The 1,050,986-nt window shown below is 50.8% G+C and overlaps 286 protein-coding genes and 7 non-coding genes across 293 annotated transcripts; 150 read left to right on the forward strand and 143 right to left on the reverse strand.

Annotated features, from left to right (window-relative positions):
• Window positions 1–251: 251 nt before the first annotated feature.
• Window positions 252–3,052, forward strand: B0H65DRAFT_424994 (uncharacterized protein; the record flags this gene model as incomplete). Its single annotated transcript, XM_062824544.1, has 3 exons — window positions 252–1,647; window positions 1,708–2,371; window positions 2,425–3,052. The coding sequence occupies 3 exons, from the start codon at window positions 252–254 to the stop codon at window positions 3,050–3,052; spliced, it is 2,688 nt and encodes an 895-aa protein (XP_062681804.1).
• Window positions 3,053–4,209: 1,157 nt separating this feature from the next.
• Window positions 4,210–5,856, forward strand: B0H65DRAFT_198881 (uncharacterized protein). The gene is made up of 3 exons (XM_062821751.1): window positions 4,210–4,707; window positions 4,814–4,972; window positions 5,082–5,856. Exons 1-3 carry the CDS (start codon window positions 4,400–4,402, stop codon window positions 5,575–5,577), a joined length of 963 nt encoding a protein of 320 aa, XP_062681805.1. The 5' UTR covers window positions 4,210–4,399; the 3' UTR covers window positions 5,578–5,856.
• A 147-nt stretch (window positions 5,857–6,003) lies between these two features.
• B0H65DRAFT_465842 (putative ribosomal protein L15.e.B, cytosolic) lies at window positions 6,004–7,521 on the forward strand. The gene is made up of 4 exons (XM_062826827.1): window positions 6,004–6,090; window positions 6,231–6,324; window positions 6,573–6,729; window positions 6,791–7,521. The coding sequence occupies exons 2-4, from the start codon at window positions 6,238–6,240 to the stop codon at window positions 7,156–7,158; spliced, it is 612 nt and encodes a 203-aa protein (XP_062681806.1). The 5' UTR covers window positions 6,004–6,090; window positions 6,231–6,237; the 3' UTR covers window positions 7,159–7,521.
• A 1,856-nt stretch (window positions 7,522–9,377) lies between these two features.
• On the reverse strand, window positions 9,378–11,510 carry B0H65DRAFT_508947 (armadillo-type protein; the record flags this gene model as incomplete). Its single annotated transcript, XM_062828273.1, has 2 exons — window positions 9,378–10,696; window positions 10,751–11,510. 2 exons carry the CDS (start codon window positions 11,508–11,510, stop codon window positions 9,378–9,380), a joined length of 2,079 nt encoding a protein of 692 aa, XP_062681807.1.
• A 1,058-nt stretch (window positions 11,511–12,568) lies between these two features.
• B0H65DRAFT_198945 (uncharacterized protein) lies at window positions 12,569–13,712 on the reverse strand. The gene is made up of 3 exons (XM_062821752.1): window positions 13,427–13,712; window positions 13,304–13,324; window positions 12,569–13,235 (listed from the first exon to the last, which is right to left on the reverse strand). Exons 1-3 carry the CDS (start codon window positions 13,616–13,618, stop codon window positions 12,807–12,809), a joined length of 642 nt encoding a protein of 213 aa, XP_062681808.1. The 5' UTR covers window positions 13,619–13,712; the 3' UTR covers window positions 12,569–12,806.
• Window positions 13,713–14,725: 1,013 nt separating this feature from the next.
• Window positions 14,726–20,431, forward strand: B0H65DRAFT_574010 (putative DNA-directed RNA polymerase III second-largest chain; the record flags this gene model as incomplete). Its single annotated transcript, XM_062830564.1, has 4 exons — window positions 14,726–15,289; window positions 15,352–15,598; window positions 16,292–16,310; window positions 16,884–20,431. The coding sequence occupies exons 1-4, from the start codon at window positions 15,048–15,050 to the stop codon at window positions 20,429–20,431; spliced, it is 4,056 nt and encodes a 1,351-aa protein (XP_062681809.1). The 5' UTR covers window positions 14,726–15,047.
• A 499-nt stretch (window positions 20,432–20,930) lies between these two features.
• B0H65DRAFT_508950 (putative RAD57 protein) lies at window positions 20,931–22,825 on the reverse strand (the record flags this gene model as incomplete). The annotated part of the gene is made up of 2 exons (XM_062828274.1): window positions 20,931–20,951; window positions 21,422–22,825. The coding sequence occupies 2 exons, from the start codon at window positions 22,823–22,825 to the stop codon at window positions 20,931–20,933; spliced, it is 1,425 nt and encodes a 474-aa protein (XP_062681810.1).
• A 1,242-nt stretch (window positions 22,826–24,067) lies between these two features.
• Window positions 24,068–26,042, forward strand: B0H65DRAFT_199050 (uncharacterized protein). Its single transcript, XM_062821753.1, has 3 exons — window positions 24,068–24,576; window positions 24,654–24,846; window positions 24,905–26,042. The coding sequence occupies exons 1-3, from the start codon at window positions 24,321–24,323 to the stop codon at window positions 25,887–25,889; spliced, it is 1,434 nt and encodes a 477-aa protein (XP_062681811.1). The 5' UTR covers window positions 24,068–24,320; the 3' UTR covers window positions 25,890–26,042.
• An 829-nt stretch (window positions 26,043–26,871) lies between these two features.
• B0H65DRAFT_425885 (Six-hairpin glycosidase-like protein) lies at window positions 26,872–30,477 on the reverse strand (the record flags this gene model as incomplete). Its single annotated transcript, XM_062824602.1, has 7 exons — window positions 26,872–28,549; window positions 28,603–29,062; window positions 29,116–29,743; window positions 29,870–29,966; window positions 30,025–30,142; window positions 30,220–30,258; window positions 30,336–30,477. The coding sequence occupies 7 exons, from the start codon at window positions 30,475–30,477 to the stop codon at window positions 26,872–26,874; spliced, it is 3,162 nt and encodes a 1,053-aa protein (XP_062681812.1).
• Window positions 30,478–32,690: 2,213 nt separating this feature from the next.
• Window positions 32,691–34,982, reverse strand: B0H65DRAFT_199084 (phosphatase 2C-like domain-containing protein). Its single transcript, XM_062821754.1, has 2 exons — window positions 34,119–34,982; window positions 32,691–34,042 (listed from the first exon to the last, which is right to left on the reverse strand). Exons 1-2 carry the CDS (start codon window positions 34,829–34,831, stop codon window positions 32,890–32,892), a joined length of 1,866 nt encoding a protein of 621 aa, XP_062681813.1. The 5' UTR covers window positions 34,832–34,982; the 3' UTR covers window positions 32,691–32,889.
• A 615-nt stretch (window positions 34,983–35,597) lies between these two features.
• On the forward strand, window positions 35,598–37,446 carry B0H65DRAFT_465871 (uncharacterized protein). The gene is made up of 3 exons (XM_062826828.1): window positions 35,598–35,964; window positions 36,108–36,584; window positions 36,748–37,446. Exons 1-3 carry the CDS (start codon window positions 35,866–35,868, stop codon window positions 36,946–36,948), a joined length of 777 nt encoding a protein of 258 aa, XP_062681814.1. The 5' UTR covers window positions 35,598–35,865; the 3' UTR covers window positions 36,949–37,446.
• Window positions 37,447–38,604: 1,158 nt separating this feature from the next.
• B0H65DRAFT_199273 (NADH:ubiquinone oxidoreductase 78kD subunit) lies at window positions 38,605–41,107 on the reverse strand. The gene is made up of 3 exons (XM_062821756.1): window positions 41,093–41,107; window positions 38,999–41,026; window positions 38,605–38,926 (listed from the first exon to the last, which is right to left on the reverse strand). Exons 2-3 carry the CDS (start codon window positions 40,894–40,896, stop codon window positions 38,809–38,811), a joined length of 2,016 nt encoding a protein of 671 aa, XP_062681815.1. The 5' UTR covers window positions 40,897–41,026; window positions 41,093–41,107; the 3' UTR covers window positions 38,605–38,808.
• Window positions 41,108–42,246: 1,139 nt separating this feature from the next.
• On the reverse strand, window positions 42,247–42,936 carry B0H65DRAFT_425830 (uncharacterized protein; the record flags this gene model as incomplete). Its single annotated transcript, XM_062824599.1, has 1 exon — window positions 42,247–42,936. One exon carries the CDS (start codon window positions 42,934–42,936, stop codon window positions 42,247–42,249), a length of 690 nt encoding a protein of 229 aa, XP_062681816.1.
• Window positions 42,937–43,665: 729 nt separating this feature from the next.
• Window positions 43,666–45,028, reverse strand: B0H65DRAFT_199295 (acyl CoA binding protein-domain-containing protein). The gene is made up of 2 exons (XM_062821757.1): window positions 44,768–45,028; window positions 43,666–44,670 (listed from the first exon to the last, which is right to left on the reverse strand). Exons 1-2 carry the CDS (start codon window positions 44,781–44,783, stop codon window positions 43,715–43,717), a joined length of 972 nt encoding a protein of 323 aa, XP_062681817.1. The 5' UTR covers window positions 44,784–45,028; the 3' UTR covers window positions 43,666–43,714.
• Window positions 45,029–45,141: 113 nt separating this feature from the next.
• On the forward strand, window positions 45,142–45,802 carry B0H65DRAFT_199299 (uncharacterized protein). The gene has a single exon (XM_062821758.1). The coding sequence runs from the start codon at window positions 45,274–45,276 to the stop codon at window positions 45,604–45,606; it is 333 nt and encodes a 110-aa protein (XP_062681818.1). The 5' UTR covers window positions 45,142–45,273; the 3' UTR covers window positions 45,607–45,802.
• Window positions 45,803–45,998: 196 nt separating this feature from the next.
• On the reverse strand, window positions 45,999–47,057 carry B0H65DRAFT_427188 (ribonuclease III domain-containing protein; the record flags this gene model as incomplete). Its single annotated transcript, XM_062824671.1, has 1 exon — window positions 45,999–47,057. The coding sequence occupies one exon, from the start codon at window positions 47,055–47,057 to the stop codon at window positions 45,999–46,001; it is 1,059 nt and encodes a 352-aa protein (XP_062681819.1).
• A 420-nt stretch (window positions 47,058–47,477) lies between these two features.
• On the forward strand, window positions 47,478–48,226 carry B0H65DRAFT_199310 (mitochondrial ribosomal subunit S27-domain-containing protein). The gene is made up of 4 exons (XM_062821759.1): window positions 47,478–47,539; window positions 47,596–47,804; window positions 47,869–47,927; window positions 47,991–48,226. The coding sequence occupies exons 1-4, from the start codon at window positions 47,501–47,503 to the stop codon at window positions 48,008–48,010; spliced, it is 327 nt and encodes a 108-aa protein (XP_062681820.1). The 5' UTR covers window positions 47,478–47,500; the 3' UTR covers window positions 48,011–48,226.
• Window positions 48,227–49,572: 1,346 nt separating this feature from the next.
• B0H65DRAFT_199410 (armadillo-type protein) lies at window positions 49,573–53,217 on the forward strand. The gene is made up of 4 exons (XM_062821760.1): window positions 49,573–49,916; window positions 50,303–50,380; window positions 50,436–52,163; window positions 52,229–53,217. The coding sequence occupies exons 1-4, from the start codon at window positions 49,782–49,784 to the stop codon at window positions 52,757–52,759; spliced, it is 2,472 nt and encodes an 823-aa protein (XP_062681821.1). The 5' UTR covers window positions 49,573–49,781; the 3' UTR covers window positions 52,760–53,217.
• Window positions 53,218–53,675: 458 nt separating this feature from the next.
• Window positions 53,676–54,738, reverse strand: B0H65DRAFT_427329 (NADP-dependent oxidoreductase domain-containing protein; the record flags this gene model as incomplete). Its single annotated transcript, XM_062824680.1, has 2 exons — window positions 53,676–54,533; window positions 54,628–54,738. The coding sequence occupies 2 exons, from the start codon at window positions 54,736–54,738 to the stop codon at window positions 53,676–53,678; spliced, it is 969 nt and encodes a 322-aa protein (XP_062681822.1).
• A 767-nt stretch (window positions 54,739–55,505) lies between these two features.
• Window positions 55,506–57,989, forward strand: B0H65DRAFT_465892 (uncharacterized protein). Its single transcript, XM_062826829.1, has one exon. The coding sequence runs from the start codon at window positions 55,812–55,814 to the stop codon at window positions 57,864–57,866; it is 2,055 nt and encodes a 684-aa protein (XP_062681823.1). The 5' UTR covers window positions 55,506–55,811; the 3' UTR covers window positions 57,867–57,989.
• A 440-nt stretch (window positions 57,990–58,429) lies between these two features.
• On the reverse strand, window positions 58,430–60,365 carry B0H65DRAFT_425140 (putative 20S proteasome subunit alpha type 2; the record flags this gene model as incomplete). Its single annotated transcript, XM_062824554.1, has 3 exons — window positions 58,430–59,820; window positions 59,882–60,081; window positions 60,136–60,365. 3 exons carry the CDS (start codon window positions 60,363–60,365, stop codon window positions 58,430–58,432), a joined length of 1,821 nt encoding a protein of 606 aa, XP_062681824.1.
• Window positions 60,366–61,538: 1,173 nt separating this feature from the next.
• B0H65DRAFT_465899 (actin family) lies at window positions 61,539–63,933 on the forward strand. Its single transcript, XM_062826830.1, has 6 exons — window positions 61,539–61,764; window positions 61,849–61,871; window positions 61,937–62,164; window positions 62,214–62,260; window positions 62,318–62,404; window positions 62,467–63,933. Exons 1-6 carry the CDS (start codon window positions 61,730–61,732, stop codon window positions 63,556–63,558), a joined length of 1,512 nt encoding a protein of 503 aa, XP_062681825.1. The 5' UTR covers window positions 61,539–61,729; the 3' UTR covers window positions 63,559–63,933.
• Window positions 63,934–65,918: 1,985 nt separating this feature from the next.
• On the forward strand, window positions 65,919–67,331 carry B0H65DRAFT_199448 (chaperonin 10-like protein). Its single transcript, XM_062821761.1, has 2 exons — window positions 65,919–66,120; window positions 66,184–67,331. The coding sequence occupies exons 1-2, from the start codon at window positions 66,060–66,062 to the stop codon at window positions 67,182–67,184; spliced, it is 1,062 nt and encodes a 353-aa protein (XP_062681826.1). The 5' UTR covers window positions 65,919–66,059; the 3' UTR covers window positions 67,185–67,331.
• A 94-nt stretch (window positions 67,332–67,425) lies between these two features.
• Window positions 67,426–69,432, reverse strand: B0H65DRAFT_465904 (gamma-glutamyltranspeptidase). Its single transcript, XM_062826831.1, has one exon. It carries the CDS (start codon window positions 69,149–69,151, stop codon window positions 67,574–67,576), a length of 1,578 nt encoding a protein of 525 aa, XP_062681827.1. The 5' UTR covers window positions 69,152–69,432; the 3' UTR covers window positions 67,426–67,573.
• Window positions 69,433–72,411: 2,979 nt separating this feature from the next.
• On the forward strand, window positions 72,412–74,268 carry B0H65DRAFT_508965 (uncharacterized protein; the record flags this gene model as incomplete). Its single annotated transcript, XM_062828275.1, is given in 11 exon segments — window positions 72,412–72,735; window positions 72,751–72,767; window positions 72,801–72,902; window positions 72,918–73,057; window positions 73,076–73,227; window positions 73,237–73,290; window positions 73,312–73,398; window positions 73,432–73,620; window positions 73,633–73,855; window positions 73,883–73,962; window positions 73,975–74,268. Coding segments are annotated over 11 exon segments (1,662 nt in total).
• A 379-nt stretch (window positions 74,269–74,647) lies between these two features.
• On the reverse strand, window positions 74,648–77,425 carry B0H65DRAFT_199489 (ABC transporter transmembrane region 2-domain-containing protein). The gene is made up of 4 exons (XM_062821763.1): window positions 76,781–77,425; window positions 76,504–76,719; window positions 75,766–76,439; window positions 74,648–75,689 (listed from the first exon to the last, which is right to left on the reverse strand). The coding sequence occupies exons 1-4, from the start codon at window positions 77,309–77,311 to the stop codon at window positions 74,963–74,965; spliced, it is 2,148 nt and encodes a 715-aa protein (XP_062681829.1). The 5' UTR covers window positions 77,312–77,425; the 3' UTR covers window positions 74,648–74,962.
• Window positions 77,426–77,919: 494 nt separating this feature from the next.
• B0H65DRAFT_524928 (uncharacterized protein) lies at window positions 77,920–79,046 on the forward strand. Its single transcript, XM_062828824.1, has 2 exons — window positions 77,920–78,369; window positions 78,435–79,046. The coding sequence occupies exons 1-2, from the start codon at window positions 78,025–78,027 to the stop codon at window positions 78,894–78,896; spliced, it is 807 nt and encodes a 268-aa protein (XP_062681830.1). The 5' UTR covers window positions 77,920–78,024; the 3' UTR covers window positions 78,897–79,046.
• Window positions 79,047–79,544: 498 nt separating this feature from the next.
• Window positions 79,545–81,430, reverse strand: B0H65DRAFT_574024 (uncharacterized protein; the record flags this gene model as incomplete). Its single annotated transcript, XM_062830565.1, has 3 exons — window positions 79,545–80,545; window positions 80,614–80,988; window positions 81,071–81,430. The coding sequence occupies 3 exons, from the start codon at window positions 81,428–81,430 to the stop codon at window positions 79,901–79,903; spliced, it is 1,380 nt and encodes a 459-aa protein (XP_062681831.1). The 3' UTR covers window positions 79,545–79,900.
• A 1,104-nt stretch (window positions 81,431–82,534) lies between these two features.
• B0H65DRAFT_199734 (Glycerophosphoryl diester phosphodiesterase family-domain-containing protein) lies at window positions 82,535–86,714 on the reverse strand. The gene is made up of 2 exons (XM_062821764.1): window positions 86,508–86,714; window positions 82,535–86,451 (listed from the first exon to the last, which is right to left on the reverse strand). Exons 1-2 carry the CDS (start codon window positions 86,522–86,524, stop codon window positions 82,698–82,700), a joined length of 3,771 nt encoding a protein of 1,256 aa, XP_062681832.1. The 5' UTR covers window positions 86,525–86,714; the 3' UTR covers window positions 82,535–82,697.
• Window positions 86,715–88,297: 1,583 nt separating this feature from the next.
• Window positions 88,298–88,783, reverse strand: B0H65DRAFT_425929 (Ctf8-domain-containing protein; the record flags this gene model as incomplete). The annotated part of the gene is made up of 1 exon (XM_062824605.1): window positions 88,298–88,783. One exon carries the CDS (start codon window positions 88,781–88,783, stop codon window positions 88,298–88,300), a length of 486 nt encoding a protein of 161 aa, XP_062681833.1.
• A 274-nt stretch (window positions 88,784–89,057) lies between these two features.
• On the reverse strand, window positions 89,058–92,301 carry B0H65DRAFT_199769 (VTC domain-containing protein). The gene is made up of 3 exons (XM_062821765.1): window positions 92,295–92,301; window positions 89,587–92,230; window positions 89,058–89,520 (listed from the first exon to the last, which is right to left on the reverse strand). The coding sequence occupies exons 2-3, from the start codon at window positions 91,888–91,890 to the stop codon at window positions 89,422–89,424; spliced, it is 2,403 nt and encodes an 800-aa protein (XP_062681834.1). The 5' UTR covers window positions 91,891–92,230; window positions 92,295–92,301; the 3' UTR covers window positions 89,058–89,421.
• A 1,038-nt stretch (window positions 92,302–93,339) lies between these two features.
• Window positions 93,340–99,872, reverse strand: B0H65DRAFT_548952 (putative glutamate synthase; the record flags this gene model as incomplete). The annotated part of the gene is made up of 4 exons (XM_062829617.1): window positions 93,340–98,798; window positions 98,860–99,572; window positions 99,633–99,686; window positions 99,748–99,872. The coding sequence occupies 4 exons, from the start codon at window positions 99,870–99,872 to the stop codon at window positions 93,340–93,342; spliced, it is 6,351 nt and encodes a 2,116-aa protein (XP_062681835.1).
• A 543-nt stretch (window positions 99,873–100,415) lies between these two features.
• Window positions 100,416–101,292, forward strand: B0H65DRAFT_199799 (uncharacterized protein). The gene has a single exon (XM_062821766.1). The coding sequence runs from the start codon at window positions 100,554–100,556 to the stop codon at window positions 100,995–100,997; it is 444 nt and encodes a 147-aa protein (XP_062681836.1). The 5' UTR covers window positions 100,416–100,553; the 3' UTR covers window positions 100,998–101,292.
• A 1,267-nt stretch (window positions 101,293–102,559) lies between these two features.
• B0H65DRAFT_442634 (uncharacterized protein) lies at window positions 102,560–103,281 on the forward strand (the record flags this gene model as incomplete). The annotated part of the gene is made up of 2 exons (XM_062825585.1): window positions 102,560–102,637; window positions 102,979–103,281. The coding sequence occupies 2 exons, from the start codon at window positions 102,560–102,562 to the stop codon at window positions 103,279–103,281; spliced, it is 381 nt and encodes a 126-aa protein (XP_062681837.1).
• Window positions 103,282–106,189: 2,908 nt separating this feature from the next.
• B0H65DRAFT_425296 (Apc15p protein-domain-containing protein) lies at window positions 106,190–108,097 on the forward strand (the record flags this gene model as incomplete). Its single annotated transcript, XM_062824562.1, has 2 exons — window positions 106,190–106,288; window positions 106,469–108,097. Coding segments are annotated over 2 exons (1,728 nt in total), but the record flags the coding sequence as incomplete, so codon positions are not given.
• Window positions 108,098–108,877: 780 nt separating this feature from the next.
• Window positions 108,878–109,495, reverse strand: B0H65DRAFT_427281 (uncharacterized protein; the record flags this gene model as incomplete). Its single annotated transcript, XM_062824677.1, has 2 exons — window positions 108,878–109,084; window positions 109,157–109,495. Coding segments are annotated over 2 exons (546 nt in total), but the record flags the coding sequence as incomplete, so codon positions are not given.
• Window positions 109,496–111,466: 1,971 nt separating this feature from the next.
• On the reverse strand, window positions 111,467–111,990 carry B0H65DRAFT_442636 (histone chaperone domain CHZ-domain-containing protein; the record flags this gene model as incomplete). Its single annotated transcript, XM_062825586.1, has 3 exons — window positions 111,467–111,633; window positions 111,731–111,743; window positions 111,826–111,990. 3 exons carry the CDS (start codon window positions 111,988–111,990, stop codon window positions 111,467–111,469), a joined length of 345 nt encoding a protein of 114 aa, XP_062681840.1.
• A 789-nt stretch (window positions 111,991–112,779) lies between these two features.
• B0H65DRAFT_425605 (uncharacterized protein) lies at window positions 112,780–113,489 on the reverse strand (the record flags this gene model as incomplete). Its single annotated transcript, XM_062824588.1, has 2 exons — window positions 112,780–112,843; window positions 112,933–113,489. 2 exons carry the CDS (start codon window positions 113,487–113,489, stop codon window positions 112,780–112,782), a joined length of 621 nt encoding a protein of 206 aa, XP_062681841.1.
• Window positions 113,490–114,444: 955 nt separating this feature from the next.
• B0H65DRAFT_200003 (cyclin-domain-containing protein) lies at window positions 114,445–116,201 on the reverse strand. The gene is made up of 2 exons (XM_062821768.1): window positions 115,126–116,201; window positions 114,445–115,042 (listed from the first exon to the last, which is right to left on the reverse strand). The coding sequence occupies exons 1-2, from the start codon at window positions 116,037–116,039 to the stop codon at window positions 114,544–114,546; spliced, it is 1,413 nt and encodes a 470-aa protein (XP_062681842.1). The 5' UTR covers window positions 116,040–116,201; the 3' UTR covers window positions 114,445–114,543.
• A 1,302-nt stretch (window positions 116,202–117,503) lies between these two features.
• Window positions 117,504–121,274, forward strand: B0H65DRAFT_200013 (armadillo-type protein). The gene is made up of 3 exons (XM_062821769.1): window positions 117,504–118,147; window positions 118,223–119,985; window positions 120,041–121,274. Exons 1-3 carry the CDS (start codon window positions 117,838–117,840, stop codon window positions 121,112–121,114), a joined length of 3,147 nt encoding a protein of 1,048 aa, XP_062681843.1. The 5' UTR covers window positions 117,504–117,837; the 3' UTR covers window positions 121,115–121,274.
• A 4,209-nt stretch (window positions 121,275–125,483) lies between these two features.
• B0H65DRAFT_200147 (family A G protein-coupled receptor-like protein) lies at window positions 125,484–127,132 on the forward strand. The gene is made up of 3 exons (XM_062821770.1): window positions 125,484–125,584; window positions 125,769–126,056; window positions 126,121–127,132. Exons 2-3 carry the CDS (start codon window positions 125,934–125,936, stop codon window positions 126,874–126,876), a joined length of 879 nt encoding a protein of 292 aa, XP_062681844.1. The 5' UTR covers window positions 125,484–125,584; window positions 125,769–125,933; the 3' UTR covers window positions 126,877–127,132.
• Window positions 127,133–127,349: 217 nt separating this feature from the next.
• Window positions 127,350–128,003, forward strand: B0H65DRAFT_465947 (uncharacterized protein). The gene has a single exon (XM_062826832.1). It carries the CDS (start codon window positions 127,389–127,391, stop codon window positions 127,821–127,823), a length of 435 nt encoding a protein of 144 aa, XP_062681845.1. The 5' UTR covers window positions 127,350–127,388; the 3' UTR covers window positions 127,824–128,003.
• A 15,882-nt stretch (window positions 128,004–143,885) lies between these two features.
• On the forward strand, window positions 143,886–146,193 carry B0H65DRAFT_200202 (velvet factor-domain-containing protein). Its single transcript, XM_062821771.1, has 3 exons — window positions 143,886–144,009; window positions 144,195–144,497; window positions 144,553–146,193. Exons 2-3 carry the CDS (start codon window positions 144,332–144,334, stop codon window positions 146,034–146,036), a joined length of 1,650 nt encoding a protein of 549 aa, XP_062681846.1. The 5' UTR covers window positions 143,886–144,009; window positions 144,195–144,331; the 3' UTR covers window positions 146,037–146,193.
• A 3,342-nt stretch (window positions 146,194–149,535) lies between these two features.
• B0H65DRAFT_200268 (uncharacterized protein) lies at window positions 149,536–152,296 on the forward strand. The gene has a single exon (XM_062821773.1). The coding sequence runs from the start codon at window positions 149,679–149,681 to the stop codon at window positions 152,031–152,033; it is 2,355 nt and encodes a 784-aa protein (XP_062681847.1). The 5' UTR covers window positions 149,536–149,678; the 3' UTR covers window positions 152,034–152,296.
• B0H65DRAFT_200264 (uncharacterized protein) lies at window positions 152,297–153,169 on the forward strand. The gene has a single exon (XM_062821772.1). The coding sequence runs from the start codon at window positions 152,560–152,562 to the stop codon at window positions 153,019–153,021; it is 462 nt and encodes a 153-aa protein (XP_062681848.1). The 5' UTR covers window positions 152,297–152,559; the 3' UTR covers window positions 153,022–153,169.
• Window positions 153,170–156,009: 2,840 nt separating this feature from the next.
• B0H65DRAFT_427146 (bifunctional 6-phosphofructo-2-kinase/fructose-2,6-bisphosphate 2-phosphatase) lies at window positions 156,010–158,693 on the reverse strand (the record flags this gene model as incomplete). Its single annotated transcript, XM_062824667.1, has 4 exons — window positions 156,010–156,867; window positions 156,925–157,086; window positions 157,146–157,854; window positions 158,014–158,693. 4 exons carry the CDS (start codon window positions 158,691–158,693, stop codon window positions 156,010–156,012), a joined length of 2,409 nt encoding a protein of 802 aa, XP_062681849.1.
• Window positions 158,694–162,754: 4,061 nt separating this feature from the next.
• On the forward strand, window positions 162,755–164,298 carry B0H65DRAFT_200412 (cytidine deaminase-like protein). Its single transcript, XM_062821774.1, has 2 exons — window positions 162,755–163,112; window positions 163,185–164,298. The coding sequence occupies exons 1-2, from the start codon at window positions 162,919–162,921 to the stop codon at window positions 164,236–164,238; spliced, it is 1,248 nt and encodes a 415-aa protein (XP_062681850.1). The 5' UTR covers window positions 162,755–162,918; the 3' UTR covers window positions 164,239–164,298.
• A 441-nt stretch (window positions 164,299–164,739) lies between these two features.
• On the forward strand, window positions 164,740–165,211 carry B0H65DRAFT_200434 (uncharacterized protein). Its single transcript, XM_062821775.1, has one exon. The coding sequence runs from the start codon at window positions 164,779–164,781 to the stop codon at window positions 165,052–165,054; it is 276 nt and encodes a 91-aa protein (XP_062681851.1). The 5' UTR covers window positions 164,740–164,778; the 3' UTR covers window positions 165,055–165,211.
• Window positions 165,212–165,674: 463 nt separating this feature from the next.
• On the forward strand, window positions 165,675–167,863 carry B0H65DRAFT_200436 (Sodium/hydrogen exchanger family-domain-containing protein). Its single transcript, XM_062821776.1, has 2 exons — window positions 165,675–165,909; window positions 165,981–167,863. Exons 1-2 carry the CDS (start codon window positions 165,792–165,794, stop codon window positions 167,834–167,836), a joined length of 1,974 nt encoding a protein of 657 aa, XP_062681852.1. The 5' UTR covers window positions 165,675–165,791; the 3' UTR covers window positions 167,837–167,863.
• Window positions 167,864–170,608: 2,745 nt separating this feature from the next.
• B0H65DRAFT_200460 (uncharacterized protein) lies at window positions 170,609–175,614 on the forward strand. The gene is made up of 2 exons (XM_062821777.1): window positions 170,609–171,659; window positions 171,715–175,614. The coding sequence occupies exons 1-2, from the start codon at window positions 171,087–171,089 to the stop codon at window positions 175,333–175,335; spliced, it is 4,194 nt and encodes a 1,397-aa protein (XP_062681853.1). The 5' UTR covers window positions 170,609–171,086; the 3' UTR covers window positions 175,336–175,614.
• A 4,437-nt stretch (window positions 175,615–180,051) lies between these two features.
• Window positions 180,052–181,512, forward strand: B0H65DRAFT_200482 (glycosyl hydrolase catalytic core-domain-containing protein). Its single transcript, XM_062821778.1, has one exon. It carries the CDS (start codon window positions 180,295–180,297, stop codon window positions 181,411–181,413), a length of 1,119 nt encoding a protein of 372 aa, XP_062681854.1. The 5' UTR covers window positions 180,052–180,294; the 3' UTR covers window positions 181,414–181,512.
• Window positions 181,513–182,811: 1,299 nt separating this feature from the next.
• On the reverse strand, window positions 182,812–184,896 carry B0H65DRAFT_558204 (uncharacterized protein; the record flags this gene model as incomplete). Its single annotated transcript, XM_062830094.1, has 8 exons — window positions 182,812–183,443; window positions 183,491–183,561; window positions 183,617–183,725; window positions 183,874–183,951; window positions 184,113–184,188; window positions 184,389–184,528; window positions 184,616–184,669; window positions 184,758–184,896. 8 exons carry the CDS (start codon window positions 184,894–184,896, stop codon window positions 182,812–182,814), a joined length of 1,299 nt encoding a protein of 432 aa, XP_062681855.1.
• A 1,492-nt stretch (window positions 184,897–186,388) lies between these two features.
• Window positions 186,389–186,733, forward strand: B0H65DRAFT_548968 (uncharacterized protein; the record flags this gene model as incomplete). Its single annotated transcript, XM_062829618.1, has 1 exon — window positions 186,389–186,733. One exon carries the CDS (start codon window positions 186,389–186,391, stop codon window positions 186,731–186,733), a length of 345 nt encoding a protein of 114 aa, XP_062681856.1.
• Window positions 186,734–188,016: 1,283 nt separating this feature from the next.
• B0H65DRAFT_200504 (uncharacterized protein) lies at window positions 188,017–190,193 on the reverse strand. Its single transcript, XM_062821779.1, has 3 exons — window positions 189,660–190,193; window positions 188,659–189,602; window positions 188,017–188,605 (listed from the first exon to the last, which is right to left on the reverse strand). Exons 1-3 carry the CDS (start codon window positions 189,909–189,911, stop codon window positions 188,182–188,184), a joined length of 1,620 nt encoding a protein of 539 aa, XP_062681857.1. The 5' UTR covers window positions 189,912–190,193; the 3' UTR covers window positions 188,017–188,181.
• A 33,667-nt stretch (window positions 190,194–223,860) lies between these two features.
• Window positions 223,861–224,643, reverse strand: B0H65DRAFT_425244 (putative Alp11-like protein of tubulin-folding cofactor B; the record flags this gene model as incomplete). The annotated part of the gene is made up of 2 exons (XM_062824559.1): window positions 223,861–224,349; window positions 224,407–224,643. The coding sequence occupies 2 exons, from the start codon at window positions 224,641–224,643 to the stop codon at window positions 223,861–223,863; spliced, it is 726 nt and encodes a 241-aa protein (XP_062681858.1).
• Window positions 224,644–231,208: 6,565 nt separating this feature from the next.
• B0H65DRAFT_425496 (uncharacterized protein) lies at window positions 231,209–232,845 on the forward strand (the record flags this gene model as incomplete). Its single annotated transcript, XM_062824581.1, has 3 exons — window positions 231,209–231,272; window positions 231,491–232,004; window positions 232,056–232,845. The coding sequence occupies 3 exons, from the start codon at window positions 231,209–231,211 to the stop codon at window positions 232,843–232,845; spliced, it is 1,368 nt and encodes a 455-aa protein (XP_062681859.1).
• A 2,567-nt stretch (window positions 232,846–235,412) lies between these two features.
• On the reverse strand, window positions 235,413–236,837 carry B0H65DRAFT_548975 (S-adenosyl-L-methionine-dependent methyltransferase; the record flags this gene model as incomplete). The annotated part of the gene is made up of 1 exon (XM_062829619.1): window positions 235,413–236,837. One exon carries the CDS (start codon window positions 236,835–236,837, stop codon window positions 235,413–235,415), a length of 1,425 nt encoding a protein of 474 aa, XP_062681860.1.
• A 1,874-nt stretch (window positions 236,838–238,711) lies between these two features.
• B0H65DRAFT_574097 (uncharacterized protein) lies at window positions 238,712–240,579 on the reverse strand (the record flags this gene model as incomplete). The annotated part of the gene is given in 6 exon segments (XM_062830567.1): window positions 238,712–239,630; window positions 239,688–240,128; window positions 240,207–240,275; window positions 240,402–240,441; window positions 240,461–240,524; window positions 240,542–240,579. The coding sequence occupies 6 exon segments, from the start codon at window positions 240,577–240,579 to the stop codon at window positions 238,954–238,956; spliced, it is 1,329 nt and encodes a 442-aa protein (XP_062681861.1). The 3' UTR covers window positions 238,712–238,953.
• Window positions 240,580–241,160: 581 nt separating this feature from the next.
• B0H65DRAFT_200753 (NADP-dependent oxidoreductase domain-containing protein) lies at window positions 241,161–243,146 on the forward strand. Its single transcript, XM_062821781.1, has 2 exons — window positions 241,161–242,077; window positions 242,152–243,146. The coding sequence occupies exons 1-2, from the start codon at window positions 241,493–241,495 to the stop codon at window positions 243,025–243,027; spliced, it is 1,461 nt and encodes a 486-aa protein (XP_062681862.1). The 5' UTR covers window positions 241,161–241,492; the 3' UTR covers window positions 243,028–243,146.
• A 360-nt stretch (window positions 243,147–243,506) lies between these two features.
• Window positions 243,507–247,607, reverse strand: B0H65DRAFT_494074 (Nup93/Nic96-domain-containing protein). The gene is made up of 2 exons (XM_062827772.1): window positions 244,312–247,607; window positions 243,507–244,175 (listed from the first exon to the last, which is right to left on the reverse strand). The coding sequence occupies exons 1-2, from the start codon at window positions 247,462–247,464 to the stop codon at window positions 243,852–243,854; spliced, it is 3,477 nt and encodes a 1,158-aa protein (XP_062681863.1). The 5' UTR covers window positions 247,465–247,607; the 3' UTR covers window positions 243,507–243,851.
• A 382-nt stretch (window positions 247,608–247,989) lies between these two features.
• Window positions 247,990–250,062, reverse strand: B0H65DRAFT_574101 (FGGY family of carbohydrate kinase; the record flags this gene model as incomplete). Its single annotated transcript, XM_062830568.1, has 5 exons — window positions 247,990–249,108; window positions 249,163–249,732; window positions 249,783–249,920; window positions 249,985–249,994; window positions 250,058–250,062. 5 exons carry the CDS (start codon window positions 250,060–250,062, stop codon window positions 248,035–248,037), a joined length of 1,797 nt encoding a protein of 598 aa, XP_062681864.1. The 3' UTR covers window positions 247,990–248,034.
• A 964-nt stretch (window positions 250,063–251,026) lies between these two features.
• B0H65DRAFT_548980 (uncharacterized protein) lies at window positions 251,027–251,788 on the forward strand (the record flags this gene model as incomplete). The annotated part of the gene is made up of 5 exons (XM_062829620.1): window positions 251,027–251,101; window positions 251,163–251,224; window positions 251,301–251,415; window positions 251,489–251,633; window positions 251,727–251,788. The coding sequence occupies 5 exons, from the start codon at window positions 251,027–251,029 to the stop codon at window positions 251,786–251,788; spliced, it is 459 nt and encodes a 152-aa protein (XP_062681865.1).
• A 2,085-nt stretch (window positions 251,789–253,873) lies between these two features.
• Window positions 253,874–255,164, forward strand: B0H65DRAFT_548981 (uncharacterized protein; the record flags this gene model as incomplete). Its single annotated transcript, XM_062829621.1, has 3 exons — window positions 253,874–254,618; window positions 254,690–255,064; window positions 255,121–255,164. 3 exons carry the CDS (start codon window positions 253,874–253,876, stop codon window positions 255,162–255,164), a joined length of 1,164 nt encoding a protein of 387 aa, XP_062681866.1.
• An 874-nt stretch (window positions 255,165–256,038) lies between these two features.
• Window positions 256,039–256,439, reverse strand: B0H65DRAFT_548982 (putative serf family protein; the record flags this gene model as incomplete). The annotated part of the gene is made up of 3 exons (XM_062829622.1): window positions 256,039–256,076; window positions 256,219–256,303; window positions 256,377–256,439. 3 exons carry the CDS (start codon window positions 256,437–256,439, stop codon window positions 256,039–256,041), a joined length of 186 nt encoding a protein of 61 aa, XP_062681867.1.
• A 7,663-nt stretch (window positions 256,440–264,102) lies between these two features.
• On the forward strand, window positions 264,103–265,781 carry B0H65DRAFT_200976 (uncharacterized protein). The gene has a single exon (XM_062821785.1). The coding sequence runs from the start codon at window positions 264,428–264,430 to the stop codon at window positions 265,568–265,570; it is 1,143 nt and encodes a 380-aa protein (XP_062681868.1). The 5' UTR covers window positions 264,103–264,427; the 3' UTR covers window positions 265,571–265,781.
• Window positions 265,782–266,729: 948 nt separating this feature from the next.
• On the forward strand, window positions 266,730–269,840 carry B0H65DRAFT_200997 (uncharacterized protein). The gene is made up of 4 exons (XM_062821786.1): window positions 266,730–267,085; window positions 267,178–267,651; window positions 267,712–269,433; window positions 269,509–269,840. The coding sequence occupies exons 1-4, from the start codon at window positions 266,924–266,926 to the stop codon at window positions 269,554–269,556; spliced, it is 2,406 nt and encodes an 801-aa protein (XP_062681869.1). The 5' UTR covers window positions 266,730–266,923; the 3' UTR covers window positions 269,557–269,840.
• Window positions 269,841–270,020: 180 nt separating this feature from the next.
• B0H65DRAFT_466049 (uncharacterized protein) lies at window positions 270,021–272,953 on the reverse strand (the record flags this gene model as incomplete). The annotated part of the gene is made up of 5 exons (XM_062826833.1): window positions 270,021–271,021; window positions 271,074–271,242; window positions 271,299–272,352; window positions 272,437–272,539; window positions 272,753–272,953. Coding segments are annotated over 5 exons (2,043 nt in total), but the record flags the coding sequence as incomplete, so codon positions are not given.
• A 1,223-nt stretch (window positions 272,954–274,176) lies between these two features.
• B0H65DRAFT_200936 (uncharacterized protein) lies at window positions 274,177–275,446 on the reverse strand. The gene has a single exon (XM_062821782.1). It carries the CDS (start codon window positions 275,036–275,038, stop codon window positions 274,304–274,306), a length of 735 nt encoding a protein of 244 aa, XP_062681871.1. The 5' UTR covers window positions 275,039–275,446; the 3' UTR covers window positions 274,177–274,303.
• B0H65DRAFT_200949 (mitochondrial citrate synthase) lies at window positions 275,358–277,429 on the forward strand. The gene is made up of 5 exons (XM_062821784.1): window positions 275,358–275,727; window positions 275,797–275,861; window positions 275,947–276,140; window positions 276,226–277,216; window positions 277,280–277,429. The coding sequence occupies exons 1-5, from the start codon at window positions 275,620–275,622 to the stop codon at window positions 277,329–277,331; spliced, it is 1,410 nt and encodes a 469-aa protein (XP_062681872.1). The 5' UTR covers window positions 275,358–275,619; the 3' UTR covers window positions 277,332–277,429.
• Window positions 277,430–279,470: 2,041 nt separating this feature from the next.
• On the forward strand, window positions 279,471–281,126 carry B0H65DRAFT_201135 (putative suppressor protein of mitochondrial histone mutant). The gene is made up of 4 exons (XM_062821787.1): window positions 279,471–279,612; window positions 279,828–280,052; window positions 280,230–280,902; window positions 280,974–281,126. The coding sequence occupies exons 2-4, from the start codon at window positions 279,830–279,832 to the stop codon at window positions 281,026–281,028; spliced, it is 951 nt and encodes a 316-aa protein (XP_062681873.1). The 5' UTR covers window positions 279,471–279,612; window positions 279,828–279,829; the 3' UTR covers window positions 281,029–281,126.
• Window positions 281,127–290,567: 9,441 nt separating this feature from the next.
• Window positions 290,568–291,456, reverse strand: B0H65DRAFT_201189 (uncharacterized protein). Its single transcript, XM_062821788.1, has one exon. The coding sequence runs from the start codon at window positions 291,302–291,304 to the stop codon at window positions 290,660–290,662; it is 645 nt and encodes a 214-aa protein (XP_062681874.1). The 5' UTR covers window positions 291,305–291,456; the 3' UTR covers window positions 290,568–290,659.
• A 3,181-nt stretch (window positions 291,457–294,637) lies between these two features.
• B0H65DRAFT_574113 (uncharacterized protein) lies at window positions 294,638–296,822 on the reverse strand (the record flags this gene model as incomplete). Its single annotated transcript, XM_062830569.1, has 4 exons — window positions 294,638–295,111; window positions 295,604–295,883; window positions 296,372–296,502; window positions 296,664–296,822. The coding sequence occupies 4 exons, from the start codon at window positions 296,820–296,822 to the stop codon at window positions 294,878–294,880; spliced, it is 804 nt and encodes a 267-aa protein (XP_062681875.1). The 3' UTR covers window positions 294,638–294,877.
• Window positions 296,823–297,392: 570 nt separating this feature from the next.
• Window positions 297,393–300,483, forward strand: B0H65DRAFT_426022 (uncharacterized protein; the record flags this gene model as incomplete). Its single annotated transcript, XM_062824612.1, has 5 exons — window positions 297,393–297,578; window positions 297,638–297,847; window positions 297,973–298,106; window positions 298,175–300,369; window positions 300,437–300,483. The coding sequence occupies 5 exons, from the start codon at window positions 297,393–297,395 to the stop codon at window positions 300,481–300,483; spliced, it is 2,772 nt and encodes a 923-aa protein (XP_062681876.1).
• Window positions 300,484–301,761: 1,278 nt separating this feature from the next.
• Window positions 301,762–304,285, forward strand: B0H65DRAFT_201285 (uncharacterized protein). Its single transcript, XM_062821790.1, has 5 exons — window positions 301,762–301,995; window positions 302,133–302,543; window positions 302,600–302,654; window positions 302,713–302,942; window positions 303,021–304,285. Exons 1-5 carry the CDS (start codon window positions 301,965–301,967, stop codon window positions 304,142–304,144), a joined length of 1,851 nt encoding a protein of 616 aa, XP_062681877.1. The 5' UTR covers window positions 301,762–301,964; the 3' UTR covers window positions 304,145–304,285.
• Window position 304,286: 1 nt separating this feature from the next.
• On the reverse strand, window positions 304,287–306,444 carry B0H65DRAFT_201241 (FAD/NAD(P)-binding domain-containing protein). The gene is made up of 3 exons (XM_062821789.1): window positions 306,069–306,444; window positions 305,558–305,972; window positions 304,287–305,496 (listed from the first exon to the last, which is right to left on the reverse strand). The coding sequence occupies exons 1-3, from the start codon at window positions 306,298–306,300 to the stop codon at window positions 304,524–304,526; spliced, it is 1,620 nt and encodes a 539-aa protein (XP_062681878.1). The 5' UTR covers window positions 306,301–306,444; the 3' UTR covers window positions 304,287–304,523.
• Window positions 306,445–308,625: 2,181 nt separating this feature from the next.
• On the forward strand, window positions 308,626–308,696 carry B0H65DRAFT_t243. The gene has a single exon. It is a non-coding gene; the product is annotated as a tRNA-Lys (tRNA).
• Window positions 308,697–310,043: 1,347 nt separating this feature from the next.
• B0H65DRAFT_201334 (NUC173 domain-containing protein) lies at window positions 310,044–314,605 on the reverse strand. The gene is made up of 3 exons (XM_062821791.1): window positions 314,471–314,605; window positions 314,159–314,396; window positions 310,044–314,019 (listed from the first exon to the last, which is right to left on the reverse strand). The coding sequence occupies exons 1-3, from the start codon at window positions 314,500–314,502 to the stop codon at window positions 310,231–310,233; spliced, it is 4,059 nt and encodes a 1,352-aa protein (XP_062681879.1). The 5' UTR covers window positions 314,503–314,605; the 3' UTR covers window positions 310,044–310,230.
• B0H65DRAFT_466100 (putative vesicular-fusion protein sec17) lies at window positions 314,464–316,136 on the reverse strand. The gene is made up of 4 exons (XM_062826834.1): window positions 315,812–316,136; window positions 315,604–315,727; window positions 315,210–315,516; window positions 314,464–315,123 (listed from the first exon to the last, which is right to left on the reverse strand). The coding sequence occupies exons 1-4, from the start codon at window positions 315,842–315,844 to the stop codon at window positions 314,709–314,711; spliced, it is 879 nt and encodes a 292-aa protein (XP_062681880.1). The 5' UTR covers window positions 315,845–316,136; the 3' UTR covers window positions 314,464–314,708.
• Window positions 316,137–316,219: 83 nt separating this feature from the next.
• B0H65DRAFT_201342 (uncharacterized protein) lies at window positions 316,220–317,444 on the forward strand. The gene has a single exon (XM_062821792.1). It carries the CDS (start codon window positions 316,444–316,446, stop codon window positions 317,149–317,151), a length of 708 nt encoding a protein of 235 aa, XP_062681881.1. The 5' UTR covers window positions 316,220–316,443; the 3' UTR covers window positions 317,152–317,444.
• A 293-nt stretch (window positions 317,445–317,737) lies between these two features.
• B0H65DRAFT_574137 (uncharacterized protein) lies at window positions 317,738–320,389 on the reverse strand (the record flags this gene model as incomplete). The annotated part of the gene is made up of 2 exons (XM_062830570.1): window positions 319,434–320,389; window positions 317,738–319,359 (listed from the first exon to the last, which is right to left on the reverse strand). Exons 1-2 carry the CDS (start codon window positions 320,200–320,202, stop codon window positions 317,738–317,740), a joined length of 2,391 nt encoding a protein of 796 aa, XP_062681882.1. The 5' UTR covers window positions 320,203–320,389.
• B0H65DRAFT_201368 (uncharacterized protein) lies at window positions 320,389–321,020 on the forward strand. Its single transcript, XM_062821796.1, has one exon. The coding sequence runs from the start codon at window positions 320,576–320,578 to the stop codon at window positions 320,984–320,986; it is 411 nt and encodes a 136-aa protein (XP_062681883.1). The 5' UTR covers window positions 320,389–320,575; the 3' UTR covers window positions 320,987–321,020.
• On the reverse strand, window positions 321,021–321,510 carry B0H65DRAFT_201350 (uncharacterized protein). Its single transcript, XM_062821793.1, has one exon. The coding sequence runs from the start codon at window positions 321,343–321,345 to the stop codon at window positions 321,055–321,057; it is 291 nt and encodes a 96-aa protein (XP_062681884.1). The 5' UTR covers window positions 321,346–321,510; the 3' UTR covers window positions 321,021–321,054.
• Window positions 321,511–322,159: 649 nt separating this feature from the next.
• On the forward strand, window positions 322,160–323,526 carry B0H65DRAFT_201352 (type 1 phosphatases regulator ypi-1). The gene is made up of 3 exons (XM_062821794.1): window positions 322,160–322,163; window positions 322,396–322,760; window positions 322,886–323,526. The coding sequence occupies exons 2-3, from the start codon at window positions 322,565–322,567 to the stop codon at window positions 323,266–323,268; spliced, it is 579 nt and encodes a 192-aa protein (XP_062681885.1). The 5' UTR covers window positions 322,160–322,163; window positions 322,396–322,564; the 3' UTR covers window positions 323,269–323,526.
• A 55-nt stretch (window positions 323,527–323,581) lies between these two features.
• B0H65DRAFT_466106 (S-adenosyl-L-methionine-dependent methyltransferase) lies at window positions 323,582–325,773 on the reverse strand. Its single transcript, XM_062826835.1, has 2 exons — window positions 325,301–325,773; window positions 323,582–325,247 (listed from the first exon to the last, which is right to left on the reverse strand). The coding sequence occupies exons 1-2, from the start codon at window positions 325,593–325,595 to the stop codon at window positions 323,785–323,787; spliced, it is 1,758 nt and encodes a 585-aa protein (XP_062681886.1). The 5' UTR covers window positions 325,596–325,773; the 3' UTR covers window positions 323,582–323,784.
• Window positions 325,774–325,989: 216 nt separating this feature from the next.
• On the reverse strand, window positions 325,990–329,528 carry B0H65DRAFT_201363 (uncharacterized protein). The gene is made up of 3 exons (XM_062821795.1): window positions 328,509–329,528; window positions 327,408–328,364; window positions 325,990–327,267 (listed from the first exon to the last, which is right to left on the reverse strand). The coding sequence occupies exons 1-3, from the start codon at window positions 329,296–329,298 to the stop codon at window positions 326,414–326,416; spliced, it is 2,601 nt and encodes an 866-aa protein (XP_062681887.1). The 5' UTR covers window positions 329,299–329,528; the 3' UTR covers window positions 325,990–326,413.
• A 1,138-nt stretch (window positions 329,529–330,666) lies between these two features.
• Window positions 330,667–332,314, forward strand: B0H65DRAFT_201451 (putative ornithine CARBAMOYLtransferase precursor). Its single transcript, XM_062821797.1, has 3 exons — window positions 330,667–331,244; window positions 331,351–332,038; window positions 332,129–332,314. Exons 1-3 carry the CDS (start codon window positions 330,888–330,890, stop codon window positions 332,170–332,172), a joined length of 1,089 nt encoding a protein of 362 aa, XP_062681888.1. The 5' UTR covers window positions 330,667–330,887; the 3' UTR covers window positions 332,173–332,314.
• A 316-nt stretch (window positions 332,315–332,630) lies between these two features.
• Window positions 332,631–333,685, reverse strand: B0H65DRAFT_426310 (putative acetolactate synthase small subunit precursor; the record flags this gene model as incomplete). The annotated part of the gene is made up of 2 exons (XM_062824624.1): window positions 332,631–332,811; window positions 332,874–333,685. The coding sequence occupies 2 exons, from the start codon at window positions 333,683–333,685 to the stop codon at window positions 332,631–332,633; spliced, it is 993 nt and encodes a 330-aa protein (XP_062681889.1).
• Window positions 333,686–334,733: 1,048 nt separating this feature from the next.
• On the forward strand, window positions 334,734–336,808 carry B0H65DRAFT_427085 (uncharacterized protein; the record flags this gene model as incomplete). Its single annotated transcript, XM_062824664.1, has 8 exons — window positions 334,734–334,950; window positions 335,012–335,229; window positions 335,410–335,431; window positions 335,494–335,546; window positions 335,608–335,772; window positions 335,825–336,459; window positions 336,511–336,730; window positions 336,785–336,808. The coding sequence occupies 8 exons, from the start codon at window positions 334,734–334,736 to the stop codon at window positions 336,806–336,808; spliced, it is 1,554 nt and encodes a 517-aa protein (XP_062681890.1).
• A 349-nt stretch (window positions 336,809–337,157) lies between these two features.
• B0H65DRAFT_426607 (uncharacterized protein) lies at window positions 337,158–339,371 on the forward strand (the record flags this gene model as incomplete). The annotated part of the gene is made up of 4 exons (XM_062824639.1): window positions 337,158–337,187; window positions 337,669–337,752; window positions 337,934–338,004; window positions 338,096–339,371. 4 exons carry the CDS (start codon window positions 337,158–337,160, stop codon window positions 339,369–339,371), a joined length of 1,461 nt encoding a protein of 486 aa, XP_062681891.1.
• Window positions 339,372–346,135: 6,764 nt separating this feature from the next.
• On the forward strand, window positions 346,136–350,282 carry B0H65DRAFT_201718 (AEX-3 domain-containing protein). The gene is made up of 2 exons (XM_062821798.1): window positions 346,136–349,514; window positions 349,575–350,282. The coding sequence occupies exons 1-2, from the start codon at window positions 346,322–346,324 to the stop codon at window positions 350,039–350,041; spliced, it is 3,660 nt and encodes a 1,219-aa protein (XP_062681892.1). The 5' UTR covers window positions 346,136–346,321; the 3' UTR covers window positions 350,042–350,282.
• Window positions 350,283–350,920: 638 nt separating this feature from the next.
• B0H65DRAFT_425385 (OPT superfamily oligopeptide transporter) lies at window positions 350,921–353,601 on the reverse strand (the record flags this gene model as incomplete). Its single annotated transcript, XM_062824573.1, has 5 exons — window positions 350,921–350,995; window positions 351,084–351,578; window positions 351,646–352,188; window positions 352,321–353,402; window positions 353,526–353,601. The coding sequence occupies 5 exons, from the start codon at window positions 353,599–353,601 to the stop codon at window positions 350,921–350,923; spliced, it is 2,271 nt and encodes a 756-aa protein (XP_062681893.1).
• A 414-nt stretch (window positions 353,602–354,015) lies between these two features.
• Window positions 354,016–358,842, reverse strand: B0H65DRAFT_466141 (RAVE protein 1 C terminal-domain-containing protein). Its single transcript, XM_062826836.1, has 6 exons — window positions 358,531–358,842; window positions 358,271–358,459; window positions 355,416–358,190; window positions 354,846–355,343; window positions 354,543–354,771; window positions 354,016–354,475 (listed from the first exon to the last, which is right to left on the reverse strand). Exons 1-6 carry the CDS (start codon window positions 358,609–358,611, stop codon window positions 354,189–354,191), a joined length of 4,059 nt encoding a protein of 1,352 aa, XP_062681894.1. The 5' UTR covers window positions 358,612–358,842; the 3' UTR covers window positions 354,016–354,188.
• A 509-nt stretch (window positions 358,843–359,351) lies between these two features.
• B0H65DRAFT_509019 (putative cytochrome-c oxidase assembly protein) lies at window positions 359,352–360,522 on the reverse strand (the record flags this gene model as incomplete). The annotated part of the gene is made up of 3 exons (XM_062828276.1): window positions 359,352–359,404; window positions 359,508–359,967; window positions 360,073–360,522. 3 exons carry the CDS (start codon window positions 360,520–360,522, stop codon window positions 359,352–359,354), a joined length of 963 nt encoding a protein of 320 aa, XP_062681895.1.
• Window positions 360,523–360,971: 449 nt separating this feature from the next.
• On the reverse strand, window positions 360,972–365,252 carry B0H65DRAFT_466147 (WD40 repeat-like protein). Its single transcript, XM_062826837.1, has 3 exons — window positions 364,598–365,252; window positions 364,360–364,491; window positions 360,972–364,283 (listed from the first exon to the last, which is right to left on the reverse strand). Exons 1-3 carry the CDS (start codon window positions 365,045–365,047, stop codon window positions 361,065–361,067), a joined length of 3,801 nt encoding a protein of 1,266 aa, XP_062681896.1. The 5' UTR covers window positions 365,048–365,252; the 3' UTR covers window positions 360,972–361,064.
• A 939-nt stretch (window positions 365,253–366,191) lies between these two features.
• On the reverse strand, window positions 366,192–367,636 carry B0H65DRAFT_525066 (uncharacterized protein). The gene is made up of 3 exons (XM_062828825.1): window positions 366,868–367,636; window positions 366,704–366,796; window positions 366,192–366,645 (listed from the first exon to the last, which is right to left on the reverse strand). Exons 1-3 carry the CDS (start codon window positions 367,367–367,369, stop codon window positions 366,434–366,436), a joined length of 807 nt encoding a protein of 268 aa, XP_062681897.1. The 5' UTR covers window positions 367,370–367,636; the 3' UTR covers window positions 366,192–366,433.
• Window positions 367,637–368,176: 540 nt separating this feature from the next.
• Window positions 368,177–370,576, reverse strand: B0H65DRAFT_201782 (uncharacterized protein). Its single transcript, XM_062821799.1, has 3 exons — window positions 370,021–370,576; window positions 368,367–369,954; window positions 368,177–368,302 (listed from the first exon to the last, which is right to left on the reverse strand). Exons 1-3 carry the CDS (start codon window positions 370,445–370,447, stop codon window positions 368,200–368,202), a joined length of 2,118 nt encoding a protein of 705 aa, XP_062681898.1. The 5' UTR covers window positions 370,448–370,576; the 3' UTR covers window positions 368,177–368,199.
• A 2,934-nt stretch (window positions 370,577–373,510) lies between these two features.
• On the forward strand, window positions 373,511–374,834 carry B0H65DRAFT_574149 (uncharacterized protein; the record flags this gene model as incomplete). The annotated part of the gene is given in 3 exon segments (XM_062830571.1): window positions 373,511–373,589; window positions 373,661–374,028; window positions 374,043–374,834. 3 exon segments carry the CDS (start codon window positions 373,511–373,513, stop codon window positions 374,349–374,351), a joined length of 756 nt encoding a protein of 251 aa, XP_062681899.1. The 3' UTR covers window positions 374,352–374,834.
• Window positions 374,835–375,621: 787 nt separating this feature from the next.
• B0H65DRAFT_466163 (Cys/Met metabolism PLP-dependent enzyme-domain-containing protein) lies at window positions 375,622–377,993 on the forward strand. Its single transcript, XM_062826838.1, has 5 exons — window positions 375,622–376,129; window positions 376,200–376,254; window positions 376,345–376,427; window positions 376,489–376,849; window positions 376,920–377,993. Exons 1-5 carry the CDS (start codon window positions 376,092–376,094, stop codon window positions 377,742–377,744), a joined length of 1,362 nt encoding a protein of 453 aa, XP_062681900.1. The 5' UTR covers window positions 375,622–376,091; the 3' UTR covers window positions 377,745–377,993.
• B0H65DRAFT_466164 (uncharacterized protein) lies at window positions 377,980–380,802 on the reverse strand. The gene has a single exon (XM_062826839.1). The coding sequence runs from the start codon at window positions 380,565–380,567 to the stop codon at window positions 378,222–378,224; it is 2,346 nt and encodes a 781-aa protein (XP_062681901.1). The 5' UTR covers window positions 380,568–380,802; the 3' UTR covers window positions 377,980–378,221.
• Window positions 380,803–380,976: 174 nt separating this feature from the next.
• Window positions 380,977–382,115, forward strand: B0H65DRAFT_201904 (CI-B8 domain-containing protein). The gene is made up of 3 exons (XM_062821800.1): window positions 380,977–381,170; window positions 381,356–381,462; window positions 381,528–382,115. The coding sequence occupies exons 1-3, from the start codon at window positions 381,132–381,134 to the stop codon at window positions 381,985–381,987; spliced, it is 606 nt and encodes a 201-aa protein (XP_062681902.1). The 5' UTR covers window positions 380,977–381,131; the 3' UTR covers window positions 381,988–382,115.
• Window positions 382,116–382,851: 736 nt separating this feature from the next.
• B0H65DRAFT_201957 (uncharacterized protein) lies at window positions 382,852–384,402 on the forward strand. The gene is made up of 3 exons (XM_062821802.1): window positions 382,852–383,003; window positions 383,087–383,252; window positions 383,329–384,402. Exons 2-3 carry the CDS (start codon window positions 383,173–383,175, stop codon window positions 384,089–384,091), a joined length of 843 nt encoding a protein of 280 aa, XP_062681903.1. The 5' UTR covers window positions 382,852–383,003; window positions 383,087–383,172; the 3' UTR covers window positions 384,092–384,402.
• Window positions 384,403–385,123: 721 nt separating this feature from the next.
• Window positions 385,124–388,068, forward strand: B0H65DRAFT_201908 (dolichyl-phosphate-mannose-protein mannosyltransferase 2). Its single transcript, XM_062821801.1, has 5 exons — window positions 385,124–385,466; window positions 385,530–385,660; window positions 385,727–387,042; window positions 387,099–387,157; window positions 387,212–388,068. Exons 1-5 carry the CDS (start codon window positions 385,305–385,307, stop codon window positions 387,794–387,796), a joined length of 2,253 nt encoding a protein of 750 aa, XP_062681904.1. The 5' UTR covers window positions 385,124–385,304; the 3' UTR covers window positions 387,797–388,068.
• A 473-nt stretch (window positions 388,069–388,541) lies between these two features.
• B0H65DRAFT_574159 (P-loop containing nucleoside triphosphate hydrolase protein) lies at window positions 388,542–389,721 on the reverse strand (the record flags this gene model as incomplete). Its single annotated transcript, XM_062830572.1, has 1 exon — window positions 388,542–389,721. Exon 1 carries the CDS (start codon window positions 389,400–389,402, stop codon window positions 388,542–388,544), a length of 861 nt encoding a protein of 286 aa, XP_062681905.1. The 5' UTR covers window positions 389,403–389,721.
• Window positions 389,722–391,257: 1,536 nt separating this feature from the next.
• On the forward strand, window positions 391,258–393,631 carry B0H65DRAFT_442692 (uncharacterized protein; the record flags this gene model as incomplete). The annotated part of the gene is made up of 2 exons (XM_062825587.1): window positions 391,258–391,270; window positions 391,362–393,631. The coding sequence occupies 2 exons, from the start codon at window positions 391,258–391,260 to the stop codon at window positions 393,629–393,631; spliced, it is 2,283 nt and encodes a 760-aa protein (XP_062681906.1).
• A 1,465-nt stretch (window positions 393,632–395,096) lies between these two features.
• On the forward strand, window positions 395,097–396,213 carry B0H65DRAFT_442693 (uncharacterized protein; the record flags this gene model as incomplete). Its single annotated transcript, XM_062825588.1, has 3 exons — window positions 395,097–395,188; window positions 395,291–396,087; window positions 396,164–396,213. 3 exons carry the CDS (start codon window positions 395,097–395,099, stop codon window positions 396,211–396,213), a joined length of 939 nt encoding a protein of 312 aa, XP_062681907.1.
• A 447-nt stretch (window positions 396,214–396,660) lies between these two features.
• B0H65DRAFT_426423 (p115 like vesicle tethering protein) lies at window positions 396,661–400,264 on the reverse strand (the record flags this gene model as incomplete). The annotated part of the gene is made up of 3 exons (XM_062824631.1): window positions 396,661–396,753; window positions 396,857–397,354; window positions 397,397–400,264. The coding sequence occupies 3 exons, from the start codon at window positions 400,262–400,264 to the stop codon at window positions 396,661–396,663; spliced, it is 3,459 nt and encodes a 1,152-aa protein (XP_062681908.1).
• A 724-nt stretch (window positions 400,265–400,988) lies between these two features.
• B0H65DRAFT_466190 (XRN 5'-3' exonuclease N-terminus-domain-containing protein) lies at window positions 400,989–404,982 on the forward strand. Its single transcript, XM_062826840.1, has 2 exons — window positions 400,989–401,784; window positions 401,850–404,982. Exons 1-2 carry the CDS (start codon window positions 401,475–401,477, stop codon window positions 404,750–404,752), a joined length of 3,213 nt encoding a protein of 1,070 aa, XP_062681909.1. The 5' UTR covers window positions 400,989–401,474; the 3' UTR covers window positions 404,753–404,982.
• Window positions 404,983–406,607: 1,625 nt separating this feature from the next.
• Window positions 406,608–415,671, forward strand: B0H65DRAFT_466194 (uncharacterized protein). The gene is made up of 7 exons (XM_062826841.1): window positions 406,608–406,976; window positions 407,044–408,546; window positions 408,604–408,953; window positions 409,030–409,144; window positions 409,214–411,202; window positions 411,266–415,144; window positions 415,218–415,671. The coding sequence occupies exons 1-7, from the start codon at window positions 406,923–406,925 to the stop codon at window positions 415,230–415,232; spliced, it is 7,905 nt and encodes a 2,634-aa protein (XP_062681910.1). The 5' UTR covers window positions 406,608–406,922; the 3' UTR covers window positions 415,233–415,671.
• A 7,824-nt stretch (window positions 415,672–423,495) lies between these two features.
• Window positions 423,496–424,488, forward strand: B0H65DRAFT_202227 (uncharacterized protein). Its single transcript, XM_062821803.1, has 3 exons — window positions 423,496–423,602; window positions 423,715–424,008; window positions 424,101–424,488. Exons 1-3 carry the CDS (start codon window positions 423,581–423,583, stop codon window positions 424,274–424,276), a joined length of 492 nt encoding a protein of 163 aa, XP_062681911.1. The 5' UTR covers window positions 423,496–423,580; the 3' UTR covers window positions 424,277–424,488.
• Window positions 424,489–424,700: 212 nt separating this feature from the next.
• B0H65DRAFT_442698 (uncharacterized protein) lies at window positions 424,701–426,827 on the forward strand (the record flags this gene model as incomplete). The annotated part of the gene is made up of 1 exon (XM_062825589.1): window positions 424,701–426,827. The coding sequence occupies one exon, from the start codon at window positions 424,701–424,703 to the stop codon at window positions 426,825–426,827; it is 2,127 nt and encodes a 708-aa protein (XP_062681912.1).
• Window positions 426,828–429,777: 2,950 nt separating this feature from the next.
• On the reverse strand, window positions 429,778–435,618 carry B0H65DRAFT_466203 (uncharacterized protein). The gene is made up of 4 exons (XM_062826842.1): window positions 435,218–435,618; window positions 430,454–435,139; window positions 430,312–430,385; window positions 429,778–430,238 (listed from the first exon to the last, which is right to left on the reverse strand). Exons 1-4 carry the CDS (start codon window positions 435,397–435,399, stop codon window positions 430,075–430,077), a joined length of 5,106 nt encoding a protein of 1,701 aa, XP_062681913.1. The 5' UTR covers window positions 435,400–435,618; the 3' UTR covers window positions 429,778–430,074.
• Window positions 435,619–435,784: 166 nt separating this feature from the next.
• B0H65DRAFT_466205 (pre-mRNA processing factor 3-domain-containing protein) lies at window positions 435,785–437,854 on the forward strand. The gene has a single exon (XM_062826843.1). It carries the CDS (start codon window positions 436,107–436,109, stop codon window positions 437,574–437,576), a length of 1,470 nt encoding a protein of 489 aa, XP_062681914.1. The 5' UTR covers window positions 435,785–436,106; the 3' UTR covers window positions 437,577–437,854.
• Window positions 437,850–439,176, forward strand: B0H65DRAFT_202243 (HCCA isomerase/glutathione S-transferase kappa). Its single transcript, XM_062821804.1, has 3 exons — window positions 437,850–438,145; window positions 438,252–438,320; window positions 438,435–439,176. Exons 1-3 carry the CDS (start codon window positions 438,068–438,070, stop codon window positions 438,966–438,968), a joined length of 681 nt encoding a protein of 226 aa, XP_062681915.1. The 5' UTR covers window positions 437,850–438,067; the 3' UTR covers window positions 438,969–439,176.
• A 923-nt stretch (window positions 439,177–440,099) lies between these two features.
• B0H65DRAFT_549026 (histone-fold-containing protein) lies at window positions 440,100–440,570 on the reverse strand (the record flags this gene model as incomplete). The annotated part of the gene is made up of 2 exons (XM_062829624.1): window positions 440,100–440,297; window positions 440,358–440,570. 2 exons carry the CDS (start codon window positions 440,568–440,570, stop codon window positions 440,100–440,102), a joined length of 411 nt encoding a protein of 136 aa, XP_062681916.1.
• A 544-nt stretch (window positions 440,571–441,114) lies between these two features.
• On the forward strand, window positions 441,115–441,667 carry B0H65DRAFT_466212 (uncharacterized protein). Its single transcript, XM_062826844.1, has one exon. It carries the CDS (start codon window positions 441,399–441,401, stop codon window positions 441,642–441,644), a length of 246 nt encoding a protein of 81 aa, XP_062681917.1. The 5' UTR covers window positions 441,115–441,398; the 3' UTR covers window positions 441,645–441,667.
• Window positions 441,668–442,471: 804 nt separating this feature from the next.
• Window positions 442,472–443,523, forward strand: B0H65DRAFT_202347 (histone-fold-containing protein). The gene is made up of 3 exons (XM_062821805.1): window positions 442,472–442,683; window positions 442,752–442,889; window positions 442,957–443,523. The coding sequence occupies exons 1-3, from the start codon at window positions 442,674–442,676 to the stop codon at window positions 443,118–443,120; spliced, it is 312 nt and encodes a 103-aa protein (XP_062681918.1). The 5' UTR covers window positions 442,472–442,673; the 3' UTR covers window positions 443,121–443,523.
• A 2,362-nt stretch (window positions 443,524–445,885) lies between these two features.
• On the reverse strand, window positions 445,886–447,164 carry B0H65DRAFT_202395 (uncharacterized protein). Its single transcript, XM_062821806.1, has 2 exons — window positions 446,694–447,164; window positions 445,886–446,628 (listed from the first exon to the last, which is right to left on the reverse strand). The coding sequence occupies exons 1-2, from the start codon at window positions 446,885–446,887 to the stop codon at window positions 445,986–445,988; spliced, it is 837 nt and encodes a 278-aa protein (XP_062681919.1). The 5' UTR covers window positions 446,888–447,164; the 3' UTR covers window positions 445,886–445,985.
• A 1,342-nt stretch (window positions 447,165–448,506) lies between these two features.
• B0H65DRAFT_202398 (uncharacterized protein) lies at window positions 448,507–449,428 on the forward strand. The gene has a single exon (XM_062821807.1). The coding sequence runs from the start codon at window positions 448,594–448,596 to the stop codon at window positions 449,299–449,301; it is 708 nt and encodes a 235-aa protein (XP_062681920.1). The 5' UTR covers window positions 448,507–448,593; the 3' UTR covers window positions 449,302–449,428.
• Window positions 449,429–452,679: 3,251 nt separating this feature from the next.
• On the forward strand, window positions 452,680–454,771 carry B0H65DRAFT_202406 (general substrate transporter). Its single transcript, XM_062821808.1, has 2 exons — window positions 452,680–452,970; window positions 453,047–454,771. The coding sequence occupies exons 1-2, from the start codon at window positions 452,825–452,827 to the stop codon at window positions 454,494–454,496; spliced, it is 1,596 nt and encodes a 531-aa protein (XP_062681921.1). The 5' UTR covers window positions 452,680–452,824; the 3' UTR covers window positions 454,497–454,771.
• A 2,035-nt stretch (window positions 454,772–456,806) lies between these two features.
• Window positions 456,807–462,048, forward strand: B0H65DRAFT_466226 (putative PENTAFUNCTIONAL AROM polypeptide). The gene is made up of 2 exons (XM_062826845.1): window positions 456,807–461,726; window positions 461,788–462,048. The coding sequence occupies exons 1-2, from the start codon at window positions 457,101–457,103 to the stop codon at window positions 461,851–461,853; spliced, it is 4,692 nt and encodes a 1,563-aa protein (XP_062681922.1). The 5' UTR covers window positions 456,807–457,100; the 3' UTR covers window positions 461,854–462,048.
• Window positions 462,049–466,988: 4,940 nt separating this feature from the next.
• B0H65DRAFT_202453 (uncharacterized protein) lies at window positions 466,989–467,646 on the forward strand. The gene has a single exon (XM_062821809.1). It carries the CDS (start codon window positions 467,178–467,180, stop codon window positions 467,544–467,546), a length of 369 nt encoding a protein of 122 aa, XP_062681923.1. The 5' UTR covers window positions 466,989–467,177; the 3' UTR covers window positions 467,547–467,646.
• A 398-nt stretch (window positions 467,647–468,044) lies between these two features.
• Window positions 468,045–469,146, forward strand: B0H65DRAFT_466250 (uncharacterized protein). Its single transcript, XM_062826846.1, has one exon. The coding sequence runs from the start codon at window positions 468,481–468,483 to the stop codon at window positions 468,820–468,822; it is 342 nt and encodes a 113-aa protein (XP_062681924.1). The 5' UTR covers window positions 468,045–468,480; the 3' UTR covers window positions 468,823–469,146.
• Window positions 469,147–469,586: 440 nt separating this feature from the next.
• On the forward strand, window positions 469,587–470,405 carry B0H65DRAFT_202552 (uncharacterized protein). The gene is made up of 2 exons (XM_062821810.1): window positions 469,587–469,967; window positions 470,072–470,405. Exons 1-2 carry the CDS (start codon window positions 469,758–469,760, stop codon window positions 470,309–470,311), a joined length of 450 nt encoding a protein of 149 aa, XP_062681925.1. The 5' UTR covers window positions 469,587–469,757; the 3' UTR covers window positions 470,312–470,405.
• Window positions 470,397–472,036, forward strand: B0H65DRAFT_202577 (uncharacterized protein). Its single transcript, XM_062821811.1, has 2 exons — window positions 470,397–471,508; window positions 471,582–472,036. The coding sequence occupies exons 1-2, from the start codon at window positions 470,499–470,501 to the stop codon at window positions 471,835–471,837; spliced, it is 1,266 nt and encodes a 421-aa protein (XP_062681926.1). The 5' UTR covers window positions 470,397–470,498; the 3' UTR covers window positions 471,838–472,036.
• A 6,819-nt stretch (window positions 472,037–478,855) lies between these two features.
• On the forward strand, window positions 478,856–482,227 carry B0H65DRAFT_202649 (putative excision repair protein rhp3). Its single transcript, XM_062821813.1, has 5 exons — window positions 478,856–479,358; window positions 479,432–479,472; window positions 479,531–479,560; window positions 479,617–480,119; window positions 480,178–482,227. The coding sequence occupies exons 1-5, from the start codon at window positions 479,342–479,344 to the stop codon at window positions 482,005–482,007; spliced, it is 2,421 nt and encodes an 806-aa protein (XP_062681927.1). The 5' UTR covers window positions 478,856–479,341; the 3' UTR covers window positions 482,008–482,227.
• A 316-nt stretch (window positions 482,228–482,543) lies between these two features.
• B0H65DRAFT_574175 (uncharacterized protein) lies at window positions 482,544–482,954 on the reverse strand (the record flags this gene model as incomplete). The annotated part of the gene is made up of 1 exon (XM_062830573.1): window positions 482,544–482,954. The coding sequence occupies one exon, from the start codon at window positions 482,952–482,954 to the stop codon at window positions 482,544–482,546; it is 411 nt and encodes a 136-aa protein (XP_062681928.1).
• B0H65DRAFT_202672 (uncharacterized protein) lies at window positions 482,930–486,058 on the reverse strand. Its single transcript, XM_062821814.1, has one exon. It carries the CDS (start codon window positions 485,747–485,749, stop codon window positions 483,266–483,268), a length of 2,484 nt encoding a protein of 827 aa, XP_062681929.1. The 5' UTR covers window positions 485,750–486,058; the 3' UTR covers window positions 482,930–483,265.
• A 1,431-nt stretch (window positions 486,059–487,489) lies between these two features.
• On the forward strand, window positions 487,490–488,314 carry B0H65DRAFT_202679 (uncharacterized protein). Its single transcript, XM_062821815.1, has 2 exons — window positions 487,490–487,889; window positions 488,194–488,314. Exon 1 carries the CDS (start codon window positions 487,603–487,605, stop codon window positions 487,879–487,881), a length of 279 nt encoding a protein of 92 aa, XP_062681930.1. The 5' UTR covers window positions 487,490–487,602; the 3' UTR covers window positions 487,882–487,889; window positions 488,194–488,314.
• Window positions 488,315–488,556: 242 nt separating this feature from the next.
• Window positions 488,557–489,540, forward strand: B0H65DRAFT_466266 (uncharacterized protein). The gene is made up of 2 exons (XM_062826847.1): window positions 488,557–488,793; window positions 488,848–489,540. The coding sequence occupies exons 1-2, from the start codon at window positions 488,677–488,679 to the stop codon at window positions 489,148–489,150; spliced, it is 420 nt and encodes a 139-aa protein (XP_062681931.1). The 5' UTR covers window positions 488,557–488,676; the 3' UTR covers window positions 489,151–489,540.
• Window positions 489,541–493,443: 3,903 nt separating this feature from the next.
• On the reverse strand, window positions 493,444–494,187 carry B0H65DRAFT_509047 (uncharacterized protein; the record flags this gene model as incomplete). The annotated part of the gene is made up of 2 exons (XM_062828277.1): window positions 493,444–493,517; window positions 493,770–494,187. The coding sequence occupies 2 exons, from the start codon at window positions 494,185–494,187 to the stop codon at window positions 493,444–493,446; spliced, it is 492 nt and encodes a 163-aa protein (XP_062681932.1).
• A 1,286-nt stretch (window positions 494,188–495,473) lies between these two features.
• Window positions 495,474–498,673, forward strand: B0H65DRAFT_466282 (uncharacterized protein). Its single transcript, XM_062826848.1, has 3 exons — window positions 495,474–495,709; window positions 495,775–496,187; window positions 496,247–498,673. Exons 1-3 carry the CDS (start codon window positions 495,495–495,497, stop codon window positions 498,508–498,510), a joined length of 2,892 nt encoding a protein of 963 aa, XP_062681933.1. The 5' UTR covers window positions 495,474–495,494; the 3' UTR covers window positions 498,511–498,673.
• Window positions 498,674–499,224: 551 nt separating this feature from the next.
• On the forward strand, window positions 499,225–499,787 carry B0H65DRAFT_588963 (uncharacterized protein; the record flags this gene model as incomplete). The annotated part of the gene is made up of 3 exons (XM_062831014.1): window positions 499,225–499,332; window positions 499,509–499,600; window positions 499,685–499,787. 3 exons carry the CDS (start codon window positions 499,225–499,227, stop codon window positions 499,785–499,787), a joined length of 303 nt encoding a protein of 100 aa, XP_062681934.1.
• Window positions 499,788–500,437: 650 nt separating this feature from the next.
• On the reverse strand, window positions 500,438–503,308 carry B0H65DRAFT_202799 (PRMT5 arginine-N-methyltransferase-domain-containing protein). The gene is made up of 3 exons (XM_062821816.1): window positions 503,007–503,308; window positions 500,829–502,910; window positions 500,438–500,651 (listed from the first exon to the last, which is right to left on the reverse strand). The coding sequence occupies exons 1-3, from the start codon at window positions 503,139–503,141 to the stop codon at window positions 500,469–500,471; spliced, it is 2,400 nt and encodes a 799-aa protein (XP_062681935.1). The 5' UTR covers window positions 503,142–503,308; the 3' UTR covers window positions 500,438–500,468.
• Window positions 503,309–503,868: 560 nt separating this feature from the next.
• On the forward strand, window positions 503,869–506,561 carry B0H65DRAFT_202872 (pre-mRNA splicing factor ATP-dependent RNA helicase PRP43). The gene is made up of 2 exons (XM_062821818.1): window positions 503,869–506,286; window positions 506,357–506,561. The coding sequence occupies exons 1-2, from the start codon at window positions 504,088–504,090 to the stop codon at window positions 506,480–506,482; spliced, it is 2,325 nt and encodes a 774-aa protein (XP_062681936.1). The 5' UTR covers window positions 503,869–504,087; the 3' UTR covers window positions 506,483–506,561.
• Window positions 506,562–507,336: 775 nt separating this feature from the next.
• Window positions 507,337–510,426, reverse strand: B0H65DRAFT_202832 (putative carnitine acetyl transferase FacC). Its single transcript, XM_062821817.1, has 2 exons — window positions 507,644–510,426; window positions 507,337–507,557 (listed from the first exon to the last, which is right to left on the reverse strand). The coding sequence occupies exons 1-2, from the start codon at window positions 510,279–510,281 to the stop codon at window positions 507,388–507,390; spliced, it is 2,808 nt and encodes a 935-aa protein (XP_062681937.1). The 5' UTR covers window positions 510,282–510,426; the 3' UTR covers window positions 507,337–507,387.
• A 29,465-nt stretch (window positions 510,427–539,891) lies between these two features.
• B0H65DRAFT_202912 (histidine phosphatase superfamily) lies at window positions 539,892–542,449 on the reverse strand. The gene is made up of 2 exons (XM_062821819.1): window positions 541,660–542,449; window positions 539,892–541,585 (listed from the first exon to the last, which is right to left on the reverse strand). The coding sequence occupies exons 1-2, from the start codon at window positions 542,196–542,198 to the stop codon at window positions 540,223–540,225; spliced, it is 1,902 nt and encodes a 633-aa protein (XP_062681938.1). The 5' UTR covers window positions 542,199–542,449; the 3' UTR covers window positions 539,892–540,222.
• A 1,728-nt stretch (window positions 542,450–544,177) lies between these two features.
• On the forward strand, window positions 544,178–546,031 carry B0H65DRAFT_202929 (uncharacterized protein). Its single transcript, XM_062821820.1, has 2 exons — window positions 544,178–544,723; window positions 544,790–546,031. The coding sequence occupies exons 1-2, from the start codon at window positions 544,422–544,424 to the stop codon at window positions 545,892–545,894; spliced, it is 1,407 nt and encodes a 468-aa protein (XP_062681939.1). The 5' UTR covers window positions 544,178–544,421; the 3' UTR covers window positions 545,895–546,031.
• A 1,910-nt stretch (window positions 546,032–547,941) lies between these two features.
• B0H65DRAFT_425061 (ATP synthase delta subunit-domain-containing protein) lies at window positions 547,942–549,151 on the reverse strand (the record flags this gene model as incomplete). The annotated part of the gene is made up of 4 exons (XM_062824550.1): window positions 547,942–548,055; window positions 548,168–548,260; window positions 548,515–548,826; window positions 549,011–549,151. The coding sequence occupies 4 exons, from the start codon at window positions 549,149–549,151 to the stop codon at window positions 547,942–547,944; spliced, it is 660 nt and encodes a 219-aa protein (XP_062681940.1).
• Window positions 549,152–549,471: 320 nt separating this feature from the next.
• B0H65DRAFT_466305 (Mob1/phocein) lies at window positions 549,472–551,276 on the reverse strand. Its single transcript, XM_062826849.1, has 5 exons — window positions 550,960–551,276; window positions 550,767–550,836; window positions 550,373–550,539; window positions 550,214–550,307; window positions 549,472–550,160 (listed from the first exon to the last, which is right to left on the reverse strand). The coding sequence occupies exons 2-5, from the start codon at window positions 550,787–550,789 to the stop codon at window positions 549,785–549,787; spliced, it is 660 nt and encodes a 219-aa protein (XP_062681941.1). The 5' UTR covers window positions 550,790–550,836; window positions 550,960–551,276; the 3' UTR covers window positions 549,472–549,784.
• Window positions 551,277–552,035: 759 nt separating this feature from the next.
• On the forward strand, window positions 552,036–552,227 carry B0H65DRAFT_426008 (uncharacterized protein; the record flags this gene model as incomplete). Its single annotated transcript, XM_062824611.1, has 1 exon — window positions 552,036–552,227. One exon carries the CDS (start codon window positions 552,036–552,038, stop codon window positions 552,225–552,227), a length of 192 nt encoding a protein of 63 aa, XP_062681942.1.
• A 259-nt stretch (window positions 552,228–552,486) lies between these two features.
• Window positions 552,487–553,587, forward strand: B0H65DRAFT_203037 (uncharacterized protein). Its single transcript, XM_062821821.1, has one exon. The coding sequence runs from the start codon at window positions 552,747–552,749 to the stop codon at window positions 553,356–553,358; it is 612 nt and encodes a 203-aa protein (XP_062681943.1). The 5' UTR covers window positions 552,487–552,746; the 3' UTR covers window positions 553,359–553,587.
• Window positions 553,588–553,681: 94 nt separating this feature from the next.
• B0H65DRAFT_425960 (uncharacterized protein) lies at window positions 553,682–554,345 on the reverse strand (the record flags this gene model as incomplete). Its single annotated transcript, XM_062824608.1, has 3 exons — window positions 553,682–554,001; window positions 554,115–554,183; window positions 554,243–554,345. The coding sequence occupies 3 exons, from the start codon at window positions 554,343–554,345 to the stop codon at window positions 553,682–553,684; spliced, it is 492 nt and encodes a 163-aa protein (XP_062681944.1).
• Window positions 554,346–555,266: 921 nt separating this feature from the next.
• B0H65DRAFT_203047 (Sds3-like-domain-containing protein) lies at window positions 555,267–557,519 on the forward strand. The gene is made up of 2 exons (XM_062821822.1): window positions 555,267–555,798; window positions 555,855–557,519. The coding sequence occupies exons 1-2, from the start codon at window positions 555,376–555,378 to the stop codon at window positions 557,142–557,144; spliced, it is 1,713 nt and encodes a 570-aa protein (XP_062681945.1). The 5' UTR covers window positions 555,267–555,375; the 3' UTR covers window positions 557,145–557,519.
• Window positions 557,520–559,079, reverse strand: B0H65DRAFT_203048 (uncharacterized protein). Its single transcript, XM_062821823.1, has one exon. The coding sequence runs from the start codon at window positions 558,801–558,803 to the stop codon at window positions 557,895–557,897; it is 909 nt and encodes a 302-aa protein (XP_062681946.1). The 5' UTR covers window positions 558,804–559,079; the 3' UTR covers window positions 557,520–557,894.
• A 688-nt stretch (window positions 559,080–559,767) lies between these two features.
• On the forward strand, window positions 559,768–568,807 carry B0H65DRAFT_203064 (uncharacterized protein). Its single transcript, XM_062821824.1, has 2 exons — window positions 559,768–562,602; window positions 562,657–568,807. The coding sequence occupies exons 1-2, from the start codon at window positions 559,951–559,953 to the stop codon at window positions 568,513–568,515; spliced, it is 8,511 nt and encodes a 2,836-aa protein (XP_062681947.1). The 5' UTR covers window positions 559,768–559,950; the 3' UTR covers window positions 568,516–568,807.
• A 4-nt stretch (window positions 568,808–568,811) lies between these two features.
• On the reverse strand, window positions 568,812–570,671 carry B0H65DRAFT_539647 (putative 26s proteasome p44.5 protein). The gene is made up of 3 exons (XM_062829122.1): window positions 570,204–570,671; window positions 570,053–570,135; window positions 568,812–569,981 (listed from the first exon to the last, which is right to left on the reverse strand). Exons 1-3 carry the CDS (start codon window positions 570,386–570,388, stop codon window positions 568,975–568,977), a joined length of 1,275 nt encoding a protein of 424 aa, XP_062681948.1. The 5' UTR covers window positions 570,389–570,671; the 3' UTR covers window positions 568,812–568,974.
• Window positions 570,672–571,146: 475 nt separating this feature from the next.
• B0H65DRAFT_509061 (WD40-repeat-containing domain protein) lies at window positions 571,147–572,623 on the forward strand (the record flags this gene model as incomplete). Its single annotated transcript, XM_062828278.1, has 3 exons — window positions 571,147–571,152; window positions 571,233–572,264; window positions 572,324–572,623. The coding sequence occupies 3 exons, from the start codon at window positions 571,147–571,149 to the stop codon at window positions 572,621–572,623; spliced, it is 1,338 nt and encodes a 445-aa protein (XP_062681949.1).
• Window positions 572,624–573,465: 842 nt separating this feature from the next.
• On the reverse strand, window positions 573,466–575,356 carry B0H65DRAFT_203069 (heterokaryon incompatibility protein-domain-containing protein). The gene has a single exon (XM_062821825.1). It carries the CDS (start codon window positions 575,074–575,076, stop codon window positions 573,787–573,789), a length of 1,290 nt encoding a protein of 429 aa, XP_062681950.1. The 5' UTR covers window positions 575,077–575,356; the 3' UTR covers window positions 573,466–573,786.
• On the reverse strand, window positions 575,357–577,598 carry B0H65DRAFT_203070 (heterokaryon incompatibility protein-domain-containing protein). The gene has a single exon (XM_062821826.1). The coding sequence runs from the start codon at window positions 577,490–577,492 to the stop codon at window positions 575,636–575,638; it is 1,857 nt and encodes a 618-aa protein (XP_062681951.1). The 5' UTR covers window positions 577,493–577,598; the 3' UTR covers window positions 575,357–575,635.
• Window positions 577,599–578,229: 631 nt separating this feature from the next.
• B0H65DRAFT_466329 (heterokaryon incompatibility protein-domain-containing protein) lies at window positions 578,230–579,769 on the forward strand. Its single transcript, XM_062826851.1, has one exon. The coding sequence runs from the start codon at window positions 578,524–578,526 to the stop codon at window positions 579,460–579,462; it is 939 nt and encodes a 312-aa protein (XP_062681952.1). The 5' UTR covers window positions 578,230–578,523; the 3' UTR covers window positions 579,463–579,769.
• Window positions 579,770–589,117: 9,348 nt separating this feature from the next.
• B0H65DRAFT_426830 (uncharacterized protein) lies at window positions 589,118–591,006 on the forward strand (the record flags this gene model as incomplete). The annotated part of the gene is made up of 3 exons (XM_062824653.1): window positions 589,118–589,376; window positions 589,508–590,448; window positions 590,518–591,006. The coding sequence occupies 3 exons, from the start codon at window positions 589,118–589,120 to the stop codon at window positions 591,004–591,006; spliced, it is 1,689 nt and encodes a 562-aa protein (XP_062681953.1).
• Window positions 591,007–592,921: 1,915 nt separating this feature from the next.
• Window positions 592,922–593,713, reverse strand: B0H65DRAFT_203198 (uncharacterized protein). Its single transcript, XM_062821828.1, has one exon. It carries the CDS (start codon window positions 593,564–593,566, stop codon window positions 593,069–593,071), a length of 498 nt encoding a protein of 165 aa, XP_062681954.1. The 5' UTR covers window positions 593,567–593,713; the 3' UTR covers window positions 592,922–593,068.
• B0H65DRAFT_203137 (chaperonin Cpn60/TCP-1 family) lies at window positions 593,575–595,840 on the forward strand. The gene is made up of 3 exons (XM_062821827.1): window positions 593,575–593,816; window positions 593,910–594,051; window positions 594,108–595,840. The coding sequence occupies exons 1-3, from the start codon at window positions 593,736–593,738 to the stop codon at window positions 595,616–595,618; spliced, it is 1,734 nt and encodes a 577-aa protein (XP_062681955.1). The 5' UTR covers window positions 593,575–593,735; the 3' UTR covers window positions 595,619–595,840.
• Window positions 595,841–597,141: 1,301 nt separating this feature from the next.
• Window positions 597,142–599,033, forward strand: B0H65DRAFT_442734 (uncharacterized protein; the record flags this gene model as incomplete). Its single annotated transcript, XM_062825590.1, has 4 exons — window positions 597,142–597,251; window positions 598,128–598,314; window positions 598,692–598,814; window positions 598,893–599,033. The coding sequence occupies 4 exons, from the start codon at window positions 597,142–597,144 to the stop codon at window positions 599,031–599,033; spliced, it is 561 nt and encodes a 186-aa protein (XP_062681956.1).
• Window positions 599,034–599,931: 898 nt separating this feature from the next.
• B0H65DRAFT_203392 (cell-cycle control medial ring component) lies at window positions 599,932–601,393 on the reverse strand. The gene is made up of 2 exons (XM_062821829.1): window positions 600,886–601,393; window positions 599,932–600,745 (listed from the first exon to the last, which is right to left on the reverse strand). The coding sequence occupies exons 1-2, from the start codon at window positions 600,997–600,999 to the stop codon at window positions 599,996–599,998; spliced, it is 864 nt and encodes a 287-aa protein (XP_062681957.1). The 5' UTR covers window positions 601,000–601,393; the 3' UTR covers window positions 599,932–599,995.
• Window positions 601,394–602,271: 878 nt separating this feature from the next.
• Window positions 602,272–607,088, reverse strand: B0H65DRAFT_442736 (uncharacterized protein; the record flags this gene model as incomplete). The annotated part of the gene is made up of 4 exons (XM_062825591.1): window positions 602,272–602,855; window positions 602,915–605,686; window positions 605,778–606,080; window positions 607,043–607,088. The coding sequence occupies 4 exons, from the start codon at window positions 607,086–607,088 to the stop codon at window positions 602,272–602,274; spliced, it is 3,705 nt and encodes a 1,234-aa protein (XP_062681958.1).
• A 986-nt stretch (window positions 607,089–608,074) lies between these two features.
• Window positions 608,075–610,429, forward strand: B0H65DRAFT_203484 (uncharacterized protein). Its single transcript, XM_062821830.1, has 3 exons — window positions 608,075–608,164; window positions 608,241–608,614; window positions 608,899–610,429. The coding sequence occupies exons 2-3, from the start codon at window positions 608,443–608,445 to the stop codon at window positions 610,215–610,217; spliced, it is 1,491 nt and encodes a 496-aa protein (XP_062681959.1). The 5' UTR covers window positions 608,075–608,164; window positions 608,241–608,442; the 3' UTR covers window positions 610,218–610,429.
• On the reverse strand, window positions 610,374–612,074 carry B0H65DRAFT_203498 (transcription factor Tfb4-domain-containing protein). The gene has a single exon (XM_062821831.1). It carries the CDS (start codon window positions 611,971–611,973, stop codon window positions 610,642–610,644), a length of 1,332 nt encoding a protein of 443 aa, XP_062681960.1. The 5' UTR covers window positions 611,974–612,074; the 3' UTR covers window positions 610,374–610,641.
• An 869-nt stretch (window positions 612,075–612,943) lies between these two features.
• B0H65DRAFT_203505 (uncharacterized protein) lies at window positions 612,944–615,766 on the forward strand. The gene is made up of 3 exons (XM_062821832.1): window positions 612,944–613,228; window positions 613,283–614,392; window positions 614,451–615,766. Exons 1-3 carry the CDS (start codon window positions 613,226–613,228, stop codon window positions 615,729–615,731), a joined length of 2,394 nt encoding a protein of 797 aa, XP_062681961.1. The 5' UTR covers window positions 612,944–613,225; the 3' UTR covers window positions 615,732–615,766.
• Window positions 615,767–617,202: 1,436 nt separating this feature from the next.
• Window positions 617,203–617,418, reverse strand: B0H65DRAFT_425575 (uncharacterized protein; the record flags this gene model as incomplete). Its single annotated transcript, XM_062824586.1, has 1 exon — window positions 617,203–617,418. The coding sequence occupies one exon, from the start codon at window positions 617,416–617,418 to the stop codon at window positions 617,203–617,205; it is 216 nt and encodes a 71-aa protein (XP_062681962.1).
• A 1,013-nt stretch (window positions 617,419–618,431) lies between these two features.
• Window positions 618,432–619,923, reverse strand: B0H65DRAFT_203516 (uncharacterized protein). The gene is made up of 2 exons (XM_062821833.1): window positions 618,835–619,923; window positions 618,432–618,769 (listed from the first exon to the last, which is right to left on the reverse strand). Exons 1-2 carry the CDS (start codon window positions 619,824–619,826, stop codon window positions 618,697–618,699), a joined length of 1,065 nt encoding a protein of 354 aa, XP_062681963.1. The 5' UTR covers window positions 619,827–619,923; the 3' UTR covers window positions 618,432–618,696.
• Window positions 619,924–620,433: 510 nt separating this feature from the next.
• Window positions 620,434–621,374, forward strand: B0H65DRAFT_442741 (uncharacterized protein; the record flags this gene model as incomplete). Its single annotated transcript, XM_062825592.1, has 2 exons — window positions 620,434–620,630; window positions 620,693–621,374. The coding sequence occupies 2 exons, from the start codon at window positions 620,434–620,436 to the stop codon at window positions 621,372–621,374; spliced, it is 879 nt and encodes a 292-aa protein (XP_062681964.1).
• Window positions 621,375–622,063: 689 nt separating this feature from the next.
• On the forward strand, window positions 622,064–622,149 carry B0H65DRAFT_t244. Its single transcript has one exon. It is a non-coding gene; the product is annotated as a tRNA-His (tRNA).
• A 454-nt stretch (window positions 622,150–622,603) lies between these two features.
• Window positions 622,604–622,709, forward strand: B0H65DRAFT_t245. The gene has a single exon. It is a non-coding gene; the product is annotated as a tRNA-Leu (tRNA).
• Window positions 622,710–623,365: 656 nt separating this feature from the next.
• On the reverse strand, window positions 623,366–623,451 carry B0H65DRAFT_t266. The gene has a single exon. It is a non-coding gene; the product is annotated as a tRNA-His (tRNA).
• An 803-nt stretch (window positions 623,452–624,254) lies between these two features.
• Window positions 624,255–626,819, forward strand: B0H65DRAFT_558285 (cytochrome P450). The gene is made up of 4 exons (XM_062830095.1): window positions 624,255–624,557; window positions 624,872–625,188; window positions 625,213–625,744; window positions 625,887–626,819. Exons 1-4 carry the CDS (start codon window positions 624,334–624,336, stop codon window positions 626,332–626,334), a joined length of 1,521 nt encoding a protein of 506 aa, XP_062681965.1. The 5' UTR covers window positions 624,255–624,333; the 3' UTR covers window positions 626,335–626,819.
• A 5,045-nt stretch (window positions 626,820–631,864) lies between these two features.
• Window positions 631,865–633,685, forward strand: B0H65DRAFT_574196 (uncharacterized protein; the record flags this gene model as incomplete). The annotated part of the gene is made up of 2 exons (XM_062830574.1): window positions 631,865–632,815; window positions 632,875–633,685. The coding sequence occupies 2 exons, from the start codon at window positions 631,865–631,867 to the stop codon at window positions 633,274–633,276; spliced, it is 1,353 nt and encodes a 450-aa protein (XP_062681966.1). The 3' UTR covers window positions 633,277–633,685.
• B0H65DRAFT_203581 (WD40 repeat-like protein) lies at window positions 633,382–636,889 on the reverse strand. Its single transcript, XM_062821834.1, has 4 exons — window positions 635,656–636,889; window positions 635,225–635,602; window positions 635,120–635,171; window positions 633,382–635,070 (listed from the first exon to the last, which is right to left on the reverse strand). The coding sequence occupies exons 1-4, from the start codon at window positions 636,407–636,409 to the stop codon at window positions 633,699–633,701; spliced, it is 2,556 nt and encodes an 851-aa protein (XP_062681967.1). The 5' UTR covers window positions 636,410–636,889; the 3' UTR covers window positions 633,382–633,698.
• Window positions 636,890–637,798: 909 nt separating this feature from the next.
• Window positions 637,799–639,194, forward strand: B0H65DRAFT_549068 (uncharacterized protein; the record flags this gene model as incomplete). The annotated part of the gene is made up of 3 exons (XM_062829625.1): window positions 637,799–637,807; window positions 637,871–638,723; window positions 638,800–639,194. The coding sequence occupies 3 exons, from the start codon at window positions 637,799–637,801 to the stop codon at window positions 639,192–639,194; spliced, it is 1,257 nt and encodes a 418-aa protein (XP_062681968.1).
• A 716-nt stretch (window positions 639,195–639,910) lies between these two features.
• Window positions 639,911–642,570, reverse strand: B0H65DRAFT_466391 (uncharacterized protein). Its single transcript, XM_062826852.1, has one exon. The coding sequence runs from the start codon at window positions 642,494–642,496 to the stop codon at window positions 640,049–640,051; it is 2,448 nt and encodes an 815-aa protein (XP_062681969.1). The 5' UTR covers window positions 642,497–642,570; the 3' UTR covers window positions 639,911–640,048.
• An 853-nt stretch (window positions 642,571–643,423) lies between these two features.
• On the forward strand, window positions 643,424–647,122 carry B0H65DRAFT_203635 (uncharacterized protein). The gene is made up of 6 exons (XM_062821835.1): window positions 643,424–643,695; window positions 643,763–643,844; window positions 643,928–645,254; window positions 645,332–645,542; window positions 645,595–646,790; window positions 646,862–647,122. The coding sequence occupies exons 1-6, from the start codon at window positions 643,662–643,664 to the stop codon at window positions 647,090–647,092; spliced, it is 3,081 nt and encodes a 1,026-aa protein (XP_062681970.1). The 5' UTR covers window positions 643,424–643,661; the 3' UTR covers window positions 647,093–647,122.
• Window positions 647,123–647,599: 477 nt separating this feature from the next.
• Window positions 647,600–648,613, reverse strand: B0H65DRAFT_427129 (mitochondrial carrier domain-containing protein; the record flags this gene model as incomplete). The annotated part of the gene is made up of 1 exon (XM_062824665.1): window positions 647,600–648,613. One exon carries the CDS (start codon window positions 648,611–648,613, stop codon window positions 647,600–647,602), a length of 1,014 nt encoding a protein of 337 aa, XP_062681971.1.
• Window positions 648,614–649,843: 1,230 nt separating this feature from the next.
• On the reverse strand, window positions 649,844–651,610 carry B0H65DRAFT_574214 (uncharacterized protein; the record flags this gene model as incomplete). The annotated part of the gene is made up of 6 exons (XM_062830576.1): window positions 649,844–650,055; window positions 650,134–650,484; window positions 650,548–650,613; window positions 650,682–651,317; window positions 651,395–651,457; window positions 651,592–651,610. The coding sequence occupies 6 exons, from the start codon at window positions 651,608–651,610 to the stop codon at window positions 649,844–649,846; spliced, it is 1,347 nt and encodes a 448-aa protein (XP_062681972.1).
• Window positions 651,611–654,835: 3,225 nt separating this feature from the next.
• B0H65DRAFT_525220 (uncharacterized protein) lies at window positions 654,836–656,262 on the forward strand (the record flags this gene model as incomplete). The annotated part of the gene is made up of 1 exon (XM_062828826.1): window positions 654,836–656,262. The coding sequence occupies one exon, from the start codon at window positions 654,836–654,838 to the stop codon at window positions 656,228–656,230; it is 1,395 nt and encodes a 464-aa protein (XP_062681973.1). The 3' UTR covers window positions 656,231–656,262.
• A 524-nt stretch (window positions 656,263–656,786) lies between these two features.
• On the reverse strand, window positions 656,787–659,248 carry B0H65DRAFT_509085 (uncharacterized protein; the record flags this gene model as incomplete). The annotated part of the gene is made up of 2 exons (XM_062828279.1): window positions 656,787–658,226; window positions 658,376–659,248. The coding sequence occupies 2 exons, from the start codon at window positions 659,246–659,248 to the stop codon at window positions 656,787–656,789; spliced, it is 2,313 nt and encodes a 770-aa protein (XP_062681974.1).
• Window positions 659,249–661,007: 1,759 nt separating this feature from the next.
• B0H65DRAFT_549075 (mitochondrial carrier domain-containing protein) lies at window positions 661,008–663,509 on the reverse strand (the record flags this gene model as incomplete). Its single annotated transcript, XM_062829626.1, has 5 exons — window positions 661,008–661,679; window positions 661,743–661,789; window positions 661,848–662,587; window positions 662,968–663,256; window positions 663,347–663,509. 5 exons carry the CDS (start codon window positions 663,507–663,509, stop codon window positions 661,008–661,010), a joined length of 1,911 nt encoding a protein of 636 aa, XP_062681975.1.
• A 1,369-nt stretch (window positions 663,510–664,878) lies between these two features.
• B0H65DRAFT_203847 (RNA polymerase II holoenzyme cyclin-like subunit) lies at window positions 664,879–666,255 on the forward strand. The gene is made up of 2 exons (XM_062821836.1): window positions 664,879–665,174; window positions 665,256–666,255. Exons 1-2 carry the CDS (start codon window positions 665,015–665,017, stop codon window positions 666,134–666,136), a joined length of 1,041 nt encoding a protein of 346 aa, XP_062681976.1. The 5' UTR covers window positions 664,879–665,014; the 3' UTR covers window positions 666,137–666,255.
• A 270-nt stretch (window positions 666,256–666,525) lies between these two features.
• Window positions 666,526–668,167, reverse strand: B0H65DRAFT_525225 (uncharacterized protein; the record flags this gene model as incomplete). Its single annotated transcript, XM_062828827.1, has 3 exons — window positions 667,800–668,167; window positions 666,914–667,686; window positions 666,526–666,685 (listed from the first exon to the last, which is right to left on the reverse strand). Exons 1-3 carry the CDS (start codon window positions 667,956–667,958, stop codon window positions 666,526–666,528), a joined length of 1,092 nt encoding a protein of 363 aa, XP_062681977.1. The 5' UTR covers window positions 667,959–668,167.
• Window positions 668,168–668,461: 294 nt separating this feature from the next.
• Window positions 668,462–671,211, reverse strand: B0H65DRAFT_558298 (uncharacterized protein). The gene is given in 3 exon segments (XM_062830096.1): window positions 668,462–669,643; window positions 669,723–669,823; window positions 669,836–671,211. 3 exon segments carry the CDS (start codon window positions 671,057–671,059, stop codon window positions 668,782–668,784), a joined length of 2,187 nt encoding a protein of 728 aa, XP_062681978.1. The 5' UTR covers window positions 671,060–671,211; the 3' UTR covers window positions 668,462–668,781.
• Window positions 671,212–671,623: 412 nt separating this feature from the next.
• B0H65DRAFT_203867 (uncharacterized protein) lies at window positions 671,624–672,567 on the reverse strand. The gene is made up of 2 exons (XM_062821837.1): window positions 672,290–672,567; window positions 671,624–672,224 (listed from the first exon to the last, which is right to left on the reverse strand). The coding sequence occupies exons 1-2, from the start codon at window positions 672,405–672,407 to the stop codon at window positions 672,019–672,021; spliced, it is 324 nt and encodes a 107-aa protein (XP_062681979.1). The 5' UTR covers window positions 672,408–672,567; the 3' UTR covers window positions 671,624–672,018.
• A 10,829-nt stretch (window positions 672,568–683,396) lies between these two features.
• On the forward strand, window positions 683,397–684,053 carry B0H65DRAFT_549081 (uncharacterized protein; the record flags this gene model as incomplete). Its single annotated transcript, XM_062829627.1, has 2 exons — window positions 683,397–683,669; window positions 683,742–684,053. 2 exons carry the CDS (start codon window positions 683,397–683,399, stop codon window positions 684,051–684,053), a joined length of 585 nt encoding a protein of 194 aa, XP_062681980.1.
• On the forward strand, window positions 683,894–684,867 carry B0H65DRAFT_203978 (uncharacterized protein). Its single transcript, XM_062821838.1, has one exon. The coding sequence runs from the start codon at window positions 684,152–684,154 to the stop codon at window positions 684,677–684,679; it is 528 nt and encodes a 175-aa protein (XP_062681981.1). The 5' UTR covers window positions 683,894–684,151; the 3' UTR covers window positions 684,680–684,867.
• Window positions 684,868–687,231: 2,364 nt separating this feature from the next.
• On the reverse strand, window positions 687,232–692,250 carry B0H65DRAFT_203998 (uncharacterized protein). Its single transcript, XM_062821839.1, has 2 exons — window positions 691,527–692,250; window positions 687,232–691,455 (listed from the first exon to the last, which is right to left on the reverse strand). The coding sequence occupies exons 1-2, from the start codon at window positions 691,795–691,797 to the stop codon at window positions 687,314–687,316; spliced, it is 4,413 nt and encodes a 1,470-aa protein (XP_062681982.1). The 5' UTR covers window positions 691,798–692,250; the 3' UTR covers window positions 687,232–687,313.
• Window positions 692,251–692,287: 37 nt separating this feature from the next.
• On the forward strand, window positions 692,288–694,098 carry B0H65DRAFT_204093 (UbiA prenyltransferase family-domain-containing protein). Its single transcript, XM_062821841.1, has 2 exons — window positions 692,288–692,365; window positions 692,509–694,098. Exon 2 carries the CDS (start codon window positions 692,563–692,565, stop codon window positions 693,847–693,849), a length of 1,287 nt encoding a protein of 428 aa, XP_062681983.1. The 5' UTR covers window positions 692,288–692,365; window positions 692,509–692,562; the 3' UTR covers window positions 693,850–694,098.
• On the reverse strand, window positions 694,009–695,259 carry B0H65DRAFT_204090 (putative ribosomal protein S28). Its single transcript, XM_062821840.1, has 5 exons — window positions 695,100–695,259; window positions 694,870–694,996; window positions 694,629–694,704; window positions 694,457–694,517; window positions 694,009–694,347 (listed from the first exon to the last, which is right to left on the reverse strand). The coding sequence occupies exons 2-5, from the start codon at window positions 694,989–694,991 to the stop codon at window positions 694,169–694,171; spliced, it is 438 nt and encodes a 145-aa protein (XP_062681984.1). The 5' UTR covers window positions 694,992–694,996; window positions 695,100–695,259; the 3' UTR covers window positions 694,009–694,168.
• Window positions 695,260–695,388: 129 nt separating this feature from the next.
• Window positions 695,389–696,601, forward strand: B0H65DRAFT_466463 (uncharacterized protein). The gene has a single exon (XM_062826853.1). The coding sequence runs from the start codon at window positions 695,462–695,464 to the stop codon at window positions 696,416–696,418; it is 957 nt and encodes a 318-aa protein (XP_062681985.1). The 5' UTR covers window positions 695,389–695,461; the 3' UTR covers window positions 696,419–696,601.
• An 811-nt stretch (window positions 696,602–697,412) lies between these two features.
• B0H65DRAFT_204148 (putative adenylate kinase) lies at window positions 697,413–699,001 on the forward strand. The gene is made up of 3 exons (XM_062821842.1): window positions 697,413–698,032; window positions 698,134–698,288; window positions 698,366–699,001. The coding sequence occupies exons 1-3, from the start codon at window positions 697,826–697,828 to the stop codon at window positions 698,838–698,840; spliced, it is 837 nt and encodes a 278-aa protein (XP_062681986.1). The 5' UTR covers window positions 697,413–697,825; the 3' UTR covers window positions 698,841–699,001.
• A 1,028-nt stretch (window positions 699,002–700,029) lies between these two features.
• On the forward strand, window positions 700,030–700,586 carry B0H65DRAFT_204151 (uncharacterized protein). Its single transcript, XM_062821843.1, has one exon. It carries the CDS (start codon window positions 700,185–700,187, stop codon window positions 700,461–700,463), a length of 279 nt encoding a protein of 92 aa, XP_062681987.1. The 5' UTR covers window positions 700,030–700,184; the 3' UTR covers window positions 700,464–700,586.
• Window positions 700,543–700,923, forward strand: B0H65DRAFT_509099 (uncharacterized protein; the record flags this gene model as incomplete). Its single annotated transcript, XM_062828280.1, has 3 exons — window positions 700,543–700,612; window positions 700,656–700,701; window positions 700,767–700,923. The coding sequence occupies 3 exons, from the start codon at window positions 700,543–700,545 to the stop codon at window positions 700,921–700,923; spliced, it is 273 nt and encodes a 90-aa protein (XP_062681988.1).
• A 14,094-nt stretch (window positions 700,924–715,017) lies between these two features.
• On the reverse strand, window positions 715,018–715,357 carry B0H65DRAFT_549088 (uncharacterized protein; the record flags this gene model as incomplete). Its single annotated transcript, XM_062829628.1, has 2 exons — window positions 715,018–715,120; window positions 715,176–715,357. 2 exons carry the CDS (start codon window positions 715,355–715,357, stop codon window positions 715,018–715,020), a joined length of 285 nt encoding a protein of 94 aa, XP_062681989.1.
• A 710-nt stretch (window positions 715,358–716,067) lies between these two features.
• On the forward strand, window positions 716,068–717,501 carry B0H65DRAFT_466475 (maintenance of mitochondrial structure and function-domain-containing protein). Its single transcript, XM_062826854.1, has 3 exons — window positions 716,068–716,201; window positions 716,284–716,555; window positions 716,639–717,501. Exons 2-3 carry the CDS (start codon window positions 716,349–716,351, stop codon window positions 717,236–717,238), a joined length of 807 nt encoding a protein of 268 aa, XP_062681990.1. The 5' UTR covers window positions 716,068–716,201; window positions 716,284–716,348; the 3' UTR covers window positions 717,239–717,501.
• B0H65DRAFT_204229 (uncharacterized protein) lies at window positions 717,452–719,267 on the reverse strand. The gene has a single exon (XM_062821844.1). It carries the CDS (start codon window positions 719,075–719,077, stop codon window positions 717,665–717,667), a length of 1,413 nt encoding a protein of 470 aa, XP_062681991.1. The 5' UTR covers window positions 719,078–719,267; the 3' UTR covers window positions 717,452–717,664.
• A 189-nt stretch (window positions 719,268–719,456) lies between these two features.
• B0H65DRAFT_426758 (Coproporphyrinogen III oxidase) lies at window positions 719,457–720,762 on the reverse strand (the record flags this gene model as incomplete). Its single annotated transcript, XM_062824650.1, has 2 exons — window positions 719,457–720,485; window positions 720,562–720,762. 2 exons carry the CDS (start codon window positions 720,760–720,762, stop codon window positions 719,457–719,459), a joined length of 1,230 nt encoding a protein of 409 aa, XP_062681992.1.
• Window positions 720,763–722,357: 1,595 nt separating this feature from the next.
• B0H65DRAFT_204397 (autophagy protein Atg8 ubiquitin like protein) lies at window positions 722,358–723,224 on the forward strand. Its single transcript, XM_062821845.1, has 3 exons — window positions 722,358–722,598; window positions 722,662–722,879; window positions 722,947–723,224. Exons 1-3 carry the CDS (start codon window positions 722,509–722,511, stop codon window positions 723,002–723,004), a joined length of 366 nt encoding a protein of 121 aa, XP_062681993.1. The 5' UTR covers window positions 722,358–722,508; the 3' UTR covers window positions 723,005–723,224.
• Window positions 723,225–724,794: 1,570 nt separating this feature from the next.
• Window positions 724,795–725,376, forward strand: B0H65DRAFT_204449 (uncharacterized protein). Its single transcript, XM_062821846.1, has one exon. It carries the CDS (start codon window positions 724,897–724,899, stop codon window positions 725,203–725,205), a length of 309 nt encoding a protein of 102 aa, XP_062681994.1. The 5' UTR covers window positions 724,795–724,896; the 3' UTR covers window positions 725,206–725,376.
• Window positions 725,377–726,067: 691 nt separating this feature from the next.
• Window positions 726,068–728,265, reverse strand: B0H65DRAFT_204478 (LIM-domain binding protein-domain-containing protein). Its single transcript, XM_062821847.1, has 4 exons — window positions 727,601–728,265; window positions 727,234–727,530; window positions 726,856–727,170; window positions 726,068–726,790 (listed from the first exon to the last, which is right to left on the reverse strand). Exons 1-4 carry the CDS (start codon window positions 728,192–728,194, stop codon window positions 726,275–726,277), a joined length of 1,722 nt encoding a protein of 573 aa, XP_062681995.1. The 5' UTR covers window positions 728,195–728,265; the 3' UTR covers window positions 726,068–726,274.
• A 5,194-nt stretch (window positions 728,266–733,459) lies between these two features.
• On the reverse strand, window positions 733,460–737,536 carry B0H65DRAFT_442767 (HbrB-like-domain-containing protein; the record flags this gene model as incomplete). Its single annotated transcript, XM_062825593.1, has 1 exon — window positions 733,460–737,536. The coding sequence occupies one exon, from the start codon at window positions 737,534–737,536 to the stop codon at window positions 733,460–733,462; it is 4,077 nt and encodes a 1,358-aa protein (XP_062681996.1).
• Window positions 737,537–738,500: 964 nt separating this feature from the next.
• B0H65DRAFT_442768 (EKC/KEOPS complex, subunit Gon7) lies at window positions 738,501–738,827 on the forward strand (the record flags this gene model as incomplete). The annotated part of the gene is made up of 1 exon (XM_062825594.1): window positions 738,501–738,827. One exon carries the CDS (start codon window positions 738,501–738,503, stop codon window positions 738,825–738,827), a length of 327 nt encoding a protein of 108 aa, XP_062681997.1.
• A 546-nt stretch (window positions 738,828–739,373) lies between these two features.
• On the reverse strand, window positions 739,374–742,502 carry B0H65DRAFT_204531 (SPX domain-containing protein). Its single transcript, XM_062821848.1, has 3 exons — window positions 742,161–742,502; window positions 739,780–742,094; window positions 739,374–739,708 (listed from the first exon to the last, which is right to left on the reverse strand). Exons 1-3 carry the CDS (start codon window positions 742,241–742,243, stop codon window positions 739,566–739,568), a joined length of 2,541 nt encoding a protein of 846 aa, XP_062681998.1. The 5' UTR covers window positions 742,244–742,502; the 3' UTR covers window positions 739,374–739,565.
• Window positions 742,503–743,549: 1,047 nt separating this feature from the next.
• B0H65DRAFT_204557 (uncharacterized protein) lies at window positions 743,550–747,327 on the forward strand. Its single transcript, XM_062821849.1, has 2 exons — window positions 743,550–746,460; window positions 746,535–747,327. The coding sequence occupies exons 1-2, from the start codon at window positions 743,777–743,779 to the stop codon at window positions 747,229–747,231; spliced, it is 3,381 nt and encodes a 1,126-aa protein (XP_062681999.1). The 5' UTR covers window positions 743,550–743,776; the 3' UTR covers window positions 747,232–747,327.
• Window positions 747,328–748,506: 1,179 nt separating this feature from the next.
• B0H65DRAFT_204574 (uncharacterized protein) lies at window positions 748,507–752,084 on the reverse strand. The gene is made up of 3 exons (XM_062821850.1): window positions 751,394–752,084; window positions 749,134–750,851; window positions 748,507–749,100 (listed from the first exon to the last, which is right to left on the reverse strand). Exons 1-3 carry the CDS (start codon window positions 751,839–751,841, stop codon window positions 748,687–748,689), a joined length of 2,580 nt encoding a protein of 859 aa, XP_062682000.1. The 5' UTR covers window positions 751,842–752,084; the 3' UTR covers window positions 748,507–748,686.
• A 660-nt stretch (window positions 752,085–752,744) lies between these two features.
• Window positions 752,745–753,341, forward strand: B0H65DRAFT_466505 (uncharacterized protein). The gene has a single exon (XM_062826855.1). The coding sequence runs from the start codon at window positions 752,880–752,882 to the stop codon at window positions 753,285–753,287; it is 408 nt and encodes a 135-aa protein (XP_062682001.1). The 5' UTR covers window positions 752,745–752,879; the 3' UTR covers window positions 753,288–753,341.
• Window positions 753,342–753,793: 452 nt separating this feature from the next.
• B0H65DRAFT_466506 (peroxisomal membrane anchor protein conserved region-domain-containing protein) lies at window positions 753,794–755,672 on the reverse strand. The gene is made up of 2 exons (XM_062826856.1): window positions 755,032–755,672; window positions 753,794–754,971 (listed from the first exon to the last, which is right to left on the reverse strand). The coding sequence occupies exons 1-2, from the start codon at window positions 755,344–755,346 to the stop codon at window positions 754,021–754,023; spliced, it is 1,266 nt and encodes a 421-aa protein (XP_062682002.1). The 5' UTR covers window positions 755,347–755,672; the 3' UTR covers window positions 753,794–754,020.
• A 1,277-nt stretch (window positions 755,673–756,949) lies between these two features.
• Window positions 756,950–758,627, forward strand: B0H65DRAFT_204615 (PAPA-1-like conserved region-domain-containing protein). The gene is made up of 2 exons (XM_062821851.1): window positions 756,950–758,213; window positions 758,285–758,627. The coding sequence occupies exons 1-2, from the start codon at window positions 757,182–757,184 to the stop codon at window positions 758,528–758,530; spliced, it is 1,278 nt and encodes a 425-aa protein (XP_062682003.1). The 5' UTR covers window positions 756,950–757,181; the 3' UTR covers window positions 758,531–758,627.
• A 2,295-nt stretch (window positions 758,628–760,922) lies between these two features.
• On the forward strand, window positions 760,923–762,164 carry B0H65DRAFT_442774 (uncharacterized protein; the record flags this gene model as incomplete). Its single annotated transcript, XM_062825595.1, has 4 exons — window positions 760,923–761,277; window positions 761,351–761,507; window positions 761,672–761,730; window positions 762,118–762,164. 4 exons carry the CDS (start codon window positions 760,923–760,925, stop codon window positions 762,162–762,164), a joined length of 618 nt encoding a protein of 205 aa, XP_062682004.1.
• A 3,204-nt stretch (window positions 762,165–765,368) lies between these two features.
• Window positions 765,369–767,615, forward strand: B0H65DRAFT_574254 (uncharacterized protein; the record flags this gene model as incomplete). The annotated part of the gene is made up of 1 exon (XM_062830577.1): window positions 765,369–767,615. One exon carries the CDS (start codon window positions 765,369–765,371, stop codon window positions 767,613–767,615), a length of 2,247 nt encoding a protein of 748 aa, XP_062682005.1.
• Window positions 767,616–768,552: 937 nt separating this feature from the next.
• On the forward strand, window positions 768,553–771,720 carry B0H65DRAFT_525274 (uncharacterized protein; the record flags this gene model as incomplete). The annotated part of the gene is made up of 4 exons (XM_062828828.1): window positions 768,553–768,900; window positions 768,964–769,377; window positions 769,645–770,553; window positions 770,608–771,720. The coding sequence occupies exons 1-4, from the start codon at window positions 768,571–768,573 to the stop codon at window positions 771,718–771,720; spliced, it is 2,766 nt and encodes a 921-aa protein (XP_062682006.1). The 5' UTR covers window positions 768,553–768,570.
• A 131-nt stretch (window positions 771,721–771,851) lies between these two features.
• Window positions 771,852–772,371, forward strand: B0H65DRAFT_466515 (uncharacterized protein). The gene has a single exon (XM_062826857.1). The coding sequence runs from the start codon at window positions 771,892–771,894 to the stop codon at window positions 772,249–772,251; it is 360 nt and encodes a 119-aa protein (XP_062682007.1). The 5' UTR covers window positions 771,852–771,891; the 3' UTR covers window positions 772,252–772,371.
• A 900-nt stretch (window positions 772,372–773,271) lies between these two features.
• On the forward strand, window positions 773,272–774,405 carry B0H65DRAFT_574265 (uncharacterized protein; the record flags this gene model as incomplete). The annotated part of the gene is made up of 1 exon (XM_062830578.1): window positions 773,272–774,405. The coding sequence occupies one exon, from the start codon at window positions 773,272–773,274 to the stop codon at window positions 773,944–773,946; it is 675 nt and encodes a 224-aa protein (XP_062682008.1). The 3' UTR covers window positions 773,947–774,405.
• Window positions 774,406–777,992: 3,587 nt separating this feature from the next.
• Window positions 777,993–779,082, forward strand: B0H65DRAFT_442777 (glyceraldehyde 3 phosphate dehydrogenase; the record flags this gene model as incomplete). Its single annotated transcript, XM_062825596.1, has 2 exons — window positions 777,993–778,118; window positions 778,192–779,082. The coding sequence occupies 2 exons, from the start codon at window positions 777,993–777,995 to the stop codon at window positions 779,080–779,082; spliced, it is 1,017 nt and encodes a 338-aa protein (XP_062682009.1).
• A 624-nt stretch (window positions 779,083–779,706) lies between these two features.
• Window positions 779,707–780,684, reverse strand: B0H65DRAFT_204693 (uncharacterized protein). Its single transcript, XM_062821852.1, has one exon. The coding sequence runs from the start codon at window positions 780,456–780,458 to the stop codon at window positions 779,913–779,915; it is 546 nt and encodes a 181-aa protein (XP_062682010.1). The 5' UTR covers window positions 780,459–780,684; the 3' UTR covers window positions 779,707–779,912.
• On the reverse strand, window positions 780,685–783,115 carry B0H65DRAFT_204694 (uncharacterized protein). The gene has a single exon (XM_062821853.1). It carries the CDS (start codon window positions 782,987–782,989, stop codon window positions 780,911–780,913), a length of 2,079 nt encoding a protein of 692 aa, XP_062682011.1. The 5' UTR covers window positions 782,990–783,115; the 3' UTR covers window positions 780,685–780,910.
• A 2,588-nt stretch (window positions 783,116–785,703) lies between these two features.
• B0H65DRAFT_426779 (uncharacterized protein) lies at window positions 785,704–788,174 on the reverse strand (the record flags this gene model as incomplete). The annotated part of the gene is made up of 5 exons (XM_062824651.1): window positions 785,704–786,023; window positions 786,091–786,265; window positions 786,326–786,418; window positions 786,473–786,536; window positions 786,592–788,174. 5 exons carry the CDS (start codon window positions 788,172–788,174, stop codon window positions 785,704–785,706), a joined length of 2,235 nt encoding a protein of 744 aa, XP_062682012.1.
• A 2,201-nt stretch (window positions 788,175–790,375) lies between these two features.
• Window positions 790,376–791,502, reverse strand: B0H65DRAFT_509117 (Brix domain-containing protein; the record flags this gene model as incomplete). The annotated part of the gene is made up of 3 exons (XM_062828281.1): window positions 790,376–790,986; window positions 791,057–791,274; window positions 791,360–791,502. The coding sequence occupies 3 exons, from the start codon at window positions 791,500–791,502 to the stop codon at window positions 790,376–790,378; spliced, it is 972 nt and encodes a 323-aa protein (XP_062682013.1).
• Window positions 791,503–792,459: 957 nt separating this feature from the next.
• Window positions 792,460–794,336, reverse strand: B0H65DRAFT_466538 (ras family-domain-containing protein). Its single transcript, XM_062826858.1, has 5 exons — window positions 793,898–794,336; window positions 793,770–793,782; window positions 793,270–793,659; window positions 793,110–793,190; window positions 792,460–793,041 (listed from the first exon to the last, which is right to left on the reverse strand). The coding sequence occupies exons 1-5, from the start codon at window positions 793,916–793,918 to the stop codon at window positions 792,902–792,904; spliced, it is 645 nt and encodes a 214-aa protein (XP_062682014.1). The 5' UTR covers window positions 793,919–794,336; the 3' UTR covers window positions 792,460–792,901.
• Window positions 794,337–799,782: 5,446 nt separating this feature from the next.
• B0H65DRAFT_466541 (uncharacterized protein) lies at window positions 799,783–800,317 on the forward strand. Its single transcript, XM_062826859.1, has one exon. The coding sequence runs from the start codon at window positions 799,883–799,885 to the stop codon at window positions 800,156–800,158; it is 276 nt and encodes a 91-aa protein (XP_062682015.1). The 5' UTR covers window positions 799,783–799,882; the 3' UTR covers window positions 800,159–800,317.
• A 644-nt stretch (window positions 800,318–800,961) lies between these two features.
• B0H65DRAFT_205050 (uncharacterized protein) lies at window positions 800,962–805,935 on the forward strand. Its single transcript, XM_062821855.1, has one exon. It carries the CDS (start codon window positions 801,273–801,275, stop codon window positions 805,599–805,601), a length of 4,329 nt encoding a protein of 1,442 aa, XP_062682016.1. The 5' UTR covers window positions 800,962–801,272; the 3' UTR covers window positions 805,602–805,935.
• B0H65DRAFT_205085 (class I glutamine amidotransferase-like protein) lies at window positions 805,936–807,659 on the reverse strand. The gene is made up of 2 exons (XM_062821856.1): window positions 806,613–807,659; window positions 805,936–806,484 (listed from the first exon to the last, which is right to left on the reverse strand). Exons 1-2 carry the CDS (start codon window positions 807,350–807,352, stop codon window positions 806,271–806,273), a joined length of 954 nt encoding a protein of 317 aa, XP_062682017.1. The 5' UTR covers window positions 807,353–807,659; the 3' UTR covers window positions 805,936–806,270.
• A 1,435-nt stretch (window positions 807,660–809,094) lies between these two features.
• On the forward strand, window positions 809,095–809,904 carry B0H65DRAFT_589032 (uncharacterized protein; the record flags this gene model as incomplete). The annotated part of the gene is made up of 2 exons (XM_062831015.1): window positions 809,095–809,749; window positions 809,853–809,904. Exons 1-2 carry the CDS (start codon window positions 809,526–809,528, stop codon window positions 809,902–809,904), a joined length of 276 nt encoding a protein of 91 aa, XP_062682018.1. The 5' UTR covers window positions 809,095–809,525.
• Window positions 809,905–810,480: 576 nt separating this feature from the next.
• B0H65DRAFT_205033 (SART-1 protein) lies at window positions 810,481–813,023 on the reverse strand. Its single transcript, XM_062821854.1, has 3 exons — window positions 812,046–813,023; window positions 810,760–811,989; window positions 810,481–810,684 (listed from the first exon to the last, which is right to left on the reverse strand). Exons 1-2 carry the CDS (start codon window positions 812,857–812,859, stop codon window positions 810,839–810,841), a joined length of 1,965 nt encoding a protein of 654 aa, XP_062682019.1. The 5' UTR covers window positions 812,860–813,023; the 3' UTR covers window positions 810,481–810,684; window positions 810,760–810,838.
• Window positions 813,024–814,173: 1,150 nt separating this feature from the next.
• On the forward strand, window positions 814,174–815,134 carry B0H65DRAFT_466551 (uncharacterized protein). Its single transcript, XM_062826860.1, has 2 exons — window positions 814,174–814,589; window positions 814,616–815,134. The coding sequence occupies exons 1-2, from the start codon at window positions 814,482–814,484 to the stop codon at window positions 814,748–814,750; spliced, it is 243 nt and encodes an 80-aa protein (XP_062682020.1). The 5' UTR covers window positions 814,174–814,481; the 3' UTR covers window positions 814,751–815,134.
• A 631-nt stretch (window positions 815,135–815,765) lies between these two features.
• On the forward strand, window positions 815,766–818,400 carry B0H65DRAFT_205145 (Six-hairpin glycosidase-like protein). The gene is made up of 2 exons (XM_062821857.1): window positions 815,766–816,514; window positions 816,577–818,400. The coding sequence occupies exons 1-2, from the start codon at window positions 816,151–816,153 to the stop codon at window positions 818,211–818,213; spliced, it is 2,001 nt and encodes a 666-aa protein (XP_062682021.1). The 5' UTR covers window positions 815,766–816,150; the 3' UTR covers window positions 818,214–818,400.
• A 314-nt stretch (window positions 818,401–818,714) lies between these two features.
• Window positions 818,715–818,786, forward strand: B0H65DRAFT_t246. The gene has a single exon. It is a non-coding gene; the product is annotated as a tRNA-Arg (tRNA).
• A 1,012-nt stretch (window positions 818,787–819,798) lies between these two features.
• On the reverse strand, window positions 819,799–820,591 carry B0H65DRAFT_509123 (GrpE-domain-containing protein; the record flags this gene model as incomplete). The annotated part of the gene is made up of 2 exons (XM_062828282.1): window positions 819,799–820,242; window positions 820,316–820,591. The coding sequence occupies 2 exons, from the start codon at window positions 820,589–820,591 to the stop codon at window positions 819,799–819,801; spliced, it is 720 nt and encodes a 239-aa protein (XP_062682022.1).
• A 567-nt stretch (window positions 820,592–821,158) lies between these two features.
• On the forward strand, window positions 821,159–822,748 carry B0H65DRAFT_205175 (DNA-directed RNA polymerase II 33 kDa polypeptide). Its single transcript, XM_062821858.1, has 3 exons — window positions 821,159–821,377; window positions 821,452–822,017; window positions 822,090–822,748. Exons 1-3 carry the CDS (start codon window positions 821,312–821,314, stop codon window positions 822,469–822,471), a joined length of 1,014 nt encoding a protein of 337 aa, XP_062682023.1. The 5' UTR covers window positions 821,159–821,311; the 3' UTR covers window positions 822,472–822,748.
• A 794-nt stretch (window positions 822,749–823,542) lies between these two features.
• B0H65DRAFT_205182 (mitochondrial carrier domain-containing protein) lies at window positions 823,543–825,019 on the reverse strand. Its single transcript, XM_062821859.1, has 3 exons — window positions 824,596–825,019; window positions 823,819–824,524; window positions 823,543–823,730 (listed from the first exon to the last, which is right to left on the reverse strand). Exons 1-3 carry the CDS (start codon window positions 824,846–824,848, stop codon window positions 823,655–823,657), a joined length of 1,035 nt encoding a protein of 344 aa, XP_062682024.1. The 5' UTR covers window positions 824,849–825,019; the 3' UTR covers window positions 823,543–823,654.
• Window positions 825,020–826,005: 986 nt separating this feature from the next.
• Window positions 826,006–828,102, forward strand: B0H65DRAFT_205216 (phenylalanyl-tRNA synthetase mitochondrial precursor). The gene is made up of 2 exons (XM_062821861.1): window positions 826,006–826,343; window positions 826,418–828,102. The coding sequence occupies exons 1-2, from the start codon at window positions 826,157–826,159 to the stop codon at window positions 827,794–827,796; spliced, it is 1,566 nt and encodes a 521-aa protein (XP_062682025.1). The 5' UTR covers window positions 826,006–826,156; the 3' UTR covers window positions 827,797–828,102.
• B0H65DRAFT_205210 (CobW/HypB/UreG, nucleotide-binding domain-containing protein) lies at window positions 828,103–829,171 on the reverse strand. Its single transcript, XM_062821860.1, has 2 exons — window positions 828,898–829,171; window positions 828,103–828,751 (listed from the first exon to the last, which is right to left on the reverse strand). Exons 1-2 carry the CDS (start codon window positions 829,104–829,106, stop codon window positions 828,112–828,114), a joined length of 849 nt encoding a protein of 282 aa, XP_062682026.1. The 5' UTR covers window positions 829,107–829,171; the 3' UTR covers window positions 828,103–828,111.
• Window positions 829,172–829,918: 747 nt separating this feature from the next.
• B0H65DRAFT_427293 (uncharacterized protein) lies at window positions 829,919–833,901 on the reverse strand (the record flags this gene model as incomplete). The annotated part of the gene is made up of 3 exons (XM_062824678.1): window positions 829,919–830,033; window positions 830,108–833,541; window positions 833,611–833,901. The coding sequence occupies 3 exons, from the start codon at window positions 833,899–833,901 to the stop codon at window positions 829,919–829,921; spliced, it is 3,840 nt and encodes a 1,279-aa protein (XP_062682027.1).
• Window positions 833,902–835,398: 1,497 nt separating this feature from the next.
• Window positions 835,399–838,005, reverse strand: B0H65DRAFT_494396 (uncharacterized protein). The gene has a single exon (XM_062827774.1). The coding sequence runs from the start codon at window positions 837,812–837,814 to the stop codon at window positions 835,688–835,690; it is 2,127 nt and encodes a 708-aa protein (XP_062682028.1). The 5' UTR covers window positions 837,815–838,005; the 3' UTR covers window positions 835,399–835,687.
• Window positions 838,006–840,678: 2,673 nt separating this feature from the next.
• B0H65DRAFT_205270 (uncharacterized protein) lies at window positions 840,679–842,190 on the reverse strand. Its single transcript, XM_062821862.1, has one exon. It carries the CDS (start codon window positions 841,866–841,868, stop codon window positions 840,864–840,866), a length of 1,005 nt encoding a protein of 334 aa, XP_062682029.1. The 5' UTR covers window positions 841,869–842,190; the 3' UTR covers window positions 840,679–840,863.
• Window positions 842,191–843,119: 929 nt separating this feature from the next.
• Window positions 843,120–844,933, forward strand: B0H65DRAFT_466579 (uncharacterized protein). The gene has a single exon (XM_062826861.1). It carries the CDS (start codon window positions 843,507–843,509, stop codon window positions 844,704–844,706), a length of 1,200 nt encoding a protein of 399 aa, XP_062682030.1. The 5' UTR covers window positions 843,120–843,506; the 3' UTR covers window positions 844,707–844,933.
• B0H65DRAFT_205288 (Calcipressin-domain-containing protein) lies at window positions 844,899–846,453 on the reverse strand. The gene has a single exon (XM_062821863.1). The coding sequence runs from the start codon at window positions 846,241–846,243 to the stop codon at window positions 845,311–845,313; it is 933 nt and encodes a 310-aa protein (XP_062682031.1). The 5' UTR covers window positions 846,244–846,453; the 3' UTR covers window positions 844,899–845,310.
• Window positions 846,454–848,785: 2,332 nt separating this feature from the next.
• B0H65DRAFT_466583 (uncharacterized protein) lies at window positions 848,786–849,608 on the forward strand. The gene has a single exon (XM_062826862.1). The coding sequence runs from the start codon at window positions 849,043–849,045 to the stop codon at window positions 849,262–849,264; it is 222 nt and encodes a 73-aa protein (XP_062682032.1). The 5' UTR covers window positions 848,786–849,042; the 3' UTR covers window positions 849,265–849,608.
• B0H65DRAFT_466585 (uncharacterized protein) lies at window positions 849,609–852,585 on the reverse strand. The gene is made up of 2 exons (XM_062826863.1): window positions 852,292–852,585; window positions 849,609–852,125 (listed from the first exon to the last, which is right to left on the reverse strand). The coding sequence occupies exons 1-2, from the start codon at window positions 852,398–852,400 to the stop codon at window positions 849,766–849,768; spliced, it is 2,469 nt and encodes an 822-aa protein (XP_062682033.1). The 5' UTR covers window positions 852,401–852,585; the 3' UTR covers window positions 849,609–849,765.
• Window positions 852,586–852,650: 65 nt separating this feature from the next.
• On the forward strand, window positions 852,651–854,810 carry B0H65DRAFT_525329 (WD40-repeat-containing domain protein). The gene is made up of 2 exons (XM_062828829.1): window positions 852,651–853,196; window positions 853,254–854,810. Exons 1-2 carry the CDS (start codon window positions 852,888–852,890, stop codon window positions 854,607–854,609), a joined length of 1,665 nt encoding a protein of 554 aa, XP_062682034.1. The 5' UTR covers window positions 852,651–852,887; the 3' UTR covers window positions 854,610–854,810.
• On the reverse strand, window positions 854,782–856,123 carry B0H65DRAFT_494412 (peptidyl-tRNA hydrolase PTH2-domain-containing protein). The gene is made up of 2 exons (XM_062827775.1): window positions 855,414–856,123; window positions 854,782–855,310 (listed from the first exon to the last, which is right to left on the reverse strand). The coding sequence occupies exons 1-2, from the start codon at window positions 856,063–856,065 to the stop codon at window positions 854,985–854,987; spliced, it is 978 nt and encodes a 325-aa protein (XP_062682035.1). The 5' UTR covers window positions 856,066–856,123; the 3' UTR covers window positions 854,782–854,984.
• A 343-nt stretch (window positions 856,124–856,466) lies between these two features.
• On the forward strand, window positions 856,467–857,754 carry B0H65DRAFT_425043 (P-loop containing nucleoside triphosphate hydrolase protein; the record flags this gene model as incomplete). The annotated part of the gene is made up of 2 exons (XM_062824549.1): window positions 856,467–856,612; window positions 856,728–857,754. The coding sequence occupies 2 exons, from the start codon at window positions 856,467–856,469 to the stop codon at window positions 857,752–857,754; spliced, it is 1,173 nt and encodes a 390-aa protein (XP_062682036.1).
• Window positions 857,601–860,421, reverse strand: B0H65DRAFT_574307 (uncharacterized protein; the record flags this gene model as incomplete). The annotated part of the gene is made up of 5 exons (XM_062830579.1): window positions 857,601–858,376; window positions 858,488–859,022; window positions 859,083–859,334; window positions 859,396–859,998; window positions 860,219–860,421. The coding sequence occupies 5 exons, from the start codon at window positions 860,419–860,421 to the stop codon at window positions 858,044–858,046; spliced, it is 1,926 nt and encodes a 641-aa protein (XP_062682037.1). The 3' UTR covers window positions 857,601–858,043.
• A 2,429-nt stretch (window positions 860,422–862,850) lies between these two features.
• Window positions 862,851–862,932, reverse strand: B0H65DRAFT_t265. Its single transcript has one exon. It is a non-coding gene; the product is annotated as a tRNA-Ser (tRNA).
• A 1,134-nt stretch (window positions 862,933–864,066) lies between these two features.
• On the reverse strand, window positions 864,067–866,540 carry B0H65DRAFT_442799 (kinase-like domain-containing protein; the record flags this gene model as incomplete). Its single annotated transcript, XM_062825597.1, has 2 exons — window positions 864,067–866,289; window positions 866,367–866,540. The coding sequence occupies 2 exons, from the start codon at window positions 866,538–866,540 to the stop codon at window positions 864,067–864,069; spliced, it is 2,397 nt and encodes a 798-aa protein (XP_062682038.1).
• Window positions 866,541–867,744: 1,204 nt separating this feature from the next.
• Window positions 867,745–869,035, reverse strand: B0H65DRAFT_205438 (uncharacterized protein). The gene has a single exon (XM_062821864.1). The coding sequence runs from the start codon at window positions 868,926–868,928 to the stop codon at window positions 867,840–867,842; it is 1,089 nt and encodes a 362-aa protein (XP_062682039.1). The 5' UTR covers window positions 868,929–869,035; the 3' UTR covers window positions 867,745–867,839.
• A 3,599-nt stretch (window positions 869,036–872,634) lies between these two features.
• On the forward strand, window positions 872,635–873,472 carry B0H65DRAFT_466615 (uncharacterized protein). Its single transcript, XM_062826864.1, has 2 exons — window positions 872,635–872,687; window positions 872,762–873,472. The coding sequence occupies exon 2, from the start codon at window positions 872,776–872,778 to the stop codon at window positions 873,214–873,216; it is 441 nt and encodes a 146-aa protein (XP_062682040.1). The 5' UTR covers window positions 872,635–872,687; window positions 872,762–872,775; the 3' UTR covers window positions 873,217–873,472.
• Window positions 873,473–876,304: 2,832 nt separating this feature from the next.
• B0H65DRAFT_466634 (Stc1 domain-containing protein) lies at window positions 876,305–878,460 on the forward strand. The gene is made up of 5 exons (XM_062826865.1): window positions 876,305–876,801; window positions 876,879–876,905; window positions 876,967–877,399; window positions 877,457–877,963; window positions 878,024–878,460. Exons 1-5 carry the CDS (start codon window positions 876,743–876,745, stop codon window positions 878,129–878,131), a joined length of 1,134 nt encoding a protein of 377 aa, XP_062682041.1. The 5' UTR covers window positions 876,305–876,742; the 3' UTR covers window positions 878,132–878,460.
• A 1,315-nt stretch (window positions 878,461–879,775) lies between these two features.
• B0H65DRAFT_525348 (uncharacterized protein) lies at window positions 879,776–882,912 on the forward strand (the record flags this gene model as incomplete). The annotated part of the gene is made up of 3 exons (XM_062828830.1): window positions 879,776–880,801; window positions 880,924–881,056; window positions 881,149–882,912. The coding sequence occupies 3 exons, from the start codon at window positions 879,776–879,778 to the stop codon at window positions 882,630–882,632; spliced, it is 2,643 nt and encodes an 880-aa protein (XP_062682042.1). The 3' UTR covers window positions 882,633–882,912.
• A 609-nt stretch (window positions 882,913–883,521) lies between these two features.
• On the forward strand, window positions 883,522–885,830 carry B0H65DRAFT_466638 (uncharacterized protein). Its single transcript, XM_062826866.1, has 2 exons — window positions 883,522–884,094; window positions 884,159–885,830. Exons 1-2 carry the CDS (start codon window positions 883,689–883,691, stop codon window positions 885,754–885,756), a joined length of 2,004 nt encoding a protein of 667 aa, XP_062682043.1. The 5' UTR covers window positions 883,522–883,688; the 3' UTR covers window positions 885,757–885,830.
• Window positions 885,831–887,753: 1,923 nt separating this feature from the next.
• Window positions 887,754–888,956, reverse strand: B0H65DRAFT_425317 (uncharacterized protein; the record flags this gene model as incomplete). The annotated part of the gene is made up of 2 exons (XM_062824564.1): window positions 887,754–888,673; window positions 888,782–888,956. The coding sequence occupies 2 exons, from the start codon at window positions 888,954–888,956 to the stop codon at window positions 887,754–887,756; spliced, it is 1,095 nt and encodes a 364-aa protein (XP_062682044.1).
• An 8,482-nt stretch (window positions 888,957–897,438) lies between these two features.
• Window positions 897,439–899,024, reverse strand: B0H65DRAFT_426719 (uncharacterized protein; the record flags this gene model as incomplete). The annotated part of the gene is made up of 2 exons (XM_062824649.1): window positions 897,439–897,908; window positions 898,004–899,024. The coding sequence occupies 2 exons, from the start codon at window positions 899,022–899,024 to the stop codon at window positions 897,439–897,441; spliced, it is 1,491 nt and encodes a 496-aa protein (XP_062682045.1).
• A 503-nt stretch (window positions 899,025–899,527) lies between these two features.
• Window positions 899,528–901,743, reverse strand: B0H65DRAFT_466645 (AKAP7 2'5' RNA ligase-like domain-containing protein). The gene has a single exon (XM_062826867.1). The coding sequence runs from the start codon at window positions 901,317–901,319 to the stop codon at window positions 899,943–899,945; it is 1,377 nt and encodes a 458-aa protein (XP_062682046.1). The 5' UTR covers window positions 901,320–901,743; the 3' UTR covers window positions 899,528–899,942.
• A 781-nt stretch (window positions 901,744–902,524) lies between these two features.
• B0H65DRAFT_509145 (signal transduction histidine kinase) lies at window positions 902,525–903,178 on the reverse strand (the record flags this gene model as incomplete). The annotated part of the gene is made up of 3 exons (XM_062828283.1): window positions 902,525–902,813; window positions 902,932–903,095; window positions 903,161–903,178. The coding sequence occupies 3 exons, from the start codon at window positions 903,176–903,178 to the stop codon at window positions 902,525–902,527; spliced, it is 471 nt and encodes a 156-aa protein (XP_062682047.1).
• Window positions 903,179–912,280: 9,102 nt separating this feature from the next.
• B0H65DRAFT_205990 (uncharacterized protein) lies at window positions 912,281–914,396 on the reverse strand. Its single transcript, XM_062821865.1, has one exon. It carries the CDS (start codon window positions 913,908–913,910, stop codon window positions 912,474–912,476), a length of 1,437 nt encoding a protein of 478 aa, XP_062682048.1. The 5' UTR covers window positions 913,911–914,396; the 3' UTR covers window positions 912,281–912,473.
• A 1,767-nt stretch (window positions 914,397–916,163) lies between these two features.
• B0H65DRAFT_574319 (IKI3 family-domain-containing protein) lies at window positions 916,164–920,655 on the forward strand (the record flags this gene model as incomplete). Its single annotated transcript, XM_062830580.1, has 3 exons — window positions 916,164–916,360; window positions 916,469–917,517; window positions 917,576–920,655. The coding sequence occupies 3 exons, from the start codon at window positions 916,164–916,166 to the stop codon at window positions 920,416–920,418; spliced, it is 4,089 nt and encodes a 1,362-aa protein (XP_062682049.1). The 3' UTR covers window positions 920,419–920,655.
• A 523-nt stretch (window positions 920,656–921,178) lies between these two features.
• On the reverse strand, window positions 921,179–922,727 carry B0H65DRAFT_206044 (uncharacterized protein). The gene is made up of 2 exons (XM_062821866.1): window positions 922,122–922,727; window positions 921,179–922,018 (listed from the first exon to the last, which is right to left on the reverse strand). Exons 1-2 carry the CDS (start codon window positions 922,581–922,583, stop codon window positions 921,293–921,295), a joined length of 1,188 nt encoding a protein of 395 aa, XP_062682050.1. The 5' UTR covers window positions 922,584–922,727; the 3' UTR covers window positions 921,179–921,292.
• A 1,828-nt stretch (window positions 922,728–924,555) lies between these two features.
• B0H65DRAFT_466667 (GTP-binding protein RHO-1 protein) lies at window positions 924,556–926,298 on the forward strand. The gene is made up of 5 exons (XM_062826868.1): window positions 924,556–925,063; window positions 925,153–925,180; window positions 925,405–925,602; window positions 925,673–925,807; window positions 925,908–926,298. Exons 1-5 carry the CDS (start codon window positions 924,993–924,995, stop codon window positions 926,061–926,063), a joined length of 588 nt encoding a protein of 195 aa, XP_062682051.1. The 5' UTR covers window positions 924,556–924,992; the 3' UTR covers window positions 926,064–926,298.
• A 1,409-nt stretch (window positions 926,299–927,707) lies between these two features.
• Window positions 927,708–931,774, reverse strand: B0H65DRAFT_549141 (transmembrane amino acid transporter protein-domain-containing protein; the record flags this gene model as incomplete). Its single annotated transcript, XM_062829629.1, has 5 exons — window positions 927,708–927,722; window positions 927,879–927,961; window positions 929,790–930,335; window positions 930,392–930,557; window positions 930,662–931,774. The coding sequence occupies 5 exons, from the start codon at window positions 931,772–931,774 to the stop codon at window positions 927,708–927,710; spliced, it is 1,923 nt and encodes a 640-aa protein (XP_062682052.1).
• A 1,565-nt stretch (window positions 931,775–933,339) lies between these two features.
• B0H65DRAFT_425360 (aspartic peptidase domain-containing protein) lies at window positions 933,340–934,988 on the reverse strand (the record flags this gene model as incomplete). Its single annotated transcript, XM_062824570.1, has 2 exons — window positions 933,340–934,671; window positions 934,749–934,988. The coding sequence occupies 2 exons, from the start codon at window positions 934,986–934,988 to the stop codon at window positions 933,340–933,342; spliced, it is 1,572 nt and encodes a 523-aa protein (XP_062682053.1).
• A 1,530-nt stretch (window positions 934,989–936,518) lies between these two features.
• On the reverse strand, window positions 936,519–937,236 carry B0H65DRAFT_206204 (uncharacterized protein). The gene has a single exon (XM_062821868.1). It carries the CDS (start codon window positions 937,014–937,016, stop codon window positions 936,606–936,608), a length of 411 nt encoding a protein of 136 aa, XP_062682054.1. The 5' UTR covers window positions 937,017–937,236; the 3' UTR covers window positions 936,519–936,605.
• An 838-nt stretch (window positions 937,237–938,074) lies between these two features.
• Window positions 938,075–939,763, reverse strand: B0H65DRAFT_466688 (uncharacterized protein). The gene has a single exon (XM_062826869.1). The coding sequence runs from the start codon at window positions 939,577–939,579 to the stop codon at window positions 938,554–938,556; it is 1,026 nt and encodes a 341-aa protein (XP_062682055.1). The 5' UTR covers window positions 939,580–939,763; the 3' UTR covers window positions 938,075–938,553.
• A 272-nt stretch (window positions 939,764–940,035) lies between these two features.
• B0H65DRAFT_466690 (CHD5-like protein-domain-containing protein) lies at window positions 940,036–941,547 on the forward strand. The gene is made up of 3 exons (XM_062826870.1): window positions 940,036–940,360; window positions 940,434–940,620; window positions 940,706–941,547. The coding sequence occupies exons 1-3, from the start codon at window positions 940,274–940,276 to the stop codon at window positions 941,071–941,073; spliced, it is 642 nt and encodes a 213-aa protein (XP_062682056.1). The 5' UTR covers window positions 940,036–940,273; the 3' UTR covers window positions 941,074–941,547.
• Window positions 941,548–941,768: 221 nt separating this feature from the next.
• Window positions 941,769–943,224, forward strand: B0H65DRAFT_206440 (uncharacterized protein). The gene is made up of 2 exons (XM_062821870.1): window positions 941,769–941,985; window positions 942,067–943,224. The coding sequence occupies exons 1-2, from the start codon at window positions 941,963–941,965 to the stop codon at window positions 943,145–943,147; spliced, it is 1,104 nt and encodes a 367-aa protein (XP_062682057.1). The 5' UTR covers window positions 941,769–941,962; the 3' UTR covers window positions 943,148–943,224.
• Window positions 943,225–943,724: 500 nt separating this feature from the next.
• On the reverse strand, window positions 943,725–947,204 carry B0H65DRAFT_509156 (uncharacterized protein; the record flags this gene model as incomplete). Its single annotated transcript, XM_062828284.1, is given in 7 exon segments — window positions 943,725–943,774; window positions 943,787–944,256; window positions 944,353–945,701; window positions 945,924–946,189; window positions 946,430–946,474; window positions 946,653–946,739; window positions 947,084–947,204. The coding sequence occupies 7 exon segments, from the start codon at window positions 947,202–947,204 to the stop codon at window positions 943,725–943,727; spliced, it is 2,388 nt and encodes a 795-aa protein (XP_062682058.1).
• Window positions 947,205–948,273: 1,069 nt separating this feature from the next.
• Window positions 948,274–950,075, reverse strand: B0H65DRAFT_206534 (uncharacterized protein). Its single transcript, XM_062821872.1, has 2 exons — window positions 949,877–950,075; window positions 948,274–949,795 (listed from the first exon to the last, which is right to left on the reverse strand). The coding sequence occupies exons 1-2, from the start codon at window positions 949,911–949,913 to the stop codon at window positions 948,495–948,497; spliced, it is 1,338 nt and encodes a 445-aa protein (XP_062682059.1). The 5' UTR covers window positions 949,914–950,075; the 3' UTR covers window positions 948,274–948,494.
• A 1,434-nt stretch (window positions 950,076–951,509) lies between these two features.
• On the forward strand, window positions 951,510–954,019 carry B0H65DRAFT_425909 (uncharacterized protein; the record flags this gene model as incomplete). The annotated part of the gene is made up of 3 exons (XM_062824604.1): window positions 951,510–951,588; window positions 951,643–953,854; window positions 953,926–954,019. The coding sequence occupies 3 exons, from the start codon at window positions 951,510–951,512 to the stop codon at window positions 954,017–954,019; spliced, it is 2,385 nt and encodes a 794-aa protein (XP_062682060.1).
• Window positions 954,020–954,354: 335 nt separating this feature from the next.
• On the reverse strand, window positions 954,355–955,964 carry B0H65DRAFT_206512 (galactose mutarotase-like domain-containing protein). Its single transcript, XM_062821871.1, has 2 exons — window positions 955,024–955,964; window positions 954,355–954,859 (listed from the first exon to the last, which is right to left on the reverse strand). Exons 1-2 carry the CDS (start codon window positions 955,883–955,885, stop codon window positions 954,489–954,491), a joined length of 1,233 nt encoding a protein of 410 aa, XP_062682061.1. The 5' UTR covers window positions 955,886–955,964; the 3' UTR covers window positions 954,355–954,488.
• A 1,077-nt stretch (window positions 955,965–957,041) lies between these two features.
• On the reverse strand, window positions 957,042–959,390 carry B0H65DRAFT_466704 (H+-exporting ATPase 57K chain, vacuolar). Its single transcript, XM_062826871.1, has 6 exons — window positions 958,950–959,390; window positions 958,794–958,878; window positions 958,705–958,724; window positions 958,610–958,645; window positions 958,396–958,557; window positions 957,042–958,337 (listed from the first exon to the last, which is right to left on the reverse strand). The coding sequence occupies exons 1-6, from the start codon at window positions 959,046–959,048 to the stop codon at window positions 957,198–957,200; spliced, it is 1,542 nt and encodes a 513-aa protein (XP_062682062.1). The 5' UTR covers window positions 959,049–959,390; the 3' UTR covers window positions 957,042–957,197.
• Window positions 959,391–959,486: 96 nt separating this feature from the next.
• Window positions 959,487–961,562, forward strand: B0H65DRAFT_466707 (cyclophilin-like domain-containing protein). The gene has a single exon (XM_062826872.1). It carries the CDS (start codon window positions 959,794–959,796, stop codon window positions 961,417–961,419), a length of 1,626 nt encoding a protein of 541 aa, XP_062682063.1. The 5' UTR covers window positions 959,487–959,793; the 3' UTR covers window positions 961,420–961,562.
• A 100-nt stretch (window positions 961,563–961,662) lies between these two features.
• Window positions 961,663–962,361, reverse strand: B0H65DRAFT_206622 (uncharacterized protein). Its single transcript, XM_062821873.1, has one exon. It carries the CDS (start codon window positions 962,259–962,261, stop codon window positions 961,890–961,892), a length of 372 nt encoding a protein of 123 aa, XP_062682064.1. The 5' UTR covers window positions 962,262–962,361; the 3' UTR covers window positions 961,663–961,889.
• A 7-nt stretch (window positions 962,362–962,368) lies between these two features.
• B0H65DRAFT_466709 (uncharacterized protein) lies at window positions 962,369–962,831 on the forward strand. Its single transcript, XM_062826873.1, has one exon. The coding sequence runs from the start codon at window positions 962,501–962,503 to the stop codon at window positions 962,684–962,686; it is 186 nt and encodes a 61-aa protein (XP_062682065.1). The 5' UTR covers window positions 962,369–962,500; the 3' UTR covers window positions 962,687–962,831.
• A 1,246-nt stretch (window positions 962,832–964,077) lies between these two features.
• On the forward strand, window positions 964,078–966,936 carry B0H65DRAFT_206647 (uncharacterized protein). Its single transcript, XM_062821875.1, has 2 exons — window positions 964,078–964,914; window positions 964,983–966,936. The coding sequence occupies exons 1-2, from the start codon at window positions 964,448–964,450 to the stop codon at window positions 966,895–966,897; spliced, it is 2,382 nt and encodes a 793-aa protein (XP_062682066.1). The 5' UTR covers window positions 964,078–964,447; the 3' UTR covers window positions 966,898–966,936.
• A 1,758-nt stretch (window positions 966,937–968,694) lies between these two features.
• Window positions 968,695–969,924, reverse strand: B0H65DRAFT_206639 (putative peptidylprolyl isomerase-like protein). The gene is made up of 2 exons (XM_062821874.1): window positions 969,465–969,924; window positions 968,695–969,396 (listed from the first exon to the last, which is right to left on the reverse strand). Exons 1-2 carry the CDS (start codon window positions 969,540–969,542, stop codon window positions 968,971–968,973), a joined length of 504 nt encoding a protein of 167 aa, XP_062682067.1. The 5' UTR covers window positions 969,543–969,924; the 3' UTR covers window positions 968,695–968,970.
• Window positions 969,925–973,665: 3,741 nt separating this feature from the next.
• B0H65DRAFT_442827 (uncharacterized protein) lies at window positions 973,666–975,922 on the reverse strand (the record flags this gene model as incomplete). The annotated part of the gene is made up of 4 exons (XM_062825598.1): window positions 973,666–973,694; window positions 973,804–973,835; window positions 974,993–975,400; window positions 975,717–975,922. 4 exons carry the CDS (start codon window positions 975,920–975,922, stop codon window positions 973,666–973,668), a joined length of 675 nt encoding a protein of 224 aa, XP_062682068.1.
• A 53-nt stretch (window positions 975,923–975,975) lies between these two features.
• B0H65DRAFT_206686 (uncharacterized protein) lies at window positions 975,976–977,772 on the forward strand. Its single transcript, XM_062821876.1, has 3 exons — window positions 975,976–976,513; window positions 976,570–977,454; window positions 977,507–977,772. Exons 1-3 carry the CDS (start codon window positions 976,412–976,414, stop codon window positions 977,747–977,749), a joined length of 1,230 nt encoding a protein of 409 aa, XP_062682069.1. The 5' UTR covers window positions 975,976–976,411; the 3' UTR covers window positions 977,750–977,772.
• Window positions 977,773–978,650: 878 nt separating this feature from the next.
• Window positions 978,651–978,751, reverse strand: B0H65DRAFT_t264. Its single transcript has one exon. It is a non-coding gene; the product is annotated as a tRNA-Leu (tRNA).
• Window positions 978,752–979,145: 394 nt separating this feature from the next.
• Window positions 979,146–980,885, forward strand: B0H65DRAFT_509165 (tRNA-splicing endonuclease subunit sen54 N-term-domain-containing protein; the record flags this gene model as incomplete). The annotated part of the gene is made up of 2 exons (XM_062828285.1): window positions 979,146–980,628; window positions 980,839–980,885. The coding sequence occupies 2 exons, from the start codon at window positions 979,146–979,148 to the stop codon at window positions 980,883–980,885; spliced, it is 1,530 nt and encodes a 509-aa protein (XP_062682070.1).
• Window positions 980,886–982,369: 1,484 nt separating this feature from the next.
• B0H65DRAFT_549156 (uncharacterized protein) lies at window positions 982,370–985,531 on the reverse strand (the record flags this gene model as incomplete). The annotated part of the gene is made up of 2 exons (XM_062829630.1): window positions 982,370–984,518; window positions 985,305–985,531. 2 exons carry the CDS (start codon window positions 985,529–985,531, stop codon window positions 982,370–982,372), a joined length of 2,376 nt encoding a protein of 791 aa, XP_062682071.1.
• An 8,475-nt stretch (window positions 985,532–994,006) lies between these two features.
• B0H65DRAFT_425853 (ZPR1 zinc-finger domain-containing protein) lies at window positions 994,007–995,430 on the reverse strand (the record flags this gene model as incomplete). The annotated part of the gene is made up of 2 exons (XM_062824600.1): window positions 994,007–995,236; window positions 995,293–995,430. The coding sequence occupies 2 exons, from the start codon at window positions 995,428–995,430 to the stop codon at window positions 994,007–994,009; spliced, it is 1,368 nt and encodes a 455-aa protein (XP_062682072.1).
• A 285-nt stretch (window positions 995,431–995,715) lies between these two features.
• On the reverse strand, window positions 995,716–996,375 carry B0H65DRAFT_509168 (uncharacterized protein; the record flags this gene model as incomplete). The annotated part of the gene is made up of 1 exon (XM_062828286.1): window positions 995,716–996,375. One exon carries the CDS (start codon window positions 996,373–996,375, stop codon window positions 995,716–995,718), a length of 660 nt encoding a protein of 219 aa, XP_062682073.1.
• Window positions 996,376–996,564: 189 nt separating this feature from the next.
• Window positions 996,565–997,565, reverse strand: B0H65DRAFT_206791 (uncharacterized protein). The gene is made up of 4 exons (XM_062821877.1): window positions 997,385–997,565; window positions 997,213–997,327; window positions 996,958–997,146; window positions 996,565–996,897 (listed from the first exon to the last, which is right to left on the reverse strand). The coding sequence occupies exons 1-4, from the start codon at window positions 997,417–997,419 to the stop codon at window positions 996,754–996,756; spliced, it is 483 nt and encodes a 160-aa protein (XP_062682074.1). The 5' UTR covers window positions 997,420–997,565; the 3' UTR covers window positions 996,565–996,753.
• A 505-nt stretch (window positions 997,566–998,070) lies between these two features.
• B0H65DRAFT_425606 (uncharacterized protein) lies at window positions 998,071–1,000,548 on the forward strand (the record flags this gene model as incomplete). The annotated part of the gene is made up of 1 exon (XM_062824589.1): window positions 998,071–1,000,548. The coding sequence occupies one exon, from the start codon at window positions 998,071–998,073 to the stop codon at window positions 1,000,546–1,000,548; it is 2,478 nt and encodes an 825-aa protein (XP_062682075.1).
• A 361-nt stretch (window positions 1,000,549–1,000,909) lies between these two features.
• Window positions 1,000,910–1,002,694, reverse strand: B0H65DRAFT_525428 (putative diphthamide synthesis protein-domain-containing protein; the record flags this gene model as incomplete). The annotated part of the gene is made up of 1 exon (XM_062828832.1): window positions 1,000,910–1,002,694. The coding sequence occupies exon 1, from the start codon at window positions 1,002,284–1,002,286 to the stop codon at window positions 1,000,910–1,000,912; it is 1,377 nt and encodes a 458-aa protein (XP_062682076.1). The 5' UTR covers window positions 1,002,287–1,002,694.
• A 191-nt stretch (window positions 1,002,695–1,002,885) lies between these two features.
• On the forward strand, window positions 1,002,886–1,004,718 carry B0H65DRAFT_466734 (putative 40s ribosomal protein S6.e, cytosolic). The gene is made up of 6 exons (XM_062826874.1): window positions 1,002,886–1,002,972; window positions 1,003,187–1,003,266; window positions 1,003,334–1,003,340; window positions 1,003,419–1,003,781; window positions 1,003,911–1,004,078; window positions 1,004,140–1,004,718. The coding sequence occupies exons 1-6, from the start codon at window positions 1,002,967–1,002,969 to the stop codon at window positions 1,004,233–1,004,235; spliced, it is 720 nt and encodes a 239-aa protein (XP_062682077.1). The 5' UTR covers window positions 1,002,886–1,002,966; the 3' UTR covers window positions 1,004,236–1,004,718.
• A 1,505-nt stretch (window positions 1,004,719–1,006,223) lies between these two features.
• On the reverse strand, window positions 1,006,224–1,019,301 carry B0H65DRAFT_206939 (uncharacterized protein). Its single transcript, XM_062821878.1, has 8 exons — window positions 1,019,237–1,019,301; window positions 1,018,885–1,019,098; window positions 1,011,067–1,018,831; window positions 1,010,951–1,011,013; window positions 1,010,758–1,010,895; window positions 1,006,947–1,010,699; window positions 1,006,544–1,006,888; window positions 1,006,224–1,006,485 (listed from the first exon to the last, which is right to left on the reverse strand). The coding sequence occupies exons 2-8, from the start codon at window positions 1,018,930–1,018,932 to the stop codon at window positions 1,006,391–1,006,393; spliced, it is 12,207 nt and encodes a 4,068-aa protein (XP_062682078.1). The 5' UTR covers window positions 1,018,933–1,019,098; window positions 1,019,237–1,019,301; the 3' UTR covers window positions 1,006,224–1,006,390.
• A 1,895-nt stretch (window positions 1,019,302–1,021,196) lies between these two features.
• Window positions 1,021,197–1,022,077, forward strand: B0H65DRAFT_549164 (ribosomal protein S8e/ribosomal biogenesis NSA2; the record flags this gene model as incomplete). The annotated part of the gene is made up of 4 exons (XM_062829631.1): window positions 1,021,197–1,021,252; window positions 1,021,318–1,021,325; window positions 1,021,466–1,021,648; window positions 1,021,716–1,022,077. The coding sequence occupies 4 exons, from the start codon at window positions 1,021,197–1,021,199 to the stop codon at window positions 1,022,075–1,022,077; spliced, it is 609 nt and encodes a 202-aa protein (XP_062682079.1).
• A 1,605-nt stretch (window positions 1,022,078–1,023,682) lies between these two features.
• Window positions 1,023,683–1,027,526, reverse strand: B0H65DRAFT_466751 (rab-GTPase-TBC domain-containing protein). Its single transcript, XM_062826875.1, has 4 exons — window positions 1,026,924–1,027,526; window positions 1,026,481–1,026,817; window positions 1,024,290–1,026,424; window positions 1,023,683–1,024,214 (listed from the first exon to the last, which is right to left on the reverse strand). Exons 1-4 carry the CDS (start codon window positions 1,027,134–1,027,136, stop codon window positions 1,024,146–1,024,148), a joined length of 2,754 nt encoding a protein of 917 aa, XP_062682080.1. The 5' UTR covers window positions 1,027,137–1,027,526; the 3' UTR covers window positions 1,023,683–1,024,145.
• A 2,346-nt stretch (window positions 1,027,527–1,029,872) lies between these two features.
• On the reverse strand, window positions 1,029,873–1,030,947 carry B0H65DRAFT_539750 (uncharacterized protein). The gene is made up of 3 exons (XM_062829123.1): window positions 1,030,887–1,030,947; window positions 1,030,715–1,030,862; window positions 1,029,873–1,030,520 (listed from the first exon to the last, which is right to left on the reverse strand). Exon 3 carries the CDS (start codon window positions 1,030,459–1,030,461, stop codon window positions 1,030,087–1,030,089), a length of 375 nt encoding a protein of 124 aa, XP_062682081.1. The 5' UTR covers window positions 1,030,462–1,030,520; window positions 1,030,715–1,030,862; window positions 1,030,887–1,030,947; the 3' UTR covers window positions 1,029,873–1,030,086.
• Window positions 1,030,948–1,030,986: 39 nt separating this feature from the next.
• On the forward strand, window positions 1,030,987–1,032,224 carry B0H65DRAFT_589086 (uncharacterized protein). Its single transcript, XM_062831016.1, has 2 exons — window positions 1,030,987–1,031,614; window positions 1,031,728–1,032,224. Exons 1-2 carry the CDS (start codon window positions 1,031,306–1,031,308, stop codon window positions 1,032,166–1,032,168), a joined length of 750 nt encoding a protein of 249 aa, XP_062682082.1. The 5' UTR covers window positions 1,030,987–1,031,305; the 3' UTR covers window positions 1,032,169–1,032,224.
• Window positions 1,032,225–1,032,536: 312 nt separating this feature from the next.
• Window positions 1,032,537–1,037,093, reverse strand: B0H65DRAFT_426627 (uncharacterized protein; the record flags this gene model as incomplete). Its single annotated transcript, XM_062824641.1, has 4 exons — window positions 1,032,537–1,033,142; window positions 1,033,398–1,033,742; window positions 1,033,944–1,034,310; window positions 1,034,353–1,037,093. The coding sequence occupies 4 exons, from the start codon at window positions 1,037,091–1,037,093 to the stop codon at window positions 1,032,537–1,032,539; spliced, it is 4,059 nt and encodes a 1,352-aa protein (XP_062682083.1).
• Window positions 1,037,094–1,038,201: 1,108 nt separating this feature from the next.
• On the forward strand, window positions 1,038,202–1,039,263 carry B0H65DRAFT_466758 (uncharacterized protein). The gene has a single exon (XM_062826876.1). It carries the CDS (start codon window positions 1,038,532–1,038,534, stop codon window positions 1,038,859–1,038,861), a length of 330 nt encoding a protein of 109 aa, XP_062682084.1. The 5' UTR covers window positions 1,038,202–1,038,531; the 3' UTR covers window positions 1,038,862–1,039,263.
• A 3,989-nt stretch (window positions 1,039,264–1,043,252) lies between these two features.
• Window positions 1,043,253–1,044,334, forward strand: B0H65DRAFT_442844 (uncharacterized protein; the record flags this gene model as incomplete). The annotated part of the gene is made up of 3 exons (XM_062825599.1): window positions 1,043,253–1,043,562; window positions 1,043,588–1,043,778; window positions 1,043,888–1,044,334. The coding sequence occupies 3 exons, from the start codon at window positions 1,043,253–1,043,255 to the stop codon at window positions 1,044,332–1,044,334; spliced, it is 948 nt and encodes a 315-aa protein (XP_062682085.1).
• A 735-nt stretch (window positions 1,044,335–1,045,069) lies between these two features.
• Window positions 1,045,070–1,045,751, forward strand: B0H65DRAFT_549171 (uncharacterized protein; the record flags this gene model as incomplete). The annotated part of the gene is made up of 2 exons (XM_062829632.1): window positions 1,045,070–1,045,521; window positions 1,045,586–1,045,751. The coding sequence occupies 2 exons, from the start codon at window positions 1,045,070–1,045,072 to the stop codon at window positions 1,045,749–1,045,751; spliced, it is 618 nt and encodes a 205-aa protein (XP_062682086.1).
• A 1,528-nt stretch (window positions 1,045,752–1,047,279) lies between these two features.
• Window positions 1,047,280–1,047,810, reverse strand: B0H65DRAFT_549172 (uncharacterized protein; the record flags this gene model as incomplete). The annotated part of the gene is made up of 2 exons (XM_062829633.1): window positions 1,047,280–1,047,714; window positions 1,047,784–1,047,810. 2 exons carry the CDS (start codon window positions 1,047,808–1,047,810, stop codon window positions 1,047,280–1,047,282), a joined length of 462 nt encoding a protein of 153 aa, XP_062682087.1.
• A 357-nt stretch (window positions 1,047,811–1,048,167) lies between these two features.
• Window positions 1,048,168–1,049,280, forward strand: B0H65DRAFT_207180 (uncharacterized protein). The gene is made up of 2 exons (XM_062821879.1): window positions 1,048,168–1,048,314; window positions 1,048,371–1,049,280. Exon 2 carries the CDS (start codon window positions 1,048,618–1,048,620, stop codon window positions 1,049,113–1,049,115), a length of 498 nt encoding a protein of 165 aa, XP_062682088.1. The 5' UTR covers window positions 1,048,168–1,048,314; window positions 1,048,371–1,048,617; the 3' UTR covers window positions 1,049,116–1,049,280.
• Window positions 1,049,280–1,050,823, reverse strand: B0H65DRAFT_207345 (uncharacterized protein). The gene is made up of 3 exons (XM_062821882.1): window positions 1,050,598–1,050,823; window positions 1,050,136–1,050,139; window positions 1,049,280–1,050,079 (listed from the first exon to the last, which is right to left on the reverse strand). Exons 1-3 carry the CDS (start codon window positions 1,050,688–1,050,690, stop codon window positions 1,049,445–1,049,447), a joined length of 732 nt encoding a protein of 243 aa, XP_062682089.1. The 5' UTR covers window positions 1,050,691–1,050,823; the 3' UTR covers window positions 1,049,280–1,049,444.
• Between the last annotated feature and the right edge of the window lie 163 nt (window positions 1,050,824–1,050,986).

The raw sequence follows: 1,050,986 nt of genomic DNA on the forward strand, positions 1-1,050,986 counted from the left end.
CATCATGATCGCAGAACTGTACTGTAGTCCTCGCACCATCTTATATCGACCGGTTGACGCTCGATTCCCTACACTATCCCTCTCGAGTACATCAAGGCCATCACAACCACTCCCACGTGTCTGTGGCTTGCCAGGAGCGGGTGGGGTGTATAAACATATCTGAACAAGAAGCGTTGGCTTCCCGAAGAGGCACATCTGCTTCACAACAAGACAGACAAGCTTGACTCGGCCTTCCAGGCTGACCCTCCGCCATGAGTTCCGGCACAGGTAAGCCTGCTTTACAGGCAAAGGCAGGGCAGGGCAATTTCGCTGCCGGTATGCCGAGCACCCAGGCGATACTGCTTGACAAGCTGAATCGGGGTTCGACTCCTGACTCCGAAGCCTTAGCGAGCTCAGACGATGAAGTTGACCCGCTTCGTCAAGAACCTCCGCCTACCTCAACACAAGCTCCCAAGCAACCTGTCCGACGGGCCTCGTGGCTGAATGATACGTCTCAACCACCACCGCCGCCCCGCCAGCGGAAAGAGTCGTTTGCGAGCACCTCCATGTCTCCCACAACTTCCCACCCCAGCACACCAGCTGTAGACTCCGGGGTCGGTGCCTGGGGCACCCATCCGGCTGCTTCTGCGGTTCATGGCCGATCCCATGCTGGACCTGGTCCATTCAGTACTACATGGGGTGCAGGAATCTGGACGAACGAACGGAACAACCCTCCCTCTCGTTTAGCAGAGGTTTTGCCTTCACCGACATCTGGCGTACCACCTGGCAGCTCGGGCGGCTCGTTTTTTGATAATGCGCTAGCTCAGCAGTCGGCTGGCTCCAGGGATGCAGTCCCAAACCCTCAGATTCCGTTCCCGATCCCTCTCCATCCTACGCCCAAGACTTATCGATCACAGTCGTATTCTGTTGGGCAGCTTGACCCGGAAACATCTCTTCCTTCCGTTGCTACATCCGCGGTTCTGGGCGGTCGTTCGCGTCCGCTAGGCCATCCCGGCTTGCAGCATCGTCCTTCTCGGCCTAGTATGTTGAGTGAGATGGCAAATGATGGCTCCATGCTTGGAAAAGTAAATGAAGACGATGACGATGATAGTACTGGTTCTCTCCAGGGGGCCGGTCAGCAGCAGTCTGCTCAAGCGAAGGCTATTGAGTCTTTGATGCGCGAGAATGCCATGCTGCGCCAGCAGAATCAGTATCAAAGTTCGCGCTTGAGACCTCGAGCATCTACCTCGAATGTGTTTGGGTTGGGAAACGCGTACCTCCAGGAGGCTGTTCCCGAAGAATCAGACTTTGCTGTCGATGAGCTTGATGAGGCGAACGATGGGTCTGACTTCGGCAGGAGGAACATGGCCAGACGGATGAGCGAGTTTGGCGTAGGGCCGTATCGCACCCCTTACATGGCGGATAACAGGAAAGTTGAGAATGTTAACCTAAAGAGGGCCCTCTGGCAAACCTCCCTCGGGTTCGGGGGACTGGGAGATATTCCGCAGAGCAGACGGCACTCGTTTGCTGATGTGCCAGTTCGGCAGAACTCCATTGCTTCTATTGGGGAAGGGATCGCGCCACACGAAACCGGCCTTCATGATTCTGTGCCCGACTACACTTCTCCCGGTTATCCTGATGCTATGGCACTGGCCAATGCTGCTCAAGGTACGACAAAACAGTCCATCTCTCATTAGTCTCCTCCTCAAACACTAACGTTGTCCGAAGTACAAAACTACTTTGCGGGTGGTTCATCGCATGCCCTTGCCCAGTCGGCCTATGGCAATCAGTTTTCGTCGCCATACTCTATGCTTCCCAACGCGTACGCCAATAGGCCCAACTCACCGCATCGCAACATGTACGGTGCAGCACAGCCGCGACATGACCAGCCCCTTTACATTGTTCTTTTCAAGTGTGCCAGAGCCGATGTCTTCTATATCCAGGAAGGCACAGGGCTTACCGTAAAACCTGGCGACCTGGTCATAGTGGAAGCTGACCGTGGCACGGATCTGGGCACTGTCGCCAAGGACAACGTTGACTGGAAGACTGCAAAGGAACTCAAGGAGCACTATGCCGAGGAGCAATATAGATGGCTCATGATGTACTCTCAGAACGCAGGGATGGCCCAAGATGGTGTTGGTGCTGGCCTTATGGCGGCCTCGAACCTGCAAGGAAGTGCCGTTGGCGGCATGGGGCCCGCCGGTCAACACCACATCCAGGAGCCGAACTCGGGAGAACTGAAACCGAAACTGATCAAGAGGCTGGCGCAGGCTCACGAGATTCATGCTCTCAGAGAGAAGGAGGGAAATGAGGCCAAGGCCAAGCGAGTGTGCATGCAAAAGGTCAAAGAGCATGGCTTGAACATGGAGATCTTGGATGCCGAGTTCCAGATGTAAGTCATACGTGGAAATGTGCGCTTTTACATCGTTTACTAACTCTACCTAGGGACTGGAAGAAGCTGACCTTCTACTACTTCGCCGACTCCTACATCAACTTCAACTCTCTGGTTACCGATCTCTTCAAGATTTACAAAACTCGTATCTGGATGTCGGCAATCAACCCCGCCTCTTTTGCGAGCCCTACCCTTGGCTTACAGGCGCCCAGCGGAATCGGCCCCGGGGCTGTCGGTGTCAGTCGGGCCTCTGCGGCAGCAGAACGCCGCCAGAACACGCAGCAACAAGACCAACAAAGCGTTTACACTGCTGCTGGTCAGACGGGGCGGAATATCCAGGGGGCGTTCCCAGGCGCCTTCACCCCTGACCGGGCAATGGTTCCAGGATCTGGCTACTCTTTACAAACCTATCCCTGGAATTCTTACGTTCCGTTTGGGGCCGCTTCGAGACCCGGCCCCGGACTTGGAGGACTGTCATACGCTGTGCCCGGTATGATGCCGAATTCCGATACCTACACGGCAGGTGGTTTCCCACCGGCGGTAGACTACTCTGCACGACCCCGATACCCAACACCCCAGGCAAGCTCTGGGCAGCATGAGCAGATAGGCTCTGCACAAGGGACACAGGCAGACTGGGCAACAGCGTTCCAAGGCCTTTCTCTCAACTCGAACCCCCGTTGATACCCTCTCAAGGTATCTCTGGCCCTCCTTATCCAGATTTAGGGTGGCTTGCATCATCGGAGATGGAGACCGAACACGGGACTCGCTCTCTGACGAAGGGAATTGCATACGAGATCTAGGGACAACACATCAAAGTGGTCGCAGGTGGACCAGATGTCCACCACCACAAGACCATGGAATTTGTCAAATTACTTCGCGATAGTCAGCCATCTTCGTTAAGCATGTCGACTGCTGTTAATGGCTTAGGATGACAGGCAGGCTAAAGACTGATACACGACCTTATTTTGTTCTTGCACGGACGGAGTTGAAACAAAATGATAGACAGACAGAAAGAAAGAAAGACGACAGACAGACAGACACAAAGGAGACATTGTTTGGGATGGGACGTTTCAGCTCTACTTATATCACGACATGACCGAGATAATACTTTGCTTGGGGAGGATCACAGATAAAGATGGCTGAGGTACTACTTTCGTTTATTCACTTGTTTCTTGTTCATTTTCACACCCATTCAATACCTTCTCTTCTCCACGACGGGGTGCGGAATCCGCCGCCACTCGTGTTTTATGATGGTTGCCCCTCCTAGGGGTTCCAACATATTCTATTTGATGCAGCGGTAAGAAATTGATGGCAGCCATAGACACACGACAAAAAAAGAAAAAGACAGACAGACACAACAACAACAAAGAGAGGCATCAAAGAGATCAGCGTTGCAACCACTTTCAAGTCCGGGACGGACGAGATATCATGGATTGTAATTTGTTAAGTACAACAGAGCGGAACTTTGTTGTATAGGATAAAGGGCATCATGTCATGGGATATACACGGGATATGGCAAAGAATAGGTACATCTTCACGGGTTTTCTGTTAGTGTAGTTCGTAAATTTTACAAGTACTCATTTGACTCTCCTTTCAATGACTACATCGACTCTTACACTTCGGTGAAGTTGTTGTGAATTTTTTAATGATAACGAGTATCATGTTGTACGAAAACACTCCGATACTGATATTGCAGACGTATCGAACGGGTAGAATGTGTATATTACTCCGTTATCGTACTTCGATGTTGCATGTTCAGTAGCCGCACCGTACCTTCCCCCCAAAATAACGAAGGTGAATTTCTTCCACCTTTTGGGATAAGGAAGGAGCGAAGGATGGGAAGAGGCAAACTCCAGCATGACCACCGAACAAATTGCACCGAACTCGAAATTCTCCTCCCATTATCCTCGTAAAATCTTGTGAGAAGTGCAAGCTCTACCATACACCCAGTCAGATACTCTGCCATTATTATTCTCTCACCCTCCAACCCATCCTCGGCATCTTCAACACCCCTTGCTCCTCGTAGACATGCCTCCTAAAAGGAGAACAAGAGTAGCTGACAGCACCACCGTCGCTGCTGCAAACGGGCGTGCAGCGCAGAACAAACAGGGGCATCCTCCGAAGCGACCCGCCTTGTCTCTTCTGGATACCGACACCGACGGCAAAAAGCCACCCGCGCCGAAACGACCCGTGAAGAGAGCGCGGAAGAGCCAGACACAGCCGCTGCGGACTAGGTCTAGTAGTCATGGACATGGACAAGAAGACGATGATGCGGACGATGACGATGATGGTGGGGATGCGGATATTCCAGAAAGACAGGTTGCGAATATCAATCGGTATGTTTCGACTTCATCTAGATACCACTGATGATTGCGGGTTGCTAGCCCCCATCACCGTTATCAGACATGGGGATGATGACTGACACTGACGTATCTCGCACAGCAAACGGAGCAAGCCTCGCAATGCACCGCCGGCGACGGTCGAAGAGTACTTGATGGAGCAGACCCAGCTGGCCAAGGAGTTCTTGAAGGGCTTCAAGGCGGAGCTGTTGGAAAGTCAAAGTCGGGCGGAGGAGAGTCTGGCGAAGTTCAAGCGGGAGTTGTAAGTCCATATGCTTCCTTTTCATACTTCCATTTGAAACTGGACGATGATCGATTTAAAAAGCATCTGGATAATCACAAAGTGCGACACTAACCCCCATTTCTCTCAGACACAACGTCCAGACCAACGACGAGAAAGACTTTCGCAAAGTCTACACGACCCTGAAGGCGGCCACATTGGACAAAACGAAGAATCCCAACGGCATCAAGGAAATGAACCCTTTGTTTACCAAAGGGGAACAACTCACCAAGATATGTCGCGACATCCTCCAACGCCATCAGATCGCCGACAGAGACTCGCAGCAGCACAAGCCAACTGTACCACGAGAGATCTGGGAGCAGGACCATCAGAAAATGCGACAGTTGCTGGACTACGGGAAGAAGTACGGAGAGAATTTGGTGGAGGGAATCATCAGTCCCGATGTTAAGAGTGATGATGGTCCATCCAAAGATGGGGAGAAGGAAGACGGCTTGAGTGAACCCGAGACACTTGCTGTTGGGTTGTTCGAGAAGTCGAAGAAGAAGAGTGGAGAGACGGAGACTTGGGGGAGGGTTGCACACGCCCAGGTGAAGGCTTTGGCAGCTGTTGTTAGGACTGTGCCGTAGAGTGAGTATGGGATGTTGAGGGCGGAGGGAGGAGCTTATGAGGCAGCGTGGACTCTTAACATGATGGTTTTGTGTTTTCTGGAAGCCATCAAGAGGAAATCTGTCAAGGAAACGATGTGGAGGGGATGCTAGGTGTAGCTGGTGACTGTAGTCGAATTTCTTCCGTTGGTAGTTTCTTGAACCATGGCAGACACATGCACGACTATTCCAGGCACCTTCACCCTTTGGCAGACATGGCATTCATCTGATCTTTGGGTCAAGCAGATGGTGTTGCCCCTGCGAAAGTGCAAGACTTGGCGGAGTGTCGTTGATGTTGCCAAGACTTCGAATTTGATGTGGGGCTGCCGTGCACGAGCCACTGCACGCTAGCCCAGAGTGGACTAGTTGCCAGGCGGCACGCAGTTAGGGCTTTGCTCCTCTCCCTCACAACACCCAATTCCTCGAAATTTTTGAACTTTCCGCTGGTGATCTTTCCGTCGACTTCACTAACGCAGGAATCAACCTCGAGGTCTGGTACGTACGCGCCCTTATCAATTTCCGCCCGGTCGAACCCGCTTTACTCTCTTTTCGCAAGAGCTGTAATTCTGTCGCTCCTTTTGTTCTTCTTCTTTTTTGCAGCCAGCGACTAACCGACGACAATTTGGTGTTTGCAGAGTCAAAATGGGTGCCCTCAAATACCTCGAAGAGCTTCAGAAGAAGAAGCAGAGCGACGTCGTTCGCTTCCTTCTTCGCGTTCGCTGCTGGGAGGTTAGTTGAAACAAAGCATCCACCGATCGAGAACGGTTGCCGAAGAATATTTGTGGACGGTCGGCCTTTTGGCGAGAGAACCTGTTTGATGGGAACGGTGGGAGCGAGTTCTACGCGAGCATTCATCCGCCCCCGCGAACTCACTCATACACTCGTTTCTGTCAATCTGGGGGACCGCGCCGAAATTTTTCGAGCCACCGTTCTTGCTATACACTCGTTGAACATTTGCTGAGAGTGCATCAATATAGCTTCGCCAGTTGAACGTCATCCACCGGGCCTCGAGACCCAGCCGCCCCGACAAGGCCCGCCGCCTCGGCTACAAGGCCAAGCAGGGCTATGTCATCTACCGCGCCCGTGTCCGTCGCGGTGGCCGCAAGAAGCCCGTCCCTAAGGGTGCCACCTATGGTACGTTTTCCTGTTCAACAGAACTTGCGATGGTGTCCAGTTCGCTAACAAGTCCCAACAGGCAAGCCCACCAACCAGGGTGTGAACCAGCTCAAGTACCAGCGCTCCCTCAAGTCCACCGCCGAGGAGCGTGTCGGCCGCCGCTGCGCCAACCTCCGCGTCCTCAACTCCTACTGGATCAACCAGGACTCCACCTACAAGTACTTCGAGGTTATCCTTGTCGACCCCCAGCACAAGGCCATCCGCCGCGATCCCCGCATCAACTGGATCGTCAACCCCGTCCACAAGCACCGCGAGTCCCGTGGCCTTACCTCCACCGGCAAGCGCTCGCGCGGTCTCAACAAGGGTCACCGTTACAACAAGACCCGCGCTGGCCGCAGAAAGACCTGGAAGCGCCACAACACCCTCTCCCTCTGGCGCTACCGGTAAACGGCTCGCCTACGAGGTCCGTAGTCTACGAGATCTGGTGCTGGCTCTGGCTGTTCTGCTCATTGGCACACTTTTTGGCTGGGTCTTTGGGAATCAAGGGAACTTCCGGTTGTCCTGCTCCTCTTTATGGTCTCGACAGCGATGGTTTCTTGATTGCAAATCATCGCTGGGACACAACGGAAAGAAGGGTGAATCCGCATGGAGTTGTGGAAAATCCAGTTAGCTCACCAAAATGGACTAAACGCATTTTCGGGTGTGCATATGATACCTCTGTCCTTTTAATGACATTCTGATGATCATCGTCTTTGTGATTCCCATATTTTGTTCTCTTACAGTTCACTGCCAATGAATCAAGTGGACTTGCCTTACGGACTGACTTTCCCTATCGACGTGACAGTGCTCTGGTTCATGTGTTCCAATCAACTATACAAGCCCGATCGATGATGGTAAGCCAATCTCCGACTTTTACACAGGAGTGGCCTCCTAAATTCACGGTTTCCGGATTCTGGTGATCAACCCCTTTCGTCGACAACTTTCCGTCGTCAAATTCTTCCTGCATGGTCTAGACCCGTTTTCCGTCAGCCTCAACGAGTGGCAACCAAAGGGGTCAATGGATACCATAACCAACAGGATACACTGCTATGAGAATCCAAGGTGAGTCTTCGATATCTTCTCATGTGTTAGTGCGAGAAGGTCATTCATGGTTTGTTCTAACCAGGCACCATTGTCAAAGTTGGGTAGAATCAGCATAAATAAATGTATCGTATCGTATCGTATCCCCTTTGATGTGTCCAACACTTCAACTCGAGTCAATCACTCACTCCCCTACTCTCTCTCTCCTGGCCTTGTCTCCTCCGCCCAAGAATCCTTATTTTCCTCTTCTTTCCCACCTTGCCTCTTCTTGCTCATTGTCACGATATGATTGATGTCCGAGGGCGAGGGAAAACAGGAAAGGAGTTGCTGCGTTCTGACGTATCTCTTTCCTGGTTTACTTGCTGATTGCGCTTTATATTTTTCCCCCATTGATCCTTTTCTCATTCGTTCTTACTGGCCTCGGGGCTATTATCATAGGACAGACAGCCAGTCAATCAGTCAGGATTTACAAACCGTGATTTAACTGATATCCCCACCGTTGTGCGTCAAGCTCTCTCTCTGCTTGGTGCAGTCAGTTATTCATCATCAAATATGCCTGCGGTGATGTTCACGATACAGGTAGGGGTAAAGAGAAGCAAGCATATGGGCAACGAGTGGAGACTGTAAGGCTCTAACATCAGTTCCCATTTACTAGTTCGTTCGTTTGTGTGTGTCTCTGCCATCTTCAGGAGTAAGAATGCAGCCATGCAGTTAGTTTCTGCAACAACGCTGGTGGATGACTCGTTATAATTGGTCTCGAGTTCACAAGTTGATATCGAGACTTCCAGCCTGGGTGCTTCATATGACCGTCTTAATCAAAAGGAGGGTGGCGGTATGGACACAACATCGATAGAACTCAGATCCATTAACCAGTCAATTTCAAGCCTGCCCTGCTCGAGGCAATCAATCTAAATACCACCCTGGAACCTTTCACTTGATATGATACCTAGTACGCCTAAAGGAATGGCAACACCAAGTAAATCCCTAAAAAGTGCAAAACACAATGTAGTAGAGAACTTGGAAGGTAAAAGCGACAACACAAGAAAGTTAAGGAACCAACAGAACGGAAGTTTAGAGTATTAACCTTGAAAAGCTCTATGCTACGGCAACCTAACCGCTACCTATCGTACCTTCCCTTCCTATCGAGCGCGATACGTAGTGTACAACAAAGCAAGAAAAGGTCCCTTGTAGATCAGGCAGCCCCTGCTTAAAGCTCGAAGAATCACTCTCTCTTTCTCTCCCTCTCATTTTAGTTCGCCATCGTCGCCCGAAACACATTTCGCTGATAAAAATCCGTTGTTCCCAGCCCGTATCTTTACCGATAATACCAGATCAGATCAGAAAAGAAGGAAAAACATCTCTCTCGTCTCTTTATCTTGGCAAATTATTTGTTTGTTGGAACCTCGCCCCGTTTAAGGCAGATATTAAGAGACAAACGAGGTCCGTGACTCCGTGGAAGAAAACTCCCCAAGCCTACCGGTGGATAAGTGAAAGCCAAGCCATTCGAAATGTATCTCATCTCTCATCATACAATGCACACCTTTTTGCCGTCTTTCTTGCCAAGACGCATCGCATCGCATCGCTGCTTAGACCCAGTTCTGGCCATTTTCGGCCGGAGTGCCGGCGGGAGGAAACTGCTGTTGCTGGTTCGAGTTCTGAGGAGGGCGAATGGCCTGGAGAGACTGCTGCGACGCAGGAGGCGGAACTGTGATTATGTTGCTTGCGGGGAAAACGGTGCCCAAGGGACGTCCGTTGCCGCCGTTGATGCCGTTCGCGCCATTTCCTAGTCCACCACTAGTGAGAATTGATGTGTTGTTGGACATGGCACGGTTGTGCTGCGCAGGGCGGAGAGGAATCTGGCCGCTTGCCGGATCCGCAGGAGTCGCTTGACCACTGGTGCTCGTGCCGCTCTGGGTCTGGTTGTCGTAAGTTTGAACCTTGGCCTGGATGCGTCGGCCGTAAGGTGTCGTGCGGACAGCAGGCAGATGGGGACGGATAGCCTCAACCAGCTGGTGCTTCATGGCCGGAGTGGCATAGTCCAGTGCTGTCTGGACAACGTAGTTGCCATACGAGTCTTGCATGAGCTGCTTGATCTCATTCTGCGCCATAATCTCATTCACGATCCTGTCCTTGGAGTTAGGAGAAGAACAACGCAGGCACTTCTCAACCACATTGGAGCTGAACTTGTGCTTCGACAGCTGCGGAATGCGGCCGAGGAACTGGCCTACGAGGGGCTCGGTAAAGCTCGGCTCGTTCAGATCAATGATGTACTGAACCACGTAGTTGCCAAAGGGGTCTTGGACAAGGGTAACGGCGTTGGCCGTGATACGCTCAATAAGCCAAGTCTTCTTGGCTCCATCGGCGTGATCGATGCAGCGTTGAAGAACGCAGCAGCCGTGGCGATGAGTGCCAACCTCAACGCAGTTCTGTCCAACAGCATCGAAGATGAAGCTGGCATCGGTGGCATTAAGCTTGTTCAGACATTTCTGAATGACGTGGTTTCCGTTGAGATCTTGAATGAGCTCAACGACTCGGTTGCGAAGAGCCTCAATGATGAGGTTAATCTGAACCGGCGAGCTGACGGAATCGATCATTTTCTGCAGCGCTCGAGTGCCGTGAGCATTCAAGGCGATGCGGACCATATCCGATGTTGCATTTCGAATGAGAACAGTGCGCTCATCTTCGCTGCAGAGCTCGAGCAGCTTCTGGCAAAGATAGTTGCCGAAAGGATCGGTCATCAGCTCGATCACATGTTGGTTGGTCTCGAGCCAAATCATGTGGATCTGTTCCTCGTTACGATCGTCCAGCTTCTTCTGTAGATAGCGGCAGCCATGCTGGTCCTTGCAAAGCGTGTAAATGGTGCCGACAACCTGCTCCAGAGGCAGGTTGTTAAAACGAGACATGGCTTCCATAGAAAAGTTAGCAGTCTGGTAAGATCTGGAGGTTGCGATGTGCTCACCTTCACCGTCCATGGCGCGCCGGCTCTGAATAACACGGGCCTGGCTATCCTGGGGCTGCCTGGGGCTGCCACCGGCGTTGTACAACGCGCCGTATCCCGTATAGTTTTGAGGGGCATACATGGCTGCCGGGTTGTTGTTGCCAACGGACATGTTCTGCATCATCATGGGGAGGTTTCCGTATCCAGCGTTGTTGCCAGGAGGGGTATAGTTGGGGCCCGGCGGGTAGTAAGGATAGGGCATCGCTGGTGCCGTCGAGGTCAAGCCCGTGTTGACTGCAGCAGAGGTCTGCAGCTGAGGGGCAACAGGTCCGAAGGGTGCAGCATTGGCGTGTAAAGTCGAGGTGATTGAAGGGTAGCCGCCGTTATCACGTCCGTTCGTCAAACCGGTATCACCAGAGAGCTCACGTGTATGGCGCGCGGCCATGGCACCAGCGGGGATACGGCCAAGGCCGGCGTTGTGGTTATGAAAGTGCTGCTGGGCGTGGTTGTTGTTGGACTGACCGTTCGTAGACTTGAGGGTCGGGACGTCGTTGGCGGAAAACGACTGCTGGAGTTTCGGGGGGCTGGCCAAGATGTTGCTGATAGCGGGCGACATGACCGAACTCGGCGTCGCGTCAGCAGAGCCGGGTGCGCTCTCCTGGAAGAGCTTCGTGCCGTCCAGAGAATGACGAACGTTTGCGGGCTGAGTGCCGATGGGAGTCAGCTCAGGCGAGGCCACTGAGCCTGTTCCGCTTGCCTGTCCAGAACCGATAGCAGACATGCTATGCTGTGAACGATGCTTGTTAATGCTGTTCCAGCCGCTTGCGCCAATACTATCAAGACCAAAAGACTGGCCCAAAACAACGTCTAATGCTGAAGAAGCAGACAGCTTTGGGTGGGATATTGAGTCAACACAAATCACTTAAAAAACAAAACTTGGGGGAGTGGTGAAAGAGGATGAAAGATCGGTATGAGGGGGGAACAAACAAAATAAACAAAACTTCCACTGCAGTTATCGTACACGACAATTTGCGGGGTGTTTTGTTGACAGTGATGGTGCAAATGAGGGCAAGAAAGATGCGCGAAGGGAAGAGGAAGCAGGAACAGATGCTCGTGCTGTGTGAGGTGTGGGGGGAGAGGGTGTGGGTGTGGCTTTCAAACCCGCAACTGCCTGGTGCACCAAACCAGCATAATACATTCACCGGCATCTGAGCACCTCAAAGAGTGGACTTTTCGCAAGTCCTGAAGGTTCAGTTGCCTGCCAGGTGAAATGAATATGAGCCGGAGCTGAGTGACAGGACCGGTCTAAACACCACTTTCCGTCACGCAACCACTGGCCGCAACTCCCCATAGCAAACGGAAAAAAGCCTAACTCACCCTATTGGAATATCCCTGCTGCCTAAACAATGTAGGGAAAGCGTCTGCGTTGCTTACTTGCCCGGTGGGAGTCGCTCTACCTTCTCCCGAGTTATCTTCTTCGTCGTCGAAAAGGAATCCGGCCGTGTTGTTGCTGTCTTCGAGACCGATATCGTACGAGGTGCGAGATCGGGTCACAGGCATAGAGTAGCGATTTGTACTAGCAGGAAGATCTCTCGTTAACATCAAGCTTTTGGATCGAGATTGCTTGCGCAAATGATATTGAAAGACGAGTGTGTTGAATGGTACAGGAGTCAAATTGTGATGAAGGAGAGAAAGGCGCAGGCGTGTGCTTTTATAGACGAAGACTCATCCCCAGAAGAGAGTCACCATTCAGACAATAGCGACCTTTATAGATGAATTCCCACTTGGGTGGATAATATAGTTTGCTATTGTTCTCCATTCTCCTCTCCAGAATAGTGAAGAAGATGGGATGAAAAAGAGATGCCTGGGACCCAGCAAAAGAGGAGGCCGGGCAAGAGCAATTCTAGGCAAAAAGATGGGCCGAAACTTCGATACCCTTCACAGTCAAATTTGAGGGGTTTGTAATCTCTTCTTCAGCCCCATCATAGGAACCGTAACGGCTTCACATCGGATAGCAGCGCCTTCGCAGACTGGGAGCAACGCAAAACATATCAAGCGCTTCAAGAGGAGGAGGTACTTACGCTTTGGTGGAACGATGGCTGGTGGGATCCTGGCGTACAGCCTCTTCTTTCTCGTCTTCGTCACTGTTCCTTCGTGAGCCTGGCCCTGAGCGTGACGGCAGTTGGTCATCAAAGGCTAACCGCATTGGCAGCATCCCCGATGGCGGAGATGTAAGCAAAGAGCGGGTTCCACGGTTAACGAGCCCGGTCGAGTGCCGGTTCGGGCGGGAAAACATGGAGGGAAAGCCTCTCGAGGCATCGCGATACTCGGGGGGTGTGGTCGGCTCGGACTGGTGGCCGGCGAATCTGCCTATCTGCAAATCCTCTGCCATCTGTGCAAGTTCGCGCTCTTCCTGACGCTGCTGAGCGTCCAGTTTGGAGAGCTCGGCTTCGAACCGCCGCTTGCTCTCTCGGATTCGTTCGTATTCCTGTCTCTTCTTTTCTAACTGTTGTTGCATGGGCCGTGAGGTTAGCGGGCACCTGGGGCCGTCGTTGCGAACAAGTTGCGACGTACCAGCTGAACCTTGTGGAGAGTCTACCAAGCATGATCAGCATGATCTTCCATATCCAACAAACATGTGAGATCACGGTCGCGTCTGCACCAAGAGCAGAGGCGGCCGGGGCTGGAAGAACGTACCGCAGCAGGAGTAGCAGCAAACTCGGTGGGCTCGGATGGGCGCTGGGAACCAGGTATAAAGGAGGATAGTGTTGGTACATGGCCCGACTCTGCAGTGAATCGGCGCGGTAGGGAGGTGCTGGCCCTGTTGACGAAGGAGGGCGCCATTTGCGATTCGCCTCGCTGGGGCTGGGGGCGGTAGAACTCGTCCATGATTATCTCGGCTTTACAGTTGCTAATCGATACACTTTTGTTGTACAGGGCGATGGGTTCGTCGGCGGCTGCTCCCTCCTATAATCTAATGCCATACACTAGCGTTAGTCAACATCTGTTTGAGCGAATACCAAAACGAGCACCGTGAGAAGCAACACATGAGGGCGATAGTATGCCAGGTACGGCCACATGAAGGGCAGTTGTAATGATGAATGGCTGACCCCTCGGCGAGTCGCAATCGGAGTAGTTCCCTCGGGTTCGGCTAGGCTAATGTGTCGAATTCCGGAAGCTCCTCAGGATGCTGACAGCTGGTGCGAAGGCCGTCCAAGCTGTGGGCAGGCATGGGACCGCGCTTGTAGTCGGGTGTGTCCTCAAGACTAGGTAGAACACCTTGAGTACCTCTATGGCGCCAATTCCGAGACTGTCTGGCATTGCCGAGATGGGCCAGCAATGGTGAGGACGAGGCCGTAGCTCTCGTGGGCTCAAGCGTCCGAGGTCGCGCAGGCCCGAGAGGGGATGGAAGAAGGCGTATGAGTGGCCCGGGACCTGAGGTATGTGATGGACGGGATGCGATTGAAGGAACGACGTCAAGGTCACCTACCTAGTCGTAGAGGTACCAAAGGAAACAAGTGTCTCGTAACTCTATACGCTGCGCCCCGGGAAGCCAGGAGCGGGCAGCAAGGTCGGAAGCAGTAGTAATACAGCAAAAAGAGCGAAGAGGAGATGGGATGGTAAGCCTGACGACGGGTTACGGGTTGTATGGAGGAAGACTGACGGTCACGGTCGCAACGGATGGGGATGCGCGAAGACGATGCCACCCGCTCCTCTCTCGCACTGGACCTCACCCCCAGCCCAGCCTGCCGCTGGAGCTGCCGCTGTGGTCCATGTCACTTGTGGATGTACGTACCTCTACAAGAGGACATGCTGCATGATGGGTCCGAGAAACCCCTGACAGCCAGAGGCTAGTGTCAATTCCGTAGTGGATGGACGATAGAAGCCCAATCATTGGATCTGCTGCCCAAGGGCGACTGCGCTAAGAGGTCCCCGCTTTGCACCCTATGGAGGAAGTACTGGTTTCTTTGCAAGTTGACACCAGACCTTACGAAACAGCCCCAAGTTGCTACCAAATCCCTTGAACATGCAAGTGCCTTTGGTCTCCTCCCGGTTGCTCTTGGGCGAGGATATCAGATCCGGCACCGATAGTCTTTGTTACCTCTCTATAGGTCCAAACACAATCTATATGCATTGGACAGACAATGTGCTTTACAACCGAGACGGATGACAATGGGTGGACGCGATTCGGGATCCAAGCCTACGGTACCCTTACTCTGTCCAGGGGGGTATTTGTAGACTGGAGATACAGCTTCTTGCTGCCTTTACTCTTCGTCCCAGATACTCGTCAGGGATTCAAGCCTTACGAGGAATCTCCATGATTTACATCGGGCCATCAGAGACAGCAAGTCCTGAGGAATTAGCGGTGTATAGGCGGCGCCGTTATACGGCCTGCAGAGAGGCAATACAGGAAGAGGCTGCCAAGCTGCCCCAGGTTCTCTCACCCGCGCCCTTGCGTCCAGTCTGCAGCTGCCCCTGCGCTATGTTACGACTAGGCAATGATTGGTTTACGCCAGAACCGAGTGTCATCGTCTCAGAGGGGTTGCTTGACAAGGCATGGTAAAGGGTAGCCATGACAAGAGGGGATGTAAAACAGTGATAGGCACCCATCATTGTTCAAGGCTGGACACTCTGACCCTCACTTCTGCCCTGTGGAAGATTCAGTGTTGTGGTTCAAGGTTCAGTCACAAGAGGTCTGACCTCGAGGCCTTTTCAATTCCAAGCTTTGCTCCTCTTTTCTTCCCCACTGCTGGGTTCGGTTCCCAGGCCGATTCGAGCAAGGTAGCACCCTGCTGTTGGGGAAACTCGAGGCGGAAACCCTTTGGTGGAGCTGGCTTAACTGGCTGGGAAAAGATGGCCAACGGTGATGTGAGATCCAAGGCCGCATTTCACCATCTGAATCCTTTGCCGATGAGTTCAAGTCTGCATAGGTCTGATCAAGAATCGTCTCCACAGTAGAGGCTGCCTCCAACGTCAAATGGAAGGAGGGGAGAAGGGTACAGCATCCCAGACTTTGACTCTTGGACGTTTGTGTAACCAACCAAGAGCATCAACCCCAGGTTGCGCGGCTAGAACGCATCCGACTACACGGGGCGCCCTTGTTGGCTGGCAGTTAGCAGAACCATCAAGCACACATCCATCATCGGGGGCAACCACCACCGCACAATGCGTATCAAAGGAGCCTCCCAACAGTCCTGCGAGCGGTCACCTTAGCTGCAACACCCTCTCGCCGCCTCCGCATCATCTTTGGCAGTTGCCATCTTGAAGCAGGTCATCGAGTTCTAAGCGATCCATCCTGAGCGGTGCTCGAGAAGAGGGGTCTCGCTAAACTATGTCAGCCTCAACCCCACATTTTGTTTTAGCGAAGGTCCGGTCCTCCCCCTCCCCTCAAAGCCAGGCACGCCAGGGACACTGAGTAGGTAGGTGGTATGTAACAGGCGCAGGACTTGAGAACAACGAGTACTGGACTCAGTCCAGCATGCTTGTATAACGCACCGAGACAGCCTCAAGTTTCACCTTGTGAGTTGTGCAACTCCCAGGCCACAGCTACAGTTAATATAGACTGAACAGAAGGAGAGATGTAAGATAATCAGGCAGGTGATTTCATGAGTTGCAGACTTGACGCCCATGACTCAACCAGAAGCTCCCCTGTTGACTGGTGTTGTCGATCAAAGGCCCAGCTTCCGCTTGGCTTGGCACAGGCAGAGCCAGTAGACCGGCTACATCGCTGGCCTGACCCTGCTACAAACTGGATGAGCGACAAATATCAAAATCCTAGTTGTAGTTAGATAGGTAAACTTGACCACGGAAAGGTAAAGGCAAACCATGCGTCGAAATTACAGAGATTGGCATATCAACTTTCTTGGAGTGACGGGAGTCAAAGCAAAAAGGTTTCAGAGGTGACACGCCCAAGTGGAACAGGAACTGTCAATCAGGGGTCCAAAACGTGGGCGCTAACAATTCTGGGCCTCGGCGTACCAGTCATTAGTCACCACTAACACCTGAGCACTGACCACCCCCTTCCCCGTCGTCCCCCACCGCCCCGGCCGCAGCTTACTGAATACGGCAGCGGCCAGCCCATAGAAAAAGTTTATCGCAATTCCTTATCGATTCATTTGCCGCGGGGCCAAAAATCATCAAAACACAACTGAAGGCACATCGTCTCACGTCTACATCGCCATCTCCAATTCCGTCGATACCAAGAACCGTCACCCACAGTCAGCACATGCAAGGATGGCGGCTCTCGACGATGGCTTCGAGGCCCTGCTGGAGCCGTTCTACAATGGCAAGAAGCTGACCGATCCCATCTCGACCACGGCGGACAAGTTCCATCTCGTCCCGGCCTTCCTCAAGGTCAAGGGTCTCGTCAAGCAGCACATCGATTCGTACAATTACTTCGTCAATGAGGAGATCAAGGATATCGTCAAGGCCAACCGCGTCGTCCGCAGCGACCAGGACCCCAACTTCTGGCTCGAGTTCAGAGACATCCGCGTCGGCATGCCCACCCGCACCGAAGATGGCGAACAAGCCCATCTTCGAAACCCTGTTACGCCCATGGAGTGCCGTCTCCGCGACCTTACCTATGCCGCCCCCGTCGAAGTCGATATTGCCTACACCCGCGACAAGAGCGTCATCGTCCGCAAGAACATTCCGCTATGCCGCATCCCCGTCATGCTCAAGAGCGCAAAGTGCTACCTCAACGGCGCCACCAATGCCCAGATGGAGGTCTTTAACGAGTGCCCTCTCGATCCCGGTGGCTATTTCGTTATTGGCGGAACCGAGAAGGTCATTTTGATTCAGGAACAGCTCAGCAAGAACCGTATCATCGTTGAAGCCGACGAGAAGACCGGCGGCGTCATGGCTTCGGTTACCAGTTCCACACACGAGAGAAAGTCAAAGACCTACGTCGTACTCAAGAAGGACCGAATTGTCCTGCAGCATAACACCCTCTCCGAGCCCATTCCGATTGTCATCGTTCTCAAGGCCTTCGGTGGCCTCTCCGACAACGACATCATCGAGCTTGTTTGCGGTGGCGATGCGCGCTATCAGGACGATTTCCTCATCAACTTCGACGAAGCCGGAAGAGCTGGTGTCTACACACAACAACAAGCGTTGGAATACGTTGGTGCTAGAGTCAAGATGGGCGGCAACAGACCCAGGTTCGGTGCCGCCCCCCGAAGAAACCATGCCGAAGAAGGTCTCGACGCTCTTGCGAACCTGATCATTGCGCACGTTACCGTTGAGGGCCTCGACTTTTACCCCAAAGCCGTCTACATCGCCATGATGGTTCGCCGCGTGCTGATGGCAGCTCAGAATTCCAAGCTCGTTGACGACAGAGATTTCGTCGGTAACAAGAGATTGGAATTGGCTGGACAGCTGATCTCCCTCCTGTTCGAAGATTTGTTCAAAAAGTTCATTTCAGACGTCAAGTACAACATTGACAACTTTTTCAAGAAGCCCAACCGTACCTCTACGTATGATCCCCACGGTGCGATCATGGCTAATGGCCATTATATCTCTCACGGTCTCAACCGCGCTATTCAAAGCGGCAACTGGACGGTCAAGCGTTTCAACATGAACAGAGCGGGTATTACCCACGTACTCAGTCGACTCAGTTATATCGCTGCGCTGGGTATGATGACGCGCATCAGCTCGCAATTCGAAAAGACGAGAAAGGTTTCCGGCCCCAGAGCCCTACAGCCTTCGCAGTGGGGTATGCTCTGTACCTCTGATACACCCGAAGGTGAAGCCTGTGGTCTGGTAAAGAACTTGGCGCTCATGACACATATTACCACGAATGTGCCGGAAGAGCCTGTGAAGAAGATGATTTTCGCTGCTGATGAGAGCGTGGGACCGATTCGAGAATACACCGGCACAGAGATGCACAGCAAAGGCTCGTATATCATCCATCTGAATGGTACACCTTTTGCCGTGACCAGGGAGCCGAAGCGGTTTGCCGCCAGGTTCAGAACTTTGCGTCGCCGTGGCTGGGTTTCTCCTTTTGTGAGCATCCATATCAACGAGCACTTCTCGGCAGTTCACATTGCCACCGATGAAGGACGTATCTGCCGCCCGTACATCATCGTCAAGAATGGCAAATCCATGTTGAAGGCAGAGCATCTCAAGATGCTTCAACTCGGTCAGGCGACATTCGATACCTTCCTGACAAGCGGCGTGGTTGAGTACCTCGACGTCAACGAAGAGAACGATACGCTCGTGGCGCTTCAAGAGGATCAGATTACCAACAGCACTACGCACATGGAAATTGAGCCGTTCACGATTCTCGGAGCGGTCGCCGGTCTTATCCCCTTCCCCCATCACAACCAGTCTCCCCGTAATACTTATCAGTGCGCTATGGGTAAACAAGCCATTGGTGCTATTGCCTACAATCAGTTCAACAGAATCGACACCCTTCTTTATACCCTTGTTTATCCCCAACGACCAATGGTCATTACAAAGACCATTCAGCTTATCCACTACGACAAACTTCCAGCAGGACAGAACGCCACCGTCGTCGTTATGTCTTACTCTGGCTACGATATCGAAGATGCGCTTGTTCTGAACAAGGCTTCTCTAGATCGTGGTTTCGGCCGCTGCCAAGTGTTCCGCAAGTATACTGCCGAGTTGCAAGGCTATACCAATGGTCGCCGCGACAGGGTCGGTGGTATCATGAAGGACGAAGACGAAAAGCCCATTGCCAAGCACGCCGTCCTCGATGCCGATGGCTTGGCCCAGGTCGGCTCAAAGGTTGAATCCGGACAAACGATGATCAAGAAGGAGACCCCGTTGGACCAGATCTCTACTGGAATCGCTGGCGATCGTGGGTCAGACGACTACCGTGATGCATCAACCAACTACCGCATTTCCGACCCGGCCATCATTGACAAGGTCATGATCTCGGTCAACGAGCGCGAGAACAAGCTTATCAAGGTCCAAACCCGCCAGACCCGTAGGCCGGAACTTGGTGACAAGTTCTCGTCCCGTCACGGTCAGAAGGGTGTCGTCGGTATCATCGTTAACGAAGAGGACATGCCCTTCTCCGACAAGGGCCTCCGCCCCGACATTATCATGAACCCCCACGGTTTCCCCTCTCGAATGACAGTCGGCAAGCTCTTCGAGTGCTTGACCGGCAAAGCCTCGGTCATCGCCGGCGAGAAAGACTACGGCTTCGGCGACGCCTTCCGCTCGCACCCGGTCGAGTCCATGGGCCAGGCCCTCATCGACCACGGCTTCTCGTGGGAAGGTAAAGACTACTTCACGTCCGGCATCACGGGCGAGCCGATGGAAGCCTACATCTACAACGGCCCCATCTTCTACCAGCGCCTCAAGCACATGGTGCAGGACAAGATGCACTCGCGCTCGCGCGGCCCGCGCGCCATCCTCACGCGCCAGCCCACCGAGGGTCGTTCACGCGACGGCGGTCTCCGTCTCGGAGAGATGGAGCGCGATTGCTTGATCGCGTACGGCGCCTCGCAGCTGTTGTTGGAGCGTCTCATGATTTCTTCGGATGGCACCGAGCTCGACGTCTGCCAGGAGTGCGGCCTGTTCGGCTACAAGGGCTACTGCAACGCTTGCAAGAGCACGAGGAACGTTACCCAGATGACGATGCCGTATGCTTGCAAGCTGTTGGTGCAGGAGCTGATTAGTATGAATGTTGGTGTGAAGCTTAAGTTGGAGGATGAGTTCCCTCACCCGAGGTAGTTCAGTACTCCATAAGATGATGGCGGAGTTGATGTTGTGTCGTGTCGTGTAAGAATTTAAACCCATGGATGAATGAGCACGGGTTTCGTTGAAAACGGGATTTCTGTTGGAGGTTGGTTGATGTTTGAATTGCTTGCAAATAGTTTACATGATGGGTGTTCGGGCGCGTGTGGTTCTCTTACTCTTTAGCATTTTCAGAGAAGCGCGGCGAGGGTAGACAAATGGTTAGACTGTAATGGGACTTACATACAAAGACAACATATATCTGAAATGATATACCAATTTTCAAAAACAGTCAGGGTCATCTTCACAGGTTAGCATCACACTATCATATCTCTTTATTTCTGCATGGATGTCATAGCTACCCGCCATGTCAAGTGTAACGCATTCACATTGTCTTACCCAGGCTCTCGGGATTTGTTCCAATTTTTGGTTTGCTATGATAACGAAGGAAGAGGAATTGATAACATACCCGACGGGCATGCATGCATGCAATATATCACCCCTGCCCATAGAATTTCTACATTCAGCAAGTATTGAGAACATTCACTCTGCGATTGGTTCTCATCGAAGATAATCAAGATATCCTTACATTTCTGGAGAGTGATTTGGCTATTCTTAACTAAATGTGTTGTGAACAGTGAAATGCCTTCTTTTTCTTTTCGGTAGTAGCTGATAGGCGTCACTAACCATTGACTTTGACACTTGTATTCTAAATAGCTGTAGTCTAGACATCAAGATTGGGGGGGTATCACATATTATCCCTTCTTGTCTTCCCAAACCCTAACACATATACAATACCACGAATAATGCTTCGCAAACCACCTCGATCCATTCATTACTTCCCCCCCCCCCCCGCGCGTTCTCTCATGACCCTCTTCACACCTGACACCTCAACGCTCTTCCCCCTTCTCTTTACCCTCCCCCCTTCCCATTCCCCAAGTCCCTCTCCCCTTCCCCCTTCTTCCCTTTCCTATCCTTCTTCACCACCCCCCTCAACCCCCCCATCCAAACCTCAAACTCCACACTTCCCCCTCCATCCAACCCCGTCCCGCTCTCAGCCGTCCACCCCGCAAAAACAACCTTCATCCACCTCCTCCAGCTCTTCAGCATTGGCATCCCTTTTTCATTGCCGTTCTGGTCTTCATCATCAGCTTGGTACTTACTCCTTCCATAAGCCGGCCTTTTAAACAGCGCTATCCGCGCAGAGATCTGTGTAGACCAGACAAGACCCAAGGAGGGAGTTTTTAGGGGGAAAGAGGCGTAGGGGTCGTCGCCCCAGCCGGTGAAGAAACGCTGTTGGTTGTCGAGGTGGAGGGCGGGGTGGTGGGATTGAGGAGGGTTTTCGTCGGGGTGAGGGTAAGGAGTAACTGATGGGGTGGGAAGGACGGCGGCGCTGGACCGGGGGATGGAAGAAGTGATGGGCTCAGGCATCTTAGACCCAAACCGATCGGCTACTTGGTTGGACACCACCACGGCTAGGTTGTACTTTTGCGCTAGGTCGCGAAGTTGCATACCTAGTCGGACTAACTCGGCGGTGCGCGCTCCCATGTTAGAGGATCGTGCTGCGCCGGCGCCGGCGCCCGGTATCGACGACGTAGCTGCTTCTTTAGAAGAACGCTCAAACTCGGCGCGGTAGTTGGCTGCCACGCTGTCGAGCACGAGCAAGCCGATGTTGCGCCGCTCAATCTCCACGGGCACTTGGTAAGTGAGGATGTGATCTTGGCTTTCCAGGTCGGGCGTGACGGTGCTGATGATGTTGTCGAGTGAAGGTCTCTCTCGGCCGTCTGCCTCGATGCCCTTAAAGAAGGTATTGGTGGTGAGCATCTGGGCTAACCGCCGGGTAGAGAGCGGCGCCTCGGTGCTGATGTACAAGGCCGGCCTGCCGAGCCCATGGGGAGGCGGCAGCTGGACTGAGAGGAGCAACGTGAGCAGGAACTGCGTCTTGCCGGCGCCAGACTCGCCCGTGATCTCGGTCACGTAGCCGGCGGGGATGCCACCGCCGCCGAGAGCGCGGTCGAGGTCCGGATCTAGGGTGCTGATGGTCTGCCATTGTGCGGCGAGGGAGGCGGGTGTGTTCTTCAGGGTCTGCAGAGCTGGAGGCGGCGCAGCAGGAACCGTGCTGGTCTGGCCATGTTGTTGACCCTGGCCCTGATTGCTGTGTTGATGACGGCGGGATGTGGCGAAAACACCTAGGTCATCGTGAAGAGCAGCGAGGACGGCGGCACATAGGCGCTTGATATCGAGCAGGGGAAGTTGCGTGCGTTTTCCAATGTCGGCTGCTTCGAGCGTCAAGAGGTCGCTGGTGGTGAGGCCGACCTTCTCAAGGGCGGATATCAGATTTGCATACTGGCCGACTGGGAAGTGCGGCAGGACGCGGAGAAGATCGGTCATGGGTCATGGAGGTCGGTCATTTGTTTACACGACGTGGTGTACGGTCGTCGGCGAGGTGACACTGACAGGAGATTGTGAGTGAGTGAAGCTGTTGGCGACGTCTGTTTTGGGTTGTTGATGTGGGTCTCCTCCGCCTGCGAGACGATCGGCGTCGGGGGCGGTCCACTAAAAGTCCCGTGTGGGTGTGCCGCTGCCCGCCGGGCCCGCTGTTCGGTGCCCTGTTTGTGGGGCCGTTTGCTGGTTCTCTTCCAGGCTTCCACTTGACAACTTCAGATCTTCCATGTTTTGGGCGACCGAAGCAAAGCTTGGCCTGATCAACAACAAACCACCCCCATATCAGCCAACGAAACGCCGATTGCCCCGCTCATCACGACCCTATCTTTCGGAGAAGACCCCAAAGGGTTTGGATGGGGTTACACTCACAGAAGCTTGAATCGATAGTCTGGGGTCGTTTATGGGTGCTGTGCCACACGCCCACACCTTGGACATGTTGGCAGCCTCATGTTTCTTCGGAAATGAGGACGAAGACTCGCTCCTTCGTGCCGTCTTCCCACCCATCGGCCATCGCAACATTATGGACATGGACATGCTCTACGAGGCGGTAGAACAACGACAGTTCTCACCGTAGCACTCTGGTCCTTCTCATTTCAGATGACCGGGTTGACAATCACCGACGGAAAATATCACCCCTTACCCTGTGTTTCCCAAATCTTGGTTTATCACTTCCTCCCCCCAACTCATCAAGCGAGAGATGGCCCAATCAGCTCACTCTTGCCCCATGCAGTGTTCCTTCCAAGTGGAGAGCAGAATCGCAATGGATCCCAATTTGGGACCTCACCATGAGACGTTGAGCCTCAGCTGTGTGTGCCGTTTCCCTGCCTTGTCCCAATCAGAGACATGCTGTTCCTTCAGCTACTGCAAGCCACGTTTGTTGCCCGCTCTCGAATTGGCCCAAAGCAAGCCACGAGCATCTGCAATGGACCCTTGACCCCTGGACGTCCCCCCAAGGTTACCACCAGCATGGATGAAGAGGAGGAAGAGATAGGGTTCACGAGAAGAGGAGAAAAGAGCGTCAAGGTCAGGCACACTTGCCAGCCACCCGCGGGTCTCTCGCCATGGCTGTGACTGGTCCCCTGTGGCCTTCTTCAGCATGAGGTCTTCCCGGTTTACCCGACTTGTAGCCCAGGCTGAGAGAAAATATTGTGCAGAAACATGGGAATGTGGGAGGCTTGACGAGAAGGAGAACCGTAACGAGGGTCCTTACTATTCTAGGCTCGCCGTCATACCGAGCCACACAAGTGGTCTGCAAGATGGATCGAGTAGCTATCCCATGGGTTGGCTGGTCTCTTGGACAAAAAAGTGGCACTGGCTGCTTTTCTCCGAGGGCTGAACTAGTTTATCATCCCATTGAAATGATCTTTTTCCTACACAGTCTTCTCTTCATCTCTCTTGTTGTTGTGGTTTGAATCAGAGTCCGTTCAAGCCATCCACAACCATGGGTGTCTCCAGATTATACCGTGTTGCTCTCTTTGGAGCTTCTGTTCACGCCTTAGCATATCCCGGGCCACAGGCGACAGATCGGGTTATCATTCCTTCAGACGCGCAGACTCCTAGGCCAACACTTCCCCCGACTCTTCATCATGAGCTTTTCAAACGTCAAGTTTCCGGGAGCGCAAGCGGCTCTGGCTCCTATGGCGACACTATCCTCATTGCTCCAGACAATACTTGTGGTTATGTGAGCGGATTACCAGGTAAGTGATGATTAGGACTGGCAATTTCTCGTTCTTCCCAAGTTCTCATCATACTAACCATCCTGGTATCTTCATAGGCGCCGCTTTTACCTGCGTCAACCCGGCCAATTCTTGCGTCTTCATTCCTTCCTCTGGCTCGATACCGGGTGCTGCAGGATGCTGCAACACCAAAGTTTGCGGCTTCCGTGTTGCTTGCATGGACTATAGCGAGGTCCTCGTCCAGAGCAAATGCGATGATGGTTGCATGGCAGACACTTACACCGCGAAGTGGTCAGTCTTCTCCCGAACATGGATAACCTTTCCTAACAGCCCGCTAACGTCCCAACAGCACGGGAACCGACTACCCCTATTGCGGAACCATTGCCTTCCCCGGTGGCATCACCGATTACTTCTGCGATACTCTCAGCGGCTCGCGTGTACAGTCGGCCAAGACGACCTGGGACGGCGAGACCGACGGCCGCACCTTTTTAACATGGACAAACACCGGCAGCAGCTCCACCCTTGCCGTTCCAACTGTCGAGTCCAGTAGCACCGGTCGCGCAAGCTCAACCGCCTCCTCGAGCTCCTCCGGCACCGTCGGCCTGGGAGGATCGTCCACCGATCCCGCCGACCCCGACCAACCGGAACCGAAGAAGGAAAAAGGAGGAAGCAACATCGGCGCCATCGTCGGCGGAGCCGTCGGCGGTCTAGCCGTCATCGGTCTCGTCATCCTCGGCATCGTCTGGATGGTGCGCCGAAACAAGCGTCACAATAACAACACCCCCGACACTCCCGCAACCTCCGCAGCAGCAGCAGCTCCCGGCGGCGGCCACCCAGGCCTAGCCAACTCCCCTCCACCACCAGCACCCAGCCCGGGTAACCTCGACCCAGCGCTCAACAACAACTCCCACAACAGTTACTACTACGCCGGCGGCGGCGGCCAACCGGATCCTAACAAGGTCCCCGTCATGACACAACACTACCCTGCTCCTGCCTCGCCCCCTCCTCCCGCCGATTACCACAACAACAACCAACAATGGAACAACAACAACAACAACCCCAACGGCAGCCCAACATCAGGCTACATGCCCCCCTCCAGCCCTGCTTCTACCTTAATGTCCGGAGGCGGGTATCAACCCAGCAGCGTTAGCAACCCAAGTGCTCACCCGCATCACATGTCCGGGCAGAGCTTTACGGGTGTACCAGTTGGTGGGGGGCAAGGGCCGATGTATGGCCCGGGCGGACAGCCGGTTTATGAGGCGGCGAGTAATGCGGTGGGTGGACCGCAGGAGTTGAATGCGAATCATAGGGGGCAGATGCATGAGTTGCAATAGATGGGATACAGACAGGGAGAGAGAGAGAGAGAAAGAGGTGGTGGTATATACTTAAGTGGGTGTATGAGGTGAAAGGGGGAGGAGATTGAAGCTTACTGTTTATATGACAATGATGGAATGAATGGATTGAATGGATCGGAAGGGATTACAATGGGGGGTATAAGTGCGTACCATCCATGCCGTAATGATGAAATGGGAACAGTCGGACTTTCTATGGAATGTAGATATCGATATCCTGATTGTTGGTTGACAGGGACGAATGGGCTGGATTTTAATCAGGTCGTTTGTATAAGCTGATTGACGTCTTACATGTTCTCGATCTTCATGGTCTTTGCTCGCTTTTTATGTGGTTCTTTTGTGGAAGGTCGATGAGATGCTTTTGGATGATTAGCAACCGGTAGTACACTCGAAAAAATAAACAGCAAATAGCACATAGGATATATAGGATATTTTATGATGAATGGTAATGGTTGATTACCGTTCTCAACGCTGGTTTGTTCGTATGTAGGATTTATATGGACAGGAATAATTATATCGCATATATTGCACGCATGCATAAGTTATCAATTCATCTTTCTTCTTCATTATTACAAGCTTAAATTGAAGGAGATCCCAAAAACCTGGGTAAGACAATGTGTGACACCCGCTGTCATCGCCGGTGAGCTATTATATCCGAGCAGAAATCGAGAGGTATGATGATCTAATGCGATGAGGTCTTAATTCAAGGGCAAATGACAAAAGAATTTCACATTCACGAATTGAGCACCGCCATGACCAAGTTACGATATAAAACGTCGTGAATTCATAAAGCTTCCTCCCACCGACTCATTCTGTACAGACTCTATAGGTCTCTAATTCCAAGAAAGAACCAAAACGAATCGCATCTATGGCTATAAAAAGTAACCAGAAAACTCGCAGCTTGCCTCCCTCCCAATTTGTCTGTCGACCGAATGCACAAAGTGCCATACTACACTCAACCCGCTCAAGGAGTCGCAGAAGCCTCAAACTCCTCACCCCCAGGGACCACATACCCATCCGCCTCTCCTTCACTCCTCTCCTGCTTCAACCTCTCCAACTGAGAGCTGATATAGTTCTGCAGGCGCTGATCAGTTTCTTCTCTCTCGCGTGCGCTGCCGTTCGAAAGTCCAACCACAGAGTTGGACACAGACCGGCGGCGATCCTCTGGCGAGGCGGCTTCGTCGTCGGTGAGTTCCTTATCATCATCCATGCCGTTGAATTCAAAGTCGCTGCGGGCGGCGATAGAGCGGGTGGTTGAGTTGCGACGAAGGTGATGGGGAGACCGGGGAGTCTTGGGTGTTTGCGCTCCACCAGCGTGGCGGTGGAAGATGTCGTCGAAGTAGTGCGCCATGCCGATGCGTGGTGTACGAGGAGTGTGTGGGAGACGGCAGGAGACACCAGTGTCGTGAATCATCCTGGCAATCAAGCCAGTCCAACCGCACTGATGCGTGGCACCAAGTCCACGTCCTGAATCTCCATCGAAGAACTCGTAGAACCAAAGGTAATCGCGCCAGTTCTCGTCGAAGTCAAGCACATCATTACCACCATTGATGCTGCGGCGACCATTATCGTCGCGGGCAAAGAGATGCTGCAGGCGGTGCTGGATCTCCTCGGCCACATGACCTAGATGCATGTATTCGCCTGATCCAACGGGGCACTCAACTTGTAGACTCTGTCCGAAGAACAGGTAGAACCTTTGCAGCGACTCAACGAGCAAGAAGTTGACGCAGAGCCAGATGGGCCCACGCCAGTTACTGTTGCCTCCAAAGAGACCAGTGTCCGAGTCACCCGGGACGTAGCCGACCTTGAATGTCTGGCCGTTAACGTCCATCGAGAAGGGGTGCTCTTTGTGGTACTTGCTCAAGGACCGAATGCCATGTTCACTGAGGAACTCGTCTTCGTCAAGCATACGCTGAAGGATCTTGGTCAGGCGCTCCTCGTTGACAAGAGACAACAGAATTCTGTTGCCCTTACCACGCTTGCGGATGCTGAACATGGTTCGCTCGGCGACATCCTCGCGGTTTTGCATGAACCACTCAACGCGCTTCTTGAAGGACGGAAGCCTGTTGATAAGCTCGGGCTCCAGGGTAAGGGTAGCGTAAAGGGGGATCAATCCGACAAGCGAGCGAACAGGCAGTTGCTGGATCCAGGGACCGCCCCAAGAGATGGCATCATAGTAGAAGCCATCTTCGTCGTTCCAAAGCGACTTCTCATCCTTTTGACCCATGCGGAAGGTCATGGCGTCGCTGATGAGAATGAAGTGCTCGAAGAACTTGCTTGCAATATCCTCGTAGATGCGCCTGTGCTTGGCCAACTCAAGGGCCATATTGAGCATGTTGAGGCAGTAGAAGGCCATCCAGCCTGTGCTGTCCGCTTGCTCAAGAGTACCACCAGTGGGCAGGGGCTCGGACCGGTTGAACAAGCCGATGTTGTCGAGACCCAGGAAACCACCCTCGAACACATTCTTGCCGTCAACGTCCTTCCTGTTCACCCACCAGGTGAAGTTGATGAGCAGCTTCTGGAAGACCCTTTCAAGGAAGTCCAGATCCTGCCTTCCGTACAACTTGCGCTCAATCTTGAACACACGGAATGTCGCCCAGGCGTGCACCGGGGGGTTGACATCACTGAAGTTCCATTCATAACTAATTTCTGTTAGCTTCAATATCCCCTGCAACGTTCTCATATGTCCACTTACGCAGGAAGTTGTCCGTTGGGGTGGCAGTACCACTCCCTGGTGAAGAGATCCAGTTGTTTCTTGGCGAACTCTGGATCGATCATGGCCAGGGTAATGCAGTGGAAACTGGTGTCCCAAGCAGCGAAGAAGGGATACTCCCACGAGTCTGGCATTGAAAGAATATCGTCGCAGTGCAAATGTTTCCAGGTCTGGTTGCGGATGTTCTTTCGTTCAGGAGGCGGAGGTGGTTGAGCAGGGTCACCATTGGCCCACTCATCCCAGATAAAGAGATAATGCTGCTTGCACCACATCATGCCCGCGAAGGCCTGTCGCTGAATGTTACGAAGGTCGTCGGCCATCGGCAAGGGACTGATGCGGTAGTAGAAATCGTCGGCTTCCTCCTTCTTCTTGTCCATGAGGTCATCGAACTCTTCTTCGTCGAGGTAGTCGGTATTCTTCTTGGAGAGACGGAAACGAACAACTATCGAGAGTGTCAGTGGCTGTCAGTAACCAAGTCTCGTTCGAACTACTCACCAGCACACTCGCCAGGAGCAACACCGCCATCCTCGTTAAAGGTGAACCACGCTGCGCTTTTGGTACCGGTCTGAGCAGGGTTGACGGCCTCCTTCTCGCCATCGACGATGTGTCTGTGGAAAGCATCCTTGACGTATGGCTGTTCGTTCGGGACCTTGTAGAGAAGCTCGGTGTTCGTATCGTTCTCGGTGAAGATCAGCTTGGGGTGTACATCTTCGCCGCTAGGACCTACACCGGGCGAAGGAGAGAGCAGGAGATAGCGCTCTCCCAGCTTGTGGTGTTGAGACTTGACCAGGTTTTCACCGACGGCCTGGAGCGAGGGCTTGTTGCTTTCCGGCTCACGGCCCCAAGCCCAGGTGTTGCGGAACCACATTTGAGGGATGATGTGTAGAGGAGCCGGGTCCGGACCCCTGTTCCAGGCAGTAACACGGAACAGGAGCTCATCCGGATCGTCATCCTCCTTGGCGGTCTCGATGAAGATATCCCAGTAACGGTTGTCTTCGAAGACGCCGGTGTCAAGAATCTGGTATTCCTTGTCCGTCCTTCCTCGTCGAGCGTTCTCCTTGATCAGGTCCTCGTAGGGGAACTCTGCTTGCGGATACTTGTAAAGATATTTCATGTACGAGTGCTATAGTCAAGATTGTAAGTTTCCGTGTTGTCCCCGCTGATGGGGAAATCTTACCGTCTGTTTGAGAAGAATCGGTTAGCAAAGAGTCCGTTGGCAATGATGATCCGGGAAGAGTGTGAAACTTACAGGTGTGTTGTCAACGTGGAAGTGAGCCTCCTTGATACTTTCTCCATGGTTACCCTGTGGGTTGGACAAACCAAAGAGGCGTTCCTTGAGGAAGGCACTAAGCGCTAGTTAGCGAACAAGACTCTTTTCTTCATATCCAAAGACAATTTTCCTACTCTTTTTCGTTCCAGAAAGAGAAGGCAATGTTCTGGAAGCCATGTGTGTCGCAAACGCCGGCAATACCGTCCTCTCCCCATCTGTATGTTCGGGATCGGGCGTGTTCGTGCGGGAAGTCTACAGTGGAGCGCAGCCAGCATGTCAGCGGGTCTGGTCATCAGGGTTCATGGCTAACCATGGGATGAAAGACTTACGACTCCACGCATCACCGTCGGCGCTGTAATCCTCTCGGACTGTAGCAAGGCACAGGTGTTAGTTCAGACGAGACGACATTTGACATGGCCGGGCCGCGTTGAGCTCCAGCGTGGACGGGCGTGTGAAGACTTGCCAGTCGCCCATTGTCTTTCAGCCACATAGGGACCCCATTTCTTCCAGTACTTGGTCCGGTTACGGTCCTCCTTCAGCCTCTTCTCCTCCTCTGTGAGGTATTCATGGTTGTCGAAGACGGGCATGTTGTCGACCTCGTCTTTGCCAGTGTTGCTTTCAGAGGTTCAGGGGGCGACGTTCAAAGCAGTTATCGAGTGCGCGGAAGCTCTCGCAGAAGGTATATCAAGGGGAAGACTCGTCGGGGAGCGAGTTGTTCTTGGGCAGCAACGGAAACCACCTCAGGCGTCGGTCCAGGAAAAAGAAACGATTGGGAAGAGGGGACGTTGAAAGTGACTGATCGACAGGGCGTGTACAGCACACACAAGAGGTTCTGGGCCTCTGGTTCTTTTTGTTGGTGCGTGGAGGGAGGGGGAGCTTCGAGTCGCAGTCGATCTCTCAAGCGGGACTCGGGATCTGGAAGGGGCGCAACCACACACAGTTGGATAAAAAACGAGAAAAATCTAGGGAAACTGGGAAGAATCAGGAAATCAAGAAATCCAAGAAGAGATGGGTCCTGGTCTGGACATCATAGGGTAGCCGAGAATCGGAAAAAAAAGAGAGCAAGTCAAGCGGCAAAGGATCGGTGACGAGGGGCGGGCGGGACCTTTGAAACGTGTGAGCGCGGTGGTAGACAGGAGACTAACGCTGAGGCTATCCACTTGTTAGGCTGGCACTAACAGCTGTCATGGAGAAGCAGGTATTTCTGCGCTGCGGGCACAACGTACCTGCCACTATCGACATGCACGGCGGTATTGGCAATGCTACGAGAAGCAGGACTTGGGCATACCTAAATCCCGGTATCGGGACCACGTCGGCCGGACCTGCTGTTAATGAACGGCCAGACGGGATCAAGGTCAATGATGTAATCGGGAGCCACCACCGGTACTGCGTCGGCGTGTAGCTCTGCTAGGTACTACCTGTCTACCTCTACTGCCGATGGAGGGGCATCTGCAACCGAGCGATGGGGAGGACAAGACAGGAACAAGACTCGAGAAGTGAGGGGCACACACACCGCATTCATTTGATTTGCAGAGACATTCTGACATTGCATTGGGTCTTATCCCCGTCCATCCCGTCCCGTTGATTGTTGAATGTTGTTCACCCCACCATTGTCCTCCATTGCTTTTTACATATGTACAGCAGACAGCTTGACATGTCCAGAGACAGACCACCATTTTGTTCCTTGGCGGTTGTTTCTTGAGCTGAAAAGGAGCTAGCGGAGGAGCTAATCTGTGACGTCATCAAGCTACTCTAGCGTATCTACTCCATTGAGTTCAGTAGGATTTCTCGAGTTTCGCAGCTCCCGGACTCCCGAAAAAGAGGTGAACGTTTGTTTCTATTTCAACTTATCTTTGGGTGTGTGTGCCGTTCTTGCCCTTGCCGGCGATCGGTTCTAGAACCATTCACGATTCAGAAAAAGAGCAGCAAAGGTTGGAGGCTGGGCGAAACAAGCTGAGCCGCAATCAAGATCCAGAGATATGGCTGGTTTGCCAAGACAGGATTAGTAAAAGACATCGAGATGAGATACCCAACGGTCCTGATTCAGATTGCCTGTCAAAGCTCGATGCTGTCAACTTGTCAAGATTCTGGCAACTCTTTCGCCACCAACCTGTCTCATTACTCATGTCGATGTGAAGAGGATATTCGTACCCACGCATTCATGCCCGAACAGGAGGGGAAGAAAGGCCCGAACAGATCAGATCCACCACGAAGCAACGTCTGTGAGTTGGCTTTGGAGTTTTGGAGACTCTTGAACTTCTGTTGGCCAGCTGCATCCAAGATGAGATAACAAGTTCCACTTTAGCTCATCCTAGGTCAGGGGTTTTCATTTGACGACGGTCGAACCCCCCAACTTGTGGCTTACTGCTGCTGTGTTACCTTCACAGATAGCCTCATAGCTGTGCAACAAACGCCATGTAGGTTGCATAACAGAAAGGGTCCTGAGCATGGAGATATGAAAATTAACTGGATATGAGTTGTACATCATTTCTTGCTCGAATGTGTGGCATCCCAAGATTCTGCGTCGTAGGTTGGGTTGGGTATTACGAAGATTCATAGGGCTGTTAGTTGTATGTTCTGTGCAGCCATACATGTGGCCCATCTGCACTGCGGCTGCATCAGAGTATGACAGCCCAACTGGAGATAATCTCCGGCTGAGCTGGCTAAGCTCGTATGAAGGATGGCAAAGAAAGAAAGATGGGGACTTGCTTGAAGATATGGGAATTGGGGATTAAGCTGCTGTGAATTCATACCCAATGGCTTCGCTGCCGTAAAAGCCATGCCTAATACATCTGTTGAACGTCATGAGATCGCTGTTACCCTGAACACCCCCTCTCCCTTTTGCTCGCCCAAATAGAAACAGTATCCGACATGCGCCAAAGTACCTAATCACAAGCCCAGGCCGAGAACTACCCATCAGAGCCCATAATCCACTCGGTAGGCTCGAATCAGAGGGAAAACAATACCAGGTCAACAAAGCTGAAAATGCCATCGTCGCCCTACAGCTTAGGCTTCACAGGTCCCGTCTTGTTGCCATCAGCGGCCGCGGCAGCCAGAGCCGCAGCCGTCGCCTCCTTGTTGACAACAATCTCGCCAGTCTTCGGGCCGTCGTATCCAAAGAAGATGACCTGGACCGTCAAATCATCACGGTACCTCCTCGAAAATGGCGAAGGGAGCGTCAACAGCGCCGACACCTGCTCCTGGTTCTTTCCACCGAGGGCGTTGCGGACAAGATGTGTAGCAACGTTCTTGTCCTGAACCACAAACCGTTCCATCGGGTCCGTACCGGTAGCGCCCCACTGTCTCTGACGAATGGGCGTCTTATTGCCGCTATTCTTCTCCGACTCGCTGGATTCGACAGGCAGGGCTGTCTTGCTACCCTTTTGCAAGAAGGAGAAGTATCCCGACGACTTGGAGCTGCTACCAGCTTGGCTCTCGATCCACTTGCCCACCAGCCCAACGACCTCCTCGTTGGTCAACATCTCCCACAGACCATCCGTGGCCATGACCACAAAGTCACCCTTTTCAGGCTCGATCTTGGTCGTTGTGACGACTGGCTCGGCAGTGACATATGGGGGTGTCTTGAGAAGGGGAGAGACAGACCTACCAAAGAACTTTTCCCGAAGCTTCTCTGAAAGTTCCCGGCTCCATTTGTAGCTCGCATCGCCGAATGCGCGTGTCGGCTCAAGGCCGCCAAGTACGCGACCGTGACGAACCACATGCTCTTCACCCGGGTGTTCTCTACGCAAGCGAGCAGCCTCGTCGGGGTTGCTACCCGTCTGGTCGGTTGACAAGGCAGTTGCCGTCCACTTTCCAGACTCGGATCTGCGGCCCAACACTGCGCGCGAATCACCAGTGCAAGCAACCCGCAGAAGCTTAGCCTTGCTGTCGTAAAAAGAGAGCAGAGCACATGAGCCTGATAGGGCTGGGGCCAGATGTTCGGCAGCGACGAGCCGGTTGTTGGACTTCAGAACCCTTTGTACGCTCTGATGCACAATCTCGTCGTCCAGTCGCGTAAACCCGGTTTTGATGGCAGACTCAACCGCAGCGGCAGACGGGATAAGATCCGGAGAAGACTTGTAGGTCTCGTTGAGTTCGCGAGCAACGAAGCTGATCAGTGCCTGGCGTAGTTTGGCCGATGTAGTCCACCCTCTGCACACAATTTGTTAGCCGTCGCTCACTACGTACTGCATTTATATACTGTAGTCCGCTTAAGAGAGTGACTTACGAATGGCCATCGTAAACACCCCAAAACATCCAATCGCTCGGATCACTGCTCTGAGCCTTGTTGGGTACCTCGACAATCTTCTCGGCGTGATCATCCTCGATCGGATCGTTACTGGGCAACTGGGACACATCATAGCGAACCACGCCCTGACCGCGGTTGACGTAGACCGACTGCTCGTACTGGCGTAGCTTCCGGGTCGCTTGCTCGGGGGACAGCATTTCGACTACCCTTTCGTTATCGCTCGTGGTCTTGGAAATAGGGCCGTCTCCCACAAAGGTGCCCGTGTGTAACTCGTCGGCTCCGATCACCAGGACCGACCGGGTCGGGACAGCGCCCGTAGCGGTGGTGGTGACGCTAGTCGTCGAGGCTATCGGAGAGTCGTTATTGCTGTCGCCGGAATTATACCAGGCACCGTAGGCGACAAGCCCTGAAAGCAGGGTGACGAAAGCGCCGCGGACGTACATGGACGAACGAAGGGGCTCGGGATTCGCATTCGAGTGATGCGTACCTGACGAGTCGCGCGCGCCGGTAGACGACAGGTATCTTGCTGTAGCCGTGCCGAGACGGGGATTGTAATGAGCTGTGGGGGAACCGGAACTGGCTGCCTTTGAGGACTGCAGCAGGGGGAGAGGTGATCCCCTACGGCTAGCTCGTAGGCCCCGGAAGGTGCACTGGTAGCTCGTCCGCAGAGCTTTGACGGCAGCACGACGCATGGCTGTTGAGGCTGAATACTACTCCTTCCCAAAGACGGAGGGATAGCAGAAGATAAAAGTGATGGAAGGGTCGATGTGTCTTTGGCGACTGTGATGAATGTGGGTGTTGATGGATTCGTCCGCCGGGGTTAAGCCAGTGCGAGATACGGTACGCTATCAGCGAGGATGTGGTGACGGTCCAGGTCCCTCGCAGTGCCCAGTCTGGGTCGGTGGGGGTCCTGAGTGGAAGGAGCGAAGATGGTCGATGCTGATGGTGAGGAGAGAATATTAAAGCCGGTATGGTCTATTATATCGTTCTACTCGTCAGGTCTTGAATCGCCCATCTTCCCTTGGGGCAAAGAGCGCTTTGACTTGAAAAGGTCGGAAGTACGTTTGTACGGGAGAATGAAGGGAAGCAACATGAAAGCGGAGCAATGTGTGTCCATCAATCTTTGGACGGTTTTGGCAGGGCAGGCGCTCAGGGCAATGCAGTGCACGTTCGTCCCTGACTCCTGAGATTAGTTTCAGTGGATTTCCCGCTGTATCACAGCTGCAGCTCAGTGGGTGCACAGTGTCAGTTGCCCAACGTGCCTTCCTGGAGTGTGGAGGCAGGAACGGGATCTCAGAATCGGGTGTGTGCTCGTTGCCCGGTGAGCCTGGACTTCCGCTCACCTGGCCCATCCTCGGGTACGGGTCAGCTCCAGCAGGCAGGCGCAGGCCGGGACAGGGGTTCTTTAGTGGACCTCACTTGCCTACCCGGACCGGACCCCAAACCACCACATCGACATCCCGGACAACTTGAACCTCATTCCGTCATCCCACCCCGGAAACTCACTTATGATACACTGAGGAGTACTATTCTCAATTTTTACGACAGTTACATTTGTAGCTATTGCAGCTGCTGGTCTGCTGCATAAGCTTCCTTTCCAGCTTCGAGACGTCACGTCGTAGTCTCTCCTCTCAGTAGAGGTACCATCATCCTTCCTGGAGCGGAGGCTTCAGCGGACGGCCGCGCAGGATCTCGACGACACCCCTTCCCTTTTTACAACCACGACATGGAGACTCCCACACAACAACCGTCAACGGGCGGTAATGATGTTGCCGCCTTCAAGAAGTTCGATGCCTATCCTTGGATCAAGGACCGTTCCTTTCTTGTAAGTCAATTCGCGGTCACCATGTGAGACGCCTCACCCAGGCCTCACCTGTGAACTCACATCACAAACCGTCCTCACTCAGTACCGCTCACCATATAACGGCTTTCAAGCCCAAAGACTGACCGCTACCGTCATCATCACAGCAAGGACTGGTAGCCATGCTGGGCCCTCTCTCAAACGGTTTCGAGCGCCAAAAGGCTCTCGGCATCTCTCTCCAAGCCCGCGTCTGGTGGTACAAGTCCCGTTTCAACATCGATATCGACCGGTCCGCCTACGAGAACTATCTTCTTTCTTCGTCACCTTCTTCAGCGCCCTCGCACTCACAGATTCCCAACTCACCCGTCGACGCCCAGCTAGTTGACAGGCTCGCCGAGATCCAGCAGCTCATGGGCACCACCCCTGCTTCAGCATCAGATGACGACCTACCCGCTTGGCAAGTCCAGGCTCCCAAGGTGGATCTGCTCAAAAAGGCCGATGATGGTGACGCCGATGGCGCGGAAAGAGGTGCTGATGGCAACGCTCCCTACCCGGAGCGTTTCAATACCATCATCGAGCTCATCACGAATGGGACGCCGGTCCCTGGCATTAAGGATATTCCCAATACGGTTGTTAGGCAGCCTGTGAGTCTCTATCTACTTCTTTTATCTTGTATTTGCCTTCAGATACAACTGCCCCGTTTTCGGTGGAACAATGTGTAGCTGGAAGTAAAAGGAAGACTTCAAACCTGACGGAAAGGAACGAAACGTTGAAAGGACACTAACTCTGCCTCTTACTCTCCTCTAGGGTATCTCCCCCATCGGAAAGATGCAAGCTCCTCAGAAGCCTTGGGAGAAGAAGCAGCAGCAGCAGGCTTCTTCCGGCGCTGCTGCCGCGAACCCCGTCACTACCGAGGTCCTGATCGATCGTGAATTCCCTCCCCTCCCACCTGAGGAGGAGGAGGAGGCAGACCAACAGCAAGAGCAGCCGCAGAAGATGGAAGCCTAGTCAGTCTCCATCCCTGACGGCTTGACCAACTCCAAGAGCGCGGCGCATATCATGACTGATCGTATTTTCATGATTAGACGTCATTTCCTGTTGTCAAACCAAGTGAAGTATCCCAACCAGATGATGAGCTCTCGTCCCATCACGGGCAAGAAGATGATGTTGCTGCACAGTGAGCAAGGAGTGCATAGCATTGTATAGAGGGAGTTTTCGGCAGAAGCTTTACTATTTGCGTATATATAAAGGGGCAGATGGCAATGCTCGCTATGGGAATTCTGCACGTTTTCCCTGATAGAAGACCCTTTATCATGATCTGGCAAATCAAAAGACATGGGAGGTTCTTGAGTGGATGTGGCAGTCCATTGGCAGAGGGATAATAATGAGCAGATGGCAATGCTCAGCTCACTGGCGTTGTTTATACATGGCTTTGTGGGAAGACATGCATCACGTTCTGGCGCATATAGATTTGAGTCCTTGAAATTAATTGAGGCATTGCGCATTGTGTTGAAATTCATTTTATCTTAGGCTGTGACTTCTCCCCTTCACGTGTGACTGCGAAGAGACTTACCCACACATACACCTCTTTACAGCCACATAGTGCCCGCAATCTCGAGGCAATCAAAGTGTCCGCCAAACCTGTAAACTATCCGGAACTTAGTAGAAGCACGTTTACCTGTTCGTTCTATTCATCCCTCATCTTTTGGTTCATTTTACTACAACAAATAGGTGCCTCAACCTTTCGAGTGACGCCCGTGATTGCATTGGCAGTGTTAATTTGCAAGAAAATTGTCCACAACGGCTCCGAATGAGTCAATGCCTCTCCAGTTCGCTCACTCGTACTCAATTTACGTACTAACCTACCTTACCTTAGCTACCGCGCCGAAACGAAACAGTCAATTCTCAGCCAGCGGTCTGACACAGAGCCTGATGAGGGCTTCAGTCGCTCAAGGGCACCAATTTTGCAATCTCCGTTGAATAATAAGTAGGCGTCCGGAGCATAAAAGATGAACACGATCAACGTTGGTTGGTCAAAGTAGAGAAAATGAAAGCTGAAGAAGCAGTAGGAAAAAGGAAAAAGACAAAAAGCTCAGCTGCCCAAGCCTGGAGTCGAACTCGAGGCCAGCTGCAGACCTACGAAAACACTCACCACGCGTTTTCTGGCTCCCAGCACACCTACCAACCACGTTGGCTACTGGAAGTTGTTGGAAGAACTGAACTTGGGGGGTATATAGGCCCTGGGGAAAGGGGCCAGGTAGAAGAAAACTATCTGAGCATTGGATAGAGATTTGTTTCAAGGGCTTGGAAGACTTCAGTTGTAATGAAAAGACTTCGAAGATATTGGTAGTGTACCTATGTGTGGGTAGTTTTTGGTTGGATTTAGATTGAAATCGGTCAAAGACAACTGGATAAAGGAGTAGTACAAATCACATTGCGAACGATGATCATTAGAGAGCATCTCCCACTTCACTCACTGCAGCCTTGATATTCCCGAGCTGGCTCTTAACGTGCACACCTCTACCCACAACCAAAACAACCTCATTCCTTCAATATACACAAGCACATAAAAAGCGAAGCAACTGGGTAGGAGACAGACAATTCAAACAGCAAGAACAAAACTCTGTATGTCTCTCATCATTCTTCTAAAAACAACTTGCAGCAGCTGGAATGCGTGCGGTAAGAACAACCAAAAACGAGAGGAAGAAAGCGAATAGAGAACAAACTCCCTCCCTCCTCTCCTTTTTGATGTGTCTTATATATGTCCTGTACTGTGGTCCAGTGTCTGTTGGTTCGACTGTGTCTGTCTGTCGTCTTCATTATAAGCCCCCTTTACCTTGCCTTTCCCTCCGCCTTTCCAATGTCTATCTATGCACCATAGGCGATCTGACCCATGGGTCTATCCTCCTCCATGCCCGGAGCCATGAAGTTGGTTCGGGGATCGCCTGTCTCCTTGGCGGCTGAGCAGCGGGCCATGGTTGGGGAGCTGTGAGATGATAGGTGGTTAGCGGATACTGCGTTACATCTGATGAAAGAAGACAGGAAAAAAAAAACGAACCTTCTGGAAATGGCGTCGGTAAAGTAAAAGTTGTCGATGACCTTCTTGAGGGGCTCGTTGCTTGCGGTGGCGCCCTGGTTCTGCTCAACCAGCTGCACCTTGCTGAGCTGCTGCAACGAGGGAGACTCGATGATATCATAAGACGACAAAGCAGGGCTAATCTCGACCATGCGATCCCGAAGCTGAGCGACATCGTCATAGGGAAGGCGGACGCCAAGGTATTCGCTCACAGCGCGAAGAATCTTCCAGTCCGTGCGGGCGGCACCGGGAAGGCCGGTAGCAGCGCGGGTCATCTGCACACGGCCCTCGGTGTTGACATAGGTGCCAGCCTTCTCGGTGTAGGCAGCACCAGGGAGGACAATATCGGCGATCTGGGCGCCTCTGTCACCGTGGTGGCCCTGGTAGACAATGAAGGCGTCCTTGGGGATGTCGGCTTCGTTGAACTCATCGGCGCCGAGGAGCCAGACGAACTTGGGCTTTGTCTCGGCAACCTCGGCGGAGGGAACAGTGAAGCCGACCTCGAAGGCGCCGACTCTGGAGGCAGCGCGCTGGAGAACGTTGTAGCCGTTCCACTCCTCAGTGAGGAAGTTGGAAGCGTTGCTGTCGACAAACTTCCCGACGGTCTCATAGAAGGCATTGGCATCGCCGTGGTCGGTGACGCCAGAGCCCACAATGATCATGGGGTTCTTGGCCGACTTGAGCTTCTTGCCAAAGTCGCCCTCAAGCGCCTTCTGGAGGGCAGCATGGTCGGTGCCAAGGTGCTCAAACTCGAAAGTCGAATCCCAGGTCTGGCCAACAACGCCAATCTCAAGGTCAGAGCGCAGCCATTGCTTACGGATCCTAGCATTGAGTACAGCGGCCTCATGTCTCGGGTTAGTACCAACTAGGAGGATAACATCAGCAGACTCGATACCAACGATGCTGGAGTTGAAGGTATAGTTAGAGCGGACATCAACACCATGGGCGAGAGGCTTGTTGCCCGAGGGCATATCCAGCGCAAGGTTCTCCGATCCGAGCCTGTTGGCAAGGTCCTTCATGGCAACCAACGACTCAACCTCGGTGAGCTGACCAGCGATAGCCTTGAACTCATTGCCCTGGGGGTTCAACGTTTGGTAAGCGTGGGCAATTTCAGTCAGAGCCTGGTCCCATGACGCCGGCTCGAACTTTCCTTCTCTTCGGACCAGGGGAATGGTAAGACGCTGGGTCTTGAGACCATCGCAGGCAAAGCGAGTCTTGTCGTTGATCCACTCCTCGTTAACCTCGTCGTTGAGGCGAGGAAGAATGCGCATCACCTCCAAGCCACGAGTGTCGACGCGAATGTTAGAGCCTAGGCCGTCCAGAACGTCGATCGATTCCGTCTTCTTCAGCTCCCAGGGGCGTGCACGGAAAGCATACGGCTTCGAGGTCAAAGCACCGACAGGGCAGAGATCGATGACGTTACCAGAAAGCTCAGAGTCGAGGTTCTTCTCCAGGTAGGTACCAATCTGTAGGTCGTTGCCACGGCCCGTCGAACCCAGTTCCGGGGCGCCGGCAATATCGTTCGCGAACCGCACACATCTCGTGCACTGGATACACCTGTTCATGGAGGTCTTGATAAGGGGACCCATGTTCTTGTCCTCCACCGCTCGCTTCCCGCCGATTTCGTGGAACCGACCGCGGTCGCCGCCGTAGCGCATCGACTGGTCCTGGAGATCGCACTCACCACCCTGGTCGCAAATAGGGCAGTCCAAGGGGTGGTTTGCGAGCAGGAATTCCATCACACCCTCACGCGCCTTGTGTGTCAGGGGCGAGTTGGTCTTGACGACCATGCCGGGTTGGACGGGCCATGCGCACGACGCGACGGGCTTCGGGACCTTTTCGACTTCGACCAAGCACATGCGGCAGTTGCCCGCAATCATGAGCTTCCTAGGAAGTTACACATTTGTCAGTCGGTCTTCGTAGGGCTGACGCCTGCTGGAGTGACTGGAGCTGCAATAAGTTTGGGAGAGCGGGGCGAAACCGTATGTGACGTACTCATGATAACAGTATCTGCAAGACAGTCAGCAAGAACCTCTACGGGCAGTATCCGTGATTCAGGGTCCGTTTTCCGCATACCTGGGAATGGTAACGCCGGCCTTTTCGCAAGCCTGGATCAAGGCCGATCCGGCTGTTGGTTTCCTCGAGTATTAGCGACCCCCTCCTCCCCATTTCCGTAGCCAGGACTTGCGACGCAGCGCATTGTGAGTGCTCACCCTCGATAGAGACCTTCTTTCCATCTGTAAGATACGGGAGACACGAGTCAGTATCGGCGCCGACGGGTACGGGGATCATACACGGTGTATGCTAGTCATGTGGTGGAGGTCTGGATGGAGACATACCAATTGTGAGCTCGACCTCTGCGGGTCTCTGAGCTGTGGCCGAAAAGGCACGGCTGGCATTCCTGGCCGCCTGATGCCTGCCAGTCCGCCAAGCCGAACGGGACAATGTCGACCTCAACATCGTGTGTCGTCGTCTCGACGGCGGTCGGAGGGAGAGTTGGAGGTCGAGATAGTATAGGTAGGTTGAGTGTATCGCAATATGCCTGCAGCCAGCAAGCGCCTGCTTGTACGTTATGTCGGGTCGGCAATGACAGTCGTCTGGTCTGTGCTGTGAGTTGGGACGACGGACCTGCCACTCTGCCAGTCGAGTGGTCGGTGCAGTGGGTTCCGCCCTGCCGTCCCGGCAAGAAGTGAGGAGCTGACGCCACCAGCTGCCCGTTGTACAGAGCTTCGACCAATCAGAATGCTCAATTTGTAAGCCCACTTTTGAGATTTTCAAACTCCTTTAAAAGCTCGGCCAGCTGCCGCGCTTCCTCTTTTTTTGATCTTTTTCTCTCATTATTGTACCATGGCCACTTATTGTAGGGGGATATTGGTTCGCATCGTCCACGCTTTCGGGTATGGATTTTGCAAGCTCTACGAGTGTTCCCCTCTATCATGTGTCCTAGATAGATATTCTTTGGCTCCGTTTATGGATACACGCTAGATGTCCCTTCGGGGGCCTCTTTGAGCAGTGATTCTTACCGCCGGTTGCCACATCTCGTCACGACAAAAATGGCCTTGCTTAAGCAGGCTGCAAGCAAAATAGTAGATGGTCTGCTCTATGTTCATTTGGCGACTATTTGGGGCCCGATTCCAGCTTCTCACAGCTGCTGCTCATCTCCTCCACGGGCTCGTATCCATGTCGAACCTCTACATGATGGCAGGCAGCATGTGGTGATACCTAAGATATCAACCCATGGGCGCATCTTGAACCCGAGTCCGTTCCTCCGGCCTCAACGCCGCCTGTCTGAGCCTTTCCTGCTCCCTCCCCAGCAATTCGACGTAGGTGCTCCTCAAGTTCTTCATGTGATTCTGGTACCCATCGATTTCGTTCTTGCCCGAGTCCACCACCGTCAGGATATCCATCATGGCCTTCTCCCTCACCGAGACATCGCGCGGCATGACCTCCTGCGGGTTGAGCTCCGGCAGATGTTTGACGTTGAACGGATTGTTGGGATCGTTGTAGTCAAATCCCTCGGGGGCCGGCCTCTCCATGCTGGCGAACACGGCGTCGATTTCCGCCTCTGCTGGGCCCGGTGGGTGCAGATCGCGAAGCTTGAACTCCTCTTCACGCTCGGCGGCGTCAAGCGAGTACCGGCGCATCTCCCGCTCAAACATCCACATGTAGTTCTCCTTGACGGCGGCGGTGTGGTAGTCAATGGTCTCGATGATGCGCTTCAAACGTGCGATCCGCTGGCTTGGCTCATCGTCTTCGGATGGTGGTTCGACGTCCTCCTTTCTGAGGGGAACAAACATGCTGGGTGCCACGTTGACGAGATGCGGAATTTGCTGAGAGGGTCGGAGTGTCGGGGGTTGAGGTTGATGCTGTCCGCCGCCGGTGGGATGGGCACCCGGTCGACGATTCGAATGTGAGGACATTGTGACAGCTTGATATATGGAGCGGGACAAAGGAGTGATGTGTCTTTCGCGGTAACTTCTTTGGCTGGGTTTGATTCAGCAAAGACGGCTTTGGTTCTGTTCAAATATAGTTGACGAATTTCCTGATGGCGAGAATGTCGTTAGCAACTGCTATTGTAGTTCAGAAAGAGAATTGCGTTCGACACTCGTCAAAAACATACGATGAGATCAAAGCTATACCAGAGTTGATATGGTCTGTGCATTGGCCTGCCGATGTTGGCTGATATAGAGAATTCACACCTTGTGGTAGTCACCGGATCCTCTGGCTGGTTTGTGATGATGAGATGAGTGTCGTCGAAATATTTTACGGTTTGAGATGGCCAATAATAACCTCAATATCCTGGCAAATTTATCTGAAGGAGACTATTGGCGTACTTAGGTGCAGGCCATAGCCCACATTATTGAATTTTAACGTCAACATACAACTTGGACCACATCACCTTTGAAGTTATCAGATATTTTGGTGAAATCTTAAATTTGAATACGAAAGTGAAATTTTCAAAATACAACCTCAACTTGTGCCACCTTCAAGCTTGCTCATCCAAACGCCAACGGCGCAACAATGCGCCAGTGATAATGCGTCAACGACTTGGACATGTTTTTATCCAATGTCACATGTATATGTGCGGGTTGGTGTGCTAACCAAACAATGTGCAACCATACGTCCCGTCTTTAGTATCTTCTTCGTTTCCACGGCGGATACTGCTCAAGTTCCCGCTCTTTTACTGCTTTGTAGACCTCACCGGGATGGCAAGATCATTCTTGCATATTCCCTCGCCAGCTTCAATGTTCCCCTCACATAATCCTCCAACCTTCTATCCTTTCTCTTGCGCATCCAGATCAGCAGCACCACCAGGATGAACAGGTCAATGACAAAGTGCTTCACGAGCACCCAAAACCACCATCCAAGCCAGTTGGTGAAGCTCTTTTCCTTGCGCGTCTTCCACTCCCTTCCCGAGGAGATTTGCTCCCTCAGCGCCGCGATCTCGGCCGACAGCCTCACGATCACTCTCTCCATCCTCTTAGTTCGTTTGTCGTTGCGCTTCGCATACTCGCCCGGAAACTCATCGCCACCCAAGAGTTCCTGCTCCGCCTCCTCCCTCACCCTCCTTTCCGACTCGTCCTCCTCGCTCATTGGACTCAACACTCTCAGCCCTCCTTCCGCCCCGCTCAGCGGGTGCTGGAACCTTCTCACACCCGTTCCTGGGCTTTGGCCGTATGGACCAACACTGCCATACCCATAATTACCTCCGTTCCCTCCATTATTATACTGTGGATGTTGCTGCTGCTGCTGAAGCCCGCCACCAGCAAGCGACTGCTCGCTGGGGCTATTATTCTTGACCTGATTCCACACAAACTCGAGCTCAGCAACCAATTCGAGCGCGTTGGGCGTGTTGTTGGCATATCGATGCATCGTCTCGATCAGCGCCTCGACGTAGCGCCGCTTGGCCTCGGTGCGCGACAGCCCCTTTTGCGAGTTCCACGCGTCCCACTTGTCCTGCTCGCGCGCAATGTCTTCGGGTGCGGCCCCGTAGGCCGTCGCGGCGCTGGGCCGCTCCATCACCCCGTCGACGTCGCCCTCCATGGCTTGCTTGTAGAGACCATAGAGTCGCATGCGGTCGCCGGGAGGCGGGCGGGCGGCGCCAGTTTTGGGTATCTTTTTTACGGTGTTGAGGGCATGAACAAACACCCGGTCTGAAGGAAAAGGGGGAAACGTCAGCTGAATGTTTGCCTCGAAGATGAAAAAGAAGTTACGAAGGGTGGGTATAGCCTGGCGCAAAAACGAGCGTACCTATTGAGTCTGCCATCTTTATGGTGTATGTAGCGTCGCCGATAAATCAAATTATTATTTGTATAGCTGGTATAGGTATGATAACAATAGTATGTGGTGACAAATGCTACTACGATCGCGCTTGGTACGATGTGTCTATCGATGGGTATATGGCTGGAAATTGCAGTGGCAAAGCGAATTGTGGTCGTAAAGCGCGTCAGTTGGGTCGTTGGGGGTATAAAACGTTGATTCGTAAAGCGTAACAAAGGGGTTCTGTTGGTGGATGATCTTTGGAGACTGGCTCACACCGGTCGGGAATCGCAATCGGTGGGCCGCTGAAACTCCGAGGGCGAGCTGAACTGTTGAAGATCGGAGCAATATGATGTATGCCTCAGGGAGAAGGATGCCGACACCAGAGTTGAAGGTCGTTCGGGTGGGAGAAAGTGGCGGTTGAACTTGGATGGATTACATCGCGTAGTTGTAAGTGGGAGTTTCTGCTGTTGTGCGGGCGCAAATGCTTGTCATTGATGTCGATTGGGCGATGTTTCGTCGGGCAGGTGCCGTGGTGCAGCTCTCCGCTAATTTGGGATGCCTCGGCACGCGACTCGTTAAGGCCTGATCGGGTTTCCACTTCCCCATCTTTTCGGCGCGCCCCGGAGTGGGCGAGGTGGGATCGGGTCTCCCCTGGACGGAGCCGGCTTGGAAGCTCGGCCGCAGTAAGCGCACTGGAATGCACCGAGAAGGTGTCTATGATTGGTCGAGCGCTTCGTGATCACCGTACAACAACTCGTGGGACCTCATTTTCAACATCTTTCTTAGTCCTCACAGAGTCTTTGTTGTCAACACACAGTGGCTCGTGAGTGGCATGGGAGACCTGGAACCAAAATAAGCCACCAGATAGGTATATGAAAGCAACGAACACTAGGGGTATAACATTCCGAAGATGCCTGATGGATATCTCTGCTGACTATGAAATGAGGTGCTGACCTGTACATGGACAAAATAGCCTATCATCAAGCTTGTCCATCTCATGTTCGCTGTGGGTTCTCTTCACATGCGCAAACGAAACTGTCCCTGGTCCTCCCATGAGCCCGGGGTCGTTTGCCCGTAGTAATGAATGACCATAGTTCATTCGATGTGCGTCTTTCTCTTGACCGATGCCCAAGCTCTGAGCCCAGGGACTGTGGGCATGTGCTGTTTGGTGTGTCGAAGTATTAAACATCGTATAAGACCCAACAACAGTACTTGGCCGCTACAACACGCCGCCAGTGGTTTCCGGTGCCGAAGGCTTATCCTTCAAGGGGAACGTCACTCCTGCCTGCTGCAGCTGGGCTTCCCGCGCGGCCTTCATCTCCGCCTTCTTGTCCGCAAACTTCTTGAGCAGTTTCTTGTTATCCAGGGCCACCTGAGCCGCTTTTTGACCAGCTTCCTTCTTGCTCAAAGCGCTTCCATGGCCAAGTTGCAGGTTGGTCTCTCCCCAGCCTGTCATAAAGCAGCCAACAGCGAAAAGAGGCAGCTTGGTTCCCCTGTCCTTGAGGTTTTTGGAAGGGAGATCTTTATACTCAATCTTGACACCCCTGGCTCCGATGGTAGCTTCGAGTATTGTCTTTGGGTCGAGTGTTTGGCCGCTTGCGGACTGCTTTTGCTCCGGCTTTCTGGCTTTCTTCTCTTCCTCGCGAATGTACTCCGCCATAAGGGGGCCCCATAAAGCCTTGAGCCAGTCTGAAGCACGCTGAATACCATTGGCAGGATCGGAGAGAATCACGCCTCCCACATAGGCTTCGAAAAGGTCTCCGAGAATCTTAACTCTGACTTTTTGACTTGCATTTGTGCCACCCACTCTGCCTTCCATGTTGAATTCTTCGGGAATATCGGCCATTTTGTCCAAACCGTAGTAGACCGAGAATTCGCCTAGTGTGGTATTGCGGATAAGCATCTCGCGACGTTGTGCGCTTTTGCCAGCCGGCAAGGTTGGGAAGGTTTGGTATATGAAGGAGGAGGCGATGAGCTCAAGATAAGCGTCGCCAATCCACTCCAGCCTCTCGTAACTTGCAACAGGGTCGTTGTTAGCTTTACCAGGGTGTGTGAGTGCCGCCTTCTTGAGTGCCGGGTCCAGGATGTCGGGGAGCGGTGGCCGCGTTCTTTCGATGGTAGCGAGTGTCCATTTGGTGTTGGCATGCAACGAAGGAATTTGGATGGAGGTTGCAGACTCCAATGCAAGGCCTTGTGATGCTGATGAGGCAAAGTCTGACTTGGCACGCTTGAAAGGCGGTTCTGATACCTCCTCCGGGTTGAGTCCGTGTTTCGGCATGATGACCTTTTGCTTTCCTAGAAGCAATCCGGATACCTCAGATCGCGTGTTGATGCGGCTTGTTGGAAGGATGAAGTTGAAAAGAGGCAGAATCGAAAAAGGATTCGAGATGAAGAATCCCATCCATACAGGTAGTGGAAACCCTAACCCCCTGTCCGACCCCATATCCACATCACTGCTGCTGGCCCGTAGCTGTCCTGTTTAGCGCCTGTCAGCCCTGGAACGCCCCGCCCTCAGCTTCATCAGCGGGCTTTGCGCCTGACGGACAGTGCGGCTCAAAAACAACGGTTGCAATCCATGCTCCACTTGCTGGACCAATGGGAAGATGTGATTGGTGGCGCATTGCTTGACGGACTGGACGCGGGAGATCTCTGAACGACGTCGGACAATTTGTTGTCGTGGTTTCTGAATTTCGCGAATCCGCAATTCCATGTAACAACAAGATGTCGGTCCCACGGGCGCGGTTACTGCAACTTGTGAAGGTATGGAACAGCTCCGAACGAGAGGAAGCACCAGCCCGCTAATGAGGTGAACCTAGGCTCGTTGTGAGCTCTTCTCGACGACTTTCAATCCCGAAGGCGTCCGGACCGGTAACAAGATCCTGCGCCAGCGACTCAAGGGCCCGGCACTTGCAGCCTACTATCCCCGCAAGAACGTCGGTATCCGCGAGCTCCAGAAGGAATTCGCTCCTCTTGGTCTTGAGGTGGACGATGAGATCGATGATGATCGCTTGGAGCACTTGGCAGCGTTCGTCTCCCCAAGTCCTGTTAGTGTTTACTTGCCAATATCACAACCTAACAACACCCTACAGTCTGAGAGCCCGCGACAAGGGAGCGCCCAAGAAGAAGAGGACAGCACCCTCTGCGGCCGGTAGGTTTCGTCTGTACCCCTTGCTCACGGTTCAAATATCTCTAACGTTTTCTCCTGCGACAGATTCGAAGAAGAAGAAATAAGATACGACGTCCCGAAAACAGAACTACACGACTTATACATGTATTATATAGTGGGCGGATTAGAATCATATACCCCAATACTTGGCGTTCCTCTGGCAGTTGGTCCATTTCCTTTCCGATTCATTCGTTCGGTACCCGGTGACATAACATCTTCCATCTGGCGAAGTGTTGTCCATGACTTCCCATGGTTAGCGACACCCCCTACACCTGGCTTTCCGGATTGTTTTGGTTTTATTGCGCTGCTTGGGAGGCAGCTGTGCGATTATCAGCTTTGACAAAGGTCTACTCCCGACAGTCCTCTCATCCGTCCAAAGAGGTCCTGTTATGCCTCGAACAAGAGAGGACCTGTTGAGAGGCTGGAATTGTCGTATCTTGTTTCCCAGACGCGGATTGGTTAGAGGTAGGATAGGAGTCTTCACTATTATCCCTCTTTACCAACAGGCTTCATCATTTGGGCGAAAACAAGGCAGTGTCGGATCACAAAAGAGCTTTCCAAACCTGAGGTGTCTATATCAAAGACGCCATGGGTGTGTTAAGGTGCGTTAGGGCTTCCTGTTCCGTCGCCTTTTCGAAAAGAAAGCTGGACAGGAAAGGAAGCTAACACTGAATACACCTGCCATGATTTGCCTGCAAAGACCTTGGCATCCCAGCCCTACGGAACGAGAAAAGCCAGCCCGCCACTCCCATCTGTTGATGCCGATGATGATGTCTTGTTGTTGAAGCTTCCAGAAATTGGATGCTTTCCTACTCTGCTATTTCATTCTGATAAAGAATGGTAGGCACACACGGGCTGGCAGGTGACATTTCACTGAACATGAATCCCGTCTACATTTGTTTTTGGAGTTCTCGGACCCCTAACCCAGAAACCCACGATCGTGGGGGAAGTGGCAGCCGGACAGTAAGGTCCTTAACGCGGGAGGATGCCCAACGATGGCTCAGTTTGACCGTCATGCCCGGCATCGTGACCATTAGTTCCGCTTGGCAATAAGAGTCTAGGTCCAAGGAGGCACGACGCCGACCCCCCATGATCGATCGCGCCTTCCAAGCTGGAAGACCGGTCACAACTTCCCCAGCGACCCATCCGATTCGTTTCCGACTTTCGGACCCAGGACGAGCACGAGATATGCGTGCAAGTTCACTCTTAAGAGCATAGTCTGATGGCTGAGGGAGCTCCGACCATGGAGATTGCACTCAGATTGCCTCACCGGCATCCTGAACCCCTTAGAGTGTCCAGTCACAGTCCCGGTCACAGTTCGTGCCTTCCTTTTCAAGAGAAAACCCAAGGGCCCACCATTTCGTCCGACTTGGTCCCGTCTCGGTCATCTCGGGCACATACCGTCACCCTACTCTGACCAGTGCGTCCATTGCCAAGATGTTTGTTGCTGTTGCCTTGCAAAACGATCCAAATTCAGGGCAACAGTAGCTGAAAGTACGGGTATCTCGGGCACAATCGAAACCTTTCTTCCCAGGCCAGCTCTTGGAGCTCTTTCTTTCTTCCCCATTATATTAACACATAAGGCTTCTTCCATTTCCGCCTTTCTCCCTCTCCTTGTCGGTGCCATCTCCAACCGTGTTCTCCGAGCAGCGGTTCGTGGTCATCTCTCATCCCCAAGCTTCTATTTATCTGTGTCTTTCGTCGCCATTGGAACCCAATCTACTGCTTTTCTCTATCACCATCTTGAGCATCTCCTCCCTTTGTGAAAACACCCCCACCCAAAGCATTCCTCCAATCCCCCCCAGGCTAGGCCATTCAACATCCAGCCCTAGGCAGATGACTATGTCTGCCGTCGCAGCATCCACCGGCTCTCCCAACGAGCGCCGTGCTTCGGCTTCCAGGAGTTTCTCGCAGTCTCAGGATGAGAACACGAAGCTTCCCGATGAGATGATGTCTCCAGACTTGCAACAGGTACGTATCTTTGTTCATGTTTCAGGTTCTTTTTTTGGTCTTGGGAAGTTGCTGTCTTCACCTACCGCCGGGTCGCCGGAGCCTTGCCGGCCCCCAGACGTCAACGAACTGCGACACACTTGGGACGAAAACCACTACAGCGGATTGCCAGCTGTCGGTACCAAACCTTTGATACCAAGACCGCCAAATACCTGCCCCGCTCACTCCCATATCAGCATTGATTCAGCAACTTCCGGATCGCAAATCTTTTTTTCTCCAACCTAACTACTTGACCCGTATTTGAATCCAGTCACCCCTTTCATACTGTCTCTACCTATCCCGCGGATGTTTCGTATTTAAACCCATACATATCTACAGACATATATCACTGACCCGATCTCTGCTAGGAAGTCGAGTCGTCGTCACAAAAACAGTCCATCATCGCCCTCAAGACGTCCAAGTTGGCGAACCAGAACTACACAAAGGTAGGTAACCACACTCGCTGAAGCAGCGCCTACATCCGTTAACCACATAGCATAGGTCAAGATGAACGAGGCCATGGCCGCCGTTGACGCCTACTCCATGGACAAGTTGTACGCCACCATCTCCGAGCAACAAGCCATGTTACCGCAGCAACGCAGCGTCGAGTCTTTCAAGCCGTCGGACGAAGAAGTCAGATTCCCTCGTGCCCTGGACCACCAGTCGTCATGCAGCTCTCTTCCCATTACGCCTGCTACGGATGGGTTCCCTACAACTGCATCTACGACTAGACCTGCTAGTGCCACGCTTAGCGACGGTCAGCCCACCAACGATGAGGTTTTGCGTCTGAAGCAAGAGCTTGCGCAGGCTCAGACCAAGATCTCACGACTGGATCAAGAGCTGGCTCAGACTCGCTATGTCACCCAGGACGGTGTATGCGCGACGCCAGGCCTGAGTGTTGATCCCGACTTTCAGGCTGCCAGTGTTGCGACGGTATCTCCCTCGGGCTCGCGACCCTCCATGAACGGAGCGTTTGGACATCATGCCAAAATGCCATTCGGCCGTGACAACAACTGGGCGGCTCACGACAATGCGCGCCCCGATACTGGCGATACTTTGTCAGACATGTCGGCTGCAGGCCTCAATCGTTCTCGCGCAATTTGGAACAACAGCAAATCTTCCTATTCTCCGGCTTTTGCGCCTGGACCTATTGCTGTTGTCGACGGTCCCCAGGCCACACCGTGGCAGAACATGCGTGGCTCGAACCAGGCTTACGAGCCTTCTTATATGCCTTCGGCAATGGAGACCTACCGGCCTGAGCGTATCAACAATGATCACGACATGAGCCGCCCCATGGGACGTCGAGGCAACAGATACGATAACCGCTTCGGCTCCTCCAGTGCCTACGGTGGTTACAGCGCGTACAACATGGGGCCTGGCCACTACGAAGCTCCTGCTCCTGCTTATCCAGGAGGCCCGCCCAACACCATGACGGGGGGCGTAGGCATGAACATGTATTCGGCCTACCAGCAGCCGCCGGTTGTATCTCCACTCTCTCCGCATGCCACTGAATTCACTGCTGCGGGAGCACCTTGGAAGACAGAGGTGAGTCCACTCGGGATGGATTCCATCACTGATTGGACTGACAAACTCTCCTTGCAGACTGTGACTTCCGAAGGACAAACGTATTTGCCGGCTACGGAGCCTCTCAACTATCGGCGGCTGTTGGACCGTAACGTCACTTGCGATTGGAAGTATATCGTCGACAAGATTGTCTGCAACAATGACCAACAGGCTTCTATCTTCCTTCAGCAGAAGCTCAAGGTTGGAACCCCCGAGCAAAAGTACGACATTGTTGAAGCCATTGTCGCGCAAGCCTATCCATTGATGGTCAATCGGTTCGGCAACTTTCTCGTTCAGCGCTGCTTTGAACATGGCACTCCCGAGCAAGTCATCAAGATTGCTGAGGCCATCCGCGGCAATACTCTCAACCTTTCTATGGACCCTTTTGGTTGCCACGTCGTTCAGAAGGCATTCGACTCTGTCCCTGAAGATTACAAGGCTATCATGGTCCACGAGCTTCTGCGCAGGATTCCGGAGACGGTTATTCACCGTTACGCATGCCACGTGTGGCAGAAGCTGTTCGAGCTGAGATGGACCGAATCTCCTCCGCAGATCATGAAGTACGTCAACGATGCTCTTCATGGTATGTGGCACGAAGTTGCATTGGGCGAGACTGGTAGTCTTGTTGTCCAGAACATCTTTGAGAACTGTTTAGAAGAAGACAAGGTATGTCATCTATTAACTTTGTACCCAACCTCTCCACACTATGTTTGCTGACGATGTATGCGCAGCGTCCCTGCATTGAGGAAGTCCTTGCCAACATTGACATCGTCGCCCATGGCCAATTTGGAAACTGGTGCATACAGCATATCTGTGAGCATGGTGCTCCCGCAGACCGCAGCCGTGCTATCGATCATGTTATTCGCTATGCAGCTAAGTACAGCATGGACCAGTTCGCCTCAAAGGTTGTTGAGAAGTGCCTCAAGATTGGAGGCCCCGAATTCTTGGGTCGCTATCTGGATCGCGTCTGCGAGGGCAGACATGACCGTCCACGTATCCCCTTGATCGATATCGCCAGCGACCAGTATGGCAACTACCTCATCCAGTACATCCTGACCCATGCCAACCCTCAGCACCGCGAGATCGTTGCGGCTCATATCCGGAAGCACATGGTCTCCCTTCGCGGATCGAAGTTCGGCTCCCGCGTCGGCATGCTATGCACCAACCATGCTGTTGCTACTCGTCCTGGCCCCGGTGCTGGCCCTGCCATGGGAGGCCGCATCGCCCCTGGCCCTCGCTTCAATGGAGCTTACCACCGTTGAAGGTAGGCCACACCGCGGTTAACCTCTCACCCATGAGCATCAAAGCTCGACCCCTTTTCTTCAAGCACACACCACCTGTTGTTCCAACATTGTTTGAGTATAAAGCACGTCCTTCGTTCAAACATGCGCTGGATTTTCGCAATCGGTTCTCAGTTGGAAGTTTACCTATACCATATGAGATTCCGTTTTCACAACATCTTCGTCAGCAGCTAATTTAACAAATCACCCGACATCCTACGCTCGGGAGGCTACTGCCCCTTCGAGCGCTTTGGAAACAACATCACTATGGATTTTGCAATATCAAGACGACCCGGTACGCGGCTCATAATGGAGGAAGTATGAATCTGTCTTGTCCCGATCTAGTGATGACGAGCAGTCACACAACCTTTTCTAGTTGTTCGTCTCTCTAACGGACCTTTTTTCCCCTAATGTGGGGACTTCATCTTTTGGCGGCTAGCTCTGCTGAAGGAGGTTGACTCGAATAATGGAGAAATGGTGCGATGAAGAGTTCAACGAGGGGAGGCCGAAGTAAGATTGTCTAGTTCTTTTTTTGTGTTAGATTGAAAATGGAAACGAAACGACCGGAAGCATGGATGGAAGTTAAATGCATGGCCTGCAATGGATTACTCGGCCTTGGGCATGTATCAATGATAGTTATTGAGTCTCATAGTCGCTCGCTTAGCTTACGCACCACTGAATAAAAGAGTCTTATATAATTATACGTAGTGGTTGAATGAATTAACTCAGTGCCAACTTGCTCCGAACCCAGAACGCATCCACAGTTCTTTCCTGCCGCCACATAACTCATACATTCGCAAGAGTGACGAATGGATCATCCAACGATTTAACCTCGAATATAGCTCATTATTCATTTAACTACCGACCAAACCCGTAATTCGTGGGCAGCTTACATGGCTTAACGCCTGTCGTTTGCATCGAAGTTCTCAGTCCACCACACCCTATGATGCTTCTCCTTACCCGCTGCCGCGATATCCTCCACCTCCTTTGGTGTCAACTTGAAGCTGGGCAACTTCTTCAGGTAGCCCTTCAGCCTCTCCTCATTGCTACTCGTCGTAAGCGTCACAATACCCTGATCCAGACACCATCTCAGGGCAACCTCGGCCTCACTGACACCGTACTTCTTGGCCAGCTTCGTATAAATCGGATCCACAGGGCCCGGGCTGGCATTCGTGATGGCCGTCAGCGGAGAGTAAGCCTGAATAGCAATGTTCTTCTCCCGGCAGTAGGCGATCAAATCCTCACCCTCTACCACATGTTGCAGGTAAGGGTGATACTCAATCTGGTTAACAACCGGCGGGTACACAAATCCACCAGGAATCTCAAACAGTGTCTGCAGATGCGAGATCAAAAAGTTCGAAACACCAATCGACTTGGCCATCCCGCTGTCCTTGATCTTCTCCATCTCCCGCCAGGCTTGATGGAGCTCCTCGGGGGTCTTGGCGAAAAAGGGAGAGTGCAAAAGGTACAGGTCGACGTAGTCGAGCCCGAGCTTCTCGAGAGAGCGGTTGAAGGACTGGGTGACCGTGTCGCCGGCGTGGACGATAGTTTTGGTGGTGATGAACAAAGAGGAGCGAGGAAGCCTGGATTGCTCGATGGCCTTGCCTAGCTCCACTTCGTTGCCGTAGACTTCGGCGCCGTCCAGGTGCGTGTAGCCGGCCTTGAGAGCGGTTAGGGTGGCGGTGACGATGGGCTCGGAGATGGCGTCGCCGGCGGAGCCGGATTTGTAGTTGGCGGTGCCGAGGCCGTAGCCGAGCTGTTTTTGGGTACGAGGTGGTGTTAGAAAGTGGTTTTGTGGGAGGGGAAGGGGCGTGGGTGAGTGTAAGGAAGAAGCAAGGGACGAAACGAACCATGGGGACTTCATTGCCGTCGGCGAGCTTGAGAGACGGGATGAGGCCGTCAAGTTGCTTGGGTGAGACGCCGGTGGCGTCTACCTCGAAGTTGGACGTGGCAGAGTTCATTTTAGATAGAGTTGTTGGTGTTGGGTGAGCAGTAGAGCTGTTCAGGTGCGGTCAAAGATGGGAGTATATAAGTATGAATAGGTATGAGAGAGCAAGTGCCGTGGGGATAAAGTTAATCCTCTATCTTGTCGTTGCGACAGCGGGAATAACAACAGAGCTGTATACATAGAACATTAATTATTCAGCAAGGTACCTGTTCCTACACGGTAAATCGAAATAGTAGGGACCCACTGGGGTCTTGGACCACCAGTCCTTCATCTCGTAATGAACTCAGCTGTGTACGGGGAGTTTCTTGATCAAATAGATTTTGAGGAACTTTGCTATACTTGGGAATAGCTTCGTTTTTCTAATTGTGGTTGTTCGTGTTACCCGAGTTGTTTGCAAGTCCGAGATTCAGGGGCAGAAAGTAAACATAAGCTGACGAGGTACCGGTACAAAGCTCCACCCCGCACTAACAATTACGGGTGCGGGGCACGATTCGTCACGGCTATGACGCCATACCCAGAGCGCCGGGAAGGATGTATTCGTAGGGGGCGAGACGAACGAGGCCGAACGCTATGAGTCTGTGATCAAATAAAGGAATCAGCCCTAAGTATCATTTGAAGAGCTGATGAAGGGACAAACGAATTGACAAGAGGCAAAGGTGAGAAGAGGATTTTCTAGGTGTAGTCTTGGCAGGTGTCGATTGCATAAGCATCCAGGATCCTTAACAGCGGACGCTGAAGAGTTCTTTCTCTCCTGATGCTTAATTGAACGGTTTCCGCCACCCGGAGCTTTTGCTCATCTCATGTTCATGTCGTCAGGAACAGCATTCAGATACAGATATTAGCATATCCGCGGAACATACAATTGGCAGTTGAAACCCATTCGGAATCATTGACTTTCCCATCCCTACTATAACCTAGGTAGACCTTGTCTGACTAATTCCCCTGGGCTGGACTACCCAAACCTCGGACAACGAAGAATACACATACAACGTTGCCACTGTAACCACCTCCAGGTTAACCTCGTATGTATACCGGTATAGTCAAGTGTCGAGAAGCAACCACTTCCTACTCCAACTATTGCCCTTGATGCGCTCATTGAAACCCGCAGCCCGCTGTCTTGCTGTCGCTCAACATCTGAAAAGCATCCCATACGCAAACCAACCCTTCTCGGCTTTCTTCAGCACCACCAACAACATCATGGCCTTAAACGGCACCCCCACCGAGAACGGGACACACCCCCTCTCATCCGAAGGCACAACATTATCCGCCCTCCCCAAATCATGGCACTTCACTGCCTCTCTCCCACCAGATGCCGCCTTCCCTACACCAGCTGACAGCCACAAGGCTGATCGCGATGACCTCGGTCCTCGCCAGGTGAAGAATGCCATCTTCACATGGGTTCGTCCCGAGAAGCAACAAGACCCCGAGCTTCTCGCCGTCTCTCCAGCTGCCATGCGCGATCTCGGTCTCGCACTGTCGGAAGCAGACACGGAAGAATTTCGCGAAGTAGCAGTAGGCAACAAGATCATCGGCTGGGATGAAGAGATGCTTTCCGGCCCCGGTTACCCCTGGGCTCAATGTTACGGAGGCTTCCAGTTCGGTCAATGGGCAGGTCAACTCGGTGACGGGCGCGCCATCTCCTTGTTCGAAGGAACCAACCCGTCCACAGGTGTCCGGTATGAGATTCAGCTCAAGGGGGCCGGCATGACGCCTTACAGCCGCTTTGCAGACGGCAAGGCCGTTCTCCGTTCTAGCATCCGCGAGTTTGTCGTCAGCGAAGCTCTCCATGCCCTCGGGATTCCCAGCACCCGCGCGCTAGCCATCAGCCTGCTCCCGCACTCGCGCGTGCGGCGTGAGACCATGGAGCCCGGCGCCATCGTGGTTCGCATGGCCCAGAGCTGGCTGCGCTTCGGCAACTTCGACATCCTCCGCGCGCGCGGCGACCGCAAGCTCGTCCGTCAACTAGCCACCTACATCGGCGAGGAGGTATTCGGCGGGTGGGACAAGCTTCCCGGGCGGCTGGCTGATCCGGAAGGTGCGCCCGGCGACGAACCTCCCCGGGGAATTCCCAAAGAAACCATTGAAGGCCCTCCCGGAGCCGAAGAAAACCGGTTCCACCGACTCTACCGCGAAATCATCCGGCGCAACGCCCTGACTGTCGCCAAGTGGCAAATCTACGGCTTCATGAACGGCGTGCTCAACACGGACAACACCTCCATTTTTGGGCTTTCCATCGACTTCGGCCCCTTCGCCTTCATGGACAACTTCGACCCCAACTACACGCCCAACCACGACGACTTTGCTTTACGCTACAGCTATCGCAACCAAGCGACCATCATCTGGTGGAACCTGGTCCGACTAGGCGAAGCCCTGGGCGAACTAATCGGCGCCGGTCCCGACGTCGATTCGGAGTCTTTCATCACAAACGGACTCAACTTCGACGACGACGCCGCTTCGAAACCCATCGAGGAGCGTGCCCACAAGCTCATCACCCAGGCGGGCGAGGAGTTCAAGGCCGTGTTCATGGCCGAGTTCAAGCGGCTGTTTACGGCGCGCCTCGGGCTAAAGACCTACAAGGAATCCGACTTTGACGCCCTCTTCGACTCCCTCCTCAACACCATGGAAGCCCTCGAGCTCGATTACAACCTCTTCTTCCGGCGGCTCAGCACACTTAAAACCGCTGACCTACAAACCGAAGAAACCCGCCAAAAGGCTGCTGCCGAGGTCTTCTTCTCTCAGGTTGACGGCGTGCCCGGACATGGAACCGACCAAGAAAAGGCGCGCAAGCGCGTGGGCGAGTGGTTGGATAAGTGGCGGCAGCGGATCGAGGAGGATTGGTCGTCCGCAGCTGACTCGGAGGAGCGTGTGGCCGCGATGAAAAAGGTCAACCCTAGCTTTATCCCGCGGGGGTGGATTCTGGACGAGGTGATTCGCCGCGTGGAGAAGGAGGGCGAGCGGGACGTGCTCAAGAGGGTGTTGCACATGGCTACACATCCGTTTGAGGATGCCTGGACTGGTAAGGAGTTTGAGGATGGACCGACTGGGAAGGGTGTTTATCAAGGCGATAAGGCGGAGGAGGAGAGGTGGACGGGGGATGTGCCGCAGCAGAAGAAGGCTATGCAGTGCAGTTGTAGCTCGTAAGGGCGGTGCTCGAAACTAGATGTGATGGAGTCTGTTTGGTGCTGAGAGATATCCCTTTCTTATTCTAGTATTATTAGCGAAGCCTTTATTGATGACAAGTCAAAATTGCACCGGTTTAGTAGAGTTTGCAATCATATGTGCTGGGCAAAGAAAAGTGAAGTTCAACGACTGCAAAAACGACTATTGGACGAGCACTTAATGGGTCAGCAAAATTCATGCCGCGCCGCGAATCATGATTGATGTGGGTATGATAGTATTATTGAAGAAGTTCAAGGGGATCGATTAGGTAAACTAAGGTTCAGCAACGTTGAGGTGAGGTTCTTCCACTTAGTCCCGCGGTGATAAAGGGTGGGTATTACGTAGGGTATCATCAGCTCATGAACGCCGTTCCCTCTAAGCCTGTCTATCAATGCCATCGAGTTGACATCTCCGGCCCACGCCTTCTATGCCGAACTCTGAACCCGTGAAAAGCAATCCCTAGCCAAAACACCAACGCTTTAGTCAGGAGTGAAGCCAGAAAGCGAGACATTTCAGGAGAAATAACCACCAGGAAGGGACTTGGCTCAATCAATCCGAATCCTGCGTCCACCCTGAGCCACCGGCCCAATCTCTCCCAGCCTCGACATCACAACACTCGGCTCTCGTTCCGTTGATGCCATACTAGCTAGTGCAAAAGAATCGGTGTTGTGCGCAAAATAAAAGTAGTACCCTGTCCGATCCTTCTTGACAGTCATGACTCCGATTGCACCCGCCGACGGTTGGTTCTTGACGCCCGGATGGCCCATGAAATCGTCCAGAATAAAAGCCTCTAGCAGCGCATGCTCATCTAATTCCGATATGCTGTGTCCTCCAAGGCCGCGGCGGCTGCTCTCAAACAGCCGCTCTGCACATTTCGCTGAGGCGATCGATGTAGCCATGTGCTCGCCTGTTCCACTGGTGACGGCGGCTACCGAGGTGCCCGTGTGGTCGTCGGGATCCTCAGGGATCACGGCCGTTCCGATTCCAACGAGAGCAGCAGGACCTATGCGACCACGGTGCTTCATGCCGATGCCGCCGGAAGAGGAACCTGCGGCGATGCGCCCCTTTAGGTCAATGGCAATTGCGCCGACGGTGTCAGTTATTAGATCTTCGTCCTCCTTTTGCTCCGGTACATTCGAAGGTATCGGGCCACTGATCTGGGCGGTCGCAAGTAACTGTTCCTCCGATTGGATTCCCATAGTGTTTAGACTCTGATCGTGTTCTTCCTTTTCGCTCACAAACCCATCACGAGTTGACAATGACGGAGATCTCCTCGGGGTTTTCCCAGTAGCCGGGAAATAGCCAATATCTTCACTGTGACTGTTTCGTACCACTGTCCTCTTTGTAGCGGCTGGGCTGCCAGTAGTGGCGCGTGACTGAAATGTAGCTGACACGTAGTTCATGGCAGCTCGATCGACTGGCTTGCTTCCGTTTGTAAGACTTCTCTGAGGCGGGCGAGGTGTTGCTGAAGGAACACTTCCAAGTGATCCATTTTCACCCAGTAAAGGGGACCCTCTACCATACGGCGAGTCGGGTTGGCCCTCGTTCCAGATCCCAGTCAGAATCGCACTTGAGTGGTCCCGGCGTAAACTCGAGGCGTTTAGGGATTCCGCGGCTTTTTCGTAATCACTCGGCGTTGGCGACGGGCGATGCGTCTCTAGGTTTCTCAGAGAAGCTTGTGTAATATGAGAGGAGCTACTACTTGGGGTGATCTGTCTCGCTTCCGCCTTTTTCAGGTCCTCTTTCCAGCGAAGAAAACGATCCTTTGCGTTCTTGGAAATAAGGTACTCGTTCGGTACGGTGGCCATCCCGTGTTCTTCGGCAAAGTCCCTAGCTCCTAGGCCCACGAGAATATTTGGCGGTACTCTGCGGAGAGAAAGAGGCTGGCTACTTCTGTCCAGAATCAACTTGGCAAGCGAGATGGGGTTTTTGATACCTACATATGTCAACAAGTGTCAGCGTTTAATTCATATGTGGGATCATCGGTTGGGGCGTACCAGGAACAGCGCCACAAGCACCACTTCTCCCCAGATGGTCGACTACGGTTGCGTCACATTCGACAACCCCATCCATGTTGAGATTACTTCCGAAGCCGGCATTCGTTATCTCTTTGTCCTCCAAATGCCTGATAGCGGCTTCGACGGCCTCGGGAGCAGAAGCGCCGGCTTTCAAGAACCTCATGGCGACGCGGGAGGCTCTAGTTTCAACCCCATCAGCAATGTGCCATCTGGTGACTCTTGACTCAACTTACTCGCTGCATGCTTCCAAGTGAACCTTTTCATTCGTAACGCTATGGTACCCTGCACCTGCATGGACGAAGATTGCCGCAACTGGCTTCGTGGTACGCTTCCATATCCTTTCGACACTCCCATCAAATCCATGTTCATGATCGTCAGGCCAGTCTGAGTCGGAGGAACTGGCTGACATGTCAATATTTGATTCGGGTGACCCATGGTCCGGTCCGGCATTTTGGTTGCTCATTGCGGTCGCGGTTGTGGTATGGCGACTCGAGGAGATCGTCGAAGTAGCGAGGTGTCTGGCGAGGTTGAGTTGTCTAGTGATCGAGCATTTGTCTTTCAAGTGAGTCTGTATTCTGAGGGCGTGTGGAGTCCTCAACTTTGGTGTGGTGTCGGTAATTACCAGACAAAGCAGGGCGAAAAATCTAATCGACTTTTGGTCGGAGGTCCGGAGAAGACAGCATTCGAGGGCGAGGCCTTGAGAAGATGGCTATTGCTTTGGGCGAAGCATGAGATTTCGGATGTTGATCTCGTGGTGAACGGAAGAATATAGCAGGACAACTTAATTCGCGATACCCAAAGCAGTGCCAGCACTGGGTGGATGGGATGAAAAGGGTGGTCGGACTTGGTTTCCCTTGTAGAAGCAACCTGATAAAACAATGATTGCAAATGATGCTCGGTAGAGATATTGTCTTGGGTGGTATTTGAAACGATCCCCGTTGAGCTGGATAATGCACTCAGGTTGGCCGGGTGGGTGAAGAGTCCCTTTGGATACAGTAGGTGGGCGGGATGAAGATGTGTGAAGGCAAAGGTGCAAAGTGCAGAATACGCGAGAGACAGAGAGGACGGAGTGTGGACACTGGACAGGTTGATGATTCACAAAGTGGACTTGCTTCGAGATGAGGTTGAGATGAGTCTGACAGAAATGGCAGGTGTAAATCTGGTTGGAGGTGATTTCCATTCAGTATCTCCTTCCTTTTCGACGGGAGATGTTCTGTCCGGTCGGCCTTTCCGCTACAGCTTGATCCCGACCGGCCCCACTTTTCCCAGCCATCACCGTCCGGGCCCGGAGATGCCTGCCGTGTGCTTTGAGCTCCGGTGCCTGGGATCGGGGAATCGGTTGATTTCGGGGGGCTCGGATGGCGCGCAGGTTAGGCATGGTGTCCGGAAGCCTCAGCTCATGATAATCAAGCGAGAGTGATGAAGACTAACACGCAAACTCAAACGTGTTGATAACCGTCACTGATGGATGAGCCAGACAGCCAGTGTTGTATGGTGGAAAGTTTGGCAGTTGTTTGGTTCCGTCGTTGGGAAGTGGAATGCACGACTGACAAAATGGACCGCCGTACCTTACTGGGACTCGAGGTCTTGGCGCACAGCCGCACAGGTACCTCCACAGTACTACGCAGCGCTGTCAGCCAGCCGTAAGGAGAGCTAGCTCGGCCAGGCACGTAATCTTGGACATCAACCTCCATTTCCTATCCACTATCCACGCTCCCGCCCCGTCACTTCATCCATCACCAACTATACAAGTCGCCCGTCGTTGCTTTGCGCCCTCACCGAACCGCAATCATCACGAGCTGCGCGTAGCAGCAAACCACCGCAACAATGGCCAACACAACCCCCGCCGTTGTCATGGACAAGTACGTGCATCCAAGTGTCCCGTCTCCACCCCGCCCGCTCCTTAAACAGCTCCGGGGCCGCCATCGCTAACATCCCCTAACCAGCGGCACGGGGTTCTCCAAGCTAGGTTCGCGACTCCCGACTCCCCGAGATTTCCAATGACCATCGATTGACCAAGCTCTCCCTTTGCAGGTTTCGCCGGCAATGATTCCCCCTCGTTCGTATTCCCGACAGCCATCGCGACCAAAAGCCCCTCGGCAGGCACCGGCGGCTCGGGCTCTGGCCGCCCTGCCGTAGCCAACAAGCCATCCTTCCTCACCGGCGGCGCTGGTCCAGGTGGCCATCTCTCAGCAAAGCGCGGAACCGAAGACCTCGACTTCTTTATCGGCGACGAGGCCGTAGCGGCCGCTAATGGGCCTGGTACGTTGGTCTACACCGCCTAAATGGAAATCGGTGCTGACGGTGTTAGGCTACGGGTTGCACTATCCCATCAGACACGGACAGATTGAGAACTGGGTGCGTTCAGGCTACTAGATGGCATGCCATTAATGCCTAGAGCTAACTAGAGCTTAGGATCACATGGAAAGGTTCTGGTCCAACTCCATCTTCAAGTATCTGAGGGTAGAGCCTGAGGACCACCATTTCCTCCTCACTGAGCCGGTAAGACTACACTTTCCAACCACAAGAGTACGTACGTTCGCAGCATTGACACGTCGAAATAGCCTCTCAACCCTCCCGAGAACCGCGAAAACACGGCCGAAATCTTCTTCGAGTCCTTCAACTGCGCCGGTCTCTACATTGCCGTCCAGGCCGTCCTGGCCCTTGCGGCTTCCTGGACGTCATCCAAGGTCCAAGACAGATCCTTGACCGGTACTGTCATTGATTCTGGTGATGGTGTGACACACGTTATCCCGGTCGCCGAAGGTTACGTTATCGGCTCGTCCATCAAGTCGATTCCTATTGCCGGTCGCGACATCACCTACTTCGTCCAGTCGCTTCTCCGTGACCGCGGCGAGCCCGACTCGTCCCTCAAAACCGCCCAGGAGATCAAGGAAGAGTACTGCTATGTCTGCCCGGACATTGTCAAGGAGTTTGCCAAGTACGACCGCGATCGCAGCCGATTCCTTAAGCACACCATTACCCAGCCCGGAGGTCGCCAAGTTACGGTTGATGTTGGTTACGAGCGTTTCATGGCCCCCGAGATCTTCTTCAACCCCGAGATTTACTCGTCCGACTTCCTTACCCCCCTGCCAGTGGTTGTCGATGGTGTCATTCAGTCTTCGCCCATCGATGTCCGTCGTGGTCTCTACAAGAACATTGTTCTTTCGGGTGGCAGCACGCTCTACAAGGACTTTGGCCGCAGGCTACAGCGCGATATCAAGCAGCTTGTCGATACGAGAATCAAGGCCAGCGAGGTGCGCAGCGGTGGAGCCAAGAGCGGTGGTCTTGATGTCCAGGTTATTACCCACAAGAGGCAACGGCACGGCCCGTGGTTCGGTGGTAGCTTGCTCGGCCAGACGCCCGAGTTCCGGTCGTACTGCCACACCAAGGCGGAGGTATGCTTGCTGTCCCTTGTTTCATTGTCAATCTGGTTGCTGACGGGCCTCTACAGTACCAAGAATATGGACCCAGCATTGTGCGCCGGTTCGCTCTGCTCGGAGGACCTGGTGGATCTTAAGCGTAATATTTTGTGTACAGGAGCGAGTCCGCATCTTATTTGGCAGGCAGCGGGCGCCGATGTTTATATAATGGCGGTGAATAGAAAAGAGAAACTAATGCTAGCGCATGAATGGCCAATGCGTTTGTTGTGTTGATGTTCAGGATTGCCGTTGCGCAGAGCAACGGTCCCCTTGAAAAGGGGGCTTATAATACCGGTCGGTTGGTTCCGGAGGCGGCGTGCCAAGAAATTCACGGCTCGGGCGAACTCGCTCTACGATTCACTGTAACTCTCCGTGAGCAAGGATGTCAGCACCACGACCACGGTCCGCGCCGGGTGGTCTGATCGTATCAATCTCACAACCTGCCGAATCTTCATCAGCCCATTGATTAGATGGTAGTGAGGTCTGGGCTTGATCGTAATGTCGAAAGATATCTCAAGAAAGCTCGGGGCTCGCCTCAAAGGACACGGACCATATTCCCAGCGCTTTTCACGCCAGTATCCATAACATAACACAGTTCGGATGATTCAGTAGTTAGATTGCTTTGCGCCGGACAAGGAGCAAGAGCTATGCAACTTTCTGTATGCCTTTCTATAAAGGTATAGGTGTGGGTCAGGTAGGACAAGAATGCGGGGAAGAAGCTTCATCACTGGAACGCCAATCCCAAAGGCATTTTAGTCCTTGCGTCAAAGGGGTTCCAGACCCTCCTTTGGTGGCTTACAAGCCTCGTAGTCACTGCACCGGCTTGCCGTTTTGATGCTTCTTCGCTCGAACGGAAGTTGGCTTTTGCTTTTTCTGCTTCTTCAATGTCTGTTGGGACCAAACCAACAGCAAGCACTATAACTGATTCGTCTCAGCTTTACCCCAACCCAACCCAACCATTGTTAACAAAGACGCGGGGGAAGAGGAGATCCACGACTCCCATGAGAGCTTCGAGGAGGAGAAGTAGCACAGGTTTTAGCGTGTGGTGGTTGGTTTGAGACACCTGCAGTGGCTTCGGTGGAGCGGAAAGTCGTTTATAGAACGGAAAGTCTGGGGGTGGAACACCACGGCGGGGTCTCGGGTCGGGCCCGCGCGCTGTCAACGACTTCAAACACCGTATTCGAGACTGTACTCGGCTTAAGGTGCCGGGCGGGCGTACTGAGACCTGACATGAGCGAAGTACCTAGGTTGAAGTTGATGATGAGAAGGCAGATATTTCATGGAGATGTGTTCTCTTAGATAAGAAGAGACGGTGAGATTTCGGCCGCTCCATAATAACTGGAAAAAGCTTCTCACAAACCACGAGATGGGATCAGAACCTCAGGTGCTTCACCACGACATTGTTGACATGATGAGCGGGAAAAGGGCCGTTTCAATGTGGCGCTTCATGATAATAAACGAAGGTGGGCAGACACTGTCCTGGCTCCGCTGAGGCTGGCTAGGGCTGCCCTAAGAAGCTAGCGCTGTTCTTTGCCCCCACAAACATCCGTCATCACTTGAGGTCACTCCTTTTGACTTTGGCAACGAAGCTCTCATCCCAACCTCCATCCATCTCGTTCGTCGATTTCTCGTCATGACAAGTTGGGACGATAGCTTGACATGTCCCTGGCAGACTGTCTGGCGTTCCCCGGATGGCACGGGTTTACTCCACCAACACTAACATCGTGGGAATGAGAGAACCCACCGTGGACGTCAGCGTTCAAAGCGGTTCTTGAATACCGAATTTTCCCCAATCCTCCTCAGCTTTCTCCTCTTTTGCACATCATCGACGTCGAGGACAGTAATAGCTTCTTGCATGAACAGTTTCATCCAACAAGAGCTTGTGACCTTGTCTGCTTCGAACTGTTGGTTCAGGGTGCAAGCTCCCCCGCATTTAGATCGGACCTGTATAGTTGACAGAAGCGGAGATCTCTCTTGGCTTCTCAATGTCTCTCCAAATCCCCCCAACCGGACAATATTCGGAAACCTTGAGCCGGCCGTATGCAGCAACTTGAAGCCTCCCATGGATCAGGATGCTGACGACTGGAGGGGGGCTCGAGGGGGGTGCCTACCGGGCTGATGGAAAGAGAATCACAGCGTTCCTTCTGCAAGTACAGACAATGGGAAATTGGCCAGTGGGAGCTTCCTGTACCGTCACATCCTCTACGTCTCTCTACGTACATACCCCTCGCCCGTCAGAATCATGCGTTTTCCCTCGTCTATCTACACAAGACTACAACTCCAAGAGGCCCTCCAGTAGAGAATCTCGGCCCCTGCATCGCCAGACGTCCGATTTGTCTTCCCACCGAGCCACCACTACCCTTGCCCAGTCTGTAGAGACGTGCAGATCTCGGTCTCCCCTCTTCCTGTTGTCATACCTTACAGTCTCGTGTTTGGTTCGCTGTCCACCATGATGCCTGCCTGCCTTGCTTTGGGTCATCCATTGTCCCCCTCTTGCCAATGGTTGCCGATCGATCGGGCCTGTTGCTATCCCTTAGTGAGGGGCGATGGGAAACTGAAAGAGTATAAGAGGTTATGGCTGCCGCAGCTATTCCCGGGTTTGCACCAGTTGTTGTACCTCATAGACTTCCATCCTATACAAAGAACTTCCTCAGTCTCTTATAGAAAGAGACTATTGTGTTTACTTCACTTCCATCAACTTCCTACACCAAAGACAACAACAACATACCTTCACAATGACCCAGTTCGAGATCCCAGAACAGCAATGGGCCCAGGTGGTCGAGAAGAAGGGCGGTCGTAAGTCTAATGCCCTTTGTCATTAGCCGCTGAACCACATCCTAACTTGTTCCTTTCTTCTAGCCGTCGTCTTCAAGCAGATCCCCGTCCAGAAGCCCGGCCCCGATGAGGTCCTCATCAACGTCAAGTACTCTGGCGTCTGCCATACCGATCTCCATGCCATGAAGGGTGACTGGCCCCTCGATACCAAGCTGCCACTCGTCGGCGGTCACGAAGGTGCCGGTGTCGTCGTAGCCAAGGGTGAGCTCGTCACCGAGGTTGAGGTTGGCGACTACGCCGGTATCAAGTGGCTCAACGGCTCCTGCCTGGCCTGCTCCTTCTGCATGCAGGCCGACGAGCCCCTATGCCCCCACGCCCTCCTGTCCGGCTACACCGTCGACGGTTCCTTCCAGCAGTACGCCATCGCCAAGGCCGCCCACGTCGCCAAGATCCCCAAGGAGTGCGACCTCGAGGCCATCGCGCCCGTCCTCTGCGCCGGCATCACCGTCTACAAGGGCCTCAAGGAGTCCGGTGCGCGTCCCGGCCAGTGGGTCGCCATCGTCGGCGCCGGCGGCGGTCTCGGCAGCATGGCCATTCAGTACGCCAACGCTATGGGCCTGCACGCCATCGCCATCGACGGCGGTGAGGAGAAGGGCAAGAGCTGCCGCGAGCTGGGCGCCAAGGCCTACGTCGACTTCACCACCTCCAAGGACCTCGTCGCGGACGTCAAGGCCGCCACCCCCGAGGGTCTCGGTCCCCACGCCGTCATCCTCCTCGCCGTGTCCGAGAAGCCGTTCCACCAGGCTGTCGATTACGTCCGTCCCCGCGGAACCATCATCTGCATCGGTCTCCCCGCTGGCGCGTACTTCAAGGCCCCCGTCTTCGATACCGTCATCCGCATGATCACCATCAAGGGCTCGTATGTCGGTAACAGGGCGGATACCCAGGAGGCCCTTGACTTCTTTGCTCGCGGCTTGATCAAGGTTCCCCTCAAGACGGTCGGCCTCAGCAAGTTGCAGGAAGTCTACGATCTGATGGAGGAGGGCAAGATTGCCGGCAGATATGTCGTCGATACCAGCAAATAGAGGAAGAGAGAATATCTGTGGGGCGGTGTTGTTGTTGCTGCTTTTGATGAGATGATCACGAATTTGTTATGAATGTGTATTTTGGCGGGCGCGGCGTTTCTCTTGTTGGCGGGCGGTTGAGATGAGCATGAATGGTTTAAAAAGAGGGTCGGTTTGGTGGCAGGTGGTTTGGTGTTGAACAGTTGAGCGAGTTAGTACGAGATATCCCATTTCATAATGTTGAAACCTCTTGAACAAAAGTCTTCTCATTAATTGTATCATTGAACCATGATAATCATTGCTGTTTCTAATGTCTATCCGCTGTTCGTTATGGGTATCCAACAGTAAGCAGGTCCTATCACCCCCTACCAGCCTTCCACAACCCATTATCCTCATCATCTCATTCCCATCTAAACAGCAAACCCACCACTATTAACCTGCCTAGTCTCACTCGCCGCCACAAACGTTCCATTCCCAAACCTCATCACCGCCTGCACCGCACTCAGCCCCGGCGCCTGCCAAGTAACATTATGTCCCCGTCCCTTCAAATCCTCGTACACATCCTGTCCATACCCTTGCTCAACCAGCAACACATCGGGCATCAACTGATCATGCAACCGCGGCGCCGCCACCGCCGCCCGCATCACGCTTCCCTCACCACCCACCCCTTTTGTCCCCAAAAGGGAAGTAGTGTTAGGATGCACAGCAAGTCCCTCAAGCACATTAAACGCCACCTGCGTGGTACTCGAAATAATCCTGCTCCCGCCCGCCGCGCCCGTGGCGAACCACAAGCTGCCGTTGCTAACATGCTCGACCATTAGGGGACAGATACTCGACAGCGGCCTTTTTCCGGCGCGGATGAAGTTCGAGGGGGAGGGCACGAAACCGAAGGAGTTATTCTTGTTGGGCTGGGAGAAATCGTCCATCTCGTCGTTCAAGATGATGCCTGTGTCAGGCGTCATCAGACGGGAACCGAAGAGGAGGTTGATAGTGGTGGTAGAGGAGAGGGTCAGGCCAGAGCGGTCGGCGGTGACGATGTGTGAAGTGCCGTGGGCTTCGACGGCGTAGTTCTTTGCTGGGTCGTATTCTGATAAGGGTAAAGTGGAGTTGGGGAGGATTTTGGAAGAAATAAATTTGGCGGTTTGGGGGGAGAGCATGGCTTCCTGAAAGGAGGTGATGTTGGTTATGAAGGATGGGTCGCCGAGGGATTGGCGGGCGCCGTAGGCGAATTTCATGGCTTCGACGAAGCGGTGGTTGGTAAGGAAGGTGTCGGCCGCGAGGGAGGGGGAGGGAAATTGTTCCATGGTTTTGAGGATGGAGAGGGTTACGGCTCCCGAAGAAGGTGCGTCGGTGGAGAAGATGCGGAAGGAGTCCCGGTACGTGATGTTAAGCGCCGGCTGGATGGATACGCGGTAGTTGGCTAGGTCTGAGTGGGTGAGGATGCCGCCGAGAGGTTGCAGGAGGGCGATCATGGAGTCGGCGATCGGGCCGGTGTAGAAGGCGTCGGCGCCGAAGAGGGCGATTTTCAACAGTGTTTTGGCGAACCGTTTGCGCGTGATGGTGTCGCCCAGCCCGAGCAGGGTGCCGTTGGGAGCAAAGTCCTCGGCCCAGACGGGGTCGCGGGTCAAAAAATCGTCCGATACTGAGGCTTTGGCCATGTAATTGACCAAGTCCTCCGTCACCTTGAAGCCGTCCCGGGCGATCTTGACCGAGGGCATGACGAGGTCGTGCCACGGCAGCCGGCCGTACTTGCTGTGCACGTACTCGAGGCCGCGCAGCTCGCTGGGGATGGCGACGGAGCGGGCGCCGAGCACGCTGGCGTTGGGGTCGTCGTTGTACATGTCCTCGGTGGCGGCTGCGGGCGCGGTCTCGCGGTAGTCCACCGTCTCGTAGTTCCCGTCCGGGTCGCGCACCAGCATGAAGCCGCCGCCGCCGATGCCAGAGTGGTACATGCCGATGGTGCCGACGCAGAGGGTGGTGGCTACCATGGCGTCGGCGGCGGAACCACCCTTGCGGAGAGTGTCGGTGCCTATCTCGGAGCATATGGCGCTCTCACTGGCGACGGCTCCCCGGTGACCTTCGGAAGAGGTGTTTTGGATCACCCTTTGGTACTTGAACTCCAGGGGAGCGCCGGTGACCACGGAGCCGAGCTGGCCCAGCACGGCGAGGCCGCATAGTAGTGGCGATAGATGAGCTGTTCTATCGTGTCAGTGACTTGAGACATGAATGTGTGGAAGTGAACTTACGCATGACTGGCCGCCTTCAATATGTCAGATGAAGCGACGTGATTGAACCCAAGTTGTCGGATCTCCTGAACCGCGCGGTTGTGAGGGAGGGGGGGTGAGATAAGGAATGCGGTACCTTTTCGGATACCACGTCATTGACGCTTCCCCGCTGAGAAATCAAGATCCATAACAGTGAGCCGGATTGGATAATCAACCAAATCTAACCCAAAAGGATTTAAAGTCACCCAGGTGTTAGATCTTATCTCAAGCCGCCTCGAGGTTGGCGAAGAGACACTATCGAGAGAGTTCCTGGAAGAAGTTGGATCTTGTTGAATCCAACCTCAAGTGAACCATTTCGTCTCGAATAAAAACAACTTGCGGTTGAACATTCCCGATTCGGACATAATGCACCGACTGCAGCAACCTGCAGGTGTTCCATGCAATGTGCGGTTCACATCTTGTGCATGTTGTTTGGCTGTGTGGTCAGAAAACCTCAGACCGACAGATGACCGAGCAAGTCTTTCCACCATTCTGGCTCAAGAAATCAGAGACTGAGGTTCATCATGTCTTTGAACCTCTTGATCGGATTCGGAAAGGTGAAGTAAACTTGGCGTGTCTGGGCATACCCAACCCTAACCCTTTAAAGCTCGTCGTTTTGTTTTCTTCTCACCTCTCTCACCTGGCTGCCGCTTGCCCGTCCGTGTTTGCCTCTGGGTCCACAAACAACGACAAAACCACCGACGACGCTTCGTATCTACCCGGCAGTTCGGCAACCCAAGCTCGAAATCGAGAAGGCGATTCTGTGGTTTGTCACCAGGGAATGAATTGCGAGTTTGCCTGGACAACGGCCTTTCCCACAGTCAAAAGCCAAAAATCCAGCATTCCCGGAACCTGCGCTTCCGTGGGCTCCTGTCGTCCTTCATCAGGGAGACACAAATGCCCTTCGGACTTTTGTCCGCGAACATGAGAAGCCGAGCCTAACCCCCGCGCGGTCGTGGTCTCCGAGGAAAGAGAAGCATGGCGATGCCTGCAACGGAATCTTGATCCGGTCTGAACTTTTGAAGCTTCACATGGCCGGCCCCTCCGCGGAGGCTTGGGGGGAGCTGGGTGAGTGGAGGGTCGAAAGGGGACGCGAAATAATTTTGATGCTGAGCCTCGATTGTTCCGTGATGATGGGGATGGTGGAGAACAATGGGGTCCTGGTCAACCGTTAACGGGTCCGGACGAATCACGGGTGATGCCGACCGGACCGCTAGCTGGATAAGATGAAACAGCCTCCATCTTCTCTGTCTTCGAGACCCGACTGCCCCTGGAAGAACTCTTCATCACAACAATCCTTCCCGCTATCAACCCCCCACTATGGCCCGACCGTCAAGGGGCAACCTCGACATCCTCGCTGTCTTCGTCACATACCATGGAGAATAACCTCTCGAAAGGGTGGCGCAGCCGACTACGAACAAGTGTGAACCAAGGCGGGAGTCGCGGACATTTATGCAAAGAGCATCTACACGATGCAAGAGTCGGACGAAACGTGAGGGCGCTGAAAATAGCTGACTGACCATCCGATGGATGGTAGGACGGTGTCACCATGCCATGACCATGCGTATGCCAACCATTGGCCTGGTTTCTATATAAATGCACGGATACGGAAATGTTCAAAAGACTCACGTCAGCCGCGTCAACAACTTGCCCGCTCGCTCATTTAACTTCAGGGTATAATGGATGGTTCGTCCCGTTGTTGTTGCTTCAGGTACGAGGGGGAAGACGAGACAAACGGTGGGAGTCCGAGGTACCCCGCCGTGCCCGCCCGAGGCCTCTTCTCTTCACCTTCAATCGCCCGATTTCAATTCTCCCTATTGACTGCCACTTTTAGATATCCTGCGCGCTGCAAATTTGCTCCTACGGTTGAATCCAAACGGTAGATCTCGCGAACCGAGACTCAGCCCCAAACGCGCCCGCGGCTCTATTACATCAACCAGTCTTTGCTGGCGATCACTTGTTTCAGGGGCTCTTCACTTACAACATCTAGAACCCGAATCGATCGTCCATCTTACGATCACCAACTAGTTGAGGATCCTGACATTCACCACATCAACGACTATCAACTCATGCACAACTCCAGGCTTACCTTGGCTTAGTCCCAAAATCACCCTCGCCTTCCCCAAGGATGAGGAATTCCATGTCATCAATGTATGCTATTTTTCTTTTAGGAATTTCCAGGCACTTTTCTGTTGCCGTTGGCTCGGCGCTTCCTGGCCCCGAATCTTATTCGGGAGGTCGACATCCTGACCCCATTGGCCGGCCACCGTTGCTGTGCTTGTCTCAGGAAATCCGTTCCTGCGTCTGCCTCCTGCTGGTACCCCTGTCACGACAAGGGTGCCATCCCCGCCCGTGTTACAGAAATCTGTGAACCAAGAACTCCTGGATTTCGCGAACAAGATGAACCCTCGTTCTCGTGGTGCCATTGGGGTACTCACCATCATTACATTTTACGACGATGGATACTGACAGCCTTTCAGTTCTCTGGCCGTTCGACAACAGCGGGGAGACTGCTCCGTATGGAAGAGCCCCGGTCAGTTTGTTAAGGGTCCTCCCAGTGGCAGGGGTTCTTTTCTCTTGGCTGTGGATGCGGGGAGTTTTGTGACTTCGTGAGAGTTTATCCTTTAAAGCCTCCGAGAAGTCTCTTTTTCCCGTCGTCTCACCTCCCTCTTGTTCTCTTTTCTCCGTAGCTTCATTCTCTTGAGTGGTCTGTCTCTTTACAAGTCAAGCATCATTCCTTTTGCTTGTCTCCTCGTCTAGCCAGTCTAGCAGCCTTCACTTGTCTTTCTTCCCACCTTTACGTTCTCTGTTACGAGCAAGTGTCTTTAACCTGCCAGTCTTGCGAAGTCGATCTTCGCTCTTTGGAAAACAACATCAACTACATTGCCTGGGCGCAATAACCACTCATTACCACCTTCAGACTACGTCTTTGAAAAGGGGGAAAACAAACAACAGAATACGAACCGATACATACATCAGTCAACATGAAGACCTCCGCCATTGCCCTCGGCTTCTTTGCCGCCCTCACAACCGCCCACTCTCATCCTCGCCATATGCACTTCCGCCGCTTCAACACCACTCTTCCCGCTGTCAGCTCTGCCGAAGCCGTGGCTAGCTCCTCCGAGGCTGCTGCCGCCATTGCCTCTTCTTCGACCGTGGATCTTTCCACTGGGGCTGCTATCTCTACTGGTGTTGCTCTCTCGACCGGCGTTCCTCTTTCGACTGGAGTCCCCCTTTCTACGGGCGTGGCTGATTCCGTCAATGCTACGGCTACTGTCCCCGGAGCTCAGTCTCTCACCACCCTCACCGTCATCGCCACTCAGATCGACACCATCACTTCGTGTGCTGCCACCATCACCAACTGCCCTGCCAGGAGTGAGGACCTTGCTGCCCTTCCCACCGAGGCTCTCGCCACTACTGTCGTCACCCGCACCGCTCATCTCACCACCACCGTCTGCCCCGTTGCTGATGCTTCGTCCATCTCCTCCAGCGTTCTTGCTGGGGCTTCGAGCACTGGTATCCCTGGCTCCATGCTATCCTCTGCTGCTGCCGTAACCGCCTCTGCCGCGACCACTTCCGCTCCCATCTTCAGCAACTCTACCACTGTCCCGGCTGCTGCTGCGTCGTCCGGTCTCACCACTCTTACAGTGATTGCTACCCAGGTTGAGACAATCACTTCCTGCGCTGCCTCCATCACCAACTGCCCCGCCAGGACCGAGGACTTGTCTGCTCTCCCCACCGAGGCTCTTGCCACCACCGTCGTCACCCGCACCGCTCATCTCACCACCACCGTCTGCCCCGTAGCCGAGGCCTCCTCCATCTCCTCCAGCGTTTTCGCCCATGCCTCCAGCACCGGCATCAAGGTTACCTCGACCGCCGTCCAGACCCTCACCACCCCCAAGGCCATCACCATCACCCTTGGCGGGGGCGGCAACGGCAACGGCAACGGCAACGGCAACGGCAACGCTCACGTCATCACCACCACCATCATGTCCACCATCAAGAACACCGTCGTCCAGACCATCACCATGACCAACCCCGTTGGCCTCTCCACTTCCGCAGCTGCTGCCGTCGGTGGCGGCAACCTCGCTACTTCTGCTGTCGCTGGCGAGGTTGATACCACCTCCACCATGACCACCACCACCATCGGCACCAGGACTATTACTGTTGGCATGGGCGCCACCGTCACCTCGGTCTTCACCCAGCCTGCTTCTCCCACCACTGGCTCCGGCTCCGGTACTGGCTCCGGCTCTGGCACTGGCTCCGGCTCCGGCTCCGGCTCCGGCTCCGGCTCTGGCTCTGGCTCTGGCTCTGGTTCCGGTTCCGGCAACGGCTCTGGCAACGGCTCTGGCAACGGCTCTGGCAACGGCTCCAGCCCCGACTCCGGCGCCTGCCAATGCCCCGCCGCCGTCACCGTAACCGCCGCCGGTGCCAACTGCCCCGCCGGCGCCGCAGCCATGACCGTCACCGTCCCCGCCTCCACCGTCACCATGCCCGCTTCCACCGTCTACGTAACCATGACCGCTCCTTCCGTCGTCAACAATGAGGCCACCGGCACTTCTGCTGCCGCTGCCGTCACTGCTACTGCTATTGGTAACAGCGGCACCGACCTCTCTGGTTCTAATGGCTCCGGTGATGAGGAGTCCTGCCCCCCTGATGAGGATACCACTGGCGAGGAGGGTGAGGGTGAGGGTGAGGATGATAGCTGCACCGATGAGGCCGTCACTGTTACTTCCACCGCTGCTGCCTCTGCTACGCTCGCTGTTCCCTTCCCTGCCGGTAACGGCACGGCTCCGGCGGCGCCTACTGGTACTGCCGCGCGTTTTCTTGACAAGATCTAAGTTTTAGTCAGGAGTTGGGTTTGTACACTACTGTAGATGAGTGTAAGGTGGTTAGATAGGTGGATGTTAGATGACGAGAGGGATTCATCAAGGGAAAGATAGGGGGTTTGATGTTGAGTTAGTTGGATATATATACTTCTTATTACACACATTGTACTTGTACGTTTTGTACGTTTTTCGTTTCTTTTTATAAGCTGGATCACAAAAAACTTTTTGAACAAAAACGAAACCTGAGGGGAGAGAACCATTAGCTGCTGTTAGTCTGTTTGCTTGGGGCTATTATAGACTTTCTTTGTCTTGCCTTTGAATGAAGATATGAATCATGCGAACGTCGGCTTCTATATCACAAGGTGTACGAACGGGATGCGTTAAAGTCTGTGACTGTAGAGTGTCAGCTGAATGAGTTATATACCTGCCTAAGTTCTGCCTCTGAGGCACGAGCGCGACAATCCCAATCACAACAAACTAAACGCCTTATATACGGGAACATGCTGTGTCCGTATCTATCTCTCTTACATCCAAACAAGTTGCTATCCAAAAAAGAAAGTTCATAAAGCCGCCCAGGATATACTGTAGTCTTTTGGGCATTTTCCGAAGGTCCAGTTACACCCTTCCTTCCTTTCCGTGATATATATCCAAAATAAACCCCCCATCATCTCATCCTCATAATCATCAATCCAATCCAGTCCACAGCTTACTCAGCAGTCAACTCAGCAATCCTCCTCTCCAACTCCGGCACCTGCCTCAACAACACATCCAAATCCTCCTTCTCATCCTCCAGCTCCAGCCTCCTCTCCGCATCCAGCTTCGTAAACACGTACTTCCCCTGCCCATCAAACTGCAAAATATGGGTATGATACTTCCACAAGCTACGGCGATGCGACACCGTCATGAGCGTGATCCCCAACGCCTTGGCATTATCATACATGACCTTCTCCGTATCAAGCGTCACGCTGCTCGTGCACTCGTCCAGGATGGCATAGCGGGGCTTATGGTAGAACAGCCTGGCCATAGCGACGCGCTGCTGGAGGCCACCTGACAAAACGTCGCGCCACTCGGCCTCGGCGTCCCACCGCTCCGGGTAGAGCTCGAGCAGGTGCTCGAGATTGAGAACCTTGAGGATAGCGAGCAGGTCAGCGTCAGTGACGCCCTTAGCGCGCATGGTGCGCAGGCCGTCCGGGTAGATGATTTGCTGGCGCAGGGACCCCCGAGAGAGGTAGGGGCGCTGCGGGATGTAGAAGATGTCGGTGAAGGGAGGCTTGTGGACGGTGCCGCCGTAGACGGGCCAGAGACCGCCGAGGATACGGAAGAGGGAGGACTTGCCGCAGCCGTTGGGGCCGACGACGAGGAGGTGGTCGCCTGCCCGGAGCTTGAAGGAGAGGGCCTTGACTAGGACGTCGCCGTTGGGGGAGATGATAGGGCTGTTTTGTGTGGAAGGGTTAGCATGGCGATGCAAATGACTTGGTACGAGGGAGGGAAAGGGGAAGTGGAACATACACATCAATGAACTCGATATCCCTGCTCTCCACCACTTTGCCTCTGCCTTTGAGCACGGCCTCGTTATCCTCGATACCCGAGCTAGACACCAGCTTCTTCTCAAAGTGTCCGTTCTGAATGTCATCCATGACCTCCAGCAGTGACGACACCCGGGATGTGTAGCCCGCCAGCTCCATGATCTCCCTGTACGAGAACATGATACGGCCAAAGGCGTCCGAAGCCGACAGGAGCATTCTCCGGTTTGTCACGAACGTCTCGGTGCGGTCACCCATGTTCATCTGGAGCTGGCCCGGCAGCTTGACGAACACGGGAACACTGCAGAGCATCAAGCCCAACGCACCCCAGAAGTACTTGATCACGAAATCCTCCATGAAGCTGTGATAGAAGCGCCGGCGCAAGATATAGTTGACGTGCTTGATCAAGGTGAAGTAGCCCTTGTCTAGCGTGTCCTTTTCGGCTTCGTGACCGGCGTATAGGGCGACCTCTTCGCTGTGGTCTATTAGCCTAGAGTGCTGGAAGCGGAATTCGCCCTCTAGTCTCGCTTCTTCAGCAACATATTTGCCGAAAGGCGGTGTTAGCGCTCGCATGACGTTTGCTGAGAGTTGGACCAGCAGGGACATGAATACAACACCCTCTCCACCGACGCTCTTGGATAGCGAGAAGGTGTAGATTGTCTAGGTATTGTAGGTTAGCCAAGGGTCTCCCATTAGTAGTAGCCAAAGACAGGGGATTGCGCACCATATCAAGGATCGGCTTGGCCAGGTTGCTGTACAGCTCAGCCAAGCTATTGGAGAACTTGGCCACATCAACCGCAATGAGCTGATCGGGGTTCTTGATCCTGTCGTCTAGCGCAGAAATACCATAGAAAGTCAACTGCGAAAGGTATTTGTCGTGGATATACTGCGTCAATCTCGTCCTATACTTTAACGACAATTCGGCTTGGTGGTATGAGAGCTGTAATGTAGTTTAGAGCATTAGCATCTCGTGTCATGCAGCAGAAACAGTCGGTACTCACCATAGAGTTCGTAAACGTAGCCGGCACCGCAATCAACATCCAATACACAATCCTCGTAATGAACTCCCTTCCATTACCCTTCACCAGCGCCTTGACAATCGCACCATCCATAGCCGCCACCTTGAGCGAGATCAGCGTCCTCAACACCAAGAAGAAACTATGGCTGATCAACAGCCTCGTTTCCTTGCTGCGCCAGCCGGGCACGACGATCTTGAGCAACCGCAGCAGCGAGCGGAAGAACTCGCGGTTCAGCTCCACCTTCTTCTTCTTGCCGCCCGCGGCATCGTCCGAGGTCGAGGCCGTGGTGCCCTGGCGCTCGGCGCGCTTGGCGGCGTCGCGGGCAGAGGCGGCCTTTTGCTCGGCGATGGCATGACGGACACGGTTGACGAGGGCGACGAAGAGGGTGATGTAGACGGCGCGTGAGATGCGGGTGCGGTTGTCGAGGTACATGGACGTGAGCTGGGTGATGATGCCCTTGACGGTGCGGTCCCGGAACACGGGGAGGACGGGTTTGGAGAGTGAGGGCGCCATGGTCGATGGTGGTGACTCTTACTATAGTTATAGTGTTGTTGTCGTCGTCTTCGTGGTCATGGAGTTGGGATCGGAGGTTTGACGATATGCTAGGTTCAGGCTTCGGTACTTGAAATCAACCTGAAACTTTGGGTCACAGGCGCCAACATGCGACAGACCAGTGTCTCTTGTTGGTGATTTGGAGCAATGCACTTAGTTCGGTGGTAAAGCTGATAGTCGCGATGCTCTAATGCGAATAATAGACAATGGTCGAGGTTGTCAGATGGCGCACTCAACCTGTCGACATGGACATGGTAATCTCCAGAGTTTCGGATGTCGTAGTCGTGAAAGTAGGAAAAGCCAAAAAGCGACTACGGATGGGCGTGGTTCTCTTCCTCGGCCTTGCGTCACGCACTTTGACTGGAATGGGCAGTCGTTCGTTGGACCGTTCGGATCGGCTCGAAATGCTGGTGTAAAGCGAGGAAGGGCAGAAAGAAGCATGTGATCGTTCCAGCGTCAAGCATCCCGTTAGGCGTGTCAAGCATGGTGTCACTAACGCTGATCCTTGGGCCCACAGTTAGTTAAGGTGGGGTTCCACTTATTCCGGGGTAAATTTACCCAGCCGTTCTGTGGGGTTAATCTGGGGAGACCCGACCTTGGCCATTGCAGCATCCGCAGGGCAGTTTTAGGGGGCAACATAAACAACCCATCCCCCAAGTAAACACTCACCAACTATGCCTCACTTCCTTCCCTCACAACTCCTCGTCCTCATCATATCCCTCCTCTGCTCTGTCGTCCTCGCCAATGTAGAAAAAACCATCTTCCTCGGCCCCTCCTCCTCCTCTCACTCGGAGGAAAATATCATAAAAGATGACCAGCAGGCACAGCGATGGCTAGACAACAAACTCCACCACATCCACACCCTCACACCAACCCCGAATGACCGGTCTTCACTCCGGACCCGGCTAAAGCGAGTGTTTCCATCCGCCGACCACCCTCGTGGACAAGATGCATGGTTTCTTCTGGATGGCTTGACAGAGGGGCAGAGGTATGAAGTGAGGGTTTGCTGGGCTGCTACGGTATGTTTCTGTTCTGTTCCCGAGGCGGTATCAGTACCATCACTAACACACACCCACCAAAAAAGCAACCAACCAACTTCTACATGGAAACTTACACCGCCAAAGAAGTCATCATGACACCTCACCTCGCAGGATCCTTGATGGAATACTTCCCGGCAGTCTCACCACAGGCACAACATGCCACCACAAAACTGAAGGACTCCTCCAGTGGCTCATCATCACCACCCTCCTCCTCGGCAGCGCTCCTCCTTCACATATCCGCCGCGGCGGATTATTTCACCTCCAACGCCAGTCTCATGCTGCACCCACCGCCGGTGGACGTGGACATCATCCTTGATCCTTTTCTCTTTAACGTGCTTCCTCGGTCGTTAGTGCCGACGATTGGTTGGATCGTTGTCGTTGCTGTGGCTGGATGGGCGGTTTCGAAGAGGGTGGTTTCTTTCCTGGTTGGAGAGGTCGTGTCGAGCGAAGTGGAAGCTGAGGAGGAGGCGAGTGAGGGTGTGGAGGAGAGTAAGAAGGAGAGGTGAGACTAAATGAAGAGGGATAGGCTAAGAGGGCTGTTCAGGATGGGTATTGTGATAGAGATGACAGACATGATGTTTTTGAGAACATATTTGACTACTCGTGGAAGGTATATTTGTTACAGAAAAGCCATATCCATACGAGACAGGAACGAGATTGCTGCCGTTCCCACCGCGCCTTTCATATCTTCGCCACTGTCTATCTCCTCCCCTATTTCACTCTCCTTACTCAGTACAAGACCTCGCTTATGCCCAAATGGCTGCAGATGAAACATAATCCTGTGTTGACGTTCACACATACAAGCCAGAATCCTCCTCCCTTTCACTAAGGTACGTACAAGTACGCTGTAACCCCCAATATCGATAGTACACCCTTAGAACAGCAAGACTTGAAAGAAATCCATATGCCCCATCGCCGCTCAGACATCAAAAACACGAGCAATCAGGCCTTGGTGCTAAGCCAGCCTGCCGACAACAATCCCCACACATCTTCAATATCACCGCTCCCTTGTTCCCTCGAGTCACTTGGCTCCACGACTCATTCCATCTTCCAATGTATGCGATCCAGGAGTACAAACTAAAGGGGAGAATCATGTTCACGTGCTAGTGTACGCTGTCATTGCTTCGTCGTAAATTGATTCCCCACTGCCCTATTTTGCTGCGGCATGTTTGGTGTCACCCAGAGTTGTTGGCGTACTGATTCCGGCTCCAGGCCCAGATGTTCGACAACTTCAAAATACCTAGCTCATCCTGTTTCGTTTTCATATCCTTCTCTCAAAACGATAACTTGGTTGTAAAAAGCCTTGTTGCTCGGCTGCGTCCATTGTACCTCCATGTCTGACCATCATCCCTCTACGTCCTTGGTATCTTCATAACTGAACCTCCATATCTCATTTGTTTCGCTGGCGGTTCTTCCATTCCCCCCCAAACCTGACGTGGTTGACCTAGTGCTGACGGCTGCCTGCGACCTTCACGATCAAAGGCAGTCCATCATCATGAGGTTGGCCTTCCTAATAATGGTATTGCCCCTGCGGCTGCCCGCCATACTGGGGTTGCGACGTCGGCGGCGGCGCGCCGTACTGAGGCTGTTGACCATACTGACCACTAGGCGGCTGGCCATAGGTATTAGGCGGCGGTGGGTACTGCTGCTGTTGCCCCTGGTGTCCGCCATACGGAGGCTGCTGCTGGCCATAGGGAGCTCCCTGCGGTGGTTGTCCGTATGAGGGAGTCTGCTGGTGGTAGCCTCCTGCTTGCGGCTGGCCATACGGGGCCTGGTTGTACCCATATTGCTGCTGCGGAGGCTGCCCGTACTGCCCTTGCTGTCCATATTGTCCTGGCGGTCCTCCAGCCGGGGGAGGAGCATACTGGGGCTGCTGGCCAGTCGGAGGTGAGGTGTAGGAGGGGGTGCTACCGTAGGAAGGCTGCTGGCCGTGCTGGTTTTGGCCGTAGGGGGCATGTTGGCCGGATGCGCCGTAGGAAGGGGTATTGCTGCCGCTGTGCGAGTGGTGTGACTGGTGCGATTGGGATGTAGGCCCGGCCGTCTGGTAGGTGGAGGATGAGCCACCTCCAGACGTGGCTTGCTGGTATGTCGCGGGAGGTGTCTGGCCGCTGTAGGAACCGCTTTGTCCTGAGTTGGAGTAGCCGAAGCCGGAGCTCTGATCAGGAGTTCTCTGATTAGCCTTTGCTTCTTGAAGTTACAACAGGGTTCAGCCATTCAACTTACGGAGCTGGGCTTGTTTCCGAACAGATTACCGATGCCGCCCATAACGCCACCGAGACCACCGCCGTGGCTGCCCGAAGAGCCATGCGAAGATGACTGGTTTCCGTGATAGTTGTGTTGCTGCGACGACGAGGACGAGGACGAAGGCTTGTTGTTTCCACCGGAAGAGAACATGCCCGAGACAAGCTGGGACGCGATCTTACCACCGAGACCTCCACTGCTGTTTCCGTGTCCGCCAGAGGAGTGGCCGCCGCCGCCCGTGACACCCTGAAGCAGGGAACCAACCAGGCCACCTGCACCACCACCACCGCTGCTGCTTCCGTGGGACTGCTTGCCTCCGCCGGCGAGGTTGCTAATGAGAGTGTTTCCGATGAAGGACTAAAATAGAGGAGATAGACTGTTAGTCACGCGCACTTCACCAACGTTCAGTAGAGAGACAAGGATGGGAGAAAGAACATACACCCAAACTTCTGTCCTGATCAGGGCCTCCAATTCCCCTCGTACCATCCTCTCGAGGAGCAACCGGCTCTACTCTCCCATCAGGGTACTTGGCGCTCTGGCTGCCGTCTGGGTAAGTGATGATCTCGGGTTTCCTGTCGCCGTCGCTACCGGGCACGCCGTACGGGTGTTCATGAGCGGCTCCGGGGGTGGCGCCAACGGGAGCTGGATCTGTAGGAGTCTCCCATTGTGAAACACCGGTGGAGAGCTGGACGTAGTAGTACTTCTTGGAGGCGTTATCCCATTGCGCGATCCAGCCGGCTGGGAGCGGCGGGGGCGCAAAGGTTGGGCCGTCGTTGCCGGGAGACGCAGGGCCTGCCATCGAGTTGACTGTTGTTTGGGATGTCGACCTTGTGGTGTCGGTTGAGGTAGGTTTGTTGAGCGGGCTTTTTTTTTTGTGGTGTTTGGGGAAGAGATTCGGAGTCAAGTCGCGAGGTGTTCGATGGAATCGTGAGATGTCGAGTTCCAAGCCGAGAGCGCCTTGGTCAGTTCGCTCCTTGGCCGTCTTTCGGTCGGATAAAACGTTTCCGGTCGCGTTCGTATTGGATCAAGAGGATAAAGAGCTAGACAGGAAGAGTTTGGCCGGAGGATAAGAATGAATAGTGGCTGAAATGGCGCGCGATGGCCTCAGACGATTGGACTGGAGTGGACGTGGACGTAATGGTGAGTTGCTGTCAGCCGAGCAACGAGCGAGTGTGAATCGATCGGCCGAACTGTTGGGCGGGGCTCCTCTTCAGGCCTCTTCAGGTGGTCCTTAACAGGTGCGATTGTCGGCCCGGTACCTCCTTGTAAGTCCGGCCTACACGCAATGTGCCTGGGTGACTCAGGTCCTTATCTGCACAGCTCAAGCTTCTACGTCAAAGCTCAAGGAATCAAAGGAAAGTAATGTATGATATGAGACAGTGTATCTTCAGGTTGATTCCTGTTTCTGGAAGAGCAAGAATTCTACTTGCCCGGTGGACAGTCGCGGGCGATCTTGAGAATTATAGCGGGGCACCAACCAAGACTTTTGGTGATCCAGGGTCCTGTTACACCACCGCCTCTCTTAACGCACCAAATCAAGCCCAGAGGTACACTGCCCACGAGGCCAATATCTGGAGCCCAGCTGATCAAGGATCAATTCCATCTTCTTCAAGGTTACGCAATCTACGCAATCCCACACACACGAGATCGTCTCAGCCACTTCGTCAACCGGTTGGTGGGTGCCGTGGCTGCCTTTTTCCATCTCGCTACACAACTATCCTGTCGTGGTCTTTGTCATGATCGGAGGCAGCCCACTAGGAATGTATGAGCGGCACGCTAACAGATCTGTCCTACAGGATCACTGAATGCTGTTGGTGACTTGGTAACTTGCAGGCCGCCATCGACACCCTCCCATCCCTAAGAACTAAGCCACTTTGCCTGGTGAACAACAGCCACATCTGACTATTTCAATGAACGACTCCTTGCTTGACCGTTGCAATGTCATAAACCATCGTTGAGCATGTGTCTAATCTGTCCAGCTCTGCAAAGTGTATCATGTCCCAAGCCAACGCTTCCCCTCCTCAAATGTGCCCATCGCTATTCTAGGTAAAAGTGTATCCTCCCGTCTATGTCCTCAAAGCCCGCAAGGTCTCCTCGATCTCCTTAGTACTCGTCCCGCTCATGGTACCGTTACTATCCCCATTGGCGCTTCCCTCAGCAGACGAGCCCTCTTCCTCGATTCGCTCCTTCTTGATGGCCTCCTCCACCTCTCTCACCCTCTCCTGGAGCTCTTTGCCATTACTGCCGCCGCCGCCACTAACGTTGCCTCTGTCCCTGGTTAATCCCTTACGAATAGCCAGGACACTGTCGACAATGACGGCGTCGATGCCCTCCTTGACTTGTTTCTGTAGGTAGAAGGAAAGTTGATTAGCTTGATTCCGATAATGATGATGATAAAACAAAAAGAAAGGAGAAGGGGAGATAAAACTTACCTGCACCAAGCTCGGGTCATTATTCTGCGTCCCATAACTGACACAAACCAACCCGCTCTGCTTAACCACCCTCACCAACCGCGGACTATTGATCAGCGGCTCGGCGTTGCTCACAATACCCAGCAGATTCCACCTGCTCGCAAACCGGATGGCCTCCTGCAAACTGCTCGCCCTGATATCACCGACAGGACACGTGCCCGCATCCGTCAAGAACAAAATCGGAATATTGGGCTGCTTGAAGCTCAAACAGAGACAAATATCCGGGTTGAAGCTCGAAAAGATAATGTGCCGCTGCCCCGCCATGTCGTACACCTTCTGCAGGACCGTGTCGCAGAACGAGTTGAGCTCGACCGCATACGTGTCCATCTCGTGCTCCTCGCTCTCGTGCAGCATCGGGTACTTCATCTCGATGTTGAACCCCACGCTCTCGGGCAGCTTGCGGAACAGGTCCTCGAGCGTCGCGAAGGGCGCCTGGATGAAGTTCCCCCGGGAGTTGCCCTTGTAGCCCTTTTCCTTGAAGTCGCGCGTGTGCTTCATCCGCTCTTCCATCAGGTCTTTACCGTCTCCGGGTAGTAAATCCATCGACATGGACCGCTGGCGAGGGCCGGGGCTGTTGCTGCGGAACTTCTTCAGCTGCCTATGCTGAGCTTGTTGGGCAGCAGGTGCGTGGTGGCCGTGGTGATGGGGGTGACCCGAGCGGTAGGAGTCGGGGTTGATGTGGAGGAATTGTTCGAGAGTGAGGGTGTGCACGGGTGCGTCGAAACCTGTCTCGCTGACGAGGAAGTCGTGGTAGATGACGGGGACGTGGTCCTTGGTGAGTTGCACGTCGAACTCGACGTATTGAGCGCCGAGGTTAGCGGCGGCAATGAACGATGGGATCGTGTTCTCGCCGAGCTGGAGGGACTTGTTGGCTACAACGTTCTTGCCGAGGCCGCGGTGGCCAATAACCATGGTAGAGTCCAGCTTCTTCCAGTATGTCTGCTGCGAGGTTACTTCCATCTTGGGGTGCGAGAAAGGAGTGATGACCAAAAAGTTGAAGTTGACTGTCCCGATAACTTCAAAGTTGCTGCCCATAATCGGCACCGAGATGTCACCTTGCAGGTTCATCCTCTTGGTGCCGACGGTGGGGCGGACACTGGAAAGGAGAGCAACACCTCGGCCGACCTTGTTCTTCTCGTTGCCCGAGTATGTCGGCACGATATCGAAGAAGAGTCTAACATTGGAGGCATCCCTGGTGGTGAAGAGGATAGGCTCGGTAGAGATGTTCTCGTGAACAGGCAGGTCGATCATGGTCGGGTCGCCCTGCGCACCTTGGGCAGACACGACAACCGACAGAGCCGTATCCAGCTGTGTCGTGTGGGCTTCAGCAAGCGGCACCTTGTCCAGCTTAATCGCCTCAATTCCCTTGCGCATATCCATCGAACCCAGACTGACCAGCACGAGGCTCTCATTCTTGAGGTACCTGTGGCCGAAGGTCTTGACAGGCTCAGCAGGACGCGACGTTCCGGGGGCGTTGGACCGTCTATCTCCCAGAGATGCAGCCAGGGCGTTCTCGGTCTCAGGATACGGTGTGGTCGTTGATGACTTTTCATCGTCGCCGTCGGAGCTGCTACCTCCCACATCCTCTGGGGCCTGACTATGAGCAGACAGGAGCCGTGCAATCTCGCAATGGCCTCTCAGCGCCGCATGCTCCTTCGCCGTCCAACCAGACGAATCCAATTTGTCCACATCCGCACCGGCATCCACAAGCAGCTGGGCGACACCGAGATGGCCATCAACAGCCGCAATGTGCAGCGGGGTCCACGCAAAATTCTTCTCGGCCAACTCCAGGTTGGCCTTCTGCTGCTCCGTACCCTTGAGCAACACCCTGGCGCACTCGTCGTGGCCAAACCTGGCGGCAACGTGCAAGGCCGTCTCGCCGCTGTTGTCCTGCCAGTTGATATCGACTCCCGCATTGACCAGCAGCTCGACGATATCCTTGGAGTTGGCCTTGGTCGCGAGAGCCAGCACCGCGCTCGACTTGGAGATGGCACGCCTCATTTCGGCTTGGTGGTCATTAACCCCCTTCCAGTTCTCTCCTTGCAGCAGCGCTTTGGTGGTCAGCGGGTGGCCGCCGATGACGCTCAAGTGCAGCGGCGCGTTTCCATCCTTGTCCTGCCATTCGGGGGCGTCGATGCCGTTCTCGACGTTGAACTGTCCCCAGTCCTGCATCTTGCGCATGATGATCTGGCAGACGACGACGAAGCCGAACTGGGCGGCATAGTGGAGCGGTATACGGCCGAATGCGTCTTTGGCAATCAGAGCCACTCTCTGGTCTGGCCTCAGATTTTCTAGTAGGTACTTGAGCAGCTGGATCGCTTCATCGTCGTGGCCGAGGAGTTTCGACTCCTTTAGGGTCGTCCCACGCGGTGCTGACAAGGGCGATGTAGCTGGGGTGAGGTAGGGCTGCGCGTAGTGAACCCCGGTGCGCGGGAAGGGGTACGATTCGGCCTCTGGCTCACTACTGATAAGTGAAGCCGTTTTTGTGCGACCAATGTGAATGACAAGTCTGTGAATGCAGTTGCGCTCGTTGATGTCGTTGGGCTCGTCCAGTGATTTGACTTGCTTGAGAAGGAAAACGATGCAGTCTCTGGAACGGGAGGAAATAGATCGCTGGAGTAGGTTAAGCAGCAAGGGCTGTTGTGACGGTGATGGGCCCTCGGAGTCCGCTAGATTTCCTTCCTTCAAACCGTTTTCCAAAGCCGCGACGTCGTCTTTACGAATGGCATGCTCCAACCTGTCGAGAAGCGCACTCGGTACGTTAAGCATAGCCTTTGCAGAAGCACGGCCCAGCGAGAGTGTCGATCTCTCGGATTTGGCATCATCGATGTTCTGCGCATCTCCCAGCTTTGACAGCCACTTGTTGATCTCGGTCAAAAGGCGGCTGATGGCGGTATCATTGGCGAACGGTAATAGATCGACCTTTGTGGAAATGTAGTTGTGCTGGGTGCTTGTTGTGTTGGGGACCTTCTTGTCCAGCTTCTTTGTGATTTTGACAAACCCACGACGGTTGATTTCGCCGAACCATTGCAGCTTCCGAAACTGACTTCGCAGCTCGAGAAGGGCTCCCATTAGCTCCTCAACCTCGTCATCATCGAGGTTGGCGACAATCTCGGGGGTCCCGCCATAGCGATCCTGCAGCACCTTAAGCCGCCGGTAGGCCTCGGCATACTTCTTGTTGTAGAAAGAGTCGACGTCTTCAAGGTTTCGGTCCAAGGCGAAGAAGAACTCTGCCAAATCTACCGGCTCTCCATTCTTGGCCGCTTCTTGCGCAGAGTTGATCAGCTTCTTTAGGCCTTTGTAGTTGATGTAGAAGGCTGCCCACTCGGGGACCTGGTTACGTGGGAGACTGTCGAACCGTTAGCTTGTAGTGCAAAGAGCTTTAGGGGTTTTAGGCTTGCATACTTTCTGCCAAACTTCATAGTAGGGTGTGTTGCTGTGTTTTCCAGTCGATATGAGTATGTTGGCAGCAAGATGGGCAGAGTGCAGACGTGTGTCTGAAAAGGGAGTGTGGTGGCCCTATTATAGCCTCCGGTACTAGATGATCTGTTGGCGGTCAAGGGGGTTCAAGGTCTCGAACAGGTTCGAATGTGAGCCACTAAGAAGGGGTGACAGCTAAGCAAGCAGAATAAGCAAACAGTTGATGAGACGAAGAGACGAAGAAGGACACGCTGTGGTAATGTATAGTCTAGAACCCTGGTGGATATGCAGCAAAAAAGTGTGGACAAAGCCGTTGCCATTGACGAAGTGGAGATAAGTTGAGTTGGAAAAGGGGACACCTCAATCAGGGATCCATAGCTGTCATGAAATACGTACTCTTGTCACTACAGTCACTTCCTTACCGTCCGCTAGGTCTCCGGCGGTCGAGTATACGTGTGGCCGGGGATTCGGCACTGGAGCGGGAACGGAATGCGGGCCATGCGGGCGTCATCACTTTGGTGATCCCATCAACTCTCGCGGTCACTTGGAATTGTGCATTCCCACTGAAAGTGCCCGTGAACACCACCAACCTGAACTTTCCTCGCCTCACAACTTCCATTACTCCGCGCCCTATCAGCCAGTGAGAGCCCGCTGTGGCGTCTGCTGCAGCATCCCCCACCTCTCAGTGGACAATCCCACAGCTCCAACGACACCGGTTGGCGGGGTCCCACCATCTTGACTTTTTTGTTAATCCAGTCATGATGGTCATTGACACCACCTCCGGATATTGTTTAAAAGCTGGTCTTTTCGTCGTTCAACATGTGAAACGTGAATGATCGATTTGACCATATGTCTTCGAGTCGGGAGTCTATGCTCATGGCTTGAGGCTGACCGACAGTCGACATCTCATCATCCCATCGCAGCTTCTGAACTGCCAGACTAGCTGTGGCGGACTTGAGACGAGCTGGAAAAGATAGGGAGCAACCTAGCTGAGCTACACCGGTAGACGCGTTCGCATTCTTTTTCGCGACGAATCGGTCTCGAACTGCAACCTCTTACACATATCATTCACCGCTCTCATCCTACCTATCACGGTATCACAGACTGGATCCAGACCCTATACTTGGAATCCAGGGGACCTCGTGACCCCTCGTGCTTTTTCATGGAGGACCCTTCAAACATTAGTCAGGAACCAACACGCTCAAGGGAGAGAGAGCTAAAAACTTGGGATGGGAAGCGACGAGGTCATATGACCAATTTTATCCGAGTTTATCATTCATTGAAGTAACCAACCTGAAGCTACCTATGCCAACGCCCGTATTATCTTTGTAGGGAAAAGTTTTTTGTTATTCAAAGGTAGGCCAGTGCCCAGTACGGGCGGGGTCTTGGGCCAATCAGAAGGCCGTGGTCAGGTGAAATGCTTTGTTACCGGCCGTCACGAGCTGTAACAACCTGGACGTTTTAGGTAGAACCTATCCAGACCCCCTAGGAATAACGATTTTGGTACGGCTCACGCTTGAAATCTGATCGAAATCGCAAGTCAGAGGTTGATCGTTATTTCCATACATTTGGCAACCGTTCCCGAGCTTTTGATCGTTATGACGAGCATGTCGTTATACCTCTGATCGCTAATCCGAGGTCGAATTGTAGAGGGTTAGGGTTATCCACCACACCTCCTTCAGATTCCTCTCCCTATTCCTATTCCCAACTTCACCACCACCACCACCCTGCCCTCGTCAGTCCTCCCATCCCCAAAACACCCCTTCAACCCCCGTTCAACCCCTCCCAGTAAACTGTTCCCCCCTCGTAACCGGCTCCGGCCTCGTCCCAAAAACAATCTTATACCTCAATATCTCCACCACCTCCAGCTCTTCTTTGTTGTCTCCCTCTTCCCCCCCAGAAGAATTCCGCTTCCTAACAACCCCAACCGCCTTCCCCAAAGCCTTCACCTCCCCATGCAACCGCTGATGCTCGCCAATGTACATATACACCCTCTTCATCCACTTCTTGTCGCTGGGGTCGAAGGTGAGGGAGTTGGGTTGGTAGTCGGGGAAATCGATTCTTCCTACTGGGATTGGAGTGATTTCATGTTGTGAGGAGGAGGGGTCGAAGTCGCGGATGTTGAGGGTTCCTTGGAGTTCGAGGAGGGCGAGGCCCGAGGGGGTTTGGATTAGGGTTGGGAGTGGGTTGGTGACTGTTGATGAGGTTGAGGAGGGGGGTTGTTGGAGAGGACGGGGGTGGAGAGGGATTTGTGTTGACATTTTTGGGGGCGGTGGTTGGTTTTTTGTGATGTGCTGTTGTTGGTGATAATGTTGGTTGTTGTGATGATATTCCCGCCTGTGTTGTGATTCTCCCTTCAGTTGGTCGGTTTGATGGTGAGGGGCTCGTCAAAGCGAGGCGAGTGAAGATCTTAGATGGCTGGCCGTCGAGTGCTTGAGCCTTTCATATGACAACCGTTTGGGGTTTGGGGGAAACGATCACGATGATTGTTGCAGGTTTGTTGAACGGCGCTGTTGAGATGTTGTTTGCATGAAATTGTTGTTTTGTTTAGAACTTCAGTCCATTTACATTTTCTCCAGAGCAACAGTGGCCCGTGCGCGTATTAAGAGAGAGAGGGACATGCCCCCTTTCCACAGCCATCAACATGTTACCGAGTCAAGTTCTCTTGTTTATCCAAATTGATGCTTCCAAATCAAAGCCAAACTGTATGTATGCCTACTTCAATACAATCCTCGTCGAGACATCTCTCTACCCAACCACCGCCCACATGCCATATCCCCGATTCATATAGTCATAACCCAGTCTGTTTTCCGTATCCAATCTTTTGTTATCCCTTCGTTAAACAAGCATGAGTTTCATATCCAGTCTTAACTTAACCGACCAAGCCCTACAAACCCTCCTATCTCAGGTCGACGGGACTCGCCGAGGAGCTGCTGCTTTGGATGAACAGAGCTTCAACCTTAGTTCCAGCCCGAGTTCTAGCCAAGAAGTCGCGATACTAAAGCCACACAAGTCAGCAGTTACTCTTTACCCTGAATGCTCAAAAGACCTCTGGAAGACTTACCGCAAAGCTAAAGTTCAAAATCAGCGCCACCATCAGTGCAGCACTAATCACCAACGGGCCAAAGAAGTTATCAAAGTCCTTGCCGCTCCGTTCCATGATCATCTTCCTCCTCGAGTGCAACAAGAAATACCCCCAGCCACCAGCAAACGCCGCAACGAGGATGAACCCAACCGCGATATACTCCGCCACCGTGTCCCTGCCCGCGGCTGTGTACAAGCTGATGGCCAAGCCGCCGAGCAGCACGCAAATGTGCTGCCACTTGAGGAACGTCCGCTCGTTGGCCAGCCAGACCTTGGGTTCGATCTGCAAGGGGCCCGAGTTCTTGAGCCATTCGGTCGGCTCCTCGACGCCGGGCGGCAGGGTTACGGAGCCACGGCGGCCGCCTTCGTGCTGGGCCCGCTTGAGACGCATGGCTATGGAGTACTTGGAGAGGGAGAAGCCAGGGAAGACGGAGGAGAGGGTCATGGTGCCGTAATCGCTACGGCCTCCTTGTTGCTGGCCGCCATCCTGTTGCTGGCCACTGGTGCTTCCGTTGAGTTCACCGGCGGGAGTAGCACCGGTAGGGGTCCTGTCTGTCCCGGAGGCGGGAGTTTGCGCTTTGGCGCCGCTGCTCTCGGCCGCTACGCGCTCGGCGAGGTATGACTTGGCCATTGGAGAGCTCCGGGAGGGCTTGAACGAGTTGCCTAGTTTGGTGCCGAGGAAACTGCCGACAACCTGCTCGTTCTGCGCACGGTGGGCTCGCTTCGCTTCCTCCTCCTCGAAGGCCACCTGGGGATCCTTGCGGATATCGGTGTCCAGATCGGGCAGCCAGAAGGGCAACCTGTTGACGTAGTCCTCGAAAAGAGAGGCGACGCCTTGCAGGAACTTGGAAAAGCGAGGGCAAGGGTGGACCAAATGCGAGGCCATCAGGTCCGTGACCCAGACTGGTCGCTTGCGGTTCTGGTCTTCCTTCAGCTTGATTTCCAACACTGCATAGGGGAACCGCGACACCTCGCTCTGGTTGATGTTTTTGAAGGGATAGGTCATGTTGCTGTCGTCGATATCGGTGCGGTGCCAGTTCTGCGGATCACGGCACGGCCTATCGCGGTCGAGGGTATCCTCGCGAATGAAGGCAATGTTGGTGTCAATAGACATGCGAATGCGATCATCTCCGGGATTCTGGAAGGCAGTTCGGGCGTAGTTTGCGCGGACGACGGGCTCAAGTTTGTTGCTGCGAATGTAATCCTGAATAGCCTCGGCAGTGGAACGGAACTCTTCCACGTCTGCGGTGCTCTGGCCCTGTCGTTCCATCTTCTGGATCGACTTCTCCATCTTGTACTCGCCATCCAAGAACGGCTTAATGTACTTCTCCTTGATGGGGAACTTGCGCTCCTCGCTAGTGCCGTTGTCGTGTATAATCTTTTGCTCAAAAACAATTTCTGGCTTCTGGCTCAGTTGACCATACCAACGCAACCGGAGCGATGACGCCTCGGCTTCACGTTCCACCTTCTGGTAGTACATCTGGAAGTTGGCATTGTCAAAGTACAACGATGTGATGGTCGGGTCCTCATCTCCATCCCATTCCTTGGCCGACTGGTGGCTGTAAACAAGAGTAGGGAGCCGGCGAAGGATAAACGTCTTCACCTCGAGCAGGTTGTCGGGGTGTACCCAGAACTTGTAGGCCGTATACTTCTCGCCGTTGTGTGTCTCGGGTTGACTTACGGGATCGAGATGGTACGGCTCGGCGGGAGCATTCTCTTCGAGATGTTGGCGGATGGCGAAGTACATGAGCGACAGCTTGTTGAGCAGAGGCGAGTACCCTTGCTCCGAGTTGAAGGGCCGCTTGGACAAGCTGACCTGCATGATGGGACGAATCTTGTACCGATCACCACGCTTCCGATCATGTTTCTTGACGATCTTGAGGAAGCCCGTGTAGTTGATATTGCTGTACTTCTGAAGTTCCTTGACTTCGTTCGTGATGCCATCCAGCTCGGCCTCGAGTTCTTTGAGTTGTTGGGCGAGGGCTTCGTCGGTCGGCTTGTCCTTGTTTTGGGAATCGGCCGGTGGCAGATCTCTGAGCTTCTCGAAGGCCGCATCTACTCGTTGACGCAGCTCCTGCATCTTCTCCTCCTGGAACTGGGCCACCTTTTCGAGCTGGACGTTGAAAATCTCGTCGCAGAAGCGGACCTCGTCCTCCTCGGTCCATGGCTCGTCATCATCGTCAGGTCTATCCTCCCGGAGGAGGCTCTTGAGCTTGTCATATTCGATGTACTTGTCCCGCCATGGCTCGTAAATGGACTGCTTGAGCGTCTTGCCGAAACGCATGGTCGCAGTGATGTTGTCGTGTTGCTGCTGCTGCTGCTAGTTGAGGCTTGTCTGGAAGACGCTGTTGAGAAAATGTGATGCGATGATACTGTTGCGATACTGTAGTCGATGGTGGGGAGTCGAGACTTCAAGCTCTCTGGAAGGCGGAAGAATGCGATCACAAGATTGAGCAGAGAAGGTCATTGCGCCAGCGATTGTTGTTCGTGGTTCGTGGAGACGCCAGACTCCGTGGATGCATTGGAAACATCCCCACATCACTTCGTCACTGTCGCAAGGATTGCGTCGGGGGAGGCGGGTTATATCTAGACTACCCCTTCTTCCTATATCTAGACTACTTAACCTTTTTGGGAAGGACTTCTCAGCTTTTTGGCGCCGTACAGAAAAATAAACTCAGAGCTGCTCACCTCTGCCCGCAAGCCCAGCCTCCTGACCCATCAGCGGTCCAAGTACCAATACTATAGCGATTGCAGTGCCTTCTCAACTTCTATTTAGCGACTTAGTAATGAATTAACACCTTAAACCTTGGTTAACACTTTATGTGATAGCGATACCGTGTCCTTAGGTTCGCCCAATTTTGGAAAGTATTCTGATTGAGGAATATTATTTGAATGCACTTCCAAGGGAATTTATTGGGCAAAAGTGCATTGGGCAAAAGTGCATTTGGTGAAAGTGCATTTGGTGAAAGTGCAATGCTTTAATCTTGATCGCAACAGGAGGTCCATTTTCTTAGAGAAATTTTCGCAAAAGACCGATTATCGGCTAACAGACTTTACCATGAGTTTGGAGCTCGGATGTTAATGGCAGATAAGATAAGCTGGAAAGTTGAAATTTATGCCCGAAGCGGTTAAGTAGTCTAGATATAGGGAGAAGGGGTAGTGTAGATATAACCCGCCTCGCGTCGGGGTGTGTTCGAGGCCTGCTCCACTGAAGCCCACCAATCGTAACAGGGGTGTCCAGGCCTGCAATTGGCCAATCATTGCTACACGTGCCCCCATCGCCATCCGCAGATTTTCAACAACGTACCTCTGCCAAGACAAATGTCACGATAACCTCACATTTCACATGCTGTACCATGGGCAGGTCAGTTGCATCTGATGTAGCGAGTCCAGGAATATTAGAAGAAACTATGTATTCGCAAAATGGTAAAAGGGTATATACACAACCCGACCACCCCAAAACCAAACGAGCTAGATATGAATAATAACAGGAAACTGGCAAGGACATCGCAATCCCAAAAGGGCCATATGAGCATGCATGCTTTTAAAATGCAAGAAACGAAAACTAACCCAAAATCCGCAACCAAGAAACGAACTCTTCCACACATGGTATCAACCTTGAATGAACCCGATGCAGAATAAACCATAGGAAATCCCATCGCCATTCTCATCCAACACGGTAATGATCCCAACCGTATCGTCTTCCCGAAATCATGCACATTTCCACCATAATTTAAGCTGCGGCGGCGGCGGCGAACACCTCCTCAGCGGTGTGCTTGACAATACCACCAGTAACGGGCAAGCGTGAGCTCTTCTCGAGGTAGAGATCGACCTCACGAGCAGCCTGGCGACCTTCGTTGATACCCCAGACGATGAGCGACTGTCCACGACGGCAATCACCGGCCGCAAACACGCCCTCGACGTTGGTGCTATACTTGCCGGGAGGAGTCTTGACGTTCTTGCGAGGATCCTTCTCAATCTCATCGCCGAGCACACGAGCCTCAGGTCCAAGGAAGCCCATGGACAGCAGGACAAGATCAGCAGGGAAGAACTGCTGCGAGCCCTCGATCTTCTTCATGTCCCAACCGCCGCTGGCGGACTTGGTCCACTCCACGCGGATCGTGTTGATGCCCTTCACCTTTCCGGTGCCGTCGTCGACAAACTCCTCCGACATGATGCAGTACTCACGAGGATCCTTGCCCGTGTGCTGCTTGACCTCATCGTGGCCGTAGTCCACGCGGTAGATGCGGGGCCACTGAGGCCACGGGTTGTCGCGGCCACGAGCCGGGGGAGGCTTGGGGAGGAGCTCAAAGTTGATGACCGACTTGGCACCGTGGCGGACAGAGGTACCAATGCAGTCATTACCGGTATCACCACCACCAATGACAATGACGTGCTTATCCTTGGCAGAAATGTAGGAGCCGTCAGCCAGCTCAGAATCAAGAAGAGACTTGGTGTTCTTGTGGAGGAATTCCATAGCGAAATGGATACCCTCAAGGTTGCGGTTCTTGATGGGAAGGTCGCGGGCGACAGTGGCACCGGTAGCAATGACGACGGCATCATTCTGCTTCTTGAGGTCCATGAGTGTGATATCCTCGCCAACCGCGACGCCAGTCTTGAACTGGACACCCTCAGCAGCCATGAAATCGGTACGTCTCTTGACGATGCGCTTGTCCAACTTCATGTTGGGAATACCGTACATGAGCAGACCACCAAGACGGTCGGCACGCTCATACACAGTAACGCTGTGACCAGCCTTGTTCAACTGGTCGGCGGCAGCGAGACCAGCGGGACCAGATCCGATAATGGCAATGTTCTTGCCTGTGCGGATCTTGGGGGGCTCCGGCACCATCCATCCCATCTCGAAACCACGGTCGATGATAGCGCACTCGATCGACTTGATACCAACAGGCTGCTCATTGATTCCCAAGACGCAAGCACCCTCGCAAGGAGCAGGGCAAACGCGACCAGTGAACTCGGGGAAGTTGTTGGTCATAATGAGGCGGTTCAACGCATCTCGCCACTGACCCTGGAAGACCAGCTCGTTCCACTTGGGGATGATGTTGGAAATCGGGCAACCGCTATCAGATTGGCAGAAGGGAACACCACAGTCCATGCAACGGGCAGACTGGTACTTGAGTTCATCCTCATCAAGACGCTGAGACAGTTCGGCCCAGTCCTTGACACGAGTCGCGGGCTTCCGATACTTCTCAGCACGGCGCTGATACTTCATGAAACCGCGCGTCTTGTCCAATACAAGGGCCTTCTTCTTACTGATAGCATTATCGGTGATGCTCTCCTCAATATCCTGAAGCTTGGGCGCATGAGGATCCTTCTCCTTCTTCGCAGCCGCAGGGAGGTTGTACTCAGCCCGCTTGGTCTCGGCGGCCTGCTCAGCAGCCTTGGCCTTCTCCTCCTCCAGCACGCGCTTATAGTCGACGGGCAATACCTTGATGAAGCGCTTGAGAGCACGGGAGAAGTCAACCAGAATACGTGCAGCAAGCTCGGAACCAGTGTAGTGGTGGTGATCCTCAACGAGACTGCGGATGAATGCAATCTCTTCGGGCTCGGCCTCCTCAAGAGTGCTGGCTTCAACCATCTCGGTGTTAAGCTTAGACAAGAAGTCGCCCTGAATATCCAAGATGTAAGCGATTCCACCAGACATACCGGCAGCGAAGTTACGGCCGGTGCTTCCCAAGATAACAACCCGACCACCAGTCATGTACTCGCAGCCGTGGTCACCGACACCCTCAACAACAGCGGTGGCACCAGAGTTGCGCACAGCGAAACGCTCAGCTGCAACACCGCGGAAGAAGCAGGTACCGCTGGTAGCTCCGTACAAGCAGACGTTACCAACAATGATGTTCTCCTCGGCCTTGAACACAGCGGAACGAGGGGGGTAGACAATGAGTCTACCACCGGACAAGCCCTTGCCAACGTAATCGTTGGCATCACCCTCCAGCTCGAGCGTGACACCCGGAGCAAGGAAAGCACCGAAGGACTGACCCGCAGAACCCTTGATGTTAACATGAACAGTGTCGTCAGGTAGTCCCTTCTCGCCGTAGCGCTTGGAGATTTGGTAGGACAGCGAAGTGCCCATGGCACGGTCAGTGTTAACGATATCACACTCAATACGCGAAGGCAGTCCCTTATCAAGGGTCAGCTCAGCCTCGGTAATAAGCTTATTGTCCAAGCGAACGTAAAGCTTATGATCCTGCTTCCGGACATTGAAGGTTGCCACTCCGGGACGGAGTTTGTGGGCGGGCGTCAGGATAAGAGACAGGTCAATGTTCGAAGTCTTCTTGGTCCTGAGATCCTCACGGACCTTGAGCACCTCAACATGACCGACCATCTCGTTGATGGTGCGGAAACCAAGTCTGGCCATGATAGCACGGAGCTCGTTGGCTACGTAGTAGAAGAAGTTGATCACATGCTCAGGCGTACCTGTGAACTTCTTACGAAGCTCAGGGTCCTGAGTGGCAATACCGACCGGGCAGGTGTTCAGGTGGCACTTGCGCATCATGATGCAACCCATAGCAATGAGAGGAGTGGTCGCGAAACCCCATTCTTCAGCGCCTAGCAAGCAAGCAATGGCAACATCACGGCCGGTACGAAGCTGACCATCAGTCTGAACGACAACGCGGCCACGAAGGTCGTTGAGAACCAATGTCTGATGAGTCTCGGCAAGACCCAACTCCCAGGGAAGACCGGCGTACTTGATACCAGTCCAGCGAGAGGCACCAGTGCCACCGTCATGGCCCGAGATGAGAATGTGGTCTGCCTTGGCCTTGGCGACACCGGAGGCAACGATACCAACACCAGTCTCAGACACAAGCTTGACGGAAACGCGAGAACGAGGGCTCGAGCACTTGAGGTCATAAATGAGCTGCTTCAAGTCTTCAATCGAGTAGATATCGTGATGAGGAGGGGGCGAGATAAGACCGACACCAGGGGTAGAGTGACGAGTGCGGGCAATGGACTTGGAAACCTTGTGTCCGGGAAGCTCACCACCCTCACCAGGCTTGGCACCCTGGGCCATCTTGATCTGAAGTTCATCAGAGTCGGCCAGATAAGCAGATGTGACACCGAAGCGACCTGAGGCGACCTGCTTGATGGCTGAGCGCATGGTATCGCCGTTCGGCAGTCTCTGAGACCGTTCAGGATCCTCACCACCTTCACCAGTGTTGGACTTGCCACCGAGCCTATTCATAGCAACGGCCAGGGTAGAGTGAGATTCAAGGGAAATAGAACCATACGACATGGCGCCAGTGCAGAATCGGCGGACAATCTCGGTCCAAGGCTCAACCTGGTCAATGGGAATAGGAGTGCAGTCTTCGAACTTGAAGTCAAGCATACCACGAAGCGTGCAAGACTTGATCTGCTCGTATTCGGAGAGTGAGTAGGCCTCGTAAGACTTGTCATTTTTGGTGCGGACGGCATCCTGAATGTTGGCAATGGAAGTAGGATCGTTGACATGTGCCTCGCCATTGTCACGCCAGTGGTATTCACCAGACTCGGGAAGTCCAGGAACAGCAACGGTGTAACGCGATGGGAAACCGCGCTCGTGCAAACGGAAGGCATCCTCGGCGATAAGTTCAAAGGTTATACCCTTGATACGGGAGGCAGTACCTTTAAAGCAGCGCTCAACCACGCTGTCATCGACACCCAAGGCCTCAAAGATCTGGGCACCCTTATAACTGGCCAAGGTAGAGATACCCATCTTGCTCATGACCTTGAGGATACCACCATCACAGGAGTGCTTGTAGTTGTAGATGAGCTCATCATCGGTCAGCTTCTTCTTGATGAGCTTCTCCTTGTTGAGCTTGATGATGCACTCCATGGCCAGGTAGGGGTTAATGGCGTCAATGCCGTAGCCAAGGAGGACGGTCATGTGGTGAACTTCACGAGCCTCGGCCGTCTCAGCGACAATGGCAGCCATTGCACGCCACTTGTTGCTGACAAGGTGGTGGTGAACCATGCCACCAGCGAGGAGAGCAGAAACAGCGACACGATCCTTGGAGGTCTTGCGGTCAGACAGCACAATGATACGATCACGAGCCTCAATAGCGGCAGTGGCTTCTTTGCAGATATAGTCAAGATGTCTGATGTAGCCCACAATGCCTTCCTTCTTGGGGAATGTCAAGTCAATGATTTTGACAGTCCACTCAGGATGGATAGTAGACATGTTCTTGAGCGCATTGAACTCAGGGATGGAGAGGATGGGGCTAGGAAGCAAGAGTCTTCCACACTGAGAGGAATCCATCTCCAGCAGGTTGCCCTGGGGACCAATATAGCATTCAAGAGACATGACAATCGACTCTCTGATGGGATCGATGGGCGGGTTGGTGACCTGAGCAAAGAGCTGACGGAAATATTCGTACAGCAACTTGGGAGCATCGGACAAACAGGCAAGCGGAGCATCATTACCCATGGAACCAAGAGCCTCCTTTTCATCTGAAGCCATGGGGCCAAGCAGCAAGCTCACTTGCTCAAAGGTGTATCCAAAAGCGTGCAACAGAGGGTCCTCCTGGATCCTGGTGTCATCAGGCTTGGCAGCAAGCTCGATGCTCTGGCTCTGGGAAAGCGTCTCGAGAACCTGGGGCATGGTGATGAGCTCGTTGTCAAGCCATGACCTGAAATCCTCGCGGCTAGAGACAGCAGCCTTCAACTCGGAGTCATCAATGATGCGGCCGGCGCGAGTGTCCACGAGAAGCATGCGACCAGGTTGGAGACGGCCCTTCTGAATGATCTTCTCGGGCTCAACAGGGATAGTGCCGACCTCAGACGCGCAGATAATGCGGTCGTCATCCATCACATAATAACGGCAGGGTCTGAGACCGTTACGATCCAAGTTGGCACCACAGAAACGACCATCAGCAAAGGTGAAGAGAGCAGGGCCATCCCAGGGCTCCATCTGGCAAGCTGCCCACTCATAGAAGGCCGCCTTCTTGGGATCCATGCTCTGGTTCCCTTGCCAAGCCTCGGGCACCATCAGCATGACGGCCTCGGGAAGAGAGAGCACGCCGTTGATGGTGAGGAGCTCCAACACGTTATCGAAGGCAGCAGAGTCGGAACCGCCAGCCTCAACTATAGGGTAGAGAAGTTCCAGCTCATCTCCAAAGACATCAGATTGCATGACACCTTCACGGGCACGCATCCAATTCTTGTTACCGCGAAGGGTATTGATCTCACCTGGGAAGATTCTGTTAGCGAGGGAGCACCAAGTGTTTTACAGTCAGGATCTATCACATACCATTGTGAGCAGCCCATCGGAGAGGCTGGGCACGATCCCAAGAGGGGAAGGTGTTGGTAGAGAAACGCGAATGCACCAAGGCAAAGTGAGCCTCATAGTCATAGTTCACCAAATCATTGTAGTATTGGTAAACCTGAACCGGCGCCAGCTGACCCTTGTAGACAATGTTCTTGTTGGAAAGGGAGCAGATGTAGAACCAGTTCTGCAGCCCAATCGTGTGTGTAGCTCTCTTCCGGAGGACATAGAGCTGCCGCTCAAACAGCCTCTCGTCAAACTTCTCGGGGTCGGTTGTTTCTGGTTCATTGCCGGACCCGTAAGCAGACTCTAGCACAACGAAAGGCTGCAGAATGGAAGGCTCTCGGGAAAGAGCAGCAGGACCAAGCAAAGTTGAATCCACGGGAGGCTCTCGCCATCCCAGAACTCTCAAGCCCAACGACTCGGCAATCTCTTCCAACTGCCGCTTCGACTCCTGCAGTGTCTCAGGATCGGGCTTGAAGAACAAGTTTCCCACAGCATACTGGCCCAGTGGAGGAAGCGTGACTCCAACTTCGCGCGCAAAGTTCTTAATGAAGAACTTGTGGGGGATCGATGTCATGACACCCGCACCATCACCATCGCGTGCGTCTGAACCCACGGCACCACGATGGGTCATGTTGCAGAGGAGGTTTCGTGCATCGCTGACAATCTTGTGGCTAGGCTTGCCCTTGATATGGCTGTAGCGTGGCAAATTAGCGTTTGGTCAATGTACTTGGAGTTTGTTTCTGGGGCCTTACCAAGCAAAGCCTACACCACAGGCATCCTTTTCGAGCTCGGGATCGTACAATCCCCTAAACAACATTTGATTAGCGACCTGGCCAAGTTATCACAAGGGGATCGGATTTAACGCACTGCTTCACCGGCAAGGCGCCAGCCCACGAAGTGTTGTTCTCTGTTTGGTATTCATAGGGATGATATTCCTCTTTCTCTGTCTCAAGATGCACTTGTCGGTCGTCGAAATCCTCGATAGCGCCCATGCTAGGCAGGCTGTCCTTGGCAAACGCTCGAGGTATGGGTATCGTTCAGAAAGAGTCAAAGGCGCCGACTTGGCTTTTGGAGCTCAAGTTTGTAAAAATGGAGAACAGAAAGGAAGAAGGGATGGCTCGGATGAGAAAAAAGGATCTGGGAAAAGAAGAGTCAGTTAACTGTCATGGCACGGTTCAAGTGTTAATGGCCACGAATCCGATCTGCACAGCGAAGTGGGGGGTTTTCCGAATATTGCAATTATGCAGTTGGACGAAGGCGAGGCGTAACGGCTCTATGCTGGGGATCCGGGCAGAAACCAAAATGGACGATTGTTGCAGACAAGACACACGACAGTAGGTAAGGACACCGAGCCAAGCAGCAAATGCCCGATCTTGGCATGCTGAACCAGCTATCATGGGCAACAGGCTGGCGGGACTCTGGTCAAGCTCTCGCGACAAGAGAGCATGAGGGAGGGGCTCCGAAGCCAAGACACACCGGGTCCCTGATCCGCATCATGATAACACACCATCCGATGGCTTGCTGCGGAGAACGTCAAGACAAGACCTTGGGTAGTGTGGGTGGGTGTGTGTGTGTCCATGTGCGAGTTGGTGGTGATGCCCTCCTGCGGTGGTACTCGAGTGCTGTTTGGAGTTACACCCGCAGCTGCTGCTCGTGTGAGCCTGTGATGCGATATGACGAAAAAAGCCAATTGCAATCTTTCTTATCGCGGCCATGCGGCTATCGTCCTGTCTTTTGATAGGCCAACAGCATCCGGTATCGACAAGACCCCAGCCCCAAGCGTATTTTGCCGGGGAGATCAGATGGAAGGCATGACCACCGGTATTGATATGGTGGTGTTGACGGTGTTTGTCAGCGCAGCCAATCTCCACGCCATGGGAAGCAGCCAGCAAGTGAAAGTGGTGGAGGCGAAGAAGCTCCATGCCGTTTTGGTGATAGTGAGGAAGATGAATGTGGGATGCACAGGCGGGGGAGTGGGCGGCCGGGGGCGACCGGCAGATCCCAGCCACAAGTTCCCCCAAGGACCAGGACTCCTAGCGAGGCGGGGGCGGGGTCCACCAAGTGCGCCAGGGGCATCACCACAAAAGTTGGCTTTACCCTGCGTTTCCACTTGGTGACGACGGTGTTCCCATGTTGTCCATTCTTGTTGTCTCGTCATGGCCGTGAAGGAGATGCCAAGTTGTTGCTGACTTGCCCGTACTAATAGCCATGTTGTTTTTGAGCTTCCGATCTGCTACTGTGTCATGTCTTTGCAGCGCTCTCTTTCTGAGGGGGATGGCTTGTGACTCCGGTTTCGGAACACCCGTGGCGCTTTGTGTCTTGGGAGTGGTCTCGGCTGGAAGCTTGAAAAAGTACGTATCTTCTGGGCTGAGTGTCGTGTGTCAGGTGTGTGGGGTCGCTGATTACCGGCCGGTCGTAAACTTGGTACGTAGCTTGTGAAATCGCGGGGCCATGATGATCGTATGGTGTTTTCTCGGGAAATTGAAGCCTTATGGTTTGCTAGACTCGCAATGGAAGAGATCAAGGCATGACGAGTTGGAGTCGACTAGGTGTCCGACGCCGATTCTCGTGTGTCTTGTAGCGGCAGTTTCCATGTCGGAGCTCGCGGTAGAAGTGTCGCCGAATGTCGTTTCGTATTGTCCAAGCAACGGAACTGGCAAGAGGGGGAGAGGGAATGGGAAGGGGAGGGTTTGGACCTTGACGTTAGCTACTTACTTGTAAACCCGACTTGGGAGAGCACCTCCTCGTTGACAAGCTGAATACTGTAGGCACCTGTTGAGTGGCAGACGGAGGAACAAGGCAGTGCCAGGTGTAGGAGGGTCGAAAGTGCACAAGAAAAGAGAAAAAGAGAGGATGGAGGAGAGGAAGGGGTGGCGATGGCGGATTTTATGAACAGGACGGGCACTCGGGGGAGGGGGGATGTTCGGGAGGACACGCCAGCGCAGAACGGAGGACGGAAAAGGTGGTCAACTTGGTTGGTGGCCAAAGAAGCCGCTCGGGGCAATTCAAACGACAGATCCGACTTTCTTTGGTCGGCTGTCGGGTTGCTCCAAGTCAAGAGAATGGCCGGTGCGGAGCACACATGAGAAGTGGAAGCAGGCCAAGCCGCAGTCCCAGGCCCTGGAAAGATGCAAAGGCGAGAAAAGGGACCATGTCCGTCCGAATTATCGACAGGTAGCCGGGCGGGCCTAGTGAGCAATCCAGAGACGCAGATTGGTCCGTTCTCACAGTCGAAGCATGTGGCGCCAAAACAGGAATAACTGAGGGTATATTGGCACAGGTGAGTGGGGGGAAACACGCCCAAGTGGGGAGATTTCCATTCCTCTTCTCCAACTTGTTTCCATTTCATGACTCTATCGATAAAATGAATTAAATTCTAGGTAGAGAACCATATTAAGCGACCATTGGAATTCATGGCCTACGTCGATTAACAGCAATCGTCGGTTTTCCCTGCATTGGCTATAAGGTCGACAAAACAACTTCTCGCGCATTCGTACACCGGCTGCAAGCAAGCGCGAGAATGGTCACCCTGCCATACTCTCATGGCACACAAAACGGCTCTCTTGCTGCATTTAAATCAACTGTACTGCGCTCTACCCAATGCCGTTTCCCCCCTTCGCGAATGCCCAAGCTCATCCGGATCTCAACCATTTTAAAAACGGGGCGGTACCATAATACCATGCCTCGCATGCCTCTCTCCAAAGGCCCGCCTTTACCACTCCACAACCCTTGTGAGGCCGAACAAGTTCTGCAAAGGGTAAGGGGAGTTATTGTGACCACATGATTCAGTTGTGTGACGATGTTTGGACACTCCGCTTCCCGTGTTTATAAGCAACTTACAGGCGGTATCACGACCTTCGGGCTGGCCCGGCAAACCACGTCATGGACGTTTTTTTTTTTTGGAAGACTGATCAGACGAGTTGAAAAGGATATCGTTTCTATCCCCATCGCCAAGACTGAATTGTGTTGCTGTTACTGTGGGCGTCAGCTGTGTCCGGTGGGGGTGAAAGCTCTCGATGGTTGACTGAACACTTTTTTTTCAACGAAGAGAGTTGTGTAAATAAAATAGAGCCAATAACTTACACCCCACACTCACAGCGTCCATCTTGCATCCAGTTGGAGTTAGCCCGAGATCCAGCGTTAAGTGCATGCAAGGCATCCATGTTAAACTTTTTAACCCCTGCTCGAATGGCTGAATGGCAAGGAAGAGAAGAGGTCACAACGTCGTGCCCTCAGCAATCCAATCATCAAGCTTGCTTTTCCAACACCCATCTCACAAGGGCCGATGTCGCCGGCACGCACCTCATGGCTCATGGAGCACTCGGTCAGGTCCCTGGACTCCCTGGAGACCCTGTGCGCCGGCGCGGTCGAGAACGAAGCGCATTTACCAATAACATGTGAGAAGCTTGTACTGATTCAGAGTCAATACAGGATCCTTCTTTCATACGGCACATGCGGTCTCCTCACCCTACTCAGCCCGTGAATCGGGCGTCATTGATTTAAACAAAATCCCGTCTGGGCAATATCCCACGCGCCGCGGTTTGTCGGTGGTCTTGTGGTACGACAGTTGAACCCCCAGACCATTCGATTCATCGGCGATGCGACAACGGCTCCCACCCAGTCGCCCGGAGCCAGGCAGAATCCTATTGAGATCTCTTCAGAAGGGTGCAACCGTTCAGAAAGCGGGAAAAAGAATGGTCCCAAAGGAGAGTTAACCAATAGGAAAATCCAATGCGGTCGTAACAGCGCTGCAGAGTCACCCGAAAAGAAACCATGACCTGCCCTTGGCCGAAGATAGGGGTGAGACAATACATATGTTGATCAAAGATGTAAAAAAATCATCAGCACAAAACACCACGCCCCGCCAACCAAACCGAAAACCGCGGCTCGAGCTCACATCAATCCTTATCAAATCCACACCCCCAAGAATACTGTGGTATGCCTGTTTTCGCCCAGAGAAGAGCAGTGGGCACGAGTAATTCCCGAATCGCCGGAATCCTCAACCCAACATTCTGCTGCACGGACGGGATATTCGTGCGAAAGTTGATATGCCTACCGGCACTGATATGAACAAACCAAAAGCTCGCTGAACCGCAACTAGGTACCACATCGCGCCATCTTAAATCTCGAAGACCGCAGTCCACTACTGTACCATCCAATATGATCGATGAGATCGTGGGTCCCGTCCACCTTTAACCGCTCGGGAGGGTCAATTGGCAGAAGGCCCACTGAGACTACGTCACCCACTTTAAAAGATTGCGGGATACCGAGGACAAGCGACACTACGCACAGCTCCCCATAGTTGGAATAGGACATATACTACAGCAAAAATTAAATTCGTCGTCTCGCTTCGACCGCTACTATATTCCCAACCTTCCCTCTGACTAGGCCAAGAGATGGAAAAGTCCGTGTGGTGATGTCTCTGTGCATCGCTACCTCCCGTGGTCTGAATGGATATAACAAAGGCGGGGTAGCAGCTGGGAGGTGTGGAATTGGCACCCTTCACCCAGCGAAAAAAGACAAGGGACCGTGGACTTTTTAGGGAAAATAAACATCGTGATGGTGTCCATCCGAAACGAGGGAAGTGGGGGTTACCTATGCTCTTTTGAAAGTTCACGAGAGCTGTCGTTGTGAACGCGGAAAGAAAGAAACCTGAGATGCATTAACTAAACTTGAAGACAACCGCCCGCGCCGGCTCAGTTCGAAGCAGAAGCTATATAGTAACTTTTTCAAGTGGAGGTATCGTATCTGTTGTTGTAAGTCCGAGGAATTATGGTCTACCTTTCAAACATCCGATTCCGGGAACTTCCTGTCTTCTGTTTGGGAACATTGGCAGAGGAGTCATCAACCTACGCAGCCTTGGCATCTTCTCGACTTCACACACCTCACCACATTGCCTTTCAGCACGGCGTTACTTTCTACAAAGACCGACATCGGCGGTCTACTACGCAACCCCCCTTGACTTGGGGGATTGACCAGCCGGAAGCGAGCGAATCCAACATGAACTTGTCTTCCATGAAGCCTGATAGGTTCGATGCCCATTCGCAACACAGAGCATGGAATGAGTTTCCCCCTCGTTTATAACTTTACAAAGCCAAAACACAACGGCCAACGGGCGCGAGCATCCTCAAGGCATTTCTACTCCATAGCATCACAGACAACAACCACTCTGTCCTTCGACAGTAAACATTCGCCAAGGAGGCCGGAACAGAAGCAGCAGTGGGAATAGAAGGTGCTTCCGAAAACACCCGATAACTAAAGCGCCTAAGCAATGAAATGGGGTGTGCTAGCTCCTCAGCTAGGTCGGATGTCAGACTCCCATATCCGTCTCCCATTTGTGAGGAACGAGTGAGAGCGTGGGAGGTTTCAACACAAAAGAGGAAAGGCATCTTGCACTACCGCATGCAAGCATTTGAGAGCATGCAGAGACCGCGGTAGGGACAAGGGGTCGATAGTCAGTTCGAGCCAGTCAACAAGGGGAATTGAAGTGCTTTGTGCCGTTCAGAGTCGTAGGGGAGGCTCTCCGATTACCTCATGGAAACTATGTGAACCTGTCCCTTGGAAACGACCCGGAGTTCTCTTTTGTGGGTGTCGTTTGCTGTTGTGACTTTGTGGCTTTGTCTGACGGTTCTGACGAGACACGGACCGGACGAAACCAGGAGATCAGCGGGATAGCCTAGAGACACATGATGAGTATAGAAGTCGAGCTCGGTTGTTATGGTAACCACACTCTGGTCACGCCCATGATAATACTTAAACCAAAATCATGCTAAATTGCAATCTTACTTGAAGTGAAAACAAAAGTTCCAGGAATATCAGTTGAAATGTTACCTTAACAAGATCATCCATCAGGGATCCTCAAATGCTTACACAGTAAGTGCGCGGGCCCTATAAAGGGCAGCAGCCAGCAGATGTAGCCGCATCGTGGGGTAAAGCTCAGGTACGTACCTGCCCCTGGCTGTAACTGCGCATACGCACTGGGTAGAGGTACCTGTACCGTTACTGTAGTGACATAAAGGTTTGCTAGGGATCTCATCCAAAACACCATGGTCTATTTGGAGAAGCTGAATTCACGACATTTCACTTATCACCACTTTGGTTAGACATCAGACCTCAGTGATCCGTACAAATCAATAGGCCCATTCACCCTAATAATTTCCCTTCCCCACTCCACAATACCTTTGCGGTTTATCGACCAACATTAATGTTAACAACCACGACATCATCCCCAGAGAACTTCAACATCAACGCGCCCTGGCTAGTCCCAAAACCTTCAGTGGAATCTTTCCGCCTACATATTCACAGCTAAAATCGGGCAAGCCGTCGCGGTCCTAGTTGCAGGTCAAATTCTGCATGCGGTGTATTTAACGATCAACTAACCAACAACTCGACCGGTCCTGCAACGGAAGTCTCGTCAACAATAAAGCAACCATGTTTTCCGTTCTCCCTGACCTGGCCCCGCGCGACGTAAGTTTTGATACCTTATCTCTGCTCTGCTCAGCCCTACCCCTTCTCACATCACACCTGACCCCTCCAATCCTACCTAACACTCATCTTGCTTATCATCTTGCTAACCACAAACAAACAGTCCCACTCCCTCTGGTACACCTCCTCCCGCAACCCTCTCGCATCCTCAACCTCTGGCCTCCTCTCGCCCTTCGACCCATCCCTCTCCCTTTCCTCCTCCACTTCCCCAGACGGTCTGATCAACAACTCACAAGCCACCAACCACAACACCACTGGCACCACCACCACCAGCAATCATCACGCCCAGCACAACAGCCGAAATGCCTCCCGCAACATCCAAGCCGCCATCATCGAGCGCTCCCTGCTCGGCCACCTCCGCGCCGACGAGACGTACATGGAGCGCCGCAAGGCCAACGTGAGCAACCTGGGTAGTACCTGGCTGAAGCCACCGGGGGTCAGCAAGACGCTGTTCCAGATGCGCGAGGAGGAGCGTGAGAGGCAGGAGCACGAGGAGGCGATGCGGCGCGAGGAGATGCTGGCTAGGGAGCTGGCGGAGGCGGAGGCTGCTGCCGCTGCTGTTGCTGCTGCTGCCGGTGGTGGTAATATCGGTGCTGGTGTTGGTATTGGTGATGGGAATGGGACTACGGTGTTGGAGGAGGTTGCTGGCGTGGAGGGGATAGACGTGGGGAATACGGATACAGTTCCTGGTGGTGCTGATGGTGGTGACATGGAGATGATGGAGGGTGGTGATGACATGGATGAAATGGGAGGGAGGGATTTGGATGAGGACATTCCGGATGCGGATGAGGGTGGGTTTGGATATGATGGGGCTAGTGACGACGATGATGAAGAAGAGGAGCAAGAGGACGAAGACGAAGAAGATGAGGGGGAAGAGGAAGAAGCAACCACCGAACGCAACACCACCGTTGGCGATCATGGCAACGACGACGAAGACACAGTCGAAGCTCCCCACCCACCAACAGCAACGAGCACCGGCTCCTCCATCCTCCACCCCCGCGGCCGCAACGACAACAACAACAATCACCAGCAACAACAGCAACAGCGGGAGCTAGCCAACGTGCGTGCCAACGAAGAACGCATGCGCGAGATGATGGCCCGAGGCGGTCTCCGGCCCACGCACATCAACCTAGCCGACAGCGCCGCGGACGAAGACGATGACATCGACGAGGAAGACCAAGCCCACATACTGGAGGAAGACGACATCATCGGCACGAACAACCACAGCGCAGGATACGCTGACGAAGATGAAAGCATGATGGACGACAGTCTAGGCATGAACGCCAACCTGGACGATGACATCCCCGAAGCGGACGAGGAGCATGCGCAAAGCGGTTTCTATGAGCATACCGATTCCGAGGCGGAGCTTCTTGATAGCAGCGATAACGAGGGGGGACAAGAGCAAGTCAACACAGGCGGCATAGCCATAGGCAGCAGTGGTAACGGTAACGGTGGTAACGGCGGTAACATGAGCCGCGGCCATAGACGTGTTAGCTACGGGCCTGGCTCGGGAGCGGGATCAGCGCAGGGCCAGCATCGCCGCGTATCGCTGCCGAGGCAGCAGCAGCAGCAGCAGCAGCAACAGAGGCTGTTGAGAACTAGTCTTACGGGAAGTGCTAGACGGAGTGCCATAGGAGCGCCAAGGAGCAGTCTGGATATCAGTGGGCTGTTGTCTGTTGATGAGAGCAGTCCCATGATGAGAAGTAGTCCAAGGGTGAGGAGGATGCACTAGAATGACAGTCCACGATGGTTCGAAAAGAGAAACAAGGGAAGGTCAGAATTGCGGACGGGAGTTTTCGGCAGGAACGCTTAGCAAGCATCATTTTGATACCAGGTCGTTTGGGTCTGGCGCATGGAGTCTTGGGATCATGGCAGTATGGATAGGTTATTCATGGGTTAGGAATCGGGGTTGAATAGATAGCCTCAAAAGACAACTTGGGTCTTCTTTGCAGCCTTAACCGCAGTTCTGATGAGTGTCTGTTATACACTTAATGATCAACCACCTCAGGTATACTTGTTGCCGTCCCCAGATTCATGATGAATCAGTATATTAGAAGAAGTACTTAAAACCTAACCAGACCCAAGAAGAACAGAAGCTTGAAAGCTCGATTCCTGAATCCACCCAAACAACGAACAAACGCGAACTCCCCAGCGCCAGCATGCAAACCAAGTCCACCAAGAATCTACCAAGGGCAGCCCCATATCCATGCTTTTTCTATCCCATAAGGCAGCCACCCACATTAACGTAGAATATTCCTGCTTCCTCCGTCGTCATCCACTCATCCACTCATCACCCATCATCGAAGTCATATATACCGTCCCATCCCGTCTTTCCCTAGCACCACAACACATAATGTGTTTGCGTTTGCTGTTTTCATCTCCATCCCATCATCATGCTCATGTCACTTGGGCCTCCTGCGCAGCAGCACAACCACACCACCGGCCAAAACTCCCTATCTCTCTCTCTCTCTTTCAAGTTCAAGTTCAGAAGAACCCCCTTTCAAAAGAGGTACTAGAGATACCTCACGTAGAAAAAGAGGAACACCACGGCGGCGAAGAAGGCAAGCCATACCCTCCACCCGACGTTGGTCTTTTGCGCCATGATGAGCATCCGGTTCATGGTGCCGCGGAGTCGGAGGCGGGTCTGGTCGAAGGATTCGTTCATTTTTTCGGCGAGGGCGGAGGAGTCTCGGATTTCGTCGCCGATTGCTATTGTCATCTGTTTGGAGGGGAGGGTGTGGTTAGTTGATGGCTGGCAAGTATGAAAGGAGAGTGGGAGAGCAGGACGTACATCCTTCAGAATCTTGACTTTACCCATTATCCCCTCCACCTGCTCATCGTTCTGGCTCTCAAGCTCGTTGAGGACTGCGTCGCTGTACTGGCCCCTCGAATTCGGCGTCGCAGGCCTAAACCCTCCCCTCTCCACCCCCAGCGTCGACGAACTACCGTTATAACTCCCACTCCCGCCGCCGCCGCCGACACCACCCCCGTACCCATATCCGCCGCCGCCGCCATAGCGGGCTGGGCTGGCGTTGGCTGAGCGGCGCTCGGCGGCGCTGGAGCCGGAATAGCCCTTGAAGAGGTCGCTGCGCGGGTCGCGCTGGTGTAGGGAGGAATGCGCAAATCTGGATTATAAGGGGAAAGAGAGAACTAGTTGTTAGAATGATGTTTTCTTATTTGTTCGAGGAAGGGGTTATGTGGTCTGTGGCACGGGGAGCGTGTTGGCTGGTGAAGTTGAGTGGGGGGGTGTGAGCGGTTGACCGGGCGGCATGGGGGATGGATCGAGTTGACAGTTTCGGTTTCGCTGTCATTCTCGCTCTCGTCGCCAGTGCTGTTGTGGTCGCGCAGCTGTCGCGATTGCTTCGCATCATGGTATTGTATTCGTATCGTATCCTATACGGCATGGTAGAAGGCGTGTTGGCGAAACTTTGAAACCAGAGCGATGACGTAGTTGAGGCCGTCGCGCCGTGCCAGGGGGCATGTCGAGAGATGATAACTTGTCTAACCACCATGATATCGATGCTGCTGCCTTTTGTCCGCAGACATCCTCCGATGGTGATATCGTACACCTGTTCACCGGAACCGGGCAGCTCGATCGATCGCTTCGTGTGTGTCGGTCGTGGGGTCGGGTTGGTTGACGGGCCAAGTCGCATTCGAATTGGGAAAGGTGGCATCTGCGTGTGGTGTGGTGCAATGCAAGACGAACGTAAAAGAGAATCGCACTCACCTGGAAGCCATATCGAGAGTGAAATTCGGGTCGATCAGTCGTTAGGATGGTAGGAAGTTAAGAAAGTAGCTACTAGGTAAATATCAAGAAGATGAAATGGCAAGTTCCATAGCGTCGGGCGGTGGGTGTGCGGGTGGTGAAGAAAGAAAATAAAGTTGGATGGACCCTTGGCCCAGTCGCCGGCAGATCCCCCTTTAATTTTGTGGTTCCCCTGTCCGGTCTCCGCCCGAGCTTGTCAGGCCAGATGTTAGTGTGCCGTCGAGGTACATAACATCTGTCCGACTTAAATGGCTAAAAGGTACAAATATCGTTCGTGCCACATGGTGTTAACAAAGACGGCTTGAATGAACAGCTGGCCTGGTGTCACGTTTCTGAGAGAGCTCGACAGTCCTTTCCCCCAATGTATCTGGCCTTGATCATTTGCTTTCTTTTGAGGTTGGGGAGGCAATAGGTTCGGCGTTATGCAAAGTTTGTTACCTGACATTGGCCAATTAGGCATTCAACGCCGTCTCCAGTTTTATTATACTTTTTTCTTCACCTTGTCGCGTCGGCGATGAATTGATTCACGTCAGATTGTGCGAGACGCGTGGATTTTAGTAGCAGCTTTTTGAAGCGAAACCAAGCCGAAGACGAGACTTTCAGAAACGTCGAAGCTTTAGAAGCTGAAATCATGCATTCGCGCAAATGTTGGCGTCTAGAGGGGCGCTAAACCAGGTACGCGGTGGATCAGGCCAAGATCGCGAACCTTGTTGGTGCGATGCTCCAGTTCCTGACGTCTGCTGACGTCTGCTGTGTACTCCAAGGACGGACAGAGCCGACTTCGAATGTCGATAGGGATGGCAATTGCCAAACACCCCGGAATATCTGTCTCTTACAAGCCGTAGCTATAACACCGTGTCTGCCTCGCCCTCGGCTGAGCTTGGTTACTGGCACTCCATCCTGTCAGGACAACTGCCCTCAACAGGGAATCATCCAGTCTCCACTCATGGGGGTTAGGTTAGTCAAGACAAGCGACCAGTGATACTTTTGAATTGGCTTGACAGAAGAGATCGCTCTACCTGATAAACGAAGCGACCACTCACTCCCTATCTATGGATTGCCATATTCTGATTTGTGAACTCCCAGAAGCATTGCAAAAAGAAAAACAGTCCATAAAGCCCCATAGCTGACATTCACGCACATAATAAGTTTCCCAACCAAGCTTCAATAGCAACCAGCCAAAAGGCCCTTACATCCCAAAGCTTGTGATCATCATAAGCAAACCCAACCAGCCACTGGCAGCGAAGCGCAAAGCCAAGGGGAAAACCAGGAAAAAAAGAAACAAGGATTTGTTGCGTTGTGAACCATCAAAGGATATCAGAAGATAGCCTCGGTCTACTCCTCCATCTCCTCATCCTCGGGCACAAACTCCTCGTCATCCTCCTCATCGTCCTCCTCGGCAGGCAGGTCCTGGGCAGCCTTGGCGTAGTCGATCTCCTTCTGGCGGGTGCGGGGACCACTGATCACGTTGCTGGGGTCGATCTCCTCGAGGTTGTCCTCCTCTGGTTTTTTGTGTTAGTTACTGTAAGTAAGCTGCTGCTGCGCGATCATCACCCGTGATTGTGCGTTGGATGATGGATTCAAAGGCAATTAACATACCAGCTTCGGGCTCCTGCAAACGGGATGGTTAGCACATGCAATGCGCAAGAAGGAACTCTGAGAAGCGCGGGCAATGCCCTTATGGCCAAACTCACCTCAGTCTCATCTTCGTCCTCATCATCCTCATCGTCCTCAGCCTCACCCATGGGGTGGTCCTCGGACTCAGCGGGAGCCTTGCCCTTACCCTTGCTTTCAAAGGTGGTGTTGGCCTCGGCGGTGCCAGCGAGGGTGGCGTCGGTGGTGCCGTTCTCGGTAGACATTTTCGAGATGGGTTAAGTAGCAAGAAGGGTGGTTTTTGTTTCTGCTTGTCTGCGCGTAGGCGATAGTGGATGGATCCGATCAACAGATTCCAAAAATGGTGATTAGTTCTTGTTAATGAGGCTGAACGCGACCAAAAGTTTGGTTTGTCAAGAGAGAGTTTTGGCTTGTGAGGTGAAGTCAGGTGGGGTGAGAGAGTTCCAAGATGTGATGTTTGGGAGTTGGTGGTGACTTCCAAGTTGAAGTTGAGCTGATGGTCCGTTGAGAGAGCAACGAGACAGGCGCGCAATGACATGGGAGCAGCGAACAGCTTCCAAGTGCCCACTTTCCAATTACTTGCAGTAAAGAGGCGGGAAGCTAAGTAAGGACCCACTTGCCATTTGGTGGTGGAGCAGTCTTCAAACAGCGCTAAACTATATCGGCAAGCCTCACCACTGGCGAGCAGCTGTCAATCACGACGCAAGGGTAGGGGCCGTGCAGCTGAAGCGGGGCCCCCTGCTTCGGTACGCAGCGTCCCCGTCCCACCTGCACTGACGCAAGGGGCAGAAGTCGCCAGCTGGAAGGTCTCTAGTGATGAGGAACGCGACTGAATTGGAAGTCTCCCTGTACTACAAACGAAATATTCACGCCGTGAGGTGAGTAAGGCAAGGGGGTCCCTCAAGACAGGAGCACTGCGATCAATACAACAGGCGCGAAACGGGCATCCTCACCGAGAGATGAATGTGTAGCAAAGTTCTATACAAGAAGACTTGTTTGACCAGGGAAGGAAAACAATGTGAACAATCTATCGATTACTTCCCATCGCCTCCGCCTCCCAGGGAGAGGACCATAACAATGGCAATAACCCACCAGTACCTATAGCGCAGCAAACAGTCTCGTCAGCAATCATGGTCATCCTCTCAATGGTACCAGAACTCGGGGGCGGGGAAAGGGGTTCAATATACTTCTGTAAAAGCGTCTTCTCCTGCGGCACCACCTGCTTGCCCTCCGGCGACAGCACAACCGGCTTGTTCAGCTCTGGCTGCTTGCCCTGCGTTGTGCGCACCAGCACCGCCTGCGGTCCAAAGTCCCTTGTCTGTCCGGCATCGATCCTGATGCCTTTGAAGGCGACGCCCAGGACGTGCTGGTTGTCATAGCTCCCCTTCTGATTGCTCTCGTCCACCGACAGCACAAAGTGTGGCGCGTACCCCTTGCCAAAGTTTTCCGCCGATATGACTGATGTAGAGGACGCCCACTTCTTTTCCGCCTTATCGTACACGCCGATGCGTAGGAGCTCGTGGCCCTCCAAGTCGTCGAGGATCTCGGGCGCTTCGTAGGCAGACACCACCGGTGTTACCGCGCTGCTTGGGTCTTGTGCGGTGTCGTAGCTGACTTCGGCGAGGAAGGATGGCGCAGAGGAGGAGTTGACGGGCTGGATATAGATTGGGACGGTGACGACCTGAGCCGTTGCGGCCGTTGCGGCGACCAAGAGCGCCGAGGCAAGCGACGCGAGGAGCTTCATGGTGGATTGGGGATTGTCGGGATCGTGTCGACCGGGTGGCTGCTCTAGTCTTCCAAGATATCGCTTGCTGCTTGATGGCGACGCGGAAAAGTTGCTGCTGTCGGGCGATGAGAAGCGGACAAGTCATGAACAATGACGAAAATGGAGCTAGAGCTGGAGATGCCCGGGCCCGAGCTTGTGCTGTCACTGCTGGGTAGTAAAAGGTGGGTCCCGGTGTTAAGCCCGGCCTTGGCATTTTTTCCCGATTGATAGCCTGGTGGGGTCTCCATCCGCTCCAGGGCCGATCACCGGCGCCGGTTGAGACTTGAGAGGGCCTGACGTCCGGTCTACAGGATAGGTCTGGACTTTCGGTACGTCCGGAACCGACACCGATATCATTACTGCTCGAACCAATGTCATGAAATGGATTAATTAAATCAGGAGAGAGAGGCATCCTGAGTAGAAAAAAGAAATTCAGTTTCGCTTCAGTGGTATCTACGAAAAGTGCTATCCCTACAAAAGTGTCTGGGTAGAAAGAACAGCCCATTCATCTCCAGAGATACCGCTGTTTCGCCGCGGTGCTTCATCGGACAGCCCAATCATCTCAAATCTGTTATGCCGTAATGTTCCCTTTCCCATCCATTTGTTGTGACTTGGCGTGGTGTTTGTCTGGAACGGGAGCAGTACTCTTCCGGCTTGGGTCCTTTAGTTGCTTGTCTTCGATAACCAAGATCACCTTCTTCCATTGTGTCCACGCCCCCAAATTTCCTGTTCGTCTCCAATCGATACCCCATCACTTGGTTTCCGTAGGCAGAGTGTCCTTGAAGAATTTCCGGCGATTCCATGATTACCTCATGGTCTTTTGCTTTTTTGGATAGATGCTTCCTTGTCGCTTTTGTCCAGATAAAGTCCCCTGTTGACTTTTCTCTATGAACTCCCCGTCGTTTTGATCCTCCATGCGCTCTATTTTTCATTCCCCACGTCCAGTTGATATACCCCAGCTCAGGATCGGACATGACCGGTCGATTTGAGCCGAAGAGCACCTTGGTTACGTGGCATGTCTATCCCTTTTTCTTCAACTCATCTCCTCTTCTCCTTCTCCTTCTTCGCCGTCTATATCGTCGTCGTCGTCGCCTATCGCATCGCTTTCATCTAGTTCTTCGTCTTCGTCTTCGTCATCTGCTTCTTCTGGTTCTGGAGATTCCAGCATGTATCCTGGGCATCTAGCCACGAGTCCACCATAATATGCGACAAGAACGTCGGGGTCGGGTACAATCTTCCAGTCAACGCGATGAAGGAATTCCAGCTCAAGCATATTGAGTTCGGCGACTCTGACACCCCCGACCCTCGCATATAGTGTATTGGTTAAGAAGGAGTCAGAGAGCCCCTTGGCGGCAACAGTAGCGGCTGTTATCAAAAATCGATGAACGGTAAGTGTGTTGATGGTGAAGTCCGAGTATAGCGCGCAAAGCCGGTCGATATAATAAACCATAGAAAGAAGTATTGGTGGTGGCAGATAGGCATGTTTTGCGAGTCGGTGAAGATAATCCAAAACTGATATTCCAGGGGCCGTTCTGTAAAATTCCCTGTCAGCAGCTTGTCCTTTCGTCCGCATCATGATCAGATCCAGGCCGTTTGGGGAATGAAGGCTGCCTACCGGGAGTGAAACCTCGTAAGGTTATGACGCTGCCCAGCTTTCTGAGCCTGCTCGTCGTTAAGTTCAATAAGCTCGCCCAGCATATGCGCAATGAGCACAACCAGGTCTTCGACTGGACAGTGCTCATATCGCCGGGGCACGATTTTGGGCGCTAACCTCGCACGCTTAGGGGAGTGCGGACCGCTTTGCCCGGCGCTCGCCGCTTCAACTTGGCTGTGGGTGACGTCGCCTTGCGAGTTCCTCCTCTTCATCACGGGGGTACCTGTCTGAGGAGTTTGCGACACCGGATGCGGTTGGGGCGCCGCTGAGGAGACCGGAGGAGTCGGGGGCACTGCCACGGCCACCGTCGGGCCATGCGGAATGGGAGCAGCGGCAGCTGCTGATGTGGAGGCCGAGGCCGAGGCCTGCTCCTCGTGGGAAGCCATGGGCTCGACGGAGGTAGGTATATGTGGGGGCTGGGACTCGACTGGGTCTCGGGCGACGGCTTGGTTGTTCGAGGATGCAGGGGCTCGACTAGAGAGCAGGGCACCGGTCGTGTAATCCATCGGCTCCATGGGCGAGTACTGGGTCGCTACATCGACGCCTGCCCAGCGCCGAGGCCGGGACGAGGGAGGGGAGCCGGGGCTGGGGCTGGAGGCTGCGGGGGAGGAGGCTACCGGTACTGGGGCGTGTCGTGACTGGATTGGAACGGAAAGAGAGGTGGACGAAGTGGCGGGGGCGGTTGTGGATTGCCGGCGAGAGGATGGGGCCGGGATCCGGGAAGCTGCTTCTCGTGGTGAAGGGGTAGGAGCATAGTGGAAGCGACCATGGGGAGCACCGCGACTCGGTCTCGGAGAGGTTGCGGCTGCGGTCACGGTCACGGTTGTCGTGGGGGAGGTTGCGGCTGCGGAAACGGGAGACCGAGTTACAATCATCCCGGCCTCGTCCGCCTCGCAGGGCGAAGCAGCAAGGCAGGAGTCCCGGCGTGGGCCCGAGCCGATGGCACGGTCGCTAACAGTGGGGCATTGAACAGGGTTGTGTTGTCGATGAGCTTTTTCTCCGTCCACACAATCCCACACGAGGGCTGGTTCTGGACCGTCTTTTGCCCAGAAGGTGACTAGTATGAGGGTGAGGTTTGAGCGCAATTGTTTACCAGCGTTGTCGGAACTCAGTGTTATTCCAGGAGCAAAAGGGGTCGATCTGACTTTAGAAGGCAAGAAATGTGGCCGAGGATCGGTCGATAGTTGGAAGATGACCAGATGGTGTTTGGGGGGGAGACAATGAGAGTTTGGATATGGGTGTCGAAGAGAGAAAAGGTCGGTGGAGACCGTGTGGCAGTACTGTTTGTTAGTACTATGTTGACTCTTGAGAGTTCGAAACACAGAACACGACGAGAGAGGCCAGATCACGTCCACTTGAGGTTCATATACTCCTGTTTTCTAGCTAGAGAACGGCACGGAGGTACATGAAAGATTACGTACGGGGCAGTGGTTGGTTAGTCCTCATGCGTCTGGGAGGATTGGGAGACATCTCACACCATATAAAAACCTCGAGCCAAAACCAAAACCGAAAATGAGTACAGCTGGCGATATCAACAACAGAACATGTACTAACCGAGGACATCAAACTTGTGTACCATCGAGTAAAGATATTATGTAGGTAGCGCCAAAGACCACTGTTTGAGGAGTTATGAGGACAGTACCTCAGGTACCTAGAGTTAGTGACACAAATATCATCAAAGTTTAGGTACCTACGACTTGTCACATGGATGACAACATCGGTATCGCCTCTGAGGGGTACACATATTGGATATAGTAAGTTGGATAGCTAGGTAACAGCTTCTTGTCTCCATGAATAAGTAGCCAGTTCAGTAAAAAAAGGAAAGGTAAGAGAGCTCAAAGCAACTCCAGTCTTGTAGACGTATATACACTATAGACATCGTATGTATGATAGATGCCATGTTAGCGCACCCAAGCGCTACAGCTACCCGGTGAGTTCCTGTGCATAGCACGTCAACCCGAGAAAGAGGAAGGAACCGCCCCGCAGCAGCCCCGGGCCAATCCATCCGTAGCCGTCGTTCCCCGCCACCGTCATTGGCCGTTCACACTCAGCGTTGGACCTTCCGTCTCGTCATGACATTCAATGTTGGACCTCCAACAATAATTCATCGCCGTACCGCTCTTTCGCCAACAGTGCCAACACCAACACCAACACCAACACCAACACCAACACCAACACCAACACGCCTGTTCCATTCATTCCTTTCTTCCTTCCCGTATCGACGCACGAGCTAGTATAAGATAGAGAGCGGCGACCGCCCAAGCGACCTTTCTTCTTCGCGGAGTCTGACACATCTCTCATCGAACGTATCCACCTTTCCATCACGTCAATCGGCCGTCCGTGCAACTCCCCCGGCGCAACTCAGGTTGAGCCATAGCAATATCGGCGACTTTACCAAATAGCTTCACGTACCTATCTTTACCAATACAGAAGCCAAAATTCGGTCTGGTTCGCGGCACAATCGGCTCTGATACGCATAGCTTCAGGTCAACCACTCCGAGGTCGTTACACCGCGGTCTACAGCTTCCGACCCAGTTTCCTCCGTGGACAAGAACGAATCCACAGCTTCGCTGGCAACACATGGCCGAACAGGGAGCGCATTGATGACCGACACGACCGATCGAACCACAAGTTATTACTAGCATCCACACAACATTGATATAGTGCCCAAAGATGGCGCATAGTCAGAGTCCCCCGGCTTTGTTGTGGCAGATTCAGAATGCTAGGAACCATGCCGAGCAGATTGAACTCCTCCGCCAACTCAAGGATGAGGTCATCGGCGATGTCCGGGGCAAGGAGAAGTGGGTGAACCACGGAATACTGCAGTCGCTCGTCCATCTGCTTCAACAAAAACCCACAGCGCAGTCGCCCTCTGGTCTGGGAAGTAAGGAGGCTTATGCGCCCATCAGCCAGACTACGGACTTGCCAGATGATGATCGTGTGCGGCTATTGGCTTTGCAGCTCATCGCTAGTTTTGCCAAAGGTACGTACGCTATGTCTCCTTGAACCCACTGGATATTGCAAAGAGTCAGAACCCTAACCGACATAATTGTTGCAGGTGGTCCTTCGTTTCTTGCACCTTTGAATGCCGTTGGAGTCGTTCCTGTTATTTTGACATATATCTGCCCGCGCAAGAACCCCGCACAGCTTGTCTTGACGTCTCTGCGTGCCCTGAGCGACATGACAGAGGCTGCCAGTCTCTCGTCGAGAACAAGTACAGAGGATACGGCTGCACTGGCAAAAGCTCTGTTTGTATCTCGCTACATCGATTCCTTGTGCGCCATCCTCGATGCAGAGTCTACCTCTAGCATAGTACAAGAGCAAAAATGCTTGGTTGCGAGTCTGATAAGTCGGTTGTGCAAGGAACCGCGGTACCAAGATATGCTTGCCGACGCCGGGGTCCTGGATGCCCTGGCCACCCTGCTTGCCAGCTTCGTGGTCGCGCGAGGAGAGGTCCTGCCGTTTACCCTGGACACGCTGGAGAGGGAGGGCTTGGATGCCGTGATACCACAACCTGCTCCTCGAGGACTAAGTCTGGCCCTTATCTTGGAAGCGATATCTGTTATGATAGCAGACTCTCGTTTCCGAACGGGTCTGCTGCTTTGTTCACCGGCGATCATGGCAGTACTAATCAGTAGTGAGATCGGCGAAAGAAAGTCTCAAATCTATCGTACATGGGAAATGCTTAAGAAAGGCGGCCTTACTTACGGTCGGCCAGTCGATCGCTCTGCCATCGACTACCTACTTCCAGCTGTTCCAGTTACGACGCCGCGATTCCTCTTGTCCCAACATCCCCCATCATTCCCATCTACGGGGGGGTCATTGGAGACGCCTGCAAAACATACAACGAGGTTTATGACAAAGGATCGGGAATGGCTTGTTGGTAGTGGCGATACCGATGAACCAGAGAGCCCGCTAATACCGTGGCTGATCCACCTTATGCGATCTAGTACTAGCGATCATGAGAAGGTCATGGCTGCATCCGTACTTGCATCGCTATTCAAGGGTGGCTTCACGAGCCCAGACCGAGAATTTTCCCTCAGCGTCCTTGTCGTTCCGGTTCTTTGCCATATACTGAAGGACTACGAAAAAGAGAGTGGCAAGAGCCTAGATGCCACCTTTGTCGATTCGGAGACCGCTACGGCATGGGCTATCTTGGAGCGGACACCAGCCGTCTTAGCCCGGCTTATTGCAGACAGCGTGTTCCTGCAGCAAATTACTCGTGATAGCGGAGCCCTGAAGCTGGCGTGCAAGTTGTTGAAGGATTCATATGAGCCCTCGGCAACCCAATCACCCCCTAGGCCTTGGACGCCGAACCCTGAAGAGAGACGGGATTTTGGAGAGGATGGATTTTCGGCATGCCAGCTTGGGCCACCGGGTCAAGTTCCAGCGTGTGCGCACAAGATCAGGATGAGAGAGAGCTCACTTAAACTCATAACATCCCTGGCCACGTTCAAGGAAGAGTTCAGAAAAGAAATAGTTGAGCAAGACATACTACCAAGTGTCGCAGAGTCACTCTCCGAAACGCCACAGAAACCGACACCGCCCAAGGAGAAGCCAAAAATGGAGGAGGATGGTGCCGTTCCGATACATCCCGCGGGTCATTCTCCCTATGGTCATAACCCAACGTCTGTATTAATCGCGGCATGCCACGCTGTAAGGACACTAGCACGATCGGTCAGCAATCTTCGAACAGCCCTGGACGACAACTGCGTGGCTATGCCCATTTTCAAGCTCTTGAAACACGTGGATATCGATGTCAAGATTGCAGCCTGTAGCGTGATCTGTAATCTGCTGATCGAGAGCAGCCCTATGCGTGATGTAAGTGGATATATATTTTTTTGCTGGTCTCGACAGTCTACTGACAACAAGTTAGCCTCTGATCAAAGCTGGAGTCATCGGCGTGCTCTGTCAATACGCCAAATCTGATAATTCGGGACTGAGGCTCAATGCCCTGTGGGCACTCAAGCATCTCGTTCACATGACGGACAGGGATACCAAGAAACAGTGCCTGGAAGAACTCGGGCCGGGGTGGCTTATTCAGTTAATATGTGACGATACGGAAGACGAAGCACTACATGCCCGGGTTATGGGTGAACGTCGACATTTGACAGACGCGGATGAAGATGAAGTGATGGATACAGATGACGGTTACGCCGAAGCAACTGACGACATATGGCAGTGGCAAGCCATACACCGGAAGGGACCTGGCTTCGATTCGACGCGCATGCGTGTTGCCGACGGCATGCTCAGGGCATTACGCGAAAGGGAATTTGATGAAGTTCGAAAGGCGCGTGAAGCCGATCTCGCGATCCAGGAACAAGGTCTCGACTTTATTCGCAATCTCATCTCCATCCCTAATCAACCGGCCCAGGCGGAAATGGTTGACTACGTCTTCAGCGAGCTAGGCCAAGACCGCCTCTTCGATATATTGGCGTCCAAGCTTCGCGTCAAGGTTCTCCGTCCGTTTGCCAGGCGCCAGTCTTCCAGCTCGGGGACGCCTGGTGGCGGAGCAGGGTCGGGAGCATCAGGCCGCAATGTCAGCATTGACTCGCGTGTGCTGTACCCGCAATCCAAGATCATCGTGGCGGTCATCTACTTTTTGACACACATCGCGGCGGGAGTTCCTCGACACAGACAACTCGTGATCGCCCAAACGGAGCTGCTCAAGCTGTTGGCGGGGCATTTTAATGATAAGGACGTGGACGTGCGGCGGTCGTTGTGTCATCTACTCAAAAATCTGGTATGGTGCGATGGTGCGGAGGACAGGCTGGGCAGGGATATGCGGGTGTTCGAACTTGAGAAGCTGGGGTTCCTGCAAAAGCTCGAAGGCCTGGAGCGGAATGATGCTGAGCTGGATGTCAGGGAGCGTGCCAAGGAGGCGGCTTCTAGTATCAAGGGGGAAGCGGGTGATGGACCCCAAGTCCCACATGGCCGGGTAGACTACTAGTGGCTTGGTACCCAACTGTTGCGAGATCTATGGATGGATCTACCAGAGGCAACGAGTCCGAGCTTCAGGTGATTGAGCAACCTAGTCAACCAGTTTGGATTGTATGTATAGTCCTGGTAGTACGTGTAAGAGCGGCTCGTGGGCATTTGTTTTGGCCTTGAGGAGATAAGATGAACGGGGAAGCTGAGTGAGGCGAAATAGTAGGATGGTTCATGCATAGCGAAGTGCAAGCAGCACTTGATAGCGTCTATCAAAGTCAACTTAGACAGTGGTAATGGCTTAGTAAATACTACAAAACAGGCTCACAATTCCTGGATTCTATGTATGTGCCCCCCCGGACTTGTGCATACGGTACCATGGTGAAATTAGCAGGCGAGTTTCAGGGCAAACCTTTTGAAGGTTCTAACAATCCAAGTATCGAGATCAAACAACCACGTCCCTATGACTCCATCACGATAAATGGCCTAGACCAGATCAACAATGTACTTTCCCCTGAGCCCTCGTCCTTTTTTTGTCTTGACTTTGGATATCGCATGCGTAAAGCTACGTCAACGACTCAAGCCTCGAAAACCAGGCTCACCAATCACGTGCCGTACCATCTCCGATACGGTTACACGGGCGGCCTCTTCCTCTCTCTGCTATCCTACCATCCAATGGGCGATGGAGATCGTTGTGAAGTTATATTATAGTTGTGTCGTTGATATTAAGATGCGAGAGTCATGAATCACCATCTGCTGGGATGACATGGTTTTGGACGTTCAGGGTAGCATCCGGGGCTAGCGCAAATCCCGTTCCAAATTGTACGCTCTTGCCCTGGAACGTTCGTTAGCTCGAGACTTCACTACGCACTCTGCAAAACGCAACCATCACTCAACCAATTCTCATGCAAAAAGTAGGTTGGTATCAACCCAATGCGTTTCAAGGGCTTCATATACTCTCTCGAATTTTTTCCTTCAAATGTGGTTGTCCCGTTATTTTCCTGTGTTGTTTTGCGAACCCCTGTCACAAGAACCGCGCTAACGAACGAACCAATATTGAACTGTAAGATTGAGTTTGGTGTGTCAGTATTACAGTAGTGCGGCACTGGGGACGATAACTTAGAGACGTTAACGATTTTGGGGTTGATGTTCGCGGAGGATCAACGTAGACATGGAAATAAGATGCTTCAAGATGACCGGACGCTCACACGCTGTCAGTCATCTTTCTCGGAGTAACTGCTAAAGTGGCGTCTTCGGGCTACGCAAATAGGGCTCTTCTACTCCCTCCCACTTTACGTGACGTCAGCCGTTTGATGCCTCCTCTTGTCCTCTTTTTTTTTCGTACTTTTTGCAACTTAATTTTCGAACTTGGGGATGGGATAGATAAGTCCATTTGTTTCTATTCGATGCTGTATCTATGATAGTTGCAAACATAAGCGAAGAAGCGAGATGCCGTAGTACATACCAGAGCGCCTTGAGAACCTAAACGTTCATCAACGAAGACCAGAAGGTGCTAGCTAAGTGTGGATTCTACGACCCGGACGTAAAAAGTGGAGATGGAATGACGGCACTGCGGTTGTGGGGTGATGACAGAACGCCGTTCGGGTCGAATGGAGTGCGGTGCCTGCGGCTCGGCGCGCAGGGCTGAAAATCTGGTCTCGACAAGGGTTGGGTTCGCCTTGAAACTGGAACTTTGGAGTCCACGAGTCCACTGACTGTGGAAATTTCTTTCCATTCCATCGGCCCGGGGAATGCTGGGGCATGTTGTCAACGCCCTATCGATGGAGTATGAAAGCTGTTGACTTAGCTGCACATGGCCATTTTGCTAGGCGGTCTTACTACCATTAGATGCATTAGATGGTCGAAAGTCGGTTTACTTCATTTAAACCGTTGTAAAGGTTGATGGCCAAACTTGTAAACCGTTGGCAATTTCAACCACCTAACACATTAACGGCCTGTTTTTTTTCCGGCGGTTTAAGCCATTCGATAGCCACCTCACAGCTTAGAAGATTCTAAATGGTAGTTCAATGGTCTGGAAAAAGTAAAAGGTTGGGAGACGCTTCAGAAGCCAAGATCCTAGAAGGCAAGAGGCTTCAAAAGGCAAGAGGCTTCAAAAGACAAGAGGCTTCAAAAGGCAAGAGCGACGATGGCCACCTTTCACCACTATAAGGCCAACCTCGAAGTAAAAACTTTGCACTTCTTCTTTTTCTTCCTTGCAACCAAAACCTCTAAGTCAGCCAGAGTGAACCGGATAGCCCATTCACCAAGTCATTATCATCTTCCAAGTGGAAGTTGCAACCAAGTGGCATTGCAAAAGCAATGCCTTGGTAAATAGACTACCCGGCTCTCTCGCTCTCTATCTCTCTTCTTGTTGGCTAAAGAAGACAAAGCTGGGCAAGGAATTCAAGTAGTCAAGCATCAATGTGACCGTAACCGTGACCGTGACTATGACTGCGACTAAAAGCGAAAAGAAATGCCCAGGTATTTGTATTTAAGACTTGGGGATTCTCAGACGTCTGACTTTTCCGACCGCTCCCCGACCGCTTATTTTTGGGCAGACGTGTGACCGACGGTCTACCTCTGGAGCGACCGTTTATGCAGTTAAACCGCTGTCACAAGGTAAACCGGTAATTATTTGACTAAGAAGTAAGACGTCTAAAGCAGTGCAACCGTCGGTCGACCGTCAGGGGACCGTCTGGGCTTTGGGGGTTCCGCAGCTAAGGAGTTAAGGTTCATTCATCCTTTCCTTCTTGCACTTCAAATGGAAATGTTGGACATGTCGATACTAGGAGAGAGGAGGAACAGTGACAAGCACGGGTGTCTGGATGTCTTATCCCTATGGAATGGAAGTTTCGGTTCTTACAAGCTGGATTTAAAATCATGATGGCGTTGTCGCGTGATCTTGCAAGATCCGTTCGACTTGCCAGTTCCATTGTTAGTGTTCGTCCCATCCCTTAACATTTTCGTCCTGCAGATATTGGATGATGGATGGGTTGATGAGGAGCTGCGATTCCGACCTTTCCGATGCGATGCCCGACCGAGTCGACAGACTGAGTACCTGCCTTCCTGCGGGAGATGGACGCACGTCACTGTTGTCTGGTTCAAAGGTCTCGAGACTTAATGGCAACATCGACACAAACGATGTTACACTAGCAAGGTACGGTTACGGTATTGTAATAGGTACTTGCCCTCTGATTACGTAACCGCCAAGTGCATCTGCCGGCATTAGTGCAACTTGCGGCAGCCACCCGCCGACCGGTCAACGACACTACTTTCCCTCAGGCACTTCGCACGTCGCATCCATCATCGTGATCCAACACCGCAGGCGTCCGACAGCCAAGGGCGCCAGGGCAGGTTGTGAGTGCAGAACGACACGGAAGCCGCGGGATCTTGGTCAGATGCCCGTGGCTGCCCACCCTGGAAGCTTCCATGGTTTGAGGCTCGCTTGACCAACAACCACCGACGTCTCCGACCCAAATTAAGTCCTCAGGACAACCTCAAGGTACGTAAGGCTGACTCGGTGAGGCTGTCACGATCTCTGCCAGAGTTTTACCATCACGGCCGACAATCATGAGCTCCTCCTGCCCCGATCGCGCTCCGAATATGCCGATGTCACTAACGCTCACAGGAAAGGACCAGGGGAGCGGATTTCGAAGGGCTGGCGATCAGTCACTTACACCAGAGATGCCGTATGCCAAGACAAGCCCTTCATGCAAGGAAACGCGATAATCGTTTCAGTCCGTCATCGTTGACAACACACAACAGAACAATATTGGGAAGGGAAAGCTCTATTATCTATGCAGGCCAAAGCGGCAAGCAAGGGACACGGGCAAGTCTGGTCATCCAATGCAAAGTGCAGGCAGTGCCTTGGAGCACCAAAGCGGGTGAGCAGGGTGAGCTCCAGTGAGCCGCCCTGTAGCTATCTCCAGCCAAACATACGACCACCATGCAAGCAAAGTCCCGGCCTAACAAAGAAAGGTGGGATCCGAGGTTGGTTTGTTTGGGTTGTTGTTGGTCCAGTGGTTGAGTGGTCCAAGTCGGTGCAAACCCTGGAGCTCCCAAGAGGAAGAAGGAAAAATGTGTGTGTTGCGGCCCGGAGCAGGTAGTCCGGCTCCGCTGTATCATCTCGTCACGACTCTCATCTCTTTCAATATCCAGACCACGTTATTGCTAGGCAAAGCTACGGGGGTAGATCGACAGGGTCTATAAACAAGCCAATCGGCGGTACAAGCGAACTAATGTCGCGAGCAGCGTGTTGGACGGATCATGTTGTCCGGACTCGGTCATGGATCGGCTGTTGTCATCCCTCTTTTGCACCTTCCCAACAGTGAACTCACCACCCTTGCTTTGTTGCAGGTACGGTACATCTTTTGCAGTTACGTACTTGACTACCGCTTAGGAGTTGCTACGGTACTTAAGCTCGGTGCGCCGGTGCGGCTGCTGTCGTCCCTCCTTCGTCCCTTCGCCTTACGGAACAATGACACCGGAAAAGGCGGGTTTCGAGAACTTTCCCATCAAGCCTTCCCAAGTGATGTGACCAATGCTATCTCCGGGCCCTGCAAGCAGATGTCATCCAAACATCCAAGGCAGGCCAGACCGGAAAGCACACATCTCCCCAGCCTGCATCTCCTATAAAAGTCTCCAGTCTTGCCTACATCTGACCCAATCCTTCTCAGTCCATCATCAGAGTTCGTGCAACACTTCAACGAAGCATACACTTCTCACCAACTTAGCCATCCTTACCGGGAAACGAGCAAATCAACGAGTTATCTCGCTCCCGTTTAGTGTACGACTAGCACCAGCAACCGTTACACCTCGCCACCCGAATCATCGGAACCACAATGGCGATTCTACTCCCACGCAACGACGTCTTGAACGTCCATCCCGCTCCTCAGGGCCAGCACCTGAGTGAGCACGGCTCGGATTGGCTCTGGGCTGTTACTGCCCTCTTTGCACTCAACACAGTAGGTTCCCCATCTCATCGGACGCTCATGATCATATTCCTATGCTGACCCATCGTTTCAACAGCTCGTCCTATTTGCTCTCAAGTTCAAGGCCAGCCGCGGTGAACGCCTCTGGCATTACATCTGGATCGTCACCAACCTCGTGGCTACCCTCGCATACTTTGCTATGGCGGCTAACCTCGCCTGGGATGTGGTCAGCCAAAGGAACCAAGTCCGTCACCATGGTCCTACCCGCCAAATTTTCTGGGCCAAGTATGTCCTCTGGGTCGTCTCTTTCCCCGCGGCCATTCTCGCCATGGGCATCCTCTCGGGCGTCTCTTGGGCCACCATCGTTTTCAACATCTTCCTCTCCTGGATCTGGGTCATCGGCTATCTCGTCGCCACCTATGTTCCTTCCAACTACAAGTGGGGCTTCTTTGCCTTTGCCTTCCTTGCCCACATCTTCCTCGCCTTTGAGACATTGTTCCGCGCCCGCCGCTCGGCTAACCGTGTTGGTATCAACCGCGACTACATGATGCTCTCTGGCTGGACCAACCTCCTCTGGCTCCTCTACCCCATTGCCTGGGGCGTCTCTGACGGCGGCAACGTCATTGGTGTCACCAAGAGCATGATCTTCTTCGGCATTCTCGACGTCCTCTTCATCACCACTCTCAGCTATGCCTTTGTCTTCCTCAGCCGCCGCTGGGACTACAGCCGCCTAAACATTGCCTTCACTCAGTATGGACGCGTCCCCATCGCCGGTACTTACCCTGAGAAGCATGCCACCACCGGCCACCACTCCGGTGAAACTGCTCCTCAACTCGCTGCTCCTGCCGTCTAAGCAATGCACTACTTCTGAGGGTCTTGCCATCAATCATTTAGGTGTACGGCATCACAACAGATGACCCTATTCCAGCCTGCTCGCCCTTAGCTGGTTGAGCACCTGGGAAAGATATCAGCTACAAGACTTGTTACGACGAAATGACAATGCGCTCCTTTTTCCTGTCCGGTTACGGTTCTCGTTTTGTTTCAATGCACAACGATACCCCATACATTCGCTCGCTTTTGTGTTTTGGCGATATGAGTAAGGAGGATAGAGGTTACGATATGGGATGGATATACCACGAAAGGGCCGTCGGTTGGCTACTGTGGAGGAAGGATGAGGGTGAAGGATATTGGTCGATATCACTACGGAGTTGGAACGCATGATGGGATGGCTGTTAATGAATAATGGAGTAGATGGGGGAGGCATTCCATGCTATAGACAACTCGGGTAAATATTTAATAACATGATTCGTATGAAAACTCATTGCTGTTTCTGGTTGTAGTTTTGTCGCTCCTAGCACGGTGTGAATGTCGAATCTCATTATGACTTGTGCAATTTTTATTTGTTGGACATGCTTGATCATGTCCCCAGCATACCGTGATATCTGTCTTGGTGATGGACCACACTTGCTGAACATAGTGGAACAATGGGAAGAACCTAACAGACATCTGTATCCAGGTATTTGCCTTCAACCAGGTGTGAACTGGTCGAACCTCGGTGAAGACTTCAGAAATGGAGCTTTGTCACTGCCCGTCGGTATAAAGGTAGAAGAGCACGTTGTTGTCATATTTTTTTATATGCAGCCCGTTTGGACTGGACAAAATTGGGGCCAACGGGGGAGACAGAAAGCTCTAGAGACCCGCTGGGAGCCTAGGAGACGTGGTGCCATCTCACTTAGGCGCCTTCGCTTACGTCTACACTTGCACTGCAGATCTTCTGGGTCCATGATGTGGATGTCGTAGGTATGAGAGAGATGCGGAGGTGCGAAGGTACCTTGTGGAATGAGTAGGAAGTGGAAGGTAGGTAGCAAGCAGGCAAGTCAGATAAGGAGGTTGGTGGTGCCTTTAGATGATGGGCAGAGTAGACTAGGGTGATGTCACTCTTAGATCTCTCTCTCTTTTCCGTTCATGATTGTACTTGCCTTACCTTCCGCGGTCAATAATGTTGTCTTTTTTTTTTTTTTTTTTTTTTTTTTTGGCACAGAGGAAAGACTGATGTGATCCCGCTTGATACAGGTAGTAAGTAGTAGTATGTAGCAATTCCCACATCACAGTTTGAAAGTGAAAGGATTCATTCAGTTGGGTACCGGCCTGTTTTTAGCTCACGGCTAGTAATACATATCTCTCCACCTCTCTCACAACCAGCAGGAACTACATAAGAGAGACGACTGGAGACAGACGGGAGCTCTGAACAACTTTCTCCCCCAGTGCCCACCTCCACCAACCAACCGACAATTGTCGCACAACATGCATGTCCACGGGTGTAATGCTACGTTATCTGCCGCTTAGGTAACAGGAATAGACAACGTACTATACTCCATTACCACTACCGGCCGGAATACTGCCATACCATCAGAGCGGGAGTGGCTTGGTGAGTAAAGGAAGAGTTATACCATTTCTTGGGTCCGAGGTAGATGATGGGTGGTCGGAGGGTGGAAGTGGAGGTTGTTGTCCGCTGCAGTTTAGTACATATGATAGAGGGTGGTGGTATATCGGTGTTGGATACCACTGCCGTGGTCTTGTCAACATGTGAGATGACTGCATCACGAAGGTTTTCTTGGGATTGCCCATACCGGCAGACATGGTGAGTAAAATTTCGTCTCTGGTTGTGAAATGTGGGAAAGAACGACTGCCCCTGGTGGTGTGATCGTTAGGTATGTCTGGAGTAAAGATGAGGAAGGAGCGAAGGTAGAACACAAGGAAGGGACCAATACCGTGTGATGAGTCCTCCGAATTTCAAATGGAAGTTATCAACGGCTACATATAGGTACCAATGTATGTGCCTAAGTAGCCACCCAGCCTCCATCACCAACTCCTTCTCTCTCTCTCTCTCTATCTCCTCTCTGCACTCTTCTCACTTCCCTTCCCTTTCTTTGCCTCATAGGTACCTACACATCCCAAGATGACCCACCGGTATTACCGACAAGCCCTGCATCTACCCACGCACCACCCACGTCCACCACGTTTTCTATAAATTGCCCAAGGATCAGGGTCAAGCAGCCTTCAAAAGTTCGAAAGCAAACAACCTCCTACATACCTGTAACCTACAGGTATGTAGGTATCTTCCCTCACAGTGTCAACACATACATGGACAGACACACGTTGGCAAACTCTAAGACGGTAACCTCCGTCGGCGGGAAGAGTGAAGTGGACTGGACGCAATTGTGTTACATGACATGGAGACAGACGGAACGCTTACATAGGTAGCCGTGGGAGTGTAGGGTTGGTACATAGGCGGTAAGGTAGTTAGTTAGGTATGTACCGTCTTTTAATGTGGTTATCCGTACCCGAGAGTCCGCGGTAAGTGGATTTGTTCTCAGGAGCGGGTAGATGGGGGTGAATAATTCCGTGTTCGAGTTAACGAGGTAGGTATGTCGTTATGGTATTTGGGTCTTTGGTTGCGGTTAAACGGCTGTGGCTTTTGTGTGTTGCTTCCTTTGCTTATGCTTGAAAATATAAACTGTCATAGTTTGATGTGGTGATTCCTAACGGCCGAAACAAAACGTACCTCTATAGAATGTGGATGATAGTCAGAGAGCCTTTGAGTGACTACCGCTAATACTTATCCATAAGAGATTTACCAAAGGCACTAGCTAGGAAAATGGGATAACCCTATTGGATTGATGCCTCATATGCACTAAAGCCGCCTTGCATATGCAGCTTCTCTTACCAAAACTGCCAGGTTTAGTAAATCTCTTATGACTGAGTAAAAGCGGTACTCAGTCACCCTTAGTATTGATGGCTTGCACTTTACCTAGTCTCACTGGTCTGGAAAAGTAATGTGCACAACGGTAGATAATCCGAGCAAGACGGATAGTTCCATCGAACTCGTTTGAACCGACTACCCATCTTTTTCTTCATCCATTTTGTGCAAGATATAAGAACATCCGATACCTACTCTGATACTGTAAACCAAGCTAGCATCCCGTCCCTTGCCTAAGCAAGCTTCCTCTCTTTCGGGCCCGAGGGACGACGATCCCGTGGTCGAATGTAAGCCACAGCTTCAGGCTGAAATTGGAATGGGTTGGACCGTCCCGGTTCGTTACTGTGTCGTTCTACCCCTGCGAATAACAAGAGGCCACAACAATGTAGTGTAGCACCAGTTACCGTCTCTTAACGGAACGTGGTGCGGCCAATGGGAAAGGTCTAAGTAGAAAACATGCAATGCGTACAAACTAGAAATCATGTTGAAGAAGCATGTTTGAATGGACCTTGGTAAGTCAGAGAGTGAACGAGTGGTTTTTGGTAAAGGTGAAGGAGGAGTATGTATGTACGTACCATCGAGATCAATCAACTGGGACAAGGCCACGCCACAGTAACGCCTTATGGTTGAACGGTGTTGCCCTCGACGGAATTCTCCGTGCGTTTGTCTTGCAACCAAGACGGTTTCCGTCTTTCACGGTGTTTGGTTCATGATGGGGTTGGTTGACTGTTGTTGCTGTGTCTGTTTATGCTTGTACACAACCTTGACTAGGTACTAACTCTTGTAAACCATCGTTCTGGGACTGGGCCATGATCTAGCGGTTGAGAGTCTTGTCTGACATCCGTCACAGTAACCGCCTATAGGGGTGCTATCTCTTGTGTTTTTCCCTCTCTCTTTTCCGCGAGCTGGTGATCGTTGAGGAAAAGCCAAACCGAGCGTGCAAAGAGTCCTTGTTCAAACCACAAGAGGCACCGCAAGCACCACGACTCTTCGCGGGTCGTTGATTGATTGATTAATTGCCTACCCTCCATGTTCTGCACTGAAGATCGCAGGTCTCGTGTTCTTTAAGCCATGGGCTTGGGGGCTTGCAGTGCGTACAGTGGAAACTGCTTGTACGTGGGGGACGGGCCCCCATCTTATCCATATGGTAGATGAACCGGTATCGTTTCAAACCTCCTTGAAGGCAAGCAGGACGAAGTAGAAGGGTAGTTGTTGAGAATCATGGCTTGAGTTCTTGCTGTAACGATTGAACCTGTAGCGATCCTCAGTCCGTTGACTGGCTGACCGTAAGGTAGAGAATCTGAGAAGCTGATGACAAGTGAGCAATATCAATGAGTCCCTCCAAATTTCCTGTATCGAGGACGTTCCCGTGCCAAAGATATCCGGAATGACTTGACGTTTCTTTGTCGCGTGTACTGTCAAGCCACTGGGCCAGGCACGCACAGGCCAGGCGAGGCAGGCATAAGCCAGACTCCAGGGAAGGAAGTACCCAGTACGGGAGGCACTGGGAGTACATATATTTCCCCTCGGGTCGGCCAAGTTCCTAGCCGGACTTAGCTCGGATTATTAATCTATATATATTGTACGGCATGCCTATAATACCCTAATAGTAGTGCGCCATTACGTATTAAATATGTAGAATAAAATTATCGTCGAATTAGATTGATTGATTTTCTTTTTTCTTTTAATTCGGAAAGGGATTTTCACTAGCCCTCTTTAGTAACGAGGCACTAATCGAATTAAATTAGGACTAAAATACCCCGCCTAATACATTCGTACTAAATAAAACGCGGACTTTTACATTTAACATATTATCTCGTACTTAAGGAAATCAAATACTATCGATTATTCTTAAAATTAATATAAGTTTACTATCAATTTATTTCGAATTTAGCTAAATAATCGATAAATATTTATAAGCCCGTCAAATCCTCAGATTCTATTTTAATAGATAGCTTCAATCCTTACTCCTTAAGGAAAATAACTTCAATTTTACTAGACATTTCGAACCTACCTTCGAACTTAAAGATCCCATTCTTAATAGCAAAGAAAGGTTCCCAATTAAATAAAGTACCAAAAAGAATTCGTTTCCTGAATTCCTAAGAAATTGACGATAGTAGATTAAATAAGGCGTCCTTACGAAAATTCCGGTACTTACTACGTAGTTTAAAATACAAAGCGCTCTAATATATTAATTTATTAAAAAATAACCTAACCCTCTTATTAATCTACGTTAAGGCTATAAGTACACGCTTTCCTAACCCTAATTACTTCTAACCGATTTACTTTAAATACCTAAACCTAAAGGCAATTTAGTTAAAACTCCAAACCCCTAAAAACTCCTCTATTCCTTATTTATTAGCGAAAAAACCCCGTAAAACCTCTTCTATAAATTCGAACGTTTTTAATAATAAATTAGAGAATAATTCGAAATCTAAGAGTTAAACTAATAGTATAAAGAATAATAGGAAATTGTCGTCGAGTACGCTGTCTGCCTAATAATAGAATTCTAGCAATAAAAAGCCGGATTTTATTATTAAACCTAATTTAAAGAAGTAAAACGTAATCGCTAAACCGAATTTATAGAACGTAGGCGTTAAAGAGAATTTGAAAAAGCTCGTCGTTAAATAGAGTTCGACGAAACTTAACGTCGTCGAACCGAACTTAAAGAAATTTAACATCGTCGTTAAATCGAATTTAAGGAAGTTTGTTAAACCTAGATTAAAAAAAATTAACGCCGTCGAACTAGATTTGAAGAAGTTCGTCGTTAAATTAAATTCGACGAAGTTTAACGTCGAAAAAATTAATACTAAGAAGCCGAATTTCGAGAACTTCGGAATTAGGAAATTAATAAGGACGGAGATATTAGAATAACCGGAAACCTAATTTAGATGGAAATCGTCGCTCTTATAATAAAGATAATCGCCGAAATTATAATTAGAATTCTTCCTTTATTATCCGGCCACGGCATTAAAATATTAAATATTAATTATTTTTAATCTATTATTAATTTCTATTAATAGAGTTTAATTAAATAGAAAAATAATTAAATATTTAAACGTCTACACCTCTATCGATAAATTGAAATATTAAACTCGCAATTTTAATAACGATAGAGAAATTTAAATCTGTTACGTTTAAACCTAATATTTTTTAGGCCCCGCTTTAACGTAGTATAGCTATATCCTTTTTAAAACCGACCGTTTACTATTAGAAACGGCGTCTATCGACGCTATTTACGCGAAATTGAAAAATAGATTTAAATCTACCTATTTAATAATATTAATTAAAATTAAAAAAGCTAAATTTATATTTTAGGACGTATTTAACAGTAAGGATATTTAAACCTTTATTTAAATTACTATTCGTAGCACTAAAGGCTATAATTCCAATTCGTTTAGTTAATTAATAGCCGTCTTCGAAGCCTTTAACCCTAATATCTAATTAAATTTAACGAAACCTAATTCGGAGTAAACCATTAATTCGATAATAAAAGAACTCGAGAAGAAAGAAAGTATTATTAGGGGGTAGGCATTCTAACGGTACTATAACCGAAATTTAATTCGTAACCGTTAAGTATCGAATTAAAACTAGAAACAAATCAGTTATTAGAATAATAAGCCATCAAATAATTATAATTAGAACTGGAATACTAGATACCCAAACTAGGGTTACTAGAATTAAAAGAATTAAAGCTAAGCTTAGGGATATTAAAATTAGATTTAGAGTTTATATTAGAATTCAAAATACTAGAATTAGACTTTATATTAGAATTAGAATTAGAATCGTTCGCCCGGCTACCAAAATTAATATAGTAACTAAACCGCTAATCGTTAACCGAATCTAGTTCCGGAAAACTGCCGCCTCCTGGTACCGCCTACCGCTCCTAAAGCTATAAGGTAATAGTCTATATATTATAGGGATTACAACGATGCTGACTTATTTTACTAAACCCTGACCGTCGAAGACGCCCAAAATTACAAATTTGTAACTATAAATAGCTATAATTATTCTAGACCCTACCCTAATATTAAATTACCAGTTAATCCTTCGTATTTCGAATCCGCATTGGATTATCCTCAAAACGATTAGAATTAGGGTAGTAATAAATCGTTCGCTAACTTTATATCGACTTTAAAAATCGAACGTTACTATATTTACTTTAAGACTTTTAATAATTATAATAAATTAATATAGTACGTCTACGCTGTTTATTTAAAGTATTAATAGCCGGGACACTTTAGAAATGGTAGAGGCCCCGTATTAGCAATACCTAATTTAAAGGCCTTCTATAGTATAAGGATCTTAAATATTATAAACTAACCGTAGCTAAAACAACGGGGAATTAATAATAGTATTTCAATAGAAGCTCCTATATAAGTAAACCGACAACGAGTAAGCGTCGGCGGAACTAAACTTCCAGCCTCTCTAATCTCCCTTCTTATTGTTAAATCCGCTGTCGATAACAAATCGTCGATTAGTATAAATTTTAGTTTTTGTTTTTATTTATATATACGTTTCTATATTATATTAAATTCAGAAAAACCAGAAGAGAAATTAAATATTTACGGCAGTACAGGGTATAATTCTACCCTAATTAATTTAAAAACTTTATAAAAATATTACCCCAACGTTCAGATCTAATATAGGGCTACCCTCTTAATAATTAAGGGTATCGGTAACAATAAGTATATAATAACCGAATACGTAATTTTACTTATATTCTTTAAAGGCCAACTCCTAAAATCCTAAAACGCGTATTACCTAACCAATTTTATATATAAAGCGACTATCGTTAATAACTTTAAAGCGAATATTTTATTTAGGATCGATTATTTAGTTTTTAGATATTTTAATATATATTTAAGGAAGGGATTTACCTCTATCGAATTTTATTAAGGAATTAAGATCCTAATCGGCGTTAAGGCTTATAGTCGAAAGATTCATTCGAAAATTACTTCTATATACTACGTCGTCGTCTAATCGAATATAATTACTTAAGTTACTATTAATTACGGAATAACTAGTAATTAGGATTTTATTTTTATACCCAATTATTAACTAAAACTTACAACCTTCGCTTAAATGACAACTTCTAATTATTAGTACATTATTATTAGAAACGATAGTTCTAATTTTATCTATATATATAAGGGAATAAGAGTCGATTACTTTAATTCTTTAAAATAAGATTTATATATTTATAGTATTAAGCCCAATATAGTCGAACAAGCTATATAGATAGCGGTAAGCGGAAATCTCCTATAGATACTTATTTTCGAACCTTAAGGATCCGACCTAGTAACGAAATATTATTAAACCGGCGTTAGGATCTACGATTGATATCTAGAAGTAACCTCAAAAATTATTAAAATCCTTAACGAATTTAACAACGTATTTCGAAACAAAATATTTATAAATTTACCCGAAGATAAGTAAATAAAAATCGAACTTAAGCTCGATTAGCACTCTAAAATCCCAAAATACTACAAAATCTTCTAAATAAAAGCTAATAATAGAGAGGTTGTATAAAAAACTTTAAAGAAAATACGGGAGTCGGGAAAAATAATTAGAATAAAGTATTAAGTCCCCTTCTCCTTTCTAATATTCGTTGTATAGTAATAAATACGGAATAGAAGAAAAGGTAGGATAGTAGTAGATATTAAAAGTTTAAATAGGAATATACTCCCTAATTCTTACCTAATAAAGTCCTAAGAAGAAGTTCTAACTACCGTTAAAAATATAGCCTTTATTACCGTTCTTAATATAATAACCTTCTACTATTAATAGAGAATTTATTCCTAAAGCCGCTAGGCTTTTATTATTATAACTTTAAAAGTTAATATATTTATAATGGTATTATTATAGGATTTAACAATTCGAATGCCTACGTTCAACGCTAAATAGATTTACTATTTAATAGGACGGTCGGAATTAATTATTGTAACGATATCGTAATTACTTTTAAAATATTAGAAGAATACAAAGCGTATTTGAAATAAGTATTAAAACGGTTGAAGGAATAGAATATTTTTATTAGGCCGTTAAAATCCTTTTACGTATTCCCTTTAATTGTAGTTTTTAGTTATATAGTAGATTTATTTAGCCTAATAATTACGAAGGGGAAATTCGATGCTATTATTAAATTTAAGTTTCCTAAAATACTTAGAGATCTAGAGAATTTTTATTGGTTAAATTAATTATTAAAGATACTACGTACTTAACTATAGTACTATTATCGACCTATTCTAACATAGAAAGATAGAGTTTTTAAAAGTCTATCGACGGAAATTATTAAAAGAATTAAAAAATACGTTAATAACAATAATTAGAATTAATAAGTCCGCTTTATTAATATTAATACTAATATTAATACTTATAAGATTAGTAAGATTGAGTCTGTTAAAATTACTTCTTAAAAGCAAATATGGTCAGAAGGTATAGGCCGCGGCTATATTTTTCGGTCTCCTATTAAGAGAAGAGATCGTTGCCTTTGAAGCGGTCAAGTAAGCGTTGTCTAATCTAATTAGATTTTATTATTTTAACCCCAACTAACTATTTTGCTTTAACTATAATATTTCCGTACGCAGAATCGACGTCGAAATTTATTATATCGAAAAAAACGTACTTAGGAAGATTTAGGACCCCGAAACTGGAAAAGTTATAAAATACCCGCTGTTATGGGGTTAGACTAGCCTAGGGATTAAGCTTGGCTATTGCTAAGCCGTATCCTACTTTATCGATAGGGTTCCTACCTTATTAATAGGGATGTGCGCCCTCTAGTTAGCTATACCCACATGTTTGCTTAGCCCGTGCCCTTTTGGCGCTTATACCTCAAAACTTTGTTTTGATTGCCTGCCTTCTATTAGTAGTTTTCTCTTTTTTTCCTTATTAAATATAGTATTTTAATTTTATACGATTATTCGCTATGCTTTACTCTCGTAGACCCGTTATATTATATTTAACCCTTTTTTAAAATATTTTATACCTCGCCTATATATTAGAAGAGTCTCCTCTCTATATTACTTTCGCCTCTCTTAATAATACCGTCCTCCTTATCGTTCTTACTTCCCCTAGCGATAGTATCCTTTCCTCTATATCTTTCTTATTACCGTTATTATTCTTTCGTAGGTACGCTAGAAAGAACTCCCTTTTATTACTTCGTTTCTTTCTGCGATAGATTCTTTATTTATCTCGCTCGATTTCTCTCACGTCGTTCTATTTCTTTCGTTCGCCTACAATTAATTCGGATTGTAATTACTGTTCGGACTCTTATCCCTTTCGATAAAAGTATTAATTCTTTTCTCTAAAAATGCCTTCAAAATAATTTAGTAGATAACCTTCCTTACTATTGAGCTACTAATATTTTAATTTAGGTTTTGAATGGATAAACTTTACGTAGATAGACCCACTACCGGCGATATAGGTTTATCGCTTACCTTTCGCCCACTATTAAATATTTTTAATTTGAAAGTAATACTTTTCTTTTAGCCTTTACTTCCCCATTGGAAATATACTTCGGTTAAAGACGCCGACGATCCTAAGATATTAGCGTCGCCATTATAAGGAATTCTGAGCCTAACTTATAATAAAGGAGGAGGAGGAAGATAGAAGTATAAATTTAATATTTGAATGAACGTAGTTTAGTATAGCCTGGTTGGGGGCTGAGGCGGTTACGATAGCAATAGTTAAGAGGAGGAGTTTTTAAATTGAGTAGTTGTTTTATTAATAAATAGGAACGCCTTAATAACGTTAGGGGTGAAGGAGTGCTATATATTTAAAAGGAGGGACCTTTACGGCTTACTAGGTATACTATTTGTTAGTTAGATGGGTAGTAAGATTATTATATAGTACCTTTCGCCGCCTAATTATATTATTAGTAGTGTTTATTATAAAACGTAATTGTAGGAGGGTAGTAAATATTATATTTTGTAGGTATAAGGATTATTAAACTACTTTTATAGCGATGAGAGTGAAGTTCTTATTAGTAAGGGAAGTAGAGCGATACGAAGTATTGGGTGATGGCCTTGATTTAATTATCTTTATTACAGATTATTAATATAATACGGTAAAAGAGGTTCTTTGATAGGTAAGGTCTAGAAATATCCCTTGATTTAGTTTTAGTGCTAGGGCTTTTAGCGTAGCTTTATAAGGGTGGTACTTAGGCGTAAATATTATTAACCCGGGTAGTTTTTAGGCAAGTAGTTGTGTAGCATTTGTTTAGGGGCTTAGTATAGATATTTTTCTTAGTATTGTTGATTCTTCCCTATTTAGATAGGTATTTGGTTGGGAGCGGTTAATATTAAATTTCGTTATTTTCGTATAAATAGTTACTTTATGCTTTGTACGGTAGATTGCTCTTTTTAAAGAGGAGTAGAGTAAGGTTTCTAAGGGGTAGCAGGGCCTCTAGGGAGGAGTAAGGGGGTAATATTATAGAGCTAGAACCTAGGAGTTAAATTTAGCTATTACTAAACTGTATCTTACTTTATTAATAGGGTTCTTATTTTATTAATAAGAATGTGCGCCCTCTGGTTGGCTAGACCTATATGTTTGCCTAGCCCGTGCCCTCTTAGCGTTTGCACTTTAAAACCTTATTCTGATTGCCCGCCTTCTGCTAGCAGTCTTCTCTTTCTTTCTTTGTTAAATATAGTATTTCAACCTTACACAACTGCTCGCTGTGCCTTACTCTCGCAGACCCGTTACACCCGCTTAGAACGGTAATTTAACTAATCGTATTTCTCTCTCGAACCCTATACTAAGCCGAAAAACGATATTAGGCTATAGAAATGGAGGTTCTAAGCTTCGTTTAGGCGATTTCGAAGGCGAGATATTGGATTAACGTAACGAAAGCTAGAATCTACTATTTTATAAACTATTCCGCCGTCTTAAATATAATTAGATAAATAGACATCGCTAATTCGACAGCGGCAAATACTTTGAATAAGAAACTAATTAAGGTAATAGAATTTATTAGCCTCTTTAATATATAAATTCTATATAAATTAGGCGTTTACTACGTTATCCCTAATGTATTTTTATGCTTTAATTCTGATAATAATAAAAACAATCCTTAGAAACCAAGTAGTTTAGACATATTACTAGACGACGCTAACGAATATTAAGTATTAACCGGCGGCGTAAATGAAATACAAACAAATTAAACACGTATAAATTAGATATAATTACTTTTACTTAGGATTAAAGTATTAAAGGACTTTATTAATAACGAATAGTTCGATAAAATATAGATTTCGATAGGCGTTACAGTCGTTACTATTGAAATAGGCTTCCGTTAATACTTAATATAAGGGTATTTCGAAGACCTACGTTAAAGAATAGTATATAAAATAATTTAATAGAACGAAACCTTAGGCCTTGAGAAAGCTGAACTTCCGTTTCAAATCCAAAACGGCCTTCTTTAGAAAGTCCAAAACGAATCTTTTAAGCTCGTAATCTCGAGAAATAGCCTCCACAATATCTTCGAGGCCCTATATAGTAGAAATTACCAAGGATATAATAGATTTATACCTTATTTATTCAACTTCTATATTAATAAGACCTCTAAAAGGCTAATGACGTTCCTAACGTCCTGCCCAAAATGCAAGATTAATAATATTTAGAGATATAAGCTATATGGAAATTTATAATAATTATTAGAACTACTATACCTATACTTTTTTATTACTATAGACTTTATATTGAATCTACTAATAACGCCGGAAGGTTACAACGTTTATTTCGTTATCGTTTATAAATATAATAAAGAAATTATTATTATTTTTAGAAAATTAACGTAGATTCCATAGTAATAGGGAAAAATACTAATTAAGACGCTCCTATTTCGGAATTGGAGATTACTACGTTAAATTCTTACCGATAGGGACCCGAAATTCGTATTAGTAATATAGAAAGGCATTTAGTAATACTTAAGAACTAAACTTCTATATAGTACCGCCTATAAATCTTCAATTAACAGATAATTAGAACGCCTAATTTAAATTATTAAATCCGCTTTACGATATTATATTTAAAACTTAAAGAACGTAGGATAATAGTTAGAAATCTTATTAAAATTGGAATTTAAGTATAATAATTATAAGTCTTTATTAATATAATAATCCCCGACTAAGATAGTATATAGATTTTAGTCCGCCAGTATTATTAAAGTCGTATTTAGTAGACTCCTAAATTAATTAGACTTACTAATTTCTAAAATCGAGGCCTATAATATTCTATTCATTACTACGATAATAATAAAATACTACTTTAATAGAAAATATATTACAAAATTATTTACCGTAGGAGAACGAATTTATTTACATTTATATAAAGGATATTCGATTCCGGAAGCCATAATTCTAGGAATAAAGCTAGGACTTCGCTACGTGGGACCCTTTAGAGTAACGGAAAGAATTAGACGTTCTACGTATAAACTAGACTTCCTTAATTATTAAAAGATTTACCCTATAATTAATTTGGATTATTTAGAATTAATTAGAAAGCTGGACTTATATGGTAGATAATTGCTTGCGTTAACGCTTATTAGGGGAATCGATAGGCTATTAACAATTAAGGCGTAAAAAGAAAAAAAGTTAAGAATAAAGTATTTAATGGAATATAATGATACGGGCTTAGAATTCAACGTTTAGTTACTTATAAAGTAAATCGAAGTAAATATTTTAGAAGTATAGTTATAGAAGAGCAAAATAAGCCATCATTAACGAAATTTTATATATTTACTTTAGAAATAGCTCGCAAGAACATAGCGCTTTTAACGGGGGGTAGATTGTTAAGCCGTTGGGCTAGGCACGTATAGGCCAGGCTAGGCAGGCACAAGCCAGACTCTAGGGAAGGAAGTACCCAGTACGGGAAGCACTGGGAGTACATGTATTTCCCCTCGAGTCGGCCAGGTTCCTAGCCGGACTTAGCTCGGATCATCAATCTACACACATTGCACGGCATGTCCACAACACCCTAACATGTACCCCGCGAGCTCCGATGCGCCTCTTCCGGTGCATGCCATGACAGTGCCTCGCCTTTTGCTTCTACATCTCTCGAGCATCTGACCCATATATGCACCCTGACTTCGTTGCCCGGAGATTCGGTGAGGGGGTATGATGCCGGAGGTACGGTGTGTCCCAGTCAGTAGGGTTCCCATGCCCAACCTCAGCGCAGTGCGAAGTGGTACACACTGGTCATGTCGATGTGACGATCCCAACTCTGGTTTCCCAGGTGTATCGCTGCTTTAACGCACGGTTGTATGCCTGGGTAACGAAGTTGACAGGAGCCCGGCGCCGAAAGGTGCAGTAGAGAGATCTGGATAAATCATAGCACCGACCCAGCGACCGAGCGAGTGGTGCTAGATATTCCGATGTTTCGGGTCACGAACCGGGATGACTGTGATGAACATGGATCACAAAAGTCTCCATCTCTACGCCTCCGATTATGCCCCCCTGAAGTTGCCAGTGGCATGTCCAAGGACACGATACCCTATAGTCTTCATCCATTCCCGGAGACGCCCCAACCTAAAGCAGAAGCGCGCGGCCGGTTGGTGAAACGGGCGACCGCTCCTCGAGCGCTCGTAAGCTGGGCGGCCCAAGCTCCGACTCACAGCTACAGTGATCTGCATTGTGGAGCGTTGACCACCGTGCTGGTGAACGAACCTCATGGGAGCATCATCGACCATTTACAACTTGTACCTACGCTATAGACTGTGAAGAAACAATACAAGTACTATTTTCATCATGTTTGGTCATCATCGCTGCTGCACACATTTCCTCCCAAGGCAGGTCCCAAGCTACCGAAGTGAATGTGTTATCGCGGAGTCGTTCCAAGCACCTGGATCTTCTTCTCAGAGGAGTTTGTGTCAAAACACCCACTGCTCGGAACTCAAGCTGTCCCACTTATCTGGTTGGAGCCAGCACCTGCAATCAAAGGTAAACGCTCGGGGTTGATACTAAAAAAGTCCATATAATGCTGACACCGGGACATCTAGATGCTGACGCTCTGAGGAGTTCATAGCAATGGCATAGACAGTGGCGCCCCGGAGCGCTGGGACGGGAGGGTGGTGAGACGGCACTTACAGTATCCTCGGGTAAATCTCAGTTACCACCTTGACGTAGCATCGTGAATGTTTGCATCCATGGTCTCCAGCTCCAGGTCCCCCCTTTCTTTTTCTGCCCGATCGCTTTCAAAAATGGAAAATAAAGCCCGAGTAGAATGGGGGTCGTATCGTCGTTGGCTCGTGTCTTGAAGACTTTTACGTTTTGAGGCTTCTTCATCGCTTCCACGACACTTCTGAATTTCTTCTTTGACGGCTAGCTTCGCTTGGCACATGGCCGTGTGACATGAGCACTGGCGAGGAAGACACGACGGAACATAACGGCCGAAGGTGTCGAGCCACAACAGGCACAGAAGCACCGAGCCAGGGCCAGTCTTCCCCCCTCCCCGGGCACACGTTCCCTGGCGAAAAGAAAAGCGCAAAATCCAGCCAAAATCCGGGACGATGCTCCATCGAGCCCAGATTCCAAGAAGTGGAAGTGGAATGTCACCGTGGGCCCATGAATCAATCCATCATGGATGGGCGTGTTAGTGCCACTGGATCTCAGATGGATCTTGAATCTTGATATGGACCAGTCGAGGTCTTTGTTATCGAGATGTCTTGCGGCAATAATCATGCTGTTATGGCCGTTAGTGTCTCCTTCCTTGTCCTGAGAACTAACTGATTGCATCGATGGAGAAACAAACGTCGAGGCGATGGGGTCTTCGGGTCGCGGAAGTAGCTTCCTGGCACAGCGAATGGAGACCACAAGGCACAAGCAATGGTTCGCGGATCAACATCCAGGAGTGACCAGGTCCACGCGAAGCCGGCAAAGGTCCACCTCGACGAGAAAAGCACCAATGGACGGCAGAACCTGAACCCCGGATCAAAAGCGGAGGGTGAGATGTCCAATGGGAGGCCATCACAGCCGTCCGAGCGCCCTCCCGCCCCGAGGATGTGAGGATTTGTTAAGGTTGTCGAGATGGTGGCGGAGAAACGGCACTAAGCCCAGCTGGGACAGACTCTCACTGAGACTCTCCACGGCTTATCATCTCGCTGGCTCGATTGGGCACTGTGTATCCCTTCAATTCACCTTGAGAGGGTTACACTCGAGTGCAAACCGTTAACAAACCGCCCGTCAAGGTGTCAGCTGTGTCCGGCCAGTCGGGAGCGCGCTGGCGGCCACTCGTCCGACTGTGTCGCTTGAGAGAGGGTGAGAGCAAGCGGCACCGGACAAGGGACAGATGACGGGACCAGGCCCAGAGAGGGCAAGAAGGGAGCTATGGCGGTCCACTGCTGATGCAACCTCTCCATGCATGGTCTAACCGTCTGTCACATTTTCCGTCCGCGCTCATTTCGCAGAGGCCCCCCTCTGGAGTCTGGAGTCTCTGGCCCTCTCTTCAGTGCCTTGGACCCTTGTCCTGGGTTTGCCCGTTTTTTGTTGTTTCCTCCCTTTTGGTCTCAAAAAGCGTTGCTGTTGATCTTTGTTGAGAGCGACACGAGTAACGACACCGGACGGGAGCTCAGGTCCAGCCCTCCAAACGCCCAGACACCTCACCCGCATTCCGTACTTACCTACCCAGGTCGTACGAGTAAGACGGTGACAGTGCTACGGTCCTGGCTGCAGTCGAGTGGTCGCCCCAAAGGCTTGGAACAATACGTGGACGTCCGTTCCAGAGAGGTTCGCCGAGTTTGCGGGCAAGCGACCAATAGCAGCAGTCCCAAGGCGGTCGCACTTCACACAGCTCATACCCGTCGCTCTGGTTTCTGGGATCTTTGGGTCCGTAGTCCAGTCCCATAGAGGTAGCGATAGCCCACCCACGGTCACCACCCCCATTCCATCCGCCATCCACCCCATCCAGTAACCCATTCGTCTGCTCTTCGTCCAGCCAATCCCTCAGCTCCCCCAGGCCCATCCCCCCACCACAATCCACTCCCAGGCCGTCCCTGTTTTGTTCTGTCGGTAGCGCTTCCACCTGCTCCTCTCGCTTCCCCGTCGTTCAATCCTCGTCCGCCCCGTCGTCTTTTGGTCGTCTTTACTTCCTTCCATCTTTTCTCAACACATTTCCGACCCAGAAGCGACGACGGTCTGCTCCAAAACCATCGACGTTTGCATCAAAAAATTGATTCCGACGTCAATCTGCCAGCAATTTTCTTTGCTTGGTTTCCTGCCGCAAGGTCACAGGGTGAGTGGCAACTGCACGTCTTGTGCATCGCATCAATCCAAGCGCTGTCATGGGACTCACTTGCTGCGGCCCGTCTCATCATTCCCACGCGCAGCGCCCCAATAATTGCAGTCCAGTCTCTGCGTGTGGAAGATTCTGGTCGCATCAAATTCGCGAATAATGACGCTGATTATGGCAAGTTCTAGTTCAAGACCAAAGCCCCTCCCCGGCGATCTGGGCAGTAATCACCCATTATCAGCATTGTGGGATTGCAAAGTAGGATCATAAAAACGGAAATCGCTCAGGACCTCGGTGCTGCAAATTGGTTGTTGAGGTGGACAGTATGGGTGCTCAGGTTATCGCCGCTGCCTCCAACGGCCTCTCTCATGACGATGAGCCCGTAGCCAGTGTCAGGAGTCGCATAACTAGAAGCGGCCGAAAGCTATGGTATTCCCTGAGGGTCGTCCAAGAACCCCTGCGTGCGAGAGCGTGCGGTTCGGGCCCTAAATGTAAGTGCCAGAGTCAAGAGCCGGATCGCTGGCGGATCGTTAATACTTTTTTCAGCATCCGCCGACCGTCGCCCCGTGGACCCGCCTCCGGTCGTGGAGCTGCGCATCTTCGAGGGTGAATCTTTTGAGATGGCCCAGGAGAGGGATGTCACCTTCCAGTATAACGCCAACTTTTTCCTCTATGCCACGCTCGAGCACGCCCGTGTTATGGCCCAGGGTCGTCTCCAGACCCCTTCGGCCAACACACCGCCTGTGCTGACTGGCATGCCTGTCTCCGGCATGGCCTATCTTGACCGACCCAAGTTGGCCGGCTACTTCTTGTTCCCGGATTTGTCTGTTCGCCACGAGGGTCGCTATAAACTGACATTCAACCTGTATGAGGAAACCAAGGAGGACAAGGATAAAGACCCCCAAGACCCCAAAGCCCCCCAGGACGGCTCACCAGGATCCTTCGACTTCCGAATGGATATCAAGTCCCATGACTTCGTCGTCTACAGCGCCAAGAAGTTCCCCGGATTGACTGAGAGCACGCCTCTTAGTCGTACCGTCGCCGAGCAAGGATGCCGCGTTCGTATCAGGCGTGATGTGAGGATGAGACGTCGCGATGGAAAAGGAAACGGTGGTGGTAACGACTATGAGAATGGCGAGGAGGAATATCGGAGGGCCAGGAGGACCGCCACACCCGACACTGCGAAGCAGGAAGCCTACCGACAAAGATCGACGAGCGGAAGCACCGAGAGGACGCCCTACTCCGCCATCAGTGATCCTCAACGCCGGCCTTCGATGGCTGACTACCCCCCTCAATACGCCGCTCAGACACCGACATCCGGAGGCCATCTGGGATTTTTGGGAGGAAACACACATCACCAATATCCTGCTCAACCACCACCACAAAGCTTCGCCCAACCTCACTCGGTTCCCCCATCGCCCGTCTACCCCACGAGCCAAGGCGCACCTTATCAACACCAACCGTCCTCCTACCCTCCGCCACCACCGCCCCATCAGTCGCTATACCAGTCCGAACACCAACCATCGCGGACCTATGCGCCCATCAACCCCGCTCCTCGTCACGACAGCATCCACCAAAGTACAAAGGCATACAGACTGCCGCCGCTCAGTAGTGTGGCCGTCCCTCCTCCTCCTACTCAGCCGCCTCACAGGTCCCTGCATGTGCCTCTACCTCCTCTGAAAGTCGATCACCTTCCCTCCGCCAGCCACAACCACCACCCAATGGTCAGCCCCAGCAACATGGCTGCTCCGCCTTACCCTCGTGCCTATTCCGTTAGCAACAGCGGCGGTCCCACAAGTTCTGGCGGCTACAACTACCTTCCGCCGCCTCCTCCTCCGCCTCCGCAGGTCGCTGGCTCGAAGCGTGCGCACGATCAGACGTTCAGGGCCGATCCCGAAATGAGGCGGTACCAGGATGGGGCGCGCGAGCGGGGGGAGACTTTGGACGACATCGAGCCGTTTCCCATTTTCAAGTATAGGCGTGCTGACGGCAGCGTTGAGTGCAAGCAGGCGGACATTGGCGGGTATTGAGGATGAACCATATCTTCATGGGTGTTCTTTACTTTGTGGGTATCTTGTTGAGGGTCGATCAAGGGCTTTCCGGAGTACTGAAACTGAGCGAGTTCCGCACACAGTAACAAGTTTCTTCTTGAATGGCTTGTTGGGGTTGTTGCTGCTGAGCTAGGTGTTGAGGCGTTTAATCGGCTGCGGCGCCGGGGTTTTGAGGGGTTTTGACCCAAATTTGGCTTCGGTTTCGGTTTCTAAATAATGGTTTCTCATTCGGTCCGGGTTCGCTCGCGCAAATTATGTCTTGATCTTTTTCTGTCATCTGTCTGTCCAGTCTGTCAGTTTGTGGTGTCCTTTTCTTGTCTCGTCTTGACTACCGACCATCGCACAAAAATTTCTCTGCTTGTTTGGATTAGGGTTTGAATGTCGTTGAATGCTGTACGAGTTTGGCTACACACGTGCTCTGGGCATAGCCCACAGAGACGCATTGAAGCATGCACGCATATACTTGGTACATGCAGAAGTTGGATGCTGAGGGATCTTGGCTGCACATATACCACCAGACCAAGCTGTTGGCGTTGAAGAAAAAAGCTAGAGACATCACTGCTACTACATACGTTCCTTCTTGACATTTCTCTCTTCTTCTCTCTTATGTTCTCTTCACCTTGTCTTCTCCTTTTTTTTCTGTCTACATACTTGTTCAGGTTATAAATCGGGTTTCATAAGGTGCGCGGGATCCAATCGGAATAGTCAACAGTCAAGTCGTATGGAACGACAAGAAGATAGGAATCCAAGGTTATTAGTTCAAGATGAAAGTGCCGAACTTACTGTAGAAACTCGGAAAACTCAGAATGACACTGCAGGGTTGAAGGTGTCCGGTGATCATGTCTCTGCCTAGGCATTGACAACTGCAACACAACTGGCATAACTCCCGCCAAGCGTCCTATAACCCAGCGTCAGAGCCATTCTGAGTTTCCCGAGCATCTACGGTATAGTGATCGGCGAAACAGACCTTTCGGCGAAATCCGAAGCGCGGCCGGAAGGCGCCCAGACTTAGATCGGCCTGGCATAATCCAGGTTGACGGTAGATTGATGCCAGGACATCGCTTCAAATCCAACAATGTGATGCGAAGCATATCAAATAGCCCGTGGACAATGCATGTTTCTTCGACACGGCCGATGTTCCTGGTTGGATTTGCGGCTACCACTTGGGTCCGACTGGCTCATGTGTGACTTTCGAGATTGTGATGGCATATGCAAAGAGCATCTGTTATCGCAACATAGATGTACCACTTTGAGGAACCGACTTTTGCCAGCTTTGGTTACTTGTAACCTTTTGCAGGAACATGGACCGGATAGTGAAGTGGTCTGCCGGTGTCGTGACAGAGATCAGCCAGTTGTGTGATAGTTAACTGAAAGAAGCTCCAACCTTAGCATGGGACGAGACAGGAAGAAAAGCCACAAAACCATAGAAGAGACGAAAGGTAGAAAAACAAATACGGGAAAGAAACCCAAAAGGGAAAAAAAAAAAAGAAAAAAAAAAAAAGGTTGGACAGAAGATAGAAACCAAGATGAAAAGCTCGGCCGAGGTGGAGACGAAAGAAAAAGGAAAGGAAAAAAAGGAAGAAAAAAAAAACTTGGCTGTAGAGTGGTAATCGGGTCCGCCTAGGCTTGTTTAGTTTCCCCAAGTTAGCGAACGTTCACCTACCTGATCTGCTGATCCATGATCAGTGGAGTTAGGTTTCGCTCGGACAATAAAAGACGACTAGTTAGTACGGCAACCAGAACCGCCATGGGACATTCCACCGAGATGAAAAAGGGGACATTAGTAGGACATTAGGTGTGTCGCGCATTGCGGCCTTTTTTTTTTTTTTTGCGAGAATCAAGATCATCGAGGTCCGAGCGGCAATCGGATGTTGAACGGGAAGGTTTCATATCGGCGTTTTGTTTTGTTTATGATTTTTTTTTTCGAAGCTCGGCGATAGCCAGTTCATAAGTTTCCTCGTTCCGCTCGGTAAGATATGATCTTCTCAAGCTCGGATGTATTTGGGAAAATCACGATGTAGCTATGTCGTGCAGGAAATTTCATCTGCCTTCCGTCGTGTAGGTATGTATCGAAACTGATCTCCTTGGGTAATACCGTTGTAGATGGTCATTCCCAGAAATGAATGTTAAACCCGCGCACATACATTCATTCACGCACGGGTTCGCTCACCTTTCTGAGCGTGGTGGCTGCATTGAACTGGAACGGGCCTCGGACGGGCTGCAGGGCCGTTGACCGTGGGCCAGTTGATCGGTGATCGTTCAGCCGGGCGGGTATATGTACCTCGGGGCAAGGTACTTGGGTCTGTATGCTATCGTGGTGGCCGCGTCGGACGGTCACAACGGACGGTGAACGCCAACCAACAAAGCCTCCGAGTCTCTTCCTCTCGGGACACTTGGTGTTTGGGAGCAGTTGCCTTTGGTTGCTGTGAAAGCGCACCATTGTGCGACGATGGTGTCACGGGCGAAACGCCCCTGGACTGGCTCCTGAAGATATGGGCGCCTCCAGACACCCAACCCATTCACCATTCGAGAACGGAAACAACATGTCGTCCCAAGAACAGGAGGAACTGTGGCACTTGTGCAGTCAGCAGCATGGAAGCCAGATTGCAATTGCAGCAGGTCACCGGCGCAAGTTGCTACCGCTACCCGCAACGGCACGCGAGGCCAATGCAAAGCATATCACCTCTCCGCCGGGCTCCCGGGGGCCATGCGCTCTGTCATCCATCTGCCCCCCTGGGCCCCCCTGGCCCTGGCCTGCCTGATGGGGACTGATAGACGTTCGTGATGGACAGTGGCCCGCTACTGACCCGCTACCAGACGGGGCCGCCGGGGGTCTCAATGGGGTGCAATGGGTGATCCTCCTGCTCCAGTCCACCGCAAAAATGACCAGACCCAAGCCCCGAAACACTGTGAATATTTGTCTCATTTTTCCAAAACATGGGAACCAGATTGAGTGAAAAAGTGATCCGAGACACTGGTTTTCCATTTCAAAGCCGCACAAGCAGGGAAAATAAAATGAGGCATCCCCACCTTTTCATTGGCCTTTGTCCTCTTTTTCCCCAGGTTTTCCATGGAACAGGGGGGCAGCCAGGTCTGCCAGGTCTGCGCAGGCCAAGAGACGGGACTCAGCGGCGGGGACACCAAGGCACAGCTGGCCGGCCGCTGGGCGCCCTGATTTGATTTGTTTGATTCGGCCTTGCCCGGCTGCGAGCTTCCTGGAAACGCAGGAACAGGACCACGGGCGGACACCCTAGCGGACACCAGGGCACACACCCACCGGAGTGCTGCTGGGCTTGCTGGGGGTGCAGCTCCGGCTGCTGGGGGGGAACGATAGTTCGGACGGTCTTCTCTCCTTTTTGGCGCCAAAAGTAAACAAAACCCACTCAATCGCCTGGCACCACCCACGTCCGCGGTTCCCCCAACCTCCCATAACGCCCACCACCGCCTTTTCGATATCCACTCGCTCACCGAATAAACCACTCATTCGTCAGCCGGCACTCCTTTAAACGCACACAAAACCTCGCCGAAGCCGCGTGAGCGAGTCCGCTTCGCCCGACGAGGAGCGTTGCGATTTCTGCTGGTAGGTGTCTGTCGCCTGTTGCATGACACGCCGCAACCAGAATGCCGCATCGCCTCTCCCCATGCACGCTGACATGTTCACTGATCGACTCTCCTCACGATAGCGAACAGCAGACGACACTAGCCAGCCTGGACCCAAGCAAGCCCTCCGCCGACCGATTTGGTCGCCTGCTACGGTCCGCAAGGGCGCGATTCCGTTCGCACCTGCGACCCAAGAAGAACGACAAGACGACGGTCGCCCCACAAAAGAGGGAATTTGTTAACTTCTCGAGACCGACTACAATGGCGTCGTCCCGTCCACCACAGTCACCTGCCATCGGCCCCGGCGGCCACAAGTTGAACCACACCTCCTCGGCCGCTAGCTTCAGCCGATTTGTTGAGGGTTCAATGAACGACCGTGTTTCCGCTGCCCCGCCGCCATCATACCTGGAGGATATGGACGTCGAGGAATACGAGCGACAGTTTGTTGGCACGCCGGCCACCGAACACCCTCCAACCATGGAGCGACACCACACCCGTCAGACCACTTATACTACTTATACTGCTTATGAGCCTTCCGCACCTCCACAAGAAAACGAGCAGGAAGAACAGCAGACGCCGGTGCAGCCTCCGATGGGTCACAGTCGCAGCAAGAGCAAGTTCCTTCTCTCGCCGTTATGGGATGGCGTCCGCGAAAAGTTCAGCCTGAGTCGTAGCAAGTCTTGGGGGGGCCTGGTGAGCGGCAAAGACGCAACGGGACGGCCCTCTCTGAACACTCAAGCAGACAGCCGATCGTCGATACACCGTGGTCGAGGCTCAACCATGACGGCGCCTTGCACCCCAGCTGTCGAGACACCACCTCCCGTACCGCCTGTGCCTGTCTTTAGGGGAGCAGCCGCAGCGCTGGCGACGCGCGATCAAGAGGCGGCGAAGGAAGCAGCCAAAAAGTTCTCGGCCGCCGATTACCCCACTAAGGAAGAGGTGATGGAGAGTTACAAGAACTTGGTGGCATCGGGATTCTTTGAGCAGCACGCTATTCACGGCACCAGACATCCCCTTCGAGCCGCCCAAAGCGCGGGCACCGTATTGAGTAACAGTCCAAACCGACATGACAGTGTTAGTCTTAGGGCTCGCGCCGCCACCACTGCTTTCCCCAGTCGTCCCTCGCCAGTACCCAGCCGACCAGAGTCGCCAGCTGAGGACCTGAAGCCCTTTGCCGAACACCTGGCCCAGAAACACCAGAACAATGATGAAAAGAAGTTGCATGCTATTTTCACCGGCTTCCATCGCAAGACAGCGTCAGTACCCGTTAACAAGTCGATGGCCCCACCTCCTCTTCCCTCGCCTTATAGGGAAGAGCCAACACGTACAATTGGTTCTGCCTTTGTAAACGACTATTTTCATCCACAAACTGATCCGGTGACTGCCCCAGACTCGCCTTCCCGCGGAACGAAGCGCGGTACTGATCCCAATGGTAACAACATTGAGACCAACGTCGACTACGGCTCGATCCGCAAGCTGGCCAAGAAGTTGAGGAAATCACAGTCGAAGATCGAGTTTGATGAGCGACCTTCCTCGCCAACCAAGCCCCGTACGTCCATGTCAAGCTTTCGATCCGTCGCCGCGTCCGTCATGTTCGGCTCCAAGGATAAGGGGAAGACCAGGGAGAGCATGGAGAGTAGGCCAACCACGAGCGCTGGGTTGAAGGGTAACTTTTTGTCAGAAGAAGGCGCTGCCTTTTTCTTCTCTCCTCCTCGCCAGGCCAACGGCTTGGACGAGGCGATGTCCGTTGCCACTCCGGTCCGCCCTGGCCAGGCAAGGATAACCAAGGTGCCCAAAAGGCCGGCTTCCTCATCTTCGGGAAAAGGGTTTCTCGGCTTTGTTCGCAGGCGTAATAGTGTCAGCCACAAGTCCCAACGAGGCGTAGAAGAGCAGTCGACAAGGAGCCATCGTCCGAGCGCGAGTGAAGCAATGCCAATGACGACAAATACCTACGTACATGTCAATGGCTATCAAAGAGAGGAGGACAGCATGGATCTTACAAGGGATGGGGACGAGGATGATGCTATGACCATCGACTCTCCTGAGCCTGAGTACCAACTGGCACCAACATCGGAGCGACCAGAGACTCCTCAACGACCATCAACCGGGAACTCGACAACAACACCCGTCAGCATACCTAGATTTCACTACCCGAAGCCAACACAGCAGCCCCAGGGCTCATCACCACTAAAAACCAGGTCACAGCCCAACCGTGCGCCACCACCAGTGCCTGGATATGGCCTTGGCGGCGAGCTGGTGGCCAAGAAGGAGAGAAACTCGGGCGACAACGGAAGTGTAAGTGGTATTGTCAGCCACCGCGATTCGGGCCTGGGCGAAGCAGGAGAGGATGTTGAGAATATTCACAGGGTATGGTGATTGAGGATGGTGCGAGACGGACAACCGACGATAACGACTCCATCGGACCATGCGCAAAGCGCAACATGATGTTGGATAACCAACAATCGAAGGGCTTCGATGTGGTGTGGCGAGTGAGTGTACCTGTGAAAGTGGGCGGGACAGGAAGAGAATTCGAATTCGGATTTGGAGAGAAATGGAATACTTTCTCTTTCCTTCCGAGTTGAAGGATTCGGTCCCGTCTCTGACCCACTACCTTACACACCGCACTGCCCGCATTCATCGCATGGCTCCTTCCAACAATTGGGATGACTCGCATCTTCACAACGCGATCCTTCCTTCCCTCCCTGCTTCCTTCCTTCACGACGAAACATCTTTGCCAACCGCCGATCATCGGACCATACCATAATAGCGTCCATCGTCTTCATCATTGATCACGATAGAGTTTTCTTCGATTTTCTTCCAGCGTCTTTTTGTTCGACTTTCGGTACTAGTACATTAGGCAGTACTACTCGAATCCTCTTACCGATTGACCGGCGGCGCGGCAATGATGTTTTGTCTTGAGGAACGAGTCTCTTCTTCCTGGTGGGTCTCCTTGCCTGGGAAAAGAGAAAAAAGGAAGCAGAATGGGTGCTCAATGGTGATGATTGTTGGTGTCAGTATTGGTGGTGACTTGGGTGGCTATGGCTTCCCTTGTCACGTCTGTTGTTTCTCTTTTCTTTTCTACTCTTTCTTGATGAGATATGACGATGTTATGACCATAGTTTCTTTTGTTTTTTCGTTTATCGTTTCGTTTTGTTCGTTACCTAGCCTAGCGTTTACCCAAAAGGAGCGATGGGCGAAGGAAGATGGGAGGATGAATAGGAGACGTGTGGCTTGGTGGTATATACAATCTGAGGGCGGACATGGAAGTTGGTATAATTTGTGTACGACGGATGTTTACTACTGTTCAAACCTGAAAAGGGTGGATGAAGGAATGTCCTCACTAGTTACAGTTATATCATATTGATCATGTCTTTGCGCCCAATCTCATTCTCGCTGAACGGCACACATGGTGTTTGGGTAGATGTTTTTGTTTGCTGTATAGTACATGCTCTTTCGCGACATCGCAGCAGTTAATCTTCAAACCCATCAGCGAACCCAGATTCTCACAAGATACCAACCAGCAACTGAGTTGCATCCTCGACTTTGCACCCAACAGCCTCAGGCCAAGGAATTAAGCCAGCCACTGCAAGATCCAGTACACCATTCGGCACCTCCCCTAGACCTACGGGACGTTGCTTACTTTCCATCCGTCAGCATCATTCATCCCACACCACCCCACCGCTCCGACGCAGCGGTACCTCTACAGACTACACCCGGGACCCTGGAAAACGAAGCGGGTCCAGGTCCAAAGGGGATCTGAGGGTGGACCCACTCCAGTGAGGTCATTCCCAGCCTCAGGGTCCATCCAAGTCTAGCCAGTTCAACCACCAACCTAGGGTGCGTAGAGGTAGATCCGATGCAGCGGTGAGTTCGGATCGCTCCGGGTTTGCAAACGAAAAGAATGGCAATGGAAAGAACTAAAGATAGGAGCAATTACGTATGTGCATATGGATGGATGTATACGTTGAGACTGTTGGGAATGCCAAAGTAGTGTAACTGGAAGTGCTGAACAAGGACGGACCCCAACTACTAGTAAAGCTCCCTGAACCCAGCCCCCAATCCCTACACCGTCGAATGGAACATGGCTCAGCTCAGCTTAAACATCAGCTGCCATCAGAGTCCAGGTCCAGGGCATTTATCCCTTTTCCTCCCTTTTCCTTTTTCCTTCCACCGCTAAAAAACCGGCGGAGCTGAAAATAACCGACTAGTAGCGGACCTTGTCCGCGAGCCTCAAAGGTTAGGGTGCAGTGCCGCCGGACTTTCCCAACTTGGCGGTCCAGTGACCGTTCAAATGCCCCTAGATTACACAACCTGAACCTGAACAGAACCGACGAACCGAACTGAATCCCGGAACCCCGGTAAGGATGTCTAGTGTATGGTATGTCCGTCATAGGCGATATAGTCCGGCTGTCCTGGCGGAGCTGGTTAGCTGGTGGTCGTGAGGCTGGTAAGCTGGGGGGTCATAGTATGGGATCTACGCCGCATGTCATCCATCGGTGAATCCCCTGGAGCCCCCTAACGCAATATACGCACAGTTACGTCAAGTTGGTATCCTCCGGAGCTATACTTGGAAGTCAACATATTTTCACTGAAAACCGTGTCTGTAAATGATGATTCCTCCTCTCAACCTGTTCTGCTGCTTAAGATTCAGGAAGAAGACGGGCGAGGTAGAACTACCGTTAAACAAAAGGAGATAGCAATGAACTCAACCTCCTCGGGCGAGGTCTTGTTAGCGCGAAAACGGTAGTCAGCGCATGCAGATTTGGTATTCAGCGCATCCAACAGAAGGCCAAGTCTCCAACTCAGAATTGAAACATTTCAACCAAAACAACCGTCAGAGTTTCGCTTCCTTTTTGGTATTCCCTTCCAAAGCTTCCTCTAAAATCTTTTACCCTCTTTTCAAAACTACGATTAAATAAAATAAGTGCAAAGTGTTCACGCAAATGTCAGTATTGAAGAAAGTGGTTTTGGCCCCTTATCTTAGCGTACCTAGGTAACGAAAAATAGGGTAATTTAGGGTTAGACAAAAAATTCCCTAGAACTAAAGTACTTGGGGCTACTTTGATACTATCTTCTCGATATCCTCTTTCGCCAAAGGCTTTTTCTCTTCGTTAGCTTTGGGATCGGGGTTTTCCTTGTCGCTCGAGTCGGACATTCTTACACGCGTATACTTTTTCCTTATCGCTCGAGTCGGACATTCTTGCGCGTGCATACCGTGACTTTTGAGGTTTTTGGTGGTGCAAGTGATGGTGCACGTTACTTGGGCATTTTTTTGTAGTTGGATGCGCTGACTACCAAATCTGCATGCGCTGACTACCGTTTTCGTTGTTAGCGTAGTGTTGTAGTGTAGATCTGCGCTAAATGGTGGAGTTACAGAAGGTGAGGATCCCGGGGTACATGCGTAGTCAGGGTGGCGGCGCTGTGGTGGACTGCCGTGGTGGAAGGTCTTGAAGTAATGGATGTGGAGCCGATGATGATGATGCAGTTTTCATCGGTCACGAGGGGATGGGTAGAAGCATGAAAGTCGTTATATAATCGGGATATAATGGTATCTTGTAGGGTGGTGCATTCGAGAAGCATATTGTGAATACTTTTCCGTTGGGAATAGCATCGTCGGATTAGAGCTGTACTTTCCCTATGCATATGATCTCCAGTACCACAACATATGCAGGTGTGAATAAATGTAACATGGATTTCTGAAAGCAGCAAAGAAGAGTTGAGATATGTACGTATGGTACAGTATAGTAGAACAAATTTGTGTTGCGAGCGACAGAACTCCACGAGAGCAGCACGGGTCCCATAACACCGGCTGCTGCTAACATTCCTCGCTTTTGGTTGAAACAGAGCAACAACGTAAAAAAAGTTCAGGAAGTCAAAAAGGTAAGAATGAGTAATACATGTATGAATTCATCGATCGATAAAACTCAAAGCCATGATGATATCTTGTCCGTCCTCGACGGTAAGAGTGGTGACAGATATTGACTACCAAAAACGCCGTCTCCGCCAAAACCCCGATGAATTCCCAAAATACAGAACCTGAACCCCCAAAGATAACGATGATAAAAGTACTCGACCTGCAGAATGGTTTCGAATCTCCTCGGCCCCTTTTCTTTGTTGAACATTTCTTGAATGTGTTCGCGCCGTTCCAAAAATGCCACAAAAGCCCAGTTGTTCATCCATAATTCCATCAAGGTCATCAACTTCGCATCGCCTGCCCTGTCCTAGGATATACCGTTTTGCGCCAGCTGTGTGACCACAGAATAAAACAAGAAAAGGACCAAACCCTTAGACGCCAACATATATAAAAATGAATCAACGCATAGACAAACACGCCAACTGCTTCCGGACTCTCTCAGTTGTTCCTGTCGGTAGTCCTTTGAGGTCTGTAGTTGGGCAATTCCTTAAACCACCCCTGTGCCTCGTCGTACTTGTAGGCATGGAACTCGATTCCGTACGGCTTCGGCTCGATAGCGTAGAGCATGCCCAACGGGACATCCAGATCGGCGATGGATTCCCTCGTCAAGTCCATGAAATATGCCATCAAGACACGGCAAACCGAACGGTGTCCAACGATGAGGACGTGGTCGGTGATGCGTTCGATTTCGCGTACCATATCACGCAACCTACTTATGACTTGTAGGTACCCTTCACCGCCGACACCAGGATAGATATAGTGAAGCTTATCCTTAGACCGCTTCTGGTACTCCTCGGGATACTGCTGCGCAATCTCTTCGTAAGTCATACCCTCGAATGTGCCGGCATTGAGCTCATTTAGCATTTCCCATTGCTTGACGTCGTAGTCGTCATCGGCATCGAAATACTCGGCAGACTCGATGCTGCGTTTGAGCATCGAAGTCCAGACACAGAAGTTCTTGTCGTCCAACTCCTGATACAGTTCGGGGTACGGAGGCGTGTGGTCGCCGGGTGCTGGCGGGAATGTCGACGACGCTATCTTGTTCTTCTGCTCGATAAGCCATTCCTTACGCTTAAAGGTGATGAAGTTGTAGAGAGCCTGGGCGTAGTAGTGACCACGTTCAGTCAGACCCGAATCGCCGCCCAACTTGTGCAGTTGGTTGTCCTGGCTCTGACCATGTCTAGTGATCCATATCTGCCTAGGTGCGAGGTTGAATGTGGTCAGATATGAAGCGATGCCGGCCGTCAAGAAGCCTCGGAGTCTATGGTGGATAACTTTCCGGCCCACGTCGATCATCTTGGGTATGTTAGCACAAGATCTGAAACGGCACGTCTTGATCAAGAGTAACCATACCTGAATGTACTGCAAATCATTATCTTCCTCCCACTTGCCGAGCGGCTCGTAAGCACTTTCGTATGCTTTAACACGCTCTCGGAAATCCGCAAGTGATTGGTGGGGATCCTTATCCTTGTAGTCAGGACCGGCAAGCTTCAAGCGCATATTCGCCTCCAAGAGCTGTTGAATTGGTTAGTCGAGGGCTTCATCAAAACAGCAAAAAGCGCAAATAAGCTCACATTTTGATCGTGACATATGCTCTCGATGAAGAGGATGCCCAGTTTGGGCTCCCTTTGTTGAATATGTTCGACAATAAGCTTTCTCCGATGGACATTGCTGTTGGTGGCATCAAGGATGCCCACGGATCCGCCCTGATGCAGGAGGTAGTTCAGAAGCTCATCGAGGGTGTCAATAGCGACCTGCTCACGGAGCTTCGCTGCAGTCTCGTTCTTCGGGTCGAAGAATTTTGCTGACTGATCGATTGGCTCATTGGGGGCCGAATCATCTCGGTGCTCGTTCAAGTCCAAGGTTGTCGGTTCATCCTCTTCCAGCGTAATCTTAGGGGCATCCTTGCCTTTTAGGAGGATGGTGGCTGCTCTCTTGGGCGCGTCGTGGGGATCGTGGTCATCGTGGCCATCCGCCGAAGTCGGAGCAGGCTGATCACCCTTGCCAGTGACGCCAGCGGCGATACGTCGGCGGTTCCCCACATTGAAGATCTTTGTGTTATGTTGCTGCCATGAGAGGTAGCGCTGAATTTTCTTGGTAATGTAGGATTTTCCTCTTGCTGGCAGGCCGACCATGATGACTACCAACTTGGCGGCAACATCTCGTTCGGGAATTCTGCCATCAGGAGAAACCCTCGATCGGGTCATACCCGGAATGTTAAGCGTCGTGGCATGTGGTCGTATCCTGGGTGTTACCCAACCCGAGTTCTGTCGTATGGGCGGGCTATAGCAAATTACAGTTAGCTTTTGTGAGTCAAGCGCGAACCCCACATCATCACCAACTCTGATCGTTGGGATGCACCACCAGAGTACGCGCATAGAAAGTGTATGAAAACCAAAACGGAAGACAAGTCCAGCCTTATGCGGGGTGGGTTACACATACATTCGCGGCGATCCAGGAGCTGTAGAGGGTATGCTCTGGCTGTAAGGGGAGTTGTAAGCTATTGGGTTATGCTGACCAGTGAAACCAATACCACCGACACCACCGTCCAAGTCATTGAGCGATCTTAACGCATGTGAGAAGGCAACAGCGGGGGCCGGTAGGAGGGTGTCATGATGTTCTCTCTCATGATCTTTTTGCTGGCTGTTGTCTTGTTGTTGTCGATTCGAGGGAGCATTGACAGAGATCGTCGGCGACGAGGGAGTGGTTGCGGCGGAAGCCATGAGTTGACCCTTCATGGCCAGTTTTCGCAGCGACTCCGGGGGCGACGAGGTCCGGCCAAAGTCTTTGTGAGAGGAAAGGTCAGCCAAGTTTCCGGATGCGGGTGTGCAAGAGGGTGCGGAGGTGGAAGCGCTGAGAGGATGAGAAGTAGCCTGGGTCTGCACGAGAGCCCAGAGTAAATAGCTAGAAGGGTGGTGGTGTTGGTGATGTTGGACCGGATAATAACCTTTGCTTGGAAGAGTGCCGGTGGAAGTTGGTCTGTCGGGAAGATGTGTGAATTCGGGGGAGGACGATAGGGACTCGGATTGCGGTGTCATCGACGTTGGGGTATCTGGCGGCGTCGGCGTGGACCACTTGCGAGTGCCCGTGGCTCGTGGAGAAGGCACGGTTGGAGTGTCCATCCAGATTTTTGGAAACGGTGGTGAGGTGGTGAGCTCGGATTGACGTATTTGGCTTAAGCTGCTGCGACCGAGAGGGTCAAACTGGTTGCGTAGGTTGGTGTGCGAGGGCGTGCCACTACAGGGCGAAGGAACGCTTGTGTTTGGTGTGCTGGGGTCGATGACTGGAGCAGGCATTGGAGTCGATGTTGGGGCCGCAATCGTCTTTTTATTCCAGGCCAATCAACTTTGTTAGACCGTCAGAAAGGCCGGGGTGGCTCCACCTGGGTATTGTGGTAGATCTGGGTCAATGAGCGAGAAATCTCTTTTTTAGCACTCAGCAGACCTCAAGTCAAGGCCGAGCGGCGGCGATGGGTGTTGTGCTGTGGTTGTAACGATGTTTCCTTGGAGGGGCCTCGAAATTTGGAGAAGGAGGGAGGTCTTGATCTGAGCACTGGCAGACAAAAAAATGTTTATATGAGGGCAAAGTTGCCACTATGTCGGGCATAAAGAGCCCGATGAGCGACTAGCCGCGACTGGATGATGATAAATGCGGTACTGAGTGAGTACAATTTTGAGTTTTGAGCAAGGGCAGAGGACCAGACCTGCTCCCGCGTGGAGAAAGAATTCAAAGGTGGATGAAGTCGTCAAGGGGCTCCACTATGCCAGACGGGGACCCTAGAGCCGGCTGGAGGGGTGTCGACGTCTGCGGTGCTGCAGGTGGACGTCGTGCGTGGGATGCACTTCCTGTTAGGGCCAGAGGGCCGGGTGCTGTCAGTGTCAGGAATGCGCTAGCAATGGGGTGATGACTGGACCCTCGGTCCCATTCTCATCAAAGAAAAACCTGAACTTGTTGAATCGGCATCTCACCACAACCATGAACCGCCACACTGTACCCAATGACGACTTCTGTTCGTCCTCGCCAGCGCAGCAGCTCTACCGGGGGGCTGCGCAACGCCAAGCACACCTTGAAATTAACGCTGTTCCACGCAACGGACAAATGACGGCTAGAGAGTCGCGGTATAAGTCGATCCAGCTCGGATCGAACCAAGGCTGACTGCTTTCGACACGGAACTGCAATCAGGTCGAGTATGACTGCGCTCTTGTCTGCGACACTGTCAAAGGCTTGGCTGCTTGGCTATGTATGGTGTTTGCGACACTGGCGTATGGGTGACGGATCGGCTGTCTAGGGGCCTTTCTACTCGGTGATGGCTCGGGGGGGTGGTAAAGGTTCTGGGTACCGATGATGATGCTGATCTTGAATATGGTGTCCTGAAAACGGATACCTTGAGATATTTATTGCCAAGATGACACTGGGAGTGCAAGGGCGTCTTTTATCCCCTGGCCAGAGACAGCCGATGCCCTCCTCCAGTCTTTATCAGCTTGGATATGGTCAGTTCTGATTCGATTATGCGGGCATCAAAGCCCATGGGTGACACTTGTGTGCAAAGAACAAAAGCTGTCATTGCGAAGAGGCGCCATCCGTCACCACAGGATGGAGGTGCTATTGGCCAGAGAGCCAGGCAAACAGGAGCTTCACTACACACATCCATAGAAGGACGCAGTCATTACCAGACGCCTTGTTGGGATCCGAATGGCGATTAGGACGGACATGAACACGAATATAAAAGGTTGCGGATTGGTCCTGGCCGCTTTCTGACCGTGGGCGGTGGCTTCATTCTTCTCGGAATATCACCACGCTTTGTCCATGGTTTGGTCCACGGGGGTACGCAGCCCTCGGCCGTGATGGATGTCATCCAATATTGACCACGGCCAACCAAGAACAGGAATATTCCCTACGGTACTTTCCATTCTGGTCTCTTTCCGTCGGTGAGTAACTCCGCGGTTCTCGAGATGCTGGCGCTCCGGCCCTTGGTAGAGACCTGGAGAGCCAGAAACTGGAACTCTGATGGGATCCGGCTGGGCGGTGCCACAAACGGGGAGATTTGGCGGCTCAGCAGTGATGCTCCCCATCTTCGTCCGATGTCTCGTCAAGATCGCCAGGCGGATTGTATGGTGTGAGCAATATACGGAAAGGCCTCCTCCGTCTTCGGAGTTCTGATCTGTAGAGTCCGTGCAGAGGGCGTGCGTGCGTGCCACTAAGTGCGTGCGAGCGTCAAGAGATTTGTAGGTTGATGATGATGGGACGACTAAAGTGCCGTTGTACAAGCGCCGCAGTCCAACCGTGAATGATGCAAAGTGAAATAAGTTACCATGTTGCCCGTCATGGAAAATGCGCCAAAGTGGAAATCGAACCCGTTGTGGTCGCGAATGCCGCCTGCTAGATGGCCGAGTGTCCGGGAAATTCTACTTCAATCTGCATCTTGCAGCTGGATTTCACTTGCAGGTTGTCCGCTGTTGCCGACGTCGTGCTCTGGTGCTTGGCCTGTCATCTTGGGCGTCAGATATCTTGGAGGCAGGTGAGGATCAAGGACAGGTCCAAGATGGACGGGAATAGTGTAGTGTCAGGCGGCCATGATCGGTGGCATCCAAGTAAGATGGACCCCCACAGACCAGCGCCATCGTGCTGCACGACAGCGGAGTGTTCAGTTTAGACATTGGATGACGAGGCGCCACCAAGTCTAGTGCCGGTTGTGAGGGTGGTGATGCTACCGCATCCGCACAGGGTAAGAAGCTTGGCTAGCTTGGCTTCATCTCAGTTGATCTTGAGCATTCGCTCTGCTTGAGAATGATCGACGGGAAGAACAACGGGCGGCACCGCCTGTGTAATTGCCGGAGACGAGATCTTAGATTGAAGCCGCTTGGCAGCGCCCCAAGTTGCCAAAATGATGATTATTTGACTCGCCAAGACGGCTTCCTTTAATGGTAAGATGAAGAGATCTATTGGGGACCTGAAGAGTTGAAGCCACGCATGTGCGAGTGGGTGTAAGTGGACGGGCGAGGATCGACCAGAGTGATGCCAGGTTCAGATGTTTTGACATCCAAGGGAAAGAGAAGATGAAGTGGGTGTTGGTCGATATCTCTCTGATAATGAAATATCGTAAGCTTTCATAGAGGTAGCGAGAGAGCAAAATTCCATGCGTAACTCCCATCTTATCATGTCGATTAAGTGGCAGCAACCATGAAGGTTCTCACATTTCTCGATTTGTAAGGCAACCATCTCAATCTCACCAAAGTAGCACGGGCTTCATCGTCGGCTTCCAATTTGTCCAGACCAGCCAGACACTTCAAGACTAGGTCTCTTTGTAGGATATTCACCATGTGCATTACGGCGTCGTTTACCATGAATGGACTCCGCTCCTGCAGGCGTTTCTGACGTCTTCACACTCTGTCGCATAATCCCCCCAAAGAATGCTTTGATGAAGTACATATGTAGCGGCTCTGCTACACTACTCAGGCTTGTTGACCCCGCAGCATGCAGATTGACGACCCCAAGATAGCGGGGCCGGCTTCAAGGTCAGTTCAAATTTCAAAACCACAATTTTGACCAATGACAGCAATGAACAAAAGACCCTCTCGGTGCCTGCCGAAGAAGCAATCGCTGGCTGGCTGCCGTTGTTCTGGCGGGAACCCTGGTCCCGGTCTGCGCCAGTGCAGGTGGAAGTGGAATGCGGACGAAAATCAATCAGCCCGTGTTTGCGGGCACCGGCCTCCCGTCACGCGGGGTGGCCCTGACCCTGACCTTCAATGTTCGGGGAGTCGCTGTGGTGGGCTGTCCGCTGCCCGCTTAAGTGGGGCATTATTTTTTTGTCAATGGATGAGTCCGGTCCCGACCCAGACGGCGACACGACTACCCGGCCACGGGCAACGCGCACGCAAACGGGCAACAAGCGACGGCAAGCTGGAAGCGCATCTCAGTGCTTTACAACATTGCCCTGGCAGTTTGCTTTCTTCAGCTTGGACGACGACGGGAAAACATTGTCTGTTCTTTCCCGTCTCCGGACCCTCCTTTGGTCTTGCTGGACAGGTACTAGCCACTCTCACCACTATGGTTCCCTTCCTTCCCCCTCAATCGGTCCAGTCTCGCTCATTTGCCCTCGATCAAGCTCTCTTCAAGTCTCAACTTGGCCAGTTTTGCTCGACACTCTCTTCAGCCTAATCCCGAGTACCAGGCTGTCTTGCGACCCCGCGGCCACCATACCTCTACGCTCCGACCCTGAACGATCTCTACACCTCCAGTACAGCGGTTAACGACTCCGAACTCTGTACACTTTCTGTTCTCTATCCAGCCGACATTCTCCAGATATCAGAGCTCGCCGGTCAAAGAGCTCTACACACTTTTGCAAAGATGCCTCACGAGGACAAGTCCATGGGAGCAGTCCTTGCTGCACAGGATCCCATTGTCCAGAGCCTCGTACGCGAGGAAGTCGACCATGGAGTCCTTATTCCCCTCAAGACAACTCTTGAACTAAGAGACGACCATGTTACGGGCCGGGTACTGATCACCCGAACTCCCGTCAAGTCGGCGAACCCTACTATCAGGTATGTCCCCTGCTGCAGTCTCCCAAGCCCCTAATACCGCCCCGGGTCACACAAGCTGACGTTTATTGCAAGCCTCTTGCGCGACATGCTACCTGAGGAAATCGTTAAGGGCGTTCCACATCTACGCAGATGCGCCAAGCCAGGCGACCTACCCGCCCACCTCAAGACCCAATTCATGAACGAAACACCCCAGAGCCGACAGATCCACACGGGCAAATCGAACTGGATCTACATCATCCTCGGTCCCGAGTCCCAGCTGTCGCGTGACGAGCTGGTCCAGGCTCTCAAGACGATCGAGGGACTGGAAGAAGACATCTTCATCCGCAGTGTCCCTGTTCCCATGGTCGCTCCCACGTCGCAGATTCAAGCCGCCATGTGGTCCCAACACTTCTGGCCCACTCTTTACCGCAAGAATAACCCTCTTGGACCGCACCCCGCCATGGTATCCCGAAGCACAGAAGAGATTACAGACGATGCTGCGATATGGATGACACTGGCCCACCAGGTGGCCGAGCAGACCCAGGCCGCTGGTCACGGAGAACCCGTGGGAGCTTGTATCGTCCAGCGCGAGGAAGGCAACAAAGTCACCCTTGTGGCCCTTGCTGCTGACGCTCGCTGGCGCTGCCAGGGGAAGACGGGATGTACTGGGAACCCTATGGCGCATGCTGTCCTTCGTGCCATCAGCATGGTTGCCCAGAAGCTGGTGCGTTCGGAGAACAAGAGGACCGACACGTTCCAAACCCCAATTCTCGAGTTTGAGGCCTTCCAAGACAAGCCTCTTCTTGACGACGAGCAAAAGGTCTTCGAGATTGACCATCCGTCTCCTGATGGGTACCTCTGCCACGGGCTCGAGATGTACCTTACGCATGAGCCTTGCGTAATGTGCTCCATGGCCATCCTTCACTCGCGCATGGGCAAAGTCGTCTTTCGTCATCGTATGCCGTTAACGGGCGGGCTCTGCGCTGAGAACCGTGGCAGCGATCACCCATCGCTTAATGGCGCGGATGGTGGTCGTGGCCTTGGGCTGTTTTGGCGCCGAGAACTCAACTGGAGCTTGGTGGCCTGGGAATGGGAGTCCAATGGCTGTCTAAAGCCGCTGCCGGTCGACCAGATGATCCATGCCTGATGGTGTTGTAAACGAAGGAGGTGGAGTGGGTGGCAAGCATTATAGGAAACTGTTATAATCTCACGGGGTACGCTTTGGTATGCACATTTTTTGGGTTTGCGGAAACAGAAGGCAGAGGAATTAGGTAGTCCTCTCTGTCCTCTCTGTCGGGTTTGACATCATTGAACAAGCATTTTTGAGCAAAGAAAAGGGTCGGAAAACGGGGAGCAAAAGGTTACGGCGTTTAGCAAAGGTTTCATCCCCCCATCGTCCTTTTAGGTTGAGCATCAGTTGCATGGTAGCGAGAGCCCGCAAGCAGGCGTTGCGAAAGAACAGAATTACTGGACTGGCCGTTCTGGTCTAATCAGGTAGAGATATTTGCTGCTGGAATATTGCAAGGATGGTTTTATCTTAGACAACTGAAAGAGTTAGCTCGGCGTCATTACTGCTAATGAGGTGAGAATAAACTCATATTCTTTCAGAGTGTGCTGAGCTGGTGCATTTCCTGCCTTTGAATGTTTCCTCAGGATAGACATATGTCTGGTTTGCGTTTGTAACAGGATGTTTGGCTATTCTTATATCCGATATCTCCACATTCCCCTGGTCCTGACTCGAAGTGCATTTCTCCAAACATGTGGTGCATGTCAATGTTGCGAATTGGGCCGAAGCGTCATCAGAGTCGAGGAACCAGCGCGCCGGAAACCACAAAACTTTGGAAATCCAGGGACCTCGAGTTGTGACCTCATTGTTTCTTTTCAATCAGATCGCGTACCTACGCTATCCCAGTGCTTTCCACCAACTGCAAGACGAGGCTCTGCCGATCGTCCCACTGACTGACGGCCGAATCAGAAGCAGGGCCCGTCCCGGCTCCGGGCTAGCACTAGCGACGGGACTCGGTGCCGCTACTCCGCTAGTGACCTAGCCTCACGGGTCTCACCGGATCCTGTTAAATATCTTTGTGCTTCCTCAACTTTCACCTCCTCCGTTTTCTTCCCCTCATCATAGGAAAGGCCACAGCTGACAGTTCGAAGCGATTGTCTGCAAAGGGATCTCAATAAGATACTACCTGTTACTTCAGTCCATCAATCTTCACATCTCTTTTTGCTGAGTGCATCTTCTTCAGGAGTCTTCTCCAACCGTATCACGGACCTCACCGCCGACGACACCGATCGTACTGCGAAGAAGCCAAGAACACATCCATCTGAAATAGCTGGATAGTCGGCTTTGTGGAGTGACACTTTTGTCCACAAACTGGCAAACAAGGCCCGTTCCCATGATCTACTTGGTCGAGACTGCCTTCCTCACTCAACTCGTCTTCCTCTCGATGGCTCAATAACATATGCTTCACACTGCCGTGCGAATATCCAGCCCGGTTGACGTCTAAAGTCTAGACGTACAAACACTATCTACACATCGTTGTAGAACTTACTCGACAAGAATATCTGGTCCACACAGGACTCCATCTAGATATCAAAACAAGCTTTACGATTTACGATCATCGTCTTGGCTTGAACTTGACTTTGGTGAGACAAGAGTCTCGGAACTCTCAGCTGTCTTGGACGACCGATTTCAAAATGCCAGCCTTAGCTATCACTAACTTCAACATTGTGTTGAGCGTCCTGGGAGGATGGATCTCTCTCTTCGGGCTGGTCTCATACCTCTGCAAGGAGAGCTACTACATGTCTGAAGCCTGTAAGTTCATTTACAGATTTCAACGTCCAAACACCCGACCATTTTCACTAACATTCTTACTCGAATTGTAGTCATCTCCCTATTGGTAGGCGTTGCTTTCTCCCCGCGCGCCGCCAACTTCATCCGTCCTCTCGCCTACGCCGACTATGACCCCATCGCCTTGCAGGAAATCACCCTCGCTTTCTCCCGTCTTGTCCTAGGCGTACAGCTTGTCCTCGCCGGCGTCCAACTTCCTAGCAGATACCTGCATCAACAATGGCGCCCACTCTCCATGCTTCTTGGTCCTATCATGTTCATGATGTGGATCGCAACCAGCCTGCTCGTCTGGGCTCTCATACCCAGCTTCGGTCCCAACGGCATGGGTTTCCTGAAGGCACTGGTTATCGGCTCGTGCGTGACACCCACGGACCCGGTTCTCTCCAACGTCATCGTCAAGGGCCGGTTCGCCGATCACAATGTACCCAAGGAGCTGCAGCGGATTATCGTCGCCGAGTCGGGCGCCAACGACGGACTCGGCTACCCCTTCCTCTTTTTTGCCCTGTACCTGATCAAGTACATGGGACACGACTACCCCGGCGACGGCGCGGGCGCCGGCAGGGCCATGGCGCTCTGGTTCTGCGAGACGTGGGTCTACACCATCATCCTGTCCATCGTGTACGGCGCCGCGGTCGGCTGGATTGCCAAGGAACTGCTCCACTGGGCCGAGGAGCGCAAGTTCGTCGACCGCGAGAGCTTCCTCGTCTTCGCCATCTCGCTGGCGCTCTTCATCACGGGCACGTGCGGCATGATCGGCAGCGACGACGTGCTCGCGTGCTTCATCGCGGGAAACGTGTTCACATGGGACGACTGGTTCCGGCTGGAGACGCTCGACGACTCGCTGCAGCCGACTATCGACATGCTGCTCAACGTCACCATCTTCATGTGGTACGGCGCCGTGTGCCCCTGGGAGATGTTTCTGCGCAACGGCGTGGGCGTGCAGATCTACCGGCTCATCGTGCTCGGGATCCTGGTCCTCTTGCTAAGACGCTTGCCGTGGGTGTTCATCGCGCACAAGATCCCCTGGGGCCGCAAGGTGATCCCCCAGATCGAGGGCGCTAAGCAGGCCATCTTCGTGGGCTTTTTCGGGCCCGTGGGCGTCTCGGCCATCTTTTACCTGTACATCACGCTCGAGTTCTTGAGAGGTATGGACGGCCCCGACGGGAAGCCGCGCGAGGACGTCAAAGATTTGGCGGAGACGGTCACGGTGGTGGTCTGGTTCATGGCCATCTGCAGCGTCGTCGTTCACGGCCTAAGCATCCCTGTAGGTAAACTCGGCGTCCATCTCCCTCGCACGCTATCCAAGGGTCTCAAGAGCGGTGCCGCGTCGCCTTCGCGCTCGGTTATTCTCCCGGACTCCAGACGCTCTAGCGGCGGACCGTTGCCATCGTTCAACATTGGCGACAGGGTCAACTCCTTCATCACTGGCATGAGACCTGGGTGGGTAAGGCCTGCTGAGAGGCGAACCCATGACGAGCACGGGCACGATGCAGAGAGACATGGTGAAGCCGCCGAAGACAGTCAGCAAGGGATCCCGTTGACGCGTCCCTTCTACAGAACTGGTGGAACCATCATTCGCAATCCTCCTGCCTCTGGTACCGGTGCTGTTGAATCAGAGGCACAAGGTGTTGCGGCTGTGGGTGACGTTGAAGGGCCATCTCAATCTCAGTCCCGGCCTGATACTACTTCTGCCAACTCTAGCAATACGACTCTTGATGACGGCAGGCGTGGAAGAGGTGTCTCGGCCACACCGGCGGCTCGCGAGGCAGCGGCTTCAAAGTCTCACAGCCGAGCGCCGGGGCGGTCTATTCGGTTCCCGGACGATAACAGCCAGGGTGTTGGGAGCGCGCCGACGCTTGTTGGTGAAAACACTGCTAGTATCAAACACTAGGCATGCTGGGCTGGTCGGATCATGTCGTCGGTGTGTCGGAAGACATGGTGTTAACTAAGGGGGGTTGGAGAGGAGACTGGAGCTTGATGGGGAGAGTTTGAAGGGGAGAGGTTGAAGGGGAGGTTGAATGGGGTAGGGATGGAGGCGGGTCGGGTTTCGGATCTGACGACAAGCTTTTGGATGTTTAGGAGATAGAATGTCTTGTTTTGAGGGATGTAAAAGGAAGTAGATGGGTGGATTGTATGTTGAGATGGGGAGACTTTTGGTGACCATCGGTTTTAGTCGATGGTCAATACCATGAGAATAGAAAAGAACTTTAGCAGATAAACGTAGAAATAAACGCAGATGCCAGAGTACTCTTTCGACCTTGGTAGCTCCTCGATCCGAACTCGTGCCTAGTAAACTTCACTATCAAGCTTTCCTACCAATCGTGTTGTGTACTTTCACCAAACGATTCCCGGTCACAAACTCACAACCCCCGTTCGGTCCCCGCGGCTGCCTTTACGTGTCCAAACCCCGCGGCCTCCGTCAACCGCTCGGCGCATCCGCACAGCATCCGCACAGCATCCGATCCGTCCCACTCCACTTACCGGGCCGGTTCCGATGGGCCGGGCCATCTTCGCTCAGTTCCGAACTCCGCAGACGGTCCGGATTGTGTTTTACGTACAGTAGCCGATCATTCGGCTAGCCCTAGTGTCTAGTGTGGTGGTGTCATTTTTTTTAGCGTCCGGTGCCCCGCGGAGGAAACTAGCGGCATTAGGTTGGGGGGTGTTGGTCCCTAGATTATTTTCCCCTCTCTCTCTGGTGGTGGTCCCCTAGAGCCTGGAGGTTGTGATGGATGATGATGTTGCATTCTGACTTGCATTTTTTTCACTGCGTATCACTTCGTTGATAGTGTACTGAATAATCGTTTCCGCTGGTTCTGGGCTTTCCGAATTCCGGAACGGTGGTTCTAGATGCGAGAAGATCTAAGATAGGAAATGCAAGATTATCGAGCGTAGGCAGAAATGGGTATAACGGCATCTTGTCTTACTGTATAACATCTTCGACGGCGTGGGAGGAGAAGGGAAAATGTGACGGATCAGCGTGGTCGGCGTGGTTAGGTACTGCTGCAGTTGTCGTTGGACGCAGGTTCGCAGCCGGTGAGGAGACGGCGCCATGCCCATGAGAAAGGCACGCTCAGCAACCCCATCCACGCTGTGACTCAAGACGTTGAGTATCTCGTTAGCCCCGAGATTTTCGTGAGATCTATTGTTCCCTCCTCTTTCTCTTTTCACTCTCTTGTAGCTTGGCGGACCAGTCGAGCTGGAGAAAGATTTCCGGCCGGCGCAGAATCATCCTTCCGAATCCGACAGGATGGTGATGAGATGCTTGAGCTGTTTTGTAACTCGCAGACTCGCTGCCCAACAGCCAATATTGTCTCCACCATGAAAGGAGACGACGACTCTTTCTCGACCTGTAAGGTCTGGAGGTGAGCCTCCTCTTGTGGACTTGGTGAGGAGAGGTAAGATGCAGAGCACGGGCCACATCTGCAGAGTTATCCATCGACACTGCTCCAGCCAAGCAGGGTGATTCAACTTTTTCAATCTGCCCTCATTATATGTGCACAATTTTAAGGGCGTGAGAGATAGGGAATGAGTCTGAAGAGCGGGTAAGAGAGTACGGCTTGATTATGCGAATATCTGTTGATGTCAATATCACTGTCGTCGTCATTCCCCAAGATGTTTTTGAAGAGATGCACGCTGCTGACTCGGTGGGGAAACCGATGGACCCAAATCGCTTGGCGCTGACATGGCTCTAAGCCTATTTGGTCCGTGCACCGAGCAGGGACAAGAGTTCTTGTGTTGCACCGGCTAACGACTTCACAGCTTGGACTGCGTTTTGTCATCTCTTCCAGATGGAAAGACTGGGAGAAAAAGGAGGAGATAAAGTGCCGTGCAATATGGACGCAGTACAACCTAGTACTACATGTACATAGACGCCAAAGATAAGGCAGGATGTGCAGACTAATGTGATGAAGTGCCTATGTAAGAAGGGTTCAATATGTCTGCGTATTATAATACGTGCACAGTTGGCCTCTTTGCTAACAGTTATGAGCGATCTTTTGGTGAAATCTAGTTAGTGCGGCGCTACCAGGAGCTACCCACAAACATTATCCACTGCACAACAGCTCAGTCGTCAGCCCTTTCACTTTTTGCTCTGCTCCTCTGATAGAGCGCCCCCTGGAACTCCACTCTTTTTCGCTTTTGTTTCGTTGCGCAGTTCATCGGGCTTCGTCGACCTCTCCGCTCTAGCCCACCATTTTGGCACTTCCACTTTCGAGTTCGTCCCCTCTTCTCTCAACGGAACTCATCATTGGATGTGATCCCGACCCGAGCCCGTCAGTCGGTTGTCTTCAACCACTCATTGTAGGCCAGTCACGGTCCATGCCCTTCTCCAAATCCATTCGCAACCAGACTGGTTAGTTAGAGGTAGAATCCCCCAAACAGCATTTGCCTCTCTCCCGCTCCCACCAGAAACTGGAAACACCAAAAACTGCCTCTACCACCCGACACCCACCTCTTCATCAGCCATCTAAACCGAACAGAGCAGCCGGCAATTGCGCGCCCCTTGCATCTCGCGTTACCTCAAATATCTCTCGTCCCAACAAACGAGTCCCGATTACCGAATAATCCGTCGTCCCTTTTTTGTCGCTCGTCCCGTCGCCGATTGCGCTCCTTTGCCGTCCACATCTTCTTCCAGCTTGCTCTTCCCGCTTCGCTCGCTGCTTGCGACATCTGCACCGTCAATTGGCCGCCCGCTTCTCATTTTCGCTTACCGCCTTTCGACCTCGATTTGCTGTCCGCGAAACACATCGCTACTTGCGCCAGCCCATCATTTTCTGAAACTCGAACGCCCATACAAGTCTTCGATTTCTCCTTTATATACTCGCCGCGATCGTCATCTCGTCGGGGGACACATTTACTTGTTGCACTCCCGCGACCCACGACCGCGATTCTGCCCTGCGCCGCACGAAATCAGATGGCAACGGGCTGCCACGAGACCCGCCACGACTAGGAAAACAAGCGCCAGTAACATCAACACCACGTGTTAACAAGTCATCCCATCTTCGACCGACGCGGAGAAATTTCATCTGGTTCAAGGCCGAATCACGACGGGTGCCGGGAACAGCCACGCCGGTTGGCTTCCGCAAGCTGTTCCATTATAGCACATTATCGACAACTTCCGCTCATCACATCAATCGAGAGCCATGCCAAGCTTTAATAACAACAGGTCGGGGGAAAGCGACTTTACAGAATTCCTAAACTGCGATGGATATCAGCCCTGGTCGAACCAAGAAGCTCCCGATGGCGCCCTTGCTGGTGCCGACTTCAACATGAACCAGGCATGCATCTTCGACTCGGACGACATGAGTCCCGGTGCCAGTCTTTACGGCGCATCACAGTTCACGGAAGCCTCACACTTTACGGCCGAGAACACCCCGTTCGATCTCGATCAGCAACTAGACGAGAATTATCAAGACGGCTACCGATCACCGCAGATGCAGTTCGCTTCGCCAGATGTTCAGATGAGCCCGGAGTCCGCACCCGCCACATCAAGAAACTCGCTATCTTCGTCATCGACATCGATGGACAGTCTCACTATTGACCCTTCCGATATTAAGCCGACCGAGGTCACACCAGCACACACCAACGAATTCATGGCCAGTCCGTACGACAACAGTCCCAGCCCAGTTGCTTCAATGCGAGATGCATTATCACCACAAAACCCACGCAATCCACAGCCTTTGATGCCATACGTAGCGCCTGAACAAGCTCAGAGGGTGAGTAATTCTATGCTTTGACTTGTTGTCCAGAAATTTCTAATTGCTTTTGCAGCATTACTCCATGATACAGCCCGATGCTATGGTAACCGATGGTCCACAAGAACAAGCTTCGGGGATAAACATGGCGACTGCCCAACACATGTCGCAAGTGATCCCGGGGCCAGTTGCCAACCTACAGATGCATGGCTTGCCAACGCAGTTCATTGTACCGCCCTCGCACTGGCCGGCGGCATTTACCTATAGTATGCCACATATGCCTGATGGTCGTGGCATTTCCTTCATGCCGCACGGGATGCCCATGAATATTCCCCAGATGCCTAGCGGCTTTGGCGGTCCTCCGTATCACCTGGACGTTTTATTGATGGACCGGATGCGGAAGAAAGACGGATCTGGAAACGCCAACGGAGAAGTCGAGATCCCCAAAATGAGAGTTGAGACACAAGCCAAGTACAGACTCGCTCTCTTTCCTCTTCCTCACGGCGTCAAGAAGCTTCATCTTCCAACGCAGTACATCAGCAAGGTCAAGCAAATGGCTCGACCTCTTCCACCGCCATCGCCGGAGAGACTGGAGTTGCACGCCGTCGTTGTTTGCACGAGCGCAATGGAGAACCCCGATCTGAAGAAGAAGGCTCTAATGCGAGCCCGCTTAGGTGCGCAACGTCAAGTCAAGGGGGAACCAAAGCCGGATACCGACGATGAGCTGCCGGGCCACGATGGTGGCGAGATTCGAATCTGTCAAAAGTGTATCAGGCGTGAGTCGAAGCGAGCTGGACGCAAGAAGGTAAAAAATGTGGAGGAAGATGAATATTGGCGATCCTTCGAATCGGACAGGATCATTGTGTTCAACGCTGCCGAGATTCAGGAGTGGCATGAGCCAAAGCCTGAAGAAGTGAACGCCTACCACGTGGAATTCTACATCAGAATAGCGTGTTATGGCCGGCACCACAACGACAAGAAGAAAGGTTTCCAGGTCATTTTCACTATCGTCGACCACGAGGGCACCTACATTGCCCAACAGCTTTCTTCCCCGATCGTCATTACCGATGATCACAAGACGCGAGACTCTCCGCAAGTGGACGACGAGTTTATTCCGGACCAACCGCAGAATGGCACTGTTAACCCTCCTGCTTCGAACGGACGGCCCACCCCTCCTCCTCCTTCTCACGAAATTCAACCACTGAAGCGCAAGCAGCCCACTGCTGTACCTCCGGTTGCCGTTACTACGCCTAACCAAGAGATCTCTCAGCCCCCATCACCGATCAGGCCCATCACAACTTCGAGCAAAAAGAGAAGAGTTGGCAATCTTACCATGACACCGGTTGAAGCGATCGCCCCAATGCCCCCACAACAAGTTTCCAACGCGGCGGCGGTGGCTAAACCAGCCTCATCAGCCTCGTCAGCCTTTGTCCCGCCAGTTCAGAGGCACTTTTCCCGGCCTTCGGACGCGAGCCAACAGCAGTTTAACCCACCACCCCTTGCTACTGGCGCAGCAACGATGTCGTATACTGGCGGCTCGCCGCCTTCAACCGATAATAACGATCAAGCAATGTTCACCTTGCCCGGCAACCAAGGTCTCAACTTCTTCGCCAATCCCACATCTGGAAACCCAAGTCGCGCTCAGAGCCCAAGTCATTGGCAAAACACCAATGGCGTCAATTTGCTGAGCCCACTTATGCGGTCAGCAGTGGGCAGCCCATTCGCGACGGCGCCGGCACCAGCTCCCGCACCGGTTGCTAATCCAATGCCTTCTGCGGAGGCTCCCGTTCCGGTCAAACTGTTCAAGGTAATCCCGCATCAAGGATCGGTGGATGGCGGATTTGAAGTTACAGTGCTAGGTGGCGGCTTTTCCCAGGGCATTGTAGTTATGTTTGGCGGGCGGCAGGCCACGACGACGACGTACTGGGGAGCAGAATCTTTGGTGTGTCTGGTACCCCCGAGCGACACACCTGGCAAGGTCCAGGTTACCTTCAAGAATCACCAGGTACGCGGCCAACCGGTGTACTTCGAATATATCGATACGAGGTCCGACGAACTGGCCAAGTCTGCGCTTGCCTGCTTGGCCCAGAAAATGGGCAAAGATGTCAACTCCTTCGCGAACGACCTCATTCAAAACTTCAACAACGAGAGTTCTGGCTCTTCTGCCTCCGGTGCTCCTACCTATAACCACGGACACTTCGAGAACTACCTTCTCAACGTTATTGAGGCGATTGATTTGGACGACACTCCGAACAGCAAGCCAAAATGGAATCTTCCTAACAGTGCCACCGGAAAGACCATGCTACATCTGGCCTGCTCTCTTGGTCTCCGCCGGTTCACTGCAGGCCTCTTGGCTAGGGGCGCGAACCCTGATAGCCGGGACAATGGCGGTTATACCCCTCTCCACATGGCTTCTCTTAATGGCCATGCTGAGATTGTACGGCTTTTGATTGCTCATGGTGCTGACCACACGCTCCGGACCTTATCCGGTTTCACGGCCGCGGACGTGGCCAAGACGACAGAGGTTGCCCAGCGTCTTGCCACTAGCCGACTACACAGCAGGTCCCTCAGCCTTGGATCACTACCTAGCCGGGCTACCAGTACCAGCAGCTTCACGTCACTCCAGCAGACGACGGCAGCCATGTCGTCCTTGGCCCTCGAGAGGCCGGTCAGCGAGTCTACAGAGCCGGAAGATTCTTCGGAGTTCACCTCAGATGTCGAGGATTCTTCGGAGGACAGCGAGTCGACTGATGGTGACGATGAACCCGTTCTCGAAATGCGCCGTAACAGCATCGCATCGCCACCAGCAGCCGATGAGAATGTTTCTGAGCGGCAACGACCCCTTGTTGATGGTCTTGGTCCTGCTGCTGCTGTTAACGCTATCATGGCTCAAATACAGCAGTTGCAACAGACAGCAATGCTTCACTTCCAGAACTTCCCCCAGCTACCGTTCATGCTACCTCCAGTAGTACATTACATGCCAGCGTTGCCTGGTTACCAGACAGCCCAACGTCTTGCGGCCACTGTCGTCCCAGGAATTACCGGACCAAGGCCAGAACCAAAAGCCACGCAAACAACGCCCCCGCCGCCTGTCTCGAAGGAATCTGCAGGCTGGTTCAACAGGAGCAATAACAATAACTCTGTTCCTCCGCCCTCCTATGATGAGAGCTGTGGCAAGGGTCAGAGCGGGTTCCCAGATGAAAAGCAGGCGTCAATTGCGATGGCTGCGGCCGAGGCTGCAGCAGACGAGAAGTGTGCGGCTATGTTTGATCAAGCCGGTAGCAGCAGCATGACGATAGAGGCGGCGGGAGCCACGACACTCGCAGTGGAAATCGACGAGGAGACGGAGATTGATGAGGAGGTCGAAGTAGAAGCGTCGCCAGAGCTACCCGTCATGCTTGAAATCGGTCGCAAGAATGCCATCACCAAGGAGCAGCAGGAGAACCTCCGCAGGGCGCATTCCGTGAAGAAGAAGGAGCTGAGTAGGGATAGGAACCTCTATCTCATCTGGATCCCTCTTCTCCTCGTCACGCTTTTCGCAACGGTCTTCAACGAGCACCACTCTATCTGGCACTTTTTGCAGATGGCTCTGGAGTACCTATTTGGGAGTACACAGCCGCTGGAGAATCAGGCACCCCAGACAGTGATCGGACAGCCACAGCCACTTCAGCTATTGCAGGAGCCAGTGGGGGTATGAAAGGGGGTTCATTAAACATCGAGCGGAAGTATTTGGCGTCCTTTTGCTTTTATTTCTTTTCATGTCGCCGGGGACCTTTTCCGTCTTTAAGGTTGATAGATTTTTGTACAGCATTCGTTATGGCAATACCCTTCTCCCTGTATGGACTGGTAGCATGCTCCCGACTTGCTCACTCACACTTGCACTTGCTCTATACATGTAAATCACATATACACTTCAGATGGAGTCTGGGATAAACAGTGGTGGACTGGGAAGAAGGGCTGACTGGAGGAGGAAGGGAAGGAAGGAAAGGAAAGACGGAAGCATGATATGATAACAGCTTCAAGGGACTAATGACTTGTTTGAAGATCTTTTGTTTCAAAATATTGTTATCTTTCCCCCATTAAGTAAAGAAGATATGAAGAAAAGATAAGGGCGATCTAAACATTGCGATGGGTATGTCGTACTGGTGTTGGCGGTGACGGGAACTCGGTCGGTTATCAAGAGACACTCATACCTAGATCTGACAAGGCTCTTCGACAGTGTACTATTTCAACCTTTGGATATCAGTTACGCGTATTAGATATGGACTTTGGCACGAGGGGTTTCGTGGCAGATTTGATTCGTCCTTGGTATGGCGATGGAAGGGAACATGAGCACCGTCGTTACCTCAAGTAGCAGAACATGAACTTCACATATCGACTCAAGCGCCATACAAAGTAGTTCCACAGAAACCTTACTTTGTACTTGTTCGACAGTGGGCTACCGTGGCAAGGACTGGATGCTCTGCTATAAGAGTGGCTTCTCTAGGGTGAAAGTGAAGGAGATAAGATGTCTGCCTAGTTCATCGTGTCACCCGAAATGCACAACGTGGCCGAGATATATAAGAAGACAAAGCTGTTAGACTGAGGGAGTGGTTAGACTTCCGACCCAACTTTGTCTGACACCTGTTATCCACCACCCTATATAGCTTTTTGTGCCTGTGTGCCATAGCATCGAGCAGTAATCAAACAATCCATTCGAGATCATCACAATCGCGTTTGGTTCAAGACTTTCTCGTCTAAAATTGCACGACTTCAATGTTTGTTTCAAAGCCCCCCTCCCCCTTTTTTCCCTACAACACACTCATTCACTGGCACTGCCAGAGACTTCTCATACATACCTTTTATGTAGTTGAAGTTGAGGAGGAACGGGAAGCTGCACGCACAGACACAACCACACATCCTGATCCTGATCCTGATTCCCCCTCAATATATGTACCTACCGTTCCTCAAACACGGTGTAACTTTCCATTGCGTAATTGCGTGGTGGTACCCGTCGTCCCCTCATCACGGGCCGCAGATTTGCTGCTCGCCCGCACGTAAGGGTAGGACTAGGAGAGATACGAACTGGGGAACAGGAAGAGGGAGAGGTAAGGTACCCTAGTTCTACATAGGAGGAGAAGAGAAAACGAAGATGAAGACGATGAAGACGATGAAGAAAGACAATTAAAGGTATGGCCAAGCCCCCCTTTAATACTCAAGAAATTGGACCGACCTCGAGGACCTTATCTTCAACAAACAAACCAGTTCCCATTCATGGGTGCATTCCAAGGGCAGTGAGTGTGAAGAAACCAACAACCAACAAACCCAACCCCGCCTTTTGGAAGGTTTGACAAACACCCAACCCAATTTACCAAATTTAATTTTCCACCCGTCGATCAGGAACACAAGCAGAGGGAACGTTTTTGTGGTTGCTGTCATACATTACAGTTGGTTGGTGCAATATATAGAGTGATGTGTAATGTGTGCAAGGACAAGTTAAGACGGGGACATGGTGCGGGAATCTGGAACACCAGAAGATTACGGCTTGTGACCTGCGCCAATGGCTGACTTTGGTTGTGAGGTTGTGTGAGGAGGGGGAGATTGAATAAATGTTGAACGCAAACGTGAAAGGTGAGATGTGAGTGTTGTTTTATTGAGAGGAAAGTCTCTCCCGGTGACCGATACCCCTCTGCAGATCCAAGCATCCTAGGCTGTTACTGATCTATCTTTGTACAGCCATTCTTAAGCACTAAATCAGTTAGCAGAACATCGTATTTGTTTGTTTTGGCCGGTTCATCCCATCTAAAAGATCTGAAGCTGATCACGCGGACAGTTCCACTTCGTCTGGTCTTGCGAGCCCACCTTTCTGAAGCGGAACGATAACTGAAGATCAGATCTGACCTCCGGGAAAGAGGACAGAAACAAGGATGCCCATCATCCTGATACTTGGGAAAGAACAAGCGCCCTGCGGGGTTGATAACCTGAATTTTTCTTTGGTGTTTCAAATGCAAGCGGCTGCCCGACATGCTTATCGATTGGCAACCAAGAAAGAATGGGCAAGCGCCGCCGTGTTTGAAGAACCTTTCCTCGCTGGAGCTTCCCGTGGCTTCCTTCCATGGCCTAACAACCACCAGAGGTCCAGAGGAGACAACACTGCGATAGAACGCGCGAGGTTTCTGATCAAAAGTTCGACATTTGTTTTCTTTCTGCCTTGGAACCAAAAAAAAGACAAGGGGTGGAAAAAACAAGCATTTTTCTCCACTCCGAGACTCCATTGCCGAGCCTTTTGCACAAGGGTTCTTGCTGTTCCTCGATGTTTCATCGCTGGCAGCGGATCGCAATTTCGCTTACAGCCTGGCTGGGGGACCGCCTCGGTCCGCGGTAGTCCGGCAAGTTCAGGAAAGCTCAGGTCCACCGCCGGCGATGTCCAGAACTTGCCGGGGGTATGCCGAGATAGGGAAGGCGCCGGGAGTTGATACACGTGGCCAGGGCAAAGTCAAGTTGCAACGAAGGAGGGGAATGACGAATCGATGAACGGAAATGTGTCTTGATGATGACCTACACGTACAAGCAAGCCCAGATTCAATATTGTTGCCGATCGTAAGCAGGCAGGAAGAAAACCAAGGCAAAAGCCGTGCATGGCTTGGACGGGAGTGAGGACAGTCTTCTTTTTGGTTGGATTCTCTCAGCCTCCGTCCAATTGTCCGGACTCCGGGCTGGGATCCGACGGGAGGCACGGGCCTTTTCGTAAAAATGGGGGCTAAAAATGTCGCAGGTGTCTGGAGTCTCTCCACACACTGAAGTTGTTACAAACGCGTGCGGGGAGCGGTCGTTCGAGTTGTTTTGCGGAAGCGAAGCTGTCAACTGAAAAGTCAAAAGACGGGATGGTCGCCGTCAGGCCTTGTCCTTTCCACGGCATCTGAAGTGTGCTGTCATGCCCATTATAAGTGGGATATTAGCAAGGCACAGCAGCAAACAATTTATATATATGAGGTGAATAATTCCCCATTCCTTTCCCTGCCTGTTGTTTGTGTGTTGGTGACAGTGACTCGGCATCACTTGCCCAAGCCGCCCGATACCCGACTCCCCGCCGTACCACCCAGACCCAGAATTGGTTCCTGCAGAGGCGTGGATTTCTGCCCTGATTTTATGGCTGACCAACCTAACATCAGCGCTGATTCCGTACCTGCATAACCGGGCTGAGTGTCATTGGTGCGTGCCTCGTGATGGTGGGATACGCCGACAGCTGAGAGGTCGATCCATCTTTTCCTGGCCCCGCTTGACCATGGTTGGCTCCGAGTGCCACGACACCACAGCAACCTCGTCGCTTTTGTCTGCTGAAAAAAGAATCGAGGGCGGCGCCCCTTGATGGGTCCTGCCGCGCGTCCATCGGACTAATGTTTCCAGCCAGCTGAAGCGACTCGGTAGTCGACTGATGATGGGAAACACGCTTCGTTTCTTTGTCGTCCGATGTTGAACCCGACACATGCGAGTGCACCCTATTGAAGCATCAGCTCGTGCCGCCCTGCGGGCCTGCGGCCTGCACGCCTGACGTCCCGCCCTTTGTTTTGAAAGACGACGCCCACGGAACGTGATCAAAGGCATATATAAGAATTAGGATTTGGCCCAGAGATTCAAGAGACAAACGCGCCTTGGGGCAGTGTGAACAAGTATCACGAAGCCAGAGGATACCGAAGGATCCAAGTATCTGGCAGTGCTCCTTCCAGGTCGCCATGACCGACGCCGGGATTCCGGATCTCGACCCTCGCTTGTTATCTGACTGCTTGCAAATTTGTTTCGAGTTTCGAGATGGAGAGATCCCATTCGTGGGCGGGCGGCTGTTTGCTTCTACCGAGTGGGACCCTACTTTGGTGTACCTCTCTGCCGCGCTGCGTGCCTGCCTTGTGTGCTCAACGGGAGCGTGAGAAGGTTGCAACTCGGGTCCCCTGCCCTTGCCGCCAAGATATGGTCCCAGGTGCCATCGTCGTTGTTCCTGCCCGTTCCTGCCGTTCGTTCCCCCAACCGGGGACCTTACCCCTGGCGGTTACGTCTCACCGGGTCTGGAAGCCTTTGAGTCCCCACTGTACCAATGGAGCCCACCCCTCCTCCAGCCGCTTGGGATCCATTGGATGACGAACACATCAATGGGCCATTGATGTGTTCCCGTCCTATTGTCCGTTCGTTGTCCATCCAACCTACCCCGACCCCCAGTCAATTATAAGTTCTAGTCCCCCCCCCTCCTCCTCGCGGCCCGTCCATCCTTCTTTCTTCCAGATCTCCCCATCACGCTTCTCTTTTGGGCATCATCATTCCCTCCTGTCCCTTGACTGCTTCATCAACAGTCCCACGCTCTCTCAGCACCACCTTGTTATCCACATCCGTTAGGTCGCTAGCTTCGATCGACGTTGATCACTTGTTCCGGCGCGCAACTGTCAGCCCTCCCTCAACCTCCAGCCAACTCATCGGTCTCCAGATCGGCAGCATTCCTTTTGCCTCCTTGGATCCGCGACGGTTGACCCGTACATTCCTTTACTTGACGAGACACCCCGCCTCACCCGCCAACGGCCTTCGTATCTGGTTATACGCCGTCTCAGCATCACTCCCTCTTTAAGCGCTGCTGGACAAGTTGCGACACTCAGCATTATTCCTCCTCTCGACACCGAACATATCCATCAAAATGGTCTCAAAGTCTCTTATCGCCCTAGCGGCTGCCGCCTTTGCTGGCGAAACTCTTGCTGCTAGCATCCATCGCGGCCATGAACACCTTCACGTTGGCAAGAGGGACATCGTTACCCAGATGGTGACCCAGACTGCCTGGACTACCGTCACCGTCACTCTTGGCCAGAGCGCCAACGCTGCTCCGACTGCCGTCGACAACAACACCAAGCTTACCAAGTCCCGTTTGTCCAGCTCCAGCACCGCCGTCGCTGCCCCGGCCGAGGCTAGTTCTGCTGCGCCGTCGATCAACACCATTGTTCCCAACGTCGCCGTTGTCAATGCTCCTGCCAGCCCGTCTGCCACACAGAACAGCGCCCCTGCTGCGGCCCCCTCCACCACCACTCCAGAGTCGACTGAGAACAAGTCGATTGGTCAGCGCCTCCAGCGCGGTCTTGCCTACAACGACGGAAAGCTGCTTCAGAGCTTCCTTGGAAGTGGCTCCAAGGCCACGTGGGTCTACAACTGGGGTCAGGTCGACGACTCTGGCACCGGCCTTGAGTTTGTCCCTATGCTTTGGGGTACTGACAAGGGTTTCCCCCAGTCCTGGAACGCCAATGCCCAAAAGGCCATTGACGCCGGCTCCAAGGCATTTCTCAGCTTCAACGAGCCTGATCTCAGCTCTCAGTCAAACCTGTCTCCTCAGGCTGCTGCTGACGGTCACATCCAGTACATGAACCCCTGGGCCGGAAAGGTTCGCATCAGTTCTCCGTCCATTACCAACTCTGACGATCCCAACATGGGTCTCAACTGGATGCAGAAGTTCTTCGATGCATGCAATGGACAGTGCAAGGTGGACTTTTTGGCCCTTCACAGCTATGGAACCGACGGACCCACCGTCCTCAACCACCTTCTCGATGCCTACAACCGCTTCAAGAAGCCCGTCTGGGTCACCGAGCTTGGCTTTGCCGGCGATGACGACCAGGTGAACCAGGCTATGGAATACGTCCTTGATCACTTGGAGAACAACTCTACCTTCTCGTTCGTGGAGAGGTTCACCTACTTCATGGTTGCGGAGGGTCAGATGTTGCGCAACTCGCAGCTGACCACCTTCGCGAAGACCTTTGCCTATGGTGCTTAAACATTTATACCATCTGTCACTCTGAGAAGATCTAACTATGGACTTGGTTCTACATGTCAAAAGATCTTGCCAGTTTTGCTTCAAGGTATCACCATCTCTGCCATGTTGGTCTTAACCATGGGCTTTGTTTCCTTTTTTTCACCCTTTCATTTACTTGTCTTTGAGATATCCTGGGAACAAAGGAGTGGCGCATTAGGATGGATGGAGAACAAGAAGGAGGAGCATATGGATGGTCGGATGGACAAAAACTGGCTCTGCCTTATTCTTCTTCAAGGGACTTTTACATTTTACATTCCACTTCTTTGTGCATAAATTGCATCACACACTTTCTTCTCTTTTTCACACCCGTACGACTTGCAATCACGTGTACACATCGCAATCTTTCTTTTGACGATGTTGCCGTCTGCATGGACGTCTTTTCACAATCATACATGTTGGGTCCCCAACATGTTTTTTCAACCACTTTCAAGCTTTGTATGTATGAAACAAGGATCAAGGCAATGGGCTATGATGATATAAATGAACGACATTTCACAATGGCATAAAGGAGGACAAAGAGTACCTTCTGGATGGGACATCCTTCTGTGCATAGAATGAAGATCATTCGATAGAGAAAAGGAATCCAGGTATCGTGCCAGACAACTCTGTAAGCGTCCCCCTAACTTACTATCCAGTACCTACACCACCACCAGTGCTTCCGGTTTTGTTCAGTTATTTCCATCATTGTTGACATGTCGTCAAAGAGCATCCTGTCTCCCTGTCTCGTCTCGAGGTTGGTGTGCATTTGTAAGCTTGGCATATGCACTAACAGCCCTATGCTAACCCTGCTGTAACTGCGACCCTGGCAGGTGTCATCTGAGCCGGAGCGGGCCTTCTGTGCGTCCCTTGACAGCGGCTCGAGAGCGGGCATAAACAGGGGAGTGGCCTACAGGGCTTAACCCCGGAGCCAAACCTTGATACATATGGGAATTATTTATTTACCCCTGAATGGCATCCTACACTACCTACTCCGTTTCATCAACACCGAGGTTATTTTGGAATGTGGCTTGGGTATATTTGTAATTTATCTTGTCCCTATCCTCCTCATACTCATCGTCTATTCTTGTCTTCAGTCTTGAAATCCAGCACGCATCGACAAGTTTCTCGTCTGGGTATCCCATGTCCGCTCGTTCAACAATCCTACCAAGCGTGTCTTGTGGTTCCTCCTAATCAAAAACAAAACCTACTAACATAACCAAAGCGATGGCTTCCAAGGTCCAAGCGTCACTTCTGATCGCTCCCCGTACTACGACTCGCCCGACTCGCCCCACTCGCACGGCTCCCGCGACTCTGTTGTCCACTCAAGGTAATGACCGTATCCCTACGGCTGCGATTACGGCTGTTGCTGTGACGACTCGCCTAAGGGTCACTGTTATCTTCGTATCTCCGCGACGAACTTCTTCCGCGCCTCCTTCCGTCGCTGCGACCGCCCGTCGCAATCACGACGCTGTTTCCCAACTTGACCCCTTCGGCCTCGTTGGCTTGGGTGAGACTGGAGCCGTAGTCGACGTCGATGCGCACCTCTGTCGGGGAGATCTGGTGAGGCACTAACGGTGATACCGAGTCGCTGATACCCCTCTTTCTGGGACTCAGTGCTATCATGCGTATCTCGTCCGAGTCGTCGGTTGCGGACCGCTTCAAGTTGTCTTCATTGAAAGGGTTGTTGGCGTTGTTGCTCGACGGGGTGTCGTTCAACTCCATCGGGTCCGTGCTGTCCAGGGCAATGTCCCCTATATCGTCTACTATGGGCTTGGTGCTTGGGGTGGGTCTTGGTGAGATGCTGCTACTGTTGATGCTGACACGGTTTGTCGATGAGTTGTTCTTTTGCTCTAGTATTCTCCCGTTGGCCTGCTGTCGTGATTTTCGGAGATCGTAGGCATCCTCGCCGTGGTTGCTGTGTCTTTGTTGCGACATGGTGTGAGACTCGTTGTTGTTGGAAGCGATGCTGTCTCGTGAAGTCACCCATTGGATGACGATGGCGCTGAATAGGACTGGTGAGGGTTAGTATGTCACCAAGATACGAACTCGGTTGACTTACTATCACTATTACAACACATCAGACACACCCATCCCGGCTCGCCATTTAGACCCATGAGCACTGATAGGTTGCTGTCAAAGCGTTAGTCGGGGCCAAAGGGAGGAACCTTGAGAAGATGGGTCTTACACAACGCTGCTGGTAAGTGTGCAGATACAACCAATAAGGGTCCGCATGGCCACCAGCTTCAGTCTTCTGTTTCCGCGAGTCTGCTGAGAGCTGTTAAAGGCGTAGAGACCTGATAAAGTCAGTTTCGGTTAAAGAACGACATGAACAGGACCTCTTACCTAGTAACGGCAGCACGAACAGAACCGTGAGGTAAATCTAAAACGTCAGCATACGGCCATCGATCACCGAAAGAGATGGGGAAAGTGGGGTTAACTTACGTTGACGAGCAGGTCGTATACAATGAGTGGAATCATGGCGTATCTCTCCATTCCGATTATGCATTGTTTGTGTTCTATCTTCGTGATGCGACTGCGATGTTGCTTGTTAGTGATAAAGTGAGGTCGTCCGCATGGGAAGTACGACATACTAAACGAAGTTGAGGACCACTACGACGCAGTATGCGCCTAAGCACCGTTAGTCTTGTTACTATATACTTTATACACTTGCGGCCACAAACCGAGCACCACGATGGTGTTGAAGAGGTAGAGCTTGGAGTGTATCCGGAGTTTCTTGCTTCCGGATCGGATGATGAACTGTTCCCAATGTTAGATGCCATGCCTGGTTATCACGAAAATGATGTAACCAACCGCTTTCTCTACCAGAAACATGTAAATGAGCTACAAGACGGCGGGTTAGCTTATTTCACGAGTCATGGTATTCGGGAAACAACTAACAATCTACAATCAACGTCAGCTAATTTTCTCTCATATCCGGCTCTCCGTGGACACCATACCTTTGTTGTAACGTAGCAAGCCAGACACAGTAAAATGGCCGACTCGCAGATGGATGCCGAGGTATCAACGCCGAAGCCAAATTGGAGAATGGCAGTAGCAAACACGAACAAAAAGGAATCGGCGTAAATGGCGAAAACCACTGTTGTGAGAACATGTCAGTTGTGAGGAGGAGATACAGCGATGCCAACTTGTCGAGCAACTGCATGCAAGGACGGGCAGGACCTACTCCACTGGACGGGGGGAAGTCTACTCCAGACTTTGACCGCTAGGAACCTTTGAGCTGTTTGGAGAAAGAGTGAGAGAATCGTGTGTCAGTTTCGCGCCACAACCAGAGACAGAGTCAGAGTTGACAAGCAAGCAATACTCACTCAGAAAACTGGAGATGATAACCAGAGAGATCATGGCAAGGATGACGCTAATAACCATGCCGGCGAGGGGCTCCTCGCCTGACTCCGACTCTTCCATCTTTATGTTGTTCCGTCGGGTGCTGACAAGCGGCGGGGCCATGGTGACGGCAATCGATCCATCAATCAAACGAATACGAGCATATGGTGGCAGTAGCAGAAGGTTGTGAACGTCTGTCGTGGTGTGCGTTGCCCAAACTGGTTATGTTCTTCCTTGTGAAGCGCAAAAAGTGGACCATCCAAACTGACCGACGGCAATCCAGCATCCAAAGTACGATCAAAAAAGTACCCAAATATGATTTGGTGGAGAGAGAGAGAGGAGGAGAAAGAGGATAGTGGCCACAGCCGCAAAAAGAAAAGAAAGAGGAGTGAACTAGAGGAGTGTCGGAGTTTCGGTGTGGCTGGGTAGGTATCTGTCAGGTAACCAAGGTAAGTCGAGGTAGAGCAGGACACCTAAACGCATCCGAGTAAGGTGAGTCGAGGCTGATGTGCACGAGGTTCGTTGCAGAAAGGCTCGAAGAGGAAGATCGCCAAGCTCTCAGCTGGAGGTCGAGGAAGAAGTCCAGGAGTATGAAGGCGCGTCGTCGGGAGCACAGGCGTAGCCGAATCGAACCAAGAAGAAAGGAAATCGTGGGGTTGTTGCTGCTAGGAATGGCACTATACTGCAGGGAATTCACCATTACTCCGGGGTGAGTTTGAGGTGAGGTGAGGCGAGGTGGGGTGTCAGAGGTTTGTGAAGGTCAGATGGAGGAAAAGGAACTGGGGGAAGATGAGATCACCTAGGCGGGGAGATCGGTGAGATGGAATAGTAGAAGTGCGAGTGGTCGAGGATCGCGCAGGGACGGCAGTAGACAAGGATGGGAAAGTAAAAAAGTTCCTCTCGATCCATTTCAAGACTTTCCAAGACTCACTCGCCTTCGCCTGGGTGGCTCTTTCCGTGGCTACCACTAGACTGACCTGGAGGACGGACGCATTGCGGGTTCCAAATTCTTGACCGTTAACAGCTTTTCGGTCCTTGGGCGCCCGGAAGGGAAGGAGCGCGACAGTGTCCAAGCCACATTTTGCTGTTGTACCACCTCACCGGCGATGGCCACTCGAGAAGAACCCAGCGAGAAACAAAAAGGCGTCGATGATTGGCACATCCTTTGTAGGTTATCGAAAAGGAGAACATCGAGAAAGACATTTTCCTTTGCTGGAATATGGGTTAGGTTCGTAATTGATGAGTGATGAGCGAGTGTCCTGGTGGTTCGTTGCTCGCGGCTGCCAAGTAGCTAGGGGAATGGTAACTCCGTAAAGTTCGCCATCCTGTTCATGCAGGTGATTGCCGCTGCTGAATGCGTGGCCCCCTGAGGACCTACCTACCTCCTTCACATACTCGATTTCCCCTTGCTAGGCCTGCATCTCGATTTGAGATCCCGAGTCTCACCTTCGGCGCCCACAGTCTTATCGCCTCCACTCGTTGGCGCTGGAGCATACACTAGAAAGAAAATATACTGACGTCTTGGCCATAATGTCAGCCGTTCTTCCTTCGAGGAATATTGATATTGAAACGTTCATTGGAAATCGAATGAAGACGAATAGTTTGTTGGACCGCCATGAGTAATCCTCCAAACCCCGAAAGTCTCTTTCTCGATACGCACTGGCAAGCCCAGCTCACCTACGGAGCTGAACCACCGCTTGTCTCTGAATCCCCCCTGGTAGTTCCAGAAGCGTACCACCTCAAATTCTCGGAATGTGTAACCACGGGCGCGACCACAAACAAGCTTGCTGGGTATCCCACTTCAGTGTACACCCCGTATGCTCTCTCCTCTGCAGTTGCAACAGCAGCTACTACCGGAGGTCTCGGCGTATGGTACTACGTCCGGCTTAAGAAGAGGCAGGAGCTGGACGTGGAGGGAAACCACTTGCATTGGGATTGTGGTTGGCAGTATGTAGCTTAGAGTGAAGCCAGCAGGAAGCCACTAGTAGTTTGGTGTAACAGATGTGGCGAGTTAATGGAGGAAAGCGTTCATCGTGTTTTATTCTCTCGATGGCGAGAGTTCGACGAAATCGAGACGGTATTAAGTTGGTATCCCTTCTTCAGTAAATCTAAGCATCAAGGAATCCATCATTCCGTGCTGTCTCCGCGGCCAGGCGTCAATTGTGGATTCGAGATACATATATATACGCGGGTGAAAATAGAACAGACGCTTCATCTTCCCTTTCGCCTTCTTGTAAACCCAAAACTACCTATAGTAGCAGATCATCAATAAAAAGGGCAAAAAAGCAGGAGGAAAAAAAATTAACTTGCGCGGTCCGGGATTCGAACACGGGTCTTCACACAGTAGTGACTTTTACCCTTTTGAACTTTTGCCCCCAGAGTCGGTCTTTGAACAAGGTTCGCCGGGGATTTCAACCCACAAGTCGAGTGATGCGCTTGACCACTGCGCCAACCGCGCTTTTTTTTTGTTGTTGCAAAGAGGACGCGACGAGGTACCTTATGTACCCCAAGCAAGGCAAGTGGGATGGAAGACAAGGCAGCTGCCGTGGCAGAGGGACAGGCAGGAGGGGTGGAAGGAGAGATCAGGTACCGGCTGCCCTGACTAAATGCGATGGGATGGAAATGGATCGGCCACCGCCCGCTCGATTACGAAACGCATGCAGGATAGATCCGGTGAGATAGGATGACGAAATCGCAGTACTTGTATGAAGCGGCTATAACACAGGCAGCGCTCGAGCGGTAGCTGAGCTGAGGCTGAATGCTCCTGATGCGAATTTCGTCTTCTGCAAGGGGTTTAGTCGACTACCTATCTGTCTGCATGGATCAGTGCCTTTCCAATACAACTTTGTAGTGCTAAACGATAAATATGATTATAACTACCTACTCTTATGTACCAACTCAAGTTATCCAACTGATTGTTCTGTCCGCTTCCATGGTCCGTACTCTTCCGTTCTGTCCATCCCGTCCTGTTGAGCCGGTTAAGGCAGGCAGACCTTAAGAGGCCCAATGCGCAACCACCAAATGACTTTTGTTTCTGGCTGGTCTCCCAACAGACATGCGAAACGTCCTTATCGTTCATATCCAAACCGTAAACGCCTTAAAAAATGCACTGAGGTATTCCGTCCTATCCCAAACATAAACCAAGCCAATAAGAAAAAGGAAAAAGGCAGCGCACTTTGTACCCGTCTATGTGTGGTATCCAAAATTCGATCCATATGTGCCAGACGTTTCCGACGAAAGATAATAAACCCAAAAAAAAAGAAAAAAAAAAAAAAAAGGCCATCTTGTGACAGGTGATCGATAACTTGCCACCTGCTACGATGCGCTCGCCCAAATGACAACGCGTTGGACATCCTGTTCAGAACGTCATTATTCAAAATATGACCCCAACACCATGAGGCCTGAGCTTTACGGTGTGGACGTGGGTATGTTTCCCTCTGTGGGTTGCGACTGCGTCTGACTTTGAGGCCGTGATCCCCTAAATCTGCCTCTGAATCGCTCAGTCAGTCTTGCTCGGTGAGGATGATCTGCGGATTCGCCGTTGTCTAGGTCGCCTGTTAATGAAGATCCAGTGGTGGACCGCCGCTGCTGCTGCTGAGACCTGTGTCTTCTCAAGATTTCGATGCGTTCTTCGATAGAGGCAGTCCGGAGTCTGTGCAAGTCGAGAATTCGCGAAGACCTTCTCCGCTCTCTAGACGTGGTGTCTGGCCTGGCGCTTCCACTGGTGCCGGGCTGCTGGGTACTCTCGCCTGCTGTCGGCGAGGACATTGAATGATTGTCGGCAGGACTGTTGGTGCTTTCAATTGAGCTGTGAGGTCGAAGATCGAGACGACTGCAGACGGTTAGTATGTCAACTTTGATTGTGAGGACGTTCACTAAACCTACCATAGGGGGCAAGTTCCCGAGACGTTTACCAACCAAGGGTCGACGCAAGCCGGGTGGTACTTGTGGTTGCAAGGGAGAACTCGAACATCTTCACCAACTGTGAAATCCTCGGTACAAATAGAACAGCCCAGATTAATGTCGTCTGAGCTCGTATTCTCAATGTCGCCGGCTGTATTGGCCATGCCCGTTTGAGCTCCATAGACTGTTGCCGACGAAGCCTGTTCGGAAGCGTCCACACTTGATACGGTCACGGGTCCTTGAGACTTGTCTGAGGACGGTACCTCCTCTTGAATTGCCGACGATTTTGCCCCTGGCGCTGGATCCTGTGATGACCTGGAGGGTTGCTGTTCGAGCTCGAGATCGGGATCGGGTTTGGCTGGGGGGTTCTCTCCAAACTTGACGATAGGCAAGGTTTCAAGCACTGCACGCGCCAGCCCCTTGGCTCTGCTTTGACTAGGCCGTCCGCCGTAGCCGGTCCGAGGTCCGTATCGCTCCGGATAACGATGGGCTCGGATCGCTCCAGTCGCGATAATGACGAGGAAGAGTAGAGTAATAAGTCCGGTAATACTGTAGAGAATGCTCATGGCAACCGGTGAGCCAGGTCCGCTTCGTTCTTCGTCCTCATCATCGTCGGTTTCCTCATGATCCCCAGTGATCGTGGCGGTACTGCCTGACATCGTGAGGTTAAGTGTGTCTTGTGCATCGATTCGGTTGGTCATGGTAAAAATGGTGGTGTAGTTCCAATCATCCGTGCTGTCACGTCTGCAGCCAGCCCCGGTCAAGCTAAACAGCAGAATAGCCTTTGGTGCCTTGACCATGAGCTGGTTCAAGAAAGAGGTTGAGTTAGAGTGGTCGCAGTTGAGATAGGCAATACTGTTGGAGTCGATAAACTCGAGCCAATCGCCTTCTTCAGTAGGAACCATTGTTCCCTCGATTTTGATAGACTAACGGGGTTCATTAGTGAGTGTTGCAATTTTGGACATGGCTTGATGGTGGCCTACCTCTCGAGCTATGGCGGACTGGTTCATCCCAACAGCTTCAGTCAATGGGACAACTGGGTGTCTGACCGGTGGGGCGTCACCTGAACCTGAAGGTACGGTCAGTTGTAGGGTGAGATATTGGTCCATGGCAAAGTCCGAAAGCTTGGGCACAGAACTAAGCGCATTCACGACTGAGATTACTAGCGCAAGGAAAAAGAGTGGTCGTCGTGGGGCCATCTTGCCAAGAGCAGAGGCGACAGTCGACGCCGCCATGTTGATGTCTTTCTAGTAGAGGTGATGCGACAGTGAAAAGAAGGGTCCGAATCCGTGATGCGTCAATCCGGGTTCTTGCTGGCTGGAGAGGATGAGACGCCTAATAATAAGGGTTGGATTCTAGTTGTCTAGAGTAAGAGACCAGGGGTCTCACATCTCCGTACAGATATGAGTCGGACGGCAAGGACAGAACATGGCTGAGCCGTCACGCTGGTTGGAATTGATTTGGAATTTATCGGTCTTGGGATCGCCCCGCGGCGGTTTGCAGTCTTGATATGCGACGCGATGCCTTTTGAGGTGATGAGATGAGACGGGGCTGAGGACAATTGTAGGTTGTGCCCGGAACTGGCAAAGGCATTTGTGAATGAAAGAAAAGACGAGCGCTGTTCTGGTAGGTCAGACTGTCCGGCGTTAGTACGCGTCCTTCTAGTCTCGTCAGATGCAGAATGCAAGAAATGGGGCGCCCGCGGCCAAGTGTGGTGACGCAGGTGAGTGAGTCTAAGCCAAAACCAAATGGAGCGGGGGCCAGATAGCGAGGTACAAGGCTGCCGGGCCACGCGCAGGCTAACGCCAAGGTATCTCTCTAAGCTCGGAAGCCTGGCTGACGGGACTCTTGGTCTTCTTGGCTCTTGGCACAGGACCGTCGACATCGATAGCGGTTGACACGCCCTGATTCGCTTGAGCATCTATGTGTAAGGGATGGCAGTCCGTGGCCTCGTAGGTTTGTGTTTCGTAGATGATTTGTGTACCGTATGAAATAGGCATCTTGCTAGAGCTTGAGGTTGGACTGCGTGTAGGCCAGGGCTGTGCTAGGGCGTGTTAGGGAACCGGAGGCGGGCAACATTGGAAACAAAGGCACCGAAGCGGTGGTGTGTAGGGGGCAACAAGTCTTGCAGGGGAGTAAGGCTTGGTAGGTTTCTATCAGTTGGTCGTATGAGAAGTTTTGTTAGATTGAAAAGTCTTATTAAATACAGCGGGTATATTATAGGGGATCAGGTACTAGGGTGCGCTACACGGGATTGGAACCGAATTTAGTACGCGATTTACAGTACGGTTAATCTATATTCGTAATGGGTCGGTAAATTTCAATTATACGGTCTAGTATCTAGTATTTTATAAGCGTCCCCGTTCCCGGCTCCCACCCCGCCGCCTACCGCCGCCCGCCCCACTTTATTCCCAATTCCTACCCTATTCTACCCTAGCTCTATCTACACTCGGACTACCCACTTCCTATACCCATATACTCCTTTTCCTACTCCTCTTCTATATTCGGGCTACTAATATACGTATTACTACCCCTTAGCTACTTCCGCGCTTTATACATACCCGTACTACGCGTTAAATAACTAAATCCTAAAAATAATAAAATCCTATAATACTACTACCGTATATTACTATATTTACACTACCTCCTCCTTCAATCAATCGATTAATAATTCTTACGCATTTTAAAATATCATTCGCCGTATATACTCGTTATAAAAATAAACGGTTAATCGTATTTATATGTAAAAATAATAAGGATAACGTAGATTTATTTATATATACGGAATTAAATAATTAGAGGGAGAGTATTAAATATTAATGTAACGAGTTTAAGAGGAGAGTAAATATACCCGCGGGCCGCTACGCGGGGAGGGAAAAGATTTATTAATAGAAGATATGTCGTATACGGGTAAATAGTTGGTAAAAAACGAGTAATAATAAAGTTCTTAACGGGATAGAAAGTAGAATAGGGTGGTATATAGTAATTTATTAGATTTGTATATGTATTATATATAAGTGTAATATGGACTGGCGCGTGTAGAGGGAATTGTTAGCTATTAGAAAAGTTCATAATATATAAATGGAATTAAGGAGATTTATATGGAATTCTGATAATTTTGGCTAATAACGGTTCGGCTATATGTATTAGATTAATATAGTAAACCCAAATATCTTGATAAAGTTAATTTGCTATTTCTTATTTAGAGGAGATGTGCTTCCTAATGTACTTATACGATTGTATTATCTTTAAATTTAATTATATATAAGTAGATAGGTATAATAGTTATGATACCTATTATTACGGGAGCTTACTATTCTTCCTATAATATTTCTAAATTAAAAATAGGGTATTGGGAATTAGTACGTACTATTAGTATAAGAATAATAAAGATATAATTATTATTAATATTCTTTAATAGGAAAATATAATTAATATAACCAAAGTAAAATATATTTAATCGTTTATATTATATATAGTCGTTGCATCCGAATATAAAGCGTATATTCTCTTTAGTATATATTAAACTGGCATTAGTAAACTAGTTTGATTAATACTATATAGATTAGTCTAGGTATAGTAAAGACTTAATACTATAGTAGATAGTTATTAATATAATTGAGGTGTTGATAGTATCTTTTAATAGTATCGAGATAACGTTTTTATATTTTAATTAAACGGGAAAATATTAATATAATACCGTTAAAATATTTTATATTATATAATTGGCGGGAAAATTGGATAGAATTGGAGCGAGGAGACCGCGTTTATGCGCTGTCGAAGTGTAAACTATTAAATAGAATTACGTTAAATTTCTAATAAATTTAGTAATAATAAACGTCTTTATATTTAATTACTTATAATTCGACGGCGTATAAATTCCCAACTGGTAGAGTAAATCGTATATATATATATTTAGCTATATATTATATAATTGAATTATTATATTATGGATTATCGATTTAATCCAAATATTACCGTCGAAGTGTAGTTTATCGCTAAATGCCTAATACTATTACCAAACAGCCTCAATCTATTATATTCGGATTTTATTACTAAGACTATACTAAGCCAGACTTATAATAATATACTAATATAGGGGAGGGCGGGGGTATATACCAGTTAAAAAACCTAAATTCCCGTAATTATTTAATTATATTATTCTAAAATACACTGGGATAATCCTGTAGTTTACTATAATTACTGTAATAAATTTATTAAATTGATTTTCGAAATATTAGCGTAGTAAATATAGAATTTGTATATTTAGGTAGCTTTCGACCTTCGTTAATTATATAATAATATATTTCAATTTCCTTAAAAGGAATCCGATTAATAATAGATAGTAGTAAGTAAGTAGCATTAGTAAATTAATTTATTTCAATTTTATATTTCGCTTCTTCTTTTAAAGTTTAATTCTAATCGAATTTATTCTAATTAATTTGTAATAATACTTTACCAAATAGAATCGGGCAATCCTTATAAAATTAGAATATTTTTATTATAAATTCGGGGTCGGATTCTTCAAAAGCGCTTTAAAGGATTAGTCGTAACGTTTCTTAAAAGTTTAATTTTATTAATAATACTTTCTCGATATTCGAATAATTCATTTTGTAAATACGGGTTTTAAAATATTTACCCGTATAGTATATTAAAATTATAAAATACCAAGTCTCAATATAATATGATACAACATAAAGAGTGGGGATAGGTTTTTCATATTCTAATCTATATACAAATTCTATACTATACGGAGGCGACTAATAAAATTTAATAGATATAGGTTATACGTGCCTTTAGTATAGCTGGTTCGATATTTTAATATAAAATTTTAAATTTTTTTTTAAAAAAGAGGTTATAATAAGATATTCGATTTCTTCTACTTATTTATATAAATTCTCTCTAATTAACGTATCGCAATTTATAAGTAGGGTGTATTCGTACGTAAAAGCCGGATAATATATATTAGCGTAAATATTTAATTTTAATATATTATTAAAATATTATAATACTTTCCCTTTTTTTTTCAGATTTGTCTTATCGTTATCGTTATTATTATCGTTATTATTAGTACTAGCGACAGAGCTTTTCCTTAATTTAATAATTAATTTAACGACAGAACCGAAGAATATTACCAAAATAAATATATATAATTAATTAAAACGGGTATAAGCATCTACGATAATATTCGTTATATTCTAACGGTTAACCTCGTTAACGTTCCGCCCTAATAATATAATTATATTTTTAACAATAATTACTATAATTACAACAATTATAATAACAAAGTTATACTCTATCTTATTCTTCGCCTTATTATATTATACCTTTTAATATATTCCTTTTTAAACTAATTTAATATAAAGGCTAGTATAATAAAGGCCTATAAATTATAATTCGATAGTTTATAATTAGTAAAATAGTAATATAGTAATTAAAGTCGCTTAGTTTTTAATAAGAATAATTATACTCGAATTTTAATTAAATATTCAGCCTGGGTATTCTTAATTAAATACTATTATATAATAAATTATATAATAAATTAGTAAGGCCGGTATATTCTATATAAGTAAAATTGAATAATCGAAAGAATATAAGGTTTAATATTAAATTTAATAAAGCGAATACTAAATTAGGATTACTTATACCCTATTACATTCTATATTACTTTATCAGGGTATCTCCCCTAATAATCGATATTTAATACTATATTTCTAATATTTAAAGATAGTACTAGCCTTAGGAAGGGTTAATTTTTAAGTAAATATCTACTACTATAATACCTTACCCTTTCGAACTTTATATATAATAATAATAATAGAATTTCTTCGTATAAAGGCCTTTAAAATTAGAATTTTCGGCCTACTATAGCATATTATTAATATAATATGTAGTATACGCATACAAACCAACCTTAATACTATTATTCAAATCTATTTCCAAACCGCTATCGAAATATATTATAATCCTTAAGCTTTTAATAACATCACCGAAATTGAAACTATAAAGTCCCAATACAATAGGAAAAATACTATTAGGACGAACGCATTCCTTTACCATAAAACTAGCGGGAATAAAATAAAAGCCTATTAAATTCCAATATGAATTTTGAAATACCCTAAAGCTATTAATAAAATCCAAATAAAAGAAAGATTTAATTGGGAATATAGCTAAATAATTTTAGTCTTATTATTCCTCGAAAATTAACCAGCTAAATATCGCTAATTCGAACCCTATATAATCTAAATATATATAATAAAGAAGGACGACAACATTATTATCGACAATTATTCTTTAATATATATACTACTCTTCGCCCCGTCGTTGCTAAAAAACTGGCTCGTCGGCGTCCTATTTCTAGAACGGTAGGATAACCTTACCGCGCCATATAATTAGTTTCCATCCCAGATCGTTAAAGATTTTACCGAAATACCGATTAGCATATATATTATATTTAATATAGGAATATACGCGATCTTCTAGAATATATATAATATTTAATTTAAGAACCAACTCGTCATCGGCTTGTAGTGGGTCTATTATAACGGTACCGGATCTACATCGAAATGCCTTTTAGATTTATAACGCTAATTAGTCGCGATAAGTGTAAGGGTCCGTATAGTAATTATATCCGACGCTATATACCCGACTAATATAAATATCGGCGATATTAAGAGAATTATTGGAAATATTTCGATAATTAATAGTATAATTAGGATAGAAGTATCGATAATATATTTAATTGGACGGGAAAATATAACCCTCTTTAATACCGTTTATAATAATGTAAATATATTTACTAAAGATACTACGGATCGAAGATAGTTATATGTACGAGTGAAATAATTTATAAGGTTCGTCGATGAAAAAATTAAGCTTAAAATAAATGCGTTTATTAATATTAAAAGATACGATATTTTTAAATATTATTGGTAAATCGAAGAAGGTAAATTTTATGTTTAAAATAGGAAGGTTTCTGGTATTTTTTAAATTCAATTTTTATAATATTTCTAATTATATTTTAGTATCGTCTATTTTTTTAGTAGCTTTCGTTATTTCGGGATAGAATTTCCCTTTATCTTTCGTAATTCGAGTCGCAAATTTTATAGTAATACTACTAGCCTTTTTAACGTTTACTAAAGTTCTAGCCTCTTCGAATTGCCGTTATTTTTTAAATTTAAATTTAATTAATAATATCGGTATTTTAAAATTTTTTAATAAAATATTTACTTTATGTATATTTATTAAAGGTATATATCGGTATATACGGTCTTTCAATAATAAAATTTATTATAGGAGGGCTTTAATTATATTTAGAATTTCCCTGTCGTTACTTTGGATTTTCTAAAGAGTTTTCCTTAATATTTATCATAAATTGCAGCTTAAACTATATAAATTGGCGAGTATCGCTATAGATTTTTTAAGAGAAAGTCTAACCGTACGGTCATCATTATCTATCCGTACGGTGGCCCACTTTTTTTCCTCATATATATCCCTAACCCTATCGTCTCCCAGATATTAAATATATTCTTTTATAAATTTCGCACAGAAATCTGAGCATTTTAATATTTTAGGCATTTACCCAAACTATCATACCCCACCCAAATATACACCCCCAAATAGGTTATTTTACAGGGCATTTTACAAAGTATTTATTGGGGAGTTAGCAGCATGGTCGCACATTTTACTTAATCGCACTTAATTAATTAATTGTACTCAATTAATTAATTGCACTCAATCTATATTAATCTATATATTAATAATCTATTTATTATTTATTATATAATCGATTAGTGTAACTGTTAGCGAATCCCTAGAGCCTTATTTATTAGCCTTATATACTAATAATACGTACGCTACGCTAGCTACCCTATATACTAGCTAGAATATTCGCTAGCGTACTTTCTCTCCTTATACCTCCTCCTCTTATAGTATTAAGAATACCTCCTCTTCTACCTTATATTATATTGCCTCCTCTCCCCCTTCTACTTCCTCCCCTTACGGTATTATCTCCTCTTTATACGCTTCGCAGGCGGCTTCATCTCTTCTATAACGGAGTAGGAGGTTAGCGGTTTACTATATCCTCTGTTTCTAAATTAATACCCTCCTATATAAATATATTTCGCTAGATTAACGGTGTTATTTGTATTGAGGCCGTAGGGTTGCGGCCTACCCTAGGCTATTAGTTGCGGGTAGGTTGGAGGCAAGGCCGTCTCCGTTAGAATACCGCCGCTTAGAATTAAATTAGCGCTATAGAGGGTAGAGGAATTTGGGTATTAATTAGCGTAATTAATTAGGGGGTATAAAGGTCGATAATAAATAGTACGCTATTACGAAGGCGGCTATAAAAATTCTTAATACGATTGAAATTTTAATAAATTAGGTAGTTATCTTCGTTAATAAAATTTTTCGAAAGCTACTAAAATAAGTGAAAATTTAGTTTGGATAGTTTTAATAACGTTTATTAGTAAGTTATTTTAGTAAATAAAGAATACGAATATACCCGGAAGATCTATACGAAGGTGATTCGAAGCGCAATAGCCTACGGCGCATCGGCATATCATCAACCGACGGAGCTATACGGGAAAGCCCGGGGAATTGCAACCCAGCTGGCGAAACATCAGACCAAATGCCTAAGGGTAATGGCGGGGGCATACAAAGCGACCCCGATAAGAAACTTGGAAACGGAAACGTACTGCCCGCCGATCGACCTTTACCTAAATAAACGGGTAAGAGCCTTCGAAGAAAGAATTGCTCGGACGGACCAAGCAGAGTTCGTTAGGGGGACGGCTGCGTGGGTAGCCGGTTGCATCCAGGAGAGGTCCCGACGACGGACTTCCCCTCCCAAAGACCTACCGGAAAGTGGAGCGGCCAAAGCCCAATGGGCCGAGAGATGGGCGCCCACCGCCAACCTAATAGGGGAAACAACGCCGCAAGACGCGCCACACGATACGCGACAGGGCACGCCGTATCAGGAAGAGCCATCGGCCAAAGATAGGGAGCGGTGGTTAGAGAAAGCAACAAGGAGGGAATGGATAGCAAGGTGGGAGATGCAGACAGCGGCGGCAGTCTCCAAGTCGGGAAGACGCTATCAGTTGACGATCGCTGACCTATACCCAAAGTTCGACGGGACTTCGATAAGGAGACATATGGTCGGCTCCAGAGAGAAAAGGAGGCGCGGAGAGGCTGAGGGCGAAGACCCTCGCCCCCTCTCTAAAGCCAAAAGCTCACTCCTCATCCAAGCGCGGACAGAAGTAATCGGGCTCCGGTCCTTCCTATTTAAAAGGAAGGTCCCCGATATCGAAACACCGTACTGCTCTTGCGGGACGGGCAAGGAGACCTTTGCACACTTGGTTTACGACTGTCTATGGACATTCAACCAGCGAATAAGGGAAGAAGAGTGGCCGCACAGCCAAGAGCAACTGGCTGTATACTTGGACGACGGAGAGCAGGCCGACCGCCTCCTCGGTTGGGTATTGAGATTGGGACGGCTCCGAGAATACCGTCTAGCAGTTGAGTTGGAGGAGGAAGGAGTCGGCGAAGCCGACCCTCAGGGATAACACATCAGTCGATGGTAAGATATCGGCGATGCGTTAACGTCATTATTCACCGAGCGGTGGGTGAGCACCGCTACGGTAGGAAACGCAGGTGCCGGCCTCGCGGCCGGGCAAGGGGCGGGGGTTTTTATCCGGCAGACGGAAGTATGTACGGTTTTCCCTCCGAAAATAGGTGAAGGACCCCATGCCCATCGGGCGCTTAGTATATAGTTACTAGCATAGGGAATAAGACTACTATCACAATACGAATATAGTAAATTGTATTATTTAATAAATTTGCCCGTATACGGTTCTAATTTATTGAAGATAGGGCGGTATATTATAGGTATGATACCGAGAGCAATACAATATTAATATTCTACTATATTAATAGTTTACTAATAAATTTAATTAGGAGACTCCCCTAATTATAATATATTAAAATACTCGAATTTAATACATTTCGTTTAATATTTGATTGCTTTATCGATTGCGATTTTTATAGTGTTAAGTATTTTAAAGCCCTAGATAACGGTTTGAACGATTAAATTAGCGGCTATATAAATAACGATAATTAATATATTATAAAATTATATAGAGGAAATATAGGGAGGTATATTTATAATAATAAAATTCTTTAAATTATAGTTAATTAATTTAATTAGCGATATAGTATAGTAATCGAAGTTCAACCTCTCGTTAATATAATAAATAGCCTACTCCTCCTTAATAAATATATACGTATTATTCAAATACGTAATAATTACTGTTTATTACGTAAAGAAATTCTTGAGTCTCTCCTAAACAGTATTAAAGTTTTTAATAATCTTTATATAATAAGTATATTTTTAAAGATTGTAAAGTCCAAATTATAAATACTCTATAGTATTAAGAGGAGGACCTAATTAGTTAATACTGTTAATTAATTAATTTAGGCGAATAATTATATACTTATCCTCCTTATTACATTCCTTTAAATTTATAGTATTATTAGGAGGCTATAGTTAGGCCTCTTACCCAGATATTGGAATCGATACTAATATTTCTCGCTATATTCATATAATAATTACGTCGGTATAAATTTAAATAATTTAGACAGTAACCTTTTTATCCTATTTATATTTAATATTTAATATTATTCTTTTATTAATATAGAAAATATATAATTAGGAGTATGCCGCTAGATAAACTCGCTTAATAGCCGCCCTTATAGTATTATTATAGTTTATAATAGTAATTAATAAGGTAATGGCGGCGATAACTTTATAATGAGCGTTAATTTAATTTATTAATTAATTAAATCCCTCTTATTTCTTATTATCTACGAACCTATATACGCAATTGAAGGTATAGCCTAGTCTAATTATACTTACAATTTAAAAGAAGGTAAAAGCTTTATTATTAGTTTTATATATATTATTATAGAATTATACCTAGAAATATTATTTTCAAAGTTTCTCTCCTTATAAATTACTTTAAAAGAGGGCGGTTAATTTATATTATAGGATTACCTGTGACTATGCCTTGTACCAACACGGCTCCCGCTATAGGTAGTCGAGCTTCGTATTGTACTATTACCGCCATACTATTAACTAATAGTATATTACGTATATATATATATATAAGTCTAGCTCTAAGTATAATTTAACCCTACCCTATATCGCTAAACATCTATATACTTCTCCTTCTTCCTCTCTTCGTATAATTAAATATATTTAACTTACCCCCTAACCGTCGCTTTGCTCCATAATAATTAATTATACTTACTATTATACTATAAGCGTATAACCTTATTCAAATCTATTGCTACCGTCGTCAGATTTTCTAACGTGCCCGCAATTCTTTATCGTACCGTGATCAGACTTCGTCGCACCGCGATAATATAAATACTAAGATTATACCATAATTTTCCTAGGAAGCGCCTATAATGTAGCGTACTCCTTATTCCCTAAGTTATAAAATAATATTCTACTTTATTTAAATTAATTGAATTAATTAATATCGTCCGTTATTAATACCAACGTTACAATTTCTATTATTGGCTCAATTATCGACCCTGCTTGCGAGTAATTATTCGAAAATATTATTGAGGCCTTTAATAGTTACTTAGACCCGGGCAACCTAATAGAATAGTCCGTTTTCGACCTCGCTTTATAATTTACTAACTATATTACTTTTTCCTACGTTATTATCGCCCTTACCAGATTTATTTATAAAGACGTAATTAAGGTTAATAGTTTCGCCGCCGCCGTAGAAGATACGCTTATTAATATAAATATTATAATTATTAATTTTAATACTAAGTTTATAAATTTAAATAATAAAATTACTTATTTTAAAAAATGATTCACAATTACCTAGAGTAATTTCGTCGATACTAATACTTCTTTTAATAACGCTAACGAAGTGTACAATAAATTTAAGAAAAACGTTATTTCTAAGATTAGGAAAAAGAACTATACTATTAAAGACCTTAAAAAAGTTATTTGTTTAAAGGTCATCCTCTCCGAATTTATCCCTTTACTTAATAATAACGATATATTTACCGCCGTTCTTAAGTTGAAAATTAGTAAGGACCCCGAAGCCTTTACCGGCGAAGGTAATATAATAATTAAGCGCGCCGAATTTTATTATACTTAATATATTAAAATCGAATTCTACTAGTTCTAAAACTTATAGTATTTTAATATTAATGAGCGTTTTAAATTTATTTAAATTATATAATACCTCGGTAGCGCCGCTTTTTACGCCTTATCTCCCTATATTATATTACTATTAAAGGAAGCCGATGCGGATAAAAAGAAATAAATGATTAGCAAAGATCTCCTTGCCCATTTAAATACTAAGTATGACAGTATAAATTTAATTTTAAAATTGCGTTATAAATTCGAAAATTTAAAAATATATAAAAAAAAAAAGTTATTTAATTTTAAAAATAAATTTACTACCTGAATTGATTATTATAACTTAAATAATACTATAAAAACCTATTATGTAAAAATAAAAATTATTAACAATATCCATAATACGATTGCGTACTAATAAGACCTTCTTACTTTTAATGCCTACGAAAAGTAGTTTACCCTTTATTGTAAACTCGGCACTAACTTCGAAAATTATAATTAGCGCAATTAGAACGCTACCCTCTTCTATAAAAATAGTTCTAACAACGGAAGAAGAGGTAAAAGTAGTACTTCTACTACTAAACGTACTACTATTTAAAGTGGTAATACTATAAATATCGACGCTATAACCGCTTTTAATATCTTATTAATAAAAATAATTAGTAAAATTATTTTTAACTACCACTTTTAGAATAACTTCTATAAATACTATAGTAGGGAAGGCTATTAAGCTATCGACTATTATAATAGTATTAATACTAATATCCTTCGTATTAAGAGAAATAAGAACTATTATAATAATTATAATTATAATAATAGTAATAGCAATATTAGTACTGCTAAATCCGCTATAAACTAAGTTAGTTATAATAGCGCCGCCTATATTAACGCTATAAGCGTTAGAAAAGCTACCCCCGCCGCTCCCGCTGCTATAATTACCCTAACCCCAGCCGCTCCTACTGTTAAATATAGCGTAAGAAATATAATGCCTCCCTATTAAATCGTATAAAAAGGCCGTCGTTTTTAACGATTATAATAGGAAAGGAGGATATAGATCTAAATTTAGTAAACTTAAAAGTAATTTAATTAAAAAATATAACCTTAGATAGCTACAATAATAATTCTATCTTCCTTTTTATTTATATCGTTTATAAATTATATAATATTAAAAGTAAATATACCGTTTTAATTAATAATAAATATTCCAGACTTATTGTTATTAATTATATATTTATTATACGCTTTACTACACTATTTTTATAATTCCCTAAATTAAAGGCGTTATATTTTACTAACGGAGTACTAAAGGGATTAATTATTAAATATTATTAAATTTAATTAAAAATCGGCTACTATATAGAGACAATTTTACTATTAATTTATAACCTTACAGTCAATTACCCTATTACTTTCTGTATACCCTAATTAAAATACTATAACCCTACGGTTTTATAGCCGGAATGTTTAATTACTTTTATAAAAGAGTATATTAGCGAATATTTACTAATTAAATTATTAATTACCTTCTAATAAATATCTAAGGTATAGGATTATAATAAACGTTATAATAAAACTATCGACCGAATAACGGCCTCTACTCCGCCCATAGAAATAAGTAACCCCGAACCCGAACTTATTATTATTAAAGATTTCGACCCTACGACTACTAATTACTTTATACCCGCCTAACGAGTAAGGAGAGCCGTAAAATAACGATTAATAAAATTAAAAATACGCCGAACGTATTCTAATACCTCGACGCCTATTTTAAAACCCTTTACTATTTTAGAGCTTACTTAGCTGATTATTAGACCCGTAGTCTATTATCTAATTATTAGAACGTAGAAGTCTAATATAAATTATTATATTCTAATCTATTAAATTTATTTTTCGAATAACCCTATTAACCCAGATAATATTATAGATTTTAATATAATGAATTTTAATTAACTATACGAAATATAAAAATTGAAAATATTCTAGACTTTATACGCGGAAATGAAAGAAATTATTAAAAAGGCTAGGGCGAAAAAGGAGGCCCAAGTTAAAGAGAGAGAAGGGAGCGCTTTAAATTTTAAGGGAGGAAATAATAAAAGCGGTATCGATAGAGGGGTAAGGATAGGACGGATAAATTTATTAACGGATTTATTAATAGAGGAGATAGTAAAGCAAATTATAATTAGTTGTTAACGTGTGGCTAGTACTATGCCTTGTAACTGCCTTGTACTACCTTGTAGTATAGAAGGCTAGTTGAACTATTCCTTCTACGGAATCAGTTGACTCAGTCCCCACAGAATGTACTAGAATACAAGAGGTTTTGCCACTGTATTCTAGAGTCTTATAACTTAGCTAGCATTTCTTCCAGACTGATTTGTCATCACAGGATTCAACAGAAGCTTCTAGATGCTTAGTGTCCATGCATATAGAGACCTCTCCTCTCCTTCAGTTCGTCACTCCTTAAGCAAGCAAGCACAAGTCAAGCAATACAATATAGTCTTTTCTCACAGTGCAGAGTCCACTGTAATCTTCTGTCTTGAGAGCAGAGTCCTCTCTAAGACCTCTTTTACAACATCCTTTTATTGTACTTGCAACTACGCTGCTTCCTTCAGCATTGCTGTCGTACTTCCTACCGCTTCCGCTCCGCTCTGCTACAAGTGCATAGTTCACTGTAGCAACCTTGTACTGGTGCTATCATTATAGGCCAGTCAGGGCACCGCAGCAAACAGGTTATGAGCCCGGGAAACAAGAATACCCGGATTCAGCCTATCGATTCGCGCTTCCAAGTCACGATCGATTCTTGACCCCTTGGCTCTGTACTACAGGCCAACCTCCTATCTCTCTTCTCGGCAAACAGCACTGTACTACAGGCTGTAGACTGCTCATCAACTGCAAATAGTACTGTACTACAGACTATTTTCACTGGTCCCTCAAGCACCCTTCATTATTGCAGTGCTATAATGGATCAACCGACTGAACTAATGGATCATACTGCAGCTTTTCCTGCAGAATATCCAAGCCTGAGCTTACAAGGCTTACAAGCTCAAATTCACAACCTTGAAGGCCAGCTTCAGCACGTTATTTCGCTGCTACAACAGAACTTGGCTGCTCAACACTCTTCTCAGACTCAACAGCCTCCTCAAGCTGAACAGCCTCCTCAGGCTGAACAGCTTCCTCAGGCTCAACCAACTCTTCAAGCTCAGTCAACTCTTGAGTCTCCTACACCTACCTCGGAGCCTATTACAGCTCCAACGCTTTCAGCACACCTCGGAACTGATTTCAGCGCTCTTACTACCAAAGAGCTTGCTAAACAGTCACTCCAACTTGCTGAAAAAGAGCGTCCTTCAGGACCTGAAAACTACAATCAGTGGTATCAGGCTATTTCTATCCAGTTCAGGGCACTACAAATTCCTGAATTCCTGGAAGACCCTGACCGAGTTAACGCCTTACTATCTGATCCTCAGAAGGCTGCCTTGTTATTGACCCTTCGGAATACCTTAAAACAGGGCCCCTTATCTACTATTGCCTTCGAAACGGACCCTGCAGAGGCTTACAAGCGTTTGCGTATGCAGTACGCTCCCAGCCAGTCAACCCTCCGAGACTCCCTATATAAGGAGTTTCACTTCCTTAAGTTTGATGGATCTACTACTATAGTAGAATTCAACGCCAAATTCAACACCCTCGCGAGCCGACTTGCTGGTCTCGGCGTTAGGATAGCGGAAATTGACCAGATCAACCACTATTTTAACGTGCTAGAAAGCCACTTCTCTCAGTGGGTAGAGCGTTGTAGAGGCTTGCTGCGGCAAGAACAATGGCTCTACAACACAGAAGGCAAGATTACTAAACTAAGCCTTCTGTACTTCCAGGAAGACCTACTAGCTGAGACTCGGAATTCGACTACCACGACTTCTCAACAGCTGTTAGCTTTGCAAGCTAGCTATAAGAGAAACCACAGGTCGAAAGATAACAACAAGGCTAATCATCAGAACCCACGGTCTACTAAGAGGAAGGATCAAGATACTAAGCCCTTCAGCCAGCCGTCTGCTAAGCACACTAACCCTCAAGGCAAGCAGCAAGGCAAAGGCACTAAGAAGAAGGCCCAAGGAGAGTCCTTCAACATTGAAGGCACTGAGCAAACAGCTTCTAATGAAGCTTTCACTATAGGCTATAACCTTGAGTCTGGCACTATATTCGGAGCAGACAGTGACTCTGAATTTGTAGCCACCGAGGAAACTCCTGAATTCAGCCACCCAACTATCAAAAACAACAGCCAATGGCTCTTTGACACTGGGTCTACAGTGCACATCTGCAACAACAAAACCCTATTCTCGGACCTACAGTTCTCTACCACTCTAGGCACCGTAGGGACCGGAGGTGGTCCTGTAAAGCCACTGGGCGTTGGCACTGTGAAAATCGAATTCCTCGCCGGCTACAAAGATAACACAGCGGTTTACAGCTCTATATCACTCACAGATACTCTCTATATTCCTAACTTCCCGCTGAATATAGTGAGTGGCCATAGGTTGTATGCCTCTGGAGGCACCTTAATCAAGGAAAAGTTATACACAGCCTCCCGGAAGCTATTGGCATTGCTAAACTTCCAAAAACACGGCTTCTTCTTCACCACGAAGAATACTGTATCTACCAAAATTGATCCTAAACAACCATTGGCCTACGGGTCTACTTGGCACTGTTACACTACCAGAGACAATGCCGATCTCAGTGATTCTGAAACTGAAGAATCTACTGAACCTACTACAGCTCCTGAAATTTCAAAGGGGGTTATAGAGCCTCCGGCTCTGGATCCAACTCCCACAGCTCCCACAACAGCTCTCAAGAAACCCTCTGAGGCGTTGATTCGGGCCGCCCAGTTATGGCACGTCCGGCTCGGGCATATAAGCCTTGATCTTTTGAAAAAGACTGCTCAAGTTACTAAAGGCATGCCTAGCTTTCAAAAGGTACGCCCTGAAGACTTGGTTTGCAAAAGCTGTGATTCGGCCAAAATACTACGCAGACCCTCCAAAAAGCCAGTAGCCGATCCACCGTTTGCCCTCGGACGACTAGAGGGGGATATCTTTATTATTCGTCCTACGCCACTGAATAACAAGCCGTATGGTCTTGTTTTAGTGGATCGGAAAACCCGCTTCAGACTCATTCGGCTTCTAAGAACGAAAGATGAAGCTGCTATAGAGGTTAGATCTATTATCGAAACTCTCTATAACACTTATAAGCGGTACCCAGCGCAATTTCACTACGACGGAGGTAAAGAAATCAGAAGCCTACTTCCGTACTTCACTGAAAAAGGTATCACCTTCAGTAAATCTAGCCCTTACGCTCACCACCAAAACGGCCTACCAGAACGCTCCATTCGGGTGATTTTGGACCGTCTTCGAGCTACTCTCATTGCCTCAGGTCTACCCCCGACCCTCTGGTGTTACGTTATTATCTCTGTGGTAGAAATTATCAACCGCACTGCCAACTCAACTAAGGAGCTTACTCCTTACCAGCTCTTCCTCGATGAATTGGTGCCCTCACAGGCTCCTCACGTCCCTGATCTCCAGAACTATAAAGTTATTGGCACCGAAGTCATGGTGTTTATACCTTCTGAGAAACGTTCTGCAGGGCAAAAGCTACAGCCCAGAGGTACCAAAGGAAGGCTTTTGGCCGTTCTGGGGCATCAAACCTACTTGGTTTGGCTAGGCCAACGGCAAGTAGTTCAGACGCCTTTTGTCAAATTCTATGAAGACTACAAGCTTCATCTCCAGGGCCCCAGAAGCCCTACAAACTCCCTACAGCTTCCTGAAGTTCAGGAGGAGGAAGAACAAGAACATTCTGCAGAACAACCTCTCATAACTGCAGAGCCTCCCAGGCTCACAACACCTCTTGTAGAGCCTCCCAAGTCTACAAATATCGAAGTCCATCTGCCACAAGCTTCTAAGCAGCAGAAGGAAGAATTCCAAGTAGTGGATGACGACGATAACGCCATGGACACTACTGAATTAGTAACGTACTTAGTTACTAAGGCAGCTACTACTGCAGTAAATTACAACGCTGCCACCACCAGCACCACGGAGCCTAACACTTTCAAACAGGCTCTAAAGCACCCACAGAAAAACTGTTGGCTGGAAGCCTCCTTCAATGAGCTACAACAGCTATTGACTACTAAGACCTTCTACTTCGTTGACCGTTCTAAGGCATTAAAGAACCCTATAACAAGCCGATGGGTCTTTAAAGCTAAAAAGAACTCACAGAGTCAAGTTGTTAAATACAAGGCTCGGCTGGTAGTCAGAGGCTTCCAACAAGTCCCTGGAGTTGACTTTACAGAGACTTTTGCTACCACAGCTACTCCTCCTACCTGGAGAGTTCTGTTAGCCATAGCAGCTGTGGAAGACTTAGAAATAGAGCAAATCGACTTCGTGGGAGCTTTTCTAAATGCTGGTGTGGACTTTGATATATATATGGAAGTCCCAGAAGGCTTGTATGAATACAGCCTCAGCAGCAAGAGTGCAAGAGCATTGCTGAAACAACACGGTTGGGATCCTACTAAGGACCAAGTTATACTACTAAAGAAGTCTCTATACGGCTTAAAACAAGCTCCCTATCTGTGGCAGCAGAAGGTAGCTACATTAGTTAAAGGTCTCGGCTACAAGCCTTTAACTTCTGACTCAGCCACTTACTTCAACGAGCAAGACGGTATCTTCATCGTTAGCCACGTGGATGACTGCCTCCTGATTGGACCTTCTAAACAGAAGATCCAAGCTCTAAAGCAAAGTCTAGCTAAAGCCTATGACATAGAAGACTTAGGTGCTGCTAAGTTCTTCTTAGGTGTCCAGATCGAACGCAACAGAGCCAAACGACTATTGTGGATTCACCAAGGAGCTTATATCAAAGAGGCTATCAAACACTTCAAGCTCAGCACTCACGGTCCGAAGATACCACTCTCTCCAGGACTCACAGGTCCTGAATCACCCTCTCCACCACTGAACAAAGCCGATCAGAAGCTCTACCAGCGCCTTATAGGCACTACTACTTACGCTATGACTCAGACTCGAGTTGATATAGCACACGCAGTTCAGTGGCTCTCTCGGCACTTACAACAGCCTACAGTTGCTCATCTGAAGGCAGCAAAAAAGCTGTTGAGCTACCTCTATAGCACTATCGACAATGCTATACAGTACGGCGCTATAGGAGATATAACACCTATAGGCTACACTGACAGTGATTTTGCTGGCTGTAAAACTACTGCTCGATCTACTTACGGCTACGTGTTCTTGATTAGTGGAGGCCCAGTAAGCTGGAAATCCAAGAGAGCCTCTACAGTAGCCTACAGCACTCTTGAAGCCGAATACACGGCACTCATCGAAGGCAACCGTGAGGCATTGTGGCTCAGAGGTTTATTCAGCGAAATTCAGCGTGCTCTTCAAAACCCTACTCCTCTGAAGTCAGACAACCAAGGGGCTATAGACACGGCTCATAACTCCAAGCACCACAGCCGTACTAAACATACGCTCCTCAAATTCCAAGGCGTGAGAGAGAGCGTTACAGAGGGAAACATCACCGTATCCTTTGTTCCAACAGAGGATATGGCTGCTGACGGCCTCACAAAAGCTCTGCCAGCTCCCAAGTTCGAGCGGTTCTTACAACTGCTGAACTACTCTAAGCTCTACAACATAGGGGTATAGAGGGGGCTCTTGTGGCACTAAGTACAGCCACAGAGGGGGTGTTAACGTGTGGCTAGTACTGTGCCTTGTAACTGCCTTGTACTACCTTGTAGTATAGAAGGCTAGTTGAACTATTCCTTCTACGGAATCAGTTGACTCAGTCCCCACAGAATGTACTAGAATACAAGAGGTTTTGCCACTGTATTCTAGAGTCTTATAACTTAGCTAGCATTTCTTCCAGACTGATTTGTCATCACAGGATTCAACAGAAGCTTCTAGATGCTTAGTGTCCATGTATATAGAGACCTCTCCTCTCCTTCAGTTCGTCACTCCTTAAGCAAGCAAGCACAAGTCAAGCAATACAATATAGTCTTTTCTCACAGTGCAGAGTCCACTGTAATCTTCTGTCTTGAGAGCAGAGTCCTCTCTAAGACCTCTTTTACAACATCCTTTTATTGTACTTGCAACTACGCTGCTTCCTTCAGCATTGCTGTCGTACTTCCTACCGCTTCCGCTCCGCTCTGCTACAAGTGCATAGTTCACTGTAGCAACCTTGTACTGGTGCTATCATTATAGGCCAGTCAGGGCACCGCAGCAAACATTAGTAAAGGTACGAAATATAAAATACTATTAAGGAAGCGTTTCTATGGGTAAATTAATATTTACGCTAATAAAAGTCTTAAGGTCGCTATACGTACTATTAAAATTATTAACGAAGTATATTTAAATGGTAGGGAAGGAAATTTCGAATAATATGAAGAAATTATCAAAATTATTAAAATTACCGAGGAAAATATTATTAAATTCTATAAAAAGGCCGATAAACCCCTTAAGACCGATTAAAAAATTAAGGAGAAACTCTCTAACTAATATTAGAAGTATATTGATATTTTTAAATTAAGGAAGGCTACGATTATACTTCCGTACTACGCGTACAATTTAAAAAATTGAATTTAAGCCGGGAAAATAGCCGCCGTACTTTCGATTCCGCTTATTTAACTCCAATAACTTAAATATTATGAAAAAATAAATTAATAATAACCTTAAAAGTAATTTTATCCGGCCTTCCGAATTAGAGGCCGCTTTTCCCATTTTCTTAATAAAAAAGCCGGACGGAAGAATATATATTTACATCGATTATTAGGGTATTAATAACGTTACTTTTAAAAATAAATACCCCTTTCTATTTATTAAAAAAACTTTAAACGCTATTTATAAAATAAAGATCTTTATTAAATTTAATATTATTACCGCTTTTAACCGTATCCGCGTTATAAAGGGGTACGAATAATTAATAGTATTCATTACGCATTTTAAATTATTTAAATCCTTAGTATATCCTTTTAGGCTCTAAAGTACCCCCGGTACTTTTTAAAATTACATAAATAATATTCTATATAATATTTTCAATATATATACAATAGTATATCTGGACGATATTCTAATTTTTTCCGATAACGAAGTAGAATACGAAAAATATATTAACGACGTATTCGAACGGTTAACTAAAGCTAATTTGCAAGTAAATATCGATAAATACGAATTCTATACTAAGAAGATTAAATACTTTAAGTTAATTATTATATTACGAAGTATTAAAATAAATTTTAAAAAAATTAAAACTATCGCGGATTAGCAATCCCCTACTTTTAAAAAATTCTTATGAAGCTTTTTAAACTTTATTAATTTCTACCGTCGTTTTATTAAAAAATTTTTATCGATAGCGGTACCGTTTTACAACCTTATAAAGAGGGATATAAAATAAAATTAAACCCTAACTTAATAAACCGCTTTCGAAATTTTAAAAATAACCTTCAATAGCGGATTTACTTTACGTATATATGATTAATTAAAGAAGATAATCGTTAAAACTAATATTTCCAACTAAACTTCTAGCGGCACTTTATTATAATATAATAACGATAGAATTTTATACCCAATAACTTACTTCTCATTATAATATACCACCTAAGAATATAATTATAATATTTATAATAAGGAATTACTAATTATTATTAAAGTATTAGAGGAATGGAGGCTAGACTTCGAAGGCGCGTAGTAACCGTTCGATATTCTAATAGATTATAAAAATTTAAAAACTTTTACTACGAATAAAAGCTAACTCCATATTATATATAATAATTATAATTCCTATCCCGTTTCGACTTTTTAATCTGCTATACCCTCGGTTCAAAAAATCTACGCCCTAATACTTTAAATAGGAAACCGGAGGACGTCCCGCTAAATATAAACGATTACCGCTTAAGGGTTGGGAACCGTAACCTTATTAACCCTGCCTACTTTGAAGAAAGCTATTTAGAAACTTTATCTAATATTACTATCGATATAGAAGTAGATAAAAAAGTATTCCTATTAGCGTTAAATATCCTAGAAGAATTAGAGACATTTATTAACGATATTTTTAATAATAATTATATTAAATTTATATTAATATAAGAAGCGGTAACTTACTTACGGGACCCTAACCGGTCGGAATAACGCTTATATATTAAAAAGAAATTAAAAGTAACTTTTTTAAAATATTCTACAATAGGAAGTAAAATTTACTATAAGGGAAGGGTATTTATTAACTTAAATAATACCGCTACTTATTTATAATTAATTTATTACGCTTACTTATTACTGACGGCGGGGTACCCGGGTAGAAATAAAACTTAAATATAAATAAACAAATATTAATATTAATTAAATATAGCGAAAACTGTTCAAGCTTACTATAAGGGATACTTTATTTATTTTTAAATAAAAATATTTCGATGAACTAAAGCTAACTATTTAAAACCGATACTGGCCGCTTTTATACTATAGAACACTATTTCTATCGATTATATATTACCCCTACTAAAAAACCTTTACTTAAACTAAAAATTTAAATATATTACTATCGTAGTAGACCGCTTTATTATAATATAATATTATATTACTACTAAAATTATAAAGGTAAAGGAATTCGCCGACTGTTTTATTGAGTGGATATATACCTTCTATAGTTTTCCCGATATTATAGTATTAAATAGAGGCTCCTAATTTATATTAATATTCTAGGCTATAATTTATAAAAGACTAACTATTAAGAAATTATTAAACTCCGCTTTCTACCTTTAAACGAATACCTAAATAGAGTGTATTAACGTAGAAATAGAATAGTACTTACAAATATTTCTAAATTAAATATAAACAGACTAAATTTATTAATTCCCTTTAACGGAATTTATAGGTAATAATATAATATTAAAAACTATAAAAATAACCTTATTTTTTACTAATTATAATTTTTACTTACAAATAGGTATCGAACTATTATTAAGAGAAACTCTACTCGTACGGCCATGTTTTTCTATTCGGACCGTACTCCACTTTTTTCCCCCATACATATCCCTAACCCTCGTGTCATCCCCAATGTTCAATGTATTCTTTCATAAATTTCGCCTTAATTCCCCGCAAAATATAGGTATTATAATATTTCATAACATAACTTTAGACTGCAGTGCTCTACTCAGACTTGCACCGCGATATGCACCTATATTGATTATTTTATAGGGTAGTCTTATAGCGTATTATAGGGCATTTAGTAGCCCGGTCGTATATTATACTCAAATGAATCAATCGTATTCAATTATATTAATTTATATATTATTGATTTATATAGATATTTATTATATAAACGGTTAATTTGATTGCTAACGAGCCTCCTAGAGCTTTATTTATTAGCTTTGTATATTAGCGATACGTATATTACGCCGGCTACCCTATGTACTAATTAGAGTATTAGTTAGCGTACCCTATCCTCCTCCTTTTATAGTACTAATAGTACCTCTTCTTCTACCCCGTATTACGTTACCTCCTTTCTTTCTTCTCCCTCCTCCCTTTATAATATTATTTCTTCTTTATATAGTCTATATAGAGCTTCGCGGGTAATTTCGTCCTCTCTATAACGGAGGAGGCGGTTAGCGGTCTGTTTTATCCTTTACCTTTAAATTAATACCTTCTTATATAAATATGTTTCGCTAGATTAACAACGTTATTCGTATTGAAATTATAGGGTTGTAGTTTGCTTTAGGCTATCGGCCGTAAGTAGGTTGGAGGCGAGGCCGTCCCCGTCCCTTAGGACTTTATAATACTGCTATTTAAAATTAAATTGGCGCCGTAGAGGGTGGAGGAGTTTGGGTATTAATTAGCGTAATTAATTGGGGAGTGTGAAGATTAGGTATGAATAGCGTAGCGTTTCGAAGGCGGCTACGTAAATTTTCTATACGGTTAAAATTATAATATTAGAAATATTCGTCCTCGTTAGTAAAATTTCTTTCGAACTACTAGTATAGATAAAAATTTAATTTGGATAATTTTAATAATTTTAGCCAGGTAATTAGCTTAGGAAATAGGGTATACGAATAGGGCAATCTATATTACGTAGTGAATTTACTGGTATATGGATTAAATTCGTTAAGGACCGGTTTTTATATTGTAGGGATAGTACTTAAAGTAATACAATATTACTTCGTAATTATATCGAAAGTTCTTTATATAACCTAATAAGAGGCGTTCTCTAATTAATCTATATAGAAGTAGTCTCTCTTCGTAAGTTTTATCTATTTTTTAGCCTTTTCCTCAATATGATGTTTTATTAAACGAAGTATATTAAAGTTCTATATGATAGTTTAAATAATTAGATTATTACTTGTATATAAAAGGATGGTTAGTATACTATAAAATATATAGGAAGTAATATTACTAAGTACGATATATAAGGTATAGAGAGGAGATAAAATATAGGAGGATTTTTACTACTAACGACAAAACTCTTCAAATTTCAGTTAATTGACTCAATTGGCGATATAGTATAGTTGCTAAAATTCAACTTTTCGTTAATATAATAAATGGCCCACTCCTCTTTAACAGAGATATACGTATTGGTTAAATACGTAATAATTACTATTTGCTACGAGAAGAAGCTTTTGAATCTTTCTTAAGTAATATTGAAATCTTTAATAGTATATATATAGTATATATACTTCTAGAGATTATATAGTCTAAATCGTGAATATTTTATAATATAAAGTAAGGTAGGCAATTGATTTATGCTATCTACTAAACGGTTAATGTGGTTAATTACCTTCTTATCCTCTTCGTTAAACTTTTTTAAATTCGTTATATTGCTAAGGATATTATTGAATTATTATATTAATTAGGTTAGTTATGCTAATTAGGGTAGTTATTATATTAGTTAACCGGATTATTAGCCGTTTTGCCCGCTATTTTGTGCTTATACCCGAAGGTGAGTATAAGTAACATGGGCGGCGATATTTTTATCCTATTTGCGTTTAATATTTAATACTACATTTTTATTGATATAAAATATATATAATTAGGAGCGCGCCTTTAAATATATTCGTTTTATAGCCGCCCGTATTAATATATTATAATTTATAATTGTTACTCCGAGCTTAGTGGCGTTAATAGTTTTATAGCGAATATTAATTTAGTCTATTAATTAACTAAACCCCTCTTATTGTTCGTTATTAATAAGTTTAAAGGCGTAGTTAAAGGCGTAATTAGTATTAGTTAAACCGATAATTTAGAAGAAAGCGAGGCTTTTATTATTGGTTTTATACGTATTATTATATATTTAGATTTATAGATAAAGTTTTTAATATTCTTTATATTATAGATTATTTTAAAAAAGGGTAGTTGGTTTGCTTTCATCGTTAGAGGTGTTGGCCTAATTAATTTCAAAGTAGACCCCCATCTCTTTAAATAACTTTATTGTAAGTTGGAAGGGGTTGTATCTTTGGTTGTACTCCCTTTTTAGCGTATACCGAAGGCTTTCGAATTATTTAGTAGTAAAATAAAATTCTAAGAATTGCTTGCGGATTTCCTTTATAATTTTATAATTCCTTATAGTCGGTCGGTTAAGGTATTAGGCTATGAATATTTTGTATTTTACCTTGAACGCCGCCTTAACTTGTGTTCTTTTATTGGGAGGATGGGTATATTAATTATAGCTATTTCGGATTTTGAAAATTTACTTCCTATTATTAACTTTTTACGCTTTAATATACCCCTTTTAAGAGTAATCCTTTTTAGTAGTTAAGGTCGATCGATTATAGGTAATTGAAGGGCGGACTAGATTAGTAGTATATTTAAAATCGGTTCTAATATACTTAATACTAGTAATAAGATTGCTTACCCGCTTCCTAATGATTTAATAACCCTAATATATAGCCTAATCGTTAATTACTTTGATGAGCTTATTAAGAGAGTCGTATTAAATTATAAATATTAGATAGAAGAGAGGGGTCTTATCATTATTATTATATTAAGAATCCTTGTCGTCGTCGTTATCAATATTTATAGGCTCTGGCTAGGTAGAGGTAGGGTCGTTAGGATCGTTCGCGCTACGGTTGTTTATATTGGGGGTAATTATACTGGCTATTCGTATTATAGTTAGTTAGAGAAACGTATTGAAAAGTCATTTATTATTTTATATTATTGACTAGATGCGAGCGCTCTATTAATTTGGTAATACGATTTATTAGTGTTAAAGTAGATTGATTAATTGAATACGATGGGGTAATAATGTATATAGTTTGGTAGAGGAAGCGATGCGATAAGGTATATGCTTAGAAAATCGTTAAGTTAGATTGGGGTGGCTAGTATTAGCTAGTGCTAACTAATATAGTATAGAAAGTAGCCTATATAGGGGTTAAAATGTGTGATGGGTTGAAATTTGAGAGTTTGGTGAGTGCGGTACGTACTAGACTGGTGTGGGATGGGCGCGGGTTGGCAGGGTTAGGGATATGTATGGGGTAAAAAAGTGGAATACGGTCCGAATAGAGAAATATGGCCGTATGAGTAGAGTTTTCTTATTATTAATTACCCCGTCCTAATTTTCCTTAATATAATAAAAAGAGTATTTAAAAGCGAACGAACTATTAGCCCGCTTCGAAGCTATTTAGGACTATGTTCGGATTTCAATAAAGAAGGTATAGGACTGCTACGAATTTAACGTTAATAAAAAACGGTTAGACGTACCTAAATATTAAGCTAGAGACCTAATTATATTAAATATAATTAATTTCATTAACGGCTACCCTTATAATAAATTATACCTTCGATAGAAAGGTCCTTTCAAAATTGATTAATCGAAATTATATAATATAAAACTAGTATTACCCGTTAATATAAAATATTTATTAATATTCTATATATTAATAATTAAACCTTTTAATGAAGGAATATCTGGCTAAGCCGCTATCAAAGTAGATATAAAAATTAACGAGGGCAAAATAATAATATGGACTAACAATTACGAAGAAATTGTAAAATAGGAATTAAACGAATTATTATCCTATAAATAGAAAGGGAGCAACTACTATTAATTCTATATAATTATATAAATTTATTACGATTTAACCGAAGAACCGCTAATTAATGTAATTAATATAAAGGAGGCTATTAAAACTTTCTATAATAATTACCCTAACGCGCCGATCCTACCCGAAATTAAATAATAATTAAAAATTAAAATTATATTATAAGAGAAAGTACTACCTACCCTAATACTCCGCCTATCGACGGCAATTATACTATAGCCGCCACTTATTTTAATACTCTACTCATTAACGGCTATAGCCCTAAAGCGTTTTAAACGTATTATGGACTTAAAAGAGTAAATTAATTCGTTCGCGGAAAGAATTGCGACCGGGCCTAACCTGCTAATTAACTTACTATTAAAAGTAATTCCTAATTAACCTATAGAAAAATTATTAGCGGATAATATAAAAAATTAGATAATATTTTTAGGCTAGTCTTTAGTAAACTATCAGAAATATATTAAAGGACGAAGCTACCTACGAAGAATGTAGTAGTTAAGTTGAAAGTAGGGATATATTAGTAAAGTAAGAACGATTAGGAACCTAGCGAGATTAGGGATATAAAGAAGATCCGGGGATTACAAGCGGGGGAATTCGAATTTCAATTACGAGTAGAGGAGCTTGAGGACGGAGATTGAGGAATAATTTATTATTTTATATATATATAGATTTTAAAGCTCTAGAGTTTCTTTTATAAGGAGGTAGTATTATAGGATTACTTATAACTATACTTTATATATATACAGCTCCCGCTATAAGTAATCGAACCTTATACTATACTATTACCATTATATTATTAGTTAATAGTATATTACGTATATATATACGTATAAGTCTAGCTCTGGGCATAGTTCAGCCCTACCCTATATCGCCAGACCTCTACACACTTCTCCCTCTTCCTCTCCTCGTACAACTACACATATCCAACCTACTCCCTAACCGTTGCCTTACCCTGTAATAATTTAATTTATTTAGAATCTTTCTAATTAATTTTAAAGTAGACCCCCTTTTTATTAAGGAGCTTTATAATTAATTAGAAGGGGTTATAACTAACGTTAGCCTATTTTTCCAAGCTATATTAAAGTTTTACCAGCTATTTGGTCTTAAATTGAATATTTAAGTATTTCTTATATAATTCGAATACGATTTGGCGGCTGTGTATATTAGGACGGTTGAGATATTAAACGATAAATACTTTATATTTAGTATTAAATACCCTATAGACTAATACGTTTTAATTAAGGGTATAAGTATATTTATTATAACCTTCTTTTAATTTCAAGGTTTACTTCCTAAGGTTAGTTTTCAATACTTTGAAATACCCTCCCTAAAAGCAATATTTCTTAATAATTGAAGTAGATTGAGAGTGAATTTCAAATTTATAACGCGGGCTATTAGTATAAATAATATTGTATTAAAAAGGACTAAAATTCTTAACTTTATTACTAGACTATATTTTAATAATTTTATATCCCTCTTCTTTAACCTAATTAATAATATTGTTAAATGCTTTATCGCTGGTATCCTATTAGGTTGTAAAGATAGAGTAGCGCCCCCCTTCGTTTTTATTATTGGTTTCGATTATTGAAACGTTATCGTCGTTATTAGGCCTATTATTATTATTATAGAGATCTATAATCTCTAGTTTTAATTGCGTTAAAATAGGTTCAATTAGGGTAGTATTTATTAAATTAGGGTCGATGAGATTATTGGGAAGATTCGCGCTACGGTCGTATATACCCGTTGGTTGGGTTGTTACATCAGCTATCTATATTATAGTTAGCTAGGGAAACGTATTAAAAAGTAATGTATCATTCCGTACTATTAACTAAATACGAGCGCTTCATTTATTTGGTGATGCGACGTAGTAGTATTAAAGTACATTAATTGAATATAATAGGGTAATAATATATATAGTTTGATAGAGGAAGCGATGCGATAAGATATATGCTAGAATAATCGCTAAATTAGATTGGCTAGTGCTAGCTAGTACTAGTTAGTATAGTATAGAAACTAGCCTGTGCGAGGCTTAAATGCGTATAATAGCTTGAAATTTAGGAGCTTGGCGGGCGCGGTACGAGGGAACTATGTGCGGGGTCGTGGCGGGATGACAGGGTTAGGGATATGTATGAGGAAAAAAAGTGGGCTACCGTACGGATAGATAATGATGACCGTACGGTTAGACTTTCTCTTTTTTAAAGTTTAAAAGTTCGAACGCTTTATTTTAGTAGATCGGGACGAAATTTAATATATTAAATAGGTCTTCTTTTACTAGCAAAATAATTTCCTTTAATTCGTCGAACGCTAGTAATTCCGGTAATAGTTTAGTAAGGGTAGTATTTTTATAAGTATTAATATTAAGAATACTTTTAAATTCTAATACAGTACGGAGGGTACTAATCGCTATATCTTCGATATTATTATTATAAAGGCCGTTTAAATCGATAATTACTATAAAAGGTTAATAATACTGTATTTTATATTATTTATATAATAGTAATTTATTTTTATCTTCAATCTCGGTATTAATCCCGTCCTTGATAAAAATCTAACTATTTTAAAAGAGATTTGTATAATTCATAAAAGTAATATTATTATTACCAAAAAAAGTTCCGTTATTATTGTTATTATTACTATCCAAATTAGTCGAAAATTCGCTAGACTACCCCTATATATTTATTTATTGAGAGGTTGTATTCTCGGAATTAAAAGCTTCGACCTGGGCTTTAATAGTTTAAGTAATAATACGCTTCCTACGGCCAATTTTCGCCTTCTTTCGTAGCGCGTTCGCGTTCGCGTCATTGGATGGATAAGGATAGTCAAACATATTAATTTGAAATTGATATTATATTGGTGAAAATTTAGAAAAATTAATTAGATATTATACGATATAATAATATTTAAATATTAGTAAGATATATTGAAGTCGGGTCATTTAAGGCTAGGTTTTTTAATAATATTGATAAAAAGTAGGGACTTTCCGCAAGGGGTCTCTAATCTAGCAACTATACGTATACGTAATAATATACGACCGTATAGCTATATAAGAATTAACGACTTCTATATTAAGTTCCTTCTATTTTTAAATTTTAGAGGTATTATTAATATTAAATAAAATCTACATAGTAAATAGGGGGTAATGTAATACGTATAAAATTAAAAATTTCCTTTATATATTTCTCCCCTCTCCTCCTTCTTTCCGTTTTTCTTTCTTCTTTTCCCCTCTCTTCCTTTTTTATTCTTACTAATTCTCGTTGTTGTCGTCGTTTTGCCCTCTTTTTTTTTTTTTTAAATTACTTTAAGAAGAAGAAGAATAATAATAATGATAATAATAATAATATTACTATATCTTCTAGCCGTCGTCCCCCCCCCCTCCCGACCGTAGAGTTAGAGGTATTATTAGCGTTGGCTAGTAGACTCCCCGCGGCGGTTTCTAAGTAAGTCTCATTTGAATCTTATTTTTTTTTTATAATAATTAATATAATATAATAGTAACCTCTTCCGCTTACCCTCGTTACTAATATAAGTACGCCGGTTAACCCCCGGGTTATCGACCTTCGCTTACCCCTTAGTACCGCTATACCCTAGACCCCTAATTAGCCGGTAATAATTAGTCGTGGTAGTTCAACCGCCCGTAATTTTATTGAACAATAAGAATACTTTTCGGGAAAATTAGCTGTTATTTTTCTTTCCGGTTTACTAGGTGAATTTTAAATACGTATACGGTATTACGCCCCGCGTCGGAAATTATATATAGGCCGAAGACCCTATACCCCTATATAGGGAAGAAATAAATAGAATTAAATCCTTTATTGGGAAATTATATTTTTAATAGTTTTTTATTTATTTTTCTAATAAATTATTGCCGGGTACTATATCCGCCTAATATCCTATAATCGATATTAATTACGATATATTCTAAATTATATATACTTATTGTAATAACATATTGAATTATCTTAAGCGTAAAATATATAGTAAGTTGTTCTATATAAATTATTTCAATTGGTTTTTTTTTTTTTTTTTTTTTTTAAATTTCCGTCTTTTTTTTCCGCTTATCACTTTTTCATTATACTAATATTCGACATCGACAAAACTAAACACTAGATTAGATTATGGATTATAGTAATTATTTTCGCGTTAATACCGATAAATAGTCAAAATCTAAAGAAAATAATAATATTACCGTTTTTTAATTATATTTGCGCTTCGATAAAATAGTATATAATATCGTTTATAAACCTTGGCTAAAACCCTATTATAGGATGATAATTCTTTTCGCAAAAGAGGTAGATTTTAATTTCTTTTTAAAATATATTTTACTATTATTATAATATATATCGGTAGGGTTACAACTTAAGAAAAAAAGTTTAACCCTAATATACGTTAGTACTTTTGTATTAATAAAAAGTAGAATAAGGATGAAGCTAAACGCGCGGAATTCTATAAAATATTTAATAAATTTCTACTTTATAAAAATTTCTAATAAATTAAAACTACTTATTTTATATAGGATATAGTAATTACCCCCCTTCGCCGTCGATAATATTATAATCGAGGCTAGTATAAATATATTAATTCGTAATATCTTCAATTATAAATTAATACCTGGTGTTAACGACGAAGAAGAGGATAAAGATAAGGATAAGGATTATAATGCTGATAAAATCCTAATCGAATTATTATTGTAGCCCCCTTTCTTAATACCGTTGCTACTACTACTTCCTTCTCCTTTCCTATTTTTCCTATTCTCCGCTACCTTTTTAATTAATAAGGGTAAGCGGTTATTAAATTATTTAAACTTAGCCTACCTCTTAATTATTTTAATTTTAATATATTCTACTAAAATAAAAATTGTAGTTCTAACCTTAGTTCTATTCCCTCCCGCCCCTGTTCTAGTTATAATTAATTAATATCGTCCCTTCGGTATTTTTATAATTTTAACCGTACTTTAAATAATACTTCCGAAAATCGTTTACTTCGCTGGCCTTTAAGGGTAATTACTTTATTAATTCGTTTAATAGAAGAAAAGTAATACTAGGTAGTTAAGAAAGTATAAAGGGTACGAACTATAGAACGCTAATATATAAATAAAATATATATTATTCTTAATATTTTATATAAATAATAGTAAGAATAAAGAGAGAAGTAGAGGCGGAAAGATAAGGAAATTATTAAATTCTAAAAATATATTCCAATTGAATAGCGGAAAGTAGAATAATAATAATAGTAATAAGAATAAAAAAAATAAAAGGAGATTAACAAGTAGCAATATGTAGATAAAGCTAAAAGAATTAATAATAAGGCTCGTAAAAAAGGGTAATAAGAGTAGTAATAATAATAATAATAATAATAATAATTTACCCCCTTTTTCGCTACTGCTATTATTCTTACTGCTACTATTCCTATTATTATTCCTATTCCTATTTTAGCTTCTTCTAACCTTATTCCTACTCCGGTTATTCGGGCTATTCCTATTAAGTAGATTCCTATCCTTATTATTAGCTATATAGTAATTAATACTATTCTCCCCCGTATTACCGCCTCTATTTCTACTTCTATTTCCGTCTTTACTACCGCTTTTTACTCTTATTATTCGCGGGAATAAGGGTAATCGGTTAATTAAAGGGCCGGGTAATTGGGGAAGTAAGGTTCCTATTATTCGTACTATTCAGGGTAGTATTCGGGGTGGTATTAGCCGTATTAGCCGTATTAGTAGTAATATTAATAATACTAGTAGTAATAGTAGTAGTATTGGTACTAATTAGTTTAATAGTATATATAATGGTAATAATAATTTAATTACGACGGAGAATGATATTATTATTAGTAGCGGTAGTGTTATTCCTCTATAGTAATAGGAGGACTATATATTACTATATTGGGCTGGGTTTTATTGAGGATTTTTTTCCTCGTTATGTTTCCTTTTGTTCTTTTTTTGTCTTTTTTTTTCTTACTCCTTTTTTCTTTTTTATATTGAGATCTTAGGTATTTTGTCCATAGATTATAAGCTAGCATAGGTAGTATGGTTTGTACGTTTAGTGTTTATAACAGGTTGGGCGTAGATTTAGGTAATAAAAATAAGGTGTAGTCTATACGTTAGTCGAAATATTTTATACGTATTATAAAAAAGGTCTATACGTAGACTAGGAAGAAGGCTCCTTTTTGAATCTCCGATCAATCTTAGTATTAATATACGCTGCAACTCTTCACATTCTAGCGACGTAATTTAACCGCTGTATCTCTACTAATCCGACATAACTTCTAGCAGGGCCTTCCCCTAAAACCGATAAGAATTCTCATTTCAACAAGACTTGTAAGAATCAGCAAGACTTCCCCGACTTGGCAAGCGCAACAAGAGTTGTGGCCTCCTACGATTTCCCACTACGGGCAGTCACATCGTCAATCTGAGTGCAAGTGCAATTCCAAGAACACCAAGTGCGACCGAACTTGCTCAATCCGAATCTGGAAGCATTCCTTTCTGTGAAGCACATCGGTAAACAGAATGCGGAGGATCGCTGTGCCATCGCCATATAGAGGGCATGTTTGGGTTTCTCCTGTGCCTGTGACACCCAAATCGACTTTTAGCGCCCATTATTTTGTAGTATCGGCGCAAAGCAGGCACTTCCCCAGCGTGGTTTCAAACTAAATATCATCAACAGCTTCAGGCTTCCCTTTTCTACCTTTAATATCCAATAACTTGAGCGCTAGACGTTGTTGTGCCTCTCCCAAAGGTGGGACTTGGATAATTAATCGCTAGTTGCGAGGTGTTTGGCAATGTGATTCTTCTCGCACTTTAACACCCTGCCGGTTGGACCGCAGAAGTTGAGAGGTAAGCTTATGAAATGTTTAGTCTTCACCAGTCTAGTCTCACCGAGGAACACGTTGCCATCAAGTTCAACGCGGTTGAGTTTATTTTTTTTATTGGCCTGATCTGTCATGTCATGAGGTCTTCAGCTTGCTCAGAACGCACCGGCGCAGCCTGATCACTTATCGAGGCCGGCCGCTTACCCATCAATTACCAGGTGGTGAGCATGGCTTTTGCCTTGGTCTGCGGATGATATCTTGTACAGAGACTGTCGTCAGACATGACAACTGATACAGCAAAGGACGTGGTGATAAACTTCGGGTTGCTGCTTGGAACAAACGGAGCGGACCTAAAGTCCAATCGTTCGAGAACAACGAGTTAGATGGATGGCTGCAGTTAATTAGCCCTGTGGCGTCTTCCATGGCTTCGTGGAAGATTCCATTTAGTTGAAATGACATGGATGTAAATTGCATTTTTGTCGGGGGTAAAGACTTTAGTGGTTGACGGAGATTGATCCTTTACACGTATAAACTCTTGTGAGGGCATCAGGAATCCATGCGGTGTAGTCTTCACGCAATATGGGCTCGGCTGACCACAGACCACAGTATGGACGGAGCACGTTTTGAAATTCGTCCTTGAACGGGTTTGTTAGCTTTGATCAAGCGACTGAGAGAGACTTGCTGTGTTCGACATTGTGGATGAGTGAATGGCTTCTAGAACTCCTTGTACTACCGGGTACGCACTTGCGGTGGAAGGGTATCGCGAGCGCGAAAGAAACTCAAGACAAGGTTCTTCCATCATTCATCAGTCAGTATCGAAATGTCTCATCGAAGAAATGGAGACAAAGCTTGTGCGGTTGCAGGGTAATTGACCATATTTTGTCCTCGAAGAGGCAACCATCAGCCGGCGTGCGTTTGAGTTAGAGAAAGCATTCATCAATGGAAAGCTGCGATCCTTGTCTTACCCTTGCAGTCCAAGTATGAGTAAACCGGGCAGGATCGCTTGACAAACTCGGTTATACGCCGGCTTCCCTGATCTCTAAATCATCCCTCCGCCTGATCGGTATATCCGAAACGAGCACACCGCTGGAGTATCGGTAATGGTGTAGCTAGCAGGTAGAGTTCTGACGTGTGGGGGTCGGTACAGATAGTAATTGTTGACTTCTCAAATCTCCTCCATATCTTCGAGATCGTCCACGATGGGGAAGTCGCCAACCTCGACTCGGTCCGGCCTGACGAAGACGCCATGCTTGAGTTGAGACTCTTCGCCCCAGTACCGAGTTCCTCCAATGCTTCCATCATTCTTGCCCGCTGGCTCGTCCAGGTGAACACCAATCCAAGCACCGATGCTGCCCGGGATCTCCTTGACCTCACCAACGTACTTGACCACTCCCCTCCTAGTGTCGTCTTCGCCAACTCTGCATCGCTTTCCAACCTCAATTCCGCGTTCTTCAACCTCCCTAGCAAACGCAGCGATCTTAGCTTGCTCATGGCTTGGGGCGTTGGGGTCGAAGCGTCCGAGCTTTGCGGCCTTTTTCCACGCCAGAACTGAATCGGTCTTCTTCTCGTACTCTTCCTCTGGCATCACATACTTGTCCACGCCAGCGGCGTTCGAGAAGTTGGGCCTGGCTGAGGGAGGTCGCAGGTCGATAATCTAGCGCATATTCAGCATTGGCACTCTGGATGGAAAGTCGGGATGAGCCACTCTCACCTGGAACTCTGCGTAGGGGGCCAGAGGGTAGCTCTGCAAATATGTAGTCTCCTCGTCCGCTGCTTCAATCGGAATGGTTTCATTCGTCAAGGTCTTGAGGGTGATGCGCTGGGAGGAAGGGGGAATGCCCGTGATGGGCTCCATCTTGGTCTTTAGCTGAGCGATGGACCATGATGGCGTGATGCGACGTTCGGAGGAGGAGTACTCCGACGTCACGTACATAGGAACGTCCGCCATGTTGATAGCTTTGCGTAGAGTATGAGCTTCGGTTAGTGAAATCTAGGTTTCTAGGAGTGACACGGAGTTTGGGCGAAGTTTGGGCACAAGGAGAAGTTCACTTGACCGCATGACGGCGATTAGGAACAGAGGTACAGGCGCCAATCACCAATGTGGGGCCGTTGAACGGTCCATTAATCATCACCTCACTGTAGACCTGGGCAGTGACGAACTGAACAATACAAAGTCAACAATTGTGTAAGGGAGCACAAATTGAACAAGCAATATTATTTAAGCCACGTACACTCAGGATCTCATCCATCGTGGGTTGAAGGTCGAAAGATGGGCTTCGAAATACCTTGACCCATTGTTGGTTTACAAAGACAATGCCACAGTCGGGTTGCACATGCAAAAAGAGATAACACGGGCCATCACATTGACAGTAAGTTACATGAGATTGCCCCATAAACGCAGCGAAAGTAAGGTACTATTGTAATTACATGTATGTCATTTGGTGCCACGAGAGATCGGTTGTTCCTTCCTCTTTAACGAACCTCACCTCCTCCACGACTGCCTGTCGTGGCATCACACTGCACATCATCCACATCATGGTCCTCGCCGTCGTTGGCTCTTTCCTTTCGGATACAACGTCTAGGGTTTTGGACACAGTCATCACACAATTTGTTTTTCATTTTTTTCCCACTTCCCCAGTTTGCAATTCCGAGTCGAACTTGGGCCACTCACTTTTTCGTTTCCATGCTCCCCGTGGCCACGTTGTACTCAGGTCGCTTGCCTACTCCAAAGCCATTAACGCTTTACGACTCCCTCATCCAAGTTTGATTGCATTGAGCGAACATTCATGGGTGCCGGCTTCGCTCTTCCCTACTCCCCAAGACTTGCCTGGATCTAATTGCCTCTGCGCCTTGGAGCATCCTCTTGTTACCCCCAAAACGTCTCAACGCCTCCATCGCCAATACGGAACAAGTGAACAAAGCAATTGCGGCAAACACGGCCACCCGCCCGGAACGAAGCCGAGAGCCTGGGAATATCCACTCATTCCGACTGGGAAGTAAAGCGAGCTGGACGCACTGCGATCCTCGGGCTCCGATACCATTGGGTCTCGTCCGTTTGTAAGCTCCGGCAACAGGAAGCCATGTCCTTGGGAACACCACCTCATCGCAGGCACATACGGGCGGCCATCATATGCCGTCAAACTTGAGATTTACGGCAAGCAAGACTTCAAACGCCCCCACGAACCACTATTGGCCAGCCCATCTTGCCCTCCTCCTCCATAACCATTTCGGGATGGACTGAGGCTGCAGACAATGCAGGCAGGCCCTTGAGCCACCACAATGCCATGCTACCTTTGCTGCACCTGGCACATTGAGCAAGACGCATCTATCCGTCTCCCACGCCTGGACTGGGGAACATGTCGATGTCCGGATCAAGGAGCCACTCAACCACTCAGGGCTTCCTCTTTCGTCTCTGTGCAAACGGCCGGACCGTCATGAAACACAGATCCAAAGGTTCGTTGCAGAACCTGACAAGTCACAATGCCCTTCAAGATGTTTCTCCTCCCCCATGTTCCATTCATTCCTTGCCGTTTCCAATCGGCGTTGCCTCCCGCACCCGGTCAAGGGAAACACAGATGAGGCTGTCAAGGAAAACACATAGCCGCAGTCCCTAACGAGTGATGTCTATACACTCAGCCCCTGTTTTTGCCCCCCCCCCCCCCCCCCCCCCCCCCCCCCCCAGCCTTGACATCCACTCCTTGGTGATGCTTCGAAAGGGTTTGATTCTGACGAGCTTCTGTGTCTGCATAGGCTGGCTGCAATGGTCTCCATCTCGATCAGCCTTAGCTAAAGGCGTGCTCTAGCCAGACACTCAGGCACCAGATTGGGCCAGACAGGCGCCCTCCAAAACGCTGTGTACAAGCCGCAAAGACGCGCTCTCAAGACGAACAAGGACATGGCCTGGATACTTCTCACCCACGTATCACTGTGTAGAGGCATGCGTGCTTGCTACATACGCTCTCCAAGCTCTGTCTCGGTGCTGTTCACCGCCACGTCGGGTTCCCGTCAACTCACAATGTCTGCAAAACTCTGCTTCATTACCATGCGAGAACGGCGGCGAGGGACGGCAAGTCGTCACTGCGACCAGGTTCAGCCCTAGCCCGCGAGGGGAGTGCACCTATCGCTCAGACGTGGGGTACATGGGAGGTACGACCGAAGATGAGGCGCTTTTTGGGCAGCCAATACCACCTTTTCCGACCAATTTGGGGTCGGTAATGGCACGGAATGGGCCTTGTTGCCGCCATCAAACGGAACTCGCGTCGATTAAAAGAACCGTCCATGACATCTGGAGACCAATGCATCCGAAAGCCCACGTAGTCGCTGCAGGCTTTAACAGGACGGCAAGGGCTTGGGCACGTACATCATTCGAGTTACAGGTACATACTTGATAAACGACTATCAGCGACAGCTAGCATGTATCGGCTGGACCTCTGCAGGAAAGCAAGCCGATTTGCTTCCAAAGTGCTGTTGGGTGGTATCCCGCGGCTGTTCCCTTCCCTGTGGATGCCACTAGCACTCGGTCAACCGGCGAATGGGTATAATGGACGAACAGGACTCGGGAACGTGAACATACCCAAGCTGTTCGAAAAGTGTGCCGGGCTCGAGCGAGAACCGGAGGCGAACTGAAGGAACTCGGGAACACAGAGGGCCTCTGTGCAGTTCGTCTCACAAGCTTAGCTATCCTTGAACACCCAGATGGGGAGCTAGCTGTTCGGACTCAGCTACAATGGTCATGAATCGAGATCGGCTGACATCGCAGATGGCAATACCAATCGAAGAGATGTCATCAGATTGCTCGTAAACAACCTGTCTCAAATAACAAATGCAGGTAGCAAACGAAGCAGTCTCGACAGGCAGTCGCTGCTGTATTCGGGCAGCAACAGCGAAACAACAAGCGGAGAAATGCCGTCATCCTATATTTGTTTCCCTTTGTTTCGGTTCTCCATCAGGTCCTCACTCGTCTGTCACCAGCCAGCTGGCCAGCTCATCTTTTCAAACGCTACTTGAGTTATCCCAACTTTTCGGTCCCGGCCTCATATGTTTTCCTTGAGGCTGTGTCTTCCCTCCTAACAACTTGCAACTATCACGGCTTGTTGCTTTGGCTACATGCCAGCCTTGTTTGTTGTGGTGTGTGGAATGAGTCAACAGAAGATACGACCGCTTGGACCGTTCACCGTGCACAAACTGCGTCTACCAGGTTCCCAGAACCCCATGGAGGAGGCTGACACGCAACGAGAAGCCAATAGTCTGTAACATAAAATCGAAAGGGTACGTGGGTGGTTCAACCGCCGCCAAAGCAGTCCGCTCACAGCCCGTGGCCGTCATGTTGGGCATGCTTGATACTGTCTTCGTCAAGGCCGAGCAATCCTGGAACTTGCAGTCCGGACCAATCCAACATGAAGGATAGCCATCAGGAGGCTCCATAAAGGGCGAACTTTGTTTCTTTGGTCTAGCCGCCCAAACCCACGCCTGGAGCACTTGGTCCAACACCGAGCAATTTCTATCTTTCTCCAGAACAACGAGCTCGTGAGGGAACGCGAGTCGTGGTCCTCTTCCGTGCGTACACGGCCCTACTGCCCTTCATCAGGAGCCCTGATCCTTGGTGTATGAAAGGGACAATACTGCAACAGAAAGTTGACCGCCAGTTCATCGGTTCTCGGTGTACAAAGCAGTGAGGCCGTCTGTGACTCGGTGGTATTTGGTGGCATAAACTGCGGGAAGTTGCGCTGATACTCTCTGCCACGAGGAGCATTTGGCCGCTTCCGCAAGCACAATTCCATTGTTGACGATTGTCTGGCAACCTGCCAGGCCAAAAGCCAAACGATGTCCAAGACAACCTGGGTTTAACAAAGAGTGTGATCAGATTTCAGAGCAACAAGCTCCGAGACGCACAGACAATTGAGGCCGTTTAGTCTCCCGCACTGTCACCAATTAGCAACGAAACCCCTGTTCCGTATCCGACTTGTTGCCGACGGTTTGATCGCCATGTTCAGTCGACGTCGTGTCCGCGTAGGAGATGTGGAGCGCTTCAGAGAGCCATCATCCATGCAACTACCATTGCCCCAAGCTCAGTGGAGGGCGGCGTCACTCTTGTGCCTCTTAAAAGGTGGTAAAAGACTAAGCCATCTCCCAAGATACTCGCATCGTTGCGCACAATGGCAGTCGATTTCTGAAATATGGTCAGCAATCATGGGTACGGAATGAACACCCCAAGAACAGCTTCAAACCCGTCTACAACGGTATGTATCATCACCTTGCTCAGAGAGGATCTCGGGCCAGCAAAAGCCCATGTCCTACGGCTGCAAAGCGGAACGATGACTATCGTTGGGTCGACATGGGAATGTTGCTGGAAAGCGGGAAAAGGTTCGCGTGCCGCGCTCCTGCTTTTCTTTCTTTTGCACCCTGATGACTGGCCCCGTTGCGCCAGGCGGAATTCACGAGCGGAGGAGAGCTCCATACCAGCATAGCGATGTTGCTCGTTATTTCTAACATATCCGTGATGTACTGCGAATATTGATTCAGTTCGAGGCTCCGCAACCGTGAACCAGGACGTTCGAGTCCATGTCTGTATAACGCAAAGGGTTTATTGAGGGAGGGGATCCAACACAAACGGGACCACGAAACTAGCAAACATCAACGGGTGGTACCGTCGTAATGGAGGGTGGTGTGTGCGTTAATGTTCCCCACTAGATTGGTGAGATTGGTTTTCAACGTCCGCCAGTTCACCAGCTTCGCGGAAGGCCCAACAAGTATTTATGGGTACTTGACAAGACGCAGTCTCAGTATCCTCGCAAACCTAAGAAGTTTGATCTCCGGCTCTGTATGTATCTTACCATTCATCAGTCTCTTTGGCCAACCTGTTCCATCTCTTGGGCCTTGCTGGGCTTGGCTATTAGAACTACTACCTAGCCCTGAGCCCATTCTGCCACCAAATCCTTAACTGCCGCCCGATTCGCGGCGCTGACGACAGTTTGATACAGTGGGACAGGAGATAAAGCCCAACCGTACCATTCAACACAACACATTTTGTTCAGTTTCCACCCAACCGTTAGCATCGCCTTAAAGTCTCAAAAGGCCCCAGGTGTGACAGCGTATCGTAACGGTGTTTTCTATCCATCTTACACTAAACTCTTTTTATGCGGGAGACTGCGCACCGATTGCGCCCTGCTTCTTGAGAAGCGAGAAGGATACTTTTCAACTACAGAAAAAGATGATGCGTGGGGAGGTGTTGGTCCGGTACACTGCCATGCTTTATGCATGACTTCGTGTCATTGCCCCTGGTCGACTACGCTCCTAGCTTGCATGTAAGCCAGGTACCAAACAGTCTCCCCGTCCGGCATTTGAGCCTCTGGGAAAGATTTCTGTCCTGTACGGTCAGGAGTTCATCGCCATGGCGGGTTCCGATCGGTCCACAGTCCGGAAGAAATTGGCTGCCTCTTCGGTGACGTGTGCTTTGCCGAGCACGGGTCCGGAGACTGCTTTCACAGATCTTCATGCCCCACCGTTCGATAGAGGCATGACAGCTGGAACGGTACTGGCTTGTGAGAGAATCGTCCTGACTTGTCAGTCAGCCTGATGTGCCGAATCGATTCCCAGGACAGGCTATCCGGTTGTGACGCTGCGGCCACTATCGAAGCCCATTTGAACCTTCCTTTTGCCCAAGACGCTGTGTGGTAGGACCATAAGGCGTAAAGTATCTACTTAAAGCCGTGAGTTTTTCAGAACGGACCAAGCTCAACGATATGCCCACGTTGGATTGTGGACGTGTGGCTGCCATGAGATGGAGACCGACCCTGTCTGGAACTCTGGATGTCTCTCCGGTGTGTTATTGCTCTAGTTGCGGACCCCCTACCCAGGCGCATCCGTTTACAGGGACCTCCATGACATCTAGGTTCCGTTCAGTACATCGTAAGTTCTCATCACCAGTACTCCACGTTAAACAAGCACACTCTCTCTTTATACGCTCACGCCCCCCTTGTTATGCCCATGTATCTGCTCTCTTGGCTGCGAGTATGATGCTTTCAGATCCGTACACGCCCATAAATCCTTTGCATTTGTATCTTTTGACGATTCTATCGTCCCTAGTTTGTATTCATCTCTTTCATAGGAGATCCTGGTCTTGTCACGCACCAGCCTCGCCGCCTGGGGAGGTATACAGTTTTCGAGCTCAGAACTCACCTTTCACCCCAATCTGCAAAGCGCATGTTCCCGGGAATCGCTCAAACCCTTCTTCCCTGCTTCTTAGCTCTGACCTGGCACCGGACGAAAGCTCAAAATATGGAAGAATAACCGTTTCCTGAACGGAGCTCCAGTTGACCAGTTCATAGATAGAGCAGTCATACGAATTGGCTCTGTCTTTCTGCTCATTAGCCTCGCCCTGAGACCATTGGTCCGAACATCACCAATCAACAAACAGACCATCTCGTTCAGGAAGATAAACGACCAGCTCCTTCCGGCTGGATCCCTTTTTCTCGGTCAAAAAGGCACATCTTTGGATCGTTTTCCTTCCCCACATGTCTTTGCGCCTCGAGACACCCTTCAACGACAAATCAACCCCTCCTAACGGTCTCACAACAAGTCTTGACCTGCATTAGCAGAAGGATTCAAGATCCACCTTCTCAGCTTTCATAGCACTTTCGAATAGCCCCGAAGAACTATAACTTCGACGTATTCTCCTCGAGAACTACTCGATCATCCATCACTCCGAACCTACCGCGCCAGCTAAGACAATCCAACCGCGAGCCTATTCTTCCTAGGTCTATGAACATCTCTCTATTTTAGTGGAGTCTTTGTAGATACCGCCATCGTGGATATCGCATCACTCCTCAAACGTTCCGACTCAGATGAGGCCCCCGTGGCTCATTCCCGATACGCATCCACAACGACAATACCGCCTACCACAACGGTGGCACCACCTGCTCTTGGCGGTTCATCATCCGCCACGCTTGCTCCAGCCACTGGCACCCGATCTCCGAGATCTAGCGGTGCCGGCGGACCAGGAGCAGGAGGCAGTTTGGGGAAATCAGTGTCAGGAAGCGTCAACTCAGTTCGTCCGGGAAGCGGCGGCGGGAAACGAACCATGCCACCACATACATCTGAGTCGCCAGCTAAAAAGCAGAGCAAATGGTCGCCTGAAGAAGACGCACTGATCATCGAGCTTCGCGGAAGCGGGATGAAATGGGACGATATCTCCAAGCGTCTACCGGGTCGGAGCTCTATCAGCTGCCGTCTTCACTACCAAAACTACCTCGAGAGACGCAGTGAGTGGGATGAGGAGCGCAAGAACAAGCTGGCAAGGCTCTACGAGAGGTAAGTTTAGACTCCATTCTCCCAGCAGAGATCATACCTAACAATCCACAGGTTTAAACCCGAAATGTGGGCCAAGGTTGCTGAAGAAATGCAGGTTCCCTGGCGTGCCGCCGAAGCAATGCATTGGCAGCTGGGTGAAGTCGACATGGCCAGACGAGCGGGAGTTGTTCCCTTCGCGCTGACTACAGCAGCCTTGGGTGATCCTTCAGTCATGCATCATCGAATGCCTACTTCGAGAGGCCATCATGGTCACTCTCAGTCTCAAGGAAGCCTCCCGAGAGATATTCCCACTATGCCTTCACCAAGGTACAGCCGCGGCCCCCCTGGACCTCTCATACCACCTCCTTCGTCCGGCGGACGGCCACTGGCAGCTCGACGCGAAAGCTTACCGACACGATCGTCCTTTGCACCACCCCCTCCGCCACACCATCACAGCGACCCCAGCGGCTATTCGTTGGCGCCAGCTATAGGTCTGGCTCCCATCCATACATCGAGCTATACTCATCAGAGCCGTGGGGGAATGCTGCCCAGCGTCGCCGAATTGACGACCGGAGTAAGCCCCTACAGCACGCCTGCATACTCGACGGGTGGCATGACCAGTATGGTGAGCCCAACCCACAGTGACACGGCTAGCCCTGGACCAACTCACCCTGGTTACTCGGCCTATCCGCCCCTGGAACCACTTGGAACCGTCAAAAGACGGGCAAGTCCGGAAGCAGGAGGGATACGTGAGACAAGCAGGAGACGGCATCACTTCCAGCCTCGACAGGAGGACGGTTACTCGCCTATTGGACCGCCACCTGGCATGACATCGTCACGACGTGGACAGAGATTGGAGTGAGGGAGCCAGTAAAGAGCGAAAGAAGCTTTGGATGGTGTAATTGAAGGAAAATCTAGACTGCTTCTGTTGGACGAGCTATCACGCATGAAGTTACGTGGTTGAGCTGGGATACTCCGAGGCCGAGGACACGCTTTCTCACCATCAAAGCTTTCAGCCCGAACCACGACGAGTGTTTTTCCATTCTTCCAGACACGCCCCGCTTACGTGTTTGGTGTCATCAGCGATTCAATAAGCACACGCCTAGAACAGATTAACTTTCGTCTTCCCTCAGCGTCACGATCAAACAGGCACAAACACAAACTTTTCATTACCACCGTGACGGGTTTTTATTCGGTTTTATTCGGTTTCGGCTCGGCTTTTCCTTTCCTTTACTTGATACCACAAATCTAGCACAAAACTCGGATACAACATACGGACACGGATACCGGAAACAGGATACTTTGGATACCACACAGACACACCTCAGATACCAGAACCAGTTCATTCGGAGGGAAACTAATGAGGTAGCTTCTACTTTCACACATTCTGTTTTTTTTTGTTGTTGTTTTTGTTTCTTTTCACACATGTACAGCTTAGTCCCACACGGTTATTTCCTTTGTCCGGTTCAAGGTTCAAACAATACACATTCACCAGAAACTTTGGGTCCCCAATACAACACATTTATCTCACAGTCTCTTGTTCCCCCCTCTCATGATTCCTGGAACGATTTGATGACATCAGAACACGATATGGCTCTCCTTTCTTTCTTATCTCTGTGTTAGGTTCTCTTCCTCGGTTTTCTTTTTCTTGGGCGTGACTTCTGGAAATCTCAGTAACACAATGGGCTTCTTCGGCCTGTCTCACCTGTCTCACCTGTCTCACCTGTTACACCTCATGTTTCCTTTTCCTTGGTAAACATTTTTCAATTGATCACCTTGATAAACTCCCCCCGAAATGACTAGAACTCAGATCAGATGAGATAGAAAGGCATTTTCTTTGGGAGACACAGCTGGGCAACATGATAGGCTGAACTAGCGGGTTTCTTTCATTCTGTCATTTGCTGGGATGGGACCGGGACGGGAACTACCTAGGCAACGAAAATTTAAAACGACCATTCAACGACGAAAACAACCATTCAAGCTCAAGGACGGCGCGGCGCGGCGCGGTGCGGTGAACAGGACTACCAACGGAAAACGGAACACGGAACACGGGACACGGAAAATACATGGCGAAAACGGCGGGATCAAACGAGAACCATACATTCGGATTGGAAGCAAAAGGAGAAAAATCAGCTTGTTTACATTTCTTTTTTATCGTCTTCGGAGATTTCTTAGGGGCTTTCTTTGGGGTAAGCATAGAATGAGAACAGAAAAAGATACACAACGGGATTAGGTACGGATCAGGGTTATGAAACTATCATTTTGAACGAATAGGAAAATCAGTTCATCAGTCCTTGCTTTGTTTTGGTTCGAGAAAATCACCACTCCGGTTCGGGTTGGCTGACAAGTCGAGGGAAATCCGAAATTACTCATTAGAGAAATCTCGAAGGCCCCTTAAGCTGTAGCTTCGTGAAACGTGAGTAATCTAGTATCAGGTATCAGAATTGTCGTTTGACAAAATAACGGTAAGATTTGGCATGGACGATTGGATACGGATGAATTCCATTGTTTAGGTTGACAAGGGGTTTCAGCCTAGTTAAGGGGGCTCGGGGGTTGCAGAAACGGAGATTGGGTAGATCGGAAACGGGATCTCAAAAAGAAGGCTTGCTACTAGCTGTACGATAAACGACGGACGGAGACGGGGACGGGAGTGAAACTAGCTTGAAGATTCCTCGGGTACCTAGAGTACTAGATAGACACTAGGTGACATATACTACTGCCAACAATTTCCTACCTAAACATAGACGTAGACTACTGCACTAGGAACATCAGGAACATCAGAGAAACGACAGGAACACCAGGGACACGCCAGGGACGAGGTTCCAAAACCAAAAATACATACATATCCACCGTGTGATCACATCACGTCAGAGTTGCCCTGGTTAGTTCAAGGTGGATCAAGTCAAGTCAGGTCATGAGGACAACACCATCTGTCCCATCTCCCAATGATCGGGTTCAGGTTCAGGTACCGTTCGCTAATCGGTTCAGGTTCAGGTCCCAAGAACGGAAATCAGGGAAAGGAAATCAGGGCAAGGGGTAAGTCCGTACATAGGACGACCAACTGCAAGTCACCATTCACGCCTGCGGTAGTGTAGTGTTAAAACCAGGAGACAGAGACGGAGACATGACGCAGGGGTAGGGGCTCTGTCTGCATGATCGGGGTTTGGTTTGAGGGTGCTTTTTGGGCCAATCGCTCAAAGAGCTAGCAGTAGCGTCAGGCACCGGGACGGTGCCAGTGGGTAGGAGGTCTTGGGTGGGTTGATGTAATGTAATGTGGAATGGAGTCATAATACACTACTCTTTTTTCTGTTCTATTCTTTCTTCCAGTAGGCATTGGTAGACTGGTAGATCGGTTCTCTTCGCTGCCCTTGAACACTTCAAGCTGGTCGCCGATTCAGTCCTGAGTCTGCCGACAAGACACATGACTACCTATGTTTGTACACTATCGTCATTGGTAGCGTGGGTAGCCACGACCCACCAGTTGTCGCGCTCATATCCGCTCATGACGACTGCGCCTCGCGCTGCCAACACATCCTCTTCCAACTCACCTTTACGGTAGAGGTGGTAGTAGCGCTGGAAGACTGGGTCGGCGTTGGCGGCGACACCCCCGGTGTCGGTCTTGGCATCAGGGCCAGCCGCCGCGGCTGCGGCTGCGTCTGCGTCTGCGCTTGCGGGTTCGGTTACGCCCGCCCCCGTGCCGCCGCCGATCGCCGTGCTAGTGTCTTTCGGGATGGACGATGATGATAATGTTGATGATGATGTTGGGGTCGCCTCCTTTTCCCCAACACTTTCAGCGGCGATAGCTTCCTGTGGCTCGCTACTACTCTGGTCCTGCTGCTGCATTGGCGTATTCACCTGCTCCTGCTCCTGCATCTGCTGCTGCTGCCGCTTTTGCTTCTGCTTCCGGGGCTTTGGCTGCTTTTCCTTCTTGGGTTTGGGTTGTTGACTCTTCAGCACCCAAGGGACCAACAGATCCTGCTCTCCGCCCTCGTCCCATCCACGACGACTCTCGCCCTGCTCCAATGCCCAGACGTACACCATGACTTGGCCGCCGGGTCTGACGCATTTCAGGAGCTGTCGAATGGCCTCCTGTCGCCTAGCCCGGGTGGACATGTGGTGGATGACGGCGATGCAGATAGCAAAGTCAGCTCGGCCTTCACGGAAGGGCAGCGATAGCCCATCGGCCACCAGCACGTCGTTTGCCACTGCCACCTCCCTGACTGTTTCTTTCCCAATGACGGCATTCGGAGCCTCTGACTCACGCTCGCCGTCTGCTTGTGGTACCTCGCCTTTTTGCTTCTTCTCCTTCTTGCTGCCACCTGTTTGGGCTCTCGCGACTTCAGCTTCAGGCAGCAGCTGCTGCTGCTGCGGTTTCTGTAGCTCCATCACACGCTCATTGGCATGGGAAACAAGATTGGCACTCCGATCCGAGCCCACCATGAAGGTGTTCTTGTTGACACCCAAGTACTTGCCATTGCCACAGCCCACATCGAGACCTACGTATCCAGGCTGCTGGGCATGCAGGAACTGGGCCACGGCAGGCCAGGGCTTGTACCGCGTGGCCGAAAAGTGCGGTGCAATAGCCTCGTACACGTTGTGAACGTTGGCACGCTCGTAGGCCTCCGCCTCAACTTCTGGGTCCACCGCTACTGCTGGGGTATCTGAGGAGGGCACCACAGTGACGGCACCAGCGTCCCCGGCTGCACTCGCACCTTGTGCGGTACCTGAAGCTGTCTCTGTACTACTGCCAGGGGCAGAGGCGGCAGAGGCGGCAGTTGATTTCAAAGCTTCCGCTGCTGCCAGTTTCGCAACAGCATCAGCCGCTGACGCGGAGGGCAGTGAATGTGACCCCATCTTAGCGGGGAGTGACAAGGTAAGGAGCGAAGGTCAAGGAAACGGCAATGCGCACACAAGCTAGGGGGACTTTGTTGGCAAGGTGATAGCCAGGGGTAGTGAACTCGGGGCAACGCAAGACAAAGCAAGCAAGCACAAGGCGGTGCCTAGGTGAGATTCCGAATTGAATGATACCCAACTCAACCACTGGGCTCCAAAAAATCTCTTCTTTTCTCTCCCGACAAGCTGGAATTACCCCTGAGACTAGAGCAGGAGTGCGTGGGTAGGAGAGAACTGGCCAGCAAGAGCGATCAGGCGGATGGAGGGTCGGGGAGGTCGGGTAATGGGCCGGGTGGGCTTAGCTGGCCGGGCAAGGTGGAATGGTGTGTTGTGAAGGTGTTGCGTGTATTGTGTTGTCCAGGAAGTTGCGTTGTCCGGGCTGTGTTTTTCTGGATCAAACGGTTAGGCCGTTACCCCGCAGACCGAGAGTGAGCACGGAAGGGCGAGTCTAAGATCTGAGTGACCGAGTCTGAGATCCAAAGTCTGATGGTGAGGACGTTGACTCGTACGCGTGCAAGACAAGTCTCTCAACACAACACACTTGACCGCTGGTTCGGGCGAGGCTGAGCTTTGCGCAGTGAACCTCCAGGCTAGACCCAAGTGTCTAAGAGGACCGGATGAGCAGCCGAAGGAGACGACAGTTGGGGGGTGGCTGTCTCAATGTTCGGACGCCGGCTTGCAGGCTGCAGGACTTGCGCAGGAGTCGCAGGGCTGGTGGCTCCTTGCCGTGTGCTGGCGCGCTTCGTGCCTCTTCCAGAAGATCCGGTGGCCGTCCGTATAGTGTAGGGCGTCCCGGGGATGATGGGCAGCACAATGGGTTGGGATGGGGGTGCAGAAGACGGCGATGGGATTTAACAAACAAACGCACTTGGCGAGGTGTGAAAGGTCAGACGTGAAAAAGAAAGAATAGTGGAGAGGGTGCAAGGTTCCACCACGGCAACTCCTACCGCTACCGCACCGCTACCGTTCTGCCCTGCACAATGCATGATCAAGGATGCAGTGCCGCCCACGAACGGTGGAGTGATGGGGCAACGTCTGTCCAGCAAGTGGTGAGAGGAACAGCTGCCCGGGCCCCGGGCTTGTAGAGTTCGCTCAGGTCCCTACCACGCTGACTGCATCCCTGACCCATTGGGCACTGAGACCAATTGAGCCAATCCGAGTGGTTCGGAGCTGGCAGCCTGCAGTAGTTGGGTTCTGAAGAAACAGCCATGTCATCACCACGGCCGAGGGGAGTTCGTGACGTAAAACGGGTCGACATGGGCGTTCCCGTCGCTAGTGTACGTTCGTTGACGAGGTCCGCTGTTCGAGAGAACGGAAGAACGTCCAAGTAGAAAGATGAAGTGATGCAGTTGCACTGACCGGCATCATGGAGCTTTTCTCCCCTAGCACTCCTAGGTAGGTACCCCAATATCAACACGACCCCCAACTCCCAAAAAAGACCCCCAAAGTGACGTCTGTGCGTGACGGGCTGACGGCGGCTGACGGGCGTCCGCATCCATTTTCTCTCGGAGCCGCGCCAGCCTTTGACGGTTTCTTCAACATCATCACAACAGTCGCCGTGTACGACGACAGCCCTCGCTCACTCGGTAACATTTGCCGGTCTGTAAAACCTGCTCAACCTTGCTGTGTACCGTCTTACAGACCGAGTCTGACTCTGATCGGACCCAGAGATGTGGACTCTAGAGGAACCAGAGGGGGCCCGAACGTGCCTGAGGGTGCACAGGTCTAACTGGTTGTGAGGCTACATCATCGCTTGCTGGCCAGTTTAGTGCCCGCACGCAAGGGGGGACTCCAGCTCCTGCTGGCACGACACAGAGCGAGGTACAAGGCCGCTACATGAGGGGAACATGGAGACACCTCCAGGTACTTGTTCATCCGACACGTTGGGGGTGCATCCATCACAAGTCTTCTCGTTGGTTGCGACATTGAATAATTCTCCGATCTCACTTCTCACTTCTCCCATCGATTGACTCCACGTTGGCTCTAATGAACAGCAGTTCGAGCTCGGCTGCAATGCTGCGCTGCACACTGCACGCTGCTATGCACTTCAGCTGACGACCTCCTCTAGGTAGTCACTTTACCTCTTGCCCGTGTTCAGGGGGCTCTGCGCATCAAACACATCAGTCGTGATCAGGTCGGGATACGTCACTCCGCCCTGCTTCAGCGCTTCGTCCATCACCTCCATGATCACCAGGCTCTCCTCCCACGGCATCGACTCGCTCTCCTTCTTGCCGTCCCGGATGCAGCGCGCGCACTCGTCGGCCTCCCAGAACATGCCGTGGCCCCAATCATCCCGCTCGGGATCCTTGGGGATCGAAAAGTCGACCGTCTCGATCTTGCCGCCGGCATCACTTCGGATCACCTTGTACTGCAGCGGCCGGTACGCCGGTCCCGTCACGTGGATCTCGCCGCCGGAACCCTGAATCCGGATAGCCGGTCCGCCCGTGTTCTCCTTGTCCACCCCGGTAGCCAGCCGGAGAGAGGTGAGGGCAATGCCCTGGCTCTTGTGTTGCGGCCACTGCACAATAATGCTGGTGGCCTCGTCGGCGCCCGTATGGTACTTTTGGACGGCCGCCACAACCTTGGGCTTCTCCTTCTCCTTCTGCAGATGGTACATGGTCTGGAAGACCCATGTCAGCGAGTAGATGCCGAGGTCAAGAAGGGCGCCTCCAGCCAGGTCCGGGTTGACCATACGGTTAGTGTCGGCGAAGCTAACGGTGCCATCAGGCTTGTCATTGCCGAACGACAGATCGGCTATTGTAGCCAGTCAGTCAACATCACGTCGGCATATAGTGAGACGGGATAACGTACCAACAACACGGTAGACGGGGCCAATGACTCCAGACTGGATCAACTCCCTGATCTTGATGCTAATGGGCTGATAGCGAGTCCAGACCGCTTCCATGAAAAAGACATTCTTCTCCTTAGCCTTGTCGACCAGCTTGTGGGCCTGCGAGGCCGTCACCGTGAGGGACTTCTCGCACAAGACATTCTTGCCAGCCTCGAGGGCAAGCATGGCATTTTGGAAGTGATGGCTGTGCGGGGTGGCCACATAGATGATATCGATCTCGGGGTCGGCGACGAGCTCGTGGTAGGATCCGTAGGCTTTGGCCGAACTGGGGGCCTTGATCTTGACGAGGAACTCCTCGGCCCTCTCCTTGGCGCTGGACGAGGCCACGGCAACGACCTCGTGGCGGACATCGTGCACTCCGCGAGTGGTGGTGGGATTGGTGAGCAGATCCCGGGTGAATGCTGATCAGGCGTGTTCTGGTCAGCTTGCTGCGTTGTCATTGTGGTCCAGATGCTCATGGGGTCATGGGGGAGACTCACCATCAGCAATCCACCCAGTTGCCATGATACCCCACTTGAGGGTAAATGGGGTGTTGGAGGCCATGGTTGCTGGTTATCTTTCACGCGATTCTCTCGGGCCAGAACAGATCAGACGCCAAATAATTGTCGATGGGAAATTTGACAATCAAAACAAGAAGATCGAGGCGAACTGGCGAGTGATAAACACAACGTTACATATGTTCCCCTCGTCGTCTTCGATGGGGTCGTTGTTCCCCTCATTCCCACTCACTAACAAATTGACTCCTCCTTGGCCCCATGGGGTTGATGGCGGCGGGGCACTCGCCGGTTTGGGCGCCCCTAGTAGGCTGTTATACGGGCCGGTCTCGCGGATAAAGCGGCCCCGAATTGCCATGGCAAGAAGACTCTAGTGGTTTGCCGGACCAGATCGGTCAATCGGCGCTAGCACTAACAGTTTCTACAGCTTTGCATCCCTTCCTCGTGTTGAATCGTCAGTTGTCGACCCCTGCCCCGCCCGCAAAGGGAATAGCTAAGAATGAGCCAAATGCGACGACCCCTCCATGGAAAACAGTCTTTGACTGGCCCATCCTCATTGATTGATTCCCTCGATTTTAACAAGTCCGTCGTATACCCATTTGCCATTGTCGAGTTTGTCACAGTCAAGCCCTGCTAGCCAAGCAATTCTAGACCATCCGATCTACCGACCATCCTTATTTCCCTTCGTTTCCCACCCAATCCACCTTGCTGTCGCCAAGAGCTGGTTAACAGAGCCTCGTTGCCTCGTTCATTCAACACCACTCATACCCGCCGCGGGCTCGACCTGGTTCTGACTCTTTCGGAATGCAGCCAGGCCGGCTATCAGGCATAACATTCAGTCTCGACTGTGCGATCAAATTTCAAAAAGTGGAAGCAGATGGAAGCTAGGTGCTTCTCTACTGATCACTCCTGCATCGGGCATAGAGGTATACAGTGTAGCTGTACTGGTTTTTCTTTGATTAGGCTCGATACGGGTCTGAAGAATTCCAGCCGGGTTCAGCTAGCACACAGTAACTGGCAAGCTCCCCTCCTGATACCTTCCCCCCATCTGAAGCCGGCATCTACCGCTGCAAGTCATCCGTGGTCTCGACGAGGTTGCCCAATAGAGACGAGGAAGCGCCGAGGGCAAGGAGGCAGTCAGGCAGGAGCAGCAGGAGCAGCTTCCATTTCCATCAACTGGCACGACTGGCACTCAACTGGCGCCCCTCCTTAGAGGTAGTGCTGCCACATCCCACAAGTCATCCGTACCCGAGACTAGCCCGTATCAGCTAATGGCCCTTCGCCTCAAAAGAGGACAATCTTTGTGTTGCTTTCCCGTGCCTCTTCCACAAATGCGTGCTTTTGCTTCTACTTCTTCTGCAACCACAAAGCTGCTGCCCCTGCTACCCTACCGTCTTCTCGTGCGACCATCTCCCAACCGTCCCGCCCACGCCCACGCCAACGCCCACGCCCACCAGAGCGGGCTCTCCTTTCATCAGCGTCAGACCAACACCTCTTTAACAAAGCCCACCACACAAGTTCGCGAAGCTCGGAGCACAAGCAGCGCTGCCTTTTCTCTCATTGCTACTAGGCAACTGAGAGGCACCCGTAATACAACCACCATGGCGGGCGCGAGTGCGTCAACCGACAGCCCTGCGGGGTCAGATCCCCTCCATCCAAAGGTCAATATGCCGCGAATGGTCTACGGCACAGCCTGGAAGAAGAACCGCACTGCCGACCTGGTCTACCAGGCCATCAAGGAAGGCTTCCGCGGTATCGATACGGCCGCCATGAAGCGACACTACAGCGAGGAGCTGACGGGTGAGGGCATTCGAAGAGCCATCAAGGACGGAATCGTCACCCGGGAGGAACTATATGTGAGTAGTTTTACCATCGCCCACCTAATTCATTTGCTCTTCAGAACCATATAAATTAACCCATATCTTGACAGATCCAAACAAAGTACACCCCCCACGACGACGCCTTCCTAGCCGAACCCGCCCTCTACCCAACCATAACCTCACAAGTCCTCGCCTCCGTGACCTCCTCCCTGCGAAACCTCGCCCACACCGAGTCCGAAGAGGACACAAGCTACATAGACTGCCTAATAATGCACTCCCCCTTCCCCGACCCTGTCTCCACGCTCGAGTGCTGGACGGCCTTACAGTCCTTCGTCCCGCACCGCATCCGCTCGCTGGGCATCTCCAACATTACCCTCCCGGAGCTGCAGTACCTGGTCGCCGACCCGCGCGTGACCGTGTACCCGACGGTGATCCAGAATCGCTTTCGCCGCGCTGAGCGCCGGTGGGACTACGAGCTGCGCCGGTGGTGCGCGAACCAGAACAGCACGCGCTGGAAGGGCGAGAAGAGGACGCGCTACCAGGGCTTCTGGACGCTGACGGGGAACAGGGCCGATTGGCCGACTCAGAAGTTTGTGAGGGAGTTGGCTATGGCGGTGCCCAAGACGGCGCAGGAGGTGGAGGCGCTGGAGGCGGAGGCGGCGGCGGCGGCAGAAACAGAAGAACAAAAAGAAGGGGAACAAGAAGGTGGGGGTGGTCTTGTTGACGGAGAGCCAGCAGGGACAGGGGATCTTCTTGAGAGCGGGGATGGGGAGTTGGGGATAAGTCTGGAAGCCGCCTGGTATGCGCTGATCATACTGGGAGCGGACGTTGTGGTTCTGAACGGGACGACAAGCCAACAACACATGAGGGACGATCTGGAATGTTTAGAGAGGGTAGAGAGGTGGAAGAAGACGCCCCAGGGGAAAAAAGCGTGGGATAGGTGTTTTGAGGGGTTCAAGGCGTTGGTGGGGATGCCGCCTCCTTGACCTGTGTCGGGTGTGCGTGTGACCAAAAAGGGGTGAGCGAATGGGCATGATTGGTGGGTGATATGTAATAGAGGATGGATCTTAGGCGGGAGTCCGTGGATAAGTTATCTGACATACTGGCGATGTCTTTCTCATCCATATACTACTGACGACCATTAGTGGTGGGAAGAAGCGGGAATTCAGGATGAACGGAACTGAAATCGGACGGCGACAAAGGGGGCCCGACGGAACCGGGATGTTAATGGCCAGAAGATGGTGAGCAAAGAGTTGCTATGGATACCAATGACTTCCCTCCAATATACCAAAACTGATTCTGCTCTGTGAGCACTGCATTACTATACCTCGACGAAAAGGTTCGAAAAAAAGGGAAACAGGTTTCGTTCCGAGTGAACTCGCTTCGCAACTTGGAAAGTGTGTAAATAACCCTAACCCGTGTGGATTGCTGAGCCATGAAAAAGGGGCACCAACGAAGCAATGCAAAGGGACGTTGTTCTCTTTACACCTGAACACTACAAAGATTGCTGACAGATATATGCTATACAAAGGCGAGCGGATTAAGTCATCTCTTCCAAGCACAATATGTGGGCTTAGATTTCCAACTCCTGACCACCAGGTCTTTCACAGATAAACTGTTTCGAATCCTTCCTTTCAACTGACTAATCATTCATCACTCCTCTCTTACTAACCGTAACTAAGTCCATACAGACACTTGACAAGTTTAATCAAACATCAACACCCATCCACCCTTCAACACCCAATCCATCTCTCTCTGTCCCTCCCCTCCACGCCCCCTACACTTCCATAAACCCGACCACCACCACTCACTAATCAGCACTAGCCCGAGCCAACGCCTCAGTCAAATGCGGCGGCAGCCTGTACCTCAACATACTGGTATACGTCGTCAAGTCCACCGTGATCTGCTTCAATTTCGCAAGCATCTCGCGCGCCGTGCCGGCGTTGCCGACGAACTGGCCCGTCAGCAGCCGCTCGCGCTGGCGCGTGCAGCAGATGATGGTCCACAGGAGCAGGTTTGGCACGTTAATGGCTACGGGCTGGGACAAGGAGGAAAACTTGGATGCGTAGGACCGGATCTTGGCGGGGTCGCCCATGCAATCGTCGGTGGGGAGGATGCCGAGGGAGCGGATTACCTGTGAGGGGGGAGGGGGGGTTAGTATTGGTTGCGTAAATTTTGTGGGGGAAGGAAAGGGGGAAAAGGGGAAGTGATAAAGGTTAAAGAAAAGAAAAAGGAAGGGGGGGGGGGGGGGGGGCGGGCAGTGAACATACATCAATAGCCTGGGCCCACTCGTTGCGCTGAATCATCTCCTTGATCTCGCTCATCTTCAACAACAAATTGCACGCAATCCTGTTCTGGCCGCGAATATGGTTCAAGAACATGGCGTCGCGCTCGTACATGGACATCATGGTGCGGGCCAGCTCAACAGGGTCGTCAATCGCGGCCAGGCTGAGGCTGGTTCCCTGTTGCGCGTTGGCAACCTCTCCCTCGGCACGGGGCTTGATGGGCACCAGGCGTAGAGGATCCTCGCCAATCTCGAGCGAGACGGCCTCGCTGAGGGCGCGGCTGACGATGGCGATGACGGTATCGTAGTCGCCCGCCAGGTGGTAGAGCAGAACGGCGTCCGTAGTCCGGCCGTTGTCGTCGGCGTATGTGGCGGCTTGGTGGGTGATTTGCGTGACGAACTCTTGCTCGTGGCCCAGAGCGATGAGAGAGCCGCGCTGCTCGATAACGCCGGGAATGCGGTGGCCGTCAGGCTTGATGTCGCCGATAAGCTTGCTAAATTCGCGGGACTCGAGGACAAGCTCACGGAGAGCCTCGTGGCAGAGTTGGGCCTGGGCTTGGCCGTTGCCGGCGGCGTCGTCGGCGTTGAGGCAGATGAGCACCAGGTAGTCGACGGCAGAGGCGGCGTTGGCAGCGCGGAAGTCGCGAGTGTAGTATCCTAGCATCCTGCCGAAGTTGATCTGCGGGAGACCACGGGTGCTGTAGGAAAGCAGCTCGTTGCCGGTGGTGAAGGCATCGGCGGGACGCAAGAGACCGTAGTAGCTGAGGGCGATGGCGAAGTGGACCGCATCGACATAGGAGAAGGGGTAAAGATAAGCAATAGCCTGCTCGAACATGCCCGCAAGAATCTGCATAAAGAAGAACATGCCGAAGCTACCATTAGTATCCTCGGCAGGGCTCTTGGGGAAGTGCTTGAGGCCAATCTCCTTGATGCTGGCCTGGAGCTCGGGAAGGCCGTATGATTCGCCGGCAATCTCGAGCTCCTTGGCAGACTCGCGGGCGAGGTTGAACTGCAGCCAGATCCAGTCGTTGACATCTGTGTTGAGGTTGTCAAGACTCCTGTTGTTAACATCGCACCGACCGATAATCTTGTAGCAGGCCATGCGGAACGGGTCGATGGTGCCTTCGGGGGCGTTGCGGATGCGCTGGTTGTACTCGCTAGTGCACCGATCTTGCATCTGGCGCTTGAGTCTGCGATCTTCGCTCGAGGCATAACTGTTGATGTAACCTGGGAACGTCCTGTCGATGCTGCGGAAGTGATGTTGCATGTCGTTGACGTACGTGGCCGCCTCGTTCACAAAACCAGCGCGCAAGAGATAGAAAACAACAGCCCAGATGTACTCGCCATTGACAGACTGGAGGTCGGTGTTGTCGGGAACCAGCGTCTTGCGGGCAATACGCAGCCTGATGTACGCCTTGATCTTGCTGACCACATCGGGCTTGCCTCCAAGGTTCGCGTCCTGGGGATGCTTGGCAATCAAAGCGTTGACCTCTTCGAAGAATTGCTTCTCCAAGTACCGGTTGGCGCCGTCGAGGATCTGCTTCCTCATATCGACAGCATTCTTGGAAAGGGTGCTGGGATCCAGGTACTTCTTGGCAAATGCCCGTTCCTTTGGCACTTGATCCAGATGGGGGTTCTCTCCAACGATCTCCATCATACCCCGATACGCCTCAACAATATGCGGCGCATGCTTGTCACCAGACCTGCTCTCCAAATCCGCGAAATCGCGGCAAACATAGACGGGCTCCTTGTGTTGCCGGGCATCGTTGATGTAGCGGACCTGCTCGGAAAGCTTTTCCTGCTTCTCACGAAGGAACCGGTCCTCCACCGAGCCGAAGGTGCTGACAGAGGTGCCGGCGTCCTTCTCGACATCCGAAAACTCTGGGGCATGGGAGCCAATCCGGCTTGGCGTGCCGATGATGGAGCGCTGCAAGCCTGACCTCGCATTCTGGGTAGCGCGAGGAGTCTGAGAGCCTCTGCGACGAGAACGACCGAACCCTCCCTCACGGACCGATCCGCTGGCACGCTCGGCCTCGCTCCTGGGCTGAATACCGAAGTGCTGGTAGATACGTTTCCGCTGTGCCTCCCACTCCATCGTCACGTTCTCCTCCAAGAAGCTGTCGAAGTCGCGGACGGACCGTTCCAGGCCGTCCGAAATCATGCTCAGCGTCGTCTTCTGCTGCAAGTTGGACAGGTATGTCTCAACATCCACCTCGTCCCTAGCACCATATCCGGTCTGTTGCCTTTCCGCCCGCGCCCCAAGGCCGAAGGCACCGAGATCTCTGATAGCAGCGCCTGGGTCGACGCCGGACGCGGCGAGGAAGTAGTGTGCCTTTCCATCAACGAGTGTCTGGGGGCCGACCTTCTTGAGTTTCTGACGAAGATCACCAAGGCCGAGCTGGAGACTTGGGAGGTCGCCGAGCGCCGTCTCCCCTTCGGCCTGCTTCTTGTTACGGGCGAGCAGGCTGTCGAAGAAGGCGCCGCTGGTCTGGTTGACGGGTGTAGATGTGTTGGCGGGGGCGGCGTTGTTCGTAGCTCCGAAGAGACTGGCGCTGGCGGTACCGGGAGCGCCCATGGTGGCAGGTTGTTGTGTAGAGGTAGCCGGGGCACCGAAGAGGGAGGGCTTGGCGGTCGTTGTCGATGTGCTGCCCAAGCCACCAAAGAGACCCCCAGTGGTTCCGGCAGCTGGTTGTTGATTGGCAGTGGTAGTCCCCAGGTTTCCAAAGAGACCACCAGTCGCTGGCTGGGTAGTAGTCGTGGTGGCTCCTGTACCGAATAGAGATGGTTTGGCAGCTGTGTTCGAAGGAGTGGTTCCAAACAAACCGCCCGTGATTCCTGCTTGGGTCGTCGCGGTGCCGGTTGTCGCAGCTGGTGTGGTTCCGAACAGACCACCGCTGGCCGGAGCTGTCGCAGTCGCGGTGCCGCCGAAAAGGGAGGGAGTCGCTGGAGTCGTCGCGGGCTTCGCGCCGAATAAACTGCCAGTCGCTGGAGCAGCAGCTGTCGTGCCGGTCTGGGCCGTGTTGGTCGCCGGGGTTCCGAACAGCGAGGTGCCAGTGGTGGTGCCAGCAGTACCACCAAACAGAGTGTTGGTCGCTGGCGCGCTCGTGGTCGCTCCGCCCAGGTTGCCGAAGAGAGACATGGTGGTGGTGTCGATTTGGACCAAAGAAAACCAACGGCGTGTGTGGAAGATGCGGTGGGACGCGTTTGGTCGACGCGCGTTTGCTGTGCTGGTCTAGCAAAGCGGTGCCGTTTGGAGTCTTTTTGGTGATTTGTTGTTTGGCGTCGCCTTGTCGATTTGTTTTTCTTGAATTGACACCGCGAAGGCGGTAGCCCCAAAGCTTTAATGTGGGGCGCCAAGGAGCAGGTACATCTACTTCTCGCTGCACACAGCCTTCATGACAAACAAGGTACTGGGTACCTGCATTGTCTACGCATTTGCTTCCATCCCAGCTTCGACAGCAGCCAGGAGCAACGCCCAAGGAGCCAGGCACTACCTTTCAGGTACCAAGGACAACCCCTCTACGCTATCTAACAGCATTCACGGTTTTGCTCATCATTCATGCCATAACGAAGGCATCATCATCCTGACCATCGGCACCGAATTACTTGCTGGCATCTAAGTCTATTGATTTACTGCCCACTACGTAACTCTAATCAACTCCACGCCAATTCCAGTTCTATATCTCCTGGCAACATCACGTATCCTCCTCTAGTTGGCCTCTTGACCCTCGAGCGATGACCCCTTGAGGGCCGCATCAACCTTCTTCCTATACTCCTGCTGCGTCCTAGCCTGGTCAAGGAAGATCTCGTACTTGGCATCCAGAAGCTTCTTCTCAGCGGGATCACCGCGGGACCAGACCGTCTTGCCCGGCTTGCTCATGCGGTCCATGATGTCCCACAGAGGCTCCGTTGTGCCATCCGGCTTGGCACTGGCCGCCTTCGCTCCCAGCATGGCCGCTCCGTGCACCACCGCCGCGTTGACGTAACGCGGGATCAGAACGGGCATGTCGCACGCCGTGGCGATCAGGTCCATCAGAATCTCGTTCTGGCATTGGCTGCCCGACATGAAAATGCTCTTGATGGTGTGTCCGGCCGCGTTCATGGCCTCGACGATCTGTCTCGTCTGGAGAGCGATGAACTCCATTGTGGAATAGTACAACAGAGCCATGCCGTCCTTGCTCTTGTCGTTGCTCATGCCAATGATGGCGCCACGCATGTTGGGGTCAGCAATGGGCGACCGGTTACCCCAGAGGTCGCCGTAAAAGAAAAAGTGGCGGACCAGGTACGAGATGGATGGCGCATTGGTCTTCTTGGCCATTTCCTTGAGGTGTTCGTTGAGGTAGTCGTAGATGTTTTTCCCAGCAGCTTCGGCCTCCTTGAGGGTTTCGTCATATGCGACATGAGTCTCCAGCATGTGCTTCATGAGCTCGCCTGTGGCCGACTGACCTCCCTCAGCCATCCAATAGCCCGGGATCAAAACATCCCGGTACGGGCCCCAAACTCCGGGTACGAAAACCGGACCCTTGGACATGGCGAGATGGCAGGTCGATGTGCCAGCAACGGCAGCTAAACGGGTAAAGGCCTGCGATACGTCGTTGGGTGCTACACTGTCGTCGAGGGCGTCAGGGGACAGCTTGACCTTGGCTCCAACTGTTCCAATCCACCCGGCGTATGCGTCGATAACACCGCTTCCAATGGCAATTCCAGCGGGCAGGCCAAGCTGTTGAGCTGCCTCTTCAGACAAGCCGCCAACAAGCTCGCCAGCGCTCATCCAAGAGCCGTTCTATTTAATGGTTAGCCATTTCGTAAACAGTCCGCTCTCGGATCAGGCACTCACTACCCCGTCAACACCGCCCATCCTCATAAAATTGTCCTTTACGAGGTCGCCCAGACCAATGGTCTCGTAAAAGTCCTCTTGCCATCCCTTCACGCTACCATCGACGCCCACGGGCACGAACCCCTGCTTACACACAGTGCTGCAGAAGCTTCGGGTCTCCTTCCCAGTCGCCAGGTAGGTCAAGGCATCCGTCAAATCGAAGAACTTGCAGCGGGCAAACAGCTCGGGCGGCATGTTGTTCTTGAGCCAGAGGACTTTGGGGATCTCCATCTCCACGCTCATCTTGCCGCCGACATAACGGAGCAAGTTGTGGTTGGTGTTGTTGATTTTGTCCGCCTCCGCCAGAGGGCGATGATCGAGCCACAGGATGACATTTCTGTCATTGCCGTCGTTCTTGAAATCCGGACCGGTTACGGGAACAGGTTCGTTGGTGTCGTGGGTGAAAACGGCCAGCGAGCATGTGGCGTCGAATCCGATTCCTTTCACCGAGTTCGGGTCCACTTTGGACTCGGCCAGTACCTGCTTCACGCAGTAGCAGATGGCATTCCAGATGTCTGTCGTTGATTGTTCCTGGATGAGGCGTCAGTTTCAGAGTTGGTAGATCTTGTTTTCACACATACGTAATGCGAGCCTTCATAGCCCGAGGAAGGCGTCCATAGCTTGATGTTTTGGGCCGCGAGGGCCTTGATGTCGCCCGTCGAGTCGATGATACAGGCTCGGGCTGAACCTGTTCCGACGTCGATACCAATGTAATGATTCTGTGACACTCTGCGGTGAGTTTTGTGTTCTCAGATGATCAGGAATGGCGAGGATTTCCCGAACCTGTGAAGACCTGTTCTGGAGTTAGCTGGTGACGTTACATGGCAGTGAGTGAGAGTGGTCTGTTTCCACTTACGACATAGCTTCTGTATTTGGTGAGGCCGAGGGATGACGGGGAACCGAGCTGGTGGACCGTTCGCGATTTGGTCTAAGTTCTCGAAGTTTTGACTACGAGAAACTAAGGGAGAAGGAATATCAAGAAATTTCAAGAGGAAAGATATCGAGATGGGAAGCTCTAGGAGGAGCTCTAGCTCTTTGTACCTGTTGGATCGCGGGGAAGCGATTAGGCTATAGCATGTACCCCACACTCTCTCCCCACGCTATAGCTTCTTCTCCAAACTTCTCCAGTGCCATCCCCCCATCTCAGTCAGGTACCCGGTCATCGGACTCGCAGAGATATCTAGGGCTTGGGAGAATTGCTAGATCAGCACGTTGATCTCCGTATTTCCGAGACGATGCAGCGTTCAAGGCGCGGCCAGGCGTTGGCTTCCCCTCTTCATCTGGCATATCTCAGTGTGCAAACGAGTACGTAAGGATCAATTGCGATCATCCCGTTCTTAATGCCAGGCGGTACCAAAGGTCAAGGTGTCTCCGAGGGACGCCGGAAAACAAACGTGGTGGTCCACTCTCGGCCCCGTCCCGCCGTGTCCGACTCTGCCCTACGGCGGAGGTTTTCCGGGGTCCCGCCAGTCGGACTTGGATTCTCATAGAACTCCGACAACGAACCATTAATTTCTCAGCTCAGTCCTAAATCCTACAATGATCATAAATCCAGGCTGTTGACGACGAGTCTGGTTGTTGCAGCTGATGCGCAACTCTCTTCATGGGACAGCGAGTTGCAAACAGTTGGTAATAGAGGGCCTGTGCGGTAGGGTCGCTAGAGGAGAGACGAAGGAAGATGGTGAATTGCAAACGGGACGCGGGGTGCACTAACAATTTTCACCACCAAAGATTCCCACAATCGGTACAGGCAGCAACAGCATCTCACCCTTCGCAAACCACCAACGCACAAACGCAGAGGTCTCACCTCATTTTCAATTCAGCAATGGCATCCCATGATGAGATCTGGGACGACTCTGCCCTAGTGAACTCATGGAACGAGGCATTGGCAGAGTACAAGGTAAGAACTCTCAAGTCCACCCATTATCAGGAGGGTTAGCTAACCACGCGCTGCACAACAGAAATATCACAGCATACACGCCGAAGGAGCAGCACTTCCCGAGGGTGTCGCTGGTGACTTCAAGTTTGTGATCCTCCTTCATCCCTAAAACCTCCAAAGTGGAAAACAAATTGAGACTAAGCATGATCCATTTTTCCAGGGATCAAAATGCCAAGCCTAGTGCTGCTACAGATGTCCATCAGCAGGAGGGAGAGGAGGTAGAAGAAGGAGAGGAGATGGAGGAGGACGGCGCGGCACCCGCTGTTGAAGTCAAGGTGAGTCAACCGAATAAATATTCATTCATCTCTTCAATGTTTCGTCAGCTTGAACAGACTAACCAAGGAATAGATCGTTGAAAGCCAGCAACCAGCAGCTGCTGCTGGTCCTACCGCCGCCACCGCGACGAGCTTACCCGGTCCCGGGCCCCAACTGATGTTGGGCTCTGTGCAAGATGAAGAGCTCAAGAAGCTCTTGATGTCATGGTACTACGCAGGTACGTGTCATATAAACCTCAAGCCAGGCCACACTCTTTGCTTGGACATGAACGTGAACATGAATGGCTAATTAGGATTGTTTCGTTCACCAGGCTACTACACCGGTCTTTATGAAGGGAAACAAAAGGCTTTGCAGGAACAGGCACAGAAGTAGTCAGTCGTCGACGAGCTAGAGTGACTTTCGTCGCGTTTTGTTTCTACCAAGCACCATCCACGACCACGTGGTATGTATGGTCTGGGAACTACCTACGCAACCACAGCAAGGGGGAATGTCAGGAGGAGAAAACGGAAATGATACCCACATTCTTAAACATTTTTTGTTGTCGGATGCCGGTGGAGCGGAACATCGATTATAGGCTGCATGATCGACTACCAAAGGTAACCACTTGCGACGGTCTGTGTTCCATCATGAACAACTCCGTGCCCAAGCCGGGCTTGACGGGGTTCAACGATACCGATAGCCTTTTATTTCTACGTTGTCGTGGTTATAGAGAAACACTCTTGTCGCCTTCCTCGTTCGTTCATTTGGTTGCTGTACGGTCACCTAATGAGTATTGGGAAATAGGTCGGTGATGAAGCTATAAATCAAGACGTTGTAGATAGCTGTCATATATGACCGATGCCCCATTCCCTTTACTACATATTTGACTGATATACTCCAAGCCCAATCTCCTTCACCAAGAGGCACGCAACATCACCGAGCTTGATATGAACCGGGGCAGCATACCCGCTACTCTGTCAGCCCGTCTAGCCAAGTTACCTCTGACCGGCCCAAGAAACATCCGCAAGTTGCTTTACGACGTCAAGTGGGCCTTTCATCTCGATCTTGACCTCTACCGCAGAATGAACGCCGTAAAACTACATGCTCCCAACTGAGCCGTTGAAGGTTCGTAGAGGTAGTGTATAAACATGACCTGTTTGACTTAGTATTGTCAAGAGGACACATTACTTCTCAGTAATCCGCTCATGAACATCGGAACTGAACGTAAAGACAAGACCCAAAGGCATGAAAATTAGCGCAGAGAACTTGTCATGGAGAACTTGAAAGGGTTTCCTCTACAGTTTCTTTGGAGTCTTAAAGGGGAGAGCTAAGCGCCAATGGGTTGCCCGTTACAGATACCACCTCAACCCTTGCGGTTCGCTTGCTACTAGATAGGGCGAGACTTGACCATGCGGACTCACTCCTCCAAAACCTTCTCATTTGAATTGCTATTTGTCCTTTGTTTCTCGAAATATAAGAACAACATTTGTTGAGAGTCAACTGAATCTCATTAAAATTTCATTCTCAGACAAAACGTCGTCAAAGTGGTGGTTGTTCAAAACTGATGAAGTACCTCCCTATCAACCTACGTCAAAGCGCTCGCCCAGAGCAAAAAGCCAAAACACGCTCTGAGACGAATCTGTCACAGCACACCTCCTGGCTCCCCGCATCTTTCCCATCTCCGTCCTCCGTGAACACGCACCCCGGATTGAATCGAGGCTGAGCTATACATACTACCATAACCTTCCATAGCACCCATAATGAGAGATCCAGACAATTGCGTCAGGGATTAGTGGAAACAAATTGAACCGAGCGTTATCCCAGGCTTCCCAACTACTATGTAGCCATTCCCATATAAGCCAAGTACGGAAACTCAACGCCTCCGTCACGTCCACTGATCCCTGGAAAATGTTTCGTGACAACCTCCTTTTTCTGGCCACTAGTAGTCTATCTCAAGGGACCCTGTCATAGTTGTTGCCATGACATTGACGCCCCGGATGCCGAATGTCAAGTGTGACTGAGATTGAGATGGAAAGCAATGGATGGCTTGCTACGTTCATTCATGCTGCATCCCCGGAATCGTGGGATTCCGAAACTTCGAAACGTAAAACTCAAGAAGGGACTTGTTTCCTATTTTTCTCTTCATCCATTGTCTTCTTCCTCTCTGTGTGTGTGTCTGTTCCACTCATTTTTTTTCTAGTCTTTTTCTCTCTCGTTCTTCCTGTTGCAACCTTCGCTTCTTTATACTATCAACAACGAGCAGGGACTCGCCAATTGTTTATACGTACGACATTATATCCAGACTTACATACCTTGCCGTTCATATTCGCACTCCAGCGCATCCCTTTCCCGGTCGATAGGGCAGAGACGAATTCTCTCACGAATATTCGATAATACTCGTCGTCATTTGCAAAGCAGAAGGGAACAAGAAGTTTACCGAGAAGGAACCAGAAGAAAGAATAAAACAAGATACCCAAGATGAAGGCTACGACAGCAGTTTTGGCCGCCTTGAGCATGGCCCCGTTCGCTCTCGGAAAGGTCGCTCAGAAAGTTTACCCCGCCGTCCACCGAGGAGACATCGCCCTTGAAGTCCGCGACAAGGGCAGTGACAACAAGAACAACAACGGCAACGCCAACGCCAATGACAACAAGGACAAGAACAACGGGGGAAACTCCAAGAAGGCAACAGAGAAGGAGATTGCCGAACTTGCGGCGCTCATCGGCCTCACCGCAGGCCTCAATGCCCAGCTCAACCTCCTCTGGGTCAACCTGGGCGGCGGTGCCGCTACCACCATCATCAACTCGGAGAAGACCGTCACTGTGACCGCCACCCAAGCCGCGATGGTGGTCAACGGTGCCGCCGGCGGCGCCGACCCGGTAGCAACAGCACCTCCTGCTGCTAACGTGCCCTCCGCCGCTCCCGCGACTCCCACCGAGCCCGCTGGCGTCGCTGCTCCGGTAGGAGGAGCCGCCTCCACGCATACCGTCACGGTCGGCGGACCGCAGGGCCTGGCCTTCAGCCCGGCGCAGACGCAGGCGGCCGTGGGCGATACCGTCATCTTCACCTTCCTCAGCCAGAACCACACCGTGACGCAGTCAGCCTTTGATAAGCCCTGTGTGTCGCTCCCGGGAGGCATGGACTCGGGTTTCCAGGCCAATCTCAACAACACCGTCAACCCTCCGCCGCAGGTTGCTATGCAGGTCATGGTTGACACTCCTCTCTGTATGTTATTCCCATTTCCAATTTTCTCTTCCCACCTCCTTGACCGACTCGTCTTGCTAACACCATCCCAGGGTTCTACTGCCGCCAAGCAAACCACTGCGGCAAGGGCATGGTCTTCTCCATCAACCCTACCGCCGAGAAGACCCAGGCTCAGTTCCAAGCCCAGGCCATTGCGCAGAATGGCACTGGCACCGACAGTGGCATTACCGGCGGCAAGGCTTCCGCTGCTCCTTCCGCTGCTCCTTCCGCCTCTGCCTCCGCGACCGTTGGCGGTGATACAACCGCAACGGCCGTGGCTGGTGGCGCGGCCCAGGCAACTGGAAACATCGTGACTGGTGTCGGCCAGGTTGCCGCGGACGGTTCGTGCGTATGCGCCGTCTCTTGCGCTGCCGGTTCCTTCCCCAACATGGCAGCCCAGGGTGTGAACGCCTTTGGTGGCGTTGGTGGTGAGTAATTCGCCTGCACCTCGATTATCCGTGACTAGAAGCTGACCTCATTCAAGGTTCGATTCCTAGAGCCATGGCTCTTGGTGCTCCTGCTGCCTAAGCAAACACCTTGGGTGCAAGCATCTGATGCTCGGAGTGTCTAAGACGAAGTCAGCGATAGAGATGGGAATGCCATGTTCTTTTTCTGTAGTATCAACTATGCTACTTGTATATTTTAACTTTTCTTGACCGTGCTGATCATGTCACCAAGCACGCCTTCCCCGTGGGGATGTTGTTTGCGAGTTGGCTTGTATTATCAGTTCCCGCATAAAGGGGCAAGGGACAGCGTGTCAGTTGATCGCATATGACTGGGTCGTATTCTGGATGTCGCTGGAAGCGTTACACACATTAATAAATCTTCTTTTTTGCGAAATGTTGTCCCTCCTTTGTTCTTACCTTGTTTCTCAAATGCCGTAAGAATCAACAAAGGAGCTGCGACAGTGAGGTCAGTCAAAAGACAGAAGTTTGACAAGCCAATTTGTACACATGCAAAAAGGTGGTAAGGACAACCATAGCCGACCGAGCATGCATCGGCCCACGCAGAGAAAAGCGTTCCGGGGTTGATAGTGGTTCCAAGAAAATGTGTCAATTCAAGATGATATTCCCACGCTCACGCCATGAATGCCCAAGCTTTGCTCCAATAAATCAAGATACTCCCCAAGTCTTCCTCCCTGGTCTGTGACGCCGTAAAACACTCCGAACGGTATAAAGATGGATGGAAAGACCGATCCCGGTTGATAAACACGGGGGCATTCTCGCAACTGCTCATAGTCGCTGTAGACTATGGAGATAGTTGCTCGTTCGTTCGTCCGTCCGTTTCGTTGATGGGTATGAGGTGAATAGAGATAATCGCGCATCGAGATAAACGAGTTCCCGTTGATGAGATTCGTATGTCCTCCAACCACGTTGGTAGTTGGGCTGTTTGATATGGCAATTTATTTCTTGGCAGCCTCAGCAGCCCTCTTCGCGTCGGCTAAGCGGGAGAAGGATAGTCAGCAAGGGCGTAAAGACGAGCTGGAAGGGGGCTATCAGTGCGATGACGATGATCGAAGAGATGGTGACTTTGTGTCATGACGGGCGGGGGATAGCATGGAGACGCAGAGGATAGAACATACCGGCCGCCTGCTTTGCCCTCATGAGGGCGGCGACAGTTTCCTTGTCGCGCTGCATCTCAGTACCGCTCTTGCTGTTGACCTTCTTCTGTTGCAGGGGAAAAGGCGGACATTAGCAAAGCCCTTGGTTGATGTCATGCTTCGATGTTGGGAAGACATACCTGAGCAGCTTGCTTCTTGAGGTTAGCCTCACGGGCCTTCTCACGCTGGTTGCCGCGGGACATTGCGTGTGGTGGTTGGGTTGGCGGTAAAAGGATGAGGTGACGAAGCGAAGAAATTAGACGCGGAAAGTAGCGCGTGCGGGTAAAAGCAGGGCGAGGTCGAAGAATAGAATTAAGGAGCGTTTCAAAAGTCCGTAGACCCGGTCGGGCGGTTGTTGTGCTCCCTGGAAAGATCGCGCGATGAGGAGAAATTGGGAAACTGGGTGGGTGGTCGGGGGTCGTTAAAGAGGTCCTGAGTTTAAGCCTATTTCGGACGTGCACCGTCTAACTCTAGCCACCGCACGGACAAACACCAATGTCACTTGTAATTTCTAAATCCCGTACGCAATCGCGCTTAGCGCGCGAACACTACGGGTAATACGCGCTAAAACTGCGGGCTAGTGCCGGCTGACATACGCATCGCGGGCTGGCATTATAACAGTGATACCAGCATTGTTATTTAACGATTATAATAACTATAAAAGAATTCTCTTATTAAAGTTATCGTCGTTATATTACCCTCTTTTTTCTCGTTATATTAAAATTAATCTTATATATTCCGGTACTCTAATAGTATAAGAAAGCATTAAAGTAATTAAATTATATAAAAGCAAAAAAACGTAAAAAAATAGGTAAAAGCGCCTTTAAGCAGCGGAAACGCTACTAATAAATAATACTCTAACGATTCGTTATTTTATATATTTTCTATTTTAATATTTATATTCTTTCCTTTATTAATATTATATTTATTAATATTACGCTTATTAATAACCTTATTAACCTTATTCCAATTAACTTTATTCTAATTAAATTTATTTTTATTAAGTTTACCTACACTATTTTTACTACGCTCGTTACTATAATTGTTGTTGTTAAAGGATTTCCCCCCTATATTTTCGTTATTATTAAAATTTTTATTAAATAAAAATATACCTGAAGTTTTTTTCGAAAAAAAACAAATAGTAGCGGCCTAATAACTAATTAATTATTATCTTGCATTTTAAAAGGTTTTTTATTTAAACTTACTATATTAGTATTATAAATTTAGAAATTTCTTCTTATATTGTATATATTTTAAACTAATTTTTTAATAACTTCTTATATTAAATAAATTAAATCCGCTATGTTCTCCGTAATTTATACTTAATATTTAAGGAATTCTAATTTCGCTTCTCTATATTTTTCTTCTTTAGTCTTCTTAATAACCGAAGTGTAAGGAACGGTACTAAAAATTTATGGGAAAGTAGCGGGGCCGGGAATTAAAGGGGTAATAATAATACTATTACTATTCTTCTTATATTAATATATTTTTTTAACGAAATTCTAACCTTAGTTATAAAAAGCGTTAATACATTTTTTTTAATTTCAAAGTACGGTTCTTCTCTTATTAAGCCTTTAAGTTAAGAATAATATAATACGGAACCTAAGCGTATTAATATTTATTGAATAATAATTAAACTTTGAAAGTCTAATTTATACCCTTATATAAGGTAATATAACTACCCTTCGTATATTCTTAATAAGTACTTCTTATACCCTTTTAATTAAAGTATTTTTTAAATATTGATAATTTTATTATTAATAATTCTATTAATGTAAACGCTATAAAATAAATTCTTTTCTATACCGGACTCTTTCGTTGGCTTCTTATTCGGGGTAGGCGCGTTCTCTATCTCTATTTCCAATCCCTTATTATCTTTCTACTATATATTAATTTCTGGAAAATAACGGGAAAGTAAAGTAGCTATTTTACGCGAATTTTCTTTAGAATTCCCTTCTCTTTATTTCCGCTTACTCTCTTATTACTAATACGTATATTAGGGGGTATTTCAATAAATTTAAATTATATATTAAATAATTGTAAAGTCTATATTAATTACCATTTAAATTCGTTTAATAAAAAGGTATAAATATTTATAATAGTAGGAAAAACGCGTAGTGTAATAGAATTCGCTATATATACGTAAATAACGTTAATAAAAATTAAGAAGGCGATAATTATATAAGGGATATGTATAAAAGTTCGTAGTTGTAAAATTATAAAAGGAAAAAAGAAAGAAGGCAAAAAGGCGCGACGAAAAAAAGTATAAAGGAGTAAGGATTTCTTAATTAGGAATATTTATTTAAATAAATTTATTTTAAACATATTATATAGATTTCTAAACGGAAGGTATAAATAGAAGGTATAGATAAAAAGTAGAAATAGAAGGTGCAAACGAATTTATTGTATTGTAATTATTATTACGAATTTAAAATACTTTAATATTTTTTATCTTATTACTTATATAAAATATTAATATGGGGTAGTAACTCGTTAATATGCTATAAGTATTTTAAATATTCTTTTAAATACATAACTATATACTACGATACAAATTACAAAACTTTATAAAATAATTAAGTAAGGTATAATAAATATATATTCAATATTTTTATTAAATTTTACCTAAATATAATACTTAAGTATTAATTATAAGCAATTATAATTAATAATTATTAATAACGTATATAAAAATATAGTTCCTAACATAAGATTATAATTATACTATTTACTATACTATATTATAAAATATTTTACTAATTGCCTATGTCTAAAGGGTATTACCTTAAAAAACGTCTAAAAACTCTAAATTTATACTACTCTAAATGCACATCTAAAAAGTATCTTTTTGGTAGCTTATAAATATTTAATAACAACCCTATACAATCAAATATATTAATAAAAGAGGATACTAAAAAATAAAATTTCTTTTTAAAAAATGAAAAAATAAAACCTATGCAAATATTAAGGATTTTAAAAATTAGGAAAAAGAAACCTAAATAGCTATTAAAAAAATCGAATTAAAAAAGAAGAATATAGAATTAAAGGTTAAGTACCAACGTTAAAGTAGCGAACTAGTAGGTTATATTCTATATATATATTCATAAAAAAAATATTAAGGATTTTAAAGATTAAAAAAAAAAAATTCCGGATAATTATTAAGAAAATTGAATTAAAAAAGAAGAATTTAGAATTAAAAATTAAATACTAACGTTAAAGTAGCGAAATAGTAGGCTATTCTCCTATTTTACTTTATATTTTTCCTACAATTTAACCCGCACGTTATTTAACAACTAAATTAATCCCTCTATCCTAATAACGCTAATAACGTTAATACTATTTCGAATTATAAAGTAGAAGTTATGTAATACCTGGTCTAACTTATTTAGACCGCTATTGTTAGCCTTTATAAAATCTAAAATCTCTTATACCTTTGTAGTTAACTATTCATTAACTTCTTAAGAATTTAATTTATACTTTCGAAGTATATTAATAATATAATTAAAAGTAATTTTAAATAGTATACGAATTTCTTTATAAACTTCGAATCTATTCTTAACCTAAAGACTAATTAATTGAATAAAATAAAGAAATTGTAATAAATAAATAAAAATTAGTAATACCAAATATAAATATAAAGTAGTTGTTAAATAGCGAACTAATGGTATTTATATTATAGTATATTTATAAAGCGCTTACTAATACCTATTGGGTTATTTTCGAAATTCTAAAGTCTTAGATCTTATAATTTAAAAAAATCGTTCTCTTCAAGCGGTAGTTATTCGGGTATAAGGATAATATTCGGCTCTTTATTTTCTATTTTATTATTAAACAAAAATTATTAGCGAATTAGTAATTAAAAAGACACAGGATAAATTGTATTTATTAAAATATTCTTTTAATAATAGTATTTCTTAACTAAGTATATAAGTATATTTAAATTTAAGGGGTTATTATTTACGCTGCTATTCTTTAATAGTATAATATTATTGAAAAACGAAAATGTATATGTAAATTAGCAATTTATTAAACCTAAATTCTGGAAAAACTAATATAAACGGTCCCTAATAAAATTTTAAACGGGATTGCTATTTATTAATATAACGAAAATAATTGTATACATTATTAATAATTATATAGAAAGTACTAATTAAATTATATAATGCGTTTATTTCTTACTTTGAAATAGCGTTAATAATTTCTAAATAAGTATACTAAGATTTAATTGTATTTATAATATTCATTTATAAACATAGCGGGACCGTATATTTAAATTAATACGCTTAATATTTAATATAACTTTATTAATTTCTATGTAAATACTTGATTTATATTAAATTAATATAAATAATAGCCTTGTTAATAAATTAGAAGTAGTTTTCTTCTATTGATTAGTTATATAAAGTTATAATTATAATTCGTAAAGTACGGGTATTATTTTAGAAGTATTCATAAATTGTAGCTTAAAAATATTTTTTATATAATAAATCTTCGACTATATTTATTCTATAGTAAGTAATATTGAAATAAGCCATATACCCTTTTATTCCGCTATTAAATCGTTTATAATTATATACTTTAAAGTTTAGCCCTGTAAATTACTATATTATTCGATTAATCCTTTTATATATTCTCTAATAATTTCGCTAATTTAATTAAATGTAAAAAGAAAGTAATAAAAAGCTTTAATCCGCAATTATCTTGTACTATAATTGTAATTAAAAAGAAGGTAAAATAGGTTGTATTATATATTAAATTTATAATCATAATTACGCTACGTTCTTATAAAATTTCTAAGTAATTCTCTTTTATAAAGACTAATCTAATAATAAGTTTATCCCTCTTTTTTTTCGTTTCTAAGTTAAAATTAGGAAGGAAAACATATTTAACTTTCTAATTATTAAAACTATTAAATTTTTAAAAATATTTTTCGTATTCTACTATAAAAAAATCTTCTTTATTAGCGATACGCGGTTTTTTTTCTAATTTAAATTTTAAGGACCTTATAATATTAGCGAACTTTTAGGTAGTAAAATAACGACCTCTATAACGATTTATCCGCTCTCTATAAGTAGAATAGTTACGCTTAAGGATTATTTTTTCTATTGTTGTAATAAAGTAATTTACTAAAAGGAGAAACGTAATATATTTTTTTATAATTATTAGTATATTATTTTAGTTATAAAAGTTTATAATATAATTATACCATTCGAAAATAGTAATTTTATAATTATTATTATAAATTACCCGTTTAAAGCGTACAGAATAATAGCTTCTTAAATAACGGATATTTTTAAACGTTTTTTTAATCCTACTATTTAATTATTTACCGTCCTTATATATACGGTAATAATATTATAATTTTTCCGTATATTCTCTTAACCCCCTTTTTAACTTTTAAATTTCCTGTTTAATATAAATATATAAAACCCAACGCTAATTGTATTCCTATTTAATAATTAATATTATAAATGTTCCTACTTCCTAATAACGCCGACGGATTTTTATAATATTTGTAAGAATATAAAGACTATTATTCAGTCACCCTATAATTACTAGAATCAATCTAAAGGGTTCGTAATTCCGTTTTCCGCGGCGGTTACCTTCATAATTAATTTTATTATTTATAATAAAAGGAGGCGAAGAAAGTACTTGAAAGGAGTTAGGTAGTAACGAGTTTTCGTCTTCTACGTATTTAAAGCGTATAGGTTTGTTAAATACTTCGGGAATAAATTAATTAAGTATATTAGAAGTAGGATTAGGTGTAATATTGTCGGTAATTACTTTTATAAATAATTGGCCAAAATGAATTTTATTAATTAAAATTAAGGAATCTATTACCCTATTGTCCTATATTAGGATCGTATCGGGCCGGTAATTAATATATAAGTAAAGAATTATAATATATAACAATGAATAACTTACTTATTATTAATATATAAATAAGTACGTATATTGGTAATTAATATAAGGTTATACCTTAATAGTATTATATAGTATATAATAGAAAACGTAGTAAGTAATAATATCTATTATGGTCATGGTCGCGCGAAATTTAGGGGGCTAGTAGCAGCCGCGGGAAAACTACGGGAATATAACGTAAGCGAAGTACAATAGTACAAATATTATTAGTAAGCGCTTAGTATAATTTTCTAAGTCTTGCGCAAAAGTAACTTTTGTAGCTAGTACTGACCCCTGCAGGCCAGAAACCCAGGACCTCGATAATGCTCCCCGGGTGGTCAGGAGATCCGAGAAGACTTCGAAAGGTTTGGCTTAGTCGGGGGAAGAGAGGCACGAGCCCGCTGCATTGATGAGGTGCGAGGCTGAGAGGTGAGGGAGCCACTGGACCCACTCAAGAGAGTTCCTTTCTGGGCGCTTCGGCGGGCGGACATGCTGCAGTGGGGTCGGACAAAGAGGCCTGGTGGTCAGGGCGCGACCTCATGACCAATCAAATTTTCAGCTTTGCTAAGAACACCGCTGCGCTCTGGCACCTCTGCGCTTGGGTTCGGGCGCGGTGGGTCATTGATGGGTGTAAGCGCGGGGGACTGAAATCGGGAAGTCGGGAGATCAGTCTTGTTCTCGGCTTGTGCTCCGTCGGTTCGTTTTTCTCAAAACGACTTTAATGTTTGAGTCACTGAGAAGGTCCGATACCGCTGGATGGTTGTAGTTGCTGGGCCGGACCATCTTTGGGAGAAAGAGAGACGGGCACAATCGAGAGCAGTCACAACTCACAAGGCCTTCTCGACACCTCGATGCCATGCGGAAGTCTTGAAACTCTCACGATGCCTTGCCTGATATATGTAGGGACATCTGAGCCTCTTGTTAATTTGACTTTTCAACTTTTATCTTTTGATATCAGATCTTGTCAGCGCTGTCTTGGACGATCAGGAACGCGCAAAGTGAAAGGACCCACATGAAGCATTCATTGCTAGCGCCACCTCGGCAGTACCCGAACGCACGCAATCCATGGACAGTTGCTCTGTTCATCAGTTGTGAAATCCAAATATCTTCCATGAACGAAGGAGAGGAATCGGACCTGACATGACTAGTGACCTGAGCACCACAATACAGATCGATTTTACGACTTTTCGCATCTGCTTTTCAAATCATTGCTGCTATTCTAGAGCATCTGTTTGGGCACAATGGGCAGGCATTTCCACGTGGACTTGGGACAACAAGGTACCAAGGCCAGGTGCAGACCTGAAACGGGCCTCGAAGATCGTCAACCAATCGACCCGGTGAGTTCACCCCAACTTGAAGATGCGTGCAGTCACTGTCCAAATCAACCCCGACAACCATCGAGCAACATCCTTGGCCGTCTCCCTGCAAACATGCTCGCTTCAAAGAGGCGGCTGCAGGGGCATTGGATGGGAGTTGATCTGCACGTCTTTTTTTATGCGCTGTGAGAGCCGCCTTGCGTCCACCGACTGGCTCAAACGTCGAGGCCGTGGAGCCATTCCTAGCTCGCCAGATATCTGGGGAAGCTGGAGCAGAATGAGAGAAGAAACTTTGAGGCAAGCAGATCTGACTGGTCTGTTTTAACCTTATCCCACGGGTCCTCACATTCGGCTCAGCCCAGAATACTCAAATCCCAGGTGGGACGACTTGACTCCTTGAGCGCCTACTGCTTCATTGGCCATGAGAGTTTCTTCGAAAAAAAGACCCATACGAAACACTAGAAACACCCACGGCCCAGATCCTTGCTGTGTCTATTCATGTGCTGGACCGTCGATCTTTCAATCCTATTGTTCGACGAAACATTGCCTTTGTAAGAACGGGTGTGTCACTTCTCTGCCGTCCGATATATCAGTAGGCTCCCCATTGTGTGCTTTGCATGTGGTCCACCTACTCCCCATTCATCCGTATGAACAATTCGCTCCCTTTATTCAACCACTCGTAGCCCTATTGTCCTTGGGAGACAATGGCCTTGAGCCATCCTTAGCCATTCATTTCTTATTGTTACATAAATCCTCGATAGAACCCAGACCTCTACGGTCTCTACTTACTTTTTACGCCTTTCCTTGCTTACCTGTTCCCCCGGATTCTTCCCCCCTACTCTTCGACAGAGAAAAAAGATCACCATCAACATCTGCTAGCCAGATTCCGCCATCAGAAAAAAACACAAGAAATAGCAATCTGCAGGTCAGAGGCTACGATAGCGGTCTCATAAAGCCATTCATTGTGAGTCAATATGCACGAACACGAGCAGCACGACGGCGAGAACCAGTTCCCTGTACCGGACAGGACTGACCCGAACCCAGAATCAGCACTCGAATACGAGGATCCCGAGATGCTTCCCACGATCAAAGGTACCGGCTACCTAGTCCTCAATGGACTTCGAGCTCTCACCCTCATTGGCCTCGCTATGGCCATGGCGTCCTCTTGGATCATGATCGTCCTCTCCGGCCTTGGTGGACGCTTCGACTTCTTCGACACGGCTTCCCACTTCTTCGTCTTCGCTGTCGCCATCTTTCTGTTCATCTCCGAGTTGAACATCAGGTCGTTCCGGGGTTTCTTTGCCAGGAACTGGCCCGTCCTATGCCCGACTCACTCGCTGGTATGGCTCGGTCTAGCCATGGTCGTCATGGGCTGCGCCATCATGGGCGATCTGGTCAAGCCGGCCTACTCCATGGACAACCTCGGACTCGCCATGTGGCGCCTCGTACTCGCCTCGGGCATCCTCTCCCTCACTTTCGGCGTCTTTAACGTCGTCGCCTCGCTCATCTTCAACACTTCCGAAGGCGAAGGCAAGATCCGGAGACGAATCACGGCCAGAATGATCCGCAGCCACGGTGACCAAGCTAAGGGCATCATCGAGAAGCAGGACCCATTCCCGGATTACTACAGCAGCCAGAGCGGCTACCCCGAGGATCTGCCACCCGCGGTGAACAACCACTACTACCCCCCGGCGGTGCAGGAGCAAGAGCAGCCGGAGCTGGACACCACCTTCAAGGCGCGGGCGCACAGGTGGACCAAGGCGGCGTTCCCCAAGAACTTCCGCAAATCCGGCAGGTTCCCCGTCATTAGCGATCCCATCCCCAGCGTTGGGGTGGTGGCGCCCACTCCTCAGATGAACGCGGACAGCAAGCGATCCGCCGATCATGCTGTCGACCTCGAACGCGGCGACAGCTTCCGCAGCAACCGCAGAAGCAGTGGTGGACGCTTCCCTATCAACACCGGCTCAGGAAGAAACATCAGCCCTCCACCTCAAAATGACCGCTCCAGCCCCGTCTCGCCGAACGTCCAGAGACCGCCGACTGTGCTACACCCTTACTACAACGGCGGTAGGAGGAGCCCGAGTCTGTATAGCGATGCGAACATGTCCCGGTTTTAAGGGTTGGCGGGCTGGGGGATGATGGGTCGTATAATATGAGATGGGTTGGGATATGAACGACGGGACTTCTGAAGATAGCTAGCATTTTCCTTTTCCCCCCCTTTTCTTTTCATTTTTTCTTTCTTTTTAAAATACCCAAAGTATGAGAGATTCTGCATATGGTCAAGGCGTTTTTGTATTTTTGGCCAAGGTGCCATGATGAGGAAGAACTGAGAATACATAGTTAATGGTTCAGTTTCGAAAGAAGATACGACTCACGAAAAGGGAAAGCTGGAAATGTCCGAGATGCTGGCTGAAATATATGAAGATTGGTATGCGTATTGGCATTACAAGAATCAGAAAGACATAATGAGATGACTTATCCGAATAAATCAGTCTGCACTCAGTTCCATCCGTGACCTACACATAGCCCATGGAGTTGTAATGATGATGATGGATTGGGCATCGGAACGTCTGTTGGTCTGATAAGCTCAGGCAAGGGTGGGTGGCCTGTGCACACCGATAAGATATGCACTCGTGTCGCGGCAGGCTAGCGGTACGTACCTCTATCGCAAAGCACATTCACGCACTTCTTGGCCTGCAGTGGCTCCAGTGTCCACCCTTTGCAGACAAAGCAACCTGGATTGCGAGGACGGGAGGAGCGACTTCTTCTCGTCACCAATCTTCCCGCCCTCCTTCCACTTTGCAACTCGAAATTGTAAATCCAAGCAAATCGTACATAAACCGCGACAAGTGTCTGCTCTGCAGCTGTTCTCTCGACAACCCCCCCGGTCAACCAAGAGGACAAAGACCTCTCCGAATTGACCCGTCAAAGAATCGCCAGTTCAGCAGCAATTCACCCGCCCATCACCACCGAATCACCACGCTATCTCAGCCCATTCATCTGACGGTTTCTGCCCCTCCGTTTTTCTGCCGTTCTCTTCGCGCCACATTTGCGACTTGTCGCCTCTTGACAGCCATCTAGAGAATTGTATACCGGCGAGCATTGACTACAAGAAGCACGCTTCGAATGGTGCGTCGATCGTGGTCGGGGTGACACATCAATAGAGGCAGGCCGTGGAGGATTGCGCTTTGGGAAAAGAAGCAAGGACAACACAAAACAAGACAAGGCACAAATTGATCAAGTCGTGACTTCTGGTAGAAGATAAACTATCTGCCTCTTCCGTCTTCGAACTTGAAGACCAGGAGAAAAAGACTTGCGCCAGTTTGAGCATATCTCCGTGTGGTGGTGCATTCCCTTCTGCGCAAGCAGTCTACTGCGACAAACACAAACCAAGAATCTAAAAGGTCTATCCATAGTTGACGCGCGACCTTGCGTCTGTCTCATTGTTCTATCAGTTGACGCTTTCAACAATGTCCGACGAAGCTGCTGATGTTGCCGAGGACTACCGGCAAGCCCTGGAGGACTTGACCGTAAACTCAAGGATAGAGATCGCGACCTTGACGAATATTGCACGAGAGAACGCCCACCATGGTTTGGCCATCGCTGACGTCTTGACAAACCACATCAAAAAGGTACGCCGCCTATTCACCGCGATCATAGACATCTGAGACCCATGAGCAACACCACTTTCCATCTATACGCATGTGTCTAATACTTTACCCAGGTTCCACCTCCACGAACACTACCGGCACTCTATGTGCTCGACTCGGTGGTCAAGAATGTCCCGACACCATACGCCCTATACTTCGGGCCCAAGCTCTACTCGATCTTTATGGGCGCCTATACCAAAGTCGACAACCCAACCAGGCGGAAGATGGACGAGATGCTGAAGACCTGGAAGGAGCCAGTGCCGGGCTCGATATCTACGAAGCCTGTGTTCCCTCCCGATGTGGTTAAACCGATCGAGAACGCTTTGATCGCGGCCAAGAACGTTGCCCTTCAAGTCAACCAGAGCAGTTACCAAGGGCAGCAGTATATGCTCCGCGGAGCCCGTCCCCCAGCCCCTCCTCACAGAGATACTCCAACTCCTCCAAATGTCCGACCAGCGACACAACAACCAGGACAGCAATATCCACCTCCTAACGGACATATGCCGCCGCACGGAGGAAACCCGGCCTTCCCTATGCGCCCTCACAACGTATGTGCCCGTTTCCCTTGTTCCATCTCTTTTGTACATTGATACTGACAACACTCCCAGGGTCCCGATGTGCTTCCTCCTCGGGCTACCACCCAGCCTCCGTATGGAGCCCCCTATCACCAGCCCCAAGCTCCTCACCAGGGTATAAGCATAGAGAGGTTAAGAGACGATATCCAGCAGCTCATCGTTGCAGAGAGGGCCGAGTTTGCGCGAGATCCGCTGGACGTAGGTAAACAAACTAGACTGAAGGCCTTGCTGGATCTGCAGACCTTGATTCAGAGGCCAGATGTGCCGCAGGAGCAGTTAATGCTCGTGAAAGAAAAGATCACTGAACTGTCCGTAAACATGCGCAGCGCTTCTGCCGCCTCCGCTGCTGCTGGCGTTGCTCCTGTCGCCGCGCCTCATCACTATCCCGTTCCATACACCGCTACCCCAACACCTCCAGTCATTGCTGGTCCTGTTCCTCCTCAAGTACCGGGGGCACGTCCTCCTTCTGCCCCGGCCGGGGCGGGTCTGGGTGCTGGTGCCGGAGGTGCCCTGTCGATAGACTCTTTGTTCGGGCAAGGCGCTCTCGCCGCCTTACTGGCTGGTGCTACCCGAAAGTCTGCCACCCCTACATCATCACAGACAGGCACGCCACAGCCTCCCATCGCGACACCGATACCACCACCGGCTATACCACCGGTAGCTGGAGCTCCTGTTCCAGTTCCCGCTGCTGCCGCTGGCAGCCTGGCAGCCTTGTCGCCCGCCCTCGCGGCCGTCCTCCGATCACAAACACCCACAATGGCCACGGCCGCAGCACCACCACCACTCGAGGCTTCCAAACCAGCAGCTTCCGCTCCTCCCACCGTTCCCGCGGCCGCACCGCCAGCACCAGTCTCCAACCCATCAGCTCTACTCGCCATGCTCCGACAATCCGGTCTTCTTGCCGGCACCACTCCCGCTCCCGCACCTGCCCCCGTAGCAGTAGCACCCGCCGCCGCGGCCTGGACCTACACCCTAAAGCAGTACCGCGGCCCGCACCTCATCAACCGGCTCCACGAAGACCTCGGTCCCCCCTGCACGCAGTGCGGTCGACGATTTGGCACCGACGAGGAAGGCCGGCGCAAGAAGACGGCGCACATGGATTGGCACTTCCGGGTGCACCAGCGGGTGACGGACGCGGAGCGGCGCGGACAGCACCGGTCTTGGTGGGTGGAGCAGTCGGATTGGGTGAATTCGTTGGAGGCGATTGATATCGATCATGGTCATCGTTCTGACATTACTTCTGGCGGTGGTGCTGGTGGTCATGGTGGTCATGGTGGGGGTGTGCCGGGACAGGACACGCTTAACTATGATGATGATGTCGACGATGATGATTACGACCCTGAGGCCAACTTCAATAATTCTTACAACCCGAACGCTGTTTATCCAGGTGCCGGTGCGGATATGATGGGAGGCCATAGCGGTGGTGGGAAAGCCATGGCTCATGGTGGTCACGGTGGTGGTAGAAAGGGAGGCAAGAAGAACGGCCTCAACTGGCTCCCCGTCCCCGAGGATTCCGCCAAAGTCAATAACATGTGCCCCATCTGCCAGGAAAGATTCGAGATGAAGTGGCTCGATGAGGCGCAGGAGTGGGTGTGGATGGACGCCACGAAAGTGGGCGAGAGGGTGTACCATGCCAGTTGCCATAAGGAGGTAAATGGCACGAGTGTTGGTGGTGCGGATGGTGGTAGCAATGGTATGATGAGCATGGGCATGAGTGGGGAGAATGGCCTGGGAGGAAGGAAGAGGAAGGCTGAGGTAAGTATCTAATTCCTGTTGGTTGTCTCGGCTGCTAGAGCTGTAGTTGAATGCATGGCTAACTTGGTGAAACAGGATGATGGTTACTCAGGGGTAAAGGGAAGGATAAAGTTGGAATATTGAGAGTTGTTGCGAGGTGCGAGCCAATCAGTCAGTGGGAAGGCAAGGCACGGCACAACTAGCAAGAGGAAAATGGAGACGGAAAGGAACGAGGATGGTCAGGTAGTTGAGGTTTGGTGAGTGCATATGGTTAGCAAAAAGCATGAGTGTCGAAAGATTATCCCAATACAAAGGCGATTCTTCGGAGCGTCATTGAGCTAGTGCTCTATCCTTACTATGCACTTGCAATTCAGGTTGAAGTCAACCGTTATTCCAGTGTATTTGGTCTCCCGAATCTCACAGGACACACACAGCGCGATACATAATCCTGGAGAAGCACAATACGCCATTCTTACAAGTAAACACGCCCTCGAAGAGACTTGAGTTTGGTCTAGATTCCTGTCATATGCCGGCCGAATGAGACCGAACACCATCTACGACAGCACTCATTCAAGCCCCGACATTTATCACGGTGGATATGTAAAGTAGACCATTATTATGCAGGACTAGCCTAGGTGGGAAAGCTTCTCGGCGAAGACTACAGTAGAATACAATAAGTGTACATTTTTCTCGCTCCATGATTACCAACTATCATACCGGTTTGCTGAATGGCAAAGCCGTCAAAAGGCATCTAAAGACAGAGAAGGAAGGAACTATCTGTCGCGGAAGAACCATAACCATCAAGAAACCTTCCGCTTTGAGAAACCGATAAGGTATACTGGACCTAAAGCAATATCCCACCGCTGCCCATCTACTAACGTAATGCCCAAGAGAAATCAATACCAATACGCCGCGAATAACGATAGCCTCCGGTCCCATAGCAGTAACTTTTTTCTCTCCATGATCCTTTATCCATCTCAAGGGGTATCTCCTCCCTGAACTAATCCCTCGCCTATGTGCTTTCTCTTCCGATTCGCGTTCCTCAGCTTTCCCCTGGGCCTTTATCTCCGCGAGACAGCAGGAACCGAGCCCACTAGTTATTCGACGTGCTGTTGGATGTGAAGGCATAATTAGGAGGAAAATTAATGCCATTCGGTCCAACAGTGATGTTTCCAGGCAAGCCCATCACTATCGGGTCATCGTTCGCTGCGTTCTTGTCATTGCGATCGCCGCGTCTGTCATCGCCACTGTTGTTCCGATGCTTCTCGCGACCATGCCGCCAGCGGTTACCGGCAGGAGGCGGTCCTCCTGCGTTGCCGTTAGGATGCTGGGGCTCCTCATCTCGGCGGCTTGACTTGGGGCCATGGTTACCCCCTTTGTCTGTCTGCATACGTCGACTGATGGCTTTTGACGAAACACCTGCGCCAATCTCAATGTCTGGCTCCTCGACAACAAGACCGGTGGTAATAGGTTGGCCACCACTTCCGCCATAAGGCGCCGTCAACATCCATTTCCGGTCGGCTTCGGTGAGCTTGTGAATAGGAATGACACTAATTCCAGTCTGGTAGTCACTGCAGTCACGGGGGCCAAAGCCAACACCCCAACGAGTCTACAAAATCGTTAGTTGGCGCCCAAGACGAAGATATAAGTCTCAAACTTACCCGCAGCTGGACGTCGGAGCCTCTGTTCTCTTCCATGGCCTTCTTTGCATTCTCAGCATCTTGACGGTAGTACATCTTGACAAAGGCATGTCTTTTCTCTTTGTTGACGATGCACGTTTGTACTTCGCCGTAGCGACCAAAGATGGAACGGAGTTCAGCTTCGGAACATCTACATGTCTGTCAGTCAATGCACATATAGGCCGGGGAACAGCTTGGTAAACTTACGTCACACCGCCGACAAACAGTGTGCGGCTATACACCTTGATGTGGCCATTGGGAAGAGTAGGATCGTGTTTGACCCATTTCTCGGAGGGCGGCTCCTGGCCGGGGCTCTGATGTCTACGGTTCGGGGGCGACCGTTGTCGGTAGTCGGGAATACGCATATCCCGGTCTCTGCCACGATCATCCGGACGGCCACGGGGCGGGGTGTTTCGCCCATACTCAAAGTGATCGTTACCGCGGGATCGAGGCGACCCCCTGACATCCCAGCGCCGCGGCGAGCGTGAGCGAGAACGACCCCGGGGCCTATTTGGAGACCTCATCCCATCATGATAGCCATTACGATCACGTGATTCATCATGCCTCACGGGTTCCCATGCAGGGGCAGCGGATACACCGCCAGCAGGGGGAAGAGCCCCATAGCCAGCATAGGGGGGTTGAGCAACGGGCTGGGGAAGTGCTGCCGGGGCGGTGCCACTTGGTTGACCCATCATCTGCATTACACTTGCAATCTTGTCGAGAGGGATGCCCTGGGCAGCAAGGACTTTGAACAGCTGAACAGTTGTAGCGGCATTCGCACCAGGGGCCGCTCCTGGCACTTGCGCAGGCTGAGCTGGTTGTGCCGCCGGAGCTGGGAAGCCAAATGGCATCGTCGGTGGCAAGTTCACCGACTGCCCCGCCGGCTGCGATGCTGGCAAGTACGGCATGCCCGGGTGCCCCACACCGGGGAGATATCCGGCTGGCAATGCTCCATTACTAGGCTGGCCAGAAGTAGGAAACATGGGATGCGGCGTGGAAGTAACAGGAGGAATCTGAGGGACTCCCACCTGTACCGGAGACGGGGCCACAGCCGCAGTTACAGCCGGGGCGGGAGCAGGGGCGGCCGCGCTGGGAGTACTTTGAGCCGCATTCGCATTCAAGCGGGCAAGATTTGCTAGGGTCTCCAGGATGTTGGGCGGCATTGTGGCGGAAGTTGTAGGCGTAGGGGCAGGTCTGCTAGCGGCCTGCAAGAAAGCCAGCGTGTTAGGAGGGGGACTGCCTGGTGGTGTTGTCGAGACATCTATCGATACAGTTAGATCAGGCAAACAACAAGCACCGCAGAGGCGCAATGGGATATGCTTAGGAGGATACGGGCAAAACCTACTTTGCTGTTGATGGGCATTCAACTTCTCCTTGAAGGTGTTGACCATATCGGGAGGGAACGTCTGGCCCTTATCCCAGATGTCGACGAGCTTCTTGATCTTCTCCTACAAGACGACATGGGTGTGAGTTTATGATCCACCATGGTACTGAACACTAAATATAACCAAGAATGGATGCACGAATCTGGTCTAGAAGAGTGATGACGACTGGTATGGCCGCATCTTACAGCCGCTCCCAAGTGTGCTCGGGGTCTAGTCCGTGGCAGAAATGGAGGTATATGTGTAAGACGGCACATGAGTGTGCTGTTGTGTGCGTACCTTTTGATCCTCGGGGGCCGAAGATATGATGGCGTTCATGAACATGGGCATTAGTTCAGTCACTCTATGGACACCGGCAGCATAGGTGCCATCCTGGGCACCGAGGGTGACGGGCTGTCCAAGGGCCTTTGCCTGATCCAACCATTTGCGGGTTACGGAATCTACGACGTATAGGACGCCCAGCTTGTGAGTGTTTGGTGTCTTCTTGTAGTGGGTGTATAACTTTGTGACCAGCTGTGATTCGTACTGTCAAAGAGGATGTGTGGTCAGCTCTGGTGCCTCCATCGTGCATGCTATCGAGCCCAGACATGGCGCGCTTCTTACCTGGACGTTGTTCAAACACAGCTGGGTGAGGCTCCCGATCCTTGAACCAGAGACGCCGGGCGGTTTCAGGTTTTGCATGTCCCCGAGGCCCTTCTCTAGCTCAGCTACGGCCGCCTGTGACGACAACATGATTGATGACTTTTGTTTGGGAGAATCGATCTAGACCAGCTGAAGTCGGCAATCAACTTGGCCGTTGGGCTTGGAGATACAAGCTGCGATGTACGTAGTACGGTTGTGATGTGATACGGGGAAAGCTGATTATGGTTTTTATGCCAATACCACTATGCTCCTTTGTCACAGGTGGAAAGACGGAGTACGTTGAATCAGGCCTTTCTTCTCGGCGTATATCACCGAGGTTACGAAGCTGCAATTTGCCCACGCCACCGGGTACTAAGAAGCCGAGAGGCCAGAGAGATATGTTGCTGGCCGACGCGTGTGCGAGCAAGAATACGGTGGTCCTTTTAATTTTTGACGTGACGCGCGAAGTGGAAAACCACCAGCTGGGGATGGCTGTGACGACGGCAAGAACCGTAACGAAAGCAGCAGTACGGAGGGCAGACGAGATCAGAACTTGACCTGCGCGGAAGTGATCTGGGCGCACCCTTTTACTGTGAGGCTACTAGAAAGTGAGAAAATCCGGGTGAGATTGAGCTGACTCGAGGCGCATGGACAAATCCTGGGCGACTAGTCGATTACTCGTTTGCTGGATTGACAAAGGCGATCTCCGTTGGCGTTGGGAGTTGTTTTTGCTGATGACGAGAAAAGCGTGATGTGGTGGTGATGCGAGAAGTGAGGAGGGAGTTGGGGTTGGAAAGCGGGGAGAAAGAAAAGTTGTTGTTGCAGAACGAAACGAAAGAAGTGGACTGGACGGGAAGTGGTTGGTGCCTGGTTGGGGTTGGTGCAGGTGGGTGGGTAGTGGCTGCCCTGGTCTTGGCTCCCGTCTGTTCGAGTCGTCCGTCGGGTTCGATTGCATGCTTTGCCTGCCATGCAATTTCCTGTGCTGCGCCTGCTGTGGCGCCGTGGCTGTTGACGAAGGCGAGGACTGCTTGCGTGCGTGGCTCGTGGGACGAACTTGCACTTCCCCAGCCACACCCAATCACGCCTCGGTTGGTTCGAACAACCTCGAACTGAAGACTCGGAAACCTTATGTACCCGAGGTGTGTTGTGGCCTGACGCACGTACCAAGAGTATGAGGCACTAAGGCAGCAACGCCCAGACGGGATTAAATTAAGAACCCGAAACCTTCGATCCACATCCACCTGGGATATTGGATGAAGCTCTGGAGTCTGTTGCGTGCTCCATCCTCGACGCTCCATTTCCATGCGACCCCGAAGGTTCCACGAAGAACATTGACGATGAGCGTGAAAGGACAGAGTGTCGAGGACATGCTACGGAACGCATTGCGCAGGCGGGTTCATCTGTTTTCAATGGTGGATGAAGACGCATTCCAATTGACCGCCCGCGACCGACAATTGGCAATTCCAACATTGTTTTCTGGAAAGGCCGGAGCAACGTTTCCACACCTGTCAAAAGGGGCGGCTTCCCCGGATGAGTTGGGGATAGTCCCAAAGGCCCAAAGGGTTCCGTGACGTCAATGCATGTGTCGACCTCGACATGCGGCTGAACAGCAGTCTTGACATCGCGATGCTGAGATCTGGTCTGACAACCGCTGTCCCTCGAGACACATGCGATTGCAGAGACGTGCATATGATGTTGGCGTCGCAAGTGTTCAGCGTGGTTGTGTCCAGGTCTTCTTCCGGTCTTCCGTCGTCGATCACCCCTTTCACCGCGCGCATGGACGGGAACTGGGAAGCGAAACACACGTGTGAGAGCCGCCCCGCGTTCGATCTTTAGAACGGCGTCAGCGAAGCCCCGACCTCTCAGGGCTCGAGCTCGGCAGCTCGGCCAAGCTACCTCTACGTAGAAACATTGAACCTTTGGCCCGCAAGAGTTTAGCTTCATGTTCCAAATTGTCTACATTCAGGGTTGGGTAATCATCAAAATAGATCGGCGCCGGCCTCTACGGTGATTACGGTGTAGCCTTCTCCAGTCTCATCCTCGCGGATACGCGCGGGAAGAGGAGCATCTGCCTGTCAATCATCAGTCTACAAGTCGACCATTGTGGATCAAGCAGCGTGTCGTGGGTGTCGTGTCAAGAGGATGCCGTCGTGGAACACTGAAAGTCGAGCCATCACGGTGCAACTTCGTGGGAGGACTGGCCCGAACACCCCGGTCCACTGGCCCGAGCAGAGTGGGAGCCCCGCCTATTTGCTCCCGCCCGTCAACATTATTGGATCCAATGCAATTCGCATCCAGTCGGGGCAGGCCAATCCCCCGGCAAGAGCGAGCAGAGCCCGCCAAAGCCAACGGTTGCTACGGTAGGTCATATTTTCCAACGCATGCCCGCTCCCCGGCTGCGCTTTTTTTTGAAGCCCGTGCCGCCTTGATTGCTTCAACCTGAACTTTTTCCCTTTCTTCTTTCCTTTCCGTACTGTTCCTTTCTCCTCAACCACACCACATCCCTCCCACCCGCTCAGTAAACCATGGCTCCCATTATGCGCCTGGGCTCCGCCGCCCTGAGGTCCTCCTTCAACCTCACTTCTCGCCAGACTGCCTTCACTGCCGCCAGATGCTACTCTTCCAAGACTCAGGTAAGGCAGTCTCGTGAGCCGGGGACACACTGACATCATCCGCTGACCGCGCTTCTTTGGCCGTGATAGACTCTCAAGGAGCGCTTCGCTGAGCTCCTCCCCGAGAACATCGAGAAGATCAAGGCCCTCCGCAAGTAAGCTTTATCTCTACCTCGGCATAAGTTGTCGATAGCTTCTCGTCTCGTCTATCGTGTTGCTGACCTGTCCTGTCAACCTCAGGGAGCACGGTTCCAAGGTCGTCGACAAGGTCACTCTCGACCAGGTCTATGGCGGTGCCCGTGGCATCAAGTGCCTTGTCTGGGAGGGTTCCGTCCTCGACGCCGAGGAGGGTATCCGTTTCCGCGGCAAGACCATCCCCGAGTGCCAGGAGCTCCTCCCCAAGGCTCCCGGTGGCAAGGAGCCCCTTCCTGAGGGTATGTTCACACTCCGACGCGCCTTGTCAGCACCACCGTGAGGTGTCGTGTTGTAAACGGTCTTGTGTATTGACTTGATGCGCAGGTCTCTTCTGGCTTCTCCTGACCGGTGAGGTCCCCTCCGAGCAGCAGGTCCGCGACCTCTCTGCCGAGTGGGCTGCCCGCTCCGATATCCCCAAGTTCATTGAGGAGCTCATCGACCGCTGCCCCTCTGACCTCCACCCCATGGCTCAGCTCTCCCTCGCCGTCACCGCTCTCGAGCACACCTCTTCCTTCGCCCGTGCCTACGCCAAGGGTATCAACAAGAAGGAGTACTGGGGCTACACCTTTGAGGACTCCATGGACCTCATTGCCAAGCTCCCCACCATTGCTGCCCGCATCTACCAGAACGTCTTCAAGGGCGGCAAGGTCGCTGCTGTCCAGAAGGACAAGGACTACTCCTTCAACTTCGCCAACCAGCTCGGCTTCGGCGAGAACAAGGACTTCGTTGAGCTCCTCCGTCTCTACCTCACCATCCACACCGACCACGAGGGTGGCAACGTCTCTGCCCACACCACTCACCTTGTCGGCTCTGCCCTCAGCTCTCCCTTCCTCTCCGTCGCTGCCGGTTTGAACGGTCTCGCCGGTCCCCTCCACGGTCTTGCCAACCAGGAGGTCCTTAACTGGCTCACCGAGATGAAGAAGGTCATCGGTGACGATCTCTCCGATGAGGCCATCACCAAGTACCTCTGGGACACCCTTAACTCCGGTCGCGTTGTTCCCGGTTACGGCCACGCCGTCCTCCGCAAGACCGACCCCCGCTACTCTGCCCAGCGCAAGTTCGCCCAGGAGCACCTCCCCGAGGACCCCATGTTCCAGCTCGTCAGCCAGGTCTACAAGATCGCCCCCAAGGTCCTCACCGAGCACGGCAAGACCAAGAACCCCTACCCCAACGTCGATGCCCACTCTGGTGTCCTTCTCCAGCACTATGGTCTTACTGAGGCCAACTACTACACTGTTCTCTTCGGTGTTTCCCGCGCCATTGGTGTCCTTCCTCAGCTGATCATTGACCGCGCCGTCGGTGCCCCCATTGAGAGGTACGTCTTGCTGCTATATGAACTTGTTTTTACCCCGAGCTATGGCTAACTCTTTTACTCTAGGCCCAAGTCTTTCTCCACTGAGAAGTGGATCGAGATTTGCAAGAAGCTGTAAATTAAGCAATTGTTGTGATAGTAGTAATGGTTATGTAGTTTGGCGCGACGGTCGGAAAACGGTCGGGCTTCGGTTCTTTTCAGCATAGAATGGATGGGATCTTCCTTTCAAACAGCAGCAGCAGCAGCCTTTGTTCGCGCCTCAGATGATGTATTGTGAAATGTAAAACACCAGGAGGGTTGGTGTGTGTACAGACATGAGGAGAAACATCCGGGGTTGTTGGAAGGCGATATCATCCATTCCAGTTCGCTTGTACTATACATATGACGACAATATACCACACACGCGTTCTTTGATGGCAATTCTTGACCAAACCGTCCACATCATTGAAGTTCTCACGACAATGATGCAGACGTCGCTTCAGCAATTTGAAGCTTTGAGCTCATCCTGGCATTTCTTGTCCGAGGCACGCAGACAGTCAAGACCAAGAACGCTGGGGAATTTGTTGGCGCATGTGACGTGCAGCGCCAATCATGTAATGTTGCCGGTGCGAACGTCAGACCCCTGGAGGCCTGAGTGCGACTTCGGACCCCGGCAGCCGTCCATGCAGCAAGAGCTACCCTGGAAGCCAGGGAGAGATTCCTTGGGTCTGTTTTTTTGGTAGCTTTTCTAATTCTCTGCGAATGTGCTTAGCAGGAGCGCGATAAGACTTTCGACTCATGAATTCTAAGACCTATCGCCATAAAACCCCCATCAGTTGCTCATTTTCAGTTATTGAGAGGAAGTTGATTGCAGATGGTTGAAAGTTGTCAAAGGTACCTGCCGCTGACCCATCTCCATCCGGACCCCGCGACAAACCTGGCAAACGGGAGCTTGGCCGCGGGGCTCTCCAACATTTCCCCAAAGCTGTCCGCGAACGCCCAGACATTCCCCATTTCCCCTGGCACCCCAAAATCACAAACGCACCCCCCTTGCGCACTTGGTTGTTGGGAACGCCGAGGCATGATGGTTGGGAAATTCACGACTTGCAACCACAACCAGCTGATTTGATATTTTTCTGCTTCAAGATGCCACAGCCTCACATCATCAACCCGCCGATGTCCCAATTCCCAAATGGGTTGGGAGCCGGCAAGTAAACATTACTATAACAGTCCGAAGTTTCCACTTTTTTTCGTGTTGATATTTGAATGAATGGATGAACCCCAAAATGTCCCGACGTCAAGCATCCGTCTGGGACCAAAGATAGCTGTGCTGACACTGCATGAGGTCTTGGTACGAGATTCGTGATACGGTACGGTAACATAAGCACGCAGTATCTTTGTGGTACGGACTACGGATCAGAGTAATCAAGGCCGCTTCCACTGCTTTGAGCATCCTTCGCTTCCATCGCAGAGACAAAGAGATGGAGTCGGAGGATTACAGTGATCTTATGTTTATTGCTCTTCTCCTTATCACCTGCTTTGGCCTTTGGATATTGTCAATTTGCATACACTAGCTAACTTACGATACTACTACACAGGATCTGACCGTCAGCCATTACTGTAAGCGTAACACACGGCCATGTCATGTCGGGGTCCGAACGGAGTTGATACAGGTACGCAGCCGTATTGTATGGTGAACCCTTGGACCCCCAAAAATCCGTCAAACCCCCCGTGTGCTGTTCAACCCTCCCCCTCGTCCTGGGACACAGCATTGCACCGTGTCCAATCCACCACCCGCGTCTGGTTTTACACAATCGTCGCTTCCAATTGGCTTCTTTGTTGAGTTTTGTTGTTGAGACCGGCAAAAAGACGAGGAGGAACGGTGAACACTTTGCTTGAACAAAACCCAAACATCCACCACGCACTCAAGTGGCATCTTCTCATCACCACTGTCGTCGTCGTCCACGGAATCGAACCGCCATTCTCTCAATCAAGGTTAGTGGGGCATATCCTATCACGGTTAGAAGCCAGCATGGCCTAGGGCAAAACCAAGATGCCCAAGATGCCGCGGTGCAGCCGCTACAACAGAGGGTCCGGTTGAGCGCTCTCGGTGGTCGTGGATGGTCTGCTGGGCGCCAAACCTAGGCGTGCCTGGGCAAGAATCCACCACTTTTGCAACTTGACAACACCGAGAGAACCGCCCCGATTAACACGTGCAACAAACAGGTCCCCCTCCCGCCGCCATCGCTTGCTGCAGCCGACCAAGACAAAAGGCCAGATACCCTCCAATTTTTAAGTTTAACGAGCTGGTGCCCTACCGACTTCAAGTGCTATCCTGCTGCCATCAACTCATTGCTGTCGACAACTCCGTTCGCTATCGTCACGATCGTCATCGTCGTGAGAAATACTCCAGCAGCAAGGTCAGGCCCGCCGGCAAAAGAAGCCAAGTACACTCCAATTACTCCACCGAAGTCGGTCACTTCACCCGAGTAACCGGTGACAGCAGCCCACACTCCGCCTCGGCTTACCTATCACTCTCCCACCTCCAAAACCCCCCCCTTTCCCCCTCAACTTTCGCGAAGAAGCACCCGAATTCCTTGGTCAGGGCCCCAGTAATCCGACAACATCCGATCAGCCATGTCCGCCGCCGTCGCCTCCGTCCCGGCCCCAGCGCCGAAGAAGCTGGAGAAGAAGCCCGTCAAGTTCTCCAACTTGCTTCTGGGTGCCGGTCTCAACCTCTTCGAGGTCACCACGCTCGGCCAACCCTTGGAGGTCATCAAGACCACCATGGCTGCCAACCGCAGCGATAGTTTCGGCTCTGCCCTCCGCCGCATCTGGCAACGTGGTGGTATCTTTGGCTGTAAGTGATAATATGAAGCTTCCCGGACGACCCGGAGATCAGCATCAGTCACCGCTCTCCCCAGCCTTTGCCTTACCTACCTACTCGCCTAACCCTACCATACTCTCCCGCATTTTGATTTCCCCCATTTCCACTTGGAGTCTGGAAGCTAATCGACGAATGCTCTTCGTCAATCAGTCTACCAGGGTCTTATCCCATGGGCCTGGATTGAGGGCTCCACCAAGGGTGCCGTGCTCCTCTTCGTTGCCTCCGAGGCCGAATACCATGCTCGCGCCGCCGGCGCCAGCGACTTCGGTGCCGGTATCACCGGTGGTATCATTGGTGGTGTTGCGCAGGCGTATGCCACCATGGGCTTCTGCACCTGCATGAAGACGGTCGAGATTACCAAGCACAAGATGAGCGCCTCCGGCCAGAAGGCCCCCGGCACCTGGGCCACCTTCATGGACATCTACCGCCGCGAGGGTATCCGCGGTATCAACAAGGGCGTCAACGCCGTTGCCATTCGTCAGATGACCAACTGGGGTTCCCGTTTCGGTCTCTCCCGCCTTGCTGAGCAGGGTATCCGCAGGGCCACCGGCAAGGAGGAGGGCCAGAAACTGGCCGCGTGGGAGAAGATCCTCGCCTCCGCCCTCGGTGGTGGTCTCTCCGCCTGGAACCAGCCCATCGAGGTCATCCGCGTCGAGATGCAGAGCAAGAAGGAGGACCCCAACCGCCCCAAGAAGATGACTGTCGGCAACACCTTCAGGTACATCTACCAGACCAACGGCGTCAAGGGCCTGTACCGCGGTGTCACCCCCCGCATTGGTCTTGGTATCTGGCAGACCGTCTGCATGGTTGCTTTCGGCGATATGTGAGTTCCTGTCCCTGACTGATTATTTGTTGTCACTGTAGAGATGCTGACCGCTTTCACCCAAATAACAGGGCCAAGACATATGTCGAGAAGTTGACCGGCGAGGCCGTCACCGCGAAGCACTAAACGCATAAGAAATGTCGGCGTTGATCGAGACCTCGTTTTTGTCTTTTCTTTTTTCTATCTTCACCAAATATTCGGTTAATCGGTCGGGTTGGTTTGGTCGGCAGGTTCAGGATGATGGATGGACGGGATGGGTTCTGTTCTCACACATCATCTTTATAGAGAAAATTTTCTGTTACTAAGGAAACGGAAATGGGCGTGGTTGGTGCGGTGTGGGTCATTTGTTTGGGTTCGGGGAACGGTCTCGCGCGCAGGTCCTCCTTCGCCAACCGGCACATCCCAGATCCCAGGTATCCCAGGACTGAACTTTGTTGTTGTTTTTGGTCACGTCTCTTATTTCACGCTTTAACGATTTTGTTGAGATGGACAGAAATGGATGCTAGGAGTCGATCTAATAACAGCTGATGATGTTGGTGACAATAGGTGGCCTAGACGTATGTATTAGAGGGCGATATAGATATGTAACTCTATCTATCACGAAGCATATCAGATTTTGGCGAACGTAAGGCAAGTGATATCATATGGTCCCATACTGCATTGGCAAGTGTTCATGATGGCTAAATAGGTCTTGTTGTAGTAGCAATCCTGCGGCGTTTGGAGTTTCAATTCCTCCATACTCATGATTTCAATTCACTCTCTACAACCTCCAGCTCCCAATCACCGAGCATCTGGATTCTGATATGGTCTATCACATGTTGTCATCCTCTCGCAGCTCTGGACGCATCAGGGCTTAGTTACGAGCAGCTTTGACGGGGCACACCTGTCTGATGATGAATGAGCGCGCACTCTGTAGACTAGGCATCGGCATCAAGTCCATGACGGCGGCCTTACAGTCTTGGGGATCCTGATCAGCTCGGCACTTGTGCCTGATTTTTCTTAGCAACTCGAAGGTGCTCCCTGGGTTGGAGTGAAGTCGTTGGCGCTCAGCGACACCCACGCCATCACGACTGCCGTCTCCGTGAGCTTCGATGGCAGTTAGAAGGGAGGAGGTGACGGTTCCCTGACAGCTCCTTGCAGCTCGTGACAACGCAGGAGACTATAGGATTTTAGGAGCTGGATGTGTAGCTTCTGAGTCAACAATACCACGTCCTAATCTTTTGAACTACCATGAGAGGGTCCATTATATCTTCATCCTCAGGGTAATGGTCGGGGAAAGCCCAGAAAACGGGCTCATGGGGAGAAGTATACGCTTACATTAGACAGCGAAGACAACTTCCTTCCTTTTGACAACCATCACTAATGCTATAGTGCACTCTAACACCACCATTTCAACAACAAGAACAGGCAACAACAAAAACAGTCTGTCCCCATGCTTTCCTGGAGAGTTGACTATACCAACACACCTACTCTACTAGCGTTGTAATGCTTCTGATGACGGGACGCCGGAGGACTCGTCAGACACTAGATACCAGAGAGATATATGTGAATGAGATCAATCCCATCACTCATTATTTTCATTCACAAGACAAAAGCAAGGAGAGCCTCCATCAACACATCTTGGGGTGTATCCCAACTCATACTAACTTACCTATGTACTGCACAGCCTTAACAAACTCGACCATGTTACTCTGTTGTAAGTTGCGTGTCGGAGTAGGCCTGTGTGCAGTTCTTCTTGCCTGTCCTGTCGGGCGTATGATTCTGAATTGAGGACGAAGTAGATCTGCTTTTCGAGTACTTCTTCACACGAGTCAAGCCGGACGCAAGCAAGCCAAATCGATTTAAGTTTGTGAAGTTAAACTTGACTTGCCAACTTGTCTCGTTGGTTGATGTAAAATTTCCCTGCAGGATAGGGAGTATCTCATCCAGGAAACCTTTTTGTTGTGGTTGTTCCTGACTAGGTTATCTGGACTCCGGACAAGTCAAGTAAACAAACCATTTCAAATCTGACTGCGGATCTTACGTGTAAGCCACGCACGATCTTGGACTTGACTTGACTTGACTTGACTTGTGTGAGGCATCGATCACCACTCGGTCTTGCCTCGCTCGTCTTTGAGCCTTTGGTTTAAGCAGGCAGGCAGGTAAGTAGGCAGGCATACCAGTCGCTCTTGCCTTCTGCTTATCTTCTCGCAACCATAACATGACGAGTACCTTATCTATGAAGGGATGGCCTTTCCTTGATTCCTTCCTTTCGGCAAAGTGTGGCTGCCTGGTGATGCATGTTTGGTGGTTGCATTGGCATGGCACGACGGAGTGGCGGCAATTACCTTAGGCAGGTTGACTCCGTCTGCCTTCTCTTGAGATAGCTGATGACGGATCATCACCGCAAAGTTCGGAGCGTTAACTACTTACGCTTCAAGTCACATCTTAAAGCCATTTGCCTCATTTGCTTCCAAAAATGTCTTTTACTGGGCAATGTGGCATAGTTTACTTGGCTGACTTGTTCGTGCAAAGTGTATCTCCACTGCTGTTGGATTTCGGACTCTAGACAGCAGGATCAATTCGCCTTCGCGAATGTGATGGCATGCCAGAGAAATTATGGGAGGCTTCTTGAAGGTGGAAGGTGCGATTGAAATGCATATCAACCTTGGCGTGTGTGAGTCTACCCGTTCCTCTACGATGCCACTCATTCTGTCGTCGAGAGACTGGACAAATAACTCCTGGTATTAAGGATCATGGTCATAAGGAACATGAGCTTGACAACTCTTCGCCGTCTGCATCAGTGTTCCAGCAAGCTTATCTACGTCGAGTGAACGGCGAGTGTTGCAGTGTGAGACTGCCTACGCGGGCAGCTGTTGAGCCACAACAATGCCGTGGAATGCATATCCGCATGGCATCGGCATCACTATCAGCATCCAGTCACTCAGTCTTGAATTGAGTCACCTTTGCAAAACAGGACGAATCCGGTCTTCAGCTTGATTAATGGCTTTTGGCATCTCGTTTCCGCCACATCACGATAGCTAAGTAGCAACCCATCCGGAAAGTTCGGAAAACGCAAAAAGCGAGCATAAAACCATTATTCGTGGCATATGTTGTGATATTATATGCCTCTCCTTAGTTACAGTCTCGTGGAACGCCGGATATGACGTCGGGAATGCGCTGACAGCTGAGGTATCCGGAACTCCGGATATACCGGGCTGTTGCTCGACCGATCTCGGGAAGGCGGTGCCACTCAATGCGGCCTTTGACCCATACAGTAAGTACCACCATCACCAAATCCAACTACACGTGTTTTTGTCCAAGTTTTGTACATTGACCTCGACAGCACAGTATACGGCGATCCGAGCCGCTTCGAAAGACAAGAAACGGTTTCGCAACGAAGCGAAGTTTAGTTTGACACCGACGGCAAGGCTTTCCTTCCACTCCACGTGGAAGCCACGTGAAGTGATCAACAAGCCAGCAACGCAAAAATCATCCATCTCGAGACAAGAATGTTCGCGTTACCACGGTTGCACCAGACACGTACCTTAACATTCAACACAACAAACGTTCGGGCATGGAAGACAACTAGGGAGGAGATCCTAGACACTGGGTCGTAGGCAGTTGGTTCTGTCTGAAATAACGACAATGCCGTCATTTTCAATATTCAATGCCGGCACTGCATGAAGCTGGCCATAAAAGGAACAATGACATCATCCCTTGACCAGTGACCCTTCAGCCTCACCGGTCAAAGATGTTGTCTCAACCTTACCCATCAGGACTTGACAATCAATGAACCTTTCAAGGATCTGCCCCGTATTCCAGATCTCTCCAATCGGCCACCATGAATGGTCAAGTTCGTCGATCCATTTGATACACTGTAGCCGGGAAGGTACCTAGGTACGACGCAACTACGGAACAAAGAGTGATATACAAGTTTTAGGGAGGCAAGGCAAATAACGGCAGGTAAGTACCTATCGAACGGTACAGAATCTGAGGCATGTTTGACACCTGTTGTACTACATACTACCTCCCTCCACCTGCCTTTGGGTACTTACACATCGGTTCAAGTCCTCAGACAGCGCTGTGTGACAAGCAAAGAAAACAAACCAATGAGTTACCTTTATTTGCATGGTTGACATATGTTTGAGATTTGCGGAAAGCATGTAAGGTGCCGTCTGCCAGCCCATCATCCTAAATCTTGTGTCCCTGTAAGCCGCAAGTGGACAAAGACACGCGGTAAGTTCTCTGCTCATTAGGATGTGTGATTGTTCACTTCTGGCGTTGCTTTTGAGGCTGGGCTTTTGATGAATAACCAATAACTCAGAGTCCGTGTCTAGACTTGAGACTATATTCACACCGAATATGAGGTCTAACTCCAAGTTTATGTGCATTTAGTCAACATCGCATGATCTACAACAAGATACCAGCAACCCAGAACAAGAACTGACTTACAAGCAGCAAGGTCCGGGCTCTTTACGACTTGTGTCCAGCCTCAGACCCGGAGATGCTCAAGCCAGTGAAACACACTTTACAAAAAGCCACCAACCAGCCTGACGATGAGACGACCGACCGCCAAGAGAGAGTGTCAAAGTTCAGAAACAGCCAAGCAAAGAGACAATCGGGTAGCTGCTATCGTGGCAACAAGACCATCCTCTGAGATCCTCTAAGAGAAACCGCCAAGTTGCAAACTCTTTCAGCTCAGCAGCCCAGTCATGTCATGCTTCACTTTGGTCATCCCGTTGCCAAGTTGCCAAGCAGGTGTACAACAGCTTGAGTATGGAAACAACCGCTCTAAGCCTCTAGTCAAGTGAAAGAGGTTCTTGTAACGGCCGAGAATTGTGAGCTTTGAAGGAACCGAATTTAGCCGTGTTGCTGTTCATCATAGGTAGGTAGCTTGGGAAAAAGTTCGTTGTGGATGAGCTTGGCGAGACGATGACAAAGGTAAGTGACCAAGGCAAATAATGGTTAAAGTTGAAGTTGAAGTTGGAATTGGAGTTGACACTGGCACAAACGAAGTTGAAGAAAGGAAGTTGCTCGGGTTTACAAAAGCTGGTAAGTAGGCAAAGTGTTCAACACAGCCACAGGAAAAAAATATCATTGGTTCAAGGGGAACTTCTTTACACATGTGAATTTCCAAATCAGGCTTCAGCATTACCGTTAACAATAATGGAGGGTAGCGTAAGGTTCCCTACTAGGTGACGACCAACCCCAACAAAGGAAAACCCGACGACCCTTCATGCATAATGCAAGGGCAAGTCACCTTTCAGGACAGCAGATCTGGTGCCTGGTTCTTAGATCTGACATGTTTACAGATCGGAATCACATAAGGCTGGCTCTCGGCTGGCCGTCTAAGGAGTTCTTTGATTCGCTACCTATCCTGGACTACCCAGTCCAGGCCGTTCTCTTCTTTTCGTTGTCGACCAACGTTCATCCATCCATCCTGAAACGGGACATGAGCACAAGACAAGAAACTTGTGATATACAAACTGTGTTACACATTTCAAGTATCGGAGACAAAATCCGAAATCTCGCATATCTTACACCGTTGCCCCTTCTCTTTTTCAACATTCGAAGCCAAGAGAGGCTGAGGGTGAACACTACTTGCTGTTCATGTTGTGTCCATTGTCAAACAAACCCTTTGAGAAGTTGACATTGTGTTGGACTAGAACAACATAACACGTTAGAGGTAGCCAAGACGGAAAAGCAAACTTCTTTGATACACCGCAGCTTAGGTTCCATTATGTTTCTCTTTTAGTTCTCATGATCTTTTGATCATGAATGAGTTGTTGGCCTTTACCGCTTCGAGGCTTGGCTGTGTTGTTGATCTCAACTACACGATTGTCTCTCATTCATTCTCTTGGCGGTTCTCACACAGCATCTCTTAGCTTTCTTGGACGGTGTCTCAACACGGCAGATTTTCTCGCTGATTCTCAGTTCCCTCTCAATGGCTACCTAGTGCTAAGAAGCTGAGCTGTGCGTCTCGAAGACTTTCGACTACATTAGAACTCTCTTCTGTGTTGGACTGTGTGGAGGTTCTCATTAAACCAAACGGACCGATCGACGACACATGATCGAACTAGTAACTTGAGAAAACTCCGACGCCGTTTACTATACTAGCAACTTGACAGCTTCCATCATGTAATGTTCTTTTGAGATTCGGTAGATGCGAACGAACGATTCAAGAACTTCGGCAACTGACATCGTCTTCCGGTACGTAACCCTCCTCTCTTTTCCCCCTTCTCGAAACCTTCCAAGCCTCTTCTTTCTCAACCCGTTGTAACTCTCTCTCTTTGACCAAAGCCAATCACGTTTATAACAGACTCAGTTACAATACATATATGTCAGGCTACTCTAACCGATCGCGAATTGCTATGTACCACCTAAATTTGCATCCGGCCGCCTTCGTCGATCGATGTTTGCATTGCATTTTGGTATTTCTTGGCAATTGCTTTCGTGTCACTCTTTGAGTCTTTTAGCCACTACAACTGCGACTGCGGACTGCGGACTGCGACTGGCGGTCTTGTAAAGGTGCATTGCAGGCAGTTCTGCGGATCGTACTGTAGTGTGTTGTACATGATCATTTTACGTGAGTCGAGAGGTTATCCTTCTCATTCGTCCGCAAGAAGGGAAGTTAGGTTCACCTGCAAGGAAAAAGGTAAGCGGTTGGCTTGCGAGGCCCAGCCTGGAAGTGTTGCGCTTGGCTTCGATAGTGTCAATTGGATCACGTAAAAGAACGAGAGCTCGCAATTTCATTTTATGAAAAGCTGTTGTGCACAAAAACGACTCTTGTGCAAGTTGTGAACACAGTTCTGGCAAGAGGAAATCGAGAAAGGCAGGTGTCGAAACGAAACGTTCAGACGACGGAAATGCATCGACGCAATTGGACGAGCCATGGGGGTTTGTTACTTGGATGATGGATGTCCGTCTTTTGGCGAAGACCTTCGCTTCCATGTTCACCCACTTCGGAGACCTCGGATGTGGTGGATTGATGAGCAGGAAAAAAAAAATCACGAAGAAAATGGTCAAAAAAAAGGCCCAGACGTAAAAATTCAAAATTGAAAAAAGCCGGTAGAATAGGCAAGATTAACAAGGGCGATTGAACGGGTCAATGATGAAACTTGCAACCAGGGAGGAGGAGGACTTGTTCCTGCTCAATTCCTCAATAGCAAACACGGCATAATTCATCATCATCATCATCGCCAACTACAACAAATCACGGAGATTACTTCAGGACCTTGCCCTGATTTTTTCGTCACTCTTTGTTTACCTTTTTCGCTTGCGCTTTCATCAAGCTCCCTTCTTCTCTAGGGAAGACAGACAGGAAGCGGTTTCAGCGACAACTGGCAAATCCGCAAAGCGATGGCTGGGGAGCGCAGAGAGAAAGTGGATTCTCTCCTTTCCCCTGCTTTTTGGCTCCTCCCTGGACTCTAGAGCCCCAGCAAGCCTGCGGCCTGCGGTGACACGATTTTCTTCAGCCGCCTGTGGTCGAATCGCAGGGCAACAAAGCAAGGTTCGGTTCCCAGCTCTCTTCGTTGTTGTCTCTCTCTCTCTCTCTCTTTCTCTTTGGCTCTCTCTCTCTCACTATCCCCACAACAAATGATCCACAAGTCGTGTTCCAGTTGTCCAATGGCAGTGGCCGAACCAATGGAGTTTGTTTGTTCGTTGTCTCGCGTGCCTTGCAGTTCGTTGCATCGAAACATGGGGCAGTAAGAACTGGCCGGTGCACAAAAAGTCGAAGCTAGTCCCGAAAGGTACCTACGGCATGAGCACAAAGTGGGGTGTCTGGGTGTCTGGGTGTGAAATGTCCGTGTTTGTCCAGCCCTTTAAAGCGACTGTACAACCGGTCAGCGCGACTGTGTGGAGACAACAGCAGCTTCAAAGTGTAAGTCACCTCCAGCAACCCAGATTAGTGGTTAGGGTTAGCGGTTAGGGTTAGTTAGTTCCGGGGGTGCAGGGGGCCGGCGAGAGGCCCCCGCGTGCGAATGTGAATTTGAGCGCTTTGAAAAAGGTGGTTTTGAGGTCTCGTTGTCGTGGTTTTGGTCGTGATGTGGGCGCGCAAAAGCGATGCCAAGCCTGAAGTCGGCTGTCTCTGGCGACGAGTTTGTATGGCCCCACACAGTCGCGCTGACCGGTATCGATTATTAGGGCTATATGAAAGATACGTACCTTCTCTACTTCGCCCTTTTCTAGTGGCCAAGCAGTGTCTCTTGGCGCCAAGTCGCTGGTCCAACCCCAAGTCTCTCCTTTTTAAGACTTTTACTACAACTTTACGAAAAGTCACTGCATCGAAAAACTGATTGCACCAGTAAATTCAGCGCGCCCAAAAGGGGGCTTTTTAGTTAGGTTAGTTTTATATCAGGTTGTAGTAAAATTGATGCAACGATTGGAAGAAAATCGCAGGTACTTGGGTTTGGTTTGGCTTGCAAGATGTAGGCGGAAAAGGTACGTATCTTTCATATAGCCCTAATATTTGATTCCCGCTGACCGGTTGTACAGTCGCTTTAACGGGCTCGGTGTTTGTGTCCATCCCGTCCTTTGCTCCTGCAGTAGTGAGTGGTCGATGGTAGGCCAGCTTTCCTGTTCTGGTGAGATTGAAGGTGAGATTGAAATGAGATCTTCGAACGACCAGCAACGACAATGATACTCAAGAAATTCCAATATCGTGTCGTGACGAACCTGTGAGAGCGTCAAGTCGCAATGACAGACAGGTAACGGTAGCGATGAGCTGAGGCTGTTTTGTTGACGATGGTTTCGGGTCGTTTTCCCTCAGGAACCGAAAACACTCGCTCGCAGATTTCCACCCACTCTGGCACTCTGGCAACAACGTTTGTCGAAGCCCGCCCCCACGCAGCCGCGCCAAACTAGCTGGTGAACTGTGAAGACCATCCCGCAATTTCATTTCGCCAACTTTCCACTTCCCCTCAAAATCGGGTATCGGATTGCCCAGCACATCATCGTGGGTTGAATTGAGGTTCCTCTCGTAACGAAGAACTGGCGTGTGGGTTGTAAGCGACCTCCGATCATTGCAATTGCCTTTATCATTCCATCGAACAAGCTCTGGGCGTCAACCTGTGAAAGTTTTTGGTGGAGATGACAATGACTGTTGCCGGCTTTCCTATGTCAAACTGGTAGTAGAAAACAGGTGATGATTGTGTGATTGATATTTTCGGTCCGGAGCGGAGGAAGATGCTGGAATGGAGCTGTAGCTGCTGAAGCTGTAATGAAAGTGAATGAAGCGATTCGCCGCCCTCTTTTTCTACAATTCCAAATCTCAGTAATCAGACGTCATCACTCTTGTCGGCGTCGCTGGTGCTGATATGTCCGGTCCGGTGAATAGGTAGCTGCTCGTGTGCCTCTCTTCTGGGCCTTTGTCGACTTGCTGGCTGGCTGCTTGCTGCTCGGAGGCGCGTGTTGGATTTCTCCAGTTTAGTTTCGCCGATAATGCGCGCATAGCGTTCGTTATTATGGGGTAGCGTCTAGTCGTCTTTAATGTCCGAAGATGCCCGCTCAGGAACGCTGGCAGCGGCGGTTGCCCCTGGTTATATGCAAAGCGCCGCGGCTGCCCCATCCGAGGCTTCCAATGCAGGTTCATGGACGGGCATGACCGGCTGCAAAACAGGGACGTCAGCAGCAGATACTACGGTTGCAGGATGCGCAGACTCTTTTCTGCGAGTTTCGCCGACAGTGCTCCAGTTCAGGAAATTGCACTCTGCTTCAGCTTGCTTCCTGGTGTATACAGTGGCCAGACCTGGAGGTTTTCGTGGTTTTCACAGGTTCATGGTTCACGGGCAGCTGAAGGGATTCCGTATTCACGCGAGAGTCCACAGTCCACACACACCTGCTTGCCAGGGAGGAGGCTGGCAGAAGCTTGCAGACTTTTTGTCCAGATTCCATTGCCAGCCGGCACCGAAACGGCAATGAACAACAGGCGATAGCGCTTATCACTACACTTGTTGCACCACCGCCTTTTGCTCGTCCTTTTTTCTGCCAGTTTTCTGAAGAAAAGGGTCCACGCAGGGTCCACGGGTCCCACGGCTGCACGGCACCAAAATGGCAAGAAGAGATCCGCGGCCAATGCGCGCCCGTCGCCCTGATATGCAAGGACACAAGGGGGCACGTGGAGAGCGATTTTTCGTGCCTGTGTGAGCGAGTGCTCACTGTGTGTGATAACAGTGATATTCAATTTCGGTGCGACCTGAGAAGCCTTCTCCGCCGGAAGCGCCTGGGCGCGGCTACTCAAGGGCCAAGAACTGGAGAGGCACGGAGAGCCATGGAGAGAACCGGGAGACAGTTTCCTGTTCCTGAATTGGGAGTGCTTGGCAGCATCCCGTTGTCGACCGTCGTCGCCGGCCCCTGACGATGAGGCTGTCGTTGGCGTCACTGGCGTCACTGCCATCACCTCGGCCGGACATGAAGCCATGGGAATAACAAGGTGGTATCGCTGGTGATGGGTTCGGCGGCGCCGTAAATGTCGGTGATGAGGTGTTCATGCTCCGAAATGCGGGTGAAGCGGCGTGGCTATTGGGCCGTTTGGTGAGGCGGTCGAGTGGCGGACCCGGTCTCTGATCGCCACGACCGCCCCCACGGTCAGCGGAAATATGGCACAATCGCGAACATGGTGCCGACCGAGCGAGGACCCTGCCCGATCGGTAACGGCTCGCCCGATGGTGATTATCAACGTGAGCACCGAGAGTCAGTGCCGTGTCTGTTCCGGTGTCAGCCTCCCGAGTGCTCTTCGTCCGCAATTTTGTTAGGTGTCCAGTCTGTCACCCACAGCAACCACAGACCGACCATTCAATGGCGATGCGGGTAAAAGCGTAAAACGGTGAAGGGAGCCGCTAGGACGGATTGCGTTACGACCGATTTATAGCGTGATCGTTTAACCTTGAACTTCACCACCACGAAACGAAACAGCCTGGAGAAGCGGAAATGCCCCAACTTCTCACCCACACTCGCCCACACTCGCTTACTGGCCCTCGATTGGTCGCAAGCCAACCTCTTTTTGTCTCGGCTGTTCTTTTTTTTTCTTCTTTTTTTTCTCGCTTGTTGCTGTTTCCTCGCTCGCGACGGGAATAACCGCCGGTCTATAGCGGTACCGACCTGGTAGTAATTGTTTCAATGCCCGGCCTCGAGCCGGCCTACTACACTACGCAATCTGCGCTTCGCTATGCTACCTCGGCCGTTCTGTGATACAAGCTGCGTGCGCCTGGAGAAGCCCTAGAAGCAAGCCGTTACCAGAAAGCCAAGCGGTTTTGCAGTTTACTTGATGTCAATGCAGCCAAAAGAGCCGAATCCCCACAGAATCGGAGAAAGAAGTTGCAGAATGCATGCACCTTGCTAGCATGTGCATTGGTGCAGTATCTCGTTCCCACCTCCGTGGAGTTGTTCTTCCAGTCTGCCCCCCGCGGAACTCTGAGAAGCAGCCCTCGAGGTTCTCACTATTATGGCGCTCCTGATTGGTCAGAGCTTGACTTCTTTCTACTTTGCGCGCCACTTGGCGACTGCCGTCCGTTGGTGTTGCCTGTGGGGGCATCTGATGCTCCATCCCACCAATTTATGGTTGCATAAGTGCGTGCATATTCCAAACCTTCTAGAAAACCGACCGCTTCTACTGTGTAGACCGCTTTTTGTTCCATGCAGCCAGGACAGCTTGGCTCTCTTCTGAGACGACGGCGCCCGTGGTGGTCAGGTGGTCAGTGTACACCCTGCGACAAGTTGACAACAACGGCGACGGCGACGACAAGTGGACGATGCCACCATGACGAGAGGCACATTGGTCGATCGGTTCCCAGCACGCCGTGACCTGACCCGCGATTCATGCATGGACCAGCCCTTTCCCGCGATAATCGTTTCCTCGTTTTCCCCATCCGCACGCGATCCATACCATATCCATCGGCATTTCCATCTTGAGGCCGGAGAACAACCGAGCGCACTGTGATGGTTTTGGGTTCTGGGGGATTTTGCGGTGTATGTGTGGATGGTTACATTCTCACCTTGTCCTTTTGGGCTTGGCTTTGGCGTCTTGGATGGAGGCGACCAGCACCAACACCTCGGCACTGGCCTGCTGGCAGACCGGTACTGACACTGGCACTGGATTGGCACTGGCACACGGGCACACGGCTGATGGGCTTTACGCTAGGCGTGTTGTTCCCGTCTGGGGACAGGTAGCTGACCACCATGTTGTCTCTCGCCAGCCGTTTCGAAGCTCGACAGTGTGTGGTTTTCCCTACACCACATCGGCTAGGCCGCCTCGTCATTTTCGTATCGCGGTGATGCAGGAGACAAAACATCATGAACAGCTTGAACACGCCAGGCTTGCGTCCTTTTGCCCGTAAGAGTCAATATTGCGCACGTAAAAATGTGCGCGGAAGCCAAAACAACCAACGGGGCCTAGACTTGTGTGCTCAGCGAGCAATCTTATCCAAGGTGCCAAGTCGGCCTGGGCAGAACACGGGCTATATTATTGTTTCTGGGCATTGTCGCACGCAAGATGCGAAAGTTCCTTCAAAAGTGAAGCCGGTCGCGATTGCTGCCGAAAGGGCTGTAATCTCCCCAAGACGCGGAGGCGAAGATCTTCCCCATGGCACACGCCGCGATTCCTGGCCTTGTCAACAAGGTGCTCCTCTTCGGTCCTTGAGGCTCAAGGCTAGGAAATTGCTGTCCGATTGCCGGGCGGTAGTCCGACACCCACCGGTTGCGACACCTCTTGAAGGCCCGTGTGAGGCTGTCGTGACAGGGCAGGGGGTACAGAGCTGCCCTGCGATAGGGACACTGGTTGGCCGGGAAATTGCTGGATGCTGAGGAGCTTCAACGAGTCGGAAGGGCGCTAAAAACTGATGGTTCACTGGCGACACAGCAGTCTAAAGTTCAGGGTGATCCCTTGTGTAGAGTTTTCCAATTTTTATTTTCTTCAGTTTTTCAACAAGGAATATCGCCTTTGCGACGAACCTCACAATGTGCTTTGTACTGCGATTGCATGATAGCGCGAGGGAACTCCCGCGTTCGATTGGCATGAAAAAGAGAAAGAAAGAAATTTCTGACATTTGATAGGGTTCGGGAACGTCGGCGGCTTGACCTTGTGGAGTGTCAGTCGTTGGTCTTCACCTTTTGCTCTGATTGAGGAAAGTGATGTTTCGTCCCCTTGTTGGCATCTTTGTTCATCATTGGGGGCCTGAACACTATGACGTAGCTCAAATTTCCCCCGTTCGTGATGAGGGACTGCCTGCCTGGTGAGGGTAATATCAGATCACCAGCCTCGGTGCCCTACAATGGATATGGCGAACATGACTCTTTGCGTGGAGGGGCATTTGTGTGTTGCTATACTGGTTGTTTCATTGCTGTTTCCATATGACAAGTCTCAAGATACCGTGTTACTTGGCAACGTGCAGCTCCCGTCCCGGTACTGAGGGGACGACAACCTTAATCCAGCCTCGGCCGCGGCCAAACTCCGGAAAGAACGAGTTAAGGGAAATTGATCAACTCGATATGAAGTCTATATTGCCCAGCTGTCCGTTTGGCTATGGCATTCATGTGGTGATCCTTGCTGTCGTTTACGAATGCTCATCTGTAGTAGGTAGCTTTGCATGATGGTTGGAAATAGGCATATTACACTCTGTGATAGGTGGTCGGTCTGACTTGCACATACCCTACAAACCAATGCCGTACACTGCACCCAATTTGGCGTTAACACGGGAAACCGCCTCACCGTGACTTGTTATGTCCGGTGAATGGGACCGAAGACGGGAGTCCGATCTCATCAGACTGAGCCGGCAATAACACCGCAACGTCTTGGACCTGTCTGGTTGAATCCAAGACCCTAGACTCCCCGTTCCCGTCTAAATTGCCATGGCGCTGTTGCACGGCAGACCAAAACAGACCGACGGGTAGGCACGGGTTCGACCGTTGCCCACGGGTCAATGTATGCCATGCAGCATGTCACGAACGACGGTGACTTCTCAATGGAAGACGAGACAGGCGAGGACGACAGCAATGATCAACCGTTTCCAGTGGGTGAGATGGGCGAGCCATGGAAGCCAGTTTCTGGCAGGCATCCGTCGATTGGTTTCCCCTTCTCATCGTTGCCGGCAGGGATCGAGCTCTCATGGCAACGATAAGGGCTCTTTTGGCCACTGACTAGCCAGTCAAAGCGAAGCAATTGCACGGCATGGGTGTACCCCAGCTTCCGGCTCATGACGGACAGCGTGAGAGGGCCAAAGCTTGTTCGCGCCTATAATCGAGAGCTCGATACAGTCGAGGATGCAGTGTGTATTCTGCTCTCAGTAAGGTACTCTGTCGCCAAGGAATTAGCGTGGAGCTTCACGACTCTGGCCTTATCATCTCCCGTGAGAGCAGCTCAACTTCCCCTGGCCAAGCTGCATAGCGATGCATCAACACACAATTCCATCTCATAAAAGCAAATGCAGCGCATAGGGGAAGGCAGACGATGCCTGGGCCAGACGAGGCCGTACGAGGCCATACCGACTGGCGCAGCCGAGGGTAGATAGCATGAATTATGGAGTCGTGATTATCCATCCCGAGTGACCGCCAAACTGCCTGGTGCAAATGGCAACTCTGGGCCGGCTGACCGCCAAGTGTTCTGGAGACTTGCTCGCCGTTTGTGAGTTTGTGGTGCCGGCGGATTTGCTGGTGAGTGTGAGGTTGGGAGTGCTGGTCTACTGCGGCGGCCCTGGGGCTCTGGCAACGCCCGCCTGGCACTCACCCGCCGGGCCTTTCGTGTGGGAAAAACAGAAAATCCTTTCTGATTTCTGGTTTCCTCGTCGTCATTCAAGAAGCGCGAGCCAATCAGAGGCCGCGACGGCCGGTGTGGAGGTGGGCAGCCAGAAAATCCCGCAGGCTTTTGGCTGACAAGGTACGCAGGTGGAGAGGCACGGACAGGTACCTCAGACGGGCTCGATTGCGGCTTGTGGTAGTGAGCGGCCAGAGGGCAAAGGCAGAGGGCGGGGTGGAGGTACCTGGACGCATTGGACGATCCAGGTATCCTGCGGTAACTCCAGGTCATTGCGACCTGCACTCTGGGAGACCCGCTTTTTCACAAACCCCCTGTTCATGGCCGGGGTGTCAGCCATTCCACTTGCTTGTGAGGTTGGACTTCTCGGAAGGAAGGCAATCACATTCAATCGCGGTCTGCTCTTTGGGGCGTGCCGTAGTGGTAGTTAGTGCGGTGCGCTGGAAGGTAGTGCTTGTCCGCCTCGCCAGCTTGCCAGCGCTGGGCGGTCGCACCGTGTCAATTGGACGACCAAAGAGGCCGACCTGAGGCCGACCCACCAAAGAGGTAAGCAAAGAACGGATGGCGAGGACAGTCTGGGCACAGGCGCACACGGTGGCATCGCGTGGAGGCGGGCTCCAACTCGAACACTCTTCTCTTTCCAGGAACGGGACGGCTCCTCTGGGGGCTCCTCTGGGCTCCTGGTTCATTCGAAGGCCGACCGACGCGTTACTCCATCACCGTCTAAAAATCGAACCCTACGTTGGGCCGCAGAGTCGGTGGTCGTCAGGGCACAAGTCGTTCTTTCTTGCGAGCTGTGGGCACTGGGCAGAGAGTGAAGGACCAGGGACGTGCACGGTTCTGGTTTCGTAGTCCCAGTTCCAGCGGTCGAACTAGCAAGCAGGTACGCGGTACCTGGTGCTAGCGCAGTCTCCACACTCTGTTCCGCTCGATGGGGTGCCCGTCTGGAAAGTGGACTCTGTGGGTGCATTGAGAATTGAAGGGTGAACTGGAAGGTGAATGCATTGGCGGGCGGACAGGGCACCAGAGCTACCAGGGCCAACAAGGACGACAAGGTACCGGGTACAGTCAACGATACAGTGCCGGGGCCTGCAGCCCACTCGTCGCAGCGGATCGTAGCTGGCGAATCCCCCAGTCTGGCGTGCGTACCAAAGAAGGTTGGCTTCCATCTTTGGCCGGAAAGGTCGCTCATCGTTCGGTCACCGGCCGGAAAGATTGAAATACCTTTCTCGCCCGCTCCCTCGACTCGCACCTCCTCTTCTTTTCCTCACGCTCGAAGGCTTTTTTAATCCCTCCCTTCGTCGTGAATCTCCCCAACTCCTAATACTTTTTTCCTTATCGACCCATATCCCTCGGTCTACTTCCTCTCGTGTGGACGATTTCACCATCTTCCAACGCCTACGCCACATACCTATTAGGTCATCAAAACAATACCCTACCGCCGCGTTCCCGAAAACCCTACTAGGTCCGTTCACCTTTTGCGAAATCTACATATACCCGCAACTTCTTCCCACCACCAATCTGCTCCATCCACTTTCAGCACCACCCCACCTGCGGACGCGAGCTGTTCCTGGGATATCCAAGCTTTGCCTACCGCACACTCCACTCCTACTCATACCACCAACTTCTACTTCAACTTCTTCCTCCCACCTACTTGTCAGACTCTGCTCATCTCTCCGAGACCTAATCCTAACATCGCTTTCCTCTCTACAGTACCTTAATATACGCCTAGCAGAGCTTTGATCTGCCAACAATAACGCCAATGGCGGACCACTCGGCCAGCGGCGCTCCTGCGCTGTCGACCAACATCGAGAGCGGAAAGTTCGACGAGAAGGCGGCGGAGCAGGGTGCTCCTTACCAGCCTAAGCCCAAGGTTGAAGATGATGATGAGGATGAGGACATCGATGCCCTCATCGAGGATCTCGAGTCCCACGATGGAAACGATGTTGTAAGTTGTCTACTACACCCCCAATTGGCAACGCACAGCATTCTAACCCACTTCAACAGGAGGAGGAGGAGGAAGAGGGCACTCCCGCCGGTGGCGGCCGCGTCGTCCCCGAGGACATGCTCCAGACTGACACCCGTGTCGGTCTCACATCCGAGGAGGTTGTCCAGCGCCGTCGCAAGTACGGTCTCAACCAGATGAAGGAGGAGAAGGAGAACCACTTTCTCAAGTTCCTTGGTTTCTTCGTCGGTCCCATTCAGTTCGTCATGGAGGTACGTTGCCATCACACGCCAAGAAGCGTTTCGATCCATCCCGCTATCCCTGCGGTTGGTGAAACGAAACGCGACGGCGCCCCCACGCGACTCTGCCGCATAGATGCTGACTAGTACTACTACAGGGTGCTGCCGTCCTTGCTGCCGGTCTTGAGGACTGGGTTGATTTCGGTGTCATCTGCGGTCTGCTGCTTCTTAACGCCGCTGTCGGTTTCGTTCAGGAATTCCAGGCTGGTTCTATTGTCGACGAGTTGAAGAAGTAAGTTGCCAACAACGAGCCGCCAAACAACGCCACTGAGCAATCCGCTAACCTACTTCCCCTTTCAGGACTCTTGCTCTCAAGGCTGTCGTTCTCCGTGATGGTACTCTCAAGGAGATTGAGGCTCCCGAGGTCGTTCCCGGTGATATCCTCCAGGTTGAGGAGGGTACCATTATCCCCGCTGATGGTCGCATCGTCACCGATGATGCCTTCCTCCAGGTTGATCAGTCTGCTCTTACCGGCGAGTCTCTTGCTGTCGACAAGCACAAGGGTGACAACGTTTTCGCTTCCTCCGCTGTCAAGCGTGGTGAGGCTTTCGTCGTCATCACCTCCACCGGTGACAACACCTTCGTCGGTCGTGCCGCTGCCCTCGTCAACGCTGCTAGCGGCGGCACTGGTCACTTCACTGAGGTCTTGAACGGTATCGGTACCATTCTCCTCATTCTCGTCATCTTCACTCTCCTCATCGTCTGGGTTTCCTCTTTCTACCGCTCCAACCCCATCGTCCAAATCCTCGAGTTCACCCTTGCCATCACCATCATCGGTGTCCCCGTCGGTCTTCCCGCTGTCGTCACCACCACCATGGCTGTCGGTGCCGCCTACCTCGCCAAGAAGAAGGCCATCGTCCAGAAGCTCTCCGCTATCGAGTCCCTTGCTGGCGTCGAGATTCTCTGCTCCGACAAGACTGGTACCCTCACCAAGAACAAGCTCTCCCTCCATGACCCCTACACCGTCGCTGGTGTGGACCCCGAGGACCTCATGCTTACTGCCTGCTTGGCCGCTTCCCGCAAGAAGAAGGGTATTGATGCCATCGACAAGGCTTTCCTCAAGTCCCTTAAGTTCTACCCCCGCGCCAAGTCCGTCCTCTCCAAGTACAAGGTTATCCAGTTCCACCCCTTCGATCCCGTCTCCAAGAAGGTCGTCGCCGTTGTCGAGTCTCCCCAGGGTGAGCGCATCACTTGCGTCAAGGGTGCCCCTCTTTTCGTTCTGAAGACTGTCGAGGAGGACCACCCCATCCCCGAGGAGGTTGACCAGGCCTACAAGAACAAGGTTGCCGAGTTCGCTACCCGTGGTTTCCGTTCTCTTGGTGTTGCCCGCAAGCGTGGTGAGGGTTCTTGGGAGATTCTCGGTATCATGCCCTGCATGGATCCCCCCCGTCATGATACCTACAAGACTGTCTGCGAGGCCAAGACTCTCGGTCTCTCCATCAAGATGCTTACTGGTGATGCCGTCGGTATTGCTCGCGAGACTTCTCGCCAGCTCGGTCTCGGTACCAACATCTACAACGCTGAGCGCCTTGGTCTCGGTGGTGGCGGTGACATGCCCGGCTCTGAGGTCTACGATTTCGTTGAGGCTGCCGATGGTTTCGCCGAGGTATTCCCCCAGCACAAGTACAACGTCGTCGAGATTCTCCAGCAGCGCGGTTACCTTGTTGCCATGACTGGTGACGGTGTCAACGATGCTCCCTCGCTCAAGAAGGCTGATACTGGTATTGCTGTCGAGGGTGCCTCCGATGCTGCCCGCTCCGCTGCCGATATCGTCTTCCTTGCCCCTGGTCTCGGTGCCATCATTGATGCCCTCAAGACTTCTCGCCAGATTTTCCACCGCATGTACGCCTACGTTGTCTACCGTATCGCTCTGTCCATCCACTTGGAGATTTTCCTCGGTCTTTGGATCGCCATTCTCAACCGTTCCCTCAACATTGAGCTTGTTGTCTTCATCGCCATTTTCGCCGATGTTGCCACCCTTGCCATTGCCTACGACAACGCCCCCTACTCGCAGACCCCCGTCAAGTGGAACCTCCCCAAGCTCTGGGGTATGTCCGTCCTCCTCGGTGTCGTCCTTGCCATCGGTACCTGGATCACTGTCACCACCATGTACGCTCAGGGTGAGAACGGCGGTATCGTCCAGAACTTCGGTAACATGGATGAGGTTCTCTTCCTCCAGATCTCTCTCACTGAGAACTGGCTCATCTTCATCACTCGTGCCAACGGTCCCTTCTGGTCCTCGATCCCCTCGTGGCAGCTCAGCGGTGCTATCTTCCTCGTTGATATTCTTGCCACCTGCTTCACCATCTGGGGCTGGTTCGAGCACTCCGACACCTCCATCGTCGCCGTTGTCCGTATCTGGATCTTCTCCTTCGGTATCTTCTGCATCATGGGCGGTGTCTACTACATCCTCCAGGACAGCGTTGGCTTCGATAACCTTATGCACGGCAAGTCCCCCAAGGGCAACCAGAAGCAGCGCTCGCTTGAGGACTTTGGTAAGTTACAATCCCTTCTATCTAACCTTGATCCATTGGACACTGGCTAACATCACTTCCTTCACAGTTGTCTCTCTCCAGCGTGTCTCTACTCAGCATGAGAAGTCGCAATAAGCGATATAATGATTTTCCGGGTGCAATGTTCATGAAGGTTGCCTGATTGAAATGACGGGATGATAACTCCATATGACCCCCCCTTGGTATACCCCTTGGTGGCAACTCAGCCATTGAAGATTTTAGATTAGGGCTGGGAGTTTGCCGCCAGGCTTTTCTTTCTGGAATTTGTATCCACAACTTCTTTTTAGGGGTATACGTACCCATTACATTTCTTAGATACTAATACTAAAACCGTAAAATCTAATAACCTAATAAGTTCCTGTGAAATCTGCCATGTTGAGCGCGTGAAGTCTTGGACACTTGGGGTGACTCCTAGAGACTCGAATGCACACTGGAGATTTTTGGTCCTTCAGCTCCTCATGTTTGGGTGGTTTCCCAGGAGTTGGGTGGTGTTGTAGGTAAGGAAATGCAGGTACCCGTGACCTGGCAAAGTGGGCCTGCCTGACTCTCCAAAAAGTCTGAACACCACGCTAACATGGAGCTGGCCACGAGACGAGCGCAATGACATAACTATTTCTCTTCCCTCAACTTCTGACTGGCTTCTGGCGCCACTACCGACTCGGTCAACCTTTGTGTGTCAAAACGTCAGATCCTTAATACACAATACGCTCCTGGGTAAGTGCTCAACAACGTAAACGCGCTCAGACACAGTCTCGGCATTCCAAAGGCAAATTTCAACAGTCGCTAACTACGTTCACAGATACTTACTGTGTTTTGTATCTCTACTTTCGGCTTACAGTGCATACAACGCGCAATACCTATCGCGGGAGCAACTGCGCATGGCCTCCGATCATCATTCATTGAAGACGACCTTTCAAACTTACTCTTGGCTTGCCGGTACGGATTGGATCGGTAGTGCAGCATAGAGGATCGGTCGTCACTTCCCCTTGTGTCACACACGGCGGCGGACTGGTTGTATCAGAAGGAAAGAGCTATCGTGCATTGTCTGCATTGAACGAGCAAAAGAGGCAGGCGAAAGAGACGTTTCGGGAAGGCAGAGGGCCAAGCATTTCAAGGCTTTGCACAAACGCTTGGCTAGGACAGGCTGCCAGATTCCAGCCGAGAACAACATCGCTCCTGCCAAGCAAGCAAGCAAACTTGGCAGCGGTCTGTGAAGCGCAAGCTCCTAAGGCAGCTTTGTTGAGCTTTGGGCGACACAGCGTTGCGTGAAGAACCAAACCATTCTGCCTTGTACTTGGCACGGTTATTTCTGGTTTGTGGGCTGTGAGGACGTGTGGGGAAAAGGTTTGGATGAAAGATTGCGTGTGAAGGGTTCTCTTACAGAAACGGGCCAAGCACAGACGAAAAGGCCAGCGGAGACAAAACCCTCGAGACGAACAAGAGGTTATTCTTGTCGTGGCCTGTGGCAGGATTTGTCACATTGTGATACTTGTAAGGAGCTTTTTGTCCCCTTTTTGTGAGAACGCACATTGTCCATATCTTGCCGACTTGGCAGCGGCGAGAGCAAGACTTCGAAGATGCCGGTAGAGCTCCCGGGGTTCTATTTTGGTACGTATGGTGGACTCTTTCCTTCGCACCCACGAGTGCTCCATGATGTGGAATCCGACCCGAGATGGGGAAAGCTACGTAACCGGGGAGCGGGCAACCCCCGCATAGACTGTTATAGCTCACTAACACTCTTCTAGACCCCGAAAAGGGCAAATACTTCAAGATAGAAGACAGCAAAACGGCACCAACGACTCGCTACACCAATAACGATGTAAAGCGTCGTCGTCTTCTCGAGGAGAAGAAGCGTGTAGAAGAGGAAAAGGCAAAGAGGCTACTTGCGTTCCCTCGAAAACTAAAGCGAGCAAAGATCCTGCAAGACCCTCTTCTGGGAGGGTTCCTGGAAAGAGAGACAGCCCAGGATAGGCCAGTGCTTCACAATGGCCGAGATGACGATACGGTGATAAAATCATGGGCCAGAGGGTTGAGTGACAAGGGAAAGGTCGACCTCTGGCCGGACCTGATTCAAAACGGGATCATGATTGGAACCATTTCTCACTTGTGGGTTGGAGGTTCGGACTCGAGGACAGGGCTGGGAGTTACTTATGCCGGTAGGTGCTTTTTTCCAAGAGGTCAGTTTGAACCGGTATACTGATGATCAGAGCAGCGGTTGACGACGACTCCTTGACGAGCTCGTACATCCCGAGGGATGGGGCTGATGAGTAAGTTGTTCTAACTGCCTTGACACTTGGCAAAATGCTGATCTTACATCGCTATTAGAATCAACTTCGCCTACGCGAACGTCAGATACAGGCGGACGGATTTCATGCCAATGCCGGAAACAATCACCATTCCTCAGCTCTCCTCGCTCAGATTTCATGAGCCATCCGGTCGGATGTTCCTCACATCTAGGATGCCGACGCGCACTCCCTCCATCGCTTGGTTCTCTCCAAGTCAATCCGAGCCTCCCATAGAAGAAGAGGAGCGGCCGACATGGCAGCTGGGCAACTGTAAGTCTTTCTCCTCCCCATATTCTCTCAACACATTAGTCATGATGAAGCTCAGTAGTCGACTAACCCCCTCGACAGCCCCCAACCTAATCAAAATCTCCGCGCCCACCCCCAAGGGTACCAAATACGGTGTCATCAACACCTCCTGCCCGGCACCCTCCTACTCCCGCCTCACCTGCATCGCCGGCGGCGACGTCGGTCTCCTCCAACTCACCAACGACTCCCGCCTAAGCTGGCTAACCAAGCCTCCACCGCCATCCTCCTCCTCCAAGACCAACCATGACTCAGCACCACCCATGGCCAAGCACGGCGAAGTCCTCAGCCTCGATTTTTTGACAGTCAACCCAGCCGAAGTGATCCTCGTCGGCGGACGCACCGGCCGCGTCTGCGTGCTGGACATGCGCGTCCCCGAGGAGGAATGGGGCTGGATCAAGCACCCCAGCAGTGCGGCGCACGTCCGCTCTGTCGGGAGCCACGGGGTGCTGGTGGCGGGTCCTATGAGCGCCATGCGTCTGTATGACATCCGGTGGTGCAAGACTGAAAAGGGTAGCACCATCAGTGATAATGACGGCGGTGACGGTACTACTAGTATTGATACGGTTATGGATTGGCAACCCTCGCGGTCTGGCTCCGGTCCTGGTAGCAGCAGCAGAAGCAGCAAAAACAAACCCTATCACAACCACCAGAAACCACCACAACAACACCGACCCAGGACAAGAAAACCAACCCCCTTCAACCCCCTAACCATGTCCACCCCCACCACCCCCATCCTCACCTTCCCCTCCTACCGCAACGCCGAAAACATCCACATCGGCTTCGACGTCCTCTCCTCGCCGCACTACACTCCTTACAACCTCGCGGCCGCCGCGCACGACGACGGGACGGTGGGACTTTACTCCTTGCTCGACGGCTCGCGCGTGCCGAGCAAGACGATCGATAGGATCGGTTTCTCGGGATTCGGGGGAGACGATGATGATGATGCAGATGCAGATGTAGGACCGTATGATGCTTTCAGCAGGGGGAACGTGATCAAGAGTTTGATGTTTCAGACGTTACCGGGCGATAGACATCCGAGCTTGTTTGTGGGTGAAGGGCCGAGGATTAAGAAGTACTCGTTTGGGGTGGAGACTAGTAAGGGGAGGAAGAACAAGAATAGGACGGCGAGGGTGGAGGAGGGTTATGGCTGTGAAGAGGAGTTTTGAGGACATTGCGAAGTGAGGAAGGTTATCTGCGATCGATGAATTACGACGCGTTGTTACGGGCGTCGCGAAAGAAAAGTATATGCTGTTAGAACCTGGGCACGGATAGAGTCGGTATAGAATTAGCATAGTAGCGTTGAAAATAACAAATGACATGTCACACGGCGTGTATGTCCTGGGCATCGTAGGAAACAGTACGTTATTGAAGCCAATCATCCCCATTAGTCAATCTAACGTGGGCCCCATAACGCCCATAGAGCTCTGCCATGTCCTTCATGTATCTACATTCCCCTCTGTGAACCTACGATGCCTTCCTTTCTCATTAGTGACTTGCCTTCGTGGGGTACCCATTAATCCCTGATTCTCGTATATACCCCGTCCATCAGATGTGCTTCTTGCTGTATCCATAGCCACCATTCATGTGTCCCGAAACCCTCTGAGCAGCAATGACCGAGCCGTTCACCTTGCTATTAACATGTGAGGCCAGTCGGCGGCTTGCTGCACCTTGCGCGCTGAACTTATCCAACACGCTGATGAAAAGAACCTGGATCAACCAGATCCAGACTCTTAACAGCCAGTCAAGGAATCCCAGCTCGGGCTTTCTGCCACGGCTATATGTCGAATCCTTGAACTCGAACGGGACCCGTCCTCCCAAGTGTTCCATGGCAACCCGAATGCCACTGCTAAATCCATCTTCATGGAACCCGTATTTAGTCCAGGCGCCTGCGTAACTGATACCTCGGGTGTTCTGGATGTAGTCGAGCCGGTCTTGAGCTTTGATTGCGGCGGGGGTGTAGAGCGGGTGCGCATATATGTAGGTTCCTTGAACCGTCGAAGGGTCTGGTTGATGCAGGGGGTTCAGGGTCACCAAGACATCGCCGTACTGCTCCCGGGGAATGTGCTGCAAGATGTTCATGTTGTAAGTCAGCGATACCTGATCGATGTTCCTGCCAGTAACGGGAGATGACCGCGTCAGATAATTCCAGCTACTCCAGGCCCTCGGGGACTGCGGCATGAGCGAGGTATCAGAGTGCAACACCGCAACGTTATCCGAAGTCCTGAAGTTGCGCAGGATATCTCGCTCCTCGTCGGTGGCTGAGTCCCGGATGATAGAGTAAGCTTGGTCGCCGTGAGTGGCAAGAATCACATGGTCAAAGACCTCAGAGCGACCGCCCTTGATGTGCAAACGAACACGGCCGTCAGGTTCGTTTGTGGCCCTTGTGACTTCAGACTTTAGGTGCAGATGGTTCGACGGGAAACCATTCATGACCGTGTCGATGTAGCCTTTGGAGCCTGTGGATATCGTAAGCCAGTCTGGGCGGGCGGCAACTGTGGAAAGAAGATGATGGTTCCATCTGCGAGGAGGTCAGCACATTTGAACACAATGACACGAGATATGGTGAGGGTCATACGCACAGAAATCTGATCAGAGTAACGGCAGGGAATTCGAGAGAGCACTTGTCGGGACTGGTACTCCACACAGCCGCGGTCATGGGAATCAGGTAGTCGTCTCGGAAGGCATCCGAGTACCCTTCGCGGTCCAGGTATTCACCAATTGTCTCCTCAGGGTGAATGGCGGCATGCTGGCTCTTTGCCTGGGTAGTGTCCTCAAGGTCCACTCTCAGCACATCGAGGGCATGCTGGTTGAAGCGGATGATATCGAATATGATGCGCCACATTCGTGGGGAGAAGATATTGCCCCGCTGAGAAAATAGGGAGTTTAGTGAGGATCTAGCCCACTCAAACTTTCCGTAGTCTCTAGAGACCGAAAAGGTCATCTCCGTCTTGACGGGCGCAATGCCTATGTGGCTGAGGAAGTTGAGGAGGTTGGCTATAGGGGTGACGTTAGTGCATGCAACCACACAAGCAGCCGATGTAGACTACTGCAAGGTACCGATGCGTAAGTGGGACTGGGGAGAAGACGTACGGTAGGTGGCTTCGTTCATGACGATGAAGCCAGTATCAACCTGGGTGCTATGCTTTCCCTTTCGAAAGTCCACCGTGTTTGTATGTCCTCCCAGCCGGTCGGAAGCCTCAAAGAGGTGGACATCATGAGGGCTTCTGTTCAAGGCCCATAGAGCACCGATTCCCGCAACACCACTGCCGACGATGGCGACCTTCTTCCTGGGGTAACGGTTAGCTTCGACAGTCGTCGCCATGGGCAAATAAGGTCCGTGAGAAGCTGTGTGGTGTAAGGGGAGAAGAGCGGTGATAGCGGCCCCGCTGGACTTGACGATGTCGAACGGCAATGCTTCTCGAAGCAACGTGGCCCGGACTGCATGTTGATGGGCAATGGGGCAGCCAGCCAGCCATATAAAGGTGATGCATAGCTGTATGATGAGATGGCGGCCCTACGACAGCCGATGGAGATCGAAGCTGGTGTCATTCCAATGACAACAGGGCTGGCTGGCTGGATGGCTGATGGTGGTCAATGCAGCCGAAACAGGTCAGCCTGTTGGGACCACTTGGTCGCCGTGTTCATTGGGCCTTGAGCCCCTCGAGCCGTGGCATGAGGTAGAACAGAGGATCAAGACTCCCTTTCTCGCTTGGGCAGCAGAGGTGCTACACATGCATCGCTGTCGTACGTAGTGGGCTTGTCCGGGTCCGATAGCGATTGGCTGCCACCCCCAGAAAGTTGGTGGAGTGGCCAGCAGGAGGACAACAAAGATAAGTGATCCGGGGTTGGCTGACAAGACAAGAGTGTGGTACAGCATGATGAGTTGATAGAGAATAGCACTTACATAGGCTCGTCCGGCAGCTCCTCTTGTCCACCCATCTTGTCCATTGATCACTTCCTCGTGTAACCAAATGGCGATCTCATGTAACGCACGGCGGGGAACTGAGAAAGGGCATTCGATACCCGATTGAAAACCGCTTGAAGCGTCCAGAATAACGAGGGTTTCCACTTGGCCCGGTCGATATCTCCAGCGTCGAAGGTTTCGATTGTTGTCCCCGGCCGTTCAAACGTGCCAGTGGGTTGAAGGTGAAGCGAGGAAAGAAGATGCGATGGCAAAGCGCTTGCTTCACGGCACGTTGAAGCGCAGAGTGAGGAGGCGTTTTCGTATGTATCCCCTCCAGCATCTGTTAGTGAGTCTCAACCTTAACTAGTATGGCAAAAAAGATCGCTCTACTACCCCTCTTAACAGATGTTTTGGCGAGGTACGAGAGATTTAGCGGTTTCCTTGTGCGACTGGTCGTCGCTGCCGAAAGTGAAGGCATCTCCTGCGATTCTGGCAGTGAAGGTGCACTCGCGTTTGCCTGTGCCCAAAAACCTTCAAGTTGGAAGGAGCGACCTTCGGTTGAGTTGAACCTTGGAACCTTGAGGACCTTCCACCGCCATGTAGAGATAAGTAGCAGGCAGGAAGTTCGGACGAGAGCTGCATCAGTCAACCGATAGTTTCGCCGTCTTCAGGTTCGAGGCGACGCCGCTGGTGAGGCTGGGAATAGAAATGGACAGGAAGGGAAGAGATGTTCCTCGTCATCGATCATACTCGAGGGTGGTGGGTGCCTTTCTGGCTCTGGGCGCCAAGGCTCTTCCACCCTCTCCCCATAGGGAGAGGGTGGCAGAAATTTGGGACATAAAATAAATCTGGGACACTCGAATCTGCATACAAAATGCTAAGAAACCAAACCACCAACTCCATTTCAACCACTCAACACTTTTCAAATATTCTACCAAAATTAATATAGGGCCTTTGAATAAAGAAAAGCCAATATCCAAAAGTGCATCATGAACAAAAATTTTCTTGGGCTAGAAAAATTGAGTTTTTGGTATCAATGCCCTATAAATTAGGCGGTGCAGGCTTCCGCTTCAGGCTTGGTATATGACATGAACTAAGGGAACGATGAATTTCTTGAGCAAACCGCAACCAAATTTATTGCTGAAAGTTGGAATAAGCTAGTAATCATCAGGTCTATCAGCTGTGAAAGTTGCATCTTGATATCTTGAGAAATGGCTGCGTGGTGAGAAGGGTCAATGAGATTTCCTGCAATTCCCATACAAATGGCCATGTCCCAGATTTATTTTATGTCCCAAATTTCTGCCACCCTCGAGTACCAAGCGCATGGTATGTATCACCTGCCAAGGGCTGCCCCTGAGACGAACGCATGGAATCGTCGCAAGACTATCGGTCGCCGCTTACCTTCCCCTTTTTCTTGTGAAGCATTGTTATTCATGACTGGTCGTCAAGCATGCCACGAGAGAAACCCCACGCACAATGCAACGCGACTAGCTGACCGAAGGTTCGAACTTCGATGATCGGCTCAATTGAACGGCTGGTATCGTGGCAGGAAGTAAGGAGACATTGATCGGTGAAAATAACGGACAGATTGGAAGTACCAAATGTCATATCTGGCTATGATTATGGAAATGGACGAGGGATGAAGGTGACAAACCGAGATCATCAACGCGACAAGACGACAGTTGCACAGCATGCGGGGTTACCCTTGCTTATAAGAGTAATATGATGATTGATTGTCAAGAAGTTACTCTGGCGGAGTGGTTAACGCGCTGCCTTTTTTGCTTGGCGCGTAGGTTCGAATCCTACAGGTGACATTCTTTTTTCCCTTTTATTTTCATGGACATGATCTCTTTTGTGCCATTTCTTCTCGTGATGATCCTTTTCATCCTTTTTGACTTTTTTTAAGGAAGCGAGGGTTCAGTTCTTGTAAAGTTGAGATGCAAGGTATATACGCGTGTGTATAGGTCTTCGTAGAAGTTATCACCGAGTGGCCAAATTCATAATCTTGAAACCTTCGTGGAAACATATCTTTAAACTTTTTGTTTCAAATACAACCATATTCCCGTAGGGAACTGTGAAATCAAAGCCCATGACATCTCCATTTTCCTAACCATCAATCAAGAGATTTTTCTAGTATCCGGTCTGTCAACTAGCTACCAGCATCTCTTACCAACCATTCCTGTGATGACTACTCAACCAAAGAACTAACATCAGAGCCTACGCAACAAGCACATGGCAAGGCACCAAAAGACAATGACCCTCTTCCTTGAAAGAACCATGGACGACCACACAACTAACAAGTCGACATTTTTCATGCCTGTTTGCACATGCTTTCAATCCCAGCCAGTGAGACACCACGTTGTCCAGGGCACAACAGATCGCAACACACGGACCGGACCGTTCGGCACGGAGCACGGGAGGACCGGTCACGGCCGGACAGCAAAAGCACCCGGACGCCGTGCCGATGTGCTGGTGAAGAGAGCACAACGAGCACGGAGAGGCCGGGGGCCATGATGGACGCACCGACCCGACATGACAGGACCGACGGAAACATGCCTCGAATGAACCTCATGGGCATCGCTTCAGTTCGTGTGCCAATGCCAACAAACGCGAGCACAACCTCAAATCACAGCACATCGTAGTAGAAGCAAAACATCAAAATCATATCCTATCTAAAAAGGGGAAACATGGGATGTCAAAATGTCGAAGCCAAACGGGATCGCGTATTCATCGCGGAGCCTTGAATTTCTGAAAAAAAAAACAAAGCAACGCATTCATAGCAATTCTTGAGACTCTCAGTTTTAATCTCCCCGGTTAATACAACCCAACGACTGTCTGAAACAGTAAAATTCGTCATTGGGCCTATATTCTGCGTCCCCGGGTGCAACTTTCTGAAGAGAAAAAAAGGAGAAAAAAAGTTCTAAAAATGGGGGTGGGGAGGGAAGGCTTAAATAGTCTTTTCCGGGTACAGTTGGTGCGGTGGTGCACAGGGCAGGCGTTTCTCCACTTGGAATTTCATGCCATGCACGATCCGACGGCAAGTGAGCGGCAACTGCTTGCTACCCCTGAGGTTCCAGGGTTAGGGGTTATTGTAGCAGTCCCCTCGGGACAGGATGTGTGGACAGCTCTGATGACACCTCCATTGAACATCACGGTGTACACTTGTGATAAGGATAATGACATACTTTGAAGAGATCGTTCCCATCTATGTAGATACTTTTTAAGTTGAACTCCGTTACCAAACAGACAAACAAAAACAGACATGATATCTCAAACTCTGAAATCCCGGGGCAGTGTCCTCGCAAGGCTATCTAATCTGACAAGATAAAACCGACAAACACTCAGACTTTAGTTCCTTCCCCTTCCACCCTTACTGACACCTCCACGCATCGGTCCACCTGTCCTCCTACCCTCGCCCAAAGTTCTCCTTCCCTGATCGTTGCCTCCGCGACCACCGCCACGGCTAAAGCCACCACGACCAGGGCCACCTCTCCTGTCACCACCACCACCTCTCCTGTCACCACCACCACCTCGTCCACCACCGAAGCCACCACGGCCACGGCCACCACCACCACCGCCGCCGCGTCCACCACCGAAGCCGCGTCCACCGCCACGACCACCACCACGGCCACCGCCGCGCATGTTTTGCTTGATCTCCTTGGCTGTGTTATCATCGATGTCCATACCATCATCCTCGTCGTCGCTATCGTCGTTTTTCCTGCCCTTGCTGGAGAACTTAAGCTTGCCGCGGAGACCCCTCTTGGGCGCATCCTTGCCCTTGAGCGCCGCCACATAGGCACCAACGCCGTCCTCGTCGTCGTTGCCGCCCTTGGGCACGTCGACCTCCATCATGTCGCCGTCCTCGCCCAATATGAGCTTTCCGTCCATGTCCGTCTTGGCCTTGGACTTGGTAGTGTGCCTCTTGAGCTTGGTCGGCTTGGTAGAAGAGATGTTGGCGAGGGCGTTGCGGTCGAGCAGATCCAGAGGCTCGTTCTCGTCCTCCAGAATATACGTGTTGCCGCCCTTCTGCTGTGACTGTCCTCCCTTCTTGCTGCGCTTGCCCGTCATCTCGGCGTCCGAGTCGTCGGACTGCTCCGACTCGTTGTCGTCGTCGCTGCTGTAAAGGGCGTGGTCGTACTCGCTCTCGAACCGGCTGGCCTTCCTGCCGCCGGCCTCGTCGTCCGAACCCTCACCAGCCTCCTTGCCGGCCTCCTTTCTCCTCTTCGCGCGCTCCTTGGTCTTGCGGATGTTGACAATCAACTTCCTGTCATCCTCGGGGCAGTACTTGCTAACAGCCTCAAAGCCAAAGCGCCGGATCATGCGCTCGATGATGTGCTTGACCTTGGAGCGGAAATGACCCTTGTGCTCGTGACTCCAAACCATGACGTTGGGAATGAGTGTGGGGAGGCGGGGCGTCATCATCTCGGTGGGCAGGCTGATGATGCAAACCTTGACGAAGCCAAGAACGCTCTTCACGATCTCGCGGTTGTTGGAGGTAAGGAAGAGGTCCATGGTCTGGACAAGGTCGGACAAGGTTTCCTTACTGACGGTCTCTCGGAACTCGTAAAGGACGCGGGTAATGGCAGTGATAGAGGCCGAAATCATGTGAGGGGTGCTGCCAGCCAAACCGGCGCTGACCATGGTGAAGAACTCCTCAATAGAGGCGGTAGCCGCAGGAGCATCCGCGGGCATGTGGGGGACCTTGCTGTTATCGATCAAGGAGCCCTGAGCAAGAGCCATCTTCTGACCAAGGAGAACTAGAAGGTCGAAGGCGGTAGTGCGAGCCTTCTCGTTGTTCTCCTTGCAGCCAATGACAACCTCCGAAAGGATGGAGGGGATGAAGTGCAGGGAATCGTTGGGGATGAAGTGAATCAGAGCAGCAATGGCAGCCAGGCGCTCTCTCCGGGCAGGTGCCGACACCTTCTCGGAGCTGGACAGGAACAGAGTCTGGAGCTCACCATGTCTCTCCTCGAGGGCGGCCTTGCCGATGGGGGAATCCGCCAAGCGAGGAATGAGCTTGTAAGCCTTCTTCTGCAGCTGAGGGTCATCATCCTTGAAGATGACCACCGAAGCGATCTTGAAAAGGGCCTCAAAGCTGTCACGGGGGAGGTAGATAGACATGGTAACGACCAGATCCATGAGAGTGTGCGCGGCAGAGGGCATGTGATCGGCCTTCTGCTGTTGCTGGGGCTTCTTCTCGATAACCTCTTGAAGAGCCTCGGCGAGCTTCTCGCACACCATGTTAAATGTCTCGGTAAGGCGCGCGGGGGGGATGATGCTGAGGTAGGCGTTGATGGTCTGGAGGACAGGGCCGCGCTTCTGGGGAAGAGTGGTGCTGTAAACATTGAAGAGAACAGCGAGGAAGTCGGCCGCAAAGGTGGTTCCGAGGTACTCCAAGTTCTTCTGCGCCTGCTCCTTGCTGACCCTGCCGAGGAGGATAAGGTCATCGACCTCATCGGAAGTGGCGATGGCCTGGTTGGATTCAACAACGGTTCTGAGGGCGCGGCAGATATCCAAGCGCAGGTCAACCTGCTCATACAAAAGGTTGGTCAACATCTCAGCAAAGCCAGTGTCGAAGGCCTCAACAAGATCAAGGGGAAGGTCGCAGTAGCCGGGAAGAATCGACCAAATCTGCTGAACAACAGTCTCGAAGATCTTGATGTGAATGTTCTTCTCGCCCTGGTGCTCAATCACACGCTGGAACATGATAGCACTGAGGGGAACCAATTCGCTCTTGAAGTGCGCCAGGTTGGTGTTAGAGGTGTAGTCACGGAGAAGAGGAAGCATCCAGGCTCTGCCAGGCTGACCCTTGACGGGCTTCGCGAGGTTCAGGGGAAGCACATTCAGGACCGCCTCAGGACCCATTGCACGAATCGCCTTGCCAAGGACCTCGTCGGCTTCCTGCTTTCCAGCGAAAGAATCGTTGCCGCGCATTTCGCCGATGCTCTTGACGACGGAAAGGAGGTAAGGGTTAGCCTGCCACCGAAAGGCATCGAACATGGCACCAAGGACGTTGAAAGTCTCCATCCAGGCAGCTTGGTACTGAACTGTGAGAAGGCCCTCGACGACCTTGACTAGTTGCTGAATAACCTTCTCGTCAAAAATCGAAGGCTCAAGGACGGCCTCCTTGGGAACACAGTTAGCCAGAAAGGAAACCAAGCACTCGGACGCCGAAACGCGAATGTTCTTGTGCTGAGACTCGAGGTATCCGGAGACCAGAGTGAAAGGGTCGACCAGCTCCTGGAAGGTCTCGGCGGGCGAAATCTGACCCGCAACATCGTAGGCTCTCGACAGAATGGCGATCCAGGGAGGGAGGAGCTGGGTATCGTTGGGCGCGGGACGAAGTTCCCTGATAATCTCGAGCAACCGGGGAAGCTTGGCGGAGGCAACCTCGTCGGTGGCCATGCCCTCGAACATCATCTCGAAGATCTCGAAGACAGCCATGCTCATGTGCTCGTTGCCGGTCCGGGCAATGCTAAGGAGAAGCTCGCACAGAGACTCGATGCTCTTGCTGGGCCAACCACCGCTTCCAGACGCGACAGCCTTGACGAGTTGCAAGGCGTGGATGAGCTCGGGATCGAAAGTAGAGTCGGTAGTCTTCTTCTCCTTCCTCTGGGCGGCGGCCTTGTCGGCGACAAGACGGAGGCTCTGCATGGCGGTCTCGGCGCACATGGGGGCGGCGGGATGGTCGAGAGAAGGGCTCGGGGGAGGGTTCTTCAAGATGTTCCTAAGCGCTTCCTGGGCTCTCTTGCGGACCTTGGGACGCGGGTCAAGGGCAAGGGCGAGGAGGCCGGCGACAGCCCGGCGGGGGCCGATCTGGGCGGTACCGAGCTCCCATTGTGTCGCATCTTGAGCAAGGAGCAAGCTCTCGAGGGAGCCGATCGAGGCCCTCATAAGGGGAGCATCGGCATCGGGGAGGGATAGTACTGGCGCTAGGATGGTGATGATCTGGGTGAACTTGGCCTGCAGGATAGGCTTCGGGGCGAAGGGGGTGACGACATCGAGGAGGTAGACGACGGGGGTCGCGAGGTTCTCGTTGTTGAGTAGACTGAGAAGGGCGGCGAAGTAGGCGGTAGGAGTCGCGGGTGTGTTGCGCTCCTTGAAGGTGGCCTCGATAGCCTCGAGGACACTGGCAGTCTGTGACTACAGTCAGGGTCCATGTCCACGATGGAAGGTTATGCGACAGGCCATTGCAATAGCACGCTGGGGAGAAGAGAGTAGGGATACAGAAGACGAAAGATAGAAAGAGGAGAGATGCATCATGACTCTGACTTACCTGTTTTTGGCTCTGGAGATTCGGAGACCGAATCTTGTCCAGTTTCTCCTGCAAAGACGGAGAAGTGGAAGCCATCTTGAATGTGATGAATGGCGCTGGAGTGGGACAATGCAAGCCGCTTCGCAGTGCTGAGATGCCATGAAGAACAGAAAAGTTAGAAAAGTTGTCGCTTATCGGCGCGCACGCCCCACCCGTGTCATTGATAAGGGTCATGGCACTAGTCCGAAACCGATCCCGACTGTAACTCCAGGGTTAGCTATGGCATCTCAGGTTCATATGTATCGCTTGGGCAGCCATTAAGGTAATACCTACAATACTGATGTTGATTTGTATGAATAACGCATACCAACTAGGAACAAGTTTCTATTGCTTTAAGCCTATTTCACTCCCAGACGACAGGTTTGATTCCGTCTTCAGTAAATCGCCAAATTGTCGATGACCGCAATAACAATATGAGGGGTTCATCCCCATCCCAACCAGAAAACGCCGATACGAAAAAGAAAACCAAGAATCGATAAATGGTTGTATATCATACGTTCCTCCACCCCGTTTATGAGAACTCGCTGTCCGCCTCCTCAAAGTTATTCTTGATCTGGAGAAGAACGGCCGCCTTCCAGTCATCGAGCCGGCTCATCTTATCGTACGCAGCCAGCTTGTCCTGGAACATCTCGAGGTTGTTGTTCGAGGCAGCTTCCAACAAGTCAACTAGGAGTTGGTATTCGCGCTGGCCCGTAAATGATGGGTCCTTCTCGGCATACTTGGCGATGTTGCGCTGGGCAGTGACCATATCCTTGGTCGCCAAGGAGCAGAGACCGGCCTTGAGGAAGTACTCCTTGACCGAGTACCTCATCAGGTTGCTGCCGAGTGACGCCTCCGCGACCTTCTCGAACTTCTCAATCGCGCCGAAATAGTCGCCCGCGACGGCAGAGAGATCGGCTACCTTGAGCCACAGCTTGTTCGCAAGACTAGAAACAGTCGGTTAGACAATCCAGAATGAGGAGTCGTCGGGCTCGCAACATAGTGCAAAAGCCGTGGGCATGAGATCACTTACGCGACAGCACCGTCGTTCTCATACCACTCAGCCGCGGTCGTATAGGCCTTGATAGCCTCCGGCTTATTCTGCAGCTCGTTCTCGTAGACCTCAGCCTGGTTTTCCTTGTGCGACGCAGCTCTCCGGAAGTTGCCCGCCATAGTATACTGCTTGATGGCAACCTCGACGCAGCGCACAGCGTTATCTGGGGCATCTTTCCTATAGACCTTGAAGGCGTCCAACATGGCGTTCGCCGCATCGTTGGGCTCCTTCAACTTCTCAGTGTAGATCTTGGCAGCTTCCTCGAAACACTTGCCGGCTTCGGTGTCTGGGTAGTGGAAGATTGTCAGAACTTGTCGCCAGCTCTACATGGCCCAGAAGCGCATCGTGGGTATGTATGATCGTGATAACGTACTCGACTTCTGCAACCTGAAAGCGTTGGCCGCCTGTATGTACTGATCCGCCGCATTCTGGTACTTGTCTTCCTTGTTTCCGAAGAGGCCCCAGCCCTTGGAAGCGCTCGCAAGAGTCTTCTCTGCCTGGTGTTCGCATTTGGCATCAGCAAGGCGTCCTTTGTCGCGAAAGTGTCAGGAGGTGTAAGGAGGGGTGGGTGGCTTTCTAACCTCTTGCTGGAGTACGCGCGGATCGACAGCCATGGTGGGCAAGTTATGGGATGGTATATATCGATGGGCAAGTCTGTAAGTTGGTGTCGCGTTCGCTGTATGATGCGGTTGATAGGTGTCTCAAATGCTCGGAATCAGGCGCACTCAAAGAAGCTGAGGTGTTGGTTGGGGATGGTGTCGTGTTCGTGGTTGCAGGAGGTGTTTCGTTGTCTCCCGGGGTATGCGGGATGGGATTGGGGGGTCGGGGAGTTGGCGTATGAGGGGATGACTTTAGCGGGCTGTGATCGCTGATGGCTCGCCATGGCTTTTGACGCCTGAACGTGAGGTGTTCCCTGCGGGCAGGTTGTGGGGTGACCAAGTGGACCACTAACATGTGTGAGACAGGGGTCGAGCCTTCAGCCAAAGCTCAGCTATGACGCCTGGACGCCCAGCAGGTAGAATACTTCGCAAATGTCACTCTTTCATCTCACTCAACCTCAGATATCGCGACTTTTTACAGAGCCTCACCTGAACTCACCATCAAAGAGCCCCCAAGCCGCATCATATATCCGAAACTTCACACCACAAGTTAACATCTTCTTTCAACTCTACCACCACGATCACAGAGGCATTTTCTTCCCGTCAAGGTCAACATGACAACAAAAACCCTCTGCCGCGCCTGCCACCGCGCGGCTCGCACAACCACAACCTCCATCTCAGCCCGCTCAACCCGTGGCCTCTCCCAACCATTCACAACCGAAACCTTCCCTCAATCCACCGCCCGTGGCGGCTCATCCAAACTCCCTCCACCACCGCAACTTGACCCATCAGCCATCCTCTCCACGCCAACTTGGTCCGTCCGCTCTCTTCTCCCCCCATCAAGACCAACATCATCAACACCATCATCAACCCAACCCGAAGAAAGCGAAATAACCCCTCAAACCCTCACGCACCTCTCCCGTCTCTCTGCCCTGCCCCCTCCCTCCGCCTCCGACCCCTCCTCCACCGCCCGCCTCCTCTCAGCTCTACACTCGCACCTGCACTTCGTGCGCTCGATCCAATCGGTGGACACTACGGATCCTTCTTCTCTTGAAGGGCAGGAGCTAGCGCCGTTGAGCTCGATACGGGATGAGTCGCCGGAGGGATTGGCGGAGATCACGATTGATCTGAAGACGCTTGAGGGGGCGCTGGCGGAGGAGGATATTGTTGGTCATTGCAGGCGGCCTAGGAGGAGGAAGGCTGAGGAGCAGCTGACCAAAGAGAAGAAGAAGAATGAGGCTGAGGATTGGGATGTATTGGGGTGTGCTGAGCAAAAGGTTGGGAGATACTTTGTTGTTAGGAGTGGGAAGAAGGTGGAGTAGAATGACTGAAGGGGAAAGTGGTTGAAGTTGGTCTAGCGCCCTTGGTAGGGTAGAAGAGCTGTGGGTTTTGTGGTATGACCATATAGGAGGGCCCTGATCTGCTAACTGATGCCGAGCGTATGGGAAACCTGGAAGATCTGATAAAAGACGGGAAAGGCGTCAGAGCTTGCACGGGGAGTCCTCGAGGCTTTCGAGGAACCACTTCAGGTGCCCGTCTTGCCTATACTCCGAGTTCGAATCTTCCGAGGTGTATTCATGGGACAAGAATCACTCAGTGAGGGAACTATGCTGCTGCGATCCAAGCGACACACTGCAATATTTGTTTACTGTACCATACTAAGTGTGTCCTACCCAGATGATCCACATCGGTCGCCAGAGATTACTCTGGTATAGAAAGCTAACTGAACTGAAGCTAATCCTACAATTATTTAGATAACGTACGAATTTCTGTCTCATTTCTCATGAGCCCTGCGTTACCACCCCCTTGTCGTTGTCATAACATAAAAATTAGCAGGAACTTAGGTCCCAAAAAAAGCCGAAGTTAAACGTTCACCAATCCTCCCCCCTGACGAGTCGAATGCAGCGTTTACCTCTTGTTCTTCTTCCTCATCCGGGTCCTGATAATACCCGGATCGTTTTTCGCAGCTTCCTTCGCCTTGTCAATGATCACAATTCCACGCTCGACGGCGTCCCGCTTCTTCTCGCGCTCTCGCACCCTCTCTTCTGCGGCTACCATGGCTGCCTCGTCTCGGCTGATCCGCTCTTGGTTGATGTCCTCCCAGTTGATGTGCTTTAGGATGCTACCGGCGAGGTACTGGTATCGGAGATGTCCACTGACCTTAGCAGAGACATCAACATTCTCGACACCATCAATACCCTCGATCCGCTGCAAACCTGCGACGCCAAACTGGATGCTGCTCGTCCGATACAAGAAGCCCAACAGGTAGTCGTTCTCAGAAAAGACATTGACAAGCCGGCCAGAGACTACGCTCCTCATGGTACACCAGACACGGGCTTCCGAGGGCGCCGGTGTACCCATCATGACGGCGTTCTCGACAAGGCCGAAAGCTCTGCGCTCCGCCAGGACCATCAGACAGACATAGATCGCACGGGCGCCGAGACTGTAACCGATTAGCGTTACTCCACGCTCTCCGTGGGCTTTGTTCATAATGGCGTCGGCGAGAAGAGCTCCGGCCTTGTCAGCGCGGACCATGCCGACGCTCCAGGGGTTGTCGATAATCTTGTTGATCTTGAGCAAGCCGAGGGGCCAGAGGGATTCCGTCATGCTGGTGAAAACTGGACCATGTTTGTTAGCGCGTCTCGAGAGGTTACACTTTGAGATATTGGAAGGAGGCTCACTGGTCCGAGCAATGATTTCCTTCTTTGCCATGGACCATGCCGAGCTCCTTACGACAGTCTCCAAAGCTGTACCCATCTTCGAGAGCGAGTCCACCTCCCATCGCACAGAGTATACCTCGTTCGCCTGTCCTAAAGCGCGCCAGGGGTTAGTGACGTCCGACTCGTCGGTCAGCCATCCACTAATGGCCAGCACAACTCGGAGACGACGGGCATCTGGCTGGATCTTGCCAATCTCGCCATCTTCGCCAATTGAGCCGCACAGGGGGATGAAAGCGAAGTCCTGTATCTCCTTGGTATACTGCTCCATCAACTTGACTGAAGTTCTGGCGTTATAGATACCGAGCAAAGCGCCGACAACAAAAGCACTCTCGCCCATCGAACCCAAGATGCCGGCAGAAGCAGTGGGTCCAAGCCCGAAGCCTCCATTGACGGATCCGATTCCTGCAGCTACAAGGGGCGGAGCGAGATGGCCAGGTATTCCAAAGCTGCTAGTCCCAGCCATACATGCCAATCCGTGCCTCCATCTCCTGGATGGCTTACCAGCGCACTCCTCGATTCTTTTCTGCATCAGCTCCTCTGGATTGATATCCTTGGCCATCCACGCAATAGCCTTGGCAACGCGGACCTCGTCATCAACGAGGACGCGAAGAGGAAGGTTTAGCGAAGAGGTGATATGGAGCAGCAGCACCCGAGTATATGCGCTGTAATGCTCGAGTGAGAGCAGGAGGAGTAGCAGAGCGTGAAGCACCAGCAATCTTTTCTCTAGAGGCCAGTAGCAGAGTGTCGACGGGACCGGCGGGTAGAGCTGCATCAGGACAGGGTCGGACTCAATGCTGGAGGTTGTAACTCCTGTCATGGAATTAGCAGCCGTCACACTATCTCTATATATGTGCCCCTGGTCACTAGGTGGAGTAAGTACTCACCGTTAGGCCTGTTCCTGCCTCGCCTGTTGTTCGGTATCGCGGAGTTGAAGTTGGCATCTCCAGCCCGCTTGACAGAGATGTCACCCACTCTCTTATGTACCGCTGTCTGCCATTTCTTGAAGTGCAGCATGGCTTCCTTTTTCAATTCCTGAAGGTAGGGCCCGATTGTCTTGTCATTGTCCTGTTCAGGGGCGCGTTGAATATTCAGATTAGATGGGTTAGCTGGCTGCAGTGCAGCACCCGTGTTGTTTTTGTTGTCTCGAGGCATGTTTCCATTTTCCTTTTGGCTCCTCGAGGTCTTACCCTTAGTGCGCTTCTTGGGGTTCTGGGGCTGCGTCTCCACGGGGGGAGGCTTGGTGATGCTGAAATCACGCAAGTGGGCTGGTAGTCCGCTCCAGAACTTGTTACGAACCGGGGGAGCGTCATCGACCAGACCGGCTGAGTCGTAAACATGGGTAAAGTGCTTCTGCATAACATCGGTGGTTCTGGTAATGAGTGAGGTTAAGTCGTTCCTCTCCTGGGGTGACAGTAGAGTGCTGAAGTCAGCCTCCCGCTTCGGGGGAATATGTCTTGGTCTGCCGCCGGGAGGCATATCCGCGGTGTTACTGTCGTCAGAAGCTGTGTGGGAGAGGGTCGGTGAAGTTGGTGATGCTGCTTCGGCGGCGTCCTTGGGAGAAGGCAAGCCGGGAGGGATTGGGTTACAAGTCTTGAGGCCTAAGGCCTTTGGATAGCGCACCGCTGGCGCGGGAGCTTCCTTAAGTGCCGCCATGATCAATTGAGGAAGGCGACAAGGCGCGTTGCTTGCTCCTTCTGTTGTTCTTTCTGACACCTCAGTCACTGCCTTGGGGTGGATGGGTTACAGTAGAGATAATTGCCTTGACCAATTGATACAGCGCAGTAAGTGTACTTGTCGCTGTGGTTGGCGAAGAGACGGAACGGATGAGTGTATCGTTTCGTCAGGATGGAGTCTGCGTAATTGCAATTGGAAGGAGTGCGCAATGGGTGATTGCCAGTTGAGTGTGGAATGAGTCCAGTCGTCTTGCTGGGTTGGTCTGGCAGATCTTGTGACAGGTGGCTTCCCAAACTGTTGAGTTCGCTCTCAGATTATGCTTCCCCGCTAGGAAAGATAGAGGGAAAGAGCGATGGTCATTCTGTCTCTGGAATTGTTTGCTGTCTTGGGGGCAGGCAGTTGTACTGCGGTACCACGATGCTGTTCGCTTAGGTTGACCTTGACGTCACAGGAGCCAGCCAGACTGTCACGGGGCCACGAAAGAGTGTCGTTCCTGCGCTTTTTAAACTTAGAGGGCCAGGCACGGGTGTGTCGAATATTCCAGGCCGGAGTTGCGAATATTAGGACTAGAGAATGCGGTCGCGCCAGGCGGTGTGGAGAGGAAACAGACAGAGGAAGGAAGAAAGGCCGAGAGGTCGGGCGTTGTTGTAGACAAAGTATGGGAAAGGGTCCTGGTCCCAGCCGGGGGCGGGGATGCAAGGTGGGTGGTTGCAGAAGGGATATACAGATATCCGTTGGTCGGGAAGGAAGCTGGGGATCGTGAACGTGGACGGGGAGAAAGAGCAGAAAAGGGCAGAGAAACCTGAGGCAGTCCACGCAGTGAAGGGCAGTTCAGTTAAGGGCAGGCAAAGGCAGGAACCCGGTGGAAGCTGGGAGTGTTTTACGGGTGGGCCGATTGCCGGAAGCGTTGCCAACAGCAAAAGGACGGCAATGAGGACCAGTGATGTTTGGCAAGCATCGAAACTCCCGTTGTGCGACGCGGGAGAGGCGGGGTGTTTGGTGGTGTTGGTCTTCTGAGGCAGCACAACATTCAAAGAGGTTCACAAGCTCAAGGATCACGGATATAATATGCTTCCATTGTGCTGCCACGCCAGCTGCTGAACACGAACATCCAAGTGGCATAGATGGGGTGAAGGGTTCGCAAGGTTCACTTTAGGCTGCAGTGGGCTGGACCGGCACCGCTTTCTGTTGTTGACTTCCTAGAACACGCAAGCCTAGCCGCTTGAACAAGGCAACGCACCGCGGAGGTGAGGACTAACAGAGCAAGCCATGATGGATATAAAAAGGACGTTAACGAATATGTGCTACCCTTTGGTACGGCCTCACGATTCAACATCCAAACCACCCATCCTCATTCTTTGATATGTAAACAGACGCAATTTCCCGAAGACCAACGAAAACTTTAATGGCCCAACACGCACATGGAAAGGATATACCATGGATATATGGATATCCAACAAACTGTTTTGTTTGTTTGCAGTGGTCCCTTCCCGATAATACAATGAGGCTCAATTCAGGGGTGTTGTTGGAACTTTGGTTCAGGGTTAAAGCAGTAACCTGCCATCCGGGTTGTGTGAGAGAGAACCGAACATTGCGGACGCTTGCGCCTAGGCTGCCAGGGGGCCCCTGTCAATCTTGCTCTCCGGCTTCCTTCCCGCAGGCGATCTTCGCCCCACCTTTGATTGGCTGCCCTGCATTGTCTGCATCCATTCTGTTGGTCTTGGCGAAGGAATGTGGAAGATGGAATGACGAAGGGGTGTGAGGAAAAAGGCGCCAAAACCGAAAACCTTCATGCGGCCGCGATCCCTCCGTCATCATAGGCTTAAGTTGCTCTAACGGCCATCAACCACACACACACCGCGGCGTGTTAACACTGAATGCACACACCTATACACCCACACACCTTCCAGTCCGTCTTCAGCCTATTCGAAGTCTAGAAGGTACTACAATCTGCCGACCAATACCCTTTGCGCGACACACAGGCCAAGGGAGACGGGCCGAGAGCCATCAGATCAGGAACCCCGCGACAAGAGTCACATAAATTTTCCAGTTCCTGCCAGGCACGCTCCTCGTCAGCAGCGGCGATCACCAAGTTTCCCAAGACTCAGACCGCAATTGTTGTCGCATCAGAAGGCATTCAAACGACGATCACCTAACTCCTTTCTCGGACAGATCACACCACCCTTGAAACCGCGCCTTTGTCAAAAAGAAGCGCTGCTGGAACCTCTTCTTCGAAACCCAACATCCTCTGTGACTACACTACCTACTAGCTAGATACAACTACCTTCTCGAAAACAAACTCGTCCGAAGAAAACACCAAACTCACACAGAAACAATCACAATGGCCTCCGTCGCCCAACGGCAAGCGCAGCCTGCGCAACCATCCACCAGCCAAACCGCTGCCCCAACCCAAACCCGAACCGAGACCTCCGCCCCGGCCATCTTGCGACTACGCGGTGCACACTCGAACGGGCGATCAGTACAATGGCGTAGCGATGTCGTTGACAACGAAGGTCTCGGCAGGAAGAAGTCCAAAGGTTAGTTGGTTTGAGTTTTGCTCCTGCTCCCCCTCACCTGCTCTGTGCGCAAGCATACATACATACAAACATACACACTCTTGCAAGTACATCGGCTGATATAACCGGCGTGCCATAACAAATAGTCTGCTGTATCTACCACAGACCAAAAGGCGTAGACGAGTCCAGCGACGATTCCTCTTCCTCTTCCGACTCCTCATCCTCTGACTCCGATTCCGACTCGGACTCGGAACCTGATCAAGATAAACGAATTAGATCCGGCGGCGGCGGTGGTGGTAGGGGCCACCACGGGCATTCCCACAATCATGATCACGATCACGGAGATGGTAACGGTTGTAATCACGACCATGGTGGTGGGCGCGAGAGGAAACATGGCGGCGATAAAGGGAAAAAGAGGGAGAGGAGACCGAGCCCGAATGCGTATGAGAAGATGCCCAAGTATAAGCCGAAGGATGGAGGGGCTGGGCCTTCGAATCCACCACCTCAGGGACCGGCGGGGAGTAAATAAATGAGAGACTACCCAGGGACGTGCGGTTTGACGTCGGATACCTTTTAGGATTTGATGCGGGGAAAATGATACACAATACGGAATATTGTTTATAGGCGGATACTTAGATACCACGGGAAGGACGGAGAATGTTATCACGGCGGCTGGGTTGCCTCGATTTTGGTTTTTGAAGCCGCAAAGACAATGGATATGTACTGCTTCTTGTTAGAAATTACCCCTTCGCTGCGCGTTTTGGCTGAAGACATTGAACTTCGCGATTTTGATAGCGGTTGATATACACATGCATCTCACTACAACAGCCTCAGATATTGAAGACATTCAGCAATGCACAAGTTTTGCCGCTAGATTCTAACCACCATTGCCCGCCGATACATAGGCGACTTTCCCTATCATATGTACCAGCTATACAGAGCTTCCCAATGCTCAAGATCGTACAAGAAATCTAACCATCCATGTAAAGAAAACCCTCCAGACCTTTTTAGTTCACAGCGCCAGACGCCACTCAACGTTATCCCACTAGTGCAACAGCCAAGTCTGAGTCTGCTCCTTTTCACCCTCGGCAGCCCAAGTAACCCTCAAGTTCAATCCACGCTCGTGGTTCTCGGCGGTGATGTACTCAATCTCGCCCGCAATCTTCTTGCCCGGAGCCGGCTTCGTCTCCTTGACCTTGTTCTTGTCCAGAAGCATCAGGCCCTGTCTCCAGTGAGTAGGCTCACCGAACGGTCCGGTAGTAAACGCCACCCGGGCGTCCTTGTCGCCGCCCTTGCCGGCTGTCTCAGCAACCCACTCCTGCGCCTTGGTGTCCAGCTTGATGGACTCGTCGACGCGGTCGCGCGCGAAGAAGACGTCCCACCAGACGAGGAAGCCGTCGTGGCTCTCGGCCTTCTCCGAGAAGGCGCTCTGCCACTTGGCCGTGAACACAAGGTCCTCGACCTTGACGGTGTGGAAGTCCAGCAGGCCGAAGGAGGCGGGCGTGCCGCACACGGTCTCGGCGGGGCGCACCTCCATCCGGCAGTCCTCGTAGATGCCCTTCTGCATCACCTTCATGTCGAAGCCGTACACGTCGCGCCAGAAGTCGACGTACTCGGCAATGTACTCCTGCTCCGACACGGGCGCGATCCACATGTTGCCGTGGCTGGGGACCAGCAGACCTTGGGGGGCAAGGTACTTGTCGCGCGCCCAGAGAACGCTGTTCAGCATGGCCTCGTACAAAAGGCAGTAGCCCATCCACTCGGACACGATGATGTCGACCTTGTCGACGGGGAGGATCACCTCCTCGATGCGGCCCTTGAGGGTGACGATCACGTCCGAGAGGCCGTTGGCGTAGATGTTCTCGCGCGCCTTGTCGATGATCTCGGAGCGGTCGACGGCGATGACCTGCTTCGCGCCCGCCTTGGCGCAGAACATGGACAGGATGCCCGTGCCGCAGCCGATGTCGAGCACGACCTTGCCGGCGAAAAGGTCCTTGTTCTGATAGATGAAGTCGCGGTAGGCTTCGGTGCGGACCGTGTCCTTGAGCATGGTCTCGTGGATGTCGTTGTGCGCGTACGACTCGAAGTAGTAGTCCGAAGCACCCTCCTTGGCGGCAGGACCCTCGGGGGCCGGGCCTGAAGGCGCAGCAGCAGCGGCGGCGGCCTTGCCCTTGGCGGCATCCTTGTCGTCGTCATCAGCCTGCCAGCGCTGATCGAGCGTCTGCTGTACGGCAAGACGGTAGTTGGAGAACTGCTTGGACAGCTGCTCAAGCTGAGCCTGGAGCTCGGCGTTCTTCTGGATCAACTCATCCACAGCAGGCGCATCCGCGCCCTTTTCGGTGCCGGCAGCGGAAGCCTCAGCGCCGGTACCGCTGGACTCAGGGAGATCATCCAGGCACAAAATCAAGGCGTCATCATCAAGGACGGGCTTGAGGTAGCGGTCATCCTCCAGATCGGCGGCAGTGATCTCAGTGGGAAGAGGGACGCCTTCGTGGACCTTGGAACGGACTAATTTGTTGTCAGTAGATTGACTATCTAGCTTGTGAAATTTAGAGACATACTGAAGTTGATAAGCTTGATCAAGCCGTAAAAGTCCAAGTTGAGACGGTCGCGAATGGCAAGGAAATCAAGACCCTTTTCCTTGCAGGAGTTCAGCATGGAGACAACGTCGGGGAAGACATGGTCGTCGAGCAAGGAGATGATGGCAGGGGCCTCCTCCTGCTCCTCGTCCTGGTCGAGCCACTCATCCTCGTCGCCAGAAGAAGACGAGGCATCAGAGCCGGAGTCAGAGCCGGAGCTGTAGTTGTCACGACGGGGTTCAGACTGAGCCGCCGAGGTGGACGCTTGAGCTGCCATGATGGGTGGTTGGCCTCGAGGTACTTGGCTTTGACCAGTAAATAGGGGAAGTAAAAACAATCAAGACCACAACAAGGAATGTGGATTCTTGAAAGTTCGTTGTTGGGTTGTTGATGCCTAGCTGGTCGTCAAGGTGCGCAGGCTTTGAAAAAAATCAGAAATTTCCACTTCTGTATCAGGTTGGCTGCAGTTGCAGCGTCCAAAATTGCGGGGAAGCACATGCTGATAACGAACGCTTGTTCGAACATTACGTGCGAAAGGAATTTTTCATTATTTCATATATATCTGCAATAGTTCACATTCTCTTCTTTTCCACTTACTTCTTGGACATTATGCTAGGTGCAGCAGTGGTGTAGTTATTGTTCTAGGGGTCGAGCTTCTCTGTGGCCGTTAGCAGGATTGTGTCGTTCTCCAACAAACAACCCCAAAGGCCAGCCCCTTTCCCAGCTTCAAGGTCCAGTTGCCTTGGCAACCAAGCTTTCTAGGAAAACGAATAAGACGGAAGTGTTTGATCCAATCCGCCCTTTATCTTGGTCATGTATTTATAGTGACAATGTATAGTACTTTCTAGCAGCCCACCGCTCTATGTGCTCCTACTGCTCCCTTGCCCATCGTGCTAGCAACTTTGTTACCCCCAAACAACGCCGGTAACTCCTATACATAACCCAGTAGACAAACTCAAGTATTCAATGGCAGATAGAAAAGAGACAGGAGACCGAATGAACAGCCCTTAAGCAAGATTCCAACCCAAAACATGAAGACCAAGCAAGCAAACTGCCCTGAATCCAAATCATAACCAAACCTCACGTATCATTTGCTCACAGTCGGACGCTCGCCCCTATTCCCCTTCCGATATACCACAGCGTCTCTGTCCAGGACCCAATTCTCACTGCGACAGTAGCTTTGGCATCAAGCTTCAGCCTACCACCAAATGCCTCCTTCACCTTATCACGTCCAACCGAGTCCAGAGACCAGTCCACCGGCAACCTAGGCGTGGTGGACACCCCTGGAGGGCAGCCAAACGGCGAATCGTACTTGATCCGTCCAATTTCCTCCGTGTGATTGTACAAGGCCGTAGCATTGATGTGTTCGATATATATCGTATTTCGTGAGAAGGGCGAAGCTAATGTAAAAGTTGCCGTCGAGGAAAATATGTGAAAGGTCGCGCCCCGAATAAAGTGAGGAGCCGTGTCATTGGTGCTGCCGTCACCATCGTGTCGTCCACCGTCATTGTCGCCAGGCACGCTAAGCCTAGGCATTGGGAGAGTGAAGTTGAATTTTGACAGGGCTTTACCCAGCTCCGGCTTTGATGGGATAGTGCCCGGATGTGTCCTAAGCGTCACGGTTGTGTTGTAGCCGGATATGTACTGCGAAATCAGATCCCGGCCTATTTGCACCCCATCTTCTCCGGCCACAGAAGGCCTCCATATTGCCGTCACTTTCAAGTTTGTGTTGTTTCCACGGTTGATGGTCAATTTCTTTGCGCGCGCCTCGCCGAGAACAGTTCCGTTGTTCAGGATGTAGATGCTAATCCAAGGAATGTAGGCCGAGTATGGCGTAGGGTTAGTTACGTTGACTGAGGCCTGGAGAGATATCGAGACAGGACTAGTATCGACAACTTCCAGGTTCCCAACTTGAGGCTGCATAGAGCCGAGAAGATCGTTTCCAAGGGCTAGTGAAGGAGCGAGACGTTAGTTTTCTGAAATGTCCATGGAGTATGCGTAAGCGAATGGTGGATAGCATCAGCAAGGGATGCGTTTCCGCCAACAGCAGCAAGGTGACTGACAGAATATCATTAGAAAAGAGACGGACGTTTGAGCGGAATTCTGCCCTCCGCGGGGACACCCTTCACCACAAATTGTCCAAGAATTGTATGTACGCCAACGTCGACAAGAGCGCTAATGTCGAGAATGACATTGACGTCACCAAATAGGAGGGCCTGAATAACGTCGGTTAAAACATCGTCGTCGGTAACCTTGAGCGGTGTATCGTGGACGCGTGATGTGATCTCAATCAAGTTCTCTTCGCCAGGACCGCCTTCGATTTGAATGGAGCTGGCTTTCTCATCAATTTCCAGTTCGCCAAGCTTCCTAGAGTCATAAAACACATCCGCCTTGGCTTGTACACTGGAGACGTTCAAGCCAATATTCAGTTCAGATGGGAGGGCTGCCAAGGCAACGATAGTGCCCGATACTTTGGGGTTCGAATCGGGGTCATCGGGATCTGCCAGCGGGTCTGGCAAGGAGAATGATACGTCCGTCAAAGAGAAGTTACGAATCAAGTCGTCAAAGGATCGCTGCGGAAGAGGTACGGGGACCGTAACACTGGAGATAATATCTCCTATCCAGCCGGGGGCCTCTCCACCTTGATCTTTCTGACCTCGCACAAGAACGGATGCAGGCTGACCCGCAAGGTAGGCTTCAAAGAGCTTGTCCAACGGCGACATGGTTCCACCAGGGCAAGGACGGATAAGGGGTTCTGGCAATTCCTCGACAATGGAATGGGCGGTGACTTCGACATCGGCTTCCGGCCTAAGGGCAATAACATCGGTTACGGCGGTAGCGACAGAAACGGCCGGGCCATGCTTCTTGCATCCCGGAATCAGGATCTCGAACTTGAGCGCGGGTACGTCAAAAGCAACTGGATACGGGTTAAAGGTGGTGACGGTAACGTCGGCTGCCATTCCTTGCTTATCACCGCCGGGTAAGGGTCTCTCTTCAAAATTAAGACCGGTAATGTTGTAGGAGGGGAGCGGGGGCAATTCCTTGCCTACAAATAAACGTATCAGCATGGTATTCAAGGTCATCATGGTGGAAGGACACGACGTCGGGGCATAACAGATGTTTGTTCTCATTTAAAAGAATGACTTCTCGCCAAATAACAATGCTGCGAAGGGACGGTAGAGGGATTGACCTTCAAACTCCATTGTTTCCGAAACAGCGTGTGTTCCCAGGGGAATGTTGAATCTTGTCTTGACCGTGATATCCGTCGTTCCCCGTACACGAATTGTATCCATCTTTCCGCTCAAGAACTGGTTCGCAATGATACGAATGGTATCGGCATCACCAGGAGCCAGATCGGCAACGATGTCAAGCTCAGTATTGTGGCCATTCGCGATGGTAATGGTCAAAGGAGGGAGGCCAGCAGTTCCGAGCAACATGTTGTCGTGATCGATCCAGTAGACCTGGACCCTCGTCTCCTCTGTCGCCAGCTCTTTGGCCAGCCACGTGGTGAACTGGCCGACCCGTCTAACATGGACATTCTTGACACGCTGAGCATCAAGCCGGAAGTTTGCTTGGATGCGCGCGCGGACACCGTCGGTAGTGATAGATTCGAGCGCCAAGTTTGTCGGCTCGATGACGATAGCCTCCTTGGCATATTCCTCAACCGCAGCTGGAACAAAAAAAGCGCCAATAGCGATGGAGGTCGCGAGCACCATCAACAATAGCGCGGCGATAATGGAGGGCCATCGCGTCGACTTTGGTACTCCATCTCCAGAATGAGAAGCCCCAGCGGAGGCCAAAGAAGCTCTGTCTGGATCATCGCGTTCTCCGTTATAGCGTGGCGTTGTATTGGACGTCGAAAGTAGAGGCGTAGATTCGAGTGCTCCGTCGGTTAAGTCGGCCAGCGTCTTGGTGTCCCTACTGCTTGTCGACGCCGCGAGCAGAGGGGACCGCTCGGTTTCGAAGTCGGAAGACGACATGTCGAAAAGATGGTGCTGGATTCGGCACTTTTTCTCTCATGGAATGAAGTGTAAAAGCTGAAATAGGCAATGAGTCGATGAATGGAGAATGGATGGTTCAAAGAACACCTCGTTCGGATCGCGGCAGACGAGCAATGGCAGATCAGAGCTTGGACGCTCCTGCGATGACGACACGGACGAGATAAACGGTCGGGTGTTGGCACTGAGGTAGCTAGGTTACTCAAGGGATGAAACAAACAGATAAACTAAAAGAACATGACGGAAGATATAGTAGGTATCCAAGGGAATGGATGAGATTTAGGATAGAAGAATGGTGTTGTAACAAAGCAGGACGGTTGGTGTTTCATCGAGGTCGAGATTGAGGTTGGGCTTGGATACCTTATCACAATCACGAGCCCTGCACTAACAACACGATGCGTGAGCTGGCACTATTCTACAGGTCGACAGTGCCTCCATGCAGTTAGTGCTGCACCAAAACTGCACCAAAACTAGCGGCTTCTAGTGGGCAGCTGTCCGCAAGGCTGCCCTGAAGCGATTGCTTGGCTCTTGGCACTTTGGCTGCCCTGTGCGTGACCGGGAATGGGTTGATTGGCTCTGCCGTGCCTGCATGGCTCTTTGCTTGACCTCCGGAGCCGGAACACGGAAGGAAACTCACCCTCCCGCGACGGGACCGGTGATGGTTGGATCCAAATTCCACAGTGGATGGATGATGGCACGGCATTGCACGGATGGACTGGACGGAATGAGTGGAGCCGCAACCCCGAACATGGAGAAGCCCAGCCCCGGCCTGCCCAGAGGCCCCAGACATCCCACCGGCATGTCCCGTCGTGGTGTGGAGTGAAGCTCAAGTAACCAGCCATTGAACAGGCTCCAATTCGTCATCCCTGCATGTATCCGTTTTCACGCTAGGGTTCTTATCCGCGACAGGGAGCTGTGACTGGACTGTTTGACTGTGACTGTTGAGGAAGTGAGTGTTGGAGTTGCGGGAGTGTCAGTGTGAGCACCTCCTCCATCATACCTCAACCCCCAAGAAAGCTCCCAAAAAAATAGAAGAGATTGGTACCAGAACCGGTATCGGTCCAGTATAAAAATCAAAATGTTCTCATTGAACTTTCAACTTTTGGCTGTTATCTTTTGGCTCAATTGACCTATTCCCTGCCATTAAGCACATCCCTGCAAGGACCCTTAACAGTGAGCCACCTAATCGTCTTGCTCTTTGCGTGTGGATTTGGCAAACTGGGGAGAGGCTATTCCGAAAGTCTGGGGCTGCTCGTGCATCGTGTATCTGTTCGCCTAGCGAAGGCAAAAAGAGAAAGGACGAAAGACCAGGGTTTTTCGACACAAGCGGGTACCTGTGAAGAGTCACGGTTCGCGAATCGATTCATAAAGGAAGTGGGAAGGGCCTTGATAAACACTACTGCAGCCTCTTTCCCCCCGGGCCACTCTTCTTGACTCACTCACTTTCCAACTTCTCTCTCACAACTTCATCTCTCATTTCTCAAGATACCCCATAGCACTTTTTTCTTCGTTTGATATTTCTCTCTTTCCTTGTCCACACCTGATACCCATTTTACCTCACCATCGCCATCATGTTGTCCCGGGCAACTACTCGCATCAAGTCCGCTGTCGGACAAATCCAGGCTCGCTCTGCGTCCAACAACGCCGCCAGCAGTGCCCCTCGCCATCTTCTCTCCATTAGCCAGCTTAGCCCCGCCGAGTTCTCCAAGCTGGTCCTCAATGCTTCTGCTTACAAGCAGGCCACCAAGGCCGCCTTCGCTGCTGGCCCCGGTCAGGTACCCCAGACTTTGGACGGCAAGCTAAAGGGACGGACCGTGGCCATGATGTTCAGCAAGCGGAGTACCAGGACCCGCGTCTCGACCGAGGCCGCTGTGGCCCTCATGGGCGGCCACCCCATGTTCCTCGGCAAGGATGACATCCAACTGGGTGTAAGTGTTTAACTACCGATGCCCTATCGTCCTCATCCTCCTGCCTAAAAGAGACATGTATATGCGCAACGACCAGAACATCGATCACTAACGACACCCCCCACAGGTCAACGAGTCTCTCTATGACACTTCCAAGGTCATCTCCTCCATGACCTCGTGCATGGTAGCCCGCGTCGGTCCTCACTCCGACGTCGCCGACCTGGCCAAGGACTCGTCGGTACCCGTCATCAACGCCCTGTCCGACGACTTCCACCCGCTCCAGGCCATCGCCGACTTCCAGACCATCCACGAGGCCTTTGCCACCAAGCCCGCTCACGAGGCTAGCCTCGGGCTCGAGGGCATGAAGGTCGCCTGGGTCGGCGACTCCAACAACGTGCTTTTCGACATGGCCACCGCCTGCGTCATGCTGGGCGTTGACATCGCCGTCGCCTCGCCCGCCGGCTACGGCATCCCCGACCGCATGAAGCAAATCATCCTGGGCGCCGCCAAGGGCGTTGCCAAGCCCGGCAAGCTGATCGAGACCACGGTCCCCGAGGAGGCCGTCAAGGACGCTGATATCCTGGTCACCGATACCTGGGTGTCCATGGGTCAGGAGGCCGAGGCCCAGAAGCGCCTCAAGGCGTTTGCCGGCTTCCAGATCACCAACGAGCTGGCCAAACGCGGAGGCGCCAAGCCCGGCTGGAAGTTCATGCACTGCTTGCCTAGGCATCCCGAGGAGGTTGATGACGAGGTCTTCTATGGTCCTCAGTCCTTGGTCTTCCCCGAGGCCGAGAACAGGCTTTGGGCTGCTGTCTGTAAGTGAAGCAATCAATGTCCCCCTGTCCCAGATGTGAGACACACGGTAGACAAGCCTGAGCTAACCACCTTTGTGTTCTCTTACCTAGCTGTCCTTGAGGCTTTCGTCGTCAACAAGGGCAGGATACTCTAAGCAAGAAGTCACATGACAAGGTTTCTTTCTGGTTGCATCTTGATTCCATCCACTCTTCTTACATCGTAAGCATATCATAGTAGTAAGGCAGGCGTTGTAATCCATGGGTCAGGGGGTTTGGTTGGTTGGTTAATGTACGATATTCTCGTATACAAACAAAAGTTCTTGCTTTTTTCTTCTTCACACACGCCGGTTCCTCTTATTCTATCTAGACGGGCAAGAGAACGAGGGAGAAATGACAGAAAAACAATGAAGGATATTTTGATGAAGTTGCAAAGATTGATCAACTACTTTTGTTGTGTTTTTTTTTTACGCCGCTGCAACTATTAGAATGGGGGAGGCACATAGAGACAATTCTGCGAAGTGCGTAAAATAGGGGACCAAATGACCAATCCAATCCACAACTCCTGGGTAAATCCTTTCCATTTTTCCCTTTCCATTTGCACAACACCACTCGTTTAACCAGGGGGAAGCTGGCTGGCATCAACGACGTCATCGGCCTCCTTCACATGGGTCTCCTCGCCGTGCTCGTAGAGAGGAGAGCGGGGAAGGGCCATGAGACCGGTACGGGCAGACTCAAGAATGCCGAAGGGGGCAATGAGCTTGAGGAAGGAGTCGATCCTGACGGGCTTCGCGGAGCTGTGATAGAGTTTTAGTAAACCTGACAATAGCGTGAGACTAGGGGGTTATTTCAAACTTACACTTCGACAATGCAGCTGTTAGTGCTAATATCCAATACCTTGCCGCCGAACTGGTGGGTGAAGTATGTGATGCTCTTGAGATGCTCATGCTTGTGCCTCAACGCCTCGCTGGCAATCATGCGGCTGGGGTGGAAGTCCTTGGCAGTCTCCTCCAGGCTGTGCTCGCCGCCATTCTCGAGCTTGCCGGCCTCGCCCTCGGTGGCCTCGGCGGTGATCTCGCGGTGGTGAGCGAGAAGCTCCTCGAAGTACTCGGGACCGAGAATGTTGATCTTGGCCAAGAGCAACTCTCTCTGCACGAGAGCGGCCTTGCTGTAGTCGAGAACGGCCCAGACGGGGACCAAGTCCTCCAACTGCCTGCGCGCCTGCTCGACGACACCGTCCTGACCGGTCAGGACGATGGTCATGCGGGAGAGGTCATCAACCTCGGTGTTGCAGACAACGAGCGAGTCGATGTTGAAGCCTCTGGCGGCCAGAATACCCGAGACGCGCGACAGCACACCGGGCTCGTTCTGGACCAAGCAGTTCAGGATGTGACGCTTGGGAGGGGCGAGCGAGGGGGAAGGAGTCTCGTAGAGGATGTTGGAAACGGCGGCCTGGGCGGACGACCAAGCAGGAGGGGCGTCGGCAGCGGGAAGAGGCGCATGGCGGCGACGGATGGCCTTGTAGGCAATGGCAGAGGTCGAGCTGCTGTGGGAGCTGTACCGGACGCCAATGGCCGCCGGAAGAGACTGCCGGGCGACGGGAGCGGCATCCCTTGCCTTCGCCGATATCCGGCGCAACGGCGCGGACATCACGAGGCTGCGAGACGCCATGGTCGTCGCGAGTGTGATGTATAGAGAGAGCGGAAGATGCTTCACTGCCCCTCGTGCGAATCAATCCGGAGCCGACGAGTAACGGATGCTGCGGTGGTGGTGAGCTGGGGGGGTGTACAGATGGAGGTATGGGATGGATTGGAGGATAGCTACGAGGTCAGGAAATGGATGGATCAAACCCACTGGATATGTTTTCACCAGCCGCTAGTGACTCACCCGAGAATCGGAGCTCGATGGAGGATCAGTGATTAACACAGGGCTCTAGACGTGGCTCCAGGCCTTCGTTGCTAGCGGGATGCACTGACGATGTGACCGATGTGACCGCCGATTGTGGAGGCCGACATGGATTGACCAATGTAAAAGAGAGGAGGGTGCTGCCGTCGGGTCTTTGTTCAACCCAGCTTATCGGTATCGTAGCTTGACGAAGTCGGCAAGCCATTGAGACAGTCAGCAGATTGTCTCAGCCATGTTGGCCTAACATGTAATGATATGACCATTGTATTCAGATAGAAAGTGGAAAAGTCGAAACCGGAGCGCAGACATCCAAAATCGGTGTTGCTCAACGTCTGAAAGATCCGTCGACCAACTGTACTTTCCAGAAATTCAACCCGGACTGGACGCCGTGCACCTCCATGGCCCGACGAAACTTGAGGTGCCGCTTCCACTTCTGCAATCCCATCCCGTCTGCAGGCCAAAGACCCACAGCGATGTTGGGTCCAACTGGAAAAGCCAATCATAGTCGAACTTGGCGCTGGCCAGGGCGCGCCCAACGCTCCACGTCTCGCAGCCTCGTGGATTTTTACGAGTCTCCACAGCCAACCCTTTCCCTTTGACGGGACAAGCTTGAACGTCTCATGCACGGGCTGGTGTCTTCAAAGGTCACGGTCCAACTCCAACCGGTCACATCGCCTTCAAAGAAAGTTCAACATTTACTTACTAGACATCCACTGATCAATCCTATTCTTCGACGCCACAAACCACGCCTCGATTAGCAGCAATTCGACGCAGTTAACAACCCAACCCGCTACCCGACCAAATCGATCCAAAGATGGACGACGCAGAACGCCGCAGCGCGAAGCGCTCTCGCTTTGACCAAACCGAGCCCGAACCCAAGAGAGTATCACGCTTCGACCGCCGGTCTCGTTCTCCTCCTGCGAGGAAGCCGGACTCCGGTCGGGATCGCGACCGCAGCCCTCTTTCGAAACCCCGTGATAGCGCGACTCCCGATTCCACAAAGCCAGCAGTTGACCCTGCTGCCGCCGCTGGTATGCCTTTATCTCACTACTCCGAGGCCTGCAAGATGAACTGTCGCTAACCATTCTGTAGCTGCCGCTGCCGCACGAATCCAAGCCCAGCTTCAGGCTCGCAAAGGAATCCAACACGTCGATGTCCCCCCCGTTCGATCTGCCGGTACTAGAGAGGGCAGTGTCCCCGCGAACATCAACGGAGAGATGTACATTTCCGATGGAGACTTCATCAAGGATATCGAGGTCAACGATCTTCGCAACAGATATCTTCTGACAAAGGGCTCGACCCAGAAAATGGTAATTACCCCTTGGTTAACCCACTGATCACATGTCAGCTCTCGCAAGGCCGCATGTCTTGTGGCCTTCTCCGTTGATGCTGTACAATCTTGTGCGGGATACTCTTGCTTACAGGAGGCACGATAGCTCGCGCAGGGCCATCCACATTTGCAACTGCTGACCTTGGCTGCTTGAATATAGATCAAAGATGAGACTGGTGCCGGTATGCCCGCCTTTATACACGTTATGCTTGGAGAACTGTTCATTGACCGTTTTCTTTTCAAGATGTCACCACTCGCGGTAGCTACTACCCAGACAAGAGCATGTCTACACCCGCGGTATGTGACTTCTTTTCGAGACTGGCCTACAAATGCTCATCGCTAACGTACTTGACTTCAGAACCCCCCGCTGTATTTGCATGTCACGAGCACGACCAAGGAAGGTTTGGAAAAGGCCGTCGCCAAAATCGAAGAAATGATGAAACAGGAACTTCCCCAACTCGTTGACGAACGTCGTTTCCGCCGCAGGGACCAGGAACAGGTCGAACGTGATGAATACGGTCGTGTAAGTTTGAAGCCCCCTCAGCTATGTCGACTGGGGCTAACGTGTCTACAAGCGCAAATGGCCGGAAGAGAGAATCCCCATCAATCTTGAACCCGTCCCAGGATTCAACCTCCGCGCCCAGGTGGTTGGCCATGGTGGCGCTTACGTCAAGCATATCCAGCAGGAGACTGGCTGCCGTGTCCAAATCAAGGGCCGTGGCTCCGGTTACATTGAGGCATCAACAGGCCGCGAGAGCGACGACGACATGTATTTGCATGTCGCTGGGCCCGATCCCAAGATGGTGGAGAAAGCCAAGGAGCTTTGCGAGGACCTGATGGAGAACGTTAAGCAGCAGTATGAAGAGTTCAAGAGCCGTCCGCCCCGCCAGTACAACGGTCCCAGGGATTACCGTGATCGGGAGCGGGAGCCCAGAGGTGGCGACTCTTACCATGGGCGTGGCTACAACAACAACAACAGAGATCACCATCATGGCGGGCACCACGACAACAGCCACCACAGCAGCTACAACAACTCGCCTGCTCCTGGTGGTGGCCCTTCGGTCGCGCCCCCTACTCCTACGGCTCCTGCCGCGGCCACGACGGATTATGCTGCCCAATATGCCCAATACTACGGCGGCGCTGCCGCTGCTGATCCTTATGCTGCAGCTGGTGCGGCTGACCCATATGCCGCATATGGTGGCTATCAAGCGTAAGTGAATTCCGACCTTCGAAAGTGATAGCTTGCTAATGGTTTTAATAGCTATGTCCAACTTTATCAACAGTGGTATGCCGCTCAGGCTGGACAGGTAACTCCTGCTGCTGCGGCTACTGGTGTCCCCGGTGCCCCCGGTGCTTCGGCATCTCCTCCACCTCCGCCTCCTACTGAAGCAGCCCCCCCTCCGCCCCCTCCCCCATCGTCTGCTGCCCCTCCCCCACCTCCGCCTGGCGGTCCTCCCGGAATGTCTGGTGGCTATAACGCGGTATGTAAAGCTCCATGTCATGACTATCACAGGCTTAAACTAACCTTCTTTCAGGTCCCCCCGCCCCCTGGCCTCTAAAATTGGAACGTTGACGACATTAGCAGCTCAGAAAGCCAGCGAGTGCTTAGGCTTAGTGTTTAGCCTTACATTCTCTTACAGCTGATGCTTCGGCAGGGATACGAACTCCAAAGAAGATAAAAAGAAATTGGCTTAAGCCAAGGGTAAAGATTGTTGTTCATTGTTCAGGATTATCTCATCACACTAGGCTGCTGCCCAGACGAGGGCCGATTAATTCTTATAAAACATGACGAAGTGGTGGCACACTGACTCATTACAATAGCGACGCAGTCCCCGATGAGTGATGTGGATAGGGGAGGCAATGTAAGACGTCTCTAAACGCTTCATTTTCTGTGACGTTTTGCCAACAATGCTGCACAGGTTTCTCTCTTTTCGGTATGTTATGAGCGCATAGTTGGACTCGTCGGTTATAGAGATGCTGCTGTTATTGAAGTCTAGGTCCAGAAGTGGCGAAGAGTTTGAGACGGACGCTTGACCAGGTAGGTAGATGTTTGATTCGTTTGCTAAAACGATGTGCACAGTCAACATCCCCCGACCTTGTCTAAGTTCCGGGTTGATAGGGTTGAGTTGTTATGCTGATGATTGGTACACTTGGTCGGCCTTTCATATCAATGCTTGCGCTTCAATATCTCTTTAAAGCTTCTATGCTTCTTTTCATGTAAGTGTCTACAGCTAAAGGGTGGTAACAAGACTTCTGCAGAGGAGAGTCAGCACACAAGAAAACAAATAGGGAATAAGGAATGCATGTTAACTAGACCACTGGTCGAATTGCTGTCGTTGTGAACGGCCTCGTGCTTGTGATAATAGCAACAACAGCTTCAAAATGATATGGAGGTAACGGGTACCTGAAGCAACAGAAGACAACCCCTGAAATTCACAATGAGGTCTCCCTGCCGCCCGCGTTTCGGTCTCCACTCAAGCTCCTGTGTGGCCCACACCTGCCCGTAGCTTCGGCTTGGCATTACGTCCGTTCACATTTCCCCAAACGGGACACAAGCGGGAGTTCCAGACTTCAACTCTTCTGAACTTCTTCAGAGTCTCGCCAGAGTCTTGTCAAAGACAGTTTGTCGAACAGCTAGGAATCCGTTACAACCTGGTGATTATCTCTATGTCTTTGTTGAAGAGAAGATGAGTCACCAACGATTCCCTTCGCATGAGGTCAAGGAGCCGCATTCAGTGTCGCTCAAGGTGTTGAGGTAGGTTTAGTCGCCCGATGATTGATACCGTCGCATCTTTCCTATGTCTCTTTTATTCGAGTAGCTAATCCATCCGATCTTCAACTTCAAGGTTATCCCGACCGTCGCTGGTGCCGCAGTTCCCACTTCATCCTCCAGTGATTCCGCCGTCCTTGACCTCTCCCATAGCCGGCTCCGTGCCCGCAGCCCTTCCACAACGCCATTTACCACCCCTACCGGCATCGCTCGCGTATAGCCCGCTCGGTCCGATCAAGAAACACGGAGAAGAGGCACAGGGATCTGAAAGCGCAGGCGGCGAAAGGACAAGAGATGGATACTACAACACCGAGCCCTTCATCCTCTCTCCCATCGTCAACCTCCCACCCTCGTTCGGGTCTGCCTACGTAGGCGAGACGTTCAGCTGTACTCTATGCGCAAACCACAATGCTCCGCCGATCGGAGAGGGCGGCACCAGTGTGAAAAAGACGATCCGCGACGTCAAGATCGAAGCCGAGATGCAAACCCCTTCGGGGCAAACGACCAAGCTAGTCCTGGTTGATACAGCAGGGGATGATAACGCCGGGTCAGGGTCATCAGCAGCGAATACCGACAACGACAACGCCATCATCACCAGTAGTAACGCCAGCGGGAGCGAAGACAACAATCAAACAACAGAGACACAGGCAGAAACAGAAACAGTAGCAACCCTCGACCTCCTCCCACCCAACACCACCCTCCAAAAGATCCTCAACTTCGGTCTCAAAGAGGAAGGAACCCACGTCCTAGGCGTCACGGTATCGTACTACGAGGCCACCGAGACCAGCGGGCGCACGAGGGCGTTTCGGAAGATGTACCAGTTCATCTGCAAGCCGTCGCTGATTGTTAGGACGAAAGCCGGGCCTTTGCCTTCTTTGCCTCCTGGTAAAGCGGGGAAAAGGAGGAGGAGGAGATGGGTGCTGGAAGCACAGTTGGAGAATTGTTCTGAGGATGCGATTCTTTTGGAGAAGGTCAAGCTGGCGGAGGTGCAGAGGGGGTTGAAGTGGAGGGATTGTAATTGGGCGGGGATAGGGGTAGGTGGTCAGGGGGAAACAACAACTACCGGTGAGGGGGAGAAGGGGATCTCTCAACAAGGTCATGGTCAAGGTCCTCCTCGACGACCGTTTTTGCACCCGGGGGAGTCGGAACAATTGTGCTTTATAATTGAAGAGAAAGATGGAGGAGGAGGAGACGGAGCCGAACAAGGGGGAGAAGAGGAGGCGGTTGAGGTCGAGGAGAAGAATGGGAGAATAGAGTTTGGAGTCATGGCGCTGGCGTGGAGGACGGAGATGGGTAATAGGGGGTCGTTGTTGACGCTGAAATTGGGAACTAAACATGTCAAGCCTCGATGATAGCGGTAGCGGTAGGCCGCTGGCTGGCTGGCTGGCTGAGTGAGTGAGGTGAGACCGCGGGATGAAAAGTGTGGTGGGAGTGGTGTTTGGGATATAGTACTACGGCTAGCTTTCCCGTCGAGCGGGATTCCATGCTTTGCCTCGATTACATATCCTTTCTTGTCCCACCATGAATAGGTTGCTGCTAGGGTGGAAAAGGCGGAAACACTGATGATGAGTGCCATGCAGATTGCCTGTTTACTTCTGTTCTAGCAAGGTATTTTGTTACGTACGACGGGATGTGTGCTACTAGCCAGTGGCGTCGGTAAATGGCGGGTAGATGCTATCGACGGAGTACATTATCTCGCTCTTGCGGTGAACACGGTGAGCCGTTCAATCTCTCTGCGTGTCTTTCTTTCTCCCGTCTTGAGATCCTCTATTCCAAACATTCCGGCTTTCTATGTACGAATCCCGGAAACTTCAAGAGACAAATTCAAACAAAGATACCCTCCCTCAAAACACCGCCGAACCGTATTTGTTTGACAGGGAGTTTATGTTCTCCCCCGCGATATCGGTTCCCATGCCTTCGGGTATGTAGCTCTACTCCGGACGTCTTTCTCATTCAAACATCCCAACTGTCAGGAACGTAGTATAACCATGGCCCATGCAACGGGGTCCTACCTAGATACAATCCAATGATGTATCCTGGCGAGTCCCATTCAGTGCTGCCTTTTCGTCAGGGTTCTCACATTCCAGGGCCCAGGGACGGGCGATTTCTCAACTTGAAACCCACCACCCGCTTATGTCCGAGAAGTCTACCTGGTCAAATCAAGTCAAGTCAAGTCAAGTCAAATCAAGTCAAGTGAATTGATGTATGTTCGCTGATTTACAAATCTCTCCTTCTTTTCTGCGTACACATATGTGTATGATGCTTACGCATGAAAGAGAAGCAAGCGTGTTATTGAGTTGTTGTTTAGTACTTTGCGCTTTTTGACCGCTTTTGTTTTTCCATTTGTTAGTACCAACGCAACTAATTGCGAAGCACCGTTAAGGAGCTAAGTAGGCCTCGAGGTAAGGTAAGGTAGGTTTCAGAGGCTTCTGAAAGAAAGTATCAAGACTGTTAATGGCTGATGCAAGATGCGAAGCAGAAAGAACCCCCTGTCAGTAAGCAAACATAAAATGTCAAAGCCATGCCATACCATGCCATGCCAGCTCAGCATCAGCATCAGCATCAGCCTCAGCCTCAGCTTTTTGATTCTCTTTCTTCCTCCGGTGTTGTTCGTTCGTTCGTGTTTGAAAATGTAATCTGGAAATTGTAATGATGGAGGAACAAGGCGACGGGGCTGTGTACATACAGCCTCGAACTTGATACAACCTCACGTTAATGCCGTAATAATGCTCCGCCTTGCTGAATGGGAACAAAAAAGGGGGCGAGGGGGGATGAAACAATGTCGTTGTTTACGATGACTTACATGACATGACATGAAGGTGTGAGCCTGTAAGCTGAAGTGAGGTGACACCACGCCATATTGCCATGTGGTATGATGAGGCTACTTTAAGAGGTGTTCTCTCTGGGGTAAAGCGGGAATTTTTTTGATCTTGCGGTGAAGAGAGGGAGACCGGGAGACCGGGAGAGGGGACCCTGAGACCCTGAGACCCCGAGACTTCTGTTATAATGCTGGGGGTTTTTGTTATTTATTCCCAGTTATCTGAAATTCCAAAGGAGGTTTTCTTGTTCGAGACTTGAATATGAGGGTGGTAAGAGGGTGAGGTGAGGGTATAGTTGATGTTGTTATAGTGTAATGTCTAAATGACGGGTAGATAGGTAGGTATAACCAAATATGAATAAAAAAAAATTATGATTCCGTCTCTCGTCCTGTTTGGCTTTGGCTGATCTTGGTTTCTGAGAAATCAATTTACTTTTTCCCTTCCCGTTTCTCGGACACACAAAGTAAATCGGACACACAAAACCAAGATGAGTGCAAGCCCGGGCCCGCCGGCCGGCTATGTAATAGCAATTTGCTTTGTATATGTCGAGACAAAATTATAGTACGTCGATCATAAGCTTATCTATGCTATATTTACTTTAACGTCTGTATGTACTTTGTACCCTTTTCTCCATATGCGGAGTTTTTGTTCCTGAATCATGATGATGATGATGGTGATTGTTGTTAAGATAAGTTTCGGGATGTTCCGGGTTTTTTTCTCATCTCTTTAATTATGTTGATATTGTACCATTAGTAGGCCAGGCTCCGTAATTCGCATGTAAAACTCGCTGCGAGGAAAAGGGAGCACAAAACGGGTTTGATTTTGTGCCCACTTACACATGTTGGCCCTCTTGTATTCAAGGTTGTACATCTTCTTTAAGACCTTCTTGTGTATCGTAACATTTCTGTTTCACCCTCTTCCCCCCTTCCGCCCGTTGTTCCCGAACAAAAACGTTTTACGGTAAGGGGTCCTGGCTGGGGCAAAGGGGGATTGTGATACGGAAGCATGCCGGGGTAAGGGAAGCAAGCCCTGGTATTTTGGTGCCGCAGAAAAGCGGTTGTGCTAGGCATGGAAGTAGGTAGGGTGAAGAACCGTTGAAAATAATGGGAGGATATACGCAGGGGCAGTTTAGAGAGATCTCTGCTTTTTTTCGGGATCCATGCTTCCAGAATTTGACGAACCTGTATTGGTGATCTGTTGGGCACACAACTAACTACATCCTTGTGTCTGGTTTGTACCTCCCCGGTTTGGATTCAAGTACAGTAGTTCTGGGATATGCGAGTTCCTGAAAAACGTAATAAACCGTAATCTAGAAGGGAGGCAAATATTCGGCGAGTCAAGCGGACCGATCGATCTCGATGCTTGCTCCTTGACGAGGGTCAATGAGCTGCACTTCAAGAGTAATCCAGAAAACATGGGGTCCATCTCAGTAGATGGAGGACGGCGACCAGGTTTCTTCAACTGATGATGCTATTCCCGGAACTTACCATTTTCCATCCCCACAAAGCAGAGGACATCACGAGCCTCAACCACCTTGGTGGCCAGTCTAGTCCGGTTTTCGGTTGACGGACTCCAGAAAATATCAAGGTTGCATCCGATTATCTTGGTATTGCTCATGAGCGAAGCAGACAGAAGCCTTTGGGCTTTGGGCGAAGACTTCTGCTAACCTCCGTACAGTATGTACTTTTGGATGTGTGGCCTCTGTGTTCTCTTTTGTCGGCTTCTATGTGTGGAAAGCAATCAGCACCTAGAATGGTAGCACATGCATGACAGGTCTTCAACCTGCGACACGGCCTTTTCGGCTAGATGTTCAGATGTTACGGTGGACGAGCCGCCGAGTCTCCGATTAGCCTCTGAAAAAGGGTTGGGAAGCCCGACGGGTAGTGGAAGAAGTTTGCCTGAGGAGCCGGCGGGCGTTTCATGGAATGGCTATCGGCAGCCATGGCCGAACCGAACGAACTGATGCTGTTGGGCTGCGATCATGTATCATGATGAATTCCCATACAGTACACGGATCTTCTCATCCACACCTGGCTTGCTGCTGGTGTGGGTCATTGCTCGATGCTAGGTTGTGTGTTGTATGGACGAGATATCATCCTGTCAGCAAATTGCTTCGAAGACACCGATTTGGAGACAAGAAAGTTGACCGGCCAGAAAAAGAGACCAGACAGAGAGAGAGGCTCAATCGAGCCCCTGCATCGTGACTGGACCTTTTCTGGGTCTGGTTACCCACTAAAGAGGACAACCCCTGACTGTCCCTCAAGGGACTCATTCTCCCTGACAGGCTGACCGGCCGGCTTGCAAGCCATTCCCAAAAGGAACAGGAAAGGGGGGCCCGTTGAGGGCCGTTCATTTGGGGATGGTGGAGAACATCACCAGAGGAGGGATCCATCCGATCCGTTTTCTGAGGAGAGAAAGCCTCCCGTCGATAGTTTGCGACTATTTCAGGTTCCAATTCTCCAGACCGACGAGCAAGCGGCGGGCAGCGGCCGTTCCAGGCTTTGCCTCGATGAGGCATCATCCCTCCAAAAGTTCTGGGGGTTGCATTCTGTGATGTTGAATCCATTGAGTGGCCATGAGGGTTCGAAAGCGACGTGACTTGCAGAGGCACACGACAGGTTCGGGCGTCATTCTGGGTGCCATGTGGCAGACAGCTTTGGGTAACTTGTGGTCAGAAATCGGGTTCTTTGGCCCTTTGGTCCTACCTTGCACCGCAGTATCGACGCGTGCTTCAGATATGGAGATGGATCATCATCAGTATGTGGCGCCTGTCGCCTAATCGTGAAGGAAAGAAGATGTCGCCATGAGGCACAGCACAGGCACGACATTATCACTGCTTGGTGGACTGTAAGTAATATGGCATCCATTCCTGCCATCGACCGATTCGGGCACGCTTTGGGGCACGATTTGGGGCCTAATCTAACCACGGAGATTCCGTATCTGGAGGCGTTGCTTTCTCAGGACCAGCCAACCCGTCGAGCCGTCGGGTTCCTAGGAGGTGACATGCACCTTTTGATCGGTCTCTTTTCTCGTTTGACACTCATCAACAACAAAGAGAGAGATGACTGATGGGCAGGTCCAAGATGGAAGATGGGACAAGCGATTGATCGATCGACGAGCTCCCCTCGTTTATCCTCGCCGAGCTCGCCTACTCATCTACGGAACAGGTTGGTGCTGTCTTGCCTGTCTTTGGACCTGCAGCGATCGACAAGATTACTGCTGGTTCGTAAAGCGGAGGACCCTGACGCTCGCTGTTCTCCCTCGAGTCCCTCTTGTTCTACCGCTAATCCTTATTCCTGTCGGATTTATCCCCACGTCTTGGCTAGTATGACGTGGGGATAAATCCGACATGATAGCAGGTCGTCCGTCGTCCGTCAGGAACGGGCCGAGAGAGGAGAGCACGTCTAGTGTATAGCTAGAACACCCAAGAAGTGCTTTCTCTTAAAATAGTCCAAAATCTAGGTCAGTCTGATGATGTCTTGACTTGGAGACAAAGAAGATGACGACGGCGGGAGTCGGGGTTCAGTATGGGCCTGCCTCTAGCCCCAGGGACTTAAGACAGGGGAAATCAGCTCACGGGCTAAAAGTACAACCCAATTTCACCTAGCGCCATTTGGATATTTTTGAGTCAGGGTTTGCTCCACGATACAAACATGTCACAAAAGTTACAGAGGTCTTCCCCGTCGTCTCTTTCTCCCAGGGGTGGTTCCGCATGTTTGCGGTTGGCGATATCGGCGCAGTCTTGTTGCAATTTCTGGTGTGTGGGTGGTAATCTGGAGGTAAGATAACAACAGCCCGACCTGACCATGAATGAGCCTCACGAACCAGACTCTGGACGGCGGCGGGACGGATATCGTGGAAGACAAGCCGTACCTGAATGTGGTACAGTACCGTACCTGAATCCCCTCGTCCAGTCAGGGCCCGGCGACAGGTGCACATGCGCCCAGGCACTGTCTGTTTAAAAAAGCGCCGTCGACCTTACGTTATTAGGTGCCCATTAAAGACGGGCTAGTGATGCAGGGGCACCACCACCCTGGTCACGCCTCCTGCACCTTCTCGCGACTTTGCAACGGGTCCCTGTAGGAGGAAGCTCTGGTGTTGCAAGGGTGAGCTATTGGGTCTCTTTGATAAAAACAGAAAAAACAAACCACAAGCATTGATACACACACAATCCATGGCTAATACCAATACGAAGCCCTTATGTTGGGGAATGGAAAGTCCAGTTGAGCGAGTTTTTTGGTGGGTTGCGGGACAGTAAAGCCTGGTAAACATACACATAGCCAGCCCACGTGCCAGCCGTAGATAGAGATTGTGCTTGTATTGTTGATGGGGGAACCTGGATGCCGCTCCTTATCATGGACTTTTTTTGGTCATTCGTCCTCCACATGCCCTTCCGATCTGGAGCCCACATCCCAATTCTGCTAGGTAGTCTGTTTTTTTGTCTCTGTTTCTACATCCATCCTCCGTCGTCCTCCATATGTCGGTCTCTCTGAAGCATTCGCCGATTGCGCATACTGTACCAGTCTGCCATCTCTTCTCTGAATAATACCCCGTATGTATCTTACCTTCCCTCACTCCTTACCGGAAGAGTGATATAACCTAACTGAACGGATCGGCGCTTTTGCTTCCCTAGTTTCCTCCACCTTCCATTTTGCATATCCATAGCGCCCTTTTTCTCTCGCGTCTGGCAGCCCGCCCGTCCGAGGAAAGCCGGCAAAGTCGAGGGCCATCGCAATCATTTCACTTTTAGTAGGTCCTAAATATTGTAGAGTAGCGGACAAAAGACCTCTGACAGGCTGACAGCCCCTGGCTCTACAGTACGTCGCACTAAACCCCAAGAGGTCCCAAACTCGACCGCCCAGAAACGAACGTCAGCGGCCCCGGTCCACACTGCCCTATTAGCGCACCCCTGGACTTTTGGAGACCCGTCCCCCGACCCCGTCCCGTACTCTACCCCGTCAATCCGTCCCCGACCACAAGCACGCTGCGAGCCCGCCCCGTGTTGCCCTTCCAGTCCCAGACCGTTACGTCCCTCTTCGCATCCCATCCACTCCAATCCCGTCCTACCTAACACATTACACGGCACCACTTCCGTCCTCCCGTCCATCATCCTGTTCACCAGGCCACCACTGCAACTCGACTGCACCCGACCTGCACCCAACACCGCCTACATCTGCCCCTTGTTCGCCCACGATTGTCTGCATTTACCGATTCAGTTCCCATTACCTCAAGCGCGCCTCCTCCGTTTTCCATCCAAACACCCGTCCGATCCCTCTGAGAGACGAAAGCCCGCGTGCGAATCCCAAGCGCGACACACACAAACCGTGACAAAACACCCACGGCTACCACGAATCGAGCCTGGAGGGGCAATTCACGACCTCGCCTCGGCAAAACATTCACCGATTTTTGGAGGACGGAGAGGAATTCACCAGACACAAAGAGGGGGACATTACAGCTCGGTTCGCCGGTGAAATTGATATGTCATGGATAAATCGTCTTCGCCCCTCGCCGACTACTTCTGGATCGCTGGCATAGAGACCATTATCTATGATGACGACCGACAGGAAGAGAGCCTCAGCGCCTCGCTGGACACGCTAGAAGACACCATTATTGAAGATGGAGAGGGAGAGACCGAAGGAGAAGATGAGCTAGGTGACGCGTCGGGTATTTCCTCTCCACGCGCCGGTGGCCATCCCCGCCATGCTCGCAAGAACTCGGGGAGCCGCTTGTCGGCACTCTCCAAGCTCTCTTATAACCCGTCGCTGTCAAGCGATAATGACATCGAAGGTAACACCAGAAGTAACAGAAGCAGCGCGACTATCCGACCCCTCCCCCTCCCTAACTTCGGCAACGGTAACTCCAACAACAACACCTCCAGTGGAAATGCCACAAAGTCCAGCAACACCAATGGCACCAATGGAAATAACAAAACTTCGCCCGCCGCGTCCCCGAACCCCAACCAAAGACCCATGTTCGATGCCCTCGGCCAAATCCCGATCCATGACGGCTTTCTCTCCGATCTCGACTTCGACAAGGCCCTCCTCAAGTTCGCCGCTGAGAGGGAAAACTTCCTTGACGATCTTACCTTCAGCGCTGGCGCTAAGCTCCAGTCAAGGCCACCCATGGTGAACCCTAGAACCGAGAAACTGAAAGTGGACGACGACCAGAGCGGCCGAAAGAGCCCCCTTAAGAGCATCCGTGGAAGCATCCGCCGCAAGATTAGTTTTAGGGACATGAGCAGTACCAAGAAGCAGCCCATGACTCCCAGAGCAGGTACTAAGCCCACCGAATCAACCCCCCGTGTGATCCCCAACCCGTATCGGGCCTATACTCACCCACCTTTACCCTCAGCCTCCAGGTCACCATCCATCCGGACAGCAAAGCGTCTTAGCAACTACAACTCCGTCATCCCGCCCCCGGAACCCCTGAACGCAGACCCCGACATGCACCCGCTTAAGAGGCGGTTCGAGCCGGTCTTACTGGACAGGTACCCTTCGCGCGATGCCACGGTGGACGAATTGTCCAGGAGAGGCCGATTTCCGGACTACGTGCCCATGTTTGCCTTCCCCAACGACATCCAGATCGTTTCGTCGGACGACCGCCCTCGCTCGACATGGCACGGCTTTACCATGACCTCGGATGACAACTCCAAGATCTATGGAATCTGTATAATCGTTTGGACTGCGCTGGACCCCGAGACGGCGGAGAATGTCGAAAGGAGATGCGAACAATGGCGGCAGAGGCATATGAGCAATGAGGAACGGGAGTTGGCCGCAAGTTTGGGCATCCGTTTGGCAGCGGAGCGTGCTCATTTGTCGCAGTTGCTGTCACAGCTGCCGTCGATTCCTTCGGGATCTGCTGCTAGGGAGTCGCTGGATGAGCAGATCAGCTCGGTCGAGGAGAAGATCAGCTTGATGACGGAGATGCTGAGGCCGCTCAGGCACGGAGCTGCGTCCAAGATCGACGGCCTCACGGCTGGCGAAACCGGCCTTTGGGTACCGAGGGCTTACGGAATCCTTGGCAGGGATCCATCCAAGATGACATTTTGGAAAGAATGGCTCCGAGCTGTCACGGTACCCATGACGGACGGTGCCATCTTGAGGGTTGCCCCAAGCTCTCCCAATATTGGACGGTGGCAGCCCCTTGAACGCTACGTTGTTAACCTGTGCACCGAGGCATTCAGCCCCCTCAGCTCGCTCACACAAGTCGAGCTGGGCGTACGCGAATTGCGGCTTTATGCCCGCAAGGAGGCTGCTAATGAATTGCCAGGATCGCGCAACATCGACATCTATGCCCTGTTCAGATGCTTGTCGCTGGAGAACATTGTGCTCTTGTTCGAGTATGCCATGTCCGAATCTCGAATCATCTTCCTCTCATCCCACACGGGCATGTTGCACCTCGCCTGTCACGCCTTGGCGAACCTGCTGTACCCCCTGAAATGGGCCAGCATCTTCATTCCTGTGTTACCCGCTCGGCTGATCTCAGCCCTCGAGGCCCCGTGCCCCTACATTGTCGGCATTGAGCGGCGATACGAGAACATCCAACTACCCGACGATGACTATGTGCTTGTGGATCTTGACAAAGACATCATCGATGCCACGGCACAGGCCGTCCCGCTCCCGCGCCAACACAGGCGCAAGCTCATGTCTCTGCTGCAAATCGCAGCTCCTCACAAGCTGCGGTACGGTGTGGCAACCGGTCCGCCGCCTTATGCGATCGAGGCTTTCCCCTATGATGCATTCTCCGCAGAAAACGAGGCGCTATTCAACCCGTCAGCAAAGGCGGGCACTCTGGGCAAATGGGTGACACAGAACTCATCCACGTTTGCCGAACCAGATCCGCCAAACAGTATGCGCACTCCCCTGTTCAACGCATTCTCCCAGGCGAGACCAGACTCCGGGCATGGTCGTCCCAGAACCTCAAAGTCAGGCAAAGGGAGCCCGCCCTCGTCTGTATCGCCTGTTTCGATGCACTTCCCCCCGTTGCCCACCACACCCGTGTCGCGCAGTGACTCTGGTTTCGCCGTTGCGGCAACCTTGAGAGAAAAGCGCTCGGGACACTTCGATGAGAGGTCTAGACGTAGTTCGTCTTTTGGTATGGATAAGAATGGACCACCTCACCCACCGCTCCACAGGCCCAGTCTGCCTTTCTTGATCGGGCATGCTCAGAACCTTTCGATATCGTCCATCTCGATCGATTCGCAATCCTCATTCGGAGGCTATGCCCCTTCGACCTATGCGCAGTCAACCATTGCCGCGTCTACCATCATGCCCAACATGATGGTCCAGCCTGTCAAGAATACGGAAAACACAGTCTGGGTTGAGGGTCACTGCTTCAACTGGACTCCTAGCGAAAAGGATTCCATCTGCACCATCTGCGATGATCGGTCGGAGGGTAACGGCCTCTACAGGTGCAGTGGCTGCAACTGTCTTGCCCATAACCATTGTCTTGGATTTGCCTCGTTGGTGTGCCCGGCAGCTTTCCATCCGGATCGCGTTAGGGCCGCATTTATCCGCTGTATGGCAAGCTTGCTTTACACTTATAGAAAGCACCTTGGACGACCTACCAAGGAACAGAAGGCGAATGGTCAGCATTATGCCTTTGATATGGATGGGTTCATCAGGAGTCTGCCCTACGATCAACAGGATTATGCGACCATGCTGAGGGATACTCAAGGTATGTTCTGTCTTATTCCTGCTTTTCTTGCTCAAGTCAAATAAACTAACCATTCCGTAGCGTTTAACGAATTTGTTCACGAACGCGAGAGAATCCCCCCGTCCGACCCCGCCATTCGACTATTCGACGAAGTCATCCTGGCCAAGAAGGCGCGCGGGCGTCCCGTCTTTTCCCAAGGACTCTCCCGTCTCTCCACCATCCGCGCCTCTCACGGCGTCTCCGCTTTTGGGCCGAGCAGCGCAAGCGCAGCGAGACAGAATAAGAATCCGGGGTACCTGAACGACACGTCGGACCATATCTGGCGGACCGCTTCGGTACCGGTGCCCTCGTCGACCAAGTTCAACGACGGAGACAACTACAGGTCCATCGTCACGCGTGTGCCGGCTAGGCTGGATCCCACCTTGATGAAGGAACCAAGGGCAATACAAGGGGTTCCCAGACCTGAGCAGGGCCGGGTGAGGGGGCTAATCAGGAAGCAAGTGGCCAGCATGCTTGGACCGCCCTCCGGATTTCAGGGAGTTCCATAGATCATCAGACCAGGCAGGCAGCACTAGAGCCAGCATATACGGCGCTTTTTGTATGGGCTGAATTGTGTCAAGAAACTTGTAGTAACTGTATAAGTTGTAATTTGCGTTGTGGTTGGTGGTGGTCTAGCGCGGGGAAAGAAAGAAAGATGCTGCTAATAATTATGTTTTTCTTGGTTTTGGTTGTTTTGCCATCTGTTTGGCTGTGGAAGAGAAAGCAAAAGCGGGTGCGGGTGGGAGCTGGGGTTAGGGGGAAAGTGGGAACATAGGGACGGTGGCATAAGGGATTGATATTGAATTGTTTTTTTTGTCTGGGAGAAACACACACACACACACACACAATCACATCACACACAACACACTTGCATCTATGGACTTGTCTTTTTATCTTAGTTAGTACCACCCACGATCGCACATAACATCCACAAGAGAGAGTACAGAAAGAGAGAGAGAGGGAGAGAGAGAGTATAAAGGTGGTGTGGCCCTGTCTTGGTGGCTATAGAGAAGGCATGCACGGGTGGTGGTTTGGGGGGGACGAAGGAAAGCAAAGGAGAGATTGTACATTGGTGTAAGGAGACAAGAAGGGAAATAAATGTTGCATATAAGTGCGAGTCATACACAATAAACTTTCGATACAAACAAATACCACAACGACGGGTATAGACAGTGCTTCCTTAACGGCCAGCCATGTGCGAATCAAACGCAACAAGAACAACAGAAAACTGTCATGCTACTAACACGCTTTGCCATCTACAAGGACAAACACGAACACACCGGCACGCCATGCTGTTTTTGTCGTAAAGATCATGCCTGCTATAATAATCATCGCTTCCCATTTCCGCGAACCCAGGACTAATAATAGACCAACTTTGTTTCCCCAACCTAAAGATGAGGAACACCCGCACTCTGCATGATCAAGTTCACGATACTCAGGAAACCCTCACCGAGGATGAAGCCCTAAAACAGAAAGAAAAGCAAAATATGTTAGCAACGTCCCCCTCCTTCAACAAAAACAGCAAGAAAGGGAACAAAAAGAGAAACTTACCGAAGCCAAAACAATCAACGGCGTATCCTGCCACCCCATCACCCCCTTCCACCACCACCCAAGTAACCCACCAATCGTCCTAGCAATCGTAAAACTCGGCACGTTATACATGCCCACCGCCACCGCGATCCCGCCCGGGATCAACGCCTGCCACCTCTTTCCTTTATCAGCACCAACCTTATCAACAATAACAATCCGCGCAGCAGTGGTGACAGCAAACAGCGCGGCAGAGCCGACAGCCCATTCCTTAGCCATGGGCGGCAATCCTTCGCCAGTCACTAAACGAGCGGTGAATATCCACACGTAGCCCGTGGGCACCTGGAAAAGGGGACCGGGAATGGTGTAGACGACCGTGTAGAGCTTGTAGATGAAGGCGCTGACGATGGCGCCGACGGTGGCGCCGATGACTTGTCCGTAGAACTGGGCTTTGGGGGCGGCGCCGAGGAGGTGGCCTGTTTTGAGGTCTTGCATTAGGTCGCCGGCTTGGAGGGCGCCCTATCGGGTATTTAAATGTTAGTCATCAGAAAGGAAAACATGGGGGGAAGGTGTATACGGTACGCACAGCTTCAGACACAGCTCCAGCAACCAGATTGATCAAGACGCTGTTCTTGTTCGACTGCGGGATGATGAAGGCAAAGAATAGCTGTGCCAACTTGCTGATGCCTGACACCGGGTTCAAATCGGTCTCGCCCAACGCCCGGACGCCCATGATGCTCAACACCAGAGCCATGAACACGGCCGTGACGGTGGCGTAGAGAGGGACGAGGTTGCCAAAGACAAAGTGGATGCAGCCGATGCAGAAGACAATCGAAAGCACCAGCCCGATGGCGACGGTCTTGTCACTGACTTGCTGGTCGGGCGGGGCGTCATCGTATTCCTCTTCCTTTTCCTCTTCGAGATCTTCATGGATGCGATTCAGTCCTGACGAGTGTCGTTGTCTCAACCCGCTGTTGAGGTGGGTGTACTCCTGCTCGTCGTCGTCGGAGTTCGAAGCCTCGCTGATATCGGAGAGTCGTCTCCCTAGCCTTGGTCTCGTCGGTCCTCCCCTCGCCGCATCATTGGTGTTGATGGCCCTATAACCCGACCTCGCCACCGGTCTCCTCGTCTTATCCCCGCGGCCCAGGGCTTCCTTCGCTCTTTGCACGACGCCCCGTCCCTGAACCACCGCCCATTTAACCGCCTTCCTCACTCCCTGAACTCTCACCACCGACCGCCCAGCCAGCCATCCCAAACTAACCACGGAATCAGCCAGCATGATAGCTAAGCTAACCCACACAATCCACCCTTTACTCCCCTTCTCCCAATCATCCACATCGCCCGGCGCCCAGCCCCGATTCTTGGCCAGCGGCGAGAGCACGCCCCATCCGATCACCGCCCCCAAAAGCATGTGCAGCGTCGTGGCGGGACCCATGATGATGCCCTGTCCGACATAGGCCAAGCTGGGATTCAGCGTCCACAACCACGTCGTAGCGAGGTAACTGCCGAAGATGGGAATCGACCTGAGCGCCGGGACGAAGTACGTCGACAAGGTAAAGATACCCGAGACCAGGAAGCAGACCAGCAAGAGGTTGAGATTCCGTCGCCACGAAGCCGAATGCGGTTCCGCTGCAGCCTCTCCCTCCTCTTCCGCCGCGTTGTTGTTGTTGCTGTTGTTGTTGTTGTTGTTGTTGTTGTTGTTGTTGTTGTTGTTGTTGTCGTCACCCGAGCCCGACACAACAGCACTCCCCGACTCCTCCTGGGCCGCCAAGCTCGCAAAAGTCGCCGGATCCTCATGCCTCTCGCTCTCGCTCGCCCTCTGCCTCGTCTTGCCATGCAACACACTAATCAACACGGCCGTACTAAACCCACTGGGGAACTTGAGCTGCTCGCGAATAATCACCTGCCTCCTGAGCGGGACCCCAAACACCACCCCAAAATAACACAACCCCAACCCCCAGACCACCAATTTCCCCAATCCCAAATCCAGTCCGGCCCCCCCGCCTTCATCCTCCCTCAACAAAAACTGCATGGCAGGAATAACCCCCACAAACCCGCACCCAAGCGGCATAATCGCCATACTCCCCGCCACCGTTTGGACGAGGACGTTTTCCACCGGACTAAACGGGAATTTTAGGCGTTGCGTCAAAAGTCTGAAAACGCCGAACCCCATCAGAGAGGCCGGCATGCTCATGATGCTGACCCACCCCGTCTGCAGGCCAAAGTACATGTTGGAGAAGCAGATGATGAGGCCGACGCCCAGGCCGACGAGGACGCCCCGGATGGTGAAGGATTTACCCTCGATGAGGGGGCGGGGTGGGGAGTGAGGGGAGAGGGAGGGGTCTGATGAGGAGGAAGAGGAGGAGGAGGAGGAGGTTGCGGAGGGAGTGAGGGGGGCGTCCGGGTTGGTGGTGTCGGTGGGCTCGGAGGAGGTGGATGGTGGTGCGGCCGGACCTGGACCGGGACCCGGAGCGGGGGACGGAGGCGGCAGTAGCGGGTCGCGGGGGTCCGCTGTCGCCGCCGTGCGCGACCGTTGCGCCATTGCTGATTGGTGGTTTTGCTCGTTCAGAGCCCAAAAGTTGTCGTTGGTCGAGGCTAGTTGGTTATAAAAGCGAGTGTAGAAAGATGGTTGTCGAAGTGTTGTGAATGAGCGAGCGGCTGAGTTGCCGCAGTTGCGTGTTGTTGTGAAGAGGAAGAGGAGCCGAAGAGCAAACAAAAGTCAAGTCAGGCAGGCTCGAATAATGCACTAACAGATAACGTGCAACACTACCTGACAAATCAATGGATCCGGCACATCCAAGCCGTTACATAAATTGTCAATGCAATTCGCGGTTTACCAATTATTTATCATATTGAGTCAGTCATAATCACAGCAGGCTACTAGATATACAACCCCGCACTTTATACTTACATTGGGCTAGTTGGATGTTGTCTCTTTTTATCTTAAAAAGGTATCATCGACATTGGGATGTGATATCTTCCCAGGGTTAGGGTCTGTGGTGAGTGTTGAATTTGTATAGGAACTTTCCTTCTTTACACCAGCCTCCAAATTATTACCATTTCCTAGGTATGATTCATGCTCCAACAACATAAGTATATACATAGGCTTTTTTTCACTACAATACTTGCCTAAAACCCAAAGCTATCCAACAACGAATTTGCATCAGGCTCCTCAAACACCGTCGGCGGCGGCTTAGGCTTATGAGGCGTCAATGGTGTTCCATGTCCCGACTTCATTTCCGCCGGCACCTGTAACGACGTCGCTTTTTCAACCACCGGTGACGAGACATGTGAAGGGACTGGCATATCCGCTACCACCAAGGAGCTTCTGCGCTTGAGAAGTGTAAGGGGGTTGATCTCGCCTCCAAGTTCGGCCGGAGCAGTTGGTGCTGGTTTGAGGAATTCCCAGTTTCGGACTGTTTGGAGTTAGCACTTGTTCTTTAGGATACAAATCACGATCGGAGCCGTTGAGATTATACATACCGAGATCAAGACCGAGGAGGTCACATCCCATGCGGCCATACAGTCGAGCATTGTGCAGAACAAATTCCCACTCGACCTTTGGTGTCACTTTGGATGCCCCGCGGAGCGTCTGGAGTGTTTTCTGCCTCAACTGGGCGTAGAGGATCACCAGCGCCGGGTCATCTGTTAGGAATGACTTAGACTGGAGACCAGAAGAACCGGGCGTTTCCAGGAGCGTGTATACAGGCGTCTGTTTGTCGAGTATCTTGTCAGCAACAGCAAATCTTCTCGTAGCATCGAAAAACATGAAAACAAAAAACTCACTATCAACGCCCTAACCGCCATGTCCCTCCTATGCAGCATCCAGAACGCCCAACTGGCGAGCCATCTGTTGCCATCTTTCGCCGCAATGGAAAGCACTTCTTCCTCGAGCAGCTTGCGCAGGACTGGTCCATGGTCCCCTTCATATACCCTCGTGATCGCGATGGCCAATTGTAGATCCTTGAGCTGATTCAAGCAGACATTGACCGCGTCCTGCAAGTGGTCGGCCAGCAAGAAGAACGCAGCAGCATACGCAAACCGCCTCTTGCTCATGAGCGCATACGCGTTCTTCAGGGCCGCCGTCCGCCACTTGGGATCGTCAAAGTTGTTGGCCAGGAACCGTTGGGTTGCGCCTTGCTCGCGGTTCCAAGAAGCCATTCGCCACAAGCCTTGGAGAACCGTTTTCTTCTTGAGTGCCAGATAGAACAAACTGCAGTCTACCGGATTCTTCATCTCGCTCTTGCTGTATTCATTACGAGCAATGATTTCAAACTGGGTTTTCTAGTAGTGAGTAAATGGTATGTTAGCATTCCACAACGCCAGACGGTAGATTTTTGGAGTGTATAAGCTTACCACAGCAGCAGTATCAGTCAACCACAAGTAGATACCGGCTTCCCTGGCATCCTCCCACAGCATTGGGCCATGATGTTGTCTTGACACAAAGTCCAGCAGGATATCCTGACTACCCGAATGGTACGCCCATGCAATCTCCCTCCACGACATATGATTCTCGTTTGTCCTCCTCTTCCGTAGCGCATGTTGTCGATAAAAAAGCATGAATCTGGCGCCATTCTCATCAAGCGACCTCCTCTGTTTCTCAACTGTTCCCACACATTCCACGATATCCACGAGTTGAATCTGTTCATGACGCGAGAGCTGCGGCAGGCCAATCTCCGTTAGTTTTTCGCCAATCTTCATCGCCACCTCTTCGCTGAAAACCTCATCGTCCCCGTCGTCGAATGACATACGACGGTCACCGGAAAAGTAGTCCCCAGAATCGTTCCTCTGTTTCCTTGAAGAGTGTCCAGTGTGGTTGTCCGTATACTCGCCGGACCAGAAATCCTCAAGAGGCAGGCCAAGATAATCGTCAATCGTCTCGCCTTCCACCCAGAACTTGAGCGTCTTGTGAAGAGCCAGCAGAACCCGATGGACCAAAGCGATCTTGCCAGAAAGAATACATTGACTCAGGAACTGTGGGTGAAACACTGGTAATGGGCCGTTCAGCCGCTGCACTACCTCGAACAAATCCCACTTCCCACCCTTACGGCGCGGCAGTCTCAGGCTTGTGATGAGCGAACCTGACACATCAAAGTGCCTGTCGTATATGAAGAACTGGTTGCCAGCACCGATGACAAGATGCCCGTCGCCTAGCCAGGTGGAATCACCGATAGGATGGGGTGTGAGGACGCGGGTGCTAATTTCTCTGATTGGCGCCCAGGCTGGTCCCTTGTTGAGGTAATCAAAACGCATCTGTGAAATTAGCAGCACCCGATGGGGGAACCCGACGGCCAAAATGGACTGGCCATCAGGAGTTGAAGTCCAGTCAAGGTCACGGATGGTGTTATGGTTTTCAAAGTCCTGTGAGTACTCAAGACGACCGCCCCGAACACCCCAAATTGTGAGTTCCGATCGGTTCGAGTTGACTAGGGCTGCCTTTTTAAGGCTGTTGCCACTGACCAGTATCGGATTGGACAGGCCCGTCTCCATGGAGTTCGTAGAAAGCCACTCTACGTGCTGTTTTTCTTGGTCTACCCTGGCTGTCCAGAATTCGACTCTTCCAGAGTGCGTGTAGGAGATGGCAACGTCAACAGCGAAGACGTCCAGGAACCCAGACACCACAGGCGAAGAGCCGGCGGGATCCACGGGAAGAACATATGCCAAGTCACCAGCATCCTTGAGTTCAAACTTGGTGAATTCCCGGACCGTACCCTCTTGGTGATACCCAATACCGTTAACGACAGGGACGTTTTCTTGTGGCTTGTAAAAAGGAAGCTTAACTTCCCAAACAATGCCTTGCTTCTCTGACGTTATGGTGGCCACATGGGCGGTTGTGTAATCTTCTATATGCTGCCTCGGAAGAATGAGCAGACAAAGCGGCTTGCCTGGAACATCGTAGTCTACTTCTGATAGCAACACAGGATTCGTTTTGCGACAATCCCAAAGGGAGATCGTTTTGTCTCGAAGGTACAGGACAAAGCGGCCTTTACGGATGAGCAACATTCGATGGACATGGCTATCCAGGTTGATGGCTGCCTGCTGAGAAAGCCTAGTCCTCTCGTTGTTGAGCTCATGTTTCCAGACGATACTTTGGCCTGAGCCTGTCCGCGACACAATGGCACGGCCGCTATAGTTCCGGACAATCTTCTTGATAGGAGCAGAGTGACCGGTCCACAGGCACCTGAAGCTCAACCGCCTTGTCTGCGGAGTTGGGTCAAACAGCGAAGCGATGTTGGTTCGGTAGACCTCTATCGTGCCGTCAAAGAAGTGTAGCAAGATGTGCAGGTGAATCCCAGTATTGCAGTAACTGTAGGCCTCGACATGAGGCACGTTTGTTGTGACGCCCTTCAAAAAGTCGAATTCTGGTGATGTGATATGAGCGACGTTGAAGATGTTACACTTTTGTGACCTCGATCCAACGTTCTCGAGACCCCAAGCTGACATGTGGCCTCGACCATCCAACACAACAACAACCTCGGGGCTGCGATTAGCTATCGCAATAACGTGCTCAAGGGCTGTCGTGTCCTGATCTGGCCGAGCTTCCTGAACGGCCTTTTCTGTCGCCGCAGACAGGTCTCTACCATGCAGTATGAAAGCCCAACGGAGGGGAGATACAGTTGGGTCTTCTAATGCCCGATCTTGTATCGACACAGCCAGGTCTACCGTTGCACACAGCTGAAGATGTTGGTGACTATGGCCGTCCGAGCCTGTCCAGAGCCGGAGTTTATTATCAATGCAAAAAGTGTAGAGCACATTGTCAATGGTCTGATCAATGTGGCGAGGCCGGCGCCATTGGATGTTGGTCACGGCCTGAGGATGCGGTAGGTAGAGAAAATCGAAGCGCACATCGTCGGACCCGTAGCTGAGTCGTCGCCAGACTTTCACCAAGCGGTCGTACTGGCCCACGGAGGCGATATATGCGGAATCATAGGACACGCTAGCAATCCGAACGGGGTTGGCCAGGCGCTTGCGCCACAGACATCGTGGTGTAGATGACGTTGTTTGGTATAACTCGAGATGCGAATGTGCGACTACCAGTTCTTCGGATGCGCCCCAGGAGAGGGAGATGGACGTCCTCTCTTCAGCCACACACTGATCCCGCTCGACGTCGAAGGAGTAGTGTAGCGCCCACTGCGATGCGACGATTAAAGCAGCGTTAGCGCATCTTGATCTCGGCAACAGGAATCGTACGTTGAAGGCGCACAACATACCCTAAATGCGTCGTCCTCCTGGCCGAACGGTTTGTATATGCGCACAGCGTCGTAGGTGCACACGGCTATCTTGCCCGAGGCCTCATCCAGGGCGATAGCCTCTAGAGGCTCCTCGTTGTCATCGTATATAGTCTGTAGGATGGTTTGTGGTTCTCCAAGGATGGCAATGGCGCTGCCGGTGATGTATGCCTGGTTTGAGTGATTATGATTAGCAAAACTGCCTTATGATCAAAAATAAAGAGCAAAAGGGTATATCTCACGGTTATGCGACGAGAATCCCAGTAGCCCGTCGCCAGAGCTTGGAGCCGGGATTCTGGCCTTCCGGGCAGGACAGCAACCATACTAAACTACCGGCGAGGAATGCTGCTACTGCTAGCTAACATTGCGACGGGTAGTCGATATGCGCGGTCTTGTTTTGACCGGTATTAGGAAGGGGATACGGAGAGAGAGAGGCGACGAGGTCTTAAACTGGAAAAGACAAATGGCGTGTTTGCGATGCAATTGGTGGTGTTGATGGATGCGATTGATGCCGTGTGATGTGATGTTGAGCTACTGTAGCTCCTAGATGGAGGGTCGGGGTCTAGAGGTGCCGCCGGCAGCACTTCCCGTCCGCTATGTCCACTGTGAGTCCCTTTTGTGGCTGCCCACAGTTCCCCATGACCGGCCTCCTATGACGTGGGGTTAGGTACCCGGACCTCCAAGGGGAAGGTGGGATGGCCGTAGACCTCTACGAACGATGCGGAAGTCTAAAAACAATGTCCGTTTCCCAAATCGAAGGTAAATAGAGGTATAGCTAGTAAGCATTCCCATACTCGAAGCGGGAAGCTATGAGAACGGTCATCTGCATGGTTGTGTATTCCCAACTATGCTGGCGCTGGTTCAACCACAGAGTCGTCAACCCAAAGCTGCAGTGGGTCCAAAGGCCCAGGACATTCAGGGGTATTTGTTTACATAGGTCGTCCGTCGACCCCGGACAACGGCACCACCACTTACATCTTCACCAAACAATGCCTTATACACGGATCCTACATCTATCTTACACTGGAATATGATATGCCAGGTTATAGCATACTAATCTCCTCTAAGAAACGCCCGGTACGCCCTTAAGCACGCCATTATCATCGTACTTGGCCTCTGTTAAAAAAGAAGAATCAACCGTCAGCTTTCTGTCCCTTGAGTCCAAACCTCCAAATCTCCCAAGCCGAAATCTCCATCGAAGCGCGGGAAATAAACTTACTAAAAAACGTATACGAAAGCGTAACAGTCTCAATCCCCTTCATGTTCAAATCATTCAAATAATCCGGATCCAGATAAAAGAACACGGGCATATCCACCGTCTCGCCGGCGTTCAGCCGCTGCTCCTCAAAGCAGAAGCACTGGATCTTGCTAAAGTAGGGCGCAATCTGCGCGGGCGTGACGCTGTACGTGGCTACGCCGATGATGTCCTTGTCGCTCTTGTTGGTGGCCGTGTAGAAGGCCAGCGCGGTCTCACCCGGGAGAACCCGCACCTCGCGCTGCTGCGGCACGAACTTCCAGTCGAGCACGTCCGACACTGAGGCGCTGAAGGTCACGCGCATGCGCTTGGCGTCCCGGACCGGCTCGAGCTTGGCGGCGAGGTCGACGTCGGAATCGGAACCGAAACCGCCGGCGCCGTGGGCGCGGACGGGTTGACCGCCCCAGCCGGTTGTTTGGCAAATCTGTTGGAGAGAAAAAAGATGTGTTAGTTGAAAATGGACAGACAGTAAGCCGAGCGACATGGTAAGCAAGTAGGGCACGGGTAGATCGAAGAGAAGGAACCATACCATCTTATACATAGGCACGGAGCCATACGAAAACGCCACGGTACCAAGAATAACACTAATGACATAGTACATGGTCGATTGATTCCTCTTCTTGTACTCGGCTCTCACTCTCTCCATCTCCGGCGACACGCCCGTTCGGGAGCTTTGACTCCTTGTCTGTTGCTGTTGCTGCTGGCGCCTGCTTGCGCCCTCGGTCGAAAACCATCTCCATGCCCTGCTGCTCTGTTGCTTCTTTGCGCCCGATGCTTGTTGCTGTGTCGTTATCGTCGTCTTTCCCCGGGAGGTAATAGACGCCGCGGCCGATGGCGCCTTAGTATCGGACGAGAGTTGCCGGCGCCATTGGTTTTGGAATTGCTGGCGACACGAGAAGCAGGCCCACGAAGCCGATTGGGAGGAGGACGACTGAGCAGCGACGGCTCTTCGGCCGACGAAGCGTGGCACCGAACTCATGGTGGGAAGGGTGACTGACTGCTTTAAGTTCAGTCTTCTGTTTAGTGGAGGTGGGACCGGGGACATGGTTGTGCTGCGAAAGCGTGGAGCTCTGGAATTCTCACCGCCTAAATATGGCCGGCACAAATGCGGGACGTCCCGATCGCAATTGAGGGACGCCCGCACGTTTGTTTCAGAGCGCAGCTTTCGGTGCACAGAGGACAGTATGGACCGCCGTAGTTGCAAGCATCACCGATGTCATCGACATTGTCGGTTTTGGAGTTATCAAAATACAAATGGTAGGAAATGGCAAATGGTAAACACAAAGATGACTTATCAAAACGCATGTTCAATTATTTAATATCAAGTTAATTAGTATATTCGGGTTTAAATTATTATAATATTCTTATAACATCAAGTATTATTGCAACTTGTCACTTTATAACATAGTTTAACATTCTTACATATACACTTTTCTTTGTATTTGCAACTCTACATAGCAAGTCAATTTAAGCTAGAATAATATACTTAAAATTTTGATTGCTGCCTACATATTAAAGCAATCAAAATTCATCGACGTCGCTTGCTTCAACACTACTAAATACAAGCTCGTCGTCATCGTCCTCGTCGTCCTCATAAACAAAGTCCAACGCTCCCTCGTTCAGCTGCCAGTCCACACCTTCAGCTTCAAGCGCCTGCTTCGTTTCCTCTTCCAAAAGATCAACGCTAAAGTCCAGCGGCAGGTTTGTAGAATGGACTTCCTTAGCTGTCGAGAAACTTTCTTCCGTGACAGGTCTTAACGGTGAAAGATACCGTCTAACTCCTTCACTGTATAGCCGCTTAGTTTCTTGCTGCGATGCATAGAATTTAGCTTTGAGAGGCAAGCGGGGATCTTCATCCAAATGCGCTTCTCGCCGAAATAAGCCGGTCTCGACATAGTTCGGGCCTTGAACAACGCCGAGAGTACGGTCTGGCAGTTGTTGAAGCTGCAATTTGGCCAAATAAGATCGGCCTCTCGAGATACCAGATTCCGACTCCAACAGCTGGCCCTGAGCATCATAGGTGGGTGCCTCTGGTTCCGGGTGTGGAATAATAGATTGCGGACGCCGAATCCTCTTTGGCAATTTTTGCCCCGGGATTTTCATATGCATGAACAAGGTGCGGTCGTTGTGGTCTCCCTCATCTTGTTCGTTGAGTGACAAGAAGAAGACTCGTCCACTAGCATCGCCGATGACCAGCCTGGACTTGTCGGGAGAGAACATGCCGCAGGAAACGGGGGCAGGAACCTCCAAGAGGTCGCGGACCAATGGGTTGCGGGATCGCACATTCCATACTTTTACCACGCCGTCAGAGGAACCGGTATAAAACCGGTCAAGAGTCCTTCCCCATGCGGTAAATTTGACACCCACATCCTCGTGCTCACGATCACCTCTGAGTTCCTCTATCGGCTCCCCGTGGCGTAGAATATGGATCGGCTTATCACCTTGAGCGGTGTCCCAAACGTACGTATTTCCGTCTGTGCATCCGGCCGTAATGTAGCAAGAACCGAAGCTAATGGGCATGATAGTAAGCTCATTGATATCGAGCGCCCAGCAATCCAGTGTTTGAATAGGGCTGAATGACTTTTCGCCATGCTCAGAAACGGGAGACGGGGTGAAGACCCGAATTTGGGTACGGGTATTGTACTGCAGGTCCAGGCCCAGTGGTGAAGTGGCCGCAATGAAGCAGGCTTGACTGGGATGCCATAGAACCTCAAAAACATTCTGGGTGGTAGCGGATGTTATCCGCCACCTTTCTCCCGTGATTCCGTCCCAAAGGCAGAGTTCTCCCGTTTCCCTACGATCGGGAGGAATATCAAGGTCATCCCCTGTCCTGCTACGAGGTGAGTAGCCCACCAGAAGCAAATGTCGAACGGTTGGCGATCGACCCCATTGCATAGTGGCAGGAAAGTAGGCCCATCTCTCGGTTGAAACAGTGTTGCCCTCTGCGTCTTCCACCCGGGAGCAAGAAAAGGACCGATACGGGCTGGTCGAAATCGAGTCGTTGCTATGAATGTTGTATATGCGCACAGCATCCGTAGGAACATCTGCTGCCGTTGCAACCATAGCCGTTGTCGAGTCATGCTTTGAGGCAGCCACAAAGTTGACATTGCCCCCATGGGACCACTCGCCCAACAAAACCATGGAAGAGCCGGACGGGTCTACCTTCCAAACTTTGACTTTCCGGTCAAACCCAGAGGTAAATGCCCGATCGTGGACATCGTCATAGTCCGAGGCAACAACAGATGAGTACAGCCACGGGTCTTGACTCTGTCTCATAGCATCGGTCGAGTTTTCACCCTTTTCGACAACCGGACGGACAATCCGATGATCAGCATATGCCCGCAGAGTGCCTTGACTGCAAGATCCGAGAACGAGGTTGCCGGGCTTGTTGTACTGTTGATTATGAGCATCCGAATGCTCCGTTGTCCCGCAAATGAAGCCGTCGTTTGAGACCCAAGCGATGGTCGCAATATCTCCAGCACAATCCGTCCATTCTCTTCGCAGCTCCAACTCATCCTCATGACACTTGACGAACTCATTCGGGAAGTTCATGGGAGCCCTCAAAGCCATGCCGCGGTTACCAGAGGTTTCCCTAGCAAAGAGGAGCGAATTGATTTGGCTCGAGCGAGCGAGCTCACCGTGCAAGTCGTACTTATCCCTTTTTAAGGCAAGTATTGAGGGATCCCTTGATACCTTGTGATTAACTAAGTCATGGAGGAACCGTTCAATGTCTGCCCTGTTTCGGCGCGAAAGTTCGCTTTCCGACCGGATGGCATCCAAGACCTTGACAATTTCTCCGCGATGCTTTTTGAGCTGCTTTCGGAGATCTTTAGCAAGATCTTGCTTCCTGCTCCCAGAGGACAGGCCAAGGACTCTTCGACAAAGGTTCCGCAGAGCCTTGGTTTCATCGGCGGTAAAGTCGACATGGAAGGTCGTAGGTCGAGTGAGCGAGGACTCGTCAAATCGTACAAACTTGTGCACACCGACCGAGATGTTGGCCCTCTCCTCTGCTGACAGGTATGGTCGTTTGGCCTCACTGAACAGCCGCGATGATAAATTTTGGAAATCAGCGCTGTCTTCGTGTCCCCGCCAGGCCAAAGCGTGGGCTCGACTTCGATAATTCTGTGCTGAGGTCGTGACTATGCCACGGTTTTGCGGCCTCTGCTCTTCTTCGACGCGTTTACGCAATCGAGACACTCGGCCTCGCCTCCTCGGCTCCGGTACCGGGTTTTCAGGCAGGTTGCTAACAGAGGGCGGCTGGGCGACAGATGTCGACGGCGGGTCCAGGATCATCAACGATCCAGCGGGTGAATTTGGTTGAGGCACTGGTATGGCTGCTGGTGGAGCTCCCTTGTCTTCTTCTTCTTCCTCGTCATCATCCTTAATGGTTATAACCTGTGGCGGTTGCGGCGGCGGTAGTATGGTTGGTCGGTTAACTACTGTCGTCGTATGACCTGTAGCAACCGGAGCGGGAGGGTATCGCAACCCAGAAGGAGGGTTTACACCTCTGCGTGTCTCCTGACGCCCAGGCACTGCTGGAAGAGGTATTGGAGAGTTGGAGTAGCGACGTTCATTGGCCGCGGGGAATGTATGGGTTATAGCCGAGCCCGCCACCGGACGCGGAGGCGGAGGTGGCAACGGGGCCGTGGCATAGCCGGAAGGTGCCTGGGAAGGTGCCAGGACAGGTGCCCCTGGGATCTGGGGGACGGGTACCGGCGTGTACGACTTGAGCTGATATTCCTGGTAGATGTTAGCAACGAATACCGTACCCTCTGTAGAGAAAAGCAACACATAAATAAACGTTATTAATACGCACGGGAAGCATGAGCAATGCGCGGGTTTCCACCGGGATACGGGCAGCCAGAAGTCGTTCGAACACATCGCTTACACGCCCATTCCCAAGCTTATAAGCGGCCGTAAAGTCGACGCCAGTCACATTCTCGACGACCTGGAAGAGGAGAACTATGGGTAAGGCATGGGAAGGTAACCAAAAGATTATAAGGGTCATAAGGGGAGCGAATGGGAACAACTAACGAAAGCCGTAGCATGCTAACCTTTGTTCCTATTTTTTGTAGGTCGTATTTGTCTCTGGGCAAAGTTGCTAGCTCCCGGTCGACGTGCGGGAACACTTGATTTGCGAGGCATTGGACAAAGACGTCCTGCATTCCCCAGTGGGTAGGAGACTGAGAGTTGCCATTCTGCTGGAGCTGGTTGTTGATGGTGGGGGCTGAGACTGGAACGGTCTCGGTTCGCTGTCGTTTGGAAGGCGGATGTTCGAGATCGTCCGGCTGGTGCCTCTGCTCAGCTACAAGAGAGCCATGGGAGGCAACGGTGGTGGCACCGGCCGAGGAGCCGTTCGTGAGCGGGCCACGCGCGGGATCTCCAGGCCTAGGGGTAGTAGATGTGTCTGTTAATGCTAATCCACGAAACGTGGCGCTGCTAGAGATATCATGTCTTCTAATAGATTGAGAAGGGGGTGAGGTGGTGGTGATCGCCAGTGTCATGGAGGGATCGATAGTAGGAACAAGGAGATGAGGCGATCGAAGGGTAGGCGGGCACGCAACGCGCAACGCGCATCAACAACCGCCGAAGAAGAAACAATGCGATTTAAACTTGGTTGAGCGGGAAGATTTGTCTAAAAGAATCAAGTAGTTGACAAAAGGAGAAGAGAAGCGCGTTATGATGGTTTTTAAAAAGAAAGTTACGTACCTAGAGTTCATTTCTAAACGGTTCGCGGTCAGGGTACACGCTTTGGAAAGAAAAGGAATCAAGTTGTATTCTGATTCAGGCCTGTGCTAGATTAATTAACTAGCGAGATATGCAACGTCGCGTGATATTACGTAAGCTACAGCGACTGCCAAGCAAAGTTCGCTAATTATTATTTAATTCAAAAGACAATTAACTAATACCAAACTTAAACTTTAAATGCTGAATGCCGTTGGCTTTATTATGTCTTTAAAGGGATTTTATATTGTAGTGCACTTACCGACAAGAAGTTTTATATTTCCATATCATTCCACGTCCCGACGCTTCAAGCTCAAATCGCATCTTTACTTCCTTTGTAACTACTTATCATAGACAAGTCTTAACGCTTCGATGTTCGTCCGTTTTGACACCTCGCCAAGCGGGCCTGCTAGAACAGGAGGTCGAAGCATGCGATTCTCGCCCGATGCGGTCGTAGTGGGAAGTCAGACGGCCGGTCGTGCAATGCAGGTCCAGTCTCCAGCCGGCTTGATTTAAGGCTTCAATTTTGCTTGCTGCAATTGAAGAAAACGCAACAGAAAGACATGTTGAAGATCATTCCGAGAGACATGTTAAGATGACAGGGCAGGCGACTGTGTGTGCGAACCTTGATGTCTGGGGAGTTCTGCTTAGGAGCATGAAAACGCGAAGTCACGAGTTCACATGTGACAGCTTGGACACAATGCAGCGCGGTCCGATTCGTGCACCCCCCTTCTACGCGGGCGGACAGCCCCTGCCCAAGACATTCTACGGCGGGGTTTACAGCTTAATAGGAAGGATTGTGGAAATGCCTTCGACATGGAAGTTTTGAAGGGGTTTACGAATCATCGCTAAAGAAGAGCTTGTAATAAGTTATAGTAAATTGCACTGTTAAATAGTTATAACATTATTCCATGTTTCCACTTTCGGAGCAGTAATAGAAGCTTAATTAATACTTTATAATTGTGGCAGAATTTAACTTGCCATAATTATATATCACTAGTACTCTACAACTGCAGTTCTCTTGACAAGCAACGTATGTCCACTCCGGCTATTATGCTCGTTATCGTTAGCGAACAACTCAGCTCTCTGTAAGCTCCCTTCCTTTATGCTGCCACCCAAGTCATAACCATCCCCTTCTCTCACTTAGTTTATACCCGCGAGTAGTTTCAACCTCTCTTCTTCTTGCCACCTTGCTGGGCGCCGCCACCCGTGCTCGCCGCCGCATCACCAGAAGACTCCTCCTTCTTAGCGCTGGTACCGGCAAGAAAAGCAGCCATATCAAAGTTCGACGCCGCGGGAGCGCCACCGCCGCCCATGAGAGCGTTCATGGGGTTCTTCTTCTGATTCTCTTCCCATTCAGCGCGCATTTCGGGGTCCACTGAGGGTACTGTTAGCGGCGATTACTCGAAGAGACGGGAAAGAAGAAGCACACGTACTGTTCTCAACCAGCTTCGGCATGCCAAGGAAGATGACCATGCTGACCAAACCGAGAAGGATCATGGGGTTGCGGAGGATCGAAAGAACGGAGACTAAAAAGTTCAATGCGGTTAGTATATCAATCACCATCATCAAGTACGGTTCCCCCCGTTGCAACACTCACATTTACTCCTCTCCATAAAATATCCCTTCTCCCCCAACACCTTCGCCCCAAACACCACGCCCCCATTCCCCCCTCCCCTCAGTGTCTGCCTCGGCGCCTCCTCCCCCTTATTATCCCAATCATTGCCCCTGTACGTCTCCCACGCCTTCACCTCCAACTTGGCCTCGCCGTGTCCGTCCCCTTCCACGCCGTCCAAGATGGGTGCCACGTCCACCCGAAGCGGGGCGAACGCGTGCGTGGGACAGTGGATGTCCAGCAGGTACGAGCCCTGCGTGACATTCCTAAAAACGAGCGTGTTGGCGACGCTGAGGGGGGCGGACTTGGTCTGTCCGAAGGTGGACAGCGTGCCGTGCGTGGAGGGGGGGAAGACGAAGAGTTTTCCTGAGGTGTCGCCGGGAGGGGTGGAGGGGAGGGTTATTGTTATCGAGGTTTGCGGGGCGAGCGCTGCAAGGGCGGTCGTGGCCGAGGCCAGGAAGGCGAGGGTGGTGGTGAGGAGTTGCATGTTGGGGTTGGGCCGACTATCGAGTGGTTGAATTTGGTTGTTTACGGGCTCTGCATCCTCGAGAAATGAAGATGAGAATGAGTGCGACCACGACAAGATGGAGGAAAATGGTGATGCGCCGGATGCTTGATGTAGGTGGGATTGTAGAGGTCGAGGTCGGGAGGCACAAGTGGGAGGTCACTGTTGCGACGTTTGGGTGGAGCTTTCCATGGGAAGCTCCAGCTGTGACGAAATCGCGGGTGCGGCTCTGAAGGGAGGGGCCGTGCAGGGATTTTGATTGGCGCTGAGCGCGACACGCTTTGGGCATTTCTACGGCGAGCTACAACACCAAATGATTCTAACGAAATATCACCGAATGCTTTTGACCTGGAGTGATCAGCCACGTCCATGATATATCGCCAAATACCCGGTCCTTACCTGTATTACCATCGTCCATCTTCTGGGTGACTAGTTTATTTTTTTTAGTTTCTTTTTATCATCCAAACACCCCATCTTTAGGGACATTCCTCCCGATGCACATATAGCAAGATCATTCACTTCATGACAACGTTGAAACCTTTGAAGTCTTTACCCTAACTTGAGAGCTCAAAAGCAGTAGCTTTTAATTCATATACATATAATGGTCAGATTTCAACGACATACCAAGAAATCAAAAACCATCCCTCAACCAAGTAGCACCAGCACCAGCACCAACCAGCAAGCACAGCAAAGACGACAATTATTCACATCAGATCAAAACGCAAGTAGATTCATACACATATACAAAGAACGCCAACAACGCTAATGATGATGACGACGACAGCACATCTTTGACCTTCCCAATTCCCCTTCTATAGCTTGGCCTTGGTCTGGGCAGCGGCGTTGATCTCCTCGTACATGCGGTCGATTTCGGCCCTGAACTTCTTGGCGGTCTGGGGACGCTTGAGCTTGAGACTATTTGAAAGTTAGCGGTCTGGTTCATTACATTTAGGTTCTCAGAGGGATGATTAAGACTTACGTTGGCGTCAAAAGCTCATTCTCAATCGTAAACGGCTCAATATCCAAATAAACATTCTTGACCTTCTCATAGCTGTTAAACTTGTGGGTCTTGCCAATGCCATCCAGCAGCTTGAGGAAAGCCGTCTTGACACGGGGGTCGTTGGCGGACTGTTTCAGCTCTTCAAGATTTTCAGGGGCAATGTTCTTCTTGAGTATCCTGCTGGCATAGGGCGCGAAGGTGACGGGGTCGATTCCGAAGATGCCCACCAGGCTGGACTCCTTGCCGTCGCCGTGCACAAACGCCATGGCGATCAGGTTGGTGCTGGCCATGTACACGTTCTCGATGCGCTCGGGCGAGATGTACTCGCCCTGGGCCAGCTTGAGCACGTTCTTCTTGCGGTCGATGATCTTGAACCGGCCCAGGCTGTCGACCTCGACGATGTCGCCCGTGTGGAACCAGCCGTCCGCTTCGACCGCCTTGGCGGTTTCTTCCGGGTTCTTGTAGTACTCCTTGAACATGATGGGACCGCGCATGAGCAGCTCGCCGCGGGGGTACGGCTTGTCGTCGATAGTGTAGTCGTAGTCGGGCACGGACTCGATGCAGAGCTCGACCGAGGGGCAAGGGGGGCCGATGTTGCCGGTGGTGAAGTCGCCGGGAATCTGGACGGTGCCGGTGGCGTACGACTCGGTCATGCCGAAGCCTTGGACAAAATCGTTGCCGAAGGCGGCGCGGAGGAACTGGTGCACATCAGGGTCGAGCTGGGCGGAACCGCTGACCATGGTGCGGGCGCGGTCGAGACCGACGCCCTTGAGAACCTTCTTGGTCCAGATGCGATCGTACAGGAAGTGCTTGTTGGTGGCCTTGCCGGCGGGCAGGGCCATACTCTGCTTCTTGGCCTCCACAACGTAGCGGGACAGGGTGCCCTTGAAGCCGTCGGCGTTGACGGTGGCGGCCTGGACGGCGCTGTTGATGCGGTTGAACAGACGCGGGACGGACATGAGGCCGGTCGGGCGCAGGATCTTCATGTCCTCGACCAGGCCGGCGATGTCGCCGTGGAAGTAACCGATGCTGGCGCCCTCGGCCAGAGCGGTCTGGTCGGCCATGCGACCGTAAATGTGCGCCAGGGGAAGGTAGGAGATGTGGATATCGGTGGAGAGGATGCTCTGGTTCGAGCGCGCAGCAGCAATACCGGCCACACCCTGAGCATGAGTGATCAAGACACCCTTCGGGTCGCCAGTGGTGCCCGAGGTGTAGTTGATGGTTAGAACATCCTCACGCTTGGGGGGCTTCATAGAGAGGCCAGACTTGACACCGAGCCTCTGAACCTCACCGATGCAGAAGATCTTGACGCCCACGTTGGAGGCGGCGGCGTTGAGAAGCTCGCGCTTGGTGTGGCCGGCAGGCTCACCAGCATCCAGAGGATCCAGGGAGATGATGAGCTTCAAGGTAGGGCAACGCGGCGCAAGCTTGAGGAGGGTCGGGATATGGGGCACAGAGCATGCAATGGCAGTAAGGCCGCTGTGGTTGATGATGTACTCGGTGGTCTCGGGTCCGAGAGTCTCGTAAAGAGAGATGGGGAACAGGGACTGGGAGAGGAGCGCAAGTTCTGTGATGCTGTTAGTATACCTCGTGCATTATGCATGTGCACGGCGCATTGTGTCAAAGTACTTACCGGTGATCTGCCACTCGGGACGGTTCTGCGCCCACAAACCAACACCATACTTCTCCTCGGTCAAGCCAATGGACTTGTGGAGGGCGACAATGCCGGCGCCAAAGTTCTTCCTCCGCTCAGCAACCTCCTTGTAGGTGATCCAGACATACTTGGGCTCGTAGGTCTTGGTGGCGGCGTTCCATGGACGCCATCCCAAGCACTTCTTGTTGGGCACCTTCTCAACCGAGGCTTCGAAAAGATCGTGGACAGTCTGGTGAGCCGGGTCAAAGGTCTCGAGGAGAGGGCTGTTGACGAACTTCCAGTGACGGTAGACGGGAGTGCGGTTGGGGCGCTCGGTGCCGGGGACAGGTAGGGCGTAGGGAGTGCCAGGCGGAGGAGGCTCGGCGATGGACTTGATATACGCCGCGGTATCTTGTTTGGGCGCCATGATTATAGAATAGGACGGACTAGTACTGTTACGGTCAAGGAAGGAAACACGTATCGCAAGAGGCGCAAACGGTTAAAGAAGGAACCTGAAGGCGCGCACTGAGGTTATCGCCAACACCGTCACCGACACTTATGAGGTAACAAAGGGGGTTGATGGGCGCAAAAAGAGAGAAACACTTGAGGAAGAAGAGAAAGAAACAAAACGACCTGGCAACCTCGGACAAGCAGAAGACAAGTGGAAGAGCTCAAAGAAGCAAGGATGGACGGCTACTGGAAGGCGTTCCCCTTTCCAAGAAGCATGTGGTCCAAACCATTGAGCCAAGGTGGTCCTGAGCCGAGTGTGACGAAGAGCGGAGCTGCTAGTACAGCGAGGTGTGGGTGGTCCAGTCCGATCCAGTCTGAATCCAGTCTGGAGACTGGTCTGTGGTCAATCTTGGTTTCTTGGGATTGGTTGTCTGGAGACTTTGGCGTAAAAGGTACCTCGTCTCGATTTTGGAAGTGCCGCGGCTCTTTTGGAGTTTGTAAAGCCAAGGGATGCATGGAAGTCCAATCGGGATCTGCCATAGACCCATTGGACAGAGAGTCTCACCAAGAGAAGAGGTGGCAGTCCATCTCTGATATTTTTACTCTACCACTTTTACTCACTGCAGCTCTTATACCTGTCGTGATTATTCCAGCCAGTATGCATCTTGTATTTGAGTAAAGCCAGACACTGACTGGCAGAGGTGATGTACTCTGTATCTAGATGTGGAATGGGAAACAATGAAAAAGTGCCCGCTGGCAATGACGATTGCGGACCCTCCGTGGTAACAAGCCGAGGCTCATGGCCGGGGTCAGGTGGACCAGTGGCGGCAGCCGTGGAGATGTCTGAAGCGAATGGGCTTTTTTGAGTGCCATCCTCTCCACGTTGAAGATCGAGATGGAGATGCGATGGAAGGCCAAACACCATCCAATACCGCTGCAGCCAATCATCATCCACCATTCCATCCAATGCCATTTCATGCGCTGTCTCTATCGTCGGAGCCTTTTGGGAACGCGGAAAACCCGTCAGATCCGCACGGCAGTCTCCCCCGACAAAGGCGTTCCGCCCGACAGTGCCTGCGGTGTGCATGTCAGCCGGTAAGGTGCATCAATCATCAACATCATCACACAAGAGATGGTCGTGCACCATTCATTCCACTCGTACAGAATTATCACGGCAATCCCTCCATTTGTGTACTTTGTGTCTGTGATCCTTGCGGTTTTGGTTCCGGTGTTGGTCACTGACAGCCGTTACGAGTCTTGGGCAACGGAGCCATGACCCGGAACGGCTGTCACATGTATTGCTGTGAGCCTGCAACAAATGCGCCGCAGCCAATTTGTTATCGTGCAGTTGACAATTATTTCTGGGGAAGCTCTTGTCGAGCGGGGTTCTTCCCCAAATCCTACTGTAACAACTGGAATTTCTCACAGAGGAACCCTGCCCGATCAAACCCGATAAAACACGGGGCTGTCCTCTTGGCATTTTGTGGGGATGATTCATGAACCTTGTCGCCAAAAAGAGGAGTGAGAACTCGTTCTTGCCTTGTGAGCCTCCAAGAACTGGCAGGCAACAGAGGACGACGATGTTGTTGTTGCACTTGCACATATAAAAGCATGAGGCCGGACTGACATGACTTATCATGTGGTCTTGGCAGTCATAATTTCGAGATGATTGCGGGATGACGGATGCGGGGAATTTGAAACTGACACTGACATGAAGTTAGACCGACATCCCGCTGCAGTCCCACCGTCTCAAAAAAAATTCTCCATCCTGTCAGGCGGTCCTAGCGGTATTTGCACCCGACTCAGTCGACTCCAACAGAAGCGGAATATTTGCATCGTCGACTGGGTCCTGACTGTCCAGCGGCAACCTCTATTTATGTTTGGGAGAGAATGTCATGGCAATATTGATTTATCTCTATCAATCATGGAAAGGAACTCCTCCTCTACCATTTCTCTCTGAGACGGGTTCACCTCCTTTTTCTCCTGTCACAGGGGCACTTCTGACACGATTCATGGCTGAGACACGTCAACGTCCACTCGAAGGAACCGCTTCTCTTGGGGCGTCTTGGGCTTTTGACAAAAAGGGATAGTCAACATCAGCAACATGCTGTGTGGCCTCAGGCTGATATCAGACGCTGCCTGGACCGTCAAAATCGCTGACTTTGACTCTACACCTACCCAGGAAATCGCCAGTTTTGTCAGCCTTCTATATTTACTTGTGAGGGGTACAAAGCACTCGCCGAGAAATTTGGATATTTGTGGTTCAGGAGCAGCTTTTGGGGTTTCTTGTCCTGCCAAGTCGTAACTGAGCACTGCCACAAGCGAGTTTCCAGAAGTCAGGGGATGAAGGGGGGAGAGGAGGATGAAGTGAGCTTCAAGATCTAATCCTATGTTGAGCGCCAGAAGATTTCACCACCTCTTCTGTTGCCTTAGCAATGGCGATCACACTCGGTAACCATACCGAGCGGTATGCAGACCACGGTGAAGGACTCTACTCCCCTTCCCTTTTGGGATGTTCAGGGTCTTTACAGGGCATTGCCATTGGCTCAGCACACCTTCAGCGCTGCGACACGGAGCTCACCCGTGTGCAACCTGTCTGTGGGTGTAGGAACCGTGTTTCATGACGGCTTCATTTACGTAGTATTCGAGATTTCAAGATCGGTTCAGCCGGGCGGTTACTGGATAATGATCCAGAAGATCTGGTTGATGGAACGGCATAGGGGAAAAAGGATGGCCTGGACCTCGATAAGCGATCTTGAGCTTAATGGGCTCGAAAAGCTTCTTTTATGCCCTTGTGGTAAATCTGCAACCTTTTCGCTGTTTATCTGTCCCTTTCCATCTCTCTTAGCTTCTGGCTCATTGTTCACAGCAGGTCTAATTTCTTCTATTCGTGATACCCTTTGCTTGGAGTGTTTCCATTTTGCCTGGTGCATTTTCTTACAGTTTTCTTGACTTTCATTACCAAGTCTTCGTCGCGATTCAGTATCAGAGAGCCAGAGAAAAGGAAACGAAAAGGAAAAGAAAAACAAAACATCTCAAGATGGGCTTCAACATCCTTCTCCCTATCAGAGTCTTTCAGGCAACCTTCTCTATCGTCATAATAGGCCTCTCAGGCTTCGGTAAGCTCACCACCATCACTGCACTGACAGAAAAGCAATCAAAAGTCAAAGCTAACACTTCCTTCCTCCAGTCGCACATTGGTACAACACCAACACAGCCTACCTCCCCCCCTCACAAATCAGTTTCCTCCTCTTCTGCGGCGTCTACTCCCTCCTCTCGGCCCTCTACCTCGGCCTCATCAGCAAACTCTTCCCCAAAACCTCCAACCCGTACGCCGTCCTCTCGCTCGAGATCACCAATTTGCTGTTTTGGTTCGCCGGCTTCATCTCCCTTTCCGTTTTCCTCAGCAAGCTTCTCTTCTGCCGGGGCAGCGTATGCGGCGCCGCCCGCGCCGACGTCGGCATCGCCGCCTGCTTATCCATCAGCTGGATCGTCACCGTGGCCCTGCTGGCCAGGGACGCTATCAGGTCGGGGGGCTTCGAGGGGTTCAGGAACCACGTCGGTTTCCTGAGGCACAGACGGAGCGGAAGTGGAAGTCATCATCGGTCTCCTTCCATGGGGTCGACGGTGGGGATGTCAGACAAGCACCCTATGCCGCTGCCGACGGCCATGATGAAGAAGAAGGAGGGTGGGTATTCCCAGGTGTCGCTGGCTTGAAGACGCTGGTGGTTGTGGCTAGGTTACGTGAGCATAAGAAGAAGGAGTCGAAGAAACAGACAAGACGGCATAGAGCTACACCCTCGATGGAGATAGTAAAGAAGAAGGTTGTTGGTGCTTGGGATCGGAGGGGGGCGAAAGAAACCCTCATCATCCCCGTCTAAGGACGTGTCCGGGCATGTAGGAAGGGCGCGATGGGTTATGAAGGGAGTCATGAGGTCATGCTATCACGAGCGAGGTTTCTTCAGCTGGACTGAACCTTTTTATGTATTATCCAAATCAGGAAACCTGGGTGCGTGCGGTTATCGCGCTGGGTTAAAATGGGAGTAGGGGTGAGGCTCTCAAGGCACTGGCGTTTGGTAGTCGTTGGTCGACAAGGTTTCAATTGAATGCAACAAATTCCTGAATCAGTGTACTTCCTATAGAGCATTGCCAAACCTGAAAATTATACGTACCGTTGATCTTTCAACTTCGTCTTCGTCGCAGCTAGGCAGGTAGGTAGTTCTTCAAGCAGCAAAGCGGAGACCCACTTCTCACTTACACGCCCCTGGACGCTGAGCCCAGGGGCATCGTGACAGCATGCGAGATCGGACGCAGGACCTACAAGTTGCGTCGATCCGGAACTTCGGGAAGCAAAGCGTACGAGTATTTTAGTTGGGAATATCAGTTCACCAGTATTTGGGGTGTCTCAATGGAAACGATGTGAGCTTGCTTCCTGTCGTTTGTCAGTTCTTGTTTGAAGACATTCGCAGAGGTGTGTCAGATATCAAGGTGAACCCCCAACGGTTAGGATGAAAAAGTGATGGACGATCTTCAATCTGAACGTGGTTTAGGTTTGTTACCGTAATGGAAGCCATAGATGACGAACAGTCTCAGCCGAACGTTTTCTGGCTTGAGGTTATTGCCTACAAGCAGACAGGAGAGACATGCGCCAAGGAGGGCTTGGGAGGGGGTGATGAGCTCCTGTTGAGCCTATTCAGAGCTTGTTGAGGCCCCAGCTGGTGTCTTGTCCTGCAAGCCGATGCAACCCCGAGGCAGCGGCGGTCTGTTGGTGAAGAGAATCTCGTGTTTTTGAGAGTCGTTGTTATTTGTTCCTGACATACCTAACGAGGAGCATCCAGGTACGGGTAAAAGCCAGCCCTATAGAGGATCTTGTTGTAGTGCTTTGACATAGCTAGAGGTAAACACTCCTCTTATATATCTCGGGGCGGATGACATTTCAAAGCAACACTTCTTTGACACACCAGATGATATTTCCTCCTCTTCCTGAACATGAGATAGAAAAAGAAACAATAGACGAACCCCGAGTTTATAAAACCAGGAGGAAGTCCATAGGCCAGTGATCAGGCCGGTTGCCCCGCGCCATGAGTCGATGGTGCAATTGCGTGCTCGGAGCTGCTCGGAACTCAACCCCACACTTTTCCCAGCACAAGGTGGGATGGCATCACTGCATCACAGCATCTCAGGGCCCTCAAGGTACCCAGTACGTGTAGATCACCATCGACCTTGGATGGGTTTCTCTCTCCCCAACCCGCGTTTTGCGCGTATTAGCGAGGGCGGAATGCGTGATCCATTAGCTAAGGGAAACTCGAGATCGAACGAAAGCATAGCATGGTCAGGTACCGGATACCTTACCTATGCTTGTCCGGCCGGAGTCAGTTCTGGACCAGCTATACGGCGAGATAAAGAGTAGAAGAAGAAGACATTGCCCGAATCCCGATAGCTCCTGAATCGTGAATCCCTTCCTCCTTCTTTTCCTCTTCTTTGTCCTCTTCTCTTCCTGTCAGACATAACATAGCTTGAGCTGTCAACCAAAGAGCCCCAAAGTTTCGAGCTACTTACCTCCAGCTCTCACAACTTCGTTTCTTACCTAACTTCTCTGCCTTACCATCTCCATCACAGCCATGAGCCAGCACTTCGAGACTCTCCAGCTCCACGCGGGGTACGTTAAACATCACTCCAGACTATGTTGGATAACTTCCCGAGTGATCATTGACTGACTTCTATCGCAGCCAGGAGCCCGACCCGGCCACCAACTCCCGTGCCGTCCCCATCTACGCCACCTCTGTAAGTCGTCAATATATATCCCTCGTACAATGGCATGCACGAGCTGTGGCCACTTCACGGGCAATTGCTGACGAGATCGGTTACTTTTAGAGCTATGTCTTCAATGACTCTGCCCATGGCGCTCGCCTGTTCGGCCTCAAGGAGTTTGGCAACATCTACTCCAGAATCATGAAGTGAGCCAAAGCAAGAAAACTTGAACCGAAGCCGAAACAAATGCCCTAACACTCCTACCAGCCCCACTGTCGATGTCTTCGAGAAGCGCATGGCTGCCCTTGAGGGCGGTGTTGCCGCTGTCGCTGCTGCCTCCGGCCAGGCCGCTCAGTTCATGGCCATCTCCGCGCTCGCCCACGCTGGTGACAACATTGTCTCGACCTCCAACCTCTACGGTGGCACCTACAACCAGCTGAAGGTCATGCTCCCCCGCTACGGCATCCAGACCAAGTTCGTCACTGGCGACAAGCCCGAGGACCTGGCCGCTGCCATTGACGAGAAGACCAAGGCTGTCTATATCGAGAGCATTGGCAACCCCCGCTATAACATTCCCGACTTCGAGGCTATCACCAAACTTGCCCACGAGAAGGGTGTCCCTGTTATTGTAAGTTTCAACATATGTCTTTAATTGGCATGCTCACTGAAGTGTGCTTGCTAACTTGCCTTCTCTCCAGGTCGACAACACTTTCGGTGCTGGCGGCTACTTCGTCCGTCCCATCGACCACGGCGCCGATATCGTCGTCCACTCCGCGACCAAGTGGATCGGCGGCCACGGCACCACCATCGGCGGTGTCATCATCGACAGCGGCAAGTTCGACTGGGGCAAGCACGCCGACCGGTTCCCGCAGATGGTCGAGCCGTCCGAGGGCTACCACGGCCTCAAGTTCTGGGAGACGTTCGGTGCCATCACCTACATCATCCGCGTGCGCGTCGAGATCCTGCGCGACCTAGGCGCCACCCTCAACCCCTTCGCTGCCCAGCAGCTCCTCCTCGGTCTCGAGACGCTGTCGCTCCGCTGCGAGCGGCACGCCCAGAACGCGCTCGCGCTCGCCCGCTATCTGGAAAACAGCTCGTACGTCAGCTGGGTGTCGTACCCGGGCCTCGAGAGCCACGGGTCGCACGAGAACGCCAAGAAGTACCTCAAGCGCGGCTTCGGCGGCGTGCTCAGCGTCGGCATCAAGGGCGGCGCTTCGGCCGGTGTCCAGGTTGTCGATGGCTTCAAGCTCATCTCCAACTTGGCCAACGTCGGTGACTCCAAGACGCTGGCTATTCACCCCTGGTCCACCACGCACGAGCAGCTGACGGACGAGGAGAAGATCAACTCGGGTGTCACGGAGGATCTGATCCGTATCTCGGTTGGCACGGAGCACATTGATGATATCATTGCCGACTTTGAGCAGTCGTTCAAGGCTGCGGCGGCGACTTCGACCGAGAAGGAGGGTGAGGACTTGGTGGTTGGTCAGGGCAAGACCGAAGAGGCGGCGCCTACTGTTGTCTAGGAAGTGATACCCTTTGAATTTTGGGAAAGCGTTGTTGTTTTGAGTTACTAGTAGCGTCACATGAAAATATACGCCCCTCTTTGCAAAGATTGTTGGGCTGCAATGAAATATCAAAGAAGGTGATCGCTGATTGAATGTTGAGGCATCAAGCCAGAACTGCCGATAAAAACAGCTTTTTCTAAGTGTCCTTGGTCAGAATTTGATGGTGACTATAGTATAGGTAGGTTATTAGTAAGGCTCTTCGGCGACGAGGTTGAATACGGTGCCATGGCCAAAGAAAATCATACTTTTGCTCCCGCCTCATTGCGCAAACCTTGAACAGGTAGGTATCTCTCTTTCTATCTACTCTTTGTCTACACCCAACCTTCTAAAACGCCTTTTGAGTACCTTAAAATCGGGGATATCCAGAAACATAATCACGCTCTCTTCCCCACCGTATCTTACATGTTCACACATAACCGCACACCCCTCTTGAAATCATTGCCCACCAGCAGCAGCCTTCTCCCTAGCCATCCTCTTCTTCTCCTTCTTAACACCCTTCATAGCCTTCCTCGGCCTCTTTTTGCCATCCGACTTGGGTTCGTTCAACAACCACGCGCCCATAGGCGGTCTAGACCCGATGAACTTGCCTTCGGGACTATAGACATCGATGATGGGCCAGTTGAGCTTGATTTCTTCTTCTTCTTCTTCCTCCTCTCCCTTCTTTTTCCTCTGGTTGGATTCTTCTTCCGTCTCTTCTACTACTTCTGCGTCCTTCAGGCGGGGCGGGGCCAATGGGTCTTCTTCCTCTTCCGGCTTGGGAACGGGTTTAGGCTTGGGTTGGGGCTCATCGTTGGGGTCGGAAAGATCGAGGTGGTCTAGTCGGAAGGGATCTTGGAAGGTGGAGGAGGACTTTTTGGATTTGGAAGGAGATGGGAGGGGGTCGGTCCAGTATTCTTCCTTCTTTTCTTCGTTTTGTCCTTCCACGGCAGTTTCAGGGGTTTCCTCTTCTTCCTCTTCTTTCTCCTTCTCAGCCTGCTCGTCTCTGTAAGGGTTATACTGCAGACTCTTAGCCCTAACCTGCGCCACAACCTCCACCCACCCAACGCCCTCGATTAAAATGTCAATCGACAGCACACGAAACGGTAGGGTATCAACCTTGAACCCGCAGGCGTTCTTCCTCGTCAACGGTCCGCTGCGCTGCTTCGTCACGTCGTACTTGAGCGCGAACGAGCCGGCGTGCTTGATCTTCTCGGCCGTCTCGGGGAGCGCAATATTCTCTACGTTGGGCGCATCCTCCCGCATTTCCTGCACCGCAATGGCCTTCTCGGTTCCCGAAACGTGCGCCTCGATGGGCGTAAAGGAATAGGCGAGGAAGGTGACGCCTGGGGTCTTGGGCGTGATGCGGACGAAGCCGCCGACGAGCAGGGACTGGCCGGGTTTGAGGACGGCCTGCTCAGGCACGACACGCATCTTCATGACGAGATCGGCGCGCTTCTCGGGCTTGATGTGAAGTTCCAGATCGCCGCGAGAGAGACCCGGTAGGTCGATCAACTCGCCCTTGCGGTTGCCGAAGGGAACGCGGACTGGAGAGGCGGTGGTACCTGGTAGGTCGGAGACGATGGGCATGGCTGGGTAGTTAGTTTCTGGCTGGGCAGGCGGGAGGAGAGCATCGTCGCCCTCGTCGAGCTTGCCGTATGTGATGTTGTCGTTGCGAAAGGCAGGGAGAACAGGAAGCTTTTGACTCTCTTGCCAGTTCATGCGGCCCTGAGGGAAGATGTCGTGGAAGAGCCGGCTCTTGCCTACGTTTACCCGCCCAACCATCCAGTTGGCACCGCCATGCTCAAAGATCTCTTCCTTGAGTTCCTTTGTCCACCAATTCCGGCGTGCGCTGACACACATGACGTTGCCGAGTCTGACCCTGTTACCGATTCTGCCGAGCGCTTGGCGCAGTGTCTCGACCAGGTAGGGCTTCAGCCTGTCCACCTGTTCCTTCTTGGGCGCAAGCAAGTCCGATCTGGTGATAATAAAGCTGAGGTTTATTTGGCGACCGGCATGCCATGTCTCGGACTTTGCTCTTCTGTTCTTCGACCGCATTGGCAGGGCGCCCACTAGCCGCTCGAGTTTGGGAATCAGCGACATCGGGAAGTCGGCGGCGTCGACGACGTGGTACACATGGTTGTATTTATATGGAGATTCCTCAATAGTCTCTCTCAGAGAGTCAATGCCGGGATGGAAGATGGAGTTGCCCTTGCGGTGATGGACCAATTCGTGGCAGCGGTCGCAAAGGGGAGGATGAGGAGGACCTTCGGGTTCCGGGGACTTCTTGTTTGCTTGGTAGTCTTTAGGTAGCAAAGACTTCAGGTCAACACCCATCCGTTCCAGCTCTTCCATATCGACGTTCTTGAGCACATCTTCAATGACCCGATCTGAACTGCGTATGACTTTTCTTTTCTCTGGTTCGATGAGGCCCACGTATTCCTTCACAGCTTTGCGCGACAGGTCAAAGTAGCCTGCTTGTTCTGGGATTGTTGTTTGGGACAGAGCTCCGCAGCCTGTACATTGGATCGGTAGTGTTCGTGTTGGTTCTTTCTCGGCATGGAGAGGTTCGGTCGGGGTATGAGCTTCGTGAGTTGCTTCAGTATGAAGTCTTCGGCATTGGACCGAGGGGATGGTGTGGTTATGGCGACGAGGGCTTTGGCTGAGGTTTGCGGCTGATCGGAAGGCAGGACAGAGATAGAGAGGAAGCTTAGCCGCCGAATTCGAGGTCGTGGTACATCGGTCGAGACAGAAGGCTCTGGACAGCCACCTGGAACTGAGGGTGCGCCCGGGTTGTAATGGCATGACGTCTTTCTCGGGTTGGCCGTCGCAGCTTTATGAGACTGTCGTGAGGATGGTTGCGAGTTCCGAGAATGGGTAAGGATATCAAGATAGAAGTTCCGCCGGCTTGAGATATCTTGGTGATTGGGTTCAGAACTCTGCTAACAGTTCCATCTGATGGACATCAGAGGAAAGAAACGAAGCGAATGACGGATGCTCCTGGTGCTCTCAGCGGATCCCGTCCCAAATCTTATCGAACCTCTTCGGCTTGCGACCGAACTTTTTAGTGGGTCTTGACAGGGACCCCGCCGCTTCGATTGGCGCTCCCGGAGCTTCTGCGGCTCCACTACCTGTGATAGTGGGCTACCGGCAGGCATTGATGCCGGGCGGTGAGTGCTCCAGAGGCGTTGACGGGCCGGCAAAAAATCGACGGGCCCATGTCGCGGCATGGTGTCGAGGTCGTCGCTCTGTGTGGTCCCGAACTGCGACCCCAAGTCCCGGCTAGGCCCATCTATCAGGAACTGTCACCAGTAAACACACCTTTGTTTGCCCGTCCTCAGGAAGCTCTCCGGCTCGACAGTATTCAAAATGGTCGGCGTTATTCGGCGTCTCAATGTCGTCAGGGAAGTGAGTATCTTCCAAATCAAAGCCAACCCAATACAAGTACAGTTGCTAATGCTAACAACCATTGCAGAAGGTAAATACGATCGCAACTTGAACCACTCCACCTCTACGACGGCGCATGCGCAACATGTTCGGCACCTCGTCTTCACTACCGCGACCATCATGGCAATGCTGACGTGCGGCATCAGCTCCTGAACATCCGCGCCGGGCCGGGGGCTGCCCTCCTCCCCAAGGAGGTCACCAAGGTGCACATGCAGTTCGCTCACAGGCTGGAGGGTGGTCACATGGGTCCTAGGTACGCTCGGTCTCCTACAAGTACACGGCGTGTCCAGCATCCGACTAATGGCCGTTTCTTTGCAGGAAGTTCTGGAGAGAGAACCTCCCAAAGCTCAAGTACTGGAATCCCGCGGTCCCCATGGTGATCAACAGGACAACCGACCAGAAGGGTCCCGCCGTCATGACCATTTACTTCCGCGACGGCAAGGATGCTACGCCCTCTTCGACCCCATTCCCCACGTCCTCTGCCGAAGGTTCATCTCCAGCCCCTAAGCCTGCCCAGGGCGAGAGGATAGTCACCATCGATATGAAGAACCGCAACTCGTCCGTTATTCTTCAGGAATTTCTGGCCAAGACTGGTGCCGTCACACTTGAGCCGACGGCCAAGGACCAGGAGGAGTTCCGCGAGTTCGAGGACCTTCACAGGAGGTCCGAGATTGACCGCGAGCGCATCAAGAAGTTGAACGATGCGAAGAAGAGAGAGAAGGCCATGCTGGCCAAGGCCATGAGCGACGCCCAGTCCATCAAGGCTGCTTCCGCATAAACCATGCGCTAGCCACCACCGTATCTAGGGAAAAAGGAAGGGACAGCGTTTGGTTTGTGTATATCATGTGTACAAGTATTATGGGAAATTCATGTCAGATACCACCAAGCAGGAGCATTTGGGGAACCGTCCCGGTTAGCTGGGTCAACTGGGTCTACTGGGGGGCTTAAACGAGGATCGGGCCGATCGCCGATGCCATCTCGTTATGTGCGACGCCAAGCATATGGCCGAGCCAAGAGGTGTTTCTCATCAGCTTTTATGTCTGGCACCGTTCTTCGTTCCTCGATGGGTTGACGCTCCTGGACTCCGGACAGCTGAGCTCGTTCCCCCTGATCGTCGGGATCAGATCTGTGATCGAAGATACTCCGTAACAGCCATGGCTCCCAGGTCCCCGGTCCCCTATCCGTACAAGGAATTGAAACAGAGCATCCTGGACCAAGGACTCTTTTACGCAGCCGGGATTGGGCCTAGCCCATTCTTGCGCGCCGACCCCGCATAGGGGCCCCATACCGTCCCATACGGAACGACTTCCGGATAGGTCGAGAACCCGACCTCGCCATTTCGCGTCCTGCCGTGCCTGCGATGCTGCGCCGGTGCTATCGTCGACTTCGTCATGTAGCCTCATTTTTCTGCTGCAGCATGAGCATCGGCTAGGATCGCGGCGGCCTTCCGGCGGGGAACCACAAGCACGTTTTACTCACAGTACCATACTCATCACGGTTCCGTCTCGCCGGATGGCCTCGCGTCACTCCCCTTGCCCATTCACGATGTCGATCATTATAAGAAAACAGAAATCCCAAATCCCTACAAGAAGTTCGCATGTAGTGTACTAGCAGTGCTTCGTCTGAGTCAGATTTTCCAGCATTTGTATTTACATACATGTTCACCGTCTTTTCTTCTTCAGCTTTGCTCTCTCTATACCCTCAATAACCTTTCACAACCCGTATACGAGTGTGTTGTGTGAAAGCATATATACCCTTTTGAGTTTCTTGGCTGTCTTGTTGCCGAGCTAGCATGTGAGTAAAACTCTCCAACACTTGATCATATCAATGATTTTGAGTCTCAAAGATGGCTGACCGTTGCCGCTCTTATCTAATAGATGACGGAAACATTCTCTGAACCTTTTAGCATAGCTGAGGGTGAAAAAGTCTGCCCCAAACTCACAAATCTCAACACTTGCCCATCATGGACAGCGTCGTTCAGCATCTGTTCAACCACTCGCGGCTGGAGATCACGCTAGCCAGGATAACAGAGTGCACAGCTGAGTTAGTTTCCATTTTATCTCAAGTCTCACATTTTCCATACCCTTGACTGACCATCTCTCCTCGTCCCCACAAACAGTAGCTACAACATCTCGGTAGAATACCAAGTAACCGACACTGGCCCGGTCGGTTCCGTGATCGACAGCATGCTCGTCGACGTCGTCTACCTCGACCGGCCCTTCGGCAAGACGCAGCTGCCCAAGGTGAAGATGCGCTTCAACGGCGCCCACGTGCACTTTGACGATCAGACCATCCACGTCACCGACATGTCCATCTGGCTGCAGTTCTGCTCGGACCTGACCCACAACGAGAAGCTGGTGTACCACCTCCGCAACGGCGAGGCCCATCTCAAGGGCCCCTTTGGGACGACGGCGCAGAGTGGGTACGACAAGGATATCCACGTGTTGGGGATGAACGGGTTCCCGGTCCTGATCAAGGATGTGGATCGGGAGGAAGGGAAGGTCACGCTGACCATGAGGAATCTGAGCGCCTTTGAGATTGACTATGGGCCGACGGTTTTTGAGATTCAGGAAGGTGGAGAGGAAGGGCAGTGGAGGACGATTGCGAGGTTGAAGGGGGACTTCTTCACCAAGAGGGGGGAGTTTCATGTTCCCTTCGAGGTCGAGACGGTATCCTTGGACGGCGAAATCCACCACGCTCAAGGGGGTGAGGTGAACGAGAGTGGGATAAGTCCAGCAGCAAAGCAGTTGGGGTTGGATGTGGAAAAGACATACTATTTCCGAGGGATTAGGACGGACAAGGAGGGGGCATGGACGAATGAGGCGATCAAGTTTATTCGAAGTCCGATCTTGTTGACGGAAAAGTTTATTTCTTTGTACTGATAGGACGGTTGGGATGGAATCAAAATAAAGGGGTCTCGGATTTCAAATTCAGGGGAAGTAAACAAACCCCAAAGCCTTCAAATGATGTGTTCTTTTTTGTTTGCTGTTAGGCCACGGCAAAATGGCCACCATTCGTTTGCAGTTAGGCTTTCCTTCCACTTCAATTGGTAGATTTTGCAGCCGAAAGGAGACACATGTGAATCTGGAAGGCACGGTGCAGATGAAGCCAAGCCCAGAATTGTGAGGGGGAAGCTGCAATTGCAATTTTATACGAGGGGTCCAAAATGCAACAGTGTCCTTACACAACTGAATGCCGTATGATTCAACACCAGGTTTGTGGCGGCTCAACAAGCAGAAGTTGACATGGAAATAACCTTCTTCAGAAATGTCCGATGAAACGGAGCTCTTGAAGCTCTCCCGAGCTCTCCCGTCGCTCCGGGAGATCCATCTCTCTGGTACATGGAGTCCAGGGTCAGCCCAGTGAAATGGCACCCCACAAAATGAACGAACGGCCTTGGATGTGGACTCGCTGGCCAATCAGATGGGAGCTCATCACCTGTAACGCTGCGCCTGCGGCGGACTGCGGGCCCCAAGAGGCCACGAAGAACAAGTGTCAACGAGATGCATCATCCCTTTTTGGTGATACGAGTCGAAAGTGTCTCCAGCCAGGCTTCTGCAGCAGGTCCATTTTCTGTTCCTCCTCCTCCTCTTTCCTCCTCACAGCTCATCTTCTTTCGAGCTTTCTTCAACCTCCACCCCATTTTACAGTTTCGTCTTTCAAGGACGAGCTTTCAGCCACACCCGGCAGCCCCCTTTGTTTCCTTCTCACCCCTCCATTTCAACCTTTCTGAACGCATCCGGACCATTGATCTTCACGTCCACTTTCCACTTTCCTCTTCGTTGCCTGACGTTTTAACCTCCAAGCATCAGCTGGGAACAAAGGTACCTTCTCTGACAAAGGTCCACGGTTCCCCCCGGCCCCCGTCCCGTTATATTCTTAGTACCTTGTCCCTTTACATCACCCACTTCCTTAACTATACTACCACGCGTCCGTTCCACACTCTCTTTAACTCCATCTTTTTTCTCTTCCATGATCGGCCTCGCCATCTAAACTACCACCTACCGCATAACCGATCCTCGATTGGATTGATCTATCTCGTCCACGCCCACGATCGATCGAGACACTTGAAGCTCCCTTGAGCGAACCTGCACCATGGCGACCCCCACGGATGGCTCCGAGCGAGCCACCACGGTCTCCGGTGCCGACCCCGTTGGAGACGCGGCCCGGAGACGCAACGTTCCTCCAGTCACTCCTACTGTTATCGGAAAGCCCCAGCCCGAGGATAATAAGAAGACTCTGGTTCCGGTGAAGAAGGTCCGTAGCTAGCCTGTGCCCCATCTTACGCCCTGTCCATGCTAACCAACATCTGCACTCTAGGAGCAGAGCTTCCTCGATTCTATCGCGAGTTGGGAGTGGATCGTTGCCCCCGCTGTATTCACGTTCCTGGCCTTCTTTACGCGTTTTTGGCAGATTGGTCTCTCTCCCATCGTGACATGGGACGAAGCCCAGTGAGCACACCCGTCTATCCAAATCCCACAGATTTTCGAGGCTAGCTGACACGATGCAACGTACAGTTTCGGAAAGTTTGGTAGCCATTACCTCAAGCGCGAGTTCTACTTCGATGTTCACCCTCCTGCCGGAAAGCTCCTCGTTGGTCTGAGCGGATTGCTTGCCGGTTACAATGGATCTTTCGAGTTCAAGTCCGGCGAGACCTACCCCGAGGAAATCAACTACACCTTCATGCGCCAGTTCAACGCTTTCTGGGGAGCCATGTGCGTTCCCATGGCCTACTATACCGCCAAGGAGCTTAACTTCAAGCTCCCTGCCGTCTGGCTCATCACTCTCATGGTTCTCTGCGAGAACTCGTACACCACCATCAGCCGCTTCATCCTCCTCGACTCTATGCTCCTCTTCGGTACCGTGGCCACCACTCTGTGCTGGGCCAAGTTCCATAACCTGCGCAAGAAGAGCTTCACGCCTGAGTGGTTCTTCTGGCTGTTCCTGACTGGTCTCAGCATCGGCTTTGTCTGCAGTGTCAAGTGGGTTGGCCTCTTCGTTACCGCTCTCGTCGGTCTCTACACCATTGAGGACCTCTGGAACAAGTTCGGCGACACCAAGATGCCCGTTAAGGTTCTAACTGCCCACGTTGCCGCTCGCGTCGCCTGCCTTATCATCCTGCCCTTTGCGGTTTACCTTGTGAGCTTTGCCATCCACTTCTGGGTTTTGACCAACTCCGGCCCCGGCGATGCCCAGATGCCCTCGCTCTTCCAGGCCAACTTGAGAGGCACCGAAGTTGGCAGGGACAGCCCTCTGGAGCTTGCTCTCGGCTCCCGCGTGACTATCAAGAACATGGGCTATGGTGGTGGCCTGCTTCACAGTCACGTTCAGACCTACCCCGAGGGTTCTAACCAACAACAAGTGACTTGCTATCACCACAAGGATGCCAACAACGACTGGTTTTTCTTCCCTAACCGCAGGGAGCAGGCTTATGACGAGAACTCTGATGAGATCCGTTACATTGGTGATGGCAGCACTGTTCGCCTGATCCATGCCCAGACCGGCCGCAACCTGCACTCCCACGAGATCCCCGCTCCCATGACCAAGAGCGACAAGGAGGTTTCTTGCTATGGCAACCTTACCGTTGGTGATGAGAAGGACCACTGGAAGATTGAGGTCGTCAAGGACACCAATTCTCGCGATCGCTCCAAGATCCGCACTCTCACCACTGCCTTCCGCTTGAAGCACGAGGTTTTGGGATGCTACCTCCGCGCTGGAACCGTTAACCTTCCCCAGTGGGGTTTCAAGCAGATCGAGACTACCTGCACCAAGACCAACAACCCCCGTGACACTTACACTCACTGGAACGTTGAGTCCCATACTAACCCCAAGCGTAAGTCTGCACCGTAATTGAGGGTGGCTTTGTTTCCTTTTGCTAACAGAAACCAGTGCCTCCTGCTGAGCCCGGCCAGTTCAAGAATCAATTCTTCCAGGACTTCATTCACTTGGTACGTGTCTCCGTTCCCATTTGCTTCTAGGAAATCCTCTAACATGTGTGACAGAACGTTGCCATGATGACCTCTAACAACGCTCTTGTTCCCGATCCTGACAAGCAGGACGATTTGGCTTCCCAATGGTGGCAGTGGCCTATCCTTCACGTTGGCTTGAGAATGTGCAGCTGGGACGACAAGACCGTCAAGTATTTCTTGCTTGGCAATCCTCTTGTCTACTGGGGCTCCACTGTCGGTCTCGGCGTCTTTGGCCTTCTCGTCGTTTGGTACACTCTCCGCTGGCAGCGTGGCTACAAGGAGCTCGGCCAGGACGGCATTGACCAGATCCACTACGCCGGAGTTTACCCTGTCATCGGCTGGTTCCTTCACTACTTGCCCTTCATCGTCATGGGCCGTGTCACCTACGTCCATCACTACTACCCGGCGCTCTACTTCGCCATCCTCTCCTTTGGTTTCCTTGCCGACTGGTTCCTCAGAGCTAGGAGCAAGCGTACCCAGGCCATTGCCTATGGTATCCTTTATGCGACGGTTATTGGGCTTTACATCTTCTTCATGCCCATCAGCTGGGGAATGGTGGGCCCGAACCAGCAGTACAAGTACATGAAGTGGTTCGATAACTGGAGGATCTCGGATTAAAGATGGTGATGGGGAAGGAAACTACGGTCAGCCCCGTTCTCGGTTGGCGATCATCACCGCAACAGTTTTCCTGTAACTGGTGCTCTACTCTAAAGTGTACCAAATTCTGTGCATCTGCATTGACAATGTCTCTTTTCCTTTTAAGTCTGATCTAAAACAAAAAGAACGATGAGCTATAGAAAAAGGGAAACAATTGATTAGCGTGTCTACTGGAAGGTGTTTGCCGAGATAGCATTGTGCGATTTGTTGGAGAGTGTCTGCAACGAAAGATACTGGTTTCCTTGATGTAATAGATCGGGGCCGTCAAACTTCTATATTAGAGCAAGTCAATGTCCAGAAACACGGTAAACATGTTGAGTAGCCATTTAGTAGTAGTGATTAGAAGTTTATCGTTCTGCCTGCGTTCCCGACATTAATGCCCGTTACCCTCGTTGAAAATGCATATGCGATGGGTCTCCCGATCCACTCATCTCGGTCGAACAGGACTCAACAAGGCGATACACCCTCACATCGATCCACATCTTCTTCCTTGCTCACTTCGCTCTAGCATTCCTGTCCATCCTGCTTCGAATCATTACGACCTGGTACCATTTGTTTATGTCCCGGTCTCTCTTCCTTAGCATGTCGCATTCCGTAAAACGTCTTGATCGTATCGCATGTATATTTTGCTCGTCCATCTTCCCTTCTCCTCCTCCTCCTCCTTCTCTTCTTCCTCTCCCTCCACCCTCTTCCTCCAACCCTCCACCTAACAACACCCTCCATAACTCCCCGCCTTATCCCCCGTCAACTTCACATTCGTCCCCCCGCCCCCTCCCCCTCCACCACCTAACCCAGCACTCGGCCCCTTCACCCCCGACCTTCTATCGTTCAAATCATACTTCCCCGCCTGAATATTCTGGTATATCCTCTCGGCAACCCTCATAAACGCCTTCTCGACATTCTCCCCGCTCTTCGCGCTCGTCTCCACGTATTCTAGGACACCATTCTTCCTTGCCCACTCTTCCGCTTCTTTCCTCGTTACCTCCCTCTTGTTGTTTTCCCCGTCCTCATTTTGTTCTGTAAGATCGGCCTTGTTCCCCACAAGAATAACGACAATGTCCGGCTCGGCGATGGCGCGAAGGTCGTTCAGCCAGTCGGTTACGTGCTCGAAGGTTTGTTTCCTGCTCAAGTCGAAGACGAGGAGGGCACCGGAGGCGCCGCGGAAGTATGAGCGGGTGACGGATTTGTAGGTTTCTTGGCCGGCGGTGTCCCAGAGGGAGAGTTTCATGTGTTTTTGCGGGACAGGGGGGTCGGATGAAGAAGAGGAGGGTTTGGCGGCTATTGGGGGTGGGGGGAGGCCCGAGGAGGAGGAGGTTGTGCCGTTTGGTATTGTTGTTGTGGGATCTGAGGTGGTGGCTGTTGGTTCTTGTGATTGTTGTTCTTGGGAATCGCTGTGAGGAGGACCGACGGGGACGATGCGCGAGCCGAATTCGACGCCGATGGTCACGTCGTGGTGGGTGACGAAACGACCTTCGCAGAGCCGGATCGTGAGCGAGGATTTACCGCAGCCTGAGTCGCCGATGCATACTAGCTTTGCGATGTAGTCCCAGGGTAGTGAGGACGACATGGTTGGTTGTAGTTGTGGGATATCCGCTTGTCGAGTTGGTTGCTAGGACGTTGATGGATATTGGTAGAGGTGATAATAATAATGGAGGAGAAACCTCCAGATGGTCGCGGGGGTAGTATTAATGCTTCTTTTCGATGACGGACTGGACTGGCTGGGCCTTGGTGTTTGTCGTTTCGAGTTGCGCAGACCTGGCTATGTAACCGAGCCGGAGTTTGCAAGGGGTTCGCTCGTCAGGAGATCAGGTGAGGTGATGGATTGCAGAGAGCTATCCCGGGATAGTTAAAGGCAGTGGATCTGGCTCCCTGTTTTATAAGAAGTCGGCGGCTTGGACGGTGTCTTTTGGGACTGGGTTGACTGCTTGGTTGATCGATGATGATATGGCTAGGTACCACCGAGGCTGGCTCGAGGGGATGGCGTAGAAAGTGATTTCCAGACCGTTCCTGACGACAATACAACGCAAGAGGTGATGGTTGCACTTCTGGTCGCTGGTTGGACGTCGTTCAAAGTATCGATGAGGACTAGACTCGGAAGAGAAAATACAAAGAACAACTTGGCAGCGTGAACGATGAACGCTGAATGGAGGACACCCTGACACCTCACGGGGTGGAGCTGTCGGTCGGGATGGGAGCTCCAGTCTTGTTACGGATCTGGCCAATAGAAGATGGCCGCTTGCAGTGGATCACCTGGTCGGGGCTCGCGGTGGCATCGGGTCGGTGTTATCAGTGACGCAAGTGAACGATAACAGACCTCTTCACATTCCCGTTCAGAAGACGATGTCATGGGGCATCATCCTTTTTGATAAAGACTACAAAGGATCAAGCCTTATAAGGGGCCAGCAGGTGAGATACGTGTTCGCACAATCTTTTGGTTTCCTCCACCACTTTTCATTATCTCCCGGTGTGGCTGTTGTGCACTCTGACTGCCGAACCATCATTAAAAGTTGAATCATGATTCGATGAATCCAATGCTGTGTTTCTAGTGTAAAAGGAGCAAACATCCGGCAGGCACCACCGAATGTCGTTATTTGCGGAGCTCCAAGCTGCCTGCCTTGATGTACCCATCAGGGTTCCTACTGAGGGTTGGTTCGTTGGCTGGTAGAGACTGCCCTGGTGGTTGGTGGTTGCCCGTTGATCACGGCAGGCGGACTGGACCTCAGGCTCCCAGGCCAGGGTTGTCGCGTGCAGTCCAGTGTGGGTGAGTGGCCGGGCGGTCAGTCGCCAGCCCACTTGTTTAGTTGTTACACAGTGGACACCCGATCCCTTCCCTTGTCTGCCTGTTTCTTGTACACCCGTACCCTCCGACTACCCTACGACTCTGAATCTTATCAACAGCCATCCATATTCCCTTGTTTTGTTTTCCATCTCTTCATCCTCTTTCTGGTTCGCTCTCGTATGTCTCTATGCCACATGGCGCGCATGCTCTTAGGACTATCCAGTTAATTCTCGTTGCCTTGGGCCGCCTTGTTCATTATCTCTTTGCATGAGGCAGAAGCCTGAAGTGCCAAACCTCCGTCGCTCTGAAACCCCTCCACCGATTAGGCCCTGGCTATAAGCGTCTTGTTAGCAGAACGAAGTCATCCCGTCTAGCACATCTCACGCCGTCGCATACCAGTACGCTAGCACCTTTCTAGATCTCGAGAAATACAATCTGGAATCATCTTTACATCGGCGTCTTCAACTCGGCCACATCGCTCCGACCACCACTGGCGTCCGTCTGCGTCCGTCTGCCGTCATCAGCTACGCATCATCGGTCCCACACCGCCGACTAACACCAAGAGGCACTATTTCGGACAACCTCACTTGAGCTGCAACTAAATTTTCTCGAAATAACTTTTGGGGGCGTGGGATAGGCCGCCATGTTCTCAGAATGTGCGTATATCTATGTCCAGTCCACCTCCCCGACGTTACCCGTCAATCGTTTTCAGTACCATCTTTCATACTGACTAACAGGTAAAACCAGATGCGTCAAAGTTCCTGTCCCAGTCGCAGTCACGATTGTCCAGCTTTGCCGGGCAAGATAACAACGACCGGCCTTCGTCTCGCCAACCAGGGGGCTGGACTGGCAGAGGCAGAGGACTGAGTGGGCGTTCCTACTATAGAGGTGCCGCAGGCAACCCTTATCAACCGACTAGCTCTCGCTTTGGTACCCTTGCCGGATTTGGGTCTCGATACGCCCAGGATGCGCCGCTGTTTCAAGCCGCTGTTGAGCAAGAGGAGGAGGACGAAGAAGAGAGAGACCGGGAGGCTGCAGATCTGTTTGCTTTGCAACGCTCCCGTCGCGTGATACCTGCCGCACGGTTGGAAGATAGCACCGAAGCCGAGGATGATGGGAGTGCTTCGCTAGAGAGGAGTCGGGGCTACCAAGACGCACTCGGAACTCGCCTCCACGGCATCAGAAGCAGTTGGAACGATTCTACAAGCTTGTCCAAGCGCGAACATGATCGCCGACAAGGAGGGAGCAAGTTATTTGGGAAGCACAAACGCCAAAGTTCGGATGAGGATGACAGCACTAAGGGTGCCATGGAAGACGTCGGACTGCAGTCAACTATTGCCGAAGATGATGATGACCCGCCAGAGGATCTCTTGGGTGAGGCTTCTATGGGCAGCTCCCCACCCGCTTTCCAGAAATTCAAGTCACAGCCAGCACCGCAAAGGTATTCGACCAGGAGAAGCTCGGTTCAGGATTCAGAGGCGGGCCTATTGCAAGAGTCTCGAAGGTCCTTCGATGGTGGACTGCCACCAGACGCCGGGCTAACACCAGCGCACCCGGTTTCGGATGGGGAAATATTCGTCCACGATCCCTTCTTCGCTTACATATTCCTGATTGCTTTGGCATCCTTGTTTGCCACGTTTGTGCTGGTTTACCTTCACACAAGCGGGAAGCGGCCACTCGGCGACACCATCTACAACACCATAACCAGGTCTTTCAACTTACTAGCTGTCGACACATTGGTATCGATGATTGTTGCTTTTGTCTGGTTGGCAACATTGCGAGCGTACATCAGGCCACTGGTTTACTTGATTTTGGTGTCCGTGCCAATGATCATGACCGCCTTCTCTTTGTATCCCTTGATCTTGAGTTTCCGGGCAACCAGCGGAAGTACGCGAGCGCAGGATACCGTTATGAGGTGGGCTTCCACTGTCCCAGCTTCTGCGGCAGTGATTTGGATATACATGGTCTTCAAGGGCCGTCTTGCGATAAGATCGGCAATCAATATCCTGGAGTTTTCGAGTCGTATTCTTGCGGCAAATTCGCCTTTGATGTTGGTTGGTGTAGGGTGCCTGGCCACGGTAGTACTCTGGACCTGGGTTTGGTTACTCATGTTTACTAGAGTCTTCCTGGGCGGGAGTTTCTCGAGCTACCTGTCGCGCTTTATCATCAGCGCGTCCAGTTGGTGGCTAGGCATCTACTTTGTCCTGATGTATATCTGGACCTTGTCGATCATCTCCGGGATCCAGCGAGCCACCACGGCGGCGACGGTATCGCAATGGTATTTTCATCGCAACGCGGTCCCAGCAGCATCATCCAAGGACGTCGTCTCTGCCGCCCTGGGTCACGCTCTCAGCACCATCTTTGGCACTATCAGCATGTCGACGCTAATAGCACTAGCCATCCGCCTTCCCCTTCTTATATTGCCCTCCCGCGCCGCAAACATTCTTAGCATGTTTGTGTACTCCTTCGTTCCTACACCGATCGCAGCTCTTACCAACCCGTTGACTCTCACATACGCCGCCATCCACTCGGAGTCTCTCGCGGTTGCTTCTCGAGGTCTCAGCCGGATGGACTTCCTTGCCCCTCAGCGGCCGACAACGACGCTTACGCCGGTCGCTCTCCGATCCGACGTCCACAACTCCCCGCTCCTGCCCTATCGGCTAGCAAAGCTCATCTTGCATGCTACGCGGTTCATAATGGCTACCGCCCTCGGCTTCGCGGGATGGGTCATGACGGCTCGACAACTGACGGTTGAGCGTCCCGATGGGAGCATGGGACTAAAGGGAAGCGCGTACGCCTATGTTGTGGGTATGGTTGCCAGCTTTATCGGATGGGGCATCCTCGGCGCAATGGAAGGAATCCTGAGTGGTATCGTCGATGCCGTTGTCATCTGCTATGGTAGCGAAAGGGGAATGGCCTCGGGCGGTTACTGTATGGAGGCCGCGCAACTCTTTGGTTCTTTCAATGGATCGTATGGTAGGGGCAGAGATGAAGAGGACCGCCGTGAGGTTTACTAGGCGTCCAGGCCTGACGAGTGGCATACCCCATGGAATGGAAACTTGACATTTGAATAATGATGGAACGAAATGAGATGACGGATTAGGATGGGATGGTTTGGCTTGATTGTTTTCGGGACTTTACAACTCGTCCAAAGCGCAGACAATATGAGACAGGAAGGGTTACGGAACGGTTACGGAGACTGCACAGGTATTATTTCGTTGGGTCTTTTCTTCTGCGTTACCGAGCATAACTGGAGTAGAGGACATTGGCCCAAACTGCATTGTTATGGTGACCAAAGGGGGGCAATCATGGTTTTATAGATAGTGTCAGTAGACCGAGCAAGATAGGTTGTTGTTCGAGTTGATTGATGATGGCTCTGGGTTAGGGTTAATGATTGAAACATAGCGACTATATATCAATATATTATGAATGCCTAGGTACAACCGTGCGAATCTACCATGAAATTCCTATCCCAAGGAATATAACAAAGAAGAGAAGAGCTGGCTCTGGATGATTACTGCGAAGCTCTAACTTAAATGAGAATTGCACAGCCTCCTTGGAGTTATCTGGTGTTCTTGTCAAGTCCATGGGCAGTGGTATCGATTTGATCACATGGCAGAATACAACATCGCACATCGCTAAACTACACCATGGGCGGCCTCCATCTAAGAATGTAAGAAGCGTGTGACAAATAGTGAAATTCGGTGATCCAGGCGAGTAATACTGGATTTCTAGAGTTCCTATGTTGACGCTCGCCACCTACAGTGGCTGGTTGATTAAGATAGTACTGCTAGAGGTATTCCCGGAATACCGGACAGCCGATGCCGGGGTTCGTGCAGTTGACGACTTCCCCATAAGTACCTAACATGTACATGCTGCTGAATCATGACCTCGCTTGTCAACCTAACCCCTCGTGAACGGGGCTGTGCAATCGTACGGATTGGATGTTCCTGAGCTCTCCCGTGGCTTCTTCGCCCGCTTGAGTGGTTTGGTATCCGCTGCTGCCTCTACCGTTGTGATTCCCTCTGGTGTTCCCGGCGAGTCGTTCGCAATCGCCAGTCTTGGCATCGCATCCGCAGCTTACATCATACGTCGACTTTCAGTCGCAACGCCACGCCCGTCAAGCCGCTTCACAATGCATTAATAGAACTCCAACCTTCACAATACCAAATCTGTCCTTATGGTACTTACCATCTCAAAATATTTATTTTACATCTTGCTTCTGTTTGCCACCTGGTAGTTACCGCAGATACCAAGAGTATATAAACCAACCCCCGCTTTGAAACCCATCTCTTACACGACCTACAAACTCTTGTACCCCTCCTTCGTCATCCACCTTTTTCCTGCCTCACCCGACATCAACCAACAAGTCGTACGAACCAGATCTCCTGGTATTTTACGCCTTCATTCCTCGATCTAATTGAAATCTCCCCCACCACATAATCAACCTACCATCAAACAGAAAACAGCAAAGTCCGTTCGATGGCCGACTTCGTTGCTCCTCCTCCCGGTCCTCCCCCGCCCAAGGTTCCCGAGGGCTGGGTGGCGCGATGGAACGATCAGTATAAAGAATGGTAAGTTTACTCCCGTTACCCATCTTCGTGTGTTCATTCGGGCGACCGTCTATATCACAATCCATAAGTGTGCGCGTCATTACTAACGCCGTCACTCGCCAGGTTCTACGTCAACACCTACACCAAAAAGTCCCAATGGGAGAAACCCACCGAGCCCGCCGTCCCTCCCCGCGATGAATCCGCCCCTCCCGGCCCCCCTCCCTCCTATTCTGCCGGCGACAGCAAGCCCGTTTATGCAAGCGACACCAAGACCGACAACCCCTACGACAACCCCGCCAACCGCGCCGGCGGCGGTTCTTCTCAGGGTCATTCCTACGAAGACGAAGACGCTCGCCTAGCCCGCCAGCTCCAAGCCGAAGAGGACGCTCGCGCCGCTGCGACAGCTAACCAGCGCGCTCATACCCCCTCCGGTCCCTCGCCGTTCCCTTCGCAACTACCGCCTCGTCCCGATACCAACGACCGCGGCAGCGGATCTAAGGGGTCCTTCCTCGGCAAGATCTTTGGTGCGGCGGGTAAGCATAAGCCCTCCGGATCTTCGTCTCATGGCTACGGTGGCGGTGGTTACCCAGCCCAGGGTCACTCTCCGATGCCATACGGTGGCTCTCCGGCACCTTACGGCCAGCCTCAGCAACCGATGTACGGCCAGCAGCCACCGGTTGGATATGGAGGATACCCTCAACAAGGCGGTTATGGAGGATACCCCCCTCAACAAGGTGGTTACTATGGTGGTGGCGGTTACCCCCCGCAGCAACAGGCCTACGGCGGCAGGAGCGGTGGCGGCGGTGGCATGGGCATGATGGGCGGTGCGGCGCTGGGGTTGGGCGCGGGTGTACTTGGTGGTGCGTTGATTGCTGATGCGGTGAATGATCATGATCAGGAGATTTATCAGGATGGGTATAGTAAGTTTGACCCTGTTCCCTTTCCCTTTTGTGGGAATCAAGTGTGGATGATATAAGTGCTAACGGATTTGAACAGATGATGGCCAGGATGGTGATATGGATTTTGGTGGTGGTGATGATTTCTAAACCCGATTGCTTGCTCGCTCGCTCGTCTGCTCGAGCATGATTCGAGTATGAATCGAGCATAGAAGTCATAGCACTATGGCTTTAAAGGGTCTTTTAACTGCGCTAGGAGACGCTGCACACTCTTCCCTTTGCAGCGTCTCATTTTCTTTTCTTAACGACGTCCTAATGATATGGGTTTGGTTTGGCGTCTTTGCATGGAATCGGCATGGGAAACTACTATGGGAGAGCTACTAGGACATGAACCTTCTACTAAGCCTACGATCAATGAGATACGTATTTCAAATAATTGCCGTGCATTGCAAGTCCTTATGGTGATACTAAGCCTCAAGGCAAAGTGTGTTGGGTTTATATGACCTGATATGTGCAATATATTCATGAATACCACAGGCTTCATTAACAAGCATTTTATATACCGCCGGTAACCAGCTTTTGTCTAGCCTGTTCTTCTTACTCCTCATCGCCATCGCCATCTTCTTCTTCCTCCTCATCATCCTCCACCTCATCTTCAGAAACCTCACCACCAAGCTTCTTAAGTTGTTCCTGTACCGCAGCAAGCAAACAATGTCAGTCCACATAGTCCAAGGGCGGCGCTCCAATCAATTGCAAGGGGGTTAGAGTCGGGGTCGAAGAAAAAAAGCCTTACCTTATATTTCTGCCTCTTCTCCTCCAAATCATCAAACAACAACAGCAAATCGTCCCGCTCGCTCTGCGCGTTTTTCAGTTCTTCATCCAGCTTCTCTTTCACCTCCTTCTCCACCGCCTCCGTTACGGCCTTGGCCACCGCCTTGGCAACGGCTTCTTCCCTTTCTTTTTCGAGTTGCTTCCGCACCGAGGCTAGGGCGTCTTCCTTTTCTTTCTGGAGACGCTTTTCGATTTCGCTCGCTTTTGCGGTGGTGGCGGCCTCAATAGCTGCTGCCTTCTCGGCCTCGGTAGCTGCTGCGTCAGTCTTATCGTTAACCTTGAGGCTGCTGTCAATTTCCTTCCTAACCTCCTCCACAGCCTTCTGAACCGCCTCCTCTTTTTCTTTCTCCATCCCCTCCAACAACCTCTCCCTCATGCTCACCATCTCCCCCTCCTTCTCCTTTAGGGTCCTCTCCACCTCCGCAACTGCATCCTCCTTTTCTTTTAGGGTCCTCTCCACCTCCACAACCGTATCCTCCTTTTCTTTCAGTAACCTCTCCACCCCCTCCCTCTCCTCCTCCACCCCCTTCAACTTCCTTTCAAGCTCCTCCAGTTTCTCCCCCGTTACCTTGGCGGCCTTCTCCGCCTCAGCCAACTTCTTCTCCGCGGTGCTCAGCGCGTCGCCGGATTTTTGTAGTGCAGTTTCTAATTCCGTCATCTTGTTTTGTGACTCTGTCTTGGCCTTGTTCGCTTTCATCAGATCCACCTCCATCCGACTTATCGTCGCCTTCAAATCAGCTTTCTCGGCCTCGAACCGCTGGGCCGCGCGCTCGGTTTCTTGCTCGGCGGTTTTGCGTGCGGTTTCGATTTGGGCGAGGAGTTGGGATTCTTTGGTGGCGTGGTCGCGCTGGTAAGACTCGAGTTTGGTTTGGTGGTCGCGCTTCAGGGACTCGATTTGGGTGGCGTGCTGCTTGGCCAGCTCGTCCTCCTTGTTCTTGGCTTCGCGGCGGGCTGCTTCGAGGAGTTTTCGGCTTTCGTCTTCTTTGGTGCGAAGATCCTTGGCGAGCTTGTTCAGCTCTTGCTCGTGGGCGCGCTGCAGGCCGTCGTTGACGGTCTTGAGTCGGGCTGCTTCTGCTCGAGAGCGCTGATGCTCGGCTTGCTCCTTGGCTAGGTTCTGCTTGAGCGTGGCGACGAGGGCTTCGATGTTCTGGATGGCGTGGTCTTTGGCGCCCAGCTGTACGCGCATGTGCTCGATGGCTTCGTTGGCGCGGTGCACGTCGGCGGCTGTTTGCTCCTTGGTGCGTCGGTGGTCGGCTTGTTCCTGCCCCAGCTGCGAGGTGAGCCTGGCTTTCTCGGCGGCGAAGTCTTCGAGTGCTCGGTCCTTTTCTTCGAGCTGGGCGCGCAGCGAGTCGACCAGCTCACGCGAGATGCCCTTTTGCACGCCGTTGGTGATGACGGAGATCTCGAGCCCGGGGTCGCGGTCGATGGCCCGGATGATGCGGCTGTAGTTGTCCTTGAAGAACTCGACGAAGGTGTCATCTAGGTACACGTCGGGGAGCTTCTGGTCGAGACTGAGGTCGAGTCTTTGGGGAAGAATCTCGTAGTCCCTCATCAAGGGGTAGGAGCGTAGCCTGGTCAGCTTGTCCACGTAGCGATCGCGGCCCATGCGGGACATGACCATTTCGCGTACCTTGGCGCGGGGGACGGGAGAGTCTTTGGTTGAGAACTCGTACACGACACCGATCAGCATGGCACTGAGGCCTTGCACGATGATGTCGCCGTTGGGGTTCTCCACAGCCGCTTGGATGAGCCCCTGGAGGTTGGTGAACTCCCCTAGGAAATCGTTGACTGCGTCCAGGTCCTCGAACAGCCAGCACAGGAGGAGCATTAGATAACCAATGATGACGCGAGGATCATCGTTCCTAGCCACGCTTCTGAGAAGATGGGACGCAACGGTTTGGATACTTGTAACCACTTCTTCGCCACTGGCCTCATCTCCCTCGGTGACCTCCATGGCCAGGTGCTTCGTCGTGGGGAGTTCATGGACCAGATGAAGCATGAGCATAGCGGCGAACCAATACCTATACGGATCTGCCGTGACCTGCTCTGGCACTGGCTGGAGCAACGTTGTGAAGATGTTGGTAAGCTCATCTGCCTGCATCTTGTGGCCCTGGATAGCTCTCGTGAGGAAATGCTTTCGAATCTCCTCATGGTTGTTGAAGTAGGCCTTTAGACAGTTGCAGGCGGCCATGCGCAAGTCGAACTCCATTAGCGAGTTGACGGCCAGGATAAGGTCCAGTAGACCGTCAATAACATAGACCTTTGGCACCCCGTTGGAATGAGGGCCTTGGCCGTTCATTGCAAGCGGAGAGGGAACCTCTTGCCCGGCGAACCTCTCCTGTAGCCTGGCATTACCACGTATCATGTCTGCGCAAGCCGCGAGCGCTTCCACTCTTATGGGAAGGTCAACGCCATAAGTGAATCCCAGCTGGAGAGTATTTTCAAGTACACGATCGTTCAAGAATGCGATCTGGTTCGCAGGGGTTCCAGCCGCGCCAGGGACCAAAAACAGACGTATCAGCGCAAGCAAAGCATAGATGTTCCTGTTTCGTTGCTCCTCAGCCCACTGCGCAACCTCCTCCTCGTCTGTGCTGCCCTTGTAAGCACTTCTTAATAGCTGCGCAAGCCGTGCGATGAATCCCATCTCCCTGACATTGGACTGGTTGGACGAGTTGAGACGAAGCAGGTTCGCCAGCAAGATCAAGCAATCCTCCACCACCCTTGCGCCCTCGACAAGACCTCCCTCATTGGTGATGATGTCGAATATGCGTTCGAATCCCTTCTCGAATGCCACCAGTTTCTGGATATCCACGGATTCGGCGGTAAGGTCGATCAGCAGACTGATGGCAGCATCTCGGACCGCCTCTCGCCCGTCGTCGAGCACGGCAACCAGCCTAGGGATGCCCAGGGGCGCAACGAGGACGCATTCTTCGGTTCTCTCTGTTCGGGCAAAGTGGATGTGGGAGAGCAGCTGGAGCGAGTAGAGGCGCGAGTAGAAGTCGGTGGTGTCGAGCAGGTCGAGCAGCAGCGTGATGTTCTCCTGGCGCTGGGTGAACTCGTCGGCGAGCCATAGCGCAATCTCCTCTGAAGCTTCGGGGCTGTCTTCGTTGGGGCTGAAGAGCATCAGCAGGGTCTCGAGGACGACCTTGACCGTGTCGACATCCTCGCCATCCCGGCTCAGACTCCCGATGAGGCTTCGTAGAGCGCCAGAGGCAACCGAGGCCGGGTATTGCTTGGAGAAGCTGCGCAGGCCGAGGATGGCGGCGCGGCGGTCTTCGAGGAGGGTTGCTGTGTTGAGGCGGCCGCTGAGGACGGCGATGGTTTCGCTCACCGACTGCTTGGCCGGCGCAGCCGTAATGGTCGAGAACATGTTCGAGGATAGAGGTAGTGGACTGGTTTAGATGCCATGGAGGGACTGGAGGATCATAGTGGACGGCGGGGTGCGCGCATGCTAGAAGGTCGAGGAGAGGTCGGATCACCTCTTGCGTCGTTGGGTGTCAGTCAGGGGTACCTGCCCGTGTGGCCCCCCTGGTTGCTTGTTGACAACGGCGAAGTGTCTCTGGGGTAGAGCGCTGTAAGTTACAGGGGCCAAGTGCGCTATAGCGGCTGTTGTCTCTGGGGTTGGATGTACCCGGACAAAACGATTGAAAGATGGAAGGGCCCGCCTTGTCAACCACACAAGCAGCTTCCGTCTGGCAAGTGAAATACAACGGAGGCCAACGAGAAGGGACAGGTGGTCCTTTCAGACGGAAAGTCCAGCCCGCGCAACAATTGGCGATCATCATGATACACTAGCATTCAGTATTGTTACGGGACTAAAAGGTAATGATGCTACGGTCTCTTGAGCCTCAGAATTGTACCTCTACGGTTCCTGCGCCCCAATCGTGCCGTGCTCTGTTAGTCAACATAACTGTTAACCATAGAGCGTCATATAATGTTTCGATAAGTCGATAACAGGCTACTGTGGCGGTGTTGGTGGCCTTATCGGTGCTTATCGCCCCCTTGCCGCATGGTCTTGGCAGTCGCTGAACCCTTGAATTCTTTCGCAATGTCAGAGCTCGCGTTCCGGTCCCGTCATTCTTTCCCCAGTTCATCCCACTGCCACTCCATCACCACTTCTGCAATCGCTCTTATCCAACGGGCATTGCTGCAAGGACCGCTTTAATTTGTCAATTTCGGCCCGGGTTTCTTTGGGTTTTAGGTTGACAAGGCGTGTTCTTCAAAAAGCTACACCTTGGCTTTTAGAGGTGAACCTTGGTGGTTCCCATTCGATCGCCTTGCCCGTGTTGTGCGTCACCAATTGTTGCCGACCGATCCTTTCGACCGATCCTTTCGACCGATCCTATACCTCTTATTTCATCGACATCTCGCTCTTCGCTTCCCGTCTATGCGAATTGAACAGCCTACAATCTCCCCCAGAATCGCTATATCTTTCAGCGACTCCCTCCGATCCTTCTCGCGATACACAGCGGTCACTGCTAGCTAGTTTCGCGACAACTACCTACTTATATCTTACCAACTACATACAAATACCGTCCCTACAAGTGCTATTCGTGTGACCACTCGATCGCCTTTGCAAGATGGGTATTCCGGCGGCTTTTAGGTGGCTGTCCACCAAGTATCCCAAGATCATCTCGCCCGTCGTCGAGGATCAGCCGATTACTATGCCCGATGGCACCGTCATTCCTGTTGACGCGACCAAGCCAAACCCCAATGGCGAGGAGTTTGACAACTTGTATCTCGACATGAACGGTATCGTCCATCCTTGCTCTCACCCCGAGGACCGCCCCGCGCCCAAGGATGAGGAAGAGATGATGGTCGAGGTTTTCAAGTACACCGATCGCGTGGTCAATATGGTTCGCCCGCGGAAGCTCCTCATGATTGCTGTTGGTTAGTACTTAGTACATATCGCCCTACTTTGATCTAAGAAACGGACTAACATTATGTCACCACAGATGGCGTTGCCCCCAGAGCCAAAATGAACCAGCAACGGTCCAGACGATTCCGTGCTGCGCGGGAAGCCATGGAAAAGGAGGAAGACAAGCAAAAGTTCATCGAGCTGCTCAAGAAGCAGAATGGCAAGCCCCAACAGGAAGAATCCGTAGAGACCATCGTCAAGAAGGCTTTCGATTCCAACTCCATCACTCCCGGTACACCCTTCATGGACATCCTCGCTGCCAGTCTCCGGTATTGGTGTTCTTACAAGCTGAATACCGATCCTGCCTGGGCCAACATGAAGGTCATTATCTCTGACGCCACCGTTCCGGGTGAGGGTGAACACAAGATCATGGAGTTCGTCCGTTCCCAGCGTGGTTCCCCCAACCATGACCCCAATACTCGGCATGTCATTTACGGACTCGACGCCGATCTTATTATGCTTGGCTTGGCCACGCACGAGCCCCATTTCCGTGTTCTGCGTGAAGACGTCTTTGCCCAAGATAGCAGGCCGAGACTGTGCAAGATCTGTGGCCAAAAGGGACATGACGCCATGAACTGCAAGGGTGAGGCAAAGGAGAAGAATGGCAAGTTCGATGAGAAGGACGCAGTCGTTCCTCTCAAGCCCTTTATCTGGCTCCACGTTTCCATCCTCCGTGAGTACCTTGCTATTGAACTTGACGTTCCTGGCCTTCCCTTCCAGTTTAACTTGGAGAGGGCCATCGACGATTGGGTCTTCATGTGCTTCTTTGTCGGAAACGATTTCTTGCCTCACTTGCCTGCGTTGGAGATCAGGGAGAACGGAATTGATACCCTTACGGCCATTTGGAAAGACAACTTGCCCGTCATGGGCGGATATTTGACCAAAGATGGCCATGCGGACCTTGAACGCGTCCAGTACATCATGGCCGGCTTGGCCAAGCAAGAGGATGCCATTTTCAGGAGGAGAAAGGAAGCCGAAGACCGACGAGAGGCCGGTTTCAAGAGGCGCAAGCTTGCCGACGAGGCCCGACAAAGGAGAGCCCAAGGCAGCAGGCAAATACGCCAGGCGGCTGAGAACAGTGGCCCGCCAGCTGGATTTTCCTTTCACAAGATTAATGAATTTCCGGGCAAGGTACCGCAACCTTCAATCACTCATGACATGGTGGTGAACCGCAAGGCGGTTGACCAGGCCAATGTTGCCAACAAGAGTGCCGCTAGCGTGCTCAAGGATCAGATCAAGAGCCTGATGGCGCAAGGAACGAGCACGCCGGAAACCGGTGCCGAGTCCACTGAGACTCCTGCTGAAACTGCTGCGGCCGCCCCGGCCACCGAAGAGCAAGCTGCTCCCCCCTCAGCCCTGGGCAAGAGAAAGGCTGAGCTTATCGAAGATGCTGCTACCGGTCCCGAGGCGAGCAGTTCCGAGGTGACCGAGGTTAGCGAGACTGATGCTGAGCCTACCGATTCTGTCAAGTTGTGGGAAGAGGGCTATGCGGACCGGTACTACGAGCAGAAGTTCAAGGTTGACCGTAAGGACATTGAGTTCCGTCACAAGGTTGGTCGTGCGTATGCCGAAGGTCTTGCGTGGGTTTTGGAGTACTATTTCCAGGGCTGCCCCTCATGGGAGTGGTTCTACCCCTACCACTACGCGCCGTTCGCTGCGGACTTTGTTGATCTTGGCAAGATGGAGATCAAGTTTGAGAAGGGCAGAATCTCGCGGCCCTTTGAGCAACTCATGAGTGTTCTTCCGGCTGCGTCTCGCCACGCTATCCCCGAGGTGTTTCACCCCTTGATGACTGAGGAGGACAGTGAGATCCGCGATTTCTATCCCGAAGAATTCGAGATTGACCTCAACGGCAAGAAGATGGCTTGGCAGGGTGTAGCCCTTCTTCCGTTTATCGACATGCCCCGTCTATTGTCTGCCATGGAGACCAAAACCCATCTCTTGAGCCCAGAAGATCAACTCCGGAACGCACCGGGCAAGGACTATTTACTCTTGTCTGATTCTCACCCAACACTCTATGAACACATCACGATCCAGTTCTACTCCAAGAAGCAGGGCACGACCAAGTTCGAGCTGGATCCCACAAAGAGTGCTGGCCTCTCGGGTTCGGTCGAGAAGATTGACGGCTACGTGCCTCACGGCTCGCTGGTTTACCCGTTGAGCAGAAACTCAATGCCCGACGTGGATTACGATCGGTCACTCATGGCCTACTACTTCTTCCCTGATTGCTCTCATACGCACAAGTCGATGCTCCTTAGGGGGGTACAGATGCCAACACCCGCTTTGACTCGAAGCGATATTGACATCCTGAAGGGCAAGGCATCACGCTCGGGACGAAGCTATGGAGGTGTACCACTGAGCAACAAGAGCTATAGTGGAAGGAATGAGCCCATCAACTATGGACCTGGCGGTGGTCAGCAGGGAGGACGCGGCCGCGGCGGTTACCAAGGTGGAGGAGGACGCGGTGGAGGCAGGGGAGGAGGATATGGAGGAAACGGCGGCGGCTACCAAGGTAATGGTGGCGGTTATTACAACGGCGGTAACAACAGCGGCGGATACGGTGGTCAACCACGGGACTCGTATGGCCCTCCACCCGGCTGGCAGCCTCCTCCGCCCCCCGGACTTGCCGGATTCGGAGTTGGACCTCCTCCGCCTCCGCCTGGTGCCGCCTATGGCGGTGCTCCAGGCGCCGGTGGATATGGCGGTTACGGCAACAGTCGCGGAGGGTATCAAGACAACAGATATGCACTCCCGCCTCCTCCGCCGCAAGCGTATCAGGGACAGGGACAGCAGTACGGTCAGGGCGGTGGCCGCGGCGGCTACCAAGGCCAGGGTAACCAGTACAGGGGACCACCGCGTCAGGATCGCGGATATGACAACCGCGGAGGTTACCGCGGCGGTGGATATCGTGGCGGCGGTGACAACCGGGGGTATAGGTAAAACTTTACCCCAAAGAGTGCTTGGGACTAGCGGAGGAAAGAGCAGCATGGCAGTAAAATGTCAAAGCGGAGTTGATCAAGGACATGTTTTTGTCGTCATTTTCTTGTCTTGATTGTATAGATCGGTTTTCATCTCGAGCTGGTTATTGGTTTCAATGTCAAATCAAAAGTTGGTAAACTTGCACTTCAAAACATGTACATCATTGCTGGTAGTATAAGACCGAAGGGCCGAAGGGCCCATAGCGATTACGAAGTTCCCATGTGATTTTTCCGTCCGAAAGATGCGTAGATCGCCAGTTTTCGTCCGATGGTTCAAATGTTTCATAGCTGCCTAAAAGCTCCCTTGGTAATCAAGGGGGCACATCTGGCACTGAATGAAGCCCCTGACCCTGTAGAGGATTATCACCCGCTTTATAGAGCCCCAGTGTCACTGTACCCGCGGACGGGATAGACGGGCAAGGCAATGTAATGTTGTCTACCTATCGCTTTTTAAGCTTTTTGTTTGGAATATTGGGAATTTGGGATAGGGGTCTTGGCGCCGCCATGCCCTTTTGTCTGCGGCTCCATCACATGTTCAATCGGTACAGGAGGACGTTCGGTATGTGTGGTGAAGAATTGGATGAATTTGGAGTGTTCAAAGAGATTTGAAAAGGTCATACAGAACCTTGACCTGGCTTCTACTTGGCATTTTGGGATCAGAATGGGCGGAGGGTTGGACTGTTTGTGGGAAGGAGTTAAGCAGTTAGGTAGTCTCTAGCTCTGTACTATGCAACGGTTTTTTTATTTCTTTTTTTCTTCTGTTCTTTTTTTCTCGTCCCCACGGTTTAGTCTCTGTGAGTCTTGGCAGGCCCCAGTGATCAGAGATGATATGATATGATGATGGGAGAGGAAAGTGGTGGTGAGCCTTATGGATACCCAAGAATAACCAAAAGAGGCAATGATTGTAATCATACGGTGTAGTGTAAAGCTGCTAAGCTTTGGGATTTGGAGAGGTGTTCATTGTCTTTGTTTAGACTCGGACTCGGCAGTTCAGGGACGAATTGAATTGAGGACTCGGAGAGATGTGACTGATGGGGTCATTAGATCAACGTCACTTCAGCTTTGTCTGTCATCTCCTTTTTTCTTTTCTTTGATGAATGAACAATGTTATGTTCCTGGTACGGCTGGATAGTCCACAGAATGCCCATCCATGTCCCATGTCCATGCGGATTGCCGTTCGGTGATGATCGATGGGCAGCTGTGGGTGATGATTTCTTGCAGTGCGTGCAGCATGGACAGATGGAACGTCTCTGTTTAAAACCCATCTTCAGTTGTCCATATCAGAAAGATGGAAAGATTGGTGTGTTCCACTTGTTCAGGGGTTTGGGGACCCCATGATCCCCACCCCCGATTTTGGTCTTCTTGGTCGGCCCCACTTTGCATCTCCATTCAGTTAGAGACACACGCACACACGGCAGGGCACACTGCACTCAATTGCATGCTTTGGAAAGGAAGGAAAGCCCAAGGTCACCACACGTGTTGGAGTAAAGTCTCGAGTACCCGCATCAGCTTCCTATCTGACCAAGCAGAGTGGCCGACGGGACGTTCCAAGTGGATGAAAGTGCCAGGAGTAAAGCACGCCAGGTAAAGTCACTCCCTAGTCCATTCAGTGCCTCCATTCAGTGCCTCCAGTGCCTCCACCTCCACCGCCCTCGCTCGTCTCGTCTCGTCTCTCTCGCTTCGCTTTGTCCCACGTTGTTCCCGTTGCAGCTGCCCGTAAGGTTCCAGTTGTGTTGGGCCAGTAGCAGAAAGGTAGCCAAAGAACGGCCACCACCACCACGAACCAACCCACGGCCGCCGCGTCCCATCACGCACCCGCCGCCGCCGCCGCCGCCGCCGACCACCACCCGACGACGACGACGACGTCAAACCACCTATTGCAGGGCGACGCCGATAACATACACACACTCTTCCGTTCCGACCGCCCCTTTCCGCCCGCTCACCACCCCCCCGAGAGTGAGGCTGGTTGCGACAGGGGACAGCAACAGCTTCCAGTTGTGCCAAGAAGCCCGTACTGCGCGGCTCGGGCAGTCCTGGCAGTCGACAACAAGACCGGCACCGCAGAACCCCATCATGAGAAGACACCGGTCCGCCCCTCTCTTTGCTTGCGCTCCCGCCCTCTTCACAGCACAATGAACGGCGACACGGGCCTGGTCGGTGGCCTGGTCGAGAGGCTCGCAACCAGGGTACGTTTCCCTTGCCATCACAGACCATCACAACCGAACCTCTGCTCATTGCCGTGCCTAAATCTAGCTTCCTCATCGCACCGGTGCTCCCGCCCAGGATCTCTACCACGACGACATCATCTCCATCACCCGCTCCACCCTCATCAGGATCAGCTCCGGCTCCGTCAACCTCGTCCTCGACTCCCTTCTTGGTCTCCTCGAGGACCTTGCTCGCCCATACCGGTCCATCTTTAACCATCCGCCTCTTGTCCTTTTATCCGAAATCTACGCTCTCGAATTGATCGCCGACTGTTGCGCCAGCCATTGGGGCCCCTCCCACACAGAAAATGGACTCGGAGATAGCTATGCGCTCTCTTCTTCGCAGCGTGCTGCCTTGCCTACCCCCAAGCCTCTAGACGACGTCCTGGTCCGCCGCATCTTTGAGGTCATCAAGCTACTGTTCGATCCTTATCCCGATGGCTATGCATTACCCGCCAAGACGCTCCTTGACGAGACCACCGCCAAACCGGCTGCCGTCCGTCTCCCTGACGAGGTTATGCGTACCCCTGTTTCCACGCCCTCCAACGAACCCCTAGAAAGCAGCCACTTGCTGCAGCTTCACGCCACCGTCATTGAAGCCCACGTCAAGACCATTGTCGAATTTGCCACGGCTTCCAGCTGGTCGGCCTCTTTTGAATACTTCAGGCACACCATATATACTGCCCGTCAGTCGGTACCTGGCCCGGGCACGCCGATACCCAATGTCGCCGCTGCCGAGGAAGAAAGGTCGGCTCTCATTATTTTGAGGCTGGCGGCATGTTTTTGGGTCGACATCCAGAAGCTCAGCGCCGTTATCGCGGAATTTAATTCCAGCTGGCTACAATTTCGAAAGAGCTTCCAGAATACTGTCGCCATCGTCACTCCTTTGCTTATAACCCGGTGGCTGGAGCGATATCCCCATGAGTTTGTGGAGCTGCACATGGGCCGCAGACGCCGCGATAATGCGCCCGATACGCTCTTCGACTATGCCCAAAACGGCAGCAACGACAATACCAGGAGAAGGGGCCTTCTACATCCTCTACAGACAACGTTGCTACTTCTCCTGCCGGATGTATTTGACGTTGCCAGTAACATGCGCGAAGCCAAGAGCTCAAGCATGGCCAAAAAAGTTTCGTTCCTCGAAGATCGAAAAAGGGCCCTTAGAAACCGAAACGAAGTGTCCGTCTACTGTCTCGTATTTCTGCTGCGTGCCGCGCGACACTTCGATCCCGACAGCGATTTGGCCCTCGTGAGTTATGCTATGGACGTCCAGGATGATGTGCGCGATTCCGTATTTCGACGCTATGGCCTTGGCCCGGATGGCATATTCTTCGAGCAGGACATCATGACAGCAGCGTTCGTGAGCCTCACGCACCTAAGCTTTGAAAGCTGCGTCGACTCTCTTGTGGATCAGTGTCTTACGCCGTCAGCGCCGCATATCTTCAAGATTGCCGTAATCCAGGCGTGCTCGCACTTCGCGAGGTTGGAGGACAGCAGCAAGTACCAGCCATTGTTCACAAAGGCTTCGGCGTTTGTTCAGGGGCAGCTACAGGTAAGGCTTAATTCAGGTTCTTACACTTCGGTCGCTTTTTATTAACTTTAGAAATAGGCCATGTCAATGCTCCTTATCCAGGGCTATGTCGATGAGCAAATTACGCAGCGACAGCAGATTGAGAGCGCCTCCATGGTTGACATGATCTGCAATATTCTAAACTTCTTGGACGCGTCCCCCATGACGTTGTTTGAAGGGCCTCCTTATGATCTTAACGAGCGCGATCGATTTTACCAGGAAAATTTGGAAGCCCTTATCTCATGCGTAGTTGCGCCAGACGAGTCGGTTAGGCGGCTCGGAACCAAAGTCGCCAAGCGCTTGTATGCCAACGACGTGGTCCTTCAATCGTTGAGGACTTCGAAGAGGCTAGAACAGCCGGCATTCAAGCTGGGCTTCTGGCGGCTGACGTATGTTCCATCTCGTATTCTAGAATTGCTGTGTACCGTGATCGAGTTCGTAACTGACATCAACTCAACCCTACAGATCCCTCATCCTGATGTCAATATGCGACAGAGCTGGCATGCCAGGCACTGCTCCTGGCCTTAAATCAGTCCTGGAGTACCTCGATTCGCGGTTAATGCTCCTGAAATCGTTACCGGTAAGTAAGCTCCGATTCGGTCCTCGAAATCGCCAGCCACTGACTGTTTTTTATTTTCTTTTGCTGCAGGAACTGGCTCAAATTTCCGAAGACATCCCCGAAAGAACAGCTGCAGCCACTAAGCTGGAAACCCTCTTCCTCGTGTCACTTTGCTCGGCGGAGATTGAGGTTTGTCAGATAGTGACATCTTGCATTGGAACCTTCCTCGAAGAATGCAGAATCATCGATGCTGCCGCACCTTCGGCATCGAAGCCCTCTCTGGCCCTCTTGCGAAATGCAGATATTTTCAGCGAGATCTCGTCACGCACTTTCAGGTTTACCGGCCTGGTTGCTTTCCAAAAGCGCAATAGGGGACTGTTACGGCGCTTGCAGTATCCCAGCGCCGGTATTCTGAATGCGTGGGAGACCGTATTCGAGAGGTGGCTTCATTTGTCCAAGGACGTCTCTCTGACATCGGCCGAGTCCATGGGAGAAAGAGTTGTGGCTGAATGGCGCAACTATTCCGGGTTCCTAGCCTCCTTGGGCGGAATATGCACGGCTGAGCAAGCCGCTACTCTTGAGGAGCCGGCAGTCAGTGGGCTGCGGTGGATTGACAGGCTGTCCTCTGACAACCACGAAGAACCTTTCCTCAATAGATACCTGAAGCTCAGTATTCAGCTCCTGGCTTGTACAAATGTTAGGATCCGGGAGACGATGAGGGAGATCCTCGCAACCGAAGTATCGCCTGCGCTGTATCAGCACTTGTTCAGAGCCCTCGAATCAGAACTTGACGTACTATTCACTGGGGCCCTTGAGACGCCCTCGAGGGGCCAAGACAACGAGATTATGTTTGCCGAACAGGCAGCATCGCTCCTCAGGTCTCTGGTGGAAAGACTCGACACGCCAACTGAGCTTGGCGCCGCATCTTCGTTCCATCTCAACTCACTCACGTACAGCTTCGCCAAGTTCTTGGACGGGGTACCAGACTCACCGAACAGTTTGCGCGTCAAAATTAAAATCTGTCAGCTCTGTGAGGCCATTGTCAAGAGAAAAGAACATCTCAATCTCCGTGACGATGTCCGCATCCGAAACCAACTTCTTGCCTACGTCTATAGCTGGGTTACGAGGCCTCATTCTCCCAGGATTGATGCGGGCGCCTTCGGTCAGAGCCGCCAAGACGAGATGGTTAGGGTGCAGAAGGATCTCGACAGGGCATGTCTCAAGGCGGTAGCTGAACTTACATTTCGCCTGCCTTTGCAGCTGAACGACGCGATGACTGATGCCACGACCAGCGAGCGAAAGGGAAAACTGTTCGAATCGTACTTCAACAGGTTCTTGGAGGTTCTGGACCCCCAATATGAGCACATGTTCCGGACCGAGCATGCCAGCAGCTCTTCCTCCAGAGACGAACAGCCATCAACGTCCGATCTCTCCATCACCATCATGTCCAATCTCTTGAGCGCCAACATCGATGTGGGACTCAAGTCAGCACTCAACATCGGATACCATGAGCACACCGAGATCCGAACCGCATTTGTCAGGGTGCTCTATAACATCTTGGTGCAGGGGGCTGAGTTCAATAACCTCTCAAGTACAGCGGTCACTGAGAAATACGATGAGCTTCTGGGCCTTCTGACGGTGGATCCAACATTGGCTATGGCTATGGGCGCGGTTTGCCCCAGTCACGAGGTGGATGAGCTGACGATTTCGCTGCTTAGCATCTATGAATCAAGGGGCCAAAGTTTTGTGCTCCTTGAGGCCCTGATCAAACAGGAGATTGAGGAGACGGAGAATGAATCAGAGTTGCTGCGTAGGAGCTGCGTCGCGACCAAGATGCTCTCAGTCTATGCAAAATGGAAAGGCGCAGGGTACCTCAAAACTACCCTGCAAAAGGTACTGGATCGGTTGATGCAAACATCGAAAGACCTCAATCTCGAGCTCGATCCCACTAGGGTCAGTTCCCCAGAGGAATTGCAGAAGAATGCCCTGCAGCTCGAAATAGTGGCCAACGTATTCATCGATGACATTTGCGCCTCATCGGCCAGCATACCACCATCATTTAGGAAAATTTGCAGTATTGTAAGTACCGCCCGTCTACGGGTAGCTGCCAAGTACTGAGAGCTAATCCGACGCGTGTAACAGATTGCTGCAGCGGTGATGCCCCGATTCTCTGAGGCTAAGTACACAGCAGTTGGCGCGTTCATCTTCCTACGCTTCTTCTGCCCGGCCATTGTTGCTCCTGAGGTTGAGGGCCTGGTTGCTACGGCACCTTCCAAGGATATGCGCCGTGGTCTCCTCCTGATCGCTAAAGTCATCCAAAACTTGGCCAACAATGTCCTATTTGGCGCCAAGGAACCTTACATGTTCCCATTGAACGACTTCCTGACAAAGAATATCTATCGGGTGACCACATTTCTGAGGGAGATCTCGGTCGAGCCGGAAACAATGGAGCGTCCCAACAGCGACGAGTCGTTCGACTTTGGTTCTTGTGTGTCTCTTCACAGGATTTTGTATGACCATTGGGACCAAGTTCGGCAACGGCTCGCCTCAATTGAAAGGCGAGACCTCGTGAGGTCGCCTGGCGAAACCACAAGAGGAAAGCCAAACCTCCTTGAACCCCTGAGGAGCCTCATTATGAATTTGGGACCACCGCCGCTGGCTGTGACCTGGAACAGGCCACTGATCGGGGCAAACCTGCCGCCTGTTTACTCCAGGTTCCAGGATTTTATGCTCCGAAATGCGTTCCGCGGTGTCGAATCTTCGACGACTCCATCCCCCGCCATTTATGATGCTGGCGAATCCAGGGACGGCATCCAGATGATCTGCATCCTGCTGCGGTACATAGACACCGAATCTGCCGACGTTGATGCATACTTGTATTACTATCTAAAGATCGCTAGTCGACTTTGGGATCGGCCGTTTGGCATTTTCATCGACGCTACGTTCTACAACGTGCAGTCCGAACCAGCGGAGAGTCTACTGCGCAAAATCGAACTGCTTACACCAACTGAGCTCTCGAAGCAGCTCTCGCGCGTGTACATTTTCAATATGAACTCCGCTTGCAAGAAGGGGTTCCGCAAGGTGTTCAAGACTTGGATTAGGAACGAGAACAGCATCTATAGCCCCGCCAACATCGAATATCATCTCCTCGGAAGTTATCGAGAGTACGACGCCCACTTCGACCACAAGAAATTCAGCCTGAACAAGGACACCAGGGAATTTATGGACGAGACTCTGGAGGGTTTCAACATCACACGGCTGTCGAAGACCAAGGGTAAAATCGATGTTTCCCTGTCGCTCAGCAAAAGCTTCGTCAGGGTTTCGACCAAGAAGAGGCAAGAAATATATCCAGCATCCCGGATTAGTGTGGTAATCAACGATGCCTTCCGCCTGAGCGAGGTTGAGGAGGCTCCAACATCCATCCAGACGGAGGATGATTCGGCGTTTGGTCTTAGGGCGGATAATGGCAAGATTGTGATGTACTTCACAAGTCCTGAGAAGGCCAAAATTTTGAGTCTCCTTCGCATGAGAAAGGCGCAATACGTCAAGGACCCAAAGCAGATGCAACCGCAGGAAAGATTTATCAAACCACAGGATGTACCCGGTACTCTGCTAAACTTGGCGTTGACGAACCTGGCTAGCCCAGACCCCATGCTCAGGCTATCTTCATATAACCTGCTGGGGGCGCTGTGCAAATCGTTCAAGTTTAAGGCTGCTTCGAGGCTTGTCAGCACCAAAGACATTGCGGTTCCAAGCGATCCTTCGCAGTTCATCATCCAAATCAGCCAGCAGCTAGCCGAATCGGAACCGCAGCTTACTGGGGACTTCTTGAACGAGTTCTTCGCCAGTTGGCCCAGCTTTTCTGATGAGCAGAAGCCGTTATGCCTCGCCTACATGGCTCCCTGGATACCCGGGTTGCGCCCGTCTCTGCTCGCTAATGAGGTGGACGGTGAGAAGGGCATGGAAAAGATTGCAGCTCTCTTAAGGAAGCTCATTGACATTGCCCTTTCAGACCCGCCCATTGTTCTTCAGCTACAACAATGCGTCTGGCCCGCTATCCAGCAGGACGAAAAGTTGCTTGAAAGTTTCCTTGAGGAGGTCATCAAGGCCGCACTTAACAGAGGATTTGGCTTTGCGGAGACGGACACGTTGACCTCGATAGCAGGTGGAATCGGCACGGTTACCCTGCGTGGAAGGGTAATTTCCAGGCTACGCAAGGCACTGAACCGGTCTTCCTTGCGCCCGACAAAGTATCTGCCTGACAATTCGGTATGGAACGAAATTTGCGTCTTGCTACAATTTTGCCTCGCCTTGTCGTTTGACAGTGGCGAACAGGCTGAGATGTTTATGCCGGAAATCTTCCACGTCGTTACCATGCTTGCCAACACAGGCAATCCAGACGTCAGGCATGTAGTCCACCGACTACTAATCAACACCATCCATGCGGCTTGTACTTCGTTTGCCTTGGATGAGGTACGGCTCAATAAGCTGAAGGTGACGCTGGACACGTTGTCGGATCCGCGGAGCGACCTCTTCACAAACAACGTCACGTTTACACGGGATGGGGCTTCGATATCAACCAACCAGGACGGAGGCGCTGCCTTGGCAGCCACCGAAAACCTAGCGACTCTCTTGTTCGAGACCTGCTCTGTTGCCGCCCCTACTGTTGACCTCGCCAACAAATGGCGGTCGCGATGGATGGGCCTTGTGGCAAGCACGGCTTTCCAGAACAACCCAGCTATCCAGCCTCGGGCGTTCACGGTCATGGGATGTCTAGCACGCGAGGAGGTTGATGACGACCTGCTATACCAGGTCCTTGTAGCGCTCCGAAACAGCATCGGCCGCTTTGGTGATGACAGTAACAGTGACATGCTGGTCGCCATCGTCACCTCGCTCTCCAAGATGATGTCCAAGCTGCCATCGGCGTCCCGTTACGGTCTCCAGCTCTTCTGGCTTGCCATGTCCCTCCTCCGACTGGTGCCCCCCAACTTGTTCAACTGCACTGCAATGTTCTTGGAGGCGGTGCTGACCAACATCAGCACAACGGGCGACCTCAAGGGCGAGAAGATGGTTCATTATCTTCTCCAGGGAAGGGCCCAGCTGGAGGAGGCCGCGCTCTTGCTCGATGAGGCATACGGCATTCACTTTACTGCTGAGAACTTCCACTTTGCCGCGTGCGCATGCTTGGTGAGGGGTTTGACAGATACGGTCACCAAGGCAACGGCGTTGAGAGTGTTGTCCACGTTTTTGGAGATGACAACTTTCACCGTGACAACTGTGAACGCAGCTGTGGCAAGTGCTACTCCAGATGGAATCTTGAGCCCGACGGTGCAGCCGCTAAAGACCATGAGAGAACTCTGCGCATCACCATACATGGCCTTGATCCTAGCACGGACGCTCAACTTGGATGAACTTAGGGATAGTCTTTGGTCGGCGGGTATCAACGTCAACCCCAACAGCAGCGGCCTGCCTCCGTTCTCATCCGTTTCTGCCTCTGTTGCTGCCGGTGGTGCCCTTGGTGACCCTCTCGTGGGAGGCGTCGCCAGTGACGCAGTACCCTCGCCCGCAGCCGCAGCTGCCGACACGTCAGCGATCGACATTCGCCGCGGCGCGAACGACTTGGACTACATCAAAGACAAGGATTTGCTCCTCAACACGGCCATCGAGCTGGTCGACTTCCAGTACCTCGAGGACGCAGTGCAGAACCGCACGCTGATGTGGCTCAACGAGATCGCCGTCGGCAGACCGTCGGTTATCATGCGCCTCTGCGGACCCATCATCACCATTCTCGACGACATTGTGCTGCACTGCCAGAACTCGGCGACGCTGGAGAGCGCGCACGAGCTGCTACAGACGCTGACGAATGAACCGCGGTTTTCGGGGGCGATGGAGCAGGCGGCTAGGTTGAATCAGGATCTGGATGACATGGGTTTCGGTGGGCTGTGGAGGAGTTGCAGCTTCAATTTGAGCCATCAGGAGCAGGATAGGCAGTGTTTTGGGTTGACTGAGAAGTTGATTGAGGTAAGTTTGGTCCTTTGTTTTCACAAGGTTTTTGCAAGTGACATTTGACTGACATTGAGGGGTTTGGAAACAGCTTATCATTATCTAAGACCGACAAAGTCTAAAGGAAGCGGTTGGTTACGCGATAGGTGGTTACAAACACAAGGACGGCAACAATGGAGGAGGAGTAACCACCATCGACTACATGTCTCCCGCATTATACAAGCCACCTACGAGCAGGAGGACACGCGGATTTGACCATACAAGATTGAGCTAGTCCCATCATGTACGGTCGCATCAACGAAGAAGAACATGGAATGTGATGAGGCAAAACCTGCCTATTGAGAGCCATACATACAATTCCCCGTCATGGAGGATTTCAAGGGGAATCTAAGAAAAGTGAAGAGGCTATGGGAGAGAGAGCCAGGAGTGACATATGACCAGGAAATGTGGTAGACAGGAGAGGGGAGAGTCTACTCAAGCATTGAGGCCGATAAGAAGTGAGATAGTGATATGTATATACCGTTATATATAAGTTTCAGTTTTCGTCTTGTTTTTTTCGCTTGGATCGCACGCATCAACTCTTATGTCTCCAATGCCTGAGGATAATGATATTCTTGAATTGGTACCCCTCTACCTTTTTTAACCCCGTTTTCTTGACATTGTTGTCCAGGTCTCAAACACATCCCATCAGAACATTGCCAAACCTTGATTACCTATGAAGTGTCAAAACCTCCCGGCCAGGAAATCCGCGGACAGTTTAATGAATTCCACCCATTCCGCGGAATACCGTCTGGTCGGGGTTTAAATCCTTAAAGCCGTACGTACCTCGTTGGACATGCCGCAGCCGCGCGTCATGTGCAGAACTTGTGTCGATGCACCGCAGTTGGAGTTTTGGAGGTCTTGGGGAAGATGATGGATGGGGAGATTGGTAATCCACTGGGGAATCAATCATTCACTGTCATTCAGTGTCACGATGATGGCCAGGTATTGATCCAAATAGAGATATAGAGAGATATGGAATTCATTTACAGTCATCCCGATGTTCTTCGGAGTTGGTTGGGTTCAGAGTAAGTAAGTAAGTATGTATGTATGTATAGATCTTGTCCATGGTGAGTGGTGAGTCCAGTCGTCAGTGGTGACTAATCCGGGGTATCAGACTCGTTACTACCAGAATGTGAGGCTACAGCTTGATGCCATTCTTCCACTTCAGTTTCTTCCTAGGCATTTCTAAACCGAGCCCGGGTCATTTGGAATCACGATCACGATATCGCGATACGAAGCTGAAGACTTTTTTTTCATTGTGTATGTCGTTACATGTCGATACGACAGATGCGACAACCAAGCTGCCAGGGACACAGTCATTATGCCCGTGTATGTATGCCCGTGTAAGTATGGCCTACCTACCTAGTGAAGCAATGTGGTGATTTAGAGTTCTGACCAACGAACGAGTTTTCCTTTTGGGGAGCGGTTCCTGCATAGGTAGGCACCTCGTAGGGTACACTACAGAAGCTGAATGTTATCAAGAAATGATATCCACGGCATTGACTGGCCAGTTAATTCTTGGGGCCGGTCTTTGTTTCTTGTTAGCTACTGCCGACCCTACCTACGGAGCTACATACCTCCTACATTAACCGAAGGTCTAGATCTAGACGCCAAGATCTAAATCAATCTAGCCAAGTCGCATCGCATCGCATCGCATCGCATTCTGAGACAACTTGATGAAGCTAGCTAGCGCTCCCATCATTCTCCGCGTCGCGCTTCCCGCTGTCGAATTCGAACTGTGGATGAAATGTCTAGCATACCTAGCGCAATGCAACGTGATTACGGCGGGATGCCGGGAGGCTTGGAAGGCTGGAAGGCCTAGTCTGGGAACTAAGATGCAAAAAATGTCTTGGATATCGCGATCTGGATCTCGAACTCCGAGTCGGATTGTCTCGGATTTCCCTTTTGAGCTGCCGAAAGGGTCTGGACTCTGGCTTTCAATTGTCTGAGGACAAGGCGGGTCACATTTCTTGGTGTATACGGTTATGATAACCCGGTAGTAGCCCGGAATCGGCCGCCCTCTTCTTTTTTGGTTCTGGTATGCACTGGTTTCTGCGTTACAGTGAGTGAGTGCTATTCAAATTCGAACTCAAAAAGAGTGATCATGTGGGATGTGAGATGTGAGTGGTCGGATACAAGTGGGTCGGGTTATCGGCATTCGTGATCCCCGCCCGTAAACCAGATGGAGATCCCGAAGCCTAGCGGGCCTATGGGGATGTGGAGGGTGGGATCAGACCCGCACTCCAAAAGGCCGAGGCCCAAACGTTAACCCACACTCGAGGCCATCCCAGTCGGCCAGAGCCGAGAAACAAGATTTGCTGGTCCTGGACTCCTGGTGGTGGGTGCACTGCCACACTGCCACACTTTGTTTTCCTGCGACGGATCTGATTGGATGGGAGGTCTAACCGTGCTCAAAACATTCAACGACGGGAAAGAGTTCAATGTCCGCGGAGGTAGCCCTCCGGTTCTCCAGCAGATAGGATAGGAACAAAACTTGAAAGAGTCACAACCGACACAATTGGCCCTGCTCTCATTCTGGGATTTACAATCACTGCGAGCTCATGAAGAAAAACTTTTATCCGGATTCCGAGATTTATGCAATAAACCCATCGGAAATACCGGTTTACAGGTAAACAAACACTTCACAAGCCACACCACGCTACGACAACACCACAACACCACACCACTGCACACACCACACACAGCACACTTTGTCCCAACTGGTGCAGAGGTGCAGTGAAGAATTTTCCTAGAAGCATGTGTTATGCAGGCCAAGACCGTTGCTGCACCTCTTCGTTATGCACCAATGACATTTGCTTCTGGACTCTTTTTTTAGGTTAGAGCGTTGCACATCCTTCTGCAGGTCTTGCGAGTCTGCAACCCTCAAAAAAAAAAGGTTGGATGTAACCTAACCTCTCAAGGACTTTTGATCGTGTTGTGAGTGGGCAGTGAAGAGAGAACAGAAAAACGAGAAATTGAAAATCTATCAGACTTGAAAACGAATCAGACATGTCAATTCGAAAAGAGATCTTCAGTTTCAGTTGCAGTGGTGAGGCACAGCACAAGCAATGGAACCTGAGTTATCGGCACCGGAGTTGCACAGACCACATTTGGGGCAGCCCATTCGCTCCCCTGTTTCCTTTCCCCTTGTAACTTTTGACTTTTCCGCATTTCCGACGGCACTGCCCACGAAGGAACACAATGCCATGTGTTGTGCTACGTCAAAGTCAGAGTTTTTTTTTTCATGGGGGTTCGGGTTGCTACACACCGACCACGAAAATCTAACTTGGTAGCATGCAACTCAAAAGTTTTCACCGAGTTATGAGCGAGAGCGAGATACCACCGTACGTAGTCCGTGAAAAAAAAAAAAAAAAGTGTGAAGCGAGAAGTGATACGGGATGTCCGAATGCGAAATCGGTAGTTGGGTAGACTCAAATCAGTCCCTGGATAGACTAAACCCACTTTTTTGGGCGCGCAGCCATCTGTGCCCGTCAACCGCGCAAAAACTTAGAGGGCGTATTACCAAATCCTCGTGATTGTTAAAGTTGTTGATGCTGGTGTCGCTGCTGTTGATGCTAGTGTCGCTACTATTAATGCTAGTGTCGCCGCTATTCTGCTGTCTCCTATGCTGATTCGGTTGTTGTACGTGAAGGCCTCCCTATGAGTATTGCCTACCGTATAAGTGTCGGGGAGGGTGTTAGAGACTTGGAGTAGGAGCCGAGATTCGTCCTCCATATCCCCCCAATTTAGCTTGCGCTCACCAAGAGCATTTAGCACTAGGGGTGTTACTATGGCGATAGAAAAAACGACAACAACAACGATAGCAACAGCGACGGAGTACAAAAGAGGTCGCGCGCAAATGTATCCGGATTTGGCTGGCGATATAGTAAGGTTTGCGGGCGCGGTTGGGAGCCAGAGATTGGCTGCGCGCTCAAAAAGGTGGGTTTAGTCTATCCAGGGACTGATTTGAGTCTACCCAGCTACCGATTGCGGTCCGAATGTGATTATTTTACTTTGGTCATCGGCATCAGTGGGAGTTGAGTCAAAACCAGTTAGTAGGGTATTAGGAAGTCGTCTAGCTTGGAAAGAAAACATTCAAGCGGAGATGCAAGAAGGGATTTGGAGATGAGATTTGGAGACTGCTGAGCTGCTGCAAAAGCATATGTCATATGTCAAATGCAAGGTCCTTGTACATACGGAGTTACGGTACGCCGAGAATCGGTCGGGTTTTCCCCATGGGCAGAAGATGGTGGTCCGAACTAACTCCACCACGCCATGTACACCACATACTGCGCAGTACAGGGCGCAGCACATATGTTGATACTATGGGATTCTGAGAATGCCATATCAGGCTTAGAGGCCTTATTCCCGTGCTCTTTACGCATATGCGCATCCAGGTTTACACTATACGTGCAGTGTAATAGCGAATGGAATGCACCGGTTGGAGACTACATAGTAGGTCAATGTGTAGAAGATCGTTGGGAAATCTGAAACTGATCTGCAGTTCCAACATTCGCTCAGATGCACACCCGTTCATTTGTCAAACACATACCCAAGAACCGAAAGGACCAACTCCCGATTACGCTCGGAGGTGTGTCCGACCGACGACGGAGAGTCAGTGTTGTCAATTCCATCACAGTAAAAACCCAGGAACAAGGGAACAAGGATGTGCCGCAGGTCAGCGTCGTAAGCGCGGTCGGGTCCCGCAGTCCCACACCCAAGTTCCCACAGCGCGGGGACCGGCCTGCTGGGCCCAGACCGTTGCGCTCAGACACGTGGGACACGCAAGACACGCCAGGGCCCTTTTTCAGCTGAGGCTTGCAGGGCTCTTGCTGGGGCTAGACCGTTCGTCGATTGGATACCTACATTTTTAGACTTTCTGTGAGTTTTGTGGAGGGACGGGGAAAGCTCCGTTGAGACTCCATTGTCGTGGTAGTTTCTCCGTAGGTTAGGTACTCCGCTAATCGGGAGCTCTTTTGAGCATTCGTTTTGTTGTGTTGTTTCAAGTGAGAGATCTGATCACTTGACAATGAATGCTGTTAGATGCGTTGCATACGAGTGTAAACAGACAGGCCTTCGCAGGCCTCCCATTCTTTTTTGTCGATCCGTAACAGATTTGAATCAATGGAAGTATGACTGTGAATAGTGACTTAGTAATTCGAAGGCTTGCGGCATACACATGACCGGGACCGAAACCCATCGGCATGTGTACGTGTTTTTCCGATGCTAGCCTTGAGACTAGTTGGTGCCATACATTGATTGATGAGGATGACAGATTCATTAGCCTCAACTTGTCCTTCGGCTGTGTACACTATTGGGTAGATGACGGGACTCAGCTGTCGGGACTCGGGTGGGTTTGTACCAGTACACTACTTTCAAGCACCGCGGATGCCGGTCTTATTGGTCGCCCTGTCACCATTTTAGAGGCTGACAGTTTAACATGGCTGCATTGTCATTGGAAATTTCTTTACACCTACCCGTGTACGTGCCGTACTGGCGTGTTCTCGGAACCCAAGGGTGTGTTGTTAAATGAGGTAGCTTGTGCGACGGTAAGATCGGTGCTGTCGATCGTTTTGGTGAAGTCAGAAGTGGAAGCGTTGTCGGCCCTCGGATCGAAACACCCGACCTCTAGACTACATGGCATAGGAAATTATCTCCCACCGTTTTCAACCGCAACAAGCGGCTGTGTATTCCGAATCAACATTACTTTCCACTTTCCAGAGGGAACGAGATCATCATTTGTCATACCTTTGGGCGCAGTTGTAGTCGCACCAGCCTAGCCTCAGGCACGAATTCAGCAATGCGATGACTGTGAATGTCTGAATGACAAAAAGGCTTAAGGCAGCAAGTAGTCTGTAGTGTAGCGTGAAGCACGATCGTACGTACCGCAAGGGCTGGTAGGGCTGCCGAAAAAAGTCCGTTAGAGACAGAATCACTGCCCAATGATCCAATGATCCGAACAGCTCACAAAAAAAAGGCGTTCGGCGTTCCGCGCACGACGGGGGTCGGGACCGCGCGGGGGCCCCTGTGCTGCTCCACCCTTCCCGATTAATTGGGAGTGGGGCCAGAGTACCCTTCCGGTTCCCCCACATTCATCCGCTTTCCATCTTTGTTTCGTCCGTACCTCCACGTTTCCACGCTCTGCCGTCCTGCAGTCGTGCACCGGTCTGCAACTTTTTTTTTTTTTTGTTCGGCCACGAGGATGCGGCATGAAGCAGTATGAATGACTAATATAGACTGTCAAAATTGCTTATACAAGCAGGATGAAATGTTGTTCCGACTTGGTGGTTGAAGTGTTGAGAAAAATGTTATAATGAACAATTGTGATGCTGAACAGACAACGAAACGAAACTGAGCCAATCACAGATGTAATGCCTAAAATGTCGGCTCTCCCGCTGGGCTGTTGCAGACGCGGACCAAGAAGCCGCGCTTACGGACGGATCTGATAAACTCAGCTACTTGTTGCTTGTATACATCGCTTTTGGTCACTTTCCCATGCGCGCTTTCGCCTCTTTCTCGGAAGTCGGATATTCCTGGAGTTAAGCGGGCATCAAGCATGTCAACCACCGTAGCACGGCCACAATGAGACGCAGACAGTCGGCTCCGAGTCGGCCGCTTCTCTGCGCTGCTAGCGTGTCCTGTTAAAAAAAAAAAATACCAGGCTGCTGTGTAGAGCTGTACACTACAAGGGAAAAGATACGAGAATGCCGCCAAGATGTACTTTGGAAACGGGAAACTCGGATGGGCAGAGATACGACTGCGCATCCTGACTCATTTTCTTGGGCCTGTTCGATGCTGTGATTTTGAATGAAAAAAAAACTTGTCTTCGAGAGGTTTCGCTGGTGACAGGTGCCAAAGCTAGTTACGCATCACGTGACACGATGGGCACATGATAAACGTCCAACCACAAGATCCCGTGACGACCACCAAAACATGATTCTTTTAATTCATGTTGAGCGGAGGATTGCTTCCGACGAAAGAAAGCTTACGAATCAACAACTCCATAAGGGTATCCGAAGTCGTCCGTGTCAAACGGTTATCCACGTATAGCCGAGAGGTGGCTTGAGACCGCTAAACGAACAGTGTACCCACCGCATGAGTGTTAAGGATGAGCCACACTTGCGACGCCACATCATCCCCACACCCCGATTGGTCAGAGTTCTTGCGGTCGCGGAGACACCAAAGCATCCGTCAGCTTCTGACGTCTCCGCGGTGCTGATGCTAGCAATATGTCCCGCGCTAGGTGTAGCCGTAGGTGAAGGGTGAGTACGTGGCAGTAAACCCAGCTGAACAATGACAGGTGTCTTCCGTGACTCGTTGGTAAGAGACAACAAAGCATAAGAGAAAACAGGCCATCGGAGATGGAAGAGCCGGTCTGAGAAAACACGAGGTCGAACAGCCACACTTACCTCCCTGAGAAACCTGGGGAAAGGCGCATCTTTTCCAATCAGAATCTTGGGGGCAAGATCTCAGTGATCCGGTAGATTCCCAGTGTGGCTCATTCTCTTGGGAAAGGGTTGTAGTTTCAAGGTCGTATATTTACCATGTGCTGGGGAGCCCTCAATCTTAGAAAATGGGGAATATGAGAGGATAGGAGACCATTCCGCTGTCCCCGATTATAGAAAATGATAGGCCGTGGCAAAGCGGAATTGAAAGGTGCGAGATGAAACTTGTGAGACGTGTGCAATGGGATTTTCAGGGTCCTGGCACAGCCCTGCGTCCCTGACATATGAGTATGGATCCGACTGCCGAGTTTTGTGTACAGGGTCGCTTTTCCGTTGTTTGGATGGGCCTACCGCGGAATACCCGTGGGTGTTGAGGTGGTCTCTGCAAGAGAGTGGGTATCGAGCCACCTCAAACACCCACGGGTAGACGACCAGGACGACGCAGAACGGAAATCGCCAAGAGACGTGATGAAAGAGGCTGTGCTAAAAATGTGGGTCGGACAGGTCGCTTGAGTGTGTCATGTGCTACACAGAAAATAGCAGGCTATCGTCCATTGTAAGCTACAAGCTTCCACTTTTCTTGTAGTCATTCCAAGTTTCAGTTGCAGTGAGGTCCGTGCCCCCCCTCCGGCTCGAACCCTCTCTCACCCGAGTTGTCGCGCGACTCCCCGATTCACGCACTTCAGTCCCTCCACACCAAATCGTCGTGACCAACGGCATCATGGCCCAGACCCGTCACAGTCGGCGTATGCGCGGCTTTGGCTAGCTCCTCCTTCTCTTGTGTGTTTTCCAAATAGAACGTCTTTTTCGCACAGTTTGCATTCCAATGGAGCCGTCGGCCAGCTGTCATGGAAATCCGAAATGTTCAGCAATGGGCTGCCCCTGGGCCCTGGCCGTTGTGCGTCACGACTAGTCACGCCCTCGGCAGTTCGCAGCTTTGACCAGAAAACCCAGGAAGCCAGTCAGAATGGGGACGTTCCATCACTTAGGTACCTCCCCTTGTTGGGTAGGCAGTAGTGTCGAAGCACGGCCAGACACTCTACACTCACATGGCCTTGCTCTTCGACGAAAGCAATGACTCGAGCTAGAAGAAACCAACAGAAACCAGAGGTATACACAGCGGTTATACGACTCAGTATACGACTCGAACCGTCAGTCAGCAAGTTCGATGCGTCAAACGTCAAACGTCAAAACCCAGCCGGGTCCCATGGAAATGCCTGGGTTGTGTCGACTCAAACTCGGGCTATGACCACATTCGAAGACTTGCCGAGATTGCAGACAACCGAGGCCATCGACACGGGGAGACGGACTCGACACGGGCTGACATGAAGCTTAGTGAGTTGATCGTATACCGCATTGGTGTGGCCCTTTACCCCATATTCTTTGTGCTCTTCCGTCAGCGGTTCCATTCTTTGGTCATCACCTCTGATCTTTTGGTCCCCTGTTTTTCCCGCGACGGGCATCCGCTAACTCGTTTGGCTCCAAAGTACGACAAGCGGAAGCCCAGCGGAGAAGTCGCACCCAACTAGGACCCCCAACTGCAGGGCAGAGGTTCGAGGCTCATGCACGCACCCAGGGCACCCCAACCCTGGTCTTCCTTGTTCTCGGTCATTCCAGGGCTCGCTCCAGTCGACCACACTCGACCCCCAACACCCGACGCTAGTGCCCTGTGCTCCCTGCGACTCCACTGTCGAGGTCGCGCCCACGGTGCGCACCCTGTCTTCCAGGTTGGCAGGGGGGGTACCTGAAGGGAGGTACCACTGCAACGTCGAGGTACAGAGGTACGGGGGTACGTACACCTCCTTCCACTTCCTCTGCCCGCACTCCCGTCCTCTTACATCATTATCTGGACGGACACCACGGGGCATAACATCACCCCACCAGACTCAACCGCACTCAACTACCTCAGCGTACATTAGTCACCATTCCCGGGGCATCGCTTCTTCGATTATAAGAACTGTGTCGGTGCTTCGAATTGCTTCTCTTAAATTTGCCACTGGTATTCCCACCTACTGCTATTCCAACTACCACCAAACAAAACCACAACATCCTACCACTTCAATATCAGTCCATACATAACACTTACCATGCCACTGATGCCGCAACCCACTTTGATGCCTTCACTACAATCTCCGAGTCCCCCTCAACAACAATATCAACAACAGCAACAACATCGCACTCTCGGCTATCCACAGCGAACACTCTTGCCTCAACAGAAACAGCAACAGCAACCGCCACAGCAACAGCAGCCGTTGGCCTACTTGACGAGTAACTTCAACCCCCAACAGTCGTCTGTGGCCTCCTTCAACTCCAGTCCGGCATTTACTACCATCAGCGATTTCGACCAAGACTTCGACCAGGACTACAGCAACTGTCCTAGTCTGACTGCATCGCCGGTGTCGACGTACTCGCTTCCTGCGTACCCCTCCACCTCGCAGCATCGCTCGTCTTTGTCTGCCTTTGACAGCATACCCAGCACCACCACAGTCCCCCGCGCCGCTCAAGGCGCTGCTGAACCTTTGTTCACCCTTTGGGCCGACCCGATGCAAACGGAAACCTGGCTACAACCCGCTGACCAACTGACATCCAAGTCGGCTGGTCGCTATGGTCACCACCGCGAGTCCTCCCTTTCTTCACTTGGCTCAGCTGGTCCGGCATCTCCCTACTCGAACAACACGTCTAATCCGCAGATCGCCGTAACAGACTTCAACGATTTTAGCGGGTTCGAGGACCTGAACTACCACGTGGTTCCCTCCAAATCGTCGACCACTCTTCATCCCAGCTTTCCCGGCTATGCCAACTCGAATGTGGTGCCCATTACTGGCTACTCGCGTGTCCCTGCGGTGCCCAAGCAAAATAACAACAAGCCTCGGCCTGCGCCGGTGGCGAGTTCCATTATGAGTGACTCATCTGCCACACCAGCAGGCGAGGCTGAGGACGCTGGCAGGCAAAAGAATGGTGAGAGCCAAGAGAATACCGGTCTCCCTGTCCGTGACCAAAGCTTACAATTTGACGATGCAGCTGTCAACACCAACGCCCCTCCCAAGTTCGATCGGACCTTGACTGATATCATGAACGACGAGCTGTACCATCCGGATCTGGTCATCACAACCTCTGCTCCGGCACCACAGCAGACGCTGACCACGAGCAACAACAACTTCAACAAAGTGGTCGAGACCGCAAACCAGCATCTGAGCGCGATGCAGTCTCCTGTGTCGAGTAACAACTCGCCGTTCCGTCAGGGATCCCCACATTCTGCCACTCTCCAAGACTTCTCCTCTTTGAACATGGCGTCGACACCGCAGGTTCGATTAGGGTCCGCGCAACATATGCGTGAGAGCGATAAAGCAGCACAGGATGCCGCCTGGCAGCAATCGCTTGCGAGACACAATCAGGACATGACGCCCAAGACCATCTCGCCCAAGGACGCCTTGCTGGACTTCCGCGAGCCTGAAGGTGAATCGAACTTCCCTCTTTTTCCTCAGCCAGACAACCACGGATTCAACTCGGACGCGATGAGCAAGGGACTCTCGCACCAGTCGCTTGATGGGCTGCCAACTTTGGGTGATATGTCCACCTTCAACTTCAACTTCAACCCGTCGAACCTCGACTCTCTGCCAACTTTCAACGGTCTTCAGCAGCTTCCCCAGGCTTTGCAACAGTACTCTTTCGTCAACCAACCCCGACAGCCCAGCACTGTGCCGTCGCTGGCGACGTCAAGAATGAGCTCTGCGGAAACTGGTATCACGGACTCTCCTCGGAGCAACGTGGTCCAGCGACCGGTGGATACCCGTGCTGAGGGTGGAACTTACACGTGTACCTACCACGGCTGCCCTCTACGCTTCGACACGCCTCAGCTTCTCCAGAAGCACAAGAGAGAGGGCCATCGTCAAGCACACGGGCTAAACTCGAGGCAACCCAACGGCATGACTTTGAATAGGGTGGATACTCAAGCTGGTCCTCACCGTTGTGAGCGGATCAACCCAAGCACCGGCAAGCCATGCAACCAGATCTTTTCCCGACCTTACGATCTTACCCGTCATGAGGACACAATCCACAACGCACGCAAGAAGAAGGTCCGCTGCGAGATTTGCACGGACGAGAAGACTTTCAGCCGCGCGGATGCGCTTACACGACATTTCCGGGTGTGCCACCCGGACGTCCCATTCAATGGTGGAAAGCAGCGTAAGGCTCGTGGGGGCCGCAGCGGTTGAATGCTGAAAACACGTGTGTCCCTGATTGGCAAAAGCGCTATCGCTCCTGACATTCAGGGTCCAATCTACCGTCAAAGCGTGCAGGAACTAGACATTGCGTCGCGCTCTGATGACGGAGTCGGATGCAATCTGGCGACGAGATCAGCAAAGACAGATATGGAACAAGCCTGTCTGGTGGTTCATTTGTCTGGAGCATGCAATCACTTGCACAGCGATGACGTCTGCGGTTGCAGCACGTTGCTGGACAGGCTGAACAGGGCCGGAAAGGGAGGGGTTCTAAGACATGGCTTGCAACCCAATTGCGCCCTCTGATTGGCCGGAGCGAGCCCCTTGTGGTACCCCGCCAAAATTCAGGGTCCGTCATGGCGTCGCTCGCTGCAGGGTCTTTGGCGTTCCCTACCGTCTTTGGCCTTTGCGCACTCTCTGTTCTTGCGCTCCTGCATCATTGATTTTTGTTGGTGTTGCTCAGCCACGCGGTAGAAGCAGCAAGGTCAGCCGAGCGGGTCGGAAAGATTCTGAGGAGTCTTGTGTGATTACGGTGGTTTCTGGCAAATCACCGGCTTCCCGACCGCTGCCCGAGGAAGACCGAACATGGGAATGGTCTTTGTGCACCGCCATATGACGTCATTTGCAACCTTTGGACCCGGTTGTCCACACCAGCCTTCTATCATCAGCATCACTATGAAAGGACACAAGTCCAGACCTGACATCAGAGACGGTTCAGGCCTTTTCTGAGCTTGTTCGATCTCTACCAGCGATGATTTCAGCGAGGAAAGATTCTGCGGACAATTGTATTTTTCCGATGATGCTTTCTGGTCCGGGTGGGATGCAGAGTGATGAGGTGGGGTGCGCCGTACCGCACTATCGATGAGTGGCCGGCAATGACGACAGCTTCCTTTATGGGAAGTTCCGGGAATGGTGTCATGTTATTTTCCTCAGTTTGGGTTCCTCATTGTATTCATGCTACAGCGGGACGCTTAAATGTCCAACATTTTCCTTTTTCAGTCTTCTGCAATTTTTGGGGAAACTGTAATGATGTACAACACTTTGCATGTGGGCTATGATTTCATTTTCTGGCGACCATTTTCATCTTTCCTATCACAAGCGGTTTCGGCTTTTCAATAGTTCGGCGTCATTGCGGGAGATCTTGTTCTGTTTTGGGAAGACTCTGATGTATTATGACTTTTCTTCTCTCGACATTTCCTGGACGCTTTACATCATTGTACACTCAAGTATGGAAAGCGGGGGTTCTAGAGACTATACAGGGTATAAACGAGAGAAGCATGACGATGTTTACGACGGGAAAACGAAAAGGAACAAGGGAGGAAAGAAAGAATGAGCGAAGTGACAAAAATACCTCCAAGAACAGCGATCTTCACAGATGCACTTTATCATGTATTTTTAGATAGAACCAAACCAATAATCACTGAAAGAATGAAGCAGAAAAGATAACACAAATTTTGTGATGACGGCGTGATTGTCGTGTGTTTCGCACCGTGATACCAACCGAGGGATATTGGACTTGGCAGCAGTGGTTCCGTAGTCCAAAAGCAGCACACCTTAACGCTATCAACCATACCACACACATGACTGAACTTCTCAACAGCCATCATCCCTTACAACTTGCCTGTATGTAGAGAGCTCGCTTGTTAGTCACTCGGTTTGCAGGCTCCAAGCCATACCTCTAGCGAAGCGGTACCGAGTATCCATCGTCATCATCATCATCATCGTTGTCATCACCGTTATACCAACTATCATCTACTACTCACATGGAATCACGGTATAACACTGGGTCGTCCGTTCATCTTCGAGTTATTATCTAATGGCGATGGCATAGACAGATATAACTTTGATAGGTGCCTTTGGGTGGGTGCCTTAGACTTGGACTAGGATTTGAGTTTGGGTTTGAGTTGTTGAAGAAACTCAACGCAGAGCAGCCTACAATGCTGGATGGATGTGATGTGCTGTGATGTGCTCGGGCAGTCTGCTATATAGATCCCGGAGACACGAAGACACGAAGACACGAAGACACGAAGACACGAAGACGGACGACCCTAGATAGTAGAGATAAGATAGATGTAGTGTTTGACTTGGGGTGATCGATCCAACGGAGGAGTCTTTGAGTGAAGGGAGCAGAACCAGAACAAATGTTGGATTTTTGATCCAACCGTGTGTTGAATATAGTTACAGTGTTGCATAACGTTACTAATTATCTGGTACAGACATCGAAAGAAGCAGCAAACGGGGAAGAGCAATAGCTATGTATGATGAGTGAAACGGCGATGGCGGAAGGTAATGGTGGTGGGATGCTGGAGTATGTACGTGGTTTAAGTCTGTTTGCGTTTGTGTCTTGTGTGAATCTTTTTGCCATGGCTACCTACCTCGCTATGTCTTGGAGAGGGGTTCTCATCCTTTTCGTTCACGACTCTCACCTAAAAAAAAAAAAAAAAAAAAAAAAAAATTTGCTTCCTAGATGTATATGTAATTATAGAAGTGAACCTATCCTATTAGCTAGCTGTGTCTGCAAATAAGTAAGTAAGTAACTAACCTTTTGATGAAACTGGAAGTTCCACTGGGGGTTACCAAGTTTAAGACGCTTGCTTGCTTGCTTGCTTGCTTGCTTGCTTGCTTGAAAACGAGGGATTGGGGAATTCTCATGTAAGCCATCGAGAGTTGAGGTTGAAGCCAAATCTTTTTCGCAAAGAGATACTGATTGAGGTTTTACGCTCAACTGTTTACTTACCATTGTACCGGACTTCTAGGATAGTTTGAAAGCATCTTCGTAGCGGAATTTGTAGGGAGATATGTTGGGTGAGATAAAGTGAACAAGGCACCTTCATATTGTACCTATTTGTCCATGGCAAAAGTGATCGTATCTATTCATCAATGTAGGTATTTATCAAGATATCATGTCTGCTCTGCAACCAAGTGGAACAGTGATTTGTACCATGTGAGTTGTTGATTTATGTAAAATAATAAATTTCTTTTTAGAAACAGGCAGCAATCAAGCAAAAACATTACAAAACACCAAACCCAGTTTTCGCCGCCAAGTTCAGGTCAGGGTGTGGGCTACCTATTCTACCAAATTTGAGTGATTGATGCATTTCATTTCTCCATGTTCCTTTCCATACTTATGTCCATCCGCACATTTTTGTACACCCGGGTAGTTCATCATAAAAACAACATGTGACACAACACGACACGACATGACACGGCACACCCACTCCCAGAGGTGTATGTGTGTGACTTATAGCACATGAGAGTGGTGCTCAGTAGGCACCTTGGTGAACACGTCGAACGAGCCCGTACCGGTAACGCCCAGCTTACCGACAACCAGTCTGCCTGATGGGGTGTCGAGGCTGTCCCAGTCGCCGTCGAGGACGGCGTCCTTGAGGAAACCGACGGTGGTTTCTGTTTGTGAAATAATGTCAGCGATGAAGCTCAGGCTACAGGTAAAATAATGAACGACTGGGTGATAACGTACCGTAACTCATCTTGGTGAAGGGGCTGACGTTGGTGGTCAGACCCATACGGTTGAAAGGAGTGAAGCCACCGTTTCTGTGAATTTACTGGTCAGTAACTTGTATCTCGCTCATTTTGTTTGTGTCGGGAAATTTGAATCTCACCTGGTCATGTAGTCGCCAATGAGGTTCAGATGGCGGGGGTCGACACCGATACCGTGACCCTTGAAGACACCGCTCAATTCGCGAACGATGCTGTTCCTGGCGGCCTCAACACCATAGATCTCGAGTACTTGAGCAATGTCGTTGGTCAAGATCTTGTTGGGGTTGATGTAGTCGGCATACTGCTGCATGGCCTTGATGTTGGAGCCCTCGGTGTGGATAAGACGCTCCTTGTTCTCCACGACGAATGTCGCGGTGCCGAGTCTGGGAATCTGCTGGATGAGCGCCTTCTTGACCGCCTCGGTGACGAGGTTGAGCATGAGAATCTTGGGTGTCGCGGGGTCAAACTCCAAGATCATCTCGCACCACTCGCCGCCCTGCTCGTCGCAGTGGAAGCGGGCAACGAAGTCGTTCTTGTCCTTGATGCGTGTCTCGCGTGATCGAGACTTGTACACGGACATGTCGCCATCGGCGTTGCGGTCCTCGGGCTCTGGGCTGCCACCGTAGCCCTCGTCATCAAACTCAAGTCTCTCCTCACCCTCCTCCTCATCGTCATCCGCGCGCTGCAGAGACTTCTGGATGACATCATCGTCGTCGTCGTTGGGGCCGTAGGACACTGCCTCGTGCCTGTTGGCCCTGTTCTTGGCGTTGGTGGCGTCATCATCACCGTCGTCATCGTCGTCCGCGTCGCCGTCCTCGCCGACAGCACGCTCGCCGTCGGGTGCCGCCATCTCCACAGTACCAACCTTGACACCAATCTCGGGAGTGGCAGCAGAGTTCTCCTTGTACTTCTTCTTGATCTCCTTCTTGGTGAGCTGACCAAGCAGGGGCAAAAACTTCCTCTCAACAGTAGCAAGAACATCCGCAATCTCGATCGCATATGTCTTGCAGTACTCCTCAGACGGGAAGAAGCGCAACCTGATCTCGAAGAGCTTGGCGAGAGGATAGCCCAAGCCACGGCCCATCTTCTCCCTGACGGTAACCTCCTTGGTAACATCGGCCAGGGGAAGAATGCTGATGGACTTGGCAAACTGCTCGCAGTCGGCATCTGAGAGCTCAGGGTTGGGGTAGAGGGTCATGGCAGGAGTCGAGATCTTGGCGGAAGCGGTCATGAGAATTTCACGAAGACGGGGGATACCCAATGTGACGTTCTTGGCCGAGTGACCAGCCAAATGGAAGGTGTTCAGTGTCATCTGTGTCGAGGGCTCACCGACGGACTGACCGGCCACGATACCAACAGCCTCACCGGGCTCTACCAGCGACCTGATGTACTTGGCCGCCAAAATCTTCTCGGCGGTCTTGCGGGAAATGATGCCAGAGGAGTCGCCCTTCTTCTCCTTGATCAAGCCATCCTTGTTCTCCTTGATGTACTTGGTCATCTTCTCGAAGAAGTTCTCCGAGGTGGCAAAAGCATACAAGGCAGGGTCAACATCCGACTCGATCGGGTTGAGCGGGTTACGGGTATCCCTCGACTTGATGGCAGCCTTCATCTGCTTGATCATCTCGTCCTTGTGCTCGAAGAGAGCCTGAGTACCCTCTTCCGAGTAGTTGAGATGCGCCAACTCGGATGCCATGTTGCGGAGGATGAACTCGAAATCGTTCAAGTACTTTTGCTTGGAGATATCGATACCATCCTCACCGAACAGGAACTGAATGATGGAGCCATCCGAGTCTCTGACCGAGCTGTCGTAAGCGACCTTGAGGCCTTCCATACCCTTGATCAAACATCTCTGAAGATAACCGGAACGCGATGTCTTGACGGCTGTGTCGATAAGACCCTCACGACCGGCCATGTGATGGAAGTAGTACTCCTGGGGGCGAATACCAGTCAAGAAACGCTGGACGATGTAACCACCAGCTCTGGCGTTGGTGTCGAAGGGCTTGAAACTAGGAAGAGTCTTGCCGCTCACCATGACGGGGACACGTCTACCTTCCAAAACCTGCTGGCCCAAGTTGCAAGAAATGAGGTTGGCGTTGACAGGAGAACCCTTAGCACCTGATGTTGTCATACTTTGCATTTGGTTCTTGGGGAACTTCTTTTGCAGACCAGCAGGAAGACATGTCTTGGTGATCTCGCTGGAGAGTTGGGCGCAGCGTTGGTTCATCAAAAGATCCAAGTTCTCTTGCTTCTTGTCGTTGCGCATAACTTCCTCCAAGCGTTGCAAAAGAAGGGGATCTTCAGGAGTAGGCTTCTGCTCCTCGAGCGACACATACTTGGCGGCGACCTCAAGACCGATGTGAGCGGCGGCCTTGATCTTCTCCCTCCTGTCTGCCTCTCCCTTGGGCGTCATTACTAGATCGTCCATACCGCACGAGAAGGCAACCATGGCCAGGTAACGGGTGAGAAGACGACCCATGCAACTGAGGAGCTTGCCGGCAGCTGAAGGGCCATAGACTTCGTGAATCGAGTGAATGAAACCGCCACTGCTGGGACCCAGCTGAGACTTGTCGAGAATACCGGTGATAAACTCTCCATCACGGAAAGTGACCTGGCCTTCTTCTGGGGCATGGTCACCCCACTGATGAGCCTTGACTTGTGTAGAGCCGTTCATCCACAGGTCACCGCAGTTTGGTGGCTTGATGTTCTTGAGAATTGTGGTAATAATTTGCTTACCCGTCCAGCGGGGGGCCGGCTTGATGATCGCCGGCGGTACAAGCTCAAGCTTGTCTCCCATAATGTGACCACTCTCGGGTCGGAGAGCGGCGTAGACGAGTTGGTGGTAGTTGGCCCGATCGAAGAAGGTGTCCTTGTTACACATAATAACGGAAACGGACAAATGATCCTGAATAAGACCACGGAGAGGCTTGCCAGCGGTGCCGGAGATGTACTGGTGGTCAGTGTCGGCGATCTGAAGGGCCTCGGCACGGGCAATCTCGTTTTGGGGGAAATGCATGTTCATCTCATCACCATCGAAATCGGCGTTGTAGGTGTTGCAGTTGGCGTAGTGCATGCGAATCGTCTTCTCGCCCGGCAGCACTCTGACTCTGTGACCCATGATGGAGGGCTTGTGAAGGGTGGGCTGACGGTTCATGAGGACGACATCACCGTTCGTGAGGTGGCGGTGGACCTTCTTGTTGCGAACTCCGCTGAAGTTGTTATTGGTCGGGGCCAAGAGCTGGTTGGCAAGGGCCGCGCGCTCCTCCGAGGACTTGTTCCTCAAGTTGATGATTTGGCCGTTCTCCATCTCGATCGCAGAAGCACCGGGCCACTTGTCCATACCGTTCTGGACTGCATTCTTGAGATCTTGGTAGTTGTGACTCGTTACCGGCTCGGGGTATGTGAGCTTCCTGGCGAATACCGGAGGGACACCGATTTCGCTGGTCTCAATGTTGGGATCGGGAGAGATGACGGATCTGGCGGCAAAGTTGACACGCTTACCCATCATGTTCTTACGGAACAGACCCTCCTTCTTCTCGAGCTTCTGCTTGATACCGTCCTCGTTGCGCTTTCCAGCAGCACCCTGGACGGGGTTCTTATCGCGATCGATCAAGGAGTTGACGGCGTCTTGGAGCTGCGTCCACGCTTGGTAGAGCGCATTTATATCCCTGGCTCTGCGTCCGTCCTCGGGAGCGTTACCCTTTGCGGTTTCGGAAACCTCGCGGGATATCTGGGCGACCATAGACGACCCCCTGAGGATCAACTTGTAGAGACTGTTTTGCTGCGCTTCCGTTACTTGGTCGCCCATTCTAGCCTCGGGTCTGAATTTGTTGGGAGGGACGAGGAGTGTCTGGATGAAGAACATGTCGGCAGTCATGGGCTTCGCGTGCTTGGGACGAGGCTTGGAGCTAAAGAGCAGAGCCACAATCTCTTGCTCCTTCTGGAAAAGGAAGTTTAACCTCTCCTTGACCTCGAGAGAGCTGATGTATCTCTGGGGAAGAGCCCTCTTCTCGGCCTTCTCCTTCGCCTTGGTCTTGCTGCCCGCGTCCGCCATGACGACGTCGCCGTTCTCGTCGAGCTCTTCGCCCTCGCCTTCGCTGTTGTCGGACTCGCTGGCTGTCGACTCGATATCGGCGATCCCCTCGTCGTCATCATGATCCTTCTTCTTGCCGCCCTTCATGGCCAGCGCATCGGCACGCTTCCTTCCAGCCTGGGCCATGGCGGCCTTCTCCTTTTGTGTGAGGTCGCGCTCGAAAATCTTCGTGTACCGATCCTTGCGGTAGACGGGAGAGATGCCGTCGCAGGTCTTGCACTTCTTGTCCTTGATGATGGCAGCCAGGAACTCCTTGACGAGAGCCCTGCGCATATCGGCGGCGCCCTCGTGCTTGCCCTTGTTGATGTCGCGCATAGTAACCTTAGCCCTATAGTCGCGAAGAACAGCGCGGACATATGCTTCCCGTTGGCGGATGGTGCTATCATTCAGGTTGTTCCCCTCCTCCTCAGCCTCGTCATCCTCCATCTCGGGCACGTCGGCTAGCTGGAATTGGCGAATGGCGGAACCGAACTCGCTTTCGCCGAAAGAGTCGATCATCTGGGCTTCCTTGAGAAGGCCGCACTGCAGCAGACGGAGCATGCAGGAGTAGCGGTGGATTTCCCTACGGGGGAGGCGGAACCGGTGGCAGTAAACACATTGCGCGCGCAGCAGACGGTATGCTTGGTCCATGAAGACGGGGTGGTAGACGGGCACGGGGAGCTCGATGTGGCCGGGATGGCCGGGACATTGCGACTGGCCAAGGTTACATGTTGTGCAGCTATTTAAGTCAACACCACTATCCAGACCAGACCAACCTCCAAGTTGAAAAGACAGACGACGGGATGGGGAGTCTCACAGTGAGTCGCCCCAGGAACCCAAGGCAGGGTCGTAGAGACCGCCGGGAACGGGGTTCAGCAGAGTGTCGAAGGTGCTCTCATTCTCGATCTTGCGCACCGAGATGGCGCGGATCTCGTTGTCGGTCAGGAAGGTGAACTCGACGCTGTCCAGAGAGGACGACACGGGCTGCGAAATATTCATGGTGGGCGAGAGTGGTGTGTGGTTACGGATTCGGAATCCTTAAAATCCCATGGCGAGGATTTCTCGTCTGAAGATGGCCGCAGGCAAGATGCACGGTCGGGGGGGACAGCGGCAACTTGCGAGGCCAAAACTTGTTGCAAGAAGTAAATTGAGCCTTCAGGGTGTTTACACAGCCAAAAGCCTTTCGCTATGCCACTGCAGTCAATCACAGTCTGCAGCTTCGCCTATTGGTGGGGACTTCGAGATGGAGCTCGCGCGAAAGAATATTTTTTGGCGGTCGCGGCTGGCAAAAACTCGCTGCTACGCCTGTGGGGAACCCGCACCTCGGTGGGCGGTGGCTGGCTTGGCTGACGGGACTCCATTCGCTGGATCCATTGATCAATGCAGTGCATTCAGGCATTCCACTTCCTTGTCGTCTGTCGCTATCGTCACTGCAACTCCACGTTTTGTTTTGTTTCCTCGACTTCAATCTTCAAAAATCCACTTCCTTTCCATCACGACGGGACCTCGAACTTCAACCATCAGGGCCGGGACCTGACCAGGGCAATCTGATATTGATATTGCGAACCGCATTCATCCACTTGGGACTTGGTACCATTACCTAAAGAGCGACGCCACTTCGCGCCTTGTCAACCACATCCCGGCAATCTTACCAAGAACCTCGACCTCTTCCTCTTCTTTCTATCAGACAGGCATTTCACATCAACATGGATCGAGGACAGCCAAGCGGGCTCGGCCCTCGCCATGACGCGACATCACGAGTTCAGAAACCCGAATCCGCCGCCGATCGCATGGCCGCACTCAAGGCCCGTGTCGCTGCAGCAGTCGGAGGCTCCAAAGCAAAGGGCGGCTTGAACACACCACTCCATCCCGCTCTCGCAGACCTCGGCGCACCCATCAAACCCGGTGACTCTCTCGCGGCCGCCGCAGCAGGCCGTCGAGCCGCTCAGAAAGTCGCAGAATCATTCAACAGGAAGGATCACCGAACACCTTCGGCAACAACAACAGGCCAGCCCCGAGCCAATCCCTACCTAGACACCAGCAGCCATGGACCGCAAGGCAAGCCCAAAGAGCCACGGCAGCTCATCTTCAACCAAAAGGGCAAATACATTGCCCAAGCGAATGCGCTACGCAGACAGGCCGCCCTGGAGGAGATGAAGAAGAGGATCGCAGAGCAGGCTAGGAAAGCAGGACTAGACGAGGACCGAGACATTGAAAAGGCATTCGTCGTCGAGGCGCCCCCGGATGTGGAATGGTGGGATCAGGGCCTTATCGACGGCAACGACTACAGCAACATTCCCGACTCGATAAAAGTCAACACTCCCGACAGCGTCGTTACCATCTATATTCAGCACCCAGTTGCCATCGAGCCACCACAGGACAAGCTTGCCGCTGAGCCAAAACCCATGTACCTTACGCCCAAGGAGCAACAGAAGCTGCGTCGCCAACGCCGCATGATGGAGCTCAAGGAGAAGCAAGCCAAGATCCGTCTCGGTTTGGAACCGGCCCCGCCACCCAAGGTCAAGAAGTCGAACCTGATGCGCGTGCTGGGCGAGGAAGCCGTCAAGGACCCGACGGCCGTTGAAGCGCGCGTCAACCGCGAGATCCAGGAGCGCTTCGATAAGCACATGCAGTCCAACGAGGAGCGCAAGCTCACAAAGGAGGAACGGCACGAGAAGCTCGCTCAGAACCAGCAAAAGGACGTCCAGAAGGGCGTCCACACGCTTGTCTTCAAGATCGGCAGTTTAGCCAATGGCAAGCACCGCTTCAAGATTGGGCAAAACGCCCAGCAGCACGCGCTTACGGGCGCGTGTATCATGCACCCCAAGTTCTGCCTGGTGATTGTGGAGGGCGGCGAGCACAGCGTGAACGCGTACAAGAAGCTGATGATGCGCCGCATCGACTGGACCGAGAGCGTGCCTTCGCTGGATAGGGAACCCAGCGCGTCCGGCGCGGCGGTGAGGGAGTGGTTGAAGGCGGAGGATGAGCAAGGCATGTTGAAGGACTTGTCGAATAACAAGTGCCAACTCATATTTGAGGGCGAGTCCAAGACGCAGTCATTTAAGAAGTGGAGCAGTAAAGTGTGTGAGACGGACCAGGAGGCTAGAGAGTTCTTGTCTCAGATGAAGATGGAGAACTTTTGGACGCAGGCGAAGAATACGCCGAGCCATGTATAAACTACGATGTCGACGGAGATACAGTATACTTCATCACCTGTCAAATGATGATTTGACTTGGTTGGACGGAAAGAGAGGGGGTACCATTGCTCCGCTAGTCTATCAATGGAAAAAAACGAGTAAACGTTTTAAGAGTCTTGAACATAGTTCACTTCGTTTGAAGTTATTGGCATTCATTCAGTGATGGAATACCGGCATTGTGGACGAGATCTGCGTACCCCAGATCTTGGTTTCCTGGTCTGTTGTTTCCCCACACCCGAGGCGAGCTATTGAGTGAGGGGTTGCAATCAAGAATAACTCCCACTTCCTCGGCTCTTGTCTGTCATTGTCTTGAACGCTAGTCTCCTCATGGGGTCTGCCTTTGGTGTCACCATATAAAGACTCCAAGAACGCAGCTTGTCACCTTATCCGTTCTTGTACCTGAAACCGTTCCCATCCCAATTAAATTATCTTCCAGTTTTCATTTTCTCGGTTAATACCAAGTCGACACAATGGTTCCAAAGCCCAAGATCACGCTCTACCTCGATACTGTTAGTCCGTTCGCGTACGAGGCGTATCACATCCTCCGGGTACGTAGGAATTAACATGAGGAGCCCATTAATTTACAGTCTACAAACCACAAGAAGAACCAAGCAAGCAAATGAATCGCTAATGCACTATCTTCAAACCAAACAGAACGACCCAATCTTCAAAAATGTCGACATCAAATATGTCCCCATCTTCCTCGGCGGCTTGATGGTCAAGGTCTGTCTCCTCCGTCCCATCCCTCCAGGCCTCCTTGCCTCCCATCCATCACACACATCCATGACATTACGTCCATTAACATGAAATCAACACTAACACATACAACCACCGCAGTGCTCCAACACCCCACCCCTCAAAATCAAAAACAAAGACAAATGGATCAACGTCGAACGCCTCCGCTGGGCCCGCGCCTTCTCCATTCCCATCACCGCCGACATGCCACCCAACTTCCCACCCAACACGCTCCCCGTTCAGCGCGTGCTAGCCGCCATCGAGTCTTCTTCCCAACAATCCCAACCCGCAGTAATCGCCGCCCTAGACGCCCTCTACAAATCCTTCTGGGCCAGTGGCACCCCCATCCACGAACCTGCCCAGCTACGCTCCGTCCTTTCCTCTTTGCTAGGGGGAGAAGAAGCTGCCGACAAGGTGTTGGGAGCAGCACAGACTGCTGAGGTCAAGCAAAGACTGGTGGAGAACACGGATCAGGCGTTTGCGGAGGGGGCGTTTGGGTTACCGTGGTTTACGTGCACCAACACGAAAGGGGAGACGGAGGGGTTTTGGGGGGTTGATCATTTGGGACAGGTGGTGCAGTTTTTGGGGCTGGATGGAGAAAAGAGTGGGAATGGAGGGTGGAAGTCGGTTTTGTGAAGAGCGAGGGAGGACTCGGGGGAACGGAAGTGAGGAGAGGACATGCATGAGAGGTGCACTGGTTTGAGGGCTGGTGGAGGAATTGAGGCTAGTGAGTGAGGCCTGGGATCACAGGACAGGCAGGCCCGCGGGCAGGCTGTAGTTTGTGGTGGTGATGGTTGATTTGAAGGTATTTCGGGAATTGAAGACGAGATCTCTGTGTAACTACCCAAAGAGTTTGATTCAGCCGGTGACTCATTTCAAGTGCTATTTCATCCCAGTTGGAGAATTCCCATGCAGGAGTTCACACATCATCGGCCATTTCTACCGAGTGCATCACGTAATCACGTAAGTGACATGGTGTTGCTGAACCCGCCAGGACTGAGGAAGCTGTCACGATCTCTTGGATGAACCATTATCTCCACAATATCCTCACATGGCTCGTGCAAGCCATGCCCATCGGGTGGAGCATTTCCACGCGCATCACGGTGGACCGCCGAAGGGCGAACCCTGTCACAATTGCGAACGGACGCGTCTCGATATGCGGGTCACAGTGATGTTTATGTCGAAGTCACGTCGCGTGAACATGAACGCAACGCGTTGTCATTTTCTACCACTACGGACATTCACAGCGATGCTCAATAACGCCTAATCGCTAGCTAAACTCCCATCATATCATTTGCGCTGTTGCTCCGAAACTCCTTTCTCCTCTATCATCAAAGCAGGCATACAGTGGTGAGAATTGTTGTTGTCAGGAAGAAAAGGTAAACGTGCAATGTCTGTCGACAGGGTATCGTGTGATCATGAACCAGGCCCTTTATTAGACCAAATCCGCCATCAGCGCTGCCGTGCGAAGCCATCCGTCCTTTTGTTCCGGTGCTCGCCAGCCGCTGTGCCCGCGTTGTAATGTACAAGCCATCAAGTACTAAGATGAAGAGAGAGAAAATGTAGTATCATCGCAATCAAGAACGCCGGATTACCCCCCATGTGTTGTGCCGTGAATGAAAATCCATCAACTCAGACGCGCATTCCCAAATGTTGTGCGAAGTGTGACGCGAGAAAAGTTGTCATGACCGCCCCGTGATATAACCCCAGAATCTGACTAGACTACCCCTGAAAACCAAAGCAAACTACTCCATGTCGAAGAGTCGCTTAGTTGCGCTCACCGCGGAGGCGGCGGGCGAGCTGGATGTCCTTGCTCTGGATGGTGACACGCTTGGCGTGGATAGCGCAGAGGTTGGTGTCCTCGAAGAGAGAGACGAGGTAAGACTCGACGGACTCCTGGAGAGCGCCGATAGCAGAGCTCTGGAAGCGGAGGTCGGACTTGAAGTCCTGGGCGATCTCACGGACCTGTGTAGCGACGCGTTAGCATGTGAAGCTAAGATGACATGTTGACAGGCAAAAACTTACGAGACGCTGGAAGGGGAGCTTGCGGATCAGAAGCTCAGTGGACTTCTGGTAGCGACGAATCTCACGGAGAGCGACGGTACCGGGCTTGTAACGGTGGGGCTTCTTGACACCGCCGGTGGAGGGGGCGGACTTGCGGGCAGCCTTGGAAGCGAGCTGCTTGCGGGGGGCCTTGCCACCGGTGGACTTGCGGGCGGTCTGCTTAGTGCGGGCCATTGTGATGGTTGATGTGTGTTGATAAAGTGTTTTTTGATGGATAGGCGATGATTAAGTGATGACCTGCGCTGGTGGTCGAGACTTGGTTGATGACTAGAAGTAGAGGCGGGAGTGGAAAGGGGAAAAAGTGGTGGGGGGTGCGAGGTTTATGTATGTGCGGACTGGGGTCAGGTGCTGGCTGATTTGGGGTGAATGGGTGGTGCGGCGCGTTGTGTGGCTGCTGCCTTTCGGTTTTTTTGCCTTCCTTGCTAATTCCGCTTTTTCCTGGTTGATTTACGACTGCCAATTTTTTTTGTTGCGGGCGACCAAACCGGGGTGTGAACCGGGGTTCGTTTTGCACTGATAACTGCCCTTGGTTTTGCTGGCAAAAGAGCGCTGTTTTGGGCGGTCGATTTGGATCGTGCACTGCTGACACGGGTTTGCAGAATTATGATTGGTCCAAATTTCTTAATAACGACGCACAGACCACCCACAAAGATGGGGTTAGTAACACGGAGCGACTAACCACGCATTCTTAGTTCGGCCCAGCCGTCCGATTCACTGCGTGCAACATTTCCCGTCTGTGGAATGGGTGAATGGATACAAGACCAAATCAAAGGTACAAAGGTACATGCCCAACCAACATTCACCCATAGGGCTGGGAAAGGTGAATGCTCTTGAAGGTTTGCATGCCTGGCACCAGGTTCAGTCCACTTTCTCTGTTGTGCAAGGAATCATATACAAGGGCCGTAGATGCCATTACGTACAGGGAGGATATGGGGAAGTTGAAGCTTGAACGAGGATCGTGAAGATGGAAGGACTGTCTCAAATGACAGAGCGCTTGCTAGAATGGCCTCAAGAGGTGCTTCCTTTGTTCACGCTTCAGTTCATGATTACATAGCACTGCTCGCTTTGCTCCTGAAAGTCTCTGGGCCAACTGGAACCGTAAAGATCGCATGTTCGATGCCACATTGTGCGCAGTCACAACTACCTGAAGCCCGTTTGCAATCCATGGAAGTCTCTCACGAACTCTGCCTTCTTTGGGGCCACGGTGAATGGTACTTTCCACTTGCTTGTTCAAAGCGGTCATCGTAGCAGTCAGTTATCACAGAGAACTAGAGGCAACCATGGCAGTCCAGATCTGCAATGCCACATACATCTTTCTCTTTGTTTCAGAGTAGACTCAGATGTGGAAGGTTAAACGCCACAATTCACAAGAGCATGCCTCATCCACGACTTGAACCCTCCCGTCAGCCCTTTTCAGATGACTGAAAAGACTAGGGTGCATGTAGCTGCTATTCTCAGGTCCCGGATGGGTCTCTCCGCAAAAAAAGACGGCAAGGCTGATGGGACCGGCTGATGCACATGGTACGGTATCCAGAAGGCAAAATGGATGTTCACTGCGGGTCGCCTTTCCGTGATGAAGGAGGTGTGTCAGGACAACAAAGTGGAAGTGAAGGCAGATCTCATCACTCGGTGGTGACTGGGCTGTGACGTGAAACTGCTGCCCAGCGAGTGCCAGAGTGTTGCTGCCCTGCCACTTCACCGGTGAGATGCGGTCCCCGGATCTGGATGTGCCACCCGAACGGTACGTACCGATGATCAATCCCTGTGCTGCTCCGTCGCAAAGAGACGACCCTTGTTTAGCAGCTAAAAGGAAAAATCCTATTTGGGTTTAGCGACGGTTTATTAGTGTTTACCTTGATGCGCGAGGTGAACCACTCTGAGCCACTGTCGAAAATGTAAATCGGGCAGAAATGCTTATTGGCTGATATTGATTCGAGGTGGGACTGCACGTCTTCACTCTGCGTTGTTGTGTCGTCCGACGGTCCGCCCCCCTGCAAGGAACGTGCGCCTTGGGACCGCGTCTCCCAAAATCAGCCAAGGTTGACGGAGTTCGCGCAAAGTGGGGCATCAGAACCTTTCCTGGGCCAATCAACAACAAGATCAGTGATCTGATTTGATTCCCACCGCCCTGCATGCCGCAACCGCGTTCCCGTACTTAAAGTCCGCTCTCTTCCCCGCCTTCTTCCCACCTTCCACGACTTCCAATCTCCCAAACGACCGGCCTTTTTTCAGCCTTACCACCTACACCACTCACTCCCACCCCCAACACATATCAAAATGACTGGACGTGAGTTATCTCCGGATCGCCAATACCATGTGTCGCGACATCATGACTGACTAGTATTCCTTGATTAGGCGGCAAGGGCGGCAAGGGCCTCGGAAAGGGCGGTGCCAAGCGCCATCGCAAGATTCTTCGTGACAACATCCAGGGTATCACCAAGCCCGCTATCCGCCGTCTCGCTCGTCGTGGTGGTGTCAAGCGTATCTCTGCCAGTACGTCATTACCTTTTCGAATCCTTGTACCCCATGGATAGCCGACTAACATATCAACCTTCAACAGTGATCTACGAGGAGACCCGTGGTGTCCTCAAGACCTTCCTCGAGGGTGTCATCCGTGACGCCGTCACCTACACCGAGCACGCCAAGCGCAAGACCGTCACCTCCCTCGACGTTGTCTACGCCCTCAAGCGCCAGGGCCGTACCCTCTACGGTTTCGGTGGTTAAATGTCTCGCCGTCATTTGCCAGCGTGTCTCTTTTCTTTTTTCTTCACCATAACGACGACGCAAATCACAATCACGTCTTCTCCCATCACCAACACAACCATCATGATGTTTATATACCACTAAAGTCGTCGTCTTTTATCATGATGATGATGATGTCACCACCGCCACCACAACATTAAACAACCGGCAACAACACGACACCCAAGGGGGGAAAAGGAGGGCGGTTCGTGGTCGGTCCTCTTTTGCACCACACTTCACTTGGTTGCAGCGTTCCATCTCACGATTGTCATTTTCGGGTTTTATCACGCGCAAAGGAGGGGTCTCTTTTTTCTCACATGCTCTGTACATCACATCAAGGGGTCATTCACAATAGGGGTGTTACTACTTTCGCAACTTTTTTTGAGCGCTTAATTGACTCAAAACGCCCTCTGGGTTTTCTGGAGGGTGATTCCAAAATTGTTTGAACCAGCCCCCTTTGTTTTTAGTGAAATGCTGTCTGCCAATGATGGATGTGTCTTGACGCGTGTCTTTTGGGTACATGTAAACAGGGTCGCGTGCCCGTCGCGTCCGGTGGGCTTGCTCCAGTCTTGCTTGGAACCTTGGCCGCTGGGCGAGCTGGGTCTTTGTATTGTACTGTTCGCTCAGATAAGGGCCCATGCGTCGGCGCCTCGGTGAACATGTGGTTCCTGGAGAGAGTGTTGGACGCTCGCAGCTCGACAGTCCCAAAGCATCTTCTATGTGTCTACGGGCATTGGACCTATGTACCTCTAGATGCTAGATAAGCTCAAGTATGGAAACGAAACCTGATGACAACACGTTTTACCTCAATCCAGCTTTATCCTGTTCGTTCCAGGAACATACATCATCGGAGAAACACCATCTATCCAAGGCGGGAGCCAACCACCTGCACACACCCCCCTCCCTACCTAATCCGTGGCGAACTTCGCTCCTTGACATGTGCCTGACACGGGAACACTGTTGGGTGACCCCCGATAGGGCAGATGGGGAAAGGGGGGGTGATGGGTCTGAGCGTACACGGATCTTTTATCTTCGTCTGAAGTTGCGTGCACCGTGAATGTCCCTGTCGACTTTGTTGGGATGTGTACCTTATGTACCTGTTACTGGGTTGCGTTATCTATACTTGAGAAGTGTGAGGAAATGAAGAATAGGGGTTACTTGTCCATTTCTTTTATCTTTCTTTGTCTCTTCATTGTACTGCATATAAGTGAGTTCGCACATTATATGTATGTTTGTGCATGAAAACAGAAGTTTTGATGCTTGAAGAAGAACCGTATAGACTTGGGAAAACCAAAAACAAAGGTCGTACAGAAAACGCAGAGTTATCGGTCTGTCAGTTTCTTTTGGCGACATGTATGTAGGTGGTTGCCGGGCATCTTTAACATTTGCCTGCCAGATTCTTGTTTTTCGGAGTCTAGTTGGTACACTTTACTACCGCTCTCTTTAGTCACCTCAGCTTGCCATCCATCAAGTATGAACAGAGTGAAGCATCAGATGTTTCATCAAGGTAAGACAACTTGAAAGACCAAAAATTGAACCATACTCAAAAAGTATTTTCCATCATACAAAGATTCATTCAATAGTTTTGAAGCTAGTTCGCCGTTCTTGGTTTGTGTTGCTGTAAATTCATATCTTTTATTTCCCACATGTGATTACAATTCAGATATATTGACCTCAAACTTGAATAAACTTTAGCTGTATTTTCCATGGATGTGGCCATCGACTTAAGGTACTTCGTGAGATAATCAACTATCAACCTTGCATGCAGTTTTATCTAGAGGTAGTAAATTCGATTTCAGTCACGGTTCTTCTGATAGTAAGCACCAATTGAGTCACTACCCGGAATCACAATAAATAAAGACCTTAAAGAATCTCAACATACCCCATGAACCTCTCTCCTCTTCCCAATGTCCTTGGCGGTTCTTCATTGTAACAACGTCAAAGTCATGAGCACCTCGTCACTGAGCTGACTAGAATAGGCACCACTCTGGTGGCAAGGCTGCCAGTCAGTCAGTCCCGTCATTTGTGTAAGTTCAAGTCATTCAAGTCAGGTCTGTGATTGATTTTGCCCACTCACTGAAATCAAATTCAAGTGAAGGGCTCCAGCAACGTGACTTCATTGACTTCATTGACAGCCCTGTCAGTGGTCACCGTCTCACGTAAGAGGTTATCGAACAGGATTCCGAATTATATCCCAGGTTCACATAGTCGTAGGAAGCCTGAGTGAGGAGTACAATTCATGTCTGTTCCAGTTGCGTTTTACCTGGAAGGTTCGTTCTTTGCCGGAGTTTCAGACACATCTAATGGATCATGTTATGTAGAGGTGAGAGAATGACTGTTTTCGAACCACCTAGGAATTTGCGAGCATAACGCGGCGGCTTCGACAATGGTGATTACCGATCTGCTGATTGGGCCAGGCGGTTCTTGTTTTGTCTTCAAACTTTTGTAGATTGTTACTACATCGAATCTCAATCTATCAGGCAGCCCGGAGACACTTGAATTGAAATCAACAAAACAATCTGTTCGAAGGGGCGGGCACCTTCGGCCGCCACCTCCCTCCCCCTACCGGACCGAACGCAAAGATATACGTAATCCACATTTTGTACCCGGCGCCGTCCTCTTTCAACTGTCGGGGAACTAATGTTCATGAGCGGTTACATGTCAATTCGAAAACGACGCTCTAAAACTAAAAGCTAAAATTGTTTAAATGAGACCGGGCTTCGCCTCAAACAAGCCCGTTGTTGACGCGGTGCCTACATATCCAGCAAGCAATTTCCTGAAGTTGATCAGCCTCACTTCCGGTGAAATCAGAGCGTGTCGAGACACAGTTCTGAAAGTCAACGGGGTTTAGCCGGGAGTCACGAGCCACGTGACAGCACATATCGACGAAGGGCATGATATGCAGAGGCCGTCGCCGATCCGAAGAATGCTTGGTGATGGGATAAGGGGGGTGCCTGTGGAAACATCACACCTACCGGTTGGCGTGATGGAACTCCGTATAGCAGATATCGTGCTATGCTTATTCACGACAAGCTTCCCGAGCTGACGGACCTTACCTTCTCCAGCAAAAGCGGCGTGAGCGAGGCAGAGTGAAGGCGGACCTGGTAAAACAACTGGGGGATACCACCTTTGCCATAAAACGCCCAAGTATAGGGATAACGTGATGCAGTGGATTCGTAAGCTTAACCACTTGCTCAAACCCAACCTTGCCATTCCTTGACTCGCTGAGACCCTTTTCCCGCCTCCTTCATCCATGCTTTCTCCTCTCGCGGGGCAGGAATAAGCATAAACCGCGGGACGGAGTGGAAGGGGACGGGAAGAAAGGGAAGCGACAAGGAAGGGAAAGGCAGAGGAGAGAAGAGGTGAAGTCAGGTGATGCTCGCTCATATCGTCTCCATCCAGCCTTCTCTTCGTGGGGTCGGGTCTGGGGATCCGGGGATCTCCGCCCCCAGATTTGAGGCGTGTTCCGGGCCCGACAACCTGGATATGCCTTCGGAAGGATTCCTGAAGATGTGGCCGTAAGGTACTTGGAAGTACACAAAATTGGATACGTACCTGATATTCCTGATCGTAGTCATTCCTTGGCAAGTCCCCTTCGACAGCTTCCCAGTGTTCATTGAATGTGGAAGGGAGATGTCTTGGAGCTTGGGTGCTCCACTATAAGCTGAATGTACGCACTGCGACTTCCAGACCTGCCAGTGGCCAGTCCGCCTTGACGACACCTTGTAGCTTCCAACTTCCGAAGCCATTTCCGAGCTCAGATTCCCAGGTTGCTGACATGAAGAGGAGAACAACAGGATTGGAGTCACTTGAGATCCGGATCCTTCAGCTTTTTTCAAGCACCGATTCCATGCTTCCCCATGGGGTCGCGGCTCAGCATCGAACCATAGCAAGGAGAATTTCTCCGATATCGGATGTGCGAACTCGCAGTGCTGTCAACTTGATCCGATTTTTTGGTGGAAAACAAATGCCAGAGCCGTGCAATTTTCGGAGCTGTTGTGCAGCAGCAGCCATGTTTTACCTGTGTCTCTGCGTTAACAAAATGAAGAAAAAAGGACACATTTTTCACAACTTCAGGTTGTTGTTAATACTCATGCCGGTGGTTTGCTCCGAACAATGACCGGCCCCGAAAAACAGCCGACACCGTTGCGTTTCATCATCAGAACCAAGCAAGGGCGTGTCCGATGGCTCGGAAATGCGGCCTGGAAATGCTGGCTCGGAAATGGATTTCAGGAGCCGAGTACGGACCATTTGGAAATGCTCTGTTCCAGGTCAGATTTCCAGAGGTCCAGAGGTCCGGAAGCTACTCTTGGAATTTTGGGTGTGAATGCGATGATCTGATTGGTGTTTTAGGCAGTTGTGGAGAAAATGATTTCCAGGTCTTGGAAATGGGGGATTTCCGCGTGGAAGACTTCCAAGTGTCGTCGAACAGCACTTGGAAAAAATGGCCTGGAAGATTTCCGAGCCAGATTTCCGAGCTATCGGACACGCCCCAAGTGGGAAGGGTCCTGTCTTGATTCTTGGATTCTGGGGACTCCACGGGGATGGGCTGCACAAGTGGGCAAGCTCCGAAGCCCAGCTCGCGGTGTGTTGCAGCACAGACTGCACGACGCACACTGGCGGCCAACACGTGGCAGATCTTTTTTTTTTTCACAAGGCCCGGTCTGAGACGCCGGCGCAAGCCCCAACTGACGCCCAACGTGACTTTGGGTGGCGGCCGCGTCCAGTCGGGGGTGTGAGGCGCAGATGCTCCGCATTTTTGTTGTGCAGCCAGGAAAATGGCACACACCCTCTTGTAAGTTGTGTCGGTCAAATCGTGGAGAAGGGCCCGGGGCTCGGAGTGGTGGGCGGCGGGCGGCAGCCGGCAGGCGGGCAAGGGAGGGCGCCCCTCTGAATTTCCCCCATACCTCGCCGCGTGTCTTTGACTGGAAAACGGCGCAAAAGAACCCACTTTCTCCCCCTTTTTTTCCCCGCGCAATGGCCAAAAGTGGACACAGGCAGCGGTACATCGTGGCCATTTCCAAGTTTGCGGGCGAGCTCGCGGGGTACCGCCAAAAACAGAAAGTTGGTTGAGGTGACTGCTGTGAGAGTTGAGGATGATGCAAAGAAGAGGTTGTGATCGCGAGCCAGAAAATGATGGAATGAGTGTGCGACTCGTGTGCAAATGACGTTGGAGTCCACAGCAGAGCCTCAATTTAGTTTTCGCAAGGAAATTGCTTCCCTTTTCTTGCATCTGGGCCTCTTGGAGATGCTCACGAGACCACGTTCCGGTTAAATGCAGCTATTTATCCAAAATACCCAGCCAATCAGAGGCCGGGCAGCTGTTTATCCTACAGCCGACTCGGTAACAGCTGCTCACTGTTCCTCGGTCCGTGATTGTCGTGCCTGAAAAACTCAGTAGTATAAGTGATTGCAATGCCCTATTTCGCGTGAAGCAGTGACACCTGGGGAAGTAATGCTCGTTGAGCCTGTCAAAATCGCAAAAGTCGCAGTCGCAACATGGAAGGAATCACGGAAAACGCACGGACCAACCGCGCCCGACTCTGGAGGTGACCACGATACACTCAGATTCTCTCCGCGCCCAGCTTCCCCAACATCCCGCAGCGGCCAGATGGCTCTTGGGCTTCTCGAACACCCCGTCTCCGGCTCCAACGCATCTCCAGTACTCCAGCTCGAGCTCCAGCACTCCAGGTCCGAGAATCTCACCACTCCCCATCGCATCCCCATATTGCTGCCGACTCCGTATCTTGAGCTACCCCCTGGGACCGTAGCAGAGACAGACGATCCCCCACAACCCAACGAAAGAAAGGGGGTGCGACGACGCAACGGTACCATCACACACAGCAGCGCAGTCCAGTTAGCGGCCCTCACCCTTTTCCCCGATCACCGAGGCACGACAATTCCCGAGCCGGCGGAGGTACGACAGGATACCATTGGTCCCCCACTCCGGGGCGAGAGAAAATTTGGTCTGGTCAGGCGGACGGCGGACGGCGTCAGCACAGTTCAAAAAGACACGGCATCAGCGCGGCGAAATCGACCCCCCGGCACGACACTCCGTTTTTGCGTTTTTTTTTCTTTTTCGACGACGACGTGGTGGATGTTCCGAGGTTGCGACTTGCACTGGCAAGTCCACAATGCTCACGGAACCCTTCGGTGTTCTTGATTTTGGGAGTGTTGGCATCGAAGACGGGCCGATAAGGGTCTCCAATCGATGGAGCCTCGGTCTCCACCGATGGAGCAGAGTTTTAGTGAGCTCAGGCCATTGTTTTGCAAAACTCGGGAGGCGACGAGCAGAAGGGAGATATTTCGCGGCAAAAAGTCTTGTCGAGAAAGCAGAGCCGAAAGCAAGTGCACCGCGGTTGACCAAGACGAAGCGGCAGGATATGTCGAATTGGGCGTCTGTTTTTGCCTTCTTGGATGCGGTTTCGAGGTGTTTGTCAGCCGCTTCGAAACAGCCGCGAGAGCGGCAGCAAAGTTCCGGCCCCTGACGAATGCGAGCTTCATGATTGGATCGGAGTCCGGACCTGCCCACTTTTCCCTTGGCCAGTCGATCTTGGCGATCTGCCCCTGGCAATCCGGCCCTTTGCGCGGGAATAGCGGCGCGGCGGTTTGTCCGACTGTTGACCGGCAGTGAGATCACTGTCAGGCCACCATATTTACAACTGACCGGCAACACTGCAAGTGCAGTTCTGCCCAGGCTCGGTAAGGCTACTCGCTGCCAAGAAAGTTGCAATCGCTTGTTGCCTCATCACGTTCAGAAGGCAATGGGGGAAGTCCAGATGCTCTGTGGGAAGCTGTTCTTCAGATGCATTACAACGGCGAGTCTGCCAAAAGGTCAGCACTGCAGCGCGGGCAGGATACCATGGCATGGACGGTCTTTTGGCGGGCCTTCTGTGATGAGATGGAGCCATTACTGCTTTGCATTTTTTTGATGGAGGAAGACGGCCCTTTTTTCTATTAGTTTGGCCATGGTTCATGGGCGGCAGTTGGAAACGGTTTGGTTTGGCGATCCACCATTCCACAACAACTGACCGTCTTGTTACCGTACGTTGTATTACACAGGACCAGGCAGGACACGAGACCGTACCGGATTTTCTTGATTGTACGCAGTCTGGCAGCATGACACAACGTCGGGTCGGCAGTAACTCGAAGCAAGCGTCTTGAGTGCCACGGCACATGGCGCCGTTGGATCCCCGGGAGTTTGTTGATGGAAGTCCAGTGTTGGCCCCCGTATGACAAAAGCACCAGACCATAACGTGTTGAAGGTGCTACAGTCTCGTTCTGAAGCAACGTAGAGTAGCCTCAACCTTCCTCAAATGTCATCATTTCAGTAGCATCTGCATTTACAAACTTGGTGGTTGTTCTCGTCGAGCTTGCATCCTGGTGGCCCTGACACCGACGTCTGACCGTGTGAACCAAGCTCAGACCGAATCCAACTCTCTGGATACGGTGTATCCTCGGTATCCTCTCGTCCAGGCTCCATGAACTGAACAGGGCTTTAATTTGGCCGAACTGTAATTGACGCAGCCGTTAGTTTTGTATGCCGGTGGAAACTACCACAGTAAGAGGGATTTTGATGGTCCGTTTCTGTAACGTTAGCGAACAGGAACTTCAGATCCAGGATCTTGCAAGCGCAGGTGGGTAAGGCCCATTGCGGCCGGAAATTGGATGAGCTTCAGCAGGATCTGTTCATCTTTTCGGAGTGTTGTGCCGGGGGTCTACGATTCAACGTCACTGGTCCCTTTTGACCATGTCGAAGCCCGACGAAAAGACGGAAGCGTGGCCCCTTGCGGCAGTTCGTAATCTTCATCGGTGCTTCTGGGGTTCTGCTTCTTGGGAGCGTAAAAGGATCGCTCGCGACACTTCACGAGTTTGTGGCGATCATTCACGAACGAAGTTTCTTTTGGGTTGGAGCTGTGCCCCCTGAACGTTTCTTAGCGCCGCGGCACGCCGCTCAGTAGCGGTTGACGGGTCTTGGCCCTCGTTGGGTGTTTCTGGTTAGAGGAGCCGCATCTCGGCACATACCCGCTCCCTTTGGTTGCAGTGCCTACTGCCAAGACTTTAGGGCCCGCTTAAATGGACTCGAGGATTGTCGACGTCATCCCATGGAAGAAACGTTGGCGGACGAAAAAGTCCAAAAGCCAGGGCGGAGTCCGTCAGCTCCAGGGCGTACCTTACCTGCACATACCGGCGACCAGGGATTGCACCCTTTCAGCATGAATGACGGCACTAAACTTCTTTCAGCTTTGTACCTCTAACATTGCATATTCTCAACGGGCGTCCGACGGGCGTCTGGTTTTTCCTACATTGCTCATGGAACTGCACTGAATCGGGCCCAGACCCCCCCTCCGAAAACATCAGATGCATGAGGCATCGGGCATCTGCTTGTTCACACCAGATGACCATCACGGTTTTTTATTCTGCAGTAACCTGCCGAGCTATCTCACCGGATGCCTTGTGTTGCAACAGAGTTTCACGCCCGGAATAATATGTGGCAACTGCACCAATCGCTTCGAACCGCGCTTGCGATTCGTTGGTGGCGTGCTCCTTTTGGTGGCACTTGCGCTTTGGCCTTAATCAGGAAAGAGGAGCCATGTAAGTGCAGTGCAGCACCAGAGTAAGTACCTTCAGTTATCTCACGCTCTGAACTTTTCAAGTGAGGTTCGGCGCTGGTTGAGAACCTGAACCTCACTCACGGCCAGAGTTCAGTCGACGGGAAAGGGGGACTGCATGCCCTGGAAACATGCCTTCCCCCCAAGAGAGCCGAAGGGAAGCCTTGCGTTCAAGAAACTGCAGTCGGCCCGTCCGTCACGAGGACTCTTTCCCAAACGGAAGGGCCGAGAACCACTGCACTTTTCACGTCACCGTCATGTAACAGCTAACGGTGACCGATCCCCGGTCTTTTCGGCTCTCTCTGGGGACTGGGGAGTGCAGTGTGCAGAAGAGTTTTTAGCGTAATGTGGGCAAATGGTACGGGGATATCTCCAGACAAGCTGGAGAGATGGTACCTTCTCCGTAACTCTCTGCATTGCATCGGCATCCCCAGTCGACCACCCCGCGCCCAGGGGCACCCTCCCGCACCCACGGCACGCACCCCGTCCTTTGGGAGACGTTGGAGACGTACACCCCCCCTCTCCTTCCTCCTTCCACGCTGCTCGCGACCCGACATATGTCGATGGAGTCTGGTCTTCTGACATGTACTCTCTGTACCTTCCCTGCTTCTTTCAACCTCGATCGACCTTTCCTAGGACATGCATGCGTGCCCATGCGTGGGTCGGCTCCGATGGATCCCCAGCTTCTAGGTCATTTCCAATTCACCGACTCGCAGCTGCTTCTTTCCCCGGTTTAAGCATCCAACAATTGGGGCCCCGATGGCAACTCGAGCGACATAAATGAAAGGCCCTGTCCACACTCCAGGTATTTCTTCTCCTCCCAGTGTTCTTTCGATTCTCCATTCTTCAAACATCTTCCACTCCTCCATCAAAGCCTTTAAAGGTTCACACTCCTACCATCCACCATCCACCATACACTGTCTGGTCGTTGGAGTGTGTCGATATTTCCATCAGTTGATCTGCCATCCTATCTACTACTTTTTGCTGTTCTCAGCCACTGTTCTCCACCCAACCGAGATCTCGAACAACGGATGAAAGACTTGAGGATATAAATACAACGATACGATCACAAAAATGGGTCTCTTCCCGAAAAAGCCGGCTGCGCCGAAGACCCAAACACAAGATGAGATTGACCTCGCTGCCGAGCAGAAGGTCACTTTCCGGGCCATTTGGCTCGGTGTCGTCGCCTCCGTAGGTGGCTTCATGTTTGGCTACGTCAGGTACGTTTCGAAACCCCTTGTACCCCTGTTGCCCCATCGCCATGGTACATGGTTACTGACCATTTATGGACAACAGTGGTCAAATTTCTGGTTTCTTCGATATGGGCGACTTCGGTCGCCGCTTCGGTAACTACTACGACAACGGCTGGGTCTTCTCGGCGTACCGCCAGGGCGCCATCGTCGCCCTGCTCCCCGCTGGCGCTCTCCTCGGTTCGCTGGTCGCTGGCAAGATTGCGGATTCCCTTGGTCGCCGTATCGCCATCTCTGCGTCTGCCCTTTTCTCCTGCATCGGAACAATCATTGAGATCGCCTCCACCACGCACTGGGCCCAGTTTGCGGTCGGCCGTCTTGTCACTGGTGTTGGTATCGGTGCCCTCTCCGTCGTCGTCCCGATGTACCAGTCTGAGTCCGCGCCCGCCATTCTCCGTGGTATCCTCGTCTCGTGCTACCAGCTCTTCATCACTCTCGGTATCTGGACCGCTGAGATGATCAACTACGGTACTCACGACCTCAGCAACTCCGCCTCTTGGCGTATTCCCAACGGTATCTCCTTCCTTTGGGCCTTGGTTCTCGGTGCCGGAATATTGTTCCTTCCCGAGTCTCCCCGTTACGCCTACCGTGTTGGTCGCGTTGACGAAGCCCGCAACACCATTGCCCGCCTTGCCGGTCTCGAGCCCACCGCCCGCTCCGTCAACATGCAAATCGATGAGATTCGTGTGAAGCTCGAGGAGGAAAAGGCTGGTGCCGACACTAAGTGGTACGAGATTTTCGGATCTAACCTGTTGCGCCGCACCCTCATTGGCATCATCCTTCAGTCTGGCCAGCAACTTACTGGTGCCAACTTCTTCTTCTACTACGGAACCACGATTTTCAAGGCCACCGGTTTGAGCGACTCTTACGTTACCCAGATCATTCTTGGTTCCGTCAACGTTGGATGCACTGTCGCGGGTCTCTGGGTTGTCAAGAATGTTGGCCGCCGCAAGGCCCTCATCGGTGGTGCCCTGTGGATGACCATGTGCTTCCTGATCTACTCTTTCGTCGGAAGATTTGTGCTCGACCCCGTCAACCCGGCTAGCACTCCTGAGGCCGGCAACGTCCTCATTGTTTTCTCATGCTTCTTCATTGTCGCCTTTGCCACCACCTGGGGTCCTCTCGTCTGGGCGGTCGTTGCTGAGCTCTACCCTGCTCGCTACCGCGCTCCTGCCATGGCCCTGGCCACCGCTTCCAACTGGGCCTGGAACTTCCTTATGTCCCTCTTCACGCGCCCCATCACCGACTCCATCAGCTATTTCTACGGCTTGGTGTTCGCCGGATGCTGCCTTGCCCTCGCCGCATTCGTTTGGCTCTTTGTGATAGAGTCCAAGGACCGCACTCTTGAGGAGATTGAGACCATGTATGAACAGAAGGTCAGCCCTAGGCACTCGAGCCGCTGGCACGCTGAAGGCCCCTTGGGCCAGCGTGATGCGGAGGAGAAGCCAGAGGTTCAGAGTGGATCTGCGACAACCTCTCACCATGGAGACGTTTAGAATACGTCCAAGCGAAATGGTTCTCGCTCTGACACGAAGCCAGAGGTCGTGAGAGTCGAATAGGGATGGGATGATGACTTGACACGCACGAAAAATGGAATGCAGTGGTCAGTCGTGATAATGGGGTTTGAAAGGATAATGAAATGCATGGTTTAGTTGTGGTAATGAGATTTGAAAGGATAATGAAATGCATAGTTATTCGCGGTAATCGGAGTTTTTCAAAAGGGTCTATGGCATGGACTTGGTATTCTTGATAGCACACATACAATAGATCTTGATGTGTACGCTTACATCCAAATCCACTACATCTTGGTTCTACTCGTGATCCCTACTATTCCTCTTAATCTGGAGACACCGCCCGGAAATCGACAGAGTTGCTGCCTGCCCTTTCAGTGCACCGGGCGTACTGCTGGCTCTTGGAATCCACTCGTTGTATGGTCCCAAAGCAACACCGCGAGAATATACTGTCGCCGACTTGGCGTCTCGTCATTCACCACGGCAAGGCAATTATCAGTCTTACTGTCATTATCCTTCGGACTCAAGTAAGTACAGAGCCGGGGCATGGATCCAATCCAATCCGCAACTCAGACCGTGGAAAGAAGGGGGAGATGATTGATGGTGTCTGTCATGCCTGCGAATGATGATTCGGAAGAGGAGGAGGGAGCTGACGTCGGCACGCTGATTGGGGAGTTGATCAGGGGAGGGCTCAGGGAGATGGAAAAGACGCAAAACGGGATTGGATTAGATTGGATCGTGGGTTTAGAGGCGGGTGACTACATCGCTTGAAGGGCCGAAGGAGGGAAGATGTGGCTTGAACATTTATGTGTCTGTGTAGGCGTGCGTGTAGGTCTACGTGTATGTGTTTACTAGGACGTTAGCGTGTTATTTACCCAAGTGAAGGAGGAGGCAGGGCTCGCCGAGTGTGGTCGATGTTGATGATGTTGGTTGTGAGATGCCGCGGTAGTAGTTGCTTGGTGTTCGATTGTTTTTGGTGTTTTCCACCGCCGTTGTCGTCTTGGTTAGCGTTCTCACAACTAAAACCACCCCTTGATACAGCTTGTATAAGGGTATGGTCGCTGAACAGCATGGATTGCTCCCATAGGAAGCAGCTCGCGGAACCTCTTTTTGCTGTCATGGCCGGGAAAGAGGCTGTCGATGGTTTGGCGGATCTCACCACGCTCGTCTGTTTCCAGAAGAGGCTTCAAGGACGGTGGCTTCAAACTCGTCTTCCAGCTCGCTGAGCCGTTGGCGTTGATGCTGCACCAGCTCAAAGGATTCGATGTCTAGGCCCGCTGGGCGGAATGGTTTTCGCATCATCAGATGGCTGGTCCGTCTATTATGCCTCTTGGTCGATGTGAATGAGTTGGAAATGAGATCCGATTTAGATAGTCACGAATAACGTACTGAGCTTTCGGTCAAAGGCCTCCAGTTTGGACAAGGGGTTGGGGGCATCATGGCGCGTCAGTTCGCGTTCAAACATGACGGATGAAGTGTTGTGCTTGATGGCAAGTGATTAGGACAGGGACCCGAAATTCTGGACGCGATGAGAGGGTCATATCATCCGTAGGGCTGAAGGCAGTAGCGCGGAGGAACGTGTATCAGCGGAGCGGAGCGGCGTGAAGAGCGCGTCGTGGGCTGGGCGTAGCGGGAGTTTTATTTACTTTAATGTGAAGTGTGACATGAAGCTATAGCCGGACAACACCTCGTCGTTTACTTTTACTGTTATTTAATGGTCCTTTGTTTTTAGGTCATGGCTCCTTTGGCGTGAGGGGGATTGAGTGTGCGTGTCAATGGACGTGGTTCTGACGTTGCAAAGCGCAAACAAGGGTGAGGGGTTAGGTAGAGTCCTTAATTGGAGAGAATGTTCGACAACTCTACTGTCGTCCTCAATGGCGGTGAGAATAACAACTCGGATCCGTGAGGAACGAAAGTCGAAAAGTCGTGCACAAGCAAGCAGAGAGGTGTTGTGAGACGTGAAGCTGTGGGAGGGACGGGAAGAAAGAAAGGAGGGGCATCATCCGCGATCCGTCGGGGGTAAAGCGTCCGAGTACAGGAAGTACCTAAAGGGTTTGCTATATCTTCTTGGCATTATCTGTGTATTAAACCACGGACGGGAATTCGCGGGCAATGGACCCCTGTTGGTTAGTCTTGGTAATGTGATTGAGTTAAGGTGGGCTAAGGAGGTACTTGTGAGTCCCGGTCCCGGTACCTGATGGCATCCTCCACTCCGCTTTCGGAAGCGGGAAGCAGCTTCAATGGACCCGCTCTATTTTTTTGGATGATGCTTGTTTGGAGAATTGAGTCACGGCGAACAGCGCACAGCTTCCTTTCCGGCCTCCCTCTCCAGCTTCCACTTTCTTTGCCTTGTCGCCCTTTTCCCCTCACCACCAAGACAAAGCTCCTGTATGCGGGAGACATCTTGATACATCTTTACACATTTTCCACTCACGAATATCGAGCAATTGCCCCACCATCCCGCAAGGTGGCCGCCACACTCTCTGGCTTTATGCGGCTCTCAATCTAAACACCACCTAATCAACCTGAACCGCCGCCCGCAGTCACTTCAGCTGCAGTCGCTGCCGTCACGGTCCAGAAGCCCTCGCCATGGCCGAGTCCAGCTCTAATCCTACCCGGATTAACATCCTGGGCAAGGACAACATCATCATCGACCACGGCATTTGGCTGAACTTCGTCGCCCAGGACCTTCTCCAGAACATCAAGTCCTCCACCTACATCCTCATCACCGACACGAACCTCTACGCGACCTATGTCCCCTCTTTCCAGTCCGTCTTCGAGAAGGCTGCTCCCCAAGATGTCCGCCTTCTTACCTACGCCATCCCTCCCGGCGAGTACTCCAAGGGCCGCGACACCAAGGCCGAGATCGAGGACTGGATGCTTTCGCACCAATGCACTCGCGACACCGTCATCATTGCCCTTGGTGGCGGTGTCATTGGCGACATGATCGGCTACGTCGCCGCTACCTTCATGCGCGGCGTCCGCTTCGTCCAGTGCCCGACCACCCTTCTCGCCATGGTCGACTCCTCCATCGGCGGCAAGACCGCCATTGACGTGCCCATGGGCAAGAACCTGATCGGCGCCTTCTGGCAGCCCGAGCGCATCTACATCGATCTCACCTTCCTCAACACACTGCCCGTGCGCGAGTTTATCAACGGCATGGCCGAGGTCATCAAGACTGCCGCCATTTGGGACGAGAACGAGTTTACCGCCCTCGAAGAGAACGCAAAGGCCATCCTCGAGGCCGTCCGCTCCAAGAACAAGTCGGCCGACCGCCTGGCCCCTATCCGCGACATCCTCAAGCGCATCGTTCTCGGTTCGGCCCGTGTCAAGGCCGAGGTTGTCTCGTCGGACGAAAGAGAAGGTGGACTCCGCAATTTGCTCAACTTTGGACACTCCATTGGTCATGCCTATGAGGCTATCCTGACTCCTCAGGTCCTCCACGGCGAAGCCGTTGCCATTGGCATGGTCAAGGAAGCTGAGCTTGCTCGCTTCCTCGGCGTCCTCCGCCCCAGCGCCGTTGCGCGCCTGTCCAAGTGCATTGCCAGCTACGACCTGCCCACCTCTCTGCAGGATAAGCGCATCGTCAAGCTTACTGCTGGAAAGGAGTGCCCCGTTGATGTGCTTCTCCAGAAGATGGCCGTTGACAAGAAGAACGAGGGCCGCAAGAAGAAGATTGTCCTGCTTTCCGCCATCGGAAAGACCTATGAGCCCAAGGCCAGCGTTGTCGAGGACCGCGCCATTCGCATTGTTCTCTCTCCTTGCATCAAGGTCTATGCTGGTGTACCCAAGGATCTCAACGTCAGCGTCACTCCCCCTGGATCGAAGAGTATCTCCAACCGTGCCCTTGTTCTGGCTGCCCTTGGTGAGGGTACCACCCGCATCCATAACTTGCTCCATTCCGACGACACCCAGGTCATGCTTAACGCCGTTGCGCAGCTCCAGGGTGCCTCCTTCTCCTGGGAGGATGGCGATGTGCTCGTCGTCAAGGGCAATGGTGGCAAGCTGCAGGCTACCTCGACCCCTCTGTATCTGGGCAACGCCGGAACTGCTTCTCGGTTCTTGACTTCCGTGGTGGCTCTTTGCAACCCTACCGACGTCAACTCTACTGTCTTGACCGGCAATGCCCGCATGAAGCAGAGACCCATCGGTGCTCTCGTCGATGCCCTGCGTGCCAACGGTGTCGGCGTCAAGTACCTTGAGAAGGAGCACAGTTTGCCCGTGCAAGTCGATGCTGCTGGCGGCCTTGCTGGTGGTGTTATGGAGCTTGCTGCCACCATATCGTCCCAGTACGTCTCCTCGCTCTTGATGGCTGCCCCCTACGCCCGCGAGCCCGTTACCCTTCGCCTGGTTGGCGGTAAGCCCATCTCCCAGCCCTACATCGACATGACCATCGCTATGATGGCTTCATTTGGTGTACAGGTTCAGAGATCTGCTGAGGATCCCAACACCTACTATATCCCCCAGGGCACCTACAAGAACCCCGAGACCTACGTCGTCGAGAGCGATGCCAGCTCTGCTACCTACCCTCTCGCCATTGCCGCCATCACTGGCACTACCTGCACCGTCCCCAACATTGGCTCCAAGTCTCTCCAGGGTGATGCTCGCTTCGCCATTGAGGTTCTCCGTCCCATGGGCTGCACCGTTGAGCAGACTGACGTCTCTACCACCGTTACTGGCCCTCCTGTTGGCACTCTCAAGGCCATTCCGCACGTTGATATGGAGCCCATGACTGATGCTTTCCTCACTGCGTCCGTGCTCGCCGCTGTTGCCTCTGGCACTACTCAGATTACTGGCATTGCCAACCAGAGAGTCAAGGAGTGCAACCGCATCAAGGCGATGAAGGACGAGCTTGCCAAGTTCGGCGTGCACTGCAATGAGCTCGAGGACGGTATCGAAGTTACTGGCATTCCTTACACTGAGCTGAAGAACCCAACGGAGGGCATCTACTGCTACGACGATCACCGTGTGGCCATGAGCTTGAGCGTCCTCGCCACCATTTCGCCCCACCCGGTACTCATCCTTGAGCGTGAGTGTACTGGCAAGACATGGCCTGGATGGTGGGATATCATGTCCAACTACTTCAAGGTCCATCTCGAGGGCGAGGAGGAGCCACACAGTAGCCATGTATCCCACGAGAAGCCTCGGAAGGGTAACCCCAAGTCTATCTTCATCATCGGTATGCGTGGCGCTGGCAAGTCTACCGCTGGCAAGTGGATGTCCGAGGTCCTCAACCGACCTCTTATCGATCTCGACCACGAGCTTGAGAGGAGAGAGGGCCAAACGATTCCCGAGATCATCCGCAGCGAGCGGGGCTGGGAGGGCTTCAGAAAGGCTGAGCTCGACCTCCTCGAGGATGTGATGAAGAACAACCCTACCGGACACATCTTCTCCTGCGGTGGCGGTATTGTGGAGTCAGAGGCTGCCCGGAAGATGCTGCTTTCCTACAGCCAAAGTGGTGGTATTGTCCTTCTAGTCCATCGTGACACCGACCAAGTTGTCGAGTACCTCATGAGGGACAAGACCCGCCCCGCCTACTCCGAGAACATTCGGGAAGTCTACTATCGTCGCAAGCCCTACTTCGAGGAGTGCAGCAACTTCCGCTACTACAGCCCTCATCCTGATGGGTCAAAGGCCCTTACCGAACCACCCTTCGACTTCAGCCAGTTCCTCTCCGTCATCTGTGGGCACAGCAACCACCTCGAGGAGGTGAAGAAGAAGCCTCATTCTTTCTTCGTCTCCCTCACAGTCCCCAACGTATCTAAGGCGCTGGACATCATCCCTAAGGTGGTTGTGGGCTCCGATGCTGTAGAGCTGCGTGTGGACTTGCTGGAGGACTACGACCCAGAATTTGTGGCCAAGCAGGTTGCACTTCTTCGGTCGGCCGCCAGGATTCCGATCGTCTACACTGTGCGCACTGTCAGCCAGGGCGGCAAGTTCCCCGATGACGATTATGAGTTGGCCCTCAAGCTCTACCGCACCGGTCTGCAGGCTGGCGTGGAATATCTCGATCTGGAGATGACCATGCCAAACGAGGTCATTGAAGCTGTGACGAACGCAAAGGGATATACACATATCATCGCTTCTCACCATGACCCCAAGGAAACACTCTCCTGGAAGAACGGCGGTTGGGTCCAGTACTACAACAAAGCCCTGCAACATGGTGATGTTGTCAAGCTCGTTGGTGTCGCCCGCGAACTTGCTGACAACTTTGCCCTAGCACGTTTCAAGGCCAACCTCGCTGCTGCCCATGACAAGCCTTTCATTGCCTTAAACATGGGCACAGCCGGCAAGCTGAGCCGCGTGCTCAACGGCTTCCTGACTCCGGTTTCCCACCCGGCCCTGCCGTCCAAGGCTGCTCCAGGTCAGCTCTCGGCGGCTGAGATCCGTCAGGCGCTGGCTCTTATCGGCGAGCTCGAGCCTCGGTCTTTCTACCTCTTCGGAAAGCCCATCTCGGCTTCGCGGTCACCCGCCCTGCACAATGCTCTCTTCCGCGACAACGGCCTGCCTCATCAGTACTCCCTCTTCGAGACTGATAACGCAGCTGACGTGAAGGACCTGATCCGGGCCCCGGAGTTTGGTGGAGCGTCGGTAACCATCCCCCTCAAGATTGACATCATGCCTTTGCTGGATGAGGTGTCTGATGCTGCCAAGGTCATTGGCGCCGTCAACACCATCATTCCTGTTTGCAACGGCGACAAGGTAACTCTCCGCGGTGACAACACCGACTGGATGGGCATGGTCTATGCGCTCCGCAACGCCGGCGTCGTCAAGTGCTCCAAGGAGTCCCCGACTGCCGGTATGGTTGTCGGAGCTGGCGGAACCACCCGGGCTGCCGTCTATGCTTTGCATGACCTAGGCTTTGCCCCAATTTACGTCGTTGCTAGAAACGCCGACCGCGTCAAGGCTCTTGCGGAGTCGTTCCCTGCCGAGTACGACATCCGCTCGCTGAGCACGCCGGAAGAGGTCGCGGCCGAGTCCACCGCCCTGCCTTCCGTTGTGATCAGCACTATCCCCGCCGACAAGCCCATTGACCAGAGCATGCGTGAGGTCCTTGTTGCTTCTCTTCGTCACCCATCGGCCGCGAGCGGAAAGCATGTCCTGCTGGAGATGGCCTACACCCCGCGTCACACCCCCCTCATGCAGCTGGCGGAGGACGCGCACTGGCAGACGATTCCTGGACTTGAGGTCCTCGCCGCTCAGGGCTGGTACCAGGTATGTAGCTTTGATTTGGTAACTACACATGATATTCATTTGCTAATTCGCTCTTGTTCAGTTCCAACTCTGGACCGGAATCACCCCGATCTACACCGATGCGCGGGCGGCTGTCATGGGTAACTAGAGTAGGAATTAGTTGCTGTTGGGAGGTGCAGGGGATGGCTAGGAAGGGGCTCGTCTACTTCATGTCGAGTGTGTTTCGATTCTATCTGTTCACATAGTGTGGCAAGTACTTAAGGTATTCAAAAGTTAAATGTCAAAATTACTTCGTATGGTATTCTGGTCTAAATAATTCAATCTGGCTGGCGATGTACCTACCGAGCTTGCACCCGTCGTTTCCTCCCGTGAAGACATCTGCTACTTATCCCGCGTCTGCAGCAGCACAGTCCGTGTTACAAGTTCTCGTTGGTCCTAATACCTATCTCGCTCTCTGTCTATCTATCCGTCCGTCTATCTACAGTGCACGCACTACACAGCACAGCCTCTTCACAAACGGTTCGGGTACTTTTGTTAACTACCTACGGTGCTCGATCCGACTCGGTAAACCTTGTGTTGTGATAGGCTGCTATGGATGTTCGGTGTGTCTGTCGTGTGGTTGGTGATCAATGGCATGCAGTGGTGATGATGGATGGATGGATGGATGGATACCTGCAAGGTAACGGTGTTGATGCTACAGAAAAGTGTTCGCTGCATATCGACCCCCCATCCCCTTCTAACGCATGGTTGTTGGGAAGAACTTGGGGGGCGACGAGATTCACCTGTCTGGTGTACGTAGAAGGGGCTGGGCTGATGGATGAGGTCAAGCAAGGGTTGGTAGGTAGGTCAAAATACCACATACTACTGACCGTTCGGAAAAGGAACAAGAGGTCAAGCGAGCAAAATAAGTAGTGGTGAGATGATAGGGTCATGGATCAAGTCCAATCAACATGAAAATCACCAAACATCCTTGAACGTCGTATGCATGGAAGCCTTCTAGAAAAACAAGAAACCGAACCGAAGCTGAATAGATTAAACTAGATTAACCGTACCAAACTTTCACCGTCCTTCGCTTGTTCGTTGGTTGATGCTGCAGTAGCAGTGCGATGTAGTATGTAGTAGCCTGGCTTCTAGAATACGGGAGCGAGCAATTACGACGCTGCCCTGATCGCTTTGGGGGGGGGGGGGGGGGGGGGGGGGGGGGGGGGAGGGGGGAATCACATGCGGATTGGACTCGAATCCATATCGCACTTCCTTACAACGTACGGGATGTCCGAGCCGATATCTGGTCTCGTGCGTGGAACGACATATTCCGTGGTAGGTAACCGGCAAGATAGAGAAGGATGTTGGAGGTTAGATCGGCAAGTATCTCAAGTAACTTATTTGAGACTTCTAAGCAGGGGTGCGGCTAAGAAGGGAGTTTTGATACACGACATGACACCGGTGGCAAGGCCTCACTTTACTTACTTCAATGGTTGCGGGAATCGGCCAGCCCCCACAAGGTTGTGCCCCCAACTATAGTGAGAGTGTCTTCTCCTTCTCAAAGCTTCGGTGGTCTGTACGAGTTTCAAATTGGAATAAGAAAGAGAGAGAAACGAAGGTTGTCCATGGAATGGAGCCAGGACGTGATTGAGGAGAGAGAGTTTAGGAACTCAACCAGAGGGGTCAAGTACTGAGCAGGTAACGAACGAAGTAAGGTAAGGTAGGTTGACATCCTCCAAAGTCCAAGAAGACCTAGCAGTAAGCTGTTTTCCAGAATTGACAAAATACAATCTGAGTGTCAGTGACGGATAGTGTGTAGCGGAGTTGGAAAGTATCTAACGAGAAGCTTCACACTCCTTCGGCCCATTTCTTCAGCATTCTCCTATCCCAATTTTGACTGGTTGGAAGCATACCTCAACACTATCACTCCAAGGTAAAGACAAAAGGTCCATGATTCAGTTCCATTGAATTTTCCCTGGCCGCCTTGCGTAGAAGTAGGTAGTCTGGATCTTGTGCCCTGCAAGGGACAAGTAACCTATCATCACAAGCGATATAAGACAAGCATAGTGGAAAAGAACATTGCCTACCTACTTACCTACCATGTACCCATCTACCTGTAGGTAGGTACTCCATGGAATACCACATCCAGACACATCTTGCGTCTCCTTAGGCCACAGTGTGTGTACGTGAAGTCGCTCACGCTAGATACAATAGGCCGGGGGTTTCTGTATCCTGTGTCCTGTGTCCTGTTTTTCTTCTTCTTTTCCCTGTCAACCAAGCATGGAAATCGGATCCGATCGGATGCCATGTGGACATAACTACATGCCCCTTGATTGACTCCCAAAACCCTCCGAGTCTATAGGTACTGCAATGACACTCGAGTGCTATACAAGTTGGCAGGTAGGGAGGTACACTCCAAGCAGGCAGTTCGGGAGGTTTCGATGGTGGCTCGTGTGAACACGCCTCGTCTTGTCCGAGGCCAGGCTATGAGGGAGGTAATTCGGGGTTATAGGTGGTGGTGACTGGACGCGGAGTCTGTCGAGGGGAACTGGCATGAATCAGTGGTGGTGGCTACAGGTAGTTCGTCTCCGGTGGAAGGGAATAAAGAGGTTGCTCTTTTGGGCAACATCTTGCGGCCATGAAAGGGCCTTCTAAGATATTGGTTGTTGTTCTTGTGTAGTTGTGATTTCTTACTACGGTAAGTAAAGTTAGGGAAGGGTATACCTTACGTACTTACATCGCTTTTAACCCCGTTCATGTCATCGGTTATCACACCGGCGTCGATGAGATGATGACAGTAAGTGAACGAACCGCTCGCTGGGTATCAGAGATAGATGGAGATGGAGAACTTCCCCTCCCACCGAGCTTAATTCGTAAATGAGAATATTCAACCTTTCAAGATGAAAGAAGAGTAAGCAGACAAGAGAACAAACCCAAATAAAAACAGGCTTCTCGAGCTGACTTTGCACAAAGCCGGAGTATGTGGATTTCGTTAAGGGGTTTCTCTCCCAACAGGCTGTTTGTTCTCTGAGTGTCAGCAACTTTCCAGAGATATGAAACAAAAGTGTCACCAAAATATGCAAAGACAGGAGCTGACCAGGCTAGCAGGCTGAGCAGGGGAAGGAGAAAGGATTAAAAAAAGATGACAAAAAAGATACCTCTACCCATCTCCAGCGGCCGAAAGGACCAGCACCATTGGCATCATCGCATTGCATCCATTGTGCCGAGTTAGATCTGATACCTACTATCAGCCGTGTTTCATTGAGGAAACCACTACATAGGTAGGAAAGACTTGCTCAATGGAACAATGGGGTCAAAATGTGGAGAGAGTGGGTAGAATAGAAGAAAAAAGAGATTGTGGAGGAGGAAAGAAAGACGAGGAGGAGGCTGAGCTAAAGAGCTGAAGAGAGAAGGCAAATCATCGCCTCAGCCTAGCTGCAAGGTACCCGCTCGCAGCCCGCTCTCGCGAGGTTCCGAGTTGCGTGGAGGGTAGTGTGGTGTAGGTAGGTTTTCGTAGGTGCTCACGACTGATCCGAACGGATTGCTCGCATATACATATGGGGGCTAGGTAGTTTCATCATCAGTAATCATAACTCTTACTCTGAGCTGGAAAACTTGCAATTTCCTTAGTTTCGGATTATGATGCAATACACGGGTAGGGTGGAACTGGCTGCGATGAACATAGTTGAAGTAACAAACATGAGACTGAGGATATTAACGACGACTAGCCGATGGGGGCTGAAGGGAAGTGAAAGTGTGGCTGTGTGTGTGTGATAGGTGTCAGTTGGTTTGAGAATTCGATGACTGGTCTACCAGGATTTCGGCCTCGATATTAACCCGTCGGGAAGAGAAAGAGAGAAGTTGATGACAAAAACAGAAGAAATCACTGAAATGATTAGTAAAGAGAGAATCACCGGTACGCTATGGAACTACCCAGGGCTAGGTGTTTGGGTAGCAGTAAGACAGTGTAACCTCTTCGCCCGCTATAGTAATAGAGCTCTCGGCTAGCCTGCCGCTAGATGTTGCCGGTACCAACGTTGTGTAAACAACGAGTTCAGAATACGGCCTGTTCGTACAAAGAGCCTGGACTGTTCATGAAGACTGGGTGAGATGGACACTTAGCGCCTGATTTGTTCTCGTTCATTCTTCCAAACGGCCAACGAAACGACTGAGGTATATTGCGTCAGCTCTATAATGGAAACATGTTGCCGAATGTTTCAGCAGCAGCCTCACAGAAATAGGTGCTGTAGTGTTGCATGCAGTGCTCCCATGCTGCCAATGGTGTCGTTAGGTGATGTTATTCTGGGGATATGGCCCGCTAATATGCAACCATCCACAGATCCAGGGCATCCTCCCCAGATGACCAGCCCTGAAGACCTGCCAAGCATTTGCCAATTCGGTTACTGCTACCGTCAGGTAATCGAATGATGAAGGACTCTCTGTCTTTGTATCGGCTTTTGAGAGACAGCCAGGTATTTGATATGATTCGTCTCGGTCTGACGCGAATCAAGTTCGTCTCTCGGTGAGTCCCTTCCAGGAAGCAGGCATGTTGTACGATTCTTGCGCGGGCAATAAAGACAGAGTCGTATGCCATGGGAGTCAGGTGCCAGTCGGCTGCCAGAGACCTCTAACCGTCCCGCGTTCCCTGTCCACTCTGAAGAGCGAGACGAAAGGGAATCTGATGTCACCTACGGCAGTCAGCTACCAGTTCCGTACGGAGCATAAACGTTGATTGGTCCGGGGTTCGAGATACAGCCACGGGACCTCCGAAGAGTCGGAAAGTTTGGATACGACTCCATCCCCTTGATCTCATCTGCTGTCGAATTACTGTTGATTCTGACTTTCCGATGCGAGAGCGGTTCGGTTCTTCAAGACTGGTCAAGTAATATGGCGTTGCTTGTGGGTTTCTCTGATTACATTTATCGGTTTATCGGCTCGTCTCTTGCACTAGGATTTAAGGTGCTGAGGCGCAAGAGACGAAGAGGCACAGCAGGATGGTGTCATGGCCCGTTGACGATCGGATTTCCGCAAGGTCGCAGAACGCCATTCATGCCAAGTTATGTCGCTCTGTCTCTGAAACTTGAGCTTCATTCGCCGAAATTTGGGGTTTAGCGAGGTAGTTTCCGAACGAGACGTCAAGAAACCAAGTACGTATGACGGGGCCCAACAACCTCAAGGCGTGGGGGGAGCTCGCTAGCAGCCCATACCGATGGGAGGCATATCGAACTGTGGAGAGACAACGGTTTTCGGCTAAGACTGATCAGGGCACAAAGTCCATGGCTCACCTTGCGCATACCTCTTATGCGTGCTGTTCGGTGAGATGGCCTTGTGCGACGAAGGTGACAAATGATCTCGTAGTGGTTAACATACGAATGCTAAAGCCATCATGATCAGTTGATAACAACTAAGCTGGCTTAATAAACACGCCGCGGGTACCTTGATCGATGTTGAACGGAGGTTTTTTTGATGGCATAGCCGTGAGGACGAAGAATGTCTTGGACCCTGGCTTCCTGGCTCTCCACACTGTTCATGACATGTTTATCAGGACTTTCATGGGTCAAGTCCGAGGTCATGACGATATGCTGCCGGTCGTCTACTTGCCAGTCGTATCCCTGGCAAACCACAGGGACATGGGGTAGAATTAGGCACCACTTTAGGGAATGGAATCCGAACAATACCATTTGTGTGGCTGTTACCGAGCTGCAGGCCAGTCCATCCGAAGCCTCACAGTGGCCTCGTTACAATGTCCCACAGCAGTCGCACCAAGGGGCCTTTTGCACGACCGGCATCAGGATGAGCCTCCACCGGCTCTCTATGGTTATCTGGCTGCCTGGTGACGGAGCAAGCGAGGCAAGGTAAGGTACCTCTTGTAGTTGTTTGGCCGAAAAGCTTCCAGAAGGCGCGGAAGAAGGAGGGGCCTTTGTTGCGCCAGACTCAGAGTGACCGGGAACGGCACCAGAGTTGCCCCGGTTGTGTCCCACCGAAGGGAGCGAGATGATGCCCCTGAAGAGTCGTCGTACAGTTGTTGTACATACTCGGAGCCCAAGCAGATGTACAGGCTACAGGACCTCATACCGTGTCGGCCGATGTTCTCTGCATGACTTGACATCGGTTGATTCCATCTTGATGGAAACGCGTATGCGCGATGGCGCCTGGTTATGATGGAGATGAAATTGTTGTTGTGAGAGATGAAATGAGAGGAAACGAAGATGAAGGGATGAAAGGTGAGTACAACGGATGTAGCCTTGTGGGATCCCGCTAAAGAGTGGGGTCGATCTCCAACTTCCAGGGCTCCAGATCTGCCTCTGCGCCTGGTCCCAGCGGGTCCAACACTTCAGACAGAAGGAAGCATGGGCCGTCCACTTCCCCGCACCGTTCATCGCATCCTTCGCGTCAATCATGACATTCTCAACTCATCAACTCACTTCACTCTCTGTTGACTTGTCCCTCGGTCGTCACCTCACACCACTTTGTTTTCCTTCTTACCATCCGACTCAACACGGACATTGACTGTTCACTTCTCTCACGTTCCAACGACCTCTGCCCACAAGCGGATACAGAATTGGGGGCCGAAAAAGGAACCAACGTGTCGATGTCCTCAAACCTCACTTGTCTCCCTTCTTCACACACGGGCAACATGGAGGCCGTTACGACTACACTCTTTCCGTCGTCTTTCGGAAGCCCGCTGGGCCAATCCAACCACTCGGGATCTCTTCCTGTGGAAGAGAGGTTCCATTGATTCCGTTGCTGAGAAGAGCATCATCTCACGCCCATCATCACCAGACCCAGAGAGATGCCCATCGCCTATTCGTTATGCCGCGTCTGTTGTCGGCCGTTCGACCCCTCAGACGACTTGCCTGTCCAGCAAACAGGCGCAAGCGCTCGCCTCTCCCACATCATGGGACACCCATTCCACCTCCTTGCCATTAGCAGTTGGGCCAAGGAACCAGGGAGCCAGGAAGCCAGTGAGCTAGGGAGCCAAGAGTCGAGACACTGTCCTCCTCTGCCACACCGGGTTCGACAGATTGCGCCCCAAGGTACCCGTGGATGGCGCCCCCGGGTGTCGTGCTTGCAATACCGTTCTCACAAAGTGCCATCTGCACTGTTGGCCGAGTCATCATGCTCTCCCAATTGATGATGGTTCTTCTTGTGTACGGATGGGTGCCAACTCCAAACTGAAGAGGCACGTCTCTTAGGAAGAGCAAAGAGGGATATCCATGAGTTAACCAGCTGTCTATCCCCTGCGGATTGGCTACCGAACATGTCCGTCATGGCACGTTCTTGACAGGGCAATGAGGTCTCGGGTCTTCTTGACCAGACCCTTCCCGCGCAACGGAGACCGAGGAGGCTGCATGGGGGCCATGGGCATTGCTGTTGCTAAACCCAACAGAGTCTCTAGCCAACATTGTCCCTCGCGAGCTCGCACCAACCATCCCGCCAGGGATTCAAAAGGGGGGGGGGGGGGTGCCGTGAGCTGCTGTGTGACTGGTCACCCAGCCCTGTTAGCGGGTCCTGGCTGGCACTCCCAAACAACCCATGGATCTCACAAGTGCTGGTTGGGACTCCGAGTAACAGCTGCCCTATACAAAGCCCCAAGGTACCACTACCTGTCTTCAGCTACCCAGCAATGTCACTCCAGTAACGGGGATATACCGCAGCCTCTACTTTTATTAGATCGACCTCGTTCTGCACCCCTGATAGGTATACTTCATCCGTCCGAGAGGTAGCACCTTACTGCATCGAGTTCTATTTTCTCCTCCTGGGTCATCATCCATACTGCTATTTTCCGAGTCCGTCATCTCTCTACACTGCACTCGGGGCCCCCTGGTCTATTCCGGGCGCTGTAAATCTCCCCACCCCTACGCTACACTACCTACCTTTCTGCACCATCTTCACACACAAATCTAGGATTCAGAAAATGAGACTCTGAGCCAACATGTTTCTTTTCCCACCCAACCGGTAACCGACCGGGACAAGACAGTTGCTTGTACTGCAGGAATCCTTCTTCCTAATCTGGGTGGTGTCAAGCGACCTTGTCACCCATATTAGTCCGTAATTCTTAATCGGTACATGGGCTGTCATGTCCTTTTTCCTCTTCCAGGAGCTTCAATCACACACACACTTCTTGCTAGCTTTACCTACCCCATGCGCAGCCACCACCGAAAACCCATGTCTCTAGTGAGAACAAGAGGTCGAGGTTCCACTTGCCTTGCTACATACTGCCCATGTCTCTTCTTCTCGCTCTTTTGTACTGTGTGTGTAGTGAGGTCCAAGGTAGAGGTATGTCTGCCCCTTGCCCAGTCATCTGCATCCCCATGATGCGCATCTGGCCCCCAATTTCTATGGGGAAGCTCTCTGTATAGCAGCGCTTACTCCATTCTTAGCCAGACAGAAAAGATGGTCCCATCACAGAGGTGTATAAGACACCCCGGTTGTCTGCCTTGTCATCCACACCCGTTGTTCTGTGCTTCCACAGCCTGCCTCACATCTCAGGATCACCATTCCTTAGTATACCAACTACTTGGTCCAACTCCCAATACAAGATCCGTGCCAACCGGCTACCATCCGCCCATCCCTATATCTGGCTCGCACCCCATCCTTTCATAAGGCGAAGCCCCCCTTGATTGCGTCTATACATCCAATCGGGCCCCCGGCGCATCTTACTCGGCACCTCCCCCCCTAGTTCTCGCTCTCCAACAACAACAAGGTCCATTGTGTGTCATCGTGTCCATCTTCAGTCTTACGAATTCGTATATAATCGAACATCAGCCAACATCCTCCCACCCCCATCAACAAAAAAGATCCTCAATCATGGCCCTCACTCCGCCCTCTCTGACCAGGTCACCCTCAACTCCCTCGCACAGCTACTGCCCTTCCGAAAGGTCGTCAGTTGGCTATCCCTCGCCCGGCCTGGTGGAACAGCAATACAAGATCTCGTCCATATATGGTGACCAGTCCTGCTCCGTGACTTCGTCTATGGACCCGGGGTCATCACTACCGCCGCTTGAATCAATGGGTCAGCCCGACTGGAACAGCACCGTCATCCTTCCTGCCTCCTCGGCCACCGGTATGCCTAGCATCCTCGCCGCAGAGTACGGGTCGTATGGGGGTTATCCATACAGCCACGATGTTTACCACTCTCACCACGACGGACATGCTCTTTCAACGTCTACGCCGCCGCCTTCCGGCCCGTCATCCCGATCTCCGATTCCACCTGCATCGAGGACGTCACTTTCCTACCATTCAAACACATCGATGGGTGGTCCGCTAACACCGCGAGTCAAGATGGAGACAGAGTATGGATCAAGCATGGAAGTCTCACATTACCCATCACCACGTTCGATGAACACTTCGTACCCTTCAGACAGCGGCGCCTACACACACAACACTACTGGTTATCTCTCAGATGGAGGATCATCGGGATGGCAAAAGCCCGACTACCAGCCCCTCGAGCCCGAGTTCTATCCGGGCCCCGGAGCCGCGCAAACATCGGCTTTCCTCCAAAACGGAGAACGATCTTACCGAGTTCCCCGTCCCAAGAGGCAACAACGGCGCCTGACGACAAAGGAGGAAGCCAACTTTCAGTGCGAGGTCAAGGGATGTGGGAAGCTGTTCAGCCGAAGCTACAACTACAAGGCGCACCTGGAGACGCACGAGCCCAACCGGGACTATCCCTTCCCCTGCCAGGAAGCCGGTTGCACCAAGAAGTTTGTGCGCAAGACCGATCTCCAGAGACATCACCAGAGCGTGCACTTGAAGGAGCGCAGCCACAAGTGCGACTATTGCAGCCGTCTGTTTGCCAGGAAGGATACTCTGCGAAGGTAAGCCGCTTCCCTTTGACGGTCCCCATCCCTTTACTTTGTTGATACTAACAATGTCCTTCTTCACAAATAGGCACATGGAAGATGGTTGCTCCAAACGCTTCGACATCGGCACCATGGATCTCCGACCAGAGACCTACGACAGCTTCGCACGACCTTCCTCCTCGGGGCCTATGAGTCAACACTATCCCCTTTCGTCATCCACCAACAACATTGGTGGCCTCCCACCTATGGCTATCCCTTCCCTGGGCAGCAGCGGCATTCTCTCGTCGCTGCCGCCTTCAATGAGGGCTGATGGTGGCCAACAGGGCCATTCTTGGGGGAGGTGATTACCTTAGCTCAAGTCCCATTATGTGTGTATCAAAAGATGATTAGAGATGTTTTTTTCTGTTGCTTCTCTTTCTTCCAAGTTTAGGTTGTCGTGTTGGAGATACCAAAAGGGGGAAATATTGGGAAGAGCGGTTGTGGGATGGACAACAACTCACTCATCGCTCGCTTGTACGATTAATGTGCTACTTTCCTTTTTCATGCAACAGTTCATAAACAGAGGTTGGTCGGTCATGAATGGACGGACGGACGGTTCTTTTCTGATTGGGTTTTTGTTCAGGGCGGTCGGTTGGTAGGTTGGTCGGGCATAGAAACATTACACGGGTTATAGCGAGCGGGCGGCAGAGTCTGGCTTATCATCTTTTTCTGGTCTTTTTTTTTCGTTTTTTTTTTTTTTCGCATGCAACTTCATATTCAGCGGTTTTTGTGCACAAAGCTCATCTTCACGTCATTCGTTAGCATAGCTTCTTTCTCTTTGTCTATTTTACATGTTTCTTCTTTTACGGGCACCAGACTTCTCTGCTTATTTTATCTTTTTATCATGTCTGAACGAACACACGCCCACACACACATACACACATTACTTTACTCTGCACATATCATGACCAATTCACGACCATGTTGCACATCCAAAGAAGAAGAAATAGAAACTTACATTAAGACTGTACCCAAAGCCCGCCAAGACTGATCCCTTACTTACCCTTCAATCAGCAAAATCTTCCGAAAATAACAAGATGAAACCAGAACAAAAGAAAAGAGAAAAGAAAGTTTGCGCGCCAACACAAGCAAAGCAGAACCGCGAAGAGCCAAAATGTCGGTTAGGTGAGGTAGGTTAGGTCAGGGAGGAGGAGGGGTATCGTTGGCTTACATATGACAGTTAGAGTGCTGGGTCCGAACGGGTGTTTGATTGCTCATCATCCCCATCACATTCCATTCCATCACAGGCACACTTCCAAGTGAACTTCCGAGTTCTAACTCAACTTGCCTCTCACGCTTTTCCCAATGGAGATTTAAGAAGCTCATGGTTACCACGATAGTGAACCATATCCCTACAAATGTACCATCTCCAGGGACTCGGGTGGCTTAGATGCCCGCTGAATGGTTCGATGTACAGGGGCCGGGGCCCGCGGGGTGAATGCTGCTGTTCGACTGGTGAGACCGATTGAACTGACCGACCAGACCCGATCGAGGGGCCAACGTGATGTGATGTAAGGTAGGTAAGGTATGAAAGTAACGTTGTAAACTTTAAAAGTGCTCATTTTGGCCGGTCTAGTGGCTCCTTTCTTCGATGTAGATGTGGTTTGATACCAAAGGGCTGGACAAAGCAGCCAGGATGCACGCAGGGAACAGGGCAATATGGGGACACTGTTCCGTACCTGACTTTAGAATTCGTATTATCGTCCGCGTCTTGCTGTCAACCAACAAAATGCCAGATCACTGATATTTCTTCCGGGCAACTCATTTGCTTCCGCTTCCAACCACCGTTGGCCTTTCACCGTTCCTGGTTCGCTGGTGATGCGAAGATTGGAGGTGCTCAGGGGTAGGGGGCCAAAAACATACTGCGTAAAGAGAAAGGTAACATTCGATTATTCGGACTTTTTGATTCGACTTGAGCAGGTAAATGGCGGTAATGCTCATTCGCGTTTAGGGACCAGTCAACTGCGGGGTCGTCGGATCGTTGCATCCAGCAGGCAGGACTTGGTAGGACTCGATTGCGAGGAAGATGACGAACGCCGGGCAACACATCAGGGCGGGAGGGCGTCCTTCAGGGGCATCCTTTCTGACTTTGATCCAGAGAGTGACGCAATAGGTCGGATCGAATGGAGGAAGACCGACTTGATAGAAGACCATTCGGAGTTGTCGTGCAATGTCAGTGGTCAAAAGGCGCAAAAGGGCTGCGGTATCTTGCTGTAAGTCATCCGTTAGCGCACGGCAGCGCACCAGTGAGGCGCTGAATATAGGATGCAAGGGTCGGACCGCCATTTTACTGTAAAAGTGTAATGTGCAGAAAGGCGGGATCCAATGCAGTTGGTTTACGTTGTTCTCTGTCATGTCCGCCTCGACGGGAGCTGTTGGTGACAGGTAACAAAATGAAATATCAGGCCGCCCTGAGCCGCCCTTCTGCCCTAGCGGTGGGGCACCGGGGCCGGTTGGTCGGTTGATCGCCGGTCCCCACACGGCTCAAGCGGCGGCGGCTGCGGCGGGGACGGGAACCTCTACATGCTCGGCAAAACCTCTCCACTCTGCGGATGAGGTGCCTTGCAGCCAAGTGGATACCGTAGTTCGGACGACAACTTGGCGAGACGACATCGCTTCTTCGGTTCTGTTGCTCTTCTGATGCCATAGTCAACCCAAATCCGGTTGCCCAATCACTCCACGGCATGAGGTCAGATGAACTCCCAGTCGCCCTTGATGTGCCATAGTCTTGCCAAATACAACATCAAACAGAGTCCGTCGGTCCCAACCAACATATGTAATCCAACATCCCACACAACACAACACACCACTGCGACGATCGAATGCAACTTCCTAAACCGCTCGCAGCATCTGGCACCACCACGGCACCCATCACGAACTCGCAATGCGCAACCCAACCTGCCAACCTTTTTTTTTCCTTCAGCTCTGCGGTCTGCGGACACCCGAGCCGGGATGGTATGTAATGCAGTGTACCGTTCCCGTCCGGAACTCAGCCTTATGATGAATGATGCTGTCCAGTGTCCACCGAGCGCGAAAAACAAAAGGCCAAAAATGCGGCCATGACACTGCCATGATGCAGTGGTATCATGATGTTGCCGGTCGACAACAATTAACTACCTCTAGGCAACTACTTTTGTCCTTCTCTTCGGTTCCTCTATTACTTTCCCGTCCTAAGCCTGGTATCCGAGTCTAAGCCTCCCACTCATCGACTCATCCTTGGCTGGTTCGGATTTTTTGGCCCCCAACGCCAATGAGGGTACCACTCGCCTATCATCCACCAACCACGAGTCCGAATATCCAATTGCCGATAGGTAATAGCAAAAGGTTAGTCTGTTCTCCAAAATTGGGCAAAGCTCATGAGATAGTTGCGCGTTATTGTTATCTCAGCGTATCATTCTCTTCTCATTTTCCTGCTTCCATTCTTTCTGGAGGTTATTTCGAACAACACTAGTGCGGACTTTTTAGTTGCAGAGAACCAACAAAACAAAAAGCCCTTTTTAACTCGCCGCAGCAGTGCCCTGATTGGTCCAACAGCCGCCGTGATGAACGCATGGGGTTGCACGGCATTTCTCTCTTTCTTGGCTTGGCTACCTAGCTTGGCTTACCACCAACCATACCCGGCAGTCCGGCCAGACACACGCAAGCGAGGAAGGGGAGGAGGGGATCGGGCTTCCACCACTTCCTTTCCTTTCCTTTCCTCATCTTCCGTCGGTCGGCGACCTGGTCTCCTCCTCGCTTCTTCTTCTTCTTCTTCTTCTGTCACCTCCATCACAGGGAACTTGTTATCGCTCTTTCAACTGTGATGAGCTTAGTGATGAATCCCAGATAAGGTAGGCTTGAAGCTATGACTAACACAGACAAACAAAAGTCAACTGACTGAGATGTCAAGATGCGGATGCGGGGTGGCGAGCACAAAATGATGACGGGACCTCCCATGGCATCATCACAGGGCATGCTCACTTCGTTTCCAACACTCAGCTCTAAGTGCTTACTGCGTACTGCCGTACGAGGGTATATTACGCACTCGTTACTACCTACAATGAGAATTAGCGGTACACCGTGTTTGGTACGGTGGGTGGTATGTATATACTGCGTAGGGACCACCACCCATTTATGCGAGCCCTATCAGCCCAGGGAGAGCTTCCATCACTGCTTCTAGAAGGTCTATATCGCCGAATAATATGGGCCAAGCTGGCCTGGATGGCAGGCTCCCTGTACGTTCTGCGCGGAACTGTGTGACAGGGAGTGCATACCTACCCTATCCCCATGTCGGACCTGCTGGATCTCACTGCGATGAAAGAAGCTGAAGCTGCTATCTCCAAACCAGTCTTTTTTTGGTTCATTCTTCATATCACACAAAAAAGACTTCAAAAAGACGGAGAAAGGGGCGGTAAGCGAATCTGCAAGTAATCAACCTCAGGATCGTCCCGGTATCAAAAGGGGGTGCGTCGGACTGCATTGGTGCTTATAAGAATAACTATTGACTGACTGACACGGGTAGTGCCTCTCATTCAGTATCGCTTCACTCTTGTGTTTGGGTGGTTACAGCCCACCAAACGAACTACTGCAGTACTGCAGTGCTGTAGTCTGGTGGTGTCCTTTTTTTTTACGGAACTAAAACAAAACACAGAAAGAAAAGGGTGTGCGTGAGACGAAATATCCAGCCAACCAGATGCTGTTAATGATCACCGACAAAGCGGGCAAAGCGGTGCTACGGAGACAGGAGAGAGATGGCTGACCTGCTGACACAAATGCTCGATTGGGTCAGCGACGTGCCTCAAATAGACAAGCTACAGTGGGAACCTCCGAATTCGTATCATCATGCTGACGGATGGAGGGTGAAGAATTTCCGCAGAGTCGGTATTCATACAGTACAGTACTGATACCTTCATAGAGGTACTTGCTACTATTCGGAATGTACAAGACAAAACAATATCCTCAGTCGACCTTGCATGACACACACGCACTCACATAAGGAGGACGGAACCAGAATACCACCCTTGCTTTCTCCGGTTACAATGCATTGTTGACATATCTTTCGATCTACCATCGGAACACCCGTAGGCAAAAGGACCTGCCTGAGCTTTTTAACTGGAAACAAAGCGCGGATATATCCGCTTATAGCAAGGCAAAGGAGACAATGGCTCTTTGATATGGGAGCCGCGGCAGTGAGAGTGATGACGATGAGGCTCATACATTAACGCACGTTTACATGTAGACTGCAGACATATGGCATCGGTTGTGTTGACACGCGGCTGTCTGGAAGTCTGGCCCCGATTCATCATCCGTTGACTTGGGGCTGGTACTTCGCTGTGTTTTTTTTCCCTCTGGCTTCGCTACACCAAATATCCGGCAGAAGGCTGTCAATAACTGGACCCAGCAAGGATCATTCTGTGATTACCTTATCAATACCAGAAGATGACACTGAGAAGGAAGCAGGTCATGATATGGAACAGGACAAGAAAGTCCCCTTAGGTAGTCAAGAGGCCAGACAAGTGCAAGGTAAAGAACGTGTACTTCGTCTTGTGTCTTTTGATCCTCTCACTCACGCCACCCACTCCCACGCCCACTCCTTATCCTCAAGTCCTTCCCCCACCTGTTCCTCCTCTCCGTGGTAAAAACTACCTGTTCTTACTGATGTAATACCTTCTTGGTTCATATAATGTAGAGGCACAAAAAATGCCGACACAATACCAACACCAACACCAACTAGCTAGCTACTTCAGCTTTCACTCTCCCACCATCTCCGGTCCCGATCAGTAATCATTAGAGGAGGAAGAAGTCTGATAAAGTTCTGACGGCCGTGCGGCGCCTTAGACAATATAAGCAAGTACCTACGCTCACGACCTCTACCTCTGGTAAGAGAACCTGATGTGAGTAGGAGGCGGGGTCGGTTCAATCCTCCGCCCCCCTCGCCCCGATCTAGACTGAACGGCGCGCCTACCTAGACCCACACCATCCACCCTAGAGACACTAGACGGAGGAGAAAGGACCGCGCGGGGAAAGGGCCCGGCGGGAAATCCTTCGGAAGTCTGGAACTGGAACTTTGCCCCAACCGGCGGTTAATGATCAGACAAGCGCCGAATAATAACGCTAGAGGTGTCACGTCCCGCGCATGGCGCACCAACAGGCATCAAAGGCGTTGACAGATATGTAGGTAGCGGTACCTTACGTAGAAGTCTAGTCAGTTTTGAGCAAGCGACGAGTGAGTGTCTTGATAGGTCTTTGGGGGTGGGGCGGGTTTTGATGGTTGGTGGTCCTTGTTCTTCCCTCGTCAGAGTCGCTCGTCCATCATGCGCGAACAACCGCCGGTGGCATATGGGAATTGCGGGACCAAAGTCACCAAAAGTGGAAATATAGCAGCCAGCCAGTCAGTCAGTCAGTCAGTTGAAGTTCCGTTAAGAGTGGTGAGCACACACCACGAGCGACCTAGGGGATAATACCAAAAGATGCAAGTCGGACGGTATAGGGGGCGTCTAGTGCGGCGGCGACCGAGTAGAATAATCTGCTCTATACCCTATAACTCACGAAGCATGTCCTTGTTGATGGCATATGTCCCCTACCGACCGGCGGAATTCGGGCACGACTGGGGGTAGCACGACTGGGGGCAGACCGTCGAGGAGGCGACGGGTTCGAATCTGGGGGCGATCACTTGACCTGGTCCCATTCTCTTTTTTTGCAACTTTTTTCCCTTTTATTTTCCATTGCTTCTGCTTCCATATTGTCTGTCCTGTCTCCCTCTCGGTCACTATTTTTCTCTTTAACTTTCTCTTCCCATCGAATGAGACCCATGTATGGACAAAGACTCGTTAAGATCACGACGACATTGGGTACTGGGCGTGGAAGTACCAATGCTGGTGGTTCTCATCAAATCCGAATCTGAGAAGGTTCCAAGTCCGCCGGTTGCTCTAGACTTGAAGCATCACAGGCACGAAGCAGAACGAACATGTCCTTCCTATCGGCGCGACATGTGCAGGGAGTGTTGAGCGGGGAAGGTAGGTGCCCGTTAGAAGCATAAGTAAGAAACTTTCAAAATCAGTGTATCAAATTAGCAAGCTGCAGCATTCGAGGCGTCAAAGGTCTTTGCATCACGGTGCAGTGGCCGCCAGGAGCTGAAAGTGACGATGAAGCTGTGAAGTGGTGATGTTGAAGTGAAGGCCACAGTGCATTTGAGCTCCAGAAATGACTGTGTAGCTGACCCGCGGTCGATCCGGCAGGCAAAGATCAGCAGGCCGGCAATATGCGTGCCGGACCGGCAAAAGCTCACCGTGAACTGTCACCGTGCCCGACCTTGTGCCAGATCCGGATTCCTAGAAACAGCATCCAACTGAGATCCAGAAGTTGATCGCCACAGGCCACCGCCAGGCAACCTTGGCACGTGCTTTCGCGACTTTACAGATTTATGAAATAAAACGACAAGCGCAATACAGACCGCGATAATAATACAGGAACGCGCGGTCTATGGGGAGACTGCATAGACAAGGGAGGAAACCCTCATTGGACATCGAAGAACAAACGAACGACTGCCCCCGCCAAGACCCAAGATAGAAGCTCCAGTGTGCAGACAACAGGCAGTGCATCTACCTTAAAAGTTGACCTCGATTTCACGACTTCTCGCTTCTCACCAAACCAGACATCGAAATAGAACATCGAACGATTTTATTGAACATCAGCCCCGTCGCATTTCTCACCCCGGACATCCGCGTCGGTTAGATATTCTGCGACATAGTAGACACAGCGGTCTTCGCAGCCATTCCTAATCCCTTCACTTTGTCCCTGTATCCAAGGCCGTGATACTAGACGCCCACCATGGAATTCAACATCGAGTAAGAGTCGAATCCAAGATGACGCGTTCTTGGTCTGTAAAAAGCCACGTAACTAACATGCCGGTGAACACAGCGATCTACCAGTTCTGTTTCCTTACCCAAGGATATATCCAGGTATGTGAGCTCATACAGATGGCACACCATCACAAGTGCTGACCAACTGGCCTTATAGAACAATATGCGTACATGGTGGACTTGAAAAGTGAGCATTCAACAAACAATTCACACTCATCACACGCTCACTAACCACCTCTACAGAAACCCTCGATGCAGGCGGGAACTGCGTCCTGGAAATGCCTTCGGGCACCGGCAAGACCGTCACCCTTTTGTCACTCATCGTCGCCTACCAGCAATACTACCCAGAGCACCGGAAGCTGATCTACTGCTCGCGAACAATGTCCGAAATCGAAAAGGCCCTCGTCGAGCTGAGAGCGCTCATGAAGTTCAGAGCCGAGCGGCTCGGGCACGAAGAAGAGTTCCGCGGTCTCGGTCTGACAAGTCGAAAGAACCTGTGTCTGCATCCCTCGGTCAAGCGGGAGAAGAGTGGTGCCATTGTCGACGCCAGGTGTCGCAGCTTGACGGCCGGCTTCGTCAAGGAGAAGAGGGAAAAGGGCGAGAATGTGGAGACGTGCGTCTACCACGACAACCTCGACCTTCTTGAACCGCATAACCTGATCCCCAACGGAATTTGGACCCTGGATGGTCTGTTGAGGTATGGTGAGGAGAAGAAGCAGTGTCCGTATTTCACCGCCAGGAGGATGGTATGTCATTTTAAAGCACTCGATATCTTCGGCATTGTTGCTAACGGATTACGTGTAGATGGAATACTGCAACGTCATCATTTACTCCTACCACTACCTCCTAGACCCCAAGATCGCCGAGCGTGTGTCCAAGAATCTATCCAAGGACTGCATTGTCGTCTTTGACGAGGCTCACAACATCGACAACGTCTGTATCGAATCTCTAAGTACCGACATTACCCAGGATTCACTTATGAGGGCTACCAGAGGTGCTCAGAACTTGGAGGCCAAAATCAACGAGATGAAGGACTCCGATCAAGAGAAACTCCAATCCGAGTACGAAAAGCTGGTTGAAGGGCTCAAGGGTCTAGATGAAGGGCGACAGGAGGATGCTTTCATGGCCAACCCAACACTACCCGACGATCTGCTCAAGGAGGCCGTCCCCGGCAATATCAGGCGAGCCGAGCACTTCGTTGCCTTCCTCAGGAGATTCATTGAATACCTCAAGACTCGCATGAAGGTCCGCCAGGTCATCTCGGAAACGCCACCATCGTTCCTCGCCCATCTGAAGGAATACACCTTCATCGAGAAGAAACCGCTCCGGTTCTGCGCTGAGCGTCTAACCTCGCTAGTCCGGACCCTCGAACTCACCAACATCGAAGACTACCGGCCCCTCCAAGAAGTAGCCACCTTTGCAACCCTCGTCGCCACCTACGAGAAGGGCTTCCTCCTGATCCTCGAGCCCTACGAATCCGACACGGCCAAGACCCCGAACCCGGTCCTGCACTTCACCTGCCTCGACGCCGCCATCGCCATCAAGCCCGTCTTCGACCGCTTCAGCTCCGTCATCATCACCTCCGGCACCATCTCCCCTCTCGAGATGTACCCCAAAATGCTCAACTTCTCCACCGTCGTCCAGGAATCCTACTCCATGACCCTCGCCCGCCGCTCTTTCTTACCCATGATCGTCACCCGCGGCTCCGACCAGGCCTCCATCTCGACCTCCTTCCAAGTCCGCAACGAGCCCAGCGTCGTGCGCAACTACGGCAACCTGCTAACCGAATTCGCCCGCATGACGCCCGACGGCATGGTCGTCTTCTTCCCCTCCTACCTATACATGGAATCCATCATCTCCATGTGGCAAGGCATGGGCATCCTCGACGAAGTCTGGAAGCACAAACTGATCCTCGTCGAAACGCCCGACGCGCAGGAAACCTCCCTAGCGCTCGAAACCTACCGCACAGCCTGCTGCAACGGCCGCGGCGCCGTCCTGCTCTGCGTCGCGCGCGGCAAAGTGTCCGAAGGCATCGACTTCGACCACCAGTACGGCCGCACGGTGCTGTGCATCGGCGTGCCGTTCCAGTACACCGAGTCGCGCATCCTGAAGGCCCGCTTGGAATTTCTGAGGGAAACGTACCGCATCCGCGAGAACGACTTTTTGTCGTTCGACGCCATGCGCCACGCCGCGCAGTGCCTCGGTCGCGTCTTGCGCGGCAAGGACGACTATGGAGTGATGGTGCTGGCGGACAGACGCTTCATGAAGAAGCGCCATCAGTTGCCCAAGTGGATCAACCAAGCTTTGCTGGATGCGAACACGAATCTGAGCACGGATATGGCGGTGGGTGCTGCGCGGGCGTTCCTCAAGCAGATGGCGCAGCCGTTTAGTGCCAAGGATCAGGAGGGCGTGAGTATTTGGGGTATGAAGGACCTCAAGAGGCATCAGGAGAAGATGGCGGAGGATTTGATTGTGGAGTTGAGGACACAGAGGGAGGATGAGGAAAGGGAGAGGAAGAGGAGGGAGGAGGAGGAGAGGAGACGGTTGGAGGAGGAGAGGGACAGGGTTAGTGATTATGAGATGGATGAGGATGATGAGGCGGAGATGATGGCTCTGGATGCGAGGATCGGGTAGTGGTCGAAGGTGAAGGTGATTTTTGAGTGGGATAGAGTAGATGAAGTGAATTAGTTTGTTATTTGGGGAGTTGTAGCTGTGGTTGATTGTATCACATTGGCCATATCGTAGTGTATACATGCCGTGTAAAACATGACGGAAACTTATCACGGTTCTAACTGTTGATCATCAGTCATTGATATGAATTATCCTAAGCTAGAGCTCCAGTCACAAGACAAGCTATCTGATTAACACTCAACCTAAACCACCTACTCACCCCCGTAACACCAACTCTTCCAACGTACCTACCCCCATCGTTTATCTTCGCTAATCTCTTTCATCCCATTACCCCAGTACCTTCGCTCCTCCTCCTCCACCATTTTCCTCACCTCCTCCCTTGTGCTCCCCTCCACCCAACCGGCATCCCCTCCAAAATGTCCACCTCCTCTGATTCCGACTCATTCTCTTTCTCATTTTCATTCTCCTTCTCCTTCTCTTTCCCTTCCCCTCTCCCATCCATTCCATCCATCCCCCTCTCCGCTCTACCCCCCGGGCCCCTAACCCCCCTTAGGCCCCTCAGGCCCCAGCCCTTCCCGCAACCTCCTCCTCTTCATATCTTCCAGTACCCGCTCCGCCCGGCCTTTCTGTATATGTGACGGCTCGAGGTCATTCTCATTATCGTTCATTTCTTCCTCTTCCTCCTCCTCTGCTTCCACCATAGGTCTCCCTCCCAAAGCCTTCTTCTCTTCCTGCACCTTACACCCCCAACACGGCTCCTTACCGATGGATTTGACTTCTTTATTGGACCATTTTAGGCAGTGTTCTTTGGGAGTGAAGGTTTTGTGGGAGGGGTCGTCGTGGGCGGCGGCGGCGGCGGCGGAGGGACACTTGGTTTCGGAGGTTAGGGTGAGGGTTGGGGTGAGGCGGCAGAGGGGGCAGAGGAGGCGGGTTATGTGGTGGGTGCACATCTTTCTTCTTTTTTTCTTTTAAGACTTGTTAACCTGATGTAGCAGAATGGTTGGGAATGGGAAGGGGCAGGTGTGAATGTTAGTAAGGTGTAGCTGAGGTGGTAGGGTGTTGGTAGTACGTATGCTCCGTCATGATCGGATTCAAATGATGGTTATATAACCAAGTAAGGTAGGAAGAAGGATACCTAGCGTGAGTCATTATTATCATTGGATACAGTGGTGTAAGCTTGTTATGAATGACAGCCTTGTATATACAAGCAGATACTATCACCAAACAATTTATGACTGATAGACGGCTCCTCTCATCATCATCATTGCTTCCTCGGCACAACCTTCAACAGCGACGCCACCCTCGACCGCTTGCTCAGTCCCACTCTGTACTTGACTTTGCCTTGCGTTGACAGAAAGTTCGTGGGCTTGATAATCTCTTTCTCCTTCTTCGTGTCCTTGTCCCTGTCCCTGTCCTCCTTTTCTTCCTTCGTAACAGATTCAGGAGATGGAGGAGGCTTTGCCTCAGGGACAGGAGTGGTTTCCTCCCGGGTACCCTTGTTACTTTCTTCATTTCCTTCTTCTTCTAGATCCTTTTTCAGGTCTTGATATTGATCATCGCCTTCCGACTCCGCCTGGACCTTCGACTTTGAGCGGCCATTCTTCCTTGCAGAAGAGGCCGAGACCTCCTGCAACGCCTTGTTTTTAGGTGGCCTGCCTCTTTTTCCTTTTGTTGATGCCGCTGTTGCCGCTGCTGCTGTTGCTGCTGGCCGGCCACGTTTACGTGGAGGTTCTTCCTCTTCCTCTTCGTCCTCGTCACTTGGAGGTATTTCCAGCTCCGCTTCAAAGGGGTCCCTTTCTGCTTCTTTTTCAGGTTCTGACATCTCTTCCGGTGGATCGGAGAGGTTTCCATCACTTTCGCTGTCGTCTATGACTATAGGCGCAGACGCTTTTCGTTTCCTTGTGTTGGTGTCGGTGGCACCCCTTTTCCTGGCTGTTGTTGGTGCGGGTGATGCTAGCTCGTCTCCCTCATCGGGTTCGGGCGCTGGAGTCGGTTGTTTGGTGGCCTTTTGAGTGGCGACGACGTCAGACTTTCGTGGACGACCACGTCTTCTTTTTGGTGGTGGCTGTTCAGGCTCCGCAGGCTCAGAAAGGGCCTCTTCTGGTTGCTGATATTCGGTACCTTCAAAGCTATTGTCCATAAAAACCTCTTCCTCGGTAACCGTTGGGACAGGTTCCTTCTTCTTTCGCCCTCTCTTCTTTTTGATGGTACTGCTGGGCGCAGTAGCATCAGTAGGTTGCTCGGTGATTCGTTCATTCTGCAACTGATCATTGCCGAGAATTACGGACGCTTGATGAGTATCCGTTGCGTCAGGAGCGTAATCGGCGTTATCCTCTGCACTCATCTCTCGAATCTCTGCCAACCGACTACTTCTCAAGGGGATAGTATCCTGAGTCGCATCTTCCTCAAAGAACTGACTAGCCTTCCTCTTCCTCCCACTTCTTCGCGTTCCAGGCGATGCTCCACCAATGACATCCGGAGAAGAGGCCGGAAAAGTTTTTCTTACTCTCGCCGGCGTCCCCATCTCTAAACTACCCGATCCCAGACCCGATGTTAGAGTCATCATAGCTGTCGCTGCGGCATCCAGCGCACCATCACCGTTGTCGCGTATGGAATCGCTGAGACGAGAGAGCGCAACAGTAGTCATGCCACTCGACTTGTACGCAGTCCCGGCCCCGGCATATAGTAGTCCTTCTCCGAACATTTGGGGTGGATACGGATCTGATGGCGATACAGTAGGTAGCGAAGACTCTGGAGGTATGTTTTCTTGTGTGGCCCAAATGTCTTGTGTGGCCAGGTTATCTTGTGTTCCCTGGGTGGACAAGCTGACTATCCTATATTCTTCTTTCTGGCTGGCCGTAAGGGTACTAGGAGCGATGTATAAGCGCTGCGGCGCAGTGGCAGACAAGCTGCCTGTCGAGACATTCTCTTCGCTTGATATTGGTTTCTGGTAGCTACGGAGTTGGACCACGGAAGAAGGCGCATTTTCGGACGGGGGTAGTGGGATGAAGCTGATGTCATCGTGATCGGGTGTCGCATTTGGATTCGCCACGGGAAGACTGCTGGTCGAGGTTGGCGAAGCGCGTTTCGCCGTTGTCTTTGTCTTTTTCTTGGGGATTGAAGGGATTGTATAGTCATTGTCTCCGTCGTCGGGGAACTCGTAGGGGTCGATTCGTACGATTGTTGATTGTCGCGGTATCTCTTCCTTCTGTTCGGGAGTTGGTTGTGTGTGCTTGCCGTATGTTCGTACCGCCTGTTGTACCGAACCGGATTCTTGTAGTACACCACCCGTGGTTACACCTTCGCTGGTCTTCCCTTTCCCGTCGCCGCTTTTTCTAGGAGTGGTGACCTGAGTGAGCTCGGTTAGATCGATGATATTATCGCCTATCTTTCTTTTAAGCGGTCGACGGCTGGCGGGTACCGGGTCAGTTATCGAGGAGGATTGTTCGCTCTTTTGAGCAGGCTGGTGTCCTTGGGTGGCGATGTTGGTGCCGATGTAGGTTCCTGCGATCGTGACCGCTCTTTGTTCGTCATAGACGCGCTGGAAGAAGGACAGGTCTGTCGATACGTTGCTAACATCATGGTGACTTTGGTTCCCTTCTTGAGCTTCGTTGGGCTGCACAGGCGCGGGCGCGGGCGCGGGCGCGTCTTGGATCTCGTCAATGGCGTCGTCGATCGGGTCGTCGATGTGGTCGAAATCGCTTTCCTCATCATCCGAAGCGGCGATCTCCCTCATGGGAGCCATTTCTGGGCAATTTAACACTGAAGATATTATAAAACAAATGGATGATGTAGCTGTCAATGTTGTCGTTCCGGAGCGGGGCGGCGACTTCGTGGTTGCCAGGCGAGACGCGTCTTGGGACGAAGCAATTAAACATTGAAACGCGCGGTCACGATGCCAAGACAAGACCGGGAAACCTTCCGCTTGACCTGATTGGTTACACAAACACAGTCGAGTTTCATCTCCTCCGTTAACCCTAACCCGTATGTTACAGGCATAAAGGTCGGCAATAAGTCCAGCGATACAGGACAAGTCAAACGACAGGAGAGATTGATCACTTGAATAGAGTAGTATGTACAAGTGCTGGATTTTTGCGGTTTGAAAGTTGTGGAAAAATATTGCTACTCCTTGCCATCCATCGGCTGCTCGCAGTTAATTCCCCATTTCGTTGTCTCTGCCTGACAGCTGCAGTGATGGCGTGCAGACTCAATATGTGCATGTCCGCCATACTGTATGCGGCTTTGCCGAAGCAGTAGCAGAGCTTGATATCTGGATGCCAAAAAGATCCTCGCATGCACAAATTAAAACCTTGCTCTTCGACATGGACGACTTGGCGGGAATGGCTCACGGAGGTTTCACGTATATGTAAAGGGGGAATCCGTCCAGTCTCAACTTGAACTAAGCGATGAGGGTGGAGTGATGTTCAAGTAGTACAATATGAGTTCGTTATATGGTGGCGATTGTTGGAGCTGGGAGCCTTATCAGACAACGGAATCATAATGTCGTCTGCCTCCTTATAGTCTATTCGTTGCTGTCGTTGCGGGAAAAGGGAAGCAACGGGGACGAATTTGCCACGATGAGCAGGTCGCCGTTCTATGCCAACGGCTGGTAAGCTCTGCGATAGCATCACATGCCTTTGACGGGACAGTCGGAGACACCATCATGATGAACAATGCTTTCAGCCGCTTGATGTCAGGAGATACCAATCTATTGCTCAGTCATGCTTTGAATTGCTCTCCGTCGTTTCTTCAAAGACTGAGTCGGGCTGTCTTCACTCTACGCGAAGGTGATGAAACTCATCGGTGAGCTTGAAATCGGCTGGGGAGGGGTGAGGGGTAAGATAGACAGACAGGATGATGAGGAAGAAGGGGTAAAGACTATGCTGTGTAACACATGGGCTTCTAGAAGGCAAGCATCAAGCCGTCACCACCTGTGTCGCTTGTTTGTCGTGTAATAACCACCTAGTTGTGCTCGTTGTACTGTGTGAATGCGAGTGGGAAATGAATGGCCTCGGGCAGGAAATGGCGACGGCTGATTCCGTGGTTTGGTGGTGTCTTGGTGCGTGATCGACATCATGGGGAAAAAGACGTTGAAGGGTTTCGGTCTCAGCCCGGTTTCCAGGGGTAATGTTCTGGTCCGATTGCGACGACGGCGAAGATGAATATGGAGATGGAGGAAGGAGAAGTTGCCAAATCGAGGTTGTGACCTGGGCAGTGGAAACAGAAAAGGGGAATTTACAATTTAGCGATGATCATCGACGTCGGTTGAAACATCATGGAAGCTGACACTTCGCCCTTGAAGTTAGCTGGCTCGGTACCTGTGCTTGGTTTAGCCCGATCTGGTTTAGCGTTGCAGCAACGGTTTGACTTGGACCAATCAGAGCTTGCACATCTGGCGGATCGATCCCCGCTAATCCTCAGCGGGGAAGGGCCACTCTTGTCGCTGTCAGTCCGACTTCGACTTCCAATCTTCAACTTGGGCTTGGATTGAAACATCACCTTTCCTTCTCCCACATCCCGCCGCCAACCAACGTGCGACTGAGACATTCCAAATTTCCCCATTGGATCCGACATTTCAGCCTCAACACGAATGAGTGTATGAGAGACCATTTTCATGGCCATCCCGTCCCGTTACGGCCCGCATGGACTCTACTTGTCTTGTCGTACAACATCGCGTACTGCGTGATTGTCTCCCCGGCCCGTCTCCCTCACATCCTCATCACGTCTATCAATCCTCCTGATGGTTGGAGAGGGGACGACTTGAAGACTGTGGTTGGCTTCCACCGCCGCCACTCAGCATCGTCTATCGACGTATCGCGCCATGGATCACTTTCAAAAGCAGCCCATCAAGGTGCCACGGTGGGGGTTTCGATGTGACCAACAATGTATTCTTTTGTCTCTTTTCTGCATTGGCCTCTCTGACTGCCTTTCAACGCTCTTCGGCCGAATCTTTGTTTCATCAGCATTTGGCATTGGCCAAGGTTGGGAATCAAACAGGCTAGCATGGGGTATCAGCTATAGCCCCTTGCAATTAATGGACCTCTTTCTGGACCCAGAACTCCCGTCTTGAGGTTCTGGAAACTGCATCCGTCTTCTTCCTCTTGGCTAGCTTCCTCTGCTTGTCCATATTTCCACTTCATATCCCGTCCACAGTATCATAATGCACCGTTAGACTGACACCAGACCAAGCTCCGTACCCATGACCCAGAGTCGTGAGACGGCAGCCATAACAGGGCTACTCACCCAAGCGTGGAACTTGAACATGGCTCCGTATACATCACTTTAATGATACCAAGACCTGTCAAGGCAATAGGCATCTCCTTTGACAGCAACAGCCCAGTGTCTTTGAGGCTCGACCCCGTTACCCTTGTCATGCCTTGTCAGGGTCGGACACCCGTCGGCACGTCTCCGAGGGCCCTTGTTCCCCTCGCCATGTGGAATGGCCCGATATCCCATGTCCATACGTAGCAGCCGTCGTTCTGGGGTCGCCTATTATGTATATATAAGTGGTCTGGTTTTCTTGTTCTCGTTGCTTTTTCTTTTCCAGAGTATCATAACACACACCTTTTCAAACAATTCAACAGCTTACTTGACATATCTTAACTCCACATTCCACAAGCATTATTCTGCAGACTTATACCTTTCTAAAATCCTACCACAACACTAGCCATAATGAGCAGCGGCGGCGGTCAAGGTGGCGGTTTCTACAAGTATCGGTGCAAGCACTTTTACACTTACAACTGCATGAATTGGGTCTGGGTCAACTACGCTGCTTGTGCTACTTGCCTGGTAAAATCAAGCTTTTTTCCCTATAGGGTGCCCCATATGCTAACCTCCTGACAGGCCATGGGACGGGGAGAAGAATCGGAAGTCGTCCCATCGGCAACACGCTTCGAGATTCGCGTACCTCGGGCGCTAGATGGCATGCTGTCCTACGAATCAGCCTGGGTTGCCCCTCCCGTCTTTACTGGATTCGAACCAACACTCAAGACCGACAATCCATCTATGGGCGGTAGCAACACCAGCCTTGGTGATTTCACTCCGGCATTTAGAGGGTCTCCTCCCGAGGTCTATCCTACAACAATGACGACAACTGATACACCTCGGCCTGTCATGGTCACGACAGGCGCTCACAGAATGAGCTAGGTGGAAAGAGGAGACATACAGTACGCATAAGCACACAAAGATCGACAGAAATATCCATGGGTTATCACGTTTTACGGGTTACCTTTGTGCCGGAGATTCGACACGGGAAGACACTGGCTCGAATGATTTTCTTGAAAGGGGGGAAGGAAGGACTTGGATACCGGCGTGTTTTAGGCGCCATGAGATTGCTGTTTTGATACCCCCTCATATATACGGAGCTTCAAAGGGCACTGGGTTTCTTCTTGATTGCATTTCTCTTTTAGCAGCAGCACACGGAATCATCATCTCAGTCAAAGTGTATTGCTATCTTGTGAATAACCATGCCACGAATGCATGCAGCACCATCAGAAGCTTCCCACACGCTCCAATGATCGACCACGCAGTTCACCCATTCCATTCTCTCACCTCATAACTGACCATTTATGACTACTACCTAACCGTTATGGAACAACTTGACACCTTGAGAATGACAACGCATAAATCCGACAAGGCACGGCTTCACCGGGAAATAGGACCGGCGTCTAGAATACCACCCACACCTACTACATAAATCCACATGTTCGTTACCACACACATACCCAAACATCCCATATCAACGCACCCACATCCACATGTTAGTTACAGTTACGTACCGGTAAATGCCACCCCTGTTTGTTGTTTCCCGATGGCCGATTACCGAATCAAGTACGATGGAGTTTCTTCTTGACCATACCAATGTCAATGTAACGCTATTGCCCGCATTGACAGATACGATGTGCATGTTTAGTCCACAAGCGAGTTCGCTTCTGAAAATCCTCGACGAGAGCCTGCCTAGCTTATCTCATTCACATGTTTTTGATCATGCCCATTCCTATGTTCATGCCCACTCACATGCTCGTGCTTATACTCTGGATTCGGGGAACACCACCCAGGTGGAAGGTGTTAACAAACTTTTGACTACTTAGCTGGAAAATCCCGGCAGACAGAAGGTAAGGGATACGAGCCAAGAACCTACGTACGGCCTACGTACTTACATGTAGTGGGGTGATTAGTGAACTGTTTAGTATACAGGCCGACTAACCGCTGTACCTATCTATGCACATGACGAGACACGGGAAGAACAATCGAGAAAGAAAGAAAGGAATGAAAGACGTTGGATCCAACAGAACGACACTCGGTGACACTTCAACAACTTGCTGCGAACACAGTGCGTAACAAATTCCACAAAGTTATGGACGAGCTTTAACCCAAATAACTGCTAGGTAATTTCTAAGTTCTGACATGTCTCACTGCTCCTGAGTCCTCCCTTCCTTTCAACTTCCCGTCGAACTTCCCGCCGTGATGCTTAATTACGATAAAAGTATTCTGGATACAATGGAACAACAAGAAGTTTGAAAGGACACGGGAGAGGAAAGGGAAGAGAACAAACCAACAGTCCGTCCCGGCCCAAGTTCGGCACCGTCCCGTGCCGTGTAGATGCCGTGCCGTTTGAATCTCCTTGCGTATTTATGGTTTGTGAACAAGCTTGACTGACTGACGGAGTACTTTGTCTTACTCTGTTCTCTTGCCACTGTTATAGATATAGGTGATATGTTTACACATATACTGTGGCACAGGAGTGCCGAACTGCCCGTTATCCCCGGCCTTTGCCGATGGTTGCGAAGGAATGGTGTACACCGCGAAACAGTCTTCGATTTTCTCGACAATTTTGCTTGGGGATACAGTACTGGATGGTTTCGGTAAAGGCCGTTTGACGGGGTTTTTACATCTTTGTTGGTCAGAAAAGCAGTCTAGACAAACAATGACCGGCACTTACAAGTTACCTAAACAACATACCATGTCTGTCTCAAGAATGCGGGTTTCGAGATCTCTCTGAGAGTACCTAATTACGATTATTGTCGTTGAAACAAGTCCCAAGACGCATCGTGAAGACGGAATGGAACGCAGAGCCGCTCACCAGGCATATTCCCCCGCCTTTTACCACAGCTTCGTTCGACCCGAGAGATTTGCAAGTTTGAAGTTGTCACTCCCTCCTCACAGGCCGTCGACTATGATCATCAGATCATCATGCTCGGGTTTCGTTACTGATACTACGTACACGTTTGAGTGTAAGGATACGATGTCAACCCCTTTGAACAAGAAAAGGAAGTTGAAGAAGTCATCTCGAGACTGTCCGATTTTTGACGTAGAAAAGACTAACCAGACGGGATAAAGCCAGGCATTTATGGCCGAAGCATTCAAACCACAATATATAAGCGTCCAAACAAACCATATCACGGCAAGCCATCATCACCGCCAATTTGTCACGGTCCCGATTCATGCCCATTCAATACCGTACGCACGGCCATCTGTCTGTCGCATGAACCGATCCCTAACTTGCCCGGCATTTTGAAACGAAACGAAACCGGCACTCGTATGCGAACTACATACAGTATGGATCGGAAACTCCGTTAGCGCCGAGGAAAAAAAACCGTTGGAACTATGTAACACTGTTTGAGCACTAAAACTTGGCGTTGTTTGCTTAAAATAGCAGTGCGAAGTGGAACAATGTTGACGGAGGACGGGAAGCTAAACAAAATGGGAAAGGGGAACGGTTTCGATTTCGGTATTTTTCGATGTTAGTATCTTGGAAGCTTGAAAAGAAAACGAAAAAGGGCCGAGATCAGGTGAGGATTAGCTTGATAGGTAGTCTCGCCTGGATATTTCACTGTTTCGTAGCTTCGCTGAATGGCCCGACGTTAACGGAACGTTGGTGGATTCGAAAAGCATAGTGCAGTGTGAACACGAGGCACGGAAGCTTCCATTCCCACACTCAAGCACCTTGACAGTTGCCAAGACTCAAGCACCTTGACAGTTTCATGAGCTGACCACAACTTTTTGGCAAACGGACCATCGAAACGAAAAGAACAAGACTTCATTTGCCCATATCTCCACCAAATGAGGAGATGAAAGAAAAATGATTGTAGATTCAACATCAGCGTGCTTGAAACTATCAAGAGAGTACTCTTTCTGATGATATAATTGAGTTTCTTGATTTTCGTCTTTCGTTTCGATGGTCCGTTTGCCAAAAAGTTGTGGTCAGCTCATGAAACTGTCAAGGTGCTTGAGTCTTGGCAACTGTCAAGGTGCTTGAGTGTGGGAACATGTTCTGATGGCTTCATCTTCCAAACCGCGTCATCAAAGCGGCATATCAAGCCGTAGAACAAAAGACGGAATGGGAACACGGTGACCTCGATGGGCCCAGTCACCCCCCGGTACCCCCACCAAACATCCCTACAAGGATGTAACGGCATGGCGTTTTCTCTCCCTTCCCAATGGGACCGTTGGGTGAAACATCGAACGATATCATCTCCCTGGACCGTCTCCGACATGGACAATCACGGAGACTTCGGGGACAAAGGCAAGACGGCATTTTGGGAATGATGTGATGATGCACGAGGCCAACCGGCACCGAGATACCAGAAGATGCTCCCTAGGCAAGCAAGCAAGGCTACCACGCTACGCCACACCGGTAGTGTGAATACCTCACCTTACCGATCGACACTTACGGCCGTTATATCTGAGATCCCGGAGAATATTGAAACGTCCGGCATTCCTCTAAAACACTGGCGGACAGCCCGCATATCGCAACTCAATATCACACGATGCCGCACAGACGTTTGCTGAGAATCACGGTGCGTATGGGGAAGAAAGGACTTACCAGTTGGACAATGCCGCGTCGGCACCGGTCACGCCCCTACGGGTTTGAGTCTAGGATACCTATACTTCAACGTCAGTACCGGACCATGTGAATGGCAACCGAAGACCGGAGCTTGGAAGTGGAGGGAGACTTATCCTCAAAAAATGCAGAGGGGTTGTTCCTCCCGCCATCTTTCAGGAACGAGGAACAACCGGGGACCACCTCCCAAGAAGCCAGTCCCCTATCCTAAAGAACCAGAACTCCAAACAGCAAAGCTAGCCTCCGCAAGGACACAGATTAGGCCAGAAGCGAAGACCAAGGAAGAGGGGATCCGAAGGCCAGACAAGTACGAAACTTTGACTCCAACTCGAGATGGGTCCCGGCCTTTGGTTCTCTTCCCTAGAAATCCACAACTACCGTCCTCCGAAATCCAGGGCTGCAAAAGCATTGGTTCTCAACAAGTCTGGCCCAAAAAAACACTCTTCTTCCCCCGATCGGACACGGACACGGACGCGGACACCCCCAGAGGCTACTAAAAGACACCCAGCCACCACTCTCACAGTCCAAACCAGCAAGCCATGGCGGACCTGTTCAACCCTCCAAAGAAAACCGCACCGTCATTAACACAGCAATCGTCAAATGTCGGCAGCCAAATCGATAGCCGGATCGTCGAGATAATCGTCCCATGAGTCTTTCCGTGTGTAGAACACTGCCAACTGAGACTAGCTTTTGTTTCCTCTCCGCACTCCCGCACCAGCCGGGAAAGTGTAAAGGAGGGTAGTACCGCACGGACAAAATGCGTCCTCAAAAACCGTGCTATCATCTTTCTCCCGGAAGTGAACTTTTCAGCGCACTCCAGTCGAAAGGAAGGTGTCTGTCAAAGAGCTTCTCTCCTTTCGGATCAAAGATTTGAACAAACGTGGTTCTGGCGTCCAATTCGCGACGTAGGACGAGGCCATACGTGCAAATCGGTTAATGCGCCTGGCCGGGGATCTCAATGACACAAAGCCAATGACACGTTGACGGTATGTTGCCGAACGCGGTTCCACAGAGTCGGTGGAGGTTATCCGGGAGGAAGGCGTACAAGTGGGTATCCGCCCCTGCGCATGCGATACAAGAGAAATCGGAGGGTGCAGAGAGCGCGACAGACAGGCGTGAAAGAATCCTTCCCAGCATTTCCGTTTGTAGTCACACAGCCCCCGCTCACCACACAAGTGCAGTGATTCAGGCGAGGCAAGCTGAAGACGCGAAAGATGAAATGAGGGATGTGATCGTATGTAGCCATATCTTCGCTCTCCCCTCGTCACTCCACAGAGCATGCGTTGCGAACGCAAAGCCCCAAGAGTCAGAGCCAGAAAGAACTTCTGGATGACAGGCATGGCAGGGCACCCAAATGTATCCTACCCCAACGCGGTATACCTAGCCACAGGACATCTGCAGAACAACCCGCTATGGTGACCAGAGTACTGCGTCCAGTGGTCCAGTCCTGACGAGCGACCTCAGGCCAGAGGTTCTTACCAGCTTTTGACTCATGGGACCGGACACCTCGCCCATCTGCGCACCGAAGTGGCACAAGATGACTGGAAACTTCTCTCCTTGCCGGTCAGCCCTTGCCATCCAGTAGAATACCAAGAGCCTAGAGGACGCAACTTTTCAGCGGCGCCATAGACCCCGAAAGCAAACACCACGATGACGCAGACGTAGAAGGCGAAGGTTAGATTTGACTGCCGGAGCGCGCAAGACTTGGATGTGTAACCAGTGTATAGTTAGGGTTAAGTTCCGAGACCAATTCACTATGGGCGCCGGAAAGGTGGGAGAATCCCGAAATCCGCAGTAATCCCATGCGCGGCAAAGCTTGAGAAGGCTCCTGATACAGGACTCGAAGCTGCGACGTACTGCGGAAAAAACCGAACACCCGAGCGGCCACTAAGGACATTCCTTTACGGGAAAACTGGAATCGGAGAACTGTGGGGGAGGCGTCGTGCTCTGAAAGAGGGTTGAAAGACTCGATGGGAATGGCTGTCGTCGTCGTCCGGGCCAGCGCGTTTTGACTGTATAACTCGACAGGATTGACATCTGACTGTATTTCGGGTGGATTTCCAAGGATCGAAACAGAGACCGACTTGAGGTTGGGCCCATTCGGGCATTGCGAGGATCAATATGGTTGGGCATTGGAGGTCGAAGGTGTTGTCTGTGTTGGTTGAAAGAAGAGAAGAAGAGAAAGGAGGGGAACGTTGGGAAGACGCGTTGGAACTGTGAGATACGACTGGCAACGCGCTGTGCACCTGCCTCATTGTGCACCGTGCGCCAATGAGACAGGCACGAAGTCACGGGTGCTCTTCACTGTACGTTTAGCGAATGGCAGGTACCTTCTACCACTTAACAATGGGCCAATCTTCTTTCACCTTCCACGCCTCGCCACGGCAACGAAACCTTGAACTCATACAAGTTGCCAAGCATATCACTTCACTCATATCGGGATCGCTATGAAATTATACACCTAGATAGTTAGTCTATCACTTATCAATATCACGAATTCAAGAGGCGGACTCCCGATTCAAGTGCTGATTAATCAACGTCCTCGACTCGAAAAAGGATCAACACCCGGTTGACATCCTCGTCTATCAAAGCATAAAGAAGGACTGTTTTTTCACTTCTTCTCGGTGATAACCACTCAGTTGTCACGATGGCGGACCCTATGGATCTAGACCTCAGCCCCGAAGAGCTTGCGCTCAAGCAGGCCATGGGAGGCGGCGACAAGAAGAAGACGGAAAAGACTGCGCGCCAGAGGCTGATGGAGGAGATCATGGACGTCGGTGGGAAAGCGTTCAACCCGGACTCAAGGGGTGACTCGCAAGCGCGGGCGCAAGCTGTTCGTGATTTCGAGGCTCTCATTGAAAGGCAAGCCTCCTCACCTTTTAGCCCCAAGGTGTCCGGCTCAGTCTGACCTGTGACTACCTCTACAGGACCAAGACACTATCATTGCTGGCCTCCCTGAACATCCTCATCAGGCCCGGAAACACCCCCGACTGGTTGCGCCTTAAGCTCAGGGAATACCTGACGGTGATACCCCTCCGCGAGGAAGGCGTTAGGGCTAGTCTGGAATTTGCCTTTGCTGTTCATCCCTCCAGCACCGTCAAGCTGTCCGAGGCCGCCGTACCACAGAAGAGAGGCGCCAACATCACCCACGAGGCCCTTGTGTTGGCCAGTAATCTTTTGTCGTCACCGCCTTCTACCGTAACTCCGGATGAGTGGTACTCGGGTATCGCACCGCAGTTGTTTGCGCTGCTTGATGGAGGAGAGGGACCTGAGCTCAAGAAGGTTGTTGCCTATGTTATTGGATTCGGCATCCTGGGCCGCAAGGTCTCTGGTGCGCCAGGTATGCCATCTCATTGTATTTTCGAATATTCCTGCAGCAAAATGCTAATTCTTGTCAAGGCACTGCCGGCTGGAAATATCTTGCGGAGCCCCTGTTACATCACATCAAGCCACCTCCAGGGGGACTACCCAAGACAGACACTGGCGATGATGACGAGGTGATTGACCTAAGTAAGGACAAGGTCCTGGTTAAGCAGAAGGACCTAGTAACTGCACTGCAACGGCTACACGCACTGATCGTTTCACACCCGAACCCTGGCTTGTGCAAGCGGCTGCTCTCTCCTTTACTGCTGCCACTCTGGGCACTTACCACTTGGCCAAACTCGGAGAAGCCGTTGAGCGAAAAGATCACGGAACCCGCTTCGGAACTACTCAAGATCTTCCTCAAACTTTCGCCTTCTGCTCCTGTCCTATTAGCGCTCGTCCACAATTTGGGTTACGTTGGTGGCTTTGACAAGAAGAAGCCCGAGTGGGTGTACAAACAAACCGAACAAGGAGAAATCCAGATTGTCGATACCAATCGTCCTCTGCAAAAGGCAGGGGAACAATACATCGGTCTCTCACTTCCAGAAATCGACCAAAAGATACCCAAATTGCTGGAGTTGGTTGACTCGGCTTTTTCCGAGGCCGATGTCTCGTCAGTATTCCTCGATCTCTTCGGGCGATGGCTCAAGTCAGCTCGAGGCCAGAAAAAGAGCGGGATACAAATCATCAAAGAGGAAGAGGAGGAGAAGGACCCGATAGCTCAGTTTACCGAGGTCAAGCTCCTTCTAGCCATGATGGAAAAGTTTCCCGAGAAGCTCGCCGGGCAACCCAAACACATCCTCGAGCTAGTCAGCCAGGTGCTCTTAGAAGCCAACAAAGAAGACAAGGAAGAGGCCGGAGAGGACGAAGTTATCCGAGTAGCACTCAGTCTCCTCAACATGGTCATCACCGTCCCCGGCTTCCAAAAGAAGCGCGTCGATCCCGACGTCCTCCGCGTCATCGAATCCTCCCTCGAAGCCCTCTCCAAGACCGGCGACAACGACAACGCCAAAACGGCCTCCAACCTCACCCTCCTCCTGCGCTACCGCGACGAAATCGACGCCCTCGAAGGCGAGTCATCATCCTCCACCACAACCGGCCCCACCGACCGTCAAATCGAAGACCGCAAGACCTACTCCCTCGCCATCTCCTACATCACCCAACCCGACTCCCCCCCGCCCGTCCGCTCCGAAGGTCTCAACCTCATCTCGAACCTCATCACCTCCCACTCGCCCATCCTCGACATCCCCGGCATCCTCGTCCTGCTCTCCACCCTCCTCTGCGAGCCTAACTCTTCGGAGGAAGATTACATCCACCTCCGCTGCATCAAGCTCTACACCCAACTCGCCTCCAACAACCACCCGCGCGCCGTTTTGACGGATCTCATCGACCGCTACCTCGACCCGCGCGAATCCGCCCTGGCGACAGTCGACGCCCGCCTCCGCTTCGGCGAGGCCTTGCTACAAGTCATCGACCGACTAGGCCAGACCTTCACTGGCGACCTGTCCAAAATGACATGCGAAGCCCTGATCAGCCTGGCTTCGCGCAGGGGCCATAGGCCCAAGACCATGGCGCGCCAGGCGCGCGAGGCTAAGGTGCGCGAGCAGAAGCACAAAGAGGCCGAGGACGCGTGGGACGGTAGCGTGCCGGATATGGCGGATCCGATTTCTGCTGAAGAGCAGGCAAGGTTGGATATTCTGGAGGCGATTGTGGAGGGGTGGTCGTCGGGTACTTCCAAAACGGGCGAGGAGGATGTGCGGATTCGTGCGTCGGCGTTGTCGATTCTGGCGAACTGTATAGAGACGAATCTGGCAGGTGTGGGAGCCGTGTTGGCTATGGCGAGCGTGGATTTGTGCATTAATGTTGTGCAGGTCGAGAGACAGCTGGAGAAGGGGATACTCAGGAGGGCGGCGGTGAGGCTGATTATGAGCTTTATCAAGGCGTTGGATGAGGCGAAGCAAGAGGGGAGGGTGTTGGGGATTGCGTTTGGGAGTGAGACGCAGGAGCAGGTGAGGACGATTCTGGGGTATGTGGAGGGGACGGATGAGGATGGGTTAGTAAGGGAGTATTGCCGGGATGTGTTGGAGAGCTTGGAGAATTGGAAGATGGGTAGTTTGGTGGATGAGGTGTCGCTGAGGCAGGCTAGAGACGGAGGGTTTGGTGGTGGTGGGTTGACGAAGCTGGCTGGATTGGTGGTTGATCCAGAGAGGTCGGTTTCCCTTGGTGGTGGTGTGAGTGCTGGAAGTAGTGGCGGTGTTGAGATGCTGGGTGGCAGGCCTAGGATCGAGGAGATTGAGTAGAAGATCCTCACCCAGGTAAAGTCATACACGTTATGGCTTGTGTTTCGTCAGAATTCAAATATTCTCCTTCCATCCTCTTGCAAAATATTGGCCCCATTGAGGGTCGTGACACGAAGGCGTGGGTAGATGGGCATTGGAATAGCATCAAATGGAGATATTAGCACTAAAACTTGAGTGAGCAAATGCACATAGAGAAATCATTGTGTCTCTGCATCAAACTAAGTCTCTCCGTGATGCCCATCATCCTCGTCGTCGTCAAATCAACCATCCCCTGACGACCAACCCTAACCCTTCTATACGGCAGTTACGCAGGCTTGGCGCCACATCCAATCAGCTTATCGTGTCAAGGCTCCACACGTACCTCGTAACAGAGGAACGTCCATCGTCGCGCTACACTCCAACGCCGCAAAGGTCCATCATTGTAGGCAGTCCCAGTTGGAGCTCTTCCATCATAGCATCAACGCCAATCCCATTTCTCTTCCCAACTTTTCACGACCTACAACCTTCACAACTAACCTCGATCTTGTCGCGTCAAACCGATCAACCCGTCTTTCACTTTGAAGAAATCACACGAATACTACCGAGCGAATCGCGAAATCCAGAGAAATCCAACTTTCGAGCCGCCCCATCTTCCACCAGCCAGCCTGTGAATACACACCACAAGGCGCCCGAACCAAACAATCAACCCCACCAAACAAACCAAAACCGACAAACATGTCCTTCGTCCCAGTCAACCCCCGTCCCTTCCTCCAAGATCTCGTCAACAGCCTTGTGACGGTTCGCTTGAAGTGGGGAGAGACGGAGTATGTTGGCCGTCTTGTTGTATGTATCCGATATTCCCCAGCCTAGCCTCCAAGCCTCCTTTGTTGCTGGTTCTTGGTTGGATTGCATACGGCCTGGTGTGATGGTGGAAAGCGAGGGCGGGAGAGGGAAACAGCACAGCAGGACCGACGAGCATAGCACGAGACAAGCTAACCAATTGCATGTGAACAACATAGAGCATCGACAGCTACATGAACATCCAGCTCAGCGACACGAAGGAGTACATCAACCGCAAGTTTACGGGCGCGTTGGGGCAGGTTTTGATCAGGTACGTTATGTTATGTCATTCTGGCTTGCTTGCTTGCCTGTTTGTAGTGATATGATGACCCTACCCTATCATTGGCATTGACAGAGAACTAATGGCGATGCGCACGCACAACAGGTGTAACAACGTTCTTTACATCAAGAAGGCCGACGAGGCGGAAACAGGCGGCGACACCAAGATGGAGGAGTGAACTTGAAGGCGAAGGGCAGAACAGGAAACGTTTGAGGAGGGTTATGATGTTTCGATATACCCTGTGATTAAAGAAGAGATGGATCTACTATCACCGACCGAACCGAACCGAACCACGGCCACAACCACCGCTCACCGAAATTGGTCCTCAATTATGAAAATGCGCATTACGAATGGAGGGGTACCGGGCCCGCCGCCCGCATGATGGGGCGTGAGCGGTATGGAAGACGGATTTGCTTCAAAAAAGGGCGAAGGTGGAGGGTTGGGTATCAAGGCATCTATCTGGCAGAGGGCGTTGTGGTCTCCTACGCAAGTCTATTGGAGGAGCAAGGTACTATTTGCCATTCCTCGAAGATAAGGGGAGCTAGAAGATGATCTTCGGAAAGAACAGAGAAGAAAGAGAAACGAAAAGTTGTCAAGACCATCCATCTCCTGAGCAAAGAAAAGGGACTAGGCAGGATGAGTTAGACATGCGGAACTGGCGTCTGGTTTCCTGGTTTCTAAAAACAAAAACAAGAGTCGTGAAAACTTTTTCTTTCGCTAAAACAATACTTTTAACCTTTCCTTTCCTCGCAGCGTTTGTTTTTCTTGCTGTTACCTCTATCCACCTACACTCCTAACACCCGACCCAGCCAGCCATGCCCACCACCTAGCTACCTCCATTTTATGTTCCTCTCTTCTTCTAACCAAAAATGCAGGCAACCTTACGACTGCTGTGCATCTCGGAAGCGCCAACCTTGATACGGGTCTTGGGACCAACCCAAGCGTACACCTCCACCATCCACTCGTACCATACCCTGGTGTCGTCGGTCTGGCGCCACATGCTGACTTCTAGCTCGGTGTCTTGGGGGAAGTAGAGGGGTTGCTGTACCGGTTGAAACAAAAAGGTCAGTAATCGTCACCAACACAAGCAGGAGCGAGGAGTCAAGAAAAAAGAAAGAAAGAAAGGAAAGAAAGGGAGAAATGAAAAAAAAAAAAAAAAAAAAAAAAAAAAAAAAAAAAAAAAAAAAAAAAAAAAAAAAAAAAAAAAAAAAAGACTCACCCTAAGCGGAAAGAAAATAGGAAACCAAGAAATCATATCCTTGCTCTTCCGATCAATCTGATCCGGCAAGATACTAATCTCCACCGGCGTCTTCCCCTGTTCCTCATGCTTGTACAGCACTGACTCAAAATAACCCGCCAGACCATGAATCACGCCCCTCGTGGGACACACAAACGTCAGATGGCAATGGCGAGCATTATGCTCGTTGACGCCGCTGGAGCCGTACATGCTGCCGCTGCCCTGCGTAACATACTTGCGCGCGCGGCCGTTCTTGGCCGCAAAGTCGTCGGCCCGCGACACCTCGACCGGGTGGACAAACTCCCAGGCCTGCTGGAAGCGGCCGTGCTTGGGAACCTTTTGGGCGACGTAGGCGAGCTGGAACAGGCGTGTCACCCAGGGGATGTCGAAGGCGTTGGGGTCGCTGACGACGCGATTGCTGAGGTCGGCGAAGATACGCGGGTGCGCGATGGGCGAGAGATGGGCGGTGTACGAGTAAGGGATGGAGATGCCGTGCGGGTGGGCGATGTGCCGCTGGATGCCGTCGAGGCATTCGGGGGAAAGCTCGTTGTCGCCGAAGGAACCCAAAAGCTCGGTGACCAGGATGTCGAGCTTGGTGATCACGTTGGGGTTGGCCGCGAGGCGGGGACCCTCCCACTCGCGCATGTCGGTCTTGATCACCGTCACCGAGTTGTTCCACTCGCGCTTGTTGCGGCGGAGGAGGTAGACGTAGGCGTTTTGGTTCTTCTCCAGAGCCCAGAGCTGGATGGAGGTGTTGGTGGATGCGGCGGCCCGGAGAACGCGGGCGACTAAGGGGCCGCGGCCGGCGCCGGCGACGGCCACGATCAGGTCCTTGCCGTCGGGCGTCTCGGGCGTCACGGAGGAGACGGGCCGGTTGTATTTCTTCCACTCGAGCATGGCCTCGGCCACGGCCTTCTCGTACTGATCGTACTTGACCGGATCGCCCTCGAAGACCTCGTACGTGGCCGACTCGAGATTGTCGGAGAGCGGCTGGAGGGGGGACTGAAGCCAGTCCTGGAAGCTGACGAGCGACGGGGTTTCCATGGCCGAGTAAGGGGGCTGATGCCTCTCGAGGTACTTCATGTAGTCGACGTAGTCGTTGTAAGGAGGAGCATACGGCTTGCGGTTTTCCTTGATCGCCTTGCTTGCCTCAGACAGGGGAGGGTAGTCAACCTCCATCTTGCTGGGAGCCTCGACGAGGCTTTCCGCCGACGGGCCGACATTGTTCAGGATCAACCAAGGGTGGTTCTTGAGGCGCATGTAACGGTTGATCAAGTCCTGATGGTGGCGGGTGAGGGAAGGATGGCCGGCCTTGTTCAGCGAGAAGATGTTCTTGTCGAGGGTCAGGTAGTGCAGCGGCTCGGAGAACCAGCGCTCCTGGAGGTCCTTTTCAGGTACTCGCTTGGGAATGCGCAGGGCGACAAACAGACGACCGCTGTACTTGCAGGCGGTCCGGATGGTGTGCCAGCTGTCCCAGGTGCTGAAGAGATCGATCTCGGTGCCCTTGGCATTGGCATCGGTCTTGACGACCTCCTTGGAGTTGGAGCTGTTGCTACCGTCACCACCAAGGAGGGCAGAAAGCGTCTCTGCTTCCTCCTCCAAGCCAGGCTCGCGGTACATGGGCAGGTGGATCACAAGGTTCACACGACCTCCGACCTCCTGAGCCTCCAGAATCGCCCGGGCATACTGAGCAACGGCACGGCCATCATCCTGTCTTGGGCCGGGGATAATGATGGTCCTGGAACCGCAGAAGTTGGCGTAGGCGAGCTCGAGGTTCAACACCTGGCGGGAGATGTCTGAGATGATGGGATCGGCAGAGCAGAGGTCGATCCATGGGCTAGCGTAGGCGATGAGAGAGCCAACGTAGCTGCTGGGGAACAGGGAGGTATCGTCGTCAGTCAAGGTTGGGACCGTAGGAAGTGGCAGCGAAGGGTTGGCCTTTTGGGCATCAGTGAGTCCCCGTTCGGTGCCCCACTGTTCCCGTTCTTGGAGATGGCTCTTGTACAAGTCGATCACGCGCTGGTGAAATTGCTCGTTGGTGATGGGGGTGGTGACAAAGTTGAACTATTCTCATCTCATGTGTGTTAATACTTCTGCTGCTGCTGCCCTAGGGTTCATCTCTCTAACAAGTGGAGATTTTTTATGTGAAGAAAGACTTACACCACTGTCCAAGATCTGGCCGTACTGGTTCTCAGTGGGCGACTCATGTCTGTGGGAATCATGCTGGCCAATGTAGAAGGGCGGCCGTTGCTCGAAAGACTCGGACTCGGGATTGAACCCGCGATTTGAAGACATGGTGAGTGACTTGGTCTTTTTTGTGAATCCGAGTGAGTGAAAGGGAGTTGAACGAGAATGTAAACAACCCCGCGATGTCCAGGTTGGGTTTGAGGTGGTACAGCAGCGGAGGGGTAGGTACAGAGGAGGTAGGTAGTCCCTGCCCTGGGGCTAGTATAGAGGTATAGTCTGTAGTACTTATAGAGGTACCTTTCTGAAGAACCTTGATTATGGACCCAATCACAGGGAAAATTGAAAGAGGAATCAAAATCGGATGGAACTTTTTCAAAGACAGCGGACTGACCCCATGGCAGTGGATATTTCCAGGGAAGAAGCGCCGGAGGAAAAGTCAAACTTCAAACTTCACAAGCCCAAAGTAAACAAATATGGAGGGGTATAGCTACAGGCATCAATCCCAACATGGAGAAATGAACTAGCTGAGTGGAAGAAATCTCAAACATTCTTTGGACGGTTCGGTGTATCAAAACCCAATACACCAATGTTACAGTGTCACAAACTTCATCAGTGCAGCATCGACTTTAAGCTTCTGAGTTCACAGAACAGTGCAAAAAAATAGTGCCCATCAGGGTCCAATGCTACAGTGATGAAAGAGTCCATCCGTCTTATCTCCTGCTTATCATCCTTATCAGTCTCATTGCCAAGACTCTCACTCCACTAAACCTTATCGCTGGCCTTTGCCATTGGCCAGACGTCACTGCTGCCAGGAACTGACCTGGTCTGGTCGCCCTGACATCAAACAAAAAAAAAGTTGTAGCCTCGCAGACTGGAACTCTTGCCTGCCCACTGCCCTCCACTTTCACTGTTCATCACTGCCACTGGAGGTGCCATAATCGACACTCCGCCTTCCATTTTCCTATCGCCGCTTCTCTTTTTCTCCTTCGGTCTTCTTGTTTTGTTTTGTACCCAAACAAGATAAAAAGGCCTGCTGCCCTCGGTCGGTACTACAATGGCCAGCCACGACGACAAAGGCGTCAAGAGATCCAACATGGAGGACAACGGCCAGGACTCGAAGCGCATCAAGCGCGCCGAGAATGGCGATGCTGCCCCCGAAAAGTACAACCCCTACCTCGCCCATCTCAACGAGGACGGTAACGGCAACGGCAGCAATGGCGACTTCGAATCGCCCCTCGACTCCTTCGAGAGACACAGCACCACCGCCGTCCAGGCCGCCCAGGCTGAGGACTCGGACCTCAACCCGTGGACCGGCCAGCCGCACTCGCAGAGATACTTCGACATCCTCAAAGTGAGGCGCGACCTCCCCGTCCACAAGCAGCGCCAGGAGTTCCTCGACATGTACCACAACACCCAGATCCTCGTCTTCGTCGGTGAGACGGGTTCCGGAAAGACCACCCAGATCCCCCAATACGTCCTCTACGACGAGCTCCCCCACACGAACGGCAAGCTCATCGCCTGTACCCAGCCCCGAAGAGTGGCGGCCATGTCGGTCGCCCAGCGTGTCGCGAACGAGTTGGATGTCGAGCTGGGCCAGGAAGTCGGTTACAGCATCCGTTTCGAGAACAGGACCGGCCCCAAGACCATGCTCAAGTACATGACCGATGGTCAGCTCCTGCGCGAGTCCATGCACGACCACGACATGTCCCGCTACAGCTGCATCATTCTCGATGAAGCCCACGAACGTACCCTCGCGACCGATATCCTCATGGCCCTGCTCAAGCAGATCGCCGCCCGCCGCAAAGACCTCAAGATCATTGTCATGTCTGCCACCCTCGATGCCCAAAAGTTCCAGTCCTACTTCTACAACGCCCCATTGCTCGCCGTCCCCGGTCGTACCTTCCCCGTCGAGATCTTCTATACCCCCGAGCCCGAGCGTGACTACCTCGAGGCCGCCGTGCGGACGGTGCTGCAGATTCACGCCACTGAGCCCGAGGGAGACATCCTGCTCTTCCTTACTGGTGAGGAGGAGATTGAGGATGCTTGCCGGAGAATCAGCTTGGAGGTGGACGACATGATTCGCGAGTCGGATGCTGGCCCCATGAAGGTCTACCCTCTCTATGGTACTCTCCCTCCTGCGCACCAACAGCGCATTTTCGAAAAGGCCCCCGAGCCCCTGCGCAAGGGTGGCAGGCCTGGTCGCAAGGTCATTGTCTCGACCAACATTGCCGAAACGTCCTTGACAATCGATGGTATCGTCTACGTCGTCGACCCCGGTTTCAGCAAGCAAAAGATTTACAACCCTCGCTCTCGTGTCGAGTCCCTGTTGGTTTCTCCTATTTCGAAGGCCTCTGCTCAGCAAAGAGCTGGTCGTGCCGGTCGTACACGGCCCGGTAAATGCTTCCGTCTTTACACCGAGAAGGCTTTCAAGAAGGAGCTTATTGAGCAAACCTACCCTGAAATTCTCCGGTCCAATCTGGCCAACACTGTTTTGGAGTTGAAGAAGCTTGGTGTTGAGGATTTGGTACATTTCGATCTCATGGACCCTCCTGCGCCCGAGACCATGATGCGCGCCCTGGAGGAGCTCAACTACCTCGCCTGCTTGGACGACGATGGTGAGCTTACGCGCCTTGGTGGTATGGCCTCCGAGTTCCCGCTCGACCCGGCCCTCGCCGTCATGCTTATTTCGTCGCCCGAGTTCTACTGCTCCAACGAGATCCTTTCCATCGTGTCCCTCCTCTCGGTCCCCTCGATATGGGTGCGCCCCAACAACGCGCGCAAGCGGGCCGACGAGATGAAGATGCAGTTCGCCCACCCCGACGGCGACCACCTGACGCTGCTCAACGCCTATCACGCCTACAAGGGCGCCGAGACCAACGGCGAGGACATGAAGCGCTGGTGCCACGAGCACTTCCTCTCGCACCGCCACCTGTCGAGCGCCGACAACGTCCGGGCCCAGCTCAAGCGCATTATGGAGACGCACGACATCGACCTGGTCAGCACGCCGTTCCAGGACAAGAACTACTACACCAACATCCGCCGCGCCCTGCTGGCCGGCTTCTTCATGCAGGTGGCCATGCGCGAGAGCAGCAACAGCAAGGTGTACAAGACGGTCAAGGACGACCAGCTCGTCATGATCCACCCGAGCACATCGGTGACGAGCCCGTACGACTGGGTCGTCTACAACGAGTTCGTTCTTACGACTAAGCAGTACGTCAGGACGGTGACCAACATCCGTCCTGAGTGGCTTCTTGTATGTATCCCCCCTCTTTTAGTAACCGTATATCACTTGTAGCATCTTGAAACTAACACGATACAAACAGGAAATCGCCCCCGTCTACTACGACCTCGATACCTTTGAGAAAGGCGAGATCAAGTCGGCCCTCACTCGTATCACCGATAAGGTCAAGAGGAGGCAAGCCATCAAGGGCAGCGGTAGCGCGCGTTAGTGGCGTTCTAGAGACAGGAAGAGGAAGAAGAAGTCTTCTTCTTCATCTTTTGCTGCTGCTACTACTACGGTGAGTGGCGGTTCTGAAGAGAAAGACAGCAAGAAAGATAAGGCGAGTCTCACGCCACCCGGAGACGTGGCGGGGGATATCGATCCTGTTAGCGTAGCCGCTGAGACCAAGGATGGTGGGAACAACAAGAAGAAGGGAGCGAAGAGAAGGAGACGGGGTGGAGGTAGATATAGGGAAAGACAGAAGATGAAGGAGGAGGCGGCACTGCTACTAGTGCCACCAGTGTAAAAGGGAAGTAATCCAAGGTACCTGGAAAAAGGGAGAGGAGTTTTTGGCAAATGGACTGACTCTGGGAAGAGGAATATTGAATTTTATACCGTTTTTTTACTGTCATGCATGCATTATCATCTTTTATCTTCATCGTCATTTCTACCTTGGTTATCTCTCTCTGGTCTGGATCAAGGTAGCTTATGCATGTGTATGTACACTGAGGTTTCTCAGTCTGTCATCGTCAAGGATGGATGTGCGTTATGGTGTATGGCGGTTATGCAAACAGCAGAAGTTTGTCGTTTAGCATCTTCATCACTAGTCACGCAGGTCTCAATGTCACAAAAGGAGTATAACATCAACTGTAAGTACCTTATCATTCACCCCCTCAACTCGTTTAGGGTATGTACGGTAACGGTACGTCTTCATATCCCATCTTCCCATCTCTGTACCTGCCTGTCTGTGTGTCTCTCTCCATCGCGGTATACCAAAATCCAAGAACATCAAGCAGCGCTAACACAACCATAACCTCAATAAAACCGGCTGAGGCATACAGACCAACTAAACAACCCATGGTGTATCAAAAAACCAAGAAACCAAAAACCCTAAAGCAAACAACAAGGTCTACTCTAGTAATCAATCAAAGGCAACTTCTTGCCCACATCCCTCCTGCTTCTCCTCTGTCTGCTCTGGTTGCTCCGATCATCACTGCTGCTATCATGGTTGTGGGAATGATGGTAGTGACCCTGCTGGCGCGCCTTAAGCGCTTGTTGGAGCATACCGGCGTCGAAGAAACCATCTATCATTACAACACATTTGTTAGTCATCATCATCAACTCGTCTCACTCAAGGGCAAAGGGGAAAAAAAAAAAAAAAAAGACTTACAACCACCAATCTCATCATCCTCACTCATCACCACGCTCTCCTCCATCGCACTACTAACACTGCCCCCTCCCGTGCCCTTGATATTCCCCACACTACTTCCTCCATTGTACGTGCTCGTCGGTCCACCTTGACCAAGCCCGCTGCTCTGACCGGTAATCAGTCTCCCGCGGGACTTGATCCTGTTCCCAATCTTGGGGCGAACCGGCTTCTCTGTTCCATTCTGGTTGACAGCAGCCGCGTCGATCTCCCTTGCCCTGGACATACCCTTATTCGCCGTACCACTAACCCCGTTGGCACCACCAGCGGAAGCGTTGTTCCTAGCGGCGATGCGGAGGATACGGCGGATTTCGAGTAGATAGGATTCCAAAGTATCGACGAACCGGCGGGTTTGACGGTGGCGAGACGACACGCAGATGGAGATGCACTCGTCCTTGATGATGTAGCCGATGCCGAACCCTTCGCCGGAGACGGGGCCGAAGCCGAAGTGCCGGAGGGACGGGTTGCCGCAGTTGGAGGTGGACAGGATGGTGGTGTTGAGCTTGTCCCAGCCGGCGTCGGCGAAGATGGTGGGTAGTTGTTGGGGGACGCCGCCGCGCTGGGAAGGGGTGGCGGAGATGTGGGAGTTGATGGAGTCGCCGCGTTCACGGCCACCGGCCTGAGATTGGTCTTCCATGGACTGGGAGAAGACGGAATCCTTGGAGGGCGAGCCAATGACGGAGGTGGAGGCGCCGTCTTCGAAGGAGTAGCCGTTCATGCTGTTACTGCTGGTGGTGCTGGCGGCGTCATCGTCCTGCATGCGTTGCCAGAGGCAGAGCATGGCGTACAAGTGCCGGTCGCAGCCCTGGGCCTTGGCGCAGTCGCGGGTCTTGTTGACGTGCCCCTGGCAGGCCTTGCGGAGGGCGTCGATTTTGGCGTCGCCGGGGGCGTCGGCCCAGAAGGTCTGGACGAAGTTGACCGAGTCGTCCGAGACGGTGCGGATGGCCTCGGTGCGGCCGTGCAGGAACATCTTGGTCATGGCGGGCTCGTAGGTGCACTCGACGCGGCCGTAGAGGCCGTAGTAGGCCGCTTGGAAGGCCATCTGCACAAAGGCGTCCGGGGAGAAGCCCATGGAGGTGATGAAGTTCTTGCCGTAGCCGTGGAAGTCGAGGCATTCGAACTCGTTCTGCCTGATGAGATCGGCCAGGCGGGTCTCGGCGAAGCGGACGGCGACGCTAAGCTCGGGTCCCATGTCCCACTCGAGCTTGTGCGGGGTGGTGCTCACGTCTCCGAAGCTTTCGGGGTCACGCTTGGACGGGTCGGGGCTGGTCGAAGCCCACATTGAGGGAGCCTTGCCGTTGATGGACCGGGCGAAGCGGAGGATGGTGTCGGTGTAGATGTCGCTGGCGAACCGCAGCACGGTGTGGCCGTCGACACCGGTGTGCTCAAAGTTGATACCGGCGCTGCCGTTCTTGCACACGATGATCTGAAGCTTGTCGTACCAGCGGTTGGTGCAGGTGCCAATCTGGACTCCCTTCTCGATCTCGCTAGTGCCACAGAGCATGTTCTGGGAAAGAGCAGCAGCGGTGGTTGGCTCCGTATAATCCAGGCAGACAACGAAGAGAGCACTGTCGACTATGCTCAGGCAGTCGGCGTTGTTGGAACCGGGATCCCTCGTCAGGACGTCCCGGAGTCCCGACCAGACCTTGCGGTTCTCCGTGCTCAACACACCGAGGGCGCTCTTGGCAGCCTCTTGGATCGGGGTTTGTCGGGCGTCGTCGACGATGGTCTGAAGGTTGATGGCGATATCCTTCTCGGTCATGATGGCGTCGGAATTATCATCCAAAACGTCGAACCAGTAGAACTGGCCATGGCACATGACGACAATGTGCTTAGTCTTGTCATCTTGTTGGATCTGGCATCCGGAATCGGTGGGGACACGAGCGGTACCGAAGAGGCGTGAGTACTGGTACATGTCTAGGGGAGTGCCCCTGACGGTGTCTGGTGGAAGCTCCTCCCTGCGGACTGCCCTTACGAACTCCAAAGCTGACGCGATCAGGGAGGCGGCCCTGGTAACTTGGTTGTTGCGAGCCGGTGTCGGATCATCTTCGAGCAAGAAAAAGGGGTTCAAGTTGAGAACAACCGGGTTGTCGTAGTTGAGGTACGAATCATACCCTGAAGGTGTGTTAGCCGAACATGGACTGCTTCTACGAAAAGTGTGCTGAAGGGACTTACAGAACTGTTCAATATAACTTGTCTGTCCCTCGGCATACTTCTTCAACTTCTCGTGCAGCTCGGGACCGTCGGTCTGAAGAAATTCCTGAACAGCACGCCTCGTCTCGGCATGTTCCCTGTGCGTCTGAAGCGGTTTTAGGGAAGAGAGATATCTCTGGCAGGTGCTTTCGAGTTCTGGGATAGGAAGCTTGGGGAGCTTGTCTTGGTGGGAAAATGTGACGCCGCCCTTGGGCTTCTCTTCAGGAGTAGAGTCCATGCTGTACTGGCGAGCCTTTAGCGATGGGCTGATGGCGGGCTTGAGTGTGATTTGGAGGTCGGGGACGGAGCGTGGTGTTGTCGAAGTTGTGATAACTGGTGTGGTAACGGGTTGGCTGATAGCGTCACCGAAAGCTCTCGGAGGAGTAAATGTGCGAACTTCAGTAGTCATTGTGTCAGTTAAGTTTGGTGTCAGGCTGTGAGTGTATAAGTGTGGTAGTTAGGCGTATAAAGGTGAGACTCGAATGCTGATGTTCAACCCACGCAAGGCTGTACGGTAGAAATAATGGCAGTCTTGATATCTTTTTGAAGAAAATTGGGAGGATGTAAGAGACAGGGAAATAGCTTTGGGAAAGAGTCCGGTTCTCGGCCGGGCTTATGAAGGTATAACTATACGAAGGGGGAGTGGGAGCCGGGGGAGGGGACTATGGAGAGGAGGGTATCAATGTACACTGGTACAGTATCAGGGTGTATGTAAGCCGCATGGGCATGGTGAGGGGAGCAAGAGGAGCAGGCAGAGAGAAGAATAGCGCCAGACCCACAGACGTAGGTAGCGGACAACCCGGGAAGTACAGTGAGAGTCATGAACATATGGAGAATGGAGCTCTGGGGACGAAGTGGAACTACCTCTTGTTCCCTTGGAGGAGTAAGAAGAGCCCGAGATAGCAATTCGAGGTACCAAAAGACGACGCCGAGAGTTGTTGTGACAGCGAGAGGTGGCAGCTGGAGCATGTGGTAGCTCCCTCGGTGGCCCTCCTTCAGCCGTAGTGTGCGTGTGTGTAAGTGGAAGTGCCCCCCTGGGGTGTGAATATCGTGAATGTAGCGGTAACCCGCCCATGTTTTCTCCGCAAGTCCGAGCACCCAATATGGAATGCGTCCAACTGGTCCAGATGCGTGGAACTGCCGTGGCCCATAGACTAGGGTCTGATGAAAGCAAAGGGAAGCTCAAGCAGGAGCAACGTACCGAAACAGATAGCGGTGGTTTCAACTGTTCTTGATCTCCTTCTCTCGGCAGTAAGGTAGTGTATGTGGTCGTATCAGATCTCTTGGAAGATGGATGAGGATAGGAGTAGGATGGATGAAGAGTAGAGTTTTCGAACAAAGATGAAAGTAGATGGATGACTGCTAGATCCCAAGACAGGCAAACCCTCTCTGAGTATCCAATATCTATGAGTCCTGAATAGCTGTAGCCCTGTGTGGTCACTGGTCAGCTGCCTTGGTCATGGACACACGTGTTCCCCAGACTAGACTAAACCCCATCAAGCCCTTCCCCATGGGATCAAAGCATGTGCTGGAGATGGGATGGGATTGTGGTTCTGACCCCTTGGCGACAATGACGTTGTGGTCGTCGTCGAGCCCTTGGCCTGACCGGGTCCTGACTAGTACGTACGTGAAAGTGGGGAGTTACAGTACTCGTTTTCGCCGGTAACTTTGACGAGTTCAGGCGGTGGATTGTATCGCGGCGGCCCGAGAAGCGAGGAGCGAGAAGATGTGCAGGCTTGCTTCTTTGGCTGGCCAGTGACGAGCGACGGCGGCGTACGGTATCACAGACAAGTGGACGTTGGAAGGGATCTTGCTCGGACAAGCGGAGGCAGTCAAAGGCGACGGTACGGCATTCCGGGGACTTGGAACGAGTGGGCCTCATTGGCCCAAGAGGTTCCAGTTTGCGGGGTGACCACTCCAGAAGAATCCAGGCCAAGCCTTTTCTCCATTCTGGGGTTGACCTCCACTGGACATCATATCTCTTGTTCACAACTCACAAGCCTCTTTTCAGTTGCTATTTTCCCTTAATTGTGTTCTGAGCTGAAAGTATAGATTTTCGATGTGTGTAGTTGAGGTTGACAAGATGAAAGATTGTAGGAGCTCGGGTGCCTGCCCATGCCTACAGAAAATGCACGTGCACATATTTCAAGACCGCAGCACAGATACCTATGTAAGGTACATGGCGTAATTCAGACGGCCGCCGCTGCCGCATTCTTTCGGATGAAAAAGACATGTGAAAGCCACGAGCGCAGGCAAGCCAAGCACATGCTCCTCCGGCTGACCGGATATTTGTGGAGATGGTGACTGTAGAGCCACGAGTCGTTCGCGAGGAGAGAAAAGATAAGGCATGCATAGAGGTAGGTACGGCGCAAAATGTTTGCATTGTAACGAACTTTTGTAACCTGGAATGGAAGAACCATGATACAACCTGCTCTTCTAGGCAAAAGCTCTCTCTATGCTAACAGATCTGACTCTCCCCGGATCAAAGGATATCATGGGTCCCAATATGGGATTCACCCCGCGCTCTCTGTCAGTCAAATCATATGCATGCTTCCTCCATCGATCCGTCCAGCAGTCCCAGTCCAGTTGTTACGCAGTAGAAAGAGTCCCGTTTGGGATGCAACACCAAACACAGTGAAGGAAAAGCGTCCAATCAAAGTCCAATTCTTGGTGCCCTGAATGCCAAGCTTTTTGCCAGTCGCATTTCCCCGGATCTGCGACAGTGTCACTCCGAATAGACTTTGACTTCTCCCGTTCTCGTTTGCGAAATCCGTTTTGGTTCTTGTTGTGACAGAGTTGGTTGGTGATGACACCGTTTTGCGGAGACGCTACCTACCAACTGAACTGTTCATCTTTGATTCTCTCAACTTCTCACCGCCGAGTGGTACTATATCTTTCCCAGTCACGAAGACTACACCACCACTACCACCACGGTGACGATGAAGAACTCTCCTTCACCGTGTCCCCTAGAAAGAAACGGAAGGCATACATACCATGGCAACTTCAATCCATCACATGATCGTTCCCAATCGCCAAGCACTCGCTTTGAAATCAAACCTACCTACCTCTACAAAGCGTCGTTCGGTTGAGTGTAACAAAAACGACACACCAATGCACATACTAAAATACCGAACGGACGGTGTGTTCCCGAGGAGAGAGTCTTGTCAGAATGCATAGTTGAGTCAAAAGTGGGTAAATCTCTATATTAATGTATGTGTATAGAAGAGTACTATAGAACCAGAGTTGGGGGCTCCCAAAGTATTAGGGAGGTCTACAGCTAGATTCTGGGTAGCTGGGAGGCTAGTCTTTATTTAGAGCCCCCTTCTTACTGGCTAGATTTAACCCTCTAAATTGATACACCTCCCCAGTTGAAGTCTTACAAAGACAAAACTGCCTAGAAATAAAGCTATTCATAGTATTATATAACTATCCTAGGATTTATCTCCTTATTAATCTCATTTATTTTAATGTATACTATTATATTCTCCTGTCTTTTCAATTCCCTATCCTTTACTAAATCTATTCCTATTAGTTTTATTAACGCTACATACTTATTACGCATCGGGATGGGCTGGTATATACTTAGCATTCTGTACCGGACGTTAGCCCGGTCCGGTAGTGCTAGATATAGTACTAGATATAAATAATTACTCGACCTCTCTCTTCCTAAGAGAGAGGGTTAATTAATTATCTATATACAACTAGAAATATTTATTTAGTAAAATTATTTATTGACCTAAGTCCTAAATTATACCTATCTAATTTCGATATTGCTGAGTTCGATACTAATCCTAGTATCGAGCCCGACCTTATCGATTTTAGCGTAGGATTAGAGGCTAAACTTATTACGGTCGATTTCGACCGTACTGAGGTTAGTTAGCTACGTATAAATAGTAAATACTAAATACTTCGTAATAAATAATATATATAGTTTAGAATCGAATTTTATATATTATTATTATTATTACATTTTTATATTATAGTATTTTTCATACCCGGTAGCGTAGCTTTGCTAATTATTACGATATCGTCCCTAACGATTATTTAGACCGACGAATAAACTAATAGAGTAAAAAAAGCGTATTTCTATTAGATTCGTTATCCCTAAACCTTTTATAATAAATTCGACGATATCGATTTCGAAATAAATAAAATTTTAGACCGTTTTAAGAAGAATCCTGACGAAATAAATAACTACCTATAGACCTTCGATAAAACCCTAATTCGGCTATTAACCGTTAAAAATTCCGATTTTCGACTTAACGTCGCTATATTGACGGTTAAAATAGCACTTAATATATACGATCGATTTACGTCTATAAGGGTTATCGAAGGGGAATTTAAAATATAAAAGGAACTACGAAAATAAAGGGACAAAAAACGATTTATTAATATAAGATACGAAAAAACCTTAAAGCGTCGACTTTTATTATAATATAAATAGAATACCGAATTCGTTTATTTCTCTTTAAAATAGGCTTTAATCTTTTTTTACTCCAATTAACCCCGTCCCCGGTTCGGATACAACTCTACCGACCAATCGCCTACTATAGCGCCTATTATACCCTTTACTCCTAATTCTAATCTTATTTTAGTATATATAATTAAAATTAGAAAGGTAGGTTAATTAATTTTAATTTTGCCCGCTTAATATAAATAATAATAAATATTAATTCCGAATTTAGAAGGGTACTATATAATCCTGCAAATTCCTAAAATTATCGTACTATAAAATATAGTGCGACCCTTAATAAATATACGGCCGCTAGTACTATTTATAGTCCCTATATCGGTTTAGGGCTATATTATATTAGCCTGGAAGATTATATTAATAACGTAAGAGGAGGATCGCTAAAAAGAAATACGTAGGATAGTATTAATAAAACGTTCTATTTTAAAATTTTTAGTACTTTAATATAAATTATATAATTAGACTTTAATAATTTTTTTTTTTCAAGACTTATCAAATTTAACGTACCGAAACCAACTAGAAATTATTACTAAAAGTTAACCATTAAATAATTCAATTAGAACAAAGAGCTTTTATATAATATATATAAATTAAATTTAAATATTTCTATACTAAATATAAAGAAACTTAACTTTAATACTTCTATAAAAGATTTTATATCGGTTAGAACTATAAATAGCGACCTAATTCGAAATAAATTACTACTTAACGAACTGATTAATAAAATTACTAATATAATTCTTACCGAAAACGTCTTTACCGAAACTACAGGAGGAAACGTAAGCCCCTACGGAGCCGCAATTAACGAGCTTATTAATATTCCGGGCGCTTAATATTAAATTAGAAATATAATTAGAATAAAGGTTCTTAATTCCGCTGGAACTTATAAATTTACGCTTCCGGACGGAATAATTATTATTAACGCCGCCCCAATTATTTTCAACAACCCAAACGATAGCGGAAGTGGAAATAACTTATTAGGAAGCCCTCCGAATTCGCCGGACGGTCCCCTGAATAATAATTCTAATAATAATTCTAATTTACCTTTAAGAAGTCGAATCTCGTATATTTTTAATATTATACCTTATAATCGCTAAAACAATAAATAGAAGTCTATTAGTGTAGGATTTTTTTAGCCTAATCCTAATTATAATATTAATTATAAGTTTAAATCCTTTTTTATTAATAAAATTAAATATTATTCGGACCCTTATTTATAAGCAAAATATATCCGCTATATAATCGAACTCTACCCCACCTAATATTAAAAATAGTTTAAAGAAATTCCCGATTTACTTCGAAACGCCGTATTTAAATAATAAACCGAATAATTTTTATATAATAATAAATATAAAGCGATAATTACTACTACCAATTTTCTAACCCACGTCGTCGAATAATTCGGGTTTAAAATTTACAAATCCTACGTTTAGCTTATTAATAATAAATTTACGGTCGAACGTAATAAGAAAGAACCTTCGATCCGTACTTTCGCTATACAATTATTTAAATATACTAGGAATATTGTCACAGGCATTGCCTGCCTGTTCCTGTATATATACTGGCTGTCATGTGACATGGTGGCTCTGGGTGGGTCCATGGGGTGGACCCACTGCTCTATGCCTTACATAGTTCTCGTGCGCACACAGGACTCTCTTCCTGTCCCTCGCACAACAATCAAAGTCTTAGCTCAGTGCTTGCTCGCGCCCCATGACACTTTGTTGTGCCTAACCATCGCGTTAAAGCGCAACAAGTGATTTCGGGTTGACCAAGCGTAGTAAGAGACTACCGCAGTAATCTGGTCTTCGCGACATCACATTTCGGCGATCAGAGTAATCGTCAGCAATCAATCAGAGCGTGTCCGACACCGGTCGACACGAAGCGAGAACCTCAATCAAGCACCAAGAACAGCATCAGCATTGCAAGCGCAAGTATCGCAACGGAGCGACACTCAATCTTTCCCTTTATTTCGTCACTCGATCACGACAAGATGTCTGGTCCCAGTGAGCAGCAGGCCTACGCCGGTCAAGTCGACTTGCGTGAGGTATTCCCGGCGTTGTTGGATGGCTTCAAGTGGCTCCAACTCGTCTGCAAAGAGGAGGCGACAGGCCTCCTGGTCTCTCGTGATTTCGCCGAGAAGGCTAGAGCTTCGGAGGAGGTGATGAAGCTTCTTCACTACTTCGACGTCAAGCTCAAGGATCTTAACAACGAGGTCCACGCAGCTAACACGGCGAAGGACATCGCCGCAACAATAGCTAAGAAGGAGGCAGAGGAGTTCAAGTCACGCGTGGCCACCCTCGAGAGCCTCAAGGCCCAGATGGCCACCCAAGTCAATCATCAACAACAGAAGTACAACGACGTCGTTAGAGAAAACATAGCCTTGCAGAGGAACGTCTCATCCCTGCAGTCTGACAACGACTCCTTGCGCGCTGTCGTCACTCAGAAGGAGCGCGACGTGGCTTCAGCCGAGCAGCAGTACACTGATATGCTGGCCGCCTCCAGGGCCCAGAACGATACCTTCGCGGAGGTGAATGCCAGCCTCAAGGAGGCTCTGGCTAAGGCTAGTCAAGCCAAGATCCTGCGTGAGGAACTGGATTATACCAAGCAGAAGCTCAAGGAAGCTCAGATCAATGCACAATGGAACGCCGAATTCAACAAGCCCGCCGAGGCGGCCAGCGACAAGAAGTCCACTGAGGCGACTAACAACAAGTTCCCCAAGGGCACCAGCCCCTTCGTCGGTACGGATGAGGACGTCTGGTCAGACATCTACAGCACTGGCGACGACAAGCCCGACGGCGCTGGAGGTGCCAACGGTCGCGGATACGGAGGTGGATTCAGTGTTGGAGGATTCGGCGCAGATGGTACCGGCCGTGCTGACGGTGGCGGCATGGGAGGAGCTGCTGCTGGCGGCACCGGCGCTGGTGGATTCGGCGTTAGCGGCATGGGAGGAGCCGGCGAATCTGCCGGCCAGAAACCCGGCATGGGTGGAGGATTCGGTGCCGGAGATGGAGGATTTGGAGGATTCGGCCCTGGCGGTCCCGGCGATCCTGGTGGCCCCGGTGGTCCTGGTGGTCCCGGTGGCTTCTTCATGGGCCCCGGCGGAACTTACCATTTCGTTCCCGTCCCCTCGGCCCCCTCCGACTCTTCTCGTTGTTGCGATCTGACCAAGGACCCCGAGTCTTTCACGGGCGAGGACACCGACACCTTCAAACGCCACAATCGTTTTGTCGCATGGTCCACAGCCATTCGCACCCGTTGGGAGGTCGACGGACACAACTTTCCCAACGAAAAGACCAAATTGTTGCACGCCATGGGCTGCCTCGGTGGCGAGGCCCATGTTACCATTGCTTCAAGCATCCGCAAGATCTTGGACAACCCTCATCACTCAGCTGCTTGGGACTGGCCTACTGGACAGGCTTTCCTCGACCATTTAGCTTCCCGTTTCCAACAAGGAGACGTGGTGGCAGTCGCCGAGAAGGCCTTGGCGCAGCTCAAGCAGGCCAGCAAGTTCGGGAACTTTAGCGACTTCGAGGCACAGTTCACCATGTTGGCAGACAGGTGCGGTTACGATGCGGCTACAAAGGTGCGCATGCTGAAGGACAAGGTCAGCAAGGACCTCCGTACTGCAATGTCATACCAGTACAACACCCCGGACCGTAATGATTGGGACGGCTGGGTAAAGCTGTGCCGCGGTCTGTCCAAGTCTCTCGACGACGCCGCCTTCCGTAACGGTGGCAATCAGGGCGGTGGCAACAGCAACGGCAACAACGGTGGCGGCGGCAACAAGCTGAAGGACCCTGATGCCATGGAAATCGACCGCCTGAAGATCAATGAGATCGACCAGGATGTCATCCAAGCTCGTTTCGCAGCCAAGCAGTGCATCAAGTGCGGCAAACCAGGCCATATGGCCCGCAATTGCCGTAACCAGATCAACTATGGTGGCAAGCCCAAGGTCACCAACGCCAACAAGAACCAAGGAGGCGGCGGCAACAAAGGAGCCCAGACTGGTGGCGCCGGCAAGCAGCAAGTCAGGTCCATGGCGGACACCTCTGCTCCGACGGAGACCGCCGAGACGGCTGCCCCGGAGACTTCCCAGCAGGGAAATGGCGAGCCCTCGGATTAAGACGCATTCGAGGGCCCAACGGGGAACAGAGTAAGGGTAAGAGGGAATCTTCAGGTAGTTCTGTCAAGAACATGAGTGTTCAGCAGGCTCTGGCTTACTGGAAAGGCGAGCCTTTGTCCATAGAAAGCTTAGATGTTTGTAGACAGAATGCCACCCTCTTATCCACTTATCTTTGGTGTCCCCAGCGTGGCAGTGAAATTAACTGTGTATCTTTGGTCGACTCTGGTTGCACAGGGAAGGCCTTCATCGATAGAACCTTCGCAGAAAAAGCATGCCTTTGGCTGCATCAACTCGACAAAGCACGACCTCTACATCTGGCAGATGGCGGCTTCAAGGAATGGGTCGAGCATTACGTGGAGACCACCATGCGAATTGGTTGTCACAAAGAAACGATAAGACTATTCGTAGCAGACCTGGCACAGGAGCATCCTATTATTTTGGGTTGGCCATGGTTACAGCTACACAACCCAGACGTCAACTGGGTAACCAACAAGGTCACCTGGAACAAGGGATGTGTTGGGAGCTGCATCGACAGGGCCAAGGTCATGAAAACCGCGGCAATGCCGTTGCCAGAACCAGAACTCCCAACCCCTGAACCAGAACCTCCGATCCCGACTCCGGAGCCGACGGTTGATTCGCCCCCGGAGGAGGAAGAAAGGAGAGTGGCCAAGGCGATGAAACGACGGTCAATCATCAACTCAAAGAAGCCTCAGCCATCGGTAGCGGACTGGGCATCCATCTATCTTACCGAAGCACCAGAGGGTAGCCAAGCAATGATGATGGAGGCACCATCATGGCCTGCAGCGGCCGAGGACTTCGAAGAACCATTCGGTCCAGACAGGAAACCAAGTAAAGTCAGGGCGATAGTGGAGGTCCGAGGAGGCCGCAGGGTGTGGACCATGGCGAGGCCGGAGCGGATTGGGCACGCTTACTCCCACAGATTCGACGCGGCAGGCCTCGAGATGGGACCTCTTGACCTGAAGGACTTCAAGATCGTCAATGCCGAGACCTTTACGCTTACATCAAAGATGAGGGGGGTACACATCAGCGCCACCACCTGGGCAGAACTTCAGGCGGCCCAAAAGGAGAAACAGCGCGTGGCTATGCCTACTCTTTCAGAAGACGCATGGCGGGAAATCATGCAGGGGAACGGTGAGCCCTACAAGAAGTTCTTCGAGAACCCTGAAGTTCACGAGTTTATCGACGTCTGCAAGGCTGAAGCAGCAGGCGAGCGGGTCTCGGCTACCTCTTTCAGGCTAGGGGAGACACCACGGTCATTTGTGAACCGGGTGTGCAACCTGGACGAGGCGGAGGAGCCGGCTAAGCTCGAGGAGGAACGGAAGCCCACCCCGTTGACAGACATCGATCGCATTTGTGGCATCACAGAGGAGGACGTCCAGAAGTTTATGGAGAAGTCCACAAGGCCGAAGTACACCCCAGAGGAAGTCAAGGCCAGGTTTTTAGACGAATACAAGGATCTCTCTCATGTGGCCAACCCCAGAGACGCAGACATCATTCCCGAGCATAGGTCATATGACCACAAGATCGAGTTGATACCAGGAAATGAGCTGCCATACTCGAGGGCGAGGCCAATGTCACCGCAAGAACTCAGGGTCATCAAGCAATGGCTTGACGATAACCTCGCAAAGGGATTCATTCGACCCTCAACGTCCGACGTTGCCTCCCCAGTACTGCTTGCACGCAAGCCAGGCGGTGGTGTGAGGATTTGCGTCGATTACAGAGGCATCAATAATATCTCTTTGAAGAATAGATACCCGTTGCCGTTGATAAAAGAGACTCTGGACGCCATTTGCAAGGCGAAATGGTTCACCAAGGTGGATGTGATCGCGGCATTCAACAGACTGCGCATGGCGGAAGGCCATGAATGGCTGACAGCCTTTATTACGAGGTTCGGATTGTACGAATCATTGGTGTGTCCGTTCGGATTATCAGGGGCCCCAGCATCTTTCCAAAACTTCATCAACGATGTGCTGTACGATATCCTGGATGTGTATGCCACGGCGTATCTCGACGACGTTTTGATCTTCTCGGAGACGTATGAAGACCATATTAAACACGTCAGAGAGGTGCTGCAACGGCTCATTGATGCAGGGCTGCAGATCGATATCGATAAGTGTGAATTCCATACTCAGCGCACGAAATACCTGGGTTTGATTATCACACCAGGGGGCATTGAGATGGACCAAGAGAAGGTGGAAGCTGTTACTCATTGGGAAGCACCGACATCTAGACGGCAGCTGCAGCGGTTTCTAGGCTTCGCAAACTTCTACCGACGGTTCATAGCCAAGTTTTCCTCCATGGCCAAACCTCTGTACGAGCTCACAAAGAAGACTGTGGAGTGGCAATGGGAAGACAGGCATAACCGGGCATTCGAAGCCCTGAAAGCCGCATTCACAACAGCCCCTGTACTGAAGATCTATGACTGGGAGAAGCCAACGGTAGTCGAGGTCGACGCCTCGGACTGGTCTTCGGGCGGCACTCTGTCACAGATGCATGACGACGGGGAGCTCTACCCGGTAGCATACTTCTCCGCCAAACATACGGCAGCTGAATGTAACTATGATATCTATGACAAGGAGCTGCTAGCCGTGGTGAAAGCACTGGAGGAGTGGAGGCCAGAACTCGAAGGCGCCGTACAACCCTTCGAGATCATCACGGATCACAAGAACCTGAAGACCTTTGGCACCACGAAGAAGCTCACGCCACGGCATATGCGCTGGTCAGAATTCTTGTCACGATTTAACTTCACGATCAAGTACAGGCCGGGGTCAACGAACGTACGACCGGATGCCCTGAGCAGGAAGCCAGAACACGTCCCCAGGGACATGACAGACGACAGGCTGCAGGCTAGAAAGAAGCCACTGATCGACCCAAGCCGCTTCGATGAGTCTTTCGGGGATATTATGGACACAGAAGGCGAAGGAGGGGAGTTCTACGTCAATGTTATGTCGGATACAGGAGAACCTCTGGTGATCTGTACATTGGAAGGGGAAGGAGAAGACTACGATAGCGAGGACGGGGAGGATACTGGCACTGACACTGGTATTCACACCGATGACCTGATCCTGAGGTCCTATAGCAACTCATCGATGATAGCCGATATCACAATGGCCATCAAGAATGGTAGCCGTTGGCCGAAGCACCTGAAAAAGGTTATGCGCATCCCCTTTGCCGAATGTTACTTGGTCAACGACAGGGCCATCTTCAGGGACAGGGTGATCGTACCACCTGATGATGAGAAAACCCAGCTGGAGCTGATTCACAGGACGCACGCATCAGCACCAGGTGGGCACCCCGGCAGGGACAAGACCTTGAACATGATGAACAGGACGTACTGGTGGCCCGGGTTGACCACAGCGGTGAACACTTACTGTAAAGGGTGTCTTTCGTGCTCGAAGACCAAGCCGTCTAGGACTGCGCCTGCAGGCTTCTTGAAGCCTTTGCCGTTGCCCAATGCTCCCTGGCGGGACATCTCTGTTGACTACGTGACACCATTGCCCAAGTCAAGGAGGGGAGGCAAGGGACCAGCGTATCAGCACGTCGCGGTGGTGGTGGACAGGCTAACCAAAATGCGGCATTTCATTCCTTGTGAGGGCTTGACTACGGAAGAGCTGGTGGAGAAGTTTATTGACCGCATTTATACCCTCCACGGTCTGCCAGATACCATTGTGTCAGATAGAGGAGTGCAGTTTGTGTCTACCTTCTGGAAGCAGTTGTCAGACAGGCTGGGTGTTACGCTGAAGCTGTCTACGCCATACCATAAGCAGACAAATGGCCAGACCGAAAGAATCAACGCCGAAATGGAACAGTACCTTCGCACCTTCGTCAACTGGGCTCAAGACGATTGGGTAGATTGGCTAGCACTGGCCGAGTTCCAAGGGAACAATCTACAGTCTGCAACCACGGGGGTTTCACCGTTTTTCGCTAACTACGGGTTTCACCCTCGCATGGGGACAGAGCCCACGAGGCCACCACCCCCAGACGTATCACCAGAGCAAAGGAAGCAGATCTTCAAGGCAAATGAGATCGTGGAGAGGTTCAAGACAGTCTGGGACAAGTTGATCGCATTGTCAAGACAAGCGCAAGACCGGTACGAGGCGGCAGCCAACGTGAAAAGGACGGACGCCCCCAAGTACAAACCAGGCGATATGGTAATGCTCAACATGGAAAACTACGCCACGGGCCGGCCAACAGCGAAGTTGTCACCGAGATTTGAAGGACCTTTCCGAGTGATGAAGGCGGATTCCCACTCATTGGAGCTGTCACTGCCAACGAACATGAAGGTCACCCACATTGTCAACGTATCTCGAGTCAAGCCTTACGAGGAGGGCCTGCCAGGGCAGGCTGGGTTGGCCACAGATGTAAAGGCAAATGAAGGAATGGTGGTCACCAGAACGGATGACTTCGTGGAAGAACGGCGCTGGGAGTTCGAGGCATTGCTGGACTACCAGAAAGTCGAGGGCAACTGGTGTTACCAAGTGAAATGGACTCACCACCCTCCTGATTGGCAACCTGCGGCGAATCTGGAAGGCTGTGATGAGCTAGTCTGGAAACTTCATGATAGTCGCCCAGAACTAGGCCTCCCTCACCCTATCTTCAGGAAGGGGTTCAAAACATGGCAGAAGGCCAAAGACAAAGCTCCTGCCGAGAGCTCCCAGGCGTCACCAGGGCTCCCGTCACCAGCACCAGCTCCGGATAGACCGGTTCGGCGGAGCGCAAGACTGAACAACAAGTGAGAAATCAAAAGAGTTTCAGCCAAGCACGAACCCCACCATGAATCTCTAGACGTCTCGGAAGAAGGGTCACATTTGGTGATAGTTTGGCTGAAGTTTGGCTTATGAATGAGAGTCTGGGCGCCAAGCCGCCTCCTGCCTTGGCATGCGGGTTCGTAGCCCCCGATAGGGCGCATCTACGAGAACTGGGAGGAGGAACACTTTGGCAACGAAGATGTAAAAGATGGAACTTAGAGGATTTTTCGGGCGAGGGGGCCTTGTTTTGAAAGGGGGGTAGTGTCACAGGCATTGCCTGCCTGTTCCTGTATATATACTGGCTGTCATGTGACATGGTGGCTCTGGGTGGGTCCATGGGGTGGACCCACTGCTCTATGCCTTACATAGTTCTCGTGCGCACACAGGACTCTCTTCCTGTCCCTCGCACAACAATCAAAGTCTTAGCTCAGTGCTTGCTCGCGCCCCATGACAAATATCAGCGAATTTAGCGATCTTTAAATCCTTACTAAATTCTAAAATTCCGTATATACCGACTTCCACTATAGTATCACAATTCCAACGGTTTATAATACTTGTAATGATTATTTATTCTTCCTTAATAAAAAGGTTAAAGTTTTCTACGAAAAAATAAATAATAAATTTTAGATTTATTTTATAGGAGAAAGTATAGGAAGCGGTTACTCGATTAAAGTTAATACCGTAATATAGGGAGAAAGGGACCGCAAGGGAAGTCCTACAATTCGTAGCGGAAAAGATTTTGGTTGGGGAGGAGGATTTAAGAGAGATCGTATCGATAGAAAGGATAATTACTACGACTATAGTCGTAATTCTCGAATAAATTCTAATCGAAATTAGGGTTGTAAAAGCAATAATAGCTTTCGGCGCTATAAATATTTTCGTAGAAAAGTCTATAATAAGAATAATAATAAATATTATAATAATTACTTTTATATTAACTTTAACGACGCTGAAATTAATAAAAGGGTCTACGAAATAAACGAATCTAAATATATTGTAATTAATAAAGGAGATACATCTAAAGATAATTATAATAAATATTACTATACCGCGGTTAAATCCAATGATAACAAAGAAGAACATATAGGATAGGCATTATATTACTAATTATTAATAGAAAACGCAGGGTCTAATACCAATTCTAATATTAAAATCGCTATATTAATTCGGAAGCCATCCTAATGCTAACCTACAACTAATATTATTAATACCCTAAATATTTCTAACGCCTTTTATTAAATAATTATAAATAAATTAAATAAAGTTAACCCTAATCTATTAGAATTAAAAATTAATAATAAAGCCGAAAGCGCTAACCTAATTTTCTACGAATATTAAATAATCGAAGCTAATATTACGTTTATATATAAACCGACCACTTTTTTATAGAAAATAATTTACTTCTAAATCCCTATTCGGAGAAGCCCTAAAGAAAGAAACCTCGAAATTTATTTAAATTTAAGCGCGTCTAACATTTTAATAAGACGGGAGTTCGTTACTAAATTTATTAAAAATTTATATTAATATTTTATCGAAGGATATAAAATAGCCGGCATCTTTAAATCTCAATATATAACGGAATAAATCGAATTTAATTTCTATCTCGCCGGACAAATTAAAAATATTTCGGTTATCGGCTATTTCTAAATCCGGGCTAATATAATCCTTAACTTCGTTCCCAAACTATTCCTTAGTACCCGCTTCTTTACCGATTACGGAACTAATATTAATTTTCATAATAGAGAAGTAAAATTTCGGTCGGTATACGGAATAAAAGTAAAAGGACATATATATTAAAAAATTCGAAGTAATGCCTAATTTAATTATAAGGAAACGAATCTTATTTCAATATTCTTAACGCTTTAATAGCCCTACGGAAAATTATAATTAAATTACAAGTAGTTATCCCCATTTATTCGAAGATTATTATAATAATCTATTATTTAAACCTCCCGCCGGATTCCTATAAGGTAGACCTAAAGGTATATTATTTCAAATTTAAATATAGTACTATTTTAAATTATACTATTACTATACGTACCCTAAAGGTTATTATAGTCTTTAACCGCGCGGATTAGCCTACCGTAATTAAATTATAGGAAACCTTAAAATATATTTACGAGTATATTAGTAATAAAATCGCTATAATAGTCGATTTTAGCAATTTTAAATATTTTATATTAATTATAAAGGCTGGTTTTACTCCAATTTAGTACATTCTATTCCTTAATAAGGAAGTGAAATAATTTACTATATATTTATAAGAGGCAAAATTTAGTATTAGTAAAGTTCTATTAACCGCGGGGAGGCGCGAAACCTTTAAACCGCTATTATAAAAATTTAATAAGCCGGATAATATCCTTAAAGCGAAAACGAAGGCCGGAATTAATATTTATTTTAAAAATACTAAGTTCGTATAAACCCTTACAAAAATAGTTAATAGCTTTAACGTTTTTCAGGATCGTAGGATCGTTCCTATAATTAAGGATAATAAAATATATATTAATTTGGTCGAAGGCTAGTAGAATTAGAGGCGTACCGTTCGAATACATTTCCTTAGCTATAAAGACTATATATTTCTAAACAAAACTTACGACCGATTATACGCTTAAAAGCGAATGAATTTTATAAAATAATTTGCGCCGCTTGCGTACCTAATATTTATCGTTTAGAAAAAGGGCACTTCGGGAGAGAAAAGACGTATTATATCTGACCTCCGCCTATTAAATAAAGTAGCTATCCTAAATATTTATCCTTTACCGGATTAATAAAATATTATAAATAATATGGTAAGTTGCACTATTTTCTCTATTTTTAATACTTCGGGTTTCTTTTATTAATTGCCAGTATATTTTAAATATAAGGATTGGATAGTTGTAATTAGCCTACGCGGGTTCGAATAATTTAATATAGTTCTAATAAATTTTAAAAATACCCCGGCCTTTACTTAGCGTTTTATAGATCGCCGTTTCTTCGAATACTAATATTTTATACGAATTTACATCAATAATATAATTATATTTAATAAATCGGCTAAAAAATACATTAAATATTTAAAGACCGTTCTTTATATTATTAATAAATATCGTATTTATATTAGCGCGGACAAATCCTTCGTAAAATACCCCTCGCTTAAATTACTCAATTATATAATCGACGGCAAAGGGATTTAATATACGGAAAATTATATCGAAACTTTTCGTAAAATTAAATTCCTTAATACTTTTAAAGCGTTAGAAACCTATTTCGGAATAGCCGGTTAACTTCGACTATCTATCCTATAATTCTAAATTTATAGTACTTTATTCGAACAATATAAGACCGAATTCTTTCGTTAGGGTCGAAAGACCAGTAAGCTATTAATCGACGCTTCTAAAAACGTTCGTAAAGTATATATAGCCCGTACTAAATTTGAACCGATTAAAAACGAATTTAAAGCTTTCGAAAATATATAAAAGGATTTATATAAATAAATAAAATAATAGTATTATTGCCGCCTTAAAGTTTTATAATTCAAAATTAACGCTTATTAATAGGATTTCGTAAATATAATTTTCTAATTCGCTAAAGAATAGGATGGAGAATTAATCTCGGCTAAAGACATCCCTATCGAATAAATTTAATTAATTATTTATATATTGTGCGAAATTAATTTAATTGAGAAATGGTACGGATTTACTAAAATTAAAATCGCTGCAATTATATAGGTTTTAAAGAAGTAGCGTAAAATAATTCAATTAAATAAATACCTAATTAATATCCTAACGGATTATTTTCTAGTTAAAGGAATTCTCAAACATACTTTTCTTATTACTATAAATTTTAATAAAGCGAAGTTAAAATTAATAAATACTATAAATTAGGCGTCTTAATTCTAATTTAATATATAATATATCTTAGGGCCGCTCAACGTAGTACCTAATACATTATCCCAGCTTCCAATAAAACTAGATTAATATACCGATTACAATAATATCAATTAATTTGAAGACGTTTGGGCTAATTAGATTAAATCCGCTTATATTAATACTATTAGTTTAATACTAATTATTTTAGAAATATTCTACAATCGCCTATTAAAAAATTATAAAACCAATCCTAAATATTCTAAAATTATTATAACCCTAGTCGAGCCTAATATTAACGTTTTCACATATAAGCGACGAAGCGGCAAACGACCGCAATTGCCCGCGGGCCCTTTTCTAATCGAAAATAAACTATTATACTATATCGATTTCTATAATAAACGGAAGCTATATATCCCGTGGGACTATATTAAAGATATTTTAGAACTAGTTTACAACGGAAATTAATACTTAAGGGTTAATTATATAATAATTAAATTCAACTATATTTATTTTAATAAAAAGATATAGAAGGTATATATTTATATATAGTACTATTCGGTATACCGTTAATGTTAGACCGATCGGAACCTAACGCCCGAAGAAATATAATTTATCCGCTCTTTTCTATAACTATATTTTACCGTTACAATTAATTTTATTACCGATATACCCGCTATAGATTCTAAAGGAAGTTTTTAAGCACTCCCGGGATTTAATACTTTAAATTATTTCGCTATATAAATTTACAAACTTAATAAAAAAAACTCCTTATTACAGGACATTCATCGTATACTACCAATAATTAAATTATAATTTTTATAAAAATTTCCATAATATTAAACGAGAATTTTCCTTAAATTATTATTAATAACTACAATCCCAGATTCGTTTTAGCCTTATAACATACTATTTTTAATCTCTATAAAGTCCGGCTACTCTTTTCTATAATTTACTATCTTTAAATAAATAATTAATCTAAAAATACTAATTAAACCGTCGAAATCGCTATTTATATATATTACACTATATTTAACGAACCGTAAACTAATATATTACTAGCGATATAATATACCCTAAATAATATTATTTAAACTACACTCAAAATATTTCCAAACGAACTCGTATTAGGTTTTAAATTCTAATCGCTAATTAAAATATTATCTATCCCAATTAAAATTAAACTCGTCGACCTCAAGGCTTTAAAAGTTATCCGTAAGAATTGATAAAAAGAGGCCGTAATCTTAATTAATGAAGCCAGGCTAATAACTAAATTAAAGTATAATATCTATTATACGCCGCTTAACTTCGAAATCGGGGATATAATATACTTCCGGCTCGGAAAGGGATATTATCTACTTAGGAAGCCGAAGCCAAAATAATTAATAAAATATTCTAATCTTTAGAAAATTGTATATAAAATCAATAGGTTCGCTTACAAATTTAATTTCTCTGCGGATTCGCGTATATACTTAATAATATCTATAATTTATTTATAAAAGTTTAAGTAAGAGCCCGACCCCTTTAAGCGCGAAGGAAACCCTACTAAAATTATTAAATTTAATAATTAATTCGAATTTATATTTAAAAAATTTTAATCCGTCGGATTCGGATTTATAAATATAAGGACGAAATTATCGAATACTTCGCTCGCCCTAAGGGTAGAAATAATATTAATAATATATAAGTTCGTCGTTCGGTTTTTATTGTTTTATTAAAAAATATAATTTATAATTATAAAATTTGGTATTTATTTGATTAAGAGGTTAAAAGAGCGAAGTTTAATTACGTCCTACCTAAATTCGTTAAAGTAAAGGAAATTCCTCATTCTAAAGGGCGTATAATAATATATTTGCCCGTTATTAATAAAAAATATATTCGCTTCGCGGAAATTAATATGTTTATTCGCTATAATATATACCTTATAAAATAAATATAAAGCTGTTTTAATACGGCGTATTAGTACCGCTAATTAAATTTAGCCGGCTGGTATAGTAAAGCGAATTTACCCTTACTAAAATCGTTATTTAATTAACGTTCGGGCTCTTTAACCTACGTATATTTCCTTATTATTTTAATTTCGTAATTATATTTTCTTTTTCTTTTCTTCTATTATATACCTACTTTTTTTCGTCGCGGGGGAATCGTTTTACTATACTATACGGATACCTTATCGCTTACCCATTTTACTATTTTAAAATAAAGAATATCCCTTTCGTTTTCCCCTCTAATAAAATTTCCTTATATTTATAAAAAATAAAATTCATTATAATTAAAATGGATTAGGTCGAAATCTATTAGGTCCGAAACGCATAGGATAAATCTAAATTCATATTAAAATAAATAGGAATAAAAATAGTGCTTAACCCGCTTATAGAGGCCTAACGTAATAAAAAGGTAATTGCCTCAAATAATAATTAGATCGAATTAGTCGAAATTGTCCGCCGTTATATTAACCCTAATAAATTTAATATTTAGGAGGAAAGAATCCGGTACTAAAATAAAAGAATCCTCAAAATTGTCTACTATTCTCTTTCGTCGGTGATTAATAAGCTAAATTTACGAAATAGAGGCGTTATTTATATTACCGGAATTGAAATTAATTTAATTAAAACCGCCGCTCTTTAATTCGTCATTACCCTAAGTCCCGAATATACTATTTAAATACTAACAGAGAACGCGACGGCCTTAATTATATTCGTTACTAATCCTGTTAATAAAAATATAATTAAACTCTGCTACGTTTATACCCTCGCTAAAAATTAGGTTTAGGGCTTATATAGATTTAAATTTATTTATAATAATATTGTCCCTTCTAATAGGAATCGGTATAATTACTTAATCCTTATAAATAATTTAGAGAGGATTTAAAACTTTTAAGTTTAATTTAAAACTTCGGCAACCTAAAGTCGATTCTAATTACTGCCTATAGAAACCCGTTTTAGTATTATTATTAACGAAATTAATTTTAAAATCGTTAGAGCCTTCTATTTAATTATAATTAAAATTATTATCACCGTAGACGCTTAAATCGCTCTTTATAATTACTATAAAAGATATTAGATTCCTTTTCTTTTAATCGGTCCCTCTAATGCTTAAATTACGCCTAAAGAGCTCTACTATATTTAATAAGGCCGGGATAACAAATATATAATAGTGTATTCATTTACTAATTATTATAAATCGTTAGGAATTTTTATATGAATTCTTACCTTTGAAGATAGTAAGTAAGATTTAATTTAGAAAGATTTATTTAAATAAGTCGGCTAAGCCCTAAATAGGATCTTAAGTATTAACTACAACGGAATATTTCATATTAATAATAATAAATAATATAATAAATTCGCTATAGTCTTTAAAGTTATTACTGGTTAAAATAATATAATTAAAGCCGATTATATTAATTCTAATAAAATTATAACTTTTTTTAAAAAATTATTACCTTAATATCGATATTTATAAAGTTAAATTCTCTGAAGAAATTTAAGATAGCGAAATCGATAAGGACGAAGACGAATCGGAGAACGAAAAGGACGTTAAAATCGACGATAACGTCCTAACTAATGATATTATAATTAATAACTATATTTTTAACCTCTTTAAGGACGAACTTAATAATAAGTCCTACGGAAATATAATTATATATTATTTCGCTCTTATATATTTCGAAACCGATTTAAGTAAATTTACTTATATTTATAAAGACCCAGTCCTCACCCTATATTATTAAGTTCGCGCTAATTTCTAATAATTTTATAATAATACCGACGCTACCGTTTTCGCTTCGTTTAAAAATTATATTAGTTTTTTAAAAACGCTTTTTATTTGTCGACTTAAATATAAAACTATTTGATTTATTTTAATTATATATAATTCTAATAATTATAAAGAGTAGGATAAAACTATTTTTAACTAAATTAACCTTTTCGTATACTATTTATTATACGAATAATAACGTTAATTTACTAAAGTAAATAAATTCGGCGTTTATAAGAGCTAATCGTACTTAACTAAATTATATTAACACGGACGAATTTAATAATAATAATGAATATTACTTTACGGAGGACGAATATTATTTTTACAATTTATTAAGTTCTGAATTTACTAAATTTAAATAGGATATAATAGATTACGTCGAAAACTATATTAATAATCGTTTATCGACTTTAATTAATTTAAATTCGTATATTAAATTTGTAAATAGTTTAATAATCTATAAACTTATTTTTATCCGCTCTGAATAAATTATATGGAAGGTATTTAAAGATATTAACGACGAATTTAAAAATTTTAATTTAATTATTTAGGATTCTATTAAGGATAAGGATTCTAATATTAAAATAAGTAACCCTAATTCGCTTATTACAATTACTATTTAATAATCGTCCGCTATTCGCCGTAGTATATTATCTTCTACCGAATTAGCCTGCTAGGGTTAGAATTTATTTAATATAAATTCGGATTATATTCTGCGTAGTATTAACCGTTTTTTTTTACCTATTTAAATTAAAGGGTTAAATAATTTCGTTTTGTTATTATTAATTTTAACAGTTTCTACTGGCTTTCTTATTAAAATTCTAAAACTTTATAGAACTGGAATAGTGAAAGTTAACGAACGTACCGAATAGTATTCTAATTTATGTAAGAAGCGTCGTTTTACTACTATTAAGAAGGGTAAAGGAAAGGAAATTATTTTCTATTACTTAATTTAATCAAGATCGGCGAAGGGTACTAAAACTATTTTAATTAGACCTTTTAAAGTTAGCCCTAGCGGTCCGAAATCCGCCGAGGATATAATCGGTAACCTCCTCTTCAATTTAAAAGCTATCGATATCGAAGACGCTTTATAAGGTTTAATCTAACTTAGAATACGAAAATTATTATAAATAGAAGATACTAGCAAAAGCCGAAGATACTAGTAGCGTATATATATTTATAATTATAATAATAAATAAACGCCGGCGTAGTAATTTTCTCTCGATACCCTAGGAAATATTATACGTCGGGATAGGCTAATATATATTTAATATTCTGTACCGGACGTTAGCCCAGTCTGGTAATACCAAATACAATACTAAATATAAATAATTATTCGCCCTCTCTCTTCCTAAGGGAGAAGGTTAATTAATTATTTATATATAACAGAAGTATTTACTTAGTAAAACTATTCATTAACTTAAATCCTAGGTTGTGCTTGTCTAATTTCGATATTGCTAAATTCGATACTAATCCTAGTATCGAGCCCGACCTTATCGATTTTAGCGTAAGACTAGAGGCTGAATTTATTACGGTCGATTTCGACTATGCTAAGGTTAGTTAGTTAGGTGTAGATAGTAAATACTAAGCACTTCGTAATAATACCTCTAGAAATCTAATACTTTCGTCAAACCGTCTATAAGTATCTTAGCTGTCTCTAAATACTTAATTTTTATTTTTCTAGCAAATACTTCTTATTTTACCTAGTATCTATAGATATTTATATATTTGAGTTTTATTATTAATTTTATAGCTTCTATAGTTAAAACCCTAATAGTTTATTAATTATTATAATCTAGGATAGTGATAGGATTAACTAACCTTACTATAAGATTAATAATAAATCTTATTATAAAGAGGGCTTTTTTAACTATACTAGTAAATATAATAAATTCTACTTCGGTTATAGAGGTAGCTACAATTACTTATTTAGTAGTACCTTAATAAATTAACTCTCTAAAGAATTATATTATAAATCTTTAGGAGTTTTTATAGTTTATAAAGTTATTTATAAATAACGAATTTAAGGCAATCTAGAATATTTTATTACCTTTATAGTAAAGTACTATATTAGCGGTAGTATAGAGGTAATAGAATACTTTATTTACAACCTTATAATAATTTAGATTAGGATTATAATTGTATTTGGAGAGGCGATTGGCGGTGAAAGTAATATTTGGGCGTATAATAATAGCGGCGTATAATATTGAGCCTACTTTAATTTAATATAAGTATATTAAGTAAGGGGAAGCTTTACCCTAAAAGGAAACTAATTCAACGTTAAATATAAGAATTAAGGTAATACATTTAATACTTATAAAATAATAAATCTTCTACAAATACGACCGTTAAAATAGCTAAATCTTTCTTCTTTAACGGTTTTAAATAATTTTAATACTTAGGAACTATTATAATTCGTCTCTTTTAATTATAGAGTATTATTAGTTAAAATTATCTATATATTCCTATACAACGGTAGCTTTACTAGGGTAATACGTGAAGATTATATTATTGATGTAATAAAAGACGAAGATATTATTATTAATGAGGATATATAGTTCTTTAGAGATTAGTTCGAAACCTATTATTTTAAAAGTATTTGTAAGCTTTTATTATTAAAGGAGTAGGGAATATTACAGGCTATATAGAGCTTTAAGTACTTTAAAGATTTTCTTTAGAATTTTATAGCTTAGAAGTATATGTATATAAATATTTTCATTTATATGCATATTAATAAAAGTATTAATAGTATTATATTAAATAAGTTTAAAATTAAATTAGACGGCTATAGTAATAAGAGTATAGAAAGAGCGGCTAGTGAGGGTAGAGGCGTACGTTTCTTACCTTACCTTCTTTATTTATTAATTTCTACGGACGACGAGGCGGGCTTTAACTTTATTAACTTTACCGTTTTTAAAGAATTTATATATATATACCTATAAATAATCAAGGATTTACTTACTTCGAATATATAGTTCGTCCCTATTAACCTCTAACCAAATCTTTATTTCCTTATAGTTATTAAAATAAATTTATTCTATTTATTTAAAGAAGTTTCTAAGGATATAGTAAATAAGAGATTTATAGTTCTTAGGCGTTAGGAGAAGACGGTATTTATAGATGGATTAGATTTTATCTATACGAATTAGGGATTCAAATTCCCCTTTAGTAATAATTTTATTATTGTAAATAAGTCGCTATAATTCTATTTTCGTAACGGGCTTGCTATTGTATATTATTCTAGGCTAGTAAAATCTATTAGTATTAAAGGCGGCCTTCTAAGGCTCGAAGCCTTTATAAATCTTATTGTTAATATAGGGGTTAAAATAGAAGCTAGCAAAGAAGGAAGTAAGTAGCGGTCGGTCTAATAGTAGTATATTTAGAGGAGTAGGATATTTATTATTAAAAATAAAATCGATAAATATCCTTTCTACGGGGGTGTTCGAATTTTTTAACGGGGGTTCTAAAAATATATAATCGGTTTCTCCTTCTTAATAGTTTTAATTAGATTCTAGAAAGAAACTGGGTATATTGTATATTTAGGTATCTTTAAAATCGATTCCGCTACTGACGAAATTGGGGATTTTTAGTACTAGAGCCGTTTAATTATACTTTTAGAATAATATAATAAATTCGTCGGAAAAAATCTTTAAGGATTGCGCTTCGATTAACACTTCCCTAAAGTAGAGCGTATTTTCGTTAAATAATACGTTATAGGTATTAATAATCAAATTATTACTGGGATTCTAAATATAGTAAATTAAAGAAGTAGCGTAACTAATTAAATAACCGATTTATATTTTAGGGTTCATTTTCTAACGCTTTTCTTCTTTCTTTTAGGCGGCTATAATTATAATATATATTTTATAATTATAAATACGAAAGTATATAATATTTAGCTTACATAGAATTAATATATTAAGTCCGTTTCGTTTAGTAATAAAGGTATAAAAACGTTCGTATAGGGATTTCTAATTATAAAGGAGTCTAGAGGACCGATTAGTAAAATAGACTATTGTAGAAACGATTTCTAATTATAAATCTTTAGCGAAATAAGAATTTTATATTATTATTCTAAATTCTTCCTTAATTACACTTCCCGAACGTCCTACGCTATTATTCTATATTTAAATATATAAAGTAAAAGGTTTAATAGTTATACCTCTAAGAACGAAGAATTCTTTTACTATATAAGACTTACTAATTTTATTATTATATTCGATAACTTTTAATTAAATATTATACCGAATATTTGATATTATGAAGAGGTTATTAAAGAAGGAGGTAATAGTAGTAGTTTTATAATTAATTATATAATAGTCTTAAATATACCCAGTATATTTATAAATAATAAATATAACGTTAGAATATCCTTAGCGGCTCTTTGTTTAATTGAGAAAATTTATAATTAATTTCTCTCCTAGGCTATAACTATAGTTGTAAAGTTTACAGCTAATTTATCGTTTAATTTTTGATAAAATATACGCATTGCAATATATAATAGAAGGACCTTTAAAACGGGTACTGACAACGTTAATAAAGTAATCAAATATTTAAAAACCGTAGTAACCGAAGCGGTAATACTAAATAATAGCCTTTTTCTTATAGTATTTATAGCCATTGAAGGAATTAAATTAATTACGTTGTATAAAGAAAGCGGTTTTAGAAAAGGAAGGAAAGACGTCCTTAAATACCGTTTAACGGTATTACATTGTAAAACGGTAAAAGAAGGAGTAATTTAGGCTTCGAAAGTAATTATTGGATAGTCGCTAGTTTTAATAAAGACTTTTTCTATAAAGGAAGTAGAAGGAGACGAAATTAACTATAAAATTAGGGTAGAAGGCTATATTATAGAAACGGAATTTCCTAAACCCTCTATATCCTTAAATTATAATATTTATATTATTATGTCCTTTAATAAGAATATAGGAATTTTTAACCTAAAGATTATTATTATAGGGAATATAACGAAAATTAATAAAATAGGTAATCTCATTAAAAATATAAAAGGAGTTACTAAAATTAAAAAGGGTGCTATTTTTAAGAGGGTATAATTCTAAATCTCCTTTTCCTATTTAAAGAGTTGCTTAGTAAATAACTATTTTATAATTAATTCCTACTTTCTAAGTACTTTCGTTAGAAAATTAAGTATTTTTATTATTATTATTATTCTATTTTATTTCCTACCCGAGGCGGTCGATTTTTCTCTTCAATTTTAAGTTATCGCGGAGGTTCTGTTTAACCCTATTTTAAATTTTTTTAATTAGTTTCTATTTAGGGTTAATTACTTTAATAAGGAATAAATACTAATAGTACTTAATTAGGTAGAGACTTTATTAATACGCTTTATAACGAGTATTTAGAGATAATAATAAAGTATTTATAATCGTAACTTTATACTTCCTCTTATAATAATTCTAAGTCCTACTAAATTAAACGTCTTCGTTCTTAATACTACTATCCTATAGACCATTAAAAATTAAACCTATATTGAACGTTTTCCTATAGCCTTTAACTTTATTAATATTAGTAGGAAGTTGCCCGTTCAATCCTTTACGGCGGAAGTCCCTAGATAGTAAACGAAAATTAAGGGTATTAATTATAACCTTCTTATTAAAATATTTAGAAATATTAAATACCTAAATAGGTTTAATTGGCCGTAAATAATTTAAAAGGTCTTTAAATTAGACGTTAGCTATAATAATTTTTAGAACCTTATAGCGGATTGCGTTAATTATTATAGCGTCCTAACTATTTATCTATTTATTTATCCCTTTATTCTTCTTATTAGGTTCGCTTAATAATAGTTTAAAATAATCGTAATACTTCTAGCGAACTTCGGTCTAGGTATTTTCTTTTCGGTAATTATAACCGTCCTTAATATTAACGTACTATTCAATTATAGATAGGAGGGATAAAAAAATATTAATTTTATAAAAGGGGGATACGGATTCTTATATCTACTTTCGAATATTAATATTATTAGTTTTAAAGGACTCGTAAACTTTTGTATTATAGGATTGGTTAATATAATCGTATTCGTACTCCTATAAACTAAAGGCGGTAAAATTTATTAATTTAATTGTAGCGTCGTCGGTCTATTAATCTAAAATTCGGTTGGTAGTCTCTACGCCTTCGGAGATTTAGGGCGCCTCCGGGGCTTCAATTTCCTCGTTTACGTTTATAATTACCGGGGTTAGGGCCGAAGCCAGAGGTATATAAATAATAGTACTAATTCTAAACTTATTAAAGACCTCCCGAATTCTTTTAATATAGTAGAGGGCCGTAATCTTAATAATGTAATTATTAATATAAATAAATAGAAGTTTCTAAATGGCAAGCTCTAGCCCTAGTACGAAATTAATAAAGTCGAAACTTTTAATGTAGTTAAGTAACTTATTACTCCAGTTATAGAATTTCGAAGGCCTATCGAAGTAAGGACGATTAATTTTGGGGGAAGATTCCTTTGATAAGGATATAATTACTTTATTAATTTAGTCGTTATTAGGGTGATTCGAGAGGTACTAGTATATAAATACTCGTATTTCTGTAGATATTGGCGTAAAATGCAAATATTGTAAATTAGATTATTAATTGTTAGAATGCACGGTTGAGTCAAAAGTGGGTAAATCTCTATATTGATGTATGTGTGTAAAAGAGTGCTATAGAACCAGAATTGGGGGCTCCTAGAGTATTAGGGAGGTCTGTAGCCAGATTCTGGGTGGCTGGGAGGCTAGTCCTCATTCAGAGCCCCCTTCTTACTGGCTGGATTTAACCCTCCAAACTGACAAGTCTCTATAAGATCCCGAGATCGCGCGGGCCCGGCGGCGTGGAGACTGGAGAACTGGAGAACTAATAGTAGAGAACTGGAGAAACTGGAGAATGAAATCCGTTACATTACAGCAACAAACCAAACCAAAGACGGACTCCATTCACGTTACGTACAGTACATACGGCTCCGCTTCATCTTCGTCTTTTCTTGGCTGACGCGAAGATACCAGTATCGATTATTAGGGCTATACGCAAGATACGTACCTTCTCCACTTCGCCCTTTTCTGTGGCCAAGCAGTGTCTCTTGGCGCCAAGTCGCCGGTCCAACTCCAAGTCTCTCCTCTTTAAGACTTTTACTACAATTTTACGAAAAATTACTGTATTAAAAAACGGACTTCACCAATAAATTTAGCGCGCCCAAAAGGGGCCTTTTTATACGGGTTAGCTATATACCGGGTTGTGCTGAGATTGATGTAGCGGTTGTGAAGAAAATCGCAGGTACTTGGGTTTGGTTTGGCTTGCAAGATGTAGGCGGAAAAGGTACGTATCTTTCGTATAGCCCTAATATTCGTTTCCAAAATACCCTCCCGTCGTCACTCCTAGCAAGACGCAACAATAAACACCGACATGGCGAACGATTCTACGAGATCACTACATACCATTGCCCTGGCTTGCCCTAGGAGCTACTACCTATCTCCACTCACCATTCCGACCGCTACGCAGCACAGATAAGAACGGCGGACGGCGGCGCGGACTGCTGCGAGTGCGGAGCCGGGGAGCAGCGAGCGAGGGACGGGACCCCAGTAGAATAGAGTCTCGGTAGACGACGTCTGCCGAGGACAGGACAGGACTTTCGACGGAGGCCGTGAAACTTGACGCCAACAAAAGCGGCATTGCCAAAGAAAGAAATGTAGCCTCCTCCACTGATTCCCACAGCTATCTTTGAGATCGGAACGAACCATCTCTCAACGTGGGTTCCCAGCAATGGGTCATCAAAAAGAATATCAATCGATCTATGCCAGAGCTTGCGTCCTTATGGACCGAACGGGTGCCAAGTTGGAAGTTGTTGGACTGTGCTCACCTCGCTGCAGCAATGAGTGCTGAAACCCCAAATTTACCTCGGCTTGAGTGTAGCGATTTGAGGCTCATGATATGTGCCGTTGACGCGAGGCGCTGCAGCAATGCCAATACTAACTTTTTGACGCAAGTTTCCAACCCTCAAGTTAACCGAACATCCATCCACGAGATCCATCCACGAGCCTATCCGATCCACGGGGAAGGATTCGTTCGTTCGTTCGTTCGTAAGAGTTCGTATGTAAGGATTGAGGAGGAAGGAAGGAAAGCCGAAGCCCTACATCAATACCTTACGTTTTATGTCCAGTCTTGTTTGATGATCTAGTGACCGAGCCTCGGCTTTTCGTCTGTCGCCCTTGACCGCACTTCGCGGAGACGGGAGTCGCGGGGTCGTGCTCTCTGCTGGAGAACTGAAACACTTCGCTTTGGTGATATGATGTGCTGCGATGTCGGGGGCTGAAAGTACGTCTATTAATGAGGGAGTGGAAGACGAGAGACCTATCCAGTTGAGTCAAACCACAACCATCTACACAGTAATCCATCCGGTAAGAGCCTGCCTCGAAATCTGGTATATAACCACCCACACAACTCTCTCTTCCCACATCCGACCAACAGATCCCAACAACAATAACACATACGACCATAGGCACCAGGGCCAAAAACTCGGGATCCCGTCTGATCTCCCCTAGATAAGCCGGTGACCGCCAGACTAGTAGTCGGATCGGTGACGACCGGCGAATAACCTGGTGTTGTATGTCCTTTTTTGTTTTGTGTGTGTGTGTGTGTGTGTGTGTGTGTGTTTGTGTGCAAGTTTGATTGAACTCGGGGAAGGTGCGAGTGATAGATGTGTAAGAGTGGGAAGGTAGAGACTTGCATGACTGTGTGGAGGATCAAGGGGGAGGAGGGGAAGGGAGAAGGTACGATCAATGATCAGAATGTTAATGAGCGACACTCTTCACGGAGATTTTCATACACAGACATATGAGGTAATGAGGCGATGAGGTGATGAACTATCCACACCCCGTAAGAAAAAAAAAAGAACCGACTAAACAATGCTCAAAGAAGCGAATGTATTCCAACTAGTATCACCCTCTACCGCACTATGGCCAGATGATATTCCTCTTTTACTCACCTAGCCAGCGGTCAAGCTTTGTCGCCGGCTCCCGATGGAGTTGCTTCCCTTCTCCCGATCCCTCCCGAGTCCCGAACGCCATAGCCCTACTGCTCCATACATAGCACTCGGCGATCTGTGATCGCCAATTGCAATGTGGACTGACTGAGTGAAAAAGGGGTAAAGTAAACAAACCCACTCCCACACACTTTCCTTTGAACGCCACCTCCTGAATCCTGATAATCCAACCTCACACCATGTCCAAAACCCAATGCAAAATACCGGATGTAAGGTAGAGAAATACAGGATACTAAACGGAAAGGAAGGGAACGAACGAACGACGACGGTATGCAAAAAGGAAGGTCAAAGGATGTGTGAAAAGGTGCGCATCCAACACCGCTCACCCAATACCGCTCACTCACTCAACTCACTTAGTAAAATCCCTCGGCTTCGCCGGCGCAGCCCCAAAGTAACTCGCCCGATCATCCTCCTCCACCGGCCGCTTCGACGAGCTGCCGCTGGGCTTAGGCGAATAAAACCCCGCATCATTGGTATAAACGCGATCGAGCCCGCTCCCTCCTCTCGTGGGAGTGCTGCCCGTGCCGTTGTACGGGTTCGTACCAAATCCATTATGCATCTCCCAGCTTCCCACGCGCTCGTGTCGGATTCCGTTCCTGGCGTACGTGACGTCGGCATCAGGTACCGCCCGATTGTTCTCAGGACCTTTGTTGTTGTAAGCGCTGCCGAGATTCAGCATGCGAAACATGCGTTCCTGCTCCCGTTTCTTCTCCGAGCCGGCTCGGTGGAAGCGGAGACCGGCGCAGAGGGTGGCTGCGAGCAAGCCGAGCCCGATGGCGGCGATAGCTGAGGCGGCTCCGATGGCACCGGCGATGGTGGGGTCCATTTTGAGACGGTTACCACCGTCGGAGACGACGGGTGAGCCAGGGTCGTGGCTGCCGCTTGTGTCGTCGTCGCCTCCGGTGGTGCCTTTGGTTACGAGACAGAAAGAGGCAGGACTGTCGCATACGTCGCACCAGTTGGAGGATGAATTGAGGGCGATCTCTCCCATGGAGTGCTTGAACTCGGCGAGAGGCATGACCGATTGCGAGTTCCCGTTGCCAAAGAGGGCGTATTCCTGTGGAAGGGAGCCGGATTTGCCGTCGTCGTAGAGAAACCGTACCCAGAGATCCTCATCGGGGGGGTATACCGAGTCGCTGCCGCCTTTGGAGAAGAGCTCGAAAATCATCGCCGCGCTCGGGTTGGGAACGTGGTTCTTGAAATCGCCATCGGATGGTCCATCTACCAATACTGACAGTGAGAAAAATGCAAAGAAGGGCTCTATGGAGGTGAAGGCCATGTTGAGCTTGTTGGTGCGTCCTTGTGTCTGGATATTGCTGTCGAACCACTTCATGACTTTGCCGGCCATGGTGCGGCCTGCAACGGCACGGATTTTGTCGCCTTCGTCTTTTCCAGACACAGTCAAGTTCCCATGCTTTTCACGCTGCTCTGAAGCTGCGAGACTGCCCATGTAATCAACAAAGGTGGAGTTGAGTTGACTTTTCGTGGCGTTGTCGTGCACGTAGAGGTACTGGACGTGGTCGTAGAATGCGTAAGCATGATGGTAGTCTGCCAGATTCAAAGGGTACGCGATATTGTCGCCGTGGAAGATCCTTTCCCATTCCGCTTTGTAGAAGACTAGTGTTTCGTTGTAGGTCTTCTCCACCTGAGTATCATTCTCAAAGCTGTCCAGAGAGTGCAGATACTGGGGGCAGAGGTTATTGGCGTCAACCCTAGAAGTGTTAACTGTTAGCTATCTTAAAAATGTTTCATGTGCAAAATGATACTTGGGGGGAATTTTCCATACGAGACAGATTCAGGGTCGTCGACTGATGGAGACCTGATAACCGGATACTGATATCCTTCCAGAGGATAATCCAAGATTTTGGTATTGGCAAGAAGGGCAGCTGCTATACCATCTGTCCCATTAAACACCCGTGTTGACGGGGGATAGAGGCCCTGCATGAGGGCCAAAGCACTGTGAAAGTTGTAACTGTCTGCGCCCGTAAGAACATCCAGCTGCGTATTGTCGATGGCGTTCGTGCTTAGGCCCACGAGCTTGGCTCCGATGAGCTTGGAAACGTCAAAACTATCCGGTTCATGAGCAGCCACTATGTAACGATTGCGAAGAACTGTGCCTCGGCGAAGGAGTTGTTGAGCACCTAAGGGAGTCAGGTTAGGGGGAGAGCCCGGTACACCGAGAGGACTCCGGTCGCCATGCATAACCCATGCGATAGAGGACCATACACGCTCTGTAGCAGACTCGTCCCTGATAGCTGGAGATGCCTGCGACAGAGCGGTTCCGGCCAGAACGGAGGCCAGAGTCGTGGAGATGATGCCCATCATAGCTGCGGTTGAGGTTCCTGCCTCGAGCTCGCGGCTTCTCCAGGATCGGGTAAATGAAATGTTGGGAGATAGGGACTAGTGAAGGATGCGAAAGAATAGGTTCGTGAACATAGGAAAGTGAGCACACTTAAGCTTCGAGTCGTGGAGGCGTAGGACTAGGAGGCGAAGCTCAAGGAGCGCACTACTAGTTGATATATGGAGGAGCCGCAGTAAGAAAGGTGAAGCAACTTGTCCATACATCGTCCCTCGGGATCATTGCAGCTTCCATCTTCACCTGGCGTTGCAAATAGTCGAAGCATAGCAGGTACTACGGAATTGGTCAGCCAAGTGTGGATTAAGCGTCACTGCGTCCGGGAGAGTTTCCCGCTATTGTCAACAACAGCCAGGAAGGACCTGTGTGCAAGGCAGACGGGGGGGAAGGACTTGAAAGGGAACAGCAACATGGTGTCATTGTATGTAGAATCTACTCAAATGAGTGACAGCCCGTGACACAGCGTAGTAGATGAGTCGAGCATCAAGATGCATTGCTCGCTCCAGAGCTCCCTTCTCCGGATGGAAGCAAAGGCTGCTTGGGTGCCTCCATGAAGCCATGCAACTGTGGGAGAACAATTCCGGGGAGTTGAGCACAGCATGTGAAAATGACAGAGATCCGACGTCGTCGCTGCGGAAAGAAGCCTGACTCAAGCGATCATGCTGGGCGCTGTCTTGGTGAACTTGTGGGTTGTGGTTGAGGGAAAAGGAGGGGTTGTTGGAGTTGAGCTGTTGTTGGAGTCTTGGAGAGGATGTCCAGATGACAGCCATTGGCAGCTGCTGACAGGCCGAGGAGCTGCTCGCTTGGAGGGCTTGACAGCTGTCTTGGCATACAATAACTTTGACAGGTGGAGTCATTCCGCTAAAGCATGCACTGGTGATCCCGTCCCGTCCTGTCAGCGATCATTCAATCGGCCCGTGACTTCAATCCGAATCCTCTCTCCCCGACTGTGACATGAAGCCATCACCAAGATCATTGCCATGGATCAGAAGCATTAACTCAGGGCACTCAAGGGCACTGATAACACACCGAGTTGCTATTCACTGTGGAAGCAGATCCCGCAGCACTTTTCACTCGTGTTCCTCACCTAAAACCACGTCCTTCCCGAACACCAGGGCAGCGGTAATCACCAAGTTTGTTTACCTTCTTGCCCATAACATCAGCCATGTCAGCACATATCTTACACTACAAAAGGCACGGCGCTTGATGTGAACTCTTCTCAATTCCTCGTCCATTGATATCCGCCAGGCGCCACCAAAACCCCGATCCCTCCCCGCCCGATCACAGTCAGCTCCGGGAGCGGGATTTGCGGCAATGCAAGGGCACGATGGGTCCTCGTTTCCAATTGGGTTACTAGCCTGTTCAGCTGGACCTTCCCGAAGAACTCTCATCAAAATTATCTGGCTTTTTGAGATTGTCGAGATGTTCACTGAGAAGACACCAATCTGTGTACCTTGGGTTTCATCATGAACCCATGTATCACGCTCATTCTCCTCAAACCCTCACCGCGACAAAGCACGGCTAGGTAGTGCCCGAGGATCCGGTTGACATCGTGTATCCCGCGCGCGCACGAAAAAAGCTGACGGTGACCGACCGCTCTGCGCTCTCAACATTCTCTCCGGGGCTAGCCTTCCAAATTGGCCATCCCATTGGGCTGCTTGTCGCGTCTAAACCCAAATGAGTGAGGTTCATCTCCTCATTCATCCTCTTGGCTTGGCAACCAGTGATTCGGTGATGGGGGCACCCATGAGCACGATAGGTTACATTTCCCAGTAGGGCGTCTGGCTGCGTGGGTGAGTGGGTGAGTGGGTGGGCGGGTTGTGCCCCTAACGGTGTGCCAACCCGCCAGCCCGCCCATATGCACTCCAGGTTGCATCTTTCACCAACAGTCCATCTTGTCCATGGGCTAGTTCAGGTTTTTGTTTTTCCAGGTGTAGTCAAGGGAGCAAGAACTTGGACTATGCAACCCCCAATCCATTCCTCTTCTGCTCCCGGCGTTGTTGCTGTTTTCCCTTCAAACCCATCAGTTGCAAGTGCCGTCAACCGAGCAAGTGACGCGAGAACATTGAACATCTTTCTCTCTAATACGCGCGCCGCCTCAAACCCATACCTATAATGCTTCTTATCTCGGTTGGGTGTTGGATCTGAGATGAATTAAAGCTGCCCGCTTGAATGCGCAGTGCGGCACCACCATGACCAATCTTGGCTCTTTAACGACGACGTTCACACCACCAGCCAGTTGCACCACCAACACACCCCAGATATATCAGGTCTGGAAGGGGAGCACATCCCAATACATCCACGGTCCTCTCTACACACCTGATTCGAATTGCTTTCCTGATGGTTACAATGTGATCCCGACCAACTACTACAACCCCGGATTTTGTCCCAAGGGATACACAGCAGCACCATGTTCGCACTCTGGGCTCCCTGTGACAGAGACAGAGGCAGCGGGTGTGACTCAAACGGCAGTTCTGTGCTGTCCGAGCGGGGCGTACGATAAACCTTCTTTCAAAAAAAAAAAAAAAAAAAAGCTGTCAGGATACTAACACCGAAGCAGTGTCCTCACCTTTACCTGCGCCGACAACACCGCTCAGGCACTAGCATGTACCACAACCTTTCCCAAGGGAGCCGAGGTCGAGATGGGTGTTACTGTCATATCCGATGGAACCATCGGAGCTCACACCACCGTATTCGAGCGACGAGGCGGCATCGGCGCCTATGGCATCCAGGTAGTCCTTGGAGCAATGCAAGATGGGCGCATCCAGACCTCAGAGCAAGATAACTCCGGCACGACGGCAACCGCTACCTCCTTACCGACGACACCTCAACCAACAACCACCGCCGACCCATCAGCAACGACGACGAGCAGTAGTAGCGGCGGAGTAAGCACCGGCGCAGCCATCGGCATCGGTGTCGGATCCGCAGCTTTCGCCCTTCTCGCCGCCGGCTCCGTGGGTCTCTTCTTCTTTACGCGCTGGCGACGGAAAAAGCGATTACGACGTAGAGGAACCACCGGGATCGCCGGAACCCGCAGCAGCAAAGGTGATGGTGGTGGTGGTGGTCTCAGCAGCAGAAATGGTCCGCCTGTCCCGCCCAAGGACGTGCAGCCGTACTACGAGCTATCGGAAGAGGCCTGTTCGTACGTGGCAGCCTCAACGGCAGCGTCGGACCGTGGTCATCAGTCGTCGAGGCACATGAGGCACATGAGCATGTTCTCGGATTCCCGATCAACAGGTACTTCTGGCGCTACGCCACCACCTGGACAACCTGCGGAACCGGAACGGGCTTATTTGTCGCCGGTTTGGCAGAGCCCGAGCCAGAGCCCGAGTCGCAGTCCGAGTTACGCGTACGGCCGTCCCGTCGAACACCCCGGGCACCAATTTGCCGAATTAGAAGCGGTGGTGCCAATGGAGGCGGCGAGCTCGGACATGCCCTCATCGGCGGAACCGTCGTTGATGATTCCAAGTCGATGGCAGAGCTTGCAGAGTTTGAAGAGCTGTACCGTTAGTCTGACTCCGACGACGAACCTTCAGGACCTTCCAGGAGGAGGTACGATTAGCAGCACCATGACGGGGACGGGAGGGATGGAGTCCGTGACGAATAGTTGGGCTAGTCGGGGGCGGTATGGGGAGCGGGGGATGTCACCAGCGCCGTGGATCTAATGCAGTTGAGTTAGTTGTTGGCCGGCTTGCGAGGCCCTGGACACTGGACAGGGGGCGAGGGTGCATACCAGGGAGACAATATGCGGGCAAAAACATTGGGATCGGCGAAGACACATATAACACAACCAAAGGCAAGACAGACGAGGCTAGTCCCAACCAACAACATTGTTGAGACACATCGTTGAAAGAGGTCCGACACGATATCCCGAATACGCGCGCGGAATATGGTCCATGGACTGGTTGCCCGATCAACATCAAATAACCTACTCGATTGTCAGACACAATCGCCGTGCCCTAACAACCGAGTGTCCCCAGTTATGAAGCAAAATGGAAACATGGGAAGGGAACATTGGGCATGCCTGGCCGCAGTTAAGCCACAAGTATCGAACGACAACTTCGCATGGCTCATGCGTGGCAGAGAGAGAGCGGAGGACGGGGTCGGGTAACTTGTCATAATCTTGGGAAGCGGCATAAAGTATGGGTATGGAAGAAGTGAACTTGGATATACGACGATGATGCGTGATGAGTGGACTTCAGACGGATGATGTCGAACTTTGTCTCGAATCAGGGCAGAGAGAGGCAATGGCGCGGCAGAAAGATGAACTGCAGTGGGCTCGATCATTCAAGTGGCTGTTTCTTTCGGTGTTTCAGTGCTGGTTGTGGATTCAAAAGGAGTTTAGGTTACTATACGGGTTTATCATTAGCATGTATATACTATAGTGTTTATTAGTGTCAAAAGACACGCCCAAATTAGCATTGGAGACCTCTCTTTCGCTTGATAGACGCATTGAACTACACAGTTATTGTGCAGGCCTTTGACAGCGGAGTCGTATACGTAGTAGGCAAGGGAGGTAGGTTGGTTGCTCTCCGGCAGCAGGAAGTGGTAGTCACTGATCGGGCCCGATCGTCTCAGCTGAAGGCAGCGTGATGCATGGAAACGCCGTAAATGATGAGTGTGGTTCATTCATGTTCAAGTTGATGATGGTCAAGTTGGATGCTCAAGTCAGAGAATGTCTGACTCGGCCGTCCTTATAAGGAGATCTGGTCACTGCGTCTGTCGTACCTGCTCTGCTGCACGATGCAGGAGTTCCTGCATCACAATGAAAGATGGCAGGAAAGCTCCTTCCCCATGACAATTCTTTCCCTTCTGGGCATCCCAACTTCCTCCCCCATCCACATGATCCCCACCGCCAGCAATCAGCTTGAGGGGAAGGAGCAAACACCCATTTCTTCGAGCCGTATAATCGAATTCTTTGTAGCTCTTCTAAGCAACACAAAAACGTGGGACGATGGACCATCGCCCAAGCGAGTAACCAATAAAACCTCCAAGACTTGAATCTGTCTAGTTCAGTTCCTGCTTGTCTAAGTACTCTCTTCTACTTACTAGCTTTCAGCTCTTCCCGCTTCGTTTGACTTTATGCCCGGGGGGGAGACGAGAGAAAGAGGGGCTTTCTGTGGTTTCTTGGAATCACATTGGATTCTTCCTGGTTTGGAGGTTTGGATGTCAAGGAATATGCGATATTCCTAGGGAGAGCAAAGCCTCGGTCGTACATGGTTGTTCAGCCAGAAGATAAGCCCAACCACTTCCGTTGTGTGCCTACATCGATAAATAAGTGGCTGAAATGGTCTTGGAAACGCTTACCTCCCAAACGGCCAAGTGCGGCACGTAAGGAAGCACTGCACTCAGCTGTATTGGGTCTTTCTGACAGAAGTCCAAAACACGAACAACGAGGGGCACTCGTGAGACGAACTGAACTGACTGGCTGTAAAATATGAAAATTCCAAGCTCATCATACACACAAAAGGGGGTTCATTCCCTTTTCCCTCCTCCTTCCTTCCTCCCGTCATCCTGCTGATGCTGATGCTTCAGAGACCCTGTCCGCAACACGGAAGCTTCACTCCTTTTTATAGCAAATGACGTAACGTCACTCACGCCCAGTAGAAACGCGCGAACAATCAGGAGAGCCGTAGTAGTCGGTCGGTTTGGAAGTTGTTCATGCTATAAGATTTGCTCTGCTCTTCTTAGGAAACTCGGAAAATAGTAGATTTACAGGGCATCGTTAAGGAGCTTGTTCATCTTGGCAAGCTTGGCGGAGACGGAAAGGTCGATGGTGCGGTCGCCGATCTCGACGACGAGGCCGCCGATGATGTCGGGGTTGACCTGTTCAAGTTTGAAGTGAGAAGGTAAGTATTTGTTTTGCCTAGTACCACAAAGCAGCCGGGTCGGGTATAGCTTCAGTTCTGCCGGGTTGGGATGGTGAGATAAAACGCACCTTGTTGGTGACCTTGAGCTTCTTGCCAGAGCCGACGTAGGCGGACTTGGCAACAGCGGACTCGAGGCGGTTGAGGGTCTTGTTGTCGAGGGGCTATATGGGGGTGGTTCAGCATTTCGTTAGCACTTCTGTTTCCCATCACTTTGTGACTCGGTTCACCCAGGATCCCAATTCCAGCCAGAGCTTCCGCCCATGTCCAAGCCCAATTTCATCGTCGTCCTCGTCGTCGTCGTGATTCCTTCCGTAAGCTCGGCTCCCCTTCCGTCATCATCCTCGTAGTCTCCCTCCTCATTCTTATCCTTCTCCTGCCCACCACCAAACAACGTAACGGAACAAAGCGAGCGTACCTGAGCGCTGGTAACGACCATCTCGACCTCACCGCGGGCGGCGCTCATGAGCTCGCTGAACTTGGAGACGACACCGGGGAGGAGACCGAGGCGGTTGTTCTCGGCGAGGGTGTTAAGGAAGTTCTTGACGGTCTCGGCGCTGACACCGGCGCTCTTCTGGAGCTCGGCAACGATGGCGCTCTTGTCGGCGGGGGAGAGGGTGGGAGTCTCGAGGATGGTGGCGAGCTTAGCATCCTTAGCGAGGAGGTTGCCGAGGCCGGTGATGGACTTGGCGGTAGGCTCGAGGGCGTTGGTCTTGACGGCGGCCGTGTACTATATCATGTGTAAATGACGCAGGGAACTGTTAGCTCTCTGCTATATATCCAGTCCATCCATTGCTTTCGATCGTCGGTTCGGTTTATGTGGGAGAGCTCCAATCGACGGAACCCTACGAACACGGGAGCTCGGGGGCTAGTCAATTGGCCGTGGCGTCGGGGTCCGGGGCGCGTGGGCGTACCAGAGCAGTGGCATAGGTGCCGTCGAGACCGAAGAGAGCCACGGGAGGCTTGACGTTGCTGGAGGCGGCGGCGGCAGCGTAGGTGCGGGCCTGGGTGTTGATAACCCGCGCGGGGCGGAGCAGGGCCTGTCGCGACAACATGATGGGCGTGTGGGATATGATACGGGTGGACGGGGGACCTCGATGTCGTGAAGTCAAGCTCCGGTTCAGTTTTGTCAAAGTAACGGGTGGGTTTGGAGCCGCTCGGCAAAATCGTGTCTGCCTCAGGCTGCAAATCCTGGAGCTTACCTCTGCCAAGACCTTTTAGCCCGCCAGCTAGGTGCCCAGTGCTTTCTCTCCGGAACTGCCCGTGCCAAGTGGGGCAAGCAACATCCCGATAACGTTATCGGTGCCATCCCGTCTGCGCATCACGCCCAACTAATTCATGCATCCCTAACATTGACATGAAGTTCCATGCGAAGTTGGACGATTTTGATGCTGCAGCATTATGGTATTAAAAAGCGTCTATTTCCAGGGGAAGCTCCAGGCCTCTCTGTCCCTCTCTACAACGGAAAATCAAAAGAGATCCCGGTGCCCTTTACGCGCCACCAAAAGCATGCGCCGCCCTTCCTGAATTCCGTGGTACCTCAATCCCTTATCAGTCCATTGCCAGCCCGCCATACCAACCAAACGAATGCCTGTAATGGAAACAATCCGCGCCCAACCTAACGCCGACCTGCTTAGCCCTGTCAAATAACCATGCGCCAATGCCAAAGCCATAAAAGATTTTGTCGTCTAGTCGCTGCGCAACATGCTGTCGACCAAGTCGCCTAGAGGCCCCCAGAAATCCTTGCCGGTTGCCAGGTTGTGCTCGTCGATGAACAGCACATATTGCTTGAAGCTGGTGTTGAGATGCGGCTCCAAGCCCAGCTCCCGAATGACAGGGTAGTGGTGGCAGTAGATGTGGGCGTAAACGCGGTACATGCGCTTGAAGATCTGACGCACCAGCGCCGGGAAGGACTTGGGAAACGGAACTCCAATCCTGCTCGGTAGGACGGCCTCGTTGTCAATGTTGCCCTGAACCCAGGTCATGAGCTGCTCGATGTAGGCTGGAGCAGGCATCTTGGTCGGTCGCTTGTAGTTCTCCGTGTCCTGCCACAAGTACTCGAACCTAGACTCTGTCAGCGTGTTGGTCTTCTTGTATAGGTTCTGATCGAAACGTACTCGTCGGTCGCCTTCATCTCGGGGCAAGTCTGGGGAGAGCAGAATTCGGTAATGGCGCCATAAAGGAGGTTGATTTGGTTGTAGAAGTCCACCACTAGCATAGCGGGTTAGCGGATGCCCCTGAGCGAAACAAGCTGGGTCGGCGGGGTTGATGCTCACTGTTTACAGCCAACCACTCATTCTCGTCTTCACCCTCAGGCAGCTTCACCACTTTTCGCAAACTACCTCCGCCAAGTGTTGCTTCGGCATATTGTCGCAGCTGGTAGCTGGTCGCACCGCCCTTGCCGCTCGCGCGAGGTCGGAACTGGTTGCGCGTCCGCTGATTTCTATGGTGAAACCATGTTAGCAGCTATTTCACCCGGCATGGCATCTCTGTCTGCTATTGAGGTCGAACGGTGTTCCAGTCATGCGTTGTGTTGGCCTCCTGGAAAGGAGATGGATGCGACGGCGAGCGAGCTCATCCTCGCTTTTCGTTTCCAAATTACGTCATCGGATCGCCAAGTTTCCGTGGTGGGCTCGTAAAGGGCGGGAAAAGGGGGAGGGCTCAACGTACACGGTCGTAAGAAAGGAGCTCATGGCGACGGGCAAAAATGTTCGAGATGTTCGGAAGGATATTGGGTGAACTGCGACAAGTAGTTGTAGGGGTTAGCGGAGGGGCAGCTGATATATCATTTGTTGGCGGGTAACATTGAGTTGGCAACAGGAATGGTCCTTGTCGCATGACCGTAGAAATGCGAACAACGTACCGATACAAGCAAATGCGCCAGATACCGGATGCTAGAAGATCAAGACCAAATGGCGCTAATCTGACTTCTCAACCAGCCGTGTGTTGGTATAAGGGTAGAAGCAGAGGTTGGGTGTTTATTAAGGACATTGAAAGGGAGAGGAAGTGACGGGGCATGTTTTAATTGTTTACCTTGAGGGATGCGCCCGACCTGACAACGACAGTCAAGTTCGCGCTGGCAGCAGCGAATCACGGGCGGGCTCTTTGATGGCCCAGCAGCTGGGCAGGGGCAGCCGGGAAGCTCTTAGCGCCTGCCATGTCCCCGCATTAGGTTCGTCGGTAGTGGGGTCACTTCAACTCACGGCTCCACTGGTTTGAAGGGTCTCGGCCGCCCATTCCAACCTCAAGAGCGGCAGGCAACTTCGACATTTCACTTTATCAAATGCTTCTCTTCAGAGCGATATCCTCACATCAGTGTCCAAGCTATAAACAATGACCAGAATAAATGACTGAATCTGGTTTTTACTACAATTGCCGCGATGCTGACAGCTGCCCATCACAAGTACCGTCACATGCTTTGAGCTTCTTTGAACACTACCAGAGCTGTCTTGTTTTTATGAGACTGGCTGAAAGGATCCATTCGGATATGGATTTCTCGATAACAACATCCACACACAGCCTCCATCCGGTGGAGCATGGGAAGTTCCGAGTCTCGGGTCGACGGCGCTCCCGATCTCGCTAGAGCAGCAAAGCACATGGCAGATCGATAGTAAACATCCACTGCCACTCATCTCGGAGATTCCGTTGTGCGGGAGTAGCCGTATAAGTGTCCAGTGGTTGTCGGGTGGTTCACCATTCAGGGACCGCAACCCCCCTCACTTTCCCCAGACTACCGGGCAGACAGGCTAATAATGGCTTCACCACGTTGACGATTCATGGTTCGCCTTATGGTAGTGCCCAGAAAGATGAGGAGAAGTACTCGCCAAGATGAAGCTACTTGCCTCAAGCAAGAGGGTAGAAACTACACCGGCAAAGTATATCAAGAAGACTGGTCTAGGACTATGACCATGAAATAGTTCAAGTGAGCTGCAACCGACAATGTGGCATCTCACCCTCTTCCTCCTTTCCTGCTTGGTCGAGGGCAAAATATCTGCCCACGAAAGACAAAAAGTAGTACAGGCTTACAACCCTCGACGGAACGCTAGCTCAGACTCAACACCTTTACAAGTGGGAAACGGGAACTTTGCCTTCGGCGCCGACATCACCGGCCTGCAGACCTTCAAGCCCTAAGCCACCCTCTCAACATGGGGTTGGCACAACTTCAGCCTACCCACCACGCCCAGCCAGACATCTATCGATGACTTCACAGGCCTGCAGTGGTGGCCTCACGACAGACTGGTGACCTACAACCAGCCCAACCCAGCCCAGAACGACATCTCGCAATGGCTTATCCAGAACCCCCAGCGTATCAACTTGGGAAACATTGGCTTTGCCTTCCCCGATGATGATGATGATGATGATGATGATGATGATGAGAACGTCACGGAGGCAGACCTGGAGAAGAAGACGCAGACACTCGATATCTGGTCAGGAATACTAAGGTCATCATTTATCTACAAGAGTGTTCCCGTCTCTGTAAACACAGCGGTCGATCCAGACTCCGACACCGTCTTGGTAGAAATCGATTCCAAGCTGCTGCTTCGATCCGGCGGCGGCGGCGGGCTTGGTCTCTTCTTCGACTTTCCCTATTCCGACCGAAACAAGTTTGACGCCCCCTTTGTCGGCTTGTGGAACGCAACAGCCAACCACATGACCATCTTGCGCCAGACGTCTCCTCACTCCGCCGTGATCCAGCACTCTTTGGGCCAGACAACGTATTATCTCACGCTGAAATGGGAAGGGGAAGAAGCGACGGTAACCGGTCCGGCTGAGGGAACCCATCGGTATTTCCTCAGGATGAACAGCAAAAAGACAACGACATCAAGAAGTTTGCGGCTTACAGCTACCTTTTCACCTGAGCCTTTAGATGCAACAACCAGTGCTACCACCACCACCACTTCTTTCCCCAAGTTACTCACCAAAACCAAAACCTGGTGGAACACCTACTGGACCACCGGCGCCTTCGTCAACCTCTCCCGCGTCATCAAGTCCAAATCCAAGTCCAAGTCATCGTCATCCTCCACCAGTAAAAACATCACCGCCTCCCGCAACCGAACTCCAACGCCGCATCCTCCTCTCCCTCTACCTCCTAGCCGTAAACCACGCCTCCTCCCTCCCCCCGCAAGAATCCGGCCTAGTCAACAACGGCTGGTACGGCAAATTCCACCTCGAAATGGCCCTCTGGAACACCTTGCACTTGTAGTCCTGGGAAAAGGTGTTAGTCGTAGATATCTCTCGCGGGCTATCCTACCCCAAATGTGATCTAGTCATTGACCATATGTTTCAATTCGAGGAAATCCATCGAATTGGTAAGTTCGATAACAGTAAAATACACATGGTGTTTTCTCGGCGACCTTGGTGTCAGGCTTTTTGCGATCTTCCATTCGTAAAGTCGCAGATTGGGCGGATAGCATTTCACAATATTCTGCTTCCAACCGCCCATCCCATTCCCTCCTGATCACTCCACTTCCACTTGAGGGGTTATGTATGGATCATAGCAAGATAATGTTTCTGGTCGTCTCTCCTCCCGTCTCTTTCCTCCGGTCCCATCTGTAAAGCTTAAGGGTGTCGTGATTTCATGTTGTTCATAGAAGCGCCTCGCCAACGTTCTCCCCTTCGAAGCCAATGGTGGAAAGCTTCTTGATCTTGCGCTTCTCCTTGGCCTTCTCCTCGGCCTTCTTCTGCTTGGCTAGCGTCTGCACCAGTTCGAGGTCGGCAAGGTCATAGCCCGGGGGCGGGTCGTCGTCGCGGTCCAGGTCGATCTCGCCCATAAGGAGCACGTTCTCGCCGCGAACAACGAAGATGCCCCGGTCCACGTCGGCGTAGAGCCCCCTGGCCTGGGCGGGTGACTGCGTGCCTGGAGGCACGAATATCCTCTCCTTTGTTTGTTGCAGTACTAGGTTGGCTAGTATGGTGGGAAAAAGTGGCTTCGCGTTAACACAGTCACCTCCTCATGCTCGTGCTCGGTGCGTGTGTAGGTGGTCATGTGTTGTGAGAGGTAGGTTCATGGAGGCATACCAAACTGATCCCAACTGCGGAGGATGCCCGTGAGCTTTCGTCCGTCGCGCAATGCTACCATTAGCTTCTCTGTTGATGGTCAGCCTAGCTCTCCTGTCCAAAGATATTTCCACAATGTTCCTTCTTACTATCGGTGAGGTCGAGGAGTTGGGCAGCTGTGGTGAACATTTGCGCGGGCAACTGCTGGGGCTGGGGAGGACGGCCACCTCCAAGGAGTCCCGGCGGAGGCATGCCGGGTCCTGGCTGGCCGGGGCCCTGAGGGAAGGGCGGCGGTGGGGGTTGATCGTTTATCGAGAGGTGCTCCATGGTGGTGTATGTGATGATGGTCTATGTCTTCCAGTCCATTTGTGAAGCTCGGGGACTGTCTTCGAGGTTGTTGAATGGGAAGCGGGATACGATGATGCGACGGGACAGCTGCCCGCCCTGACGTTGCCTGCCCGCGCACGCAGCTGCCGTCCTGACCTTGCTCCGCTGTTTGTGCAGTTCACCCCACTTTCCACGGTGAGAGGGTCCCTTGAGGGACAGCCCGAGCCGCACGAACTTTTTCTTACACGGCTCTGGCCGTAAGCATTTAGTGGATTGTCTACACTACGCAGCACCAATCGAGGTTGTAGCTTCCGGCAGGCAGTTTGCGTATAAGTCAGCCACATTGCGGAGGTTGAGCCACAGTAACGAGCATCAGCTGCAGGTGTATCGCTGCTTCCCGCGGCAGATTGCTCTTACAGCGCCTGTGCGGTGGAGCTTGATCACTGTAAACAATGCCAGGGCAAGGAAGTAAGGGCCCTGTGAGAAGGGGAGAAGCGACTCAACCCTGTGTGAAGCCGGTGGCCGGACGTGAGCCGACTTCTTGCGTGCCGCTGCCCGCATTCTCCTTCCACTTCGGCTCATCCTGCTGTCAACCCCAATTTATCCTACATATTTCTCCATCTGCACCATACGTCTCCTCGCTGTCGACAAATATTTACGAAGACCATACGAGGACTATGTCCAAATCCGCTTCGACCACCAGAAGCCGTTCCTCTTTCCTCGCCCTTGCGCTGTAACCTTTCTGCGCGCCCGTCCATCGGCGGACGAGGGCAACTTTCTTCCCGTCGTCCAGTCGACTTTTGACTTGTAGTCTTCCAGCCTCAAATCTCTGCACCGGGCACCCATTCTCCCGCCCACTTGCCTCGCCTTGAGGTTTACCTCGCCTGGTCTTACCTAGTCTGGATACTATCAAAACCAAGCAACCAAGAAACACATCTACGAGCGGCCCTTCGCCATGGCCTCTACCGACGTTACCATGGCCGACGCGCCTCCCGGACGGCCTGATCGCCGCTCCAACGCTTCCCCTCCTCCCGGGCAGTCGCAGTCACAGTCCAAGAGAGACAAGCGTCGCCAAATGCTCGCCGAACGTATTGCAACCCTTTCCGACAAATGGAGCAAGGACAGAGACCAGGCATTTCGTGAACAACTACAGAAGATCCAGATTGACACCAGTCTGGTCATGCGAGTCGACCCCTATGTCGACCGACCTTTAGACAGCTTTGAAGAGGATCAGAGACGACTCAACCAGCTCAATGGCACCGACTCCGAGGGAGTTCCGCGATCCCTCCTTGACATGGCTGGCCCTAAGTTTGCCAAGTGGATGGAAAAAGTACAGGATCTCGCAGAGCAACGCGATTATGCTCTCACCAAATTCAAAGTACGTCGCCCTGTCCTAACCGTTTCTCCTGCCAATGCTGACTCTTGGTTCCACAGTTCGACTACGAGAAAAAGATCGCCGAATACCTCAACACGCATGCCTATAAGACGGAGCTTGCGAACAGAGAACACAAAGCGCTCGCCTCGACCCTCCGTGACCGATTGATCAACATTATCACTTCGAAGAAATACAGACTCAACAAGGAAAAGGAGGCCCTCGAGATTGCCGATGCGTCCGCGCTCCTCTTGCACCCCAACCAATTCAGCATTACAAACCCAGCCAGCCCTGGAGGCACACATGGCAAGCGGGCCACCCGCCTGCGGAGAGAAATGGAGGACATGACTGGCATGGACGGCAAGAAAAGAAAGCGCAACATGAATGATGACGATGGATCACCAGCGCCACAACGTCGCGCCCTCGATCCCAACAGCACTACACCCCTTTGGCAGACAGACCGTCTGGTCCAACGCAAGACCACCGGTCCCATCTACAGCATCGACAAGCTGTTCACGGACAAGGAATTGTCAATGACCTACAACCAGTCGGCTTTGGCGGCGCACAAGTACATTCTTACCCATAAGCCACGATTTGATGACTATGGCCGCCCCATCTCGTCCCCTGAGGGTAGTGTTTCCGGTAGCGGCGACCCTGATGATCCCGACTCGGAGTCGGCTCCCTCGGCGCCGATGATGGAGAGGAACGTGTCGCACGCTACTCGCAGCAACAAAATTGGGGCTAACAATCCCAACTTTGACGACAAACTCATGGGCTTGGAGATGCTCGCTAACTTCGACTTCCCCGGTAACCTTGAGCGTTTGACTAGTAGTCAGGACCCTAAGCAGCCTCCTGCCTTCCCGTCACAATACGTCAAGGGCCATGCAAAGCAGTCTGAGTTTAATACACCGGCAGCACTGGCAACTGACGACGTGACCGGGGACTTGATGGTTATGCATGCCCTAAAGCAGTACGACCAACTTAACGGCATGGGCGCCAATCTGCAGACTGAGCATGGAAGCATGAAGCTTCTCCAATCGGTGTCGCTCCCGATCAAGGACCGCAGATTCGTGTCCTTTGTTCAGGGCGAGCGGCCATCGGAGAACGAACTCAGGCAGCGCCTTGGTCTTCCCCCGATCAAGGAGCCTGTCGAGCCCGAAAGATCTGAGCCAACCAATGGCCTCGGTCTCGGCACCCCGTCAAAGGGTGGTCGCTCGGGTACTCCGTCTCATCATCAATCTCCTGCTAAGGCGCTTGGGGGTGTCTCTATGAGCAGACAGTCTAGTGCCAACGGCGGCGTGGCTATGAGCCGGACCAGCAGCAGAAAGGGACGCGGCGGCCGCGGTGGTTAGAGAAGACGGCGGCCCAGACATAATTAAGAAACGGAATTCGACGAGAACTAAGAGCATGGTCGGTGACAAGCGGTTCGCGACGACGAAAGAGAGTGCCCAGCGCCGTCTGGCACTTGGTGCTTCACATATTATACTGAATGTTTCCTCCTTTACGATGATGCCTGTTTTGCCTCCATCGCGCGCAGGAAGGAAAAGCGGTACGGAGAGGCGTTAGTTCAGATCTGGATCGAGGGTTGCGCATACATTGAAGGGGTTACGGAGTTCAAGGGAAATCTTACTGGACTTTATCACAGGTGCTACTTGAGCATTCGATGCTTTCATATCTGCTGTTTTAGCATTAGGTATTACGTATAGATCCTTTTCGGTTCGTTCATTATCTCGTGGTTCTACCGCATGTTGTTTGACATAGCCTTGGTGTTTTGGGAGCCAGCTAGGCTTCGCTTTGCTTTATGCATATCTTCCTCCAAGGCATCCATATCGGATTCGGCAACCACATAACGACTGGCAGGATGAGTTTCATCAGCTCATCACAAGAGAAAGACTGATAGTCATTTTGTTTAGATATCGCTAAAAGTTACTAGCTTAACAGAAGAGCAAAGATAAATTCCAGTGTCCCGAACACATTGGTTCGAACATCTATCTGCATACGATACCTCAAACCCATCCCTTAACCCTATCAAAACATGACCGATTCACCCAGAATCCTCCAACCATGCCTCAATCACCACCCCCAAAGCAACACTCCCCAACTCAAGGTCCAAAAACCAGCGCCCTCACCTCAATACTCTCCCGTCCCTCCGCATCCGCCCTCTGTCTCGGATCCTCAAAAGCCGTATGCGGCACCCGTCCCCCCTTCACCTTCTTCCCTTCCTCCTCCTTACCCGCCCAACTATCAAAGCACTCCAGCAAAATCCTCTCGTCCCCCGTCATCCCGCTCAAAAAGTACCACTTCTGCCCTTCATCATGCTTCACCCCCGCCGTCTGGCCCGTATACCCATTATTATACCTGTGTTCAACAGGGACGATATCTTTGTCGTTTACCGTCTGCGAACTGGCAAACGCCAGCGGGAAACTTTCCACCGGTCCCTTGTTGAGGGGCCGCCACACGTTGACGATGCGGTACCTGCCTTGCAGCAGCCGCTCGGCCTCTTCGGGGGAGGAAGCGTGCCGGCGCACGCGCTGCGCGGCGGAGAAGGCGGTTTGGTCGATGTGCACGCGCTGCACGGGACCGCGGGGCGCAGAGGGGGTGGTGCGGCGGATGGTGTGGTCGAAGATGATTACTTTGTTGGACCCGGGGATGTTTTGGAGTAAGAGGGAGGTGACTTCGGGGTAGTAGAGTTGGGAGATGGAGGCGTCGGAGGTGAAGTTGGAGCCGCCATTCTTTGCAGGGTCTTCTTCGGCGGAGGGGGGCAGGCCTTGGAGGATTTGGAAGGCGTCGTTGTCGAGCGTGAAGGAGGAGGGATCACGGTCGGAGCTGGTGCGGATGTCGTGGATGGTGATGGGGAGGGTTTCGTAAGAGAAGTTGCGCTCGGGAACGCCGGGGGGAGGGTCGATGTTCTGGAGGGGTGTCGAGCCGTCCGAGGGGGGAGCGTAGAAGTTTAAGGGGGCGACGACGTCGCCGCGGGGGACGCGGTCTTCTGCAGAGGTGGTGATGGCCATTGTGATGGTGGAGGGGCAGTGGGAGAGAGTCTTTGTAGAATATGTCTTGAGTGTAATAGATGGCTGCTCTGATGTTGATGCTGCTGCTGCTACTGCTAAATATCGTCCAAACGACGATGATGGAGGAGGTGATGCGAACTGGTTTATATCTTCATTCACATCACCGTTCTACTTGGTGTAATGTAAAAGGAGACAAACTGTTGAGAACGGTGAAGAAGAAGAGCTCACGGCACGAACATTAGTAACAATCGTGATTTCAAAGCAATGGTGGATTATAGTTATTTAACAAAGGTGTTGTACACCAGCCGATCCTGGTGTTGACGTTTTTCCGTCATGAAGTTTGACTTGCACACGCGCTCAACGCTGGGAAAGAGTCGAAGGGCGTGAAGACTCTCACGAATGTGAAGCCATTCGCTAGCACGATCACGTCATGTAAAGGGCGCGCCCATATCCGACATGGGATTTGCTACTGCGGATATGGTGGTGTCGTCAGATGTCGGATGGGATAGGTTTAGAATTAGTAATCCGGGTTGGGACGGTGTAAAGATGGAGTTATCTTTGTTCCAGCTGCCCTACCCGTGCCAAGATGTGTTCCCTTCCAGGATGTGAGAATTGTGTTGACACATGGCGGCATAATTCCCCATATTTCAGTGTTGCAAACCTCCAACAATCCCATGTTGTTGATCGTGAAAGAGTCTCGAAATACTGCAAAACATTATGCCGAGGCGATGACGTCTGCGTGGGAGGGGTCCGTGCCTGACTAAGCATTCCCAGCCCTGAAAATGTGGACTCCCTCCAGCCTGCCGTGCCTGCCTTGCCTGCCAGCTGAAGACCGGGGTTTTCCGAACCGCGGGGACAGTTTGCGGTCGCGTTCTCATTGGCCCGCAGTTACAGCTGTTGCTTGGCGACGGATCCAAAACTGTCAATGAATCATGGGTCGGGTCGCCTCAACAACGACGGGAATCCCAAAGTAAACAATTGCTAGCATTCAGATCCGCACCTTTTGGATAGGAGGTTTATGCGCATGCGCCCTCTGATGCATCCTTTGCTAACATTTACATATTTGCTTGACCATCCACTCCATTAACTGCGCTATACCCACCACCACCATCACACAGGGCCTCATGCGCCCACAACCAGGGCTGCCATGGACGAGGACGAAGACGCGTCCATGATGTCGGTCGACGACATTTCGTCGTCCACGGATCCACTCCTCGAGACGGCCGCCACGCCAGCCTCTCGCTCCGTGACACCAGCTATCCCAGCCCACCTCCCCGCATCGGCGCGTCGCGGTTCCCGTAGAAACCAGCCCACTCCACGAACACAACGAGTCCAAGCCCTCCGAGAAAGCACGCCGAGAAAGCGCATGTTCGAATTGGACGTTGGAGACGCGCGATCGCCCCAGCGCCTGCTGGTCACTGTCGAAGCCGAGTCCTCGAGAGTTACTTCAAGAAGCAGTGTTAGTCGCCGTCTGTTTCAGCACTCGACGCCAACCGCTCGCAGCATCCGCGAAAGAGAAAGGACGACTTCGGTTACGGTTCCCTTGCGCGGCGTGGAGGATGATGGCGACGACGATATTACTCGACTTGGCGAGTTTGTTACACCGAGGCCGCGCGGAAGGCCACCACGAACAGCTACTCCAGGCACGGCCTTGCGCTCCGAGACACCAAAGACGACGACTCGCCCGATGCGACCAGCGACCCCCGGGTTCCGACTGCGCGAGAGACGATCATCGTCCAAGGACGTTCTAGATTCGGATGTCACAATCGATTTCAGCAAGCTCGGGTTTACACCAGGTACAAAGCGGCGGATAAGCTTGACACCAGGGCCCAGCAGTCGTGCGCCGAAGCGGAGAAAGGGTGTTTCGCCGGTGAGACAGCCTAGTCTGCTGGGTCCGGGCTCTGCGCGAAGGAAACGAGGCCGTCCGAGGAAGCATTCGATTGCACACGACGAGTTTTCGGCACTGATAGACCGAGATCTTACGGCGCTCAAAGAAGACGACTCCGACCATGAGCCTGGGCCCGAAGCGCAATCCAGGCGCGACCAACAAGACCGAAACCGAAATCGGAATCAGGAACCCATCCGTCGCGAGCGCATTGTTCAACGAGTACCGTCAAACGTTATCTTGGGCAATACAGGTGTTGGAGCTCCCTCGAGTGATGCCCCTAGGCCTGACGAGTCGGAAGGCGACTTATGGCTGGACAACTCGTTTAACCCACCTCAAGACACACCGGCCGCTCGACGATGGAACGGGGCACCTAGAGCGCAACCCTCCAGGGTCGATCAGCTGCGACCGGAACCCGCGCGTCGAGAAACACCCCAGTTAGAGTCGGAACTTTCACATGGAGATGAGTACGTCGAGTTCGCAGACTTTGGTGGTGGCGAATCGCATAGCGACATCGAATCGGAGCTCGACGATGACAATGCGACACCGAGGGATACACCAGTTCAGCCAACAGAAACTAGGTTGCCAGGCGAAGAATTCACCATGATAGATCCATATTCGCTACTATCTATGCAGCAAATTTCGAGCTATGTCGAGGAGCAAGGGCACGAAGCAGCGCAAAACGAGGATGCTCGTGATGGCGACACGACAAGCTTTTACATCAGTAAGACGATCGGGTCGTTGCGAATAAGTCAGCAGGAATCGGACGACCGATCAAGTCATAATAGGACAATCGATTATTCTGTCAACCCCAATTTGACGACTACGCCAAGGGCACCCCTTCCCAGTTACGACCCGCTATATCGATATTCGACGGGAGATAACAGGGGAGAGGCCGAGGTGGTGGAGGAAGTAGAGGAGGATGATGCGCATGAGGGCGAAGAGTCTCTGGAAAGGCACCAGAACCAACCAGGTCCAGGACCGGAACAAGATTCGGAACCAGAGCCAGAACGAGAGGAAGAACGGGACCCGGATCTGGATCGCGAACCAGAGTCGGAACTTGTGCTTGAGCCTGGGTCCGATGCTGGATCGGAACCGAAACCCGAATCAAGGTCTGAACGTGGAAAGGAGGCAGAACCACAACATGAGCCTGCATCCGAGCCCGAAGAAGAGCCTGAAGAATCCGACATATGGTTTCAAAAAGAACCACGAAAGCGACAACAACGAGAGCCGCGCAAGGGGAAAACGCATGAACCAGAACCGGAACCTGGGCCGAAACCCGCGTCAGAATCCAGTAGTTGGGTTCGGGCAGAACAAAGACAAGAACATCAACACCGAGTACAGTTGGAATCTAGCCTTTTGCATCAGCGGCAAGCAAATCGAACAAGTCGCCTGGAACGCGAACGGGAATTAGAATTTGAGCCAATAGCTGGGAACACGCCAGACTTCGAACCCTTGCCTGAACAGCGGTCCGAATCACCACAAGAACCTGAACGTGAGCCGGAGTCTGAACCTCACCATGAAGAGGAACAGGAGCAGGAGCAGGAGCTTGAGGATAACCTGGAGTATGAGCAACAGCAGGAAACCGAAGCAGAAGTACGGCAAGAACAAGCACAACAGCCCAAGTCATTGTGGGTAAAGTCTCCACACCAACAGAAACATCGGTCGCTTGAAAGACAACTGGACGTAGATGTCCGTGGTAACGATGGGATGGATTCGTCAAACCGGTCTCTGGACTATGACCAATTCGAAAGACAGGAATCAAGCGTCCTATATCACGGCCACCTTCGAAGAGAATCGCGAGGCGCTCTGCCACCTGAACCATCAAGTCCGTTATTTAGAAAATCTCAGACAGATGTTCAGCAACAGACAACAAAGACAAGCATCCAGCCCTCTGTTGAGCGGCCTTCATCTGTGAATAACTCCACCCCCTTATATGCGTCGAACAGTATTCTGACACCTGATGAGACCCCATCTCCTGTCCCTCCAGAACCCCGCGACTACGACTTTCAGTACGATTTCGGTTCTCATGCCAACGTAGAGGCCGACGACGACGCCGAGCTTGACGATGACGAGCATAGACAGCCCACCGAGTCCGCCGAGCCCGCTCTAGACGATGAGATGCCTTCCTCTCCCCCAACTGGAAGCTTCTCCCGACACGAGCAGCAGCGCCCCGAACCTCCATTACGCCGAGTCCGATCGAATTCGAACGAAACCCCGGCCGACCGACTTACATCCTTGACCTCGCCAGGTCTTCCGGCTCTTAACCCTCAGAATCTGATGCCCCCACCCGACTCACAGAACCGGCCGGCTCTATCCCCAATCATCAGAGCTGGTGAAGCACTGCGGCAGGTAACCTCGGACCCTCCGTCGCCTCCAGGTAGGGGAAGCTTTTTGCGCAGTCCCTTCCGAGGGATGCCTGGGGTCAAAGACAGCCATTCGCCGTCACCGTCAGCCTCTAGGGCCTCCCAGTCCCAGGCTCAGCCTCAACCTCAGCCGTTGCCCCAAGCCCAATTTGACAATACTCCTAATCAGCCCGAAAGATCGGGTTTTGGCTTATTCAACTCAATTAAGAATTTGGTGGCCCAAGGAGCACAAGTTTTATCGCCACGGAATGCTTCGACGCAAGCTTCCGTTGATGCCGGGGAAAGCTCAAGACAAGCATCAGCCACCGCTGGCATCACTACTAGTGCCGTTGACATTGTTATGGACGACCCATTCGGTCCAGATCCGCCCGGGTCTTCTAGAGGAAGCACCGGGCGCAACCCGCTCTTTGGCAGCATGATGAGCAAGCGTGGTTCCGGAAGTCAAGACGCCAGCGGCACTGCCAGTGCCAGTGCCAGCGCCAGCACTAGCTTTGAGAGGCAAAGCCGCGCGAGTACCGGTTCTGATAGACAAGCTTATGGCCACAATGGCTTTGGCAGGCAATCTGAGGATGTTGCCAGCTTTGGGAGAGGAAGGCAAGGCGATGCTGGCTTTGGCAGCCAACGCCAAGTCTTCGGGGAATTGCATGCTCAAGGCGATGCTGGCTTTGGCAACCAACGCAAAGTCTTCGGGGAATTGCATGCTCAAGGCGATGCTTGCTTTGGCAACCAACGCCAAATCTTCGGAGAATCGTATGCTCCGGGCTGCACCACCGGCTTTGAAGGACCGGCGCAAGCGGAGACTAGCTTCAGTGGACGAAGTCAGGCCAACACCAGCTTTGACCGACAAGCCAATGCCAGCACAACCTTTGACAGATCTCAAGCTCAGGCCAGCAGCAGCTATGCCATAAAACAACCTTCAGTGACTACCCGTTTCGACACACAGCGTCAAGCAAACACCAGCTTCGGACATCCTCCAGCTGAGTCTAGCACCACTCATGGCAGACAAGCTCAAGCCGAGACCAGCTTCGGCAGTCACCGTCAAGCTAGCACCAGTTCTTCCACCAGACAAGCTCAACCCAACACCAGCTTCGGCAGCACAAACAAGGCCGCTTCCTCCTTCTCCGAGCGCGAGCGCGAGCGCGAGCGTGAAAAGTATGAGCATGAGCATGAGGCAATGGACTGGCAAGCAGAGGAATCCAGTCACAGTCAAGAAATCAACGTGACCCGCGACAGGTCCGCCTCCGCGAGCCTTGGTTTCCACGACAGCAGCGGCCATAATTACAGCTCTGGAGGGGAGCGTACTACTACTCGGGAGGAAAACTCTACTCGGAGATCATCAGCCAGAAGTGAGGATCATCATCGGGAACCCGAACCCGAACCCGAAGCTCGTCATCATAGGGAAGTCATCGAGGTTGAAACGGTGACTGAAGAAAGAGAGGAAGAGCGAATATGGGGAGGCTACGGAGGTGATGCCAGGGCCAGGTCCAGCTTCAGGGAGAGTAGTCATTCTGGCAGGAGACATGGACGGCCGGAAAACTCTACTCTGAGAAGATCCGTGGGAGAAGAGCGGGAACCCAAAGCTCGCTTTAGGGAAAGCGTCGAAGTTGAAACGGTGACCGAAGAGAGAGAGGAAGAGAGAATCTATGGAGGGGGTGATGCCAGGTCTAGCAGTTTCAGGGAAAGTAGTAACCACTCTAGGAGACATGGACGGGATGGCCACCGGCATGGTTCTTCTCGGCATGGGTCTCGGCATGGGTCTCGGCATGGGTCTCGGCACAGGTCGTCGGAAGAACGGGAGACGAGGGAAGAGCGGGAACGAAGGGAAGGAAGGGAGCGGGGAAGGAGGGAGGTGACGGAAGAGATTGTGGAGGAGGTACGGGAGGAGGAGTATGAGCATGAGCATGAGAGCGAACACTATCACTCGGGGGGTCGTCACTCGAGTGGTCGTGAGGAGGAAAGCCGCCGACACGGGAGCTCCCGCTCTAATCGGTCTGACGACCGAGGTAAAGCTTCGTCTTCTCGGCAGAGGTCGGAAAAGCAAGAGACGAGGGAAGATCGGGAAAGGAGAGAACGAGGGGCGAGAGAGGTGACTGAGGAAATTATGGAGGAGGTCCGGGAAGAGTACGAGCACGAGAGCGAACACTATCACTCCGGTGGGCGTGGCGAGGAGAGCCGCCGACATGGGAGCTCCCGCTCCAACCGATCCGACCGGGGTAAAGCTTCGTCTTCTTCTTCTTGGGATCATGGTCACCGTCAGCGAAGTTCCGGAGAACAGGAAGCGAGGGAAGTGCGGGAGGTGACGGAAGAGATCGTGGAGGAGGAGCGGCGTGAGTATGAAGAGGAAAGAGGCGGTCGCCAATCGAGTCACGTTGAAGAAAGTCACCGCCACTGGTCGCGTGGGCCGCGCGGGTCGCAGTCCAGCCGAGCTAGCGATTCAAGGCGAGATGATCACCGACGAGGCTCAAAGGAACGGGAAACCAGAAAGGTGACCGAAGTGGAGGACGAGCGGCATGAGTATGAAGAAGAAAGGGAAGGGCATCACTCAGGGTATGTGGAAGAAGGCAGCCACAGACAAGAGTCTCAGTCCGACCGAGGCGGAGGTTCCTGGCGGCGTGACCACCAGCGAAGTTCGACAGAACGTGAAAGGAGCGAGGCGGAGGAAACCCGAAATGACTATGCGGAGGAAAGTCAAGAGCACCGGGCGAGTCGTGGTTCGGAACAAAGTCGCCAAGGCGAGTCGCTGCTCGAGCGTGGTAGGGCTTCCTCGCGAGGTGATCAACTGCGAAGCTCGAGAGCGCCACAAGTGACTGAAGTGGAGAAGGCTCGCCACGAGAACTACACCGGAGGTGAAGACTACGATATTTCCCATACGGACGAACACCATCAACGTGAAGAATCTCCGCTTGAGCAGCGGACAGACGACCACGAGCACGAGCAAGACCACCGGATGGATCATATGGAAGAAGAAAGCCACCACCAAGACGAACAGCGGGAGCAGACGCAGGGGCAGGATGAAGAGGAGGAAGAAGAAGAAGAGGAGGATCTCTTCCTCCTCGAAGCCATGCGTTCCTCTCCCGCAGTCAAAGCCAAATCTCACTTGAAGGAGAATGATCCTGTCGGCTTTCTTCCCTCCACCCACCAGCCCCAACCGAGCTCCCGCTGGCAATCAAACAAGAGCCAGATGGTTCGCGATCAGCTGAACACAGCTGCAGACAAAAGCGACGAGCTGGAAGAGTTTAGCCTGCTTCACTCCAATCGGGCCAGGAAGTTCCGGCCTGCGTTAAAGCCGGTTCCGAACAAGAAGGCGAATCTTTCGGGCTTCTTTTCGTCGCCTGCACCTATTCCGGAGTTAAGCTTACAGGGTCCAGAGGGTAATGCTTCTCTTCTGCCTGAACCCAAAGTCCACGATAGGCAGAGCCAAGCCAACGGAAAGGTGTCATCGGGTTCGGGAATCCTTTCGGAAAGGTCACAGAATCTTGCTACAGGCCAGGCTGAGCGGAAGCTGGGAACGACTCCTATAGGTCGCGTTCCATCATCTCAACATCTCTCCGTGCCAGTTTCCCAGAAGCCGTTTCAGCCTTCACCTCTGGGTACAGCTCCCGTGTTGTCAGGGCAACCCTCACGACCCCTGCAACCGGCCCAGCGTGTACTTCGGCACTCTTCCTCAATCATCGGCTCCTCTTCACCACCACAGTCTGGAAGCATCTACACTCCGGTCCCGCAGAAACAGAATTTCACTCCCATGCGACGCGAACCAGGGGCTAAGCTCCCCTTGTTCGAACGGGGCGGCGGAACAAAGACCACTGTCACGACTGCTGTACCGCTCAAAGACGACAATTCAGGCTCAGGCACCACTCCGAATTCGATAACTGACAAACCTAAGCAGTTGCTGTTTGGTATAAAGGAGTCCATTTCCAAGCTGTTCTCGGACCCGCCCGCTAAGAGCGTTGAATACGGACCGAACGAGGAGAATGAAGAGGAGCAAGCGCCTGAAGAGGACATGGACGACTACGACGAGATAGTGGAACTCGAAGAAGAACAATCATCTACCGAGGAAAGTTTCGAGCCACCACCGCTCAGATCTCTGCCCGACAAGAACTCTTCCCCTATCAAGTCTGCCTTGCGACCGCCGACTAAGAGTCGCACGCCCGGTCGTGTGGTGGAGTTTGCCAATAGCGTCCGACAGTCGCCTACTCCGAGACGCAACGCAGACGTTGAACAGAGGCGTCCTGTGTTTGGGGGTCGTTCCACTCCAGTGATTATCACCAGCTCGCCCAGTACCCACACGGAGAGCAGTCCTGTTCCTAGTCCAGCTGGCTCGGAGAGGATTCAGGAGAACTCGCCTGAGAGGTGCGAGGAGGACTACCAGGACGAAGAACACAAACCGGACGACGAGGCAGAGATGCACATGGATATGGATATGGACATGGATGAGGATATCGAATGGTACGAGCATGAACCGGCGCAAGCACCAGCACCAGCACCAGCACCAGCACCAGCACCAGCACCAGCACCAGCACCAGCACCAGCACGGGCACTGCCGAGAGCGCCGCCGCCAATCCCTCGCCCACTGAGCCCTGGACGAGGACGGCAACGACAACAGCAACTACAACCACAACCACAGGTTGCTGCTGCATCACGTCAACCACCGCCACCACCACCGCTCATCAAACCCACATCCACCCTCGAAAACTCCCCGGTCATCCGCTCCGGCGTCTCTCTCTTCGGCCACGGTCGCCGCAGACCACTACCGCCTCCCATCCCTCCTTCCAACCGCAACATCGTCACGCCTCTCCAGCCTTTGCAGCCTCTGCAGCCGCTCTACCCTCCCCTACCACCACTTTCCTCCTTCACTCAACAACAACAACCCTCTGAGCCCTCGACCTCGATGTCGACCTCGACCTCTCAACACCATAATGGCCAAGCTTCCACCGGTGCTTCCACCTCAGCCGCCGCTTCCGCCACCACCACCACCACCTCTCACCACCACCAACTCCCAACCCAGGAACCCCTCCCCCCGCCCACCCCCCTCTGGACCACCTCCCACTGGGCCATCCTCTCCACCGTAATCCACAACCACCGCAACAACCCGCCCTCCCTCAAAACCCTCGCCAAAGGAAAACGCAAACTCCTCCCCTCCAACCTCCAACGCTTCCTAGGCCAAACCTTCACCCCCTCCCCCGACCTCACTCAACACGACCCCCTTACCGGTCTTCCCATCGACGAGTCCGTGGTGATCGAGCAATGGCATTTGGACGTCGTTTACGATTTCCGGGAGATGTTTAGACGGGCGTGGGGGAGTGATGAACTTTATGGAGGTGTTTTCGGGATGGATGAGGAAGAAAAGGGGGGGTGGAGCGAGGGGGAGATTGTGAGGAGGGTGTATGCGTTCTTGGTGGGGGAGAGGAGGAGGGTGGAGGGACGGGTTGATAGGGGGAGGAGAAGGGGTGTTGTGTGCTAGGGTGTTAGAGGGTGTTGGTGTTGGTGTTGGTGTGTGTGTAATGTGGATGTACTTGTTGTGAGGAGGAGATTAGATAGGGGTGTAGGAAGTACTATAGGAAGAAGATGAAGGGTTCTAGAACAGAAGAGAAGAGAGGAGAGTGGAGGAAGGATAGAAGAAGAAGAAAGGACTGGATACCCAAAGTATGGATGCATGAGTAGGAGATCCCAAGTTGTTAAGGGTTCTTTGTACAAACATTGGTTGTTTCTAGTTTCTGAAATTTGGACATACAATATCACATTTTTGCAACAAAACTAAGGCCACTGGGCTCAAAAACTCAAAATGTTCATGCGGTTTATCGTGCTCATTTCAATACGCCCAACTAATATCATGTCTAAGCGTAATGTTACAGACAAACCCCAAGTTGTAAAACCCCAAACCATCCAGTCAAACCCGCTTCTTCTGTCTTGAACCTCGCCTTTACTCAAGCTGAGAGGCCTGGTTCGTATAAAGCACATCAACCACATTGCTAAGCTTCTCAATGGTTTTCAGCGCCGCATCATACGCCTCATCCCGGTGCGTCTCATCGTAGATGATGAGGCAGCCGGCGCCCTGGTCCAGCACACCAATGATCACCTTATCCAGGATCATCTGCGACAGCTTCCTTTCCACCTGCTGGGTGTCCAAGCCGACCATCTTGGCGATATGGTCAATCTCCACGCGGCTGAAGGGCTCGATGACCTTGATCAGGTTCTGCTCCAACATGGCATCGTACAGGCGTCGCAGGTGGTTGCGGATGAAAGTGTCGCTGCCCAGCTCGTACCGGTAGGCCGCCAGGGCGCGCTCGTACTCCTCGAGAGATCGGTTGCTGTGGGCGCGGGCGATGGCCTTCATGGCCTCGAGCGACTTGCCGGCGTACTTGACGGCCTGCTTGGAGGTCATGAGCTGGTTGACGTCGTCGGCGAGGTTGAGCATGATCTTGCAGAGCAGCATGTACTGCAGCGCGGCCTGGGCCCGCTGCGGCTCGTCCTGCGTGTGGTAGCCGTCCAGCGCCTCGATGAAGTAGCTGAAGGCCGTGTTGAAGTCCTTGTCCTCGGCGTGCAGCATGCCCGACTGCATGTCCAGGTTGGCCTGGAGCAGAGGAGGGGTGTAGACGGAGGCGGCGCTCGTGCGCGCGCTGGTGAGGGCGGCGCGGGCCTTGGCAATGTTGCCGAGGGCGTGGTATACCCGCGACTCGAGCAGCTGGACTTCGACGAGGACGAGCTTGTCGTCCATGCGCTTGAGCTCACGGAGGAGACCGTTGATGAGCGTCAGGGCATCGTAGTAGGACTGCTTGGCCATGTACAAGGCGACGAGACGGGTTTCGAGGTTCTGGCGGAGGAACGAGCGGCGCTCTGATGTGGCCCATTCTATACACGACTTGGTGACGGAGATCTGGATGTCGAGAGAGTCGGGGATGGCTTCGAAGAGGTCGAGGAGCTGGCGGACTGTATGAGCAAGTGTTAGTATCCTCATAAGCTGGTATAGCGAGCCTAGCTGATGGCGGGGTCGTTCGTACCAAGCTTTGCCGTCTTTGCCTTTGCGAACGAAGAGAGAACTGTGCGGCTCTGAGTTACGAGGTCTACAAGGCCTTGTGTGTTCCTGTAGGTTGATGGGAGGTTAGTGACCATGCCCCTCCTCGATGACCACGATACACCCGCCACTCTTACTTCTCGTCGCGATAGAGCTCTCCCAAGTGAATCAAAGCTGTCTCGTATTCCCGAATGGCCGCGTCAGAGGTGACTGATGGCGGCTTGGAGATGATATCCTTGTAAATCTGCTCGGCCTGGCGAGGATCGGTCGAGACGACCTTCTGCGCCTCGCGCACTCTCTCTGATGCTTCGCCCTGGGCCATTGTGTCGTGTGCTGTTTGTCCCGGTCGCCAAGTGGTAAACGGTAGTAGTATAAATCGAGAGTTTGGCTATCGAATGTTATGTTGATTACTCGAGGTCGCGGTGGTATATGCGGCGTACCGGTTGTCGCAGAGTGTCGTCGGAGAGGGTTGGTGGTTGGAGGTTGTTCGGGTGTTGAAGTTGGAGCTTAGGTTGGTCCCCGTTGTCGTGACGAACCTCACCACTGTCTGCTGGAGCAGCTGTTACCCAAGTGCAGGCGGCATGTCCACTAACGAGACCACTCACTGTACGTACCGCTAGGTTGCCAGGCGCGACGTAATTAGCTGGAGACATCCACCTACAGATCCCTGCCATCTCACGGCAGGCAAGCCCAGCTCTCGGCAGCTCAGGCCTGTCCATCCTTAGCAGTGAAGCTCTAACAGTCGAAGACTAAGCGTTTAGGAAAGAGCCAAGAAGGCGGTCAAGATTCTTGCCGCCAGACCCCGCCAAAATTTCTCCAGAGGAAGGGGACGGGAGCTGTCAAACTGCCCGTATCCGACTGTGCTCCCCAATTGGCGACAGACACTCCCGGAATCCATCCATCCATCTAAAGGTCGAGACCGTATCACAGCACCTGGGCTTTGCGACTAGGTGAACCGACAGACTTCAACCCTACCCGCTCTCATACAACTCATCAACATCTTTATACTCGATACCCGTCGGCCTTGGTAGCCTTCATCCACGACACCTTCGACATCATCAACAGAGAAACACCACCACCATGAAGGTACTTAGCCTACCATACGCGACGTCGATCAATATTCGCATACCTATTTCCAGGCTCACCACTGACATTTGCGGCAACAGATCAAAGCCCTCAGCCGAAACATCTCGGCCCAACAAGCCCCCGGTAACGACGTCACCCGCGCACCCCGTAACCTTGCGCCCGAACTCCATCCCTTCGAGCGCGCTCGCGAGTACAAGAGAGCCCTCAATGCCGTCAAGTTGGAGAGAGTCTTCGCCAAGCCCTTCCTCGGCCAGCTAGGAAATGGCCACGTTCAGGGTGTCTACACCATGGCCAAGGACAAGAACTCGCTACACACAATCGCTTCCGGTTCCGGTGATGGTATCGTCAAGGTCTGGGATCTCACAACACGGGACGAAGCATGGAAGGCGGCCGCCCACAACAACATCGTCAAGGGAATGACCTTCACCAACGACAAGAAGCTCCTCACATGCGCCACCGACGGCATCAAGCTTTGGGACCCTTATACCAAGACCGACTCTCCTACGCCACTCGCGACATGGCAAGAAGGTGGACCATACACGGCTCTCTCGTTCCATCGTACCGCCAACTCCTTCGTCGCCTCCTCGGGTGCCGGCTGCATTCGTGTTTGGGATTTGGAGCACAGCACGGCTCCTCAGACAATACAGTGGCCGAACCACACCGACACCATCACCGACGTTTGCTTCAACCAGGTTGAGACCTCGATCGTTGGTTCCGTCGGCACAGACCGCTCCGTTATTCTCTTCGATTTGCGCACAAACATGCCCGTCATCAAGACTGTTCTCAAGTTCGCCGCCAACCGTATTGTCTTCAACCCCATGGAGGCAATGAACATGGCCGTTGCCTCGGAAGATCACAACGTCTACCTCTTCGACGCCAGGAACTTCACCAAGGCGCAAAATATCCAGAAGGGTCACGTTGCGGCGGTTATGGACGTCGAGTTCTCTCCTACCGGCGAGGAGCTCGTGACTGGTTCGTATGATCGCACAATCAGGGTGTGGCGCCGCGACCAGGGCATGTCTCGCGATGTCTACCACACCAAGCGTATGCAGAGGGTGTTCCGGACTACCTGGACCATGGACTCCAAGTACCTTCTCAGCGGTAGTGACGATGTACGTTGTCTCCTTTCTTCTCTCAACTGTTTGATCAGCACGGCTAACGTGATATACAGGGTAACATCCGCTTGTGGCGTGCCAATGCCTCTGAGCGCAGCGGCGTCAAGGCGACCAAGCAGAGACAGGCGCTCGAGTACAACAAAACCTTGGTCGAGAGATATTCCCACATGCCCGAGATCAAGCGTATCTCCCGCCACAGACACTTGCCCAAGGTGGTCAAGAAGGCGGCCGAGATCAAGCGCGAGGAGCTTGCGGCCATCAAGAGGAGGGAGGAGAACGAGAGGAAACACTCCGTCAAGCAGTTCGAGAAGCGCAAGGCGGAGAGAGAGAAGGCCATCCTGGCCAAGCTGGAGTAATTGTGCGGTGTTTTGGGCTTGCGTGTGCCATGGTTTGTGCAGTCTCTCACGCTTCACGCTATGCGTTTGTTATTTTCTTTGCATTGGGCGGCGTTTCTTGTTAATGGGAAAATTGCCAGGCTGTTTATTGATGAGGCGATTAGGCAGCGGAGTCTCACTCGGTTTATATACGGAGTTCGATACCAAATATTGAGGAACACATTTGTTGATGGTTTGAGTTTCTTCGGAGCAGTGGACGTATTACTGGGTTGAAGGTGTCTTTGGGCAACTTGAACCTTCCGTGGGTAAAAATGTCGGGACCGATGGGTTCCCCCTCACTGCCATCTGCCCACAGGCCTCGCTTGGAAGGAAGGAAGCCATCGCCAGCTCAAGGAAGCCACGATACTGAGCCAGCTCGGAAGCCAGACTTGAAGCAGTTGGGAGGGGCCGATCATTGCCAGTCAGTATATTCTTGGAAGGGCGGTATGTGGCTTATTCGTGCCCTGGCCATTGATGTGGGCTGGATCCGGCTGGTTGGTTGATAGGGGAGGTCTGCGTTGACGATCACGGCGTGCTGGTTTGGCTACTGGGAAGGTGCACTGGGCGGATAGTACGAGGGGTATTTAAACCTGGATTCTTGGAGCGTCCCCGAAGCCAACTTTCTTCTAATCAACCACCACCTTGCCCATCGAAAGAACCCTCCTGGTAGCCGTTCCAGCACCCACGCTTTCGCTACCTATGGAGCTGCTCATTCACGGGTTGGCACTACCTCTCTCTACGCATCGCGTCTCGGGCGTTCGGCATTCGTTTATTCCACACCAATACTCAAGTGTCCAGACTGTCACACTCGGGAGCTGTACCTCGCCAGAGTCTTTCCATTCCAGAATATTTATTCCAGGAAGCAGCCATCATCGCTTGAATCACCATTGAAAGGCCTGTCTGATTTCTTTCCCCATCTTGAAAGTTGATGTCTCCTTTGGCCGGCTGGCTCGCAGGTTGGCAAACACCAGTCGAAGTGCGGTTCAAGTGTTGAACCACCGACACCAGTAAACTGATCGCACTTTCCGAAATATTCGACTCTTGTCGAGTAACGAGCGCCAACGGTTTGGCTGTGGCACTTAGCTACCTTGTTACCTGCGCAGGCAAGGCAGGACAAGCTCCGTTCTGGCTGCGAGAACTTCTTTTCACACTTCGCGAGTGGCTTCCCATTTGTCCAAACCCATAAACTCTGCAAGATTTGTACAGAAAATTGCATTATAACCTTTAGCCTTGTCCTCAATCAGTGCAATGGCCGAAGAATATACCTCCTCGGCTGATCTCGAATAATTCGGCTCAATCTTGCCTTTGCAGTCATCCGAGATCCCCAAGAGCGCATAAACATAATCCCTTTGATCCGTTGACTCAAAGCCGCACCTCACACATATTTTTAACCATTCAATGAGTGGTGACGTTGTGCCCTTTGTATTCCTCCACGTTATAATCTCTTGTGCTGGAGTCTTCGGTAGCCGATTGATCAAGCCCCTTAAAAACCCTCTCCAATTCAAGGCGTGCTGACACAGAACTCTCAGCGCTCTTTCAAATTTCTCCATCGATATGAAGTCTTGATTGCAGATAACCAGGTAGTCCCTCGCCAAAACGACTTCCTGCAAAATCCACACTCGCCGCCAATAGCCCATATCGCAAATCCTACGGATCCCCTCTAGCTCACCCCAGATCAATCCTTCTCTGGCGACAAGCTTTTCGAAATCATCCGGTTCCATATTCATTGCCACCATCCCCATACGGGTCAACGTATTTCCTCTTCCTAACCACATAAGAACCATCTCCGCAGTTTCGTAAATGCGTTTCATCAACCGCACCTGATGTCCCCTTTCTTGGATGTCGCTTTGGTTGATGCATAGTGTGTCTACCCACAGCCAAAGACTTGACTTGTCACCTGTCCCGTTCTCGAGATGTCTTATGCTCTTGAGTGCGTGGTAAAGGTTTTTACCGATGTGAACGGTATGGCCATCAAGAAGGATGGCCGGGTTAACGTTTTTTGGTTCTTTTCGGATACTCTCTTCGTACTCATCTATCATTAAGAAGGGATAATAATAATCCTTACCAAATTGGTATTTGCGGACTTCCCATTCATATGACAGGGCTTTGTATGGTCGAGTACTCAAGCTTTCTGAATCGAACTCGACATGGTGTAGGGTGGCACAGATAGGTTGAGAATCCTGGGTTGGGCCTGGGGCGAGTGGCTCGAGGAGAAGGAGGCGGATTTGATTTTCGGACAGAAGTGGTCGGTACGGGTATCCTCTTGTGCCAACACCCGAGGCACTTGGGTTTTCAGCGGCTGAGCCGCCGACATCATCTCCCGAGGGTCGAAGTAACTCCTCGTCCTTTGGTATAACCTGCTTTACACAATCAGCAACGTCGAAAACAAATGTAATGGTGTTCAAAGTTGCACCAACCACTCCCAAGCCCGACATTGTCGTCGTTAAGCTGGATAATATCCAGAGGAATGATGGAAACTACGCTTTGTCTGTCCGGCTATCTTCCTTGCCGCGGTGCGGAAAATGCGAGGTGCGGAAGATGGCTCTCTCGGTAGTCTGCGCGGTTCAGGAAATCTTGACCAAGTATGAAAGATGTGAAAAAGAAAAGATTCGCGATATACTGTACTGTCGAGAATTTGACTTCAACTGTCCAGCGTTGTTCGTTTTTCCAGCTTTTGATGCCTAACACCACGTGCACAGCCCCCCAATCACCAAACAGGTCACTTAGGGACAGAGATCGAGCCAATCACTATCCGTAAGCCAAATATGCACAGTTGCTTGTGTGGCTGATGTTTATCATGCTATCATGCTGTTAATGGCTGAGTGGGTTGGGTCGTATTGCTGATTTGATAGGCTTTCGGCATGAAGCCTTTTTCACGATGATGAAAGCCTGCGGAGATAGAAGCCTTGCCGTGAAATTGTAGTCCTCTTCAAGACAAAGACTAAGTTGCGAAAAGACTTGTATGACTTTCTTTCTGGTGTTGAAATTGTCAGGCTATGTATGTATTGATGAGACGATCAGGCAGCGGGGTCTTACTCGGGTTCTATACGGAGCTCGATGCCAAATATTGAGGAGCGATTTGTTGATGATCAGAGTTTCCTCGGAACAGTGAACGAATTCGTGGGGTTCAAGGTGTCTTTTGGTAATCTTCGTGACTATAAATATCGGGACTGACGGGTTCTCCAGGAAGGAGGCTATCGCCAGCTCAAGGAGGCGGTAAGGGAGTTTGAAATGAAGTGGTTTATACCAAGCTGCAGTTAAAGCTGCACCGTAAGCCATACCCATCAAAAGACTAGTAGTCCCAAACGCACCTTGTGTACTCGCTGTGACCATAGAAGCCACATACCCATTTGCATAGGATAACCCCATTAACTTCGCATAACCTTCGCACAGCCCTCGATTGTAATAAATCCACGCGAGTTTTGCAAAGATGTCTTCAAGCATCGCTCCCGAACCAGGATCGTGAGGGGGGCACATCACAAAAGCGGCATCTATAAGGACACCTCTCGCCGACTTAGTATAGTCGGGCGTGATCTTCCCGGTACAGTCGTCCGATATTCCCAACAAGGCATAAACGTAATCTCTCGGCTCTGTCGCTCGAAACTTATTGTCCAGACATAACCTCACCCACTCCGCAAGTCTCGTCTTTGCACTTTTCATCTTCGTTTCTCTCAAACTGATCATTTGAAGTGATGGGCTCCAGAAAGCCCGATGCGTCGGATGATCGGTTTTGGAAAACCCAAGCCAAGAACAATAGACCCGGCCACGCGCCATTGGTTTAGTGACCGTTAGATCCAGCACCTTTTCAAACCTCCTCTTCGTCACGAAGTAGTTGCCACATAGAATGACGTAGTCACTCGCTGCCACAAACTCCTGAATAATCCACACCCTACGCCAATACGACGCGCAACAAAGCGCCGCAAGCCCCATAGCCACTTTGCGAGTGTTAGTAAAGATAGCCCTGGCCTTGTTTTCCTGCAAGATTATGGAACTCTCTCGCCTCTTTATTCTGGTAATCTGTAGCAGCCTGCATATCTCGTACCAACCATCGAACAAACGACGATAATGATAACGACCGCAATTAATACGACAGTCGGTTCTCGGTAGGATGACTGGCATGATAGAATGTTGTTTCGGGGTCGTTATACCCATCCTTGACAGCGCGTCTGCGAAACTCAGACCAAGACTCTCATCGAAGAATTCTCCGTCCGCCGAATCCGGGGGGTTGCTCATTATTTTCATCGCCTCCTCGGCCTCCTCCCCTAGTCTCCCCAGCCACACCAACACCGTCTCGGCAGCCGCGAAGATATCTCTCATCAACTCCACCTGATGGCCCTTCTCCTTATCGTCACTCTGATTGTTGCACAAGGCATCCACCCAGAGCGGCATAGGTGCATCACCACTCTTGTCAAAACCAGCACGGACAATTGCCTTGAGGGCGTCGTAGAGATTCTGACGAACAGGGACCGTATGGCCATCGAGGTTGATCGTTGGGAGATTTGTATGTTCCTCCGGCGGCGGCCCCCACTCATACGAGAGAGCTCTGTAAGTTTGAGGGCTTGAACCATCAAGGTTCAACTCGACGCTTTTCAAGGTGGCGTAAATAACCCGTCGATCCGACATCAGGTCGTCTGGAGCGGAGGAAGATGCAGTTGAATCAGAGCTGAGGTAAAGCAGGCGGATGTGCTTGCCATGTTGGAGAGGCTGGTAGGGATATATGCTGGTTTCCGAAACTTCGTCACCGGAAGTATTCGAGGGCTCTTGTAGAGGTTCGCGCTGTGCAGTGTCCTGATCGATCACGGCGCTGCCACCACCCCTCAGGGCTCGAAGTGACTTTTTGAATTTCTGCATACCCGTTCGCAAAGGTACCAAGTGTTTCGAAGTCCCACACTTAGAGTAGGCGCCGAAGTGTTCGTAAGAGCGGGGTACGGCATTATAGGTTTTGTCACGAATCTGCTTGAACGGTCAGACAACTGGCAGGTTTGAACAGCAACTGAATATCACCTTTCTGCCAACTTACATCCAGGAATAGATATAGAAATCATCTCAAACGTCAAGGGAAGGCGCACAACTCAAAGGCATATGCCAGCTTCGGTATCCTCTTCCTTGGGAAAAATTCGAGTGAAGTGTCGAAGACGTTTGCTCGTCCTGTTGGGTAAAGGGTTCTTCGGATACATACAACAAGCTATCGTCTGTCAATCAGATGATTGACTGTGGGCAACAATGGCGTTGCTTGGTCTAAGTTCGGTGGAAGAGGAGAAAACCCTGAGAATCCCTCATGAATCCCTGAGAAACGAAAACTCTGGGGTTGGTCACGAGTTCCTTCCTCCAATCTTCACGCGTTCCTGCCTGTTTTCATAAGAAATCCTGGGCATCAGCCACCAAATCAGTGCCTCATATAGCCTTGCTGGCTTTCAGGCTCTGAGGGCGCTAGGTGTAGTGTGGCTTTGAACGGGAATGTGAGCCGATTGGTCGAGGTTGATGAGTTGTTCTTCGTTGCGTGATTGGACGACTTTGTAGGTGAGCGAGCTGTTATTGAGTCTGACATTGGGCGTAATTCTGCCTTCGAGGCCGCCTTGTCACTTCGACACAACTTGTGGCAGGAGATCGATTTGACAGCTTCTGATTCGCGAACGAGTCCGGAATAACGACGGTGGGGGTTGAGGCTGTGTACAATTGGGTTGACGACCTTTGGGTCAACCTCCATTGTGTCGAAAAACCTGTAGCATGATCCCTCCACATCAGCTCTTCTCTCTTTTCTTCTTTGTTACATCTTTCTCTCTCAATTTGCACATCAATCAAGGTTTACTTTCGCCGCCCAAGGTGGAACACTACCTGTAGGCAAGCGTCAGCCATAGCCTCAAGCAATCAACTCGTTCGCAATGTCCTCCAACATTTCATCAGACTCTGGATTACAGAGGGAGCAGTCTCTCTCCCCTTCAGGAAACGCGCAGTTGTCACCAACTGATGGCAAAGTGTCGGAAAGCTTCACCGGAATTTATCCATACCAGCCTCTCCAGTCCGACGGACACATCCGCCTCCTTCTCCTCAAGCCCCCAGCATCCTCTTCCACTCAAGACATCCCAGTCATCTCAGCTACCCTCCACGAAGTCAACTTATCTGCAGTCGGAGAAACACCCTGCCCACCGTACAAAGCCCTTTCTTACGAATGGGGTCTTCCCCCTTCAAACCCCTCAGACACTCCAGCGATACTTCTCGACAACCACCCCATCCACATTCGCCAGAATCTGTATGATGCCCTTTGCAGCATCCTCCACAATCACCACCGGCTCTACGGTGAATCCCCCCTATATCTCTGGGTGGACGCCCTCTGCATCAACCAGTTCGATAATCGGGAAAAGGGCCATCAGGTCCGGTTGATGAAGGAAAGTTACGAGACCGCTGAGATGGTGATTGTCTGGTTGGGGATGGGGACCGAACACACTGATGAAGCGATGAAGCTAATCAATTTGGAAGAGGAGGAGCTCTGTAGGTGTGTGGCAAAACAAAGCTTGACGTCAAGGGAACAGTACGGATTGCGGGACTTACTTTGCGAGGCGACGTACTGGAAGAGGATTTGGATTTTGCAGGAGTTTGTGCTTGCGAGAGATTATGTGGTTTTGTGCAATCGGGCACTTGCTACCAAGGAAGTTTTCGAACGGGCGCTGAAGATTCTCATAATCTTCGGATCGTTAAGGCCGCTTCTATGGGTGTTGCGGCCGAATGGGCAACGTACCTTGCACGACAGTCCGGTGCTTCGAATCATATCGAGCTTAGGGATTCGCGCGTGCATTCACAGACAACGCTTGATGACTGGGTAAACGCGACGTGCAATAAAGAATTCAAGGCGACAGATCCTAGGGATTATATCTTTGCATTGTTGGGAATCTCGCATGACGGAGATAGTATTGTGCCTGATTATGAACTGTCAACGTGGGAGGTATATCTTTTGGCCATGTCACCCCGGTCACCGATACATAAAACATCATTGTTATGGTGGTCTTATTTGGCAGATCTAATGGGAATTCCAAAGGATCGGGCTCGGGACGTGTGGCACTCTTCATCTGAAAAACAACTACCCGCACTCCAAGCAGCGCTAGAAATAATTCAATTTAACTCAACTTGAGGTCGTATTTAAGTTGCCCCACTCAAATCGAAGGTATATTTAAATTAAATTATATTTATTTATACTTACTTAACCATATTTGCTATATGAAGTCACGTTTTTAGTGTTTTTAGGCTCAAAACTGCTCTAATTCTTACGATTTCTACCTTCCTACACTACCTAGAACCTCCTTACAACCGTAAATCCCTCCTAATAATACTCAATAGCGTCGTAATATTAACTTATTATACTATATCATTTCAAATTAAACTAGATTGCAACTAAAATTTCAAACTTTCGATAGTATTAATGAATTCTATAGTAAGGCTATATTTTTAACTATCGAAAGTCAATTTAGCACCGTTGAAGGAGCGTTTGTAATTATTTACTATAGAGGGTATAAAATAAAAGTTAAATATTATATATAATAAATAAGGGTATAAGTTCTAATTAGCCTTCTATTACCTTAATACGTTATTAATAGCGTAGATTTTATTATTAAAGTAACAGTATAATTTATCCTCCTTCTTTAGCTATAAGAGGAAGGTATTATAAAAATTATAATCGATAAGCTAATCGTTATTAATTATCTTAATTTATTAATTACTAGTATTAATTAATAGATCTTTAATAAATTAATTAACGTAATTAGTATCGTAAATAAGTTAGAAATTAGTAATAATCTCCTTATGTTCTTCGTTAACAAATTATTTATTTATTTACTTACTATAATAATTAGGGTATAAAATATACGCGATCTAATATACAAAATATCACTCTATTTTATCCTTATATTATTTTAACTTTTTAACAACCTTATCAATAATATAACTGACAGCTTTTATACCCTCGTTAATTAAATCGTTAACGTAATTAATAGGAGAGCTATCGTTTAATAAGGCAATTTAAAACAATATAGTTTAGGACGAGGCAATTCGAATACAAGAGGAGGCTAGTCGAAAGGAGGCGAATTAAAAAGAGACTAATTAAAATAGTTAAGAATTAAGGATTTTAGAAGATAAATCGATTTAAGAGGAGGAGTTTGGGGGGGTACGTATACGAATAGTGCATTGAAGTTATTAAATAGAAGTAGGGGTAACTATATAAATATTTAATTTTAGGATTTAGTCACCTTTAAAGGGTTTAAATATAATATTTTTTTTAAATCTAACCTTTATTTAACGTAACTTTTCAATAAATGTCAGGATCGTAGAAGAAAGTAGGTTGAAGTGCCTACGGACAGCGCAAACACGTAGGGGACGTTAAAATAGAGGGAGGATTAAAAATATATTAATAGCTAACCCTAATAATTTTGGAGGCGAATTCGACCGGCTATTTATATCGTTGCAAACTCTATCCTATAATAATTAAATCTACGACGGCTCCTGCAAGGGCACAGTATGGGTAAGTCGAAGGCAAAGTTAAGATTCTATTTAAAATAGAAGATTTTAGATGGGGAAAAGAAAAGAGGAAGAGAATTAAATATAAGCGTATAAACTTAAATAAATACCCTAATTATATAAGCGATAATAGGACCTATATACGGGTCGCTATTAACTAATCCCTTTACTCGTATCCCCTTAACCTATATAATAAACCCTATACATACTAGGATCTACCCTATAGCTAATCTTAGCATAACTAATTAAATAGCTCGTATCCCTTAGACCGTACTATACCCAAAATCCTTTATATACCTTATTCTAGTACCTTTACGAATTATATTCGTATATAGCACCTAGGCTTAATCCGTTAGCGCCGTTATATTACCCCCCCCCCCTATATAAAAGATTCGTCTGCAAATTTTACTAAATAATCTTATAAAATACTATAAATTGTATTTATTTTTTCTTCGTAATATATTATAAACGCTTTAATCCCTCCACTTTAAAATATTCGTTATTGTTATACTATTCTATATCCTTATTAAACTAATTTATTAATTGTTAAGGCGGGCCTGGGGCGTCCGGGTTAATTTCGTAAAAGTCTTAAAGTACGTTCAATACGTACTTAAAATCGGAGGCGGGATACTATTTTAAGTTAAAGTCTTAACTTTTCTAATTCGGGTAATTTCTTTACAGTTACTACTTTAATAAATAGCGCCACCTCCTCTATTAATAAGTTTGGGGGTAAGGCCAAAACCGGAATTAAAACCCTTATTATTTCTATTAAAATTATTATTCTTACTAGATTTAGAAGTGACTTTATTCTTATCAGCAATAATTTTTAATATTTATTTAAAACTAGAATAGTCTATATAATATAATTCGAAGGAAATAGATAAATTACAATATTTTGCGCCTATTTATTTCTTATATTCAATTAGAAAGTATTGGAATAAATCCCATTTCCATTCGGTCTTAAGATATTAATACTCGCCAACCATCCGAATAAACTTATTTTTAAAAAAATCGAAATTATCGTTATTTTTTATCTTTAATTTAGTAAAATTCTAAAACGCATTCTCTTTTGAATTGGGGTTATAATATTAGCGCTATAAATAAATTATTGAAGTAGAATGAATTTTAATTTAATTCGGGTAGGTTTTACGTAAGTATAGTATTAAATTATAATAAATATATCTAGTTAAACGACTTTTAACGTATAAGAATTTATTATAGTCGGTAAAGTAGTAATTAATATTAATTTCGAACTTATTTTAAATTAAATCGTTCTAAATTTCGAAGGGAATATTATCTTCCTTATTTTAATTATAATACTTAACGGGATCAGCTTGCTTAATATTATAGTAGTAGGAATTAAAGCGTTTTCTATTCTCGGGATCGGTATATTTAGGGGGTAAAATTAAGAAGCGGGTAGAAGCTTTAAAGGGAATTTTATTAACGTTCTTCTTAATATTAAGGAATATTATTTTTTTAGCCTTTCCTTTATTTTTATTTATTCTTTTACTAATATTTAAATTAATAATAAAATCTTTTAATCCTTTAATAGTATTTTCTTTTTCTATAAAGGAATTTTTTAATTATTATATTATAGTAGGGTTAGTAGTAAGTATACTATATCAGTCAATTAAAATAGGGACTTAATTATAAATAGTTTTAAATTTAATATCTAAATAAAATACGAAACAATAAAGTTCCGATACTTATTCCTTCTATATTATATTTATAATAAATAAGAATTTAAATTCTTAGAATATAGCCTGGGAGTCTCTATAATATAATTCAACGAACTTTACTTCGGTTAAATAATTGGAAAATAGGAGGTTCGAAGGGAATAATATTTAGAAAGGAACGCTAGGGACGGAATTATAAATAAATAATTTAGTGAATTCTTCTATTTTCTACTTTAAGTCGTTAGTAACCTTATACTTAATCAGGCGAATATCGAAGGTTTTAATATTTTCGACCGCTATTGTAATATACTAATCGAATAATTTAAAGCATAATTCAGGCTCTTCGTCGTCTTCTCCCGTATTAGCGATTATATTAGCCAATACTTTGTCGGATATTTTTTATTAATTAGGCTATGGCACCAGCTCTGGCATAGTATATATGTAGTTAGTATAGTGCAACTACATTATAGGCTAGTCCTATGATAATAGGTAATTGAACTATATACGGAAACGGGTTAAAGAAACAAATTAATAAAATAGTAGTTTACTAATTCTATTTTAATATCCGATAGGAGCAAATACTTTTTAATAAAATTTAATTTCATATTAAAATTTATTAAACTATAAATTTTCTACTAATCTCTATATATTCTTACTAATAATTTTATACTTAAATATAGCTATAATATACCTACGCTTCTTTAAGCCGAAGTAATCGCAATCTTTACTAATACTACTAGTTTAATATTCGCGCTTTAAATTATAATACTATAAGGAATAAAGTATTAATACGATATATAGCCTAATTTGCCGCAATTATAATAAACATACTTAGTATAAGAAAATACTGAATATTTAAGCTTACCGTACTTGTAGTAAATACTATGCAATTTTATTACCCAATATTGGCCGTATATATATCTAAATTGGCCGTAATAATAATAAATAATATTAGAGTTGGTAAAAATCGTAGGGAGAGGACGAGCGAAATTATTAAGGCTAGAATTAAATATAGGAATAAGAATAGGAATAAAAGTAAGAAGAAAAGAGGGAAAAGATAAATAAGGATATAATATTTAAAAGCATTAATGCTATATTATTAATTCTAAAATTTTTAAATTCTTCAATCGCTTTATATACGCTACTGCTTCGGTTAATATATTAATACTATTTACTAATAAAACGCCGCTACGCAAATAAGGACGTAAGCGATTTGCCTATTATAGGACGCGCAAATATTCTGGTTATTCGTAGGACAAATGGAATTCTTTAATATAAAAACGGTCGTAAAATATACGAATAGTTTTAGTAACGCCTTATTATATACGTTTAAAATTAATAAGGGTGGAGTGTTCGATAATTTAAATATTACCGTTATACTCCTTTTCTAAGAAAATATATAGGTCTTTCTAAATAGGAATATTATAAATAGGGTCGTAATTAATTTTCTTCTTAAAGGCTATAATATATTTAAGTTAAGCGTTCTTAGGATTACCTTTAATATAATTAATAATGAAAAAAAAGGGTATTTAAGGGTATATAAAATAGTAATCGTTAATATCGAAAACAAAATTATATAATTAAAAGGAATTTTCGCTAGTAAATTTAAAAATATTGAATTTAAGGTAATATTCGGAGGAAATAATAAATTAAATCGATTAAATAGATATAAGAATAATAGACGCTATGATTCAAGGAGCAATAATAGGAATAGGGAGGGCTGAGAAGCGTATTTAATTATAGAAGAAATAATTTTAATAGCGGAATTCGAAAGGAATAAGAAGGTAATTATTAAATTAATTTTATTCTAATAAGTTAACAAAATTATTCTAATTATAAAGAAATAAATAAGATAGGAAATAAATTAAAAGTAATTTAATAATTGCTACGTAGGATTCGAAGAATTTTTATTTCTATACTATAATATTATTTTTTAAGTAATAAAAGGGATTATGCGAAATATACGAAGGGGTAAAAGCGTAGTCGCTATTTAAATTATTATCGTCTATTTATTTAATAATTGGTTAATAATATTGGGACGAAGAAGGAAATTATTATTAAGAGATATTGTCAGTTGTAATAAGAGGGGTAATAAGCAATTCTTACGTACTAGAAGTAGAGGGAGGGGTTTCTTCAGTAATCCGAAAAATGGATTGTCCGCTACGTATTTATATCCTATCGGTAATAACTCAACTCCTATAGGAAGAGTTATTAACGTATTAAAATCGTAGAGGAAGGTAAGTTAAGGTGCCTATAGATAGCGTAAATACGTAGGGAACGTTAAAATAAGGGGAGGATAAAAATATATTAATAATTAACCCTAATAATTTTAGAGGCGAATTCGACCGGCTATTTATATTGTTGCAAATTCTATCCTATAGTAGTTAAGTCCGTAACGGCTCCGAACCGTTCCAACGCTATATTACAGCACTTATACTATACGGACATCGGCGCTCCTTGGTACTGGCACGGGTTCAACGCCTGACAGGTCCCTAGTGACCTAACAATAAAGTAATAAGGCTAAGGATAATTATTAAAAAGAAGGGAATTTTAATTTTAAATTTCTTAGTAAAGTCCTTAAACAATCTTATTACCTCTATAATAGCTATAAAAATCCTCTAATCGTCGTTATTAAACTAGTCCTTCTTAAGTAATCTTTTAAATTTATTTAAATAATTAACTATTTCTTTAACGTAATAATTAATATATTTACAAAATTTCCAAGCGCGACGGATTATACAATAATTAGATTTCTAGTACATAATATTATTAAAAATAACGCTAATATTAGGAGAGAAATTATCATTATTAATAATAGTACTAAAAAAAGGATTAACTTTATCGTTAAATATATTATTACAATTAAAGTATACAATTTCTTTAAACTTAGCACAGCATTATAAACCTTTTCGAATAAATTGAATAATATTATACAACCAATTAACCAGTTTAACCTTTTTCTATTCCTAAAATAAAATATCCTCTTTAGCGGTAGAAAGGCGGGTAAATAGATTGTTAGAATCAGGGATACGAAGAAGCCTTCCTTTTATAACTACTTTCGCGCCGAGATTTAGAACGTAACCAAAGTAACGTAAATAACATTAAAGAATTTCGTACTTAATATTACTAGCGGTAAAGGAGGGGAAAAATCCTTTAAAAATATAATAAATATAGTAATTACTAGTATTAATATTATCGTTCTAAAAGTAATTAATATTATTAATATAGATTTCAAACTTTTTAATAATGTAAAATATAGTAGCTGCGATATTCTCGTTGCTATAATTATTACGGACTTCTTAAAGACCTATTAGGTTATTTTTAAGGGTACGGGAGTAATTAATATAATAGATACATATTGAAAATATTACGAGCCTATTTAGCGAAGTTTAGAAATTAAAGGAAATATATTTCTTAAAGTAGCTATTAATTAAACGCTCTTTCAATTTATTAAAGTAGACGATATATTTATTCTAAATCTAAATAACGAATATATAGTACGATTTCAATAATAGTTTATTAATTATATTACTAATTATTAACTTTAATAATTCTTTAAAAGTATTATTCTCGATAAAAGAATATAGGAACTTCGTATTAATAATTATTTCTACTAATAATTTACAAAATTTATCGCTAATCGGTCTTATAATAGGGAGGAAAAGTTATTAAAATATATTTACGACCAATTTAACCTTTTTACGCGCTTATTTCTCCGTAATTTCCTTACTAACGGGTTTTCTAATATTAGATTCGCAATAGAAATAAATAATATAAAAGTTAATTACCCGTAGAACGTAAAGGTTCTAGTATATTTTATAATACTAGTACGCTTAAACGTTAACGTTATTATCTATTTTAATTAGGAAAATATTATATTTAAGAATTTATAAAGACTGTTTAGCCTAAAAATCTAACTAGCCTTCTAATATAAAATATTCCCCTTTAATTTTAACCTTCGGCTAAACGAAGTTATTAGTAAGTAAATCGTTGATATAAACTTCTTTCAATAGGTCGAATTATTTAATTAAAGGGAGGTAACACTTATTTTTTAACGCTTTTATTACGGCGACGTACGCGGGCGAATTATTAAGAGAGACAGTCGGCGGGTTACTTACGGTCGAAGAAGCTTTATTACGGTTTTAAACGATAAGTATTATAACGGTACTAATAGTGCTAAATAGAGGTTAATACTAATCGGTAGTAGGGTAGAGAAGAAACTAATAATTATCGAATACAATTAAATATAATTGAGTGCGATAGCGTTTAATTTAGTAGCGTTGAGCTAATTAGGAGAGAAGGTTGGCGATATTACTTCAAAATGCTCAATTTAGTATATAATTTAAAAATACTAGAATTTTTTTTAATTTAAGTAGTTTGAGCGGCTATATACATTAGGTATTAGCAATTAGAATATACATAACATTTTGGGTAGCCGATTGGTATACTTAAGGGTTAGGGTGGGTCGATCTTTTAGGGGTAAAAATCATGTGTTTTTGTACTTTGAACCCTAACTTAAGGATTTTGCCGGGTGCTAAGAAAGGCGGGCAAATCGGTAAGTAAATATAAAGCTTTACTTGAGTTGCGACGAGTAAGTACGACCTATACTTGAATTGAATTATATTTATATTTATTTATATTTGCCAAGCATATTTGAGTTATCTCTAGCGCTGACTCCAAGGCTTGCCTGTGCGCACTTACCCTAGAGCTGCAACTTTGTGTATGCCTAGGAAAACCTTGGAGTCCAAGTAGGTTTTCTCTTCATTTAATACTCTGGAGCTTTGAATTGCTACGTTGTGTTTGAGATACCAAAGTGTTCTATAGAAAGGACTCATTCAGCTTTGAGAAAAACCGATGCCGGGTTACAAATCACAATATTTGCGAGTTGCTCACACCAACTCTTACTTGGCTCCGATATAACTTCCCCTAGAATAAGAAAACGCCAAAGCCACTTACATATCTGGATGTAATACCCACAGTCTCATGTCTCCCACCAAGACAGACGGTTTGCCCGGTTTCTTTCACGTCTCGAGTACCTCTAGATACAGGTCCATCTGGAGTACTTTCCTTGAGGCTTGTCTTCCGAGACTGTTTCTGGAATGCGGTCCATGCCGAAAGGTCCGATACATCAAGTATCCTGTCCGCTGAATCGTGTTAACTGAAGGAAGAAAACAGATATGTCAGTGATAACCCAGCCATGTGTCAGATCTTGTCGAAGTATAACTCTTTAAAGAGGAATGCTATACATCTCGTACCGCCACTTGACGCCTGTAACATTGCGGAGTGAGTAACCAGCAAGTGAAAGGCTCATTCCAATACGGAGCGCTCTTTCAGTCATGTACTTCTCCGTCCAAATGTCATAAACAAAAAGCCTGCGAAGTAGACGATGACAAAAGCACTGCTCCTCCGACCGGGTGCTGAGAAATCGCAGCTTCAATTTGACCTCAAGTCAACAGACAAGTGAACGAATATCGAGGTGACATACCTTTCGCATCCGATTGTCCAAACCTCGCACAGTGAAAAAGGAAGTTGTCCCATCTCCCGTTCGTTGCCCTAGGAACCCAAGGTTTCCCTTCCGCCTTTCGACAACCTTCACCTGAACTTATACCCCGCGGTCCAATAACAGCTCGACGAGCACCTGAAAAGATATCAGACGGTGAATTTGGCAGCTGCCAAGAACTTATTGAGCGAATCTTGACCAGGAAGTGACCCACTCACTCCTTAATCTACCCCTCGGGTATATCTTTATCTTTCAACTTGACCTCACCTCCTGCTCTCTCTTTCACCCTGCTCTGAAATCCGAGGCAGCAACCCGTCGAGTGCGGTATAACATCACCATCGGCTCACTTTTGCGCTAGGGTAAGTCAACGAGTACCCCTTCACAGGAAGAACAGTTTTTATCTTGCCGGTTGATGGAGTGTCATCACCGACTTCCACCTCACTTCGTCGTGTTGACGCCGATATTTCTTGCTTCGAATCACATCATCATCGTCGCAAGTCGCCTTCTTTGTGGGAGTTCGTCAAACAACTTTGACTTCTCCCTCACTCTGGACCTAACTCCCATCTTCTGGAAATATCGAGATCACACCCAAACCACCTGTTGTTTTGATCTGACAGTCAGTGAGCGGACCAAAGCTGATCTTGTTCACCTCCAGTCTTTGCAGTCGCAGCAACCAAACGGGTCGACACTCCGGCAAAAAAGAGGGAATAGCCCCATCCTTTGATCTTCAAAAGGCAGGCCAAGCTACCCGACCAAGACGAAGCAAAGACAACCATCCCAAGAACAAATACCAAGATGGGTGGCACAAGAAAGTCGCCCACCAAGCTGGGCCAGTCACCCGCGGTGAAGTCTCATCATGCCCGCGTCAACTCCGCCTCTAGCAACGCTTTCGCCGGTCCCTCGACCCCCTCTAGACCTGCCGCCGGCGGCGGCGGCGCAAAGAAGAACGAGAGCACCCCAGCGAAGGAGTGGAACTTCACCTACCTTCCCCCGAGCCACGAAGAGCGCAAGAAGAATGGTCGCGTCGAAGGCAGAAACTTGATCACCTGGAGCCGTGAGTAGCATACCCTCCCCCCTCCAACTTCCTCACCACCCCGCCCCGCCCAACACTTTCGCGCGGGTGCCCAACCAAACATATCCCAAACCGTAACCACTAACCCCTCCATCTCTCCCTTTCCCATTTAGGCCCGCGCATGGCCGAAAAACTCCTCCTCCACATCCAATACGAATGCAGCCGCTACCGCGTCGACATCCCCTGGGACTCCATCGCCCACCGCCTGCACCCAGGCTCAACGGGAAGCGCCATCCACCAGCACCTCAACCGCTTACGCAGCCACCTGATCGCCGAGGGCCACTTGGTCCCGCCCATCTGCCAGAAACCGGGTTCGCGCGTCTTCGTCGACCCGCACATCCGCGGCTACGTCCGCGCCAACCAGGAGAATCCCGATGACCAGCTGACGACCCGGGCCGTCCGGTTTGATGAGCCGATGGAGGATAGGAAGTTTAACTTGCCGGATGCTGTGGAGAACTTTGGTAGGGGAGGAGGAGGAGGAGGTAATAATGGTCCGAGCTACGGCGGTGGAAGCGGCGCTGGTACCCCTCGTAGCACCCCTCGTGGTGGTGGTATCTTTGCGGGCGTCGGTCCTATTGGTGATGGCAGCTCTGGCGGTAGTGGTGGTGGTGGTGGTGGGCGCATGAGAGCCAGCCGTGGTAGCGCTCGTGGCCTTGTCAAAATCAAACGCGAGCCTTCGCCTGACCCGGCCGACCTTGATTCCGATGAGGAGTACCGCCCGGGTGCTAAGAAGGTTCCCAAGTCGGCCAGTCGCCGGTCGGCTAGGGCTAGGAAGCAGATGACTGCTCGCTCCACCTATGCTGAAGAGGATGACGATGACATGGAGGGCTATGGCGCGCCACATCAGTCTGTTGAGTATCAACAGGGCGAAGCTGATGTTGCTGATGATGAGGGCGAAGCTGAGGATTACGGCGCTGAGGCCGATGAGTATTACTTGCGGTATGACTCGGAGAATGATGGCCAGGCTTCTGGTGCTGGTGGTGGTGCCGGCAACGGTAATGGTCGTGTCCGTTCGTATGTCCCTCAGTTTGAGGACGAGGGCGAAGATGCTGATGTAAGTTCCCAAACTCACCCTCCTCCAACACTACCATCTAGCCTGTTTGTTGACCCGTTTCCCCCATAGTTCGAGGGCCTCGATTCTCCCCCCAAGCCCGCTCCAGCGCGCAAGACGAACAACAACGGCTACACCAGAAACGAATATCGTCTCCCTCCCATCACCAACCTCATGCGCGACGCCGATGCCTTCGATGGTGACGACAACGGCGAGCCATTCTTCAGCGATCCCCGCTCTCCCCTGGGTCTGAGTGGCGCTTCTGACGCCCGGGTGGGTAAGGCCCCCTTGATGCGGCCCGACTTTTACAACTTTGCCAGTGCTCTGCATTCCGGAGGTGGGAATTATCAGTCAACTCAAGACAGCAGCAGCCACGGCGGTCACGGTCAGGACAGTCAGTACTCCCACGCCTTGAGCCAACAGGGTCGGTCCCAGGATCCGTTTTTGGGCCAGAACCGCGCGTCCAGCAAGGGCGGCCACATGTTTGACTTTCAGTCTGAGCCGGATGACGATGACAATGAGCGTGAGCAGTCGCCTTCCAAGAGGGCGAAGCATGCTTGATATGAGCGTTGCCCCTCACCCGCCAATAAGTCTGGGATTCCTTGTGGCGGATTTCAATCATTTCATTCCTTCGGTTTTCTTTGCTGTCTTTTTCTCTTTGCGGTTGTTGTGGCGTGGTTTGTTCATCCTAGTGTGTCGTCAGACATCGTGGATGACAAGACTACTCACACAAACTGAGGTTTTTATACCAGAGGGAAGAGCCAGCTCTTTACTCTTCTGTTTCTCTTTGATTTCCTTGCGGATTCTTTGCCGATCTTTGTCGTCTTATTACACAACACATATTGGCAGAGAAACCATCAAGGCAGGGCTTGGCATTAAGGGGTTTGAACAGCGGTGGGCGCGCTATGACAGACATCGGTAAAGCATGGTAGCCAGGGCCAACGTTGCTCTCGCGAACATGTCGTCGGTTGACGAAGGACTTTGCTTCCTTAGGCGAAGAGATGGTGGACAATGGTGGAGGTTCAAGCTGAGCATTTGAAGGTGTTGCGGAAATTCTGGTGCTAAGTGGAATTGGAGCTTTAGTGGCGTTGGAGGTCACCGCGAATATCTTGCTGAGACTGTTGCGTTCGTCATTTCAGGTCATATAGGGTGCGGTGTGGTGGAAAGTTTGTGATCTACGGGTTCACGTTAGCTTTCTATCCTGCACTTAAAACTGGAAAATCAGGTACCCGGAGCTGGCATCATAGTTTAGAGCTCAAAGTCAATGAGACGTACTTACAAACAACTCCGTTCGTCAAAAAGCATACGTGAATGTCTCGTGAGTGTAATCGCATAGGGTATGCTTGATATGACGGCGTCGAGTCCGGTTCGTCATGTCGTTCCTATATCTCGGGTAGCTGACGAAAGTTGAAAAAGAGTCCAAACACCTGAAAAATCAAAGCGACGCGATTTGAACGATAGCATTACGATCAATGCGAAAAAAAAAAAACAAGCATGAGGAATGAAAATTTGAGCCCTAGAGGTGGTATAAGAGAGTGTCTGCCTAACTGCAATGGAGTCATCTATTTCGACGTTAGATGTGAAACTGGACGATCGAGATCGGTACTGGCAACGCTAATATTAAAAAATTAATATGACGGTTTCGCAACTGAGGGGGAAAGCAGTAGAGTAGAGCAAAAATGTACATGTGATATTAAGACAGAAAAGGACTGAGGGAAAGTGCAAGGTGAAGTCATTGAAACGGAGTTTGAAGGCATCCTAACAGACCGGTGAGATCTATGGTAATAGTCAGTGATTTGCGAAGCCACTTTAATCAATAAGCAGAAGTTGAAGTGTAATTTTCGAAGTGAGTGAGTACGGCGTAACAGGCGTTCAAAGAGACTATCTTTAATGAGTGGTCTTCTAGTTGAGAAGAAAGGTTGGAATGAAGGCTTGTGATTGGCTCCTCAATTTATATGTTAGGGACGTGTTATACCGAAAGGAGCATCATACTGCAAAATCTTGTTCGTGCCCTGATAACCGAGCATCGAACAGTAGTTGACTTTTCCAGTGTCCAATAGCGGGAATAAAGTGATCTCAATCGTCGAGCCTTAATACCAGTTGCAAAAATAGAGTCCGCATCATAACGCGAATATGGAGACGCAAAGAAGATCAATAAAGAAAAACACAATCACATGCCAGATCGCAGTCTAGTCTTCTGCTCCAACATGGTTGATGGTGATCAAGAAGAAAAGCAGACGGGCATAGGTGGGCTGGACAGGGATTGGTGAATAGACCATGAATTTAAAGTTGTCCAGACCCGAGAGAATATGTAGCCGTCAAATGGCAGACACTCGCCGCGATCAAGTTGGCGGAGAAGGAAATGATAAATACCAACAAGGTCGGGATGAAGAAGTGGTGTCAATGTGATGGGAAAGCTGTGAGAGACCGAGACGACTCCCAGTCCCAGCTTCGGTTCGGCCGGTCATTGCGCTTTCGGCTTCCACTACTGCCGCTACCGGTTGTGCCGAAGATAGGAGTTGATTCGGAGGGTTTCGACCTGTGACTGCTGGCGCCGATGATGCCGGGGATGCCGAGTCGTGGAAGCCGGTGTTGAGGCTCAACTGGGAGGAGACGGTCGGCTTTACAATGCGCTTAATTTTGCCAAGACCGCGGTTGCCGGGTAACTCTGGGGATTGCCTGCCGAGAGCGAGGTGCTTCCCCGGGGAAGAGGAGCGACTTTGTTGACATGGAAATGCATGGACGTCAGAGGATCGTACCGATTACTCACCAGCCAACAATGTCTCAATGTCTGAATTGGCCAATTTGTGATCAATCCGATCCAACAGTCTCGAGGCAGTTGACAGTCAAGAAAAGAGAGTGTGAATCTCGAAATTGGGTGTTTTGTCAACTCAGGACCTCTGATCCGATCATCGATATGCTGCGCGACATAAAACACCGAGTGGCCGTGATGAATGAGGGGGAATGATGCCCGCTGTTGGCAGCAGCGAATGGTGGGGTGCGGATGGTTCCAGAAACAGCGACAGCAGCGGAAATCGAGGGAAAGCAGCAAGCCGCTAACCCACAAGCGACCTAGCGGCAGCGGGGAGCTCGGGCCATTCGAGATGTTTAAGTCTAGCATTTTTTTCGACGCCGACACGCCCACGGCCGCTCTTTTTTTCCCCAGTTCTTTCGGCAGTCCGCGATCTTAGCTTTCCTTTGCTCTCTTTTCCCTGAAGTCGACCGTGATACCCCAGTGATACTTCTTTTTCTCTGTTTGTAGTTTCGTTTCTTCACACAATACCCCCAAGATGCAGCGCGCGTTGACCAGAGCCTCCGTCGGCAAGGCGGCCACTCGCCTTCCTTCCCAGCAGCTCCGCTTTGCTCACAAGGTACGTCGGCGCTTCTAATCTGATACCCGGCCATGCCGTCATGACTATCGGATGACAATTGGCGCATACTGACAACTCCCGCCCGCTATACAGGAGCTCAAGTTCGGTGTTGAGGGCCGTGCCGCCCTTCTCGCCGGTGTCGAGACCCTCGCTAAGGCCGTCGCTACCACTCTCGGTCCCAAGGGTCGCAATGTCCTCATCGAGTCCAGCTTCGGCTCCCCCAAGATCACCAAGGGTTAGTATACTATGCCGAAGGTGTTGTGTCAAAGAGGCTAACCCCCCGGTCAACAGATGGTGTCACCGTTGCCAAGTCCATCACCCTGAAGGACAAGTTCGAGAACCTCGGTGCCCGTCTCATCCAGGAGGTCGCCGGCAAGACCAACGAGGTCGCCGGTGACGGTACCACCTCTGCCACCGTCCTCGCCCGCGCCATCTTCTCCGAGACCGTCAAGAACGTCGCCGCCGGCTGCAACCCCATGGATCTCCGCCGCGGTATCCAGGCTGCCGTCGAGGCCGTCGTCGAGTACCTCCAGGCCAACAAGCGCGATGTTACCACCTCCGAGGAGGTTGCCCAGGTCGCCACCATCTCCGCCAACGGTGACAAGCACATTGGTGAGCTGATTGCCTCCGCCATGGAGAAGGTCGGCAAGGAGGGTGTCATCACCTGCAAGGAGGGCAAGACTCTCTACGACGAGCTCGAGGTTACCGAGGGTATGCGCTTCGACCGCGGCTTCGTCTCCCCCTACTTCATCACCGACGCCAAGTCCCAGAAGGTCGAGTTCGAGAAGCCCCTGATCCTCCTCTCCGAGAAGAAGATCTCCCAGGCCTCCGACATCATCCCCGCCCTCGAGATCTCCAGCCAGACCCGCCGCCCCCTCGTCATCATTGCCGAGGACATTGACGGTGAGGCTCTTGCCGTCTGCATTCTCAACAAGCTCCGCGGCCAGCTCCAGGTCGCCGCCGTCAAGGCCCCCGGCTTCGGCGACAACCGCAAGTCCATCCTCGGCGATATTGCCGTCCTGACCAACGGTACCGTCTTCACCGACGAGCTTGACGTCAAGCTCGAGAAGGCCACCCCCGACATGCTCGGCTCCACCGGCTCCATCACCATCACCAAGGAGGACACCATCATCCTCAACGGTGAGGGCTCCAAGGACGCCATTGCCCAGCGCTGCGAGCAGATCCGCGGCGTCATGGCCGATCCCACCACCTCCGAGTACGAGAAGGAGAAGCTCCAGGAGCGTCTCGCCAAGCTCTCTGGTGGTGTTGCCGTCATCAAGGTCGGCGGTTCCTCCGAGGTCGAGGTCGGTGAGAAGAAGGACCGCTTCGTCGATGCTCTCAACGCCACCCGCGCTGCCGTTGAGGAGGGTATCCTCCCCGGTGGTGGTACTGCCCTCATCAAGGCTTCCGTCCACGCCCTCAAGAACGTCAAGCCCGCCAACTTCGACCAGCAGCTCGGTGTCACCATTGTCCGCAATGCCATCACCCGCCCCGCCAAGACCATCATTGAGAACGCCGGTCTCGAGGGCTCCGTCGTTGTCGGCAAGCTCACTGACGAGTTCGTCAACGACTTCAACAAGGGCTTCGACAGCGCCAAGGGCGAGTACGTCGACATGATCCAGGCCGGTATCCTTGACCCCCTCAAGGTCGTCCGCACTGGTCTCGTTGACGCCTCCGGTGTCGCCTCCCTCCTCGGTACCACCGAGGTTGCCATTGTTGAGGCTGCCGATGACAAGGGCCCTGCTGCCATGGGTGGCATGGGTGGCATGGGCGGCATGGGCGGCATGGGTGGTATGATGTAAGAAGGAGAAGGAAATTACAAACTACAACTGTGAATCACACGGTCAGGAGATGAAAAATGTGTCTTTTTATTTTTCCCTTTGATTTATGGCGACAACATGGGTTTGGGGGGCATCGGGTTTGGTGTTATCACGGACTGTAAAAATGTGTGTCATGTAATTTTCTCTCCTCTCTACCCTTTCCTTCAGTGTTCTTATTAGCATATTCCGGCGGGCATTGTTTGGATGATGATGATGCTCCCTTGTACTATAAATCTACGGACCACAGAGGAGGGTTAGAGTAGAGCGAATCATGAGAATGAATGAAACTGTACAATACTGCTACTTTTGTCTCGTCTTTGATTACCTATGTGAAAGCTGTGCAATCAAGATAGTAGGATCCAATACGATCTTTGAGGTTGTGGAAAAGAGCATTACGCATGCTTTTAGGCAACTGTAAATGGGGTTCAGCGGACCTGATGCGTTACTAGGCAGAGATGTTTATCGAAGTGCAATAGACCATCATGCTGACATTCAAGCCTAAAAGTCCGAACAAAGCTTGCGTTATCATGGTGGCTGTGAGATATCAAGATGGTTGTCAGAACTCGGAAACGCGTTGTGAATTGGATGAAGTCGATGTGGAGGAAGCTCGGACCAATCATGGTGGTGGCTGACAGGTTGACGAATTCGAGGTGGGACAGAAATTGCATGTTGCAACACTGAAACGGCGCCAAGTAAACATGCTTTTAGTGTAGTGGGACTGTTCTACCAGGTGGCAGTCTCCCCGTCGCTGTCAAAGCTGTCAACGCTGTCAACGGTGAGGTGTGCGTGTACGGCGTGCACGCCGCGTGGCCGCCGTTTTGTTTCACGCAGTGACAACAGAACGGAATGGACAACGACGACGAGACCTGAAGTCGACGGAATACCAAGTAACCCCACCATCTCATATTCCAGGCGGTGGCTCCCCCCTCCATCGACATCCACCTCAACCTCTCCATCCAGCTCTCCATCCAATTTCATTACCGTATGACCGTTATAAGAGAGAGTGTAAAAGACGACATGCTCATTTCCCGGGTGGTGAAACGTAATCTCACATGTTGTTCGTCGTTCTTCGGCACCCCCCTGCTCCGTTCAGTATTATCACAGCTTTCGGGGAGCTGGGGCTGATGATGTAGCTCGTGAATGACGCAGACACCTCGCTGAGACCACTCAAAGAGCTTACTTATGAGGTATGATGACAAAAAGGTACACTACTCACGCAACGGGAACCCTTCTTCTCATAGACGGTAAGTAATTACTACTTACTACTATCACGCCGGCGTCGTCCACCTCAAGACGGGAGTTACCACCGGTATCAAACCCAGGCAAGACCCGAGCGACGTCGAGCGGGATCCACTCTGCACCGTCCCTCTCCGTCCGCCTGTTGGACGGGAGCCCACACCCAAAGTGACGGAGTCCACAATGCTGTTCACTGGCCAGCAGCTGCCCTGCTTTGCCCATCCAGTGCCCATTCCGAGCGGTGCCCAGTGGCCGGTGCTGGTCAGCGAATGGTGGCATTCGGCGGTGCCCTGGCCTCTCTCTGCCTGGCTGCTGGCTGCTGGCTGACGGTGGGAAACCCCTCGCTCCTTTCGCGTCAGGCTCCCAACCTCAAGTTCAGGTCTCTTCCAAGAGCTCTTCCCGGTCCCCGTTGCTCTTCCCCGTCCTTGCTTTCCTCGTGTTGACAACTCCCGTTTCTCTACCTTTCCACTTTACATACAAACCATCTCCCATAGCACTCTTCCTAATCGTACGTACGTATTCGCCAGCGAGGTCGAATTGTAGCCTTGCCGCCGTGTGCTCCAGTCTACAGTCCAGTCCGCCTTTTCCAGTTCGAGTTTCCATGTTGCTACCCCTCGCCTCGCTCCGCCCCCCGACTGCCTTTTCTACCGTCCCTGTTGTGCTGACCCGACCCGACTGACTGACAACCTTCCCGCGCCATCCAGCTTTCGGCTCCCCTCTCCACATATAACGCCCGCCCCCCATTCTCGCGATCGGTTCACCCGTCGTCGTCGACTTTTTAATACAAACCACCACAACACAAATCTGACATCATGGTAAATCATTCTCTCCTGTTCCCCGCGCGCGCGACCCCCTCGCCTTGCTTGTTCAACATGGCGCTGACTTCTTTGCCTTGTCGCAGTCTCAATCTGGGTTGGTCCTCCGTGAACTTGCTACATCTCACCCCCTCCCCGCCATTTTGCTTGCCCCCCTGGATCATCCTCACCGATGGTCCGGGAACCGCAACAACCTGACGCTACCCTATCGCCGCCTTGCCCGCCCGTTGCCCGCCCGTTGCCGCGATGCAGCCAGCCCATTATCTCGAAATCCCCCATCCTATATCACGCAGCAGCGACAGAGTTGCATCTGGTGGCGGGTAGCTAGCGCGTTGGGACATTGGGAGCGGGACCTGCAAAAGACAGCAACAACAGCAACAACAGAGAACACATGGAAGAACCCAGAATAGCTAACGTGCTCTGCTTGCGTCACTCTACAGAGTTAACGTCGACCCCGAGTGCCGGAGGACTTTCGACAGGCTGATGGCCCGTCAGCTCAGGTACATCATCTACAAGCTTTCTGACGACTTCAAGGAGATCGTCATCGAGAGCACCAGCGAGGGCGCCACCGAGAACTACGACGAGTTCCGCGAGAAGCTCGTCAACGCCCAGACTAAGAGCGCTACTGTAGGTCTTTTTTCCCTGGTGACTGGTTGCTGCCAGTGTCGCAACCGACTCCCAGCCCAATCCAGCCCATAATGCGAAAGAGAACTATACGGACCCCGAAACCACCACCATCCACCTATCCACCCACCCTCACTTCTTAATCCCTTATCCATTGCGGGCGAATATTGTCTTGTTTATTCTCCCGCCTGGAAAGGAATAAGGGGGGAGACGGGAGGAGGGGTCTTGGAACTGAGGGGTTCTTACACAAAATGGCGGCTAGACACAGGGGACTGCCAAGACATATCACCCCCTGCCGTGGCGTTTCCCATCCGTGGACTATATGAAGAAACCCAACATTCCTGGCAGAGCGCTGATCGCTAATGAACACACCGTTGCAGGGCGCCGTTGGCAAGGGTCCCCGATATGCCGTCTACGATTTCGAGTACAAGCTTGCTTCTGGCGAGGGTTCCCGCAACAAGGTCACCTTTATCGCCTGGTCCCCTGATGATGCTAGCATCAAGGTGCGTTCTTCTTGTTTTTTTCTCCCGACTCTTTTTATATCTACCGAAGCGAGTAACTGACTCTCCCAAAAATAACAGTCCAAGATGGTCTACGCCTCTTCCAAGGAGGCCCTCAAGCGCACCCTCAACGGTATCGCTGTCGAGCTCCAGGCCAACGAGCAGGACGCCATCGAGTACGAAGAGATTATCAAGACCGTGAGCAAGGGTGCTGCCGCTTAGATTTTTCCATAATCGTATTAAGAACACAGAGCGAGAAGAGAGATGAATTGTTGCGCGTCGCGTCGCGTTGCGTTGTCGAAAGATGTCGCAGTTGCTGTTGCTGTCGTCGTTGTTGTAATGACAATATAAACCACACACTACTACTATTTTACTTCCCACTACAACCACTACCTTAGTCACATACACCCACTACATTCTTCTCATCATTATGGAGAGATCAGATGCTCTGCTCTGTTTTTACTTGCGAGGAGTTCAGTTTTGATGTCTTATGTTTAGGTACGCTATCAGGGTAGTAGAGTCTATGGAACAAAAAGTTGAATACCTGATGATTCAGAGTCTAGCCGTGCAAGGTTGTCATGTCATGTCATGTTGCTCGTTGCGTACGTATGTATATTAGCAGTGACAATGTCGGTCTCCTAGATCCTATCGGGGATGGATCGGTGGATCGATCGATGTCTGCCAGATCTGAAGAGAGGGCGAAGCCTCTCTTCTACCTAATGAGTTGATCTGTACTTTGAGTACATTCATGTTCACCAACCAGGTTGTCATGGGTGTACCCATTGGGATACTTGAAAAGGTATATTTGTCGTAGCTGTTCTTCCTCATCATAGCTCACATGGGCAACTTCTGCAACACTCGATCTTCCCCAGCTACAGTACTAACAGCCCCGTTTTGTTGCTTGTACATTGATCACTTCACCACTTCACCACTTCCCTTCCACCCACACCCTTCACATCACTCCTGTCGGTCTCTAACAGGTCTCTCAAAGACGCATATTTCCCTACAAGTCACCATGAATAAAAATCGATATTACTTCCTCAAGTTGACCATATAACGCTCTACTACCACCTCACTTTTACCAACTCCAACCCCTTCCATTACTCCTCTCTATCCATGGTCCCCTCATTTCATACCCTCCTTCTTCAACCCCTAACTGACTAGCCCAGGAGCAGGGAAACCTCCTAAGACCTCCCACCCCAAGCCCCCCTAAACTTCCCCAACACCTCCTCCGCAGCCTTCTCGTCCCTTATCCGCTGCTGCAAATACCCCTTCAGATCGTCCCAGAACTCTTCCGTGTCCAGCACCGCCACGCCACTGAGTCCTTGCGCTACCGGTCCCGCTGCTGCCTCCCCAGTTGTTGTTCCTGTCTCTGCTTCTGTCTCTGCCTCCTTCATCTCCACCTCCGGCACCTCCGGCGCCTCACCCCCCTTTACACCCTCCGCAGCAGCCTTCGCAACTTGCCTAGCCTCCCTAGCAGCCCTAGCCTCCTCAGAATCATACGTCGCCTGCCCACCCATCACCATCAAACTGAGTTCCACTTCTCCATTTTCGGGAACCGTCGCTCCCCCCAAAACTTCCTTAAGAGACTTGACATCACCAACAGGCTTCTTGTTGAACAACACCTTCAGCTTCTCCACGGGTATACCCGTCTCTTCAGAGACGAAGGTCTTGATGTCTAGGATCGAGGTGGTTGCCAGAGGTTGAGGGGTGGGGAGGGTGAGGGAGAGGGTGGGGTTGCGGGGGGAGCGGATGTGCACTGTTACTGTCGGGCCGGTGGAGGTGGCGGAGGGGGAGGAGGCGCCGGGGGTGGTGGTGCCGGTGGAAGAGGTGGTGGAAGCGGAGGCGGGGGTAGAGCCCGGGGCGGGGGCGGCGCGAGAGGAGGACGACGGCTTGCGGAAGGGGCGGAGGGAGGGGTGGGGGGGGAGGGTGAACTGTTTTTGGGAAGAAATGGAAGTTAGCTGGTGTTGATTTGATGGGTTGAGGGGAGGGGAGGGAAGGGAAGGGGGGATGGATGCAGTGGGAGTTATGGGGGAGGTAAGGAAGGCACTGGGATTAGACAACAAAAACTCACAGGAGTACTAGCAGGATACGTCCTCGGGTCTTCAACGTGATCGGCCGAGATCTTGGTTGGCTTGGTGTCCAGGATAGCCAAGAAGGTTTTGGCGAAGGCTACTTCGGTGGCCATTGTGATGGGCGGGCAGCAAGTAGCTGGCTGTTGCGATTCGTACGTAAAGGTAGTGTTAGGTTGTTATGTTTGTCGCAAACAAGGCTGGGATGGAGCTTTTGGTTCGCGCGCAAAGCTACTGTCGTTTATGGTATTCGTCGCCGTGATGACTACGACAGATAATTGTGTGGTGTGGTGGTTCGCGACGGGATGTTGATTGATCTCGAGGTGGTTGTTGGTGTTTCGGTTGGTGGTGCTACCTATCGGACAACGTCAGTGCTCCTGGCAGTCTGGCACAGCTCCCCTCCGTGACGGCGGAGGGGACCGGGGTGGTGGGGTCTGGCGGACAGGGGAGAAGATGAAAGTGGGGTCGAAGCTTTCTTATCTTATCGGAGATGCTTCTCTTGACTTCCAGCCTGCAACCGCGAGCCAAGAATCCTGGCCCCCTGTGACCTGTTTTGCAACTGAAGCAGCGAATGGCCTGTGGGTTGAAGGAGAGCTTGAAACTGCGAACAAGGTAGCTTTTTAAATTTTGGGATGTTCAAGGATGGAAGCTCTTTGCAGTTGTTTGACCAGTTGTACTACTGCTCACGTCAATAATCCCGCTTCATGATTCTCGAATCTCTCATAGGTGTTTGCTTAGCAGTCAAGTTACTGCTGCCATCGATTTTGATTGATGATATCTCAGAAACAACTACATGTCCAAACAATACTGGTCGCCCAGTGCTTGCTATTATATGCCGCTGTCTTCCAACCCCATCATCTATAGCCAATCCATCCATGACTCTGAGGACTATGGCCTACCTCTTTGCTCATATTCGTCCCTTTCACGGTCCTTGTTTTCTCACCATCTACCATCTTCCTAGCCACCACCGCGTACCTTCTCTTCCTCATTCGCTTCCACATCCGCCACCATTCAACTTCCCCATCTGCCTCTCACCTGCCGCCCCCTCCCCAGTACTATAGTACAATATACAACTGTAGTCATAACTGTCATTGCTGGTGTAGCCCCCCAATCCAGAGGGCCAAATCTCAGCATCACACAAGATTATACTATATATGATTTTGAAACCCCATCGAAGACGGAAGAAGAAGAAGCAAGAAAAAGTTCATATCGGGTATGGAATGAAATGAAAATAAGAGAAAAAAGTCATCATAGCATCATAAAACCTTTCCTTTAACCGAACAACCGCCTGACGACCGACCGCCTGCCAATAACGCGATAGACAAAAATCCCATCCCAACCTAAACCAACCAGACCGACCGACCGACAAGAAAAAAAGGGGGTATCCTTTAGTTTTCCACCGTCCCATTGACAATATCACGAATAGCCCATTTCCACGCCTCACCACGCTGCGACCTCCCCGTCGCCCACGCCTGACACTTTTTCCTCCATCTTTCTTCCTCCTCGCGCTGCCGACGCACAAACTCTGGCCCAACATCGAACTCCTCGCCAACCAGCCAGTCATCCTTGACGTCGCTGGTCCTGCCGCCACCCCCATCCGTGGAGGTGATCGTATGGTCCTCCAAATCGGGAATATCCTTGAACACATCCTCCTCGTCATCCATCGCCTCCGATACGGATCCGTTCTTCGACCGTCCACGCTCTGCTGCCTTGTCGTTTTGCGGACCCAACTTGAGCCAACACATGTTCTGTGGATCAAACACCATCCCCTTGACCACCTGGACGCCCTTGGTCGTCCCAATGTTGGTAATCAGAGCCGGGCGCGGCGTCGCGCTCTCCCTCTCGCGCACGACATGCTGCACCTTTACTGATGCCGTCGACGGTGATGATGCCGGCGCCTCAAACGCCCGCAGCACATTGTCGTTCCCTTCCCACCGAAACGTCTCTGGATTGTAGCACATGCCCTTAACAACTGTGACGAACAAAGTTAGCATTGATATGTTTTATGAAATCATTTTATCAGGCACTCACTCTTTGAGTCCTTTGGGGGATTCAAGTTTGAGATGAGGTGCGGCTTCAGCTGGGGAGTTTTGCGCAGCTTCCTGGAAGACTTCATGGTCGCCTGGGGTGGTGCTGATGGGGTTGATTGGTGAAGGTTACCTCTGTTGGTTGACAGCTGCGCGACGCGTTGGGCCGTGAGTGGAGCAAGTTGTCCAGAAACGTTGCGCTGGGCCAGGCAGGATTCCCGGGCTCTTCGGCTCGCGGCGGTATCACGAGCGAAACTGGGGACGTTGGAATCGTTGAACCGGGTCGGGGGCCGCGACGTGACGGGAGGCGAGGGCGTAACGTTATTCCGATCGTTGGGGGCGATGTTCTGGTAGAGCCTATTCCGGGCTTGGGCCTTGGGTCCAGTGTTAACAGGTTGCCTCAAATACTTGGCCTCCGCCTGGGTGGAAGTGGGAAGATCGTCAAATCCGTCCAGTTCGTGGCCGTCTCCAAAGTTCCTAACCCGGAACGGCTTGTTAAGCTGCTTCCAGTTGCCTTCGGCAGCCGTGAAATCGACGGATCTGTGCTTGCGCGGGCTGGGCGAGCGCTTGTTGGAGGCCCGGGAGTAGGTTCCTCGGGAGATAGGCCGATAATCGATACCGCCCTCAGATTCATGTCGACGCAAGTTCCGTGTATTCCTGGTGGCATTGACATTATACGATTGGGATGACGATGCTCCAGCCGGCAAGAAAGGGGTAACCGAGGGGACGGAGCCCTTCCGGCCTGTGGTGACAGTGCTTTCCATATTTCGCACTCGCTCCACTGGTGTCTTTGGTCGTACAGAATTCTGCGCCCGAGTTGCCTCGGTCCGAGATGGGGGGCGCTCGTAGTTGCGTGTTGTTGTTGGTCGTGCCTGGTTTTGAGGCCGAAGACCAGGCACCGATCGCTTCATGCGGAGAAGCTGAGCATTTGTAGTAGTAGGCTCAGCCTTTTGTGATGTTGTAGTCGTCTTCTGTGCCATGTTCCTACGTGTGGTTGTTGTAGACGGCGCGGGCTGCGATGCCCCTGAGGACATGACACTTGTGATGGAAGCCTGAGAATGATGTCCCGAGCGTGTCAGTGATCGTCGCGAAGAGCTTCTCGTCACTGTTTCTCCCGTCTCACACACAGGCTCGAGCGAAGACTGTGTTTGAGTTCGCTCATGGCTCACTAACAACCCCATCGACCCCATAGGTCGTGGAAGACGAGAAGCAGCCACGGGCTTGTTGGTGAACTTGAGAGCCACCGAAGTTTTGGGTCGATTTGGGCTATCACCCCTTGTGTCCTTGACCTTGATGTTACGATGTAAGGTCAACTTCTTGGAGTCGAATACCTCCCCATCTCCAATATCAAGTCCAGAGAGGAAGTCTTCTTGCTCCTCTCTATCTTTCTTCTGTACTCTTTCCACAATAACTGGTTCTTCCGGAATCCGTTCTGGAGACGTGCTTTGCTGGCGACGGTGCAGTCGCTCCTCCCAGTTGAGTGGTCCAGGGGGCAGGATGATGCCATCGAATTCGTCTTCACTTTCTGCTACAGTAGAACTTGCTATGCTGGGACTGAAGGCCGACACAGATGAGGTTGAGAAGGCATCGCGACGGGTACCGCCAAAGCGAGTTCCAAGACTTCCTTCACCCCACTCGGAGTCATCCGAGGTGTTGAGGGTCGGAAGCTTAGGGGTCTCTCTTCGGTTCGAGAGTCGAAGAGTCCCATCCATCGGGAGCTCAAAATCGTGTTCGAAGTCGTCCTCATCCGGAGTGACTTTTAGAGGAGTGGCAGGCGTTATAAAGGTGATGGGCTTTAGGGTGTTGCGCCTCTTCTTCACTTTGATAGTCTCAGTCCCATCCCCAAAGAAATCATTGTCATCATCCATATCCCGAAAGCGTTCCAAGTCGATAAGGCCAGTTGAAGTAAGCGACGGGCGGGATGCCTTCCTGACTTGGACGTCCATAGGCTTAACGGTGAGTTTCTGCGGGGGCAAGGCGCGGCCTGGGAACGTGTTACTCGTTTTGCGCATGGCCTCCGGACGGCCGAACGAACCGCTGGTTTTCCGCACAGGCTCCAGGCGGCCTGAAAAAGAGCCGCTGGTTCTGCGCGCCGGCTGTGGACGTGGTTGGAACAAGCCGCTAACCTGCCGTATGGCCTCTGGGAATTGCGAACTATCCCGTTTCTTGATCTGCAGCTGGCCGGCATCGGAAGGGAACTCCAAATCATCAACCCAATCCTCCTGAATAATCTTTCTGATTTTCCTACCACCAAGTCTCTTGATGGTGCCCCCCATAAGGGCTGAGGGGGGTACGTTTTTCGGTAGTGGAATGCCAGCCCTCTCAGCCGCAGCTAGAGCATCCAACGTTGACTTTTCATCATCTCCTGGCAGGTGAACCTGCTTTTCCTCCTCTCCATGGATGGATTCGAAATCGGACCGGAAGGACGAGTGAGAATCGCGGCGATGGGGATGAGCGTTGGCGGTGGTGGAGTGGCTCTGGATGCTGAAGTCGTCGCCCTCGATGAGGAAATCATCATCGTCCCAGTTTTCAATATCGTCTTCGACCGGTGGCCGAGTCTTTAGTCGTAGGGTCTCCATTGCCGGCGGTGTCGTGTGGTCCTGCAGGACAAGGTCCACGTTGTGATGTGCGGTCAATGGGTATTGGTGGTAGTTTCGGGGGTGTGTCCCTCTGAAAGGTGTTAAATGGGGACGTTTTGCGACGTGGAGTGACGACAGCGATCTAGTCAGTGGTGAGGATTCATAGTCGTCACCCAAGACCCTGGGGCCGCCGATCACTATCCCGAAGCCCCGGCGAGGATTCCACCTGGTCCCCCTTTACACGGGCAATGCGATGGCCGAATCCTTGTTGATGCTAAGTTGGAATACCTATCGGGTGATATTCCAAGCAGCCGGGATGAGCAGAGTGATTAGCGTTGGCGCGATGCGACCAGGGCGTTGGTGTCCGGATGCAGGGCGGGAACGGTGGATGATGATGATAAAAGGGCGAAGTAGGCGAGTTGGTTGTTGGCGGGTGGGTTGTGTGATATGTTGGTTCACGAGGGGGATGTTGTTGTTGTCGTTGCTGCTCAGGTGCGGCAGAGTTCAGTTGCGACGAACAGGATCTGACAATGAGGGGCGTGAAAGTCGTAAGCGTAATGGTAAGGAAAGTACCAGAATCGGGTAAATGCTCTATCGATAGACGAATGCGCCGTGTGTGTATTGATAACTGCCGTAGAGGATATTGATCGAGTGGGCCAGCTAGTAATTGCAATGGATAACCTATGTTCAACAGGTGGTAGGTTTATGTGGTTGACGAGTCGTAGAGATTGTTGTTGGGTGGACGGGCAGGTTGTGAATGAAACTGAGGAACGAATTGGTTGAGATGGAGAAACGGAAGGCTGGAGCATTCATTCACCCAGCACCTGAATGAGTGGCAGCACTCCAACACTGCCTGAATGGAATGTCCTGAATTGAATGAATGAATGAATGGCTGGAAAAGTCAACGGGAGCAGGGAACCGCAGTCGTGCAGTCGGGACGGATGGTCCAGGGTCGTGGTCGTGGTCGTGGTCGCAGTGTGAGAAAGCACGAGTGGTCGGGGAGTGGAGACTGGAGGAAAAGAGATGGAAGGTGGCCCTGAGCCTGGCGTCGTGCCTGGCTGGATGCGCGTGGGTGACGCCCAAAGTTGGAACAAGCCAAGCTTTCCAAACCAAGGCCCGTGCCAGGGTTAGCGCAGGCCTCTGCAGCCTCTCTCTAACAACGACCAAACAGCCTCCTGAAGGACTTTGAAGTGCCAAGCAAAGCGTGCGCAGAACGGGGTTGGGAGGTCGGGTGTTTTGGCTGAAAAGGTGGCAGGGACAGCAAGGACAAGGGGCGCGCTTTGATTGCCAGTGTTCGTGCGAAACGCTAGCCATCCGTCAACCGCCCAGCCGGCTCCGCGATCAATTTCAACATTTGCGGTGCGAGACACATGGGAATTTACAAAGTCTAGGTACGGCTAGAACACACTTCAAGATCAAAGCCAATACCGTATAGACTGTAACACATGACATGACTCTGTGCGCGATTTTAAAATGAAGGAAATTTCATCCATCGATGCATCTTTTTAACCAACCACCCAATGAATCTCGAATCGGGTTGCCCATGTACATACCATGTGCATCTTCTTCAACCCCCCGGGGCTTTGGCTCCAACTCCATCAAGGTTCCAGTTCAGGGCGAGTAATGTAAGACTCTTGTAACATTATCAAACCCGCCGCATCGCACAACGTATTCAGCGTATTCAGGCGTATCGCGGGAGTAATGATACGAACGGTCTAGCCTTGTTTGCGGTGGACCGCGTCAGGAACGCGAACGGGAATCTGAAGAGCGGACAGATCCCCGCACTGCCAGGTGCTGCTGCGTGTTGCCGGCCGGCCGCTAATGTGACTTCTTGCATGGCGCCCCTTGGCAATTGGCTTGATTCTTCACCGGGTTCTTCACACTTGAAGGGAAGAGTTCAAAAAGACTTTTATAGGTTGAAGATATCTTGGAACTCTGGGTTTCATCATATGCAGGGCGACTGGACTGAACGGTTTGGTGGGTTCTGTTATTGTTTCCTGTCACTATTTCTTTCAAGGGCACTGCTGCCTTGGACCCAATCGATAGACTGCGATGGGGCTCTTTGATGTTGTTGCCTACAGAAAACTATGGCTCGCAATTCACATATGAAATTCATATACGAGGTGCCTTATTGTTTTTGTTTTGTCTCTTCACTTCCGTTGACCTCACAAACACGCAACACCCTTCCTGTTTCGGCTGCGCACGCCGGAACTCTTCCCTTTGAGACATCCTCCTGACGATATCCGACACGGCAAACGGAAATAGCATCGTTGTTGGTGCTACCTACCATCATCGACGACTCCCGTCCAGCTGAGCCCCAGTCAAGCGTTTCCAAGAACAGACAACAACGTCAACACGCGCTCCCGTCCATTCCGTGCAGCTGTTTCCACTTCCCCGCATCCCGTCATCACTCGAGAATTGCTGGGTGCGGGCCGTCAGTGCAGAGTGCAGTGCAGTCGCCCTCCGTTTCTGTTGGAGAATCTGACCTTCTTTCCACAATCGCTCACCGTCACACCGTCACACCTTCGTGACGTCCGACTCCGATTCGTCGCCATCTCCGAGTCAAAGGGTTTAGAACGGTGGATTATATCATTCCGAGACCATTACGTGCAGCATAAGCGCAGAAATCACCAATATCCCCCAATCTCATCTCATCAGCTTTTGTTTCATCTGAGGTAGACCATCCGCTTGTACACTTACACTGTCCCCCTTTCCAGCTCGTCCGATCTAGGTCGATTAATCCACCCATAGGGCGGAACCTGGGACCCCAACGACCGGAGACCAAGGCGACGTCAACGCGGATCGCGGATCGTGACGTTTGACACACATACAGCCTGCATAAACCGGAGACGGCGATCCCATCTTTCCCCCAGTCCCCCTCTTCTGTATCCCACCTTTTTACATCATTATATAAAAGTCTCACTCATAACACTATTGCGCAAGCCACACAAACATGACTTCATCCTCGTCAACCATTATCCGTATCCCCCGGACCGATACCGATCAGGAGGATGACTTCATTCTGGGCGAGGTTACCCACTCAGGAGGGTCATCCGCGAGGGGATCGAAACCGCTGAATCTCAAGATCGTTGCTACGGAGGGTGAAGAACCGTATGCGCTCACGCGTAAGTACCCTGGAATCTCGTCGTTATTTTCGCTGTTTAGGAGGTATTTAAGGGTTTATGCATTCATTATGTCCGCCGCAGCATGGAATTATTATGCAGGGGCATCTTACCCTGCCGTGCTCATGTTGGTGGTGCATAACTTTGAGTGGTACCTAGCCATCGCAAAGCCATGATGCGTTCTATCAAAGTCTGGTTCTTGAAGTGACATTTGTAAAAGGAATAAATCTCAGTTAATTAAGGAAAACTACATGATCTCGACCCCTTGACTAACACATACATCCCAGTAAAACATGACCACATCAACGACCTCCGCTCCAGCACCTCCTCCTGCTCCCCCACAGAATGGGAATCCATCCTCTCCTCCCTCTTCATAACAGCCTCGCCAGTAGAAGGCATCGAAGCAGGCGCCGAAGTGGACTCCCCCAAGGGCAGCAAGAAAAAGTCCATCACCATCACCATCCGTCGGCGCATAGCCGGCATCAACCAACGACTAGGCGCCCTAACCCTTATCCACTCCCCCTCCTCCGAGATCCAGCTCTTCGACTGGTGTTCGCAACTCGCCATCTCCCGCCAGACCGCCCTCACTTCGGTATCCACCTCCGCCGTGCAGGTCGCCGATCTCGAGGCCCGTGTGGCCGATTTGAAGGCTCAGTTGGAGGAACTCACGCAGTCGAAAGTTGACCAAGAGACCGAGCTGCTGCAGAAGTTTAGGGCGCTGTTGAATGAGAAGAAGGCCAGGATCCGTCAGCAGCAGCAGGCGTTGAGTAGTAGAGCGAGACCAAGGCCGGATTCACAGGAGAGGCTCTCTTCCGTGATTGAGAGTGCGAGGAGTAAAGTTAACGTTGACTCGGAAAATCCACTGGATGACGAAGAGGAGGAAGAAGAAGAAGAAGAAGAAGAAGAAGAAGAAGAAGAAGAAGAAGAAGAAGAAGAAGAAGATGGCGGCGCCAAGATCGGAAGGATAGGAGGGCGCGGAACAGGATCAGCGACAAAAGCAAAAACAAACACAAGGACAGCCCGTGTTTCCAGACCAGGAAAACGAAAGGCTACCAAAGACGTATCATCAGACGACGACGACGACGACGACGCAGAATTCGAAAAGATGGATGTCGACGACGAGCCAGGACCAGAGCCTTCGGAACCCTCATCCAAGACCACCATGGGGCAATCATCCTCTAGCAAAACCCTCGACAACGAAGATACCGATGCAGAGGACGAAGATGAGGAAGGCGAAAGCGGCAACAACAAAACCTCCGATCGCAACACCCCAGACCGTGACAACGACGATGACGACGAAACAGCCAGTGAACCCGACGAGGAGGATGAGACTGTAGAAGCCGGGGAGAAGGATCTCGATGTTGGCCCGCCTCCTTCACCACCGCCACCTGCTAGACGACAAGGCGCCACGGCAGTGGCATCATCAAAGACGACGACGACGACGGCTGCTGCTGCAGGAAAGGGGAAGGGAAAGGAGACGCCAACGCCGCCGGTTTCTCATACCAAAAGGGCGGGAGCGACGGCTACGAGAGCGTCTCAGCCTGCTGCTGCTGCCGCTGCCGCTGTGGATGAGGGGAGTGAGACTGAGAGTGATGATGAGTTGTGAGTTGTGAGCGGATGGCTTGAACAAATGTGTTCGGGTATGGATACCTTAGGGTGAGAGGAGACAATGTGGTATAACGATGGACATGAATGCAGGATGTTGTTGGTGACAGGTAACTTTGGGGTGAATCCCATGGGAAGGCAGTCTATGTTCAATACAATGATGTTTGCCATAGAAGCTGCTTTAGCTATATGTGTATTAGCTGTGCATGTCAAAGCTCTCTATGAGTGTATATATGGTTCTCCAAGCCTTTTCTGTCAGATTTTGACAGGCTTTCCAGTCACTTAGGCTTCACCTCCTCCGTCTCGACCGTCTTTGGTCTGCAGTGCCTCTGTCTGTCTCTGTCTGTCAGGCTCTCCCACCAAGGACAAAGGATATTATCCCACGTTTCTGAAACCCATTTAATCGACTTCTGTGTGCTCGATTCCTATACCTGCTGCACCTTTCCATTCCCATTAGCCTGTTGCTGCAGCTGTTGTCCCCCTCCAGCAGCCGCTTTCGAAGGCAGCATAGGTATCCTCCTCCCATAATTCCCCAACGCCAACTTGGTCCCGCACGTCAAACACTCCCCGCCCTCCGGCACCTCGCAAAAGATGCTCAAGCAAATACTGCACACAAACCCCGTATCAATCACGTTCCGATGACAGAAACACGCCGCCCGGAAATCCACCGAGTCCGCACTAGGCGTGACCAACAAATCCGCCACGCTGGCATTACTCCCCAGGAACTTGCCCCCATGCTTGTTGCCCCCTCCCTTAGCCGCAACAGCCTTCTCGTTCGCCTTATCCTCTTTCTTGTTGCCCCCATGCTGCTGCTGACCAGACCGCTGATTCCCCGCCGCCGCCAACCCCTGCGGCGCGCTCCCGCTTCCAAACCCAAACATGAGGTACTGCAGCAACCCTCTCGGCTCCTGCGCCCGGATGAACGTGCCGCGCGTGATGTAGCTCGCCTGCTGGAGGAACGTCGCGCTGCCCCGCAGCGCCAGCGTGTCAATGGCAATGCGCGCGTGCGCCGCCGCGAACACGGCGTTCATCGTCGGGATGTACTGCGAGGGGGAGCTGTCGCTTACGCTCACCACTAGTATGCGGGCGTGCAGACCGGCGAGCCCGCCCCCGCCCACGCCGGGGAGGGAGGCTGCGTTGCCGCCGCCTGGGCCGGCGCCCGAGGTTGTGGAGACCGAGGGCTTGCCGCCGCCGCCGCCGGAGGAGGAGGTTGGGCCGGTGGAGTTGTTTGTGGGGGCGAAGAGGAGGGCGGTTTTGTTGATGTGCGAGAGGGCGAGGGTCAGGGCGCCGGAGATTTGCGTGGTGGTTGTGGAGGCGATGTCGTCGGTTGTGGTGGCGGTTATGAGAGACCGCAGGGAGGAGAGGAGGGAGCGCTCTATTTGGGCGAAGAGGGGGTATTTGTTTGCGGGCGGTGGTGGTTGTTGTTTACTTGTGAAGGAGACGTCGCGCATTTCGACGTCTTCGTTCGGATTTATCGGTTTTCGGTCGGGGTTTTGGTCGGGAGCGGTTGGGTAGAGCCATACTGCTCGGTTGGTGTGTGATGCTATGAGGGCTACTTGGTTGGAATTGTTGAAGGCTAAGTGGGAGTTGACGAATATTAGGATGTTGGCGAGCGCTTTGGTGAGCGGGAGGACATCGTTGAGGGCGGCCCAGGCGCGCGGGTTGGTGTCGATGATTATGGTGTAGAGGGAGGGAATGTCGTCGGTGTTGTAGATTTCGTAGTGTTCGGAGGCGTCGACGGCGTCCTGGACCGTCATCTTGACGATGATCTGGCAGCGACAACTTCAACTCGTTTCGGGGTTTGTGTATGTTGTAGAGTTATAGCATGGATCGAAGCTAGTTGGTGTCGGCCTTTGTCGCCGCGATACTCGGTGCGCCGCCGGTGCTCGGAGGAAGCTTGTCTTTGTGCTGAATGGAGAGACGGCAGGGTAACTATACGGATGCTCTGTATCGTGATTTTTATGTATGAAACTGTTTTCTTATTTTGGATTTGTCTGCCGAATTGCCTGGCGTAAGAGGACCTCCTCGTCGAGAACAGGGGCGATAACGTAATGGAGAAAGGCGATAACGGTCTGGGTTGTATGCCCCTGCGAAACGCGATCCAGGCACACGCTACCACGTGATGATCGATGACGCAGACTATTGACCTTTGAGCTTATCAGCGAGCTAAGATGCAGTTAAGCGAGTGCCATGCAATTAGCCAGAGCCATGCCTCCCTTCAGATAGCCTCTATCCTCCTTATACAACGATATTACCTCCATCCGAACATGTGCCAGATCCAACCCTCGTTCAACAACCTCAACGTCACAAACCGAAAAGCCGAGTGCGAGGAAGTCTTCGTCTTTTGATCCAATCCCACCGTCGCTTTTCCCCATTCCGGCTGCCTCCAAGAATCGAATGAGACGATGTCAATCAACGCTATCGATTTGCTGCGGGCTGAATTGAACCAACCCACGTGGAAAAGGAGCTGAACCCTGACTTCGCTAGTCTTAAAGCCGGCACAAGGTCTCTCAGCCGCAACTCAAGGTCGGGTCCAGACCTCACCAGACCTCAATAATCCATTCCATTCCTCTCAACACTGCCCTGTATACCCCACATTGTGGGTGCTCACTGCTCCCTCTTTGGAGTTTGGGCTGTTCAAGCTATCATCAACATGTGCCGAGGGTTTCCTTGAGAAGGATGGTGCAAGACTTACAACCGAGTGGCTTGAAGTCACCAGCTGTGCAGTTGAGACGGTGTCCTCGGTCTGCCCGAGTCAATAGTCGGACGTTTTGTTGTTAGGGGTCACCCCGGCGGCGACAGCTCTACGTTGGAGGCCTACGGCTTAAGACCATCATCGGTAGGTATTGTGAGACCCAAGAGAGAGAAGTACAAGTATATAAGGAAGGGACAGCCAGGTAGGTAGGGAGTAAACAAAACGGAAGCTCAATTTGAATCATCATCTTCCCCGTGCTCTTTGAACATCTGTCTTCCTTATCACAGCAGTCACCACCGAATATCACTTACATCATGGTAAGCTTTGTGATGCCCTCGGTTTTAGACGCCCTTTACTCATGGAAAACACAGGACTCCTTCAAGGCCGGCGACATCATCGAACCCGGCAGCTCTGTCAAGTCCAAGAACGGCAAATACGAACTTGTCTTCCAAGACGATGGCAACTTTGTCCTCTCCGACGTGTCTTTCCGCCGGGTACTTTGGAGCACTGATACCGCCAGTTCTTATCGCAAGGCTGCTAGGGGCCTCTTGCAAGACGACGGCAATCTCAGGCTTTTCGACGACAACAACGGACAAGTATGGTCAAGCCATACCGGGGGTAAGGGCGATGCTAGCTCCTTGTTGACTGTGCAAGACGATGGCAATGTCGTCCTCTCCTCCAACGGAAATCAGATCTGGGCCACCAACACGGCACAGAAGGAGCCGGAGAAGCCGGCGGACCCTACAGTGGGAGCCAAGGACCGTCTCAATGCTGGCGAGGAGTTGACCAAGGACCAACGCATATCCTCTCCCAGCGGCGAGTACACCCTGATCATGCAGGCTGACGACAATCTGGTCCTCTACAAGAAGAATAAGGGTCCGATCTGGGCCAGAGGCAAGACTGCTGGCATTCCTGGAGAGAAGCTCGTCTTCCGTGGAGACGGAGAGTTGGAACTGCTTACATGGTCAGGCTCTCAGAAATGGGTAACTGGCACTGCTGGCAGAGGCAACAGCAACTCATTCTTTGCGGTCAGAGATGACGGCAATATGGTTATCTCGACTGACGGTCAGATCGTCTGGTCGTCGAAGACGGGCCCGGAGCTACCTGAGGCAAAGAGAGACCGCATCAAGGGCGGTGAGAGACTTCTAGCAGGAGAGGTGCTCACTTCCCCCAATGGCAAGTTCACTCTCACCTTCCAGAGCGACGGCAACTTTGTTCTCTATGAGGGCGGCGAATCCAGGTGGGCTTCAGGCGGTCGTACCTACGGACGTGGAGGCTGGCTTCTGTTGACTAGCGACGGCAACTTGACAACATTCGATGATGACCAGGGTTCCCGGTGGTCTTCTCGAACAAGATACAGACGCACCGGAGGTGATTGCGAACTGATCGTCCAAGACGACGGTGCTGCGGTGCTGAAGCTCGACGGAATCACCACCTGGGCCGTCAATGGAGGCTCGGCACAAACATACGAACCCCGTGATGTAAGTCCTCGGCCAATAGTGCTTTTAAGAAATTATAGTAGACTAACATCTTACGCAGTTCTCCCCTGTCACATCCGGTGACAAAATCAGCCCTGGACAGTACTTGGCTGCCGGTCAGTCTATCACCTCCAGCAACGGCGATATGACCGCAACGCTGGATGAAAACGGCCAGTTTGTTGTTCGCTACACCAAGACAGGAGACTTCATCATCATCTCCACCAACCCCCGGAAGGAAACCGATACGAAGCTGACCGTCGGCTACAACGATGACGTGATCCTCTGGGGTGCCAACGGAACCAAGATTTGGCAGCCCTCCAACAACGTCGACAAGTTTGCCATGCATTTCGAAGATGATGACAGGGAGCGCTTCTTCCGCCGTGACACAAACGGCAGTCTAATCCTCAGCGGCAACGGCAACCTGAAGCTCTACGGCTCCGGCTGGCCGAATGACCTGATCTGGACCAGTGGTCGCTCCTTTGCCGGATTCTCGGGCAAGAGGATCTCGCAGCTCAAGCCCGGCGAGATTCTCGTCATCGGTCAGAACCTGCTCTCCGACAACGGCGACCACGAGCTCTCCCTCCTTCCCTCCGGAAACCTCCGCATCCGCAACACTCGTTTCAACACCAGCGTCTACTATTTCACCAACGATGACACCAGACTCACAGACGCACATTACCTCGAATTCGGCCAAGACCACGTCCTCGAGGTCCGCGGCGAGACCAATGGCATGATCTGGCGCTCTTCCAACCGCCAGTACAAGCCACCCCAATACAGCGGCAGCCACGGCGGCGGCGGCGGTCGTGACAGACTCGACCCTCCCCGCTTCATCCTCGACGACCGCGCATCCGCCTACATCCGCGCCGTCGACCTCAGCTACCGTGCCGACTACGTCGCCTGGTGGATCACCGACCTGGAGTCCTGTCTCTCCCCGGTGCGGCCCAGCTCCTTCGGCGACACCCTCCGCCCCGGTTTCACCATGAAGCCCGAGCACATTCTGACCAGCAACAGCGGCGAGTACCTGGCGCGCTTCAACAACAAGGGCGAGTTCGCGCTCATCTGTAACACGGATCACAGCCACGGGTCGGCGCGCCGGGGCGATATCATGTGGCGGGCCAAGGGCGCGGCAAATTCGAATTCGGTATGGATCACGGCCGATGGGAATCTGTGCGTGGGCGTGGAGGAGAAGCAGAAGGTTAAGTGGCAGAGTGAGACGGCTGGTTCCGGGACGGATGCGCGGTTGGTGGTGCAGGATGATGGGAATATGTGCGTTTATGCGGGGGAGAAGTGCGCGTGGCATAGTGATACGAAGGGTGGGTGGAGGAGGGATTATGATTATTAGGAGGGGGTTGGGAAGTGATGTCGTTTGTGTGGAGCGAGGTAGGTGATAGGTCGGTTGGTTGGATAATGTGACTGCCATTTTTAAGTGTTTAACCTTGCCCTAAACATTTGCTTGAGTGTTCCTTCCAAAGTGAAAGACTTCAGATGAACACCCTTGACACCGCATCGTACCTGCCTTAACGAGAGTCGGAATCCTTAAGCAAGCCCACGGACCACCTCCAGCTGTATTCTCCAGAAACATCAATATTAGCCCACTACCAATGAAACTAACATTTTGATGTTATACCAACGAGGAGGCCAGCTCAAATGGTCTTTTGCTACAACGTCTTGGAGTCCTCGTATTGCTCAGGGGTAGTAAACAAAGATCGTATGTATACTGACCCTAACCCTGGTGCTTGGCACGACCCAGTGTGTGTAGGACCTCCGTCCCCTCCTGCCCTCGATGCTTCTTGCGAGTACAATCCAGCGTCCGGATCCAGGATTGGGCAGAAGAGCTTTTGATGTTATTGTAAGAAGGGGTAGGTACCAAAAGGTATTCCTCTTTGATAATTGAGATCATCTAACCTTCCCTTCCTTGCTAGTTTACACCAGTGTGTGACGAACCGTTACAAGCACAGGAGTATATCGCTGGGAATAGGAACAGCGGTAGTAGTAGCCAAAAGGTATTGATCGATTGTAGAAGCTATTGCTTGCTGAAGAACCCGAATAGCGAAGGCCGGGAAGCGGCCTTCTTATATACTAGTCTTTAAGCCCGTCCCGTGGTCCTGTATTCTCGGGACCCCGGGACCGTGGGGGCGGTGTCCCGTAGTCCCGTAGGTACTTTCGGGACTCCGGGACCTATCTAGCTAATCCTAATCCGGTACTGCTTATATAAGTGATCCGTGACTGGATCATAACACAGTGCTCTCAAAGACGCCAATATCGCCATGCTTCTTCTCAACCGCATGGAGTGTAAAGAAGTCGACGGGAGCCATGAGGAGATAATTCTTAGGCAAAAAGCCCGAAACAAGAAAAGAGGGCTATCCAGCCAGATGAAACGTGGGGAAATGAAAGGACGAGTCCAAGGTAGTGGATCGCTCAATGTATTCTTTTTTTTCCTTCTTAAGATGCTGCTGTCGCTACCTCTAGTACCAAATGACCTTCATCCCGCCGGTCTTTTCTCTCTCGCACTTTCTTTCCCTTCTGCTTCCATATTCCAGTCCTACACTAGCCTATTACCCTTCCGCTATCCCCCTTTTCCCTTTCTCACACCACTTCTCCAAATCCCACCATCTTCCTGCCCTTCATTCAATTCCCCATATCTCTCTCTCTCTCTCTCTCTCTCTCTCTCTCTCTCTCTCTCTCTCCCCCTCTCCCTCTCTCTCTCTCTCTCCGTCTCCCCTCTCTCTCTCCGCACAGCATTTCCCATCCACCAGTTCCTGGCCTGGGCCATCTTCCATTCACGACTTCAAGTCCAAACCCTTTCAAAACTCTCAGTACTTGGAAGCACCACACCCCGAGCAGCAAAACTCCAACCCAACATTCCCGTCGTTCTGGTCCTGTCCCTGATCCTCCATGGCGCTGTTCGCGTTGTTCTTGACGATGGTCTTGTGTCCGTCGCGACACCAGGCGCAGAGGGTTTCGCCGGCTGGGGCGGTGGAGGTGCAGCCGCACGAGTTGCCTGATGTTTTGTGAGCGCAGTCGGGCATTTTTGGGGATTGTGTTTGTTGGTGTGTAGCTGTGAAGTTGGTTGGTTTGGTTGTGGAAGCTGTGTTGGGTTGTGGGTTGTGGGTTGTGGTTGTAGCTGTGGTGAAGCTGCTGTTGTTGTATTCTTGGGTGATTGAAGCTGGTGATACTGGATTGGAGCTGCAATTCCGGGAAGTCAAGGGTGTCCGATGGCGGTGCATTAATAGCCGAGGTTGAGGCTGTTAAAAGGTTCCCGTGATAGGAAAAAAACGAGCGGCTACAGATTGATTTCTGTTTAACGGTGTGATTCATGAGGGGTGAGACATCATCGTCATTGACGAAGTAAGTGAAGCAAAAGTTGGGAATACCGGTAGGTCATGGTATGTTTGGTAGTGGGGCTGGAAGACAAATGTAAATGAGCGTTAAGCGCTAGATGAGAAAGTCCAATCTCGGCTACCAAACATAGCAATGGAGATCTTCGGCTTGTTTGCCGGATGCCGTCGATCGTGGATATCGGTAAGGACGGAAATTCATGGGACGGTGGGACGGAAGTCATCACCAAGTTTCCGGATTCGGAAACTTTCCCCATGATTAGATACCGAAAATATGCTTGATGGAGATTGTCTTTTCCATTTTGGGTGGCTGTGAGCGGCTCGGTACCGAATTGTTGGCCGACGACTGGATGTCGAGAAATTATAAAATGCCATCTGGTTTGGATTGTCATCGTCAGAGTTTTGAGGATTGTTGAACATACAAAAGAATACCGCGACATTGGGGCAACTCATTTGCCAGTGGAAGAATGGTTGAACTCGTGGCTCCTCGTTTGGGTGAATCGGGAATGGAATGAATGTTGTATTTGTGCGTCGAACGAGTAAGGAGTAGGGTGAACACTCAGTGTACGTGACACATTGACACCCAACTCACATGTGAAAAGCGATACCGTGGATTCCAGATATCGTGTCCATGATCCTCATAACATCGTATATCCTCCTCTTTCCCCGCCGACGTGAGTTGATGAACCCGTCCAGATACATGCCATAACGTCCTCCCCGTTCCACGCCTTACAGATATCGTGGTTTAATACCAGGAGTCAATAACCCTACCGAATCTATCCCAGAGCATACGACAGATGATCGGAAACAACAAAAAAGAAAGAAATGCAAACCCCATAACAAAAACTCCTGCACGTCGAAAAGCGCCAGTGGGAAGGAAACCGTAAAGCAAACCCAGTTAGAAATATCCCTAGTATTGTTTGTTCAGGAAGAACCGAGAAGCGTGAAATATATGTCATTCAACGGTACCTAGCCCCGGTGATCATTGTGCCCATGAATCTCGGGAAGAAGCTGAGCGGCAAGCTGAGCGTCGACAGAGTTACTGTTCACACAACGACATGTTAGCTACCACAGTATCAGGAGACGGGGGTGTTGTTTTTTTCATACTCTTCATCGTCGTCGTCATCATCATCCCCGGCTGATAGCTGATCGCCCTGAGACTCTTCCACTGCGTCATGGTGTTGTAACTCGTGGGCGTCACCAAGTCCCTGGAGTTCCTGAGTTCCCTCCATATCCGCCTCTGGGGCCGCCATTCTCACGCCTAATTGCATGGACGTATACTGGGGGTTCTGGTGAGCCATCTCCGTCTGGTCTGGGGCTACATGTTGCTGATCAGCACCGACACTGGGAGTCCCGTTGGTGTTATTGTTCTCCTCAGGGTTCGGTCCAGCTGAAAGGGCCTTGGCTTTGCGCTTTCGGTTGGGGGTAGGGCCCGTATACAGCGAGCAGGCTGACGTGTTGTCGAACCACTTGCAGTTCGAACAGCTGTTGTGGAAGCTCCCGGGCAAGATCCGGCAAACTATGAAGGGACCCAAGGCATTCTTGGTGCGGCGATCAGCACACTGGGTGCACTGCACCGGGGCATCTGTGCCGCGTGAGTGAATGAGCAGACCGTTGACGTAACTGGGCCGCTGAGAGGCAATGTGGCGGGCCGTGATCCATCCGTTGACAAAGTAGATGTATTCGCGGCTGGGACAGTCGTTAAAGATGGCCCTTTGGGTATCGTGGACAAGAGAGTCTGCAGTAAGGGCGTCTTTGACTCGGATGGCGACAGCCGCCAGGGGTTGCTCCTCCTTGGCCGCGTTCCACGCCTTGACCAGCGGATTCTCCTGGTAATCATCCTCCTTGACTGTCCTATTTGGGCGACCGGGAGGACGACCGCGACGTCTCTTGGGAAAGGCCGCAGGAAGCTCTCCTCCTCCTCCGCCGTGGGTGATATCTCCACCTTCTCCCTGAATAGCAGTTAATGTCTCCGCACCCGTCACTGGAGAAGCGATGGTGTGTGTGTTCGTGTTGGGATTCCCGGGCACGGCCGACGCGAGAGCATGGTCCTGGGGTTGCGCCCCGACCTCTGCTACGCCGGCTCCCGAGTCTGCCATGGGCGTGATGTCGTGGGTATTGAGAGATGGATTCGCCGATGAGAACCAATTGGGGGTGAGCGGCCTACAAGAAAGGTAGTGGTGGCGACAGGCCCGGAGGCTTTATTTTGTACGGAAGTACAAGCCAAGCGCGAGGGTGATCTCGAGTTCCATTGTGGTGCTTCCCCAGTGCACGGGCCATTCTCAACGGGCATTGGCCAGAGGCCAGACAGAACGTGTCTTGGCAGGAGAGCCCAGACTGCGATAGGCCTGAACCCCCCGGGCAGGTGCGTAATGGGGCTCCTCATGCCGTCGCTGCAACCTGGAATGCATTGTGTCTCTAGTGAAACCCCCGCTGATGTTCCTGCAACAACCGCCAACTTTACCTCAACCTCAACCTCTCCTCAACCACCTCGCTCCTCGATAAGACGTCCATCCATCAACATCACGGTCATGTCCTTTTGTTCAGCTGTTCTTTTGTGACCTCCTTATACCCTGCGCCTTTTGCTCATTGGATTGCCGGCTTTTGTTGGTGACCTGTCGCAACACCTCGGTCGTTAAATACACGATAAGATAGCGTATTAACCGCGGCATCTCGAAGCCCGCAAACAAGCCACCGCCAACCATCATGTCGAATCCCAACGCCCTCCTCCTTCTCGCCGACCACATCAAGCTGTCACTTCTCGAAAGACAACGGGCCAAGACATTAAAGCTGTCGAGTGACACTCAAGATGGTCACATCTCCCGATCACTCGACCAGTTCCGCGAGGGTCTTGAATCTCTCCGAGCCGAGCATCAGCGTCTCCAAGAAGCCGGCGACGAAGCGTATGCTTTGTCCTATTTTGCCTCCTGATAATAGTAGTCACTAACGTGGATACATCATTCAGAAAGGCCTCCACGCTGAATGATACCCTGTCTTCGCTCCAAAAGCAATTCGACGACCTGACCTCCCAATTCCACGGCTACGCTTCGCCTGCTACCACCTCAACACTCACCCAACCCAATGACCCTTCTCTCGCCGAAGACTTTGCCCATGCCCAATCCTCGAAACCCGTAGCCACGTCCACGACGACTCCCCCGCCCATAGAGCGTCGTGCCTCCAAGACCGTCCGTTTCTCGTCACCCAACAGTGACCTCGAAGCCCAAGCCCCTGCCGCCAACAAGTCTGCTCGCTCCCAGCTACTTCCATACCGCGATGACCCCGTCTTGGGCGACGACTCAGCCGGCTACCGCGACACCATCGATGGGCAAGACATGGACAACACTCAGGTACACGCCTATCATCAGCGGATTCTGGAAGAGCAGGACGCCCAGCTTGACGCTCTAGGAGCTAGCATCTCACGGCAGCGCGAGCTGAGTATGCAAATTGGCGATGAGTTGGACAGTCAAGTTATGATGCTGGATGAGAGCGAACGAGCGGTGGATAGGCATCAAAGTGCGTTGGATCGGGCCAGGGATCGGGTCGGGCGCTTTGCGAGGGCAGCAAACAACAGCGGGGAGGGAAAGCAGATGGGCATCATCCTGGCATTGATCATCATTTTGGTGCTTCTGATCGTTATACTCAAGTGAGTATGGGGCGAGTCTGAACGGAAATCCCCCAAGACACATTCACTTTCGGTGGACATGGACAGTGTCACAAGTTTGTCAGGCAATGTGTTTCCTCAACAGGTCAACAGGGGAAGAACATCAACGGCAGGCTTTGGAGGGTCGCTCACTCACATTCTCATCATTTTCCTTGAACTTGCGTTTGTTGGACTGGGTATATCTATGGGTATTTGCATTTCACATTGGCGTGAGGCGTCGCATCATGTACAACGGTCGCTTATACAGCAAGCGCTTTTTGGTACAGGATTGTCATTCAATCTTTCTCAAATTCGAAATTCAACATACACACACCATTGGGTCGACACGTCTTTGTGTTTGAATCGGAATGACTTTGTCACAATGGGGCTGCTCACTTACACCGGACTGCCTAATTCATTGCCGTCGCCCGACTCGACATGAGATATGGACGGCCTAGAATCATGGCAAGAGGATGACGCCTTGTCGTGTCGGCCGCCTCCGAACAAGGACTCAATACTCCCTCGAACCTGCAACTTCGATTACTCATGGAACGACCTGAACACTATACTACAATATCCGTTCTGGAAACGGTAGCCCTGCCTACAGCAGGATTGTCGAGTAGGAACCACGTCGTCCTCACCGTCCTCCGCTTGTTCGCTCATAGTCACTACTCCAGGCCGACCGATTCAACAAAGGGGATTGTAGTATAGTGGTCAGTACTTCTCGTTGTGGTTTCTCACAGCGATCCGAGGGGACCCAGGTTCGATTCCTGGCAATCCCAAATTTTTGGATTTTTTTGGTGTTTTCGGCATGGCTTTCATTGAAAGATGTTCGGTTTCGCTTTTCTGTGTGTTTTTTTCGCTTAGGTTTTTTGCTTTGAGAGTCGTGGGTTGTTACTAACAGTATCTTTGAGTAGTGGTCTTGTTGAATTTGCCGTCGAGTCATTGCAGTCGGAAACCAATGAGTATATGCGCTTTCATGTCAACATCTTCGAATAATCAATCAAGGAGTAGGATCTGTTGCCAGTTCACAAATGCCAACATCCTCCCGCCGGACCAGAAACCGCAATCAACCATAAACATTTTGCACTCGGCAGTCATTCATCAAACAAGCCACACCTCTCAGACGGATTCAAACCGAGCTGTAACCATAGACGGCGCATCATCTTTCCAAGACATGTGCTATACTGCAATGCTGGTCCTTAACGTCAGTAATCGTTGTAATTCTTTCATCAAGGCAAGATGGCCGAGCGGTCTAAGGCGCCACGTTAAGGTTAACCCTTAATCTCCTCTCAGAGTTCCGTGGTCCGAAAGGGCGTGGGTTCGAATCCCACTCTTGTCAGAACTTTCCATCATCATCAAGCTCAGGTGATGGTGTTACATTTTTTCCTGCTTTTCTTTTTTTTTATTGGCTGTCGTTTTCGGCCGTCACTGGGTGTTGAACTTCATTGCTGATTTCTCCAGACACTGTCTATTATGGTGAATAGTGGGTACATCCGAGTCCTCTTAGGAAGCAGAACATCGTCTACCTTTCAGTTATTTCTCGGATTTAGGTATTGTGCACGCTTCGTCCGATGACGGACACTGCCTAAAGACCGGCGCACGCATCTCTTCCTGTAAAGTATGAATAACATTGTTAACATTTTCGAGGCTAATTTCGACGACAGGAACCAGGAACGAAACAGCTGAGGAAGTCTGTGCCAAAAATGAGCTGTTACTCGCATGCGCAAACATCTAAACGAGTCAACGACAAACACAGCCTATTTTGTTTTCGGTATCTTGGTTGCCGCGAACAAAGGGTTTGTAGTTCAGTATATATACTTATAACGATTGTATCGACATGTGTCTTCACTTACTACGAATCAAATCACGTTATATATCTAGACCGTCATGAACACTATAGACAAGATAGCACACCAAAAAAAGAAACCACAAAAGTACCCGATTCCAGAACATCAAAAAAGAAAGCCATGATGATCCACGAGGCGCCAAAAAATGTGGGATCACCAGGAATCGAACCTGGGTCCTCTCGGATCGTTGCGAGAAACCACAACGAGAAGTACTGACCACTATACTACAATCCCTTTAACTGTTGTTAAAAACCTCGGATCGAAGTAGGCCTCAAGAGAGCGAATGTCGGAAATCCGCCAAAGTTCTCCCTCAATTCCAACTCTAGATAACTTTGAGGGAATGCAGTTTCTGTCTGCTCTTAGACATCATGGATTACTCGCTTTGGTTGCAACACTTTTTGTAATACCGCTAAAAGGTAAATGATGTCTTATCTTGCTTGCGCTTAATCGCCCGTTATCCTCCCTCATCCTTCAGTCGTGAAATTATGAAATACTGAATTTCCTATTCAATTGGCTGCGGGTTGAAGGAGTGATGTGATGGATGGTTGATGACTGACTGATTGGTGTCTGTGTGGGTGCAATGCACTCCATTCTTCCTCCTGCATGCAAACTGCAGTGCGCTGACTGAAGCCAACACCGACGCCATCACCAAAGGAGGAGACCTCAGTGAGACCCAACCCCCAAAAGCCCAAAACTCCAAGCAAATTTCCCCCTACCCGCGGTAACGTTATTCGCCGATCTTTGCTAGATTAGCAGCCTTGTTGAAATGTATGGCGGGCTTGTGGGTAGCAGTGCTGAATGTAGCCCCTTTAGTCAAGCCTCCCTCGAATTCGGGGATATCGACCAGAAGTGGAAAGTCAAGAAGAGAATGGGAGGTTGTTAGTGCTGATATCCGGTGGACTGAGCAGAGGGAAAAAAAAGAAAAAAGAAAAAAGGATAAATATAAGAAGAATGAGGATAGAACATATCTCATGATGGCTTGCTGAAAGATATCAGTCACTTCCCCCCCCCCCCCCCCCCCCCCCCCCCTCTTTCATCTTTCTTCCCTGAGTGAGGGAGAGAACGCACGTCTTTGTCTCAGAATACTCAACGAACTCTCGCGGTGTTCAGAGTATCATGGCCCCAATCGAAACTCTCCTGCCCTCCGGGCCATGGTGGCTATATGCCTCACTGGTCCTCATATCCTGGATCAGCTTCACCGTCATCCGTCGCCGATACTTCCACCCTCTTTCCCACGTCCCCGGCCCGTTCCTTTGGTCGATTTCCAACCTCCCGATCCTCTACCACAATGGCATCAGAGAAGGACAACTGATGCATGTGCTGCCCAAGTTGCATGCCAAGTACGGTATGTGTTTGTTTCCCTTCCAAAAACCTTCTCCAGAAACCTTCCAAAAAAAACAAAAAAAAAACAAGAATTCGTTCGTAAAGGGCGAGTTGAGTGTCTGTGACCCTCCCTCCCAATAGGCCAGCGGTAAACAATGCCCATACTAACATTCAGAACCCAAACCCAAACAAAGGCCCCGTCCTCCGCATCTCCCCCACCGAAGTGCACCTCTCCGACCCCTCCAACTACTCCGAGATCTACTCCTCCTCCTCCTCCTCCTTCTCCTCCTACAAATACCCCAAAGACCCGGACTTCTACAACGCCATGGAGGGCCCCAATCCGCGCCCCGGTATTACTAACCGTCAAGTCCAGCGACGAGCACCGAGTGCGCCGGGCGGCTCTCAACCCGTTCTTCTCTCGCAGGTCGGTGCTTGAGCTGGAGCAGCAGATCATCAAGACAAAGACGGAGAAGTTGTGCGGGATGATTATTCAGACTTGTCTTTATGAGCATGATGAGTCCCCCTGCTCAACAGAGGCGAAGGGAGATAAGAAGGGGAAGGGGGGAACTGGGAATAACATCTTTGACATGCACAACGCCATCCGCGCTTACGCCGTGGATATCATTACAGAATACGCCTACGCCAACTGTTGGAACCAACTGGAGTAGTTAGACGACGCGTCGGATTACCAGGAGGCTATACGGGTTGTTCAGTTGCTGTTCCCGTGGTTCCAGACTTTTCCGGTCTTGATGACACTGTTCGGTTGGATCCCGGATTGGTTCACAATAACAGTATTTCCGCCGTTCAAGAAGTGGATTGAGAGTTTGGAGACGGTGCGTGTGGCCGTGACGAAAGTCCGGGGGGAGATTGAAATGGGAATAAAGCCGGATCGGAGGACGATCTTTCATGAGATGATTGATCCAGAGCTGGACCCGTTGGCTGATGAGGATGTGAAGGGGAGGAAGTTTAGGACGCAGTTGTCGGATGTCATTGTCTTTTCGGACGCGGTGAATGTGACGGGGGCGGGCGCTGATACTACTGGGTCGACGATCGGGAGGGCTATTTTTGAGGTTGTCAACAGCCCGGAGATCTATGGTAAACTGAGGAAGGAGTTGCGGGATGCTTTCCCGGATGTGGAGTCTATCAATCTTCGGGCTTTGGAGAAGTTGCCGTATCTGACGGGCGTGGTTAAGGAAGCGTTGAGGTATGTTGACTTTTACTTTACCCCTGAGCAGACGTGGTGCTGTGCCACTCCCCTCCTGCCTCTCAACCACGACAACTACCACCACCACTACCACTATTCATCATCTTTCCTTCTTTGACACCCAAGACTAACATCGTCCCAGACTCAACCCCGGCCTCCCAGGCCACCTCCCCCGCCTCGTCCTCTCCCCCGGCGCCACCTTCAACTCCGTCCCTCTCCCTCCAGGAACATCCATCTCCATGTCCGCCTGGCTAATGCACCACGACCCCGTGGCCTTCGGTACTGGACAAGAACCAACCGTCTTTGACCCAGAGCGATGGATACCTCACACCAGGGAAGATGAAGAAAGAATCCGTATGCAGGAGCGGTGCATGGTCCCCTTTGGCAAAGGAAGCAGGAACTGCTTGGGCCAGGCGCTGGCGATGGCGGAGCTGTACTCGACTCTGGGCAACATCTTTTGGCGGTTTGATGATTTGGTGGTGGAGGAAGGGATGACGAGGGAGGATTTGGGGTTGGTGGAGTTGTTTTTGGGGTATCATCCTAGGGGGGCGAGGAAATTGAGGATTTTGACGGGGAGGGAGGTGAGGTGAGGTGAGGTGTCGTATTGGTAAGTACAACGCGTGAATGGTGCTGGGTTATGTGGTGACGGACTTGGATGAAACCATTCTGGCAATGCAAAGGACCTGGTTGAGTCAAAGAAAGTACTGACCGGGCGTTACATGTGGCCGGCATGTTTGGAATTTGTGTGATAAGAGTAGGCCATCTCGTTGTCGAGACGGGAGGCACGTGGTGCCGAAATGCAAGGCGCTTGAGAAGGAGCGATGGAGTTTAAGTTACTTGAGTATTTGTTGTGAATGTAATGTGACTGAAAGGAGCCCAAACAAATCTTGAAGAAGAGGAAACGAACTGAGATAGCATTTTGAAGTGCGTGGATTGTGCTTGTTTGACCTGTTATGAGTGAAGCCCAACTTCACCCACACTCGCTTGATTTTATCAAAGAGCTTAACTTGCCGTACCATTCCTTTTGACTTGGCGCACCCAATTTCACCTGGCAAAAAAGCAGGTCGTTTTCAAGTGTAAGTTTCCGTCTTCCCAATGTCACCATCCTTGTCGCCAAAGCTGAATTTCAACATGCGAAGAGAAGTACACCGCCCCATGGTGAAAAAAGAATCGCCTTGGATGGAGGAGATCAATCGGATAGGATACTTCAATTCCAACGAGCGCATTCAATCGAATTATACGAAGTAAGGGACGTTAGTAAAAAGGTAGCGCAGAGGTTTTGGTGATACGCCCGAAATTACTTCTAGTGATGCGCTAAGTTGAGGCGATATACCCAATGCCGGGGCTAGACTAGGCGCTTCGAACGCTAACGAATAGGTTCTTTGGGCTCTGATCGGCTCAAACTTTTTATTGAAAAGTTAGGAGGGTGCTTAGGGATGTTATGTACGAATAGGGCTGCAACAGGGCTATGACTAGTTCTTTACCAATGGCTTTCCTTCTTCAAGCGGGCACGGCCATTAATTTGCGCTGGCTTTCCCTTTCGTAGCGATAGCGCCTTGGCTAGTGTCATTTGCATCTTTTCTAACTTTTTCACTCATGTACCATTTTTTGAGCTTGGACTACAATTGCCAAGAGACTGCCAAGATAGTGCCAAGTACCAATGAAATCAATTGATTCCAAACTTTTTGGCTTAAAACTCACGAGGTCTCAGAAGTAGGGGGGACCCTACTTCTGGCAGAAAAGTTTGGAAGAGTTTGTGAGTTTGAAGTACAACTTCGACGGCCTACATCTCCTCTCATGTTACCCAAGTACCAAAAACTCCAAACTTTTCTATGAAAAGTTGAAAAGTTTGAGCCAATTTAGGGCCTTAGGCCCAGATCGGCTAGCTGCAATTTAGGCTCGTGCAGACGAAAAAGAGTACTTGAGGGGTGTGGAGTTGGGTAGGGCGGAGAGGAAGTATTTTATCGTCTGCACGAGGTGTCTGCACGCGGTGTCTGCTAGGGATCAATCTGAAATTTCTGAACGTAGAAAATTTCAGAAATTTCCAGAAATTTCATGTAAAAATGAATATATTTTCCATCTTTTCAGGGCACGTGACTGAAATATAGGTAAATCAGGGTGTTTTAGGGTTTCAACTAGCTACCTAGAGTCGTAAGAAATCCCTAATTTTACTAATTTTATTAGTTTTACTAGTTTTACTGGGATTATAAGCATAAATGCAAATCGGTGAATTTAATAACTATTTTTTTAGTAATACCCTTGTTTTGAACCCTCCTACTTACTCTGCTTCGTTGCGTTGAATCTGATCGTCTACGTACATATAGTTATATAGTTACTCTTTGATTTGTCATAGTAATTCGTCCCTTTGTATAGGAGATAACCTAGTAAAGGATTAATCTAAATTTTTAAACTTACGGCCGTTTATATAAATAAAGGTAGTTATACTTATTTTATTATTAGTAAATCAGTTATGGTAGGAATTTCTAAAAAGTTTATAGTAGAGAAAGTTCGCTTATAAAGTACGCTATTCATTAGAATATTAAATATCCATATAGTTAGCGGTGTAATAAGCGAGCGGTTATTTTATACTATAGTTAATTACAATTTAGGATCGAAATTATTATAATTCTAAAGACTACTATCCGGACCGTAAATACCCTTAGGCTTTCTAAAAGTAAAAAAGTCAGCGATGGCTTACTCGTTTATTATATTATTAAATATATAAATGTACTCTCTTAAGCAGGATAATATTACGCTGGTAATATTTTGAATAGGGGGTTAAATAGTTTCGAATTTCGTTAGTATAATAGATAGGTATAAAAAGAGGTTTAGCTAGTTAATAGGAGTTAATTATTTAGTCCTCTTTAATATATAGAGGGGTTTAAATTCCTACTAATTTGCAGCGATAAGGGAATAACGAAAATGCAACTAATCTTTCTAAGTTTTAATTTAGTATAGAATACCGTAACCGACGTACGCTTTATCCGCTTTTAATATTAATTATACCTTATAAAATAGTATTAAAAAGCGTTCAAGAACGTTAAAAATATATTAAAATTATACGTTTTCAATAATTTTGAAAATTTATATAAATTTTATTAATTAGGTTTTATTCCCATTATTAGCGATAACGGCAATGCGGAGTATTTCTTAATACTAGTTAAAGAAGCGGGCATCCTTTGCGAAGGCTTATAGAGTAATTTATATACGTTTGATTAAAATAATAGATTTGTATTATAATCCCCGGTAGGTAATTATACTGATTTAATTAATTAATAGTGTAAAGAAAATATTTAGAGAATAGTTTACTTAGCTAGAAGCGCTACAACCTTACTATAGTATATAATTATTAACGCGCATAACTATAAGAACTAGAGCTTCGAAGTACGAAAGTAATTAACGATAATAATAACTTACTAAGCTAGTATTTTAAATGGAAGTAAATTGAGCAGGTCTTTTATTAATAATTAAAGGGAGTGCAAATTATATAAAATAGAAAAGTTGGATTTAAAGCGGCCATTTAATAGCTTTTGAATTGTAGGCTAGGTACTATTATAAGTATCAGTAATAAACGAGTTGATTTTAATTAGTTTAGCGACTATTTCATTATAAACGTTAAAAACGATACTAATAAAGTTTATTACCATATACTCGGTTGAACTAATATCTTTATAATACTAAAACTAGGATTATTCATCTAAAGGGGGGAAGGAAATATTAAAAATACGCTAGCTAATATAGTCGTTAGATTTGTCAAAGAATACGTTAATATATATATAGTTTATAATATACCGCTCGATAATCTACTACTTTATTCTAATATAAATAAGGGAAAATTAGTAATTAACCAATTTAGCTACGTTGGGAGGAGTATAGACTAGCACTAGGGTATAGAAAAATACCTTTATAAAGGACGATTCGAATATAGTAAATAGGCAGCCGTTAAGAAGGAAGGTTTTAATTACATATTAGTTGATCTTATCCTTCTATATACTATTAAAAGCAATAGCATAATATTATATATCTTTACGTTCTTAAAATTACTAATTAATACGAACTATCTAATACCCTACGCAATTATCGAAATAACCGCGCATTCGAGTAACGTTTGCCGTATTGCGCTAATTGTAGTGACGGCATATTACTTATTGAGTCTATCGGCCAAGGATATTTATAATAATAAACTCTCTAAAGACGACCTTATTACGAGGGTTATAAGCTGGAGGCATCGTGAAAGAGGGCACAGCAGTAATACTAAGAAGCTTATCGATAGTTGCAAAAGTATAAAGATAGGTATATTGAAGGGGGGAGAGTATAGGGGCACGGACTCGTGCACGGTCCTAGAAAATTCAGGAATTTCTGAAAATTGAAAATTTTAGTAAAAATAGGTCATTTTCAGAATGGATCGATCCCTAGTGTCTGCACGCTTCTATAAGAGTGGTTTGGAACCTCTTGTTCAGAACACTAAAAAACTGTCAAAAAGTATTAATGTGCAGACGAAACTCAGATTACTATTAGTACTTGGCTTAGAGGTGGATACAGTAGATTAATTGGTATATTGTGTCTTGGCGAATGCATGTGTAGAGAGAGCATTACTAAGGCGCTAGAAGAAACAAGATACGGGCGTCAACGAAAGAGGGAAGGCGACTTTGGTCAAAGAAGAGGTTATCTATTTGGATTGTAACCAAACCTTTAAAACTTGCTGAAAACCCTCTGCATGAGCCTGAATTGCAGCCAGCTGATCTGGGCCTTAGCGACTTAGGAAATTGTAAACGTGCATAAATATTGGGACATTTTTTCATCAGAATACTATACGAAACAGTATATCTTTCAGCAGCTGCCTTAAGTGGAATAAGTAGTACGCAAAAACAAAAGGGATAGTACCGACGGCAAGTTAAGCTCTTATCAAATCACTCGCCTAGTGTAGTCTCAGACCTCAAACCTGCTGGACCTCCGAAACCCGCCCGCCCGCCCCACCCCCCACACCACCCACCAATCAGCGAGCGGGCACACTTTTCTGCGGTAGCAGTGAGAAGAGACCCACATGCAATGTGGGGCGGGGGCGCGGGGGGGGGGGGGGGGGGGGGGGGGTGAGAGAGGTCAATGTAACAGAGACTACGCCTAGTGGTGACAAGTCCCCTTTGCCGCTTTATGATGTTAAGCGCAAAGACTTCGGCTATTGCCTCAAAACTTGTTGTCCTTGAGTCCAGGAGCTGTCCGCCTCAACTTGGTCGGTCACCTCTGCCAAGCAAGCAAATACCAACCTCAGCATCACCAGGCATGGACGCCGACACTACGCTTTGAATGTCGCATTCAAACTCCTTTTGGGCCGCAAACACTCTCGTTACACACAGCCAGCCTTCTCTTCCCCGAATCAGGTAGCAATGGAGGCAGCACTCTTTTTTCAGTAGTGCATACGCAGAGTGTTTGGTGTGCTGGCAGTAGGCCTCTCCCGCGCCAAGACTTGCATGCCTCCTGGTTGAACAGGATTCATAGGCCGTTTGTTCGCCCATCTCTCAGCTTTGGCCGATCATTTTAACGTCTACAGGGCTCGAACCAATTGTGAGGTCGTAACAGTAACAATTTCTTCATCAGCTACCTTGGTCTACCTAGAACTTGCAGCGATAAGTAAGACAATGTGAGGCGTCTAAAATGGACAATTTGATCGGCCGGGCAAAGAGATAATTATCTCCGGAGCAATCAGCTTTCGGGATATTAGAGGCATGTCTCTGCACTTGTTGACTGCCTCCATATGTATGGGGATGGGCCTCCAAATCTTCCCCATTCATGGTTGGAAGTGGAAGGACTGCAATGTCTCCTCGTCAGCCTCAGAATCAAACGGACGGCCGGGCCTCAAGCGGCAAGTAACCCTTCTCATGCAACGGAGAGTATGTCGAGAACCGCGTCCTTCGTTTCTTCATGGCGCGGAATGGAAGACGGCCGAAGGGAAAGGAGAGGGTGGAATGTTGTGAAAGATGAGGCGATGGATGGGTATATGAACCTCGATCTCCCACTCCGAAATCCACCTTCATCCTCATCAGCAAAGAACTTCTGCCTCGCCAAGGAGATACCATTCTGCCCAAGCTCTTTCCCCCATATTCAGCGAGAACCACAGCCAAGATGCTAATAGCCTTTGTTGCTCTTCTCTTCCTCCTCCTAGCCTTTGGCCTCCACCACATCCTCTCCCACCAAACCCGCCTCTTGCACCAGATCTTCAACCAAAACATCTTCATCACCCGCCAGATTGCCCGCCTTATCGGACCGCCTGACCCCGAAGCCCTACTGACAATTCCCGACTCGATTCCTGACTCAACCTCCGCTTCCAAAGCATCAGTAGCCCAAGCACTGGCCAGCCAACGTGTCGAATACGCCCGTTCCATTATCGACTTCTCCTATGCCGGGCCCAAACTTGAACTGGAAGACCGCCTTCGTCTTCGAGCCCTAGCCAACTCCCGTCTGGTGGCGGCGTTTGGGATCAACACGTCGCTTACTAGTTCGTCGGTTACTGTCCACAAGGAGTTCCGCAAGTTGGCAAGCGCATCAATTAGCAAGAGTAATGCCGATTGGCAGAAGCTTTATGGAGTTTCCATGGACTTCCTTCAGCATGAGAAGGCGAGGGATGGAAGGACTAGCGTTCGCTTGGCGGGGTGTGTCCGATGTCTCTGCTTTGTTGTCGTTTTGGTTTCGCAGTTTGGGGCGGACGATAAGAAGGTTGATAGGAGCTTGGTGAAGCGAATCACTGATGAGATCAATGCGCAGTGGTTGAAGAGCAAGGAGGATGGCGAGGCGGTAAAGACCTGTGACAATCTAAACTATGATTTGGGTATGCTCTTTGGCAACCTGAAGACGTCAGTCGTTGGAGAGAACGATACGGGGAAAGATATCGACCCCAGTGAAGCACTTGGATTGATCATGCCGCAATACGAGACACTGTGGCGGGTAGTCCTGCTTACCTACGTCACTGCGTATCATAGGCAGTTTGATAGGTGGAGTTTGGAGAAGAGAGTCAAGGACATTCCATATTGTTTGGGAAACGCTGCTACGGAGAAAGAGGCACTCAAGTTAGCAATGGTACGTCCCCAGTTCAGAACTTGATAGGAATCCGTCACTAACACTTGCCTGCGTTCCAGGAGGGTCTTCGTCTCTATCCGTCCAACAACAGCATCTATCGTATTCGTGCCGTCCCTGGCCCTGAACCTCCAATTTCAGCAAACGTCCAAGCATGTCATCGTGACTTCGATGTCTGGGGTTCTGACGCTCTTGAGTTTCGACCGGAGCGGTTTGACAATCTCACACCTCTCCAGGAGAAAGCATACTTCCCTTTCTCGCTAGGTTCCCATAAATGCCCGGCTTTTGGCGGCTTTGGGAACAGGATGGTCACTATGCTCGTGGTCTCCATGGGGAGGGCTCTCTCTCCCGAGACTGGAAAACCGAACTTCAGAGATGCAAAACTAGACAATGAAGTTGAAATCAGTTTGCCGACTGGGCGGGATGAAATGGAAAAATGGTCCTGGGATATGGTACGTGTTTAATGAAGCTAGCAAGAGACGCAAGAGAGTTGGAAGTTTTGTATGTCAGCAACGCACCCTGAAAACACCAGTGGCAGGCCCGCGGGCTTGGATATAAACGTCAATTTACTGCTTGCTGTGTATGTACTGTTCTCAATACTGTTCCCAATCTGACCCATCCTTTTCCCACCCAGACCTTGCATACTACGTGCTGCTTCTTACCTACCCCACGTTCCCAACACCAATACGAACCCACTACACCATTAGCTTCTTGAAGGGTATCGTAATATCAGGTCGGTTCTTCAGGCATCCTCATGCTGGCTTCATTCTCATCACCCCTTTCAAATCCTTTTCCCCATTCCCAACCATTGCATCCGTGCCCTATCACTTTATCCTCCTCGCATCTCATCCATGTTTGTGACGTCCGGCAGAGTTTCGTTTGCTTATCACCGGATCACGTCACCTTCTCTATCGATGCCTTCCAAGCTCTCCAAGATATCACTTCCACCAAGCATGCCTACCCCTCCGGTTGTGGCTTTCTTGTCCGCCGTCCATACCTCGTGAAACTTGACGCTCTTATCGCTCGATGCAACCATAATGCAGCCTTCCATCGCGGTGCGGCTGGAGCCTCGCGCCCTACCACCGCTATTCCCGGATTTGCGAGCATCATTAGGTCCGCCGGGATAAGGAATTGCATAGAGCGCTCGGTGCTCTCCAACCCAGGGGATAGCAGCAACTTGGCGGCAGTCGGGCCAAGAGAAGACAGCAATCCGCACCGAGTGTTCCGGTTGAGCGTAGCCAAAGGTAGCGGCAATCTCGCGTCGGGTCGTGGACCAGATCAGACTTGTGACTTGCGCAGCCACAGATATAGTTGCAAGGGCGGCGCCAGAAGTTGTATGAAAGAAATGAATGCACTTATCGTTTGATCCGCCTCCAGTTGCCACCAATCCCTCCTGCCACGGACAAAAGGCAATTGCTTTGACTGCAGCCCTATGCATCCACCTATACCTTTCGTCTCCTGGCTTGAGAACTGGAATCACGCTGGCGGGCCTTGGGGTTGTACGAATCTCTGTCGCGACCTCTGTCGCTGACGAACTCTCCGAATCTCCTTGCGTATGAGAGTGGTGCGATACTTCAGTGTGCCGTACGCGTCCCATGTTACGGCGTGCGTAGTTCATGTCTAAAACCTTTTGCGTTTCGAACAGACAACACAGGTTGTCATTTCCTCCTGTCGCGAAGCGATCGCCGGCGGGGGACCAGGATAGGCCACAAATCTGTTGAGAGTGTACGTCGATGCGAGCGAGAAGCGTCAGCTGTCCTTGCCAGTTGTGTCGCTCAACTTCCCATCTGTCCGGCCATTCAACAGAATAGTACCAAACGCGGCCTGCCTCATCTCCCACTAGCAAATCCTCAGTGGCAACGAGCACGCCGGGTTTTGACGGACAGCTTGAGGGCCGCATGGTGCATGATGGTTTCCAACTCAAGCAAGCAATAGGTGAAGGATGAAGAACCTCAAAACGCGGAGTTGGGGCAGCACGCGAGGTTGCGGGATCTGCATCGTCGAGCAAAGACATCAGTCCTAAAGTTTTGTTAGACCGACCGTATGCCAAAATAGCTTTGTGGCCATCTGTCGAAGAAAAAGCAACACTGGTTAAATGGCAGTCATCTTGGGTTCCGGCATTGAGCAGCCGAACTCCGCGGGACTCTGACCAGCCGTAAAGAAGGTCACCCAGGCCGACAGCTAGAGTCCGACAAGTGGCAGAATAGGACAGGATTGAGCAGTAAAAATCGTCTCGTAAGTTGGGGGCATCGAGGACCCTACAGTACGTTAGCATGATCTAAGACATGGACGGACGGGACCACATACTTGAAAGGAGCGGCGGGCAATGATCTGTTCTCTTGTTTCTTTTTCTGCTGCTCTGAACCAAGTTAGCCAATGCGTCCTCTCTTAGCATTACTCTGCAATACTCACTTGGAAACGATCCTTCCTTGACCCACTCTGTTCCATTCCATTGTGTGTGTGATTTGTTGGACCTTTTCTCTTTGCTTTCGCTTTGGTGGGGAATGATGTTGACGTCCAAAACTCGGGCCGCGCGATCAAGCCCCAAGGCAGTTGCCAGTCGGGCTTCGTGTCTCTCAAGTTCCTCCTCGACTTTCGGCTTGATGGTGGGGAATGAGGTCCGGAAGAGTCTGGCGTTTGTTCCACTCCTCATCAAATGGCCACGGCCGTTGTTAACTGCTGTCTCTGCGGGCGGGGCGAGACCACCAACGGCCCATATTGAGCCAAGGCTGAATTGTCTATCTCGGCCGTGACCTGCGTTGGTGTTGACAGGACCAAGGACGTTGCCTACTGAACAATCAAGTTAGCATTTCTGCAAGACATAAGATCATGGATAGTCGTACCTCTGTTCCGACTTGCTGCTCTATCTGAGCGCGATCGTGTGTTAAAATCGAAGGTGCTGGTTGCCACAACTCTCCGATGGTTAGAAAAGGCATCCTCAGTGGCTGAATTGTGACGGAGGAGTTTCTCAGGTATGGTCAACTCGTGCGGCGACTTGCTGGTGCGAAACTTTTCGACAGTGTTTGATGAGAGGGTCCTCGAAGGGATGAAGCGATCAGGAATTCCCCGGCTTTGGCTGATCTTAGAGCTTCGCCGTGGGATTTTGGAGCCCGAGTCGGAAACGAAGAAGGACAGAAGAGGTGGACGAGAGCGAGGTGAGCTCCTGGGCAATGTCGCGGGCTTATGGCGCTTCCTAGGGCTTTCGTTGTCCGGACACTCGATGTCTACTGCTTCTGTGCCGAGCGCAGCAGGACGTCTTTCCTTGTCATTGTAGGCTTCTGGTTTGTATTCCTGATCTGAGGTGTTCTTATCGTCAGACTCGGAGAAGTTTTCCTGGTCCGAGAGATTCCCATCACCCAGCCTCCAAAGGTAGTCGGCCTCGATGAGAGTCCTTTTCTTGTGAGGAGTAATTGGAGTTGGGGGAGCCGAGCCGTAGCCAGAGTCGGAGGAGCTGTGAGGGGACTCATAAGGCGAGCCACAGACGTGATATTGACGTTGGGCTTCTTGGAGCAGGGGAAACGGCGTGTGAAATGTCATTGTGCTTGTGGGGCCGGGGACGAAGGCTCGAGAGCCACGGTTGCTGTTGTCGTTGCCCATAGCGAAGATACAGCCGACTATATAACGAGTTACTGATGATAGCACGAGTAGCAGACCTCAAGTGAGAAAAGGATAAGGTGGAAAAAGAATGCTTAGTGAAGCGACCCCATCAAGCCCGAGACCACCCAGGTTGTCGAAGCTGGAGTGATGAGATAGCTCGGTGAAGTCGACTGAATGAAGTGATAGATGGTGATGATAAAATCCGGGAGAATCTGCTGTTAACGAAGGGCGTGTGGAGCGACAAAGATGTCGAGCTGTGTGCGAGAACCTGGACGATCGGAGAAGCAATGCTTGTCGTTGGTGTGCTCAAACGGTGCTCGATTCGCCGTCCGAGATTAATAACCGTATCCAGATGCTGGTATGGTTAGTAGTGCTGCTGCTATGGTGGTGGAAGCGTAGTAATAATTACGGATGCGTGTTCCTAGGAAAAAGCAGTAGGAAAGGAAAATGGAGTCGAGGAGGCGTATTTGGAGGTTGACGATGAGGTTGATGTCAGCAGTTTTCTGTAAGGGAAGACTGATGTAGAAACTGAGAAAGCGTCACCTAGACGTCCACGCCGGCCATTTCAACTGAATGATGATGAAGCGCAATGTCCTAGTGAAGTGAGTGTTTGTGTGAGTGGAAGAGATCGAATTGCAAGAACGACTCCCGGGGATGAAGCAGGTCGTGATGAAATAAGTTTGGTTTGTCAATCTCGAAGGTTCAAGGGGGAAGTTCGGTTTGCTGAGAACAGTCAGGAGGTCAGTCAGTCAGGCAGAGTGGACTCATGAGATGAACACCCAGCAATCAATGAGGCACAATAGGAGGCAGGCAGGCGAGACCGGTCAATTGAAAAAAGTCTGTCATCCCAAGTCTGGACAATAGGAAAGAGCTACTCTGAATAGGCAGAGGGTGAGTGACTGCCCCAACGAGACCATGCGGCCGAGACCGGGCGAGACTGGAGTGGGCATTTTGACTGCAGTCACTCTCCCAGATTCAGAAGGCGCGATGCCAGATGTAGGTAACAATGGTAGTTGTTGTTTGGCAAGTGCCACGGGTGCATCCAGGGCCAGACATCAAAGAAACAAATCAAAGAGTTGAAAGGTGGAAGGAGGAACTGAGGATGGGTGTGGAAGTCGTTCCTGCATGTATGTTGTTCTAAGACATCCACGATAAGCCCGATAAGCCCAATAAGCCCCACTTGTTCTGGAGCTGTCTCGCCAAGCCTCCACACAGACCAGGGCTCTCCCGGTAGTCCGTAAAACGCTACACTAATATAGGCATAGCGCGCTGTTAGCAGCTGCCTGCCCCATGCTGTCCTCTCCGACGTCACCTCAACAAAGGCTACGGAACATGTCCCCTTCAACATCCAACCCCTGAACCAACCCGTTGACAGTCGATAGCAGTATCATGGCCGATGTAAGACACAACCGGACTCCAGTCTAGACGCTAGTTTGTGACTGATGGGGAGACGCATCCCAGCAAGGCGGATCCAACCACGGCATAGCCCGCACCTCGAGAACGCGCACCGAAGAGCAGCGTCAGAAGGACCTCGAGCGCATCAAGGACTACCGCGCCCTTGAGGACCAGGTGCGCGCTCACGCCGCAAAGAGCGACTACTCCCCCGACGTCTTCGCCCTCACATCCAAGCTCCTGCGCCTCAACCCCGAGTACTACACAGTATGGAACGTCCGCAGGCGCTGCCTAATCTCTGGATTATTGTCCAAGCCTTCGCCTGGCTCCTCGCCCTCGAAGGCGTTGCCGACTTCTTCTCCGACCGCCACTACCACAACCTCTTCCGCCGTCTCCTCCTCCTCTTTGTCGACCGAGACCCCGCCCGCCCTCGAGTCCCAGACAACTGGGAAGAGTGGTACAACAGCTGAGGAGGGCCAGCAAAAGCAGCAGGATCAACAGAACGATCAACAAATACTTCAGAAGGAACTACACTTTACCATCCCCCTCCTCCTCGAATCGCCCAAATGCTACTGGATCTGGAGTTACCGACTATGGATTCTCAAGCAGGTGATTGAAAGATTACCGGTCCCTGTAGCGCGAAAGATTTGGGAGGAGGAATTGGGCCTGACCTCCAAGATGCTCCTGCGAGACCAGCGTAACTTCCACGCCTGGGGATACAGGCGGCACGTCGTCGAGCAGCTGGAAAGTCCAGAGCTGGAAGGGAAGAGCCTAGTCGAATCAGAGTTCGAGTTCACGACCAAGAAGATCGAGCAGAACCTCTCCAACTTTTCCGCCTGGCACTCGCGCAGCAAGCTCATCCCCCGGTTGTTGGACGAGAGAAACGCAGATGATGAAGCGCGGAAAGCTTTCTTTGAAGAAGGTAAGCTTGCCCCTCCACTACTATGTTGACCAAACGGGAGATCAGAGGAAGAGAACTAACCAATTTCGTTTCGTAGAACTCGGCAAAATAGGCGAAGCAATCAACGTCGGCCCCGACGACCAATCCCTCTGGTACTACCACCAATTCCTCATGCTGAACCTCGTCAACTTTGTCGGGCACCCGACCATCACTCCCGCCTTCACGCAAGAGGAGCGCGTCACGTACCTGCGGCGCGAGATCGAGGGCATCCAGGAGCTGTTGGAGGACTACGACGACGCCAAGTTGATTTATGAGGCTTTGTTCGACTATACCCTCTATCTCTGTCAGCTGCAGGAGAGAAAGCCGAACGAGCAGGAAGTGAAAGACCTCAAGGGGTGGTTGGGAAGCTTGAAGAAGTTGGATCCCATGCGCAGTGGGAGGTGGGCGGATTTGGAGAGGGATTTGGGGTTGAGGGTGACTATGGAGGTGTAAGGGCCGAGTGGAAGGGGGAGGTGTACGTGTGTGTGTGCGTGCGTTTTGTGTGTGTGGGCCTTATGTAGTGGGAGGTATGGAGGAGATCCTTTCTCAATACCCGCCAGATTGATCTTGAGGTGTAACCAATGTAATGTGCAATGGGTACTTGTCTGATGTTCATGTATAAGCTTACACCAGGCAGTCTGCAACCTTCCCGATGCCGGACCTGCACGTGGGCTGTATGTACGCTATGTACCACATGGTACCGCATGCCATGATACCGCACCGCATGGCATCGCTGGCATGGCATCCCACTGCATGCTCTCCTGTCTTCCATCCCGTCTTTCCCATACTAATCACCGATCGTTGTTGATGTGGGTCAGTCACCTGGATATCATTAATCATGGACACCGGACCTCATCTAGAATCACCTGGTTGATTGTGGGTGCCAACGAGCACTTTCATCGAGTCCTTGCCGCGGTGGAAGTTCCGTTACGCTTGGCATGGGCTGCCTTGTTTCAGGGTTCAACACTAAGACGGTGACAAACGAAATATTAAAGGGAGCGGGGAGAGGAAACGGGAAGGGGGAAAAAAGGGGGGGGGGGGGGGGAAGATGGAAGAATGGAGGGTGAAGGGTGGTATCACGGCAAGGTACTTTTTGGTCGAAGAGTGTTTTGGTCGAACGAGTTTGATGATGAAAAGGGCAATGAACTATGACCTTTGTTGGAAAGTTATTGGTGTATATAGGAAGTTTTTTTTTCTGGAAATCTATCTGCCAATCTCTGCATATGTATATGCAATTCTAACCATAAGGACAAAATAGTACATCATAATACACACAGCCAAGTGACCATACAACGACCCTTATTTACTCACTCCCCTTCTCCTCCCTTGAAAGCATCAGCAACACTAACCGGCACCTCCCCCTCCGCCCTCTTCCTCCTCTTCAAACCCAACCACTCTCTTCTCTCCAACAAACTTTCCCTCCTTCTCAACCTAAAACTCGCATAATCCCTCGTCCGCCAAAACTTGAACCTCTGCCACGAAGTGCCGCGCCGCAACAAGTCCCCGTCAATCTTGCGATACCGGACTTCGCATTGCACCCAGTCGTAGACGCCCGGGAGGGAGAGACCTAGGGTGGGGAGGGCGAGGAGTTTTCTCTTGTTTTTGTTGTTGCTTTGGTGGGGAGAAGAAGTGGAAGAAGGGCTGCTGCTTAGATACCGGCTCTCCTCCCAGACTTCGTCATAGTCTTTGAAGCTGAGGGCTTGTTCGTCCTCCCAGTCTTTGTAGAACCACAATAGTTCGTGTATTTGTTCTTTTGTCAGGTTTTTCTGGAGTTGTTTGGTGGTTACTGTTTCCGGAGTGGGAGTGGTGCTGTGGTCATCCTCTTCGATACCGGCCGCGGCCCGACGCAAGTGCTCCGGCGGTTGGGGCCAGTATGATGACTCGTTGCCGTTGCCGTGGATGAGCGCCGAGAGGTCAGTCTCCGCGTACACGGCAGGCAGCGTGTACCGGATCCGACCGGGCGCGTATACCTTGAGCATGCTGGTGAGCAGTTCCTTGTGCTTGAGCTTTTGTCCGAGAAGAAGACCCTCGCGGAAGTCCTTCTGGTAGACGGCTTCGAAGGGGGCGACGCGAACGGGACAGGGGGCGCGGTGGCGGAGCCGGATCCAGTAGCGGCCGTCCCAGAGCTTCCATTTTGTCCAGCCTGCCCATGCCCATTCGGAGGGTTCTTTGAGGAAACGCGAGGCTAAGGCGCTTTGGGATAATCGCAGGGTTGGAGCGGGGGTTTTGGCTTGGTAAGGTGCGCGGGAGAGTCGCCAGCGGACAGAGCCGTTGGGTTGGATCAATGGATCCATGTGTACGCCGGAGATCATGTAGCCTTTGGGTTCGCCTTGGAGTGTTGGATTCTCCTTTTCCTCAGGCAGCCTCAGTTCGGGAAACAGCAGTGAGACAGAATATTCGAGATCCGCAAGGGTTGGCAGGTTGTAATTTGGTGTTACCAACGAGATGAGTCTCCGTATGATGATAGCCGCAATGGTGCGATAGTGGACAAGACGCTTCTTGCGCCAAACAGAGGACCTCCGAGACAGTCTGGGACCTCCTGGTAGTTTGAACCTGGGCATTTCGGCCTCTACTGTCCCAGCTGTCGTTGCGAGATCATGGACATATAGCCGCTCGAGAACCCTACCGGCTTCAGCTTCCTCGGCAGCAACCCTGGCGCGGCACCGTGCTGCAAGCTGCAAGATGGCAGGCTTTTGTAGGGCGGTTGGGAGATTGTGATGCTTGACCAGGTATCTGATAGCATTGCGAGGAGTGAAAGTCGGGTCTGCGTTCGTATGATCCTCGAACCATGGGATGTCGTTCTCCTCACAGGTGGCAATGAGCCTGTCCTTGCTGAAGCCAAGCAGAGGGCGGTAGATCATTATGCCACCATCCTCGGCCTCGACCTCTGGGACTGGAGGGTAGTCTCCCCATCTGCGATGTGTGCGCTGGTACTCGTTGAAGTACTGGCTTCCATCACTCCTCATGCCATAAGCCATTTCATATTGGAGCATTTGCGGATCGAGCTGATCACGTAGGCTGTACTTTAGATATTTCTTCATCCGCTTGCCCGTCGGCATCCTGGTCCAAAATGGGCTGGCCGCCTCTTGGTCATCCAGGTAACCACTCTGGTAGACATTATGAAGATCGTAGCACTCTGGAATGTCTACGGCGGCTGGGATGCCCTGAAGACCACGGTAGCCACGGCCGCTTATCATCCTCATCAGGATCGTTTCATACTGATCATCTTCATGGTGGCCTGTGAAGATGGAGCAGATATTGTGACGCTGGCACACGCCCGCAATGGCGGCATAGCGAAGTTTGCGAGCCAAGGGTTCGATGCTCGGGTGAGTCTTGGGGTCTACACCGGGGCCGAGTTCAGACTCCCAGTTGATGGTCTCAATAGTAGGGTCCACCAAGTCTCCGATCTTGGTCTTGAGGGCATGTGCCACCTTCTTTGCCTCCTCGTCGCTGCCCTCGCGCAAGCCATGGTCGACAATGACGGCGCGGACCTTGCCCAGAATGTTGTCGCTGATGCGGAACTGCTCGTTAGGGGAAACGCTAGCGTTTATATTTTTCTCTTGTTTAAGCCGGTTGAACAGAAAGGCCAACGCCATGGAATCCACGCCGCCGCTTATGGCACAGCCGATATGACGATGCCTGGGACTGAATGCCGGAGGAAATCGAGGGAGGCATATTGCGTGGAGAGCATCTTCGAACTCGCGGGCGCTGATTGCCCGGGCGCTGCGATGGAAGACCTGTAGCGGCGTGACCATTCCATCGCCTGTCCAGATGTGGTGTGTTCACCTCACCTTGCGGTTGGAGGAGGAGGATGGATAATGTGGTGAAGTGAGAAAGAGTGGATGTTGAAGTGTCAGAATCCTTGACTGATGACAGTCACCAAAGTGCACTAACAATTAATTGTGATGTGGCCCGAGCTTTCCCCAGACTCTCCAGCTCAAGTTATAGTGAATGCTTGTATAGATATGATAGAGGTACTTAGCAAGCGATTGCTTTACACCTGTTTCTTGCCGGACTTGAAGTACCTTTAAGCAAAGAGTACAAATCTCTTTGCTGTCCTTTCCATTCCCCAACTTTGGAAGCTTCCATTTCTCTTCGATCGGACAAGAAAGCACTCGGAGTTTATCAACGAATTACCAAGCAACTTCCACAAAGCATGGGCATCCAAAGACTTGTCCATGCCCGGCGTCGATGTGACCAGACTTGGATACACGACAGTTAGCATGTGCGTTTGGAATATCCCGAGCTGGAGACTTTTCTTCAGCTGCTTTGAAATAAACAGCTTTATCCAGAATGCCAAGACGTCTTTCCCTGGAGTTGTCATCAGCCTCAACGCTTTCCCAACTTACACTAGATACTTCCCTCTATAGGTGGTAGCATCCGACATTCGACTTCCACATCCAACTCTCACTCCCATCCCTTCCCTTTCGATTTACCCGGTTCAAAGTCGTTGCTTTCTTCTTTTCTTGATCTCCTTCTCCCACTTACCACCTCCCCTCTTTCCCGTCTCTATCAGTAAGCGGCATCCCGCATTGCATCCATCCACCCACCACCGGGCAGTGCACGCATGATGTACTAAGCAGCCCAGCCATTAAATCCACCCACTTCCAGCAGCTGAACGACTTCGACGTGTTATACACCCTCGTTCGTCCACTCTTACTCGTCAAGCCATATACGTCATATTATACCTCGATAAGCAGGTACCGTTCTTTAGACTTTGATACATTGATCGGAGGGGACACGTCGTCCAGTCGAATCCTCGGTTACATTATACGCCAAGAGAACGGAAAGCCATTACATCGCGCGTGGCCGTTGAACCCGCAGCACTCACCCGACCATCCCCAGTCCCCACTGCTCAGCTCCCATCCGTCATAGCAGACGTACAAAGACTCGTGCTCTCCCGGCCCTTTCATCTACGACATGGCCAAAAAGGCTCGCCAGAGGATTAGCTATGGTTCGTCTTTGTTGTCTTCAATCACAACACGGGGCGCACGGCTAACCACACTCCTACTCTGCTTCAGTTCTCGAGCTCCCAAACTCCTCACCAGGTGGCCATCGTCTCGGCGTGAATGGTCTCGCCGTCGATCGCGACAATGCTATTCTGTGAGCACACACCCTTAGCCTCGTCTCTCCACCGATATCGATCGAATCCCACCCATATACTAATTCAACTTGACATGGCACAGCTACTCCGGCGGCCGCGATGGCATAGTATGCGCCTGGGACGTCCACCCCGACTGCATTGCCCCGACTTCCTCCCACTCCGCCGTTGTCGATACCTCATCCTCGCGCGCCAATGCCAGGCCCAAGCAGACGACCCGATTCCGTTCCCAAACACACCCGCATACACATTGGATCAACGATCTCGCTTTAGCCCAACAACATTCCGCGGTTGTGTCCGCTTCGTCCGACCTGCTCGTCAAAGTATGGCGTCCCCACGGCAGCGACGCCAAAGAACCAGCCACCATTGGCCAGCACGCCGATTATGTCAAGTGCGTTGCGACACCGTCACAGTCCACCAACTGGGTTGCCTCGGGTGGCCTCGACCGTAAAATATACCTCTGGGATTTGTCAGGCGCCGGCAAGCGACTGGAAATAGATGTCAGCGGCGAGGAGGTGCGAGAGAAGGGTAGCGTTTATGCCTTGGCCGTCAACCACTCCATCCTCGCCAGCGGTGGTCCCGAGAGCGTGGTTCGCCTATGGGATCCCAAGACCGGCAAGCGCATCACCAAATTCGTCGGTCATACCGACAACATCCGGGCCATCCTGGTAAACTCCTCGGGCGACATGGTCATGACGGCCAGTTCTGACCAGACGGTCAAGGTTTGGAGCGTCACTGCAGGCAGGTGCATGCACACACTCACCATGCACAATGACAGCGTGTGGTCTCTGTTTGCCGAAGACCCTGAACTCGGCGTCTTCTACAGCAGTGATCGGTCGGGCTTGGTGGTCAAGACAGATGTGCGAGGCACCTTGGGTGACTTGGATGATGGCCTGTCCTTGGCCGTCGCACAGGAACACGATGGCGTGAGCAAGGTTGTCGCTTGTGGAAACTCTTTGTGGACGGCGACGTCACGGTCATCGATTAACCGCTGGCAGAGCCTGGACACAAGTGCTGACATTCAGCTTCCAGGGGGATTCCGGCCTCAGAAGGCCTCCGTTGTGTCGACGAGGAGCAGGGAGAGCACTTTCCAGTCTGGATCCCCGATGCCAGCAGGGTCACCTACCCCCAAGCGGGAGATACCGGCCAAGTCGATCTTGCGTATCTCGAACACGGCCTCCTTCCCGCGTGCGCTCAGCCGGGATGGGGCAGAATCGGTAGCAACACACACACGAAAGGGATCTGAAATAATAACAGACCCCGCGGTAAGCGTAGTGGAGCCGATACACCACCTGCCGGAAGAAACGATCGAGGGCCAGTTTGGCCTGGTCAAGCACCGTCTTCTGAACGACAGGAGGCGGGTCCTGACACTGGACACGGCTGGGGATGTAGTGTTGTGGGACTTGATCAAAGTGAGACATCTCAGTCTTCCGAACCTTGTGACTGTGACCGTGAACGTGACTTGTGCTGACTGTCTTGTCTCAATTAGTGTAAACCCATCAAGAGTTTTGGAAAGAGACATTTGGAGGACGTAGAACCCGAGGTCAATACCCTAGAGGCCGTGGCTCCATGGTGCTCTATAGACACTAGCTCCGGCAACTTGACAGTGGTTCTAGAGCCATTCAACTGTTTTGATGCCGAGGCGTATGCCGACGAACTCACGCTGGAAGAGCCTGTGGAGTTCCGGGAAGACCAGAGGAGTATGCTTCATCACCAATTATTGTCACCTTGGATTGTGCTAACCCTCCACAGTAAATCTTGGAAAGTGGATTCTACGATATCTATTTGCGAACCTAATAGATGAAGAGATACGACGCGATGAGGCACACAGACACAAGCTGAACGAAGTATCACAGCAACGGGCAGCCGTCGGGAGGGTGAATCCCGGGTTATCGATATCAATCCCTCCTCCGCCGGGTGGCATCGACTCGCAGGTTGCGACGCCGCGGGCAAATGGCTCCCGGTTCCCTCCTGCGACACCAGGGTTCGCAATTGGACTCGCTACGCCAGGTTCGCCCATGTGGCCAGGGGCGGAAGCCGTTGGAACGCCGCTCAGTCCCCTCGACAGGTTCTCGTCGCAAGTTTCGAATAAGCCATCTGCAGAACGAGTCGACTACTTTTCGGACGACATCAACTCACCAGACGCAGATACAAACAAGACAGCACAGACACCCGCGCCAGTTGCAGAGTCTCGGCCCTCAGAAGATAAGGCCGGAAAGACATCGACTGAGAATGGAAAAGAGAAGGACAAAGAGAAGGATAAGGATAAGGAAGTTAAGAGCCCCACGTTTGGGAAGAAGTTCCGGATGAACATGTCATTTGGCGGCAAAAAGCTCGGTCGCTCAGCTTCGGTTGCCGTCGCCGATAAGCCAGTCGTGGTGGACGAAAAGGCCGAGGAGTCCGAATCCTCTTCGAACCACGAGAAGGAGTTCGCCGATAGCTTCCACGGCGTTATCCAGAAGATCCACAACGAGTATGAGAAGCAGCTGACCGAAAACCCCGACATGGTGGTCGAAACACGCATCTGCCCCAGTCTGCCCAACGACACGCCAGTGCTCAAACTGCCCAAGGGCACCAAGGTGATCATCCAGGAAGAGACGTCGGGCGGCTCAGCCGAGCTGTATCGGGGGACCGTGGAGTCGGTGGGCGCCGATGTGGACATTATCGAGCAAAAGGGTCCCCAGTGGCTCGGCGAGGTTCTGCTATTGAATGCCATCCCACCAAAAGATCCCGTCAAGGTGTCGTTTGTGCTGTACCCGTGGCAGGACACGCTGCCGGCCATCACGGTAGCGGACGGGAACAATCGCCTGAATGCGAATAGGATGCTGAGGGTGAAGAAGATCTTGGCGTACGTGGCGGAGAGGATCGATCCGCCTGCCGACCCGGAGAATCCGGACCCGGACGCGATGAAGCCGGAGGAGTACTTGGAGCTGTACTGCAATGAACAGGTGAGTCTAACCAAACCCTACTGCCAACCTGACTGGTCTACTTTTGTGCTGACATGAACAACCAAAACCAGCTCCTGCCAAACACAATGAGCCTCGCAACCCTCCGCGCACACGTCTGGAAGGGCGGTAATGATATCGTCCTCCATTACAAAGCCAACGGAAAGAAGGAGATTCTGTTCCCGTCGGCGCCATCTCCTAGCGGTACCGATGGCGGCCAACGCCAGAGTCAGGAGTCTCCATCACAAGCCGGGACAGCAGCCGGTCAGGGACAGATCGGCCAAGCTGTGGCAGCAGCAGCTTAGGAAGATGAGGCTGTCAGGCAGGAGAGTCCGTGGACGTCCCTGGAAGGATTCGGTTATTATTAATTCGTGCCGTCACTGCGCTGTCTTGATTGGACAGTGCGTGACTTAAAGCTCTTGTTTATCTTGGAGTCAGCGTGTTTGTACATAGTGGTATTTTTCTGCCTGCTTCTCTTATCTCTATCATTCTCTGAGGTGTCTCGACAACCGTTGGTTATGGACATTGAGAAAGCGCCGTGTTCGACTCTTAGCGGGTATTCTTATTTAGTACAGTAAGGGTTGTTGTACATAGGGGTGTAACATGACTGTTTGTTACTCCCACTGGGGTATCTTGAACTCTATGTCTATGTATATGCTGTTCTTCTCGCTCGTCTCGTCTGTCTGTTCGATGTCGAAGATTAACGACACCGAGCTAATCCCACTTTTTGTTTTCGAAGACCGTGCGAGACACCACCACGTTTGCCTCTTGTCTATACCGCTCGCTCAAAACCCAAATGACTATCCGCCCCTTTAAAGCGAAAGCTCCTCACCACTCTTGCTCTTCCTCGTCGTCCCCTCAAAAGCATTAACAACACTCTGATAACTCCCCAAGAAAATCGCTCCTCCGATACTAATCCACATCACCCTCGGTCCAATCCCACTAAAGAACGGTCTGATCCCACTCCCAGTCTTCGTCTTCCCATCCCTCCAAATTTTTCTTATTAGACTAACCACCCCCTCCCTCCTCTCGCTCAACATGATCCTCGTCTTGAGCACATCCAACGGCGTCGTCAACGCCGCCGCGAACCCGCCCGCCAGACTTCCATACAGCGCGCTTTCGGGAGCACTCACGTCCTTTTCGTTTTTACCCGTCGCGGAATCACCAAAAAGTCCCCTTCCTGTCCGTTGGCGGCGCTCCCGTCCCCATTTCTTGAGTGATTCCCAAAGCGGAAACTGTAACACGGTAAACGGCACTTCGCGCATAACAGTTATGCCCCAGCCCCTATACAGCTCGCGCCACACACCCGTGAGACCGATCGCGCCCCGCTGGTGCAAGATGTGCAGCAAACTGCTCAAGCTCGACCCGCCATGCTGACCCGCCTGCGCCCGCTGCTTGATCACCTCGGTCGGCACGCGAATCGCGCACGCGGCTATCTCACCCAGACTTGCCGCGATTCCATGCTGTACCCCCGGATGACTGAAGCGCCCACCCTTCCCTTTTACATCCTCCCCCGTTTTATGTGTCGAACCCGTCGTCGAACCCGTCGTCGGAGGAGGAGGAGGAGGAGCAGAAGAAGAAAGAAACCCCTTGGTAGTCTCATAAGTAACGAAGAAAAAAGCGGCACCGGGCGCGGAACCGATGACGCAGGAGCCTACGCCGCGGTAGATGCCGCGGAAGCCGCCACTCGCAAAAAAGCCTTGGGCGGATTGGAGGCGGGTTTTGAGTGTGTCGAGAGGGAAGAGCGAGAGGTCGACGGTGGTGCCGGCGAGGGCGCCGGCTAGGAGGGCGGTTTGGAAGGGTGGTGGGGAGGATTGGGAGGCCATTTTTTGCGCGCGTTGGGGTTGGGCTTCCTTGTTTGGTGGAGGTTTCGGGGGCTGGCTGGTTCGAGCTGTCGAGGAGGATTGGAGGGAGGGAGGGAGGTTAAAGTCGCGAAGTTTGGTAGGGTCGGCGACGGTGGTGGGCGCGCGCAATGCCGGCTACTGGATGTGACTCGATTCCAGGAAAGTCGAGGTTATCGAACGGGTCGGTTTGGGAGGTGCTGATAAGGAAAACCGTCGACCAAATTTGCGAGGAAACCAATTGAATTGTCTTAAGCTTCCGTCTCTCAAGAAGCAATTGGCCTCGAAAGAATTGTCCGCAAAGGTCGACGGTAAGTTGTCCTCGGCAAAGATGGTCGGAGCTATTTTCTGGACATTTCCTTTGCGACGGCGGCATCGGACGGCAGGAACGGGGTCGCATTTCGTGACGCACTATCGATAGAGGGACCTCCGGCAGGCAAAGGCCGGCCGAACGGTGGGGCCGATCGCGCCGTGGTGGGGGTCGTCTTGGATTTGTTAGTGAGAGGCTTTGGTAAGAAGTTCAGACTTCAGAGTGACATACAAAGAGATGAAGGGAAGAGTAACCGATGAAGTCAGCAAAGTCAATGATGAGTAAAACTGGGATGGTTACTCAATAGTCCGCGACAGTACATTACTATGGGACGGTAAACTCGAAGCACAAGGAAACGTTCTAGCTCGAAGTTAACCACCCCACAATGAAGTGTACAAGTCCCTTGTTAACATTTCCTTAAGCATCAAAGACGCATCATAATGCCTTATTGGTTATCAATAACACCGATAACATATCACCACGTGCCTCCCTGACCAACGTCAAGGCATCAACCCCAACATCAAATGCATCGTCACTTCACAACAATGGGTTCTTTCTTTGACAGTACTCGTACAATTACTCCAACATATACTCGTACACCACAAATTAAGATGTCAACGGTCGTTATGGGGCGAAATAATTGCCGGCCGGAACCCGCCATCCCCCAACGCCCAGAGCAAATAAAAACCAATCCCCCACCCTCCTCCCTCCCTCCCCTAAAGCAAAGAAAAAAAGGCACGACCATAAGATCGTGGCATCAAAGGTCGTAATCCTCATAATCATAACCATAAAGCCTCATCGTCTCAGAAACCCAACAAAAATCTTGAGCTCGGGGAATGAAACGCTCGATATCGCGGTTGACGATAAGCTGGCAGAGCTTCAATCTACACCCCTCGGCCCCCCGCTTACTCGCCATCCTCCTCGTCGTCCTTCTCCTCCTCGTGTTCGTCGGCATACTGCACCCCCATGTCCATAAAAATGGTGGTGCGCCTGGTGTCGGCGCAGGCCACCGCTGCCTCGACGGGCGACAGCATATCGTGGCCGGAGGCCCAGTGGTCTCCGCCCGGCGTACCGGGAGTCTTCTTCTTGGGGCTCTCAACCCGAGCCCTGGCCATGCCTGTTTGTTTGCTTCGTTAGTTCATCCCGTTCGATATACTCATATCGCTTGATATGATTTGTTTGTTTTTCATCTTACCGCTGGCAGCTTCAGCCTCGTACGGGCTCATCATCGGGTGATACCCGAACTGTGTGGGGGTGGCGGCCGGGTTGGGCGCCGGGGGCACGTTACCGGGCTGCGCTTGCAGTCCCTGGGGCTGGGGAGAAGAGAGATCGAAATAGCCAGGCTCGGTAGGGTGGCCAGCTTGGCCAGCCCTGGCCGAGGCGCCGGGGGAAAGAAATTGGGACGGCAAACCAACTTCGGTTTGCTGGTGCTGCTGTGACGGTCTCGGACGAGATCCAGTTGGGGGGCCCTGGAAAGGGTGACCCGCTCTTCCATGGGGTTTGATGCCCACACACCGCTCTCTGGCTGGTGTATCCCAGTTGTGGTCTTTTTTTTTCAAATATCAGTCAGCTCCATTCGTTTTCAAATCATTCACGGGACGAAACTCACGAAAGCCCGGAGGCTGGTTATACCCATATGGGTTGGTCGGGTTCAAGTGACCCTTAAAAACGTCATCTGTTGTCCGATGAGTTAGCGTTTGTCAACAACATATCAAACGGTATAGGAGTGGTGGCCTATCTTACCCTCGAAAGGAGGCGTCTGCACAGGGGGGCGGCTCGAGGAGCTCGCCGGGTGTCCCTCGGACGACCGGGAAACTTGGGGCTGGGGAGGGGGAGCGGGGGGCGAAGAACGAGACGAAACAGCCTGGTTCAACGATATGGTGGGCCTCGAACCCGATCCCGACGGGCGCCTGCTGTCCTGAACTTGCCGCTGAGCGGACTTGGGAGGAATGGGGGGAAGGGGCGGCGACGAAGGTCCCGGAGGGGAAAAAGTCGGCTGGCCCATATGTTGGCCGCCAGAGGGCGACCGAACATCTCTGGGAGGTTGCCTCGCAGGCGGCAGGACAAACCCTCTCGGGGGAGCTTGCTGGGGGAAGCCAGCAGTCCCGGTGCGTGACCTGCTCGGGCGGCCACTGTCGAAGCCCGGTTGGGCGAAAGGGGGGTTGGGGGGCCGAAAGGCCGGGGGCATGGCGGGCATGGGCGGGACCGACTCCAGGCCATGAGGCCTTTGCGGCCGGCTGGGGGTCCGGCTTCTCTGGCGAATCGCCAGGGCCGGAGTCGCCAACTGCCGCTCAGGGCCTCGAGCTTGGCCTTGGGCTTGGGCGTCGGGGCGGGGGTTGCTCGTCGCCCTGCCTCGAAAGGTAGGGAAGGGTCCACCGCCTGAAACCGGTGTCAGCTTCATCACTGGGCCTGGATGATCCTCTAGTGAGGCGAGATTGATGGAATTCTGAACTTACCAAGGATTCCGTCCATGTCTTCGATCTCCTGCAAGACCGCGGCGCGCGACGGGGCACTCATCTCTGTTAGTTGTGTTAGTATACAGTGAGCCAAAGACAGGATCTACTCGTCTTTCGCCTTTGGGGCCTGAACGGGCGTTTCTAGCCCAGACGAGTGGTGGGACTCAGCAGGCTGTCCAGCGTCGGCTGTTACTTACCTTTCTTGGGTGGTGCCATTCTGATGCCACTCGAGTTAGCGTTGCGGAAAAAAAACAACAAGCGAGGCAGGAAGGGTTGCGAGGTTATGGAGGAGTTTGGTAGTGAAGACAACCTGGGAGCTGGGCTTGACTGGAAAGTGAGGATGGTGAAGGGCTGACTGGAAAGAGAGGGAGGTGAAGGGCTGGCTCTCGACTGAGAACTAGCAGACTGCGACTTGAATTCTTGTCGAAGAGAAGGGGAAAAAAGAACTTACGTGAGAGTGACTGTGACTCGAGGTTGTTGTTGCAAGTAAAAGAGAAGACTGCGACGCAAGATTCTTGGGAGGAAGGAGAAGTCTTGTGCAGGAGTACGAATGAGTGCGCGGTTGAAGTTCAAAGAAGAAAAAATCTTGAGGGGCTTGCTCAAGAAGTGACGGGGTTTTATTTGAAAATCTCAACGCGGCGCGTCTACTCAGGTTCTTAATCACTCCAGGTTTACTGTCCTCACAAAATCGGATGGAAAATAGCAGGAAGGCAAGAGCTCGATTTGACAAACCTTGGACGCGTCGCGTAGTGTCTGCACGCAACCTTTGGTCTAGGCTTATCTCTAGTTCAAGAGTTCGGATGAGAAGGAAGGAGCGGCAGCTATTTTGTTTGTTTGCTAACGCACCATAATCACTCAGAGTCTCAGGTTCATCTCAAGGTTGGGTTTGGATCACCTTTTCTCCGTATTGTCTGCCTTCAGGCCGCGAGTCGTCGAAGAAGAAACCGAAATTGGACAGCTCAATACCGGTCACTCTAATTTGAAAATGCCGTAATAGAACTCTCATATGCCTTTTCTGACGTTAGAAACACAGATATCTGAGTCTGTGTGGGGTTTTTGAATCAGCAAGATGTCTCTGATTATTTTCCGAAGGTGTATTGAACACGAATTGATACGTGAAATCATTCACCGAAGGTGTAATCTCGACATGTTCGGTTTAATTCACTCGGGCAGGTGCAACCTGGATACGACCTCCAGTCGATGGCACCAGTTCAAGGCACCTTCCTCTCTACGATCGAGTACTTGTGAGTGAAGGGATCCAGGTTCTAACTCGGCTTTGTCCAACTGACGCCAACTGCCGCCAGTTTTCACGCCCTTGCAACTCAGGTTTCTCTGTTCCAGCGAACGCATCGAAGATTCGACGCCGACTGCTCAAATCTGAGGAAAAGACATAGAAATCATGAATGAAAAGCATCGAGGATAAATATCGGATCTTGATTCAATTATGGGACCCTTGGCCTCGTCGTCAAAAGTGTTCCAGATAGGAGCAGAATGGGCTTGGAAGGTGAGCCGCGGCGCGATGGCTTTGCCGTTGCAGGTGGCGTCGTTGTAGGAGGAGTTGGGCGCCGTGACGAAGTGTTGACCGGTTTTAAGGCCGTTGGTGAAGGAGGAGGGGTCCCAGACTGAGAAGCAGGTTGGGTAGCCGTACCAGGCGTTGCGGACGGTGCGGGGGTCGCCGACCGGAGGGGAGGGGGTTAGTCGTTATTAGGAATAAGGGGGTGAGGAAAGAGTGGGAAGGACAGGAGCTTAGAGGTACGATTGTTGAGCTTCTCGGCTGGGTTGTTGGTGTGGTGTGAATGTCCTTTCGGTGGCCCTTGATCCTCGTTGCACCTTCGATTCTCCTTATACCATCTTAAGCACCTGAAATAATACTGAGAGTCACCGCCCTCACATTCTCGCTGGGACTGCAGTTTTGTAGCTGCTGACAGGGCACTTCCAAAGCCTGAGCGATGTCTATTCCTTCTCCAATTGTAGTGTTGTTCATTTCATGCAGGAATCACCCCAGCTCAATGTGCTTTCCGTAGTAAGGAGTTCCCGGCAAGTAATTGTCAAATAGGGTCGAGTGTCCTCCACGAACAGAACCATAAATACGGGGCCTGGATGCCATAGGCGCACCTGATCCCATCTTTAATGCAAACTGGGAGGATCAATCTTCATCTACATGGTCACCGGCGCTCCTACCATTGAAATCGAGCTCCAAACTACAACGGAAGTCACTGAAGGACGTCACTCACCTTGCCACTCTCAGGGAGTTGAAGTCAGCTCACCGCTTAGAGGGCAGCATGCGCAACAACAAAACAGAGTCGTTACAGAGTCAGCAAGGGCGACGGTCGGCACATTCTCGCAGAGATCGGCGCTTACATCGGTGCTCCGGGGAGTCTCACCGGCTGCTATTCAGAATGACGCTTCGAGCACCAGGACATCTGACCCGAGCTATGGATTCATGTAACATGCTTCCAAACGAATGAAAGTGTCAAGACCGGCTAGTAAAGTTGTAAAAGTAAACTTGGCCTTTCAAGTATTGTTTTCAGATGTACACGAGCTACTGACCTCGAGTTTCTGAGACTAGATAACATCTGAGTAGGAAGTGCGCTCAGGGCAGTTTTCAACAGCTTCTATCACTTCAGCTTCCTGAAAGGAACAATCAAGGAATCTCAAAGTCAACAGTAATTCTAACGGCATTACATAATGGCAAACAAGAAAACAGTTGAACTTGCCATTTGGGGCGGACACTGATTCTAGGACGTCGAGTGACATCTCGGTGTCGGGTGCGTGAATCCATTTCGTAAGGTGAGGTGAGTGACGCTCCAAGAGACAAGAGCGCAGGAGATTCGTTGTGTTCTTGCGGATTTTGTATTTTCTCACAAGCATAGGCCATTCTGGCCAACTGAGGAAAGCGCGGCTTTTCGAATCGCTTCACTCAGGTTTAGGGAGGTCACCATTCAAATACTTTAGGCAGGTTGGTTGTTCTTGTGGGCGATGCCTTCCGTTCCCTACGACAATCGCAGAGTACTCACCCACCGCACTCTCTCCATACTGCGTTTCCAACTGCTCCATCTCTTCTCCTCGAGGAACAGTCTTGCACTCGTCGCTTCCGCTTTTCTTAGATCATTGGCTACGGAAGAAGAAAGTCAGACTCGGCACAGTCTGGACTAAGGCACATAAAGCCGACTTGTTTCCCATGCGAGTCTCAGTTCAAATTCTTTCATCATCCACACATTTTTCAGTACAATCATTGCACTATCGACTTGCTTATTGGAAATTCTTACGCACATCACGATCGTTGCTCAAGTACTACCATTATTTTCTCCCATTCCCCAGGTCTTACCGGGAAGTATTCTTGAATATCGCAATTTTACTTCCACGCACACTCGGTTAACACTTGCACCGCCTTTACACATCATCACATACCTCCAAAAAGACTGCAGGAAACCAAGAAAGATGCCGCCACCAATCCAAGTCGAAGTACGGCGTCGAGCAAGCGAGCTAGGTATAACGCCATCATCAGCATCAAACCCGGCAGGACAGCAGCATCCTTGGCCCGGAGTTTACCTTGAGGGTCCCGAGATAGGCATTGACGATCATTGGATGCAATTTAGAATGCTTGAGGTTCTGAATCCTGTTGGCAGAAGAAGGTCAGAGCCGGGCCGTGGCCGCCGTCCTCGCTCCCGCCCCCGCCCCCGCCCAGCGCATAGAACCATCCAAGAACCCGCCTTCCCTCCAGGAGAGCGCATGTCCTATTTTTCCCGACGCAACAGAAGTGTCTGGTCCGGTCTGTCCAGCCGGAGTGTATCACTTTCGCCTCCGCCGCCACCGACACGGTCATGGACACCAACGGGGTCACCGATACGGACACCGGCAGGAACGCGGACACGGATGTTAACAGGGATGCAGAGGCAAATGGATGAGGAACTATTCGGGGCTATACACAGGGCCAGGATCAGGACCACACCCCAAGAACGCTGGTTTGAGGCGTGGAAACACCACAAAAAGAACCGCATCCGTTCGAGAGCTGATTACAAATTTCTGATGGAGCAAATTGAACCGCTTACGCAACTGGGCGAGGAACAGGAAAAGCTAGAGTTTGCTATGCAAAATTTGTCGAATTCGAGGAGGAAGCAGGGGCTGAGGATTTGGTTCCGCATGTGGGTGGCGTGGGTGCCCAGGAGATCCGCTGCATCAAACGACGAGGAATCGGAGCACAAGCTGGACGAGATAAGTAGGGAGATGGTGGAGCGGGATAGGGTGTGGCTGAGATGGGAGAAGCAGGCTTGTGCGATTGAAGATGGGGGTGCAGTTGTTGACCGGGACTTGGAAGAAGAAGAGATCAAAGCCATGCTTGAGAAACAGGAGCTCTGGGCGTATGAGTTGGATAAGTTGGATATTTCAAGCCAGGTGGCGTGGGAAATGCAGATTAATCACGGTGTTGGTTGGGCTATTTTAGGCCATGATGATGATGGTCATGGTCAGTACCTGGTAGGAGAACCGGGTGATCTCATTGTGCCGGCGTTCAATGAAGAGGACCTCTTGGAGTTGCCCGAGCTGTGGATTCAAGTGGCTCCTGGTAAAGCTGGACCGGCAAATGAGGATACGCCGATGGGAAAAGAGGGAAGGATTGTTACCAGTCACCCACCTTTCTTGCCGATATGCATCGTCTTTGACGGTCTGAGGCTGTATCGCGCAGGGAAACTCTATGCTGGATACATAGAGTACCGCACTGACGACCTGGAATACGAGAACGCGCCGAGGGCTCGTCTAATACTATGTGTTCACCGACATGGCCGCAAGCTTGGGCAGGGTAATGGGAGCACATATGGGGAGGAATACGTTCTATGAGCAGTGGTGTTACCAACAAGCGAAGTTCGGTGTGTTCTGCTTCGAAGGTATATTTGTACCTCAGTATGTATACCCAGCGTAAAATATCTTTTGTTAGCTGTATTGTTTCAGGATATAATACAAGAATTCCGTACCGTTATGTGTGCAATCACTCGAACATCGTCCTGTTACATACAAGCGGGCTTCACGAAGACAGCATGAGAAAATCGGAGTGAGATGGCTTATCATAAGATTGACCATATCGAAAACAGAGAGGTTTTCACCCAAGGTAACAACCACAGGTTATCACATGCCTTCATTATTTGTCGCATTACATGTGCCCGTCCTCATCCAATCATGTGAAATATTTCGAGCTCACAGACCCCAAAAACAAACCCCAAGACATCGTGAAACATAGCTTTCGCTCCCAAAAAAAACACAAAGCTACCTAGGCATCAACACCCAGCCCATGCTCGTCGCCCAGTCCTACACGTCCCCTATACCCACATCCAGAATCCCATTGACATCCAGCCCATCAACCCCTCAACCCCTCAACCTCACCCTACCTACCTTTACTCTAACCAACCCTAACCTCCCCACTCCCACTAGTCAACCCCACCCTAACTCTACTTCCCTCCGAGCCCTTCTTGGCGACCAACTCCTTATTGAACCCCGGCCACTGCTCCCCACTCTTGATAATCTGGACATCCTTCCCAGCAACTGCCAGCTTGCCGCTGAGCGAAGTCATGACGATCTCACCCTCCCAGGAGGAAGGGAGGTAGAGGTGAAAATCGCCCGAGGTGGAGGTGTGTTGGTTGTAGAGGTTGCGGAAGGCGGGGTTGGGGGTGGTTGCTACTTGGGAAGAGGAAGAAAAGTAGACGGGGTCAAAAATGGTGATTGTTGTGCTGCCCGAGGTGGACGAGGTCGACACTTCAACCGGATGGTCGTCCTCAGCAGACTTCAATACCGGAAGAAGTCCAAGTTTGAGCGTGCCGCTGGTTGACTTCACAGTAGCATACGACCGAAAAGCCGCCAGACCATGGACGTTACCACTCGTGGTGTGCACGTCGAGAATATAATCCCTCTTGGGAACCTGTGGGGGGGTTTTGCCTGTGACACTGACGCCATGCTCGCGGAAGTCGAGGTCGCCGGAGGCGGAACGGATGGAGAGCTCTGCAGACTGAGGAGCAGACATGGAGTCCTTGTCCCAGTTGTCGTGGGGTTCAATGCCGACTTTGATGTCGCCTGATGTGGATTTTAAGGTGAGAGAGTCAAACAACGGCCAGACGCCGTAGATCTGGCCGGAGGTGGTACCCGCTTCGCATTTACGGGGGTGGAAGGTGTAAGAGTCGGGGGAGGTGTCGCGCGGGACCTCCTTGTTGTTGTTCTTTGAGGCGCCAGAGGAAGCGGAAATGATGTTTCCGACCACAGCGTCGAACCTAGCGAGGGTCTTGACCGTCAGAGACAGGTTATCGAGCAGCTGGACGCCCAAATGGATGGTGGCGATCTGGAGGTAATTGAGCTCCGCGTCCTCGGGCACCCAGACGGTGGCCTTCACGGTGGCACATAACTTGAGGTTGCGCTCGCCCGTGTTGAGCCCGTCGGGGGTCTTGATGGTGAGGGCTTGGTCGCTGGGGTTCCAGTGCGTTTCGATTGGGATGCGGTCGTCGTTGACGATGACGTCGAGGACGATGGAGGGGTCGGGGGTGTCTTTACCGGAACGGCGGACGATGACTTCGCCTTGGATTTGAACGTACGTGTCGTAGTGGTGCGTGTCACCGTCGTCGAGACGCTCTTGGTTGATGGTCAGGTGCTTGCTGGAGGAGAAGGAGACGTCGTAGGTCTCGGTTGGACGAGTGATGGTGCGGCCGCCGCGGCAGCGATAGCGCGAGAACCAGTCGGACTCGTTGTCGACGTCGGGGTATTGCATGACGGGCGGTGTTGATGGGGAAGAACCTCCTCGTCCGTCGCCATGGCCAGGTCGAGAGGGGGATGATGGGTTGTTGTTGTGGTCGGACTGGGGAAATGGATTAGTCACAAATCAGATGGATCAGGAAAGTGTGATACAAGTATGCGAGACATATGCACGTGTTGAATCTCGTCCAATGTGGTACAGCATCCCCCGCATTACTTGAGCAGAGAAAGACATGACAAATGCCAACTTACATTGGATGAAGGGGTAACAATGCCCAACAGCAGGACCGCAACAATCAATGCCAGGAGAGTCTTCCTGACGGTTTCCCGGGAGGGCAGACGATTCCTCGCTCGCTCAGTCCAAGTAGGGTTCGTATTCTCCGGCCCATCACCGGGGTTGCCCATGCTTTCTGGGCCACGGTTCAGCAGGCCAGTGGACTCGTCCGGACGACCCATGCTGTCGGTCGAGGAAGAGGGTGGTGTTGTTGCCTGAGGGAAGGTCTGGTAGGTTGTTGAGGATGCTGCGTGGGAGTTCAAGGGGCTTGTTGGCGAAGCCGACGTCGGCGAAGGAGTGTAGGCTGGAGGGGCTTCAAAAAGGAATGGTGAAGAGCCTTGACTGGATGTTGATTGATGATGTTGAGGGTAAGCCGCGTAGGGTGAACCAGACGTCGGGGGTATATATGGGGATGATGATGAGTCGGCTTGTGATGGGAAGTGCGGGTAGTACGCGGCCTGGTGTGGTTGTGAGTGGGCCGATGGCGTGGCATATGTCGAACTGGAAACGGGAAGAGATGGATAGCCGCCATCTATCCGAGATGACTGATGCGTCGTCTCTCCCTCATCTGCGTCGTAAATGTCTTCGTCGCGTCCTGACAAGCGAGCCGCCTCTCTCGCCTTGCTATCACCGGTCATTGACGGGTCGAGAGACGGGTCCTCGTCCAAGGGAGGGGGAGAAAATGGAGAGTTGAATGAAGACTCTGACGTGTTATTAATGAAGTCATCGATAGGCAGAGATACATTTTGGATTTGCCTTTGGTCCTGTTGGGGACCAGCAGCTTCCTCGATGTCCTCGTCGTTTCCCAGGCCCGGGTACGAGTAAAGGTTGTCTGAATAGGGGTGCGACATGATAGCTGAGGACTCTTCGCGTCTTTGAGAGTAGACTCGCTGTCGATTCTCGGGAGTAACCGTCAAAGATTCCGGCGCCGATTTTCCCTTGCCGCTTCGGTAAGACAGAACAAGACAAAATGAGTAGAGGTTGTTCTTGGTAGTCGGAGGCTCCGTCAATATCACGGACCACGGGCGGCGTTAAGCTGAAATTACGACGGCATGTAACCTGTCAAGTCATATGTAAGACTCTCTGAATCTGCGAGGAAAAAAGAAGAAGAACGCGCGTTTGGTAGTATAAAGTTGTGAGTTGTACAAGAAAGAGTTTATCAAAACAAAAAAGATTACGAATCTAAGAAAGGGCTGAAGGGCGTTGAGGTGAAGGCGAGGAGGTTGTACCGCTATGCCAAAGAGGTATAGCCTCTTCATCCTCAGTCGTAAGCTGCATGCAACTCCAGACAACTCCATTGGAACGGTTCAGGTTTAAAGAAACAAATGCGAGCCTCTTAGTGGAAGCTTAAGGCATGGACAGGGGTCGACAAAAGAAAGAGGTTACATTGACGATGGAGGGATATCAAGAACTTTGCAGCAAGTTTATGACTCCCCAACGGGAGCTGACGAGTCCTCAGGGCGACTTTTCTGGTTTCCCACCGAACCTCGATTGTCTTTAACCTGGGAAATTCTCGGCTGTTGGTCGAAGAACATTGGTCTGTCATTGTTGCGTGTTAACGAGCTTCCTAAACGGGATGGTTAAGCCCGAGTGGGCTGACGATGAACAAAAGTGTGATGCCGAATAAGCGCGGGGTAAAACTCACAAAGGTTGTGATGGTGTCAAGGAGTGCTTGCTCTCTCAACACCCACCCCCGGTCACTTTGTCGTCGTAAGGCTGGAAGCTTCAAAACAATCGATTGGTGAACAAATGGGATGTGCGTGGCGATGGGCCGTAGTGCAGTATGGATATGGAATGGCAATAGCTTCGTCAGCCTCCAACTAGACCCTAGCTGAATTACCTACACATGTTAATTCATAGAGAAGAAACACCAAAAGAGGAAATACGACCGTCAAGATGAGCCGCATATATAGAACGTACATGACGTCGACTTTGTTCCCATGCTACCTATAGCATCTGGACCAACAAATACGGTCCTCCACTTCCCCCTTTTTTTTGTCCCATCCTCTGATCCTATTCCATCCCATTCCATTCCTATCCAATCCTGCAGCCCTTCGACACCGTCGCCAACGCTATGGTTTGCTTTTAACATGTTTTTAGGGTTCGCCTTCGTTTCACTTGAAATGACATTACCCCTTTGAGTCTAATGGTATCTCTCGTCCTCTTATGCCAAACGCCAGGGCTATATGTTGGTAAGGTAGCCAACCTCTCAACGACAAAAAATAAAAATCAACCAATTGCTATGTGTAACGCTTCTCTCCGTCTTTGAAAGCAACGCTCCAAGGCTGAGCAGCCGCCACGCTGTGTGTACACATCTTTGTGGGTACGGGCTGAATCCCGGCTGGGTATGTCCTCTGCTACGCTCCAGTAACTGCCAGTTAGGAGTGAGGTTGTGTATCCACAAGCGAGAAGGGAGCGCATTGTAGCTTGGGGGAGATGTAAGCCAAAACATATATAGATGTATGTGAAAGTTGTGAGACTCCCATTAGTGCCTGTTGGGAGCATTGCTGAGCAGCTGCCACACTGCCATAATCCGCATCGTGGTTCGGAAATGGTGACCGCTCACGGTGTTAAACAACAGGTCGCCAACCCTGCCCCCAGAGTGTCCGATCAGTGCAAGTCAAGAACCGTCTTCATGTTCTCATAGCAGACCCAGGTGATGCTAAGAGCCGGTGCTACTTTGAGCAGATTTGGGGTCAAGCCCTTGTAAAGACCACGAACGCCCTCGTTACGGACTGTTTTCGTTAAGACATCCACAAAACCGGTGTAGGTTGGTGGGTGCATCGCTGTCCCCTGAGTTTGGAGCCTTGTTCGGAGGACGTTGAGCGGATACACCACTGTGGCACCTAATGCTCCCGATGATGCTCCGAGAACGCCAAGAGTGACGTTTCCTGGCGCCGCGTCGTCTTCGTGCACGTCATAGTACTTAGCTTTGGCGAGCCTGTACGATTTTTTGAGAAACTCGAAAGTGCCGATGTCGATGGCACTATAGGGGAACATGCCGATGAGGCCGAGACCGAGACCTCGATATGCTGCACGAAGACCGCCATCCGCCCACATGTGCTTGGCCGTACGAATGAGGAGGGCATTACCCTTGGGGCCTCCTTCGACGGTCTCGCACTGCAGGCGGAACTTGAGAGTGTCGATGGGATAAACGCAGAACTGGGCCGTCATACCGCCCATGCCGCCAGCGACGAATTTGGACACAGTACTTATTTGTGACGGATCGTCGTGGCCCTCGTAGGCCGCAAGAAACCGTTTTGAGGCTTCATAAGAGCCGAACTAGCCGAGCATTAGCACCGAAAGTTTGAGAAGCCTCTCAACAGGCAGGGTCAGGCTATTTACCCGAATGGCAGATTCCGGCATGATCTTGACAACGTTCAACCCGTTTCCTATGCATCTGTTAGTCCCGAATGCGGCGTGGTTCATAGAATTTCGGTTTCAACTCACCTGCAAAGAAGGTCTTGATTCCACCGGCCCGCCATAGCGTCTTGATGGCCTCGTAAATGGGGCCACCTGCATTGCGCAGAGCGTTGAGAGGTTGGCCACTCTTGACAGCCTCGACTGCGACGGTGGACTTTGGTTTTGTGTTGACAAGGAGGAAGACTTTGAGACGGTCGAGAGGCGCGGTAGCAGTTCGCGACACTCCACCTGAGACGGCACCGGCGAGGAAGTAACCTGCGTCGGGTAGTAACTCTGTCAGTCCGCTTTTCACGACCTCCTCATCCTCCAGGCTGATATCGGATTCTTGGCGGAGGTCGTGTTGCTCCGCGCCCTCCATCTGCTTGATAACTTGGCCATTGGCCGCCTTGTCTGCTAACACTTGCTCAGGGGTGGCGGCACCGACGGGTGCGAATTTGGACGGCGCCATGCTTGCCCCAGCACGAGGCTCGGCGATGCCGTCGGGAGAGTGAAATGAAGGTGAGGAGAGTGGTGATTTTGAGTCTGGTGCGGGCGACTGAGAGGTAGGAGTAGTAGTAGCGCCCGGGTTGGCAATCTTTAAGAGAGAACCAAAAAGAGCGTTGAGAAGGAAGCCAGTCGTACCTAGACCCTCAAGTGGCTCTTCGCTGACGAGGGAGTCGCCCTCTGCATTGACAGTCACTATGGAGGAGTAAAAGGACAGGGCGGCTTCAAGTGCAGAGGCGTGGTGGTCGTGGTCGTGGGTGGTGGGCATAAACAGGAGAAAGTCCCTTTTTAATCAGACAGAGAGTTCAGGTCAGCCAACGGGTTCTCAAGGTTCTCTCGTCTCCTCGTGTGACCAAGCAAACACTCGCTCGACCTCCTTCCTTATTCTCATTCACTCGACTTCCCAAGACCCGGCGATGCGTATAGGGGCAGACAACACTGCAGCAGCCTTTTTAGCACGCGCGCAAAGTCAAAATCACTTTGACTCGGTCGCTAGCTGGCATTACAGGGTTAAATTGGGCGAGTGGAACTGGTGAAAAGTTGGCGATTCCCTGGCTTCCCCAGCTTCAAGTGGGTCGGTTTGTTTACTTGGTGATCCACTTCTTTTCCGTCGTCCTCTTCTTCTTGTTCTCGGGTCTCTTATAAAAGAAAATTGGTGACTTACCGCCACTCGTCGAAGCTGATGTAGCCATCGTGGTCCATGTCGACCTCGTCGAAGAAGCCCGACAGCCTCTTGTTGGATACGGTCAGGCCGGCTTTCTTGAAAGCGCTGCGCAGCTCGTTCTTGTCGAGCCGGCCATCCTTGTCGCGATCGATGGATCGGAAGAGCAGCCACAGTTGGCGCTCGGCGGTCTCGACGAAGTCGCGGAACTCTTCGTATTGGATTTTGCCGTCGCCGCTGGTGTCCACGACTTTGATGATATCTTTGAGCATGTTGTCGGCATTTTTCATGGCTAGAGGAAGACGGGCACTTTGGTGTCAGTATAATGGCAATTTCTGAAGATGCGCATATGTAGCGATTCGCATTGGCATTGTTGGCTCACGGTGATCAATCCTCCTCAACCCCTTTTGCAGCCCCTTGAAGTCGAGCTCGCCATGGCGTTGGGGATCTAGCTTCGTCCATAATTCCTCGACGCGCTTGTCACGCTGGTTCTGCGATTCCTCCATGCCGGCTTCGAGCTCTGCGACCACATCGGAAACCTTCATTCCCGCTGTCGGGTTTTCATCATCCAACGCGGCATGCGCAGATGGTTGGCGTTGTTTTCGGGAAATTGCGCACGGCGGGGGAGGGGTCGGCGCGGAGAAGGGACCAGACGACGGGAAGACACAATGCAAGTTCGGCAGCACGATAAGAAGGCAGGTAAGGTACGGCGCAGTGCAATGCGACCCCGGAGTGAAGTGCAGCGCAGCGCAGTAGGTGGTTATTTTTCAATTCTTTCCGTTCCTGGGGTATCTGCTATGTGCAGCAGTGCTGGCTCGCAGCTGAGGGTATCGGGTGGTACGCAGGACCTTGGCTCGGGCGGCCGATAGTCAAGGTCGGGAGTGGTCAGGAATGGCAGAAAACGATAGCGCCCAAGTCTAAAAGGGTTCTAGTACTGTTTGGTGTAATCGATTGGGTATGACGTAGGGCAGGGAGCAAAAGGTTCAATGACCAAGTCCAATCGATCAAGTGGAAGCAGCAATGACGGGCGCCCAGTCACTCGCAGTGAGCGGATGCAAAAAGGGACGGGATCTCAAACTTTCAAGGGGAAAACAAAAGTCATTTTCGTTGTTTGAAAAGAGATTGGAGCCAAGCCACTGATGGGACGGGCGGTGTGTCACTGTCCATCGATCCTTCCCAAGCACTTCATTTTGCACATTGCACCTGCCACTCTCCACAACCTTCAATCAAGTCCTCTCTTTTGAAACTCGAGACTTGTTGATCTGTAGCAGACAATGGAGGGGAACTGGTGCGAGTGGCCGAAGTGGTGCGAGTGATAGTGGACTGTCTGTTATCTTGGCCTTTGTTTTGGATCGGGTAACACAACATCGACAACATTGGATTGTCTCGAGATAACCCAGATTAGCTTGGCCGGAATGCTTTTCATAGCCTCGAACACCCGAAACATGTTCAGAAGTGTTAACAAAGTCAAGAGGAGGGTATTCTTGAACTCATTTTGGACTTGGTGTTAACTCGGTCGAGTACATACCTCGGCATTTGGCAGCTTCTTGACTCCACCCATCTGCATCTACTATGTACTTCAAACACTGCAAGCAACAAGACTCCAGCTTCGAGTGTCATTTCTTTCTCAGCCTACCTGATTCGCCAGCCCTGTCACAGCATGTGGGCCTCCTTTAAAGTGCCTCGACCACGTGCTCGACCTCGGGCCCTTCGAGGTCGGGCAGGTCAGCTCCATGCAAATCTTATCGCCAATCTTATCAGCTTATCTTATCATTGACACGCTCGCGGTGTCCATCCGATCGCAAGCCATCACGTAATGTTTCTTCCCGTTCAACATTGAGCAACCCCGAATCGAAGCAGTGAGCTGAAGGCTTTTCGAGGTCTTGGATAGCGGCGCGTCGCAAAATGGTCCGAGACCTCTTCTATTACATGTGATTCCACTTCTTCCGACCGTCAAAAACATCTCCTACAGGCCTAGCGGACTTTCATGTCTGCAGCGCCTTGGGAAGGACACAGCTACAAGTAGACACACCGAGTCAACACCATCACCATGGCGGCCAACTACTGGGAATCCACCCAGCGCAAACACTGGCTGTTTACCAAAGATGAGCTCGCCGCTATGCGCGCAAAGCTAGAGGCGGAAGATCCCAACCTGGTGGCCTCATTCCCTCTCCCGCAACTGCGCCATCTGAACATCTACTTCAACCAACGTTCGTCGTATCTCCCCATGTCCCCAACCGATAAACAAAGTCGATGAACAAAGTCACCAACATACCATGGTTCTTCTCTAGAAATCAATCGTATCGGCAAGCGCATGCAAATCCGACAGCAGGCCTTGGCCACCGCCCAAGTCTACATCAAGCGCTTCTACACCAAAGTCGAGATCCGTCGCACCAATCCCCACCACGTTCTCGTGACCGCCCTATATCTGGCCTGCAAGATGGAGGAATGTCCCCAGCACATTCGGCTTATGGCTAACGAGGCCCGCGGCTTTTGGCCTACCGACTTCCAATCCCAGACAGAAGTGGCAAGGATAGGAGAGTGCGAGTTCTACCTCATTTCGGAAATGAGCTCGCATCTCATCGTCCATTCGCCCTACCGTACCCTCACCAGCTTACAAGGAGAACTTGGTCTGGCACAAGAGGATGTCAATCTTGCCTGGTCCGTCATCAACGACCATTACATGACGGATCTGCCGCTACTCTACCCACCACATGTTATAGCCTTGACAGCCATTCTCTTGGCTCTGGTGTTGCGTCAGGATCCCAGCGGTCGCCTCCCTGGAACAGCCGCGTCGAACTCGGGACTGGCAGCCGCTTCGGCAGCGTTGGCTCAGGCACAGGCGCAAGCACAGGCACGCGCTGCCATGATGGCGGGAGGTGGCCAGACTGTGCCCGGTCTCGCCCACCAGTCGTCTTCTTCTGGATTGCAGGCTATGCTTCCGCCTCAGTCACCAGCCGGGGAAGGTCCTGCCGAAGGGAACAAGAACCCACGTATGGCAAAGGTTCACCGATTTGCTGCATGGCTCTCCGACAGTAACATTGACATTGAGGCAATGGTGGACTGCACACAGGAGTTGATCTCCTTCTATGAATGCCATGAGCAATACAATGACAAGAACACTCGGGAGCAGATCAATAGGTTTGTCAAGGCTCGCGGGCTGGACAAGTAAAGTATTTGTTCTGGCATCATGGACCGAACTTCTCTTATTCGATGAATGCCTGGCGAATTGCTAGACAGCGGCATTGCGACTACACAACGGAAACCGCTTCTTACTATCAGACTTAGACTGGTATGACCCCTAATCCCGTCTTCTGTTCTTCTTTTCTGTGGGGGACACTGTCAATTATTGTGAATATTATGGGTTCTGAAGCTGATAGGTGTACGCATCTCTCTCAAGAGCAATAGTGACATTCTGATATTGACCGTACAAGTATTGATAATCAAAGCTTTACGTTTTAAACAAACGGCGGACAAGTGTAATACAGTCAAAGAAGGATGTCCCTCACCGTCGAAATGACCAAACAAACTCTTACCTTCACCCTGGCTTTTCCATCAAAATCACCTCCCAACAGCAGCCGATTGCGTCGACGGCAGCCCCTTCTCCTTCGTTATACTCTCCAGTGTAGGCAACGGTGCTCCCTCGCCATTAAGCCCCCAAGCCGTCGGCCCCATATCAAACGCCGTCGTCCTCCTCATATCCCTCCTATACACATCACCCCTTAAAAGTTCGTTAGCGCGGGACTTCACTACGCACTCTTCGCAACTCAACCACCATTCCACCACATTTCATGCAAGAAGTTGGTATCAACCAGATGCGTTTTGGAGGCTTTATACACTTTATCCAATTTTCCGTTTTGAATGTGGTTGTCCCGTTGTTTTTCTGTGAAGTTTTGCAGACCCCTGTCACAAGAACCGCGCTAACAAACTTTTAAGGGTTGATGTATACTTACCTACACCCTTAAACTCACCCGCGCGATGCAACACAGCCCTATTATCCCAAATCACCAAGTCCCCAGGTTCCTCCCACCTCACGCTCGCCACATACCTCTCCTTAGCCACATGCTCATTCAAAAACTTGATCATCTCCTCCGACTCCGGCACCGTCTTCCCCTCCCCATCCTCCAACCGCCACAAATAAGCCCCCACACCCAAATTCATCCTCCCGCTCTCCACATGCCTCTGCACAACCTTATGCCTCGACACCGGACCCTCCTCCGGATCCAGACCCTTAAAGAACTCAGGCGCCCCCATCCTCCTACTATGCGCAGCATTATACACCCCCGTCCAATCTTTCGTCAGCAACTCCCTCTTTTTTTCGACAGCCAACTCCTCCCACGCAGTCCTACTATCCGCAAACTCCGTGTTTCCCCCCATTTCCTGCTCTTCCTCCATTTCTGGGTCCCGGGGAGGTGGCAGTTCCACGGCCCTCAACAACGAATAGCTCGACCGCCGCGGGTTATACGCCAGGTCCGAGTGCCACAGCGAGTTGGCGCGGAGTAGCATTGCTCTCGCACAAAAAGGGTCCAGGATCGCGTTGCCGTCGTCGGAGAGGTTGCTGGCGTCGAAGAGCTCGAGGTGTGGGTAGTAGCGGAGACGGAGGGCGCGGGAGGGGGGGAGGAAGCGGGTGATGTTGTCGAGTGGACCGGAGGCGAAGAGGCGGGAGAAGGAGACGTGGCTGGCGTCGGAGAGGGGGGTGGCGCGGAGGATGATGAAGCCGTACTGTGAGCGGTTTGTTGTTAGTTACGGCTTGATACGGGGTCTCGGGGGGGAGAAAAGAAGAAAGGGAAGGGGAAGCGGAAAGGAGAAGAGTGTACTGTACTAGCCTTGTGCACGGCATCTCTGAGCTCTTGAAGTTGTTCCTCGCTGATGACGCCGTCGTCTCTCCACTGGACGCCGAGGATCTCTGCTCCAAATGTTGGGTGGAGTTCTTTGATGAGGATGGTTTTGGGCCATTCGTCTTTGGGGGTGGTTGTTGGGCTAGTGGTCGACATGGTCGAGTGATTGTTGAGGAGATTACAGTGCAGTAGTAGTTCATATTCTTGTAGTGGTCAATCAGCCTTTCTCATTCCACATCCACGTTTGTCCTGCTCTTTCCTCTCCGTCGCTCTCTCGTTAAAAGTTGTTTAAGTTGTTGTTTAAGTTCCGTGGTTCTACGAGTTCAGTTGTATGTACGGAATGCAAGGCTATGGTACATATCTGTACCTCCTCGGGCGCGCGTTATCGTGCTTTCTACCGATTGGTAATGCGAGGGGTGACAAATGACATACACTATGCATGCGAGGGGGTTATCGAGGAAGAACCGATGCTCCTCAATCTGCAAAGATCTTATCATGATTCTATTACTGTAGTGAGGCTAAACCTGAAGACAGGTGTGGTAACGAAGACGATCAAGACTTGCAAATTCTGTGCTACCTGCATCCTATTCTGGTTTCCCAATGAGGTGAACTCCTCCACATCTCTACCAGAATACTTTGCATGCAAACTGGAACGCAAACGAATGGAAGCAACCCAAATGTCTTTGAAGGAAGGATCAATCCTCTCTCCATGACTAAAGTTTTGCACCTTCATACCTTATGTATGGGCATCGCTCTTTCCTCCCTCAATCCCAAAGCGTGCTCGAAAGGCGGCCGTCTGCATGCCGGGGCAAGCATGACCTACTTAACGCTCCATGGTCCATTCCGTTTGTCTCCTCAACCACGAAATATCTTGTCAGGTCAGTCTCCTTCAATTCTCCTTCACCCCACGCCCGACCAAAACTCCAGGAGCCAGGACATCCACCGACATCACCCTCTCCCCCTCACCCGTGAGTCCTCTCTACTCATCAACCGGCTCAGCCTTCACCACCCCCACAAGCGGCATCCCCGCCTCCTCCTGCGTCTGCGCCTTATGCCACGGCAACAACTCCTCCGGCCGCGGCTTCTCATGAAACGCATGCCTGGCTTTAATCTTCATAGTCGGCACATTCTCGCCAATCACCCACTTCCAATCCGCCAACATCTTGAACATCTCGTACGCCACATTGCACCTAGGCTCCATCACCTCCTGCCAGTCGGGGGGCAACGGTCCCCTCCTCTTCACTCCATACAAATGAAACATGCAATGAGCAACCAGCAGTCTCCGCATTTGCGAATCGGGCGCGTGGGCGGTGTTCTCGAAAATGTATTGCACGTCGTGCAGATCGGGGACGCGGACCTCTTCGGTCTCGGCCGCGTAGTAGTTGTAGAGCACGTCGATACAGGCATTGCGCAAGCCGGGGAGTTGCACGGTTTGGCCGAGGATGTAGAGGCCGAGGTAGTCGCGCACGGTGACTTGGTTGAGTTGGGGAGGGGGGAATTTGAAGACCTTTTGGCCGCCCGAGGTGGCGAAGGCGGTGCCGTAGAGCCAGCGGATGAGGAGGGCGAACAGCTTGGGTTCCGTGGTAGGAAGGTGCACTTCTTCGATAGGTTCGGAGAGAACAGGCTCTCTTCCGTCTGCTGCGCCGGTGGCGGGGTTTTGGTGGTGGTGGTGGTCGTTATCACCGGGGGAGGAGGAGGAACCTTCAACGGGCTCGGGCTCGGGGTTGAAGAGGCGCTTGAAGTAGGGGGAGTTGTATGACAAAAGCTGTTCGTGGACGTTCCACTTGCGGCGCTCGGCGCCGACGGAGACGACGACGATGCGGCCGGTGAGCCAGTTGGTTCTGTGGAAGAATGGTCAGTAATCTCTTTCTTTATTATCGATGGCGATGATGCTGGAAGAAAAGGGGAGATACTACTAACCCATCAGGAGGCAAGTTGGGCAAACTCGGATTAACCATCGGAGGTCCGTTGCGTGAGGTGATACTCGTGACGGAAGCTACACTTCCGGCTCTTTCTCCTCTCTCCGGAGCTACTTGTCCCCGCTGAGGCGCAGCTCCCGTCATAGTCACAGCACCGGGAGTGCGAGGTTGAGCGAAGGGGACTTGAGGCTGGGCAAAGGGGACCTGGGGCATGGGAGATGCTCCGCGGCTGAACGGAGGATACGCCCCTTGACCACCACCATCACCCCCACCAACACCCGGTCCTTCTCTAAGGTCAAAAGAAGCAGGATGTGTCGGCATCTGAGGGGCGGAAGCGCCCGGAACCGGAGAATACGGACCGACGCCAGAGCCAGGCTGACCAAAGATAGATCCAGACATGTGTCCAGAGCCAGATATGTGTCCAGAGCCAGACATGTGGCCTGGTGTGATATTGCCAGTAGATAGTCGGCGAGCGGTAGGTCTCTCCAAGTCTATCTCTGCGCGTCTCTTGTTGCTGTTGTTGCTGTTGTTGATGTTGTCCCTGTCATTTTGGCCAAAGGCGCCGCCGCCGCCACCGCTGCCTCTGTTCATGTCGTTAGAGGTAGAAATCGATGTCAAGCTTTCAAGAAGTTCTAGGCTCTCTTCTCTGATCGCAATCTCATTATCGTCTTGGTGCTGCTGCTCTTGCTGAGGCTGCTGGGACTGCCGAGACTCCTGCTGCTGATGCTCCTGCTGAGACTGTTGCTGCTGCGATTGTTGGGATTGTTGTTGCGACCGCTGAGATTGCTGATGCTCCCCCTGCACCTGCTGCTGTAAAATACTAGCAGCACTTTGCGCAGTCTCCGAAGGGCCCGCAAGGGACGAAATATGAGACGAAGGAGGGGGAGGGGTGTCCAGGCAGTGGACTTCGCGGTCCTTGGCGTTTGCAGTGAATGACTTTGAGAGCGGGTGGGTACCGGTACCGAGGGTCTGCGTTTGCCACTTCTGTTGCGGCTGGTTCTGTTGATTCTGCTGCCTAGTTTCCTGAAGATACAGGAGCCTCCGCCGTTGCTGTTCTTTGAAGCTCTTTTCGTGGTTACTGGCTGACGAAGTGGTGGCAGATGAAGCAGTGGCAGTGGCTGTGGCAGTGGATGATGATGGGGGCGATGGACCCGGACCTGATGGCTCAGGGCCACGTTGAATGGGGATAATCTCAGGCCGAGGCTGGGGCTCGTTCGTAGAGGTACCTCCTGCGACTCTGCCGAATGTGGCTCTCCGGCGGGATTCGGTGCGGCTGAGGTCGAAGGCGTGTGGACCACGTCCGTTGAGGGGAATCTCGTCGTCGCTGGAGGGCGGCATGGTGATGGATGGTCGAGTTGATTGTGAGTGAGTCAAGGTTCGTCGGTTAGGTCTGAAGGTATTATGAGAGGTGAGCCGCGAAAGGCTCGACAAATCAAGAGCGTAGGCAAAGAAGGCAAGAGTGATATCTTGATGAAGGTGATCGAGGAAAGGTCTCAGCCTCGCAATGGACTGGCATTTGTTTACTCAGCGGGAAGAAAAGAGTGAAAGGAGGAAGGTTGGAGGAATCTTGAAACCAGCGAACCTTTATACCCTCTTCAATCCAAGGACGTTGATGTGCGTGAGGTAGTCGAAGGTGGTAATCATCTCGAGCCTTTGGAGTTGGCTGCCTACCCCTTTCATCCCGCTTCACAAAACCATCCTAGGTCAGTTTCCACCAGTGGCATCGTCACTCGGCCGGAACTCGTCACCGGCACAGCGAGTGCAAACAGTAGACGTTTGAACTTGCTATACAGATGGAAGATATTTATTTCCTTGACCCTTTCAGCGTTACTCGTACCGCTTTTGGTTTCTCGGTTTTGAGAACTGACATGGTCGAGTGAATGACATCTGCTTCAACTTCAGTGGCAACACTTTTTAACAACTCAACAGAAAATAAAGCAGGCAGGGTATTCACTGGCTCGTAAAACGAACTAAGACCTTCAGCTTTAATCCCACACAATCTGCCTCATTCACGGATATGTTCTGAACAAAAATGTTGTTTCAATCCTCTTCAATTCGATGAGCACGAACCATCATATCCATGCATGCAAAGATGGCCAGTGTCTATCCCTAGAGAATCCCCATCCCTAATCCATCAAACACTAATGCAATGGGTAATAGTGTCTCTCATTCCTCCTCCCATGATGGCTGAAAATGCAAGAGTTGCTTCGCAACAAACCAAAAGAAAAATAACCCGAGAAAGAGAAATTCATAGCATCATCATACACCCTCTTCTTCTTCGAATCCCTTTACTGGGCCTATTTCTTGGTACCCTTCGCCTCAGCAGCGCGGTCCTCCAGATGGCGCTTAGTGGCCTCGGCCAACTCGGCGTCCGACATGCGGTCGGCCTTGACGTTCTCCTCACTGTTGGAGGCGAGCTCGGGCTTCCAGTGGCCCTTGCCCTCCTTCTGCTTCTTGAGAGAGTCCTGCTTGTGGCTCTCGAAGTGTTGGGGGTCGGGGTCGGCTGTTGGTGGGCTGGGTTAGTACTATGTATGGGGAGAGGAGTTTGTGGAAGGGAGGGAGACATACTGTTGGACGACTCCTTGAGCTTCAGGCTGGCGGTAGAGGCGATGGTCCTCCGCGCGGAAGCGGCGACGAGGGTCTGACGGGCAGTGAGAGCGGAAGCGGTGGAGATGCGGGCGAACATTTTGAATGTGGTTTGTGGTGTTGTTGTTTGTGTTTAAGTTGGTGTGTGTAAGTCGAGATGAGGAATTGGTCTCGTCGATTGGTTGATTGGTTGGATGGTAATGGAGGGTATCGGGAGTCTGATAAAGTAGAAAAGATAGGCTAAGATAGCGAGAGAGACATGAAGCTTTTATGAAGGAAGCAATAGCTAAAACATAATGAGGGGCCCTCGGTAGTAGCTGCCTTGAAGCAGGTCGACGGAGATGGCAGTTCGCGGTCTACCATGACGTCATTACACCTCTGGGCCAACGGGACAACGGATGATCGTGATGTTTGCAACAAGAACGACCAGCACCTCTGCCAATTCTGGAGCCCCATTTTTACACGTGCAAATCTCTGTCAGGAACAAAGGGATATGATCGGCTTTTGAAAGCTTGAGATGCAATTCGGTTGATTTGTATGGTTGTTGGATCAAGTTACTAGCAGGAAGCCCTACCACGTATCTAATGCTCGTTGCTCCCTCAAGAATACCTCTTAAACATTGCTCTGTACCCTCTCGGAACTCATATTGATGCCTCATCCCTTGACCAACCGATGGCATCGAAATTCCAATCAATCGCGCATCCACACGTTCATCCATTCTCAGGAACACATCAAACGGAAGCTCTGACGTTGTTCCTGCCAAACAGAGACAAAAGTGGATCCACATCCACGCTGAGGTGATAGTTCCCCTATCCACCAGCAATATCAACAAGCAAGTTCGACTTGGCTAAGTTCTGGAGTGACGATATTCAGAGGAGTCGTGCCTGGAGACCATCTGATTCAGGTCGCTGGAACTCCATCAGCAAATATTGATTGAAACACTTGTTCCAAGGGCATCCATCCCCTTCAACGCCAGACTTGTCTGTTCACGACAGTCCCCTGTCAACTTGATTGACACCGACGTCATACCTCTCAAGTGCCATGATCTGGTCAACACAGCCCTACAATAACCAAGAACATTGACAATATCTTTCACTCTGTCAACGTCAGAGGAGTGGACTCCCTCGAATGCGACTTCTGACGACAGAGGAAAAGAGATGATGCAAGTCAAAGACGACATGAGGATTTGGAAGGGATGACTGGAAAAAAGCCTGACGTTTGCATTTGAGCATATCTGTGCTGACACTTTTTGAGCAGTGGCAGTGCATTGCACAGCATTAAGCATATGTCGGGGCCCGCGGAACCATCCGATCATCCATCATCTAGCCTCCGATCCGATCTAACCTAGCCTCCGGATCGGGACCCACCCAAGTTCCCGAGAAACGGCGGAACGGAGATGACTCGCGAAGCAGCAAAATGCCAATGTCCGATTGCCAAGCATTAAGTCAGAGGACCAGCCGGCGGCCGACTCGGGTCTGATCGAGGGCCAGTATAGCCCGGACATCGGCGGGCTACGGCACTCAGTCATGCTCATACCTCTCCAGCACTTTCCGGGACCGAAGAGATGCCGTTGTGGGTTCAAGCGACTGAAGTAACGGGCAAGAGAGGTGAAGCACCGGAAGCAGCTGCTCACACCACTCTATTTATCCATGGAAAAGGAGCTCGACCTTCGAGATCATCCCAATGTCTTACAGAGATCCGTCATCTCGTACTCCTCCTAGGCCATCGGCGCACCGGATCTTCGGGACGAGGGTGGGGACACACTGGCTACTTTTACCTCTCTTGGTAACCAGACACGTCCAAATTACAGGAGGACAGAACCAAAAAGAAGACGTCCGGCACGCGCTCTTGTTGCTCCCAACTTCATCAAGTTTCCATGGTGCTACCTACAGACGAGTGAGGGTATTACCTTCTTCAAGGATCCTGTCGTTGGGATCGTTCGGTCGGTCGTTTCCGAAGCATCGGACGTCAAGCATCGGGGAAATCATACGGAACACTTATGCACAGATCTCGTCCTCTGGCACATGGGCAGACTTGCACCATCCGGTAACGAATCAACTCGGAAGCCCTCCAGTCGGGAGCGCGGCCAGACGAGGCAGTATCGACGCGCAGTACGGGACAATCTGTGGATGAGTCGGGGTGCCCGAAGGTTGATACCGCGAATATAGCCATGAATGTGGGAAGACGGCAGATTCCTCGGGTCTATAGTCAGGGGAGTCTTCTTTGTGATGGGCGTGCTGTCCATATGGTGTGGTGGCGTGGTCTGGTTCACTCCTTCGTGGCGGATCAGAGAGTCCATTCGGGTTTTTGGCCTTGGAGGTAAACGCTGTCCTCCGTTTCACGTTCAGCTTTCATGAGTATGCACAAGGAAACTTCAGAGAGCGATCTTGTGTGGCGATGAATCGGCGTGGACCATGTGGTACTGGATCAAGACAGACTTGTTAAGCACCTGATGGAAGTCCACAGTTCCTATGATAGAGGTAAGTTCGGCTTATGTCTTGAAGACGGATGGACAATGAAAGCTTTCGAGCTTGAGTTCCGTACCGGCGGTACCGCACAGTGCCGCCCTGGAATTGAAGCCCGGCAACCCGGGGACGGGATGGCCGTATGGCGTAGCACGGACATCTCCCCGACGACGGTATGGGCCGCATCCGCATCCGCATGGCACATTTGCGGGAGACATGGGGAAGTGGAAGGAACCGATCCGCCCCGCCCCGCCCCGCCTGTCCGGCTAGACCGGCCTCGTCCTCGGTCATCGGCCACGGGGAGACCGACCAACATGACGGAACCGTAATTCCCCAACAAGACTCTCTGCCCTATGAGAGTTGAAAAGAACAAATTGAGAAACATCAGAGAAGCTGGAGCTGGAGAAGCCAAGAACAAGCCAATCATAAAAACCGCAAATGGCCGAACGTTCATGCCAAGACCCGCCGTCTTTTCGTTCGCCAGGAATTGGGAAATGAAGAACCACCAAAAACCGGTTTTCGCCTGGGCGCAGCCCGCCGCAGCGAAAGGTCCAGACTCCCACAAAACATTGAATTGTGAAAACATAAAAATCTCGCATCTCCACCGCCGTATGTAACAACCTATGTAATGAAACCGCGAAATCGTATTGCACAATTGTACTCGGTACAGTGCTATACAGTTCACCCCTGGTTTGATTGTTAGCGCGGGACTTGACTACGCACTTTGCGCAACTCAACCATTATTCCATCAAATTTCATGCAAGAAACTGGTATCAACCAGATGCGTTTTGGATACTTTATACGCTCTATCCAATTTTCCGTATCGAATGTGGTTATCCTGTTGTTTTTCTGTGTATTTTTGCAGACCCCTGTCTCAAGAACCGCGCTAACAATCAAACCAGCATTGAACTGTACACAGCACAGTACATACATAGCCGCCCGCGCTTTGGTTTTCTCCACAGCGGATGGTTACACACTGTGAATGGAGGCTCCATTTCGTCGCTTCCCGGAGAGAAGCTGGAAGCCGACGACGAGACGACGAGACGGAAACGAGAAAGGGAATACGGTATGGGGCCTGGTATACTGCACTGTGTTTGGGTAAGTACTTCAACAACTTAAGTTTGAAGAAGACAGACACATCCAAGCAGTAGGGAAGCGGCTTCATGGTCAACATCTCATCATCATCTCTTGACGCTGAATACTTAGTTGATATTGACTCGTCTCGCTGAGGATGCACATCAAAAGACTTAAGACAGTAATTGTCTTTCGTTCATCAAAGAAGAAGAAGAAGAAAGACGAGATTTTCCCTCCATGAAACCCCCCCCCCCCAAAACTTCCACTTGTGTAGACGACATCGAACCGAGAGAAAGTTCAAGATGAGATAAGCAAGCACTTTAAAACCCTTGAAAGCCACGAACAAGGCAGAGCAGGCATGGTAAGCAGGCCGCCGCCGCGTGCATGCCCACACCCACCGTACCGTAGCATGCCGGCCATGTTGACGACGTCCTGCCCTGCCCTGCCAGAGTGCCAGCCAGACATGCCATGCTGGCCCGCGGCGGCGTATGTTGGCGCACTACGATGCGGTGCTTTACAATACCCAATACGGAAGTTTTCTCCGGGTTTTTGCAAATCCCTCTCTCTGTAAATTCGGGATCCCAATCAAACATGTAGATTTCAAGGTTCGAGAAAGCGAGCGAGGCACTTTCCCCAGAAAAATACCGAAATGAGATCGGAGATAGATACAAGGACCGGGTAGTGGGTTTTGATGATCTGGATTAACCCAAGCGAGTGAGGGAGCGAGGGTATTTGAACAAGAGATGATGGACCCCAGATCCAGAGAGTGAAAGGCTGAAATTGAAGATTTGAAGTTCACTTTGGGAGTTGGGAACGGCGGATGGTGATGATTTTACATATGGTGGTGTTCAAGGGAAAAGAAACGATACTAAAAATGTCTGCCTACATACATCCTTATCCCATTTCTTTGGGGACAGCGTGCCGGGACGGACGAAGGATTGGGGAGCTGGGTGAATATTGAGAAGTGGGATAAATAAGGGATCATGACCCGAAGAGCAAAGCAAACCACCAAGCTCTTTACCGTGTAGGGCCTCGCAACTCATTGGGCGTTCTTTATACCACCTACCTATTATCCTCAGCTAGCTCGGCTAGTCAAATTTTGACAACGCACTCGTCTTCAAAAATGTAAGACGGACCGGATCTCCAGTTTCTGTCTCGTCTCATCATCTGTTTATCTTGTCGATCATTCGGGGATTGGCCAGAGCGAGCGGCGTGGATTCGTGGAGGCATATGGAGACCGATGTTCTATCGTGGCACGCGAGGCACGGTAGATGGAAACTACCTAGAGGACGGGCATGGATTTCATGTCAGATGATGAGATGGGTAAGCAGCCGGGCCGTGGTGCGAAACGTCCGTCAACGGTAAAAGGTATTGTGGTTGGCGATCTGCCTTTCATTCGCTGCTGATCTGATTCACTTCCAAGACGTTTTAGGTAGTCTTCGTTCGTTGTCAGATTGTGCTTGGCTGGTTAGTATCAGTGTCATTATTTGTCGTTGTCGGAGTTAGAAGAACCTTGGCGACTCCGTGGCAGCTTCTCTGTCTGTCTCATAATATGTCTGAGCTTGTATGTAAAAGCGTGTATGCAGTAGACCCGGACCGGGGACTAAACTGTAGTCGGGAGTCGGGAGTCGGGTGACAGTCATGTGTCCCCGTATCAACGTGACCGTTGAGTCCGTTGGCGACCTCAGACTGGACGAACCGGACAAGCCCAATATGTAGGTGTTAGCCTGAACCTGTTTTTTTTTGGTTTGGGGATTGGGGAAGATATCAAATCGAACGCGAGGTCCGGGCGTTTCGTCCGAACCGAGTCGAGTCGGTTTCCCCAGATTTTATCCACTCCCGTCCCTCCCGCCGCTCGCCGCCACCGGGGATACTTGGGTACATGTAGGAACGGAGAAGCAAGGGGTGGTGCATTGAGTTTTTGGACTGATGTCGGTCGTCGAGATCGCTCAGTCGCTTTGACGCTACGACTGTACGTACAACAGCAGCATCGGCCATCGGGTATCGCTTCCATGTCGTCTCGTCAGTCGTCACCTCATGTCAGTGTCAAGCGACCGACTCGCCCAACAAATGGAACAGCCAATTGCCAATCGGAAAACCTTGGCTTCCACTTCCCGTCCCTCGCGCGTAGCAAAAAAGAACAAAAAAAGAGTAGCGGTGAAGTGGGCAGTGCTAAAACAACGGCCCTCTTAGAAATATACATTCAAGCCTTTCCAGACTGGGAATGGATGGGATGAGGCGGATTTACTATGTACACTCGCACACAGTGCTTCTGTGACATTAGGTGTGTTACTGTCAACTGCACCAAAGCGACGAAATGCCCACTTCCAGATTGTAACATATCCCCCAAAGCTGGGGCCATCTCCACACAATCTGTACAGCGAGATTTGATATTACGGTTATTTGAGAATCCGATGGTGAAAGAATGGATGGCCCAAGCTTTGAATCTTGTGTGAAGAGCGTTGAACCTTGTAAGATGTGATGAACTGAAATGGCTGCCGAGCCAGAACAACGGCGGCCAACCTCCAAGGATGCGCTAGGATCTCACAGTGTGGGGATTTGTGAGGGAACTTGGTTGTTGAGAAGTGATGGTGTTGTGGACGGAATGGTGGGGGGTGCATTTTGGGACCTGGACAACCTGGAGATGGTGAGGACACAAGCCGCAGCAGCCTCTGCTGCACAACTGCAACTCTTTGCGACGGAGGACATGACTCGAGAGTCTCATAACCTGAGACGCAAAGTTCTCCCTTTGATGTTCTCACTGACAGCACACCCTCTTCGTTTTCGTTTTAAGGTGTGCTCTTTAAAATGCCTTGAGTGCCTTGTATGCCGTGAGGATGCATCGCCCTTCAGATAGATGCAAGTGTACCTATAAAGTAAGTACACTCCATCTTGAACATGCGGCGTAGAATAGTGTACAGTCTTTACCCCTGCAGTTGCAACCCCCCCTTGTGCTAAAACCCTACTTATTGCCAAAGAAGTTGGCTGCCAGATTTACAGGCCCATACTGGGACTGCTAACTGTTAATTGCAACAGTAACGGCCGGATTCTTGCATCAACAAGGGTCAAGTTTTGGTGGGAGTGAACACTTATACCCCTGTACCGGGGCTCAGCGACCCACTTTTCCGGTCCGTCGGCGGCCTTCCAGTGGCCTGACCGCCTGTTCTGGTCTGTGCGCTGGATCCCTCTTTTGCAAACACCCTATTTATTGCAAGAAAAATCGTTGCCGGAATTGAATTGCATTAACAGGGGTAAAGACTGTATTGATCTTGTGATGTGCATCGGCCTGGAAGTGGTAATTGCTCAAATCGAACGAACCGGGCGTCGTCGTTACTGTCGTGTATGCAAGCACTTTAGCAAAGGTGGGTTTGAATAAGGTAGGTGGTAAGGGAAGGTGAGATCGCTTCGCTCCAATATCCCGGCCCGTCGTTGTTCGAATTTTTGGTCCTCATTTCTCATTTCCTGCTTCTCGACGACGGCGATAAGATAAACGTGGACGTGGACGTGAATTGGGATGCACCGAAATGACCTTCATCGACACAAGAGTCGGTCCCCCACTCGGGTTTCAAGGGGAGCAAAGGGGTGCATCGGCACGTACAATACCAGGCTAGAGAGGTACCAGCATGTCTGACCCTGCCCCTCCCCCTCCCCCCCCTCCCGTCTCGAGAAAAAGGTACCGTCACCGAGATGAGGGAACGGAGCCGAGTGATAGCGTGTGATGGCACTTTCAGCGAAATGGCCTGTGACTTCTAGATCTCGCTGATATGTCCCGGATCTTCGCTTCTCATCTACAGTTGGGCATTTGTTGAGGTTTTGGCACGCAGTTAGTCGGTGTAATAGCTGACGATCTCCATCCATCCTTCCTCTGGATCATAACAGCTGGAAACCAGTCCTGCAAATCCCATTTTCCATGAAGGTCCTATACGTAGTGTAGCTCGGGGTATTTGACGGATTGTCGAGTCCCTGTCCATCGCTTCATGACGACCGAAGGATGAGCGACGCAAATCAACGATAGAATCTACACTAGATTGTCGTCAGAGAGGAAAAAGGGACGACAGGGATGATGGGGTTTGCCCCTTTCGTCACCCGTCAACCCCTGCCCTACAAGTAGCCCCAAACGTCATGATGGGACGGTCGGGAGGGGAAAGGGATTATGCACTGGTTGATATCAACATGAATAAATCCCATTCCGACAATTGTTCGCCATGATTCAAGCGGCGAATCAACCGTCGGTTTGGGGCTTGGGGATGACCTCTTTTTGTCGTCAGCGTAGTCTAAGTCCCGTCGTCGCTGGTTGGCATCTCTGCAGTCGTTCGGTAACCCCTTGGACCCCTGTGGGGGACCCTGTTATCGCGAGTTTCCGAAGTCTGCTTTGCCATCGTTCATCCGTTCAAACACAGGTACTGTGGTACAGATTAGATGTTCAGAGATCGGTCAATGGCCTCTGGTTGCATTTCTTCCCCGTCCTGCCCCGTATAGCTTTCTGCGGCACGGAACACAGAGGCACAAGTTCAGCCGGGGCGCCTGCCGTTGTGATTCCAAGGTCTCGAGCACGCCGCAATTGTGAAGATGCAGTCAGAGTGCAGGTCGCCGATGAGGACGATACAACACAGTATAACGGCAGATACAGAACCTAACCAGAAGAATGTGCCTATAAAAGCTACGGTATACTGCGTATGCAGGTGAGACTTGAGAGGGCACGGTGTCTGTCACTGAATTTCTGGAAGCGAAGCTTGGAGTCTCGTTGGGACGGATGGTTCAGACACCAGCGTCATCTTCGCCAATCAGTGGCAAGCTGTGGTCCCAGACTCCCCTGTCTCCCCCGGAGTCCCAGACAGAGTCTCGGTTGCTGTCTCTTCTGTCTCTGCACCTCAACAGCAGGTTCGCTGATGACGATGGAAGGGCCCGGACGGGGAGGTTCAACCATCTGAGCCGTCATATAGTGTAGTGGTAGTTGTCCCCAACTGCGACACAGTATCTCGTCAACGGGATCAGCGGGATCACAACCTTTTGGGGTGTCACCATCGCAGCGCTCCCAAGTCTAGACGCGCCTGCCATTATGTTCCTAGCCGTCTCGTCCGTGGAGTGTGCGATACGAGGGTGTCAGTGAGGTACGTACTCTAATACTCCCAACGCAAGAAGCTTACAGCGATTTAAGCTTGACAAGACGGGCTGAGCCGGCCCCAATTCAGGGGAAAGACCAACAAGACTGGACGTTAAACCAAACCAACACATTTGATCACTTGTGTTGTCCGAGACATTGTAGAGTCGCAACGATAAACGGCCCAGTTCGCAAGGTGTTCCGTGACACGTCTGGCGATGGATTACAGACAGGAAGACGTCTGTCGGAACTGCCAGACTTTCCGTGGGCCTTGGGAGTTTGCGTGGGTGGCATCCAATCCAAACCAATCTGAGCTGTCACAGCCAGTCAAAGCGCGCTGACGGGGTGACCTCGCCACAAGGCTGGAGCGGCCTAATCTGCCAATGGTCGATCGCGCAGGCCACATTGCCCAATGCCCTCGTCCTCAATTATGCATCCACGCATCCTCAACCGCGGCCTGGAACACGCTGTCGAAGCGGCACTGTGTAATAATGATACGGAAAGGCACCGGAAACGAGAGGCCAAAGCCAATGATCTCTGGAGGGGTGTCAGGTCTATACGCTTCTGGTCGTTTTCGGGAGGCCCATGGTATGCAGACAGCCGCCCATGATGCTCTCACCAGATCGATTTGCCATAGCAAACCGTTTCCATCATGGCGTAGGAATCTGGCATCCATTCTTTGGCTAGCTGTAGAGCGTCTGGAAACAGAGAAGACAGTCAGCGGTGGTACACAGTGTGATCATTTAGACACATCAACGGAGTACTTGGCCTCGAACGGAATCGATCGGCTACGTCTCCCCTGCCAATGGAGCCAGGACAGAGACGCCTAATGGAAGCCCTCAGGCAATCGTCGATGACCCGACCTAGCGGCTCCTACGGCTCCAGCTGGAACAACACGGGGCTCCTCGGGCCCGCAACCTCGAAGCGAACTGAAAGGGGAGAGGAGACGAAAGTAACCGATTTCCCCATTCCAGCCCAGTACCGCTTTTTCTCACTCGATACGGTTTCACTCAAACCAATCCTATTACTGGATCGTTCCCAGGAAACCCTGCGACCCGCATCAACTCACCAGAAGATTGGTCGAAGCCAGATATAACCGGCGCTATACCTAGTTGAGCTCGGTTGAGTGAAACCGTATCGAGTGAGAAAAAGCGGTAGGTTGATCGGGCCACGTTGTGAGGAGAGGATGGAGGAACTGCAAGTGTTGACTGTCAAGTCGGCACCGTGACTGGAAGATCTTTCGGGTGTTGCGGATGGGAAGAAAAGCGAGGTGCAGCACACCTAGGACGTGGTCACCTTAGCACTAACCACGAGGGTCAGTCTCGGGCTGCCCTGCCCTGCCAGGCCTTTGAACTCGTAGCAGGCAGGGCAGGCTGCTGTGTCGCAGTGGGTGTTCAAGTTGAGGACAGGATCGTTTGCGGCACTGGGTGTGGTCGCTCAGATGGGGGTGAGATGTGAACCCTGGGAGTTCTTGGCGCGCACAAGGCAGCGCCATCCAAAATTGCACACACCAGCAGGACAGTGGGCCATTCCGAAAGCGGACTGGGCTCAACATCGCGCCCAATGGAACACAACAAAGACCCGCTTTTCCGCATGCTGGTGTCTCGCCACCCAGTTCTGCGAGCGGAGATGGAACAGGGTCACAAGAGGGGTGGCCTGTGCGGTTTTCATCAGCCATTTCGACCATTTGTGCCATTCAGCTGATTTCAGCAGGCATTCAGGGCATTCACGCCATTCCCATTCGTCGACCCGGCGCGAGGAGGCCAATTGCCTGTCGTCCAGACTTGTTCCATCCAATGCCCGAGACCCCAGTGCGCTAGTAGCGCCCCAGTCCGGCAATGGGGGGGCACCCCGTCATCCCATTGGCGACCCCGTTGAGAAACCCCATCCGTCCGGCCAGTCACAGCTGGCAGCGGCAGCCAGAGTGGGCCGGTTACGGTGGGACGAAGTGGGCGAATTGGACGGTTTGGGGGCTCTGGGGGACCCACTCGCACAGCGCTGTCCAACGCTGCTCTTCTTCCACTTCGTCCCTCCTCCCTTCGCCTCTTCCCTACTTCTTCACCCGCCTCGTCCCCGTCAAACCACCTCCAACCCTCACCCTCGATCTTCTGCCACATTTGCAAGCGACTACACCTCACGACCACACAAAACGACTTCTTCAACCCTTCCTCGACTTTGCCGACTATTTTCGAACACTCCCTCGACCGTCTTTGATTGCTCCACTGCAACGGCCTTGGTTTCGGTTCCATTGTTGTTGTCTCACAATACCTGGGTTTAATACCGCACAACTCCCGGCTTGGCCAAATAAAACCACACACACACAACCCACAACCACAACCATAACGGTTATTTCACTCGACAACCACCCACTCTCCGATTCCGCATCTGGATTTGGCTCCGCCTGGACCGATTTTGCTCGTCTTCAATATCGCACTCCTCGCCCATCATAATGTCTTCGTACTATCACTCCTACGCCCACCAGCAGCCTACAGCCGCCGCTGCTCCTGCAGTATCCCACGCTCACCATGGTGGGCGTAACAGGAGAGCTCCCAGGCTGTCTGTTTCCCAGAACACGCATAAGCAGTTCCGTGGTGTCCGCAGTATGAAGGACTTGTCCGAGTCTGTGTCCGTGGTCTCGTACCGCACAAAGTACGAGGCTGGCCGCTCCTTTGATCTCGAGGACGACATGGAGTTTTGCCCCGGCCTTTTGACCGATGATGATGTGAGTAATGACCTAGATAGATGCCTGCTATCCTCTCCAAGACGCCGGCACTAACCCGCCTGATTCCTTAAGTTGGTCTCCATCCACAGCGCTTCCTCTGAGCGCTCCTCCTTGGCAAGCAATTCGCCCCAAAGCTCTCCTACGCAGCAGCCCACCACTATTGCCCCAGGCTTCTCGCTCAACTCACCCTATCTTCCTCCGGTCTACCAAAGTCAACAGGCGACCCTTAAGCTTCACCAGCCCTCTGCCACCCGCGGCCGTAATGCCATTCCCATCATCAACCCTGCTACTGGCATCACCATGACCAGCCCACCCCCCTCGGTATCGCCCGCTCGGATGCAGCAGCAGCAGCAGTCCCTTATGGGCGCTCGGCCACGGTGGTAGGCGACTGATGTCTCGCTTCTGTGACGCAGACGAGACTAGGCCGACCTAGACCGTCGTCGCCGTTGCAATATGGACTGTACAAGTACTGCCCCTTTCGCATGCTCACTGCAGATGCTCATTTTGGCGGGTACCACCGACGTTTTTCAACTTTTAAGCAGGCAGGCATTACGATGATCTTCTCATTTTCCCGGCAGGCAGGGGGCGACAACCCAATCTTCAACTGGATCTTCGACCTTTTCGGCAACCTTTTTTCCGATACCCAACCTGTACAAACATCCTTTAATCGACATAAGCTCCTTTCCCTTCTTGAAGCGAAAGTTCTTGACATTTTCGGACGGCGCAAAAAACGAAGATCTATCGGTACCTCTTGTTTTTTTTCGAATACCCAAAAAAGCGCGGTGGTGTCTACGGTTTCGAAAGATGGGGCTGCTTTGATTTTTTTTACGAAACGGGCGTTACCAAGGTGGTTTTGCATCCTCCGAACTACTAATCACTTCACACACAACTATTTGCATCGGTGTCTCACGACGGAGTTCTCGGCTTTTTCCTCGCCTCGGCGATATTTCTTATTTTCTCGTTTTTTCGATACCATACACGGGGTTGTGGTGTTTCGTCATCGTCACTAAGAAGCGGCGACTTCAGTCACATGATAAAAGTCATAACGGTTCACGGGTCCACGATTCCTCAAAGAAAAAGAGATCGACATATAGAGCGACTTTCGATGGGTTTTTAGCAGGTAGCGCTATGTGGGCGGGAGGTTTTTGCAACCTTGGGTGTTCTCGAATTTCTTGGGGCTACATGGGCAAATCTTTTTTGGGAGCAGGCGGGCAGGGAGGCAGGCAAAGACCTCCTTTGTCGTTTTGGTGTCGCGCGGAATCTCAACTTGCAAGCTGGAATTTCCGGGGTGTACGGGAATGAGGAGTTGGTTCTGAAAGTATTTTCGGGGATTTTCTACTGTGTTTTTTTTTTTTCTTGGATTCCGGATTTTCTTTCCGTCTGTATCATGAAGGGATGGTAGGCGCTGTGCTACGGCTTAGCCCCGCCTTTGCTTTTCTTTCTTGTTGATTTTGGGATTTATTTCTTCCAACGGGGAAACTTTGCATCTCTCGGATCTGGCTCGGTGTGTGGAAAGATATCAGCGTGTCTCTTTTTTCTCTCGTCTCTACTATTTCTGGGGAAGGCTGGCTCGGTTTTTTTTCGGCACAAAGCATCATCATTTCGGGGGTATCCTCTTTTTTGGGAGCGGGCGTCGCTTAAACTTTGCTGGTGTGTGTCTTCCATATCCATCTTATGAGGAGTTACACTGTAAAGGGTTGTGTGTTTCTGTCTGCTACTTGCTGGGATGTGGGCGATTAGCTCCGAAATGGCTGCTTTGTCCCGGTCGAGTCATCATTTTCCGTGTCTCTTATTATCGACCGTTCGAACCAAAAAGCTTGTGTGAATATTTGGGATCTTTTCCCCTGAACAAAATTTTCAAGCAATACGACGGGCGATCGAAATAAAAACAACCGCCTTCTTCACTCATATCTTGTTCTCTCCGCTGCATTTGTGACTTGCTTCGTTGAGTGCCGTGTATGTGTGTTTGACTTGGAGTAAGGTGACAAGTCGTACGATGACATGCCGTGATACAGCATCTATCCCATCCCTATGTTGTGTGATTCTTGGTCTGGTGTAATTAGAGGCGTCTACACTTCTTGTTTGTGTGTCACGGCAGTCATTTGTAGTAAGTCACCGACTGCTACCCTCGTCGTGACTGGTTCACTCGCTACTGAGGGGGCGGCAAACACCCAAGTCGTGATTCTACCGAGTCTGGATTGGATGACCGAAATTGAATCAAGCTGTCTCCGTTTTCTCCGCTCACGAGGTTCACTACAATAAGGACGACGACGACGACGACAATGAAGACAGCCACAACGAAGACAGCCACAACCCATTTTGACACGACCCTGGATAACTTCAGCACTTTTGTGTGTGTCTCCGGTTTACTTTCCACCTACCTACCTACGTAGATACTGACTGACTCACCGACCGAGTGACTGACTGACTGGACTGACCGAATGAATAAGGTAACCGACCAAAATGAAATCATGACCGAATAACTGACGACCTCAACCTCGTCATCATCAAGTAAACCCGACTCGAGAAAATCACACAAAACAAAGCAGAGCAAGGCGTTCAGTTCTTCAGACTTGGTCTTCCCATCACAGGCAGGGTCCTAGTACTTCTTTTAGTGTGTGTATATGTGTATTGGGTGCCATTTTTTATGCTTTTAGAAGACGGACGGACGCTTCAAGCGGAAATTACTTAGAAAAAGATGGTGATGCTGAATAAACAAGACGAGACGAAACGAGTGAAGGGCGACCGAGTAGTTCAACTGCTCGCTCTTTCCCACTCACTCTTCATCGCTCCTTCTTGTATTCCCTCCGACCGCCAGCCAGTGTGGGGAAGGGATTACCTGATGGTCTCAGTCGCGAGTTCCCCATTTCGTTGTTGTGGCGATTGTCGTACACATGTAGAGTAAAGTAGGTGCTGAGTGAAGTGATTTGAAGTCCTAGGCGGCGGAGATTCGTTTCTGTTCTATCCGCTTGGACACTGTGAGTGTGAATGTACTGCCTGCCTTTTGACTTGATCGATTGTGTTTCATACTCAGCTACCGAGAGTTGGTGAGGGTTTGGTTGGATTGCACGTTCGGTTGCGGATTAAGGTTGAACGGAGCTTGATGTCTATATGTCGTGGAATTAAGAGAGGGTTGGTTGATACACCACTTCATTTACGCTGGCTGGACGGACATCCATCGTCAATTCTACGAGACGACTGTGTCGTCAACATCACCGAGACTCGCTCGATACGTGAGAGATGGCTGGCCAACAACTGTCGAATTGTTACAAGACTCGTACTGCAAGTATATCATACAATCGAAGCAAAGAAGAGAGATAATCAGCAACCAACAAAAAAAAGCAATCAGGATACTAGCTTAACAATAATGCTATTGACTTTTGATCCTTCCCTCCTTCCTAGAACAAGAACATCAACTCACCAAAGGAACTCCCCTCCCCCGTTCGTTCATAAACCCAAGACTCGAATAGCATATAGTTAAAAACCGACATCTCTCGTCATGTCTCGCTCCATCCAGTCCTCAACCACCTCACACAATCTTCCTTTCGTTTACAACAACACGCTTACTGGGTATCAAAATCCCCAATTGCCTAGGTAAATTTCTCCCTATTAACCCCCCTCTCACATCTCATAAACCCCTTTCCTTACGAACCCCTCGGCCTACCCCTTCCTCTCCCCCTCCCCCTAATCCCACCTCTTCCCCTAGAAACAACACCCACACCACCTCCTCGCCCCCTGCTCGCAAAGCTCTGGCGAACACTCTCCTTCCTAGCCGGAATGTCCTCGTCATCTGAGTCTGAGTCCGAGCTCGGCTCGTCTTCGGAGCCCGTACCACTTGCCACGCTTCCGCTCCGCTCCGATCGCGACCGAGAAGGCGAACGGGATCCGGAGTAACTGCCACCACCGTAATCGGACTCTTCGTCATCGGTGTCCATGAGCCTGACGACGGTAGGGCCTGCGGGCTTCGGTGGGGGAGGTGGTGGTGAGGGCGATCGGACGGGTGAAGGTGATGGAGAGGGAGAGATGCGGGTGACGGATGGAGCGGCTGCGGTGGAGGGCGCACGACTTGGGGGTTCGGGCGAGGCGCTGGCGCTCGGGCTGCGTTCTGGGGACTTGCTGAGCGAGGAGGCCTCGTCGCGCGGAGGACTGATGCGAACTGATGTCTGGGACGCGGAGCGTCGAGCTGGTTCTGGAGACTTCTCCTTCTCCTTCTCCTTCTCCTTCTCCTGCTCAGGCTCCGGCTCCTCCGGTTCAGACTCGGAGTGGTGAGATTCCTCGTCGGCAGGCTGGACAGTTTGGCGGGTTGCTGACGTGGTCCTGGTCCTGGTCGTCCTAGGCGATTCACGCACAGGAAGGGAAGTTTCCTTCCCAGCACCCCGCGTCGCCCGTCCAGAAACCGCAGGAGAGGCACTCTTCTCGATCGAGTCAACTGGCTTGGCGATGACCTTTGCGGGCGTTCCCCCGGTGCTCTTGCGCTCACCAATCTTGAACTTCTTGCCCTTAAGCTTCATACGCTCAGCCAACGACAGCATGGGTGCCCTGGTAGTGACCTCAACCGCGACCTTCTTAACGCCATTTTTCGGTGGACGGCCTCTCCTCTTAGGAGCTTGGGAAGCGTTGGCATTGCGCTCGACGACCTCACCGTTCTCGTCAAATCCATCAAGCTCTTGGGCGAGTTGGGCATCGATATCCTCATCATCATTGTCTTCACCGGCGTTGTGGTCACTATCCTCAGGTTCCCTTGCTGCCATCGATGCGCGTGGGGGACGCCCACGTCTGCGAGTGGTTTCTGGTGCGTCGTGCGACTCCTCGTCCTCGGTGTGGTGGGCTTCAGACCTCCGTGGCCGACCGGGAGGACGTCCTCGCTTCTTGTGCGGCCCACGTAGCTTTGACGGCCCACGTAGCTTTGACGGCCCAGTTGGAGCAGCAGCGGCACGAGTCGATCTGGGTTCCTGAGAGGCTTCATTGCTACGGTTACCGCCGGAGCCGGTAATGGCGAGAACGGCAGCAGAAGCAAGATCCAAGGGATCCTTGGGACCAGTCGGTCCTTCGATACTCTGTACAACGCTAGGCGGTGCTGCAGCCGCCCGGTATTCAGGTCTCTGCGAGCGAGGGATGAGAATGTCGTTGAATTCTTCTTCGTTATCCTCATCGACCCTGTAAGATATTTTGGGCCTTGCATGTCGAAGGGAAGGTATGTTGGGCGAGTACCAGCGGGCTTGACGAGACTCCTCACCTGCCTCATCCGCAGGCGGGGCGTTTTCAGGCTGCGAAGCGCCAGCCTGGGCAGATCCAGCTCTAATATCACCGGCAACATCCGTCATCGTCTGATCAAAGAGCGCCGGGTCCATGTTCTCGAGAGCATCATCTTGACCGTCCCGCGTAGGTGGGGGCTGGGAAGAAGTCTTGTCAAGCTTGGGCTTCTTCCGGTGGTGAGACCTCGGTGCAGCAAAATCAGGATCATCATCTTCGGCGTGGCGAGCCCTACGCTTAGCCAACCGAAGCTGCTTCTTCAAATACTCAGACATCAATTCCGGTTCTTCGTCAACAACATAATCTTCGGCCGTAGGCCTCTGATAAGGGTCGAACAGAATCTTGTCCGGACTATCATCATCCTGCTGGTAGTAACCCATACCAAGCATACGCTCCTGGCCGAACATGGACGGATCAGGGTAAGCGGACTGATCCTGATCCTCCGGAGCGATAGACATATCTGCAACCTCGGCGAGACCTGCTGGTTGGGCGGCGCTGGGCTGGTCGGCAGATGTGCCGCTCATTTCGACGTCCGGCCTCTCCTGGCCCTCACCCAAGCCGTCGGCAATGGATTGCTGCAAAGCATCATCCATGTTTTCAGCTCCTGCTGCCTGCTCGCCGTTCGGTAGGGCAGGAACCTGGATGTGTACGTCTGCGTTCTTGGCCTTCTCGGCTTCAGCCTGTTGCTGTAGCTTTTGCAATCTCTTGCTTTGAACGTTGCGGCCATCGTCGCCAGAGGTCTTGAGCCAATTGAGATTATGTACCTTGAAATCGACAAGTGTTTCCACACTCCGATCGTCAGCGATAGGGCGAGTATCGTGTCCAAGCAGCGTATTCTTTGGCTGATATGGGACATTTCCGTTCTTGAGCCTACGGCAAGCACCGCAGTTGCAGATCTTCAGGCACCTAGGGCACTCCCATCTCTCATTTTGCAGGACTTCCTGGGGCATGAGATCGAACGCTCGGTAGAGGACACCGTAGCAATAGGCTTCTGAACAGCCTGGATTCGAACAGAATGCGAGCTTGTAGGTGTAGTCTTTGTGCTGGCACACATGGCAACGGTAGACATCGCCCTTCTTCTTTTTGCGACGTGGTTTCTTCTTAGGCTTCCCATTTTCGTCGACCTCTGGCTCTGAGTTTTCGGGCTCCGAAGGTTTATCGAGTTTGCTGATATCTTTCCATGGCCGTCTCCGAAGCTGCTCCTGGCAAATCTGCGCCACAGACTTCTTGCCCGTCTTCTTTCTCGCCAACTCCAATGGTAAGGGAGACGTGTCGTAGTCGACATAGCCATCGTTCTTGATGATCAGAGCTCGCCACTCTTCATAACGATCCACCAGGTCAGACCACTTCCACTGCTCGGCCCAAGTGAGATTGGAAACACAGAGGCACGAACGTCCCATGGCGTAGCACTCCATGCAGATATCGTAGGTATCTTCGTCTCCAGTAACCAGGGTGCGAACGCAGTGCTTGCAGGTGAGGAAGCGATTGAAGATGTTGGCTCTGCAGTACGAGCAGGTAACGCAGGAATCAAACTCAACGTACTCAATCTCCTTCTCCTTTGTGGCAAACATCTCGTCCACCATGATCTCAGTGAATAAGCGGAAGAGGGCCTTGAAGTCTTTGGCGATTTGTGTCATGCGGAAAGAGTTCTTCATCAAATCCTGACCAAAGCCGAGCAGCCCGATGTCGGCATTCTGCTCCATCTCTATCATTTGGTTGTAATACTTCTGCAGTGTGAAGTAGATGATCGCCTTGTTCTTGTACTGTTCGTCACGGCAGACAAGTCTTGCCTTAGGAAGGGCTTCATGCAATGCCATCTCCAGAGTTTCGGCCGTGGTCCTGTTCCACGCAACCTTGATGGTGCGAGTGCCGCGATTCCAGACCTGATGTGGAGCCAGAGGAGGAACCAGAACGAAGTCGCCCACTTTCTGTTCCACAATGTAGACGGGGAAGTTCGCCTTCTTCCAAGCGTTGATCTGAGCAAAATGCTTCTCGATCTCGATGTCGTGCCCCAGGATAGAGAGGAAGTATTCTCTGACGACCTCGCGGTCCTTGGTCTCGGTCATGAACCAGATTGAGCTGCCCGGCTTCTCCCCGTTCTCATCGCCGGATGCATCCACCATGATGTTCTGACCCAAGCTGGCGCACATTTCGCGATGGGCGGGAGTGTATGTGCCTTCATGACCGACGTAGCACATCAAGTTCTGGGCGCGCATCTCTTCGGGAAGACTGCTCATCAGGTCACCGGCTGGGGCGCACGACTTTTCCTCCACGTAGTCATAGTCATCGAAGCGCCTCGAAGCCTTTCTATCGAGGTTGTCGTTCATGTAAAAGAGGTTCGTCGGAATGACCTTCTGGAGGCGCTCGTGCCACTCGGGCGGGCAGTCGATATCCTTGAGGTAGAGGCGTTGGCGGCGCTCATCGCGGAAGTTGTTTGGAGTCCACTGGTTCGTCAACTGCTTCATCGATCGGAGGTAATGACCCATGGTCATTGGAATGTCGGTTTGGGCAACGATGTCGCGAACATTTTCCTCTGCAAAGAGTGAAGGTGGTTAGACTACAGCAAAGGTGACACAAGAATGACAAGACAAGCTTGACACTCACGTTTCTTGTTATAGGTATCCTCGAGCCATTCTGCGCTGAACAGCGTCTTGGGTAGTCGATCGTTCCATTTCTCGATGACCAGCGGTTTGCCACCACGGATGACATGGAGGTAGACGAGTCTCTCGAACTCTTGAGGGCCGATGTTGCGGATCTGAGCTGCCGAGACACGCAGGACCCAATGGAAATTTGGCGTCTTTTCGACCAGGGCATCAAGATCGAGATCCGGCGGAATCGGGTCGAATTTGGCCTGGGGATGGGATGCGGCCGGCATCTTGGTGATGGTGTTGGTGTGTGTCGGTTGTTGTGATGCGACGATGTTGCTATTCTCTAGTGGGTTCGGAAGAGGTTCGTGCGAGGGACGTGATGGTTACGCGATAGAGGTGTTGTTGGAGAGGCGCGCAAGAGCATTCAAGCTACATGATGCTCAATTCGACATTCGGGAGTGCAAGCTGAGATGCCTGCGTCGGCTGTTGGTGATGAAGACAGCGGAAGGAAGGGGCGTGCACTGTCGTGAGAAATGCGCGGTCGCCTTCAATGTGGTGTTGCTGCAGTGCCCCTGGTGATATGAAATCGCCCCGTGCCGAAGTGGGAGACGGTTCACTGTCCGACGCGGCAAAAGTCGACAAGGCCAATTGGTAATAAGTGGAATCCCTGCAGGGGCCTCTCAGCTTTATCTTATCCTTAGGCCAATCACGGCGGAGAGTGGACCTGTGGCTGATGCTGTCACCGCAAATCAAATGGAGAAGAGCCAACTGTGGCGCATATAATTTGTGTAGATCAGAAGGCCGAGATCAACAAAGTTCACGAAGACGACCCCAGTTGAAGGATCGGGACAAGAGGTAATTTTCGCAAAGAGTTCTTTTTGTTTTCGCTGTGACTCAACTGATGCGGAATCTTCGGCATCTCTGCCAGTTGAAAACATGTGAAGTTGCTCACTTACACGATATCCACTAGCCTTCACTAACACGTACACCCACCACAGACAGCCTCCTCTCACGAGTCTCACGACGGTTCACCAGAAGGGGCCTTGCCCATCATGTTCTCACATCGTCTTCTGACCGGGCTTGTCCCCCGACGAACCTTCTCTCACACTACCACCCGTTTTCTCACCAAGCCATCATGCTCATCACCACCATGTCTGGGCAGCCGACCCTCTCACCAGTCCAAGGCCCTCACCAAGCCACGCCTCCTCTCACTTGAGACTCTTCACAACTACCACACCACCAAACCCCTCCTCTCCCAACCCGAAATCCCAACCACACCCACGAGCGCCACCCTCCCCACCTCCGCCGTCCCCTCCTCCGACCCTCCTCTATCCGAATACGTCCCCCCAACAACCGGTCTCCTCTCGCGCCTTCCCTCCTCCTGGCTCCCCTACGCCGAACTAGCTCGTCTCGACAAGCCCACCGGCTCTTACTACCTCTTCTTCCCCTGCCTCTTCAGCACTTTACTCGCCGCGCCCCTCGCCAACACGGCGGCGGCGGCGGGCATGGCCTCGCCCGCCACCGTCATCGGCACCTCCCTCCTCTTCTTCTCCGGCGCCCTCATCATGCGCGGCGCCGGCTGCGCCATCAACGACCTCTGGGACCGCAACCTCGATCCACACGTGACGCGTACACGGCTGCGGCCCATCGCGCGGAGGGCCATCACGCCCTTCCAGGGCCTGGTGTTCACGGGCTCGCAGCTTCTGGCCGGGTTGGCGGTGCTGCTGCAGTTCCCGTTTGAGTGCTTCTGGTACGCGACGCCGTCGCTGCTGTTTGTGGCGTGCTACCCGCTGGCGAAAAGGGTGACATATTACCCGCAGTTTGTGCTCGGGTTGACGTTCTCGTGGGGAGCGATTATGGGTTTTCCCGCGCTGGGGGTGGACTTGTTGGCGAACAGCGCGGCGTTGACGGCGGCGGGGTGCTTGTATACGAGCAACATTGCGTGGACGGTGTTGTACGATATGATTTATGCACATATGGATATCAAGGATGATGCCAAGGCGGGTATCAAGAGCATTGCGCTCAAGCACGATAAGGAGACGAAGCAGGTGTTGACGGGTCTGGCGGTTGCGCAGATTGCGCTGCTGGCTGGGGCGGGCGCGGCGGTTGGTGCTGGGCCGGCGTTCTTCATCGGAAGCTGTGGTGGCGCGGCCTTGACGTTGGGTTACATGATCAAGAAGGTTAACTTGAAGAGCGTCAAGGACTGCTGGTGGTGGTTTGTCAATGGCTGCTGGATCACCGGTGGCGTCATCAGCATGGGATTGGCAGCGGACTATCTGCTCAAGTACTACGAGCAGGAGAAGCAGGAGAAGAAGCCGGAAGAGCTAGAGTCGGCCTGAAAGATGGTAACTAGGTTCTACTCTCTGTTCTGTCTGGGATATCATCTTTGTAATTTCATGTACCATAACACCATGATTGTCATACTATTAGACACAAACAGTCCCTCAGGGGGCAATCTCCAGAACACCGAAAAGGCAGAAGATAGAGAGAAGCTTTTGGGGAAGCACGATTTCTTTTGGCAATTAATGACCTGCTTTCTGTTGGATCATTACTACCATGAGAGTTCAGGTATCCCTTAAACCCAAAACCAAAATGCCGTTGTAAATAGACTCCGCATAATGAACCGTGCCCGTTTGCCTGCTCGAAGCAACGATACGCTTAAGAGCGGGGCTTCTCCTTCTTCTCCTTCCAGAGGGCGAGGAGACCGACACCAGAGACCTTGACGACCTTGAAGCGGACACCGGGAATATCACCCTTGGCCTTGCCCTTGCGACCGAAACCGGCGAGGAGGACCTCGTCGTTCTCGTCAACGAAGTTCAAGCAACCATCGTTGGGGACTAGAGAGGGAAATGGGTTAGCACATTTGCCACCCGGATGCGCTGGGGTTTCCAGCAGGAGTATCCTTCATCATCGAATGATTTGGGAGTTGGAGAGGGGTCGTCGTACCGAAAGCAGTGACCTTCTTGCCGTTCTTGATGAGCTGGACACGGACACACTTGCGGATAGCCTATGGTCGCAAATGTTAGTCTTGTGTTGACGTCGAGTTGCGTTGTTTGATATCGGAGAATCGAGTCGAGTTGGATCGAGTTCATCGAAATCGGGATCGGGGTGTACGTACGGAGTTAGGCTGCTTGGCCTCAACGCCGACCTTCTCGAGCACAATGCCCTTGGCGTGGGAAGAACCACCGAAGGGGCTGTCATCATGGTCATGTTAGCCGAATGTCCTCCATCTCGTTTCGCGTCGTGTTCGCCGTCCTCAATCGTCCCATCGTTCCCATCTCTTTCTCTTCATTTCGCCATCGTCGTTTGGTCTCGTTTCCATCGCCATCGCTATCGCCATCGTCGGGACTGATGCGTACCTGGACTTGAAGGCAGTGCCGAGAGCCCTCTTCTTGTAGTGAAGATCGGACCAACGCTGCTCGCGACGGTTGTTGCGCAGCTTGCGGGCCGCGTTAAGACCACGGGGCTTTCCTCCAGACATATTGGCTTTTGGTTGAAAATGTCAGTTTGGGGGACAGTTTCAAAGGAGGAGTCGGAAATCGAAATATCTCGACGTGGTGAAGGCGGGGGGCAGCAGGGAGGCACGTACCGACTTAGAGACGTGATCACGGACTCTGGGTACAGTTCGTAATCCGGAGGGTCAAGGTCACGGTTTGCTGGGAATTTTTTGGTTTTTCCGTAGTAGGGCGAGAAAACCCTAGGACTGCGTGCGATTGGGTGGCGGCAGAGTGGGGTCATTCGCCTCAGGCAACTGTCGTTGATTGTGTGACAGGTGGAGCATTCTTTGGACTTTTGACCAATGGAAGCGGCTACTGATAAGCCCCTTTGATAAGCCAGCTGTTCCGTCACTTGCATGCTTGTACCGTCAAGGTTCCCCAAGCTCAACCAACGCGAACGCGCTTCCAACCTGACCTACAAAGACATTCAAGCTCACTTTTGGAAAATGTAGCCATGTCCCAACTCGCCAAGGTAAAGTCCAAGGCACGCGAGCCGCCATCGCTCTTCCTTCCTCCTTCTCCATCGGCCTCACATGCCTCGCTCTCTGCAACAACCGGCCCCGGCCCGGGCCACCAGTCGGGACCAGGACCATCCTCCTCTCTCGGACCTGGCCGCGGTGGCGCATCCCTACTCCCTTCACCGGCCGTGAACGATACTCGACGAGCAAGTGTCGCCGCTGCCGCTGCCGCCGCCGCCAATGCAGCAACAACCACGACCGGTTCTACTAGTCCGAATCCCGCGACAGCCCTCAACCTCTCCATCCCGTTGCAGCTGCCTCGAGGCGAGTCTACGCGCACCACCGATAGGACGGATGCGCTCTGGGCCGAGATGCAGGCGACATTGGAGGAGGTCGAGCTGTCAGCTAGCGGAGGCACGAGGGTGTTTGGACCGGATCATGAGCAGAAGCTGGCGGAGCTACGACAGGCGCAGATTGCCCTGGCGCAGGCTTGGGCGAGGAGTGAAGCGGATGATGCTGTTGAGACACAGAACAATGGGGGTACTGCAAGCGTCGTAGGAGGCGGGTTAGGGAAAACCAAGTCGTCGGTTGCCGGCACGGAACACGGTGGCCTTGGTGGGAAATCGGAGGCGGGTGGTACAATAGGAGGCACTGAGGGCGGAGGACCAAAGAGCACCGGGGGCGCCGGCAGCACACGGCCCAATAGTGCCGGAGGACCTGAGAAGCTCGGCGCGAAGCTCGAGCAGGAGACTGATGCTGACATTCTACTTGCGAGGAAGAGACGTGAGGCCAATGATCACTACTTTTCGAGAGTCAACCAGGGCGTCCTCGATGTTGTCGCCAAGTTGGAGGATGTAGCTGTCGCCATGCGCGCGGTCGAACAGGAGAGTAAGGATATCTGGGCAGACGGCGAAGACGACAGCAACCCGGGGAGTGTGAGGGCCAATGTTTAGTCGGCGTAAGTTGATCACATAGCGTTTGGGACTTGAAGCGGGTATCACCATGGGCTTCGCATCACCATGGCTAGTTTGGCATTTCTACGGTGTTGGAACTCTCGAGCATTACCTTACTACTGCGTACCTAACTTACCTATCTATCATAATCGATAATTCTCACGAATGCTTTTATAAGGACATGCCAACGAGCTCAAGCTTACCCAAACCCGCATACTCAAACCAAATCCTAGCACTTGATGCTCTCCCTGTTGCGTAAGCATGCATGGCTAGCTCACATCTGCCGAGGCTGGCGATGAGACGAAGCCGTTAACGGGCAGTCTCCAAAAGGGGCTAGGAGCTAGGAACACCGGGACACCCCACGTGTGGTGGATTTGGCATCCTCGGGACCTTGCAACTTGGCATCCACATTCCACCATCCCCCAACTCCCCCACTGAAGTACATACGACTCAGCTCCAAGTCCATTCATCCGGATTGCCGACCCGAACCCAGCGAGCGAGGCCGTCCTTCTCCCAGTGACAGTCCATCCCAGCCTCCAATTTGTAGGATTGTCGTGGTTGTCGGAAGAGAGGAATGGCATCGGAAGCCCGGGTTTGTTGCGGGAATCCGAATGCTGTGTCTACCTATCAAATGGAAGCTCTTGTCCTACCATGGAGGGGCACATGTGAAGCTCCAAAAAGCCCTCACCACGACAACAGTTGAAAGGGACTCAGGTGTAATTGTCTGAGCTCGTGACAGTGACACCATTCTCGAGGAACACAGAACAATCCCAGGACCAGGAATTGGAGTTCAGATTTCCCAGATATGCTCATTAAGTCCGGCAATCAACCATAGAGGTACCTACAGAGGAACAAAGTTGTAGACGAACGGTAACTCGCCTCAGGTACCCAGTGATAAATACAGAATGCCATAGAGACAGAGGTAGTAGCAGTGCGTCATGTGCAGTAACTGCAAGCAGATGAGACCCCCAGATTTCCAAGATTCAGGGCAGTCAATGAACGGGGAACACGGGAACTGACGGAGGACCTTGAACTCAACCACTGGCAGACATCCAAGCCGAGCGCTGCTGCCGTGGCCGCTCCGATCACTGGAGAAAAAAATGGCCCGAGCCTCAAACGTAAGGTAGCCCGGCCATCCATACAGTATACAGTACTACCGTGGCCCGGACTACTAAAAGAGGTACCCGTGCCGTAGCCCGACTACCTACCTTGACTCCAGTCTTGCTCCCGCGTCCCGTGTCCGTTTCGCTCCGTTGATTTTGAGGTCATTTCCTTTTCCAACTTTCCCTTCTTCTCTTCTTCTTCTGCTTCTCTCCCCTTTTCTCCCTCTCGCTTCCACCTCCCCTCCTCCACCTACCTCTTCCTCCAACCAACATCTCCACTCCTCCCCAACACACACCATTCAAGATGGGCTACGTCGACGACGAAATTAAGCGCCTCGGCGATATCATTGCCTCCCTCGAGGGTCGCGTCAGGTCCCTTGAGTCCCGCGAGTTCAGCGGCAAGCCCGTCACCACCGCCGAGCAGGTCCGCATGATCCTCATCGGTCCCCCCGGTGCCGGCAAGGGCACCCAGGCCCCCAAGATCAAGGAGAAGTTCAACTGCTGCCACCTTGTAAGTTCCTTGTCTTGCCGTCCTCCAAAGTAACCAATTGGTAGCCAGCTTAGGGACCAGATGAGAGCTAACCCATGCGCGACACGCGCACGCTTTCATAGGCCACCGGTGACATGCTCCGCGCCCAGGTCGCCAAGGGCACCGCTCTCGGCAAGCAGGCCAAGAAGATCATGAACGAGGGCGGTCTCGTCAGCGACGACATTGTCATTGGCATGATCAAGGATGAGTTGGAGAACAACAAGGAGTGCCAGGGCGGGTATGTGTTTTCTGTTGCCCCCCTCCCTTCCTACCCTCTAACCATAACTGACAACCACTTCTTTACAATACAAACAGCTTCATCCTCGACGGCTTCCCCCGCACCGTCCCCCAGGCCGAGGGTCTCGACGCCATGCTCCGCGAGCGCAACCTGCCCCTGCAGCACGCAGTCGAGCTCAAGATCGACGACTCGTTGCTCGTCGCGCGCATCACGGGCCGCCTCGTCCACCCTGCCTCAGGCCGTTCCTACCACCGTATCTTCAACCCGCCCAAGGACGACATGAAGGACGACATCACGGGCGAGCCGCTGGTGCAGCGGTCGGACGACAACGCCGAGGCGCTGCGCAAGCGTCTCGAGACGTACCACAAGCAGACGGCGCCCGTCGTCGGCTACTACCAGAACACGGGCATCTGGAAGGCCATCGACGCCAGCCAGGAGCCCGGCCAGGTCTGGAAGTCCCTGCTTGCCATCTTTGATGGTGACAAGGCCAAGGCTAGCAGCGCTGGTAGCGGTATCTTGAACAAGATTGCTTCTGCTGCCAAGAGCTCGTAAAGAAACTGACAAACGGACGAATTTTGTTCGCTTGCTTGCTGGTTCTACGTTTACTTGGTGATGGGAAATAGAGCAGCGGGAGAAAGAAAGCGGGGGCCAAGCTTCCTTTCGTGATAGTCGGGATTGTTTGAGAAAGCTACAATATACCGATACAATCAACAACCAACGAACCTGGACGGATACGGAACGAAACCGAATTACCCTCATCCTGCGCATAGTTGGCATGGGCTCTGCTTCTTCGATTCGAGTTTGGGAAGGGAAAATAGACCGGTCACCATGACCGGCGGAGGTTGCTATCACACACACACCACACACACCACCTTAATATCGCCGAAAGACTACCGTAAGCGGTGGTCTTTGGAAAAACGGGAATTGGGGGGTCTTTGATGTTATGATGGGAAAAGCGACGGCGCAAGTTATCATGACATGAAGACAAGAGACAAGGAAAGCGATGTACTTCTTCTTGTAACCGGATATTTGGGATGGATCTAGGAAAAGGGGAAAAAATCGAAACAAAATAAAAAGACACAACGATGTTCCCATGGCTTGTGATGTGATTCTCATTCGTCCATATTCTAATTCCACTTCTAGGTTATATCTCAGGGGTAAAGTAAACAAAATATTCCATCGTTCCACCCGTTCTGCTCCTTATCAATGCATCGATCTATCTGGTCATCGCTCCGCAACCCCCTTTACTTAACTCTTCGTAGTGACTCCGTCTAGCTAGAATTCTGCCCACAATCTATTCAAGGACATTGTCTTATCTATGGTACTTTTTCCTTCTTGTTCTTCGAAAATCAAACAGTTAATCAATAACACCAACGCCCGTAACCAGCACCGAAACAAACGCCGTAGCCGCCGCCGTGGTGGTCATCAGCCGTCGTATTGATGATGATGATGAGCTTGAGCTGTTCTGTTTCCGTTGTAGCACAATTGAGACACGATAGAGGTTCTTCAAAGTGGTAGCCACCGCCGCCAGAGACAGTAACGCCCGGATAAGCGAGAGGATCGCTGTCCAGCAAGAAGGGCGGCATCAGTTAGGCAGGTTGAACAGAAAGAAGGCAAGACTTTGTGGGTTGATCTTGGTTGGTGGTGGTAGCGGCGGCGGCGAGGCGGCCAGCCCTGGTACTGGTAGGACAGAACAGGCTACGCGAGGACGAGATTCTACCTCCTTGGCGTGGCTACAGGAGAACAAAAGGGGATGAGGGTCAGATTTTGGTCTTCGTCCCGAGGACAAGAAATCAGGGGGGTATTGGGGTGGGGGTAAGGATTGTTCACTCACAGTTTACCAACTGCCTTTGCTTGTGCAGCCAGCTCTTGGGTTGGTCGTGCCGTCTTTGGAGGATGACGTGGTTGCTCTGCAGCCGGCTCGTGATGTCGTACCATGCTGTTGTGATCATGGAATTCTCGCGCTGGAGGTTCTTGATGATTTGGTCGCTTGCCGCCTGTTTAGCCCGGAAGGTTGCTCTGGTTAGTATACAAATCAAGGGGAAACAACAACAAATACAAAAAAAAGCGCATTACAATCTATCATCGTCCAGGCGGATGGAAAGCAACAAATGGACGTACCTTTTGGGCCGCGTAGGCACCGCCGCTCTCAACAAGTTTGATCCGCCTTTGTAGATCATACTTCTCCTGTTCAGCCTTGTCGAGTTGCTATAGGCGAGTGGCATTAGCATTTTGTGAGAGGTGCATATACAACATGGCCAAAACACTGTTTGGTGAAGATAGGTTTGTCGGCTTCGACAGCTGGGAAATCAGTCTGTGGGCAGGTAAAGTAATCGTGGATACAGTTGAAAACAAAAAGGAGAAGAGATGAGGGTTTGGGGGATGAGACTGGGAGACAGGTGAACACCATACAGTACGTGGTCACCAGTCACCAAGAGTGGGCATCTCAGTCTTCAATCGCTTGAGAATGCTTGACAGGCAAGCGCTGGTCTTCTCAAGGCCACTAAGCCAGGAGCCTTCTGATGGTATTGGCGCGGGAACGATGACCCATTCACCATCTTTATCAAAAAAGAACTCAGATGCGATAGGCGAGGGGTCCGCCAAAAGGGGGATATCGACCCGTGAGGCCAGATAAGGAGGTGTTGGACTTGGAGAAGGGTCGTTGCTCACCTCGATCTTTTGCCTGAGCGCAGCCTTCAGCTTCTCCATCTTTTCAACGTCCTCCTTCCTGGACTTGTTCGGATCTCCGCCGCTCGCAATGGCATCGTCCAGCTGCTTGCGGAGCTTGTCCTTGGAGACCAATGCTTCCATCAGCTGCGCCTTCATCTCGTCCAGTTCAAAAGTCTTTTCTCTGAGCTGCTTGCGTGTCGCCTCAAGCTCCTTCTGTAGCGACTCGGCTATCAACTCGTCAGAAGCCTTGAGTGCGGTGAGTGCAGCTGATTGCTCCTCTCCAATGACGGACACTATGGGAAGAACGTTAGTCAGTTTTGCCTTTGCATTGCCAGAACAAAGACGCCAGGACTCACGATCTGTCTTGACAGCGATCAACTCGCGCTCCTTGTCTGCAACATCCGCCTCAAGCTCCTGAACCCGCTTTGTGAGCTTCTCAACGTCACTCGAGGTGTCAAGGAACTGCTTGCGCAGGTTCACAAAGGCGGGATTGCTGAGGTACTCAGGTGTCAGTAAATTCCAATCTTGTAGTTCCCATTCAGAATTAAGCTCGCCGACTAACCTTTCTCCTGCTGTGTTGTTCATAATGGCATTGAGTTGTTCCTGGGCAACGGCATGCTTCTCCATAGCCTCGGTGCACTTGCCGCGATACAAGTCAACCTTCTTGTTGGCGGACTCCAATTCGCTTCTTAGGCGCTCATTCTCAGACGCAACGGTCATATTGCTGCGCAAGACATTGTTCTCTGCCTTGAGGCGCTGGAGCTCTAGACGAACAGCCGGTTCTGTTTCAAGCTCATGCTCGAGATTGAAGCCGCCATTGTTAACAGGACTTTCGGAACCCGACGTCTCATGGATGGCACCGCCCATTTGAAGCTGCTCCTGGAGCTCCTTGATCATATTTTCATCGGCTTGGTGCTTCGATTCGAGGTACTCAACTCTTCGTTGGAGCTCCTCGTTCGTTTCTTGCAAGACATTCCTGGATTGGAGCGTGTAGACAATCTCTTGTTCGTTGTTCGCCAACACCTTGACCTTCTCTTCAATCTCCTTTTGCAGCTTTCTGTTTTGGGCCTTGAAGTTCTCGTAGTCCTTCAAGTCCTGTTCCATCTGGACAATTTGCTCCTCTAGCGTCCTGTTCCGTTGCTGGATGAATGTGAGATCTTGAGCCTTCTTCTTGTAATTTTCTAGGCCCTTAATCTGCTGTTGTTGCTGCTTGTTCTCGTGCTCCAGCTCTGTAAGCTTGTCCTCCAAGTCCTTAACCCGGTCAGCCCTTGCTTTTAGAGCAGTATTGTCTTTCTCGAGCTTGGTGATATGCGCTGTCTCCTTGACAAGTTGGGCCTCCAAGTCGTCAATAATGGCCATTTTGTCCTTGATCTCATCTCGCAGGTCCTTAATGGCCGCACCGGCATCGGCACCCCTGTGCCTCTTCATGGCGTTCAGCTCGGCTTGCGCCCCATTAAGGTCGTTGAGCAGAGCTTGCCGTGTATCAAGGAGCTTGTCCACCCGGGCTTGTAGATCGGCATTCTGCTTTTTTAGGTATTCGGCCGCGCCCTTTGTTTGCCTTAACTCTTCCTCCATAAGGGCCGGGTCCCTGACAATGTGCAGGTCGGCATTATCCTGCCCATCCGCCTCCTTCGGCTCTTGCAGTTTGGCTTCGGCATCGCTCTGTTTTTGCTTTTGGAACACTTCGACGGTGTTGGCGATTTCCTTTTGCGTGACACTGTCGAGCTTCAAGATAGCCGGGACGTAGGCCTTGTTGGTGGAACCCAAGCAGATGGTAATGACAAAGTACGAAAGAAACTCGCAAATCGCATTGTCATCAGGGTGTTCTAGGATGGCGCGTAACTTGGATGGCGGAGGAGCGTATTGCGGGACGTCGTTCCGCATAAAAGCAGCAAGGCCGCGAGATACGGTTTCGAGATTGGCCTTGTTGTCTTCGGGTGATGAAGGACTCCGGATGAGGCTCGAGCTGGAAAAGTCCCCGGAGGTCATATCTTCGAGGATGTCTCCCAGCATAAGACCATCTTGGAGGTCCTTAAGAGTGGCCGCTCGGCGCGATGTCTTGAACGTGTTGATCCATTTCAACAGGGCGGCCTGCTTCGCGAGGCTGGACTGCGTCATCGTGGGTAGTCTCAAGAGGCCCGACGGGCCCACGGTTCAGACAAGGTAATGTTTGTGGTCAATGTCGAGGCCGCAGGGAAACGACGAAACGTCGGGCGAACGTGTCGTCGATATAGCCTTGCGATACGGGCGGATCGAAACCCAACCGACGAGGTGGGGGGTGTTGGTCGGGTGCGTGGGTGTAGTATACAAGACGTCGGCACGTAGTATACGTAAAACGGATACAGTAATTCCTTGCTGTCTGCCCGGTAATCGATTGTTCGCTGCGGCAATTGGGGGAAAGTACGATGTGGTGAATGAAAGATAGAACAGAAGGTTGTAGGGCGAAGGTTGAGAGGAGGTCGTTTCTTTTCTCAGGAGATGCTAATTAAACGCGGCGAACAGAAGGCCAAAGACGGGACAAGTCGGATATTGGAAACTAAAGATGGGGTCGGGAATGAATGAATGAATAAGAGCCTTGGTTACTCAAGACGTCTATGCGTGTGCGCAAGTTCTCGTGTTGTTGTCAAACCACGGCAGTCCGGAAGCTCGTTCAAGTTGACTTGTTCAATTCCCGAGTCGCGGTTGGACATCAAGTTGGAGGAATCTCGTTTCGTAACTGGCATACGGCGGGCGGTTGCGTCTTGGGGTGCGCTATGCAGGCCACTCTGGGGGAGGGGGGGCCAGTCTATCCAGGTCCCAAGTTTCCCACCCTAAGCATTTAGTCCGCAGTGTCTCCCAACACCTCAATTTCTGGCAACGCATCCAACTTTCCGTACCTTTCACCAAAAAAACTGGAAAGACTTTTGCACCATCTGCTCAAACATCGCTGGGAAGCTCCTTTTCGCAACTCAGCTGGCCCAAAAGGGGGCTTTTTGGGTGAATTGCTGCATTCTGGGTTGCAGAGCACGTTTGCTGGAGGAACATGTCTTGAGAAACAAAGAGGTCTGTGCACTTCCGAAAAAGGGAATTTTTTGGGACTTGGATAGCGTCCCCCGGAGGGGACTAGACGCAAATAGACCACGGGCACTGCGTCTGGCGTTATCGCTAATTTCTATAGTCTCTCATAATAGTCGTACTCTAATATCAGCCCCCATCCACTCCGCTGCTACACGTAGTGCAGTCTCTTTATACCCTATGGGTCCAAATAGTGTAATATAAAGAATACGTCTATATATAATTTAAACGAAATCAGCCAATATACACAAAGAATATTTAACTTCTACGTAAATACTCGAATATTAAACTACTACAAAAATTTCAACCTCAATTAAATAAAGTGTCCGAAGATAATACGTATTATAAATCTATTTCTACACACTTTTTTATATATTTCTATTACAATTTTATTATTCGTTGATACTATGGGGGTAAATTTCATTATACGCAAAATTATATTTAGAAGGATCGTATACTCTATTTTCGCAACTTATCATCGTATCAATACAAAAATTGGTATATATAATATATAATTATAAATTTAATATCGATAATATTATAATACTTATTCGTTATATCGCCAATTTTCGTTAATTTAATACGTCCGGGCCTTTTAACCCGGCTCTTTAAGATTAAATCGGCGAAATATTATAATATGTAATATTTAATAATAATAAAGACGTTTAATATAATTTTATTAATGTAGTTGTTACCTATTTATTAAATTAGGGGTTACTATTAGACTGGGATTAGCGTTATCCGAAACTTAGTTAAATTAAATTTGTTTATTATATTATTTACTAATAAAGCGATATAATCCTTATTATTTATACTGGTTATAGAAAAAATATTATCTTTTAAATTATATTTATTATTCTAATTAATAAAGTTACTATTTAAATTATACCGTTTAGTCGACTTAGCAAAGAATAGCGTAATACTATTATTAAATTTCCGGGTACTCGGCCTATTTTAATTAAATAATTAATTGTAAAAGTATAAAATATATATTTATTGCGTTTAAAACCGATGGGGGAATTAACCCTCTACTCCTCCATTGGGTTTGAGGGTTAATTCCCCTATCGGTTTTAAACGAGCTCTAATTAATCCTTTAGTAATATTTACGCTTCTAAGTAGATTTACAATTTAGAAACTATATATATATCTTCCTCAATTTAGAATAAGCTACTTATATAAGGTTTATAGAATTAATATATAATATTTCATTTAATTAGCGGATTGTTTTTATGACTATTAATAAATTATATATTATATTTTAATAACGTATATTTCGAAAATAATTTACAGATATTTATACTATTAGGACCGCTATCCTATTTAATATCCTTTAATTTAAATATATAATTATTTTTACTTGTAACGTATAGTATTATATATATAAATATAGTAGTTTCCACCTAGAAAGTTATAAGTTAGGTAAATTTACTATTATTCGTACTTCTATCAATTCTTCTAATATTATAATAGTATTATAGCTAATTTTATAAAGCGTATTTAAAGATTACCGGCAATTCGAATTCCTCTTTAGTACGCTTACGCCCGATACCCTCCCGCTTAATATTTATTTTATTCCGAAAATTATTATTCATATTAATAGTAAACTATTTCTTTTTTCTAATTACGTTAAACTTTTATTAAATAAATTTAGTAAGAATTCTAATAGAATAAGTAAATAAATCGACGGTTGGGATTTAATTATAATTAATACTATATAGTATAGAATTTTAGAGATTGAAATGGCCGTTATTTGGTTTAGAAATTTATTAGACTATTTGAGATCTATTCGCCCTAATTGGGTATCCGGAATTTCAAAATTCTTTAATGAAAAAATTACCGTTAATACCCTTAATTTCCGTATTATATTTAAGGATTTTCGTTGTAAGAACCTATATAAACGATTTCTAATTATTATAATTAAGGTTAAAGGGTATAAAAGAGCGTTTAGAATAAATATTATTTTTAACGGTTCGTAGGGTAATAATATTAAGGATAAAGACGTTCGATTTAATAGAATTTATAATTAATATACGAGGAAGCGCAATACGAAAGTTAAAGACTATTCCCTTCGCTATAAAATATATAAGGAAAGTATATATATTATTAAATAATATTAATATATATTCCCTATTTTAATTATAGCCGTAAATTTGTATTAGAAGCCTAATAAGAAGATTTAAAATAGGGTTATAAAGAATTTTAAAAATGATATAGAATTAAAAAGAGAAGTTGAAGTTTATAAACGAAAGATAGTAAAGTAATATACCTAACCCCTCCTTAAATTTTATAATAAAAATAATTAATTTTCTAGTGAGAATAATATTTATAAAATAGCGTTTAACGTTAGTAAGGTTACTTTCTATATTAGGGAAGGTTTAAATATTTATTTATTTTTAAAAATAGTATAGTCATTGATTCTAGAAATTATTTCTACGTATTTAACGAAATTTTTAGGTTTTTTAATTTTCATTATATTTTATATAATAATAGGCTTTAAGTTAGGGATTTTTATATTCCTATTAAAGGATATAAAAATATAAATATTATTATAAAAGGAGTAAGAGGATTTAAAAGATATTAATTTAACGACGTAGTTTTCTACTTAAACTTTATAATTAACCTCGTATTTCTCTACCTCTTGTATAAGAAAAGTCTCTATTAGGACTAAAAACCCCTAAATAACTATTTATGCGCCCTAAACGATTCCCTTTTCTATAGCCTCTCTACGTATTATTACTAAATAGTTTTCAAAGATTTTTCCTTAACTTTTTCGAGAATTACCTTCTTTACGTGACAAAACTAATTTAATTCGCTAATTAGCCGAAAATATTATAAAAAAGAAACTATTATTTAGTATTATTAATTTAGTTATTATAGTCCTTAAATATTAAATTATTTCGTTAATATTATAGGAGCCCGCTTTAAGGGATTTATAATTATAAATTGTGATGCTTATACGATATTGAAAATAAAGTGATAAGTTAAATAAAAATTTCGAGATTATAATTATAGACAGAGAAAAATTCGCCGTCGATTTCTTAAATTATAATAAGAGCCGTTAAGGATATTTTAGCGTTATATTTATTATTTATTTGTATATTAAATATATTTAGGATTATTATATAATAAATTGAGAGGCTATAATTATTGTTTCCTTCTTAAATCATTTCTTTACTATATTCGTTAATGAATGTAATATCCAACCTAAAGTTATTAAATATAATAATAAGAATACCGGCTCTAAAGTAATAAAAGATTTCTTCGCTCTTAGAAATATAGTTATAGAGCCCTCTACTTTAAATATTTAAGTATAAAACGGTGGCGTAAAGCGTTCGGGAGGTATAATTAAGGAGAGATTTCGAGCGATAAATTTAAGTATATATTTTGTGAAAGATTTATAATTAGACGTTATTTTTATAGTAGTTTACTTTAATAACCAATCGTTTAAATAATTTTACGATTAGAAATCCCCTTATAAATAATTTTATATTTTTATTACCTACCGGAATAATTTCTATATATTATCTTTACGTAAATTAAATATAGTATATTTACGCGTTTATAATTGTAAAATATACATAATAATTACCGCTGCTTAAAAGAAAGAATAAAAATATTAGAAAATAAATTTCAAAGTTTGAATAAAATATTTTATTAATTATGTAGCCTCTTTGATTTATTGAATTTAGAATTTAATTATTAATATAGTTATTAATACCCGTAATATATTATTTAACGAAAATACCCTTTTCTTTAGGGAAGTATTAAAGGAAGTATAGTTTTTATAAATTATTTTTTATGAATTTATAGTACTATTCAATTAATATAATTAATCTTAATTAATATTAGAAATACTAAATTTCGTAGGTAACCGAATTAATTTCGAGGTAATACCGGAAATTCTCCAGCACCGTGTAGAATAGTCTAGCCTAGTCATGAAGGCTCTGGTTACCTTTCCAGGCCACAAAGGTTCTTCGAACCTTTATTACTAGCCTAGTATATAACTGGGCATGGCTCTAGCTTCCAGACCTTCCTCTTCTTCTTACGAATTATTATTTACTTTACTGCCTTACTAACTACATTATTAGATCGTAAAGCCTTCGATACTTATTCCGTATTAAATAGTAGTTGCAATTGTAAAATCTTATTAATCTCTATTATTTCGATCTTCCAGATTCTCTATTTCAAATTATACCAGTTAGACGATTGACGGTGTGTTCGATTCTTAACCGCCCTCCTTTATTATTATACTTTACAAACGACAACCGTAAAAACCTTTTTGCTTGCGACCGTAGCGAATTTAAGTACTTACGAAGCAATAATACTAGCCGAATCCTTTATTGGATATTCGTTACTAGATCCGTCAGATTACTAGAAATCCTATACTTTAGTAGTCTCTGCCGAAGTTAAGACTTCACTAGCCGTTAACGAGCTACAATTAAGGCCCTTTTTAAGAGATTAATTTATAATTAGTTTCTTTTCAAAATTTATCTGTAAGCGTATTCGTCCCTTCTCGACTTCTCCTCCCTAAGTAACGAATTTAGGTATTCGTTTCGAGAAATAGATTGTTATTCTCTTCTCCCTTTTTCTCTTCTCCCATCTTCTCTTTTCCCCCTTTCTCTTCTCCCCTCTTCTCTTCTCCCTTCTTTTCTTTTCTCCTCTTTTCTTCTCTCCTTTTCTCTTTTTATTTCTTTAAGAAAGCGACTATAAATAATATTCTCAAACGGTTATTCTAAATAGCTATCTTTCATTTGTGCCAACGCTTCCACATCCTCTAGTAGCTTCCTACTGGTAGCCCCGCTTCTAAACGGCTATTATTAATAACGAGGACGTTGTCTTTTATTTCTAAGCTGCTAGCTTTCTCCGCGTCTTACTAACAATTTCCCCGCTATATTTCCTTTTAAATGGCTATTAATAATAATAAGGCCGTTATTCTTTTTGCCCTTAGGCCGCTAATTTTCTCCTTTTTTTTTATTTTTAAATAAAGATTTTAAGCGGCCGTTTCCCGTTTGTATTAATAACCCCCTACTTTTTAGCACTTTTGTATATTTTTAATTGCTTTTTCCCGTTGGAATTAAATTTTTAATTTTTAAATACTATTTTTTAACTTTTCTAGTAGTTTCCCTACCTTTAAACGGTTATTACTAATAATAATAGGACGTTATCTTTATTTCCCTTCGAGCCGCTAATTTCCCCGCCTTTAATAACTAAAAGTTTCTTCCTTTTACTATAGTTAGCTTCTATAATAATATTACGGTGTTGTGTATTAGAATTAATAAGATTAGTTCCGAAGAAGTGGTTTTATTCCGGAAGTAAAGGCTTTAGTAAAAGGGTTTATTAATTGTTCTTCCTTTTTAAAATTTCTTTAGCTACGGATTATATATATCTATAAACGAAGATTACTATAACGCCCTCTAACGCGTTCAAGAATTTCCGCCGGCTATGGACTTTTTATCTTTCTATACCCTAGGTATTCTTTTATTTAAATATCCCCTATTACCTCTACTAAAAGAAGAATTAAAGCCAGACCTTTTATTCGAAAAGTAGAAGGATTCTATTAATTCTACCCTTATTTTCTTTATTTTAATAATTTAGACCGTAGCTTCTATCGAACTATACAATAGTAATAACGTTACTATTCTTAAAATGGCGTTGAGGGCTATTAAATAATATTTTCAGATTAATTATAAAGTAGTAAGAGTTATTTACAAAGTAATCTATAATTTAGAAATTCTTTTTATAGTAAAGACTTCTCTCCTTAAGACCGAGTTTTAGCCGCCCGCCCCTAAGACCGGTGAATATAATTGCCGTAAGTGTAAATCTAGCTTTAGATTTAGAAATGCCCTCTTTGATTACGTGTATTTAAATACGTATAAATTAAGAATACGGATTTTTAAGAGTACTTCCGCTATTATTACCGCTATTAATACCCTTAATAATTGCCCTTACAACGAAGACGTTACTGCTTTTTTTGGTGGCCGCTTAGTTTCCCCTACGGCTTACCCTCTAGTAATAATAATAATAATAATAATAATAATAATAATAATAATAATAATAATAATAATAATAATAATAATAATAATAATAATAATAATAATAATAATAATAATAATAATAATAATAATAATAATAATAATAATAATAATAATAATAATAATAATAATAATAATAATAATAATAATAATAATAATAATAATAATAATAATAATAATAATAATAATAATAATAATAATAATAATAATAATAATAATAATAATAATAATAATAATAATAATAATAATAATAATAATAATAATAATAATAATAATAATAATAATAATAATAATAATAATAATAATGGTAATTCGTTAATAGATAGTTTTTTCTATAATTTGTCCCCTTTTATTAGCTTTCTCTGTAATTCGCCCGCCGTTAAGAGTTTTAGTAATTCGGCCCTTAATATTGGGTCCGGATTTAGGTCCCGTTTCCGTCGCTCTTGAAATAATAACGGTATTACTAAGTCTGAAATTCAAAGTTTTATTAATTTCCTAAAGTAGTAAACTTTCCTATAATAATTCCCTTGACGGGAATATTCGTTATTAATTATGCTTATTTTATACTTGCTATATTTATAGTATTACCCTCGGTTTAAGAAACCTTTTTTTTTGGTCATTTTAATAATTATAATTATTTTTATCCTTTAGTACTAGTTAGTAAAAAGATGAAGCTTGTTAATATTTTGAAGGCTTCTTAGATTAACGATACTAGTTAAGATAGTATGAAGAGGATTATAATAGATTTTAGCGTATTTAAAGACTTTATAAAATTTGCTACTATAGCCTCTATAGCTTAAGCTTTTTGCCCCCTTTCTTTGGTTTTTTTCCCTTTTATTTTATTACCCCTAATAATCCTATCTTTATATTTCTTAACGGTTTTGGTATTTTTAGTTTGCTTCTTATTTGTTAGCCCTGACGGTTTGTTATAGCTCTTATTAGTTCCCTAGTATTCCTTACTATTTATTTACGAAACGAATTATTATTAGATACTTTTATAGCTTTGATACCTTTAGTTTGCCCGCTTTCTATTCTTTCTTTATTTCTTTTTAGCCGTTAGTATTAGTTTGATAGCTCCCTAGTATTTAGTTGTAGCCTTGCTAGCCGTTAGATCTTTATTTAAATAATTAGAGCTTTTTTTTGTTTATTTTACGGACTTACCCCTTTTTTTTTCCTCTTTCTTTCCTTCGGCCAATTATAATAAATTTTGGTATAGATTGGCCTTCTTAAGCCGCCTTCTAGTTTTTCGGAATTTCACAGACTTCTACGGACTTTGTATATTTTCGTTTTATTAATCCGATATATCCCGTACTGACCCGGAGTATCCCGAAGACTATAAAGCCCAATTGTTTTGGATAGATTTGTTGGAGGAGACTTAGATAATATTGGAGGAAACTTGGTATTTGTCGGAGGAGATTTGGATCTTTTCGGAGGAGATTTAAACGGATAGGTCTATTGAGGATAATAGTTCCTTTTCTTGTGAGCCGGCATTTAATACCGGAAATCCTCTAGCACCGTGTAGAATAGTCTAGCCTAGTTATGAAGGCTTTGGTTGCCTTTCTAGGCTACAAAGGTTCTTCGAACCTTTGTTGCCAGCTTAGTATATAATTGGGTATAGCTCTAGCTTCTAAACCTTCCTCTTCTTCTTACGAATTATCACTTATTTTACTGCCTTACTGACCACATTATTGGATCGTGAGGCCTTCGATACTTATTCCGTATTACGAGGATACTTAAATATATAATTTCCTAGGTTTATTATTAAAATTCAATTAAACTCTTTAAAAAGGAAAAACTAATTACAATTCTCTAAAACCCTAATTAGAGAGTTCGAATTTCTTTATTAATAAAATATCCTTTAATTTCGTTTTTAATAAGGGTTACTCTACTCTTCTTAATATATTACCGCCCGTATCCTTTTTTATAGGTTTTTATTTTAATAAACGTACTAAAGATGAAGTTTATTACGGCTTCGAACTATAGAAGGCTATATTTAACGTAAGAAGATTTTATTAACTTATAGCTAAATGCTATAATAAAGTAATTATAAAAGTAGAATTAGAGCGCTTCTCCCAGAAAAATAAAACTATTACCTAGAAGGAGTTCGATTCCTTTATTTCTATAGATAAACTCTAAACTATTTACTGTTAAAAATTACCGCCGCCGCTAAAGAACTACAAATTTCTTAATTACTATTTTTTAAAGACTTCTTTAAAGAAGTAGAGTAAATTTATTTTAATAGCTATAAAGAAATGAAATTCTAAATAGAAGTCAATCAAGATAAACTAAGGATTAAAAGGAAATGATTATTCGACTATATATAAGTATATATATATAAATTCTTTAAAAATAGTAAATTTAATAAGGTTAAAGTACGTTTCGTTATATAAAAAAATTAATAAAAAAAGGAAGTAGGGCAAAAAACGTATATTTCTATATTCGCCAGCCGATTTTTCCGCACCCTTATTATTATAATTATACGCTTTAATTTCGAATTTATTTAATATAACGCCGTTAATACTTTCGTTAACGTTTATATAAATAAAGAAATTTATATATATATACCCATAGGATATTAAATATTAAATAAAGTACTTAAAATTATAAAGGCGCTATATAAATTATAGCATTCCCCGCTTTTCTAGTAATGCGAATTTATTAACGCATTTACTACTCTAAATTTCAAAGCGGTCCTAAAAAAACCCTACATTTTTATTAATAACAGCGTATTCGTTTTTTATTATATTAATAATATTATTTTTACCTTCTACCGTAATAAAAGCGAGGAAGTTTATAAGTATATAAATAGTTTTAAATAGCGATACTATTTTATGAGAAGTAAAGAATTATTATAATTCTTAAGTATTGAAATTATATAAAATTATAAAGTACGAAAGATTTAATTATTTTAATAGTTATATTTATAAAAGATATACCGCTTTATAAATAATGAAAAAATAATATAATTACCTATAATTAATATTAAACTCGTACTCTTTAAAGATAAAGTATTTAGAAAGTTAATATATTAATATTAAATTAAAATCGGCTCTATTCTCTATATAATAATTATAATATAACCAGATATTACTTTTGCCATAAGCCGCCTCGTTAAGTATAATTATAACCCCAATTTAAATTATTGTAAGGTTGCAAATAAAATATTATATTATTTATACATTACTATAAATATAGCGCTATATTATAAAGGCGAAAATACTTTACAAACTACATTAGATATATCTTTTATAAATAATTTTATAAATTGAAAGAGTTTATACGGTTTTATAATTAAATTCTTTAACGGTTTAATATATTAGGGAACTATAAATAAATAATCATAACTATATTAACGATTGAAATAGAATTTATTACCCTTTTAAACGTAATAAAAGAAATTATTTTTATAATACATTAATACGAAGTTTAACTATGAAATTCGTAAATCCTATCTTTACTATCGATTATAATAATAAGTAAACAATTAGGGTAATAACGGTCGAAACTTTTAAATTAGTAATTAAATTGAAGTATATAAATATTTATAAGTATTAGTTTAAATAAGAAGTTATAGTTAGAACTATTAAAATTAAGTATTTAAAGATAGTAAAAATGCTTATAGATAGTTTAACGAAGGTACTATCTACGTAGAAGTATATAGAATTCAAGGGATTACTAGGAATAGCTTCAATTAAGGAGAAGAAGGAAAAAAAGGAATATATAATAAATTATATTAAACTAAAAGACATAGAGGAAATAATTAGAAATAGGAAGGCGATATATAAATAGCTTTAGCTTTAATCCCAAAAGAGATTTCAATTAGGGAAGTACATCAATTTAGTAGGCTATATTTAGCTAATAAGACGAGGGTTCTATAAGAGGACTAGTCTCCCAGCCACCCCAATAGCGCTATAGACCTTCCTAATACTCTGGGATCCCCCAACCTATATGTACAGTCTTTCTACTCCACACACTCGATCAATACAGCGATTAACCCATATTCTCTACATTCACATAACCGTGCAATCTAACAATTTCCATGCCCTGAGATGCAGAGCAACAGGGGTTCCGGTTTGGTTTCGGCAATGTAATTCCATGTAATTACGTGCATGGGGCATCGTCGTTGTGGTCGTCGAGGTTCCTATTTGCATCCACTCAAACATCTCGATTCAGCTCATCCACCACTGGAGCCAGTCTCAGGGATCAGGGCAGGTTGGCAATGATGGGTTCCTGTACTGTTCCTGAAGAGCCCGAGTACCTCTACGCTACATTACGAACATGACGGCACTGACCAGACATGATCTGTACACTACCTGAGGTGGTTAGGCTGTTATTGTCAAAGACATCTCAACCAACTAGAAGGAGATCCGCGAGGCCGTTTTCTTGAGCTACATCATCAGACACAGGGCTGTTGCTGGGTAGAGAGCCCATGGTTCAGGAGACTCTCTCTACATGTTCACCGCAGTGGATCATCCTATTCCCCTGAAGATCCAGTCATGGCTTCCAAGTCTGCGGCATAGTCGGTGATGAGTTGTTAGGTAGTCGAACGCCCAAATTTGTTCACAGGTCGATTTCTCAATGACAATGACTTCAGGTATGGAATCGTATCATGACAATAGTAGGTTCGGGTTTCAGGTCAACGCTTCATGGCCATGATTTTGATCAACACAAAATCTATTGAACGTAAAGATGCTTGCCAAACGTTGGGACATTGAGCCCGTCCGTCAGGTTTTGATACCATAACAATCCATCCATCAATCCATTTCCAAAAACGCCAAGGCCATGACTTACAGTCCGTAAAAGGCAACAACTCTGCCCAGTACAGTTGCACCTGGGTATCATTTCCAACACACACTCTCTCTGTCTCTCTTTCTCTCTGGCACCATCGCATCTTAGATGCCGCTGTGTAGACTCGAATGATTAATTTCTTATCTTCGCTCGTCCCAGGTGTCGCAAAACAATCAACTGGCCGCTTAGTTCGTGTTGACGACCTTGTCCTCCTCGATAGTGCCGTAGTTCTCGCTGGAGGCGGAAACCGACTCGAGAGTCTTTTCGCCAACCTTGGCAGAGAAGCCCCTGGATAAAAGTGTTAGTAAGAACATGCGAACCAAGACAGTGTCCGAAAACATACTTCATGAGGGTGTACTCGTGGGTAATGACACCGCCGGCATCGACAATCCTCTGCTTGTCCTGCTTGATGACCGAGTCGGGAGTGTTCTCCTTGTAGGTGATGATGACCGACTTTTGGATGTCAACGGCAATGGCGCCGGAGACGAGGGCAAGGGCGCCGAGAACGAAACCGAAGAACTTCATTTTGCGATAGATTTTGGTTATTGGGACGGGTATAAAGTATGGCGTCACGTTGTTGGGCAGACAGACGATGAATGGGCGGATGGTTTCCCTTGAATTAAATGTCGGGAGGACCCCTCGACTTTAAAGATAAAGGTGCCATGTCACGCGCCAAGGAGCCTCCCAGCGCATAAAGAGACCCCCCCTTTCTGCGGTCTCAGCTTTTCCTCAGGGGGAAGGTCGCTATAAAAGCCCCTGCAAGTTCAGGCGGAAGGGACGTACACAGTACTTCCGTTCACGGCCGTACCTGCTACTGATTAGATAAGGCCTGTTTGTTATGTCACCACGGCAGTGGCACAGGGCAGAAGGCTGAGGCCCCACCGCTCACGAAACTCAAGTTCAAGGTACTAGGCGCTAACCTCATTGGGTACTCACCTTTCCAGCAAGTGAGGCAGCTAGCCAGTGACGACGGCGAGACCAGACCACTGCAACTACAGCAGTTGAGCTTCGAGGCCACTGACAACTGACGACTGACGATATACACATCGACATTCAAAACATCATACCCACCAGCCTTCCTTCTTTACCCCACGAAATACCACCCGACCTCCCGTCACGCCCAACCGAACACACATCCATCACGACCCCTCCGACGACACCTCGAATCCAGCTCTCGCCATGCCCGCCACTACTGCGGAAACGCTCTCCCTGGTGAACCGCAGCGTCTCGGTTGCGCCGCTCGTCCTGCTCTCAGTCGTCGACCACTACAACCGTACCCAAGCCAACAAGTCCAAGAGCAAGCGCGTCGTCGGCGTGCTATTAGGCCAGAATGACGGAAAGAATGTTCGCGTGTCCAACAGTTTCGCGGGTGCGTAACCTCTGTCCCGAAAGCTTGCCTGGCTGCCCCGCGCCTAGGTGATGGCTGGCTGGTTTCTAACTTGGCGATACAGTTCCCTTCGAGGAGGACGATAAGGACCCCTCAGTCTGGTTCCTTGACCACAACTACGTCGAGTCCATGAACGACATGTTCAAGAAGGTCAATGCGCGCGAGAAGCTAATAGGCTGGTACCATTCCGGCCCCAAGCTACGGGCTTCCGATCTCGACATCAACGAACTGTTCAAGCGCTACACTCCCAACCCGCTTCTCGTTATTGTCGATGTTCAGCCCAAGGAGACGGGCGTTCCTACAGATGCCTACTTTGCCGTGGACGAGATCAAGGATGTATGTCTTCCAAGAGACGCTGTCGCGCTTCCACTTGCTCCCATTCAGCAAGTATAGATGCTAACTGCATTTGACTACCACAGGACGGCACCACCACATCCAAGACCTTTGTCCATACTCCCTCCATTATCGAGGCCGAAGAGGCCGAGGAAATCGGCGTCGAGCACCTTCTTCGCGACATCCGTGACGTAGCCGTCGGCACACTATCCACCCGCATCACCAACCAGATGCGCTCCCTGCAAGGCCTCCACCACCGCCTCCGCGACATCCAAGCATATCTCCAAAAGGTCCTTGACGGCCAGCTGCCCGTAAACCACGCCATCCTCGGGAACCTCCAGGACGTCTTCAACTTGCTCCCCAACCTCTCGACGCCCAAGTCCGGCCCAGGCGCTACTGGCACCAACGCCGACAGCGAGCTCAGCCATGCCATGAGCATCAAGACCAACGACCAGCTCATGGCCATCTACCTCAGCAGTCTGATCCGCGCCATCACTGCGTTCCACGACCTGATCGAGAACAAGATCCAGAACAGGCAGCAGCAGGAGGAGAACGACGCCAAGAAGAAGGAAGGAGGAGAGAACGGCGAGAAGAAGGAGGGCGGCGACAAGAAGGAGGGTAGCCCGGCGGCGGCAAATGGTGAAAGCATGGAGAAGGAGAGCAGCCCGAAAGATAAGAAGAAATAAGCGAGACATGATGAAGTGAAAGAGGGAACAGGAATGCGAGCGACGGGACGACGGGGCGCAACGGACCGGGCCGTAGATGATACGAAATCAATCAAATCAGCATGAATCATGTTTGTGTACGAAACCAAACCACAAGAGAGACACTTTCACATAGAAAGAGGGTTGCTCAAGGTCGAGAATGGGATCTTGGGCAAGTTGTTAATAATACTAGTTAACTGACAAGTTTGTGTACTGTGGTGGTAGCGGTTTGCCGGATCATAGAAACGGCATATGAACTCTCTTTTCTAACACTCCCACCAAGTTCCTAAACTTGGACATCAGCAACAATCCCAGCCATCTCCTCTTTACTGAACGCATATAACGGACCCCTCTACTCTCTCATTTAATACTTCAGGATAACATCCCTCCAACAAGTGGGAATACGCTTTAGACATCCGCAACAATCCCAGCCATCTCCTCTCTACTCATCATCCGCTCCGTCACATACCTCCCCAACGCTCTCCTCCACTTATCAGCCAACAGACAGGCAAGCAGGTGTTTACAAACCGGCGGTACGCTCGAGTGATCGTCCGGGTTGAAGAGGGTCATCCCGCCAAAGGTCCAGCCTGCGCTTCCCTGTTTATCTCTGACCCTTTCTTTTTCTCTTTCTCGTAGCTCTTCACTTCCCTGCTCTTCTCCATCTTCATCTCCATCTCCTCCTGCTTCTCCTACTTCTGGTTCTTCGGAGACACAAGCAAACGCAAACGCAGCGCAGGTACAGTTCCATGCTTCCAGGCTGACTATGTACCGCTGTATTCGGTGGTCTCGATCTCGGTCCGTTTCGCTACCACCGGGTTGGACACCTTCGGTATCTGCTGCGTCTCCAAGTCCAACAAGGTTGCTGCTGGGTTTCTTTCGTTTCCGTCTTGGGTGGGTGTTGAGGAACTGGGAGGAGCGGACTAGGTAGAACTCTGGTGGTGGTCGTCGTCGTCGTTCTCCTTTAAGTCCCTGTTGTGACTCGCTGGGCTTCTTTCCCTTTTCTTCATTCTTCTTATCCCCGTCCCCGTCCCCGTCCTCATCTCTGCCCTGGTTCTCATCTCTATAATCCTCTCCGTCGTCCTCCTCTCCCATAATCACATCCACATCCACATCCACATCCCCATCTACCTCTTTCTTCTGCTCCTTCTGCTCCTTTCGCTCCTTCTGCCCCCCTTCCTTCTTCACTACCGCCGCCTCCCCAGCAGCACACCTCAAAACAACCCGTTCAACCAACCCCCGTTCCAAAACCTCCAAACCAGATAACACCACCCCCGGAAAGAGAACATGCAGCGTGATGATCAAATGTCGGTATTCAGGTGGTACCAGTTTTAGGGGGTTTGGATTCCCCTTCCAACCTCCTCCTCCTTCTCCTCCTCCCGGTCCATCCTTTTTTCTCGTCGCGATATGTCCCTTCGCTTCATCACCTTCTTCTTTCAGAATCTGGAGGAGTTGTTTCCTCTTTTTTTGGGTGATTATTTCTGCTGCTCCTTCTTCTGCTTCTGTTGCCTCTGTTGTTCCTGATATTGATGGTGGGTCTCGTTGTTGCGTTTTGGTTGGTGCCGGTGCCGGTGCTGGTGCTGCCGGTGGTTCGTTAAGGAGAGGAATGTTGGAGATGGCGGTTATTAGGGAGGTGAGGAATTGGCGGGAGGTGGGGAGGTGGAGGGTTGAGCTTTGTGGTGAGTGTGAGTGTGACGGTGATGAATTTTGCGGTGGTTGAGGTTGATAGGACGGTTGAGGCTGGTGTGAAGCAGGTGGGTGTAAGTGGAAGGCGGGATCAGGGTCGGGATGCCCGTCCGGGTGGTGTGGGTTCGGTGAGGCCATCGCGATGTTTAATTGCTTTCAGGGAGTGATTAACTGAGTGTCTCTGGAGTATATCCTGTGATGGTGTTTTTGGTGATTGTTAGGGCTCGGGTATCGTCTTGAACGTGGTTTTAGTTGATGGTTGTTGCATGGTGTAGGTTGTTGGGTGGAAGCAGTGACGCGGTTGAGAAATTGTCACAAGTTCATTTCTGCATACTCTACTCAACAGTGCGGCAACCATCACTCGAATTAAACACAACCAGACTTGACAGATCATCGATGGTATTTTGTCTATACATCCGTTTTCTTCATCTCATATAACCCATATTTATCATGCAAGTCATAAATATACATACAAAGAACCTTCAGAAGAACAAAATAAAAGTATAAACCCTCATCATCATACCCACTCCTTGGGGTTCTTGAGCACCTCAACCAACCTCGCCTCCCTGCTCTTCGGCTGCGGCTCATACATATACTCCCACCTAGCCGTCAGAGGCAAGCTCATGAGGATACTCTCCACGCGCGCACCAGGAGTATTCAAGCCAAACGCGGTGCCGCGGTCGTGCACTAGGTTGAACTCGACATACCTGCCCCTGCGAATTTGCTGCCACTCCTTCTCCTTCTCCGTGAACGACATGTCCTTTCGCTTGTTGATGATGGAGATGTAGTTGGGCGCAAACGACTTGAGCGCGTCCTGGACGAAAGCGAAGGTGTTCTCCTTGTCCGAGACGGTCTCGTCCAAGTCGTCGAAGAAGATGCCGCCGATACCGCGGGACTCGCCGCGGTGCTTGTTGTAGAAGTACTCGTCACACCACTTCTTGAAGCGGGGGTAGTACTCCTTGTCGTGCGCGTCGCACACCTCCTTCAGCGACTTGTGGAATTGGATGGCGTCCTCGTCAAAGAGGTAGCTGGGCGTCAAGTCGCTTCCTCCACCGAACCACCACGCGCCCGAGGAGCCGTCGGGGTTGGCCGTCTCGAAGTATCGGTAGTTGAGGTGGACCGTCGGGGCCATGGGGTTCTTGGGGTGGACGATCAGGCTGAGGCCGGCGGCAAAGAACTCGAGGCTGTCGGGAATGTTGTCGTCCTGGGCCAGGTTCTTGTGGTTCGCGCGCATCTTGATGATGGCGGGCTTGGGAAGAGTGCCGTAGACGACGCTCACACCGACACCGGCCTTCTCAAACACCTTGCCGTCCTGGAGGACGCATGTGATGCCGCCGCCACCCTCCTTGCGCTGCCACTCGTCCACCCGGAATGGTGTGCCGTCGGCCTCCTCTAGCGCTCTGACAATCTCCTTCTGTTGCTCCTTGACGAACTTCTCCATGCGCAGGCGCATTGGCGAGGCATCGGTCACGCCCTTCTCGCGCTTAGTCTGTTGGTCGCGCTCGGCGAGGGTAGGGGTATCGCATCGGATGGGATCTTCGACGGCCTGGATTCAGAGCACATAGTGAGCTTAGAGTTCGTAGTAGGCAAGAGGTCAATGGGAATTCGCAGCGGGCGCATACCATCTTGTAGCTAAGGGTAGTGGCAACAGCCAAGCCAGCGGCAGCCAAGGTGAGGTAGTTGCGCGAGTTCGAGAAAGCTTGACGTGCTGATCCGGAGCTCTGAAAGCTTGATGCAGCTCGGCGAGGGGTCCAGGTGTTATTGAACTGGCGCTTTGTCTTGCACTGAGCAAACAGGCGAAGGGTAGGCCGACGCGAGGCCATCTTGACGGTCCTTATTTATACGGTTCAGGACGTGGTGGCGTAGTGGTGGGTGGTGAGCAGGTTGAGGTCCCGGTATCGAACGATTTCACTCTGCAGACATGAGACCACCACCCCAGATCTAGGTACGGAGGGCCGGGAAAGACCGCGCGGTTTACAAAGCGAATTGGCGAATTGTCGATTTGTTTTGACAGGGTCGATCGTCGGCTGATGTGGTGTCCAGAATCGGATGTTGTCGAAATCGAGAACTCGGGCTCGGCGGGTAGTCTAGTCTTCGCTGGGTATTCGCCCGGCGCGACTGCTGCCCTCGGCTGGTGGGGAGGAGGGATCCGCTTGTGGTGCCCCGGGCCCCCGAAGCCGAACTCGCTTTCACTGGCTGGATCAACTATCAACTACCTAATGGAAAATGACGCTATACCCGGAACAGGATGATAGACAGCTCCCGGCCTCCGTTCCTTGCATTCAACGGCTCCAGTGGATGGACGGGGAACCGGACCCTGAGGAGTGTAGTGGTGGCCCGCCCGGGGAGTGGAATGTCCACAAAGGTGCTGCACGCACTCCGGGAGCAAACGGAGAAGGCGGACACCGAACGGTACGGTATGTTGTAAAAACGCGGGCCCGGGTCCCATGGCGGGGCAACCGGTCACCTCCGATCGGACTTGTCGGGAGGAGCTCCAGGATGAAGCTCAAGCTCCATCGTAGACTATCACGGATAAGATAGACACCGGATAAGATACGTGCAAACAGGCGGAGAGAATGACGACTTCACAGTGACATCCATGACCTGGTCCTCCCTAGGTCTTTAATAGACGGGGAACAAAGCGGTCAACAAGTGCAAGTGTTCGAGACACTGGCCAAGCCGATCGAGCCGTCCACGCCGTCTTAGTAAAATGCGGTCTACACTCTATAGTCCAAAGGAGCATGGCCACGAGGCCGCTTCTCAGAAAACAATGCGCCCTTCTTCCATCCTTCTGTCTTCCACATGTACTACCGAAAGGTACATAGCTACAAGTACAATGAGAGATAGGAGACGGGACGGAGAAGGAGTGCTGCGTCATTGCTACCACGCCGCCCCACCGTTGGCCAAGAGGTACCGTTCAGGTACCGCTCCTAGCTGAGTGCCGGGCACGCCTTCGCCTTGAGATGCCCCTGGAATGCCACTGAACAGGCAGTGACCTGTTAAGCTTGACCATGTGAGCGACGGCCAGTGACCCATCTGATTCACCGACTTGGGGACGGGCTAAGCCCAATCGAGGATCGACCCTCGCTTTAGTCATCTGGTCAGCCCCGCCTCCGCCTGCTGGTCACCCGCTGCTGTTTGTCCAGGGCCTTTGACCAGTGCTGCGCAGACAGGCGGGCAGGCGCCAACTGGACGCGGCCGATAGGCAACACTGGCCTGGTAACTAACACACCTTACAGAACTCCTGCTTTGGTCAAAGAGGTACATCAACCCTTCTCCCCCCTCTTCATCCTTTTACCGTTTCTTACCTCTGACATCTCCCCAGCTTCCCTCATTTCATCACACGCCAGTCATCAAGGTATGTCCTGCATTTCCGTCCAACTCCGATTCTGCCCATCCCCATCTGGAAGCCATCTATGACCTTCCTCCCTTTCAATATCCTCTTCTCCGACTAACACTGGATTTCCTCTATCGCAGAACACCGTCTTATCCGGGCATCCATCTCTTGAAAATACCCAAGTCAAACACCTATCAGCACACCTTCTACATCATCAAACCAACCCGCCAAAATGAGATCCAAGTTTAAGGACGAGCACCCCTTCGAGAAGCGCAAGGCTGAGGCTGAGCGTATTCGCCAGAAGTACTCCGACCGCATTCCCGTAAGCAACCCCCAATCTCGACCTCCCAGTCACCGTCCTTATCACTAACACATATCGCCACAGGTTATCTGCGAAAAGGTCGAGAAGAGTGATATCGCTACCATCGATAAGAAGAAGTACCTCGTACCGGCGGACCTCACCGTGGGCCAGTTCGTTTACGTCATCCGCAAGCGCATCAAGCTGTCCCCCGAGAAGGCCATCTTCATCTTCGTAGATGAGGTCCTTCCTCCAACCGCTGCTCTCATGAGCAGCATCTACGAGGAGCACAAGGACGAGGATGGGTATGTGCTCGCTTCCGTCCCCTTTCATTTCAACAGGAACCCAGACTAACTTTGATGACTAATACAGTTTCCTTTACATCACGTACTCGGGCGAGAACACCTTCGGCGACTTCGAGACTGCGTAATCATATCCTCTCTACCGTTTTGCTTTAGACGTTGTCGGCGTTTTGGGGGGATTCATACACGATTACTGGATCAATGAACGGGTTGGTGGGCTGTGCATCATGTTGTTTCTGCTGGGTTTATATCCTTAGGTTCCGTTGGCTGAGGAGGGAGAGGGCTTGCTATGACAGAAGGGACGATGGGGCTGTGCTGTTGGGGTCTGGACTTGAGTGCCGCCTGCAGCCGTATGAAAGCGAAAGCCCCCTTTCTTTGCTTCCCGGTGTGCTTTGGTCTAGAGAGAGCATAATTTGCCGTTGGGTTGCCCGTTTCACAAATCAATGTTTACCTCATTCTCTATGCCCTTTTTCACCACGCCGGTGACTTACACCCCTTGTTGAGCCCCTCCAAACATAAACCCTGGATGCACGCCCGCAATGGATGGATGACACGAGGACGGCAGTTCTACACGTGGATCTCATGAGGAGGAAGGGAGGAAGCACGCAGCTTAGAAATATACGATAGGTAGTACACGTGTCCTAGCTGGATATCGTTACACTGGTTCCCATGATTAATGCTCTGTGTATAATGGTGCTTGGTCATGTCTGGTGGGTAGTGTAATCGCGGAGGACTCCCGCAACAGTCATACCGCATAAACTCACCAAGCTCGTATATCCGTTCGGCCAGCTTTATGCCAACTTCATTCATAACAGGGCCTGCCTTGCTAATACAAGAAAGCTGTGCATACTGCCTGGCCCTGCATCGGTCTCTCAAAGGAACCCAAACCCTAAAGCACTCAAAAGATGCATTATACCATCTCTTACTAAGAGCACAGAACGAATGACTAACACCTTTCCATCAAATTCCTCTGCCATCCTTAAATCTTGAACTTGACATTACTGTTCGAAACCATCACGGCAAATAGTTGAATCGTCTCCCACTAAGATGCTTATCCTCAAAGGCAGCATGTATCTGGTCTTTGAGTGACAAAACAATGCACAGTGACTGCTGCATATTGAAAGACAAAGGGCTACATATGCGTGCGGGTGAGTGAGGATCAATCAGGTAAGTGAGGAAAGTTGAAAGAAGAACAATGGATAGGTAGTTCACGATCAAGAATACACATACTACAGGAGGATGGGTTAGGTTAGGTGTATGTATGGTGACTGTATTGAATGTTTGTTGTCTCAAATTTGCAAGATCCCGTCTCGCTGGTAGGCAGGCCACTGTATGAAGGCACCAAAAAAAAAAAAAAAAACCCCCCAAAAGAAAAGAAGAGAAAAAAAAAAAGAGAAATAAAAAGGAAACAGATGAATGAGGGTTACCTATGAATTACATACATGAGTTGTGGGGGAGACAAGAAGAGTCAGATACATAGATTATATCTTCGTCGTGAACGAAATAGAACAGAACAGAACAGAAACAGCCACGTTTAGATCGGACGGACTTGGGCTTTACACAAGTTGAAAAGAAGAAGAAAAAGAAGAAGAAGAAGAAGAAGGCTGAATGACAAAGGAGTATGCCATCCGGATGAGTTACCTTTAGCTACCTAGGTACCTACCTTCATCATGTCATTCCCACACAGTGAGTGTTATTCACATCGTTCGTTGCTCACGGTTTCAATCAATCCTAAAAGGTTCAAACTATGCAGTTGCTGTATGATATTCGGTGATATAATCAAAACAGGCGGAATAGGAGTAATCGGGCATCTGGGGGAGGGGAAATCATAATTAGGATATATGTAACACCATATCAAGAACCTTCTTCTCCAGAATCACGATACATAGTTGGCAGGAAGGAATCCAAGTGAATTTTTTGTCAGTATTCTGCGGGCCAGAATGAACGTGTTGACGTAGATGTTAGATGGATGGAAGAAACAGAAGCAAGCACCAGCAACATGAACACATGACAACGCAATATGATGCTCAAGTCTCTCATAACTACCAAAAGTTTTGATACAAAATCCCTCCCCGAATCCCTCTCTCTATCCAACTCCTTGCCCTCTTATCCTTCAGTTCTTTTGTGTTTTCTTTCCTTTCAGTTATCCGTTCCTCTTCTCCATCTCGTTCTCAACGGAAGCCACGCGCGCAACACAGTAGAGGTAAGTATCAGAAGAATCGATCCGAGAAAGTATGTGGTAATACGCTATGTTTTGCGTCTGTCGCTTCTCTTTCAGAACACCATTTTTGCAATGTCTTTCCTTCCCAATAGTCGGCGGCTCTCGTAAGACTCCAAATCATTAACATTAAACAGAAAACGACGACGACCATAGACCAGAAGATCCGGAGCGGGAGCGGGAGCAGGGGGGCAATCACAGGGGCAAGATAGGGCCAAGTCAACCTGGCTGACACCAGAGACTGATCCCATACCTCAGACTTATGAATGTCATCCCCAAGCTCGTGAGATGAACGAGGAATGACCCGACCCCTCACTCCTTCCCTACTCGCGTGTCGTTTTCTTTCTTTTCCCTCAGTCCCCTTTGCCTAAACCAAAAATAACAGAGAGACTCCTTTCCTGCACTATATATCAACCCGGCAAAAGGGAAACGGAAAAACGGTAGTAGTAGGAATGCGCTGGTTTCTCAAACTTTGGAACCAAAGACCAAATAAAGAGGAAAAATGGAAACGCGATGTACAAAAAAAGCACGCCTTCCTTCCTTCGCCTTGCAGAACGCCTACCAGAACGCGTCAAAAACGCCTGCCTCGAGTGCAATATTATCATGAACTCGAGCCAAGTAAATTCCGGCACCCGCTTCAGCTGACCCCTCCCTCAAATCGATCCTATCCGCTCTGCTCCTCCGTTCCATCCATCTTATTTCCCATATCTTGCCGCCTCTTCCTGATCGATTCTTCTTCCCACATCTTGGTGTCTCTGTTATCCTAACCTCCTCTTCCTCCGTCAACGGCTCCGCTCCCTCTTTTGATAGCCTTATCTGGCTCCCCCGCCGTCTCCTCCCATATGCGCTTTGAACTATCGTCTTCCCATGTGAACCAGAAAATGGGGTATATGCAAATGGTCCGATTCCAGAATGAATGCTTTCCCCGGCCCAAATACAGAGTTTAGCCGGATGCAGTCATGTAAAATCCCATGCGTGTGTGAACAGAAAGAAAAAGAAGGAAAAATCGAGCCCAAGACTTCCCAGCTGTGGATGTCTAAGAAGTCGAGAGGTCTGAACGAGCTCATATCAAAAAGACTAAGCATGACGCCAAGACACCAACCGTAAAGAGTTTCTGTTATTTGTTTATGAAAGGCGATTAAGACGGCGTCCAAAGCTCGAGAAACGAACGCCTCGGCTTCTATCCTTGGTTGTTCTTCATGCGTTTTTGCATCCTCGGCGTTGGAGGGTGCTTAGCCTTCACTTGGACGCCGTTCATCTGCGGCATCTGGGGTGTACCGATAGTCGCCGGTGTCGGGGCCGAGGTGGGACCATCATCTTCGAGCTTCGCCTGGGAGGCCCTCCTCTTCTTGTTATTCTGCTGAGGCGAAGTATTTGCGCTTGGCCCACTAGAGTTGGTGCCTTGCTGGCTGACTTGAAGCTGCATGGCAGGCGCTTGCATTTGGCCGGGAGCCGGGCTACCCATATGAGGAGACCCAGGAAGCATCTGGTTTGCCATCGCTGGACTGGCACCCATAGGGAATTGGTTATACCCAGGCGTCCTAGGTACTCCTTGCGGCATCGCCTGACCGTTGACATTTGGACCTTGACCCGTGATCTGGGTCATATACTGCTCAAGAGCAGCATACGGAGAAATGCCGGGATGGCTGTGGGAGAATGTGAATAGGGGGTTCATTTGGCCTATGATATCGGCCATCTGCACAAAACATCGAGTTAGCGTTACATTGTACCTGCAGAACAGTGCGTATTGCGACCACGTACCTCCAGGAACTGAAACACGCCTTCTGGAATCCCCATGCCGATTTTCACGCAAGAGTCCGGGAGCTCAATATCCGGCGGCGGAGTGGCTGGGCTCTTGTACGGCCTTTGCTTGCCCTTTTTGCTCATCTCTGGGGACTGCTTGCTGTCAGGCGGGTTCAGGGATCTCCACTCCTTGATCCAGGTATGCGAAGGCCGAGCAGCCTCGATGATTGCGCGCCGCGAATGGTACTCCTCGTGGTTCTCAACGACAAAGTCGAAAAGCTCGATATTTTGGTCGCTATCGAATTGGATCCGGAGAGTTCCATTGTGTACGACCTATTTCAGACTGGTAAGCGTGCTGCTACTACATAGGCTTGGGTTTAGGGCTCTCCAACTTACATGCGATCCATTGTCGTACCAGTAGAAGACACTCGCCTTGGCGATTTCAATGAAATGGCCGTCATGGGGCATCGATCTGTCTGTCGTCCCCTGCGTGACCAGCTGCATTTTCGATACGCCACTCTCGAAATGCACGTTGAAGAATCGCGGCAAAGCTGCGTAGTCGATCTCGTACGGCTTGGGATCGGCAGCTTCATCCTCACGTTTCTTAAAAGTTTGGCGGAAGACGCCTTTTTGGGAGAAGAACCGCTGGACAAAGTGGTGCCAGTACTTTAAGCCGTCTGCACCCTGGGAGCCCTTCAAAAAAGCAAAGTCAGCAAGAATGGACGTGAAGTTGGAATGGGGGATGTTCAGCGCGTAAGCTTACCGTGAACCCATTCAAGTGCTCATTGAACAAATTAAGCTTGAGCAAGCACTGGCCCTTCAAGTTTGCGCTATCTACACGTTTTTGCTGCAACAGGCTGGCAACATTGGCAGCTGCTTGGACTTGGGCATGGGCAAGCTGGGCTTGCTGGGCTTGTGTGGTCTGCGGCGTTTGAGGAGAAACCTGCTGTTGGGCGTTCGGCTGCTGTGTAGGGCCCTGAGCAGGCCCCTGATTCTGTGCTGGCCCATTAACTCCCGGACCTGGCTGAACCTGTGGTTGCTGTTGGTTAGGCTGCTGAGGCTGACCCGGCTGCTGTTGGGGCGGTTGTTGAGGCGGCTGGGCCTGTGGTTGTTGCTGCTGCTGCTGTGGTTGCCCCGGCCCTCCTTGCTGTGCCTGGGCCTGGGCCTGGGCAGCCTGAACTGCCGCCGACTGTTGGGCATGAGCCTGTTGCGTATGAAGAGCGGCCAGTTGAGCTTGCATGTTGAGGCCTGGGCCTTGGGGATTGATGGGGTGCTGGCCGGGGTTGTTTCCCTGCTGGGCCATTTGCTGTTGCTGCTGCTGTTGTAGTTGTTGCTGCTGCTGTTGCTGTTGCTGCATCGCCAACTGTTGGGCTATGAGATTCGGCTTTGTATAGCGTTAGCATTCTTGCAGTAGATCGCCTTTCGCAATGGGACTCTCGAATTCTTACATTCATCCCCTGCCCCGGGTGCTGTTGCGCTAGATGCTGTTGCATGTGGTGGGCCATTGGCATAGGGCCTCCCATTGCGCGCCTCTGCATTAACTGAGCCATTTGCTGAGGATTCATCTGGCCCATACCGGGGACACCTATTGGCATGCCTCCCAAGTTGTTGTACTGAGCCTGCTGGGCCTGCATCATCCTTTGGTGTTGCGCTTGCTGCAACTGCTGGAGCCTAACTTGCTGCAACTGCTGTTGCATGGCTTGGTTGTTGGGGACTGGAGATACGTTTGGGTTAGTTCATGGTGTCTAAAGCAAGCGAGGGGAGCATGATGGAAAAGGAAAGGCAGAACGTACAACCCATCCCGTTCATCTGTTGCTGGTATGCCGCCATCTGCTGAGGGTTCAAATGCTGCATGGCAACATGGGCGTTGGGGGTGCCAGGCGGCATTCCTCCCATGAGAGCGCCGGCGCTAATCTGGGGGCCGGGGCCGGAGACACCTAGGTGTGCCACCATCTGATGAGCCATGGCGGGGGTTGCGCCGGGCTGGCTGGGGTTGTGGGCCATGCCCGGAGCCATGTGGTGACCGGGAGGAGCTCCCGGATGTTGTTGCATTCCGCCGGGGTGCGGCGAAAAGGAGGGACCCATTGGCATGCTAGCCATCATCTCTTTCCTCTTTGCTGTCGACTATCCACAGCGTGGATATCGACGTGACTTCCTCCGCGCTATCGCATACGAAGTGTAACCAGTTTGTTGGTACGGGGGTTGCCGCGAGGGCCGGCAGAGGCGTTGGTCGGTCTGTTTCCTTGTCTGGCGCGCGCGCGTATCACAATGCCGCTTCAATCGGGTGGCGGTCGACAGGCGGTCGAGAGGCAGCTAAAGATGGCGTGTGCTGGACGACTGCTGTTGTGCTGTTGCACTTGCTGAGAGGAGGGTGAGCGTGTTGAGAGTGGCCGGGGATGCGACGGCGACGACGGCGACGACGGCGACGACGGCGACGACAACAGGCACGGTGTCGGTTCCTTTGGTGCGGACCTGGCGATCGGTCGGACAGGCTTCAAGCTGAGAAGGCGGGAGTGGCAGGTCTTGGTGGTGTGCGTGCACTCACAGCCAGCGACGGGGCCTTGTCTGGCGGCGGCGGTCGCGCGACGGGCAACGTGAGCGGAAAGTTGGGGGAGACAGTGGGCAAAGAGTAGATCCAAGTCGGTCGAAAGTCAACTTGAACCAGCCAGGGAACAGTGTCAAGTAAGCACACAGAGAGTGCCCCCGAGCGATCTGACACGCAAGGAAGAAGAGACGAAGCGGGACTGGTCCGGTAGGCGGATAGGTGTAGGTTGGTAAATAGGTACCAAGTGAGGTGACCAGAGCGGCAGTGTGAAGTGGAAGCCCAGGTAGGGTAGGCCAGAGGCTATTAGGTATGCCGATGCGGCAATGCACCAGGAATAGGTGGTGGAATGATTAGGAGGATTTCCCGTTGGTGATGGGAAGACTAGAGCGTCGAGGGTAAAAAGAGACTGCCCGTGCCCTGGAGAGAGAAAAAGGTGAGCGACAAAGCACTGGACCTCCTGCAACCTGAGATGAGGGAAACAACGAGCAACGACGTGTCGTGGACTTGTCGGAGTCGGAGGTGGATTGAGGTTTGGGGATGATTGGGAAGGGTAAGGTTGTGTGGATCTCCCGTCTTTCGACTCTGGGCTGCTGCTTGACTGGGAGTTTTTATGGGACTGGCGAGGTCTGCTGTGGGAGTCTGGGACCTGGACCTGGGCAGACGGGAGTCCCGTCAAAAGACAAGAGTGGGAGTGCTTGGCGGGCGAGCTGGATGAGGTGGTTTTGAACCCCGGGGGTACAAAGATCGAAATGCCACTTACTAACCGGTGATGACGAGCTCAGAAGAGAGCTTTCTCGATGAAACTTGTCTCTTTATTGTTTTGCCGGGTCAAGTTTTGGACATTGGTGGGAATGGAGAGGAAGAACTTCTTGGTATATATATAATTCGAACTGAGCTGTGTTAGGTCAGCACTGCACTGCACTGGATGCTGCAGATAAGTCACGGGAGCTCGGTTCTGTACAGGAAATGAGCTCCTTCATGATGAATCCCCACGCACAAGAAGGGATATATTGTCAGACTTCGAATACCGCAAACTCCGTCTTGAACTTGAGGCCCGTTGTTCCAAGGATGCGTCCGACAAATGTTAAACGCCCTCACATCATAATCACCATACAAGCAACAGCTTGATTTCTTCTGTAGCATACCCCTCTCTATCATTAACTCAAGACCTATTCCTCATCACGTACCAACGTCATCTGGGTAGAGAGAGAGAGTTACCAGTGCTCCGTGCACTGAGCCATCCTCATGCACCCGCGGAAATCACCACCCGAATTACCGGTCTCGGCCTCAGGCTCAGAGAGACTGGTCATGACACTTGGTGATAGAACAAGTCGCTTCGGGCCATACGAAATGGCCAAAAAGCCAGGCCAGTCGACCGAAGGCAGAACCCACGAACTTCCTCTTGACGTTGAAAGAGCGGGCTCGCAACAGCTTTCAGAATGATGCCACTAACCCTAACCCTATAATGCATGAGAAGCCAGGAAACTGAAAAGGGGGTGTCGGCTGTTGGCCCAGGCGATACCACACATCGTGAAGCGTCCTCTTGAGGTCGACTAAAGCACAGCGTTGACTTAATAAACATCAACAGAACTGAAGATATGTGTTGGGAGCCTGACGAATGAGTCTCATGGGCTGACTGAAGGTGTTCCTCGGATATAAGTCAAACATTGATGTTCAACAGGTTGGAGCGCCCCTTCAGTTGGTCCCGGAGCTGCCCGGCTCTCCAGCAGTGAGGTGGTCTGGAGTCTTCGTTGTGGACGGCCAACGGACTCTTGTCGCGATGGCGGCGATGGGCACCGGTCCGCCCGTTGGTGGGACCTTGCAGCGGGCGACGGGAGTTAATATGAGGTGGAACCCGGCATCACGTGTGTCTCCACGTGTCTGTGTTCTGCGCGCTTCCATTCTCTCTCCCGCCTGGAACTCACCGACCCCACCTAAATTTTCGTTATCGTTATCGCTTCCCGCGCAGAAGTATTTGAACTCTCCATCGTCGCAAACGCAACCTTATTTTTTCTTCCCTTCCTCAGAAACCAACAATCGCAAGCGCCGCGATTCTCGAGCTCACGCATTCCTTCAATCGTTGCGCCTGGTGCGCAATGATTCGAGTCTGCAGAGCTGGCAGGAACCGCTTCATTGCGTGTTCATGTATCTGCCCGCAGCATCTTGCTTCTCTTGAGGCAAGGCTGTGCGATATCTTGTCAAAACTTCCACCACGCGATCACAGCGTCGCATCCAGGTAGGTCAACAACAACTGCCATGGCAATCAACGAGGTAAGCGCCACTCCCCTTCACTTCTTTCCGCACATCATATCTTCACCAGCCCTTCTCCCCTGCATCCGCCTTCGGATGATGACAACTTCTGAAATGTCTTCTTTTCCCAACTGAATCGACCATGAACGAAGACTAGTCTGTTTCGGGCTTCCTCCTACGGGAGTCGGCCTGTTGCTTGCCAGTAATTTTTTCTGACTGAAGCGGATTGCACTTCTTCATTTTTCCATCCTTACCCACGCGCGTATCCACAGCAGTTTTCGCAAACATGCTTGCTGACTCGATACCGCAGACAGATACAGAATCTTCTCGAGCCTGGCTCTCATAACATAAAAGGTGCCTTCGTGCCCATTTCCTGTTGCCTCTGCTTCTCTTCCTGAGACGGACAACATCTTGATCTCGCGACTAAACCACGACAGCTTGATCACAATATCACTTTACCACAAGGTTAGTTCATACTTTGTGCGACTTGCACACATACACACACCCCCGATCCTTATGATGAAGAATTCCACATTCGCAGTTTCCACTCGAGACCCCACCTACGAGCCTTTCTCGGGGTCAGATGAGGGCGAAGTCTTCCTTGGATGTCTGATTGGATCATCAAACAACTTGTTTGAGCAGTCTTTTGTCTTGCGAGCATCAGCTAACAGATCCAAAGTACAGGACATCTACCATGAATCAAGAATATTAGATAGTTCAATGAAAACAATGATTCGAAAACACTTGTTTCCTCTCCGTTTCCGCGTGATCAATGTTGCATTGCCCTGGCCTTCCAGGCAGCTGCCAGCAGACGCGCTTCGGCGTGTCGAATCGACATTCACATCATTTTCCCAATTGATATGGATGTTTTCGCTCTGGCATAGAGAAATCACTTTTGACCCATTGCTGGGCGCCCATGTTGAGAGATCGTCTTGTATCTCACCGATATCTGGGAATCAGTAGAGGTTACATCGTTCGATTCGTTCTGGACGGCTTTTGGGGGGATATTGAGTTGTAGTTTGAATGCGTTAGAAAATACCACTAGATGGTCAAATGAAACATGATTAAAAAAGTGTCTGCTCCTGCCTCTTCATCCCTATGTGACCTATATCCATCAAAATTCCCTGGCGTAACATGTAGTGATATAGTATTCTCCATGGTACCTAGAGCATCGGGATATGCTTCCATGAAGATGAAGGTGTCGTGTGTTGACCGCATGGACGATACGTGAACTCCATCCGTCCGATAATGACTTGCAAAAACCGAACTCATCATTTTATTCTTCAACCATCTACGATGATCTACGATGGGCATACTGGTTCTTGATCAATATGACAGTTTCTGTGCGGTCAAGTATGCCATGCTGTCTGTCCAATGCCAACAGCAACTGGGTGCTTTCTTCCAACTCATCTAAGAAGATACTTTATTGACGTACTCGTCTACGAAGACATCGACGTCCTCATCTACGAAGACATCAACACCTGCTTTACCCAAAACCCATCCGCCTTCACTTCACTCCCAAGTGTAGCAAGTAGCATGATTCGTGACCAAAAGCGAAGCAGAAGAAAAGTATTACTTGTATATATATGGTTCATGATACCGAAGAATGTAAATGCCCAAAACCGATGATCTACCTTGAATGTTGAAACCCTTACACCCAACTCCAGTCCTTCTTCCGTTAACTCACCGCGCCGCGCCACATCCCTTCTTTTTCTTCTTCTCTCACCTGCCTCACTGCCCAGTCCCAGTAGTCCCAGTCCCAGTCCCAGTCCCAGTCCCCATCCCGAGTCCCAGCGCCCATCTCTCCAAAGGTTTGGTCACCATCCACTAATTGTCAACCACAACCTCCGAATTCGACGACGATCCGGCACCGGCAGCAGCACCGGCACCGACACTGGGACCGCCAGCAGTAGGCATAGCAGCACCAGCAGGACCAGCCAAAGCGGCACCAGCACCAACAGTACCAGCACCACCAACAGTACCAGCAGTAGCAGGAACAGCAGCAGTAGGACCACCGGCACCACCAGTAGGCGGGCTACTTATCCCTCCTCCTGCCGCTGCCGCTGTCGCTGTCCCGATGACACTGCTGCCCAAACCTAACCCCGTCCCTCCCATTCCCGTTGTTCCCCTGTCTCTATCAGCCTGACCCTGCAGCCCACCCCCAAACCCGCTTCCCACAGTTCCTATACTCCCCCCCATCGTCCCAGTCGTCCCAAGACTATTCATGCTCACACCCCCCGGCCCCGTTCCCAACGAGCCCGCATATCCTCCATACGACGAAGCATAGCCCATCCCAGAACCAGCGCCCATTGAGAAGGCTAGAGCAGACCCTGATCCAGACCCAGCTCCCGCCCGTTTTACCCGCCCGCCCACGATCCCCCGTCTGTTGCGACCGGTGCGGCCGCGGCCGAGCCAGTTCAGCTTGAGGAGTTTGTTGAGTTCTTCGATCATGCGGGAGGATTCATCGGGGGGCCCTCCGTTTCCACCTATCCCACCAGCAGCAGTGTTGGTGGGGGCTGTGGTTGTGGCATGGCTAAAAGGGGCGGTACCACCCGTAGGCGTATTCGGCACGCTACTGTTACCAATACCACCAAAGCTGCCGGCCAAGCTAGCGCTCAGACTAGATATCGACGGGCGAAGCGGGAGCGGGCCAGGGCTGGTAGCCGTTGGCGTAGCCGGCGACGGAGGGGAGGAGAACTGCGAGGGGGAAGACATAGTTTGGACGAGCGGGGGCAGGCCGCCCGCCGCAGAAGAGCTGGAGGGCGAGGCGGGGACGGTGGCGTTGGTCATGGTGGTTGTTGCCACGGAGGTTTGCGAGGAGGAGTAGGTGTTGTTGGTGTTGTAGGTGAGGTTGCCGGTGGAGGAGTGGGGATTGTTGTTTGGTACCGAGGACGATGAGGAGGAGGATGTGAAAGAAGGAGTGGTGGGCGCGGAAACGGATGCCAGGACGGACATGCATTGGAGCATGCGGCCGACCATTTCCGTGACTTGCTTGGAGTCTTCGACGTTTTGGTCGGCGGTTTTCCCGCCACCGCCGCCGGTAGGGTCGCGGAGGCTGCCGTGGATGGAGTTGCTGCCTATGCTTTTTATGCTGGGCGCCACGTGCGATGGGAATTGTTGTACTGGGGTGGACATGTTGAGGTTGAGATTGGCGATACCAACGCCGCTGGGGGTGGACATGGCGGCTTGGGCGGAGGCGGCTCCAAGGGCTTGAATGCTGCTTGGGGTGAAGGGGCGGTTGGCGTTGCCGTGGTCGCTGCCGAAGCTGACGTTACTAATGGCCCGCGAGCGGTTACCGCTTCCTGGTGTGGTATCGCCGCCGGCGGTGCCCATGCCCATGCCCATGCCGTTGCTGCTGTAGCTCGCGTAGGAGGGATCCATAGCGCCAACGGGGTTGGACATTGAGGTGTTTGGTCGTGGAGGGGCAGTGCCAAAGCCGGCGCCCATCCCTAGGGTCATGGTTGCTGGGAGGCTACCTGCGAAGGACAGCGAGAGCTGCGACTCTTGTGAGGGCGAGGTCGAGAGTGCGGACTGATAGACACCGCCTTGGTTGTGAGCCGTGTTTTGGAACCCAGATGTAGAAACCGGGACCGGAGAGGAGAGGGCCATGCTGGCTAGGTTCTGCGGTAGGAACTCGAGAGAGAGACGCGAGAACATGGTCTTCAGCGTGTCGTAGCGAGGAACAATAACGATATCTCGGAAGGAAAGGAGAACCAGTCTTCGTATGTCAAGGACGGATAAGGCCGGTATGCTGACGCCGTAACTTGCTGGAACACCACCCCAGAAGTCACGGGCTTGGTCTGGCGTCATCAAGGGCCCGTTGCCGGCAAATTCCATGTCTAATGGTAGAAAGACCGCTTGCAGATACGGTAGGATACTGGTAAATGTGAAGATCCAAAGCTCGACAAGGGCAGGAATCAAGCGGTCTTCCTGGGTCTTCTTCAAACTCTGATCGAGACTCGAGAAACCGGTCGTGAGAAAGTCCCGGATATCCTCGATAATGATATTTGGGCTGCGCCGCTTTATGCAATACTGGATATGCATCGTCACTATACGGTTCAGATCTTCTACAGGGAGACGAAGGTCCTCAGCCTCAAAGATGACAAGCAGCTTGGCCCTGAGAAAAGGCCAGGCGTCATCAAGGGTCATATTGTTGAGCCCGAACTTTTGGCTGTCAAAAGGCTCATTGTGGAAGAGTGCTGAGGCCAGAGTGCCAGTGGCAGAGCTCACGCTACTTGGACCAGGCCAGTCGCCTCCAGGGTTGTAGCTCGAGGCCGCTTCGTCAAGACTCTTGTCCTCCTTGTTCTTCTTCTCGCGCAAGGCACGGCCGCCGTGTCGCAAATCAAGACCCGATTTGAACGCATTGCTGCTGGGACCTGGACTTGTTGGCAAGTTGAAGTTATACAGACTGCTGGGAGCTGTTGGGTCTGTAGGCCTGGAGTTGCTCGAAGCTGACGAAAGCGGTAGGTGATACGCCTCTATCAGCTTTTCCTTCTGTCGTTTCAAGAAATGCCCATGCTTCTTCTCCTTTTCTTTCACCTCCTTCTCCGTAGCTTCGGCTGGTCGTATCGTGGCGGTTGACGAGTTGCCATGGGCATAGAAAGGCTGCTGCATATTCGATTCGAGACTCGTAGTGCTGTAGTTGGCTCGTTGTAGATTCGAAAAGGCATGCCCTAGCTTTCCCGGGCTGGGCAGTGGCTTAGTATCCTTTGACGATTCCCCCTTTGAGCTGGACTTGCCAGGACGTGAAAACAGCTTGACCTTGCTCTTTTCCGACTTGACGACAGGTTTCTCGGCAGGGACAGGCGGTGGAGTGGGTGTCAAGGGGTTCGTCGACTGGGTGGGCAGTTTCGGCGACGATTGCGCCGATCGGGGGAACACCACGTTCGCGGCCGCCGTGGCAGCAAGGGTATGGTTTCCGGGGAGGCCGTTGTGATATCCTTGACTTCCAAACACATTATCCCTTGGCGCGCTCGCCTCTGTTAAGCTCAACACCGGAGGGCTCATCGGACCGCCGCTCATGCGCTTGTTCGCGACCGGTGTTTGTTCATGATGCTCGGTGGACGGTGGTATCGTTTGGGACCGCTGACGGTGTTGTAGGTGAAGAAGGTGTTGATGCGCATACGGTGGTGCCTGTTGCTGTTGCTGCTGCTGCTGCTGTTGTTGGCTAAGCTGCGACTTGGAGACGGCTGCCTGCGCAGCAATGTGGCTGGCGGACATGTCTCGTTGCGCCTGCGACGGCGTCGGGCCGAGTTTGGGCGAGTCGGCTTGGATCTGGCCAAGATTGGAGGTGCTCGTCGAGGGCAGGGTAGGCTCGAACAGGCCCGCGTTCGCCGAGTGTTTGCGCGAGTGTGCGCCTACCCTGCCGGAGAAGGAAGTGGGCGTGGAGGACGTTGCGCTGGTCGGCGGGAGGGTCAGGGGGGAGGGCCCGTTGCGCGGGGGCGTATCGATGGGCGAATGTGTCCCGGCGACGGAGCGGGCGGCGGACAGGGCGGCGGTGTTGGATAGGGTCGGTCGCGAGAAGTTGGTCTGGAGACTCGGGGTGCTTTGGCTGTTGCTCTGAGACGTGAAGCTGCTGTAAATAGGAGTCGCGTGGGTTGGTGTTGTTCCTCCTCGTCGCTCGGGTGATGCTCCTGCTTTTCCTCCAAATCCTGATGCGCCTGGACCTCCTCCTGGCTGGGGCGACGGTGCGGTAGACTGGTTGGTTGTGCGAGGGATGGTCAATGGCGTGAGGTCGTCGTTGCTGGAGCTCGAGGCTGAGATCATGCGCACCGGGCCCGGAGACGGTCGATGGGGACGGACATCAACACCTCCAGTGGAGTTAGTGCTGGCCGGCAGCGGTGAGAAACTCCCTGGAGCCCTCTGCGTGGGTCCCGGGGTTCCTCTTCCACTTGTGGGTTGCATTGTTTACTGCTGTTGGTCCTCTCGCTGGTGGTGTTTTGTGATGGATCATACGTAAAGGTATGGTTACTGGCGTAGGTTGTTTCGCATAGGCTTTTCCTTCGCAAGGGCAAGTGTCACATCTTCCTAACCCGGATATCTGTAGAAGAAGACCATCAGCCGTCGGGGATTGTGTATGTCGGTCGTCAGGTCATTGAACATGTGTGTGAACGTAATCGCTGAAATGATCAAAAAGAGGAGGACGGGAAGATCAGGGATAGAGATATGTAGCTAAAAGATGGAAAGGGGAACTTGTAAATTCAATTGAGCGTACGACACTGCATCACAAGCGCTGATTGGGGCTCCCTTCTCTTCCACTTCCAAGCATTCCATGGCACCTCCCCTCCGAAGCCTCCTCACTCCCACTTTCCACTTCTAGTGCTTACGTACCTATTCCAATCTTTCTCTTGCAGACTAACACCGATACGACGCCACTTTTTGTTGTTTGGGATTTGTTTTGGCGATATCCAACTTGAAATCCAAATCCAACAGGGGGGGTTGATGCTTGGCAGGCAGAATCAGGGGCTAGATCGCCCTAAATTGTTCCTCACTATGGAACTTTTGTGGGGAGGCTTAGTACCCCGCAGTTAACGTCCCTCAGGCGCGTGCAGGCGGGTGTCATAGGGCAGTCTCGCGAACGTGGTTCAGCGGACATTTGATGAGATGCATTTTGAGGTTTCCTTTTTGTTCATGAGAATCTGATATCGATAAGAATAAAAACAACCTCATCATTGGAAGCTCATATAGCTAAAAAAAAAAAAAAAAAAAAAAAAGCCTCTCGTATGTATAAGTCTTCAGATATCTAAACAATATCATCACTAACCATAACCCAGAGAAATTCCAACGAGCATCCGATCCGATCCGATCTTGCTTCTCACTCACCTCACAAAGTCTCAATCACCACCTCACCTCTCATCCAAAAACCAAAATGGCCTCCTCAACCACCTTCAAAGCAACCTACACCAACTCAACCAACCTCTCCCCCTCCTTCACATTGACCAAAGATGTCCCCACCACCACCACCTCTTCAACCTCGTCAACAACAACAACAATGACCACTTCCGAGCGCGCCAAGTACCTCCACGAACTCCGCCAGATCGCCGCCACCTTCCAAGACGACATCAACCGGGAACTCACGCAGCGAATGGAGGAGGACAACAAGCGGGCACCCCAAAACCAGAGTAAGGGGAAGGAGGAGGAGGAGGCCAAGGAGGAGGAGAATTATGGCGAGGAGGTGGAGGAGGAGGAGGAATGAGTAACGAACGGGGTATAGCTGGGATAAACGGAAAAGGGGAAAGGAAACAGCAAAGGGAAGGAAAAGGAGAGGGGAAGGAAAAGGAGAGGGAAAGGAAAAGGAGAGGGAAAGGAAAAGGAGAGGGAAAGGAAAAGGAGAGGGAAAGGAAAAGGAGAGGGAAACGAAAAGGGGAAGAGAGGGCGGGAAGAAAGAATTTGAAAGAGAAGGAGGTTGTTGTTGGCGTATGGATGAATCTGTTGTTTTGTGATTCGAGATGGGGAAATGGGGATTCTGGTGTGCACTTTATTAGGTTTTGCCTGCGTGGAATACCATGTTGGCTCAACGATGTTGGTCTGTCTGACTGGATGAAAAACATTACTACTGAACGAAAGGATTGCCTCCAAGGTTGTCATTACCTATATCTCAGTAAATGTGATATTGAAGGCTATGCATGAAATCTGCCCCCTTTAAACTCAAAAACTCATCGAGAAAGGAGATCCTGCAGGAAGAGAAGAGAAGCCCAATTAGATTCCCTCCGGATCCGCACCGCGGTGTCCATTAAAAGCATACTCAGAGCGAACAACAAAAGCGTAATACATGGACAGGGACGATACTCCAAAAAACACACTTGCCAAAATGCTTGATCGCCACTTTCTCTCCTCCTCCTCCTCTAATCAGCCGTTCTTTTCCTTTCCACCTTACCAACCCAACCCCATACGTATGTGTGAGAATATCTGTAACTATAGGTACGTAGGCTCCTTACATACCAACAACCCTCATAGCACCATACCCAACCGTGACGACCACCACGAGACTAAGCAAACTGCTGGGCACGCCACGGCTGATAAAGTGCTTGACTTGCAGGTAGCGCTGGCCTGCCGGGTCTTCCTTCATGATGGCGGCTGCGATAGGATGATATGGTTAGCTTTTTTTTTTTTTTTTCAAAAAGGGGCAACAGAGGGGAAATACATACTCATATTAGGGAATCCAGAAGTAGGCAGCGCCATAGCAGCACTGCACATCAACACGCCCGCCATGACCAACAAGTTCGGGTGCGGCTCGTCCAAGCCCTTACCAACATCGTACACCAGCGGCAAGATAATCAGCGCCGCAACGGTGTGGCTGATGAACGTGGCAATCACCAAGATCAAGCTCGAGAAGACGAGCAGGACACCGTAAAGGCTAAAGTCCTTCACCTCTTCCGTGATCATCCTGGTAACGGCGTGCAGCAGGCCAGACGAGTTGACCGCCTTGCCAAGTGCCAGCCCGCCAGCCGCCAGAATGATGATGGTCCAGGGGAAGTTGTTGAAGTCCTCCTTGGTCAGGATGCCGACGCCGAAGAACAAGACGATGGGGATGATGGCGATGACGCCCATGTGTCCGAACTCGGCCTCGAGCTGGTGAGAGGCGCACCATAGGCCGATGGTGGCGACGGTCACGAGGGTGACGAACCACTGCACGCCCGTGAAGCGGTCCTTGACGGGGCGGATGGGCACAATGGTGGTGCCCTTGCCCGGTTGGAAGGTGAGGAGCAGCAGGGCCCAGATGAGAAGCAGGGAGATGATGCCGACGGGGATGACGATGAAGAACCATTCGCCCCAGGTGGGAGGGGGCTCCATCAGGCCGATGGCGACAATATTTTGCGGGGAGGCGATGGGCGAGAGCATGCCGCCTATGTTTGAGGCAAGGGCGATGCCCATGATGACGGCCTTGGACATGTTGGAGCCGGCAGGGAGGTTGCGAAGCATGGGCTCGATGATACCAAAGCAGAGGACAGGAGCGGCGACGTTGCTGATCAGCATGCTGGCGAATGCGGCCACGGCCATGTTGGCGATGAGGACCGTCCTAGGTTGTGTTCCTGCCTTGCTGAGAACGAAAGTTGCTATCCGCTTGTCGATACTGCACTTGGAGAGAGCGGCTGCGACAGTGAAGCCACCGAGCAGAAGCATGATAACAGGCGTCCACATGGCCGAGAAGACCACGTCGGTGGCCGCCTTGGCACCCAGTCTGTGATGGGGCTTGTCGGCCTCGCGGAAGACTCGAAGAACAACGCAGAGGAAAGGGATGGTGAGTGAGGTGACGAAGAGGGGAATGGCCTCGGTGGCCCAGAGCAAAGAGACAAACACCAGCAATGCCAGGCAGTTTTGCTGCTCGGGCTTCTTCATGACTGGAATAAAGAGCAACGCGAAGAATATGGCAAAGATGATGATGAGAGTCATCAGAGTTGAGCTGACCAGCCAAGCAGGTAATCTGAAGCGACCAAGCGGCGTTGCGATCTCCTTGGTCGGCAACACCAGCTCATCGTCGCCCTGAAGGCGGTGGCTGGTTGGATCAGCATCTCGCCCAAGGAGAGTATGTCCCAGGCTTGCGGCTTCAGCTCGCCGTTCCATACCGATCAGTTCTCTCCAAACGGTATTTCGTTCCCAGACGACATGCTCTCTAAGGTGCGATCGCAAATCGCGCGTGGCCGCCTCCTCGTCGCCATTGGTAACGATGTCCGTATATGCGCGGACCATCAGGTGAATCTTTTCTTCCAAACCCTTGGTTGTCTCTGGACTGAAGGCATATGCGGTATCGACAAAGGTGTCCATGTACTTGGCCCGCAACTGTCTGTCAATAATCTTGTCGAACTTCTTGAGGACCTTGCTAAAGCCCGTCCTGTTCAGCTGGATGTACGACTTGAGCTCGCACAGCTGGACAAAGAGGTTGATGATCCTCTTCTTGAGCATGATGCCCGAGGAGAACAGAGCAGCCTGCTCGGCATAGTCGTCGTCGTAAACAATGCTATACCTGCGAGACCTGGTCATCTCTGTAGAGGCTGTCATGTCGCCAATGGAGGACATCATATGCCCAGGGACAGCGGAGCTTATTTTTCGCCTCCCCAGGCTCGCCCGCCTCTTTTTCCCATGTGTGTTCAGGCCGGTGTGCTCATCGTCACTGTTGTCGCTGTTGGTACGGTCGTCGTCAGTCGAGGCCCGGCTCGGCAGGCTTTCTACGCTCCGGGTTCGCAAAGGTCTCTGGTGCTCGCTGCCGCGGGTGGGGGGACGGAGCTCGCGCTCTTGGTCGGTTTCACCGGACTCCTCCTCGAATGCGCCGACGTCGTGCAAGAGGTTTTGTACCTCCTCAAACAGCTCCCTCTCTTTGACAGAGTAGAAGGACAAGACCTTTTCCAGCTCGACATCCAGGGCACGAATGAAGACGACTTCGGGGTCTTCATGTTGGATTAGCGGGCGCGACTCCCCGTCTCCGCCGGATGACAGGTGGACAACCTTTTCGAGCTGGTAGATGCTAGGTGATTATATGTTAGCTGGCTGACTGAGCACGGCGGAGATAAGACAGGTTCGGCCAGCTTACAGCTTCTTGAGGTTGCTGTATGCGATGTAATGCGTGCTCCAGTCCGGCACCGCATTGAACTGGATGCTGTGGGAGAACTTCATGTCGTCCTGTGCCTCAAGCCAGCGGCGCTTCCTGGCCTTCTTTTCTTCCTTGCGCGCGGCGCGATCACGGGATGGATTGAGGTTGCGGTTGGTGTCAGCTGTGTCGTCAGCTGTGTCAGTGCGAGGCTGCTTGGGTTGCGGATATTCTTGGAGCTCGAATTCGTTTTGGTCTACTTGTGTCTTGCTTGGTTGTGCAGAGACAGAAAAGAGGACGCTGCGGGGATGATGGTCTTTTCCAATTCTTCCTCTTGTCCTCCCTCCCCTGTCCTTGGCAACAGCTGGCGTTGGTGTTGTTCCGAGTGGCGGTTGATTCGCCTTGTTGTTCCCGTCGTCGTTCTCGTTCTCGTGGGACAGCAGATGGCGCTTTGCGGAGAGTTGGTCGGGTCTAGAGGAGGAGGGGCTTCCAGACTCGGCTGAAGAAGCTATGGTGGGCAACAATATCTTTTGCCTTGCCCGGGAATAGGAAAGGCAAGATTGAAATCTAGTACGAAACAAAGACGGTCACAGTCACCAACAAGTCAGCATTCCTTGAAACCATCCAAGACTAGTGAAGAGGGAGGTGTTCTGTCGCTGACGAAGATGGGCCATTTACAACCAATTGCGCCCGTCAATGCTGCAGCCGCTCCACTATCTTACAGCGGATCGGGTGGGGTCCTGTCAGGGAAGTGAGGCTCTACATAATACCCGAGTTGGATGCACGATTCGAGCAGCAGCACCACGTATAATCTGTATAGAGCCAGAGCCGTCGGGTGATGAAAGCCGAATCGACAAAACATGAAACGAAACTGTCCAGACCAACACTAGAAACAGGCCAGCATGCACTGAGAAGTTATCAAACAGACTGTTATTTGTGCAAATCGTAGACTCTTTATCCCAAAACGAAATACCATACCATGATGAGATACAGACTGCGTAGAGTCTCATGACTCTGAGCGCCGAGAGCTCTATCGAGAGGTACCAGCTCGTAACGACCCGTAACAGTACAACATGAAGGACTCCATCGGAACTCTCCGCATCGGCTTGTTGATTCGAGAACCTCGACGGTCGTACATGATTGTGGACAAACTTGTTCAAAAACACAACCTCGTCAAAGATCTGGCAGAGAGAAATAGGGGAAGAAGCCAAGTAAAGATACGAGCTTCTTGTACGTATCTTCCAAGTCTTGGTTGCAAGGAAGGGGAAGGGCTGAGAGGGCCAAGAATACGCACACATATACCCCTAACCCTGCCACTCACAAGAGGGGTCACTGTAGTGCTGGCAGCGGGGGTGGAAGGTGGGCAGCCTCGACCCTTGAACGCGGCGCCTGACCGTCGGTACCTCTATCACCACTGCCTGGCGCATTCCACTTGCCAATCGCCATGCCGTCATCCTCCACTACACCCACTCGGCTGCGATAACACGATATCGGAACATTCCAAGAGACGAGAACCTGCGCCAGCGTTGCTCGACATTTTTGCTCGAAACACACAATCTAATGCGTTCATAACCGCCCGTTGATCACTGCTGCAACCAGGCAGCAGCTGGCCCGTCGCCATGCTCTCCGCATTTACGGCTCGACCCATCATCGAGCTCAAGCAGAGGGACAAATCCAAGATCGAGTCGATCCTCGCCTACGGTGACCGCGTCCTCGTCGGCCTAAATACAGGATCTCTCAGGATATACCGAGTAAACGAGCTCCCACCCGCTCCTCCACCATCGAGCCAGGCTGCGGACGGAACATCGTCAAGCGAAGCTACCGAACTGACGACCCAAGATCAACAAGAACCTTCGACGGCCCAAGACTACCATGCTGCCGCGCCTGGCTTTCACAATGCTCAAGCCGCGCCGAAAGGGCCCAAGCCCACAGACCTCCTTCGCGAGGTAGAAAAGTTCTCGACGCGCGCTATCGAACAACTCGCTATCATCAAGGAAGCCAACACCATAATATCTCTGTCCAACTACAACGGTGTTGCCCTTCACGACCTCCAGACCTTCGAACCGATCGAGTTCCCCACAGCCCGAACCAAGAGCGCTTCCACCTTCGCCGTCACAAGCAACATTGTCAGGGATCCCGACACAGGGATACCTGAGATTATATCGCGTCTAGCTGTTGCCGTAAAGCGCCGCTTGCTGTTGTGGTCATGGCACGAGAGCGAGCTCTCCCCCGATGTCACCGAAATAGTCCTGTCCGAGGCAATCCGGTCCCTCACGTGGGCCAACGCGAATAAGGTGGTATGCGGCATGAACGGTGGCTACCAGATTGTGGATGTTACAACCGGTCAGATGGAGGATATTGTTGGTCCTGGGGCTATCGGGGCAGCAGGAGGGCAAAGTCGTTTTGGCGCTACAGCCAGTATGGGATACATGGGGCTGGGCAACTTTACGCCCAAGCCTCTGTCGGCAAAGCTCGCTGAGGGTCAGCTCTTGCTCGCCAAAGATATCAATACGTTATTCATCAATGACTCTGGGAAGGCCTTGGAGAAGCGCCAGATTCCCTGGCAAGCTGCTCCTGAGAGCATTGGATACAGTTACCCCTATATTCTTGCCTTGCAAGCGCCAACCAAGGGCAGTCTCGAAGTACGAAATCCGGACACATTGAACCTACTCCAGGCCATCAGTCTCCCTGGTGCTGCTTCTCTGCATTTCCCACCACCCACGGTTAGCCTGGCACATGCCGGAAAAGGCTTCCATGTCTTGAGCGAGAGAGTGGTGTGGAAGATGGATGCCACGGACTATGATTCCCAGATCGACGAGCTGGTAAAGACTCAGAGGTATGATGAAGCAATCAGCATCTTGGCCATGTTGGAGGATGCGCTTCTCAAGAACAAAACCGAGACCATGCGCGAAGTGAAAATGCTCAAGGCCGAACTGCTCTTCCGCCAAAGGAAATTTCGCGAGTCGATGGACCTCTTCAATGAAGATGAGGTCCAGGCTCCACCTGAGAGGGTGCTAAGGCTCTTCCCCAAGATCATCGTTGGAGAGCTGGGTGTTGATGAGAAGAAGCCTGAAGAGCCGCAGGAAGACTCGGACCACGAAGGGCCCCCTAATGGCAAAGCAAATGGCGATCATGCGCCAAAGGAGGATGAGCCGCATTTTGAGGTATCATCACCACAAAAAGGCGGTGGGTTTGCCAAGTACCTGATGGGTCAAGGCCGCAAGAAGTTTGATCCAGAGACGTCGTCCATTGTCTCTTCCAGAAGGGTCCCAGTCGATGATGACGCGGCCAGCATCAGGACTAGCAAGGCGGCCGAAAATCAACGCGCCCAAGATGAAAAGGATCTCATGACAGCCGTCTCGGAGCTGAACAGCTACTTGGCTGGAGCAAGAGCGAGACTTCAGAGAGTTATCGATCCAGCCACCGGAAAGTTGAAGCCGCGCACAAGCGGGGCCACAGAGGAGGCTTTCAAGACACTCCTAATGTCTCATAAGGATGAGGATGATGAACAGCTTGAGAAGGATCTACAGGAGACTTTCAGAGTTGTTGACACCACTCTCTTCCGCGCATTCATGTACTCCCGTCCGACGCTAGCCAGCTCCCTTTTCAGAATCCCCAACTTCTGTGACCCACAAGTCGTCAACGAGAGGCTTGTAGAGCACAACCGGTTCAACGAGCTGGTTGACTTCTTCTACGGCAAGAAGCTTCATCGTCAGGCTCTCGATCTGCTTCGCAAGTTCGGCTCGCCGGACGAGCCCGATGAGGCGGCGCCTACGTTGCACGGTCCCCAAAGGACGGTCCTGTATCTTCAAGGTCTTCCGCCTGAGCTGATTGACATCATCCTCGAATTCTCCGAGTGGACGTTGAGGAAAGACCCCAAGCTAGGAATGGAGGTCTTCCTCGCCGACTCGGAGAATGCGGAGACTCTCCCGAGAGCGCGGATCCTCCACTTCATGGGTGGCATCGATACGGCCTTGGAGATACAATACCTGGAGCATATCATCTCCGAGCTGAATGACATGACGCCCGAGTTTCACAACCGCCTTGTCGAGTTGTTTATTAGACAGCTCAGAGAGGAGAAGAAACCAGGGGAGAAGGAAGAATGGGACTCGCTCATGGAACGGTTGGTACAGTTCTTGAAGGACAGCCGGCAGTACAGCCTCGGGAGAGCCTTCAGTCTCATCCCCCGGGACGACTCACGCTTCTACGAAGCGCGAGCTGTTGTCCTCAGTAACATGGGTCAACACAAACAAGCACTGGAGATCTACGTCTTCCAAATGAAAGACTACAAGAAAGCAGAAGAGTAAGCAACCCTTCTCATCCTTCCCGCCTTCATCCACCTATCTCATACTAACCAACTCAACCTTACCTCTCCAGATACTGCAACCGCATCCACAAATCCTCCGAACACCCTCAACCCACCTCCCCCTCGCACCCCCCCGGAACCACCACCATCACCTCGCCCTCCACCTCCACTGAAGACCCTTCCCAAGACGAAGCCCACCCCTCCATCTACCACACCCTCCTCTCCCTCTACCTGACCCCTCCCTCCCCTCACAAACCCAACCTGCCTCCGGCCCTCGACCTCCTCTCCAAGCACGGCTCCCGCCTGCCCGCCACCTCCACGCTCTCCCTCATCCCGGATGACCTGCCCGTCTCCGAGCTCGAGGGCTACTTCCGCGGCCGCATGCGCAACGCGAACAGTATCGTCAACGAGACCCTCATCGTCGCGGGACTGAGGAAGACAGGGTTGGTTACTAGCCAGGCTCTACTGTTGTTGGGTGATGGGTTGCCGAAGGGAGCGGTACCGGGTGGTGGAAGCAGGGTAGGAGGGAGGAATAGGCGCGTGGTGATTGGGGAGGAGAGAGTTTGTGGGGTTTGTCATAAAAGGTTGGGTGGGAGCGTGGTGGCGGTTTTGCCGGGAGGGGAGGATGCGGTGGTTCATTATGGGTGTTTGGGGAGGAGTCAGCAGGGGAAGGGAATGGGGATTGGTGAAGTCATGAGTCCCGGGGCGACAGGGAGTGTGAAGAGTGGTGTGAGCGGGACGCAGTATGGGGCTTGGGGGAGGGGGTAGGATCAGTTTTGGGGTTGGTTGGTTTATGAATATGGGTATGAATGAGTGATGATTCTTTAGGTTTATTATGAAATGAAATGGATTGATTGGTTTTGGCATGATATCTTTGAGTCGGGACGGAGGTCCATTGTACGGCGGCGGCGGTTGTCTTTGTGCTCTGCATATTATTTCGTTTTATACTTTTGTTGCCATCACGTCTTTACTCTGTCGGAGGACATGTACTGTTTACGAAAAACATAGCGATTGAGTTTCTCATTCTCAACCGTCGTCTCGTCTTTCTCGTCCCGCTGGTTCGTTCGTTGGGATGTCACGTTCACACTGGAATCGAAGGGGAAGTTTTTAAAGGGTGCTTCAGTTCCATCTTCGTCTTGTCTATTTACCTGGGAGGGAAGGTGCGAGTTTGCTGGCTCAGGGTTGTTGAGTTCAGTTCTGTGTGCTGGGGCTTGGCAAGGAAGGAGCAACTTCAGTTCCATTTGTGGGAGGTGGAGTGACGGAGGTCGTGGATGGGATCGTGAATGTCTCTTTGATGCAGCGACTGAGCAGGTCAGAAACCGCGGTTGAATCAGCGTCCGGGCCAAAAAAGAAAGAAAAAAAAGGTGAACGCAGTCGACGATGCTCCAAGGTAGAAAATGAAGGAAGAAGAAAACCCGAAAAACAAAAAGCTCAGTCAGCTCCACAAGATCGGGAATCGAACTCGCAACTAAGGAGGACTCAACCGACTAAGATGGCAGACCTACGAAAATACCAACGCATTTTCTGGACCCAGCGCCTTACCACGTAGGCTACTGGACCGTGGTGGAAGGTCTACACTTTGGTGCTTATATGGTCCCAGTAGGTCATGCCGCTGGAAGGATGGTGCCTGTGTCCATTTCCCGTATATTGGAACTTAGTAGGGCTCGTTCCTTCCACCTTCACTTGGTCACTTCACTCTGTACTGCCAGCATGCCGGCCTTCCGTTCCTCTTTGCAACCACTGCTGGGCACAAATGGGAGGCGGGTATGTAGCTGCCTCGAAGACGAATGCGGTTCGTTGGTGGAGAAGAGACTTCATTTAAGGTTCCAAAACTGAGTGGCCGAGCTGGAAAGCAGAAACCCATTAAATCCTTTCCCTAAGTAGCCATGCCCATTATGTCCTCCCCTCCTTTCCTTTCCTTCACTTCCTTCCTTAAGGTATGCTCAAACAACTGTCGCGGTTCCATCCAGCATAAAAAAAAAGCACCTTGGGTATCAGTTTAACATACATGTGATGGACAATCCCATTGCTTGCTTTTCCGATTTCCCTTTCCACCTAGGTAACCATTCCCCATATCATGTCATGAAACACACCATACCCACTTGACTTAGTTCCAAAGACGTGACGTGCCATCTTCACTGTGCTCAATGCTCTCATCTCTCTGTGGTATAAACTCTTCGCTCTCTTCCATTTCCATTCGTATCCAAACTCCCATCTTCCTGTTCAAGCAATAGGATTCCCATTAGCCTGCTGGTGCCCCTGACCCCCACCATGCCCACCATGCCCACTCCCATGCCCCAACGAAAACACCTTCTGCAAACTCCTCCTTATCCCCCCCTTCCCGCCACCATTATTCTCATCACTCTGACTCCCCGACCTCTCCCGATCCCTATCCTCCGCCGTCGACACCCTCGTCAAATGATTAACCACCCCCCCAACCAACGCCACAATACTCGATCTCCTCCCCGCATTAGGAGCAGCAGCATCACTCTTCCTCCTCTGCTTCTCCGCCTTCTCCGCCGCCCTCTCCTGCCTCTCCTGTCTCTCCCTCTCCTCCTTGGCCTCCCTCTGTTCCCTCGCCTTCTGCTCCCTCTCCTCTCTTTGTTGTCTAGCAACCTCCCTCGCCCGTTCCCTCACCTCGTTCGCTTCTCTCGCTGCCCGTTCCCTCACCTCGTTCGCTTCTCTCGCTGCCCGTTCCCTCGCCTCCTTCTGCTGTTGCATCTGTTTTTGGAGGGCTATTTTTTGTTGCCGCCGCGCCGCAATCTCCGCAGCGCTCATCGGCTTGGGTACAGGCATGGGCGGTGCGGCAACGTTGGTGTATTGCGATTTGGGCGGCCACTCGCCGTCGCGCTTCCAGCCGACGACGCAGGCGCGCAGCATGTCGGCGAGGTTGACGGGGCAGGAGGGTTGCATATTGTTGATGATGATTTTGTCGTAGAGGGAGGGGTAGATGGAGGGCGTGACGGAGGCGCGCATGGGGTTTTGAGGCGGGAGGAGGGGAGCGGGGAGGGGGAGGAGGGTTTGGACTGGGTAGAGAGATGTGTTTTCGGGGGCGGATGGTGAGGCGGGGGAGGTGGAGGGGACTGTGCTATCTGTAGCATTGCCGCCTGTTCCTGTTCCCCGGGCTGAAGTGTCGGATACGGCGTCGCTTTGGGCGCTTTGCTGGGAGGTGCGCGTGGTCGTGGGGGACAAAGGGGCGGAGAGGTTTGTTGCTGGTGGTGGTGGTGAGCCGACTGGGTGCGCGGCGGCAGCGGCGGCGCTGGTGAACTCGGAGGAGCGGTGATGGCGCCAGAAGGAGAGACGGCGGGTCGTTGTCGACATCGTTGTCGTGGGAGACACGAGGCTCATCGGCTTGGGCTTGACGCGGACCGTCTTCGCGCCTGTCCAGGCATTACGGCGAGCTTCGAAGCAGGCCAGCCCGGGATTCCACGAGGCTTCGTCTCTCACTGCCCGCCTCCTCTTGGCCCGCTTTGCTTCTAGGGAGCACTTGACGGCGGTTCCGACTGCGTCGGGGCTGTCGAAGCGGAAAGGCGAGGAGGTGCTGGGAGCTGGCTCGTCGTTGTCTGAGAGATCGGAGGTCCAGTCCGCTCGGGGACGATAGTGGACGAGGTCTTCTGATATCGTGCTGTAGACCGACTCGGCGTCCGATTCCGAATCTGCTTCCTCTCCTGGATCCCGAGGCGCATCGTCGTCAAAGGTTTGAACTGCGGCGGCCTCGTCTGCTATCCTGGGTGAGCCATGCTCGTTGGGCGCGGTGATGCTGTCTGATGGAGGTTGAGCGATATCGCTCTTCTCTTGCTGCTGCTTCTCATTGGAGGTTGGTGCTTCTTTTGTTGACTGTGATTGTGTCACAGGTGGCCATTCGAACTCCCAGTCATTTCGAATCTTCTCAAGGAGGTACTTCCTGACAGCTTCCTTCTGCTTCGCCTTGTCTTTGCTCACAAGGTCGGCATCAAGGTCGGGCGGTAGGACAACCGGCTGATGGTGAGGAAACGAGTGCCTGAGCTTGTTCAGAGGCGACCTGGGTGACTTGTACAGGTCGGCGAAAATCATGGTAGACTGTGGTTGATTATTAGGTTGGGTGGTTGAATCGTGATCGCCACCCTTGGGACCGTTGGGGAGCTCCGACGTCAACGGGGACGACCTTATATAAGTCGACGGCGACGCGGGGGGTTGCGATCCGGGTTGAGCACACGGGCAGTGACCAGGGTGATGATTGTGGTTAGACTCGCTAGCCTCTGCTTGAGGGTAGTCACTGGGGTCACCGGGGTGCTGAGGGTCCTTTGGATGGTGGCCAGGGTGGTCGATAGGGTGGTCTACAGAATGGTCTGGCTGATGCGGGGCCGGCTTGGCTCGAAGTGGTATGATGTCCTGCTGCTGGTCTGGGGCTGGAAGACCGGAGTACGACCACGCGTTAGCGATCAGCGCATTGTCTTTTTTCTTGTCTTTTATCGCGACTCCGGAGAAAATAAGGTTGTATGTATGTAACGAATGCCGAATGTGGTCCGTGAGAAGTTGGGGAAGCTAGACAAGAAACAAGATTCTGGATCCCTGTTGAAAACGGGGGGATAGACACGGGGGATAGACAGGAGAGGAGCAGGAATCGTTAAATGAGGACTGTCAAACAAAGAAGAAGATATGCCAAGATTAGGTAGATCTGGGGTACCAAGAGATCAAAATGAAATGGGATCCCCATGGAGAAAAAAAAGGGCAAAAGCCACCGTGTAAATGGCTGACGATGAGTGGACGATGACTGGTCCTTGACTAACGGTGGCGGCCATGTCTACAGTGTACATTCAAAGACATGCAGACACACCAAACCAGACCAGGCCAGAGTCCAGACCGGGGGCACATGATGAAGCTAAAGAAAACGACATGTACGATTCCCATCAGGGAGGTGATGATGAAGAAAATAAAAAGGGTAACTCACTCTTGTCCGTGCTAGTGTTGGTGACTGAGTTGGTCTTGTCTTCCACGACGGTTGATGTGTTTAAGCTCAACTCATGTCCATTTCCCTGCTGTTGATGTTGTTGTTGCTGTGACAATGCGCCAGCTTGGTCCGAGGAAATGCCAGTGACGGAGGCGTTGCCAATCTGGTCGTTATGAATGCCAGAGCCACCAGAGGCAGAGCCAGAGCCAGTGACACTATCATATCCAGTCCCATGTCCAACAAATCCGGGCCCAGGCACAGGCACAGGCACGGACTCAGTTGTGGTGGTGGTGACAGTATCGGTGGTGACAGTGGTGGTGGTGGTAATGGTGGTGGTAATGGTGGTGTTCTTGTGCTCTGACCCCGACATGCCAGCCACAGCCGGAATGGTCGGCGCTTTATTGATCATGTCTGGCGCATCTGAGATCACCGTCTCGTCGTTATGCATCCTGTTCTGCTTTTCCCTGCTTTTAGCTTGGCAGCCGTTTTTTGTATTACTCTCCACTGTCTGTGAGGACCTCTCATGTATTTGTATATAGGTTGACGGGGAGTCTCTTTGGTCCTTTGTCCTGTCTTGTCGACCCGAGAGTCTACACACAACAGCCTTGTGAGATTCGTACAGTATGCGCCAAGCTGTATAGTATCTTGGTGCCCTGCGCGACAAGCTATGTGCTGTTTGTGCTTTTGCGACTGGAATACCAAAACAACATCAACAAGTGGAAGAGTCGAAGATGGTGACCCGAAATAGGTAAACTGACGCGGCAGGATCCGGTCGTTGCCAGTTGCCAGTTGCCACCCCTCAGTTAGGTTCCGTTTTGAGGCTGTCAGTCTGTCTCGGAAGTGCTGGGGCTGCCGAATGCAAGTCGAATTTGGCCGTCGCAACAATCGCAAAGAAAACAAAAAGTCTGCGCAATTCAATTTTCGCGTTTCAATCCATGCACAATCCCTCGTGGACGGGTGCCAAGAAAAGCAAGATGCTTGGGCCACGATGGGGTCTTTTTGTCTTGGCTTCTTTCCCCACTAATAAATGGGGCATCTGTATCACCCACCGTGCTTGGGTACAGTACCGTATCATTCCCGTCACTTTGATGGCTCAGTAGTAGCACATTCAGCTCGCGATGCCCTCACTTTTTGCTGTTGGGCAACAATCTGAATATGTTAGTGTACCGTGTGATGTCCATGTGACGGGAATCACCCTAATAAACCCCTCACGCTACCTCTGTACCTAGCGGCGATCGGGCGGCAGTCCCCCAAAAGTTCACTCCATGGGTAGATGACTGGATGTTCCCCATCGTCGCAATCTCCCGTCACTCGTTACGGGATCTGGCACCACGAGTGCGCAAGTGCAACATTCGGTTGTCGTGTGACGTGAGGTTTGTCCATACGGTATCCATGCCTCTTGTTGGTAGATCCACAAAGTGTACTTCAATGGTTCAGAATTTGGCTCGAAATCTTCCATCATACTCTTTGATATCGATTCAATCACATGCCCTTCCCTTGCCTATTGCTTGCATGCTTGATATCGAACTCTCTCAACACAGTCGGATCTGTGACTTTGAACGCAAATAAAATCCCGTTCTGTGCTGTACGGTGGTATTCCAAATCCCATCCATTCATTCATTGGCAAAACCCAAGGGATCATCTCACCCCAAACATCCAAAATCAAGGGTCCTCACCCATCATGCCATCCTTCTCGTTCCTGTCTCCCATCCGTGTGAGAAGATATTCCATAAGAGGTCTAGCGGGTGCGCAAATGCAATTGTGCCGTCAAAGTGCGGAGGCGGTGAGGCACTGTAGAGGTAGTCTAGGGGTAGCATCACTTGCAGCTGGCACCCTGAGCTGCCCGACATCTGGGAGTCTGGGGGAAGAGATGTGGAATGTGGTTGGGAATTGACGAAATGGTTTAGTAATGATGTTGCGAAAGAAAACTTCCTCCTAGAGGTTTGAAGAGTCACCATTATCATTCAACTCAGAATTGTCTCTTAAGAGCAGAGAGCCAAACAGAATCACAGGAAGCTAGCTCTCAGGCCATACCTGCATGGCACTGACGGTGAAAATCAGATCGAGTTCCAATGTCACGACATTGTCATTAACCATTGGCAAACACTTCATTTTCATGCCCGTAAAACTCCATAAAAAAAGTGAACCCGAAAACTATCAAATTTCTATTAACAAGACAAGGCAAGAAGGCGCCGATGACGGAGGTGGATGGCCCTGCCCATTTAAGACTGTGGTGTAACTTGTGATTACCAAGTAACGGCAAGAAAATCTGGGCTTTCCTGACATTGCAGATATTCTTCCGGTCTATTTTCAAGTTTCGTGGATCAAACTTCCTCACTTGGCCGGCCATTGCGTATCGCAATGGCACTGAATCAGGGGGTTAATTGTGTTAAGAGCGGTATTTTGTACGAAAACAACAATCATGTCATTAACCGCTGCTAATGCTTGCTTCTATTACACCATGACGCTTTGCCTGCTTTACTTCTTCTTTCTCATGTAAATGATTCCATGCTCTGCTTCCATATCCAACTTGACATGAGGAAACCATTATTAAGTTATTCCAGCCCCTTTTGTTTCTCACCACGTCGAACATTCCGCGCATCTTCCACTTGCTGCCTCATGCGTTCCTACCGCGCCGAGGCACCAGGAGCAGGCGTAGCAAAAGTCCTCGTGGTGAGCAACACGCCCTTGACACGTCTAATATTCTCCTTGGCCTTCTTGATCTCGTCGTTGGGCTCGCTCCTGTTGGTATACCCATACAACGAGAAGCCTCCGGTAAAGTCGTAGTGCTGCAGCGCCAGCTGCTCCAGCTCGCCGTGGAACACATCCACCGTCGTCCTGAGCTCGTCGAAGTCCTCGCACTCCGACGTCAACCCTTCGTTGATCTCCTTGACCGACGTCACCAGCTCCGCCAGCCGCCTCTGCTGCTTCTGCGTGTGGTTCATGTTCCGCTCGGAAATGGCTGACGCCGCGCGCGACTGGGCCCGCGAGTGCGCCTCGTAGATCTCCGACAGAGACCGGGCCGACATGGCCGTGCCCGGGCGCGAAGTGAGGGACATGGCCCGCACCGACGGCGTGGGCGGCGGCGACGTCTGGATGCCAACGTCCCGGTGGAACATCTCGGTCGGGTCCTCGTACGTGCTCATGTTGTCGTCATCGTCGTCGTCGTCGTAGGCGTCCTTGTAGCGGCCGGCTCGGCCGTCCGATGCCTTGTAACCCGGGGGAAGCTCCGACACGGTCTGCTCGAGCTTCTCGACTAGCCGGTCCAGGTTGTCCTTAATGTTGTCGTGGAAGTCGACGCGAGCCTCGGTGAGCTGGTTGACCATGGGCTCGACAACGTACTTGTTGGCGCCGTAAACGAGGGCAGCGATACCGCTGAAGGCGTAGACCGTGTTAAGGACGCCGTTCATGGTTATTAGCGGTGGCGCGCGGTGCGTCTCGGCCATGAATTCGGGGTAGGTGATGATGGGCACATGTTGTTCTTTTGTCTTGGGGAGGGTGGTTGTGGTTGTTATCGCAGCGGCCACCTTTGACGAAGCGGACGATGACGATTCGTTGGTGATGGGGATTTCTCTCAGCTGTAGATGTCTATGTTAGCAGCTTGTCTTTGGAAACACTGGGATACAGAGGTAACTTGCATCTGATTGCGCCCGAATCCAGTCCTCCTTAAGAAGTTCGTCGATGTCGCTCTGGGAGATGCCCTTGCTCCTCAAAAAGGCGGCCTTGCGCTCTGTCGTCTCCTTTTGCACCTGCGCATCCTGGAGGAATATCCTGGCTTGTTCGAGGGAGACCGACACTTTTGGTGCTTCTGGAGAGGTTTGAGCTGCGGGCTGGGATTCTGAGGATGTCGATGTTGACGGGGCCTGAGCCTGAGCCTGGGATGTGTTGTTGTCGGCTGTCGCTTTCTCCCACGCCAGGGTGTCGGCGGCCTTGGGTTCTTCGGAGTCGCCCATGGCGGTGGAGTCGAGATGACCGAATTCGATTCTTGTGACTGTGGGTACGAGGTCTGTGATGTTGCTCAAAGCAATCTGGACGGCTCGGCGAGGACTGGAAGACGGCGATGGATGAATGGACGGATATGGATTTGCGATGTTGATGGCTGGGCGGCTGGGAACTTTGGTCTATCAGCGCCTCCAGCCGTGGTTGTCGTCTCCTGTTACCGAGGCATGGGTGTCGCTATTGGGTGCAGTTGGTCTGAGCTTTTTCAGCTGGACTCCAGCGGTAGGCTCAGGGGTTGAATGCAGAGACCCACTTTACCCACACCCGGCAAAGGCCGAGCCCACTGACCATCCACTGGACCTGCGGCCAGGCGGGGACCGACGGGGACTGTGGGTGGAGACAGCCACCATCACGGTCGCGACTTGTCGACGTGAAGTCAGAAGCTGGAAACAGCCTTGAAGACGAGGCTGGATATTTCGAGATTGGAACATCACGATACTCTTTTCTTTTCCTATACTTTATAACTCTGTCTTGAACTCTGATACCCACCGTTGATTGAGTCTCCCGAACCCCACCGATTTTGCAATCCCTTCGATTCGACCTCCTCGCAGAGACGTTCTCACTCCGGCTTGACCTTTACGACTCCGCCAATCCTCTGTCACTTACTCTAGACCTAGACCCGCCAGTACCATCACGGCAGGTAGCGTTGCTACGTCTTTAGATAGGATACGCCAACAAAGGCGTTGCTGTCCCTTCCCGAAAAGTCAACCTTCTGGACAGAGAATCGCCACCCCCCTCGTCAACACTTGACTTCGGCAGGTAGTCAGCAGGGCCAACAGTTCGCAGGCCTTATTTCCGTCCATCCGACTCAGTCTTGGCCGTAACTCGCCTGCGTATCTTTGAATCTCATCGTAAGTGCAGTGAATCGTTTATACCCGCGACATGTTGCTTTTGGTACTGGTCTCTTTCGTATCGCTCATGGGGTTGGAAGCCGGGTCGAGGGAAGGTCGAGGACGAGGATGAGGATGAAAACGATATCGTGACTGGAAGGCATGGTCAGCACGGCAGTCAAAATTGGGGAGATATGAGGGTGCTTTATCAAAAACAAGCAAAGGGAAGATCCAAGAAACAATCGAGATGTCGCAAACGACACAATAAAGACTGTGTGGTTCCAACAAGGTTTCCCGACCTGTTTCCATCCAACGAGACGAGACTCTGGAGTCATCCTTGTGAAACCGACAGTCTGGTTCTGGTCCAATGTCAGGGCAACTCCGATGCGCCTTGCCCGCAAAACGGCAAAGGCTGGGGCTAAGGGGAAGCAAAGAAGAAGCGAGGCGACGTCAATATCCGTCTTAGTCGTGCTTGCTGCACAGTCATGTTGCATGGCAAGGCTTATCGACCCGAACGACAACGGCGGCACTATCCAACAACAACAACAACAACAACAACCCACAAACAGAAGGGAGGGGGCTTTGACCAGACGGGACCTCACTTCACCCCATGCAAGCAATACCCAACAACACTTGCCAAAAGACACAAACACCAAACCGCCAACTTTCACATTCCACCTCCTTCGCCAGCCAAACAGTCTTGACAGCTTCGCCTCTCTACCAAATCATCAAATCATAGCGACACAACCACCAAAGAACACACACCGTCGCATCGCCCCGGATCGCCAGCACCAGTCATTAGTCACCTAGCATCAGCTTGCCCAAACTCGCCTCATCTCGCCTCGACCTATCTCATTTGCTTGTGCCCCTACGGCCTCAGTCGATACTCTTTTCATACAACATCATCCTATCCCAAATATTTTACCTTCTAGATAGACCACACCTCCACACAAGCAGTCATGTCTTCACGTCCGCGCCGCTCGGCGGCCCAGCGTGCTACGGCTTTGATAACTGATCTAATTCATTCCGACAGAGTAACTCCCGAGCGCACCATGTCATCATCCCGATCAACCACTGCGCGCCGCCCGCCTTCGTCTCCAGCTAGCAGCAGGAGTGACGCCAACGGCCACAACATGTTGACCGTTAAGGTGCCGTCCAACAAGCTACGAGAGGCCACGAGCGGCAACTCCAGCTCCGGCATTGCGGCAAGCAGGCGTAACAGGCCAGGAGCCAAGAAGAGCTACGTTGTGGAGAGCAGCGAGGACGAGGACGAGGAGATGGAGGAGGAGGAAGATGATGAGGAAGTAGAAGAGGCGGATGAGATTGAAGTTAGTAACAACGCGCCCGTCTTGGATGACGACGAAGATGATGAGGAAGATGAGGAGGAAGAGGACGATGAGGACGAAGATATGGACGTTGATGAAGATGACGATGTCGACATGGACGATACACCTGCTCCACCTACTATCACTGTTTCCAAGGCCCAAGCGACGACATCACCCAACAAAGCAAAAGCGACAGCAAAGGCGCCTTCTAGCTCTCCGACGACGATCAAGGCCGCACCCAAGACAAATTACTACGATGACGACGACGACGATGACGAACTCAGCGAGCTTGAGAGCGAACCCGAGGATCCAGAACTGGAGGACATGGCTGCAGCCGAGGACGACGCGGAGGAAGCCGAGGAGGAAGAGGACGAAGACATGGATGCTGAGGGCGACGAGATTGAAGTCGCCGAAGATGACGCTGAAGCGGAGGAAGTCGAGCTGGATAGCGATGAGGAGGGCGGTAGTCGCGGCGGCACGCCGGATATCTCCAAGATGACGGCTCGTCAGCGAGCCAAGGTTGGCGTTGCGTCTCACGAGTACATGAAGCTCTCGGATGAAGTTCAGGCCAAGAAGGTATTCACGGCTGAGGAGTTGTCCATGAGGAGGGCCGAGATGGCTCGCCGTAGGAGGAACCTCAGTGAGAAGCGTAACGAGGAGGTGAAGGTATGCAACTTCTTGATTTTTCCTCATCGACGTGAACTGCACAGCTACTTACCACTCACCGCGCGATACAGATGGAAACGATCAACAAGCTTCTGAAGAAACAGGCGCCCAAGACCAACCGCAAAGCCGCGCTTCTGAACGGCGACGAGACTCCGGCAGGCGATGCCGGGCCGCCCAAGGCTGACCCCACCTTTGTCCGCTGGATCAACAACAAGTCCGGAAGCAGGATTGCTGTGCCCGAAGATATGTTGGCTGGTCCTGTCGGTCAGGTGTTTACTGGGGGAGTGAAGAGGAAGATGGTCGAGGAGGTTTCCTGAAATTATGCCTGGTGTGGCTAGAGTATAGTTCTGGGCTTATGTGCTGTCAGTTTGTATCATCAGAAGAGTGGCCGGGCGCTCGGTTTTGTTCATTGGGAGTCGGTACGGCAGGGAGAGTGACTACATTGGAGGTCGGCGAAAAGATTTTAGAATACATAGGTCGAAGACCATAGTTCTAGGTTACAGAATCAACAATGGTATTTCTCTCATCGGTCGCTGTGTGCTTCCACCTCAGCTGTCCACACAATTTTTTACGGTTAAGCTGTTTTCGAGCCTTGCATAACTCGAAGAATCAGCCGTTGCTTTCATCGGGGCATCCGTGCGTCAACAACCGGCGCTCGTTCTATCGTTTGTACACACCAGGATGCCATTCCATCGCCGAATTGTTTGGCTTCCAGAACTGATCGCTTCAACACCTCATAAGCAGCAAGCGGCCTTGGAGCGGCAACAACAGCATTCTCTCGTCGACGCAAGACATCTCTGAAAGTGTTCATACTTTGACAGACGGACTCTCCGGCTCCGGCTCTGGCAATCACCCAGACCACCAGCTTGGTATGTTCTTTTTTGTTTTATTCTTCGCTTCATTTCCCTTCTCCTCTCCGCCTCTGGTAATTCCAGTTCCATCAAGCTGGTGGACCAACACTTGGGATACCACCGGCCCATCTACGGCCCAGAATATCTTTGTGTCTGCCCCGCCCTGCCCCTACCGATACCACACAGCTGTTCTCCTCTCAGGCAATTCAAGTTGGGAATGGCCTCATCAATGCGTCGGCTGTTTGGCTGCGAGACAAGTGTTGTGGCTAGTGTGTGGCTAGTGTGTGGCTGGAGTGTGGCTGGAGTGTGGCTTGCGCGTCAGCAACAACGACAATCGAACGGTCTGCGGGTCCCGGCTAGTCCACACAAGAAATTCGAGCATCCAAACCCAAGCAACATGTATCACGGCCACTCGACTTTCACTTCTCCATCTTGCTCTTCCCCATGCTCTTTCAAACCTTCAGTCAATTAACGGGAATCGAAATGCGATTTCTCCCACTTTTTGTCTCGTTCCCCCTTGGGTTGCACTGGCCACCCGGCTAGTCTTCCATCCTCACTCTCCATCATGGTGTTTTGCCCTCTATTTTGTACACCTTGCTACTGTAAGTTGACAGCACTGCAGTACGATACCGTATCGCCATGCCTCGCCTCTGCTTCTTACCAACAGCGCATCGAACGTACAGATATGACTAATTGCTTTATCGCCAAAAGCATGCTCGTCCACACGGACCATGAAGTCTTTCTCCAAACTCTGTGCCACCTGGCCACAAGGCTCCGAGGGGGTCCAGCTTCTGCACCCGGGCAGCCCCGATGGTCGCCGTCTTTCTCATCGATGATACCGCGATAACATCTCTGGCGGTGAGCCACGCACGACCCAGATACTTCGATAAACGCTCTTAAACACACCCCCAAATATGCCTGACCCCCCCTTTGGTCTCCGGTCGGCGGGGGGAGCGAAGCCACCCGAGGCTGACTGAGCTCGAGCCAAACCTACCCTTCTCTCTCTTCGAGACCTTTCAGGCCATCTTGCCCCCCGAGAATACCTGACCCCCTCTGGTCTCCGATCGGCGGAGGAGCAAGCCACCTGACTGGGCTCGAGCCACAGCTTCCCTTCTCTAGGGACCTACAGGCCATCTTTCATCGCTTCAGGGCTTCCATGGCACTCTCGGGCAACTCCTAGCGCTTGAAGCCAGTACCCTTCACTGGACTGGTGGACAAACCTATGAGACCGTAACGGTATGTATCGCCAGACTAAACACATAGGACAGGTGTTAGCATGCTCACCAGTCTTAGCATGCTTTCCTAACAGTTCAGGGGCCACCGCCATCCCGCCAGCAAGGACCTCTCGCCGACTTTGGACCAAACCGACCCCGATTGCAACCGGACCGACGACAATGGTCTGGAAGTTCAAGACGCCCATCATCAGAGCCTCCTCGGTCAAGGCTCTGAGAGGCCAGAAAGGGACAATGGGTTACGCTCGAGAAACTGATGACCGATGTCATTTGACATTTTTTTTCTAAACATGTTACCTAACTTTCCCAAGTCGACCTTTGATCCATCTTCACTTTCTGACGATCTCTCTAGTGCTTTACGGGTTCCCTCATCGTTTACCGATCTCGGCGGAGAGAACACCTCGTCCCACACAACCGCCCTCGACGGTCGGGAGCGCATAACGCCAGCCAGCGAAGACCATCGGTGATATCTCGACTTCAAAACATCCCAACCGACGAGAGATTGCTGCAGATGATAAGAAAGGGCTTTTCCATAACCCGGCACTGACCACGTCCGTCTTTGACTGCTTTGCGAACACTCACGATGAGCTACGACCCTACGACAGCCAGCTACAAACATCTTCGGCATGTCCTTCAGCCAGCGTCCGCCAGCTGGAGATCTGGCCCTCGACATACCGCCGACGGCCCGTCATCCCTCGACTCTCCCTAACCCTCACCAACCCACGCAAAATGGGGCACGTGGGGGAGCCACATCCGATCATCGACAGTGGAGCACAGAAGCGTTGCCCTGCAAAGATTATCGACGAAAGAACAACCTCAACAACTCGCCAGCAACGCAAAGAAGGCTTAACAAACTGAGAACACTCCCTCTGTCCTTGGACCATCGCGGCGACCACGGTCATCTTTTATCTGCTCTAAACAAGCACAACAAACATACGAACAAGGGTTTCGGGCTTCAAGACCGTTCCGGCACGACGTCAGGTAGCATCTGCCTACAGGGGAACCGCACCTATTGGCATGTCGCGGACGCTCGAGATTCGTTGCTCCCTAACAGCCTACGACGATCTCTACAACATAAACAATCATGACCGAGGCGCTTTGGGGAGCGGTTCTTTTGCGTCGTATGGGAGACCGCTCAGGGACCTCTCCGCTAGTCTAGAACTCGCCTTTTCTCAGGGAAAGAAGCTTTCCCGGACGCCTGCTCACGATCAGTAAGTTAATGCTGTGCAGTGGAAGTGAAGGAGGATGCGGATGACCTGTGTCCAGGGTCCTGCCGTCCCATGGCTGCGGTCTCTTCTGAGAGATATGATTGCTTCGACTACGGGATTGACTGTTGATTCTAGCTCAATATGTTTTGCTCTTGATGTCTTCATAGGCTGCTATCACCCGAAGCAAGACCTTGTAGTTTAGAACCGGTGCATCCCAGGATTAAAGGTAGAATAAGACAAGATGTTCTTGCGACGAGAAAGCATGCCCAGCTGTCATGCTGACAGACTGCTGGACGGGCGGCTGCGAGGTAACTTCGCTCACAGTCTCATGTAGATCTTTGCCCCTGAATGTGAAAAACAACGTCAGGTCGTGACTAAAAAAATCCGACACTCGCGAGTATCACCACCATTGTCGGCGAAAATGGTCCAAAAATGTGGTTTTCGAATTCAGCTCCTCTGGCAGTCTTTCATTCCGCTTTTTAAATGCCAAACCCGGTGTTTGCTGCTCGGGGATGCTGCACAAAGCAGTTCTCAGGGGTTTCTCGATGGTGCAAAAAGGTGACCGCACGCCGACCATAGTAACCCAACGCAACACCACAAAATATCGCCGCAGGTCAAGATTTGACAGGTGCTCGTGCTAACGGCTATCCTCAGCGCTGATATCGTTTTTTTCTGCGTTATCGCGGTCGAGAGCTTCGTCGTCGCGGTCGGGAAGTCGGTCGCGCAAGTGTCGTTGAATGATGTGGGTCGTGGTTTTGGCGGCGGCGAGGTCGGGTCACAACTCGCACTTGCCTCGACGTCGGTGTAGGTGACGGCAACCGCTGGAGACACGGGCAGCTGTGTTTTCGGTTTTTGAAAGTGACCTGGAAAGTTGGACCTACGCTCAAATGTTCTTGTGCATACCAACAACACCCTGCGGACTGGTGGTGATGTGTGCTTATCGATAACGAATTATTTGTAGGCTACAATTTATGCGCAGCATTTCCACGATCGTTTTCCTCTCCAGTTGTACATCTCACTGTTTTCACATTTTAGTTTTTTTTTGCTTGGCAGATCTTCTTGGAGGTAAGAACAGACATCCATCGCCCGATGGTCGGTTCCTTGTTCCCAACATGCCACAAAGATTCAGCAAATGGCAGCAACTTCCACCATCGATGCAAAGAAACAAAAAGGGGGGGGAGGGGGGGGACATCAAACCAAGCCACTACATTGATTCCTGGTGATCTAAGCCTCATGGATGCGGTTTCCCTGTTGACATGCTGCACCATAGTTCGTGAAAAAAAAGACGTTGCATACGAATCGACGCCGACGACATGATCATACGCGTCCCCGGGACCTTTCAAACTTTCGTCCGCCATCTCTTACGTTTGGTACGGCCAGGTACCGTAATCCAGCCACCGTAATCACCACCGTGGCCAACCAAATCTCTTTGCTTAACCCCGAAAAGGCAGTTTGGGAGTAAATTACCGTCTGTAGTATGTTCTGATAGTGGGTCTCGTGGCTGTCCAGGTCCGATGGAGTGACCCTCCTCCCCGTGCCCGCCCTTGAAGCATCCTACGACACTACCAGCAGCTTGTCAACAACGCTCAACATCGAAAAGCTCACGGATGATGGTTTCAGGTGCGCGCTTGATGCAGAAAACCTGTAGTAAACTCGGTTTCTTGTGCCGGTAGCTTCTTGCCCGTGCTGATGTGTCGACCCAGCCTGCGGTTTCCCATCTCTAGACCCCCCAATACGTGTAGAGTAGCTCATTCCCTATTGTTTTAGGGGAGATGAGGACCTCCAAAGTAGCTTAACGAAGTTCAGCCACGCCTTCGCCTAAAACCTTAACACTTTCACATAGCCTACTGCCCGTCCCAGTGGTAGGCCCTGATCCCCAACCCCCTTAACACCTCGCCGTCGCTCGATGGCAAGCCCCAATGCCTTATCGCAACCCCCTTTCGTGCATGTACAACTGCCTCACCAGCCTCACCGTCGCCAGCCGTCTCGACGGCTTTCAGATAGGACCGGGCATACATCCGCAGCCTCCTTATCCTGCTGCTTTCACCCAAATTACGTGCTCGTCACCGACGCACCTCATCAAGACATTCCAAGTTCCGCATCATCAGATGGAAACCAAAAGAATTGGTGTTTTGCTCATACCTGCTATCTGCCCTAACAATGAACACATTCGGAGCCATCCCAGCACCACACAAACCCCCTTTCTTCCATCAAAGTGCCATGATATCCATCTCCCACTCGTAGGCTTCCTTTTCTCTAACTTCTTGCATGTTGTTTCCTCGCGAGAAGCATGATATCTCGTGCTTTCCTGCCGACCGAGCTGATAAGAGGTCCAACCAAGCCCCCTTCCGCATTATCACGAAGCCTTCGGACCTACCTTACAAGCCTCGTCACCTCTTGCATTTGCCTCTATCTACAACTTGTTTTCTCTGCGTAGAGCCTACATATTTCCGATCTCGACATGAGGGCTTCGTAGTCCTTGATCTTGTTAGCTGGCAACATGTGATTGCTAGGAGGTGTATTTATTCTCGCCCATTCCCGAAAGTTGCTGGTCTTTTTTTCTCCCTTCTTCTCCATCCAGCTTCGAACTTGGGTTTCAAAGGCTTCAATTTGTTACTTAATATTTTTTCAAGAACATACGCTACCTCTACCAACTCCTTTGCTTGTTCAGCTTTGATCTATTATCATCAAGCTCATTGTCTCTGACATTCATCACCAACCTCATCGTCGTCTTCGCTCTCAGAATATCGAGCTACCTACGTCGAACCAACGAACACGACCCTTCAGCCATGAAACAACAACCCCTTTCGTGTTGCCAAGCATCACCAAGCTCCTACCATCGTCGTTCATCAGACATTACTTGTCTTTGGTCTCGGAACATCGAACCATCTGCCTCGACTTACCTACATCGAGCTATCCACATCGACCTATCTATATTGACCTACCTACATTGACCTACCTACATCGACCTATTTATTATACGTCGACCTATCTACGTCGAACCAACAAACACGACTCTTACCATCACAATACGACAACCCCTTTTGGGGTCTCAAGCTTTCGCTTCGGTCATCGGTCATCGGTCGACATCGAACAAATAAAACAACCTTTCACTCACGAAACAGCCAATTTCGTGTTGTCAAGCTTTTGTCTCGGTCTTCGATCCTCGGTCATCGGTCGTCGGTCGTCAATAGTTACCAGTCTATATTTCCACATAGCAGGTAAGCAAGAACGTGGACTTCACCATTCACTGTGATAGCTTCAATCTTTGAAACCTTTTTATTGCCGGCCATTAAGGTCATATGCTTATTGTTACTGCTTTTGTCTGTTATTGTCCCGTGTTTTTGCACCTGTAACCTTGGGGATCCACTCAGGTTTGCACAACTTGAGTGAATGCCAGTTTAATGCCACTCATTGCCATCATTGCTTTCGTCGTGTGCTTTGCGTCTTTGCTCCCTTTGCTCTGTCTCCTGTCGAGTCGACTCGAGCCGATTGGTTCTCTCGCAACACCCATCCCCTATTTCCACCCGGATGACTGCCCGGTTATCGTTTGTTGTCTGCACTCGGATGATACACCACCCCCTTATTCGACGGCAACGACGACGACGACAACGGCATGCGTGTTGTTGATCAACTCGAAGTCCTGATCGGCAGTTGCTTCATCAACACCGCCGCCGCCGTTATCCTTACCCCTTGAGCTTGCCTTCGTCGTTGGTTTTTCCCTTCTTCTTCTTCTTCTGGTGATTAGTTTTCCTTTGCCCTTCTCTTTATCTCTGCTAGGACCGACACCTCGCTTTCTGTGGCCATTTCTGGTTGCTAACGCTTGGTTTATCTTCTTTACAGATCTGGAGAATCATCATCATCATGTCTTCGCCTTCATACGATTGGCAAGAAGAGGCTTATACTGAATGGCTCGCTCTTCAACAAGACTCCGTACGGAATGTCGCGGAGAGAGAGGCGAACTTAACGCCGGAGAAGAAGGCCCAATTAGACGCAGAGACTGCCGCGTGGTTAGCAGATAGGGATGCGGCCGACGAGGCGAAGAAGACACCCAAAGCCCCCAAGAAAGAGGTCAGCCGGAAGAGAAAGAGATCCACCGATGATCCGGTAGATGAAGGAGGACAGGAGACGAATAGTTCCTCCAATACTTCGGCGGACGCTCCTCCTCCACCGAAGCGAGGCCGGGGAAGGCCGAAAGGCAGCCGAAGCAAGCCGAAGCCCGAACAACAGCAAGCGCTGGCTGAAGCACAACAACAGCCGTCGCCGCCTCGAGAGCCTTCGCCGGTCGACCAGCAGGGTAACGTCAATGGCCCCACGGGCTCCTCACTTTCTCCTATTTTGATTCCTTCCAGTCCATCACCTCCACAGGAGAGAGGACCGTTCATGGCCGGAAGCGAGGAAAACGCGGAAGATAAGAACCCGGACGACGAGTTTGACGAGGAGAAGTTACTAGAGCAGTTTGACAGCCTTGAGGATGAGGATGACCTTTTCGGAGACCACTATCTTGCTGCCCCTCCCCAGGAGAAAGCGTCGGTGGCCTCCGCCCAAGTTCGAGCTCAGAACGAGGCGATGCCTGGAAGCGAGGAAAACGCGGAGGAAGAGGACCCTGACGACGACCAGTTAGTCGATGATTCCATGAGCATTGAGGATGAGGACGACCTGTTCGGTGACATATTTGTGGAAAACAATACCACCACTCAAGTCCAGCACGATTCCCCAAAAGCTGCCACTTCTTACACTTCGGCGGCTGTCTTTGCAACTCCCTCCACGACCGCCAGCTCCGCTGCTTCTGGACCTAGTACGACCACCACCTCAATTTTCGTTTCTGGTTCTGGCTCCGGCTCCGGTTCCGCCTCTAATGCGGCTGCGACTGCCGCTCCTGCCCCCTCGGTGGCCACTTCCGAGGCAGAGATAGAGGCAGAAATATGGGCTCTCATAGATTCAAATCTGGAGGGCATCCAAGAGGCACCGGAGCTGGCGGTTCCGGGACCTGCCCTTGGAGTTGAATTTAGAGCTGCCTGGTCCGGTGCTTCTGGCGCTACTAGCTCTGCTGCTTCTAGTATTTCGAGTACCTCAACTATCGTTTCTGGTTCTGGCTCTGGCTTCGTTGCCGCTCCCACTACTTTGGCGGCCGCTTACGGAACCGCCAGCTCCATTGCCCCTAGAACTGCATCTAGAACTACCTTTGGAGCTGCCCCTAGCTTTGCCAATTCTGCTGTTCCTGGTACTGCCAGTCGTGCCACTCCAACTCCTGTAGCGGGTAGAGCTCAGCCAGGGGTCCAAGCGATGAACGGATACCGAGGTCAGCGTCATTTGACTGTTGCTGGCGCAGGAATGGGCCTCGGCGATAGCGGACAGATGATTCGGCAGCAACAGATGATTCGGCAGCAACAGATGCTTCGGCAGCAACAGATGCTTCGGCAGCAACAGATGCTTCGGCAGCAACAGATGATTCGGCAGCAACAGATAGCTCCAGCTGTGCAGAAAATGGCTTCAATGTCATCTGGTGCCTCAGCTGTTGTTTCTGGTTCCGGCTCTGGTGCTGTCTTTGGCGCGGCTTCGGCTACTGCTCCTTCCAGCGTTACTTTGAGTGCTAGAGGTAATATCGCTTTCACGGGCGGTGTCGCCGCCTTGTATAAAAACGCCTCCGCGGCCCAGCCAAGAGCTTCACAGCCGCCGTCGCACCCGCCATCGGTTTTGCCGGCCGGCCGACCACAACAGGCTATCGGGCACAGAAACCCCTCGCCTCATTCTCCTTTTCTTCCTCCTCCTCCTCATTGTCCAGGAGCAGCATTGGTGGGCCTCCCTCGGGTGCAGCAACCACAGATCTACCAGCAGGTCCAACGACCACAGATATACCAGCAGGTTCAACTACCACAGACCCGTCAGCAGGTTCAACCTGTACAGATATATCAGGAGGCCAAGCCTCCACAGACCATCATCAACCTTGAAGACCCGACGCCCCCTTCCATTCCTCCTCAAACCCTCCCCCCACACGTCCGACGTCAGCCCTCACACCACGAACGAGCTCGTGATGACGAGAAACAAATCGGGCGTGATCCTTTCCCCGATATGCTATGTCTCTGGGGACCTGGGTGCGGGTCGTGCTAGCAGTGCGAACTGAACGCTCATGTGGCGGAGGTGGAAAAGCGATAACGAAAAGGGGCTCGTTTCTATAGTGGTAACGGAAGAGGAGAAACGGAAACCGGGGCAGCCAAGAAATACTGGACGGGAGTGCCGGTAAATGGAAGCACAGTGAATGCCCCTGGGCGCCAAGGCACGGCTGGCCAACATTATACACAGTAGGTAGTCTCCCGGAGGAGTACCGATCTGGGCTTTAAGGTCTCTCGAGGGGTTTTTTAAAGGTGGAAGAAGCACAGGGCCATGGTCATATCTCGTATCCCGTCATGATAGGGAGCCAATAAGAGGCTATAGAGGGACAAAGATGGTTGACGGAGTAGATTATCTCTCATCTTTTGATGTCACCATTAGCGAAATAGCGATTATTCCGATAGCATATCTTTTTCTTCAAGTAAAGAGTAAAATCCCAAGATTGAGTTCTTGTTAGTCCAAAAATGCCCGTGCGGCCACTACCTTCCATTTGAGCCGCCGATGTGTGCAAGTTTGGTATCATGCCGCTCTTCGGGTCGACCTTCGGCTTCAACCTCTCACCTCAACATCACCACTCGATCACTTCTCAACACCACCTCACCTTCAACTCACTTTGGCCTCAACATCGTTTCCATCACCGACTTTGCCGCAGGCTCCACGCAAAATTTCTGCACAGGGCACACAGAAATTTTTTCTATTTAAACCCGGCCCCCGACCCCTCCTCTCTTCTCCCAGACTTCTTCCTCGCTTCATCCATCACCGCTTCGACCCAACCTCGACCACCACCAACCATCTCAACTTTTCCACCCACTCAATCGCCTTTTCAAATCCCGATTGATTCCTACAACTCTTCCCACTACCTTTCCAACTTTCTCTCCATTCTCCTTCCCAACTTCCTCGTCGCATTTTCTCCTTCAACTCGCCACCTCTCGCGACACCGCGCAACACTCTCACAATGCAACAGCATCCGCAGCAATTCCAGCACGGCCAATCGCGCCAGCAAGGTCAAGTCCCTCAGCAGCAATTTGGAGGTCCTCAACCTCAGAATCTGTTCATGCAGCCTGGCAACTACCAGATGCCTTCGCCAATCCATCACCAGCAGGCCCCGCATCGCGGACAGCGTCGGGTTTTTGCGCAATCCTTCCAGGAGAGCGATCTCCCTCAGCAGTACTTCGGACAGTCGCAGTCTCCTCAGCAGCATGCCCAAGTCTTCCAGCATCCCCAGCAGGCTATGTATCCCCAAGAGGCGCAACAGAACTGGCAGCAGGGCGCCACTCAGCCTGGCGTCACCAACGAGTCCTTCAACTTCAACTTCAATCAGCAGCAGTTGAGTCCCCATGGCAACTAGGAGAATGCCATGGGAACTTCAAACACCCCGCTGAGCGACTTGAACCTCGAGAACTTTGAGATTGACCAATCTTTGATGTTGGCTGCCAATGACGGCTTCGGCCTCGACAACTTTGGCCATCTCCAGGGTCAGCAGCAGCAGCAGAACGTCATCTCTCAGAATGCATTCACCTGGCCAACTGAGAACTTCGTCCATGATCAGGCGTCGCAGGTTGCCAATCATAGCCGTAACAATTCGTCAGTGTCTTTGACTCCGCCTGCCAACAATTCGTATGGTCTTTTCAACACCACTCCTGCCGCGGCTTCGCACAACTCCTTCAGCAACACTCCCGCGGACAACTCGCACAACTCCTTCAGCAACACTCCCGCGGACAACTCGCACAACTCTTTCACCAACAATCCCACCGAGAACTTCGTCCATGATCAGGCGTCGCAAATTACCAATCATAGCCGTGCCAATTCGTCAGTGTCTTTGACTCCTTCGCCTGCCGATAATTCGTATGGTGTCTTCAACAACAGTCCCGCCCAGAATGCGCATACCTCTTTCACCACCACTCCCGTCGCGGATTCGCTCAACACTTCCAACAACTCTCCCGCTGGCAACTCGCCCAACTCTTCCAACACCTCTCCCGCTGCGACTTCGCACAACTCTTTCACCAACAATCCCGTCGAGAGTTCGCAGAACTCTTTCAACAACTCTCCCGCTGGCAATTCACCCAACACTTTCAACAACTCTCCTGCCCAGAACTTCTCAGCTGGCTGGGGAGTCGAAGTCGGCAACAACAGCTTCGGTGACTTGTCGGCATCTTTCTCTCCTGCGAGCGAGAATCATCAGAACTTCGTTGATCTCACGGGCGACAACGTTTCCTTTGGTCAAGGATCGCAAGTTGCCAACTATGGCCAGATCGACCCCTTCGCATCATTTGCCTCGCCGGCTGAGAATTCCCAGCAGCAGGCTTTCAACACCGCACCAGAGAGCCAACACAATGCTCACGAACATCAAGCCTTTGCCAACGCAGCGGGTGCCCAATCTTTCCAGCAGTCCGGCTCTCCTCATATCCCCAACACCCCATCACCTTCTCAACAGTCTCCCGCTCCCACGCCCAAGAAGTCGGCCAAGAAAAGGGCATCTTTGCCAAAGAGCCCTGCCGCAAAGCGCCCTGCGAAGAGAGCTAGAAAGAACAAGGCTCCCGCCAACAACGAGCAGCTTGCTGACTCTGTGGCTGTCGACAATGGTCACCTGCTGGAAGACGAAGCTGCCACCGCCGATGTCGACACCAATGAGTATCTCTTGGGAGCTGAGCTCAATCCCCAGGAGTATGTGTATAACCTCGATGCCCCCCTCCGCACTTTTAGCGATTCGATCCCCCGGAATGTCCCTGTAAACGGAAATGCGCCTGCTCCTGCCACCAATGCGATCTCCCAAGATGTTCCCGTAGACGGAAATGCGCCTCCTCCTGCTAACAATTCCATCGAGAACGACCCTTTTGTTGCGCCTCCTCCTGCCAGCAATGGCATCGAGAACGACCCTCTTGTCATATTCCTCAATGAGGAAAATGCGAGACTCAATGCCATGAAACAAGCCAACCAGGTTAGCATCGCAATTCCCAATATTCTCGATAGGTTGACTGACACAGAACAGCAGGCTCAACTGAACAACGTGGCGAACATTGAGCCCAACAGCCCTCCCAAAAAGCGTAAGCGCGGCAACTCGACTCGCACGCCAAACGTCGGCGATGCCCCCGCCAAGAAGAGAAAAGTGCCGAAGAAGGCCAAGGCCAAGGGCAGATTGTCCAAGTCGGCTTCCTCGGCCAAGTTCGGTCTCGGCAAAGGCGCGGGCACCGGTCTCAACTCCCCTAGGACCATGTACGTTTTTGAGGATCGCGCCTTCTACCTGATTCCTGCCCAGATCATGCCTGATTTCCTCGAGTTTGTTTCGACGCCCAGAGAGATTCCAGTCCCGCAGCAGTCCTTCGACGCGCAGCAGTTTTCCATTGAGCAACAACAACAACAGTCTTTCGCTCAGCAACAGCCCGCTCCTGTTCAGCAACAAGATCCCTTCCAACAGCAGGCCGCCATTGAGCAGCCAGCTCCAGTTCAAGAGCAGTTTGAGCCTGCCTACGACATCGATGGACGACTCCTCACCCTGCTCGAAGACGACGAAGTCAACGAGCAAAACAACGATGACGACCCTTACGCCCCGGCTCCCCGCCGCCCTGTTCCCCTCAGTGAAGCCGCCATCGCCTTTGGCCTCACTAGCCTCTCGACCGAGCATAGCCCGTCGTCCTCTCTCAACCCATCGCCTTCTGTTCACACCCCACCAGCCGCCTCTTTTCCCCCTGGCCCCGCCCAGCCTTCATTTGCCTCATCGCCTGCGGCCAGCAGCAGCAATGGCACCAATACCGGCAATGCCAGCAGCGACATCGTCATCAATCCCATCCCCGAATCCAGCCCTCGTTTCATTCCTAACAACCGTGAGATCATCGCGCGATTCAATTTGACCCCGACAGGCAGCGGCACTGAGCGCGACGCTAGCCACCTGGAGTACTTCATCAACCTGGTTCACAGCAGTGGCCTGTTCGCCTGCGGCCACCACGACGAGATCCCCGGCGGTTTCCGCTGGGAGAGTTGGAAGACTGCTGAGGAGAACTTGTTGGCGCTGCGTCCGTTCTTTGGTACTTTGACCACCAAGGCTTGGTTCGACCAGTGGAAGAAGGGTGAGAATCCGGTCCAGTTGGCCGAGATGGAGGATGAGTAGATGGAGGTTGAGGAGTGAACAATTTCTGTGATGGGAATTGGAAGAAGAGTGGAAGAAAAGTGTTTCCGCTAGTCAGGCGCAACAAAGATTGGTGTCTGAAAGGCTTCAACGTCCAACATCCAACGACATTCACCAACAAACAGTTTGGTGAAAGGCGAACGATTTGGTCTTATGTATCGGCCATTCAAGACATCGGCACGCAGCCAGTTGACAACAGATCAACAAACAAACAAAACAAAGTCGGCAAACAGATCGACAAACAGCAAAGCAGCCACGATTACAGTTACTGCTACGGTTACGGTTTCCTTTTTTCCCATTTCATTACTTGCTTTCATCAAACTCACCATGTTCGGCGCTGCTGTTGAATACAACAACAGCATACACAAAGATTCATGGCAACAAGACCTTTACATTATCAGTGTGTGGTCAGTCACTTTGGTTCAGACAGGACAGGTTTTTACATATTTCGGATTTGGCACTTGGCACTTGGAAGGAGGGATGATGATTCATGATACCCAGAGATACCCATGATGCATTTTCAGGCGCTTTCCTTTTTCTTTTCTTCTTTGGCAGGTCACGGATAAACAGGTTACAACGGTTATGAAGGTTATGAGGTTACGATTTTACGAGGTTTATGATCATACGAAGATATGATACATGACAGATGGTTCTTTCACATGGAACATGGCACTTAGAAATTCGCTAGGTGCTCTTCTCAAGCATCAACTCCCTTAAGTTGGAGTCGTTTATGGATGCGCGAGAGAGTAGGGTAGGAAAGCCCTCAGCGGATTAGAGAGATCATGGATACGGTTCGGAAATAGCTATTACTTGACGAAAATCATCCAAATTGCACATATAAGCAGCTTCGTGGCGTGACATGTGTGTGTGCTTGAATTGTTCATCTTCGAGTACACTATTCAGCGAGACTTGCTCCAGCCGTAGCCATTTGGGAACATGTGTCTCTCAACATTTCGATGACTATCTTCCTGCTCGTACTGTCTGCCCATCACCATTCCATATCTCTACCCTCCTCCTCCTCTTCCCAATGCCTCTAGTAGACATGGTTCCGTTCTCATACCTGCTCTTGTCGTCTCGATTCCAATCCCAACTCTTAACCCGCATTTCTTTCCATGGCCTTAACAATATCCTTGACATTCAAGCTTCCCTTGCTCTTCTTACTCCTTGATTTTGTTTGCTACCTACGGTTTTCTGTTAGATCATGCTTTACCATTTTGTCCATGTGAGCCAGAATTACGCTTGTGGGGAAGATTGCCTGGGATATTTTGTTCACGTCAAACCGAAGAAGGAGAAGAAGGCCGACAATTGCAGATCCCAAACCACTTGTCTCGAGAAAACGAGATGTACTCTGGCATCTTCTGGGAGATAGTTTGACCATGCGTTTTTCACTACATAAAACAGGCAGATAGTCAGTGTTGCGGACGCCATGAAACCCAACAAATACACTCACCAACAGTTGCCCACACCCAACTGCAACGCCCAAATTCTCGCCGCGCCCCGACTGTTTTTCTACTCCTTCCCCTCTCCTCGCAGATGACTACTCCAGGTCCTAACGGCTCTCAAAGTGAGAGCCTCCATCCAGCTACATCATCCTCACTGTCTCAACCCCCCTCATCCCCTCGTTCCCTTCTCCACTCCCAACCCAAGCCACCAACCCCCCTCCCACCCCGAACCACCAGGAGCAAATCCGTCCCTCAAATATCACCTTCGAAAAAGACGGCACCAGCCGCCACCACGACCACGACCACGAAGCCAGCTTTCTCCGAAATCTCCTCACTCTACCAATACACCTGGGATCGCATCGACGACCTCAAGATCATCACGGGCGCCCTCTGCGAGCGACTGATTGCGCTAGAAGACACCGTAGCCACACTGGACGAAGACGACAATATGGAAATTTTCACGAGGAAGGCGTTCGACATGGCGACGGAGGGGCAGCTCATAGCAATGATTGCGGAGCAGTTTAAGGAGACTGGGACGAAAATAGCGGATAGAGGGACGGATGTGGGTTTGGGAAAGTGTGATGGGAAGGGGGATGGGAATAAAAGGGGGCTGGGGAGTGAAAATGGGGATAGGAATGGGAGCAGGGAGGGGAGTTGGGATGGGAATGGTAAGACCAGAATGAAGGGAAGGAAGAAGCAGAGGGCCACAGTCAGTGATCCAGAAACGGTCAGTGATCCGGACACAGACAGTGACCCAGACTTGTAATCTCTGCAAGCACCGAGTCCCTGGAGGCGGAGATAGACGGAAAGGAATGCCAAGACTATTGCAGTCATGTCATTAGGAAAGATAGAGAGGAGTGTTCGTGGGGGGAACTGGCTGTGGGGGAAGTGTCTGGATCCATTGGGGAAGCAAGGAAACACAAGAGACTGAGTACTGTACCTGCAATACAAACATGACGATGAAGGTCGTCTCCTCATAATTACCGGTTCAATGCAGCGAGTATGTACAGTTAGTTATCCTTCGTGGGCGCCAGATATCCAGTCTTGCTCCAGCCAGAACTGGCCAGACCAAGTCTTCCAGACAGGACACTCGTAATTTTTTGCCCAATTACCCCACGGGATAGACGACCAAATGTCGAATTTACGCGCCAAATGCACCAATGAAGAAGCACCAGCGGTTAAGGGATCCTGTAGGGATTTCAGAGGTCCTCCAAGGCCATCGCAAGATGGGAGCCGCGTCGAATCGGAAAGTGTAACGACGCTCGTTGGAGCAACATATGACCCCATCGATATTGTACTTGTGGCAAAAGGCAATGCGGCCCGGGCCGCGGTAGGTCATCGCCATGCACAGTTTCGGAAAGGTACCTGAGTGCGACTCGTAGGTCGGCCCATGGTACCGCATGGGTGTAAGAACTTCTTCCAGTGGGCGCGCTCGGCGAGTATAATTTTGGTCAAAAGCATGAAACCACCACCATGCATCAAGATCAATCGTATCCGCAGGGTGATCTGATGGTTGTGTATTTCGTAAGTGGCCGAAGGAAGACTATGGTCGTGTTATTTTGGTGGAATTCGGGAGTGTCATGTTCCAGCCTGGTCCGACAAGGCTTTGTTTACTTCAGTCAGGGGTACACAATGGGCTTGCTTTTCTTGGCCCGAACACCTGAAGATCTTGCTGATCCCCCCTTGTCTACCTGCCAAGAGCCATCAAGGTGCATCGACGTATTTTAGATCCATCGTAGTCGTAAGGCGGATGCTCCGAAACGCTTGTCGTCGGTTGGATGGATGTTGGTCTTGTGATCGTATGGTTGTCCAGATCAGGAAAGCGGATGGGCCGAGCACACCCGACGACCCGATTACATCCGCGGGTATACCGCAGATAGAATCCTAACAAGACCAACAGTTGACCTTGCTGAACCAGCCTTTTCTTGAACGGTGTCATATTGTAACGATAGTCATGGATTCATGTTGACCGGATCGTGGTTTCGGGAACTGTCCACGGCTCGAGTGGTTGTATAGATCTGCTCACCACATCCGATATTGTTAGCCGACGGTCATGAACGTGTAAGTGATAGGGTATCAGTAGCCTCGTAGCCGCGTCCTAACAGCCAATGTTTTGTGACGTCAAGTGAGGGTCTGGACGGTGACCAGGAGGACCCTTCTTTTGGACAGCTGCAGCTACTTGACAGCTTGGAATCCGGGGAGCATGAAGGCCAATGCCGGAAGCAGGCGGCTTTGTCCATCGAACAAGCTGGCAGCATTCCTCCGGACCGTTCCGGTGAATGGGGCCCGACGATAACGGTGTTGCCGAAGGGCCAGGGTTTTGCCAGGGTTATAGGTGCATTTTGGGCGGCTTTGGGTCAGTTTTGGCCAGGGGTTTTGAATCGTGTCTCGAACTGTCAAGGATAGCTCCTCATCTACCCCGCGAAAAGATGTCAAGACGATCCCGCCTTGCCCACAATATCAAAGTTAAAGTTGCGGTAAGTTCGGGCAATGACGGTGTTGGTTCCTTTTTACCCCCTTTTCCCCAGATCCACTGTGGTTCGCGTTCCATCGAGGACGTTGTCTAGCAAGGCACAAGCTGGGATAGGGGAGTGTTTTGTTGATGTTGGATTATCGTGGCCGACCAGCCAACCAGCAGCACCGGCCGACAAGATGCCAAGCAGGACGAATTGAAGGATTGGGTATCATGTGTGGCTGCTGTTGATATCGAGTCTTTTTTTCTAGCTGTGGCTTCACTTGTGGCGCAGGCAGAAACAGCAGGGAAGAGCTTCAAGTCTTCTCTCAAAGCTCAAGTGGAGCCGAGAAGAGCTGCCGAACGGGAGCTATGGCCATGCAATCCACTTGGGAGCAAGATCATGACGAATTATTCAGTCATCAAAGATAGAGAGCTTCGATCGTTTTGGTCCAAGAGTACACAAGAAACGAAGCGAATGGATTGACAAATTTGAGAGGATAGAGGGAGCCAACAAATGTCTTGAAACTGACAGCGTGGGTGACAGTCGCCGCGACAGAGAGGATGCAGACTGCAGCTCCGCTTGGGCTGGGGGTCTCGGCGAGAGGGGGACGGATGGGGAAACGGCGAAAATGGAAGACAGTCACCGTCGTCGGTCTTGAGCCGAATGCCTCCAAACTTTCCCGTGGGCCGTAGCCCATCTTGTTCCTTACCGACTGTCTTGGTTTCCATATTCCGCTCCGTACCTTGGCGGATACCCCGTGTCAGCTGAGCAGGTCCTTGTTAGTTGGATACATGCGTTGTTGCCATTGTTGTTTTTTTATGTTGATGCTGGTGATGATGGTGTTGACAGTCAGTCTGGGACAGAGGACGGAGGACGGCATGCAACGCGATGCGTGAGCGATTTCGAGCTGTCAAGACTATCAATAGCTTGATAAGAGCCAAGCAGTCCAGACGGAAAGAACCAGCCTGATCCCCGTTGCCGATTTCCCCTACCAGCAAACAAAGGCCCGATGAGAAAAGATGTTCTCTGGGAATTTTGGCGCCTGGCCCGTTAGCCTGGTACGAGACCGGCGTCGCGGCCCCCGGTGACGGAGTGTCTGTTTTTTTGGGCAAGGCCTGGGCTCGCAGTTGGAGCAGTCAGAAATGTCAGCATCGACATCTTCAAGTATTACAAAGACTGAACCCGTGAAGCACACAACGTGATCGCAATCCACGGATTCTCCGGAAGGACCTGTCACGTTGCTACTCGGCGGCGTCAAAGAAGGATGGGCATCTCTTCAAGCCAAGGGCGCGGCCGAGTACGGCGTACCCTTTTGTGCAAGGGTGGAGAGTGAGGTACTGCGCTAACACCACGCGCCAAGCCATTGGAGAGTCACCCCACTTCATCCCACCATGTCCCACCACAGCCCACCACAGCCCACCATACAGCGGTGATGATGCAACCGCGATGGGAGGCGGCTGGTGGGATGGAAGGAACGAGCAGAAACCACCCAACAAAATTATGTCGCTCATGCCACCACGGTGACATTGGCAGGCATGGGAAGCGTTCCTCTTGGCGCAGGGATGATGAGGATCTCCTCTTTTGCCCCTCCTTGCCGACCGGGGATTACATACTAATAACCAGACTGGACACGAGCAGGGCAGCTGGAGTCGGCTGGGAAACCGTGACTAGATAATAGATACAAGAATCTCCTCCGCCTCCCAACTTTTTTCTTTCTTCTTCCTCTTGCTTCATCATCATCCTCGCGATACCCTCATCTTTCCAACCAACAAACCACATCAGGTATGTTGTGACTGCCCCTGCATCCCTAGAAACACGGAAACACCTGTCCCTCCATCATCCCAAGCTTCCTTCCTCGACACTTCCAAATATGTCAACGTCACTTGTCAGCGGCGGCAGCAGCAGAAGCAGCAGCTACCCCGCACCTCCTTCGCTCCCTTCCTGTCCCCGTCCCATCCCATCCCCAGTCAGTCCCTCCCGCCTTGCTGCCAAGCTGCCTACAGCATCTGTGTCTGCGTCTGTTTCCCCCAAGATGTGGACGAGACTCAGATCTGTCATGGATGGTTGGTGGTAGTGGTGGCATTGGAAGGGTTGCTTGGAATCCTTCCACCCCGATCCTGCCTGCAGTCGGTCCTTCCATCTTTGGACGCTCCCTCGTCCAATTGTTCTACCACGCAAACATGGCAACGAGGGAACTGGACCGCAGAGGAAGGAAGGGCAGGCAGACAAGTCCGGCATAAAACCCAGACTCTTCCACCCAAACACTTTCTTCATCCTACCACTCATCGTCTTGCAACCTTCAACAACTTGCTTCACAACGTCTTGATACTTACCAGTCTTCAAACCAATAGTCAAAATGGTCGTCAAGGTCGGCATCAACGGTTTCGGCCGTATCGGTCGCATTGTCTTCCGCAATGCCATTGAGCACGATGACATCCAGATCGTCGCTGTCAACGACCCCTTCATTGAGCCCAAGTACGCTGTAAGTTGGCCTCGCACACATACATCCCTTGTCTCATATGACACTCAGACTCTGACCATCATCCCTCTTACAGGAGTACATGCTCCGCTACGACACTACCCACGGCGTCTTCAAGGGCACCATCGCCGTTGAGGGTTCCGACCTCGTCGTCAACGGCAAGAAGGTCAAGTTCTACACTGAGCGCGACCCCGCTGCCATCCCCTGGGGTGAGACCGGCGCCGACTACATCGTCGAGTCCACCGGTGTCTTCACCACCACCGACAAGGCCTCCGCCCACTTGAAGGGTGGTGCCAAGAAGGTCATCATCTCTGCCCCCTCTGCTGATGCCCCCATGTACGTTATGGGTGTCAACAACGAGACCTACGACGGCTCCGCCAACGTCATCTCCAACGCCTCTTGCACCACCAACTGCTTGGCTCCCCTCGCCAAGGTCATCCACGACAACTTCACCATCGTCGAGGGTCTCATGACCACCGTCCACTCCTACACCGCCACCCAGAAGACCGTCGATGGTCCTTCCGCCAAGGACTGGCGCGGTGGCCGCACTGCTGCTCAGAACATCATTCCCAGCAGCACTGGTGCCGCTAAGGCCGTCGGCAAGGTCATCCCCGACCTCAACGGCAAGCTCACTGGCATGTCCATGCGTGTCCCCACCGCCAACGTCTCCGTTGTCGATCTTACCGTCCGCCTCGAGAAGGGTGCTTCCTACGATGAGATCAAGGAGGTCGTCAAGAAGGCCGCTGAGGGTCCCATGGCTGGCATCCTTGCCTACACTGAGGATGAGGTTGTCTCTTCCGACATGAACGGCAACCCCGCCTCTTCCATCTTCGATGCCAAGGCTGGTATCTCCCTCAACAAGAACTTCGTCAAGCTCGTCTCTTGGTACGACAACGAGTGGGGCTACTCTCGCCGTGTCCTCGACCTCATCTCCTACGTCGCCAAGGTCGATGCCTCCAAGGCTTGAATCGGTTGCGTCCCGGCACGGTTATGAAGTAATGGTCTTTTCCTAGATATGAAAAAAGGGCAATGATTCCATGGGATTGAACTCGAGCATGTTGGATCTCGGGCAGTCCTGCTTATAGTAAAATAATATCCGAACTCAAATAGATACCGAGTTCACCTCCAATTCTGTTCCCAGCTGCACATTGTGATAGGATTTGTGTGTTTGCCTAGACTTCGGTATCTGAATGGCTGTGATCGTTTCAGTTAACTGTGCAATCTTGTGCCATGGGTCACAACTAGTTGCTCCCGGGCCTCCCGGCGACGGTTTACCAGCAGTGAACTGCTCTAGAGCATTGAAACAAGAGCCTTCGGTGAGGGTAAGTATCAAACGCGTATGCTGAACAGTAGACAACACCTTGCTAACCTGATGTCTTTCTTGATGGGACCTACTACCTTCAATGGATTGACCAAACTCCAGAACACCCAGTGGCCTGAGAACACGATGTCCTTGAACAGTTGGTGATTGGCAATTCCCATCAGTGGTATGACATACGACAACATGAGGCGAAGTTGAAGAAAAAAGGGGTGGGTGGTATTCACTGTCACCGTTACCGTCGTATCGACGTGAGTGTGGTCTGACAACGCCTTATCAGGCAATACGATCAACGTCTAGGTTCTATCCGTTTGCCGCCCGCTGCCGCCCGCTTGTGTCGTGGACGTCAAGGTGTCAAGGGTCTTTCCATCAGTCGTCAAAAGGGCATGATACGCTTCTAGACCGTCAGGGTATTTCGGGTATTTACCTGGACCGTCAAGGTATCTGATCGACCGTCACGGAATCTGGGACTGGAGGTGTCAGGTGGGAAACAGGAGAGTGGACTGCATGGCAGAGGCAAACTTGGGAACCTTGAGGGCCTGCCTTGACAGGGCAGCGTTATTAACACTGATGGATGACCTTGACCACCTTGACGGGCGGCCGAGGAAGTCCCGATGATCTGATGGGAACTTGCCCGTGGGCTTGAATAATATCCCGAACAGCGAAAAGCGAAGAGCGAAGAGTATATGTAAATCGAAGAGTGTAAAGTAAAGAGCGAAAAGCGTGTAGCGGACAGTGACGCTCACGAGAGCAAGGGGGCAAGGGAATGAGGGAATGAGCGAGCAAGAAAAAGTATCAATGGGCTGGATACAACGGACAATCGACAACATATGAATTTCACCACCATCGCCACCATCGACGACAACATGCTTCCCCTCCACCAAGAATACTGAGATGCTAGGAAGGAATGGTGTGGATGACGCTGAGAGTGGAAGGAACGTTGCGAATGTACATCGATTGGATTCCGCGTAGGTCTCGTTATTTTGTTGATGGCAGTCCATGTACCATGTGTATGGAAGTCTCATGAATAGAGGGAAGATCAGGGAGTTACTTACGAACAGGACGAACCGTGACGATGTTGTTGCGTTTCTGTAAACACATCATTTTCATTTTTGCCCTTCTCCTTCTAGCGCTTTAATCATCGGAGGTAACTGACAACACGCACAATCAACTAAACTTGTCACTAAGAAGAAAAGACCGTTTTGAATGTTTTATTGTTTTTCCCGCTGCGTATCTATCTATGAATGTATGATGTTGGTGAACCAGACCTCCTGAAACCATTGTCGAAACCCATCCATGCATTTGCCGTACTAGTCTAGTACCACCAAACCAAATGAACCGTCTATTTGTATGCTCCCATACCATAGATTTTCAGAATGAACCAGAAGAGCAGATCAAACCGTACAACTCAGCGACCGACCCGTACTGAGCGACAAGCCAGAGAATCATGACAAACGAACAACCCAGTCCGATACTACTAAAAAGCAGCACCCCCCAACCCCTCCCCCGCCAAATTCTTCAGACTTCTCTCACTCAAATCGCTCTTCAACTCAAACGCCTTACTCTCCCTCTCCATCTTGCTCCACATCCTCAAGCTCCTCCTCAGCTTCTCCTTCTTCGCATTCAACTCCTCCCTAATTCTCTCTTCATCCTCCATCAGCTTGCGGTGGTGCGGGTCCAGGTCCTTGGTGACGCCCGTCAACATGGCCGAGCCGGTCGACGGGTCCAGCTTGCCGACGCCGGGGATGAGCGGGGGCATGCTGGACATGAGGGATTGCGCGAGGGTGAGGGACTGCTGATGGCCACGCGGACCGTGGTGGCCATGGGAGTGGGCGTGGGCGGCTGGGCCAGTGGGTGGGTTGAAGGGCTTTGCGGAGCTGCTGAGGGAGGGAGAGGGGGAGGAGGTGGAGGCGACGCCTCCTGCGGCTGCGGAGGCGGAGGCGGATGATGTAGCAGCTGCGGACGCGCGAGGGCCGGTGGGGATGTTGTTGGCGTTGCTGGGACCGGTGGGCGGGCCGGAGGAGGGCGAGACCGATGCGGCGGGACCGTTGGTGTTGCTGTTGGCGGCAGCATTGTGACGGGAGATGCCTGACCAGCTGTTTCCTCCACGTCCTCCGCGGGGCACGAAACCGCCTCCTCGAGGGGGAGGCACGTAGCCACGGGGTCCCGAGGGTGGTACGGGCGGACTGGAGGTGTCGGGTCGGGACGGACCGCTGGGAGTCTGAGGAGGATGACGAGTTGCAGGGCTTGCTGATGGCGCTGCAGGCGGTGCCAGGTTCCTGGTTGCCGCAGGACCGGTGGGTGGTGCTCTCAAAGCCGCTGGGCCTCTAGGGGGCGACTTAACGGGAGTGGGAGTGGGAGCTGGTTCTGGTGCCGGTTGCCGTTGCTCTTGCTTGGGTGTCTCACGCACAGGAATAGGAGTAGGCGCGGCCGGTTGTGGAGGGGATCGCGGTGCAGGTGTAGGTGCCTCTGTCTGTGCCTGTACCGACGCCGGTGCCGGTGCCGGTGCCGGTGCCGGTGATTGAGGTCTTGATCGGTCAGCTCTTCTTTGGCGAGAGCCCGGACGCGGCGAAGATTTGCCTGACGCAGAGCGAGACGCAATGGCAGATGAGTTAACTGAATCTCTGGGCGGCGGGGGTGAAGCCGGGCGTCGATAGGCAGGGCCTGGATAACGATCGTCCTGGTCACGGACACGGCGTTCGGGAGATCGGAACCGAGGACGATAAGATCCTCCTCGCGGTCCAACAGGTGGTGTCCTTCTCAGTGGTGAGCGATTCCGGCGAAGTCTGTCTCTGTTGTCAAATGGTGACCTGGATCTTCTCCGTATTTCGAAATCCCGCCGAGGAGGTGATCGAGCCCTCTCAGGTCGCTCATCGCGACGGGGAGAGGCAAATCTGGGCGGAGGGCTTCTCCTAGGAGGGGGACTCCGTCTTGGTGGTGAAGGGCTGCGAGGAGGAGGGCTGCGAGGGCGGCTCCTGCTACGATCTTGTCTTCTCCAAGTGTTCTCCGGTTCCCTGGACCTATCTCGCGGGCGCCTGTACCGGTCACCCATTCCGCCTGGGCGATCTCCCATGCGATCTCCCATGCGATCTCCCAAACGGTCTGGCATACGGTCTCCCATACGATCGCTGACACGGTCCCCCATGCGGTCACGAATGCGGTCTCCTAGACGGTCTCCTAGACGGTCTCCGAGACGATCTCCCAGCCGGTCCCCAACGCGATCAGCCAGGCGATCGCCTACACGATCTCCGATACGATCGACCAAACGGTCTCCCACACGATCTCCTCCACGTTCTCCTATACGATCACCCAGCCGGTCACCACTACGCGAACGGCGGCGTGGGGATCTACTTGGAACATAACTGTCGCTGGCGCCGGGCGGAGTACGACCTCGGTCTCTCAGGGGACTGCGAGTGGCCCGAGGCGACCGATCTCTGTTGTACGGTCGGTAGGATTCGCCCGCTCCATACCTCCGAACTTCCCCATCTTCGTATCTATACGAGCATCTGTTAGAACGCACTCCCTGGCTATAGGTTGAGCTCCAAAATGCAGTCATGGTGTGGGCCCGCTAGGCCAGTACGAGCTTGAGAATAGGAGAAAAAGAAAAAAAAAGAAAAGAAACCCGAGCCATAATCAAACCCCGGCAGCATGGATCCACAAAAGCGAAAGACAGTGATGTTCCAAGACTGTCAAGCAGACTCGCCTTCTTGGGGTTCGGAGGTAGACTGCTCCGTATGGAATGATTTATAACAAATGAAAACCTTGGAAGTGAAAACCTAAGAGGACTTTGAACCGGAAAGTACGGGATTCAAAAAGTTATGGGGCGAGGGCCGCGAGAGCGAGGCCGCCGCCTGGGGGTCTCGAGTCCCCTAGTAGGGAGAAGTTGTCCTTCCATCAAAGTAAAGCGGCCATGTCGCAATTCTTTGACCTTGTCGACATATGTTTTGGGACCCGGAAAAGTTGCCCGTCCGTCGGCGTCAACGGTACATGGCAGGATAACCGGGCGGTAGTGTTTCCGCTTTTTTCGCGAGTCTGACCTCGCCGCCTTAAGAGTTGGAGACCTCGACCGTTTTCTGCCCCTGGTGTCCATTGTAGCGGCAGCCTGGGCAGTGTCAATGTCCATGACATCAAAACCCACAGCCTGGGCAGCCTGGGCAGTCGGTTGGTTCAAGGGCTGAGGGTTGTCCTGGGAAACTCCTTCGGGCGGACTGGCTTGCTGTTGCTGCTGCTGCTGCTCGACGTTGGACATGCCTTGCTGTGAGGAGGACCCATTCCCCCCCAGCATCTCGACCCAGTACTGCCTCTCCTCCAAGGTCATGTTCTGGATCCATCCAAGCGAATCTGGATTATGGCCCAGTGAGACAAAAATCTCTGTTAAGCGGGCTTGTTCTGACATCGTAGAATACGTGAGTCAAGTTGATGACGGTAACGGTAACGGTACGAGCGGGAGATGAAATATCGAGATCGATAGCGGTTGTTCAGGACGGTCCGAGAAAGTTTGCGAAGCCGGATCTTCCCAGGTTTTGATAATGGTCGAGATGGCGGATGTGTTGTTTGTAAAGGTGAAAGTCGTGGGATTGATGAACTCGTCGGTTGTCGGGGCTTTGAGCCGGGTCCGAGAGAGCTTTTGAAGGCAGACAAGTGGCCAAAGTGGCCATATTTTTCGGCGTTTAGGACTTAAACAACCCTACAGGCATGAGTGAGGCGCTTGGGGCTGTTGAGCGACGAGCATGTCGAAAAGCGGGTTGGCGTTGTAGAGTCCGGTCCGCATGCATAGATGCGACTCGATTCCCTCCAGCAGAATATTCGAAGTCCGTCCTGACGCCGTCCTCGGTGTCCCGACATTGCTGATACAATGCAGCGGACACACGTTCCTTCGCCAATGTTGCTTTGCTGCTCAGTGTTGATATGGGCAATGAAACTCCGATGGTCGACTCCCCGTTCGTTTGTCCGATCCCCCAGCGTCGCCCTCCAACGCGCAGCAGCAATACCGTATTGCGTATCTTTCCACATCCTCCCCTCGCCCCTCCTCCGTGTACCGCATGAGTCCCATGAAATCATCACTTCCACCCCTCGATTCGATGAGTCCATGCTGCAGGTCGTTCCCCGTTGGTTCCCATTCCATTCAAGTCTCAATCGGCATTGTCAAAGGGCGTTTTATTTTTTCTTTGAATTTCTCACTTGAGAGAAAAGATATGAGTAAAAACAAAAGCTCGCACCGGCGTCCCCCACCATCACTAAACAAACACCAACATTAACACATTGACAACCAAGAAAAACTTACCTTCTACTTCTCTCCATCGCCACAGCATCGGGCGGTGGTCCCCCCAATAAAGGCGTATGGTTATGGTTTCTAGCAGAATTATGCCGTGCTGCAGGCCCGCGGTGGTGGTGATGCTTGAAGGGGTAATCTGGTCGCATAAGGGGTGGTTGTTGACCTTAACGCGAAGATCGGCGACGATAATGGGGCAGCTGAAGATGAGCAAATTAGGCGGTTGTTGGTGAAATGTCGTCACTCTGTTTGGTATGCAAGTTAGAGATGTTGTTGTTCGGGGAAAGTGGAAATGTGAGGTTGAGGCTGCAAGGCGAAAACGAAAGGAACGAATCGTATGACCGCGATTCGTGGTGCACTGTGAACCGTCCACTGTCGTCCGCTGCAAAGGAGTGCCTGCTTAAAGTTTTGCCTGCCGGGAACTCAGACCGACTTGCTTAGCGCGGACACGCAGTCACGTGGATGGGTGTCCGCAGCGACTGCTGGATTGCAAAGGGGCCCCAACAAACCTCCAACCGTTGGCGGCGTGGCTTGGCCCAAATCCGCCACGGACACGAAGGAGGCCAAAGCGCATTTCAGACGCGGCCTGGCCGAACACACGCGTCGCTACCAAGCACTGGCGGGTGGCAATTCTCAGGGTTAGGGCTCAATGTAAAGGGTAAACTTTACCAATGAACCAAAGTCTTCTTTGAATGATATGTACCACGTTGCTACGTACTCTAATACGATCTATGTCCAATGCGATAAGGCCCAAATTTGTCTTGAGCGGAGGGTCTTACCTTCCCTAACCAGACTCGGTTTCATAGAACGAAGAGCAGGCCATAAATTCACCAACCCTCGAACACCAGATGATCGACCTTAGCACCCAAGTATCCTGATAGCAAGGCTCTAGGTAGATCGAAATATCAAGTATTGTAGCCTAAGCTATCACCGCAACAGCTTGCATTCGCTATCAGCAAAACTGCAGCTTGACCAGCTTTCAAGGCTTTGTCTATCCCTCACGTATCCTCAACCATCTCATCCCCCAATTTCTCCTCCTCCGGCACCATCCTATCAACCATCCAATCCTGAACGTCCTTGAAGTGCTCGTTCATCATGCGACCCAATCCGCTCACGTTGCTGCGAATGACCGAACCGAATCGGCGCTTCATAACCTTCCGACTCAAGTCGGCATCTGCCCAGCATGCATGGTCCGCCGACACGTAGACCCGGGAGTGATCCTTGTACCACGATGAAAGATCGGTGTCGACATCCGATTTGACGGGACGGAGGTTACCGTTGACAAAGTTGACGACTCCCGAGATTCGCGATTTCACGTCTGTAGGGTTTGAAGAACCAGATGTCAGTAATCATAGCCTCAAGGGATATGGGAGTGATGTACATACCTCTGTTGATGAGCAGGAGCTTGACCCCGAGGTAAGCATTGCCGACACCCATGAGGAAAATGTCATCCACATTGTCGTAGAGTTGGAGGTAGTTATCCCAGATGTAGCACATGAGCTCCTGGATCTGCGCTTGTTGCGTCCGCTCGTCCACCTTGGGGGCAAATGACTCCGTATCCTACATGTTGAGGTTAGCACCATCTTTTTCTACGTCTTGTCGGGGCATCGTTTTCTCTACCTCTGGGTGTGTGATGTATTGAGGGATATTGATATCGAAAACACCAATCTTCCTGTTGATAGCCCACTGGATGTACTGCGGGATACTATCCGTCTGTATTCTGTGTTAGCTTGTACTGGCGCAACGACCGGAAGATGCAAAGCTTACAATCCAGGAGTCGTGCGGCTGGAGACTATTGTCAAGGGGGTCTGGCTGGGCGTGCAATTCTGGTCTATGGCAACACACAATTAGCTCGGTCCAACACGGAGAACCCGGTTGTAACTTACGGATCATGGATGACTACAAGAAGCTTGCGAGCTTCACTTGCGTTCCTCGTAACCAGCACCTGATTCTCAAAGGACTTGAAGAGCACATCGCGCTGGATATACAGCGGGAACATGCCAAACTTCTCCGAAAGGTTGAAGCGCTGAGCTGAGCGGACAACATCATGTAACCTTTGGCCACCTTGGCTCTGCATCTCCTGAACATCTACGATGCCTGGTCGCATGCATTCCCAGTACGGTGCTTGGTACGCCTGCACCTTAGCCAGGACCCGGGCAGCCTCCTTGTTGATCTTGGGAACATCCATCTTCGGGGGCGGTTCACCCATGAGCGTACGGGCTACGGCCAAGGCTGACTTGGAGATGGCCTCAAGGTTATAGCCGCCTTCTAGACAGACCGCCACCTTTCCGTTGGCCAAGGACATGAGCATATGTGTCATGTGAGCGTAGCAAGCTGGCGATACAAAGCAAGCACCCAGCTCATCGCCGTCCGCAGCGTCGAACCCGGCGGAGATGATGACGAGGTCGGGATCGAACTCATGGGCAATCGGCATGACAATTTTCTGGAAAGCTGCCATGTACTCGCCGTCACCCATCCCTTGGTCATGCCAGCCAATGTTGACGTTCTTTCCCAAGCCCGCCCCTGCTCCGCAGTTCTCGATACTGCCATCTGGCGTCATCGGGTTATCGGGTTTTCCGGGGTAGAACGAGCCGTTCATGTAAACGTGTAGCGAGATGTAAAGAATATTCGGGTCGTCGTAGAACATGTTCTGGATGCCATTGCCATGGTGAACATCCCAATCCAAGATCAGTACCTTGCGGCAAATCTCGGGGAATTCGGTCTGGCAGATCTTGGCTGCTATTGGGACGTTGTTGAAGAGACAGAAGCCCATAGGAGCGTCGAACTCTGCATGGTGGCCCGGCGGACGGATAACCGCAAAAGCATTCTTGACATTACCGACAACCACGCTCTTGCAGGTCTCAATAGCACCTCCAGCCGAGATCAAGGCTGCCTCGAACGTCATACTCCCGACGTAAAGGGAGTCTCTACCTTGATCCATGACTGTAGAGAGACGCCGGAGCTCTGATGTCGGCTTTCGTGACAGATCTTCCACCCATCGGAAATGCTCAGGGTGGTGGACGATGCAGATCTCCTCCTTGGTCGCGTGTCGGGCCGGGATGCGCCACATGTACCTCCTCGGGTCGGTGCGGATGACCTTCTTGAGGTCCTCATCATTGCCAGTAAACACGAGACCTTCCCTCTTGAAGATCCTCATGATATGCTCGATACGAGACGGGTCTTCAGGGTGGTGGGGGTTCGGGCCAAAGTCGGCGTTGGCGTGAAGCTTCATACGATCGTCGTAACAGCATCCTGTCGGAAGGAGACCTCGTCGCTTTAGGCGAGCCGGATAGACAAACGGGTCTTTCTCGTCGGATAGCTTTTCGTCCTCCTCTTCTTTGACTGTGCCGGTCTGGTCATGACCATTCGGTTCTGTTTTGGTGAAGCCATTACTTGTTGGCGGAACGCCAGTTGTGGCAGGATAGTCATCTTGGCCGTCCATCACGACATCATTGTCGCTGTCGACCATCTTGAAATGGCCCGTCCAGACGGACGATTATGTGAAGGGTTAAAGTAATAATGCCGGTGTCAACTCTTGAAACCTGCGTGACCGTATTAGTAAAGTGCAAGGTGAATGACCGAACAAGCAAATGAAAGGCGTGCCAAGTTGTCCACTGGGACCTGGCAGCAAGGCAAAGGGTGGCGTGCTGCTTGAGAGGTAGAGGCATAGGTTGCTGCGGTAGAAACAACAAGCAACGAGCAGGGCGAGGGGAAGCGTGGCCGTCTTGGGCAGTAAACTCCTTGGACCGCTGAATGATAGACATTGAAAGACGCTATCGTCAACGGGGGTGAGGATGAGAGAAACAGCAGTCCCCCAACACAGTGATCGCTCACAATATCTGCCACCTGAAGCATATCATCCTGTACCTTCATGATGGGAGAAAGTATCAAGAATGAAAAGCAATGTGTGATGTGGGCTCCGAGTGTGTATAGGGATGAATCGTGCCGACTACCGGGAGTCTCAGGAGTGAAGCGGGCAGGCCAGACCCGGGCCGGACACTTGCGCCGCGAACCCTTCGGCGCCCCTCAACCACAACCCAAAAGAGCAAGAATGATATGAGACCATCTTGGCTCAAAGGTGAAGCTTTCCAATGGCTCCTTCTCTCAAGCGGCTTCCGCGCGGCCTGAGGACGCGCCGCCGTGACCAAGGCGGAAAGGAAGGAAGGGAAGGGGCAGCACCAAATCGGCGGCTAAGATGGGGATGGAACGATGGTGAGTATGTATGGCTTACCTAGCTTATGGAAGAATTGCCGGTGCATGCCTTTTTGAAAAGGAAGGAAGACAAGAAACAATAAGAAAGACGGAGTATGTGATCAAATCCAAGTTCGTGTGCGCAAAAGTTGCTGAAAAGAGAGGGCGGAATAATGCTGAAGGAGGGGATGCAGAGAGTAGGTATTCAAGTGCTGCTGCTGAGGCGTTTGGTTTGGGGGACGGATCGGGATGTGTTTGGTGTTTGGTTGTGATTGTGGTGTTGAGTCTAGATGAGAACGAGCGCTGAAATGGGCAATTGGCGGGCGGCCAGGCACTGCATGCCAGCTAGGCAGGCACGCAAGGACGCCCAACTGGTCGGAGCCTCCCGCTCTTTGCGCCACTGTTTTGGAGGGAACAGGTCCCCTGTAGCGAACTTCACCAAAACAAACCTGCAAGTGAAAGGAGCCTCATCAACGCTCTCATCCGATATCGATGAACCTGAGTCATGAAAATTATGGTCATTTGCCTTTGATGTGGACGAATCTGTGAACGATAGTTGTTCATTAACTCATTGACAGCGTTTGCCTTTCGCTTTGAGAACAACTTTCCTAGGCATCGGCCTTCAATCTTCATCCCTTGTCTTCAACAGCAACAAGAGTCTCGACTCTCGCCAACTCTCACGCATACACGACCCAAAGCCCCTTTGCCTCGCCTTTACTATACCACAGACACGACTAATCCGTTAGGAAATCTAGCACTTCTTATCATTTTGTAGAAGGCGGCCTTGGACTAACATGAAACATACACAATACTTTCTCTGCATGTCTACAATATGTGACAGTTTTTCACGATGTGACTGTATTCAAGGTAGAGTCCAATGTGGTAACCTCTCTGTCATCATCAGTCTTCCCCTATGATGTTCTGCTGTCTCTTCTACACATGCCCTCTCCTGACGCGAGGAGATGTCGATGCCACTGAGGAGAACCGGTGTAGATACCCCCGAGGTCTACAAGTGACGCATACCCAGCTCGAACCTTCGGACTCCGGTTGTGAACACTCAACTGCTGGAGGTGTCGAGAAAGTGCTTGTTCTTTTCCCGTTCCCTGATCATCTCGTTCAACAAGATCGATATCGGAACCAGAACGGGGCCCACCAGTCTTTGGCTTCATGTGATCGCTCTGAAGCCAGTTCTCTATAACCCGAATTCTCATCCACCAACCGATCACGCTCTTCTCTCTCTTCCCCGCCAAAAGGGGACAGCTCCTCCATCTCTCACATCCCCACGAACAATGTTGTACAATGCAAATCGATTTCCTTTCTTTTTCCCGAACCAGACCAAACCAGCCAGCCAGTAAAAGTACAAAAAACTCCTTCATTACCCCTAAACCTAAGGCGTGTGTTGATTTGATGTGTCGCAAGCAAACATGATGAAATAGTGTTGTCAAAAGCTCTCGCTCTCTCGCTCTGCCTCTCCTTCCTCTAAGCAAAGAGCTCCCGGGTATCCAAGACATCCTTCTCCTTCTTCGCCTGCGCCGTGAGGGTCTCGAGCTTGCCGAGCCTCTCCTTGACCTGCTCCGTCCTGGCGTTGTGCCTGCCGGCCTTGGCCTTGCGCAGCTCCGAGCGCACCTGGTTGGGCGAGATGAAGCGCTTGTTCTCGTAGATGATGGGGCCGCCGAACGCGCCCTCCTGTATGATGATGGGCGTTAGGACGAACCGGGGGCCGATCTCGACCAGGCTGACGTCTGTGTCCTTGAACAGCTCCGCGTTGGGCGCGCTCTTTCTCTTTTTCGATGATGACTTTTCCTCAGGAATGTCGTTTCCTTCGCTGTCCTTCTCGCCCTTGGCCTTCTCCACCTCCCGGACCTCGTAGTTGCGCACCCAGATCTTGCCGTCGGCGATGCTGAAGCTCATGACGTGGTCGACAAACGGTTTTGACTTGCGCGCGCCCTGGGGAATGCCAAACATTTGCAGGAACACCTCCTTGATGACGCGGTAGTGCGGCTCTTGCTCGAAGGCGAGGTCGAAGGAGAGGAGTGGCCTGGAGCCCTTGAGGCAGTTACCTGTGAAGTGAAGCTCTTCCATGGTGTGCACTGTGCTTTTGTTAGGACCAAATGATTCTTCTCTCAGAATGGATATCTCTCGGATATGGGCTGTGCTCACAGTTTTGGGCATGGAACTTGACTGTAGGGCCGTTGGGGACCTTGCTGAACCACATGTACAAATCCTTGCCCTTGCGCGCCTCGAAGAACATGACGTTGTTGCAGTTGTAAAGCTCGGCGAGCTCGTTCAGTTGGTAAAGCTTGGACTTGGAATCGAACTTGACGTCTTTGCGGCCGTGGGGGAGCATCGCTGCGAGATCGTTGAGGAGATGTCTGTGTCTGTAATCGGGGCGCAAAAGCAATTAGCATCTTGCAATTGACCCTTCCTTCTTCCATCTTGCAGGTATGTAGGGTCCATATGTACCTGTAGGTAACGCCTCTGGACGAGAGAATCAGAACTCTCTGCTTGTTCTTGCGGAAGCCGCCATTGGTGGTGTTGTTGTCGTTCTCCTCTGTGTCCTCGACCTTCTTGGCGCTCTTCGAGAGCGACTTGTAAACGGCGGCCATCTTTTTCTTTTTTTCTTGTCGTTCTTTGGGTATCAAAATCGGGCGAAGGACAAGGGTGACTGAAGTTGGTGGTTGTGGTGTTGAAGTGATGACAGAAAAGCAGAATGCGGATCGCAAAGGTGAATTCAATGCCCTATCCACGAACCGTCGCGGGCGAAGCGCAGCCAGGGCCGTTCTCAAAAAAAGTTCGCTGGCCAATCGCAGCCCCATTCTGATAAGCTTTCTTATCTTAGCGCCCCTGTCCTCCTGCGTGGAACAGATGAAAGGCTGAAGGCGGTCGGCGGTCTGGGTACCCGCATTTGTCTCACTGATGGACCTGGGGCTGGAATCCGGACCCCCAGATTCTGGGGATTCCATTGCCTGCACAGTCAAAGTTCCACGCGTTCTTCTTGTCCGCCCTGGGGGATGGGACTGGCCTGTTGTCCGCACTCAAACCCACCCGACCCCAACCGTCTCCGGTGACGTGAATGATGACGGTCATCATAAGATGTCTTGGATGTTGACTTTTTCCGCTGTTGCACCAAATGTCATAGCTGGACCCTACACGATTCCCGTTACGTACTCTCGAGGCGTGGGGATGTGGATGCAATACAGTAATTACCCCTGTTCGTGCAACTAATCCGGGCCAGCACTCGACTTGCACTTAGAGGGCACTTGCACTTAGAAGGCCACGCCAAGACCGCCTGGATGCCCTGGCATAGAAATTCTGGGGGCTTTTTAGGGCGCTAGCCTACCTGTGGGGCCCTGAAAGCCCCTACAAAAGGGTTCCAATAAGTGCAACTTCACCAATTTTGGCGGCCGTTCGACTTGTATTTAGCAGTTTAGCAGTTAGCCATACTAAATAATTGCGGACCGCCAGCTGGTTGCAGTTAGAGGGCAAGTTGCACGAAAGGGTGCTTGCACGAACAGGGGTAATTACTGTAGATGGACAAGTTGACAGCATGGAGCAATGCAAGGTTGAGTCAAGGGCTGTTTATCCCCCATAGTTCATTTCAACTAAATAATACCTTTCGTAACCCATGCGCAAGTGATGGCTTTGTTAACCACATTGAGGAAAATTCCAACGACCAGCACGGGGGGAAAAGGGAAGAAAGGGGTAGTAGTAGTAATAACAACAAAAAGGAAAGGCTGGAAGACGAGCATCCCTTCCCCCCTCCCCGAAAGCCCAAAAAATAGAGAGAAAAAGAAAAACAGACCATCCCATCGGCGACCGTGATGTAATAAGACTGGGCAAGGTCCGTCCGTACTTTTCCCCCGATGCTGCTCTTCATCCCTCATGAGCTTCATGTCAGACATATGTGACGCCGTTGTTGATTCGGCACCCTGTTGTACCCTGCTGCACCCTGCACCTCAACCCTTCATGGCCACTCGGTTCCCGGCCCGGAGAATCAAGCACCTCCTAACAGCAGCCAGACTTCGCCTGAGGGTCGTTCGCGGTCTGGCTGAGCGAGATGCTCTGGCCAGACAGGTTTTGGTGGCCCTCGGTGGACCCGCTGGGGCCGTTGTCGAAGTTCTTGGTCGACACGATCTTGTAGATTTCTGAACAAAGGATCGCATGTTAGCGGTAAGCTCGCGTCAAAGCAGCTGTGGGCTTGGAAAGACATTACCAGTCAAAATGTTTTGGAACGCAAGCTCGACGTTTGTGGCGTCGAGAGCCGAAGTCTCGATAAAGGATAGATGGTTTTCCTCTGCGGCTTTCTGTCAGTCATCCTGGCGATACGGCTTTCCCGAGCGACAATGTCGTCATTGCTGTGATGCGCAACGTACCGGCAAACTTCTTGGCGTCCTCTGTGGGCACGGCTCTCAGATGCCGCAAATCGCTCTTGTTACCCACGAGCATGATAACGATGTTCTGGTCGGCATGGTCGCGCAGTTCCTTCAGCCATCGGTTCACGTTCTCGAACGTCACGCCCTTGCTGATATCGTAGACGAGGAGGGCGCCGACAGCACCGCGGTAGTAGGCAGAGGTGATGGCGCGATAACGTTCCTGGCCAGCAGTATCCCAAATCTGTGCCTTGATTGTCTTGGAGTCGACCTGGATGGATCTGGTGGCAAACTCTACGCCGATGGTGGACTTGGAGTCGAGGTTGAACTCGTTACGGGTGAATCGACTGAGAAGGTTGGACTTTCCGACGCCCGAGTCTCCGATGAGGACCACTGGTAGCGGCATCTGCAGTCAGTAACTGTCTGCCGTCGCCGTCGCCGTCGCCGTCATGGCATCGTCGCGATTGCTTCAGAGCTTCTGGGGAGGGGTATGTTTGCGGTACCTTTGAAAAGAAACTGTGACAGTCAGCGGCTGGTTAGCGCAAGCTGGCGGAATAAAGGGGGCACAAGGAAGTTGAATCGAGGGATGATGCTAAGGCAGGCGAGGGCAAGAAAGAGGAGGCGGGCTTACATCGTACTCGTCGTTGGCCATGGTTGCGGTGTGTGATTACAGAGGTGCTGGAGGCAGAGGGTATGCTGGAAATCGGAGAGCTGGTGATGGGCTGAGGCAAGGTCTGGAAAGTGGTTGTCGCGTTGATAGTTGTACTGTAATGCACACAAAGTGTCAAAGGCAATGCGATGTAGTGTAGGTTCCGGTTTCGATGGTGTCCAGGAGAGACAGGGCAAGGAGGGCGGTGCGGCTCCCCTCGAGTGGGTCCGAGTTTTTAGTGTAGTAGCTAACAGAGTGCAGCCAGCAGCAGCCAGTGCTGCAGCGGAGGGAACGAATGAATGGAATGCGCCTGAACCACGGGCAGGGCGAGTAATATTGGAGGGTCAAAGAACTGCGACAGTAGCGTTAATGGTGCGGACAATGTGGGCCAACAACCAGGGGATTGCGGACAGCTTTGTCTATCCCAGGACAAATGACCGTCCGTATCTGTCAGATTCTAAGGTGGTATTCTGGCCAGATGTAGGCTAGATGCCAGAGTCCCAGCCACCTAATTTAACAGGTCTTGGCAAATATGGGATACCTCCAGACCCCCAGACCTTTTATAGAGAGAGCGCTCGAGTTAATTATATAGATTCAATTAATTATACTAGTAAATTTAATAATTAACAGTCTAATACGCGCCCTATTAATATAACGATTAGTATTACGAATTAGTAATAAATAATATGATAACAATATTCTTACGATATCCTTCTCAAAGCCTACCAAAACGAAAGAAAACGTCATTTACTTCAAAGACGGCGATAATTGGTCGCGATAGGAACATATACTTTAGTTGAAGTGTATCCTTAATATATTTAAAGATTAGCTTTAAGGAAAGACTAAGAAACTATCCGCCCCGAAATAGCTTTATCCTAATTATTACCTTATAACGAAGGAGGTTAGAACCTGTATTAATAATACTAAGGCGGAATTCGTACGTTTTGATAGCGGTATTAATTCTTAAATTATTATTTATTAAGATGGGATTAATTATAAAGAACTTATTAAATATTACGACCGAAACGAAATTATAATTAATACTTTTATTACCGAGGACGGCCTTATTAATAAATAATTCTATAAATTAGAAGTTAGCTTTTATCTTAATAATAAAAAGGTTTGGAAGGAATTCGTAGTTAATAATAAGGCCTTACGTACCTAAATAAAATTGTTAATTAATTACGGACTATGGGATGGAATTGTAAGGGAGGAACATAATATTAACGAATAGTATTGAAACTTTAAATAAATAACAAATTATAAAGCGGTCGACGATTAAATCAAAATAAGAAAAATATATTATAAGGCCGTCGCTATTTTTACGAAAGAATTTAAAAATTAGATTAATTAATTACAAACTTAATTTACCGCTATAAATAACGGTTAGAATAAAGGAATCAGGGAAATTCTCGTTGCTAATTTATAATATTTCAATTTTATTAATGCGGTTATAATCATTCGCCTAGGGTAATATAATAGCACTTAGAAATTCAATCAGGAAATAGCCGTTAATACCCTTAAGTATATAGAGGTCTATAAGGATTTTAAATAGTATAGTATCAATAGCGCTCGTTATGGGGTTACCGCTGGAAGAAGAAGAATTTATTATAATACTTTTAATACTAGCGAAATTAGTATTGAATATGATAGCTAGAAATATAATAACGAAAATTATAATATTAGAAATAAGAATATTCGTTATAATAGTAAAAATAAGAAATTAAAGGACTTTGGTATTAAAAAGAAAAAACTCCCATCGAATAAATTTAAAATTTAATTATATAAGAAGGGTAACGGTATAGTATATAAAATATATAAAAGAAATTATTATTCTTTTAAAGATTATTAATACGTTAATCCAAACGCGAGGCCTTAATACTTTAGGTTATACCCCTCTATTAAATGTATTATTAAAACCAACCTCGCGAGAGATTTAAAGCTCGTTAAAGAAATAGTTAAATTTTCTAAGAAGGAAGAGAAAATCGAAAAGGAAGAATTAGTGTAGTTATTAAATCGGGCTTATAAAGTAACTTTTTAAATAGCGGAGTATTTAAAATTAGAAATAAAATTTACCCTCTTAAGAGTTTAGTAATATTCAATTCAAATAGTTCGCTTTACGTATTTAATAAAATTATTCGTTTCTTTTACTTTCGTTATATTAATCCGGATAATTCTTTATAAGCTAATAATGTTTAAATAGAAATTAAAGAGTTTAGAGAGGTTAATACTGTTATTAAGAGTAAGAATAGTCCTTTAAAACTACGGTTAAAGGAAGTCACCTTCTACTTTAATTTTATTATTAATTTTATTTGTTATTTTTAATTGCGAAGGTAAGGTTTTTATTAGGATTATCGACTATTAAATAATTATCTAAGGAAGGCTAACGGCTTATTCTTTTATTATTTAAATATTATTTATAATTAAATAATTATTGAAACTATCCCCTTTTCATTTATTAGAGCCTCGTTCGTAGCGCGCTATTATTAAATTAATTTATATATATAACGACTTTCGAAATAACTAGCGGAAACATAGTATTAATAGTTTAGCTATTTAGGTCCTTAAATATTCGACTATTTATAAAACGTTAATGGAGTACGGTTATATAGTATACCTTTAATTAAATACGATACGTATAATATAGTAAAAATAAAATAATAAGTTAGCTGCGTTTCGAGAAACCGAAGCTACGGCCTAAGGGAAAGATTCGCCGTCGATTTCTTCGATTTTAAATTAAAATTTAAAGGATTATACTACCTCCTTCTAATTATTTATCGATAGTAAAGAATAATTTAGCACTACTATTTATCGAATTGAGAAATTATTATAATAATTAATACTATAATTAGCTATATTTAAATATTTAAATACTAATATAATATTAATATTGAAACTATCGAATATAATAATAAATTTATAAGCAATAAGATTAAGGATAGATTCGTCCAGTATAATACAATTCTTAAATTTTTTATTCCTAATATTTAAATATAAAATAGAAGGGCAGAATATTTAAAGGGTATAATTAAAGAGAAATACTGTATGATATTATTAAATTCGAAAATATTAGAAAATTTATAATTAAAAATTATTTATACGGCTATTTATTTTATTAATCGTTCCCCTCGTTATTAATATAATTAGAAATCCCCCTTCGAACGATTCTATACCTATATTACGAACTAATATAGTTAATAAAAATTACGTAAACTAGATTTAAATTACTTTCGAATTTATAGGTATAAAGTATTGATTATAATAAACGCCGTTTAGAAGAAGGAGTAAAGATTTTAAAAATATGATTTAAAGGCCTAGATTAGGTATTTTATTGGCTATTTAACAACTGTTATTTATTATATATAGAATCTCTATATAAATTGGATCGTTTAGATTAGGGAGATAATATTTAATAAAAATATTATTTATTATTTAAATATTAAAAAGTTTAAAAACGACTTTAAAATTACTAGTGAAGAGCTTACCGATTTACTTAATAGGATACACGAGCCCACTAACCAACCTTTAGGGGTATCTGAACTATCTTATATCGAAGGCTATACGCTACTAAATAACGTTAATAATAGTAATATTAAACCTCTCCCGTTAAGTCTCCTTGATCAAAATTAAGAGGATTATTAAAAGAATTAAGAAGTTTTCTAAAATAAGAATAATTGATTATAGGAAGTACTAATTTAATAATCTACTAATAATAAAATATTTATTGAATATATTTTAAATTTATACCCGTCGTTTCTATTTACCCCGCTAGCTGTACTTTATACCAACTATTCTATTGATCGAATCATTAACTAGTACGTTCGTTATCAAGAATTATAGGAAGCCGCTTTTAACGTTAGTAAATTAGCTTAACTAGTAATTAAAATAAATAAAAAAATAACTATTAAGGTAGAAGTCAAACAGTTAATTATGAAATACGATCGTTTTAATAGGGTATACTGACGTAATTTCCCCTTAATAATTAAAAAATATTACGATTTAAATAACTATATACTTGGCTAATAATTTAAGGAAATAGAAGAAATTTACTTTAAGAATTATAAAAATATAAAGACGTAAATCGAGGTGAACGAGGATATCCCCTATTCTAAACGCAAATAAATATTCGATTATATATAGGTTTATACTTATAACTTTAATAAGAATAGGATATTCAATAAGGTAAAAGCGAGGTTCGTTATAAAAGGTAATTAATAGAAAAAGATAAGAATTAATACGTACGCGTCTACCCTTACGGGTCGATTATTTCATACTATTATCGCTTTCGTTATTCGCTTTAACGTTAAATTTATTTAATATAATATAATTAACGCTATCGTAAATACTTACTTTAATAAGGAGATTTATATATATCTACTATTAGGGTATTAAATACCCAGGAAAGTTCTCAAACTCATTAAGGCCTTATATAATTTCCGACGAACTTCCTTACTATAGTAATAAAAAATTAAACGGGGTATTTAAATCGATAGGATTTAAAACAATTCTTAAAGACCTATATATTATAAAAAAAATTAATATTCTTATACTATATTATATCGATAATATTATTTTTACGTTCGGTAAAAGTAAAATAGAAGAGGTTAAGAAATATACGATAGAATTATAGTTATAATATTATTTGATAGGAGGAAATAAATTCTAATAGTGTTTAGGTATTAAAATTATATATAATCGAAATTTTAATTTTTTTTTGGTTGTTTTAAAAAGTATGTATTAATAAAATTATTAAACTATTCAAATTTAATTACCGCCTAACCTTAGTACTTATAAGGTATAAAGAATTAGGTCTTTATAAGGGTACTACTAATTATATAGAGATATGAATATACTAAATTAATATAAGTCCTTTATTATACGTAATAATTAATATTCAATTAAATTTTACGTTTTCGTCAAATAAATTAGCTAAATATAATTATAATCCTAATTTTACTTATTTAGCGGCGAATAAAAAAGTTATATAGTATTTAAAAATAATAAAGATATATGCATTCTATTTTAGCGGGAATAATAAATTCGAAATTACTTCTAACGCCTCGTTTATTAATAATAAAAGTAATTATAAGAGCTCCTAAGGATTTATAATTAAACTATATAGTAGTTTAATTTATTAGAGAGTAATTAAATAAATTGTAATTATTATATTAACGATAGAAATAGAGCTATATATAATCGAAAAGGTAATTAAGGAAACCTTCTTTATAAACTGATTAATATTGGTATTAGGGGTGAACTTATTAGAAAATCCTATTCCTACTCTAGGTTATAATAATTAATAAACTATTAAAGTATTTATAAAGGAGATGCCTACCTTCAGTATAAAGATGGGGTATATAAATATTTATAAATATTGGTTAAGGGGAGAGATTTTCGAGAAAAAGACTCTTAATATCGAATATTTAGAAATAAAGTTAATACTAATAGATAGATTAATAAAGGCACTAGGTATTTTGGAGTATAGGAGATTTAGGGAATTATTAGGGATAGTTAAGGTATTACCGCGGGAAGATAGCGGAGGAGGAGATAATCCGCTACTGGGAGAGGTAGATTTCGATGATCTAGATAAAATACTGGGATTGGAGATATGAAACGACGAGAGCAATATATAAATAATTTTACTTTTGACCTCAAAGAGGTAAAAGAGGTCTATAAGTAAGGGGGTATATCAAATTTTAAGGTAGTATTCTGGCTAGATATAGGCTAGATGCTAGAGTCCTAGCCACCTGATTTAATAGGTCTTGGCAAATATAGGATACCCCCAGACCCCCAGACCTTCTGTAGAGAGAGCGCTCGAGTTAGTTATACAGATTCAATCAATCACACCAGTAAATCTGACAGTATCTGGCCAGTAAGGTGAATGGTGTCACGGGCACCGAAAGCTCATTCAGGTACCAAGCGCCATTATTATCTACCCTTTACCTTCCTCCAGGCAATCAGACAAAGATGACGCTCGCCGAAGGGACGATGCTCCTATGGATCACTTTCGGGTTTCTTCCTGTTGTTACTCCCTCTTCCCACTTCCACTCCCTCATATGCGCTCTTCCCACTATGACAGTGCCCCCTGAGACTTCCACTTGCGCCCGGTTACTATCGAATTTTTATTTCAATCCAATGACAGTTACCTTCTTCATCAACCACAATCGCAGATGGCCCGACCGTAACGGGTTTGTACACAGCTTACTTTCACGTGCACAGACGCCCATGCTTGTTGCCTGGTGAACCAGGCACTACTCGATGTGAGTTAGGTATACAAGTACTTAGCATCAAGAACCTCAGTGCAGTCAGTTGGTCACGAGCGGATACGGAATGCACATGAGCTGAACGCTACAAACATATTATACATTTTAACAGGCAGGCAAAGTTGCTGTCTTTATTCCTCTATCCAATGCTTTTTTTATTCCTTCCTTGCCAATTCGCAAGCATCTACAATATAACGGCCCTTTTATGCTACCTCGCTAGCTACATACTAGTCGGAAGTACCTTCTTTCCCTGGAGCAAGATCCAAAGCATAAAAGGTACCTCTACATTCGTAACAGAGATCATAGCCAGATCAGAAAGCCCATGTTCACATCAACATTGGAAGCATATAAACACCGAGTTGTGCTTCCAATTGGTTGGCGACCTTGAACTAATATCACGACGTCACACTTGCCTAGTTGCACCTTCCTTACTCCGATACTTTTACTTACTGTCTACTTCCATTTGTACTTGACACTATGGAAGGTACCAGCGAGAAATAGTGGGTCCCTATAAACCCCACCCTCACCACGTCTAGTCGAGTCTTTGTTCATCGCGTCCAAATTCCTTCGTCCTTTTTTTTTCCCTTCACAACTTTCAATCCCATGAAAACCCCGTCTCTCAAACATCCATCTGCAGTCGGCTTAAAACATCATCGACAAAGGAGGTTCAGGTCAGAAATACCTGTCCAAACACTGCCTGTTCCTAACTCCGCCGGAGAAAAGGTACATGGCAAATATCGTCACCAATCATCATCCGTCATTTCTCGAGTTTACGCATTAAACGATTCTCAGTTTACCGATCAAGCAACCTGACAAATTTCAGTCACTCAACGAGTATCGGATATCTTGTTGATATCATACCACACAAAAAACTATATCGAGTCATCAAAGCTTTATCAAGTAGCGCGTCTACCTGACAGTCATTCAGGCAACGCGAAAAGCTACGTGGCTACCACAGCGAGGACGCCGAGTGACGGGCATGGGAGGTATGAGCCCTCTGCCACTCTGAGCCTCGGCCTCGAAAGTTGTAAAGATTACAACTTGGCCGCCTGCTTTCAAGCTTGCTACGTTTTACAGCCCTCAAAACCCTCAACATGTTCAAGAATGTGGGCCGGAGAGTGTCAAAAGACTCGACTCACTCGATCCCTGCCGACGAAGACGAGGACGATAACATCTCTCTAGCTTCAACAGCGTCCGCGCAACACGATCCAGATGAGGAATTCGAGGTCGAGGATGTCCTCCTCGAGGAACGGGACGAGGATGGCAACAAAGTCTATCTAGTCAAGTGGGAACGCTATCCGCTATATCAATGCACTTGGGAGCCCAAGGACAACCTGGGTGACGAACTCATGGAGATGTGGAGGGAGAAGAAACTGAGGCAAGAGGCCGGAGAGGAAGAGCCATTTGATGTGCGAGTGTTCCATGCAGCCGTTAATAGGGCTAAGAAGGAAAAGGCCGACCGTCATCGCCGTCGCAACGCGAAGCGGAGGAAACTGGGTCACCCGTTGACCGAGCCCTTCGATGGCTCAAGCTCGGAATCAGACCCAGACAATTTCAAGGTCGAGTCCTCTGATGAATCCAGTGACGAAGCTTTGGAGCAAGAGGAGCCCGTCTCCAAGGACGATCGGGAACCACGCTCGGCTAAAGAGAGTGGTACACGCCCGCAATCAGAGTCAAAGTCCAAGCAAAGGATATTCAAAGGCATCGCTCAGCCTGTACCAAAATCGGCCAAGACTACCGCCACTACACGAGAATCCACGTCTCTCGAGCCCAAACCTAAAGCCTCGTCAAGACCCAGTTCCGAAGCCCCGGACAGGCCTTCTCCGCCGCAACCGTCATCTTCCAAGCCTCGACCTGAGCGGAATATCGTGTCAACAACTGGCTACCAAGGAACTGCGAGGAAGCCTGTGGATAAACCACGACCTAGTACTCCAAACGGGTTGACTTGGCCACTGCCCCAATCAACCCGTACCGCTCCTCCAATTGCGTCTCGATCTACGGCTGCTGGCGTTCGGAAGCCTCTGACTGCCAAAAGAACGGCTGTTAAGAAGAACGTCAGTGTCAATATCTTTGCAGCAGGCAAAGTTAGAAAGCCCCGAAAGAATTTTAAGGAGGCTGTTTCAGACACAACCAAAGCTCCAAAGGAATTTACAAAGTTTCGTTATAAACGGCTGGCCGAGAAGAAGGGCAGGGATAAAGAGGATCGTCCTCCCGATCTATCGACAGCAAAGCTTCACCTCTTCAGCATCACGGAGGGCCCAACAGGAAGAAGGATCTCGCTAAACGCAACAGCGTCATCAAGCACGCCTATTCCGGCCCCAGGTGGTCAAATGACTGGGACACAGGTCGAAACAGAAGCCGAGACCACAGCTGGACTTGAGCTCAACTCAGACGAACCGGCACCCGTGAATAGCCAGGAACTGTCTTTTCGACCCAAGGATCCGCCCAGAAGGAAATCTGCTTTGGCAAAATCAAAATCCGATGGAGGACAACCCAAGGAGCGCAAATCTGTCCGCTTCGTGCCTGGCCATGATGAGACTACGATATTTCAGGCACCGGAACAGATGGATGTTGATGGGTTGTTCGTTGAGCCTGTTCATACAACGCCAACTACGCCCACAAATTCGACGGCTCACCAACGCATACCTAGCCCAGATCCACCGCCTGCCACTGCTTCTGCCGGCGAGTCCGATGACGGGGTGCCGAGGGGAAATCTGAACAAGAGACTGTTGATCGCCGAGATCCCCCCTTTTGAGGTAACATTTCACGATGTGCCGCGAGATAACCATCAGTTGTGGGCTGCACATTTCGGCAAACAAAAGTCGTTAGAGTTTCGGCTAAGCTGTTTCGCCAAAACAGCAGTGGCACAAATGAAGCCTCCTTTGTTCCAAAGGGGCCTGGCCAAAGGGCCTATAACGTCCGAGAACAAAGAAGCTATAGAGAAGCTTGCACAGCAGCTTAAAGCGCGACTGCTCGGTCTTTTCTATTCAAGCCGGCATTACAACCTTCTCATTTATCCCACGAAATGTGAGGAATGGCAAATCGAATCGTTCGGCCAGGAGGTAGCAACTGGCTTAACCGCAGCGCTCTGTTATGTCATATTCTCCTCAGATATGGACTGTGGAAGTATGCTCAGACCGCTTAGTCTTCCGCTGAGGTTGCCAGAGACGAATGGAAAGGCAGTGCCTACTATGACGTGGGTGATGAGCAGATTGTACAAATTCGATTACAATCAACTATTACCAAGGAAGCCTCAGATCCCAAAGGTACACAAGTTCTTTCTCGCTTTCCCTGAGTCAGGAACTGGGAAAGTGACTCGCTCAGTCGTTTTTCAATGGCTGCGCTCTTGCAACCCCGACTGTCACATATACATATCCAGCCAACCTGGCTCTTGGGATGCATTCAGAGCCAGTGTAGCCGAGTCATCTGGTGTTGTCATTATCCACGAGACGTTGATGTGGAGTCTTCGCCGGTTCCCAAAGCTTTCCGAGTACCTGATCAAGAAATACGACGAGTATTGGTGCTTTACGGAGCCAAGCGAAGCATACCCCTTATATCCGTCAATGTCCTTGCCGGAAAGCGTTCCCCCCGGGATCAGTCAACTCACGCGAATATTGCCATTCCGCACGGCAATCCTGCTTACCCCGAGCTTTCTCGTGTCCGAGCCTGAACACGCTCGTGAGTTTCTCGATTGGTTCTTTCGCCAATGGAATTACTCCTTTTACTATCGTCTGGTGACGGCCTCAAACATCCATGAGTACCTTCAAGATCTGGCATTAGAATGTATCGATTCGCGCGAGAGGTGGTGGACCGCGGGTCCGAGTCTTGGGATGACTCCCATAGATACCCAGTTCGAGATCAACCTGCGAGGACATAGTCTTGACGAATGTGAATCTAGGCTCCAAGCCGGCATCGCGGCTTCTGAACTTCACAGAATACGCGCCAGACAGCTCGACTCCTCCGGTGGAATGGAGGAGGACCACAGCCCGCTCATCTATGCGGATCCGTCTATCGACCCAAATGACGAGCAAAGCCTGGTCAACTGGTTCGGCTGGTGGTCAACCCTGCGGGCTGATCAGTTCCGCAAGTTCCATGTCGTTGGATCGTGTAACAGTATTGGTTATCCAAACACCAAGAAGGGGATTCGGACGGTCCGCATTCCAAAATATCTGAGAACAACAATCAATGACCCAGACGCGGTAGCAGAGGTTGTGCAGTCAGAAGCATCGCAAAATCTCCAGGTACCAGCACACGAACTGCCTCCTAGCAATCCACCAAGTGCGGCGGGCAGTTTGGAGTTGACCGGCCCCTTCAAAAGCGATATATTAATCAATGACCATGGGGCAACTCTTCAAGGATTCCTATTCAACAACTTTTGTAAGGAAATTCCGGGGTCCAAACTGCGGTTTTACGGATATCCTGTGACGTGGGCTGATCCGAAGATGGCGAGTTCCTACGGCGATTTGATTCTTAAGCACAATAAGACAATCGGCGAGTGGTTCCATTTTCCGTATTCATTCAACAACGCCTGGAACACTTACGTTGGTCTGTTTTACACCATTTCGGAGGAGTGGGATCCCCAGAAGCCTCCACAGAACCAGAATCCCAGGTGGCATCCTTGGCTTGCGATTTACAGGCTTGTCAACCCCCATTCCCATCCATTCAAGCGGTGCGAGCTTATCATATGGGATCCTCTCGCAAGGAAATGGTTTCCCGGCTCACAGGTACCGTTAGAAAGCGAGCTCACTGATATGCAACAGCGTGTCGTTCGACATGTCCGTGAGCATTGCGGAAAAAAGAATCGGGGGACGTACCTTGATCAGGTTTGGCTCGGCGGGTTCAATTGTCCGAGTGAATGTGAATCTCTTTATCCCCTCGACATGACGTTGAAGTTCACCAGAGCAATGGTGCAAGATATTGGAGAACATCTTCCACCGGAGAAGCAGTTGCCGAACAAGGGTTTCAGGAAAGTTCTGAAGGAGCACCCACCGGCGCCCAATCCGATGGATGGTGTCGGTCTAGACAGCGACGATGACGTTGTCATGGACGTCGATAGCAACGACGGCTGGAACGACGAAGACGAAGATGTGCGCATCATCTTCCATCCGCCTCGAGGCACCAAGCTCTCCCCTGGTTCCCGCTCAAAATGCACCAACAGGCTCTACGAGGAGGCGCGTCTCGCCAGGGCCAGGTCCTCTTCGGACCGTATGGAGTTCAAGTTCGTTCCAACGCTCAAATGGTACGAGGACCAAGTCGCAGAGGGGCGTGGCTTTGAACACATCAACATCCAGTCGTGGCAAGACATCTTCAACATCTTCCAAATAGGAAAGGCGAAGGGTAGCAAGGTGACGACAGCGGCGACAGCGGCAAGGGCTCAGGCGACTCGTGGAGACAGAGAAGGCGATGTTCAGATGACCGGCTAAGGAAGCGGCGAGTCAAAGACATCAACTACAAATACGTTCAACAAAAAGTCGCCGCTGGTAGTGCACAAAGGTGTGAGGTTTCTCCGCCCTAGGTGCCCGAATCGGGTTACGCCTTGGCATCTATCGAAAGAGAGCAAGAAACAACCAGCTTCCAAGGCCGAAGAGCGACAGAGGGAGGGCGGCTTGGGCTGTATGGCTGCTAGAGCAGGCGTTCGAAAAGCTAGGGCAGCTGGGACGAGAGTCACGTTACAATCGTTGACAATGTCCGATTTGAACACTTCCTCCGTGTAAGGAACATTACTACGATGAGCTTGGTTCTGGGCAATGGGTGGGGGATAAAAGGTGTAGCATTTCTCGTATGCTTGAGACGATGGAACTTGTTAAGGGTTACAGGAGAAGTATGTTTAGAACTCGTGTATTTAACATAGATATCATTGTATGGGGAGGCGTGCAAGACCAAAGTTATTATATATATCAACCGGCTGTTTTAGACACTCCAACACCAACTGTCACTCAATGTATATATAGTTGCCTTACAACTCATTACTTACTCAAGTTTACTCCCTACACCTTCCGTGACATTGGATTCATGACCAACTCTCCCCTTCATCCAAGACGTAGTATCGCTCAGTTCTTCCCCTTGCCGTCCACACCCAACATCACCGCACCCTAATTCTGCGGCGGGACCCCAAATCGTTCAGCAAACGGATCATACCTCCAATCCATCACCGGCTCATGCTCCATCGCTCCAGCAATCTCATATGCCATGTCCACTCCGTCCGGGTACATCTGCCTGACGAACTCAAACGTCAAATCCAACACCGCCGTGACTCCTGACGAAGTCCAGATGTTACCATCAACCACCCATCGAGCCGGCGAGACCCTGTTTCATCACACTGTCAGCAAGAAGTTTCTCTCCCCAATACGCCCGAATACGCCCCAATCGAACCTAAACAGAAAAAAGAAAAAGGGACAAGTAACAAAAAAAAAAAAAAAACAGGAAGAACATACCACTTAACCTTCTCTCCCAAAGGCGTCACCTCGCCCCAAGCCATCTTATTAGTAGTCGCCCTCCGCCCATCCAGCACGCCCGCCCTAGCCGCCACCGCAGCACCAATACACACCATCACCAGATATTTATCCTTGTCGTTCTTCTTCCCACCAATCCCAAACTCCCCAACCATCCTCCTCAAAAACTCCAACTCCCTCCCCTCCCCTTCCAAATCAGGACTATACACCCCCTCCCCGCCCGGCACAATCAGAACATCCACACTCTCCAACACCTCGCGCATCTCCTCCCACTGTTGGTCCGTGGTGGGGATCGGATGGGTGGGGTTGAAGGTTGGATAGAAACTGCTGTTCATGGGGTTCATGGACGAATTTGGGGGCGGGGGGGAAGTGAGGACTGGTGATAGACCGGAAGAGTAAGGGGGGTTAAGGGAAAAGATGAGGAGACGCAAGGGGTGGAAGTCGGCGACGAATTGAAGGATTTCGACGGCCCCGTAGGCGTCGAGGATCTCGAATTGGCGGAAGAGCAGGAGGGCGTAGGTTTTGGGGGTTGGGTAGGTGGTTGAGTTGCTGTTGGTGTTGTTGGCGGGGGGCGGGAAGGGGGTGGTTCTGGTGGTCTTTAGGTTGGTTTTGGGTAGGGTTTTGAGCAGCTTTATGTTGGACTCGCGGTGGGGGAGGATGGCGGCGGTGGTGAGGTGGAGGTGGAGGAGGGTGAGGATTGTGGTGAGGATTGAGAGGCGCATTTTGGCGGTCGTTGGGAAATTGTTGTTGATGTTGTCGTTGGTGTTGGTGTTTGGGGTAGTGGGATGGTTGATGATGGTTGCTGGCTTGTTGGAAAGTCCATGGGGGTGAGTGATGCTTATATGTCTTTTCTTGTTCTCGGCAATTTTCACTCGAACCTGAAGGGCAGCTCGTGTTCACCGGCTTCATGTTCATTACCAGACCATCTGGATAGGAGAGATCCTACGTACGGTAGACTTGATCTTCCCAACACAAACCACCGAGCTGCCACAATCTTCATGCATGTCAGTCCCTTCCAGCAAACGATTCGTCATGCAAAGGCCGGCACTCTGGGAAGGCATCAGCAGATTCAATCTACAACCGGCTCAAATCCTCTCATGAGGTCTCGCCTCCACACAGCACCATACCTACCACGGTGGCTACCAGACGACGAGACTTGATGTTCATCTCCAGAAAACACTGACATGTGACCTTTGAGCAAGTATGTGATCCGAAGCGAGTACTATCGACCAGAGGGCAGTTAGTTACACAGAAAATGCCCCGGTTTCCCATATGAAGTTGTCCTAAACTCCGATGCTCAACGGGATTAGAAGTTGTCCCAACCTCCGATGCTCAACGGAACTAGAGTTTCCAGGCTGCCGCAAACCGTGGGAGGTAATTTGTGCCTCCGGGGTACCGAGATAGCGGGAGAAGATAGATTAAGCTTGTGTAACCTTTGACGTTGACGTGCCACACTACAGGTAAGCTCAAGACCACACTTCCTAAGATTGGTAATCCAGAAGAAGCAGAATATAGAGACACAGCGACATGTAAAATAGCAGCTCGCTATTAGACACGGACCTTGATTCGCTTACAATGGGACGCAATTCCGAGACACAGGTAAATGCGTCTCATAAGAGCTCAGTTTCATGAAAGGGGCGTTAGATAATATCATACGGGAAGCCGTCAGACATACCTTGACTGGAATCGATGATCTGGCTTTTGGTGTTGTGGTTGACATTGACCCAAGCTTTCTGCTTCAGATCTGACAGTCTCCCATGATGCTGACGGCGTGGCCAATCATAGCGATGTGGTGTCAAGCCTGTCAGGAGGAAAGGTGTCGCCCGCAAAAACCGCCCGCAAAAACTGACGGGTTAGGGTTATACCCGTCATCAAGCTCCCATGAATGGCTTCATCACATCTCCCTTCCATCACATCTCGCACCCCCTTCAGGTTGGCACACCAGCCGTCACCAACTGAACATTCCTCCGCTCTGTGTCCGTCCATCCCATTCCAAGTTCACAACTGCAGGTATATGTATCACTTCCACCAGACCTTCTTTCACCAAGTTCGGACCAACGGGCTCATAATTATAAAAAGAGCCACAACCGGGAATCGAACACCCACCGACCGACCACCAATTCTAAAGCTCATAATTATAAAAAGATATTAACAACAGCAACGCCAGAACGACGAAATAACGTCCCAACAAATGGGTATCAAGGTGGTGGACGGTTTACCGCACCGGACCGGCTGAACTTGGCTTTTCTTTTTGCGTTTCTTTTTGTGTTCGTTCCGGATGTCGAGTTCATGAATCTCTGCGCGTCCATGATAAGGCATCAGCAAATCTTAAGTAGGTGTTGGTTGGGTTGTTGAAACATGATGGATGGTCGTCACAAGAAAGAACGACATCAGTGTGCTGCCGTACAAACCCCGGCGTTCCTGCCCAACAGTGCACGAGCCGCTACACGGCCCACCCAGCGGGAACTTTCAGCACCTTCTAGATCCACTATCGGCTGACCGCCTAAAAGTTGACAACACCGCCTACAGCTCGCTGTTCGGCGCATTGCTAGCCGTACGTCATTTTGACTTTTGTTTCCGTCCATCTCTCACCTCAACCTCCAAACATCAAAGCTCCTACGAACCTAAGAGACTCTGGTCGACATCTCGTTAATCGACAAGAGGGAGAATCAAGACGACCGGGATCCATACGTCTTCTCAACCCATCATATCCTACGACCAAGCAACCTGTTAATTCTCCTCAGAGTTCTCGGGTTAACGTTCACACACCAGTCGACCTAAACCCCCCCTATATCAAGTTCAAGCTATCCCGCGACATCCGACCCACCGCTTCCATACCTCCCACCACCACCACCACCACAAATTACCACCCTCACACCACAACACACACACAAAATGGCCCGCAACTCCTTCTCCCCCTACGCCCCCCGCCGGCGATCCAACCGCATGGTCCTGATCTGGGTCACCCTCTTCTTCTCCATCATCATCTTCATGTGGTGGGTGCAGACGCGGCACCGGGACGTGTTTGCCCGGGGCCCGAGGATGGAGGGCGATAACCGGAGGAGGTTTGGAGGGAACGGGAACGGTAACGCGGGGAGTGGGAGGATTTTGGAGGATGAGTAAATGAGTTGGGTTGGGACTAGAGGGGAGAATGGGGAGAGTGGGGGGTGGAGAGGACAGGAAAGAGGGGGAAGAAGAAGAGCAAAATCGAGATCTTTTCAGATTTGTTACCAACCAACCGGCGATCGCATCACCACCCAAGGACCCTTTTTGATTGATGGCGGAGTGGGATGGGATGGGATAGGTAGGGTTTGGCTGGCTGGCTGTGTGGTGGTGGGAGTTGAAAGAGGGAAGAAAGAAGGAACCACGACCAACCACGATATCGGTACATCGGAAAACAAGGGAAAATTTTGCCGGGCGACGAAGCGCAATTGGGTGATCGCAAGAACAATTGGAGGGGGGAGGGACTTGCGGGATTACACCAACGCGACGATGAGCACACAGAGCCTGAACTCCTCGGTCGGCTCTCTTCCCCCACCCTCGAGGATTTTCCTCACCCGGCTGTGACGTCCTATAATCCGGAGCTTCCGTATCGTTTTGGGGTGCTTCTTGGGGTTGACAAGACTATTCGGTTTGTCAGCTTGGGAACCGAGAGAATGGATCCCATAGAGCCTGGTCATGGGGGAGTCGGTGGACGAAGCACCAAGTTCTTGGATGGGGATCATGGCCACAAAAGAGCGCATGTGGCTCTGGCGACGAACGGACGGACGGAGGCATTGAGGACTACGAGATGCGTATACCTAGAGATACAACAGGAAAATAATGGTTTATTTTGGGCTTGACAGCTCAGCTACTCATTTGCTCTCTCCGTTCCGTGCTGGTTTAAGCAGTGACTTACGGTATTCTTTTGATCGGACACTCCAGTGACCTGCATCGGCCAGTGGCCATGCTTTTGCCATGGGCAGAATGTTCACAAGTGCAAGATTTCACGGCAACAGTAACTAAGCGGGATCACAACTCAACGGAACGATCTACGTCTTACCTGTGCACGACGCTAGAGCGCTCGTTCCGTGTCAGCGAGTCCGATGAACTTGAAGGTGAATGATGGAATAAAAAGGGTTGTATGCACCTTGTTTCGTTTAGTATAATCCAAACAGTAGTCTCTGGACGCTCCGAGATCCAATCGTAATCAAGCTTCCATGTCGTCCCTACGCCAACCGAACACCAGCTTCCTTGCGCTTCTTACCCTGATGCGACGCCGCCGTGCTCATACCAACGTTCTGACTAGCATCAAGGAAACTCTGGGCCATCTGTTTTTTCTTAGCCTCTTCCTTCTTGAGCTGCTTATCCGTCTTGCCCTTTCCACTGCCTTTCCCGTGGAACTGGTGCGATAGCTCTTTGAAGGCCTCCTTCTTGTCGAGCGACCGGCCGTCGGGGCCCACATACTTGAGCTCGACCGTGGGCTTGTACGCTTCCCTGAACAACTGCTCTATGACGCGTGCCTGATGCTGTTCGCGGATCGTGTTCTGCTGTCGCTGCCACTCCTCACGCTCGCGGATCGACATCCGGTCGAGACGGCCGCTGGCACGGTCGCGCTCGCGCTGGATGCGGGTCTCGTCGTCGAACTTCTTCATGAGGCGGGCGAGCTCGGCCTTGAAGTGAGCGCTTTCGCGGAAGTTCTTAACGAGCTCGGAGCCGCGAGACTCGGCGTCAATAAGGCGGCGGTCCTTGAGCAAGGCGAAGGTCGCGGCCATGCCTTGGGCCACGAGCTTCTCTTCTTCGACACCGGTTGTAGGAAGCTCGGCGGACGGCGATGTGGCCCGCTCGGACTGTCCGTCCTTGTCGGCGTCTTCCATCTCTTCGTCTGATGATTCCTCCTCCATCGCTGTAACTGCTGTCTCTGTCCGTTGTTGAGGCTTTGGCTTTGGTGCCTTCTTCTCTTCTTCGCGCTCTGCGTGGAGAGCATCAACGAACTCGCTGATCTCGTCGATAACGATACCGCCCGCCTCGGCGGCTTCCGGCTCTGGTTGGTTCGATTGTTCACGCAGCTGCTTAGCAAGCTCTTCGGGTCGTGTCTTCCGCTTCTTCAACGCCGCGGATCTCTGGCGGGCCAAGGATTGTTGCAGATCGTCATCGTCGACAAAGTCCTCGTCAAACGTCTTCCTCTTTTTCGTGTAGGTCGCAGCCCCCGAATCGATATCCATCTGCTGCTCCGTATCTGCTGGAGCTTCCGGCTCTCCTGGGTATAGCACATCGTCGTCGTCTCGGCGCCTTGTCGACTTGGTCTTCTTCTTTTTCGGCTTCTTAACTTTGATTTCGGACGCGTCCATATAATCTGATACTGGAGCAGGAGCATCGTCTGTTCGAACAATAATTAGCATGTAGTAAGGGTATTTGAGGATGGACATAACATACCGAGCATATCCAGATCAACAGTCTGCCCCTTCCTCTGAACAGGCGCACTGTCTAGGATATCGGCCAAAGAATCTGTCGTTGCCGTTGTCCTGATTGTCTGACCGAGTGTGAAAGCCTTCTTCTTTTTGCCATTAATCTCCTCGTCGTATTGCGACAAAATCGTTCGTTCGCCCGTTTCGTCGATGTCATTAGGGTCGTAAAGCGGCTTCTTCTTCTTGAGGTCGAGTCTCTCGCTCAGCTTTTCTCGTTCGCGCAATTCAATGTTTTCGAGCTCGTCCCCTTCCTCTTCGGCATCCAACACACCAGTATCCTTGAGCGTGAGAACCTGGTCGCCACTCTCAAGGAAAGTATCCATATCGTGCGCAACCTTGACACCGGCCAGATCCCTAGCTGTGTGCTCAGCCGCCGCCGCCGCAGCTTCAGCAGCGGCCTTCTCCTCCTCGGCCTTCTTCGTCGCCTCAATCTTCTTTTGCCGCTTCTTCTGGTTCTTGAGCCAGGCCTTGGCATCGAGCTCGTCGTCTTCCACGTCATCGGCGATGCCCTTACCGTCGAGAATGGCGTTGCGCTGGGCCATCTCGCGGGCCTTCTTGATAGCGGCGGCTCTCTCCTCACGCTTCTTCTTCGCGGCTTCTGCCTCTAGGGCCTTATTGTAGTTGTCGTAGGATGCGGCTTCGCGGGTCTCGAGCGTGCTGCCCTTGTCTTCGCCTTCGGGGGTGGGTGATCTAGCCTTGGGCGCTTCGCCGGGGACAGGCAAAGGCTTCATGCCCATTGCCCGTCGCACCTTGTTGAGCTCTTCGATTGACGCGGCGTCCATTGTGGGAATGGTTTCTGATGAGGATATGCGATGGTGATGAGGTGTCGCAAGCCGCTAGGTGCGGACGTGGGTGCCGAAAGGAAGTTAAAGTCCCGGTCGCGTGTGAATGGATGATGCACAGTGATCAGAAGTGGTGGACAGTGAAAGTTGCCAGTGGAACCGCTGGACGTCAGTTGAGGCTGACTCTGGCAGGCAAATAAGTCCTAGGCCAGGCCGTTACCACTGGCTGGACGGGAGCCATTTGATAAGATAAGGCAACGGGTATCCACCAAGACTTGCAGGGCTGGCTTGGCAACAGAAGCACAGACCCCACATCCAAAATTTTCGTATATCAAGCGGGACGTCGCACCCAACTCTTCCTCTTTCTCTTCTTTTTTCTCCTCACGGACCTGTGCCCAGTGCTCCCCTGCCGCCAGCTCGTGCTTGCACTTGTAGGTAGCTAGGGTTGAGTGCTGAGGCAGTTCGGCAACCAAGGAGCCATCCAGAACCTTTGCGTTCTTCCATGATGTCAATTTCCATCCGACAGGTCACCAGAAGAACCGAACTCCGGCGTGAACCTCGTTCGCCGCAAGGCTTGAGCTTGGGGAGCGCCGGATGATGTAGGGGAAGTCATATTCCAATCCGTTCGCCGAGGACGTCGTCCTATGAGGCTGGGGGAAACCATGACAATTGCCACATTTCTTGCCGTAAACTTGTGTTTTTGCTGTGATTGCCCTGCTGTCTTTTTTCATCAATGGCGTTTTAAAGCTTGCACTTGAAGAGCAGCAGTGAAGGTCCGCACATCCAGTCAGATAATTCCCATGTCACGTTGTGCATTTTGGCATCAGCCTGCCCGATTTCGACATGCTTTCACATGCTGTGCTTGCACTCAGATGTCCGTCTGCTGTTGTTGGTACCTGCGTGGAGAATCCATCGTCTATTTGTGCTGACTTTGGACTCTCATATGTTTGTGAAGTGGGATGTTCTGTCATCAAGAAGGACCGACCTGGTGTTGCGAAGTTTAGGTAACATGTTGAGATGTTGGAGTTGACCTCACTTCAGCTTCCACTGCTCTCATCCATGTATCGGAATCAGCCGTTTCATAACTGGAAAATTTCGAGGTTGCCCTTTACCGTAGTATTCAAACGAGTTGAAACGTCAAAGCTCTCATAGTGCGAATTTTTGGTCGGCCTTTTTCGGCGGAATCCCCATGTCAAATGTCCAGTTGCTACTACACGTCACGCAAATAGTCTGGTTGTTTTCAGGTTCTCGAGCTTCTTCTAGTGTTTCTTTGATGGGCACGTGGGTGGTATGATGGTGCTGTGTCATGGACTGATGCTATTCCCAACCTGTGTAACTGTTAACCCTAACCCGATTTGATCTATACGTCCTAGCTAAAACAAGATATTCCCATATTTCCCACCCTTTTTGACGACTTTGGAAGGGGCTCTGCTTCAGATCTATAACTGGAACAGAGTTTAGCGTAATAGGAGATGGCAAAGCCTCACTCCCTCATCTCCAACAAGTCCAGCGCAAAACCACCCCTGTCCTTAGCATAACCGGACTCCTTCCTGTTCCTGACACAACGGCCGCGAATGCAGATGCAAGTCGGCACTCCAATGCGGGGGAACAGGGGTCCTGTCATGACTGCAGCCAAGAAAGATGAAAAATCCGGGGGAGGTAGGGTTGCTCCGACCTGCCTGTCTGCCCAAGGTCCAGGTTCCCCAACTTCACTTTCTATCCTCGGCATGGTGCCCGTCCACGGTCCTTCCATCAGGCTTTTTTTTCTTCCACGGCCCCAAGCCCTTTCCCCAAGATCGAGACGGCCCGATTTCGAATGACCTCGGCGGCGGCAGACCACCATTTGTCACGTCTTGGTGGTATCGATTATCCAAAAGATAAAAACTCATAAGACGGTCGGCCGGATGAGCTGACATATGGTGGAGACGCGTGTCGTTGGATGTGGGCAGCAGCGATGGCGGAGAGAGAGAGAGAGAGCGAGAGATCCTATTCACAAGAGTAATGTGCTCGTGGTTCGTTTTTGGCCGTTACCCTCCGCCAAGCTTAGGACAAGAGATGGAGAGATGCTAGAACAAGTATTCTCCGAGACGTGAGCCTCCGACTAAAAGAGATCCGCAACGATGGAGCAACTAGCGGGCCGTGATATACAGCTCTCTCAATTCTAGACTTGAGGTATGACAAAGTTAGCTTCACATAGCACAAAGTGCATCACATTGCCATGTGTGCAGGTGTCAAAAAGGCGGGAAAGGTCACAAGAGATTTGACTGTGTTCCCGTGATGCTCAAAAGCAGGCATAGTTCCCCGCATTATCGAGGTTTCTCCGCCGTAGCGAGAGATCATGGGGAAACCAGACTTCAGCGCCAAAAGGGCCGGTGTAACCGCCCCACACCCGCCGATTTCAGATTCCAAGCTGCAGTGCGCCGTCTGCAGATTTCACATGATGAACACACCAACATCACGGCACCTCCAGTGACACTGACGCCTACCTATAGCAGCCACCCTTTTGCGATGCGACGGTAGAAAACGCCGCGGCAAGATATCGGCCTTTCTTTATTGCAGCTGGGCGTTGCTTGAAGCTTGGGCAGCTTTGAGTGGCCTTTGACATTTTGGGTCCAGTCCTGGCCAATCTCCGCCATCCACACTTTCCACTCCCCCAGGTCAGCAGCTCTCCTGGTTTGATACCGCTTAGAACATACCGCTCTCTCTATAGACCAACCATGGCACCGCACGTTCTCTTGAGCTTATCATGCTCCCCTCGATCTGCTCCAATGAGTCGAACTGTTCAAAGACCAAGCTCTCCAAGCAAGGGAGAGCTCAGGGGGAGCAAACGTTCCTGCAGATAGAGCAGTGGGACTGCCGCCACAAAGGATGAGGATCGTGACGTGACCAGTGACCAGGGCAAAACACAAAAGAGAGCAAAGATCCAAAAGGGTCAAAAGGACCGAGCCTCAATGCCCGGATGGCACTCAACACCGTCTTCTCGGCCCTTTCTCCAACTCTTCTCCTTCCTTAATCTACCCTAGCACCAATCCCCATCCCATCGACGACGCTGCAAGGCCCGATCTCTAACCACCGAGTGCACCCTCATCCACGAACTGACCCCGGTCCTCCTCCGAGGCCCTTGAGAGTAGAGTTGAGGTGCGGAACTTGGACGACCAGGGCAACTTCACTAGGAAAGTGGACGACAAGGTTCACTCCGGCTGGACCGCAACACTAACGTCACTTTACCGAGCCTTCCAAAGGGGGAAATGCCAAGGGTGAGCGAGACAAGATCGTCGCTCATCAGTCAAGATGGACACAATATATAACCTCAAGCAAGTCCTCCTCAGCAACCATGATTTCACCACCAGTCTGGTCTCCAACGCAACAGACTACTCGACAAGCCCTCTGACCTACTTCGCCATGCATCTCGTCTCTTCGCTCCTCGTCGTGGGCGCCGCCTTCCAGGCCGTGCTCGGTCTGCCGGATCCTCTGGAGCCTCTGCGTGAGAAGAGGAACAGCGACATCATCAAGCGGTCTGCCGACTCCTTTATCCAGACCGAGACTCCCATTGCGCTGAACAACCTTCTGTGCAACATCGGCTCTTCTGGATGCAGAGTCTCCGGTGCTGCCTCTGGTGCTGTGGTTGCCTCCCCTTCCAAGTCGAGCCCTGACTGTAAGTGGAAATTGCCCAGTGTGTCTCATCTCGTAAGGCAGCATAGCTCACAGTGTCGATAGACTGGTACACCTGGACTCGTGATGCCGCCCTTGTCTCCAAGCTTGTCGTCGACAGGTTCACCAACGAGTACAACACCACTCTCCAGAACACCATCCAGGCTTATGCTGCTGCTCAGGCCAAGCTTCAGGGTGTTAGCAACCCGTCCGGTTCACTCTCCAACGGTGCCGGTCTTGGTGAGCCCAAGTTCATGGTCGACCTCACGCAGTTCACCGGTGACTGGGGCCGCCCCCAGAGAGATGGTCCTCCCCTTCGCGCCACCGCCCTCATCGGCTACGGCAAGTGGCTCGTCAGCAACGGTTATGCTGATACCGCCAAGAACATCATCTGGCCCATCGTGAAGAACGACCTTGCCTACACTGCCCAGTACTGGAATAACACCGGCTTCGATCTTTGGGAGGAGGTCAACAGCTCTTCCTTCTGGACCATTGCCGCCTCCCACCGTGCCCTCGTTGCGGGTTCTGCCTTTGCCAAGTCCGTCGGCAGCTCTTGCAGCGCGTGCGATGCTGTTGCTCCCCAGGTCCTGTGCTTCCAGCAGAGCTTCTGGTCCAACAGCGGCTACATCATCTCCAACCTCGTCAACTACCGCAGCGGCAAGGACATCAACTCCGTCTTGACTTCTATCCACAGCTTCGACCCCGCTGCCGGTTGCGATGTCAACACCTTCCAGCCCTGCAGCGACCGTGCTCTTGCCAACCACAAGGTCGTCGTTGACTCCATGCGCTTCTGGGGTGTTAACTCTGGCCGCACTGCCGGTAAGGCCGCCGCTGTCGGTCGCTACCCCGAGGACGTCTACTACAACGGCAACCCCTGGTACCTCGCCACTCTCGCCGCCGCCGAGCAGCTGTACGACGCCCTCTACGTCTGGAAGAAGCAGGGTTCCATCACCGTCACCTCCACCTCCCTCGCCTTCTTCAAGGACCTCGTCTCCTCCGTCAGCACCGGCACCTACTCCAGCTCCTCCTCCACCTACACCTCCATCATCAACGCCGTCACCACCTACGCCGACGGCTTCATCGACGTCGTTGCCCAGTACACTCCCTCCGACGGCTCCCTGACCGAGCAGTTCGACAAGGACAACGGCACCGCCATCAGCGCCACCCACCTCACCTGGTCCTACGCCGCCTTCCTTTCCGCCGCCGCCCGCCGCGCCGGCATCGTCTCTTCCTCGTGGGGCGCCGCGTCCGCCAACTCTCTGCCCGGCTCCTGCGCCGCCTCTACCGTCGCCGGCACCTACGCCACCGCGACCGCCACCTCCTTCCCCGCCAACCTCACGCCCGCCAGCACCACCGTTACCCCTCCCGCACAGACCGGCTGCGCTTCTGATCATGAGGTTTTGGTTACCTTCAACGAGAAGGTCACCACCAGCCCCGGCCAGACCGTCAAGCTCGTCGGCAGCATCGCTGCCCTCGGCAACTGGGCCCCCGCTAGCGGCGTCGCCCTGTCGGCTAGCCAGTACACCTCCAGCAACCCGACTTGGTACACCACCATTGCGCTGCCCCAGGGTACCTCGTTCACGTACAAGTATGTGGTTGTTAACTCGGATGGGAGCGTGAAGTGGGAGAGCGATCCGAACCGCAGCTATGTGGTTGCGAGTAACTGCGTGGCGACGGCGACTATTAATGATACTTGGAGGTAAATTGTTTGCCTTGGCAAGGTCATGAATGTAAAGAAAATGAGGAAGGAAATGGGAATGGGAATGAGTGATGAGCGAAATGTAGAATGAAGAACCTGGTATCAGTAGTCAAGGAGAAACAGAGGGATTAGGAAAGGGAGACAGAGAGTGCAGTGGGATATCAACCACGGAGGAAGAAAGGAAAGAAGGTAAAACAGGACTTCTTTTCGCATCGGCATCGGCTTGGGCATTTCTTAGCATGCACGGCTACTTGCATCCTTTTCTTTCCCCCTCCTATCCTATCCGTATCTTCCTCTCACTCCACACACGGGCACACACACACAACCCTTTTTATATTCTCTGTATCAAAAATTTCAAGTTTCAACATAGCATAGAAAATGTATAAACATCAAACCACACACACCAACCATCCGATGACTTTCTCGTTTGCAAAAGAAGAAGGGCTTCACTCATTGGCTGCTTATAAGGTGAATGTTCAAAGAGTAATTACAACAAGCTTCAAAAGGTCCGCTGGCTCAATGGCAGAGCGTCTGACTACGAATCAGGAGGTTCCAGGTTCGACCCCTGGGTGGATCGAGATGAGATGGTGGCAGTGATGTGCCTCAAATTCTTTTTTTTTTTTTTTTTTTTTTTTTTTTTTTTTTTTTTTTTTTTTTTTTTTTTTTTTTTTTTTTTTTTTTTTGAACGAGTCATGTATGTGTAAGACCCCTCCCTGGCCGGGACTGGAGTGAATGACTGGCCATCCTTTTTGTTCAACACCTGCAAGTAGATATATGTCTTGAATGCTGAAGTAATGGAGGTCGAACATTCTTGTTTTGTTGTTGTTTTACGTAAGTCCTCTTGGGTTTACGTAAATTGTCCAAAGGTTGGATAACGTGAGACTTCAACGAGAGTTCTGTTTTGCCTTGTTTTGTAACTGTGTGGTTTGGCCTAGTACAGTGCATGTTCAACTTGCCCCTGTCCTGTTATCGTGAAGGCTCGCTCTTCTTCACTCAGCAGGATATGGGCAGAAAAGCCGAGACCTTTTCAGGCATGGGTGATATGCCCGAGGTTTCGGTTTTTTTTTTGTCATTGGCGTGTACAGTAAGAGATTGTAGAGACAGATGTCAGTGGTATGGTAAATAGGTAGTTCGGTAAGATTGTATCTCAAGTACGCCCAAAAATCGTTTTATATCCTTTTGTCCCGCTTGCCCATTCCCATCACAAGCAACGCTTTAGTTGTTGTGGTATATGCTTTGTCAAAAACCCAAAAACCAGAGAGGAGGCATTATATAATACATGAGATGTAGAAACCATTGAACGCCGTTTTGTTCCTGCGCGGGGGCATATGTTGCATACAATTCGTTTTGTTGATGTTGTACACGGGGCTATTATAGTCGAGCCCCTTTTCTCTTATTTTCCTTTTTGGTTTCCCTGGCTATATGTTGAGCCCCTTTCTTGAACTTTTCTTTTGCTTCATGAGCTTGTTGACATGTCATGTCATGCGATGTCATGACATCTCAGGGTATCCTGCCCTGCCCTGCCAAGCCCATGCCCAGAATCTCTGCCCATCCTTTTTTCGGTTGTTGGAAGAAACGGATAGAAACATTTATTTGTTCTTGACGACGCCGACCTGGGCGGGGCGGAGGACGCGGCCGTTGAGCTTGAAGCCCTTCTGCTGGACGTGGAAGACGACGTTGTGCTCCTTGTCGGGCATGGGGGCCATGAAGGTGGCCTCGTGCTCGTTGGGGTTGAAGACCTCACCCATGGGCTCGATGCGCTCGAGACCGTGCTTCTTGAGGGTCTGGAGGAGGATGTTCTCGGTCATCTTGAGGCCCTCGTAGAGGTTGACGAGGTCCTTGAAGTGCTCGGACTGCTCCTCCGACTTGAGCTTCTCCTCAGGAACCACGCTCAAGGCGCGGTCGAAGTTGTCGACGCTTTCAACGAGGTCCTTGGCGAACTTTTGAATGGCGAAGTCCTTGGCCTGCTTGACCTCGCGGGCGGTGCGCTCCTGGAGGTTGCGGAAGTCGGCGACGGTGCGAAGGCACTTGTCCTGTAGAGAGGGGCACCCCGTGTAAGCGACTTGTCCACCATAGCTGTATGCTTTTGTAGCTTTAAAGACCAACCTTCCACTCGCGGGCCTCAGCGTCCTTGGCCTCGAGCTGCTTCTTGAGGGCAGCAACGACATCATCGGCCTCACCCTCCTTCTTCTCGGCGCCCTCGTCGGCCTTCTTCTCACCCTCAGCCTCGGCACTGTACCACCGGGCGGCGGAGCGCAGCTGGGGAGCAGCTGTCCGGGCAGCCTGCATCTGGAAGATCTGGGAAGCAATAGGGCGCTGGGCGGCGACACGGGTGCCGGAGCAGAGGGCTCTGGAAGAGCGGGTGAGGGCTGTTCGTAGCATTTTGGCTGGGTATCTGGATGTGACGGGTGGTGAGATCTGGCGATGTCCGGGACAGGGAAGGGTCGCGTGTTGAAGAGGCACTTTCAAGAAATTTTGAGACAGCTGCGCTAGCACGGGACGCGGGGACGGCATGGACGGGCGGCGGGTGGGCGGCCAACAGGGGCCTCGCAGTCTCCCACAGTGGGAATGGGTGCTGCTGCATCAGTCCTCTCGGCCGGCTGGGCGGGAGCGAACCGAAAAGCGGGTCATGAACGGACCGCGGGCAAAGTCGACAAATTGCCTGCCGGGCCATCGAATCTGATGCTCAAAAGTTGGAGCTCCAACAGCGGGTCTGCCTTGGCGGGGCTCTTCTGTGCGGGGAGATGGACCTTTTTAAAGACACGCCGTGGAGTTGGTCAACGCCAGGTCATGTGAAGATAAGGCGTATTCCCTGTAACTTTGCCTGCCAGGCGAGGGTGAATTGGCGACTGGACGGAAACCTGGTGGCGCCTCGAACCTCGACCCGTCAACGCGCCGAAACTGAAATCAGTCCGCAACTTGCATTTCGCACCACCCGGCCCTTAACAAAGGCCACCTCAACCTCAACTCAACCTCTCCCTCGAACCACAACCTCCCGAACCGTTTCCTTCCGCATCCAAAACTTCATACATCACAAAACGTACGATCGAGAACTACGACGGTAGCGAACGCGACTGACCGACCGACGGTCAACACGCAACGATGGATTACGATCCGATGGTGATGGACGACGCCGAGTCCTTGGGACCGGTCGTCAAAATCTCACAAGTATGTTCTGTGTGCTTTTGCTCGCAGCAAAATGCGCTCGGCTGCTCGTTCCTCGTTCTAAACCATCGTTCTAGGCGGACAACACCCGAGTCAAGTTCGAGCTCTCTAACACCGAGATCTGCTTCGCCAACTCCCTCCGTCGCGTCATGCTTGCCGAAATTCCCACGATTGCCATCGATCTAGTCGAGATCGAGGCCAACAGCTCCGTTTTGGCTGACGAGTTCATCGCCCACCGCCTCGGTCTAATCCCACTTAACGCCGAGGGAATCGATGCACTTCTCTATTCTCGGGAGTGCGACTGCGACGAGTACTGCGAGCATTGCAGTGTGACCCTCAACCTTCACGCCAAGTGCACTGGCGACGACATCATGCAAGTTTGTGCTCGCGATCTTGTTCCAGTGGGCGATCGTGTCAACCAAGTTCTTGGATCGCCCATCATCAACGATCCGGAAGGGCAAGGTCCCCTGATCCTTAAGCTCCGCCACGGCCAGGAGATCAAGCTCCAGTGCATCGCCAAGAAGGGCATTGCAAAGGAGCACTCCAAGTGGGCTCCAAGTGCCGCCATCGGCTTCGAGTACGACCCACACAACAAGCTGCACCACCTCGATTTGTGGTACGAGCAGGATCCCAAGAAGGAGTGGTAAGTACATGACAAATCCCAGTTTACCCAATCCTCTTTGATTTTACTCGTAGCTCACCATGTTTTCACCAGGCCTCCTTCGGAGTATGCCGACTGGGAAGAGCCTCCCCAGGAGGGCGAGCCATTCGATTACGATGCCGTCCCACAACGCTTTTACTTCAACGTCGAGACCGCCGGTCCCATCCCTCCCGATGCCATTGTCCACGAAGGCATCAAGGTCATTCAGCAGAAGCTGGCTGGACTGATCCACGAACTTACCGAAAGCGACGGTGGTGAGAACGGATACAACGGACCGCGTAGCCCAGGCTACAACGAGGGTGGCGACAATTGGAACGATCAGGGATCCTTTACGCCATATGGAAATGGAGGAAATCAGAGCTCTTGGGGAGGCCAGGGCGGCGCCACGCCCTACGGAGCGACGCCTTACGGTGGCGGCCAAAATTCTTGGTCTTGAGCATCATCTGCTTACAGTCTGCCGTTTACGACGTCGATTACTCCTCCCGACGGCTTGCGAGGTCATTGCGCATGTATTTTTCGGGAGGTTTTGGGTATCTGCGGCATCTTTGCGGCGCGGTCTCTCAGCTGCGCACTTCGATCAACAACACAACACTTTCATCGATGCTGATTTACGCATCTCTACATACTCCCGGCATTATCACCGACTCAGCATCTGCCAAATAACCGCGGCGCCTCAAGTCCCTTGCTGCTGGGACCATTAACCAGTCACACTGCGTGGCCAATTTCCATGTCAGTCATCAGGGGCAAATGACAGACGTTTGGCATTAGCCACGAGCCGCCACGTTAGGTCAATCTTGGGGGAAACGCGGAAAAGGAATTATGAGGACTGGAACTTGAAATTAAGGAAGAGGGGAGAGGCGCATTCTGAGGGTTCAAGTCAGGGCGAGAGGAACCAGAGCATATCTTATTTGAGCATCCCTCGCCCAGACATCACAAATACTAAACAACGGAAAGAGGACGGCTTTTTCTATTGGCGTCCTGCAAATGATCTATCGCACAATTGCGAGGTATAGACAAAAGGTGAAATCTAGTCGCCATAGTCTGGTGGCTTCAAATAGGGACAAAAATACCCAAAAAAAACATTTATAAACGGTTATCAAGTGCAAAGTCCATGAATAACCGAGAGGCGATTCTCGCCGAATACTCGAGTCTGATAAGCACTTGCTGCTCTGGTCTATTTGCTTTAAACACGACTCCATGGGAAACACCAAACTCCTAAGGTAGAACTACATGAAGCCAGAACGCCATTGTAGACATGACAGTCCCACCGCCGCTCCAATGTTTGACGGATGAGGGGATATCTAACAGGAACAACATGAATGAAAAAAAAGGAAAAAAAAAACATGAGGTGTCGCCATCTAGCCTCTGACAGAAAGAAACCCCCACCCGGTCTCATAAAATGCAGATTTCTTCTATGCAAATCCGTCCATTATGGCCCTACCAACAACCAAAACCAACCAATCTTTTGATGAAATGCACCGAAAAACCGCTGTTGCTGCTGCTGCAAGTCCGTCTATGTGATAGACTCCCAAGACTGGACATGGGAGGGAACGTGAGGAAGAAAGAGGAAAACAAGGAAAAAAGGAGCCAGGAAGAGGAACGAATGGACACTCGGACACTCATTCCTCAATACCCTTGACCTTCTTGTACATCTTCCGATGGCCTTCCAAGAAGATAAAGGTGCAGATCGTTTGTCTGTCCGCGTCACACACCTCGTTAGCACAACCAATCCCTTAAACCCACAGACCACACCCACAACGAAAAGAAAAAGGGAAGTACTTACGGCCCCAACCTCAAAAAACTCGGCACCCACCCCTTAAACATCCACCTCACCCCCTCCTGCGCATACAAGCTCCCCAGCACCTGCCCAATACTGCTTTTCCCGCTCGCGCTCATCACCCGCGTCTTGATCACATCAATCGGGCTCGTCACCGTCGCCGCCGCCACGCCCGCCAGGAAACTCGCGCTGAAGTGCGTCGCCAGGTTATCCTCCAAGGGCGTGTGCCTAATCAGGATGCGCTTAAACACATCATAACTAGCCAGCTGGCTGGCCGTCATGGCCGCCGCCCGGGCACTATTGGGCCAGACACCTCTAAACCAGCTCCGAAACCCTTCCTCGCGCGTCATCCGCGCCAAGCCGTCGATGGCGTGGGCGTAGTTACGTCTTTGCGCGGGGGGCAGAGCGGCGTCGTGCTGCATCCGCACGTTCAGCACGTCTGCCACGTTGCCGACTAAGCCGCCGGCTACGCCGGAGACGGTGGCCATGGCGATCAGAAGGGGGAAGGAGGCGGGGGAGTCTTTGGTGGTGAAGCGGGTCTTGAGCTCTTCGTAGATGCCGAAGCGCGTGGTGCTGTAGGTGATTTGGCGGAGGAGAGAGGCGGAGAGGCCGTTGTAGAGGCCGGTGATGCCGTGGTGGCGGAGGATGTGGACGACGGTGCCGGACATGGATTTGGGGGCGTCGCCGGTGCGCATTTGGAGGCGGACTTTGACTGTTTTGAGGGGGGCATTGGGGTTAGTGGTGGTGTTCTTGTTCTTGGTGCTGGTCACGGGCAAAACTTACCGAGATCGAGAGGATGTGTGACGGTGGCAGCCATGCTGCTGGCGCTTCCTCCGAACCAGAAGGGATAGTGTATTGTTTGTTGCTTGGACTTGATCGTCGTGGTCGTCGTCGTGGTCGTCGCCGCGACTACGGGCTTATCTGATGTCGTCTGTTTCTCCATGATTGCTTGCGCTGCTGGCTTCGTGACAGACGCTGCGGTGTATTTGGAATCCGAAGGCGAAGGCGCTCCGAGGCCAGTGGTGACGGCCTGCATTGTTGCTTATATACGAAACCGCCCACGAGGGTTCTTGCCGGGGTCCGTTCTTCGTGATGGGGCTTGTTATGGAGCAAGTGTGGAAGTCGGGAGAGACGGGACGAGAGAATACCAAGAGGTCGATTTGTTACAGAGGCATTCCGGATCACCGGCAAACAGCAATCCCAGTTCGATTGATATCAATGGAAGAAAAGAATATGCAAAGGCGGATGCAGGTTCGAGGAACTCAATCTCGCATGCGTAAATGTATGATGCGTTCGTCTGATTTTGGAGAAAGCAGGTCCCAAGGTCCAAACCCAAAAAGTCGAGACGAGATGACGACAGGTAAGGTATTTTACTGAATATGAACATGAAAGAAACAAGAAGTGGGAAACGAACGGTGTACAAGACTCGAAGAAAACCTACGATAAGCGGGCTCCATCGTCTAGACCGCCATGCCGGGAACTGCAGGTTCCTGAACAGGGCGTTATCAGCCCCAGCGTAGCGCCGACTGAGGGCGTGTTCGGTAACCCAGTAAATGGTTCAGTAAATATTACTGGTCGGATTTACTAAATGCTGTACGAGTGCAAATCAGTAAATAATTTCAGTAAATGTTACTGACCGTATTTACCGAGTCCTGTTCGAACCATTAGTAAATCTCCTGTCCGTAATTCGCCCAAAAAACCGGTCCAGTAAATAGGTGGATACGCAACTCCCATTCGCCCAATCAAACAACACCATTTACTGAGAAACATTTCCGGACCTCTGACCCTCTGGAAATGCCAACCAGTATCGCGAATTTACGAGACTAGTTACGCTGGCCACCTCAGACCTTTTGGAAATCCAAACCAGTATCACGAATTTACGAGATCATTTACGTCTGGTCCGTGCCACCCGCCATAAATCCATTTACTGAAATCCCTTTACTGAGGCTCTTACTGGGTTACCGAACACGCCCTGAGGGCATGCGGTTCCGGTTGTGGTTTTTTTTCTTCTTCGGCCCCTAGAATACCGAGCATTGACCCGAAAAGACAGCTGAAAGTGAAAATTTGGGGACCGAGGACAGAGGGGGGAAACGATGTCATCGTGCAGGACTTTTTGGAACAAGGCCCCACACGTCACGCTTGGCACCTTCCATGTGTCAATTGTCAAGCCCCATTGGCCCCTGTAAGTTTAGCAGATCTCCGGGCCGGGCATCGTAGCCGTGGAGGGAATTTTGAGCATTGGGCAATTTTTGTGCTTGTCGGCTGGCCAGCAAGGTCCCTCCCCTCCACCCAATTGTTTACTTTCGATATCGCGATCGCGACTTGACTCGTCCTACACATTGCAATGGCTGGACCACGAGTTCTCGCGGCCAATGTCATGCGGGTCGTGCCTCGCATTGGGGCTCGCTCCCATGTGAGGGCCTCTGCCACGGCTTCGCTTTTGCGACTCAGCGCACAAGCTGGAGGCAGACTGAGCTTGACCAGAGCTCCCAGCCATTGTCTCCGAGTAGCATCTTATTCCTCCTCTGCAGGTCAGCATACTATGTCTACTTAGCTTCCAGAAGCTCTAACCAAACTCGGACTCTAAACAACGCAAAACAAAAAGGTGGTGCTGCTAGCTCCCCTCCCCCACCTTCGACCCCGAACAGCTCGCGACCGGCCACCATCGAGGTCAATGGCAAGACCTACACCACCGACGAATGGTACAACGTCCCCCAGACCGTCCTCGCTCTCACCGGCCGCAAGCTTCATCTCCAGAAAGACCACCCCGTTGCCATCACCCGCCAGATCATTGAGTCCAAGTTCCCGACAGCTACCTACAAGCGCTACAATGAGTTCGACCCCGTCGTCAGCACCATCCAGAACTTCGACTCGCTCGGCTTCCCGCCCGACCACGTCGGCCGCGCCCGCTCCGACACCTACTACATCAACGAGACCACGCTCCTGCGCACCCACACCTCTGCCCACCAGGCCGATACCTTCCGCGCCAGCGCCTCGGACGGCTACCTGATCAGCGCCGACGTCTACCGCCGCGACGAGGTCGACCGCAGCCACTACCCCGTCTTCCACCAGATGGAGGGCGCCCGCGTGTGGGACCGCACCAAGGTTCCCAACGGCGACGTCGTGGCCGCCATCTACGCCGACCTGGCCAAGCTGCCCACGCACGACGTCAAGGTCGAGGACCCCAACCCGCCGCACCACCCGGAGCGCAACCCGCTGCAGAGCGAGCACCATACCCCCGAGGAGGCCGAGGCCGTCGCCGCCCACCTCAAGCGCTCGCTCGAGCTCATGGTCGTCGAGATCTTCACCCGCGCCAAGCAGGCCGCCGCTCGCCAGGATCCCAACTACGTCGACGAGCCGCTGCGCGTTCGCTGGGTTGAAGCCTACTTCCCTTTTACGTCCCCCTCTTGGGAACTCGAGGTGTACTACCAGGGTGACTGGCTCGAGGTGCTGGGTTGTGGTGTCTGCAAGCAGGAGCTGTTCATCAATGCGGACCAGCCGCAGCAGCTCGGCTGGGCGTTCGGCATCGGTCTCGAGCGCATTGCCATGCTTCTGTTCCAGATCCCCGACATCCGTCTGTTCTGGTCCAAGGATGAGCGCTTCTTGAGCCAGTTCACTGGTGTGCAGGATGGCCTTGATAAGCTGAAGCGGTTCGTCCCCTTCTCCAAGTATCCGGCTTGCTGGAAGGATGTGTCTTTCTGGCTGCGGTCGACGTCCGCGGCGGGTGGAAACACTGCCGTGGCCAATGTGCATGACTTCCACGAGAATGACTTGATGGAGGTGGTGCGCGATGTTGCCGGTGATGTGGTGGAAGACGTCCAGCTGAAGGACCAGTTCACCCATCCCAAGACGGGAAGAAAGAGCATGTGCTATAGAATCAACTATAGGAGCTTGGAGAAGACCCTGACGAACGAGGAGGCGAACGACTTCCACGAGCGGGTAAGGCAGGGTTTGGTGGAGAAGCTTGGTGTTGAGCTTAGGTAGACAGGACGTAGCAGAGACGATCGAGTGTATGATACGGTAGGTGTAGTTGATGCGTTTATGTGGAAGATCATGGCCATGATATATGACTTCTTCTCCTCTGTCGGGAGAGCTCTTGTTATGTACGGTATCCAAAACGTACTGCCTCGAAGAGACGACCATTTCCCAACCTCTTGATAGTCTCCCACCCATATCATAGCATGAGCTTCTAGCCCACAAACAAAACGCTTCGCCTGCTCCCACAAACCAAACAACCAAACCAACCCAATCTTACAACCCAATCCTCAAGACATCTCCTTCTTCTTTTCAAGCGGAAGCCTACTTCTCCAACTCCTCCAACCCCTCCGTAGCCCTCGGCCCCCCCTTCCTCCTCCTGTTCTCCTCCGCCCCACTCGCCCTCCACGCACTCAGCATCAATCCAACAATATGCTCCACGCCCACCCCCTTCTTAACCTGCGCAAACACCGTCGGCCCGCCCTCCCTCATCTTCCTCGCATCCCTCTCCATCACCCCAAGGTCCGCCCCCACCGCCTCCGCCAAATCCGTCTTATTAACCACCAACAAATCGCTCTGCGTGATCCCCGGCCCGCCTTTCCTCGGCACCTTATCACCCCCCGAGACATCAATCACGTAAATAATAAAATCCGCCAACTCCCGGCTGTAGTTCGCCGCCAAGTTATCGCCGCCGGACTCGATGAGCAACAAGTCCGTGTCGAATTGGGCGTGCAGGTCCTCGAGGGCCGCCAGGTTGGCCGAGATGTCCTCGCGCACGGCGGCGTGGGGGCATCCGCCTGTTTCGATGGCGCGGATGCGTTGGGGGGGAAGCGCCTTGTGGCGGGTGAGAAACTCGGCGTCTTCGCGCGTGAAGATGTCGTTGGTTACGGCGGCGAGGGAGTGGGAGAGGCGGAGGGCGTGGCAGAGGGCGAGCATGAGGGCTGTTTTGCCGGAGCCTACGGGGCTGTTTGTTTTTTTATTCTGTGTCAGTATACATACGGGAAAGCGAAAGGGAAGGTGGAAGGGAAGGGAAGGAAGGTTGAAGGGGAGGGGGGGAGGGGGGAGGGGGGAGGCAAGAAGTTAGGAAGATAAAAAGACAACAAAACATACCCGCCAATACCAATAGTGAAAGCCCTCTCGTCCCAGTTCCTTCCCTCGACGATGGGCATCTCGCGGCCCAGATAGCTACCGGGGCCATCGAGGATCTCATGGCTGTGGCCATGCTCCTGGGCGTTGAAGCCGCTCTGGGAGTTGAAGTCGTGGGAGTGGCTGTGGGGGTGGCCGCCGTCGCCATGGTCGTGGGAGTGCGTGTGCGACATGCTGTTGTTTTCTTTACTCTGGGTATATTGGTTTTATGAAAGGAACTAGAAGGAGGAAAAGAAGATGGTTCAAAGAGAAACAGACGAAACTTCAATGGAAGAAGAAAAAAAGAGTCACAACACCAAGACCCGATCTGATGCGCCGAGATGTTCTCGACGGCAATAATATCGAGATAAGGTGGGGAGAGGGGCTCCAGTGATTGACGCCGGCGACAACGTCGAGTGACATCGATGAGGGGTAGCTTAGTCACTGTAAATGATTATAGGGGTCCACTATAGAGGTAACCTTTTATTTGGCAGCGGGTGGGAGCGGGCACCTAGCGGTACCGGCCGACTGCGGTGGGGATGAATTTCCTGCCTACACAGTAGAGGGCCGTTTGTTTACTTTCCCCTTTTTTTCTTCTCGGCATATCACCAACATACACGAAAGATCAACATCGTCTTGGATATAAAGAGGTATCAAATTAACAATCGTAACGTACAGGCTGCTCCGAAACTTTTCAACAACCCATCCCACTAAAAAGAAGCCTTCATCAAAACGCGAGAAACAAAAGAAGAAAGGAAAGGAAGAAAAGGAACTCATAACTCATCGCCAGCCAGCCAGTACCGGTCATCACCTGCTACCTATCGTACCATACTGCTGATCGTCACCCATCAACAGACTCAAAAAGCATTCAAAGACTCTCCCCTTCCTTCCAAATCCTATACCCTCCCATGTTTCTATCATCAAATCGTTGCGAAGAATGGTCAAAAAGTAACCTTCCACCACCGCCGACCTGTCAATGGTACAACAAAGGAATCCCAGGTTAGCTTCAAACCTCGGTCTCGACATCCGGCGTCCGTCCACTCAGGCTTCCAACCTTCTTGAGCCTGCGAGCGGCGAACAGGGCCTCATCCTTGGCGAATTGGACGTTGCGCATTGGTTTCCTTTTTTTCGACCTGTTAGTATACTCCTGATCAAGAAAGTCCTGGGGGGAAGGAAAAGAACGAGAATGACTCACCATTGCATCAACCCCCGATGCTGACGATGCAAATCCCGACTGCGGCTCCTATACTCCTTAAACTGCTTGATGGGATTCTTGCTGCTCGAGCCCGTAGCCGACTTGACCGACCGTCCAGCCGAGGTAGTAGCCTGGCTATCCATCGACTGTCTCCCCACCATGGACGACGACCCGTTGGCGTTGGGATGCTCACCAGCCGACGAGCCGTTACCGGCATTCAGCCCTGAGTTCATCCCGCCATGAGCAGCATCCTCTCCCCCCGCATTATCGTTCATCGGTCGCTCATTGTCCCCATCAGCAATACCCAAGTCGGGATTCGAATCGTCGTCATCAACCGCTGACCCTCCGTTGCCGATGATATCGGCATTCCCATTTGCATGCTGGCTGTCATGAGACTCGTCATCACTGCTCTCCTCATACTCCGTACTCCTCCCCTCGCTATTATTACTCCCTCCACTCGCCGCCCTGCTCCTCCTCCGCCTCCTGTTCTGCTCCGCCAACAGCTCCTCCGGATCCTGACCAAACGCCCCGGACCAATCCGTCCCGTCCTTGGCTAACCACTTCCTCTTATCCTCCTCCCTCGCCTTCTTGAGCACATCCCTCCCCTCCGTCAAGCTCTCCTCATGCAGTCTCTGCACGATGGGAGGCACCTCGCTCGCGACATGCTCAGCCCTGACGCCCTCGGCGAAGCACGCCTCCCAGCTCTCAATCGTCTCCCGCGAATCATTATCGCTGACGAACTTGAGATGGTCGCGATCCGTTCCGGGTTTGAACCGGCCCCTGAACCGGAGCCGTCCCAGCTCCTCCATCTGCATGTCGGGAACAGACCTATAATTCTCCTCGGTGATGTAATTCTGCGACAGCCGCATGCCGTTGTTACAGCGCCAGATGGGGATGTCGAAGTCCTTCTCCTCATTGTCCACCAGATCCTGCAGCCAGAAGGCGGCGAAGGTGTCCGTGTTGCGCTTGCCGGAGCGGTGGAACTCGAAGAAGACGGGCGAGCGGTACCGGTAGCGCACGGGCAGGCGGATCTTCTTGGAATGCTTGTTGCGGGCGACGTCGCCGGAAATGTCCCACGTGATACCGGATTGGCCATCGGGTGTGAACGAACACACGTCGCCAGGCACCTTGGCCGACGAGCCGCCGGTGCGCAACTTGATCTTCATCTTGTCCGTGGGCGCGAAGCCCGAGGTGGTGATGCTGTCCGAGGTGAACTCGAAGGTGCCGATCTCGCCGAAGCCGAGCTGCGGAGGGGGCAGCTTGAGCTCGACGGAGCGGAAGAGGAGGGAAATACGGATGCGGCCGAAGCCGATGCCGCCGTCCAGAGGGTACCAGCGCGTGCTCTGGCTGGCGGTCTGGAAGACGTCCGAGAGCTTGAGCGGGACGACGCCGATGATGGGGTCGTGCTGGCGGTTGCGCGAGTCGCGCACGGTGACGGTCACGATGGACGAGCGCCAGTCGCGGATGAACCGCTCGGTACCGGCTTCGAAAATGGGCTTAGAGGAGACGACCTTGGTGCGGGTCTTGTAGACGAGCTCGTCGTTGATGAGGATGGTGCAGTACGAGCTAGGCAGCTTACCGCCCGATTCTTCCTTGAGCTCGCCAGCGTCTGGTCTGGCGGGCTCGTATTCCTTGCCCTTCCTCTTACCGTTGGATCCCTTGACGTTCTCGAGCTCTAGGTTGACAATCTGGTGGACAATAACACTCAGAACACCGCTAGGCCACAACGGGTCAGGAGGAGTATGGACAACGGCATCTTCCTCCGTGTTCTCAAGAGTGCCCTTGTCATCCTGGAGTTCAGGCTTGTCGCGGAGTTCCTTGGGCAGCTTGTGATCCTTGCCATCCGTCCTGAGAGCCTTCCTGAACTGGGTCTTGCCAAAGAAGCCAACCTCCCAGTGAAGCTCGCCAGGCATGGAGCTGCCAGCCTTGACACCTCTGAGCTTGGAAGTCTGGGGGAACATCTTGCCGGGGTGCTGGATCAGCTTCTGGATGCTCAGCTCAACCTTGCCGACGACATCATCGGCGGAGCTGCGATCGCTGTCCCAGAGCTCGAGCGAGAGCTGCTCATCAGCCTTAATGATATCGGGGGTGACGAGCAAGGCGCAAGTCTCGGAGAAGACGGGGTTGAGGTCGTCCTGGATGACACGAGTGCAGTATTGCGGCTTGCCGAACTTGGAGAAGGAGACGCAAATGTAAGGGTCGGAACCGCCGCCCTGGCTTCCGCGGCGGTCTTGCTTGCTCAGACCAGTAGCTTTGTGAATGCGAATGAAGAGGACACCAAGGGCCTGGGTCTCCTTCTTGATGGTGTCTCCCTGAAGCATCTTTCCAATGTCCAATGTCATAGACTTGGGCGCAACGTACATGCCAGCGGCAGTTGCGATGGCCCAGTTGACAAAGTTGGAGATGACAGGTAGGTTAAGAATGTTTGCTCCCTTTTGCATGACGGGAACGCAGCTGGCCTCGACCTTAGGCAGGCCCATGAGGGTGAAGCTGAGCGTCTTGATGAATGGCGGATCAGGAGCCATGGCAATTCTGAGTCTGCAAGTAGCGACAAGGCCGTTGAGCTCGACCCAGACGGGGAAGGGGACTCCAAAGAAGCCCTTGAGACCGAGATAGAAGACCAACTGCATGCCCATGTTCTTGGCCTTGGAGGAGACATCTCCGGTAGAAGGCAGAGAATGATAAGCAACAGTAGCCTCGAGGTTGTAAAAGTCACCACCCTCTTCCTCAGCCGCCAGTTCCTGGGGGTCCTTGCTCTTCTCGTCCTCCTTGCGAATCTCAGCCTTCATATCCTGGACGTGACTATCGGGCAGGGCTCTCAAGCTGAGAATGCGGAGCGGGTTGCTGCCCTGGTTGATGTCGTTGACCTTGACGTTCTCAATGACTCCGGGAACACTGGCCTGCATGATATCCTCGAGGGTATCGGCAACGGCAGCAAACATCTCCGGGTTAATGAGGCCCCAGATCAGCCCAACGGCAGTGTTCAGCCACTCGACACTTTCGGGAATTAGGTTGACCACGGCGGTTTCGCCGCGCTTCTGCTCGCTCGACCATTCCATGTCCCGCCCCTGACGGATAAGGTCCTTGGCCCACAAGAAGACGCCGCTGGCGACGCACATGCCGAGGGGAAACAAGCCCCAGAGGCTGCCGCCCAGCACCTTTCCAATAAAGACGATAGCGATGAAGACGAATGCGCAGAGGACGTTGGCGCGGGCCTCGATGGACTCGAACATGGGCTCGAAGGTGATGGAAGGGGTGGGGTGGAAGAGCACGTTGGTCTTTTCGCCGTGGATGGGCACGTCGCTGGTAGAGCCATTGGCGATGGGATCAGGAGGCGCGGTGACATCTTGGGCTTCGCGGTATTCCTCGCCGGACTGGGAGGCTTTGGTTTGGACGGTGGTTTCCTTTCCGAGGTTTGCGTTGGGAACAGTCAACTGAAAAGGAAAAGGCCGGTTAGTTTGCGCTTCTTCTTTAGTACTGTAGGTGAATATAAACAGACATACCATTGGGTCCTTGGCCGTCTTCATCTGCTTGCTATCGATGTCCTCGATCTCGACATCCTTTCCCGTTATTGGGTCCTTGACGGTGCGGCGGTTCTTGCCGGGTTTTTCTGTCGGGACGTGGGCCTGAAGCTCGCCGTTTTGGCCATTCTGGCGCAAGTCGGCCTCGACTTTGGCATCGCGTTCCTTCTTGTCCCTATCAAGACTTTCGACGAACTGCTTGATGTTGGGGATGCGGTTGGTGCCCGAGTAGGGTTGGCCCCCAGGATAGTGCCGCGCTTCTGGGCCGTCCATGCTTTACTGTTGTCCTGTATCAATCTCCTTTGGATGGTGGTTTCACATATAACTGAAATGTTGCTATTTGTATTAAGTCGAGGCGAGTAGTTGATATACCCCCTCCAGATCTTGTTGATAGGCCACAATCACCGTTTGAGAATTAAGAAGGAATAAAGATAAGGTTGCGGTGATATAGAGTAGGGATGCAGCGGAGTATCAAGACCTGGATGGGACCGGTACTTGTGGTACTGGAAACGAGGGGACGTCAAACATGAAGATCAAGATGGATGGTCCAATTTATAGCTAGCTCCCTGCAAGTGGTAAGGGTGTTACGTAGTGGGCGCATCAGGTTTCCAGGGTAGCTGCAGTAGTATTCCTACACTACCTTATTAGGTTGTGGAAAATCAAGCAGGAATCAGAGACATGAGATGAACGGGCAAGATGGGTGGATGGGGAGCTTGACGGGGGGCCGGGGCCGGGCAGTATTGGAGAACAAGTATAAAGAGGGTTGTACAGTATCAACTTTGATAATTTTTCTCTGATAGCTCTCCTAGGAGACTGTGCTCTGCCTCAGCCAAGCCCCAATAGTGGCCAATGGGAAAAAGCAAGAAGCGAAACATATGAAGTCGATCCGATTGCGGTCATGAAAGAAATCTAGATCCCAGATGGCTTGACTTGTCATCATCTCTGTCGAGACTCCTCACCTTCCCAAGACTTGGAGAGTTTGGTATGGAACCCAATTACCACCCAACTGAGAGATCAATCAGAGATGCTGCCATGTGTATATGGACATTCCAATGGCAACTGAAACCCCTCAATTGGTGATACCCATGGTGGTTGTCGAAGAGGTTCAAGTTGTGATGTTGTGTGTCTTGGTCTTGGGAAGATGTAAAGCCATGACGTCATTGTCGCAGCTCATCCCATAACGTCAACTGCCAAGCTACAGCGGGCTAGCACTGCGGCTGTCTTGGCTATCATCTCCACTGAACGAATGCGAGCACATGAAGGAGGGACCCGTCCACTTCCAACGGTTCACTCCGTCTCGTCCCCGCCGTCAAGTTCCGTCTTTTACCTTTTCCGTTCTCGGTGTTGTCGTTTGTTGGTCTGGAACTTTGCGGGATGACGTTGGCAGCTTGTTATTGACAGGTTGACCACACGTAGGAAGTTATTTGCGGATACTACAATATGCTGTGCTTCGGAGCAAAGACTGAAAGAAGGAAAGAAGAAAGACAGGGAAAATGTCTAACAACACTCCCCCTCCCTCTCCGTCTCACGGCTTGTTGGTTGGGGTGTTGATGTTATGATTGGCCCGTCTGATATGCCTAGAGGTAGGCATACGTCTTTGTGTACTCCCAGTCTCCCCATGCTCCCCATGTTGGCATTCCACGTGTGAAGAAGCTATCTGCATGTCAACATCCAATGCAACGTGGAGATATCGATGGATTAGGAGACCAATGGCGCTAGTAGGTAGCATGTCGGCCAAGAGGGTACACACAGTGATGAGAAGATGAAAGCGAAGAAGGAATCACGGCATAATTGTTGAAGAGACGGAGGTTTTGTGTGTATGTATGTGAAAATGGTTTGTTTGATTTACGCCTTCATATCCCCAAAAGGGATCCATCTCTGATCCAGCCAGTTCATATCCATCATCACACGTTCATGTCCATGTCCATAACCATAACCATATCCATACCCTTTTACACTTAAACCCAAAACATAATAACAACCAAGTAAGCAGTAGCTAAACCTCCCATATGCATATCCATATCCAAACCCATATCGCATCCATGCTCCGTCTATCCAACTAACAAATCCCCAACCCCAACCTCTCCACCGCATACCCCGGCCTCCCCCCAACCGTAGGCGTATCCATATCCATATCCGTATCCATATCCGACGAGTGACATGGCTGATCACCACTTGCTCCTTTACTATTCCCAATACTCCCATTGAAGGAAAAGTTGTTTCCATTAACCTTCAAATAGTTCCTGTAGACGTTGTTACTGTCCCCATCTTCCCCATCCGCACCGCCAAACGAAGACTCGTTATCACCAGCAGAGTCATCATAAACGCTGCTAGCATCTGACATCTCCACGTCCCCGTTGTAGACGGACGAGCTGTCGAAGACGGAGTCCTCGGACAACAAAGACTCGGCTTGGGACATGATGCTGGTCATGCTGGTGACGGACTCCATGCTGGGGGTTTGGGGTTCTATGTGTGGGAGGGTGGGTTCGGGGGTGAGTGTGGCGCGGGACTGCTGCTGGAGGGGCTCAGGTTGCTGACTATGTTGCTGGGGTGGTGATTGTTGTTGTGTTTGTGTTTGCTGTTGCTGTTGCTGCTGTTGTTGTTGTTGCACCACGGGCAGTGCTGGAGCAGTAGCCACGGGCGCAGCAGGCAAAACAGGTAAAGACATGGAAGGCAAGCTCAAAGCAGGCCTTAGCCTCCTAGTACTAGTCGGCCCCGGTACCGGCACCGGCAACCTGGGTATTTGCAATGCCACAGCCGCAGCAGCTTTGTTCCCAGCAACAACCCCAGCAACAACAGTTTGTCCCTGCCCCTGCCCCTGACCCCAAGACTGCGCCTGCTGCGTCTGCGCCCTCGTCCTCGCCCTGCCCCCCTTCGGCGGCATCGGCACCGCCAACACCGGCACGCCCACCATGGCTTCCTTTTTTTCGGCTACTACCGCGTTCGAGAGTTCCGGCCTCACTGCCGTCCAGGGCACCACCGGGCTCCCGCACTCCTCCAGCTCCGCGTCCTCGGCGTCCTTCCCGATCGTCCACACCCACCTCCGCTTCTTCTCCCTCTTTTTCCCGGTACCACCGCCGCGCTGCTGCTTGCGTATCCCCCCACTCGTCGGCGAAAGCGAGATGGGCGTCGACGCGTGCATGCCCGCCATGCGCCTGCGCATCTCCTCATAGGGCCCCGGAGTCTGGCCCCCGTCGCGGGTTTCGTTGCCGGTGTAGGCCATGGTTTGGTCTAGCAGTTCTTCGCCGTCTGAAGATGAAGAGCATGATGATGATGAGGATGATGGGACGGATTTAGCCGTGGGCGTGGTAGGTGTCCCGGAGTCTTCGGCTAGCAGGTCCACGTGCGACTTGGTGTACTTGCTCGTGGTGATGGTCTCGCACAGCGGACTGTTGTAAGCCACCCGCCGAGCGGCCTTTTCCTGGAGCCGGAGCGATTGGCGCCTGGACGAGTTGGGGGATTGGCAGGTCAGGGGCGCGAGGGGGCTGTTGCGGAGGATGCTGCGGAGGGAACGCGGGTGGGTGTAGGGGAGCTTGACGTTGGATGGGAAGGTGGTTCGCCTCCTGGGCGTTTCTGAACAAGAAGGCATCTCTGATGCTTGTGAGGTGGTAGTATTGAGGCTAAGTGACGCCATGTTGTTGTTATTGTTGTTGTTGTTGTTGTTGTTGTTGTTGTTGTTGTTGTTGTTGTTGTTGTTGTTGTTGTTGTTGGACTCAAAGGTAAACACGCGAGGGCCGTTCTGGTCTTGCGGCTGGGCGGATAGTGGTGGTGTCGCCGTCATGGCACTAGGAAACATCATCTGGCTTTGTGCTGTTGCAATGGCAGGTGACATTGGTTGCGCCGTGAGGGGAGTGTCGAGATATGGGCCCAAATAAGGAGTTTGTAGTCGACGGTCCTTGGATACTGCTGCTGCTCCGCCATCTTGGCCAGCCTGGGTTTGGAGGCGCAGCATCGGCCTCCCCCCCGATAGCGCTGTTGCCGGGGCATGCTCCTGGATTGGCGTCGACCTATCCACAGCGGTGGCGTAAACATTGGACAGTGTGTTGAAGGCTGTAGGAGACTTGACGTCCACGGCGGCGGCCAGCGTCCTGGATGTCCTGACACTCGAACCATTGAAGGTCTTGATCTGAAGGGAAAGCCTTGGCCTCTTGGGCGGGCTGCTGGGCTGGGATTGATGAGTCGACATTTCCAGAATGTCGGGTTGGTTCTCACTCGGTTCGTTCCAGTTCCCGTGCTTGCTTCTCTTTCTCTTGTTGATTATAACAGTTTGCAATGAAGGTTTTTCAAGAGAGTCGTCAAAGCCCACCCACTGAGCAACTGGCAGGCTGGAGACCCTCTTTGAGGAATCTAGAACCAAAGAAGCGAGAAACAACAGAGAAAAATGAAAAAAAAAAAAAAAAAAAAAAAAAAAAAACCGTACGTAGGGGAGGGGGGATGCCGAGGGGGACACGGGCGGCTATATAGAACGGTAGTAGTATATTAAATGATGTGATATGATGGGCCCAACGAGCAGCAGATCCTTCAGGTGTGCCGGATAGTATCACTATGTAGCACGGATGCGTGCTGGCGGCGGCGGCGGCAAGTAGTGTGGGCGGGAGGGCTGGCGGATCAGGGAGGGCAACTATTGACGGACGGGAGACCAGTCGTTGCCAGTTGGTGATAGATGAGTATAGGTTTCTTGGAGTGTAGTACCGCTTTTACCCAGTCGTAAGAGATTTACTAAACCTGGCAGTTTTGGTGAGAGAAGCTGCATATGCAAGGCGGCTTTAGTGCATATGAGGCATCGATCCAATAGGGTTATCCCATTTTCCTAGCTAGCGCCTTTGGTAAATCTCTTACGACTGAGTAGAAGCGGTATGAAAGAGGAAGAGAGGGCTGGAAGCGCCATGAGCCATGCTCCTCCCATGCTCCTCACACACAACACCCGCCCAACAACACTCTGAACCGAGGCCATCCTATCCACATGCAGCCCCCGACGGGAAGTCTAGGAGGAGATGGTGAACCTCATCTGTATCGATCAGTCCTGTGCTGTGGTAGGGCAAGCTCACAAGTCACAAGAAAAGCCCCTCGCCCCCTCCTCAGTACTTCTCCCCTCTGTTTCCCCTCTGTTCCAACGTTCCTCGGTGACGACGACAAGGATAGGGAAAGAAAAAAAAACAGAAAAAGGGAACGCAAAGGATGGTGACACCACTGTGAACGCAGACGGACAAAACTCTGTGGTTGGTTGGTTGGTTGGTTTCCGTCAAAACCCTCTTCACCACCACGCCATCCACCACAGTCCAACACAGTCCATCACCTCCCCTGCTCCCCTGTCGATGCCTGTATGGTGCAGGCGCAAGCGCCCACACTGACCAATCATAGCCACAGATTCTGGGATGCAGACGCTATGCGGGCACACAAGTCACATCGCGTCTAATTCTTATTTTATACATAGAAACCGCACTTGGCCGAACTCGGTAGGTGGCTTGGATGATGGGCGGACCATCGAGAACATCGAGTCCCATCAGTTTCCTGTTTATCGATTGGATCTTCGAACTGATAGGCGCCGCAGCTGAGTCCGTCCTCTCTCACTCAGTTCCCGCCGCCGCCGCCAAACAGCTTCAGAGAAAGACAACTGCAGTGGAATGCCATGCCCTCCCACATGTTTCCCGCTGACGCTGCGTGTGGATGAGGATCGTCTTTTACCACGGGCATTCTCCTCACGCGAGTCGACGTTATAAACGCTCATCTTCTCCTTGAATCCGGCAAACGTGAAACTGTCGCATCGATTTTTCCTTTCCCCAGTACGTCCCCACATGGCCGGTCTAAAGTCGACCGAGGCTTTTCCTTTTTGCTGTTTTTCTTCCGAGGTAAATAGGATCGTATGGTCATGAGGGCATCATCAGTCATCGATACACCAGTTCTAGGTACCCCGTGCTTAAAAATACCTACCTATGTGAACAGGAACAGGGTATTCTTACGTTAGCCCGCCACCGCCAGGAGAAGAAGAAGAAGAAGTGGAAGTTTCCAAATTTGGCATCACAGAAGAACAAGAACAAGAAAAAAACGTGCTGTCTAGGCCTTGTGTTAGTTACCTCCAGTTCTCTGGGCACGGGCACGGCGGGGGGCGAGACCTTCGGAGAGACAAGCCGAGCCGAGAGACAACCACACCACCACCACCAACACCACCAACATACGTTGACTGACGATGAACCCTACCTACAGCTTCGGCTGGGGCTGAAATCCACACTCCCACATAAGCAGACAGAGAGATCCGTACACAAAAACAATCCACGGTGTCAAATGTCGAACGATTGAGCCATCAATTTCCCAGATCTTCATTCCACGTCCATGTCCTCCTTTCTGCATTCGCATTTGACTTGACTTGACTTGAGCCCTGCGTACGTACGTACGGGCCGATGCCAGAGAATGGAAAAGCCACCATGAAAACGCCGCCATGGGATGGGGGTTTGACATTGACACATCGGGTAGGGATTTGGCATGCACGTTTACGTGCGTTGGCTTTTAACGGACGATCCGAAAAATGATATGGGATTCATGGAAGTTAGGTAATGGCGAAAATAGTACCGGATCGCTTGTTTTCCGCGGCATCGTCGTCGTCGCATCGTTGGATCCAGCTATCCAGCTCTCGCACAGACGGTTATCGGTTGCCCAAGATAGTAGTTCCGAAGAAGCCATGACTAGAAGGTATGTATCTTCATCGTCGCAAGTCGGAATGTCCGACTTCCGTCTGACTGAGCATGTGGATGGACTATGTACCTACTCCATCCAGCCTGACCACTCCCGTCCCCTCCGCCGCGGCGCCGATGGGATCCGACCAGCTTCTATTTCCAGCACAAATGATTTGACCGCTAGTGTACACTAGAAAGGTTCGGTGTGTGTCTGTAAGTTGTTCCTCTCACGTCCTAACCACGTGGTTGGACGAGCCGCATTCGTCATCATCACTTCCATATGTAGCTATCTCCAGTGGGATTGGCAGGTTCCTCAAAGATGGATGGATAGTAGCTTAGCTTCCTTCTTGTGCAGTGGGTGATCAAGTGTTGTCCCGTGATTATGATCTGCCATAATATCAGATCATGATTGGAAACAGTTTTCTTTTGCTATTAATACAGTCGGCCGTGATTTAGGTGTTGAGCGGTGATATGATTGCTTGCTTGCCTGCTGAATGCCACGCCGCCAAAGCCATGCAAGTCTTTCATTCTTACTTGGACTGTAAAAATGAATGACTCTCCTTCTCACAACAAGCTCCGATGAAGCTTGACATTCGCAATCTGGCGATCCTTAAACGTCTTCTCCTCCCCTTCCTTCCAGTATTTATTCGGTCTGATCCCCTGCTCTCGCCACTTCTTGGGCGGCTTCACGCCCAGCTCAGCATACCTCTGCCAGATCTGCGTGCCGCGCTTGAACCACCTCTCCTGGCGCTCAATCTCCTCGTCCGGGTCCGGCCGCCACTTGCTCCTGAGGATCCTGCGGATCGCCTCGGGCGACACCTGGAACTTGTTGGACAGCACCTCGGTCGTGTACTCCTCCGGAAACTGCTTGTGCAGCGCCCGGATGCCCTCCAGCGCGTCTGGGGATAGCTTCTTGAGCGGCTTCCAACCCTCAGGGAACTTTTCCTTCAGAGCGTTCTTCTGGTGCTGCCAGTCCCCGCGCTTGGGGTTGGACGGGTTGTACTTTTTGGGCTCCTCGAGTGACTCCCTCAGCTTTTGTTGCTGCCGCTCTTGCTTCCGCGCTTGCCTCTCGGCCTCGTCGGGCATCTCTTTGCCGGCTTTGGCGTAGAGTTCTCTCCTTTCCTCTTCTGGTAGATCTCTCCACCTGATCTTCTTCTTTGTAGACTCCGCGTTGTCTCCTTCTTCTTGGGTTGTGGGCGCTTCATCGCTTCGCTTGACCTTTCTAAACTCTCGAGGGTTGAAGTCTCGGCGTCTTGGAGGCTGCTCTCCCATCCAGTTAGGGTTGGCAGGAGCATTGGTTTTTCTGAAGAGCAGTTTCGGGGCTTTCGGTTTCTCTGTGGTCGTTGGCGGCTCAGCCTGGTTTGCCTCCTCGGAGACAGCCTCTGTGGAGTCGGTTCGGGCAGCGCGTGTTGTGTGTAGAGATCGTGTATGGAAAGGTAGAGATGTAGTCCTTGACCTGTGAATGCCGGAAAGCGCTCTTGGGGTGACTTGTTGAGATGAGGGTACTTGGATGTTGGCGACGTTTCGGACGAAGATCCGCAGCGCGGCGGTGTTGCAAGAGCAACTCATTGTGATATGACGGGCAGGAATAGTGAAGAGATGAGAGAGATAACTGCTGGGGAATCAAGATGGAGGCGACTCGGTGGGAGAGGAGCCTGAGGTGAGCGCGATGGCTTCAATTGTTGCGGTTCTGGAATTCTCGATGGAAATCTTAATGATCGCGACCACGATAAGATATCGACGTTAGCGGTTTCGAAAAATTTCCCCAGGGTCCTTGGACGCCAGAGGCCTTGCCTGCCCACTGAAACTCAACCTTATGGGGCATTTTGTTAGCGTGCATCGGTCTCCCCAGCAGCCGCCCCGTCGCGCAGCCGCCCTCCACCGGGCCCACTTTGCTTATCTGGTATAAGTCTTATCGATAACGTCTCGCGCTTATCGGATGCCCTTTCGACTGCGTCAAATGTTGCATTTGAGCCCCTTGCATTGTTTATATTGTGTAACCTCAAACTTGAAGCTATCGTGATCATCTACGACCAGGATTGCTGACACTCTTCAATTTCATGTTGATAGTTTTAACTTGTCACCACGACACAAGAGGACCGTGGACAGCATTTGGCCTCGGGCCATGCCGGGATGTCTTCCCCTACGATGACCAAAATGTGGGGAAGATACCATCAATGATTCCCTCAACCATCATGGTGTCTTCAACTGGGACTTGTGGCGAATGCCACTGGTGTCCATGGCACATAAACATCTACATCTACATAGTACGAGTCACAGTTACCGGTTGACAGGCCAAGTAGTTACCAAAGACAACGTATTCTACTCCGGCTCTTCTACCCTACATCGACGGGGACATCGCAATCCCGGTCATTGACAGTGAAGACATCGCCGAGAACCATTTCTTGGTAATTGGTATCCTGTTATGCCCGTTCCAATAAGGCCAAAGCAACCAGATTTCGCCTAATTTCTCACGTTTCTTTCAATATTACAGAGACAGGCAAATTCGCCTAGTCAAGCTTTCAAGTGGAAAACGCCTCCTCTATAAGTCATGACGACTTGAGTCCATTGTTCAACGCTTCAAATATTCAAAAGCACCACAAAAGCCACTCAACCATGTCCCCCAGCAACCCCAACCCCAACCGCAAAGACGTTTGGGGCTACACCTTCGACTGGACCCCTTCCCACCTCACAGCCACCGACCTCCACCCTCTCACCCTCTCCTACGACAAACTAACCAACGACTGTCTCGACGAATTCGACAAACTCGGCCTAACATCCTCTTCCTCCCTTCCTTCTTCTTCTTCTTCTTCTTCTTCTTCTTCTTCTTCTTCTTCTTCTTCTTCTTCTTCTTCTTCTTCCTCCTCTTCTTCCTCCTCCTCCTCCTCCTCCTCCTGCTCCTCCTGCTCCTCCTCTTCCTCCCCCTCCTCTAGACCTTCTTCCCATCCCAACACCAACACCACTAGCAACACCAACGGCAGCAATAATGCCTGCTGCCCCCTCCACCAAACCGACTTCCTCCACCTCCTCCAGCACCACCACTACCACCACCCCTCCTCCTCCCCCTCTCTCTCCCGTCTCTGGACACAACTAACCACCGTCCCGCCCTGGGTCTCCTACCCGCAAATCGCGCGCGGCCAAGCCGTGTTCTACCGATACGCCGGGCCCGCCATCACCTCGTTAACCTTCCATTCCCTCTTAGGGGGGATGGCTTCAGCCCGTGTAGTCGAAACCCTAGCGAGAACGGGTGGGTTCGGGACGAGAGTCGCGAGAAGAAGACTGCTGGAGACGTTTCAGCATATTCTGGATGTCACGGAGGGAGTGGAGTCGATGAAGCCTCCTGGTGGGAGGGGGTGGAGGAGTACGGTGAGGGTGAGGTTTTTGCATGGCATGGTGAGGAGGCGGATTTTGGGGTTGAGTAAGAAGAAGAAGGAGGATGGACGGGGAGGAGGATACTATGATGCTGAGAAGCTCGGAGTGCCGATTAATGATTTAGACAGCATCGGCACCATCGCCTCTTTTTCCTCGGCCCTCATCTGGATGGGTTTACCGAGACAAGGCATCTTTTTGACTTCTCAAGAAATAAAAGATTATCTGGCGCTGTGGCGGTACGTGGCTTATCTTATTGGTGTACCGGACACCATCACCATCACCATCCCTTCTTCGTCCTCCGATGGTCATAGTACCCAAAGAAAAATCACGCCTTTCGGAAGCGCTCAGGAAGCTAAGATGGTGATCGAGTCAATCATGCTCTCGGAACTCAGCGACCCCAGCGAGACGTCAGCTGTTCTGGCCAACAACATCATCGCCGCGCTGGCGAACCAGCCACCGCTGCGCAGCTCCGCGTCCTTTCTCAGGGCGCAAGCGTACTGGTTAAATGGCTCCAGCCTATGTCAGACTTTAAAAATCCCCAAGCCGCCGGTTTTTTATAAAATGTTGGTAGGCAGTCAGTGTTCGTTCTTTATGGTATTTTGTTATCTGCGGCAGATGCATTATTTGTTGTTGCGTTGGGTTCCTCCGTGGGACAGCAACGAAAAGAATGATGAAGAGGGTGGGGTTACTGCTGGACAAACACAGGAACGATACAAGAGGGTGAGAAGGCTGATGAGGAATGTGGTCGTTGAGATGGCTGGGGGGAAGGAGGCGGAGTTTGGGTTTGAGTGGGTGCCGGAAAGGGGGAAGTATACGGGTTCTGAGAGGGGTGAGGAGGATGAAGAAGAAGGAGATGGGAAGGGGAAGGGGAGGTTGAGAAGGAAGGGTTGGTGGGAATGGATTGTTAGCAGGAATGGTGGCTCGGAGTTCAGGAGTCTGAAGACGTTTTTGGTTGCGAGTACAGTTGTCGGCTGTCTGGTCTGGATTGGAGTTAGGGGGTTGTTATTTGGGACGATGCCTTTGTTTCGTCGATGATGGTTTAGGCTGAAGACCTTTGGGTTGGCGTATTGCTGGGTTTTGGAATGCATTGGGAGTTAAAGGCGTTGTCAAAACTCGGGTCAATAATCATGATATCGGAGGGACTGTGATGAATTTACAGAAGTATACCAACGAAAGGTGGACGAGATGGCTCGAGCCATAGTCGGTTGTCTACCATTCACACCTGTCATGTCACTATCAAAACAACATAGATATTTGCATGCTAGAGTTGATATACACTACTTTATTTGTATACTATCATATGCTCTCTATCCATGAGCCTATGCTCCAGACTGACTGAATAAATATTGCAAACCCAGTTTTTGTTTACCCCGAACAAATATGCAAACATGCTTTGACGATGCCCATGACTTGCTTTCCTCTACCCATCCAGTTTGTGCTAATGCTGGTAATGGTGGAAAATATGTTGCTCGTCCAGTAATCCGGGAACACCAACACCTAAACGCCCATGCCCGCCAACCTTGACATCCGATTATGTGATTGATCCTTTCCTTGCGTGAGAACAATTGATAGAATATGATATTAGAGTCGTGGAAAAAGAGAGTTAAGAAAAGAAAAGAGTCGCTCGCTCGTTCGTCGCTCAAGCATCGTGCATCAACTCGACAGGCGGCCTCGCGGTATGGGCAAAGATGGGCTTCGTCCTGGGAGATTCCGACACGGGGCTCATATCGATATCGCCATCGGCATCCGCCTCGTCCGTCATGTCGTCAACAGTGACACAAGGCAAGTCGACCGCCGGGCCGGCCTTGCCATTGCTAGTCTTGACATTCTTGTCAGGCTGGAAGATGAGCGTCGAGCTGCGACTCCTGTTCTTCCTCGCGTTCTCCTTGAAGTCACCACCGGCACCGGCACCGGGCCTGCTGCTGCCGCCATCGGAAGCCGGGGAAACGGGGACCTTGACATCGGCGTCAATGCCGTTGGGGTTGTTGTGGTGCCTCAGCTTGGCGAGCGCCTCGGCGAGATCCTCGGCGTGCACCATGGTGTTGGGGGCATCCTCCATGCGCTGCTCCCAGTCGTGGGGAGGGCTCGGGGGCGGGCTGATGAAGAAGAGCTTGCCGGCGTCGGGCAGGGCCAAGTGCTTGTCGGCGGCGGATACGTCGATGGGGGTGGGCTGGCCAAAGTAGACGCGGCAGCGCTCGCCGAGGATGGCCTCACCGTCCCAGACGGAGCGGACGGCGATGGCGGCTTGCTCGTCGAAGAAGGTGACGATGATGCGGCGGAAAGACTTGAGTGGCGACCAGGCGAAGATGGGTGCCGTTTGGCTGATGAGATCGCGGATGGTCTGGAGGTTGTCGGCGGAGAAGACGTCGAGCGAGTTGATGTTTGTAAAGATTAGCGTGTTGGAAGGCGGCGTGGGCTGGCTGAGGGGAGGAAGGTTGGAGAGATCGAGGCTGAGAGACGAGCCATGCCTCGAGGAGCGGCCGGTAGAGGAGCGGGAGAGAGAAGCAGGGCGGAGATCTGGGGACTGCTGGAGCTGCTGCTCGCTGGTCACTTCTTGTTGTTGGGGCTCCATTGTGGTGGTTGTGATTGTGTGGTGGGTGTTTAGAAGTTGTTGATGTAATAGCGGCGGGGACTTGGCAAGTCAGTGCTCGAGTTGGGCGCACAGAGATGGTCTTATCTTCGAGATAGTATGGTAGGATGGGTTCCGAGTTGTTGGAGAGAAAAGGCAGGAGAGAGTTGGACGGGTATCCGAGATGTGTTTATATTGATTGCAGTGAAGCTTGTTGAACGAAAGCGGAAGGTTGTTGGAGGGACAGGATGGATGGTCGTTGGCGATAACAGCGGAGTCCTGACCAGGTTGCAGATGCAGGCACGCAAGGCTCGGCAGGGTCGTTTGAATGCGGTGAAACAGAAGAGGCGCGCGCAATGTGGTGGAGAATTGATCACCCGCTGGGGAATCGCCGTACAGGGGGAAGGTACCTTGAGAGCTTGACTACAGGGGGCTCGGACGGGGTAGGTACCTGGCAAGGCCAGCAAAGCCGCCCTGGAAGATGGAGTTGAATGGATGACGATGGATGCTGGTTGGATGGCTGAGCATGTCTCTCCAGAGTGGTGACATGTGTTCGCCAAAGAGTTGCCAATTGTGCCAAGCCCCTGGAGATGCTTTACCTACGAGTTCGTCTTTTCTTTGATCCGGGCCGTCTAGACGATGTCTGTCCGTTCTGGACATCCGTCCGCGACCTCCTCGCCACCTGCTGTACAATATACCCCTGGTATGTTTGTTAGTTTGGTACAAAAAACGCCTATCTCCACTCTCGAGCCATTGAAAGTAGAAAAGCATTCGGGCTTCGAGCGGACAGGTGCCGTAGGGGATTGCCCTCCTATATCTTCCAATCTTTGGGAGCTCGAAGGAGACGGATAGAGGCATAAAAAAGAGGCTTCTGTGGCGTATTAAGCCCTGGTCATTGTCCGACACTGCAAACGAAGACCAATTTGAGGCCAATGAGAACTCCAAATGCCCCCTGCTCAACCTATAGCCGAAGAACCAAACTAACAAACAAACCAGTATTGAATTGTATGCACCGCCCTGACCCTCACGTTTTGATATCAATCTCCATACAATACTTTGTACCCGGTTGCCGGATAAATGCAGAGACGGGAAGAGAAAGCTGGAAAACTGGGGAGGCAAAACGTGAGACAAAGCGTATAACTAAACAAACACCGCCAAAATCCGAATGGAACTGTACATTACTAACCAAGTAGTAAGAAAGAGATGACCCTCATGACGTTTTGATTGGCCATCATCCATCACAACCTCAAAGTCTCAACACTCAGCGAGACGCCTCAGCCCTGGATCTGGAAAGTGGAAAGTCTCCACTGTGACGCCCAGACCACTCAGACGCCCTACGAACGGCGATTCCAAACACTGTAAGCTGCTTGGAGAGCAGTGGTTGTCGGTGGCTCTCGCCGTCTCGTTGAGATTCATTTTTGCACAGCCTCAACGGCACCTGCTCTGGATCCGGCACCGAACCCCATCTTCGCGCTGTTGTGGGTGAGTGAGGGTCTGAGGGAGCACACACACGGTCACTGCACTTTTGTTCGGATCGTCCGGCGTGCCTATCAGTATTCGTCGCAACTAAAGAGAAATGTGCACTAACACGTTTGCGGCGCATTTGCTAGGGGATCTGATGGGATATCTAGGTAGCGTGCGGTGCACTGCATTTCCCCCGTTTGCAGGTAAGGTACGAGGCACAATTGAGGGCTCCCATTTAACAGGTGTTAGGGGATACTTGGAGTTGGCCGTCATTCACGGTGACAACGCTTGTATTTAACTAACATCTCATATCATCCAATCTCAATCTCAACCTCATCTTCCGCCCGCGCCGCCATGCTCAGCACGCTGACGAGGTTCCAGGTTTCGCTTGTCAACAACTCCCGTCCCCCATGGGATATGAGGCTCAGACTTGGCTTCGCAATGAAATTCGTCAAGATTCCCATCATTCAGCACACGTGAAATCTCCATTACCAGCCAGCCCCATGGACATTGTTCTCATATGAGCAAGATTGAAAACTAGTACAAAGCCACTCCCTCAGTTCATCAAAGCCTGTAAAACCCGATCCATATCCCAGCCTATTAACTGAACCCACCGCTATGATTGCCTCCTATTTTGCTCAGCCTTCACTGTTGGGCGTAGTCAGAGGACTCTTAACAAGTCCAACGACTACAGCCCAACCAAGACAAGGGAACCATAACCCCGGTTGCTGTCATGATCCAAGACAAGATGTAGTCATTTGAGCAACGCCAATAGGAACAGGTTAGTAGTGTAGATTCGTCTCCCGATCGATGAGGAGATTTCTCCAGACTGTTGGCGCAAACTTAAAAGTAAAAGTCTCTAATACAAGTGGAAAACCCAAGAAAGAAACCTCAAGAAAACTCCGCTTGCACAGCCCCCTTTTCCCCTCTTCGGCTCTTCCAACAACAACAACAACCTTGAACAGCTTAGCAGGTACCCGGCACTAACAGCGAAACCTCAGCGGACGTGCACTTTCAACTCCATTGGAGTCCTCAAACTCAAGCCTGTCAATAACACATTCTACGCCACAACAAGGCGCAGCAAAGAAGGCAGGCAAGCTGAGGCATAAGATGATTCTGTTAAAAATGTTGAATTATCGTCAGCTACATACATACAGTACCTGCCTCTCAACAAGACCACAGATATATGGTCTAGATAGTGGCTTGTTGGTACAAGTCGGTTGTTTTTTCCCCTCAAATCCGGGGTTTGTACTAGTATCCATCCTACTGGTACATACCGTTGGGACCCGTCAAGTGTGTGAACTAACACCCTCGAAATTTTAACCCATCATTGAAGGAATGTACGGTTCATGCGCCCTTTCGGTCTTGTCTTGCAGCTTACTGTTAACCGACATAACCTCTCTCGGGGCTCGGGTGATCATCCCGAAAACTTATCGCCGTTGGTTTCCTCCTTTCGGTGACTTCGTGTGCATTACATATCTCCGACTATGTAACATGACATACTTATCTTGTTGTGACTATATCGTGGCTGAGCGGGAGGGGAAAAGGGAGGAGGAGTGAGGAGATGGTTGTGCTTAGTTCGGCCGCCGCTCGGATGATAGGATATGGCAGGTGTCTGACGGACGGTGAGAGAAAAGGATGAAGGGAAATACACCGAAGCTTGAAGGACGGTTGTCGCTTTGGGTATCTACACACCGTAAGAACAAGTGTACATCTTAGGTGGGCGAATAGAATGGTAATATTTGCGGAAAATAAAAGTCGAGGTGAACTGGGAGGTGAAGAGAGATAATAGACGACATAGCAACATATCCAAACTGCGTGACTTTACCCAAGGCAGGATGTTGACAGGCATATACACACATTCAAGACACAGAAAGCATAGAGTTGTGTGAGAAAAGAACGGATGCAATTCCCTAAACAGTATATATATAACCCGACCAAAGATAAAACCAACGAGAGATATCATTCATCTTTTTGTTCCCATGCAAACGCCGTTCATTAAGCCCTGGTTTTTACCCTTAACGCGCACGTCTAGTCTATTAGCCAAACAGACAACGTAATCTACTCCGCATCCATAGCATCCTCATCAACCTCCTGCTGCTGCTGCGCCTGCTGGAGAAGCTCTGCGGCATCCAACAGCGGCGCATCCAGCTGCTTGGCACTCCGGGGCCACACCCTCTTGTACAAGCTGACACCAACAGAGTCCTGAGGGTTGATGCGCCCGTCAAAGGTCGCCTTGAAGTAACCGTGGGTACCGAGCGCCTCCTTGATGAAACCGCTCCTTCCGCGCTTGGTCCACAAAGGCAGAGCCTTGAACCACTCAACGTCCTCCCTGTTGAAGAACATGTAGCGGATGGTGACGATCTTCTTGTGGATGTGGTACGGGTGGCCGGTAAGGATGGCGCGCTTGGCAACGACGCGGGATGTCGAGGGGGGCAGGGCAGTGCCGGTGGCGACGAGGCTGAGCGGCAGGTTGGAGACGGGCTCGCCATCCTCGTCGAGGACGGAGCCGGGCACCTGCCTCTTGAAGAAGAGCGTGGGCACGGCACCCCATGTGATGGGGCCCATGAAGGTAGCGACGGCCGACTGACCGGGGTGCAGGTACCGGCAGTACTTGTGCACGTCGTTGGGGGTGTTGCCGCCCTGGGAGAAGAGCGGGTTGATGACGAAGCGGCGGGGGCCGCACTGCATAATCAACTCCTCCTTGGCCTTGATGGGTGCGGCAGCGTCCGCGCTCAGGTTGATGAGGAAGTTGACAACAGTCTTCTTGTACTCGTGTCTGAGCAGGGAGAACAGAGTAACGGGCTGGCTGGGGTTGTAGGATTGCTGGATGGTCGCGGGCACGTCCTTGAGGTAGACATGGACACGGGTGCCAGGAGCAACACCTCCGACAAGAGCTTCCCTAGACGCCCTGATCTTGGAGGCCTGGTAGTCTTGGATCTTCAACAAGCGCTCCCAATCCTCTGGTTGATATGCGCGGTCCTCATCCTCCTGCCAAGGGCTTGACCTCAAGCTCTTGAGACCTCTGTACTTGGCTAGACGTTCCCGGGCAAGAACGTGGGGGTGGAGCTCGATCTCATCAGGGAACTCGAGGTCATCCCGAGCCTCGTCCCGCTTCTGCTTGCGGAAAGCCTCCAGTTGCATGGCATCCTCATCAGCATCAGGCTGAATGAAGCCGCCCTCGGTTTGTGGGTACTCGGTCTGTCCTGCTTCTGTTGGTGCGTAACCAGCAAGACCCTCCTCACCATCCTCTGGCCTGGCCGCCTCCTCCTCTTCGTCGTCCTCCATCTCGTCATCCTCCTCCATATCTGAGCCGGAATCAGACACATCGTCGTCCAGGTACCACGCAGCCTGGTACTTTGATGTACCCTTGGGAAGCTTCTTTGGCGCAGTATAAGCCTCGAGCTCCTCCTCGTCGAAGTAGTGGTGGTCGTCCAACAAAACACCCTTCTTCGAAGTCGTCATTGTGGTCATTCCGTCGTTCATTTCGTCGTCGTCGTCCTCCATGCGAACCTCCTCGGGCGCAAGGTCGACAAGATCGTCGCGGTCCTCGGTAGGCTGGTCGAGAATCTCCTCAGCGCCCTCCTCCACGTTCATGCCCTCCTCTCCCCGTTTCCTCCTGGCCAAGGGAGCTGCTGTAATCTTCTCAACCTGGAATGTGCCCCAATCGCCAACCTGCACCAGGCGGTCGGCCTTCAAGCCCTTGCCCCTGACGACACCGGTAAGCACGGTAGACTCGCCGAACTTGACCTCCTCCACAAGCATCCAACTCCTCTCGTCTCTCCAGCGAATGCCCTTGGGTGTAGTGCTGCACAGCGAGCGCATAAGGTTGGAGCATTCTTGTCTGTTGTCGAGGCTGAAGACCTTATCCTGCTCGGGGTGGAAGTGGGTGATGTAGGATTTGAGAGACGAAAGAACGGAAAGTCTCTGCTTTTGAGGCTCGATCTTGTTGAGGCCCTGGACAACGGTAAAGAGAGTAGAGAGACCCTGGCTTTCGACGCTGCGCAGGATCAGCTCACCGATCTCATCAACCTCTTCCTCGGCGGACAAAACGAGAACGACATAGTCGGCGACTCTGGCGGCGTCCAGGCAGGCGGTAAGGTCGCGCTTGAGGGGGAAGTATTGGAGTTTCTGCTTGAATCTGTCGACGGGAACGCGGAATGCGCCCTCAGGCACCTCGGTCTCGATATCGATGCTGGCGTTCAGGGACTTGATGGCTTCGACAGCGTCGCCGTCGCTGCACAGGGGGATAACGGCAACGTTCCTGGGGGCGCCATCCTTGCCGGCGAAGATGGAAGTCTCCTGGAGATGTTCCTTGTGTTTCTGCAGCTGGAGCTGCTTGTTGCGGTTGCGACGGTCGAACTTGGACATGACTTGCTGATGGGGGGTCTTGCGCACACCTCTCTCCTCGGCTACCTTGCCTATAGAGCGTTAAAGAAGAAGTGTTAGCTGTGTGAACGTTGTTGGTCTCTTATGTATCGGCTGTATGTTTGTGTCTGACCGGGCTCGATGCGCCAAGTTGGTAGTAGGGTATAGTTCAAGGCAACGACCTCGGCATGAGTCACCGCCGTGGTATGCGATCCGTACCTTTGGCAGCATTCCGGAGGGAACCCTTGGTAGCATGGCGCGACTTGAAGGACTTATTCGACGTCTTGGTCGTTGGCCGATGCGAGTGGCCGCTCACGGCGCCGGGCATTTTGCTGGAATCGCCGCCTGCTTTGAATCGAAAGGGGAGCGAATTTGAAGCCAGGATGGGTGACCTGAAGAGGCGTTGAAGAGGCTGGGGGTTGGGACTGAAGAGAGAATTCGAGAACCTCTCTGGTCTAATCTGTATATCGAGTATCGAATCGGTGATGGACAATGTCAATGGCGGGGCACTCGTTGCATTTTTTTGAGTTGTGCGAATCTTATCAGAATCTTATCGCCCCTACAAAAGCATCCCCTGTACGCAGTGGAGCCAATGATCGTAGCGGAACAGCTGCCCCATCCAACTTTTTAGTGGGTCCGGCCCAGAAAAGTTGTCGAGCATTTGGAGGAAGGAAACATTCACAAACACGGGCACACCTCGAAACCGCCATACCAATCCATATCCAGTCTGACCAACATCCCGTCGCCGATCCAATTGCCCTAGTCCACCACACATATTATCCATCCCAATTGAGTCGCGTCGACCCATTGGCACCATGGAGACCACAGACAAGACCGCAGTCTCGCTCTCGAGGGCAGAGCAGCCCAGCGGCGCCGTCGCCATCAACAACGTCCGAAGCGAGTTCCGATCCAGGGCCGAGGCCAACAAGATTCGCAAAGTCAAGGCAGCAGAAAAGTCGTACGGCCGTGGCCGCAAGATCGATGTCAAGAACGTCAAGGATAAGAAGCTCAAGCGCAACCTTACAAACCTCGAAGACAAGTATCAGACGGCCACGCTAAAGGCCAAGGAGGCCGAGATCCTTCTCGAGAATGCCGGTGGTTTCCTCGAGGCTGATCATGAACTTGTGAGTAGCTATCCTTCTAAACCTCTTACGTGATACTAACTGCGCTGGTCACGATAGGAACGCACATACAAGGTCCGCCAGGAGGACATCGTCAGCGAAGTCAACATCGAAGTCGCCCAGAAAAAGTTCGACTTGAAGCTCGACCAACTAGGACCCTACATTTGCGATTTCTCGAGGAACGGTCGGGACCTGATCCTGGCAGGACGGAAGGGCCATGTCGCTACGATGGACTGGAGAGACGGCAAGCTGGGCTGCGAGTTGCAGCTGGGAGAGACGATCAGGGACGTCAAGTGGCTACACAACAACCAATACTTCGCTGTCGCTCAGAAGAAGTACACCTACATCTACGACTCTCAGGGTGTCGAGCTCCACTGTCTAAGGAAACACGTCGAAGTCTCCCACCTCGAATTCCTCCCCTATCACTTCCTGTTGGCCACCCTGGGCACAAACGGTCAGCTCAAGTACCAGGATACGTCGACCGGTCAGATCGTCACCGAAATCGCAACGAAGCTCGGCACACCCGTTTCCATGACACAGAACCCCTGGAACGCTATCCTCCATGTTGGTCACCAGAACGGCACAGTAACGCTATGGTCGCCCAACTCGTCAGAACCTCTGGTCAAGCTCCTTGCCCACCGCGGCCCCGTACGATCCATGGCTGTCGACCGCGAAGGCCGCTACATGGTGACCACAGGACAGGACTGCAAGATGGCCGTTTGGGATATCCGCATGTTCAAGGAGGTCAACAACTACTTTACCCGGGCGCCTGCCTCGTCCGTCGCCATCTCAGATACCGGCCTTACCGCTGTCGGCTGGGGCACTAGGACAACAGTCTGGAAGGGTCTCTTCTCCAAGGAGAAGCCTGTACAAGAAAAGGTCCAGTCTCCCTACATGACGTGGGGCGGCGAGGGCAAGCGCGTCGAGCGGGTGCGGTGGTGCCCCTTTGACGATGTTCTCGGTGTCGGCCACAGCGAAGGTTTCTCGTCCCTCATCATCCCCGGCGCCGGCGAGGCCAACTTCGACGCCCTGGAGGTCAACCCGTACGAGACGAAGAAGCAGAGACAGGAGGGCGAGGTCAAGCAGCTGCTCAACAAGCTCGCGCCCGAGATGATTGCGCTCGATCCCAACTTTATCGGCAACCTCGATCTGCGGTCGGCGAAGCAGCGGGAGGCGGACAAGGATCTGGACGCCGGGCCGCCGGATCTGGAGGAGGAGATGCGCAACCGGGCCAGGGGCAAGAACAGCGCGCTCAAGAAGTACCTGCGGAAGCAGAAGAAGAAGAACATCATCGACGAGAAGAGGCTCAAGGCCGAGGAGATGTACAAGCAGATGCAGGAGAAGAATGGGGAGAAGCACAAGGAGAAGGTGGCCGAGCTGGGGCCTACGCTGGCCAGGTTTGCGAGGAAAGAGTAGAAAATGGTAGTGGGAGTGGTGGAAGAACAGAGCACATGATGATACCCAGAATCAGTCACTTAATGAAACCAAAGACGGTCAGTCGACCGGATGCTGTGCTGATGATTTTCTTGACCACTTCAACTGTGTTGTGTGTATGTGGATGCTCGTCTTTTTTTTTTTTTTTTTTTTTGGTAATTTATTCAAGAATAAAGATCAAAAACCTGCGCCATAAATGCATCATAGTCTTCGCGTGACCATAAACGCTCTCGAAGCCCAATGATGCTGTGTACCGTCCCCCCTTACGCCATTTTTGTGCTTCTCGTCCTTCTCTTTCCATCAAAGCTTCGTGCCAACCTCAACATAACGCTCCTCTCCCCGCTTCTGCCTTCCCCTTTACAACAACTTCAAATGACCAGTAATCTGATCAACCAAGCTCTTAGGCGCGGGGCCAATGCCCAACACAGTCCTAGACCCAGAGGCAATCTGCGTACGGCCAGCATCCTGAATCACCTCAGCAGTGACGCCCAAGCTGCGCGCCTTGGCCATCAGCTCCAGCATCTCATCCTCGGACTTGGTCTGCACGGCGATCTTGGCCTGGCCGTTGCGCTCCCACTGGCGGAGCAGGCGGGCGGACAGCGACATTGGCTCGAGTTGGGCGGCGGAGAAGAGGCGCTTGTAGCAGGCGAGGGTGGCGTGGGAGCATTGGGCTGCGATTTTACCTGTTTGTTTGTCACGGAAGCAAGTCAGTAAACAAAGCAGAGTGTTTTCCTCGGAAAGGTTGAGGAGAAGGGGAGAAAAGAAGAAATGAAAAATGAAGCATACCCTTGGTCATACCCAAATCCGTCCTCACAACCAACACCAACTTGCATTCCTCAGTAGGATCCAGTCCCACCTTGGGCGCCTTCTCCTTCTTCTTCTTTTCACCTGAAAAAGAAGCGGCAGCAGCACCGCGCGCGCGCAAACCCTGGCGCTGATCGGCCTCGAGCCCGTTGGCCCAGTTGGGCGCGTGGTCTAGTATGAGATCGTCTTCGTCCACGTCGGACTCCTCGCTCTCGACGGGGTCCTCAAAGTACCGGCGCCGCTCCTCCTTCATCTCGGGGGGGATCAGGTAGCCGCGGATGGCGTAGACGCCGAGCACGAAGCCGGTTATGAGCGAGATCATGGAGGTCGAGAGGACGACCATGGAGGGCATGGCGGCTTGGACGTCGGACATTGTGACCAAAAGGGCGGTGGTGGTTGTTGTTTCGGTGGTAAAGGGTCGGCGATGATGGTTTATGGGGGAGGAAGAGCAATACGGCGGCGGTGCTTGATGTACTACTCGCGGTCGGGAGTTTGGTATGGTGGTAGTAGTTGTAGCGGTCGTTCTGACACTGACGGAATGTGGTCGGAGAGTGAGAGCTCCTTTTCTTGGACGAAAATCTAGACGGACTCGGAGTGCTGCTGTTCGAATTGGAAGAAGGGGGATGACGTGCATGGGTTCTGCCAGACCAGCAGAAAGAAGCGAGCGGAAAGTGCCCGAGTGGAAAATCAGACAGGGGCCAATGTGCTAGAAGGGGCAGGCAGGCAGGCCCCTAATCCCTGGCTTATACCAAACAGGGGAGGTACGTACCGTTTTCCTTCGAGGAAACCACCAACAGCACAACGTTGGGTAGGTTCAGTCGTGTGATGAGTCTTTGGACGATAAGCACCTCACCCAAGGATTCTAAACTACCTCTTAACTTTTTACACTTCAGATTACACTCCTACATAGTTCCTCTTTTTGTCGATACCCAAATCCAGAACCCATTGGCCAAAGACTCTCTTCTCTCTCCATGACATAACATCGCGGGGTCAAACTGGAGCTCAACTACACCCACCAACTCGAACTCTATCACGATGTTGGACCCAAACCAGAAAGCCGTCGTCATCGGAATCAGCGGATGTTCCTCGAGCGGCAAGACGACACTGGCTCGACTTCTCCGCGACATCTTCCCCAATACCTTCATCCTACACGAAGATGACTTTTACAAGCCCGAGTCCGAGTAAGAGCTCCTCCTCCTCCTCATCTGACATTATCTTGTTCTTGTTTATATCACTCTAGTGACTAGTCTCTAACCACCATTATGTGTCTCTTCACCTTCTCTTCCAAAAAAACAGAATTCCTATGAAAGATGGCCTCGCAAACTGGGACTGTCCCGAAGCCCTTTCTATCCCCGACATGACCGCAGCCTTAGAGCACATCCGCGCCACGGGCGAGTTACCTGTTAGTAATATCCTTACCAGACCCTTTCTTTCCCGGAGACATAACCGTGGTTGTTGTTACCCCCCTCCCCCATTATCATCAACCGAAACCAAAATTACAGCGCCAAAACAAGGGCCTGGTAAGATCGTCAAGTCAAAGCCACTAACTGGAACCACCCCCCTCTCTCCCAAAAAACAGGCCACCCTCGACTCCAAAGAAGACCTCAACTCCATCGGCCCTTGCCCCCTCACCACAGACTTCATCAACACCATCAAGTCGCGCGTGGCCGACTGGTTGCAGCCCTCGTCTCCCGGTCATCGCATCCTCCACTTATCCTCTCAACAACCCCTAAAAATCTGCATCCTAGACGGTTTCCTCCTCTACTCCCCCCCTCCCCTTCTGCCTGCCACCTTACTCTCCCAAATGGACATCAAACTCTTTCTCCTCGTATCCAAAGCCAGGGCCTTACAGCGCCGCGAAGCAAGAGACGGGTACGTAACGCTCGAAGGATTCTGGAAGGACCCGCCGGGGTATGTGGAGAAGATTGTTTGGCCTGAGTATGTCAGGGCGCATGAGTGGATGTTTGAGGAGGGGGGTGTGGAGGGGGGGAAGGTGAAGGCGGAGGAGGTGAGGGAGAGGTTGGGGGTTTTGGTTAATCAGAAGCAAGGTGAAAGTAAAATGGATAGGGATTTTGGGGAGACGTTGGAGTGGGCGGTGGAGACGATTATGAGGGAGTTGGAAGCGTTGGTTTTGGGTGGGGAGCAGAGGAAGGATGGAGACAAGGAGAACGGGGATGGGGAGAAGGAAAAGGAGAAAGAGGCGATTGCGTTGAATAGTTTTGCGATGAAGAAGAAGTGGGCGGCGGGGCAGAGGGAGAGGAATGCGAGGGAGTTGTTGATTAAGGAGTCGCAGGAGCAGCAGCAACAGCAGCAGAAGGAATGATTAGAGAATAAGTAGCAATACACTTATCGTCGGAATGAACTGTATTGATAGGGACAGCCAAGTCAATATTCACTTCATCATCCGTCAAACTTTTGTATCAATATGTACGATATGCACATTGTATACCATCCATTCATCAAATGTCCCGTGGTAGAACAGGAATAACCCAAGCTCTCCTCCTCCGCCAACAACCCCTTTGACCTCCATGCCATACCCAAAAGTAACGAGGCAACCATCCATCCACCATGGCCACTATGGCCAACCATCCCGACGACAACCTCTACCCAGCCTAATAAAACTCAGCATCAACCCTCCCATACCTAACCCCATCAACCTTGAGCTCAAACCCCAAGCCGGCGCTATCGACAATCATCTCGAGCGTAAAGTCCAAGTTATCAAACTCGACCCCTTTCGTCGTCGTGAGTCTAGTAAACAGACTCCTCGGGACAGCAGACAAGTCCGTCGTCAGCGTGCACACCTTGATCAGGTCGCGCGTGTACGACTTGGGCGGCTCGTCGGCCTCGCAGGCGATCAGGTCGTCCGTGACCACGAGCGACTGCCCCGGGCGGAAGTTGCGCGTGTAGTGGAAGGCTATGGGGTTTTGGGGGGATATGGTTTCGCCCTGTTTTTTGGTGAGTGAGTGAGTGAGTATTATTGTTGAGAAAAAATTGGCATGATGACATGGTTAGAGGGAAGAGGGGGAGGGGAAGGGGAGAAAGGGGACAAAACGCACCTTGGCAATATGCCACTGCATCCGATCACTAACCATCCACCTCTCCCACAACGGACTCCAATACCGCTCCGTAACGCTGTGCTTCTCCTCATCATACACCGTCGCGTACGACGTCCCGTAGTGCATCCGCGCCTTGCGCGAGATGACCATGTTGCCCTCCAGCCCGCGCAGGACCGCGCCGCGCACGACGGCCGTCCACGCGTACACGGGCTGCATCACCTCGATCGAGTTACTCCCAAGGGCGGCCGCAAGCGTGCTTTGCTGTGTTGGCGTTGGGGTGTAGGGCGGAGGCGCCATGGTGCTGGTGAAGTGGCTCTTGAGCTTGCGGTACAGGTAGTCGCTCTGGCCGAAGCCGCCAACCAAAATGATGCCCGAGACGGTCTGGCCCTTGGCGCGCAGGTTGTCGACTTGCCCCTGGACGAGGTCGCAGACCTCCTTGACGACGGGGTCGAAGATGTCTTTGACTTGGGCCGCGGTCATCATTAGGAAGCCACAGTCGAGACCGATTTCTTCGTCATCGGGGAGACCGGGGAATCTGTGGCCAGTCTATCAATATCGGCGGCTTCTCACTCCGGGGCTCTGTCGGGAAACTTACGGGACGTTAATCTCCTGATGCTCTTCCTCGTTGAAGTTGCGCTTAACGAACTCTTCAAAGTACTTGAGCGCCATCTGCCACGACTTGCCCTTCTTGGTCTTTACCTCCTCGAACCGGCTGGCCCCCAACCGGTTCTTGACGTGCTCCTCAAACCGATAGTTGAGGAAAGCACTTCCGCAAAGCCCACCTGTCCCGACAGCAGACTCTTCGACCCGGATTGGCCCTAGCGAAACAATCTTGTATGCGATCAAACTGGAGGCTGGTCAGTATACCATTTCTGCAACCGAATTTCCGAGCTCAAAGGTAAACCTACTCAACAGTACCACCGCCACCATCACAAACAATAAAGTTGTCTCCAATCTTCAGATGATTAGGCTGGATAGCTTTCAGCGTATACACCGCCGCGGCCTCCGGCTCACTGATCATCTGAATCTGCGACTGGGCACCCATCCCGGCCCTCTCCGCCGCTTGGAGCGTCGCGTTCTTGGCCGCATCCGACCAGACAGCCGGGCACGTCAGGACAAAGTCGACCTTTGTCGACGCCATGAACGACTCGCCGTACCGCCGCGTTAGCGTGTCCATGGTGTGCTTGTAGATCTGCGTGAGGTAGTCGCTCACGGCGTCGACGACGGTTTTCTTGTTGTTCTTCAGCTGCGTGGCCGTCTCCTTGGGGTTGACGTAGAAGGGCAGCTTCTGGGACCGGTCGAGGAAGAGCTTGACACATCGTATCCGCGACTCTTCCGGTCTGAACTGGAAGCCCCATTTCACGACTGGCGCGGTGCCTGGCGGCGCATTGGGCGGGACCTCTGCATACGAGAGCTCGGTAGGGACCTTGTCGGATGTGATGCCGTTCCCGCCCGGCCAGGTCTTGATAATCTCTACATCATCTGGAGTTCCTGTGTATACGGCAGCAACACTAATGGGCTATATGTTAGTTTGGTTTGGTGTCTTGGAGCTAGGCATAGAGAAGAGAAAGTGAGAAGCAAGCAAAAAAGCTTGATCCCCGGCCAGCATTGATGGGACAGCCCCCAAGTCACACAGATGTTTGCTGCGTAACGGTTTCGGCAGCTGCCCGTTGGCAGAGTCCAGTTAGGTTGACGAGTAAGAGACGAAAAAGAAAAATCAGTTGGACGTACCCAGAGAAAGTAGTGCCGAAGTCAACGCCAACAATCAGCCGATCACTGATGGGGGCCGGCTCCTTTGTCCGCTGCCTCACCGGGCCATTGATCGCCTCGGTTGAAGCTGGGGGACTATAGCTGTTTGTGAAGTAATTCCTACTATCTCTGTTTCTCTGACTTGTTGGAGAAGTTGGCGGCAGTATGGGCATATTGAAGCTCATGGTGACAACGTCTGCCTCTGCCCCTATCCCTCTCTCACGTTCTTCGTATTATATAGTCGTACCTTGTTCAACCCCTTTGTTTTCGGTGTGCGACGTTGCTGGGTCCTAGCCTCCAGTCCGCTATCAACCTGCAAACCCACAGAGTCTTTCAGACACGGACCACGGCAAAGAGAGACTCTGAGCCAGTAGTAGTAGCAGTAGACAAATCCGAGCAAAGGAGGAAGAGAATTCGTCCACTCCAGCGTACAAGAAGCGTGGGGCTATGTCGACTTGTTGGATTTTGAGTTGCAAGCGCAAAAGAGCTCCGGAGGTCTCTCCGCACACAACCCTTCACAAAGGGTGTAGTATACGGTATGGTGACACAAACTGCAACGGTAACAGCCGTTCGACTTTCGAAGCGCAAACCCAGAGGGGGAAGATCCAAAAGAACGAAGTCAAAGATGATGGAAGGAAACAAAGGCGCAGCAGCCCTGATCTCAATTCCAACGATTCAACAGTTCCCTGAATGATTCCACACCTTTCCCCAGACGTATCGCACTGCTGCAAGGTTCTCGAGGCACTGCTCTCGGCGGCAGATTGTAGGCCGTAGCCGAACCAACTGAACAGGCCGTAACGGGGATTGCTTGGCGGGGCTGAGCCTCTTGTACAGGGCGGACGGGGATGCTTTTCGAGAAGACTGAGGTCCCCGAATTCGAAAACGTGATTTGATTGCCGCACCTTTCTGCGTGCTCCAAACAGTCTCTCTTCCTCCCTTGCTTCTTCACCGTTGTCAGACCCGTCTACGGGGAGGAGATGTGTTCCTGAAAGAACGACGGTATAGGAGGAGCCGCGCAGCAGGATGACGTACGGTACAGCGCTTCTCTTCAATTGAGCAATACCGTCCATTCAGTCGTCGATCAGAAGTGCTGTGTTGCAGTGCCCAAAAATGCGGACGTGTTATGGGTCAAGAATGTCGAATGATAGGAGCCTAGAGCACCACCGTATGCTTTGTGTGGTTGCGGGGTCGAACTTGTTCCTTGGCCCGTGAAAGCTGCTGCCTGCCTAGGTATTCTTCGTGTCGTCCTTCGCTAAGTAGATAGTTTGGTGATGAACTCCAGATCGATGGCTGATGATGTCTGACTGCTGCTGCTGACTTCTTGTGGCTGCAATGTAGTACGGACGTATCAGAGGTGGTGGTGGTGGTCGTAGGAAACCGCCGTCTGTAGAGGTAGGCGTCCGTCCTGACGGCTCGCTGGCGTCGCTGGCGTCTCTACTGACAGCCCACAGTGGCTTGAGTCCTTGACAGTGGATGTGAGGCCCCGTAGAGGTAACCGTTCGGCGACATGGGCGGGAGATGCAGCCTCACAGTGGGGATCATGACAGGGGTTTGAAGCCTGGACCTCACCTTGCTTCACCTTGCAAGTTGCAACTGGCTCTGCTGCAAATCAACCAACAAGACATGGCTGATGAGCTGCTCGATTAAAAAAGTAACCGGCTAAACGCCACGATACTGCGAGGACATTGCGGTGGTGAGGCTGATTGAGGTGTTCATGATGGCGTCGCCGAGAACAGGACCGCGTCAGCTGTGTGCGCGTCCATCCATCTTGTCCAGAGGCAGAGTAGAATAGACGGGATGCATTAAAAACGGCAGAGAAGAGTTGTCGATGGTGAAAGAGGAGCAAATCTGAAGTTAAAGATTATATCCAATGGACTGACTGTCTCATGCGAGTATCTCCCTCCAGTGGACAAAACTCAAAAGAGAAAGGACGAAGCACCTAGGTACGTAGTCCTGACGCACTTGCCCTCTAACCCTCAGCTTGACTCATCTACAACATACGTATGTATCTCCATCCGGTAAATGTCCCAAGCTGTTCCAACCGGACTACTTCACCTGCATCGATGTCTCGGAACTCCCGAGAACTGAAGTCTCTCACTGTCTCAGTCAAAAATCTTTAGGTAGGCTCCGTAGGTAGGCTCCGTAGGTAGGTAGGCAAGCAGCGAGCAGCAGCTGCCTTTGTCTTTGACATGTCTTTGATCTGTCTCACATACATACGTCCATGGGCTATAGACTATGGCAAAGGCGGGCGGGTTGTCAAGGGAGGAAAGGAAAGCTTGGTACCTACTCCCGTCCCGTCTCGGTTATCGGCAACGAAGCGGACTACGTCCCAACAGCGGTACGGACACGATGCCCGCCGATACGGCACGGAGCGGGGCGGGATAATGGAAAAAAAAAATACGGATGGCGGCGGGACGGGGCGTGCATACAGACAATGCGATGCAGATACAGATACGGATGCCAAGTATATCGTGCAGATGAAATCTAAAAATGATGTCGATGAGAGTTATCCCATCACGTTGGAAAAGAGAATCTGAAAAAAAGGAACATATGAGAGAACCGAATAAATCCCCCCAAAAAAGTCACAAAAAAGAAGTTGTTAATGGTCATCGTGCGACGTGGGCCTGATTCGAACAGACGCTCCCGAAGGAACAAGATTTCTAGTCTTGCGCATTAGACCACTCTGCCACCACGCCGAATGGTTATTATTTGATGGATATTCAACGCAGAGCTCGGGCTTATTTAGGCACGTGTGGTATCCACTTCACCTTCGAAAAAGATGTAACACTTGGAGGACGGTATTGATGTTGTGAAAACGTGTTATATCGAGCGTAGGTGCATATTTATAGGGACAAGGTAATGGTTATAATAATAAACTGACATAGAAAACTTTCTTCTCTTCTCCTCTCCTTCTTTATCTTCCCAACGACTAGAAACCCGGGCCCGCGCAGTACTACAACCAAGCAGGCCCTCCTGTGCATCTTCATGTCCATCCTCCTCCCATTATCGCTCCGTCCCATTCTCTTTCTGGCAGATGTGTTTAGTAGAGGGACCAGCCGCCTTGGAATCCCTTTCTTCATCTTCTCATCTCACGGACGACCGATTATTTGTCCAACGAGAAATGCGCTCCTGAGTTCCGCCTGTAGTCCCAAAACGCACACACGACAGCTATCGGTCTCTATAAACGGTTGTTAGGGGGGTATTTCCAATGACACAGACAAGGAAGACAAAAACCAATGGGCGCACACAAAAAGAACCAGAGTATAGATGCGCATAAAGGTGGTATTAAAAGGCCCAATATAGGTTTTGAGATTTGTAAGGCCGACGACACACACACGCCAGACTTTTTTCCTCCAGGAGGGGTATTCGACACAAAAAAATTAGAAACAGATAGATACCATTCAACAACCACCAAATAGTTTTTGTTGTGTAGAAAGATCCAGCTTCTGCTACAAGATCCCCATATATGTGTGCATGTGCGTGCGAGAGATATGTAAGATGCATGCAGAAGCAGCGAAAAATAAAAATAAACGTGGGGGGGTATGAAGATGAAGTTGAAACAAAAAAAAGCAAGCAAAAGCGAGACCAGCAACTGCCATATCAAAGCAGTAGCCCGTCTCTTACTGAGCGGGAGCAGAGAGAAAACCCAAAACACAGCCCAGATACCGATAAGAACGTGGTAATGATGCCTTGCCGAAAGAACACCCAGAACACCATTCCACGTAAACACCACCCAAAGAGGAAACCCACTCATTTTCTTTTCCCTAGATCCGCAAAAGACCGCCCCCACCCACCGTCAATACAAAACATGTCGAAAAAAGAAACTGTATCTAGATACGGCTCCCTGCCGCCCAGATACTGGCTGATGCCGATGCTGCCCAGTCACCCTCATCATTGTAGGGAGGCGTGGGCCACTTGTATTCTGACGACCTTTTGTTTTGTTCCAGGGATTGGGGAGTCAGAGCTTTTTTCCCGTGATCGGCAAAGAAGATGTTTTGGCCACTGGCTGACGGTGATGGAGTTAAGTAAGGGTTAGTGAGCCCCAGATTGCTGGCCGATTGTCTGAGATGTTTTGTATCCTTCTCCAGACGCTGGATAGCCTTCCGGGTTGATGTGAGGGCTTCGTCAATCAGTTCGTCCTCTTCATCGGGCGCATCATACTGGTTTACACCCTGAGCAGCTTGTTGCCTCCGCGTCCTGCTTGAAACTGGTCCGGATCCCCGAGCACTCATCATCAGGTTATCTACCGACCTTGGTTGATGATGCGGCAGCGAATGGTGTCTCTTGAGAGTACTTTGTGGGGGCGCTCGGTGCGCTGCTGGCATGGGCGGAACTTCGGCAACGGGTTGGGGATCTCTCAGCGTCTTTTCGAGAGATTCGAGCGTGTCTTTGGGGACGGGGGCCGGTGGCGGGTTGTCGATGACCATGGAAGATCTGTTACTTCCCCAAGGTCCGCAGCCTACGCCGTGAGGTTGGGCTTCGATGTCGTCATAAGCGGGAGACATTGGTGTCTGGTGCCTTCCGGAGAACCTTCTCGCTCGCTTCCTGAGGTGCGAAAAGAAGCTCTCCTTCGTCCCGCTCGTGGGCGAGGCAAGACCAGTTTGTCCATTTAGCGCTCGTTCGGCCTGCTGGCGGTGGATCTCGGCATAGTGATTTGTGGCAGATGCGACGGATAGCTGACGGCCAATCTTCTTCGAGGCTTTGTTTTCGTCGGCGGCACTCCTTTGCGTTCCATTTACGTAAGCATCGTTGTATGAAGGTGTTCTGCTGCTTGCCTGTGCGGTCACTGCGTCAGACAAGGGTGTGATTGGGCGGATGGTGGGAAGAATCGGCATGGGAGCGACATTCGATGGACCGTTATTCCACGTTGTCCTCTTGCTAACAGCTGGAGCTGGCCTGGGCTTTGGGGAGGGAACTTCCGGTGCAACCTGCACGGGTGATGGACGGGGAGCAATGTTCACCTTTGCATTTTCTTGCGTCGTCGACACAGTAGAGACCTCGGTGCTGCTCTCAGAACGGCCGATCAGGGATTTCCTGAACCACGATGGTTTCGAAGACGTAGGCGTGGACGTGGCCGAGTCCTTTCCGCGGCTGATATCCGATTGTTTGCGGCCGAGGATCCGGGAAGCGGAGGACTTGGGCCTCAATGGGTCAACGGCGTCGGTGAAGTAGTCGTGGGCAAGGGCCTGGGTCGACGTCGGTCGGTTCTTGGGGTCCCACATTAAACACCATGTCACAAATTGGGCGAGCGAGGTCGGCCACTGGGGGGTTTGGAGAATGGTGTCCATGGAATGCGGCGCCATCTTGGGGAAAGAAAAGCCGAGCTTTCCAGCAAGACGGGTACCTTCTCTCCATTCTCCGCCGCCGACACGGGCTCCGGCCTTGTTGTACCAGTTACCCGGGCTTCCCATAATTTCGCAAACTCTCCACACTTGATCGACCTCATTTCCGCCCGGGAACAACGGCTTCAGCGTAGCAATTTCGACGGCCATGGCTCCGATGGCCCAGATATCAACCGGCGCCGAGTACTCACCAGCCCTGAGGAGGACTTCTGGGGCGCGATACCATCGGGTTGAGACGTATGTGGTGTACGGGAGTTTCGAATGCGTCTCGCGGGCCAGGCCGAAGTCGGCAATCTTTACCGTATACGTGGGCGGCGTTGATGGAGGGTTCATCAGCGCGGAATAACGGCGGAACGAGTTCTGGGTGTCCATATGCGAGGATGTCGATACTAGAATGTTTTCGGGCTTGATATCTCTGTGGAAAAAGTGATGCGCGTGAATGTGTTCGAGACCCTTCATGATCTGGAACAAGATGCTCTTCACGCTCGAGTTGTCCAGACACTTGTGGTCCCTCGCCTTCATCAGTTGATAGAGGTTGCCTTCCATATACTCCATGGCAATATGAAGCTTCTTGGTGAAGGGATCCAGGAAGATGTCGAGCGCTGGCACCAAATGGGGATGGGCAGGAAGCGTCCGCAGGAAGACTACTTCCCTCAGTTCCATGCACGGTCCTACCGACTCGAATGTTTTCTTCATTGTCTTGATGGCAATCTGTTGAAAACACAAGTGTTAGACTGAACCTGTGTTCATGGCAGAAATATCGATGAAACGGGAACCGGACTACTTACGACAGTACCGCGGCGGGCAACGGTGGCACCTGAACTCCGGACTCTAGCCAACACGACACTTCCAAAACTTCCATCGCCAATCTCTTTGAGCACCTCAAACCTATCCTCAAGAGCCTGTCCTGAACCGATTCCATGGGAAGACCCCTGAGGGGTCAGAGTGTGTACGACGGTCATGGTGCCGAGTTACACAAAGATCGCAAGCGGGCTTGATCGGAAAGACTCGCCAGTGTATCGATATCTGCAAGAACTTGCTGTTGTATAATTCTGATTTCCGTAGCAGCGACGGACGGCAGAACTGAGTTGATGCCGAGAAACGAGGGGCTCTCCTGAAGAGCTGCGCACAATTACCGGGGCATTCAAGAGACCCAAATTGTTCTGCTGTCGCAAAATCGAAATCGCTTTCGTGTCTTTAAGGTGTATTTCTGCGCTGTACCGACGTTTTAATCGGGCGAATGTGTATGTCGCAGGGTCGCGTCGAGCGATTGATGCTAATGCGGATGTTGCTGCTGCTGCTGATGGATGCAAGTCGACAGTGCTGACTTCTTTTTTTCTCGCCGGAGTTTAGTATAGTGGTATGGAACCGTGAAGGAGCGGATCGGTTATGGTAAACCAAATTGAGTAGAAGGAAAAGTGTAAATGAACGGACGAGTATTTTTCCTCGAGAAATGAGCGACGTGAAAATGATGCTATGTATGATGAAGAAAAATGAATGGGGAAACTGGTGGAAAAGCAACCCAACGAGACGGGAGTGCGCCTGGAGAGTCGAGGAGGTAGGGGCCCGGCGATGATGGGGGACCCAGTTTGGCACCAAGCCAAGAGCCTATGCTGCCCTGGGACTGTGCTGCCGTGGGCTGGTGCTGGGCTGGTACTGGCCGGTGCTGGTGGGAATGGAATTGCACGAGGCGAGGGCCCAGGATCTTGTTCGGGGTGTGCGGGTCGTCGCGGGTCGAGGGGATAGAGCCTTCGTCTAAAAACGATCGGATCCCAGGAAAGGAGCTCCGCAAACCGTATTTGCAATACGTACGCCCACTCTAGCGCGATCCGACGCAATGGATGCTATCGATCAGCTCGAGGTTGCGTGGTTCTGGGTGGAAAGCGCCTATTTTCGTGAGGTTGTTGCGACGATGGGAGAGAGTTCGAAGCGAAGTGGAAGCTGGGGGGGTTTCCAGTTCCAAACTGAAGTCCAGCCGGCACAGGAGCGGAGAGGGAGCGAGCGAGATTCGAAGAGATGAGACGGTCCTGTACAGGTGAAGCTGTAAGCTCTGACAGGTGTCGACACAGCATGTGTAGGTATGGTACCTCTACTGTAACTGTAATAACGGTCACTAGGCGGTGCAGACGTCGAAAATGTTGTAACAGAGATACCCGAAGTAACGCGGCTATACAGGAGGGATACGAGGTAGACTCTGATAAGCTACCTGTACCTGCGAGCGTACTGCCAAGTAATATAGTGAGTAGGCTCGATCTCCCACTTCAGTCCAGGGCCAGGCACGGCGCGATGTCTAGCTCGAAGCACAGGCGTCCTATGATGTAGTGTAGGTGTACTCCAAAGGTCGGCCTCTCTTGTTCGCTGGTGCGTTGCCTGGTTGCGTCTGTCTCAAGTTCTGCTTGTCCCCAATGCCCAATGCCCGTAGGGATATGGTGTTTCGGTACGGTGATTGATGGACGGTGGCGGCGACGGCCCTTCCGCGGCACCGGGTACCCTTGACTGTGCTGTGGTACAGGTACACTGTAGAACTGGATTGGGGTGCTCGACGTCCTGGAGACCTGGACTGCCCACTGGCTTGTCCCTCGGTGGAAATGCCCCAGACGTGGATCGCGTCTCCGATATTCTCGTCGCAGAACCGTCTCCGTCTCACACGGTCGACAGGGGAATTGCGAGGGGTGGGACGAGTGCGACGAGGGCCTGGAGGGGTGCGAACTGGTTGGAGAGACAATGCCGTGGTAATCAGTGGTAGTGTATACTACGTATAGAAACCGACAGGGAGCGGACGACGATGGGTGGACCAGGCAAATCCCACCTTGGTAATGCTCATGTGCAATGCGCGCTAGGACGGCGATAATTTTGCATTCAGAGATTGTTCGGTGGTCGAGATTGAGTGCAATTGAGATTGGAGGTGAAAATGGTTCCAAAAGTGGTTCCAAAATTGCGGGCAATGGAGCCTTCCTTACCTCTAGCATGAAGCGATGGGGCCAGGGCGGGCTTCGAGAAGACGATAGGGGACCCCCAATCTCGCTAGTGATTCGGAGGAGCGGTGCTCTTCTTGACGGCAATTTGAGAGTCCATAGCCTGGGACCCAACACACCACCATCACCGAGGACCCAGCAAGAGTGGAATCTGCAAAGGAGCAGGGAGGGAGTCAAGAGTGTAGAGTTAAAAAGGAAGCAGAGGGGAAAAAAGAAACAAGGCTGTACAATTAGAGTCATGATGCGTCTCTTTTCCCACTCGGTGGCGGATGTGATGAGAGAGTCAAAATAGACAAATGCTACAAAACAATGTGAGCTCATAGCAGAGAGCGAGCGAGCTGAGTTCGGCAGGGGCAACTGCTCGGGCTCAATCATTTTCGCGGCTATTCTCAACAACTTCAATCACGGTTGCCCAGCTCCGCCTTGACTTTGGCGACGACACGAGAAAAGCTCTTTATAGGCAGGATTCAACGTACATGATTGCAGTATCAAAGTCTCTGCTGTGCTGTGTGGAGCTGTGCGCAGTGATAAAGAAGTGGACTTCCAAGACTTTCTCGCTGTTAGAGAAATGCATGTGTACACACCCAGTCCACTATCTACTTCAACGTACTTCACACGCCCGGTAGCACTTTACCTGCATGTGCTGGCTCTCAATGAGGAACAACCAAACCTAACCTCACTCTGCACTTGGACGAATCCACGAATCCAGAAGCGGCCACTGTGACGATATTGGAGAACTTCCACTTGAGAGATATCGCCGGACCTCTTCAGTGGCTGAGACTGCCGGGCTCGCCAGGAATCGCAGACCACAAGACCACATTCGCGGATTCATTCGTCCATTTTGTCCACCAAAACTGGTCCGTCAGGAATGACAAACCCCCACCCGACCGCCCCCCATGCGATCTGACGGATTGTCGCAGGGCAGCTCTTTCTGATCAGAAACTGAACGACATGCACTTTTTACGCCAGTCCTTGTGGTCTTTTGACCTCGTGGCTCTGAACTAAGGGGCCCATCTTGTCGAGAGGGGACAGATTTGATAGCGCTTGGTTGATCACATGCACGGGAAGATACTGGATGCGTCAACACTCGCTGGAACCTCTTCAGAGAAACGGCAATCTCCATATTACATACTGCCAAGGTATAATATAGAGGTAGTTGTCTTGGGTTCTGAAGCCCAGTCTGTGTCAGGTCGCGCTGTCCGTGATCTCGAAACTCTAGCGGTAATCAAGTCAGAATGCAGAACCGCGTCCCGTCACATCGCGGGGAGATATACCTACGCCTGTCCCATAGAGGGGTGCTGTTGCAAAAAGTCTTCCCCATCTTTCGGGAAGGGCGCGCATCAATCATGCGGCATCGCATGAACAAGCAAACCTCCTTCGCTCCGGGATTTCCAACGGCCGCCCGTTTTCCGTTTCCAATCTTTTGCGGGTGAATTGGGTCCAGGAATTCCCCTGCCTGTTCGCAAGGCCAACTGAAAATCGACCTTTACTCCCGGTCCGAACCCATGCCGTGGTTCGGCGACCGTACTTGCCTCCTTCACGATGTTACCTTCCAATTTGCCAATCCACATTCACTGGCATGGAAGCTGAAGCTCTCCAAGAAGGAACCGAAGAAGACCAACTTCTGACATGTTTCTAGAATACCGTCACGTTGCCATCATGATCTCTCGAACCCACTGCTTTGGAATTGCGTTGGAACCTCTCAACGTACGACTGAGAGGTCAACAGAACCGGAACCTTGAAGACCACCTGAAGGGGAATTCTACTGTATCATGGTATCGGAATACAAAACTTCCCCGCTCGATATATCGCTCTCCGGCGCCGCAGCCGCAGCCTTTTTCTCCAAGCTCCCGTCCTTCGACCAGTTGGGATTTTGCCTCTCATGTTTCAGCCCAGCTCATTCCCTCTTTTGTCGACGGCCAGCTTGCCATGGCCAAAGTTGGTGCATGCCCACCCCGACCTGCAGAGAGATGCGCAGGCACGTTTTCCTCTTTGAAATGTTTCACTGCACAATCCCGTTTATCTTCCCACCTTTGTCGACAACATCCCACTGCCGTTTGGTTCGTCTGGTTTTGGCACCAAAAGCATCGCATGCTGTGTTCATGAAAAGAGTGAGTGACTCGCTAAAAAAAGGGCATGGTCGTGCGTCGTGGTGACAGTCGTCACTCGTGCACATCCGCGATCAACTCCTATTGGTCCAGGAAATTAATATTGCCCCACTGCGTGTACAGAGTACTTTGAGCGTTATCACTAGCAGGTTGCTAATGCACCCAATTACACACATGATCGGCCATGAGTGAGATTGCACCCAAAGTATCGGGAACCCAATTGGGTTCTGAGTGCCAATTTCTTAGCTCCATCAGCGGGGCCTCCCCATCTCTCCATTTCCCATTTCCAATTCTCTCCAGGAACCTCCCGTCCTGCTCCAACTTCCCACTTTGCTTGGCCCTGACAATCCCTCTCGCTCGTCGTGTTCCAGTTGCGAAGATCGGATGATCCGAGTCATTCAAGAACTGGTCGAGCAAAGACGTGCCTTTTCTTCGCTGTCAAATTCGCATCAAGCAATGGCGTTCAGCAGCTGCCTGAGCCTTCTCACACGGCCCGCTAATAGGTCAGTGTTTCAGTGAAACCTCACGGAATTGCTGACAGCCTCGAGGTAATGACAGAGGGGCGTCATGGGCCTTTTCCACCACAAAGAACGGATGTTCATCCCACTTCAATCCGATTGCCCTTCCACTCAACATCTTCGTGGACTATCAAACCCAGCCTTGCCCAACCGGCTACCCAACTGATAGCCTTTCCAGTTCTGGATCACATCGCCAAGCAAAACCATTTCGCGAGGTCACCGGCTCTCATTCTCCCCCAGGTAACGAACAGCGGCTCGGAAATTCTGGGGAACTGCCCCGGGCCAAAATAGAACGAACTGTTGATGAACCATTCGTCCCCGATTTCAAGGGCCTGGCGTCTTGCAGATCTCGTCACCTTGGGTCCGTTCGTGTTTGCCTCTTGTGCCTGGGAGCCTGGCATCCACGGCGGCCTCGCAATCAGCCCAAATTCCCAAAGATTCCAGCGACCATGCCTCGTCCACTGTACTACACCTACGATATCGACGATACACTGTTCCATCCCTCCAGCTCCAGGAACGGATCACTACCCGGCCAGTCTGGGCAAGATATATCTATCATATTCACTCGGTTCCTGGCTGTAGCTTGTACCAACGCCACTTGGACTTTCGGTGTCTCGTTTCCATCATGAGCATCAAACCATATTGCTTGATCACCAGAACAAGTGCTTCATATCACTTCGTTTCTGATTTTCTCAACCAAGCCGAGGTTTTTGCTTCGCTACCACATCTGAGAAGAGGAAGTATGTACATCTCTTGCCACAGATTCGACTAGCGTAGAGGTATGATGGGCTTGAAGGTGAAATTACAGCCCAGTACCGTAGGGACATTTCAACGGACGACCTATCGAGCAAACAGGGGGTTCACAGCACGATCACCATTGAGCACACAGATCATATACCCAATTGCGATGATGGTCCGTGTAAACCTGGACATCACCACATGGTTATCTCTGCATTTCCAGCATTGGCAAAGATGAGGGGCGTAGGAGCTGAATGAACGGCCAGTGCCGCGGTCCTACCCCTAACCCCGGCCGGTATGTTTCGGTATCGCAGATTCGCAGTCACACATACCGAAAACATCCCCGTTCATCGGTTTTAAGACAAGGGAAAAGGAAAAACTACCTACGATCATCTATAAAGGTTTCCGCCCCAGCCGGGTCTTCCGCGGTTGCGCAGTTTCTCCCGCACTGCGTAAGATTGCCCCAAGGCGCAAAGTGACTGAGGATTGTTGCGCCCCCCTACGCGGATCCCTCGGCGGAGCAACAACCGAGACTACCACGGTTAAAACCCAAGACGAAGCTCAAAATAGACAAGAAGCGAGTAATTCAAGAATTTTCCCGTCGACACCCGATACAGTAAAGATCCCTGAAAGTGCAACTAATCCGGGCTGGCGAAATCTTTTGCACTTTCTGGGTATTTGCACTTGGAGGAGCTAGTGCACAGACTAGGAAGCCCCCTCTGGCCATTGAGAGGCGACCAAAAGTGGGTCGCCAGAGCCCCGGTAACTAGGTATAAGTATTCTCTCCCACCAAAACTAGACCCCTATAAGTGCAAATTCGGGCTAACGTCTTTGCACTTTGCAGTTTGCAGGTTTTGTATGGGACACTTTGGGGGGTTTTTGCACTTGGGGGTGGTTGCACTTTCAGGGATCTTTACTGTAACCGGTTTGATAGTCACTCTGGAGATGGATCTTTTAGTCAACACCAACCCACCGAAGAAATACTCTCACGGCCGACGGTTACCAGATGTGGAAAGCTTCCCTGGTGTCGCAGACGGAAGACGCTTCTTTCTGGATTCTGTTCCATCCGATGTATCCCTTGAAACCGCAAATCGAAGCGCCATCAGATTGCGGCATGTGGTAAGCAAGGAAGATGAAGGACCCATGTCAACAGGTAGTGAACGATTATCGAATCTTGCGTCTCCTGGTCATCTTTCCCATTTCTTCATGAAACAAGAAATGCGGAGGGAAGTTCATGCGAACCGGGATGGGAAGAGGAAGTTTGAGACCCTCCCTACACTTATAAAAGCTTTGGTTTGATATAACCATCTGGCATTGGCTGCCCCCTGCCCAGCAGTCATACAAGCAAGCAAGCAACCACCACACCCTCAAAGAATTAGATAGCATGCGTGAATAAAGTTGGCGTGTTTGGTTGTTTCGATATCGGAGTATGTATCGAGGTAAGGTTTGGATGACTGGCCGCCATCATGGGTTGGCGCCGGCTCCTGAACGAGTGTGTATGCACTTCACACATTTGCACACACACCCAACCCGCCAGTGCGGCCCCAAAGCGCTTCTCTGCTCTCGTTCGTGAATCACAAGTCAGGACTCCGACCAGTGAGGTATGTATGTCTCTTTTTTTTACCTGTACAGTTTTCGACAATTTGAGTGGTACGTGTAACATCGATCAACTGTGAAAGCTGTGACCGGTCGACTGTCACATCTTGTCACGCACACACACATTCACACAAAAGCTCTCCCATCACTCCATTGGGGATCTGACTGACTGTGCGCGACAAAACACCTTTCCCTGCGCGAAACTTCCAGACAGACCGGCTTACAAGCCGGAGTATCATCGTGAACTTGTTATTCTTTTCGGCGTTCTTTTCCTTTTCGATGCATCATCTTTTAAAAGAAGTTCCCGAGCCAAGGGAAGCTCTCCCGGCAGAGTTGCACTAGCTGCATCTGCAGCACCGAGCACTTGCAGAAGTTAGTTGCGTGCAGCGAGCCAATGTGGTTCCACCCCGCGCCCGCACGCCATTTGGACGGATCCACTGGCCCTATGCGAGCTGACAGCTGGCACTCGGTTTGGGTCCGTGCTTCCTCTTTGCTTGCCGACAGCCAAGTGGCAGAGGACGTGACATGGATCCGGGGCCGCGGCGCCCGGCAACTTTCCATGGGGAAAGAGAACTGCTGCACGCAACAGAACACCAACCGACTGACCACGTTCACTTTGACAGGGCTCTCTGTCAGTCATTCAAAAACTGCAAAACATCCATCATTTGGTGACTGGCATAGCATGGGCCTGTGGATGGTCGACGATGATCACGTGAACCACTTTCAACGACAAGGTCAACGACAAGGGGGGGCTGATTAACTGATGGAGTTTGTGATGACCAGGGCTTCTTCCTTCGGGGTTGTACTGTGATTGCCAAGCCTATTTTGTACGCCGATGGACCGATAACACACCCTGAACACCTTAAAAAGAAGTGTAGTGTATACTACAAAAGTGCCGTGGCTCCGTTCGGGGCCGTGGATCATATTTGGGTACGAAAGCGATTGACGAGCGAGGTGGATTGGTAAATGGCGTTCGTCACTCGTCACTCGCGTCACGGGGTAACGGGGTTAGTAACACGGGAAAGTTCCGCCTATTTTATCCTACACTACACTACACTAGCTTCGCCTCCCTCTTGTCTTGTTGATTCCGAGTTGATTCAAGGGTCCAGGTTCCAGGTTCCAGTTTGTACGAGAGTCGCTACGGTGATCAGGGTCTTGAAAGAATGACCGTCAGTTCGTCCGTCATTGTGGTAGGTTTGTGATGAAGGAAGACAGGATTTCGCTTCTTTGACTGGTCAGTTGAGTGGCAAATAGAGTTGAAAATCAGTTTCAGCTATTTGATGTTGGGAGGATTGAGCGAAGGTTGGGCCTTGGATTATGACATTTTCCTTTTACAGAATAGGTAGAGCTATTCAGGAGGAGTGAGACATTGATATGCGGATCATTGGTGGGAGAGGTCTGGATTCTTCGCCTGGTTGCCAGCTCGGCTGGGCGGGCGGGTGATGCGGGATACTAACCTTGTCGACTTTATCCCCGGCTTGAGAAACAGATCCGATGCGGTCTGTTTGGCTTCGACGATAGATACCCGGCTGTAGGGGGGAATTGTGTCGACCTGATCAACCTCCCGCCTCTCTCCCGGGCCAGCCGTTCGCTTCCGATGCGCCACTCGGGGGTTTACCGAACCGATCAACATCCCAGCTCCCGGGCTTTTGGCCGGAAGGGGTGAACTTGGATTTCTGGAGTCGTGGTGAAGATGGAATCTGAGAGAGAGAGAGAGGTTGATATCTCTCAATGGTATGTCCCCCATCTATTACGGCCAGTTCGTAACCTGCTCTTTCTTCTACGTGTGATAGTCCTTTTCGGAGTATTGACTCTCCAACATGCCTCACTTCTCTTATTTCTAGCGGGTAGTTGAACGAACTGCCACTCAAACTTAGTCGTCTTTCTTCTCTGATACCATCCTTTGCCCCTGGAAATAACGAGTGCCTTTGACAGACCACCATCATTCTCAATCATGACTGGCTAAGCTCAGAGTGTCACTCATTGGTACATAGCTTGAAGCCGTCATGACACTCCTGAATATTTATTATCGTGAATGACAGGTTGGATGCGTATTTCAGGTTCTTTTTTGACAGTGCCGGCAAGTGGTTATTGTGGGTGTCTTAGGGGCACCTCTATTATTCGAAAGGCTTATTCGAAAGGCTCGGTTTCCATATTTGGGGTTCTGTCATCATCTGTACACTGCTGATCCGTTTGCCTTGGTCTAGAGCTGCAGGTATCATTTCGGAGCTACTTGCACTCCCTCGAGGAAGGACGGGCGAGAAATGTTCAGCGAGGAAGAATATCCTGCTCGGCCATCCAGTGCTCCTATTCTGCAAGAAGTCAACTTTCTCCGGTAAGCAGACACTCTGCGCATACTCTCCAGTTTGATTCTGCTGTTTTAAGACGATTTGGTAGAACTATAACTTGCGTAGGTCTTCCCATTATTTCCACATTGTTTTTATCCAGAAATGACATATTCTGGGAAGAATGTGTTGGCGCGCAGCTGGAGTGATCTCAACACCGCGGATGACTTTACTTTCAGTCCTCAAAAGAACTGAATGTTGTGAATAAAACCCACTTGTGCCGAGAGAAAGGTCGAGATACTAATAAATGCTATTGAGAGGTTGATCGAAGTCAGTCATGGGATTTGCATCTGATCAGGTACATATGTCATCTCCTCGATTCCATCTAGAGTTGCGGTCCTTTCAACTCCAGACCACGTCTTTTCCAGAGCGTCAAGCCGCTTGGAGTTGATCCAACCGAGACTCCGGCCAAGTCACCTCTAACTGTGAGGGAACAACCCAGCAGAAACCTTGAAACTGAATAGGCAGGTACGATGGTCCATGGTTCCTTCCTCCCCATCGCCAGTCGTTTTTTCCCACGTGAATCCCCACAGCAACCCTCAGCTCGTTCAAGTGCTGTGCCTTTAGGCAGTCACCGTTCGCGCCGTTTTCCATCCCATAACAACCTGAACAACACTCTATTGTCTCCCTCACGCCTCCCGCGCCTCTACAGCCAACAATTTCTCTTGAACTTCCTTTTTAACCCTGTTCCCTCCAGCCTCCTCGTCTTCTCTCACTATTTTCTTAACCACGAGTCGTCTACGGCCACTGTCGCTGCCGCCGCCGACGCCGCTGCCGTCCACACCGCATTGCCATTACCACAAACCTCCATCTGCGGAGTAAAACAGAAGTCACACTGCTCACAAGGCGTTTAGGCTTTACCTCTCTGACTCGGCAAGCTCACCATGTCGGCGCCTCCTGCGCAGAGCCCAGCTCTCCAGGCCAGACCTGGAGCGGCTTCAGCGTAAGCTTTCAGCCCCCTCTGGCAATCGTCTAAGTCAGAAGTGGAAGTGCTTTTGCTGACCATACCTTTCCCACCAGTGCGAGCAGTCGCGGCAAGACTGGACAGTATGTTCCCACGGCACACCTCCCCAGTACGTCCTGAATACGATACTAAGCTCCCCAACAGGATCCGATGCATGAACGGCAAGGAGTGGCAGGACCGTTCTGCCTTCAACCCCAAGAGACTCAGAGAGTACGAGGAATCGCGCCGTTCCAACAGAGCCATCACACCGTACAACTCCTTTATCTCGTGCAAAGCCCATTCTGGACATAATCCTTTTGACAAACAATGCCAGGGCGGCTGCCTGCGTATCTTGCCCTTGGAGAAGTTCAGCAAGAATTCCAGAAGGTTGGGCAAGTACAAGTGCATGGATTGCACCCAGCATCAGCTGTACCTCCAGCCTCACGCTACTGTTCCTGCTCCGAATACTCTTTTGGACACTACAGAGAAGGATGAGCTTGCTCAGGCTCGCCTCCGCCGCAAGGCCAAGTTGGCTGCTGCTCTGGCTGCTGAAGACGAGGACGATGAGGATGACGATTCCCTCTACCGCGACGACCAGGTAAGATGACCTTCGTGTTTGTACGGTTGATTATATACGTCATACTAACAGTTCCAGTCTGTTCTCTCTGGTGCCTATAGTGCCGGAAGCACTGTCTCGGGCGCTATCACCGGCAGCCGGTCTGTTTACTCTTCGAGATATTCGGAGGCCGGAACAGGTTACAGCAGCCAGAATCAACCGCCCCATATGCGCAGCGAGAATGGCTCTGCCGCCACCAGCGCTTTGGCGGCCCGGTTGAACCAAGATAGCTCCTCTCTCAGTGGCAATGCCTGGCGCACTCAGGGTTTCTTTTCTGACAGCTACGCTGCGGTTTCGACCTCGAGCAACGCAGGTTATGCCCCGAGTGACGCTCTCTTGACTGACGGACAATCCACTCTCGGCCCTGAAGATTCGGGTTCTGTTGCTGCTGCCCCGGATGACGACGAAGAGAGCAACAACCCTCCAACCGCTCAGCGCAAGATCATTGCTGATCACACGACCGTTACTGAATTTTTTCAGACTGAGGAGTCGTGGAGGGCTGATCAGGTCAAGGAGTCTCTGTCCTCGGGTAATTGGGTCAAGCTGGTAAGTCATGCTTGGAAAGTGTTGCTATGTGTTTTCTAATCATCTCTTTTTTGTCATTAGCCCGGTCGCAAAACGTTGCCCGAAGTCCCTCGCTATCTCAGAGAGGGCGAGGATAATTTCGACGATGATGCGTACTCCTACGATGGCGAGTCTGAGGACGAGCTGTAAGATCGCGTCCTATCCGTACTCAGAATGGGAAATGCCAGATGATACACGCTGGTTCAGGCTTAGTTGACTGGCGTGGCAAGTTTTCGAAGGATATGGGAGTGTCGGAAGAAGGGTCGTCGAGGAAAGGATTTTCTTGATTGACAACGGAAATATGGTCAAAAGCTCAGCTGGTTCTTACAATCTCGCGGTTCTGTTGCTATCAGGCATTTTATATTCAGCGATATTGTCGCAGAGTTAGACGCAGATTATCTTGGTAGAGGAGGAAGACGACCAAGGTTGCGATAGAGTTTATGCGAGAAATGCCAGCGTTGATATTCATGAATGACAACTTTGTCAGAATCCTTCCTGACAATATCCTACCGTCTTCGATTAACATTTGTTCATGGTAAAGTCATATCATCACAACAGTTGCGGTACTTGCTTGAAGATGAAAACAGCGTGGTGGAACTGAGATGACGAGACACCTGAGATCATTCCATTCCTTGAACGGCAAGGCGGTCGTTGAGATAAGCCCGCCAATCAGTCCCATGGATATGTTACTATGGTCCCTCAAGAGTGACCATGGACGAACAGTGACACAACGGTGCACAGAAAAGAACAAACAAAGGGGCCAGATTGACAGGCAGAGCTCTCTCGGAATTCGGGAAAATGTCTCATGGGTAAGGCGTGGTAGGCGGCATGATGGATAGCACAAAGTTTCTGCCATACTAACGACGTGTACATATGTGGCTCAGCACATTCGCAATAGTAGGCAATGTGGTCTTTCCATGATACTGACAGAATTCTTTGAATCGTGTTGCTCTTAGTCTTTTGAAGCCATGGCAAACAAATGTGTCACCGGCCAGACGATAAGCCATACATTAGCCAGTTGCTGCCGTGTAAGTGCATCCTGCTCACCAGCCCACCATGAATGTTGTAGTGGACTGTAAATGTCTTTTGTCAGTTCGTGATTCTCTTAAGGTGACTGAATGAAAGTGATGCATCTGTATGTCAACGGCGGTTTTGTCATGAACGTTGTGGGTTTGTCCGTGATCAACACTTGTTATGAAAAAGATGCGGACAAGGAGATTTAAACTTCAAACCATCTCTTCTATTCCCATCTCTTCGTCTTCAAAGAGAAGAAGAAACATACAGACCTGGAAAATACTTTGCAGCAACCACAAGAGAGTCGTAACACGCCTGCCTTCGTGAACCACAATACACAACACAATACAACCTCAACATCCAACCACAAACACACTTGAGGTATGTCCAGAAACACCAACCACGTCACGGAACCACATACAACATACAGCATTTCAACTGGGAAAAAAAAGAACACCGCTTCTCCAAGTGCTGGTTGTTGCTGGTTGAGCCGCAGTTACCACCCACCACCTCACCGACTAAAAGGGTTGTGCAAAGGCTGACTGACTTGGAGCTGTGTAGTGACAAACACACTCTCATCGGCCCGCCTCGACACAAGAAAGACACAATACAGCACACAGCACACAGTACACAGCCCCCCCTTTCCCCGGGAAGCAAGACTGGAGCCAGCCAAACAAAAGCAAAATCCAACGGTTACTTCCCGACACAGGAAGTTTGCTCTTTTAGCTTTTGTCCTCTTTCTCCTTTTGTTCTGGTCCTTTTCTTCTCTCCTTTCCAGCCATGTCCAGCTCTGGCTCTGGCTTTGGTAGAAGGACTATTCACCACAACGACCCGAACCGTTTCTTGGACGTCGTCAACGCTCGGTCTCCTCCTCGTACTGGTACTGGAGGATCTAGAACAGCTTCACCCAGACTTGGACCGTCTTCCCCGATCCCGATTCCAAACGCGATACCGAGACTGAGAGTGAGAGTGGGGAGAAGAGTTAGTTTCGAGGAGCCTTCTACCCCTCCGTCTGCTTTCGAGTATTTCTCTTCTTCCTCTACCTCTTCTTCCTCCTCCTTCTCACCACCACCACCAACGTCATCATCATACCTATCCACCGCCTTCTCGTTTGACGACTCCGACAACTTCGACATCCTCGGCAACGACGACGACGACGACCTGGCATACACCATCGCCGGTCCAAGCGGAGGAAGGGAGGAAAGAGGCAGGATAAGGATAAGGTCAAGGTCAAGATCAAGATCAAGGGAGCCCCAAGCAAACCATCGCGTCACCATCTACCACGGAGTTCGCCATTTCTACCCCAACCGTAACCGTACGCCGTCACCACCTCCTCCTCCACCCGTTCCTCCACCGCCAGCCTTTCTAGGTTTCCGCCCAGTCGGCCGTGTCCGGTACTTGCCCGCTCCCAGACACGTCCCCGCTCCGAGACAGTTCCCCGCTCCAAGACTCACCATCCGTCGAATAAACCGCTCTCCATCCCCTGCTCTTCTCCGGCCTTTTCAACGGGTACGGTTCCGGGAGGAGGAGGAGCAAGTTGAAGAAGAAGACGAAGACAGTGGGGATAGAGTGCGTGATAGGCTAAGGATAGCTATCAGGACTACAACCAGCAACGGGCGAGGAAGAAGGGAATTTAGGAATTTTGACGACGACGACGAGGACGAGGACGATAGTACTTCTACCGTGACTACCGCATACCAAGACGCAGACGAAATGCCTAGGGCGGCGTGGGGGGTGTTGTTTGATGCGGATGAGAGGCCGACGGAGAGGTTGAGGGAGGTGTTGGCGGCTTTGGGGAGATGGGTTGTGAGTTTTTTCTTGAGTTTCATCTTTCGTTTTTGTTTGGATACCTATGATGTTGGGGGTCAGGTTGTTCTGAAGGCGCTGATCTTGGCAAGCTGTGTGCGCTAACGTTGAGAACTGCTTAGGTCCGTGAGATGCCCGGGGGGCGATCGACCATGCTGGACAGGGAAGATCTCATTAGCCCGAGGAGGATGAGGAGGTTCTTTGATCGGTATTATGTGACGGGACCAAGGGAGGAGGAGGAGTGGAGGTATTGGGGTAAGTGTTTATCCCCCTGTTGGCGATTGTTTGATGGTGGATGGTTGGTGATGTGGACTTGGTGATCGGGAGTTACTAACCTTGTGCGGTAGATGTTTTCAGGAACGAGACCGGCGATGAATCGATAACCCGGGTCCAAAGGCTTTACGACGATCTCAACGCCGAATACCGTCCTCGCACCCTGCCTCGAACCGCCGCCACTTTGCCTTCTCCATGCCTCACGCCAAGAGGTTTCGCCGAGTTCCTGATCAAGCTGATCCTCAGCTACCCCGAAAGCCAGCATCAGTTCCTCTCGCATGTATTTAGGAGTAATCAGATCACGGCGCCGATGGACAACCTCAACAGGTGGGGAGCAAGAGGCGGAGAAGGATTGCTACCGGGCCATCTAGACAGAGATCTATTTCCAGAATTCATGGACACCGTGATGGAAGCAAGAGTCAGGAGGGCTTTGATGGCAGCTGAGTTCGGGACACCAGGACGGCCGGCAGGGAGAAGTGGCTCACTAGAGAGACTGAGGGAAGAAAGGGCACAAAGGCAGCGACAAGCTAACCAAGACAGAATCCGTGAACGAAGGAGGGCCGAGTATCAAGGATATCGACTAAGAGGCGGCGGCAGCGATGGCGACGCTGACGCGGAGCGAGGACGAAGCATGGAGCGACGTTCCTCAAGCCGAGTGGAAATCCGGAGCACATCCAGGGCCGCATCACCTGGAGTCCAGCGAGTGACTGCGGTAGTCCGGTCTCGGTCCCGGTCCCAATCTCGGTTAAGATCCCAATCTCGCCATCGACCATCAGACAATCCCCAAACCTCATCGTCATCTCAAGACCGTGAACCCGACAATCTCCACGTGCGCTTCACCTCCGAGACCAAACGTCCCAAGAGAAAGCGTCCGGCCGTTAATCTCTCCTACAAGAGACCACCAACCCCCACGCCGGCCGTCACCAAATGCCACACCAAGTTCGAAGATTATGGCTGTCTATTCCCGCCGCATCCAATTCCAACCTCCTGCCATCCACGACCACGACCCAAGACACCGGTTGCAAAATGTAAGCCGCCAAAACCAAAGCCAACGACGTACTACCCCCGTCTCCCACCCGGCCACCCACCCATCTCACTCCCATCACCTCATCCAGCTCCAGCAGCTCCAACATGCCACCCTCCCGCCACCACTCAACAAGTCTGTCACTCCACCAAACCCAAACCCAAAGCCTGCACTTACAGACCCCGTCCCCGACCCGGTTGCAACACCGCCAAACCCTGTCGTCCCCGTCCAGAACGCATCTACCGCGAAGTCCCCATCTACCACGAGATCCCCGTGCGCGAGATCCGCGAAGTCGAAGTCGAAGTGCCTGTTCGCGTCGAAGTTCCCTATGAAGTCCCGGTTAGAGTACCCGTCGAGGTGCCTGTAAGGGTCAACGTTCCGGCGCCGTATCCGGTACCGCAGCCTTATCCTGTTTATCATCATCAGAATTATAATGGCGGGTATGGGGGACACGGAAGGTATGGGGTGAGGGCTGATGAGGGACCTTGGTATCCATTTAAGGCTGTTACTTGGCAGAGTGGTCCGCCTTTTTAGGTGAGGTTGTAGGTATGGGATAGGGGGAGATGGAGGTGTTGGGTTTTGGATCGCAGTGTAGGAAGTTTGGATAGGGAGGAGGTGAGGGTCGTGAGGGGAAGTTGCCTGGCGCGTGCAGCCTGACACAACAGTGTCTGCCCCTCGGTTTGGTGGTGCTGTTTTCACTTGGCAGTAAAAGTAGGAATATTAAAGCATCTGTTTGAAAGCAAACAACCCTGGTAACCCTGGTGATTCCAACTTGTGTTCAATGCTCACGAGTCATGGAAAGTGTCGAAGGTCGTTGCCAAAACAAGGGGGAAACAAGGCCAAAACATGTTGCCGTATTGGGTAAGATCAGCAAGCGCATTAACAGATTCAGGTGACGATCTCACGCAGATCTGTTATTGCCGTGCTTAACACCGTTGTAGGGTAGCATCCCCCCAGTGACCCCCACGTTCCCCCACTCCCCCAGACTTGCTGACCTCTCCAACTTTTTCTCCAACTTTTTCCCCAGACGATCAACGTCATATTACCAAGGAAGGGATTCCGAAGCCTCGCAAAGCTTGACTTTTAATGCCCAACACTTGTCGATCCAAAATCACACCACAACGTTGGACCCGCTTCACACTCGGAGAGACAGGCACGACCATGGCACGTTCAAGGCTTCACACAAAGGAAAAGGCTCGGAGGTTTCAGGATTCGCAAAAATGACGTCGATGCCCGTTACCCGACCTCCTCGATCGATTACCCCGGATTACTTCCTCATGGCTAGTCTTGTCGGTCCGAATGTGGGCTTACACCTCCGTCATCTCCCGGCTTTTGGTCTGTCAAGTGACAGTGATGGCCAAGCACAAGTGCCTGATTGCCTCTTTGGATGCCATATTCGGTAACGTTCGAAAAACGTTCGAAATGGACCCCAAAGCTACTGTGTAAGTCGACGGGAGATATACAACCAAGCCATGGCGCCCAGAATCCAAGAGTCAAGACTTGAACTTCCTTCCTCATCCTCATTTGTCTTGTCACAAGCTCAGGCTATCGAGTGTCTCCAGTGAGGCACAATACAACACTCTACCCAAGATGGCGTCGAACCCAACAAACACCGCGGCCCCTACGGGTGGACTTGACGAGAAGAAGCGTTCAACATCGTCCGGTTTCGCCTCGGGAACCGCGTATGCGGAACATGACGACCGCGCCAGCACTTTGAACTCCGAAAAGGCTCGACTAGAGGCTTCAAAGAAGTTGGCGAATCCTTTGGCCGGTCTGAGTCCTCAGCGTCTCGAGGCCATGGGAGAAGAATATGCGCAGATGGCCGGTCTCACCAGCGAGGAGGACATCAGGGCTTTTCGACTTGGAGCCAGAATCGCCGGCGATGAGAACAACTACGATCTGATTCCGGAGCTTACTGAACGGGAGAAAGAGGTGTTGGTGCGCGAAACAACTCACAAGTGGTCCAACCCACCCATGCTTTACTGGGTTGTTGTCAGTATGTAATCCCCCGAATGGTCAAAAAGTGAAGCAAGCAGTATGATGCTAACCAAACTTTCAAGTCTGCTCTCTGTGCGCCGCCGTCCAAGGAATGGACGAGACGGTCGTCAACGGTGCCCAGCTCTTCTACAAAGACAAGTTTGGCATTGGTACCGATAGCCAGAGAGACACCTGGCTCCTGGGTCTCGTCAACTCGGCTCCCTACCTCTGCTGTGCCATTCTCGGCTGCTGGCTCACTGAACCCATGAACAGAATTTTCGGCAGACGAGGCACCATCTTCGTCTCGTGCATCATCTCCGCCGCCGCCTGCTTCCACCAGGCCTTCACCAACACTTGGTGGCACATGTTCATTGCCCGCTTCTATCTCGGCCTCGGCATCGGTCCCAAGTCAGCCACCACCCCCATCTTCGCCGCCGAGTGCTCCCCTCCCAAGCTGCGCGGTGCGCTGGTCATGCAATGGCAGATGTGGACGGCCTTCGGCATCATGGTCGGCTACATCGCCGATCTGGCCTTCTACTTCGTTCCCGACCACGGCATCGGCCTGGGTCTTAACTGGCGTCTGATGATGGGCTCGGCCATGATCCCCGCCGTCATCGTCGTCTGCCTCGCCTTCCTCTGCCCGGAGTCGCCCCGTTGGTACCTCAGCAAGGGCCGACACCAAGACGCCTTCGGGGCGCTCTGCCGCCTGCGTTTCGAGAAGGTCCAGGCCGCCCGCGATCTCTTCTACACCTACACCCTCCTAGAAGCCGAGAAGCAAGCCCAAGCCATGTCCGGCGTCAAGAAGGGCAACCGCTTCAAGGAGCTCTTCACCGTGCGGCGCAACCGCAACGCGGCCATCGCCTCGTCGGGACTCATGTTCATGCAGCAGTTCTGCGGCGTCAACATCATCGCCTACTACTCCTCGGCAGTCTTCCGAGACGCCGGCTTCAGCGACGTCTCGGCGCTGGCCGCCTCGCTCGGGTTTGGTGTCGTCAACTGGCTGTTCGCCATCCCGGCCATGTACACCATCGACACCTTTGGCCGACGCAATTTATTGTTAACCACCTTCCCGCTCATGTCCCTTTTCTTATTTTTTACCGGCTTCAGCTTCTGGATCCCCGAAGACTCCAAAGCCCACGTCGGCTGCATCGCGCTGGGCATCTATCTGTTCGGCATGGTCTACTCCCCCGGCGAAGGCCCCGTGCCGTTTACGTACTCGGCCGAAGCTTACCCGCTGTATATCCGGCCGATCGGCATGTCCCTTGCCACGGCGACTACCTGGTTCTTTAATTTCGTTCTGTCCATCACCTGGCCGAGCATGGTCACTGCGTTCAAGCCGCAGGGCGCGTTTGGCTGGTATGCTGGGTGGAACATCATCGGGTTTTTGTTCACGTTGTTCTTGGTGCCCGAGACGAAGGAAAAGACACTGGAGGAGCTCGATCATGTGTTCGATGTGCCGGTGAGGAAGTTGGTTAGGTATGGGGCGGATCAGAGCTTGTCGTTCTTTGGAAAGGGAATGAAGCCGACGGCGCCTAGTGCGTTACACGGGGATGCGGAGCGTATGGATGAGATGGTTGGCGAGCAGCAGCTTGGGGAGGGTGAGAGGGAGAAGAGGTGGAGTAAGGAAAGAGAGAGGGAAGGGGGCATTATGGGACGGGGGGATGCTGCTGGGAGGGTGTAGTAGGTTTTGTTTTGTGTGAGAGTGGATGGATGTTGGAGTATTGAGGAGGATGGGATGTTAATGATGGACGCTTTATGCGATCTGACTTATGACTAACGGTTAAGCTTCTTTGCATATATGTATTTATATCTTGTTCATTTAAGGATACCACTTTGACCTTGAGTATGTGCAAAATCCCAGACAGGCTTTGCCCCTTCGTTCGTGACAGTCTTCCAGATGATGTTACTTCCCTAACCCACCATGTCAACCACCACACCCACTTCATAAGCGTCGCGTCTTCCTTATGAAACTTTATCCGACAACCTACCTCGCCTACCTACCCTCGACTCAATGCTCATTGGACAAAAATCATCGTATATTTTTCGGTGAGCGGATGGTAGCCTGGCGGATAACCCCCTCCCGTGCATGCACTGCCACACTCCGTGCCCCTATCACCAAGACGCACAGCACATGAACGTCAGGCAAAGCGGCATTGCCAGCACGACCGTTACCCGATCGTGACGAGAGCGGAAAAGGGAAAGAAGGGGGAAAATTGAGGACGGAGGGGGAAAGGGAAAAGCACCCTATTCGTTGAATGCGGTGAGGTAGCATGGCATGGCGAACAACTTTTTCACACGAGGCGGCCGTAAGGCAACCAAACTAGTGCCGCCGCGGTGCGCGGCGTGGGTAAGGGGTGTAAACAACCTCAAACTATCCCCTCGCTTCCAGTGTGCTGTTTTTTTCCCGGTCTTTTCTTTCTGACGCGGTAAGACAGTAAGAAATAGAATCGTGATGATACTTCCGCTCTCTCTTTATCTCTGAATTGGTCCTACTTCGATAGTCCACTCGACCTCATCATGATTTCCAACGCAAAAAAAGTCCAAGATGGGAACTACATGGTTCGGCCGCCGGCCGCCCGCCCGTCTGTCTGCCTAAAGTTCTGAGTCCGACCTGACAAGTGGGATGTCACCGACCGACAGTCTTTCTCCTCATTGACGAGTGATGCCCCCTCCTTCTATTCTCTCCCTCTTTTTCGTCTCCTCTCAATATCACCGGTTATCCAGTGGAGCATGACGACCATACACTCAACATTCAACTACGTTCACGCATCACTCGAACAAAACCCATCGATGAAAGAGAATTTCATTGCCCCGTATTGCCTTCCACTTCGATTAATCGACGATTCCAATCAAACCCTCGAAACCCGCCGCCCTCGTTGTCAGCCAAAAACCCAAAGACCAAAGAAAGGTGAATGACACCAAATATTTCAACAAGCCTTCAAAAGTCCAACATAGCCAGCCCATAGCAAGATCATCATAATCGTCATCATCATCAATCATCACTATCCAAAACAAAAACGTATCAAACATCTCGACAGAAACAGATATCGGTTACCGAATCCTCTAAGCCACCCGATCGATTCTCTCCATCCCAACAAACCACCTAACCCACCGATTGCAAGAAAGATATAAAGAAAAAAAGTAACTGTCATCAATCATCAGCATCAAAACATGAGAAAGAGAGAAAGGAAGAGGACGATAACGCAACGCTCAACAGCAACAAGCAATGAAAACCAAGTACCAAGCCGTTCGATCCACCATGCATATCCCATCCGTCGGATATCCACATGCTGTTCCGGATGTGTGCATCGTACATCGCATCCCCGTCCGCACGTGTACATAATGCAAGCAGCACTCGTGATAGCAGCAATCAGGGACCGTGATGACGTGTCGTCGCGGGCCCATTCCGACTTTGTGGAGACCGAAATGAAGTTGAGACGAAAGAAAGAAGTCGGGAAGGAAGAATGAAAGGGGTATCGAAAACCGAAACGAATTTTCCTCCGTGATTTTGCACGACGACGGACCCGCCCAGACGAAAGACAAAGCCGCACCGGAGAACGTCGACCGACCGACCGCGGACCGAGAACGGCCAACGACCAACGACCAACGAAGCAGAGCAAAGGCGAAGAGTATCAGTTACGTTTCCTGAGTCGTGGCTCCATTTCATTCTTCTCTCTTTCATCGACGGGGCCGTTCCGCCCTGCGTCTCCTGCGCTCTTCATGTGCTAGTTCCTGTGGCGATCGATACCAGCCATCATTCCCCGGCGGGGTCGGCGGACCAAGTGGTCCCCTTTGACTCTGGCCTTGGCTTTGGTACCTATCATACGACACCGACCCCGGCGTACCAGGGATCCTCAACTGAGGCGGCAGCTCCGTATAATTCCTGATATCCTCGTACACCTCATCTCCGATCTTGCCAAGGCTGTACAAGTGCTCGGCCATGAAAAAATCCGGACGCATGCACTGCCAAGTCAGGCGGGGATTGTCGAAGATATGCTCGCGGATGTGCCACATGCGCCGGACGAAGTTCTGCCGGCGCTCGTCTCGGTTGGCGCGCTCGTGGACGGTGAAGTCGTAGTCGTTGCAGAACCAGCAGACCAGCTTGCTGGGCAGGTGGTGGTTAAGGTGCCGGAGGTGGTGGTCGATCCAGAGGTTTTCTTCGCCGAATTGAAATACTTCGCCGCAGTTTAGGCTGCCGCAGAACTCGCACCATAGTTCGTGGGCATCGGGGTCAAGGTCGACTTGAGGCCCGTGGCCGAACTGTTGCATCCAAGTTGGGTGGTCAGGACCGTGGGTTGGGACCGTGAGGTTCGTGGATGATCGCATTGAGGTTGCGGTGGATGTGGTGTAGTTGGAATCGGTGACGGACGAGTCGTCGTCGTCGTAGTATCTGTCATATGATGACTGCATTGCCTGCCCGGGGCTGTAGCTCCCGGAGTAATCCTCTATGTGTTCTGCTGAGGTGTGGTAAGGCATTGCGAGGTTGGCCATAGTGGGACGGCGACGAATGTCAGCCGGACAAGCGGCAGCGGGGATGTCTTGGATGGGGAAGGGCAAGCAAGTGTTCTGCCTCCTCTGACGTGGGGGTCCCGTTCGAGCTTTGGGAACCGGGTTATGTGGAACGGTCCGTTACTGACGATGCCTCGGAGCTGGCTATGGCGATGTCACTATTGCTCCAGTCAGAACATGAACTCTCGAAGATGAACCAAAGCTGGCGGCACAAAAGAAAAAAGAGCAACTGAAAGCCATCTTCGACGAAAGAGAAAAAGCAAGCGATAGAGAAGAGGGGACGCTAAGAGGGTATTTTGGGGTACAAGCGCAAGTGCTCGGCGTGTACGCAGCAAGGCCATCGTGGCAGCCAGCACTGTGTATAGGTGCCATTGCCGAGAGAGGATGGGAGGATATGTATGGTTCTTACTTGAGAACGGGAACGTTACCTACATTAGCGGATCGAGTGTTCCCGTAGGGGGGGTCGCAGTTGTGTACCCGTAAGCTCTCAGATGCTTCAAGTGGCACTTTGGGGTCAGTAAGAAAAAGCTGCGAGCTAGTAGCTGGCAGTCAAAAGAATTCGGGATTCAAGTTGATTTGGACTAGAAGAAGCTGTTGACGATGAAACGAGGACGAGGTATTCTGGGCAGACTCGAGCAGCCTGAGTTGATATGACCCCGGAGTTCTTAGAAGTCGATCTCCCGAACAGTCGAAGGGAAGTTGAAGTCAGTTGTGGATATGTCCTAGATGGATTTTGAGGAAACTCCAGTCATCCCTCCATGGAAAAAGGAAAAGGAAATCGGGGGCGATGGAGGGGTTATATCGCGAACTTCCAGTTTCCTCTGCTCTCTCCCCGGTTTCCCGTTTGGAAACTTCCCGTCCTTTCCTACGAGTTGCACTCATATGACCACCTCCTCAAGTCGCGTATGGCAAGCAAGTAATGCGCGTCCACAACGTCAACTCGAAAATCTCACCCTTCCCTCGTTGCGTCGGCCCACACATCCACACCCACCACCACCCAGTGGGTGCATCATCATCGGGACGTCGGGTCGGGCCTCTGTTTCTCTCCCATCAGATCACAACGGCCAGTTGGAATTTGTTGCTGCCCCGCCCTTCTTCCCCCCTTGTCGAGCTGACTTTCCGTTCCGGAACGTCTAAAATCTCGGGAGCTAGTTGGTTTCCGGGTTGTTTCGTCGGTTTCTGACCTCTTGAAGAGAGACAACACATCTTTTGTCTAGTGGAAAATAAGTCTCGGGAGGAGGGGTAGAAGGGGCAAATGGTACTCGGGACGGATGTACCCCTGGCACTAGCTCTTTAGTACCCTTTTTTTCTCCTCCCCTTTTCCACCACTCATGGGGGTTTTTTTTGGGTCCAGAATACCTACCCAACGACGACCTTGGTCAAAACCTACTCCAGACTGACTGCAACAAACATGTGTACTTCAGATGGCCATATTTCATTCGAGCAAATGATCATCTTCACGAGGATGAAACGTGATGTCGCGCCAGCGCCGGCGAGCGTGAGGAGCAACACCAGCCAGACAGACAGACAGACAGACAGACAGACAGACAGACAGGTTATCAGCATTTGCCTTTGCCGGTTCTACCCTTTCCTTTCCATCTCATCTCTGACGACAGACAGAAAGATAAGATTGGGCCACAGTTGCCAAGAGCATGGGGTTAGGTCATTCGGGTTTTATGAAGCGGCCTTCATATACCCGGAATGGAAACGCGGCGAGGAAAGATTTGCGATGCCGATGCACCTTCTCCTCCCTGTTTCTCGGAGACGGCATGCGATTCCGGGTCAAGTGAAGCATGTAAGATTCCTCCCCCACACTGTAGACTACTGCAACACAGCACCTGTTCGCTTTTTTCCCACGTCAATGAATGGGGTGCAGGTGGTGGGTGTGCGGAGAACTTGCAGTGGACGACGAACGAACGAGGGGGAGAAAAGAGAATGATGTCTGGTGAGGTGGCTTGAGATGATGTGGCTTTCGTTGGTGCTCGGGTTTGGAAAAAGCAATGTGGTAGTGCAGCATACAGTAGTCTGCAGATTCAGAAAGACTCGTCCGAGGAACTGAGTGGATGACTGCAGCAGCGTAGCATGACTGACGGGATGGAGACGGTTGCCGAAGATTGAACGTCGTGGAAACAAGGAGGTACTACCAGCCACGTCCTACCCATATAACTCTTTGGTACGTTTTCGTATGGTTGATGATTCCATTTAACATCCGCTTGGTAGGGTATCTTCCCTTCCCTTTCCCCTCGTTGTCTCTTCCGCATCTCCGGATCGTGGAGCACGTCGCAGTGCACCTTGTAAATCTTCAAATGGGACGTTTTGCGACGGTTTCCCAAAACTCCAATCCCAAAGGCAAAGCCAGGCACATGCAACGAGAGATCACGCCTTTGCGTCTGAAGCACGTACAATATCTACGTGGCACCCTTTCAGCCGGCATGCATATTCGGCTTTACTGGCCAATCTGTGTTGAGCATAGAAAAGCCAACATGTAAAGATAAGTTTCTCCATCCAATCGCAAAGCTATCCAGTGCGTTGGGTAAGCATCGTCGTCAGGAGATTCTAGTCCTTGCATCTTCGACTCGCGTACATAGGATGTGATTGTGACCATAGCATGAGTTTGCGGGATCTTGATAACCACTTTATTCGGCATCGGTCAATCCCGAGATAAGATCGTAGATGTATATCGAGAAGCGTCGCCTATGATATGTGGCAGAGTTTGACCCCAGCCTTCTCTTAAGTTGCTCTTTTACGTACCACCTTGCTTGATGTAAAGTTGTGTGTTTCAACAGTTCACCAGTGAAAGAGGTTTCATCGTCGGATATCCTTCACAAGAACTGCCAAGAAGAACCTGGCTTCCGATGCCACTCTGACCACCCTCTTCCGCTTTTAACAAGTAGGAGTGAAAGGTGGGGGACGGGACTACCTCCGGGTCAGCTCCCGGAGATGCAATTGCGGAGAGGCCGAAGGATGGATGGGTGGGAAAATGGGTAAAGCGGGATGGTAGTATGTAGTCATATCAGAAGGCCGCAGAGGGCTCGAAAGACGTGAACTCCCCGAAGGGATGGGTTACATATCACGGCGCCGAAACGGCAATGCCCTTGTGAAAATCAGTAACCACCCGGGGCTGTTTGTACCACCGATATCCAGGCAAGTTGCTAGCCCTAAGAGGCACCTGCTAGTCCGAAGAGAGAAAATTGAGGCTCTGCTAGCCCAAATCAAGTGATGGACTCGACGAGTTCGATCCTCCGACAAGATAATGGTTGGTGCATCTGATATCATATTTCTCCTCTCCGCGCATGTTACATGTCTCCTGCGTCTCTTCAACCTATGTTCATGCCTACAAAGGGCGTGTTCCAAATATCGATGGTTGATCCGCCAGTTGATCCAGTTGTTGATCCGTGTATAACGCTAAAATTTGCAGTCTTGACAGGGGGTCTTTATACTATTTTGTCTTTTTTCTTTTTTTTCTTTATTGCATAGTGGCGCTTATACGTGCCAGTAAGCGAGGCCATACGTAGGGGTATAGCTTATCCATCGAGATCTCTATACTAGAGCTTGTCTATTAAATTGTAGAACCGTAACTACCGTTATAAGCTCAATTTTGAAGGTATTTACAAATAGAGACATCTATTTGGTAGTTAGGAAGCCGCTCTATAAGACTATATAACGTTTACTTAATTACTAGGTATAGTAGTTGATATTATTAAGGTCGAAGGTTTAAGGGGTAAAAAAGGGAATGTAAATAATAATCTACTATAATAATAATTAGAATCGAATCGATTAGAATGCCCAACTAAGAGTTTTCGAGTATATAAATATAGGCATCAACTTTATGATTTTATTAAATAAAATTCTTTATTATTAATACTTTTATTTATTATTTCCTCTCTTACCTATTATATCCTCCCGCCGCCTCTAAATCGTTAATTTTATTAATAACAATAATAATATTTTTAGTTTAAATAAGTTTATTTATAATGGCCTGCGTAGCCTAACTCCCCGCTAGTAAGAGGATTTTCTTATTAATATTTAAAATTTTAGTAACGTACCCCCTAATTATACCGAAGTATAAGAGTATAATATTACTAATTTTACTACTATTAACCGCCCTCCTCCTCTTCTTCCTCCTCGTCTCCTAATTATCCTACCGGCTTCCTGACTAGACCTTATATTCCCTATATCCCGTATTAACTAGCGTATGTATTCGAACTAGCTGCCTATTCCCTAGCCTACCTCCTATCCTTCTACTATAGCTACCCCCTCTTAAGTAAATTAAGTTATTAGTCGGGTTAAAAATTAGCAAAGTCGAAGTCGAAGTAGTAAAGGTAGCTAGGTAAGCTAACTTAGTACTAGCGTATTTATTTTATCGCTTTGTCAGTTATTAACTATCTTTCTATTATTTAACGAGGGTAATAATAACAGCGGCGAGGATAGTGATAATGATAGTAACCTATTCTTTAATATTTTTGTTATACGGCTATAATTATTAATCCCTCCCCCTAATACCCAACCGCTAATTCTCTAACCGCTAATTTCCTAACTTTCTACCTAACTTTCTACTTAGGTAAGTGGGGTATTTCTTTACTAGATTAATACTTAAAAGTAATTATTTATGATTATTCTCGTTAAAATTATTAAAGAGGGGAAATTTATTAAGGAGGAGACAATTAATTGGTTGAAGAAGGTCCTTATTAAAGTAGCCGAGACTATAACAATTTAATAACTAAACGTTGATTAGGGTTATAATTAGTTGCAAAACTGGTATAATACATATAGAAAGGACTACCACTTATAATTAGAATTCTTCCAAAAGATTAAGGTAATTTTTAATAAAACGATTAATCAATTTAAAGCGGAGGAGGATATATAGGAATCCTTTTTAAGAGTAAGCTACCGTTAATAAAGTAGTTAAAAATTACTATATTCGAATATCAGGACGAGTATATCCTAATATTTACTATCGATTAGGCGATTAGTAAATATATTATTTGGCTAAAATAACGATTGTAGTAATATTTAGAGTAGAGGAATATTCAGAAGTATAACGACGACGTTAATAAAACTATACTATAATTAAAAGGTAAAGGGAAGGGGAAGGCGAAGGCGAAGAAGAGGAAGGATTTAATAAGGGAATTAATAAATTCTAATAGTAAGGAGGCACCTCCTTAATTACGGCCGATTATAAAAAAGAAATTAATTACTACTAATAATATATTTAAATTAGTTAAATTTATTTCTAGTACTTAAAAGTACCTATTTTGAAGTATATTATCGTCGTCCCTCTTTATTATTATAGCTGGTCTTTCTACCGCTATACCCCCTCCTCTTATACCGGCAAATCTAATTAAGTATAATTATTACCTCTAAATATTTATCAATATTTTAATAATAATATCCCTTCTTCGTTATATAAATAAGAAGGATAAGCGGGACTTTATTAAAAGATTACGGAAAGATAAAAATATAGCGCGTCTCTTTACTACCGTACTGACGGGGAAGCTACTATTTGCAAAAATAATTTTAGATAACGAACCCGTCTTCGAAAATAAGGAAGAGGAGGAAACGCTTAATAACTTAAATTAATATTCTCATTTTTAATTCCGTAGGAAATATTATAATATTTTTATACTATTTAATAACCTTCGTTAATCCGATTCTAATATTCGTATTTTTATAATCGTACGTATTATAATTAAAAAATTATATTATAATTTGTAATTATATTACTTTAACGCGTTATTATTATTATTAGGAAATATAGGAGTTTTACCATATTAAATATAAAAAATCGTAAAGTTAGAAAATTTTTGTTAAATTAAAAAAATAGCCAATTTAATTACCTTTTACTAGGTTAGGCTAAGTTAGGCTAGGCTGGGCAGGGCAATAAATTTAATAAAATCTAATAAATTTAGGCTTTAGCCCGCTTGCTAAAACGTTAACATAGGGCAAATATAATAATATAGTCCCGCGATTATAGAATTTAAACTCTAACCTCGTATAGAGGGTCGATATTATAATATTAATAACTCTTTTAATTTAAGTCCAAAATTAATATAACCGGTATTAATCGATTTAACTTAATATAGTAAATAAAATAATGTATCTATATCGGTTTTTAAATAAAAAATTTATAATATAGTTAATAATATAGAAAAACTATTATACTTATTTTTTTGACGAACTTTTTTTAAAGTAGTACTAACTATATAGTTAGTTCGCTTTAATACTGCCCAGGTAAATTGCCAAATACTATAATTTACCTATATTTATTCTATAAGAATACTTCTAAATTGTATTATACGAGCGTTTTATTTAATTATTATATTTACCCCTCTACCCTCTCCATTACCCTCCTCGCCTTCAGAATTGACGTTGATGACGTCTACAATACCATCGTTATTATCGTTTATAAAGGGGTTCTAATCTATACGGGTCCGTCTATTTAATCTAATTATATAGCGTAGTAACCATATATACGATATTATATTAAATTTTAATAAGATATTTTAATGCCACCGCCTATATAATTTTAAACCGCTTCTTTATTTTGCCGATAACGATTTTAACTTTTATATAATATTTTAAAAACTTCAAATTATATGATTTTTCTTTCTTCAGTCGCTTTCTCCGTTTTCCCCCGCTATACTTAACTAAATAATATTGTACTATAGGATATAGTATTAAAATCCTACGCATTAAATAGAACCCTACATCGGCGAAGTAGAATTTCCCCAGTAATATTGAAAATCTAAAAACGAATATTAACTTTAATAATTTAAAATTATATATCAATCCTTCTATTCCCGGAAGTATATACGTAAATAACTTATTAAGCCCGATTGTAACGAAGATATTCTATATTATATAGTTTTTTTTTTAAATTTTATTATACTTATATTTCGTCGGTTAGTACCCGGGCGTATACTAACATACTATCGATTATACTAACATAATATTTAAAAAACTGATTAGGTTTTTTATCCTTTAATGTTAATTTATATATTATATCAGGTATTAGTAATTTAATAATTTAATTATATAAAAGAATTATAGTTCGAAATACCTTATAAAAGTTATAACTAACTGTAAAAGTATTATATTTAAAGCGATAAGCTATATTTCGATAGGTTTTATTATAGGTATAAATATATAAAAACGTTAAAACTTTTTATTCAATAAATATTTAAATTGTACTATAAATACTAATATTAATAAATATCTAATTAATTAACTATATAAAGGGATACCGCCGTATATAGTATAAGTTAAACAATTTTATTTCGTAGTCTAAATGGAGGATATTTCGAATAACCGCCTTCCCTTCAAATCGATTAGAGTATATCGATTCCTATATAGTATTATAGCTACCGCGGGCCCGTATAGAGGCAATTGCTAAAACGATAGTAAATAATATATGTACTAGAAAGAGCCGCACTTATTATTAAATTTAATCTATTGTCGATAGAAGTATTTTGATTTATCGGGGATTATTATATAAAAGACAGTAGAAAAATTTATATTAGGTATTAAAGTACAATTACTAGTACATCTAGTAAATACTAATCATATAATTAGCTAATATCCCTATCCTAGTACCCTTATTAAGCCGGATTAACGAAAATGCCCTTAAAAAAGTTGAGATTCTCAGCTTTTTTCGACTAATTAATTTTAGTATATTACGATCCCCTTTTAAGAAGTCGACCAGGCTATTTGTAAGCGATACGTCGATTATAAGGGAGTTATAGGGGGGTTATAGGGTTTCCTGGCTAGCGTGGTACGTGCTAAGGTCCTAAATGTCTTCTTTGAGCCATATGCAGTGTGATTAACTGCATATTTACTAGTCTCTCATGACAGTCGTGCTCCGATGTCAGCCTCCATCCGCTCCGCCGCCACACGTGGCGCAGTCTCTTTGTACCCTGTGGGTCCAAATAGTGTGACATTATGATTGATGGGTAGGTAAGTGTGGTGAGGATGTCACAACCATTTGAACCCGCAGGTACAAAGAGACGCAAGGGCCATGCGTAGGTGGCCGAGTAAATGAGACTAATATTTACTACATATCAACCGCAGGGGTCGATTTGTATGGGCTCTGGATCAACGTTGGAAAATTTGGAACACGCCCAAAATGTGCATTACAGCTAATACCTTCGAAGTAGAGGCACGCAATGTCATTTCTGTTCTTGAACGGCAGGTATTTACGGAGAAGAGGACATCTCTCAGACTTATCGCGATTCTGGTCTCCGGGACTCCGGTCGAATGTGTTTCAGGTGAAGATAGTGCTGCATAACCTGACACGTCTTTTTGGGGGCGAGACATCCACATGGTCTTTAGTTGATAGAAGTTTGGATGTTTCAGGCGGTAGGTGATCGAGGTGTGATATGATTCTCCCCGAGCTCTAAGGCATGCGAGGTTCTTCCCCAGATAACCGGGGGTTCGTGCCCAACAAGGAGAACTATCGCCGCGGCACGGGGCTTGCATTTCTTCCCCATGTGGTTAGGCCTTCGGTTTTGGTTACGTTGGGCATCAACCCACCAGCGTGTTGACGACTGTCGGTAGCCGCTTAGTTCCGGGTCGCGGAGATAACTCCTGGGCACACACGTCCCTTCCAGAGCCAATGATCGACACCTGAAGAATATCATAGCGTCGCCATTGATCACACTGAGCAGGAATTGTGAGCCTGTAGACCATGTTGCTGGGTATCTTCGCAATGCTTAGATCCGTTTCATCTTGGACCGCAGGTTCGTTAACCACGAAACGGACGACAAGACGATCGCTTAACATCCTCACGTCGGTCATCCGGGGGTTTCGTGATCATTCGAATAACGAGTGGTCGTGAACGTCGGCTCAACGCATTGCTTCACTCTTCCGGACTGCAAAGCACTCTGGCCTTGGCGATGACATTCCTCCACTGGAGCTGCCCACCGCTTTCGTCGCCCTGTTTGATGATTCCCGGAAACGTGACGCAGCAGATCTCCCTATCCGACAAGCTCTCCTCGTCCTCGCCACCGATGTCCTCCATTGTGGCTGCATCGAAAAGGACTCGTTGATGTGGCAGGATCTCGGGCATGGTGACTTTGAAGATGGCTTTCTGGACGACGAGAAGCCGTGACATGTCGATCGCGCCGTTGACAAGTTGTCTCAGACCCTGATCCCGTGCCTCAGTGGCCTTAGTATCGACATCCGTAATGGCATATAATATGTTATTGGCTTTGTCAACGAAGGCCTCGATAATGGCGGTTGTCTCGGCTTGTAGCTTCTGGTCGGCTTCCCGTTTCAGGATGGAGAGAGTCAAAGCGCGCCACTGATTGAGAGACTCGGGCGTTGATGCTGGGTAAGCCAAAGAGGTCAGTCAGTTTGCAATCGAAGTGGTCGCTCGCAGTATCCCGGCGAGACAAAGATACCGACATCGGGAGTAAACATACCGATACCCGCAAGCATACCCTCCGCCTCTCTAACCACCCGCTCCTGCTCCCCAGTCAACCCAACAAAATAAGCCCCAAACACCATCTCCACCAACAACCTCGACACCACACTCTGTATCAAGTGTATCTTGCCTCCCATCGCCAATATCTCCTCAAACATCGGCACCACCCTCGCCAACTCCTCCCTCCACCCGTCCGCCAACCTTTCACTTGTCACCTTCGCCCTCCTAAAATTCACCAACACCCAGTTCTGCAACCCATTCCCCAACCTCGCTATACCCGCCCCAAACACCTCATCGCTCATCTGCTGCGCCGCCCCCGTCGCGTCCGCCCGCGTGCTGTTGCTCACCCACTCCTTCAGCCCGCGCATCTGCCTGCGCAGGTCACGGATCTCGTCCTCGCGCTCGCGCAGGCTCTGCTGGACGGCGTTCCAGCTGGAGCGGAGCTCGTCGCGCTCGGCGCGGAGGGCGTCGGCTTCCAACCGTAAAAGGCGGAGCTCGTGCGCAGTGGTGGACGTCAGCGAGGAGAAGGAGGAGAGACTGGAGGAGGCGTTGGTCAGGGCGTCAAGGGTGCGTTGGTACGAGAGCTCGAGGTGGGCTATGCGGTCGTCTTTTTGCTTGAGGAGGTCCTCGGTTGTTGTAGGTGTAGGTGTTGTTGATCTTGGTGCGGGTATAGGTGAGGGTGAGGTTCTCATGCTTGAGCTGGAACTGGAAGGGTCTGTTGTAGCTGTATTTGTTATTGTAGTTGTACCACCCCCATCGATGACTCTGACTCTAGTACCGCGCGGCGTGCTTGTGTTACTTCTATGAGCATCTGGAGAAGGAGAAGGAGAGAGTGCTGCTCGCGGAGGCGGAGCTATGGCTTGAGCCAAACTACCCAGTCGTGGACTACGGGTGGCGTTTCTGGATGGTGATGTTGACGGAGAGCCGGCATTCCGTAGACTGCGCATGAAGGAAGGACTTGGAGCACTTTCCGAAGAAACGCGGTGCTTCTCTGGGGTTCCCAGGGTTTTGCGAGGCATGTTGATGGTGTGAAGTTAGCGGCCAACGACGCGCTCGATTATCGTAGAGTGGAAAGGAAAAAGAAGGCGCTTTGGTCGTTTCTTTGGTCGGTACGCGGCATGCTGATCTTCGAAGTCTCGTGAAGGTGTCGTCGTTGTCGTCGTTGTGGTGTTTGCTGTTGATGTTTATGTGGCTGTCGTTGTTGCCTAGAGAGCCGATGTCCGAACAACACAGAATAGAATGGACAAACTTTGTTGGTCGCGCCTTAAATTCCAGTGTAACCTTCTCTGTGCCTGCCCCCTAGAGTAGGTAATGGAAGATGAACCATTGACAAGTCGGGACACTCTTTCCCAGAGTTCTGTTCATCAGCTGCTGGCCGTGGTTAGGTAGCTTCAGCCCTGCCGTCGTTCACGCCTGCCGCCAACAAGTCCCGTGGTCACCTAACCCCTGTCAATCCTTCCTTCCATTTTATGGCTTCGGCGTTCGTTCCAAAAAGTGGGGCCCTTCGATAAAGACATGGACAGGACAGGGATCATGGTCTGTCGCCGTACCTTCAGCAACGGCCGGGCAGCTCCGTTGACCAAAACATGGCATTCAGGGGTTGACCCATGGAGCCCCTCTGCCCCTCCTCTCGAACCCCTATGGCCGAACATGTAGGTACTTGTACGTACAATGTACAGCTTCGGAGCTTACACACAGTAGATACAACCGTGGGAAGAAGAACCCAAGCACGATACATGTACGATAGCCTAACGGGAGATCTACGGCTATCTTTCGCTCGCTTCATTCCCTCTCACACACAAGACAAGTTAGCGTGGCTCGTGGATACCTCGGGCCTTTGTCGGACTGGATCGAGGGATATCGATTACCAAAACATCTCCCTCTTTCGAGTACTATAATCGTACTTCATTGACTTCTAAAGTCCAATGACAGGACCTCTAAAACTCAACATCCTCCTCAACCTCATAAGCCTCATCAACCACCACCCCATCCACCATCTCCTTCTTCGCCCCCATCTTGCAAATAGCCACCTTTTCCACCTTGACGTCCTCCATCCACGTGTACTCCTCATACCTCTCCAGAATCTCCCTCGCGTCAATCGTCAATCTTTCCCTTTTGTTTCCTCCTCCTCTGTGACCGTGGTGTCCCTTCTTTCCTCCTCTTCCTCCTCCTCTGTTACCTCCCCCTTGCTGCTGCTGCTGCTGCTGACCACGACCCCTACCACCCTTCACATAAATCGTATTAACAACCGTAGCATGCAACAAAAGCGGTCTACCCCCTTCCTCCATCATCAACTCCTTCTGCACAAACTCGGCCTTGACCCTCTCGCAAAAGCGCTGGAGGTGGCCAAGCGGGTCAACGGGCGGAGCGTAGAGCACCGCTGCTTTGGAAGGTGATTGCATCGAGTGAAGACCCTTTAACGTGATCTTTAGATCTTCTTCTTCTTCCTTCTTCCCTGTCTCAGACTGAAGCTGGGGTGGGACCTCCCTAATAACAGTCCCCATCCCAGCTTCCACCCCTTCACCCTTCTCTTCCGCTGTCCCAATAGCAATAGGTGCACCACCACCGTTACTATCCCGCGGCATCGGCACCGCCGTCGCCCGCGTCTGTGACTGCCTCAGCACCTCCTGCCAAATCTCGCTCAGCTTCAAGCTCTTCAGCAAAGCCTTGGCTTCCTCCAGCTTCCTCAGCCCGCTCAGACTTCCACTTCCACTTGGTGGTCCCTGTTCCTCGCTGCCACTTCTGCTGCCACTCCTGCTTCTGCTTCTGTCTCTTCTCCCGTTATCTTCTTGCGGTCCATCCCTCCCACTACTTCCCCCAACCTGCCCTGCCTGCCCCTGCCCACCTCCTCCCCTCCCCGTCTTCACCCCCTTAGACTCCCTCGGCTCCAGAAAACTCATAACCCCCAACGTCAAATGGATCGTCCCCACAGGCCTGATGGCTTCCTCCGGCACCGGCAACGCTCCGTAAGCACTGCTGGACGGGTTCCCGGGGGCCGTCACTTCCTCCCTGAAGGCGGCTAGGCTGCGCGTGAGTTGAGACCGGGAGGAGGCGGTGACGAGGGGGATGCAAAGGAAGTGAGTGGGGGGTGGTTTTGGTGGCATTTTGTTGGGTTTCTTGTTTTGGTTCTGGTTTTTGTTGATGGTGGTGTTGTCTTCGCCTTTGGGTTGTGATTTAGGTTGGGATTTGGCTGTGTCCTCGCTCGCGGTCTGGAGCTGCGGCTGTTGCTCCTCTGCTGGTGATGATTTTGATGGCGATGGTAAGGTAGACGCGGCTGAGGCTGCTGGTAATGGTTGTGTCCTCGACTCCTCCATTTTGGTGGTTGTTGATTAGTTAGGTACTTCGGCTGATATCTCCTAATCGGAACCTGGTATGGTAAACCTCCGGGAGTGGTATGGTTTGAGTAAGTGAAGGGGAGGGACAAATGCCGATAGGGTACCTTGGTATTACTTCTTTGGTGATTATGTATGGTGAAGGAGGTGAATAAGCACTAGTCTACACTTGATGTGTCGACTCGGCGATATAACTCGAGCTTTGACTCCTCATCAATCAAGCTTTCCAAGGCTGACAAGCTCCGTGTTGACGCTTCGTGAGTGCTTACAAAGCTGATCATCAATATCCGGTCGTGAATCTGGACGTCAAACTGGTCGGCGACCTGGTGCGAATCTGGGTTCGGTGTCCAATGAAGTTGGGTGATTTCGATGCCGGCCGGTGGACGATCAGCCAGAGCTCCGTCTTGTCGTTGGTGACGTTTCCATTTCGAGATTAAACGGAGCGAAGGTCCGTGCCACTTTACGCCTACCATTTTTACCGGAAGTCTCCGAGCCCTATCGCCGTAGGCCTTTTCCCTTTCCCTATCACCAGAACGAACTCTTAACAGTTAGCCCAACCACTACCCCCTAACGGACAGAGCAACTTGAGGATGTTACATGATATATAATATCTGTATGAATCGGATCCGATATCCGGGAAACCGCTACTAACAAAGGCTACTCCTGTCTTTAAGAACCGTGACTACCCCCTAATCCACCAAGCGACAAACAATATTTGAACATCCCGATATTCCAACAAGCAAAAGGGTCCAAAACAGAGACCATGCTGGAATATCTTTCCCACCTGTACTTCGGCATGGTAAGCCTGCTATTTCTCAAAGCCTTCCCGTAACCATCCCGCAATGCCCTTTCCAGCGCCCCCATGAACCGTGCGTCTGATTCGCAGAACGCCGTCGGTGCGCATGCCCACGCGTGATGATCATGGCTTCCATAGCTCCAAGCCCTGTGGAATGGCTAGGTCTAAAAGGCCCTGAATTCTATTCCGATTCGCGTCTTCTAGACTGCTGTACTTTTTTTCCGCGTCCCATCATCTCGACCTACCCGCCCGGAGGAATGCCATGCTCCTTGTGTCGCAGAAGCTGCTCCAACATAGGCAGGCAGGCAAGCTTGCCCTCATCGCCCAACAAAAGCGCCAGATGTGGGCACGGCAAACCAGAGGAGGGTGTTGTAAATCATCCGAAATTCCACTATTCGTCATCTGGCTGGAAGAAGCCGTGTGTTTCGTTCAACATCATGTCCGCCAGCACGTCTTTGTCATTCCTGGCTGTCTTGAGGGCCGCTTTGATCTTCTCCAGGCAAACTTGTTCGTTGGGCTCCGCAGCCCCATCAACGGTGAGCTTGTGGCCGTATTGTTGGATAACTTGGCACGAATCCCTGATCTTGTTGAACCCGAGAGTGGCTGAGGAGCCCTTCAAGAAATGGCCCAGACTCGACAGCGTCTCGAGCCTCTTGCCGTTGTCGAGTTTGTTGTTGTTCCTAATCAGACGACCCTCGTATTAGCTCTGGTCCTCTAGAAGCATCAAGTCCAGCTCGCACAACATGACGAGCACCGAAAGAGCAACAAGGCGACCCTGATCCGGCCCAGAGTACTTACAAAATCTCCTCAATCTTTACAAAGGTCTCCTCGGCTTGGTCAAAGAAGTTGGTGACCAAGGACTTGCTGAACTCGCGCTTGTCGTCATCGTCCATCTCGAGGATCTGCTCAAAGATCCCATTGTCGACGTGCTCTCCGAAATCCGGCATTATGTCTTGATCTTCCTGTGTGTTTGCGCTCGTGGTTAGTTGCGGATCGAAAAGAGGGGTAGACTCAGAGCTGCACCAACATCATAATGTGAATGCATGGTGGACTGCTGAAACCGAATGCAATACAAAGCGCGTTGACGTAATGGAACCAGAGAAAAAAAGGTTTGGGAGAGGAGTTCAACCCGGACGAGGCCGGATAGGGAGGGGAGGGGGGGATGGGGGGAAAGGGGGAGACTTCTTTTCTTCTTCTTCTCTCCCCGAGTCGCAAAGTGGTCGGCGACTCGTGTATGTGAACACACCAAGGTGGAAATTGTGCAAGTGTGTAATGTAATGCCTGGGGACTGCATGTAGCACGAACCTTGTGAGGAGGGGACCCGGGCGTCTGCTGATCTGGAACGGGGAGGGATCGGGGGCGCGGGGAAGATGCAGAATGCAGAAGCGCAGATGGAGAAGAAGCTCGAAGAGGGAAGGCTTACACGACGGGGTCGAGGTCAGTTTCGAGGTACAATGGAAACTGAAGAAGGCAGCAGCACGGTGACGAGGATGATGGGAGTGCGGATGATGTTTTGTCGAAAACGGGAGGCGTCACACAGGAGAAACTTACATGTACAGGCCGTCAAAGGGACGGCGGGCGGGATGGAAAAGAGGCGGGCGGCGTCTGACGGACTACCTAGCGACAGCAGATTGCGAGAGGAGACGGCGTTGACAGGGGTGAGATTTTCGAGATTCTTATTTGCGCGCGTCACCGGAGACCAGCGAGGAGGTGCGGAGTGAAGGTGGGGCCCAGCTTTTTAGTATAACGGCGTTCTAAGGGTTCAGAGCAGATGCTGGAAAAGGCAGCGAGATAAAAAAGAGGGCCGATCAATGGAGGCGACGAGAACCCTTCAGCGGCTCCTGGGCGACGATCCCACCGGAACGCAGAGCGAGCGCAGAAAAGACCAACGGGCAACAACGGGCAACGGGGCAACGGCAACACAGGCTTGACGTTTTGGGTCAAATATGTCTCGGTGTTTTGAGGGACGTGGTCGATGTTGGTGTTGATGTTGAATTGGTGGTGCAGGTGGGAAAGATCAGAGGCAGATCAGGGGAGAATGTTGTTCAATGACGAGATGATGGGAAGTGCTTGGTCTTTAGGGTTCAAGGTGACGTTAGGTTGAACATATAGAACTCGCACAGGAACCTGAACGAGCAGTCAAGAGCTGAGTGCTGAGGTGGACAAAGAGAAGAAGAAGGAGCGAAAAGGGTCCTCCTTCCCAGCAAGACCCTCCTCCCGTCATGTACCGTAAGCTCACGAAAGGTAGAGGTAGCCGGCTTCTAACTGCAAAATGTTTAGCTTACCCCTGGCATGGTCGCGTGGTGGGTTTGGTCCAGAGGTTCCAGGTTCCGTGTGGAATTCTGGCGCCGGCGGGGTGGAGCGCCTAGTACGGACCACGGAGCCACGGTACCTCAAAGGTAACCAAAAAGACAAAGATGGAATCGTAGAGGTACTTTCACGTATCAAGATCAGTAATCTATATCCCGTGCCTTATAATGACGACCTATGCCAATGTGAAAGCTGTGTCAAGTGGCTTTGAGCTGCCCCGGTGCTGGCGCCGAGCTGAACCACCTGAACAATCTGAACCAACTGCAAACCGATGATCAAAGACTGCGAGTTTGTCACTGGGCTCTGAGTTGGTGGTCATTGGCGCTGGAAAGGAAACCGATGAAAGATCCAGAATGGAGGGACCCCGAAATGCAACTGATACGTCAGTTGGTACCTACAGGTAACCTTCCTGCAGTGGCAGAAGCGGGGGAAGTGGAAGGATGAAAGGAACAATGAAAAGAAGGTTGCTTCCACGTTGTTACCCCAACCTCAATGTTAGTGATTCCGAAGGAAGTGCATGGGTTCGCTAACTGACTCGAGCCGGTCGCTACCGTAAATACCTGTACGCAACTTGGATGAAGCTCCCGTCTTCTACAGGTAGGTACCTCAGCTACCTCCAAGCTCCAATATGCCACCAAAAATGTCTTGGGAGTCCAGGGGTCCCAAGTGGTAAGGTAATTGCGCATCTAACATGGCGGCGTTGGGCGCCGTCAAAAACAAGGCATAACATTTTCCATCTCCTTCTCTACTGTACAAGTCAGGCCACATTTGCAGGAACCATTGAGAAAAGGAGGATAGCGGCTTGCCAGGGCTGCATCTCGAGTGCTACATGCAGACAATGCAGCTTTTTTCGCAATAGAGTCCGGACCCTTGATGCCCTTTTTGCTGACCACGAGTCCCGAGAATCCAATTCGTCCAGAACGCATCCCCCATTCCGTTTTCGGGCGGCATTTTAAAGTCCTTGGTGGCAGGCTGGTCGTGGGCTGGTGGACAGGCTGTGGGTTATCGCAACATGGGACAGCCTTGGGGGAGACGGAGTTCGTGATGGAGGCCGAAAGGATACTACGAGTCCACGACGGCGTCGATCATCGCCGTGACCAGTTCGATTCCACAATGCCATTCCGATCAAAAATGCCGCCTGCTCCCTTCTCCGAGTCACGACTTCACCTCGAGATCTTTGGAAACCTGTCAACAAACTTGCTCAACCTGCTGGATGGTTCTTTTTCTGATGTTGGGTACTGTCGTGTGCCACAGTTTTTTCTCGGTTGATATCGGCATCCTTCAGCTGTTCTTTGTCCACTTTGCCAAGTCAACAGGCGCCCATCACATCGCACAATGAGACATGCCCACAAGACAAGCTTTGACGGCCATTCGACAGCCTCGAATCATTTGCGCATCTTAACATTGGATCCCATAATAACGCCGATAAAGATAACGGTGGGACCGAAGCATTAATCTGAAAGATGTACTATGGTGATCATGGTTTATTTTTACAGTATGGGTGCGGTACCGTGACGTATTATTGCTCGAGCTCAGTCGTTGGTTTTCGCAAATGTGCCTGGTCGGCTTCGCGTGCATCCCGTCCCAGCCCCTGCTTTACCCAAACACATGTGCAGCCGATGTGAGCTAGGAGGTGGAAATGATCGTCGGCTTCCATGCTCTTTGTGCCGGCAGAGATCTCCAACAGTGGTTGTGATAGGCTGGCTACAATACCGTACATCAGGCAGCGTCCATGTGAGTTGAGTTTGATGATGGGCTGAATGGACATCATTTGACATAAAAGATCGCTGTATTCAGGATGAACGGAAGTCGGAACATTCGCTAGCAAAGTCGTGACTCGGGAGATGAGGGGGCACGGAGCACCGGGGCCGGGACCAGGACCGGGCCGGTACCAGGCAACCGCGTACAGTACCGACTACGGAATGGCCTCCGAGCCTGTCAGCGCAGAATTCCCATCCCCTTTTTAACAGACCCGACATCAGACTTCCAGCTAGATGCAAAATTCCCGTCAATGCAGCATCGCGAGTGTAGCAATGGATACCCTCATGCGTACCTACCGTTCAGACCGTCTTCCCAAACATCAATTCATCTCCAAAGTACCATTTGCCGGTTGGGCCACCGGGCAGCTGGGCCTCCTCCTCGCTCAACCAACGCAGGGTCCATACCTCCGTAAGTTTCAATGTTACAAAATTCCATACCGCACACCCATCCTTCTTCAACCAAGTTAACCCCCAACAAAGAATACGTTGGACAAGAATCTATGACCTCGAAACGTTCTTCACGATGCCTCGTCGAATCTTCCAGATATTTCACGATTCGAGTGGAAACAAGAAATACGGTTTCTATGCAGTCGAAGTGTTGAACCATGTTACAAGAACCGAGGAGATGCGGCGCGTAACAGCAGTACCTATGATACCATCTGATGGTACAAAACCAGCTCCGCGCGTTTTGATACGATAATTTCTCTCCTGTCCCTTGTCCTTTCCACGAGAAGCCAAGAAAGAACCAATTCACAAAGGGTCCTGCATCGAAGCATAGGTACCATGCACCGCGCGATGCAGCAGCATGCCAGCGCAGTCGGAGGAGTCAGGACAGGTGATGGTGGAATTGGCTGACCCAACACCACCAACCATCACCAACCCACGCAAAAGCACCCCCTCACATCGCGAATAGGGGCCCCTCCTCAACCATCCAATTCACGGCACAAGTCCCACAGTCGTTACACATGACAATTCCAGCGCATGCTCCACGCTGGCGGGGATGACCTTGCGGACGAAACTGGACGGTATGGAGACGATGGATATACTATCGGAAGTGTTCGCCAGAGCCGCGGGTCTGTTGTCTGCGTTTCTTCCGTTCGTTCCATCCGCTGCGGAAGGCTTGGAACCCATCTTTGCGATAAGGCCTCCTCGCCGTGTTTTCCCCCTTCTCTTCCCTTCCACTCACGCTGCCACCCGTCGGACCCGACGCTATGACAGGCAGATTCTGGTACCGATCGTACGCCAGCCAAACTTTCCACTGGTAGATGAAAGCCAGAATCGATACTCAGTTCAATTGACGCCCCGGAGCACCTGCGCTGCGCCGGAAGAAAAGGGGAAAGTCAAAGCCAAAAAAAAAAATGGGATGAGGGTTCCAACATGGGATTCAACCCCACCACCACAGGAGCTCCCCGCCGCTACCCCTCCGTGGGTCCCCACCGAAATCCATCGCGCGCGAAATCCGGCGATGATGAGCCAGTCAAACGCTGGGAAACAATTAGCGCTTTTCCTCATTCGTCCTTCCGTTGCCCAGGGTGAGGTGGGCTACCCGTGGCCATTGTACCCACTCCGGTGAACATTCGTCTGTTTCCTCCCCGACGTCATTCCGCCTCTTGACAGACCACTGGCGTCATTGGTGGCACCGCTTATGCATGGATCCTTGGCATGGTGGACTCGACCAAAACGGCAATTGGGACTTCCGTTTTGGCATTTCATCCAATCACAGTCTGTCATCCAAGGAAGAACGACTTAACGTCCTAAACCATCACTTCCAAGTGGAAGTCACGATGACCTCTACGCCTTCCAAGTTGTAGACAGTGCCTTCCAAGTTAGCAAGCCAGGGAAATTGGATTTAACAAAAAGGCAATTCAGCATTTGCTGCTACGTGGAATCTCATTTTTCACTTTGCAACATGTCAATTCTCTTCCTCCTAAATTCGCTAAAAGACGGACGACTTGATTCGCATCATTTCCAACCACCAACAACGAACCTACTGCGTATTACCTGACTCGAGCGCCGACCCGACACCATCCACCATGACAAACATCAACGGAGCTTTGATTGTTCTTTTGCGGTCTAGACCTCGCCGACCGGGTTTCGGCACAGCACGATGACGGTTTATTTACACCATCCTTGGAAAGTCTGGCGAGGATCATCTTTCTCTGACGAGCTCATGCCCCTATTCGGACTCCCAAACAAGCCAACGATTACACGCCCTGACGCCCGAACCGACACCTTGTGTCCATCGTCCATCCTGCAAACCGCCCGTTGTGGGACCTTACTACGGCGCCCGTCGCTCCCATGGTTCCCATGGATCCGATGAAGGATCATCATCATGGCCGGCCTCATCAGTTACGGAGCACAGTACCTACGATGCGGACTCGGCTTTGCAGTGTGTCACCCACAGCGTCTTGTTACGAGTCACAGACATTCTTCTCATTCTCGGTTCCAAACATGACTGGCCGAGAAGAAGAATGACCCTTTGACATGGGCCTCATACGCTGAGCCAAGAAAAGCCTTTCACCCAGCACAGTATCCGATCCAGCAGTTACAGCTCTTGGCCAACCGCCCCTTCGGTTAATGAGACCCGCAAGAGAAAGCCTATATGTTCCAAAGTCTTCGCGTAGGGCTGCTAGAGTGTGCTTCAGGAAATGCTTAGCATGTTCTACTAGTGCCGCGCCAAGCAGAGATACTATGCAGACATGTATGAGACGGAGGCGGAATGGCATTACAAATGGCACTATGCTGCAACTACTTGAGATATGGGTCGCATCTTTTTGTGGTTTTAGGGCGAGAAGGGTTTGTCTTGACTGGCATGAGGCAAGTGTTACTCTATTTATTGTTTGGTGCCCCTCTCCTTTCCCATTCTGATATATACTTAACTCCTTTTTTGTCCTCATCTACGGCTAACTGGGGTGTGCAGCACAAGCAGAGAGAGAGCTTCTCAGCCATTCTGTGCGAGCCGGAGCTGTCGCCGAGAAAAGAAAACGGTTCGGGGTCCCGTCGGGATGCTTGTATCGGATCGTATTTTCTTAAGCACTGGCTTTATTGCCGTAATAAATCAGAAGGCACTAACTATCGGAGGCGGCCATCAGCTCCGACCCGCCCCGTTTGGCGGAGAATGCAGTAGCTGACATCCCCCCCTCTTTAGGCGCCGTTTAAAGCCTCGTCGGCTGTGGGCAAGGAATTTGAGACTGGCTGCAGCCTAGCCTGCCCAGCTAAAGCCACATTCGGGATTCGGTCTGTTGCGTTATAAGATGAGCATTACTCCATGATAGCCAAGTCCGCGACAAGGGCCCAGTGGAGAGGGATACGAAAACCAAAGGCCATGGAGAGACATGTCGACAGCCAGCCTGTCCAGCGGCTAGTCGCCGATAAAAATCTCGAGAACACGAACTGCCTACATTGCAGACACACAAACTCAAAAAACCTTTGCGTTCGAGAAGAGGGGAAGGGTGAAGCGGTCCAAAATCCCGCGACCAACCTGCATGCACAGCAACACACACACATGCATAGTAACACCTTGTTCCGAGAAAAAAACCTGTTTTTGCCCTCCTCATTCGGATCCAGCTGGGCAGCAATCACACTCACGCTCTCTCCACATTTGCCGGGGGGAGGGGAGCACAAAAACGGGAGAGGAGGAGCACATGGACCGGACGGAGGAGGAGCCAAGGAGAGCAAGCTCGACAGGGTAGGTAAATGGCAGCACGGCACACCGTTCCTAGTTGAGAAAATTGAGACAAGGCACGCGGAGACGGGAAGGCATAACGGTAGGTTCAGCAGACTGCGATCGAGATAACGGAGGTAGGTCGGTAGAGCGATGCTAAATAAAGCTACCCAGGAGCATATAAAGTGAGAGCGAGGCCTTACGGGGCTGAGAAGCCTCATGGAATGGGGACAGGGGATCTGAAACGGCAAACAGATGAACTGTTGTTTGAGACCACAAAACCCAAAATACTGAGGACAACGTTCAAGGGGAAAGACCGCGGGGGACTTATCACGAAGATAAAAGTGAGAAAATGGCTGCTTGTCAAACAAGCAAAACACAATGCTTGAGCTCTTCCAAGAAAAGAATTGACACCAAACCATGAGTTCACGAAGAATCAACTGTTGCCCAGCGAGGAAATGACAGCAAAAGAGCAGAACATACATACGATTGAACAAGTGAGCAATTGGGAGCATAGGGAGCAATTTCTAGGAAGAGAAAACATGCTATGCTATGGCCCTTGGCCTGAGGAAGTGTGTTCATGGCCGCTTCTCTTCGCCCACCACGGCCGGCCCCGTCCAGAGCAAGGCGCTCATCCCCGTGTCAGCCTCTCATATAAATCCAGTGGGACCGACTTCAGGAGCTAGGTATTGAACAGAAGCAAGGTAAATAACTCCCCGGCCTGGCTCATTTATCCACAAACCCAGCCCACACATCAAGGGAGGCAGGACCACTCGGAAAGTTGCCTAAGCCCTTACCCAGGGAAATTTAGACAGACTATGTAGCATAAATGATCAGCCAGTCCACGCAGAAATGAGAAAAGTGAAAATCCTGTCCGCGGTTCGAGAACGGTGTGCAAAATGTAAATGTCAAAGCCATGAAGCCGCACCGGCGATCATGACATAACACCCAGACCCCTACACCAAACTGCGCAGTAGATCAGTATCGGCGTTCCTGGTGTAGATCGGAGAATGATCATGGGTGGGTCAAGCCCAGTCAGTACGTAGGCACGGCGGTAGGTGAACATCGATGATGATAGGGGCAGATCTCAAAGATTGGGGACGTTCCTGAAGGATACTAGACGGACGACAGGAAAGAATATATCATGGCTTTGTTATGAACAGCATGAGAGACATGCTACGTTATTACCTATGAGACGCTACCCAGAACCAAAACCGAAACCAAAACCAGAACCAAGCCGCAGCCAGAACGGCATCCATAGTGTCAATGTTCTGTCAATCATGACATAGATAGATATACACCTAGATATACCAAATAATGTAGTACACTTATACACTGGCTGGCGGTTCTACACTACTACTAGTACACAAATTGCCATGTTCGCCGTTCGTACTTTTTAGCATTCTCTCTCTACCTACCTCCTCTGCCTTGCTCAACTGGAACTCACTACTAGACTGTATCAACAGATATTAACATGAACCTGGACATGAAATGAAATAAACATCGATAGACACACGCAACCGTGTAATAACCAACCTAACCTACCGCAAATAGTACTGAGCTAGGTTTGTGTATGAAAGGTACTTAGGTGGATGGAGGACTGAACTGAATGGTTTGGGATATTGAAGACATATAGATGACGGAAAGATTCAAAATGGATGACGGGCCTTGAGCTCGGAAGAGGAAGAGGACAGGGAAGTTACTTAGCAGACCACTTCCTCTTCTTGCGCTTTAGATGCTCCTGGGCGGACAGCGAACGCCCGGGCTGCAGGCCCCGAATGGAAGGAACACAGGAAGACACTGCAGTCCGAGTCTGAAATACCAGGGAAGGAGGGAGGGAGGGAGGGAGGGAGGAAGGAAGGAAGGAAGGAAGGAAGGAAGAGATGGGAAGGTACCTCTTCCCTAGGTAAGATACCCTGACTCACTGGCTGGCTTGAATGTGTTTGGTTTTCAAGAGGTTGATTACGGGTGGGTAGCTGATGAGTCTATATAATAGAGGCAGAGGGAACTTGAACATGAGATGCTTGGTAGCCCGGACACTAGGGACCAGACCGAGACAGACCCTTGACAAGGGAAGGGTAGAAACTTGGTGACAGCTGCGTGGTATCTAGACACCTCTAGGACCTTGGGTTCATATCGTCCGTGTATATGAGCGTCAACAAGGAAGAGTATATATGATCCGCTTGGGTCATCATGGGCTATGATAAAGGCGGGAGACATGGAAAGGATGCTGGTAACTTGAGGGGCAAATACCAAAAGGGCCACTTGACCTTCAAGTTAAGAGTTTATATAAACGATGCTTGATGGAATCCCGGTTGATAGGTAGACCCCCCTTCAAGAAGTATGTGGTCAATATGGTTATCAACGATAACCAACACCGGTCAAGAACATGTGGTGTATAGAAGCTTCGTATTTCGAAAGGACAACCGTACCCAATCAAGTCATGAGATGACAAGTAAACAAAACCCCCTATATGTATGAAGGACAGAATAAACCCAAAACCCGCCAACCCGAACTCCATTCCCGCTTTATATTACCATCGTCTGTATCTTTTCTTCTTCATTATCCTCTTCTTCTTTTGATATGCAGCCGCATGTCGTATCCGCTCAGAAAATAACCTTGGAAGCAACAGTCAACAACCAAGCAGCATCATGCCACGTCCCACCCTCCTCCTTAGGCGGGGGCACCCGCTCATCCACCAGCTTCGACAGCTGTGCGTCCTCAAACCGTCTCTGCTCCCTCCTCTGATTATCATGCGGCCGCCTCCTCCTGTCCTCGCTTGACGAGTCCGTCTCGGTCGTCGACCCATCGTCATCCTCCGTCAACTGTCCCTCCGAGTGCTGTCTGCTACCATACGCCAGTTGATCGTCGTCATCGTCATCGCGGTCAGAGTCCGAGGAATCCTCCTCGTCGTCCTCCTCGACGGCAAACAGCTGGACGCCTAGCACGCGCCCGAACCAGGAGCCGATGTTGCGGTCCTTGACTAGGCGGCGGACGGCGATCTCGTCTTGGACGATGGAGGCCGCGGCGTCGTTGTCGAGCAGCAGTTGTTGCTGGTTATAGTGGGCCAGCTCGAGCTTCTCGTCGAGGTTGACAAAGTCCGGACCGGGCCCGTTGTTGTCCTCGTCGTCCTCTTCCGTGATGCCCACCTCGTGGTGTTGGTGGTTGTACATGCCGTGGTGGTGGAAGTAGCCGGCGCTGTGCTCGAGGGCGGCGTGGCGCTCGTTGGGGGTGCGGGCGAGCTGGGTTCGGCTGCCGGTGCGGCTGTGGGAGCGGCTGCCCAGACGGCTGTGGATGGGCGAGGTGGTGTAGTACTCGTCGTCGATGATGTTGGTGCTGTGGCCGGTGGTCATCACCAGGCTGCCTCGTCGCGAGGCGTTGCGGCTGGCGGCCCGGCTGGCGTTGCGGGAGACGTTGCGACTACCGATGCCGGCGATTTGGTTGGCGGCGGTGTTTTGGAGGAGCAGTTCGCGCTCGCGGGCGAGCTCTCGCTCAAAGGCCTCCTCTTCGGCGTTGTGCAGGCCGGTCAGGGAGGTCGAGCTGGCGCGGGATACGAGCCATGATTGGCCCTTGGACTCGCGGGTCTCGGTGGAGATGAGGGCGCCGGCGCGGAGGAGCCAGTCGGATAAGTTGCGTTCGTTGTCGGCGGCGACGGCGGCGGCACTACGGCGCTTGTGTGTGGGGGAAGCGGCCCCGCTCTTGCTGCCGAGGTGGGTGGTCGACTTGGACTTGGGTAGCCCGGCGGCCGGAGCAGACTTGCCGCGTGAGTGATTCATACCGGTGCCGGTCATGGTAGCGACGCGGGCAGGGTGGGGACCTGGCGAATGGGAGATCAGACGAGGGGTAGATGGAGCGGATTTGCCCTGGAGGTAGGAAGTGCTGTGGGATACGTGCTCGAACTGCTGTTGGTACTGCTCGAGGAAGTCATCGTTGTCGATGGGAAGCTTGGAGGTCAATGGAGCAAGGGAGAGGTGGTTGAGGTTTGTTGAGGAGCGGTTCTTGCGCCGGGCGGCGTGCGAGTGCTGGTTGTAGGCCGCGTCCATGATGACGGTAAATTGATGGATGGATTGTGCAAGTTAAAAGTTAAAAGTGACAGTCCGGGGTAAGAATCCGGGGAAGCTGTGATTCAGATAGCAAGCGGTGTAACCTGACGTTATGGAGCGGCGCGGGGACCAGGAACAGGAACGACACTCTCAGTTGTATCAAGCAGGGCCAATCCCAGATATCCTAGATGTATGAAGTACGTAAGATGAAGCAAAGAAGAGGCCCGTCCGTGATGTGTCGGCCGATGGTTGGGTATAAATATCAGATTGGAAATGTTTGAGAGTTTGGACGATGCCAGTGTGAGGCCAGTGCAGATCTGGATACTAGCAACTAGCATGCAATACCGAGATGTAAAGCCGAGTTCGTCCGGTCGGTTTCGCCTCGTTTCTCGCGTCTCGCTTGTTGGCTACTGCTACTAGTCAAAGTAGTGTAGAGTCTAAAAGGCTTGGGTGATGGATGGAAAGGTCAAAAGATGAATGGAATTGCCCTGTTTATTTATTTGTTTTTATTTGTTACCAACGATACAGTATTCCCGTCTTGGTTTGGTTCGATGGTCGTTCGTTCGTATGCCGAGCGCAGACCGCGATGCTCTGCGATTGGTCAGATTCAAGCTGTAGTGGCGCCACCGTCAAAGCTTCTGGACCTTGACTTGATTGAAGTACCGAGTACATAACAGCCACACATTGCACTGCAGTCTGTCGCGGTACCTCGATACCTACGGCAGACGTTTTCCTGCTTCCTCTTGAGATTGAAGCTGCATATCTCCCTTGCTGTTCCTGCTGTTGTGATACCCAAAAACACTGCTGTCAGTGACTGCCAGTGACTGTTCCTGGCTACCGGTGTATATCAACTTACATATCAAGGCATTCAACGGCGGCTACCTGTAGCACTGCAGAGGCTCGCTTCCGATATCAGACGTTTTTCGGCCAGTTCCTGTTGCTCCAAACTGGATTTACTGTCGTCTCTGCGTCTCCAATACCACCGCAGTCAAAACACCATCTTTCGATCGAGTGACCGTTTCCATTTTACGAACCCTTGGTTGCGTCGGAAGTTAATTCGACCAGTCCAGCCCAACTACCGCTTTTTTCCATTCCCGTCGGATTTATCCTCACGTTGTACAGCCAATCACATCTGGTGAAGGACTTGCATGCTGACGACTCAACGGGGCATGCAGCCCAGCAAACCACATAATTGGCCAAAATAGTGTGGGGATAAATCCGAGTTGAATGAAAAAAAGCGGTAGACCAACCCCGGATCTGCCTACTCAAGCCCACTGCCCAGAGAAGACCAGATCCGCAACAGGCGCGTTCTCGACTGCGATTCGTCCAATCATTGGAAGGGGCGAAAAAAGTGTGAAATTCCGAAAACGATTCGAGTCGAACAGGAAACTGCAACTCGAACCGAAAGAAACTGTCGCTCCCTGCAACTGCAACTGAAAAGCGGAAAGAACAGAAAAAAAGAGGGGTAATTGGGCACTTCCACATCGAAGCTGCTGCTGCAAAGAAACATCGACAACCTGAACCCCTCTTTCCACTCACTGCTTGAAAGTGACAGGGCTGCATTTGACTGGTCTATCAAATTGGTCACTGGACTTGTGAGACTTTGAAAGCTCACCACTCAGAGTCAACCTCTTGAGACATCTATAGGGCTTTTCTAACTGGTAGGTAACTGAGTTTCTTTGATTCCCCTCTACCTCTTTGCTTATCGATTCGCTACACCACAAACACAGTTCTATCAAGGTTGGTGATACCAAACATCAAGCTTCACCTTGCAGAAGACACTACTACACTTCACCACACCCTATGCACATTCACTGCACATACACACTTGCTCATCCTGCCCTTACATACCTCTACTTCATGCCCACATAATGCAAAAGCTTCGGATAGCTTTCGTTCACATGTAACTGCCACCCAACCATTCTCTTATCTTTTTTTCCAATTTTCACTTTGAGATGGTGTCGTCGTTGGCAGTCTTTGAACCGCCGAAAATTTCCGAACAATACGACCATATGACCCTCTTACACGATCTCTAGGGGTTCAGATCTCCAAAATCTCTGACTTCACCCTTTCCCTTTTAGTCGAACCACATCCGTTCATGCATCAACACCAAGGCTGGCCGTGAATCTGACACTAGTTCCGATACAACCTCTAGGTACCCCATCAGGCCCATACTTCCTACCCTCGGCCCAGCTGTATTGAAGCAGCATTGTTTAGGTAGAGAATAGGCATTGACACATATCGGCTGCTGCAATGCGGAATCTGCGCAACATCGGGCACGGCGCATACAAGCCGGGTCAAGAACAACCCCTGCCCTCCAGATCCATCTCGGCTTCCTGCTGGGACGTATCCCGCGATGAGATTATCCTTGCTCATGGCCCTACCCAAGACTTCCCCCGAGTCGAGCTGGTGAGGCTCGTGAAGGACTCCGGCTCTGAACCTTCGAACCTGTAAGACCTTCACACAACACTTAAACAGCATCATATTATGTATCTGTAGTTCAGTCATCATTCATGGATAGAAACAAAAGCTAAGACACCCGTATAATTCTCCTATAGTGAATCCAAACTCGTAGCATCATGGGATGCCGCGCCCGTCCTCAGACAGAATGGCGAAGAGCCAGACATCATCAAGAGTCTGCACTACTTCCCCGACACCCTCACCACTTGCGTCATCATGGCCGGCGGTGACATTATCACCGTCACCGAGTCCGAGGGGGACGACTACGGCAGTGAAGGTGAGGCTCACGTCGAGATAGTCGGCACCCTCGAGCCGTCCGTCGCCGGCGCTCGCTGGTCTCCCGACGAGGAACTCCTCATCGTAGCCACCGGCGACGCCAAAGTCCTCTTCATGAGCCGCACCTTCGACGTCATCACCTCCGCCACCATGACCGAGGACGACCTCAGGCTCTCCAAGCACGTCTCCGTCGGATGGGGTAAGAAGGAGACGCAGTTCCAGGGCAGGGGCGCCAAGGCCAAGGCGCTCCGCGACCCTACCATCCCGGAGAAGGTGGACGAGGGCCGACTCAGCGCCAACGACAACCTCCAAAAATGCAGCATCAGCTGGCGGGGCGACGGCGCCTATGTCGCTGTCAACTTCTTCTCTCAAGAGAGCGGCGGGCGGAGAGTAATCCGCGTGTACAACCGCGATGGCGAGCTGGACAGCGTCAGCGAGCCGGTCGATGGTCTGGAGGGCAGTCTCAGCTGGCGGCCTGAGGGTAACCTGATGGCTGGCATCCAGCGTTTTTCTGGGTCTGATCAACGTGTCGATGTCGTCTTCTTCGAGAGAAACGGGCTCAGACACGGGCAGTTCACGCTCCAGATCCCCCAGGACCAACCAGAGGCTGCGGAGGACTTGGCGCTCGAGTGGAACGCGGACTCGACTGTCCTCGCCGTCATTATGAGAGATAGGGTGCAACTGTATACCATGGGTAACTATCACTGGTATTTGAAGCAGGAGCTTCCTTTGTGCGCCGCCGATTATGCCCAGCTCGCCGCCGCGGAGCAGCAGTCTTCTCAGGCTCGGGCTGCTGAAAGCCGCTGGACACCACTCCCTTGGTTTTCGTGGCACGCTGAGAAGCCGCTTCTTTTCGCCGTAGCTGCTCCGGGTATGTACCAACACCTTTTTTCTCCAGCACCTTTGTTCCCAAGCTTACATGTTTACAGAAAGAGCGGTTTGGTTCGAATATATCCTGGCCATTGCCCGTGGTCCCATGTGCGGCGGTATGGGCGATGTTGCAGTCATCGACGGACGCACCATCAAGTTTACTCCTTTCCAAACCGCCAACGTCCCCCCTCCTATGGCCCTTTACGACATCGAGGTGGACTACCCCGTAACGGACATTGCCTTCTCCAAGGACGCTTCCCAGATGGCTGTCTTGCACCAAAAGGGCATGCACCTCTTTGCCCTTGAAAAGCAGGGTCCTGCTGGTCGTCGTGCCGCTCCCAAGTTGCTCAAGACTATCCCGCTTGACAGCTTTGAGAACAAGTGTCAGCTACAGATCGCCTTCTCGGCTCCTTTCCAGGTCCAGGTACTCTCGCTGGATGATTTCCACCTGCAGATTACCGGTTGGGACTTTAACGAGGAACTGATGCTGGGTGAAGTTGGCGTTGGTCTGCAGGCTGTCACTCTCACTTCTGCTGATGAAACATCGGTCGAGGATGGCACAATCGTTCAAGATCGCCAGGGCAACATTACCCGGGTCTCCGTGGAGACGGGCGAGACTGTGCTGGGCAAGTTTCCTACTCTCCTTCCGTGGGCCACCTACACAACCTTTGAAGACCAGTTCATCGCTTTTGGTCTGTCCAGGAATGGCCATCTTTACGCCAACTCTCGCCAGTTGGTGAAGAGTTGCACGTCTTTCGTCGTCACTGACAAGCATCTCATCTACACGACCAGCAATCACTTTGTCAAGTTCATCCACTTGACGGCCAATGTTGACGAACTCGACGTGCCTCTAGATGATCCTGAGACCGATGAGCGTTGCAGAAGCATTGAACGGGGAGGTCGCCTCGTCACGGCTATGCCTTCCAGGATGAGCATCGTGCTCCAGATGCCTCGCGGTAATCTTGAGACCATCTACCCCCGTGCCATGGTCCTAGCTGGTATCAGACAACTGGTCGAGCAGAAGGAGTATGGTGCTGCCTTTGCCACATGCCGCACCCAGCGTGTGGACATGAACCTTCTCTACGATCACCGGCCGGAGCAGTTCCTTGAAAACGTCGGTCTCTTCCTTGATCAGGTCAAGAACGCAGCCGACATTGACCTGTTCCTGTCTACACTCAAGGAAGAGGATGTTACGCAAACCATGTACCGCAACACCAAGGCCGGCGTCGTCACAGCCACCACTCAGCCGGCCCTGACCACTGCCCCCAAGGCCAGCAAGATCAACACCATCTGCGACGCCGTCCTGCACAGCTTGAAGGCCAAGAAGAACGCCAACCTGCAAAACATCATCACCGCTCACGTCTGCAAGAACCCTCCCGCCCTCTCGGACGGTCTGCAGGTCGTCGCCTCCCTTATGGAAGAAGACGAAGCCCTAGCCGAGCGCGCAGTCGAGCACATCTGCTTCCTGGTCGACATCAACAAGCTCTACGACCACGCCCTCTCGCTCTACAACCTCGAGCTGACTCTCCTGGTTGCCCAGCAATCCCAGCGTGATCCGCGTGAATACCTCCCCTTCATCCAGTCCCTGCACAAGATGGACCCTCTGCGCCGACAATTCACCATCGACGACCACCTCTCGCACCACGAGAAGGCGCTAACCCACCTCCGGCTGATCGCCAACACTTACTCCGAGGAAGTCGAGTCCTACATCATCAAACACCAACTCTACCCCTCCGCCCTCGCTCTCTACCGGAACGAACCCACCCCTCTCCGCACCATCACCGCCCTCTACGCCGCCCACCTCCGCTCCCTCTCCAAGTTCCGCGACGCCGGCTTGGCCTACGAGTCCCTAGGCGACTACCCAGCTGCAACTGAATGCTACCTCAAAGCCGGCACCTCCTCGTGGCGCGAATGCCTCTTCACCTCCTCCCTCGACCCTTCTCTCTCTCCCGACCAGCGACAAGAAATCGCCTCCACCCTCGCCGACGCCCTCCGCGAAGCCAAGGACTGGGCCGCCGTCGCCACCATCCAAGCCGAGCACTTATCTTCTCTCCCCTCCGCCATTTCAGCCCTCTGCAAAGGCTACCTCTTCGCCGACGCCTTCCGTCTTATCTCCCTGCACTCCCGCCCCGAACTCCTCGAATCTCATCTAGACCCAGGCCTCCTCGACGCTTTTAGCTCCTCAACCGAGTTCCTCGCCGACTGTAAATCCCAATCAAAAGCCCAAGTCCCCCGCATCGCCGAACTCCGCCTCAAGGCCGCCGAGGATCCCTTGGCTTTTTACGAGGGGGAAAACCCCTTTGGCCAGCGCACCGGCGCCGGAGCCGCAGGCGACATCCCCGACGATATTTCGGTAGCCGCTTCGTCGAGAGTCTCAACCTCCGCCTCTTTGTTTACTCGCTACACCGGCAAGGGCTCGCAAGTCACGGGGACCGTGGCCTCCAACGTCTCCCGCGCCACGAGCAAGAACCGCAAGAGAGAGGAGAAGAAACGTGCCAGGGGAAGGAAGGGGACGGTTTACGAGGAGGAGTATCTGGTTAATAGTGTGAGGAGATTGGTTGAAAGAGTGGAAGGGTCAGCGAGACAGGAGGTGGAGAGATTGGTGTGCGCGCTGGTGAGGAGGGGGATGAGCGAGAGGGCGAGGGCGGTGGAGGGGTTGATGATGGAGGTTGTGGAGGGGTGTGAAAGGGCTGTGGGGGAGGTTTGGCCTGCGCAGCAGGGGCAGCAGCAGGGTGGACAGCACGAAGGGGGAGAAAATGGTGGGGGTGATTGGGAGGGTGCCGATTGGAGACCGACGGGTGGTGATGCGGTTTTGGCGGATAGTATTGAGGCTATGAGGAGGGGAGTGGGGAAGCCGGTGGTGAAGAAGTTTGAGAGGTTGAGTTTGTTGGGTGGTCGTTAAGGGAAGAAGGGGGTGTGGTTGGAATGGGTGGATGGATGGAATAGATGGATGGGGAAAAGCATGAAAAGTAAAAGGGGGTTGAGTTGTTGTTGATGGAGGAAACGGTTGAAAAGTTGGAGTCGGAAAAAAAAAGAAGGAGAAAGATGTTGAAATTTGTGCTGGACTAGATATGGTAGGTAGGTTGTTTGAAAAGTACGATAGAGAACAAAACAAAAGAAGTGAAAAGTGTTAGAATGCCCCTTTTCTTCACAGCCGTATGTGCCTTTTTGCCGTGAGAGAGGGTTGAGGGAGCATAAACTTGGAGTGAACATGGGCCTTTTTCCCCGGCCGCATCGAGTTCACGATGAGGGATGAAGAGTGTTAATCTTCTTGCCTGTGTTAGGGATATAGGAAACGCTTATGAAATGCCCACCCAGTCGAACCCATTGTCGCAGCGGAATATTGCGTAAGTCCGGCTGATACCATTCCCCGAGTTGTATTGTGTTCAACATTCTCCAGGCTTGCGGTTGGAGGCACAGAAATCTGATCAAGAACTATATCGATTTGGTGTGAGATTCTGGGCCTTTGGTCCTCTATACACCTGCCACATAACACCTAACTTGAAGTTTCTCATATCTCCGTCCATCCGATGCCCCTTTTTGATCTGACCCAAATGCATTTTGTATACCTTTTTGACCATATACACTAAAAATACACACACACAAAGTTGGAACTGCCCATTTTTGACCTGTCACAGTTTCCTCCCCATTTATTCCTCTTCTGCACTCAATACAAGCATTTCTCAGCTTCTTTTGCACTGAATGCTTCTTGGGAAGGAATCCTTATGGTCCAGGGGACACTCCACATCCACACTTCCTATTCAAACCCCCACCCTTTAAACCTTTGGTTGCTCAGGGCTCGTTGTAGTAGTCGCATCCTCCCCACCAAGCGATAACTGCTCAACCGCCTTCTCGATCTGTGCCACCGTCTCCTCCTTCACCTTGGGCTGGGGCCCGGCCTGCTGTCCGAGCTTATTCCTCGCAACAACCTGGCCAATCTTCGCCAGCATCTCCTCAGTCAATACCGGCTGGCCACGAGCACGACGAAGCTCGCGCTGCTTCCGGTTATACTCCTGGACGGGGGTGAGCATAGCCTTGGCCGCCGACTTCTTGGCCTCCTTCTCCTGCTCCTCCTGCTCCTTCTGGGCGATGTACTCGGGCGTATGACGGGTGCGGAAGATGGAGTACTTGTTGCGGAGCTCGTCGAGGACCTGCTGGGGCGCGGGCGGGCGGAACAGAGTGGGCACGTACGTCTTCTCGTCCAGGTCGATGCGCAGCGTGTCGGCCGGTTGGTCCTCGCGCTTGATGGGTTCCTGCTTGGGCCACGGGATGATGATGTTCTCGCCGGGGACGAAACGGCGCATGCTACGGGTGCGCGTGGGCCGGTCGTGCACGATGTCGCGCGGGCGCAGCTCGCGGATGATCACGTCCCGGTACTCGCCCGTCTGGGGGTCCTTGAGCGGGTGGACGAGACGCACGGAGGAGATGGGCAGGCGGGCGTAGATTTGGGTGACGGGCTTGTCGGAGCCTTCCATCATGAAGTTGGGTACGGTCGTGTTTGTCTGGAGGGGGGGACAACATGTGGTGAGCATTTATATCTACGATGATGCACATAAACAAGACAAGCAAGGCAACAGCGAGGTTGGCATGGTTGGACGGGCTCACTTTGAGTTTCTCTGCTTGGATCTCTACTGTCATGTTCCGGGTGTTGAGCTTCTCGATGGTGCCGATAAGGTCCTTGTGGTGGCCTTCGATGACCACGACGCGGTCGCCGGGGGCAATGCAGACGAATTTGGGAGAACCGCACCAGGCAACGCGGGCCTTCCTCTCCTCTTCCGAGACCTCGTTCTCGAGCAGGGCACGGGTGGGGGAGACGGAGCCGTAGTAGTTTCCGCTACTCAGCGTTATCTCGCCGAGTTCGCGGCGGGGAGCGAGGGGACCCAACATCCAGTCCTCATTGCGAGCCTCGATGGCGGCCTTCCGTTGTTGAATGGCTTCGGTGAAGACTTCACCGTTCTTCTTGTTCTGGGTTCTCTCGGTAATGCGCTTCAGGAGGGCGTTCTTGCGCTGGGCGCGGCGAGCAACCATGCCCTCGGCCATGCGCACACGCCGCAGCAGCTTGTCCATGGTTGTGTATGTGTGTGTGTGTGTCCGGCGCTGGGGTATCTGGAGGAGGAGGAGGCCGGAGGAGATGAGCGGATGGGCGGAGCGCGGGGAGTCGGGCGGTCGCGGGGTCCGGGGCAGGTCGGGTCCGTCTTGAATCTGGAAGTCGATTTCTCAGTAGTCCCGCGGCGCCGTTGAGGTCCGAGTCGCTTCCACTTTGCGGCTTTGCGGTCCCGCCGAACGATCAAAAAGTGTAGCGGGTCCGGCCGGCGGTACGAGGGTACGTACCAGGGTCCAGGGTTTCCACGCGTGCATGTTCCTGGCCCCGTTCGCTTTTGCTCGACCCGTGTTTTTCTTTGTCCTGCCAGCTGATATGTCTGGCTTGACGGCTGGCAGATGTACTGCTGTAGCGGAGAAGCTTATCGCATCGAATTATCGTTATCGTATAAGACAGTACCTAGGTTGCAAGTACCCGACCTGTTCGTGCGATGTGGCTGAGGTAGGTAAGTTGAATTTGACAGTCTTGTTCCTCAACCCGATCTAATCATGCTGAGCGACTGAAAGTGAAGATATCAATGTTTATGCCCGACCGGGAGCACTCCAACATCCAACTCGCCGGCATGGAATGTTGAAGGTACCTCAGCCGACAGGCGGTGCAGCCCGGGCATGAGTGGGTCCCGCATCCAGATGGAAATTCCTCTCAAAGTCTCAATGGGATGGCACTGGATGGCATCTCCCAGCCCCGGACAATTTGGACAATCGAATGATGCAGAGTGACGGGTAGGACTTTTTGGAACCATGATGGACGGGATAAGGTAGGACTTATCGTTTGACATCTGGCACCATGGCGGTTTGACTGTTGACGGCTGACGGATGACGGGTGGCAGCTGACGGGGGATTCGTTCTCCAGCCTCTCCTATCCCGTTTCGTCTCGTCATCCATCAAGTCAACAAGCTCACTGACTGTGTATGACATGGCAACCGAGATGTTCGCAATTCAACAGAGGCACCGACACTTTGCTGACCGCTCTCATCTCCAACTGGTCCAGCTGGGTCACCGCGTGTGTTATCCGGGCCGTCTCTTGGTATATATCTGTGATGACAGCCAGGTGAAATGGGGTATAGTGTAGTGTATCCGCCATGTTCGCTTCTTTCAAGAGAGTCTTGGACCCTGACAATGCCCGAGACAGAAATTACCTAGAAACCCAAAAAAGGCGACCGGAAGGAAGAGGCCCACGACGCACTGTGCCTGTTTCTTTTGGCGTTCAGGGGTTCTGGGCAGTCTGGAGATTAGCAGTTATCGCCGCCGCCCACTGGACCACGCTGGAGCCTCGCCTGCTCTACTAAGGTAAAATCCTGGGGCCACGGCAGCAGCGCGTGCTTCCCCCTTTGATCGACAGCCAGCCGAGCCAGCGCAGCGTGTCGGGTGTCCAACTACTGCGGTATGGATGTCTGATGGCCATCAAAGTGGTAATTTGGCCAGTCCCCACCGTGCACTTTTGCGCTTGTCGTTGACCTAAAAGAAAAAAGGTCGAGAGTCGTGTCGGGAGATGGCCTTATTAGCCTTTTGGGACAAGTCCGGGGTAGTGAAAAGGGGGAACTGGAACGAACATGACGGCGACGATTTCAACGTCGGTCCACTGCAATATCACCAAATCACCTCTCTTTTCGCGTGCAAACAGCGAGAATTACATTTAGTAAAGTGACAAGATTAACTGTAGCTGGGGTTCGGTACGTACCGCTTGTTGAGGATCGGGCCACTCACATCGCGCTCCAGAACGCTCCCGCCTCCAACCGGCCACTCACATCAACCCGGCACTCCCCTTGTCTGGCCTTTGCTCTTGGCTCGTCTCGGCCTCGCAACCCCCTACCGGGCTCCTGTACAAGTGATGGGGTATTCTGCTGCCTGCCTCCACTGCCTCTGTGTGTGTAATGAACTGTAAAGACGAAGCGCCCTGGCCTGTGCCTGGCCTGCCTTACCTAGGAGTCCTGGGGCTGCCCACTGCCTCGCTCACCACCCACTGCCCTCCACCTCCCGTCTGACTGCCCTGGTTCGCTGGCTGAGGTTTCCACCCTCTTCCAATCTTGCCCGTGGGAGTCCTGCACCTGGCACCCGCACCTGGCTATCTGGTGGTCCCCCCGTCTCCGTTCCCCGTCTCCGTCTCCGTCACAACAACCAACTCGCAACTTTAACTTTAGCACAAGCACACCACCACCACGTCCAGCGGCACTACTTGTCAGGACTCCTTCAACAACCACCCAACACCCCATCTCGATTTTCCTTCCCTTTTCCATTTTGCATCTTTTATCGACCAATTCCAGGCCGCGTGATACCCTCTCCGCCCTTTCCATACCCGTCGACAATAAAGCACCGTCGACAATCAACTATCCATCTTAATCTCTCCCCTATTCACACAACCACCAAACCGACACCATGTCTGCTGAACTCCGCCGAAAGCTCGTCATCGTTGGCGATGGTGCCTGCGGCAAGACCTGTTTGTTGATGTATGTCGATTCGCTTCCCCTATCCTCAGCGCGCGTCGTCGTCACCGCCGCTCCCCCCCATCGCTACCTTTTGCTAACCGAATCTCCAGCGTCTTCTCCAAGGGAACCTTCCCCGAGGTAAGTCAGGCACTTGTCGGGACTCAGACATCCATCTACATATCACCGCCCCTATTACCTGACGAAACACGCATTTTCCTGCCAATTCCCGCGTAACGAGAAACACGATACATGTCCCCAGCCCGATAAAATCATCAAGCCATCAAATTCGAAACACCCGCTTTATCGCCATCATATCCACATCCGAATAAGCGCTGCTCAGCCAGCTAACTGTCTGCGCTCAGGTCTACGTCCCTACCGTTTTCGAGAACTACGTCGCCGATGTCGAGGTTGATGGCAGACACGTCGAGCTCGCGCTATGGGATACGGCTGGTCAGGAGGATTATGACCGTCTCCGTCCCCTGTCCTACCCCGACTCTCACGTCGTCTTGATCTGCTTCGCCATCGACTCCCCCGATTCGCTCGACAACGTTTCCGAGAAGGTCAGTATCCCGCCCGCCCGCTCGGCGCACCCTGCTCTTTGACGCTTCAATTTGCTAACAATCAAAACAGTGGCACTCTGAGGTTCTCCACTTCTGCCGTGACGTCCCAATTATCCTCGTCGGTTGCAAGAAGGATTTGCGCCACGACCCCAAGACCATCGAGGAGCTCCGCAAGACCAGCCAGAAGCCCGTTTCCCCCGAAGAGGTACGTCAGGCTGAAACAAAGGCGGCTGATGATGCCCGTTTCGTGTCTAGTCCCTTTCCCCCGCTTGTTTGGATACATATGCTAACGCGCTTATCAACAGGGTGAGGCTCTGAGGAAGAGGATCAACGCCCACAAGTACCTCGAGTGCTCGGCCAAGACCAACGAGGGTGTCCGTGAGGTGTTCGAGAACGCGACAAGAGCCGCCCTTCTCAAGAAGACAAAGACGAAGAGGGGCCTCTGCAAGAGCTCGGTCTAAACGAACCACAGCTCTGAAAGAGACGCTTTTACTTCTACCGCACGACGAACAACATCATCTGCACCAAGCCCTCCCCGGATAGCCTCGCAATATGTAATCAAGCAACGGTTTTCAAAGCGAAAGAAATAATCACCTTAGTTGATCATTCTCTGCCAATGTCGCCGTCAATGCTGCTACCGAGCGGATAATATTTCACAGAGAGAAGAAGAAAGGGGTGGGGAGCGCAAATGGGGAGGGGCTTGGCATCTCGGGGATACTTATGGGCCTTACTACTCGATATTTAGGGAGGATAACTGGGTCTGGACTCCTTTCCACTATTTCTGTGTGTGTGGCTGGCGTGGACGGGTGCGTGGGTTGTGTTCATGTATACACAAATGGCGGACACCTGAGGGCGGCAAAGGGAAAGAGAGAAAGACGGAGAAAGGAGTTTTTGCGGTTCAATATTCTTGTTTCTTCTGGAATCACATGCCGCGTCTCTTTCTCTCTTACCCATCTCTTCTATCTCTCTTTCTCTGTCACTGCCCGCGTGCGTCTGTCTCTTATCTCTCTCTCTCTCACGTGTATCTCTCTGGGTCTACCTGTCTGTTATTAATTTCTAGTTTTATCGCGTTCTTGTTTATCTGTCTCTGTCTGCTGCTGCTGCATGGTTCAAATTGGGAATTTGAGATCGAATGTTACGTATTGTTTGGACGACTTCCGAACGTCCTTGCTACTTCCATAGACCGTTGACGACAGTTGCTGTTACCTATCTTATACCCAAACTACCATCGCCTGTCCCATCCCCTGCCTCAACCCGTTTGTCTGATCTTCAGTCCAAAGTTCAGTAGTCATCCCTTCGCTGTCATCACAATCCGCGGGGAGAGGAGAGAGGCCGCCAACCCCAAGACTCAGACGTGAAACAGTTGCGTGAATGAAGGACGTCATGCCTGTCAAGGGTCTACCTAGTTATGAACCCAGATCGTCACTCGGTCAGCAAGCGACCTAGTTGTAGAGAGAGGCGGTTCAAGTCCAGTGCAGAAATTAAGAAGCAGTAGAGAAAGACATTCGTCGTGACGCCAGCGAGAACACAGGAGAGGAAGCGGCTAAGTAACTGCTGTGTACTTTTTTTGTTGGTGTTCGAGTAAAATGAGGTGTGGATAGAGCAGTTGGGATTTCTGAAACGGATATCGGTCTATCGGCATCGAAGGGCTGGCTGTTACTGTACTAACTCTACCACTCGGCAGCGAGGTATGTATGACCCATCTATCTTGAACAATTCTCTCTATCTGTCTCTTGTGTTGTCGCATGAAAATCAATCCAGGGCAAGAATGAACGAAGTGTGGCTTTGCTTCAAGTTGTTCAGGAACTGGTCACTGGTGCCGGTGACTTTCTGAAGTATGTCCGCTCCCGCGTTCTTGCTACAGGTCGAGGTACTGATAGATTTCCAACTTATCTATCTACCTCTGATACTGATATCCAGATAGCCAATACATTGCCTTCCAGGAAGCCAGATAAGTTCATTCTTCACTCCTCCCAGCATCGTCTCTTCTTTCCAGACGACAAGACATGTCCATACCCAAGTCTATGCCAGACCCTTCTCTCACAATAAGACGCCCAGCGGCCAGTCCTCATGGGATCTAGGTCGTGATGCTGCAGCTTGGTTGCTTAGTTGGGGCAGGACTGTAACCGGGAGGGTTAGTGAGGTTAATATGCCTTTCCTTATGGTCCATGTCTCGAGAAGAGTAGCGGCCAGCAAAGCTGGGAGGCTGGGCTTGGGTCAAGGTGAAGGTAAAGATGAACAGAGATAAGAGAGCCATGGAATTGATGTAAACTTACAGCACCGCAAGAACCGCAGGACTTGGAGGAACCGTCAGAGGCGGCACCGCACTTGGGGCAGCTGGATCCGTGCATTGTGATTTCTGGGTTGATTTGGTAGAGGAGTTGGTGTTTGGTGTTGGGTTACAGAGTTGGAGTTGTGATTGCTGAAAGAAGACTTTGAATTTGGATGAGAGGCGCAAATTTGAGGGACGACGGAAAGACCGAAAGCAGACTGGAGGAAGTTCTACAAAGGGTGGGGACGGAGCTAGAGACATCAGAGGTATTTATACTTTTTGAAAGACAACTTCTCACAATGTAGGTAGTCATGTTACCTCTATTTTTTAGCCAGATAAGGTAGCTAGCTCCCCTTTCCCGCTAAGTCATATGCTATGGTTGTCTACTAGATGACCATCTGTCTTGGGGGGTGTGCTAACCAGGCAGGCAGGCACACCTTTCTACTCCCACTTCGACTCAAGTGTGCGGCACAGTTATTGCACTCTCGAGACTCTATGGTCCGTGTGCATCTCGAGATCAATCTGACTGACTTGGCCCGCTAGGACCGACTTGGTCACCACTAGGAAGCCGCATCCACTCGCTGAGTTCCCGTTTTGATGAGGCCAGCCAGCACTCGACTATCCGTGTCCCATCCTAGGTAGTTTGAAGATTTCGGTTCGCATCCAGTATTCTGTTTTTCCCCATATGTCCCATCCATCGTCTCACCAGACAGCCCCCATTCATTCCCATACTTTATAGTGTAGTGTAGTGTAGTCAGCCCCATATCACAGCCCGCAGTGCCTATCATTCAGGGTCTCAAGGGGGGTCTACGCTAGCACTAGGGGCGGTGATCCCCCAGGTAGTTTTGGAAGCTTGGCAGCCAGTCGTGCCAGCAAGTGTACCCACCCCCACCCACTGGATTAGCAATCCCAGGGGCCCTGAATGGTTGGTTAATACTAGGTACTTGATACACAGTCAGGTGTTGCTGCCTTGTTGCACCACCGCTACGATGTGCTGTGCATGTTGACCTGCTGGTGGATGGGTGATCATGGGAATCTTAAAACGATTGGTAGGTATCTCTGATATGGGGGTAGACTTCAAGTTGGAAAGTAGGGCTGTCTCTGCTGTAATTCTACAGCTCTCAAAGGAGGATGATATCGATGTACAACTGAAGATCGGCTATGGGGGATACAAATCCAAACGTTGGACAACGGGGCCAGGTTTACTATGTAAGGCAGACTGAAACGCGGGGGAAGAAAGGTTGAATCGATAACGAACCACAGTTCATCTCATGTTCAGGTTTATTTCTTCTCCTCGGATGAACCAAGTTATGAAGGTACAGAACGTACATTCGTAGCACCTTACTATCTGCATCTGTTCGGTAAAACACGCAGCTATGATATGATAGTGTGAAGTGTGGGTGGGAAGATAGATGGATGGATGCATCGACAGGCCTCGTGGTACCCTACCTCCCTACCTACTACTGTGTAGGTGCCGACTGAATAGCCCGCTCGTATGTAAGTTATATACCGTCATGTGCAACCCGACAATAACATACCCGCAAATACCCAACTAAACCATAGCCATATCCCCAAGTCTTCGGTCGCCCGCCCCTGTGTAGGTACATATGTGTACCTGTGTATATGCCGTTCTATATCCCACCCCTATGACCTTTCATATCAAACAAGCAAGCCTCCTCCCCTCCCCTTTCCCCAGCAAGCAAGCACAAGCAAAAGGTAAACAAAAACCCCTTCTTCAAAACTCAACGCCAGCGTGTCCATATTTTTCTTCTTCCTTCCATACAATACAGTACAGTACATCCCATCCCAGCCCTACACCCCATTATTAAGACCACGTCAAGACCAAGAGACTAAGACATACACTGCCCCACGCCCCCTTCCCCCCTCACCATCTTCCCAACCGCCTGCAGCATACTAATTCCCATAACCAGCGTGCCAAACGCCGCCGTAGCCCAGGCCCCCGCCCTCTTCCACCCTCCCGTCTCCTTGGTCAGTTTCAAATAACACAACGGCGGCAGAATATATGCCATAGCCGCCGCACTAGTAGCGCCAACCAGCTCAAACACCGTTCCCAAATCACAAGTAATCATGCTCAACACCATGGCGCTGACTACTAAACTAGAGGTGAACAGCAGGTGCAGGTTCATGTTGAACGGATCCCCGGGGAACCAGTAGTTGAGCATGACCTCCCGACAGACAAAGGCTTCCAAAGGCAAAGTGGTGAGCATGTTCAACCCGAAGCAGAGGCGGGCGACGTTGACCATGGTGTTGTCGGCGGGGAAGTTGTTGAGGACGTTTCCGAGGGTGCGGTCGCCGAAAGTCAGGAAGCCGACGAGGGCCATGAGGAGACAGGCGATCATGGAGACGCCGGTGGAGATGTGGGTGACGAGGGAGAAGCGGTCGATGGTGGGGGTTTTGAGGGAGCCGTAGATTAGGAGGGAGTTGTGGTGGCAGACGAAGGCTGTGATTTTGTTAGTTTCGTTGTTGTATGCATGTAGAGACCAGGGGGTAACGTACCAAAGGATATCACTCCTATAGCTTGGAATATGCCATCGTTGATGACGAGCAAATTCCAGCTTGCCAACGTCCCTCTGTCTGCTGCTGGAGCTAATCCGCCTTGTACCAGGACCGTGACCAAGATCACGGCCATGCTGACCAGAGCGAGGGTACTCGCTTTTGCTAGCTGTATCGTAGAGAACCATATTAGCCGTCCGTCCGTCTCGTTTCGTCTCTCATCAACCTCTCAACCACATCCCCCCTCCCATCCAAAGAAAGACCAAAACTCACCATAGCAATATCCCTATACAACGCCAACGGATAACTAACCCCCAACGTACAAACCAAAATAACCCCCTGCCTCCCCACCAACCACCCCACCAGTGTCCCCTTGACCCCCTCCTCTTTTAGTTCCGGCCAAATCGCCCTCAACACATTCGGTATCGAATCGCCCACAATCACCCCAAACGCAACCATTCCACCAAACGCAAACGCCCACTGCGCCACGGATATCGCTATCAACCCACTCCGTCCAAAACACTTCTCCACGGTTCCCTGGAAAGAATTCGCCCCGGATAACTTCGAGTTAATCACTATGAGTCTAATCGTCCAGTCCACCACGACCGTCAGCCCCACTAGCAACACCAACCCGGACAACAACCCCGCCTGCTTAAACGCGTACGGCTGCCCGATTATGCCCGCACCGATGATGGAGTTGGCCATGTTCATAAAGGCCATGCGCAAGCCGGATTTGGGTCTGGACCGCTCTGTTTCGGCCCATGAGGCTACGTCTTCGTCTGAGCCCCAGGGACCGTTGTTGGCGACGGTGACGGAGGGTGCTTCGATCCCCGTTAGGAGCGGGACGCGCCCTTGGCGGTGGTAGTCGGAGGAGGTGAGTGGCTGCTGATCCGAGTCGTCTATGTCGAAGTAGGAATCGAAGGAGTCGCGGGCGTGGTGGTGGTGGTCTTCTGGGGCGCCTGCTGCTGCTGCTGCTGCTGCTTTAGGGCTGTTGTCGCCAAAGGTGGTAGGACGTAGGTCGAAGCGCACGCGGTTCGGAGTGCGAGGGGTCCGTGGGGTTCGAGGGTCCGAGAGGGCGGATTGTCGTCGGGGGAGTTTGATGTGTCCTGGTCCTGGTCCTTGTCCTGGTCCTGGGTCTGAAGGAGGACTGTTGCTGCCTTCTCGTTGTTCTCCTGCTGCTGTCCCTGTCCCCGTCCCCGCCCCCGCCCCCGTCCCGTTTCCTGTTATTGTAGAGTCTTCGCCGTCGTACCCATCGTCATCGAGCAGATCGGGGCCACCGCCGGATAGTAACCCGACATCTTCCTCGTTGTGATTCCTGTGGGTGGAAGCAGCCCGGGGCCCTCCAGCGCCAGCGCCAGCGCCATGCGATTTGGCGGCTTTGCCCATTGCTTTCCTAGATAGCTTTTCCGTCTTTTCTCCGTATGTTCCTTCTCTCTTCTTTTTATATAGCTCGGCAGTCCCTTTCTATCCAGGGCATCGTCTTTCTCTCTATGTGATCGTTCAGATTTATTCGGTTTGTCGGTATGTTTGTTGGTTATGATCGAATAGTAGGTAGGTATTACGGATGTCGGTCTCGGTCTCGGGGAAGCGGCGGACTAACGAGCGAGCGGTTGCCGCGGTCTAGGTGGGTGGTCGTGTAAGTCAAAGAAGGTATTAAAGCCAGCTAGCAGTACCAACGGTTCGGCAGGCAAAGAAAAGTTGAGACCGGATTAAAGCAAACACAGCTAGCTGCCAACAAGGTTTCTAGTGTTCAACCAAAAAAGGACAAGAAGAAAGGGCAATTAGTCGGTGTTGGTGCTGGAAGCTTGTGTGGAGTTGTTGTCTGGGGACAAAGTGGAAGTTTGGGGATACGTGTAATGCCTAAGCGGGATGCGGCATAGCGGATGCTGTTACCTCAACGGATGCGGATTGCGGATTGCGGACCCTTCGATCTTGAATGGACGGTGTCGATTAAATTGATCAAGTAAATCGTGACTTTTAGCTGCATGAGTTAGGGGACTCCAGGCCACCAAAAGCAATGAGTAGGGCCTCCCGTCCTGTCATGTGATAAACAGGGGATCAAACATCCCCTATTCACCTGGTGGATCCGGGGGCTAGCGGTAACAACCAAGCTTCACGGCATCCATTGAGCCTCTCTGGGCTGAGGTACACCACCACCAAGCACTTCCACTTCCACTCCATCCAAAACTAAGATCTATGCCAAGATCCCGTCATCATGGAAAGAATCGTGGCTAGAAGAAAAAATCTTATTGAAACCCAAACGCGGGAGAGCGGGCTTGCCAATTCGTCTTTGTTCCTTGGCGCCCGTCCCGGCGGGCGAGCTCCTAATCCCCGGCCTTCGACCACCACCAACCACCAACCACTGCACGACACAAACATCCAATGCCGCTCGTCCTTTTTAGTCTGGGGTATGGTAACAGAAACCGCCGACGTATCTATATGGCCGCATCTTCCCCACAGAAACAGCCCGAGAGAGCCTCAACTTTCGTCATTCGTCAACGTCAAGAAACCATCCATCAATTCTCCGTCTATATAAAATGAATGTGTGACTGTGCCCCCCCAAGGTATATGTAAAAGCCGGAAAAGCCCATTACTTCTATCGTTTGGACCCGTGTGTGTATGTGTATCTGGTGTACAGTACCCATCAAGAGCTCAAAGACACCCAAGTGAACCAACCCATATGACACCCGCGCCCGTTGTTATCATCTTCTACCATGATGGATTTGCATGTTGTATGTTTATACAGATCAGCTTTTTCTTTCTCCCAGCTCTCTTCTTCCAAAAATAATGGTGTCAACTCATTTTTTTTTCTTTCCGAAGGGACACTGAGGGTATCATATGTTACAGAAACTTCAATAACTCGCTGGCTTGCTATTGATATGCATGTGTGTGAAACGAAAAACAACCAAACAAGGATGCGGAATTTTGTACAAACACCGTGTGGTGTACTACTAAGCCATCATAGCGGCGGCCATGACGGCGATACCCAGCACCAGAGCATACGCGTTGCTCTTGAGCTGGTAACCGGCGGAATCCTTCCCGCTCGGAGTTGCAGATTGGCCCGTGGCATCGGCCGAAGTGGGAGTACCATCGGAAGAGATTGTACCAGCAACGGTTTGGCTGGTCTGAGTACCCGATGTTGTCGTTGCCGCAACGGGCTCAACCTTGGTAGCGAAGCCGATGCGCTTCTGGTCCACATCAAAGACGCTATACACGTTCTTAAGGAAAACGTCTCCGAGCAGCCAGCCGTTTGCCACCACCTCGCGTCCATAAATGTTGCTTCTGCACGACGTGCCGCTGCCCGCCTGCCAGTCCTTGGCCGAAATCTTGTAGGTGACACCGCTAAAGGTGACCTCAATCGGAGAGTCGCTGCACGGAACATACCATGTAACCTGGTCTACCGTGGTGGAACCAGGAATAAGCTTATGGAGAGCCGTGACATCCGACTGCGGTCCGAAGGCAAACGAAGTGCCGGTATCGATGTAGGTCGTACGGTCCTTCAATGTGACCTGTTTACCTCCAAACCCAAAGCCGTCGATGGGAATAACCCAAGCGCCCTTGTTATTATTGGCCAGATTGGTGTATGTAATGTCACCCGTGTACTTGGAAGAGTCGACAGCTCCAAAGGTGATCTGACCTTCGTTGATGGGGTCCGAAGCTCGGCCCAGGGTGACGGCAAAAATGTTGCTTTGGAGAACCTTTTGGTTCACAAGCTCGGTTATGAAACCGTCAGTGCCCCCCACGGCCATGTCGAGGCCTAGAATGCCATCGAAGGCGAAATGAGTGAAGTCACTAGATGTCTCATTTGCCAGCCCGAAGGACATGTTGAGGGAGATTCCGGCAACCGAGACTGAATCACGGGCGAGAGTGCCTTGAACAACACCAGTTCCATAGGCAAGACGAAACTCCTTGCTCTGCAGCTTAAGCGTCTTAGAGTCGTCAACCCCGAAAAGGTCGTGGTAGATGCAGGCGTCGCTCTTGCATGTTGCGCCCATGATCCACGCCGTCGAGGAACCGGTATCTAGGAGCATATACAGTGGCTTCTTTGACGAACCAAACTGAACTTTGGCGAAATAGGCGTAGTCCGAAGGGTCGTGGTAGATGCCCGCGCTATCCTTCCTTTTCGTACTCTCGGGTTCAACAACCGAGTACGTATTAGTCCTGGCTGCCAACTTGGACCTCTTTTTTGGTACTCGCGGGCTATCCAAAGTAGCAAATCTGTATGCGATTCGCTTGGCGTCTCGGGCAGCTCGGGCAGCGCCAGCTTCGAGACTCTCGTTAGGCTACGAAGTTGAACATGTTAGCCTGTATCAATTGCTGATGATAACCGTCGGATATCCGAGAGGAGAATGGAACGTACGTCGGCGTTTCTTTGAACCACGCTGAGACTGATAAACCCGTCCATTTGGGGTTCACCTCCAGGCGGCGATGGAGAATGGAATTGACCTCCAGCTGCCACAAGCCCCTTCCCACTAACATCAGTACTACCGCTCACATAACAAGGCTCCCCTGGATCGCATGGTAGAGGAGGCCAGATGAAGAAGGCGCGAGCTGAAGTGGCCAAGAGCGTAAGCTCTAGAAGCTTAGATACCCCAACCATTTTGAGAACACCGGTCACTGACCCTCACTGAGTCAAATCCACCACACTCGAGGTCGTTGTTCGGAAATTGGGCTCCTGTCCTGATATTGGCGAATGTGTCGATGGCCTGAAACACTATGATGATGGGTATCCGTATGTACAGGCTCCTAGTTGTTATGCCTCTTTTCTTTTCTTCCAAAGAGTGAAGATGGTATCTGATCGTCGTAAGGTCGCGAGAGATGGAATTATTGCAATTAGCGATTATAGGTGGCGAGCATTGGGAGAGATGAATGAACGATTGTGATTATGTGCATTGGTGGTCGCCGATAGGTTAATGAAAGTGAGAAGAGAAAAGACAGATTGCCGAAAGATGCGATGCGGTTGTATGTATCCGAACAAGATGGAGAAATCGTTGTGTGGTGGTGAGGGGGTGGAACGAATCGACGTCGAGGTCGATATCGGTTCGGGATCGTTTGTGATATGCTGATGCAGATGCTAATGCAAGGCAAAAGGCAGGACGCGCGCTGCTGTTGGATGGGGTCGGCGATAGTAGACTGTGCTTGTCGACACTGCGGATAGTATGGCGGAATAAAGGAAACGAGAGTGGAAAAAAGGACAAGCCCGCCCGGTAGTATCTATTCAAAGGAAAGTAAGAAGTGACAAAGTCTCCCGAAGCTCCCCTGGCATAGCAAAATGCAGGCGGAGGAAGTTGTCAGGGTAGAGGAGGAGGAGGACGGGAGATGGTTGGTGTTTGGAAGTTGGAGAAGGAGGAAGTCAATGGAATGGAGACTTTTGAGGGAGCGGACGGGCCTTGACGGGAAAGGAGAGCTGGATGCAGATGTGATGAACCGTGAAAAGGTGAAAACATGGGGTACCTTAGCTGGAAGGTATCAATGAGCCATTCAAGCCCAGTCAAGCCCCGTACCGCCCGTCGTAACCTCCAAAATGCACTGAACTGACAGTGGACATGCAGCCTCTTCTAGACTTGGCAAGTGGATATCAAAGAAAAGGGAAGCGAGAGACATGGCTGATCTGGATAACGACCCCCGTACTATAGCCTCAAGTGGATGCCAGCCCAGCCAATTCCTTCCACAACCAGTCAAGCTTTTTGGGGTTTCTGGAGAACAAGATCCTCTTAACTCGGATATAACCCTCCAGTTGGGAAATTCAAGGGCTACCGTCACTGACGATGATGATGTTTTTACCTTGCTCCGTTGCCCCGATCGACTCGGTCCAAGAAACCATCTGTGCCGAGTGTGCGGAGAGAGAGAATAACCCGAACGGACAACTGGACGTCACGCTACACCAACTCTTTTCTCCACGAGTCCACGAACACGTTGTACTGCCCGAAACCGGTGTACAGAACGAAGTGATGTAGTGACAGCGAACCTCAAAGAAAGCCGCAATGAAGCAACGTGACAAAATGCCGAGGAATGATAAGTCGACAACAACAACAACAACATCCAAGATTCTTTCTTGGCCTCGAACATGGTGAGGGTCATTGACGAGCGTGTCCGCGGCTCCATCTTCATAAGAAGATCGCTTCTTTAGAAAAGGACCCTGGTCCCTGAACCGTGCTTGCAGCCTCTCTCTCTGGAGAAGTTCCCCCCAATCGCGAGATGCGGTTGGTCAGATTGATCAGAACAGGTGAACAAGCTCCGGGTGGACATGGGACAACTTGACAAGGCCATTTCGGCTCCATCGTCTGGCCTGCATCCAATTTGCGCCGTGCCTCCACTCGGGATGGCACGCCTCACTCGGTTCCCTGTCTGATCTTTCCCCGAACGCAAGAGATGGGTTTCGATTTCCATGACATTGAGAATTGGACTGTGTCTGGCTGGCCGCTGGACACGAACTAGTGATCGAGTTCGCTCGTCCGGGAACCTCGGCGACGATAACAGTACAACACGACGACGACGACCGAAGACGACGACGATGCTGTTGACGAATGAACGATAACCGGCATGACCACACCTGCCAGATCTCGTATCTTGGACATCTATCTTCTCCAATGTTTCCAAATTTGGAATTGCCTCTTTCTCTCGTCATGGATCATGAATCATGATCAATCAATCTCTCCTTTTCTCCCCTTCTCCTTCTTGCGCACGAATCCTCGCTCTCTGCCTTTGCGGCTGCTGTTGGCGGCTTCGTTCAACTTTGGATCATCCGCTGGCCGCTTCGGGTCTAAGGCTGCGGGGTGTCAATTTGGGGATGACAGGGGCTGAAAGTGGAAGCCAGAGCCTGCAACAGGGGGGCAGGGGGGGCAGGGGGGCCGGTTGGGACCGGGGAGAGAGCAGCAGGGCTTCAAAGGTCCACAACAACGACGACGACGACAACAAACAACAACAGCGACGACAACGACAACGCCGAGCCGGGCTGCACAAGCTCCTCCCTTTAAATCCGGGGGGCAGTAGGTAGTGTAGGAATACCAAGACGGACTTTCGGACGGGCCAAGTCGTCCGTGACCTTGATGGGACGCCCGGGCGGCGATTAACTCTCGAGCCGTAGATTTTGTACCACTAGAGATACAAAACAAAGATATCTGCTGCCCCGTCGACCCGTCGTATGACCCCTACTTAGCATGACGACAACGGCTGACTACAGTACCTAACCCCCGAGATCTGATTAAGCTTGGGTATAGAGTAGTTTCCTCCCTGGACTACTCTGGAGCAATCTACGTTTTTCACAAAGAGAGCTTTCAACCCGAATCTCAACTTCCTCAAGTAAAAAGTCCTGAAACCACACCTGTAACTACCTATGGTTACACACCAGGGACATGACAACGACCCGCTTCAAGGTTAGAATTCGCAACAGAGAAACATAACAATGGATGGGGAACCCGAGTTTGCTGCGTCTCGATGCATGCGGTCAATCTGGCATACCTATTGGTCCAACGGTTGGTTGGTTGGTTGGTTGGTTGGTTGGTGATATGATCATATATATGGACGAGATTAAGTTGTGAATTTGGACGTGGGGGGTGTTAGTGTTCTTTCCCCATGCTACATACCATGGTACCATTCCGGGATCGATAATAGGCGCGAGATATTGCTTCGGTTATCGGTTGTAATACTTTGTTTCTTGTTATACGAACTTTTTAAATAGTAATAGATCAATTTCATAATCTGCAGGGCAGACGACATGGGTTCGGGTTTCTTTTTTTGCCATAACTGATTAACTGTTGATGCTATACACTAGGTAGGTAGATGGATCATGGTTGGTCGTATGTAGGTGATGGCCATACCTACTCGACCGACCTATGTGCTCGGGCCCGTACGGCCATAACCTTTCTGTTTCTGCTGTCACCGAAGACCCCCCCCCGGCTATATATTGACGGGAACCAAGCCGCCTTTTACTCGGAGATGGCCAGTGATGGGCATTGCACTGCCATTTCGAGGTTCCATGTCTTAGTAGTGGTAAGCCATTTCTCTGCTGCCGGATCCTGGATGTGCTGAATGGCGCTGGGCTAGCTATACAGCACACGGCCGCAAAGACGCACCAATGCAGATAGATGTCTTCAAAAGCCTGTGGCGTTTTGAACATGTTTCTCTCTGAAACGACGTGTATTCGAACTTTGAAGCAGGTCCGACTACAAGTCTCTTCTGCGCCGGTAAGTCTCGTACCAGTCCAATGCCGAACGCACCACACTTTGGTTGGTTGATCTCTCAAAAGATGACTGAGAGAACTGCGCCCCTAAAGTAGTGAACTGATCAAGCTCCTTCTCGCCAACGAGTCCCGATGCCGCCAGCGTCCTCAGGAACACCCAGACAGACTCGTTCGTGATACGACAAGATGTAGCATAATCGAGAACATCCGAAAATGTCGACGAGATACTGGTGTCCTGTCGAGAGCAGTCGTAGTTATCCAGTAGGTGGTAGAGAAAGCACCAACCAGAAATGTCATTGTGGTGGTCGAAGCACCATGTCTTAACGGCCGCTAGGAGGTTCTTATGGGTATTATAATCACTCTCCTCCTTCCCTAAAAAACCAGCAAGATATCGAGCGTGACACCATGCGTAGTAGTTGTGAGGATGTCGTTCTCCGGCCAGAAACACGACATTTTTGATATCTCCAAGGACTTCTACCATGAAGCCCAGCGAACTGTATAGGCCTACTAGCCACCGACGGTGGTTCCAGAGAGTGGGCGACTTGGTATGGCGGTGCAATCGACTAGTAAGCAGGCTGTTGAGGAACATCTTTTCTTTCGTCAGCACGGTCCAGGCGTTTTGGGTACCGGCTAATTGCTTTTGGATAAGTCGCTTCCGCGTGTTCGCAGCCGTGAGGAACTCGGGATCCATAAGAAGGATGACCGCCGTCGCGGCGAACAAATTGTCGTCGGTCTGCGGTGACAAAGAACTGCCATCGATGTGATCTTGGAGTATCTTCCGGGCAATAAGAAACGCTTGAACCAGCCCAAGCTTCGACACTCCCACTGAAATTCCATCTCGAAGCATATATGCTCCTTCCGGCAGCGAAAACTCCTTGCCGAGAATCTCAATCTCAAGGCGACCATAAGGTGGCGGTGTATTCAGGATTGAAGATATGGAATCGTAGGCTGCTTGAGGGTTGCCGGCCTTCAAGGCAGCGATGGTGGCTTTGTCCAGTGTTCTCGACATGATAAACGGAATAGAGGCAGGTCACAAGCTGCGGAAAGGGTCAGAGACGCTTCTAGTCCTGACGAGTAAACAGCGTAGTGCTTGTCGGAGGTGGTGCTTTGATGTGTTGTTGTTCAACTGAAGTCTAGGACGATGGTCACCAACCCTAACCCGTCTCCTCATCCCATTAGGGGCACTCGGGAAGTTGACAGCTCCCGTCTTGGCGGCTTCCTTCCCGCTACAGTCGAACCCCCTGTTCCTGCAACCCCCCTATTCTGCAACTCCATACAAATTTACCCGGTTAGTGCAAGGCTTTTCGCCGCCCCAATTCCCGGGTTTGTATGTAAGTGAGGCACCGGTAAATGCAAATTACCTAGTAAGTGCAAACATTCTGGGCGTCCCCCATAGTGCCCGGATTAGTTGCAGGAACAGGGGGTTCGACTGTACCGTCACCCCCACCAAGCATCGGCGATAAGCGACCGATAAGCCCTTTGTGCAGGTGGCCTTCAGCTGCAGGGAACAACTGGCACCTTCTGGCAGCTCCGTCATAGCTTCGATAGGATCCCAACATGTTTGGGGGAAAGGCGGTGGCATGAGCAAGTGAGCTGCCTCCATCTGTCTTTTAACAACTTGGACACGCAGCCTCGACAGTTACGCATCTATCACCACGTTTCCATCAATAGCGGACCGAAGCCAGCTCACATTCGCCGCCAAGATGCCGTCTCTACTGGTCGTCATCTTCGCCGTCGAGCTGTTCGTCCAGCTTGTCAACACCATCGGCGCAGCGACCATCAACAACCTTGTACGTTCCCCGGTCCCCATTCTCATCCTTGGTAAAGAAGAACTGGAGTAACTAACCTGCGTGCCCATCATAGTTATGGCGCATTGCCCTGTCTCTCCCGATTCCCCTCTCGGCCGAGTTCGCCGCCCAGCGCCAGAAGCAGAAGGATTATCTCGCAGTCCGCCGCGAACTCAACGCCACCAGCAGTCAGGATGAGTTCGCCAAGTGGGCGCGCCTTCGCCGCCAACATGACAAGCTGCTAGAGGACTTGGAGAAGAGGAGTAGGATAACCCCGGACAACCACGTGGACTCTTGATGATCATATACACGGAACACTGGGCTGACGTATAATGCGAACAACTACAGAGAAGGATCTCGACGCAGCCAAGACCAAGTTCGATCGCACTCTCACGACTGTGCGCGTGGTAGCTACAAGGGGTTTGCAGTGGTTCTTGCCTTTCTGGTACTCGCGCGAGCCCATGTTCTGGCTGCCCTACGGCTGGTTCCCCTACTACGTCGAATGGTTCGCCTCGTTCCCTCGCGCGCCGCTGGGCAGTGTCAGTATCGTGGTGTGGCAGTGGGCGTGCACGGGTGTGCTCAAGCTGGTCATTGAAACGGTCATGGCTGTTGTCGGCTTGGTTGTCGCTACCAGACAGAAGCAGCAAGAGAAGCAGGAGGCAAAGCAGGCGGTGCCTGCGGCGGGAGCCGGGGACAGCAAGGCCGAGGCTAAGTGATGTGGTGGATGGACTTTGAACTTTCAGCAATAGAAGGTTGTTTATGTCGGCATACTGGGAGATTGTATACACCAAGATTAATGTAATACAGCCGCTGACTGGTGGGAGAACCAGCAGGCACGATGATGCGATGGCTTTTACGAAATGGAATGTCTCTCATCAATTTGACGCAAAGTTCTTCATTGCCGGAGCTGGAACACTGCAACACTACGTGAGATGACTCTTGGCAGAGTACTTGGGCTTGATCTAGGCGTACTTTTTGACTTCGACGACCATTGGAGAGATCGGCGAAGCTTCGAAAGCGCCAACGTTTACGAAATTATGAAAGCGCATGCGCATGCTCGCGCGTAGGCCGGATAACCACCGCAAGACAGATGTTGGTGAGAAGACCTCATCGGTAGAGCCCGAACTAACTGGGCGCGATTCTTCGTTACCGTCCCATTCGTCGTGTGTGGTGATCCGACCCGGTGTTGTTGAAAAAGAGAAAGAAGTTGAAGACGGGACAGCCAGCCCAAAAATTTATAGAGATTTTTTCCCGGCAAGCCTTCGCGGTGGGGGACGGATAGTGTGGGGCCAGTGTTTCGGACCCACACGCACTGGACCTGCCAAGCCAAACTGCAGTGGATACTTTTTGCCTGCCGCTACAACCTAAACGGCGGCTAATACATGCCGCCTGCCTCTTTCAGCCTCGCTCACGACGTCAATGGATGCGCCATCTGGCATCTTTTTTAAACATTTGATTGTTTACCTTGAAGCAAGGGATATGCACTTTTAGAAAGTCAGGTCCCGATTACCTTTGGTTCACGGTTTTGTTTTTCGATTCATATTCTTTCCCAACCCGTGCCATGATTTAGAATCGCATAACATCACCAACAGACATCCTTCAACCATGGCGACGATACCCTGGGGAACGTGAGTGTGCTTCCGTTCGCCAAACTACCTTTCAAGTCGCAAACCAACTTCACAAACATGTACTAACCCCTCCCTCCCCAGAATCCGTTCCCTCCTAATCTTCTTCGGCCCCGTCCTCCTCCCCAAAGCCATCACCCTCTACCGCAACCTCCGCCGCGGCCGCGCTGCTCACGGGCTCAAGATCCGCCCCGTCCCCGCCCCCGTCCGACGCGCTCTACTCCTCCTCCTCTCCCTCTCGCTCGTCTACCTCGCCCTCGCCCTCGTCCCCTTCTACTCCCCCGAGAACATCTTCCGCCTCACGCAATCCCGGCTCCAAATCCCCGTCGACGTGCTCTTCACGCGCCTGGCCTCCCTCCGCCCTCCATCCATCTCCGACAACGCTTTGCGTCACAAATTCGTCAACCTCGAATCGCGTCTGCTCTACCTGCAATTCGGCCCCGACGTGCTCGCCTCGTGCCCATTTTGTTCGTCCGACGACCCCAAGTCTTACCTCTACTATGCGCTGCCCAAAATCGTCGCCCCGCATCTGTTCAACCTGGGCTTGATCGCCCTCGTCACCTCTTCCTCCTCTTTTTTTGGTACCGGGAGTAGAGACGGGTATAAATGGCGATACCCCGCGACCATCGCTTCTTTGTGCATCGGTTTCGCAGACGTTTACACGGTCAGCTCGTATAACCACCAATCCAACGCGCGCGCGCTGAGGTTAAACGAAATCGATTTTTTCTACTGGCGCCAACGCTCGCTTCGCTATCTCCTTCTGGTTGTACTAAACACCCTCCTTGCGAGCTTGCTGTATCTGAGCTCCACCAACCGCCTGTTCGCTAGCCCCCCTAGCCCCGCGGAGCGCGTGGAAACAGTGGTGCGCCAGTTGCAGCAGGTGAAAGGGAAGATCAACGCGGCGGGGGTGATGCAGAATACGATTAGTCGGGATGACGAGTTGAGGGCCAGGAGCAATGCGTATTGGCATCATGAGGTTAGGTTGATGGGGGAAGTGATGGAGGAGAGGGATGTGGTGGAGGGGGTGAGGGATGCGTTGAGGGAGAGGATTGTGGTGGAGAATGTGGAGAGGGATGCGGAAACTTATGTGAGGAGTATGTTGCCGCCTTTTTCGGCGGCGGTGTATGGTGGTGGTGGTGGTGGTGGAAGGGCGAAGGATGATTAGAGATGGGCTTGTTTTTTTCTCGTTTTTTTTCGAGATGTATTGGTTTTTGTTTTTGGTATGGTTGGTGATGTTCATCAGTTGGCATGGCGTTTGGGGATATGGCATGCGTTGTTTAGAGCGATTATAGATATTTCTTTTCAAGATGCTTTGCTTACTATGCTGTATGATGGATACTGCGATTCCTTTTCCCAAGAGATGATGCTGCATCCGGGCAATGCTGGACTAAGTATATACCTCTAGCCCAACAATGGAGAAGTCTATCAGCATCCCTTGGGTTCAACGCTAGTTTGTAACTCCTATCCAGTATCATCATATACTAGCTTCCGCTACCGAAACAGTTTTGTTTAGCCACCAACTCTCCCTTTTCTTGCTCTCCTCCTCTCTACACCAAAACGGTCCAATGGCGCTACCATCATATCTCTGTTATGAATCCCTTCCAAGCTTCCACTTCTTTCCCATTTTATCATATTACATATTTACCGTTACGTATAGATCTTTAGTATCTTTTTTCTTCTTCATGTCAACCACACTTAACCCACGCAACCGATGGATGACCTTGGGTCCATGGACCGTTGTACTATATCCCCAAGGGTCCCTTTCCCTCTCCACCACCTCCTTTCCCAAACCCTAAAAACCCACTATGCGTCCCCCCTGACGTATTCCCCGTGCCCGTACTACTCATACTATCCTTCCTTTTGTTTGGCGGCTGCGCCGACGCCTCCTCCACGCTCCGCTCCAAAAACCCGGCCCACAAATCAGCCAGCGACTCACGGCCACCACCGCCTCCGCCTGTGCTGCCGCTGCCCTCTCTTACCGACCCGGCAGTGGGAGACATGGTGCTGCTGTTGTGGGTAGACATGTCGGAGAAGAAGTCGTGATTCAACGAGGGCGAGCTGGGGGTGCGGTGGAAGGGCGAGGTGGGTAACCGCAAAAGCGAAGAGGCGCTGCCGAGCCCCCCGCCGGAGCCACCCGGGCGGGCGAGGCCGGCTTGTTCGCGCTGCTCGTCGGTCCAGTTGAGGAGGCCGGCGATTACTTGGAGGATTTGAAATTTCTTGGGGTCGGAGCGGTCGAGGGAGAGGAATTGGAGGAGGTGGTTGGTTACGATTTGTCTGTGAAAGGTATGTTAGTTGGGCTGGTTGTGGAAACGTGGATGAGGGAAAGGGGGTTGGTGTAGAGGAAGAAAGGGGCAATCAAAACAAACATACCGGTCGATGGTCTCCTCCGGCTTCATCTTCTTGATGTACTTCAACGCCTTGGTCAAGTGATCATTCAGCACAATCGCCTCATGCCTCAGCTTGCCAATCAAGAGATTCTTCTCCTTGACCTCCTTCTCAAACGGCGCCGTGCGCTCCAGCTCCTTCTGGAGTGACTCCCTGGCATCCTGGGCCTCCTTGGCTTTCGCATCCGCCTCCTCGGCGCGCTTCTTCATCGCCGCCAGCTGCTCCTCGCTCGACTCGACCATCTCCCTCAGCTCGCGCTTGCGCGCCTCCTGAATCTCCTGCAGCGCGCGCTGTAGCCCGTCAATGGCCTGCGACTGGGTATTCCTCTCCTCCGCGACGCGCTCGTACGCCTCCCGCACGTTGGCCAGCTGCTCCTCCAAGTCCGTCGCCTTGGCCTCCAAGCCCTCGCGCATGCTGCGCTCCTCCATGGCGATCACCTCCCACTCGCCCATGGCCGCGCTCGTCTTTTTGAGTTCTGATCGGAGGTGTTCCACCTCGCGCTCGAGGTCCTCCCTCTCCTTGCCCCAGTTCTGCTGGGACAGGTTCGTCCGGCTGCGCAGGCCGTCGATCTCGCGCGCCTGCTCGGCCACCTGCTCGCGCAGCCGGGCGGCTTCCTCCTCCTGGGTTTGCGCCGCCTGCTGCAGCTCCTCGTTGGCCGTCTCGAGCTCCTCCACGCGCGCCCGGTCCCGCTTGAGCCGCTCGCCGAGGGTCTCCTTGATCTTCTCGACGCGGCCGAGCAGGTTCTGGTACTGTGTCTCGGCGTGCTCCTTGGCGGCTTCGGACTCTTCGAGGTCGGACCGCAGCTGGGACACTTCTTCGTCGTGGGTGCTCTGTATGCTCTCGAGTTGCTTGCGCAGCTGCTCGACTTCGGCGCGGAGGGTCTCGCGGTCTTGCGACATGGCTTCGAGCTTGGCGCTGGTATCTGTGCTATTGTTGGTGGTGGTGGTTGTGTTTGCTGGTGTTTCGTCGGCGGTAGTAGAGTTGGTTACTGGAGACCCCTCCGTCGGCGGTGGGGATGTTGTAGTAGACATTGTAGTAGCAGTTGTTGTTGTAGAGGGATTGGGGATGTGACCGTTTGCGCCGTCGGGAGCATGTCCGTTGGTCTCAGTAATGACAACAGCAGTAGGTGTTGTTGCTGTCGTGTCCTCTGCTGGGTTGGCAGCCGATTCCGACTCGGATTCAGGGTCCGGGTCCGGGGCCGGATTGGAATCCCCGTCTGGCGGTGGCGGTGGATTTTCAGACTCGGGGTGGTCGGCCGCAGTTGCGGGTACCTCTGCGTCGGTGTCCTCGTCCTCTGCTGGTGCTTCCACCTGGTCGAGTTTCGGTGATGTGTTCTGTACCCCCTTGTAGAGACCCAATCGGGGTCCTTTGTTAGCGTTTAGGCCGGCGAAATACATTATGATTAAAGTAAGGGGATTAAAATGCCGTTAAAGCAAAGAAACGAAACTATCGCAGGCAGTCATTCAAGAGAAAACAAAAGCGATTGGGAAGAACATGGGTTGAGGAGAGAAAGAGCGATGATAGCAAATGTTGGTGGGTCGGGGATATTCGCATACCAAGGAGGCCGGGGTTTCCTCTACAGGCAGAGTAGTTTCTTCTGTATCCTCTGTTCCTTCGGCCGCTGCCGCTTCTACCTCTGCTTGTTGCGGTGGTGGTGCTGGTGGTTGGTCTGACAAGACTTCGGCATCTGGTGCAGCATCTGGTGCGTTGCTCCCGCCGCCCTCCTGCGGCTTCGCCTTGTTATTACTGGCGGCGGCGCTGCTCTTCTTCTTGTTGTTCTTCTTCTTCTTGTTGGCGGGCAAGGGCGCGGGTGACGACGAGACTGCCGGCAGGTGGTAAGGCGTCAGTCGAAAACGAGATCAGAAGGGTGTTATGATTTCCATCCCAAGCCCAATTCGTTTCAGAAAGCTGTCCTGTTAGGTACCATTCCGGTCCTATGGCCAGCCATGCTAGTGCTGTGCAGGGCAATTGGTACACTACATGGGCGGGACACCATGGGCGCGAGAAGCGAATGGGGATGGCGTGGAGGAGGTCCAGATTCGGCTGGGGCAACGTCACGTACCTTGGCCAGCCGATTGGGTGACCGGCGCCGAGGGCGACATGGTCACTGAAGTCAATTACGACGATAGTGTATGGGTAGGTATTGATGCTGTCGTTTCAAGGGCGTCGGCTGGTGGACTTGTAGATCTCAGAGCCGTTACCAAAGACCTTCGGTTCCCCTGTCCGTGATGTTTACCGGGTGTAGTGAAGTTTACAATATCAACAATGGCCAAGCCGGGGCGGACGGGAAGCGGATTGTCCTCCGTTCGAGTCGTGGTGGGCGTCAGTGTCACTGCCCTGCCCACTGTGCTTGGGAGTTGGGACTCCAAATTCTGTTGGAATTTTGTTGTAGTGGAGTTTACTCCGAATGATTCAGGTACCTCTTGTGTACTTCACTCAGGTACGCGTGTACTCATTTCCAAAACTTCCATAAAAAGAGCTTTAACGTTGAGATATGAAACACCCACACAACTCAGCCACGCGGATGACATCTCTTCCCGTTTTCAATGGAAGTCTATCAGTGGGAACTTTCGTCAGCTAGTTTCCTACCCCGTCTATCTTTGGAGTTTGGAGGTACCTGGCAGCTTGCAGATCGACATTCCATCTTTTCCACTTGACACTGCACCCCGCGCTTGATCAAGCCCACCACCACCTTCTCATGTCCCGGCCTACCTACCCTCTAGCCTCTGAAGGTCGGAACCTCGCACAACATGATTGCTTGGCTTTTGGATACGAATGTCTGGCTGTGTTCTGGGGGTTGCATCCGTCTTGTACACATGAAGTTGTCTTATTGACATCTCGGCTGGTCTGTCCAGGTTGGTTCGGTACGATACCTACTCAGTCGTGTCTTTGAGTACCTTGACGGCAGTGATGCCTGAGGTCTTCCTCACTTGCGACGAAACCCCATTTGCTTCATCTTTCATGAACTGGACACTTCCTACGAATAACAAAGCATTGTTCGATTTGACATACAATCATCCTTTCTTTGGCGACAACTCTGGAATGCCAACTTCGCATTCCTGACATCCCGTCGTTTGTTAACTAAGCGTACCAGTTGAGCGTAACTTACATACACACCAATCGTGCAGATTCGTTCAGTTAGAAAGTTACAAGCGCTCTCACGCACGCCCCACATCAGTTACTTAGGTCAACGCACGAGCCACGGCTTTAGAATAAAACAGAGCATCCATTCCGTCCGCAAATTTTCAGAATCTCTTCTTTTTTTTTCTCCTTTTCTTCTTCACATATTTCCCCTTCGCCTGCAGGCAGGTAACGTGTTCGGCTTCGGCTGAATATGTCACCTGTTGGATCTGTCTCTTTTCCTCACGGAAAAGAACCAATGACTATGTTCGCAAGACAGGAAGAAGTAGAACAGATATCAGCGCGCTTTATAATCCTGATCGGCCTTCCTTTTTCTCTAATGGGCCTGTTCAGGTTCGCTTGGTGCGTACATCGAACCTACAGCTTAGAAATATTTTCGCAAAACTACACACACATTGCACTTCATCCATTGCATACGGAAAGATGTTTCTGTTGTTCCTGGTCAAAGCTGAAGCCGATGGAGGGCCCGGTGCTTATCGGGAACTCGTTGGTTTTGGTGTTGATAGGATACAAAAACATCGAAATTTGTGTCCAACTATGCTGATGGAATCAGACAATGTGACATCCCCAACACACATACATACACACACAAATGTAGCATACATTTTAATGAGAAATCCATGCAATGAAAGAAAATGAGGATTGCTTCTATAGACAATAACAATAAACAAACAGAGTAAAAAATCGTTCCAAGCCTGGCGTCCCTTTCCTTTTCCGCACAGTAACTTGTGAATATGTAGATGACCTAACCGGGGGTATTATTCCGAGTTAACCAGCTGGCCGCCCGAAGGGGGGTGGTAACAAACATCATGTAGCGCTTTTCCTGAACCTGTCCGTATGCGTGGGCACCCTTTTGGTTGACCTCACACATTCAATCACCATCCATAATCTTCTCTTCAAGCCCTTCTGGCCCGAGTGGCTGTCATTGACCGGGTGGCTCTACCCGGCGTGCTCGACCGCGTGGCTCTCGCCGGAGTACTGGCTACCTAAGCCTTGGTCTTCCGGGTAGAGCGAGTAGCCCTAGCAGGCGTGGTGGCTTCTGCCTTGGGTGTGGCAGCCGCCTTCTTGGGGGTGGTGCCAGCGGCCTTCTTGGGAGTGGCAGCAGCCTTCTTAGGAGTGACCGCGGCCCGCTTCCTTGTCGACTTGGGCTCCTCCTCCTCCTTGCTCTCCTCTTCCTTGGCCTCCTCCTTGGTCTCGGCCTCGGGCTCAGCCTTCTCCTCCGTCTTCTCCTCAGCAGCCGCCGGCGCCTCGATGGCCTTGACGGGCTCCTCCTCAGCCGCGGTCAGGAGCGCGGGCTCCTTGGCCTCGGCGGCCTTGAGCTGGGGCGCCTCCCACTCGTAGTCCATCTCGGCGAGCTTGGCAGCTCTGGCCGCCCGCCTCTGCTCCTCCTTGGTGATCTTACCCTGCCACTTCGACTCAGGCAGGGCCTTCTCGAGCTGCTTGCCGGCCATCTGGTTCCACGGGATAACCTTGAAGCGACGGTTGGCGCCCTTGAAGAGGTCCTTGTGCACCTGCGCTTGAGGGACGACCTTGGCGGTCAGGATGTGGCCGAAGAGGAGGTACTTGTCCATGGTGCGGGCGGCAATGTCGGCAACCTCGGCCTCGGCGAACTCGACGAAAGCGCGGTGACGGCTGGCGCCGGTCTTCTTGTTGCGAACAACGCGGAGTCTGGTGATGTCGCCGAACTGGCCGAAGTAGGCGCGAATCTCGTGCTCGTAGAAACCGTGGGGGATGCGACCCAGGTACATGACACCGCGCTTGCCGCTGCCCTTGGTAACGCTGGCGTCATTGTCGTCCTTGGTCTTCTTCTTGGGAATCTTGCCGACATCTTGGCCCTTCTTGAAAGTGCTGATCTGCTTGCTGGCCTCCTCGGTATCCTCCTCGTTGTCGTCATCGCCGTCGAGGTTCTTGACAAGAGCCTGGGTCTCGTTGTCGAGCTCCTCCTCCTCCTCGTTGTCGTCCTCCTTCTCTTGCGCCTCGGGCTCAGCAGGTGTTGGCTCCTTGGTCTTCTTCTCCTTCTGTGCAGGCTTCTCCTTCTTCTCCTTCTTGTTCTCCTTTACGGGCTTCTGTGTCGACTTCTTCTCTTCCTTGGGGGTGGTCTTGGGCGTCGACTTCTCGGTCTTGGGTGTGGGCTTGGGCGAAGGGGCAGCTACGGCATCCTTGGTAGCCTTTTGCTTCTTGGCGGCAACGGGAGTGGCATCCTCGGTGGCCTTTCTCTTCTCGGGCTTCTTGCTGTCGGACTTGGGGGTAGAAGTCTTGGACTTCTTGTTGGCGGGCGACTCAGTGGCTACGATGAATGGAATTAGCTTTCGTCGCAAAAGTGTTGGACGATGAACACGTCCTCAGAAAGTGATGTTGAAGAACTCACTCTTGGTTTCCCTTCTGCTGCGAGTTACTGGGGCCATTTTGAATGATGATTGCAAGTGAGAACTGTACGGTGTCTAACTTGCTTTTTTTGCTGGAATGGGGACCTTGGGGATTGCGAGCCACCTGCACTTTTGGCCAAGAAAATTTCTGGACTTGTTCGATTCTGCCGCTGCACTAGCAGGCGGTGAGTGTGTGATTTTACCCCCACACTTTAGCGTCAATCCACTAGATCCGCACCGTTAACCCCAACCCCAAGGGCTTTGTTACAGACACTTACAAGTGGCAACGACCTCAACGCTCAGTGTCTTTGCTCTCATCAGAGGCATTCACGTTGTTGTGCTGGGTACATCTTGCTCCAATATCACCTGTTCATCCGATGTCTTCCAAAGAGATGAACATCACGACACCACCAAGATGCAAGTTTGCCGCCTCTTCATGATCCATCACTGCTTTCAAGGTTAGCGCTGTGCCATCGAATCAATACCGTATATACAGTACAAGCAGTGGGCTGCTATTGTAAGTACGGTACTTACACAACTAACAGGAACAAACAAACGACTTAGAAGGGAATTGTTAGCGGCAACGTGCAGTCCTGGTTCCGAGAGAGTGGGAGTCCAAACAAACACCCCTTTTCTTCTTCACATTGTGGTACACGATGAGCTGGACATGGGCAGCTGCGTCACCAGTTCCGAGAGGCGACAAGGCGATTGGGTTGTAGCGACCTGGAATGGCCTAGAAATGGCAGCGTTGGGCTATTGTTCCCTGAAATTCTCGTCTGGATCTGGACCCCGAGTGCCCCGTTCGTGTCGGTAAAATAAGGTATCTGACCGGCTGTAGCCGGTGGCTATACCTACCAAGCAATAATCGAGTGGTTGGCATCCGAGTCCAATGGCTGGAAATCGGATCGGCAGGGCATCATGGAATTGGATACTGCACTATCAGGCATAATATCAGCACTAACCATCGCCGCCTGCTTCTTTGCATCGACACCTGCATTGCCTCTCTTGCTTGTTTCATCCAAATGCCCTTTTGTCTCTGGCCTCCTTCCCTTCCATACCTTTAAACTCTCACCTCCGACATTTCTTGGCTCTTCACCTTCCCGGCGCTCCTTCTAACAACAACAAACACTACCATCCATCGCGGCTCTCAGAGAGGACTGTCCAACTTCAGCTGAGAGACTCATCAGGTGATTCATCATAACCACCGACTTCGTCATCCTGTCATCTCAACCATCGCCGAATGTAACCGAAACGCCGCCGTTCGTCCACTCATCCATTCGCCTGCGCCGCCATTTTCACTCGATACGGTGAATATCAACATATACTGTTAACGTCGTAGCCATATGATCCCTATACGCCATTGATACGGGACTAACAATTACGAATCCATGAGGCGTCTGCAGCCTTGATACACGCATGCGCCGCTCAGCCTCACTCTCAGTTTTGGGACTCTTCAGACTTTACCAATAGCCACCCCTGAGGACCAGGCCCGCTTGGAATACGCCTTATTCGAATGTGCCATGTTTGTCGTGAGCCATAAAATTGGGTTTGCTCTTGGAGAATCACGAAACCAGACGTAACAACTTCTGTCGGCGACATAGGCGCAAGTGGCACTTGAAGGGGGAGAGTGAAGAGATGGCCGAGTCAAAGAGGAAGAGTCTTTGGAACTTGATTCGTGCAAAGAGCACGGCAATCAGGAACTTCAAAGATGTCAGTCAACAACACTCACCCGGGATATGATTAGAGAGCTAACAGTGTGTACAGGTAGCAAAGGAAGCAGGCCATAGGAGGACAGCAAGTGATGGCGACGCAGGTACTCTCCGAAGGAGATCGGATTTACCCGCTGAATTCACAAGCGATCGTCGCCGACCTAGGCGGCCTGGCGCGAAGGGCTCAAAGGGGAAGGGTCGTGACTACGAGATCCATCGTCATGATCCAGGACCGCTTACCGACTGGCCGCCATCAGGCATGTCGAGCGAGGAAGAGTTATCTTTGGGACAGGCGATGCAACTGATATCCAGGGGCGCTCCGGCTTTCAGAGGTCATAAGCGACCTATACCACACGCTCCCGATCATTATTACACTCTTTACGCTACCGTTGCAGGGAACCATGGCGATGACACCGACGCCGCCAACTTGCACGACGCCATGACCCAGCTCATGACCCTACGGAAAGAGGGGTCCGGTTACGCAAACTACCCATGGGAGACTTTCGAGCAGCCAAGCTATGCCTTTTGCTTTGGAAAACGCGCAGGAACCATTACTCTCAACCATTGGGTATCTTTAGCCAGTGTTATCCCGCCGTCGATACCACTTCGTGATTCTGGCGTAGCACCACGAGAGATCACGCTAGATCGCATCTTTGAGAGGCTCCAGGAGTTGGAAAGGGGGCTAGAGGACGACGATGAGGATTTCATGTACAAGAATCTCTATCGACGGCTTCTCCGAGACCCCGACAAGTACCTGAGCCCACACAAGACGTTGGACAAGCAAATAACAGACCTTATTATGGTTCTCTCCCGACCAGACTGGATCGACTGTACCTTGCCCAAGAACCAGGTCGCCACCAAGTTCATCTACGACAACTCTCTCGCCAACGCCTCTACTTATCACAAGTTTTTCCACCAGCTTCTTCTCAGTGTCGAGCTCGACCTACGCATCAACTCCGGCTTGCACCTCGCGGAAGCAAAAGAGAAGCTCGTGGCCCAGATCCCACCAACAATACAATGGAACCTTGCCCTTGCTCGCCGCTGGCGCGAAAACATCCGCGTAGACCGCATTGGGGAGCACCCGGACCAGATTCGTCTTCGGTTTAAGCTACAGAAGCGTCAAGTCCGCATGCTCAAGCGATTTATCCAGATGATGAAGTGGCCCAATCTCTCCGAGACCATCGCCTGCCTCAAACAGCACGAAGCCCAGGGAACCCTCACCGGCCACATATCCTCGCACGCCATGGCTTTCTTCAGCGGCCTCATCCTCCCCGGCACCACCTTCCCCTTCCTAATCATGAACTCCCTCGTCGACATCGACCCCGACCGAGCCACCGACGACCTCGCCCTCCTTACCCACATCCACCCGCACTGCGGCTTCCAATACCGCGGCAGCTACACCTACTGGACAGCCGCCTCCATCGTCGGCAAAGTCCTCGCCCCCACGTGCCTCTCCATCGCCGGCTGGGTCGGTCCCGCGCGTCCCACCGTCCACCTCGACCGCGCCCAGATAGCGCGCATCCGGCAGCGCAAACCGCCCGCCCGCTCGCAGACCGTGACCCCCGAGGACGTCAAGACCATGAGCGAGCGCTCCGACCCGCTCGGCCCGCCGGCCGAAGTCTTCCCCGTCAAGGAATACGAGCTCGTAGCCCCCAAGATGGACGAAGACGAAGACTACGACTACGACGGCTACCTGACCGACCTCGTCCGCATCGAGATGCTCCACCTCCGCCCGTCCAACACCAACGACAGCAAGCACTCCATCACCAGCGGCGTGACGAGCAGTGACAACGGCCCGAAGTGGTTCGACGCCAGCATCCACTTTGCCATTGACGGGAACTCGTGGCCTCTAAGGCTGACTTTCGACGTCAACTTTGTGCACGCCTGGCCGTGCAGCGACGGGCCGCATCCGTTGTTCTTTGACTACGTCTACGAGTCTGTGAGAGCGGACAAGCTGGTGCATGTGCGGGACTGGAACGGGGTGTATGGTGGACTTAATTCCAGTTTGGACGGGAGCGGTATGCATGTTGGTGGGCCCAAGTCGTTTCCTGGGTTGGGGAGTAACGGGCTGGGAGGAAGTAAGAAGGGGAGCAACATTATGAGCGCTGGCGGCCGCACGACGACGGCGACGGACACTACTGGCCAGGATCAGGATAATGAACGGGTGCTGGTGGTGGAGGCGTTTGGGGTGCCGGATAATGAGGTGCTGGCGAGGGCGTGGTGCGCGCACTGGGGGTTGAGTGCTGTGGTTGCTGATATTTCGAAGACTTGGTGAGTTTCAAACTCTGGGTGTGAAAGTGGTAGTTGAGAAATTTTCTGTTTACTGACATGACAAACAATAGTATGGCTTGTGCTATCCGCGAGGCGTATGCGGCTGCTTTGACTGTTGTCATCCTGGTTGATGATGGCCAGAAAGTAGATAACAAAGATGAGTGATGAGAGAGGGGGGGGGATATATACTTGTGCGGGAGAAGGAAAGCTGTTGGCACCGGAGGGAGAAAGAGAAGTTTGGAAAGCAACAGTAAGGCTTACTCGACGGATTAAGTTGAGCAACTGTGGATGATGAGTGAAAGATGGATGGGATGCATGGGGACATAAGAGAAGGACAATTATGGTTGTTAAGAAAGGGGACAAGCATGCCGGCTGGCTGCCTGGCTGGGTATAGTTATTGTTTGGCATACTGTTTTGCGTTTTTGAGAGCCTGAGAAGTCTATGATACCAATTCTGTCACATCACCACGTTCAGGTTAATACTACAGCACTTTCACCATTCAAGACCGTTCCTAGTATCCATGATCAATCGGTTCCCTGACTCAATTATTCATATATATCGTTACTAGACCAATCATAACCTCCTTCCAACGTCTCTTGACCCTCTCCCCACCGCCCCAACTCCCGTCACTCACTCACTCATCAACCACCCCAAAAACATACCTAGCCTGCAAAACATACGGATCCCCTCCCGGCGCAAACACCTGCTTCTTCGTCCGTCCCCACTCGGGGTGATTGATCCCATCAATCCAATCCTGCACCTCCAGGACCATACATCCGTACTTGGGGATTGTTCTCCTCTCGTCCGTGCCCTGCGTCCATTTCAGGGGGACGTCGCCCTTTTGCTGGTTGCACGAGTACATTTGAAATGCGTCCTGGTCCGAGTAGACTTCGAGCTTGATGCCTGAGTGGGGAGAGGAGAGGCGGGCGATCATTTGGGAGGGTTGACGCCAGTCGGATGAGGAGGAGGAGGGAGAGGAGCGGAGGGTGTTTAGGTAGCAGTTATCTGTTTTGGGGGTGGGGGGAAGGGAAATGGTTAGTGATGGACGGTTTAAAAAGAACGTGAAGAGAGAGGGAAGGAGGAAAGGAGGCGATGCTCCCTCCAGAAAGCAAAAAAAAAAAAAAAAAAAAAAAAAAAAAAAAAAAAAAAGGAAAAGGAGGGAAACTTACCATAGCCCGTACAATTCGTGCCACAATTCCCCTCCAACCCCTTCTCCCGCTTCTCAAAACTCTCCCCAATTTGCTTCGGCCGACTCCAAAAATCATTAACACCCCCCCTCTCATTGTTTTGTAAATCCCCGGTGGGAATCAAAATCCCATCCACCGCAACCCTCATCCCCGCAAACGGCATCCATAACTCATGCCCCAAAGCATCCTCGAGCTCAAACCCGTCCAGGTTCCAGTAGGTATGACTACTCAGCATGATGGGCGTTTTCTTCGTAGTGGCGATGGCAACCATCTTGATGTCCCATGTTGACCCGGAAACAGTGTAGGTGATGTAGCTAATAACTTCGCCGGGAAACCCTTCTTTGCCATCTGGGTCTACTATCGAAAACGTGATAGAGGAGTTGGTGTAGGCGACAACAGAAAAGTTGCGGTAATCCCACCCGTCTGGACCGCCGTGGAGGGTGTCGACTCCCTGGGGGTGAGAAGGGGTGGGGTTTTCGTTGGGGGTGACGTGGTATGTTATTGTTTCTTCCTCAGAGTCGTCGTCGGCAAAGAGAGTGAAAGAGCTGTTCCTAATACGGTTCGCATAACGGCCCGGCACCGACCCAAAGTGAGGGTGGGCAGTGTCCAAAGTGTAGGCGGTCGCGTTGTCGTAGCCGGCTACGATGTCCAGGGGCTTGCCGTGTTTGTCGGCGAGGATCAGGTTGGTAATGGAGGCGCCGTAGGGGATGAAGGCCAGGGAGAGGCGGGTGGTGTTGAGCCAGTATTTGCCGTTGGCGTCGGGGGAGGGGATTTTTGAGGAAGAGGTTGTTGCCGCTGCCGCAAGGGAGAGGGCTCCCTGTAGGAACAGAGCGTGGAGACGCATTCTCTTAGTGACCTCCTGTTCTGGCGGTGACGATGGGGAGTGATGTCTGTTGGAGGTTGAGACTCGAGAGAACAATAGCACCCCGTGAGAATTACGAGAGAAAGGGGACACAAAGTGAGGGGAAGGGCGAGGGAACAAAAGAAGGAGGGAAGTTAATATCAACAGAAGCTCAAGACTCTACCACCCATTGGCAACCTAGACAGGGCCACATCGGTGAATGCGGTCTCCCGTTGGTGCGGATCTACATTAAACTGAGCGTCGAGGAGGCGAGCAAGGTACGTGTAAGAAGGTTGGTGACCATCTCGAGAGAAAGGTTGGATGTTACCCAAGCACTGATGAATCCGGGGTAAACTGCCCTTTGAGGTAGTGTACACCACAAAGGGGTCTGATCTCAAGTCCCCAACCCAAACTCCTGGATGATGTTCATCCCGACCTCTCTCCTCTCCACCTCCACACCTGCGTTTGTTGGGGTACATATTACACTCGGTGACAAGAGGAATGTGATCTGCATCCGGCAACAAGACTTGCCTCGCAGTACTGTACATTACATGCTCCATGCTCCGCACGTAAAAGGCCCACGAGATGCCAGCCTTTTTGTGTGAACTCACCATGCAGAATTCGCATCTTGGTTCGCAACAACGGATTATATGTAAGCTGCACCTTCATTGGTGGATCTCGGCGCCTCTTTGCAGGCAGGGTCAGGCTGGCGAGCATGTCGAGGGACCTTCCATTCTCGCGCTTCTTATAAGACACTGGGGTGTTAGGTATATCGGGTCGAGAAACCCAACCTCCCGGATTCATGCGGTTGGTTCAAGCGAGGATATCATGAACACTTCCTTTGGGGAGTGGGTCATTGGCTTTGTCTCATTGTGGTCTTCGTAGTGCTCGCTGTTGTTTACTTTCTCCAAATATCCCGGGGTGAAATCACGAATATGACGTCGTGCAGAAGCGAACCATCAGATGATGGAGTCCGTCTCCAATTCTCATTGGCGCGGCTGTGGCGTCCTGGAGAACCATGCGGGGTCGTCTGCCGTCTCTTCCCCACCGAATAAGCTCGAGCTTCAGCCATGCCAAGACTTCCAGATCCAGCCCTCCTTGTTCCATTGTTGGTGTTGTTTACAGTGTTGAGTGTAGGGCTATCAGCATTCGGAAACAATGAGAGAATGATACTGTTCAATTCCAATCTACGATACCGCAGCAAAAGCGCAAACCCCATGCCTTTGAGATACAAGCTTCATAAAACAGGACTCTAAAGTCATAAACCAACACTCACCGGGCACCACGCCGACATTCCTCATACCCAACAACATGTTTATGCGTCAATCAGGTTCTCCTCCTCGGGCGCCGCCGTGTCCCTGGTATCCTTGGTCGTGGGCTTGTCCTTGCCCTTGCCCTTGCGGTCAGCCGCAGACCTCGAGTAGAACTCGTCGATGATCTTCTTGGGGATACGGTTGAGCATGTCCTTGCGGTAGATACGGAGCAAGCTCCACGCCTGATCCAGAGACTCGAAGATGGTACGAGACTCGTAAGGACCCTGGGCAATGAAGGAGCGCTCGAACTTCTCCAAGAACTCCAGAGAGAGCTTGTCCTCGTTCGACAAGGCCTCCTCACCAACAACAGCCTTCATGGCCGCGGCATCACGACCAATGGCATACTTGGCGTACAGCTGGTTCGAGACATCACCGTGATCCTTGCGGGTCATGCCCTCACCAATGGCCGACTTCATCAGACGCGAGAGAGAGGGCAGCACGTTGATGGGAGGGTAGATACCACGGTTGTGCAGACCTCTGTCGACGAAGATCTGACCCTCAGTGATGTAGCCCGTCAAATCGGGAATAGGGTGGGTAATATCGTCGTTGGGCATTGTGAGAATGGGGATCTGCGTGATCGAGCCGTTGCGGCCAGCGACACGACCAGCACGCTCGTAAATGGTCGACAAATCTGTGTACATGTAACCGGGGAAACCACGACGACCGGGCACTTCTTCGCGAGCAGCCGAGACCTCACGGAGGGCATCGCAGTATGACGAAAGATCGGTAAGAATGACGAGGACGTGCTTCTCGAGTTGGTAGGCATAGTACTCGGCGGTCGTGAGCGCGAGGCGGGGGGTAATGATACGCTCGATAGTCGGGTCGTTGGCAAGGTTGAGGAAGAGCGTGGTACGGCCCAAGCTGCCGTTCTCCTCGAAATCGCGGGTGAAGAAACGGGCGGTTTCCAAGTTGACACCCATGGCACCGAAGACAATCGAGAAGTTCTCCTCGTGACCATCGTGAACACCCTTGTTTGTAATACCCTGGCGCTGAACGAGACCGGCCTGTCGGCAAATCTGAGCAGCAATTTCGTTGTGAGGCAGACCGGCGGCGGAGAAAATGGGGATCTTTTGACCACGGGCGATGGAGTTCATGGTGTCGATGGCAGAGATACCGGTGGAGATCATTTCTTGGGGATATTCCTATGTCCTGTCAGCGTAATGTCCCCGGTGTTCGCGTTTCAGCCATCAAGGTACTTACTCTGGAGTAAGGGTTGATGGGACTGCCGTTGATGTCGAGGTACTCTTCGGCCAACACCTTGGGTCCCTTGTCGATCGCCCTGCCGGAACCATCAAAGATACGGCCCAACATGTCCTCTGATACACCAAGCTTCAAGCTCTCGCCAGTGAACTCGACTTTGGTCTGTTCCCAGTCAGCTTCTCGTTCGCTATTCCCGTCTGGGTATCTGCCTCACCTTCTTCACGTCGATGCCGGAAGTACCCTCGAAGACCTATCCATGATATCAGCGCATTGTTCGAGAGTCTGTTAAGCGATGTCGCGGTTGTCTACCTGAACGACGGCGCGGTTTCCTAGATAGCGTCATGAATGTCAGCAGTTGATCAGAGTGTGACACAAGGGATTGCGAAGGGGAAACTCACCTCGCGCCTCCAAAACCTGGCCGGAGCGTTGCGTTCCATCGGGAAGGGTCAATGAGACGATTTCGTTGTATCTAGGGAACTTGACCTGCGGCGGTTGTTAGACATGCGCATTGCGGCAGAGAGAAAGCCGTGGGAGAGAAGTGGCGGTTGACCAACATTGTCGAGGATGACGAGAGGACCGTTGACACCACCAACGGTGTTGTAGCGGATCCTGGGCGTCACGTTATAAGACGACGGTACTCGGGGGTCGCTCATGGTGGAAGAGTGTCAAGACCTCGAGGCCAGCTCAGGATAAAGATCGAATACTATAGGACTGGGAAAGACGTTACGGTCGTCGGCGAGATGCTGGATGCGACGGAGGAGAATGAGGTTGGCGGATGAGGTATTGGTGTCTCGAAGTTGCAAGCAGTCGCAAGCTCCAAGTCCGGGCCCGTCCTCGGCCTGGCCTGGACTGATAGGCTGAGGCCGCTGGCTGACAAGTGACAAGCGCCCATCCACCTTCCAGGCCAAGTTCCTGCCCTGCGCTGCAAGTGCACAGCGGGCAGTCCTGGCAGGCAGCGGGCGCTCCCACACACTGACGGCAGCCCCGCATCCGTCATCCACATTGCCGTGGTGACTGCATGGCAGTGCCCGCATCCAAGTCAGTTGCAAAGGATGTGTCCAAACACTGCAACAGCTCCCGCGGGCGTCTTTGAAACATTCGTTGCACCGCCACACCTTTCACAACCAAACAATTCAACCTCCAACTGCGATCGCCGTTTCGAGCTGAGGCTGAACTGCATCCAGCAAAGAGTTCCACATTCAGTTTGCGCCAACTGAACTTGCCTTGTTGAAGCTGTTGTCGCGTCATCGCCAAATCAACTTTTTTCGCGGACATACTTCGTACTTCACCACTCTCATACCGAAACTTCCACCGTCAACGCCCGCATGCGCTGACCGTAATTAAAACCACACACACGCGGGACCACACCGAGCCAAGCGCGGCAAACCCATCAACAACATGTCGGCCATCTACAACCTCGAGCCGCAGCCGACGGCATCTGCGATTATCCACACAACCCAGGGCGAGATTGCCGTTGAACTATTCGCGAAGCAAACGCCATTGACATGCCGAAACTTCCTGCAGCTTGCACTCGACGGTTATTACGACAACACCATCTTCCACCGCCTGATCCCTGGTTTCATCGTGCAGGGTGGTGATCCCAGCGGCACCGGTCATGGAGGAGAGTCGATTTACGATAACGGCGCGCTCAGCGGCGACCTCGACCCATGGCCGATGGACCAGAGAAGGGGAAAGAATGCGGGACCTCATGGCGCCAACTTCAAAGACGAGTTTCACTCGCGCCTCAAGTTCAACCGTAGAGGTCTTCTGGGTATGGCGAACGAAGGAACGCCAGACACCAACAGCAGTCAGTTCTTCTTTACGCTCGGAAAGGCGGACGAGCTGACGGGGAAGAATACCATGTTCGGTCGAGTGGCCGGCGACACGATTTACAACCTGGCAAAGATCGGAGAGGCCGAGGTGGAAGAGGGCGGTGAGCGGCCCCTATATCCCATCAAGATCACGCGTATCGAGATCATCATCAACCCCTTCGATGACATGAAGAAGAGGGAGAAGAAACCCAGACAACAGCAGATTTCTAGGCCCACACCCGCCGAGAAGAAGCAGAAGAAGAGGAAGGGCGGCAAGCAGCTACTAAGTTTTGGAGACGAGGTTGGTGATGAGGACGGTGACGAGCTTCCTGTCCCCAAGAAACCCAAGTTTGACACAAGGATTGTGGCGGATCTTGATGAAGACGATTCAAGCAAGCAAAGCGCCTCGAAGAAATCATCCACCAAGAAGGAGGCCAAACCAGCGGCAAAGGATGTACCAAAACGGGAAGAAAAGCCGGAGCAAAAACCAGTAAAGGAAAGCAGGAGGAGTCCAAGCCCCCAACCGGTTACTCAGAAGAAAGAGCAGCCGCCCAAGAGGCATTACAGCGAGCATTCGAGCCCAGAACCTGAAGAGCCCAAGAAGAAGTCACTCCTTGAGAAGACGAACGAAGAGATTGCGGCACTCAAAGCGTCAATGAAGAGGTCCATTCATTCAGAGCCAGTAAAGCAGGAGAAGAAGAAGTCGGCTCTGGAGCAACTGATCCCGGATACAGCCATCCGGGGGAGAAAGCGCCGGCCAGGTGCAAGTAACAACCCTACTCGGGAAGAGCAAGAGGCTTTGGACCTGCTCAAGTCTTTCAAGGCAAAGATTGAGACGGCTCCACCAGAGAAGAATGCGGCCCAGCCTGTGGTGAATCCAGATGAGGAGAATGGAGAACAAGACGGCCAACCAGACGAGGAAAAGGTCTGCGATCTTCACTTCATTGCTAACTGTCAAAGCTGCAAGGCCTGGGATAAGGTGGAGGACAATGAGGATAGCGGTGATGAAGGTTGGATGTCTCACAAGTTGAGTTTTGCTGCTGACAAGCTCGGGAAAGACCTCAGTTACCGGAAGAAGGCGGAAGAAGAGTTGGTGGTTATCGATCCTCTGGCGAAAGCCAGGACGCTCAAAGAGGAGAAGAAGGCAACGCGCGATGCTAAGACCGGAGGCTCTTCGAGAGCCTGGGACCGGGGAAGACGGGACCGGCACTGATCTACCTACCGGATGAGTTGCCCCGTTCTTGATGTCTTTGTTGGTTATGTCATATCCCACATTCCTACTTGTAGCTCAAAAACAGTGTGATGAAGGTAGTACGTTCGTCTAGTCTACAGAATAACCAACCCAAATGATACCCTAACGTCCTCAAAGACTCTGACCACTCGCACTTGACGGTATTCACTCCGGAGGTCTCAAACCTTTCCCATGAAAGATAAGCTTATGTACCCCGTACCCAAGAGCCGTTGTGTGACGTTTTTGAGGTTTGAGCTAGTGCGTTTTTGTTAGCTGCCGAGATGCACTAACAGGCACTAACAATTACAAGGCCCGATATATCAACTGTCTTTAAGATACCTTGTCCATCCAGCCCGTTAAAGCGACTGTACAACCGGTCAGCGCGACTGTGTGGAGACAACAGCAGCTTCAAAGTGTAAGTCACCTCTAGCAACCCAGATTAGTGGTTAGGGTTAGCGGTTAGGGTTAGTTAGGATTAGTTCCGGGGGTGCAGGGGGCCGGCGAGAGGCCCCCGCGTGTGAATGTGAATTTGAGCGCTTTGAAAAAGGTGGTTTTGAGGTCTCGTTGTCGTGGTTCAAAAGGATGACTTTTGGTGAGGACTTGGTCGTGATGCAGGCGCGCAAAAGCGATGCCAAGCCTGTCTCTGGCGACAAGTTTGTATGGCCCCACACAGTCGCGCTGACCGGTTGTACAGTCGCTTTAACGGGCTCGTTGTCCATACCCTTTGGTTGGGGTCCCTCAGTCCTCAACTCCATCGCCAAAGACTTCAAGAGAAGATGGAAGAACTGGAAAAGACGGAAACAGTTATGGGGGACCCATATCATGTCTATGCAAAAGCATCCTGTAGATGCTCGTGGAAAAGTTCAATGGGGAAAAGCCCGAGTGCCAAGACCTGACGATAGGGTCAACTTTATGACCACGCCGGCAAGCCCTTGACAACAACAAGTGTTTGGATTGGGTGGCTGGGCTTCCACTTCCGTTGTTACTTAGCTATAACTACCACCTCGATTCACAGGCTCAAAGTTCGATTCACAGGTAGCTTTGCAGTTCAAGGCTTTGTGACATGGCCGAAGAAAGAAACCCAGAGTCATTATGCTGCACCTCCGGTCATTGGCATGCACCACGGCCAGTTGCTTTGACACTTGTCATTGATGAAGCTGAGATGAGATTGGAGTTATCAGATGGATCAAGTAGCTCATCAGTTCGATATTGGTACATATCTCAATGTGAAGACAATACAATACGGTAAACAATGGGTTCGGGCAATTTCGGTCTGTGATACATCACAGCCGGGGAACTTGATAGCGGATTCCCGGAGCAAATCCCGCGCCTGCCTCCCTGGCAGCTAAGTTAGGTATCCTGTGCGTCGGTGTCGGTGTCGGTGTCGGCGTCGGGCTCTCACGGACAAGGGAAACTTTTTTTTTTGGTGAGAACCTCAAACGTCACGCAGAGAAGGGAGACCCGCCAAAAAAGCGACGCCGGAGCAATTGGCACGGATAGACCCCACGTTTGGTGTGGCATTCAACAAATGTGATTGGATGGATAGTGCTAACAGCTGCCATCGATCGAGCGATCAGAGAAATCGGTTCACCAACCCACCCACCCCTGGGAGTTCCACCTGGCGCTGGACTCAGGCTCGGCAGGAGCGTTGAGTGCGGATGCTACCTACCCAGTGTTCAACTTCACACCATTCAGCGCACCTGCCGCCATCACGCTCAGCAGTCTGTGCTGTTGGATGCTCCGTCGAACGATCCACCTAATCTCGATATCACTAACAACGGCAGGCAGGCCGTCCAACCAGACGACGACAACGGGAAGAAGAGCCTCCAACATCTTTCTCGTCATACAAAGTCCCAAAACCCGACGGATCACGGACGGACTCGAAACTCCGAACCTCATCAGCTTCCACTCTGTCGAGTTGCTGCCCGTACCACACTTCGCGGCTGTCGCTGTTTTGCGTCGCACTGACGAGTACCGACGACGACGACCACTGCCGCCTCGAGCAACGTCCGATCCTCTTTCCGGTCCATCCACTACCCCGTCCACGGACACGGCCACTCAGCATCCCGCTTACCGCGATCCGCAGTTTGCATTACTCGAACATTTCGAACCGCCAACCCCGCGATCCGATCCCCCACGACTTCCCCGAAAAAAAGGGACCAAATCGTCTGGAGAAGGGAACAACTTTGCGACTGGAAACCAGAGAGAGACCTTGACAGGATACAAGGCGGGACGACCAAGTCTTTATCTGGTGGTGTTGGGTTACTGAAAGAAAAAACACAGACAAGGTTGGCTGTTGTCGTTGAAACCAGCGCCTGAAATTACCAAAAAAAAAAAAATCAACAAATCATTGCAATCTCCAGGCGAGGACCTCGACAACAAGGAACAAGACCCGCGCGCATTGGGCCGTCCACACCTGCTGCTCTGTCAGAAACAATCGCCAATTGTCCCAGCCAGTTCATGCATCCCGGTGGGCGCTTGAAAGAGAATCGACGTGCGACAAACAACCTCCTTCACGGCGCCCTTGTCGGTCGTCAACCAGGCTCTCCAACCACTCTTGATCGTTACTAGACGCAGATTCGCTTACACTTTCGCCCGTCCCCAGAAAGAGGCAAAAAGTCTTTGGTAGCCTTTGACCGCGAGATATCAAGAGACACTGCAGGATATATAACGCCCGCTCGTTCTGTGTGCTTCTCAAGGACCAACAAATCTAAAACCTCTCTTATCCCTCTTCCGTCTGGCGAAGCAGCTCTCCCACAAGCAGGATCTCTTCGCACTACGCTTCCCCGCGATCGTATCTGTTGGTCTGGTGTTCCCGTCGATACCCGCGATACGTACAGCTTTTGGACAGTATCGCCTATCTAGTACGCCCTATCTTACGAGATACCATACCAATATCCTACATCGACAGGTCTTTAGGTAGCCCGATCGCCTACCGCGCCTCTCAACACCACCATTGCGCCGTAGTGGCTTTCCTAGTGAACCGATCTCGTCGTGCCATCTCGAGCGCATGCTCCCGTCCTACGCCATGTCGTCTCCTAATCCGAGAAAGAGACCGGCTCCGGGCTCTTCGCCCATCGTGCCCCTTCCTCTTCAGCAGATGCAGCAACAGTTCAATCCCGCTCAGGCAGACCAGGTGTTCCGGTGGAATAATGGCCCAGACGCAGCAGCGGCCCCTCTCAACTCGTTTGGAATGATGTCCACGCAAGCACCGTATCCGCAGGCTATTCCAGCACCTTCCAATGCCCTGGCGCGGCGCCCACCAAGTCGGGCCCTTGTCCCTACGAACCAGTTCAACGGGGCGGCCGACACCTGGGCCTCATTTAGTGACGATGCTTCCTATCCTTTGGGGCATAACGTGCCTCCGGTGGATGAGCACGACAACATTGAGCGCCTCGAAGAGATGGCGCAGCGTGCCAAGCGGGAAGCGCAGGCCAAGAGAAAGCAGATCCCGCCTTTCGTCCAGAAACTGAGCAGGTGTGTTTGTTACCCTTACCCATATAATGAATAAGGATATACAGTATACTAACCTTGTATGTGCTCAGCTTCTTGGATGAGTCTAGGAACACTGATCTCATTCGCTGGTCTGATAAGGGTGACTCTTTCATTGTCCTTGATGAAGATGAGTTCGCCAAGACCCTTATCCCAGAGCTCTTCAAACACAACAACTATGCCTCGTTTGTGCGGCAGCTCAACATGTATGGCTTCCACAAGCGAGTCGGCCTTTCGGATAACTCTATGAAGGCATCTGAAAGGAAGAACAAGAGCCCAAGCGAGTATTACAATCCTTACTTTAGGCGCGGCCACCCCAACCTTCTATGGCTGATCAACAAACCGAAAAGTGGAGGAAAGGGAAACAAGTCAAGCAAAGCTACACCCAAGACCGAGGGAGAGGGGGATAGCGAGGAGGATGCCGGTGTCGAGGACGCATACGCTGGTCAGAACTACTCGTCAGCCCAAGTCGGACGTGGTACCTCGAGTGCTAGTGAGGTTGGCCCGCTACACAAGAAGGACCTCGTAGCAGTCAAGTCTCAACTAGATCGGCTACAACAGCAACAGGTTGCCATCTCCACCATGCTACAAAAGATTCGAGCTGAACATACAACCCTATTCCAGCAAGCTGTCACGTTTCAGAACATGCACGAACGTCACGAGAATTCGATTAACGCCATTCTTAACTTTCTTGCCAATGTATTCCGGAAGTCGCTGGAGGAGCAAGGAGGGACGCAAAGTGTGCAGGATCTCTTGGCAAGCATCATTCCCAACGCTCAGGTTCATAACCAGAACCAGATGCCCCAGGCAAATGTTGTCGACCTCGGCGGCTTCGTCAACCAGCAGGTCCACAACAATATGGCTATGGGAACGCCAAAGCGTCAACAGCGTCTCCTGCCCCCTATCCCCCAGCAGGGTGTAGCCAAGGTGCACTCCATTTCCCCATCCTCGACAGCCTCTCCTGCTCCGGTCCATCCCCAATACCAAGCGCAGCAGATGGGCTCCGTCACGGAACTCTTCGACACAACCCCCGGAGACAGCCCATCGTCCACATTCATGAAGAATGAGCTACAAAACAACCCTCAGGAGGGGATGATGAAGCTCATTCAAGACACGAATGCTGTGAGCGTTTCGGGAGGTGTTGACCTACCAGATATGGCGACCAAGACGCATGTGAATGCTCTGAGCAACGACCAACGCAACAAAATGCTCAGCATCATGGCCGGAAACATCCCCTCGACCAACGGTTCCTCATCGGCCTCAAGCTCCGCGGTACCTGCCCCAGCGTCCACGATGCCGCCTATTCCCACCATCCCCACGGTACCCGTTACCACTGCTGCTGCCCCTGCCCCTGTCGTCCCCAGCCCCACTGCACCCAACGCGCTTTCCCCTGCCCTTGGCTCCATGCCGCCGCCGCCACCACTCCCCAGCTACTCCCACGAGGAGTTGGACGCCCTTCAACGGCTCCAGGAGGAACAAGCCAGCCAGATCGATCGACTTACGAGCTTGCTCGGTCCTCTGAGCCCCTCCGGTCGCATCCCCGGTCTTGATGAGCACGGCAACCTTAACGGCGCCACCGGCTACTTTGACGGCACTGACATTGAGCAATACCTCAACGACAACGCCTTCTCCGATGCTGCCTACGAGTTTTCCGGGCTACCCGGTGCTAACGGAACCGGCGATGGCACCGCCGACTTTAACTTCAACCTCGACGACGGATTCGATCTGACCAACCCGACCCACACCGGCGCTGCTCCCGGTACTGCCAACGGTGCTACCGGCACAACAGCCGCCGGTTCCAACGCCGGTGGCCTCACGGTCCCCGGCGGCGGGTTCGACTCGGGAAGGACATTCGAGACCAACTCCCCCGTCAACACCCCCTCCCCCTCAGCGGCGACGGAGGAGATGATCAAGCGTAACGACATGGAAAGTCCCGAGCGCGATCCGAAGAGGCGGAGGAAGGGCTAGAATCCCGGAGATCGTAACTCTTCTTCTTCTGTTGCTTCTGCCGCTTCTTATGCTTCTTCCGTCTTGTCTCCCTCTCCACTACGGAATTCTCATCATTCTCACCAGCTGCTGCTTCCGGGAACAACTCCTCCTTGTCATCAGCATGATCATCATCATCAACCTCATTATCAAAATCAGCATCATCACCGAAATCAGCAGCAGCAGCAGCAGCAGTACCAGCACCAGCAAAGGAGCTCTCTCAGTCCAACCCAGCAGCACACCCTTGGACAGCAGCACAGCCTTGGACAGCAACAGCAGATGCAGGTGCCTCCTCCAAGGATGGGTTCCCCCTCGGACGTTTTTAGGGAACATTTACCCGGATGGCCGTATACGACGAGTGCTGTTATGCAGAGTCAGAGTCAGGGTCAGACGACACCGACGCGTCGAGAGCAGTAGTAGGGGTCTTGATGATGGGATTTGAGTGAGGAGATGGTGTTTTGTTGCTTTGGATTGATGGTGAAGATAAAGAGGGGAAAAAAAAAGATTGGAGGATGAATATTGGGTCGGTGGGTGGGTGAGGCGATGCATGGCGAACGAACTGGTTGCTTTGGTCAGTCATGTCGGCCGGTCGGCTTTAGCGGCAAATCGCTGATGCGAAGAAAAAAGTAGAAAGAAGAAAGAAAAGAGTAAAATAGGATAGTGAGAAGTAAGTAACGTAGAGGGATGGTTATTCACCTGTCTCACGTACGGCTTTTCTTCCTTTCTTTTATCACTTTGTCACCTATCATAAATTTTTAAAATATCCTGTGTCATGGTGTGTTATTCGGGGGATCGAAGATTCCCAACTCAGTTTGGGTTTTTTTTTTTGGTTTTTTTTTTTACTTCGGTTGCTGGCTCGACTCTGTTTCTGTGTGTGTATCTTAGATTTTATGGATTGGGTTGTGGATGACACTTCACTTTCTGCTCATTTTGGTTGTTCAGGGGTAAAGTAAGGATCATGCAAGCTGAGCTACTGGTAGATAGAATGGGCGCTGATGATCATTACGAAGATGACATAGTTGGTTTCATTTGATAGATTCCCCGTTGTCATGACTACCCCTGGCTGTAGAGTCTTTTGTGCGACGTGGTTTGTTGAAACCGTCCCTTCTAGCCCTTCTAGCCCTTCTAGCCCTTCTAGCCCTTCTGATAATCCGTGAAGTCTCTTGCTTTGCTTTGCTTTTCTCCGCTTTGCTCAAGTTGTATAAAACCCCAGTAAGACGTCAATCATCATAAACCTCCCCGTCGCAAAATTTTAGCCATAAACCACCAGCCAGCCGCCCGCCAGCCGCATCGTAGCCGTGTGGAGGCGTAGCCACGACAGAGGCCTCCGAAGCCTTTATGAAATCAAACGAAAGCACGATGGCTGACACGTGGAATGTAACACAATCCTCCCTCGCAGCTCGCTGATTGATAGTCCGATGGAAAGCAAGAGTGACAGTGAGAGGGGTGTGGTTGGTGCGAGGTGAGCGTCGTTTGCGTCGTTATCATCTCCATCGTTATCATACACCCATTGAGACTTCAGGCTGGTAGGTAGGTCAAAGTTCAACAGCCAGGCCTGATAAGCAGACCAAAGGTGCCGCACTTGTCGCTCCACTCCCAGCACTTCGCATGTCGGCGCCGCACGCACGTAGTGTTCCTCCGCTGCTTGCTCTCGTTTGACGCTCCGACACTTCGATACAGGGGCGCGGCGTGGGGGCCCAGAAACCACGAGAGGACAACAAACGTTGGAGGTGTATTCTGTCCGAGCGTGCGAGGTCGATGATGGATGGTGTGATGTTGTGGTGCGTGATTGCGTAAGGGTTTCTCGCCCGTGGATTCCCGGTCGGTCACTCGGTGGTTGTCCGCTTGATTTCCTTCCCGTTCCCCTTCGCTCCTGTAAGCGCCCAGCAGCAGCGGCGGCACGTCGTGTGGTATGTCGGTACTCGATTGCTTCTCGAATCCGGCCCGAACCCGGCCTCCCCTCAGTCTCGAAAAGTTGTTGTAAGCAAGTCGACTGGCCGGCGTGTCTTTATACCCATCTCCATGTCCATTTTCAATTGCATTTCCACCCACCCCTCACTTAGCCAACGGATTAGCATGCACCGTAACCCCCTCAATTTTTACGTTATCCTTAATCCGGTTCTTCTTATCCACTTCCAGTCCCTCCAACTTGGCCAGCGTCTGCAAGCTCTCGTCCCCAATCAGCTTCCCGAAAACCGTGTTCAGCCCATCCAGATGAGGGGCTTTGTCGAACAGGACGAAAAACTGGGATCCGTTCGTGTTGGGCCCCTTGTTGGCCATGCTGACGATCCCCCGCTCGTTGTGTCGCAGCGCCGGCCGGATCTCGTCTTCGAAGGTCGGGCCGTAAATGGATCGTCCGCCCTTGGGGTTCTCGGGCGGGGATGGGTTGGCGGGAGCGCCGGTTTGCACCATGAAGGAGGGGATCATGCGGTGGAAGGGGGAGGCGTTGTAGTAGCCGGAGGCGCAGAGGGCTAGGAAGTTCTGGGTTTGGGGGGAGGGGGGGTTAGTACTTTGCGACTAGGGGAGAGGGGAGGGGAAGAAGGACGTACTTCTGCTGTTTTGGGGACGCTTTCGCAAAAGATCTCGATCTTGAGATCGCCGAGGGTTGTGTGGAGTGTTACGGACATGATGACGTGTGTAGATCTGTCTGTTGTTTGGTTTAATGGTTGATCAGTCGCGGCTTGAGGTGCTGTTTGGTCGTGATGTTTGGTCAATTGGTCTCGAAATGTGACGTGCAGTTGCGAGATGAATTGCCTGCCGGCGCCAACGCTGTCCGCTGGGCGGTTGCCTGGGGGGCCGCTGATGGCGCCGCTGGGGGCTGGATCTGAAGGCCGGGATCTGATTGATCTGATTGGAGGTGCATGCAGCTGGAAGCTTTGACCACACCAGCCCTATCGGCCGCTCCCTCTCCCGCCAGGCCCCTTGGCCCTTGCTTGCCATGCCGCTGTGCTGAAAGTGTCCGAGCTGGGGCCCTGGGGGATGAACAATGGTCCGCCAGCATTTGTCGTTGACAATTCTCCCTGCAGTTGTTTTAAACTTTGATAGATAGAAGCTCTTTGATGGAACAATGTCTCAACTGGGAATACTGTATTTGAAGCGTGAAGGGATCAAGCCATGGTCAGGCACCGAGCTGAAATGGCCCGAGCTGATAGTCTGATAATAACGGTGTGGATTGCGAGGGTCCAGGGCTCGGCGTGGTTGCCGTCCCTGACCCATACTCGTCGGTACTTGTAGCACTGAGGTCAAGTTTGAGACTGGAAGTCAATGGAGGAGTCGGAAGTTCCAAGTTGGAGATACTCGTCGGTTAGGTGCACGCACTGGCCACAGCCATGTGGGGCCACCCTTTGGGGGCCCGCTTATAGCCAGCCAACCGACTCTCATCTGTCAGATTCTAGGGTGGCATTCTAGCCAGATGTGGGCTAGATGCCAGAGTCCCAGCCACCTGATTTAACAGGTCTTGGCAAATATGAGTTACCCCCAGAACCCCCCATACTAGAGCGCTCGAGTTAGTTATACAGAATACATAGAATTAATTAATTACTAGAAAATCTAATAATTAACAATCTAATATACAGCCTATTAATATAACAATTAGTACGTACAAATAGTAAATAATAACCGGATTACAATATTCCTCTCAAAGCCTACCAAAACGAAAGAAAACGTTACTTACCTTAAAACTGGCAACGACTAGTCGCGATAGGAACCTATAATCTAATTGAAATATATCTTTAATATCCTTAAGGACTAACTTTAGGGAAAGATTAAGAAGCTATCCGCCCCGAAATAGCCTTATCCCAATTACTACCTTATAATAAAGGAAGCTAAAACCCGTATTAATAATACTAAAGCGGAGCTCGTACGTTTTGATAGTAATATCAATTCCTAAATTGTTATTTATTAAAATAGGACTAACTATAAAAAACCTATTAAATACTATAACCGAAACGAGATTGTAATTAATACCTTTATTACTGAAAATGATTTTATTAATAAATAACTTTATAAATTAAAAATCAACCTCTATCCTGATAATAAGAAGGATTAAAAGGAATTTGTAGTTAGTAATAAAACTCTATATATTTAAATAAAATTGTTAATTAACTACGGACTATAAAATAGAATTATAAAGGAAGAATATAATACTAACGAATAGTATTAAAACTTTAAGTAAATAACGAACTATAAGGCGGTCGATAATTCAATTAAAGTAAGAAAAATATACTATAAAGCCGTCGCTATCCTTACGAAAGAATTTAAAAATTAAATTAATTAATTATAGACTTAATCCACCGCTATAAATAACGGCCAAAGTAAGGGAATCGGAGAAATTCCCGTCGCTAATTTATAGTATTCTAATTTTATTAACGTAGTTAGGATTGTTTGCTTGGGGTAATATAATAGTGTTTAGAAGTTCGATAAAGAAATAGCCGCTAATACTCTTAAATATATAGAAGTTTATAAAGATTTTAAACGATACGGTATTAATAATATTCGTCGCGGGGTCGCCGTTGGAAGAGGAGGAATCTATTATAATACTTTTAACGTTAGCAAATAGTTTTACTTTTGACCTTAAAGAGGAAAAAGAGGTTTGTAAGTAAGCGGGTATATTAGATTCTAGAGTAGTATTCTGGCTAGATGTGGGCTAGATGCTAGAGTCCTAGCTACTTAATTTAATAAGGGTTAGCAAATATAGGTTACCCCCAGAACCCCCTATATTAGAGCGCTCGAGTTAGTTATATAGAACACATAGAATTAATTATTTACTAGAAAATCTGACATTATTATCCCTTTGAGAGTCGGGATTTTTACATGTAACGTGCAAGGCCTATAACAGTGTAGAATCTGCACTCAATAATAACATTATCAATCTTTATTATATTGTATTATGAATAATTTTATTTTGCTTGTCTCGTCATGCTCTATCTTTTGCATATACTTTTAATATACCTATATTTAACCCTAACGTTGCATCACGTACAGAGAAGACCGCTTAGTATTTTATTACAAATCAGACTCCAATTATAACCCGATCTACTACCTTACGATCCAAAGCTAATATTAAAGCCAGAAACAAAGGGAAGGTTATATATAAGAGTATAGGGGAATTATTCAACGTTAGTAAGGATATTATTAAAAAAATATATAATACTTATTAGGGAGGGTAAGGCTTTACCGATTAGTATAGAAACTTATCGACTACTAAAATTAATTATAGATGAGGATAAGATTCTTAATATTGTAGTCTAGATCGTTAATTGTAGCTACTTCCCCTTAAATAATACTTCCCTCATTAAATTAATTAATTAGCTACGAACTCAACAGCTATACCCCCTTCTATTAACCTCTATAGAGGGTAGCCTATAAAGTAGCGTAAAAGGTATCTAAAGTTCGAATTTAAAGCGGCTAGCTTTAATAACGTAAAAAAGATAAGTGCTAAAACTTAATTAAATTCCTTTAAAAATTAGTTTAAAGAGGTGAAAGCTATTTATAATAGTTTTAATATTAAAGAAGAGAACGTTTAAAATATAGATAAGTCCCCGTTTTAAATAAGGAAAATTAAGGGAATTATAAAGGTATGAAAGCTTCCTTATTAATATTACTCCTTATATTAATTTACGTAGTAATAGGTATTATTTATAAAGAATTAGGTATATATAAGAAGGGTTATATTTAACCCTAATAATAAGGAAAATTTAATTACTATCGATACTATATCGGCCGCGGCTAAGAGTATCTCTTTATTCCTAATATTTAAAATATAGATTATAGTAAGGCTCTAGCCCCATTATTTGTAATTAACATTAATTTTATTTAATTAACTACATTTATACTAATTTATTTATAAATATAAAGGAACGTATAAATTAATTATAAGGTTGATCTAAATATAATTATTATTAATATATCGATTAATTATAATAATACTTACTATATAATATAGTAGATTAAACACTTTAATAAACATTCTTTTAAATTGTCCCCCTCTTTCGATAATTATACTATCAACAAGTGGTTTGGTCTATTACTTAACTGCCTACCCCCCTTCAAAAGATTAGAACTATTTGAAAGTAATAAAATAATTATTAGTTTTATATTAACTACTAAACCGAAGGTATATTAAATCTTTTTTATAAATGGATTTAAGACCTATAAAAACCTATATATTCTATAATATTATAAAGCCTTCGATATTATACTTTATATTCTACCCTTACATATTAACTATATATTTTAACTATTTAATATAGGGGTATATTAAGTAATTAAGAAGGTTTATTAAAAGGCCTTAATAAATGAAATTACTAGCGGGGCTATTAATATTAACCGTATAATCTTTCTAAATAATTGGAAGGAAGTTAAAGAGGCGGGCTTTATTCGAAGTAATATTCATAAAGGATAGGAGAAGACTAATCTTTAACTATTTAAATTAAATAATTAATTATAATTATAATAAAATTACGTAGGTATGAGGTTAATTAATTTACTAGACGTTCCCTTTAATAAATTACGTAAATTTATTAAAGTATGGTAAGAACCCTTATTCCTTAACCGATTTAAGGCTATAATTCTTCGTAAGGTACTATGTACGTTAGAATTATTAGCAATTTAATAATATATTAATAAGTATAGTTCGCCCATTAAAAAAGTTTATAACAAGGCTAAAATTGCCTTCAAAGTATTTATTAATACCCAAAAGCTAGTATTTAATTAGTAAAAATACTATAAGTGCTATATTAAGGTAGAAGCCTAAAAGTAGAACCCTCGTAAGTACGTGGCTATTAATAATAGAATTTATATAAAAGAGGTTCTTAATATTAAAATTGTACTAAGAAGGGTAATTAATATAGAGGAGGGATTAAAGAAAATATAGCAAATAAACCTTACCTTTATTAAAAAGGTTACCCTCGAGGAGAACCCTAATCTTAAATAGTAATTATTACATAAATTTAAAGCTAAGAAGAAAGCTAGGCTTAATTTAATTAATAGGGTTAATATTCCTAATAATAATAGCTTTATTCATATTATTAAAGACGACCTAAAATACAACGTAGTATTAAAACTTAAGGAAGGGTAGGACAAAGCTATTATTAATAATATCTATTATATTTTTCTAATTAAATAATAGGGTCCTAATTATTCATTTTATATACTAGAAATACAATAATAAAAGGCTTTCCAACCCAAATAGGACTTTAACGCTTTTTTAATTAATATTAAAAACGAAGAGGATAAATTCTACAAAGCTACGGGGAAAGCTACCCTCCCTAATTATAATAAAGACTTTATACCTTTTAAAATATATAATAAGAAGCGGGTTAAAAAGGTTCGTAAAGGAAATACTTCGTCAGTTAAATTTATATTAAGTAACGAAAGTATAAATATCTTTAGCGAACTCCCTATTATATACCTTTATTTAATAGGAGAAAAGGTACGAATATAGGTACGAATACTAATTAGGCTATTATTTAGACCGTTTATATTAATACTATACCTTTAAAAAAGGTTTAAAGAGGGAAAGGAAAAAGCTATCAATATGGACTCTAATAAGAAGGAGCAGGTTACTATAGCAACTATAACGGTAGCGGGTAGGAAACTAGAGGTCCCTACCAGCCGTATAAGGGTAATAATTATTATAAACGACGATTCTAGCGACAATAAGGGCGATGGGAGTTTATAAAGGGAGGAAGAGGAAGAGTTGGATATTATATTATAAAGGTCTAGTGTACGGGCTACAAAACCTTCACAACACCATAATAACACATCACGATATTTTAAAAATAATTCACTTATATTGTTGAATGCGCGCAATTGAGACGAACAATCCGAATCCTTTACTATATTTTTTGCTTGTATTTTGGTAGAGAAACGGATTGTTGAAGATTCTGACCGTTACAGGCCTTGCACGTTACATGTAAAAATCCCGACTCTCAAAGGGACGATGAGAGTCGGTTGGCTAGCTGTAAGCGAGACCCCCAGAGGGTGGACTCTATACCTAACCGACGAGTATTAAGATCCGGGTTCACCGATATCCAGACGGGTTGAGAGGAACTGAGATGGAGGTAACCAGACCTACCTTGCATATTTCTCCAAATCCGAACCCGATGGTGAAAAGAGTTTTAAATCCGAGTTTTTATATCGTTCATCCTGTCTTTTGTCTTGCAAGGCTCTGATAACCAAAAGGTTCAAATGGATGCTTAACTTCCACTTCTCCACTTTAACCGTCCATCCCGCCTGCTCCCTGAAGGATGCTAGCGACCTGACGCTGTAACAGTGCAGCCTTGCACCTGCGTGGGGTGTTAGCGACCGCCATCCCCGTTCCCCACCGCCCAAGTGGAAGGGGAGACCTTGGGGATAACCCTTGGTGGCGCTCCGAGGACCAGGCACTTGACCGGGCTCTTCAGCTTCCTTCTTTCTCTCTTCAGATCCACTCTTACTCCTGGTCATATCCGGCTCGACGGCTCTTGACGACTTGACGTCGTACCTAGAAGTAGGTAGTCGGAAGGAGTTGAGCTTGTCGTCAAGGGACCAAGCTCGGTTGCCGCCGCGACTGCTCTTGGCGCCTGCCGGCCTCGCATCTTGTCACACCTCTTGTTTTCCCCTCCTACAACCAACCCTCCAGGCCGGGACTTCAGTCATCAAGCTGACATCCAACACTGGCACAGCACCCATCTGACGTGGTGTCTTGCCGTTCCGATAGCTCTACGACCTCCTGCCGCGATTGGCCTCTCCATATACCGTTGACGGACAAGGCGACCCGTCTCAGAAGCTGACTATCGATCCCGTCTTGGAGCTCTCACCTCTCCCTCCAGTCTCTGACGACGACTTCTCTTTGGCCCCCAACGCAGCCGGACAACAGAGGACTCCCGCGCCCCAACTTGAGGAAACGCTGCGCCAACGACGGCGGTTGTGCCAGCCGTACCACTTGGTCCTCCATTCGAACTGGTTCCTTTAGCCTAGGCTTGCGGTCAACAAACAGTCGGGTGTAGCGTTCACCTTCCGCCATCCGCTCACCAACTTGTCGAGGAACGTTGATCCCACGGTACTCTTTCAACCAGTCCGGTTCTGTTCGTCTCACCAATTTCACGACGCCTCATCTGCCTTGCCCAGCATCAGCGACGACATTGCCAACCCACGGCTGCACCACAGCGACGACGCGCATCAATTACGACCTTGCATTGCCTACGATAACTCCCGGATGGGATGCAGTAACCCTGCAAGTGAACCCCAGCCTTATCGATACAAACATTCGCGATCGCCAGGGGCCAGAGGCGACCTTCGTTCCAAGCGCTACTCCTACCGCCCACCGAGCCCCTCATTCACCTCGGGACCGCCCTCCACCCCATCGACTTCCCAGTTGTGACACGGCGAGGCCGGTCTCTACAATACCTTCATGATCGAAACAGGTCGCTCCCCTCGCCATCTTTGACCATAATCTGACTGTCAACACGACGAACCTCCTCCGGACATCTTCGCGCCCGGCGCTAACGGCACAATGAATGGATTAATTGCATCATACGCTCCGGCCACGGTGAGGATATCGGGGCCACCCAACAGCAGCTTCCTGGTGGGCTACCCCGGTATCTCTGCCACGTTGGTGAGTTCTCTGCTCTTTCCTGCGGACGTCGCTGATGCTGACTGGCTTTTTCATAGCCAAGAATAGTAGGTAAAGTCGAGATCCGACCAAGCGCCGGCTTTTCCGTACCCGTCAGCGTATCCATGGTGCGCATCTGCCTCCAGCGAAGAGAAACCATACACCCTGCTGCCGAGAACATGGCGAAACGACATCTCGGCACACCGCGACGCGAAACCGTGGACCTGGTGGGCAAAGAGGTGCTACTATTCCGATGTGTGTCGGGGAAAGAGGCGGAGAGCGTAATAGCGATGGACCTGCCGTTCCAAATATTTATACCCTATGGCCGAGGAGGAGAGGAAATAAATCGTCGAATTCCGCCTGCGAGCTTGCAACTACCCAGCCGAATTGCCGAAACATACTACGAGCTCGTGGTTACCGTCCAACAAGGCCAGAGCACACAAAACAGATACACCTTCCCCATACCAATACAGCGATACGATACCCTTTCGACATTTGGAATGTACAACCGACCCGAAAGCAAGGTTGTAACGGCGGACAGCATCGTGACCTTGGGCATTTCATTACCAAAATGGAGTTATGGGCCACTAGATCCAATAACCGTGTTTATCAAGCTGGCGCCAAATCCGGACATGATGAGCAAGGCAAAAAAGGTTACGATAAATAAGATAACGTTGGCCATCGAGGAGGAGATCACGTTCAACCCCGAAGGCGACGAACCAACCAAGAAAATCAACAAGATCGCAAAGCACACACAACCAGTAGGGGTCAAGTTGACTGAGACCGGCTATGTCACAAATCTAGGGCTTGTCTTTCCGGCGCGAGATCTTCGAGACCCCGACGGCATCATCAAGCGTGGGAAACCCGGGTTTCCCATGTACGAAGTTACGAGCTTTACGACGTCATCAACATTGTACAAGATTGAGTTCTTTTTGAGTATAAAAGTGAGTTGAGCAACTAAAACATCAGACAGATCGGTCACTTATACTTCAACAGGCACACATGAACTCTGCAAGGGATATCACTCTACGACAACCGATCGTTATTTGCCCAATGGACCAGCAAGCGTGTAGGGATGAAATGGATGCGATTGAACAAGCAGCAAAGGATGCATCCAAGGTCGACCCAAACAATCCGATGCTCCCGGATCGAGTCATTGTCCGATCCAATGAACGGGACGCAATACGGCATCTGGGGCTTTGTGAAGTGGGAGGAGTGAAGAAGATACTGATTGAGTGAAGGAAAACCGGCAACCCGCAATTCACATGTTGTCGGGTTCTGTCTGCTAATATCGGGGTCCGGGTTCACAACAACCATATCTTCGAGGAGAGAGGAGGCCGCCCGACGGACAAGGGAAGCTTGTGGGGTCAAACAGCAAACGTGGCGTTGAAAGAAGTGTTGTGACACACGTCCACCATGCTGTACGGCCGTGACATTGACTAGGGTTGATGGCCCGCCAGCAAAGTGAACGATTAAACGCGGTGGCCGCGGCTCCAGGGTATCTATCATTCGGTCTGCGGCGACTCTGCGGGCAGGACCGAGGAAGACTATGAAGTGCTATGGGGAGGACTATTGATATTTGAGCCGAGAGGGTGTTTGTATTCACAGGACTATTCATTATGTTCGAAGGCGTAACTGGTTTCGGGCGTTGGTTAGTGACATCTTGCGGGGGTGGACTAGGGTTATCTGGGATGATGACTTACTCTGAGGATATACCGGGGCTAGAAAGGCAGGTAATAAAGGGGCAAAGACCATGGTGATTATGGATGTTTTTCTACTTTTATAAAGTGGGAACACGACGGCGGCATCGTTCCAAAGGGATTTATTTATAGGCCTCTGTATGAATCCAGAAGGCTATTGATAAGAAGACATTTCGGGCAGATGTGTACGTGTATGGGTTCCAGAGACAAGTTATGGCAAAACAGCCAGTGAGATTCAAATAGTTTTTCGGTGTACGTTGTCGGAAGGCGTCCAGGTAGCGGAATGAAGAAAGTTAATGAGACAAACGAATATTCTTGGACATGACATCACGGAAGCTTCCTGGTGGATCTAGGACCATACGAACAACAAAAAGGAGGTTCAGTGACCAGTAACAACACAAAAAAAACAAGACAAAACAGCAAAAAAAGATATTGTGCGTTGACAAGGACGAGATTCGAACTCGCGAGGTTTCCCATTGCGGTTTCAAGTTAATCAGAAGATAACCTAAACACAACGCCTTAACCACTCGGCCACCTTGCCTAGTGAGCTTGTTGAAAGATTAGGGTGTACTTAGCTCCTTATGTAGTACGTGGCGGGCAGTTACACAGTGTGGGAGTAGGCAAGTTTCACAAGCACCAGGTTGTACCTAGGTACCTTGGATCCACTTTATTTTTCGACTTCATGCAGAACTTCCTTCACCTCTGACTTTCTCATTCAAAACTTCCTCACTTCAACAATACACTGCTGGCAAAAAATTGACCAACTCGAAAAAACAGGAACTTGAGCGGTTCTACGCAACACCGCACCACCACCCACCAAAAGCCACACAAACCACAGCCAAAATGCCCCTAGACGACGACCTAGAAGATAACCCCTCCCTCGTCCCCTCCACCCCCCCTCATCCACCACCAACCCCGCCGAAGATGCTGCCACCATGGAAGAAGTCGAAGAAGCCGAAGACGCACCCACCGCTGACTTCCGCCTCTTCGCCTCCACCTACTCCAAGACCAAAAACATCAGCGCGCAAACCATCCGCAAGGGCGGGAAGGACTTTGAGTCGCACGGCACGCGCGCGCAAGCATCCGCGCTGGACGCCAGCCGCGAGGCGATGCGCGATGTTTTGAGTTATACGAGGGTGCATAATCCCAAGTCGGGATCTAGGGGTTGGTATTTCCCTGATTGGTGGAGGGATTGGCCGGAGGATTGGGAGGAGCAGCAGAAGTCGAAGGGGGGAAAGGAGGGAGAGGAGAAGGAGAAAATACCGCCACTGCATATCAGGGATCGCGTGGTCATTCTGGAACATGCTAGTGTGGCCAGCCAAAGTCTGGGGAGGGCGGCCACGGGCTTGCCGAAGGATAGGCCGGCTAAGGGGAGGGATTGGTTGTTGCCTGAGGAGGCGCTGTACCTGGTGGAGAGAGGGAGTTTGGATCTGTGGTGGCCTACGAGGGGGGTGGAGGAGATTTTTCCTGCTGATGGGTCGGTGGCGGCTGCTGCTGCTGCTGCTGCCGAGGCAGAGGGAGAACAAAAGGGCGACGGCAACGAGGAGGACGAGGATGATGAGTACAAGTACGGCTTCCCGCTCTCCCTTCAGGCAGCGTACGCTCTGCTCATCGGCGAAGACGGAGAAAGAGGCAAAGTCAGCTTGCAAAAGTTCCAAGTCTTCAGCCACCTGAAGCGAGCAGGTTACAACGTCATCCGGGCCCCGACGACCAACCTTCCTCCTCCTGTCCAGGATGACACTCAACTTACGACGACAACAACACCAGCAAAGCCCAAGACCGTCACAGAATGGCTCATCTCCTGCCTCCCCCAATCGAAGGAATCCTCCCCCGTCGACCCCCCGCCCTACGGCCCTCTCGTCCCGCCAGGCCTCTACCGCTCTTACAACACCATCTACAACCACCTCTCTCTCCGCCCTCAGGCATCTCCCACCGACCAGCCTCGGGTCCCCGCCCAATCTCCAGAGACGGATTCACCCTTCAAAATCCACTACCACATCTACAAAGCCTCCACACACTTCACCCGCACCCGCCCCCCGCCCCCCGACTTTTATATATCCGTCATCTCCGCGACATCAACCACCATCCCCACGCTCTCCGAGATCTCCAGTCTCCTCGCCTCCGCCCCGGCCGACTTGCCCAAGACCGAATGGCTAACCGGTGGCCCTGGAAGACTGTATGCGCGCCTGAAACATGGGTACAGGAATGTCTTGTTGGCGGTGAATGACCATGGGGTGATTAATTATATGAGGTTTGCCGAGGGCGGGTTTGCGAGGGAGGAGTTGTTTAGGGGTTTTGATGGGAGGGTGAGTGGGGAGCCGAGGAGAGGTGGTGGGGGAGGAGGGGGTGGTAAGAAGTCTGGGAATAATGGTAGGGGAAGTCGAGGGGGACGGGGAGGAGGACGTGGTGGCGGGAGGGGTGGAAGGGGTGGAAGGGGTGGAAGGGGTGGAAGGGGTGGAAGGGGGAGGGGAGGTTAGATGATGATGGTGATGGGCCCAACGTACCCAAACCCTTAACATACAATGCCAAGGCAGTGGAGAGGGAGGTTGAAGGCCTTACCTCTCGGCCTAACGTTGGAAAAGCAAAGATTGCAATGCTCTATCCTCAGCATGATACAGTTTAACAAAGATTATTACCCGGATCTTCCGGCCAAGGGAGTAGTCGCTGGCAGGTAGACACCGCCTGGACACGACGCCCTGACCAATGGAAGGTTGAGGTTGAAGGGGCGGATGATGGAGGCTGGATGTACGATTGATTGGAGGTTTGAGTTAAGAGTTACCACCGGGCCTCAAAGCGCTGTACTATACTAGATCAAGACGATACCCGGATGTAGGCAAATGTTAGAGAAAAGATCACATAGAAGACCTTGTCGTCGTCAAAACAAGCCTTGGGAACCCTTTAGCGAGAGAGTTTAAAGTGTCTCTGGTTGTTGTCGAAAACACACTCTCACTATCCGATGTTGAATCACTGCCCACCCATGTCCTCACATCACCTGCTTAATGGAGTACAGGTAAAATCTCACAAAGCCTCAAATCCTGTTGTTGCACAATCTCATCATTCATCTATCAAACCATCTTTTTTCCATCACAAACTCCATGAAATGCTATCCGCTTATTAGCCTACCTCGCCCCCCTTTCACTTTTCCCCTTCCGATTTCCTCACGCCCTTCCACGCCTGACTAAACGAAATGAATGAACCATAACTCATACATTTACTATATACAATTGAAAACCTCTGCTGAAGCTAAAATGCAAACTAAAACGATGATGCCATGTAAAAGCGCCTGACGTAACCTAACCTGACCACAACCAAACCCGCCGAACTTTTTTGATCTGGAAAATTGGAAAAAGCAAACGCTACCTAGTGTCCAGTAGTACCTGATAATGGAATGAAAACAACGAAACGAAACGGGTATAACTGCGCAACTTGCAAGTCAACAACAACGCAAAGGGAAAGGGAAAAAAAGGAAAGCTGAAAAAGTCAGATGAAAAGCAACTCAACGAAACTGATAATCAACGAAAGGAAAACAGAGAGAAAAGCAGGATAAGGAAAATAGGAAAAGGGCTATACTACCTGATCATGCTACCTATCTATGTCGGCGCTGATCAATGTTGTTTTTCCTTCGCTGTGCTGCGTGCATAAATGGCTTTTGCAACCACCATCGCCATCTCCATGGTTTCGATGCTGCGTTGACCACTAGCCATCCGCAAATGAAAAGCCATTAGACTGGTAGTACCAGCGGTGTAGCCTTGCACTCGCAGCCTGGTGAATATGAGTGGGCTTTCTTTTGACCTTGCCAGCTCAGCCTTCGCTTTCTTCTTGTGAACACGGAGGAATCCACGAGTTTGGTCGAACGACTTGTCTGCCCGAGCAACAAAGCCCAGGCAGAGCGTGGCTGACCCAATCCTCTCTCTCCGCGCATGCATGCTCGTTGAACCGCAGCAGCATTTCCATCCCGAAGGCGAAATCTCCCCCTTTTCAACCCCTCTTCATTTCCTCTAGCCTCCGCGGCTCCATCCCCTGATTTTTGTTCCCTGTAATTCCACATTCCAGCTTAAACAAACTGAAGCTCTTGATACTCTCACACTTACTCTATCTCAATCAGTCTCAACCTCACCACCTCCTGCTTTCCAGCCCCCCTCAAAGGAGGAGGAACCCCCTAAAAAAAGCTCGGCTTAGTCAAAACCCGATACTCCACATAATCCTCCCCATCAATATTGATAATCGTTCCCTGGCTGACCAGCTTGCCCTCAAACGGACCGCTCGACTTGCGTTCGTACTTGATTCCCGCATAAATCTTGGCGTCATTAATACCCGGCACGGTCTCGCCCGCCGCCGCGCTGAACTTGATCCTGTTGGCCTCCTGCGCGGCCCAAACACGGTTCAGGCGCTGGATGTTGTCATCAAACAAAGATTTGCGGTCGGATCCGTATGGGCCTGAGCTGCCGTTGGGACCGCCGTTGGGACCTTGGGGATGCTGGAGGCCTTGGTGGCCTGGGGGGAAGGAGGTGGGGGTGCCGTTGCGGGAGGGAACTGCGGATGCTGAGGATGGTCTGCCACCGCCACCGTAGGGGGGGAGGTGTTGCTGTTGTTGTTGATGATGTGAATGGGATGAGGGGGGTGGGTGCATGGGATACGGCTGAATGGCCGGGGTGTGGAAGCCGCGGTTGGCGGCGCGTTGGTCGGCGCGCATCTGGCTGGCTTCGACGCGAGCGATCTCGCGCTGGGCGATGCTGTTAGTGCGTTCCAGGCGGTCGACGACGGTTTGCTGAGGGCCGCGGTTGGCGGCGCGGAGCTGGACGTCCGGGAGGGAGTGGCGGGGGGCGCGGGTGCTCTGGCGGATGGGGCGGAAGTTGTTCTCGTGGTGTTGAGGCGGCGGGACGCTGGCTGGTCTCTCGATGTCCTCCATCTCTTCATAGCCACCATTCATGTTGCCGTTCGTGGCCTGCTCCTGCTGCTGGCGGGTACCCCTCATGGGCAAAGCGGGCGAAGAGTCAAGGTCAATGGTCAAATCCTTCGACAAGCCCTGGGCGTGACGCCTGAGGGCTTCTTCAACTGCCAGCTGATCGTTCTTGTCTCTGTCCTCCGGAAGCTCGCCTAGATCCATCATGCGCTGACGAACACGCACGTACTCCTTGATCTGGGGCCTGCTCATACCCTGCAGGTGATCGAGGAAGTCAACATCCTCCCACTGGCACCAGATCTGACCGGCGCCCAGCGGGAAGTTTCCACCGACCTCCTTACCGTCAGGGTTGTTATTGACGATCTTGCAGCGGAAATTCTCGTTCTGAGCCAAGACGCCCTGGACGGCGTGCCGATCCTTCCGATTAGCTGCGCTGGAGTGTTTCCAGGTGCCGACCACGACTCTCGATGGACGACCACTAATGTCGACGGCGGTGAGAACGTCTTCGACAGGTGCAGCACTAACGACCTTGCGTCTCTTGGGCTCGGGCTTGGTGATGGCATGCTCGGGAATATCAGGGCCGTACGCGACAGCGGGCTGGGCGTTGGTTTCGGGGGGTGGGTTGGCGACCACTCTGGCAATGGCCTGCTGAACAGCTTCGAGCATCGCCTCCTTTGAATTGACGTCCGGGTGGTTGGCCTGCATCTGCTCGTACCGGACCTTGACGTACTCTTTGACTTGGAAGTGGTCGAGGTTGACCAGGTGAGGGTCGAAGACAATCTTGTCGAAAGTAACCCAGCTACCACCAGGGCCAGGCGGGAGCGGATAACGATGAATGAGGCTACGGCCGTCCCTGCTGACGGTTTCGATCTTGGTACGCAATCTGTCCCTGACATCGATGAAGCCTATGACCGAGTGAGCATCCCTCTTGTCCTCCGCGATCGAATCCCTCCAGTAGCCGAGCTTGACACTCTTGACATTGCCGACTCCATGCGTCTTCTTCGGTCCATTACGAGGTTTGCGTGGCTTCCACTCCTCGGCCGCCGGGGATTCGGAGATGTCGTCGCGAATGTTCTCGCCGGTGCCTGCTCGCTTTCGCTTAGAGCTGAGAACGACCAGCCTGCGCGGCTTCTCCTCGCTGTCCGCCATCTCGACATCTTCCTGGTCAGCTGGTGCGGGCGACTCGACGGCGCGCGCGTTGTTGACCACTATCTCATCCTCAGCGCCAACAGGCAGCTCAGAGGAATGGCTGACTGTGTCCTCGAAGTGACTCGGGGGCGGGGTAGGGCTCTCGGGAGGTGGTGTGAGATCATTGTTGTCGTCGTCATCAAGGTAGTCGTGAGTTACCACGGTGTCGGAAGGATTTGGTTCCATCTCGGCGCCTTTGGTGGTACTGTCTTCGGCGCTGTAGAGGGAGTTAGTAGGTTGTTCCTGGTTTGAGATGGGCTTAATATAGTTGTAAAGAGGGCTTGTCTTCAGAAGCCGAGGGAATATCACAGACCAACTGCGAATACGCCTCGACCTGGCCATGATGAAGAACAGGGTGTTGCGATACGATGACAATGCGCGTGAAGGGTATAAGACAAGTGAAAGAAGGTAGTAACTGAATGAGATGTGGATGAAAATAAAATGAACGGGCAAGGGATGATGACTATGAAGCCCTTGAGATGACACATGAGATGGCCTCAAGAAAGGCATTGTGTGACTCTCTTAGGCTGCCATCAACAAGGGAAGGGTCTGACAGCCAACGGCGATTGTGACTACCAACAGGCAGACTTTTGACCGTTTGGGAACCAACCACATGAATGTACATGGTGTCTTTGCTGCCACCAGGCGCGGTAGGACCCCTCCACGCGACCAAAGGGATTCTGATGCAGAAGTGGAGGAAGGAATGAGGGGTAGGCGAGGAAGGAAGTGAACTTGCCTTGATGTTTGCAGAGGTGCAAGAACAGTGTTAGCAGCCCTAATGAGATAATCCATGTTAGCCAAGCTGTTTTTGTTGACAGTTGGTAGACCCAACCGTCGACTGTTGTTGGTTGAAGGCGCAAAGGAGTTCAATGTTGGAGGGGAGGGTCGACTGGGAGACGGAACGGGAAGAAGAGCGTTCGTTGTTTGGGTGGATCTTGGAAAGAACTCGACCGGCAGAGACAATACCCGCCTCAGTTTGAGTTCCGAATAATCACCAACTCACTTTTCGTTCTCCTTGCCACTGACACTGCCGTCTGTCTCTGCCTGGGAGTTGGGAATCTCTGTCTGAGGAGATTCGGCTTGAGGAGATTCGGCAACTGTGCCTTGAGGTTCGACCTCAGCATCACTGTCACTGTCGACTACGACAATATCTGGCTCCGACTTGTCTTGGACAGCCATGGGGCTTCCCGCCTCTTTCTCGGGCTTGCTTGTGTCAACCATGTCCGCCATGATTTGCAGGTGAGGCGTTGTCAGGAAGGATGGTGGAGAGGTTGAAGAGCGGCAGTTGTGTTTGGGTGTGGGGAGAAATACCCCAGTTGCCTTGAGTATTAAAGTGAAGGGAAAAAAAAATAAACGGCCGGCAACGAAGGACCGGGATGCCAAGAGATCTGTAAGGTTGTGGTGTTTGTGTGGGAGGCGAGTGTTGAGTGAATGTGGTCCGGTTGGCCGGGTGGCCAGTAAAAAGATGAGATGGAAGGAACGGCAACAAAAAGCTTAGAAAGCAAGAGAAGGTGAAGAAGGACACTGGTAAATGGAGCAAGTGGATGCAGCCGGCGCAAAAGTTACGCCAAAGTCGGTAACAGATAGTGTAGGTATAAGTGAAACTCGAGGCAAGGGATGAAACTTGATGAAGGGTCGTTTATTACCTTGTTGCAAAAAAGAGACTTCCGGAAGAAGTGGCAATCGTCCTTCTCGACAACCTGAACCACCAACAACCACAACCAACACAACACGAGCACAGAATGGTACTACCTCTGGGGTCAGAGATAACCGGGACGCCAGGGAGGACCCAATCAGCTAGAGTGTTGGTGAGAATGTAGACAGGTTGCTAAAAGACCCAGGTTCCCTGTTGGCTTTGACAAGCTGAATTGAGGTGGTTTGTCAAAGCTGGAAGAGCTAACCAAAGAGCCTGGGATCGTTTGACAGGTTTAACTTGGTGTTGCAGACTTCTTGTAATGAAGCGCAGTTGTGGACTTGAGAGATAGGCGGTTCTAGCGGTGTCGCGTGTCCTCCGTGTTGTTTGTTTGTCTTGCCCAGTACCCGATCGAGAAGTTAAGGGAGGGATGGATGGTATAAAGTAAATCGAGAGTACGCAAAAGCTCCTGTAATGTGTGGAGATGGAGAGAAGACTGTTGAACACCGGACACAGTATCTCGGTAGTTGCTTAGTAACGCGTCGTCAAAGAGTAATTGACTTGGGATCAGCGAGGAAAAAGCGAGTTCTGGAGTTAAAGAGTATGAGTTGTCTTAATTTTACGAGAGAAATGCTGAGGTAAGACGATGATTGGCGAAGAGTTGGCGGTGGGGAAGATAGAAATGCTAAGTATTGGAGGAGTTAAGGCCGAAAAGTCACAGAGTCTGGCGGAAAAGAAAAATGGAAGAGAGAATGCAAAGGTTGGGAAACAGACCGGGAACCGTGTCTGACAGAAACGCAGCAGATCTGATTGCGAATTTGTCAAGGTGTTGCGGACTTGCACCGGGAATCCAAGACTTGAACTAACAGTTGCCCCTCTGAGCCAGAGCACTGTTAGGACTATATTGACCCCCTGTTATAGGTGCCCGCTCTGGCCTGTCAGTTTTCATGTCGTCGAAACCATCAATCGATCAACAAAGAAACAAGCCACAGTTGAACTGCTAGTGGAGACCGGATCGAGGATTCCATCTCCAGAGGCAAGTTATTCGTCTGACTTCAAGTTGAGGAACCTTAAGAACCCAATTCCAACATCAAACCATCAAAAGACCGCCATGATCGCTAACAAGAACACAGGAAAAAAAGACTTCCCAAAAAAGACGGGGATGATGTGGGTAATCTTTTCGAACTCTTGTTTTAATTGACGACAACATCTAACAGCCAATCAGAAAGCGGCGGAGAGGAGCGTGAGGAGTTACTTCCATCACCGCTATTGTTTGTTAGCCGGCATCAAGTACCCGACCGACATTCATCAGCATGACGGCAGCCCCGGCCGACGGTAGGTGCTTCATCGTGCACATCGACTGTTAAGGTAACCCATCACGATAATCCCGAAGGGACATCAGGTAAAGCTGGGTATAGTAGGTAATAAATAGTCGAAATCCGATACGGCACACTAAAGCAGCCCCATTCATTCACTGTCCTCGACTCGTCGACTCGTCCGTCGAACATATGTGGATGTGGTGGCTTTAGGTACACAACAACACCGACAGATAAAGGTCTTGTTTCGCTCGGGCAAAAGACGCAATCTCCGCCCGCGTTCTCAATGGCCTTGGCTGCTTTGCTGATCTCCAAAGGGGGTTACACGTAACGAGTTCCATTTTCTTCCTCTGACATGTCGGTCAGTCAGTCAGATCCAAGTGGTTCGAAGTGGACTTAATACCTCACTCAGCCCAAGGTTTAGACCGTAAGAGCCACTCATCTCTTGGATTAACAGAGTCACAGGAGCAGAGCTAACCAAGTGGGACTGTGCCTTGCAAACACGGTGTCAGTCCCCACTTTAGAATCTGACCGCCACATACACACCCATCGTAAATCCATCGATACGTGATAATAGTAGAATCTTCAAACACCTATATTATTACTAATCTTAAGGGTATTTATAATCCGATTACTACTCTATACTTGTATAGATCCCCCTAATTAATTAAAATCAATACTAAAGGGTCCCAATCAATACTAAAGGGTCCCAATCAATAGGCCAATCTATACTATATACAATTCGTACTAGGCACCACCGCGCCCGCTTTAATCATACCTTCCAAGCGCTCACTTTCTAACGACAGTAATAAACCCTGACGATCGAAGCGGCTTTCGAAGCCCAATGCCCATATAGCTCGTATAAACGCCAATTTAAAAAACGAAAATAGAGATAATAAGAAGACTCCTACTCTAATAGCGCATACTATAAATGGTATAATTATTATAAAATCCTAATTAGAGCCAACCTAATTAACTTAGCTAACTAAACCTAATTTATATATTATTATTCGAAATTCTACATTAAATAGCAGTAATACTTTGAAACCAAAGAAGGTTAATATTATTAGTAAATAACGTAAAATCTCCTCTACACCTGCCGCCTCCTCGAATAGCTTATAAATTATATTTAGAATTCTAGCCGCCTCCTTCCTAATTTATTCGATTGTCTTAACTATTTTAATTACTTTAACTCCTTTATTTATTCCTCTAACTACTTCGTCTCGCGCTCCTCCTCCTCCTTAAATCCGCAATCAAACCCCTATTCCAATTACCGCTACATTATTTCGAACTCTTAAACCCCTACATTAAATTAATATTACTATAATAATAAAACTCCTTCTTCGTCGAAAGATTTCAGCTATAAATAAAGAAAGAGTATTGACCGAAACGACTATAAATATTAACCGCAAATTATACGAAAAATATATATATTTACCACTATAGAAACTATAGAACGAAGTTAAAATTAACGAGCAGGCTAATATTACTACCCCCTAAATTAAAAAATCCCGTAAGCCTAAAGTAGCCCTAAAACTACTACCGATCCCCGACTTTTTAAATATTTTACTTATATATAACGGAATATAACTATTAGATTTTAATTACGAAAACTTCGTTAAGAAGCCCGGAAAGCTATTTAATTCTATTTTAACCGAGCGGATTATAATCAAGAAGGAGATCGATAAGACTATTAACGAAAGTAATTATAAGATATTTAGCAACGAATTTACGCATCGAATATGGAAGATATAAGATATTCTCTTAATATTACCCGTAACGAATATGAGATTCTTAATTTAAATTTTAGAATTATTGTATAATATTTAAACTAGACTACTAATATTTACGAAACTAAGAAAGGCATTACACTCTTTTAAACTCGTATTATACTAATATAGAACGAGTAAAAAGGCTAGACAGCGCCCTTTAAGTATTATAATATTTCGAAGGTAATACGTAATCTAATTGGGCGGCTATTTAAAGGATATTTCGTTATAATTACCTCCTATCTTCAAATTTTTAATAGTTATTTACCGCTCCTATAATAACCTTATACTTTTTTTATAACTAATATACCTATATTATTATTACATATTACCTCCTTTAATAAGCGGTTAATATGTAGTAATTACTTTCAATCCTAATTTAGTTCCCTTCGATAGATTTCTTGAAATCCCTCCCACTAACTATTTATACTTACTGTAATACCCGCCAATATTTCTAAATAATTTAAGTCGGCTAATTAATCGGTTAGCAAGTCTAGTAGTAAATTGAAGTCGATTACGAACTTTATATTATAAGAGTTCTATATTAACCGCGAGATTAAATATAAAATATAAAAGGAGGGTAGGGAATTAATTACCCTATTTTACAATAAATTAGTTAAATTATAAGGATATAAGACCAGTCGCTAATATAAAAACTATTGCGATAAGTATTAATATTATTAATATTTTATTTATTCTAACTAGTACTACTATTACGTATTTATAGTAAAGGATTTAAAGGATTAAATAATAATTATTATTATAAAGAAGGCCACTTTTACCAACCTACTCCCTAAAATTGTATTAAAATAGCTCAATCCTAATAATCCGGCTAATAATAGCAATTATTAAATTTAAACAAGCACAATGGTATATAGGCAATCGGAACATTAACAATTTTACCCCCTATATACAACGCCTCTTTATAGTAAACACAACGGTTTATACGTACCTCCTCCCTAAATATTTAACTTTAATCTCTAAAATGGTTATTAAATTAACAGTAATACGTATAGAATTATTAATATTAACGTTAGAATATTGCCCGCCTTACCTCCTATACTTCCTTTTAATAACTATAGAAGTATAAATATAGGGACGGTAGGCATAGATCTAGTAGCTGAACTTATTTTACCTATTTTACCTAGCGCTAACACCTCTCGCGCTAACACCTCTCGCGCTAGTAACGGCGGCGAACCTTAACCTTCCTTCCCTCTATTATCCTTACTATTAAACCGACCGTTTAATTCCCTCGTTACCGATTTTATAAAGTACCTTATCTTTAAATACACGCCTAAGTCTAGTAAAAATAACGTACTAAGGAACTCGCTCTATAGTATACAAAAATCCCTTATAGCCGGGCAGTTTACCCTCTATTAAATACGCAATCTCCCTATAAATTAGTATTTCTCTTATAGAGTCGACGAGGGTATTCATTTCGTAATTAAAAAGGCGATTAAAGAATACTTCCACTTCGAACGTAATTATATCTAACAGTCGTCGTTATTTCTAATACCTTAGAGAATTTTAGTACCGCCGCCGCCATAGGAATTCTAAACGGTCGACCCCAAAGTACTATTATAACCGTAAAATAAGTATTCTCGTATCGGTAATTATAATTACGTATATTACTAACTATTATATTATATAAATATTCTCCTACCTAATTTATTATAGTAAAACTTCGATAATACCTACGCGCCTCCTCATATTGACGATTAAATATTTAATAACTTTATTAATAACGAAGAGACTAATTTAAAAGATAGCTCGCGTATTAATAAAAAACCCGACGCAATTATTGATAAAATAAACGACGACGACGACGATAACGAAATTTAATAAATATACAAATTAAAAAGGAGGATTATACAAATTAAAAAAGGAGACTATATATATAAGGGATTATTATATAGATAAATATTATACTAGTAAATTATATTGATTTTGAGAGATTTCTAATATTTTTAATACTTTAGGGGTCTTTATTGTTATTATTCGTTTTATTACATATTTGCGCCATTTTTATATTATTTAATTGTACTCAATTCTAACTATATTCAATACTGTACATTTACTATATAATATAATATTTTATACTATTATCCCTATTAATTACAATTTATAAAATTAATCCCCATATAATTTAATATAATCTTTAAATTTACTAACTTTATTAAAATCGTTATAAAGTACGTTCGCCTAATGGTAGTATCCTTATATAGCTTCTACCTCCTACCCTACTGCTCTCGCTACCCCTAAAAGGAAATCTTTAAACTCTATTTAGCCTAATAGATCACCGCCAGCCCACTAATAATAGCGCCTAATATAAGCCTTTATATCGCTAAAATATACCTCAATAAGATTAAAATCTAGGGAGCAAGGGGGCAAAAACCAAAGCAATATACCGCAATTAGCATACACATCCTTAATAAACTATACTTTATACTATAATACATTATCTATTACCAATATACTATAGCGGTTAGGAAAGGGATTCATCTTAAAGAATACACGTATTTCTAACCAATTTAGGAAACTGTTAATATTAATTACTCCCTTATAATATATTACGTCGATAAAACTATTAACGGTTATAACTAACAATAAATAAAACCGTTTCCCTCTAATAAAGGCGCTATTTACCTATAAAGATATACCCTTTAGTGCCTATCCTATACAACGGGTACCATCCTTCTTATCGATGTTAAATTTATTGTAAAAGACGTACATTTCTATAAAGAACTTCGAAACTTTTTTCAACCAATCGAATCTTAATAGATCGCTATATTAAAACGCTCTATATACTATCCTCTTATTAATCTATTTAACCTTCTTAAAATAACGCAATATTATAGAAGGCGATATATATATATTATATTCGCTAGCGAACTAATACTATATTTCATCGAAGTATAAATTCGATTTTTCGTTCAATAGCTCTGTAACTTCCTAGAGATCGTAAATTAAATATATCCATAGCCACTCGTATAAATATAACTATACTAACCTCTATAACCCAGGACGCTAGCAAAATATGGTTTTAAAGTATACGAGCCTTCTAATATGGGTTGCCAATTAAATCGTATATCTTTTTCAATCGCCAAACTTATTGTTCACTAATACCGATTATTTAAACGATTTTTCGAAGATATTCTTTAATAACCAGTATTACGTATATCGTTTGGCGCTGCTGGTCATTTGTATAGTGCCTTATCACTGTAGCCATCTTAGATCTTCTCGCCTTCAAAATCCGGTTAGAATCGTCAAATTTGAGTGCAAATCGAATATAAAACGACAGAGTTATAGATCTTAAAAGTCTAATATATTTACTTTAATGCACATATGTGTATGTGGCGGTCAGATTCTAAAGTGGGGACTGACACCGTACTTGCAAGGCACAGGACTAGTAAGTACAACAACTCGTTCACAGAACAACTTCACAAAGTCTCGCGTAGACGGATCTGACAATACCGACCTGAACGGTGGTGCCTTATCTCGATAACCTCCCATCCATCCATCTCGCTCGGGGCTCTGAAACCACTCGCATCGGCCGTGGTGCAGGATTCGCTAATCACGTTTTTTTTTCTTAATCATCATGGAGTTACACATGTGATTGGTCGTGTGCCCAGTGCTCCAATTGCGAATTTGCGATCACGACTTTCACGACTTTTCATGAGACAGCTGTCACTCTTAACTGAAGTGAATGAAGTGTTCTGTCGTTAAGTTCGGATTGATGCTGCTGCTCAATATGTTAGTGATTGTTAGCGTCTACAGCCCATCAGCGTCTATGAAGCGCTATATAACGTGCTGTTGCCCATCTGCCTGAAATGCTGCCTAACAATTCCACTCTACCCAAGCTTCCAATCCAATGGACCTCGACTTCAAAACCTCGATCCGTACTTTCGCTTCTTGCCTTCAGCATCTCAACGTACAGATCAGACCGTACTAGCCACTCGGAGCTTTAGTCTAGTTGCCATCTTGACCAACGACTAGACACGACAAAAAAATAAAAATAAAAAAATAGCAACTCTTCACGACACTTCGGCCGATATCGATGTCACGTAACTAACTCTCCTTGTCTTCTTAGTGACATCTGCCTAAGCCACGCTTTGTGCTACATACATACATACAACCTGGGAGATACCACGCACCGGGAATTGAAAGTTGTGTGAACAAGAGCTGGGTACCTACCTCTAGGCATGTGTAATCTTTGATTCGACCTTTGGTCTACCTGGTTGGTGTCTATGACTCAACGGCGAACAGATCATGCATGTACTTGGGCTTTGTAACCGAGACACAATGGGATAGAAACCTGACTACTGAACTATACCTGGAAAGCTGAACGTTTCTTGGAGCGGTTGGGTGCAGAGGATAAGTGACTTTAGTCTAACTTGTTGGTAGTAAGAGAATCTTTAATCGAACGCACATTTCTCCAAGGTGTAGTAGAGCCCACGAAAATGGGTGCATACTAGAGGAGAACGAGGGTCGCGTACCCGAAGGTTGGAGGCTACCAATCTCTTCATCCATAAGAGAGTATCTGGAATTATTCTGACGTGCCTCACATCGGTATCGCCAGGCCATTGTCCAAAAGATGGCAAAATCAGAAGAAGGGGGGGGGTCATATCCGACCCAGAGCAGTGCCGAAAGACGTGCCAGATGTACACACGAGGAGGCATTTTCAGAGAAAGGATTGATATGTAGGTAGGTAGTATGTATCCATTTTGAGACGCCTAATATGTAAAGGAAAATAGAAAATAAAAAGAAAATCGATCGTGGTATCTTCTCATGACAAAACATGACTGACGACTGCTATCATGCATGCATCATCTCTTAAACTCCCGGTTCAACCCATGCCCCGATATTTTGAGAACCCATAGAAACCCAAAAAAAAGTAGACAACACCTTCGTCGCTGTGGTATAGATTCATTAAGCTTTCTCCCTTCCCCGCCAAAAAGAAACCAAGCATTTAGTGGCCCTTCTTGATTTAATCATCCGCAGAGTAGTTCTCGGTCTTCATGTCCTTGAGACCGAGCTCCTCCTCTTCCTCATCGGTACGCTCGTACTCCTCCACAGTCATCTGCTCATCGGGCTGGGTCGGGTCGTCAGCCAAGCTCTGGACGTAGGAGCTGGCCATGGGGTCGGTGAGGATGATGGTGAACTCGCGCTCGCCCTTGATGGCGGCGTTGAGGTCGGTGAAGAACTTGTCCCAGCGGGCCTTCTCCTCAGCGGGGAGGGAGTCGCCAGCGTGGACGGCGGCGGGGTCCTCGGCGCCGATCTGGAAGATCTGGTTGTGGAGGTCGTCGCGGACCTGTGTGAGGAGACCCTCGACCGTGGTGAAGCGGCCGCCAAGGGTGCCGGGGTTGACGGAAAGGTTGAGCTCGGGGCACTCGAGGTAGCAGGACTCGCTCTTGAGGATGTCGCGGGCGAGATCGATCGAGTTCCTGACCTTGATGGTGACCTTCTTACCCTTCTCGGGCACCTCACCGCCGGTCTTGACATCGTTGGACTTGTAGCCGCAGTCGTCGCAAGTGGTGTTCATGATGACGACCTGACGGAAGTGGGGGATATCGACCATCTTCATGTTGGTGGTGCAAGGGTGCATGCAGCCGGGGCAGGTGGCGGGGAAAGCGTAAACGGTGTCGGGGACGATGTCGCCGGTCTCTGTAAGGCCTTCGTTGGTGGTGTCGGTGAGACCGAGGGCCTCGTTCTGCTCATTGGTACGGAGGTACTCGCGCTTCTCCCACTTGCCAACACCGTCGCGCATGTCGGGGGTGATGAAGGAGTTGCCGGCCGGGTCGTCAACGGAAACACGGAAGGGGAAAGCCTCGCCAGCGAGCATCTTGCGACCCTTCTTGATGATCTCCTCAATCTTCTCATAGACCTCGGGTTGCTGCTCCTTGCGGTCCGCCTGGCCAGACTCGAGGTCGTCGATAATGGTGCTCAGAAGACCCTCAACGTTGGTAAGCTGACCGCGGCCAGCGGGGACCTCGACGTCCAGCTCGATGAAATTGACAGTGGCGGTATCAGACTTGACGACCTGGCGGGCGAAGTCCTCCATCTGAGTCAGGCGAAGCTCGACGTGGACACCCTTGAGCTGGAAGGTGCCGGCAGGCTGGATCTCGTTGTTCTGGAAGCCGCACTTGTCGCAAGAGAAGGACATGATGATGATTTCGCGGAAATAGGGAATCTGGGTAAGGAGAAGACGTGTTGTTCCCTAGAGAGCCATTGTGAGCCGGTATTCGAAGGGCGCGACTGTTTGCGACAACTCACGTTCTCATGGCAGTTCATGCAGAGAGACTCGATCTCTTCGACACCGCGGGGCTCGTCATCCTCGGCCTGGGCCTCGACGGCGCCGGGAGCGATATCCTCGACCTTCTGGCCAATGGGGGTGAAAGTTTCCTCGGGCATTGTGTATGTTGTTATGGTATATCTGTGTGGATTGTCGCAAACGGCCGTTGTGATGGATCAGCAGCTGCCGACTTTTATAGGGACCTTGGAGAAAATTTTGGAGGGGCAATTGGCGATCGGGTTTGGCGGGGCATTCTTTCAAGGGGGTGGAGCAAGTGACATAAGCTTGACCCCGGACGGGCCCAGATTGACCCAGCGCAATGGAGCCACTGCCCAAAGCTTCGGGAACATTCCAGCCTTTACCGGGCATTACGGTAATAAACAGTGGCCCATGCGTCTCTGTATTTATTTCTGCATAAAATCGGCCAGACTCAATCCAAGACCAGGCCTCGAGGATTTGGACGCATTGGACTGGTCGAGCAAGGCCTGAAGTCCGGCTTTCCTGGACTTGGCACGCTTTTTGCTATTTGCACTGGAAGAAGGGGTTGGCTTTTGTGCGGAGAGCGCAGTAAGAGATCCCAGGGTAGGCGCCGCATTTGGCTTTAGTCCGGTTGTTGTCTTTGGGGCTTGTTGTTGTGGTTGAGTCTTCAAGTTGATGCTGCGCCTCGAGATAGGAGCCGGGGCTGGGAACTTGATCTCAGTTTGCCTTGTGCAGTGGCCGCATGTTATGCGCTTAACTGGCCCTTTGCGAGACTCTTGAATCTGTTGCTTCGTCTGGACAGGCGTCTTGGTGAACTTTTGGCCTGCTCTTAATCTCTTGCGGACGGCTTTTTGGTGTTCAAATTTCAAAGTGCTTCCGTGACCGGGAATCATGATATGGCCGCAGCAACTGCAGACGTGCTGTCTCTGAACGTCGGACTGGGGCAGTTCGTTCTCAAACATCAGGTTGCCTCTTTGGCTCATGAGGAACGCCGAAGTCTCTGGCGCTGTCGTTGCCAGCAGATGGGCTGCGTCCGTTAAAAAGTCCAGCGTCGCTGAGAGCTCGGTTGAAGATGGTCCGTTCATCGTTTCCGCCGTGTCGTTGGACAATAAGGTCGGATGTCGGTGGTTGATGGATGGAAATCGATGTGAAGCAATTGTTCGATTGGATTTTTACAGAGAAACGAAGGTCGATGCACGGGCCACCTGGTTCCTGATGAACGGCTTTGGCAGAGACCAACGTCTACCCATCAAGGGACTCAAAACCAAGGGGATATCAAAACACCAGCGGTCCCTTCGGTCTGCATAACGTTTTATATGTCACTTTGTTCTTCAATCCCACCACCCTCGTTTCCAATCACGAAACAACAAGTCGCATCAACAGATCATCACAAGTGAGGTTGAAGGTTGAGGGTTAGGGTTGGACTGGATGTTGTCAAAAGAGATGAGAGGGAGTTGACGGATTTAAGCCCGGTTGATCTCCCACTTGAGCTCCTTGATGCTAACTTCATCGTTGGCCTTCTCGTCGTAATCGAACCATTCACCCTCGGTCAGGTCAATGTCGGCGAACTTGGTGTTGGAGTCAACGCCCTCGGCAAGCCAAGCGCCCTGCATATCTGATGTTAGTACTCTGAGCTTTTGACACACAGACACCGGACATGGACTAACCTCAGGTTGGAACTCGACAAACTCCAAACCTCTGCAGTCAAACTCGATAATCTTTTGCTTCTTGGCAGGTTCCGTCTGCTCATAAGCGGCCGGCGCAGCCTTGATGGAAGCCGACGACTCTCTCTTGCAGTTCTTGCACTTCCACACAAAGTTGGCCTCGCCACGGCTGCCGCTCATCTCGTTGTTTTCCTGGTGAATGTGTGAGCAAGAGAATGCTTCAGCTTTGCTGGGGATGATGGTCTGAATGGAACTTACAAAACGGCTCACGCCAACGGGCTTGTCATGGACCTCCCTGCAGGAGGTGCACTGAACCTTGAAGGTGTACCAGAACGGGTTACCCTCGCTGTCGTCAGGGCGGAGGTTGGTGACTCTACAAGATTGGTGTAAGTTGACTTCTCGTTTTCCCTCAGACTTTTGGTTCACTCACCCAGTAAGCTCAGCGGTAAGGTAAAGCGCAAACATTTTGGCTGTCGTTAGATGTGTTATTATTAGAGAATACGTATGTTCACTGTTTGTATTGAAGTTTTTGCGGAGGTGATATCTTCAGTGACCTTTTGTTCTAGACTCTGCCTGATTGGGAGCTGCCAGCCGGCTTCTGCGTGGTGACGGTGGAGGGGCACCTTCTCAGCTCTCTCAGCTGTTAGCCCCACATCCAGCTTGTTGCTCCAGCTTCAGAGATGGTCTGAGCTTTGGGAGCTCCCGTCTTTGAAGGAAGACTTCCAGACCTGATATTCAGGCTTTTCAAAACATATTAAAGTGATAAAAATGAACAGAAAAGGACTAATTCTCTGCGAAATTTGAATTCTCAACATGGATAGTAACATGGAACGAAAAGATAGCCTCCAACATGGCACCGCGGTCTCCTTCTGCAACCCTGATGTCAACCCTAAGGGTTTAGCACCCCTTACCCTAAATGGGAGCTTTGTTGACCTCTGATGCGAATGCGCGCAATCAACACGCCCGGCCGAGGGAATTGGACATGCCTTCAAAACGCCCCACCCTAGACGGACCTCTCAATCGAGCTTTCAAATCCACCCGCCGACAAGTTACCGAACAAATCCCGCCCTCCCCTTGCCCTGATGCCGTGACGCATCGACCAGACATGCCCCGACGATGCAGGGGATCTGGTCGACAGTAGCCCAATTCCGGGGCTGTCGCTGCCACTCCTGTCTGCCCGCTCCGAATAGCTTCAACAACTTTCAAGCTGTGCGTCAGGCCCAGTCCAACGCCCGATCCGCCGCCCGCCAGCGAAACAGGAAAGCCCTCGGCAGCAATGTAGCCACCGCCTGCTACACGGCTCTCGCAGCCACCGCCGTCGTCGTCGACACCGAGAACAAGGAACGGCGCCGCCGCGAGCTCAACCGCAAGATCCATGAAGCAAAGAAGAACCTGGCCACCCTCATGGTCGACGATGCCGCCGACGGAGACCTCCTTCGCCTTGTCGGCTCAGCACCTGCCGCCCGCCGACCCGAACCCTTCCGCACCCGCAGCCAGCCAACGATCGATGTGCTCGAGTCTATATGCGATTACCATGTCGATTCAGTCAGGAGCCTGGCGTCCAGCGCTACCGAGAAGAGAGCCGCTGTTTTGAAGCTGCGCGACTCCCTTGGCATGTCATGGAGGGACCCGCGCAAGGACTTTTGTATGGGAAGAGAAGGTCTCGTCAACTGTGACAAAATCATTGCGTCTGAAGAAGTTGCGGCAGAGACCTTGGACCAGGACCGGGAACCTCGAAACGAGAAGCAGATGGAGAAGCAAATCGACATGGTCACCGACCTTGTGGACGACCTCATGGAAGCCGCCTACAAGGCGTCAGAGATGCAGGGCATCAAGTCATACCTTCCCAAGGACCATCCCGAGTCGGCCTGGAGTATAACACGGATGCTGAAGAAGGACGGCTATCCCAGGTTCCACCACGCCCATTATGATCCAACCATGACAATCCAGGCGCGCCGGCGCTTCAACCAAGTTACGTGCAACATCTTGGCCGACTGGAAGGGACCTCGAAGCCGGGACAAGTATGTGGCCAAGATCTGCCATAACCTTCTCATCAACACCGTACCGCCGGGAATTCACAACTACAACATGCTCATAGCAGGCTTTACTCAGATCGGCGAGCATGTTTTGGCTGGCGCCGTGGTGGACAATTTCCTACATAAGAGCCGTCTCCGGCCCACCCAGGGCACGATACTCTGTCTGATACACCACTACCGCTGCAAGAGAGATGCCGAGGGTTTCCACATGCTTCTCCGACGCCTCATCGGTCGCGACCCTCGAGGCCTCAATATGCGCAGCAAGTCCATCTCGGATGTATACCAAGACCGTGGGCTCATGCGCTGGGCGCTTGAGTCGGATGTCGCCCTAGCCAACGGTCGTACAGTCGTCGAGCGTGCTAATTTGGAGCAGCCCGTTTTGGAAGCCATCATCGAGGCCCTCATCGACTTCAGGAGAATCGGACATGCCGCAAAGGTGTTTGTTGCCTGCCTCGACCAGAGGTGGACCGTTAACGCTGAACTCTTCGATCAACTATTGCATGCCATTTGCAACACTGTCGACGACCTGGCCACTCGTGTGCTTGTCGATGGACTGCTGTCGCACGTGGGCGCCATAACGACCATGATCCTCTCGCGAAGCTTCTTGTCACTCAAGACTGTAAGGAAACTACGGACCGTTCTCCAGATCCGGTACGCGAGGTCAACAGAGTCCCTCTACGACAACTCTGCCGTTACAGACTCAACGTCACCAGCCTACCTTTTGCCTAAGGGCAACGACCGTCTCGAGCGCATTGCGACCTCTATCTGGTTCAGAGAAGCGGTGCAAACCATCTTCCAGCTCAGGTTAACTCTACCCAAGGTGGAGCATCTTCTGCTAGCGCAACCAGACGAGCATCTCGAACACCGGTTAGACCGCGCCATCACCAGCCTGAACCTCATCAGCCCCACAAACCCGCGCGCAGTCGAGCGCGAGGAGCGCGCCAAGGCACTCCAACGCCTAGCCAAGCTAGACTGGCTCACCGAGCAAGTAGAAGCCACCGAGAAAGCCATCAAGGCCACGACCGAGGAGATCCTGAACATCCTCGCCGTTACCGTTCCGCGCGACGTACGACCCCTGACTTTGTGGCGGCAGCACTGGGACGTCGAGGTGCCCCTGGAGAAGCGCCTCAAGTACGATCGGGAGATGCGCACACCCAACACTGGCCTCAATGCGGTCGCCGCGTGCTTTGCTCGGAAAGAGGAGCTGGATGACCAGCTGGCGGATATCCTCATGGAAGCGTTGCCGGCGCAGACGGCGGCTGAGATTCGTCACGGTGCGAGGGAGACGGCTACGGTGCCGCATTTGATGGCTTTGACCAAGGAACACCTGAGGAGTTATCAGAAGAAGCCGGTCGCTGCTGTTACTGCCAAGCCGAGGTTGGTGCAAGAGCAAGAGCAGGACATAGAGCAGCAGCAGAGAGAGGCGAGCTCTGCCTTTACGGCTAATGATAACCTAGCAGCAGCCGAGATGACTAGGAGGAAACTGGGCTTTGGTTGGAGGTCAGGAGGTCTCTCGTCGTATTTACCCCTGAGAAGGGTTGCATCTGTTCAAAGATAGAATCGCATTGTTGCAAAGGGAGAGGGATCGGGCAAAGAAGGATACTGTGAAAGGACACCGGATGGACTGGATAGACGGATGGTTATAAATGCAGCCAAGCTAAGCAATGAAGGGCTGGCTTCTTGTACATTAAAACAAAAAGGTTGACATGACCTACCTGTATACGTACACGCAAAACAATTGGATACATACCAAAACCAAAACCTACCCGTTCACATTTCACATGCCATTTCTCACCATGATCTTTTCGTACCCAAAAAAAAAAAAAATCATCCTCCTTTTTGTATATCCTTACGCCCAAATCCCAGATATCCATGATACTGATACAAACAAACAACCACCTTGAACGGGTCCTCAACCCTCAAGCCTCAACAGCAGCAACAGGCTTCGTCCTCCCCAACCCCTCCCTCCCATAATAATCCATCGGATACGCGCCCCTCCCCCAATCCTCCTTCTCCTCCAGCGCAATCAGCGCCTCATACGGCGTCAACAGCGGTCTGGGAAACGCATACCCCCAATCAATACTCAGTCTCGGACACGCCACCTGCACCCAGCACTCCACATCGCTCATCATCGCCAGCTTGCCGGGAAAAATCTCCGAAAGACAGAAATTGACAAACGGCGTGCCGTTTTGCTTGAGTTTCTCCTCGATCAAGCCCAGCGTGTTCGGGTTTCCCTGCCGCCCGAGACTGCCCAGAATCAAACCCCATTTCTTGGCGGTTTTGGCCTGCCGGATGGCCGACCGCCGAACGTCCTGCATCTCCTCGTGTCCGTAGGTTTCGTGCGTCAGTTTGCGGCTGTAGGGGTCGTACCGGTAGGCAGGAATCAAAGGGTTGTGGATCATGATGGACTCGAGATGGAAGCGGCCGTCGCCGAGATACAGGATCATGTCGACCTCCTTGCCGCTGGCAGTTAAGAATTGCGAGAGGTTGGGGGATGTGCACCCCAAAATCTCGCCCTTGGAAAGCGGCGCGATCTGCGGGATGATGACTTCGTACCCGGCTTTTTGGAGGGTGCTGCGCACGCCGTGGATGGTCGCGTTGAATTGGATGGTGCCGACCATGGCGATGGATTTCCCGGGGGAGAAGTTGCGTTCCAAGGTGGCCAGGAGGTGGGAGGTGTCGATGCTGATGTCTACGAAGACGTACAAGGTCTTGATTTTCGTGACGTCGACTGGGATGAGGCAGGAATGCGCGTAGTGCACCAGCAAGTCGCAGCCCATGGCGCGCGCGGTGTAGTCGTCGATGCAGCAGGCGCCGTAGGTGACGTCGCCCATGATCAGGGTTTCGATCCCGGGGCAGAATTGGGTCAGGATGTCGGAGATGGTGGTGGCGAAGAGGAGCAGGCCTTCGGGCATTTGCAGGGCCACGCGCTTGGCGTTGAGCGTGCGGATGCGGTGGATGGTCTTGTGGATCTCGAAGGAGTAGTTGGAGGGGAGCAAGGCGATGGCGGCGTTGAGGGCGGCGTCGTGCAGGATCGAGTCGGGCACTTGGTTGAGCATGCGAGGGGCGCGGCGCGGTTGGGCTACTTGGATGGCGCCGCTGTCTTCGATGGAGGTGTTGGCCCCGGCGGATTGGGAGGTGCTGGATGAGGAGGAGGACTTCCCGGCGGCGGCGCTTTGGCGACCGAGGAAACGTTTCTTGGGTTGTTTCTGCTGGACGGAGGGGGGTGGGGGAGGGTTCATCTCGTCGATGTCGGCGGCGATGCCGAGGTCGACTTGGGCGCGGTCGTCCTCCATCCTGAGTGAGGTGGGTTGATGAGGTAGAGATGGTTGTTTTCCTTCAGTTTCAGATAGCCAGGAAACGGGAGTGTTGTGAAAAGGCTGAGTGTCTCGCCACGCTCTTGAAGTTGAGATATCTCGGAGTGAGGTTGGATTTGTCAAAGTGAAAATTGCCAAGTACCTACTGGGGTTTATCAATGTCTTGAGCAGCAAGTTTTCAACAGAAAAAGACAACAAGTTAATGTGTCAGAAAAGCTGGTTTAATGTACATTTGCCCGATACAACGTATAATATGTTCAAGTTACCGACAACCTTGCCCGAAGCTCAGCTCTACCATGGCATGTCGTCGTGGACGTTGTCGTTGAGACTTAAGAATGTCAAACTACAAGACCCAATCCGGTAAAGCGTAAACAGCCCCACTTCTCCAAATGCTTGGTGGTGGTTGTTGGGCCTGGGCTCAAGGTTCAACTGGGAAGTTCGCGGCTGGCAGCTGGCCCAAGCGCAGCGGGAAATTTTAAAGCGGGTCGTCCTCAGCCACCAGCCAATCAATACCCCGGAAATTGTGCCCTAAGATTTCGACCGGATTGTCCTTAGCAAAAGCGGTCACCACCCACACAAAATCTTCCCCTTCGGAATTTCTCGAGTCGTCTCAATTCGCAACACCCAACTCCGGTCGTTCAGCCCCAAATACCGCCAAAATGAAGGTACGACGATTCCCCGATATTCACGGCGTCATGGCTACGGCATGACTGCATTTCTGCGCTTTTTTACGAGCCCGAGCGTCCAATTTCGAATTTCGACACTTGGGAGGTCGCGAAAATGGGAACTTGGGGGAGGAAGAGGAGCCAGAACAGCACCGCGACCATGAGGATGGGAATGGAGACATGGACATGAGGCTGACCCCACGTCCACCAACAGCTGAACATTTCGTACCCTGCGAACGGCTCGCAGAAGCTGATCGAGGTCGAGGATGAGCGCAAGCTCCGCCACTTCATCGAGTAAGTTCCAACCACATACAAGTTGCATTTGGTATCTGAAGACATGTCGCTAACAGCCTAACTACAGGAAGCGCGTAAGTCTCCCCGATATATCGACGACACATCGAAACCAACCACGATGACCGAACCCGAAACTGACACACCGACTATAGATGGGCGCTGAGGTCCCCGCCGACCCTCTTGGTGATGAGTGGAAGGGCTACATCCTCCGCATCACCGGCGGTAACGACAAGCAGGGTTTCCCCATGAAGCAGGGTGTCATTGCCCCCAACCGTGTCCGCCTTCTCCTCTCCGACGGCCACTCCTGCTACCGTGCCCGCCGCACCGGTGAGCGCAAGAGAAAGTCCGTCCGCGGTTGCATCGTCGGCTCTGATCTCTCCGTCCTTGCTCTCGCCATCGTCAAGCAGGGCGAGCAGGACATCCCCGGCCTCACCGACACCGTCCACCCCAAGCGTCTCGGCCCCAAGCGCGCCACCAAGATCCGCCGCTTCTTCGGCCTCAGCAAGGAAGACGATGTATGTGTTTCTCTACGCAATCTCGTCTTCGCCTGCCCCCGAGCTGTTGCGATGATCCTCGCACAGTTCGTCGGGTAGAGTCTGAGATGAACACCAAAGGCTAATTATCCAATTTTCTACGACGAATAGGTCCGCAAGTACGTCATTCGCCGCGAGGTCCAGCCCAAGGGTGAGGGCAAGAAGCCCTACACCAAGGCTCCCAAGATCCAGCGCCTCGTCACTCCCCAGCGCCTCCAGCACAAGAGACACCGTCTCGCTCTCAAGCGCCGCCAGGCCGAGAAGGTCAAGGAGGAGGCTGTAAGTTTCACCCGAAAGCCTCGTTGAACAGCACTGCAGAAATGCTAACAAATCACCACAGTCTGAGTACGCTCAGATCCTCGCCAAGCGCATCGCTGAGGCCAAGGTCCAGAAGGCCGATGCCCGCAAGCGCCGCGCCTCCTCCATGCGCAAGTAAGCGTTCGGAGTCAGGTGTGATGGATGATATCCGGTTGCTTTCACGAATTCGGTCATGGCGCGGTTATCTGTTGACTCGACCGGGGGGCGTGTTTGTTGTGTGTACATGAGCACCCATTAAAAAGGGCTTTCCACGACAAACTACCAGGAATTGAGTCTTCAATGAGTTGATACCAAAACAAACGAGCAGCGCTTCGCTTCGGGTTCGCGTTATACGGAATAATATGACGGGACCCTTTGATACCAATACTCCCGCCACGATCATTGACATATTTGGGGCAGGAGGCAACTGAGGTAGATTCAAAATCAACAATGGGTCTGAATTGTTCGCTTCATATGGGTTTCTTTTGACTGGGTGCTATGCGTGAACTACGTGCGGATTTGGGAGCATGTGATGGACGGCGTAGGCTTTTAAAAGTTTCAATGACTTCCGTATCAAACTGCATCTGGTATTTATCACATGCAATTCCTTGTTATAGAAATCCCTTTCTTTCCAAGTCCACCTTGGGATACAGTTTCTTGTATCTACAAGACAAGTGATACTTGGTCAACAAACTCTACGTCCAGTAATCACCTTTCCAAGATGCTGTCTGTCTGTCTTCCTGAAAAACGCCCATGATCTATTTGTTAGCAGCTACATGATATATATAGTCGGCATCAAACTTACCACCTCATCGCTCTTATTACCCCCGCAGGGTCACAGTCAGTCCATACCGAATATTAATCCCCCTTAACGTCACCTCGTAAAATCCACCTCACGACAATTTCAACTTTCAACTTCAACTTTGATTTTCAACTTTCATCCTCATTCCTCAACTGCCTTTCAACTTCCAGAGTTCCAGGATGACTGACTCCAGCCAGGCTCAAATACAACGGGGAATAGGTAGATATATCATCATATGAAAGCCTTCAAGCTTCAAGAGACAGTCACAGTTTCAGGTTTTTCCTACCTATGCCATATCTTTGCGTGGAGGCGAGGCACCCATGCAATGGGTTACATACTATGGAATTTATGTTATGTTATGCAATTGGGTTTGTTTGTTTGTTTGTTTGTTGTCAAGAGCTTTTTGTGAAGGATTGTCGAGAGGTGAGGTGTATCTGGTACTATCTGGTACCGAGAAGCGAATAGCGAAGCTTTGCGTGCTTAAGTTATATCCGTTATTTTTGGAATATATGCTTTCAAATTGTATATTACTTTCACTACCTATGATCATCAATCAGTTCCCACCGATACTTTTCATTATGACATGATTAGAGGTAGGTACCTATGTCCTCGCGTCGTCGTCGTCGTCCTCGTCGTCGGCGTCGTTAATAGCCCACTAACTGCATGCAGTCAAGTAGTTAAGTTGACTTGTGTGAGTCGTGTCCAGATATACTTAACTATGCGATAGTACTTTAGTGAGCAAAGGCAGTAATGAGAGGGATTTACATATCTCTCTGTAGTCGCAGGTCGTTAAGTAACATGTTGCGTGTTAATCATTGAATGAGACAAGAACACAAATTAATGAAGACGATGATGAGTGGGTTATATAAAAGGAGGGAGACGATTAAATCATCTTCTGAAACAGACAAGTAGAACACACTACTGACCTCCTCTTCCAATTAAAGGGATCAAGACTTCTTAGCATTGATCGTGTCACGGCATACCACTGCTTTTTGTTTTTTTTTTCATATCAGAAACTCCATTCGCGCTAATCATTCGATCTCCCCTTTTGCAATAATCTTTTCCTTCCTCCTTCATCCATGCAAAGTAAGCTCCAAGCCAACCACCCAGCAAAAGGCAACTCCGGGTCCAGAAAAAAGGAAGACGAGACCTGCACATCCCGTCGCCCCTCTGTTCCCTTTGTTTAAACCTAGGCAAGGCTGATTGCTCAAGAGCACAAAAAAAAAGGAGCAATAATAAAACAACTTCTCCTCCTTCTCCCCAATCTAAAAACCCCGCTTCACCCCCCAATGCGCTTGAATCCTTTCCTTGTATGACCTTAACGAAAACTGACAGGTCAAAAAACAGACATCCTCTCCTTTCCTCCTTCCAGGCAATTTATGCCCCCTTTTTGCCATTCCTCCTATATGATGCTTATGTTTTGGCTTATGTACCTTTTACCTCTCCTCCTCCGTACGGTTCCCTGCTCAATCTCCACTATCCATCCATCCCTTTACGCAAAGCCGAAGTAATCGCTACCCGCGGTAATAGCCTTGAGCAGCTGGCTTCTTAGAGTCTCGTAGCTTTCGTACTCAGGAAGATCAAGTTCTGCGATTTTCAGTCAGCCAATCATATCATTCATATGGGAGCGGGTAGAAAAACTCACGGTTAAAGCAAGTATGAGAGCTAGGAAGGCGATCCTTGCTGCCATAGTCACGATGAATGTTGAATCGGCTGACACCATTCATGCCCTCCAGTTCCTTGAAGCCGTTCAGAGGCACCTTGGATGTGCCCGTGACGAACTGGAGAAGCTTGGCGAGTTCCTCCTTGTCGAAGGACCGGACAGCGCGCCAGAACCACTGGATCTGAGGGGCGCCGGCAGAGTAGTTGTGGTACTCGGTGTTGGCCTTCCAGTCGTCGATGTCGATATCAGGCAGACCGGAAATGAGAAGTTCGAGCTCTTGTTCATTGAAGATTGCGATGAGCTCTTCGGGGATGATCTCGTGGAAGCCTGTTGTTCATTCGTTAGTCATGAATTATAACCTATCATCCAAAGGAGTTGCACTTACCAGTAAGGAATGCCTTCATTTGATCCTTGACCGAGGTGATGAGCTTGTGCTCGACGATCAGACGGACATACTCATGCTTGTTCTCCTCCGTGACAGGGATGTGGCGGCCATTCTCAATCAGATCGACAACCTTGACTTCGCCAAACACGTCGTCCTCGACCGAGAAGGTCTCGGTAATGATGTCGGTGATGTCGTTCTCGAGCATCCAGACAAGTGACTTGTAGTAGTCCGGATCGAACGACTCCATGTCCTTGACCGAGACGGGCTTGCCGAGGATGCGCTTGTAGACCGCACGGCTGAAGTAGCAGTCAAGCAGACGACCCTCGTAAAGGGCTTTGCCAATGATTCTGCCAATGAACTTGAAGAAGGGAAGATGCTCGTCGTTGATAGGACTCAACTTGTTGGGGTGGAAGGTTGTGCGGTCTGAAGACACCGGAACGAAAAGGACGTAGTTGGGGTCAAACATTTGCCTGGAGAGCACCTGGAACCATTCGCGCGTGACACCACCGGCATCGACACCTTCCTCTCCCTGGAAACGAATGTTAAGCTTTCCAAACTTCAACTCCTCGGCCTTCTTGTAGTACAGAGACCGGAATGAATCATGGAAGACGTGCTCACGGCGCACTTGGAGTTGCAATGGAGGGAAAGACTGCCTCGTCTGCTGGTGCTTGGAATGTACGCTACGGTTAAAGTAGTTGCGCTTGTTGTCGAATTCCAAGACCTTCGGATTCTTGACCAGCAGCGAGAAGGTGCCCGACATGAGCTTGGGGTTGTGTCGTACCAACTCGTTGAGGATACGGCGGTGCTCCTCAGTGAAGGTAAAGAACAAGCCGGCAATGCGGTCCTCTGGAGGTGGGCTGGTGAGAAGCATTTCCTTCTGCGAGTTTGCGTTCGACACCGCCGAAGCATCCGAGAGTGTCGTATTCTTGCAAACCACCATCAATGACTCGATGAGCGGCAGGAGAATTGTGGCCACGTTGAGCATGTTGTCGCGCTGCCTAATTGCGCTCAAGCAAGCGCTTAGCTTATCCCACATCGTGCCGAATGTCGGGTTCCAGTAGAGAGAACCCAGGAGATCCTCCTTGGTGTTCTCTCCTTCGGCATGCTTCTTGCTCTTGCTATCAAACAAGTGATCGAGCGCTGTAAGAACACGTAGGAGCTTGTTCTGCTCCGAGGCGCCTGGCGAAAACTTGGCAAGGGCAACGCCCTGGATTTGGGTGCCGGACTCAGCCTTCAAGATGTGAGGAAGCAAGTTGTCAAGATCTGAGAGAATGTTCTCGCTCAAGACCCTAGCTTGGCGGACCAACTCGTCTCCAAATACCTTCTTCGCGCCAGGGATGTTGGAAAGATTCTTGATCGTAGAGATGGTGTTCTGGAATGTCTTGGAGCTGCATTCACGCGCCACGAAGATGTTGATCACCAGCTTGAGATTGTGCTCAGGGATTGTCGGCGGCGTGAGCTGTCGGATCTTCTTTTCTGAATGAACTTCCTTCTCATCAGCCTTTTCCTTGGGCGCTTCTGGCTCCTTGTTTTCTTGATCTTGCTGCGCTGGTTGTTCACTGGAAGTAGCTGCTGGAGCAGACTCAGAAGGCTGCTGGGTCGCCTCCTGCTGGGCGGAGGCCTGCTCGGTCGAGGCTTGCTCTTCGGGGGCCTTGGCCGCTTCACGTTCAGCCGCGGCCTTTTCTTCGGCTTCCTTCTTCTTTTTCGCTTCCTCTTCGGCCTCCTTCCGCCTCCGCTCGATCGCTTGAAGCGGGATGGTGACTTTGTTGAGGAGATCGGCCAGCACCTGCATGACCGCAGAGCTCTCCATAACAAGGTTGCGATCCAGAAGAGTCAACAGAGAGTTGACAGCAAACTTTTGAGCCTTGCCATTGACATCCTTGCCCTTGCCCTTGCGGCTCAGGCTTCGCTTGAGGGTGGATGCGACCGTCTCATGCTCAGTCAAGAACACAGATGGTACATGAGGGTTGAGCTTAGAAAGCTCCACCAAAAGGTCAAGGCATTGCTGAACAATCAACAGCGGCGACACTTCCGAGCTAGCAGGGAACTGACCGTTGTTGTTAGTGCCGCCTGTGAGACTTCGCTTCAAGGGGTGAGGCGTCTTAGCGTCCTTCTCCTTCAGTTGCTTGGCCTTGTAAGAGATCTGGGCAAAGCTACGCTCAACGGCATCCATGTTTGTGCATCCATCTTGGAGAATTTGTAGCAAAGAGGATATGACATCGAGTCGGTTCTGGCGGTTTTCGCACAGGTTGGCGAAAATATTGAAGAGACTGGAGCGAATTGAGCCTTGCTGAGAGACAAACAAGAGGCGGAGGAGGGTAGCAATGCCCTGCTTGTCCAACATCTGAACCACAGTGCGCTTCTGGATCTTTTGGACAGCTCCAGCCCCTGCCTCGGCAGGGCGCTGTGCATCTCTAGAGCGAGAGGCAGCTTGGCCGCCTTGCTGGGCGTGGAGTTGGCGATGGCGCGCCACAAGAGTGCGGGCTTCTGCGGCTAACTCTGGGCCAAGGTGCTCCATGATATCTTCGCCCTGGTCGAGTAGGACCTGCTGGCGGAGACCAGGGGGGAAAGTCAACAGGATGCTTGCAGGATCCATGTCAGCCGGACCAAGGTCTTGGCCGCCTGCTGCGTTTTGCCGTTCCCGACGCCGCTGTTCATGCTGCTCCTGGTGGAGAATCTCGTTACGAAGCTCCTCCGGGAGTGCTTCAAGGAACTCTTGGAAAACCTCGGTATTTTCGCCCTCTTGAGAAACCTGCTCTCGCGCCTGGGATCTCCGGGTGCTGATAGCCTGGGCGATCACCTCGTCCCTGAACTCTTCAGGAAGGGCTTCAAGATACTCGGCGTCGATACCCAGTTCAGTGATATCGATCTGCTGGTTACGGAGAGTGTAGTAGACACGAGCACGTTCATCCTCGGCCTGCTGCTCGGCATTCTCGCCCGCGCCTTGAGTCTCAACGCCTTCCATAGAGTGTGCCTCTTGAGACGCAACATTTGCCTCGTGATCTGCGGCGGCTTGCGCAGCAGCTTGTGCGGCAGCTTCAGCTCGTTCGCGCTCAAGACGCTCACGCTCCTCCGCTTCCTTCTTCTCACGCGCAGCCTTCTCTTCCGCTTCCTTGGCCTCCCTCTTCTTGCGCTCCTCCTCCTGTCGCTTCTTCTTCTCTTCCTCTGCTTTGCGATCTGCCTCCGCTTTACGAGCTTTCTCCTCCTTTTCAGCTTGAATTGCTGCCGGAGTAAGCTTGGAAATGATGAGAGGCGCAAGCTTCTGAGCCTTGTCCTGGTAGCCAAAGCCAAAGATCATCTTAACTTCTTGTTGCCACCTCTCATGTGTAGATTCCGGTGAAAACTGGACGGCTTGATGAGGTTCCTGATAGGTATCGCGCCGAGCTTCAGTGGGGCGAGACTCGCGGGAGTGCGGGGGAGGAATTGGGATGGCGTTGAGTTCGCGGATGATTCCACCTGGTCCATCTGCTGTGAAATGCAAGGCCAAGGGTCCTCCTCCAGCGCTGAGACGCATGTCGGGTAAGTGTTGGACGAGGTCACTGATGAAGGCCAACGGCTCCACCCCCATGCCCATGCCTAGGCCTCCGATCATGTTCGGAGTGATCCCCAGACGAACCAGCTGGCTGTGTGCATGACGAGGAACCTCACGACGAGACTGAGGAAGCAAGAGAGGATTTGTGCCAGACATGACGTCGGCCGGAGGGGGAAGATGTCTGCTGAGATGGGCAGGGCGACGGAAAAAGTTTTGGAAGTCTGAGTAATCGTTAGCACTCTGAACAAGCAAATGATATCCTCGGCTTGAAGAACTTACCAAGCGCGTCACGGTGTCTTCCGACGACGAAAGGACTGTTGGGCCAGGGGCTCCGGGACGGCCGATGCCGATGGTTGGGTTCAATGGCAATATCCCAACCAAGCCCCGATGGCATGTTGGGCGCAAGCAAGTCATCGTCTGCTTATTATGTCAGCTGCCAAATCTGGTAAAGGGACTCGTTCTCAGAACTTACGAAGACCATCGCCGTCGAAGTACATGTCATCATCCATGTCATCTTCGCCTTCATCTTCATCATCTATTTCCGTTAGCGATCTCGCTTATTCTTTACCAAGCATCTTGGAAACTCACCGTCTTCTTCGCCATCTTCATCATCGTCGATATAGTGCCCGTCAAAGTCGCGAATTGGCTCGGCATCAAGATCATCGCCAGCGTTTTCCATAGCGGCTCGCATGATTTCGGGGAAGGTCCGACGGTTGTGAAGTTGAGCCTCCTGCATATTCTGAGCCTCAGCTTCGTAGTCAAGCTCTTCCTCATCCTCTTCATCGTCCTCGTCAGTGCCATCATCCCACGACGCACCGTCGTCATCAATAGCATTGCCCTCTTCATCGACAATGTGAATATCGTCTTCCATGTCATCCATGTCTTCGGAGCCGACTTCCTCGTCCTCATCCTCATCACTAAGCTCCTGCTCGTCATCTTCGTCCATGTCATCATCCTCATCCATGTCATCCATGTCATCATTGTCCTCTTCGTCATCGTTCTCACCCATAATGACCTCGACAACGCCAGGCTGACCGGGCATTCCTCCCATTTCGCCCATCTCGCCGAGGTCGTCTTCATCGTCACTAGGGTTGTCTTCGTTATCCTGTGACATATCGTCGCCATAGTCAAGCTCGTCGTCATACTGCTCATCGTCGTACATGTCTTCATCGTCATCTTCATCTTCATCGGAGAACTCATCATCACGTCCGGGTTCAAGCATGCCCAATGTGGAGTTGCGATAAAGATCAGGCGTCTCCTCGCGATCATCTGTGAGATCTTCAGAGACAGACGACCCGTCGGACAGGAACTCATCCTCTGCTTGATCAGTACCAGCTGTACCCGAAGCAGGGATGAGACCCAATTGACTCATCGAGACTGCAGTCTTTGTGAGCGTTTTGATGACCGCAAGGATGGGCTTGAGCGGAGCCTTGTTGTGCGGGAATGTGAGGTCAATGTCGGCGATGGACGCAGCCAAGGTTGTGAGGTAACCCTTCTCATACATGAGACGCTTCAGCTGAGCTTGAGACCGTCCGATTGACGGATCTGTACCGCGCGGGTTGCTGGGGCGCGATTCTTTCTCTCCTTCGCCAATCATCTGGGCCATCAACTCTGCGAGAGCGTTCATCTTTCCATACCGAATATCAAACGGCTCCCCGGAGACAGAAGCATCCTTGTAGGCGCGAAGTATGGTATCCAGGACAAACCGCCGGATAAAGAGCAAGTCCGGCTCATCGTCATACTCAAACGGCTCATGGGTACGGCTCTGAGGCTTCTCGCCGGTCCTAGAAACAAGGGCAACCAGAACAGCGCGAGCATGCACTGCCGTTGCCGCCTTCTTTCTCATGGCTATCGAATCCGGCACTCCGCTTGCGGGGCTGAAGCAAATAAGATCGTTGAGAAGATAGTTTAGCACACTGGAGCGAGGCTTGACCGGAGCATTCGCCTGAATGGGGGCGGAGCGCTTAAAGTTGATAAACTCAACCTTGGCACGATTGTAGCTCTGTAACAGCTCCGCAAGAGTGTCAAGCAAGAAGCAACGATAGATGAAAATGGGATGATCCTCGGCCTTGAATGAGGACTTTGCCAGTTTCTTCTCTTTCTCCTTCGAGTCCGAATTCTGCTCGTCGCCGGAAGGAGAAGGAGTAGCCTCATTCGCAGGAGTAGAATCAGACTCCGGCTTAGAGGCAGCTGCGGGAGGCGCAGGAACGTTCTCCCTCTCGTCAACCTCCTTATAATTGAGCAACTCGGTCAACAAGAAGTGAACAACACCATCGGGATGTTCGAGAATCGGCCGCTTGAGGTCTTGAGCGGGGGTCTTGGGGGCATCGGGCATATCCTTATCCGCTGCCTCAGTTGAAGGCTTGACGTCACTGATGGTGAGATCTCCTGTTGCTTGCACTGTAGGTTCAACTGAGCTCTCCTTGGGCGAGACACTAGCATCTGCAGGGCGCTCCTTGAGAACTAGGAATGGCGTGCTGCGCAGCGTGCCGTCTCCCAAGTGCGAAACGCCCCGGTTCAGCTTAAGCAGCTCCGTGCTAACCTCGACGAAGGTCTTGGGCGACCGTAGAGCCAAATGCGCTTGGGTGCGCAGGTATGCCTGTGCTTCAAGGCCCGGGGCTGTGCTGGGCCTATGCCTCGAAGTCATGAGGTGCCTAATGTCGGTCTCAAAAATTTGCCGAAGGGTATCTTCGTCTTCAATGATGTGTCGAAGGATCTGTCGGATGTGTTCTGAGATATGAGTCTGCTTGAGACGAGTAGAACCGGCACCGCACAACTGCTTTGTCATAACAAACAACCGTTGCAGATTCTTCTTCTCCCCAACAATCTTGGCTACCGCGTGGTCTCTGGTCAGCACAACGAGGATCCTCAACACCGAAACGGCCAACGCCTCTTCCTTGCCGACGCGAGGCAGAAAATCCAAGAGAGTGGTCAAGAGAGACGAACGGTGTTCGGCCGAAAAGTTGGGCTCCTTCGCCTCAATGACCGGCTCCTCAACTGGATCATCCTCCTTCACGGGCTGTTTCCATTTGATATCAGGAGGCTGCGCGTCTTGGAAAAGCATGATCTCAAATATGAGGAGGATATAGGGAATCCACGGAGGAAGGTTGTCATTGGAGCTTGCCGGCGGCAGCTTAAGGAAGCCGAGATAATCGCCCACGTAGTCTCTCAACATGTCCACGGTAGTCCTCATGAAAGCAGTGTGTTGAAGAAGAAGCGCCAAAAGGTGGGCGTAAGCAGCGATGCTACTGCCATTCTCCTTCAACTCATCTGCGTCGTCAGAGGCAAATGACATGAGCGCATTGGCCAAGATCTCGCCCACTTCCACTCTCTTGTCTTCATTGTCGGTCTTCAGAATGGTGTGCTGGATGAGATCCGCAACCTCAAACACGGCCTCGGGATGAGAGCTAATGACTTCAAGGCAGCGATCGATCAGGGTATCGTAGAGCTTTGCCCTCTCTTCAGCCAGATCTTCCCTGGTGATACGGGGAGCGTTAGATTGACTTTCGGTGGCTGGTTGGTGTGATGGAAGTACAGGCAGTTGTTGTGGTGCCGCCGTAGTGGCGCCAACGTTGGCTTCACGGCTAGTGCCATGCTGGCCTTCGTCAGAGTCGTCAGAAGACGGCTCTGTGACATCTCCGAGTGCTGCTTCACCACTAGCTTCTCCGAGGGGCTGGTTGGGCACCGGATCCAAAGCCATAGGCTCTGAACCCAGCAAATCGCCCACCGGGAAAGTAGGAGTGTTCAACAAGTTACTGAGAGACATCCCTGCCGATGACGAGAGGTTGGGAGATGGCGCTTCCTTGAAAGCATCCTCAGGCGGCACAGGGTTGCGGTTACGGACTAGGTGTGCCTTCTGGAACTTGATGTACTCCTTGGTATCACTCTCTTTACCATTAGCACGATAAAGTGCCTCCAACGCTAGATCGACGTCTACGCCTTGCTCGGTTGCGAGTGCTTCTGCATCCTTGCGCGAGATCCATTTGAAGGGAACGGGCTCGCGGTTCTTGAAAAGAGGCGGTAATGATTCCTTGTCGGATCTAGACTGCGCATTTGACTCCAGGTCGCCGGCTGCGATGGTCTTGATGATGTCAATAATCTTGCTCACTACCGTGCTTGTTGACTTTTCGATGATGTTGGAAGCCCAGATTTCTCGAATAATCGGCAAGATCAACATCCGCAACTCAACAACAAGTTGGTGCGAAAACTCCCGAGTGGTTCGTTCCGTAGGCTTGGGTGCCAAGGCAATCTGGGCCATAGAATCTGAGACGTTTTTGCCACTGACGATGAAGCAGTAGATATCGAGTACTTTCTTCATGCCAATCATTGACAGCTTCGCCTTCGTGGCTTCCTGACCCTCGGTGGCCCCAGCCGACACCATGTCGGCCAACCGTTTGAGCATAACGTTCAGTGCCTCGAAACCCCCGAGCTCCTTAAAGGCGGTGATCACGGGGAGGATAAGGAAAGCCCCTCCGCTGGCAGTACGGTGATTCGTATCAACGACCATTTCACCGAACGTGTGGATCATGATGATCCAGTTATGGATGTCTCTGACCGTCAACTCTGCTTTTGACTGCTGCAGTTGCTTAATCAAGGTTTCCGCCGACGCCTCTGCAATTGCCAGGTGTCGGGAACGGATGTACGGGTCGTTGTTGTTGCGTCTAGGCAACAGCGCCTTGCCGATAGTCTGGAAGAATGGGAAGATGGAAGGCATAAAGGAATGAAGAAGGACCCGTAGGGTCTGGAAGTTCTTGTATTCAGCAGTCGACTGCTCTTCAGGCGTCAACTTCTTACCGTTGGCGGAAGAATCTTGAGCGGCCGAGTCGGTCAGTAGATCCTGCACATCGGTGCGAGAGCCCAAAGAACTGGTTTGGTACGGCTTGTTCTTTAGTGTCCAATGGTGTGGAACGGCACCATTGACCGCTGCCTCTTCCTTCAACACGCCGCGCAACAATGGTCCAAGACTTTGGATCAGACGGATGTAATAGTCATACACGTTGACAGTTGGCATGCTGACCATCTGGCTCCGGTTGGAGTACGGGAAACAATGATACAGAATCTTGATCAAGGTCTGTATGTTGAGCAGAGCCTTCACCGTCTCTGTTCCGATTGAAACGTCCAAGATAAGCTTCTTGTCCGCTGATTCTTTCTCTTGTACGGGAGGCACAGATGAGTCCGAACTGAGGAAAGGTGCAAAGAAAGGCTCCGTAGTTGTGGGATTAATCCGCGGTTGGAGGACCTTGATAGTGTTCTCCATCCTGAATAGTAACGAAGGTAGCCCGACAATCTGGGCGGACTCAATGAGCTGCGAGATGGCCGCGACTAGCATGCGGCAGGCTGGTGTCTCGGCGAAATCGTAGGGAAGGCTGGGAGATTCTGCAAGATCCAATAGGATTTCAATTTCACCAGCAGAGATGAGAGCGCCCTTAAGATGCGAGTTGCTGATGATAGGCTGAAGGAACGTAGAAAGGACTTGAATATAAGGGACAGATGGGGCTTGTGCGGGCTTATCATTACCAGTTGATGAAGAGCTCGCTTCCGCCATTTCCACATCCGCATCGTCTGTGGCCTTGTCTTTGCCTTTACTACTCAATTCAGTAGCCTTCGATGATTCAGCAACCGGGCCAGCAGACGATTCAGGTGCCTCAAGCCTCGCGCCGCATGCTTTAGTGGCATCCATGGTCTTGACCAGGTGCGTGACCCTCGCAATCATGTCGATGATAGCATTAGCGATGGCAGGCCTTAACGCCGGGTGATGGCGGGAGAGTTCGTCAAGACTACTACCAATGGTACTAGGCAGTTCAGGATCGTGCGCCATGCACTGAACATGAGGAGCGCTTTCAAATATCTCCATGTAGCTTGGGATAGCACCAGATGAGAGAACCATCTTCATGCCGCGGTTGTTGAGTGAAATTGAGTTCAGTACCGTGGGAATGATGTTCATGGATTCAGAGGACGGTAGGATGCCATGGGCCGGGGGGAAATCTCGAGGTGCCTCGAGCATTTCTTGAGTCGGTGGATGTGTTTGAGTAGCGGCCTGACCGGTTGAGTCGGGAGCGGCCTCATCCGCACTGGCATCACCTTCACTATCGTCATCGGCTGCATTGCCATCACCGCCGTCACCTGCTCTGGATTGGCGAGGTTCCGGCGACGGTTTCTCAACGGGCATGGACACCGGCCGATTGGTAACAGATTCAAGAAAGGCTTGGATCCACCCAGACTCCGAGATGGCTGCAAAACTCGTAGGGTCGTTGTTGATGAAATCGCTCAGAAGGGTTGTAGCATTTGACCACACGACCGTGCCGAAGAACCGGTTCTGGCGCGCAATCGTGCAGAGGCTACCGAGCAAAGCCGAGTTGTCGACCAGGTTCCTCAATAAGCGCTCTGTATTGGTGCCATCGAAGGAGTACGTATTGGCCATGACATGGTGAATAAACTTCAGGAGCCACTTGAGCGTCTGCTGATGGTAGAATGGAATGCTATAATCCACAAGGGAAGCGTGAAGTTCGGGTTTTGTTCCAAGACCAGCCTCCGTGAGAATCTTGGACTCCCGAACGGTATGGACTATGAGGTTCGTGATGGCGTCCAGACCACCGGCAGCGTTTAGCTGGGAGAAGGCTGTCGGATACGCATACGTCAGACTGTCCAGAAAAGCGAGTACCATGCTATAATTGCGACTGGCAACTGCCGTCCGAAGGTTAAGAATTTCGACGAGACAGTCCATGAGCCCGGCAGTCATCATCTCCTGGCCGATACGCGTAGCCATAGCTATCTGAAGAGTCAACCCGAACAGGTTGCTTCGCCAAGTATCTGCATCCAGCTCGTCTTGGTCATCAACAGCGGCGTCCTCTTTCATCTCCGCCACTGCTATTCTGATGACGTAGAGAAGAATGCCATGATTAACGTTTACGTTTAAAGCCGCCAGGACATCCGAGTGCTTTTCTTGCTGGTGGGAGATGGCCTCAAGCAGAGCCAGCGTGATGCTCTGGAGCCATTTCGGGACTTGACTAGGGTTTCCGTCCGGGGAAGGGGCAATAAGTTCAGCCAGCTGGTAGACAAGCTGAAATTTCCTCGGTTCGTCTTTGTCATACTTGAGGACTTTGTCAATAAAGACGGCCTCGGGTAGGATGTAGGCAAGGTTGGTAATGGCCAGCAGGCGAACGGCCAAGGCCAGCTGACGCTCTCTCTGGGTTCCTAATAACGCCTTGCATATCCTCAAGCGGCTAGTAAACTCGAATTTCATGGCGGCCGGCATGTCGGGCGGACACTGCTTGACCAGATCATAGATGCGTGCCGACTCGATGACAGACCGTGGGATCTCCACCACCTTGGGCCCATCGCGGTCATCCGTAGCTGCTCCCGACGGCTTGAGAGGCGAAACTTCTTCCGAACTTCCGACACGCTGAGAACGGGACGATTGGGACACGTTAATTGAGCTACGACGGAGCGGCGTTGGGGCAGCAGGCGACGAGCTGGTGCGAGGCTCCACAGGTTGAGCCTCCTTGGAATCTCGCGCGCTAGGCTCGACATTGGTTGTGTCGGGATAATACGACATCTTGAGGTCGCCCCAGCTCTTCCACGGGTCCTCTTCGTCGGGGTTGCTCAAAGCAAGGGCCTTGAGGTCGTTGGCATACATGGACGCAACATTCTTGGGGCCATTAGCCTTTTCCTTTTCCTTGTCCTTAGCCTTGGCAGTCGAGCTAGCTGAGGCGGCCGGGGCAGCTGAGGATGACTCCAAGGACTTGACGATGGGTGTCCTGACGAATGGCCGTGCAAGCATTTGCACCTTGTCGAGGTTTATGTTGTAGTGGTTGGCTAACAAGGCTGGGTTGACTGAACGAGGAGGCGAGGGCATGCGCTTGACGGACGCATTATACCTCTGGGCCAGCTCCAAGCCAACCTCAAGAGCGGCCGCTTGAACTTCCAAATATGGGCTGTTGAGAAGACGGTCGATGTGGTGGCTACTCGCATAGATGCTTCTGTTACCGCAGTGCTCGAGCAGCATGCGGGTGAACTTGAGTATAGCGACGAGAAGCTGGCAATCTCCATCCTCCTTGTATCCGGCCTCGACCAGACGCTCGGCGCTCCAAGGCTCGTCGCGGTAGTCGAGTGAGGGTCCGCCCTTATTGAGGAGGACATCACGATCAAAGTCGCGTGTTTGAGGGCCCTTGGATAGCTCGTATGTTGCACATATTGATTCTAGAATGTTATCGAAACGGTTGAGCAGTGGGATCCAGTGGTATAGGTCGCCGCGCGGGAACGGCCACCTTCGTGGGAACTCGTCGAGTCGTTGCGGGATGAGAGGCAGAGGTGCACTCGAGGCTGTCTCGACATAGTCTTTCAGCCAAGGAGACTGGGACACAAGGGTTAGCAAATAAAACATGACAGAAACGGGCAGCAACTTACCAGAGTGTCCCTGTGCTTTTGTTGCATGATCTTGGTAATCTTGCCCATGACTGCGACGCGGCCGGGCCGCTAGGCTAAACGAAAGGTGAAATCTCCCCCTCCACTACCAACACGTCCCCGTTGATTTGATGGACGGCAGCTTTCCGAGGTGAAAGCAAGACAGGCTGCGCAGCTAAATATCGAACAGAAAATAGGTTCGGGAAGCGAGCGACAACTGGTTCGGATATGTCAGTGAAGGCGTTCTTCCAGGAGGGAGAAGCGGGAAGTGGGCGTGATGGTGGTGATGGTGGTAGACTGAGAGAGGCCGAGTTTCACAACCGTGAATCCGTGATAGGTTGGCACGATTACGCACCTGGTCGGAGAACTCTAAAAGACGAGTGCAGGTCGTCCTTTGGTGTTCCGATCTTCCAGAGGCCGCGATGCCGGTGGTGCGTGAGAGTCGGTTGTTGGTGGGTATTAAACAGCCGTCGTCGTGATGATTTGGGTTGGGCGAGCGGGTTGTTGTTGTTCTTGTTCTTGCGAGAGACAGGAGCTCAACCCGAACAGAATGTCCTGAGAAATGGTTGGAAGGCACACTGGCAGGCCTGCGGCGGGTGCGGGGCGAGAACCTGCCGCTTTCGAAAAGAAGCACGTCCCACTTGCAGGGCAATCACTGCACAATGCGCGTTTGCTCGTCTTGCCTACCAGTAGGTACTTCAGCAAAGATGCTCCAACTTTTACTTTTTCGCGACGTCCGCACAGAAAGAGCGAACGATGGGAGGGTGCAGTTGAGGTTGTCTGCGGTGATCGTGGAGGTGGATGATCGGGGCAGGTGGTGTTGAGGTCGGGTTAGGTTGGCAGTTGCAAAGTTTCGATGGAGGGGATGTCCGGTTGAGCCAGTGACGGGAGTGCAAGTCAGCGACATGTCGGGAAGTTTCCCTGGGTGACATGAGTGAAGTCCCGTCGCTACGGTATGCTACCGCGCGTACCGTACTGTAACAATGGAAAGAATGGAAAGCCACCGTGACAAAGTTCCTTCTTAATATACAAGTCACTACTAGACTAGTACCTTTCCGCTTCTGTTGTCAGTCCCCTCGTTGGCCCGAGAAAAACTTTTGGAATATGACGGCAACTGTTGGTCACTACTCTGCCGTTGTCCCATGTTATCGGGATAAGGTAAGGTAGGCAGGTACCAGCTGGGATAAAGCTTGGTGGGCTTCCACTTGGATTGCTGCGTCGTACATTTGCTTGTTGTTACGGTACTTTACACACCGTAGACAATGTTAAGCCCCATGACAGCAGAACTGAAAACTTTCAAACTATCGCGTAATTACGTTTCCGTCGTGGTTCTCTCATATTAAAGGGAATGTCCTTACACCGTATCATGCGTATGTGCTGTATGGAAGGGCCCAAGAAGGTACCTACCTTAATCGTAGGTAAAGTTACATCATCCATCGGCGTGGTCTGTAAAGACTAAAGAAAAGTACATACATCGTGAGAGAGGTGGGGCAAGGCTCTGAGAGATGTCGTCAACTTCGACTTGGACTCTCGAACGATCTAACAAGAGCTCATTCACAGCGTTCCCTTCCTTCCAGAGACTCATGACATGCAAATACAAAAGATATGATACTGCGAACAACTTGTATTAGACCTTCTGTCTTACTGATATGCTGGTCTTGAGGTTACTCGTATGCTGGAAATTTCCGCTTGTCCCTTCAGCCCCACCTTGAGCCGGTTTCTTACGTCGAGGTTGGAGGCTCTGGAGAAGCCAAAGCGGGCACTTCAGCGGACGGCCGGGGCAGGCTGGAGCTGGCGGGGAGATCGGAATCCACTGTCTCCAACAAGGCTTCGACAGGTTGCAATTCGAGCTGGAAGCCTGGGCCGGGCTGACACTGCAAGGCGAAGGAGACCCCACTTTGATTCACGACGTCGATGTCTTGGCAGAATGGCTCGTGCAGAGGTACAAGGGTACTTGTGATGCGAAACCGCCTAGGGCTATGGGTCCTTTCGGTACCGCCTAAACTTGTGGCCGAAAAAGTCCGCGAAATTTCCACACCCACATTTTCCAAAATCGACTTTGTGACCGCCGCCAGGACCGCCATCACAACCTCGCAACCGCACCGTCAACGATCCACGACGAGGTGAGTACATTCGCGTTTTTGCCAATCCCCCATTCCCACCATCCGCCCGACGAGGAGAAAGTTAGTAGTTTCGCACGCTGGCGTGCCTCTTTCGCAAAACTCAATCCCCCTCGAACCCGACGACGAACAACGATCGATCGACAGCAAAGGCGGCATAGCTAACCACCATCGACCGCTCCAGGAACCGGCAAAATGGGTATCTCCAGAGACTCCAGGCACAAGCGCTCCCACACCGGTGCTAAGCGCGCGTATGTTTATCCCACCCCATCTTGAAATGCTGTCTGTAATCCAGCTAACGTGTGTCTGTCTGCAGTTACTACCGTATGTATACTTAATAATATTCTCGAAGGTCCGCTTGGGAGGTCAATGTTCTTGCAGAAATGCAGAGCTTGACTGAACCCCATGCGTTCTGAGCCTGTTTTGACGCGTACAAAAGAAACCATTTCTGACAAACGCGGCAGGGAAGAAGAGAGCCTTCGAGTTGGGTCGCCAGCCCGCCAACACCCGTATCGGTGCTAAGCGTATCCACACCGTCCGCACCCGCGGTGGCAACCACAAGTACCGTGCCCTCCGTCTCGACTCCGGTAACTTCGCCTGGGCCTCCGAGAACTGCACTCGCAAGACCCGTGTGATCGTTGTCGCGTGTAAGTTTTGGCTCTCATGTTTCAGGTCAGGAGACCATGTTTAGAAGCTGATATTGTGACTTTCTAGACCACCCCTCCAACAACGAGCTCGTCCGTACCAACACCCTCACCAAGTCCGCCGTTGTCCAGGTCGACGCTGCCCCCTTCCGTCAGTGGTACGAGGCCCACTACGGCCAGCCCCTCGGTCGCCGTCGCCAGCAGAAGCAGGGTCAGGTTCTTGAGGAGGTCAAGAAGTCCAAGTCTGTCGAGAAGAAGCAGGCTGAGCGCTTCGCCGCCTCCGGCAAGGTCGACGCCGCCCTCGAGAAGCAGTTCGAGGCCGGTCGTCTCTACGCCGTTGTCTCTTCCCGCCCCGGCCAGTCCGGTCGCTGCGACGGTTACATCCTCGAGGGTGAGGAGCTCGCTTTCTACCAGCGCAAGCTCCACAAGTAAACGTCTCGCCCCTGCCGGGAGGAGTTTGCTGTGCCAGGAGGATCAAGGAGGAAGATGGATTGATGGGTCAAGGCTCGCGTCGGCTGTCCGCCCGATTGTCGAGTCTGTCGTGTCCGCCGTCATGCGAGCCATGCGCAGCGGTACGAGGACCAACATGTGGTTCCCCGTTGTCTGAAAAAAGATGACGGCCCACTGCTTATTCCCTTTCGCTGCTTCATTTCTTCGGTAAAAGGCATGGAATGGGGTTTATAGGGCAACGGGATAATGAGAGATACCATGACAATTCACAGCCACCCGAGTCAATCCAAACCTTCACTTCACTGATATCCTGAAAATGTCGTATTATGTGATGTATGATGCCAGGTTTTGAGGAGCTCAGATATGGAATCATGATCCTCGTAGACATTTCGAATCAGGCTACACGTGCTTTCGAAAATGCAAAGGGGTTACAGCAGCACCAGCAGCAGCAGTTGTTCGATGCCCTCTTCTAAATCGTGTAAACTCAACGATTGCCCTATGATGTCTACCTCCGCCCTGTCTGGTCAAATTAGGCTCCGGGGTTAGACTCGATCTGCCTTTCCTATGTGCTAACTAATTCTTCGATGGCTTCTGACTTATCTTAACCGCCCATCTCACTTGTTCGATGTATACATTCATCCACAACATACTCCCACCTTATCGAACACGTTTAACAAAACAAACAAGCACGCCATAAGCTCCGGACTTGAACACGGAAGTGAGCCAAGGAGGAGCGAGCGAGCGGGCGCACAACATCCAGCCTGGGCTGTGTGTGACCTTGAACCTACCTAAATTCCTCAACACCAGTGAAGAAATCCAGTCTGTCTGTCGTTCGTCGTACATACAGCCAGCCGTATTGATATGGGTATGGGTATGGGTATGGGTATGGGTATGGGTACGGGTATGGCTTCATAGAATCGTGACCCCTTTCTCCTCAGTCCTCTCTCTACCTACTCTCCTCGATGTTCGTTCTCTTTCTATTCCATCATGATCATGATTGTGGTTGTAAGACCTCGTGCATAACCCTGATCTCTGCTTCCTACCTACCTTCTAGGCTCTCCTGCTCTCTGGGAACTGATGAAGCTCTTCTACAATGAAATGGACAAAAGAAGGCACGAGGCACAAGGCACAAGGCACAGCTATCCCTCTCTCTCTGACTTTTTTTTTAGATGGGATAGACGGGATATGCACCAACAGACAGCAGAGAGAGGTCCAGGGGAAATAAGGAAGAAAAAAAAGAAGACGAAAGACGATAGACAAGAATCAATGTACCGACGCAAGTAAGTAAGTAGACACTAGTCTAAGCCATGAGGAGAGTGTAAAATGTAGACTAGGAATTAAGTATGTCTTTCTTGTTCATCTTGTTCACCAGCCTTGAGAACTAACACTTCATCAAACTGTGTAGGTGGTAGGTATCCCGGGTAAGATAAGGTGGGTTCACAACGCCCTAGTAGACTAGGTACGGGTTGGTATGTAGGTAGGGTAGACCGTAATATCCAAGGAAGGGTAGAGCCTATATCATAATATCGCACTTTTAAAAACAATTTCATCTTACACTTGGAATCGAATAAGATATGCTTTCTCATGGGGGGCGTCACTGTACTGTACTGTATATTATGCTCTTATGCTCTCTCACTCATGCTTTCCGTGTCATCCCTCCTTTCCCCTCGTTTTGTGTCCTCTCTCTCTCCTCTATATGTGATACCAGTGCCAGTACTCAATGTGAATCTCTTCCTTCCTTCCTTCCTCTTCTTCCTCTTCTCCTTCTTCTCCTAAACAAACGCCATGATAGTTCGAGGTTGACAAGACAGGGACTAAACAACAACAGTATGGAAATCCATGCCCAATACGCGTGCAAAAAGCAAACCGAAGCCAAGCAAAAGCAAAGCTATGATTCTTTTAGTTTGCCAACAACTTCGTCTAACTTCTCTCTTAGACGACGGACGATGACAAGACAACAAGGCTAATTGTCCAACAACAACAACTACTATTAGACACCACACCGTATTCCATACCACATACCACATACCACACATACCACAATCCTCGATCAAGCAGCCGTCACCTGCCTCTTGAGATCCGCCCACTTCCTAGTAAGCGTTTCATGAGCCGAGTTAATCTGCTCACAACATGAGTTAGCATTCTTTTCATTGTCCCACTTCAGTTTCCTCTTGTCATCGTGCCAAGAACTTACCTCAGCATACTGCAACTTAGTCTGCACCAACTGCTCCTCCAAATCCGCCAACTCCTTCTCCAGCTTCAGGTTCTCCTCATGCACCTTTTCATTCCTCTTCATCAGATCGTCCCTCTCCAGATTCCACTTATTCTCCAGCTCCGCCGGCTGATGCTCAATCACCACCCTCAGCTCCTTCACCTGGCCCTTCAGACTTTCATTCTCATCCTTGAGCTCTTCGTTCTCCACCTTCGTCCTGACCAGCTCCGTCGCAAGCGAGGTTTGCTCGCGATCCACGGCCTCGATGCGCTCTTCGAGTCGGCGCACCATGACCGCGTAGTTGGTGTTGGCCTTCTTGAGATCCTGGAGTTCCTGCTCCCGCTCCTTCTCGGCCTTGGTCTTTTCCTCCCACTCCTTGCCGTACTCCTTGAGCAGCTCGGCCGTGATCTTGACGTCGCACGCGTCGCGGACGAGCTGGTCGGCGCGGTAGACCTCCTTGTCGATGCTGGCGGAGCTGGAGCCGAAGAAGCCGTTCTCGAGGATGGAGTTGGACGACGGGGTGGCGTCGATGTAGACGTCGAAGAGACGGTCCTTGAGGAAGGTGGTGAGTTGCGACATGTCGGACATGCCGAGCAGGGCGGTCGCGTTCTTTTGCATGAGCACGATGCCGAACTTGATGATGGCCGAGAGACCCTCGGAGAAGATCAGGTCGTAGATGCGCAGGACGAGCTGCAGGGGGAAGCGGTAGGCGAACAGGGTGAGGAACCACTGGGTGGCGTAGAGGTGAGGGGAGATGCCGCGCCGATGAAGGTGGCAGTAGAGAGCGGGTTCGAGGTCTTCGAGGAGGCGCTCAAACTGGTAGAGGCACTTGTGCAGACCTGGCATGTCCTGGATAAAGAGCTCGCGGAGGTGGTATTGGTTCATTAGTCGTACCAGCAGGCAGAAGGCCTCCTCCTCGGGCATGTTGAAGAGAAGAGGCATGACGAGGAAGTTCATGCCCTGGGCATAGCCGACGCCTTCGTCAAAGAGAGCATAGGCCTTGCACACGCCAAAGAGGCCCTCTTGAAGCCCTTGAGCGGCGGCAAATTTGGAATAGCTCGTTCGAGCACCCAGATCCCTCCTAATGACCTTTTCGAGCCTCGATAGCATTTCCTTGTCTTCCTTCTCCTTCATCTTGCGCTCCGCCGCGGCAAGAGCCTGGGCCTTGACGAAGGCTTCCGAGTCTTTCTCTGACGGGGAAGGAGCACCGGTGCCGTTAGGTCCAGACTTTTCCGAGTGAACTGACGAAGCGGAAGAGGGCGTATCCTTGCCGCTCGCCTTGCCGTTACTTAGAGATATTGAGGCATTGCTCTGCCTGTCACTTTTCCTCTCCTTGTCTGTACCCCTCGCTACCAAGTCCCGGTAGACTGTTTCCAGTTCCTCATTCTTGCTTTGTGCCAGAACCTGCCAGATAACTCCGCGAATAGCGCTGGGGATACCCTTTGCGATGGCCTCCTTCAACTGCTCAGGGCTTGTCCTAGCAACAGCTGCGGGACCTTCATAAACGACCGTCTGCCACAAATCCCAATCCACAGGAGCATCGGAGCCCGCTGGGCCAGCAGTAACCCCGGATGCCGTACCAGGTGCGAGAGCCGGGTTGGGGGTTGGTGGAAGCGGCGATGGAGGGGGTTGAACTGCTTCCTTCTCCTCAGAGGTAGAGCTCTTCACTTCATCGTCTCCCGTGGGCGCACTGCCCTCCTCCCTTAGACGCAATTGCTTAAAGCGGTCCTTCAGAGTGTTCTTGTTCTCCTCATCAACCTTGCCCAATGTTCCCTCTGGATTACTGGAAAGAGTCGCGACAGAGCTGGCGGTATTCCGTCTTGTACCAGTTGTGGCGGCTGGTGGTGGGGGAGGGTTGGTTTGCTCCTTTGACGAACTCCTGGACAACCAGGAAAAGGGGCTAGTTAGTTTCCTGGTGACGGGAGGCGGTGGTGCTGGAGTAAGGGCGGCGGGCGCAGGCGGAGGTGGAGCGGCGGCAGCCACAGTAGCGGCCACGGGTGGGCTTTTTACAGCTTCGTCGGTAGCGGAGGGAGACCACGGCATGGCGGGCAGAGCACTAGTTATACTGCTTATTGACAGCTTCTTTGTTGATGAAGGCGCCGTATCAACGGTTTTTTCTGGACTCCTTTGTCAGTATATCCTATATCTGGCTGTGCGCACAACCTTGACGTACCTGTGTCTCCAATTGTAGAATTATCATTCAGGCTTACATCGTCCAGCGATGCAGCTGAGAAAGCGGACGCCTCTGAAACCTTGGAAGCATGCGAAATCCGGTGTAGCGACTTGCTTTCCTGCGCCTGTGCCGGGGTCTCGAAAACCTCTTCCTGCTCCTCCTCCTTGTCCTCTGTCGTCTTGGGAACTTGGGGGGTTTCTGTAGTGTGGGAGACGGCGTCGTGGTCGGAATCGGCGGCGGAATCGTCCATTGATGGGGAGCGCGGGCGATTAAACGAGGAAGAGCGTTTTGTTAGGGACCTTACGGAACCTGTGTCGATGGCATCTTCAAAAGTATCCTGCATGATGGGAATAATTCAGCACTTGCTCGTACTCTTGTTGCTTTGCGCATCTGGAAGGTTGGATTGCACTTGTCCTCCCCAGGGGCAAGTAAGGGAGACTTACGGTGTCCTTGTCGTCTGTGTCGGACAAGTCAGTGGGAGCGAGAGAGGCTGGTCGCTGGTGGTCGGGCTGAGCGTCCTTGTTCTTTGTCTCTGTTTCCTCTCCCTCTTTCTCGTGCTCGTTGGTGACCTCCTGAACCGTCTCCTTGGGGACCTCTTTGGTAGCGACCTCCTCGTGGGCGGCAGCAGCCCCTTCCTGTACTTCGGATGCCGACATTGTTTTCTTCGGTGGTATCCCAAAAATAGGTCGCGTTCAGCTACGGCTGCTCTTGCTCTAGACAATATACCAGGCGGCGATACAAGGACGGGCGAGAGCGGGCGACAGGTTGTGGTGGTTGCGGCGGTGGTGGTGGTAGTGGTGGTGTTTATGCGGCAGGACGAGTGGCCATTGATGTGCTGGATGCTCAATGGCGGAGAGGGACAGAGGGATAGACACCCCTCACTCGACTCGCTTTCGACTGGCCGACGATGGGTGATCAATGACGGGGCAAGTGCTGCAAACAGGGTCGCTTTCGAGTTGCCAAAAGATAAGACAATAACTGGCAGTGGGTAGTTGTTAAGAAGGAATGTCGGGACTCGCTGCTGTGGTCGTGATGCGAATTGTGTGTGGACTGAGGAGTGCAGGTGCTTGTAAGTAAAATGTCCGGTCGGTCAGTGTGTCGTCCCCTGAAAGATTACGGGGTACAGTGTACGCCAAGGCTGCAGCAGTTGAAGGTCCAAAATGGGCCGATGTCAAAGTCGCGGGTACCTGACAAACTAACAGGCGCCTACTCCACCACACATCCACTGCAGGTTGTTTACCGTACTTTTGTCATTCACGGACCTGTTCACCGCACTTGCTCAGGATTGTTCTCTAGATGCCCAGGGCCGCCATGATTGCAGGATGAGACGGGAGCTACGTAGGAAGAAGAGTTCAGAAAGTCTGAACAAAGTCTTTACTATCAACATGACAGACATACAGCGAGCACGGCGGGAGACAGCAGCTGTCCGCATTGCAGCCCTTCCGTTGTTACTTTTACGTACAGTAACATACATACCGCATACCACGGCATTGAGCTGCAATTAACCCTACCAGGTAACTCCTTTTTGAGTTTTGACATCCAACGGACTTCTCCAAAGCTACAAAGCCCAACATTGATCTCCAAGCCAAAACAAGCCACCCGATCGCCAGAATGCAAACACGTTCATGGCAAAACAGTGAAACATCTTACATTCGACCGCGATGATTCGATGCACATCTGGTTGGCGTCTGTGAAGTGCGAGATGGTGCATCTACAGCGGGACAAAGTCTAGAATGGGAGGAACATGGGGGGTTCCAATGGCATGTGCAGCGGTTTTTCTGAAACGGATGAGGAGCATGGATATGCTCAAATGCACCAATCAGCGATTGCAATGGAATGTCTTGGTGAATGCATCGTTCCTTTCTCCCCCCCTTTGACACCATCTTCTCCAGACACACGCACACATAGTTCATCTGATATTCCCGGATATATCTGCTTGATCGACGACGGAAATCCCATTGCCCCAACCCACGATACCAATGCCTCATAGGGTTCATGAATCAAGTCAAACCCCCCAAGTCCGTTCCGTTCATCATCAAAAGTCAAAAACCTGAAAACGGTCAAGACGGTATTGCCCATTTGACCACAACTCCGCAAACGAACAAGGTTCGGGATCCGCCTATGCCCTCGCCTTGCCCTCCTCCTTTCTATAGCCAAGAACCGAGATGCGAGATCTGGTTGCCGTCTGCCATACGCCATGGGCCATGGCAGCCCCGTGCAACCAGCCGCCTTCTAGAATTGAGAGAATCTCTCTTCTCTCAGGCTCAGAAACCCCCCTGTTCTGTTCCCGGCCCCTTGTTCTCTTCTATGGTTGAACTCTTGGCGCCCCCTTTTTTGCAAGTGCTGAAAGACTGGGGTCCGAAAAGGCATGTAAACAATCGGAACACGGCTTCATACCCAGGCGAGACACTCTTCGATATCTGGTTATGCACTCGACTGGGGGAATTGAAAAAAGCTCCAGGCTTATAATTCTAGAGAAAGAATTCCATTTCCAGTTTTTTTAATTGCTCTTTTTCAGTGTTGTTGTGCTGCTGCCGACATAGCAAAATGGCAGGGTCCAAGTTTTTGGCCTTCTTTCAACACAAGTTAAACCGGGTACTAAATATCACAAAAAAACAAGCAAAAGCATGGAAATCACTGATTCCACAAGTATATTCACCATTTCAACATCTTAATCATTTTCAGTCACGTCAAAGGCATTTATTCGCGAGGCATGAACTTATTTTCATTGATGCCAAGTCGTTCAGTTGTCTTTATCCACGTCCCCTCAAGTGTCCGAAGAGAGTCGCGATGTGAGCGAGATAAAAGTATTCTTCTCACCCACCTACTTACTCCCTTTCATCCCCTGTCGCGATCCCATGATCAAGTGCCGATTTCGTCAGACAGATAAGGCACGGCACGATCTTTTCTTTTCGTCCTTTCTTTGAAAACCTAGAGGTGGTTGTAAGCCCCTTTACTTGCAATTCCAGTAGCTCTGGATATGCGGAGCTGCAGCACGAAGGAGGAATGGTTATGAAAGAATACCGCTCGAAAAGTGTTACTCTCGTTATGTTCCCTAGGAAACAGGGTGTTTGCTCCTCAGCTGGTAATCATCGAGAACCTGGTTGGCTGGGTGAGAACCTTGGCGGCACTTCGGTGAAGCCCTCGGTGAGGATTTTGCTCCGCTTCCTACCCAGAACCTTGGTGTTGTTGCCCGATAAGTTCCACTTTTCCAACGAAACTGCTGTTGGAACTCCAAGATATCGTGAGATTGGAGGAAGCCGAAATCGCAGCAAATGACCCAAGACTTTGTGTTACTCCAACACAACAAACGGATTGCAAGATTTCTGACGATTCACTCTTCTGCCCGTCTTCACCACAAACCTTTTCCATCACCAGACCTGAACCCGAACCTGAACCTGAATCTGAACTACACCCACCCACCCCTTAACCAGAACAGCCCTTCTCCTGCCATTATTCCAACCAGAGAACCCATGATCTCCTCAATTTCAGTCCACCCGGTTGAACGCTTGTCCAACAGCTACCACTCCGTGATTCCACACGCGTTCGGTCCAGCGCCAACGGCCGGCAACCGACTGGAACCCCACGTGGCCTCAACCTCCAAAACTACGCCATGAACAGCATGCTAGACCGAATCTCCTGATTAATGTGCCGACGCCGGAGTTGTTCTGGGAGCGGCCATAGGAGAGACGGACGCGCGAATTGCCGATCGGGTATCCCTGCATCTGGTTGATGGCCACCTCGGCGGCATGGCGATGGACGAACTGGACGAAACCGCATCCCTTGCCGTGAGGGATCCTGAACATCATTTCTCCTGCCGTTATTCCGGCCTGAAATCCTACGACCACCATCACCAGTTGTTGAAAATACTCCAGTGAGGAACACTGCCTCACGTGTCCCGGCACAACAAGAGCAAGCAAGAGGGGAGACCAGGAACAATGGCACTACCAACCGGGTACAGAAAAACGGCCATGATGCCATGTGGTTTCCAGGCGCTCAAGAATTCCTCGGCAGTGGCTAAGGCTTTCGGTAATACGACGCTGGGGCATGATGTGTGGTGGTCCTGGTCCAGGACCCCAAGCTCTTGTTGCCGTGATGTTCTCAAAAGGAAGATATGGGCGACCCGCTCCCTCGGAGTTCCCCTTGGAACTCGGATAATAGTTGTGCTGGGGACCATGCTCGGGACCCGGCAATCGAAGAAGGGCCTAGAAGAGATCTTTGCAGCTCCCCTTACTTTGGCAATACTTCAGCTTCGAGCTCTCCCGCAGCCCATGGTCGACGCCAACACAGACCGTTACCAACAAGCCAGCCGGCCAGCACGGGTACACGATATTCTACTCCCGTCGAGCCACGACGGCCATGGAACTCATCTTCAACCAGCACTTAATGGACAACACCATGCGCACATTCAAATACGATGACAGGAAGCTCCCACTGGGAAAGCTCAGCAAGGCCACCATTACGCATGGTTTCCAGCGCTAAAGAATCTCTCCAAAGCCTTTTACCGACCCTTCCAAAGCTTCTGAGTACATAGTACGGTGCTCATGCTCCCCACGCCGCCAGCGCCATGATGGCTCCTGTCCCGCCCACGCGGCCAACCTTCAGTGGGAGTCCCCTCCCAACGTTTTATCCCGACCGATCAGCATTTGAAGCAAGAGATCCAGCTGCTCGAAAATTTGAGCGGCCCATCGGTGAAGCTTGAATCGATCCGTCATCTTGAACCACTCAAACCAACATCAACGTTTGGTTGTGAGGCAAGTTTCGTTTAACCGAAACCGCGCCCCAGCCTTTTTTCGGAACCAGAAAAGAATCCACGAACCTGAACATGTCTGCTCGCCGCTACACCATCGACGAGCTCAAGGAGCTTCACCAGCCAAGTATGCCGGCGCTTCAAATGACGATTCATACCACACAAAGAGAGGGTACGACAGTCCTTCTTACCACCGCCAGTTCACCAAGCATATGCCAGGCCGCCAAGTTAGGAAAAATGACGTTCAAGATCCCTCCCGGCAAGTACACTACCGCTACCGCTCGCACCGTGGATTCTTCTGGCTCAACGCCCATCACAGCCACCCAAGCGGCCCAACCATCGTCTCGCAATGATATCGACATCAGTAGCGAAGACGAGGAGGGGGTGCAGCTAGTCCTAAACAGACCGTTACCACCAAGCCGGCCGGCCAGCACGGGTACACGATATTCTATTCCCGTCGAGCCACGACGCTCCAATATGGGTGCTCGTCGCAACAGTCCCAGAACGCCCAGCCAGCAAATAGTACACCCTTCTCCGTGTATGACCTCAAGCTCGTCTTCACTGCCAGGAGCGTCATGGATGACGTCCGCGACCGCGATGTTATTGTTGACCTTGAAACCGACTTTTTTGAGTCCTTCGACAACTTTGAGTTCGAGGTGGATGCGGGTTTGTCCAGTTCGTCCATCGTCATGCTGCCGAGATGGTCACCACTGCCAGTTTACGAAGCAGATGCCACGCCGCCAAGTTCGCTTCGTCAAGTCCAAGATTTATCCAGCCGGGTGCAGCAAATCACCTCTGATTTCGAAGCCGAGCGAAAATTTTTGTCTTTCCGGTCCGAAGTTTCTGCGATTAGCACGTGCGGAATGAAGAGGGATTGCGAATTCGACGTGTTCACTGGATGGAAAATGCGGCAGGACTCCTCATTTCAAGATGATTGAGCGGCAGGACAGACTTCAAGATGATTCATGTTCACGAAGATTTTAATACTGGGCGGCAACAATCTTATTTCGATATCAGCTCAGGTGCAGAGGTGCTTGCCCCTGATTTGGTCTGAACTTTCTAGTGTCACCCAAACTTCCTTTCTTTCCCCACACAGCAAACCTTCTCGAATCCAGCAATCAGCAAATGATCTTACTCAAACAAGAGCACAATTGAATGATCATACTCAAACAAAGAGCAAACATAAAAGACCACGAGTACACCTAAAATTTCCTTCCAGTTCCAAATTCCTTCCAGATATCACTTCCTTCATCACCCAAATTCCAAATCGCAAATCCCTTCCAAACTTCCCTCCTCCCCCCAAAACCTAGTCATCAAACTCATCAATCTCCGCCACCAACTCCCTCACCACAACCGACACCTCCTCCAGCTCAATCTCCTCCAGTTCCCCTTCCCCTTCCACATCACCACTTCCATCACCAAAACTCAAATCCCACGTTCTCTCACCAACCGGCGCCCTTAACTGCCACGCCTCCGCCTCCCTCTCCACCACCCCCGCCATCCTCAAGTCCTCCACCAAGTCCAGGATATCCACCATCTCCAGGATCTCCCAGAAAAGAGGCGGGGCGCAAGGACGAGGCGGGACCGAACCAGGACTTGGAGCGGCGGGAGGACCAGGTGGAGGGGGGATGGGGTGGTGGCCGAGGTAGTAGCCGGAGTTGAAGGTGGGAGGGGGCTGCTGGGGGTTGACTTGAGCAGCATGGGCGGCAGGGGCGGCAGGGACAGCAGGCGCAGCAGAGACGAACTGGAGGGAGAACCCGGAGAAGTAGTTGTAGGGAGCTGGAAGGGGGAGGAGCTCCAAAACTGGCGAGGCTGGGCCGGGGGGAGGGAAAAAGCTTGGGCCCGACGCGTCGTGGTGGAAGGCAGGAGTGCCGTCGTGGGAATCGAACCCAGAAGCAGCAGCAGCGAGGGACTCGAACCCAGAACCGGACCAAGATCCAGCACCGCCATCGACATGAGGAAAGGGCGTGCCAGCAGGAAATTGGCGCGGAGCTTCTTCGTCCTCCAAACCAGAAGTGCCAGCGAAAGACACGACCCCAGGACCAGGACCACCACCGGCAGCAACCCAATTATCCAAGCCCTGCCAGACAGAGCCAGGACCAGAAGCAAAACCAGGCAATTGACCACTGCCCTCGCCAACACCATTAACACCATCACCGCCATCAACAACGTCACCATCAGCCGCCCCATCCGGACGCTGCTGAGGCACGAACTCCAACACGCCACCCCCGTTCCCCCAAGGCGAAGGAGGGAGGTGGATCACCGTGTTGTAGTCGGCGAAGTGGACGCGGCGCTGGGGGTGGAGAGGTTGGAGAGGTTGGTGAGGCGGCGGCGGTTGATGATGGTAGCCGTGGGCGTTGCCGTAGCCGTAGCCGTGGGTGAGGGCGTGAGGAGGGCCGGGAGGCGGTTGATCGTAGCCGTGGGGGTAAGGAGCAGGCGGCGGGACTGGGACTGGCAGGAAAGGAAGCGGGCCAGGTCCGGGATGGAGCATCGTCATGCCCATTCCCATTCCCTCTCCCATGTCGGCGACTGGGGCCCGGCGGGAATCGGGATCGAAACCAGGGACAAGGAGACCAAAACCGGGGTGAGGAGTGTCGGCTGGGTAGTAAAAAGGGGCGCCGGTGCCCGCAGGAAGAAGTGCGCCAGGAGGGCAGTAGGGGGTGCCAGGAAGGCGGCGAGCAGAAGAGCCAGAGCCAGAGACAGGGCCAGGAACAGAGACAGGCAGGCCAGAGACAGGATCACGACGGCCGGGGTAGTAGTAGGCCTGCAGCAGAAGGCGCTGCTCCTCCGCCGAGTAAATTGACGGGGTCGTGTCGCTGTAGTAGTGGGCGGCCGCGTAGGGGGGAAGCTGGGCAGGAGGCTCAGGGGGGTGGGCTTGGGCTTCGTCCGTGGTTTTGTCGCCACCAGTCTTGCCGTCGCTGCTGATGGTGCCTTCGATCGTTTCGCCGGTTGTGTTGTTGCCAGTGGTGATGCTGGCGACATCTGCAGCCGACGCAGACTGAAGAACGGGGCTGGCCGCGTAGATGTCCTGGGCGTCATCATCTTCAGCAACGACGTGGTGGTTGCCAGCGTCCAAGTTGCTGGTCTCCTCCAACTAGGAGGGAGAGCCAGCAGAACTGGACGCTTTGGGTTGCTGCTTCGAAGGTTTGGATGACTTGGCTTTGGCGTGGGCGTGGGTAGGGGGCTGACCAAGAGGCGGGAACTCCTCCTCGAAATCGGGGCAGCTGGGGTCGAACGAAGGCAGCGGCGTCTTCTTCTCGTTGGGGGCGGTAGCTTGGGGCTCGCAACGGGGTGGGGAGCCGCGCGAGGGAAACGTCCAAGAGCCAAGAGAGACACTGGGAGGACTGGCGGGGGCAGAAGGGTGGCAAGGCGCGAGCTCTGGCTGGTGACGATTCCGCTGGTGACCAAGCTGGGATGGCCTCAAGTGCCGGGGCGCACGAGGGTGGTCACGACGGTAATCCGTCCAAGAATTGACGCGGCCGGGGTCCAAAGACGACAACGACTCTTCTCCGCTGAGCTGTTGTTGCTGCTGCTGCTGCTGCTGCTGCACCAAAGACGGGGGGTCCGAAGACGGCAACGACGACAACTGCTCGGTTGCTGCTGATGACTGTTGCTGCTGGGGGACGACAGCGGCAGAGACGACGGCAACTGAAGGCGGAACGAACTCCTCGGCAGTAGCAGAGAGCGAATCCCTTTCACTACATCCACCGGAGGAGGGCACGAACTCGGGAGCGTCGGGAGCCAGGGACCGCGGCACAAACGGTATGGCTGTTGCGGAGAAGGATGAGGAAGAGGAAGAGGAGGTAATGGGTGCAGCCTCAACCGCCGAAGCGGGGGCGCGCTGGGCTTCAACCGCCGTAGCGGGAGCAATAATGGCATCAACCACCGTCGTGGAAGTGCGAGGTTCATCAACCGCCGTCGCGGAGAGACCTGTGTGTGTGTGAGCTGGTTCTGCAACCACCGAAGAGGCGAGACCGCTGTGATAAACAAGATCAGGAGCCGAAGCCACCTGTCTGCTGCTGCTGCTGAAATCAAACTGGGCTGCTGCACCGACCATCAGCTCGAGCTCACGGTGAGTCCTGCCGGTAGGAGGGGTGATCAGTCCCTCGATCCCGGACTCGACCAGCTCTCGCTTCTGCAAAGCAAGTTCGGCCTTCCTCAGGCGCGCGAACTGCTGATGCGGCTCCAGCTTCTCCGACCAAAGGTGGCGCACGTAGCCTTCGTCCATGTACATGCCGTGCTTGTGCTGCTGGTTCTGGTTCTGGTGGTGTCCAGCATCACCGTTCCTGATGTGCCCTTGCCAGCGAGGCAAAGGCCAGGCACGGCTGGGCGGACCACCCCAGACCACAGCAGGCACAGGCACAGGCGGCACGACAACGGACTCGGGCGCACGCAGCTTGCTACCTTTGCCTTGCTCCTTCTTCCACTTCTGCTTCTGCTTCTTCATCTTCTTGTCCTTCCTCTTGTCGAAACGAACGTGGCCGGAACCAGAACCAGCGGCAGCAGCATCATCGCGCAAGCGCACCAGGCTGGGTTGTCCCGGGGAAACCTGGCTGCCGCGGATGTTGCTGACGACGCGGCGGTTGGCTTCGTACGTGTACTCGGCGGCGCTTGGAAACGGGACGGCTGCCTCGGGCCCAGGCGAGGTGGTGTCGTCCGAATCCGGAGACTTGACGGTCCGGAACCCGTTGAACGGATTCGGCTTGGCGAGGACGACCGAGAGGAAGTCCTCCGTCAAGTTCGTCTTGCCCTTCAGCAGGGGAGCTAGACGAGGCGCGGGAGGGCAGGGAGATGAAGGAGGCGTGAATCCTCCACGAATGGGGAATCCACGGTTGGCGGCAGAGGTGGTGTCGGGGGTGTCGGAGGTGGTGGTGTTGGTGTCGAAGGGACCGGCAGCCGCGGCGAAAGCTTTAGAAGAAGAAGAAGAAGGACGAAGAGTGTCAACGCTGGTGTTGACCCTGTTGCTGGGGTTGTCTCTGGGTGCCCCCTCGTTACCCCCGGAACGGCCGTCTCCGGAGGTGGAAGAAGAAGAAGAAGAAGATGACGGCTCGGTTCCAGCCGCCGCCGCCGCCTCCTCCGAAGAAGAAGCAGCAGACGCAGCCTTCCCCTTGGCCTTACCACCCTCCATCTTCGCACCCCCTTCGACATTGTCATTGTCATTGTCATGGTATCCATGCTCTACCGACGACGGCAGCAGTAGCCCGGAGGCACCACCACCGCCATGGTAAAGCGGGACCCAGCACGATGCCAGACCTCCAGAGACCCCAACAACAGGCAACAGAGCCCAGCGAGACGAACTCCCCCCGGACGACTTCGACTTCGACTTCGACTTCGACTTTGCCTTGGCATCTTTCGACAACTTGGCCTCCAGCCTGGCCCGCATCTTCTCCAGCTCGCGCGCCTTGACGCTCGCCAGGTGAGCCAGGTACGCCGCTCCGTCCTGGGGGAAGAACGGCGACCTGAGCACGCCGATGTACGAGGCCGCGGCGCGCACGTGCACGTACTTCAACCGCGCCTGCTCCGGGGCGCTCGTCCACCTGACACCACCACCACCAGCACGGTTGCTGCCCGTGCTGGCGGCGGCGGAGTAGGAGGGGACGGGCGCGGGGACCGGAGAGGACGCGGAGGAAGACGCCGACGCCGAGGAGGAGGAAGAAGAGGCGGGGGCGGAAGCGGAGGGCAAGGGGACCTCGGCGGAGGAGGCGGAGGAAACAGAGGACACGGGGGCGTCGTCACCGCGGGCGCGGGCGCGGGCGCAGGCTCTGGCGTTGGGGTTGCCAGTGCCGTTGTCGTTGCCGTTGCCGTTGCCGTTGCCGTTGGAGGACACGACGGCCTTGGTGCTCTGGTTCTTCCCGGGAGCCATTTCTGCGGTTCTGTGATCTCGAAAGTGTCAGTGAGTGGTGTCCGATTTAGAAGAGCTTGTGACAACACGATCATCGCGTCACGACCATTCATCATGACTCTAGAAGACCTCGAGGAGGAGTTCGAAATGTGGGATCTCGAAGAGTACCAGCTTTTGATTGCCTCGGGGCTTCTTGATCCGCTCTTCAGAGCTCACGATGGTGACGACAACGTGACCCGTGTCCAGGAAGGTCTGATCTGATGATGAGGTGCCAGCGAGGAGACAGGGTTTCTTACGAGAATCTTGGGGTGAGAGAGGGAGAAGAAAAAAAAAAGGCAGGCAGGCTCTTCTTGCTTTGCGCGGTACTGTGAGATGAGATGTCAGTGACAAGAACTTGTGAGGAAGACGTGATGTGATGATGAGTGCCCGGGAACGAGACAGGTGCTTACAAGAATTTCGAAGCGAGAGAGAAGGAAAAAAAAACAAAAAGGCAGGCTCTTTGCTTTACGCGGGTACTAGCCAAAAACGTCAGCGAAAGATCACAACAACTTGAGCAACAGGTTCCTTACGGGTATGATGAGATCTTGGTCACGTCGTTCTCGAAGACACTTGATATGTTCGGTTGTCGGTTTGAGAAGAAGAGGAGAGAAAGATGGAAGAAAGATTTCAAGAGTAATCACTTTCACCTCGAGGCAGCAGAGTGAGGCACACACACAATAGAACGAGAGCAAGGCAAGTCACGAAAAATAGATTGCAGAAACCGTCTGATCTCTTGATAGGCAGTCAGTCGCAGACAGAATCAGTTGACCCGGCGACGGCACACCTTGATGGATATCTCCCATCGTCGGAATCATCAAGACACTCTTCTATAGGTCGAATAGGAAAGATAATCAGGGGTCTGTTTCGAGGATTTCGAGAAAGTCTTCTTGGCAGGAGATGTTTGCTATGGCTGCTATGGCAACAAGAGAATCTAGTTCCTGTCGTCTGAACTTTCTGATACTATAGTGGAATAGTTCGTGGGAGGCTGCATATGGACTGCCTCTCGTGACTTCCAAGCACCAGACTGAGTCCACCACACCCTTCCTTCGCGCTGCTCATCTAACCGCAAAGACAGACTTTCGCAATGAACCCCATGACTCCCTAAGACTACGAGCAGTTCCGTGCCTGGCAGCAGGCTCAGCAGCAGCAGCAGCAGGCCCCGGCCTCGCAGCCGCAGCCCGCCGCGCCGGCGACTCCAGCTCCCGCGCCCGCTGCCGTTGCCCAGCCTCAACAACTCGCGACTCCGGTCGCCCAACCTTTCGCGGCTCCGGCTGCCCACTCTTTTCCGGCTCCCGGCGCCCAGCCCACGTATCCCCAGTACGGCTTCGCTAGCTTCCCCGGCTACGCCCCTCCTGGTTACCCCGTCCCGGCCCAGGACCCTTACGACCCGAAGGGATGGAAAGGTGTGACATTCGATTCGATGATCAACCTATACAAGAGGGGCATCAATTCCTTTGACGGCCAATCGCAGCATGCGCACCTTATGCGTACAGTATGTGACGCGGACATAGCCAACCTCCCGTTGTATGCGGTAGCCGTCAGACGCGGCGATCTGGCCTCCCCGGGGACAAGTGATGAGGAAGAACTTAACAAGATCATGGTGAAGGAGACCGTTTACGTCAACGTTTATATCGCTCTGCGCAGGTGTTCTACCCAACCCAATCACACGGGTCCGCTCCGATTTACCAAGGTACGGTTCGGGTTTGGGCTACTTGAGATTATTCCTGCTTTTTGTGTAGAAGCGCCATAGCGGCAGGCTCATTGTTTGTAGCAATGCATGAAGCTATCACAAGATAGCCCAAAGGCTCATACACCGCATCTGCGGGCCTTCACTAACCAGACAAGCTTCTCATCGTCAATTTTCGGGAATTGCCCAAGTCTTTCAAACACCCCTTCCAGCAACCCCCGGTTGGGACGCAGGTATAGAATGCGCATGGGAATGGGAATGAGAATAAAGCGCCAAAGAGAAAGGCCGTCTATCAGAGACAGTACCAGAGCCAATACAAGCTCTTTTGTGAACTGCCTTTACCTTTGATCGATGGATGGATGGATTCGTCTTTGCCGGCAGGGATTCGGAGCAAATGTACGAAAAGATGAAGGACCCACAGCTCAAGGTTGAACATGCCGAGAAAAAAGATCCTTCTGACCACCTCCTTCAACTTCAACTACTGGAGTTCTGCGATTAATTTGTTGGATGATCCGCCTATTATCAACCCTGAGCCTGCTTCGTAACTTATGCGAACGTCCAACGAGCAGTCATCGCAGACCTCTTCGTTGAACATGATGGGCTTGTTTGTTGGGGTGGGGACCATGGAACGCGTTGAGGGCAGTGCCGGCCATGGAGGAAGAAGCTGGAACCGGCAGCGCACAGAGAACTGAGACGGTTGATGCTGGCCTTGATCAATCCAGACTGGCCGCTCATGGTTCAGGAGGAGGTGCGGACTTGGATCAAAGGAGCAGACATGTTGTCAAACGGGGCAAACCAGAAGCCGTATAGAGTCAATATTGACCCAGCAATCAACGCCAAACCACCGCGGATGGACAAGTTGTCGTGGACGGCCGTCCAGTTTTACGCTATCTTTACATTGTGGAAAAAGGGCGAAGTGAGGAAGAAGCTCGAGGCGCACGGCAAGGGATGGATGTGGTCCCCGGTGGCCGAATTCAACGATCAGGGGATGGAAGGAACCCGTAATGGGTAACGTTTGGGGTCATGTCCACGGCAGCAATTCCGGAGGAAGGGATTGAGGCCGTCTCCGTCGAGTACGCGCTGTGGATGATTGGTGTGCGTGCGAAGGCTGTTGTGGGTGCAGACAAGAATCTGCCCCTGACAATCCCGTGGTGGCGTAGATGGAAGGAATGTCACGGCATGGCTCCAGCTCATTGTCTAAAGTTGGAGAGATCTCCGTTGAGTTTGGGGCTTGAGATGAGCTTGAGCGGGTGGCCTCACCCGAGGACCAAACTCTCCTCGATCATCACCACCTCCTGGCCGACGATACGATGGTGTTTGTGTCGAAAGCGTAGGTACCGTGTAGGCGACTACACGGTTTGGTCCTCGAGCTGGGCTTGCTCCTCGAGCTGTTGAACTCTCTTCTTATGCCTGTCCGAGCCCTGGTGCTGGATTAGGTGCTCCTTAGTCCCGAAGAAATGGTTGGGGTCGCAATCGCAGCAAACGAACTTCATATATTTGCGAAGAGAAGTTGGCGTCGGTCGAGGGTTTGTGGACTGGAATTGGAGGTTTACAGTCAGTCGAGTTTGCGATTTGGAAACAAAGAAGAGAGGGTTCTTGGATAGAGGCAGGACTTGTTGGAAGAGATGCCAGTAGAGGGAAGTACCAGGACAGGATACAAGTACAAGGTGGGCTGGCGGGGTGCATGACATACCTCGGACGACACTAGACAACTGCAGCAGCTTGGTACGGAATATGGATCGGCCAGCGGCACGGTTTCTAGCTCGAACAATGCATCAATACGTGATGGGCTCGGAACCCGTCGCCGCAGATGAGACGACGTGGGCAGAAGCACTCCTGCACCTCGTCAGCACCATGACATTCAAGGCATGGATGCCGTTTGTCATTGTCCTGGTGTACTACCTCTTTTCACTAATATGGCTTTCAGCCACCGTTGACGAGGTACCCCGACCATTGGAACCAGCCTTTTGTCACAGACTCACAAGCTGCGAACGGTCTGGCAATTGCTCAGGCAATTAGTATTGCGGACGAGAAGTTGCGTGATCAGGAAAATTCCCAGTCCTAAACCCTGCCCCAGTACGTCGAGTCGACCTTCGGCTCTGACAGCAGCACCGACGTGGAGGACAAGTAGCCCACTCCAAGCCCGAATGCTGGAAAGACACAGATCTGGAATGGCCTGAAGGGAGCACCAGGCTGTCCAGGTAGCTGGCGAAAGCTGCGGGCTGCACACATGGCCTCCAACGTGACCAAAGCGGCCACGGTGAAGGTGTTCACGGATGGAAACCAAGTACTTCAACATACCTCCTGGTTCCGAGCAACCCTCGTTTGGTGTTCGAGCCCCGATATGAGCATGGATGGAAGGTGTCAAAGATCTAGTCGGCCGAGGAATGAGAGGATCCTCGAGCTATGTTCGAGATACTTCTTCTTGAAAGGTTCCCATAACTCCTCAATGTCGTTGTCATCGTGAATGCCTTCGTGGAGGGGGTTGTGGGTATTGAAGCCATTGTACTGGAAACTCTTCCGAGTCCAGCGGTAATTCATCCGCCTTCTCTAAAATCAACAAATACACAGCCCACATATTGTCATCCGCCGAATTCTATTCGACTAGTGACTTCAGGGCGCTCATTGTTGGTGGTTGTTTGGCTTTCAAGGTAGTAACCAAGCCTGAGCTGAAACGAATCGGTTGCAGATCGAAGTAGGTATAGTTGCCGACCAGATCAAGATGGGCAAAGTGGCCATTTGGCAGGTCATAATCAACGACGCCAACCAGACAAAAGGACTAGCGCGTAAATGCCCCAGAGTTGCCGGCTTATGGGGTTGTGGCCGAGGGAAGGTTGCTGAGATGCGTGGTTGACGACCAGATGGAACGAGGGCTGTACTCCTTGTACTGGTTTGGAATCAGGAAAAGGGATGGAAGAAGTTGCGGCGTTATTGAGCTATCGCTTTCTTCAAGTGGAGATCAGACGAGGACGCGTCACGTCTAGATGAGAATTTGGCGAGACATGAGGTAGAGATATGGTGTGACGGGGCGCACTTCTTCTTCGGAAGGTACCTACTACTACCTTTGATGTGGGTTCTTGCCGTGAGGCGTGGCGCAGCGCAAAACTTGTCACTCACTCCTAACTTCCTCACCAGGCAACAACCCGCCCAGTCCATCATCCGAACACTTTCTCCACTCAAGGGAGCTACAACCTGTCAGTTTCTATCAACCATGGCTCTCGACCTCTCTGCTACCCATCGCCTCGCATCACACTCGAAAATCTGGACGACTATGGTGGGAGACAATGGGCCGGATATCTCTACATCACAACGAATGCGAACGTTACTGGTCGGCTTTGTACTCGTCAGTTTGTATTTCATGTGTGTTTGGCCCTTCTTTTGCATGTTTCACTTGGCCAAACCATGTTTCTGGCGCGGGCGTTGCTTCGGACTGCCCCGACCTCTCGGACAACCCTCTCCCCCGTGGTGTCCTGAGCTGGATGGAGAAACAATGCCAGCCTTACCGTACTAACTTATTGTGTCTTCCGTAGTGGCCGAAATTTTTGGCCCCTTCACCCACCTGAAGACCGCCTACAAGTATGGTGCCAATCCATGGCACGGCGCAAACTTTGAGGTTGTGTTCGTTCACGGCTGTAGTACGGTAGGGAAACCCAGTTTTGGTGGCTGTAAGGGCGTGATCCGTTGGCTTTTTTGGACTTGCTCACCGGGAAAAAAGGTACTTCGGGTGAACAAGTTGCACGGACCCTTTCTCACCGGATGCACAGGAATGGGCTCTGGTGAGAATGTGGATCCCGTTGTTTTGGCGTTCGAGGTGTTGAAAGTTGTAGGCTATAGGGGTTATAGCGGGTGAATAGAAATATCGAGTGTTGAACAACCTCTTCGTTGAACAACCCGGGTGAGAATGATGAAGATGGATGCGAGCAATTTGGTTGGCTCAAAGTTTAAAAAGTGGAGTAAGTTTGCGCACCGGATGCACATCGTGCTCACCGGGTGAAAAAGGGTACAAAGGTGTTTTGGAGTTTCCGGATCACGATGTTCACCAGACTGCTCACCCGGGTGAGCAAGTCCAAAAAAAGCAAACGGATCACGCCCTAAGGTGCAGTCTTACAGCTGCACTTTTTGTGTTCGGCTGGATTTCAGTAAAAATATGCAAGTCGCTGCATTACCCCAAATCCATGCAAGGCATGCATGTGACCAATCAGAGGCCCAGATTCCTTACTGAAATGTCCGGATTTTTAACATTTTTAACAGTCCCAGACCCCATATATAAAGCGGTAAAAAACCTACTCCTCAGCGCACTACCGCCCCGAAACCCCCTATAAATACAGTGCTCCCATACTTAACAGCCTTTTTACAGCCCAGTACCAACGAACACAGAGCAGTAAGGAGCTTCAGTAAGAATCTTTAGCTTGCATTACCGTTGCATTACCGTACAGGGAGTGCAGCTGCGGGTTATGTACGGTAATGCAAGGCCTCCTCTACCGTGGTACAGCCGGGAACGAACACAACCTGACTCTTGGAAGCAAATGTTAAAGGAATTCCCCAACTCTTTCAGCCATCCCCAATACGGCCATATCCTCACCGCTATAGCTCAAGCACAAGAGCTACCTCATACGCCCTTTGCCATCCGGATAGGTGATCTGAAAAACCCTACGAAAGACCAGGGCCTCACCGAAAACCGCGACAAAATTCACCTAACGGCGACCTTCCTGGCCATGTGCCTCACGTACCTGAAGACTTCCACCACTGGCACCAACTGGGGGGGTTATTGTGCCGACGACTGTCAAAGGCAACAGCCTCGCCTCTCACAGTCGCTCCCGGCCTAGGAAAGATGTTACTCTCGTCCTCGATATTCCCAGCTCCCCCGACGTCTCCGACATCCCCAACTCCCCCGATGCCCCTGACGCCCCAGGTACTCCTGCCCCGGCTCCGGGCGCCGCCGCCATGAGCACCGTCCTTTTCCGCAGCCTCGAGGAGCAGGTTCGACTCCTGCATCAGCACAGCGATTCGAGTCCATGGGCGGCCAAAGTTAACGACCAGGGCAGGACAGCGAAGTAGCATTCATAACCAAAGCGTACGATGCATATAGTACTCGTTGTGGGAACCGAAAACCACAAATCATCCAACATCTGCCAACCACTATGTCATTGTGGGAAACAATCTTCGATCTAGAACCAAACCAGGCTGTCACTATCAAGAAACAGATAGCCGTCCTGCGTCGTTTCGACAAGAAATTCGAGTCAGTCGACCAGGACATCAGGGCAATGTTGTCCAGGACCAGATCGGCCGATACGTGGGACCGGTTGAGAAGCACGGCAACCGCCTCGATTGTCTCGAGGCCAAGCAACAGGGCAGCGGAAACTTCATGCTCACTTGCCTGCAGAGGATGGGCGAGTTCACCAACGAACTGGAGGCAGTGCGTGGGGAGTTGGCGACCACAGCAACAACACCAACAACGCCAACAACACCAGCACAATGGCACCCGCGCACAGGAAGACCACAAAACGATATACATCGGTTCGGGGACACGCCCTAAATATGGAGTTCAGCGCAGGTTTTTCGACTACGACAGGGGAGAATGGCCACAATTGCCCGCCAAGTGTGCCCGCGAAGGTTGGACCCAAACCCAATAGCAACATTCAGCTTCATTCTCTCGGCCATCCGTCCCAACGTAATGGATCAATTATGGTATGAAATGATCCCCTGGCCGCGTACCGATGTCCCGTGGGGACCTTTGGGTACCCATACCCCCTTTTGGGAAATACCGAAGGGCATCCATGACATGACCCAGGCCGAACTTGACGAGGCTATTCCTCCGCCCCCTTCTGTGGATTCCTCCGTGCCTTCTGTGCAGTTTTGGCGGACTGCAGTTGGGATCTTGAAAGACCTACAGCGAACCACTGGTGGTGTCGGACGCCAGCTACTTTGTTCTTGTGTGTCTGGGTTTCGTAGTGTCTGTCCAGATTGGATTGCATTTCGAAAGGTTGGTTGCAATCTTTGCAAAAATAACGATTCGTTGCTTTATTCTTTTGCTGCCATTGCCTAGTCGCTTCTTTGTTTTCTGCGACCATTGCTGCCTTTCTCTCAGTGGCTTCCTCCCCACCAATAGCATATTGCTTCCTCTTAAGTCCTGAGATTCTCCAGTGTAAAGGGTTCGTACAATTGATGCCAGCATACTGGCAATTGGCCTTAGGCCAAGGGCAGAGGTCCCGGCCTTTCGAATCGCGGAAACCCCAAATAGCATTTTAGACTTCATCGACCACAAAATGCAATGCATGGTGGCCTCAATGGCTACAACATGTTGCGGTCACCCCTCAGAGGAGTGTTGCTCGCAAGTGAGGTCGGCACTGGTAAGACGTTGATTTACGGTACCGTCCTCCTGATGGAGTACTATCGTCTCAAGGCACTCGAGGCAAACAAGCAGCCGGTCAAAGCGTATCCGAGCATCATTGTCATGCCTTCGAGCCTTGTCGCCCAGACCTTTGCCGAGTTGCACAACACGTTTCACGATCTTAGGTTCTACGTGTGGTACGATACCGCTGGCGGGGTGTCTACAAGTGACCCGCGGCGTGAAAGGACACTGACACAAGCGACATTCGACGCCCTAATGGACGACTGTATTCGCAACCGACACTCGTCGGAAACAGCACAGGTTGTCGTTATTGCAGCCCATACGACAGTCACCTCTAGATGGGCAAAGCAGAGCACGGATTTCAGCCGTCTGTTGGGTTGGCATTGGTACCTTCGCAATTTGTCCAGTATGGACAATGGTGTACCCTTTTTCGAGGGCCTTCAACGAGCGCATCGCTTCCCCTCAGCCAGAGGCACCTTCCCCGGCCAAACGCAAGGCCGACCGCTGTGCTCCCGGGTGTGTACCTCGGCTCGACGACCTCCCGGGGATCGCCTACGTGTCCGATGAGCTCTTCAACGTCGTTCCGTCCATCTCGGCCTGAACCCAGGTGTCAACTCCGTCCTTCCTGGTATGTTGATGCCATGACTGCGACTGCCGGCTGTCTTCCCGCGGCTGAACAGGCTCCCGGTGTCCTGCTCTCCGCTGGGATGGTGCTGGACCAGCTCACCGATTGGCGCAGCTTCGAGTTCTCAGTTCATCAGCGCAAGACCTGGAAAACTTCGTGGAAGTCTCCCGGCGGCCCTTTACCGGTCCACATGCCCACTCGACTCATTGTTTCCCAGAGCCTGGACGACGGCGTTGAGCTCCGTCTGCGAAGACTTTTGCGTTATCCGCTCTCTATACGATCCGCTCCCACACCACCCCGAAACCCCGCTACGCGGCCTGATTTTTCTTGTGGTATGTCATTTACATCCAACGGATCGGTGTTATCCAGAGACGATGATCATGGCATCCAACAAATCTTGAGCGCCAAGCAGCCGAACTGGAGATTAGGAAGAGGACAGCTACCAAGCCCCGAATCCGCTGCGGCATACCTTCTCGAAACATAACAGTGCTGTCTGTCCGATCATCGTCAACGGCAACACCCAATGCGGAGTCTCTATTGCGAGTGGCCCATGTGTCCAACCTACGGTATATTCTACACAGATCAACATATGATGTTGCCGCCTTCGAGGTCAATGGGCCGAGTTTCAAGGAGGCGCTCTGAGTCCTCTTCTTCTGGGAAGGCGAGTTCGTCGTCGATTGCGCTTGAAGGCTCCTCGTAGAGCAGGCTGCGGTCGAACTCGTTTCCGGCGGAGGAGCTTACTGCCCTTCTCGCTTCTTTATGCTCATGCGTCCACGCTCAGACTTCCCGTTGATTTGATTCTGGCCAACTCAAAGGGACATGCTACACGCCACTTCCATCCCATATCCAAACCACCAGTTTTCCGAATTTCCAAGTCATTCCATCCTGTCTATATGGATAAAATAATATCTATTCTAGACATTTAACCTATGGCCTTTGACAAATGTTCTTTTCCAGAGAATGATTTCTGCTAGGACTTGTGTAAAGCAGCAACTATTCGGAACCCCAGCGAGCAACAGCATTATTTCGTATTCTATTCTTTATAACACTTTGTCAGTTTGTCATTTCACTATCCACTCACAACGAACCCAAACGCACCAGAACGAACCAGAACGAACCAAGCCAAACGCAACGATGGCAAACTATGACGATCCGGTTGATGAAGATGCGGCGTACCCAGGTCAAGCGGTGTGCAGACAACCGGGCCGCGAATATGTGTGGTTCCACGACAACGAAGGCGTTGTCGCCCGCAAGGATATGGTCGTGCCAGATTGTTCAGCCGCCATGCGGAACAACTGTCCCATAAGGTGGGAAACATTCCAGGCTTTGATGTTGCTCTGGAGCAACACTGGATAAGAGGACATGCCATGACCAGGAGGTAAGATGACCAGGAGGTAACCAAAAGGCGAAAGAAAAAAAAAAGAAAAAAAAGAAAGAGGCCGAAGAGTGAACAAAACAGCAGCCAAAAAAAAAAAAAAAAAAAAAAAAAAAAAACAAAGATATCCTAAATCTGATGTTGTTCTTTCCGTCGATGCCTTCCGAGAGTGGCCTCGTTTTTGTACACGAAGCCACAAACACCACAAAAGAATTGGGGAGTAGGCGGCGGCGGAAGTCCGGCCGCGGCAGCCTGGGGCGCGACCAGTTGGGGGGCGGGCTTGAAGAAGTCCTCAAGGGGACGGGAGGGGCAGGGCTTCTTCTTCTGGGCCCTTAGGGCACGGAACGGACCGGTGGGTAGAGCACGGGGGGCGCCGGTGAATCCGAAACCGGTGAGAAGTTGCTGCTCGGCAGCGCGTGGAGCGGCGGCGGTGGTGGCGACCCGGCGAGGCGGGGACACCGCGACCTCCGCGAAAGAAGGTCCGCCGGCCACGTATTTGACTGCCGGGATGGGAGCCGGAGCCGGCGCCGCAACCGGAGCCCGAGCCGAAGCTTGAGCCTGAGCCTAGGCCTAAGTCTAAACCGGAGCCCGGGGGACAAGAAAGCTCTCAAGAGAGCGGGCATTGGGGGCAACGATAGTCTTCTTATTGTTGGCAGGCATTTCTAATATTACTATTAGTCTCAAATTAAGCATATCAGGGCTCAAGTTACTTACTGAGTGGTGGTTGTGGGGTTTCTATTCAGTCTATCTCACGTTCGTGGTGCAGGTGGGATTTTTGACAGTGCGCATCCCGCCCGGCTTGCTTGGCCCAAGTCAACCCCGGGCAAACATCGCAAACAAAGGTTTGCGCATTGGCAACGGCAAGGGCATCGGGGTGATAGTCTTTTACGTGGCGTTGCATGGTTCCCTTGCTCAAGTAAGTCAAAGGGCAGAACGGGCAACACCACTTCTCCTCTTCGGGCTTGGGAGGGGGTGGACGGCCAGCAGCCTCGGCGGCATTGCACTCCTTGCACTTCCCTTCCTACAGCCACAAGAACCTCATTTTTTAGGTTTCCCACCACCAGATGAAGCAAACTTACATCAAGAACATGTTGGGCAAGAGTTTCAACAAGGAGACCAAGCAGTGGAAATGCGAGGGCTGTATTGCCTTCGGGTCTGACACCTGTAAGATTCCTTAACCTATCCTTAACTTGTTCAGGACTAATCTAGGACCAATCTAGGCCCTTCTGAGCTGGGCCCGGAAGTCGACGAGCTCTCCTACGATGTCTGGGATTATTCTGAGATCGATGACGAGAAGGAGGAGAAGATGGCCCAGATTCTGGAGGAGAGGGCCTCTGCTAAGGACAAGGCCGCTCCCTCCAACGCCTCTCCGGAGGAGTAAACCAAGCTATATAGATTGGTTTAGTTTGAAGAAGGAACTGGTCGTGGATTTGACCGGGACTCATCCCGGATCAAAAACTCAACAGAATGGCTGTGATCTCCTCGCACTTCAAAGTCACAGCCACAAGAACAAGCTTGGGGCTTCCCAATGCAGATGGCGAAGAGCTTTGTCCTTGGCCAAAGGAGAACTACGAATACAGTGGCATCAATAGCATGAACCCTCTGACCTGGCCAATTGCGGGACTTAAGAGGAAGAATCATTGTGGTGATGAGGCAGAGGAAGCACCAGAGAGAAAAGAAGCGATGCTTGCAAGAAAAGCAGAAACGACAAAGAAAAGAAAAGAAGCGAACCTAAGAACGAAGCGGTTCTTCTGCAAAGATTGCACTAGTGCCTTCAAAGAACAATGTCATTTGAACGACCACTACCGGACGGAAAAGCACAAAAAAGCCGCCGGGCTTGAAGTTGAGGAAGCCACATCCTCTCACCAACCTCTCAGTCCATCAGCAGTCTATTGGGCTTCTTATCGATACTGGGCTACCGCGGATCCGAACACAGCCGAAATGACTTCAAGGTGTTTTGACTGAATCTGGAAAAGTCTTAAAAAGTGGAAGGTCGAGGTGAAATTTATCCATGCCAAAAAATCCTAACTCTAACATGTAGTAGACCCAAACGTTTTGTGTCGTTTCCTGTCGAGCTTTCTTTGCGCCTCTCAACGCTCTTTATCCTTTCATCCTTTCTTCCAAATTCACTCATGCAACCGGTCCTCACTCCTCAGGTACCTAGGTATCCTTCTCTTCCCGCCCCTTTTCCTTCTCTTCTCTTCCCTTCCCTCCATCACTTCCATCCCCTCCCCTCCCATACTCCAATCCTCCTCCCGTTTCCCTCACTCCCGTCAGTACATATCACCCCCACACTACCTCCCAACACCCTCCCCACTCCAAGTCCATCCTCCAACCCCCGACCCTACTCCATTTCCTCGTTGTTGTGTTGTTGTCGTCCTACGATCCCGATCCCGATCCCGACCCAAAAGCCCCACCAAGTCCGACGCCGTGCTCTCCACACTATATCGCGGAGGATTTGCGCTGCAACTGCTCTTCTTAAACCACGGAAACCCAACAGTACTTTTCTTGCTCGACGATGTTTCTAGTGCTGGAGAAGCGGCGGCTGATGGCGAATAGGGAGGAGGAGGCGATGATGGTTCTGAGTGGGGAGTGGAGGGGTTGGGGTTGCTGAAGCAGCGGGAGCAGGGACAGGACATTTTGACTTTTCCTTTGTTTTGATTTGAACGAACGATTATGATGATGATGGTGGTGGTGATGGTGATGGTAGAGGTGGTTCGGTTGCTGGCAAGCGTTGCTTGATTAGGTAGGTCCGGTCTGGTCTGGTAAACTGGCGGGGCGGGCGAGGGATGGATGGACGATGGATGGGTGATAATTGATAGATGTATCGTTGGGTGTTGTTGTAGGTTCTTGATAACAGTTTCTTCGAGTGATTCCACCTCGTCTGGTGTTATGACTGATCGATGACTTGGCTTGGGGGTCTGTGTGACTATAAAACCGTCTGTATGTGCAACAGCCACCGGCAATGGCTTTTGATGTTCCTACGTAGCTGTAAAAATTTGAGATTCGTACTCTAAGAGTGAAAGCAAGAAATGATCAGTGAAAGAGAACCACCACGGGAGAGAACTCCGGGAGGCACCTCATCCCCCATTAATACCTGAGTCTTCACACCATGGATGCCTCGCAAGTGTATGCGCCAAGATTGAGTCTCAACCACATGCTCTCAATCATCCGTTCAACCGAGTCCATTGGGCTCAAGTTAGTCCTGCGCCAACATCTCAGCTGGTACGGCATGAAGGATTCAAACGAAACGATGGATGGGCTTGGCGGTTTATATAGTACAGAGAAGAGGTGAGGAATGAAGAGGAGGAGGGGAAAAGATGGTGGCACCACTCTCAGGGGGTCTCGGTCCCGTCAGACACTCAACTTTTGCAAGGTAAGGGATTTTGCTCCTTGTACTGCTTATCGCCTTGGTTAAGAATTAAGAATGTTCTTGGTGTTCCTTACCAAGTTTCTGTTAACGAGTGACAACGGTTGAATATAATTGACAAGAAGGAAGCAAAGACAAGCAACCCGGGGGAAATGAACACTACATACCATCTAGGAAACAATAAAACCAGAAATGGACGTAGTACAGATTGGCGAGTCTGACAGGCAGGCAGCGAGGCCTGGGGAAGAATAAGTAAAGGCGGGACGGATGAGTCTAGGCCAGCCACACGTTCCAGGCTCGGACAGACCAGACTTCTCCCCTGGCCGGCCTAGAGGAAGAGACATATGAGAGCCAAGGATGGCTTGGATGGTTAGCGACACTGCGTGATTACCTACCCAACCCCGCACGCACGCCTGATAGGTTGGACTGGACCACGCTATGGGTTGCTCGGCAGGTGGTATTCTAC

The sequence above is a fragment of the Neurospora tetraspora genome, assembly GCF_033439725.1.
Source record: "Neurospora tetraspora strain CBS 560.94 chromosome Unknown B0H65scaffold_4, whole genome shotgun sequence".
NCBI lineage: Eukaryota > Fungi > Ascomycota > Sordariomycetes > Sordariales > Sordariaceae > Neurospora > Neurospora tetraspora.

What these genes read in the sequence shown, in the direction of transcription:
- B0H65DRAFT_466463 (XM_062826853.1), top strand. Translation starts at nt 695,462, where the DNA reads ATGTCCCAACTCGCCAAGGTAAAGTCCAAGGCACGCGAGCCGCCATCG.
- B0H65DRAFT_206622 (XM_062821873.1), bottom strand. Translation starts at nt 962,261, where the DNA reads ATGATATGGGTCCCCCATAACTGTTTCCGTCTTTTCCAGTTCTTCCAT.
- B0H65DRAFT_203037 (XM_062821821.1), top strand. Translation starts at nt 552,747, where the DNA reads ATGACCATCTTGCGCCAGACGTCTCCTCACTCCGCCGTGATCCAGCAC.
- B0H65DRAFT_494074 (XM_062827772.1), bottom strand. Translation starts at nt 247,464, where the DNA reads ATGTCTCTCTTCGGCAACCTGGGCGGAGCGACCACGAGCGCGCCAGCG. An exon ending in AGTGGGCCCAGGCTATTGAT is followed by an intron (nt 244,176 to 244,311) that starts GTATGTTCACTG and finishes CCCCCCTCACAG; the next exon opens with GTAATCCGCTCCCTCGGCAT.
- B0H65DRAFT_203070 (XM_062821826.1), bottom strand. Translation starts at nt 577,492, where the DNA reads ATGCAGAAATTCAAAAAGTCACTTCGAGCCCTGAGGGGTGGTGGCAGC.
- B0H65DRAFT_525329 (XM_062828829.1), top strand. Translation starts at nt 852,888, where the DNA reads ATGGAGACCACAGACAAGACCGCAGTCTCGCTCTCGAGGGCAGAGCAG. An exon ending in TCGAGGCTGATCATGAACTT is followed by an intron (nt 853,197 to 853,253) that starts GTGAGTAGCTAT and finishes TGGTCACGATAG; the next exon opens with GAACGCACATACAAGGTCCG.
- B0H65DRAFT_199299 (XM_062821758.1), top strand. Translation starts at nt 45,274, where the DNA reads ATGTCGATTGGGCGATGTTTCGTCGGGCAGGTGCCGTGGTGCAGCTCT.
- B0H65DRAFT_466667 (XM_062826868.1), top strand. Translation starts at nt 924,993, where the DNA reads ATGTCTGCTGAACTCCGCCGAAAGCTCGTCATCGTTGGCGATGGTGCC. An exon ending in GGCAAGACCTGTTTGTTGAT is followed by an intron (nt 925,064 to 925,152) that starts GTATGTCGATTC and finishes CCGAATCTCCAG; the next exon opens with CGTCTTCTCCAAGGGAACCT. An exon ending in TCGACAACGTTTCCGAGAAG is followed by an intron (nt 925,603 to 925,672) that starts GTCAGTATCCCG and finishes CAATCAAAACAG; the next exon opens with TGGCACTCTGAGGTTCTCCA.
- B0H65DRAFT_465871 (XM_062826828.1), top strand. Translation starts at nt 35,866, where the DNA reads ATGGAGACTCCCACACAACAACCGTCAACGGGCGGTAATGATGTTGCC. An exon ending in TCAAGGACCGTTCCTTTCTT is followed by an intron (nt 35,965 to 36,107) that starts GTAAGTCAATTC and finishes TCATCATCACAG; the next exon opens with CAAGGACTGGTAGCCATGCT. An exon ending in ATACGGTTGTTAGGCAGCCT is followed by an intron (nt 36,585 to 36,747) that starts GTGAGTCTCTAT and finishes ACTCTCCTCTAG; the next exon opens with GGTATCTCCCCCATCGGAAA.
- B0H65DRAFT_206534 (XM_062821872.1), bottom strand. Translation starts at nt 949,913, where the DNA reads ATGGCCCCAGTAACTCGCAGCAGAAGGGAAACCAAGA. An exon ending in CAGCAGAAGGGAAACCAAGA is followed by an intron (nt 949,796 to 949,876) that starts GTGAGTTCTTCA and finishes CATTCATCGTAG; the next exon opens with CCACTGAGTCGCCCGCCAAC.
- B0H65DRAFT_204574 (XM_062821850.1), bottom strand. Translation starts at nt 751,841, where the DNA reads ATGCATAACGACGAGACGGTGATCTCAGATGCGCCAGACATGATCAAT. An exon ending in CAACACTAGCACGGACAAGA is followed by an intron (nt 750,852 to 751,393) that starts GTGAGTTACCCT and finishes CCGGTCTTCCAG; the next exon opens with CCCCAGACCAGCAGCAGGAC. An exon ending in CAGCGAGAGAAGCGAACGAG is followed by an intron (nt 749,101 to 749,133) that starts GTGAGGGAACGG and finishes GAAGCGAACGAG; the next exon opens with GTGAGGGAACGGGCGAGGGA.
- B0H65DRAFT_466538 (XM_062826858.1), bottom strand. Translation starts at nt 793,918, where the DNA reads ATGGCCAACGACGAGTACGAT. An exon ending in GGACGCCAAGAAGTTTGCCG is followed by an intron (nt 793,191 to 793,269) that starts GTACGTTGCGCA and finishes AGAAAGCCGCAG; the next exon opens with AGGAAAACCATCTATCCTTT. An exon ending in GTTCCAAAACATTTTGACTG is followed by an intron (nt 793,042 to 793,109) that starts GTAATGTCTTTC and finishes TCCTTTGTTCAG; the next exon opens with AAATCTACAAGATCGTGTCG.
- B0H65DRAFT_201241 (XM_062821789.1), bottom strand. Translation starts at nt 306,300, where the DNA reads ATGGCGACGACTGTCGAAGCTAACCGTTACCCCAGGAAGAAGGTCGCC. An exon ending in CATGAACGAAGCCACCTACC is followed by an intron (nt 305,973 to 306,068) that starts GTACGTCTTCTC and finishes TCACCCCTATAG; the next exon opens with CCAACCTCCTCAACTTCCTC. An exon ending in GTTACTCTGATCAGATTTCT is followed by an intron (nt 305,497 to 305,557) that starts GTGCGTATGACC and finishes ACCTCCTCGCAG; the next exon opens with ATGGAACCATCATCTTCTTT.
- B0H65DRAFT_202227 (XM_062821803.1), top strand. Translation starts at nt 423,581, where the DNA reads ATGGGGACGTTCCATCACTTAG. An exon ending in GGGGACGTTCCATCACTTAG is followed by an intron (nt 423,603 to 423,714) that starts GTACCTCCCCTT and finishes AGAAACCAACAG; the next exon opens with AAACCAGAGGTATACACAGC. An exon ending in CATATTCTTTGTGCTCTTCC is followed by an intron (nt 424,009 to 424,100) that starts GTCAGCGGTTCC and finishes TTGGCTCCAAAG; the next exon opens with TACGACAAGCGGAAGCCCAG.
- B0H65DRAFT_466305 (XM_062826849.1), bottom strand. Translation starts at nt 550,789, where the DNA reads ATGAGCTCCTTTCTTACGACCGT. An exon ending in AGCTCCTTTCTTACGACCGT is followed by an intron (nt 550,540 to 550,766) that starts GTACGTTGAGCC and finishes GTTTCACCATAG; the next exon opens with AAATCAGCGGACGCGCAACC. An exon ending in GAGATGAAGGCGACCGACGA is followed by an intron (nt 550,161 to 550,213) that starts GTACGTTTCGAT and finishes GACAGAGTCTAG; the next exon opens with GTTCGAGTACTTGTGGCAGG.
- B0H65DRAFT_465842 (XM_062826827.1), top strand. Translation starts at nt 6,238, where the DNA reads ATGGGTGCCCTCAAATACCTCGAAGAGCTTCAGAAGAAGAAGCAGAGC. An exon ending in TTCGCGTTCGCTGCTGGGAG is followed by an intron (nt 6,325 to 6,572) that starts GTTAGTTGAAAC and finishes GCATCAATATAG; the next exon opens with CTTCGCCAGTTGAACGTCAT. An exon ending in CCCTAAGGGTGCCACCTATG is followed by an intron (nt 6,730 to 6,790) that starts GTACGTTTTCCT and finishes AAGTCCCAACAG; the next exon opens with GCAAGCCCACCAACCAGGGT.
- B0H65DRAFT_466634 (XM_062826865.1), top strand. Translation starts at nt 876,743, where the DNA reads ATGTCGGCGCCTCCTGCGCAGAGCCCAGCTCTCCAGGCCAGACCTGGA. An exon ending in AGACCTGGAGCGGCTTCAGC is followed by an intron (nt 876,802 to 876,878) that starts GTAAGCTTTCAG and finishes CTTTCCCACCAG; the next exon opens with TGCGAGCAGTCGCGGCAAGA. An exon ending in CGGGTAATTGGGTCAAGCTG is followed by an intron (nt 877,964 to 878,023) that starts GTAAGTCATGCT and finishes TTTTGTCATTAG; the next exon opens with CCCGGTCGCAAAACGTTGCC.
- B0H65DRAFT_202832 (XM_062821817.1), bottom strand. Translation starts at nt 510,281, where the DNA reads ATGACTACTGAAGTTCGCACATTTACTCCTCCGAGAGCTTTCGGTGAC. An exon ending in GGATGATGAGATTGGTGGTT is followed by an intron (nt 507,558 to 507,643) that starts GTAAGTCTTTTT and finishes TTGTAATGATAG; the next exon opens with ATGGTTTCTTCGACGCCGGT.
- B0H65DRAFT_206204 (XM_062821868.1), bottom strand. Translation starts at nt 937,016, where the DNA reads ATGACGAGAGAAAGAGGCAATTCCAAATTTGGAAACATTGGAGAAGAT.
- B0H65DRAFT_204148 (XM_062821842.1), top strand. Translation starts at nt 697,826, where the DNA reads ATGGGCTACGTCGACGACGAAATTAAGCGCCTCGGCGATATCATTGCC. An exon ending in AGTTCAACTGCTGCCACCTT is followed by an intron (nt 698,033 to 698,133) that starts GTAAGTTCCTTG and finishes ACGCTTTCATAG; the next exon opens with GCCACCGGTGACATGCTCCG. An exon ending in AACAAGGAGTGCCAGGGCGG is followed by an intron (nt 698,289 to 698,365) that starts GTATGTGTTTTC and finishes CAATACAAACAG; the next exon opens with CTTCATCCTCGACGGCTTCC.
- B0H65DRAFT_203867 (XM_062821837.1), bottom strand. Translation starts at nt 672,407, where the DNA reads ATGTTCGCCCGCATCTCCACCGCTTCCGCTCTCACTGCCCGTCAGACC. An exon ending in GCTCAAGGAGTCGTCCAACA is followed by an intron (nt 672,225 to 672,289) that starts GTATGTCTCCCT and finishes GCCCACCAACAG; the next exon opens with CCGACCCCGACCCCCAACAC.
- B0H65DRAFT_204397 (XM_062821845.1), top strand. Translation starts at nt 722,509, where the DNA reads ATGAGATCCAAGTTTAAGGACGAGCACCCCTTCGAGAAGCGCAAGGCT. An exon ending in AGTACTCCGACCGCATTCCC is followed by an intron (nt 722,599 to 722,661) that starts GTAAGCAACCCC and finishes ATATCGCCACAG; the next exon opens with GTTATCTGCGAAAAGGTCGA. An exon ending in GAGCACAAGGACGAGGATGG is followed by an intron (nt 722,880 to 722,946) that starts GTATGTGCTCGC and finishes TGACTAATACAG; the next exon opens with TTTCCTTTACATCACGTACT.
- B0H65DRAFT_205438 (XM_062821864.1), bottom strand. Translation starts at nt 868,928, where the DNA reads ATGATTGAGCCCGAGCAGTTGCCCCTGCCGAACTCAGCTCGCTCGCTC.
- B0H65DRAFT_589086 (XM_062831016.1), top strand. Translation starts at nt 1,031,306, where the DNA reads ATGTCTGCTCGCCGCTACACCATCGACGAGCTCAAGGAGCTTCACCAG. An exon ending in GTAGCGAAGACGAGGAGGGG is followed by an intron (nt 1,031,615 to 1,031,727) that starts GTGCAGCTAGTC and finishes TCGTCGCAACAG; the next exon opens with TCCCAGAACGCCCAGCCAGC.
- B0H65DRAFT_202398 (XM_062821807.1), top strand. Translation starts at nt 448,594, where the DNA reads ATGCTCGTTGAGCCTGTCAAAATCGCAAAAGTCGCAGTCGCAACATGG.
- B0H65DRAFT_466250 (XM_062826846.1), top strand. Translation starts at nt 468,481, where the DNA reads ATGCCCATCGCCTATTCGTTATGCCGCGTCTGTTGTCGGCCGTTCGAC.
- B0H65DRAFT_200460 (XM_062821777.1), top strand. Translation starts at nt 171,087, where the DNA reads ATGCCAAGCTTTAATAACAACAGGTCGGGGGAAAGCGACTTTACAGAA. An exon ending in CGCCTGAACAAGCTCAGAGG is followed by an intron (nt 171,660 to 171,714) that starts GTGAGTAATTCT and finishes TTGCTTTTGCAG; the next exon opens with CATTACTCCATGATACAGCC.
- B0H65DRAFT_205270 (XM_062821862.1), bottom strand. Translation starts at nt 841,868, where the DNA reads ATGAGTTGCTCTTGCAACACCGCCGCGCTGCGGATCTTCGTCCGAAAC.
- B0H65DRAFT_202672 (XM_062821814.1), bottom strand. Translation starts at nt 485,749, where the DNA reads ATGGCTCCCATGAGGGAGATCGCCGCTTCGGATGATGAGGAAAGCGAT.
- B0H65DRAFT_201908 (XM_062821801.1), top strand. Translation starts at nt 385,305, where the DNA reads ATGGCGACCCCCACGGATGGCTCCGAGCGAGCCACCACGGTCTCCGGT. An exon ending in CTCTGGTTCCGGTGAAGAAG is followed by an intron (nt 385,467 to 385,529) that starts GTCCGTAGCTAG and finishes TCTGCACTCTAG; the next exon opens with GAGCAGAGCTTCCTCGATTC. An exon ending in GTGACATGGGACGAAGCCCA is followed by an intron (nt 385,661 to 385,726) that starts GTGAGCACACCC and finishes TGCAACGTACAG; the next exon opens with TTTCGGAAAGTTTGGTAGCC.
- B0H65DRAFT_466106 (XM_062826835.1), bottom strand. Translation starts at nt 325,595, where the DNA reads ATGGCAGCTCAAGCGTCCACCTCGGCGGCTCAGTCTGAACCCCGTCGT. An exon ending in GATCAAGCTTATCAACTTCA is followed by an intron (nt 325,248 to 325,300) that starts GTATGTCTCTAA and finishes ACAACAAATTAG; the next exon opens with TCCGTTCCAAGGTCCACGAA.
- B0H65DRAFT_201135 (XM_062821787.1), top strand. Translation starts at nt 279,830, where the DNA reads ATGTCCGCCGCCGTCGCCTCCGTCCCGGCCCCAGCGCCGAAGAAGCTG. An exon ending in ACGTGGTGGTATCTTTGGCT is followed by an intron (nt 280,053 to 280,229) that starts GTAAGTGATAAT and finishes TTCGTCAATCAG; the next exon opens with TCTACCAGGGTCTTATCCCA. An exon ending in ATGGTTGCTTTCGGCGATAT is followed by an intron (nt 280,903 to 280,973) that starts GTGAGTTCCTGT and finishes CCCAAATAACAG; the next exon opens with GGCCAAGACATATGTCGAGA.
- B0H65DRAFT_494412 (XM_062827775.1), bottom strand. Translation starts at nt 856,065, where the DNA reads ATGCACGTCATCCCCCTTCTTCCAATTCGAACAGCAGCACTCCGAGTC. An exon ending in GGATTTGGGTATGACCAAGG is followed by an intron (nt 855,311 to 855,413) that starts GTATGCTTCATT and finishes ACAAACAAACAG; the next exon opens with GTAAAATCGCAGCCCAATGC.
- B0H65DRAFT_204531 (XM_062821848.1), bottom strand. Translation starts at nt 742,243, where the DNA reads ATGAAGTTCTCCCACAGCATCCAGTTCAATGCGGTGCCGGACTGGAGC. An exon ending in TACAGCAACCTCAAGAAGCT is followed by an intron (nt 742,095 to 742,160) that starts GTAAGCTGGCCG and finishes ATAATCACCTAG; the next exon opens with CATCTACCAGCTCGAAAAGG. An exon ending in TTCTGGATTCCCTAATATGA is followed by an intron (nt 739,709 to 739,779) that starts GTATGTATTTCC and finishes ATCCTATCGCAG; the next exon opens with CCGCCATCATGAAGGAAGAC.
- B0H65DRAFT_466505 (XM_062826855.1), top strand. Translation starts at nt 752,880, where the DNA reads ATGCCCTTCCCTTGCCTATTGCTTGCATGCTTGATATCGAACTCTCTC.
- B0H65DRAFT_203635 (XM_062821835.1), top strand. Translation starts at nt 643,662, where the DNA reads ATGGCCAAAAAGGCTCGCCAGAGGATTAGCTATG. An exon ending in TCGCCAGAGGATTAGCTATG is followed by an intron (nt 643,696 to 643,762) that starts GTTCGTCTTTGT and finishes ACTCTGCTTCAG; the next exon opens with TTCTCGAGCTCCCAAACTCC. An exon ending in GATCGCGACAATGCTATTCT is followed by an intron (nt 643,845 to 643,927) that starts GTGAGCACACAC and finishes GACATGGCACAG; the next exon opens with CTACTCCGGCGGCCGCGATG.
- B0H65DRAFT_203047 (XM_062821822.1), top strand. Translation starts at nt 555,376, where the DNA reads ATGGCCTCTACCGACGTTACCATGGCCGACGCGCCTCCCGGACGGCCT. An exon ending in ATGCTCTCACCAAATTCAAA is followed by an intron (nt 555,799 to 555,854) that starts GTACGTCGCCCT and finishes TTGGTTCCACAG; the next exon opens with TTCGACTACGAGAAAAAGAT.
- B0H65DRAFT_200147 (XM_062821770.1), top strand. Translation starts at nt 125,934, where the DNA reads ATGGCGATTCTACTCCCACGCAACGACGTCTTGAACGTCCATCCCGCT. An exon ending in CCCTCTTTGCACTCAACACA is followed by an intron (nt 126,057 to 126,120) that starts GTAGGTTCCCCA and finishes TCGTTTCAACAG; the next exon opens with CTCGTCCTATTTGCTCTCAA.
- B0H65DRAFT_466734 (XM_062826874.1), top strand. An exon ending in GCCTCAGCAAGGAAGACGAT is followed by an intron (nt 1,003,782 to 1,003,910) that starts GTATGTGTTTCT and finishes TACGACGAATAG; the next exon opens with GTCCGCAAGTACGTCATTCG. An exon ending in AGAAGGTCAAGGAGGAGGCT is followed by an intron (nt 1,004,079 to 1,004,139) that starts GTAAGTTTCACC and finishes AAATCACCACAG; the next exon opens with TCTGAGTACGCTCAGATCCT.
- B0H65DRAFT_201342 (XM_062821792.1), top strand. Translation starts at nt 316,444, where the DNA reads ATGACAACAAAAACCCTCTGCCGCGCCTGCCACCGCGCGGCTCGCACA.
- B0H65DRAFT_199310 (XM_062821759.1), top strand. Translation starts at nt 47,501, where the DNA reads ATGTCGGTCCCACGGGCGCGGTTACTGCAACTTGTGAAG. An exon ending in GGTTACTGCAACTTGTGAAG is followed by an intron (nt 47,540 to 47,595) that starts GTATGGAACAGC and finishes AGGTGAACCTAG; the next exon opens with GCTCGTTGTGAGCTCTTCTC. An exon ending in CGCTTGGAGCACTTGGCAGC is followed by an intron (nt 47,805 to 47,868) that starts GTTCGTCTCCCC and finishes AACACCCTACAG; the next exon opens with TCTGAGAGCCCGCGACAAGG.
- B0H65DRAFT_200436 (XM_062821776.1), top strand. Translation starts at nt 165,792, where the DNA reads ATGCCAGCCTTAGCTATCACTAACTTCAACATTGTGTTGAGCGTCCTG. An exon ending in CTACTACATGTCTGAAGCCT is followed by an intron (nt 165,910 to 165,980) that starts GTAAGTTCATTT and finishes CTCGAATTGTAG; the next exon opens with TCATCTCCCTATTGGTAGGC.
- B0H65DRAFT_203137 (XM_062821827.1), top strand. Translation starts at nt 593,736, where the DNA reads ATGCAGCGCGCGTTGACCAGAGCCTCCGTCGGCAAGGCGGCCACTCGC. An exon ending in AGCTCCGCTTTGCTCACAAG is followed by an intron (nt 593,817 to 593,909) that starts GTACGTCGGCGC and finishes CCCGCTATACAG; the next exon opens with GAGCTCAAGTTCGGTGTTGA. An exon ending in CTCCCCCAAGATCACCAAGG is followed by an intron (nt 594,052 to 594,107) that starts GTTAGTATACTA and finishes CCCGGTCAACAG; the next exon opens with ATGGTGTCACCGTTGCCAAG.
- B0H65DRAFT_200482 (XM_062821778.1), top strand. Translation starts at nt 180,295, where the DNA reads ATGGTCTCAAAGTCTCTTATCGCCCTAGCGGCTGCCGCCTTTGCTGGC.
- B0H65DRAFT_466212 (XM_062826844.1), top strand. Translation starts at nt 441,399, where the DNA reads ATGGCCTCAAGAGGTGCTTCCTTTGTTCACGCTTCAGTTCATGATTAC.
- B0H65DRAFT_202406 (XM_062821808.1), top strand. Translation starts at nt 452,825, where the DNA reads ATGGGTCTCTTCCCGAAAAAGCCGGCTGCGCCGAAGACCCAAACACAA. An exon ending in TTCATGTTTGGCTACGTCAG is followed by an intron (nt 452,971 to 453,046) that starts GTACGTTTCGAA and finishes TATGGACAACAG; the next exon opens with TGGTCAAATTTCTGGTTTCT.
- B0H65DRAFT_206440 (XM_062821870.1), top strand. Translation starts at nt 941,963, where the DNA reads ATGGCGACGATACCCTGGGGAAC. An exon ending in GCGACGATACCCTGGGGAAC is followed by an intron (nt 941,986 to 942,066) that starts GTGAGTGTGCTT and finishes CTCCCTCCCCAG; the next exon opens with AATCCGTTCCCTCCTAATCT.
- B0H65DRAFT_205216 (XM_062821861.1), top strand. Translation starts at nt 826,157, where the DNA reads ATGGCTGGACCACGAGTTCTCGCGGCCAATGTCATGCGGGTCGTGCCT. An exon ending in ATCTTATTCCTCCTCTGCAG is followed by an intron (nt 826,344 to 826,417) that starts GTCAGCATACTA and finishes CAAAACAAAAAG; the next exon opens with GTGGTGCTGCTAGCTCCCCT.
- B0H65DRAFT_203498 (XM_062821831.1), bottom strand. Translation starts at nt 611,973, where the DNA reads ATGACGGTCCAGGACGCCGTCGACGCCTCCGAACACTACGAAATCTAC.
- B0H65DRAFT_539647 (XM_062829122.1), bottom strand. Translation starts at nt 570,388, where the DNA reads ATGGCCCAGGGCGAAGCATCAGAGAGAGTGCGCGAGGCGCAGAAGGTC. An exon ending in GAGCTCTATCGCGACGAGAA is followed by an intron (nt 570,136 to 570,203) that starts GTAAGAGTGGCG and finishes ATCAACCTACAG; the next exon opens with GAACACACAAGGCCTTGTAG. An exon ending in GGCAAAGACGGCAAAGCTTG is followed by an intron (nt 569,982 to 570,052) that starts GTACGAACGACC and finishes TTGCTCATACAG; the next exon opens with TCCGCCAGCTCCTCGACCTC.
- B0H65DRAFT_199050 (XM_062821753.1), top strand. Translation starts at nt 24,321, where the DNA reads ATGGGTGTCTCCAGATTATACCGTGTTGCTCTCTTTGGAGCTTCTGTT. An exon ending in TTATGTGAGCGGATTACCAG is followed by an intron (nt 24,577 to 24,653) that starts GTAAGTGATGAT and finishes GTATCTTCATAG; the next exon opens with GCGCCGCTTTTACCTGCGTC. An exon ending in GACACTTACACCGCGAAGTG is followed by an intron (nt 24,847 to 24,904) that starts GTCAGTCTTCTC and finishes ACGTCCCAACAG; the next exon opens with CACGGGAACCGACTACCCCT.
- B0H65DRAFT_204093 (XM_062821841.1), top strand. Translation starts at nt 692,563, where the DNA reads ATGTTCTCACATCGTCTTCTGACCGGGCTTGTCCCCCGACGAACCTTC.
- B0H65DRAFT_204229 (XM_062821844.1), bottom strand. Translation starts at nt 719,077, where the DNA reads ATGGCCTCACCGAACCCACACCACCCGGACGGGCATCCCGACCCTGAT.
- B0H65DRAFT_465899 (XM_062826830.1), top strand. Translation starts at nt 61,730, where the DNA reads ATGGCCAACACAACCCCCGCCGTTGTCATGGACAA. An exon ending in CACGGGGTTCTCCAAGCTAG is followed by an intron (nt 61,872 to 61,936) that starts GTTCGCGACTCC and finishes CTCCCTTTGCAG; the next exon opens with GTTTCGCCGGCAATGATTCC. An exon ending in AGCGGCCGCTAATGGGCCTG is followed by an intron (nt 62,165 to 62,213) that starts GTACGTTGGTCT and finishes TGACGGTGTTAG; the next exon opens with GCTACGGGTTGCACTATCCC.
- B0H65DRAFT_200202 (XM_062821771.1), top strand. Translation starts at nt 144,332, where the DNA reads ATGGGTGCTCAGGTTATCGCCGCTGCCTCCAACGGCCTCTCTCATGAC. An exon ending in GTGCGGTTCGGGCCCTAAAT is followed by an intron (nt 144,498 to 144,552) that starts GTAAGTGCCAGA and finishes TACTTTTTTCAG; the next exon opens with CATCCGCCGACCGTCGCCCC.
- B0H65DRAFT_466541 (XM_062826859.1), top strand. Translation starts at nt 799,883, where the DNA reads ATGACGCTCGCCGAAGGGACGATGCTCCTATGGATCACTTTCGGGTTT.
- B0H65DRAFT_524928 (XM_062828824.1), top strand. Translation starts at nt 78,025, where the DNA reads ATGCCTCACTTCCTTCCCTCACAACTCCTCGTCCTCATCATATCCCTC. An exon ending in GGGTTTGCTGGGCTGCTACG is followed by an intron (nt 78,370 to 78,434) that starts GTATGTTTCTGT and finishes CCACCAAAAAAG; the next exon opens with CAACCAACCAACTTCTACAT.
- B0H65DRAFT_205050 (XM_062821855.1), top strand. Translation starts at nt 801,273, where the DNA reads ATGTTCAAGAATGTGGGCCGGAGAGTGTCAAAAGACTCGACTCACTCG.
- B0H65DRAFT_466163 (XM_062826838.1), top strand. Translation starts at nt 376,092, where the DNA reads ATGAGCCAGCACTTCGAGACTCTCCAGCTCCACGCGGG. An exon ending in TCCCCATCTACGCCACCTCT is followed by an intron (nt 376,255 to 376,344) that starts GTAAGTCGTCAA and finishes GGTTACTTTTAG; the next exon opens with AGCTATGTCTTCAATGACTC. An exon ending in ATCTACTCCAGAATCATGAA is followed by an intron (nt 376,428 to 376,488) that starts GTGAGCCAAAGC and finishes CACTCCTACCAG; the next exon opens with CCCCACTGTCGATGTCTTCG.
- B0H65DRAFT_200412 (XM_062821774.1), top strand. Translation starts at nt 162,919, where the DNA reads ATGCCTCACGAGGACAAGTCCATGGGAGCAGTCCTTGCTGCACAGGAT. An exon ending in TCGGCGAACCCTACTATCAG is followed by an intron (nt 163,113 to 163,184) that starts GTATGTCCCCTG and finishes GTTTATTGCAAG; the next exon opens with CCTCTTGCGCGACATGCTAC.
- B0H65DRAFT_204693 (XM_062821852.1), bottom strand. Translation starts at nt 780,458, where the DNA reads ATGAGACTTCCATACACATGGTACATGGACTGCCATCAACAAAATAAC.
- B0H65DRAFT_494396 (XM_062827774.1), bottom strand. Translation starts at nt 837,814, where the DNA reads ATGTCGACTCATCAATCCCAGCCCAGCAGCCCGCCCAAGAGGCCAAGG.
- B0H65DRAFT_466203 (XM_062826842.1), bottom strand. Translation starts at nt 435,399, where the DNA reads ATGAATATTTCGCAGCCCGTGTCGTCCTCTCTGGACAGCGTCGAGTTC. An exon ending in ATTGGCGACTACATGACCAG is followed by an intron (nt 430,386 to 430,453) that starts GTGAGATTCAAA and finishes GTAAATTCACAG; the next exon opens with AAACGGTGGCTTCACTCCTT. An exon ending in CTTCACCAAGATGAGTTACG is followed by an intron (nt 430,239 to 430,311) that starts GTACGTTATCAC and finishes TTTCACAAACAG; the next exon opens with AAACCACCGTCGGTTTCCTC.
- B0H65DRAFT_203064 (XM_062821824.1), top strand. Translation starts at nt 559,951, where the DNA reads ATGGACGAGGACGAAGACGCGTCCATGATGTCGGTCGACGACATTTCG. An exon ending in CTGTTGAGCGGCCTTCATCT is followed by an intron (nt 562,603 to 562,656) that starts GTGAATAACTCC and finishes ACACCTGATGAG; the next exon opens with ACCCCATCTCCTGTCCCTCC.
- B0H65DRAFT_202395 (XM_062821806.1), bottom strand. Translation starts at nt 446,887, where the DNA reads ATGGCTTCGGAAGTTGGAAGCTACAAGGTGTCGTCAAGGCGGACTGGC. An exon ending in ACTACGATCAGGAATATCAG is followed by an intron (nt 446,629 to 446,693) that starts GTACGTATCCAA and finishes ATCCTTCCGAAG; the next exon opens with GCATATCCAGGTTGTCGGGC.
- B0H65DRAFT_202679 (XM_062821815.1), top strand. Translation starts at nt 487,603, where the DNA reads ATGAGAGACCATTTTCATGGCCATCCCGTCCCGTTACGGCCCGCATGG.
- B0H65DRAFT_206647 (XM_062821875.1), top strand. Translation starts at nt 964,448, where the DNA reads ATGCTCCCGTCCTACGCCATGTCGTCTCCTAATCCGAGAAAGAGACCG. An exon ending in TTCGTCCAGAAACTGAGCAG is followed by an intron (nt 964,915 to 964,982) that starts GTGTGTTTGTTA and finishes GTATGTGCTCAG; the next exon opens with CTTCTTGGATGAGTCTAGGA.
- B0H65DRAFT_466551 (XM_062826860.1), top strand. Translation starts at nt 814,482, where the DNA reads ATGACTGCAGCCAAGAAAGATGAAAAATCCGGGGGAGGTAGGGTTGCT. An exon ending in CACTTTCTATCCTCGGCATG is followed by an intron (nt 814,590 to 814,615) that starts GTGCCCGTCCAC and finishes TCCTTCCATCAG; the next exon opens with GCTTTTTTTTCTTCCACGGC.
- B0H65DRAFT_200753 (XM_062821781.1), top strand. Translation starts at nt 241,493, where the DNA reads ATGGCCCTTCGCCTCAAAAGAGGACAATCTTTGTGTTGCTTTCCCGTG. An exon ending in TCACCCGGGAGGAACTATAT is followed by an intron (nt 242,078 to 242,151) that starts GTGAGTAGTTTT and finishes ATATCTTGACAG; the next exon opens with ATCCAAACAAAGTACACCCC.
- B0H65DRAFT_201451 (XM_062821797.1), top strand. Translation starts at nt 330,888, where the DNA reads ATGTTGTCCCGGGCAACTACTCGCATCAAGTCCGCTGTCGGACAAATC. An exon ending in AGGATGACATCCAACTGGGT is followed by an intron (nt 331,245 to 331,350) that starts GTAAGTGTTTAA and finishes CACCCCCCACAG; the next exon opens with GTCAACGAGTCTCTCTATGA. An exon ending in CAGGCTTTGGGCTGCTGTCT is followed by an intron (nt 332,039 to 332,128) that starts GTAAGTGAAGCA and finishes TCTCTTACCTAG; the next exon opens with CTGTCCTTGAGGCTTTCGTC.
- B0H65DRAFT_204615 (XM_062821851.1), top strand. Translation starts at nt 757,182, where the DNA reads ATGTCTTCACGTCCGCGCCGCTCGGCGGCCCAGCGTGCTACGGCTTTG. An exon ending in AGCGTAACGAGGAGGTGAAG is followed by an intron (nt 758,214 to 758,284) that starts GTATGCAACTTC and finishes CGCGCGATACAG; the next exon opens with ATGGAAACGATCAACAAGCT.
- B0H65DRAFT_203847 (XM_062821836.1), top strand. Translation starts at nt 665,015, where the DNA reads ATGGCGGCCAACTACTGGGAATCCACCCAGCGCAAACACTGGCTGTTT. An exon ending in GAACATCTACTTCAACCAAC is followed by an intron (nt 665,175 to 665,255) that starts GTTCGTCGTATC and finishes GTTCTTCTCTAG; the next exon opens with AAATCAATCGTATCGGCAAG.
- B0H65DRAFT_203516 (XM_062821833.1), bottom strand. Translation starts at nt 619,826, where the DNA reads ATGGCAGACTCGGGAGCCGGCGTAGCAGAGGTCGGGGCGCAACCCCAG. An exon ending in GATGACGACGACGATGAAGA is followed by an intron (nt 618,770 to 618,834) that starts GTATGAAAAAAA and finishes TTGTGTGAACAG; the next exon opens with TAACTCTGTCGACGCTCAGC.
- B0H65DRAFT_466690 (XM_062826870.1), top strand. Translation starts at nt 940,274, where the DNA reads ATGCCGTCTCTACTGGTCGTCATCTTCGCCGTCGAGCTGTTCGTCCAG. An exon ending in CAGCGACCATCAACAACCTT is followed by an intron (nt 940,361 to 940,433) that starts GTACGTTCCCCG and finishes TGCCCATCATAG; the next exon opens with TTATGGCGCATTGCCCTGTC. An exon ending in AGAGGACTTGGAGAAGAGGA is followed by an intron (nt 940,621 to 940,705) that starts GTAGGATAACCC and finishes GAACAACTACAG; the next exon opens with AGAAGGATCTCGACGCAGCC.
- B0H65DRAFT_466583 (XM_062826862.1), top strand. Translation starts at nt 849,043, where the DNA reads ATGTACGGTTCATGCGCCCTTTCGGTCTTGTCTTGCAGCTTACTGTTA.
- B0H65DRAFT_466704 (XM_062826871.1), bottom strand. Translation starts at nt 959,048, where the DNA reads ATGAGCGACCCCCGAGTACCGTCGTCTTATAACGTGACGCCCAGGATC. An exon ending in GAAACCGCGCCGTCGTTCAG is followed by an intron (nt 958,646 to 958,704) that starts GTAGACAACCGC and finishes TATCATGGATAG; the next exon opens with GTCTTCGAGGGTACTTCCGG. An exon ending in CCGGCATCGACGTGAAGAAG is followed by an intron (nt 958,558 to 958,609) that starts GTGAGGCAGATA and finishes GACTGGGAACAG; the next exon opens with ACCAAAGTCGAGTTCACTGG.
- B0H65DRAFT_200264 (XM_062821772.1), top strand. Translation starts at nt 152,560, where the DNA reads ATGATGTTTTGTCTTGAGGAACGAGTCTCTTCTTCCTGGTGGGTCTCC.
- B0H65DRAFT_466579 (XM_062826861.1), top strand. Translation starts at nt 843,507, where the DNA reads ATGGCTTCAGCCCGTGTAGTCGAAACCCTAGCGAGAACGGGTGGGTTC.
- B0H65DRAFT_203998 (XM_062821839.1), bottom strand. Translation starts at nt 691,797, where the DNA reads ATGCCGGCCGCATCCCATCCCCAGGCCAAATTCGACCCGATTCCGCCG. An exon ending in GGATACCTATAACAAGAAAC is followed by an intron (nt 691,456 to 691,526) that starts GTGAGTGTCAAG and finishes CACTCTTTGCAG; the next exon opens with AGGAAAATGTTCGCGACATC.
- B0H65DRAFT_200976 (XM_062821785.1), top strand. Translation starts at nt 264,428, where the DNA reads ATGCACGAACACGAGCAGCACGACGGCGAGAACCAGTTCCCTGTACCG.
- B0H65DRAFT_207345 (XM_062821882.1), bottom strand. Translation starts at nt 1,050,690, where the DNA reads ATGGTATGTAGTGTTCATTTCCCCCGGGTTGCTTGTCTTTGCTTCCTT.
- B0H65DRAFT_203198 (XM_062821828.1), bottom strand. Translation starts at nt 593,566, where the DNA reads ATGCTAGACTTAAACATCTCGAATGGCCCGAGCTCCCCGCTGCCGCTA.
- B0H65DRAFT_466141 (XM_062826836.1), bottom strand. Translation starts at nt 358,611, where the DNA reads ATGGTTGCTGTCCTGCCCGGAAGGCCAGAATCCCGGCTCCAAGCTCTG. An exon ending in TGACTGATACTGCTGCTGTG is followed by an intron (nt 355,344 to 355,415) that starts GTAAGCTTATAC and finishes ACTCACTACTAG; the next exon opens with AAAACCCAGTTTGAAATCAT. An exon ending in TGGCGGTTAGGGCGTTGATA is followed by an intron (nt 354,772 to 354,845) that starts GTGAGTTTTTTG and finishes CTCGACAAACAG; the next exon opens with ACGCCTGTATACACGCTCCT.
- B0H65DRAFT_466226 (XM_062826845.1), top strand. Translation starts at nt 457,101, where the DNA reads ATGGCCGAGTCCAGCTCTAATCCTACCCGGATTAACATCCTGGGCAAG. An exon ending in CCGCTCAGGGCTGGTACCAG is followed by an intron (nt 461,727 to 461,787) that starts GTATGTAGCTTT and finishes GCTCTTGTTCAG; the next exon opens with TTCCAACTCTGGACCGGAAT.
- B0H65DRAFT_207180 (XM_062821879.1), top strand. Translation starts at nt 1,048,618, where the DNA reads ATGGCTGTGATCTCCTCGCACTTCAAAGTCACAGCCACAAGAACAAGC.
- B0H65DRAFT_466751 (XM_062826875.1), bottom strand. Translation starts at nt 1,027,136, where the DNA reads ATGTCGGCATCCGAAGTACAGGAAGGGGCTGCTGCCGCCCACGAGGAG. An exon ending in ACACAGACGACAAGGACACC is followed by an intron (nt 1,026,818 to 1,026,923) that starts GTAAGTCTCCCT and finishes CCCATCATGCAG; the next exon opens with GATACTTTTGAAGATGCCAT. An exon ending in TTCTACAATTGGAGACACAG is followed by an intron (nt 1,026,425 to 1,026,480) that starts GTACGTCAAGGT and finishes AAAGGAGTCCAG; the next exon opens with AAAAAACCGTTGATACGGCG.
- B0H65DRAFT_199489 (XM_062821763.1), bottom strand. Translation starts at nt 77,311, where the DNA reads ATGGCGCCCTCACTCTCCAAACCCGTCCTCCCCGTGTTCCGGGACCGC. An exon ending in CTACGTTTACGAACTCTATG is followed by an intron (nt 76,720 to 76,780) that starts GTGAGTACCGAC and finishes ACTACATTACAG; the next exon opens with CTCTCATACCACCAAGCCGA. An exon ending in CCAAGCCGATCCTTGATATG is followed by an intron (nt 76,440 to 76,503) that starts GTGCGCAATCCC and finishes TACAATACCTAG; the next exon opens with ACAATCTACACCTTCTCGCT.
- B0H65DRAFT_466645 (XM_062826867.1), bottom strand. Translation starts at nt 901,319, where the DNA reads ATGGAGGAGTCGAGGACACAACCATTACCAGCAGCCTCAGCCGCGTCT.
- B0H65DRAFT_201782 (XM_062821799.1), bottom strand. Translation starts at nt 370,447, where the DNA reads ATGGCGCCCAAACAAGATACCGCGGCGTATATCAAGTCCATCGCCGAG. An exon ending in TCCCGAGTGGCAGATCACCG is followed by an intron (nt 369,955 to 370,020) that starts GTAAGTACTTTG and finishes ACAGCATCACAG; the next exon opens with AACTTGCGCTCCTCTCCCAG. An exon ending in AATGAGCTTTTGACGCCAAC is followed by an intron (nt 368,303 to 368,366) that starts GTAAGTCTTAAT and finishes ACTTTCAAATAG; the next exon opens with TCTCAAGCTCAAGCGTCCCC.
- B0H65DRAFT_201189 (XM_062821788.1), bottom strand. Translation starts at nt 291,304, where the DNA reads ATGGCTTCATGTCCGGCCGAGGTGATGGCAGTGACGCCAGTGACGCCA.
- B0H65DRAFT_466707 (XM_062826872.1), top strand. Translation starts at nt 959,794, where the DNA reads ATGTCGGCCATCTACAACCTCGAGCCGCAGCCGACGGCATCTGCGATT.
- B0H65DRAFT_201957 (XM_062821802.1), top strand. Translation starts at nt 383,173, where the DNA reads ATGGACAGCGTCGTTCAGCATCTGTTCAACCACTCGCGGCTGGAGATC. An exon ending in ATAACAGAGTGCACAGCTGA is followed by an intron (nt 383,253 to 383,328) that starts GTTAGTTTCCAT and finishes CCCCACAAACAG; the next exon opens with TAGCTACAACATCTCGGTAG.
- B0H65DRAFT_205145 (XM_062821857.1), top strand. Translation starts at nt 816,151, where the DNA reads ATGGACACAATATATAACCTCAAGCAAGTCCTCCTCAGCAACCATGAT. An exon ending in TTCCAAGTCGAGCCCTGACT is followed by an intron (nt 816,515 to 816,576) that starts GTAAGTGGAAAT and finishes CAGTGTCGATAG; the next exon opens with ACTGGTACACCTGGACTCGT.
- B0H65DRAFT_204151 (XM_062821843.1), top strand. Translation starts at nt 700,185, where the DNA reads ATGACGTGGTTGCTCTGCAGCCGGCTCGTGATGTCGTACCATGCTGTT.
- B0H65DRAFT_203581 (XM_062821834.1), bottom strand. Translation starts at nt 636,409, where the DNA reads ATGGGCAACGACAACAGCAACCGTGGCTCTCGAGCCTTCGTCCCCGGC. An exon ending in AGCAGCAAGTCGGAACAGAG is followed by an intron (nt 635,603 to 635,655) that starts GTACGACTATCC and finishes TTGATTGTTCAG; the next exon opens with TAGGCAACGTCCTTGGTCCT. An exon ending in CAAGGAAGGATCGTTTCCAA is followed by an intron (nt 635,172 to 635,224) that starts GTGAGTATTGCA and finishes AACTTGGTTCAG; the next exon opens with AGCAGCAGAAAAAGAAACAA.
- B0H65DRAFT_466266 (XM_062826847.1), top strand. Translation starts at nt 488,677, where the DNA reads ATGAGCAGCGGCGGCGGTCAAGGTGGCGGTTTCTACAAGTATCGGTGC. An exon ending in CTGCTTGTGCTACTTGCCTG is followed by an intron (nt 488,794 to 488,847) that starts GTAAAATCAAGC and finishes ACCTCCTGACAG; the next exon opens with GCCATGGGACGGGGAGAAGA.
- B0H65DRAFT_199769 (XM_062821765.1), bottom strand. Translation starts at nt 91,890, where the DNA reads ATGCGTTTCGGCAAGACGCTCAAGCAGTCCATTTACGAGCCATGGCGG. An exon ending in TTTTGAACTTTAGCTTTGCG is followed by an intron (nt 89,521 to 89,586) that starts GTAAGTCTTCCA and finishes GTGTGGCTTTAG; the next exon opens with TATCGCGACTTCTTGGCTAG.
- B0H65DRAFT_206939 (XM_062821878.1), bottom strand. Translation starts at nt 1,018,932, where the DNA reads ATGGGCAAGATTACCAAGATCATGCAACAAAAGCACAGGGACACTCTG. An exon ending in CTTCGACGGCGATGGTCTTC is followed by an intron (nt 1,010,896 to 1,010,950) that starts GTAAGTTCTGAG and finishes CATAATAAGCAG; the next exon opens with ACGATGACTTGCTTGCGCCC. An exon ending in AATGAAGGCATTCCTTACTG is followed by an intron (nt 1,006,889 to 1,006,946) that starts GTAAGTGCAACT and finishes AATGAACAACAG; the next exon opens with GCTTCCACGAGATCATCCCC.
- B0H65DRAFT_466164 (XM_062826839.1), bottom strand. Translation starts at nt 380,567, where the DNA reads ATGCCATTACAACCCGGGCGCACCCTCAGTTCCAGGTGGCTGTCCAGA.
- B0H65DRAFT_558298 (XM_062830096.1), bottom strand. Translation starts at nt 671,059, where the DNA reads ATGCCGCCCTCCAGCGACGACGAGATTCCCCTCAACGGACGTGGTCCA. An exon ending in CCCAACTTGCCTCCTGATGG is followed by an intron (nt 669,644 to 669,722) that starts GTTAGTAGTATC and finishes ATTCTTCCACAG; the next exon opens with AACCAACTGGCTCACCGGCC.
- B0H65DRAFT_200434 (XM_062821775.1), top strand. Translation starts at nt 164,779, where the DNA reads ATGTTTGGCTATTCTTATATCCGATATCTCCACATTCCCCTGGTCCTG.
- B0H65DRAFT_206639 (XM_062821874.1), bottom strand. Translation starts at nt 969,542, where the DNA reads ATGTCCGTAACACTCCACACAACCCTCGGCGATCTCAAGATCGAGATC. An exon ending in GCGTCCCCAAAACAGCAGAA is followed by an intron (nt 969,397 to 969,464) that starts GTACGTCCTTCT and finishes CCCCAAACCCAG; the next exon opens with AACTTCCTAGCCCTCTGCGC.
- B0H65DRAFT_202929 (XM_062821820.1), top strand. Translation starts at nt 544,422, where the DNA reads ATGACCAATCTTGGCTCTTTAACGACGACGTTCACACCACCAGCCAGT. An exon ending in CTGTGCTGTCCGAGCGGGGC is followed by an intron (nt 544,724 to 544,789) that starts GTACGATAAACC and finishes ACACCGAAGCAG; the next exon opens with TGTCCTCACCTTTACCTGCG.
- B0H65DRAFT_202649 (XM_062821813.1), top strand. An exon ending in GTACATGGTGGACTTGAAAA is followed by an intron (nt 479,561 to 479,616) that starts GTGAGCATTCAA and finishes CCACCTCTACAG; the next exon opens with AAACCCTCGATGCAGGCGGG. An exon ending in ATTTCACCGCCAGGAGGATG is followed by an intron (nt 480,120 to 480,177) that starts GTATGTCATTTT and finishes GATTACGTGTAG; the next exon opens with ATGGAATACTGCAACGTCAT.
- B0H65DRAFT_466615 (XM_062826864.1), top strand. Translation starts at nt 872,776, where the DNA reads ATGGGACACTTTGGGGGGTTTTTGCACTTGGGGGTGGTTGCACTTTCA.
- B0H65DRAFT_206686 (XM_062821876.1), top strand. Translation starts at nt 976,412, where the DNA reads ATGAATGGATTAATTGCATCATACGCTCCGGCCACGGTGAGGATATCG. An exon ending in CCGGTATCTCTGCCACGTTG is followed by an intron (nt 976,514 to 976,569) that starts GTGAGTTCTCTG and finishes GCTTTTTCATAG; the next exon opens with CCAAGAATAGTAGGTAAAGT. An exon ending in AGTTCTTTTTGAGTATAAAA is followed by an intron (nt 977,455 to 977,506) that starts GTGAGTTGAGCA and finishes ATACTTCAACAG; the next exon opens with GCACACATGAACTCTGCAAG.
- B0H65DRAFT_205990 (XM_062821865.1), bottom strand. Translation starts at nt 913,910, where the DNA reads ATGGACGCGGCCTACAACCAGCACTCGCACGCCGCCCGGCGCAAGAAC.
- B0H65DRAFT_203069 (XM_062821825.1), bottom strand. Translation starts at nt 575,076, where the DNA reads ATGTCGGGCTTGGGAGTGGTTGGTGCAACTTTGAACACCATTACATTT.
- B0H65DRAFT_199410 (XM_062821760.1), top strand. Translation starts at nt 49,782, where the DNA reads ATGACTATGTCTGCCGTCGCAGCATCCACCGGCTCTCCCAACGAGCGC. An exon ending in CGAACCAGAACTACACAAAG is followed by an intron (nt 50,381 to 50,435) that starts GTAGGTAACCAC and finishes CACATAGCATAG; the next exon opens with GTCAAGATGAACGAGGCCAT. An exon ending in ACTGTTTAGAAGAAGACAAG is followed by an intron (nt 52,164 to 52,228) that starts GTATGTCATCTA and finishes ATGTATGCGCAG; the next exon opens with CGTCCCTGCATTGAGGAAGT.
- B0H65DRAFT_200936 (XM_062821782.1), bottom strand. Translation starts at nt 275,038, where the DNA reads ATGAAGCTAAACTCTTGCGGGCCAAAGGTTCAATGTTTCTACGTAGAG.
- B0H65DRAFT_199273 (XM_062821756.1), bottom strand. Translation starts at nt 40,896, where the DNA reads ATGATTGCGGGCAACTGCCGCATGTGCTTGGTCGAAGTCGAAAAGGTC. An exon ending in ACCGACGCCATTTCCAGAAG is followed by an intron (nt 38,927 to 38,998) that starts GTTCGTTTTTTT and finishes ATCATCTCACAG; the next exon opens with CTCCCCAACCATGGCCCGCT.
- B0H65DRAFT_204557 (XM_062821849.1), top strand. Translation starts at nt 743,777, where the DNA reads ATGCTCTCCGCATTTACGGCTCGACCCATCATCGAGCTCAAGCAGAGG. An exon ending in GACTACAAGAAAGCAGAAGA is followed by an intron (nt 746,461 to 746,534) that starts GTAAGCAACCCT and finishes TTACCTCTCCAG; the next exon opens with ATACTGCAACCGCATCCACA.
- B0H65DRAFT_466329 (XM_062826851.1), top strand. Translation starts at nt 578,524, where the DNA reads ATGTCCTCCAACATTTCATCAGACTCTGGATTACAGAGGGAGCAGTCT.
- B0H65DRAFT_539750 (XM_062829123.1), bottom strand. Translation starts at nt 1,030,461, where the DNA reads ATGGCATCATGGCCGTTTTTCTGTACCCGGTTGGTAGTGCCATTGTTC.
- B0H65DRAFT_200268 (XM_062821773.1), top strand. Translation starts at nt 149,679, where the DNA reads ATGCCGCATCGCCTCTCCCCATGCACGCTGACATGTTCACTGATCGAC.
- B0H65DRAFT_466391 (XM_062826852.1), bottom strand. Translation starts at nt 642,496, where the DNA reads ATGGTCACGCCGCTACAGGTCTTCCATCGCAGCGCCCGGGCAATCAGC.
- B0H65DRAFT_466147 (XM_062826837.1), bottom strand. Translation starts at nt 365,047, where the DNA reads ATGACACTGGCGATCACCACCACCTCACCCCCTTCTCAATCTATTAGA. An exon ending in TACAAAAAATAGGAACAAAG is followed by an intron (nt 364,492 to 364,597) that starts GTTAGCATGCTA and finishes CTCCTCTTCCAG; the next exon opens with GTCGTCGAGAATGTGACTGG. An exon ending in GCGCATTGCTCATGCTTCCC is followed by an intron (nt 364,284 to 364,359) that starts GTGCGTATTAAT and finishes AACATCTACCAG; the next exon opens with GAATATCAGCTCAAGTCGTA.
- B0H65DRAFT_201718 (XM_062821798.1), top strand. Translation starts at nt 346,322, where the DNA reads ATGGATAAATCGTCTTCGCCCCTCGCCGACTACTTCTGGATCGCTGGC. An exon ending in CATGCTGAGGGATACTCAAG is followed by an intron (nt 349,515 to 349,574) that starts GTATGTTCTGTC and finishes ACCATTCCGTAG; the next exon opens with CGTTTAACGAATTTGTTCAC.
- B0H65DRAFT_204694 (XM_062821853.1), bottom strand. Translation starts at nt 782,989, where the DNA reads ATGACTGCATTTTGGAGCTCAACCTATAGCCAGGGAGTGCGTTCTAAC.
- B0H65DRAFT_205033 (XM_062821854.1), bottom strand. Translation starts at nt 812,859, where the DNA reads ATGGACGCCGCGTCAATCGAAGAGCTCAACAAGGTGCGACGGGCAATG. An exon ending in TGTTGATCTGGATATGCTCG is followed by an intron (nt 811,990 to 812,045) that starts GTATGTTATGTC and finishes TTGTTCGAACAG; the next exon opens with ACGATGCTCCTGCTCCAGTA.
- B0H65DRAFT_202552 (XM_062821810.1), top strand. Translation starts at nt 469,758, where the DNA reads ATGGGCTGTCATGTCCTTTTTCCTCTTCCAGGAGCTTCAATCACACAC. An exon ending in TAGTGAGGTCCAAGGTAGAG is followed by an intron (nt 469,968 to 470,071) that starts GTATGTCTGCCC and finishes CTCCATTCTTAG; the next exon opens with CCAGACAGAAAAGATGGTCC.
- B0H65DRAFT_205085 (XM_062821856.1), bottom strand. Translation starts at nt 807,352, where the DNA reads ATGCGCCTCTCAATCCTCACCACAATCCTCACCCTCCTCCACCTCCAC. An exon ending in TTGGGAGAGAAGGTTAAGTG is followed by an intron (nt 806,485 to 806,612) that starts GTATGTTCTTCC and finishes GTGATGAAACAG; the next exon opens with GGTCTCGCCGGCTCGATGGG.
- B0H65DRAFT_204449 (XM_062821846.1), top strand. Translation starts at nt 724,897, where the DNA reads ATGATGCTCAAGTCTCTCATAACTACCAAAAGTTTTGATACAAAATCC.
- B0H65DRAFT_204478 (XM_062821847.1), bottom strand. Translation starts at nt 728,194, where the DNA reads ATGCAGCAACAGCAACAGCAGCAGCAACAACTACAACAGCAGCAGCAA. An exon ending in AGCACTTGAATGGGTTCACG is followed by an intron (nt 727,531 to 727,600) that starts GTAAGCTTACGC and finishes GCTTTTTTGAAG; the next exon opens with GGCTCCCAGGGTGCAGACGG. An exon ending in GGTACGACAATGGATCGCAT is followed by an intron (nt 727,171 to 727,233) that starts GTAAGTTGGAGA and finishes AGTCTGAAATAG; the next exon opens with GTCGTACACAATGGAACTCT.
- B0H65DRAFT_466282 (XM_062826848.1), top strand. Translation starts at nt 495,495, where the DNA reads ATGGCGGACCCTATGGATCTAGACCTCAGCCCCGAAGAGCTTGCGCTC. An exon ending in TTCGAGGCTCTCATTGAAAG is followed by an intron (nt 495,710 to 495,774) that starts GCAAGCCTCCTC and finishes CTACCTCTACAG; the next exon opens with GACCAAGACACTATCATTGC. An exon ending in CAAGGTCTCTGGTGCGCCAG is followed by an intron (nt 496,188 to 496,246) that starts GTATGCCATCTC and finishes ATTCTTGTCAAG; the next exon opens with GCACTGCCGGCTGGAAATAT.
- B0H65DRAFT_198881 (XM_062821751.1), top strand. Translation starts at nt 4,400, where the DNA reads ATGCCTCCTAAAAGGAGAACAAGAGTAGCTGACAGCACCACCGTCGCT. An exon ending in CAGGTTGCGAATATCAATCG is followed by an intron (nt 4,708 to 4,813) that starts GTATGTTTCGAC and finishes TATCTCGCACAG; the next exon opens with CAAACGGAGCAAGCCTCGCA. An exon ending in GCGAAGTTCAAGCGGGAGTT is followed by an intron (nt 4,973 to 5,081) that starts GTAAGTCCATAT and finishes CATTTCTCTCAG; the next exon opens with ACACAACGTCCAGACCAACG.
- B0H65DRAFT_525066 (XM_062828825.1), bottom strand. Translation starts at nt 367,369, where the DNA reads ATGCAACTCCTCACCACCACCCTCGCCTTCCTGGCCTCGGCCACGACC. An exon ending in TTTTATGGAGAGGAGTAAAT is followed by an intron (nt 366,797 to 366,867) that starts GTGAGTGTTGCA and finishes TGAACTTTTTAG; the next exon opens with TCTCCGTTCTTTCGATCCTC. An exon ending in GCCGAAGCTGGTTGAGAACA is followed by an intron (nt 366,646 to 366,703) that starts GTACGTGTGCTT and finishes CAGTACCCTCAG; the next exon opens with TGGACCCCGAAATGCGCGCT.
- B0H65DRAFT_202912 (XM_062821819.1), bottom strand. Translation starts at nt 542,198, where the DNA reads ATGATGGGCATCATCTCCACGACTCTGGCCTCCGTTCTGGCCGGAACC. An exon ending in GACGACCCTGAATCTGTCTC is followed by an intron (nt 541,586 to 541,659) that starts GTATGGAAAATT and finishes TAACACTTCTAG; the next exon opens with GGTTGACGCCAATAACCTCT.
- B0H65DRAFT_199084 (XM_062821754.1), bottom strand. Translation starts at nt 34,831, where the DNA reads ATGCGTCGTGCTGCCGTCAAAGCTCTGCGGACGAGCTACCAGTGCACC. An exon ending in GGTGTTTACGATGGCCATTC is followed by an intron (nt 34,043 to 34,118) that starts GTAAGTCACTCT and finishes AATTGTGTGCAG; the next exon opens with AGGGTGGACTACATCGGCCA.
- B0H65DRAFT_466585 (XM_062826863.1), bottom strand. Translation starts at nt 852,400, where the DNA reads ATGCCCGGCGCCGTGAGCGGCCACTCGCATCGGCCAACGACCAAGACG. An exon ending in CCTCCGGAATGCTGCCAAAG is followed by an intron (nt 852,126 to 852,291) that starts GTACGGATCGCA and finishes AACGCTCTATAG; the next exon opens with GCAAGGTAGCCGAGGAGAGA.
- B0H65DRAFT_199448 (XM_062821761.1), top strand. Translation starts at nt 66,060, where the DNA reads ATGACCCAGTTCGAGATCCCAGAACAGCAATGGGCCCAGGTGGTCGAG. An exon ending in GGTCGAGAAGAAGGGCGGTC is followed by an intron (nt 66,121 to 66,183) that starts GTAAGTCTAATG and finishes CCTTTCTTCTAG; the next exon opens with CCGTCGTCTTCAAGCAGATC.
- B0H65DRAFT_205210 (XM_062821860.1), bottom strand. Translation starts at nt 829,106, where the DNA reads ATGTCGCACACGCACTCCCACGACCATGGCGACGGCGGCCACCCCCAC. An exon ending in TTCACTATTGGTATTGGCGG is followed by an intron (nt 828,752 to 828,897) that starts GTATGTTTTGTT and finishes AAAAACAAACAG; the next exon opens with CCCCGTAGGCTCCGGCAAAA.
- B0H65DRAFT_199799 (XM_062821766.1), top strand. Translation starts at nt 100,554, where the DNA reads ATGACGAAAAAAGCCAATTGCAATCTTTCTTATCGCGGCCATGCGGCT.
- B0H65DRAFT_200504 (XM_062821779.1), bottom strand. Translation starts at nt 189,911, where the DNA reads ATGGCGGCGTCGACTGTCGCCTCTGCTCTTGGCAAGATGGCCCCACGA. An exon ending in AGTCCGCCATAGCTCGAGAG is followed by an intron (nt 189,603 to 189,659) that starts GTAGGCCACCAT and finishes GAACCCCGTTAG; the next exon opens with TCTATCAAAATCGAGGGAAC. An exon ending in TCGGGAACTTGCCCCCTATG is followed by an intron (nt 188,606 to 188,658) that starts GTAGGTTTAGTG and finishes AACCGTCTGCAG; the next exon opens with TCGTCTCGATCTTCGACCTC.
- B0H65DRAFT_466515 (XM_062826857.1), top strand. Translation starts at nt 771,892, where the DNA reads ATGTATCGGCCATTCAAGACATCGGCACGCAGCCAGTTGACAACAGAT.
- B0H65DRAFT_465947 (XM_062826832.1), top strand. Translation starts at nt 127,389, where the DNA reads ATGTCGAATCTCATTATGACTTGTGCAATTTTTATTTGTTGGACATGC.
- B0H65DRAFT_466475 (XM_062826854.1), top strand. Translation starts at nt 716,349, where the DNA reads ATGAACGACATGTTCAAGAAGGTCAATGCGCGCGAGAAGCTAATAGGC. An exon ending in CCGTGGACGAGATCAAGGAT is followed by an intron (nt 716,556 to 716,638) that starts GTATGTCTTCCA and finishes TGACTACCACAG; the next exon opens with GACGGCACCACCACATCCAA.
- B0H65DRAFT_466100 (XM_062826834.1), bottom strand. Translation starts at nt 315,844, where the DNA reads ATGGCTGTCGATCCGCGCGTACTCCAGCAAGAG. An exon ending in TTTCAGGTTGCAGAAGTCGA is followed by an intron (nt 315,517 to 315,603) that starts GTACGTTATCAC and finishes TCCACTACCCAG; the next exon opens with ACACCGAAGCCGGCAAGTGT. An exon ending in GAGAACGACGGTGCTGTCGC is followed by an intron (nt 315,124 to 315,209) that starts GTAAGTGATCTC and finishes GACTGTTTCTAG; the next exon opens with TCTTGCGAACAAGCTGTGGC.
- B0H65DRAFT_201285 (XM_062821790.1), top strand. Translation starts at nt 301,965, where the DNA reads ATGCCGGTAGAGCTCCCGGGGTTCTATTTTG. An exon ending in CCGAGGGATGGGGCTGATGA is followed by an intron (nt 302,655 to 302,712) that starts GTAAGTTGTTCT and finishes CATCGCTATTAG; the next exon opens with AATCAACTTCGCCTACGCGA. An exon ending in GACATGGCAGCTGGGCAACT is followed by an intron (nt 302,943 to 303,020) that starts GTAAGTCTTTCT and finishes CCCCCTCGACAG; the next exon opens with CCCCCAACCTAATCAAAATC.
- B0H65DRAFT_466190 (XM_062826840.1), top strand. Translation starts at nt 401,475, where the DNA reads ATGGGTATTCCGGCGGCTTTTAGGTGGCTGTCCACCAAGTATCCCAAG. An exon ending in GCTCCTCATGATTGCTGTTG is followed by an intron (nt 401,785 to 401,849) that starts GTTAGTACTTAG and finishes ATGTCACCACAG; the next exon opens with ATGGCGTTGCCCCCAGAGCC.
- B0H65DRAFT_202577 (XM_062821811.1), top strand. Translation starts at nt 470,499, where the DNA reads ATGGCCCTCACTCCGCCCTCTCTGACCAGGTCACCCTCAACTCCCTCG. An exon ending in AGGAAGGATACTCTGCGAAG is followed by an intron (nt 471,509 to 471,581) that starts GTAAGCCGCTTC and finishes CTTCACAAATAG; the next exon opens with GCACATGGAAGATGGTTGCT.
- B0H65DRAFT_205288 (XM_062821863.1), bottom strand. Translation starts at nt 846,243, where the DNA reads ATGGAGCCCCAACAACAAGAAGTGACCAGCGAGCAGCAGCTCCAGCAG.
- B0H65DRAFT_204090 (XM_062821840.1), bottom strand. Translation starts at nt 694,991, where the DNA reads ATGTCTGGAGGAAAGCCCCGTGGTCTTAACGCGGCCCGCAAGCTGCGC. An exon ending in AGGCCAAGCAGCCTAACTCC is followed by an intron (nt 694,518 to 694,628) that starts GTACGTACACCC and finishes TTGCGACCATAG; the next exon opens with GCTATCCGCAAGTGTGTCCG. An exon ending in CAAGAAGGTCACTGCTTTCG is followed by an intron (nt 694,348 to 694,456) that starts GTACGACGACCC and finishes TTCCCTCTCTAG; the next exon opens with TCCCCAACGATGGTTGCTTG.
- B0H65DRAFT_465892 (XM_062826829.1), top strand. Translation starts at nt 55,812, where the DNA reads ATGCGCTCATTGAAACCCGCAGCCCGCTGTCTTGCTGTCGCTCAACAT.
- B0H65DRAFT_198945 (XM_062821752.1), bottom strand. Translation starts at nt 13,618, where the DNA reads ATGGACGAGTTCTACCGCCCCCAGCCCCAGCGAGGCGAATCGCAAATG. An exon ending in TTGCTGCTACTCCTGCTGCG is followed by an intron (nt 13,325 to 13,426) that starts GTACGTTCTTCC and finishes CATGCTTGGTAG; the next exon opens with ACTCTCCACAAGGTTCAGCT. An exon ending in CTCTCCACAAGGTTCAGCTG is followed by an intron (nt 13,236 to 13,303) that starts GTACGTCGCAAC and finishes ATGCAACAACAG; the next exon opens with TTAGAAAAGAAGAGACAGGA.
- B0H65DRAFT_202347 (XM_062821805.1), top strand. An exon ending in TGTCAAGCGTATCTCTGCCA is followed by an intron (nt 442,890 to 442,956) that starts GTACGTCATTAC and finishes AACCTTCAACAG; the next exon opens with TGATCTACGAGGAGACCCGT.
- B0H65DRAFT_202243 (XM_062821804.1), top strand. Translation starts at nt 438,068, where the DNA reads ATGGTTCCAAAGCCCAAGATCACGCTCTACCTCGATACTGTTAGTCCG. An exon ending in AGGCGTATCACATCCTCCGG is followed by an intron (nt 438,146 to 438,251) that starts GTACGTAGGAAT and finishes CAAACCAAACAG; the next exon opens with AACGACCCAATCTTCAAAAA. An exon ending in TCGGCGGCTTGATGGTCAAG is followed by an intron (nt 438,321 to 438,434) that starts GTCTGTCTCCTC and finishes CAACCACCGCAG; the next exon opens with TGCTCCAACACCCCACCCCT.
- B0H65DRAFT_466688 (XM_062826869.1), bottom strand. Translation starts at nt 939,579, where the DNA reads ATGTCGAGAACACTGGACAAAGCCACCATCGCTGCCTTGAAGGCCGGC.
- B0H65DRAFT_200997 (XM_062821786.1), top strand. Translation starts at nt 266,924, where the DNA reads ATGTCCGACGAAGCTGCTGATGTTGCCGAGGACTACCGGCAAGCCCTG. An exon ending in TGACAAACCACATCAAAAAG is followed by an intron (nt 267,086 to 267,177) that starts GTACGCCGCCTA and finishes TACTTTACCCAG; the next exon opens with GTTCCACCTCCACGAACACT. An exon ending in GAAGGAAGAGGAAGGCTGAG is followed by an intron (nt 269,434 to 269,508) that starts GTAAGTATCTAA and finishes TTGGTGAAACAG; the next exon opens with GATGATGGTTACTCAGGGGT.
- B0H65DRAFT_201350 (XM_062821793.1), bottom strand. Translation starts at nt 321,345, where the DNA reads ATGCCACTTGGATGTTCGTGTTCAGCAGCTGGCGTGGCAGCACAATGG.
- B0H65DRAFT_203505 (XM_062821832.1), top strand. An exon ending in AAACATACGAACCCCGTGAT is followed by an intron (nt 614,393 to 614,450) that starts GTAAGTCCTCGG and finishes CATCTTACGCAG; the next exon opens with TTCTCCCCTGTCACATCCGG.
- B0H65DRAFT_466758 (XM_062826876.1), top strand. Translation starts at nt 1,038,532, where the DNA reads ATGATCAACCTATACAAGAGGGGCATCAATTCCTTTGACGGCCAATCG.
- B0H65DRAFT_466709 (XM_062826873.1), top strand. Translation starts at nt 962,501, where the DNA reads ATGGCCGAAGAAAGAAACCCAGAGTCATTATGCTGCACCTCCGGTCAT.
- B0H65DRAFT_466205 (XM_062826843.1), top strand. Translation starts at nt 436,107, where the DNA reads ATGGATCGAGGACAGCCAAGCGGGCTCGGCCCTCGCCATGACGCGACA.
- B0H65DRAFT_203978 (XM_062821838.1), top strand. Translation starts at nt 684,152, where the DNA reads ATGCTCACTGCAGATGCTCATTTTGGCGGGTACCACCGACGTTTTTCA.
- B0H65DRAFT_200949 (XM_062821784.1), top strand. Translation starts at nt 275,620, where the DNA reads ATGGCTCCCATTATGCGCCTGGGCTCCGCCGCCCTGAGGTCCTCCTTC. An exon ending in CAAGGAGCCCCTTCCTGAGG is followed by an intron (nt 276,141 to 276,225) that starts GTATGTTCACAC and finishes CTTGATGCGCAG; the next exon opens with GTCTCTTCTGGCTTCTCCTG. An exon ending in GTCGGTGCCCCCATTGAGAG is followed by an intron (nt 277,217 to 277,279) that starts GTACGTCTTGCT and finishes CTTTTACTCTAG; the next exon opens with GCCCAAGTCTTTCTCCACTG.
- B0H65DRAFT_466506 (XM_062826856.1), bottom strand. Translation starts at nt 755,346, where the DNA reads ATGGGCGACTCCGAAGAACCCAAGGCCGCCGACACCCTGGCGTGGGAG. An exon ending in GGATTCGGGCGCAATCAGAT is followed by an intron (nt 754,972 to 755,031) that starts GCAAGTTACCTC and finishes AGACATCTACAG; the next exon opens with CTGAGAGAAATCCCCATCAC.
- B0H65DRAFT_202453 (XM_062821809.1), top strand. Translation starts at nt 467,178, where the DNA reads ATGTCTTGGACCCTGGCTTCCTGGCTCTCCACACTGTTCATGACATGT.
- B0H65DRAFT_466638 (XM_062826866.1), top strand. Translation starts at nt 883,689, where the DNA reads ATGGCGTCGAACCCAACAAACACCGCGGCCCCTACGGGTGGACTTGAC. An exon ending in GCTTTACTGGGTTGTTGTCA is followed by an intron (nt 884,095 to 884,158) that starts GTATGTAATCCC and finishes CAAACTTTCAAG; the next exon opens with TCTGCTCTCTGTGCGCCGCC.
- B0H65DRAFT_202872 (XM_062821818.1), top strand. Translation starts at nt 504,088, where the DNA reads ATGGCCAGCCACGACGACAAAGGCGTCAAGAGATCCAACATGGAGGAC. An exon ending in TCCGTCCTGAGTGGCTTCTT is followed by an intron (nt 506,287 to 506,356) that starts GTATGTATCCCC and finishes CGATACAAACAG; the next exon opens with GAAATCGCCCCCGTCTACTA.
- B0H65DRAFT_203048 (XM_062821823.1), bottom strand. Translation starts at nt 558,803, where the DNA reads ATGGCCATCACCACCTCTGCAGAAGACCGCGTCCCCCGCGGCGACGTC.
- B0H65DRAFT_203484 (XM_062821830.1), top strand. Translation starts at nt 608,443, where the DNA reads ATGACTTCATCCTCGTCAACCATTATCCGTATCCCCCGGACCGATACC. An exon ending in AGAACCGTATGCGCTCACGC is followed by an intron (nt 608,615 to 608,898) that starts GTAAGTACCCTG and finishes CATACATCCCAG; the next exon opens with TAAAACATGACCACATCAAC.
- B0H65DRAFT_201368 (XM_062821796.1), top strand. Translation starts at nt 320,576, where the DNA reads ATGGTCATTCTGTCTCTGGAATTGTTTGCTGTCTTGGGGGCAGGCAGT.
- B0H65DRAFT_466194 (XM_062826841.1), top strand. Translation starts at nt 406,923, where the DNA reads ATGAACGGCGACACGGGCCTGGTCGGTGGCCTGGTCGAGAGGCTCGCA. An exon ending in TTGTTCAGGGGCAGCTACAG is followed by an intron (nt 408,547 to 408,603) that starts GTAAGGCTTAAT and finishes CTTTAGAAATAG; the next exon opens with GCCATGTCAATGCTCCTTAT. An exon ending in TTAGGAAAATTTGCAGTATT is followed by an intron (nt 411,203 to 411,265) that starts GTAAGTACCGCC and finishes CGCGTGTAACAG; the next exon opens with ATTGCTGCAGCGGTGATGCC.
- B0H65DRAFT_201334 (XM_062821791.1), bottom strand. Translation starts at nt 314,502, where the DNA reads ATGCGTTATTCATACAAATCAACATCAGTATT. An exon ending in TACAAATCAACATCAGTATT is followed by an intron (nt 314,397 to 314,470) that starts GTAGGTATTACC and finishes CTGGAGTTACAG; the next exon opens with TCGGGATCGGTTTCGGACTA. An exon ending in ATCTCCAGAGCCAAAAACAG is followed by an intron (nt 314,020 to 314,158) that starts GTAAGTCAGAGT and finishes CTGTAGTCACAG; the next exon opens with ACTGCCAGTGTCCTCGAGGC.
- B0H65DRAFT_205182 (XM_062821859.1), bottom strand. Translation starts at nt 824,848, where the DNA reads ATGCAGGCCGTCACCACTGGCCTCGGAGCGCCTTCGCCTTCGGATTCC. An exon ending in CACACATCCTCTCGATCTCG is followed by an intron (nt 824,525 to 824,595) that starts GTAAGTTTTGCC and finishes CCCTCAAAACAG; the next exon opens with TCAAAGTCCGCCTCCAAATG. An exon ending in AGTTTTTTGAGGTTGGGGCC is followed by an intron (nt 823,731 to 823,818) that starts GTAAGTACTTCC and finishes TGACGCGGACAG; the next exon opens with ACAAACGATCTGCACCTTTA.
- B0H65DRAFT_558285 (XM_062830095.1), top strand. Translation starts at nt 624,334, where the DNA reads ATGGCCCCAATCGAAACTCTCCTGCCCTCCGGGCCATGGTGGCTATAT. An exon ending in CTGCCCAAGTTGCATGCCAA is followed by an intron (nt 624,558 to 624,871) that starts GTACGGTATGTG and finishes AACGCCATGGAG; the next exon opens with GGCCCCAATCCGCGCCCCGG. An exon ending in GTGGTTAAGGAAGCGTTGAG is followed by an intron (nt 625,745 to 625,886) that starts GTATGTTGACTT and finishes ACATCGTCCCAG; the next exon opens with ACTCAACCCCGGCCTCCCAG.
- B0H65DRAFT_202799 (XM_062821816.1), bottom strand. Translation starts at nt 503,141, where the DNA reads ATGTCTTCAAATCGCGGGTTCAATCCCGAGTCCGAGTCTTTCGAGCAA. An exon ending in GCCAGATCTTGGACAGTGGT is followed by an intron (nt 502,911 to 503,006) that starts GTAAGTCTTTCT and finishes AGATGAGAATAG; the next exon opens with TTCAACTTTGTCACCACCCC. An exon ending in CTATTTTCTTTCCGCTTAGG is followed by an intron (nt 500,652 to 500,828) that starts GTGAGTCTTTTT and finishes CAACCGGTACAG; the next exon opens with CAACCCCTCTACTTCCCCCA.
- B0H65DRAFT_205175 (XM_062821858.1), top strand. Translation starts at nt 821,312, where the DNA reads ATGGATTACGATCCGATGGTGATGGACGACGCCGAGTCCTTGGGACCG. An exon ending in CGGTCGTCAAAATCTCACAA is followed by an intron (nt 821,378 to 821,451) that starts GTATGTTCTGTG and finishes CCATCGTTCTAG; the next exon opens with GCGGACAACACCCGAGTCAA. An exon ending in CAGGATCCCAAGAAGGAGTG is followed by an intron (nt 822,018 to 822,089) that starts GTAAGTACATGA and finishes TGTTTTCACCAG; the next exon opens with GCCTCCTTCGGAGTATGCCG.
- B0H65DRAFT_465904 (XM_062826831.1), bottom strand. Translation starts at nt 69,151, where the DNA reads ATGGTAGCCACCACCCTCTGCGTCGGCACCATCGGCATGTACCACTCT.
- B0H65DRAFT_201352 (XM_062821794.1), top strand. Translation starts at nt 322,565, where the DNA reads ATGGCCTCCGTCGCCCAACGGCAAGCGCAGCCTGCGCAACCATCCACC. An exon ending in CGGCAGGAAGAAGTCCAAAG is followed by an intron (nt 322,761 to 322,885) that starts GTTAGTTGGTTT and finishes CATAACAAATAG; the next exon opens with TCTGCTGTATCTACCACAGA.
- B0H65DRAFT_201904 (XM_062821800.1), top strand. Translation starts at nt 381,132, where the DNA reads ATGGTCGGCGTTATTCGGCGTCTCAATGTCGTCAGGGAA. An exon ending in GTCTCAATGTCGTCAGGGAA is followed by an intron (nt 381,171 to 381,355) that starts GTGAGTATCTTC and finishes GTGCGGCATCAG; the next exon opens with CTCCTGAACATCCGCGCCGG. An exon ending in GGTGGTCACATGGGTCCTAG is followed by an intron (nt 381,463 to 381,527) that starts GTACGCTCGGTC and finishes GTTTCTTTGCAG; the next exon opens with GAAGTTCTGGAGAGAGAACC.
- B0H65DRAFT_206512 (XM_062821871.1), bottom strand. Translation starts at nt 955,885, where the DNA reads ATGCGTCTCCACGCTCTGTTCCTACAGGGAGCCCTCTCCCTTGCGGCA. An exon ending in CACGAATTGTACGGGCTATG is followed by an intron (nt 954,860 to 955,023) that starts GTAAGTTTCCCT and finishes CCCCCAAAACAG; the next exon opens with ATAACTGCTACCTAAACACC.
- B0H65DRAFT_200003 (XM_062821768.1), bottom strand. Translation starts at nt 116,039, where the DNA reads ATGATTGTAACTCGGTCTCCCGTTTCCGCAGCCGCAACCTCCCCCACG. An exon ending in CTTACGAGGTTTCACTCCCG is followed by an intron (nt 115,043 to 115,125) that starts GTAGGCAGCCTT and finishes GGAATTTTACAG; the next exon opens with AACGGCCCCTGGAATATCAG.
- B0H65DRAFT_201363 (XM_062821795.1), bottom strand. Translation starts at nt 329,298, where the DNA reads ATGTCGTCTTCCGACTTCGAAACCGAGCGGTCCCCTCTGCTCGCGGCG. An exon ending in GGAAACAATGGAGTTTGAAG is followed by an intron (nt 328,365 to 328,508) that starts GTCAATCCCTCT and finishes GTTTATTTGTAG; the next exon opens with GCAAGGAATTGCCCCCGCTC. An exon ending in GGGCAGAATTCCGCTCAAAC is followed by an intron (nt 327,268 to 327,407) that starts GTCCGTCTCTTT and finishes CTCCTTCACTAG; the next exon opens with CCCTTGGAAACGATCTTCTC.
- B0H65DRAFT_203392 (XM_062821829.1), bottom strand. Translation starts at nt 600,999, where the DNA reads ATGGCCACCGAAGTAGCCTTCGCCAAAACCTTCTTGGCTATCCTGGAC. An exon ending in CGTATCCTGCTAGTACTCCT is followed by an intron (nt 600,746 to 600,885) that starts GTGAGTTTTTGT and finishes TCCCAAAAACAG; the next exon opens with TTCACCCTCCCCCCCCACCC.
- B0H65DRAFT_206791 (XM_062821877.1), bottom strand. Translation starts at nt 997,419, where the DNA reads ATGTTTGCGCTTTACCTTACCGCTGAGCTTACTGG. An exon ending in CTTACCGCTGAGCTTACTGG is followed by an intron (nt 997,328 to 997,384) that starts GTGAGTGAACCA and finishes CCAATCTTGTAG; the next exon opens with AGTCACCAACCTCCGCCCTG. An exon ending in CCGTTGGCGTGAGCCGTTTT is followed by an intron (nt 997,147 to 997,212) that starts GTAAGTTCCATT and finishes CACATTCACCAG; the next exon opens with GAAAACAACGAGATGAGCGG.
- B0H65DRAFT_206044 (XM_062821866.1), bottom strand. Translation starts at nt 922,583, where the DNA reads ATGGACAAGCTGCTGCGGCGTGTGCGCATGGCCGAGGGCATGGTTGCT. An exon ending in TCCAAGCAGAGAAACTCAAA is followed by an intron (nt 922,019 to 922,121) that starts GTGAGCCCGTCC and finishes CCCCCCCTCCAG; the next exon opens with ACAAACACGACCGTACCCAA.
- B0H65DRAFT_200013 (XM_062821769.1), top strand. Translation starts at nt 117,838, where the DNA reads ATGGCGCATAGTCAGAGTCCCCCGGCTTTGTTGTGGCAGATTCAGAAT. An exon ending in CATCGCTAGTTTTGCCAAAG is followed by an intron (nt 118,148 to 118,222) that starts GTACGTACGCTA and finishes TAATTGTTGCAG; the next exon opens with GTGGTCCTTCGTTTCTTGCA. An exon ending in AGAGCAGCCCTATGCGTGAT is followed by an intron (nt 119,986 to 120,040) that starts GTAAGTGGATAT and finishes ACAACAAGTTAG; the next exon opens with CCTCTGATCAAAGCTGGAGT.